At 35.2% G+C, this 1,153,433-nt stretch overlaps 1 protein-coding gene across 8 annotated transcripts; it reads left to right on the top strand.

The window, feature by feature from the left end:
• The first annotated feature begins 291,763 nt into the window (after positions 1–291,763).
• ROBO2 (roundabout guidance receptor 2) lies at positions 291,764–864,466 on the top strand. 8 transcript variants are annotated; one of them, XM_059921368.1, is made up of 29 exons: positions 291,764–292,469; positions 355,314–355,640; positions 700,354–700,511; positions 703,246–703,366; positions 714,244–714,382; positions 736,908–737,035; positions 741,558–741,569; positions 761,283–761,407; positions 765,916–766,087; positions 770,643–770,848; positions 775,078–775,159; positions 775,594–775,756; positions 777,361–777,527; positions 780,694–780,815; positions 788,449–788,680; positions 791,717–791,841; positions 794,172–794,343; positions 804,324–804,506; positions 813,060–813,102; positions 814,544–814,671; positions 819,745–820,017; positions 825,344–825,500; positions 833,979–834,239; positions 838,466–838,671; positions 847,706–847,888; positions 850,140–850,313; positions 856,569–856,841; positions 858,622–858,822; positions 860,613–864,466. In XM_059921368.1, coding segments are annotated over exons 1-29 (4,596 nt in total). In that variant the 5' UTR covers positions 291,764–292,408; the 3' UTR covers positions 860,615–864,466. The 8 variants fall into 8 exon arrangements, with proteins under 8 accessions (XP_059777351.1, XP_059777349.1, XP_059777348.1 ...); XM_059921366.1 differs by having other exon boundaries at positions 819,745–820,026; positions 858,622–858,813; XM_059921365.1 differs by having other exon boundaries at positions 819,745–820,026.
• The last annotated feature ends 288,967 nt before the right edge of the window (positions 864,467–1,153,433 follow it).

Raw genomic sequence — 1,153,433 nt, 5'->3', positions numbered from 1 at the left:
ATCATAACAATATTTACATTGCCTCAGATGAGACTTTTTAAATATTAGTTAAATGGAGTGTTTGATTATATCTATTTTAATTTTAACTAATTTATTAAAATTTTATCTGACTTTATTATAATTGTAATCTCCCATTTTAAAGATTATTTTTTATTTTCTGTGGATTAATAACTGTATATTTTAAAGTAAAAACATCCACATGAAATACATTTAATGAATTCATCCTGAATGGTGTCATTGACAAAATTTTCTTGGTAAAAATCTGCCAATAAAAATGTAAAAGTTCTGCTAGAAAAAATGAGTTCTTAAAAACTTCGATTACCTCTTTAACTGAGAGCTTATCAAATAGGTCTCTACATAAGAGAATAGGGCACTCAACTGATAACTTTGCCAGAGTTATTAGAGAGAAATGTTTGCCTTCCTTTGTTTATCCATGTAGAAAAAGTCTGAGAGGCTTATGCATCTGCCTGAAGTTTCAGAGGCATCTGCTTTCCTGAAGGAAAGCAATGATAAAAAGAAGAGATGGAAGAAATCTTACTTGTTACAGATCTTCTATACTTCACAAGTTTGTCATAGGCAGGACCAAAGAAAAGCAATATGCTTATGTTCAATATTTTACTTTTTTTCTGGTGGTGGGGGAAGAGGCTATAGACTTGGGTAACATGAAAATAACATCCATTTTTAGAGTCAAAACTAGTCACTTAGGTGAAACAACATGGTTAGAATAATTCAGCTTCATAAAATCCTGATTTAGGAGACCAGTGATTTGCAGCTCTCTCTTGCAAAGTCTGCCACTAAAGGATAATGTTAAAAATACTGAAATTTATAATTCTCTTCATTGAGGGAATTTGTTTAGCAACTATATTTTCTTAGCACAATAATCAAATTCTGATAATATGGAAGTTGGTTACTTATTTCCCTTCGTCCGCTATGTCACAAAAATATTCCAAGTTGTGTATCAAAAAGCTTTTTTATTTAAAAAAAAAAAAATATATATATATATAATTTGACAAAACCCAGGATTTTCAAAACTCTGGCATAAATCATAGAACAGTTTGGATCCTTCAACATGAGTCAAGATGCGTATTTGCAATTAGCCAGGAGAGCTCACAGCTTCCATTTAGTACAAATTATCACCTTTCAAAAACATAATCAACCCAGATTCTCAAGTTTACTTGATATCCCAAATAAAAATCTCTATATTGCAAAAGTAAAGTTAAAAATATCAATTTTTTTACAAAGTTTCCCAACTTCTACATAGAACATTTTCCTTCCCTTTTGAAGTATTCATATTTTATACTTCACCTAGGTTTCTGTGATAAGAGAAATAAACACATTATTATTTGCCTTTCATCTATTGTTTCTCATTAATTATAAAGTAGCATATTTCTGATGAGTCTTTTGACTCTTCAGTTTTATTACCTTCATAATATAATGCAAGGAGCTGTCATTATGATATATTTTCCCTCAGAAACGGTTTTCAATTTATTAAGTACTTTATACCATGTTTCTCTGAATCTGATTACTTCCTGCATTATTTACTCGTTTTTTCCATCTTCTTTTGACCAACCTTATTCTGTTGTGCTGCTTTTTGCCTTTCATCTTCAAAGCCCCATTTCTGTCTAAAGTTAGTTACTGGTATAAACTTCAAATTTAAGTTTAAAAAAAATTCCAGCTGAAGTTTATCATTCCTGAAAATGTACAGCTGTTTCTACCACATTTATTCTTTTTATTGTCACGATCATAAGACTGAAGGCTAGAAGCAGGCTGTTTTCATTTCAAGTATGCTAACAATCCAGGGAAATCAGACTTTGATCTTTGGGAAGAAGATTCGGGATGAAGATTTGGGACACCCAGTGTGTTACAATTGGCTTTGGAGGTTTATTTTACAAGAAACTTGCGATTGTGTTCCAGAATGTGTTTTATATTCATTAGCAAGGGAAAAAGAAGGGGTAGGAAGTCATGCTGCTGTCAGCTACGAAAAAAATCAAGTTTAAGTGATTTGAAAAGTAAAGACTTATGATTAGTGATGTTATGCATAGCACAAGGAGATCAGCTCCCGTGCTTTGTGACCACCTAGAGGGGTGGGATGGGGAGGGTGGGAGGGAGACGCAAGAGGGAGGAGATATGGAGATATATGTATACCTATAGCTGATTCACTTAGTTATACAGCAGAAACTAACACATTGTAAAGCAATTATACTCCAATAAAGATGTTTAAAAAAAAAACAAAAAAAACTACAAAAAAAAAAAAAGAAAAAGACTTAAGTGGGACTCATGTTACTTTGAATGGAGTAGGTCTCTGTGTTAGTAGCAATGCCTCTGGAAGTGTTCTATAGAAACGAAAGGCAGGGAAGAGTGAACTGACTTGAAGTAGCACAACAGAGGGAATGAGATACGAGGAAATATTGTTGGAGACCTTTTCATACAATTGACCACAGGTTAACCTAGAGGCAGAATTGAGACAGAAAGCTTTTTATTTTTTAAACAGTTTTATTGAGAAACAGTTTACATAGCACAAAATCTACCATTTTAAAGTGTGAAATTCAGTGGTTTTTAGCACAGTTATGGAATTGTGCAACCATTATCATAAGCTAATATTAAGATATCAACCAAATAGAAACTTTGTATCCTTTAGCATTCACTACCCATTCCCTCTTGCTACACCCTGAACCTGGCAACTGGCAACCACCAATCTACTTTCTTTCTTTCTAGATTTATCTATGGTGGACATTTCAAATATATGGAGTTATATAATATGTGATCTTTTGTGAGCAGCTTCTTTCACTTAGCATAATTTTTCAAAGTTTATCCATATTGTGGCATATATCAGTACTTCATTCCTTTTTATTGCTGAATAGCATTCCATTGTATGAATTTTAGTTATCCATTCAATGGTAGTTAATGGACATTTGGATTGCTTCTACATTTTGTCTATTAATAATGTTGCCATGAACATTAAACAAATTTTTTTCAACTTAAATTTTTGCTTGTATATTATTTTTGTTGCTGCCTTATGACTGAAATGTGGACATTCTATTAGAGAAATACATCGTGTTGACATATCTCAATAAAATGGAAAAATAAATAAATAAGAAGTGCATTGCTTTTAATTACGTACACTAAAATTAGAATGCAATTACTGTTAAAAGTGAGAAAATATATAAATATATGTATATGTCAATATATTATTTTTGTATTATAAAGTATTGCTGTTTGAATAGAAAAACAAATAATGTTTCAATTATCAGAATTATTCCTTTGAAGTATCTATTCCAATAATGTACATTAATATCATAACATTGCGTTTTGAAAAGAAATATGCTATTAAGATAAGTATCTATAGACTGTTTTCTGGCCAAATTGGTATATAAAGAAAAAATAAATACTATTTTAAAATTATAACATTCATTGAGTTTCTTTTACATGCAAAGAGAATGTGGTAAATAAAATATGAGTAATATACTATCTATGAGGGATAAATCCATATACACAAGTGACAAGATTATTCCTTTAGTTTACTTGAACCTTGGCTCTTTCTTGAAGACAAAGGGTGAGCTGGGACGAAGTGAGAGAGTGGCATAGACTTATATACACTACCAAATGTAAAATAGATAGCTAGTGGGAAGTAGCCACATAGCACAGGGAGATCAGCTCTGTGCTTTGTGACCACCTAGAGGGGTGGGATAAGGAGGGAGGGAGGGAGACGCAAGTGGGAGGGGATATGGGGATATATGTAAATGTATAGCTGATTCACTATGTTATAAAGCAGAAACTAACATACCATTGTAAAGCAATTATACTCCAATAAAGATGTTAAAAAAAACTTCTTTTGAATGGCCCTTGTGTAGAGACAATACACTTTCTTACCCTCATCCCACCCAGGGATGGAGTTGGCATTCTCCTTGCCCTTTGTTGTAAATCTCAACCTATTCCACTCTTATGCTCATGCAAAAACCTTTTTATCCATTTTTGTCCATCTCATCCAATGCTTTTTATCCCCACTACTATTTATTCTAGTGTTATTGACTTCTTTATCACTCACCTGTATTGATGACCGGTTTGACACACCTTTCTCTCTCATCCAAAATCTTGCTTCCATACTACTTCAACAATATTTATGTAAACTATAATTCTAAAATCCTATGGCAGTTTCTCAAAGTGTGATATGTCTGCTACCTTTATCCAAATTGTCTTCGTTACAGATACAAATTCATGGATCCCACACCAGACCTATTGAATCAGAATCCTCAAAAGTAGAATCAGAGTCTTCCCTGGTGGCGCAGTGGTTAAGAATCCACCTGCCAATGCAGGGGACATGGGTTCGAGACCTGGTCTGGGAAGATCCCACACGCCGTGAAGCAACTAAGCCTGTGTGCCACAACTACTGAGCCTGTGCTCTAGAGCCCACGAGCCACAACTACTGAAGCCTGTGCACCTAGAGCCCATGCTCCACAACAAGAGAAGCCACCGCAATGAGAAGCCCGTGCACCACAAGGAAGAGTAGCCCCCACTCGCCGCAACTAGAGAAAGCCTGCACGCAACAATGAAGACCCAACACAGCCAAAAAATAAATAATAAAACTGCCTAAAAAAAAAAAAAAAGTAGAATCAGCTCTCCAGACAATGCTTAGACACATTAAAAATTGAGAATGACAGTCCTTGCCCTCTCACTTCCTATTCTATTCAACAATAATATTCAACATTCACACTATCAAGTCACCCATTACCATGTAGACACTGCTATCTGTTATTCTCCCTTTGAAATAATAAATCTCTTTGAACATAAACTTTAATCTTTTACTTCCTATTAATCATGTTTCAACTTTTTTTCCTCAAGTATTTCAGCATTCTCCTGAGTTTACTTGCTTTTTCATCTGGCCTAAGTCCCATCCTCCAACACTTTAACAAATTTAAACAGCACTCCTGACCCCAACTTCTCACTTATCTTTTTCAACTGCATATGGTCAGCAAGCTCGAGCCTCTGATTAATCCAACTACTTGTCATCTTGTGTCCTACATCCAGCCATCTGAAGGTGACTGGGAAACATTTCTCCAACCCATCAGATTATTGCCACTGCCATATTTGCGACTATCTGTCTTTCTACTCCATCCAAAACACTGCTTAGCTGATTAAAGACATTGAAGATGACACAAACAGATGGAAAGATATACCGTGTTCTTTGGATTGGAAGAATCAATACTGTGAAAATGACTGTACTACTCAAAGCAATCCACAGATTCAATGCAATTCCTATCAAATTACCAATGGCATTTTTCACAGAACTAAAACAAAAAATTTTAAAATTTGTGTGGAAACACAAAAGGCCCCAAATAGCCAAAGAAATCTTGAGAAAGAAAAACAGAGCTAGAGGAATCCTGCTCCCTGACTTCAGACTATCCTAGAAAGCTACAGTAGTCAAAACAAAAATGGTACTGCCACAAAAACAGACATATAGATCAATAGAAGAGGACAGAAAGCCCAGAAATTAACCCATGCACCTATGGTCAATTAATTTACTAAAAAGGAGGCAAGAATATACAATAGAGAAAAGACAGTCTCTTGAATAAGTGGTGCTGGGAAAGTCAGACAGCTACATGTAAAAAAAACACCATACACAACACCATATACAAAAATAAACTCAAAATGGATTAGAGATGGACACTATAAAATTCCTAGAGGAAAACATAGGCAGAGCACTCTTTGACATAAATTGCAGCAATACCTTTTTGGATCTGTTTCCTAGAGTAATGAAAATAAAAACAAAAATAAACAAATGGTACCTAATTAAACTTAAAACCTTCTTCACAGCAAAGGAAACCACAAACAAAATGAAAAGACAACCTACGGAATGGAAGAAAATATTTGCAAATGATGCGACTGACAAGGGATTAATCTCCAAAACACACAAACAACTTATGCAGCTCAATATCAAAAAAATAAATTATCCAATCAAAAAGTGGGCAGAGGATCTAAATAGATACTTTTCCAAAGAAGACATGCAGATAGCCAAAAGGCACATGAAAAGATGCTCAGCATCGCTAATTATTAGAGAAATGCAAATCAAAACTACAGTGAGGTATCACCTCATTCCGGTCAGAATGGCCATCGTCAAAAAGTCTACAAATAACAAATACTGGAGAGGATGTGAAGAAAAGGAACCCTCCTACACTAAAATTGGTGCAGCCACTATGGAGAAAAAAATATTGAGGTTCCTTAAAAGACTAAAAATAGAGCTACTGAATGATCCTGCTATTCCACTCCTGGGCATATATCCAGAGAAAACCATAATTGGAAAAAGATACACGCACCCCAATGTTCATTGCAGGACTATTTACAGTAGCCAAGACGTGGAAGCAACCTAAATGTCCATCGACAGATAAATGGATAAAGAAGATGCGGGGTGTGTGTGTGTGTGTGTGTGTGTATAATGAATATTACTTAACCATAAAAAAGAATGAAATAATGCTATTTACATCAACATAGATGGACCTAGAGATTATCATACTAAGTGAAGAAAGCCAGACAAAGACAAATGCCATATGATATCAATTTATATGTAGAATCTAAAACAAAAGGTTACAAATGAACTTATACACAAAACAGAAATAAACCGAGAGTCATAGAAAACAAACTTATAGTTACCAAAGGGAAAGGTGGGGAGGGATAAATTAGGAGTTTGGGATTAACATATACATACTATTATATGCACAAAAGATAACCAACAAGGACCTACTGTATAGCACAGGGAACTATACTCAATATTTTGTAATAACTTGTAAGGGAAAAGAATCTGAAAAAGAATAGCAAAACAAACAAAAAAAACACTGTGTAGCAACTAGTCAGCTCTCTGCTACATTCTCCCCAACAGCTACATCAGAAATTGATGATGCCAAGAATCCAGTGTCACCAGCACTATCTTCTCTTAGCAAATGATTCTGCTTCCTATTTCATACCTCCAGTCCCTGAGTCCTGCAGCCACTTAAAATTAAATGTCTGTAGTAGGCTGAAAAATAGCCCCAAGGATATCAGATCCTAATCCCTGCAACCTGTAAATGTAACTTTATGTGGAAAAACGGTCTTTAGAGATGTGATGAAGTCAGGAATCGTGAGATGGGCTGTCAGTCTGTTCTTCCTGAATTAATTAAAGTACATTACCTCACAGAAAATTTCAAGACCCAATTTTCTGCTTTTTATGTCTCCCCTTCATATCATTCTCCACACAGTTTCCAAGCTGATCTTTCACTCAGGCACCTGTTACTCATCACTGAAGTCTCTTAAGACCTCCTGGGCAGGTGTTGATTTCTGTCTGCCTATCCAGGGGCTCTTTTTACTCAACAATATCAATCGTATTTCAGAAATACTTAATTAGTAGTAGTTCTCAAAATTTTAGAAAGAAAACTGTAACTTTTCTTGGCATATGACTGCCTCTTCGCCCTCTCCAACTTGCTCCCTGCAAATTGTCTTTTCCTCATTCTTCAGATATGTATTAAAAAGATAGATCCTCTGTGGTGCCACCATATTTTTCTGGGTACCTTAAGTTCCCCTTTCCCCTGTCTTCACTTTTCTGAGTTTATAACGTCATCTTCTGACTTTGTTAACATTTGTTAAGTGGAGCACAGGGTGCCAGATGGTGAATCTGTTCAACAAAAGACCAAAAGAGAAATTGAAATAGAGAAGTTTATTACTCACAGGTCCCAGAGGAGGTATTCAGCACACCTCAAGGGGCTATTTGGAGAGGTCAAGGCAGGGTGCAGTCAGAGAGAGTGACAGGACCTGGTGCACTTGCTTTTATTAGCATCTGTAGCTAGAGTGCTTTGGGGTTCCTGGGCTAGGGTCCGATTGGTCAATTTCAAACAAAAGAGTGGGGTTTTCCTAAGTCCCCCGGGGTTCTTATCCAAGGGCCGTGTAAGGCATACAGCTGCTGGGAGGCAAGAGAGAATGTTCATCTCAAGGGCTGTTGGGGAAGTCATATCAGGGACTTAATATTTGCTTGTGACTCTGTAGCTGTTATCTAAGCAGTGCTCTTGCATGAAGGGTCTAGTGCCCGTTTAAAGTCTCTGCAGGACACTTGGACACACAAAATGGATGCCCAGGCACCAGTACCATGGAGTAGCTTAGCTAAACTATCTACACCTTATATTTTTGCTGATACTGCATTTTAGATATTTATAAGTCCATGCCACTCCCACCAAGTCTGTAAGCTTCCTGAGAGTCTGTTTCAAATGCAGAAGAGTCATTCTTATTGGCTATTAATAAATATCTGGCAAATTTTAAAATAAAGAGGGACTGAATGAATATAAATGAATGAATTCCAGAGCCAAAGAAAATTCTTTGTTAGTTCATAGGCAAAAGTGTCTCTTGCAGCTGCAGAAAAGACACTTATGTAATTTTTAGGCCCTTTGATTTTGAGGGTAGTAAAAGATGTTCAGATGTGGGTTATTATAAAATGATTTATTTATGATTGGCATGTGTAAACTGGAACAGATATTCCCGATGACTGAGTCATTGCGTTCTCTGATCATGTCTCTGGTCTATGTTAAATTTAAAAGCTGAAATGTCAGAGTTAGATTTTTTAATATTGTATATGCATGTATTCATAGTCCCAAAGAATATAAAATGACAGTATTTTTAAGGTTGAAAAAGCTATGCTATATATTTCTACATATATATGCATTATATATTTCTACATTTATGATATTTCAGCTGCTAGACTCTAAGAATAAAGTTACTGAAATCAGAAGATCTGGGTTCTGATCTGGGTAGTCCTGAGACCACCATTTAATATTAAAATGACCTTGAGTAAGAAGATATAAGGGCCACAAAAAGAGGGGGAGAAAAAAGACCAGGAAAGACAAAAGTATCAAAATGGAAATATTTGAAAAGTACTGATTTCTGATCTGTTGCTCTAAATTCCTATTATTCATCTTTATTTGGTTAATTTCTTTTAAGCGGTGTACTTTCATTCATTTTTATTCATTCAGCAAATACTTATTTATCCCTCATGTGTATCAGACTGTAATGTGGGAAGAATAAAAAATGAAGGGCAACTTAGAGTACAGGGAACTCTGCTCAATGTTATGTGGCAGCCTGGATGGGAGGGGAGTCTGGAGGAGAATGGATACATGTACACATATGGCTGAGTCCCTTTGCTGTGCTCCTGAAACTATCACAACATTGTTAATCAGCTATACTCCAATATAAAATGAAAAGTTTAAAAAAAAGGAAGAGCACATGGCCTACTGCTGGAGACAGATAAACAAATCTGCCTAATTGTAGACATGTGCTGTTACTACCCAAGATATATTATACAACATAATCAGTTTTACGCATAATACAAAAATACATAATATAAAACAGTATATACATGGTATATAGTTACCTTTCTTTTCCCCTACTAGCAGAGTAATTGTGTTCTATTATTGCACCAAAATTAGTATTCCCAAGGATTGTTACATTTCATGTTTTAGAAAATAAGCAAGACTTTGGTTTATCGTTAATTTTAAAACTGAGTAATAAGTGTATTAAATTTCCTGAACATTGACCTATATATTTTCCCAAAGTTAATTCTTATAATACTGGACGTGACTGCAAATTCTATTTTGTAGAGCCTTGTTTATTTATTAGTTTTAAAATCATAAAATTGAGGTCTTCTTTTGCTACATCTTTTTTATTTAGTCCTGTCAGTCCCATAAAGCACAGTATTCACTGGAAACCATGGTGCTAGAAATTCATATATTTCAATTATGTCTCCCTACAGGCCAGTAATTATTGGAAAAACAGTTAACTGGCTTTATGGTCAACCTTTGTCTAGAAGTTCATCCCTACGACCTACAATCCTTTCTCCCTATCTTTCAAATGTGAATGCAGAGTAGAAATGGTAACTGAAAAAGTAAAATATGCTCATGCAAAATTCATTATTTACTTGTAGAAAGTGTGCCAGAAGGCATTTTGCTAAAAATATTTCCCCTTGCATTAAAAAAATAATAATTTTTGCTTATAGGGTAACATTGTTAAAAGTATTCCATTCACTACAATATTTCCTTTTTTCTCTTCCTTTATTTTTTTCTTCTTTCTCTATTTTCCTTTCTATCTTTCATACTCAGAGCATTTTCTTATCACTCTTAGTAAATGTTGACTTTTCCTAGTAATTCAGTGATGATTTGTGTCTTGCTCATCAGTTTTGACCCTGCTCTAATAAAATCATTACGTTCCCTTTCAGAGACTTGTTTATTACTTTGTTCATTATCCAGAGGTGTTTTCAGTTCCTAATAAACAGATTGAACTCTGTAAATGGATTCTGCCTATTATACCAGAGTAACTGTCTTTTTTATCTGAAATAAGCAAAACAATTACCAAGGTTTCCTGACTGTTTTCAAATGAAGCCAAATTCTAGGATGTAGCATTAAAAATTATCCTAGAAATTGACTCTGAAAGCAAAGTGGGAGTACTCTCTCCTCTTTTGTGATAACTCGCTGGTCTAATAGTTACAGTTTATTAAAACAAAATCATTCTGTAAACCTATGGCAGCTGAGGTTTAATATATGTATTTTTATGACTATAATAAGATTACACCATGAAACAACACAATATTGAAAAGAACAAGAATGTTTGGTGTATACTGAGGTTTATTTTCAGTGTTCATATTTATGTTTAAATGTTCTAAATGTACTATTTTTTTCTGTTGAGTACACATGTATTTCTAAGGCATTTCCATTAGTATATTCTTGAGAAGTTTATAGCCTGGTATCTGACTTATTTCCATAGTCTGGGTATATAAACTAAATATTTGAAAAGCGTCAAAGTTTGTCTTCAGTAAAAATAGAAATGAATAAATGTGAAAAAATTGAAATATTGTCATGTCGGTTTAAATATTCATATATATGATTTAATGAAAACACCTAGATTTCCTTTGCTACTTCAGTGAAAGTTAGGGGATCCCTGAGGAAAACAAAGTGGTATGAGTTTCTTGGGCATGGAAAAGTGGGCAGGAGGAGAGAATGAAATGGAAGGTGGGATACTAAAGAGTGAAAAACAGGCGTGATGTTGAAAAGGGAATGATCTGGGCAGGTAGACAAATCAGTACCTTTCCTGGAGGCCATGAGTCCTCAACAATGAGTAACAGGTATTCTGATGCCATAGTCCAGTTTATTGGAAGTGTCCAGTTTATTGGAAGATTTCCTTAATTCATGAATACCAGGGAAAGTCATTGAGTACCAGGAAACTCCTTTTCACTGTTGCATGATTCTAAGAATCCTTGAAAGGCGTGTTTTTTCAGGGGAAAATATGCTTTTTCCCCTAAAAATCATGATCAGTATATCATTGTGACCTTACCCTGCTTTTCTACTTCAAACCCTCAGTTCTAGGCCACAACACAATTTTTTTCAAGCCCTTTCTCAAAGGTGACTCAAAGTAATACAGTATTAGTTAATACAGCTGTTCACTGTTGCCTAGCATTGAATGATCAGGTGCACAAAGGACACCTTGTCAGTATAACCAACTTATGGGGAGTTGTGTGGCTTTGTCACTCTTCACCACTTCCAGATACCTCATTAAGTAAAATTGTCATCTCTCGGGGACTAGGATTTGGCTGTCCAGAGAAGACACCATTACATGGTCTCATAAAGAGTCACGTAAACAAAGATCAGCTCCCAAATACCATGAAGCTGTAAGAATAAGGTTTAAAATAAACCTTTGATATAATTAATTTACTTTATCCTTCTTCATTAATTAGATGAATCTCAAGAAGCCAAAGCAATTGTGTGGCTGATGCTTTTTGACATAAGTAACAACACAAATAAAAGCTTTTCTGCAATCCCGTCAGTAGACACTGAACTTCCAGTGGGTAGAATTTAGTGTTGTTCTCTTTTGTGTGGTGTTAGGCATTTTCACATTGCAAATGCTCAGTGCATTCATGGTTAAAGGAGGCTGTTAAATGTTGTTAAGTACTCCCTACGTAAAGGCAGTTTTTATACACAGAATTGGTTATATAGCAGAAAAATATTCCCCTTTTCACCAGTAAATGTTTTGTCTGGAACATTGGCTTCAGTGGATAGAGGAAGACAGAACTCTAAGATCAATGAAAGAGAGTCTGCAGTAATTAATAACTCTCATAAGTAGAAGTGCAGACTCAAATGAAACCTGCCCATCTTTTCTGTAAACTGGGCTTTGAAAAACCACTTGAAAACAGTCATGTAGCCTTATTACCTAATGGTATGATTTTAGCTATTTTATTTTGAAGTTGAAGAATATAATTTGCATATTGAATCCATGAAAAATTTTTTGTAAACTCTAAGGTAAAATCATTACTGTATACTACTGTTCTCAGTAAGAATTTAAAGCTTTCTGTTTAAAGAAAGTACCTTTCTATATCGTCGACAGTAAATGGTAATCTAAAATATGTGAGGCAGAAAGGAATGGTAGTATTTCATTGTTATAGCATATCCATCCTGCTTTGATGTGCATTCCCAAGATGTGCATACACAAACTCTTTCTAAGGCGCAGGGTCTGAATGGTTATTGAGAATGACAAAGAATGAAGCTTAATACAGGTTTAAATATTTGATGTTAAGAATTAAATGTTTTTACATGCAATAATTGTAACCATATTTTGCATATTAGAAACTAATATAGTAGCTTTTTTTCCTCTTCGAAATATAATTAATTCACTTCTAGATGAAATTTATGTATGAATAGTTTATCAGGTATTATTTATATCTGTGTTATTTTCTAGTGAGAAGGAAGTTCACATTATTTTTAACATCTAGAACAGTTTTCAATGTTGACCTTTTCATTATTCACTGATTTCTTTTTCTGGTAATCCCTGTTGTGGTTTCTGCTGTAGATATTTCTCATGTTCAAAAGACTGATTTTCTCAAATCTATTAGCAAGTTATTTTCTGAGACTTGAATCCATTTCTTCATATGAAACAATTAAGCAAACAATTCAAAATGTTAAATGGTGATTGAGATTCTTGACCAGTTCAAAAAGGACTATTTAGCCTAAAATGCTGTATAATAACCTAAATACTCATCAGTGGTAACAGACTTGAATCTAAGCTACCTTGAACTCTATTTTTCTTTAACTGTAAGTCTATAAATTTTCTCATCACATCTCCCAGCATACAGGTGGAAGGAAGGGTGGGAAGCAACAGAACTTCATCTTGAACCGCTCTGGAGAAGTTGTACTGTGGAGTGGAAGTTAGGTAAACAGTTCTGCAAGGGTGAAACCCATCTGTTTTACCATTAGTACAAGATTTAAATAGATTGCTAAATAAAGCAGTAATCACGTAAGAGAAGTTTACTGATGAAATGTAGAAATTGCCTGCCTAATATGGGGCAAGTCACTTTTCTACACACAATGAAAACAATAAAAAATAAGAAAGGTAAGGACTCATTAGGCTTATGTTCTTAGTGAGAGACACAGACAACAAGTGTTTAGAGCTGTGGGATGTTGTTGAAAGGTTGAGATGTTTAGGGTGTCTCAACCTCAACAGTATTGACCTTTGGGACTAGATAATGTTTTGTGTAGGGGGCTGTTCCACGCACCGCAGGATGTTCAGCGGCAGCCCTGATCTCTGCCCACCAGATGCCAATAGTAGCACACACCCCCAGTTTTGACAACCAAAAATGCCTCCAGACATTGCCAGCTGTCCCCTGGGGGAAGGAGAGGTAGGCAAAATTGTCCCCAATAAGAGCCACCATGCCAGATGAGGAGAGAAAATTGGTCTTTGTATATAGTAAGATAGAGGTTGTTAATGATCTTGATAAACACCCTTTGAATAGGAGTGCTGAAAATGAAGTTTAGAATGGTGTGGACGAGTGAATGAGAAGGAAGAAATGGAGACAACTCTGGAGAGAAGTATTTTCTGTGAAGAGGAGGAAATAAGTGGTACAAAAGCTAGTGGTGGATGTGGCATCAAGTTAGGCTGTTTTTGTTATTTTTATTTCTTGATTGTTTTCTCTCTTTAAAAAATGAGAGATGCTCCTACACGTTTGTAAGTGCTTGGGTGAGATTCAGTAGGGTGGGACAAGTTGGGACGGAAGAGGGTAACAGTCCCTGAAAAGGAGGTTGGGTGAGGATTCAGCTCAAAAGTAGAGGAGTTGACTTGATAAGATACTTTTTACATTATAGCAGAGCATAGAGATTTAGCAAAAGTACAGCAACTGGTGATGCATTTTCTTACTGAAGTGGAGAACAAGGTCATCCACTGAAAAAAAGATAAGAGGAGGTTGTGGAAGTAATAAAAGCAGAGTTCAACTTTATATGCATCAAAAATGGATAAGGTCCAGAAATTCTCTGTCAAACTCTCTGACACTGATCTTGAAATAATACCTGAAATAAAACATACTCCTAATTCTAAGTTTTATTGCTAGAAAAATATACTTTATGTAAAATTAATCACAATTCCCATTAAAAACATTTTGTACTAAAACAATTTTACTAGCCTTGTTCTTGTAGTAAATAAAAATGTATTATTATTTAAGTCTTCCACTTCAAAATTAAGAGCAAATACATTTTTGTAGATCTTTTTGCCTGTACAACACTGCATTCCAAACAATAGCAATAGTATAAGGAAAATTATTGTTAAGGAACAACTTTATCATTAAATCAGTATAGTCTCTGACTTGAAGTCAATTGGCTTAGAGTTTTATATGGCTTTATTGATTTGAGTCATAAAAGATACAAAAGAGGATACATTTGTACAAGTTCAATAACATAAAAAGAAAGTGTCCTCCATGAGAAAAACTCAAACTCAGTGTGTTGCTGAGTGCACAAATTTGGGAACAAAGTAAATTATTTCCTACTTTATCACAAACTTGGAAGAAATCTGCAGTCAGTTTGCTACCTTAGCCTCTCTTCTGACCTAGATATTCTACATAAGATATATACCAGTGGCTCATTCTTTAGAAAGTAGTAACTCACCCCAGAGAACTGAACATAAATTGAGGAAATGTTCACTTTGACCTTTATTTTAAAAGCTTGACCAATGCTTTAATTTCATCTTTAGTTGAAATTTTCTGACCTGGAAGAGTGAAACATATTTATATTATGAAATATATTTACATTTATAAAAAGCTCTGACTTTCATGACTAATGGATGTTAATCGCTATGACAGTGACCTTTTGTATCTTACCCGTATTTCTGTGTTACCTTTTATGGGAACATCTTTGAGAACTAAATTACCAGGGCTTTTTAGAAAAACTAAAATATACTGCTTTGTAAAAATACCAAATTATTGCTAACATAAAGCTTCATATAAATCACGTGAGAGTCTAAGACTTTTTATAAATGTCTTTAAAATATATTTTACTTTAATAAATTTGGCTTTTTTAAAAAGGGTAATTAAGTAGCTACATGTACAAAAAGGGTTATTCTGTTTTGGGTGTTTGTAGAATCGTTATTTTACCAGTATTCTTGCCTTATTCTGGTCATTCTAAAGAAGTATAACCCTTTGAACTAGCAAACAGTATTGAAAAACCAGTGGCTTCCTTCTGATAGTATTTTATAAATGCTCTGGTGTTTTATTATAATCCTTTCTAGCTGGTTCCACTTAGCCTGTTCTTCTCTGTAGGGCATTGCTAATCTCATTACTTTGGTAGGGACTCAGTTTATAGGCTAAGACATTTAAGGAAGTATCTGAAATGCACTTTGGTCCCTACCAGAAATACCTTGTCTATCTACTGTTTCCAAATGTGTTTAGCTCAAATCCAGGGAGAAATTTTCAATTTTGAAAATTATAAAGAGAAGTAAAATAAATAAAGTCTGTTCAACTTGATGATTAAGTAATAATTAATGAAAAGCAGCTAATGGGACTTCCAAACTGTTTAATTTTGTGTACCCAGATTTTAAATGTCAATCTGCCCAATCTTCGCTTTGTTAAGGTGGCCAGATAAACTCCACACGTTTTTGACAATAAGTAAAGATTTCCTTGCCAGTAAATGGGCCTAATATTTTCTACAACAGAACTAAGCAAGAATCATATTTTATTTATTTATAAGAGTATAAACTTTTCTCTAAAGTTTTTAAAAACTTAATTCATAGCATGACTGCCAAGTGTCAAGATTAAAAACTTTATACTGATTTCTAGAACAAGAGGTTGGGAATTTAAGAATTACAGATTAGAACGACATTGTGTTTCTTATTCTTTTCTTTTGAATGTGCAGGTTTCATTCTTCAGGGCACTGAGAGGTGAATAGCATTCTTTTAATGCATCAGTATAGTAGGGTAAGGCCTATATAGGAGTTATAAATATAGTTATCTGTGAATGGTGGATGATATATCACAATTTGATGTCACCTCTCATAAGTGATGTAGTTTATTTTTGGTAAAATATTTATTTTTATTAGCTTATTCTTGAATCAGGCACCAGATAGTAAGTGAGTAAATAATGTCATTACATATGGAAAGTTAATGCTTTCACGACAGTAGATACAGGTCTGTCTATTTAGATTCCTGACCGTGATCAAATTCTTCAGAGATGCTGTGTACAAAGATGTAGATGTTCTGCATATTTTAACTAAGAAAGGCACTCCCTAGAACTCCCTCATACCCTTAATTTTTGTGTATTTCTAAAAGATGAAAGGCTAGCTGATGGTCAGATCTCAGAACTAAAATTTGAATTCTTGACAGTTTTGGCAAGTGAATGTTTCATAGGTAAAAGCTGTCTTTGTCCTACATGAATAAAATAGAGTCATTTTAAAAAATCTACTCTACCTGAAAATACAGGGCAAAGAAATTTGTAAGCACACACACAGTGGAAACAAAGGCTGAAAGGATGATGTAAAGAAAGGTTCTCAGGGTCTCTATGAACTAATATTCCATTTAGTTCACAGAAGAGATGAGACCATATTCCTCTTACCTCACCCCAAATAAAGATTAAAAAGACGTGTGAAAATGTATGTGCTGGGGTGATTAATTACAACTGTAAGGCTGATTTTCATGTAAGCCTTTGGAATCCAGTTAGCTTTTTATAAGAATATCACACCACATTAGAGTTATTTGGTTTTACTATTATTCCATTTTTGAGGCTGAATAAGACTTACCTTCAGCAATTTTTATTTGTTAAAAAAGGATTTGTTTTGGAACACAACACATACACTCAAAATCAATACAAAGTCACACAAAATCAATGTCCTCATTCATTGCATAATGAAATTATTTTAACTCCTTAATTAACCTTGTGATGAAATCCAAGGGATAGGGATATATACAATTAAATACAATCAGCTCTCTGGCCAGTAATATTATGCTGAGATATTAGCAAATTATTATGCACTTTTTATTAGCACACTCTTTTAGAGAAATCCTGTGTCAGGTAAGTATTTTCTGACTCTCTTTGGCATCACAGGATGGCTGCCAGGAGCAACTGGGGCAATATAATCTAGGTCATGTACAAGGGCAAACAATTTTCCCCTCAAACTTAGAACACAAGTCCTGCACTCCTCTCTGATTGGATGACCTTAAATCAAGTGCCAATCTCCCAACCAATCACTTTGGCTAAAACTAAGAATTTCACAAATTGGTTTAGGCCAAATCAGTAATGAAATAAAACTTTAATGAAATAAAAACTGAGTAGTTACTCATAAATGAGAGAATGGATCAGGTCAACTAAGAGTGTCATGCAAATTTTGCTGGTGATATCTGAACAACTGTGGATAGTATTTGAAAATTAAAAAGTTTTACTCTGAGCAAAGAACTTATATTCTACTTTCTGAGAATCATGTGAACATAAAACAATTTAATGAAACAAAAGAATGAGGTGGAGGACGGAGAAGAATTAGATTAGATTTTTAAAGAAATATTGTCATTTTGAGACTTTTATTCTCTTTCACGATCCATTTTTTTCCTCCTATGCTATGTAAGTCTAGTACCTATGTTGCTTGAAACATCATAGAAACTCAATAAATTCTGAACTATTAAATATAAATTAATGACGGAAAATCTATGTAGTAACAAGTTGAGTTTTAATGTAGCCTTTAAAAAATTCAATTAAAAATTCAAACTCAAGTAAATATTTTAAAAGAGAATGGTTGGTTGTCCTACTTTTTTTCTCAAGGAAGTATGACTTTTTAGCTTGAATAAAATTTGTGCTATGAAAAAATGCATATGTTCATTCTGGCCTATTCAAAGAGTGCTACTTTTTTTCTTCCCTGAAAAAGAAGAACTTTATACATGATTTCTTCAGCTTTATACATGCTTTATTGTCTACTTACTTTTAGCTTTCCCTGCAAAAGACAAGGGACTCAGATTTAATGACCTTTTCTAATTCTATGAATGTTCTGTAAAATGATCCCTTGCCTTTCAAATTACATTGGAAATCAAAAGTATATATACCTTTGAAAAGACTTACCTTTCCTTAATTTATCTGAGGATTTATCTTTTTGCTATTAATCTTATTTGGGTTCTAACAAGTTAATGTTGATGTTGAGCTGCTGTGTTTTGAGGAGGAATAAGTAAGTATCTACCATTCCAATCTCTCTCTCTCTCTCTGGATATAGATTCTGCTTTATGAGTATATCGATGGATCCCTCAATGGATAGATATAGATAGATATTATATAAATTAATCACAGAAAATAGAAGTTTATTATCTCTGTCTCTGTCTTTATCTCCTCAGGTTTCCAGTGACTGATTTTATCCCAAGTTCTTTGATATCAACAGTTAGCATGTTTTTCAGTACTACACCTCTTCAGCTATTATATATGAGCTGTAAAAGACACATTGTAATAAGATACAAGTCCAGAGTTTTATTCTAGATCATCCTGGAATTACATTGTTTTGGATTATGCCATGTTTTTCCTTCCTAGGGGGAAAGAGAAGGAACAATGTGTGTATGTATATTTTCTTAGAGCTGGTAAAAAAAAAATGGCAATAAAAATCAAAGTGGCCCGTTTCCATTTAGAATCTTTCTTACTTCTATTCCTGAGGGTAGCTTTCTTTGTGTGCTGGGGCAACTAGATCAAGTGAATCCCATTACAGCTCCATGGCAGTTCTTTTGTATGTGTGAGGATAGCTATTACTTTTTCTCTGAGCCTTCTCTGCATTTCCTGCAAACTCCCTCTTCATCTCTGAGGAACTCTCCTCTAGCCATACTCAAATCTATGTCAGGTCCTTATTAAAACATGTGCTTGTTTTTTTATCTAGGAATATATGTAAACACAAACACCACCTGTTCAGTTTATTTGACCAATGAAATGATTTGCAAAACAGTGTAAGAGATAATTTCATATGGTAGCCGTAAGTGACTCTGAAGGAATTTATGGCAATTTTCTTGTTCAGTCTATTTTTCACAATGGCATTGTTTGAGTATGTGTAATTTTTAAAAACTGACATCTCTATCATTCATAGATGTTTAAAGTTTTTAACTGCAATGTATTAAGACTCAGGTTTGACCAAAGAAAACGGAAGGAATTTGTGTTAATATTATGACTTAGAGAAATATACCTTTTTAAAAAAAATTAATTAATTAATTTATTTTTGGCTGTGTTGGGTCTTGGTTTCTGTGCGAGGGCTTTCTCTAGTTGCGGCAAGTGGGGGCCACTCTTCGTCGCGATGCGCGGTCCTCTCACTGTCGCGGCCTCTCTTGTTGCGGAGCACAGGCTCCAGACACGCAGGCTCAGTAGTTGTGGCTCATGGGCCTAGTTGCTCCGCGGTATGTGGGATCTTCCCAGACCAGGGCTCGAACCCGTGTCCCCTGCATTGGCAGGCAGATTCTCAACCGCTGCGCCACCAGGGAAGCCCGAGAAAGCTACTTTTATACCTTGTCATGAATAGGTGAATACAACTGCATTTGAATGGTGGTTGATTACATTCAAAAATTAAAATACAGTTAATTTTAAATAAAAGAATCAGAGATTTTATTGCTTTGAACACTTCTCTTTATAATTGATCTCTGCTATTATAATTTTACTATCAAGGAGCTTTTCTAAAACATGACTAAAACCTAACACATTTCTAAGTACTATAGAAAAAAAAACATTCAGTCCTTGTCAATATCCTGTGTAAAAAGATTGTCAATATGCATTTTTTATAATAGTTGATTTCACACAAGTAGAATGCTCAAACATCTTTGTATCTAGTTTAAATAATTTAAACACATATTTTCCCTCTGAAATTAGCTTGTGGGTTTAATTTAACGCAGGTGTCAATTTAATTTAATATTTGATTTTTGGAGGGAAGGACAAAAAACATTTTTATAGATTTAGGGGTCTTTTTTGTAAACTCTGTCCCCTATGATAACAGGAGAGAATTGATGGCTATAAGATGTCCTAAACTCTATATAAACAAGTTGCTATGGGGCAATCAAGTAGCATATTGATCTCCTATTTATCACAGTTTTAAAATTCCTGAAACCTGATGATACCTTTCAATCCATATAAATTTAATGTGACAGCATATTTACCCTAAATATTTGTTAGTAAATTAACAGAATATCCTAAAATTAAAGGTCAGGATATTGGATTGTTGTCTTCTCCCCACCATAGTGGCTTGACTGATAAATAATATGCATTAAAATATTATTTGTATAAAAAAAAGGAAGCTGAAAATAATAGAAGAAAATATAAATGATTAATATTATGTTATATTGATGAAGTTATTTCTAAGCCTAAAATTAAAGATAAAAAATCACAAAGAAAAATATTAATTAATGAGCACTCTGCATTAGAAAGCATCTTAAAAATTTTTAAAGCCTGTATATTTATTTGTAATATGTATAACATGCTTGATTATAAAGTTTTAAAGATCAATTAAAATATGAATGAAATGCTAAAAATAAGAACAAAATCCTATATATAAATATAGTTGTTAATATGGAAATAATTCAATCTCACTAGAAATAAAAGACAATTAAAACACGTATGTATATTTTCACATTTTTAGATTTATTTATTTCACCTATTTTTAGATTTATTAATGTTATTTGTGACATTTATTTGTTCTTTTATTTTTAAGTACAACACCCAGGGTTAATAAACTATGGGAAATCATATAGTAGGGCTATAAATTGTTAACAATTTTAAAGGATAATTTAAAAATACACCTGAAAAGTGTTTAAAATTTGCATAACTTTTGATCCAGTAATTCTAATTTTAGGAATTTGTTTTAAGGAGGGTAATCACAGATATACCTATATAAATCTATTAGGATGTTCATCACATTGTGATTTGTAACCCTGAAAAGAAAACTAAAAGTATCTAAGATTCAGCTGCATAATTCTGATTAAATACATTTTGACTTATCTTTCTCACAATAAAATATTTATACTTCTTTTAAAATAATGTAATTATTATTTTACAAATACTGTATGATATCACATGTATGTGGAATCTAAATCTAAAACAAAGTAGTGAATATAACAAAAGCTAATTATAATAAAATTATAGTAGAATATTTAATGAGGTATACTGTACTGTATTATTAAATAAAAACAGTATACAAAATGTATAGTATGATACATTTTTATAAAAATTATGTGTACATATGGAGAGATTCAAAGACTAAAAAAATACAAACTATGTTAATAGATGTAATTTTTAGATGTTTAGATTGTGTATGATTATATTTTTATTTCTTAAATACTCAAAAATAGTCATGTATTATTTGAAACAACAATTAAAAATACACAGTGAAGGTATTCTGTATGATACTTTAATGGTGGATACGTGTCAGCATAAATTTGTCTAAACTCATAGTATGTACACCACCAGCATGAACCCTAAGGTAAACTATGGACTCTGGATGATTATGATGTGTTAATGCGGGTACAACAATTCTTAGAAATGTACCCCTCTGGTGGGGGATGTTGATCATGAGGGAGGCTGTGCATATGTCAGGGCACACAGCTACATGAGTAATCTGCTCAATTTTGCTGTGCCTCTAAATCTGCTTTTTAAAGATAATCTATCTCAAAAGAAAGAAATAGAAATGTTTATTTTCTTTTCCAATTGTATACATACAGCTACAATACAATCATACCTTAGAGTCAGCCCAACTTACATTTAAATAGATGAAACTCAATGTAATTATTCTTTTTTTTAATTGAAGTATAGTTGATTTATAATATTGCGTTAGTTTCTGGTTTACAGCAAAGTGATTCAGTTTTATATATATATATGTATATATTCTTTTTCATATTCTTTTCCATTATGGTTCAATTCAGGACACTAAATATAGTTCCCTACGCTATACAATAGGATCTCGTTGTTTATCCGTTCTATATATAATTGCATCTGCTAGTCCCAAACTCCCAATCCAACCCTCCGCTGCCCCTCTCCCCTAAAAAATCAATGGGATTATTCTTAAAACTAAATTGACTAGAATCAGAGAGAATAAATTAAAAATATCAGAGTACTTTTCTTGCTGTTCCTGTCCTCAGTTGCTCACAGTTTATTGGGTAAGATAAACATATCGTCACAAATTCTAGCTTGAGTAGAATTTATCAGGAAAGGATGTAAGATATGGATATTCTAGGCAGAAGGACCAGCATGAGCAAAGTCATGAAGGTTGAAATAAAACAAAAGAATACATATCATTAGGTGTTCAAGTTTTGATGGCAGGGCATAGGCCAAACTATGTGCCTTGGAAAGATGACTGAAGTTTATCCTATAGACAATAGTGGGACATCAAAAATGTGGTACTGAGGCTGTGGGTGATTGGTGGTCACTAGATAAGGGCGTGGTGGGGCAGGCTCAAGAAAGTACAGCCCTGGGGTTGTGGCCACAACAGTCATCTGTGATACAGTCTTTTTCCTCTGGATCAGTCTTGAATGTCCTGAAGTGCCTAAGGATGAGGAGGCTTTAGGAATTAAAGTACACTTAGTACTCAGCCTCAAAGAATTAGAATTGGGGGCTTCCCTGGTGGCGCAGTGGTTAAGAATCCACCTGCCAATGCAGGGGACACGGGTTCGAGCCCTGGTCTGGGAAGATCCCACATGCCGCGGAGCAACTAAGCCCGTGAGCCACAACTACTGAGCCTGTGCTCTAGAGCCAGCTAAGGCTATAGAGACTTTTTTTTTAATGTATTTTGTTTATTTATTTATGTTTGGCTCTGTTGGGTCTTCGTTGCTGCGCGTGGGCTTTTCTCTGCTTGCGTCGAGCAGGGACTACTCTTCGTTGCGGTGCGCGGGCTCTAGGTGCGTGGACTTCAGTAGTTGTGGCGTGTGGGCTCAGTAGTTGTGGCATGCGGGCTCTAGAGCGCAGGCTCAGTAGTTGTGGTGCACAGGCTTAGTTGCTCCGTGGCATGTGGGATCTTCCTAGACCAGGGATCGAACCCATGTCCATTGCATTGGGAGGCTCATTCTTAACCACTGTGCCGCCAGGGAAGTCTGTATTTATTTGTTTTTAAGTAACATCTTATAGAACTATGATTCCACAGAACACACTTTGCAAAACACTTAGAATGCAAAGAGAAGGAAAATTTGAAAATCCAGTGTTAGTGAAGAATTTATAATGGCATCAAATTAAACAAATATACTAATGTTTATGGTTTGGTTATTAATTCAAAAGAGTTAAGCAAACATCTATGATTCTTTTTTAAAGGTAGATGTAACATGTATTTACACACAAATCATCTCGGATTTTTATTGGAATATAAGCCAAAGACTTAGGTGGACAGAGAACTACTGTTCTGGAAATAGGTGGAACATATTTGGGAGGACAAATCAAGGGAAGACAGGAAAAATATAAAGCACAGAATTATTTCAGTTTGTTTTAACTCTTTTTGTTATTTTTTTCCCTATTTACTCCCACTTCTACTCCCCTGCAAGAAGGAATATAGTTTTTAAATGTTTTAAACCATCTTTTGTTTGTCTTGTTTCATTTATAGAGCCATAATTAGAAGCTTATATTTTATTCTATTATTTTAATGACTGTATTATGCACTTTAAAAATAATGGTCTAATGAAGTGTGAATCTAGTAAAGTCATACTTTTAGTTCAAACTACAAATATGTACCCACAATAATGCTTCCTTAGTTTTCCTCTTATAATCGGTGAGTTTCGGGGAGTCAAGGGGTGCTGATTTGGGTAAACTATTAAGTGAGTGGTTGTTTGAGCTATTTTTTAAAAAGATTGCTTCAAAGGAAAAAAAACTTTCAGATTTAGATATTTGATAATTTATATGTGATTTGTGGCAAACATTGCAGGTCGCATATTGAAAAAGTGTCAAAGGAGAGATCATGTGTTATCGAAAAATAAAGAACTCTCCAGTATCTTCTGTTCTTATTTCAACTTCTTCTTTCATTAAAATTTCCCATGACTCAATTATATGACAGTAACCAGCAGGGGCTGCTCTTAGCATTACAGGCAAACTAATTTTCTCTGTAATCGAATTATTTTCAGTCCTTGTTCTGAATGTAACTGAAACAAACTCAGCTTGTTGAGCATTTTACGGTAAAACTTCTGGCCTTTTATTTTCCAGTCAATTTTTTTGTTGTTTGTTTCTTTGCCTTTATGCTTTGTCTTTAATCTTCCTCTATATGAGGCCCGTATAAATTAATGAAAATAATACTACTTCTTAACAAATCTTTGTAAATTTTTTTATTGTTACATATATAATTAATGAAAGACAAATTAGGGAATATATGTTCAAAAAAATAAACAGTGCATTTTTAATAGAGATAGCAGGAAGGAGAACAAAAATATACTTTCATTAATAGTTGTGATTTCAAATAAAAGCTGGCTTTACTTAGGGGAGTTCACAATAATACACAAAGCAATTTAGTCTAGCTTTTTTTTTTTTTTTTTAAGTGAGTTTCTTTTCCCTAGGTCATTGGAGAAATTATAGAATTTAAGATGGTTCTGACAAATGGCTTTTGAACGTGTACTTGGAAAGATACAGAAATAATCTGTGTATTAGTATCTGGACAGAAGTAGTGTTATTTGTCAAAGGTTAACTGCACCATGTTCATTAAAACTTCTACACTGCAGGTGGGGGGAGTATAACCCTTGCACAATTCCTAAATTGCACTGTCTTGCTGCTCTTCTGTATTTTATTTATGTCCTATCTTTTCTGGAAAAGCTCCAAATAGTTGAATAAATCACCTGTCTTATGATGTTTAAGTATCATAACTAAGAAAATCTGATTACTTGTGATAATGCTGCTGCTTTTATTATTTCCAATTAAGAAACATACTGCTGATCAGATGCTATTAAGACTTTCTAAGTGCCCAAATCATATTTTTGGATAAGACCTCCCTTTTAATAACTCACTCATAGACACCTCAAGGTTATTGCTAATAACATGTTTGAGATTGTCAAATTTGAGACAGCACTAATTAGGGAACTTGGTGCTTTGTCATTACACATATGCATTTGGGTATCAGCTTGTGACACTGTTGTGTGATAGGTGGGGAGTGATGGGGAGGAATTACAAAGGAAGTTCAGGGGTTTTAAAATCTAATGGAGGGACTTCCCTGGTGGTGCAGTGGTTGAGAGTCTGCCTGCCAATGCAGGGGACACGGGTTCGAGCCCTGATCTGGGACGATCCCACATGCCATGGAGCAGCTAAGCCCATGAGCCACAACTACTGAGCCTGCCCTCTAGAGCCTGTGAGCCACAACTACTGAGCCTGCATGCCACAAGTACTGAAGCCCGCGTGCCTAGAGCCTGTGCTCCGCAACAGGAGAAGCTACCACAATGAGAAGCCTGCACACCGCAATGAAGAGTAGCCCCTTCTCGCCACAACTAGAGAAAGCCTGCATGCAGCAACGAAGACCCAATGCAGCCAAAAATAAATAAATAAATAAATTAAAAAAAAAAAAAAAAATCTAATGGAGAAAATATTGAGCTCGTATGTATCCAGTCTGAATTCTACACAAGTAAACACCTTTAAATGAAAAATCAACAAATGCTATTCAAGTATTCACATTACTTAAAATTCATCTGTAGTAGCTCTGTACATTATAAACTTTTTCTATAGTCAAACTTCATGAGGAAATTAAACAAATTTTATGATTAATTTTGTTTCTTGGAAATTGACAATTCATCTTTTCATATTCACATGATTGATTACATGAATCGTTCAATAAAATAAATTCTAAGAAATATCAAAATCTATTTATTTTGGTGCCTAGTGTTTATTCATTTATTCACTGAATACTTACTAAACAGTTTCCATGGGACAGGCACTTCCTAGGTTCTAGAAGAGTGCTCATTCAAAAAAGACTCATTCTTTACCTTTGAGGAGTTTTCAGTTCTTGTGTTATTCTGGAATTAATAAGTGTTGTAATAGAAGTGTCCAGAGAGTGTTATGAGAGCCTAGCTAAGAGACAACTACCCTAGAGTAAAAGTTAGTAACCATAGGTACTTGGGGATTTATGTCATAAGCTCATTTTCAAGTTTTGATCCTGAGAAAAAGGCATGTATGAAGATTTGTGCTAACAATATTCAGATTAATAGAAACACAGAGATACTAGAAGCATCAATAAAATGGTGTTAGAAAATTAGCTAGACTTCAAGACATAGCCCTACCTCACACTTGTACCTGCCCTGATTCCTCTCTTATCTCATCTTTTCTAGGGTCAAAATTTGCTTTCTCATGCCCCTACCACCCAGCAAACTGTAACTTCTTTGTTGTAACGGATTATATCTCTTTTCAACTATAAACGAAGCATCTAGAATAATGATTTGTACATAATTGTCCTCAAAGAGTGAATAAATCAATAACTTTGATTCCATTTTGCCCATCTGGGTTACTATTTCTGTTTATCTCTGTGTTATTTGTGGGAAAATCAGTTTTTCCGCTTTGAATTTGCTTGGAGTAGATCAGAAGATCTCAAAACTTGTTAATATAAAAACTCCCTAATCCAACCATTGTATCCCTCTTTCTGGACACATGATCAGCAAAAGGGGAGACTACCCTACTTACCCAGTGATAGTGAAAGTAAGAAATCTGTGGTAAAATTGAGAATTTCTTTAATTTTTAATAGCCTATATATAGTATAGGTTATTAATTAGCTATGAATATATGAAATTTGAATCCAATAATAACAGTATTTATCTAAGAGTCTTAGGCCTTATGCTATGAAAATATAAGTTGGATCTTCACTGTCTATTGGCCAGGCTTAGGAAGAAACTCTTGAATCAGTCAAATATGTTACTGGGTTATTTTTACTCTTTGCAAATGTTTCTGGCTATAAAATATAAAAGCTTTTAATTATCAATATGAGAAATAATTGAAATCATGGAAATGAATCATAAAATAATAATCCACAATAGAATATCTATAAAACATTTGTACAGGAGGACGTATGAAGCTAGGGATTGTTTTTACATTTTGCTCCATTCCTAAATTTGGGAAATTTTTAAAATAAGCTAGAATAAAGTATATCTATAGTCAAAACTCTGGACCTTCTATTGCAGTAAGCTTAGAATGATTTTGGGGGTGAAAAAATAATACATTTTTTCAAATGGCCATTGAAAATGTAGTTTATTATTCCATAGTCATAAGAGTGTATTATTTCAAGATGTTTGGGGACTCAAAAGGAAGAAAATGCAGTGGATATAGTTACCACAATTTCCACGGTAATTTCATTAAACTAGATGATCCATTAGAGTTAACATAGTTCTTTACTTTTAATTATCTCCTTTTCTTAACTGGAGAAGTGCTCCACATTATGCTCCAAGAGTGCTCCACCTATGATCAAAGGAGATACCAAGTTGTATCTCCTTTACAGGGAGCTTTACAATCTGTTTATATCCTAAGGAGCCCTGTCCGCAGGCAGATATGGTCCTGCCTTCCAAGGCCATGTAGTCTTATTGAAGGAGGTGGAGTGAGTTTGTATGAAGTTTTCTGAATTAAAACAGCAGCTTGTCAGTTATATGCACCGAATACATCCAAGAGGAAAGGAAGAATGAGGGGATTATTAGTGATGAATAGGTAAGAGAGCTCAGTACATAAAGCCATTTGGGCCTGATCACGTTGATGTCCAGAGACCTTTGAGATTATGTTTGCTACACCCTCAAGTAATTGCAATTATTTATATCTTTGCGGTGCTTTGGATTTTGCAAGACATTTAAGAGCATGTTTTTTTTTTTTTTTGTTTTTTTTCTTTCCATGCTATGCACACAACAGCCCAGTGAGGAAAGTAAGATGATTGTCCTTATTTTGCAGATAAGAAAATCGAATAAAGAGACATTAAATTTAATTAAAGTTCACAAAGAAGATATTAGGTCTTACAGTTCTAATCCTATGTACATGGGCTCACAGTCTGTAAAAGGCAATTTCATGAGACCCAGAGGCATAGAACTCTTAGGTTGTTCACCAGAAATAAGGGTAGGAACAATTTAAGTGGAAGGGAAAGAAGATTGTACATAACTTCAGATCCTTAATCATATTAGTCCTCTTCCATGTTTGAGTCATATGGAATCTGTGTGGTCATCAAGGAAAAGAAAGAGAGGGTTGGGTTGATATTTCTGCTGCTTAGAGGTAAGGTTGCTGGCCCTGGCCTGACTTGAACTTCTGGGAAATGTCACAGTGTAATGAGAATCGTCAGTTTGACCTTATAACTACAGCAGCTCTAGTAGGTGAAGAGTTGATCACTTACAGAAAAATAGTCTATGTTATTTAAAACCAGCTAGCATGCTTCTTCGTTGATAAGATAAATCATGCTTTCTTTTTTTTTTTTTTTTCTTTTCTGAAACAATAAAATGAGTGATTCAATTATTGGGAGAAGGTAGAAGAAAATAAACATAATAAATGATATGCACTAACACAAATGAGTTTTTAATTCTCATCCAAAGAGAGATGATCAAACCTTCTAAGCCATAGAGAGATTTCACTCAACAGGACAGGGTAGGAAGGGTTAGAACTAGATGTGATTAACCAGTATCTCTAGGGAAGTTGCCAGTCCTTTCCATAGTAAGGTTACAGGAACAAAATTTTCTCCTAAAGACACAATTTGTTAAAAAAAAAAAAAAAAAAAAAAAAAAACTGCTTCTAAGGGAGAACCAGAATTATAAAAGCAGGAAGAATTAGAGAAGGGTGGTCTCTCCTACACTAACACTAACACTTTCATTCTCTTTGCCCATTTATCCCTTTCCTCCATCTACTTTTCCTGACAAATTTGCCTGACTCCTCGGTTCTCCAGCATTATCTTATCACATTCACTAGAAACACTCATCTAACACTGCTACCCATGGCTGCCCCAATTAAGCTATTTCTGTCAAACTTAATTGTCTTCTATTTACTTCCCTGTTTGTCTCTTGTAAGTTTTCTAGAGGGCATTGTGTCTTTAGTATTTGGTATACTGCCTGATCCAGATTAATTGTTCAATAGATAATTGTTAAAATAATAAAGATATAGTACTCTAGTATTTTACTAAAGGCAGACTAGAAACAGAGCCTTAAAAGTTAACTTGTTACAAAAGCAAATAAATGGATTTTTAAATTAACCATTGTCAAGGTGCACAAAATTAATATTGACAAAGAAAAGTACATAAATAATTTTGTTCAATGGGAAAAAAAGTAATACCCATTCCTGCAACACTCTTACCATTTAATGCCTCTACTACTTGAAAGTAATTATCAGGAATGTCTCCTGTTGAGCAAAGATGTTGGGAGGAGACCTTCAGGACTAGATGAAGAAGACTTGCCCTGTGCTGAAACAGAGGAATTTTCCTCTGTTAAGGAAAACTGACAATTAAGGTGGAGGCTCTTGGTTCCACTTAGTTTCATGGACATGGTGTGAGGCCTGCAAAAGTATATGCTCAGGTTTTCCGCTTGACCACCATATCTCTCATTCATCTTTGCAATTCTCTTTGAGGAAGTGCCTTTACAATCTCTAGTGCTTTGAAAGATGGAGCAATGTCCTTGATCCTCCAGAAATTCCCTAAGGAGCTGAAATTTTCCTACCTAGTTCTTAAGGATTACACCAACCCGTCACCTTCTCATTAGTTGCACCTCTCCGTTGGGAAGATGAAACCCCCCTGGTCAAAGCTGATATACAGACATTTGATTGATATAGGCCTTAACACAATATACCATCATGTCTGTTGGCAGTTCACTTTATTGTCCCCTGATGTCTATTTTCAATTAAAAAAATGAAGATCACATGCTAAGGAATTACACTGGGAAAGACTTTGAATATAAGAATACATGTCCTTTGTTTCTATTAAACAAACTACACTATTGAAAGGGAGTAGTGTGTGTGACTTTAAAGATGTATATTATCTGCCCCCTCCACACACACACACACACACACACACACACACACACACACACACACAAAGGACTTCTGTCGCTGCATTTCGCTGTGTATATTACGGACAGATAGATAGGGAGAAGGAAATGTGAAAATGGAGGCATGTATCAGAGTGATATGGCCACAAGCCAAGTAATGCCAGTAGCGATAGGAAACTAATAAATATTCAAGAACCCCCCCCCCAAAAAAAAGGACAGAGCACACATATTGCTCTAAAATGGATGTCAGAGTAGTTTGGTATCTCTTGAGCTATCCTTTGTGTAAGGAAACTGTCAACTAAACAAATTATATTTACTCTTTTAGGTCTCAATCATGTTAGACCTACAAGAAATCTTAAATGATGAATCAAATTTTCTCATCTTGCAAATAAAGAAATTGAAGCATAGGTAGGCCAAGCGGTTTGCCAGAGTCAAAGCTAGTAAACAGAAAAGTTAAAACTAGGAGTCATCTTCTAAGTTTTTGGTCCTGTTTTTTCTAATAATGCTCTTTTTCCCTCTAATCTGACCTAGTCCCTAAAGTCTAATCAAGAGTATAGCTCTTATATTCAGTGACATAATTTGATTAAACATCAAAATTTAAAGAATAAAGAACTCAAATCTTTTTTTTACAACAACTTTAGTGCTTTGTCCCTTATACCACTGTTTCTCTTTAATCATGAGTCACCACTATGATGTGGATTTTTTTAGAGTGTGCCTATAAAACTTAAGAGTGCTAAATATACTTAAGCACATTTTAATACATATTTGAGGTTGGCAATTTAATAGACAATAAAAGTGGTAGATGCAGTTGTGGATTTGTCTATAAAAACATTTAAGTATGATATGGTACCTAGCACATAGTTGAAGCTCTGTAACACTCTGTTAAATAAATGTATTCACTAAGTAGGTGCAGAAACGTGAAAAGCAACCATGTATTCGACCAAACCATGAATAGTAAGTGGGGTTTCTGAAATGTCTCTCTCCTGGGACGAAGGATTTCTACAGGATATTTTTTGTGTTTGGGTTTGTGTATGTGAGACATAGCATGGAGTACTGGAAAGTGATTAGCTAGCTTGGGAGTTAGAAACTTGGATTTCTAAGTCTGTTTTTGTTTTAACTACCTGGAGAGGTTGCCTCTCTTGGGCCATAACTTTGATTCCAAATTCTTTATTTTATATTTTACAGTGTGATCAATCTTGTGAAAAGAAATTCTTTTCTCAACAATGGTTGCATAATTCTCTTTACCTAGTCCTTTGTATTAGTTTGTTATAAGGTGGCCATAACAAAGTACCACACCCTAGTTTCAGCTCTTCCACCTTCAAGCTGTGTGATCTTGATTATGTCACTTCCTCTCTTTAGGCCTCAGAATTCTAATCCATAACATGGCCAAGTTGAACCAGATTGCCTTTTAAATCCAATCCAACTCTGACATGTGGAAGAAAGAAAATAAATTAATACAGATTCCAAGGAAGTAGTAGATAAAGCAAAAGGGTGGAGGGGCCATATGGAATAAAACTAGCCTGTGGTACTCAAACCGAGATACCAGTTCCTTCAGTGATTTGATCTGGGGAGTATGATTCTAACAGTAAAATATTATTGAAACTGTAAGTTGCAAGTGACTTTTAAAAATTTTTAAACACTTATGAGTATACTAAAATAGACTCTTTCCAAATTACTGAAAATATTATCCTCTCTTTCCCCTTATAAAATAGTTTCCTATTACCTACAGACGAATTTAGCCTCTGAATTTTTTTAATAGGCAACCCATGACTAAAAATAAATATCTGGCTTTAAAAGAAATGTGGTTTTTAAAAGAAAGAACAACAAAATGCCAAGAACACTTCTATAGCCAACTTCATGCTTTGCCTGCTTCAGGAAAAGACTAGTAAAAAACAGGTGTCACTAATCACCGTGCAATCTGGGATCTCCAGTTGGAGGTGGAAAGAACCTCAACCAGCTGCTTTCTCCTCTGATTAAAAATTCCTTCATATTAAACTCTTAACCTTTTGCTCTTATAGTCTCATGCGTTTTGTACTTTTTTTTTTTATGGGCTTGGGGAAATGAACAGATTAGCAGCATCTTACCTCTGAGTCAGTAAGTTAATTAAAGAGTGTGTATATAAAATGAAATAATGAATTATTTAGCTGATAACAAACATCATATAAAATTCCATTTATTGGATAGTCAATTCAATTTTATTAGTTTTAGAATTATATAAATTACTTTTCACACAATGCGAAAACATTTAGTATTTATAGATTTATTTTTCATGTGGTGTGTTTGTTGTTTTACAACCATATTTTTTTGTACTTTGTGGAATGTTATAAATATCTGGTTGAAGAAGGGTATAGTTTGATTAAGAAGGAAATGATACAGCTACTGAATCAGGAAGACATAAAAGGCTGAATGATTCCGGCATTTTTCCTTCCCTTTTTTCTCCAACCTGGAACAGTTGCTGACCCTTTTAAGAGTATCCTTTTCAAAGTCAATTCATTATATCAGATCACTCTAACTAGGAAGCAATTTGTTAAACACAAATAGCGTTGGACAAATTTTCCTAACCCTCATTTGGCATGCCTCTTCCAGAAGGAAAAAAATTCTATGAGGTATATACAATTACTTCATTCAAGCCTTAAGGAAAAAAGCACTCCCGATTAAGAGTTCAGGTTAGTCTCAGTTCTGTTTCTCTCCTTCACCAATTCAACTTTATCAGCATTTATCACTCCTCTGTGTACAGGATAATCATACATTCAGATTTTCCCAGGATGGTCCCCATTTAAACCTGCTGCTCTGCCATCTGTCTGGTAATTATTCCCTTTCACTCTCAAAAGTGTCCTTGTTTGGAAAGTAAGTCATATGGTCCCTTTACTACCATGCATATACTCTATAGGCCTTCCACAAAGTTATCCCTAGCTAACTTTAAAATGAGGATATTCTCTACCATTGCCTTCAAATTTGAATATTTCAGAATATGCTGTCTTTTCCCCTCTGAACTAGACCTTATGATGCTATTGTGTAATTGTGTAATTATTGAGTAATGAGGTGTAGTAATATTGTGTTATCACTTCTCCTTACCTAAAGGAGTATTCTTAAGAGATTTACAGAACTGCAAAGCCCAGTGACCTTCTGGAAATGCAAACACTGTCTTGTTAAAGTTGTGACTCTGTATAATGCAATAAGCTAAGCAGAGCATGGTAGGAAGAACATAGTAGCTAGAATATAGTCTGGCTGAGTTGTGATCCTGGGCAAATTTAACTTCTTTAAGCCTCCATTTCCTCTTCGATAATTTAAGGATAATGACATTTTTTTGAATGATGGTTGTAAGAGTTGAGGCATTATATATTAAGTGTTCAGAACTGTGCCTGGTGCACAACCAGTGTAGAAAACATGGAAGCAACTATAATTATCATTTTTTGTTGGATAAGATCACTGGACATTTATGGGTATCAGTGGAGTAAAAGAGTTTCTGTTTCATCTTCAAGAGAAAATTCTCCAAACCATGTAGTTTGGTAGAGTTCAATCCAAGTTGAATTGTGTAATGTGGTTGACTGATTCCAGAGATTAGTATTCAGTTCAAATGTTTAAAAAGTATGGATTTTAAGCACTTAACCAATTAGAACTAATGATGGAAGAAAAATACCTGAATTATCCTTTAAAGAGATTTCCCTTTATGTAATTACTTTGCTTATGATGAATTTGAGCAAATTTAAAATGAACAATACATTGGAAGAATCAGCTTGTAAAATAATTTTTTAAAAAAAAAGATCTTTGATTTGTCAAGTAACAAACTTCTGTCCTCAACAATAGAAAAACTTTTCAATATCTTAAGAAAGAATTGCTCATTTAATAAAATATATAATTCAGTATACCTTTATATAAGTCAAATATTTATCTCATAAAATAAAGCATCATATGTTCTTTAATTACTTTTGTTCTTTCTCTACAACAAGAATTCCAACTTTTATTTGTTCCCTTAACATAAGCAAGCTGTTTTGAGAGGCAAGTTATGTTGAAAATATGTTCCAGATTTACACTTATGTTCAGTATGAACTGCAAACAACCATTTTTTGGTCGGATCACATATTACACAATGTGTTCCAAGTTTGGAATTGAAAATGAGGGTCATTATGGAGGGACATTTTTTCAATTTTTAATCAGAAAGTGTGACTTCAAATCCTAGTCTCACCTGTGATTTTGAAAATTTGCTACTTGTCTTCATTTCAACATTCTCAAGATCCTGTTTTTTATGCCTCATGTTAAAGCACATTTCTTTTTGGAGGTTGTACAGGCTTAATGGCCAAATGTTCTACATTGAGGAGAAAAAGATACCAAATGTGTTCCCAGAGTCACCTACAGCATCATGCTATTTTCATTTCTAGTTCAATAATGACAAAGTGTGGTGTGTTCCCAACCTAGCTCCCTCCCTCATATATTTTTAAATTGCATTGTTCATGATGCCTGTTTTAAATCCTTGATGTAACAAGGTAAGATAATTTGGTAAATTAATTAAACTGAGTGAATTCCCTATTCAAAGTTAGTTAGCATTTACATAGCAGTTAACTATCCTAGGCTTTCTTAAACAAAGGCAGTAACATGTAAAAATTATCCTCCTTCGAAGACAATTGAAAATGCTTTCTTTAATGCATGAATATTCTTAACATCAATTATACACTAAAAGGTTTTGTCATACCTGTTGATTTTAAGTTATTACAAAGCACACAAGTTGAAAGCATTTGTCTAATGATGCCAACTATTCATTCTGTCTACTTTACAGAGATGTTGTGAGACTCAAAGTGAAATAATGTGTGCAAAATTACTTTGTATGATAAAGTGATATATGTAAAGCTTATTCACTCAATTAATATTAATATTGAATGTCTAACATGTGCCAACCACTGTCTTAGGCACTTATAGCAGTCTACAACGACTACTAACTGTCCATTATTTAATTCAAATTCGACTGTATAGATATAGATATGGATATAGGTAACAATTATATGTATGAATTGCTACTCCTTCTTGATTACTTATTCAATCCCTTCCATTTGAAATTTTTCTCACCTTTATTCTTGTATGTGTTTTCCTCCTGTTCAAGATTTGATTCATGCTCTTTAAACCAACTAATGAAAACAAATGCAAAGGTCTATACTACAGTTTTCAAGGTTATCCTAAGCCTACAGTGTCCTGTCCCCAAAATCTGTGCTTCCCAGATTTTAATGTCCATAGGAATCACCTGAGAATCTTGTGGATTCTGATTCAGTGGGAGGTGAAATTCTCCATTTCTAACAAGCTGCCACCTGATGCCCATGCTTCTGCTCTAAAGAACACACTTTGGGGAGCAAGCCTCCATTGTATTGAGACTGAGGATTGGTGCCCCACTTGGCCTGTAAAATTATTTTCCTGCATCCCATTTATTTTCAACAGACATTCTTCTTATAAATCATTAAATCTTTGAGCTGCAAACAACATCCTGCATACTTATCCTACTTTAACACGTGCCATGTGCAGAAAACTTTAACCACAAAGGATCTTTGTTTCATACCTGATCTAGGAAACTCACACTCACTTTAATTAGCTAGTTCACATGCAGTAAAATCACAGGAGCCAGGTGAATTGAACTCCATGTGTTTTGTCCCTGGAGAATTAAAATGTAGAATCCATTCTCCCTGCTGCTTGCCCTGCCTTGATTACTGTATGTAATGCAAATACTGGATGATTCCAACATAACCCAACACATGCCATGGCAAAGTTAAATTAAGTTAACACTGGATTTCAATCTAGTTCCATTTATGTTGCCCTTTGTATTAAGCATCCATGGTTTGTTTCAATATGCTTCCTCTCTGCTCAAAATTCTATTTGTAACGTTATGTAGTTTTGACTACTTTTAAATATTTTAATTGCACTGTGTCCATTGTTTAAAAGTATCACCACAGAAATGTTATAATAACAACTTCAGCTTTTCAGTTATTTCAGTTACATCATTAATATTAAATGACCAGATAAATATTTTTATATACAAAATATAAATATTTTTATATACAAACTCCTGATCATGATAGAAAAGGCTTCAAATTCTGGCGCTTATTTAATTTTCCACACTCATCTTCTTTAACCACATATATATCTTACACCTTAGCCTTATAAATTTAACTCGATTTTTTAATTTAAACTTTTCTCTAATATATGTGTTGGAATGCCGTGTGTTTGATCAGGGAGAGGTCTGGCCACCTTGTTAGTCAAAGATCCCTCCAGATGCTCCTCTAACCTTAATTCTCTGCAGCCATTTCTTTAACCCCATTCTTTAACCTTCAGTAAAGCCCTTCCATAGCCAACCCTGTGCATAATTCAGTTATAACAACTTAGCAACATTTTTTCCAACTCTGTTATTACTTTTTGCCTTTCCTAATAGACTTGAGGGCAGTTTTTTTCTTTAATAGTTGTACTTCCAGTACTTAGGGGTGGGACTCTCACATAGCAGTACTCAGTTATGTTTTGTTGATTTTTTTTTTTTTTTAAAGTATTTATTTATTTATTTATGGCTGTGTTGGGTGGGTCTTCGTTTCTGTACGAGGGCCCCCTCCAGTTGCGGCAAGCGGGGGCCACTCTTCATCGCAGTGCGCGGGCCTCTCACCATCGCGGCCCCTCTCGTTGCAGAGCACAGGCTCCAGACGCGCAGGCTCAGTAATTGTGGCTCACGGGCCTACTTGCTCCGCGGCATGTGGGATCCTCCCAGACCAGGGCTCGAACCCGTGTCCCCTGCATTGGCAGGCAGACCCTCAACCACTGCGCCACCAGGGAAGCCCTGTTGATTTTTTAATGAATGATATGTACGTAAATTTTAAATATTAAATATATGACACTTTTCTTATTTCCAAGTCCAGTGTAGTTCTAGCATGAAAACTATATACCTGGCTGTCCAGGAAAACATAGGGAAATGATAACTTTTCATAAAGTTTCAGAAGGAATGACAGGATATAATAGGGTATACCAGAGCCAGACTGAACCCAGATTATGGTGTTTATTTAAATGGTTATAAATTCTTTGACACTCCTACCATTGAGATTTGGGGTGTACGTCACCTCCCTTTGAATCTGGGCAGGATTGTGAATACTTCAACCAATAAAATATGGTGGTGGTGATGCTGGATGATTTCCAAGACTAGTTCATTAAAGGACGTTTAGCTTCCACCTGGTTTTTTTTGGCACTCTCACTCTGGGGGAAGCCATACAACACGTAAGAAATCCAGCTACCCTGAGACCTTCATGTTGGAGAGGCCATGTGTAGGTGCTCCAGTCTAAAGCCTCCAGGTGAACTCCTAGCCAAGAGCCAGCGTTACCTGCCAGCCAAGTTATGGCACACCTCGGAAGCCCAGTTAGGTAAAATTCATTTGACTGCAGCCAACCACAACTGACATCAGATTACAACTGCATGAGACACTCCAAGAGCAAATGACCCAGCCAAGCTCTTCTCCAATTCCTGACCCACAAAATAGGGAGCAAATTAAACTGTTTTAAGCCACTCAATTTAGGGGTAATTTGTTACACAGCAACAGTAAATAGAACCAATCAGAGTCACAACCAGGACCCTGGTCCCTACTCTATCTGTATGCCTCCAGGAAAGTCACTCTTCCTCTTTAAGTCTTAATTAGTCTTGGTAGCTATCAACAATAATAACTTATATTTTCAAAAACTATTATCAACATTATCATGTTTCTAAATTCAGAGATAAAATAGCTATCACTATTATCTCTCCAACTGTGGCCTGACATTTCAGGGGTAGGCTTTTGCCGCATAAGAACTTGAACACAAACCTTACTCCAGGTTCTCTTTAGCCAAAGGAAATTCTGACCTAGACATTTGCATACACCCTTACCTCTAATTCACTTCACCTATAAGTGAGAATTACCAGTTCAATGGATGATCTCCAAAGTCTGATCTAGCTCTATGATACCAAGATTCTATAATCTTCTAATAATAATATCTTTCGACTTACTGTGAGCATGGAGGCTAGCAGTTTTTAAAAATGGAGTATTGCTATAAAGTATGGGGAAGAAAGTCACAGAAAAATGTTAAGTGATGGCTTGCTTGAGAAATGAAAAGACAAACAATAATTCATTGAAAATAGGTGAGCGAGGCAAAGTGGTGACACTTTTTCCCAGTCGTTATTTTTATAATGGGAAACATGACTCACATTCCCCTACTTTGGACAATGTGCTTGCCAAAACTCCTGAACTGTCATGATTTTACTGATATCCTCAATAGATATTTTCCTTAAAAAAAAAGTGGGGGGTGAAGGTGCAGTAATTTTTAAATAGGCTAAGCTCTCGTTGGGATAAATGGATAATGGAACAGTAGCTAACGATTTACCGTAAATCATTTATTAATATTTGCCATTGCTCTCTGGTGGGTAATTGAATACTCTGAGGACACATATAGGACTAGGGAACTATAGACAATGTATCTTGGCTCTAATATCGACTCAATGAATGACAATAGGAGAGCAACTGAGCCTACATAGCTTGAAAAATGGAAGAATTTCTATAAGGCGAAATATCATTCCCATTTCACATTGTTTACAAAATTTATAAAGAGATTAATGAATTAATACTTAGGAAAAAGATAAGTTACCTATATGATAAATATAGGAAAATTAACCATATTAACTGAAACTCAAAACAAAGGTGATTAAAGACACCTAAAATAATTGACATCATTCGAATTCTGCTTTCAGCTTATTTTCTTTGTATTAACTCATCAATCAACAAGTATGACAAAAACCTTTTAGTTAAGTGATTGAAGTTCAGAATATTTATGCATTAAGAATGATGTTTTCAATTATCTTCTAAGAATGCATGACTTTTATATTTTATTGCCTTTGTTATATTAAAAAAACCTGAAATATGTAACTCCTATGTAAATACTTATTAAAGTTCGTAGATTAGTGGGATTAGCCAATCAAGATCCATAAAGTAATTAGTAAGCAATTAATTATCTAATCATACATCTTCCAAGAATGATTTAAAGTAGGCATCATGAACATTATTATTTATAACATATGGATGACATAGATTCATAACATATTAAACATTATAATTAAGTAAATAGAAATGGAAATAAAATTTTGTTTTAAATGACACAAAGAATAAACATATCCTATATTTCTTTTTCTTCCATATACTACTTTGGACCAATTTAGTCCAGAACAACCTCCATAAAGAAAAGTGCATACAGAGTTGATTTATATAAAATACTTTTCAGGATGTAATGCTGGTTTTTGTTTGTTCATTTCTGTTTTTCTCTGTTGGTTTTTCTTTCTGAATTAAACTTGTCATTGTTCTAGTTTTGAAGTAATATATTATATTGGCATGTATGTATGATGATATAAGAGAAGTGCATCTCATAGATATTTTAGCCTCCACTTCAATATGTCCATTCATAGATACAGAATGTCATTGAAGTGTCCACATTATCAAATAATGGTAATCAAATATTAATTCTCAATTGCTATTTTGTGCACATTAGCTTTTGATGAACATGGAATCTAGTTTTTTGGATTTTTTTTACTGAAGATAGGCAAAAGGGACAATATTTTTGGTAGCAAAGAAATATCTATTTAAATTGGTACACTAATATAATATTAAAATTTGCTTTTATCCCATTGGAACTGATACAGTAGGTATTGATAACTTCTTATAGCAATCCAAAAAGTGTTCTATAATCAGTATATTTATCAGTATATCTGTATTCTACAATAAAATATAAAGGAACACATTAATGGAATAAGTTTGAAAAATACAGATAAAATAGTTATGTGTGTGTTTCTTTTTAATTGGAGACCTCATAAATGTGAGATACTAATCTTCACTGAACTTCCTCAGAGTGCCCCAAACTTATTTTGTTCAATGCACACTTTTTCTCACACCTTTGTGAGGTCAGAGTTCTGCAAAACACAATTTGGAATAATCTGCTCTATGCAGCATTTTCTAATGCAAACAATCTCATTTTCCCATTCTGTCACTAACAGATGGATCTCACTATCTTTTTTCAGTGTTTCTAGAGTTTCACTGTCTTGTTTTCCTTTCTTGATTTAAATCAAGTTGAAGTTAACTTTTAATCTTTTCTTTGTTCTAGATTTATTAGATAAAGAGTTACCTGAAACTTTAGCATGTTTCATTGGTAAATGACAGAGAAATATATTAGAAAACTATAGACTACTGAAGTAAAAAATTACTTTATATTTGAGATGAAAAGTTTTCTAAATAAGTGACTTGTCAAGATTTAATAGAATCAAAATTTAGTTGAAATTAATAATCATGTTAAACTACAGGCTAGTTCAGTTAACAAAATTGTATCTTATAAATCTAGGTAGTCATTTTAACAATTTTTTTTAAATTTATTTATTTATTTTTGGCTGTGTTGGGTCTTCGCTTCTGTGCAAGGGCTTTCTCTAGTTGCGGCAAGCGGGGGCCACTCTTCATCGCGGTGCGCGGGCCTCTCACTATCGCGGCCTCTCTTGTTGCGGAGCACAGGCTCCAGACGCGCAGGCTCAGTAGTTGTGGCTCACGGGCCCAGTTGCTCCGTGGCATGTGGGATCTTCCCAGACCAGGGCTCGAACCCGTGTCCCCTACATGGGCAGGCAGATTCTCAACCACTGCGCCACCAGGGAAGCCCTAGGTAGTCATTTTAAATATAATTTATTTTCCTTTTTTTAAAGCATCTGTGAAATGATGTTTTATTTCAGTGTTTAGCAACACAGACACACAAACACACACAGATACACATATCCATAGATAAAGTCATTTTTTTTGCATGGCTAAACATATCTATATGTCTAGATCAGATTAAGGAAGTTTTCTATATAGTAACTTTATATATTTGAAGATTGTTAAATAAAAATAAAGTTTGTTAATTTAAATCTTCAGTTTATTACTTGTTCAAAATTTTATAGATTAAGTAGAAAAATATCAGCAAAAACATCTAAGTTAAAAGAGCATCATAGACTTTTTTTTTTTCCTCTAAATGTGACTTTCCACCATGGCCATAGAGACTCAGCAAAACTTATGGCAACGCTCTACAACCAAAAACCAAAGTTTTGTTGACTGGCCCATTGTTCATCTTGGTTTGGTACATGTAATAGTCAAAGTATAGCTATATCTAGCTATACTCAGTGAAATGTAAGTGAAAACCAATATATGTAGCTGTTCTTCTCTTTTAATACACATCCAAATCACTTGGAAATCTTGTCAAAATTAAGATCCTAATTCAGTAGGTCTGGAGTAGGCCCTGGGAGTCTTCCTTTCTAACTAACACCCAAATGATGATGATGATGATGATGATGGTGATGATTTAGTTGGTCAGCTGTACAGCTCAGGGTGTATCAGTGATCTACATTGACCAATTCTGTACATATGATTTATCATTTATTGTTTATAACCAGTTATTGTTCACCTGTAAATCATAATTCAGAAAAAAGCCAAAATAAAACCACAGTGAGAGGCAAAAAGACAATGGTCGTTTCTTATTAACTAGCAATCATTTATTGTTATGCTTGAAATCTGTGTTTAATATTTGCTTCGTGTTCTTCAAAATGTAGTCTTCACAATGAGCTCCCCATCTGTAATTCCTTTGTTGTCTCTTACCAAGTAGTCCAGACCCTGCTAAAATTCATCCCTGATGTTTCAGTGTATATCCAGGTAGATAAATTATTCTCCCATGCTGTCCATTGCAGGGACATATTCTTTTTTTTTAATTAATTTTTATGGGAGTATAGTTGCTTTTCAATGTTGTGTTAGTTTCTACTGTACCGCAAAGCGAATCAGCTATACGAATACATATATCCCCTCTTTTTTGGATTTCCTTACCGTTTAGTTCACCACAGAGCATTGAGTAGAGTTCCCTGTGCTTTACAGTAGGTTCTCATTAGTTATCTGTTTTATACATAGTATCAATAGTGTATGTATGTCTGAATTGGGAGATTGGGACATATTCTTTTATTTAAAGTAATCTAGCTTTAGAAAAAGATCTGCTCGATAATTTAGTCATGTTTGCTCATCTCTTCCATGGTTAGTTTAGTGTCTAGATACCTATCATTGTTCTCTCCATCCTACCATCTCTCTTAAATGTCCACTTTCTATTTTTAAATAAATACTGGAAGCTTCCAAGGAAGACAATTGCCATTTAAAAATACATATTTTTCACTTATTGTCAACTTCCTATTTTATTCAAAACTAAATTTAATAAGATATTATTATCTAAGTATAGCAGTTTTTTTAAATGATGATCATACCATGTTTTACCTCATTCCTTTGACTGAATATTATTCCAAAAATAACTAAATCGGGTATAATTCTAGAATAAAATATTCACAGACTTTTTCAATTCACAGGGTTTTACTAAGTGGATGTAAAATTCAAACAGCTTGGGAGTATAAACTATGATTAAATTATAAATCCACTTGCCTAACTTTCTGCTCATATTTTCTCTCTTCCTTGCTCCCTCTTTTTCTCTTCATTGTTTCTCATTTGAAATATTCTATTTGTTTAATGTACAGATGGAAAATACAGCCTCTCATCATGGCGTTGCCCTTTTTTTCCTAGATGATGATGATTAATCAATTACGAATTTATGAAAAAGAAACACCTGGCACACTTCCATAAACAAACAGGTTTCCTGTGGTTTTCAGAGCAGCTGAGGGTATATCAAAGGGTCAGGAGCCTCTGTGCATAACACTCTCTTCACAGTGTGACTTCCCCACATGCCTGGTTCTCATAAATATGCACCCTTATACCCAACATACAAGTATCTACTTACTTACTTACTTATTTATTTATTTATTTATTTATTTAGCAGGCACATGTTGCAAAGGCTACAGAGGAACAAAGAATGTGAGAGAGGGGAAGGATTAAGTTTAAAACACATGGGTATTGACAAAGTTGTTTTTCTAAAAGTGTATTTTTTTCGAATAACCATAAGTGTGAACCAGAGAAAATAGAAATAGATGCTATATGGTAAGAAACATACAGCACAATGCCTGTACCTCAGGTGATTTTCTCTTACAAGTTAATGGCAGCAATCTGTGTTGGATACAGGACACCAATAAGAGAAGTATACTATGATACCTCCTTCAGCTGTTCTTCCAGACCTACTTTCTTGCCCTTGACTACACTTCTGTGGAAAATTCTGTTGGTATGTTTTCACATCCAAGGGGGTTAATATCATAAATATTAAATTTATGGTACTGTGATATTTTCTTCCTTTTGATACGTTCTATATATATTTTACCTTTCTTGCCTTAAATGCAAATTTCTTTTAAAAGGTAGGGTCCAAGAGCATTGCCACCGAGTCCTCTAAGGCTTTGTGTTTAGTAGAGCAGCTACTAATCACATGTCCAAATTGAGATGTGTTGTTAGTATAAAACATAACCAGGTTTTAATGACTTAGAACACATGAAAGAATGGGAAATATGTTATTAATAATTTTTTAGAATGATTGTATGTTGAAATGATATCATTTTGGATATATTGGGTTAAGTAAGATATATTGTTAACATTAGTTTCATCTGTTCCATTTTAATGTTTTAATATGGTTACTAGAAACTTTAAAACTACATATGTGGCTCACATGATATTTCTTTTGGACAGTACTGATATAAGGTTTTTTTTTTAAATTCTGCCATGTACAATATTGTTTTCTTATTTTGATAATGTCATTCCCAATCAATCTGAATCCTAAAAAAGCCTCCTCAAACATGGTAAAAACCTCACAATAAAGACCATTTTCCCAAACCATATATTTAAGTCAAACTCAAAGTTAGCATCTATTTTCTAAAGCACTTAAGTATCATAAAGTATTCAAATTTAGAAAAGTGATTTTTCATTCTTAGCCTTAAACAGTAATCAACAACATTGTGCAAAATGACTATATGCTTTTTATAAATTAAAAATAATTGTTTGAAAATAAGTTTAAAATCGAGGGGGAAAGTATGATAGAAAAATTTTAAAATACTAAATTTGCTATTTTTAAACTTATGGCATTTTCTTATTAATTTATAGCTAAGTATTCTCTCATTTCTTGTAAAATGCTTAGTATAACACTAATTTTTACTCTCTTACTTTGAAAAAAATATATTAATCCTGATTTTAAAATTACAGTAGAAATGTTGAAGATACAAACATGTATTGCCACCAGCATATTAATACATGCCTTAATCATAGTAGAGTAAAGAGGTATTTCAACATTATTTAGTAAACAACAGAAATCAGCATAAGACAAATCTGCTCTGGGCCCTCTCCTCTCCAGGCATGTAGAGTGAGACAACAAAACTGCCTCATATAATGTGGGCTTTGTTTATAAGGCCCCTTATTCCATAAATTTTTTTACGAGGTCTTTATATTTAAAGTGTTGTTCTCCAGAATCCGTAATAGTCATATCTAAAGAGATACTTTGACAAAGGCAGAGTGCTTTCTCAAGAATATTTTTTGTTAGTCACCAAATAATCATGAAGAGTAATAAAAACATATGTGTGTGTATGCATATATATATATACATATATACATACACACACACACGCACGCAGGCACACACACACATATTTTTAAAAACACCTATTCGGTAAATTTTCCATGGTTAGTGTAGTACACCCCCCAGCACAACATCATACCTCATAATTTTTAAGTTATCTTTCAGGATCCACATTAAGGAAGAGTAGATCTTGATTTTTCTATATACTCTGATTTTTGTTAAGATTTATCTTACGTTTACTTTGTTCTTAGTGGACTACTGAGTTAGCAGAGAAGTGAAGTGAGCACAGAGTGGTCAGTGCATTACAATTTACTACCTTTTAAGGGGTGCTATAATCATCGTCTCATGGTGATTTGCCAGAGTGGACTATTACTGAATCATGTTAATGACTTGTACCAGTTCCAGAGGATTCAACTGGTTTCCATTTTCATTAGTGAGAATCTATGTCCTTAACAGTCAATGATTTTTACTTAAGTCAACAACTGACACAAAGAAATTTGAATTAATGCAGTAATGGGATGAGGCTAAAATTTCTCTGTGTGCACAAAGTCTTTAGAATAGACTGAAATTCTGAAGGACTGTGATGATGAGAGCCTGCAATTCTGATAAAAATCATAATAAATACTATAATCATTGGAAATTAAGGCAGAAAAATTTTTAGATACAACATAAATGTGAGAAGCCACACATATACTTGATAAATGTGCATTGTTTTCATGTAATGAGAAATGGAATCTGATGAGTGAAATGTCATGGTCAAACCCTTTTAATCAATAATAAAATGCAACATTGTTCATACCATGATTTTATCTGTCTTGAAGGTTTCTTTTATTGTGAAGCAAGCTTTTATTCTTTTCTTTTAAAATTGTAAGTTTTATGATATTATTGAACTGTTTATTCATTTTTTTTTTAGAAATGAACTTGTGATTTCGTAAATGACCTTTTTCTTGGAAACTTCCAAGACTAGGTTAATTAACCATATTAGACAGATGGACAGATGTATTTTATTCCTTCTTCACATACATTAGCTTTTATCTGAACTTGATGAGATTTCCATATGCATATGCCTTAGCTTTCTGCTTTGATCTTTACTACTTTTTCATTAACATATGCCATTCTTGAGTCATTTTTTGGGTCTTATTATCTATGAAGGGCTTCATATTTGAGGGTTTTTTTAAGATTACTTTTTTAAAAATCCTGTAGCACAATAAACTTTCATCTTTAATATAAACATTGCCAAATAAATACACATACCTATATATCCATATCTGTCTAGCTATGTATATAGAGAGTCATGTTCTTATATGTTTTTTATATATAGTCTTAGTTGGGTATTTTTAGAGTACTGAGATCAGATTTTGACCTTCTGATTAAATAAAGATATTTTAAGAGCAATCAATAAAGAATGCAGGGAAAAAAGCTTGCAAAATAATCCTGGGCAGAATACAAAGAAACTGGATTTATTCTGTCTTAAACCAAGTCAAAGATGGGGATCTTAATAACATGAGTAATGAATTACCAGTTGAGGCATTGAAGCTGTGAAGTTTTTTCCGTTGGACATTTTTAATGGAAAATATGAACAAATATTGATTGCTTTTTTCTCAGCTCATACAAATGTGCTCCTTTTTAGAGACACGTGGCTGATGTAGTTGTTCTTTTGATGGGACTTTGAGGCATTGAATAATTGAGAAAGCTGTAGGTATGTTCAGATGCTAAAACAGAAACACAATTCAGATTATTATATTCTCTTTGAAATGAATGAACCTTCATCCGATGGATATATTGTGTAGCTTATATTGTAATTCTGGAATTCATGAGTCAATGTTTTATCTCCAATGCATTTGTGAATAACCAATCAAAAATATTAACGCTAATGCTCTAAATTGCAAGAAATGATTCCTTGGTCCTGGCATAACAACTAAATGATTGTTTCTTCTGCTTTTAAATATAAAAATGATTTTATAATCATAGACTATCAGAGTTGGGAGAAAGATTCCATCTGGTAACCTCCTCCTTATTTGTTTAAAAGAAAGGTTGTTCTGTACAGAAATAATTTTTTATCTTGGTTTAATTCACAGTATATCTTAGTTTAAATATTTCTATTTTCAGGTAAATCACATTTTTAAGAGAGAAGACCTGATATAAATCATGATTTTTATTAATTCCTTTAAATTGGTGCTTGTAGCCCCTTTAACAGGCAGGCTATAACAGTGCCAGATACCTTCAGTTAGTAGGAGTAAGGAAAAGGAGGGGAATGGTCAAGCTCAATGACAAATAGAAAGTAGGCTTTGTTTTTAGTTTTGATTTGAAAGAAATCTTGCATAGTTTCAAAAACAGTATTTTCAGTGGCTGCTTAAACTTCATATTTTTTGCATTCATTGAGAAATTAAGAAAGCTTGTAAATTAGAATATCCTTTTTTTCTGAGAAGTAATAATTGTAAAAATAAATATTTCTTTTATTATGAATCAAAAACTTTACGAAATAATTGAAAGAGATTTTGATGCAAAGCTGGCATAAAGACTCAAAATACAAGAAAGGATGTAATTCATCCAAAGGAGTTTTGGCACAAATTGGATTTACTTTGGTCTTGCTTCATAATCAAGGTCAAATTCATGGAAAAATGGAATTGATATAAAATATCTAAAATAAAACTATAAAAAGATCCAAAGTTTTCTAAAAACATCTTTCTCTAAAATGAAAACCTAATCTAAATCTTAATATGGTTATTAAATTAGGAAAGAAATTTCCCCCTGTCTATATGTAACTCTGTAATTCTGTTTAATACCTACTACTTAACCTTGCATATATGAAAATAGAATAGGCTTTATTGTTTTATCCAGATTTATTACTGTTCTGCATCTGAAACCTAGATATAATTATCTGTTCATAAAGACTGCAAAAAAGAAATATTATTTATTTTTAAACTCTTCAAAAGAATTTCCCCCTAATTTGCAGAATATAACATGTAAATTATAAATAAGCCTGTAGTTTCAGTTTTTGAAGTAGCTATTAGATATTATATTTATTTTATAAGAGATTTAAGTAATTGACAAAATGTTGGTAGACAGAAGAAAATGTAAAGTGAAATCTAAAATTAATTTTTTTTTTAATTTATTTATTTATTTATGGCTGTGTTGGGTCTTCGTTTCTGTGCGAGGGCTTTCTCCAGTTGCGGCAAGCGGGGGCCACTCTTCATCGCGGTGCGCGGGCCTCTCACTATCGCGGCCTCTCTTGTTGCGGAGCACAGGCTCCAGACGCGCAGGCTCAGTAGTTGTGGCTCACGGGCCCAGTTGCTCCGTGGCATGTGGGATCTTCCCAGACCAGGACTCGAACCCGTGTCCCCTGCATTGGCAGGCAGACTCTCAACCACTGCGCCACCAGGGAAGCCCCTAAAATTATTTTTTTATGTACTTCAGTCTTTTGTTGTTTACTGTTGGTGACTTATTGTACTTAGCAGTGGATAAGTTGGTTTTAAAACAGCTGTACAGAAAATACTACGTATAGAACTTATTCATATCCTAGGTTTTTTCTTTAGAATCAGTTGAACTTAATTCCATCCATAAAATTAACATCTTTACGGAAAGAAGTGTCGATGAAAATATTGGTCTTTTGAAAAAATCCATTTCATGGAGTATATTGATGCTATTTAATTGTTCAGTCATATTAACTAGGTTTTCAAATTATTTTGTGTAGCTTAAGAATTTAAGCCTAAGTGAAATATAAAATTGAAATAGGATTTTTAGTTATCACTATAGTGTATTAAATAGAAAATGCATTTATCTCCTAAACACCTAGAAAACAGGGGTATGGTATATATTATCTATTTATGCAGTTAAAATTGTCTTACAACGTAGCTCTTCTCTACTATCCCAACCCATAGTATCACTGACTTTTTTGAACGTTTGCCCTCAGTCTTTGTTTAATTCATGTAATTCAATTTAATACTTAGTGTAAGCTCTTTGTATATCCGTCTATCCAGAAGAATATTTCCCACCCTTAAGAGAACACTGATTTCAAGAATCTGACTAAAGCTATGGATCGTCTCCTCCAAAGAAAAGCATGGATAGACACCAACACAAATGTTCAAAATTTTGAGGTCTCTACAGTTATAAACTATCTTGAAGAAACTTCTCTTGATTGAAGCCATACTAATTGTATACTAGTGTTAGTCTCAACTACTAATATAAAGTCTTACTTAATAGTGTGTTTTCAGATGATGCTTGATGGCTGATTAATTAATAAAAAATAAGCCTCTGGCAGTAAAATATACATGTGAAGCAGTTTATCAATGTTTTTACTTAAAAAGCTCTTAAGCAAGAATTAAAATTTATCTATTATAGATTATAATTTTGATTATCTTACGTGAGTATTGGTTTTGATCATCAAACCAACTATAAAGGAAGTTGGTTCTAATCACCAAAAAAATAAATAAATAAATAAACTAAACGAATCTAGTGATACCCACTAGAAAGAGTTCTGAATACTTCATACACTTTGGGAGCAGATAAAGATATGCCATTTCCCTTTTTCATGGTTCATTCTCCATGTGAGTAAATGATCTATTTGTCATCAAATAGTGATGGTGATGCTTTACACATAGTGTGCACATAATAAGTATTATTTATTGTCCCAAAAAAGGGATATGAAAGTATATGTTGAATTGTTAGTATGTGGGATCTTTAAAGGAGCATATACAGCAGAGGTATAAATCTCAAGCACGATAATAATATTAAATTTGGCTACACTGCTGATTCTAACATTACCAATAACACTAGTGAAACTTTCATTTTCAATGGCAGATTATATTATCGTAAAATTATAACCCATAGGGCAAACTCTTAAACTGCCTTTTACCAGCTGCCTTTCCCTGTGGATTTAAGTTTTCTGTTGCTGCATTTCATGGTAACTGTTTTGCAGTTACCTTTTGTTTTGAATATCCTGTTAAAAGTAACTTATTCAATACTAGAAAACCACACTAGCATTCCTTTAGTTCTGCAGTACAATCCTTCATTTGAAATGAAGTTTGATTGTTTTAACTACAAAACATAAAGGAGCCTGCACTACATCAAGACCTTTAATGGAAACTAATGGAATTTTTGGCATAAAATAGTAGAATTAATTAGATCCAGCAATGCACACTGTTTAACTGCTAGCCTGCCATTTTACACTGATTTGAAGTCATACATACTTAACAAAAGACACTGGGTTGATTGCACAAAGGACTTGAACACTCTTTTCACATTCACTGTGTAAGTTATTATCCACTGTGAAAAGATTATTGACTTTTTTAAAGGAGATATTATGGAGAGAAATGATTGTTACCAGGATGACTGGTAGAATTATGTATGAGATAAATAATAACTCTTAATTTCTCATCTGCTGAATAAATGAGTTTAATTTTAAAATACTAGTTAGTACATATGAGATTTCTGCTGAAATGAGCAGAAATATCAAAGCTGGGTTTGAAATGTAGTGGACACTGAAAGTGAAGTATAAAACAAAATCTTTTATGTATACCTTTGCATGTTTTGATGGTTACATATCCCAGATTGTTAGTGATGTTTCCTGTATTTTATCTCTCCTTGAAGGTTGATCTGAAAAAAATTACATGTATGTGTCTTATCCTGGATTTATACTAATAGAGTGTAGAAAATGCCCATGCCCCTGATTCTTATATAAAGGTCGATCATACTTATTGATAATTGATGGCAGTTTAGTTATCTGGAGAAAAAGATTAATTATATCCATGTAAACATAAATAAAGAGTCTAAAAGTTTCTTGTGTATTCTCTCTATAGTGTTTCTTACCCATTATTGTGATTTTCTGTAACAGTGTGCCTCGACCATGCACGATCACTATAAATACTTGAAAAACTTGTTATAAGATACAGATGCACATCATGATTAGTGACCAATCAATTACTTCTTTGAAAACCTATCAGCGATTGGCCACCACATACCTGGTATTCAGTATGCTCACAGACAGCAACAGCAACGCGTGTATTTGTGTTGACTCCTTATCTCCCAGTGATATCCTGAGGCACTTGAAAAAATGGATAGTTGAAAGAGGGAATTGACTGACAAAGATGAAACTGCAGCAGAAGGATGAAAGGTGGTAACACTGGAAGTGAAAAAATTAAATGGAAATGAAATTATAGAAGAAATAGTTCACCCTGGGAATGGTGACACTGTCACCATTCAAGAAATCCCAGATATGCAGCTAGAGGAACTGAGAAGGTGAACTTATCAACATAAATTAGGAAAATGGTTGTGATGAAAAGGCTAAAGATATCCCAGAGGAAGTGCTCTGACAAAATACTTGACATTAAAGGAATTCTCAGAGATATTTCATGACATTGAAAGTGTGAAAGATAAAATGTTGGAAGCTGATCCAAACTTAGTAAGGAGTATGACAGTTCACCAACACACAGCAAAGATACTCCATATCATGTTATATGATGAGAAGGAGGCAACAACTGCTCAAACTACTCTTGATAAGTATTTTTTTACAAACAAATAATATACTTCAATTCTTGATTTTTCCAAAATTTTAAATTAGTATTTTAAATGAAAATTACTATTATTTCCCTATACATTTGTAACTGAGAGTAAGAGAGGTTTTAATATTTTGACCAAAATTTTGTAGTTACAGAATATCTTAATTTTTCCATTAATATTATAATTGCTTTGCATGGTTTCAGCTTGCACAGTCCTGCACTAACAGGCAAAGTGAAGACTGCCTGTATCTGATTAGGAGTAGTTCATTAACTAGGTAGATGAATGAATGGTAAAATATCTGGGAGAGAATGTTAATGGTAGCATCTTTAAGTATGTCTTAAATCATCCTGTAGTCAACCATCTACCCCACCTTGAGGCTAGCATTCTGTAAAAAATAAACATAGCTCCTATTTTCCTCTTCCATCTTGTAATATTTCTCTGCTCTAGACATAACATCCTCCTTTCATCTCCTCACAGTCAACATGTCTCTTTTCACACATGCTCTTGCCTGTGCTTTTGTTTTTCTGCCTCTCTCCGTCTGCTTACTCCTGTTCACTTTCAGATATCAGCTGAGGTCTCTTCATCAGTGAAGCCTTCTCAGGTGTCTATATCAACCCCTTCTATTTTACCGCCTCACATAGAATTTTTATTTATACTTTCATTTACAACAGTTACTGCAGTTACAATTTTACGTTTAACAAAATAATCATTTCACCAATGCCTGTCTTAGCCACTCTGTTGTAAGTTTCTTCGTGGCAATTTTCATGTCTAATATGCAAGGTAGGTGCTACGTAAATTTTATTGATTTTAAAAAATGAATGAATATGAGGCAATCTTGTCTTCTCTCCAAAATATTTTACATTTTTATCCTGGGTGACTAATAATTCTAAGAGTCAGGTACTTTTAGCTGGGAAAGGGACATTGTGAGTTACACTGCTTAAATGTTCACATTATTTATACCCAACTAATGGTTATTATTCCTTTGGTCAGGGTTGATGAGTGCTTGACTAGTCAAGATTTTTCTTTTTAGCTCTTACAGTGGCTAGGTTTTAGTAATTAAATGTAGGGACATTTGGGGGTGTAAAAAATGGAAATATTAGCAAGTAAGGGAAGAGAGGGGACTGAAAAATGCCAAGAACACACACACAGACACACACACACACACAAAGATTGCACACAGAAAAGGCAATACATTAGTATTTGTCATTTTTCCTAATTTCAAGAACTGCATTTGAAACTTCACATATTATTTTTTTTAACATTTAACCTGTTGGATAGGTATTTTTCCCAATTTACTTTTGTAGAAAATAAGATTTAGAGAGTTTAACTAATTTGTACAAGGTTATAGGACTAATAGGTGCTTTATAAAGGATTAGGACCCAGCTCTGTTTGGCTCCGTAATCCATGCCCTTTCTATCATTCCAAGGTGAGTCCTAAAGGAAAGAGACCCCAGTGTTAGTTTGTGGCACCATGGAGAAGTTTTCTTCATTGGCACATATTCTTTTCTTTATCCTCTTTATTTTTGGCTAATTTTAGTTCCAATCCCTTTTAAAGCTCCCATGTCTTCCTTCTGTCTTTTATTACTATTTTAATCTCAACAGGAAATTAAAACTGAGCTTCAAATTTGGCATGGCATTGTATAATAAGTAGCCTGTATTTTTATTGTTTATATGCTGGGAAATCTCAGGATCTGAAAACCAATCAACCTGAGGCTTCACTGAACTAGGACTGTCTTGTTAAACTGTTAAGAAAACTTGACCCAAGTTCATCAGTGAGCATGTCCTCCTAAAGCATGGTATTATGCTAATAGCTCATCTAATAGTACACATACCAAGGGTATATCTATTTTATTTATTAAGTCATACATGTCTGGGGTTCTTGTTATAGTTGACATGGCAATGGACAGTTTGATGGTACTTTTTTAAAAAAAGAAATACTAATAAAATTAAACTAGCATGAAATCAATACTCATTTCATATTGCATATTGTTCTAGAAATTAAAATAACCTAAACTCAGAGCCAACTATTTGAGAGAGAAAGAAGAATTATATTTTGGCAGTCTATCTGCACACAACATTATACCTTCTCTCATAAACTCCATCCCCTCTCACCACCAAAAATGTCCTATGGTGACAAGTAAGCCAATCCTACTTGCCTACTGATTAAGAGCAGAGTAGAATGTCTCATCAAGACTTCCTCACACACACACACACACACACGCGTGCACGCACACACTGCACACACACAAATTCCTGGACTTCAGATCCTGTTCTGAGATCAACAAAATCTGTAACTGTTCCTTAGCTCCTCTTTCTGTAGCAATAATACTATTTGTACCTACTTCATAGGATTGTTGCAAGGATTAATGGACATGATGTATATAAAGAGCTTAGCACAGAGTCTAGGGCTGGAGAAGTGCTCGGGAAGCATTAGTATTCGTTATTTACTAAGATGTTGCTATCTCTCTTCTCCTAGGTATTTCTTCTGATTTACAGGACACTTCTAGCTCATTGTTTCCAGATGTTTCCTATTAGTCTGAACAATTGGCTTTAATGGAAACAGATGGCCAAAATGGCCGCTACAAAGTGGATATTTCAAGATGATGAAACCTGGGCATTTGATGAGTGTCAGAACATAATGTTAATTGGGCAGAATCTTTTGATGATATACAATTATGCATTTTAAGTGACCACCAATAGACTGGTGCTACATATCGATGAAAGCTATCTTTGGAGGCATTATGCCTTATCTTAAAAGGTTGTTGGCCTTTATGTCTAAATTAATATGGATCTGTTACAAGCAGCATCATAAATGCTTAATTTTTGCTCTAAGTTTTTACTTTCATTAGAGTCAGGTTTAGAGAGGGTGTGGAGAGCAAGGAAGCCACCCAGCTGAATTTCAATCAGTGAGTCCTAATCAAGATCAAGTTCCTGCTCTAACACTTACCCTTTTAACCACATATATGTGTATATATATTTGTGTGTACGTGTGTGTGTGTGTGTGTGTAAATCAATCTATAACAGAGTTGGAAAACCCATATGTCTTATTGGTACAATTCAACTCTATCCATCTATTTTTCATAATTTTCCAGGACACAAATCTTTCAAGATTTTAGTCTCCTATCTAATGTACATTTTTCCAGCTTGCCTCTCTGATCAATGTATACATAATGACTGAGATATATTCTACCCTATTTGATCTAGGAGAATACTAAACTGTCTCAAAATGTTAATGATTCCTTAGGCCAAGCGTAGACAAACTTTTTCTGTAAAGGGCCAGATTGTAGTTATTTAGGTTTTGTGGGCCATATGGTCTCTGTCACAATTACTAGACTCTACCTTTATAGCGTGAAAGCAGTCACAGACAACATGTAAATAAATGGATGTAGCAGTGTCCTAGTAAAATTCTACTTACGGATGCTAAAATTTGAATTTCGTATAATTTTCACGTCACAAAATAGCATTCTTGTTTGAATTTTTTCAACCATTTTAAATTAAAATAAGTTTTTTAGCTTGTAGACCACACAAAAACAGACAGCTGCCTGGATTTAGCCCATGGGCCATAGTTGACCAAGCCCTACTGTAGCATTATTGGTTATTTTCTCCAGAGTGTAAGGTTTAAATTTGCTTCATCAGCCAACAAAACCTCATGCAGAAAGAGATACCACACAACCCTCAAATGATAAAGTGCATGTGACTTCCTGCAATATGATTGCAATTTTATCTTTTGATATCCACAAATGCTTTAAATGCATTTTATTCAATATAGAGTTGACCCTTGAACAGCATGGGTTTGAACTGTGTGCATCCACTTGTACACAGATTTTTTTGAATAGTAAATACTACAGTACTACATGATCTGCTGTTGGTTGAATCCTCAGACACAGAAGCAGAGATGTGGAGGAACTGCATATACAGAGGGCCGACAGTAAGTTATACTCTGATTTTTGTCATCACGTCTAACCCCAGCGTTGTTCAAGGGTCAACTGTATCTTCAGAAATGGTAAATGGGATACACATTTTCATTCTCTCTCAGAAGTGATAAATCTAGTGACTCACATACCAGCCAACAGTGATTAAGCCAGAGATTTGGCTAACGTGTGAAATAGAAATATTTTAAAAGTCCAAAAATGTCCCAAAATCCCAAAGTATTTAGGTCTATGACAAGTGTCAGATAACAAGAACAACTGGCATATATTTGGATGTTTACACTGTTAGCAAAGTATTTTCACAAACCATATGCCATTTGCTTTCTATAACAACCCATCATGATATTAGTATTGCAATATATACGGCAGGAACGTAACTAAGCACCCAGATAGCAAGTCTCAGTTGCAATAAAAATAAATCTAATGTTGACAACAACTTAGAACAAACTTGAAAAAGTGATTATCCGGCTTCTGTTTTAAACCGGTCCAAATAGAGGACAGAATTAAAGGAATAGGATTTTCTTTTATCTCACCAACCCTCTCTCCTTATTTGCAGGAGATTCTCATTCCATTATCAATAAAACAAAAGGGAAGGAATAAATAAGGGAAATGTGGGTTAAAAACAAAAAAGGAACTCTTATCTATTGAGTGCCTAGATTCTGCCAAGCAAGTAAAAATATTAGTAATAAAAGTAGACTTAGGGCAAACTATTTGGGAGAAAGGGAAAGGATATTTTCAGCATATGGCCCACTTGATGCGACACATACTCATAAACACCACCCCTCCCTGCTTCTACCTGAAATGGTGTAGAGTGCTAGCTGAGCCTACCCTACTTAGCGCTTACTATAAAAGGTGTATTGTTTAAAGTTCTTTTAATCTCTCTTAACAAACCTATTATAACTGTTTACCAGTGGGGAAACTGAGGATCAGAGAACTTGTCCAAGTTTACGTATTTAATAGAGACAGGACTTGGACTAGAACAGACTCCACTGTCTTCTAATGCCAATTTAGTATTAATTTTATAACAAGAAATTAGACTATGAAATTATAGCAGCTTGGCATGAAAGTTATTTCTTTATATTATATCCACTTTGTATGATTTTATAATGACAAGAGAAATGATATAGCATATCTATATGGTGAAATTTTTTTAGTAATCTTTATCTGAGCTTCTTAAGGAGAAAAACATCTATTATTGGGGACACAAAAGCCTCCACTAATATTTCAGTAGTAGGAGCTTTGATATAGCACAGTTCAGTAAGTCTTTCTCCTCTAGCAAGCTAGGGGACCTAAGAGAAAGTTTAACCGTGATAATCAAAAGAACCTGAGTGTTGAACACTGATCCTATTATAGCAAATGATTAGTACAGGTGGACCTTTCTCCATGTTCAATGACTGTTGGTAATGCTTAAATAATCAGGCAGCTGCTAGATAGCAAGAAAATGTCAAGTCAAGCACCTGGGTGTTAAACATTTATACATGCTTGTAGGCCACTTTTGCTCTATCTCCCAACATGCCAAATGTCAGTGGCTTCGCATAGGTTAGGAGGAAAGCACCTCATTAGAGCATGGCTAGAGTTTGCTTGGCATCAAAAGGCTCAAAGAATCCTGGACCCTTAGATGCAGGGTGGTTATTTCTCTGTGCACTCAGCTTGCCGGTGTTTTGAGTAGCCCAGGTCCTCTATTGTCTATATGTCTATAAATTACTCTTTCCCCATTTCTCTTTAAAAAGAACGTTGCAATGGCTTCGTTTTTCCAAGCAGAACAACATAAATTACTATTTAATGACCTAGGGTGCCATTATATGAAGGAGCAGCCTGCCCTGGCAACTCCAAATTGCACTTGGAGTTCTTCAAGGAGTTCATGGCTGGTGGCCACACGCTGTATACAGGGGTAATCAGCAAAAGATAAGGCAGCGTCCTGGCTCGCAGGATGTTGTGCAGACAGAGCATGCTGTCTGATTGCCTTCCCTAACCTTCTGCTAGGCTCTGTTCCCCTTGCTGTTGTACTGCAGATGTAGTAATTAGTTTCCAAAGGGCTTGGGGAGAAAACAGGCTCACAAGCGAACTCATTTTCTGTTTTTCAAAGAAGCTGCCCAAGTTCATAAGCTGTGGTGAGTGCCTTACTAAAATCAATGTAGAGTTTATAAGTGAAAAAGGACAGAGAGCATAACACAAAATGAAACTTGATTTTTCCCTCCAATTTAGAGGACGGCAAACGTGATTTAAGAAATAGAATGTCAGAAAAAGGAATGTCATGTATTAAGTCAAGGGCCCAGACACAAAAAAATAGCAAGTCCGTGGAGAACCTTTTGATTCTACCATAGCTCCCCTGTTATACAACTCTCCTAGCTACATAAATTGAAAAGCTAATTTAGAGCACAATCTAAATAACTCATTTAGCCACATATAAACTATTGATATTCTTATATTTTCTATGATTATAAAAAAAATTTAAAACTAAATCTTTATTTTAGCAACTGGTTATAACCTATGGCTTAAAAAAATATTGGTATACACATTCGACTAGAATTCGGAATTGGCCTCAAACTGTTGAATCAAAATATCCACCCACTCTGAAAGTTAATATAGCTTGCTGTATCAAAGATGTAGATGGCTCCTTAAGAGATAGTTTCCCCTAAACCTCATCAGTATCTTGCAGCTGTCCTCGGTAATGAGGATTTCCAAGTAATATGGGAAATTGTAGCCAGTCTTGAGCTTTAGGGCTATTACAGGAATTTGCTACTAAGCCAAAGAAATTGATGAGGGAGTTGCAGCGTACATTTTTAGGTCTTAACAATGTGCAATGCAGTCCCAAACACTACTGCTATGACATTGCCTTTCTAGTGATGCTAATTTGGCTACATTTATTTCTAATATTTGAGTGAAATGTCTCAAAAGCAGTCAAAAAATCAATTCTCAACAAATTCCTCCTCATTTACCTCTTCCTACTGTGTATCCCTTGGCCCTCACTACACTTGGGATCACAAATTCTGACGGCATCAGTCTTGACCGGAACATAGTTAAGAGGCCTAAGGCCTTGGTAAACTGACTTGTATATATTGCATATTTAGAAAGATCTCCTTATTCAACCTATTCTCTAGTCAATCTGGTTATCTCCTATATGTAAACTAATATCTTATCATCGATGGTGAGTTTCTAAGTGGAAGTCATGGTGATATTTGTATATATGTAGATGTAGTCACAGACTATGATTAGTTAACTAGCAGAAATGAAAGGTGATCTTCATTTACTGTTCTAAAACAAATCTGTACTTGCAGGATAAGATATGGTTTATTATGAACTTTCTACTCTGTGACATAGACACAAGAAAAATATTAAAGAGATAAATATTAAAATGTAGGAACGTATTTTTCATAGTATTATTTTGTTAAAAGTGAGGAAGATACAATAAGGAATAAATGGAGTGAATGGTAATATTCTACATAAGAATAGATAAATAAATGCACTCATTTAAAATATGTGTCAAATTTAAGTTAAATCAAATTTGCAAATGTCCTGTTTTGCCTTTCTTTAAAATATCCTTTGTTCATAAGGCTATAACATAAGTGCAATTCAGCCTTTTCAAGCTAAAACTATTATATGCGTTATATTTTAAGCTGAAAACATAATATATATAATATATATCCCCAAATTAAATATATCACTATTTAAAAAATAATAATATTGTAAATAAATACTTAGGTAGTAAAATCAAAACCAAAAAAGTTCATTACTGAATTCAAGCTATTTCTTAACTATAGCTTTAAATAATAGATTAAAATATTATAACATACAAAAAGAGTATGTGATCTCATGACAAATAGTACTGGGTTCTTTCCAGTCCTAACAGTTACTACCTGAGTAACCTTGGACAAGTCATGTTTCTTTAGTTCCTTTTTTAGTTAAATAGGAATAATAATAATAGCTCCTACCTAACAAAGTTGTTGTAGGATTACTTGAGATAAACCATAAAAATGCACAGAAAAGGCTCATCAAATGTTAGGTTCTATTACTAACATTATAATCTCCAATAATCATTATTATTATTTGATGAGTAAAGGGCAAAAGCCGATTTTTTTCCACAGTGTGATGAAAAAAAGTCCCAGAAATGTACCTTGCAGAGTAGTGTAAATGATGTAAGATGTGGATTGCACAAAAGAATAAGTACAAGTAGAGCAGAACCTGGAAAGGCTTGGTGAAAGTAAAAAATAAATAAGTGGATAAGTAGAATATCTTGGTATTGCATGTGGTAGCCAGCCTCGAAGATGGCCCCCAATTATCCCTGTTCTCTGATATTCACACCCTTTTGTGTAATCCTCTCCCACATTGTACCAAAGTTAGTCTATGTGACCGATAGAATATGGCAAAAGTCATGGGATATCACTTCTGAAATTGTTTTAAAAAACATTGCTGATTCCGTTTCTCTCTCCATTGCTCTGAAAGTATTTAGCTGCTTATCTTGTAAGAAAATCTATGAAGAGACCCTCATGGTGGTCAATTAAAGCCTCCTGGTAATAGCCACATGAATGAGCCAATCAGACATTTACAGGCTGTAACCATGATCTACAGCTTGATTACAATCTCATGAGTCTTTTAGCCAGAACTACTCAGCTAAACTACTCCCAGATTCATCACCCTCAAAAACTATATGAGATATTTGTTTCAAGCCCCTAAGTTTGGGGTAATTTGTTTTGTCACAGTAAATAACTAATACTCTATAACCTGTTATCTAAATGTAAAAATAGATCATTATAATTTATTTTCCATTATAGCCTCTATTATTACATCCTGAGGTTCCCTTTATTTATTATTGAAAGCAATTTTGCCTCTTCAATAATGGAAAATATTTTTAGCCAGTATTACATTAAAATTTGAAAATGTTTCACCTAGATGGAAGCTATCATGTAGCTGTTTATGATTAAAATATAATTAAAGCATTTGGAACCAGGGGACTGTATTGTTCTCCTTAAAGGAAAAAAACGTGCCTGGTAAAAAATAAGTTTTTCAAACAAAATGTTCAAACAAACGTTGTAGGAGATGAATAACTGCAATAGAGCTAGTTTCTAAAATAAGACTCAATAATAAAAGTAATGTAAATGTTCAGAGCTCTGATGTGTCACAAAGTCTTTTAAAATGTTAAGAGGGTATAACAGATATTTAAGAATGTTTACCTATTTAAAATTTCTTAAATTCCATTCTTTTGAATATTTTCATTTTCACATAAAAATTACAAAAAAATCAAATATATAAAGGCAACATAATACTAAATAAATATAAAAATAGAGACAAAAACATAATCCCATTTTCCTACCTCTCAAATTTCTGATGTTTGCTGAATTCTGTCCAAAATATGCCCATATGTAAAAATTTACATTACTATAAGCATATATTTATATTTACTCTGATTTCTTTTAATTTTTAAATTATAAGTAGCACATAGAAGGTAATTAAAAATAAAATCTCTAGAAATACTAACTCAACAGTAACCATTATTAATATTTTGTTATCTATCCTCCCATCCTCTTTATCATTTCATCCTATCATCTATATGTGGGAATAGGAATACCCAATCCCAAGATCCACATTTCCAATAGGGAGAACGTGAATGGTATTAGCTTGGGTCACATGCTCCCCTTTAGGTATGGGGTTTGGAGGGGAAGAGATAGAAAGTAGATGAGAACACCTTAACAAAATTCTTATAATGAGTAAGGGAGTGTGGAAGAAACTGCTCCCAAATGGAAGCATTCCAGGAAGTCGAAAACATAGTAGCTGTCAAATCATGTAAAATCATGATAGTAAATTCTCAACAATGTCTCCATTCTGCTAATTCCTCAGCTTCCACAAGATCACTCTCCTTTGTGTGTTTACCACCAAATCTTGCCTCCATTTCTTACCTCTTTCTCTCCCTGATCTACCTTTCTTTTTTAAGGAGCCATAGAAACATCTCAAGGAATACATAATGCCCACACTCTGTCCAGTGCTGTTGTAATAATGTAATATTTTGGTTATCAAATCTTTAGTCTACCTGATCTCTTCACAGAATTTGATATCATTGTCCACCTATTCCTATCTTCCTTCTTTAAAGTATTCTTTTTATTTGCTTCAGAGATGCTCCTCTTTTCTGGTTCTGCCTCTCCCTGGATTAGGTCTCTTTTTTGGCTCTAATAACGTGAATGACCTTGAAATATTGTAATGATGTTTAAACAGGGTGAGGGTTTAAAAAGAAAACATTTTTATTAAAATACATTATAGAGAAATGTGCACAAGTCATCCCTGTACAGTTTGATAAATTTTTATGAAACATACCTATATAATTAGCACACAGATAAAGAAATAGAGTATTACCGGTATCCCTGAAGCACTAATCATGGCCCATTCCTGTCATTGCATACCCCTAAAGGTTCACACTATCATGACTTCTAAACTATAGATTAGTTTTGCATTCTTTTGTATTTCATATTAAAAAAAATTGTGCAGCATATAGTCTTTAATATTTAGCTTCTTTCACTCAATGTAGTATATGTGAGATTCATTCATGTTGCATATTGCAGTTCACTTATTCTCATTGCTGTATGAATTTCCATTGTATGAATAAACCACATTTTTTATTGAAGTATAGTTGATTTACAATATTGTGTTAGTTTCAGTGTACAGCATAGTGATTCAGTATTTTTGAAGATTATATTCCATTATAGGTTATTACAAGGGTATAATTCCCTGTGTTATATAGTATATCCTTGTCGCCTATCTATTTTATATGTAATAGTTTGTATCTGTTAATTCCATACCTCTCACTTGTCTCTCCTCCCTTCCCTCTCTCCTTTGGTAACAAGTTTGTTTTCTATATCTGTGAGTCTGTTTCTGTTTTGTGTATACATTCATTTGTATTATTTTTTAGATTCCACATATAAGTGATATACAGTATTTGTCTTTCTCTAACTTATTTCACTAAGCATAATATCTTCTAGGTCAATCCATGTTGCTGCAAATGGCATTATTTCATTTATTTTTATGGCTGAGTAGTATTCCATTTATGTATTGATATATATACCACATCTTCTTTATCCATTCCTCTGTCAGTGGGCACTTGGGTTGCTTCCATGTCTTTGCTATTGTACATAGTGCTGCTATGAACATTAAAAGTGCACGTATCTTTTCGAATTAATGTTTTTGTTTTTTTCCGTATATATACCCAAGAGTGGAATTGCTGGGTCATAGAGTAGTTCTATTTTTTCGTTTTTTAAGAAACCTCCATACTGTTTATCATAGTGGCTGAACCAATTTGCATTCCCACCAACAGTGCAAGAGGGTTCCCTTTTCTCCACACCCTCCCCAACATTTGTTATTTGTAGACCTTTTTTAAAATTTATTTATTTTTGGCTGCCTTGGGTCTTCATTACTGCATGTGGGCTTTCTCTAGTTGTGGCGAGCAGGGACTACTCTTCCTTGTGGTGCACTGGCTTCTCATTGCGGTGGCTTCTCTTTGTTGTGGAGCACGGGCCCTAGGCGCATGGGCTTCAGTAGTTGTGGCACGTGGGCTCAGTAGTTGTGGCTCGCGGGCTCTAGAGCACAGGCTCAGGAGTTGTAGCGCACGGGCTTAGTCGCTCCCCAGCATGTGGGATCTTCCCAGAACAGGGATCAAACCCGTGTCCCCTACATTGGCAGGCGGATTCTTAACCACTGCGCCAGCAGGAAAGTCCCTTGTAGACTTTTTGATGATCGCAATTCTGACAGGTGTGGGGTGATACCTCATTGTGGTTTTGATTTGCATTTCTCTAATAATTAGTGATGCTGAGCATCTTCTCATTTGCCTGTTAGCCATCTGTATGTCTTCTTTGGAAAAAAATATCTATTCAATCTTCTGCCCATTTTTGTTACATTTATTTTTTACTTATTTATTTTTTTAATTTTTTTTGGCTGTGTTGGGTCTGTGTTGTGTGCGGGCTTTCTCTAGTTATGGCGAGTGTGCACTACTCTTCATTGCGGTGTGCGGGCTTCTCATTGTGGTGGCTTCTCTTGTTGTGGAGCATGGGCTCTAGGTGCGTGGGCTTCAGTAGTGGCAGCACATGGACTCAGTAGTTGTGGCTCGCAGGCTCTAGAGCACAGACTCAGTAGTTATGGTGCAGGGCTTAGTTGCTCCGTGGCATGTGGGATCTTCCCAGACCAGGGGTCGAACCTGTGTCCCCTGCATTAGCAGGCTGATTCTCAACCACTGCGCCACCAGGGAAGTCCCGTTCTGCCCATTTTTTGATTGGATTGTTTTGTTTTGATATTCAGTTGTATGAGCCATTTGTATATTTTGGATATTAAGCTCTTGTCAGTCACATCATTTGCAAATATTTTCTCCCATTCCATAGGTTGTCTTTTCATTTTGTCAATGGTTTTCTTTGCTGTGCAAAAGTTTTTAAGTTTAATTAGGTTCCATTTGTTTATTTATGCTGTTATTTCTTTTGCCTTGGGAAACTGATCCAAGAAAATATTGCTACAATTTATGTCAAAGAGTGTTCTGCCTATGTTATCTTCCCAGAGTTTTATATTTTCAGTTCTTACATTTAGGTCTTTATCCCATTTTGAGTTTATTTTTGTATGTGGTGTGAGGAAATGTTCTAATCTTATTGTTTTAATGTGGCTGTTCAGTTTTTCAAGCACCACTGTTGAAGAGATTGTCTTATTTCCATTGTATGAATATACTATGTTTTACTTATGCGATTTTTTTCTGTTGGTGAACATCTGTATTGTTTCCTGTTCTTCACCATTGTAAATTATGCTGCTGTGAGATATTTATTAATTAAAATTGTACATAAAAATTTTTAAACAGTCCTTTAGCAGTCAACTTTTATTCTTTGCCAATCTGTGTTCCCTTACAATAGACACAAGTAGAAAAATATTGAAAAATTGTTGAAGTTTTGTGGGAACATATTTTACTTTATATAAATTCTAGAAACTTTCATCTTCAAATTTAACAGTAATAGATTTGATTCTAAACAAACTAGTCAGAGTAGACTTTAAAGTCATATTTTTAAACTTAAAGTTTATGTTAAATTTAGAAACAATTGCATTTTGTACTTTTGTAATAATGGCTCTTCAGTTAGTTTTGTAAGTGAGAGTAATAAAAGCTATTGAACTTTCATAGGGTTTCTAACTTTAAGGAAAATTCCTATAAATATACTATATGTGAAGGTAATATATCGAGTACTTTGAAATTTGGGATAAAGCTGTAGATGGGTTATTATCATTAAAATGGTTTTCTATATCTGAACAATCTATATTATTCATTTCTATATATCATGTTCTGATTGTGTTTTAAGCCATTTTTTGACCCTACAGCAAATGGGTTTCATTAAAATTTATTATAGTTTTATTAAATAAGGGTAGCAATATAAAATGTATCCAGACTAAATCACTTGCGGCAATTCCTGTGACAATCTACTTAAAATAAAACAAATGCCCTTATGCTAACTTACTAGACCTTCTAGTGAAAGTATTTTCACTAGGGTTTCCATTCTGGCTAACTAATCAGTTTTGGTAAAGCTAATCATTTTTCCAAGACACAATTTCCTTATTTGTAAAATAGAAAAAACAACTAACTCTCAGGATTATTTGTAAGTGTTTTTCCAATAGTCCAAAACAAATATATTATAGGAAAAATTATTCTGAGTATACACTACTTCAATTGTCTTGCAAATCTACTTATTAAATCTGCCATTCTTAATACCTGACCTTTCAGCATATTGGGGCTCATAGCGGGGTGATTAAAACCACAATAAGATACTACTTTCAGAATAGTTTCTTTTGACCTAAAAAATTTTTTTTTCTTAGGGTGATGAGTGCTGATGGGAAAGCAAATGCCCTTCATAGTGATTTGGACACTATTTACATTAGCTTAGTAAATATTTAGCTATATGCCACATGGGTGAAGGACAAGGACAAATGTATCTGAGGCCAGTAGAGAAGCAGAACATGAATGTCTGTGATGTATGGAAAGTTATCTGCGTAGCTGTTTTCTTTACTGTTTGCAGAGAATAAACTTCAAGACCATAGATAAATATGCAAATTTAGAGATTTTTAAAATTTCATTTCATAGATGGAACAGAAATAAGGGCATAGAATATTCTACTAAAGACAATTTTATGAGGTCTTGAAAGATACAACACAGTAATAAATATTAGTAATATTTGTATAATTTGTCACCTACTTGATAAAAGAGATACTGTAGTAACAGTTGGGTACTTCACTTTTCTGCTTATTTTGGAGGAATTCAGAGGAGACTGTCAGCTTTCATCTGATTAAGTTGAGCACGCTTTCTGGAACAAGGAGATTCTCCCAGAGAGTAAAATATCTCTTCTTCTTTTTCTTTCTACCTAACCAAAAAGAAGAAGAAGGAGAAAAGGAAGGACTGATGGAGGGAGGGAGGAGAAAACACACACAAAACAAACAAAAACCCTTATCGTTCTCCACTTTTCTTAAATTATTGTAGCAGTTTTGCTTAGTATTCTAGGTTTACTTAATTGTTAAATTTTGTGTGTGCACTACCAAATATTAAATACATATTTGTGTAGTACCATATTTTGTACATTTTTATAGGTTTGTCTCTAACCTGGACATCTAAAACAAATTTACAAGTGTTTTTAACAACTTTCAGAACAAGTTAATGGCTAGAAGGACGATGGTAAGCAGAGAAGGTAGAGTCATTTTGGCTAAGTCGTATAAGAGTATCATCCTTAATATTGACAAAGGACATATTTAAGGGAGTTAAGATATGAAGCTATAGAAAAATTATGTATTCACTTGAAGTGAGGATTTTTTATTCAAACTTAGCTTCTAGTCAGATTTAGGTGGGCAAGCAGAGTGATGAGCTAACATTTATGGGGCACATTCTAGGAATAAGGAAATGTCCTAGTCACTTTATGCATTCAGCAAATATTTACTAAGCTCCGATCTTGCGTGGATCGTGAGGTGAACAAGAGTGGTGGTGACATATTCTTGGGGAGACATTAAAACTAAACAAATGAGAGAGTGATGAATGCTCAGAGTTGTGTGGCTATTGTGAAGGATCTGCGCAGGAGGCGGGCTCGTGTGGCACTAGAGAGGGTGCTCGGGGGAAGCTTCTCAGAGGGGACAGTTTGAATTTAGACCTAAATCTCAGGACAGACTCACCCATGTGAAGATCAAAATGGAAAAGAAGCATTTTTCTTTTTTAAAGGTTTGCATTTTTTTTTAAATTTATTTATTTATGGCTGTGTTGGGTCTTCGTTTCTGTGCGAGGGCTTTCTCCAGTTGCGGCGAGCGGGGGCCACTCTTCATCGCGGTGCGCGGGCCTCTCTTGTTGCGGAGCACAGGCTCCAGACGCGCAGGCTCAGTAGTTGTGGCTCACGGGACCAGTTGCTCCGTGGCATGTGGGATCTTCCCAGACCAGGGCTCCAACCCTTGTCCCCTGCATTGGCAAGCAGACTCTAAACCACTGCGCCACCAGGGAAGCCCCAAAAGAAGCATTTTTGGCAGCAGAAACTGTAGCACAAAGGCCTTTAAGGAGACTCGAACATGGTATGTTTACAATACAGAAAGAAGGCCAGTGATTGATAGCAGGCTGTTGTCTAACAATGATAGGTACCCAAACTGAGAAATGATGTCATCAATAACTTGACAGGATTTTTATATTAATAGTAGTAGCTAATATTTGTTGAGGACTTTACTTTGTGTTTCGAGGTCAAACTTTTTGTATAGATTACATTGAAAAACAAGTATAGTATGATGTTAAAGTTCAGATTTTGAGGGCAGACAGACCTTGGGTTTGAGTCCTGGCTCTGCCAATTATTAACTTTGCGACTGCTATGAAATTTCTTAATCTCTCTTCATCTTTTCTATCCTTTCTTTAGAATGGGAATAATAATAGTGCCTACCTCCTATGGTTGTTCTGAGAATTAAAAAACAAAATAATAACTAACATTTTCTGAATACTTACTATGAGTCCACCCTTTAATGAGAATTCATTGAACTCTGCCAGGAATAATCCTCGTCAGTCTACTGTCAGAGCATATGCTCTTTTTAATAAGCAGACTATAAAGCATTTATATTCTTTATATGTGTTCACTAGCAAAGTACTACAGGGGAAAAACACTAAAATATTGTAAGACCTGATTCCCTCCAATGAAGATCAATGATGATAAATATTGCATCGTAGTTATCATTTTGAGAGTTTGGAATTGTGGTCTATTCATTTTCAAAGCTCCATATTATAGTATCCGACACACAGTACGTTCATAATAAATGACTGTTGAATGAGCAAATAAGCTTTAGAATTTCTGTGGGTAGAATCTTTATTTTTAGCTGACTACCTTCTTCTTTTCTTCTCTTAACTCCGTCAATATAAACGACTTTCCTTCGCACTTTCATTTTTGTTATTTCTGCTCCACTTCACCTTTGATTATTTTTTTCCAACTACATGTTCCACTGAACACTTCTACAGCTGGGAATATCTGCTTTTCTCTTTAAAGCCTCTGGTTTTACTTCTTTCCTTGAATGCTTTCTTTATATCATTTTAAATATATCCTGCCACCAAGATGTCTTGAAAAGAGAGCTAAGCATCTTTTCTTCCAACCATTGCTTTTACTTTGATTTCTTTTTGTTCAAAAAAAATGTATATATATATATCCTATCTATGTATATAAATTTCATAGCTTTTGAGATAGTAATTTTTAGCTATTATTGTAGCATGATCAAAAAAGCAATATTATATAAAACTCTATTGTTTCTTGCTCATGAAGTTTCTTAGTTCTACTGACCTACTCTTGTGTGTGTGTGTGTGTGTGTGTGTGAACTGTATACCAAATTGTTGGCAGTTATATCTAAATAAGCATCCTTCAAGTCTTACAAACTGAATCTAAATATTTGGCCTGTGGGGTCATTTTCTGTTCTCTGTAACCCTGTCTTTGTTTCCTAAGACACAGTGGAAAGTCTGCGTGTTCTAAAACACACATCTTTTGGTATGCTGGGATGTGTAAGAACATTAAATCATTTTTCTCCCTCATATTTCTTTAGAGATGGTGGGATGTTACACATCCAAAAGTCTAATATTTTCTCAATTCATTTCTTGGTCATACATCTTCAAACTTGGGTCTTGTACATCTCCAAACATAGCCACTGTTGTTCTAAGCTGAAGTCCCTCTCTGTATATCTTTTCCATTTACAGACCAAAGAGCCCCCGTCCCTCCCTTGATGTGAAATCGATTTCCATCTTTATATTGAGGCTTGTTTCTCTTGTACTAAGATTACATCTAGTCTTCTTCCTCTAGCTGTCTGTGTTCTTAATGCATTACATGGTTCTGCTTGAAGATCTGCTTTCTCTGTATCTGGGTGATTTTAATTAGTCTTTGAAGTTTCTTTTGAAATCCTTCTTCTCTTTCCCTTTTGATTATTTACTGTCTATAATTTCCCTTATCTCAATCTCTGTGTTAAATTCTTCTATGTTATTATTTCTTCTGGAATTTTAATTCCAGTTATCAGGGTATTGGTCTGCTTATTTTCTTTGTGCCCACATGTGTGTGCACTTGTGTGTGTACGCACGCATGTGTAGGTACACACAAACACACACAAATATACTTTTCCCCTATTCAGATTCTTCTCCACCTTCCTCTTGAATACCAGGTGGAACAGAAATGAGCCTCTATTCTTGCACTAGAATTCAAGATATCTAGATGAGTAAACCAATGTTCTCTAAACAATGAGGTAAATTCTGTGACACAGAAATCCATAAAAGAAGTATATTTTAGCCAGCTCTTTCAAGTTTTTGAAAATAAGATTCCTTGGATTTTCCTTTGAAAACTGAATAAGAGTGTGCCAGAAAACATGGATTAAAAATGAAACACTTTAGTAAAAAGTAGCTGCGTCTTCTGAAAGAAAGCACCTCAGCTTCTCAGAGATGCCAGCTAAAATGGTTGGCATATTCACCATTTAAAAGTACACAATAGGAAAAAGTAAATAAATGAAACTACACAGTAGATTTCCTGGCAGCATTTAGTGCTTCTTTAGAAGAGCTTTACAGCACAGGGAACTATACTCAGTACTCTGTAATAATCTATATGGGAAAAGGATGTGAAAAGGGCTAGATATATGAATATGTATAACTAAATCATTTTGCTGTACAAGAGAAACTAAAACAGCATTGTAAATCAGCTATACTCCAATATAAAATTTAAAACATTTTTTAAATGCACATTAAAAAAAAAGAAGAGCTTTAGTCTACCACAAAGAAAGTTATGGTTAAGGTGTCACATTTGGAACCCTAAAGATAAACTTTTAGTACTCAAATGATAGATTTTTGTTTGATATATATATCTAATATTATTTCTGTAAAATCTTATGGAAAAACCCGAACGAACTTTTTGGCCAACCCTATATATATACACACATATATATATATATACACACACACATTCACATATGTACCTATACATATGTGTGTGTGTGTGTATATATATATATATATATATACACACACACATATATATAAACTTTTATATACGTAAATTTTTATATATAATATTTGCTGTACCTACTATACTTACTATATATTTTATGTACTTATATATTAATATATAATTTATATACTACACACATATATATTTATAACATGCCCTACCTATTTCAGGTAATAAATTTGTGACTTGTGCATATGATGAGAAAACATACTATTAGCTCTCTTGTCTCAGTATCACACTTTGGACTCAAATTGTGAGCTGTACAATCACACTTAGAATTGAGTATTTACTGACTTATGATTTGTGGATGAGCTTTTATGATGAATTTATGAGAAATTCCAATCAATACAATGAAGCTGCGTTTCTCTACATTAAAATTGTGGAAGAAGTCTTTTAAACTTCTCGTTACAAAGGAATTACACTGATTTAATTATTGCAATTTAAAATGTTAGTCTTATATATGTTGTATGTGAAATGGTTGTGTATGCTGTCATTCAGATTTATTATAGAATGATACATCTGAGTTCTTTGCAAGTGGTTATTTATTATTTTCCCTCCTCCAGATGCCAGGAATAGAATCCTTTATATCAAACTGAACTTGCAGATTTTTGCTTATAATAGAAGCTGTAATTGAGGTTCTTGCAAGAAATTAGTTCTCAGCTTCAGTATTTTTATTTCCTACTGTGTTCATCCCTGAAAATAACCTATATAAACACACTTTTAAAAATGCCTATTTTCCATTTAATGAAAATTCTCAGCTCCTTCATTTATTGACAGACCATGATGTGGAAGACTCCCTACAGATATGTTCATTGATAAGAACCTACTAATGGATTTTATTTGCCACCTACTTTGAAATATATTAACTAATTAAAAATTGAAAATTTCTTCATCATCTTTTGGGTTCTAACTATTTATTTAGCTCCTGGTAGTGATTTTTTAGAGAAGTAGAGTGAGTTCTGTGTGTGTTTATCCTCTTTTAAATAACATCACAATGAAGAATGTTAGTAACAAATTGGTAGTGTATTTTCAGTCTTGTAAAGAAGTGTGCATGATTTTTTTTTTTTTAATCTCTGACATGAGAGCACCAATAATATGTATTCTGAAGAGGTGTTGCCTGTTTTAAAACAATTGAATATATGAAAAATATCTAAATATCTGGGCAGATAAGTTATGATGAGTTTCTGATCACTAAAAACACATTTATTACAAAACAACTATTCACTCACACAAGTTTAGGACAATTAATGCCTAAAGGATTTAATTATTATTTTGCAGATCATTTAATTACCTGACCAAAAATAAAAACTAGGTGGTTAAGCTATCAAAGTCAAAATGTTAAAAGCTGTTGTCCATAGAAGATGAATAAATTGCAAAGAATTACATTCAAAATTATAATCTGAATCATTAGAGCTATAATTTATTTGAATAAAACTTTGAAGGATATGCTGAATATATAACACTACTTACAGTTATAATACAAAGATACAATGTCCAACTTTTTCTTTCTATTCAGTCCAAAGATTTTTGTTGCATTACTTAGGCTACACTGGGCTTATTCTGGGGATGAACTGCAATGAACACTGGTTCCTGGTCCTCAATCCAGATGAGGACATAATATGCATACCCCAAATTAAATGATAATAAGCTAACATATGAGATTAGTTATGGCTTTATAAATTCAACACTAAATAAGTGATACTGACAATAAGTGTTATGAATTTATTCAGCAAATATTTTTTGAGCACCTCCTCTGTGCCAGGCACTATTCTAAGTGCTAAGGATACACTAGTTAACTAAAGTAAACATCCCTCTCTTTATGAGCCTTACAAGGAGAAGGAAAACAATGAAAAAGGTAAATATGTAAAATATATAGTATATTTGATGGTGGTAAGTCTTCCTGACTTCATGGTAGAAAAAGGTCACTAAGCTTTAAACTAATCCAAACAATTATCAGAATTTTAAAGAATGAAGAGAATAATTCAAATAAGAATGATTAAGAATGTCTAAGGGGGACAGAGGGAGGTGGCTCGCATATGGGTATTAGACTAGTATGTGCAGAGGACAGTAAATAGGTGACAACGATGGGAGACATTTGTGTTAGAAAGGAATGAGTAATGAGGCTGGCTATAGAAGTTAGAGCCAAAGGGGCCGTGTATGGTCATTATATTGTCAGTGATTAGGGAATGAACAGATTAGTGAAGAGTGTGTTGGGAAGACATTAGGATGGAAGTGATGGTATAGGGAGGCAGCTATGTTTTGGAAAAAGAGCCCTGATCTCAGTCATATTACCCAAGTGGGTTTCTGGTTCTCCCAATGATCACCTTGCAAGAATAGACACTCTAACCCCTCTAAAGGACAATTTGCTTACAGAAAGTAAAACATTTGTTCCAATGAGTTAATGAATGAATGGAATGCTTTACTAATTTTCCGTGGTGCTTATTAAATGACCACATACTTAGTAGCTTAAAGCAACATCTATTTATTATCTCAAACCTCAAACCTCATTTGTGACCACTTTTTATGACTCCACTTTTGATTATTATTCTTTCTGCTTTTTTAAAATTTGGAGAGGAGGCGTTTTTTTTTTTTTAAACATCTTTATTGGAGTATAATTGCTTTACAGTGGTGTGTTAGTTTCTGCTTTATAACAAAGTGAATCAGCTATACATATACATATATCCCCATATCTCCTCCCTCTTACGTCTCCCTCCCACCCTCCCTATCCCACTGCTCTAGGTGGTCACAAAGCACTGAGCTGATCTCCCTGTGCTACGAGGCTGCTTCCCTCTAGCTATCTATTTTACATTTGGTAGTATATATAAGTCCATGCCACTCTCTCACTTCATCCCAGCTTACCCTTCCCCCTCCCCGTGTCCTCAAGTCCATTCTCTACATCTGTGTCTTTATTCCTGTCCTTCCCCTAGCTTCTTCAGAACCCCCTTTTTTTTTTTTTTTAGATTATCACCTTATTCCTTGTTCCTTTGGAACAAAATAAGGATGAAGAGAAGAAAATTAAGAAAAATAGAAGAAAACAATTCAATGAAATAAAGGAGAGGAAAGGAATGGGAGAATAGAAATTAGAGACCAGTGAACAGTTAGGATGATTTTTGATATTATGTCAGACGGGAAGTAATATCTAAATCATGGAGAATACAATGGAAATAGGAAATGACAGATGTATCTGAGGAATATTATTGTGCAAGAATCAAAATAAAGTGTGAATTGCCAATACGTTTTGAATGGCAGGATTTAGAGTTCAAAATATCAGGACATTTTTAAGATGATTCCAAATGCCTGGGTGAATGGAAGAATGAGAATATAAATCATAGAAATTGAAGATTCGTGAAGAACCAGAAGGATGGGAGAAAAGATGACTAGTTTTAGTCATCAAATGACATTACATTGGAGAGTAGAGGAATAAACAACATTCTATCGTAATATCATTCTTTTAGAGATAAGGAAGGTATTAAGTGACCCTAAGGAAGGTCACACAAACAATCAGGGCACATTCAGGACCCCAACCCAATTTTTTAAATTATATGTAGTTTGTAATGAGCTTTTACTGGACCAGAGTTACAGTCCAATATTGAATTTTGGGCTGAAGAACAATATCAAATAGACATAACAAATAATGAAAATATAGAGATAACAGAAGACATTTGGGAAAGTAGCTGCACTAGAGGAAAGGATTTGGGTGTTATTGGGGGGAGATAAAGCATTTATCAAATGAGTTCTCCAAGAGAAAAGAGAAAACGATAACCAGCTTACGATGAACCATAGGCAACATTCATATTTCAGAGGTAGAAGGAGGAAGAATAAATAACAATCAAAGATACAATTTAAAGGGATTAAAGACTATTGCATATTACCTGACTATTTAGCATGGAGGTTTTAAGTACAATGTTTTATGAAACTTTCCGCAAGAATGGTGAAAACTTTGCCTGAGGACAAAAAAAAAATCTAATTTAGCTATTAAAATTTTATTTTGTAAGTGTACTAAGAGACTAGCATTTTGAAATTAAGAAAGATATTAAGAAATAAAGAATTACTATTTGGAGAAGATAGAGAAATTCCTTTTAAGACTAAACTATTTAATGACAGTTTGTGAGATGAAGATAATTTGGTTGTTTATTAATAAGATGCAAGTTACTTCCCTAATGAACCATTTTAATCAGTGATCTATCAGTTAATCAGTGTTAATCAGCGTTTCATTACTAAATAAGGGCTTCATGATGAGGTGGACAAACTCATAGTGTTGCATGACTAATAAGTAGACATCATTTTTTAAAAAAGATTTTTCATTATCTTGAATTCTATAATATTCAGAGTTTGGGGAAGAGGCTGCCTTTAGGCTAACATAATCCAGTAGTTTCAAGAGAGGAGTCCAGCATTTGTGATCAGATGTTTCTGAGATGCACATAGTCATTGGTAAGCGTGCAGCTTCTCCAAGTATAAGAGCCTGGAAAAAATGGTGGTATTGTTTATTTTCGGTAAAAAGAATAGTCACAGAGAAATTTTTCTTTTGTGTTAGTTCTTGCTCCATTTTCCTACCAATAAAGTAATACTGCTTGTGTAAGATCTTAAAACTGATGAGATTATGGAATGTTGAGATAAAATCAAAGCTCTAGGAAGGTAATCCTTCAACCATTTTCTTTGCTTGTCAGAACATGCCTGGAACGTTGGATTTGGATTTGAGCATCCTATTGTAAATGTTGGTTAGGTTATATCTCACCTAGGGTCCTTGTGACCAAATTGCCTTTATTGCAAGTTTTGGTGAATTATCACGCTACAGACACTTTCAGCTCCAGGGCCCAGACTTTTCAGACCTGGAATACCGAATACCAATCTTTGTCACATCAAGAAAGGATTGAGAAGAAGATTGTGCTGTAATTTCCCTATTTCTCTTCTCCAGACTGCTTTCCTGGCTTTTTGTATAGTTTCTTGTGCTTCGTTTTTTGTTTTTTGTTTTTTTTTTGGCTCGGGGAACAAGATATTATTCAAAGGCTTTTTTTTTTTTTTCTAAACTGTCTAATTTATTTTATGTTAAGTAATTTACAGCATATTTTATTGTAGATTTTATCTATAATTTTATAATTGTAAAATTGACATATAACATTATATTAGTTACAGGTGTACACATAATAATTTGATGTTTGTATATATTGTGAAATAATCACCACAATAAGTCTAGTTAACATCTATCACCATACATAGTTAGAAAATTTTTGTTTTCTTGTGATGAGAACTTTTAAGATCTGATCTCTCAGCAACTTTCAAATATGCAGTATGGTATTTTTAGCTGTAGTCATTGGAAGTTGAACCCCTTCACCCATTTTGCCCACTCCCCATCCCATGCTTCTGGTAGCCACTAATCTGTTCTCTGTATCTGTGAGCTTGGTTTGTTGTTGTTGTTAATTGTTGCTGTTTTTCTTAGATACCATAAATAAGGGAGAGCACACGGTTGTTGTCTTTCCTGTCTAACTTATTTCACTTAGCATGATGTCCTCAAGGTCCATTCGTGTTGTCACAAATGGCAAGATTTCATTCTTTTTTATGTCTGAATAATATTCCATAACATACACACAGACACACACGCACACACACACACATCTTCTTTAACCTTTCATTCATCAATGTACACTAAGGTTGTTTCCATATCTTGGCTATTGTAAATAACACTGAAATGAACATGGGGTACTTATATCTTTTTTGAGTTAATGTTTTCATTTACTTCCAGACATGAAATTGCTGATATGATAGTTCTGTTTTTAATTTTTTGAGGAACCACCATACTGTTCTCCATAGTGGCTATAGAATTTACATTCGCACTAACAGTGCATGAGGGTTCATTTTCTCCACATCCTCACCAACATTTGTTATTTCTCTTCTTTTGATAATAGCCATTCTAACAGGTGTGAGGTGATATCTCATTGAGGTTTTGATTTGCATTTCTCTGATGATTAGTGATGTTGAGCATCTTTTTACATACCTGTTGACCATCTATATGTCTTTGGAAAAATGTCTGTTTAGACCTTCTGTCCATATTTTAATCAGATATTTTGTTTTTTGCTATTGAGTTTTATGAGTTTTTAATATATTGGGGATATTAATTCATCACATAAATTATTTGCATTATTTTCTCCCATTCAGTAGGTTGCCTTTTTGTTTTGTTAATAGTTTCCTGTTCTGTACAAAAGTTTTTTTAGTTTGCGATAGTTGCATTTATTTGTTTTTTTCTTTTGTTGCCTTTGCTTTTGGTGTCAGATCAAAAAAAATCATTACCAAGACTGATGTCAAGGAGTTTACTGCTTGTGTTTTCTTCTAGGAGTCTTGTGGTCTCAAGTCTATAACATTCTTATTATATTGAAACAAATAGCTACATTACAAACTAAAATTTTAAAATTATATGAATTATAAAGATAAAAGATCTTTTAAAGAAATAACTTTTGCAGCAGGTCATTTCATGCCCAAATATCTTGGGTATTTGAGAATTTCAGCCCTGTGTTATCAGAGATTTTAGATCTGAAGAAGACGGATTTTGTGGGGGATTGGAGTGAAGGAGAAGGCTTTGTCCTGAATTCTAAAATGGAAAACTTGAATTTAAAAAAACAAAAGTTTAGCAAAAAAGAACTAATTACCTATGATCTTCCTCTACCTTTATGTATGTATGAGAGAATCAGCTGTTTATGATGAAGCTGTATTTTTCTCTCAAAAAATATTTAACTGTTTCTCTACAAAGTACTAGTTCTCAAAAGAAGGTATTTATAATTGAAATAAGACAGTAGAACTTTCTAAAATACATTCATAAAATATCAATAGGTATTCAGTCAGCACTTTTTAAACATTAGAAATGCAACTGTAAAACATGTAGAACAAAATTAGTAAAAGAAGAAAGCTTTTCACAAGTGGCATAATAATGATCAGAAATCCAATTAAATATAATTTCACAAATCAAAAAAGAAAAAAAAAACACTTGCTTAGGAGACTCCTCAAAGAGAAGAACGAATAAATAAATACATCTCATTGTTTGTACTGCCACTCTTACTGGGCAAACTTTAAGACCTGGAAAAATATTAAACCAATTTTTATCAAGAAATTTGAATTAGCATAGTACACGAGCTCTTTTAAGCATAGCTATAGCTCATTAAGAAAACTGTGCCTGCAGCTCCTCTCTCCAAGTACATATACATATGCAAGACCAAAATAATTATATTTAGGGTATTTTCCATGTTTAAATAACATTACTTTTTTGAAACTTTAACCTTGACTGATCTTTAGCCAGAAACCCTAAAATTAAAGTAGCACAAAAATTTACTAATCTGTAGATAACATAAGCCTGAGACTTAGGACATGTTTAAGTTTGTATTGGCTCCATTAAATGTAATCATGCGGTAATTTTTATGCAATTGATTTGTCCATCCTTTTGTGTCAAAACATTTTAAAAACTTTATTTAAAAGTAATTTTGTTTACAAACAAGAATAATTTCCTCCATTGTTAAAAAGTTATCTTTTTGCTTTAAGAAAACTTAAAAGCCAAGTTGATTTAGCCAGAATTCTCCACCCTCAGTGTCTGTTCATGCTCCTCACCCTTCAGCATCCCCCAGGTGTTATCCGATCACCCTGACTGCCCTCAGCAAGAATCCTGTTGGATCTGTTAGCAAGAATTGACCCTGCCTTCCACCCAACTCCCACCCCGACTCTGCTCCGTAGCTATAAATTCCCACTTTTCTTTGTATTCAGAATCGAGCCCAGTTCTACAATGAGACCTCTTTTCCTCGATTGCAATAATTTCTGATTAAAATATGCTTTTACCACTTAAAAAAAAAAAAGAAACCTTAAAAATGCTGGAGAGGGACAAATGATGCTTTAGTTTATAATTAGTTTGTACTTGTTAAGTGATGTTGTAAGGTAACTATTTCCAAACTTATGAAGTTAATGTGATTTTTAAAAGAATGTAAATATTTAAATAATTCCTTACTCAATGTTATAATTGAATAGCCCAGTATCTATGTTCATTTTGGCTGATATGGTAACTCTCAAGAGAAATTCACTATTATAAATATAAACGTATTTCTCAGGGTCCTTATTTTTGGCATTCTCTATATAAGAGATGATTATATAGAGACGAAGACATAGAGAACAAACGTATGGATACTAAGGGGGAAAGGAGGGGGTGGAGGGTGGGATGAACTGGGAGATTGGGATTGACATATATACACTATTGATACTCTGCATAAAATAGATAACTAATGAGAACCTACTGTATAGCACAGGGAACTCTACTCAGTGCTCTAAAAAAAGATAATTAAAGATGAAAATTAAGGAATATATTGTGTTCTTGATGAAAAATCTGCTTCTACTGATTTAAGAACAGTGAAATATAACATACACATTTAAAAGATAAGAACTAGAAAATTATATCGATCTTTTCAATAAATCATTTTTAAATGATCACATAATAGCAACATGGGCAAAATATAAGAAGGTCATTCCCAAAAGAAACACAAATGCTTGGTAAACAAAATAATAGTCACTCTCATTAGTAATTGGAAAAATACATAAAAATATATTCCAAACTAGATTGGCAAATCAAAAATAGACTCTATCTAGTTAGTATATGAGAAAATGAGCATTCTCAAGCAATGCTGATAAAAATATAAATTCATTTAAGTAAAAAGTTTCTCTCTGCTCCAACCCTGAGCAAGGCACACATTAATACAAAGGCTAGATGACTATGGCGATGGAGTAAATTATGAATTCTGTTTGTATTCAGAGAAAATGAGATAGAAGTGAGTAGAAGAGAAGGCCTGAAGGAAACTAGGAGTTTGAAGGATGTATCCCTTCCCACCTCTCCACTTCTTGTTTCTCTCTACCACCAAAAAGAACAAAAACTTTCACAGCTGTCATCATGAAGAGTAAATACGGTACATGTCAGTCTATCCGTTGTATTGGAAACATCCATTTCCGTGATGAGTTAAGATGAACCTCTTCGATTAATAGGAAGCAGCTAAACTTGGTTTGGGCAAAATAAATATATTCTTTTAATTAAATTAGTTGGAGCAGTAGAATATATAAAAAAGATAACAGTTCTTTCCCATCAACCAATTAAATATTTATTGTGAAAAACATGCACTTAGGATGTCTCCATATATTTTAGAATAAAGTTCCCACTAAGAGATGAGTCTGAAAACCATGTAATTCAAGAAATAAAGAAGGCACTTTAGATATTTCACCTGGTACGTGTCCTCGCAATTTCACATCGTGCCAAAAGGGATAATGGATAAAAATAACATGGAAAAACATTTTTTGGAAAATATAAGAACTTTGTAATAAAGGAGTTTATTACTATTTTCTGAACCAGACCACTAAGCAACAAAGAAAAACGAAAAGCCTCATCTGCTGAGAATCTGCTAGTGTTGAGGATTCAGAGAGGAAAACACACGATGCCAGTGCTTGAGGCGTTTATAGTCATGTTTTCTCTTCAATTGTGATTTTCAAGCATGAATTGTTAGTCCAGTGGATCTGAAATAAGGAACAGGTAAATAGGCTGCTTATTGGATTCTTCTCACTTGATAGGGTAGCCAAGCTACTGATCCTATTGTCTGACAATAGTATTTATGCTGAAGAATTTTTGTCTAAAAAATTCAGTATCTAATTTTTCATAAAGGATCCACCAGGATGTTTTTTAACATCAAATGTGTTAACAGTCAGCAAAGAATTAGATAGCAGATATCACCTCTTCTCTAGTAGATACTTTGGAAGTCATCAATACTTATCTCTGTGCAATTTATGTAAGTTATGGTAAAGATTCATTGAGCTCTTTAAGAACTATTTTAAATTTAAATTTGCACAAATATTTGTGTTTGCACCCTCTCCCCAGTCAATAGCAATAAACGATGACCAGAAAAATAAAAAGTGTCAAAATCAATAATGAGAAACTTACAACTTCTATTAAAAGTATTAGAGGTGATTCAGTATTATCCCAAATGATAAATATTGTCTGTAAGTTTCTAAAACTGTAGTCACACAATACTTTTTTCTTCTTCTTATTTTTTTCTTTCTTCTTCTTCTTTTGTTCTTTTTCTGTTTTAAACAGAATTGTTCTGTAAGGGCTAGAGATGGCCTGTCTTCTCAGAAGTTAAATTACATGTCAAACATTTCAGAGTTTAGAAGGCAGCTAATGAGGGTGTAATATTAAAAGGTCAAACATGTACGTACCATTTTCTTCCTCTTCATGACTCTGAAGCCCTCTGGTAACAACTATAATGATCTGTTTAGGCTTCGGCCCATTGTTCCCTTTTGTCACTTATATTTAGTAGTTACTTTCTCCTCAAGGCTGCACTTTTCTTGAGGAAAGTAAATTTCCAAAGTGGTGTTCAGTTTTGAATTAAATTCTGCTTGTATGACAGCAAAGACACATTAGGAGAGTGAATTCACCAGCTTGTAGTTTCCTATTTATTTCCATCTCTACAAAGTCCCTTACAAAATATTTAAGCATGTTTTTCTGTGTTGAGGAGGACTTTTCCTTCAAAAGCTATCTGACTAACTGCCTCTGGATAACATCAGAGAGGATTTTAGACTGTCTAATATGTGTTATACTCTTTGTTACTCAAACAGGGAGTGAGAAGAGAGAAGGAAAAGATTTGTACAAGTGCTGAGTAATTGAAAACAGTCTCTAATGCAGAGACAGGACACTGGTGTTTGAAGATCAAATGTAGATTGGGAATTTTGTTATCAGTGACACTCTAAAGAAGAATGTAATATGATGCAATATGTTTGTTAAAACACATTCTTTCCGATTCTAGTTAACATTGAAAGTGAATTTACATGACCGATTTTAGTGTCTTGCAGTATTCAATTGAATGAGTACAGAATCCTCATCAGGAAGTGCTCCATGAATAAGTGTAATCATTGAGTGAGCTAAAGTATGTGATTCTGAATTTAACAGTGACCATAATTGCTTTGCTATTGTTTTTAAGTACAAGGTCAGTCTAATATGTGAGATAGCTATGATACTAGCAACACTTTTGATATGATGTTTATCATGCTCAAGTGCACCTGGTTTGTTCTAATCAACCAATAGCCTATTAAAAATAATTCTAAGCTATTGGCAACACCTGGAGTCTCCAAGTACATAAACAAGGAATGAGTCGAAGACTCAGATGGCTGCTATATGGTCCATTCATTAAGCTGGTAAAAATTATTTGTAGCATGTGTACTATAAAGTTAAGGATGTTTGTGTTTCTCAAGGCATCGGGTTAATTGTATTCCTTATGCTAAAATAAGCTGAGAGCTGTGACTCCAAACCAGAGGAAGAAATTATTAAGAAGTGATAGAGAAAGATGGTCCAGTATTGACTTATCAAACTCAAACTGCCTATCTTAAATTTTCTCCCTAGAAACCCAGGATAAAACATAACTGCTTTCACTGATCTCAGTTATTTATTCATTCTTTTAACAAATAATTTTGAGTGCCTGTTATAGGCAAGGAACTAGAAATTTAGGTCAAAATTAGATAAACACAGCCAAACAGATAAATAAGTAACAGTGAATTATACAAGGGAGAAGTGGAGAGTAGTGTGAGTATATAATAAGGTACTTTAACCTAGTCAGGGGGTCAGGGAGGACATCTCGGTCCAAATGATATTTAACTAGAGATCTGAAGCATGAGTAAGGGTTAGCAAAGGGAAGAAAGAAGTAGGGGTTAGGTAGATTAGGCCATGAAGGAATCTGTTATCCCCCTGAATACATTCACCTAGACAAATATTGTCTCCCTGATCCCTTGCTGAGCTGAATCTTCCTTTATGCTACTAGGCTTTCTTTGGATGTTGTACTTCTTGATTCCAGTGATGTCCTGAAAGGTGTCAGACCCTCTGGAAAACTCTTTCCTCATGCCCAGCCACTGAAACATCACTAAAAATGTGTAATCTCAGGAAGGTAATGGAGAGCATCATCATGATCTCTAGAAAAGTAACAAGAGAGAAAACATGGCAGTCTTTTGTTGAGAGCCTTCTATGTTGGGGTTTGGGGGAGTCTGTTTAAACCTCTAGGCTAGTAGATCAAGTTCTTTAGTAGAGAAAAAGTTAATATATATTAATTAACTGATCATTTTTATGAATAAGATCTAGTATACCAAAAAACAGCAAAGGGAAATAATCCAATTTGTGTTGTTTTGTTTTAGCAGTTTAAAGTATATTCAGAGCAATAACCAGCACTCTGCTGTTATTATACTGCAACTTCAACTACGACCTGTGTTGTATGAGCCTACATTGGGAGAATGAGGATAAATACTGGCTTTGGTTCAACAGAAGTTTTTAAGCAAGTCAATCTCTATTCTGTCTGTCTGATGACTCTATTTTTCTGTACGTTCTAGTCAAAGACATTACTCACTTTAACTCAAACAAAATGCTCCACCAGGTAAATCATGACTGACAGCCTGACTTGAGTTCAATCCTGGTTCAATATTGCCCTGCTCACATGTCAGTTATTAGAGAAGACCTGTTGATCGATTTGTTCCATGTACACATTATTTTGATTCACAGTGATTTTAAGCATCAGAATTTCAAGTACAATTATACTCCATCTAAATCAACACCTGTAGCATTCTCAAGCACCCACTCTTTCTTTCATTTCCACACATATGAACATGCATGTTTCTTATCGTAAGACAGGAATTTACTTATAAAACTTTTTCTGGCATGGTACTAGTTTCAATATGAAAAATTCCTCTTATGTACACAAAAATCCATTCCATTTTCAGTGGTGAAAACCTATTTATTTTCTCTTATAATTTGAATTAAATAATTAAAATATGTAAGCTTATATTCTTATGATTATATGTAATTTATGCCATTACTGTAGTCCATAATAGAGAGGAAGGAAAATGTTGTTATATATTCAGTTTTCCTTTAAAAATCTAAGAACGAAAAGCTTTAGCTATGGCCGGATGAATTACACAAAATAATAATAATTGCTTGGTCCGAACTAGTTTATATCAGGAAATTCCAATGGGAAGTAGACAAAATTCCCCGCACTAATGTACTGTGAAAGTAGGGTTACTTGAGGTGGATTGAAATATGGGAGTCTAAAAATATGCAGCTATTGTTACAATATGTAGTGTAGTATGGATTATTGTGTATCTGTTTCATTATGAATCATTACCACCAATCAGCTTCATTGGGAGTTATGTTGTAAGATTTCCTACCAACGGAAAATGTTTTTTATTAAAATTAAAATTATAACAGAATATACTGATAGGAATATGTAAAGCATAAATGATGTTGGACTTAGAAGAATGAACACTTGGAAGCTGGTGAAAATTTTAAGTTCTTAGGCTCACAGAAATCATTGAAATCATTCAGTAATTTATTTGAAAATTTTCTAGTTTTTAAAATTCAGGAAATATTCCTCTGTGTATTGTCAAAACAATCCAAATAACCAACACTACTATATAGTTCCGTGTATTAGTATTATTTTGTTCTGTTCTTACACTTGGGACAGAGCATAGACCCAGAATAAAAGTGACTGTTTCTTTTTAGTTATTTCATTAAACAAATGTCTTTTATCATTTCATCAGCCCTATGGATTTTATATTTCCTTTACATATCTCAACAATGCAAATATTGGGTTTGTAGATAAGAATTCAATTAGCATTTCAAAGAGGTTAAATTAATTCCCTCTCAGACAGTAGCTGTTATTTCAGTCTACAAGGTAAAACCCAATTCTATAGTACAAAACAATTTTAAAATCTTACCAATATCTTTGCTCATGGAAAAGCAGTAGTGACTCTTTTTAAGTGAAGTTTTTGAACTAAAATCCTTAAGTTATTTTAAAAATATTTTTATCTTCATTAAAAGGTTGTTATGAGGGATCTTGGAGTTAATATATGTGAAGTACGTCAGACTACACCTGGTGTATAATAAATGATCTATAAATATAAGAATAGATCATAAAATACCCAAATTCAAATGAATCATTATTGTCTATAGTATTATTGCTTACATGATTCCAACATTATTGTGGGAAATCAGTGGCATAGCAAGGGGTAAGGATAGCAGGAGCGTTCTGCCCCAGGTGCCTTCAATATTGGGTACTCTGTAGATGGGATAGGATATAGATTTAAAAAGGTAATAAAACTGACTAAAAGTTGGTCAGCCTTTTAACTGTAACTATACACAGGCAATTCTAAACAATATCGGTGGTAAAATATTCCCCTCTGCCAGGGTCAACCACTCGCACAGCCCTATCCTGTTTGGTATGCAGCTGCAGAAACTGATAATAAAAGGGCAAATGTTTTTTGACTTCTTAAGTGATAAAACTCTAGTTTTAAGTCATAAACTTTCATTCTCTTAATGTAATACTGAGAGAACTTCTGAGTTCCATTTTTTAGTTCACGTGCTATTGACATGTGGAATACAAAGTAGGAATTAGTAACAAGAACAATAATAATATCTAACATTTATTTATTGAGTATTTACTATTTCTAGGCAGTGTTCCATGCACTTTATATGTCTAGACTTAATCGTCATACTTATCATCCCCAATTAACAGAAAAATCCTTTTTATGAATAATTACTTTCATTGATGAAGCATTATAAATAGTATAAGAATAGAACAACATTTTATGCAAGGATAAAAAGTGTGGCAGAATATGGGTTAAAGAAAAAAGAAATGAGTATGGATTGAAAGGTCAAATGAAGGAACCTCTACAAATATTCATGGACTCCTAAAGATTAAGAAGATAGGATGTAGATTTCCTATCTTCTTAACTTAATTTCTTCTTCACTTTTTTTTTTTTTTTTGGCTGCGTTGGGTTTTCGTTGCTGTGCATGGGCTTTCTCTAGTTGCAGCGAGCGAGCGGGGGCCACTCTTCCTTGAGGTGCACGGGCTTCTCATTGCAGTGGCTTCTCGTTGCAGAACACGGGCTCCAGGCGTGCGGGCTTCAGTAGTTGTGGCACGCGGGCTCAGTAGCTGTGGCTCTAGAGCTCAGGCTCGGTAGTTGTGGTGCATGGGCTTAGTTGCTCAGCGGCATGTGGGATCTTCCCAGACCAGGGATCGAACCCGTGTCCCCTGCATTAGCAAGCGGATTCTTAACCACTGTGCCACCAGGGAAGACCCTACTTCTTTTGTTTCTATATTTCTTTGTCTTTTCTTTATTCTCCATCCGCCCCCAAAGGAGCAGTGATATTCTTAGAATAAATAGAGCCAGAAAAAGGTATTTCTTCTTATAGCTCTGCACTGATCCTATAAAATTGTGGAGAACGGTGGTTAAATAAGAACTTACAACCTGCAGGAACTTGGACAAGTTACTTACTTTTTCTGTGCCTGTCTTAAATATCTTTATCTATAAACTAGGGAGAAAAATAAACATGTGTGCCTCTATCCATTGCAAATTTTTATGCATATTGAGGCTTAAATTGTCCTATTTTTGATAAGTGGGGGCCTCTTCAGATTGGTTTCTTTCGACGTATTGCTAGTAATATTTGATGGCTTTCTAGCTTTCTGGTATGTCAGCAAGTTCCAGGCTTATCTTGTATATTTATTGACCCACACGATGAATCCATTACTCCACAGAATGCTGGTTCCTATTAGTTCAGAATAAAAGTTAAAACAGTAAGCTTTTTAATATTTCCTTTGTATAGAACACTGGGTTAGACTTAATGAAAGTTAGAAAGATGCTTTATTTTCAGAGAATTTATAATCTATTTGATGAGATTAAAATTAAATACAAGAAGGATCCTATTGTAATAAGTACATGCATATCTTAAGTGTTCTAGACAGGAGACATTTCATTTCGGAATTGATACTTAGCCTTGTGACTTGTTCAGAAAATAATTGCATTCATAGTTAGAAAAAGTAGAATTAATCTGGTCAAGAAAGTGTTATGGGTGAGATGAGATAATTTTTGAAAGGTGGGAGGTATTAGAAATTAAAGCAATAGAAAGAGTAAAAACATTCCAGACTTATAGAATGACAGAGAAGACCAAGACAATGTTCTAGAGATTGGAAATAATTTTTTTTTGGATTGAAAAGACATTTGGATATGGAAATAGGGGAATGATAGTTTAATATTTCTGAAAAAGTATAATTAGATAATGACATCTAGGTTGGAAAGAGACATAAGACACAGAAACAGTAGTGGTTTCCCTGATTGGCAGTTCTGTTAGGGTAAAACCCAGCAGCTATAACAAACAGGCCCTAAATTACAGTAGCTTAAAATTATTTTATTCTGTGAATCAGATTTGAGGTGAGTGGTCCAGTTTTGTAGGGCCATCTCTGCTTTTCACAGTCAACCAGGAACCAGGTTCCTTCTAAATTGTTGTTCTACCATGCTTTAGAGCAATGCTGTCATCTGCATGGTCAAAGCTGAGTCACTTTACATCTGGGTTCCCACCAGAAAGGAGGAAAAGAATGTAGTAGAGACCTTCATGATCTCTGGAGTCCCAGAGAAGGATGTGACGTGTGTTTCTTCCACTCATACTCTATTGGTGAGAACTTGGTCAGATGGCCATACATAACTACAAGGCAGCAGGTAAATATAGACCAGCTGGGCAGTCATGAGTCTGGCTGTAATTCTGTGAATATCAAAAAGGAAGATGGCAGATTTTAGCAAAGAGATAATACTTTCTGCCATACTGGTCTCCTTTTTCACACCTCCATGGTGTGTTTTCATAGTTCTCCAAACTTTGTAACTTTCAGCTGCTTCATTTGTTTCTTTAATTAATATGTCTCCTTATCCTCCTTCCTGAATATTTTAACTAACTGAATGTATCACTCAGGGTCCCATTAGGAGATAGAATCTACGCCAGTAGTTTGAACACGAGAATTTTAATATTATTTTTAACTAGTATCAGGATATTAACCACTAAGGGGTAAAGAGAACTCCAAAGAATTCAGAATTAGCAAATACAGAGTCAGCTACTATCCCTAAGGTGGACAGAAGAGACCCAAGGAAAAGACAGGCTTGGAAGAGCCCCCCGCTAGCTACTTCCCACCCTCCTCCCCAAAGCTGAGATTCAGACTTTGTTGGAGAGGGTGTGGGAGTAACCCCTGGATGGTAGAGTTTGTTGAGGTGATGCAGACCAACAGTAGATAGCATGAAACCATCTGCCCGGCTCCTACTGAGACTGTCTGGGGAAGCTGCCAAATCAAGGACCCGCAAAACTCACTAGGCAGCTTCCCTTGGGGGTGCTGGTGAAACTTGCTGGAATATGAGTACCACTGGATGACCTCCTCTCCACTGGTGATCGTGCACTAGGAGAAAGAATAATAAATTGCACCTGAAGTAAGAGGAAGACCTCAACCCGCCTCCTCCACCAGCCTCTTCCTCAGTAAGGGTCCTCTTCATACCTTCTACCACAAAGGCTGACCATCCTCCCAGCTGGCAAAGGAGATGTGTTTACAGGATCCAGCTCCACTATTATAAAACAAGGCAAAGAAAGGTGGAAAACAATAAACTGTTAACTGGCACAGTGGCCATGACATAAAATTGTTGTATTATTTCCTTATTGTTTTATCACAATAAAGTTCCTTAGTTTAGAACTGAATGAGATGGAAAATGTCAGTCCATCAACAGTGCACCAGGGTTCCCTTTTCTCCACATCATCTCCAACATTTGCTACTTCTTGTCTTTTCTATTAATAGCCATTCTAACAGGTGGGAGGTGATTTCTCATTGTGGTTATGATTTTCATTTCCCTAACAATTAGTGATGTTGAGCATCTTTTCATTTGCCTGTTGGCCACCTGTTTGTCTTCTTTGGAAAAGTGTCTATTCATATCCTTTGCCCATTTTTTAATCAGGTTGTTTTTTTGTTGTTGAGTTATATGAGTTCTTTATGCATTTTGGATATTAACCGCTCATTGGATATATGATTTGCAAATATTTTCTCCCATTCAGTAGGTTGCCTTTTCACTTTGATGATGGTTCCCTTGCTGTGCAGAGGCAATACAAACAACAAAAACTCTCATAAAAAGGAAGGTTGTTTTTAATTCATGGATAATCTTCAGTCTGCAAACTTCCCCTCCTATCTCCCCCAGTGCTGTAATGGCCCTCAACAAGTTCCTCACCACTATGTGTAGGAACCATGAAGGAAAATTTTGTCAATTGGCTAAACAGTGATGGAAGTCCAATTTTGTATAGTCTCAGCTAAAAAAATCTTAGGGTTCATTTTTTTCCTATTTTCACACAAGGCAGTGTCTGTTTCATAGGATTGCTTGTGACCATCTCCTCAATGACCCTGTCATTATCAGTGTGAGTAGTGAGAAAATGAAAACCAAAGCTGCAGATGTGTTCCTAGAGCCATCTGGCTCCTTTTGAAGGTAATTTGCTACCTAAAAATAATCACATGCATTCGGACTCCCCCCATCCGCCGCCCCCCCCACCGCCCTTACCCTAACGTATTCCTAAAACTGTTAACATTCGTTCCGTTGAGTTTACAAAAAAGCATTTCTCCCGTGCATACTGTTCTTTTGTTAATATTCATATGCGGTATCTGAGGAAAAGAAGCAACTCTCACACATCCTAGGAAGCAGGAAAAAATCTGTTGATGAGTTTTTTTTTTTTTAAATCAAAAGCGTTCTTTTAGGCACATTCAATCAGCGAGTTTGTGTTTTTTCTTTTAAGTAGCTGTAATAGTGTCATATTTTGAAGTAGCAATTTAGAGTTTGATTCCAAACTCATTTCTTCATATGCAGAGTTCTGAAAGGTGGGTTTCCAATAGGCTATGATCATCTGTGTGTAGCCCAGCCAAGCACTGGAAATTGGAATTCCTTGAGCATGACATTACAATCCCCCATGGAGATAGAATAGCGTAAGGCATACCCTAGGCCCTCGTACATCATCCTTTTGTTGTTTGGTTGAATAACAATGAAGACAGTTTAAGTTTGTGGGTGCAGTGCTGTCCAGGGCTTCAGTGATATGATTGTGGTAACCATACCAGATTTCCTTCTGGTAATCAGAGGAGAAGGTAATTTATTATCATGTCATAACATTTTTATACTATGAAATGCTGATAGTGATTGTTGAGGTAATTCCCATGCACATCAGCTGAGCCGTCTTCAGCTTGAGTGGTGTGACCCATAATGCTATGGGCATGCTTCATAGGGCTAATTATATGGAGACCACCCATGGTGGTGGGTTCTGCTCTTGTATAGGCTCGGTTTTGAATCTCTTAAGATTGAAGATATAACACATTAAACACCCAGCCTATTGCCTGTATTCCAAAATATAAGCTAGGTGTCTGTTAGTAAAATTGGCTTAAAAAGGAAACTATTGATTTTATGCTAGTCTCCATAACTTTACCTGACTTGCTTATACCCTAAATTATAAAGATGATGCTCTTTTACAACTTTAACTTGTCAAAGTGTTTTCAAATAGCATAGAAGTAAGAGCGAAATGGAGAAACAGCTGTCCCTTGTTATTTTGTTTCCTGAATACAAATAGTTTTAAATTGCTGTAAATGGAGAGGCTGGAATGAATTCAAACACTGCTTGTTTAAATACACTCAGCCTGATGTTTGTGTGTTGGAACCTTTGGAGAGGGCAGCGCTAGAAAATGCTCCACATTAACTTGTCACACATGACAATATACGGTTATAGCTTCTCTTTTTGTTTGTTAGGGTTGCTTTGGTATCATTCAGAAATTTTTGTGACAGTAAATCACAAGAGATTTGAGCTAAGATATCTGAACAGCAGCATTAACTCCTGAGACATTTGGTGTGATTTTAATTTTAACTCCTCTTAGGAAAACAAAAGCCCTTTTGAACTTAACTGAGTTCAGGTGGGTATTTTGGATTTTTATAGTATGTCAGGAATGAATGATACATCTAGTCTTTGCTTTTTCCTTCTGGCTTCTGATGGCTTGCCACTTGAGAAGTTAGTCTATACATAAAAGGTCAAAAGAAAGTGATTTGTTTGTTCTCCCTCCATAACCTGTTAGTTTAAGGAAAGCCCTGCTCCTAAGATGTTCTTAAATAGAGCTCGATCCAACAGCTTTATTGACTAGGTGGGGTCTGAAAGATTGTTTAATGAATTCTTTCTTCTATATTTGAGGAAACAGCAGCACTGAACATTTAAGGAACTTGACAAGGTCACATTTACTGGCGCAGTCATAAATAACTTCTTGGTGTTCAGACTCATGGTCCAGTAGTTTTATCACAAAACCATTTTCACAATTCACTTTAAGGATTCTTTCTGGCTAGGGTACATACTCTGCAGAGTATTCTCCAAATTCATTATTACACTATTGCATAATATTGCAGATTATTCTCCTGTTGGTCTCACCCACAAACCCACTGCCTAACTCATGATGTGGGAGCTTAGGGGAAAAGTTGTTATGATTAGCCTTTTGTAATTAAAACTGCCATGATTTGAGGACCTCACAGATTTCTGAAAGATGATGAAGTGACAGTACCAACCAGGCAGAAAAGAAATAAAAGACTGAGGACCATTAAGAAATTAAATTTGTTTATTGGAGAAAATAATAATAAATGGTGAGTAAAAGGGCTTTACATCAAGAGTTGCAGGCAGAAGATAAGAATCAACTGTTTTCTACCCCTAGCACAGATCTAGAAATAAAATTATGTCACTAGGCATGGTCACAGACTATTTAAAGCAACATCCTGCATGCAGTATTGTGAGACCTGAGTTCATGTCTTGGCCTTGCTTTGTGCCTTTGGATAAATTGGTGAACCTCTGTGAGTCTCAGTTTCTACTTCACTGTGTGACTGTGAGGATTAAGTGAAATAATGTGAAAAGTCCCTATCTAGCACAAGGCTGGCACATGGTAGGTGGTCAATAAAAGATTTCTATTTTTATTTTATTTATATATTATTATTTATATTATATAATTATAACATGTAGTATATAAATATTGAATTAATACATCATTTAAGTAATCTAATTATAGAAGAATGATATATTAATTAATATATATTTAATTTAATTATATTTAACTCATATTACCCTCCCACCTAGATCTAGACACTATATAAAATTATATATATATATAATTATATATATATAATTATATATATATATATATATATATATATTTCTTTTTTATTTACACTTAGCACAGACAATGCTCATTTTACGGTATGGAAAGAGAACAAACACTCAATAAAACTTATCAATGAGCAAAAATGAATAGAGCAAAAGGTGTGTATTAGTGAAAGGCAAGAGACTTGTTTGAAAATTCATTCATAAATTAGGTTCTTAGAAGCACTCTCTCATTATTAGGTAATAATTTTCTAGGCTCTTTTAAACATCATAAAATATTCACTTTCACAAAAATTCACGTTATGGGAATATCTGTTTCTATGTAACTGACATAAAATACACCTAAGTATATCCAATCACATTGATATTCCTATCATCCCTTATAATCAGTAGCTTTCCAGTAAAACTCACATTGCCATCCCTGTCAAAATTACAAAACATTTTTTACTTCTTCTCTAAGAGAAAAAAGTCATTTTTCCCCTTTTACAATCCACAACTCTTGAACCCCTTTCTTTTGTTTTTTTCTGATCTATATTCAATCTTATAATTTTTTTCCCTGAATGCATTTTACAGTTCAGCATCCTCTCTGTTTCCTCTTAGACTGAAAAACAGCCTGATTCCCTTCCATCCCAATAAAGACCCTCTCTTAATCCTACCTTCTCTAAAGTACCCTCCCTTTTGTTTTCTTCCTCTAATCTTCAAAACTCATATAGTCTGTACATGCAGTTTCTTCTTCCTCACCTTTTAGTAGGCAGCCAGCTCTCATTGTTTCTCTTAGTGCTCCAAAATGCCCTCTCAAAAATGCTACTAATTGCTAAACCCAGTTGTGTCTTTTCAGACTTTATCTTGGTTAATCTTCCTGCAGCATTTATTGGCATCTCTTTCTTCCTTCTACAAAATCCTCCGTCACATGACCCTCCCTATACTTTTTCCTCATTCTCCTCTTACGTGGAATTCCTATGTTGGTTCCTTCTCAGATTCCTTACCCTCCACCACCCCTTAGATACTATGTTTTCTAAGGAACCATCCTCAGTCATTCTTGTTTTCAAGTATAATGAAGAACTTTAACAGACATTATTTCTCCAGTCCTGGACTCTCTTGTCTGAAGTCTCAGCCTAGATTTTTCAGTGGTTCCCAGAACACAGTTTCCAGAACACCTACAACTCTGTTCCCTTGTGCATGTTCTTCCTTCACTACAGCCATCCCTGGGCATCCATGAGTGATTGGTTTTAGACCGCCACAGATACCAAAATCCTTGTCTCTTTTGTAAAATAACATAGTATTTGCATATAACCTACACACATCCTCCTGTACACTTTAAGTCATCTCTAGATTACTTGTAATACCTAATACAATGTAAATGTTATGTAAGTAGTTGTAAATACAATATAAATGCTATGCAAATTGTTCCTGGTGCGTGGCAACTTCAGGTTTTGCTTTTTAGAACTTTCTAAAATATTTTCAATCAGCAGTTGGTTGACTCCAAGGATGCAGAACCTGAGGATAAAGAGAGGGCCAACTTTATTCACTTTCTTGATTATTGCAAGAAATATCTGCATATTTGTGTACCTTGGTCACTGTAACATTCATTTTTCCCTCATCCTCACAACTGACTAGCATCTATCAGTTCTATCAATATTCGCTCAGAAATATCTGTTACACATGTTGCACGACTCAGTTTTTGCTGATATTCTTCAAATTCCTTTGTGGAAGATTCTCTCTTTTCTAGTTATTTTTTTTTTTCTTTTTTAATCTAGCTTTCATAACTCCAACAGGATATCCTCTCCAAAGAAAAAATCTAATATTATCTCCTAGTCAAAAAAACATTCATTTGCTCCATACTGCTTACATAAGAAAATGAAATATTTTTAGCATTTTCCACAATCTGAACTTTGCCATATCCCAGTTCTTCAGGCAGTTCAACAATTTTCTCCCCTTCATGGCTTTGTTCATGTCATTTACATTTTCTACCTATTTATTCTACTCATACTTCAAAACCACTGGTCAGAATCACACCATGGCATGCCCTAATTAGAATTACTTACATTATCTTATAGTCATTCTTTCTAGCACTCACCACAATGCACTTGGATCTTCTTCAGTAGATATTGAGCCCAGTTACTACATGGTATGACAAAATAACACCTAGAGATGTGGTGTACGTCCAGAAGTGTCCTATCCTGGGTCAAAAATATCCTGGAAAGTAAGAATTAGGGTGGGGATTGTTTTGTTTTATCTTTAAATCATGAGTTTTCTCTCCATGCTATTTAGAGATATAATAAAATAAATATTTTCAAATAAAAAATATGAAATTTTATAATATGGTAAGTCCAACTACCTATTTAAAGAACTTCAAAAACTGCTGATTTTAACAAATCTACAAGGCAGGCTTAGCACATAAACAATATGGATTATTGTGAAAAATCTACTAGAATATCTAAAAGTGCAAATTTATATGGGGTTATATTTTTAGGCATAGTATTACCTGAAGTGTTAAGTATTCCTTAAAGTGAAAAAATGAGGACTAGTTTTTAAGCTTCTTTAAAATTACCTGTAATATTAAATGCATTCATTTTCCCCCAAGACTCAACTTATTATAGGAAACCATTGCAACCATTTGCGCTTGTTTCACATTTATAAATTTGTGTTACCTATTTTCAATCATTTGTTTCCCTTTTTAGCACATATTTCTATATGAGATAAAACATATTAATGTCTTCTCAAATTATTCTCTTAAAGCGTCACAAACAAGAACTGTTAGGATGCTTTGAGTTATATTTAGTGGAAATTCCAACATAAATTGCCTTAAACTTTTTTAGAAGACTTTTTGGCTCATGTACCTAAAAAGGAAAGGATTTGTGTTGGCCAAATTAGCTAATCTTTGTGCTGAATGGGTCAACTCGGAACCAGTCTTGTGGCCAGGGGAATACCATGTGCTGACTGTTTTAGGCCAGGATTACTGGAATTTACCAGAATAAAAAAGAATACTTATTTGTTTAAACCAGTCAAAGCAATCCATGAAATAGAGGGAGAAGGGAGAAATCAATCCCTTCCAAATTACAGGATTGCTGTACATGGGGAAACGGTGAAATTGATAAAATGAATGTTGGGAAGACAAGTACAGTGACCACCAATATGATTAATTAATAATTTTGACTTCATTTAATGACTTCACTTTGCAATGTTCTGCATAAGACTGTGAAGAAATTTAACACAAATCATTGAATTAATTAAAGTACTTCCATGATATATCCAAAGAAAGTAAAGACTTATTGAACTAATTTTCAATTTAATGTATCTCTAAATAAGCATAGAATTTGAGGACTGTTCTATATATTGAGGACTGTTCTATATTATTATACTATTTCCTGCTCTCTGTTAAAATCAATACGAAGTTATAGCACACTTATTAATGACAAGGATTACAGAATTTACATAAGCTTTGGTCTTTGCCCTCGAGAAATTAACAACTTTGGTTGTGAAGGCAACACCTAAACACATAAAACAATTGACAAATGACACCATTTAATGCATCCTAAGGTGCAAAAGAGAATAAAATCATGATAAAAGATAAATGCTCCCTCAAGGAAAGGAGGTGTCTTCATTGACCAGAAGTCATGGAGTAGACTTCTAGAAACAGTTGGGAATTGAGATGACTCTGGAAGGATGGTATAATTTGGGTAAGTAGAGAAAGGCAGAAAAATCCATTCAAAATAAAACAAGATAAGTAAGTGCAAATGGTTTTGGAAGACGTTCACAAGATGTTAGTGTGTGCGGGAGTGGGGGAGCTTGAGACAGGTAGGTGGCAAAGAACAGGAAAGATTGTCTGCCCTGAGAAACAGGTCCCTGTTTAAAATAACAGTAGAGGGCATTTTATAGTTCCGGTGAGGATAGATTATACCTAAAATTCTAGCATAAGGACAGGTTTCAGAAAAATCGGTTAGTCTTTATCTGAGGAAAAACATGGTCAAAGCAGTAGTCTAAAAATTCATCTGTCTTAGACATACAAATTCAGACACAGTGAGAACAAAGAGATAGGCTAAGTTTCAGTTAGGGGGAGAAAGCACATATATCTTAAATCCAACGTGACAGGAAAGGGTAAATAAAAGTGTCTTAGCCAAAATCAGTTTCAAATCAAGAAGTGCAGAAATGAGATTAGGACCTTTTAACTCTTTCAAGGTATGGAACCTTGAACAAGTAATTTACCTCTTGACATTTCAGTTCCCTCGTTTATAAAATGAAGGGGGTGGGTTTCAAATCCTTTTTAGGTCTGAATATATAGTCGGCAGATAGCAAATATGTCAACAGAATAATTTCCTTTATTCTCCTCTGTTGCTCACTGTGAAACAGGTGGCAAAGGTTGGTGGGATCACACATGTATCCAAAAAAAAAAAAAATTAGTAGGTAGTAATGTATGATTACCACCAGGTGTCAGATATTTCAGCAAAAGTGAAATAGAGAGAAATTAAAGTTTGTCAGAGTGTTTTGTCTAAGAATTATGAAGAAGTAAACTATTTAAAAGGTGTAATGTTATGTGGAAACGCACGTGTAAGAGAAATCTATAGTTTTCATTTAGACTTTGATTGGTGTTTTATGGCTATATTTAATAGAGATGTCAACTATACTTTGACATGGTAGTGGGAAATACCAAAAGTGAGCTCATAAAGAAATTTATCTGTATTCCACAACTGCACATAAGCACTTATGCACAAATACTCATTTACTGTCTCTTTCCTACCTCTTATCCAGTTCTTCCCTTCCCCCCATCTTCCACCATCTTCCCTCCCCTCCCTCCCTCCCTCCCTTCTCTCCCTCTTAGTCTCTCTCTCTCTCACAATTGCCAGTGCACACACAGACACATACACTCTCAGGGAAACATAAGATTCAAATCTACTTCTTTCAGTTATTGAAATTAATTGAAAGTGCCTACTATGTTCTTGGGCTGGCTAGATTTAGATCTCCAATGATAATGGCATTGTTCCTATTGTCTTCTTGGTAGTAGAGATATCCAAACACCCACTGGTTATTTTTTTATGGAATTTATCTAGACTCTGAATTTAGTCTACATTGTTTATTATACCACCCTCCTTAATGAGAAAGCGTGCATATATACGTAAATACATGTAATCTCTTCATTGACCAAAACATTACATTCTTCAAATTCTTGAGGCAATCCAAATTATTAAATACATATAAAATTTTGTTTAGATTTGTTGTGGCTTTTACAGAATTCTTGTAAACCAAAAACTTGAAAATTTTATAATTTTACAAAAGCAGAAGAAATTATATCTCATAAACCATAAGAAAACAATTTTACAATGATTGTCAATGTACAATGCAAACTTCTTGGCATAAATGAATACTCAATAAGCAAATGATTGAGTTGAGCACAAAAACAAGGTACAAGTTACATTTCCTTGATAGTAAAGAGTCCTTTTAACTTATCTCTTCTAAATGTTTACAACTGACTTACAACAATGAAAATTGAGAATTTGTATGATGAGAAATCTAAAAATAATCTTGAAAAGTTGTTTTTTTTAATATGTCAGTATTGGCAATACTTAAATAGAAATTTTTTTCCTATTACATTCTGTGTGATGCAGTGAGTCATTTTTTAAAAATAAAGATAAACTTCTATTAATGTATATAGACACAATATACATATATTTTTCTACAAACACAATAATATATAATACATTAATTATAAGCAAACACTAATAGATATACACACAGAGTCACACACAGAAATATATATTCAGTTTTTGGTTTTTTTGCAAAATGATCACTGATATATATGTTTAATTTGATATGCACCACAATGACTCTTAGTTATATTTCTCCCCGGACAACGTAATTTGCATTCAACATGTTAATTTGTTTTCATTTGTCCTGAAATATATTCAATGCAGGATTTTCCTATTATTGATACTTATTCAGTGTGTTGATAAACTTTTCAACATAGCTCTCTTTGCAGTCTCTACTTTTGTCCATTTAAACTGTTTTCTGAAAATTCATGTTTCCTAATATAAAGAATAAATTACGTTTTCCCTGGAATTGACGTTCCAAAATCCAAGACCATGTCCCTATAGGTATAAAACACACATAAGTTTTGTAACTTACGGGAATTTCGTTTGAAGCAACATGAGTAGACACTTTGGATTCTTGAATTTCGTACCAATGAGACTAAGCAACTCAGAGCCAGTTTTGGTACCAGCTCTGCCCCACCTGATAGATGGGTTGTAAGAACAAGCTCTGTTAATACCCTATATTTAGTAATGAGAATACCATTTGAGGATTTGTTTTTGTTACTTGTACTTTGTTAATATTTATTTGAGCAGGGACTGAGTCATTCAGAATATATTTTTTATGTGAGGGAAATAATGAGTTTGAAGATTTCATTAATACATCATATATGTAAATATCAATGAGGGATTCTCTATATGATCTTCTACTGGCTTCAGTTCTACATGGTCTATTGCTTATTTACTACTACTTCCTTTGTTCTAATATGTTCCTAATAGTTAAACAAATATTTTATGAGATTCTCCCAAATGTCAGTTATTGAATTTATGTATTCCCAGTGCCATATTTAATTAAAAACTAGTCCTCTTCCACTACCATATTTGCTCCTACACATTCTTGATTTTGGCCCTTTTCTGAGTGAACTGTTATCCTCTTAACTGAATATTTTGTTCATTACTTTGAAACTGTGTGTTAATTTGTTAATTTGTTTAGAGTCCGTAAAAAAAAAAAAAACTTTGGATGGAGAAAGTATAGATTTTTTTAGTAGCTACATTTGTTAATCTCTTCACTTCTACGTTGTGTTTTCATTTTTATTGAGTCCACATACTTTTTAATTTCCCTTAGAGAGTCTAAAACCTTTATAATTTCTCCTTTGGTTTTCATTTGACCCATTGGTTGTTTAGAAGTTTATTATTTAATTTCCTGATATTTGGGGATATTCCAGATATCTTTCTTTTATTGATTTCTAATTTAATTTCATTGTGGTCAGAATATTATTTTGTAAGGCTTTAATCCTTTTCAATTTATTTATACATGCTTTATGAACTAGGATATGATTTATTTCAATAAACGCTCCTTGCACACTTGCATGAATGTTTTTTCTTCTGCTTTTGGGTTGAATAGTCTATAAATATTAATTCAATCAACTTGGTCAATAGTGTTAGTCAAATCTTATGTATCTTTAAAGATTTTCTGTCAATATGCCCTATCAATTGTTAAGAGCAGAGTAATAATTGTGGAATGTACTATCACTGCAGAATGAAATATAATATAATATGATATAATATAAGATGACAAAGTATGACAAAATACCTTTCCCGTGTCAAGATGTTACCAAGTTAATGTTACCGACTACATGTATTGCTCTGGATAGTGCGTTTTTATTACAATGTTGTCCTATAGCTTGCCATGCTGAATTCAAGCAACTTCATACAATCAAGGAAAATTGAGTTGAAGACATTGAATCTTACTTTATACCAAATTTTGCAGGTGATAAATATTTCAAATGCTTTAGATTTATAGAATATGTAAGACATTACATACTGCATATCCTAAAAACCATTCACTAATATGCTATTTCAAAAATCACCATTAAGGAATTTATAAGAGAATACTTCAGTAAGAACCAACTACCTATATAGGTATTTGATTCATATAAATGTAAGTATTTATATTAAAGGAGTTGAGTTTTTTTAGAATACCTTTTTTTTTTTTTAAATAAATTTATTTATTTATTTATTTATTTTGGCTGTGTTGGGTCTCCGTTTCTGTGCGAGGGCTTTCTCTAGTTGCGGCGAGCGGGGGCCACTCTTCATTGCAGTGCGCGGGCCTCTCACTGTCGCGGCCTCTCTTGTTGCGGAGCACAGGCTCCAGATGCGCAGGCTCAGTAATTGTGGCTCACGGGCCTAGTTGCTCCACGGCATGTGGGATCTTCCCAGACCAGGGATTGAACCCGTGTCCCCTGCATTAGCAGGCAGATTCTCAACCACTGCGCCACCAGGGAAGCCCCTAGAATACCTCTTATACCCAAAAGGGTTAAACCAATTTAGAAAGCGTACTTACCATTTTATATGGTTATTTTTTTTACTTTTAATGTTTTTTAACGTCCCAAACGTTAAAAACACAGAAAAATTTGCAATAGTGCAATAAGCTTACATACAACTTTCACCTGGATTCACAAATTAACATTTTACCATGATTGATTTAACATCCTCTATTTATGTATATTATTTATATTATTATTACTGTTTGCTCATTTGATAGAAAATTGCAGACAGAATATCTTCTTACTCTAAATAATTCAATCTTTACCTCCTGAGAACAAGTACAATCTGTTTCTTTGTAGTTATCAAATTAAGAATATTTAACTTTTATGCCATACTGTCTAATATACAGTCCATATTCAAGTTTTGCCAGTAATATATCTTATGGGTTGTTTTTCCGTCTTGTCGCCTTTTGTTCTTTAATTTGGAGCATATCCCCAAAATATATATGCAGTGTTCTTAAAGAGGCAATATTCTTTCACTTAATGAAACATTTCATTATTCTGTACAACATTTAAGAAATATCTTAGCTGAAGTCCTCTTTTTGAGATTTGGCATAAAGATGCCACATACTTTGTGGTGTAGAAAAAAATCTAGCATTTAAGTAGTTAGAATATGTTCTGAAAAGGAAGAGTTCTAGTGGGAGCCTTTTAGAGCATTTGACCATGGACCTGCCCTGGTGTTTTATGAGCAGTCAGTCCTTTTAGCTCTTCTCAAAATCAGCTTGTATAGGTGACCACATAACCTAAGTTATTCTATAATCATTAGGAGCAGCTTTATATTACTGTGTATATTTTCTAAAGTTTCCTTTGCTGATCTGTAACCAGAAATTGCCACAATGCCATTAGAGCATTGTTGTTCAGTGTTAGGGTTCTGAAGGCAGAATTCTTTTTAACTCTTACTTTACTTAATACACATGATTACAGAGCATAGGGAAGTAGTCACTCAAATTATTACTTTCTAAAGTAGAAAAAGGAAAAAATATCACAGTAAGAATTTTCCAAAAGCAAAGAGGAATTCAATGTTGAGAACTAAAATGCCAATTAAATAAAAAATTATTTCATGAGACAATATGCTAAACACTGTAGGAAATCAGTGAAATATATCTTGGACCCATCCACGATAATTGGTGAAATAAAGCATGCAGGAAAATATAATAATAATCTGAGTTAATAGAGTACTCAGGAACTTTACTGAATGTTAGCGCTACGCAGTAATAATCCTTATAAAATCTGAACAGAGATCCCATCATGGATTTAGTGCTGAACAAAGGCCCTATAAAGGACTCGCAGAATTGATTTGGGCTTTGAAGATAGATAAGATTCAAATAAGAGGGGAAAAGCAGAAGTTAAGAAGGGATGAGTACCGGGTATTCTATTCAAGGAGGTGAAGATAAATATACACACACACTCTCACACACAAGCACACATAAATAAATTAGTCCACCTCAAGTAAAGCATTTGTTTGGGTAAAACTGGCAATGTTGGAGAGTAGAACTGAGCCAGATGCAAGGTAATTGATATCTCATTCTTTAGATGATCATACTACTGAAAAGTTTTAAAGTAGGAAAATATAATCATGCACAGTTCCTGAGTTGCAAGCATCCAGAGATATTTGAGTAAAGTCTTGCTAAAATAAGCAAAAGAAAATACTGTAATTGTAGTCAGAGCTCAAATATTCCAAGGGAATTTAGGAGACAAAGTGACAGAATTTGGGTTGCCCCAGGTAAAGGAGCGGTAGGAATTGTAGGAGATTACTTATAACAAGTATGTTTATTGAGACCCTCCTTTTGTTTGGGGCTTTTCTAATTATTATTATTTTTGTTTGGGGCTTTTCTAATTATCATTATTTTGTTTGGGGCTTTTCTAATTATTATTATTCAACTTCAATAATAGTTGAAGAAAACAGACTTCCAACTATTTCTTTTAACTTTATGACACTCCTTCAAGATTCTAAGTCCCTGAAGGGAACGTCTGAGGGACCAAATAAAGGTCACACATCTACTCCCTGGCTATATCTGAGTAGTGAGTAGAAGACTCTGATCCTTTCTGTTACAGTAGTAAAAGGAAAACGCCTGCATTTCCACAGTACCAAGACTACACACAGTAAGGCAGAGCTAATTCTCCAAACAGAAATAGGAGTGCTGTTAGGAACAAAGGAGAGGTGATGTTCACCAGGTGTCCAAAAAAAAGGAAAGAAAATGTCTACAACATAATGAAAACAACATTTTAGGGAACTAAAGTCTCGTAGCACTGTGCAAGAGCCGTTGGATCAGGAAGAATGAGAAACAATTACAGACTTGTACTATCCCAGATGTGTGGCAATGGTGCTCTGGATTCAAGGACACAGGTGGCTCCAGGTGACTGACAGAGCTTCTGCTTTCAATACACAAATTTCTAGCACTCCCCTGTGCACCTGAACAGGATTCCTCTGTATTTTTTCAGTGTCCTTAAATTGTGGTCTTTCTAATTTATATAAGCTAAAATCACAAATATAAAAGAGGAAGCAAGATATACTATATATGGAATGCATATTTTTAGAAAAAAAACTGTGCACTAAACTGGCCAGGGTTCATGGAATTTGTTTGGGTGAGGGTTGGTAAATTTCTTTTTTTTTTTTTTTTTTTAACAATTCTGACATCCATCTTCTCTTTTTACTGTACATGTAATAAATCCAACTTCATCAGCCTGAAGAGTGCTAATAAAAGATAAATTGTAGTTTTGTAAAAGGCACCACTATTAAGAACATAGAAAGGGCCATTGGGGTTTTTTTTTTTTTTCATGCCACCTATTTCAGCACATATGAGAAAAGGGAGGATTTAGTAGACATTTCTAAATACTCAAGAAGGAAGGACATCTTTCATACATAAATCTAGAAATATTTTCTTAAGGAGAATTAAAAGTACAATTTAATAGAAATTTGTGTCTGGCAGCTAGCTGAAGCAGAAATTGTCTATTTGCTGCAGCTGATGCCTATCAGACTCCAAGGTGCAGTATGTACCAGCTGAAGTCTGTCAACCGGGAGACCAGCGTAAGGGCAACATGATAGTCAAAACAGGATGAAACGACAGTCCAAACAAGATGACATGAGCATTTGTGCAATTAACAGCATCAGCAAAAGGAAAGTTGTGTTTGGAGCATTCTGCCAGGAATCCAAAAAAAAGGCAGAATGCTTATTTTGCCACAACAGTGCTATGCTATATCTGGATAAATAGAATCGATGGCTTGATGGAAAACACTGCATAGACAGGAGTAAAGGATACAATAGAAGCTGATAACAGAGTTGTAAGATGGAAGACCTTACCACGCTGTTGCTACAGTAAGCAAAGCCCATCTCAAAACTAATATTCACTTGATGACTCCTCTGGAGCGATGAGTATTACCTGCACTGATGGCTGTGGACGGGGGCTGTGTATTTGTTGCTAGCTTTGTGCCAGGCCTTATGTGGGTTTTTCAATACTCGTGATTTGGTTCAATTTTTAAAGTGTGTGTGTGGTCTACATTATTAATCCCATTTAACCGATGACAACACCCCAGGGGACAGTTTTATACATCACTGTAGTGGAAAGACCGGGAATTGTGAAGTTAGAAGCTCTAAGCTGAAATACCAGTTCTGCTGTTAATAAACTCTAGGGACTTCAGGCAAACCACTTAATTTTTCTGGACTTGATTATTCTTAAATAATATATAAACTTCATATATGTACCAGGATTGAATGAGATTATTTACTGCTTTTCACACAATACTTGACATGAAATAGGTATTCAATAAATGGTGGAATCAATATTATTATTGTTGTTATTAGGAGTAACGCGGTGAAAGGTGTTTTGTGAATATTTTCTCATTTATATGATGTTCGCAGAAACTCAGATTATTAAGAGTACTAATATTTTAAGCTAGTAATTGTAGGTTGCCAGCTGTGGGCAGACACAGTGCTAAGGGTCTTGCATGCATTATCTCATTCCTTTGTCCCAGCTCTATATTTATGAGTTATTAGCCTCACTTAACTACTCAAGGAGCAGAGGTTCATGGAGGTTTGGATTACACAGGTAATAATTTTACTTCAGAGCTTCTCATTCTCCAACTCAGTGCTCATTCTACTATTTCATCCTTTCTATGGATTTAAAGGTAACAAGAATAAATAGCATTGTTTTCTACTAATCTAACAAGCAGAAGGTGAGTCAGTCTTTATGGCATTTCCATTTGAGCCATATAAGAGTATCTTATAATTAGTTATTTTGTTTTTTAAATGCCATCAATCACAGCCTTACCTCACAATTTTGTCCTTAAAGATGATTCATTAACTGTCATGTTTTAAATATATATTTTTTTTATTAATATCACGTGCTCTTCAAAATCTACTTCCAAGTTAAGATTTGAGAGGTACCATGTGACTCAAAATAGTGCATCTATAGTTCATTACGTTGTTGGTATGGTAAATATTTTATGAGTATTAATGAGAAATTTAAAGTGTTACTACCTCTTGGCAGGAATATAGGGACACTGACCTCTGTGGTTGGTGCCATTTTCCTTAGCTCAGATTCCTTAGCTACTTCTTGGGGGCCACAGTCATAATTCCCACCACATTATATTTGTGTTATTATTGAGCTATTCATAGTTGCAGGATTAAAAAAAAAAAAAACTTTTGCTATCGTTTGAAGATTTGGTGAAATATTCCTTCTCTACGTGTTTCAGAACCTTGCTGCTACTTGAGAGCAGAATGGACATCATCTGGTGGTTTATTAGAAATGCAGAATCTGGGCCCTCATGCCAGACCTGCTGAATTAAAATCTGCATTTTTACAAGATCCCCAGGTGGTTGTCTATACATTAAGGTTTTTAGAAGCATTGTTCTAGAAGCCACGAGCAGTAAAATGCTATGATTTTGCTGGATGAATCTTTCATATATGGTGAGTAGAAGAGTTAGGTTACCTTGATCTTATATAAAGAGGAGTAGAATTGCAGGAGAAAAAAGAAGAAAAAAAGAGCTGGCATCCTTTCAAGTGAAAAAAATAAGGTGGAATTGTTGAATTGCATCATCATTAAATATAAGGGTTCTAAATTTTACTGGGTTTAGGTTATTTTAGAGATTAAGTGATGTTAATCTTTTTAGAATCATTCAAGTTCTTTGTTGCTAAGGGACTTTGGCATCAGACTTTTTGTTTCTCCAACACTTACATACTTGAATAAACAGTATGTTTATTTGGGGTTAAAATGCTTCATGCAACATTGTTTGCAATTGAGTAAATATGAGCTTGTTTTGATGTAACTGTTATAAATGCTAGTATAATCTATTGGGTTTTCCAGTCTTCTGAACAGATTTCACATTACCAAGCACTCTTAATGTAAATTTTTCTGAATTGGTGAGAGTTTCACACCAAAAAATTAGAATATATGGAAAGATCTATGTATATATTAAACCACATATGCAAATTAAACTACTTAATCAGGAGAAATGGTTTCTCACATCAAGGTTGTGAGTTTCAGATCAAGGAACAGTAGTAAGTGAAAACTATGAATTTTTTTTTAAGAAAAATCCTTCAATTATCTATTTTAACATTATAACATACTTAAGCCCCTACCTTTTCCTTAGTGGTTTTCCCCTGAGCCTCATTTTTGCCTGGACCCCACCAAAACTTAGTCCCGTAAGTGTTATGGAAAGAGATATTTGGGATTCCATTTGCATATACTTTATAATAAATTGTCATCTATTTGTGTAGAATTCTATATTCCTGTCTTAGCACTCAAACCAGAGGTTTGTCTTTCCCACTATCATCTTCTTCTGCCTAAGACCAAAGGAGAAATAAAAAACTAAGTCTCTATACACTAGCAAAATAAAGATGTATTTACTGCATTAGAAAAAACAACAGAGTAGTGACTTAAGGCTAGTAAAAACAATGAATTGGGGATAGCAAATAAAAAAAAAGAAGGAAAGAAAAGACCTACTACTAAACCAGGAAGGCCTTTTGAAAGATTGTTTAAACAGTATACAAACTGTTTTTAGCCTGGACTTTATCTAGTTTTAGATTGATGAAAATGTAGTCATCTCATTTTTTTTCTTTTGAAATGTACAAAATCAACTATTTCATAGCCTGCCAGAATTTAATAACCCTGGCTTAAAATTAAAGTTAAATCTTCACTACTATAGTTAACAGAAAACTTCTGGATTAATTAGCAATTTAGAAATGCTTACTTCCCATTTGTGTTCTAGAAATGTTGGAATTATTACATTTTGGTTAAAACAGTCAAAAATTCAAATGCAATTTTACATCTTCGAATAGAAAATGTTATCTAAGTCCTTTAAATTTTTCAGCCCTCCAAAAATCCTATAACGTGGATAAAATATCTGTAATTTGAATGTTATTACCTTTACAAAAATTATTTCCAAAATCCAACATTAGTATAGTGATTTAAAATTCACTATGTATTTTTACACAGATTATCCCAATTATTTTTATTGAGCTCAAGACTAGTATCACCTCCATCTTTCAAATGAGATTCAGAGATACAGCATGGCTCAACCCAAGGTCTCAGAGTTAGTGAGTGTGGATCTTGGATTCAGTCTCAGGTCTTCTGTCCCAAATCTTTTGTCCACAGTGCCATGCTGTTATTACTTCACTCAAGTAACTGAGTCTCTTTCTCCCTTTAAAACTTGCAGTACACTGTGTACCCACATTTGACTTTTTAATCACTTTCTCTGTGGTGCTTCAGACTTTCTTCAAATATGTTTATGCATAGATAGCATTTCCTCACTCTTATATTTCCTCAATTTTTTTCAATCAACATGATAACCTTTATTTGTGCCTCTTGAATTTCATCATAATTAATTCTGAAAACTTGTAGAATTTCCTAAAGTTATTTTATATTCTCATTCTTTTTCTCTGAAGTGCTCAAGATGTCACTCTCTGCAACTTATCTGCAAAATTAATGATCATGTTCATGATTCAATCATCAAAGTCACTGATTAAAATGCTCAACAATGAGCCTGGGACCAACCACTGTGAAACATTACTTATGTCACCTGAACTTGGCAATGGCCCATCAAATACAACTCATTGACTATAATCCTATAGCTCTGTGCTGTAACTTAATGGTGGTTGAAACGAGACAATATATCTCAATTTATTGATGACTTCTGGCATGTGGTACAGAACCAAAACCTTTATGAAATAAAACTGTATTGGATCTACTGCTTTCCCTCAATTGGTCATGTCTGTCATTCTATCAGAGATGAATTTGATCATAAAGGATATATATGCCTTACTGGGAATTAACAAAGTAATTATTCTTCCACACTGGTAATTAACAGAATAGTTATTCTTTGCACATATACTTGTCCTGAAAGAAATATTTGACATAGATTTTCATAGCTTATTGCAATGAATATCATATTCTGCCCAAATTTCACTATGCAGACATTTATACCTTCTGAATTATGTTCATAATGTACATATAGTAAATGTCTTCACATTTTTAGAAATCTGAAAACGTGAAAGGTGAATGAATGTCCTGTGTTTCTACTTTTGTATTTCTAAATGATGGTTTGAAGAGTCAGTACTTCTATTTCCTATCAATGCTGGTACCTTGTTATTCTCAATACTCACTACTGTTGTCTGGGCTGGAAGTGGTTTTGGAAAAACTTTCCTCTATATTTGTACCTGTTTACTGGCTCTTCTGAGATCACATAAGCTAAAATAGTTTATATGCTTACATTCACTAAACTCTTCATGGTTCCTTAGTCTTTTTTTAAGTCATTTTAATTCAAAAGTTCAAAATTAGTTTTCCACATTTTCACTTGTCAGTATACTAGCTGACAAAGAGAGTCAATCTATATCACACTCTCAGTGATCGTTGCAGTCTGCCTTTTGACCAGTACTTCTCTGTTTCTATAATTCAGTTCAGATGCTGGCTGACCTTGTGATTCACATCTTTCCTGGAACTTAATTAAATAACTGAACAACAATCAACTTATTCACTCTCAGTGGCCCCTCAAGCTGAAAATGTCAATAATAATTCTCCTTTACAAAAACAAATTCATGGTTAATTTACAGCTATTGGTTGGTTTGCTTTGTTAAATATGCCAAACACATACTTGACTGTACCTCCTTGCTTGATTTGTTACTGTACATGAGTTTAGTTTTTTCTCAGGTACCAATCTTTTGATTAGAAAAAGAGGTGACATAAAATACCCTATTCCTGTTACATTTTCAGAGGTAGAAAAATAACATTTAAATACATTGGCAATAACTTGCTAGAAATAATTACATAAGGAATAATGATATCTGATCTCACTTAAAAGTAAGTGAACATTTTTCAAATAAGTTGAAATTATATTTACCATTGTTTGAAGGACATGGGGTAGTGTTGATGCCAGGGTGTCCTGATCAGCTATCACAACAGCAGTTGATCAGGCCAGGCTTGAATCTACTCACCTTGTCTCTAGTTAAGGTCCTCATTTTGCTCATTATAAAACTACATGTGATACCCAGGATGTTCAAGCTCAGTGAAACGTATTAGAGACTAACAGATGATTTGGAGTAAGAGATTATAGAGCTTATTAATTTTTCTGAAAGACAGCTCATAAGGAGACCACATAGTTGTGGTCACATTTTCTCTGTAGAAAAGTTAACACTGAAAAAACTTTTCTTATGAGAAATCTACTTAAGTGAGTATAGATAAGGAAGCCAGGAATTTAGATAATCTTATAACTCCTCAGCTAAAAGATCCATGGACACTCTATGATTTTTGTATGACTGGGTATTCTGTCTGGCAACCTCAACTCTCTCATCACTGTTCAAAGCTGGATATAATCATTTTTCAGGATATTGTTCCTACTATCTATTGTGCTCGTATTCCAAAGTTCCTGTTCAGCTTGTGACAAAGCTTTTACTGATACATAGTAAGATGGTGGTGAAAGAATGGAAATTTTTCTTTCCTAGGAAGAATTATAATTTATTCTGAGATTATATCTTTTTAATTTTTTTTTTTAGTTTTTTAGTATTAAAAGTTCTTTCAGCTGTGAAGTTAAGATGAGAAGAGATGGCAATATATTTTTTATGATTTCATTAACAAAATAAAAATTGGAAACCTTGTGATGGTCTCAGAATTAAAGGAAAAATTTTAATTGTAATAAAAATCTAAATATGAAAACTACCAGTCTGTACCATTAGTTTCTCATGCTATAGAGCCAGTCATTATATAAAGCAACACCTCAGCTCTAGACTCATGATTTTTTTGTTCCAGAAACAATTTGGTCACCTAATTATGATGTATCACACAGGTGAGGTGCTTCTACAAATAAGTTTTATGTTGAGTTAAATTAGTTATGAGTTCTGAGACACCTCATAGGCTTTGCTATACAGTGGCATGCTGGTAAATGCTGCTGCTAAATGTTTAACAACAGGATGGGGAGCAGAACGGCTTGATTGGTAACATGTACAATTTCAGTGGTGTAAATACTCCCAGCATGATGGATTTCAAGCTCCCAAGGTGAAGTCTCTTCACTGAACTTGGAATTGAGAAGAGATGCTGCACATCTCTGCACATGCTCAGCTAAGTAAGCTAGTCGGTACAGGCTTCAGTAAACCGCTGCCCCTGCCCCTATATATCTCACTATTGTAGTTTTATCAGAAGCATATCAACATTCTCCATTTGGTAACACGCATTGATACTGGACTTAAAAGAATGGAAAGAATCCAATGTAAACAAACTGAAGTAAAATCATACAAAGTTATTTTAATTGTCCCACTAAACAACATTTTTACCCAAGTTTCAACCCATCTGTTTCCTAAATGACTCTATTTCTGGGGCAGTAGAATTCTAACAGATATTTACCATCTTAATACTTTCTGGTTAGTAAAACTGTACTATACTATAGACATCAGATATGCTCTGCAGACGTTAATTTCTCAGTAGGCAAATAACTTAGAAACCTATTCTAAAGTCAAGGAAATGGTTTGTCCTAGGTATCACATCGAATACACCTAGTGAGGGCTCAGTGTTTATTGTCGGGGTGTTATAGCAAGTATCTTGGAATCGCTTATTTGGAAAAAGAAATTTAGGGGAGAAGTAGTGTATGTTCCTTTCCAGACCCATATGCTCTCCTAAACTCTGGTTTTCTTTCATGGCCATGTCTGTATTGCATGCTTCAGAATACCACTAGTTTTGCAGCTAAATTTAAATACAGAGATGCATAAGAAGAACCAAAGTCCTTAGGCTTCCATCCCCAGATTTCAAAACCAAAGAGATTCCAAAATAAAAGATCTCCCAAATTAGAAATAATAATAATGCATTAAATATAAATGCAAATTTTGAATATCATAGTTTATGTATCATTTAAAATACGCACAAAACCTACTTATGCTTTGTTGTAGTATCATTTTACAGTGAGAAATAGTACATACAGCTTAGAATTAAGGTGAGGAATAATGAGTTAATATAGAAAAATTATTTAGAAGCAGATAGTTGATACAATTAGTATTTACTGTTAAGAATAGTAGGAGGGGGGCTTCCCTGGTGGTGCAGTGGTTGGGAATCCGCCTGCCAATGCAGGGGACACAGATTCGAGCCCTGGCCCGGGCAGATCCCACATGCCGCGGAGCGACTGAGCCCGTGCGCCACAACTACTGAAGCCCGCGCGCCGTGCTCCGCAATAGGAGAGGCCGCTGCAGTGAGAAGCCCGCGCACCGCAACGAAGACCCAACACAGCCAAAAATAAAAATTAAAAAAAAATTAAAAAAAAAAAGAATAGTAGGAGGAGTAGAGTATTAAAATATTATGTTGTTCTTTTGTGTATTATGTTGACAAGATTAAGTTATGGCAATAATTTGAAAACCATTTATTTTGTGCTAATCACTGTGCTAGCTCCTGGGATACAAAAATTAGTATCTCTATCTGTCTTTAAAAACTCTTAGTCCATTAAGATTTTATGGCTAAAAAAAGCTGTTTTGCACCTTATCTCTTTATGGTACGTAACATCTTTCCCATTATATGTATTCAATAAAACAAATATTAATTTAGCAACTACTATAGCTTAACCCTGTGCTAAGTATGAAGTGGTCAGAAGCTGGAAAAGCCTCACCAAAATCCTTCTACCTTACCTCATCATTGGGATCTGCTGACTTCCACATGTCCAGGAACTAATGGGAGCTGATAAATAAATACTCTGGCTCTCTCACTTGACACCACCCCACCCTCCCAAACGGAGATAACCCTGAAGTATGCATGTTTAAATTGTATCCCAGAATTTTCTTCATGAAACTAAGCTCTGAGGCCCACATTTTCTGGCTTGATAATGCTCTTTCTTGCTACCTAGCCTTCCCTGCCGGTGTTCTCCACACCTCCCAAATTAACAACCCGTATTTTAATCCTGGCTTTACAGTCTGCTTTCGGGTAACCTCAAAACAAAACACTAAAATAGGTTTACAATTTTGCAGATAATGGAAAAACAAAATGTTTAATGACCCCGAAAATTTCAGAATATTATGGCAAAAATACTACCCTGAGAAACTGACACCTGAGCTCTAGCCCTTGCCTCTTTACAAACTTGTTGAAACAAAGACTCTTGTCTTCCCTGGACTCAGTTGTCTCTTGTTTGTCAAATAAAGGTTTGGATGGTTAAATGATCAAGAGTCTCTCCCCAGACTAACTTTATGATTCTAAGATTATTTATCCCTAGAATGTTTGCCTTCATAAATGATTTGTAACACTTTCCAAAATAAAAGTTTGGGTGCAGATAGATATTTCCTAAGAACCTGAGAACTTTTATGTATGCATTCATTCATTCATTCATTCAACAAAATTTATTAAATATCTGCTCTACATTTATCACTGTAGGTCTACATTGTCTAATAGGCAGCCACTAGCCACATGTGACTAAATTTAAATTTGAATTACTTAAATAAAAGTAAAATTTCAATTGTTCTGTCCCTCTAGGCACATTTCAGGTCCTCAATACACATATGTGTCTAGTGGCTACTGTATTGGACCACACAATTATGGAATATGCCTGTCTCTGCAGAAATTATATTAGATAGAGCTGCTTTTAATGACAAAAAATTAAACCAGACAACTAGTCTTCAAGAAATAATACCTAAAAATTCAGTAAAATGTTAATATGTGATTGGCTATAGTTGATACCAAGTGAGCATTTCAACCACATACTTTAATTTATTTATTTATTTTTAGCTGTGTTGGGTCTTCGTTTCTGTGTGAGGGCTTTCTCTAGTTGTGGCAAGCGGGGGCCACTCTTCATCGCGGTGCGCGGGCCTCTCACTATCGCGGCCTCTCTTGTTGCGAAGCACAGGCTCCAGACGCACAGGCTCAGTAGTTGTGGCTCAGGGCCCAGTTGCTCCGCGGCATGTGGGATCCTCCCAGACCAGGGCTCGAACCCGTGTCCCCTGCATTGGCAGGCAGATTCTCAACCACTGCGCCACCAGGGAAGCCCCCAACCACATACTTTAAAGTCATTTACATGCAAATTTTCAGGGAAGACTTCATGATAGACAGAGAATCTGAAGGTTAATCAGAAAAGTAGATTGTTACAGGCATTATACACATTTGAATAGAAACAAGTCAGAGAAATTGTTTAGTGACACCGATTAGACTTAAATTAATAGAGAGGAAAAGAAAAATTGCACAGAGTAAAATCATAAAATAGTCAAATAACACTTCTTTAAATATATCCTTACAACCATTTTATTTAAAGCTCTTTTAAATATAGTGGTTGTAAGAATACATAGATGAGAATTACAGAAACAACTGAAAGTTTTTTGTCTCATATGTTTTAATTTGCTTACTTGATGTAATTGGAAACTAGTTAGAATAGTAAAAAGTTTTCTAAAAACTTACCGTTGTATTGTTTCTTCAGCTTCATTTTGTTTGTCATTCATATCTTTGTTAGTTACATCTACCATCATGCCTAACAGTAACTAATAAATACCTGTTGGACGAGTCCATGGATAATCATCACCCTCTCTTCCTGTGACCTTTCTTTTGAAAAAAATATAAGGTGATTTAAAACGTCTCCTTAATGTTCAGTGTAGTTTAGTAGTGTTTAAATGTGTAAATTTCCTTGGTTTGGATTCAAATTCCCCACCCAGTTCCATGACCTTGAGCAAGATAAGTAAACGCCTCTTCACCTCAAATTCCTCATCTGTAAATGAGTTAATAATACTGCCTACGTCATAAGGTGGCTGTAAAGGAGTAAACAAACTAGAGAGTCTGAAAACACTTAGAACAGTGCTTGGCACATAGTAAGTGTTTGTGATAAGTGTCGTTGTTTTTATTGTTGTTTTCAGATACTCATTAGGGTATCTGGGCTCCATTAAATATAAAACCTGGGTTAAGATTTCCACCTATATAATCAGAAGAGCCAGTAAAACTATTATCGATAATGAGAGAGCAAATCCCTTTGTCCCCCAATGGGACACTTATTAGGAAGCTATTCACTTTGCCTGTCAGCTGCATTATTTCCTTTTAAAAACTAGAAAAAAGTATTTTGGTGAAGGCTTTGATATCCAAAATAGATATTATAGAATATTCTTTCCCACCATACCCTATGGATATGAATTTCATTGCCTCATGTTCCTTCATTTGTTAATTAAAGGGAAAGCATATTTTTACCCAGGTATTAAATAAAGTGCTGAATCTAGGACCCTAAGCCATTTAAACCTATATTCTGACCCCTTAATAGCGGAGGCTCTGCTGCTACCTTTGTCTGAGAAGGATCTCTGTAAGTTCTAGATGTGTGGTAATTATGTTGATTAGCTGAAAGGAGTGTTATTGAGATCATGATGTCATCTCAAGGGTAATGGATGCTTGAGGGTTGTTGAATATTTAATTTGTCAGAAGAGGTCAAAGGAAAGAGATGTTATGCTACTTTTCAAATATTTTAAGAGAGAGAAAATGAGAAGCTCAAACAAATCCATGAAAATAACTAATGAAAATCTCCAAATACAAAACCCAATCTGAATGAACAGTGATATTATGTTAAGAAGAACATATCTATGGGGTGATTAAATACCTTTCATTATTTTTTAGTAATTACAAAATTTACATTAACGAATCTTCCATGTATTCTGCCTATGTGCTTAGCAGTTAGACTTGTATTCACTATTATTTTAAAATAGTGTCATGATTATTGTAAATGCAATACTAAAAAAAAATCTGTATACATATACATAAAAACATTGTCACAGTTACATTAAACAACTGAGAGTAATTGTTAAGGAATTGTGTGTATTCAGAGAGGTAGTATCTTAGTGACTACTCTTTTAAGCAATACTGCTTATTTTTGAATTGATAGATATTGAGATTTATATCTTAAAATAACATCGGGCCTCATCACACCCTTGAAACTAGTTTCAAATAAATTTTTTAATGGCAAAAAAACCCACATTGTTATTATTTAGCTCTTGAAATATAATAAAACTTTCTTAATATTTACTTTCTTTTTTCCCTTAGGCAAATATTTTTAAAAATATTTCAATAATGATGAAAATGCTGCCAAGATACAAAATGACTAAAAAAGGAGTTGGTGAGATGGCCACTTGGGACTCTAAATATATTGCTTTTCAAGAGTTACACAGGCTTAGATTATAATCACAAATTTCAATCTAACACGTGTATTTATTTTTAAGGTCCTGTTCAAAGTGATTACTAGAGTCTTTCTCTGTACATGATTTGAGAATGAACAATATGTATTGTTCATTCCACATTTATATCATTATTAAAATAAGGAGTTGTTATCCCAAGATTCACAGAATATTAAAGATCCATAGATGATGGTCTTGGAGTCATGTAATAAATATTGATAAGTCCCCTGGGTTTATTGCACATTTGTGGGTGTGGGCATGTGTGCAGTTTGGGGAGGAGAGGGCCTATAACCTTAACCAAACTGAAAAAGTATAGCATTGACTGTAAAATTTTAAGATATAAAATGTAGCTGATTGGATAGAAACTCAAATAATCAAAGTCCACTATAAGAATATTCCCTAACTGTACCTAGTATCCGACACTTGAACCTTTAGGATATGATCATTTATTCTATGTATACATTAACTCATACTTTTCATAATGTGGTATAGTTTTAGAAATGAATTATTTGCAATTAAAATTTTATTTCTTAAACCTATTTACTTGGTACCTTCACATGATAAATATCTTTTAAAATGCAAAGAGATTTAGAGTGAAGAGTGTGTATTCCCACCCTAGTCACCTATAGAGAGAGAATCACTGTTTTGAGTTTCTTATATATCCTTCTGAATAGATAAATAGATAAATGAATAAACAGAAAAATATATTCTCTCTTTTCTCTCTCATGTTAAAACTATAGCATATTATATACACAATTTTGTGCCTTGTTTTTTTTTAATTTAAAACTACACTTTAAAGATTAGTCCACATCAGTACTTATAGAACTACCTCATTCTTTTAACATCTACAAGTCATCCACTGTATGGGTGAACCAGGATTTATTTAACCTGTCCTCTATTAATAGACATTTAGATTGCTGTCAGTCATTTGCTACTACAGCTCTGATGCAGTTAATACTTTTGAATGTGGTAAACTTTTATAGGTTCAATGCCTGGAAGTGGAATTACTGGACTAAATGGTGCATACATATTTAATTTTCATATGTTAGGTGAATTATCCTCCATAAAAATGTTAACAAATTATCCTCCGTAGACAACACTAATCTACACTTCCACCAACAATTAATGAGTGTGATAATGCAAACCTTTGAGAACTCAGCGCCATTTACTTTTGTTTTGTCAACCAAGCCCGGTAGACTGGGGATACAGTCTTCTTGTTTAACTTCTTGGCATAGTTGAGGAACAGTAACTGGGGGCTTCTTGTTTCAGATCTCTGCAGGTCTCTTCAAATGCCTCTTCTTGTAGAAAAATGCAATGATTGTTTTGCCAAATAATTCATTTGAAATCTTATGATTATTGGGTAAAATACAACCCAAATTCTTCTTGGCCTCATAGTTCCATTACTATTTTATTCAATTAATTAACATAGAAATGTACATTAGTATTAGCTATGTCTTTATTTAAGCTATAAACTAAAAGAGAAAAACCTATACCTATTTAAAAGATTATATCAAACATACCTAAAAGGTAAGCCAAAAAATATTTGAACCAAGTATGAACTGAACTGTGTATGTGAGAATAATCATATATTCAAAGGATAGTTTTTATTGCTTCTCTGCCTCTTTTCCTTGCCTATAAATGAAAATGTTGAACTGCTTCAGGAAATCTTATGTTTTTGTAGCATTTCAACCCGGGTAGTAATCAGAAAGCACTAAAAATGCTCATGAAAACTGTATTCCACAAATTAACTGAAATTCACACATGGTTAAATAAGTAACCTAACACACCTAAGCAAACATTTTATATGGTTTCTCATTACTCAACCTTCCAACCAAATCCATAAATGTAGTTTGTTATCATCCATTTAAATTATACCCTCAAATTTAATCAGAATCTTTTCTTTAGGGCAAAATAGTCCAATATGTTTCGATACTGATGTAAATGGTACTGAAGGAATGGGGCAGACGTTTATAAAGTACGACTCAGACTGTTAATGAGTATCTTTACACATAGCTATCCCATGACAAGTTGATAGATGTTTGGTTTCACTGTCCTTCATAAACCACAAGAGAGGGTGCTATAGTCGATACTGAGTTCAAATCTCAGACCTTTGCAATCTGCATGTACAAAACAAATGTTTTCACAAAATAAAAGAAATAGGTCTCTTTTGATAAGATTGCATAATTCCAAGATCAGCATCCATCTGTGTATATATATTTTTTTCTTTTAGCTTATGTTAATGGCTTTATTTGGCAACTTAATGTTTTCCTTTTCCTCCTAACAGCAGGTGAAAGAATTCATAAATCTGCCATGAACAGTTGCCAATGAATATTCATATCTGGGATGTCTGATTGCAGCAGTTTGAGATTTTTATTCGATTTCCATCAAGAAAAAGGACTACTTCGTTTCTTAATTCAAAATGCATTCTAATAGGGTTCAGCACATTATACCACTGGTTAAGTTACTGTAATTGTCAGTATCAAACAACTAATTTATAAAATAAGAATATTTGATATGATCCAGAAAAACATAGTGACTAAGAAATATCTCACAAACTCACCAAAAACAGTATACCTTTTTGTTTTATAGGAAATTTATTTTAAAAAATTATCCATACTGAGCACCTTCATTTTCTGTCCTAATATAGTCTATAGTCTAAAAAATTATCCATACTGAGCACCTTCATTTTCTGTCCTAATATAGTCTATAGTCTAAAAAATTATCCACACTGAGCACCTTCATTTTCGGTCCCCAACCTTTTTGGCACCAGGGACCATGGAAGACAATTTTTCCACGCACAGGGTGGGGAGTTGGGGGATGGGGGCGGGGGAGGATGGTTCAGGCGGTAATGCGAGCGATGGGGAGCGGCACATGAAGCTTCGCTCGCTAGCCTGCCGCTCACCTCCTGCTATGCGGCCCGGTTCCTAACAGGCCGCGGACCAGTAACAGTCTGTGGCCCAGGGGTTGGGCTATATACTGGTATTCCTTGCTGGTTGAGTCAATCAGGTCTTGGTGATATAGGAGTCCCATGAACAGACAACATGAGCTTAATGGGATATATTTTCTATAGGTCATTATTATATGAACAAGAAGACATAATTGGTTCAACGGGAGGCAACACAGGCTTGGCACAATTTTAGTGGATATTTGCGTTTATCTGCCAAAAGTCAAGACATTCGTAGCAGCAAAATTAATTCTTTAATTAATTAAAATCTGCCTTTAGGTTGTTCTGCCTTTAGATTGACCATTTACTACAGTCCTTCTTAAGTTAAGATATATAAGAATGATTTGGAAAGCTTACCAAAATATAGTAAGTTTCTGGGCCATAGCGCAGGTTATTCTTAATCAGCATATCTGTGGTATGCCCCAATAATTTTTTTTTCTAACAAGTTCCTAAGTAGTGATGATGCTATCCTACCACACTATCTATAAATATTTTATAGTATTGGCTATCTATTGGTCTTCAGCAAAATATGCACAGATCTTCCAGAAAAAAACAGAGCAAGAAATCATTAAGAAGCCTGTAATGGCAGACAGATTGCAGAAATTATGGGGGGAGGAGGATTCAGAACAGCATACACATTCAGTAATCCAACACAGCAAGTGTTTTCTCTAATCCTGGTTTTGTATATTATGCTTGCCTATGGTATATATTATATGCAAGGAGTTAAAAACTAAGCAAGAATTTAGTTTTTTAATCCTCTTACGATGTAGAATCAGAATTCCCCACTTTTTTATTGAAAAGTGAAGTATAATATGACAGTATATTAATGCATCCCTAATCTTAATTATCTGTAAATAAAATACTGGAGAAAAATATCTAAAAGATTAGAAGGCCATGGGAATTAGAGAATATTTCCTTAATCTGCTATTGAACTCAGTGGGTTTATTTTTACTTGCAATTTATGAAATACTGATCTCTGTGTTTTGCAGAGTAGGCACATATTTTCTTGAAATGTTTTTTATTTTAATACATCTTCATTATCAAAAACAATTTTGTTGGCCTATAGGGTTTCAGCACTGATGGTGAAGAAAAGTGTGTGGTGGTGCTTTTTAAGCAGTAACTGTTTTCTCAAGACTTTATGAGAGGCCCAAACCCCAACTTTCTAACTTTTTTCTATTTCACTCATTCCCTTCCAAGCATTTTCAACTTTGCTGCTAGGCATCTTTCTAAAACACAAATATGATCATGCAACTCACTATCTTAATTAAAATCTTTCGACAGCTTCCCACTGCTTTCAGCATGAAATAAACATTTCTTAGCCTTACTTACAAGGCCCTTCATAAACTGACACCAGCCTTCCTCTTTAGTTTTATAGCTAAATCTTTTCATCCTGCCATCAAAAACAACTTAGGAGTCCTTAAATATACAGTGTGTTCTCAAGCTACTTATCCCCATGCCTAAAATATCTTCATTCCTTATCTTTTCCACTTCATTCTATTTGTCTTTTGATTCACCTCATTTTTCCACTTCTTTGGGGAATTTGCCTCTGTGGTCCTATTTGGTCCTTATTCTCGAAATCCCCATTTAATACCCCTGAGATACTTCAAACATACCACTAGCGACACTAGGCATTGGCCTTACTGTAAGTCTTAAGCTCTTGGAAAACAGGAACTGTGCCATCTGTATTTATGTTTATCACAGAGTCAACATGTAACAGCAAATCAGTAAAGAGCTTTTAAAAAAAAATAATTTACTAACCATATCATGAGTAATGAGAAGTCAGATTTGATATCTAAAGCAAAATTGTGGAGGACCTACTAAACCAGGCAGAGAAGCTTGATTTTTAACATGATAATTAGTAGAGAACTATTATCAAATTTTGAATTGGAAAGTAACACAATGCAAACATTGATTTAGGAAAACTGAGAGAATGTATTTAAGCTTTTACAGTAGTTCAAATGTGGGATGAGTATAATACACATTTGTATGGTGTTAATGTTGGTGAAGCAGTGAGAGATATGTCTTATGCAAGGCTTGATAACCCCAAGATTTCTGTCTAAGAGGATAAAAAGTGTGATGGTAGTACTTTGGAAATAGGGTGATAATAAGGAAAGCCATTTGTCTCATGGAGGATGATGGGATTTTGGAAAAATCACGTTTAGGTAAAGGTCAATGGGAAATGAGAAAAATCTGTAAGCAATTAAAAGTAAGAGTCCATGGTGTGAATGAGGTCCTGAGGCCCAAATTCTGAAAATGGGCATCAGTTGCATAAATCGGGGGATTGATTCTATGAGTGTTGAACGTTCACCTTTGTCAGAGAGAGAGTAAAAAGAGAAGTCGGAAGGTGAGGAACTGTGGCAGAATAGAGAGAAAAGAGATACCAAAGAACGTGTGATTTCAAGAGAGGAAATTTCAATATTATCATCACAGATATTCCAGTCCAAGCAGAGTATGTGCAGCTACACCTTCTGATGATTCATGCCTCTCTATAGCTCTACTCCCTCCCTTCTATTTCAGTCTCTTCCTCTTGCTTGATACCTCTTGGCTTATCTCTCTCTACCCTCTGTCTGCTTTCCTGCCCTGCCTATTCCTTTATTTCTCTCCAGAGAACCTCACCATGGAGGTCCATGAGGATGTGGTGAGACCACATGGGGAAAGCAGAAATATTTCCCATAACTGAAGAGAAATTTCCTCAGCCACAACCTCCGGCAGCATCTTTTTCCCACCCCGCTGGGGGTGGCCACACGTCTCTCTATTCTGCTGGGTAGCGCATGGCAGCTAACCATTCACTGTCCAGCAGTCATGATCCCCTGGACCACTTCCCTTGTTCCCAGTGCTGCTGTGCTGTTTAAAATTACGTGTGACTCATTGGAACACAAAAGAAACCAGATGTGACTTTGTGGCATCTACCTCTAACCTCCACTGAGCTATCTGGGTATGAATGCTGTTCATCGTCTCTTAATGCTATTATTATCTTCGGTTACAGATGCTATGTCATGATTCTCAAAAGAAGTGCTTTGTGTGGTGATTTGTATTATAGTGTTTTCATACAAATTTAGTTCGATCCTTGAGCAGGTCTTTGATCTAAGGGCAATTATCCTTATTTTACAAAGGAAGTGACCAAGATTCAGAGTGCCTACGTGATTTGGTCAGAGACACAGTAGATGTGGCAGAGCTGACCCATGGCTGGGACTATTCCCATTACAACAAATGGTGACTTTCAGTTTCTTCATGTTTCTCCTGATAGTGATAAATTCATGAAACATACTTTTACCTCAAAGGCTTTTTATTTCAATTTTTCATAAAAAGTATACTGTTTCAATAGAACTGTTTTTCAGATAAGAAAATTAAGATACCATAATTCTAAAGAAGACGCATTCTACCAATGAATTTGTGACAGAGCTCATACTAGGAGCCAAGCTTTTTAATAATGATCCCCATACTGTTTTATGATGGATGCTGTCGTCTGGGTCTTTTTTGGTTTTGTTTCTTTTCTTTGTTCTCAGAGATAATTAAGAGTGCATTACTTTCTGGTTTTCTTTATTTTCTACTACCTTCTACTGAACCATGAGGACATTTACATCCATGTGCTCCAGGCTAATCCTGCCACATGACCTACTGATGGCATTGTCTTCCACAGTTTCTTGCAACTTGGCCAATTAGTTTTCCATCTTCCTTCTGTATTTTTGAACAGTCCACCTACTGAGCTCTTCACTACATAGGATAAATCACACATGTCTCTTCTGTCTAACAAGGAAGAAACAAAAAAATCCCTTTGTCCTTAGTTTCTTCTCACAGACTCTCACCTTTAATGCACATATGAATGGTATGCCCTTTCTCTCCATTTTCTCACCTACCCTTCACTTCTTAAAAACTGCACTTATAGTGTGTGTGTGTGTGTGTGTGTGTGTGTGTGTTAAAAGGAAGGCGTGAACTTTCTCTTCAGTCCATTGCATCCATGTCAAACTTTGACCCACCATTCCACTAAGGGGGTCTCAGCTAAGTCACTGGTGACAGCCAATATTTCTAGTCTGGTCAACTCTACCTGGCCCTCTTCCCCTAACATCTCTGAACATTAGTAATAGCCAACAACTTCTTCATTTTGAAATTCTCAACCCTTCTCTGCCATGATTCCATTCTGAGTTTCTTCCTAACCCTTGGAACGTCTCCATCTACTTTGAGGAAGTAGGGTAGAATAGTACAGAGCCAGAGCACTGGAACCAGGCTACTGGGCACCACAGCGAATCGTGTAATAGCGTGTCAACTTACTTAACTTCTTTGTGTCTGTTTCCTTTAAAATGGGGATAATAATAGTACCTACCTTATGGGTTAGCTAGTACCTTAGAGGATTGTTTTGAGGATTAAGAGTGTTCATACACATAAAGCACTTACGACAATGGCTGGCATATAGTAGTTGCTTAGTAAATTATTGTTTTACTGTTAATAGCTACTGTCCACCACCACCAGCACCACTCCTATTAATCCTCTTCCTCTTGCTCCCCCTGTTTTCTTTCACCCACAGTCTAGATATTGATGTGCCCTACAGTTCTTTTCACAGCTCTCTTATCTCCTCTGTGTGCTCTAGAAGGGCCATCGTATACATTTATAAAGTCTTCACATCACCACATACATTTTTATGCCTCTCAAGTCTTTATATCCAATCACTCACCTGAATTCCAGGCCAATATACTTAACTACCTGCTGGACAACATTTTTTTGATGTCACTCTGGTATTTTAAAGTCAAAATTTCTAAATATGTCAGTATCTTCTCTCAATACATGCTTTTTGATTGACTTCTTATTAAAATCAGTAATCTTCCAAGCCAGAAGTTTCAACTTATTTTTTCCCTTCCCTCCAATTCTGATTCCTGTATCATTAGAACAAGACTTGACTACATGTAACAGAGACCTCAGATAGGAATGGCTTAAATATGATCATTTATTTTGTTTTATTTATATCCCCAGATACTCAGGCTCTTGTAGTTCACGTCTCTTCCTTCCTAAAATGGAGACCTCAAGAGAGCAGATAGAATTCCAGCAATCATGCCCGTAGTTCTGGCAGCAGTTAAAAGGAAGATTTTTTTTTTAAAGGTGCATACCCTCCATCTTATAGGTGGGAATTGTTCCCTAAAGCTGCTACACAATATAATTTTTCTTACATCCCATGACCCAGGACTTAGTTACATGATTACATGTAACCACAAAGAGGCTAGGAAATGATGTCTTTATTCTGGATGGCCTTGTTCTCATCTAAAATTCAATACAGAAGAAGATAATATTTTTATTTTTTTAATTTAAGCTTTATTAGGAAGTATAATTAACATGTAAAATGATAAGAAATTTAAAGTGTACATCATGGTAATATGTATATACCGTGAAAGGATTCCTCTCATCTAGTTGATTAACAAATCCATCACATCACATTTTTTTGGTGATTTAATGAGTGGTCTCTAATATCTATTATTTTATAACTTATAATTCAGCAATTTACCATCTTTTGCCTCTTCTCTGTTGCCATTGCCACTGCCCTAGTTTAATGTTATCATTCCAAAAAAGCAAATGCTATGAATCTTGGTCTCCACATTGGTGATAAAGTCAACTTTCTAGAACACAAACCTGATCATTTAACCTCTCACCTCAAAACTTTTCCTTAACAGTCCCAAACTATAACATCTGCAATTTTTTGTTAAAAAGGGCAAAAACAGCACTCTGTAAAGCAAATCAACCTAATTATGTAACGTTACCTCCCAACAGTTTTTCTACCTTGTCTTCCAGCCACATCAATTTATTTGCAATCTCTTGTATTTGCTGCTCATCTGTTTGTCTTTGTAGGTTTGTACATGCTGTTTCTTTTGCGTGAAATATTTTCCCTCTCCTTTCAATCTTATGAATATCTATATGTCCTTCAAGGTCCAACTCAGATATTACTCTCTTATTGATTTTTTAATCAGATTGAGTTTTCTACTAGCACCTTCATACTCCTATAGATCTGTATCTTGTATACATTATATATTCTAGTGTAGAACTTATTCTTTGTCTTGTAAGTAGAATTTTATATATCTGTCTTCCCTCTTAGACTGTGAATATCATGGGACATAAGCTTATCTGTTTATCTGCAATACTGATACAAAAGTATAGGTACTCAATAAAGCTTTCATGAATTACTAAATATATGAAATTAAAAATGTTAGTATATATAATAATTATTTTAAGAATGTATGTCGGGACTGTAATGACGATAACCACCTCCACCAATCAACATCTCAAGCAATAAAAACACTAAACTTTATAGGCTATCCAAATCTATATTTGAAGACTGTGAATTACCTTTTGCTAAATAATTGTCTTTTGTTGATGTTTAACAAGATTTTTTTCCTTATATAAAAATAATTCTGACAAGACCTAAGGAATTCCACTGTTGTGAAATGTAAATTTTTCTAGTACAGAAGAGTGCAATATTTCCAGATGAGCGAGCATTTCCCAGGAACCAGTGTGTTCTCTGGTGCAGTAATTCACTACGTGCCATTCTATTGAGTTGAATAAACTCCTTTTCCAGAATGGGCTCTTATTTAATAGGATCTGGGCCATAGATTTAAAAAATTATAAATACTTAAGAGACATCTGTGAACTCTGTCATTCACAATATGTTTTATTTGATGTTTATAAATCTGTGGTTTTTTCAGTTTACAAATCTGCATGTTGTTTTACAATATTGGGAATATATTCCTTGATTTATATTTTCAGTAAAATATTCCTCTCTATATGAAAGAAAGTAGATTGAATAATTTTTCACTTCAATTGTTTTGTCCCAGAATATCAGTTAAGGTATCAAACTTCCTTCACCTTATCTTGATGAATAGGAAAATTATTCCACAGACATCACAGAACTAATCACGAGAACTCCTTAGTCTCTGCATTTCATATCTCATGTTTAGTTTTTTCTCATCCATTATATCTCTAAGGTAGAATTGTCAGAAACTCAAGTTGACATCATAGCATTTCTTACTCCCAGGAAGTGCCTTTATTTTGGCATTCATCACAAACTTTGTCACTGTACATCTGTAAGTACATGCAGGTCTTTAGGCATGAGCATCAGTTTGCCATACAGAGAAGCAGTTTATCTACACCTTGATAGCAATTTGTGTTTAAGTTTAACATCTGCAGACAAAAAATAATGTTTTGTTGCCTAATAATTAGTCGAACAGGTTATCAAATGATGTATATATGGAAAAATAAACAATGAAAATCAGTCTTTGTAATGATCTAAATTCAGAAAAAGTACTTTCCATCTGAATTGTTAAAATGACCTAAGAATAGACTTGTACTAAAATAACTAAAAATGGCAAGTGATACAACATGGAACTAGTCTGCACTTTTTTGAAGGTCAAGATAAATTTTAATAATGTACAATATAATAGTTGTCTAACAAATTTAGCATAGCTAAATTGAAAGCACTGTTAGAATGGCAGAAAATCAGAATTTAAATTATTGAGCAATGGAGCTGTCATTAAAAATGTCAAGTATGACATTTATTTTCCCTAGGGATATCTCACAGAATATTCTGTTTCCACCCTGTGCTTTTTCTTTTCTTTTCTTTTTTAATATATCCAAAAACGTAGACAAGCATATCGCCTACTTCTTTGTTTGCAGTTTTGTTTTCTTTTGCATTATGTTTTGATTCAAAACTTTCATATAATACAATAAAAATGAATTACTAGAAAAATAAAAAGACAAAGTCATACAAATTAAAACCACCAATTCTTAAAATGATTATTAGACTCAGTAGTACCACATAGCTGTCAAATTGCTATCAAAGCTTACTCTTAAGTTCTGTACCTGACACGCCGTGGACTGGTAACGAGCACTTTGTGGACCCGCACTGGTCCAGGGACCACCCTTTGAGTAGCGCTGCTTTACGCTATCACAATGTCCCAAATTGAGTCGGTCTTCTATGTTCTACCATAGTCTAGGTTATTTTAAAATGTAGATTGTATCTCCAAGGTCATAACCAGATTTGTTACACTAACTTCACCATGTTAGTCCAGATTACCAAATTAAGGTCACTGATATTTTTGTCACTAATATTAATCAGCCTGGCCCATGGTAGGTAAATAAAATTTTGTTTAATTGCAAGTATCGAATGAAATTTTAAAAGCTATAAAGGAATATCCTGCTATACCCACAAAGAATATCTTAAACAGGACTGATCTAATTCATTCCTGTTCAAATGCTATGTTACATTTTGAATTAAGAGGCATTTTATTCCTGCAGGTAGAATTTTAGGATCAATTATAGCTACCTTGTATTTTAGTAGGTACTTCAACATGATTATATTAATTTAAACATAAAAATCGGGCTACTTATGCAGGAGTGGAAGTATGAAAGAGCTTCTCAATAGGCTCCTTATTTTAAGCCTTACCAGCCAAATTACAGTGTAATTGCTTTTATTTGATCTTTTCCTATCTAAAAACTGCCTTGGGGGTGCATGTTTCACTCCATTTACTTTGATCAAAGAAAGAGAAGTCCATGAGATTTTCAAAGAACTTCCAGACTGGAAGTGGTAAAGAATATTCTATATAGTTTTACTACTCCATATGGACAAGTAATTTATACTGCTTTTAAAAAAAGAAAGGAAAAAAATAAAGGATGTACATAGTGTTCTTTGCCATAAAGTTATTTAATTTTATATTTTTAATATAAAACATCATATTTGGAAGAACACTGTTTATATTTGCTATGATTCTGTTATTATCAATTACATAAAGTGTGTGCCTTAACCTCTGTTTACTTAGTTTTTTACTCCGAGATGACATTAACGGTAATGGTTATGATGATAATGGTGATTTTTAAATATTATGGCTTCCAGACCTGAATTATATGCCAAAAAGTTGGTTTTATTAGTTTACATTAAAACAAAATTAATCCATTTGGGGACTAAGAATGATAAATTTAATGCTATTCAAGACTCCAAGTTTAGAGAAATATTTATGATTGTCTTTGTTAGTTAATCATTCAAGTTTCTCTTCTATATCTCTTCTTTCCATTTAATTCTCAAATAATATTTTAAGTTTTTAAACCTTAAACCAGTACTTGTGCTATAAATTTTTTCTGCTATAAATCTGACCGTTATTTAATTTTAGTATTTTATTTTATTTTATTTTTGGCAAATAAGAAACAAACGAAAAATGAGGATGATTGTTTATACATAATCAGGTTGAATAACAGAAAAGTAAGATAATTTTCACAATCCACACTAGCTCTAATTAGATGCACCTGCACATCTCAACTGCTACTTCCCAGTGTGCTGGGATTTTCTCAAGGGCCTGATCTTCCTCATTTAATGAACTATATGTTAATTGTTCAGCCATTTCTAGTGACTTACCAGGGTAAAGTCATTAAGTGTCTTGGAATATATAATGTACTGTCTCACAATCAGATAGTAGCTACATTTTAACTGAAAAGTGCGACCACCACTTATTTTTAAGCAAGAAAAGGGGGAGGGCGTTGGTTCAGTTCAACAGACATTTATTAAGTGTTTATATGTTGGAGAGTATTAACCTAGCCTAGATTACTGTTATTTTGTAAGACAGGAGGAAATGGCATATAATGGACTATCAGCTTGACCTTTGTTCTCCAGAGAAGTCTTGTTCAGTGAAAAACTTGTCATTTGGGCTCTCATAAGGCATCTATTACTTATTTTAGTAAAGAATATGGGTTAATCGGGCATTTATACATTATACAGACAGCATTCTCATTCTAGTGCTATTGACACATGCGTGATCAGGGATCATCTTCAAACAGGGAGTATTTTATGGGAGGTTTATGTACATTGTAGGATGTTGTGCATTCATTTTGCTTTGTTTGTTGGTTTTTGTTTTAGCTTAGATTTAAGAAAAATTTAACCCACAGAAATTGACTTTTAAAGCCCATTATTATTGAAGCTCAATTTTGAGGGCATTTTTATTCAGTGCTGCTCAACAAGATAGGAAGACAACGAAGAACTTGAGTATCCAGTTTCTTTCTTTTTAAAAGAAAGTATCAGCATCAATTTCCAATGGAATGCATTAGCAGTTTCATTCTTCTATTTAAACTGTTTCAAATTAAAAAGGAATTCTAAAAATAAAAGAAGTGTTTATTCAGGAAAAAAACACATGCTCATTCTATCCTGGAAAATGCTTACATTTTATTGGGAAAATTTAACTCATTGCATGAGAAAGGGAAAGGTAAAAGTGCTTCCGAGAAGCCAGAACATTGTTTTCTCCATAGAGTTTTAGATACCACAACAAGGCTGCCAATAATACTTGAAGCAAATGATCAAAATATCAGGTACGCACTTCATGCCAGGGACTCTGCTTCACACACTCTGCCCCTGTCAGCACCCAAAGGTTTATACTTTCTCATGGTATTAGGTGCTTGGCAATGTCATTCCGTCCCCTGACACACAAACTAATCTTCTTCATTGTAAATTATCATAGGATATACATTCAGTTCCATTTTAGGACCATCCTACACAGATACTACTATAGGTTTTTATAAGCGGTGGGTATAAATGTAGAAACAGCAAATATTCAGACATGGTAAAACAAATGCATACATATATCAATTTTATAAGTTACAATTATGTTTTTTATTCAACATGGATTCTTTTTGGCAACCTCCCTAATTTCTGAATCTTTGTTTCTCCTGAATCTTTGCTTCTTCTAAGCATCTATAGTTCTTCTTGAGTTTCAGATTATAAATTTATTATCTGTCGACGCAATGACTATGCTTTTCTAAATACTTTTTTCTCCTCCTGTCGTCCTCCACTTTGGTTTTTTTTTTTAGCATGTTTGTCTTAATTCACTGCCCCTTAATGAACAAGAGCTGACCACCAGTTCTCTTTGGAGATGGAGCTTTCCCTCTCATGTACATATTTGGTACATTCATTAATACATTAATACTTAAGAGTTATATCAAGACAATAAGTAATAACTTTCCATTTTTAAAGTAGGACAAATTACTCTGGTAAGTTTCTAACAGAATTTTATGAAAGTATATCCAGACAGTTATCAGATAACACTCGAAGTTGCCTCTGTTGTTTAAATCACTAAATAAATTGAATATAAAAATCCCAGCTAAAAATCTCAATAAGAACTCATTGGAACCAGATTCTGTCTTACAGCAATAAATGGATTAACAATGATGACAATACAGGAATAAAAGGAAAGTATCCAAATAGCCTTTAAATGTCATATTATGTTTATGAAACATCTAAAATCACTCCTTGCTTTCGCAACATAGATTAGTAGGAACTGAAAAAGCACTTCAGAAGAATAGCATGTATCGTGCTAATGTGTATTTTCTCTCTTAGATGTATCACTAAATAATATTAGGAATACTTATCTCTGTCAGTAATATTATGCCTGTGTGAAAACTTTCCATTCTAACCAGAGTATTTTAGTTCAGTATAGATAGATAGATAGGTAGGTAGGTAGGTAGATAGATAGATAGATAGATAGATATGCCAAAGAAAGGAGTCAGAGAAAAGATATCATAATATTTAATAATTTCTTATTCTGTGCAAGTTTTTTTTTTCCTTCCTCAGTGTTTTGCATTTCTTCACTCATTTAATCATCTCCAAGCCCTTGGAAATAGAAATCATAATTCTGTTTTTATAGATGAAGAAACTGAGGCACAGAGAGCTCACGTACTTTGTTGAGAGTGATGTAAGGGATAGAATTAGGAGTCGAAACCAGCTATTCAACCATTGTGTGCCCTGTCTCTCTGTTAATGAAGACATAGATCTGAACAGTTGCAATGCTATTAACTTTTTTTTCAACAAGGAATGTTTATAGCATTTGGGGAATATTTTGTGTGACTAGTAGATATTGACCGTTTTTTAATATCATGAATTTTATCACTGAAACTGAGACGGTCAGAGTTGGAAGAAACCATAAAAATAATCTGTGTCATTGCTTTCATTCATATTGAAAGATAAAGTCACTTCGCAGTCAAATTTGTCACTTGCTATTTATATCTACAGACCATATACTGGGAGCAAAGAAGGGCAATGAAATTTTAGTGGACTGGTTTCAATTTGATTGGTTCTAATTTAGAGGTGTCCTTTAACAATTTTTATTCTGTTCCTTCCACTCAGTCTTCATGCTCAATGCCAAATAATTATGACACACTTAAGATTTCCTCCTGATTTATTAAACTCTCAAAGGCATTAAAAAATCCCTCAAATATCACATAACCCAACCAATCTCCTAGGACCTGTTGAATTAGGGCAAACCTGAAAAGAACTTCAACCTCCTACTTGGATTAGGATATTGGTCTCCTGATCCCCTGGCTGGAGCAATGTGGTCTGATAACCCCCGCGTCCCCAAGGAGTATGGGTTTCTACTAAAATTTGCAAGTTCCAGCAGCTTTGGCAATGCTGTGAGTTGAACAAATATTTGGCTTCTTGTAACATTACCAGAAACAAACTGAGAGGTAGGTTTAACCTTCTAGTACAGAGAGATTAGGGGCAAAAATGGTCTTAAAATGTACCTGTAAGCTGTTATCTAAAAGAAAAAATCTACTTGTTTAAAACTATTTAGAGACATTTAGAGACTCTTGTGTTGAAAAACATTATCTAATATACATACACAAAGGTATATTTAGCAAGAAAAATGATTTTAAGGGTATTACTGATGGTTGTGACAGGTACTAAGGCATATAATTGTGGAGAAAAAAGATATTAATTTTTAATGGACACAAAATGGTAAGTTAAAAGATTTTTTTTTTTTTTAACTGAAATTCTTTGGAACTGAGCAAATGCCCGGAGTTTGTGCAAGCTAAGCAGTGAGCAGTATTTGAAATAGATAATGTCACTGAACTAATGGCAAACACTACTTTCCCATTCTAGTTTAGATAGAAACTGGTCTCTAGGTATAAAAAATGATAGGAAAGAAGAGATAAAACTCTCTGTATACCCAGCAAGACACAGTAGAGAAACAAAAAGATTAAACATACTCCTTAAATATCATATCATTTTATATTATTATGAAAAATCTAAAATCATGCATTAATTTTGCAACACAGAGTAGCAGGAATTCCAAAAGCCTTTTTTCAGAGAAATAACTTGTATTGTGCTAATGTGAAGTTTTTTCCCTTTGGTGCATCACTGAATAACATTATTTTCCGTATCAGTAATACTACAACTGTGTAACAACAGCAATAATGTGCAAATGACTGACCTCTTAGGATATATCCCCCCCCCCGCAAGAGTAGATTTTTTAACCTTACAGTTATTCACAAACCTGGCTTTCATCAGAATCACCTGGGAGTACATTTTCAATTATAAATTCACACCCCATCTCCAGAGGCTGATGCAATCTCTATTTTTATAACTTCTTCCAAATGATTCTCCTATTGAACAGCCAAGCAATAGACTGTATATTTAGAAACATGTATTCAGATGATCTTCCAGTTTCCTAGGAAGCCCAGATTTCCATGAAGTATATCAGCTTAACTTTGAAAATTATCTCTGGTGTACATTCAAGTGAGTTCTCTGCACTAGGCTACAGTTTCTCACTAGACTCTGAACTCCTAGAGAGCATGTCTCATTCATCCCTGTCACCCAGGGTCTAGGAGAGTGTCTGGCATTCAGTAAATATTAATTTAATAAATTAAAAATACCAACAAATCAACATACCTTCTCACATTAATTAAAAAGAAATGCATAAGTAAAACATTTTATGTAACAGAAAATGGATCTTGCCTAGTTTGTTAACTGTCAGTTATCTCAAGGATAAGGCAAAACGATACAAGATACACCAGATCTTAAACGTCCATATGCTGAGTCAAAATCGTTAGCCAGAAATCAAAAAAGAAGAAAAAAATTATGAGCCTTATAGTACATTTAAGGATATGAAAAACTGTAGAAAGAGAAGAGAGACAAAAAGCGGGTTTTTGTTAGTAGAAAAATCAGATATTAGATGGATGAGGAAAGTTAACATCTAAAAAGGTCAGTAATATGCTAGGCAGGAGAGAGCTGGACTTGGAGCTGTCAATATCCATCCATAATACAGTATTTAAAGTGAAAGTAATTGTGTGTGTTAATCATTCAAACTAATACCCAGTATATAAATGTCATAAACAGGCAAACATATATCAGTTGTGTGTACAATAAAGTGACTGAATTTATTACCTTTTATCCCCACCAACTGACCGTAATAGATCTAAAGTTTATTAATAAGCAATTTTTAAATTGAAGTATAGTTGATTTACAAGGTTGTGTTAGTTTCAGATGTACAGCAAAGTGATACATATATGTGTGTGTGTGTGTGTGTGTGTGTGTGTATATATATATATATATATATACTTCTTCAGATTGTCTTCCCTTATAGGTTATTAAAAATTTTTGAGTAGAGTTCCATGAGCTATACAGTAGGTCCTTGTTGGTTATCTATTTTATATATAGCAGTGTGTATATGTTAATCCCAACCTCCTAATTTATCCCTCCCCCCACCCCCCTTTCCCCTTTGATAACCATAGTTTGTTTTGTATGTCTGTGAGTCTCTTTATGTTTTGGAAATAAGTTCATTTGTATCTTTTTTCTATTTTAAAGACATCATATAAAAGGTACATTTCTTTTGGCATTTAAATGAAAAAAACATTAAAGGAACTCTGCCAGTTGCTCCCTCACCCACCATACCTAGAAATAAAATTGGGTTATAAAGTATATTTAGTTATTTAGTTTTCACTTTATTAAATATAGGAATTATAACTAGGGGAATGTTTGTAGACTGGAACAGAATATACGGACATTTCTAAATAATGGATTTACCTCATCAGGCTATGTGGACTTAATCCATAGAGACAAACAACAATGATGAAAGCATTAAGCTTATTCAATAGTTTTTGGGTTTGAAATGACATATGACTTGGTGACTGTTTTTGTTTTGTGACATGTGGTGATCTGCTCTTCTCAGGAATTGGGAATGTTTTCTCTAAAGTCTTTGGTCATCAGCCACTAGTTTGAATTTTCCAAATACCTATCTTTTTTAGTTTAGTTTCTTTTTTAATTCCTCTGTACTCTGTGGAGTTTTATCTAACTTAATCCAAGATTTAGTCTTTGAAAACTATCTATTTAGCTAAAAATTCAAGCAATCACTGACTCACTTCAGGAAATGATTAGTAGAATCTATGAAGATAAAACACATTTTTCAGGGAAATGAAGGAAATTGGTTGGGAGCTGAGAAACATGCCTGTGATCAACACCTATTATCTGGAGATTTGTGATTGTGAATGGCAGCCAACTTGTTTCACGGAAAGTCTGTGTCTGGCTAACTGTGACAACAGTAGATCCGAAAGGGACTAGCTTTTGGTTACATCAAAATTGAGCTGACGATGGATATAATTAGCATTGAAGGTCTGTGGCGGCAGATGGCCGTAGGGATGTAAACCTGGCGGAAATAATGACAGGACTGCAACTCAGCAGTAAGTCTTCCCAGTTTTTAAAAATTTTTTTCATTCTTTTTTAAATGAAAGCTCTAAACTTGGAAGATTGTAACACCTGGAGATTTGTCATAAATGTCACTGAAATATTAATCGAGGCACCAACAGAAAATAACAACTTTTGATTTTCTTGTATTCTGCAAAGATCTTCTCTCTTAAATTTTAGAAACATAATCCAAAAAATAGTATTTTTAAATTGAGCAGTAAACTCTGCTCAACTAAAATATTCCTGTAATTTTTTTTTTTTTTCTGATTTATCTTGAAGACCAGAAGCCAGTGTGTTCTTACTGGAAACACTTAAAATATGACTAAAATAGAATGTTTGTATAGTCACCTAAAAAATCTAATACAGAAGCAAATCAGACTTGTAGAAAACTATACAAATATAGAAAATACAATGAAATTACAAATTATTCATAATCCTAACACCCAGAAAAAAAAAACTTTTTTGTTTCTTGAAGTTATATTTATGGATTAAAAACATTTTATTTTCATTTTAATCTTTATAAGTTAAGAAACTCCACATATTAGCAAGAGACATGTAAACTGCTCAAGATCGTCACTTTTTAAATTGCTTATTTATTAAAAAATTTAAATATTTTCAAATAATTTATTACATTCCAGGAAGAGATTTTAATAGTCAACGTCTTTCTGAGTTTATGAAATTTAAAATCAATAAGGTCACAATCTGTGTAAGCTTTGGTGAGAAATAAATTCTATGGCATCATGAACTTTTTCATATGCTTGCTACAACTTTTAAATTAGAATTAAGTGAACTTTTAACACCAAGTTTTTTTGTGTTAAAAATATTCATACTTGTAGATATAAGGTTTGGAATTACATGCATCTCTGCTTTTATAAAATAAATAATTTACCATTAGGACTTCCTATATGTTTTTTTATGTTGCTTTTCTTTATACCTGTCAAGTATTTTATATTTATGTAGACCAGAATCATCAATGTGCCTGGCTAGCAAAAAAAAACAAAAAAAAATCACATTCATTATATCAAAGTGAACAACAGCAACATGAAAGTCCTAAATATTCTTAGATGCTGACAATTTCAAGAATGTATAATATAAAATTGGTGTTCTGCTCTGTCCATTCAAAGCATTCATATGAATTTTGATACTTTAAATATCTTTTACAAGAAAAACAAGTCTTGTATTTTTAACTCTTACTTAACTAAAAAATAGCCAAAAACTTCTAACTCTTCAGAAGCATGTTAAACCAAGATTACTTTTAGTGCACATTAAATGTTACAAAGGTTAATAAATGTCACATTACAATGGATCAGTCAATATTTAAGCCTCTTCTAAGGCAAAGTTCACGTGGTCTAGGGCAGGGGAAAAGCTTCATAAATATTTTAATTATTTCAGATCTGGAAGAAGGGTATATTGAATGACTTGTAAACCTTGGAAATTATTTTATTTTTTATGTAGTGTCTGGAATCGCTATAGACTCCTGAGGACATTCAGCATTTTAGAAACAGCAAATCCCCTTCTATAATCAGCAAGGAAAACTTTTTGTTTGAATTTCCAATTTCTTTTATAAAATGTTCTTCGAATTGGGAGATGAACTGAACAATTTGCTTCTGGACACTTGTGGCACTTCTCACTTGCACGGATCACCTTGTACTGCCAGTTGCAGAAATGGAAAGCATTGAAACAACAGAAGCAGCAACACACATTTTGAATGTAAGCTTTGCCCTGAAAGCTTTCTGGCAAGATTTGTTCATTTGGCAGAAGAGCTGCCAATGCTAGGAAAGAGTTTCTCTTTCCATTCTTCTTTCCAATTACCAGAGGCAGACTGGGTATTCTGAAGTTTACCACCCAGAAAGAAAAGGCTTTGGTTGCCTCCTAATTTGATTATTGACCCTGGTGACCTTGAAATAGAGAATGGCACTAGGTAAGATAAATAGAATGGAGAAAGAACCAAACAGAAGCATAACAGAAATAAGCCAAAGAATGACTGTTTCCCTGAGACCCCCAAGTTAGAGAGGAGAGCAGGATAGTGGGCCAGCCCAGTTGATTGACTGAGGAGATAAGTCACCCTGGGAATCTGAGAAAAGGAATTTAAGTGCCATTAGGTTAAACAAAGGCTTTAGGTTAAAGACTCTATGTAAAAGTCAGTTGTTTGTTTTCAGACCAATAAAAGAAAAAGTGCCTTTGACTTCTAAGAACCATTAACTCTGTTTCTGTCAGCCCATACTTCATCTCACCCATTAAGAATCTTCCAAAGCCGAATTAGGGACAAGTTATTTTGTACTCAAGCTACCATCAAGTTTCTTGAATCTTTTTTTCCTATCAATTAATTATTTATTATTGCCCAGAAATCTGAACTAAGAAATCCTGAGGGTACTCCTGATTTCTTTTTAAACTACATAAAAGTTCCGGGGGTTGGGTTGGCATGGTTTTATTTTAAATCAGATGCTCAAAGCCGAGAGGATCTTTGTACTCTGATTCTCAAGCCAGTGGACAGCCCATGCTGTCTCCACTTTCTCCATAGCCCATCACAGAAGTTCATATCCAAGGCTCAGGGGTGGGGAAGAAATGATAATTATTTGAAAAGCATTTTTAACGTGCCTATTTTCCCATAATCCAAGCAACCAAAATTAAAGTTTAATAAAATTTAAATAGACAGGGAAAACCTTAAAAGGGACATGGGATTAGTAAAGAAAATTTGGGAGATGATGATCCTTTTTAATTCCTTCACAGTCGATACAAGAAGGAATATGGTCCAGACAGGTGAAGTGACTTCCTGGTAACCCAGTTAGTCAATGACAGAGCTAAGACAAAAACACAAATCATCTGACCCAGTGGGAACACTTGATTGAGATGCTACATGTGTAACAGAATTCATTCTTTCTGTGATTTAATTGTTTAATGATTTAACATGAGCATCCTTTCCTTGCTATGCATAGTGTATTAATTTCCTATTGCTGGTATAACAAATTATTGCAAATTTAGTGGTTTAGTGATCTTATTCAATGTAATAAGACCCTAAACAGAAAAATTACATGCAGGAAGTAAAATTCACGGAATTCTTTCTATTTTACCGCATCTAGAAATTGCTAACACTTTCTCCCAGAATGATAAATTTAGCCTAAATAAAGCATAAATAGTTGCTGTTTCATATCCTAAAATGTCAATAAATAGATTTCTACCAGACACTACTATTTTATAAAACATTCAGACTCAGAAAAATAAATTATTCAAAATCCTAAGTAAGAGCATATTTTACATTTTCTATAAAAGTAAAAAAAAAAAATCATGTTTTCCAAGACATTCAAATTACACAAATATTTTATACATGAACATGTAACATAAAATCATATTATTTTATTAGTATTTGAAAGTCAGAGCTTCTAATAGCAGTATCATAGAATAGGAAATGTAATAATGAAGTTCCTCTGCACAGACTAGCTTGATATTAGCTTAAAGGTTGCTCTTAGAAATATTCTGGTTCTGGTCAAAGGATAGTAATCTGAATTACATGCAAACAGTGCACACCTAATTTCATTTTTCTTTCAGGATAATATGTTGTTAGGCCAGAAGCCAAGCCTAATTCATTTCGTATTCTGTTCTCCAAAGCTATGCAGAAGTTCTGGAATACTGAGCAGTCAAGAGGGAAAGAAAACAAATGTTTTAGAACTGTAAGGCTGTGGGAGGAAAGGAGATAAATAGAAAACTGGTAGCTGATGTACAAACCTAGGGCCTTGTTACTCCTAGTATGAAGTAACTTATGAGACAGGTTTGTTTGTTTGTTTTGCTTTTAAGCACTATTTTCTACTTTGTATGTTCAAAAGTTCTGTAACATACAATAGATATTCTAGAAATATCTGGTGTCTTAGCTCCAGCTGCCATAACAAAATCCCAAAGATGAGGTGGCTTAAACAACAAAAATTTATTTTATCATAGTTCTGGAGGCTGGAAATCTGAGATCAGAGGCCAGCATGGTTGGGTTCTGGTGAGAGCTCTCTCCTGGCTTCTAGAGTGCCATCTTTCCCTTTGTGCTCACATGGCCTTTCCTTGGTGTGTACACAGGAGGAGAGAGCGTGATATCTCTCTTCCTCTTCTTAAATGGCAACTAATCCTATTGGATTAAGACCTTACCCTTATGACCTCATTTCACTTTAACTACCTCTTAAAAGCCCTGTCTCCAAATGCAGTCACATTGAGGGCTAGGGCTTCAACATATGGATTTTGGGTGAGAATTCAGTCCATAGTATTCCACCCCTGGCCCCCAAAATTCGTGTCCTTCTCACATGCAAAACACATTGACTCTAACCTAACAGTCCCACAAATCTTAACTCATTCCCCCATCAACTCTAAAATCTAAAGTCTAAAGTCTCATCTAAATATCTAAGTCAGTTATGAGTGAGACTAGCGGTATGATTCATTATGAGACAAAATTTCTCTCCAGCTGTGAACCTGTGAAATCAGACAAGTGATTACCTCCCAAATACAATGATGGGACGGGCATAGATTTGACATTCATAGTCTGAAAGGGTGAAATCAGAAGGAAGAAAGAAACAGCAAGTCCCAAGCAAGTCCAAAAACTAGGAAGGCAAATTCCATTAAGATCTTAAAGCTCAAGGATAATCTTCTTTGGTTTGATACTCTGCCCTCCAGGCCCACTGTGACTGCAGCATTACCCCCAGATTCTAGTCAGGGGTCTCACTCCTGCAGCTCTTCTAGCCTAGGGTCGGGACCCCAAGGCAGAGGCTGTCTGGCCTATTGAAACCAAGGAAGTGGCCTTGATGATCTCTGAATCACCTTCAGGGTCATGTTCCCCTATTATTAAGAATAGAGCACATTCACTGCCAAATAGGTCTATTGTTTTATCCTGTCAAATCTTCCAACAATCTTCCTTCATTTTGTCCCATCTCTAACCCCTTCAGTTCAAACTGGCTCTTTATCAAGTAAAATCTTGTAAGCTCTTTATCAAGTGCTGGTCCAGCCATACCCTTGTTGGTTTCTTCACAACATGCTTTCTCATTTTTTTGGCCCAATATGGGTCAACTAAGAATTTTCCAAATCTTCAAGTTCCAGTTCCTTTTTGCTTAATAATTCCTTCTCAATTTCATTTCTCTCCTTTCACATTTTACTGTAAGCAGCCATCAGGAACCAAGCTGCTGCTTCAACATTTTGCTTAGAAATCTCCTCAGCTAAATATTCAGCTTCATAACTTGCAATTCTATCTTCCACAGTAATACAACACAGTTCAGCAAAGTTCTTTGTCATTTTATAACAAGGATCACCTTTCCTCCAGTTTCCAATAACATTTTTCCAGTTCTCATTTCTGTCTGAGATCTTACCAGAATTACCCTTAATGTCTATACTTCTAGTATGAACCTCAGAATCCATCCAGCCTGTGCCCCATTACCCAGTTCTAAAGCTGCTTCCACATTTTAAACTTTTGTTACAGCAGCACCTCACTTCTCAGTACCGAAACCTGTCTTAGTCTGTTCAGACTGCTGTAAGGGAGAAAAACTTTTCCTCTATCCTTTTAGGTCTTTTTCTTTTTCTTTCTTTTTCTTTTTTTTTTCTTTTGCTGGTCTAATAATTAAATTGACATAAAACAGATGAACAGGAGAAAACTGTCAAATATAATTTTGTACATACTGGAACCCCAAAGATATGAGGTTCAAAGAAGTGACCAAAGCAGGCAGCTCTTATACCTTTTAGACAATTATTTTTGAAGATTTGACAAAACAAAGGATTTTTTGCTTGGAATAGCAAAGTAATAAAGTTTGTTTATACAGCCTTGAATTCCCTATCTCTGGCAATAAAATGCCTCCTATCCTCCTGGTATAGGGAGGATAGCTTCAGATGAGAAATTTATTTCCTGCTTTCAGGAGGACAAAGAAGGGTCAGAGTGTTCTTCCTGAACTGGCCATTTCTCAAGTAACTTTAATTCAAAATAATCAATATGTCAAAATGGTATATTTTGGGGTGGCCTGCCCTGAACCCTATCACTGACATATCAAAATACCATAAACTGGGTATCTTAAACAACAGAAATTTATTTTCTTACACTTCTGGAGGCTGAAAGTCCAAGATCAGGGTATCAGCATGGTTGGATTCTAGTGAGAGCTCCCTTCCTGACTTGCAAACATCCGCCTTTTTAATGTGCTCACATAAACTTTCCTCACAGTGTGTGAGTGAAAAGAGAGAGGTTTTTATCTTCCTCTTTTTATAAGGCCACCAATCTTGTCAGATTAGGATCCCACCCTCATGACCTTACTTAACCTTAATTACCTCCTAAAAGCTCAATCTCCAAATACAGTCACATTGGTGGTGAGAGTTTCAATATATAAATTTTGAGGGGATATGATTCAGTCCAGAGCATTCCATCCCCATGATTCGTGGAACACTTTATACATTCCCTTATTTAGGGAGCCTTCAAGAAAATTTATAAGAGATGGATACAGAATTAAATGAAAGAAACTTTTTAACTCTGGATGACAATAATTTTACTAAATCAATTTTAACAATCGGGGAGACTTCCCTGGTGGCGCAGTGGATAAGAATCCGCTTGCCAATGCAGGGGACATGGGTTCGAACCCTGATCCAGGAAGATCCCACATGCTGCGTAGTAACTAAGCCTGTGTGCCACAACTACTGAAGCCCGCGCGCCTACAACCCATGCTCCGCAACAAGAGAAGCCACTGCAATGAGAAGCCTGTGTGCCACAACGAAGAGTAGCCCCCGCTCGTCACAACTAGAGAAAGCCCACACGCAGCAACGAAGACCCAATGCAGCCAAAACATAAATTAAAAAAAAAAAAATTAAATCTTAAAAAAATTTAAAAAATTGGTGTTTGTGGAAAGTCCCTTAAGCAGCTACTCTTATAAAAAATAAAGTAAAAATTGACACAAAGGAGATTTATTCATTATTGCCTCTCTATCAATGGCTGTTCGAAAGAAGAGGAAAAGCAAAGAAAAAGCAAAATGTCATTAAAATTTATTCATTTAACTCTAATGTTATGTTACTGGCTTACAATGGAAAGGATTTAGGCTCTTTTTAAATATTTCCTATGGAAATAAATATAAAATAAAAGAAATATGATCTGATCTTTGTTTTATATTCAATAACATTTAAAGCATTGCTAGAATGTAACACCAAATAACAAAATTCTGAGCCAAGACCAATATTAAAAATTGTAAACCAAGATTGCCAAGTAAAATTTTGCCAACCACCTCTATTTTCTTTTATCACTTATTCATCAGGGAGAAGAAACCTCTTGTAATTGGGGAAGGAGTCTAGGACTTCATCCTGTACATAAGCATCCTGTGCCTATCCAGATACCCACAGACACTATAAAAATAGAAATAAAGTTGAAAAAGAAATGTGGTTATGGTTTCAAACATTTTTTGAAAGAATTAAAATATTAAGCTGGAATAATAAAAATGTGAGGGGGAATAATTTAATAATATTCTTAAATGTAAAGCTAATTCATTTAAAATGTAAATTTCAATTGAACCAAGCCACAAGATTTATTCAGCAAAAGATCCATCAGGTGATTCCTCTAGTTCTACTTTTATGTAAACTTCCATTGCTCTATTGAATTTCCATGCCATTTCTAATTGACCCTTTTGTACTGAAAGTGCAGTCAAAGGAAATGTGCAGGAGAGAGGAGACAAATCATGTCTTCATTTTTAAACCGGTACAGGCACACCTCGTTTTACTGTGCTTCCCAGATGTTGTTTTTTATAAACTGAAGGTTTGTGGCAAGGCTATGTCCAGCAAGTCTATTGGCACCATTTTTCCAACAGCGTTGGTTCACTTTGTGTCTCTCTGTCACATTTCAGCAAGTCTCACAATATTTCAAACTTTTTCATTGTTATTATATTTGCTGTGTTAATCTGTGATCAGTAGTCTTTAATGTTACTATTGTAATTGTTTTAGGGCACCACAAATCGTGCCTGTATAAGATGGCGAACTTAATCAATAAATGTGTGTGTTCTGAGTGCTCGGCCTACCAGCTGTTCCCCTGTCTCTACAGCTCTCCTCAGGCCTCCCTATTTCCTGAAAAATAATATTGAAATTTGGCCAATTAATAATCCTACAATGACCTCTAAGTGTTCAAGGGAAAGGAAGAGTCACAATCTCTCACTTTAAATGAAAAGTTAGAAATGATTAAGCTTAGCATTGAAAACCAGGATAGGCTGAAAGCTCAGCCTCTTGTGCCAAACAGTTAACCAAGTTGTGAATGCAAAGGAAAAATTCTTGAAGAAGTTGAAATTACTACTCCACTGAATACATGGATAATAAGAAAACGAAACAGACTTATTGATGGTTAGGAGAAAATTTTAGTGGTCTGGATAAAAGATCAAACCAGCCACAACCTTCCCTTAAGCCAAAGCCTGATCCAGAACAAGGCCCTAACCCTTTTCAATTCTGCAAAGGCTGAGAGAGGTGAAAAGCTGCAGAAGAAAAGTTTGAAGCTAGCAGAGGTTGGCTCATGAGGTTTAAGGAAAGAAGCCATGTCCATAACATAAACCTGCAAGGTGAAGCAGCAGGTGTTGATGTAGAAGCTGTAGCAAGTTATCCAGAAGATCTAGCTAAGATAATGAATGAAAATGGCTGCTCTAAACAATAGATTTTCAATGTCGATGGAACAGCCTTATATTGGAAGAAGATGCCATCTAGGCCTTTCATAGCTAGAAAGGAGAAGTCAATGCCTGGCTTCCAAGCTTCAAAGGACAGGCTGACTCTCTTTTAGGGCCCAATGCACATGGTGACTTGAAGTAGAAGCCAATGCTCACTTATCATTCCAAAAATTCTAGGTCTCTTAAGAATTATGCTAAATCTATTCTGCCAGTGCTCTAAAAATGGAACAACAAAGACTGGATGACAGCACACCTATTTACAACATGGTTTACTGAATATTTGAAGCCCACTGTTGGGACATATTGCTCAGAAAAAAAGATTCTTTTCAAAATATGAGTGCTCATTGACAAGGCACCTGATCACACAAGAGTTCTGATGGAAATGTACACAAGATTAATGTTGTTTTCCTGCCTGCCAACACTACATCCATTCTGCAGCCCATGGATCAAGGAGTAATTTTGATTTTCCAAGTGTTATTGTTTAAGAAGTACATTTCATAAGACTACAGCTACAGGATATTTATGCCTCTGATGGATCTGCGCAAAGTAAATTGAAAACCTTCTGGAAAGGATTCACCATTCTAAACACCATTAAAAATATTCATGAAACATGGGAAACGGTCCAAACGACAACATTAACAGGAGTTAGGAAGAAGTAGATTCCGACCCTCACAGATGACTTTGAGGGGTCAAGACTTTAGTAGAGAAAGTAACTGCAGATGTGGTGGAAATAGCAAGAGAACTAGAATTAGAAGTGGAGTCTGAAGATGTGACAATTGCTACAATCTCATGATAAAACTTTAATGAATGAGTTGCTTCTTATGGATGAGCAAAGAAAGTGGTTTCTTGAGATGGAATCTACTCCTGGTAAAGATGCTGTAAAGATTGTTGAAATGACAACAAAGGATTTAGAACATTACATACACTCAGTTGATAAAGCAGCAACAGAGTTTGAGAGCGTGGACTCCAGTTTTGAAAGAAGCTCTAGTGGGGGTAAAATGCTATCAGACAGCATTGCATGACCCAGGGAAATTTTTCATGAAAGGAAGAGTCATTCCATGCAGGAGACTTCATTATTGTCTTACTTTAAGAAATTATCACAGCCACCTCAATCTTCAGCAACCTCTACCTGATCAGTCAGCAGCCATCAGCATCAAGGCAAGACCCTCCACCAGCAAAAAGATTATGACTCATTGAAGGTTCAGATGATTGTTAGCATGTTTTAGCAGTATTTTTTAATTAAGGTATATACTTTTTTCAGACATGACGCTGTTGCACATTATAGACTACAGTGTAGTGTAAGCATAACTTTTACATGCACTGGGAAACAAAACAATTTGTATGACTTGATTTATTGTGATATTTGCTTTATTGCTGTGGTCTGGAACCAAACCCACAATATCTCCGAGGTGTATGCTTGTGTCTATGTGGTGCCTTCTACAATGCTTCTAAAACTTTAATGTGCGTTTGGATCACCTAGAATCTTGTTAAAGTGCAACTTCTGATTTAGTAGGTCTGGGGTAGAGATCTAAGAATCTGCATTTTAACCAGCTCCCAGGTGAGTCCCGTAGAACACCACTTTGAGTATGAAAGTGCTAGAGAATGATGACAGTGGGGAAAATCTAAACAATTCCAGTAATTGTAACATCTTCCTTGGAAAAAATAAGAAGGGGAAAAAAAAATCAAATTTAAACAACAATAAAAAAGATGTAGCATTAGAATAAACCCAGCAAACAGAATGCATCTTTAAAGGTCTCTGAAGTTATTTCAAATCTAGAAGATTAAGACTAATGAATGCATTCGAGAAGCCAGAGCTATGGTAATAGAACAAACCTTATATGGACTGTAGCCGAGGGGTATCTAAACAGTTGTTTAATAATAATGATTCTATGATACCAATAGTAAAGCTAATATTTTATAGCATCTATACTGTCTACGTTGTTTATTCATAGTTGACTTGGATTATAATTAACAGAAATCTGAACCATTGTGTTCTAAACTGTTCAACATCTGCCTCATGAACAAAAGATAATACTAGTAAAAAGATGAAATCAAAAACAAATTGAAAATGGGATGTGATACCCTTCATATTTGACCAAGTAAATTTTGCTGTAGGATATAAATGTATTGGGATTCTGATGCAAATTATTCTTTATAAGACAAAGAAAAATAATGGAAGTAGTTCTCAAAGTAATGATTTAAGGCTTGAATTTCACATGTTTTCCAAGGGCCTTTATGACTATACATAATTCATGAATCTGTATTTCTGTAATGTTTGAGATTTTTTTCCCCTGGAAGTGTTTTTTAATGATTAGGTCACATGGCCAGAACAGTCCTTTAATGTCCTTTAATGTCTCTCCTTTTCCTGGTTTATCATTTTTCCATTTTGCTTAGGAATACATTAGCCTTTGCTGCATACCCTCAAAACATCTACTTTTGCAATCAGCTTGGAACAGAAAATGAACAGTGGGACCTAATTGAACATTATGTGTTTAAGATGGCTAAAACGAACAAAATTTTGAAATATAAAATGCATATACATACACACAATAAAGAGCAAAATATGATCAACACTAAATAGAGGAGTGTATGCCAGCCGAACATATTTTGGTGTGTACCAAAAGTACTTATTAAATATAAAAAATCTTGCTGTGCTGAAATGATCTAATGTCCCTATATAAGATGGAAGCAGTTTCACACTTTAAAAATTTGAACATTTTCACTTACAGATAGTTTACTTGACATGTTAGTATGGTTTTTAATTTGAAAAAAATAGATTTTTGGAGGCTTTCATTTAAAAAATTCTAGAAATTTAGACATAAATTCAATGTTGGTGGTCTTTGTTTTGCCTAGCAAATCATTACTACTGGTTATCATACGTGATACTGAAGAGCTTCTAATTGTTTGATACTCACTTGGTAAATGGAGAAAAACAATCATTTCTGATTACATTGAATGAAAACATCTATGAGTACAGTGAATTTAAAAGATATGCTACAGAACAAACTAAATATCAGTACCTTAATGCATTCTTAAAATTTTGGGCTTGGTGACACTTTATTAACACAGACTTTTTAAAATGGGAATTTGAAAAGAACTTTATTTTGTTTATTGCTCAGCCTTTTTTCCTGGGAGAGTTTCCCTATATTAATTGCTTCTGTGCTCAGATGCTTCTAATTATTAACCTGCAGGTGTCTCTAATCACTGTGTCTTCCAGCAGAGTTTTGTTTGAGGGCCATTAGCTGTGATGCTTAATTACAACACACTGTACCTAGTTTTGTGTACTGTTTGATCTTTCAGATGGCTTCCCAGACCTCAGAAAATAGTCATTGGCAATCATTTTCTACAATTAACCACAGTGCTATGTATCTCTCTCTCTGTTATTAAATTGGATCAGAGTGTACAGAATTATAGAAGAGCTAATTCTTAAAACTTGAGACTAAGCTCTAAGACATGCCTAATGATCCTTAGTCTCTAGGATATTCAAACCAAAGAATATAAATTTATTCCTATGTTTTAAAATCTGAAATCTGAAGTATGTATAAAAACATGTAAAGTCACTGAATCTTCAAGTGTTCAGGGTTCTTAGAAATACTCCAGTTCTTGCATTTTATTTATTTATTTATTTTAGCATCTTTATTGGAGTATAATTGCTTTACAATGGTGTGTTAGTTTCTGCTGTATAACAAAGTGAATCAGCTATATGCATACATATATCCCCATATCCCCTCCCTCTTGCGTCTCCCTCCCACCCTCCCTATCCCACCTCTCTAGGTGGTCACAAAGCATCGAGCTGATCTCCCTGTGCTATGCGGCTGCTTCCACTAGCTATCTATTTTACATTTGGTAGTGTATATATGTCCATGCTACTCTCTCACTTCATCCCAGCTTAGTTCTTGCATTTTAAAATGAGAAAAGCATAGTTGCAATAGACTTCTGCCTAAAAGAGACTTTTCTGTTTCTGAGCCTCATCTGCTACGTGTTTGACCACTTACTTCCCATGTGCCATTTTCAAAAATTTCAGTAATATGTCAAATTGGAATAATGTCAATATTAGAAATATCCTGCTGCAAAATTATTCTAGAACTACAGACTATGTATCTACTATTTCAAATCAGAATAAATTACATGTTGAATAAAAATCAACATGCAAATAAAGATGTTCATAGGTCAATAGTTTGCTCCTACTCAGAGTGCTTATTTGGATCTCTGAATATGTCTTTTGACCCAGACGTGGCATCTAAATGGGGCACTATGATTATGGCCCTGAATACGGCAGAAAGCATGGAGGCAAGGCCTGATGTGTGATCAAACATAACTCTGTCTGCTGGTTTTCATGCCCGCCCTTGTAATTACTATTTGGTTTGACTTAGCAGGATTACCACGGCATTTGTTGTGTGGCAGGTTGGTTTTCTTCGTGGGAAATATTTATTTTGTTTTGTTTTTGATTTGTTGGTTGTAGGTTTGGGTTTTGTTATTGCTGTTGCTGTTAGTTAGAATCGCTTCTAAAAATAAGCAGAGTAAGTCACAAAGAGAAAGACAAATACCATATGATATCATTTTTATGTGGAATCTAAAATACAACACAAATGATCATATCTACGAAACAGAAACAGACTCACAGACATAGAGAACAGACTTGTGGTTGCCAAGGGGGGAGGGGAATGGGGAGGGAAAGACTGGAAGCTTGGGATTAGCAGATGCAAACTAGTATATATAGGATGTATATAAACAACAAGGTCCTACTTTATAGCACAGGGAACTATATTCAATATCCTGTGATAAACCATAATGGAAAAGAATATGAAAAAGAATATACATATATATGTATAACTAAGTCACTTTGCTGTACAACAGTAACTAACACAACATTGTAAATCAACTATACGTCAATAAAATTTTAAAAATAATCATGGAATTAACAATACAAATTCTTGTAGAGGTGAAATACGTGTGCTGGTAGTCTATCACATTCAAAATCAGAATTATCATAACCTATGAGGTCACATAGCTTCATTTTTCTGCCTGGATTTTACCTCCAGATACAAAGTTAATCTTCAGTACATTTTTTTTTTTTAACATCTTTATTGGAGTATAATTGCTTTACAATGGTGTGTTAGTTTCTGCTTTATAACAAAGTGAATCAGTTATACATATACTTATGTTCCCATATCTCTTCCCTCTTGCATCTCCCTGCCTCCCACCCTCCCTATCCCACCCCTCTAGGTGGTCACAAAGCACAGAGCTGATCTCCCTGTGCTATGTGGTTGCTTCCCACTAGCTATCTATTTTACGTTTGGTAGTGTATATAAGTCCATGCCACTCTCTCACTTCGTCCCAGCTTACCCTTCCCCCTCCCCATATCCTCAAGTCCATTCTCTAGTAGGTCTGTGTCTTTATTCCCGTCTTGCCACTAGGTTCTTCATGACCTTTTTTTTTTTTCCCTTAGATTCCATATATATGTGTTAGCATACTGTATTTGTTTTTCTCTTTCTGACTTACTTCACTTGGTATTACAGACTCTAACTCCATCCACCTCACTACAAATAACTCATTTTCGTTTCTTTTTATGGCTGAGTAATATTCCATTGTATATATGTGCCACATCTTCTTTATCCATTCATCCAATGATGGACATTTAGGTTGCTTCCATGTCCTGGCTGTTGTAAATAGAGCTGCAATGAACATTTTGGTACATGACTCTTTTTGAATTATGGTTTTCTCAGGGTATATGCCCAGTAGTGGGATTGCTGGGTCATATGGTAGTTCTATTTTTAGTTTTTTAAGGAATCTCCATACTGTTCTTCATAGTGGCTGTATCAATTTACATTCCCACCAACAGTGCAAGAGTGTTCCCTTTTCTCCACACCCTCTCCAGCATTTATTGTTTGTAGATTTTTTGATGATGGCCTTTCTGACTGGTGTGAGATGGTATCTCATTGTAGTTTTGATTTGCATTTCTCTAATGATCAATGATGTTGAGCATTCTTTCATGTGTTTGTTGGCAATCTGTATATCTTCTCTGGAGAAATGTCTATTTAGGTCTTCTGCCCATTTTTGGATTGGGTTGTTTGTTTTTTTGTTATTGAGCTGCATGAGCTGCTTGTAAATTTTGGAGATTAATCCTTTGTCAGTTGCTTCATTTGCAAATATTTTCTCCCATTCTGAGGGTTGTCTTTTGGTACATTTGAAAATACAATATCATCACTCCTCCCTCACAAATAACTCACTTTTCCCTCCACAACACCGCCCTCAGCTTCGCTGCTGCCGGCCACCCTATATTTCAAACGGAGTATCAAAATAGCTTTTAAAAACATTTTGCATTTGTTTTCCTTGAAAATAGCATTCGTATTTTTAGCACTTTCAGCATCTGTTACCTATAGCATGCTAAGCAAAAAATACCTTCAAGTAACAAAAAATAAAATTAGCAAAAATAATTCTGATATAAATTTTAAAATAGGGTATGATTTTCAAAATTTATTAAGACCTTTCTGGGAAAAGAAGTTACTTATATTAATTTATTCACAATTATTTACTGCATTTATTAATCGTTAAATTTTTTTGCCATCTATGAATTTGAAAGAAATTTATTCTTTCTATGCTAGGAAACTAAAATTGTATTACACTGGAAACTCAACTCTTGCATAGAAGCTCTAGGCTACTCTGCCACTGAAGGAGAATTTTGATGATGAATGACTCTTAAACATGATACTTCCAACAGGGTTGGGTTCACAGTCTTAATTGGTTTCCAATATCAATTTGTTTTGTCCATGTTAGGGAAACTCATATCTGTAAAAGGATATTAACCTGGAGTTCTGCCTACAGGAAGGAGAATGGCCTCTTTTGTTTACATAATCCCAAACAAAAATATTATCATCACCCATTAGATTATTTTAGGGTTGCTCTAAATTTTTTAAAGCCTTTATCAGCCATATTATAATGATTTCAAAGGAAACAATTCAGTCTTCCTGAAATAATTGCCTAGAATCATGAAAGATCACATGTGTAATTTATCATATGTATAATTTACTCCATAATACATATAAATATAAATGGCTGAATTAAAATCATTTACAATTTCTTATATATTGTTTTTTAATTTATTATGCAAGTCTACAACACCAAATTCATTACTTCATGGGCTTGCAAGAGGAAAACTATTATAAGTATGTAAGAAATCTTAAAATATTATTGAAACATATTTCTGATCACTTTACACCACTATCATGTTCACATTTTGTGATTTATATAAATGATCCTAAACTTTGTAGTCATTACCAAAGCCCTCTAATATGCTAGGAAAACAATCTACAGACCTGTTATCTCAGTTCTTTATTCTAATCTTCCTGAATAATGAGGTGACTTCAGTATATTAATAGTATCATTTTCTGGTTTTTATCCTGAACAGAGGCATATGATAGAAACCATTTATCTCAAACCAATTTACTATCACACTGTAGATGACAGTAAATGGAAGAAGTCTTGTATTATGATTTATTTCATGCCATATGATCTAAGGTTGCTAACTATCCATTTACTTTATCTGGTGTCTAATACTAGATTGCCTAATTAAATTCTGATGTCCAAAGAGTAGCTATTATCAAACCAATGGTTTCCAAAGATTGTTAAAAATATTCAGTGTAGAGTTTGTGATGGAACTTGTTGTTCAACAATGTTCTCTTTCAAGATTGCATTAGAGAGTTCTTCTTAAGAGAGTCCTGGATTTAATTATTCAAGTTGAAGCTATATTCAGGCTATGGAGCAATGCAATGAGAAAAATTCAGCTTTAGAGCTAGACACCAGCTGATTTTAAATGATCCAGTATATATTGTCTTTTGTTAACTTTAGCACATCCATAATGATTAATAAACATTTATCAACCATCTGTATCAGCACACTAGGGGATTTAATTATCTCTTCTTGCTTAGTATGGGCATAAACAACATTATGAATCATCTAAGTGGCACATATTTTTTAATGATAGATAAAACCTTCTGATTAGGAATTAAGTTTAAATTCATCATTATTCTGTTTTAAAATATAACAATTACAAATACGGAATAAGTACAAATTATCTCCATTGTCAGTTAATGAAATTTAATCTAATATATTTTAAGAGAATTGTAAGAATTGGTAAGATTTTATGTGGAAACATGCAAAATTAAAAGTTCTTTTTTGTTATTGTCTCTTCAAACATTTTTGAGAACCTATTACCCCCTAAACTGTGTTGGACATCAGGGACACAAAGATAAGAGAATCCCTGTTTTCATGGAACTCACTTTCTAGTAGGGTAGATGGCTCTGGGGAGAGCCAACCACAATGCTGTTACAGCTGTAGAGAACTGTAGCAGAGAAGCCTTTCCAGAAGGACAGCTGGTATGTCAAATCAGGAAGTACCAAACAGGCCTCCCTTAAGACCATGACCTCTGTTAGCTTCGGTTCTCAGCTTTGTGATCCAGGAACAAGTTGTCTACAAGTAAAAGATCAAATCAAGGGAATGGATTTTTACTTAGCAAATTACTAGAAACGTAGAGCTGTTGCAGTTTTTTCATGTTATTATTCATAATACTTTCCTATTATATTCTATTTTAATCTTTCCTAGTTTTAATTCTAATATCAGTGCCTATCTAAGAAGACAAAAACATTATATCCAAATGGGAGATGGCTGTAAGGAATGCCTCACTGTCACATCTCCCCAAATAGAAATGATAAATATGATAAACTACCTGCCAATGGCATAAAGAGGGTGAAATAAAAGCACAGAGAAGAGATGACTTATCTTTTTGAGAAGGTCTGGTCAGTGGAGTTGAGTCACGTACCTAATTTAATTCTATTAAATAAACAATGGATATAAGTAAACCTGAAACTCAAGAGCAAAAATGATAGAAGAAATGTGTGACTGATATTAAGGCTTTCTTGAGACTTGGAGCCACACAGAAAATACTGACTAGCCAACACCTAGTGGGTTCCATTTGGTTTGTATAAACAAACTATATACATAGATATATGTATGTATTTGTATGTATTTAATACTGTTCCTAGTGGGTGATTTAAATAACTTTTATGGGTAATTTTGACTATATTCATTTTTTTCCTTAAAAAGGGACTTTAAAAACTTAAGCTTTAGTAAGATTCAATATACAATATCATCTTTAGAGAAAAGGTGACTTTTGAATTGAGTCTGGGGCATTCATGACATTTTGCTATGTCAAAAAGGCAAAAGGCCACATCAGGTTGATGAAGTACATTTTTATCAAACAAATATAAAAAAGATTTGTCTAGAGACTATAGGATTTCAACGGTCAAACTATACAGAAATAAAGCTGGTATGAAAATCACCATAATTTATCAATATTAGAGTTAATAAGTGAGTCAGACCACCATTCCTACTCAAACTATCCCAGGATGTGTATTATCTAAAAATATCAGTGTTCACACACTTGTACATTCACTGTCTATAATTACCCCATCACAAAAATAGAACTCAAATTAGAGGCTGTATGCAAACCACCCTTGAGTGCAAAGGCCAGAGAAGACAGAATAAAGTGGCTGGTACTTGTGAACTATATCAGATACCTCTTAGTGCCATCTTAGAACCTCTTAGCAGGATCTCTCTGAGACCATTGGACACTATATCACTCCAGATACTGTAACTACCTACTTTGCATTGGCCAACATGACTGCATCTTGCTTCATGCCCACATGGTACATTTAGCTTTCCTCCCTGATGCTTTCTTATTGCTTCTGAGACATGAGATATCATGGGACACATTAGAGATGTTTGTATGCAACCTAGCAGTGTGTGTGTTTGGGTCAGGGGAGGGTGTGTCAATAGCCATGAAGCAAACCTGTGACAATTGAAATGGGAAATGACAGATGCATTTTTCTCCTTTCTTTACCCCAAGGTAGACTGAGATGTAGTAGTTCATGCTGCCTCTTAAAAATGGCAAAATTGTGCTTGATGCAAAGTGTAAGGAGTTGGCAAAGCACCTCCATGTTTTTGCTCTCCCCCCCTTGCTTTTTCCCTCATTGTGACTTCCTTGAAAGAGCACTTCCTAATATAGTATTAGCACATAAGTTTTTGTGTGTCTATGCCCTAAGGGCTAAGAGAATAACTTATTCCAAAAAAATTCTTATATAGACCCTGTAGATTATGGATCCTTTTTAATTAAGCACCCAAGGTTTTGGAAAACCAATGACAAATACTTCTTCAAAACTATTTATATTAAGTTTGAAGGGGTAAACTTTTAGCAGACCTCAGCCTTCCATCTCTTTAAAAAAATAAAGATAAAAAAAACCAAAATTCCTGGTCCCAAACACAATAAAGAATAGTAAGCCCTGTCTCTGAATTTATGGTCTTATATCTGGAGCACAGTCCTCTGGCCACTTGAGAAGTATGGAATGTCAATATTTCTTCTTTTCACTTTTATACACGGCATAAGAGTGACAGCTGTCTCAAAGAACACCCCCTAAGACTTTTTCTATCCAAATTTCATTTTTCTCATGTCTTTCCAATTCAGTTTCTCTTGGGAAGTCAATACTTTTAACTATGCCCCCTCTCCTTAAAACTCTTGCCTTTTGATTTTTGTATACTTCTGAATAGTCTACTGGCATTTCCACTTCCTTTTGTCTCTTAACTTGGATATATTTAAATACTTACTCAGTTTTTTCTTCCTACACTGATTTCCATCAAAAGCCCAACCAATCATATGGCTCTAATATCTACAACTTTCAGCCTGATTGTCCCAATACACTCTCAATAGTCACATATTATCAATTGCTTGTGCAACTTAGACATTTCACACTTTGACATTCCTCAGAATTTACTAGCCCATCATCATTTTTATCATGCATCACCCAAAGTTTTATTTAGCTCCCAAATGTAATATCTTTGTTTGTTATTGCTATTCTCTGTATTTCTTATGAAAGGCACATTGAATTGTTTCTGGTTACTCAGTTTCCTTCCATTTCTATTCAACCCAATTCTCAACATGTCTTTTAGACACACACCTTCTTTTCCATGATCACTTAAATGACTCTAGTCCAGACCATCATCACATCATTGCTGACTATTAGAATGGATTTCTAAACACTATTCCATCTAATCAGTTCATCACACTACTGTTGGACTTAAATGTGGAGTTAGTCTGTCATTATTCTGCTTGAGAGATGACAGTAGTTCTCCATGTTGCATCCATTTTTTTCTGCCTAACTTTCAGAAGTATAAATAAAACATTTAAGCAGACATTTCAATATTCACTTATTCATTCCTATATTAATTTGTTCAAAATACATGTGGCAAGTCATGTGCTTGTGGCTAACACAGTTTTTTTCCATAGAGACTCTTAAAATCTCGTAGACGGAAAGGGATAGTAAAAATATAATTGCCCTAATGTAGGTTAAATGCTGTCTACCTTAGGTGGATGCTGTAAATATGGGGTTAAGGGAGAAGAGGGTTAGAGAATTAAGACAGCTTCTTAAGGAAAGCTTCATTTCATCAAGTACAAAAGGTGAATAGAAGTTAGCAAGTAAAAGGGAAGTGAGGAATTAGGGAGTGGTACTAACAAAATGTTTAGAAGTCAGGAGAGAGCAGGTGAGTTCATAAAACTGAAATGTAATATGGACAAGCCATAAAGTGATAGGTGAGGGTGTGGTGAAAGGTGAGACTAGAGAGGAAGGAAAGTACTAGGCCTGGGCTGTCTGACATGGTGGACCCCAGCCACATGTGGCTACTTAAATGTAAACTAATTAAAATTAAACGTTTCATTCCTCAGTCACACGTAAGAAGCACATTTGAAATGCTTCATAACCACATGTGGCTAGTAGCGACCATAGTGGACAGAGCAGAAATATCATAGGATGTTTTATTGGGCAGTACTCGTCTAGATCTTGGAAGGTGTACTAAGGTTTTCTTAAGGAGCAACTATCTGTAATGGTTGATGGGTTTTAAGTAGTAGTGTTTCCTTCAAAATTATCTATTTAAAAAGAAAGGTATGACATTTTATTTTTTAATGTGCACTCTTTGAATACTAGTGAGGTTGCTCTGCCTTTGCTTCAGGAAGCATTTTTTTAAGGATTGATGTAGTAAGAAAAGCACTGGACTAGATTTCAGTCTAAAAATTAGCCATGTGATCCTAGGGAATCACCTGGCTTCGTGGCTTCTCTGCTTTTTTCAGCTTGAAGTAAGTTAGAGAAACAAATATCATATGATATCACATATGTGTGGAATCTAAAAAAAAGGTACAAATGAACCTATTTACAAAACAGAAATACAGTCACAGATGTAGAAAACAAACTTATGGTTACCAAGGGGGAAACAGAGGGTGGGAGGGATAAATTGGGAGATTGGGATTGACATATACACACTACTGTATATGAAATAGTTAACTAATAAGAGGCTACTGTATAACACAGGGAACTCTACTCGATACTCTGTAATGGCCTATATGGGAATAGAATCTAAAAAAGAGTGGATATATGTATATGTATAACTGATTCACTTTGCTGTACAGCACAAACTAACACAACACTGTAAATCAAATTTACTCCAATAAAAATTAATTTAAATAACAAATAAGGGCATTAAGCTGCCACACCCACTTGTTCTTACCACTCGGCAATAATTTAAAATAAAATAAATGAAATTAAAAATGAATTTTTAAAGAGGTTAGAACCTTTTCTCGAAGCAACCTCAACTGAGCCCAAAGGTGTAATGGAGGTGTCAAGAGACAACACAGTGGCACATGGTGTTGGAGTGGTGGTGGGATGGTCTTTACCCTCTGCCTTCTCCACCCATCTCCACACTTCAGTGAAAGAAGCTTGGGTTATTACATTGAGATTGCTAGTATTGCTGCATTAAAAACTATTCTGCTACTAAAACCAATAAACCCAGTTCTCTCCAAAATCTTTTCTGAGATACTCTGGTTCAAGGAAACCTGGATTCCAGCACCAATATTCCCCTGCAGTCAAATTATGGGTAAACTCAAGTGCATGCTTTCTATCTAGTGCATTTATTTGTCAAACCTCAGGAAGCCGTATTAGGCATATAATCTCAGGCGGAGAGTCTTGTAATACTCCCACTCTGATTACTCTCTGCATAAGATGGAACTAGTGAGTAATTTGAGGGATAAAGTATTATTACCTAAGGGTTAGAGCAAATCCTGAGTGTTGGAAGTTCTAACGATCAATTATATCTAAAAGTCTATAACTATAGATTTATATTCATCTGACACTAGGGAATTCAAAATATTTTGTTGACTTTACCTACATTCAAGTCAAAATAGTATGGTTACTGGATAGTAAGATCCCAAACAAAAGCTTGTAGGTGAATCTAGTTAAGTATTATGATGGTGAACATCAGCAGAACCAGAGTTAACACTGATTTTCTAATATCCTAATCAGAAAATGGGTATGAAAATCCAATTAAAATAAATATGAATATGAATTAGATAAAATTTTATAACTTCAACCAAACTAATACATGTACTCCATCAGAATTATAACTGAAGCAATATATGGGAAGAATTGTATTATCTGGGTTTTGTTTACCAAATGACGTAGCAATCTTTACGGTTTATAAATCACCATCTACATATCACTCTAAAAAAATGCCTTTGATTATCTCACACCACTGGAGGACTTTGGCTCTAGTTTTTAATCAGTTCCAGTAAGAGTTAAGGAAGCTGATTTATTGGCTCATTTTCTGGTGTGAATGTTCACATGTGTGTAATGTTTAAAATCCTCTAATCTCTGTGGAGCCTCTTTAGTTCAGACTTACTCCAGAAAATATTATCTGTTGAGGACTAATAACCTTTAACATAAAAGCCAGTTTTTCCTGGATCTTGTAATCCCCTCAAAAGTTGACAGATTGTTTGGTAAGAATTTTGAGAAAGTTCTTCCTCATTTTTATTCATTCTTCACACTGTTTATACACTTCAGTGGCTTCTCTGTTGGAGCCAGGCCTACACAACTTCCTATGAGCTTCTCCAAATCCTAGCTGTGCCCCCAAGGTTTGACTGATGCTAGGTGTTGAGAATCTGATTCGTATTTACAGTGATAGAGAGAAGCCTTTACTGAGCCAAACTGCTGACTGAGATTGGACTGGCTCACTTGTTCGGTGTAGGCACTGTGGCTGGTTTTTTCAGTCTTGGAATTTGATCTCAAAGTAAAAGATACTTAAAATGAGGCATTTATTTGAATGAGGAAAGATATTTGAAATGCATTTTTTTTAAAGATTTGTAGCTTGTTATGGTACAGGATCCTAAAGAAATGGATATCAAGAGATGTTTGGGAGAGATCTATGTGGGATATTAACAAAATCATAGACTAGGATAATCAAGGACCACTACAATTAGAAGGTAGCTTTCCTGTAGTAGGAACCACAGGGAGCAAAACGAAAAAAAATCACTAGAAAATATGCTGATGAAATACAATGAAAACTTTTCATATTTTACAGTCAGCATATTAACACGTGGAAATAAAATCAGTAACTCCATTTAATAGTGTTATTGCTATAATAATAGCAATTATAATCATGCAACAAATATTTATTGAGTGTATATTGTGCGCCAGGCACTGTTCTAGGTACTGGGGAAAAAGAAAATAGATGAAAATCCCTGCCCCCGTGCAGATTACACTTTACTAGGGAAGACAACAAAAGACACTTTTGTAAAATATAATGCTACATAGTGGTAATGGAAAAATAATTTTAAAGGGAAAAGGGAGTGATCAGAGTGAGGGTTTTGGGTTTTGTTCTGTTTTGTTTTGCAATTTTAGATAGGATGGTCAGGGAGTCTGTCTACCAAAGGATGACATTTGAGGAAAGAGACGAAGGAGGTGAGGTAGCAAACTTAGGGCAGAATGCTCCAAGCAGAGGGAACGACAGATTCCAGTTCCCTGAGAAAGAAGTGGGAGCGGAGTAGGAGAAGAGAGGGAACAAGGGACTGAATAAAAAAAGGGCCATTTAGGTAACTGTAAGGGCTTTGCTTTTACTCTGCCTGTGATAGGAAGTCATTTTAGGATTCTGAGCCAAAGATTATCATCATCTGAATTACTATTTAACAGGATCACTCTGCATTGGGAACAGACTATCAGGAGCCGAAGGAAGCAACAGAGAGACCAGACAGGAAGATATTGTAAGAATCCATGAGAAATATGATGGTGGGTTACTGAACTATTAACACATGCTAGACATTGCACCAAGAAATTTACACACATCTCAATTCTAACTACAGTCTAATAAAGATAGATACTATTGCCATCCTTTTTTTTTAAAGCATATTGAGGCTCAGAAGAATGAAATCAACAAACATGCTTAGTACATTGTACAGTCAGGATCTGAAGCCAGTGTTTTCTGTTTCCAGAGTCTACAGGATTCACCACTACACTTTATTACCTAACATCAGGTGAAAACCACTATTAGACTAAATCGTTTTAAAGTGGGACTATCATGGGTGTTTTGCCCCCGTCATGAGTAAGTATTCTTAAGTTGGTCCTTCCTTTGTTCTAGACTAGCCTTTCCCAAGGTTTTGATATAGGGCTTGGAAATATGTTAGGCTGATTTCTAGTTATTCCATATTTACTTTTGTTGCTATAGTGAACTAAATATTTTCTATCATATTTGTATGATCATTTATAATATTACTTTTTCTATACTGTCCTTATAACTCTGCCACTTACTGGATGCTCCAACCAGTTTCAGTAAAATGTTTTTTTTCATTAATTATTTTGTGTTATCTAAGCAGAAGCTATCATTAAACAATGACAATGCTGTGTGTTTCTTTTTACCACTTGCCTGTCTTATTTATTCCTTGCACTGGTAAGTCAGTGACAATAGCATCCTTATATCATTGCTCACCTTAGTGGTAATTATTTCTAATACTTTACTATTAAGTATGATGTTTGTTGAAGGTTTCTGATGGATACTCTTTATCAAATCAAGGCAACCCTTTCTTTTCCAAGTTTGCTAAGCAATTTTGAAAGTCTGGAATGGGTTTTGAATGTTATCAAATGCTTTTTATGACATCAATCAAAGTCTCATGGTTTATTTTTTTTCACTTTTTACTCATTAATATGACTGATGAAATGTATATAATTCCTAATATTTAGCCACCTTTATATACTTCATGATTTTTTTTTAACATTTCTGGATTTTATTTGCTAGCACTTCATTTAGAATTTTATACTTATCTTCTTAATTCACATGAGTAATCTTCATAATATTGAACAATAGATTTCCTTTGTGCTAATATTTTCCAGTTTTGTTATTAAGAATATACTATTTTGTAGACTAAGTTGGAGAGATCTCTATATTTTTCTATGCTCTGGTCCAGTTTAAATAATTTAGGAATCATTAGTTTTGATTTTTAATAAAAATCAAAGTAAAACCATTAGAACTTAACATCTTTTAGGATTGGATAGCTGACTCCTTTTTAGTGTTTTCTGTGATTGTAGGTCTGTTGGTTCTTTCACCTCTTCTTGAGTTGATATGGATATTAAAATGTGAGAATTATGACAGGAGTGGTGTTGGAGGGAGGGAGAGTGTTTGAGTAGGCTCCAGTTGATAGTATTTTAAGACACTAAGAGAATGACAGAAAGGTCCCAGGATGACCAAAACAACGGTTGGTGGATGGTTGGATTTAATGGTATAAGCTTCATAAAACTAAAAGAAATTGGGGAGGAAGAGGAGAAATAATGGTCCAGATCTCACTGGGGACGCCATCTAAAGCACCTTGAGCTCAAGAAAGAAGTTTGTGGGAGATGAAATTTCCTCCACTTAGCAGGGTATCAGCAGAAGCAATATTCTCACCAGAAATAGCTATTTTAGTTCTGTAACATTCAGAGATGAAGGTGATGACCCCGAAGGATTTGGGTGATGGTTGGGGGGGCGCATGAGTTCCAGAGAGTGCAATAGAAGGGACTGGGGGTCAGGAGAGGTAAAAGAGTTGGTGAATTTAAAGAATGTGCATATAAGGATGAAAGTCTCTGTGTTGGAAGATGACCTGGGAGCTGAGCTTCTGGTGACATTGATGGGATCAGACCTGATAGATTTTTAGGAAGAGTGTGACAATGAAGCTATAAATATTGGCATTTTTAAAAGGGATGCAGAGGTGGGAAATGTTTTGTAGGACATGGAGAACTCTGCTTCAGTCTCTGGTTTAGTCCCCCAGTCCCTGGGTGGAGACCACAAAAGGGAGGAGGACCAACCATACACAAAAATCTGTGCTCCTAGGCAACTTCACCAAGATCATTTATGGCTATCTTGAATCTCTGCGATATGACTTTCTACAAGCATGATACATCCACCACTGTAGCATTCTGGTTTCTTGGACTCTGACTCCAGTTATTTTGGCCTCTTGTCCTCTCTGCCTATAGTCATCACCATAATCTCAAGTCAAGCATTCTACTCTTAGCTGTCATTTTCTATCTGTCCTGTACACCCCATCTACAGCCCAGATGAAAGCAAAAATTCCAGTTCTTTCAGGTTTTCAGTTCATTGTCTGACCCTCCAAACTGCCTTCAATTCTCTCCTTACTTGACTGAAATTTCCTGCTCTAACACAGTAATCAGTCCCTCAAATACATCCTCTCCTGGTTTACCAAGTTTTCTTTCATCTGCCCTACTCATCTGGCAAAAACACAACTCTTGCTAAATTCTTCACTTAGTCTTCACCTGCATGGTTGGAGAGAAACACACAATCAGACTGGCTTGACACATTTTAGATTCATGACCAGTGACCTCCAATGGAGCCAAAAACTCCTCCTCCATTTCTTGAGCCAATTCATTTTCTCTCTTTACAAGTTGAATATTTCAAACCTTTCCCACTCTCCTCAAACCTATATGAGCTCCTCTTCCCTCCTTCTCGAAGCTGGTTATTTTGCTTGTTAATTCATTGAAGAAATATAAGCAATTAAAGAGAATTTCCACATGCCCCAACAGCTCTTCAACCTACCTTCCTCTTTACCTGTATACTATGACCAACCTCCTACCTCAAAAGGTAACTATTCTGGTTTCTGCCTAAGATCATCTCCTCTAATGGAAACACTGGATTCTATCCCATCCCTAGGTAGATCTGACAGTTTTGCTAATTAACTAAATTTTAAAATTTGGCTGCCTTTTTGAAAATATATAATAAACATCCTTTGATTTGTTTTTGCAATGTTATTATGATCCTTTCACAGTTTGACCAGACACTTGCATGCATGAATTCATTTAATTCATTTCTATATCATTTGAGAGGAGCAGGATGATCAGGGTAACCTTAACGATAGGAAAGAAAAAATCCCTCAAAATCGTAATAATGTCTAACTGAACATACTGATTCGTTCCTCATGAACTCGTTCAACTAGTTCATTTTTATTTTTATAAGCAAAAATTAAGTAATTATCCCAGTATATGAACCTACAAGTAGATAAAAGGTTCTGCCTAACTGATATGAAAATAGTTAAAATTTTCAATAGTAGGGATTACTAAAGAATTCCCTTGAGCAGTGGTTTTTCTTTTAGAGGTCTTGGTCTATACTTTGTTATTTAGGGAATAGTGCGTCCATTATGTCTCAGGAGAAAAATCCCTTTCTCCTCTTTCACTAAACTTATTACCATACTTGCATGACAACTTGCTAATTCAATGCATTTCAGATTCCATTAGGCTTTTGGTATACAAATATGATTTTGGCATGTTTTGATATTCAACATTTCATCTCTGTGGATCAAAAATGTAATAATTGAATTACCTAGCAAATTGATATTTCTGTAGATCTGTTGTCTTCTTAAACTGACAAATGCCTGTTTAAATCATAGATGCCTGTGATTTCGTATAGCTTACTATCTTGGATTGGTATGTCAAAATAAGGAATATTATTGTTTTGATGTATTTTTGTAGGTAATGTAATCTCTAATTATTATTATATAATTTTCTTTCAATTAAAGAATGATGCATGGTGTCTTAAAAAACAGATCTATTTATGCTACTGTGTTTGGCCTACCATTGGCAGTGTTGTCTTATGAAAGGGATCTCTGCGAATGAAATATTTTATGATTTGTGCTGAAGTAGTCATAGTAAATTATCATAGCTAGTTTGCATTTGAATAGTTTTAGCCTTCTGAATTGCTTACTAACTAAAAGTTCTTCTAGTCAATTTTAGTCTTGTTCATAGATATGGGAACTTTTCTCAGTACATCAGAGTCAGAGTTTCTGGAGAAAACATCCTCATCCAACTCTAGTCACTTAATTTTTTTCTGAATCATTTGACAGGGTGGACTTAATCCAACCGAATTAACTCAGAGAAACCCAGTTTTTTCAGTTCAACCAAGACAAATGGAATTGCAATTGTGTGGAAGAATTGGGATAGTTTTCTTTTACTTAACTTAGTTTTGTTTTTTGTCCTTTTAGAATTATATTAAAAAGTATTATGTTAAATCTTTTCATAATGAGGTTGCTAGTGAAAATTAAAACTCTGAAAGTGAAAAATTAGACTTTTAGCTCCAAATTGCAGTATCCCTGCCATAGAAAAAAATATATATATATTTTTTTTAAGTTATACAATTTTTATTTATTTATGGCTGTGTTGGGTCTTCGTTTCTGTGCGAGGGCCCTCTCCAGCTGCGGCAAGTGGGGGCCACTCTTCATCGCGGTGCGCGGGCCTTTCATTACTGCGGCCTCTCTTGTTGCGGAGCACAGGCTCCAGACGTGCAGGCTCAGTAATTGTGGCTCACGGGCCCAGTTGCTCCGCAGCATATGGGATCCTCCCAGACCAGGGCTCGAACCCGCGTCCCCTGCATTGGCAGGCAGACTCTCAACCACTGCGCCACCAGGGAAGCCCCAGAAAAATATTTTTTATTCTTCGTTCATTTTTTCCATTTCCTACATGTCATCATCATTTTTATCTTCCTTCTCTTTTATTTATTCTCTTCCTTTTTTAATAAATTTATTTTATTTATTTATTTTTATTTTTGACTGCATTGGGTCTTCGTTGCTGTGAGCAGGCTTTCTCTAGTTGTGGTGAGTGGGGGCTACTCTTCGTTGCGGTGCGCAGGCTTCTCATTTCGGTGGCTTCTCTTGTTGCGGAGCACGGGCTGTAGGCGCATGGGCTTCAGTAGCTGTGGTGTGCAGGCTCAGTAGTTGTGGCACATGGGCTTAGTTGTGCTGTGACATGTGGGATCTTCCTGGACCAGGGCTCTAACTCATGTCCCCTGCATTGGCAGGCGGAGTCTTAACCACTGTGCCACCAGGGAAGTCCCTATCTATTCTCTTCTTGAAATATCTTGGTGACCAATTAAATTTTCTAATGTGTTGGCCCTGATACTATTTGGCTTTAAAAAGTGAACATAAAAAATACATTTACTAAACAAATCTCTCAAGTAAAATCAATATGTGCTATTGGTAGTATGAAAAATATCCACTTGATATTTTTCCCTAATCAAAATGCATTGTACCCAAATAAATTTTCAACTAATTTGAAATTTGTGATAGTTCAAACAGGGGCTAGAGCAGTGTATGCTTGATGCCAAAAACATCTATTTCAATTGTATTTATAATTATTGAAATTAAATTATAATACATTTATTATCCATTAACCTTTATCAGAGCATGTATTTTTTATAGCCCAGTGCTATATAATTTCTTTAGTAATTATTGAGTGAATCTATTTAATTAGGGCCAACTACATGTTTATATAATAATAGTGTTTTAAAAACAGCTTTGAGAACATTAGTAGGAATCTTCAGAAAAGGAAAAATCACTTTCTTTGGATTCTTAAAAACTCAAGTTCTTGGGAGTCTGCAATATTAAGCTCAGAATAGCTAAAATAATTTCAAAAGATGATTACATCATAGAGCATTTAAGAATAGGTGTTATGTTCCTGTTTGAGAAGAGTTTTCATTTATTCGAGTTTGGTGGTTTTTTGGGGTATTTTATTTTCTGATTTGGAATAAAATGTTATTAAGTAGCTTGAATTCGCCCCACACTGCTGTATGTATATATTCCTCATTTTGGCAAAACTGCACTTCTTGCTCCCTTGAACTTTTGTACTTGGGAACAAGAAGAATCTTTCCTTTTGCTCCTGGGACAGCTTGACTTGCCTTCTAATCCATCATAACCACATAGGGGAGGCCTCATCTCTGGTTGGAATCCTGTACCTGACCCGCCCCCGGGAGCTCAGTGCTTTAATTGCAATGTCGCTGCCAATTTGGTATATTTAGAGAGTGGACTGTCTCCTCTATCTCTAGAAGACAGAAGGTCCATTCCTAACCTTTCACCTACATCGAAACTATTATTCCCTACTATAAGCATTACGTATACTGTCAATTTCTGAGGGTAAGACATCAATATTTCTACCTGGAGAATACTGTTATGTCATTTAATACTGTCTGTCTTTAAATACGAGGAATTAAACTGCTGTATCTACCAGCAAAACTGAACAAAAAGATCTTTCCAGTCAAAATAGTAGAAGCAGCTTCAACCTTAAGTGTTTCTAGGACTTGAGCCTAATGATTTTGATGATAAATACTTGAGAATATTCAGGAAAAAATTTTAAACTTTTAGGGAATTTCTGGGTACTTTTAAAATATTATTTCTTAAGCTCTAAATTTTGAAATATGCAGAAGTCAAATCTTGACCTCTTTCTGTAAGTCACTATATCATTGATGAGTGAGGCAGGGGTGCTAAATTATACTTAGGACTTAGTCCACAGTGTGGACAGCTGTCACTACTACATGTGAAAACTAAGCATTCTACTCCTAGAGTCCTTTCAGGTACTTTTAGTTATAGATGGGTCTAAAAATATGATGGACAAAGTGTTCGAAATCTGAGAACCTAGTTTACATATATACATAAACCATATGCAAAGCAATTTTCATTTTCACTTCATATTTATGATGGATCTATCAGTAATTGGAATAGGATTGAAATTTAGATACACATTACAAATGCTAATTATATTCTTGTGTAACTGCATAACAACATCAGGAAACAGCTGCCTTCACAAAAATGCTGGCTTTAACACTTACATTAAAGAGAGTTTCAGCAATTTTGTAAAACTTTGGAACATCCCAACGCATTTTTTGATGATTTGTATGAGGCCTGGAAAGTTTATCCATGAAAATGCCTTAAGGCATAGTAGGCTCATCTTCTTAAAAGAGCAAAACAGAGGGTATGATGCTGACATCAATACTAAGCACATAGAAAACTCATTCCCTGCTACAGTTTTTAAAATGATTTAAAAAATTCATCTAAAATAAGTATTAAATTATAATTGTAGGGGCTTCCCTGGTGGCACAGTGGTTAAGAATCCGCCTGCCAATGCAGGGGACACGGGTTCGAGCCCTGGTCTGGGAAGATCCTTCATGCCGCAGAGCAACTGGGCCCGTGAGCCACAACTACTGAGCCTGCGCGTCTGGAGCCTGTGCTCCGCAACAAGAGAGGCCGCGATAGTGAGAGGCCCGCGCACCGCGATGAAGAGTGGCCCCCGCTTGCCACAACTGGAGAAAGCCCTCGCACAGAAACGAAGACCCAACACAGCCATAAATAAATAAAAAAAATTAAATAAAAAAAAATATAATTTTAAAGCACCTTACTTAAGAAGGTGCATAAAATTTATAGGTAATACTTAGTGGAAATTTAATACACATAAAATCAAATTCATTATATATATGTCAATTGCTGTGTTCTCAATATTGTGAAATAATGGGCTAAGATCTTATATTTGGTACTCATACTCTTGTTTTGCCATTTTTACTAATGAACATTAACAATTCCCAATTTTAGTTTAGACAAAAATATATATATATGTCAACAGACACTCTCCCCCCACCCAAAATTCAGTTTTAGGAGAAATTTACTTAGTCTTAATCAATTCAGTTATTCTCTCTAAATTTGTTTGAGAACAGCGAATTTTCCTCCAGCAGTATGTAAGTGGTGGAAAGAATCATTATTACATTAACCTAAATTTCTCTGTATATTTAGGGCCATCTCAAGGTCTTTAGTAATATATATATTTCTTAGAAGTACATGCTCTACCATATACAGTATAGAAAGGAAAAATACAGTATTTCTAGCTGGCATTTATTACATTCTAATTATTCCAAGCCAGGACAGTGGACATTCACGAACAGAGCCCTGTCTTCCATGTGTTTGTCAGGAGAGAATAATGGATCGTGTGATAACCCCAGAAAGTGGAAGAAGGGTAATTGGACACCAGTTCCATGTGTTTCCAAGATCACCAGTGCCAGATGCAGGATGTACTCAACCATTCCTCTGCTTTCCTCAAAAGAAAAATCTCTTTTTTATAGCCAATCTAGTGTAGCACTATAAATAAAACCAGATTTTTTTCAAAGGGGGAGGGAGAAGTTTTGATAGAGCTCTTGATCTGGCATTTAAATATCTGTTCACAATTTTTTTCTCAATTGTTATCTTTAAAAAAGTTAGAGTACTTAGAAAAGCAAAGACCTAACCCAGTTCCTATGTCAAAAGTACGCAAGTTCAAATATTTGGAGATGTATACTAAGTAAGTGAAGAAAATACCACAGTTTTAATAACTAATGTAAAAAATGTATTTGGATTTAAATGCCTCCTACCTAAAATCTGAAAATTAAATTCTCTTAGACTTATGTTTTATTTCATAAACATTTGATGAAGATTTTGCTATGTAGCGCTGACATTTTAAAGTTATGCTTTTTAAATTAGTCAGTTTATTTGATAGCCATTTTCTTTCCATAGAAAGGATGAACCTTTAATTTGCAAGGGTATGACCTTGACATCTACATAGATTTTTTTGACACGGACAGGTACCATTTCTTCATTTACGAATCAAACATTTATTGAACACCTGTTGAGTGTGAGACACCGTTCAAGGTGAATTTCTTAAACAAAACCCCTGCTCTCATCACGCTTGCATTCTCTTCTCTTCCTGCCTGTGGGGTGTGGATAATTTCACATCTTGTTACTGCATAGTCACATACTTAAAATTATTTAGAATTATATGAAGATTAATGATTATTATATTAATTATTATATTAATTATAATTAAAATATAATATATATTAATATATTATATATTATATTATATTATTATACTCATTAGTATATATTTAATACCCATTAGTAACTATTTTTGAAGTGTCAGTGAAAATAATCAATAAGCAATCAGTAATAGGAATAGAAAAGAGTTTTATTTGAGCCAAACGGAGGACTAGCCCGGAAGCCCGCTTCCCAGATTACTCTGGGAAACTGCTCTGGAGAAGCAGGGTTTTCAGCACAGTTTTATATCTTGTCAGAACAAAGAACATTTAACAAGTCAGGGTTACATGTCTTCAAGGTTTAAAGACAAAACAAAACAAAACAAAAAACAGTCCAGCATGTACAGAGCAAGTCGGCATGGCCTTGGCACCCAGGAAGGGAGTCTTATCATCAAAGGAGGACCAGCATTTGCATCCTAGGAAGAGATATTTTATTTTTATTGGGGTATAGTTGTTTTATAATGTTGTGTTAGTTTCTACTGTACAGCAAAGTGGAGTTCCCTGTGCTATACAGCAGGTTCTCATTAGTTACCTATTTTATACATATTAGTGTATATACGTCAATCCCAACCTCCCAATTCATCCCACCCCTCCCTTTCCCCCTTTGGTGTCCATATGTTTTTTCTCTACATCTGTGTCTCTATTTCTGCCTTGCAGACCAGTTCATCTGTACCATTTTTCTAGATTCCACATCTATGTGTTAATATATGATATTTGTTTTTCTCTTTCTAACTTACTTCACTCTGTATGACAGTCTCTAGGTCCAGTAGCAAGAGGCATTTAATCTTTATTTTTAACATGGACATTCTTTACTTTTGGCCAACGTGTCCTTTTCTCTAATAATTAAGCAGATATACAATGTGTGTTTGATAGGTCACAAACAGGCTATTTTAGTTAGCATAAAATTCAAGTTAACTCATGTACAAGCCAAAATGACTTTCCTATGTCTCAATGTATGAAAATTTCTTTTGTCAGAAGGTTAAGGGAAAGTTTATACCTGTGGAGCAATGTTAATGGCAGATTTCATGACCATCTATCATGGAATGGAAGTGGACCCTTTTCCCAGAGTTTGCCTGACTAATTTTAAATTTGACTCTAAGCTTAGACTGGTTGGAGAAGACCTTTCTCTCACAATTCATTAGAAGGTATGTCACTTAAGGTGGTGTCATAATGTGACAATATGCATAATAAGGAAGTTGGGTCAAATCATTAAAAGTATTATCAATATAAATAGATCCTGGATTGTCGTATTTTCTCAAGACTCTGGAAGATTGTTTTTTTCCATAGCCCTTGACAAGAGTTACAGACAACTTAATACGGTGATTTTAAAACTCCCATAGGGAAGGTAGCCCACCAGCTAAGGCTAAAATTTGGGACCAATGCTGCTAGCCTATATGCAAAGACAAAAAAAAAAAACACATTACAAGAGAAGCTGTTGATTATTAAAAAAGAAACATTCCTGTGGTTCATTTGAAGGCAAATCTGTAGTAGTCAGCAGAGGATACATGTGACCACATCTGAGGCCTGGAATTTTCAAGGTCCCGTGTGCAATGAGAAACTGAGTGTCACGGCAATGCAGGCGAAGAAAAGATGGTATCGAACTGCTTCCTTTCCATCTGGAGTTTTACAGCAGCTATGCTCACAGTTACTCTTAAAGGAAAATAGACTAAAGGAAAAAAATACATTCACAGTCTTGTGTTGTTTAGGCTGAATGGTCTAAACCAAATCATTGCTTAGGAATAAATTAAATACTGAATAAAACAGAGTCCAAACATAAATAATATACACTCGAGGGAAACGTCTCACTACAATGAGAGCCTGAGCTAATTTGACTTGCCTGGGAGGAAGAAGCTAATGGTACCAGTCCCAAGAATGAGGGTTAACATGTATTTTGCCATTTTCACATTGTATTAAATTGCAACACTCTCAGTATTCTCTACCACTGTCCCTAATTAATTTTTATCTATGGAATATATTCCCAAATAGCATATTATATATTTAACTTTTTGTTTATGTTATTTCTCTGGCACTGGAATATAAGCTTCACAAGAGCAAGGATTTTGAAATATTTCGTTCCATTTTAAATCCCTGGCTCATAGTAGGCACTCAACATATATCTTTTAAATAAATAATGAATTAGTCTTTTAAATTTAAATATGATACAAGGGATATGATGGCTTATACAACAAATATTTATTCCAGATGCATTCTAAATAACAAAAACAAGTTTGAGTCCTAAGAAGAGGTTTGTTAATTATTCTTTTACCCAGATGTTTGAGAAATATAACTATTTTAAGATATTTTAATATAATTTAAAATCTTAAGAAATATGTTCACATATGTAATTTTTATATATGCATACATTTGATCCCATGTAAGTTTTTAATACATTTTTTTTCTTTTTTCTACATAGTTTGACTCAACACTAAACTTCTTCTTACTCTTCCCTCCTCGCCCCCACCACAGGCACCTAAGAATACCCATGAAATTCATCTTTTTCCCCAAAACACAGGATAATTTCTATGGAGAAGAATCATGTACTTTTTGTTATATTTCAAGTTTTTTTAAGGATTGACGTTTAAATGAATTTGCTGAAAGAACTGTACTATATTCTTAAAGACATATGCATATTTATGCTAGGGTAAACTCATGATTCAATAATGGAATGATAGGAATTAAAGGAATTACTCATCATATGGAGACTACAGCAAGGGGCTGTAGGTTATGTGGGTTCTGGAAAAAGCAATTCTTCGCATTTGTTTCAGTGCGTTTTCTCATAATAATATTGCTAAATATAACAATTACATTTATAGGTAAGCTGACAAAACCTATTGAACCAAGGTATAATTGAGATATTTTACTCTCCTAATAAGATTTTAGACTTAAAATCTATCAAAAGGAATGATTCTGTAAAAGATTGTTTCATGGTTGTTTTTTCCCAGTTGGGGAACCAACTTCATACATCTCGAGTCACAGATCTGGACAATTCCACACCTATCTCGCTGCCTCCACCTGCTGGCAAGTGAGCTTGACAATTCTCCATCCCTTAGCCCTTAGTCCTGTCGTCCTTTTAGTCTAAGGATACATCTTAGTTTGGTCCTGAATCTTTGATATGCCTGCTCTTCTCCCTGCCTTTACCCCATGAGTATGAGCCTTCAAGGGCAGAGAAAATCTCATGCTTCATATCCTAAAGAACATTATCTTAGCCCAGTGTGAGTTTGTGACTGAATTTCTTCTGCCACCAGCTGTTATTTCTGCCTTGTGTTTCTTTTACCCATGACTAATTCTGGTAGGAGTATCCTTTATACCTCTTTACCCTTTCTTCCAAGTGCATTCTTTGAGAGTTTTGAAACATTGCTTCTGTAAGTAATGAAAAATATTTTTTTAGAAATATGTAAGCAACCTCCAAATCTTTTTTTTTTTTTTTTTAACATAAATACCACGAAAAGAAAGGCTGAATTCCGGAGTTTCACTTAATTCTAGGTTATCCTAGACAATACTTGCAAGGATTTGGGTGAGATGAATGGAATGGGAACATATAGAGGAGACCAATGTTGCACCCCAGCTGCTGTGTCGGACAACAGAGATAGGAGCCACAATTTTCCTCTGTGCTCTTTAGTTGATCCATCACAAGCCCTACATGCTGGAAAAGGAAGGCATTATAACTGGGATAAACTGAGAGTAATGAGAAGAGAAAGGGCAAGACAGGCGTGTATTGGTGACACATGAAAGATAAGGAGTAGAAGAATGCCAGGTGAGACTAGTGTAGAGTTAGAGAGAGTTTCATAATCTGACACTTGAATATATAATATGCATTTTTAACATTTACATTTTCAAGTCTCAGATTATCTTGAGAATAGTAGTCAATTTTCACTAGTCCAAAAAGTAAAATCCTACTTTATTCCAAAAGCACGGACGGGCCACAGCCAACCTAGAAGAGGAGCTGTGACCCAAACCCCAATTTCCAGATTCCTATTCCGGTGCCTTTTCACTGCTTTTTCAATCTCGCAGTTGGTAACCAATAGCAGATATATTTAACCAAGTTAATGAGGGTAAGAGATGCAGTCTTACACCATGGATAAATAATAGGGATAAAATAAAAATTATTGACTTCTCAAAGATTCATTTAATAATTTAATAATATTCTGAGTGCCTACTGTGTGCCAAGGATTCTATTGGATACTTAATCTAGAGCCAGGGGCAAAAATTTGCAGTCTAATGGGGAATATAGTCATTAATTAAATGGCTAAGCGAAATGACCCTCGCAGATGTTGGTACATGACCTTTCTGTTTTAATACTGTGTTTCAAATTAGTCGAAAGTCATAGATAAATTGTCAACCCTGAAAATTTATATATATATATATATATATATATATAAATGTATATATACATATATAATATGTATATACATATATATACACATATGTGTGTGTGTTTCTTTGTAACATTAATTCCTTTGGATAAAGTTGAATATCTGTGTGAAAAATCAGCATTGAAACTTTAATATGTAGCTCCAACTTGGCAGTCCAGACATTCCAGTATTGTTCCAATTTTAATTCTTTACTAAAATGAGGTTCACCTACAAAGAAGCATTCTCAGCGTAGCCCCAGATATATCAGTCATTGGTCCGACACCATTTTTTCGGAAAAAAGTAGGTGATTGGTTTGACTAAACGTCAGAGTAGAATGATTCTCACACCCCCAGCCATGTCAGGTTTGTTAACAGAGCCTCATCCTGTCTTTCTTCTGTGGTACTTACATCCAATACCGTGCATTAAACAATTAACTCATATAATCCTTTTATGAGCTGCTGCTAGTCAAGAGGCACTGAGAAGTCACTAGTAGAGGTGAAAGGTTAATTTGGGGAAAAGAAGACTAGATAAATGACAAACTCAAGTGAAAAGTATAATTAAAATTTCTCCTTGGGAGAGTTAGTTATTCTACTCTTCCTGTTTCATATACACTTGCTTAAGAGAAACCTCTTTACTAGGAAAGTTGAGGGTAATTATACTTTCCAAAGTAGTCAGTGTTCAAATGAATGACTTGGTACATACTATCAAGATAATTGATTTAGTCCTTCAGTTTGATAACGCTAAAATTATGTGCAATCTTATTCATCTTCAACATTTATTTCTAGTCTGATTTTATAAATTTTGAATTTGGAACAGTAATGGGCTACTTTACCCCAAAATTTTTGAGATACTGACCCTGTGTAGTCTTATCTAAACAGATGGAAATGAATCCAACAAGATATTCATTTATTAAATCACATGCAGAGTGACAGTAATATCTTGGGACAATGAAACTGAAAGTATAAAGATCAATGGGATCTGACTTCAGCTAAATTTGGTCTCATTGCAACAACCTTCTCTATTCAGTGATTCTTCGTGGTTCTTTTTTAAACTGACACTTTCACCTAGCATCTTTTGGAATCATTTCAATACCTGAGTTTTCTTATTCAAAATTACAGTTTTACAATTCTAGATTATTTAGTAAACTCAAAATTTAAGGTAAATTTCACCTCACATAAAACTCTCATTTGGTCTTTCCAAGATAGCAGAAGCAAAGATTGAAGGAAGGGGAAAAAAATCTGTTTTTCACATTTTCCTCTCCTTGTCATACAATTTACTTGGGAGGCAGAATGCTGTGAGGAAAGGAGCCCTGGATTTGAAATCAGGAAATCGGGAGGTCCCGGTGTTCCCCTCAAGGGCTGTGCAAAGTTAAGCAAGTTTCTTAACTTTCCAAGCTTTCTTTTCTTCCTACTATTTTTGTGAAACCCTAAAATCAATATGAAATCATATTTATTGAACGATGGTACAAAATTACCGTTATTAGTAGTAAAATATATATAAGGGTAAGTCAGTGTTGTTGTTCTAAACTTCCCTCATCTTATACACTCATCAGTCTTCTCAGAGAAAAGTTATTTCAGTGCCCTGTTCAAGGTGTTTGAATCATCTAGTCTGGACACTGATCTAAAAATCTGTGGCATTTATTAACTCGTTAGCTGCTACAAAAACTATTAAGTGTAAAGAAACTGTTACAATCTCAACAACTTGTAGATGAGTCCTTTGAATTTTGATACACATGAAGCTATTTAAATTTATTTTTTTCTTTGTACAATTATGAAATGATGTGAAAGCAGGGAAAATTTGGTGTGAATGGGCTATGAAAATGGAAGCTTCTAGAAATCATACACATTGTGACTATACACATTATTTAATGTTTATAATAAATGAATATATATCATAGAACATTGAGCCTTAAAACATTTTTCATGGTATTAATATTTCATCTTGAGAAGTGACAAGTATCATGTATTTACTTCACAAAGCGATCCTTAGAGAACAGTGCTTTTTTCATTGTTTCATGATGCTTTAAGTAGTCTACTTAAAATACTCTCCACAAAATTGTCCCCTAAATGATTTTGAGAAAAATACATGATTTTAATAATATATGTGTTGGCGGTCATTTGGAAAGTTTCTGTAATGTATCTCTGCCCTTCTGAGATACACAAGTGAGAGAGATTAGTTTAGAAACTAAGCAGAAACTTATTTTAATAAATGGAAAACTGTAGTGCTTGCTGGTGATTTCATTTTCAAGATCAAAAACACTGTTGTGGCACACAACAAGGTCCTTTCTGAGGAAATGGAAATGACTGTCAACAAGTGGTGTAATGTTTGTTCCTAACACAAGTCTTATTGATCTGATGTAACCCTTTCTTTCTATCTTATAATGACGTATTTGAGTCTCTGTAAAACTCATTACCACTTTGTATTTGCAAGGCAACTGGAAAACTTCTCCTGAATACCTATTTTACTCTCTTAAAATTATGAGAAAAGCATGGCAGTGGATTTCAAATTTAAACCAAAAAAACAAGGAAATTGAGTTGAATCTATTCAAGGAACAAGAAATTGGTTAGAACTGAGGCAGGGAAACCTAATGATGATTAAGTGAGGGGGAAAAAATCAAGGTTACAAGAATAGGCTAGATGAGGAAAGCTTTGTTTAATATAAAGGTTACTTTAAAAATTCAATTTGCAAAGTAAAACTGTAAAATTAAAACTCAGTGAAGTTTGTCAGCAGTGCCTGTAACTACAAATGTTCTTTAGTTAAAAAATTGGAATTCTCCCAGATCCTCAAAATATGTGCTATTACTGTTTCCAAATTTGAAGGTTTTTTATCATTCTCCAAAGTCATTAATGAATTATTTAAAAAGAAAATATTTTAACCAACAATGTATACAATGCATATTATGAGAATGTCCTATAAGTTTTCAAAAAAAAAGGTAAAAAAGAACCTAACACTCTTCCAATTAATCTCTAAGAAGATTTTTCAAGCACAGGTAAAATTTGTCATGAAATTTTCAGATTATAAAACCAAAAACCAGTCCTATAAGCATAGTGGATAAGATATTGAACACTAGACATAAGACAAGTTTCTTATGTTGATTGAGTCATGAGTTTTGTGACTTGAGCAGATTACTTCTCTGCATTTGCCTTCTTCTCTGTGAGGAGAAATAACTGTTAGAAGCTGCCCAAATTTCTTAAATTACTAGAGCACTCATGTTATAACAGCTCCTATCCACAAATCAATCACAATTGAAAAGTTTTTAGTTCTAGTGATACAATAACATTTATCTTCAGAAATAAGAAACAAAAAATAAGAAAATTTTATTTCTTTTCTGAAGTAATGATTCTCTTTCTCATAATTTTTTGAAATAATGAAAATCACAGGGATAACATAAATTGTCCAAGAACATCTAGCAAGGATTATAAGTTGTTTAGAAGGCTAAAATTCCATTTGGTAGATAAAATAATTTACAAACCTGTCCACTTCATCAACACACAGTAATCAGTAACCAATTAACTTCCTAGATGTTCTTATAATTCTCAATCGATAACAGCTAATTGTTCTATTTTACAATTAATGACTCTCCAATTAATGACCCAAATACAACTACAAAAAGAGGTGAAATTTATCACATCAGAAACAACCCCATAATCGTTTCATAAGAGGATAATTTATAGATAAAACTTCTGTTTGATGGAACTAAAGCTAATTAGGCAGTATATATTCAACCTCAGGCAATGAAGCCTTTTAACCAAAAAGTGGGTTTTTTTTTCTGATTTGGGAAGAGGGGATTATTATGATGAATTACTACTTTCACTCTTTACTCTGACATTTCTCAGTTGAAATAGAGAAATACTATGACATAATCCAGAACCCAGGAAGCTAAGATTACATTCTTTGTACAGAGGGAGTTTAAAAAAATAGGCCCTACATGTCCAAAGGGCACACAGATAACTTCTGAGTAACTTAAACATAAACAGGAAAGAAATTTGATAGAAAATCTTGGTGGTAGTCCAGAGCAGGTCTAATTAGTGCCACTCCTTGTGAAAAATTTTGAATTAATAGGATGGGAAGACAAAGGAAAAGGCAAAGCATGATGAACCTTCCGACTGTATAATCTGAAACCTTGACCCTCTTTCAAAATGGGCCTCTCCCCATGAAACTGCCTGAGTTGATGTATGAATGAATATTTTATATGGTGGGAGAGGTCTTAAAGAGACATTTCTGTGGTCATTTTACTGTGTGGAAGATCATCATTATGGAGGGAGTCAGGCTCTCCCTACTCATGAAAGCATGCAAGGCATTCTAAGGGCATAGCTATCAATTACTCACTGGTGTTAATTTAAGTAAGAACTTATTTGGGTCTGTTATTTAGCATCAATTAGGGCCATGTTTCCACCTGCAGTATGTATGTATATTTTACATATGAATACTTCTTTAAACATTTCTATGTATTATCAGTGCTACAATAAGGTCAAGAAATCTGTGAATGAACATCTTAAGGGCATTTTTTTATTACAAAGATGGTTAAAAATCTTTAATACGATTTTTAAGACAGATCAAATCTGGTGAATAAATAAATCAGTACATTGTATATGTTTAACAGATTTAGTTTATTCTGCCCAGAAATACTGTGGCAGTTACTTCAGTTCAGCCACTCATTTCTTGGGCTGCTGCTGGGCCATTCTAACGTTTCTCATTGGTGAATAGTTCTCCTTAAGATTAGTAAGTCCACAGTGGATTAAAATCCAATTGGATTCCTGATGTAATTTTGTGAATTAAAATAATGGTTTAGAAGGGAAAACTTTTACCAAAGCATTTTTGTGTTGGGAGTATGTGTATCCATGGGAACTTCTTAAGTATGTATACTCATGGGAATTGCTAAAACGTGTCCTCAGTTGCATGGAGTATGCCACATAGGTTAATGCCCCACCCCCAACTCCAAGATTATCAGCATTACACAGAGTTCTCTGCTAAGTGCCTCATGAATTTACCACCAAGAGTAAAATCTTTCCATGCTGACTAACCTTTTAGAATTAAAATGCACAGATGGAACATAAACTCAGAATTTTCCGACTCAAATATACATAAGAGAGAATAGCAGAGAAAAAGGAAAACTTAGTCTCTGTTTAGTATATTAGCATTCATTAGCACATTATCTTATTTTTTTTAACATCGTGAATAACTGTGACCTATTCTACTATGACATCATGAGTACTCACTTTTCTGAAGAACCACAAGAGAAATAATTCTTTTTTTAAAATATATTTATTTATTTATTTATTTGGTTGCACCAGGTCTTAGTTGTGGCAGGTGGGCTCCTTAGTTGCAGCTAGTTGCGGCTCGTGGGCTCCTTAGTTGTGGCACGCGGGCTCCTTAGTTGTGGCATGCGAACTCTTAGCTGCGGCATGTATATGAGATCTAGTTCCCTGACCAGGGATCGAACCTGCACCCCCTGCATTGGGAGCATGGAGTCTTATCCACTGTGCCACCAGGGAAGGCCCCAAGAGAAATAATTCTTGGTTCTTGGTGCCAAGAAATCTGTATCACTTCTTAGTAGGTAGTATATTTTTTACTTAATTTTTGGTCAATTTTGTATCTTTCTCTTTCAGAGTTGGTTGGATGCAGCTGATTGAAACAAATTTACACAATTGTACAGGACCTTTTGGTATACATTTCAGCATACTGCTATTACACTGACTATATCAAGATGGAGAAGAAAAAGATAACATTGCACTCTTATTTTAGTCAGTTTTCTCAGTTTGGTTATAGAGCAAAGTGACAGGTGCACATGTTGGAAGAAGAGAAAGCAAAGAGTAAGAATTTCAACAGATGAGAAATCAGGGCAGTTGTCTTCTAAGAAAAGAAAGAGGCAGGAACAGCCTCACATTCTCAGTGAGAAGAAGGCTTTCTTGTACCCAGTGGGGTTGACCACTGCCAAACTGAGGTAACTATACATGGGAACAGAAACTAGTCTCTCTAAACTTCAGTATAACTTTTTTAGAAAAACTTCCCTCCCCTTTTTTAAGATACCTATTTGTAGTTCTGTTAATGTGGCACTTCATTCTTTCATAGTATTCATCATGGTTTGTAACCTTATTTTTATTTCTTTATTGTTGGTCTCACCCACCAGACTGTGGGTTCCAGAACAGCAGGGATGATGCCTCTTTTATTCACCACTTTATTCCCAGTGCTTAGCCATGTCTAGCAAATAATTTGAAATATATGTTTTAAATCCACGCATGATGTGTCTTCTGTGTAGTGAGAAATCCATTATGAAAGCTTAAGAACAGAATATTAAATGATTCCAGCCTTAGTACTGTTATGGGTAAGGGCCTTAGTACTGTTATGGGTAAGGGCTTAAAGAATGAAGAGAATGACTTTAGTGAGACAGGTCGTGACTTCCTTGTCCTTTCCTCCTTATAGCAAGTCCTTTCCTGCTTATACAGTCTGGGCTGCTATAATAAAAACACCATAGATGGAGTGGCTTAAACAACAAGCATTTATTTCTCACAGTTCTGGAGGCTAGATGCCCGAGATCAAGGCAACACCCAATGCATTGTCTGATGAGGACCCTCTTCCTAGTTTGCAGACAGCCGTCTTCTCCATTGTATCCTCAAATGGTGGGGAACAGAGAGAGGAAGCAGGCTCTATCATCTGTCTCTTCTTAATAATGGCACTAATCTCATTCATGAGCGCTCCACCCTCATGACCTAATTACCTGCCAATACCTCCTGATACCTTCATATTGAGGGTTAGGATTTAAACATATGAGTTTTAGGGGGACACAAACATTCACTCCAAAACAAGTTTAGAATAAGTTATGGAATGTTACAGTTGCTGGTAGTTCTTTTGAATAAAGACAGGGTAGCTTTAACATGCTCATCTTTCACTTGACTTTTTGTTGTGAATTAAACAGATATATGCACTTGAATGAGACATGTTTTTGCAGAAATCTTAACTGTGGTTAATAAAGCCTGATAAAAGAAAATAAAATTATTAGAAAATGGAAATAAAGGAGATTTTATAGACAGATGAATTTTTGTACGTTAAATACAATTTTTGTGAGCCTCACATGTATTTTAAAAACACATGTGAGGTAGTAGCCAGAGTGATTTTTATCTGGACATTTGAAATTAAATAAAAAAGAACATATAATCTAACCACCATAACATTTCTTTCTAAAGGTTGTTCAAAAAGAAAATGAAATTTAAAAATCCAAAGGAATTCTTTGAGTTCACCCAGGAGCGTAAGAACAACAGGTCTTTCCTCCCACACAGTTATTATGAGCCACTATATACTTTTTTTTTTCAATTAGTAGTAGAGGTTTATAATAATGAAAATACTGATCCATTTGAGGAACAGATAGATTCTGGCTTAATTTTCTAGTTATTTGTTGGGTCATCCTCTCCTGAAGACACCGCATTGACTAGAAAAGCAGATGTGTCTTAGCTTGACAAGGGACCTTTAAATTTTAGTGTCTCTTTAAGGCACTCATTGATAATGACTGACTAAGGGAGGCTGGGATCCATGGACAGGCTGGGATCCATACCCAGAGGGAAGAACGCTGCAGCTTGGCATTAGTGCTGTGATGTTTCTGCTTCATCTTTACGTTCTACATATGGTAATCAAGAGTCCCATTACAGTAAAGAATGAATTCTGGTAGTCTGTTGCTTATTATGCACTGGTATCATTGCTATTTGCTTTTTCAGTCATGGTGATTTCTTTTCTGTCAAGAATTATAGACTTTTCCAAGGATATTCTTACCTTGAGAGGATTCAGAAATTGCAGTACCTTCAGGCAACACTTAACATGGACACACACAAAAAAATGAGGTTCTTACTGACAAGAAAAATGATAGATAAGTATATGCTGAGGAAATCATGAAAACATTAGGAAACCCAAGAAAACTATTCAGTGGAATCAGCTCCATGCAAATGAATACCAACATTTGCATATTTCCTTTTCCTGCTTCATACATTAAGAGGCCACAGGTGGTGCTGAAACAAGAGTGCGGTTTGTTTTGGGATTCTGTAACAATTTGTGTCGTTTGCTCATTCACCAGCTGTGTCAAATATGGTGAATGACGGCTGGCAGGACCTTCCCATTGAAGAAAAAATGTTCTTTTTAAAATCTGGTTCCTGACAGTCATTTAAGTGGAAAATATCTGATGAGCTAGAAAATCATGGCTTAAATCTTAAACCCAGGCTTTTACTCTAAGAAAATATGTGGTGCCTTATTGCTTTAGAAAATATAAGCAGGTACAAAGAAAGTTATGTAATCAATGAGAACCAAAGCACTGGAAAAGGAGAGAAAAAAGATCACAGTAAGAAAATATTACTATGTTATCTTTTCTAAATATTAAGATAAACAGAAATGAAAACTTCCCATTAACTGTTTTTTTTAATTAAGAAAATTGGACATAGAAAACTGTGATCAAGGATGGTTACATAATGTGTAGAGCCCATTGCAAAATGAGAATGCGGAGACGCTTGTTCAAAAAGCAGGGGAAAAAATACAGTTAAAGGTACTAAGATATGAAGCTATTTCTTTTAAAATATTTTATTACTTATAAAACATGGTGGGGTAACACGAGTAATAACTTACAAATTGCAAAAAATAATATTCTGGTGTCATAATTTTATAAACTAGAGTAATGGTTTGTTAGTATGATATCTTAATTGATCATAAGATATTCCTGGCTCATTTTCCATAAATTTATTTATTATCATAAAAATTTACTCTTTTAACAACTTCATTTTCAATCAACGTTATTACAAATGATGGCAGTCACTCTAGGCAGCTGTCTGACAGCAAACAATTTTGATACTTTTAAATTTAGAAGTATCATTCTGATGACACAACTTGAAGCTATTAAGAATATTTTATAGACTAACAATATTGGAATACATTTATTATAAATTATTTCAAAATGTGGGTTTTAGTTCATATAGAGCTCTTGATTCTCATGGAAAACTTTTTCTGAAAAGATTTATCTCTTCATACAGATCAATTTCATGTTAGTCTGAATTTAATTTTAAAAGTAAATGTATATAATGGCCTTTTCATGTGTCCTCTGATATTTCCTTTAACTTATAGGGCTCATACAAGAAACCAAAAATGAGTTCATGATTTGTAAATAACTCAAAGCACTTATTTATGCAGTCTATCACTGCATCTTTAACTGCAAGGAAAAAATTTTAATTGTCATTTTCCTTAATAATTCATTCACCAAAAACTTGATACTGAAATGGAGTTCTTTTGCACAGAACATCTATCTTTACGTTTAATTTATGTTTTTTAGCCTATGGCTATTTACTTTGCAGTGTCGCAGCAGCTTTCAAAAGGAGATTCTGAACTCTTTGAAGAATTCAAATAACTCCATGATATGCCTTATTGCAGTGTCAAGCGTACGCATTTACTTTGTAATAATCTACTGACAGAGTTTACTGCCTGAGCAATTATCTTTTCTAAATGTTAAGATAAACAGGAAAAGAAACTTCCCACATACCTTAATTTTTTAATTTTTAAAATTTATTTTAAGAAAATCAGACACAGAAGACTATGATCAAGAATGGTTACATAATTTGTAAAGCCCAGTGCAAAATGGAAATGAGGAGACCCTGTTCAAAAAGCAGGAAAGGGGCTTCCCTGGTGGCGCAGTGGTTGAGAATCTGCCTGCCAATGCAGGGCACACGGGTTCGAGCCCTGATCTGGGAAGATCCCACATGCCGCGGAGCAGCTGGGCCCGTGAGCCACAACTACTGAGCCTGCGCGTCTGGAACCTGTGCTCCGCAACAAGAGAGGCCGCGATAGCGAGAGGCCCGCGCGCTGCGGTGAAGAGTGGCCCCCGCTTGCCGCAACTAGAGAAAGCCCTCGCACAGAAACGAAGATCCAACCCAGCCATAAGTAAGTAAATAAGCAAGCAAGCAAGCAAGCAAGCAGGAAAAAAAATGCAGTAATCCAAAAATCCAGTAAATTCAGGGAACTCTTGCCAATAAATGTATTATTTGGCTTTCAGCTATATCATTTCTTTTGTGATTTAAGATTATTTTTTCTTTTTTTTTTTTTTTTGAGAAGAAAACGTAGCCTAAAGTCTCAATATTGTAATAGAAAATACAGTAGATCTCTAGAACTTATTCATCTTGCATTTAAAGAAGAGCTTTATACCCATTAAGCAACAATTCCCCATCTCCTCCTTCCCCCAGCCCCTGGAAACTACAATTCTATCCTCTGCTTCTATGAGTTTGACTTTTAGATACCTCATTTAACGGCAATCATACAATATTCATCCTTCTGTGACTGACTTATTTCACTTAGCATAATGTCATCTAGTTTCATCCATGTTGTCACAAATGGAAGAAATTTCTTCTGTTTTAAGGCTATAATATCTATATCTATACACCACATTTTCTTTATCCATTCATCTGTTGATGGACATTTGGATAGTTTCCATATCTTGGCTGTAAAACATGGTACCTATAGCTAACAATATGGTATTGTGCACTTTAAAATATATAAAGAATCTGGATCTCGTGTTGTGTCCTTACCACAAAACACACACACACACACACGCAAACACACACACACACCCCAAAGAACACAAGGAAATTTGGGGGGATAATGGGTATTTTTAGTATCTTGATTGTAATGATGGTACCACAGGTATATGTATGTGTCTAGACTTCTCAAAGTGTACGCATTACGTGTGTGTGATGTTTTGCATTTCAGTTATACTTCAACAAAGCTTAAAAAGAAAGAAATAACATGTTTATTAGAAAGTGACACTTGAAGGCATCAAAACTCACTTTTTTTAGCTTATTCAAAAGCCATTCTCTAAAGGAGACAGTTTAGAATATATTATTAATAAATATGCTGTTGTCATTTATATCAGATGTCATCTAGGAAGAAAATTTTGGGTTAACTTTTTGATATTTTTGGCCAATATAAATAACTAGTCTCTCTTGTGTACAGCATTGGAGTTTAAAGTTCACCTTTTTTTGGTCAGTTTAAAATTTTACTGTTTGGTTTCTTCTATAAACCAATTATACTTAAATTCATAACATATAGTAACCTACAGAATTGTTCATTTGGTGCTGTGGCTACTGCACTAAGCTAAAACTTTTGAAGTGTGAATCAGTGTCTGAAATACTTAGTCTTTCAAAGCTGTATCTTACTTACAAACATTACATATGAAAGCAACATGATCTTTACACTAATGGGAATTCTGTTTGAAAAGTTTACATATTGTATATGTTCAAAATCAGTATCAATTAATTGAAACTACTAGGTTCACTGAAAAGAAGATACGAAGTGATACAAAATATATTTCCAAACCAGTACTCAAGTCAACCTTTGATTATGAAAGAGTTAGACAAATTTAAATAGAATGAGTTTTAAATAAAAATGCAGTACATAAAATGAAAGTTAAAACAGCAATGGTTTTAATAAAGCCTCATTAGAAACTGTGATTCTTGGCAAGCATATCCATTAGTATGTTAAACTATAAAATCTGTATGTTCAGAGGGCAAACAGTATTCTCTTTGTTAAGCCAGAGAATGGAAAAAAAAAAAAAAAAAACTATTTCAAGCTACACTAATAAATTTTTAGTGAGTCCTTTCAAGTATCTTGCCAAAACATTAGACAGGTATAGGGGAAAGCTTGGCTGCAAATTGATCCATAATAAATTGATTGATGTCATCACTTGAATATATGCCTTCCATGGTCTGTGATTTAGAACGTACTACAGTGGATATGTGTTTGACCGATCAAGAATTCCTCCTGTGAATTGTTTAATTATAAAAAGTAAATGTAAAAAAAGACATAAATGAGAAATACCTGTTATAAGAGTACCCAATTTTTGCTAGGTACAACCTCAAATTTTTGTTATGATAATTTTTTTTTTTTTTCTCAAAGAAAGCTGCGTTTTATAGCTACTTTATTTATTTATTTATTTTTGGCTGTGTTGGGTCCTCGGTTCGTGCGAGGGCTTTCTCCAGCCGCGGCAAGCGGGGGCCACTCTTCATCGCAGTGCGCGGGCCCCTCACCACCGCGGCCCCCCCCCCCCCCCGCTGCGGGGCACAGGCTCCAGACGCGCAGGCTCAGCAGCCGTGGCTCACGGGCCCAGCCACTCCGCGGCATGTGGGATCCTCCCAGACCAGGGCCCGAACCCGTGTCCCCCGCACTAGCAGGCAGACCCCCAACCACTGCGCCACCAGGGAAGCCCTGTTATGATAATTTTAATAGCACTGAATGTTTTTAATATGCCAAGCACTATTCTTGGCACTTAAGATACTCTAGTAAACAAAAATAGACCCCAAACCAATCAGGAGATTGTCATGTTGCTGCTGTATTTCTGAAAGAAGATAGAATCATATCTGACTTTATGGAAATATGTGAGCTGGGGTAATGATCCAAAATTTTTGCCTTAAAATTTGTGGAAATGTTGAGTATGTATATACTAGAAGAATCAGAAAATATCATGGTTTTCTACAAAGCAGAATGAAATAAATTCCAAAATACTTTTCTATGAATAGGTAGAAATACAAATAGAATGGAATCAGAACAAATTATTTAACTACTACAGAAAGCATAATGTACAAGGTACTATGATGGCAAATAGAATGAGACACAGTCCTGCACTCAGGTAGTTCAAAATCCACTCTTCTACTAAGCCAGTGCTTCAGGAACACAAGGAGTAAATACTAATCGTAGCTTTAGGCACCATCTTGGCAAAAGAAGTAAAACTGAGGCCCAGTCCAAAGCATTCAACAGAAAGAACCTCCCACCTTTGTTCTGGAAGCATGAGAAGGGTGAGGAGGAGGTGTGATTTTGAGACGGGGATTGCCGTATTTCAGGTGGGAAAGTAGTGGGCCAGGAAGACCTCCCTTAGAATGAAAAGTGAAGACCTATTTTATCCACCCCGCCTATTTGGAACAGGAGGTACTGTTTGTCTCAACATCTCACAGACTTTGAGAGGCAGAAGCTGGAGCTCATTCCTCATGACTTCTCCCACCCACCAGGTCTCAGTGGACAGGCTTTTGAGCCAGGAGCCTTCCAGAGATCCAGGACTCACTGTAAGGGCCTCGCTCTACACAGAGCTTTTGTACAGTGCTATACATTGAGCAGCTAATGTTTCATTTAGTCACTGAGTCTAGGCTTTCCAGCCTTCCTAACAGAGTACAAAAGTACCATGTTCTCAATCTTCTCATGATCAGGAATTCATTTTTATCCCCTGTCAAGACAACTCAATAAAATAAAGCTTTGTTTCCTGAAGTACACAGTAACAGTGAGGATGTTTACATTCATTGCTGTTTCTGGCTGTTTCACAGTTGCTTCTGGCATAAAGGTCAGAGTATATGTGCTCCATTCCTTCTGGTGCCCCCAGGATTTATATCTTCATCCAGGTATAAAGAGGCTGCTATGACAGAGACAAAGCTTAACTCACTCAGAGCTATCAAAAATATGAATCATTGGGCTTCCCTGGTGGCGCAGTGGTTGAGAATCTGCCTGCCAATGCAGGGGACACGGGTTCGAGCCCTGGTCTGGGAAGATCCACATGCTGCAGAGCAACTAGGCCCGTGAGCCACAATTACTGAGCCTGCGCGTCTGCAGCCTGTGCTCCGCAACAAGAGAGGCCGCGACAGTGAGAGGTCCGCGCACCGCGATGAAGAGTGGCCCCCGCTCACCACAGCTAGAGAAAGCCCTCGCACAGAAACGAAGACCCAACACAGCCATAAATAAATAAATAAAAATTAAAAAAAGAAAAAAGAATCATTGCTGGAGACTCAGAGGGAATGGCTCCCTGCCATTTAGCTTCTGAACACCATTATCGTCCTTTCTAAAAATAGATGATAATGTTCCCTCATAATGGTCTACTTTGGAAAGTCAATCTCTGTGATTTAAATTTTACTGTGATTTGCTTTGGAAGAGTACACATGTATGTAAACAGACACATAGTATAACTACAAGTATAGCTAAATTGGTATATGGGTACATATGTGAATAATATATATATTATCATAAGTAACAATATATAGTCCCTATTTCATCAAATAGGATCCATCCAAACTCAGTGACCTGGAGGAAATGACCATACTGAGAAGAGGAAAATGCTAATAGCTCTAGCTCCTTTTTTGGTTTTCAGTCAGCGTTCTTCTGGCTCATTGGCCTGGCTCATTGGCCAGGAATGAGTGAAAAGAGCAAGTAACTAGTGGTAATCATTCTGTTCTGCAAAGTATCATTGGTGCATCAGAAAGATTAATTGCAGAAACACTGTGTCCTGTCTACTACTGTGCCAACAACCTGAAACTAAGCAGTTGTGCTTCTGAATCACACTGAAAGGATTTTGGCAGCCTGACCCTTCCCCCTGTGCTTCTCCAAGTTCAAATGTAAAAGATGAATAAGGAAATACGACCCCATGAAAAACTGAAAACCGTAAACATGAAGTTGTATAACCTGGAAGTAGTCCATTTCTTCTTAACACATTGTTCAGCAACCAAAAATCAGGTAAATTGGAAACAATATTATAGGTCATGATTGTATTTGACTTTGGAAAACCATTTATTGCTGTCACTTAGATTCAATCTTCTTTTTCCATGTCTCAATGGATAGAACAGTTAAGAATTTGAACAAAGGTATGTAGACCTTCAAGTTATAATTTCACCTAAACAAGACTTTATCATATAAACTATAATAGACTTTTTTTTAAAGATTTTTTTGATGTGGACCATTTTTTTAAAAAAGTCTTTATTGAACTTATTACAATATTGCTTCTGTTTTATATTTTGGTTTTTTGGCCACGAGGCATGTAGGATCTTGGCTCCCCAACCAGGGATCAAACCTGCATCTCCTGCACTAGAAGGTGAAGTCTTAAGCACTGGACCACCTGGACCACCAAGGAAATCCCTAAACTATAATAGACATATATCTATTTCTGTCCCTTAACATTCTATTATGTATTATAGTTGTTTATGTACCTACACTTTCATTTTTACAAACTAAAAGCTACCGAATCCAGAATCCACATTCAATTTATTTTAGTATTCCCCCAGTGCATATGGACCTGCCCTTTGCACAAACTCAGTGAATCACTGAGGCATCATTGTACTTTTATTCAGGGACTTTAGATTAAAAATGCCATAAATTGAGATCCCAACTCAGCCATCTGACAGTTGTGTCCCCTCTGACACTTACACTCTCAGAGCTCCATTCCTTCCCCTGCAAAATGGGAATAGCTCATACCTAGAGGTATTTAAATGATGGAATGAATTTATAGGTGTGAAATGCAAAATATAGTGGCCCACAATTTTTTAAAAAAAGTCTAGTTCACTTCTCCTTTTCCAAACCACAGTAAATACTTTTTGGATAAATAAATAAATAAATAAATAAATGACTGTGAAGACCTGACAGGTTCTGATTTGTTCTTGGGTTACTTTATATATATTTGTCCAATAATAGCCTATCAATCATGGATGTGGAAGCTTTGGAAAAGATTTTTCAAAATTTTACATTTGAATTTGAGTAAAACTGTAAATATTTCTTAAAGCCAGTTCTGCTAAAACGTCAGGATATTAAATGTCTTCAATATCATAATGTTAACATACCAAAATATTAAAATTAACTCACATATATTTTGGGGAAGGATACTTAACAAAGCAGAAGTATCTATAATTCACTAAAAAGAGTAGAATACTGTTTTCATACTCACAATGCACTCCTCATATTCATATGTGCTCTTAAGTGCATGATGGAGGGGAGGGAAGAAAAATGAGAAGGGGATGCTGGGAGTGCTGCATGAACCAGAGCAATTCAAATCCCATAAAAAAGAGCCACGTACAAAAGAGAACTAACTGAAATTTCGAAGACCTCATGACTGAAATATGTATCACCAGATCATAGTAGCAATCTTCTTCGATTTATGATGGGGTTTCACCCAATAACCCATTGTACATTGAAAAATATCATAAGTGGAAAATGGCTTTGAAACACCTAACCTACCAAGCATCATAGCTTAGCCTAGCCTACCTTAAACATGCTCAGAATACTTACATTAGCCTAAATTGGGCAAAATCATCTAACACACAGTCTATTTTATAATAAAGTGTGGAATATCTCATGAATTTATTGAATACTGTACTGAAAGTGAAAAACAGAATGGATGTATGGGTACACAATGGTTGTAAGTGTGTGAATTGTTTAACCTCATGATCAAGGGTAAAATGGGAATTGACTCTCATTGTCACTGCTCAGCATCACGAGAGAATCATACTGCAAATCACCAGCCAGGGAAAAGATCAAAATTCAAAATTCAAAGTACAGTTTCTACTGACTACATATTGCTTTTGCACCATGGTAAAGTCAAAACATTGTAAATCGAATGATCACAAGTTGAGGACCATCTGTAGATTCATTCATTTATTCAAAAAAATATTTAATGAGTGCCGACTATGTTCAATAGACTCATAGGGATAAAGCCAGATCATAAAAAGTCTATATTCCGGGGGCTGGAAGAAGTTGCTGCTGCAGGCAGCCGGGCTTTAGGAAGACCAGATGTCGTCTTGTGCTATTGACCATTGATATGTTCAGGAGACCCTGAGGCCCAGCAGAGTTAGCCGTGTGGCTGACAGCGTCTTGGTGCTCAGGCTGAGTATCAGGCCTGAGCCTCTGAGGTGTGAGAGCTGAGTTCAGGACATTGGACCTCCCAGCCCCACGTAATATCAATAGGCGACAGCTCTCCCAGAGATCTTTGTCTCAACGCTAAGACCCAGCTCCACTCAAGGACCAGCAAGCTCCAGTGCTGGACACCCCATGGCAAACAACTAGCAAGACAGGAACACAACCCCACCCATTAGCAGAGAGCCTGCCTAAAATCATACTAAGTTCACAGACACCCCAAAACACAGCACCAGACACGGTCCTACCCACCAGAAACACAAGATCCAGCCACATCCAACAGAACACAGGCACCAGTCCCCTCCACCACGAAGCCTACACAACCCACTGAACCAACCTTACCCACTAGGGGCAGACACCAAAAACAACAGGAACTATGAAACTGCAGCCTGCGAAAAGGACACCCCCAAACACAGTAAGTTAAGCAAAATGAGAAGACAGAGAAATACGCAGCAGAAGAAGGAGCAAGGTAAAAACCCACCAGACCAAGCAAATGAAGAGGAAATAGGCAGTCTACCTGAAAAATAATTCAGAGTAATGATAGTAAAGACGATCCAAAATCTTGGAAATAGAATGGCGAAAACACAAGAAACGTTTAACAAGGACCTAGAAGAATTACAGAGCAAACAAATTGATGAACAGCACAATAAATGAAATTAAAAATTCGCTAGAAGGAATCAGTAGCAGAATAACTGAGGCAGAAGAACGGATAAGTGACCTGGAAGATAAAATAGTGGAAATAACTACCACAGAGCAGAATAAAGAAAAAAGAATGAAAAGAATTGAGGACAGTCTCAGAGACCTCTGGGACAACATTATATGCACCAACATTCGAACTATAGCGGTCCCAGAACAAGAAGAGAAAAAGAAATGGAGTGAGAAAATGTTTGAAGAGATTATAGTTGAAAACTTCCCTAATATGGGAAAGGAAATAATCAAGTCCAGGAAGCACAGAGACTCCTATACAGGATAAATCTAAGAAGAAACACGGCAAGACGCATATTAATCAAACCATCAAAAATTAAATACAAAGAAAAAATATTAAAAGCAGGAAGGGAAAAGCAACAAATAATATACAAGGGAATCCCCATAAGGTTAACAGCTGATCTTTCAGCAGAAACTGCAAGCCAGAAGGGACTGGCAGGACATATTTAAAGTGATGAAAGGGAAAAACCTACAACCAAGATTACTCTAACCAGCAAGGATCTCATTCAGATTCGATGGAGAAATTAAAACCTTTACAGACAAGCAAAAGTTAAGAGAATTCAGCACCACCAAACTGGCTCTACAACAAATAAGGAACTTGTCTAAGTGGGAAACACAAGAGAAGAAAGAGACCTACACAAACAAACCCAAAACAATTAAGAAAATGGTAATAGGAACATACATATCGATAATTACCTTAAACGTGAATGTATTAAATGCTCCAACCAAAAGACACAGGCTCGCTGAATGGATACAAAAACAAGACCCATATATATGCTGTCTACAAGAGACCCACTTCAGGCCTAGGGACACATACAGACTGCAAGTGAGGGGATGGAAAAAGACATTCCACGCAAATGGAAATCAAAAGAAAGCTGGAGTAGCAATTCTCATATTGGACAAAATAGACTTTAAAATAAAGACTATTACAAGAGACAAAGAAGGACACTACATAATGTTCAAGGAATCAATCCCAGAAGAAGATACAACAATTTTAAATATTTATGCACCCAACATAGGAGCACCTCAACGCATAAAGCGAATGCTAACAGCCATAAAAGGGGAAATCGACAGTAACACAATCATAGTTGGGGACTTTAACGCCCCATTTTCAACAAGGGACAGATAAACCAAAATGAAAATAAATAAGGAAACACAAGCTTTAAATGACACATTAAACAAGATGGACTTAACTGATATTTATAGGACATTCCATCCAAAAAACAACAGAATACACTTTCTTCTCAAGTGCTCATGGAACATTCTCCAGAATAGATCATATCTTGGGTCACAAATCAAGTCTTGGTAAATTTCAGAAAATTGAAATCTTGTCAAGTATCTTTTCCAACCACAATGCTATGAGACTACATATCAATTACATGAAAAAAAAACTGTAAAAAATACAAACACATGGAGGCCAAACAATACACTACTAAATAACCAAGAGATCACTAAAGAAATCAAAGAGGTTGAACAAAGAAAACCCGAAGTTAGAAGAAGGAAATAAATCATAAAGATCAGATCATATCAGAAATAAATGAAAAAAAAAATGAAGGAAACAATAGCAAAGATCAATAAAACTAAAAGCTGGTTCTTTGAGAAGATAAACAAAATTGATAAACCATTAGCCAGACTCACCAAGATAAAAAGGGAGAAGACACAAATCAGAATTAGGAATGAAAAAGAAGTAACAACTGACACTGCAGTAATACAAAGGATCATGAGAGATTACTATAAGCAACTATATGCTAATAAAATGGACTTCCTGGAAGAAATGGACAAATTCTTAGAAAAGCACAACCTTCTGAGACTGAACCAGGAAGAAATAGAAAATATAAACAGACCAATCATAAGCACTGAAATTGAAACTGTGATTAAAAATCTTCCAACAAACAAAAGCCCAGGACCAGATGCCTTCTCAACTCTTCCAAAATATAGCAGAGGGAGGGACACGCCCACACTCATTCTACGAGGCCACCATCACCCTGATACCAAAACCAGACAAAGATGTCACAAAAAAAGAAAACTACAGGCCAATATCACTGATGAATATAGATGCAAAAATCCTCAACAAAACACTAGCAGACAGAATCCAACAGCACATTAAACGGATCATACACCACGATCAAGTGCGGTTTATCCCAGGAACGCAACGATTCTTCAATATACACAATTCAATCAATATGATACACCATATTAACAAACTGAAGGATAAAAACAATATGATAATCTCAATAGATGCAGAAAAAGCTTTCAACAAAATTCAACACCGATTTATGATAAAAACTCTCCAGAAAGGAGGCATAGAGAGAACTTACCTCAACATAATAAAGGCCATATATGACAAACCCACAGCCAACATCTTTCTCAATGGTGAAAAAAAGAAAGCATTTCCACTAAGATCAGGAAGAAGACAAGGTTGCCCACTCTCACCACTATTATTCAATGTAGTTTTGGAAGTTTTAGCCACAGCAATCAGAGAAGAAAAAGAAATAAAAGGAATCCAAATAGGAAAAGAAGAAGGAAAGATGTCACTGTTTGCAGATGACATGATACTATACATAGAGAATCCTAAAGATGCTACCCGAAAACTCTTAGAGCTCATCAGTGAATTTGGTAAAGTTGCAGGATTCAAAATTAATGCACAGAAATCTCTTGCATTCCTATACACTAATGATGAAAAATCTGAAAGAGAAATTAAGGAAAAGCTCACATTTACCACTGCAACAAAAAGAATGAAGTACCTAGGAATAAACCTAACTAAGGAGACAAAAGACCTGTATGCAGAAAACTGTAAGACACTGATGAAAGAAACTGAAGATGATAGAAACAGATGGAGAGATATACCATGTTCTTGGATTGGAAGAATCAACATTGTGAAAAGGACTATACTACCCAAAGCAATCTACACATTCAATACAATCCCTATCAAACTACCAATGGCATTTTTCACAGAACTAGTACAAAAGTTTTCACAATTTGTATCAAAACACAAAACACCCAAATAGCCAAAGCAATCTTGAGAAAGAAAAACAGAGCTGGAGGAATCAGGCTCCCTGACTTCAGACTATACTACAAAGCTACAGTAATCAAGACAGTATGGTACTGGCACAGAAACAGAAATATAGATCAATGGAACAGGATAGAAAGCCTAGAGATAAACCCACACACATATGGTCACTTTATATTTGATAAAGGACGCAAGAGTATACAATGGAGAAAAGAGACAGCCTCTTCAATAAGTGATGCTGGGAAAACTGGACAGCCACATGTAAAAGAATGAAATTAGAACACTCCCTAACACCATACACAAAAATAAGCTCAAAATGGATTAAAGACCTAAATGTAAGGCCAGACACTATAAAACTCTTAGAGGAAAATATTGGCAGAACACTCTATGACATAAATCACAGCAAGATCCTTTTCGACCCACCTCCTAGAGAAATGGAAATAAAGACAAAAATAAACAAATGGGACCTAATGAAACTTCAAAGCTTTTGCACAGCAAAGGAAATCATAAACAAGACAAAAAGAGAAGCCTTAGAATGGGAGAAAATATTTGCAAATGAAGCAACTGACAAAGGGTTAATCTCCAAAATATACAAGCAGCTCATGCAGCTCAATATCAAAAAAGCAAACAACCCAATCCAAAAATGGGCAGAAGACCTAAATAGACATTTCTCCAAAGAAGATATACAGGTTGGCAACAAGCGCGTGAAAGGATGCTCAACATCACTAATCATTAGAGAAATGCAAATCAAAACTACAATGAGGTATCACCTCACACCGGTCAGAATGGCCATCATCAAAATATCTACAAACAATAAATGCTGGGGAAGGTGTGGAGAAAAGGGAACGCTCTTGCACTGTTGGTGGGAATGTAAATTGATACAGCCACTATGGAGAACAGTATGGAGGTTCCGTAAAAAACTAAAAATAGAACTACCATGTGATCCAGCAATCCCACTACTGGGCATATACCCTGAGAAAACCATAATTCAAAAAGAGTCATGTACCAGAATATTCATTACAGCACTATTTACAGTAGTCAGGACATGGAAGCAACCTAAGTGTCCATCAACAGATAAATGGATAAAGAAGATGTGGCACATGTATACAATGGAATATTACTCAGCCATAAAAAGAAACAAAACTTGAGTTATTTGTAATGTGATGGATGGACCTAGAGTCTGTCATACAGAGTCAAGTAAGTCAGAAAGAGAAAAACAATTACTGTATGCTAACACATACATATGGAATCTTAAAAAAAAAAAAAAGTGGTTCTGAAGAACTTAGGGGCAGGACAGGAATAAAGACACAGACGTAGGGAATGCACTTGAGGACACAGGGAGGGGGAAGAGTAAGTTGGGATGAAGTGAGAGGGTGGCATGGACATATATACACTACCAAATGTAAAATAGATAGCTAGTGGGAAACAACCGCATAGCACAGGGAGACCAGTTCGGTGCTTTGTGACCACCTAGAGGGGTGGGATAGGGAGGGTGGGAGGCAGACACAAGAAGGAGGGAATATGGGGATATATGTATATGTAGAGCTGATTCACTTTGTTATACAGCAGAAACTAACACAGTAATGTAAAGCAATTACACTTCAATACAGATGTTAAAAAAAAAGATGTCTATATTCCTCTGGACAAAGAAAAAGTCAAACTGTCTGTCAGAGATGGGGTCAGTGGAATGGTGACAGGGACAGGTCTGGCTGAAATGACTATCCATTCCTCTTCTGTGGTGATTGTATTAAAAACTAGCATGCTACAAATTGGTTGTGGGACAGTATCTTTTGATTTCCATCACAATTAAATCTGGTGCCTTTAATTTTAACTCATATCTGAGAATTTCATGTTTTTCCAGTTTGAGTCTAATTATTTTCCTCTTTCCAGAGTCCTAAAATTGCTGTCTCAGAGAAGTATGGCTATGCCTAAATGATGTGAAATTCACAGTCAAATGTGGCTGCATTTCTTGGAGTCCTGTTTTGAATTTCCTCTAGTTATACTAAAATTTCAGCTTCTTGTTGAGCATGGAGATGCCTTAAGCAAAGACATTAACATAAAAAGATAACAGCATTTTGGCAGTGTATGAAGAATCAGAGATAACTGATTCTAGGAACTAATTATGGAAATGTCTTCTTAGAAACTTTCAACTGGAAACAAGGCACCATAGTCATCTATGAATCTCTGTGGGTCTTTTTGGAGAATTTGTAAATTTGCCTTGATTTTCCTTTAGAAAAGTCATCAGGATAATGCATTTGAAGTATTTATGGAAGTATATTGTCACTAATAGCTTCACTATTCATTTTATAAAGCTCTCTTTCTCCTATCTATTTCATATCCATAAGTAATTCACTTCACTGAAGTGGATATGTACATACTGGTCTTAATGAGGGAATGTCAACACGTGGTAGTAGGTAAAGAGAGAATCTGAGTAGTTTCTTTAAGAGATAGGACTAAATCCTGTAATTCAAAACATAGGAAATTTGATTAGTTTGAAATTGTCAACAGTGTGAACTGTGCTAAAGATCCACAGAGGCCATTGACTAACTCATCAGTAATAACTACCTCAAGTAATTTTTGAGGACAACCCAGCTCAAAGAAACACTATTGCAACCTCTGCCCTAACTCGTTTCATTTAAAAACTGAAGGAGATGAATCATTTTCAAATATTTGAAGCTCAGCAGCACATAAAGGAAAAAGTAATTATTTTTATACTAAAAAAAAATTACTGTAATAAAATTTCTTGTTACCCAGCCTCCCATTAGATTAAATATTTGCTGAACTTAAGAAATTGCTGAGAATGCAGCAGTATTGATGGGGGTGTTTCCGGACTCTGGGTTGGTATTCCTAATTTTTAAAAAAGTTTCTTTCATATCATACAGAACAGCACTCAATAGATGGTCAAGTAATTGTCATTTGATTCAAGTGAATAGAACTTTAATATAGCCACAGAAATAGCATTATCAAATATATCTCCATAATGTTGAAAAATTACCCCCTCTCCCCCCAAAAAAACCTTAACCCAAAAAAGTTTTCCCAGTAATTTCTTCCAGATTTCTAAGAACATTTTATGATAATCCCTGTACAATACAAATTATACTAAACTATACATAGTTTTCTTCCAATTTTCCCAACAACATAACAATGGACACAGTTATACATACATCATTGACGTTTCTGATTATTTTCTAATGGTAATTCCTAGAATAAGAATTACTAAAGAAAGTCTTAAATATTTTTTAAGGTTCTTGCTACATATTGCCAAGTTGCTGTGTGGGAAGGAAATACTATTTTTATATAAACAGTGCATAAGAATGCTTTTTTTTTTTATCAAAGCATCTTTAACTTTGCCAATAAACAAAGAATATAGCTTATTTTTTTAAATAAACATTTCTTCAACAATATAGAGAAATATGGAAACAAATATATTAAAAATTACAATGATCATCTCTGGGTTATGAAATTGCATGAACTATTATTTTCTTTCTAGTTTTGAATCTTCTAAGGAAACAAACTTATTATATACTTCAACCTCTCCCTCCACAACCACTTCATCTCTCCCCACCACCACCCCCAAACAGTTCCCACCTTAATTTTGCTAGTTATGTTATGCAATGACCATGCACTCACTGTCTTCAGGTCATTTGTGTGTTATCATTGAATTTTGTCTTCTATCATTTGTATATCCATTATCATCAAATTCTCTTATTTTTTTCACTTCACACTATCTAGTTTCCTTTCACAGTTCCTCTCCCATCTAAGCCTTGAGTTCCATTTCTGAACACAGTGATTCTCTTTAAATTATTGTAATTTTGAATGATTAAAATAAAATCTTAACTAGTCTTTATCTTTTCCTTGCATAATCTATTTTATTTACCATGTTGGACTAATCTTCCAAACAATGCTTTGATCACCCCATTTACTCTTAAAAACCTATAGTAAGTCACTATTACTAAATTCCCACTCAGGCTTAAACTGACTTTTTATCTAGGCATATATATAACAAAAAAAAAGAAACCTGCTTTTTTTTTCAGTTATTTTTCCTAACAGAACACTACATTGTGGTCTGATGAAATCACATGTGCATTTTATTAATGTATTACTATTCAATATTTGCCTGCTTATTTAAGATTTTTGTATATCTATGCTCTATCCACCCATATGATGTAAAACGCTAAAGAGCATCATCTTTATATTACCATAGAATCTAGCACTTTACATGAAATATAACAAGTGTTTAGTAAATATTCATTTTATTTGAAGGCAGAGAATTTTGTCACAGAAGTTAGAAACGTTAACAGATTATTTTTGTTTTATTGAGATATAATTGACACATGACGTTAGTCCAAGGCGTACAACCTAATAATTTCATATATGTATATCTTAGGAAATGATTACCACAGTAAGTTAACATCAATCACCTCACATAGTTACATTTTTTTTTCTTGTGATGAGAACTTTTAAGATATACTCATAAGAGACTTTGTATTGTGTTACACTTCCAGAGATTGGAAGTACAAGACAATTGTTAAGAACATGAGAAATTGTCAGTGCCATACAAAGGAACCTATCTATTGATACTGTAAGAAGCCCACCTCTAAAACTTAGATTCCACATCTTTGTCTCTGTATGTTTGTTCTTATTGATTTTGACCCAAGAATGACATAGGTATTTTGTCTCTCGTATTTATCTCATTGGATTTTGTTGACCTCTGACAAGATTTTCCTAATAACAGTTCCTAATCATGTTTGCTAACTTTGCTTCTGCCTCACAACCAGTACCTCGCTCTAGTTCTATCATTTCCTTTAAGGCAAGCTGCTGGCTTTGGGCTCTTTCTTTACTTCCTCAACACATAACAAAATCTGAACAATTGCACAATGTGTCGCAACTTCCACATCATCTACATTTCTAAAGGCAAACTTTTGTACGTTATCCATTTACAACCTAAACTTCTTTTCACATGTCAAATTTAGAATTTTAAACTTCATCTGTTGTATGCACCTCACAATTCTATTTCAAGAGTGTAGACACAATTGGTCAAGTTAAAATATGTAGTTCTGTCTGTTTAAAAAATTTTTTATATGAAATGCACTAGTTTGTTTACTTAGCAGAAAGTACTGGGCTTAGTGGAGAAATAAACATGCTGATACTAATAAGAGGAATAAAGATAATTTCTTATTCAGTAGCAAGGCATATTGTCTGTGTAGTAGGCAGAATAACTGCCCATGGAAAATGTCCATGTCCTAATCCCCAGAACTTGTGAAAATGTTAGTTTACGTGGCAAAGGAAAATTAAGGTTGCAGAAGGAACTGAGGTTGCTAATCAGCAGACCTTACAATAGGAAGATTATATTGATTAGGCAGGTGGGCCCAATGTAATCCCAAGGGTATTTAAAAGAGGAAGAGGAAAGCAGAAGAGAGAGTGGGAGATGTGACAAGCAAAGAATGGTCAGAGAAATGCAACGTTGTTGGTTTTGAAGATAGACAAAGGGGCCCTTAACCCTAACCCCAACCCTCACCCTAACCAAGAATGTGAGTGACCTCTGCAAACTACAAAAGGCGAGGGAACACATCCTCCTCCGGAGCCTCCAGAAAGAAATGCAGCCCTGATAAAACCTTGACGTTAGTCCAGTAAGACTTGTGTCAGACTTCTGACCAATAGAACTATAAGATAATATATTTCTGCTGTTTTAAGCTACTGTTTGTGATAATTTTTATAGCAGCACCAAAAAAATTACACATAACAGCCTTCCAGTTCCTGCCCAAAGAATTCTGGCATATTAGACAGGCTTGTTCAAGGTCCTCAGCAAAGGTCTAAAGGCTCCTTCTCTGCCCCCAATTACTCAGTTCCTCCTGTTGTCTGAATGCATCCTTTTAATTTTCTCAGGGGTCTACCAACAATTCTACCAACTCAGACTTTCTTCACTAGACTTCCAAGACACCTCTGCTGGTTTTCTTCCTCTCTATCAGCTCTTCCTTCTCAGTCTTTTTTGCTGGTCTCTCTTCACCTCCTACAGTGTCTCAGGGGGGTCCTTTGGCCTCCTGTCCTTCCATCTTCTCTCACCTCCTTGGCAAAGTTATCTGGTCTATTGGCTTTAAATCTATTCAATGTTCTGATGATTTACACATCTTTAGGCCATATTTCTTCCTAAATCACACCCCTCAACGGTTAACCCCCAGCTCAGTACCTGACATGGATGTGCCATGGACATCTCAAACATAAAATATCCAAAACTGAGCTATTGACTTCTGCCCGGTCCCCATCTCAGTAAGGAGGGACTCCATTCTTCCTGGTGCTTAGGCCAGAAACCTTGGAGGCATTCTCTATTCCTCTTATGAACAATACCTGTTCTGTCAGCAAATGCTTTTGACACTCTCTTCAAAATATATTCAGAATGCAACCACTTCTCATAACATCCACCACTATCAACCTGGCCTAAGCCACAGTCATCTCTCTCCTGGGTCCTTATGGTAGCTTCCCAACTATTTTCCCTGTTTCCATTATTCCCCCCCACCCCACCCCAACCTCCTTCAAAATAACCAAGATAAGCCCTTAAAAATGTAACTCAGGATATGAAGCACTGCTCTGAACACTACAGTAGCTTCAGATTTCACTCAGAGTAAAAGCTAAAACCCTCAATAATAAATGCTGTCCCTTCCATTCTCCTTGGCTTTCTGACTTCATCTCTTATTCATCTTCCTCTCACTCTCTCTACATTGACCTATTTGCTGTTCTTTAAATGTGTCAGACACACTCCCGTCTCAGGGAAGATTCCTGCATGAAATATTCCTCACTTTTCTCTGTGCATGGTTCTCCCTCTCTTCCGCAGACCTTTTCTCAAATGTAGCTTCTGAAGTCTTAACTGACCGCCATATGCAAAATCACAGCCATTGCGCCCAAATACTTCCTATCCACCTTCCCTGCTTACATTTTTTTTTTTAATCACAGTCTAACACCTTATATTCTGCTTAATTATCAAGCTTATGGGCTTCCCTTCCTTCACTGGAACGTAAGCTCTAAGAGTGTTGGGAATTTTGTCTATCTTTTCACTGCTCTATTCCCAATACTGAGAACAGGACCTGGCAAAAAGGTAGGAGCTTCATGAATGAATGAATAAAAGCAAGGGCAAGGACTGTATAAAGGAACAGAGAGGAGGAAAGCTTTCTGTTACTAGCTTACAGAGCTCAGGGATTTCTAGTTTTGCTGCCACTTTATTTTTTGGTTAAAGTTCAAATGTTATTTAAAATTAAAATTTACTGATTTATTTATAGTTCAAAGGTTTTGCTTTTTAAAAAACTTTAATTTTAAACCATTAAGGTAAAGCTTTAGGATAGCGAAATGAACTAAAATCAATTTGCATTTTTATATTTAAAAATCTATGCCACGCTCTCAGGTTAATTTGCATTTTATTTTACTTAGAAAGTAAAATAGTGAAAGCTACCAGTTTTCATTTGATTTCAGTTCAACCCACACTTACTGCAGGTCAAACATGCCTTTTTCCCACCCAAGAAAACATATAAAACTTTTGATTCTTTTATTAACTTACACAATTTACTTAAATATTTGCATTACATTTTTAAATATTATACCACCATATATGTATATGCTTTATGAAACACACATGTGCACACACATGCACATGTATTAGAGCATTTAGTCTTAAACTGATTATATTGTCAGTGTCATCAGCAATATTTTTAAGTATTTTTTATTAGCCTAATACTCTATTTACAGGGATGTTAAACACATATTTTAAGCTACATATAAATGCCCAGATCTCCACTGAGAATCATCATGCAAAGGTTTTAAAGTAGTTTATATGGTTGTAATGACTCTCAACACCAACTTGTTTTTCAAATTTTATCCGGACTTCTAAACATAGAATACAAATAAAAAATTTAAAGCGTCTAAAAAATATGAAGTCTAGTAACAGTCTTGCTTTGGAATCAGTATTCTACTAGAAGACATGAAAAGGAATATAACGTTTTTACCATAAAGGAAAAATAAAAGACTGAAAAATATTTTATACATTTGTTTAATATGTTTGATAAATAGCTCAGCATCTTCCTAGTGATTTAAAATGAACATTTAGTCTATACCATGAGAAATTGCCCAAGATAAATAGAAAAAACATTGTATTACCACAAAAAGGGAAAGAGGCTATCTCCTATGTTTCTACACATATATTTAGAAACATACCACACACACACATCCCTGAAAACATAAAGTCTATGTTGCAACCGTAATCCCCAGTGTACTATGTAATGCCTCCACTCTTCCTATGCTATAGCTATTTTTTTCTCTTCACTTGAACTACAAAGAATCTTCTGGCCAAAAAAAGAGCAACTTATTTCTGATTATTGCACAAAAGTATACAGATGAAAAACATCAAGTCAAAAGAAAACAAACCGCTGTTCTAAGATTTCTTGTTTAAGAGAACTACCTAAACAAAAATTACTAAACTTTCAATAAAGTCAGTACTCAGATGTTGTACTTCGAAGAAGACATGGAAAAATTAACCTTTCACATTTCACTTTCAACATAAAATTGAAACCTAGGCATATTCCTAAAACAATCTTCCAAGTCCCTCGAGTTGTGAATTTCATCTACTCTCAGATGTTCACAGAAAGAGGATAAAGATAATGAATCCACCTCCCTGAAAAATCTATTACCCTTACTATTCAAGGCTGAATCGAGAATGATCGTGGACAAACATATTTTGTAATTGTTTCAGGGTACAAGTATTTTGTTAGAATAAAGATATTCTTTTTAAGCCTATACAACTGAAACCAGGTTTGGGAAAGTAGATAGGAAGTGAAATGTAAAATAATAGTTATTAAAATAGAAAATGTTAAGTAGTCAAGAATGTTATAGTATTAACATAATCACCAAGTATGTTATAATTCTTCCCCATTCTTATTAATTTCTCCATATTCCGTATACTGTATAGCCCCCCCAAAGCATTAATCTAAAATGGAAAATAGTTCCACTTAACTTACCGTTTGTGATTTTCTATCACAGCAAATTTACTACTCATCCTGGCATCCCAGATAAGTTGTGTTCCTTAAATGAACTAGTTCCAATAACTTCAGCACTTTTTAGGGTTTGATTGTCTTCTGGAAAAGCAATGCCCTACAGAAAATTTCTTTAACTTCATAGAGTTATGTATACATATATATAATTTGCTGATGTCAATTGTTTTAATAATGAATATTGGAGTCAAAATTATGAATGAAACACCTTTGTTCAAAACAAAATATATGAAGAACACTAGAATTGATTGATAGTAATTAGTGATCATGACTTGACTGATTAAATTACAGAAGTCAGCTTTGTAGCAATATTTCACACTTGGCTAAAAAGCCTTTCCCCCTCTAAGTTTGGACTGTTGAACTCATACATTATGTATTTACTTTAATGACTCACATAGCCAAGAGATGGCACTTTAAATTGATGACGGTTATATATTCATATGTAGAACAAATTAGTTTAGGGACAAATGAAGAATAGATGTGCAGTTGAGCTAGCATGAACTGTTACAATTATAGTGATTATTATAACCACAGTCTAATACCTTCCAGACATCAGCTATCATTATATGTGTCTCTATCATAAAAACACAATCCTATCTCTCCTAAAAAATACTTTATTACAGAAATATTATCTGTATAAAAATAGTTTGGATGTTGCAGTATTTCCACATCAATTGTTATTTTCAGGAGTTTAATATTCAGTAGGATAAAACTTGCTTTAATGCATATCTAGGATTACAATTCATCCATTTAAAAGCTTTTGCTGTATTGTGTTCTAGAAACTTTGTTTTGAAAAAGATTATTGAACGTAATGACAATTTAATTCATAGTCAACATAAATTGCTGCCTCATAGCCATATTGTCATACTCCTAGCAACTGACCTGCATGTGCCATGAGATAGAGTGGGAAAAAATCCACACATTAAACCACCTTTAAAACGAATTATGGAACAACAACTTTATAGATTTTAAAGGTCCCAAATCAAAAAATATTTCTTTTAAAATGTGATGATTGTATTTTACTGTTTATATATTTTTAGAATATCAGATTTTTGTGACATTTATGATTTGCTTGATTAAAAAAAATAGATGCATAGATGCATGAATAAGATGTTAAATAGTGTCCTAATGACATGGAGAAAATACTTTGACTTCAATTTGGAAGTTCAGAAGGATTACAAAGTATTATTTCACCAGTGAAATTTTCTGCAGTGCCAAGATTGTTTGTAGGAATTATCAGAATAGTCTTATTTTTCACAAATATAAAATGAAAATCTCGGCCCCTTGGGCTCAGAATGTGGAATTTATTTTTTACTTTATTTTAAAATAATTTTATACTTAAAATATTTTGGCAAAATATAGTACCCACTGTTCTTTTATTCCCCCTATCTACTGCCTTCTGTTTACCTAATTACCTACAATTAACAATAATACAATACTATTAAAAACCTAGAGATCTAATTTAAATCTTGCCAATTCTCCTGCTAAGGTTCATTTTCTGGCCCAGGATCCAAGCTAGGACATTACATTGCATTTAGGTCTCATGTCTTCTTAGTTTCCACCAACCTCGGACAGTCTTTCTTTTTTAATTTTTTTCAGCCTTTCTTTATCTTGCATAACCTTGTCATTTTTGAGAGTACTGGCCCATTATTTTTTTTGAATATTCCTCAACTATCCAAGTCTGGGTTTGTCTGAAATTTTCTCATGATTAGATTGAGGTACTGCATTTTAGCATGAACACCACAAAAGTGATTTTATGTCCCTCTCATCACATGATATTATAGGGCATATGATGTCCATCTGGAAAAGAAGGGAGACAAAGATAGAAACTATAGATACAAAGTACACAGGTGACTTTATGCCCTCATTAAAAAGTAGATATATTTTTCAGACCAGAAATCTAAGCTCAGTAAATCGTAGATATGTCATAACTTTCCAAAATAATGTGAAAATCTATGCCATAGAAGGGTACTTTGTATATGTCCCCCTCTGACCATGATTTGTGTATTTATTGTTATATAGAAAATATCCATGTAGCCTCTAATGGCATGCAAATTTTGAAGTTGTAGAGTTAAATATAAATTACATTTGAAATTGAAAATCATTTTAAATGTCTAAGGATTTCAAGTGTCACAACTTTGAGGCAGAAAATGAAAATATTATTGGGGATGGCGTTGCTCCTCCAAGTCAGAGAAAGTGTGACCTGAAGTATTTAGGAGGTATTAGAAGTTATTTTTTGCTGGAGCCAACACATGACAACTAGCACCAACATGTTGACATTAGTAAGTTTTCTTTGTAAATGCACATGTCTATTAAGTGTAAATGACACCAGTTATGAACTTAGGATCATTCTTATAATGCTGGTTGAGAAAATCGTTTTAAAGAATTCATTTTAATCACAACAGCTGTGGTCTTTTTAGACTATATAGCAATTACATTTTGGTGTTTAACTCAATTTTATTTTCTTACTTTCTGCCTTTAGCCTTAGTCCTTTTCCTCTTAATGTAGCAACTTGTTATATATATATATATATATATATATATATATATATATATATATATATATATATATATATACACACATACATACATATATATACCCACACATATATATGTATGTGTGGGTATATATATATATATATATCTCCCACCCCATAGGAGCATATTTGATCCTGAGCTGGTTGTTTGAAACATTATTCCAAGACAATTACAGAGGTTGCTAGGGAGTGTTAAAATCAAGATTAGCATCTAGATTAACTAGCCAGCCCCATGTAGTGTTCATTGACACCATAAACTGGTATCCATGTTGATCTATCCGTCCTTATCCTCAACCCACCTACATTGATTGATCCTCCATTTTCCTCTTATACTTAGTAAATCCTAATGTGAACAGTAGAAGTGAGGAGCTACTCTTACTTCACCAGTTGATCTTTATGACACAATATGAGTTTGTGGCACTTAAAATATACAGTGTCCATGTAAGAGCTAGATAATTTTTCCATTACATAATTATATCTATCTGATTCAAATGTCTACCATACCCATGTCAGGTCTTTGGCAGATAATGCTACCTGTTAATTTAAATGTTATGAGAAAAACTATGAGAAACAGTGAAAAGACCAAAAATAAATAAAATGTATTCCTTAATCTGCTACCATAAAAATTTACTTGAGTCATATCAAGATATATCCTTCTAGTTGTTTACCCATGATTTCTTAAATCATAGGTACAATCATAGTCTATTATAATCTTGTATTCTGTTCTTTGATTTATTATAAGTATATTTTCTTTTTTTAATGTAGTTTATTATCCTGATTAGAAAAGCAATGCATGTTTACTTTGGATAATTTAAAAATAAAGAGAATCCAGTGAAATAAAAGAAAAACCTGTAATTCCATCAACCAAAGAAAATCACTTTTATATAGTTGATATCAAAATAAATATGCAATTGTACATTTTTAGCCTTTATTTCAATATTGTAATATTCAGTTTTGTAGATGTAACAGTATTTATTTATACCAGCTTCAATTATGCAATATTACGCATAATGCTGGATGGCTGTCAATATATACAATATTGTCCCATCCTCTATCCCCCCACACATATTTGGGAATATTCACTTAGGATCATTTCTTGTTCTATTTGAAAAGACAAACAAACTAGCTCAAGTAAAATGTCAGGGTGGTACTGCGTGCTGTAGGTCAGCATAGAAATACAGAAGCCAGACGAGGGACAGACCATAGTACATAGTACATAGGAGCCATAGTACAGACAGACCTCATAAAACAGGCATCGGGAAGCTAGTCAGTAATCAAGGAAGGCATCGAGGCAACTTTTCTTTCCTTGAGGCCACACACTCTTTCTCATCTCAGCATCTCTCTACTCTTTTATTGATCTGCTTCCCTCCTCACCTGATTTCCTCTGCTTCATCTCTTAGATATAGCCCTACAAGGACCACCAGCCTGCCCTCTCCTCCTCTCAGCCGATCTTCTCATCTTTGAATTTTTATAGTTCTAGCAATTAGTAGATAGTTCACATAAGTGACACCACATAGGTGGCTGGCCAGCTAATCCTCCACTTTTTTTCCAACAACTGTTGGCCACATGTAGCTCAATCAATAGTCACCTCTGCACACACACACACTGAAAGCCCAGCCTTTTACTCTTTCTCTGAGTAGAAGGCAATGTACAGAACAGTTTAAGCCAGAAGGGGAGGTGGGTAAGGCAGAAAATTGAAAGATGATATGTTATTGATTTAGTATAGTGAGTTAAAGTTTCATGGTTCTATTTTAGATATTTTATGATAATAAAAATGAAGAACAAGGGAAAGAATTTCCCTACACTTCGTGTACTAATTAGGTTTCAAAATATGTTTATTTTTCCACTAACTTTTCTTGAGGTTATTTAGATATTTCTTGATAAATCTTCATGGTAACATATGTGAAAGCAAACATGTTTTAGTCTGTGCTTTGGTGGAATGAGTTGTCAGAATCCTAGTTTTTAGCATTGATAAAACCTGTAATGGGTAAAAAATTCTAATAAAAGACTGAATACCAGTGATGATCCGTATGATTTTTTTCTTTTGAAATGATCTTTTTCCCTCCAAAATCTAAAGACTGCTGAACACAGAGCAGAGCATTCAATATCCCCATTCTCTGACCATTATACATAACAAGTTGCACCCCAACCAGTTCTGCAGTTGACTGAATGTGTTATTGGGACTAATTTTAACACTGTGTAAGTTTCTAGACTGGTTTGTATATCAGCATTTAATTTGATGGGGGCCTGGCAGATGAGGGATGGGGCAATAAGAAATTCTGAAACTGCCAAACACCAGAACTATAGACTTTAAAAGGCTTTCTATTTAGCAAAATGGAGAATAAATGGATTTTACCATGTTAATCTAATTGTTATTCTCAAACATTTTCTCAATACAGTGCCAACAATGATTTGGTCAAGTCAGGCCAGCTGTTATATTTCTTAGTGAAACAAAAACTCCATTCATCTGCTTGATTCACTGAAATTTTGGATGTATTTTACCAAAAGATTTTTTCTTTGATTGTATTCAATTTAGTAGCATAACTTTGTCTTTGTCATTCACACTGACTCTAATTCATCCCAAGGTTACTACAATGCCCATCAATCTGCAGAGTTCTAGTTACTCAGATTTGAAAAGATATTGAACACCTTCAATAACATCCACACAAAATAGGCATCAGTTTTATATACAGCTGATCTCACTAGGTTCTTACTTCCTTTTTCACTCTTTCCCCAGGTGATGTCCACCATTCCAATGGCTTTAAATCCATTTATAGTTTGATGATGCACAAATTTGCAGTTTTCATCCAAACTCCTTTTATGAGTTTCTGATTGTATATCCAACTGCCAGCTTGTCTTTTGCACTTGGGTTTTTCAAAGATACCTTCAATTTAACATATCCAAACCGAACCCTTGATTTTTCTCCAAATATTTTCATCCTTAACTCTTTTATGTCTCAGCAAATGATACCAGTCGACAAAAATTCAATTAACTATCAAGTTAAGAAGAAAAAAAGGGAATTTTATTTGAGCCAAACTGAGGATTATAACACGAGAAGCAGATTCTCAGAAAGTTCCGAGAACTGTTCTGCCCATTAGACGTCTAAGGAATAGTCATATACCTTTTTGAGACAAAGGATCATACATCAAAATGACATACTGATATTTTACATAAAGTTCACCAAGGATATATAGTTCAGGTAAGCACACCCAAAGTGAGCAGCAAGTCACCATGACCCCCTACAGAGGTGGGAAAGAACACTATTGTTTTTAGAAGGTACACTGCTGGAGTCAGAAGAAAGGAAAAAAAAATTGGTCTTTATGGTTGAGCCGCCACTCCCATCTTTAAGGAGCTCTGGTTTATGTACAATGCATATGCACACTGCACATTAGGGGGGGATGGAGGAGGCCCAAACAAACACAGAGAGAGAGTTTTATGTTTAATTTTTTCTTGTCCTGCCTTAAAATATACATCTGATTTCATCATACCTTCAACCATGCTTTTCCCAAAGTTTAAAGCTTAGGAGTCATCTTCAGAATGTCTCTTACCCCCATCACTAAATGCTGTCAGTTCATCCTCCAAACTGTGATTCAGCTGAACGCATTCTTCTTGATCTATTTTGCTACTAGCTTTCTTCAAGTCAATATTACAGTATAGTGTATTTGGCCTCCTTGCTTCCATTCTTGTTCTCTTTTTCTACTTTCTCTTCAGAACCAAAAAAGGGAGAATTTTTCAAGTAACTTATTAGGTCATTCCAGTGTTTTAGGTCATTTAAAATGTTCTATGTTACTAGTTTATATTAAATGTTTAGAATGTACCCTGCTATAATATACATTCTTCAACCAGATTCACAAGGTCCTTCATGATCTGACTTCTTTCTTCCTCTCCAGGACAGTATTATGCCACTTTCTCCCTAACTCTCAAAGTTTCAGCTCTACTGGCCTTCTTTTAGAGCCTTAATTAAACCAAGTTCTTTTAAAGCTGAGTTGTCACACATGCTTCTCCCTGTACTTGAAAGGCTCCTTCTCCTTTACCTCGCTAACCCTTGAAATTTCTTGTAATCTGTAGTGATAGAAATAATAATCTCTTAGACTAGTAACCTTTTGTAACCATATTGGTCTCCTGGACCCATGCCAGGGTTCTAGCCCAGGCCCAGACCCCTTGTCTCGGCCGAGGAGGTTCTTTTTCCGCTCAAGGCACAGCCAATAGCGAAACCAATGCTGACATTAGAACAGCACAAGGTTTATTCAGTGGCCAAAGAATGGATAAGTGCGAACTTAGTTCGCAATCAACCAACCCGACTGGAGCTGAGACACCATCTATATATGCGGATTGAGGTAAAAGGGAGGGAATTGAGTAAAGAGAGAGAGGAATATTCATGACTTATCCAAGAATAGTGGTGTGGTTTGGACCCAGAACTGAGGAAATACTCCTTTTCAATCCTTGTATGGGCTCTTCTGATAGGTGTCAATGGTAGTGGTGCTGGTGGGTGTGTCATTTAACATGCTAGTGCATTATTACATTGGGCACATAACGAGGCTCAAGGTCTACTGGAGGCCATGTCTTCAGCCATCTTGGGCCTAGCTGGTTCTCACCAGTCCTAGTTTCTCTCCTTGCAGCTTCCTCCTTTTGTAATTGGGCCTGAAACTCAGATAAGGTCTGTTAGTTTCCATTTGAAGGACCAGCAGGAGTATGATTCTGGGGCAACAGTGTGGTGACGCTTTCCCTACATAGCACTTACCTCTTTCTGATTATTATGTCTCTCTACTTCTCTGTAATTTGGGGGAGGGCATTGCTGTAGCACCAGAACTTGATCTCTGCTGTATTACTGGAGCATAACCCCGTGCCTGTTACATAATAATTGCCTAATAAACTTTTTTTGACCAACCAGCAAAATTTTAAAATACATGATATTTTAAAATTAGAGAATAGGATCTCTTCCACTTTAGAAAAGGGGCTATCTCTCTTAAGATATAATCTGTATGTGATTAGTGAGAAAGTTTTAAGTGAATGATATTATTACTAAATTTAGCTAAAAGAAAACATATTTACTTGACTTATTTATAATAAAATTATAGATCAATTTTGTAGAAAGATGTTGCTACCTATTTTATTTCTGAAAGTTATACCAAGTCATTTTAATATGAAAGAAATTCATGCATACAAAAATTAGTTGGATTATTATATGGAAAATTATAATTATTTAGAAATTGGAAATTTAAACTTTTTAGTAGTTTCTACTTCAAACGTTTCTTGTTTCTTGTTGAAACTCATTGATTTGTTTTTCTTTTCATCTTTCAACCCAGCAGGTCTAAGTTTGACATTTTTATCACCCCAGTGGAATGCCTGGTTTTCATTTGCAAGCACACCTCATTATTACAAGTAAAACACCATTTCACTTTTACAAGTGAAACACCATGGGCTGAGCAGCACCTACAAACCTAATGACCAGCTCAGCTGTATTGTTTTGACTCCCCTTTCCCACAGACTGGGAATACTCATAACATAAAAGTGTTACATAAGTGGAATTCATTTCAATTTAGAAGGGGAAGACTGTCCGCTGAGTTTGCTTCTGATTCTTTGGATGGGAAGCACCTCTGACGTTTAAAGAGTGTTGACCTCACATATCAACATGTCTATGACAGCTACTTGTGGAAGTGCAGAAGCTCATGTGTGCCTTGGGACGTTTTTCTACACGCAGTTCCACTGGCTACACATACCCATCTCCTCAACTCAAGGAGATGTACAAAATAGAGACACATCAGTCTGGCTCAGAGAAAACACTGGTCTCTGGGAGTCCAAAAGTCCAGTTTCAGTGCTGGTTCCAACTCCAATTCCCTCTGACACTGAATGGTTCTCATTTTTTTTTTTAATTTTTGAATTTTATTTTATTTTTTTATACAGCAGGTTCATATTAGTTACTCATTTTATACATATTAGTGTATATATGTCAATCCCAAACTCCCAATTAATTACACACCCCCCGCCCCGCCGCTTTCCCCCCTTGGTGTCCATACGTTTGTTCTCTACATCTATGTCTTCAATTTCTGCCCTGCAAACCGGTTCATCTGTACCATTTTTCTAGGTTCCACATATATGCGTTAATATACAATATTTGTTTTTCCCTTTCTGGCTTACTTCTCTCTGTATGACAGTCTCTAGTTTCATCCATGTCTCTAAAAATGACCCAACTTTGTTCCTTTTAATGGCTGAGTAATATTCCATTGTATATATGTACCACATCTTCTTCATCCATTCATCTGTCAGTGGGCATTTAGGTTGCTTCCATGACCTGGCTATTGTAAATAGTGCTAAAATGAACATTGGGGTGCATATATCTTTTTGAATTATGGTTTTCTCTGGGTCTGTACCCAGTAGTAGGATTGCTGGGTCATATGGTAGCTCTATTTTTAGTTTTTTTAAGGAACCTCCATACTGTTCTCCATAGTGGCTGTATCAATTTACATTCCCACTAACAGTGCAAGAGGGTTCCCTTTTCTCCACACACTCTCCAGCATTTGTTGTTTGTACATTTTCTGATGATGCCCATTCTAAGTGGTGTGAGGTGATACCTCATTGTAGTTTTGATTTACATTTCTCTAATAATTAGTGATGTTGAGCAGCTTTTGATGTGCTTCTTGGCCATCTGTATGTCTTCTTTGGAGAAATGTCTATTGAGGTCTTCTGCCCATTTTTTGATTGGGTTGTTTGTTTTTTTAATGTTGAGCTGCATGAGCTGTTTATATATTTTGGAGATTAATCCTTTGTCCGTTGATTCATTTGCAAATAATTTCTCCCATTCTGAGGGTTGTCTTTTCGTCTTGTTTATGGTTTCCTTTGCTGTGCAAAAGCTTTGAAGTTTCATTAGGTCCCAATTGTTTATTTTTGCTTTTATTTCCATTTCTCTAGGAGGTGGTTCAAAAAGGATCTTGCTGTGATTTATGTCATAGAGTGTGCTGCCTATGTTTTCCTCTAAGAGTTTGATAGTGCCTGGCCTTACATTTAGGTCTTTAATCCATTTTGAGTTTATTTTTGTGTATGGTGTTAGGGAGTGTTCTAATTTCACTCTTTTACATGTAGCTCTCCAGTTTCCCAGCACCACTTATTGAAGAGGCTGTCTTTTCTCCATTGTATATTCTTGCCTCCTTTATCAAAGATAAGGTGACCATATGTGCATGGATTTATCTCTGGGCTTTCTATCCTGTTCCATTGATCTATATTTCTGTTTTTGTGCCAGTACCATACTGTCTTGATTACTGTAGCTTTGTAGTATAGTCTGAAGTCAGGGAGCCTGATTCCTCCAGCTCTGTTTTTCTTTCTCAAGATTGCTTTGGCTATTCAGGGTCTTTTGTGTTTCCATACAGATTGTGAAATTTTTTGTTCTAGTTCTGTGAAAAATGCCAGTGGTAGTTTGATAGGGATTGCATTGAATCGGCAGATTGCTTTGGGTAGTATAGTCATTTTCACAGTGTTGATTCTTCCAGTCCAAGAACATGGCATATCTCTCCATCTGTTGGTATCATCTTTAATTTCTTTCATCAGTGTCTTATAGTTTTCTGCAGACAGGTCTTTTGTCTCCTTAGGTAGGTTTATTCCTAGGTATTTTATTCTTTTTGTTGCAATGGTAAAAGGGAGTGTTTCCTTAATCTCTCTTTCAGATTTTTTATCATTAGTGTATAGGAATGCTAGAGATTTCTGTGCATTAATTTTGTATCCTGCAACTTTACCAAATTCATTGATTAGCTCTTGTAGTTTTCTGGTGGCATCTTTAGGATTCTCTATGATAAGTATCATGTCATCTGCAAACAGTGACAGTTTTACGTCTTCTTTTCCAATCTGTATTCCTTTTATTTCTTTTTCTTCTCTGATTGCCATGGCTAAGACTTCCAAAACTATGTTGAATAATAGTGGTGAGAGTGGACATCCTTGTCTTGTTCCTGATCTTAGAGGAAATGTTTTCAGTTTTTCACCATTGAGAATGATGTTTGCTGTGGGTTTGTCATATATGGCCTTTATTATGTTGAGGTAGGTTCCCTCTATGCCCACTTTCTGGAGAGTTTTTATCATAAATGGGTGTTGAATTCTGTCAAAAACTTTTTCTGCATCTATTGAGATGATCATATGGTTTTTCTTCTTCATTTTGTAAATATGGTGTATCACATTGATTGATTTGCATGTACTTAGAATCCTTGCATCCCTGGGATAAATCCCACTTGATCATGGTGTATGATCCTTTTAATGTGTTATTGGATTCTGTTTGCTAGTATTTTGTTGAGGATTTTTGCATCTATATTCATCAGTGATATTGGTCTGTAATTTTCTTTTTTTGTAATATCTTTGTCTGGTTTTGGTATCAGGGTGATGGTGGCCTCATAGAAGGAGCTTGGGAGTTTTCCTTCCTCTGAAATTTTCTGTAAGAGTTTGAGAAGGGTGGGTGTTAGCTGTTCTCTAAATGTTTGATAGAATTTACCTGTGAAGCCATCTGGTCCTGGACTTTTGTTTGTTGGAAGATTTTTAATCACAGTTTCAATTTCATTACTTGTGATAGCTCTGTTCATATTTTCTATTTCTTCCTAGTTCAGTTGTCCATTTTATTGGCATAGAGTTGCTTGTAGTAGTCTCTTAGGATGCTTTGTATTTCTGCAGTGTCTGTCATAACTTCTCCTTTTTCATTTCTAATTTTATTGATTTGAGTCCTCCCCCTCCTTTTCTTGATGAGTTTGGCTAATGGTTTATCAATTTTGTTTATCTTCTCAAAGAACTAGCGTTTAGTTGTATTGATCTTTGCTATTGTTTTCTTTGTTTCTATTTCATTTATTTCTGCTCTGATCTTTATGATTTCTTTCCTTCTGCTAACTTTGGGTTTTGTTTGTTCTTCTTTCTCTAGTTCCTTTAGGTGTAAGGTTAGATTGTTTATTTGAGATTTTTCTTGTTTCTTGAGGTAGCTTGTATTGCTATAAACTTCCCTCTTAGAACTGGTTTTGCTGCATCCCATAGGTTTTGGATCATCGTGTTTTCATTGTCATTTGTCTCTAGGTATTTTTTGATTTCCTCTTTGATTTCTTCAGTGATCTCTTGGTTATTTAGTAACGTATTGTTTAGCCTCCATGTGTTTGTGTTTATTACGTTTTTTTTCCCTGTAATTGATTTCTAATCTCATAGCATTGTGGTCAGAAAAGATGCTTGATATGCTTTCAATTTTCTTAAATTTACTGAGGGTTGATTTGTGACCCAACATGTGATATCTCCTGGAGAATGTTCCATGTGCACTTGAGAAGAAAGTGTAATCTGCTGTTTTTGGATGGAATGTCCTGTAGATATCAATTAAGTCCATCTTGTTTAATGTATCCTTTAAAGCTTGTGTTTCCTTATTTATTTTCTGTTTGGATGATTTGTCCATTGGTGTAAGTGAGGTGTTAAAGTCCCCCAGTATTATTGTGTTACTGTCAATTTCCTCTTTTATAGCTGTTAGCAGTTGCCTTATGTATTGAGGTGTTCCTATGTTGGGATATATATGCATATATTTATAATTGTTACATCTTCTTCATGGATTGATCCCTTGATCATTATGTAGTGTTCTTCCTTGTCTCTTGTAACATCCTTTATTTTAAAGTCTATTTTATCTGATATGAGTATTGCTACTCCAGCTTTCTTTTGATTTCCATTTGCATGGAATATCTTTTTCCATCCCCTCACTTTCAGTCTGTATGTTTCCTTAGGTCTGAAGTGGGTCTCTTGTAGACAGCATATATATGGGTCTTCTTTTTGTATCCATTCAGCGAGCCTGTGTCTTTTGGTTGGAGCATTTAATCCATTCACGTTTAAGGTAATTATCGATATGTATGTTCCTATTACCATTTTCTTAATTGTTTTGGGTTTGTTTTTGTAGGTCTTTTTCTTCTCTTATGTTCCCCACTTACAGAAGTTCCTTATTTGTTGTAGAGCTGGTTTGGTGGTGCTGAATTGTCTTAGCTTTTTCTTCTCTGTAAAGCTTTTGATTTCTCCATCAAATCTGAATGAGATCCTTGCCAGGTAGAGTAATCTTGGTTGTAGGTTCTTCCCTTTCATCACTTTAAATGTGTCATGCCACTCCCTTCTGGCTTGTAAAGTTTCTGCTGAGAAATCAGCTGTTAACCTTATGGGAGTTCCCTTGTATGTTATTTGTTGTTTTTCCCTTGCTGCTTTCAATAATTTTTCTTTCTCTTTAATTTTTGCCAGTATGATTACTATGTGTCTTGGCATGTTTCTCCTTGGGTTTATCCTGTATGGGACTCTCTGTGCTTCATGGACTTGGGTGACTATTTCCTTTCCCATGTTAGGGAAGTTTTCGATTATAATCTCTTCAAATATTTTTTTGGGTCCTTTCTCTCTCTCTTCTCCTGGCACCCCTATAATGTGAATGTTGTTGCGTTTAATGTTGTCTCTGAGGCTGTTTTCATTTCTTTTCATTCTTTTTTCTTTATTCTGTTCCGCAGCAGTGAATTCCACCATTCTGTCTTCCAAGTCACTTATCCATTCTTCTGCCTCAGTTATTCTGCTATTGATTCCTTCTAGTGTAGTTTTCATTTCAGTTATTGTATTGTTCATCTCTGTTTGTTTGTTCTTTAATTCTTCTAGGTCTTTGTTAAACATTTCTTGCATCTTCTCGATCTTTGCCTCCATTCTTTTTCTGAGGTCCTTGGATCATCTTCACTATCATTATTCTGAATTCTTTTTCTGGAAGGTTGCTATCTCTGATTTATTTAGTTGTTTTTCTTGGGGTTTATCTTGTTCCTTCATCTGGTACATAGCCCTCTGCCTTTTCATCTTGTCTATCTTTCTGTGAATGTGGGTTTTGTTCCACAGGCTGCAGGATTTTAGTTCTTCTTGCCTCTGTTGTCTGCCCTCTGGTGGATGAGGCTATGTAAGTGGCTTGTGCAATTTCCTGATGGGAGGGACTGGTGGTGGGTAGAGCTGGCTGTTGCTCTGGTGGGCAGAGCTCAGTCCTGAATCATTCTCTTAATTCTCAATTTCAATCCCCTCATCTATAAAATATGGAGTTGATTGGATGGACTCTAAGTCTGTCAACTCTCACTTTCTGTTACTCTAGTGTTCCACATTTTAACTGAAAAAAATAACAGTATTGAAATACTACATTTTATTTTATTAACCAAACTGTGGCTAGAAGGTGGTACTCCTTTTCATTTACACTCCTAATATATATACATTTATAATCATACATATTTTTGTGACTTTATTTTATTCTTACCTATCAAAAATATTTTGTAGACATAGACTTTAATGCAATGCTCCCCCTTCAATGTTTGCCTAACTTCATGTGAGTTCTTCAGTTGTGCATAGAAAGGTAGGGTATATATTTTAATATGTTAGCAATAAAGTGTGCTTTCAAATTTATTTTGGCGTTTTTTCAGTAGATTGACTTTGACTTGGTCCTTTCTAGGAAATCTGTATTGTGGCCTATTGAAAGAGCTACTCAGAGGACTGGTATTTTATTTTGGAAATTCCCTTCCGTGGTCCTCCAACATTTATCTTGAGGTTTGCATACCACTCATTGCTATCTATGTTAGTATCTGTGTCTGCATACCTGGCAAAAGCATTTAAAAACCTTTCTTGCTTATTATTAAGGTTGTCATTTGACTATAATGTTTTTTTGTATTTCCAACCCGGTCTTAGTGATCCCAAACCTCCCAGAGATTGAAATGTTGAACTAGATCTTTAAGGAAGTCAGAATAATACATACTAAGTCTGTAAAACCTATGGGAAAGTACCACTTAAAATTACTGCTTCTTTATAGTTGAAGTCAATTACCAAACTAGAAAATCGTGACCATATTTTAAATCTGGGTTTTGCACAGTACGTTTTGATAACTAAACAGCACACTCACAGTTAAATTATAGAGTTATTCTAAGAAGCAAAAAGAGAGAAGCCACCTTTTGTGTCAGTACTTTTTTCTACCTTTAACTTCCTTAAGAAGTTAGAAAATTTTACTAAGGTTTAGGTTAGTTTTTTGTTTTGGTTTGTTTTCTTTCATCCTTACAATACACTTTTTGCTACAGTGTGCTGAATGCCATTGGCTGATATTAAGCTGTGTTATTAGTTCCTCAAAAGTACATGTAAGATAGGTAGTATAGCTCCTACTTTACAAAAGAGGAGTAAAGTGAAGCTATGGTAACATAGCTAATAAATTGGGAGACAAGAATTCAGGCTGGGCTTAGTTATCCAATTCAAAGATTTTTATTTTTTGTTTAAAGAGTAATATAGACTAATTGGAGAAACACTTTGGTGAACATATAGAAAGTCAAAATTATTATTTTTAAACACATAGTTTAAAATTTTAAAATACATGTAATTAGAATTAACCTAGCAATTAAAGACATTTTCCAGTTAAAAGGTCTTTTATGTTAAACTCTCAGTTGTCTTATTATAAATAGTTACTTTTACAGTCAGTAAGAGTCATTAAAAAAATAATGATTTTCTAAGCACCTTGTACACATACTGTGGAGTCCTATTATACTTCTACTTTTGTAGCAAATATATTTTTATAGGTAGTGAAAAGACAAATTCTAGCCTGACCCTGAATGAATTATCACAAATTTTAAAAGTACAAATGAGCAAGGTTAATTCACTCAAAACAAAATAAAATACATTGTATTTACTTAATTAACAAAGAGAAATATTTGGTATTTTCAGATAATAAACTTTTCTCAACACTCATCTCACACTCCCACAGAACAAATCACACACAATTTTCATGGTTTTACAGAAACAAGAATATGACATTTTATAAATCCATAGATATTATAGTACTAAATTAAATCTTGAAAGATTTTAGCCATTAATTTAAAGCATGTTATGTTTTAGGAAGCTGAAAAAGGAAAATATAAATTTCAGTTATGTTGGTTTTATTGTCCCCTTTATTATATTGTTTTTAAAATACAGTGAATAGGATATTCTCAAGGCAACATGAAATCAGACAATTGCTTTACAGTGTTGTGTTAGTTTCTGCTGTATAACAAAGTGAATCAGCTATACGCATACATATATCACCATATCCCCTCCCTCTTGCGTCTCCCTCCCACCCTCCCTATCCCACCCCTCTAGGTGGTCACAAAGCACCCAGCTGATCTTCCTGTGCCATGCAGCTGCTTCCCACTAGTTATCTATTTTACATTTGGTAGTGTATATATGTCCATGCCACTCTCTCACTTCGTCCCAGCTTACCCTTCCCCCTCCCCGTGTCCTCAAGTCCATTCTCTATGTCTGTGTCTTTATTCCTGTCCTGCCCCTAGGTTCATCAAAACTTTTTTTTTTTTTTTTTGGATTCCATATATATGTGTTAACATACGGTATTTGTTTTTCTCTTTCTGACTGAATGTTGGACATTTCTACATAAGAAGAGGAATTATTTTCTGATAGTTGACTATGTCTACCAAATTCCTGAATATCCTAATACCAAATTCCTCCCAAATCCTAATAGCTGATATGAATATTGCAATGTAGTGTGAACTTATGGAAAGATTAAATATGGCTACATATCTTTAACACTTCTTCCATCAGGAGATGAAGGTCAGTGTCTCCCCTTGAACCTGGGTAGGTGTTGTGATGATTTTTAACAATAGAATATGGTAGAAGTGGTGATGTGCCAGTTTAGGAGCTAAGTTCTTAAGAAATCAGAACTATTTACATATAATAAGCATTAAATGAATGTTAATTATTAATTTTATTATTAATGTTGTTATCACTATACATAACAAAAAAACTGAAGACTGAGCTTATTATCCTTCTAATGTTTCTTATGAAATCTGAATTGGAACCTGAAGTATGCTATTACAAATTAGGGCATTTTTTAGGCTGTGAACATATACTTGAAGTTCATTAAGCTACTTGGATCTATGAAACTATAGTTTTCATCCAATTTGGAAAAATTTTGCCCATTTTTTCCTTTAAACATCTATTCTGCTCCAGCTCAAACACACCTCCTCTTTTGGATAAACTACAGTTACATGTGTATCAGGCCATTTGAAGTTGTTCCACAGGTTACTGATTGTCTTTTAGTTGTTGTTTTTTAGTCTTTTTTCCCCCTCTATGTTTTACTTTGAGTACTTTTATTGTTATGTCTTCAAGGTCAGTAATCTTTTCTTCTGCAGTGTCTTATTGGCTATTATTCTTATCTCACACATTGTAGTTTCACCTCTACAAGTTCAAATTGATATATTTGTTTTATAGCTTTCATGTCTACACTTAACATGTTCAGTCTTTCGTCTGGCTTTTGAATATATGGGATACAGTTATAATAACTTCTTTAATGTCTTCATCTACTAAGTCTACCATCTATGTCATTTCCAGGTTGATTTTGACGGTTTCCTTTTTGTTTGTTTGTTTTATACATTATGGGTTGTATTTTCCTGCTTCTTCCTGTGGCTGCTAATGTTTTATTGCATGCTAGACATTAAGAATTTTAGTTTTTTAGGTGCTAGGTACGTTTATACTCCTAAAAATATCCTTGGACTATGTTCTGAGATGTGGTTAAGTTACTTGAAAATAAGTCAATCCTTTCTGGTCTTGCTTTTAAGCTTTGTTAAGTAGGACTAGAGCAGTATTTGGTCTAGGGCTAATTATTGCCCTAGTGAAGCAAAACTCTTTTTAGTTCTCTACCAAATGCCCCTTGAAATATGAGGTTTTCCACTCAGGCTGGCCAGATCAATAACTATTCCTAGCCCTTTGTGATCCTCAGGAAGTTTTTCCTTGAATTCTTTTGGCTGGTTCTTTGCCCAGTGATGGATATTTGCTCACACATGTGCACTACTCAACTGAATACTTGAAAAGAACCCTCTGCAGATCTCCCAAATTCTCTCTGTGTGCAGCTCTTTTCTTTCTGGAACTATGTCCTGTGAACTTTAGCCACTAGCCTTCCTAAAATCTCAGTTCCATCGCCTCAATTTAAGGAGACTGTTTGATTCCACCTGCATCCCCCTCCCTGCATAAAGTCTGCAAACCCTCTCCAGCTGTAAGCTGGGGACAAATATAGGGGTCATTTTATTTTTTCCTTCATATCTCAGGAATTAATGTCTTTCTTTGCCAATGTCTTGAAAATTATTGTTTCATATATTCAGTATGATGTTTTAATTGTTTCAGGTAGGAGACTATATCCAGTTCCTGTTACTCCATCTTAAATTGAGGCAGAATTTGAAAACTATTATTCTTATCATTCAAAAATCACCATATGGTAAAAAAATTTCCATATCTTTTGTAGGTTCATTAGTGTACTTAACTCCTTTTTCACAAATCAAGAAAAAAATAATATTTATATTAGGGTCTTAGTCCAAGAATAATATATGTTCAGAAGAAATATTACAATGTATTTAGTCCATCTATTTAGTACTTGTATTCTTTCTACAAGAACATATATAAGCAGCCTTATGTGTGATACCTCTAGAGACTAGAAAATTATTCATTTCTGAGGAAGTTCATTTGTTTTTAGAATAGCCTTGACAGAACAAAAGATTTTCTTTATATTTTAGTGAAATCTGTACTTCACTGTTCCTTGATCTACTGTCTAGTAAGATTCAGAATAAAACATAAATGTTCCAGTATGTGACAACATTTATAATTATTTAAGTTAGGTTTTATTTTCCCAAAGTTGTATCTTCTCATAGCTAACAGTTTTAGCAGTTTCAAATTCTCCTGATCAGTTTCATATGATGTCATTTTGTGCTCTGTCACCATTCTCATCTGAAAGCATTGCTTTTTACTTCAAATCCTTTCATTGTTTTGTTGTTGTTCTGCTGGAGTTTTTAACCTCAAAAGTTAAAAATTTTATAGTCAATGTTAGTTTTTATTTTCCCACATGTTTTTCAATATCTGTACTCATCATTATTTACTGCATCTCAGAACTTCCTTATAGGATAATTTCCCTTTATTTTTGAGGAACATTTCTAGGATTTCTTTCCCTGACAGTCTAGTGGTGGTCAACTCTCAGCTCTTACTCATATTGGTTTGTGTTTCTTCATGTGTTTTGCAACTTTGGATTAAGTGTGCTGTATTTTATCAGAATCCTTCAAGGTCTATGTTGAAGGTGTGTTTTTTCCAGAGAATTCATTTTTTTTTCCCCCCAGCTCTACATCATCCCCAAACCAGTGCTAATAATGAGGACAACTTTCAATTAATTTATTGACCTGAAATTTTCTTGATGAAGCAGGAAGAGTACATTTGAACTCCAAACTAGATGGAAGGCAGGAATGTAATTATGAATTCTCAGAGAGCCTTATTTTTAAGGTTAGGCTGAGTCTGACAGGCTTCCCACCTGTTTCCAATTGTTAGTGGGTGGACTTTTCTTCTAAAGTACTTTTTCACTGAAGATATAGTCCTTCAAGGGTCCTGACTTTAATGGAATCAACTTGTTTACCTTGTGGGGCCCAGCACTTTGCCTCTTGTCCTCAAGATGGTTGTTAAAACATGACACTTTAGGATTCAGAGGTTGTTAAACATTCACAGGGCAGCTGTAACTCCCATGAAGAGATTTGTAGTCACCTCTCTTGCTGCTACTTTATTTTTTGTCTTCAAAGACTTCCTTTTCTATCTTATAAGCTTTTGGAAATCATGATTATATTATTTTAGTAGATATTTCCAAGGTTTTGTAATAGGAAAGTTTGTCAAGTTTACTAGGTCCAAAATACTGCCCTATCTTCCATAACTTCTTCCAAGTCATTTGGAAACACAGTCACTGTGACAAAGATAAAGATGAAGTACCATGTAGTATTTAATTGAGAACTCTGTGTTGTTTAACAATAATTACAGAGCTCAATTACAGCCATTTTACCAATTTCCCAATCACTTAATTGTCTTTATGATCAGCCCATATTTCTTCATCTTGTCCCCAGGTATAAACAGATAGGTTTGATTTTCACATAGACTGAGTGTAAAGTCAGGATTTCAGTTTTAATGATAGAATCCCAAGTCAAACCATCTTAAGCCAGAAATAAGACTTTTTTGGATGATGTACGTGAAGAGTCCAGTAGTTAAAATAGCTAATTTCAGGTGCCCTAATGATGTCATCAAAATTCTCTTCATGTCTTAGATCTGCTTTCCTCATATGGTTTCACTTTTTTTCATCAAATTTGGTAGAATGACAACCAGCTTACTCTCACAAATTTGCTGCAGTAGAAGTAGATCTTTTTTTAATAATTCCAGGAAAAAAGAAAAATCCCATGTATCAGTGTCTTTTGTTTGGGTAAAATGTGAATCCCTGAATCCAGAGCTCAGGGTTAGCCCTATCAAAATGATATGAATAAAAGAGGAGGCAGGGAAGACTCCCAAAAGAAGAGTTGAGTCTATTACTACAATAAGGAATACTATGCTAGCAAAATCAACAGATCTCACTGCACTGTGTGCCCTCTGTTTTTATGCTCCAACTGTCTAGAAACACTGCAGAGAAAGAAAAAAGATGATTCTAAAACCACTTCTTCTTAGTGAATCATATTGGGAACAGTAATCATTACCTTCTCAATACATTCACAAACCATGTCAGTATGATTAGCTGAACTTATTTTCTTCCTATAAAATTAGAATGACCCATACATTTTTGATATCCTTCTTTTTGTTGTGAATTCTCCAAAATCCATCAAATTGGTTTGGTGATTATCTTTTTCAATTCCCTGGGATGCATTTCACAGAGGCTAGTGACTTCATTGAATTTACAGTCGTGGGGGCCTTCTTTACAATTTCCTAACTTTGGAGGGACTAAAATCCCTTCTATCAGTATTTGTTCTATAGTGTTAAATTTGAAGCTGATAATCTTTGACAGAGTTAAGAAACAGTTGAGGAATTCTGCAACCACATCAGCTCCTACTCAAAGAGAAAGCCAAAGTTTTCCTTGGTTTTCTTCTTCCTCTAACAGAATCAAATCAGTCTTTATGTTGCTTAGTCTTTTGTAAGCCTTGATTCCCATTTGAGTAACATAAATATACATGAAATCTTCATTTTCTAAAAGACAGTGATTCTCATTCTAAAGCTATCTGTGATGGAAAAATTTCAAAAGTTTTATTATTATTATTTATTTCCAATCCATCATGGATTTTGTAAAATACATTAAAAGTGAATTATTATAAAAATGATTACATACTAGGAGGTCACAGCCATTTCAATTGCCATGAAGATTTCTAAACATTTACTTTCAATTCCTATACGCATCCCATTATGGCAGTGGGTTATAGACCACACTTTGGATAACAGCAATCTGGGGTATGCATTTGACCATACCCGGCTGATGCTCCCATGTTATAATCAACTCTGAGATATGCTTTATTTCTTTGTCACTTTCTTAAGGGTATGAGTTGAACATAGATTCACTTAATCACAATATTATTATCATCAAGATAATGAAAGTTAAGGATTTATCAGCTTTTATAGGTGTCTAGAAAGTTAAAACCACCATCAGTACTACACTTGGCCTCAGGTCTCTATTGTGATCTAAATCTGAATTCCATAACCCATTCCTTCTTCAATTTTAAGGACTAAACAACTTGTATTCCTACAACTTGTATTCTCTTTCTAATGCATTTCAACTCTCTTTTTTGGGAACTAACACTCTGGTTATATCATCTATCAACATGACAGATTTCTATTTCTTTTAAAGTGGTATAAACTTCAATCATCCCGTTCCAGTCATTCAACACTATCTAGGTGATATATTTGAAATTATATTTACCTTTCTTCAATATATATGTCACCTTGCCGTAAAGATAATATAGGAAAAATGAACCTGAAATTCTGTGTGTGTATGTGTGTGTCTAAGTATGCATTTATATGAAGATAGGAAAAAGAGAAATAGAGGCAAAAACACTGTTTTTAATTACTTTCTTGACTTTTTAAAGTGACACATTATTTTTATTTCCATATCATTATGCTTGCTACTCCCCATAGAACAGAAATAGTGTACTATATATATGAATGTCTTTTCTTTGTTTTTTCTTAGTTAATTAAAATTAATTAAAATTTTCTTTCTTTTAAGAATCATATCCTTCTACTTCTCCATGAAATTTGAGCCATTCCTAAACTAAAACCATGTTCCAAAAAACGTCCCCATTTTCATTTTTCCCACGGCCAACCGCTATACCCTCAGATCTTTTTTCTCATTTCCAAAGGCCCAGATAGTACATATAAGTAGCCGTTTTTACCTTGAAACTCTCAAGTTCTTCAATTATCTCACCAAGTTTTCACTGGCAGCTTTTCACCAGCTTTGTTCTGCAAGATATAAATATATTTTTTAGTACACGTGATCTATGATTATATAACTTTAGTAAGTTATATCTGGTAGTTTATATTGTCAAGTAATGTATCCCTCTGAATCAGCATAAGTCAATAGCATGTGAGATTGATGAATTTCAGCAGGTCTCCCATCAGATAGTAGATATATTGTCTGAAAACTCAGCCTACGTTACGATTGACCATGTCTACTAATATTTTTAAGTCATCTCGTACAATAGTTGATTACCAATGGACATAAATAATTTCTGCCTCAGGGCATGACAAAACAACTCTCCTATTATAAGCTACTTTTATATCTAACCTGTGAAATAAACTTTTGTAGAGTCAATTATCATTATCACATATGTCATAATTTTCTTATCCAGACATTTAGTATGTGTGCATGTGCATCTATGTGTTTAGGTAGATACTTATGTATAAAATATTCAGTAGTTATATTTGTAATAATAAATAATACAATTTATAAACTACATTTGCTTCTCTCCTAACTTGTTCAGCAGGGAGAATTTAATTAAACTAAAATTTCAGATTCTATTTTAATTTGTACAGATGTCAGTTTTTTTATTTATTGACTAAAATTTGCACACATTACATAAACCTCTGCCAAATGGTAGTTAGTAATTCTAGCATTTTAATGCAATCAAACACCAGGGACTTTTGACAGTAGTCATCACAAAACCTGTAGAAAATTTTGCCATTCTCTACCATCCTGACAAAATCATGACAATGTACTAATGCTGAAATTTTTAACAATTTCTAGAGAGAAAAATCAAATAGAAATGTTATCCAGCCTTTTAAAAATTGCTTCTGAATTAGCATCTCTTCATCCTTGAAAAAATACATTTTACTATAATTGACAAGTTAGTGGAAGATTGACGCTGCTAACTTCAGCTGTCTGCTGCTTGTAAATGCCACCCAGCTGGAAAGTCACAAAAAAACTTTTGGTAAGTGTGCATTTTAGTTTGAAATAAACAGATATGAGTATTGCCATCAAGGAAACTGCATATAATCATTTAGATGTAACAGCTTAATCAAGGGATGAGTGTTTAAAACGGCAAGAAAAGGGCAGAAGACGCCATTACTATTGTATCGTAGTGTACCTCGGCTACTTTATGGAGCAAACAGGACTTGAGGATATTTAACCGAAACTTAATTTTATCCTGAATGACAAGGATCAGACTTAAAAAGCTGCAAATCTGCTCTATATACTGAAGGACACCAGTGTCTTGCTGGTATTCTTATAATTCAATATGGTACTTCCAATTCAACAAGCACTCTCCCCTGATAGAGTGTTGAATTTCACTTTGGAGATGAACTTTTACAGCAAAATGGTCCTTTCAATCTGTATTTCTGGTTGAGTAAGTACACGATTTATCAAACATCATTTTGTATTATGTTTGGTAGAGAGTATGTTTAGCCATGAGGACATACTGTCTGAGAAGCACACACAATGACACACACAGGCGTACACACATGCATGCACACCCTTCCCTCCCTCACACATTAATCTCAATAGATCAACATAAAAGACCATATGCTCCTTTCTTAATTTGTGTGTGTGTATGTGTGCTACCATTTTACATTTAAAGGCCGGCAATTTCTGTTTCAGCAGGGTAAGTCTTTACTCAAGTGCTCCTGTTGTAGAAGGAATTTTTAAAAGCCATATAGCTATAGTCTTAACCTTGACTGTCTTTCATTCTCAAATATCTATTCAGTTATATGTGCTGAGTGACTTACAACGAAGTGGGAGAAAATTCAGTGACGATTTACAGGTCCCAACTGATTCGTTTATTTATTCAACAGAGTAAATATTTAGTCAGTAGAATTAAATTGGAAAATGTTTATCAAGTTTGAAACCACCTTTCTTTCAATATATAAAACATAAACCCAGGGGCCTAGGCCTAGGGAAATTTGCCTACAAATGTGCCCTACAGAGAAGGGCACATTTAAATGTCCCAATAGGTTTTCATTGGCCGCAAGTTTGTTTTGAAAACGTCTGTCATATTTTAGGACAGTGCTATTGAAATAGCACCTAATAAACCATAATTTACATGTAACTACACTTTATTAATCATTTTGTGTAATCTTACAATGCCAGAAGTCCTCTGAATGTATTTTCTATTTCAGTCCAAAGGTCTAATACCTGTGTTAGTTGCCACACCTGAAGAGTATATATTTCTCTCATCGTGTGTAACACCATAGCTGTGTCTACACACTAGGGAAGAGATTAGCTAAAAAATGCTTATGGGGGCTTCCCTGGTGGCACAGTGGTTAAGAATCCGCCTGCCAGTGTAGGGGACACGGGTTCAAGCCCTGGTCCAGGAAGATCCCGCATGCCACAAAGCAGCTAAGCCTGTGTGCCACAACTACTGAGCCTGCGTGCCACAACTACTGAAGCCCGTGTGCCTAAAGCCTATGCTCCACAACAAGAGAAGCCACCGCAATGAGAAGCCAGCACACTGCAACGAAGAGTAGCCCCCTGCTCGCCGCAACTAGAGAAAGCCCACGTTCAGCAATGAGCAATGAAGACTCAAGGCAGCCAAAAAAACAAAATGCTTATGACCGTAACCAGAAGACAGAATCTTCAAAAACATGTCTCGGCACAATATCATGATGAAAATAAAGGCTTTAGGTCTCTGCTTATAACAATGTTATATGGATAAGCTAACCAAAGAATATTGTCCAACGTTTCCAATGGTTCTCAGAATTATTTGACTGTCATTAAGGCAATAAAAGCAATAATATTATGCAAATGACCTTTAAAATCCGAGAATATAGTTATATTACATTTTCATGATGGACAAAATAATTACAAGCCTAGCTTTTCCATTGAAATCAGAAAGCACATCACTGCAATTTCCATGGATATATTCAAGGAAAATAATTATGTATAACTTAAAACTTACCATTTTAATAATTTTTATGTGTACAATTCAGTGGCATTAATTACATTCACAATGTTGTGCAACCATCATCACTATCTGTTTCCAAAGGTTTTCTTCATCCCAAACAGAACTCTACACCCTTTAAGCAATAGCTCCTTATTCTTCATCCCTAGAACTGCTGGATTAAAATCTCCAGGGGAACACAAAAGAATTTGCATTCTTAACACAACTGAAGAGTCTTATGATTAAGCAAGTTTTGGAAATAGCGGAGGGCTGTGAGGTGCTGGTCTAAGCTAACCTTAACAACTAGAGTTATATAATTCCCAAGTCACAGATTTAAAAATCGAGGCTTCAACAGATAACTATTGGAGGCTTCCCTGGTGGCGCAGTGGTTTAGAATCTGCCTGCCAATGCAGGGGACACGGGTTCGAGCCCTGGTCTGGGAAGATCCCACATGCCGCGGAGCAACTAGACCCGTGAGCCACAATTACTGAGCCTGCGCGTCTGGAGCCTGTGCTCCGCAGCAAGAGAGGCCGCGATAATGAGAGGCCCGCGCACCTTGATGAAGAGTGGCCCCCGCTTGCCGCAACTGGAGAAAGCCCTCGCACAGAAACGAAGACCCAACACAGCCATAAATAAATAAATAATTAATTTAAAAAAAAAAAAAAAGATAACTATTGGTTCCTAAAAATAAAATCTAGGCCTTTGTTTCCACTCCTGTGTTTACACATATATATGTTTGGTATCTGAATTTTAACACATCATCTCCTTGCAAAATGTTGATATTTTTGTGACGAAACTATTGAAATGTTTTAGTCTGTTACTGTTTTTTGGTTTCTGGTACTAGAAATAAAAATATATTTCTACCAGATAAATGGTAGAATAGTATATCTGTATTGTAATTTTTTATTTGCTTATTATGTCCATTTTGCTTTCAATATTCTGTTCATAAAAGAAAACTCAATTTGGTTTCCTTACATATAATTTTCCTATAACTCTAATTCCCTGCTTTGCCAGTTTTATAAACATCATGTTTCCAATATTAAAGATAATTAAACATTAGAACACCTCTTAGGTCTTTTACTAGGACATAGAATATTTCTGTAATATTTGGATAACAACATTATCTGTGAGCTTTTCCAACTAATTCGTAAAGAATCAATAGTAGCTAATTAGACAGGTATCCACTGCCTTTGATAGAATCAATTATTTTGGTTAAGAAAGTACTAAAATTTAACTCTGGATGAACTGAAATGAGCCTAAAGACATTGTGTTCACGACCACAGGGTAGAAGAAAGAGTGGCGCTTATCTACGTGGAAGTCCTCTGAGGGGCTTTGAGACCCAAGTGAAGGAGCTCTCTCTCCTTTTCATTTCTCCTCCTTCTCTTCTTTCCTTCTTTCTTCCTGAGAGCTTTCCTTCAAAAGTGGAATTATGGGGGGGAATGTTGCTCTTTAGAATACAAAAGAAAACCCAAAATAATAAATATTAATTTCATTATTACAGTGAATTAAATGTTCCAAACTAAAAGCTTTGTCCCATTGCTGCCACTGTTGTGCGCTAAGGTCTTGAGACAGTCATCTCAATTTGCCTTCTTATCCACTGAATGAACAGAGGTGGCCTGAGGTTCCTAATTACAATCTGTTTTCTAAGTATTTACATCCCACCTCATATTAAAACAAATAATCTCTCTTCGGAATATAGCTTGTGATTTTTCTCTGTCTGTTCTTCCTCCCTCAGCTTAGGTTTAGGAATTCAATTGCACTGAGTACACACATTTAAAATCCCAATCCAAACGATGCAACTCTGCTGTAGCAATTCAATGTGGAGTGCTAAATTATACCAGCTTCGTATCACCAGTTTCTAGACTTGTTTTGCTTGTGGAATCACAACTGTCTCAGAGTTTTGAGAAGGGCATGTTTTAACACAACTCTCTGAAGTTGTATTTTATCACAGCCCTACCATGAACCCTGCAGCAATTGGCAAAGTATAGCTTATGCCTTTGGAAGGCTTTTTAAAGGTATGGATTCAGTTTAGTGCCAGTTCACATTATAATTGAGTGGTCAAGTTTTATCCACATGGTCACGTGATGAAGCTAAATACAAGGACCGTGCAAGAGGCTACAACCTCCTTTTTGTGCATCATATATTCACATTTGTTTTCTGGAAGTAATTGTGGATAAGAGGTTTACCTTTTCACTACCTTTTCAATTACTGGCATAATTGATGTTCTCCTTTCTTTTAATACAGTTCCCTCCCCACTTCTTCTCTTAGGTCAGACATTTAGTTATCTCCATAGCAACATTTCCATCTAATAGAAAGATACATCTTCTGAATGGCTAGCAATGCAACATTAACTGTTAGAACATAACATTTTTCATATTGAAAACATCTGGAATTCACAGCCAGTCAAGATGTATAAAAAAATGTCTTTGGCTCTTTAGCAGTCACCCAAGGCTGAGCTTGCTTGCTTTATTAGAATTCATTTACAAACAACTCTTATTAACAAGCACTGTTGCATAATAAAACTAAGCTTTATTTCGACATCAAAAAAAGGTTTAATTTATAAGTGAAGTTGCTTATGAAGACTCAAATCACCCTTTGTGAAAAAGAGCTTATGGCAGATTTGGGCTGTATTACCAACCTATTACTAGTGCACTAATACCTCTATTTACTGGCTGATTATGTCCTCTGGCAAAATTCGGAACTGTCTACTACTCTGGTGCAAACTAATCAGTTTTCAAAATTAGTTATTGATCTCAGACCCATTGTGGTGGACCGGTTTAGTGGCTGGTTCATTGAGTACTGAAGTGACACCATTTGTGTAAGTAGCAGAGAAGTCACAGCAAATATAGTGTTTAAAGACTGTGCTCAAAGGTAGTTTTCTATTGCAGAGAACTGACAAATACGAGTATTCAAGGATACTACATTTCTCTCATTAGAGATTAATGATAGATGCATCCTGGCCAGTTCCATGAATTTATGCTTTTCATATACACATTTGTCATTCATATCCTGAATTTAAATAAGTAATGGATGATAAAACATTAAAAACACCACTAAGTAAAATATTTCCTGTTGATTCTTCAAACTTAATTTTTATTTGAATTTATGTAAAGTTGACTAAAGGGAGTGTTTATTTTACAAGTATAATGTGATTCTTTGCTAATAAACTTATGACGAAAAATGCTAGAAAAAGTAAACCAGAAATAATGATTTTGAAATACTTCAGTGCCTAAATTACACTTCATGTTACTCATAATTTATCAATTCTTTTTGTTTCACTGACTGTTTTATATATTTCTTTAAAAAATTTCTTAATGATTTGCTTTCTATACTTTGTTTCAGTCAATGTTAGAGAGAACTGAGATGTGACAGTTTTCTGAGTATCTCAGAGAAACAAAAGTATGGATTATATAACTTGGCTGCCTACATAGATGAAAACTTTTCAAAAACTGTCCTTAAGTTTTCTCATCAATTTGACATTCCTGAAGAGAGGTTAATCTTTGAGGTTAGGATGCAAAATTTACACACAAAACCCCAAATAAGATTCACTTATCTTTAGCTATAATTATTTTTCAGTATACAGTCTATATAGGCAATACAAGAATTCACACCCACACAGTGACCACACTTAATATTGAGAAGAACTAGAAGTGGCTACAGTAGAAATATCTTTTTATGTTTCTTGTTGATGTGGGTTGTTTATCATTTTCTAAACACCTTAATTTTCAACAGTATACCGATTTTTTTATCTTCTCTGAATCTCCTTATAAATGTGTATGTGTATACTTGTATATATAGCATGTAAATTTAAAATATAATCTTCAGTAATTGTTTTAATTTAAAATATATTTAAAATTTACACATTATGTTTCATTTTTGAAGTCTTTAGCTTCAAGAGTTGTGATTATTTTAAGTGAGAAAAAGAAAAAAAAAAACGTTTAAATATATACTTCGAGGTGAAACCTCACACGTAACTGAAATCAACCTTAAATAAAGTTACTGTGAGTTACAAAGGTGTGAACAGCTCTCTAAGGTGTAAAGGTGATACCAACTCTGGTTTACATATTGCCACAGAATTCCATAATTTAAGAAATCCACTTACAATCTTTTCATTATCATGACCTTTAAAAACCTAAAAAACTGTAGCAGTATTTACACTGCAAAAATATAAAATAACATAATACTGGAGGCAAGAGAAGGTACTAAGAAAACAATGTGGTAAACTTTTTCAGACCTTCATATTATTAAAATAAACTTCTACAGTATAAAATGTATATCACATGTCAAATAATCAGCAGTTTCTCTAAGATAGCAATTTGAACATCCAATGGCATATTGCATATGAACACTTTTATATGTCTTTAGCACCGGGCACGGTTAACAGATCTAAGAACATTCAGTGAAATTTTAACTTGGTCTAATGTTGGGACCCATTTTAGGCAGATAATTTCTTTAGGACTCTTTTTTAAACCTGAAGAATCATCGGAATCTGCTCTGAAGCTTGTTAAAAGACACAGACCCTACTGAATCAGAATTTTGATGGATAGCTGTGAACATTTGTATTTTATAAGCTAGTGTGCCATGGAGAAAAACTAGTTTAGATTTTCTAAGGACCTTGAATGGAAATGCAAAACAAATCCAAATATATGATAGCTTAGGTAATCATATCACAGTTTTTCACTTTTTTCAGGCATGCTTCATAGAAATTTTTTGGTACCTGAATCTAGATATCACTATCTAAATCTGTCCGCTATCAACTTACAAATTAACAAAGCATGTTCATGTGTTTTTCCTCACATTAATCTAGAAAGATAAAGGAAAGAAGAAGAAAATTGTTTAAAACATTAACATCTGTATACTGAGGTCAAAACAAAGTGTTCTGACCCCTATAATACAGATTATTTGGAACTAGCCCTGAAACCTTTATTCTCAGTAATAGGATCATAAAATGTGTAAAGAATATGGTTATATGAACATGGTTATTTAGATCAGTTGTCTTTTAGTTTATATATTTCATTGTCAAAACGATTGGTTTAATCAATTTTATACTTTCAGCTAACCATTTTAAAGATTTCTTATATAAAATAAATGCAGAAATAATTTTAAATAAAAATTTCAGAAGGAGCATAGAAGTACAACTGTGCACATGATTAAAAGTTTATCTTTTACCCAAAAGGAACTTAGAATTGACGAAGCTCTATTACTATATATAGTGATTCTAAAGAAGAAAGTTCTGTGGAATACAAACTTCTTCTCTAGACCTGTTTCTATTCAGATATCTCATAGAGAATTTTGCAAATTTGATCATTGAAATTTTAATGTCTATTCCCATATTAGTACTACTTAAACATTTACAGACAATACAGCAGTAGATTGTATAGTAACAGGCAGCAATAAGATTGCCCCAATAACTTTTTTCTGTTCAGATTTGCTTTTCCAAGTAGTCCCTAGAGAAAAAAAACCTGCAAATCAAAAAACCCTGAATTATCAAAGTGCTACAAAAAGCTATGAATAGATATATAGATTTATATTTATATATAAACTGGAAAATTAACATTTTAAGCATAAAATTTATGAAGAACAACCAAACAAACAAAAAGTCAGCATGGGTTTTAAACTTTATCACATTTATTTTATTCTCTCCCTGCCCCCAGGACCAAATGAACTCAAGGCTAATTATAATACCACGACAAAGGACTAGTCCATTCAGAGTAAAAAGAATGAACAAGAAAATATGGTTTAACCTTCACCTTGAAGGGTGAATATCAGATTAGAGAATTTCCCCCATAAAGGAACAAGTTAAACAGTGAAGTATGACATTGTGGAAGGTTGTCAATATTCTTTGGAAAGTTTGAGAATCCAGGATTGCTTCTCATATGTGTGGTCATTAAGGAAAAAATGGATAGCACTGAGATTGGCATCACATTGGTTTTAGTTCACATGAAGGTTTAAATGATAGGTCAGATGATGACCTTTTGAATTTCATCCACCTCTTAATATACTCCAGCTATATCATTCTTATCACCTTAGTTGTCATCTAAGTGAAATAAGATTTGATTAGATGACTGATATAGGTCGTTCTTTCTCTCAGATTCTGTTATTTCCCCTGCAATGATAGTATTTTCTCTACACTGTATCATAGCACAAGTTCTAGTATTTCCAGGGTTTTTTGTGTGTTTGTTTCGGGGGGTGGGGGGTTGATTGTTTTTCTGGTGCTCCAGGAAGTGACACAGGGGATATGACCTAAACTCATGGGCAGCAAGTGGTTCAGACTTATTATTGTTGATGATTTCTAGGTTATAGTAACCTAGAAATCAGCTAGTTAGTTGCTAGCTTCCCTCTTTAATGACTGGAAAATACTTCCACGGGCCACTTTGTAATTAATTATTATTAAGATATCACATCTGAATGTCTTTGATTCCCCAAATGGACCTTAAGCTCCTTTCTTTTGGTGTTCCCGAAAGAGCTCCTGCTGCTATGCATAGCACAAGTTCACATGAGCAAGTGGATGCAAGAGTAAGAAGTAAACACAATCACTGGGTCAGCAGAAGACATGAGCTGACAGTGAGTTTGGGTGAGGACGGTGGACCAGGAATGGGAAGGTGAATCAGCTGCTTATTAGGCTGCAGCCACCCATCTTCTGAGTTAACGGTGGAGGTATCCCTCAGACCCTCTGCCAGGCAAATCCAGATAACTTGAATATCACTGCCATGGGCAGAGATGACCCATGCTCTAGCAAGCTGACTTCCGGTATACATCTAGGGCAAGGTGTGCCGCTAAGCTACACTTTGGAGATCAGTTGCCTCAGTCTTCCTGACTGCCCTTGCCTTCGTATTTGCATTGGTTCCATAGACATCTGCAGATATTCCAGCTCTTATTCCTCAGTCATTGCATAGCTATACCACAGAGCAAACTCCCTACAAAGGGGAAACTCCTATAACTTGTATGGGGAGAAAAGTTGGAGCAGCTTCAGAAACCAAATCCTTGCTTTAACACAATAGCTGTGTAACCTTAGGCAAGAAGCTAAATTCTCATTTGCTCTTTCACATCTATAAAAGATGAAAAATAATACTTTGTTGTTATAAGAATTAGAGATGTCTGTAAAGAAACTTTCACAATGTCTTTATGCAAAAGGTAGTTGCTATACCATTATTATTTTAATATTAATTATTCTTTTGTGGGCACTATACATATCCATAAATTTTTCCTACTTGCCCTTTTCTTACATTTATTTACCAGGCAAATCTTTTATTTGACTCATAAAGATGACTTAAAATACAGGCACTCATGGTTTATTCACAAAAAGTTATAAATGCTACATAAATAATATTTATTGAGCCTCTAACATGTTCCAGGCACTGTGCTTAGAGATTCACCTGTGTTATTTCATTTTTTCCCATTTACAATGAGAAACTGAGTCATAGTGTAGTTAAGTACCATTTCCCAAGGTCATAAGCTAGAAAATGGCAGAGCCAAAGCTTGAGACCAAGTATGCTTTAAATCTTTCTACTATAATGCATCTTTCTGTGTCTGATGTTGGAGTTTAAAGAATAAGAATAAGGATGCAGAGAAGAGAGAATATGAGCAAATGCATAACTGATGAGTGGAAGCATAAGAAGTGAAAAAGGTTATGGTTTAATAGGTAAGAGCTTAGTCACTGTATTAGACTGGGTTCAAATCCCAGATTTTCACCTGCCATCTATATGATTTCAAGCTAGTTCTTTCACCTCCCCTCAATCTGTGCCTCCATCTTGGGACTCTTGTGAGGATGAAATGAGATAAAATATCTTGTACACAGTAAACATTCAAACAATATTGAGTATATTTACCATAAGTCCAAAAAGAGGAGATTTAACGTGTAGAGGAAAATTACAATGTGTTCTTGTTCTACTAGCTCCTAGTGAAGGTTAAATCTTGAATATTTCAAGTTTTAAAATTGAGGATGGTATACTATTATATGCAAGTTTTCATCAGGTTTGTATTGTTTCCCAGAAAACCGTCATAAATATTATAATTTCATCAATGATTGGTGGATACTGCCAGCTAAATATGTGACATTCTCTGTTGCTATGTAGGTTATTCTTTTTACAGCAAGGTTTATATTTTAGAATGTTGTTTCAGTGGCTTACATTTTTCAAGAGTTGATATTTCCCATTTAATCCTTTTTAAAAGTTAATTTAGTGACAGCTGCGTAACTGTGTAATCAGTCAGTTTTATTCTACTCAGCATGGATAGCTTTTCATTAATTTATGTTTTAATCTCGGTAATGTGTGTCTTGATACTACAGCACTTGGAGACTTACACATTTATTAAATAAAGACTTGAAGTGAATGAAAGTCATTTCTGTTAACTGTTTGTAAGGTGGGCCTATGAACTGGTTCAATGAGCTTTGAAAATAAGTGAAAATAGCAGAATTCAATAAGGTGGCTAGGAAATTTGACTTTACCTATTGCAGATTTTAGAATCAATACATAAACATGTTAATATAGAAAAAAATGTAAAACTATTGCTTATGGAAAATAATGAAGCTTTAATATTTAATGACTAATTGAAATACAAGGCCCCTTTTGTGTGACTGTGGCTTCTCTCATTATCCTAGACCAGAAATTGAACTGGACTGCAAGGCACATAGAGGGTCTTTGAGAGACTGATCTTCCTTGCAAGAGACTCTCTAAGCTCCAGTACATCGTTCCAATAACCTAATTTTATTATGTTAGAGAATCTGATGTACTCTGTCTCTAAGTACCAAAGAGCCACAAAACCCAAGACAGTACGTTTGCTGAATCATATAATCAAACTGAGAGGAGATTTGTTAAAAATAATTCTTTTGAAGAATATATTCAGCCTCAATTGTATATCCTCAGCTGGCCACATGCTGGGTTTCTCTCTTGATTTCTACCCTTTTAGCTTTCCCTTTATGTCTTCTTCCTAGATATAAAGAGAGCATTTCAGACTCTGATAATGACTTGCAAGCTTTATTATAAATTATTGGGGGCTTTGGAGATATGTAACAAAGAGGACTGTTATTTCTTAAGCTGTGATAGGACAAATCATATCAGAAAGGCTTTGTGTGTCTATGTGTGTCTGTGTGTATGTGTCTGTGTGTGTTTGCTAGTTTTAGAATTTTTTGAAGCAGACAATATTTCTTTGACAATCACTGTATCATTAATTTTTAAGAATATAACTATAGCAAGTGTTATAAGAGTACCTTGCAAATCTCTCCAAAGGGACAAGATAAAGCCAACATAGTTCAAAAGTTCAGGATTCAAAGCTTCAAAGTGTAAGCCTGGAAGAAAGGAAATTCCTCTGAGACCACTATCATTTTCTTACATTCCCACCAATGCTTTGCTGGTTTATTCTGAAGAACCATTCTCCACAGACCCCTCATTACGATTTCTGCTGTGACTGGCCACAGTCACTTGAAACTTGCGTTAAAAGACAAGGTATTTATCCACGTTGTCATTTTGCTTCTCTGTGGCCAGGGGATTAATTGCTTTCTCAAGGGCCTAACTCTACCATTTCCTTTCCTTTCGGGAAAGGAGATTTTTAACAAAATGCCACTGTATGACCACATCTTATTCTTTAGAAAGAAATGTAATATATCATTTAAAGAAAGAAAATTACCAGGAGATAATTTTAGCCAGAACTCAGTTACTTAATTCATATTTGAGAGATGACCTCACTTCATCGTCAAATCAGAACTAGAAGTACGCTTCTAAATATGATGAAAAACTAATGTCTTCATACGAGTGAGCCCTGTGGCCTGGCTGGGTGACAAGCATTTGGTCGGCTTCCATTTTCACCAGCGTAAATCTACAAGCTGGAAAAGGGCTAAATGGAAAGTGACAGAAGAGTCTTTCCAGGAAACAAAACTGGTTAGAATGCATAAGGACCGGTGCCTGGCTCAGGCCATGAATCAGTGTAGTGAATTTAGTATTTGTGTTTTAAATGACTCAGTTAGAAGGTTTAATAAACCAATAGGAATTCACTAAAATACACAAATGTCAAAGAGTAAGTATTTAGGACTAGATAATTTCTAAAGAAGAAATTCATCTAAAGAATATTAACACCTTGTATGTTTAGTTTCTTTAGATTTAATTAATTATTTTTATTGAATCCCTTCCATTAACCACATAATGTCACATAAATCATATTGTTACTTTTCCTAGAAAGTGTTTGAAATATATGTTATTGCTATTTCCATTTTATGAACAAGAAAAACTGAGTTGGAAAAGAATTAAGAAACTCTGGCTGACATTACATATTTAATTTGTGACCCAGGATTCAAGTTCTCATCTGTCTTATTCTCAGTCTACACTTTTCCCATTACTCTATAAAATTCTGCCTTTGACATTAATATAAATTAATGTATATTCACTTATTTGTATGTAGTTACTTATAGTAATAAACTACTCCAGAAAAATTGCATTTGAGGAAAATATTTTCTATGCATTTAAAATAATGACAAAAGCCCTTTTTTATTCCAAATTTAATCTTTTATGATTAATTGCCCATCATTTTCTCATGACTATTCCCACCTCTCAAACTATAACTGTCATGGATGTGTTGCTTCCACTAATATGGAGATGACTGTAATAGGATTAAAAATCCTTCTATAAAACAAAAATATGCTAAATATTCCAGAATTTTTTAATCTAAATATATTAAATTTGTAAAAGATTCAATTGCCTAGCATCTATATAAATTGAACATATATACCCAGGCTTACTATCAATTTAGGCACAGTTGAATTAACATCAGTTAGATTTTATATGTGGGTGATGCATTAAAATGTGAAGGGTAAACATGTGTATCTGGCAGGAATAAATAGAGAACATAAATGAAAACCATTATATTTACATTTTTGCATGTGGTTTATAGTTAAAAGCACATATGTCTTTGGAGACAAATTATTGAGCAAAACTAAGAGATACCAGATTCTGTTAAGAACTTATTATCTTGTTTCAACTCAACAAATTGTTGTGCACTAGACCCTCAGCAATAAAGGGAAGCCATGTGGCAGATGATGCAGACATGAGCAGGATCCAACCTGGCAATTCAATCATGAGGCTGATTAACCGGTTCTAATAACGTATTTACTGAACTTTTTTTGATCACATCTAAATGCAAGCTCTTACAATTTCACTGTTGAGCATCTGATACTTAACTTCCCCAAACAACCTTACTAGAGACTATATTTCTATCCTTTTTATCTTTTGCTGAAGAGCCCCACAAGAATCATGGCTAACACATTAACAAATGCTTTAAAGGAAATTGTTGGAGGAACTGTATTTCTTACTCAATGAGCTGTAAAACAAAAACCTGATAAGTTTCCGGAGTCTCCACAGAAATCTCACTTGCTTGGTTGGGCCCCATTTCTACAAAGTCTTTTGTGTTTGAAAATGAACCACATTTCACTACCTGCCATTCAAGAAAAATCTTTATCTGGATTGATTTCCTTTGTGGAAATTGGTTGTTGAGAAAAACATTTTTTTAAAGATCTCCTCAATAACCTGAAAAGTACACTGTTTTGTTAGTTCTTGCTGATTTTTTTCTAAGTTTCTTTTGCGTATATAGAAAACTGTTAATTATATTTTATTTTTTGCAAGGAGCATGACTCGTACACATTCATGAACATATGTGTATACATTCATATATATTATGGGCATAAATATAATTGATGTTTTCTTACCTTAATGATGACTAACAGCCAAAAAAAAAAAATTATCAACTGCTAAGGAAACTCATCGTTCTTTGTTTTTTTTTGCTTTTTTCTTATCCTTAAAGTTTTATTAAGAGCTATTTAGTTGTTTAATATAGAAGCTGTGTTTGTATTAAGTTACAGAACAAATACTCAACTAACATAACCTTGGCCTGTGGACCTGAGAGGCCTCTATAAAGAGAGGGTATTTGTCTCATCTTCAGAAAGATAAGCTAAGACCCAAGTTCAGCTGTGTTGAAGCCTAAAGTTTGTATCTCTCAAGCTTGGGCTTCCTTCCCCCCTTTATTTTTCCAGTTATACCTAAACCCTGGCTAGTCCTAGTGGAAAAATCTTAGGCCAGGTCCTAGCAACTCAATGGGTAACATGCATCAGTACTCCACTGAAAATTACTACTTAGTCTATTACTTGCTTCAGGTGATTATCTATAAATTTTTTGCCTAGCCGCTCACCCTGAGAAAAGAAAAGCATTAAAAATACTTTGAAAAAAGAAGTCATTAAAATTCATCAGTATATATAACATTCTATTAATAAGAATACCACAAAATTAATAATTATATTCAGATTATTATTCAATTAATAATTAGTGTACAGTCCAAAACCATAACCTCTACTGTAAAGGAAAAGAAATCATCATATCTTATACCTTATCAATAATATTGCCTTTATGTATGATGGACACCATATTTCAACATGCCACAAATAATCAACATCTTTATCTAACTATAGATACAACTACAGGCATGGCATGACTTTTTCTGAACTTTAGACTTAAAATTTCAATGTAATAATGAACACTTACTAAGTTTTAACTATGAATGAGATCTTGTGCTAGGAATAAAAAGAGTAAGATAATAAGAGATAAGTTAGACACTGTCCCCACCTCAACCCCGTCTCAGGCGTTCCCAGTCTAGCTCAAAATGCAATAGACAATATCATTTTGTAAAGGAGCTTTCACTGCATTTGATTAGCTGCTGATCTGAGTAGATTGCAGGGAAGAGGGTATGATAAACTCAGGGAGAAAGAGTATGCCAAAATTATCCTATGAATTTAGGATGAGTTATGGCAATACAAGAAATTTTAAGGCTCTCTTGATCAGATAACAGACAAATAACATTCCATAACACTTTTCTCTTTTTAATTTTGAGGATTCTGTTATCAAATTGCACAATTTTCAATTCTAGAAGAGTCCTTGCGTAGAGTAGCCTTTTAACATTCATATAGCAAAAGGAAATTTTTATCTAATCGTAATTATATGAAAGACAATAATTCAGCGATATTGAAAAGAAAAAACTATCTCTTTTAACATACATTAAAACTAGAGGCAAAGATTTTTGAACTATTTTTTAAGCCTTTCAAACCCGTTCTTTTCTTTTTTTTTTTTTCCTTTTGGTATTCTATTATTTGGTAAAGGAAAAGGGCTTGGTGGACAGCTGGCCAGAAACCGTCAAAAATTTGTAAAGTCCCGTGAATTAACTAATTTGATCTTCACAAAATAGGTAATATATTTAACCTGGGCTTACAGATGAGGAAAGTAACTTGCCCAAGGTTGATTATCTAGTAAGTGGAGGAGTCGGACGGTATGTAATGCCAGTGATCTGGTTACTGAGCTCCTGTTTCTCAAAGGCTTTGTAATTTATTTTAGCTTATTTATTCTGCTCTGACAGGTCCTCTTGTAGTGTCCCAGGAACCGCCCTGATATTGCATTTGCCTTTTATGCCTTCATTGTAAATTTTAGCTTCTAAATCCCTACAAAATCTGTTGATTGAAATGTGCTTATTTTACTTAGTCTTTGGAACCATCTATTCTTAGAAATGTTTTTGGCATCTCTCCTCAGCTATTGGTAGCTCTTCAAGGGTTTTGTGGGATGGTAATAGTTTGTTACAGTTGGCTGAATAATACCATTCAAAAAAGCAAAAATAGTGCATAGCTTAAAGGCAGCTAAGATATGTCTTAATTTTCCCATCTTCCATAATGGTCCATCCTCACCCTGTAGGAGGATTCTCTTTTAATTTATTATAGTAATACTACTTTATGGGAAATAACAAGATGCTTGGAAGGCAGACATTTTTTTTTTAAGTTTATTTATTTATTTATTTTTATTTATTAATTTTTTTGGCCACACCATAGTGCAGCTTGTGGACCTTAGTTCCCTGACCAGGAATTGAACGTGGGACCCAGAAATGAAAGCTCGGAGTCCTAACCATTGGACTACCAGGGAATTCCCCAGACATGCTTTAATATGAATTGATGTCTTATTGTGTAACATACAGATGAAAAACAGTAACATATACATGGAAAATACATCATTCTTTGGTTGACAGTCAATGCTTGCTGTGCATGTGTGTTCTTGGGTCTATGCAACAATTTTCAGCACTCCTCCTGCACTTCAAACCACATGTTGGGAATGACTGATACAGACCACTGTTATACTCCATCTCTTTTTATCATATTGTCTTGGTTTGACATTCCATGTAACAGCGACGACGATGTTAAAATTGTTTCCTCTATTTTCCCCAAGCTTTCTTTCCTAATTTACTCTTGGAGAAAATTATTACTTTTCCTCACAAAAGTGTCTTCTGATTTATTTTAAAATTTTGTCCTTTAAATTTAACCACAGTCATTTTATCACCGTCATTATCGAAGCATCAATAGTTTTTGAAACTCAAGCATATTTTAAATTAAATCCATTCTCTTAACATTTAAAAAATTAGTTTTCCAGACTGTATGCCTCCAAAACTCTTTTTACAGACATGCTTTAAATTATATACATATATTGATTATGCAAATGAAAGCACAATTTAACTGTGATATAGATGTAACTAAATCTCAAATATGATAGATTAATGTCTATGGAATAGACATTCTTAAATTGAACAAGTAAGAAGTGGGTGTAGAGAGTCTTGTCTGCCACTGAATTTAAGCTCTTAGACCTTTATCAGGGTCGAAATATAGTATTTTTTCATGGTATTTTGATTAGAAATTCACACAGAATTTAGACGGGCAATGTGTCTTAAATATCTAAACTAAAGAATCACTTCATAGAAGCTGAAGGAGCAGAGCAGAAGTTTTAAAATGCAGTTAGTCAGTGTGACAGATAACGTGCAGAACAGACATTATTCAGATAGAAAAAACATGAAACTATTACTATATTGAGCTAAGGACTTTCTACATGGTATTTTAGAGGTTATATCCCAATGTCCCATAATGTTGGATCATTATTATTTTACAATAATATAAAAGCCTTTTACAGATTAAATAACATTTTCACATAAGCTCATAGATGTACACTCCGTTAACATATATTTTGTTTGTTAGTTTGCTTGTTTTAATCATATAATGGGAAGCATGGAACTTTCTCTAAATCATATGGAAATGACATCGCAGTGACTGGTGTTTTCCATTTAATCTTTAGATTAAGTTTTTAGTATGTTCACTGAAAATATTACACAGAATGGCTGGTAAGCAAGTTTGCATGTGGCATAAATGGTGACATTTTATAACAGTTAGTAACCTTGTCTATACAGCAGAACACCCCTTTCTCCCCACCCTTGCCTGGAGCAGGACCCATATTGGTTCTCTATGTTAACTTCTGTTGAGTCACATGTGCTGTCCCACCTTGCAAGCTGTTTGAATGAAATGATTCATCTGAGAATATGAGGGAATGTTTAGAAAAGTTAATACATGAAGGCAAACCAAAATATTTTTTGTTTTATAAATCCCATTGCTAAGAGGAGTTTCATACCAGGCCATGCAAAATATGTGAACACCATGTTGAACCTGAGTAAAAAGTGATTAGTGACTTCACCTTATGGTATTGCTGAAAATCAAATTATACCAAATAATTCAGTCAGAATATAAATTCAGTGTTCACTTTAGTAATATCTGATTCACCTTTGCTACTGAGCAACACACTTGCTTTTCCAGATAGCTTTATTTGCTATTCATGTTGGAAATGACATCCCTATGTAAATGTTTCCATGCAAATTTGAAAGTGAAGCTAAATACCAGAAAGGAGAGTAAGCAGTGCAGGAATTAATAAGGGTTAAACTATCCTAGTTAATCTCATACAAAGAAGTCCTGTGCAATGCAACAATTTTGTCAGCTCACCATAGAGATATTTAGATTCCCCAACAGTTTCAAGTTCACTGTTCATTATGGATTGCATTATAACAAACATTTTAAATGAAAACTTTACCGGGAGGAAAGTGGTTCAATGAGGAGTCATAGTGAACATTTGTTAACGATTTCTGAAAATTCTAATTGATCTTGTGGGAGGGTAGATGGTCAATTTTTTATAATGCCTAAAAATATTACCAATAAATTGTGGAAAATGAGGGTATTTTCCAATATATGTTGATGTAAATAAGAAAATGATTTTATGGAAAGCTGTACTAAACTTGGCAGTAATGCAAAGAAAAATTTTTTAATGGATTGTAAGGTAATGTTTGCAAGTATTTAGAAATAAAGGTAGTACTCACTAGGAGCAAGTTTTGATTCACTTAAAAGTCAAGACAACTAACTTCATATATTTTTTTTTTAATTCATTATTAAGTTTCTAATAAGGGGAAAACTATAATGTGACTAGATTTTAGCCAAGCATTTGAAGAACTCTTCAATTGCTGAATACTGAAGTTAAATTGATTCATATCTCGCATGCTTGTTTGGTGTAAAGCATTTGACAGGCACATAGAACTAGGATCAAATTTAGTATCTTTCTAAAGAAAGTACATTGTAAAGGTTGGAAAATAATCTGTAAATTTCGGATTATAATAATATATCCTCATCAGAGAATAAATATATGTGCAATAATGAACATGTTTAACGAAGACCAGATTATATTTCAGAGTTACCCTAGCAAATTCTCTGGTGATATTCTCAAATGTATGAATTTCTGTGCATCCATTCAAAGCCCAAGATTCCAAATCCTAGTATTCTTCCATTTGAGTATGAACTTGCAAGTTTGAATTATATATGGCCCTGAAAATATTCTTGGTGATTCCTATGGTTAATTTTCAAACTCTGTTAAAAATTAATTACATTGGTAAAGTGATTAAAAATCCAAACCTAAATAAAGCAGGTCATCTAGCTCCAGATAGTGATAGTACACATTCAAGACCCTGATTCAGGTTTCTATTTTACGTTATAAGCCTATTTGGCGGGAGGGGGTGTGGGGGGGGGGTTGGGGGGGGGTAATGAGTAATTGAAATGTAATAAAGGTTACTTTAGGCATCAGATTTATGGTCAGTCTCAGAATGAAAATACTCATTTTACATGAAACAAAGCACTCTTTTCTATATTTTCCTGTCAAAATACATATTGACATCTTTTTTATTTGGAAGAAAGAATATCAAGAGTGCTCTTAATGACCTGGGGTCTGTAGGAATGTATTTGAGTGTCTTTTAAAAATGAATAAATGCTACAGATTCTTCTAAACTGCTCAATTTAGCTCTCTGTTGCCAGGTGGAAACTATATTGCTCACAAAATCAAAATGAATAACCAGAGAAATCAATACTTCTCAGACTTAAAACATGAGAGCAACATTATAGAGAATATTTTCAAGGTTCTGAAAAAAGGGAGCTGTCTATGCCTCAGAAAAATAAATAGGTGACCAGATGCTTGACTAATTTTGAAAAGAGGAACTGCTGCCTTATAATCAGTAGTGGAAATAAAGGATGTTTTCACCCTACTGAGGTCACCCACACAAATACACTAAATGTGCACTCATGATTGTTAAAGGGAATTGCCCAAGTAAAGGCTTAGAACGGTATTTCAGAGTTCTGAGGGCTCTTTTAGGTTTCTGTTTTATTTTGATTTTTTTCACTATACTGGAAAAGTGAACAACTTCATCCAATTACTTTTCTTACATAAGCAAACACACAAGCAAACACACACACACACACACACACATTTTAAGGTCTTCACTTTCCCATGTATTGTGTTATCTACCTAATGTTCTCTTTTATTGAGTGAAAACTCACTGCTTTCCAGTCTGAGGAGATTCCTGAAAACAAGGCTTGGAAACTTTCATAAGGTCAAGGACTAAAGAGGAATCAATTATAGTCATGGACAAATAAAGGACCTCCTACTCCGAAACCTGACATGGAGACAGAGTAGAAAATTTGTCTCTGCTGAATTGTTCCCTAAGGTTATAAAGGAAGTAAACTGCAATATTTAGAGATGATGCTTGGCAGACAGACATCTGGTCCCATACTCCAAGAAATAACTTACTTTGTTTCATGAGAAGGTGGCGAAGCTCAAGAAAGATCACACATAAAACTCAGCAAATGGAAGGATTTTTTTCTTTCCATTGCTAGCTCTTGGCTGCCTTTTGGTTTTCAAAGTTGTTCTATGTGACATATCCTGAGCTTGATCTCAAGGGTGTTCTTTCTCCATGGGTCTCTAAACCACATTAGCCCATGTAATCAAGGGGTAGAAATAGCACTGCCTATCGCCCCTTAGCTTTCTGAATCCATGCTGGCTTTCTAAGTCTATAAAAAAACAGTTCAAGAATGTAGCTTAGAAAGCATCAGCTACTTTATGAAGGTAAGTGTGTGCTGAATAGAAGGAAGTTGGAAAATGAACTTTTTTATCCTCCCCCTTTATGCTAGGAGATTCAAAGCAGAATACTACAGTTCATGTTAATGTGATGCATAAATAACAGAAAACATTTTTGTTCAATAAAAGTGGAAAATGAAATAAATGCCTGTTCTCCCAACAGCCATACTGGAAAACAGTATGGAGGTTTCTCAAAAAACTAAAAATAGAACTACCATATGACCCAGCAATTCCACTCCTGGTTATATATCCAAAAGCAACAACAACAACAACAAAAAACTAATTTGAAAAGATACACTCACCAAAATGTTCATAGCAGCATTATTTACAATGGCCAAGATATCGAAGCAACTTCAGGGTCAATCAACAATTGAATGGGAAAAGAAGATATGGTATATATATACAATGGAATACTACTCAGCCATAAAAAATATTTTTTATTATTGTTACTTTTGGTTTGGGATCATATCTAAGAAACTACCAAACCCAAGTTCACTGAAATTTACCCCTTTGTTTTCTCTCTATGTTTTAGCTTTTATGTTTAGGTCTTTGATTTCAAGTTAGTTTTTGTATATGGTATGAAGTAGGTATCCAATTTTGTTCTTTTGTGTATTGATTACAAATTGTTCTAGCATCATTTGTTAAAAAATGATTCTTTTCCAATTAAGCATTATTACACCATTATTGAAAATCAATTTCCTGCATATGTGAAGGTTTCTGTGTCCTCTCAGATATTTTCCATTTATCTGTATGTTTATTCTAATGCCAGTAATTACATTCTTTTTTGGCTACTATTTCCATCATGATTTTTTCCAGCTTTATTGAGATATAATTAACTTCTAACATTGCATAAGTTTAAGGTATATGACATGACAATTTGATACACCTATGTATTACTAAATGATTACCACGATAAGATTAATTAACACATTCATCACCTCACATAATTACACTTTTGTGTGTGTGGTGAGAACACAGAAAAAAAGTTGTGCTACTCTCTTAGCAACTTTCAAGTATATAATACAATATTTAACTATAATCACCATGCTGTACATTAGATTCCCAGAACTGATTCATCTCAGAGCTGGAAGTTTGTACCCTTTAACCAACATCTCCCCATTTCCTCTACTCCTAGCCCCTGGTAACCACCATTCCACTGTCTGTTTTTGGGTTTGACTCTTTTAGATTCCCCATATACATGATAACATAGTATAGACAGTATTTGTCTTTCTCTGACTTATTTCACTTAGCATAATGGCCTCAAGGCCCATTCATGTTTTTGCAAATGGCAGGATTTGCACCAACTTACATTCCCATCAACAGTGCACAAGGGTTCCCTTTTCTCTACATCCTCACCAGCACTTGTTATCTCTTATCTTTTTGATAATAGCCATTTTAACCTGTATGAAGTAACGTTTCATTGTGGTTTTAATTTGCATTTCCCTGATGATTAGTGATGTTGAGTACCTTTTCATGTACCTGGCCATTTGCATGTCTTCTTTGGGAAAATGTCTATTAAGTCCTCTGTGGTGCAGAAGTACACTGTCTTGATTAGTGTAACTTTGTACTAAGTTTTGTAATTGGCAAGTGTGTCCCACAACTTTGTTTTTCTTTTTCAAGCATGTTTTGGCTATCCTGGGTCCCTTGATTCTCCATATGAATTTTAAGATAAGCTAGTCAATTTTTACTAAGTACATTTTTATTACATGAAGACATATTATGAAATAAAACAAAATGACACAAACCGTGGGGAAGGGGTTACATCCTGTTAATTTATACGTGTTTATTTTGTGATTGCACATAAATAATCTCAAATATAATTTTTAGATACGACGTTTCTTTTTTTTAAATTTCTTTATTTTTGGCTGCATTGGGTCTGCGTTGCTGCGTGCGGCCTTTCTCTAGTTGCGGCGAGCAGGCTTTCTCTAGTTGCGGCGAGCGGGGGCTACTCTTCGTTGCGGTGCGCAGGCTTCTCATTGTGGTGGCTGCTCTTGAGGAGGACGGGCTCTAGGCGCGCGGGCTTCAGTAGTTGTGGCACACAGGCTCAGTAGTTGTGGCTCGCGGGCTCTAGGGCGCAGGCTCAGTAGTTGTGGCACACGGGCTTAGTTGCTCCGCAGTATGTGGGATCTTCCTGGACCAGGGCTCAAACCCGTGTACCCTGCATTGACAGGCGGATTCTTTACCACTGCGCCACCAGGGAAGCCCTAGATATGACTTTTCTATGCAGTGCTAAAATATAATAGAAATTGTATTGAAAATGGTGTCTTACATTAGGAACACCAACAAATGAATCTATATTTTGTTCCATTTCATAACACTGCATTAGGAGGTCTCTCTAAAAATCAATGCTCCTTAGAATTCTTTTTATTCATTTGACTTAAAAAATCATACCCAAGCAGCAAAATATTCAGGTTTAATAATTTTTAAGTAATTAAAGGAAACAGCGTTGCTGTTTATCTCAATTTAGTATTTATGAAATGTATATATTTAATATTTACAAGAGTGAATAAGAATCAGTAAGTCAACAATTTACAAATTTTCTCAAGGATTTGAAAGGTATATGCTACATTTTTTAGACAACAAATGATTTAGTACATACATTTGTCTAAACAAAATATAAGTATAAACTCAAAGGATAAATTATACCTATTAATAAAATGCATCCATGAATTCTATTGGTAATGTCCATATTGATTTCTTTGATGCCTTTCTTTCACCAAATATTAGAGTCTGATCTTATGTTAGAAGAAATACCCAAAGTAACTACTTTGACAAGAATACTGATTGGTTAAGTAGATTTGACTGGATTTTATTTAAAGATTTTTTTAAAATATTTATTGAATACCTATTATGTAGTAGACAATAGAGAAAGTGACTTCACATTCATGATCATATTTAATTCACCTTATCCAGATAATATATAATATGTCCTCCATTTTTTTTTTTTTTTTAATGTGGAAACTGAGTTCCTATAAGTTTAAGTGACTTGGCCAAGATCAGCCACTGGTAGAGCAGGGATTCATACTCAGGTTATTAGACTCCAAATCTGGGTTTCTTTACATTTATCGTCTTGTCTCTTCTCTAATTCCTTTCTCTTAACTTGAACTACTAAACTAAACTTACACCAGCTACTATTTTGACTCCCTACTTATTGGAGCTCAGCCTTCTTCAAAGACCCAGTGTAACAGGAGATCAAACCATTAAATGGTTTTAAAAAACAGAGAGTTTAAGACAGGTTAGAAAAAACACAAAAGAAGCAAAGCCAGATCCATTACCTGCGCTAAAGTTACAGTTCTTCAAGAGTCCAACCACAAGAATATCCCTATTCTGTCAGACTCATAAGTGTGGTTTAGCTCCAGAGAAGACAGATGCTTTTACCATAATCCAGAGACAGTTTGGACCCTTTTGCTTTCAGTTAACCATTCCACTAAAAAAAAAATGTTTGAAAAATGCATGGAAAGGTTGTGGGAAGGGAAGGATGTAAAAGCAAAAATTATATTCATAAAATATGAAAAGAAGGTACAATTCTGACTCACATCACATGATTATATTGGGATCAGGACGGTACAAGAAGAATAAAAAAAGAAAATTGATGGGGAGGAGTAACGGAGTAGTAGAATGAAGGGACAAAAAATGAGCAATAAATAATTTTATACTACTATAATTTAAAATGAAATTATTTAACACAAAGAGATACATTCTTTCATTTCTAATTTTTGAAATTTCACACAGAAATACATATGTATATGTTGGAAATAGTTTACTGTAATAATATATATATTAGTATAATTTAACTCCAAAATAAAATAAGAAATTCCAAATTATTAATCAGTATAGAATTAGAGTTAAACAGTAATATTATAATTATTGGGCTTCCCTGGTGGCGCAGTGGTTGAGAATCTGCCTGCCAATGCAGGGCACACGGGTTCGAGCCCTGGTCTGGGAAGATCCCACATGCCGCGGAGCAACTAGGCCCGTGAGCCACAACTACTGAGCCTGCGCATCTGGAGCCTGTGCTCCGCAACAAGAGAGGCCGCGACAGTGAGAGGCCCGCGCACCGCGATGAAGAGTGGCCCCCGCTCGCCGCAACTAGAGAAAGCCCTCGCACAGAAATGAAGACCCAAAACAGCCAAAAATAAATAACTAAATAAATATTATAATTATTAATCAATATAGAATTATGTGAATAATTTTAGTTTATATTGAAACGTACCTTTCTACTGCTTTGATTTCTTTGTTCTTTTGTTCCAATTCATAAAGTTGCAGAAAGCCTAATATACTGAATTCATTGGGCTCAGCATTTTCCATTTTAAGCTTCTAATTAACAGTTGCAATTAATCAGAATTTTATTAAACATTGAAAATCATCTAAAATATATATGGGTTATACTGAATGACTTTAAAATATCTGTTTGAGGAAAATGTTGGCTAGGAAAACTGTAAGATGAAGATAATTTATATTTATGTAGAAATTAGAGCAGTTCATTTCTCTCTAGGGGGACATAATCAATTTGATAATTATTGCTAGTAATAACTAATGTCCTTCAGGACTTTTTCCATTGCATATTCAACTTGAACTCAACAGGTGGGGTATAACTCAAGCAACAATGAAGGAACAAAGTGGAACTCTTGGCTATAAATAGTTTCAACAATAACATATATGATGCCAGTATTTCCTGAGGATTAATGATCAACTGGAAGAGCCTGTGGTCCTAGGGCCATTAACTCCGTGTAGTCATTAATTTTGTCTGAAATATCTTACAACAAGGACATTTGTAACAATTACTTCCCTTCTCTTAATACAATTTTTGGGCAGAACTTTTAAAATCTTTTCATTTTTTGAAGATGCACTTTTGTTACACACTGACCATGAAAAAATATCAGTGACTTTATGATAAGCATTTGAAGCAGATTCAGTTTATGATAGTTCATGTGCATGTATATTTTGGCATTGTTTTCTTTCTTTTAATACCACAATGGCAAAGATGTATTGTATCCTCATGAATCAAATGGCTCCAAGTAATTAAAGCCAAAGCATCTATTTAAATGGTTTGCTGTATAGTATGCACTGGCCAATGATGAAATTCACAAAAGTCCAAGTTACAAAATGTGGAGTATTTATCTTCAGGGCTGTTTCCTATAGATTAAACTTCTGAGGAGTTGCCAGTGCTTTAAAATTTTATGTTATTCCTTTCAAGACTCAGGTCAAATTCATGGTAGGGTTCTGGTACCTAGCCTTATTTGGGTTTTGTAAGGCATGATTTCGACCAAAAATATTTTTTCAGTTATTTAATAACAGAAAACAGTGCCTAATTTCCTGTGACTTATTACCATAATGCCCATGAAAATACTAATGTTCTACTATAAATTAAATTTCTTTATTCTCAGAGATAAGAAAATTATTTTTAGTTATTACTAAAATAACATAGGAATATCAGCAATTCTTTAAAAAATAGAACCTATTTAAATAATATTGTAAATTTAATGTGCATTTGTATGAAAATACTAATCATCATTAATAGAAAAATATTAAAAAATATATAATTGCACTTGGTTATGCTATTTGCATTACAGTATGGAACTCAGTATATTAGCAATTTTTATATTACACATGTATAGATAACTAACTTCCATCTTTAATTGTTATATATTATTAACACCATCAGGAAATATAATAAGTAAACCCCTAGCTGAGACAAGATGCAAAAGCAACTGTAAAGACCATGCCAAATTAAGGCAGAATGAATCCCACACTGCTTAAAATGAACATGATGTTATCAACAACTGATGTCACATCTTATTGACAATAAAAGTGCCAAAGGCATACATGTTAGATTAGAGCTAACCTAATTGGAGGATGTGGGATGTTTGAAGTACAGTAATAGAAACAGGCACTAATCTCTGTCATGATACGCTATGTCACCACTACTTGAAATTCCATTGGGCAATATTAATTCAAGCAGAGGTCTGAGCTACTAATAAATGAGGCAAATTGAGTCAATTACTAATTCCATGCTTTTATGATTTGGAGTTTAGCTAGATAATATCTGCAATTTAATACACTGGCCTCTAGAGATCTTGACCATTTACAAAGAACATGCTTTTACAGACCTGTTTGCTCTATTCGTTTTGTTTAAGTTCCACACTGCTGGGGCAATGGGGGATGTTAGGCCACAAGGATATTTTCCTTCTCAGGGCTATAGTCTATGTGTGACTTCCCTTTGATTGAAATCTTCATCAGGGTTCATAGCTGAATTCCTTGCCTCCTAGCAGTATTTACTTGGCCTTATTTCTCTTTTGGGAAAAGTAGTCACAAAAGATGAGACAAAACCTATGTATTAATATATTGTACTGGGATACTGCAAGGGGTTTTATGCCATAAAGAATTCATGCACTTTTAAAAAACTGGCTTGATCTTCTAGTTTCTCAAAAAGCCAGTTTTATTTTGCGTTCAAATCAGTAATTCTAAATTCCTCTCTTCTACACCCCACCCCTAAAATGATATACCAGTTCTCACATATTCTTTGTATCACTGCTGATCACCTAGTTAATTTGTGCATAAATTGGTATCTCCCTGAGAATAGTTTACATTGAAGTTCTCCCACATGTGCATTTCATTTAGTGTACAAGAATTTTTTCCCCCCCATGGCAAACATCTGATGAATTAAGTGTGTTTATTAATATTTAAAAGTTTAAACTCTGCCACAAATAGACAATGAGAATCAAAAACATAACATTATTAATCTATAAAGATCGTTTGTCAGCATATATGCTTTTAGTTTTAAAAATCATACATTTCTTACTTTAAAAATGTATGTATATAGGCTATACTTTACTTGGCTGAAAGGTAATTACAAGACAAACTAAAATTTTATGCAACCTATTTATTGATATGATCAATATAGCATTGCTCATCTTAATTCCTGTTAGAAAAGCAGACTTTTGAAATAATCTTATGAAGCACTCATTTGTACCAAATCCAAAGGTAGGGCTATTAAGCCTGTTTTTTTCCAGTTTCACCAAGGCCCAAATAAAAATACAGTTTATACAACCCTTTCCATCTGTGGTTAACCTGATTAGGAAGAGGTCAGTAGGGGAATGGATGGTTGCCAAAAATCCTCTTTGCCTGCGTCCTCACCATCAGAGTGAAGTACTAAATTGAGAATTGAGTTAATTATGCGAATAAGTCAGGCTAAAAAGCACTTTCCAAAGAACTCTATCAATAATTTACCTCAATTGTGTTGTGGGAGTTTGGGCCATGATGAAGGTCAGAAACCTAGAAAAGAAGAGAATTTTTTTTTTCTTTTCTTTTCTTTTTTTTTTTTGGCCTCTCCATGCAGCAGTTCCCTGACCTTCCCTGACCAGGGATTGAACCCATGCCCTCGGCAGTGAGAGCCCAGAGTCCTAACCACTGGAATGCCAGGGAAGTCAAGAATAGAATATTCTTATTCTCTTTCCCCTCCTTCTCTCCCTCCCTCCTTCCCTTCCTTCCTTCATTCCTTCCATTCTTCCTCTCTTCCTTCCTTCTTTTCTTCTAAGTTATCATGATAAATGTCTTTATTTTCCACTTCATTCTGCTGGTGTCGGCCTTACTTCCAGTACCCTGTTATTCCCAGTGGAGTAATTTTCTTTGTTTCAGTGGAACTGAGGCATGCATGCTTCTAATTCTTTGTTCTAACTGACAACAAAGCCTAAAACAACTTTCTTTCTGAACTGCAGTTTGTACTCTGTCATCAAGAAGTGAATAGATAGTAGCAAAACTGAACCTCACACTGCATTTGCATAGATTTAGTCTAGAAAAGAAATGGTTATCCCCAGTCCTATCATGATGCTGCTCATTTAGAGATCCACTCCAATGAGAAACTTGAAATTTCCCCACTGTGCTATTTAGAAAATTAATGTACCTAGCTTTAAATATTATGCCATAATTCAGGATTCCTAGAAGAGATATTAGTGCTGTCTCTTCATATTTATTAGCTCTCTAAAGTCCTTATTAACATGATAATTACGCACTCACTGAATACCAATACTTTTCCATACTAATTTTCACTGACCACCAAAAACAATTGATAGTTTTAACAACAAAAAATCATTTAATGTGAAACCGCTAAAATATTAAGAAAATAAGTCGCATAGAGTGGATAATAATAGGTAGTTCTTTTTAGGACCTATATAAACTTGTCATATTCTAAGCACTTTACATGAGATATTATGTTCATTTCATGGATTAGGAAACTGAGGTACAGAAAAGCTACCTAAACTGGCCAATGAAACAAAGTAGCTTTTGAATCTGTGCAGGCTGAATCCGCTCTTAACCATTCTTTTGTAATCTGGTGGATATAAACAACATATAATATGGTAAGACTGAAAACGCCAATTTCTATTTCCCATTAGTAAGTAGATTGGGAGTGATTTTGTTTTAAAGTTGGTCCATATCTTAAGCAACATTTGAACTGAAATGTTTGCTATTAACATGCCATTTTTTTTAGAATAACATTTGAAAAAAATTTTAAAAATCGAGTGTTATCCTACTAAAACAAAATTTAATTTAATTTTTTAATTTAAATGTTTAAATTATTCCTGGTTGGGAGAATGTTTCCTCTTATGCACTCTGATTTTCCACCTTACTACCATCCCAATATTTTAATAAGACTTGGCATTTGGTGCTGGAACACTGATATATGTAAGATGGTGGAGAGAAATCTGGCAGGATATTTGGGACAAAGCATTTCAGGGAGTTCTAATGGTAGATGAAATAAAATTTTCTTACATAGTGTATGTGTGTGTTTGTGGACACATGCACATAGGCACGGGGGCATGCATGAACAAGGACACCCTTGTGTTTCTTTTACACCTAACAGACTTATTATTTATCTTTCTTCCACCAGAATCCTATTATTAGCATTAAACCTATGGATTTAAATTAACGAATGGTTTGAATTTATACTCTTTTATCTTTTGAGATCTAATAGATCTCAGAATGGCAACACTATTTTTTTCCTTCCCAACCCCAGTAACTTACTTTATTACTTCATTCATTAAGTCTCATATTACTTTATGAGACTTACTGAATAAAGAATTTTGTTTTAATTTGCCCTTGTATCCGCCTACTTAGTTAAGAAGTAAAATAAAATGTAAAAATGTAATAGGGAAGCTTAGGGTACCTATTACCAACTCTATGGGATTCATCTTGATTTAGTTTCTTCTTCATCTCTCTTAAAATTACCATTCTGAAGGTCTTAGCCAGAGGTTTTCTTTCTTCAACATAATCACGTAGCTCTCTTGCCCATATATTTCCAGTTAGGACATATGCACACAAGAATGCATACTGCATCTGCAAAATCATTAATAATAGAAACAGAACTTTTGAAATAACGAAGCTATCTATATTTAAAGTTTGTCATGAATGTAAAAATTTAGGAAATCAATATATTAAAGTTAATAAATACTAGCTCCACCGAACGTTGACAATTTTTTTAAAACATGATATTCAGCATATACCTCAATACTATCAACACTGTCAAATAACAGCCATTGAAACTTATGGTTATTTATTCCTATGGGAGATGATGGCTACCAGTTAATTCAAACCACTGTGTAATATGCTGTATTGCAACATTCTAAATCATATAAGTAATTAATCTAAATGCAATATCATCCCACAGTATGCATTGTTTTCTAGTTTTCGCTTTCTGTGTGTAGTTTGAAGTCATCGATACCAATTACAATGAAATGTAGCTCATATTTTTATAACCACCATGAGCTAGAATCTCTGTGTTTGTTCAAGGGAGCTGTATAAATCATGGTTCCACAATGCTGTTTTGTTTTGTTTTATCATGGGATTTATTATTTTGAGGATTTTTGAAGAGATAATAAATTCACAATCCAAAGAAAAGAAAAATAATCTTCTTTACCATAGAAAATATAGATAAAGGCCTAATATTAGATTAACATACAATGCTTTTAGTGTATTAATATGCAGAGCATGAATATCCTGACATTTATTGATTTGCAATAAGAAACCAAGTGAATAGATCGTTAGTGGGAGTAGAAAGGCTTTAACTATCAGAGAAAATAGAGTGTGGCAGAGTTCAAAAAGCTCTGAATTCGTGTTTTTCATTCCAGTAACGCTAATGACCCAAGTGTGGTGGACATATATCCTCAAAAGCAGGGTTATTTGAAAGCTTTTAATCAGATATTCACTCTGCTGTACATATGGAAAACTATATAAATTTAAAGGGGTTGCTCCTTATAAATTTCCATGACCAAACAGGGCTTCCAGGTCTTCAGTGCTGATGCTTGTTTTTTTTTATGAGTGTGAAATTTATGCCACCCAGAGAATAGACCTTCCTGTCCCAAGAAAAATTACTTAGTGTCCAACAGTGTAAGCAAAACACATTGTTAGAAATAGATCTACCCTCCCACAGAATTATACATTCTCTGCCAAAAGTAAGTCAGACAAGGGACATATAGGACAGAGAAGGCATGGAACCAGTGACATTAATATATTTTCACTCTTAAGATCATTGTCTTCTACTCTTGCATAGCCTATCAACCATTCTAAAGAAGCCATCTATATCCACATATTAGTAAATATACATTTTAAATTTAACTTTAATTTTAAAAGCTGTGAATGAATTTAAAGCTCTGTTGTCCTAAATAACAGATTATACATCACCATTGCTAAGACACATCAATGAAGAAGACTTAACACCACCCTGGCAAAAATAGCAGTGGGTTATTAAATATCACGCATTCTGAGACACATGGTGAGAAATACAATGTGCTTGGACCAATTTTTTATGAGAGAGAATTGTATGAAATCTTGGCATAACATCAAATTTTTCCTAAAATATGGGAAACAGTTTTCTTCATACACAGGGCTTGATATCCCTGTCGCTGAATATATCTGAAACACAAGAAATGATATAGTGTACAGGTCTGGTCTTCAATTTTTAAAGAGGCCCGTTTTCTACTGTGATTATTCTAAAAAATAAGAACTCCAAGGTTATTTTGGCTAGAAAAAGGTTTTGAGAAAAATCAAAGTATTTCTTTGTTTCAAAACTTCTGACTTACAATCTCCTGTTCATCAATTTTTGTTCTACCTACCTTCTAAAAAGAGCTACGAAAATCATTTCAATGTGCAGTATTATTTTTTTAAAATAATACAATTAGATAAAATTAACAACTTGGACTCTTCACAACTCTGTCGCGAAAACTGAAGGAATAAAGATTTGTGAAATTCAAAGATATCTTCGAGGAAATGATCCTAAAAATCACATACAAATCATTAAAAATAAACTTTTTTTAATCCTAGTTAACTGCCCCAAAATGTCTTCACTCACTTTATCTATTTCTTTTTTTAACATTATTTTGAAATAGTGCTTGAAATTCTTTCAACTAATGTTTACTTTGGTTAATGACCTGTTTAAAAAAAACAAAAAAAAATGCAAATCTCTCTCTTGAATTTTGTGAAAAGGCTTTCAGTCGTTTATACCTCAGTGTGAATTGGTTTAATTAGCATGTTTCCATCCTAATTGCTCTCTTTAAACAGGAAGAGGAAAGAAAGGTAAGTTACATGCCACACTTTGATGGGTAGGGCTCCTGAGACTTCTTGGGGCCTTAAAGTAAGAGAAAACTTAAAAAAAAAAAAAAAAAAGGTGATAAATGAGCCCAAAATACAATCTGTGTACATCTTGAAATGTTAACATTGGACAACCCTGTATAAGAAAAGGAGAAAAAGTATTTTTCTTGCTGCTCTGTATGCCCATCAATTATCATAACTTGGAACTTAAGAGTTGTTGCATTAGTAATATAATTTAGGTACATTAATGATCAAATAGGAATTTGTGTTCTGGCCTGGGAACCTAATTATTTCTAGTGTTGTTCCTATGGAAAAGCACATTTGGAGTTCCCAAATACAAACTCTAAAATTTGAATGCGTTGTGTAAGCTGGAAACTGCTTTCATTTGTCATAATTTTCTTTCATAATTCTAAGTGATTTACTCTAAAATGATTGCAAAGAGCAAAAATGATAACAACAGTGCAATAATAAAAAAAAAAATTTGTCATATAACTTTCCCTGAAATTCTAATGTGAAGCCTAATTAGTGACAGAGTCAAAATAGCCAGTAAGAAATTGTTTATTATATCTTTTAGCAAATCTTTATCAAGGGCGCATTATGTTCCAGGTAGTGTGCAAGGCTCTATAAGATACCATACCAAGAAATAGGTAACTTGATTCCTGCCTTAGAGATATACTCTTATGAAACTATATCCTCAGTATTCCAGAGAAACCTATGTTAATACTTTGTCCTCATCCTCCAACAAGCCACAGAAATGTGCTAGAAATTTCCACATTTCATCAACTAAGTGAATTATTACAGTGAACAGTATAATAAAAACATACCTAAGTCCACAAAACCTTATGTTAATCAATGAATCCCATTTTTTAAAAAATTTGAAAATGTTACTGGAAAATCTATCCCAGATGTTAATATTGGTAAAGTTTTAATTAATTTAGAATTAGGAATAATTTGAGCATAAGCTTGAAGTTTACTGTTACACTAGATATAAATAAATGAGCAAAATTAGTAATCAAAATGATAATTATGTACAACAGTCTTTGAAGGAGACACCATAAGATATATTTGACCACATTCTGAATTTCTGTATGTACTTGGAAATAATCTCTTTGAAAATAATTTGTAATCAGCCATTGTTAATTCAGATTGACAGTAGATTTTTATTGAGTATTTTCATATAGAATTTTGGTGGATCATGAAAGAGAGTTTAACAAAGTAATCCAGACCTTATTTTATTCTACTAGTCATGCATAAGTATTCACTTTTGGTGGCGTCTTGGCTTGATGTTACTGTATGATTGAAAAAAGCAACACCAACAGTCTCTACCATCATTATTATCAGATACACAGTCTAATATGTGACTTCCAGTGTGTCTGCCCCAGTATTACAGATCTTCTTATTGTCTTTTTTTTTAAATTAAGATTGTGTTTTTTAAAGCAGTTTTAGGTTCATGGCAACATTAAGGGGAAGGTACAGAGATTTCCCCTGCCCCCATACAAGCATATCCTCCCCCATCCTTATTGTCTTTTTGTGAATAAGTCAATAAGATGAGTAAAAACAAATATGAAGATATAATATGTATGTACAAGTTATTTAGTTTTTATACAATCGTCCATTCTGCTTATTTAGACATAAGATACTTCAACCTTTTTAAATTCCATACTTATATCTATTCCATGTTTTTATAGAAATTTTTGTTTGTAGCATAAAATTTAAAAAATAGTACTGTTTTTAAATATATATGGAAAACACATCTGTCATATATATCTTTCAATTTAAAATGTGAATACTTATAATATACATGAATGAATATGTTAAAGCACCTGAAACATTTGATCTGATAGTAGAATCGATAATTTTATACTTTATTATGAATTTTTATTTCTCTTATTATTGTATTTTCCTGCTAAAGAATAGTGCTTCTTGAATACTGTCTGTCCCTCTGTGGTTTCTCATCATCCAGGAAGCTAGTCAGGGCTTATTCACATTTTGGTGCACGATTCCAAGAGGGTGCACAGAAGAATGTAAGGTCTCTTGAATCCTGGGCTTGGAAGGGATTCTACATCACTTCCACTACATTCATTGGTCAAAACAATCATGGAGGTCTAATGATCCTTAATATGTTTATCAATGACTTTGCTCACTAATTGAGAACGTGCTCCCTTTAGATATCCCTAAATCTAAGGGTTTTCTAATATCTGAGAGCACATGAAGACAGTTCCAATGATCTTCAAAGATTAAAGAAGTGTTTTCTGATAACAATGTCATAATAATGGGACAAGTGAAAATAAATACTGGTAGTATGAAAAATAAAAGACAAATACCAGAGCAAGAATGACATGAGAGAGATTTTATGATTTGGGCTTTTGATGTCTCAGTTCTGTATAACCTGTCATCAGTAGGTGTATCAGTTCATTTTTGCTGCATAACTATTGGTAAATAAATTTAGTGGCTCAAAACAATAACCATTTTATTTTGTTCATGATTCTGTGGATAAGCAATTTGGATTGCTAGGTGGTTTCTCTGAGGTAGGCAGGGCTTACTCATGCACTGCTGGCAGCTGCATTGTAGGCTGGGAAATAGCATAAAATGGATGCAACTGGGAGGGCTTATCTCTTTATCCAGGAGGCTAATCAGGGCTTATATACACTTCAGTGAAGGTTTCCAAGAGGGAGCACAAAGTAATGTAAGGCCTCTTGAGTCCTAAGCTCGGAATGGTTTCAACGTCAATTCCACTATATTCTATTGGTCAAAGCAAGTCACAGGACCAGCTCAGATGCAAAGGGTGAAGAGATTCCATCTTTTTATGGGAGATTCTACAAAGAATTGTAGTCAGTTTTACAATCTCGCACAGTAAACATGTATATACTGACCTACATATTAAGGACTGTTGAGAGTTGCTTATTTTAGGAGGACAAGTTGATTAATACTTGCAATCATGTGTTGTTATAAATAATGAAGATAGAGACATAGGGGAAGAAAAAGAAAGAAAGGATAGAAGGAAAGAAGGAAGGAAGGAAGGAGGAGAAAGAGAAAGGGAGGGAGGAAGGGAAGGAAGAAAGGAGACAGAGTGAGTCAGGTAGATTGTATAAAACATTAACCCAAGATGAAAGATAGAGCAAGAGAAATTGAGGATACTTCTCAAAAAATCTTTACTGAAAATTTGAAGACAAAGGTCATAGTCTCAGCTAATATTAACAACGATGCTTATTCAATACATACAGTACTTTTTAGAGTTTTAAAAGAAACTTCCACATATACTTAATCCTCATATGACAAAAATAATAAACATGTAATCCTCATAATAATCAGTGGGACAAATATTACAGTTTACAGGTAGGGAAACAGAGGCTCATAACATACTGTGCACAGTAGTCATTTTGAATATAGTGGTATTTACTTTTCAGGAAAAAGTTATATAGGTAATTGAGTATAAAAACCCTTCACATCTTGGTACTCTCAAGTGAGTGCACAGCTAGCCTATCACTAATTTTCCTGCCCAGGGGAATTAGGTGATTAATGAAGCCAACAGGCTGGCAGTTCTCTGGAAGGGTTGAATTCAGTGCACCTTCTCACACACACTGCAGAACGATTTGCCAGGTATACTGAGGGTGTAAGTCTGACTGTAGGAAACATTTTTATTTGCTTCATAAAACAGTTTTTAAAGGAACTTAATAAACTTATCTATTTATTGAAGTAATCCCAGCAAGATTTCAACTTATAAGTATTAAATTAGCTCTTAGTTCAAATTAATATTTATATTCAAAATCAATAAAACTATATTAAAGTTCATATTGGCCTTCCTCCAAATTAGTCCAAATCCACAAGGTTTTCTGTGTTTAGGCTTACTGCGGACTAAGGATGTTGCATCTAGAGTACATTTTTAATCACCTACTGATGGAAAGGAGAAGATATTTTTACATAAACTAGATAATGATCCCAAATGCCTATTTATTTGTTGTGAAATGTACTCTTGTTTTCTCCACTTAGACTCAGGATTAGTACCGTCACCTATAGCCTGGGCGGCTCTCAATCTGCGCATGTGCGAGCGGGAGAGTATCCTCCACGTTATCACAAATAATGGCAACAACCCTTTTGTAGATAACCGGGGGTACCTTTAAGACCCTTACCCCAGATAACAGTGCCCTTTAACTTAAAGTGAAAAATGTCCAATGTGTCCACTGTTCCTTACATGTTTTTTTTTTAACCTGTGTCTTTACAGCTTAGCAGAGCCAAATGCTCTTGTCGAAGGACTCCGTGTTAAAATAACATTAGGTCGTTTAGAAATGTCATTCTTCTTTTACCCCCTGGAGAAACTGTGTTTTAGTTAATGGTATTCCCTGTGGTAATAATTACAGGAATTCCAATTCTTGACTAAAAACAGAAAAGACCCACATTTGAGAAAGAAATGTGTGTCAAGACTGATAACATACATGAGAAGCCCCTGGGATTTCTATAAAATACATTTTTTAAAGAGTTTTACACTTTCTGCCAGTGTTAAGGCTCCTAATGCAGGCCTTATTCCACAGTCCTGAGCTGCAGCATTTTAAGTATGTGCTTTCCAGTTCACTATGGAAACATATATACCTGTGTGTTCTCTATTTCATGTGTTTTCTTTTTGACTTGGTAAGCTTGACAATACAGATGCATTTCACCTCTTTTGTATCCTCCACTGCAACTAGCACGATACATGGTACATGGTAGCGCTCAGCATAAACTTCCTGGTGAGTTTCTGGCAACCTGTACTCTGTAACTCCACACATTTTCAGACATTTTATTCCTCCTTTATATTACACTTCTACCTGGGACAAGATGGCCTAATTAATGTCCACTGAGAGCTGAGAGAGAAGGAAAGAGAGAGAGAGAGAGAGAATCAATCCTTGATTTTGGCTAAAACTACTACCCCAGAACTTTAAGAACCCTCCCATTAGAAAGAGACCACTGAGGAAGGGTGATTTCACACATGAACTATGGTTAGATGTAGATGGACTCTCTCAAAGTCAGTGGGAGTTGATGACTCACTCCCATCTATACTGGGCATGACATGATTCACCTGTGTTCCTGGTAGGTCACTGAAGGTCTTCGCATCCTACAAAATTATATAAAACATCAAATATTAAATGTCAAGGTCCAACCAAAAACACACCTACCTCCAGGATTTCCCTTTGCCAGTCTCTCAGTTTGAACAGCTTTTCCTCTATTTCTCTGCTCAGTCAAGGTCCTGCCCCTCCAGGTAAGTTCCATGTAAGCTAAGCCTTTGCCGGTCATTTCAGCCCACAGTGGTCATTCCGTCTTCTGAACCCTTTCAATATTTATGTTTGCAAACACTCATTGGAAATGTATTTATGGGTAGCTGATATTTTGGGGCTACTTTTTCTCTAGGCATGGCCTCATCAAATGTCTGAAAACTCCCTGAACCAGATGTTTGGGGGAAAGGGGGGATAAATAGGCTGAGCACAAAGGATTTTTAGGACAGTTTAAATATTCTATATGGTACTAGAATGGAGAATACATGTCATGATACATTTGGCAAATATACGATACATAGAATATAAAACACCTAGAGTGAACCCTAATATAAACTATGCACTTGGGTGAAAAGGAAAAAAAAACCACTCCTTAAGGACAGGGATAATGTCTTATGTGTTTTTATATGCACAGTTCTTAAACCAGAACTTTGAATATAGCAGATAATTGATAAACATTTGTTAATGACAATACTGATCTATTGGGGAAAGGTATCTTGAATGTAAGGAAGTAGAATGGGAGATGGAAACTACATATACAAAATAATATGAAAATAAAGTAAAAAAACTTTCATATCTAAAATGCTTCTTAGTTTAAACAAATATTCCCAGGTACTATCTCATTTGTTACAACGTTAGTAATATCTGAATAATGAATTGCTTTCCACACAGAGGTACCTCCTAAAACCTGACATGCCATGCCATGGGTGTTAATATATTCAAGTTAGCACCATATATTTAAAAGGCAGTTTTGACAAGTTTTGACAAGCTTACTCAATAGACATTGCTTGTGTGCCTACTAACTTTCTAGAAGTAAGCACAAAGTTTAAAACGGAGAATGCTGGCTTTACCTAAGAACAAGGAAGCAACCAACAGTGCAGCCTCATTTCTTTTTCCTCCTAAAATTATGTTCCATAAATGAAATCTGATACTACTTTGAGCAAAAGTAGGGCAAGAACAGAGTTATTACTTTAAAACAGACTCATTTTCAAGCAGAAATCCAAACTGGAATGTCGGCTAATGCCAGTAGTAGCAGAGTTTTGGCTACAAAACAATCAGTGTACGGACTTATTAACAGTTCATAAAATGTATGGCATTCTTCTGGTTCTTGTCACTGGTGAACATGTGCTCTGAATTTGCAACAGACTGAAGCACCATCCCATAAATATTAAAAATAGTTGTGAGCATCACAATGGAAATATCTCAAACAGCAGTAGAAACATGATTCTTATTCAAAGAGCAGCAGATCTTTTCAGATATGATCAATGATGGATAACACTGCCAACACATGTGGAGGGGATTTTGAATGGGGATTTTCGAGGTTTTCTAAAGAGCAAAAATTATAACGTCTCCATCTCATAGGGATATGTTAAACACCATCCTGTGTCAAATCTATGATTGTTCTATGGTGGTGGGATGAATTGGGAGACTGGGATTGACATATATACACTAATATGTATAAAATAGATAACTAATAAGACCCTGCTGTATAAAAAACAAATAAAATAAAATTCAAAAATTCAAGAAAAAATAAAAAATAAAGAAGATGAAATGCAAACTTCTAAAAAAAAATCTATGATTGCTCTAGACCAGAATTCTGAATTGGCTAGTGGTACCAAGATTCCTTGTGGGTGGGCAAAGTAGTCCTCTTAAAAGCAAACTCAACCAATAACTATGAACATCTTTCTAATCCTAAATGAGCTAACAGTTTTACAACTGTATAAAGTTACTCTTGCCTTTTTGCTCCAAAAAATAGTTGTACTTAATATATTTTGTTGCACACATGTGGGTGACCGTCTTCCTGTTTAGAACATGAGCTACCTGGTGTTAGGGATCCTGTCTTCTTCTTTGTTTATTCTCTCCACCTACTTAATTGATCCTCACAAAGCATCTAACACAATGTCTAGCCCCAAACTGAACATCAGTAAGTATTGTTTAAATGAATGAAAGCATTTTCAAATCTATTATATCATTGGAGAGAGTATGGTAAATATATCTGTAGAAATAAACATCCTATTTTACTAATTATCATGCATGAATGTATCTTTTAAAATGAATTTTACCTTTCAACCACACTAAAGTATGGTTTCTAAATTTCTTAGTATTTAAGTTAATGTTTTATTTTATTTGTCCCTAGATTACCACTTTCAAACTCTTGGAAAGACCATTATATTCCATATTGGGACTTGATAAATTAATTCTAAGTTTATTAATGTAATTATTATTTACATTAATTTACACATCAAATAAAATGTTTTTTTCTCTCAGCATTTTATCTTACAACTCCATATCCTCAAAATATAAATTGTAATGGCTCTGACTCTTATTAAAGACATAAATTATATTGATAATACATTATTCTGTATTAAAATACTGCCATATTCTAGCATCTAGTTTATAGTTGAAGATAATTATTTGAAATTCTAAAACTGGTGGTTTATTAAAGTATCTCAGAAGATTCAAAAGTCCAATTAATACTAGAAAAAATACTAGAATAATAAGATAGTTGTGATTCTTCCAGTAACACAGTAGTAACATTTTTATTTACTAAGAAGATCTAACAGACAAATATAAGAATTCATTTCAGCTTTGAAGTTTCTAGTCTTGTTTAAACATTGGCAAAGGATTTCAATTTGGATTTTAGTTTTCAATGATATCTTTTTGTCTCAGTCTCTAAATCCAAGCCATAGATAATTGTTAATTTAGTTGTGGTTTGTGTTACCTTTTTATGTTTTTCTTTTTGATCTGGCATACCCACGAAAGCCAGAGAAATAGTACAATAATATTTACTTAGTACAGGTCCAGAATACATATTAAAGGAGGAGGGAAATACCTACTCAAACATTCATGTATAATGACAAGATCAAAGCATTTTGACGACAGACCATATGTCCAGGCATACACTGTAATTAAGGTAGAAGAACAGAAATATCCCCTATGAATCTTTTGTTGCATAACCACAAGGAAAAAGCAAGCTATCTTTTGAGTATATTCACTATATTATTCTCTACTTTTTATCTCCCTTCAGAGAGTATCTAACATTTTTCTCAACAAATCTGTGAATATGGTAGGTGCTTCATAAATGTTCTTTGTTGCATAGCATCTTTATAGCTCCTTAACTTGCTTGGAATTAATAACCTCTATGAAATAAGAATTAGCACATCACTTCTATTGTTCCAGAAGCACATCAATCCCATGATACTTACTGTCGCTACAGCTGGAGAAAAGATAGGACCAAGAGATGTCCATATTCAGGAGTAATTCAGAGGGGGCAATAAAAATAAGACATTTCTTTCAGGGGAACACTGTAATGATGTCACATAACTCATAGTGCTGTGAGGATAAATGAGACAATACTTGTTAAAGAGTTAGAAAACAGTATGTTGTACATACTACTCAACAAAAAGAACAATTATTATCACCATCAGTCTTTGTTCCTTTTCAAGCTATTCTCTACCCAGTTAGACTGAATACAGAGCAGGCTTTATAGAGATGGAGATTCTTTAATCAGATCTAGTGGAGCTTTCCTGGAAAAGTTGTGAAATGCATATTCTGTCAGCCTAGAATGTATCTAGTTGGCTGGTCCACTAGCCACTCATTGTGAACTTGGCAGCCTCAGAATATATAGCCAAACCTAAAAATGTGTTCTTACATAGAAATTCATGTTCACTTCTTTAATTGTGTTTCAGTTGATAAATCAGCTTTAAAAAAAAAAGCTTTGAGATATTTAAATTCTTATCTGTGTCAGAGATCCTTAATTTTGAGATGTTTATAGTAAGGTCCTCTATAATAAACTCTGGGCACTTTAAAAATGTACATCAATACCAAGTGTTCATTGCAGCACTATTTACAATAGCCAGGACATGGAAATAACCTAAATGTCCATCAGCAGATGAACGGATAAAGAAGACGTGATATATATATATATAAAATGGACCATTACTCAGCCATAAAAAGGAATGAAACTGGGTCATTTGCAGAGATATGGATGGACTTAGAGTCTGTCACATAGAGTGAAGTAAGTCAGAAAGAGAAAAACAAATATCATATATTAACACATATATGTGGAATCTAGAAAAATGGTACAGATGAACCTATTTGCGGGTCGGGAAAAGAGACACAGACCTAGAGAACGGATGTGTGGACACATAGTGGGAAGGAAAGGGTGGGATGAATTGGGAGATTAGGTTTGACATAAATACACTATCATGTGTAAAATAGATAGCTAGTGGGAACCTGCGCTATAGCACAGGAAGCTCAACTTGGTGCTCTGTGATGACCTAGGTGGGTGGGATCGGGGTGGGGGAGGGAGGTCCAAGAGGGAGGGGATGTATGTATACATATAGCTGATTCACTTCACTGTACAGCAGAAACTAACACAACATGGTAAAGCAATTATACTCCAATAAAAATAAATAAATAAAAATAAAAATGTGCTTCGATAACAGAATTATTTTGTTGTCATGTTAAACTTCTTAGAAACCTCAGGATTTAATGGCTATTGACATTAATAAAATCTTCATAGTTCTTTTGGTTGGCTTCTCAAATATAGGAACAAGCTTTGTGGCTTGTAATTCTGCCAATGGTATTTAAAAAAAAAAAAGAAAAAGATATAAAGAAAATCCATAGGCAACAATGCTTTCAGTTTTTTCTTTCTTTGTTCCTTGCCGGCAACTGGTTGCGTAATAGTTCAGAACTGAAAGTAGAAGGAGAGATTGTAATTGAAGCTAGTCCTACCCTCACATTTTACTCCCTCAGAAAATAGGAACCCCTGTTAGGTCAATCACTTGCCAAGAGCTACACAGCATCCATGGTATTTCTAACTTATGCAGGGAAGCAATCTAAACCAAATGTCTGAATTCAGCTGAAAGTTGCTTATCAACAAAGTTCTCATTCATGCTTTTGGGACCAGACTGATTATTGAGAGATCTATGGCAGAGTCAGAAGAAAGTGCAATTTATAGGCTTTTTGCCTTCAGTAAAATGTTTTGCTACTGATATTTGTTTCTTCAGATATTTTGCAACTGATTATCTAAAGTAATATGATGGTGATGACATAAACTTTTCTTTTTATAGAATCCATCTATCTCAGCAGCTGTACGATGCAATCCCCATCTTGTACATTTCAGAGGCAATATTCCCCCAAAATACCATGTCTTTTGCATAGACTTTTCCCACTGACTACAACTTCTTCCCGCTGCCCAGATGTTGGCACATCTCTATCCATACAAATGTCACCACCAGTGGGAAGCATTTCCTAACTCCCATGGCCCGTTGCCCTTCTCTGTTGCCTGGTACTGCATTTTAAGTACCTGGTAACATAGTATCCTTCCAACCTCTTCAGGAGCTTCCTGAGGGCAGAGACCACGTCTTTACATTTGTAGTGACAGCACCAAGCACAGTTTCTAGAACAGATTTGATACTCCCTATTATCCTAAGTGACAGTAGTGTATTATTTGTTTGGCATGACAGTAATGAATTATTTGTTTGGCATACAATTCCTTATATTTGTTATTCAATATATTTTATAAGTAAAATGGGCTTATGCTGAAAAGGCAAGTATCATTCATTACTGATGAACTAATTTCATTTCTGGTTCAAAATGGACTTTATATTTTGATAATGTTAATGAGCCAGGTGGAAAGGAAAGGAGTTTGTTGAAGGTATTGGTACACATATGTATGCTCTGTGGGGACTAATAAAAATGTACTTTATAGAGTAAAGGAAACTAAATAAGAATCACAAATGACAGCAGAAGGCTAAAAGGAGACAAGGCTAGCAAGTAACATATTGTCAGGCTGATTTTGTTGATTCTATCAGGACAGTGAATTATTTACGGTTTTGGTATATGACTCTTGGGAAACTTGACCAAGAATGTGAATTTGGTTTCTGTAGCTGTCCTACCCTCATATTCTTAAAGAAGATTATGCCATAAAAAAGGACAGAGTCATTTTTTCTTCTAATTGGAAATTGCTGGCACCAGAACTTGACACTCTCCACAAATACTCTGTTTCTTTGTCTGTCAAATAATTCACTGGTTTTCTGAATTTTTTTAGTAAGTTAATTATTAGAGTAAGCGCTTTCTTAGAGAACTTAATCTAGTGATAACCTTTGTCGACTTTAAAAAAATGCACAACGTGACAGTTGTGAGTTATGTTTTATTTGGGGCAAAAGGAGGACTATAGCCTGGGAGATAGCATCTCAGATAGCTCTGGGAAACTGCTCTGAAAAGGTAAGGGGGGAGGTCAGTATACATGTGATTTTAGTGAAGGGGGTACACGTGGTCCAGCACACATTTTGGCAGAGGGTTGCTGCTAGTTGCAAGGAGCAGATGTCTCCGTTAATGATTTTGGTGCTTTTTTAGATATGAAGAGATACAAGAATTGGGCTCATAAAATCTTCTCCTGAAAATATCTAACTATCTAAAGGCCTGTTCTGCCAGTTTTCCCCAGAGCACAGAGTGCCTCATTCTTGATCTCCACCCTGATCTCCTTTCAGGGTGAGTTGAAGGTCAGCAGCTATAGTGGCTAGTGACCTAATCCTTGTAGAGGCAGATGACAAGTGCCAATTTTTAGCTGGCACCTTCTACTATACCTCATGTAAGAAAAGCAGAATAGTTTCCCTTGGGCTACAAATATATTTACTTGCAAACTTTTCTCAGGTTCTTTTGACTATCAGTGAATCTTTACCACACAAAGTGTGAAGAGAGTCGCCCAGACGTGAGCAGTCTGAGCAGGTTGTTAACAGTTATTACCAAAGATCAGCCCACAACATTTCTAGGCACTGAAGTATAGTAATTGATAAAACAGATAAAATCTCCACCCATAATCTCTAAGAATATAAACTGTAGGAAAGCCTATTCTGTAACATAATGACAACAGAATAGCTGAAACAACATAAACCATAGAAAGTTGCTCATGGTTTTAGAAAAACACTTGTTGCTTTTAATTTTTCAGTCTGTCAGATCTAGGCTAGAGATATGGAATTGGAAAACATCTGTTGAGATAGTTATAAATATCAGAGTCTTGTTTCAGATTTGTGTGAAATCATCCAGAAGGAAAACATAGAATAAAAACTAATCAGAAGGGACTTCCCTGGTGGTCCAGTGGTAAGGAATCTGTCTTCCAATTCAGGGGACGCAGGTTCGATCCCTGGTCGGGGAACTAAGATCCCACATGCTGCAGGGCACCTGGGCCCTTGCGCCACAACTACTGAGTTCGTGTGCCACAACTAGAAAGAAACCCGAGCACCGCAACCAAGATCCCGCGTGCCACAACTCAGACCTGATGCAGCCAAGAAAATAAATAAATAAAAATAAATAAATATTTAAAAATAAAAAAAACTAATCAGAAAATTTAAAGGACCTGAAATAGGGAAGATTCACAAAAATTGAGATTTATTTTTTTCTTGTTTTGTTCACTACTTTATCCCTCGCACCTGGAATTATGTATACCACAGTGTAGAAATCCAATAACTATTTTCTAAGTAGTTGTGTAAACTATTGTTCATTTACTTGTGTCCTTTTCTTTGGTTGTTAACCCATTAAAAAGTGATGATAAATACATATAATAAAATTAGCAGTAGGGACACTGAAGCCTATTGCTGTGTGGTCAATTCTCTCATTCCAATGAGAATAAATTAACACTTACTTCAAAAGTAGGATTAAACCAGATAATTTGTTTAAAGGACCTTGCCTAGAAACTGATTCTATTATGAATATTCTATTAAGCACAGTAATGGTAGCTATTTTTATTATTATTAATGTTAAACTGTGGAATGAGAATTCAGAGTTCTTGAGTAGTTGTCCTCACTCTACCAATAATTTTACTCAAATACTGAGAAAATTCTTTGAGGGTTTGAACAGATTTTTCCCTTTGAGTAAATCACTGTTAGCCAAACTAACTTATTTAAAATTTAGGATACTTTTTTTTTAAACAAGAAATCAAACCCAATTTTTAAACAATTAAAAATAAAAACTCTAATCCAATGCATTTATATTCTTGATAATTTTCATTACTTCTCTGCATAAGAATTGTATTTAAAATACCAAGCTATTTCAGAAACAATATTTAAATACAATATTATGGTAATGACACTTGGTCTCATCTGGTCTTGACAATTTAGTTTTGTTTCACTAACAAACCCAAAGGATAAAACCATTTTAAGAAAAGATTTATTCTAAAGTACACACCTTTAACAAACAATTACTCACAAAAAAAAGACTTATAACAAAATTAGATCTTGGTTTACAGATATATTCAGCTTTTAATTGGTATAAATTCAGAATCTGATTAATTTGATTGCCATAAACTGTTTATGTAAGAAGAGTCAGAAAGCTTACTGAAAGATCAGTTTTTAGATTTGATCCTATGTTATTTTCACTAAACTTGGTTGATTTCAGAAACCGGAAGTGAGGGAGTTTGATCATTCAAAATTCTTATTAGTAGTTCAATTTCAATAAAATTGAAATACACATGGAGGAATAAGCTACAGCCCATATGCAGAATCTGTTCTCACTATCTCCACCTACCACCAGTACACACTACTATGATCTTTAGCCTAGACTACTGCAATAGTTTTATAACCCAATTCCTGCTTCCCTACACAAAGATTAAACAGAGCAATATTTTTAAAAGCTCAAGTTAAATCACAACTCTCCTTCTTAAAACTTCCAAAGACGTCTCTACTTTATAATGAAAGAAACGCTCTTCATAATAAACCATAATTCCTTGCACGAGCAGACCACGTGTTGCCACTTCCACCTCAACTCTCATCAGACTTCCTTATCTTACTGACTTCTTCTTGGCCCTTTGTTTTCTTCCTTGAATACACCAAGTCTGTTCCAGTCTCAGGATCTTCGCACTTGCTGTTTCTTCTTCCTAAGATGTTCTTCTTCATATTATCCTGTGACTGGCTTCTCTCAGTTCTTGTGTATTTCACAAAGATCTTCCTTGAACTCTTAACTAAAACACCACTACGGATACCCATGCCCCAGTCACTCTTTATCCTTCAAACTGCACTGTTTTCTTTACAAAACTTATAGCACCTAAAATTCTTTCTTTCTCTCTTTACCTGTTTATATACAGAATGAAAGCCCTATGAATATAAGGATATTGTGTGTTTTGTTCACTATTATATCTTTAATGCCTCTCGCAGAGCTTCATGCATAGTAGGTACTCAATAAATATTTGTCAAATGAATGAATGACTATTTTTACATGTAAATCCAAATAGGTATACATGTTAGTAGCATCAAAAGGATTTGTTCCCTGTGGTGGATATCTTTATGCTTATTCTTCAAGGTCCACCACCACCCTTCACCCTGCTCTGTGCCCTGGGAGAATGACCATTTGGACAATATCAACAGCCTGACTTCTACTTGAGTTTGGCCAATGGGGGCAGTTGCAAGTGATTGTAAAGCAGGGAGAGGTGAACCTGGGGATTTTTTTTTTTTTTTTTTCTGGGAATTTTTTACCAGACTCTCTTCCCACTATATTGAACTGAGTTGGCTGCATCCCTTTAGCCCTCTACAAAAGGCCACAGTCCTATCAGATGGACATCTTCATACAGCTACTTTTTTCAGGCCTAGGGGTGGTAATAGCTCCTCCTTGTGACTAGACCTAGGGTAATTTTCCTTAAACTTTGCATTAACTTTTGTAAATAGTTCCTTTATTAGACTTAAAATATCAGAGTGTGCCATCTGTTCCCTGCTAAAAACCTTCTTTTGAAATTTCAATCAAAAGGTTTTTCACCCAGATTTTGAAAATAATGAATGAATTCATCATTTGGTGGCATGGTATAAAAACAAGAGCTATGAGCACCCAACTTAAAGCAGCTTAATCTAGGCTTGAAATTTTTTTGAAATATATTCTTCTTCCTCTCTAAGAATGAATATATATGTATTTATACATATATGTTCATTATATATTCTTTTTTTATAACAGCTTTATTGGAGTATAATTGCTTTACAATGATGTGTTAGTTTCTGCTTTACAACAAAGTGAATCAGCTATACATATACATATATCCCCATATCTCCTCCCTCTTGTGTCTCCCTCCCATCCTCCCTATCCCACCCCTCTAGGTGGTCACAAAGCACCGATTATATAAGAATATTCTTATCCACATGACCATGTAAAGGCTATATGAAATATGAAATATTTTACTTTATGAGATATTGGGGCTTATTATAATATAAATAAATAAATAAATAAATAAATAAGATATAAATAAACTTGATACTTCAGGAATATGCACAGTTTACACTGTGGTTTTCTGTACCTCAGTGTCTACTACTGCATATCTTATAATCACTCATGGTCCATTTTGAAATATATGACTTCAGAGCATAGAAATACCAAAAAATGGAAATTTGCAAGTTTGTTTTGGGGATGTTACCTCTTTTGTTGACTTTCTATTTTAAGACTTCATGAAGCTTCCTGCATGAAAATTGGCTCCCCTGATATCAAGTTCATGTTAACAAACAACAAATGTTAAATGATTCTAAGACACTATCAAACAAACTTGAATAACATATATGAATTTAGTCCCCTGGAAATAGTATATCTGCTTTGTTGTAACTTGAAGAGTCATGTCCTAGTAGGAATTTCAGTTATGTGGGTGGATAGAAAGATAATTGGGTGAGAAGCTTTTATTGTCAAAATTGATTCTACGGAAGCTTAGAAATCAATGATTACCAAATTTTGCTGATTATCAGAATTACCTGATAAACTTTTTAAAATATAGGTTCTCAGCATGAGCCCAGAAATACTGAATTCAAATGCCCAGGAGTTGGCCTGGTAATCTTTATTTCAATCAACCCAGGTTCTTCTGATGATCAGCTACTGTGGATTATTTTTTGTGGCATCTTCCTAAATCCAGTTCAGCTCTATTTCCCTTTGCATGGGCAGATTTCTATTAATTCCACTTTTGCATTTGCAGATTTCTGTTACTACCTGTTTCAATTTCTTTAATAGCACCACTTTCTTTTAGAATTGTTTCTAGTTTAATTTCAGGTGTTAAAGTAAGAATTAGAAAATGCAGTTGACTAAAGCTATATTCATTTAAGAAAAAGAAATAAAAATTTCTTTAAAAATCCTTTTATCTTTAAGCATTAACCAACATTAGTGTCTTAATACAATTTGCAATAACTAGGCTTCACATCACTAATCTAATAAGAATTGAAATATTTTTAAAGGAAAGTAGAAAAATAATGATAAAATAAATTAGATTATAGGTGCACCTTAATTTATAAGATAGATGTGTTTCTGAAAGATTGGCTGTCGAGGTAATTTCTATTAACTAAATTATATTTTCTCATTGATTTGGGCTTATAATTGCAAAGGCATGATTCTTAAGAGTGGGGTGCAAAGGCGAATGTGGTCTTGTGGCTAAAAGAGAAAGAAAACATAATTTTAATGTAAAGTTATTTTTGAAATCATATATTTAAACATAAATTGTAGCTGTTGATAAAATAATAATACTTGAAGAGGTCAAGAAATAGTATACCTCAACCCCATGCATTTAAGGCTGTAGACATAAGTGAAGAATATGAAACCTATAAGGAGAAGCAGACTAGATAAAGCACATTGTTGCTTCCTTCCTGTTGAGTTAATATATTATCTCTGTATCCCTAGTAAGTATGGACTTTTTAAAGATCCTAACTTAAAACAGATTTTAATTAACACTGATGCCTTAATTGTATATTGGACTGTGATATACAAGACTATGGGGATTGAGGGGGTGTAGTTAGGAACAGTGTTTCTAGAAGCTGATTTTTTTAATGCATTTCCCGTAACCTAGAACATTTTGTAATATAAGTTACTGAGGTTTAGTATTTTGATAAACATTGGTTTCTCTCTGGTTAACTTCCTTTCAGTGAGGTCTGCCCAAATACTTGCAGGGTAATTATAGTTGTGTGAAATCTCATTTTCTTTATTTTGGAACCTCAATTTTAGACGGTATAAACCTTTGGTCTGACAGACTCTAAACTTTTAATGCATTAAAGTTTTATAATGGCTGCTAAATTGGCCCTGTCTCTTATTCAACATTCCCCACACAGCCACCTAATGGATTACTTTTTCATTTGACATTCTTTCCTCCCAAGCAACTTAGGTAATTTGTTCAGGCGAAGGAAGACCTTGGCAAAACTCTGATTCAGCTCACGATAACAAACAATGGAATTCAGTCCTTCCCCAGCGAGAGCTGTGCTTGAATAGGGAGCTGACTGAGATACTCACAAGGTGAACTGCATATGAGGACTAAGCTCCAAATGGGGCTACAACCCTGTGATACAGATCCCAGCAGTTTTCACACTCACTTTCTAAGATGTGAAACCCCTGAGAACAGGACAGTGGGTAGGAAGTTTTCAACATCAGTCTCCTCCAGCTCTATTTAAACCGTGGAGTAGCCAGTTCAATTGAAATGTGAGGTGCTATATCAGGCAAGACCTGGTTTTGTTAAGGGAGTGAACAATCAAGAGCAGCTGGAGACTGGGGGTAGTCGAAAGACCACCTAAGTTTTATTCTATTGTCACAGAGAAGCAAAGGAATTGTGGGTAGATGGTGGCCATTTGAAACAGGAGGGGCCGGGGAAGCCCAAAGGAACAAGCAGAGCCTTATTCAACCTTTGCATGCCTGTTTTCTTAGACTTTTGCTGAATAATGAATGTTTCACCCTTTTCCTTACGTTTCTATTATTAAATTTGTCCTGTTTGTATTATTTAAAAATTATAGATTATAATCTTAAATATCTAGTGAATTCTAATAAACTTATCTTTAAAGATAGATAGTTGCTTCTCAATTGTATCATTCCTACATATTAAAAGTTCAACTTTAAAAAAAGTCTCTTAAGAAAGTAGGGACTTCCCTGGCGGTCCAGTGGTTAAGACGTCGCCTTCCAATGCAAGGGATGCGGGTTCGATCCCTGGTCGGGGAGCTAAGATCCCTCATGCCTCACGGCCAAAAAAAAAAAAAAAACCAAAAAAATAAAGTATTCTTTTAAGAAAAAAAAGGAAATATATTTCTAGTCAGTATTTCAGGAGAAATCTTGTCATTTCCTTCCAGTGCCGCTCATCATAAAAGCTCTAAGGAAATAGTGTTTAAAATCAATTAACCAAGAAGACCAAAATCAATTTAACAAGAGTTAGCTAATGTTTTACTAAAGCGAGCTCTCTTTTATTTAAACATGATTAATATCATTTAGGGGTTGTTATTAGTGGTGTCACTTCTAAAAAGTGTGACCAATTTGTAATGAAAGAGCCTTTGTGTACACGTATGGGATTTATGGGAAGCAGAGAAATTTAATGCGGTATTAGTGATTACGTCTTTTCCTTGCCTTTGATATTTTAAGAGAACACTCCATTTTTACTCTGTCTCCTTGGAATGTCTCCCCAAAGGTCACTGAAGGATCAAGAAATACTTAACCTGTAACCACCCAGGATTAAAACAACTCTATGCAAATTATACTCTAGGATGACATTTAACAATGTTGATATTAAGTAGAATCATAAAAATCAATGGCTTGTAGAGTAAGAAGGGGCTAAACAATACAGGTCAGTAATTTTCAAACAATTTTTACCAGCGTACTTCTTATAAGAACCCCAATACATACAAATGCTTAAAAATGCACCTTGCTATGACTGAAGGGATGGGTTACCTAAACTGAGCCTACTGGGTTTCTCCAGAATCACGACTCCTCACCCACAGCCCAGAGACCGTAGGCTGAAAACCATACAATGATCTATTATCTCAGCATAACAAGAAACTGAACCTGAATGTGTTAAATGCCTTGTCTATGTCAGCACTGTGCATTCACACATTTGAAATATAGCCTGATCCATATATGGTATTAATACTACGATTTATTTATTTATTTATGTTGCCTCTCACTATCCATGTTTTAATATGTTGTTTTTACCTACAGAGTTTTACACTTTATATTATTTGCTTTCTCAGATCATGGTGCTACTGCAAATTGGATCCACACATAAATTTATGTCTCTTCTTTAAAAAAAAAACAAAAGTATAAAACAAACTGAAAATGTTTTACTGTTGGTTGTCAATAGCACACTTTTCACCATCTTTATATACATATAAGACTCCCCACCACCAAAAACTACATCATGCTTATCTTTGCAAGTCCAGCTCCTGGTAATAGCAATGCTAATACCAATAGTCATCAAGGGACTGAGATAGTATCTTCATATACATTAGGTTGAATCGTATAAAATCGCTAATATTTGAATGTTTTAATCTACAAAAACATGTTCATGTGACTTAGCCTAATACAACCGGCACTACTTCCAATAGCCCTGTAATGTGACTGTTACCTCTATTCTCTAGGTGAGGAACCTGAGGTTCACAGATGGGATCCTTGCCCAGGGTGACACTGCCAGGAATATTAGAGTGGGGATTGGGCATACACATCTCTCCAAATCTCATGCCTTTTTCTCTTGCACCAAGCTGCTCTACATGCTCAGACCATATGGATGTATAAAGAGAGCAAATTTGTTCAAAGCATAACTTAGTTCCATGGGTTCCTGAAAAAGGGAAACAATTATCAAGTGGAATATATTTCTTTATGAACTAAGCTAAGCTTCATATATTATAATAATATTTACTAAAACTGTGATCAGCTATCAGTAGTACAGATTATCTTTTCGGCTACCTCTTAAGCCCACCACTACGTCAATCAGCTGTCAATCTTATTTAGTTTACTCTAGTTCTTATGCACAATAGTACTTCCTCATCTTATTATCTGACCAGGAAATCTTTATTTTGTCTAGAATGCTGAACTAAAATATAAACATATTAGACCAAAAAACAAGAAAGCAAGGCTATTAAAATGTGAGAATGTTGCCTTGGAATTTGTATCTAATTTCAGAAACTGTTAGGTGGAAAAATAATCAGACTTTGTGTCTATGAACTTTCCTCTTTTAAATTCAAAGGAAATGAGTTAAAAACAAAAAACCACGACAGAAAACCTTCTACTGTAAAAGGAAGATAAAGTAAATAGATGAGGGAAGTAATGCTGATGTATGAAAAGATTATTTGACTCCGTCAGGGATAACATCAGATGGCTATTAAGACCGACCCAAGAAATTAAAGTGTATATGAAGTAGATTGGCCATGGTTTTCTTTCACAATCATTCCAGAGTATTAGTCCAATAAAAGTACACAAGTGTTGCTTAAGCTGAAAACAATTTGAAAATTTTTAACATTTATAACATTTTGTTCTATCCTTAGAAAAAGCCACTTAGACCTCTTATATAAATTATAAACTTAAAAAGGAAAGGCAAAATTAAAAATGAGACACATCAGGAAAAAACATAAACCTTGGAAGATTCTCATAGTATTTGTTATATTCTTTGCATACTTTTATTTATTTTATCACTTTTTGTGGACATATATCTGAAGAGCCCAATATTATTTTTAAATAGATGCTGTGATTCACTCAATTTTTAAAAAATAATTTTTTCAATTTCTTCTTGACTTACAGTCTAATTGATAATAAAAAATACTATGGGCATAAGACTACATTTCTAACTGTTTGTTTTTGTTTTAAATTTATATTAATAGAACATTGATAGCCTAGCCCAAAACCTTTATATTGCCTTCCTATAGAAAAGGCTATGAACATGATGTATATGGTAAGGGAAAGATTTTCTCAGTTTAGAACAATATTTTAAATATATTCTACTACTGACATGTATAAACTCAATAGAGATTTTTTAAAAAAAATCAATAGGGGGCTTTCCTGGTGGCGCAGTGGTTGAGAATCTGCCTGCCAATGCAGGGGACACGGGTTCGAGCCCTGGTCTGGGGAGATCCCACATGCCGCGGAGCGACTAAGCCCATGTGCCACAACTACTGAGCCTGCGCGTCTGGAGCCTGTGCTCCGCAACGAGAGGCCGCGATAATGAGAGGCCCGCGCACCGCGATGAAGAGTGGCTCCCGCTTGCTGCAACTAGAGAAAGCCCTCACAGCAACGAAGACCCAACACAGCCAAAAATAAATAAATAAATAAATAAATTAATTAATTAAAAAAAAATCAATAGGATGTAAGGGATGTAAGGGTAATCTGGCTGCATCTCCCGTCATGAAACAGTTGTCACAGTTGATTCTGCCGCTCTGGATTACCAAGAAAAAACAGCCCCACCTGTCTCTGATCCAGGGGCATCCTTTCCCATGTGGGTAGTGGGCCAACAGGTCATTCTTCCAAAATAGAACATCTTTCTTCTATCAGTGATCTGACATAGCAATGGTCCTTTGTTTGGACCTCAAAGAGCTTAGGATAAACTTCAAATGAGAGCTCCCCAAAATAAGTATTAAAAAGGGGAAAGAGTTGTCTCTGGCTAAAGAACTCAGGAAATTCTTCCTGAAAAAATGTGCCTTGAAGGGAATGGAAGGGAGAAGGTAAATAGAAAAGGAAGGGAATTCCAGAAAAGGAAATGTCACATGGGGTGAAATAGAGTCAGGAATGCCCAAATGGACCCTGCACTTTTAGGAGTTTATCTCTTTCACTTTAAAGGATTTTTGAGTGACCCTTTCATCTGCAAGTATTTGTAACTTTGCTAAGAAGTCCTTTGCTTCAACATTCTGTGGAAAACTTTGAAATACAAGACTAAAGAGACTGGTTGGTTTCTTCAAAATGATGATTCTACATGGCCTCTTGAAGTTTAAGACTTTGGGTCATATATTCAGACAGATTTGTATCTGAACCACAACTCTGCCACTTTTAGCTAGCTAATTTGGTAAAGGGGATTTAGGGTAATGTGAGGACCAAGTGGGGACTTAGTAATGGGAATCCAAAGGATCATCACCAAGTGCATGTATATAAAATGCTCAGCAGAGCAAACATAAAGCACAGTCATTGATTCTGGTCATTACCATTTTCACTATATTGCTAGAACTATTGAAAGGGAACTTGCTGCTTTTAAATAGTGAGAACAGGAAAAATTATAAATAAATGAAAATTGAATAGGTTTTGGGAAAAATAATTTAGATATTCACCTCACTTTATACTAAAATAGAAAATACATCTTGATTTTTATAGTTAAATGTAAAAATAAAACCACAAACAAAGCAGTAAAAACTGAGAACTGAATAATTTATCAAATATCTGGTTGGGGGGAACTTTCTATATATAAAAGCATTAGTGAAATAGGCACTCTTATTCATGGCTGGTATAATGTAAATGTTTTCTGTTTTTCTCAGAAATATTTTTACAATGCATATTAAAAACCTTAAAAATGTTCATGTCTTTTGAGTCAGCAAGTCAATCTATTTAAGCAAACACTTATATTGTAATAAATAAAAAATGTACACAATGGCTTATAGAAAAATATGTTCAAGACAGTGTTGTTCATAAAGGGAAACAAAGAATATTATGGAATATGTCCAAAATAATTCTGGAAATAAACTAAATGTCCTATAATAAGAGAATATATTAAATAAATGTGGCATATCCAAACTATATAATATCACAAACCATAAAAAATATGTTTATAAGTTTAATGACACAGGAACGTTTTATTTTTCAACACTAAGCTGAAGAAAAGCAGGATACAGAATCATAAATATTAAGCTAGCAACTGTAAAGCAGTATATGGAGAAAAATGGAAACACATGAAAAAAGTGTTTATTTCTTGAATGGTAAGATCATGACTTGTTGAATTTTTTCTTTATACATCTTAGTATTTGAACATTTTCTATAATAAACAGTGCATGAGCTACTTTAGAAAGACAACATGCAAATTAATATTTTTAATCATTAAAAATAAAATATACCATAAAATTAAATCTTTTCGATGACATAAAACTTTACCATTTTAACCATTTAAAAAGGTACTCTTCAGTGTATTAAGTTAATTCACATTATTGTACAATCATCATCAATCACCACCCATCTCCAGAATTTTTTTCACTTCCAAAACTGAAACACTGTACCCATTAAATAATAACTCCCCAATCTCTCCTTCCCTCAGGCCCTGGCAACCACCATTCTACTTTCTGTCTGATGATTCTGACTACTGTAGGAAACTTGTATAGTAGAATCTTACAGTGTTTGTCATTTTGTGACCAGCCTGAGGATTAATATTTTTGCAAACCCTTTTTTTCTCTCTCCAGGGAAGTACTAGAAAGCAAATCAAATAGTGGACAAGGAAATAAAATCATAAAAGGCCAAACAGGCTCCCAAAACTTATAAAATTGTTGAGCTATATTATGATTGGAGTGATGTATAATAATTTTAATAACCATTTGTATGTCAAAGGTTTTAGTATTTTTAGAGGAAGGAATTTAGACACTGTTGAAAGGATACAGCCTCTTAGGGGCAGGCATGAAAAGAAACCTAATTACCCCCTGATCAACACAGAATTATGTTATAATATTTCTTTCAAACATAAATTAGACAGAAAAAAAATCAGCCTATACTAGTGAAATTCTCATACCAAAGTACTGGCTTCTTATTTTGATGGGTCTGCAGCCTATAATTTCTACAGCCAAAGTAGTTTTTAGTAACATTCTGATTATACTTAAATTATAAAATATATATAAAATGACACAGTAAAAGATTCATATCTATATTTTTGAAAATTAAGAATATCTATAGTATGTTTTATAGTTACAGTTAGCCACCTTAATATAACAGCTTGAAGTACAAAAACGTGGTATTTCATTTGACATTTTCTTCAGGTCTAATAATTGAGATTCTCTGTATATCAGGTACACTTATGACCAAATACGCACAGGTCAGTTCTGCACAGAGGGAGCACACAGACTGACATGGATTCACTTAGTTGTCATAAGTTCTCAACATTGCTCCAAAGTACAACTTTATTGATACGCTTAGTGTGTCCCTACCTAGTTAAACTTCTGAATTTAGGTGAGGCATCATATTGTGTGACTATTTCAGCATAGATGGAATTATTACCTCAGAAATCTTTAAGAGGGGATCAGATGGAAAAGGAAACTGGATGGGCAAGTTTGAGTCCCAAGAACATCCCTGTATGTTTTTTGTTCTGAATATTAGTTTCAGTACAGAACCTGTTCTGGCACTGAGAGAAACTGTGTGGGAAGTGAGACAGTAAAACGGGCAGCTTGAGGGTCTGATGGAGAGGAAGAGGGATCAATAAAACAGAGAGTGATATCAGCTACAAAAGGAAATTGTGTATACCATTAACACAAACATTTATGATACTCTGATCTAGTGTTTAGAGACAGTGGTATACTTAGAGTAAAAGCTGGAGTTGAATCTGTAGACTCTGTACTGAGAGGAATAACTAAGAGATGGAAATGCTGAATTCTGCACTGAGAGAAATAACTGAAGGTTGGCGATACCAAGACTCTGTACACACCAGTTGTTATGGATTTTGTTTTGAATAATAATAAAGCAAAAGAGGAGGGAAAAGAAATTTGAAATTTGCTTTTATAACATGAATCTTGGCATCACCATTTTGGAGCATTTTCTTATGTTAGCTATTGTTTCAAACATGCATATCTTTCTTTTGAATTTGTGACTTAATACCGTACTGGAAGAGGAAAATACATGATTTGAAATATATGAATAGCATGAAGTGAAGACATTGAAGCATTAGTGAACTGACAACTAGTTTGACCTTTTCTTGTTTTATTTTCTTTTGGAAAATAAATATTTTCTTTCTATTTTACTTTATTCTTGTCTTTTTTTCTTTTGGACTTTTTCGAAAAGACAGAAGTTCTGTCCTTTGGCAATAAATTAATTTAGTGTGACTTCTTTAAAAAGCAGGGGACTGGGTGACTAGTTCCTCCCTTTAGAATGGATGATGGTCATGTGGAAAAGAAGTGGTCATAAACCCCTAACATAAAATACTTAACTGTAATAAAAAAATATTTCTTTCAACTTTTGCTATTAGGTATTTTAGGTCAATTAAGTGTCATTTTCATTCCAAGTCTTAGTTATTATTTTGGACTTTACAAATGACTGTTTAAACCTGCCGTCAGCTCATAAGACTCCTCCAAAATTGTTTTCCTTTTCTTTAGGATTCTGTTACGATGTTGTGCCTTGAAAACAAAATATAATCAAACATGTCCAAGTGACTTCAATAATTAAATTGGTGGAAGCTTTCCAGTTTGCTTGGTATAACAAATTCAAGTATAAATTTATTGCTGAGGGCAAAATCAAAGTAATGTCCTGCAGTGACTTGGAAATTTAGTTAACATGATAACTAACAAAAGTTTCTGAAAGAATAGACAAATTGCTCCCAGCTGAACATAAAAGGGGATGACATAAGGTTAGACAAAAGATTCATGATTTAAGTGAATTTCTTTTGAAATGCAAACAACCTCAAAAACCTTTACAGCTCTCCTTGGAAAAAATCTCCTGGGTGGTATCATTTGTGTTGAGGGGATCCTAGAATGGGCTGGTGGTGTGCTAATGGAAAGTACTACAGTCTTGGTGTTTGGAGATTAACATGTGGAAATCCCTGCAGCAGTTGCTGAAGGTGCCCACGTAAATCTCTGCCTTACTCCTTGAGAGGCATTTTCCTTGTTGCTGCTTGTAGCTTGATGTTTTACACAGTTTTATTGTTTAAGAGGTATCTGATAAAGAAAGAGCCTCGACACTATCTACTGGCAGACACAGTTCTACTATTAGCACCACAACGTTTCCATTTATTTATTTTAAAAATGCCTTCACCAGGATCGCTGCAACCACCATCAGATCAACAGTCAAAACTAAATGGTCATCATAAGATATCCAAGTGACTTTTAAAAAGTCTGTATGCTCACATGCTTGGTTTTAAATCTCTGGGGTTTTTTTTAGATTATTTTTTTATGTGGACCATTTTTAAGGTCTGCATTGAATTTGTTACAATATTGATACTCTTTTTTATGTTTTGGTTTTTTGTCCGCGAGGCGTGTGGGATCTTAGCTCCCTGACCAGGGATGGAACCCCCCTGGCATAGGAAGGCAAAGTCTTAACCACTGGACCACCAGGGAAGTCCCTGTCTTTTGTTTTAATGTTGAGAGCCTACTGTAGTTTCCTTCAGTCCTGTAGGTTTCTAATAATAAAACTTCATGGAATCCCTCCAGACCACTTAACATCCAGGGTTAAACTTTGACCTTTATGATATCCATATCTGTATCATTATAAGCTGTGCCATATCAGGGATGCTAGTATCCTTTTTTATTTTAATAGAGGGTTGTGATATTAGAATAAAGCAGGTACCTTATACATATGTAATGTAACAGAGATGAGGCAGCTACCAGGAATGGCCATAACTTTTCAGTCTACACTTGGCCCTGAAGAACAACTGCTAACATTATAACAGCTTCCCATAAATACAAGCATGATGGATTAGACCAGATGTGCCAATGGAAGACTATCAAAATAAACACCACTTCATATCATAGCTTTCAAAGTAACTTTGTGTCACAGAATCTGAAACTTGAGGCAGTGATTCTTTATCTTTTGCAAAGGGCTCAGGCCCTATTATTGCTACAAGAGCTGAAATCCATGCTTTTCTACATGAGCAAAATAAGTAATAGAATGTCTGCTCTTAAGGAGACTAGTCTTTAGAAGTCACTTGTCCAACTCTTTCATTTTACAGATGAAGGAACTAAAATCCAGAAAAGCAATGTGTGTTTATGAGACAGACATTTCTGTTATAGGATGGCATGTAACAGCACTCAATAAAAATTTGTTGAGTGAATTGAACAAATGAGTCCTTTTCCCCCCAATCTTTTTTATTTTAATTAGTGCACCTCATCATATCTAGGTGACCTATCCAGAAATATGTGTGGGCATTTTGACTAACATGATATATTTTGGGGTTTGTCTTTGATGTAAAAGCTAGTAGTATAAAGCAACAGCTTTTTAAGGGTGACGTTAATGGATTTGTAACTAGAAGAATAGAGTCATACTACTACTTATCAAACATTCAGGTAAAAAAGCAAATTACATCAGCCATAAAAAGTCATGTAGCTCAAACATCAATTCTAATTTATAAGCGTTTCTGGAGACAGGGCAAAATATAATTGTATTTCTCAGTTGAAGCAATACTATTTCAAGGAAAATTAATATAGAAGTCTGAAAAACAATAATGTTAACAAATCCCTTTATATGTCTTTCTGATGACAATAGTGATGACAACATCATATTACAAAAAAAAAAAAATCTCAGTCTGAGGGAAACAGGTAGAAGAATCCCCCTGAAGCCCCTAATGCAGTTAGGTCTCTTGTCAGGCTCATGGACCAAACACTCAGAAAGTGACATGTCCAGGAGACTGGCATTGTGTATGTTAGAGGGGCTGATACTAAATTGCTCAACCACTGCTTCCAAAGCTCATGCAAAGCATACACAGACATTTCTAGTTTGGACATCCCAGAGAGCCTATATAGCAGCAAAAGTCAATTGGACAATAAATGCAAAACCAAATTGTGAGTAGGAAATTGCTACATGCACTGGCTAAGTTGCTTTAACTCTTCCAAGGTCATATAAAAGGAACTGTTAAAAACCATCTTTGACAGCATGGTACTTTATGAAACTACAGCAGTTAGCAAAGTCCTCTAAGCACTGAGAGCTAGCTTAAGGGCCAAATAGGGTCAAACTCAGAACTCTAGTAAGGGTATTAGTCAAGCACTACTCTCTAACCCACTTTGCATATTTAATTAAGTGGAGGGGGAAACATGAGGGCTAAGCTGGCTCAAAAGTTCTGTGGTGGGAACAAATGAGGCTACATCTCAGTTTTCTTACAAGACAAAAGTCAAGTGGGTAGAAAGAAATCAGAAAGAATACTTAATAAGAGCTGCAAAGCAGAATTAGAAGCCCAAAGAATATCAAATCACATGGCTTTCTCTAGGTTTTTTTTTTTTTAGTGAAACCAAGTTTATCAAACACTCCTCTCTCCTTCCTTACCCTCCTGTTTTTCTGTCCTCTCACCTTTGTTTTCCTTTTCTTCTGTTTCATTTCCTTACTCCTTTTCACAACTGATTGAGGCAAACAAACAAGGAACTGCTCCTGAAACCCCCTAGTTCACTAATTGCCAATGCTTCTCTCAAGTTAAAAATGTTCAGCACACCCTCTCTATAGCCAGAAAGCAATGATTAACATTAAATTAGTTAACACGGTTTAGTGGAAATGAAATAGATTCTGATGTCAGTCAGGTCTCAGCGCTCATTTATTTTTGTACTCTTTTGTCAAAGTTACTTAATTTCTCAGAGCCTCAATTTTTTGTTGTTCATAATGAACAGTCTTTTCTTTGTCTCTCATCTAAGTCCTCCGAGAACTTTACAAGACCATCTGACATCTCTTGTCTGCTTTTATCTTGGTTCTATGCATCTGAGGCTTCTCACTTACCTCCACCTCTGGCTCCACGCTACCATGAATGGGATTCAATATATATGGAATATTTTCTTCCTTTTCAAAATCTTCTAACATCTAACTTCCCTGTTTCATTACTTTGGTGTCTATAAGACATTTGATCATTTCTCTCTCCTTTCTAGCACCTCCCTTTCACCCTGAGGTTTCGGTGCAACACATAGCACTGAGTGTAGTGCAAAGTTTCATTGATTAATAGCATGTCTATTTATGAATTTAGTTCAGAAGTTGGTCTTGATTTCATGTATGTTTCTCTGTATGAATATAGCTTGTGATATGTTTCAATCTTTGTTATGGATGTTGCTTTAGATTGAAAGTTAATAGACTGATGAGACTGTATTCCTTCAACTTGATGTAAGAGGCCCAGCATGTTAGTGTGTGTGTGTTACTGCTTGGTAGTGATTTTGGTGACTGGCAGGCTTCTGTTGGGGCTAATGTACATATGAAAAAGTTGCCAAAAATCATGTTTCATAATTTGGGGAGCTTCTAAGTTTAGAGAGTATTGTGTTTTTTGAATTAAAAAAAAATTGAATATAGAAGAAAACTGATGTAGGAAGTCGACTAGTGACATAGAAATTGAAATTTGGCTAATTCTTTTTTTTTTATTTTAAAACAGAAAAGCTGTAAAAAGATGAGAGTTAAGCCTTCCCTCTAAGACGATATTAAATAATCAACAGAGGAAATGACTTAAGTCTTCTATTTATTGCCATAGGCAGTTGTGTAAATCTGGTTCTGGGATAATCTTTACTACATTTTGCAAGAGGCATTCTGTAATAAACATCAATAAGACCAGGATCGAATATTTTTATTTAGTATTTTCGCATAGAGACTATAGTTATTTAGTATTTCTTCTAACATTTTTATGGTATAGAGTTATTTTTAAATTTTGATATATTTTAATTATACAAAGATTTTTAAATGGACTAATATGTATAAATTAAATTTTAATCAGAAATCACTGGCAGTTGTAATAACAATTAACAAAAGACAATATCTAAACTCAAAAATTCTAAGTTAAATTAATATAATTTTTTAAAAACTAATTTATGAATAAGATAAGGTATCTATTATTAATTTAAATTGGCCTCCTATCCTTGAGATAGATAATGAGATTATAATAGATGATCTTAAGGCTATCATTCAATTCTGAAATTCTAAAACGGATCATTTAAAGTAAACTTTTTAAATTTTAATTTTTCTCTCTCTTTAGTCTTCTTTGTGTTAGACATACATGTGTCTGTTTGACTATATATATGATAAACTTTTGATTTAGATAGGCTTAGAATGCATATTACCATTGTTTCCCAAGATTTCTACTAATCTATCATTCATCTACTTGGCTTTTAATAAACAAAAAGTTATTTTCCCATTTTGAATTTATTAAAACTTGTAATGGTTATATTAATTTCTTAGGGCTACCATAACAAGTACCACAGTCTTATTGGCTTAAACAACAGAAATTTATTCTCTCACAGTTCCAGAGGTTAGAAAATCAGGGCCATGTTCTTAAGGCTCTAGGGAAGAATCCCTTCTGACTTCTTTCAGAGTCTGGTGGCTCCAGGCATTCCTTGGTGTAGAGCAGCATAACTCCAATCTCTGCCATTGTCTTCACATAGCTATCTTCTCCCTTTGACTTCCGTGTCTGTGTCAAAATTTCCCTCTTCTCTTAAGGACCCTAGTCATTGGATTAGGGCCCATCCTAATCTAGCATAAATTCATTTTAACTTGATTAAATTTGCAAAGACCCTATTTCCAAACAAGGACACATTCTGAGGTTTTGGGCGGACACTACTCAACCCAGTACCAAAACATATAATAATAAATTAGAGTTTCTCTTTAGCCTGCAATAACCTATACTGCCATAATGAAGTTAAATAATTCCTTCCAAAAGCAAGGAAGTCTGCAGGGGGTGGATATGTGGGATGGTAAATAGAGCTGATCAACGAATATTTCCAGCTTCTTCGCATCCATGAAGGGGGAGTAGGGTGGATATTTTGTCTTGTTTTGGCAACGAAATATAAGAAATAGTGTAATTCATCCCCAGCCAAGGAATTTAACAGCCATATTCTGCTTTTCCATTTGTTCAGAAAGTGAGTGCTCCAGCAACCTAGATCCTGGAACGAGGATGATGTAGAACAGAGTCTCCAATAGACTCACAATATAGCAAGAAATAAACCTTATTGCTTAAGACTTTGGAATTGTTTGTATTTGTAGAATATGCATCCTCAATGGCAGTGATGTAAAATTGGTTTTGGGGGGCAAACAAAATCTTACTCTTTTTATGTATAAATTACATACATACATACAGTGCATAAACATAGGTACTGTATCTGTGGTATTAAATTCCATGGGGAGCTGATTAGGACAAAAATACCTAAAAATGCATCTTAGAGTAACAGTGAGAAAACGGTTGAGAAACTCCGCCATAGAAAAACCTAGTCTATCCTGCATGATACCATAGGTTTGTTGACACTGAATATGAGTTAGTTTCAAATTATGACACTTTCAAAGTTTTTTCAATTTTAGCTTTCATTAACTACTCTGAACTGTGGGGCTAAAAATAACATTACCCTCATATGCTGTGTGACACTAAATAAGACAATTAATATAAAAGACTTATTGAAGTGCTTGCCACATAGTTTTTAAAAGTTAGGTATTTTTCTAATATTAATCATGGTTCAATGTCCTGTGAAGAAATAAATACCACATTTCCATTTAAACTTTAGGCGATATTCAAAGTAGCTTATTATATTTGTCAGAATAGGCTAAGTGCTAAAACAAAGAATACAAAAACTTCAATAATTTATTAAGTATAATAATAATTATAAGTTATTTTTTTGTCCAACTCAATGAAAAACATTCAGGAGAGAGTGTGATCATTCGCTCTACATACTTATTCTGGGACTCATTTATTCCATCTGGTGGCTTGGTGTTTTCTACAGGGTTTGGCCATCCAATGAATGATAAAATAAAGTGTCTGGGGTGCTATGGGAGGTATCTTAGAGGCCAGTCCCAGAAGTGCCTGCAGTGGCCACATCTCAGTCACAGGATATCTACCTGCAAGGGAGCTGGGATATTTAACCAAGCTCTTAGTAGAAGAAGGAAAGAAAATAATTCGAGCTTGCCATACAGCATTGTCTCTGCCACCATGATGGAGATTCATTAATACACTCCAACAACCTAAGTGTTGGAAACCAGTTAAGATGTTCACTGTGCAAGTTCTTTAAAACCATCATTCATACACCCATCTGAGTAGGCACTATTTTAATCTTTATTTTACGGTTGAGACAGTTGTTAAGATCACACTGTAAGTGGTATAACCAAGGTTAGATCTGCTTGTTCCAGAGCTCCAGCTCTTAGCCAGCATGCTCTATAATTTCCCCAGTTAGTCATTCATTCATCATTCCGTCTCCTCCCAGGGATAATGAAGTAGAAATGCTACTTCACAGTTAGATTGGAGAAGAATAAAATTTTCCCAATGATGAGTGAATGGTTTACTTAAGAATATTGTAAAATCCCTGGAAGTCTTAAAATAAAATGTTTTCATCTCTTTTTTGATAATTTAAGCATGATTCAGAACAAAGGCTGGAAAATAGACTATCAATACACCTATAAATTGTTGCTCCACCTTTGTGACATAATGTCTTTTTAATGTGTGTGCTTGGTGGGAAGTAGAGAAGGGAGGAACAAAATAATAGGTAAGTAATAACCTGAACTTAAGCCAGATGTAGAGACAAGCTAAAAAAAAAAAAAAAAAAATCCCACAGTGCTCATCATGCTATATAATTTTCATTGACCCTGTCTATACCAATCAGTGCTTCAAACACTCATGTTTGCCAGATTGCCGAAGGAAAGGATCATAGATTAGTAGTCTTTGAAAAATGAAAAATTAAAGAATAGAAATTTGGTGAAACATTTCTCTCATTGCTAAAAATTATAAGTTAATTTTTAGATGCTCAATATATCTTACATTAGATACAATATAAACATACTTAAATTGTATATTCCTACTAAATATAAAGAGCTAGTCATTGAAAATAAAGTATATTAAAAATTAAAACAAACCAATTTGATAGGAGGACCATACCATTTGTATGAAATTGTCAAAAACTACTCTAGCATTTTTCAATTTTAATGATTTGATTTTTCGATCTTTTTACATTAGTATTAGTATATAATGGAAGAGCCAAAATTACTCAGAAAACAAAAGTCACTTATACTTATACTGCTTTTTAGTAAATGAGTAATCAGTAGAAACTGCTTAAGAGAGACTTTTTATCCAAATTGAAATATTTTGATCTGAAGTACTTTATATGTCATGTTATTCCTTCATTTGTAGTTTTGTTTCTAAACTTGGACCATGACAATTTTTCCAGATATTTCATTTTTTTAAAAAAGATTTGTTTTTGATGTGGATCATTTTAAGTCTTTATTGAGGTTGTTACAATATTGCTTCTCTTTTTTATGTTTTGGGTTTTTTGGCCACGAGGCATGTGGGATCTTAGCTGCCCCACCAGGGATCAAACCCATACCACCTGCAATGGAAGGTGAAGTCTTAACCATTGGACCACCTGGGAAGTCCCCAGATATTTCACTTTATCACCTTAGTAAGAGAATGTGTATTTACATCTCTCATTTTTTAAAGCAAAATTATATTACCTAGCCTCCCTGCTGGTATCTAACAACTAAAAACATAGTACTCGTTGTAGAAGGACTTCAAGAACTCTGCAGGCAGCCAGAAGTTATTTTATCAGGCAGAAATAAGATAATTTGGCTATTGGAAGAAAATCAGAATTTGCTCCCGAGCAGATTAGTTCTTCTCTATGACAGAACCATAGGCAGTCAATTGGATTACATGTGCCCTTGGATTAATTCCATGATATTATTGTTAAGAGAGAGTAAGCAACTTCTTTTGAATTTGAAGAACCCATTGTTAAATAGTCTAAAAGACAACTCAGTGAGCAGATAACTAAAAATTTTGGCCTATAGGTATGATGAATCTTTTCCTAAATCTTTGACAATTCCTTCTTCTTAAGAACAACAAAAATTCTGTTTTGGATTTTTAGAAAAACCTTCTTATTAGGATTACAGTTGCGTTGCTAAAATTCAATTATACAAAGCCCAGATTGGAGCAGATGGACTTGAAATAGTTTGGCCAAAAATCAAAGGGATTTTCTTGGGTTCATTATGTTGTGGTATAAAAATAGCAAAAAGTGTATTATTTAACATCATTGAAATTAGGCTGTGTACTAAAATTAGAACTCGAGAGCTGTAAATAGAGATGATAAAATAACCAGCAGAAAAAGACTATGCAGGGATAGGAAGCCTAGCCTGTTATGGTCAGAGGCCACACAGATGGAGGTGCACCTGTAAATAATTTCTATCTTTGCGAGACTGACAATTTTGCTTATTTCTAAAAACACTTTCCTAATCTAGATGAAAGGTTATCTTCCCCACCAAAGAGCTACTTTTTAATTTATGGCCGAGGTTGCGGTTTCATAGATCACTTAAACGGAGGGAGGGGGGTAACGGACAACCTCAGAATGAGGAGTACTGACATTAAGAAGATAAAATCTCATCGATGAACTCTGAAATAGCTTTATGTGTTTTTAAAAATTCTAAATTTTAAGGTATACACACTTAGAGAAATTATGCCTCAATATTATTTATTATTAATACTTAATGTAATATTTTATTTAATCAAAAGCTATGTTAAGTTTGGAAGTATCACTGAAGTTTTCAATCAAGATAGAAAATAATTTTCCAAATTGATTTTAATTCTAAAAAAAAGAAAAATTCTTCTTGACCACAAATGACGGTATTTGGTAGAAAATACTTTGTTTTTGTGATATATTGCTACATTTCAGTCAACTTAAATCTCAGATCTCTAAGAATGGAATATTATAATAACTCCATGTAATGTACCAAAAGTACTAATCATAGATAGATACATAGATAGGCAGACTAATTACATACAGAGTATTAGTGAATATTGAAAATGAATTGACTGAAATCAGATACTTAGAACATATTTCAGAAGAACAATATGCAATTTATCTTGGCTCCCTCAAATCGTTTTGCAACAAGTTGGAGTGTAATAAAAAGAAGAATAACCTAAGAGCACATGAGTCATTCTTCTCTGATCTGGATTCTTAATGCTTCGCTTATTTTAATTGTCCTGTGTTCTTTTGTAGATAGTAACCCATACGTTTCATGTAAATGTGTTGTTTCTGCATAGTATGATAAGACAATCTTATATAGAAAAATTCAAACTGAACTGATAACAAATGGTCTTCTGGCTGTAAAAAGGTTCTTCAATTTTGGAAACAAAAACTGATTATGTATTTCTATATGTTTTGGTGTACCAGATCTTAAATTAATCAATCAAAGCAATTTATTAAAGTGTTACAGTGTTTCTACAGTGTGGAAGATATTTTAAAACCCTTAGGAGCATAGATTTTGTAGAGAGATCTGGATTCAAAGGAAGATTGCACTTTTTATTAATTTGGGTTAGATATCTAAACTTCAGTTTTCTCATCTGTACAATGGGAATAATATCAACCACATAAGGCTCTCATAGGATTTAAATGATTTAATGAATTTTTAAAAACTAGAACAATTCCTGACATATAGCAAGTGCTCACCACTTCATAGTAGATATTAAAATTATTATCAGGGATCAGTTGATTTGCCTATGTATACCACCTTGCAGCTATAATGAGGGCATGTTGGAAAGAGTAAAAAAAAAAAATAGATTGGGATTTTTCAAATTATACCACATCCTTTGGGAATTTGGTATGGAAAAGAAATATTTAATATTTTATATCTTATATTGTGCAGATTGGCTTCAGATGAGTATTTTATGTTTCTCCAAGAATGCCAACTCAGAAGTGCAATCACAAAGAAGATCATTTGATCACCTTACCCCAATTAGGGTTAATTATAGTCTCCTACACATAGATGTCTTTAGATCTATTAAAATATATATTTATCTGGTAGGCACATTTTGAGCACATAATAATACCATTCCAGGTTTTACATAAAAGGAGCCTAGATTGCCATGTACATTTTCTATTTAGCAGCTTGTTTAGAGAAGAAAAAAAAAAAACCACTTGATATTTGGGAAGATATTATAGCCAAGTGCCCATTTAATTTTATGTATCTTAAACATTCTAATTTGGCTGTGAGGGTGCTTCATTGTTCTAAGCTATTTCTGGCTTTGTCTTAATGAAAACCTAAAAAAAAATTTTTTAGCTAAAGCTCTACTAAAATTGAATTTCCAACTTCTACTAGAATGTTCAGGTTTTAAAGATTTTCCTTTTAGAAAAACCAAGTGAGGAATCCATTTCTTCTATAGACACTGCTCACTAAAAGTGTGTTAAATTTAATAGAAATGTAAACTTTTCTCTAATACAGATCTTATTGAACCTCCCAGAAGGTAGTGTCTTTGTTCCCCTTGGACTTATTGTTGTCCATATTACATTTCTGTCTGTAGACTCTTACAGTAACTGTTAGTGTTGAGATCTTGAACGATCACTTGGTATGAGAGTCTTATATGTAAAGTTATCAGTTTCCCTTGGTCACATTTTATGTCAAATGAGAGACCGACAGAGTATTCTTTTTAAACATCATTTATGAACTTACCTTCAAGAAAAATCACAAAACATAGACCCCTAAATTCCTTTGTTACAGACATTATTAAATAATGTAGGTAATGTATTGCAAAAAGATGGCACGAGACTGAAATCAATGGTGTGTTTTGTCACTTTTAGTAAGTAAAGTATGAATGCAAAATGATGATGCTTGGTCCAAAATGCCAAATAAATGTAACCAAAGGAATGTCTCTTAAATAAATCTTTTCTCTGTGTGAGGTCATTTGTCATACTCTATACAACTTTCTGTGAAATGTGAGGTAACATTTTTCTGCCCTAGGGAACAACAGCAATTGCTAGGTCATTCTCCTTCAAACTACCCTCCTCCAACTTCCCACGCACACCCTTTCTGCTGCCTTCGAGTGATTTTATAGATCACCTAAGGAAAGGCATTTGTAGATGGTTGACTGTAACATATATGAAGTCAAATCTACCTTTTTCCCTCCAGATGAATATCCATGACAAAACTTTTCAAGATGAAATGTCCCAATATCTTCCTTTCTGAGATCTATCTTAAAATTAAAGAGCTTTAAGTCTATATGATTTGTTAATTTCTGCATTATTATTAGGGAGACTTTACTTTCAGAATATTTTCTGTTGTACCCATGTAGGGAAATTTGAAATAGAGATTGGGGGGTGGTGGTGGTGGTACATTAGAGGAATAAAGTAGACTTTGTAATCCCTGATTTTAAATCTAGTCAGAATGTTTAAAATGAAAAATTTAAAGAATTATAAATTATTTGGCAACATTAAAGATAGATAAGAGAGATATTAATCCAATGAATTTTGTCATTTTCCATGACCACCATATCATCTAAGTTAGACTTGGCCCTTTGGGTAAAAAAAAAAAAAAAAAAAAAGCATGTGAACTTGTCTCGCCCTCCCCTCCCCCCTTCTTTTCTTAGAGTGGTAAAAGAATAATACATTTAGAATCATTACTGTGAGAATTCAAGTGATTTAACTTCAGCACACTAATGCACTTTTTTAAAACAACTAAATAATGTATATGAAAAGTGTGCTGAAATTACTCTTAATGCTTCACAAGAAGAGTGGCTTGTTTTATTCTTCTGCAAGACTATTTCATTACCATAATTTTCAAGCAGGCAGAGGTGCCATAAAAACTCTCCTAATTACTTGAGTGTCACTGACCATTTTTTTTTGAAACACACAATATCACATCCATAATAGGCAAGGGAGAGCTAAATTGAGTGGCAACACCAAAATGTACCACCAGACAAAGGCTCTTCTTCAAACTGCTTCACAAGGCCACGAACAGAAAGAATCTTTTCTAATATTTTCCAGTAGGGGGAACTAAAGACTCACCATCCAGCTTTTAGCTCGGCTCGGGAACCTGCGTGAGTTCTTATAACCCGCCTTGTAATCATCCGAACTAGCATCAAACAACTACCAGCGAGCCTGTGATCACACGTGGGGCGGGCTCCACCGGCCACACCGGTGGCACCCCAGACACTAGCATCTCTTTGATCTAATGTGGCCTGCCTTAATCTTCCCGGTCCTGAATGGCATTCACTTGGTGGGTTCTGCCTTAATTTTCAGGATTTTTTCGTCTTTGGGCTGCAATTCAGCTGTTTTTGAGTTTCGTTAGCTCAGTTGGGTTTTCAGGTTTTCCGAATTTCCTTTCAGAGGTGCTAGTCTCTGGAGGGTAATAACTTCGGGTACCGGCCCCCCGCATCCAAGCTCCCTGATCGCCTTTCTCCATCCTAAGCGTTTCCTCAACTCCCTGGCATCCCTCAGCCCCGCGTCAAATTCATCTTTGAGGGGGTCATAAGGCAACTGAGCAACAGAAGAGGGGATGCCACCCCTTCCCTTCCCCCCCCACCCGGGATTCCTCAGGGGGCCATAGATCTTGGCTAAAACAAGCCAGTGGAGACTACAGATTTCTGTACATCTCCCTCCCCCCTTTTTTGTGCCTTTTTAACGACGGAGAAAGCACCCCGACACAACCTTTCCGCTCCAAGAGGTGGTTATATTGTTTCCTTTCCTTTTCTCCCTCCCGCTCAGCTTCTCATTTTGCTAAAAGGTGAAGAGTGAATGTTTGTGTGATTTTAACGGGTAATGAGGCTGCACCCGGGGTCCTGGACGGATGATCTTTTTCCAGAAAGCGTGTGCATCTCCGGCAGACGGAGAGATGAATAATTAGGAAGGGCTTCCATGAAATCGCTCACCGAGAAAATTACCTGCCCATTAAACGGGACGCGGCGAAGGGCAGGAGGCTAGAGCCCACCTATCCCCTCCGGAGGCGGGAAGGAGCGGGGGACGAGGAGGCGCAGAGAAGGGGAAGGAGCTGACCGGTAGCCTCGGCTCCGAATTTGTTAATTTCTGTCCCACGAGGACTCTAGGCTTTCCAGCTCCCCCTCCTCCCACTGCCCAGCGGGCTGGCGCCCCCTGCGCGGGCGGGTGGCGGAGAGTGGAGGTGGAGGCTCCGTGCACCCCCTCATCACCCCCCGCCCCCCCCTCCCCGGGGCAGACTCCAAGCAGCTTTCATTCCTCCCCTCCCCTCCCGCCTCCTCGCCTTCCCTCCTCTAAGTCCTTCCACCCGCGGCAGCTGCAGGAGGAGGCGGACGCTCTGCTGCGGGGCCGCGGGAGCAGCGGCGGCGGCGGCCGTACCAGGTGGACTGGCGGCTAGACCCGGGCGGGCGGCTGGACCGCGCGCTCCCCTGCTCTCCCGCTGCTGGGCCCCCGGGCTCACCCGCCCCGCTCCGCACCCGCCCGCCGCCTGCCGCCGCCCGTGTTCACAGCCGCTCGGAGGCGGCACCGCGGGGGGGGTGGCAGCAGCCTCAGCCCTGCCCCTCTATCCCTCCCGCCTTCCCTCCCTCCCTCCCTGCAGCCCCACCACGTAGGAGTTCGGATTCTCCACCCGCCTCGTCCCGATTTCCCTTTGCCTCTCTTTCGGGAACGAGAGAGGTGGAGGGAGGCAACGAGGTTGCAAAGGAGAGGCCCGCCAAATCGGCCCGCCTGCAAAGTGTTGCTTTGACACATCCTTATTATGGAACTTTAGTGAAAAAACTCTGGACGTGGAGCTGCTACCCAGACGGAGACCGGGGGAAAGGAAACCAGTGGGCAGGCCAATGTTTTTTTTCGGCAGCGCGCTGGCAAGTTTGTGGAACACTTTCTAGGAATTAGGTCTTTTTCCTCTCCCGTCATCTTCTTGACTTCTGAAGAACGAACTTGGCTTTGGATTGCCATGGAGCCTGAGGAGAGGGGGTTAGACACACTTGAATAATCCCTCCGGCTGGGCTGAATTCGTGGGAATTTAGGAAGCCACAGTGAGGAAATACAGCAGCCTTGGGAGTGCTCTCTGTTAATTTGGATGGATCTAAATGTGCCCCATTCAAGACCTCTCCACTAACCCATTCTGATCTTGCCATTTGCTCTTCTTGACTTTAATTAGCAGCTAGAAAAGTCTAAACTTTGGACCTACCTCTTTTTTTGATACTTATTTTTGTACTTTTGCTCTCTGGGATTGGTTTCTTAAACAATCTGGATCCTTTTTAATATGTCAAAATGAGTCGGCTGATGTTTACACAACTACTGCTCTGTGGATTTTTATATGTTCGGGTTGATGGTAAGTTAAAATGTTTCTATCCTATCCCTCCCCCCCCCCCAAAAAAAACATTTCTTTCTGAGTCGGATGTGGGCTATAAATAAAATGACATTATATCTTTTGGTCCCTTTTGGCCAGGCATGGGGGCTTTGGGGGAAGCAGAGGTTTTAAGTCTTTTGTTTCTAAACTGCTGCAAATGGAACGTGTTAGGAGTCACCTATTGTTGTAATTTACTTAATTAATTGAGGAGTTGGGTAATAAATGATGTGCTCTCAGTTTTGTTAGAAAAAGAAATATGAAAGTAAATCTCTTGAACGACTCTAATACTCCTGTGCTTGTTCTCCATTTGGGGTTTGTTCTTGTATCTGAACTTTGGCTTAGAAATTCAAGTGAAATAAGTAATAGACACCCCAGTGAAAGTGCAGTAGGTTAGGAATTTGAGACAGGGATCAATGTGTATCACCTGTGTGCTGGTTAAGTGCTCTCCTAGCGTGATATCAAGAATGAAGATTTAGATCATAGGGAGAAAACTGTCAAAAGTAAGACAGGGCGAGGCTCCAGGAAGGGGGAAGCAGAAGCTGTGGGCTGGCTGTGGGCACGGAACACTCCGCTTAGTCCCTAGTGGCAAACACAATGGGGATCTGAAACAGGTGCTGTAGGTGTCTCGCTCTAGGTTGAGTCAGTCTGTCAAGCAGACAGCATTCTGCCTCTGATTCTCCTGTCTTTTGTTCAGGTTTGGCTTCCTGGGATATTTTCATAGGATGTCAGTTTCCTGTGGGAGGATTGCAAAATCCTTTTTTGTAGCTCTTTTGAATGATGAGTGGAAGTAATCTTTAACATGCTTTTTTGTTTGTTTGTTCCAAAGAAGAAAGTCAAAAGAACATTTGGTATTAACCTTCTAGCGACTTTAATTTTCACATCAATGGAAATAATTGGTCTAAAGAGAAGATTAGAGCATGATATTTTTGCCTGCATGTGTGGATTGTAGTACTTTAGATTTTTAATTACTGTACTTATTAATAATCTGAGGTGTATTGGTCCAGATACTTGAGCCATTATAGTAGCTTGTTGCTACATAAACTTTCCTCCAGTATTTGCATTGTGGACGAAGTCATTATTTGGGACACTGCCTATTTTTGCCCGCCTGTAGGAGCTAACTTTGTTCCTGGCAGCTGCTGTTGCACAGAGCCCCATGTATCAGACTCAAAAAGGAAGCCCTTCTATAAACATGAGGCAATACGGATGAGTTTACCTTCAGTCAAGTGGCTGTTTTCAATCCTGGACTACATAAGTACCCATGTCCCCCAGTGATAGTAGGCACGAGGCGTTCATGTGGGCACACTGCTTTTTTCTTTTTTCCTTTCTAAGTAGTAGATGTATAGGAGTAAATCACTGTGAATTCTACTGTGGCAATATCTCTAATCATATCTAATCATTCACCAGACATTTTCTTCTTCAATACATTTACCTTTGTAATACATTTAGATTACCATCACAAAAAGGTTTTGTCCCAAGTGTTTTGATTATCACAATAAGACTTTGATATAACTTTTTGGATATGTCCTCACAAGCCATGCATTTATATACTGCAATGCCAGAAATGCATTATAAACTATATATTAGATTACAGAACTATCACCAAGTTTTGTTTTGTTTTTTTTTTTTTTTGAGTCGTTGTGTAGCTAGCTAGCTGGAATACAATTAAATTGCTCAGTGGAAGTGACAGAGGGAATCAGAAGAGCTTGGTGTTACAGAATGTAATTAATGTACCAGGGTGTTTGGAGATATATGAAACAAATGCAATTAACCACCTTGCTGGAACAGCAGTAGCAAGACATCATTTCTCCCCTTCCCTCCCTCCTTCGTGTCCTAGCTCCCTCCCTTCTTTCCCGCTCTCCCCTCACCTTGCCCTTCCTGTCCCACAGATACACCTAGGACCTTTGTTCTGTTTTAACATTATAGGATAAGGGGGTAGTTTGTGTCTGGGCCATAACTGTGCAGCAACATTCATAGTAATGTAGTGAAAAATGCCCAAGATTGAGGAGTTGAAAAGGTAGTATTAAATTCTTGTGTGTGTGAAACTAGTTTTTGGATTTAGCATCTACTATGTCCAAAGCAATGGAAACTGTGGACACTTACTGAATTAGTATGTAAGTCATACGTTTGACATTGGATTGCCTTTGGTTTACCCCCCAATGATGACAGCCCCTCCATGGGGATTGTTAAAAATTTGGGATGTAGACAACACTGCCCTCTAGGCTATTTCAACACATTGGGATTGTGTGTTTACATATATAATGAGGGGGTTGTTTGTAGGATCTCTAAGCTTTCTTACTTTTCCAGGGTTCTATGATTTCTATTTACTTATTATCCTTCTTAGAGGTGTGTGCTTATTCTCCCCATGAATTTCAAATTTAGAGAAGCTTATACCATTTCAAAGATATACTGACTCTCCTTGTGCTAGACACAGAAATTAATTTTATTCAGTGACAAATGATGCATCGATTTGCATTGAAATTTGCTTGGTGGGTTATTTATATGTGCATTTTTATAGTATATGAAAAATGTTAAGAGTTTTGCATCCTCATGGAAGTTACGTGCCACTATATTTATGATTTTTCTGTATCTTGTGCCTGTAGGAATCTGTAGAGAATAAATATTAAGTTAGTTGAGAACTACAGGCAAACTTTTCTATTTGGGATATAAATAAAGATTATCTCATTCGATACAGATTAATTAACCAAATGCAGATTTTTCTTTACTATTATGTATGAGAATATGTATTGAATTTAGCCTTTGTTCTCCAGATTTTCTTTATTTTTAAATAAGAATATGGTTTTGTAATCATTTACAGGGAACTAATATAAACTGTCACAAGACTGTTGGATTACATCTATATTTCATACATTGTGTCAGTTCAATAATTTTACAATACTGGTGAAAAGATGTTTTTAAGATGAAAATATTTCTTGTCTTTAATCCTTAACTGTTCTAAAATGAAAATGGCACTTGTGATATTTGGAGAGATAAAGATGATACGTGTGCATGGTGCAGATATATAATCTCATATAGGTTTATACGTTTTGCTAAAGTGCTTCTTTCAGTAATGGACTCATTATTGTAGCCATATGTAGTCCATTTCAGAACTTAAATTGCATATAAGTAACCTGAAATTTCTTCTTGCAACTATGCACTAATATCACGTTTGAATTGGCTTTGTTTGAATAACATTTGATTCTAGGCAACATGTGGACCATAAACCAAAAGGATTTCTTAATACATAGAGAAAAGAGTATCTTAAAGAAAAAAAGGTCATGATTATACCAAAAAAAAAAAAAAATTCTAGTCTTTGCATCCTTGAGCAACCTGTATAAAATAGCATCTTTGCTAATAGAAAATATGGATATGTAAGCACATTGCCTACATTTGGATATACATATATAGTAATGAAGGGAGCTTATGTATGTAGGATGTGTGTGTCCAGTAATATCTGCTTCAGTAGTTCCTGCAGTCCATAGGAGTTATTTATTTATTTACTTCCTATGTGCAATTTGGTTTTTGAAGAGTTAGAAAAAACAGATTTTCCTTTTACTTATTTCTACTCCTAGTTCTCTTCTTCTCCTTCTCCTACTCCTCCTGTACCCCCTCTTCCTCTTCCTCCTTCATTTCTTCCTTCCCCTCCTTCTTCTCCTTCTTTTTTGGACCCAGTGAAAGGAATTAAAGAAATATTTGAAGAATGAAGAAAATAGGTGAGAGGTTTCTTGGATAACAATTTAGAAAATCTGCGTTTAAAGGAGATATGTTAATAATATTTTAACTTTGGATATACCCAGTTGGGGTCTTGACTCATCATTTTTCTTTTACAATCCTGTATAGCTTGATGCAAACTTATATAGTTCTTTTTCCAGTTTAGGCAGACAGAAGTCTACAGATCTGAGTTCTAGCAGAAAGTTATAGAGTGCTATATTGGAGATTTATTTTCAAAGAGAAGTATTGTTATGTTTCTGATAGTGTTTCCAGGTATAGACCTGTCAACCTAAATCAATACATTGATGTTGTTAATGATTTTCTTCTTTTTTAAATTATTGAATAAAGCATGAATGAATGATGACATAAAATCTTTTAAGGGGAAATTTCCATAAACTCTGGCAGTGTTTCAGCATCGCAGAAATCTAATATAGCATCTAAAGTGTAGCATATTCACCCAAAAAACCTGTCTCTAACAAAACAACATTGGAGTAATCTAGGCCTCAATCCTTAGTGCTTTTTCCTCCATTTGCACCTAATCCTTAATATCTTTCATCTGGTCGCATGGGTTTTAAATACTTCTTTATGCTGATACTTCTCAAATTGCCCTAATCACTTGTGGAAGAATGTAAATTGCATGAGATTACAACTTGGCTCTTCTATATACCATTGTATCTCCAGTGCCGGTACATTACTTGACACATCCAGCTGACTACATGACATCTTTGCTCGATATCTAATAAGAATATATCAAACTTGAATAGTAACTAGATTTGTTGTGGTGATCATGTCCCAATGTATACAAATAGCGAATCATTGTGTTGTACACCTGAAACTAATATAATGTTGTATGTCAATTATACCTCAATAAAATAATTTAAAAAATGAATACATCAAACTCAAGCCAGGGATAGAATTTGCTTCTCTTTCCAGTCATCTCCAGCTCAGTAAATGGCATCACTATTCACAGTTTTTCATGACCCCAGACTAGAAATCATTTTTGACTTGTTCTCACAGCCCATATCTGACTTGTTAGTAAATCCTTTGAAGTATACCCTGATACCTACAATTTTATGCCTGTGTTTGTGATTTTTTCCCCAACATTTTAATATAAGCATTTACAAACATGCAACATAGCTGAATTTTACAGTGAACACTCATATTCCCACGTAGATCCTACCATTATTTTACTATACTTGATTACCACATATCTATCCGTTTACCCATTCCTCTAAGCATCCATTAAGTCATCTTATTGTTTTGATGCATTTTCAAATAGATTCCAAATGTTTCTTACTAATTCAACCACTACCATCCTGGTCAACACCTGGGCTATTGGAATAATGTGATAAATGATCAACCAGCTTCCATTCCTGTTCTTCCTATACCCACACCTTACCTCCAACCAGTTAGTTCTCCACCCAGTAGCCACAGGGACCTTTCAAAAGCATGTAAATAAGATAACGGCAGCTCCTTGCTCAGAAGCTTCTAATGGCTTCCGCTGATAACTCTTCGCAATAGTTTACAGGACTCTTCAAATTCAGGTCCCTCACTGCCTCTCTGACCTCATCTGTTCACACTCCCTACTGGAGCCTAAGTTTAGATCTTTCTTTTTGATGTTTTGTTCTTGACTCAGGGCTTTTGCATTCGTTCTTTCTTTCATCTGAAATGTGCTTCCCCTGATCATTGCATGGGTGAGTTTTCTCAATTGATTTAATGAGTCCCTATCCAATATCATCTCTTCAGATATATGGACCACCTAATGTAAAAATGCTTCCCTTAAAACACTATTGGACTACCCCCCTTACCTATCTTAATTTTTTTATGAGCTCTTATCACCTTCTTAAAGTTTGTGTGGGTGTGTGTGCACGTGTCCACACGCACATGCACGTGTTTGTATAAACAACCATGAAGGGACCTACATTGTACCCTACTTGCGAGCTAAGAAGTTAGACTGCTACGACTTCATGAGTGCTGGCAAAGGACGTGAAACTCCTGGGTCACAGATGGTAGATCTCATTAGTCATGTCACAGCAAGCAGCATGACTTCATGTTTGTATAGATTTACCTTTCCCCTGAAGACCCTTAGGGGCAATGCAGTGGGGCCCAGGTAGATGATGCACACATAATGGGTTAGCCTCACAGCTGAGGAGCCCTGAGCTTGGGAACCAGGATATTTTATAGTGGACGATAAGGAAATCTGCCTAACCTTTGGCCTGGAGGGAAACATTGTCTTGACTATATAAGACAGTAAGCAAATCTGCCTTCTGTTCTGAAGGAAGACCATCTAGAGTTTAGAAGACTGTTTGCTGTATGCGTATGTTAGTATGATTATTGTCTGCCTCTTCCACCGAGCTCCTAGGGCATGGACTTTATTTGTCTATTTTGTTTACCTGTGTTCCTCTAGTGCCTAGAGCACAGGATGACGCATAGTAGAATCAAGTATTTGTTGAATAAATGAAAATGTGCTTATGGAGTGCTTTTGAGATGTTTATTTTCATGCCCTAGCCCAACATGTGAAACATTTACCATTTGAACTAGGTTTATTTGTTTATTTGGGGGTGTGTATTTGTGTGTGTCTCTCATTCTTTCTCTCTCCCTTTAGAGAGAGAGAGTTATCAAACATGCATATTTTGACATAAATGACATCATGATTTCTGATGATTTAGTATTCCACCTTTCACCTGGCAGGAGATATAGAATTGACTATTTGCTTTGATATGTCTCTTTTCTAACCAAGAGTATTTTCTACAATGGTGTGATTTACATGGTCACTCCCAATCCCCATACTAACACTGTTGGATATTTTAGCACACTGTTGAGTGGTGTATATATTTTGACAAGGCACTCCTTCAAATGATTCTAATGTGCCTTAATAGGACCACATACACTCTTACCTGACTAAGGAATGTTGACTTATACAATGATATCTAGTCCAAAAAGTGAGACTTTTCTTCACCTTTAGGGCAACTTTTCATTTAAGCATTAGCAACAGATAAAAATGATTACTTTAGTTCAGGCATAGAATTAAAAAGTGTACTTCTAAAATTGGTCTCCAATTATATAGCTCACTAATAATTGAAAAAGAAGAGGAAGATTAAAATGCTTGCAGCAACTGGAATTACCCTACCCTGTCTACTGTTGTAATCATCATGTCTAGGACCCTGTTTACCATCATTGATACTAAACTGAGATATACCCAGGAATTTGGCAGGTAGGACCCTCTTTATAGACCTACTTTTGATTTTAAGAAAATTACTCAAAGGAGTCTTACTGGAAAATTTATTTTTTAAAGCTGAGATAAAGCAAACATAGACATTCTCTAAATTTTGCTACTTAAATATTTTCCCCCAACAACTTCACTGAAATGATTGAAATATAATTCACATTATATTTCACAAACAAGTTACTCATGTAAAGTGTACAATTCAGTGGTTTTTAGTGTATTCAGAGAATTGTGCAACCATAACTACAATCCAATTTTAGAACTTTTTTGTCATCCAAAAAAAGAAGCCAAGTATCCTGCTCCTTACCTGCCATCCCTTCCCCAGCCCTAGGAAGCCACTAGTCAACTTTCTGTCTCTGTAGATTTGTCTATTTTGGACATTTCATGTAAATAGAATCTTACAATATATGGTCTTTTGTGACTGGCTTCTTTCCCTTCATCTAATGTTTTCAAGGGTCATCCACGTTGTAGTGTATATCAGTACTTCATTCTTTTTTATTGCTGAATAGTATTCCATATCATTTATTCTTTGAATTATCAGTTCATGGACATTTAGGTTGTCTCCACTTTGGGGCTATTATAAAGATCGTTGCTATGAACATTTGTGTATTAATCTTTGTGTACACATATGTTTTCATTTCTCTTGGGTGTATAACTGGAGTGGACTTGCTGGGTCATATGGTAATTCTGTGTTTAACCTTTTGAGGAACTGCAAGACTGTTTTCCAAAGCAACTATACCATTTTACATTCCCACTGGCAATGTATGAGGTAAATATATTCTTTTAATTCACCATGGAAAGAAAATGTTGAATGGTCTTTACAAGTTGGATATATGTTTGTAGTGAGACAATTTTATATGATAATAATATGCTTTAAGTTTCCAGTAGTCCTAATTTCTAATCCCTTCAGTGATTGTCTTCTAAGTCTTCTTCAGTTGCCCTGTAAAGTTTTACAAATGAAATTAACCCAAATTGAAATTGTCACTTTCAGCAGAGACTTCAACAACACTAAATGTAAATCACAGAATGATAACATCTCAGAGCTGGAGGAAGTTTTTGCAGTTTTGTGGTACAATTCTCTCGTTGGCTGGACAGATGGAGAATGAAGCTCAGAGTTTTTATTTTTTAATTAATTTTTATTGGAATATAGTTGCTTTACAATGTTGTGTTAGTTTCTACTGTACAACAAAGTGAATCAGGTATATGTATACATATATCCCCTCTTTTTTGGATTTCCTTCCCATTTAGGTCACCACAAAGCATTAGTAGAGCTCCCTGAACTATACAGTATGTTCTCATTAGTTATCTATTTTATACATAGTATCAATAGTGTATATATGTCAATCCCAATCCCCCAATTAATCCCACCCTCCCCTGCCCCCCTTGGTGACCATACGTTTGTTCTCTACGTCTGTGTCTCTATTTCTGCTTTGCAAATAAGATCATCTATACCATTTTTCTAGATTCCACGTATATGCATTAACATACGATATTTGTTTTTCTCTTTCTGACTTACTTCACCCTGTATGACAGTCTCTAGGTCCATCCACATCTCTAAAAATGATCCAATTTCATTCCTTTTTATGGCTGAGTAATATTCCATTGTATATATGTACCACATCTTCTTTATCCATTCCTCTGTTGATGGACATTTAGGTTGCTTCCATGTCCTGGTTATTGTAAATAGTGCTGCAGTGAACATTGGGGTGCATGTGTGAAGCTCAGAGTTTTTATGTGCCTTGTCACATAGCCTATTGCTGCTTAGTAGTAGAGCTGAAACTAGAGTCCAGGGATGTTTTTTATCTCTATACCACGCTTCTCTCAAAAGACTATTTCCAGCTTCTCAACCCTGGAACTCCTTAACAAGAGTTCCAGGCTCTTGTAACTAACTGAAAATGGCCGGCTGTTTTCCAAATATGTCAACAAGGGAATTAGCTTGAGATGCCATGGCCAGCTGTTTTCCTAACATGTCAACAAGGGAATTAGCTTGAGATACCTTGAGGTTATTCATTTGATTCAGCACATGCTTATTGAGCACCTATTTATAAACAAAGCACCTTGCTGAGGGCTCTGTGAGGGACATAATGAAGTTAAATAGTTCCCACCTTCAAGGAGATGATTCTTTAGTAGAGAAGATAACAAATATTCAAGTCACTAAAATAAAAGTAGTATCTGGTAAATGCGGGTGGGGGGGTGGGGGGGTTGAAGGAACACAACATAGTCTGGGAACTCAGAGAAAGAATAGATTTCCAACTAGTGCAATATGGGAAGGGTCAACACCACATGGGTCACTTAATGTGGGCCTTAGAGGAAGAGTGAACTTTTAATAGACAGAAAGATTGGAAATTGCATTCCAGCAAAAGGAATAACAGGAGGAATGGCATGGAGATGACAAACGTGTGCTAGGGGAAAGGCAAGCAGTCTAGTTTAATTGTAACATAGTTGTACGGAGGGGCAGTGTGAGATGATTACTGAAAGGCAGTCAACAAACACTAATGAGTGAGTAAGAGCAAATAATTTAACCATTCTGAGTATCCTTATCTTTAAAATTGGCATGGTAATAGTGTCTCTTCAAATAGCTGATATGAGGAATAGATGAATATATATTCATCACACACACACACACATATATATATACCCATGTATGTATATATGTGTATATGGAACATATGTGTGCATATATATTCATATGTTATATATGGAATTAGATGTGTGTATATGTAATATATACCTGTATGTTACATATATATGTTACATATGTAGAAATTATATTAAAATGCTTTGAACAGTGCCTGGTACTTAATAAACCCCAATTAAGTATTATTTATTATTATTATTTTTTATTAGTAGTAGTATTTTTATTCTATTGTTATTCCTTTCCTAGTATGGAGTAGAAGTAAATTTAAGAGGACCTTTTCTATCAGGCTAATCATGAACTACATTTGAGATGCGTTTCACGAGGATTTTCATATAACCTTTCAAGCATGAGTCTTCAGGTGACTAAATAAGAACTTTTGTTGCCTCTTAAGGGGACTCATCTGTGGCCACACCTATGCAACTGTGACAAACGTGCTGTGACATGTATGTTTCCATTGCATCATGTGCTGATTACAGAGCAAATGGGATTCCCAAGTGAGTGGTATTATGAATGAAAGGAATAAACAAGAGAGGCATACTACAAATAGAAATCTGTTAACAAACAGAACATGCTAGTAAAACCCTGCGTTTTGGTTCACATTGACTGATTTACATTTTTTACTTGGTGCTTTTGATATAAAGTATCATGAAGATAAATCTTGTAACAGACAAAGCTTACTGAATTCCAAGTAAACACTTCTAGTACAGAAAATTTTAAAAAAATTAACATTGTCTCCACTCAACATTTTTTCCTGAATAGCCCACTTATCTTTCTTACATCTAGTATAGACATCATTGATTCTAATACTTTTTACAATTATCCATTAACCAGATTTGCAAATTGAGTGGTTGTGTATATCAAGGATAACCTGACTAAAGCAAAACCATTGCTATTGTGGAAGGGATACACCATGGGTGTCCAGAAGCTGTGGACTCCAGTTTAAGCTTTACCACTAATTAATTGTATGACTTTAGATTCTTATAAAAAAATAGATATTTGACCGCGTACTCTTCAAAGTCTCAGCCTTAAATTCTCTTACTGTAAGTCATTTAGTTAAATGTCCTATCATTTGCATTATGTTTGAGTACAATTAGAGGGGAAAATTTATCCTGGAAAAAAATTATCCCAAACCATAAATATCCATCTTTGAAAATAATCACGAGTTATTGTTCAGTCTGCATGGGGGTTCTATTTTGATGTGGGCTTAATGATGTGAATATGGATGATAGTCAAAATTCACTAGCCTTGGGATTCACATCCACTTTCATTCATTAATGACCAATGGTACTTATTGTTTCTTTATGAATAAGTGGGATTCAAAAATTTAATACTGAAAAAACAATAGTCTTAAGCCAATGTTCTTACTAGTTCATGGCCACTGTGACTAGAACTGTATGTGACATGGCAGCTTTAGCTCAGGAGAGGGGTCAACAGCCACTTTTTAATTTCTGTTGTAAGGATTGATGTGGGGTCTCTTCCCCTAGTTTTTGGTCCCAAGGCTTTTTGGAAATGAACTGGAGAACATGGAATATAACTCAACTCTTTCATTACACTGCTTTTCAAGTTTAAGCAAAGAACACGGAAACCATTTGGAATTTAAAGGATTTGTCCAAAACCTGGGCAACGGTTATAACCAATTAAAATGTTCATAAGTATAAACAAAAAAGGGAGAACTTTTGACTTTCAAAAAATTAAGTCAAGAGGTTTTCTTTATAAAGAAAAGGTTATACATTTTATAAATCAATGTTATAGCCATACTTTAAAGTTTAACAATATATACTCACAAATACTAGCAAATGCTCGAATACAATACACTAATTTGTTAAGGTACATCTGATAATTATAAAATGTAGTTTTCAGAGTTACAGTAAATTAACGGAAATTCAGGATGAACCTAGCAATAGGCATTCTAAGTTTTGTATCTTTATTTTAAAGTGAACTGTAATGTGTTGTCAAATAATAGTGTAGTTATTGAACACTGAGTTAAGTGTTGATCTATTAAAACTAGAGCAGGCATTTCAGTTTCCCCACCTTAAATATGCAACAGCTTGTTCATTCTAAAACACCTTTGCATGTCAACAACTACAAGATGCCTTCACCCAAATGCAAATTATGCGAACCCCTCCCTAACTGCATCTGCATCATTGATTAGAGGAGATACTGAGTAAGAAGAATGTTACCTTTCAAAAAGAAGGTGCCTGGTAACTTAACATTCCTCAGCATTTTTTCATGCAAAACGGACTGTGAGTAGTTAGAACATTGACTTTTATGGTTTCAGAACCACTTTTCTTCGACGCAGTGATAATGGTTTCAGAACCACTTTTCTTCGACGCAGTGATAATCTCCAGAGTTAAAAACTAACAATGAAAGTGTATTTCCATGGTACCTGAGCCCTGTACTCACAAATCTTCAAGCTGTCATTCAGTTGAGGTTTGCAGCCTCCTTTTCTTCTCACAAGTGCTGTTGAATAACTTCACCAGAAAAGAAAGTGCTAACAGAGTTTACTGAGGAGTTCCTCACTGGCTATCCTGAAAACATGTAGGTGATTTTGTAGCTAAGTACGCTTTTAAGTGTTTCAATTCGCCTTTGTGATTTGAAAGCCTGGATAATGCGAAGTTGTAATACAAAATGAAAGAATAAAGAATGGGAAAAATATGTACAGCATGTGGGTACAGATTTTGGGCAGAGATACCTCTTATCCACCGCCCCCCCCCCGCCCCATACACACATGACTGTAAGATATGAATAAACTTCTGAGTTGTTTGATACCTGCCCTCTACTCATAATCCAACAGACAACTTTTATTTTATGAAGAACATTTCCCGGGCTAGGAATTATTATTGTACTTTTCTGTTAAACTGTAACACCTGTGATGTTCACCAGTTGGATATTATGAAACTCCCCAGATTTTTGAGCTGCTCAGTAAAAGCATCTCATCATGTTAAATTTAAATTCCAAGTTTGTTTAACTTATTTTTCAGAAAGTGGTTTTTATCTTTCTAAGCAGCAACTAAGCGTGGCATGCAAATAAGACAGCTAGGCAATTGCTTTTATAGTCTATCTTTCTCAAGGTGCAATTCAAAGCTTTCTGAACTTGGGGTGTTATAGGAGTTTATGTGTGATCTTTGCATTTGAAATAGTCCAGGAAGTGCAAGGATATACCTGGGAGAGACAGTTTCTATGAACAATGAGGAGTGAGGGGGTGTTGGAAAAGTGAAAAATTGAACATTTGAACGAAATGAATTGGACCAGCATTTGAAACTCGGCTATATAGCAAGCGGACAAGCTGATATTTAGTTCTATGGATTGTTAACGTTCACATAAAACAGAATTATTTAGCATTTACTGAATCCTTTTTGATAATCAATTTGGGATCAGATGCAAAAGAACATGTGTCTGGCTTTGTATGACCCCAAATTCTTCCGTTTTCCCTTTGAGCAGATGACATGCCTTCTTTGCTGACTGATATTGGTTGCTAGGAGAAGTGCACTGGTCTGGTCCCCTCTTATCCAGCAGTAAAACTAAAGAGTGTATTGAATAAGAAAAAGAGAGGCGGAACACAGTACAGGCCATGAATCATGACTTGTCTCCAATATGTCCACTTTGCTCCCATTTTTTTCCCCTTTAAACACTTTTGTTTTTACCAATGATGCTTTCTTTCAGCCGCTATCTATAATCCTTTTGGAGCCTGAGGGGAAGAGAGTTGCTAAAGGGAGGCTGTTCTGCTAAGAGTCCACTCAGAGCCCTAATAAAAGCCTTGAGAGTTATTCATGGGGCCACATTAGTGAGAATGCCCTACTCAGTGAATAGCATCAGTCAGCTGCCTTTGAAATCCAGTGATTAATACCTTCTGTTTTTAATGGGGGGGGAAAAGGCAGACAGGAAAGGTCTTCATACTACTTTGGCTCTTTTGCAAATTAGATCTTATATATTGTCAATGCTTTTGAAAAAGAAGTTGCTAAATTTTCAATACCTGCAGTAGTCGTTAAAAAAAATAGTGTTTCATGAACTGTTAATTGTGGCTATTGTCAGATACAACTGAAATGGTAAAAATGTCCCAAATGAACGCTTATAAGAAAATCAGTTAGCCATTCTTATATTTTGGCAATGTTTTATGATGACCATCAAACTAAAAACATGATGTTAAGTGATTATATTCAAAATGTTGTCTACCCTTATCTATTTCACAGCATCCAAATCACATTTTTGTTTGTTTGATAAAGAAACTAATTACAATACTCTTGAGATTTTAGAGAAGCATCTAATGAGAAAGCGTTAAGGGCGGCAGGTGTTTGTTTCCCATGAGCACTTGAATATAAGGGGCAGTCAGTGATTTACAAAGAAGTTCTTATATATTGATACGTATATGTGTATATATATATATATATGTATGTTTATATCTATAGTCTAGTTTAGCATAAGGGATTTGGGATGTTATCATTATAATCCATCCCTATTACCTCTCTTTATATATTTTGATTGCATTGAGTACATGGCATAGTTCAAATAGAGTTGTGTAAGGTTTAGAAAGCTTGCCTATCATCTGAGGTGCATAGATAGAAAAGCTTCTGGTTTTGGTGCCCTGTGTAGGCAACTAGAAAATGCAAGGTGGTGCTTCTTCATACTGTTTTTCAGCATGATTCTAATGTCATTCAGGCTGTTATTATTTAGATGGTAATTTAAGCGAAGCCTCAGTGTTCTTTTAAAATTATTCTAATTCTTCTGTTCATTTTACATTTTACATTTATTTTTGATGTAGCAGCTTAGTCTGGCTCTTCAATATGTACTCATGTTCATTAAAAAGGCTTCACTGTAGTCTGAATATGAGAACAAACAACATTTAAAGAACTCTGCGTGATGCTTCCTGTAACCTGTTTTTGACTCTGTAGAAGTGAAATATCTTGTTAAGAGGTGGTAATACCCAAGGGCAATCGGAGATGAAAATGTAACGACTTGGTGGGTGATGTCTAGAGATCAGCTTCGAGTGAGGTCTGATTTAACATCTTTATTAGTGACATAAAGGAGAGGACAAAATGATAAAGAAATGGACATATTTCAACATTAGAAAGCTATCAGGAAATTCTTCCCCCACCACCTACCCATACCCCCTAATGAACATAGAAATGATTTAGAAAACTTTAGGCAGCAAAAATTGTTAGCAGATTATGAACTAATGCCTTATTTGATATATAAATGTAAAGTAATTCTTCAGGGAAATAATCAGAAACCTAGATATCTAACTAGAGAGAGAAGCCAGCCAAGCAATAAAACTGAAAGGGCCCAGGGGATAAATATGGGAGTGGGGACCAGGAGAAAATGCGATTCAGATTAGGAGTGTTATGTCCCAGTTTTAAAGGTCAGGGGATTATAGTGCCCATTTAGGGAGTATTGCATCACTGACTGTGGAGATTCTCTTTCAGTGAGCGTGGCTTAAGTGCAGTTGAAATACTTCTTTCATTTTGCACTTCATTGCCAGAACATGAGTGTGGGAGAGAGATATTGGCAGAATAGAAGCAGGAGTGAGTACAAAGACAGATTCTTCTGGAAGATGTCTGTCCACTTAAAACTAGAGAAGGATGTACTTATTGCCTCTATATATCCTGACCTATATAGATGAGAAACAGTATTGAGATGGATCCCATTAAACTTTTTCAAATATTGAGGGGAAAGACTGGCAAAATGTAACCATGTTTAAAGTATTTCACCAACCACTTTTCATAACTAAATCAGAAAAACTTGGAAGCAATGAATTATGCTCAGGGGGAAAATACTCGTATTTTAACATTTTTGTTGATTTAAATGATAGGAGATGCTTAATACAAAGTTGCATTGTATGTCAAAGGAAAGGTAATAAACAATGAGTCCACTATGTAAATAGACAAGAATTGTAATCAGACTCATTGGCTGAACAGGATCCAGAACATAATCCACTTTCAACATTAGTGAGGTCTTATTAGACATGCACCCTTTGGGGCTATACAGTTTAAGAGAAATGTGAAATACTTGATACTCTCTGTTCTATAGAGAACTGCAAAATGATAGCAGGAATGGAAAATAATGTGTAAGATTGGCTTCATGAGTTGGCATTCTTTTTTTGTGTTTTTCTTCTGGCCTCAATATTTTGAATAAATTATTTTGAGGGGGCAGAACAATATCTTGTCATTGGATTTAAAAATCACCTTTCTTGGTTTCCAACATTTTCAGTTGTTTGATAGGCATCATATACAAGCTAGTACCTGAGCTTGGTGATTGTTTTATATCATTAATGATAAGCCCAAGAGAACAGAAAGAATGCAGAGCTGACTGCCCATGCCGATCAACGCCATCCTGTTCTTACAGTCTTCTGGTACCTGTGTTAGGAAGGGGAGCGTGATGCTGTGAACTGGGGTGCCTTAGAACTTCAAGAGCCAGGTAGTGACTATTTCTGGCTTTGTTGGCCATAAGGCATCCTTTGTCACAACTACTCAACTCTGCCTTTTGAAGGGAGAAGGTGGCCATAGACAATATGTAAATGAACGGCAGAGTTTTGTTCCAGTAAAACTTTATTCATAGACACAGAATTTTTAATTTTTTAATAATTTTTTCATCTCACAAAAGGACATTTTTCTTTTGACTGCTTTTTCCCCTATGGTTTAGAAATGAAAAAAAAAAAAAAAATTTCTTACCCACAGGTCATAGAAAAACAAGGGGTGGGCCAGCTTTGGCCTAAGGGTTATAGTTTGCTGTAGAATATAAATTATTGCTTTTTCATTAGAGGAGTAGAAGAAAGAATGTGGTGGGATGGGGCAAGAGGCAGATGGAGCCAGAAGATGAACACCCACCCCCCACACTGCCCATATTATTTCTCCCATTTCATCACTCTTCATCCATTCTTTCAGCACATGTTCAGAGTGTACCTACTATGTGCAGTGGATTGAGCTCTTTAGATCCCAAGCCCCGACTTAAATACTGTCACTGCCCTCAAGCCCTGCTGCAGTTGAGGTATTTGTACATTGCGCTGAGAACCCCGTGCAAGGCTGCCTTGGAGCCTTAGGATAAAGCTTCCTTACTGATTCTCCCAAATCGGTCCCCAGCAAGGGTCCCCCTGCCTGGTGTTGCGCATGCCAGTAGTTCAGTTCAGAAGCAAAGGAAAGCTTTATTCTTTGATCAGAGAATGGAGAGGTGGGCTCTCGCTCCTAGAGTGCGCAGCTCTACTGACAGGCCGTGGGCAGGGCTGCTTTGTAGGGATCCCGTCGGCCGGGGTGAGGGAGCCTGTGTTCTCTCGCGATAGTCGCAGCTGCTCTGCTCCGCCTCCAGATCGCGCAGCGTCTCTGCGCACGGCCCGCCGCCGCCATCTTGGATTGAGTGTTGTGCGTGGCTTCTGCACGCGGTCCCCGAGCTGAGGTGTCAGCGCAGCAGTTTCTCAGGAGGAACTCTGGTCTGGAGGCCTTGAGGCAGGACCTCTGCACGGGGCACCCTATGAGCAAGTGCGACTAGGCTAAGCATCAAGGAAGAGGTTAGACCTTGTCTTATCACCGAGATTCCATCTTATTTTCTCCCCGGGACCCTAACGGGCTTTGCAGGTGACAGCTGCACACCTGTCAGGTAACTTGAGCAGAGTCTTAGGAAGAAAAGGAGTGTTGCGACTGCCATTTGGACAAGCGGTTGTAGTGCTTGGGGATAGGGCGCAAACGTATTTGAGGCATGAAATTACTTGATATGGTGTTTCTGGTTGAAGTATAGGTGCAGAGAGGAGATTCCTCACTGGGAAATGGGGTTGGAGGGTTTCTTGAGAAAGGCTCAGTCATGGAAAGAAGGCAATGAAAAACTCACCTAGAGGTTTTTTTTAAAGTTGGTTAATGTTGTTCAAAAATGCAATATGTGACCTCTATGAGGGTGTTGTTAAAGGTGCAAAGACCAAAGGCAGAGAAAGCCCTTTAAGGCTAAAATGGTGAAGGCATAAACAACAAATTGTCAGGAGATGTGAAACAAACTCTATTGTCAGTGTATGTGAAATGGATTAAAAAACTATTGAGGTAGATTTGACAGAATTGGACTGGGGGTGGGAGAACAAAGGAAAGAAAGAAAGTTCAGGAGAAAGTATTTTTAGAAGTTTAAGTTTAAATTGGGAATTTGAGAAGGTGAGTCAGAATTAAGACACCTCCAATTCTATTGGTTTTATTTATCTTTCAGATTAAACAAGAAAGATTTTTCTTCATATCCTTTTTTGCTGCTCCTCTAAAGTTGAAAATGTTGGTAGTTCTTTTGCTAGGTGTGATTCCTTCACGCTCTACTTTTTTGGGCTGGTGTAAATTTGAATTCAGCTTTAGATTTGCAGGTATTTTATAGGTATGACATCAACTCCTATGTACATGCTTTCAATTAAAAATTTGTAGTTCCATTTGTATAGAGAATATAGCATCTTCAAAATCAAGAAGAGATTCATGAAGCTTTCCAAGAAATCTCTACTGCCTGTCAGTATATAGCAAGGCCCATGTTTACACCTTAGTCCATTTTATATCTGCTGAATTGTGCAAAGTAGGGCTCAGTGTTAGATGAATTAAATTTGTCCTTTATAGACAGCATGTTATGCAGAAGCCAATAGAGTTCATGCCACCTGACCCCAAATATGTTCAAGAATAAAACTTCCTGTTGAAGTCAAGGATCTAGTTTTCTTCCAGTAAAAGAGGAAAGTATTGCATGGAGTGGAGCAAGTCTGGACAATGGCTCTTCAAACTAAATATATTCCCTGTACCAATGTGGTAGTTAATTAACTACCCGGCTGGACGATAAAGGGCTGGGAGGTTGTATAAGTGAGATTCTATGCTTGCTGTACAATTATGTGCTGGCTCCTTTCCCCCAGTCCATAGAATTCTCTGTATTTGTCGTTCCTGATGTTAAGAGTGTGATAGATAGAAATAGGATGGATCCAGTATCTCAGTAATTTAAAAGTAAAAAATAAGATGGCCAGTGAGGTGATGAGGGCCAATTCCTAGAGTTACAAATTGGCTTTATTTTTTCAATTTTATGTTACTGTCATGCTATGGGGCCATGTCATAGCTAACATTTGAAAGCATATGGGCATTGTGCTATAACATCTGCAACCAGTGATGGAGAAGAGGCTAACTCTATACAATTTCATCAATATGTATGTGTTTTATATCTATATCTGTATCTATCTATCTATATTTGCTAAAAGTGTAATATATCAGAAATGAGATAAGAGTCCCAATAATTAAGTGCCTACATGTTAAATTTGGAGGTATGGTACAGGATAGAGAGGCAGTCATTAATATTTAGAAATAACAGATACAAAAAAGTATTCACCTGGAACTCACCCTTGTATGATTGTACGCTACTTTTATAGTTTGATTTTTTTTTTTTAGATTTTTCTCTGTTATCCAACTTCCTTGGCCTCTTTCCATTAACATCAAACACTTTTGCATGTAGTATTCATCATTCTGTAACACAGAGCATATAATATTGAAAAAGATGTTCCTGGTGTTAAGGGTCTCTGCATAAAATTCATTCTCCTGGTGGTGTTATTAGGCCAGTAAATTGCATATTGTATTGATGAAGGGACTTTCATTCTCATAATAGTCTGTGAACTCAGGAGGGACTAGTTTGCTGACAGGGTGTATATAAATGACTAGAACTATATAGAAAGTCTCATAGTGAATCTAGAATAGAAATATAGATGCTGTAAAAGAAAATACAGTAGACTCATTTGGGGCATACATAAATGACTAGAACTATAAAAGGTCTCATAATAAATCTGGAATAGAAATATAGATGCTGCAAAAGAAAATACACTAAGCTCATTCTCCTTTTTTTTCTCTTCATTGTGATCTCCTAACATGTTATCCTATCACGATATTTCTCAGTACCTTCAATTTCCATTCCATGTAACGGTTATAAAGAATTCTCCAAATATATATATAGAGAGAGCTCATTTAAGTACAATATATTCACATAAAACCTAATATAAATTGGTTTGGACTATAACTTGTGTAATGTAAATATAACTAAACTACATTTTTGTACCCCGAGGAACTAATCAAAACCAGTAGGGTAACTTTATTATACCCAATACCAATCAATTTATTTCTGTAAATTTATATAACTGCCAGATCATTTTTTACTTTTTCCCCTCTAATTTCAAGTTTTAAAAGTAGGGTCAAGTTAACCAAAAGAAGGTTTGTGAGGTGGACTTGGTTTGGCAAAATAGCGATTGTTATAACACAGCCATTTTAAGTAGCGTGAATGCATTAAAGAAGAAAAGTAAATGGAGTAGTTGAACTGTCCTTATAAATGAGTGCACAGTACTAATAATATCTTTTGGGAGAGGATTTAGGACATATTTTGTAGGTATTTATCTCACAATAAGAGGAAAGTTTCCTTCAGAGAGAAAACATTAGATCACAGGAAGGCCTGAAATATTTGAGTAACAACTTTGTGAAGCCACACTCAGTCTAAACAAGTTCTGGCAAGATAAAGTACTCAGAATAAGACAGAGAATGGCCACAAAGACCTGCTACTGTTTCCCAGCTCTTTTCTGTAATGTAGCTAAGACTCTCTTTGATGAAGTCATCCTTTCTCTATTCATTTGTGTAAAAGCACATTCTCCCCCTTCCTTTTTTCAAAGGAGGTGGTATTTAGTAAATTTGGTAGAGCTTATGAAGACCTAATTTTGTTTGATGAGATTCACTCGGATTAGCCAATAAAAATAAAGGTGTATATTTGTAAATGAAAGATCCTCTAGCTTATTATTAATATCTTAATTCAAGATGTGCTTTTATTCACCAGAACACTTGAGAACTGTGTAAAATTTTATTTTGGATTGTGAGAAACTAGCAATCTTTCATTTCTTGAAATTATATGGGCAGTTTGAAAAATTAAAGACTGGGAAATACTGGGAACTGAGCATATAGGGAAAAAAAATAGTATATTTAGTGTAATTTTCACAGCTCTAAATATATAGGTAACTCAAAGCTTAGATATAAGATATACATTTTTTTGGCAATTACATTAAGGATTGTAGATACAATAACATAAAATTAACTTTTTTCAAATTTATTGCTTAATATTTCTAACATGAAACATAAAATGGTTGAATTGAAGCCATAATCATAATCCATAACACGCACAATGTGTTTTGTAGATTAAGGAATATACATGTACAAGTATATATGTAATATATGTGTATATAGACATGCATATATGTGCACACATATACACACAAATGCATGCATGCACACATATACAGATATACTTACAATGTAGTTAAAAATTCATACAACCAAGTTGAAAGGCTTTGGCACGTCTATCCTTTTGTCTTAACATTCATGTGAATTAGTTACTGGCATGCAAGCCATCCTTTCTTGCTTTGAATTTTATAGTGTTTCTGTTTAATATGAATTTGGATTGGGATTATGATTGAATTTTGTCATTACGTGTGTGTGTGTGTGTGTTGTTTTTACCATCAGAAAAAAGAATAATTACATTTCTTATTAATTTGCTATTAAGAAAACTCTATTAAAATATTGGGGATAAGAAATGTCTTTAATGTCTTTTGTTAAGCTTTCAAATATCATGTGAATAGAATATGTGAATAAAAACCTTTGGGCATAGATGCTTTTAGCTTAATAGCAAACTAGGTTTATTCAGTTGCCTTGAGACAAAGTTCATGAAAATTAAAACTACAATATTCTAATATTTAGTTACCTGAAAGTTCCAACCAAATGTAAGTAATATCCACAGTAACCTTGTTATTGTAATTTAAAAAGACAAATTGTGTGCTATCTGGTACATCCTGCCCTCTGTTCCATAACATCCCTAAGAATGAATCTGTAACTCCTCTTAGGGCTAGTGAAGACCTCAAGTGATATTGTTAGTACTCTTGAAAAAGTAAAGGAAAACAATGGGTCTGTGGGATATGGCACTTAGGGATAAATTGTTATTTTTAAAAAATTTCATCTTGCTTAGCTATTTCCAAGTTTATGACTATTATTACTAGTTTAGATGATAGTGCAGATGCACATTTTTTCATTTAGTTCTCTCAGAAAATATTTACTGAGCAATTGCATTGTGCTGGGTGCTTGGAATCGGGTGCTGAGCTTTCAGTTTAAGCTACAAAAAATCTACAAAATTTAGTTTGTTGGGCCTGGAGTCTTTCGGGGAAGTTATATTTATGCTGAGGCCTGTGGGATTAGAGATAGTCATGTGAGGGGTGGGATCTGGGAAGAGCATTTCAGACTGAGAGAAGGTCCTGAAGAGGGTGGGAGGGGGAAACCTGTCACCTTTGAAAACCTAGAAGAAAAGTAGAGGGGGAAATTGCGAGCCAAGGAAAGGTAGAAGAAGGCTGGGTTTAATGGTGCAGATTATATGGGTAAGGATTCTAAACTTTATCCTAAGACAATGGGAAGACAATGAGAAGACACTGGAGCATTGTTTTGCTCCTAGGGGAATTTCCAGGCTGGTAGAAGAGGTCCAGTGGTAAATCGGAATACTATGGAGTGCAGTTAGCTGTTAGCTGTGGTTAGCTGTTAGCTGGAGGTGGCCTCAGGAGGCTATGAAAGCATAATGAACCAAACCATTCTGGGGGGGAGGGTTGAGCTAAGGATTCTGAGGGGGATACCTTGGGCTGAGTCCAGACTAAGAGTTAGCTAGAAGCATTGCCTAGTCCTCACCCCAGACCAGTTACATTAGAAAGGCTGGGACAGGAGCCTGGGTGTCAGTTTGCTACAAGCTCTCTTATGGTTCTTCACACTCATCCAGTGTGGACAGTGAGAAGGTGGTAAGGAATGACACAGGAAGAGGTTGCTGAGGAGCTGGAAGTCAGTCGGTGAGACTGGAGCCAAATGGATGATGAGGGGATGAGTTAGAGAGATACCTAGGAGTTTGGCCAAAATAACTAAAGAAATACATAAATAAAATAAGTTTCAATTATGCTGCAATGAGGGATGCAAATAATGATTGACAGGATCTCCTGTCCCATCAACTCCCATAACTCTTTCTTCATCTCCCTGGATTACATCTTATTTCACTTGAATTGTAATAATTTATGTATAAACTTTATGAATCACACTTATGTTAGGCTACTTCATGTCAGGAGCTGTTTCCACCTTACTTGCTATTGCTTGTTGTGGGTAGCAGAGAACTGTACATTTATAAAGTGTTCAGTTGAATTAAATTAAAATGGTCCACTTCATTTAAGTCTTCTTTGTCCTTACTTGTTCTAGACTAAGCAAAAGCTACTCTTTTCCCTTGGTTTTGCTGAATTCATCAATGGTGTGTGCAAATTAAAAATGATCTATTCATCACAATATTTTCTTGAATGTACACAATTTGTGTATTCTGAATTTGGGCTATCTCCTATCTATATTTGTGTGATTAAATCCAATTTATCATTTAAGAATATTCATAATGTACACTTTGTGTTGTAATTGTTAGTTTACTTACCTGGATGGAAGGAAAATCTGTTTTCTTCATGTAAATTTAAATGTCTGCAGAAAAATTAATGTGCTTATATTACTATTGTTAAGCTTTCTGTTATGTAATGTCATGAAATTTCCTGTCATGAAATTTTCATGTTTTATGTTTCATTTTTTTTCATTAATTTTCATAGTTTTTGTTGTAAAGAGTTGACTTTACTTAAAAAATTACCTTAAGGGAATTCCCTGGCGGTCCAGTGGTTAGGACTCCGTGCTTTCACTGCCAACGGCTGGGTTCAATCCTGGTTGGGGAACTAAGATCCCACAAGCCGTGTGGCGTCAACCAAAAGAAAAAAAAATTACCTTAGAAAGCAAATATATTAAATTATGTCAGTTTATTCCTTTCAAAGAAAGAAGATTAAAGTACAATATAAAGATTAGTTTATAAGAGTTTGTAAAACAAAATCCAAGCATATGAAAAATTTGTAGTAAAAATATATTTATATAAATTGCAATTTTATATTATACATATTTTAATAAAATTAATAGTTGAATACTAATGATATTTCAAAATATAAAAACACATATTATTCTAGAGGAAAAAGTGCAGAAGTTTGTAACAGTTTAAAAATTTGTGATGTTTAACTACTTGAATCAGAGATATCACAATTTATATAATAATGATTTGTGCTTTTTCATTCAAATATTTTGCTTTTGTTTCCTGAGGAAAAATAGAGGGTGAATTATTTTCTCTGATAAAATATTTTCAATAATGATTCCTTGATGTTCTCATTTCCCATTTTTCTGTAAGTTTGACGACCACCAGGGGGATATGGAAGTCTTGATAGCATTAATGCTTCAGGCAAGAAATAGTTTTCTGGAAAGTGACCAGAATTATGTATCTCCCAGATTTGGGAGGCAGGAATGCTCACAGAGTATTTTTATTCAATGATTTAAATGCAAGGTGGGTCTAGCTTAATCAAGGCCACTACATTAATTTAGGAAAAAACATTTGCAAGAACTGCATATAAAATAATAATAATAACAATAGTGTTTAATAATATTATCACAGTCTTTCCCTAAGGAGCTTCAAGTGCTTGGCTATTGTCTCACTAATTCTCAGAAGCTCCCTGGGAAGGAGTAGGGCAATAAATCACATGTTGAAGAGAAGATGCTTTTAATTGGCTATTAGAAATAGTTGCATTCTTAGTATGTATAGATTGGTCAACAAAAGTTGCAACTCATTTTTATGGAAATACACTTACTCTTTTTCATTATAAGAAATGAATGACCAAACAAAAACTTTCTTCAAAATTAATTGTGAAATATAGCTCATTGTTTCCTTTTGTATTTTCATTTAATCCCAATTACCTGTCATTCCTATGACCTATTTTCAAAATTCCATTAAAGTCAGTGAGTAACAAGATTCTTAGCAATCTTTAGTCAGGTGTCATTTGACCATCGGTGATCAAGATTGAGAGCACCTTAAATGAGGAGTTTCAGTCATTGGCCATCATCCATACTATTGATTAAACACTTTGTTACCTTAGTAATGATCCAAATTTTAAACATTTAGATTTGATTAATTTTAAGATACAATTAAAATAATAAAATAATGTCACTGCATAATTAATTGAAAAATTAATGGAATGTGAAGGTAAATATATATGTTTCTCTTTGAAAATAGTGCCTTGTGCACTATTGGATATACAGATGACCTTTCCACTCTGAGGTCAGAGTTCAAATTAAGCCTTGGGTCCTAAGTAAATTGAGATGAATGGTTTGGCCTCTGTCCCTCGTGTAAAACTAGTCCATATCACAGAATCACCATACATCTGTTTTTGCAAAATTGGCATAATTGGCATTCTCCTAGGATTTTGTTGGCAATGAAGCTGAAGCTATTTCTTATTACAAAGGAAGATTCTTGTATAATCATGGATTTCTTTAAAATGTCTGTAAAAATGGCCTAGAATAGGTCTGTTCTTTTTTGAGAAGGGAAGATTATGTCTCATCATCATCAATTTGGTAATTGATAATAGCACAATAACACTTTAATACATTTACTAAGATGGGAACACCTATGGGAAATGACATAATTAAAAAATTGAAATAATTTTGAAGAGGCCACCTTCTTGATCTTACTAGTAGTTTTATAACTATCTTCATTCATATTGAGAAAAATAAAGCTTGTTTTTATATTCTAATGACTTGATAGTTATTCATATTTATCATAAACTTTAAAATTTAAATGCATAGCTATGATATTAGATGTCAAAATACATTTGGCAATAATAATTCTGACAATATTAACTGCAGGTGGAAAAAATGTTTTCAAAATCAGCTCTTTGTTCCATAGGTTCCTCTGTTAATAATAAATAATCTATATAATTTCTCAAAAATTTATCATGTATATTAATAGCATGTCAATTTAAAAAATAACCTTAGCCAGAAATACTCTATGTCAAAAAGGTTTTTGTATATAATTTCACTCTGTAAATTATACAACGATGTGTATACAATAAACTAAAGGACTAAGAGCGGGGAAAATAAGTTAATGTATACATATATAATATACTCTATATAATAAGGTCTATGTATACATTAACTTATTTTAATGTATACATAGTCCTTATTATATAGCGATGTATACGTTAATGTTAAAGATGTCCATATTTCAATTACATAATTGATCTACATTTTGGGGGGATGATTGTTTTTATTCTTTTAATCGTTTTTGATAGTACAAACAAGCAACCTAAAGAATTTTTAAGTAATGTTTACTTAGTGCTGAGTATTGGAAGATTGTATTAAAACATAGAACAGCTATCCCCATTATCCACGTATTTACTCAAAATAAAACAAGCAAATCTTTAGTAGACTTGCAGTAATTTTTAAAATTAACACTCATGTTCAGGTTAGCAAATTTTAAACTCTTCATTTGCTTTTGGATTAAATATCATTTTAAGAAAAAGACCCTCTTCCCTCCTCCCCCACTCCTACAACATACATGCATACCCCAAAACAAAATTACAGAACAGTTTGTAGTTGTTGGTAGGCCTTAGCAAGTTTTCCAAAGATTTCAAGAATTGTCTCTACTTCATTTTTCGTGACCACCAAAGTTGTAGTAATGAGTTAACCAAAGCCGTCATTCCCTTTGCGAATCATACTGACTGAAGCCAGAGTCCCTTCAAATATACACAGCTCATGGGGTCATTCCCAGTGTGGTGGGCACTAGTGCTCCCGTCAGTTGAATGGTATACTCAGTAAGTCTCAGTTCTGCTCTCTCAAACTTTTTTTTTTTGCTATTTGTACTCAGTATATTCATTATCATCTTTATTTACCAAAAGTTAAGCCAGAGGACAACTGTGAGTACAAAAAAGCAGGAATTTTATTCATATATACCAAACTGAAAAGAATGAGTATATATGTATCTACAATAAACAGCTTTTGAGTTGGATATGGGTAATAGACAAAAGATTGGGGAAGATGTCATGGGATTTTTATGCGAACATCAACTGAGATGACACATGAAAACCAGCTAGCGCCATGCTTGGCATAGAGCCAGTGCTGAATTGAGTATTTGTTCCTTCTTTTCATAAAGTGTTTGATGAAGGGCATCTGTTCTTTACTGACATATTATCATTAGCCTCAGAGGATACATACCTTTAGTAGGAAGTACGTGAGAAGATCAAGACTGCTGTTAGTATGAAATTCCTGGGAATGAATCCTGCGTGTCATGTTTCCATTCACAGTTACGAGAGTAGCTCAGTTTTTAAAGAGGATGTAGAGGATGCTTCAAAACATATTTTTTCTTTTTCATTTTATTGATGACAACTTCATATATTGATTTTTAAAATCATCAACACTAATTCTTACACAGTAGACCACTTTAAGATCTATTCTTCAACTCTGAACAATCATGTCTAAAACTGCTCTATTTGTTTCTCTTTGTGCTTTTGTTCTTTTTCTTTTTTTTGTTCTTGGCACCTTTTTAGTTGTTCTCAAAATAATTATAAGTGTATATTTGCAAAAATTTCCAAAGAGACACCATTAGCCTTTGTTGTTGTTTTAAAGTCATAATTAGAGGGAACAGGCTGTCTTATTTTTGAAGTTCCACTTCCCTCTCACCACTGAGAATGCACAGGCTTCTTGGTTGATATTTATGCTAAGGGTGTGAACCTTAATTTGATATGAGAAAACATATTTTTGTGGTGAGAGAAAGCTGTCAGTCTTATGTGTTGGAAACAAAGAATAAAATTAAGACAGCATTTGCAAAGATGTTTCCTTCTGCTGTGCCATCATTTCCCAAGGGAAGCAATAGAAGCCATTCTGTTTTGACTTTTTAAAATGAGAATAAACAAATCACCCTATTGAGAATAATCTTTGTTTAAACGAACATTGTATACATTCAAGCATAATCATTTTTTTCCATTGCTAATATCCAAAACCTCCTACCAACCAGTCACTTAACAGCCCCATTTAATATTCACTCTAAAGAAAAACATATCTTGAAAATATAATTCAAGCACATTATTCATTTGTAGGAGAGGATGAATGGCATCGAAACAGCATGAGAGAAGGTGGAATTGGAAGTAGACCATGTGAATTAAGACTTCAGTGATTTTGTGAACGTTAAATTCAATGTAATTGCACAGTACTGGCAGCCCACTCCCACATGCTACTGTTTTCCTAGGCTTCATTATAGAACACGTGATCTGAAATAGACGTGGGCTCCCTGCAGCCTGTGGGCCAAATACAGTCTGCCACCTGTTTTTGTGTGACCCACAAACTATTATATTTCTGTTTTTTTACATTTTGAAATAGTTGACTAAAAATCAAGAGCAGAATAATATTTCATGATAGGTGAACATTTTATTCAATCTGATATTCTTGTCCACAAATAGGTTCACTGGAACCTGGCCGTGCTCATTTATTCACACACAGTCCATGGCTACTTTCCTACTACAAAGGCAGAGTTAAGTTGCTGTGACAGACAGGGTATGACTCACAAACCTGAAAATATTAACTGTCCTGCTCTTTAAAAAAAAGTTTGCTGATCTTTGACTTAAAATAAATGGGGTGATCCTTGTGCTCTAGCGTGTGTTCTTAGACTGTATACGAAAGTGCTAAATTTCAAGACAGAAATAGACAAATTGGAATTCATGTAAGGAGATCGCTTAGGAGAGAGGAGGAGGGCTGAGATGGGTTTTAAAACATGATATGAGAAATGGTTGAAAGAATGATGAAACTTTGCCAGAAAAAGCAGTTGATCGGGACCACAGTTATCTTTAAATATCTGTTATCACATGGGAAAATGATTAGTCTCATTATATTTAACACAAAGGGGTAAAGTTGGAGTTAGGAGCAGTAGGTGGGAATTTTACTGAAAGGTATGTTGATTCAATGTGGGAAAAAAATAATATACTAATAGAATTATACTGTTAAAATGGAATCTTTTTTTCTTGTGCGTCATTGACTTATAGTACTTTGATTATCCAGCCATAGGCTATTTAAACCCTTGGTCAAAATGTCTGGAAGAGGTTAGACTGAATGACTTTCTTACTTTCTTATTAATTAATTCAGCAAATAGGCATTGAAACCTCTTTCAGGCACTGAGATTATAGTGGTAAGCAGCATAGACCAAGGCCTGCTCTTCTAGAGCTGACAGGCTGGAGTCCTTGAGGTGGAGAGAGACAAAGTGCAAGGAATCAAACCAGTCGCTGGATAATTTTAAAAGACAAATTGATGTTGTGAGGATACAGTATAGTGTTATGACTGTGCCAGGCAGGTCAGGCATTCTTAGGTAGAGTCATCAGGAGAAGTCTTCTTAGGAGGAAATGTTTGAGCTAAGACCAGGATAAGGGTCTGCCTTACAGAGATCTGCATTCTTAGGTAGAGTCATCAGGAGAAGTCTTCTTAGGAGGAAATGTTTGAGCTAAGACCAGGATAAGGGCCAGCCTTACAAAGGTCTGCAGGAAAAGCATTCCAGGAGAGAGAAGGGCCCATGCAAACCCCTAAAGTGGAAAAGAACTTGCTGTGTTAAAGAACCAGAGAGGAAACTGGTGTATTAGCTTCCTAGGGCTGATGTGACAGATAACCACAAACTTCCTGGCTTACAAATAATAGAAATCTTGGCCTTTGATAGTAGCATCGGAAAAATGTCTGTAAAACAAACAAGCAAACAAACAAAACTCATTGTCTCATAGTTCTGGAGGCCGGAAGTCCAAAATCAAAGTGTAGGAAGAATCCTTCTGATATGGATTGAATTGTGACCTCCAAAAAGATTTGTCAAAATTCTAAGTCTCAGTACCTCAGAATGTGATCTGTTTTGGATATAGGGTCTTTACAGAGATAGTTAAATTAAAATGAGGTCATTAAGGTGGCCCGTATCCAATAGGACTAATGTCCTTATAAAAAGGGGAAATTTGGACACAGAGATACAAGGAGAATCCATATGAAGATGAAGGCTGAGATTGGGGTAATTTACAAGCCAAGGAATGCCAAAGATTGCCAGCAAACCACCAGAAGCTAGGAGAGAGGGCAGGAACAGATTCTTTTTTTATAGCCCTCAGAAGGAATCAATCCTATGGACATCTTAGATTTGGACTTTTAGCCTCCAGAACTATTAGATAATATGTTTCTGTTATTTACACCACCCCATTTGTGATACTTTATTATGACTGCCCTAGGAAACTAATACATGTTCCTTACCTCTTCCAGCTTCTGGTGGCTCCACATATTTCTTGGTTTATAGCAGCATAACTCCAGTCTCTGCCTCCATTTTTACATGGACTTGTCCCTTACATCTCTGTGTGTCTTTTTCTATCTCTTATAAGGATATTCTCATTGGATTTAGAGACCATTGTAATCCAGTATAACCATATCTTCATTCTTACCTTAATTACTTCTGCAATGACCCTATTCCCAATAAGGTCACATCTTGGGGTTATGGGTGGCCATGAGTTTTTGGGGACGCTAGTCAACCCACTACAGCTGATATACCTAGAGAGTTGTCAGCAAAGGGGATAAGGTGGTACAAAAGGAAGGTAGAGAAGACAATGGATGGGTTACGTAGGTTATTGTAGATCCTGGTGAGGAGTCTAGATTTTATTTTAAATATAAAGAAAATCCCTTGGATGGTTTTAAGCACACAAGTAGAATAATTTATTTGTATTTTAGAGAGGCATCTTTGGCTGTGGTGTAGAGGATGGACTCTGATGGGAAAAAAGTGGAAACAAGGAGAATCATGTTTGGCCCTCGTGGAGAGGTGTACCAGGGGCTCAGCAGAAATGGAAAGAAGTGTGGCCAGGTTTGGAAGATGTGCTGGTGGAATGGATATAAACCAAAATGTTTATGAGTGATGTGCTACGGAGTGGAGAGAAATCCTGGATGGTTTTCTTACTGTTTGTTTGCTTGTTTATTTTTAATAGTAATAGCAGACTGTAAATCTTTTGAAAGCTCCAGAAAGTTATACTGTGAAAAGAAAGTCTCCCACCTGGTCCTGTCTCCCAGTCTCTGCTTTAGGAGCAAACGCCAGATTTGTCTGCATTCTTCTGAGGAAATAATCTATGTAGAATCTTCTCTTTCTAAGATGACATATATCTCTTTCTAAACTAGAGTTATTCTTTTTCTGTAAAATCCAGTTAATGAGCAAGTTTCCAGACTAGAAAACTTACTTTTTAGAAACAGCTGTTCATTCAGTAAAAAAAAAAATCAGTAAATTCTAAAATAGGATGAAATTAAAATAAAACCAGTAGTTTTAGTATAAATGTTCCTTATGATATTTGTATAATGAATACTTGTGAAGTTACCTAAGACTTCATAGCCTAGGCTTTTTTCCTAGAAATAAGAAAAGCACCTCCTCCCCCAGTTGCAAAAATCATAAATGAAAAATGAAATGGTTCCTCTCTTCCATTGTTTCTCCTCTCACTCCTTGGAAATGAGTGATGGTGTTTTAGAAAGCGTGGTCATTAAGCAGCTTGCCCAAGGGGCATGGGGAGTCCCTGGAAGAGTCCATTTGAGGTGAAGCCTGGGGTTGGTGGTATGTCTAGATGTTCCCTCCTGTGAGGTACTGCTGCTGCCTTTCTGCTTGTTTCAGGGTGTTTCTAGGCCATTGAAAAAGTGATTAGGAAATCATTAGCTTCCTGTGATAAAAACATTGCACATAAGAAAGTTTCCTTGCTACCATGAAGCCGAGCTATGTTCTGCTGATTTTGTCTCGTATATAAATAACAAATCTGCTTACTTCTCCCCATACTCACAAGTCACCATCATTTCTTATCTGGGTTGTTCCAAGAGCTTCCTGGACTCTTAGAGAAGGCAGGGCGGTTTTTGAAAATGTGAAGCAGATGATGTTAGCTTCCTGAGATGTTCAAAATATCTCTGTGGTTTCTGTTGCACTTATGATAGGATTGTAATCGTTGATATGGCCTTATAAGTTCCTACATAATCTTGGTCTCACTACCTACTTCTTAAACTTTATTCCACTATTCTTTCCCTTACCATATATTCCAGCTACATTGATGTTATTTCAGTTTCTAGAACATACCAAGGTCATTCATTCCCGTTTAAGAGACTGCTTATGTTGGATACTCTGCCAGGAATGTTCTTTTCCAGTTCTTACTTTAGCTAACTCTGTTTATCTTTCAAGTCTCTGCTTAAGAGTCACTTACTTAGAGAAGACTTTCTTGCCCAGTAATCCAAATTGGTTCGTTTTACTACATCCTTCTTTATAGCATTTTCCACAATTAAAAAAAAAATTTATATGCTATATACTTATATACAACCAGATAGCAATCTCTGTGTGTCTCTGCTTTGTTCATTCGTGTGTACCCAGTGTCAGCTGGCAATACTCAGCATATATATTTGTGAATGAACGTATTTTATGTTTAATATGTAGTAGAGATTATGAACATTCGTCATCCCTAAAGTTTGTGTGCTTTGAGTCTGTGTCCCACATTAATCTGTTTTTATTTAAATTCAGGATTGCATTTATATTTATTTGCTATAAATATAGCAGTGAAGTTCATTTTTTCATGGAAGGACTGTAAGGCCATTATGATTTAATTCAATGCAATGATTACTAGAAGTCAAAAGGGAAATCATTTAAAACACATGAATAGGAAATGAATCAGCTAAGCCTTTATTATGTTTGTAATATTGCTGCTTTTGAATGGTTTTGTAGGTAGGTTTTGAGGAAAATGCTTAATAGATATGAAAACAATTGCCCTTTAAAAATTACAGCAAATGAGTATTTAATCCAAAGGGGGTTAATAAACTGCTCAAGGGAAAAGGGTTATAATTATATTTAATCACTGTCATTAAAAATAGGCTTTAACAGGTTGAATGCTTTTAACTCAGCATTTTGGATACCAGGTAAACATTGACCGTTATTTTTCTAACGTTTACTTTGTCATAAAAAGTGAGCAGAGTGTGAGAGGGACACATTTATATTTGCTAAGAGAAAAAAAAAAAAAAGCATGCTGTTTCTGAAATCACCTGTAGGGTGAAGTAAATATGAGAGGGACTATTCCTTGTAATTGTTTAAAATTCACTGAAAAGATTGCTTTTCTATACAAAAAAGGAGAAAAGGTTGTGAGAAGCACATTACAGAAAACAAAGATCAATGGGACAATATGATTAATTTGAAGTTAAAGTAAGGAAGGTCTCTCATTTGTCACCCAGTGCCAATTTGCAGTAAACCTTAGCATTTCATCAAAGGGTTGCTGTGAACTACTTTAAAGCAATCAACTTTCCTGGAACTGGAACCTAGGGCCTTCTTGATTCCTCTCTGAGAGCACAAAGTCCCCGTGATTAATCTTCTCTTCTGTCAACATGAATATTAAGTGATTTCCTCCCTGGTGCATTATTAAGTGGTCTTATTTAATGCTACTTTCTGGGGACTACACAGCTTGACCCTCACACTCAGGGTGAACAGATAGAATTGTCCTATGGGTGTGGTGTTCTCCTTAAATGTGAAATTATGCAGATTCATGTGGCTTTAGGCCTAGTTGGAGATTGTGCCCTGAAAATATACACAAAGAAAGGGAGTAAATGAAGTTCATTAACTAGATCATACATTTTATCTTAAAAAGTGGCTTTTTTGATAACCATTTTTGATATATATTGCTAAATACAAAAGTGTATGACATTTATATTACAAATTAAAATCCTGTGTCGTACAAATGAATGCATACAAATGCATTCGTACAAAATGTCGTACAAACACATGAAACAGGTAATGTTAATATTTCTTTTTTATCACTAGCACTATGAACATTGAAGAATTACAAATGCAGATTCAAATTTTGATGTGGCATAAATATTCACTTATGCTCTGTTCTTTTACTAACATTAATATGTGATGTAATTGCATTTTCTGTTCTCCACACCTGTGAAGGCTATCTCTAAAATGTCGAAATATCATTCTAACTTACTTTCTTTCATCTTTCTTTTCTGTAAGGTTCAGTTTTAAAAGATGTCCCCTTCCACCTGTATGATAATTCTAGGACATAAAAGAAGTAGTTAGAAACAGATGATTTTTTATGTGTCTCGTTTCCTTGCAGATGTTTACTAAGGCAATTAGTTACATGCCTGAGAGGGTCTTTGTATTTATTATATTTTGAACGAATCAAGTCATACTCTTTTTAACACATTAGGGTGTTTATTAGTTCAGCTGGTTTGCTGACAGATGTTTCCTTTAGGATTGAAGAATAACTAATACAGCTAGTTCAATTAAAAAAAAGAAAAAGTCACGCCCTGGGTGAGTTCATAACTTTGTATTTCTGTCCAATTTTTAGAGCAACTCTTCCTGGAGAAAGCATCTCCTTTATTGCTTTTTGTTCCTGCTGTGAAGTGTATTAGTCACTGGAACATTACCTATAAATAAACAAATAAATGATGAATGGGTGAATGAATTCAATCCTTTGAAGAAATAATGTTATTTCAGCACAGCATAAATGTCCCTAAGGGCAGGGTGAGATGACAGTGTAGCAATCTTTTCCACCAAGGGAAGTATTCTTTCATGAGTATTTAAAGCACTATATTTTTCCTTACCCAGTCTTGAGAGGAAAGACTTAAGAATGTCCAACTTTGTATTTTCACTGTTTTCAAGTAAAGGTTTCTGTTGTTATGCTCCTGTCACATTAATTTAAATTAAATTTTCATAAATGGAAAGTTGAGTACATTAAAACCTGACTTATGGAAAATGGACCATAAGTAGAAAGGGAGAAGTCACTTTGCTTGTGGTCAGTATGAATACACACAAATAAATATACATAAAGTGAATCTCTTTATATGTGAGCATTATAATTTATATGTTAGCATTCTTTATTAGCATTATAATGCTATAGAGTGACCAACCAGGTTTATTAGCAGCCATATCTTTCTTTTCTAATTTCAGCTGAGAATTTTGGGGGGTCATATCTGTATCTGAAGGTACAGTATGTAGAATGCCATGCAGTTGTCCCTCAGCATCTGTGGGAGATTGGTTCCAGGACCTTCATGAATACTAAAATCCGGGATGCTCAAGCCCCTCATAGAAAATGGCATAGTGCAGTCGACCATCCATATCCAGGGGTCCTGCATTCACAGATTCAATCAACCACGGATTGACCCACAGTTGGGAGCACTTATGTAGACATAGCAACACCTCAGATGAACATACTGATGAGTTTCACTAATAAAAGAAATTGCGAACACGAGTAAGATTTTCAAGTGAAGAGTAATGTTTTCCCTCTCTCACCGAGGCTGCGCAGGCTTTTGAGATGATTTGGGATTCCTGTCCTTGTATTTGTTAAAGACTTGGAGGTGAGTAGGGGAGGGGTACCCTAAAGTGGTTGCTGTGTCAGGGTTGGGCCTATCTCTGTTTCCTTTAATCAGTAAACTCCTGATGAGAGTAACATAAAAAATAACTTTGTTTTGCATTTTTATGTTAATATATACACCAAAATATTGTCGATATATTTCCTGTAGGAGGGGTGCTTTAATTATTTACTATTATTTCTTCTGGCACACTAATGGGACTTAAAATTACTGTTCTTTGCTGAGGTCAGGAAATAGTAATAGCTTGAAAACAATTTGAAAAGTTCAAGCATATTTTGCTGTCTTGCAGTTTTATTTAGAAGGACATTTTCCCCATAATTTTCCTCTTGATTGTATCATAAGATCTAATATATAAATTCTATATTTTTTTCTCCTACACTGTGGTACTGATTTTATTGTGCTTTCTTGTGCTTCCTGGTTTGTCTTATTAACACATTTTAACTTTGTAGGGATTAAATTAGACTGGTTCTTAAAAACACACCTAATTTAAGTGTTTAGAACTTATTTGGCAGAAGGGATATGTTTTAACATATATGGTACAAAAATGTCTGACAACAATTTGTGTTTCTGGATTTTTTTTGCTTCAAGTTTGCTTTTTTAAGTGATAGAGATTTTAAAAGGTAAAGAAAACAAGTAAAACTGGAGAGAAGACAAGATGGTCTTTCTTCTCTTAATTAAACTATATGTCACCAACCGCCTATAAATTATTTCAAGATGAAACTGTATGAAATCTTTATGAAGGATTGCCTTAAAATTAATAAAACTTTTCAAATAAATATTAGTTATATTTTCTAATGTAAATAATGTAGCACTTTGCATCGTATACAACTCAATATCATGTACAGATAAATCTATATGAAGAATTAATAATTTGCCTCAATTAAAACTATAGGTTTGGGGGCTTCCCTGGTGGCGCAGTGGTTAAGAATCTGCCTGCCAATGCAGGGGACACGGGTTCGAGCCCTGGCCTGGGAAGATCCCACATGCCGCGGAGCAGCTAAGCCCGTGAGCCACAACTACTGAGCCTGCCCATCTGGAGCCTGTGCTCCGCAACGGGAGAGGCCGCAACAGTGAGGGGCCCGCGCACCGCGATGAAGAGTGACCCCCACTCGCCGCAACTGGAGAAAGCCCTCGCACAGAAACGAAGACCCAACACGGCCAAAAATAAAAAACAAAAACAAAACAACTATAGGTTTGGCATTTATGGAAAATTTTGAGTTTTGAATGTGTTTAATCTACAAAAAAGAACTCAAAATTATGAGCTTTCAGTTTTGCCATAAAGATTTCAGCAAACTAAAACTGATCAGTGCAAATTTTGTAATGGACTCTATAGGGGAGGACAAATATCTTTTCCTTCTACCCTTCTAATTTCTTTTCTTTTCTTTTTTTTTTTTTTTTAAAGAAACTGCAACCTAATTTATTTATTTATTTAGTTTTGGCTGTGTTGGGTCCTCGTTTCTGTGCGAGGGCTTCCCCCAGCTGCGGCAAGCGGGGGCCACTCTTCATTGCGGTGCGCGGGCCTCTCACTATCGCGGCCTCTCCCGTTGCGGAGCACAGGCTCCAGACGCGCAGGCTCAGTAGTTGTGGCTCACGGGCCTAGTTGCTCCGTGGCATGTGGGATCTTCCCAGACCAGGGCTCGAACCCGTGTCCCCTGCATTAGCAGGCAGACTCCCAACCACTGCGCCACCAGGGAAGCCCTACCCTTCTAATTTCTTGGCTGGGGTTTCCATAATAAAACACAGATTAACAAGAGAAAAGCTACACATTTGTTTAAGTTTTACATGACACAGGAGACTTCATAAGGAAATGAAAACCCAAAAAGTGGTTAAACCTAAGTGTCTTTATACTAGGTTTGATGAAGAAGGGAAAGTCTTTGGAAAATGTGATAGGACAAAGGGTATGAGATAAGTTTAGTAAACTGGGGGAAACGTAGCAAGGCCTGTTCCTTCACATCTATGTCCCTCCTCATTCCTTTCAGTGTTCCTTAGTCTTTGGAGGTAAGGATGCTCCTTTCTTCCAGGTATAAAGAGGTCACCTGTCACATGAGGGTCTTATGACCTGTTTCAGGGGAAGGTCACAAAGTCGTTCTTGCACCTACCATTCCTCAAATTCCTTTAGCTTAAAAAATTCAATATACAAAGGTGCCCTATTTGGGGGGAGCATGTTCTGAACCCCGTTAACTATTTACAACTGATAATGTTTTTAAGGAAAGGATTTGATGATGGGGAGCTTCAAAGATGGTGCTGAAACAGCTCACTTAAACAAACCAGGACTCTTTCCTGATCAATGTACTGTCTCCTAAATCTTGGGCAAAAACCGCACAATAACACAGCACATTTAAAATATATCTTCTTGCCTTTTGAAAAATAGGACACAAAATTTCCTATTATGTTTTGATAATCTTCAGTTCTGTGGATATGAATCTATACAAGCTATTTAAATTCTTGGATTTCTCACCTATAAAACAAGGATAATTATACAAAGGTTGTACTGAGAATGAAATAAAAGAGTCTTTGTTGCCAAAAGTTTGACAAAGTGTAGCTATATTGATAATGTTTTGTTATTGAATATTAGAATTGTTGAAAATCAGTTAATGTTTGTTACATACGTGATATACTAGGGTACTGTGCTAGGCACCAAAAATACTAAGTTAAAACTTGCAGCAGAAATAAGATTTATATACATAACTAAAATGATAGAATAACAATTGAGAAAATACTTCTGGTACTCTGTGCAAATTGCTGGCAAGCCTGGTCAATTATGGATTCCGTTTGGTTGAATGATTGCTGGGGAGGGGCTTGACACTGAGAGGTCATTGGTGAAAGGTTAGACGAGAAATGATTGGAATCAGCTAGGACTGTGGTTAACACAGAGGAAGCTGGAACTGTGTTCCTTCATCAACTGGACCTTCCAATTTTCTCTAGATTTTCAAGGCTTTTTTTTTCAGAGTAGCATCTGGCCCCCTTGGTTATTCTTCTATAATACATATATGTGTGTGTGTATGTATGTGCATATATATATATATAGAGAGAGAGAGAAGGAGCACATAGACATATATATCAAGCATATATATACGTATATATATGTATATGTGTATATATATATACACACACACACACTAATACTTACATTTACATACATATTATTATCCATCAAAGGCCATTCTTTGCCTTACCAGAGGTGGGGCACAGGTAGTCTTTGAGTGTGTAGGTGGCTCATCCAAGTATAGAATCATTCCCGTATGTTCTAGAATTCATACCCATTTATATTTCTACTTTAGTTTTGAGGCCAGGATTATGGAAGTGGGCTTTCGACTAATACTTTTACAATTCTGAGTTAGTTATGTGAACATCGGCATTCAAGAAAGCACGTGACCCGTCTGCTTCAGATATTCTACTGCCAAGAGTGGGAAAAGGGTTTAATCAAAGTGCCAGGGCAGAAGACTCTGAATTCCTTGAGAGTGGGACTCCCTCCCTCTAGCACAATGCCTGGCACATGGTATACAGTAAGTGCTTATTTCAGTAACTAATAAAATTACTGATACCATTGAGGTCACTGTTTTCATATGAAAGCCAATTAAAAGTACAATACAAACCACATTTTTCTTTCCACTCTATAGATAGACCTCATTGCAGCACTTGAAACAGTTATATCCTTACAAGTTAGTTCGCCTCTATTATTGAAAAGAAGAATGCAATTGAGAAAATAGACACTACCTTTAGCTGCTGAACTGTTACTGCACCTCTAGATTAACTTGAGAACTTGCCATACAAAGACAAATTTCTTAGCTTTTATCCTTTACCTGACATTTATGTTTTCATGAGATACTTTGTTCTAGCTACTCATCTAGACATACTACATTCGTTAATTCTTTTTTTTTTCTTGTAACATGGGATAGGCGCTATTATTATCACCATTTTACATTGAAGTACTGAGAAGTTAGTAATTTATCTGAAGGTAACCTAACTCTAAGTCTGGATCTCAAATTTGAGTCCAGAGTCCATGTTTTTAAATGGCCTTGCTCTGGGGTCTTACATTTATTTATATGGTGCCCTAGAATTCAAACATGGTACTTTACATGAATGATCTCATTTCTTCCTTAATACAGTGGATAAAAGCAGACATAATTTTCAGTACACTTTGCAGGTGAAACAACTGAGGCTTAGAGCATCAAATCTGCGACTGAGCTAGGTCCAGAAGTGCTTGGTTTTATTCACTGAGTGGTTGCATGTCACCTACTGTCTTCGTGCTGAGATCGAAAGACGGATCAGTGTCTCTCACCGTGCCCCCAGTTCCCCAGTCCTGCCAGTTTCCCAGAAGATCCAATGCTGTTGCCCTCTGATTTCTCCACCTGGGTTTCTCTGGTTATATTGGACACCCAGTGACCCAACCACAAGAGGCCTTACCTTTTATATCTTACTCTAGTCAAAGTTATAGAAATAGATTCTACATTCAATTGTTTAATCCAACAGTTTATGCTTTATGTTATGCTTTATGAAGGCATTTTGACATTTTTCTGTTTCATAATGTTAATGAGGCTGACGTATCAAGAATTCTTCACTCTAAGACTATGTTGTAGATTTAATGATTTTCTACGCTAATTTTTCAAGTTTTTCTAACAGCGAAAGGCTTCCTGAGGCTAAATCCTGATGTGGGCACATGGAACACTTTAGTATTTCTATTTATGATATCTTGAAATTTGAAAAAAATATTTAAAAATATTATCGAGATGATACACTGTGTGTGTAAGTATGACTGTAAATTAATGAAACCAAGTCTCCTATGCAAACCTATTCCACTTCAAAGTAGTTCAGTATAGTGTTTGTCTTTATATGTCTTGGGTCCTTTTATTTATTTACATTTTTGTTAATTACTGTGTCTCCAGAATGATGTTTATTCCACAGGTAGTGCTGCCAGCTTTCTCATAGGGGATGTTTAATTTGTGGTGTTAATTATGGATCACAGTGGAACTTCCGTGGGAGTGGAAGTCAGTGCTAGCCAGGGGCTTTATTGTTTATATGACATATGCTCCAGTGAATAAATTAGTGCATAGTTCCAAAATTCAGAAGCATATTTTAAGAATATGTTTGTCAACCAAAGTTAGGTCTCAGTATGACTTTGTGATGACTAGACAAAACTCCTCTAATACCATATCCTGCAGAGGGTAGGTAGCTTTTTAGACCATGCAATATTAAATAATATTCTCACCCCATATTTGTTAACCTAAAGAGAAGACAGATTGAATTGTAAAGCTCATTTGAGAAATGAGCGCATTTTGCTCTCTTCCTGTAGTTTTCTTCTCTTGGCTTTTGTGTCCAGTGCTTCTTCCCAAGCAGTGTTATGCAAATGAACCAATTAATGACATATTAAATGGTCTTCCTACCTCACAGATTTTGTAACTGGAAGGGCAACACCGTAAGTCACGTACCTATTCAGCAGATTCTATAGGCCACTGCGAGGGTCTGATTAGCTTGACTGTGGAGGACAATCGCAGAGGCATCTGCTCGGTTAATTTTGAGAGAAAATTTACCAGATGGAGGCTGAAGATTTAAGTGATTAGAAGGTAGTAGATTGGAATACAAATTGGATTAAAAGAAATTAGATTGATATAAATCGAATTGAGTCACAACAGTTTGTGTTGTTTGTACCAAGGGGCAGTGGATTATGGGAGAAGCAGATGCTCCAATGAGATAGGAATTAATGTGGCTTTGACCGTCCATCTGCGAAGGTCTGAGTATCGAGTACATCCCTAATCTCTCTCTCCATTTATCAATGCCATAATGTTAATTAGTACTTCATTCATTAAGTTACTTACAGAAGAAAAAATCTCACCCCTATCCCCTCTCTGCTTGAGAATCTGTTATTCTGCCAAGAATCGGAAAGCTCTCGTCAGCTGAGCTAGCTACAGTTGACTCTGGGGGTAGACCCGTGTCCTTTGCCTCATGCTTACAACTAACTGCCTTTGGCAGGAGTGCAGTAAGCTTGAAAATCTTTGCTCATATATTTCTGTTCATAAATACATAGTTATTTGAAGTTTTGCATTAATGACTAGACACGGTTCCACTAAAAATGAGTGGCTATATTAATTTGATTGTAAAATTATATATATTCTACATTCTGTTTTTTATAAGATATCCATTGGAGTTATATGTTTTGCTTAATGACTCAAATATTTGACATTAATGTTGAGTGACAGATTTCTCCTTGGAGGGAAGAATGAGAAAAATTTTGTTCCCATAATTCTGTGACTGTGTTTATACCTGTGTGTGTGTGTGTGTGATGTCTCTATGCTAGTTTATGGGAAATCTCAAGTTATTGACAGTGTTATGCATTTTGGTGTATAGTATTGGACCTGATCCTGAAAGAAAAAAGTTGAATGAAATGAAATTAAAAGAAACACATCATTTTAAATGCCTGTGCTTGTATTGGAAATACGACCCTTGAAAATCCAAGGTGTATTGACATGGGAACCTCATTATTACACCATTGGCCACAGCAGTGAAATCCCACATAAGGCAGTTCTGTCTTGGGTCCTGTCCAAGGGAACAGAGCCAGTGGAGATCCAAAGGTGATCTTACCTCTGAGGCAGCCCAGGTGTGTGGGCTCTAAGGGCAGCCGTGCAGAAATGCCCCTGTGTATTAATAATAATCAGGCAAATGCAACTTCTGGAGACTAAAGCAATGAGATGGACAAAAGTGGAACATTGAATCCTGTGATGCAAGAAGCATATCATTAAAGGTTGTGCCACATCATTCAGAAATAATCCTAGTACGGGCAAATGTGGGATGCCGGCTGGTGTACAAACAGAAAGACTGTCTTTTTTTTATGTGGGGGAAGGCAGTGGCTTGTGCAAAAGTGTGTTCAGTGTTTGAAAATTTTTGGTTTTTTGAAGAAAATTCTGTGGGCAATGATCTCTTCAGGCAATATTCTTGATGTGGGAATAAGATATATACATGGATATATATGGGTATGTGTGTGTGTATATATATATATATGGATATGATATATATTTCCTATGTGTCTCCTATTTATATGATATATTTAGAAAAATGGCCACTCCTCCCCTAGGCTGACCTGGGACTTCTCCTCAATCCTTATTGGACAGACCCCAGTACTAAGATAGCTTTAGACACTCTAAATATTGGCTAAATAATGTGACACTCGTATCTTCTACTTAAGAAATAACTTGCCCTCTAGGAGCCAGAACTAAACCTGAGGTCTGTCTAAATCCAGAATCTATGCACTATCTGCTTAGATCCTATGTTTAAATATTGTTTGTGGCCCATTTTTCTAATTGTATGTTCATTGATACAAGTTAATCATAATGAAATAGTGTTTCAAGCTAGATTCCAGCAAAATTTAAAAGAGTGAAAAAAAAGCTAACATGTCAACCTGCAAAATGTAAAGTGTAAAGAAGAATTCCTCATTGGAGTAAAGAGCAACCCCTAAAATCTGTCTCTTGCTGTTGTGAGAGTGATTAAATGCCACCTAAAAATAATTTAGTATTCAGGGGTCAGTCCCTTGTTCCTGTTTGGACACTTTAGTTTTCAACCTAATTGTCAGTTGTCTAATTGGTGGCAGTTGTCTTCATTAAGAACCATCAGTACATCAAGGTGGAGCTCATTGAGCCTGGCAAAGTCAGACGTTGTGCTCTTATTCATGCCTTTGTTTCCGTGACTGATCATTGGGTGTTTAATACCTTGTTGAGCCCATTGAGGATAATTAAAGAAATCACTTGGTTGTAAACTAATGACAACAGATATACAACCTCCTCCATTGCCTGATTGTTGATAGACTTTAGACAGTGGCTGTATTTTCACTGCGAATTGTGTTTCATTGTTTTTGTACATTTGAGTTCAAACTTCACATAGTAGACATATAAATGCTGAGGTTGGTGAATGTGTGTTAACTACATTGAAGCTACTACAGTCTTTTTTCTTCTTATTTTTTTTTGCTAATTATCTCGCAGGGAATGTTTAGAAATTAAATTAAGGTGCTTATTTACTAGGTGGTATTTCGTTATTTTATATTTAAAGGTACTCATAAGTAAAATAGAAAAAAAATCAGCCTGATTTTATCAATGCCTGCATCATCATTTCAGGATTCATGTGACAAAGCTGTTCCATAGGCCTGATTTCAGTGTGGGCAGTTTAGATACATTTATCAAGTGTAAGCTACCTCAGTAAGTAAGGGTTCTGCATCTCATTTTTTCCCCTGCAGTCAACATATTTTTTCAAACTTGCAGTGAACTCAGAAAATGGAGAAACACAGCCAAGTTTTAATACAGTAAATGATGTTCTGGCACCTTTGACTATAAATCAGTGTTGCAAAGACATCGTGGCAGCATGAGTAAATGCTGTCCAAATAAATGCCGAGCCTTGGCATGATGGTTCAGAGTTTTGTGCTTCATCGTAAAACTCACAAGGCAATTTGCTTAATCCTGGCTGCATAAGCTGGACTTAGAAAAGTGCAATTTGTAATTCAGCTGGCTGAATAAATGGATTTTTACTGGCCAAGGGAGTGAAAAGAATTTAGAGCACTCTGTGAAAGTTTGAGAAGATTTAGCTGGCTAACCTACTTCTTTGTTTGCTTAAAGGAAAGTTACACCTAGCTCTCTAAAATCCGAATATATTTTTCTAGGTATAGAATGATGAGGGAAAGGAATAAGAATGTACTTGGAACTGAGAAACTCTAAGGCTTTTGGAATAATGATAGTGTGAAATTGAGCCTAGAGAGGGATGGAAGTGAGCAGTAGACATAAAGTGAGAGAAAGAAGGAAGAATCCACAGGAATCTGTGCCTAAGTGGATATGAAAGACATTGAGGGGTTAAACCCTACAACTAAGACTTTTAGTATTAGGGACCTGAAGAAAGATGGAATTATGTCAGGAAGAAGAGAAGGATGAAGTATGGGACAGGAGAGAGGGGTGGGATCCACTTTGAGAGATACAGAATTTGAGGTTATGAATGAGCATTCAGTAGGCACCTGAAACAAGCCTAGAGCTTTCCTCAGCTGGAGATACAAAACTAGAGATTTGGCTCTTGTTGTCATAGAAATGATACCTGACACAGTGAGAGGGAATGAGTCCCCATACACTGAAGAGAAGAGCCGAGGTCTTAGGAGGCCTTAACTATTGAGCCAGAAATTATTTGACTTAATTCAAACGTCTAGTTCAGTAGTTTACATGTAACTCAAAGATTTTTTTGCGCTAGTGATAGAAATTTATAACAAAAGTACCCAGTAACAATGTTCTTTATTTATTTATTTTTTTTTAATGTCTGAAACATTTATATTAACATATTTCCATACATATTTCCATACAAGTACAAATATAAGATTTTTAGAAATTTCATGTAATGTCTGAAACATTTATATTAACATATTTCCATACATATTTCCATACAAATACAAATATGATTTTTAGAAATTTCATGTAATGTCTGAAACATTTATATTAACATATTTCCATACATATTTCCATACAAATACAAATATAAGATTTTTAGAAATTTCATGTAATGTCTGAAACATTTATATTAACATGTTTCCATACAAATAACCCAATGAAAGTTTAGTATTAGTTGTTTTGTTTGCTTTTTTATACTGCAGGTTCTTATTAGGCATCAGTTTTATACACATCAGTGTATACATGTCAATCCCAATCGCCCAATTCAGCACACCACCATCCCCACCCCACTGCAGTTTTCCCCCCTTGGTGTCCATATGTCCATTCTCTACATCTGTGTCTCAACTTCTGCCCTGCAAACTGGCTCATCTGTACCATTTTTCTAGGTTCCGCATACATGCATTAATATACGATATTTGTTTTTCTCTTTCTGACTTACTTCACTCTGTATGACAGTCTCTAGATCCATCCACGTCTCAACAAATGACTCAATTTCGTTCCTTTTTATGGCTGAGTAATATTCCACTGTATATATGTACCACAACTTCTTTATCCATTCGTCTGTTGATGGGCATTTAGGTTGCTTCCATGACCTGGCTATTGTAAATAGTGCTGCAATGAACATTCGGGTGCATGTGTCTTTTTGAATTACGGTTTTCTCTGGGTATATGCCCAGTAGTGGGATTGCTGGGTCATATGGTAATTCTATTTTTAGTTTTTTAAGGAACCTCCATATTGTTCTCCATAGTGGCTGTATCATTTTACATTCCCACCAACAGTGCAAGAGGGTTCCCTTTTCACCACACCCTCTCCAGCATTTGTTGTTTGTAGATTTTCTGATGATGCCCATTCTAACAGGAGTGAGGTGATACCTCATTGTAGTTTTGATTTGCATTTCTCTAATAATTAGTGATGTTGAGCATGTTTTCATGTGCTTCGTGGCCATCTGTATGTCTTCTTTGGAGAAAAGTCTATTTAGGTCTTCTGCCCATTTTTGGATTGGGGTGTTTGTTTCTTTGATATTGAGCTGAATGAGCTGTTTATATATTTTGGAGATTAATCCTTTGTCCGTTGATTCATTTGCGAATATTTTCTCCCATTCTGAAGGTTGTCTTTTCGTCTTGTTTATGGTTTCCTTTGCTGTGCAAAAGCTTTGAAGTTTCATTAGGTCCCACTTGTTTATTTTTGTTTTTATTTCCATTACTCTAGGAGGTGGATCCAAAAAGATCTTGCTGTGATTTATGTCAAAGAGTGTTCTTCCTATGTTTTCCTCTAAGAGTTTTATAGTGTCCAGTCTTATATTTAGGTCTCTAATCCATTTTGAGTTTATTTTTGTGTATGGTGTTAGGGAGTATTCTAATTTCATTCTTTTACATGTAGCTGTCCAGTTTTCCCAGCACCACTTATTGAAGAGACTGTCTTTTCTCCATTGTATATCTTTGCCTCCTTTGTCATGGATTAGTTGACCATAGGTGCGTGGGTTAATCTCTGGGCTTTCTATCTTGTTCCATTGATCTATGTTTCTGTTTTTGTGCCAGTACCATATTGTCTTGATTACTGTAGCTTTGTAGTATAGTCTGAAGTCAGGGAGTCTGATTCCTCCAGCTCCATTTTTTTGCCTCAAGACTGCTTTGCCTATTCGGGGTCTTTTGTGTCTCCATACAAATTTTAAGATGATTTGTTCTAGCTCCGTAAAAAATGCCATTGGTAATTTGATAGGGATTGCATTGAATCTGTAGATTGCTTTGGGTAGTATACTCATTTTCACAATATTGATTCTTCCAATCCAAGAACATGGTATATCTCTCCATCTGTTGGTATCATCTTTAATTTCTTTCATCAGTGTCTTATAGTTTTCTGCATACAGGTCTTTTGTCTCCCTAGGTAGGTTTATTCCTAGGTATTTTATTCTTTTTGTTGCAATGGTAAATGGGAGTGTTTCCATAATTTCTCTTTCAGATTTTTCATCATTAGTGTATAGGAATGCAAGAGATTTCTGTGCATTAATTTTGTATCCTGCAACTTTACCATATTCATTAATTAGCTCTAGCAGTTTTCTGGTGGCAGTTTTAGGATTCTCTATGTATAGTATCATGTCATCCGCAAACAGTGACAGTTTTACTTCTTCTTTTCCAATTTGTATTCCTTTTATTTCTTTTTCTTCTCTGATTGCCGTGGCTAGGACTTCCAAAACTATGTTGAATAATAGTGGTGAGAGTGGACATCCTTGTCTCGTTCCTGATCTTAGAGGAAATGCTTTCAGTTTTTCACCATTGAGAATGATGTTTGCTGTGGGTTTGTCATATATGGCCTTTATTATGTTGAGGTAGGTTCCCTCTATGCCCACTTTCTGGAGAGTTTTTATCAGAAATGGGTGTTGCATTTTGTCAAAAGCTTTTTCTGCATCTATTGAGATGATCATATGGTTTTTATTCTTCAATTTGTTAATATGGTGTATCACATTGATTGATTTGCGTATATTGAAGAATCCTTGCATCCCTGGGATAAATCCCACTTGATCGTGGTGTATGATCCTTTTAATGTGTTGTTGGATTCTGTTTGCTAGTATTTTGTTGAGGATTTTTGCATCTATATTCATCAGTGATATTGGTCTGTAATTTTCTTTTTTTGTAGTGTCTTTGTCTGGTTTTGGTATCAGGGTGATGGTGGCCTCATAGAATGAGTTTGGGAGTGTTCCTTCCTCTGCAATTTTTTGGAAGAGCTTGAGAAGGATGGGTGTTAGCTCTTCTCTAAATGTTTGATAGAATTCACCTGTGAAGCCATCTGGTCCTGGACTTTTGTTTGTTGGAAGATTTTTAATCACAGTTTCAATTTCATTACTTGTGATTGGTCTGTTCATATTTTCTATTTCTTCCTGGTTCAGTCTTGGAAGGTTATACCTTTCTAAGAATTTGTCCATTTCTTCCAGGTTGTCCATTTTATTGGCATAAAGTTGCTTGTAGTAGTCTCTTAGGATGCTTTGTATTTCTGCAGTGTCTGTTGTAACTTCTCCTTTTTCATTTCTGATTTTATTGATTTGAGTCCTCTCCCTCTTTTTCTTGATGAGTCTGGCTAATGGCTTATCAATTTTGTTTATCTTCTCAAAGAACCAACTTTTAGTTTTATTGATCTTTGCTATTGTTTTCTTTGTTTCTATTTCATTTATTTCTGCTCTGATCTTTATGATTTCTTTCCTTCTGCTAACTTTGGGTTTTGTTTGTTCTTCTTTCTCTAGTTTCTTTAAGTGTAAGGTTAGATTGTTTACTTGAGCTTTTTCTTGTTTCTTTAGGTAGGCTTGTATAGCTATAAACTTCCCTCTTAGAACTGCTTTTGCTGCATCCCATAGGTTTTGGGTCGTCGTGTTTTCATTGTCATTTGTCTCTAGGTATTTTTTGATTTCCTCTTTGATTTCTTCAGTGATCTCTTGGTTATTTAGTAACGTATTGTTTAGCCTCCATGTGTTTGTCCTTCTTACGTTTTTTTCCCTGTAATTCATTTCTAATCTCATAGCGTTGTGGTCAGAAAAGATGCTTGATATGATTTCAATTTTCTTAAATTTACTGAGGCTTGATTTGTGACCCAAGATGTGATCTATCTTGGAGAATGTTCTGTGCGCACTTGAGAAGAATGTGTAATCTGCTGTTTTTGGATGGAATGTCCGATATATATCAATTAAATCTATCTGGTCTATTGTGTCATTTAAAGCTTCTGTTTCCTTATTTATTTTCATTTTGGATGATCTGTCCATTGGTGTAAGTGAGGTGTTAAAGTCCCCCACTATGATTGTGTTACTGTCGATTTCCTCTTTTATAGCTGTTAGCAGTTGCCTTATGTATTGTGGTGCTCCTATGTTGGGTGCATATATATTTATAATTGTTATATCTTCTTCTTGGATTGATCCCTGGATCATTATGTAGTGTCCTTCCTTGTCTCTTGTAACATTTTTTAATTTAAAGTCTATTTTATCTGATATGAGTATAGCTACTCCAGCTTTCTTTTGATTTCCATTTGCATGGAATATCTTTTTCCATCCCATCACTTTCAGTCTGTATGTGTCCCTAGGTCTAAAGTGGGTCTCTTGTAGACAGCATATATATGGGTCTTGTTTTTGTATCCATTCAGCCAGTCTATGTCTTTTGGTTGGGGCATTTAATCCATTCACGTTTAAGGTAATTATCGATATGTATGTTCCTATGACCATTTTCTTAATTGTTTTGGGTTTGTTTTTGTAGGTCCTTTTCTTCTCTTGTGTTTCCCACTTAGAGAAGTTCCTTTAGCATTTGTTGTAGAGCTGATTTGGTGGTGCTGAATTCTCTTAGCTTTTGCTTGTCTGTAAAGCTTTTGATTTCTCCATCAAATCTAAATGAGATCCTTGCCGGGTAGAGTAATCTTGGTTGTAGGTTCTTCCCTTTCATCACTTTAAGTATATCATGCCACTCCCTTCTGGCTTGCAGAGTTTCTGCTGAGAAATCAGCTGTTAACCTTATGGGAGTTCCCTTGTATGTTATTTGTCGTTTTTCCCTTGCTGCTTTCAATAATTTTTCTTTGTCTTTAATTTTTGCCACTTTGATTACTATGTGTCTCGGCGTGTTTCTCCTTGGGTTTATCCTGTATGGGACTCTCTGCGCTTCCTGGACTTGGGTGGCTATTTCCTTTCCCATGTTAGGGAAGTTTTCGACTATAATCTCTTCAAATATTTTCTCTGGTCCTTTCTCTCTCTCTTCTCCTTCTGGGACCCCTATAATGCGAATGTTGTTGCGTTTAATGTTGTCCCAGAGGTCTCTTAGGCTGTCTTCATTTCTTTTCATTCTTTTTTCTTTAGTCTGTTCCGCAGCAGTGAATTCCATCATTCTGTCTTCCAGGTCACTTATCCGTTCTTCTGCCTCAGTTATTCTGCTATTGATTCCTTCTAGTGTAGTTTTCATTTCAGTTATTGTATTGGTCATCTCTGTTTGTTTGTTCTTTAATTCTTCTAGGTCTTTGTTAATCATTTCTTGCATCTTCTCAATCTTTGCCTCCATTCTTATTCCAAGGTCCTGGATCATCTTCACTATCATTATTCTGAATTCTTTTTCTGGAAGGTTGCCTATCTCCACTTCATTTAGTTGTTTTTCTGGGGTTTTTTCTTGTTCCTTCATCTGGTACATAGCCCTCTGCCTTTTCATCTTCTCTATCTTTCTGTAACTGTGGTTTTTTTCTGTTCTTTATTTTTTAAATGTCAACAACAGTTTGTATATCTCATACAAAAAAAACCCCAATACAGTTATTATTGCCACTTTTGAAAGTAGTATACCTACCTGGCATATTAAGCAAACATCATTATACTCTTTTAAAATTCATACACCTTTCATTTTCTTCCAGATTTTCAGTTGCTGCTTTTTTATAAAATCCAACTTGTCAGAGTTTGATGTATTGAGTACTTGACTGTAAAAGCAACTTCCTACATTAAAAAAAATAACCACCCTATTCTAAGCTATTGTTATTCTTGTCTTTCACAATTACCATAACTCTATACTTTTTTATTCCTCTACTTTTTTATTCCTCTGCCTGTCAGCATTTTCTTTCCCTTCAACATAATCCAGAATAATTCTTTGTGTTCCACTTCTTTTGCTTTGTGACAAGAAAGCATTGCATTTTGAGAGTGGCTGGTTGGAGGTTAATTCCATGTCCTTATGGTAATAACCTGGGAAAACCTGGGGATGATCGGTTTCATTTGATCCCTCATCTGATAAGGCTTCAAAGTAAATGAAATGAGTGGAAAATAACACTTTTCGTAAGTTCTCTAGAAACTGCAGACGTTTTTTGAGAGACCCAAGGAATTGAGTCTCTGATGTATTTTAGTGAAACATAATTCAAGCAGAAAAAGATCATTTTAAAATATTTATAGCACTCCCATTTGCTGCTTTTCTCCATCCAGCAGAAAAACAAGCTCGTTTTTCTCTATGCAGACAAGCTCTTTTAACTGAAAACTACACTCAGTATTCCTGTTGCAGCAATGATGTTATGTGGTGGTCATTTCACTCTGAAACAGAAGACATCCCTTGAAAGGAAATTTAAAGTTTTATTAAATCACTCATTTTTTAAAGGCATCAACAGATAGCATAAATAAACAAAAATGAAGAGAAAGTAGATCCCCAAATGAAAAGTATCCTGATAATTAAGGTAACTCATATTCTTTATCTGCTAGACTAAAGCTACTCTGATTTTCAGTCTAAATTTAACTAACCATTTGTACGCCTTACGACAGAAGTTATATCAAAATCATTGTGATTTACTAAATCAATCTTTTTTTCTTAAAGAGACTAATTTAGATTTACATTTATTTATTATTTTAATGCAATGCATAAAGCGAAGGACAAAATGCCAACTTTGAAATTTTTTGACAGTATGCTGAAGATTTGAAAACATTCAATTCCAAGCCTAAGAACTATTTGCAACTGATTAAACATGGCTTCTTTTTCAGCGTCTTCTGGATCAAAATCTTGTTCAAGGTGTTTTTAGTGGAATAAACATTTCAACAGTGAATTTAGGTGCCTATATTGCAAATACCTCCACAGAAATGTGACGCTGTCACTTCCATTCGGTTTGGTCAACTGTGAAAGCTCATTCACTCTGAGCTTGATTGTCAAAGACAAAGCAATAAGTATAAGTTGTATTCAGATACCTTTATAAACCTCCTTTACTCTCCAAGGTATAGGCTTCAGAAAAAGAATTACAGCATTGTACAACATCAGTCCATTGTACAACATTAAGAAAAACTAAATACAATATGGCTGTTCCTACTATGCAAGAGAAAATCTTCTCATCTTTGGGACTGCTATACCCATCTTTGACTTGTCTTTTTATTTTTTTTTTAATTGCAAGAGATCTTAGCGTTATTTTAAGGATACATAATTTCACAGAACTATAATTTAGAGACTTCAAGGAAGAAATATGTTGCTTTAAAAGTGAGAAAATGGTTTTATCACCACCGCTTTAAACTACTGGTAAGGGTTAATTTCAGACAGTGTTCTGATAATACTCTTGTTCCCATAACTTCAGTCATGTTATTGTGCCCTCAAAAAGATTCTTTTGATAGTCCTTAATTCTCGTTAAATTTATAATGGAAAAGTCACCAAAAAATAGATTCTTCCCATGTATTAATCACGCAGTGGTTTCAAGATTTACATAAAGAAAAATCATCAGTATTGGTATAACCTATTTCAATAAAATATTTAAGGACACACAAAGAATTATTAAACATCGATATTTGATTAAATTCCAATGAATATAATTTGCAGGTAATTTCTTCAGCATGCCTAGACAGTAATGCCTGTCTAAATACTAAAGTCTCACCCATCCAATTTGTCATGAACTACAGTAGAAGTATTCTTTAGTTGCTATAGCTCCACTGAAAGAATAGCAAAAGTGATATATTTATTCATGCATTTATATATAATATTGATTGAGCACCTAATATTTTCATCTTTAGAACTTGATAGTGTATGTGGCAAACCTAAGGTGCAGAGTTGTTGAAAACATGGAGGCTTTAGGGAAATGTAGGTAAGGTATATTATTCAGAATGACCTTTGATTTGGTAGGTAAGAACAGGCAGTAGTAGAAAATCACAATAGAGAGATAGGCAGAAACTATTCTGTTTTTGTATTTTGAATGACTTATTATTGCATAAAAAAGACTATATCTTATAGATGGTAGTCTTTAGCTTTATGGGGTCACAAATTCCTTTGAGTATAGTGATAGAGGTGATACTAATAAAAGAATTATGCATTATAGTAACACTAATAGTAGTGAACATTCACTGAGTGCTTCCTGTGTGCTCAGCACATGGAAAAATCTCATGTAGTCTTCACAACAATATTAGGTTGGTACTGCTATGTTTTATAGATATGGAAACCAAAGTGTGGAGAGGGTAGGAAACTTGCCTGATTTCATAGTCCTATCTCACACTTGGACAAGAGCAATTGCAAGTCAGAGTCTTCTTAAAGACAGAAAATCTGTATTAACTGTCAAAGATCTGCTTTGTTATTTCTTAAAAACGTACATGCGCACGTGCACACAAAATTTTACCCCCAATATCTGAGGTGTCCTCCTCTATTCCACATAAGGTAATCCATGGTTTAAGAACCATATTTAAGAAGATGATGGTGTAATGCAATGCGATTTCATATGTTAGGCCAAATTGCAGTTGGATGTCAGTTGGAAATGAACAAGTCTAAAACCAGTCATTGTGTGTATGACTTGGAGACGATGCAGCTAATACATTTGGCTCATGACAGCTATAATTTGGGGGGTAATGACTTAGCCATTATTCTTTAAAGAAAGTTTCTGGATTGTATTAACATTCTCAATTCTGTTTAAAAAAGCCTTAGTTACTATACAGTAAATGACGTTTGCAATTTTAACTAGGGTTATTGAATCTCAATTTAAATTTATAATAAAACATTTCAGATAAGAGGAAAATATGTCGAGTTTTAGGCAAATTTATCAGAAACTAAATATTTAACAGAGCTTATTAGCACAGGTGTAAAGTATCAGTGCTAGTAGGAATGGTGTTTTCTGACACTGACCCTGGGACCTTTGACTCTGCAGTTACTAAGATTAATGCTACTGCCACAGCATTTTCAGAATATATTGCTTAGGAAATAGAATAGAAAGCCAAAATGTTATCAGTACATTAGGAGTTTATGTAAGGAGAATGCCCTTTTCTGGAGTCTCCACCGAATAAATATTGATAGTTTTTAGAAAATTAAACATTATTAAACAATTGAATGAGGTTGGAGATTGTTTCATTGCATCATCTTTTGCAAAGCCAAATGCAATTTTAAAACCACATCAAAATATTATAAATATGACAGTAAGAAGCTAAATTTCAAAGATATCTTCCTGGAATACAGATTGTTTTTGTCACCATAAGGCAAATCTGCATAACCCATGAAAACCTCTGATTTGGTGGCAAATCACTCTTTAAAGAATGACTTCAACCATGGTAAGATGTAACAAATTGATTTGAAATAGTTTTGGATGAATGTCCAGGTTAATACGTTGGCTCCTCACTGAATTGTTGGAAAATGAATTTATAAAGTAGGAAATTAATTTTTTTATTTCTCAGGAGTAAATCACTACTAAAAACTTACTGGAAACTTAGAGACTTGTGGTTTCAAAATTTCTCTTCAGTTTTATATAGATATTCTCGTGTGTTTAACCCCTGTTTTTGATTGCTTTCTGCTATTGGTTTTAACTTGCCCAAACCAGTCCTGCCTTCCATCTGGATGCTGGTGTTCTGTCACCTGGCCCCACCTGCTCACAAGAGGTCAGTGGCTCACTGCATTGGATGTAGGCAGCCAGAAAATGAATTACTATGTTAAGCAATTAAAAACTTATGTAACAAGGGCACTGAGTAACATGAGGTGGTGGGGAAACAAAGAGGGAAAATGTGTTCCACTTTTAATATTTTCAGTAATTTCTGCTAAGGATACACTGATAAAGACCTGAAATACAGTTGTGAAATTCAGAGAAAAGTTTTATGAAAGCTGCCTTAGTTACCTTATCCTAAAATAGCAGCTACTCACCCTGAATAAGGAAGGAAATTTTAAATATCTTTGACTAAGATTATATTATAAATAATTGATTAATTGTTTATATTTTAAATAAACAATTTACTTTTAAGATAAGTACCTATGTTTTACCAGTTGGTGTTTGGTTTAAATGATTTGTAGCACCATGTATTTATTGGCAATGTAAGTAAATTTAACATAAATTTAAGAATAAATTCTAAGTGTTACACGAGCTGCTTTTTAAACAAAAGCTTTTAAATCATTGTTAACCTTTGGAGGGTGCTCTAAGAAGGCATTTTGGCAGCCATTGCTTTTTGATAGTAGACATAAGACCTATCAAGGGCAAACCTTTCTAATCTCTATGTATATTAAAAGTATAAACATTAATCTATAGTGTATATCTTTAAAAATTTGCTCTGTGGTAATAAATTTAAATTGCTCCCTATTATCTTTTCCTATGGCTATGTCCATTATGATGTGACAGCCATAAAAAGTGTATCATGTTATAAAACAATGAACTTGTAGCAACTTACTCTTCTAGTTGCCTCAGTTTTGGGATGAAGAAATGGTACCATGAGAAAGTTTAGGTAACTTGCTTAAGGTCACATACCTAACAAACAATGGCCAAGGAAAAAAGAAGCCAAACCAAAACAAACAAAAAAACCCAATAACTGAAATCTAGTACTTGGGACTTTCTATTTTAGACTTACCCAAAATACGGGTAAGAAGGAGGAGAGATAGAGAAGAAAAAGTTGTCCTGGAAATGGACTCCCAGCTAAGGCAAAGTGTTCTAGTCTCAGCTTTGGGGAAAGAAACTTCAATTATTTGCTTCTCTTTTTCTTTCTCCTTCTCAACTCTAAAGTGCCGTTTGGGACAAGAGGGTCTCTGGTAGCTCAATGTTTTGCCTGTTGGACCTGGAAGACTGGGTACATAGGGACGATACTAGATGCCATATTGTACAACTGAAACTTTCAGAATTAAGGCTGCCAAGTTTGACAAGGAATGTCTTTAATCTTTGTCATTTTCCTTTCACACCCTTGTCCCTTTAGTTTTATGACATTAAAAAGCCACTTAGCACCAAAACAGGGATTAATCTCCAAAATATACAAATAGCTCATGCAGCTCAATATCAAAAAAAAAAAAAATAACCCAATCAAAAATGGGCAGAAGATCTAAATAGATGTTTCTCCAAAGAAGCCATACAGATGGCCGAAAAGCACATGAAAGATGCTCAACATCACTAATTATTAGAGAAATGCAAATCAAAACTGCAGTGAGATATCACCTCACACCAGTCAGAATGGCCATCATCAAAAAATATACAAACAATAAATGCTGGAGAGGGTGTGGAGAAAAGGGAACCCTCCTATACTGTTGGTGGGAATGTAAATTGGTACAGCCACTATGGAGAACAGTATGGAGATTCCTTAAAAAACTAAAAATAGAACTACCATATAACCCAGCAGTCCTACTCCTGGGCATAACCCGGAGTAAACCATAATTCGAAAAGATACATGCACCCCAATGTTCATTGCAACTCTATTTACAATAGCCAAGGCATGGAGGCAACCTAAATGTTCATCAACAGATGAATGGGTAAAGAAGATGTGGTACATAGATATAATGGAATATTACTAAGTCATAAAAAGAAATGAAATTGGGTCATTTGTAGAGATGTGGATGGACCTAGAGATTATCATACTGAGTGAAGTAAGTCAGACACAGAAATACAAATGTCATATGATATTGCTTATATGTGGAATCTAAAAATAGGGTACAAATGAATTTATTTACAAAACAGAAGTAGAGTCACGGATGTAGAAAACAATCTTATGGTCACTAGGGGATGGGGGGTGGATAAATTGGGAGATTGCGACTGACATATATACACTACTACGTATAAAATAAATAACTAATAAGAACCTGCTGTGTAGCACAGGGAACTCTACTCAGTACTCTGTAACGGCCTATATGGGGAAAGAATCTAAAAAAAAGAAGCCGTTTAGAATTTCTGTAATAAATAAGTAGTATTTCAGGCCTCAATTTAATTTTGATGTCCTTTCTAATTTAAACTTATTTTTAACACTGCTGTGCTTCCAGAAGAAATGAGAATCTTATAAATGTATTTAGTTCATTGCTAAATTAGATCATCTCCTGAGAGAATTTCAGTAAGGTTCAAATGGATAAAACAGTCTTTGTGTTTTCCAAACATTAGCTTTCTCACCACATCTTATCACATCATAGGACTCCTAGGAAAAAAAAAGTTTCTTTTATCCCTCTTCTATTTTCCCCCCTCTGATAAGGGAAGTACACTGGAACTTAATCATTATGAAGAATTCAAGGATGGAAAAGTTCTAAGGACAGACTTGATGGAGTGATTAATTAACTCCATTGCATTACAAATTACATGAGCTCACTAATAAATGTGGACAGCATTAGTAGTGGCACTGAGATATGTTTCTTTCTGTGGAGAAAATTTTGAAAAGGATTTATTCTGGTAAAATAGAAAGCAGTAAGGGCTTTAATCCTTTTGAAATCTAGTGTAAAGCGATCAGCCTGGTCCAGCTAAAATTTACCATGCAGAAAAAATTAATACAAGAATGACCTCAGAAAGGAGAAACTTGTCAGTGTGATTCGTTTTAAGGGGCAAATTTTGGAAAGAATATTTGTAATAGTTTATAGACGGGAAATATAAGGTACACTGGATGCTTACCACATGTCCTGGTGATCTATATATATGATTTCTTTTAATCATCTAAACCAACTCTTGAGACATTAGTGTTCTGATTTGTACCTGGTAAAAGTGAGGCATAAATATTTGCTGGTCAATAACCCATTCCTTTATTCCTACCACACCACCTCTTTTTTGTGATGGGTCATCCAGCCTTCACTTTTTCATGTTGCACTAGGTACCTCTCAAACTGGGGGAGGGATAACTTCAGGAAGAATCTCTGGTCACACTCAGATCTGGAGTAATCATAGAATATCTTGCTGGCTTTATTTTACTAAACTTTTTGGAAAATATTTTGTTAAAACAAACATACTTATTATGAACTAGGACACAATGTATATTACGTACGTTTTTAAGAAAAAGAAAAACGGACACTGCATAGAAATTTTGCTGGAGGGAAAATTCAGAGAAGTTTGAAATGTGTTGCTTAGCTAGATATGCTATCTAGTATGTGAATGAAAAGTAAAGCTTAGTCCAAGGAAATATTATATTCCAACTGAATAAGGAGACAGAAGAAGTTTACTTTCAAATACGTGAAATGAAATCAACAGGTGTTCTCAGTGCTTTATCCTCCTTATTATGTAATTGAAATCACTTCTGAAAACAACACTTCTGTAGCACTCACTGCAAATGAGTGGTTATTGACTAAATAAAACTAAATTTAAATATATTCACAAATTATGATTTTATACTTCACCTCCAATTCTTTAAAGTTTAAAGCACTAATAAACCATTCAATTTGCTTTTTATTAAATATTTTACTAAAATCATTACAAAATCATTGTTTGAGAGTTTCTGAGAAGCGGAAATAATCCATTATGTAAATTTGGGTGCTTAGAACACTATTCAAAGATGCAGCTTCATCCAGCTCACTAATTTGGTATTTCTGTGGCGTGCTTACATCTAGCCAGATGTAAGTGCATGCCCTTCTCCTGGTAGGCATGCTATAACTGCAGCTTCTTAGATCCTTCCGCTTGTAACTTCTGATGCATTCTGTTCAGTGTGGACCCAAGAATCTTCATTTAAAAAAATATCCCAGGTGATTTTGATGCCAGTAGTCTAAGAATCACACTTTGAAAAAACAAGGAAGATGTTTTCTGATTTTATTACGACTAGAGGCATTAATTTGACTTATTTTACTGAAATCAGTTTTAGAAGGGGTTTTGTAATTAGTCTCATTGTAGTGTGCATTCTTTCCTTAAGCTTCCAGCATTTTCAGAAGCCTAGTACATTTTGGATGAAAGGCCTTGAGTTCTAATTCTGCCTCTAATAGCTGTTCAATTATGGACAAATCACTTGACTATTTTATAGCTTACTTTCTTGGACAGTAAAAATAAACATTTGGATATTCACCTATAGTACCCTATGACTAATTTACATTGTTTCCTTATAATATCTAAAGACAGTTGAATAAAATGTTTTAGATTAAAATGACTATTTTATTGCACAATTCATAATTAAGATATAAAATGATGTCCAAACTTGCTATTAGCTGCAAGCAAAGTTAGTATTGCAGATAGTAATTCTGATACAGTGCTTAGCGCATCTGACCAAATAGAGATCCTGAATATTTCCCATTACATGAGCAAAATATTATTTTCCTGCTGTTGACGTATTTTTTCATCTGAAATCTGGAGAAAAAAGTTCTATGGTCCTATATAAAAAAATAAACAAATAAACTAAAGTTATTAATGGAAATTGATAAACAGGTGCTCTAGAGCAGGATTGGCAAACTTTTTCTGCAGAGGATCAGATCACAGTATTTCAAGCTTTGTAGACAATATACAGTCTCGTTCTTCCTTCACCTTCTGCTTCTTTTATCCTTCTTCCTCCTCTTTTTTTAACAACATGCTAAAAATATTAAACCATCCTTAGCTCAAGGTCATACTAAAACTGTTTAAAGCAGTGCTTCTCAAACTTTAATGCACATATGCATTGCCAGGGAATCTTGTTAAGATGCGGATTCTGATTCTGTAGGTCTGGGGTTGGGCTGGGAACCCTGTATTTCTTATTTGCCCTTGGATATCAAAGCTTTTGAAGTTAAACTGTTTCATGGCTTTTCATGTGATGAACAGCCCCCTCTACTGTTGGGTTTTGAATCCCCAGTGACTTTGGCTGACAACTCAGCTATCTTTTTTGTTTTTTGTTTTTGTTTTTTAACCAAATAATGGGGTTGTTTTGATCCTAGTACTTTAGTGGCCCTTCATAATTTTAAAGCCTCAGACCTCTTTGGAAATTTGATGAAATCTGTAGCCCCTGTTGCTACTACTCCCTCCTGCCCACACAAGAATACCCATTTTTATACACAATTTCAAAGAATTCACGAACCCATCTAAGGCTTACCCATCTTAAGGGTCACTGCTATAGTTGTGTAATGTCTGAATTTAAGGGAGTTCAAAATTAATTCCCTCACTTTTGATAACATCTTAAAATTTAGATTGCAGCTATGTTTTTGCATTTCTCCATATCATTCTATCTATCTATCTAGCTAGCTAGCTAGCTACCTACCTATATGACTATCAATCATCTATCTGACTGGTACAACCTTTTAACTTTATTTTATGCCCTATTGGCCATTGCTAGCCTGATGATTACATTTAAACTTAAAACTATGAATGAGGAAAATAACCTAACTATTGGTCAGAATGAACATGAATTGTTACAATGCCTTGTATTAAATTTGTTCACAGTGCCTTTACTTATGCCTTTTTAAAAACTACTTTATTGAGATATAATTCATACATACTTTACTCATTTAAAGTGTACAATATAATAGTTTTTATTATTTTCATGGAGTTGTCCAACCATCACCATAAATAATTTTAGAATATTTTCATCACCCCCAAAAGATTCTCCAGTCCCCCTTCACCTCTCACCCCCATTACCTACCCTAGACAACTGAAAATCTATTTTTGTGTCTATGAATTTAACTATTCTGGACATTTCTATGTAAGTGGAATCATTTTGTGACTAGCTTCTTTCACTTAGCATAATATTTTCAGTGTTCACTTATGTTATAATGTGTATCAGTGCTTCATTCATTTTTATTGCTGAATAATATTCCATTATGTGGATATATAACGTTTATTTATGCATTCATCAGTTAATGGACATTTGGGTTCTTTCCATTTAAAAAAATTATTATGAAAAATGCTGCTATCAATGTTACAGTTTTTGTGGGGACATAAGGTTTCATTTCTCTTGGGTATATACCAGGCAGTGGAATCGCTGGGTCATATGTTAATTCCAAAACTTTTTGAGGAACTCCAGATAGTTTTCCGACGTGGCTGTACCATTTTACATTCCCACGAGCAATGTATGAGGCTTTCAATTTTTCAACGTCCCAGACAATACTTGTTATTTTACATTTTTTGGATTATTGCCATCCTAGTGGATGTGAAGTATATCTCGTGGTTTTGATTTGCGTTTTCCTGATAACTAATGATGTTGAGAATCTTTTCATGTGCTTACTGACCTTTTGTCTAACGTTTTTGGATAAATGTCTATTCAAATCCTTTGCCCATTTTTAAATTCGGTTATTTGTACATTTATTTAGTTGTAAGAGTTCTTTATATGTTCTAGATATAAGTCCTCTATCAGATATATGATTTGCAATTTTTTTCTGATTCTGTGGGTTGTTTTTCCTTTTCTAATGTTTTTTTCAAGAACAAATATATTTGTTGCATGTGATTTTGGTGTCATATTCATGAGGGTTTTGACTAACTCAAGATCATAAAAATATGCTCCTGTAATTTCTTTTGATTGTTTGATAACTTTACCTCTTACATTTAGGTTGTAGATATTCTTTTGAATTTTTTATAACAGCAGAGTAAAGCTACTACAAGAATATCCAAATGCAACAGCACTAGAATAGTTTACGTATGTTATAGTGATAAATGAGTAAAATTCTCTGAGTGCTATTGGACATGTTAGATTCTAAATCTTATTGCTAAATAGTTTAGATGTTTTGCCTCTAATTCTCTTATTAGTCTATTATTCTATATTTTATTTAATAAGTGTTAGTGTATTTCAGGTCCTGTTCAGGCCTTATCCAGGCCAAACTGCCTAATAAGGTGGAGAACTTCTTGATGTAGAAAATAGCACTCTAAAAACATGGACAGTTAACATGCTTAGTTTTTTTTTTTTTGCTTAGTTTTAATAATAGAACAACTTTGGCATTAGAGAGAATGTAGATGATTGCATATGGAAGATTAGAGAAGAGCAAGGAAGGTATCCAAACAAGATGACTGTGGCTACCATATGTCTGTTACATGAAAAGTGACATATAACTTTTGGTGCATTTTAGTATCAGTTTCTATGGCTATGTATCCAGACCTTTACATTTGGGAATATGCTACTGATTTGCAAGCTATGATTAGTTATTCATAATTAAGTACTTTGGGGTCTTATTTGATTATTACTTTTTAAAATAATTCTTACTTTTTATATTCTATAAATTCCTCATTTGTGTTAGGGCCTCAGTACTTACAATATATAACCTTCTTTATTATTGTGATGCAGGTTGTGATTTTCTGTCCATATTTAAATGCTTTGGGTCTCTTTAGTTCTTTTCTTAAAAATTTGACCTGTGTAGTGTAAATTACTCTTGCTTTAGGTACCTAGCACTTGTAATGTATAAGTTCATTCTTGCATCTGATGAGCTAACAAATGGTAATCAGCAACCTTTAAAAGTTAATCCTCTTCAGAAAACGTTCATTCACTACCAAATTAAATTCCCTTTATTAAATTCAAATACAAATTTTAAATTAATATTGAAAGTTAACTGGAATCACATTGATGAGTAAATATTACTTCTGTTTATTGAACAGAAATGTGCCAATATTGGGTGATTGGTTGGAAAATTGTAAGAGCTTTTAAAAGCTCGTATGTAGATTATCATTATGTCTCCAGACAGAGTTCTCTTAGCCGTCTCCTTTAGAATTATTTGCAGCAGCTGGTAGGACCTTTCCACAAATAATGGCTTCTGACACTTCATAAATTAAAATATTCAAAACAGTACATTATGTAAAATTTTCATCTTAAAATACCAAACAGGTCCTTCTCTTCCTATTTCTTCTAACTTTTAATGGCCCTGTTTTCATTGTAGCCACAGGAAAGTTATTGGTACCTGTCACTCTTCCTTACTGTATGGAATACCAAATTCTGTCAAGTGTTTATTTTACGGTATAACTTATATCTTCCTTCTTTTTTCTACCTTAAGTGTCTCAAGGTCAGGTTCTTTTTATTGTTCTCTGGGATATAGAAGTAACTCTCACCTGTCTTTTTTGCCTCCATTGCTATCTATCTTTTACTGTACAGACCAAAAGAATCTTTCTAATACACAGATGGTCATGTCACTGCTCCCTCAAAATCAGTTAGCCATATGGAATAAAAGTCACACTCCTTAGCGTGGTATTTTAAGCCCTTTTGTCTCCGACTGTAAGACTGCCTTTTACCCTCACCTGCCACGTTAACTTCCTCCCTGATTATGAAATGTATTATACATATATTGTCATTTCTCTGTCCTTTTGCTCATGCTGTTTCTTCATTCTGAATGTCTTTCTCCTTCTGTTGACATATTATTTTCATTCTTTACAACTCAATTTAAATGCTACCTTTTCAGGGGAAGCCTCTCACTGTGCTCTAGTTAGAGTTGACATTACTTTCCCCGATCTTTTCCTGTAATACATTTCTTGGACCTCCATGCAACACTTATTTCAACATAGTGATTTAACCTGAGTTCCTCAGTCAGACATACCTGGATTCAAATCCTGCCTCTACTGCTTACTTCTTCCACAGTCCTGGACAATATATGTCATTAAACTTCTCCCTCATCTGTTAAATTGAGTTACTATTTGTACATAATGTTCAGGTCTTTTTTTGTGTTGACTCTGATAGCACAATGCCAGCGTGATAAACGTTTTCTATGTGTGTATTTTAGGCACTTGTCCACTTGGCTTTCTCCCCTAGTACATAGTAAGCACTTTGAAGACAGGAAATTAACCTTACTCATCTTAGTACCCATTGCAACTTACTGGTTCCAAAAGAAAATTTCATGCTTATTTTTATTTGTCCTGACTCATGGAACATGTTAAACCTAACTCATTAGAATTAACATATTAATTTATTGCTATATTGTCTTGTTCCACAAGGGACTTGGAATGACTTACGAGATGCATAAAGAACAAAAGACTGAAACATAAATAAAATAGTAGTAAGTGCAGTTTGAATGATTGAATAGTTTAATTTTATCAATGTGAACCTCAGTGAAACAAAAGCTATAGATAAGGAATGTTAAAGCTTGTCTTCATTCTGTCACATTTGGTAGGATCTCGTCTTCGCCAGGAAGACTTTCCCCCGCGGATTGTGGAGCACCCTTCCGATGTCATTGTCTCCAAGGGAGAGCCCACCACGTTGAACTGTAAGGCCGAGGGCCGGCCAACGCCCACCATTGAGTGGTACAAGGATGGTGAGCGGGTGGAGACTGACAAGGATGATCCCCGGTCCCACAGGATGCTTCTGCCCAGCGGATCCTTATTCTTCTTGCGCATTGTGCATGGGCGCAGAAGTAAACCTGATGAAGGAAGCTACGTGTGTGTTGCAAGGAACTATCTTGGCGAAGCAGTGAGTCGAAATGCATCTCTGGAAGTGGCATGTAAGTAAACGTAATGAATCTCATAAATGGCATGCGCTTTTACTTTGATTTTTTTTTAATAAGCTTTGATTTGTTCTCATAGATGCTTAATACCTATAGAATAAAACAATCAATACTCTCTGCATAATTTTACTTTGCCTTCTCCAAAGAAAGCTCGTCAAAATAATGTATAGCCAAGGTGTTGCAATAAATTTATTTATATTGAAGCAATGTGGGTATTATGATACCCAAGCAAGGCGGTGATGATGCTGGTTGTATTTAAAATTTGAATTATTAATGAGAGATATAATAAAATATTAAGGTTGGTGATGTTAAAATAAAAAGTTTATGTGTAACATGGCATCAAATACAAGGTATAAATTCATTATTGTACCTATTCCTGTTACCTATTTATATATAACTAATATATATACATATATATATTTTTTAAATCTAACTTTTATTGGGCAACTTTAAAAAGAATATACTCTTTAGGTTATATTAACTCTTTTACTTCCAGGCTAAATTCAGGGATCATTACCCTAGGCATGCAGGGGAAAATATACCAACAACAGCAACTATATTTTTTTATCAAAAAATTCATCAGAGAAGAGAACTGATTTCTGTTTAGGGACAAAATGTGCATATAGAGGAAGGTCTTGCTCAGTTTTGGTAATCAGCAGTAGCTAAGGATTTGTCCTGCCTTTGCCACTTAAAAGTATATTTATTTATTAATCAGGTAGCCCAAATAGCACCAGTAAATCAAGGCATCAAGGCTTTGCATCTATTTGATCATTGAGTCCATAACTTTGTTTTTCTGGATGGTTTTCCAGAACAAATTTCAAAATATGTTAGATTTGTTTTCTGGTTTATAAGTGAGGATTTGGTGTCATAATTATTTTGGTATTCTCTATTTTGAAGGAATACTTTATCAAGAATTATTTGTGAATAAGATGGCAATAACTGAGCTTAAAAAAAAGTTTGTGCTCTTCAACTTTCTGCTTGTACCAGTAGGTGTTCATAGGTAAGAGAATTGAAATATTTCAGGATGCATGCGTCTTTTTTTTATATAGCTGGGATGAGAGTGCTGGATAATAGTTCATGGTCTCATGTCTGCAATTAACTTTGATACTTATACTCACATGCTATATGGTATCACACTAAATTATAAAACTTGTGTATATGTGTATCGAACTTCTCACAGTGTATCATTACCTTTATATATGAAAACATCTTTTAGTAAACAAAATCATACAGTTTCTTATTCAGCTATCACAATGAAAGCTTTTGCTTTTACGCATCCAGTCTTTTGATTTATGCTTTGTACCAAGAAATCTGGAACCCAGTCCATGCTTGAAATGTGTAAGTCCAATAGGAAAAGTCTACAGGAATCCTAAAACCCAAATTTATTATGTGAAGTACTTTGAGATATAAGCATTAGAAAGAACTTTTGCTAGCAATGCCATTTTGCGCCAGTTGCTAGGTAATGTCATTTTTATAACTTACTTCAAAAAGCAGTTAGAGGGCTTCCCTGGTGGCGCAGTGGTTGAGAATCTGCCTGCCAATGCAGGGGACACGGGTTCGAGCCCTGGTCTGGGAAGATCCCACATGCCGGGGAGCGACTGGGCCCGTGAGCCACAACTACTGAGCCTGCGCGTCTGGAGCCTGTGCTCCGCAACAAGAGAGGCCCGCGCACCGCGATGAAGAGTGACCCCCGCTTGCCGCAACTGGAGAGAGCCCTCGCGCGGAGATGAAGACCCAACACAGCTAAAATAAATAAATAAATTTATAAAAAAAAAAAAAAAAAAAAAAGCAGTTAGATTAAATGCAGTTTAGTGAGGTTTGAAATATACACACAGAACCTCAAGAATGCAAATATTCCTAACTGTCCATTTTTATTTTGAAATATCTTATTTCTGGAACATTTCAAACAAATTGAAATATTTCAATGTCAATTCTATTGATTGTTTTCCCCACCAGATCCCATTATAGTAAATATAACATGCATTATTCTTTCCTTTTATAGATAAAATGAAACCCATGATGGTTACGTGACCAAGACTAAGACAATAAATTAATGGGGAATTCAGGGTCAGACCATGATTGTTCTAATTTTCAGTTTGAGAGAATTGTACCGTATTTCGAAAAACGCTCAAATGAAACCTGGCTCATCTTATATAAATAAAAATAAAGAACTTTTAATTAAAAGTTTTTCTTTTATCCACTCAGCAGCAAATAACTTTTTTTATTTTTTAAATTGAGGTATAGTTGTTGTATAATATTATATCCGTTTCAAGTACACAACCTAGTGATTCACAATTTTTAAAGGTTAAATTCCATTTATAGTTATTATAAAATATTGGCTAAATTCCCTGTGTTGTACTATATATATCTTTGTAGCTTATTTATTTTAAGCAAATAACTATTTTTAATCCTTCACTAACTTTCTTCTCAATATTAAAGTTTATCTAAATTGGCCAGTCATTTTATTGTTAGACAGCTCTAAACTTATCTTTATTCTGATCCTTAGCATTGTTAAAATTGCTCCCAACACACATGCATCTTGTACTTTTATTTAACATAAAGGATTTCTCTCTTTCTTAATTGCATCATTAATAATGAATCAAACTGTTTTAGAGGGAAAATTTTAAACCACGATTTTTTTTTCATGTAATATGACAGTTGCATTTTTCTTTATTTTTAAATCAATGAGCTTTGAGAAATGCTAAAAAATACTTCTGACCTAGAGAGGAAAACAAGAAGGGTTCTAAATTGGATTTAGCTAGTGAATAAAATTCTTTCTTCTAATGCTCTGTCAACAGTTCATGCCATTTGAGGCAACAAAAGATCAAATAATATCCATTTATATGTTGCTCATCCCTTTCGCATTAGCTCATCAGTCTTCTCCATTTCCTTATGTGTTTCATAAAATTTGTTAATATGGAAATTTAGGTCAAAACATTGTGGTTTGTCAATCCTATTGGTAACCAAGGTGTATTTTTATAAAATGATAGGAACCGCTGTGGGTCATATAAATGTCTGGCCTTCATATTTTAGGACACTCAACATAATTCCTCAATTATGGCGTATCCATTTCTTCATTTGTTAAAGGAAAGAATGGAAACCTAAAAACACTATGTATTTGGAGAGCTGCAGGTAGCTTGATATGAGGTTGGTGGGCAGTGTAAGTTAGAAAGATAGGCATGTGCTGAATCATAAAATCTAGACTTTTTGTTATGTAAAAGGAGAGTCTTTTCTTTCAATTTTGAAAGAAAATTGAAGATAGGGTTAAAGGGATGATGATTGAAGTTGAGCAGAGTTAAGAAGCTGTCAAATCATTCAGAAAAGAGTATATGTTAGATTTTAAACTGAACAAAAGCAGTGAGGATTAAAAGAAGGAAATAGTTTGAACCGTATTTAGAAATTATAAATTATATCACTTTATGATTGGTTTGGGGAATAGAGGGTGGTTACCAGATGTTTTTGGTGGAGTGACTGTGTATATTATGATACCTACCATCCAAAGGGATGGCAGATACAGGAGAAATAACTCTAGTGAGAACAGGAAAGTGAAGTCAGCTTGGTTGTATTGTTTGACATACCAATGAAATATCAAGGTAAAAATATGCCATATTCCATTAAGAAAAGAGCTTCTGGAATTGAGACGTCTTTCCCAGATGGAGGTTGAAGCCAGGGGAGTAGATAGACATAGATGTGATTGCCCAGGCAAGCTGTGTGTAGGGCTGCGATCACTCCCGTTGTTTGGAAACAATATTTAATGGTGGGCAAAGGAAAGAAGTCTAGTTCAGGAAGCTCAGAGGAGGTATTGGAGTGATAGAACGTGGGAAGTGGAATGACAAGAAAAATAAGGAAATAATTTCAAGAAAGAAAAAGTGGTGGGCAATGCAAATGCCACGTGGTGGTCTAAATAAAAAGTATCTGTGGTCTCTAGGGGTGGAAAGAAAGCACCGCAGCTGAAGAATGAGTAGGTAGTGGAGTTGGAATGGCAAGTGCTGCCTGTTCTTTCAAGAACTCAGGGGCGGTCAAAATCGGTTGAGAATGGATTTAGGTGTATATAGGAATATCTAGGTGGTATGGATGGATAAGTATCAAACAACCTTGTTATAACTTTTATTGTGAAATAATTATTGATAAAAAATCTGGAATTTTTGACTCTGCTTCATCTTGATTTTCATTTTTAATTTCAGCAGTCTTGCTTTCTGCTGTCATATGATATGAGCAGTTTTATTGATAACCGTCTGTCTTGACTGATTGTATGGAAGTTAGCCTGTTTTTATCATACTCTATTCATTCTCTTTTTGTTTTATTAAATACAGAGTTCACTTTTATGTAACGGAACAATATAATTGAGGAAAAAACTGTTCAGGGCCAATCATTGCAGTGGAGATTTGAATCACTTACACATATTTGCTTTTTTCCCCTCTTGGTTTGGAAAAAAAAAGCAATCCAGAAAGTACTTTTTAGATCACTTTAACTCAAGGAAGGTATTTAGGCAAAAAAGTGATTTTTACATATTTAGAAAACAGAATTGCAGGTTCTACAAGGCACTTGGCACTGAAGAATTTAATACATAGTTTTCCAATGGGACTACCAAGAGAGCTGAGACGTAGCTGGTGCAGATAGGATTTCAGTTTGAACTCCAGGGCTCCCTGTGTTTGGAGCAGAAGGAGCACAGGGGTCCTCACACAGATTGTGGCTGGCTGTGATGCAGCCTGAGTCAGTGGCAGTGCCTAGAGATGGCAGCTGTAGCCCCAGGTGGTAAATATATGACAGCAGCTTGATCTATCGACCAGGGTAAGAGGGGGTTCTGGCCTAAATGAAAATTCATGAAAAATTGATGAAGTCCCCAGATTATTTTTTCCGTTTCCTTTTCTCTGCACTATGCCAGTGCAGAGAGGGGAGATTAAATGAAGTGATGAACGCTTCAGTGGCAAGGAGGTTGTGGTTCAAAGGTCAAGGGTCATTTAGAAACCGGTCTTTTTTTCCCCCTTTCCTTACTTATAAAGCAAAACTAAAACACAAGAACTTTTCAGATTAGCTATGATTTACCTTTGCTTTGATAAAAATAAAATAAAATGGCTAAATGTTTGAAAGTTGGCTTTTGATGCAACTACAAAAGAGAACAGATGTGGTTCATAATTCAGTTGGGGAACTAGAAATAGATTGAATTCCATGACTGCAGGGTGATTTCTTTTCTTTTCTTCTTCCTTTTTTTTCCTTTTTGTTTCCACGTATGAAGACCCATGCCTCAAGAAAGTCATTTAGAGAAGGAAAAGGTGTTGCATTATTTATGTCACAGATTGCTAGAATAGCAAAGCTATGGAACGCTCTACAAACATAATGATCCTGCTTTAAATCCAAAACTAAATTGATGTTTTATCTGTACAAGAAAGAAAGGTTATAGAAGTAGACCGACTTTAGTAACAGAGGTCACAGGTGGCATTAAAAATGAACACAAGGTGAATTGTTTCATTGATATTTCCAAGTTAATAAATATGTAATTTTTTTCTTTTTCTTTTTTTACTTTCGGCTGTAAATGAATGTTATCCAGGCAAAATACCTTTATGCTCCAAAAACACGTGAGATAAATTAAATTGCAGAAAAGCCTGAGCCATGGAGAGCTATTTTAAAAAAAATTACTTTATTGAGATATGGTTCACATATAATTTACCCATTTAAAATGTATAATTTAATGTTTTTTAGTGTATTCACGGGGTTGTGCAGCCAACACCACAATCTAATTTGAACATTTTTGTCACTTATAAAGGAAACTCTATACCCATTAGCAGCCAATTCCCATTCTCCTGGAACCCTTCTGCTACATCCCTAAGCAAACACTAATCTACTATCTTGTCTCTATATATTTGCCTATTCTGGACATGTCATGTGAATGGAATCATACAATACATGGTCTTTTTTGACTAGCTTCTTTTCCTGAGTATAATGTTTTCAGGAGTAATTTTTGTTGTAGCATGTATCAGTATTTAATTTCTTTACACTGCTGAATAATATTCTATTGTGTGGATATACCACATTTTATCCATTCACTCATATGTTGATGGAAATTTGGGTTGTTTCCATTTTTTGTCTATTACGAATAATGCTGCTATGAATATTCTTGTACAAGTTTTTGTGTGACATATGGTTTCATTTGGGTATTCTCTTGGGTATATATCTAAGAGTGGAGTTGCTTAGTCATATGGTAACAACTTTTTAAGGGACTTATAGGTATAGGGACTTATAGGTAACTTATAGGTAACTTTTAAGTGTAGATAAAAATATTTATTAGTGTTATTTTAATTGTATCCAACTCCCCTCTTAGTACAAGGCACAGCTAGAAACATTGCCAGTATTTGATAAATATTATTGACTTGCTGGCATGTTATACTTCCTTGTGTTATATGTCCATATTTTAAGATAAGATTTAATTAATTAAAAATATAAAATAATTAAGTCTGTAAAGCCACTGAATGGTCATGAAGTTTCTATTTTTTTCTTTGACCTAGTTATTTAATTCAAGTAGGTATGAATTGATGAAATAAATTCTGAAGTCACTTCCCCTTATAAAACTTCTTACCAAACCATGTTGACTTTGGCCCCAATTAAGTTGGATAGTCTTGCTATTTGAATCTTACTTCACTTTCTGCCACATTTTTATTTGTCCTGAAAGAGGACAATATTCTGGCTTCTCAGGAGATGACATCATCTTTTCTGAGAATAATTGACATAACCTTTCCTGTTCCCAGGTTGTTTTTCCTTTCAAAGGTCTTAAAGTTTGTTTGTTTGTTTGTTTTTCTTTCATTTACTAGGAAGGTTTAGAATAAGAAATTAATGGTGATTATAATAGAAGTTGACTAAGTAATTCCAGGAGTAGGGAAACAAAGAACTGCTATCATGACTCAACTTTCCTAAAACAAACAAATGTATCTATTTAAATGCATAAGAGGCAACTAGTCAATTGGAACTGATATTCATAGATTTTGACTAAGAAGAGTATAAGAGCTACTGGCTTTTTCATGATCCCTCTGTTTGTATTTCTACAAATTTCAAGAGAGAATGCAGAGAATTTTGGGGGAGGGTATACAGACAACCACTGAAAAACACTCATACCTTAATGTACTTGGGCCATGTTATGCACTAAATTGTATCCCCCCCAAATTCATATATTGAAGCTCTAATCCCTAGTACCTCAGAATCTGACTGTGTTGGTAGATTGGGTCTTTAAAGGAATAAATTAAAATACAGTTGTTAGGGTGGGTCCTAATCTATTCTAACTGGTGGCCTTATAAGAAGAGGGCATTTGGACACATAGACACCAGAGATGCACACGCACAGAGAAAAGACCATATGGGGACACAGTGAGAACGTGGCCATCTGCAAGCAAGGGGAGAAACCTCAGAAGAAACTAAAACCTCCAACACCTTAATCATGGACTTCTAGCTTCCAGAACTGTGAGAAAATAAATTTCTGCTGTTTAAGCCACACAGACTATGGTATTTTGTGATGGCAGCCCTAGCAAATTAATACAGGCCATTTGTCTTACAGTAAGAGTAACCACTAGTAAGAGACCATATTAAAAAAAAGAACATAATGATTTGAATCAAATATTGTTTGTGCTCTGTGGATTTGTACTGCCCTGCATGCACAATGTTGGCCCGAGGCTGTTTTGAAAGAAATCTGTAAACTCAATTGAAAGTATTACAAACTGTGAATGTATGGACATAGAGGAATCAATCTAAAACATCTTTAACTAGAAAGAAAAGACAATAACAAATGTTTTGGTACTTTTTTGGTATTAGAGAACAGTGTTAGAAGGTACATGAGTGTGCACACGCACACATCTGTGTTACTTGGGGTGTTTTGTCGGTGTACCTTTTAATTGTGTAATACTCCGTCAAATTCTTTCATATACAGGTCTCTCCTTTAATCTTCACAAATGAAGGTGTGAAATTGCTATGCCTGGAGTACATGTTTGAGCTTATGAACTATTTAAATATGTGTAATGCTGTATTTTGATATCAGGTTTCTGTTAACTGTATTAACTGTATTCAACCCCTCTCCCTTTACAAGTCTCAAGTTGCCATTCACTAAAATTACCCTGAATTAACTCGGATTCCAAGGAAAGCACATAAATAAGAGAAAGAGGAATCTTGATGTTCTCTTCTTTTCAAAAGATTATTTCCAAAAACAGTTTAATCCTGAACTCTGCAAACATGTAAATCCTATCCATGGAATGATAGCCAAACATATTCTTAGGGATGCTAAGGTGTATTAAGACAAAACTTGTTGAGTTCAGCTCTTGTTTTCAATCTCAGAATTTTTTTTAGATATAAGTAAGAAAAGACTATTTATGATTTGGAGGGTTTCCCACTTATAAACCTTCAACTGATTCGATTTCAGCTGGTTTGTAAATATAAATTGATTCTACTGAAAATGTATATAGGTTGACACTGTAGTTAGGAAACGTAATTTTGTGCAGCAACTTGTATGCTTTTCTCTCAAGATATGTGTTTCATCAGAAAGACAGGTCTCCAATTTTCCTTCGTTAGGTTGAATTTGTTTCTGATAATTATAATACACATTGTTTAATTCTGAAGCGGCTCCCACAAGGTTTCTATAGTTACATAAAGGGGGTTGCACTTTTTTCATGCATGAGTCAGTATATATGTTAAGCTCTTTAGAGGAGTACCGAAGTAAAAAACGGCAGGTGAAATTTTGTTCAACTCTGGAAATTTCTTCTTCTGTAGAAGTCTGTAACAGCCTGTGACTTAACTGCTAAAGGATGAGAGGTTAGCCTAAGCCTGTTAAAAAACTGATCCTCACAAAGCCTGCAAGCAAGAGTGTCAGCCTGGGTTACAGGAAGCAAGAAAATTCCGATTGGCCTACGCCATTGGCCCTTTAAGTAGCATCACAAGTAGGGCCTGAGTGTAAAGTAACATCTAAGAAGAAAAGGGCTCTTTTTATCACATATACCTTTTTCTGATAATCAGGCCATTTTCCAGTCATACAAGTACTTATTATTTATAAAGACAATCATTAAGTTTTTTATGTGATTATCTAACATCTAAGTCTGTACAAAGACTTTGGCACAAACTTTACAGTTTTTATGTATAAACTGTAAAATTATGGAAAGGTAACATGACTATTTTACTTTCATAATGTCGTATTCAATATAGACTGTTACGTATACATATATATATATCAACCTGCTTCACTCTCCTCCTTCTTGCTTTTTCTGCTTATTCACATTGAATGAGGATGTTCAGTGTTTTCCCTTAAATCTATTCAAAGGTCTTTATTGGCTTTCTTAGGCATTAGAAGTAAAAAGCAGCTTAAGAGATCCATGCCTTCAATGGTGCTTGTGTTATAAGTGAGAAGCCTGGGAAGCCTCATCAAGTAACAGCTAACCTTCCACTGTGGTGTGGGGTAAGGGCCCTCAGAAGGACATGCCACAGGCATTAGAAGAAGAAGTGACATCAAATGCTTCTGGATGAATATGAATGGAAAGTGGCCTTAGCAAACTGGAGAGAAGTGTAAAAGCAAAGACCTGAGGCTGTGTGTGATTGGCCAGTGTGGGGAGTAATTTCTATATTTGTTGGATTGGAGAACGTATGTAGGAGAGTAGAGGGAGATAATTTAAATAGGGAAGTAGAGGTTGGTCATAATTAAACAAACTAAGGAGCTTGCATGTTATCCTAGAAGACCTGAGGGAGCCTTCAGTGTTTTTTTGATTTGGGAATGTTACTTGTAAAGTATGAGAGGGGATATGTTAAAGGCAGTATAAGGTGGATTAGAACATGGAAGAATGTGAAGGTAGGAGATCTATTACAAATTAAGGTATGGTAAGAAGAAGGTTGAATTAATTTGATGAATTAAATTGATGCCTGAAAGATAGGAGATGGCATTTCAAAGGAGAATTGATACAAATTTAAGAAATGAGTTTGTGGTCCAAGGGATGATATAAATTTAGTTTGCTACATTTTTAGACAGTACTTTCTAATTGCTAGGTGCTCAGCTAGGTGCTGAGGATACTGATATTTAAAACAAGAGTTGTTTAATAAGTATAGAATTTCAGTTTTGCAAGATGAAAAAGTCCTGGATATCTCTTGCGCAACAATGTGAATATACTTAACACTACTGAACTGTACACTTAAAAATGATTGAGATGGTATATTTTATGTTACCTGTGGTTTTTTTACCTCAGAAACAAAAAACAGAACAAGAGACATGCCATCAAAGAGTGTTCAACAAGATGGTATAAAATGTAAGTCCTAGAGTGAGGAACACCTGAACATGTGGGAATTCAGAGGAAGAAAGTATTGATTTTGCCAAGAGAAATATGCACCAGGTGAAATGATTTCTGTAAGTGGAAAGTCAGTAAAAATAATCAGTAAATGCCAGGATTTTTTCCTAAGTGTTTTATATTTATAGTTTATTTTGAGTATAATTCTCAAAACAACTTATTATTTTCTCTCTATTATATCTGAGGCCAAATCTTTGTTAACTTAGCAATTTTTGCACAGTTAAGAAGAGTCAGGATATGAACCCAGACAGCCTTTGCCTAGAGTTTGCTTTCTTAACTACCATGCTAAGTGGTCTCATTGATTCATTTAAACAAACAAAATCATTTGACACTTAGAAGAAATCATTAGCATTTGTTTTAGGTATTCTATCCAGAAATGGTTATCCAGTTGTATACATACAATGAGAATGCTGGACTAGATGAAGTCTAAAGCTTCATTTCGGTGCTAAAATTCTGTGATTCATGGGGTACTAAAGGAAACAAACAACAGAAAGAGTAAGCTTTTCTTTTTTTAAAATTTAGTTATATATTGACATTTAAGAGCTCATTAGTTTATTCAAGTAATTTGATTTTCTCTGTACAGTTCCTAGTTGTCAAATATCAGTATCAGGAAGATCCATCACTTTCAGGTCTTATTGACATGTTTGCAGGCCGAAGCAGCTTGGAGCTTAAGAATCAAATTTATAAGAAGAGTTATCTATCATTTAATATCTAAAGATAACTTAACTAAGTTTTATTAAAAAAAAAAAAAAAGGGAGTATGATAATAGCAATGATACCCTTACAGTATTTTCTTGAGTTCTTTGGAAGTTATTAACATATTAACATGCATTATCTCATGGCATACATATTTGTAGAAATTTGCTGACTTTGATAGTTTCTTTCTAAGTTCAGTACTTAATGTTAACAATGGTCAATTTGGCTTTCAATTAACTCTATTTTTAATTTAAAAATTGATTAAAGGAGGAAGAATTGTTTTTTTCTATAAATGATAACTTGGAGCAATTGGATATTCAAAGGCAATAAAAGAAGCTCAACTTACAGTTCAAATATTATACAAAAATGAATTAAAAATGGATTAAATATTTAAATGTAAATCATAAAATTTATAAAACTTTTAGAAAATAGGACAAAAATCTTTGATACCTTGGGCTTGGTAAAGAGTTCTTAGACATGATACCAAAGCACAAACCAAAAAGATAAAATAAATAAATTTGACATCATTAAGATGAGAAATTTTTATTCTCTGAAAGATCTTGTCAAGAGGATAAAAAGACAAGTTAAGTACGAGTAGAACATACTTGCGAACAACATATATCTGACCAAAGATTCATACCTAAAATGTATAAAGATCTCTCAAAGCTCAACATTAAATAAAACAAATAATCCAGTTAGCAAAAAGGGCATAAGGCATAAAGAGACATTTCACCAACAGGATGTATGGCAGGGAAATAAGCACTTGAAGAGATGTTAAAAATCACTAGCCTTAGGGGAATGCACATTAAAATAGACTATGATGAACAATCACTACCTACCACTTAGAACAGCCAAAATACAAAATCGTGATCTCTCGTCATTACTGGTAGGAGTGTAAAATTGTACAGTCACTCTGCAAAATAGTTTGACAATTTCTTAAAACACTGAACGTACATTTACCATACATTTGCACTCCTGGGCACTTAGCTAAGAGAAATGATAACTTACATCTGCACAAAATCCTATACACAACTTTAAAGCAGTTTTATTTGTAAAAGCAAAAAAAATGGAAACAACAATTAAAATGTCCCTCAATAGGTGAATGGTTAAACAAACCATGTTATATATATACCACGGAATACTACTCAACAATAAACAGGAATGAATTATTGATATGCACAATGACTTAGATCTCGAGGGCATTATGCTGAGTGAAGAGAGCCATTTCCAAAGGCTACGTACTGTATGGTTCCATCTATATAACCTCCTCATAATGACAAATTTATAGTGATGGAAAAGAGATTACTGGTTGCCAAGGGTTAGGGATGGTGGGGAGAGAGCCATGGGTGTGTTTATGAGGGGAGGGCAAGAGGGTGATCTCTGTAATGATGACACAGTTGTGTATCTTGGTTGTGATAATACTTGGTTACACAAGTATACATGTGATAAAATGACATAGAAGCACATGCATTGTATCAATGTCAAATTCCTGGTTTTGGTATTTTACTATCATTATGTAAGATGTAACCACTGAGGGGAAACTGGGTAAAGGGTACAGGGGACATCTCTGTACTATCTTTACAACTTCCTATGAATCTATAATTATTTCAAAATAAAAGTTTAAAACAAATAAGCTAACTACCTTAAGTAAACATAAGTATATAAAAATGTCATTAAAAACTAATAATTTATTTTATGACTTTTAAACATTAAGTGCTTTGCTTAAACTTTGATGAATTCAGATTTTTCCAAATTTCTTTAAAATTCACTTATTCAGATTCACTGAAATTAATTAGATACAACTTGTGGTATGTTCTACATACAGTTCTGTGAATTTCTTTTTCTATTTTTGATTTTTGCTCCATCATGGTTTTTGAGTTTAATTATAGGGTTTTTTATTGGGGGGAAAGAAGCAGGGGTGTTAAAGTAAGAGGGGAGTGGTTGTTCCTAAGAATAAAGAGTCCCCAGTACTTGACCTAATGAACAGGGTCTCTTACTGTATAAAGCTGCCAAAAAAGTCTCTTACTCTAAACTGCATTAATAGTTCAGATTAAGAAATGTGATCCAGCTTGATTTTTTTGCTGCTAAAACTATGGGTGGAATATTGTTAATAGTTCTGAGTACCAGTTTAAATTCACCATTAAAACTCGAATACCACTAGAAGCGAAAGATTAAGGATTTAAGACTGTCACAAGTAGAAAAAGCGGAGAAATTGGAATTATTATTGAGGAACAACGAAGACATGGGTAGGGCCGGTAGTTCTCACCAAGCACATCAAGAACTGTCATCCCAAAGAGAGAATATATTTGTTCCATGTGACCCTTGAGGAAAGAAAAGGACCAGTGTATGGAAGCTGCAGGTTTTGCCTCAGCATGCCAGAAAATAATTATGGTGTACGTGTTCTTTCTTGGGATTTTTAGGGAATTATAGGCAAACCAAGGCCGATATGATGATGTGGTCAGAAGAGACCCTAAAAAATTACATACAACTATATATTTTCTTATAGCTTTACCTTATGTTTTACCTCAAAGGAAAAATCAGTCTTCATGATAATGAAACAAGGTAACAAAACTTAAGTACTGGTGACTTATTTAGTCTCATCACTTTATATTATTCACAAGGAATTCCATAAAGTAGAAATGATTTCCTTAAATTTAGTATTATCATGTTTCATGAAAAGTCCTTGGAAAAATCTCAGTTATGCATATGTCTTACACATCTTATCTTGAAATCCTTTGAGATTATAAGCAATTAAATTAATTGCATTTTGTAGTCCAACCCCTCGTTTATAACATATAATTCCCCAGGACCCACATGTCCAGATTCAAGAGTAGCTTGATAGAAAGACTGATTTATTTTTGTTTTCTTCCTGGATCTGCTTTGAATATTCTTAAAAGAAGGAGGAAGATGCTGTGTTTAATATTCATATAAGATTTTCTTTTAAAAGCAGCTTCTCTCAAAAACCTATTGTTAAACAGGACTACCTAGAAAGGGGTCAACTTGCAAAATCCTTCCTAACTACTTGTTTCGTTCTTTAGGATTGATGGATAAGCTGATAGAATCTAATCTTCATATGTGTCTGTCATTAATAGAGATGTAAGAATTTCCATCTCTCAATTTACTTTGTCTTTCTTTTTTCTGTCACATCATAAGGAAAAGCTTTACTAATGAAGTACCCAATGGTAATAACCCATTATATGCTAGGATCTCTCTTTATATCAGATGACATGCAAATGAACTGTTCTATTTCTGTGGAGAAAGAAAGACAAGGAGTGGTGTAGTTAATCATGCTTGAGGGCTGCCATAGTGTCTTCTGGGAAATATTATCATTATTCATTCTTATTTAAGGGTCCTTATCCTGTGCATAAGAAAATCTCCCATTCATTCCATTTGGGTTTGATGTTAATTACAGGGGCATTAATGGAAGCTTTCTCATAAGAAATGGATGTAGGACTAAATCAGAAAAAAAAAAAAAAAGCAACCTTTGGGTGAATCAGGTCATCATAAAACCGTGCATGAAGAAGCTGGCAGGTTGGAGGAACCTTAGAGATCATCAGTCCCCTTGTTGTTCAGATGTAGAAACTGAGGCCTTGAGACATGAACTGACGTAGTCAAAGCGCCCAGTTGATGAGAGGCAGGCCTGAGATGACAAATGAGGGAGCCAATTTCATCAGACAGCAATGGAGAGGAAAGATAATTTGGGAAATTTCTTTCCCCAGAAAGGACCAGGTTCTGGCCCTGTTCTCCTATTAACTAGTTCTATAATTTTGGCAAAGCTTTTAACCTCTCTGGGTCTCTTTTCTTGAATTTAAGGTGAGGGGATTAGACTAGATCATTTGTCCTCCAGAAAAGTGGAAATCTAACTGAGCTGCTATAGAGGGTTTGCATGTGACTACTGGACAAAGTTCATTGAAAAAAGATATTTCCAACAGATCATGTATGTTTGGATTCCAGAAACTGAGAGGAGCCAACCTTGGATATCAAGTAATTGAGCAGTAGTCTTTTTAACTGGCCATTCCCCCAGTCTGTGAAAAAAAAACTTTTTTCTTATCCCAGATAATATTATTTTTTTCTTTCTTTTTCACCATTTCTTCAAGCAAATTCTGGTCGACAACAAGTAATTGATAATATTGCTGATAAAATGAAGATTTTCCTTAATCTTCTATGTCTTTTGAGGATTTAACTGCTCATGGATCCACATCTATGCAGTCCCTAGTCACCTTGTCACCATGTAATTAAGTCATTCTTCTTTTAGGCATTCAGGTCTAAGGTAAATTTTTTTTGCAAAAGTATGCATATTCTGGATCAGTATTTCTGGTCTCTTGAAGTTTAATGTAAACAAATATAAATTTCTAGTATATAAATTGGATCTTGTTTTGTTTCTCTAAAAGAAATATATGAAGCAAAGCAGCTAATTTTTGAGATGTATTTGACTTACACTTAGTGTATAAAATATTTTATTAGGTAAAATGCATGTTTGTCTTTTACTGAAATATTTTCATTATATGAAATTAATTTCATAATTATACACATAAGCAGGCATATATTAGACCAACATAACATTGCTCTTCTTTCTGGACCCATGTTATCTAAATTACTAAAAAAAACTTTCTACTGTGGGTGTCTTCTTGTTTCTTTGTTTTATTTTTCCTTATTTTGCCTTTTATTTTTCTACTTTTTTTCTGGTTATAAATACATTCTTTTTTTTTTTTATTGGAGTATAGTTGCTTTACAATATTGTGTTAGTTTATAATGTACAACAAAGTGAATCAGCTATACATATACATATATCCCCGCTTTTTTGGACTTCCTTCTCATTTAGGTCACCACGGAGAACTGAGTAGAGTTCCCTGTGCTATACAGTAGGTTCTCATTAGTTATCTATTTTATACATAGTATCAATAGTGTATATATGTCAATCCCAATCTCCAAATTGATCCCACCTCCCTTTCCCCCTTGGCATCCATACGTTTGTTCTCTACATCCGTGTCTCTATTTCTGCTTTGTAAATAAGATCGTCTACACCAATTCTTTTAGATTCCACATAAATGCATTAATATACCATATTTGTTTTTCTCTTTCTGACTTACTTCACTCTGTATGACAGACTCTAGGTCCATCTGCATCTCTACAAATGACCTAATTTCATTTCTTTTTATGGCTGAGTAATATTCCACTGTATATATGTACCACATCTTCTTTATCCATTCATTCTTTGTCCATCTATTGATGGACATTTAGGTTGCTTCCATGTCCTGGCTATTGTAAATAGTGCTGCAGTGAACACTGGGGTGCATGTATCTTTTTGAATTATGGTTTTCTAAGGGTATATGCCCAGTAGTGGGATTACTGGGTCATATGGTAGTTCTATTTTTAGTTTTTTAAGGACTCTCCATACTGTTCTCTATAGTGGCTGTATCAATTTACATTCCCACCAACAGTGCAAAAGGGTTCCCTTTTCTCCACGCCCTCTCCAACATTTATTATTTGCAGATTTTTTGATGATGACCATTCTGACTGGTGTGAGGTGATACTTCATTGTAGTTTTGATTTGCATTTCTCTAATAATTAGTGATGTTGAGCATCTTTTCATGTGCCTCTTGGCCATCTGTATGTCTTCTTTGGTGAAATGTCTATTTAGGTCTTTTGCCCATTTTTTAATTGGGTTGTTTGTTTTTTTGATATTGAGCTCCATGAGTTTTTTGTATATTTTGGAGATGAATCCTTTGTCCATTGCTTCATTTGCAAATATTTTCTCCCATTCTGAGGGTTGTCTTTTCATATTAGAAATGTTGGAAACTAAAGAAGAGTAAAGAAAAAAATTACTACCAGAAATAAACATCATTATTTCCACTGTGTTTTTTTTTTTCTTTATCAACACTATCACTTTAATAATAGACAATCTGTGAAATGGATTCAGTTTTAATACTTCAGTAAAATAAAAGATGAAAATACTACACATGTAAATAAATATATCTATACTTCGGTCAAATTGGATAAGCTCTAACATAATTTGTCTATATTTCTTCAAAGAACGTTTAGAAATCTTATAATAATGGTTTGCACATGCACTAAGGAAATAGGAATAATCTAAATTGCAAACATGTTTAATAAGTCATTACAAATTCTAACATTGTGGTTTTTTGGAAGAGTTTTCATATCATAGTCTTACTGCCAAATACTTTATATCATCTCTGTAAAATAAGTTATAATCATTTATTTTTCTGTCACAAAAAAAGTTGTCTTTCAGCTTTCTAACTGTGGTGATGCCTTTGTGAATACTAGTCCTTCTTCCACCTTTTTAAAACTAATTACCATATATAATAGGCCAAATTTTACTTGGTAAAAATCAACAAAGTAATTTTCAGTGCAGGGACTAACTAGACTTTTATGGGCCCTTTAAAAATATTTATGTATTTTTTGCTTGGGATTTTAGAGGTAGTTTATTCTTCATTTCTTAAAACTATTTATTTTAATAAATAGATATATTTGGGACTAGAAAGCAAATTGAGAATAGTTTTGTTTTCATATGTGATGTCAGTTCTAAGAAAAATTTGTTTATTTCATCCACCTAGTTTTCTTTTACCTATACCCTAGTCCTCAGCTGGAGTGACATTTGGAGTGACTGGTGTCTTGAGTGATGTAGTTAATGAGATCTAGCGACATCATGACCCTGACCCCTCTGTGGCCCTGGCTCCTCTCATCCATCTTCTTAACCCCACAGGCTGAATCAGTGTGTAGAATCAGGATTAAAGAAGTGTGAATAAACAAGTTCAAGAGTTTTCTGTCATGGCTGCCAGCACGTGGAATTGGCAAAGTAAGACATAGAGAACTTAATGCTGAGAATGCTCTTTGTGCACCTCCACAAATCCTGTTGGAGAAATCACTAGTGTTTGTGGTCACTGCAGTGCACCTAATCTCAGTTTGCTCCATTCCTGGACAGTGGTGGCGGTTGGCCTTCATAATCACAGAGCTGTTGGCACATTCAATGAAAGGATGGCTGATCTATCACTTACCTAGTGTCACGTTACTAAGGCTTTTATCTCATTAACTATGATTAATGTTTGTGTGGAATGGGCTTGTCATGTAACTGTTCGCATTCAGCAATTTTCAATCCCTTAGCTTACTTGAACAGATGAGAGCTTTATCTTAGGCACTGAGCACCCTTATTTGCAATCACTATTGTAACGTGGCATGGTAACTGCGTGATGTAGCTCTTCCTTGACTCTTGCCCATTATCAGCGTTCAGTGCATTACTTGTCATTGAACTTGGGAATGTCTTTATATAACTGCAATCAGATTGAAACCTATGAACAGTTTGGCTTATGTAGAAAAGAATAGAAGAAATGCAGTAGAACTGTAATGAAATATTTTTCTGTTATTTCTTAGCCTAAAAGTTGTTTTCCTAATATGATTTCCACTTAAGTCGATTTTCTCAAAGTGAGATGGAAAAGGGTAGAGATTAAGGATGCCGTTATTTTCTTGCCTTTGGCTGTGGTTCTTGCTTTATCTGTTCCACATTTGACAAGTCTTTCCCCTTTGCCCAGGGCACCATTTGATAAGTTGACCAGTCAGTGATTAAACATATTTATTTAGTTCAATGGGTCAGAGCTATTGCGACAGATAGAAAATTACTGATGGATTATCAATTTCAGCACCTCTGACATCTGGCCTCAATGTAGTCCATCATCTGAGGACTTATAACACATTTGCTTGGACAATAACATGCTCAGCTACCTGTGTGATCACAGAGCTGGATATTGGAAATATTTTGTGCAGAATTAATAACACAGAAATTAGAAGAGCTCTGCCCTACACTTGAAAAGTAAAAACACCCAAGAGTTTACACTGTTTAAGGCTGGAATGAAAACTGACTTGTACTTTAGATATGCTTTGCTGATTTGGGTAATGTTTTTATAATTTCTTTAACAAGTACATTTTGGAATTGCTGAAATAGATATTTGGAAATACTTTGGAAACAATAATACATGTAAAAAACTACTTCGGTCAAAATGTTTTATTTAAACATTGTAATGAAATAAAAAATGGGCTTAAGTTTTGGTCTACTGAAGTTATGGAATTTCCAAAATAAAACCCCAAGTCAAATACTTACCATTGTAATTCTTTTTAATTATAAACAAGATTTCAAGTAGGATTTGTAAAAACCTTTCTTCTTTTTATTGTTACTGTTGAGTGATCCTTTTATCCTAAGTGAATTCTAATAATAAAGAATGAGTCTTGTAGCAAATGCTAATCTAACATGGAAATAATTCTACTCCTCTGTCCATTTGACTAAAATTTATTCCAATACAATCTTCTTCACATCCTTATTTCAAATTTTCATATAAAATTTTAAAAATAATCTTGTGATTAGTTTTTTCAAACAAATATGATTCAGGTTAGCAGTTTGTTTTAAGGTATGTTCGTATCTTTTAAAAACTGGTCACACTTGTTAAGGAATTAATATATCATGACAGATAATAAGCTCTAAGTTTTATTTCAGCTTTATTCTCATTTGTAAATATTTCATGTGATTATCCCTATATCCTTATATCCAGTGTCTCTAATGCCCTACTTTTCAGTGATTCTACATTTAATATTTATGTGTGCTGTCATAAAAGTATTTGTGAAGCTGAAAATGATTCTTAATCTTCAAAGGGCTCATTTTCACACATTCTCTTGAATCTACAAACTGGTAAGAACTTAAAAATGTTACCTTTGTTCGCAAAATAAAGATTGAACTCATTGACATTATAATTTACATTTATTCACTAAATCCACATCAGAGCTATTTGCCATAAAATTGATAGGCCCTTTGGAATGTCCAGCACAATGTGTAATAACTTGGCAATATTACAGGTCATAATAGGTCATTATTTATTGCTACAGACTTCCTGATTTGTCTTGAAATTAAATGAGGTTTCTTCTATAATTTTGTGAAAACGTTTAGTAGTTGACTATAGCATTTAATCAACTCATCTCTCCTTAGATGCCTGTGAGTTGGTTTGGAAAATTCTTGGATGAATTCTAGTTGTAGGATCCTCTCTGGAATCAAGGTGTGTGGTCAGTTAGACTGTCATGGATGTTTAGATCAGACACAATTAAAAAATGAGGGTGGTCAGATTAGGATATATGGATTTGAAGGGTTGTTTTGAGCAGTCACAGGGAAGCCATTGCAACATCTTCCTTAAAGGCCAACCCTTCTAAATATCAGAACATTTCACATCTGTCATTTGCTTTAAGTCCTTAAATATGATACCTAGTACTTAATGCTTCTTAAGATTTGTGCTTTTAAAATTAGGAGTGCTCACTATGTTCTCCATATTTTGACTAACTTTTACCTGCCTAAGTTTGCCTTTCACTTTTATTCTACACCACCTACTTCTCTCCAAAATAACAATTTTTTTTTTCATTTGCAATTTCTGGCATATGAACTGTATTTAAGTTACCAGGAGCAGGTCAACAGATATTTCCATGTACAACAAACAAACAGCAATGGAAAAATGATACACATTATTTTGGAACAAAGATCCATTACATGGAAACATGATTTAATCAAAATGAAGCAACTTAATTCATTAACATAAATTATGTGTCAAAGTTTCTTTACATAAAGGGCACTCATATGTTAGATTGCCAGGTGCTTTCATATAGAAAATGATGCTATTATCTGTTACCACACAGGGAGACTGAGAAATTAAGCAAAGAAATGCGTGTGAAAGTACCTTATAAACTATAAAGAGCTCTAATGTGAAGTATGTTATTTTAATGTTGTGTGCGTTTCTTGGAACAGAGATGGTAAGGGAGAAAATACATAACTATCCATTCTTAGAGGCTTCTGTGCTGACAGTCTAAGACTTACGGTTTTACAGAATTCATATTGACATATAATTATTTTTCATTCAAGGACGTTAACATTGGCCAATTTCATGTACTAAAATGCTCAGAACCACCGTTTCAAAATGTTGCCCTGGTAAGCATTTGTATCGGTAATTCGGAATGACTTTCATCCTCGACTATTTTTTTTTCATAAACCCTATTAAGTAAGCATCAAAGATTTTTTTCACTCTTTTTATATTATGGGATTACTGCTTTGCATTATCTACAACCTTGATTTCAGCATTTAAACTCCATTTTTTAATGTGATGAACAATTATGGTAACAAGTAAATGGAAGTATGATTATTTTAACTTGTAACATGCACTGACATTTATTCCAATGTGTCCAGCATATACGTTTCTTCTAAAAATGTGCAGGACAGTTGGGGAAGATATGGAAAAGAACTAAGTCAATGATGTTGATATAACAACCTAATAACTTTACTTTGATGACCTAAAAGGTTGTAGGCACTGGGGCAATTTGGCAAATTATAAAACTTCTAAAATGTATGCTGAAGGGATTCAAACTAAATCACATTATACCCCTGAGCTGGATTGATTCACACTGTAATTACCTCTCAAAAAACTGATGATATGTTAATATTCAATTGATAGTTGTAAGTTGATAGTAAAATTTTAAATATGGAGTAGCTACACAAAATATGGAAGGAAAGTTTGCCTTTATTCTTTGAATTTGTGATTAGCCTGGCATAATTATGATTTCTAACAGTTACAAACATAGAATTTAATGGCATAGCTGGAATTACAGTGATATCTTTGGCTTTGAAAAAATTCCAACTTTGCCAGCTAAGTATATTACCCTCCTCTATATTCAGAATATTATACATTTCAGCTAAGTCTGAATAAAGACTTAAAAAATAATTAAGAAAAAGCAATTGAGCGATTTTTTTATACTGAGTTGAAGAGGCAATTTAAAAATTGGAAATTGTACCCGGCCAGTCTTGTTTGACAGAATTCTTACACTTAGGAATCCCCAAATTTCTTATAAATCAATGTTTGGGCAAGTTAATGGGAGGCACAATGCAGATGTTTAGTATTATTATGCCAACATTGAGTATATACTCAGGTTTTAATATTCTTTTTAAATTATTTAAAAAATTTTGATATTCTGTTAGAATAATTTGGCTAATAATTTGACTAGTTTCACTGTCTATCCATGTAAGTCCTTCATTGCTTGAAATTGAGTGAGAAATGGGACATACTGTTAAATATTTTCCAGTTAACTCAGTTAAACCAGATTCCTTTGGTTTGTTTTGTATAAGCAACGATGCTCTGTTGGAAATTGTTATTAAAATTTTTATTTTATATTATGCATTAGTTGAAATTTCTTGAGTGATTAAGGTCTCATCAGGATAGTTACTGTAAGCATTAGTTTTCTTTATATTATGAAACTTGAATGTGCTATGGTATTGCACAGTGAAAAATTCAGCCTTTCCTTTACATAAGTTGAACACTAATTATATTCTGGAAAATTTTCATACTCTATTCCATCTTCACTTCAAGCCACTGATGTTTAGGATATTATTTTCTTTTTTTCATTGTGAAGATATTGAATGGCAAGTTGGACAAAAACTTTGCCCAAAGCCATACAGCTTGTCAGAGGGGAGTTTTGAATCCCGATGTGTCAGTTCACTGATCTGAATTTCTTTCCACTTAAACGTTTCTAGAGTATTTGATCTAAGGGAGACTTCTTAGGATTGATCTCTTTGTGAGTTTGAAGTGCAACAAGCAATTCTGATTTTTGTGAGAGTTCAGGGTCTTGGTTTATTGAGGTGTAACTCTCATTCTCTGCAGATGAAGTAGATAACTGTTCACAACACTGGAGTGTGTGTGTGTTTATATGTGGGAAGAGAGAGCAACAAGGTATTAAATACTAATGTGCTCTCCCCAACAATAGAAAGGTGGACTGTTTGCTTTGTGACCACAAACATAGGCACTTTTTGTATGATTTTAAAGTTCAGACTGGTGCCCCTTGCCACCTAAAGCTGCAGTTGTAAATTTGCTGGTGCTCCATACAGATGTATGAATTAGTAAGCATTTCTTAGACAAAAAGTTGGGATTATAATTTAGTTCTCAGTGCCCCTCTCCTTTTGTGTGGACTAAAATAGTTAACATATAAATTCTTCATTAGCGTTCATAGTCAAAGAATATGTAGAAATCCAAAAAGTTAGCTGATTTAAACAGATTATCGCTACACCAGTGCTAAACTCATAGAGAATGGCCATTCAAAAGGCTGAAGTCCAGTCAAATATCTTTTTTACGGTGATGACAACGTAAAAAATGAACCTATGATGCTTCCTCAAAGCTTCCTTCTCGTATCTATTCCACATGTGGTGTTGTAGTAATATTGCGAGCAGTGAAGTATTAAAACAGTTTTGTCTTGTGTTCTTTCATTCTGACAGGCCAATGACATAATGTTGACAAGCCATGTCTGATAGATTCAAAATTAAAAGTGAATGCCCTCCCTTTTTTTCCTAGCTTGTGCCTAATGGCCTTTAAGCCAATGTGCAATTTCACTGCTTCTGACATAGTAAGTCTTCCATGGTAAGTCTGGGAACAGCTGGTGCGGGTCTTTTCTCAGGCTGCAAAGGATGGTTTTATCAAAACCATATTACTTTGTTGTTAAAGGAAACGAATGGAGAGGAATCAGCAATAAAAACAAAGGCTAGTTCAGGATCTGAACTCAAAAGCAGTTTGCTGATAAAGGTATTAGCCATATATATATACAATTTAATACTTTCACAATAAAGTTAACTAGTTGATTTTCATAAACATGCATGGAGCAACAGCATTGAGAAAAATAAAGGTAGAAGTTTAAAGTGCTCTGTGAACTGATTCTTAGTTATACACTATATTATACAGTTCTGGTGGGGAAGGTGATCAGCAATGTATGGAACCAAGACTTTAAATATATTCTAGGCACATTTTCTCTGCTGCAGCTTTTCCACTGAATCAAAAGTTTTTTTTTCTCTGGCTATATAATTCAAGGTAGTTTATTTGACTCTTGCTTTTACAAAGACATATGAAAATATCTTGGAGAATTTAGAAAATAATCGAGGTTGATTATTAGAAAAGTCTGCAAATATTTTGTTCATTTATTTATTCAATCAGTGAAGTACTTACTAGAATTTATTATGAACTTAGCCTGTTTCAGTGTGTTTGAAGGTGTGGTCTTTGCTTTTTGACTGTTTATATACTAAGTGGAAGAAATAAGACATACACATATGAAAGTGTTGTCAATTCTAGGTAGAGGGGAAGAAAGTAATAAACATAAGTAATGCTATAGGACAACAGTTTTAATATGTACACCTGCATGTGTGTGTGCATGTGTGTATGTGTGTAAAACATTTGAAAAGATACTTCCTTAAAATCTTGCTGGAAACCCCAGTGTCCAGAGTCCAGGTCAGATAAAAGCAGAGGTTGTTAATTCCTTCCTTTTTTGAATCTTCAGAGTTCAAATGGTTAAAAACCATTTTCATAGGATACCAGAGAGTCCTGAGCTGAATGTAGGCTATGGGATAGAGAAGTTGCAGCCTTCCTTGTTAGAGAAATGTTTTTGAATTCAATAATATTCGAAAAATTGGAAGAGAGGAAAGTGGGGCATATTAGAAGGGAAGAACATAGTGAAGGTAGAAACTTGAAGCTAGAAAGGAGCAGTGTTATCTGAAGGTCTGGCCAACCTGGCAGGAGTGGAGTTTATAATATTGATTTAAGAGGGGCTGAGGTCAGGTGGAGCCAAGTTAACACGAACCACAAATTCCAGGCAGAAAATTTTTGGAGTATCCAGGAGGCAAAATGAATATGTTCAGGAAGCTTTGAAAATGGACAGGACACAATGAAATCAGTGTTTATATACTGTAACGTTTGGTGGGGTTGTGGATATGAGTTATTGCGCAGAATAAAATCAAAGTAGGAGCAGAGATTGGAGACGTTTTCTGGATTCTTGAGTTCACTTTGGTAAAATAAATACTGAATTTGAAATAGTTGTGCAGTTACCTTTATTTTTGTACCATGTATTAGTCATAAAAACATGTACATCCCAGTATACATCTTGTTTAAGCAACCATTTTTAATTCCAATTAAAGTAGCAAATTGATTTATTCATTCTAATTGCTTACTGCTCTCAAGGACCTGTCTTTCCCCCTTTTCTCCCTCTCTTCATCTTTTCTCTTTTCTTATTTTCTATGTTTATCTTCGCTCTTTTTTTTTTTTTGCTTCATTTCTTCTTTCTATATCTCTTTCTGCCATAAAGAATACTGACCTTTTAATTATTATAAATATTAAATTCTAACATAGTATTATATCTTCATGATACGGGAATATCAGGGTTGAAAGGGAAGAATCCAGGCACTTTTCGAATATTTAGTTTGAATGATGAGAGCTCCCTGTTTTTACTAATTTTCCAGGTAGTATTTAGATGAAACCTTTATTTGCTATGAAACCTGGGACTATAATAAAATGTAGGCCAGATATCCACATATAGTAGAAAAAACATATTAACTATAAGAGCTGTGGTCTGTCTGCACAATCTCACAGTCATGGTCACATGAGTGTTTCTGGATTTCTACCTCTCAGAGTGCCGTTTAGGTAGATCCAGGTGGTTTTTGCTGAAGGAAGAGTTTTTGCCTTTGAAGCATAAATCACTATAGCTTTCAACCTTTCCAAGGACTTGGATAGTCGATTGGTGTTGGTTTCGTTAATTACTTTGAGTTTCATTCAGATGTGGTGCTATTGTTTTAATAGATTAATATTAATTCTGCTCAATTTAAGGCTCTAGGTCTCTTATCACTTGCTTTACTACTCTTTCTTCTTCTTAACAAAGAAAAGATTGAGAAGTGAAAGAAAACAGATACCGTCCAGACTGCTCACGGGTTCTTGTGTTCTTTGATGCTTGATTGAAGGTGTGATGTGAGTGAATCTAAGCTTTTCATTACAAGGAAATGTGAAAAAAATGTTTTGGATATAGTTTCCTTCACCATAATTATAACCTTTAAAAAAAATTATAACCTTTAAAAAATTATAAAAAAGTAATATTTTTATGAAATTTTCCTGATGTGTAAATTTGATTAACAGCTGTTTTACAGAGTGCAGTTGTTAGGAATTGACATCGTAGAATAACATGTGCAGAATTGTCATAAAAATCTGCCTACGTTTAGCTCATTTCTACTTCTGAAGTACTACTAGTTGTTGTAGCTTACATAATTAAAGAAAAACATGTTAACAAAGGCTACAGCCCACAAATTCAAAACAGGTTATTATTATTTATTCAGCTCCCAGCGATTGCACACATTTGACCCTAAATGACAAAGTAAATGAAAGCCCTTTTTCAAAGTAATACAATCAGTTCAAAAAATATTGTGCTAATAAAGTTATATATTCTAATTGAAAGATTGATGGCACTCCATTTAGTTGTTACTAGGTTATTTGTGACAGACAGATGCAGAGTAACCTCATTACAGTCAGAATTGTGATGACTTGTAGCTGAAGAGAGGAATAAAGCTTTAAACCATTGTCACAGTCCATTTCCAAAATGTATTCAGAAGATGATTTAAAAGAAAATATACGACCATTAAATATAAGTTTGAATTGGTTACCTAGCGGTGTTATTATGGAAGCAATGAAGTAATCATCTGTTTGATCCATAATTGGCCTACTTAAAATTCACAAATCGGATTTACAGATTCCAATTTATGGAAGAGAAATGCAGGAGCAAACACTGGATTAAAAACATTATCCCTTGTGGTTTGGTATTTCCAGCTCATATTTTTAGTTGTTTTCTTCTTGATCGTTGTCTATATCAGTTTATTTTAGACATTTCTGTCCACGATCACCAATTCGTGATAAATTATTCAGCACTTTTCATTTGTATGTTCTCTAGTAGTTTAATGTCAGGCTTTCAGCACAAGTACTCAGGGGAATTTGATCAACATTTTAAAGTTATGTGGTTGAGAGAAAGAAGGAATATAAATGCACAATAATTATTTGTTTCCTTGTGAAAGATGTTGAAATCTTTGTGGGATATACTTTCTATATATTTGATTTTGAAACTTATCTTTCTCGATTAATAATAATGTAGAAATTTTAACCTAAGAAAAACTCTGTCTTCCCACAGTCTTCTTACTACAATATCTGAATGTTTCTGTAGAATTTCTTATATTCAGAAGTATCCTCATAGATATCCTTTTTGTTTCAAGTGCAATAATAGAGTGGAACGTCTCACATATAAAACCCATTTCATTTTATCACTTCTCATTTCTGGTCCAATCTTATGCACAGTCGTCCTTGCTTCTCTCATTTGCACTTTCTCTTATTCTGCATCCTGAACTTTTCCTTGGGCTCCTTACAGTCACTGCCATGCCTTTCATTACAGCTTATCTTTCATCATGAATTCTAAAATTCTTTTATATTGACAGAGATACTCTTTACAAGAAGATTCTTGCAAAGTTGATTTAAGGTTGGCCCTAATTTTTTGAGAAAAGTGCATTTAGGAAAAGAAGATGTTCATTGTTTGGATAGGTCAGTTATGTATTGGATATCTCCTAACTGCTAATAACTTTAACATAGTGTTCTTTCTAAGGTAGTGACTCTACATAAGGGTGACATTTTATCTGTCCTAAGGAATGAATTAAGAGGAAGTTTAGGATGATGCTTCTTCTTGCCTTGTGTCATCAGTTAAGGCTAAAGTTTTGAGTTGTCCAGGCAGGTGAATTAAAAAATGGTGTTCTGCTGGTTAGTAAGATCCTAACCAGCAGAACACCATTCATTTGAGGTTGTATCGTTGAGGTGAGGGTACAAGGTCGAAGTGGGAACAAAGGACCTTTCTTCTAATCCTAGCTATAGATCTCTTCCTTCCCATAAATTACCTGTTAGCTTTGTGACCTCAGGCAAATTATTTAACTTCTGAGTCTTAGTTTTTTTTTTTTTTTTTTTACTTATAAAACTGGATGAGGATTCTAACCTTACAAAGTTGTTTTGATACTTACAGATATAATTTTATAATTATACAAGATTGATTCATTTGTGAGTTATAAAGATTGGAAATGTTTCAAAAAGTAAACATACTTTTTTTATTCATTTAAGCAAATGATATAGTGCATCTACTATGTGCCAGGTTCAGTTCTAAGTGTTAGGGATATGTCAGTGAATAAACTAGAAAAAAGTTATGGCTTCATGGAACTTATATTCTCAGTGCTTGCATATTCAGTGTAGAAACGTGAAAGATATATAAATGTAAATATACTAAAATAAAATCACTCAGAAGTCTGCTGTTAATGATTTGTGGATGACTATATTTTTGCATGCTTTTATGTGTATCTGTGTTTCGCATTTTTTTCAGATTATCATTGTAGCTTGTGTCATCTTGCTTCTTTGCATTTCATAAATATTTTCTCATATCATATTCTTCCTCACTATAGTGTTTAATGGTACAACTTTTCATCCTGTGTTGTATGCTAATTTTCTTATTCTTTATCATTGGATATTTAAGTTGTTTCCAGTTTTTCAGGAATGTATATGAATATATAAACTATGAAGAACATACTATGATGAAAATTCTTGTGCACATTCCAGATTATTTCTTTCCAAAAAATTGAATTACAGAGAATAGCTGAATCAATGATTATAGATATTTTTAAGAGTTTTGTAGATTCTGTAAGGCTGTTCCAATTTAAACTCCCATCAATAATGCTTGAGGGTCCAGGTTTACTCATAGCCTTCCTTTTGGACATTTTCCTTTGCCAGTATGATAGATAAAATTGTTATCTCCTAATAATTTTACATTTTATTTCTAGTGGGGCTAAAGCTTTTGTTATGTGAGTGTTGGCTTATTTTTCCTCCTTTAGTGAATTTCTTGTTCATGTTGTTTAAGTGTTTTTCCTTTTGGAATGCTCTTTTTATTGGTACTTGAGAGCTTGTTATATATGAAGAATATTGTCCTCTTTTCATGTCCCTGTGTGTCTACATACATAAAGGTTTTCCATTTTTATATAGCAAAACTATCACAGTAACCTCCATGATTTCCTATTGATTACTTCAAAACTGAAACAGATGAATTCCCATCATTCTTTACTAATCTGTTATATTGACAATACTAATATAAGATTGCTTATGTGTAAACTTATATTAACTAGTTGCAGAAGTAGATTTTTTTTTCCTATTAGAGTACTAGAGTTCTTATTGGTTTCCCCTTTGATATATGTTATTGGAGAAGTTTTAGACACTGCTAGCAAAAGGTGAAAATGACATTAAAGGGACTGAGATGCAGTGTACTCTTTACGTGGGTGTCATTTCTACCTCCCCATTTCTGTTGGCTTGGTGGAACCCTAGGTCTACACTGAGTCTTTGGGTGAAAGATATCTCCCTACTACCCCCCTGCCACCTTTCCCCCCAGAGATAGGCTGGAGGTATTCTGCCTTATTTTTCTTATTTTAATACAGGCAGCTGAAAGGCTAAATACAGACAGGCTCAGCCCTCCTAGTGTTTTGCTATTATGTTCCAATTGCACTTATGCTTTTAGATAAGTCTTGTTCTCTCCAGATGTCCACGTGCCCTACAAACCAGATTTACCCACATCTTGAATGATTTACTCATATAGATTACTTTGCTAGACCCAGTTGGAATATAAGTTTAAGACAACTGCATTAGTGGCTGAATACTGATGATAAAAAATGTCAGTTGTCAAGAGATTTGTAAGTCTGATGCTTTAAGAACTGTTAAAGCTTTCAGTAACATAAGGGGAAATATATAATCTTAGAGATCTGTATATATGAAAATAAATGATAAACTCTAAGCTCAACAGGGCAGAACTGTATGTTTCATTAATTTTTTAAATCTATGGCACGTATAATTTGTTGAAATAATATAGTTTCCACACTCTTCATTACAATTTACCTGTGAGACTAGGGAATTTAGAAACAAATCTTTAGTTCCTATCAGATTTGACCATTTAGTGAAGGAAATATAAAATTAACTGGAAAACAGTTCCTACCACTTTCTTGTAGAGTATTTATGTGTATTGTTTTGTATGTGGCTATGTTTTCAAACAGAATAATATTCTAAAACTTGGTCATTAAAGAGCAGGAAAGCACATTATTAAATTATTGGGTGAATCTCTTTGAAATCCATCATTTAAAATGTATTTAAAATGGATTAATTTGAATGTATATTTTCCTTTAGAGTAGGACCTAATATATTCCTGTGACTCATAAAATTATAAGAATAAAGATAAGTATATTTTAATCTTTACCTCCAAAATACATATGATTTATTACAGGATTGTGATTTTTATCCAATGTCCTAGTGTTGAATGATGGTGTTTAATAATACTGTAATACTGTATGTCAGAAGATTTATTGTAGTTTTAATTTCTCTGAGCCAGGAGACAGAGTACTTGAATGCGTTTGGTGATTATTGACTGATAAGTAATAAAATGATCCTACATAGAGCTCAGTGGCAAATGTTTCTCCAACTCCCTCTGATTAATATGGTCTTTTTGGTGTAATGTGTCAGTTTAATCAGATTCAAATTTATCATCAAACTAGCTATGATAGTTTCAGCTCTTGGAAAGGGCTATTTTGACTGAGTTATCATTATATTCACAAACAAGATTATTTATACCACAGGGAGAGAGTCCTTATGAAAAGTTACTCTTGGTTACTACTTGATCAGCCAAAAATACCTTTATAAACATTAGATGAAAAAGATGAACTGTGTATCCACAGATTTTAAAAATTTTAATTATTCCTAATAAACTAATGGAAGTTTTCATTCAGTCGCTAAATCTCTTTTGACTACTGACTTTTTAAGTACAACTGTCTTTATTTTCTAGAGTGTGAAAATGTCTCCAATAATTGGAAGTGATGGAAAAACGACGACCATTAACAGAAATGAAAATTCCAAAGAAAGAAAGTAGTCCATGTAAACCATGTTTGATATGTGTCTAGTAGAGTTGAGTTTAATTCAGCAAATATCTTTTGAACATTTTTCTATGTTAGGCTGTGTGCTAGGTTGCAGGGTTACAAAAATGAATATATGCTAAGAGAGAGATGAATGGATAGGAGATGTCTATTCATCCTTTCTAGACTATGACATATGAGATAACCAAGAAGGGAGGCATATAAGTAACTTTTAACTTTCTACTTCCTTTACTCTTGCAATGTACCTCTGTACTTATTTAGTTATACGGTAAAATGCATAATTGGGACATTGTGTGGCAAATAAGGTTTGTAAGTGCAATTTTCAGATTTTTTGGGTCATTGAGACCAAAAAGCCGTTTATTTAAATGAGAGTTGAAAGGTGAAGGAAGATTATAAAATAAAAATTTTCCATTATGTGTCAGGTAATTTTTTGAAGGTACGTATGAGGCCACTGGAGAGAGAATTGAGAATACATGTGTGAGTTTCAAGGTAACAAAAGATTATGGAAACCAGACTGTCTTATTTCTAAGAATTGCATCATTCCTTTGTTAAAATCATGGTACTAACGATGAAATTTTACTCACAGGGAGATCAGATAACAACTCTATTAAGAACTATGAAACCATCAAAAGAAATCTTGGCATTATATTTATCAAATATTTTAAATCTAATATGTGTAAAGCACAAATGCATGATTATTAAAGGAATCATGTACATCTAATGGATTATATGTTTTGAGAAAGACAAAGAAAAAGCAATTTTGTGCTCTGCTCAACTACAAAGCATTCTGTCTTGGGATTCCTTTAGTGTCTATGCTTGCCCCTAAGAAAAATTCACCCAATAATTTTATTTGGTATCTTAAATACTATTATTAAGAAAAATTGTACATATTTGGTTGTACATGTGGACAGTGTCTATAATAGAACTATTTACAAAGGATAGTAATTTTTACTAACCTGCCATTTTTGGCTTTTATATATGTTGAAAGAGATGAGACATCTCATAATTTTATTATTTTTTTTATTCAGAGGGAAATTAATCTGATGGTGCCCATATGTTTGCAAAATTCCAACTAAAACTGTTCAGAAAAACAACTGATTTATTCTATTTCCTTTCCCCAATATTGCATCAGAGACATAGGAAGGTGAAGAAAAGTGGTTCTTGTGACAAAATGTTTTAAAGTTATTTTCATAGAATCTTTTCCACTTTTTTTTCATGATTTGTGAGCTTTTAAAAACCTGGAGAGTTAAAGAAAATTAGCACACATTTAACTTTTTTATTTTTCTACTACTGATTCTGGTCAAAGCATCTTTAAAGATTAAAAACATGTACATGACTTTTAACCTACTGACCTATTCCTCTCAGACAGCATAACAAGGTACCTTGCTTTCCAGGTGTCTGAGATTATGGTATCAAAAAGAGGAAGGAGAAACTGAAGGACAAAGGTTAACTTACGATGGTTCTTTCAAGAAGGTTCCAGCGTTAGCACAGGCTTATGCTACATATACACCCTTTCAATTATAAACCAATAGCTCTGCAGTGAAGATATTTTGAATGTTCACATCTCTACCTGTCAACACTTCTGAAACCTTTTCAGCACCCTATTTCTCAGTCTCTTCTTGATCAAAGCGTGACCTGCTCACTAAGGCTTTCATAAGATAATAATTTAATAACAAACTCCGAGCCAGAAGACAAAGGAAAAGACTGTGTAGGAGGCCACCGCTAATTTCCCTCCCAACATAATCAAATCAGCACAGCTATCCAGCCAGGACTCATAACCCTTAATAAGTCACTCTACTCGATTAAGAGAAATTGATTTTCCTCTACCATGGATCATAGTGATTATGATAAATCTGGTATCTGCTGTTCACTGAACTTCCCCTTACTGCCAGTGTCCATTTGTTTGCAGGGCGGCAGGTAAACGAGCTAGAGGATGACGCTGTGTCATTAACTGCAGTTGGTATCAGTGCTTTGACAGCTGTGGAATTGAGTGGTTCCGTAGATCAGCTTCGAAGCCAGCTGTAAAAGCCTTGCGCAGCAGTTACACATCCCTGACAACACTACTGGCAGCTTTCAACATGCAAAACTCCTGGCTCATGATTTTCAATTGGAAATATGGGAACAAAACAGAATTGGTGGGAATGAGGGAGTTTAAACTCTAGATTTATAATGTGAAAAGTTATGTGAGAGCCAAACAGCAACATAGTACTTTGCCAAGGTTTTAACATGATCCTCAGGCTATTTGAAGTCTCTTGTGGGTGTATGTTAGTTATATGACTACAAACACATCTAGGTTTCCAGATAAAGGAGTATCTTCAAATAATAATGTTGGTTGCAGAAACTTTGGGCTTATCTAGTCTTCTGCCCTTTCTTGTGACTCACATGGAGAATCTTGAAGTGACTGGTTTTATTTTGAATCATTCTCTCTTTACTTCACGTGATAACTCTTGGTACTTTACTTGGTACTTTAACATCAGTGGGGAGAGAAAGGAAAGGAACCTGTTCTATCAGAGCAGACTTATTATAATTGCTGAGAATTTTCATATAAACTTTCTATGTAACATGTCAATGGAATGTTTGTTTCTACAGTTAAAAATACATTAAGTTCTTAACTTCATGACTGAAAGGTATTTCATATAGCACGGTACACAGTGACAGTAGTAGTGATAAAGATGTGTTTTTTACTACTTTTACTTTACTTGTAGAATAATTCAGGTTAGGTACTTTGTGTACACTGTTAGCGCCCAACAGATACCTCTTATTTCTGTGTTCTACACAGAATGTGATATTACAGAGTAAGGAATTACAGACAGATGTGAAATGTTATTCTTAACTATGGAGGCACTAACATAATTACAAGAGACACTGAAAATAGAGCTCAGAGCTATCTTTATGAAAATAATAGATGAATTTCTTTTGATTAAAATTTTATCTTGGCTGAGTCAGACTTAGGATTTTTTAAAAATAGCTCCATAATTAAATACCAATGTGCAATTTTCTGTTAGGCTACACTAAATTCTTCTTCTCAATTGTCGTTCCATTGGATAATAATATATTCTAGTTGTATTAAGGAAAATTAATCTGTTTAATTCATATCTTGATACCTTTCACCTTTTCATATAACTAAGAAAGGACAAGAAAATATACCTTTTTCTAGTTTTAAAAACTAGAGGTTCTGGTGAGGTTCACTTTATTCTTGATACCATTACTAAAGAGTCTACTGCTCTTTAACTTTACTACTATGTTATTTCTTAGCATTTCCCAGGAAAAGAAGGCCATCACAGTGAGATTTAATGATAGGGTATATATTCAATATAATATCTGAAGAAATTTAATTTGGCTTTTATTTGCATTTAACTTTTTGTGACTTGAGAAATAGCAAACTAAATGATGATAAAAGTTATTAAAACTCTGGCTCAACTCCCACCAGTTTTGAGGGAAATTCTCCTCGTTCTCTAGGGGATTCTAATTGTACAGTCTAGTGAGCACAAACAAGTCTGTGCTTGAGAGAAACTCTCCAAATGGCTGCCTGACCATAAATGTCAATTATCCAGTGAGGAAACGTGGAGGAGATGTGCTTCGCTCCGTCCTGTCTGCCTAAGTAGGACATTTAATGAGTGCAGCTCAGTATATTCAGAATGATCTCCCTTAGAGCTGGACAATCCCTCTCTCTACAGTGACCTTGAAAGAGAAGAGCTCTGTGCAGCACTTCCAAGCAAAAGCAATTAAATTTAACAAAAATTGTTCAGAATTCAAAATATTTCAGATACCATGGAAAACTTGGAACACAAAGATGGCTCCAACACCTTGAATCTGACTATCATGAACTTTCCTTATCATCCAAAAAATTTCCCCTGCAGTGTACAATTTCTTAACTTTTAAAATAGTGATAGATTATTTGAAGATACTGTTCAATTCTCCAGACCAATAATACAAGAAATTATAGTTTTCCCACTGGTTTTAATTTGCTCCTTACTTTTTGCACTAAAACACATGTAATCTATTGAAGTACAATAATCCTTTTTCATTCTGATTCTATTTTAAGGAAATACAGTTAACTACTCATACTATCAATGACAGTACAGTGTATCCTGGTGTCTACTACATACTCTTAATTCACCAAACTGCTTAAATCTGGTTTAAGGAATTTCCTCTCCATAATAGTTTAGATAACATGATACTTCCAAGATGAGAGAATTGCAAGTTCAGAAGTTCTTTTTGAGTAATAATGCAACTGTCACAGAATCTCTTGTGTATCTAGCTCAGAATATTCAAAAACATATTTTCATATTAAAGATAGAGCATGAACTATGATTAGCAGAAAAGAGAGAGACTAATCATTATATGAAGAAATAAATAGATAAAAGAACTAATGTGATGTTTAAGATCTTTTAAATTAACTATGTGGAGTGTGTTTTTAAAACTCTTTTGTATGTGTGTTTACCCCTCGGTTGAAGTTCTATTTTAGTTCTAAGTCTAGAGTATAACTAATAACAGAGGTGAAAAGACTTGGAATGATGATTTCTGTGTTCTGTTTTATGCCAGAAAGTAGCCACAAGCAAGCAAGTAGAATGTGGCATAACAGGAAGAATCTCAGAGCTTATGCAGGCTTTGGCCAGTTGTAGCTTCCACACTTAGTGAGGAGAAGACACATGCATGAACACAAGACTGGAAGTGCCTGGCTGTGAAAAAAGAAAAATAAATGTCTGGCTCTGTGTTAAAAAGCACAAGAGTTTCTATACTACATCATGAGTTCACAGCTGAACTGTGTTTAGAAGTATTTGCGATGCAAGAATTTATTGTAAAATTACACTCTGTTAAAGGGAAAATGGTCAGGCAGTCTGAGCAGTTCTAATCTCTGAGTCTACAGGAAAATAGGTAGCAGAGAATAGACAAAAAGAGCAATAGAGGAAAATGTTAAAACTCTACATTTAAAATGCTACTGGGAGTTAATCGGATCATTCTCAAGAGTATGGAGCACAGACAAGCCTCTTCCCACTGCCTCAATACACACAGAAAATTTTTAGTTACAGATGGATAACTTCCTGACGTTGAAAACCTGGTATTAGACAAGAATATTCGGAATATTTTTATCCAAGAAAAAATCTCCCTCCATGTACTTTATTCCATTAATACACTCTATTGACATTTACAAATTATTGAATTTTATTTTTTTATTTTTTTTTTACATCTTTTTTGGAGTATAATTGCTTTACAATGGTGTGCTGGTTTCTGCTTTATAACAAAGTGAATCAGTTATACATATACATATGTCCCCATATCTCTTCCTTCTTGCATCTCCCTCACTCCCACCCTCCCTATCCCACCCCTCTAGGTGGTCACAAAGCAGCGAGCTGATCTCCCTGTGCTATGCAGCTGCTTCCCACTAGCTATCTATTTTACATTTGGTAGTGTATAAATGTCCATGCCACTCTCTCACTTTGTCCCAGCTTACCCTTCCCCCTCCCTGTATCCTCAAGTCCATTCTTTAGTACGTCTGTGTCTTTATTCCCGTCTTGCCCCTAGGTTCTTCATGACCTTTTTTTCTTTTTTCTTTTTAGATTCCATATATATGTGTTAGCATACAGTATTTGATTTTCTCTTTCTGACTTACTTCACTCTGTGTGAAAGACTCTAGGTCCATCCACCTCACTACAAATAACTCAATTTCGTTTCTTTTTATGGATGAGTAATATTCCATTGTATATATGTGCCACATCTTCTTTATCCATTTATCTGTTGATGGACACTTAGGTTGCTTCCATGTCCTGGCTATTGTAAATAGAGCTGCAATGAACATTTTGGTACATGACTCTTTTTGAATTATGGTTTTCTCAGGGTATATGCCCAGTAGTGGGATTGCTGGGTCATATGGTAGTTCCGTTTTCAGTTTTTTAAGGAACCTCCATACTGTTCTCCATAGTGGCTGTATCAATTCACATTCCCACCAAAAGTGCAAGAGGGTTCCCTTTTCTCCACACCCTCTCCAGCATTTATTGTTTCTAGATTTTTTGATGGTGGCCATTCTGACCGGTGTGAGATGATATCTCATTGTAGTTTTGATTTGCATTTCTCTAATGATTAATGATGTTGAGCATTCTTTCATGTGTCTGTAGGCCATCTGTATATCTTCTTTGGAGAAATGTCTATTTAGGTCTTCTGCCCATTTTTGGATTGGGTTGTTCGTTTTTTTGTTATTGAGCTGCATGAGCTGCTTGTAAATCTTGGAGATCAATCCTTTGTCAGTTGCTACATTTGCAAATATTTTCTCCCATTCTGAGGGTTGTCTTTTTGTCTTGTTTATGGTTTCCTTTGCTGTGCAAAAGATTTTAAGTTTCATAAGGTCCCATTTGTTTATTTTTGTTTTTATTTCCATTTCTCTAGGAGGTGGGTCAAAAAGGATCTTGCTGTGATTTATGTCATAGAGTGTTGTGCCTATGTTTTCCTCTAAGAGTTTTCTAGTGTCTGGCCTTACATTTAGGTCTTTAATCCATTTTGAGTTTATTTTTGTGTATGGTGTCAGGGAGTGTTCTAATTTCATTCTTTTACATGTATCTGTCCAGTTTTCCCAGCATCACTTATTGAAGAGGCTGTCTTTTCTCCACTGTATATGCTTGCCTCCTTTATCAAAGATAAGGTGACCATATGTGTGTGGGTTAATCTCTGGGCTTTCTATCCTGTTCCATTGATCTATATTTCTGTTTTTGTGCCAGTACCATACTGTCTTGATTACTGTAGCTTTGTAGTATAGTCTGAAGTCAGGGAGCCTGATTCCCCCAGCTCCGTTTTTCTTTCGCAAGATTGCTTTGGCTATTCGGGGTCTTTTGTGTTCCCATACAAATTGTGAAACTTTTTGTTCTAGTTCTGTGAAAAATGCCAGTGGTAGTTTGATAGGGATTGCATTGAATCTGTAGATTGCTTTGGGTAGTAGAGTCATTTTCACAGTGTTGATTCTTCCAATCCAAGAACATGGTATATCTCTCCATCTATTTGTATCAACTTTAATTTCTTTCATCAGTGTCTTATAATTTTCTGCATAGAGGTCTTTTGCCTCCTTAGGTAGGTTTATTCCTAGATATTTTATTCTTTTTGTTGCAATGGTAAATGGGAGTGTTTTCTTAATTTCACTGTCAGATTTCTCATCATTAGTGTATAGGAATGCAGGAGATTTCTGTGCATTAATTTTGTATCTGGCTACTTTACCAAATTCATTGATTAGCTCTAGTAGTTTTCTGGTGGCATCTTTAGGATTCTCTATGTATAGTATCATGTCATCTGCAAACAGTGACAGCTTTCCTTCTTCTTTTCCGATTTGGATTCCTTTTATTTCTTTTTCTTCTCTGATTGCTGTGTTTAAAACTTCCAAAACTATGTTGAAAAATAGTGGTGAGAGTGGGCAACCTTGTCCTGTTCCTGATCTTAGTGGAAATGATTTCGGTTTTTCACCATTGAGGACGATGTTGGCTGTGGGTTTGTCATATATGGCCTTTATTATGTTGAGGAAAGTTCCCTCTATGCCTACTTTCTGGAGGGTTTTTATCATAAATGGGTGTTGAATTTTGTCGAAAGCTTTCTCTGCATCTATTGAGATGATCATATGGTTTTTCTCCTTCAATTTGTTAATATGGTGTATCACATTGATTGATTTGTGTATATTGAAGAATCCTTGCATTCCTGGGATAAACCCCACTTGATCGTGGTGTATGATCCGTTTAATGTGCTGTTGGATTCTGTTTGCTAGTATTTTGTTGAGGATTTTTGCATCTATGTTTATCAGTGATATTGGCCTGTAGTTTTCTTTCTTTGTGAGATCTTTGTCTGGTTTTGGTATCAGGGTGATGGTGGCCTCGTAGAATGAGTTTGGGAGTGTTCCTCCCTCTGCAATATTTTGGAAGAGTTTGAGAAGGATAGGTGTTAGCTCTTCTCTAAATGTTTGATAGAATTCGCCTGTGAAGCCATCTGGTCCTGGGCTTTTGTTTGTTGGAAGATTTTTAATCACAGTTTCAATTTCAGTGCTTGTGACTAGTCTGTTCATATTTTCTATTTCTTCCTGGTTCAGTCTCAGAAGGTTGTGCTTTTCTAAGAATTTGTCCATTTCTTCCAGGTTGTCCATTTTATTGGCATATAGTTGATTGTAGTAATCTCTCATGATCCTTTGTATTTCTGCCATGTCAGTTGTTACTTCTCCATTTTCATTTCTAATTCTATTGATTTGAGTCTTCTCCCTTTTTTTCTTGATGAGTCTGGCTAATGGTTTATCAATTTTGTTTATCTTCTCAAAGAACCAGCTTTTAGTTTTATTGATCTTTGCTATCATTTCCTTCATTTCTTTTTCATTTATTTATGATCTGATCTTTATGATTTCTTTCCTTCTGCTAACTTTGGGGTTTTTTTGTTCTTCTTTCTCTAATTGCTTTAGGTGTAAGGTTAGGTTGTTTATTTGAGATGTTTCTTGTTTCTTGAAGTAGGATTGTATTGCTATAAACTTCCCTCTTAGAACTGCTTTTGCTGCATCCCAGAGGTTTTGGGTCATCGTGTTTTCATTGTCATTTGTTTCTAGGTATTTTGTGATTTCCTCTTTGATTTCTTCAGTGATCTCTTGGTTATTAAGCAGTGTATTGTTTAGCCTCCAGGTGTTTGTATTTTTTACAGATTTTTTCCTGTAATTGACATCTAGTCTCATAGCGTTGTGGTCGGAAAAGATACTTGATAACGATTTCAATTTTCTTAAATTTACCAAGGCTTGATTTGTGACCCAAGGTATGATCTATCCTGGAGAATGTTCCATGAGCACTTGAGAAGAAAGTGTATTCTGTTGTTTTTGGGTGGAATGTCCTACAAATATCAATTAAGTCCATCTTGTTTAATGTATCATTTAAAGCTTGTGTTTCCTTATTTATTTTCATTTTGGATGATCTGTCCATTGGTGAAAGTGGGGTGTTAAAGTCCCCTACTATGATTGTGTTGCTGTCGATTTCCCCTTTTATGGCTGTTAGTACTTGCCTTATGTATTGAGGTGCTCCTATGTTGGGTGCATAAATATTTACAATTGTTCTATCTTCTTCTTGGATTGATCCCTTGATCATTATGTAGTGTCCTTCTTTGTCTCTTGTAATAGTCTTTATTTTAAAGTCAATTTTGTCTGATATGAGAATTGCTACTACAGCTTTCTTTTGGTTTCCATTTGCATGGAATATCTTTTTCCATCCCCTCACCTGCAGTCTGTATGTGTCCCTAGGTCTGAACTGGGTCTCTTGTAGACAGCATATACACTGGTCTTGTTTTTGTATCCATTCAGCCACTCAGTGTCTTTTGGTTGGAGCATTTAATCCATTTACATTTAAGGTAATTATCCATATGTATGTTCTAATTACCATTTTCTTAATTGTTTTGGGCTTGTTATTGTAGGTCTTTCGTTCTCTTGTGTTTCCTCCCTAGAGAAGTTCCTTTAGCATTTGTTGTAAAGCTGGTTTGGTGGTGCTGAATTCTGTCACCTTTTGCTTGTCTGTAAAGGTTTTAATTTCTCCGTCAAATCTGAATGAGATCCTTGCTGGGTAGAGTAATCTTGGTTGTAGGTTTTTCTCCTTCATCACTTTAAACATGTCCTGCCACTCCCTCTGGCTTGCAGAGTTTCTGCTGAAAGATCAGCTGTTAACCTTATGGGGATTCCCTTTTGTGTTTGTTGTTTTTCCCTTGCTGCTTTTAATATTTTTTCTTTGTATTTAATTTTTGATAGCTTGATTAACATGTGTCTTGGCGTGTTTCTCCTTGGATTTATCCTGTATGGGACTCTCTGTGCTTCCTGGACTTGATTAACTATTTCCTTTCCCATATTAGGGAAGTTTTCAACTATAATCGCTTCAAATATTTTCCTAGTCCCTTTCTTTTTCTCTTCTTCTTCTGGGACCCCTATAATTTGAATGTTGGTGTGTTTAATGTTGTCCCAGAGGTCTCTGAGACAGTCCTCAATTCTTTTTATTCTTTTTTCCTTATTCTGCTCTGCAGTAGTTATTTCCACTATTTTATCTTCCAGGTCACTTTTCCGTTCTTCTGCCTCAGTTATTCTGCTATTGATCCCTTCTAGAGAATTTTTAATTTCATTTATTGTGTTGTTCATAACTGTTCGTTTGCTCTTTAGTTCTTCTAGGTCCTTGTTAAACATTTCTTGTATTTTCTCCATTCTATTTCCAAGATTTTGGATCATCTTTACTATCATTATTCTGAATTCTTTTTCAGGTAGACTGCCTATTTCCTCTTCATTTGTTAGGTCTGGTGGGTTTTTGCCTTGCTCTTTCATCTGCTGTGTGTTTCTCTGTCTTCTCATTTTGCTTAACTTACTGTGTTTGGGGTCTCCTTTTTGCAGGCTGCAGGTTCGTAGTTCCCGTTGTTTTTGGTGTCTGTCCCCAGTGGCTAAGGTTGGTTCAGTGGGTTGTGTAGGCTTCCTGGTGGAGGGGACTAGTGCCTTTGTTCTGGTTGGTGAGGCTGGATCTTGTCTTTCTGGTGGGCAGGTCCATGTCTGGTGGTGTGTTTTGTGGTGTCTGTGGCTTTATTATGATTTTAGGCATCCTCTCTACTAATGGATGGGGTTGTGTTCCTGTCTTGCTAGTTTTTTGGCATAGGGTGTCCAGCACTGTAGGTTGCTGGTCGTTGAGTGGAGCTGGGTCTTGGCGTTGAGATAGAGATCTCTGGGAGATTTTCGCTGTTTGATATTACGTGGAGCTGGGAGGTCTCTTGTGGACCAGTGTCCTGAAGTTGGCTCTCCCACCTCAGAGACACTGCCCTGATGCCTGGCTGGCTGGAACACCAAGAGCCTGTCATTCACACAGCTCAGAATAAAAGGGAGAAAAAAAGAAAGAAAGAAAGAAGAAGATAAAATAAAATAAAGTAAAATAAAATAAAATAAAGTTATTAAAATAAAAAATAATTAATATAAACATTTTTTTTAAAATTTATTTATTTATTTATTTATTTATTTTTGGCTGCATTGGGTCTTCGTTTCTGTGCGAGGGCTTTGTCTAGTTGCGGCAAGCGGGGGCCACCCTTCATCGCGGTGCGCGGGCCTCTCACTATCGTGGCCTCTCTTGTTGCGGAGCACAGGCTCCAGACGCGCAGGCTCAGTAGTTGTGGCTCACGGGCCTAGCCGCTCTGCGGCACGTGGGATCTTCCCAGACCAGGACTCGAACCCACGTCCCCCGCATTAGCAGGCAGACTCCCAACCACTGCGCCACCAGGGAAGCCCAACATTTTTTAAAAGTAATAAAAAAAAGAAGAAAGAAAGAAAGAAAGAAGAGAGCAACCAAACCAAAAAACAAATCTACCAATGTTAATAAGTGCTAGAAACTATACTAAAACAAAAAAAAAAAAAAAAAGGAGAGACAGAACCCTAGGACAAATGGTAAAAGCAAAGCTATACAGGCAAAATCACACACAAAAGCATACAAATGCACACTCACAAAAAGAGAAAAAGGGAAAAGAAATATATATATATATCTTTGCTCCCAAAGTCCCCCTCCTCAATTTGGGATGATTCGTTGTCTATTCAGGTATTCCACAGATGCAGGTACATCAAGTTGATTGTGGGGATTTAATCCGCTGCTCCTGAGGCTGCTGGGAGAGATTTCCCTTTCTCTTCTTTGTTCGCACAGCTCCCGGGGTTCAGCTTTGGATTTGGACCCGCCTCTGCCTGTAGGTCACCTGAGGGTGTCTGTTCTTCGCTTAGACAGGACGGGGTTAAAGGAGCAGCTGCTTCGGGGGCCCTGGCTCACTCAGGCCGGGGGGATGGAGGGGTACAGATGCGGGGCGAGCCTGTGGCGGCAGAGGCCGGCGTGATGTTGCAGCAGCCTGAGGCGCGCCGTGCGTTCTCCCGGGGAAGTTGTCCCTGGATCACGGGAGCCTGGCAGTGGCGGGCTGCTCAGGCTCCCGGGAGGGGCGGTATAGAGAGTGACCTGTGCTTGCACACAGGCTTCTTGGTGGCGGCAGCAGCAGCCTTAGCGTCCCATGCCCGTCTCTGGGGGCCACGCTGATAGCCCTTCTCTGGAGCTCTTTTAAGTGGTGCTCTTAATCCCCTCTCCTCGGGCACCAGGAAACAAAGAGGGAAGAAAAAGTCTCTTGCCTCTTCGGCAGCTCCAGACTTTTTCCCGGACTCCCTCCCGGCTAGCCGTGGCGCACTAACCCCTTCAGGCTGTGTTCACACCGCCAGCCCCAGTCCTCTCCCTGGGATCCGACCTCCGAAGCCCGAGCCTCAGCTCCCAGCCCCCGCCCGCCCCGGCAGGTGAGCAGACAAGCCTCTCGCGCTGGTGAGTGCTACTCAGCACCGATCCTCCGTGCGGGAATCTCTCCGCTTTGCCCTCTGCACCCCTGTGGCTGCGCTCTCCTCCGTGGCTCCGAAGCTTCCCCCCTCCGCCACCCGCAGTCTCCGCCCGCGAAGGGACTTACTAGTGTGTGGAAACCTTTCCTCCTTCACAGCTCCCTCCCGCTGGTGCAGGTCCTGTCCCTATTCTTTTGTCTCTGTTTTTTCTTTTTTCTTTTGCCCTACCCAGGTACGTGGGGAGTTTCTTGCCTTTTGGGAGGTCTGACGTCTTCTGCCAGCGTTCAGTAGGTGTTCTGTAGGAGCTGTTCCACATGTAGATGTATTTCTGATGTATTTGTGGGGAGGAAGGTGATCTCCACGTCTTACTCTTATGCCATCTTGAAGCTCCTACCAAATTATTGAATTTTAAATCCAGTAATGGGTTGTACTTGGAAAGGTACTTCAAACCAAAACTTACCTAGGGTATATTAATACTAAGAAGCCTTGCAACCACATGTTCCAACATTGTAAGATCTTCACAATGAAATTATGACTTAATGCCTAAAGTTTGTGTTTGAATCCTACATCACTTGAGTGATTTGGAAGTGTGGTATGTAATGCAGATATGAAACCAGTTCAGTAACTTAAAAAAAATTTGTTGGCTGCGTTGGGTCTTTGTTGCGGCACGTGGGATCTTCGTTGTGGCATGTGGGATCTTTCGTTGTGACATGCAGGTTCTTCATTGTGGCATGTGGGCTTCTCTCTAGTTGTGGTGTGCAGGTTTTCTCTCTCTAGTTGAGGCGTGTGGGGTCAGTAGTTGTGGCGCGCAGGCTTAGTTAACCCGCGGCATGTGGGATCTTATTTCCCCGACCAGGGATCGAACCCCCGCCCCCTGCAATTGGAAGGCGGATTCTTTACCACTGGACCACCAGGGAAGTCCTACCAGTTCAATAACTTAACAGTTCCTAGGTATAAAGATCAACCCATCCTCACAACAAAACACTCCTTCAGAGTACATCAGTATTAGTGCCAATTCGCACTTTACAATAAAGCTTTGTGTTCCTGTAGGCTGTGTCTTCTGCACTCAGATTTTAAAAAGACCTCTCATCCTCTCTTTCTCTGAAGTTGGACAGCAGCCGAAGTAGCAGCTGCCTCACTAGTCACTTTTCTTCCCCTTGTTTGGATAATTATGAGCAAAGGTCAATCACTTTCCCATCAAGGCAAATCCTGACAACCCCACTTGTCAGAGCCCAAGTTATAGATGACATGCTTGTCAACATCAGAAGATGTGAATGTATCTTTACTTCCTCGTGACCAGCTGAACGTCAAAACCCCACAGAAAACTGGAGGCAGGAGGGGATGATGGAAGGGTGACTGTATGCCCTGCGTTTATCAACTGCAGATATATAGTTCTAGGGAGATTTTTGTAATTTTAAGCTTCACAAATGGACAATTACATTCCGCTTGTTAAACATGGATTATGAGCACCCTGATGGAATGGAAATACTTCTGTTAACAGTGTGACCTTGTAGTGCCTTAGACAGAGAGGTTTTACTTTTATTGTGGTATTTTTTTCTGAAGCCAGCTTAATTTTTAGATGAAGATGAAATTTTTTAAAGCTGAGAGGGGACCAAATATTGCTCTTTTTATAACCAGATTCTGAGTGAACTAAAATTTCAGCTAGGACCATTATAGGGATAAAGACACACTGCACACTGAAGGAGCAAGGAGATAGATATATTCTTTATGCTATGAAATTTGATATTAAGCTTGTACTGCTCAGATTATGTCAGAGATCCATTTACATTTAATTACACAGTACCTCCCAGTCTCCCTGAAATCAGCATTCATAGAAATATGCATGATTGAGTCTGCTGGTAACTGACCCTGAAAACATAAACAGAGCAAATTATACTATCAACATGTTAACTTCATACACTTTCAATAATCCCAGCACTTTGACTTAAGAGAATATGGTGCGAGGTTAAAATTTAGCCCAGCGTTCCAATTTAGTACCTACTCATGGTATACCTTCCTCTATACAATAAAACATTTTCCTAAAATTCTGTGGGCCATTTTATTCTAAATACTTGAAGGGCTTTCTGTTTAAAGGGAACCTGTAGAAATTCCTCTTTAACTTCTTCTTGGAAAGTAAGAAATCCTTCTGTACCGTAAATCATTACCGTCAAGTCTTTATGCTGTACACCTTAAAGTTATAGTGTGGTATGCCATATTATATCTCAAAAAAACTGAAAAAAGTATTACCTCCTCACTTCTCCCTGGTTTAAACCAAAATTTTTATTTGCTGCATTCTATGAGTGTTAGGTAGTGAGTTACCTATGGTGTGTCGTGATAAATTGTTAATGAGACTTTCACTCTCAGGGTGAAAGAAACCATTAATTTCCAAGAAAGTTATGACCCAATGTGATAATTTAGGATTAGAAAGAAAGTGTGCTAAGTATTTTCTGAAATGAACAAATCTAACCTAACCTTACAGCAAGTAATATTTATCCAAGATTAATAAGAATTTAAGCCTGTATAGAAATACAGTAAGTTGTGGATATATAATTCCTTCTAGCCAAGCAGCACTTGCTTTTTCCTTTATATCCTAAGGTGCAATACATAAGCTCTCATAACAGGTGTACTTGTTTTATCCTTGGTCATTCTCATGTTTTTAGGCAGAATGATATGCTCTAGGTGACACTCCTGAAGCCTATTGCTTTGATTTTCTTCCTTTCTTCTCCATCACCCTGTTGCCTACCTTCCAGTTGTTCACCTTTCATGACCCCTCCCAAGAATGGAGTCAAAGACTGGCAAATATACAGGTGTTTTGTCACTTCTTTTTTGTCCCCTCCTCAGTTATTCATTATGGTAATGGCACTTTGTGATGTGCAGTTTCTGGATTTATGACCCATTCTCGATAAGCGTGAATCTGGACTGCGTGTGCATCTTTGATAAGGTTCTAATTAGATAGCGGTGACCTTTTTGAATGTAATTCAGGGAGGAAGATTAAAAAGCAGTCCAGGAAGTGACAGGTTTGGGACAATAACGTATGAATTCAGCTCTGCTGGCAGGCAAGAGTTGTAAGCTGTGATAAATTAGAGGCAAGCCAAACAGGCTTATACTGAATGAATGATTTTTCATTTCTTTTACATCCTTGGGTAAAACTCTATTGCAGGATTGTGCTAACACCACTGTGTCTTCCTACTCCTGTGTTATACTACTCTTTTACTGATTGTAGAAGCTAGGAAATTATTCAGTTAATGTAGTTTTAAAATGACTGAAGACCACATACTTAATTAAAAGTACAGGCTCCGTTTAGCACGCTTGTGAATTCTTATAAATTGAACAGTTAGTATTTGGAAGAGAGCTACCAAAACTCAGAAAAATCTCTCTGTCTCACTCTCTCCTACTTTCCCTCCCTTTCTCACATCTGTATGTAAAGCCTATTGAAATATCCAAATGTATATACACACTCAGATCTTGAGAACACCTTTATCCAATTTTAAAGCTTTAAATTTAAATTTTAAAAGATTGATTCTAAAGGAGAATCAATCTAATCAGGAAACACCTAATTAATATTCCTATATATTTGATAAAATCATAAACTCTTAACATATCTTCAAGTTTGAATATGTAGTGGAAATACACTTGTATAGAAAAGTATATTTAATTGTATGTTTAAAGGTTAAGAACACATACCCTCACTTAAAAATAGATATGTCTTCAAAAGTAGGCTGAGATTTTTCCTCCAAAGTGACACTTCTCCTTAGTGTCAATATATGATAAGCAAATCTTAAGTATATTACTATAATAAAAATATTAATTAAATGGAAATAACTTTAAAAAGGAGACATCATAAAAGCTAAAATGTAACTTTATCAGATGATTTTGTAAAATGCGGCCTTTTTTTGCTATTGGAGCCTCTTGCTTATACACATGGAATACAAAATAAGTTGTACAAGTAGCAGGAACTTATTGGTTGGGCCTCCCTACTAGGATTAATGGAGGGATGAGTTCTTTCCTTTAACTCCCTCCTCACACTCCGCACACGTGAACTCCTTCAAGGAGCACAGGGCGTGCCAATTCAGAATTTCCTTTAAAGGGAGCCCTCTGGAGCTTGCTATAGGAGGAAGGGAAGGCAGATACCTTTTCTGAGGGCCTGAGGTGGGTCAGATGCCGTGCTCCCCGTGTACATGTAGAATTGCATTCTGGCCTTATCATAACTCAAGGAGATGTTGTTATTAGCCCTGTTTTTACAGGTAAGCGGTGTTTCCCCCAAATTCAGCACAGGTCTTGGTCCCCAGCCGTCATTATGCAAGTGGAAAACAAAATGAGTAAGGCCAGGTATACTCAACTAAGGTTAGAGTAATTGAAACCGGGCAAAACCGGATTTGAATCTGGGCTCTGTGTATCTTAACATAAGCAAGCGCACAAAGAAAAGGAAACTTCTAGCTGTATTGCTTTATGAAAATTTTGCAAATCATCTCCCAGACACCATTTTTTAAACAAGGGCTTTTAAAGATATTCTTCACATACTATACAATTCATCCATTTAAAGTGTCAAACATCATTTTATATTTTATAGCTGCTATAAAATCAGTATAATATACTGTGTCTTCTTCATCTCTGTTTAATACTTGTGGACTGAACACCTATTTTTTTGACCTAGATATAGAAAATAAGAAGTAAAAAGTATTTTCCCCACTTCAATCCAGTGTTGCATATTTCTGCTAAATTCTTGGTTACCTAAATATTGATATTCTTTCAGAATTTCTCTGACATTCATTATTTCCTGTTCATTTTTTCATATTCACTATTCTGGTGTCCCCCTATGACAGTTGCTCACACTATTCCTAGGAGCACTTGTTCATATGCTTTCTAGACTTCTTGCTACTCCATTCTACCCTGTAAGCTTACTGACAATTGAATTATTCTAAAACATTTACTTTCTGCATGGCACTTCGCTTTCCTTAAAGCACATTGTCTGTCAGATTAAGTTAAAAAGAAAGACCACCATTCACTGATTTACTCTCAATTCCCTACATGCTCTGATTCTACCTTATTTATGCAACCCTTACATTTCATAATTCCTATCAGGAAATGCCTCCTCTACGTAGACAAAACCCTCAGTCTCTCACTTACGTTAATGTTTATTTCTGACTCAGTGGCTTTTCTTACTTGTTTAACCAACTTACTCTCCATTTTCTTTTCCTCTTAAATGTACTGCAAGATGAAAATTAAATCGTAGTTTCTTTATCAAACCTTACTCTCATACAAGTCCAGATTCTATTGGCCCTTTCCTCCTTTGAAATCCCATTGAATTTACAGGGTTTTTTTGTACATAATTTAACTCTGGGTAATCATTGGTCCCATACTTTTCCATATGAATGTTTCATATGGGGAAATTTTGACTCTTTAAATATTTTAAACCTCTTAAGAACATACTCTATGTATGATTTTTTCCATGGCAGTATTCTTCCCAGCATGTTGTGCTTAAAACAATATATTTTTGTCTACACTATATATAAATATACATGTACATATACACATCACCTTGTTCAAAAAGAAAATATTATAAGACACTTTATTTAAACTTTGTAAACTTTGAATGAAATATTGAATCAAAGATAGTAATTCATTTTTGAGTGGATTCTACAGATGAAGAATAGACAAGACATATGGCACTAGGGTTTTAATATGAAGTTGTATCATTCATTTTTAGCAAGTATAAAAAGCTAACTGGGGAAATGAGGTAGAAGTGGTGGAAGCAAGTAGAATTTTCATTAATCCCAATATGCATGCTTTGTGATAAACGTAGGTGTAATTTGGCTCTCAGTCAGGGTCAGGCCTCAAATATCAGTGATAGTGTGAGCCCTGAAGTAATTATTTATTAATGCCTTGCTCAGTGGAGCACGATGATGAAAATGGGCAATAGATACATCTCTGAGCATTTGTTTTATCTTATTTTAATCTCCCTAATTGTAAAAATACGGATCATGAAAGGAAGTTGTCAGTGGCCCTGGTACATTTATCTTTTTCCACTTTCTTTTAAATATTAATATCATATATAATGAAGGTACTTTGATTCAAACTGAAAACGAATATGAGAAGTTCATTGGCTTTAATAGTTTAGAGTCCTGAGTCTCCACAATAGTTATCTGAAGAGTGGCTAGTGTAGTTTAGCTGGGTGAACATGAGCTATGTAGATAATGTAGAGAATTCATTTCTCCAGGAGCTAAGAAGTCAAAAAAGAAATTCTAAGTAAAAGAAGTTCATGATCTTTTAACTTCTTAAAAAGTATTACGATAAAATAATATGAATACTGATTCATGGGAGACGTTGAAAATTCAACATTTGGGTTATAACAATTATGGTTATAAAAAATGTATGTTTAGATTTGCAAGTATATTACTGTGATTCTTGCAGCTAATTTTCTAAAGGAGAAGTAATGTGATTTAGTACATATGCTTTTATATGGCATTGAGGTTAAAAGCTCTACATTGCTTTAAAAAGTTAAGAGAGACACTAATTTAAAATGTTAGTAAAACATTGCTTAAACTTTTATGTGTTTCAGAATATCCCCACATATTCTAAAAGTAAGCAAGCTATAAAACCTTGATGGATCTTTTAACATGAAATATGACAAGGTGATACTTTTCCTGATTTAAGGATATCATTTTTCTGCCTCTACCACCCCTCAACTGAATGAGATTAGCGTTGGGGTGACCTCAAATAAATATGGCATAAATCTGTATTGGTTTAAGTGTCAATAGAAAAGATGGCTTCTACATGTACAATAAACAACCTGACGACATTCTCCTTTTCTAATTAATACTCTTTCACATACTTTCTTTCAAACTCTGGTAGCATGCTTATCCATTTGTGTGTACTGTGTGACATTATTGCTGTTTGTTTCTTGACAATTCTGAGGGAGAAGAGGCAGCGGTTTGGGACTTCTGGTATCTTAAGTTTCTGGGTAGCCATCTTATGCACTTAACTGCTGGAGGTAGCGATTAGAAAATGCAGAAAGCTGCTGTTCAGGTCATCTAAAAATTTCATTCCTGCCACTTAAATGTCATAAGGTAGTGAACATAAGGTCTTCTACAAGCTGCAGACTCCCAGGCTGCTGCCATGTCGGGAAGCCAGAGAAATCAAAGAGCCACCTACTGACCCTCCCTATTGTCTGGGCTTGTTGTCTTCTATCAGTAGCGTGCCGCCATCAGTGAGATACACGTGTACCTCCTGCCTGCTCCGGGTTTGGCAGCCCCCTGATCTCTGCACCTGTTTGCTTATACATGAGCTGTGCATGTTTGAATTTAAATAGATGCAGGGGGTGGAGCAAGGGGGGAAGGGCAATGGCTCTGTCAGAAGCGGTTCGTTACTGTGTGTAGAAAAGCCAAAACCAGCTTGTAGGGAGATGGGGAGGCACGATCGGACAGTTTTGGTTGATAAAAGATGAGTTTTCTCTGTGGAAATCATCATTTTTTCTTCCAAGAGTTGAATAGGGGAGGATTTTAGTAAAAACAAAGTTAATACTCATTTTGATTATCTTCTCTATCAATAAACGATATCTTCAGTTACATAGAGAATTGTAAATACAATGATGAATTGTGTTACCTGGATCTTTTCTAAAGTTACTGTCCCTAAAAACTTCAAATGATGCCATTGTAAAAAGCTAATTGATTAGTCTAACATGTTAAAGAAAGAATATGAAATTCAGGCATGCATATAGGTGGAATTTTTAGTAAATTTATATATCTATGCTATATGCAATACACACCTGTTTATGTTAGGAAGTTATCTACCTAACAAGAAGCAATACTACTGGCTTTCTTTTTTAGCTTGTTTGCTAAACTGCAGTTTATTTAGATATAGTTCCATTCTGGTTTACTGGCTCTAGCATCATGTGTTCTGTCTTCTGGTCTTTGAATCAGAAGACCTGAGACTGGTTGCTGCCTTTGGTATTTCTTAGTTCTGTGATCCTTGGGTGGCTTATTTAATCTTCCTGAGGCTCAGTATTTTCATCTGTAAAAAGGGAGAACTGGTGCCCACTTGAGAGGGCTCCAAAGGGTGAAAATTTAATAACACAATAACAGTGGTTTTTTTCAAACTATAATGTGTTAAATAAATTGTTACATTAGGTAGTGTTACTTTTAATATTGATGTTATATAAAATTAGCCACCATCTTCATAAGATAAAATACTTGGCTTACTAAATAAACTTTCTTTATAAGGACAAAGTATTTTCAAAAACGAATTTGTGACCATAGTGATAAAAGTTCCATAGAAATATTTCCTGTGTAAAAGCACAGTTTTGTATGTTAAAATGTTTTCCTGATGTACTTTTCTATTATATGTAGTTTACAGAATAATTCTAGAGACTCAAAATGGAATCTTTAATATAATATCATTGCTAATATCACACTTCACTCTTATTTTATTGTGCCAAGAATTAGTGTAAAAGTTATACAGACTGATGTATCCTTTTTTCTCTGGGTTTTTAACATTTAATCTAACAAGAAAAGATGAAATACCTTGGGGAGAGAATCTGACATTTATAAATATACACTTCTTCCCTCTCACACACTTATATCCCTAAAAGCTGTAAAAGATCTGTTGAATTTGGGGGATACCTTGAAAGACTTAAAGCTGTCAGCATTGCACTACCCCATGTGGTTTGAGCAAATGAGCAGCCTTGAACTTTACACACAGAGTTCCAGAGCCTGGGCAGGAGGCAGTGCATCTGCAGGTCCTTGCATGACTAATTTCCTGTTGGCAAGTGATTTTATTATCATTTAAATAAGAATTTATTATAATAGCAGTAAACTTGCCAGATGGCTAAATTAGTAAATTTTAAAGGATACAGGTTTAAAACACTACTGTGCTTCCTCCTTTAATGTTTTCCCCCACTCCTCACCCCATTGCCATCAACTGTTTTGGTTACCACTTCTGATTTAGCCACTTTCATCATTCCTATTGATTAAAAGGATTTTAATAACACAATACTGCGTTGTCTGTTTTAGCACAGGACGTATTGTGATTCATTGCTATTTGGGGAAACCCAAGTATGAGTAGGCATTTCCTTGTGCGTTCCCTGTGCCTGATAATCTCTGCATGAAAACTGTGTTTCTATCTTTACTCACCCAACATTTAACAAAAGAAATAATCCGGGAACTCATTTCTTACTCCTTGTACAAAGGTTAACTAATACACAAAAAGAATTACATTGTATTCATTTCTCATGTTCTCTGTCCTTAGTAAAAACATTTTTAAGGCAGCATTATGTGAAGATAATCTCAAGGAGAAGAGATTACTGATGTTGCAGGTTTTGCAGTTTTTCCTAGAGAGTACAGACACAAAAATAATTCCTATCAGATGAGATCTTACAAATATTAAATCCCATTATGTCAAACAAATGCCATTAAATATGAAACAAAATATTGACTCTATTTCATAAAATAGTTTATGGTTCACAAATACATTTAATATAGCATTTTAAACTACCAATTTAGCTGAATTAAAAGGTACAATTTCCTTAATCCTGCTTAAATAAAAGCAACAGCATGTACTGCATACTCTCCCTCAGATTTTTTAACGGAATGCCTGAAAAAGTTGGGTGTTGGGGTTACAGTTACCCAACAGAGATTCGGCTGCTTCCTTTCAATTTAAGGTATTAAAATCACTACTGACCAAAGTACATTAATTAAAAGCTTGGAGATACTGCGAAATCTAATGGTATTTTGCAAACATATGTACGTAGATAGTATTTAATGTAGACTAGAGATCCTGGCTGGGGGGGTTAGTATCTATGCATGCCCTTACTAAGCCTTCCTAGTAGCTATCTCCATGCTTGGAAAACTCAACTTGCAACCTGTAAGATTATGTATTTGTCCTGAGTTCAGTAGTTGTCACAGGAGGTTTGTATTCCCACAGGTCAGGAGTGGCCTATAGGAGACTTAGATACTTTTGTTGACATTAGTCAGCTTCAAACAGCCCTCTCATCCGACTCACAGCTTGAACTTTCCTCACCTACCAATATCTGTGTTGGCTGCCTGAAAAGCAAACTGTTGAAGAACGTCTTTAAGGAGAATAGATTATTGATTTGGTTGCATTCAGTCTTGTCCCAGATGTGCTCTATATTAAATATTTTGGTCTTTAAGGCCTTATTCCTATTTTGCTTTTTTTCCCTCCTTTTGTGATTCTACTGTCAATTAGTGCTGGGGTTCTCATTTTCTTTTCTCTCAATTCTGCATATTTACTTCTTAATTGTGTACTGTTTAGGCAGGGTTATAGCTAATTTGTGAAATAACAGGAAAATTGGTGAAGAAAACAAAGCAAAAGAAAATGGCTTCCTCAGGAAAATGTCACTCTTGGATGATTATTTTATTTTATTTTTTGTTCCTGGTTTTTCCCTTTTCAATGGATATATAATTATATCATTGTTTCAGTAATGTGAAACAAAAATTAGATGTGGAGGAAAACTCTAAATAGGGAACGATAATATTCTTTTAAAATGAAGAATTTAACTAAACCACTCTAAACTCCCCTGCTGGGCTCAGGCAAGCTGAAATTAATTCAAGACGGCAGATAAAATTTTTAACCAGGCCGAGTGGAGATGACGGATGTGACAGCTCTCAGTTAAAATGTCTTTTAGTGGCAAATGCATGCGTATTAGTCAAGAGATGTGACATAACTGTCCCGGGTGAGAGAAATGAACCAATGACCATTTGCATTGAGAACAAAAGAAAAATTCTTTATAGTAAAACGTGGAGAAGGACAGATGAGTAACTCGTTCACTTTTTGTAATCTTTTTACCTTAAAAAAGCCTCTGAAAGTTAAGAGGAACATTTTATCTCAAACTGTGGTTCTTTTCTTTCTTGTTTATATATCAGAAAAGAAAGGATTGTTGAATAAAATATTTATGGCCAGGCAAGATGGGTTATCTTTTTTCCCCCCTTTTCTGCAGAGAACAACAGAAAAGTGTCTGTAGATAATCATACTTCAAAGCCAGGCTAGAAAAGCCTTATAAATTATAAAATGCAGATTTGGCTACATCAATGAAATCCTGAAATGAGAAGTTTTTGTTGTTTTTTTTTCCCATAAGGACACTGGCTCCTCATTCTTGCACTTTTCAAGGATAGTTTATTACAGAGCAGTGCCAACAAAACAAAAGTGGATGTGATTCTATGGCAGAGTGTTATAGGGAATTAAAATTATTTGGAAACTATGGTTGGCAGGATTTGAATGTCAAGTTTAATTAACTTTAAGAACAGATGCTTTCAAGACATAGTAGTTACAAGTTAGAGCTGCAAGTATAATTGGGTTTTTAACAGTATACAGTTTATTTCCCAATTAAAATAAAATTTCATTATCATAATTTTGTTATTAGAAAATGTGACATTTCATGCTTTAAAATGGACACTTAAGTAGGAACCGAGAACTTACCATCTTTCTATCAAAAGAATTAAGCTAGATGTATTTTAAGTATAAAGACAAATAAAATACATATTTCCAGTTTAGAAGTTAGTTGCTATTTCCTTTAATAATGTATTATCCTCAAAAGTTTATATAAGAACATAAAAAATTTATTACAACAGTATATGAGCCAAAGTAGAATTATGTATACAAATGTACAATGAAGCTGAGTGGGTTAAGAACATGCCACAGAAATAAAGTAGTAACTTATCTGGGCCTTCAGGGATAAATAGGAATTTCCGATCAAAGAAGATTATTTTTATTCCAAGTGAAGTAAACAGAGAAATAGTTTTTTGTTTGGTTCGGTTTGTTTTTTTTCTTTTTCTTTTGTTTTTTGTAACATCTCTGGTCTTTCCTTCTCCTTCTCCTTTGCAGGAATGTTCTTGTATACCAGGTTATTAAAATTTTGAATTCCTTAATTCTCAATTCTGAGTCCTTCTTACAACCTGTACATTGCTTCCTAAACTATTGCATCTATACACATGGCTTTAATTATAACCTGTCTGCAAATTACTACCAAATTTATGTCTCTGAGGTAGGCCATTCTGCTGAGCTACAGGCCCATGTTTTCAACTGTGTATTTGACAGTTATTCTTAAATGCTTCAGGTGTACTTCAAACTCATAATGTCTAAAATGTTACCAACGATGTCTCTCAACATCCAAAAGGACCCTCTTCAGGTACTCTAGCCCAACAAATGGCATTCATTTGCTTACGCTCTTTGACTCCCTCTCTTAGCCCCCAAATCTAACCCAGAACCAAGTCCTATTGATTTTACCTTTAAAAAATCTCTCTTATGATCTCACTTCTCTCATTTCCATCAAACAACCATCATATCTCACCTGGGCTACTGTAATTTCTAATTCATTTTTCTCTTTATTACATTCTCAATGATTTATCAAAATGAAATACGGATTAAATACCTTTCATTGGCTTCTCATTGTTTAAAAGGACTTACGTTGGATGATTCCCACCTATTTTCTCCTAATTATACTTTCTCTCTATGGTTCAGCCTCATATTTTAAGTTCTGTAAATTCATCAAGCTTCCTCCTGCCCCAGAGCCTTTGCACATGCGGTCTTTGCTTGTAATGTTTTTTAATTCCATAGACACATATGTAACTTCTACTCATCTTTCATGTCAGCTCAAAGTCACACCAGGGATGCCTGCGTTGACTGTCCTCCTCTTTCCCCCCAGGCTAAATTAAATTCCATATTATGCCCACTCAATGCAGCATACATCTTCCTCTCTATCAGTTCTCAGAGTGAGAAATTTTTATGTATTACTGGCATTAGTTGCTTACTGTCTGCCTTGCATATTAGGTTACCTTTTCCAAGTGTATCAGGATAGTATTATATACCTGCAATATGAGAGGTCATCTATTTTTTATAGTAAAATTGATTAGTGAATATACCTCATACATGTGTAATCATTGAGTTTGGGTTGCACATAAACTTAAAATTATTATTTTCAGTTTTGCATTGAAAGTTAATTTTGGTGCTGACTTTATGTGTTTAGGTACAGTATCACTTAGTTCACTGAGTGCCTTTCAAAATGGTCTGAAGTCTTAAAGAAAAGGAAAAAAAATTTTTTTTAAATGGAAGATGAATTAATATTCTTATTATCTTTGCCTGGTTTTCTACCTTTACTCTGGACCATTTTGACCACAAGAAGACTGCAATCAGTTACAACCTCAAGGTTTCATTCATCCAGTTTGCCAGAATGAATGCTTTGTGAATCTTCTCTTTCAGATCTCTAGCATAATTTTATGTGGACAGCTATCTGTCAGCACACACTATTTTGACAGACAGCACTTTGATTTGCTGTTCAGGTTGTCTTTGACTAAGTTTGTGATAATGCTCAAGTATTTCTATTTTATGCTTATTTACTGATATAAGTACCCAATGCACCTTAAATAGGTGAAAAATATTTTTTTAATTTTCCATGCCCAGCTCAGCACAAAATAATAACATTTTCTTTTATGTCTTACTTTAAAATTTGCATTGCAATTGACATATTTAGGTGAGGTTGAAGAAATTAAGCAATACCAGTTGGGCCTTTCCATGGTACATATACATAAAATTTATCATTGACCATGAATATATTCTTGATTTTCACAAAATCTCTCCCATTTAAGTTCTGTTCTTTAGATTTTTTTTTTTTGTCCATTGACTTTGCTATGCTCTAGTATATGTACTTTCTAGTACTGTAGCATCAGCACAATCCTCAGTTATATCACATTATTTGAAGATGTGCATTTCAAATAATTTTCTCCTACTCTTCTGCTTTTGGTAGCACTTCTTAGGATCACTGTACAACACTATTTTGGGTATATTCCTCTTATCTATCCTTTGTATTCATTCAGCAGAGTACATTTGTGCTACAACTATGGCCTGCCTGTTTACAGATGATGACAATTAACAACCTTCTTGATACCGATAACTCTTGGCCTTTAAAGTTCAGCAACACAGTTTGTTGATGATACTGAGAAAATACCCTAGGATAGCTCTGAGAAATATAATGTAAACCACATAAGTAATTTAAAGTTTTCTAGGAGCCATATTAGGAAGGTAAAAATAAACAGGTGAAATTAATTTAGTAATATTTAACACAATATCCAAAATTTTGTATCAGTATATAATCAGTGTAAGTTATTAATGAGATACTTTAAATTCTTTTTTTCCATGCTAAGTCTTTGCAGTCCAGTGCTACGTTACACTTGCAACACATATTAATTCAAACTAGCCCCCTTTCCATGCTCAATAGCCATATGTGGCTGGTGGCTACCATATTGGACAGTGCCTTTCTAGGAGCTTGCTATTCAAAGTGTGCCTCTAGAACAAGCAGCATCCTCATCACCCATGAGCATGTTACAGGTGCAGAATATTAGATCCCACCCCAGACCTACTAGATCAGAATCTTACCTCACACCAGTCAGAATGGACATCAACAAAAAATCTACAAACAATAAATGTTGGAGAGGGTGTGGAGAAAAGGGAACCCTCCTACACTGTTGGTGGGAATGTAAACTGGTACAGCCACTATGGAGAACAGTATGGAGGTTCCTTAAAAAACTAAAATTAGAACTACCATATGACCCAGCAATCCCACTCCTAGGCATATACCTGGAGAAAACCATAATTCAAAAAGATACATGCACCCCAATGTTCATTGGAGTGCTATTTACAATAGCCGAGACATGGAAGTAACCTAAGCGTCAATCAACAGACGAATGGATAAAGAAGTGGTACATATATACAATGGAATATTACTCAGCCATAAAAAAGAACAAAATAATACCATTCACAGCAACGTGGTGGGACCAGAGACTGTCATACTGAGTGAAGTAAGTCAGACCCAGAAAGGAAAATATCATATGATACCGCTAATATGTGGAATCTAAAAAAAGGATAAAAATGAACTTATTTACAAAACAGAAGTAGAGTCACAGATGTAGAAAACAAACTTATGGTTACCAGGGGATAAGGTGGGGGAGGAATAAATTGGGAGATTGGGATTGACATATACGCACCACTCTATATAAAATAGATTACTAATAAGAACCTACTCTATAGCAAAAGGAACTGTACTCAGTAGTCTGTAATGGCCTATGTGGGAAAAAAATCTTAAAAAAAATAGAGGATATATGTATATGTATAACTGATTCACTTTGCTGTATACCTGAAACTAACACGACATTATAAATCAACTATACTCCAATAAAAATTTAAAAAAATAAAAAAAATTAAAAGATCCTCAGGTGATTGGAGGCACATTAAAGGCTGAAAAGCATTGCTCTAGAATTGATGTGACACTTCTAATTTATTAAATGTGTAGAAAATAGGTATTAGTATTACTGTTTATGCCATGAATTATTTTTTATAACACGTTTACTGAGATATAATTCACATACCAAACATTCACCCTTTTAAAGTACAATTCAGTGATTTTTAATATATTCACAGTTGTGCAACCATTACTACTGTCTAGTTTTAGAATATTTTCCTCACCTCAGAAAGAAAGTACTGATAAGCTTTCACAGCCCATTCACTTCTGGCCCCAGCCTCTGGCAACCACTAATCTATTTCCTGTATGTATGAATTTTCCAATTCTAGACATTTCATGTAAGTGGAAGTACAATATATCATATATACTGGCTTTTTTTGTCTGGCTTCTTTCACTTAGCGTGACCCTTTTTGTCTAGCTTCTGTCACTTGGCAAAAAGTTTTTGAGGTTCATCCATGCTGTAGCGTGTGTTAGTATTATATATTTTTATGGCTAGATAATATCCCATTGCATGGATATACTACTTTTTGTTTATCCATTCATCAGTTGGTAAAAATTTGAGTTGTTTTACCTTTTGACTATTATAAATAACGCTTTATTAATGTGTAGGTTTTTGTTTGGACATTTATTTCCAGTTCTGTTCAGTAAATATCTAGGAGTTGAATTACTGGGTCATATATAAACTCTATTATTAATTTTTGAGGGAACTGCCAGACTGTTTTACAAAGTAGATGCACCATTTTCCAAAACCACCAACAATGTATGAGGGTTCCAGTTTTTCCACATCCTTGCCAACACATGTCATTGCCCATCATTTTGATTCTAGCCATCCTAGCAGGTATAAGTGATATTTCATTTGGTTTTCATCTGCATTCCCTGATTGCTAATGATGTTGAACATTTTTTTCATGTGTTTATTGACAATTTATTTATCTTCTTTGGAGAAATGGCTCTTTAAATCTTTTGCCAAACTTTTAATTGAATTTTGTGTCTTTTTGTTGTTGAGTTGTAAGACTTCTTTATATACTCTGGATTAAAGTTCATTATAACGTATTTGATTTGCAGATATTTTCTCCCATTCTGTTCATTGTTTTTTAACTTTTATTGATGGAATTGTTTGAGGCACAAAAGTTTTAAATTTGAATCTTATCTATCTGTCTGTCTATCTATCTATCTAAGGCAGCAAAGCATTTCCTTCTCAGTAGATTTGTAACATAAATATAATGGATCAAACTTTAAAAAAATTCTGAGAACATAATCTACACTTTAAATTCCTAATGAATTTTCTCTTGAAACAATACACATAATTTAAAGTATCTCCTACCATTTTCTAACCATGTGTTTTTCTTTCTTGACCTTGTTTCAGTGTGACATAAAAGAAATAATCAAGAAACAGTAAATATGTACAGAGAAAAAGCAGCTAATGACATATATTTCTGTAAGTTAAAATAGAAAAGAGATTTGCCTAGCAAAGTGTCTCCTCAAAGTGTTTATTTTAAAATGACTTGTTTTGGGGAAAATGAAGGAGATTACTGGACATATGGTCAGTGCTCAATAAATGTTAAATGACTTTGATATGGAAGTTGGAATAATGGCCATCAGATGTGACCATGCCCTAATCCCCTGAAATTGTGACTATGTTAGGTTACATGGCAAATGGGGAATTAAGTTTGCAGATAGAATTAAGGTTGCTGATTAAGCTAATCTTAAAATAGGGAGATTATCTTGAGTTATCCAAGTGGGCTCAGTGTAATCACAGGGTCCTTAAAGGTGGAAGAGGGTGGCAGAAGAAGGAATCATAGTCATTTAATGTGAGCCCTTGACTCACTGTTGCTAGCTTTGAAGACGGAGGAAAGTGGCCTGTAGCCACAGAATACAGGTGGCCTTTCAAAGCTAGAAACGTCAAGGGAAGAGATTCTCCCAATAGATCCTCCAGAAACTCTGCTAACACCTTCATTTTAGCTCAGTGAGACGCCTGTCAAACTCCCATCCTAAAGATGTCTAAGATAATAAACTCTGTTAGGTCAATAAATTTGTGGTAATTTGTTTCGGTAGCAATAGGAAGCTAACACACATGGTAGTTTTTTTTAGTGGAAATTAACACACTGTGATCTGGATACAGGTCTAATTACTAAAACTGTTCTTGTGCAAATCATCAGTTACCTCCATGCTGTTAACCCTCTGCATATTTTTCAGTCTTCACTTTATTTCACTTCTCAGAAGCATTTGACATTGTTAACTGTTCTCCTTTTACCTTCTTAAAACACTTGTCTTCTCTGCCTTCCATGACCTAGCACTTCCTTGTGCTTTTGTTTGTTTGTTTTACCTCTTTGACCTCTCCTTCATGGTCTCTTTACAGCTCATTTCAATCCATCTCAGTTTATTTAGAGCCCTCTACTCTTCTCTCTCTAGGAGCTCCCATCTGCTGGTTAACTGCTTTTATTGCCACTCTTTCTAGATGGTGTGCAAATTTCCATCTTCAGTCTAGACCTTCCTTCTGAGCTCTACCCATATAACCCATTGCTTACTTGACTTTCCTTTCTGTGTCTCAAAGACTTTTCAACTCAGCATCTCCCAAACTTAACTTATAACTTTCCTGCACACATGACACCATTCTCTTCCTCCTTTTATATCCAAGAATTACTACAGCATGCTATTACTTTTTAGATCTGTCTTCAGTTGATCCTGTTTATTCCTGCTCCACCTATAACATCCTAGTCTAGCTATTATTATTTCTCACCTGAACTACTAAATGACCCACCTGCATCCACTCTGTACTGTGTTCATTCTATTTTCCATATTTTAGCCAGAGTCATTTTCAAGTGTCAATCTCACCCTGTCACATCTATCTAATAGTTTCTATGCCTTTAAAATCAAGGCAGAATGCCTACAAGTGCCAGTTTGCTAAAATATTTCAGTAACCCTAGAAGCAAGTGAAGCATCGCCTCCTCAATATCATTTTAGCACAATTTTCATCTTCATCACCATTTTTTATCAGAGACCATAAATAATTGGGATCGTGACCTTGAAAGCATAAAGAATAAATAATATGGAATGAAGATCTCCTAGTTTCTTCCTACTTTTCTCCTCCAGTATTGTCATAAATTGTGTGTCCTTCTGGATTGATTGAGAAGGTAAGGGTAGGCTCTACTTTGGAAGGAGTTGGGGGATGGTTGATGTAGGCTAGAAGATGTGTTGAAAATGCAGTCAGATCTGATGTTGAGATCATGTTAAATAATGTAAGATTGTATCTTCATGCATATAAATAATTTTGCATATTTTCCAAAGTTAAATTGATGTCAATTTAATTGATGGCAATTGTTATCAATTGCCAATTTAGTTGCACCCCAAATGTCACCTGGTTTTGCATTCACTGCCTGGTTGAGTTGTAAATGTGCTGATGTACCTATGACATTGGGAAATCATTATTAGTTAAATCAATTGACACAAATATCAAATCATTAGAAATTCACTGGAAAAAACATTTTCCTATATATTGCAGGTTGACATAAGAAATTATAACAGATTTTTTTCAAAGATTTCAGTAGTGTTTGTGCAATACAGTCTTAAAATTAAGCTCCTGTAATATTTCAGGTTTTTAATTTTATAACACCTCAATTTAATTCTCACAACTTTGTGCTGGTGTTTAGTATTCCTTTTTATTGATTCATTAGAACTTATAAGAATTAAGCTAACTAGTGAGTAAAAACCCTGGATTTGAATAGAGTGCTTCAGTCTCTAATGTCTGTACTCTTTCTTTAATATCAATGGTTCCCAAAGTGTGGTTGCCATACCAGCAGCATTAACCTCACTTAGACCCCACCTCAGACCTACCTAACCAGAAACTCTGGGATGGAGCCCTGCAATAGATGTTTTAATAAGCCCTCCAGATGATTTTGATGCACAATGAATACTAAAAACGATGTTGTTATAACTCTTATAGTCCAAAGATATGACAAGCACCTAATGTCTTTCTTATTCTTCTTTGACTCACTTATTTCTGGCCACTAAAGCAGAATAAGCAAGTAATTCAATGCTTTATTCTAACTTACTAAACAAGGGATAACAGACGTAGCAATTAGCATCCCCAATTAAATTTGGCTGTCTAAAAATTGATTGAATGTTCTTGCTGTGAAGTAAGTTTAATTTCAGTGTCCTTTGCTAAAAGTTTATTTTATTTCATTATGGAAGCTCAATGATTCTCCAATTCCCAGATAGGATTGCCAAAGAAAGAAACATAAGTTTATAATTGGAAGAGAATTCTCTTGCTTTCTGCGTGGTTGCAAAGCAGTTCTTATTACACTTCTGCTCTACTCCCATTGAAAAGGATATGGTAACCCTGAAGGCTGTTGGAGTCCAAGAAGTGGGGACTTGTTAGCAATTAGTAACAGGTGAAGACGCTGTGCGTTCCTTGGTTTTTGGCATGTTGGTCGTGAGTTGATTTGAACAGCCTTGCTTCGCTATACTGTAAAACTAGTGCTTATGAGGAATTGCATTCTGTGTTCTAAAACCAATTCTGAATGAGCTTTTGGGACACAGTTTGTTTCTATATTAGAGATTAACTGTATTTGATTCTGGGGAATAAACATTGCTACTTAGATATTAAATTTCAGTGAGTAGATATTTACTAAAATTCTTATGGGAGTTGTGGGAGAGAGGCAATAACAGTACACAGAGGAAATCCTGAAATGTAGCCATGATTGGCCTTGCCTTTAGCCAAGGCTTCATAATTCAGTTGTTTGATATATAAAAAAGATAAGGGAAACATATGAAATACAACCTAAAGTTCTTATATAAAAATAATCTCATTCAAATTGCCTAGCCTGTAAATACAGTCACTGAAATTATACTTATGTATTGTTTTCCTGCAGACTGACCCAGGGGTGAAAATGGTTAACAGTGAAAACTCTGAAAAAGATTTAAATTGGCAACATGCAGTGTATGAATTGGACACATGCCAGGACCCCTAGTAACCCCCTGTTTCAACATTGGGTAGAGCTTGGTGATAACCAAAGTGGTTATTGGAAACTTTCTCTATGGTCTATCCAACCTACATGGGAATGTCCTTTGCTACTGATGTTTGAAGACTATTACTTGGTCTTAAATAGCTATGATTTAGAGAGCTACCACTCAGGCACTAATGTAGTTCACCATGTGAAAAGCAGACCGCTTACCATATGAGATAAGTTAATATATGTAATTGGAGATACTGCAAGTTGAATTCTTTGGAGGAAAAGTGGTTTACAAATTGAATACATTAATAATGAATATCATTACTAGTTTACTCATGACATAAAGAATAGGGCCAAGGGATAAAATGCATCTCTAGCCTTTGCAACTCAAAAGATGTTTTCATATTTCAATAATAAATAATTGTAGCAGGTAGTAGCTTGTAACTAAAAGTATGTGCTCAGAGACTCCCCTAGAGGCGTTTGTCTTCTGACATGCTGAATTACCCTGGTGTTGGTGGCAGCTTAATAAAATATGTGAGTGTTCAGTATGGAGCTGTTAGGTTATTTATTCCTCTTCTGATACTGTATGCATGAACTGCCACTGTTTGATGAATCACTAAAGAGAATGGGAACTGACAAACAACTCTTCCTTTAGCGGCTGGTCACGCTGACAGCATCAATAGAAAAACATATCATGGGTTCTAAAATGCCACATTTTCACCATTTACCCTGAATAAGACATGAAGCTCTTTAAGGAAAGCAGTAGTACGTTATCATTAAGGGCCAGGTGATAGAGAGGCGAGTGTGCTTTGAACTCTCTCAAGTCATCATTCTTAATTTCTTCTCTCCTCAGATGGAAGGCCCACCCACACGGGTTCTGAGCAAGGCAGGGACTATTGCACCTTTTAAAATCTCACTGATAGATTGGTTTCATCCACACCCATCCTGCCTTCTACCCATCAGGGCGAGGCTCCTTTTCTCATTAGGGTCCTGTAATGTCTGTGGCTAACATTGTTCTCATGCAAATAGAATGACACAGAAGATAAGTGCGCTGAAAATTCAATTTCCCCGGACCATCATTACCCTTTTTCTTTTAGTTATTCCCACTTCAGTCTGCAGGAGGTAATGTGTGCAAAATGCTGGTACTTTTGCAAGATGATTACTACATTTTAGTAATGAATTTCCCAGCTATTGCACTAGGGGGTGTTGTAGCAGGTTCCCTCGTTTTCCTAATGCAGACTTGGCAGCAATCCTTGCACAGTTCTTCCCCAGCGGATTTTCACTATGACGAACGCCTGGTTAATAGAACTTATATCCAGCACTTTCCCTTCTTTAGTCATCAGTGGTACCTGTAAAGTAGAGAAGGTGATTTGTTTAATATTGTCTGGAAAATGAAAATAAAATGTGTCTACCTGTCCAAATCAAAGGATTAAAAACCTCCTGTCAAAGGAGGCATCATAATATGTCTCCATAGTCTGTAACCAAACTTGGATAATTTAATAAGAATGTAAAACTCAGGGTAGCTCATATAAATATATGAAATTATAAAAGTGTATAAGTTAAATAAATCATGTTTTCTTCATTAGTCTGGGAATTAGCTGTAAGAAAAAAAGAAGAGAGAGAGAGAAAGAGAGAAATGTACATTTACCAGAGATAACAGATTTGTGTGTGTGTGTCTGTTCACCTCAGACAGAACATGAATTATACTTTCTCTGATGCGTATTATCTTAATAGTATTGATAATTGTGAAGGGCAAACACACAAGACATGCTTTTCAATGTCGTTTTTAGAAAACTTATTTATTTCCTAAATAGAGATGAGCTTTCCCAGTGATTAGGACAAGCCCATTACATGTGGTAGCATTTCATGTGTGAGGGAGACAAAAAGTTTCAAAAACTTTAACACATTTGAAAAAAATGATACAGTTACTGTCTATGAAGCTTGTCTTGGAAAATACTTTTTCCTACAAACTATGAAACTATTTTTGTAGAGTAACTGCATTAATGCTATTCTATTTACATCATCTTGAGATATTTTTATTGGAGTAATGTATTGGATGCATTAGCCATTTCTTTCATTACTGAAATATACTCATTTGCTAATGTATCTCCAAAAGGTGATGTTGATACAATGAAAAAAAAGAGAGAGAAGTCAAGTGTTTTTTTTACCTGAATTATTTTATTTGATAAACTGGTATATGTAATATAGTTCAGTAATTAGGATGAAACTGTTCAGAATATGTATGGGACATACCACGCACTTTAGATGTGAACGGTTGCCAATAAGAGGTATAGAAAATTACATTTGAACTACAGTTTTATTACTGCTACTTCAAGTTAGACACTGAGCATATAATTACTGCATTCTTGGCATGTAATTACTCAGGAGTTACAGATTGACCTAGAGAAATACTGATACTGTAATTTTAAACTAATAAGAACTTGAATGTGAAATTGTATGTTGATTTTGAACGGATCGTATTGTGAGTTTGGGCTGCTGCAGAATAATTTATTGCTATGATAACTTCCCCAATTTTCTATGGAATTAGAATATGTAAAGTGTTATTAAAGCATCCTTTATGACTGAATGGTTAACTGGTTCCACAGATAGGTAAAAGGAGTACTCCAATGGGTTGGAAGATGCTGCTAATTACAACCCTCCCTCCCTGTAAGCCTCATGGCCTGCACTTCTCAGAAGGAGGGAGCCAATAGAGCATGATTGCCTAGGGCATTTCAATCCCAGGGGTTTTTAGTTGTTTGTTTAGGTGTTGAGGAAAACACATTATGACCATAATAATAATTATGTATTTGGAATTGGATTTTTGCATCTACAGTACAAAGTTCTATCTTCCATAAAATGCACCCTCAGCATCATTTTTATGATGCTTCATTTGCATATGGAGCCAAGACAATTCAAGTATAGGCTTCATTTGATGCTGGTGCTTTATTCGACATTTTTAATTTATTATAGTATTATATGTTCTTGGTGACTGCTCTTCAAGCAACATTTCAACTCTTTATTAAGGACAAATATGTATACACAATCTTTAGTTGATATTAAAAGTAAGGTAAAAGATTATAAATTATTTTCCATTTCAGAGTGATATATCACCTTCTTATCATTTTGCATTAACATGACAAAAATAAACTGGTTGAAGTTGGTTTATTTAGAGAATGATTCCATAGCAATTTATTTTTATTTTCTGAAAAATAGCCCAAAGATACTCTATTTTCGGTTCCTCTTAAGAAATCAGATTTAGAAATAAAAAATTCAATTTGAAAATTACTAAGTTAGCTTTCATTCACTTCCATGTATTTTCTGAAAATATATAGTCTTCTCTTTGTCTCTCTTACCATTGTTTCCCTTATTCTAGTCTACCTCCTTTCTCTTCTTTCTTGCCCCATTCTCTGCTGTCATGTTTCCTTATTGAAACATGTAGCTTCCTTTCTAAACAAGAATATTCCATTTTCCATATCATTGTCAAATTAGTAGCTTTGTCCAAGTTACATACAAAGTCATGGTCTGAATATAATGTAGAATTAGAACTTCTCTATTGCAAATTCAGTAATACCAACAATATATTTTAAAATAATCTCTTTCTAAGGAAGATATAGATACAATTCATCTCAAATTCAGTGTGTAAAAACTTGAGAGTTAAACTCACCAAGTTTTAACTTGGAGCATAAGCAAACTTTCTTAAGTCAAAACTCTCCAGTGTTAAAAAATAGGGCATATAGCAGAAAGCATACTCTGTGAAATATAATAGCTAAAAAAGAAAGAATAAAACAGCTTAAGAATAAATATTATGGCCATGCCAGTAATAACAACACAAAATATATTTGTACTATATATTTCTCACAGTTTAAGTTTCAAAATTGTTGGATGCTTTAAATATGTAATTCCAATTGGAAGATGGATATTAAAATAATGCATGGCTTAACAAATATTGACCTTACACAGTTTGATATCCTCTATACAATGAATGAGTATAAAAGTACTGTGTTGGGAAAAAAGCTACCATTCTCTTCTACATTTAATTAAAATAACTTTCAAACAGATAAGCAACAGTATTTCCATTGTCAGGATCCAAGAAGTAGCATCTTATATGCCAAGTCTAGTGTCTTAATGAATTCTAGAAACCTTGCTAATGCAAACAGTATACACCTGCCTGTGTATCACTCTCTCCCTGATCAAAAGCTATAAGGCATGGAACATTAAAATAACCTCCCTTTTATATGAATTAAATAACTTATCCTTTATAGAAGGTATGCATTTCCCTTTTTGTCTAATAAGCCTGCAAAGGATTTAAAGCATTTTTGGCCAGGAGAAGTGGGGATGTGGGAGTGGGAGGGGTGACGAGGATTGGCACTAGAGGTGGGAGACACTGAAAATTCTCTGGTTTAGGACCTAAGAGTATTACTTTGAAAATTTCAGTAAAGTTGGTGTTACAAATTTGCTTCTTTTGAATCTATACAAAATTTTTACATTTTCTGATGTCGATGATGTCCACTAACTCTGAAAACGTATATATAACCAAGACATTCTTCTTGCTGTCTAGACATGCTATAGGAATAAATAACCCATACGTAGATGATACACATGTTATTTTACATTATATAAATCGTTCCCAAATATCTTTGAGTGATAGTTAATCTTGCTATAAGGCAGAGGTCTAGCTGATTCTGACAGTCTTGCTAATCATTAAACTGTTAACCGACAGAGATTCCAATAATCCAACGACATACACTGTGTTCTAGGCCATTTATTGCATAGTGCTTTATATTTCAAAATTCCTTAATCATAGAGGCCATCTATACTTGCTGGCATCTTTTTAGGGTCCTCCTGCTATTTTCTTTTATAACACCCTGTCATTTCACATTATAGTATTTATTATAATTTGAAATCATATCTGCATGTTCATTTGTTTAATGTCTGTTTTCTCAAGTTGACTGACAACTCTCTTTTGTTAAACAACTTACACCTTATACTTAGACATGATCTGGGGCACAAACTAAGAGCTTGAGAAAATTATGTTGAATTTGCGTGGCTTGTAATAGTTTAAATATCTTACTGTTACTTTAAAAAAATTTCATCTATGTTTTAAATTTATTTCTGGCATAGTCAAAAATGGTTTCTCTTGAAGGATGGATGGATAACTAGACAGACATACCGTAGAGCAATACAGATATATTCATATACACACAGAGCTCTTTTCTTAAGATGAATATATTTGAATCAACCAGATCAATTCCCCACTGCATAGAGGTAGTCTGATAAAGAAAATCCATTCTAATACATAACCATATATAGATAAAATGGTATGTGGATGTCAATATCCTGGTTGTGATATTATACTATAGTTTTGCATTTTAAACATTTAAAAAAAATATCATATATTAGTCCTTGAATCTTCTCACTTCATAATTTTCTCACATTTTTTATGGGAGGTCCTGTGCCACTTCCATCAGAATTATTGGAATATGGAACTCTATATTCTAACTCTATACTCTATTCTAATTGTCTCCCAAGAGAGGAGACGTGATGTTTCTCTGCTGCATTAACTTTATTGTTCCTTGTAAAACATTAACATGGCAAAACTCTGAGCCTATAAATGAGATCTTGTCTTTATCTGGATCAGAGAAATGACATTTGTAATTCAAATGAGAAAAGGAAATGAACTTAATGCTTAGCTGGAAAATGTGTTGTAATGTGCCAATTTGGTTCTCATAAGGTTGATTCCAAACATCCCCATTAAGGTATTGATTGTGCCATTTAGTAAGGTTGAGGGTGCAGTAACTCCCCAATGGCTTGGCATTTCATCATTATACTTGGACCTCCACAATAATAAACATTGCAAACAGTTTGCTTAACGTACCTCCTGCCCCTAAATACAAGATTAAGTCAATGGCAGAACGGCTGTGTAACCAGTATGGTTCTTACAGTTGATGTTAGTCTTGGTCTTATGAAATTTGATTATGAAGGAAAACATCATGACTTTGTATAGTTGAAAGGAATTTCACTGTGTAAATCTTTCTATTTATGGAGTTATCTCACATTCATGGGGAGCATTTGTCCTCTCAATTACATGTGTGAAGTTATAGCTTTAAAAACTAGCAAGAAGCATAGGAAATATCCAGTCTGATTGAAATTTTGATCTTCCTTTCCATTTCCTTCACCTTAGAGACCCAGACAATGGAAGTACTGGCCATGGTTACATTCCTCATACTAACTCTCGTAGCAATGTGTTTATTTCACATTACAATTAATTTTACTTGCTTGTCCTTTCATTAGAATGTTATCTTTTTATATAAGATACTATCCAATTGTAATTTTTTGCCCTAGCACCTAGTAAGTACATAAACCGTAGTATGGAATTTAAAACAAAAAGTCTGCTCAATCAGGGAATGTTTTAACGATTGAATGAACAAATTGTTCAATTTCACCCTCACCAAGGGTTCCCTTTGCTTCTTGCCACATGGAGTCCTGCTCATGTCACCTTGAAAAAGTGCAGTGTCCATCTCAGGGAAGGACAAAAATTGGTGCTGGAGTGTGGAGACTTGCCTTCTCTCATCTATGTGAATAATTTCTCTCAGGTTTAGATAACTGTGTTTTTGTCCAATAGTTGTCTTGTCTTTAAGTGCCAATAGGAAGTGTGGAGTGATTCTATTTCCATTGTCCAAAGAAGACTAAATGAGCACAGAATAAGGATATGTACTTCCTGCATTTGTATAATGTCCTGATTGTGTCTACATGTATACAAATGGAAAGCATTCAAATTCCAGCTTCTAAAACTGTGAATATATAAAATATATGTCTGTGTTCTTTGAGCTTGTGAACAAGTCATTAGGCTTGTTATAGGCAAAATGTTTATTTAGCATTTTGTTCATTTAAAAACTTCACTTGGATACTTGGAGGTTTTTTTTAGTGTTCCTACTGGGATGTTGTAGATATCTACGACAACAGTAAACCCTCTGTTTCATTTTTAGTCTTCAAATTTGTCGAGCTTTAGTAGTCCTTTATCTTTATTTACTAGACAGAAGCTCTAAATGAAAATAAAATAAAAAGAAATCATAAGACCTCCTGACTTGCTATGTTGTTTGTAAATCACTTTTAATATGTACCAACATTGGTACATTAAACTCCTCAAAAGAAACGTTTTCATTAATATTAATAAAAATTTCATGTTAAATGGAATTCAAGCATATATATAGTAGGAATTTTGTGAATATTGCTTCTGAAAATTATAGTGCTACTTGTAAATCAAACCTACTTATCTACACATTTCAGTGAAAACTTCTCTATCTATGACTGAGTGCTTAAACTACAAACCTGTTTTAGTAATAACTACCTTGATGTTTGCCTTTTTTTTTTCCTTCTTTTTTTTTTTATTCTAAAGATAAAGGTCACTCTAAGAAGGTAGTTCATGAGCTAAAAGTATTCCAAGAGGTTGGAGATTACAATGGAAACAGACACAGTTCCCCACAGAGGGGATGGGAGTTGAGCAGGAGCCCCCCCAGTGTGGTCCTCCTAGAGGCTCTGGGCGGTGAGATGGGATCTGACGGTGATGGGCTTCCCTTGACTGGTTCCTTCCTTTGTACCTAACTCTGGTCCAGAAATAGAGCAGCACGTCATGCTCCCAGACTGACACATGGGAAGCTTCATAAATCAGCAAGTGAGTGTTCCGGCATGATCCTTTAGCCGCTGCCTTCCCCCCAGAGCTGACACTCGTCACCTTTTAAAGAGTATACGTTCTCTGTCACTGTAGCTGAATCCTATCTTTTTTTATCCACTTCCACATTCTGCCTAGGTGGTTATTTTCTGGGTGGCTGCCCATGTATTATAAAATCACTGTCATTATGGACAAGGCAGGTTTTAAATTTATGCCCTAAAAACTTGGAATTTCCATGTAGTCATTGGGTACACAACTAAACACAACCCAACATGCATGTTTTTTTGTAAAAAAAAATAAGCATGTAAATGTATGAACATGTATTTGTAATTACTGATAACATATTGCATTTAATGGTCTTATAACTAATATTTCAGAGCATTGTACATGATAAGAGGCTTTAAAAATCTATGATTTGGGAAAAAGGACTTTAACATCATCAGACTTTAATGATTGCCATTAAGTCAATAACCATTGGTTATTTGTTTCTATTAAAAAATATGTATCTTCTCTGTGATACACATTTCACTTTACTAGAAAGCCACATCTGTATCAACTGTACTGTTATCTGGTTTTATCTTGTCCTAATTTGGTTTATATGTAAATGGCAGTAATAGAATTACTTAGCCTTTAGAAAGAGTTAATGGAAAATGTTTGTAAAAATTTGGCAAGTCTCAAATCTAAAGGGGCAGAAGTTTATATCTCTTCAATATTTGCATCTTAATCATATTAAAAATAAATTTTCCATTACATATGAGGATTTCTCTACCCCCTCCTAAATGAATGTTTCAAATCTTACTGTGAATTCTAGTGACGCAAACAAGGACCACAGGGTGTTTGTAATTGGGGGGTATTAAGTGCAAAATACAAGTAGAGGGTGCTTAAAAGGGACAGAAAAAGTCAGTTTCCTATTGATTGGACTGCAGTGGGATAAATGTGTGGCTTCTGTCCTTAATGGAAGCTGATTGTTCGGGGATGTGCCAGCGGGACAGGTCGATTCTTGAGCTGTTGTTTACTGGGAAGGACAATATCAATTTTCCAGAGGGATGAGTGGTGGGATGTCAAGGCTGTCACCCTTTTCTCCTCGTCACTGACAGACAGCCCAGTGACAATTACCGGTGATGGGACATTACCTGCATTGCATATACACTAGAGGATATAACTGGCAAACAAAAAAGAGGAAAGCACTCCTGTAAAAAAGATATAATCAGCAGTTGTCAGGACTGGTTACATATATGATGTCTGAATAACAGGACCCCAGCAGATTGCCTGTACTTGCTGAAGAAACATGGAGCCGACTTCGTCCCACTTAGAAAAGTAATCGTGGGTTAGTTTTTAGGGGGATAATATTAATTGTTGGCATTATTTCTCTTTGAGAGTTAATATCAGAACAAAGATGTTTCCTCTTTTTTTTTTATAATTAAAATAGACTTTGGAGAATTCAAATGGGCTTGAAAGTCTTTACAGAAATGACTATTACATTGTCTTATGTTTCTTTGTGAGTTAAGATAACTTTTCTAACTTTTCCTCTTGTGCTCATGTTATTAGCCGAAGTCCAAATGCACAGCTAATGAATTTCACTCAGTAAGTGTCAGGGTGAGACCCTAGCTCCATCATTTTAGCAGAAAGGCATCATTTAAAATGTGGAATATATTCTAGGCAGGGTGGGTGGTACATGTGCATATCTGTCAGACTTTTTAAAAAAGTTTGTCAGTCTCATGTTTTCCATTTCTTTCTGTTATTGTTTAATAATTTCAAATAAATTTGAAGAAAAAGAACACTACTTCCAATGCCTACCTTCAGTTGTAGAGAAACTAACACCTAAATTAGTCAGACCACCTGGAGCATCAGAATTGTCGGTTAGCTGTATGTCTTTCTCAGCAAGAGACTTTTCTTTGTGTTAGTTCATAAATGCCATTTATTTAATTACACCCAGACTAATAATTTCATAGCTCTATTATATTCTGCCTGGAATTTTACTGTTTGGAAAAATTCACAGTATAGTTTTACGTAGTCAAACTTACAAGTATTTGTTTTGTAGAAATTAGATATCTTCCCCTACTCCAGATTTTCTTAGCATCAGTGTGAAAATATCTGTACATACATAGAGAAACAGAGTTTTGTTTGCTTCCCAACAAGAAGAATAGACTAGGAATACTTCCTTGGCTTATACCCAGTTGTCTCATGAGGTTGCTTTCCACAGAATTGGTCACTGCAGAGATAAAAAATAATTGTATATACAATGTTGGTTTTCTACCATCTATGTGTCATTCATGACTTACATTGGATATATTTCTTTTTTGTGAGAAATATTTTCTTAAATACCATTTATATAATTTTAAAGGAATATGTTTTTATTACACAATTTAACAAACATTATCAAGTGCAAATAATAAAATAAAAATCACCTACCATTTAGTGGAAAACATTGTTAACATTTTCATATTTGTCCATTTTGGCTTTTATTTTAAGATTTTAAATGTTTATATATGTGGATGTGTTTTTTAAGTGTTTTTGGTGATGCTGTTTTGGAGCTTGGTAAATATATAGTTAAGTCTATGATTCTGGTGGTGTACTTTTATTTTAAATAAGTAGGTTACAATATTGCCAAGTGATTACATATGCAGGTTATTTGTGTTAGGTTTGTAAGATGCCATACAAAAGTTATCATTAATTTCCTTCTGTAAACCACTAGCTAATTGATTTTCCATTGCACTCATTAAAAATAGATACTTAGATTTTCAGAAGATTGTCTCAGAAAATCAAGGCAGGGCCCAGGTCCTCTGGGATGCCATCAACTGACCATTCCATCAGGCCTAGAATAGTGGCCCTCCTACTTGTCAGAACTGAAGTATTTATCCCATTTCCCAGCAGATAAACATTTGCAAGGCAAATAATAAATTAGCCATTAATCAGAAGGATGTTTGCATTCGATGAACTCTGAATGGAGTGGAGATGTCAGGTAGATAGACAAGGTAAAACAACAAGGCAGAATCAATACCTAGGAAGAACCGTCTTTATTTAGAAAGGGTTGGCTCATACCTTTGAAGACTTTGGGAAGTTAGAAACAGTTTGTAAAGGAAGAAACACTATTTAGAAGAAGGTGTAGGTAGATTTTAAGAATAGATAACATATTAACGATTTTTATATATTTAAGCCTACAAGGTAATGATATATCATTTGAAAAATGACTATCAAATATTTATTTCTAAAAGCTTTATGTATTCTAATTTTTTTTCAACCCCAGGGAGCACTCATAGTTCACAAAAAGTTTCCATGCTTTTATTATTTTTCCAAATTAACAATTTGGCAAGTATATTGTTTTAAAAACAAGAAGTGACCTTGATAATTTAGGGTTCTTTTTTTTCCTAATTGCGTTTGCCCCTTCCCATGTATGATGCAAAGACTCAGATTCAGAGCCTAAGAGGTTTTGCTTACCCACACAATAATTATATAATCTTGAGTAAGTTGCTGAATCTTTTATGACCCTCAGTTTCCTCATTTGTAAAATAGCGATGATAATGCCCATCCCAAAGAGTTTTCGTAAACAATGAAATCATGAAATATATATATATATCATCTAACACAGGCCTACCACTGTTATTTTAAGTAGAAGACGTGTGTATATTATATAATTTTTCCTAAAGCATTATTTATGTTTAATCATTTCAAAAAAATTGTAATTAATTAGGAATGCATATTGTATTTCTGAAGGTATTATATCTAAAGGGTTTTAAAAGATCCAGTGGTTATAAAGAGGTAATATTATCTCCCCTAATTCTCTCTGGATTTGAAACTACAACCTTTGTTTTCTTAGCAATGACCGTAAGGGAAATTGCTCTTGATTCCAAACACCTACCATCTCGCATACTCTATCTTCTCATTGTGATATACAATGCCTTAGGCATCCTAAAATTTAAGTGTGTGATGTATCCTGGACTTTCCACATGTTTGTTATTCATTTATTTACTCAAAAGAAGAAAAAGGAATGAAAATAAATGGAATAACTATAACCCGCAGGGCTGCTTTCCTAACTCTTCATTTCTTGTCACTCACTTTTTTCTTATGAGTAGAATTCTATCCCCAAGCTAGATTTCCTAGACTAGGTAGTTTATAAAGTAATGACACCTTTCAACTAAGACGTTAACTGGGTCACGGGTGTCCCATCCCCGTAGCTTTGCTTGACTCTGAAAATCTTAATCATGAATTTTAAATAAAGATTCTTTTCAGTGTTGATTAGCATTGCCTCAAGCTTAGAGAACAATTAAAATATTTTGAAATCTTAAAATATATAAATTACTCTTACAAAGGAAAGAGAGGTTTCTTTATACAATCCAGAAACTGTTATGTTAGCCCCTATTAATAGATTTAAATTGAAAAACATCCAAACCAACACATTTCAATTTTGCCTTCAATACTACTTGCTGGTTTTCTTTTTTCTTTCTTTAAATTCATTTCTCCAATGCCATTGGCACGGATCTCTCCTCCTCCCATGCCACCTTTCACTGTTAGAGGATAACTTTAATCTGAATTTCATGAAACAACACCAAGTTATTATATGTGAATTATTTGTTTCCCTCTTCTTTATCTTAAGATTTCTCCAAAACTTCACTTATCCTTTTCTATTTGGTTTAGCTCTGTTAAAGCTAATTTATATGTCTAAGGCCAACCTATTTAGTTATGTTTATGGTTTTCATTTCTCCCATTCTGTACCTGACAACCATTCTGTTTTACTCTTTACTGACTCTCCCTTAAAATAGAAACATACCAGATACTCCTCCATGCCAAACACAGAACAATATAGATAAACAGAAAAATTCTATACAATTTCATTAAAAAAAGACTATATTTAATTTTGGAAAATAAGAAGGCTTCATAAAGTGATGGTATTTAAAGACATCCCTAAATACTAAGCCTGTCATAACATAAATACTACTAATTGTCATCAAGAATTTTTAAAAAAAAAAATAGAACTCACTTTTAATAAATAGCTAAAGCATACAGTGAATCACATAATCTTCTTAATGGTTTGAATTTACAACCCATACATTTTCACTACAACCCTGTAAGATATTACTATTCCCATTACTGTTCCCAATACTATTCTATTACTGTTCCCATTCTACAGATGTGGAAAGTGAGTCAAAAAGATTAAATAACTTGCCTGAAGTCATACATCTAAGTAGTAGTAACTGTTAGAGTCAAAGTGTGTACTTAGTTGGCTCTTGAGTGTTTCCCTGACCACTGTACTTACTGCCTCTCCACACAGTACTTGCACATATTATTAACTATAAAGCTGTTAGCTCTATAAGCTTTCCAAATCTATTTTCAAAACTAGTTGTTTCTTTTGGAGCATCTAAAGAAAAGTAGCATGAGGTAGGAACAGAAATGTAAATCAGAACTATATTGGAGAGGTTCTTGAATTCTAGACTGAAGAATTCCCACTTAATTTAATAAATATGCAATAATTAGTCATCAAAATTTTGAACATGAAGTGATGGTGTTAGAGCTACATGTTAACAAGTGTAGGGTAAATTGACACAGGAAACATTGATAAAATGGGTAATCATTTGGAAACTATTGCAGCAGTGTGGATGAGAAATCATGACACCTAAACCAGGAAGGTGATAGTGCAATGAAAAGGATATAAATTGGTCAGACTGGTTTAGGTAGAATTTCCAGGATTTGTAAGCTGGAATAGTCAGGGACCTTAGGATCAAAGGCAAGGGTGGAGAGAGATGACTCACTGACTGAGAAGAAAGAAAAATCATTAATGGAAACTGGAAAATCAAGAGGAAAATTGGATTTTGGTGCTATCTGAATTGATACATACTAAGTTTGATATACTAATGGAAAAACCAGAGAAAAGTTTGGAAATATCATTCTAGAAGCAGGGAGACAAGTCAGAGGCAGAAATATAACCTATGGAATCATCTAGTTTAAAGAAGTTGAAACCAAACTTAGAACAGAATAGAACATCTATTAGAATAGATGGAATCATTAAGAATGAAGCACAGGAAAAATAAGAAGGAGAGAGAGAGAGAGAGAGAAGGCTGAGGAATTAGCCTACAGTGACACTCACATTTAGGTAGCAAGTAGCAGGATCAGGAGGGGGAATTAGGAAAGGACAATTCCAAAAGTGCAGATGAATTTGGGGAGTCATAAACAGTGAAAGGGAAGAGACTTCCAAGAAACAGGAAGTGGTCAAATTTCATGTACCTCAGAGCTAACTGAGAAAAGGGTGTTTACTTCAACCAAGGTCTATAAAGAAAGCCTTATGTTGGTGATCACTACTGAGGACCTCCAACAATGGTAGACATAGATTGGTTAAATATGAATGAGGCAGTGAAAATGCCCAATAAAACAAATATATATATATAAAGCTTATGTGAACAGATTATTCATTTGGGTACTTTCAGAGATTGTGTGGAAATAATGTCTTTAGACTATTTGTTCATAAACATACAATCTCGAAAGTAAAATTTAGGGTGCATAATTAATTTTTCCATTGTGTTCAAACATCTTTAAAATTATAATGGAAGTCAGTAGGTAAATATGAACTGGTATATAGTATTTACCTTATACACAGCTATATGCTTCAAAAAGCATATAGCATCTTGGAATAAGACCAAAATGCACTTTGTTTTTTCTTCACTTTATGAATTTGTTCATCTTTATCTCTGCTGCCAAAAATTTGTGGATCTTACTAGATCCGCACATGCTTAAACTAAAAAAAAAAAAAAAAAAAAAAATTGAGATTAATGCAAATAAGTTGTTTTATTTCTTTCTAGGAATAAACTACATTATGTTAAAACTAGATTACTCTGGTCTGCTCCATATAGATCAGAATGAATTTTAGTCTAGAAGTATGTGACATCTTACTTTGGTCAACTGTTGTTAAATTTTATCATCTAAAACTTTCAAGTGAAGACTGAGAATCTGACCAAAGTCAGGAAGCAAAAATACAAACTTAGTACTCTCTATGTGTAGAAGAAAAAAAGCATATCTTTAAATAATTTATAGATAATTTTTTGTGAATTCAATAATTTTTGGCTAAAAAATTACGGAAAATATACAAATGTAGTCCAAACAGCTGTTGAAAAGGCTGTCAGTTGTACCCACTGGTTATTTGTTTACCTCCGTTCCACTGTCTGTTAATACTTCGGATATATCTCATTAATTAGGGTTGAAAAATGTTCAGATGCAGCCAAAATATTTTCAGTTTTGCATTTAACAAGATTTCAACTCCAAAACCTCTGAAGATTTTTTTTCATCTCGATAAACAAGTACTAAACATGTTCTTTACCCTGTCCTTTGGTTCTAAGAACCCATCTACTTTAAGCACCAAACAATATTTTCATATTTCTCACTATATTTTCATAACTTTTCATATCATAATATGAACTATTTCATATTATATTATCCTTAGTGGTAGTTTTGAGTCTAAATTTCCATTTTTCTGATTAATCATATATATTGAAAAATTTTTTTTAACCAATAGGAAAGAAGAAGGAAATTCCACATACCCTACTAAGACTGTGGGTGAATTGATAGGTTAATTTTTTTCCTTCATGTTTTCTAGTGAATCAACACGAATCACCCTTCTGTTCATAGATGTGTATGTATATGTACAAAAGAAATGGTTCGATTACCATTCTATTCTTCTGCACCTCCTTCAGTGTTTTCCTAATTTACATATTTAGCTAATATATATTGAGCATCTACAATGTACCTAGTGGTGTTATAGGCTCAGGGACAGAGCAGTAGATAATAGAGATAAAGATTTGGCCTTGTAGAGCTTCCATGTAAAAGAGGAAGACAGAAGATAAACCTATAGACAACATAAAATTTAACATCAGGTAGATAAAAGAAGATAAGGGGATAGAAAGTGCTCTTGGAGTGGGGACACTATGTAAGGTAGATCTGGAGACAGCAATGGATGATAGAAGGCAAGCTTTGCAGATATCTGTTGCATACTCTTTCAATAATGTATAATCCATATTTATCTTTTCCCTCCATTGATCATTTTGTCTTGTAGCACTGGCGTTCCCAGCACACAGATTAGGATGTGATTTCAGAATACCTTAAAGCACTGCCAGGTAGAACTATATCTTGATGCCTAGATTATTGGTTTTGACTTTTTAAAGGAAGAGGTACTCTTTCAGTGTGTTTGCCATGAACTCACGCTCAACAGCTTTGACCCCAGGTCTCCAAAACCTGCTCTACACAAAACACACTTACAAACTGATTTTGGTGCTTCAGATTAATGAAAAGACATCCCACTTTATTAAACAGTTGAAGATGCATGCTCAAGAGAACCAGCAAAGAGAAAATTTTAAATATCTAAGAAACGAATGCACTAAAAATAAGTATCGTTTTAGTTTTTTGAAATAATTTTATAACCTCCTCAGTATATATACAATTATTTGTTGCCATGTATATATAAAAAAACCCCAATTTACAAGGATTATTTTGGCTCATGGTTATATTTAAATATTTTCTTAGCAACATTCTCTAAGATGTAGCTATTTTGTTTTCTTTAGTACTCTGCAGAAATATCTTGAAAATAGGAAGGCTACTCATAGTACGAGCAAACTTCATCTTTTTTCAGTGTCAAGTTTGAGGTTGAGTTGGAACAGAAATACTTATCTTGTTCTGTTGCTACTGTTCTTCAGACACCATGCTGATGCTAGGTGTGCTTGAATACTGGTATAAATTTGGATGACTTGGGTATCTGCCAATAGTTCCAACATAATTCATTTTGATGGACTTAGTGTATTTTAGGTATGTACTAACATATAATGTGTGGCTACTTACTATGGGTATTCCTTTTATTTCTAAATTAGTTATTTTCATTATTACAAGGTACAGAATATTCCTTAGAAATAATGAAAATGAAAGACTTTTTTCTTAAACTGCCTTTTGCATCATGAAAATTCAGAGAGTTTTAATATTTAGTAACTGCCTTTAGGTGTAGATTGTCAGTGTCCTTTCCCTCCTTAACAATAGGCTTCAAAATTCCTGGTCACTTGCTAATAACTCTTCAGTTCTCAGGAGATTGGATTGCTATAGGCAAGTTTACTTAATAAATGTGCAAAAAAAAAGAAAGTGAAATTAAGCAAAAGACACCGTACATATCTCATTTTTAATTATATTTTCCTACAATGCAGTGCAAATATATTTTATTCTTTCACATAACATATGAATGTATACAAATACATACATATGTATTTAACAAGATTTATGTTTTGAGGAAAACATAGATTAAAAAATTGTAAATATTTTATGTGAAAATAGTAGGACCAGGGAAAATCTAATCAAAAGTAGGAGGCAGGAAAAAGTTACACTTTAAATTTGTGCAGCAGCGTCAAGATAATAACAATTAATAGCATTGAAAAGAATGCATTGACACTTCTGTTGCTATCAATATCCAGTGTTTTTTATTTTGTACATAAATGTGTAATCTTAAATCTCCCATAAACTTACTTTCCATAAAAACACAATCAAATATAGACAAAAGAGAAAAAATGCTGTTAAGGAAATATATAAACAAAAGGGAAAAATGCTGTTATTAAGGAAATATATGGAATATTAAGGAAATATATGTGAATATAAATACATGTGAATATAAGAAGATCTTAAACAACTGCTAAAGTTAGTTAAATTGTCTCTTAACAAGTTACAGTCCTGGGTGTACTCTATTACGAGATACTTTCATGAACAGGAGCCCATTTGTAATTAGATAAGGAAAACTGACAGCAACAGTGGGTTAGTGGCTCCCATGGAATGACAAGTATTGACTGAATACTGGGTTGTGTTTGAGATGGTGAGGGAGTCGATAAAAGCATCAGGGCTTGTTTGAAGTACCACTGCCAGCAATGCTTTAATTTGCCGCCTGGAAAAGAGCCACAGACATTCTTCCCCCATGTTTAGTGTTGATGAGATCTAATACTTACATTTAATCTTCTGTTTACCACTAAAAACACTTGTAAGCGGTATAAGGCACCACAAAGAGGAAATAGAACAGGGAGCATATTTTCTATGAACTCCATGGTGCAGCCAAGGTCTAGAAAAATGAACTTTATTTGAATGATCGAACCAAGTGTGAAAGGAACAGTTTAACAAATAAAAAGATCAAGAGCAAAAGGGTCGAATGATTTGGGGAGGTGATAAAGAGTAGAAAATATTTCTAAACTATCTATAGGAATCCTTTATATGTTTTTCTCTATACCATGTCAATTGAATGAAAGACAATGAAAATAAAAGGAAATGCTATGAAGTTCATAAGCACATTAGGGGTGTATTATCTCTGTAGAATTGAAGGTCTCATTTCATACTTCTGTTTAAAAGCAAATTTTTCTTAAATACTTCCCAAGTATTTTTGAAACTTGTTGCATAGAAAGGTGTATGCATGTGTGTATGTATATACACATACAGTATAGTATATGAAGAGAGAGAGAAATTCTGTGATAAAATATTAATGTATACTTTTATGTGTGGTATTTGTTTTGGCCCATGATATCCACTCATAAAAATCCACAAAAGCACCTAGATTTTAATACTGACCTTTAGAACTCTCAAGTAAAATGATTATTGGGAAGTGGTGCTTCTGGTCCAGATTCTACTGAGTTGCACTTACCTTGCTGCCAGAACTCCATAGACACCGTTATAAAACTTGCACATACTTATTACTGCAAATTCAAATAATCCCCTACATGTGACCTTCAGGGTCTAATTAAATAAGGGTAGCGTTTAAAAATACAGTACTACATTTTAAAATCTCACTTGGTTGCCAGTGTTTAATGTTGTCTACCTGTTGTAATAGGTGAACTGCCAGAGATAAACTGGAACGCCTTTTGATTATGCTAGGAACAGCTTAGGATTTTGTAGTGAATCCACACTACACTCCTGTTAGACTTGATTAGATGACTTACCAAGATTATCTGACGTGCTGTGGAGCTAATGACTGTATAGTATAGGGGATGAGATATGGCCCATGTTTCCAGGAGAAGCTCATAGAAGAGGATATTTCCTAATTTCCGTATACCTTTCAGAGTGGTGTATGTGTCTTTCTGGATGAAGGATTCACCTGTCATTGAGAATGTAGGTCTGAATTTATTAAGATAGGGTTGTTCTGCTATATTAAGCATTTTATTTCAGGATATAATTTTAAACATGGGAAATGTAAAAAAAATTGAGACATAAGTGTAATATTTAGCTAATACTTTCTCACACATGCCTGGGTCCCCTAAGGTGTATAAAGTATATCTCTCTTTCTAAAGTCTTTGCAGAAATTAAACAAGAAAAGGAATAAAACTTCACAAGTCATTTAGAATATAAAATATTCAGATTGAAAATGCATTACTGAGTACTGTAACTAATAAAAAGAATGATGCACAAATATGCTGGCTTTTTGTGTTTCAGAATGTCTTAATAATATTTGTTCTTATTATTCTAGTATATATAAATTGTCAAACATTTAATTATAATGAAAATATTTTAAAATGCAAAGTCACATGTAAGTTGATTAACATAGTTTTGTGGTAAGCACAATAAAGTTGATTAAATTAATCATTTCTTAAGTAAGGAGAACTATTAACACTTCTCCTATTGGTGCAGTGACTGATTTTAGTTAGAATAGCCTTAAGTCCTTTATGAGCCACAAACATCAGTATAGTTTTAGCTGTATGTGTCCTGCTGTTATAAAAATTGTCAGTAACCTTCTGATTCCTAGTAAATGGTTATCTCATGCAAAGGGTTTTATTTTATTCCTTTGAAAAGACTTAATTTATATTTGACAACTTTTGTAACCATCCTCAACAAGGCTAATTGAGACTAAAGCACTCCTTATCAAGAAATTTCCAACAGCTGAGACTGAATATGTGGGTAATTCATATTGGTATCATATACAGTAATAACAATGTGTATTTATGGTGGTGGGAAGAGCCAGATAACTCATTCATTCATTCATCCATTTAACAAACTGGTTGAGGACTGACAGAGTACAGGCCTTGTGCTTGGTGTTGGGACAAAAAAGATATACACAGTCCTCATTCATAAAGGAGTCCCTAGTCCAGGAGGAGAGAAAGACATGCAAATAAATTATTGTAATACAGTAAAGTACAATGTGATCAGCACAGTAATAGAGGTATGTACAAGCTAGAACAGTAATTCTGAAGAAGGGAGTGATTAATTCTGTCTGAGGTGGGGTAGGGGAGGAATTGAATTCGAACACATTCTTTTGAATAATTCATGAGAGAGCAACAGTCCATCCTCCTAATTTGAGTTGTTGAGCCAAAGAGAAGTGCCAACCTCGATCAGCTGATGAGAAGACAGACCTTAGATTGAGCAGACCTCAATGAATAGTGAGCTGACAGAAGCAGGGCTTGGTGCCATTTGTAGCTTTATCCCTGAAACTACAGTGAGTTGATGTACTGCTCAATCCCTCCCAAGAGAGGCAGTTCCACAGTGAAAGGAACTTTTAAAAAAAAGGTGTTAGTAAAGAATGTCTAAAGCTGCATGTAACCAGGCTGTAAATTACATTATCTGAGACCTCCTGAATATAAGCACTTTTCATAAAATATGAGTCATCAAATCTATCTTTGAATGAAAATGTTACTTTATCATTTCTGAATGTTCTGCAAGGTGTTCTTCCTATCTTAGGGGATAGAAGGAATAAACAAAATGAAACTTAAAATAAAAAAAAAAAGACGTTTCCTTGATCTTGCTCTGTTCCCTGAGTGGTTATCAGATGATAATCTAATCAGATTCCAGATAGTCTGCAAATCTGTACCTCACCAATGCCAACTCATGTTTTATTGTTACTAACCCATTAAGTGTTCTCAAAAACCAAACCAAACCAAACCAAACAACAAACAAAAAAAAAACCTTGTTTGTTCTAACCACCAAAGCTGCATGTTCTTCCCTTTATTTGCTCCTCTATAATCTTTAAGAATTCCAGGACACTAAGAGTTCCCTCTTCTCCAGTGTTGCCACAGGGATTACTTCCTTAACTGGACACATGACTAGGTAGTAATAGTTGTTATGGGATGAATGTGTGCCCCCAAATTCATATGCTAAAGTCTTAACTCCCAGTACCTCTGAATGTAACTGTATTTGGAGGTAGAGAGTCTTTACAGAGGTGATTAAACCAAAATGAGGTCATTAGAGTGGCCCTAATCCAACATGAGGACTGTCCTTCTAAAGAGGAGATTAGGACACAGACATGTACAGAGGGAAGATCATATGAGGAAACAGGGAAAAGACAACCATCTGCAGGCTAAGGAGAGAGACCTGAGAAGGAACCAACTCTGTTGACACCTTGATCTCGGACTTTTAGCCTCCAGAATTGTGAGACAATACATTTCTGTTTAAACTCCCCAAAATGTGGCATTTTGTTATAGGCAGCCCTACAGACTAATGCAATAGTGATGAAAGGTATTGTTTGTGTGTTTTGTCTGTTCAATTGCCTTGATATTTCATTTGGACTAGAACCTCTTGATCATGTCTAGAACATGATGCAGATCACTAGTCACATAATAAACACTCAATAAATCACTGTTGAATTGATTAACTTTCTTATTTTCAAGTGATATGCCGAGATTTATAAAAATCTTTGCTATCATTGTTGATTTGCCCTGTGCTGTTTATCACATTAGCACACAATGTCAGTTTTTCTGCTGTCTTTAATCATCATCATATCTTTCACATTCGGTTGCATCTGAGGTTTACTCTCTATTCCTTTATGGCCCTGGACATCATTAGATCCCATTAAACACCAAGCAAACCTTCAGGATAAAAATATTTATAGATATGTTCACTGAATGATTAGAAGCATGTTTGCAAGATTGGTATAATGAATGAAGGCTCAGGAGATTTCCTTAATGCTGGACAACATAACCTGAATCTCCAGAGCTGATCTTGACTAATTATAAAGTGTATGTGTTTTACCCTTATAAATCTTGCATCAGCTTCAATTTTAAATTCTGAGATTCATAAAGTATTTGATCTTTTGAACAGAAATTCAAAACTAGAAATGCAGCGATTTGATTGACAAAAAATTATGAAGCATCCTCTATGTATAAGGCACCATGGGAGATGGGGAGATGAATTAGATGTAGATTTTGCTATTAATGATCTTATATTCTAAAAAGGAGATATTATGTGAAGATAAGGAACTACAATAGAGTAGAAAATATGAAATCAAGAAGTGATACAGATAAAATATTAAGAGTTCAAAGGATCACTTCTGTGGGAACCAAGCGATGATTAATGGAACATTGGCAATTGTAGCATGTATAAAAAAGATGGTGAGATTTGGGTTTGCACATCAAACATTTGGAAGGGAAAGGACATTTCAAGCTGGTGGGATAATGTGAGTGAAAACACAGGTAAGAAAATGCATGTATTTTCTTAAATACATGTAAAATACATTTATTGAGAATGAAAGAAACTATTGAAATAAGTTTGCTTTACATTAGGTAATCCTTCAATGTCAGTTTAAAGAAATTATATTATTGTATAGGAAGTAGAAATATAGGTACTATTTATGAGTATGAGTTTCACATGAAAATACTCTGCTTCTTTTATATATACAATGACTTGGGTGAAAAAAGTTTTAGAGGATATTTCAGGCTCTTCAGTTGGGCAGATAAGACTGAGATAATAACAGTTCTCATTTTTACATTCTCAGATTGTAGCATAATGCCTGACAGTTAGTAGCTTATAGAACGTGTTGATGAATTAATTATAATCACAGCCAGAAATAGCAGAACAGCCACAGAAATAGAACATAATAGATGAAGGAGATATTTGAAAACAGAACCTGCAAAACTTGACAAGTGTTTGTGTGGGTTCAAGTCTGCCATAAAGATAGGTCCCACCAAAAAGAGTGAGGACAGGGGTAAGTTTATGTGGAATATAAAGTGTTCATTTGGGGACCTAGCACTGGAAATGCTATATAATGGCCATCTTAGATTTAGATGTAGATAAAGGGGAAGAGTTATCTGTTTAGAATGGTCAAGTCAGATTACTAACCTGGAAATTATAGGCAGACAGATAATGCTGAAAAACAGGTTTTCGAGGAGTGAATATTTTTGGAAAAGAAAAGAAATTGAATGACAGAAGGAAACAAGTGAGTAGTGGGAGAAGTAGAAGGGATACCAAAATGTCAACATTGCAGAGAATAAGGAGATTCGAAGTGAACAGTAATATTTAATACCATGGGGAAATTTAAATGAAGTCAAGGAGGAAAAGCCCCAAAATTTTGAAGATCAGCAAGTTCACAGATGGTCTTATAAAGAGAAGATTCCATAGATTAATAACTTTTGAATCACACTGGCAAGGGGGTAAAAAATAAATGAGTGATTATTAGTAGAGTGGGAGGTAATAGTATGAAGGACCAGCAGGATGAGAGGAAGGGTCCTTTAAGATGGAGAGAGAAGACCACGCAAGAGATAAATCTAAATTCTAATAGAAAGCAACTGGTGAAGGCTGGACCTCAGTCAAATGCAAATGAGTTTATCCAGAGTACAGAGGGCTGTATAGGACTTTTACAAAAAGACAGAGTTTTTGTTTTGTTTTGTTTTGTTTTTCCTGTAATGAGAGAATTGCTTTTTGTGGTTATCTTTTAAACCTGACAACAATTCTTGAAGGTAGATAATACTGATCCCATTTTGCAGATTTTGAAACTGTGGTTCCATGAGGTTAAATGATGTAACTCAAATCATACAACAGTTTGTGCCAAGTTAGAATTCTAGCCCAGATCCATGTGGCTTCTAACTTGCAGCCTATTATTACTACTTTACTTTTGACTGTTTTTTTTTTTTTTCATGCTGATGAGCTGATTAAAATACTACTTTAACTTTCTTTTGATTAGGTAATATTATTTATAGAGTGAACTCGTCTGCTGAATTGTTACATATATGTAATGTAATATACACCACGTCAACATCGGATGATTGAAAACGTACTTCTAGTATTCAGGAGGCAGAAAGTAAAAGCTATAAATTTCTGTAATAATTGTCACAAGTGTAATCACAGCTATTGTTTCTCCTACAAAATCCTCACTGAAATAATTGAAAATGAAAACTATAAGACTGATCCTTCATTGTAAGAACACAATAAAAGAGCAACTAGGATTAAATAAGTCATATATATTAAAATATTTCTTCTATAGATCGGCAAGGTTGGAAGAAGAATCTAAAATTAGTATTTGCTGTAGTTAAGTGAACTTGTCTATTTAGATTAACTTGAAACGTTGGCCCTTTAGGGAAGTGCAGACTAATTCTTTCATTTTATTTTATTATTTTTCTTCCAATTTTATTGAGAAATAATTGACATACAGCACTGTATAAGGTATATAACATAATGATTTGATTCATATACATGATGAAGTGATCATCACAATAAATTTAGTGAAAATTCATGGTCTCATACAGATACAAAATTAAAGAAATAGAAAAAAAAATTTATCATGAGAACTCTTAGGACTGCTCTCCTAACAACTTTCATATATAACATTTCAGCAGTGTTAATTATATTTATTATGTTGCACATTACATCCCTAGTACTTATTTATCTTATATCCAGAAGTTTGTACATTTTGCCTGCCTTCATCCATTTCCCTCTCCTCCTGTCCCCACGTCTGGTAACCACAAATCTGATCTCTTTTTCTATGAGTTTGTTTGGTTGGTTTTGAAATATAATTGACCTATAAAACTATGTTAGTTCCTGTTATACAACATAGAAATTAAATGTTTCTATACATTTCAAGCTGATCACCATGATAAGTCTAGTTACAATATATCACTATACAAAGATATCAGATAGTTATTGACTACCTAATTCTTTCATTTTAAATAAAAAGTAATACGCATAAGGTTTGGTTTTGCCATTCTTGGGAATCTGAAACTTCTGATTCGTGCCTAAAGGGCCCAGTTATTCAACACCCAAACTGCACTGAAAGTAATTGAATACCAGTTTAAAACAAATATACTTGAAATTACCCAAATGAATTTTTAAATTTGTATTAAAAATCTTTATATTTATGATGAATATATTTGACTTTACAGTTGTCTTTGGTCTTGTTTTGACAGGTAGATGCATATAGTGACTTGTTGCACTTAAAAAGTACTTTAGTCCCACTGCAGAATCTGTAGATCTTCACATTCACTGTTTCCTGAATAATTCAACATATCAGTACCTTTTTTCTTTTTAAAAATCCTAGACAGTTTCTCCAATTCTATTTATTTCTGCATTTAGAGTCTCTCTTTATAGTGGATTATAGGAAAAGCAATTCTGCAATTCTTTTAAGTTCCAAATCTCAACTGTTTCAAGAATAAAAAATAAAGTGCACTATGTTTTAAATTAATTTATGCACTTAGAATTGGTATGTGTGTATTTTCTTTCATCATAATTCATTGAAATAAGTACCAGAGAATAACTTGACTTCTTCATTTTAGAACTAAGGGATAAATTCACTAAATTATAAAAAATGTTAACTGTAATTGCTCAGAGCCAACTACAAGAATACTGACTGTATCACATATATGCAATGAACAAAATGACTTCCAACCTCAAATATGATAAAATATTGGAGTAATATTTTCAAATGGGGTAAATGAGTAAGGGTATAAATTTTATAACGTTAAGCATGAGAAGTTTCAGGTCTGTTGTGCTTTGCTTACATATTATTTCTTTCAATGTTATGTGGATTCTTACTTTGAATTATCAGTGTTACAAAAAAGGACAAAAAAAAAGGACATAGGATGGATTGAAATAAAATAGGCTTATAGGCTTATTCACTTATATATGATTTACTCTGAAGGGTAAAAGCCAACTGAGTGGATTTATAAACATCAGGGAAATTAATGTATATGATATTTTTTCCAACTAAAGGATTAAATAATTTGAAGGGAAACACTAATATTTGTCAAAACAGAGCTACCATTACCCTAGAGGGTTATTAAAGTCTAGATATATTTTATATGCAAAATGACCTGTCAGGATTATGGAAAAAATTCTGACCCTACCTCCTCATCAATGCCCTGGAAACAAAGGTGAAGAAATGAGTTTCTGGGCATGTGATTGCATTGCTTACTGGATTTATTTGAGAATGCTTATGCTTTTACATGGCATTTTCATACTTATCTATGTGTCCTTGATTAGTTGAAGGCAGAAAAACTACCATTAAAAGTGTAATGTGTATTGCTAAACCAAAATGTACTCTTTTCAGGATAAAACTGGCAATAACGTTCTATTATGCTATAAGAGAACATTTTTATTTTGTATCTTTATAGTCTAGCATCCATCTAGTTACATTTTATACTCATCAAAATTTTTAAAAATTAGTTCTGAAATTACAAAAGTCTACCAAAGGGATATTTGTGTAACATAGTTTTAGATCTATGGTCTTGACAGAGCCAAAAAGCAGTCTAGAAGAAAAGAATTTTCTTGATATATTTTTAAGCAATGCATGATGAGAAAAGATAACATTTCTAGTGCAAGAACAAATATTTAAAACTTAAAGCCAGATTATTTATGTAATGTGTGTGTGTGTGTGTGTGTGTGTGTGAAAGAGAGAGAGAGAGAGAAAGTGAGGGAGAGAGAGAGAGAAAGAGAGAGGCAGTTGACTTTCTGGTTCAAAATACAGAAATTTTCCCAATATATAACACATTTTTTTAAAGTAAAAATATTGTATCAGATACTTTCTAAAATTTAACTCATATTATTCTAGCTTAAATAGACTCTTCTCATGGGTTCTCACATTCATTTGATCTCTTAATGAAATTTCTGAGAATTTTATGTTCCTGATGTGACAAATTTTATAAATGCTTATTGTGCTAATGTGTCTTAGTTTGATATTGTGAACTCTTGTAAGTAGATATGATAGGGTTAAAATGTGGAACATCCTGAAGATTATGTGGAAACTGAAGAAGTTGCATGATTGCTGACACAAAAACACTGAAGATAAGATTTGTAAGAAACCCTCTTAGAAGTGACCATGGAAAGATGATAAATGATATTTACCTCATATGTCATGCATGATAACTGTATTTTAAAGAAGATACCTGTGCCCTCTTTTATCGGGGGCACAGGAAAATGTATTGCTTACAAACACTCAATCACTATGACACAAAGAAATAGCAAACCTTGAACATGTCAAAACAGTGCCTGTTCAATCTACTTCTTTTCTTGAAGGCTGAGTTTATTCTCAATATTATATCCCCCAAATAAGCAGTCTTTAAAATATGATGTTTATTTTATGGTAAGATTTTATAAGACATATAAGAAGGTACGTGAACATATACAGTATATAACAATTTACTATAAAAATAAATTTCAGAGTAAAACAAATATTTGAATAGGACAGCAATATCTGTAGTTGTATCTTAAGTAGAATATGATGGCATTAGCTTAAAACAAGTTAGTTGAGTTTTGTGATGCTGAAATCAACTTAAGTTACTTATGTTAGCACTCTTGTCCTTATTCCTTATAGCTTCATGAAAAAAAAAAAAAACAGAGGCAATATTTTAGGCTAATTTAGCACTGCGGTTGAAACCATATATCTGTTCTTCTGTGTCATGAAATATTCTTCGGCGGAAAATTTGACCCTTTTTCCTAAAGAATGCATGAAATTATTGCAGAGAAGATCCATATCTCCATTAAACACCAATTTTATTCCAAGTGTTCATGAAGGACGAGAATAAAATTAAAACTGGACAATTAGCGTAAACTTATTGGAAAATTCTAAGTGTGCTAGAAAGTACTCTTTTTCTTTAGTCATTTGCAACTTTTTGAGGGTGGCATTATCTATGTGTAAACGAGTAAAACATGAATTCTGATCTCTACTGTTAACTGCTCTGCCAAATGTTTCTCAAAATAAAAGATATTGTCTCTGAGAGCTCTGTAAGCAAATCCTGACCTGAATGCCTCCTTTAACATTCCTCCCAATTTATCAGATAAAAGGAATTCTATTTTCTTTTCAAATAAAAACTGTATAACTTATTTTTAGAGAAAACAGTGAAATGCAGCATTATAATCTGTGAAACACACCGGATCTTGGCAGGCAGCATCTAGCAAGGAAGCATTATATTTTGGCTGAACATACTTTGTACTTTTATCTTGGCTAAAGCCTTTTTAAAAAGAACATGCTTTAAAAGAATTTGTTTCTGCTGTTCTATCCTAGATTTTGAAAAGAAGAGTTTTATTAGTTTGATCAATGGTTAGACTCTGGGACTATAAGGAATGTGAAGTGTATACACAAAATTATTACACTGATGTAAACTGAAGGAACTTCTGAAATGGTAATGTCTGTGTTCTTTATACAATTTACAGTGATGTACAAGAATGCTAAGGTAGCCCATATCAAAGGTGAATGGCCCTGCTGGCCAGAAACATCCATGTGAAGCTCAGGAATAGTGTTTGCATTTTGGAAGTACATTTCATAGAGATGCTCCTGGGAATATATTAGACATTATAAGCAAAAAAAAAAAAAAAATTGGAAGAAAGACACTTCCTGAATTTTTATTCAGGAAGATAAAAATAAATGATCAACCTTACCTTTCAAATAAGGCTTTTATTAGATGCTAAATAAATACATTATACATGTCTGGAATATTTGTCTAAGTTCTTATGGTCAGTTTTAGTAATAGAAAGTAAAAAAAAAAGTAATAGAAACTACTATAATATGAGCAACCATATATTAATATGACTTACTGGGTGACAGATATTGTACTTTAAGTGTATTATTTCATTTAGTCCTGAAATAACCCTAATAGACAATGTAAGTTTACTGAGAGAACAAATTAGTGTGAGCACCTTAATTTTTGACCTGTTGTGCCACCAGCTTGTCCAGTAGAGAGCCATAAATTGAGCAGAGAGTCTTAATTGTTCAGGGACTCAGTGATAGGGCTAAATACTCATGAGGGATTTCTCTAGATCATTCAGCTCTTTAAAAGTGCGGCCTAAGACAGGTAGGAACCATGATCTCTAAGGATAAGAGGCTAATGCATTAAACTTGTACACTATCTTGCCTTTGGTATTCACCATTTTGCCCTTGCTTTTTTCTTTTGGCCTAATAAAATTCAAGGCAGTAGGAATTTTTTTTTAACACACGCAATGCTGAAAGCTTAATTCAATTGGGCAAAGCCTACAATTTATGATTTGGTTGTTAATTAGACTTAAAGAACAGAGCTAATGCTGTTCCATTTACTGAGAAAGGCCTCTGAGGACAGAGAACTGACCAATATTGGTTCTCCTACTGGGAAAACACTCTGCATAAACAAGTCCCCAGGGCTTCATTACTGAGCCTTTTAGACAAACACAAAATGCATCTTAGTTTATTTGAGAATCCTTACAATGAAGCTTTATTGTATATCTATAAATTTTTCACACTGACATGTCAAAGACTTGTAAAAGTATACTGGCAAGCATGATAAACATTATAAATAGCACTTTTCCTTTAAATGTCAGATGATTGTAGATAGTACACAGCATGGTCATAAAATGAATGTGATTCTGTTTGGGGAAGAAATTGCGTGATATATATGGAATCTAAAAAAAAAAAAAAAGGTTCTGAAGAACCTAGGGGCAGGACAGGAATAAAGACGCAGACATAGAGAATGGACTTGAGGACACGGGGAGGGGGAAGGGTAACCTGGGACGAAGTGAGAGAGTGGCATGGACATATATACACTACCAAATGTAAAATAGATAGCTAGTGGGAAGCAGCCACATAGTACAGGGAGATCAGCTCGGTGCTTTGTGACCACCTAGAGGGGTGGGATAGGGAGGGTGGGAGGGAGACGCAAGAGGGAGGGAGATGGGGATATATGTATATGTATGGCTCATTCACTTTGTTATACAGCAGAAACTAACACACCATTGTAAAGCAATTATTCTCCAATAAAGGTGTTAAAAAATAAAATTAAAATAAAAAATTAAAAATAAAAGAAATTGTGTGAATCTAAACAGAGTGGTAAACTATGCATTGAAAAAAGTAAGTAATTTAATATTATTTAGAAAAGTTGGGTATGCAGTTTTTGATGCATATCAAAAATGTGTCATTTGGGTGTGTCATTTTATTTCTTATATTTAACAAGATAGTTTGAAAGTAAAATTTAAATGCCAATACATCCTCAATGCAGTTATTTTATCTTCATAGATATCCTGTCTTCATAAGTTTATAAAAAATGTGTTCTGCTTTGTAAGTATTTTTTAATATACTGGCCATGCTTTAGAAAAAAAAAAAAGAAAGTATTTTCCTAAGAATTTAAAATGGAAATCCTCCAATTCATAAAGCTAATGAGTGGGTTTGGACTACCACACATTTCTCTGCTTTGCTAGGTTATCTTTATACACTTATTGAAACTAATTCTTACAGAATAAAGATAGCTTTAAATATTGACTGCAACTATTCAGTTTTAGTCATAATTTTAATGTTAGCAATAGAAGTTATCTGCCAAATAATTTGAACTGCTGGGTAACTATTCTTAGCTAATGAGTATTTTTTGCTATAACAAATAAGGTGCTGTAAACTAAGTTGTTTCTCATTAAATTTGAGAGTTCTTCTTCTTCTTGATAACAGAGCATATTTCCTTTTTGACACTTACTCTGCTTTACAAATATTAGAATACATTTCCATAATATGTTCGCAGCCTTGCCTGGTCTGTAAGTGGCATGCCAACACTAAAAGGTCAATGTTGTTTCAATATAGTTTGATTTTCAGTCTGGTAGGATAATCAATGCTAGAAGGAGTAAAAATGCTCTCAGAACAAAATTTGTAATGGTATGGTTACCTTGGATTCAGAGAAGATATCAATTTCCAGGGCAGAGTCGTACCTAATTCTATGAGAAAATTGTACAGAAAGGATTCTTCTTGGCATGAGGGCTTAGTAAGATGACGGGGGAGGAGTTTTTGATGGATGTGTGGACCTTTGGAATCTTCATGTATTTAAGTCAACAAAATAGTTTTATGGACAAATTTCCTTATTTGCTAATAGGGCCATGACCTTGGAGTAGCAGAAGGTGAAGACAGGTCATGACCTAAAAAGCAAGGCTAAACAAAACTATATCATCACTCTGGTAGGGAGTTCTTTGAAAAAGTTCTTGTTTTAAATGACGCAAAACCTCATATATCTTTTCAAATTTGTGAAAATACCTAAAAATGGAAAAATTCAAGAATAAAAGTGAAGCACTCCCTTTTTTGAAGTTCTAGTTATCGAGTTACAGCTAGATATTATTTATTGGACCCACGTGTATGCATCTGTTTTTTAATGTAGACGTTGGGAACCTACATTTTCAGATATAGATTAGTTTTTTATTATATTTTGTTGTCCTCAAACAGCTGTCAAAGCCTAAAGCGAATAAAGCAAAGACTAACTTATGTTAGGTGAGATGATAGCTGATGTCAAACACCAATGGCCATGGAATACTGATTTAAAGATTTTATTATTTCATATCTAATCCAGAAAATTTTCCTAAATGTTATAGCTAGTTCTAGTTGATAGTAAGATCAGTGGCAGCTTAATTCAATATATCAGTTTACAGCCTTCCTCCAAATTCTCTGGGGGACTCTCCATTTAAGCTGTCTTCTTGTCACTGGCCCCATTCACTCCTAACACCTTACTGTCCTGTGTCCTTGGACCAGCTACTCTTCATGTAAGTTCGCTTGTGCCAAACTTAACATGGTTATTACCTTTAACGACTCCTTTCTCAGGATGTTGCTTAATCTCTCTTACATATCCTCTGGTCATTCCAAACTCCAGACCCTTCATTTAGTAATATTTTCTGATTGAATGCAATAGGTTTATGTTTAAGATTTCCTAACAGCAGAAAATTGGGTTAATTCATTCAACTCAGTATGTGTTTCCAGAGAACTTGTTAATTGCCAAGATTAAATGTTCATAGGGTAAATTATGTTTACAAATCTCTTTTACTAATCTGGAAAAAGTATTCCCCAATTTTCAGGATGGGTTAACTGCTATTATTAACTTATAGTATCTTGGACTTGCTGTGTCATTTAATGGGAAGTTACAAACTTAATGGGAAGTTACGAACTTCCCATTAAATGACAAATTTATGTCCTTCAGACCAAAATTGAAAAAGTCAGCATGCATTACTGGGTTTTTAGAAACATGGCAATGGATGGAGGAGTAATTATAGTGTAAAGCTTAATTTGTAATGTTTGATTTATATCATAAAATCATTTTTCATAGTAATCATTATAATTTATCAGAAATTGAACATCAGGTGACTTTTGGAAGAAAGAATTTCAGAATGAAGGGGCAATGCTATTAGGATTTTCCATGTTAACAATGACATTAAAATCTGTCACCATCTCCCCCTCCCCAATCTTAACCCATGACATAAGTGTGTTGTTTCCTTTCAGTGACTAATATTTTTTAAATATTTTTTTCAACTTCATTAAATTCAGATAAGCAGGAGACAATACAAATTACACTTGGCATCTATTTTTTCCTTGCTAATTTTGCCAAATATATTTTATTTGACTTGTTTATAAAACCTAGAACAATTTCTTATATTAATTTCCACATGTCCATTACTTTGGTGAGCTGGAGAAGGACAGGAAGTTGCTCAATGAAATGTTAAGTAAACATTTATGAATGAAGGATGAATGTAAACTTTTTTAAAAGGAGAACTTAAGTGGCTTCCTTAAAGTTTTTTCTGTCTTTCAAATGAAAGTATATGCACTGATGATCAAGGTCAAGACAAAAGTCCTAGGCTGAGAGTAACAGTATAAATGAACTCAAGGAAAAAGGAGTGAATAAAATAAAATAATTTTAAAGATTATATTCACTTCATTTTGAGAATTAATCAGGCATTTAAGGTTTCTGGAAATATTATAGTTAACCGCAAACATTTTAAATCTATCATATCCATATTAATAACATTTTCTAGGTGTATTTTATAAGAAAAATATTTTAGAATGAAACATCAGCAATTATAGACTTCCAGATACAGCTTTTAATAATTGCATATACTTCCCTTGCAAATTTCACAAGGAAGCACACTTGTTACAGAAGTACTGAAACATATAGAACCTAAATCTGTCAAGTTAACTGTCTCACCATGTCCCTTTCCCCACCTCCCAGGCCTCATTAAATTAATCTGAAAAGAACACTGTCTCTTTAAGGCTGGGAAAGTATTGTGCTGATGAGCCAGGGGCAGCCCACCAATTGGCAGACCCATTGGGTGATGAATGTCCAAGGACCTCTAGGCTGACGACACATTTTTCATCATTAATCCAGCCCATTGTAACCAGGGCCACTCACATTGATTCGAACTAGAGGGCATCATCTGCTGTTAAGAGGGTGATGACTTGCTAAAAATGAAGGCCTGAAACTAATCAAATATATTTAGAGCCTTCCCTGGCACCTCGCTGGAGAGCAGCAGTAGCGAGCGAATAGGGAGCAACAGACAGGTAGTGCAGGGCTCTGCTTGCTTTGTATGGGAATGTGAGAAATCCATTGGAAAGCCTGTTGTGTAATTTTAGCTACTGTGTATCGTAGTACAAATGTGTGTGTGGATTAATCCAATGCTATACTTACCTGAGTGTTTCATTAAACGTGTGACTTTGAAACATACTTCTTTCTGGAAAATCTAGGAACTCCATTATAAAGAATCAGAATTCTCAAACCCAAGTCTTTGGTGGATTGCTAATTAGTCTTGTGTTTTTGTAAGTTTGTAATAGATCATTTGAGAAGGATGTTAATATTTATTTTACTGAATTAGCAAAATTTGATGAGGAGGAGAGCATCTCATTTTCCCCTTGCAGAATTCAACAATTTGGCCCTTTTATATTTTTATCTAATAAATTGATTTAGTATGTATTTTATCAGAATACTTAAATATACTGTGGTAGTTCAAGGGTATATGTACATATACATATTTTACATTTTATTATTAATTTATTCATATATATTTATTTTACCTTAATCTTTTATTATTTTAATTTATATTGATAGATTGATATTGATATATTGATAAATTGATCTCTCATAACTAGAGGGCAGCCACATAGCACAGGGAGATCAACTCGGTGCTTTGTGACCACCTAGAGGGGTGGGATACGGAGGGAAGGTGGGATACGGAGGGAGGGTGGGATAGGGAGGGAGGGTGGGAGGGAGACGGAAGAGGGAGGGGATGTGGGGATATATGTATATGTATAACTGATTCACTTTGTTATAAAGCAGAAACTAACACACCATTGTAAAGCAATTATACTCCAATAAAGATGTTAAAAAAAAAAAAGGTAATTGTTAAGCAACCTTGTGTTGCCTCAGGCAAACACAGACAAATACGTTCTTTATTCCCTGCTTGTACCCGATTAAGCAAATGCAGGAGCAAGAAGTAAATAAATTTAAATGACTGGATTTATTCATTGGAAAATTTAACTTATATACTGAACCAAATAACTGTATACAATAGAATCAAAAAAGGAGGGGCAAAAGTTGGTAAAAATTTGGCTTAATTAAAAAGAAAAAAGAGAGACCTAATGAAATTCCTTGTTACATTATAAAGAAGAAAGCAGAGAGGTGGAAAGAGAGGGAAAAGACAAAGTAAATTGAATAAAGCAAAACTTCCAACAGTTCAAATAGTTCCAGTGTTCTCATACATGAAACCATTGGCTATCTCCTAAAATATTTTACGGTATCATGAAAGAATATTTCTCCTGGACAGGAATGTTTCCACGTGATTTCTCTGGAGGAAGATCATCAATCCCATTTCAAAATCTTATTTCCTCCAAGTACCCAAGCTGAAATTTCACACCTTTCACTTTTGCAAGTTTTAATGAGGGCAATATATGTAGTGATCAACTGCTTCCACTGCTGGCTGAACTTATGTGGAAAGCTTCATTACTGAACAACAGATGACTTAACTTTATCTACCTTGTGATGAATATTCACAGTCTGACGTTCATCTTCACTGGGTCTGTATGATACAGTGCTAAAACTCATCTGGTTATTAAGCATCACATATGAGCAAAAAAGAGACTCGTTAAATTATTATGTTCTTTAAAAAACAGGGTTCATTGCGGAGTCTGTTGGTTCCAGTGAAGACAAGTGGAGGCTCGTCAGAAAATGGTTGGAAAAATGGGGAATTGATCCGAACACTGCTGACTTCTATGTTTCTGCCATCAGAAATGGAGTGAGAGTAAATCAAACAGCCAAACGTCCGACTGCAAAGGAAGATGAAAAGTAATTCATTTAGCTTCCTTTAGCTTGGTAGGCAAAATAATGGATTGCCAAAGATGTCTATCTACATCTTAATGCCCAGAACCTGTGACTACATTACCTCACAGGACAAAAGGGATTTTAAGATGTAATTAAGTTAGAACCTTGAGATGGGGAGATTATCTTGCATTATCCAGATGGAGCTAATCTAACCACAAGAATCTTTTAGAGCTGAGAACCTTTCTCTACTGAACTCAGAGGGAGATGTGACTATGGAAGGTGGGTCAGAGAGATGCAACATTGCAAGCTTCGAAGGTGGAGAAAGTGGCCGCCAGCCAAGTCTCTCTATTTGTTTATCTTCTGGCTCCCTAGCTAGAATGCAAGCTTCACAGGGGCCAGAAGTTGGTCCTGTTCACAGTTGTATCCCTGGCACCCAGAACAATGCCTGATGCATAGCAAGTGCTCAACAACTATTTGATTGAATGAATAAACTAGTGAACAAATGAATCAGTGCTACAGAATATAGTTTTTCAAATTTTGATAGCCCATAAAGATATATCTCATGATCTCCTAGTTAACTATTTAGAAATAATGTATATTCATGGTACGTTAGCAATGGGGCAAAAACCCTTTATTTTCAGCCTATCGAAGCTTTCCCCAAGCAGTCAAGAATTCCCTCTTGACTGCTATCTGCAAGCATCTACAGATCTTGTTGTATTCAGAAGTCCAGCTGAGAGAGAAAAAAGAAATGCAGTAAAGAAGATATATACTGTGCATCTGGAGAGTTGATATTTTACCCTTAGATTGAGTTAAGGCCTCAAAATTGGATGTGCCTCATATGATACTTGTCACTAATGTCTATTCCCTCGTGGAGAATACATTCTACTGGGGGAAGACACTGAATAAGAAGAATCTATTTTCAAAATGGAGGTTAGGATAAGTCCCGGGCAGAAATTAACAGCATGCTAAAATAGTGACTAGCAGGGAGCCCCTGTCAGGGTGGTCAGCACTGAGGAGGGAATATTTGAACTGAAACTTGAGGATGAGAAGGAATCAGTCTCATAAAGGGCTAAGGGAAGAGAATTTCAAGGATAGGGAACCACTTGCCTAAAGCTCCTAAGTTGAAAAAGCAGTTTGCTGGTTTAAGAACTGAAAAAACACCCAGTGGCTGGAGAGGAGTGAACAGGGGGCAAGAGTTATCAAATGGAAGGGTGGAAAGGCCACAGTGGCCTGACTATGTGGGCTTTTCAGGACCAAGGTAAAGAGTTCAGATTGCACATGACTTCTTTGGTCAGGCCCCAGAATGTTTCTTAGGAAGACATTTCATTTCAACAAGTAGTTCATAAAAATATACTCTATATTCAAGTGCTTGGTCTTCATTGATAAACTTTAAGTAATCCCTACTCTCAAAGAACCCAGACTCTAGAGAGACAGATGTATAAACAGATAATTACCATACAGTGTGATACATATAAATGACACAGTAATCAATAGTAATGATTCCCAGAAGGGTAATATTTGGTGGTTGATAAAGTGAAGTGTTAGCTCCTTTGGTGAAAATACTTTATAATCTCTTGCAAGATTCCATCCTGGGTTTTCATCTCCTTGTGGTACCACTCACTCCTTGACACTTACTTTAATGCAGTTGTTTTCTCTCTTATTTTGTTATGCATTAGGGTTTTTATCTAGGTGGCTTGAATCATGAGTGTTTTGCCTTTCTCCCTTGGAAGCTGAGGTAGAGAACCTAGCTGATCCCTAGTTGGGGAGCCAGAGACACCAAATGAGGTCAAGTGAAATGAGTCACTGTTCGCTAAGTGGTGGTGTCCAGGTGAAGTCCAGAGAGCAGAGACAAGGTATTCAGAAAAAAAAAAAAAAAAAATCATAAAGGCTAATTCAGCTGTTTTCATTATGGGTTAAAAGTCAGTGATTCCTTAGTCAAAATGGTCAACCTCTTGTCCCTCAGCTAATTCATCTCTTCACAGTGGGCAGTCAGTAATGGAGGCTATTCTTATTCTCATAGTCACTCTTTACATCACATATGAATAGTGTACTTGTAGAGATTTATGAACTGGCATGGAAATATCCCATTACATAGTGTTGAATGTAAAGAGTAAGTGGAAAAAGAGCATGACTTCATTTATATAAAAAATCTTTAGGGGCTTCCCTGGTGGCGCAGTGGGTAAGAATCCGCCTGCCAATGCAGGGGACACGGGTTCGAGCCCTGGTCTGGGAAGATCCCACATGCCACGGAGCAACTAAGCCACAACTACTAAGCCTGCGCTCTAGAGCCTGCAAGCCACAGCTACTGAGCCCACGTGCCACAGCTACTGAAGCCTGCGCATCTAGAGCCCGTGCTCCGCAACAGAGAAGCCACTGCAATGAGAAGCCCACACACTGCAATGAAGAGTAGCCCCCGCTCGCCGCAACTAGAGAAAGCCCGCATGCAGCAACGAAGACCCAACGCAGCCAAAAATAAATAAATAAATAAATTTATTTTAAAAAAATCTTTATTTTCTATACTTTCACATGTATATGTATGTGTAAGAAATGGTATGAAAAAACACCCACAAACCTGTTTACTCTTGGAAAGGGAATGGCATTTTAGAAGGTGTTATGGATCACTTTCATTTCAATAATAGTATTTCAACTATTTACAAAGAGATGGTAGTAATGAAATATATACCAATAATGTGTGTGTGTGTGTGTGTAACCTATGTAACCTATTATATATAATCTAATTACTGTAGGCTAAGGGCATAAAATGGAAAACATTTGAAAGATCACAGATACTGTTATTTTTGGTAGCTGTTCATGGTGTTATATCAATTTCAGAGCCACAGAGCAACATAGTAAATGCAACTTAGAAAAGAAAAATTAAATCAGCATTACTTTCTCATTAGTCCTATAAAAGTTTTTCCAAAAGGTGTTTATATTGTGCTGTGGGTTGTTTTAGGTTGCAGGTGGTCTGTTTGTCTCTAGTGAAGAGGATGCTTCTAGTCTGCAAGCAGACCAGATGTTAAGATAAGGTCTTGTCAGAAGGACTATAGTTCGGCTTCTTTATTAGTCACTACCAGACTGAGGATTAAGAAAAAAAGAGTGTTCTTAAAATCAAAAGTCCCTGAAAGCCACATAATTTTCTTAAAGAGTATATGGTATGTTTGATATGTAGGGGAGGAAAAATCTTTTCCCTATCTTAGGATCTTGTCTGGAGCTCCATAACAAAAGACAGATAAAGAAGAGAAAAACATACAAATTTATTTAATATAAGTTTTACATCACATGGGGGCCCTCATATGGAAATGAAGAGCCAAAGAAATGGCAAAACCTAAGTGCTTATACATTAGGTTGAACAAAGAGAGACAATTAAACATATGGGGCTTTAAAGATGAAAGTTACTTTAACAAGGTCTTTTCCTACAGAATTCTGTCTACCTCTACTCCCTTTCTCTGGTGATAAGAATGTTTCTTTCCTCTTGGTATAAGGAAGGCATCTTTCGCATAAATTTTATCTCCTACTTTCAGGAAGAAAAGGGAAGGTCAGAGTGCCTTTCTTGTACCTGCTATTTTTCAAGTGCCTTTAGCTTAAAATTATCCTTATGCTAGAGTGGTGTATTTTGGAGTGCCATATTCTGCCAGCCTTCAGATACCAGTGACTGGAGAGCACATAGGATTTAAACATATTGTCTCTAAACAACAAGCCAACTGGCAAACAGGGACTATCCCAGACACTACAGGCCAAGCATTCCCTTTCCTCACCAAGGCCTCAGTCAGATTCCAGGCAATCTGTAATTGCATATTTGCAAGTCTTTCTTTGATATAAAGAATATGTATAATTTGAATACAATTATTGTACCTGCTGCCTTTGTCATTGCGGCTGTTCTAGTTATAATATCTCAAGCACCTACTAGGTGCTGGTCATTCATTATAAGTGCTATATCACTTACCTAATTTTTATTACAACCTTGAAGGGTAAGATAGTATTATCCTCATTATGCAAAATGTGGAAAACAAAGCTGTAGAGATTTTAAGTAACTTGCTCAAGGTCATACCTCTCATAATATGGAACAACCTAGAATTGAAGTCAGGTGTTTCTGGATTCTGTGCTCTTCTACATCGTCACATTCCCTTCCTTTGTTTGGTGAGGCAGCACCTCACCGACTCACTGTTTAAGGAGATTTACAGAATAATGTAAGGGCAAAATCCTCCCCCAAAGTAGCAAACCCCATTGCAGCCATCTGTGCTTAACTTAGAATTTGAGCATATAATAACAATTACAGTTTAATTTTTCTTATTTTCTAAGTTATATGTATTGTGTTGCTCTTTGTGGCTCTGAAATTAATTTAATAACAAGACCTCTGAACTTTGAATAGATCAAGAAAACTCATACTTTTTGTAGCTGAAAATATAATCCCAATTTTCCATCTTTAAATTCTACATTAAAGTAGATTGGTTTGCCTTATTTCACCTGGACATGTTATCAGAACAGAGTATTTATTTCTGCATGCCTTGGCATGCTCATCTTGAACTGAGCTCATGGACATTTACTGCATTTGTCACCTAAAAATTTCTTTTTGGATCCTATGTATGACTGTCCCCATAACTGGACTGGTGAGTTTAGGGCAGAAATACCCAAACTTTAGACTATAAGAATCACTGAGGAATTTGTTAAAAATCCAGATTCGTGGAACCACCCCCAGAGATTTTGATTTAGTGAGTATGGGGCAGAGACTAGGAACTTCCATTTTTAAGAAGTGTCAGTGGTAACTAGGGGACTCATGATCAGACTTTGAGGGGAAAATGATTGGGTTAAAAGAACTTTCCAGTTCTGAATGTAATAAAACTACAATACAGGTACACACCATAGGGTAATACTTGCAGGCTGTGAAAAGATAAAGAAAAAAAAAAAAAAAGCAAATTAAACCATCTAAAGACAAACAGACACAGAAAGTAATCATGAAATCATGAATGAGAATAAGGTATAAGGAAAATAAATATTTTTCTCCTGGATTTTCATTGAAGGTTTCTGCTGTACTTCTATTTTTATAACAAATAATAAAATATAGTAACATTTTTATATTATCTGGATGTTGGTTTTGAAGTCACTGGCATAATTTCCATGAAAAAAAAAGACCTATATTCTGAAATCTACATTAAAATATAGTGTGTAACTGTCAACAGCCAATTTCCTGAATATTGTTTACCTTAAGATTGTACCTTGAGGGACTTCCCTGGTGGCACAGTGGTTAAGAATCTGCCTGCCAATGCAGGGTTCGATCCCTGGTCCAGGAAGATCCCACATGCTGCAGAGCCTGTGCGCCACAGCTACTGAGCTTGCACTCTGGAGCCCATGAGCCACAACTACTGAGGCCACGTGCCACAACTACTGAAGCCTGTGCGTCTAGAGCCCATGCTGTGCAACAAGAGAAGCCACCACAATGAGAAGCCCGCACACCGCAAAGAAGAGTAGCCCTTGCTCGCCGCAACTAGAGAAAGCCCGTATGCGGCAATGAATACCCAATGCAGCCAAAAATTTAAAAATAAATAAATAAAAATAAATAAATAAATTTATTTTAAAAATATAGGTTGTACTTTGATCTTCAAGGACAAATTATGGATGGCCTAATGAGTTTTACTAACTTAAAAATTATACATCTAGATTGCTCACAAATTCCTAGGTTTTAAACAAATTACATATGCAAGCTACTTAGAGGTAATAAGGGTGTAGGTGTGATTCCTATTTAACCTACATTTTGATTAAAGTCGTAACTTTAATTTTGACTTGCCCAGATAGGTACGCACTTACTCAGAAGTCAAAGAAAGAGTCAAGAATAATAGCAAAGATTAGAGAGAAGCTGGCCAACTGTGAAATTACTAATTGCTGGGCTTTTTCTCTGAATTTTGACCATGTTTCAAGCTGCTATAGACAACATTTTCTGCAGTGTAGAGCACTGCTACCTTATGGTACTTTATTCTAATTTGCTCCATCTGATTACACGTCTGTCTTCTAGAGTAATAGAAAAATGCTGAATGACCTGAAGAAAAACAAATTGGTGATATTTCAGGAGGTATAACATAGTAACAACAACTAATGTTTTTAATGTATGCCTATCCTATCATCCTTCTCCTTAAAACTTGTAGAAATGACCAGGGCGGGGCTTGTTCTGAAATAGTTATTCCTTCCTGTCCTTCTAACCATTACTGTTTTAAAAATTATTCTTCATAGGCAATTTGATTTTCCTTGGCAGCATGAGTAATGGAAGCATTACGTAAGAAAGCCCTCAACTTAAATTACTTGACTTCCTCCCTTCCTTCCTTCCGTCCTTCCTTCCTTCCTCCTTCCTTCCTTCCTTCCTTCTGTCCTTCCCTCCCTCCCCACTTCCTTCCTTCCCTCCCTCCTTCCCTCCTTCCTTCCTTCCTCCCTCCCCTCTTCCTCCCTCCCTCCCTTCCTTCCTTCCTTCCTTCCTTCCTTCCTTCCTTCCCCCTCTCCCTCTCCATCTCCTCTACCCCACTCCATCACCTCCTCCCGCTACCTCACCCTCTCTTTTGGTTTATTTCTCTCTCTCTTTCTTTCTTGCATTCATCAAATATTTATTTTAGTGTCTATCAAATGACTCCTTGGGTGATTGTAACAGCCCCATGAAATGAAATTACTCACCTTCTCAGAATAACATGACTGAACTTAACTGAAAGGCCTCAGGGTAGGAGATCCTCAGCAAGGATGGTGTCTAGCAGACTCCCATTGAGAGCTTCCCCAACAGTGCTGCTTTCCTGCACAGTGCCTTTTAGCATGCAGCAGAATAGAATCTCAGCCACTCATAGGAGTACAGCTGGATGCGTTGGCAGCAGTCATGCCATAAAGTCATTTGGGATTTGGAGGAAGACCTATCTCTTTTTCTTGGCATTGCAGTGTAGCACTGGTCCTACTGTGCCTAAAGAATCAAAAAACCAAGTAATATGTTTCTCCAATTCTGCTTGATGCTAAAAGACAAAGCATTGCATGTAAAGGTACTACTCAAGGTGTGTGAAGGGTTTATGCAATTTGTAGAGTATTTTTTGCCAGAAGGTCACCTCACCTACTTTTCTTATTGTGTTGATTAAGAAGATTAAGCAATACTTAGTGCAAATATATCATGGGAATGATGCTCACACTCTGTTCTTGGGGGTGGGGTACAAACTGTTTATGGCATTTTGAGAGTTTGCAAAAAATCTTAGGTTAAGAATCGATTTTTTCCCGAAAACACTTATAATATAAAAATAAATTAGGTTTCCCATTTTCTTGGGAGGGAAAACTAGTTAAAGTAAGATTGATGTGTAACTAAGGCATCAGAAGCCGATGATGATGCTGACATTTAAAATGTCAGCTTCAAAGTGTTTGAATACACTTACTACGTAAAAGTTACTGAATCAGACTTGTCCATCTTTTTCAAGAAACCGAATACCAGTTAATTATTTACACATATTTAATTTTTTCCTTTTTTACTGTTTCATGTTTTTATTGAAAGAGACTTCATGGCTTCTCTGCAGTATAGTTTGGTGATGATTGTGTTGATAGTGGTGGCTGAAACTGACACTGTTGGAATTGATTTACCTGTATTTTCTCATTCAGTCCTTAACTGCAACTCTGTGAGACAGAAACTAGACTCGTCCCTATTCTGTAGATGAGCAAACTAAAGTACAAATGAATTAGTAATATCTTCAAGGCTACACAGCTAGTAGTGAAGGAGCAAGGTTCTAAGACCTGTGCTCTTAACCACAATTCAAAACTGCTTCTCCATGAAAAAAGCAACTTCAATAAGTGTAAGATCACTCTCTTTTGGATACTTTCCCTCCTAGGACAAAATATGATGCATAATTTGGCGTGGCCTTAATCTCAACCAAAAATGTAAATAGGAGGTGAACCTGTTTTAGAGTAGAAGGTAAATAAGAATGATGCCTGCCTATATTATTTAAAATATATTAGGGAAACCATTTTGAGTCAGAGCTCCCAGCCAACCTGGCTTAATTTTGTAGGATTCCAGTGGAACAGCTAGAGATGTAGGACTAGCAACAGAGCTCAGTGGTTACCCAATGGTTACCCATCGTTTACTCTGTACTCTACCTCTGCACTTGCTTCACAACCATTAAATAATACTGGATGGCATTTTCCTAAAGCCACACTAATCTTAACATTCAATTCAGTGTGTGCAATTTAAAAATATCACTTTTTTTGATAGCAAAATACTTCTTTACATTATTCAAACTTCAAGATTCTTTCACTTCAAATAAAAGATATTTGGTGGTAAACTGCAAGATAACTTAGAATTAAGAGCAATTTTTTCCCAACAAATACATGAAATAAGTTTTAGAAGGCATGTACGACGATAGCTTTATACTTTAAGTGCCATGATTTTTGTTATGGAATTCATAATTTTAAAAGATCAATATGTTTAAATCTGTCTTTTGAAACTTTTTAGACTGCTAGACTTCCCTTCAATTCTAATAAAAGTAGAAAAAAGGTTCAGATTTTTCCTAGAATATGCAATTTTCTTTTCCTTTTTTGAAGTCTATTTGACTATCCAATGGTTTACCTGATAGTACTTTTTATAATTTAGTATTTTCTCCCTGTAAATGTGTGAACAAAAAAACCAAAATGAACTCCAAGTTAGATAATCCATATTTTTCTTCCTCAAGAAAATGTCTAATGTTGGCCAATCTAATTAACCAGATCTTAGGTAGGGAGGTAGGAATGTGTGGAGATTCATACCAATAGCTCAATTACATGTAGTCTTAAACTAGTTTAATGTGTTGTGCCATTGGAGGAATTATACTTCTGTAATGTATAAGCAAAAAAAAAATTACTACTGACTTTATTGCAAATATGGGCTTTAAGGAATAATAACCTCGCTTTGACTGATGAGAAGGAAAATATTGAAATAAATTATGTAGATCAGGGTTATGCGGAACAAGAGTCGATTCCTAGGGCTACCTTAGCAAATTACTGTATTACAAACTGGGTGGCTTAAAACAACAGAAATTTATTCACTTTACCTCACAGTTTTGGAAAGAAATTTGAAATCAAGGTCCATGCTCTCTCCAAATCCTCTAAGAAAGGATCCTTCCTTGTTTCTTCCAGGCCTAATTCTAGTCTTTGCCTCTGTCTTCACACGTTTGTCTTCTCTCTGTGTCTGTGTCTCCACGTGGTGTTCTCCTTCCTGGGTTTCTCTCACTCCTCTTCTTATGAAGACACCAGTCATATTGGATTAAAGGCCCACCCTACTCCAGTATGACCAGATCTTAACTTGATTGCCTCAGCAAAGACCTTAGTTCATATAAGGTCACATACGTAGGTACTGGGGTTTACAACTTCAACACATCCTTTTGGGGGGCACAATTTAGCCCATAATAATGAGGATATAGATTTAAAAAAATTTTAATATTATTTCCCTTTTGGAATAAGATTAATTGTAGTGCTGCCCCTTCTTTGCATGAAAACGATTGCCCTAGCTATGCTCTCTTGTAAGAAAATGTTTCTGTGGTCTTTTTAATATTTTTTAATTTTTTCATGGACATTTTTTTTGTTTCATGGACATTTTAAATGCATTGTAATATTCTTGAATTGCTACATGATTGTGCACTGTTCACTGACTGGTCACACATAAAGCATAGCACTTGGTTGGGCTATTGTTTATTTTTTCTCCTTTCATCAATGGACTGGTGATTTTGAGGTACTCTATCCTCTATATAATAGACACTCTGTTCCTATAAACTACAAATACAGACTATAGTTTAAATAATTTTATTTAAATATGGGCATTATATCAATTTAATTGATTTATTTGGCAACACAAACTATGGTTATAGAGAATATAAGGAATATCATTATATGTGTATGATTTTTCTCTCCTATTGAGTCCTGCTTCTCCCATCAGAAGTCTTAAGATTTATTGATAGAAGGACTTTGAGGTATGAGAGGATTTAATGGGAGAGTTATTACTGTATGTCTATTTTAGTTAGTAAGGATCATTCTAAAATATAAACTTTATATGATATAAAAAAATCCATTCTGGCAGTCATACTATTCATATTAAGAATCATGTTTCATCCCAGTTTTATATTAAATGAGTCAGAATTATTTTTGATCTGCATTTTACATTTAGATATTTAAGTAGAACACCCATTTATTAATCTATGGTATTACTAGTGTTTCTACCTTTTATTCACTTTAGCCATCATTTTATTTTTAGAACATACTTATAAATATACACTAGCAGAATTTGATCTCAACATCATTTTTAGATAAAGGGAAGGTTAAAAACGAGCTGGTGCTCACAAACAGGTATTTACACAAAGCAACACAGGTGATTCTGATATTTCAGGACAGTTGGAACACATGACTCCTAAAAGTTCCTCCTTTTTAAAGGAAAAAATAAATAAATTATATGTTTTTTTAAGCTGTTTCCAAGAATATTTACCGTGTAAGTTAGGACACATTTATGGATTTGGTGATCAGGTTCTTAGGACTCTTGCTTTGGAAGTAAGCTCGTATTCCTGTAGTTGAGCAGCATCCTGTGCAGATATTTTTATAAGTATCTCAAAACATCACCCTGCCCCCTTCCATTTGGAAAATGGCCTTAAAAAATCTACTGCATGTGCTTTAGCCTAACAGTTTTCTTCTAGGAATTGATCTTAAATTGTGTTCAAAGATTTATGGATAAGGATATTCTTTGCAGCATATTTTGTCATAAAAATTAATTTAAAATATCACAAATACCAAAACCAAGAAACTGGTTAAAAGAGTTTTGGTATAACCATACAATATCATACTCTGCTGAGATTAAAAAGTCTGTATTAGAACTATATTTACTTTATTGACACGGAAAATAGTCACTATATATTATTTAGTAAAAGAAGCAAATTACCAAATGGTATTATTCTATGTTCGTAAACAAACAGACCAAAATAAAATCTCCCATGTGCATGGAAAAAAAAGGTTCTAATGCAAAATACCCCAATATTGAGATGTTCTTTCTATCTCTAAAGAGATAGAATTATGAAAGGTTATTTTGTGTTTTGTTTGGTTTAGACGGACATGTTTTTCTTCAAAATATATGTTACTTTGTATTATTTTAAAAATCCCCATGGCAAGTGTGTAAGGCGGTGTACGGAGACCAGTGGCATGAAGGCACTTTTTAACCTAAAAATCTGAAGAACTATCTTAAGACCCTATGTAACTGATGTCAGAGCTTCAAAATATAGGAGATCATTTGCTGAGGGAAAATTATAAGTAGTAAACTCACAACCAGAAATTCAGAGGTGTGTAGGTCTCCTCATTTTTCTACTGTTGACTTGAAGATAAACATACTTAATAGTCAGTTTGGACCCACTTAAGCCATGCATCACTGCCTGGTGAAGCTTTTTCATTTCTGGTCATCTTTTGTCAATAATTCTTTATTGTGCCCCAGTTTCATGATGTGACTTTAATGGAATTATACTTGAAGAACTCAAAATTAAATGCTTAATTATGTTCAGCTTCAATAACAGTTATTAATTGATTCAAGCTTATTAACATGACACCTGAAGGGATCCAGTTCCATAAAAATTGTAGGAGGTAGTATGTGGGTATTATACTCATGTGAACTAGCAATCTAGATCAATTTTCTTTTATTAATTTGATTAAGCTTCACAGCTTTTGGATTCATACTGGAAACCCAAGGTCTAGGCTTAACCCTTATTTCATAAAGAAGAACAATAGAACACAGAAAAATAAATTAATGTAACAGGCTAGAGTAGTTTTCTATCTAAATGAGCTAATATCTCATTATTTTGAAATTAGTTATCTTTTGTCCATTTGGGATACATTTGGCACAATTATCCATGCCAAAGACAGCTTTGAATTTCCAAAAAGACATTTTGAAGTAAATAGGTACATACTTCCCAGATTCCAAGAAAGTTATAACCAAGATTTAAGAGTATGGAAATCTCTGTTTAAATTGATGATTTGTAGGGTCCAGTCATCGTGTATGAATGTATTAAATCCCCTTGTCCACTATGCTTTCCTAATGGAGTGGGCATTAAAAAGCAAGTTCTTTAAATAAGACCCTTCATGATCTAGTCCTTACCTCTGCCATCTTCCCCTCACCCTGCTCTTTTAATATGCCAAGCTTCTTCTCACACTAAAGTTTTACACGATTTCCTTTCTGCCTGGATTTCTCCACTTGTCTAATTCTTACTTATCTTTCAGAGTTAACTGAAATTCTTCTTTACAGAAGTTCTCTCAGTATCATATCACCCTATTCATTTCCTTCATATTTTCCTGCAGTTTGTAGTAATACATTTATTTGTGTTTGATTAATATCTGAACTTCCCTCTAGATTATAAACTCTATTAATTAAGAACTGTAAATTTTTATGTAATACTATACACTTATAATCTAGCACAAAACGTGGCACATTGAAAGTGTCTTTTTATAATTTTTTTTTTACTTTTAAAACTTTTTGAAAGTGTTTAAATGTACATGAGTGAATGACCTTCTCATCTTTCCAATATCTTTAGCATTATGTTTTATCAACTTCTTTTGAGATACAGTGCCCATTATTACTCCTTTTCATTTATCTTAAAACTTCTCTCTCCCCTCACCCCATATTTTGTTAAATGATTATAACCAAACTCACTAGTCTTTATTTTATAAGTAAAATTTTTGAGAGAACCATATTGGCTACCTAAGTATATATATCACGTTGGGTACTTTCCTTTGGGGGTAATAGATTTAGGTAAGAAACTGAAGATTTGAATTGTGATGCTTAAGGAAGTCATTTAGCCTCTGTGAGCATCGGTTTGCTGATTTATAAAATGGCTAAACTTGCCCTCACCAAATCACAGTTGTAAGTTAGATGTAACAATCAAAATGTTTTATGTGTCAAAGATTTTTACTAATTTCACATCAAATTAAAAGTCCAAATTGTGTAGGAAGGTTTTAGATGTCTGATACTAACTCTAAAAATATGTTTGATATAGAAAAGAGGTGTAAATTTCAATTACTTTAAGTAAAAATCCTTTAGTAATATGGGAGCAGTAGCATATCCAATCAGAAGTACAGATGACAATAGAAAATATTCGGAACGTGGCTTTAGAAAACATGCTTGCATTTCTTCACAAACTGGAAACCTCACATACAAAAAAGTTACATTCATGCCTCAACTGAAAATATGGATATGCTTCTCCTAGAAATTTTACTATAAAAGCGTGTACCATTATTTAAATGAAATTACTCATTTTAAGTCAATGCTTTATATATATATTAAAACGTGTTCATTTATATTATCATTTCCCCATAAATCTAAAATATTAGAATATTACTGTCTCTACTATTTTAATTCAGTTCAATTCGATTCTTTATGGAAATTATAAATGATTCTTAAAATTAATAAAGGCATGAATCTGTCAAGATGATTAAATGGACATTTTTTTCTAATGTTCTAGTTGAATCATGGAATCTTCCAGTGTATACTTAAAATTATGTAAGTTCTGAATACACTTTCATAGAAGGTGTAACTAACTTCACCTAACTAATGAAGAGAGATTAGTATCTCTTTTATCATTTAGACATTAATGAACTTTCAGTCTTACACAGCAGAGTTACCCATTCATCTTTTGGAAAAAGATTAATTATTGTTTAACTTCTGCATCCTAAGTATTATGATGTATAATAGGAGAAATTACATATTTTCTATTACAAAAAAATGGGTGAAGGAGATTCATAGACAATATAATCCAAATGAAGGAGACAAAGGTAATATTTAGCATAAGTATAATTTTTAGTGACTTTTATATATGTGATGATAAAGCTTTCCTATGCATCTTAGGTTTTACACGTTCTGAACGTTTTTGACAAGGAAAACGTGAATTACATGAACACTGCAGATGTAAGCATGACAGATGCACAGCTTTGTCTTCCCATGGCTTTAATGGTTCATATATCTGGGTGCACTCTGTCTTGATTTGGCTCCCCCTGCCCGTGTGGAAATGCTCCCTGGTGCTTTGCAGTGCAGCGTTGCATGGCTCTGTAAGCTGAAATCCCATTACTCAGACCAGTTTCACGGTAGGTAGACGGTGTTTACCCTTTTAAAGTGAGTTTATAGGGTTACAATGTATTATTTGGTAGTCTTTAGTTAAATATTACAGAAATACAACTTCAATCAATTTGAGCTAAAAAGGGTTTTTGTTATAAAGCTGGTAGCGTGTGTCCCTGATCCAAGGCCCAGGGAGGAAGCTGAGCCTGACACCAGGATTCAGACCTTCTCCAACCTTTTTTGTCTCTCTCATACCTTCCTCCTAGTGTCTGTCTGTCTGTTTCTTCTCCTAACTAACCTTCTTATGCAACCTTTTATAGTTCATACTACAGAACGTCCCTTAAATAAAAAGGACTCAATGTCCAGTTTAGATCAAGTGCCCATCTATGCACCAATCTATTGGGACATATAAAAATGTGGCCACTTGGACAGGAATTATAGAATAGGAGTTCCCAAAAGAAAGGGAGTCCTGTAATGAGAGACAATACTTGTCCAACAAATGAACGATAGATACTTGTTTTTAAAAAATGGATGGATAGCCCATTGGACTATTAATACGCTATCTTATTTTACCTTCCTGTCCCAAAACCCTAAGTGGAAAAGAGAAGTTATATTGATTGAATATATAGATCTTGGCCAAAAACTGGTACAGAAATTTTGTCAATGTGAAGAATTAAGTATAGGGAATAGTACCTGCTCTAGATCCTTTTATTTTACCAATTTGGTATATGCATTTCCCAGTGGGTTGTATGTATATGTATGTACCTCTGGTATATCACAGAGGATTTTCTGAGTAATAAAGAGATGAGAGATTTTCCTAGAAGGTTTTCAAAAAATTGCAGCATTTTTCAGTATGAAGGAATGTAAGTATGAATTACTTTGCAGAGTAGATTCTGTTTTTCCCTTCAGGTTATCTTTATTGGTCATTCTCCTCAAAATTTCTTTAGGTAATTGGAAACAACTGCTGTTCAAAACTTTATATATATACATATAAGCATTTATAAATAAAACTTTTTAAAAAGCATTTTCTTCCCACTTAAATTCTTTCTGTATTTTAAGCTGATGATGAGACAGCATGGTGATATGTCCACGTGCTCCATGTGATATGCACATTTGTTCAATGGGAAAATGTGGCCTACTCCTAATTTCATTTTCATTTCCTAAATAAGAAGACCCATTAAAAAGCAGACATCTGGTGTAGAAAGCACTTAAAGCTGTAGCTCCCAAGGAGTACTTTCCTTCCTCTTTAAATATGTATGAACTGTTGTTTTGGCAATCCACTTCACCCTGTCAAAATAGAATCAAATAGAATGTACGTGTGACCTCTTCCCCTTCTACCCTGGGAAAATGATTTCCAAGATCATTGAGGTGTACAATATACAGGAGCCTTCACTTTCTGTTTTCCTCACAGTCAAAGCTGTTACCCTTACACAAGCTGAAAGTCTAGGTGAATTACTTTATTAGTTAGCTATACTGTTTTACTTATAAGGATGGCTCTGTGGGCTTTTAATAGTTCAACTGTAAAGAAGGAATTTTTAAACTTAAAAAAAATAGGCCTTGAAAAGAATATCTCTATCTTCATTTTGATATGCATTTGGAAAGGGCTTCACATTTTAAGAAAACAGTTACCTCAACAATTCTAGGTACAACATAGTCATACTTAATGGGTACTGAGACTAAATATTGATAACTTGATTTCCCAAGAGAAGGGAACACCTAAACAAGACATTTGAGCCATTTTTTTTCAGGGGGTGCAAATTTGATGTCAACTTGTTTATTTGAGGTTTTGATGCACATTCCACAAAATTGTGTCCTGCAGAATACTAATTATTTATACTTGCCTACTCTGTTCTCTGTTCCATGACAAAAGGGTTACACAGTCAAATACTACCTACTCTGCTTTCTCCTGTAGATTCATAATTGAAATTTGCATATTACACTCTCTGCAAAATTGTAGTAAAGTTATCTGTGCTCTCTTGGTCCAACTGAGTTGCCTAAGCATATTTAATCCTTGAACAATAAAAAAAATCATTTTGAGAAACTGTGACATAGACTATGTTTATATGTGGATTATATTAGGAGTCATTACAATACTTTATTAAGGCCAGAGAAGAGAAAAACCTCGTTTTGTTTTCCTTTTAGTTTTGTTTATGTGTTTGCTTCAGTGTGATTATATCAGGGTGATTTGATTAGCTTGCAATATTATTTTGTCATATGGTTGGGCTTCCCATAACTGTCCATGTATATCATATTCATATGTGGCATCCTCATTGTTCAAATATTTTAAAGGAGGTTAGTGTATACTTTTGCTATTGGAATTGATTTACAAGTTATGTCCTTCTAAATTTGTATAAATGAGCCTTTGCCACTTCTGTGTTTTAAGATGGTCTGTTGTAGTTAGAGTACTTCAGGCCTATGATCTTAGAACTAGCATTACTCCTTTTGACTACTAGTTGTAAACCATATTCTCTAACACTGTTCATGAATGTGCTTTCAACCAATATGATGCCTGTGAGAAGACAGCCCCTTCACCAGAAGAAAGTAAAAGGAGTTTTGAACCCTGACACAAATTTCTGATTTTACTTACTATATAGTCCAAATCCAAAGACAGTGTACATGGTTCTTCATAAACCACAAAGGTTTGAATATTAGAGCTGAAAGATTGCCTAATTAAGTAAACTACAGTACTTATAAGATGCTTGGGGAAAAGATATCTGGCTAATTTAAGATTATGTAAAATGGCATTCTTGGCTTACACTTTCTCAAAGAAATCCTTACTGCCTTAAAAAATGCATTAATAAAATACAGAGAACAACATTTAATATTCTTTGGACTTAATAGTTTTATAATGCTTCAATGCTATCACTATGGATATTAATGTTCATTGGACCTACTGTATTGGTGAATTAAATCTATGTTAATTCTACAGTTTATCCTAAAGTTTGTTTTATTGTTTGACTGAATTTTTTTTTGGGGGGGGGCGTGGGTTTTTTTAATTAAACTTCTCCTGAGTTCATTAGTTACAGATACTTTTCTCCTAAGATCATAGAAAGAGTCATGATCCAAGAAAAGTTAGGAGAATCCATTTGAAATTCTTGACTATATAGATTCTAGATAAGATACACTTTATATTATTAGACACTTATCTCTCCCTAGGAAAGATTCCTGAAAATTTTCAAACATATACAAAATTATAGAACACAGTATAATGATCTGACATGTAACCATGCTGATATTTTGCTACAATGTTTATTCCTTCTTTTCTTCACTCTGAAGTATATTAAAGCATCTCATTTTACTACTAGATATTTCAGTAAGCATCTCAAACAGTATATATAGACTTTTCCTTACAAAATTAGTGAAATTTACTCTAGGTATTTTATTTTTTAATAGAAGATATAGAATAACTGGGGTTACTATGCTCATATTATTTCATTCTATTGAAAACAATGACTGAATTTTTTTCAAGGGTGTTTCCCCCAATTTTGCTTTCATTAATGGATTCTAGCTTAGTAAATTTTGCATAATATGTAATGATGAAACAGCGCCTTTTTATTCTTTCTGAGGGCTTTTGGATTGTGTTGCTCAGAGGAAACTCATCTTCAACAATATGCTCGGGCTGTGTGAAGCCCTGTTTTATTTTTTTCCTTTTGTTCTTCAAAGTGCATTTCTTTAATATACTTTCAGCCATGCATTCATTACCAGGCAACCTTTTTTTAAAAAAATAAATCCTATAATAAATTAAATAAAGCTCTGTGTGGGTCATTTTTGATTAACCTGATTTTAAAAACATGATTAAAGAGATAGGGGAAAATAGGATGTGCAGCTAAATCAATTTATGAGCATATATACCATCAAGAGATTGTGTGTAATGTGTATTAAAATACACTTAATAGTAAAAAAAAAATGACTCATTCATTGAAACTGAATTAACACTTGTATGCTCATAATAGTGTTGGAAAGGCTGTAAATATTTAAGCAAAATCCTTCACTTTCAGCCAGAAATATAATTTCTATATGTGGTTTCATGCTATGCAAATTTCATTACAGGAAAATGTTCATGATGTTTACTTCAAGACCGTATTTCTTGTAAAGTTCAAATTTTAAGGAGAAACATTTTAGTGAGAATGGAGTAATGTATCATGAGATTCAGTTAAGCATATGATATCACACATCACTATCCTTATCATGAGATCACTATCCACATCACTTGTTCTTATCATCTGGAAAATTTCTGTAATGAAAATTTGGAGATACAGTTCTACTCCTCCATGATTTGCAAGAAATAATAGAACATGAATCTTTTATTTTAGGAATGTTATATTCATCAAAAAGTTGAGATATGTTTAAACTGAGTAAACAACAAACAAATTCAATTAAGGCTGTTTTGACTAGAAAAACACAATTTATTTTTTGTTAAAAAACAAAAATATAAATGGCAAGAAATTACTATCCTGGTAAAACAAGATGACCCTATTAGGACTGTTCTAAATGAGCATTTTCTTTCTTACTTCTTCATCCTCCCCTTTCCCCTTCCTTCTGCTCCTTCTCCTCCTCTTTTTTCACCAGTTTTGTGTATTCTCTTTAGTTTGTGTTGGATTGCAATTGATAGCAGTTTTTTCTCACTCCCCGTTTCCTCACCACCACCCCCTCCCCCCATTTCCTTCTTCTCCTTTCTACTCTTTACCACACGTACACGGCTCAGAGCTGCTTGTAGAGTCTGGTGCCTACACTGAAATGTCCATAAGAAGAACAACATAAGGATAAGCTGGGGTAAATCTGCCTCCACACATGCTATTTTAACTCCTTATATTGTCCTGATTGATCAAGACAAGATTACTCAGCTAATGAGTGGTGCTGACCAAGATGATTTTTCTTAAAAGCTTGAATTGTGAGGCCAAAGTAAAATGTAGTTTTATTCAACAAATTCTTGACCTTTTTATACAATGGAAAAATGTTTCACCTTAAAAACATTTTGTTTTTTATTAAATGGTTTTTAGGCTCACAATTTTCTGTTTATAGTAGTGGAACACACAGGTTCTGGATTTCTTTTTTGTGGTGCAAAATGAATAAAGTATTTTAACTGCCCCAAAATATGAGTAGAAAAATAAAATTCAGAAACTTTGACTAAAAATGACATTTAAGGAGGTCATAAACCTCAGTTTAAAAAAGAACAACAAATATGGCTTTTAAAATATTCATGCAAGATTCAGACATACAACTTTGTCAATTTGCTTTATTTCTCTGTTTCCATTTAGAACAGTCAAGAAAAATATTCTCAGATAGATTATTTTTCTCTCATAAATGGGTTTGAACAAGATTTTTCAAATGGTGATTATTGAAAAAACTTTACTATGATACATTTTGACTACTAAAATAGGATTTTGGTAAAGTAATAAGCAATTTGACTCCTTTCCTAAGTGCTGTTGGACAGACACTCGAGGACAACCCAGTTCTAAGGAAAGAACAAGTTAAGGATAATATATAACAGAGTTGAATTTTTGTGAAGACAGTTCTCTCCTCTTTTAGAATGGCATCAGTTATGCTGCCCAAGCTAATGTTTACCTGTACAGACCGGTTTGTATATGATGGGTTTGACTGATAGGTTGGACCAGGATAAGGTGGAGTATTGGGTGGATGAGGGAGAGGAAACAGGTTAGACTGTCCTTTCAGGTCAATCAGATAATCTGATTGTTCTTTCAACTGCTGTGCCCTGTCATTGACTGTCAAGTCCGTGAAAATAGTGAAACTAGTTTTTGCATGTATGCAGAAGTTTATTTTATGACTCCATTACCTTGCTCTTGCAAACACAGACGTAACAGTTATTTCAGTCCACGTGTTGAAAACTCTACACAAATGTTCATGGGTGTGCATGTGTATTAGGAGAGAAACCAGACTAAAGTTAAATCCAACAGTGTATTTTCCTAATTTTTGACTTCTTATTTGACAGACTCAAGTAATTGGTAAAGCCTACAACTAAAATATTTCTTTATAAAAACATGTAGCAATATTTTCTCTATTGCTGGATTCAAATTAGCAGTAATTCTGGGATTTTATTGAGGGTTTTCACTGAATAGCTAGGAGAACAGATGCTGTGATTCACACACACACATACACACATATATATTTTAATTTTAAAATATTACTTGCAAGATTAAAAATAAAATCTTAGGGGACTTCCCTGGTGGCACAATGGTTGAGAATCTGCCTGCCAATGCAGGGGACACGGGTTCGAGCCCTGGTCCAGGAAGATCCCACATGCCACGGAGCAGCTAGGCCCGTGAGCCACAACTACTGAGCCTGCGCGTCTGGAGCCTGTGCTCCGCAACAAGAGAGGCCGCAATAGTGAGAGGTCCGCGCACCGCGATGAAGAGTGGCCCCCGCTTGCCGCAACTAGAGAAAGCCCTCGCACAGAAATGAAGATCCAACACAGCCAAAAATAAAATAAATAAATACATAAATAAAATTTAAAAACATAAGTAAATAAAAAGAAAAGAAAAGAAAATCTTAATAAAATCCAGAGAGAAACACAGAACCGTGCCAGTAAAAGACCTAAATATTTCTGATCTCTTGAAGTTGTTCCTCTGTTGATATGCTTAAGTCCAGATTAAGTTTATCAAGCCAACAAACTAGCTGATAGGACACAAACTTTAAAATAGTTGGACTACTCATTTTTAGTTCTTATGCACTTTATGTGGCTCAACATGTATTCAGTCTGCTAGGTTCATTTGGCATGCTTTGTTGATAAGCTATCTGCTAAACCAATGAAATTAATCTCTAAGAAACTGTTTTCACATTCAAGAACTCATTTTAATTTCTAAGCCTTCACCTCAGTATTTGTAACATATTTCTCTCAAATAACACACAATGACAAGGATGCACCTTTTGGTTAGTGTGTGTGTGTGAGTGTGTGTGTGTGTGTGTGTGTGTATGTGATTCAATACTAATCTAAATTATGTAACTGTGTATAGTTTGAGATTGTTTTATGTACATTATCTAATTTGCTTTTCAGAAACATCCTCAGGAATAAGCATCATGAGTATTATTAAAGCTATTGATCAGATACATAAATTGGGGCTTGGGAAAGTTAAAAGAATGGGCCAAGTCGAAATAAGAAATAGAATAATAAGAAATATTTCTTATTAAAATGTTTAGAAAATAAGAATATTTCTTAGAATATTTCTTAGAATAAAATAAGAATATTTCTTAGAATATTTCTTCTTTTTTCTTAGAAAATAAGAATATTTCTTCTTTTGTAAGAAATAGAATAGGCAGTGGTGTCGAGTGCTTGCTCCCATGCTTCCCTAGTGCTATCTTTGTTTCTTTTAGGAGATTTCAACCCATTGGAATCAGGAGGTTATTAGTTTCCCTAATGATTTGTATTCAGAATTCCCTCTGTGATAAAAGTTAGATCAATTTTTTACTTCAGAACTATTGTACAATAATACTACAAATTGTTTAATTGGGTTGTCTTAGGTTAAATGGTGAAAGCATATAATAGTTTATATGAAAGTAAAAGTATTGCTTTTTCTGGTGAATAAAAGCTTGAGCTTTATTAAGTGACTTCCACCTGGTGCTGGGAAATACATCTTTTTTCTGTGTCAGAGAACTCTGGAGTTATTACTTGAATCGTCCATGTTAAACTACTTTTTAAAATATAACAACAACAACAATAATAATAATATAAACATAAGTTACTCTATAAGTATAATGTTAACCTAGATTTCTTTGAGGGCAAAAGTGAATACAGTAGGGTCTGACAAAGGCAATAGGAAAAGAAAATTAAACAGATATTGATACTGGAATTGGATATATATGGCTATATCAATTGAAGGCCTGTTTATTAGAGTACATTAATTTTGTATTAGTTTACTTTTCTATTAGAATCCTTCAAGCAAATCTCTAAGTACTTATCTGAAAGCTTGTTTCTTTTTCAAATTTTCTTAATGAAAAAACTAGGAGATTGGCTGCCACATAAAATATAGAGAAACTACAGTTTCTCTAAAGCACAGGCCATTTGTAAAGAATATTTCAAACAGCAATTCTGGTTTTCCTTAAAATTGGACTTTTTTGAATGCAAAATTATTCACTTATTATCTTTTTCATGAAAGTCATTGACTTAGGCATATTTAGGTTCTCTAGATTTTGAAGTACTGTTTTATTTTAAGTTTGTTTCTAAAATATTTACTCAATATGCAGTTTAATTTTCAGTTAATAAAAGAAAATAATTTGTGTGATTAAACATGTGCTTGGCAGGTTTGGTAAAAAATATGACTTTACTTAAAATTGTGAGTTGCTTTCTCGCTAGTTAGGAATCATCCTGTTCAGTAGGATCATGTAATGTTTTGGTGATAAGGGCCTTAGTATAAAGGAAAAGCCTTTTATTAAAAAGGGGGAAGAAAAGAAATGCTAGGAATCCTTATCAGGTTCTTTTTCTTTATTGGATGTTCTATGCTATGCCCTACTCTGTTGTTTGAGTTCTTAAACTCTCACCCCTTACTTTACAAAGAAAATAGAGTTGGCTGTGCTAGAATCTTTTATCTGTTTTTACCTATAAATTCTTAGTATGTTATCTTAATTTTCTTCTCTTTCCTTACAGTTTCAAGGACAGACTTGCTTCCACTCTTTCCCAGTCTGAAACCCTATACTGGTGTTTTATTTCTAATCCTGTCACTCTTCTCTGGGGTGATATTTTGTCCCTTATGGCTCTCTTTCATAGCTCTATTGGTTTTCTCTCCACTGATTCTTTGTCCTCACTCACTATCTCTTCTACACACTTTGTGGACATAGACTATCCCAGTCCTCTTGTTCTTAGACTCTAGTCTCTATCCTTGTAGCTCTACTGAAACTATTCTCTCCAAAGTCTTTCAATGCTTTACCCAGCTCTTGTTCTCTGTAGCTTTCAAATTATTGACCATTTGCTCCTCCTTGAATATTTGTCTTTCTTTGAATCCACTAGTATCGTACACTCTTGGTTCTCCTCCTATGTTCAACCTTGCTGTGTTCTTCCTTCTTTCCCAAATGCACTGATTTTTCTTTCAATTTATTGCATGTCGCCATGAGTCGAGCAATGTTAGAGCAACTGTATTTACAAAAGTGACTAAGAAAGAAAATATCCCAGCTATCTTGGAGCTGTGTGCTGTGGAAAGAGAGAGAAAATGAACTAGGAAACATGCAAATAATATAATTTTAAATGGTAGTTAAATCTTACGGAAAAAAAATAATAAAGCAATGATGTATAGAGTAACTGGATCAGGGAGAGCTATTTACCTGGTGTGGTCAGGAATGTTCTCTCTTAAAGAGAGGCTGTCCTACAAAGACCAGAGTAAGAGGAATCCTGGAAGAAGAAAGAACAAGTGGAAAGCCCAGACACAAGAGTGATGAATCTGGTAAGAATAGTTTCCAAATTGTGTTGGCTAGCTGATTTGGCCCATGATCCCCTTTCCCATCATCTAGTTCAGTGCTCAAAGATATCTGTTAATTTCAATTGCCTCATGATTTTCAAAGTACTTCTGTGCTTATGCTACAATAATATATAATTTTCAAGTTGTATATTATTTCCTTTAATTTAAAGAATAACTTTTTATTTACCAGCACGGGTTGCATCTGACACATATTTTACACCTGAAACCAAGTCATTGTGTTTGAGGGTAGTGCTTGTAGTATAATAAACCAACAAATATAAAGAAGTATATTACTTATGTGGAAAAATTAAATGGGGAAGAAAGTCTACAACAGGTCATACAATCGCTTTTACCTATCTTCATGGTCAATTTTTATCTCTGCATAGCTAATCTGATTGATTGCTGCCTCATCAATTAGGATGTCTGAAAATTCGAAGTTAATAATACTGTGAACAGCTCAGTAGTATCAGTGAGGTGAAGCCTCTTTGTATTATATTTAGAATGTGATTTAAATAATGTGAAAAAACAATCCTTGCTTTTTTTGTCTTTAGCAGTTCTCTGGGTTATAGGTAATGAATCTGAAGCAGTTATGCATTGGTAAAGGCAGTATGATTTAAAAGAGTACACTATTAGGCCCTGGTGTCAAAGAAAAAAAATGACATCTGCTTTGTAGGTTTTCTGTGGTACAGAAGGAGAGAAACCCTGCCCATCATTATATGCAAAAGAACATTATCCAGTGTGTGTGTAATGCCCATATGAGTGTTTAGAAGTTAATGGGGATTTAACTGTATTCCATATTTTAGTACAGTAGTGGTATAATACTTTTGGAACACTATCCCATGTTAAGTATATATACATGTCACCGTTTTAAATAATTTTTAAGAATTATAACCAAATCTTAAATAAGTGTGTGTATATAGATTTTTATATGTTTTAAGTTAATATTATATATAATCAGATGTTTATATTAATTTTAGAAAAGAAAATGTGAGCATTTCATTCTTATTATTTAACTTCTTTTTCTCAAGAAGAGCAATATTTAAATGAAACTACAATTCATTTGCTTTTAACGTCTATATACAAGACAAGATATGTGTTAGTGAATCCTCTTAGTATATAAATACATGTGTATTAATACTTGCAGAATTTTAAAATATGTATACTTTGTGTTTCTGTTTAAAAAATAATGAAAACAACCTGGGGATTTATAAATATTTCTGAAGAAAGTCCCTGTATCTTATAGCCAAATTAGTTCTGAGTTTGGTATTTGTTCCTTATAGCCTAACTAGGGAGAGGACCATTAGCTTTCACGGAGCTTTGGAACCTTGGGGTTTTGCCTTTGGAAATTAAATATTTAATATTGCTTTGTCTAGGCTGGCTTTGACCAGACTCCTTCCTTCCTTCCAAGGCGATGTCAAAATTCACAGAAGAGCAACAACTCACACTGTCTATTGAAATCAAACCTGACTCCTCGCCCCTCCCTTCTCCCACATTTGCCCTTGGGATTGTGACATCATTACCATCTCAGAACCCCTGGGGTTGTTGTTCATGTTAAAATGAAGTGAGATTAGGGTTCTAAGAGAGCACTCAAATATTTGAGTACTAATCATGCCTGGGTGTCTGTTATTACTTTTGAGGCAGTGAAATTCTTTTGGCTTCAAGAATTACACTGCAAGCATTTAATGTGAATGTGGACAGAAAAGAATACAATTAGGTGAATCACAGAGACAATCTGCTCTTTAGAGCATTCTTTGAAATGAAAGATGCATCTATTTAAAGGTTATCTGGCATATGAAAGGGACATTTATCCCCCAAGGAGAGAGGGGAACTACTTAAAAGGAATAAGACTTTTATTAATATTTTTCAATCAGATGTTGCAATCTCTTTATCCTTTTTCCTTTTGTAATTTTCATGTTGGCCTATGTAAGTGCTTTGTCCATGTAATACTCACCCTTTCTAGGAAAGTCATCAGATGGGACGAGTTTATTGAAAAAGAAACAGAATTAAAAATTCAATGACAAATGTTCCGATAGTGTCTGTTTAGAGCTTATCTTCTCAATGTCAGTGCTTTCTGGTTATTGGTTGGGGACTTTTGGGATTGGTTCCTTGATGCTCAGGTGGATGAAGTCAGCATCATGAAGTGGCCTTACTTTAATTCTGGGGGTTTCTGGTGGTTGCTGGTATTTAAGCATTGCGGATATTTTTTTCACTGTAACATTCAAAAAGTGATGCATTTCTGTGATTGAAGTATTTAAATTGGAAAAGACAGAATAGCTCAATCAGACAAAATGAAGAGGTTGTTATTGTGTCTTCTCCCAAAAGATGACCAATGGAAAAACAATGACTTTGTATCGTATTTTGGTAGATTTTATAATCTATTACAGTAAACAACATTTAAATAAGCTTAATTACAATATACCATATATTTGGGAGAAAAAATCACACATAAAGTGATGACTAAATATGAAATCAGAATAGCTTAAATACTAATTTTTTAATCTCTAAAATTAAAGAAATGTTATATGACCTGAAAGTCCTTTTCCAGCTTTACAACCTTATACGTTCAATAATATGAGAGAAAAAAGACGTTAATGATGTGAGTGGAATTTACCTAAATATAAAATATGAACTTGAACCAATGGCACATATATGCTTTTTTAATGCAATGTCAAAAATTGTGATGTTTTGTCAGCAGAAGAATCAATTCACTTATATATTAGAGAGAAAATTTCAGAGATTTAAGAAAATTTATTTTAACATATTTCTATCATGCTTTCTGCCAAAAGTACAATGTGATTCAAAAGCATTCATTTGGATAATTAAAATTCTTTCTGCTAGAATAATCTGGTATTAACGTTTGATGCCTTTTTGATCCCACTTGCCCCTAAAAATAAAGTACGTATCACGATTACTACTTCTTATTTTGCCAATTTTATGAAGAATACTTAATGGCTTAAAATTTTCTAAATAGTTTCCTTTTAAAATTAAAATGAAGTTTAATGAAAAAAATTTTGTTGAAGAACATGTACTGTATTTCTAAATATTTGCTTTTAATTATAGCTTCCGCCATATTTACTATTCGATTTTCTTTTATAGAGACATATTTCATTTAGTAGACTAAAAGTACTTTTCTTTTGCTCATTATGATTATATTTTTCACTTCTTTCTAAAGAAAATTTGTTTATCTCTGGGCCTTTTTAGGCAAACAGGCTACCTTGTTTGTCAACAAGTATTTTCTGCCACTGTGTGTTCAGTCAGCACTATGTGCAATGCAGAACTATCCTAGTGACATGGACCTTTACTCAGGAATACTCCTGTTTTCTTTCTACCTGCAGATAGAGGAAGTAGCTGATATCCTGAAAAGTTCATAATTTTCCTAGTGTCCCCCCAAATATATAGTTTTTGATGACATTTTTACATATCTCTAATAACTTTAGGAAATGTTGATATTTCTGATGAAAATGGGCTACTAATCCCTACCCAGCTAGAACAGGGAAAATGAGAGCTGAATGGCTGTGTTGAGGGAAACTGTATAACATAACTTTACATAGCAGCCCAGGCTTCACATGAAATTGTAAACAAACAAACCAAAAATGAACACCAGGCTGTAGTAATTTTAAATTTAAGCTACAATCTTATTTCAAATTTTCTTTGATTTTTCTTTTTGTCTGATGATTAGCTGAGAAGTCAGAGATGATTGGCAGGTGTAACAATTCAAATGAAAATATTTCAGAAACTCCACAAAAGCATCTCTTGATAAAACTCATCTGTTTTGATGAGTGAGTATATAAAATGCTTCTATTTTTATACAGAAATCTCTGTACTTTGTACATATTTGATCACTGGTGCATCAGCTGGCATTTTGTAAACAGATCTATTCACCAAACTTTTTACTGGTTGTCAAAGATAGTAATAGTAAAATATCAAAGGCTGGATGAGGTGAAGTATTTTAAAAGTTCTAAGTACTCATAAGTCAAATTTTAACTATGTAACACCCTCTAAGTCTGGTGAAATAGAAGCATTTGTGAAAATTACACTTTTTGGGGGGATGGTACTAACAGAATAATGATCTCATATTTCTGTTTCTAGTTTTGACTCAAACCATAAAGTGCACAAATCAAAAACTAAAATAATTATAGTAAGGAAATAGACAAATGTTATTTTTTATTTTCTTGTTTCCTTTAAATTCAGTTTGTGCTACTTAATGATAACAGTATTTTCAATGCAACTTTACATTTTAAATGAACTTCTATAGTTCATTTATCTGACAAGAATAGTACGAATAAATAAGAACAATAATCACTATCCATTTGTTCATTAAAATAGAGGTAAATTATTACGGATCCCACATGACAGAGGAGAAAATTGGGGTACAGACAAGTTAAGTCAGGTGGCAGGCTTACACAGGAAATAAATAGTGGCTAAGCTATTATAAAAACATCAATCTTCTGACCTCTAATTCAGAGCTTTCCACAACTGCAGTATGATTAATCAATACCAGGAAGCAAACTAAGTATCAAGAAAGGATCATCCATTTGTATCAGTCTTTCCTTTATGTGTTTGGAATCTAAAATACCAAGTCATAAGGAATCAAAAGTCAGAAACCTTGACTATTTTAGTGACTTTTGAACAGTCTTTTTTATTATCAGGAGATTTGATAATAAACACAGACATTTACCAAGCCCAAATATGTGAAGCACTTTGTAGATATTTTGCTAACATGTGGAAAATAAGCTCTTTTAACAACTTACTTTGATTTACTTTTATTTTTATACTAAGAGAGGACCCAGATATGTGCTGAAATACGTATTGCCTTATGGATTGCAGTTGGCAGGGGTTGTTAGTGTTAAAGATTCACACATTTCAAGTAAGATTGGATACATTTATATTTATGTCAGGAGACGAAATAATATATTCTAAGAATTTAAAGTGTTACCAAAAGGCAAAACATGGCATTTGGCTAAAGAGATAGCAATATTCTTCCCTGTTGAGGTTCTTTTCTCTAAGGCTTAGTTTTCTAACCAACGTTTTGGCAAGCAAACATTCTTCTTTTGCATCGTATAGTCTCCTTTCACATCTTTGAATGAAAAGAAAAGATAATTATATAGCTAAAGCAATTTAAATCTAAGGTGTGGGAAGGTATTTAGCAGAAAAGCTGACACTCCTTCCATGCTATTGTTATCCAGAATATACTCTCTTTTGAAGTTTACTGAAATACTTTCTCCAGTGTGTTGAAATTTCCTTTGCATCCAGCTCTGCTATAGATACAACATCATGACAACAGTGACATGACTTGTTTACAAGAGGGTGGTATAAACAGCAAATGTTCTTCCGTAAGACAGCTTTCTTGTTGAACTTCAACAGAAAAGGGAGAAGAAATGTGGGAGAGAGAACAGAAGGGGGTAATCTTGAACATGTAGAGTCACATCAAAGGCAGAGGAGAGAGTGGCTGATAGTGTCTGTTGCCTTTTTTTTTTTTTTAATTAATTTATTTATTTTTATTTTTGGCTGTGTTGGGTCTTCGTTTCTGTGCGAGGGCTTTCTCTAGTTGCGGCAAGCGGGGGCCGCTCTTCATCGTGGTGCGCGGGCCTCTTACTATCACGGCCTCTCTTGTTGCGGAGCACAGGCTCCAGACGCGCAGGCTCAGTAGTTGTGGCTCACGGGCCCAGTTGCTCCGCGGCATGTGGGATCTTCCCAGACCAGGGCTCGAACCCGTGTCCCCTGCATTAGCAGGCAGATTCTCAACCACTGCGCCACCAGGGAAGCCCTTGCCTTCTTTTTATATGTAAGGAAGGACCTTCAAATTGTATATGGTCCTCAATGTGGAAGGTTATATATGGCCTATTATAGTGTGCCTTAATATTGCAAGATATTACCTGGTTTGAAATTAATTAAATGAAAGATATCAAACAAGGGAAAACAGAGGAAGATAGAGATAGAGAGAGAAAGAGATAGAGATGACAGAGAGAAAGATAAACAGGGAGAGAATTAGAACCCTAATACCTGCTCCAACCTGCGTTAGTCAGCTTTCTGCCTAGGATGTTGCAACAGAAACTCTCTGAAGGAATTTTAGTTATAGGAAAGCCTTTCCCATCTTTATGATCTTGTGTTAACCTTATTTTTTTTCCTAGAAATAATGATGGTTTGCATAACGCATTTCAGATTAAACCTGATCATATTGCAAAATATTAATTTGCTTTTTGCAAGAGAGATAGAATTAAATAAAAATAAGCTAAATTTTAGGACTTTGAACCATCTTTTGGATCATGATTGCTAACTGCACCCTGATACTGATTAAAGACCTACATGATTATTATTATTATTCCTAGGACCAGGGAAGCCTTAGATGTATCTGTGGGAACACAATGATCTGGAGGGAGGGGGCTCTGCCAGAGCTCCCTGGAGCTGGGAATGGAAGGTGGGTCACTTCCTTAGATATTAGGAAAAATCATCTGGGTAAAATTGAGTGAATATTCTGGGTACAGTGTCATGGATTTGCTAGTCCAGTCTCGTCAGATTCCTTGGGACATACATTTGTGCTTTGTGAAATTGTGGAATCATTGAAGGTGCGTAGTACATGTTTTTTTTGTCATTAACATACACGACCTTGAACCCCAGTACTGTCACTTCTTGGCAGGCAGGTGGCCTTGCACAAGTGATTTAAACTCTCTGAATCTCTGATTTCTGATATATAACACTGGGCTAGTATTGCCTCCTTTATGGGAATGTTTTAACATTAAATGATGCATTAAAAGTACTTTAGTTACTGTTAATCCCAAGGCTGGTTATCATTGTTACAAGGAATGAGTCATAGAGATGTCCCGAGAATTGTCCTCAAAGCCTGGTCCCTACACTCTAGCTTAAAGCTTCTTGAAGATAAAGATCAGATTCAGACACTCTGTTGTGTTTTTTATAGTACAGAATATACACGTATTGGGACTTGAAGATTGGGTTGCTTCTTGGGATCAATTATCCAGATTTCTTGGAGTCATGGTAGCAAAACAATGAAGAAACAATAGTGATTGTATCATTATGATGTGTGCAATTGGTCATGCTTTTTCTTTTTGACATTTATTGAATCCCTGATGTGTGTAATGCCTCAGGCTAGATGCTGTAGGTTATGTAAGGATGCCTAGGAGCTCCTTGGAGAAGAAATACATTTCTAGTGGAGGAAATGAATTAACACGTGAGGCAGAATAAATAAATAAATGAATTAAGTGCTAAATAGATGAACAAGGCACATATTGTGGTTACTTACAATGGTATGGGGGAAGAGGGTGTATGTCAGGAAAAGATGGTGAAAATCAAAGTAGGATTGTAATAGTTTGAGAGACAGAAATACAGATAGGAAAATGTACAGCATGCACAAAGGCAGGGATCCATAAATATCACTGGGTATGTCTAAGGAAATGTTAGTAGATGTGTGGGGTATGCTAAAATATAGAGTGAGAAATCTTCTGTAAATCTTTTTTTCTTTTTTGCCTATTTCCGGATATTGATGGAGATATTTTTGGGAAATTCCAGCTTAAGTACATGTGAACAAATGAATGGCTAATTTTTATAAAAAAATAACAGATCTTTGTACTAATTTTACTCAGATTATGGTAACAAATATTATATTTCCATTTTGATTTCAAATGATGAGGATGATGGCTAAAAATAAAATGAACCAAGTTTTATGCATGTTGCATTTTAACAAGTTGGATGTCTCATTGGAATGCACTGCCTTCTTGCTCCACATTTATTTTTGGAATTTAATAAGGCGCCTGTCATATCTGCCTCAAGGCTAAAAAACATCATGGGGGAGAAATCCAAAGTACTGTCACGTTTGAGTGACATGGAGCCAATTTTATTTTATTTCCTTTTCATGGTGGGGGGTGGTGGTGGCTGAAATTAGCCAGCCTGACTTCTGAAAAGGCATCGCTATACCATCTGTTCTAAAGGCCTTGTGCTGGTTAGCTGGTGATGACGTTGCCCAGTGACATTTGTCAGGTGGATTTGACTCAGAAAACCAGTAGAGGATTTTCATTAAAAAATTAAATCTGTGCATTTTACTGCAAAGCTCATTCTCATGATAGATGCTGGTAGAGCGCCACGTATCTCCAGAAGTGGGTCTCATTGCCTGAGAAACTTGGGAAGGTAATAACTTCTTTATTTCTTCTTTGTGCTCCCAGAGCACATAATTAACATACTGACTCATTTAGCTCAACTCTCCATAGGATGAGGCTGTGTGAATACAATGGAGACTTCAGAGAAACTTTGGCAAACAAGCCTGGTTTCTGATTCTCATCCAGGGTGAGGGGGAAAAGTCTGCCATTTGCAGCTTCTTTCTTTCAAGCTGATGTTTAGTACAATGTGACTTTTTAAAATAGAATCATTTTTTTTTTCAAACATCTAAAACTTTGTTGCTAGAATAGCAAACTTCATAAAGACACCTTTTGAAAGTGCATAGAAAATGACAAGCAAAATAAACAGAAAACTGCGACCAAAGAAAAGCAAAGATTGCTAGGATTTAAATGGAACCATAATATTTTAAAGAATTTTAAGACCAGATATCACAGACTGATCTTGCTATTGCTGAATTATTTATAAAATTGGAAATTGTAGTTAGCTGAAGGATCTGTCTGAGGCATAAAAATAAATTGTGTACCTTTATATAGGTATGTGGTTATAATAACTAGAATAAGCATTCACTGCTAATGGTAATGTTTGCCAATTTAGTCTGAGTTAAGGTCTGTTTTTTTAATAGTTGCCATGGGGAACTAAGTTAGTTAAATAATGTGAACTTAAAACAAGTAAACATAGTACTATGCCAATTAATATGTACTATGAACAAAGTCAAGAATTTGTAGCTGGTCAGCTCTTCTTACCTTATTACTTGGAATTTCCTGACTCTTAGGTAAAAGGAAAAGAAATAGTCTAAACCACTTTTTAATGAGTTTTTGGCTTCTTGGGCACAAAGAGAGATCCATGAGCTCTTCCCTGAATCCCAGAAGACCCCTGAGCTAGGATCAAGAATTGAGTTTGGCTTTAAAGTATCTAGTATATATATAGGTGTGTGTTGGGTGCGTAAGTAAGGGAGGAGGGGACCATTGTAGACAAGTTTAACGCTGAGATTGTGTGGCTACACTCACACTAATTCCAGCTATATAGGTTGGATCAATCCTCAGTTGAATGGAAGATAATTTAGTGGTAAGGCCAGATCTAAACCATTAGGTATTGAGCCACCATGTAAAAAAATAAATGTGAAATACAAGATAGCAGAATGAACTCAGCCCCACGTGGAAGATGCTGCACACTTTAGCATTCTCAAGGAAACGTGAATCACGAGACGTCAACTATCTTTTGACGTGTTGGCACTCAACATTTTATTTTTCTTTCTGTTGGAACTCCAAGGCAATATTGCATAGACTCCCTAAAATATTCTGAAAGCCATCAAGAAAGCACTTTAGCACTTTTTTGGTAAACAATGAATTTAATTTAAATAACTTCATTCCTTGGAGAGAATCTGCCTCTTGATTATAGCTGGACTTCTTCTTATTTTACACAACCTGTCTCTGAGGCATAATTTTTCAGTCAAAGAAACAGGAAGATTTATTGGCTGTTTGATTTGAATGTCTAGCTGGTTCCCAAACATTGCTTAACTGATCACTGATAACTGGTGCTGAAAGTTGAATGGGGGTGGGGCGAACTATGTATTTTCAACTTAATGAGAGATTTAAGGTAAATATTAATGAAGAAAAAACAAGGGGGCGCTTTTTAAAGTATTTCACTCTTAATAAACAGTTGCATTTATTATTTTAGTGGTGATCTGCCGAGAGAGGAATCTTTCTGAATAGCTTGAAGCCTTTAGTCCATGTCTCTACTTATAGATTCCAAGCTTAGAACTGCTTTATTTAACGTAAATGGATCACTAATGATATTTGCTGTGGGACTGTGTAATGCTTCTCCCATAAGCAGCTCGGAATAGCTCCCAAGCTTTGAGTCTAGTCTTTATTCCTGGAGCTGGCAAGAGTAGGTTGTCATGGAGCTAAGGGAGAAATCAGTAGACTCTTATTTATGTTTTAGGTGAGAGGATACTGCCTTTCTTCGGTAAAATTTTAGAATTAGGCTGTACTACTGCAGGGCCGTTAGTCTGAGTGCTCAACGGAGTACTCTGTACTTGGGGGCTCAGGTTTGTTGAGAGTGATGAGAGTAACTCCATATTCACATCCCCAATACGAGGCCCATTGTCACCCTTCAGTTATCCTCTCACAAATGCATGGGCTTCTCTTCTCTTCAGTAAGAATAATGGTGCTACTTATAGAGTATTTCCCCTACAACCCCAAATTCTGAGTGATAGAATCATTTTCCTTGACAGAAAGGCACAATGTTGCTGACTTTGCGAATGTATGTGCGCTCTCTTTTTTCTTTGAATTTTAATATTTTTTCACTATTTCTCTTAGCATTTCAAAGCATCCAGCTGATCTGGATTTGAATCCCAGATCTGCTTCTTACCAACTGTTTGATGTTAAGCAAGTAAAATTATGTTGTTAAATTAGTAATAACACTTCCTTAAATTTTTGTCAGAGAAAAATTACTCAGTAAAATGAGTTCGGGAGATCATTTCATATAAGTGTTCTGGAACTTGAGTCCACCAGTTTTATTCTCATAAGTGTAAGGATTCTTTATCAAAAAAGTTTTTAATTTGGATTTTTTTATTTCATTGATAACTGAAAAAAAAAACACTAAAATGCTTTTTCTGGGTTACCTGGAAACCACCTATGACAAAACATTCCTGCTGTGACTTCTGTGTCTAATTTTTTACAATTGCTTTTGTTCCAGATGATAGTTCTTTAATGTGTGTGATCTAGAGGGAAATAATCAAAGTTTTACAGGTATGTGAGGCATCAGGGAAAAACAAAAACTGTAAGACAACATAGTAAGAACAAAGTGTTTGCAGGTGTTTGAATAGAAAAGGATAAGTGGTATTCACGTGGCCCCTGACAGTCATCCTCAAATTAATATTGCAAGTGACATTTAGTTTCAGCTGCATAATATCATCTATCAAATTAAAATTAGGTTGTTAATCTAAATTTTAGAAGTTGCATAGGTTTACACTTACAAATTTTACAGTTGCCCAAGGACATAAACTTATGAAACTTAAACCTAATTTTATATTTGTGAATTCATATGTATATTTAAGTAATATAAAACAAATAATTATTAATATTAGAAGTCAAAGAGAATGTTTCTTTTAAAAAAATATTAGTATAATCAAAATTGATTATACTAATCAAATTTGAGGATAGCTACCATATATGATGGTGATGATGGTGATGATGGTGATGATGTTGATGATGATAGCTAGGACCTAGATCCATAACCACAGAAAACTGAGAGCTGGCTATAAAGTTCCAAAGTTTTAGAGTTGTTGGTTTTTCCTGATTTTCCATCTGTAAGTTTTACCTGAGGAACCACTCTTCTAAGGAAGAAATTTTTTATATATAAACACAGAAAACCTTTGTTATATCATAACATATTAATATTCTACATGCAAGAGGTCAGATTATAGCCCTAAAATATTGCTATTATATAAAAAAATTGTAAGTAAAATGACTAGCCTACTTCAAAACCACTATAATTCAGAGTAGCATATTAATTTTAGATCTCGAAAGGACTAGAACTGAATTCTGTCTTAGCTTTTGATTGATTTACTTTGTAATCTTGGTCAAGTTATTTAGCTTGGGTCATTTTTAAGTCTCCTCATCTATGAAATGCAGGCCCTCATACCTTGGAAGATTACTTTGATTCTGGTAATTGTCAAAAATGTCTGGACTGGGCTGTCTCCTACTGGGCTTTCAACAAATGTTCAGCCTTACGCAATTCTATCATTCTACAGGTGGAAATGCCTTCTCTCTTTCCCCTTCAGTGTCTGGTCTCCCTGACACCTAGTGCTGGAAGCAAGATGGCTCTGGGTGCTGTATGCCTAAGTGCAGTGTATCTCAGAGAGAAATCTTCCATAACCTTAGCAGATGGTTGGTTTTACTTTTTAGGTTTAAACATTGTTTTAATCCTTTTTTTAAAAGTAAATTAGTCAAACTAGTCAAAAGTACCTACAGTCTTTGTGGGCTATGACTGAGCCATGCAAATAAAACAGCAGCTGAGGCAGACACAGGTCTTTTCCTTCAGAATCAAACATGAAGGTTTGGAAGAGGCACTGTCTTTGATGTTGTCCACTTTGCAATCCTTTTGCTTACTTTGTGATACACCTGGATTGTGTATTAATGACCACCAACCAAGTGGTGATGCCTTTCAGTGTTTGCTTTTTTGCAGCTGTGATTCATAAATGAGGAGAGGCCACTCTTTCTTTAAAAACAAAACAAAACAAAACCTGGTGCTTAATACATTGACTCAGAGTGACAAATGTGTGCATGGCTTATTCATAAATCACTTCACTCATTTTAAATGGCACTTGATTTTTTTCCAAAGAACGAACAGTTTGCATCTTATTTTTAAATTAGGGATAAACAAAAAGTTTTGGTAAATGAATTCTAACTGGTCACCTGTTTAGAAAATGTGAAATACTCTATTTGACAAAACAGCATTAAATTAATTTATATAGCTAGTTGTATTAACCTTCAGTTTATGTTGCTTTGAAAAATGTATGGGTACACTGAAGTTGACATTACAGATGTGTGTGGAGCATTTTAAGATCCAAGCTAAAGAGAACTAGGAAACATTGGAAACAAATTTTTGAGAAGTAAGCACAGTTATAGGAGTCCTCAGCTGGCATGTCTCTGTGCTTCTCCAGATGGCCAGCAGATGTTTATATTTGATTCTGTAAAAAGGGGACTGCCTCTGAAGTACACATTTCAGCACTAAAATTTTGACTTTAATGAGAATATTAGAAATATGATTATTGTTCCTAGCAGACTTTTTTAAAAGTTGAATTTAGAAATTAAAAGTTCATATAAGCCAAGGAATTATTTCTACAAATTGAGTCAAGTATTTAAATATGATTGCATGGAAGAGGTATTTAAAATTAAATCAAGTGGAGAAAAATAATTTCTCTAGAACTAATTTACATAAAGAGCTTTGTGCTGTAAACTGCAAAATTAAGTTTAATATTCATTGCATACCTCTATTCCAGAAGAAAATGTCTTAAATTTTGTCTTTTTAAAGATTAAATCTAGTATTACCAAAGTATTATTAAATGTATGTCTTGACATGGAACAAACTTTTCTCCAGGGTAGAAAAAATTAAAATCTATTTGGACAATAAAAATCATACAATGCGATCAAAAGGCCTGAATGAGTTTAAAACGATGGAAGATCAGATTTTTTTTTCTTCTTTGCCACTGAGAAATGACGACGTATGTCAGCACCGTGGCAATGGCATATTCTTCCATCTAAATATCTGGGTTATTTCCGTAAGAAGATTGTTGCTTTCTTAGACACAGATGTGGTTTCTAAGCTCTAGATACAGTAAACTAGAAATAATGGTAAAGAAATAACCTAGAACCATGAATATAAAATTGACATTAAACAAAAATCCTAATCTATTGTATTTGAAATATGGTGTTCAAAATAATAAAAGACATATTTGACATAATTTTTCTTTTCATATTCTGTTTTTATACTTTGCTTAATTACTGTGTTTAAGGAGAATTTAGCTAAGTAGTTACTTTTGATTTTGTTTGAGAAGATAATGAATCTGTTGCTTTGTTTTTTCTTTAAAGGCATCATTTTTAGCTATTCTAGTGAATAGTGATTGCTCTATCAAGTCAACATATTCATATTTTAATTGAACCAATACAAAACAATTTGTCTAATGTGTTTGCTATATTCCAGGAAGTAGAAAGAGGCTTAAACCTTAGAAATAGCTTTACAATGTAGTAAGTAATTAAAACATTTCTTTGTTGGGCTTTTTGAGAGAATGATGATTTTGTCTCCTTTCTCTAAGCTGAGAACGTAAAAGCTGAAAACAAAACTATCAAATATTCTTACTTATAGTCTTATGTGATGTTCAGGTAGAACACCTTTCAGAACTGCTAGAAAAGAGGAAAGAATTGTTCCACAATTTAAAGTTTGGTTTTATTACAGGTTGTTTTTATGCTTAATCTCTTTTTTGGTTGCCAAATTACAGTGAGAAATTAAAGCACTTCTAGTATAAAATTTGTTAAAGACCTACTCTGTTTTAGGCACTTATTTCAGTCACATTTATTTAACCCTTATTTCCATATTGAACCAGCATTTCCATTTGACAGAAGAGGAAACCGAGGATCAAAGGGGTTAAGTGTCTTGCTCAAAGTCACCCAGCAGAAAAAGTGGCAGAATAGAAAAAAGGTCCCAGTTCTTCTGACCCAAGGTTAATGACCTTTTCATTAAACTTCAGTAGCCAATTCTGTGCATCATAGAGGCAGGCCACTATATCTTTTCTTAGAGACAAAAATATACTGAAATGCAAAGTTTAAACTGTACATTTGGGGGGAAAACTAGAGAAGGTGAGACTCTTTATTAAGATCCCAAATACCTTGGGAGGTAGGATTCAGATTAGCACTGGGGATACTGGATTTTTTTTGATACAAGAAACACAGAAATATGATATTACCCAGGGAAATAAGACTTTATGGGAACCAAGACCTTTTTGGAGGTTTTCAAATCAAATTCAGTTAAATGAGTGTGAAAGTAGAGAAAGCCTTTCTTAAAGGCACCTGTAAGTTTAAAGAAAAGTGTTGGCAAAGTGAAAATTTGTAAGAATTAATAAAACAAGCCAAGTGTAAAGTGGTCCATGTTTAAAAACAATTCAACTAATGAGTAGGTGTAGTATACACAATAAATATATTTAAGCACCAATCTTTGAAGTTAGACCATGTGACCACAAATCTCTACTGCCACCTTGTGGTTGCAAGTCTATTTCAGAGACAGGCTCCCTGAGTGTGAGAAAAATTAACCTCTGAAGTGCTAAAATAATAGTACAATACATGGTGTGGGTGGTTCTGAACTCAAGAAACAAACAGTCTGTGGGGACACGGTTATTACCCAAACTCTTACTATAGCAATTCAGAAACCCCTTAGATTTGGAGAGCAAAGCTATTTTATAGACATCACAAGATAAAAAACGTGAGCAAGAATAGGAACTAAATTGCATTTCAGATTCTTTTGTGTTCATGGTGGAAGAAAACATTCTGTTTTTAAGCAGATCCCAAACATCAACACAATTTTCTTCTGGAAAAATACATTTTAATTTATTCTGTAGAAAGCAATGAGAAGACAGTCTTGCCAGTGGGAATCTATGGGTGTATGAGAGTGGAAGTCATCCGGTTTCTTCTCACATTTAGCTGTAGTTATAAAACTGACCAATGGTGTTTCTGTCTGGAGGTTGAGCATTTCCTGCAGGTTGTAAGCCAGCTTTGCTGTCAGCCTTGAGCATGTGTTTCAATTATCACATCAAAAAATATCTTTGATTCCAAAATGATCAATTATTGAAGCTCTGTATGTGATAGCTAATGGTGTCTATAAATTCATTAACCCAATGAAGCCGCCTCATTGTCAACAGTTGGTCAAATTTTGGTTTTTCTTTAGATAATTTCTCTTTAGGTGCCAGTGATCCTCTTGTTTTAATTTCACTAGCAGAAATGGGATTAATAGAGCAAAAAGTACAGATGACAACAAAAGACAAATCTAAGATACATTCTGCTTTATTATCCTAGAAATATTTTAAAAAGTCAGTACTTACGTATTATCACTGTTTTTATATTCTATAACATTTAAGAATGTTAGGAATGCATCTTTGCCCTAAAAACAAGTCTGTACCAATTACAGGGTATGTAATTTTGGAAAATCATTTATTCTGTTTCCTTAATGTGCATGATGAGGATAACATCAAGATCATAAAGTATAAACAGAGGTCAGAGAAGTAAAATCCTTAGTGTGATTTTCACTGTGTGTGTATGTGCGTGTGTGAAAACAATAAACAAAAAAATCTCTTTTATTCAGCATAAACATCTTGACATCTCATATTTTATTTAGCTTAAAGATGGTGGGAGGTTTAAGCATTAGTACAAAAATTTAGTACAGAAAGCTTCAATAATTGATCAATTGGTATTGTAAAGTACTTTATTTGTGGAGAATATTGATGGAGAAGGGAGTAAAGAAGAATAAGCTAGTCCCAAGACAGCCTTTTGCTAAGAGCAGAGGGTGAAACCAAAGTTTATAAGGAACACCAAAACAAACAAACCCTGGCACTGTCAGAGTAAACTAGCCTGCTTACCCCAGTAAGTTATATTGTGTACCAGTGATCTTCCAGGGAATTTTTAGATCCTTTTTGAAAATGGTCTCTGAATTATGCACTAATACAGCACTGCTAATGAAAGCCCTCCTAGCATACAATCTCATTAGCTCTCACTTTTTGCTAATCCACAAATTCTGTCCTTCTTGTTGGACACCTGGTGGTCCCCCTCCCCTCCCCATATCTCAGCAGATATGTAATTGCCAAGGAGTGGAGCGAGGTTTCATATTACCTAGATGTGTGGCTTATGCAGACTCTTCCATGAGTCTGTCTGTTGTCAGTAATTAAGAGCTATCAAAACACTTGGCTAATTTACACTTGATAATCTGCAATGAGGGTCCCTGTGATCACCAGCTTCTGTTTTATTATTTAAATACACATAGTGCACAAAGCAGACTGGGCCCTCAGCAAACCATATCAGGGAAAAGATTGGCTTTTCAGCAAACAGAATGTAGCCCAAAGGTTATGACTAGGCTGAACAAACAATCCTCTGAATTATCTTTATTGTTGAGGACCTTCACAGAGCAGGTGGGACTTTAGAAGCTCTTTTAAACGCTGAAATGACAGGACCTGGCAAGACTTAATTGGCAAGCTGCTGTGGTCAGATGCAGAGACCATGAAAATGGGCATGCATTTTGGACCTGTGTAGGGCACTAGAACAGTATTTCAAAAGGAATGATTGCTATAAATAATAGGAAATCATTATGTACTGATTGAAAGAAATAAAAAGTGTTACTCTTTAGAAAGTGCAAACTCTCAGTAAAAATAAAGAAGGACAAAGTAGCCTGTATGTGAACAGTGAAAAATCTTTGGTAAAAAAAAGGTCAGACTTGTGTTTTCAGCAACATTATCTTAACATAGGATTGCCTACCTAACTAATCTGATTAGTTGGATGGAATTCAGGGCTTTTATGATTTTCTGCTTCCAGCTTAAGAGGTGAGAGATCAATGGTGTAACTGAAGATGTTATTACCAGTATTTTCATATTACATTATGGATTAAGACACAATTGGGGAAAAATAATGTGTAATAAGAAGCAATGCCATAAAGATATTTTGATAATAATATGTCAGGATATGGTATCTGAATCTATCTCCTAGATAAGAAAGATGCTTCGTTATAATGTCATTTAAATATTTCTTCAGCTAATGTCTTGAGTGGAATCTGGAGCAAGATAACATGTATTCAGTTCTACTAGCTAGGGAGTATATGATAAAAGATATTGGTTTTGGGCTTCCCTGGTGGTGCAGTGGTTAGGAATCCGCCTGCCAATGCAGGGGACACGGGTTCGTGCCCCGGTCCGGGAAGATCCCACATGCCGCGGAGTGGCTAGGCCCGTGAGCCACAACTACTGAGCCTGCGCGTCTGGAGCCTGTGCTCGGCAACGAGAGGCCGCGATAGTGAGAGGCCCGCGCACCACAATGAAGAGTGGCCCCCGCTTACCGCGACTAGAGAAAGCCCTCGCACAGAAACGAAGACGCAACACAGCCATAAATAAATAAATAAATAAAATAAAATAAAATAAAAAAAGATATTGGTTTTATAACCTATTGATGAGCCACATTCTGTGAGTTTAAAATAATGTACCAGCACGTCAGAGGGAGGCCAATGTGCCATGGAAAGTATACATAGGAGACTACAAAGGTAGATTCAAATCCACTTGTACAAATTTCAAGTGAAAGTATAGCTGGAAATTTTAGGTCAACCCTAAAGGCAGAAGCAGGATTAATGCTGGTTTAAGTAATAACCAAATTAATTAAACTAAGTCACTTGGTGAGTGGGGGGAACATAGCTGCTATAGCAGTTCAAGTTTGTGTTACTTTTTATCTAATCCTATATTCTTCCTGAGTTTTCTTAACTTTAGAGGTTGAGGAATTATACTCCTTTTCCTCAGAGGAGCAGACTGTTTAAAAAGTCCAACTAAGAGTTTCAAGTATTTCATACTCATCTTTGCCAGATTATCCATGATCCTCTTCTATAGAATCCTACTTCTGCTTCAAAGTTCAGCATAAATGCCTCCTCAGTGACCTTCTGCTGTAAATAAGTGTGATCTCTTTTCTCAACTTGCAAAGTATCTTTCTTTGGGAATGTATCCTTTTAACCTATCTATAGGTATTTATGCACCTATAAACCTCCCAAATTAGGTGGCCTTGAGGAAAAAAAAAATTTTTTTTTCTGTTCATGGATGTTTGCGAAAGCCCTTCATGACTCGCCACTGCTGCTCACTCTACCTTTATTTCTTTCCATATTTTTCTCCCATTTGACAATTTTACATTCCACCTCCGCTAAACAATTGGCTGAGCTCTGCACATTCAAATCTATTTCTTTTCTTTTCTTTTTGTTTTTTTCCTCTGGCTGTTCCCATGGTGAATTCCTTCTAAGCCTTCAGTTCTTAGCTGAGGTCTCTCTTCCTTTGCAAAGCCCTTCCTGATACTTTCCTTATATTCATATCCAATTTAATGACCCTTCTCTGTGTTCTCAGGAAATTATCTTCTGCTGTTGTAGTTAGCATTTCACAGGCTTGTTATTACCTGTTTTCTTGTCTGTTTCCTTGGACAGAATTTCCTCTGTCTTTGAGATGAGAACCGTATGGCATATGGTCCGTGCACAATAAATATTAAGAAACATATACATGAATTTGCATTAGTAGAATGTAAGCATCATGAGAGTTGGGGCTTTGTTTTGTATATTCCTTTATCTGTCATGCTTGGAACAGTGCCTGGCCCATGGGAAATCTTCAGTAAAATAGTTGTTGCATGAATAAACAAATAAATGAATAAAAATATTGTACATTTTTAAGAGAAGACAATTGGTTACTAAGAGGTTATGTCATAAATGATAGATGTGGCTGAACGGAAGTACTAAGAATTTAAATGGTGACGAAAAAGATAGATGAGAGTAAGCAGAGCTTAATATTTGGAATTGGCCAAATAAAGAACAGTAATAAATAAAGGATGATTATTTGCTAGCTGCTGTTCTTTGACAAATAAACCCTTATTTGCTGAAAGTTTACCTTAGCATTTCAGCAGCTGACAACAATAAAAGGAGTAAGAGGTATGAAAAATTACATGCCATTTCACAATCACTTCCGTGCTTTGTCTGTTTGTTCCATTGTGATGGTTCAGATGATTCCATTTGACCCTAACCTCTAGCTATTCCAATCTCAGAACCAGTATTTATTGCCACATATGGGCTATGCATGGCAGCTGCAAAATCCAGATGCCAAGCTTTGGAATGTATTTTTACGGCAGCACCATCTGGGGCTCTGGCCAGCCTTCTTTATTGTCTCTTGGATGTGTACACTAATAGCTTTGCTGGGCCGTGGCACTACCTGTGGGACATGCTGAGAGTCAGGCCGTTTAGGAGATCCTCTTGTCATTCTGGTTAGAATTTCCCTTTAAACTACTCTCACATGCTATCAACTTATTCCTCTTAATGTATCTGCAGTGTCCTACAGAGGTAATAAAACAGGTGGTCCTTGAGTCTAAGAAAGAAGAGGGCTATTCTCACAGCACTGGGTTAAGATGCCTTTCGTGGATGCGGAGCAGCCTGTTTGTGGATTTAAGGGAAAATATGAATACCCTTCTGAGTTACTGACTCTATTGTTTAACGCAGTTATCATTGAAATGGAAGACATACTTTGTTATAAGCTCTTTATCCAACTTATTGAAATAGGCATATTCATCACTAATTGAGGTGATAATACTCCACAGCACAGCTAAACGATTTCTCAGCGATCAATGGACTGAGTCGTTTGAAGATTCACTCGCCACTCAGGATGGATAAAATGACTATTCATGATCCTTAGAAATGTGCTTTAAGAAGTTTCTTGACAGTGAAGCAAGTTGATTCACTGTTTTGAAGTGCAGTAAACCCATCATTTGAAACGAAGCAATACAGCATAAAGAATATTCAGCTCAAACAGTAATTTGGTGTGTTATATCTGGCAAGAGGAATCGGCTCTGGGAGTTTAAAGGACTTACCCAAGGTCACACAGGCCGTAGATTCAGAGTGGAGGTGAAGATGCAGTTTGTGCAATTATCTGATGACAGTAGGACTGACAGGAGAGTCAATCATGATAATCGAGTCCCTGAAATGATTAAGTGACCTAATAATTGTGCACCATCCCCTTCACTTTCACTACTCTGACAATTGTGCTGCCCCAGTGGGTAATCCACCTTTGGCGGTGGCTTTGCAGTAGAGGATGTAGAGCAAGGCTGCAGCAAGGAAGGAACATGAAGGAAACTGCATTGGTTTGATTCCTGGTGTCTGGGCTTGACGGGAATTTCCCTGAGAGGCTGCCAACGCAGAATTAGTGATGAAATGAGGCACTTCAGGCTCTTGGTTTCCAATTGACCTGTCACGTACCTGAGGAGGTATCTCTGGACAGAGAGAGAGGATGGGAAAGAAATTTATCTGGAGATCTGCCTCAGCTTTCTTTGTCTGCAATAGAAACAAAGTGCTTCATTTCAAATAAAGCCAGGTAGGGAGACAGAGACGGGACCCTCATCCTTGCCTCTACGCAAATGGCAAATGCATTCCTGGGGAATGCCAAGAGGTTCACAGAAACAGCCTTACAAGTTCTGTAGCCACTTAAGAATTCTTAACAGCGACAATTAGATCCAAGGGAAGGATGATATTCTCTCCAAAGACACTTTGAATAGGAATGAGCTGTTAAAGCTTTTCTGTAGGCTGAGAATAGATCTTTTTTAAATGATGTTTAGTCTTGGAAAGAACAAGACATATTGCTATACTGTGTTGTCAGTTCTCTAAGGAAATGGCATAAAAGGGAGCTTTTATTGTGGCCTAATCCTTTGTTCAGGAGAATCTCTGCTTTTTTTTATACAAGGATATATTTTAATCAGAAATCATGACACTATTACTACTCATATACCAGCAGTGAAATGCTAAGATACGCTGGCACTATATGCTCCCATATGCATATTTGTGTGCATGTTTTTTTAAAACTTGGCTTATTACCTTAGTTGGAAGAAAGGCAGTACAACTACTGCAAAACCTCTGGTTGCTCTGTTATAGAAGGAATGCATTTCAGATTTCATCTTTTGTGTGAATGAGAGGAGAAAAGTTTATAGTACTTTGAAATATCCTTACACTGATTGACACATTCTCAGGCCTTCTGAAAAACAGTAGTTTAAAGCTGCCCACCTGGTAATTTTCTCCACTTCAATTTTGTACATTATTTTGCTTGTTAGAAAATAAATATTTCACAAAACTGTTATGGTTGGGAACAAATGCATCACCCGCTCCATTTCATACAGTAGCTAGAGGATATCTCTGAGATGAAGCGCAAACAAACAGATGCTCTCAAGTGAACCAATAAGTTATACGTTATAGATAGTGTCCAGTGATTGAAAAACACATCAGAGAATTCTATCGTTTTGCTTTTGTTTTGATAACCTATGTTTTGCATATTGAAAAATGGCAAAATTGCAGTGCTTAAATTGCTGAAGATGTGCAAGAGGTGAAAAAAGTAGTGAGTTCATGATCAATTGGAAGCACATTTTTTATTACACAAAGCAAAAGGGCATTTGTGCTGATAGGTGTACCAGGAGTTGCGCCCTCACAATGAGAGAGCCTTCTGTTCATACAAGTCTTTGGATGGACCTTGGTTATACATCTTTGTGAGTAATGGATTACTACTGAAAAAAGCCTTGGGTGTTCTTCTGAAGGGGCCAGCTTCAAGTTGAACCTGGAAGCGGGGAGCAAGCCTTGATGGTGGCTTTGGGGGTGGAGGGTGTGGAGCGAGGCTGCAGCCAGGCAGGAACATGCACACACACAAAGAATCCAAGATGTATATCAAGAAACTCCCCAGAAAAAGCATATAAAAAATCCTTAAAAGCTACTTGGGAAGTCATGCATATTTTAACCATTGTCATTTCGCATCATAAATCAAAGTTGAAATATCATAAAATAGGCAAATATTACATTAAATCTTTGAGAGAGCAGATGACCTTGATGATGGGGAGGAGGAGGAGGATGAATGTGGTGACTGTGATGGTGAAGATGATGATAGCTGCCCTTGCTATGAACTAAGTGCTATTATAAATACTTCGGTAATTAATTCATTTAATCCTCACAACGCTTCCATACTGTTCCCGTCTTACATCTAAAAAACTGAGACACAGTGCTTAAATAGATTCTTCAAGATTCTGTCTTCTGTGTTGTAGTGGATCTCTCTGGATCAAGTTGCAAAATGATTTGTAGAGTCATCTGATCAGGTATGGAAATTTAAAACCCTGAATTACTATAGAGGTAGAAAAGGCTCCCATTCCAAACAGGTGTGCCTTGAAAGGAGTAAAGCTAGGTTTTAAGCCATTTAGCTGCCATTTAAAATATTAGAATTTCTGAAGTTTCAAATTCACTGCTTATAACCAATGGAGAGTATAGCCATGATATAAGTAGTTATAAAAACAGAAAATATTTGTTTGTTTGTTTATTTGTTTATAGATCCTGGTCTAAGTCTAAACTGAAAGTTAAAGATCCAGGGACAAATTTCAGGTTTCAGCTTTATTAGTGAATCTCTAACGTGGACTTTTTGATTGGTCATTGCTGGTCATATCCATCCTCAGCTTCTTTTCACACCAAACTGATTTTGTAGTAACGGCCATTTCACATGAGCTTCTAGAATTTTTTTTCCTCTTTACTTGCGTACATTTGGAGAAAGGTTGTAATTTCCGTTGGTATTTATTCTGCTTTACTCAGATTTATTCTCTGCCATCAAAGGAATTTTATTTAAAAAAAGTTTTTTTAACATCTTTATTGGAGTATAATTGCTTTACAATGGTGTGTTAGTTTCTGCTTTATAACAAAGTGAATCAGCTATACATATACATATATCCCCATATCTCCTCCATCTTGCGTCTCCCTCCCACCCTCCCTATCCCCCCTCTAGGTGGTCACAAAGCACGGAGCGGATCTCCCTGTGCTATGTGGTGCTTCCCACTAGCTATCTATTTTACACTTGGTAGTATTTATAAGTCCATGCCACTCTCTCACTTCGTCCCAGCTTACCCTTCCCCCTCCCCATGTCCTCAAGTCGATTCTGTACATCTGCGTGTTTATTCCTGTCCTGCCCCTAGGTCCCTCAGAACCATTTTTTTTTTTTTTAGATTCCATATGTATGTGTTAGCATACTGTATTAGTGTTTCTCCTTCTGACTTACTTCACTCTGACAGATTTTAGGTCCATCCACCTCACTACAAATAACTCAGTTTCGTTTCTTTTTATGGCTGAGTAATATTCCATTGTATATATGTCAAAAGTACAATGAGGTATCACCTCACATCAGTCAGAATGGCCATCATCAAAAAGTCTACAAACAGTAAATGCTGGAGAGGACTTGGAGAAAAGGGAACCCTCTTGAACTGTTGGTGGGAATGTAAATTGATACAGCCACTATGGAGAACAGTATGGAGGTTCCTTAAAAAACTAAAAATAGAAATACCATACGACCCAGCAATCCCACTACTGGGCATATACCCTGAGAAAACCATAATTCAAAAAGAGTCATGAACCACAATATTCATTGCAGCTCTATTTACAGTAGCCAGGACATGGAAGCAACCTAAGTGTCCATCGGCACAGAGGAATTTTAAATTTACATTTTTATGATTTTCCCTGTTTTGAAAAAGGCCTGTGTCTGCTGGGAGAAGTATCCTTCAGTTTTTCAACTTGATCCTTCTAGAGGATTCAATGCTATTTTGTTTTCCCATGATCTTCCATTACCATTCACAGTCTTCTAGAATCACAGCTTTACAGTATGGTTACTTCTAGTGTATAGATGACCATATAGTAAGAGAAAGACTTATCTCTCTTTTTCCCTTTAACATTCTCTGTTTCTTTGATAATTTTATTAGTCATTATATTACTTCTGACAAGTCTGAATAGAGAGCTGCCTTCCCATTTAACTGTTAGGAAAATGGAGAGTGTAGTTCAGATATTGTATTTTAACATTTTAAAAATTAAAATGGCATATAAGACAGATCACTACTTCAAGTATGTCACTGCATAAAATATCTAATTCCTGTTCCTTCAGAAATACCTTGGACAATTAGAAAATTGTGTAGATTGATGATTGTCCATTTTATTACATGAATACTGAATTTGGTCAGTAGTTATTATTCTGATGTAATAACAATAAGAAATCATTAAATAATTATCATAACTCAAAAACCAATTTCTTCTAATGTGCTCCAAAAGCTTCATTTATATTATCTGATTCATCCTTGCATCTTATGACATAAAAGGGAAGGCATATGTTATACCTATTTTCCAGTTGAAGAATCTGAGAGAGGGAAATAGAACCACTTGCCTACCGTTTCACAGCATGTCAGACTCAGGAGTAGCAGAAGATGCTATGTTTGCTCACTGTCAATCCACCCTTTTTTCCATTAGTCCGTATCCTCCTTATTCCTTAAGGTGTAGGCCATTACGGAATTGATCTTGCGGGAGGAGAATCATCTGTTTTAAAATTGGATGCCTTTTACAAGTTTGTGTGCTTTGATATAATTTTAATAAGTGTATCATTGCTTGTTTTTTTTTTATGAGAGATGATATAAAAGTGAAAAAATACACTTGTAGAAATGAAATGAAAATAATAAATAAAGCCCTCTTCCATTTCCATTATTCTAAGTCATGCTCCTTGAGACTTCAATCTCAATATGATGTTAATAGAACCATTAAATATGATTCATACCATACATAAGACACTTCTATTGACAATTCCATCTTGACCAGGGGTCAATGGATCCATTACAATGCAAATCTTACTGTATGCTTTCCATCTAAATCAAAAGAATTTGGTCTTGTGTCCACTCTAATATGTTTCGTGAACTAGAGTCCAATCTCAGATGTGAAGTACACATCTGTGTTTCTCATACTAAATCATGCCTGTGTCTATTTGCTCTCAGTCTAAAAGGTAATTAATTAAGTTTTGTATTGATAGACTACTTTAGAGTATTTAAGGAAACATAAGGTTTGTGGGAATCCAAGTTTGCCCTTTTAATGCATACCAAACCAAAAGAAAAAATCTTTCATGGATATATATCTCAATATTTTTGTACATTTAAAGGTATTCTATATATTCTGGAAAATATGCGGAATCAAAAACTTTCCAAAAGGATACCCAGGCCCACCCTTATAAAGTATAGGAAACAAACTGAGGTTTCAACCAGTTTTTCAGATAAGATGAAGATTATCTCATTAAGTATAGGCATCTCTCTACACTCTCTGTTTTTCCTGGTGCTATTTATTTCTAAGCTGTTCTGTCTTTGTCTCTTTTCCCCTTGATCTTGGGCATCCCTCAGAATCCTGCTCTACTCAGTGTTTCAGAAAACGTGTAAGTTGAAACCTATCCTCGATATGCACAATTACTGAGCTTATTCCTGGCAACATTTAAGCTTCAGAGCTGTACTGATTACAGTTATCCGTTCTCTTTTCTTTAAAAAAATATTTATTTTTTGACTGAGGTATAATTTAACATGTAAGATTACATTAGTTTCAGGCGTAAAACATAATGATTTTATAGTTGTATATATTGTAAAATGATCACCACAATAAGTCCAGTTAACTTTTGTTACCATAGATAGTTAGAATTTTTTTTCCCTTGGGATGAGAGGTTTTAAGATCTACTCTATTAACAACTTTCACATATACAGTACGGTATTATTAACTGTAGTCTCCATGATACATTACATCTCCATAACTTATTTATTGTATAACTGGGAGTTTGTACCTTTTTACCCCCCTTCACCCATTTCTCCCCCACCCCCTGCCTCTGGCAACCACCAATCTGTTGTCTGTATCTATGAGTTTGTTTGTTTTTAGTTCCACATATAAGGGAGATCACATGGTGTTTGTCTTTCTCTGTCTGACTTATCTCACTTAGCATAATGTCCTCAAGTTCTGTCCATGTTGTCATGTTGTAGCAAATGGCAAGATTTCCCTCATTTTTATGGCTGAATAATATTCCATTGTATAAATATAAACCACGTTTTCTTTATTCATTCACCTGTTGATGGACACTTAGGTTGTTTCCGTGTCTTGGCTACTGTAAATAATGCAGCAATGAACATAGGGGTGCATATATATTTTTGAGTTAGTATTTTTGTTTTCTTCAAATAAATACCCAGTATGGAATTGCTGGATCACATGGTAGTTCCATTTTTAATTTTTTGAGGAACCTTTATACTGTTTTCCATAGTTGCTGCACCCATTTACATTCCCACTAACAATGCATATCTTTTCTTACCTGTATTACTTTTCTTCTTGAACTGAATTGCTGCTTCTCCCCCTTTCTGTTTCCTGTGAGTGCTTCTTGTTTAAAGTCGCAGAAAAGTGGTTGGGCAAGATCATATATAAGGGCCTTCCCTCTGCTAGAATCCCATGACTTCACAGCCCCACTGTGGATCTCACAGCTTCCTCCACCTTTCTTGGAAAGTTGGATGGCAGTGAACTTTGGACCAGGAAGAGCTGTCTATAAATCCCTGTTCTACCTCTTCTCACTGTGTGATCTTGGGCAAATCCCTTAATCTTGTCCTTCTCTCTCTTTTTTTTAATCTATATAATAGTGATAATAATTACTGATATCAGAGGATTGTTGCAAGAATTAAATGAAGTGGTACTTATTCCTCTTTACTTTCCCATTTTTCACCTCAAATACCCTGCTTCTGTGAAAAAGGTTGACTTTTTAAATGTACCACCAGTCAATCACATGGCTACAAACTGATGAACTTCTCCAGTATTTATTCATTTTCAAAAGTGTTTGCTTCTTTTTGGGTGCCAAGCACTATATATATTTTTTTCTTTCAGATATGAAAGACACTCTCAGACTCACAAAGCTTTAATTTCTTGTGCAAAAGCACCAAAGCATAAAAGTTCTGAGATTATGCAGTTAAAATAACAACTGAATTTACACAAAAAAGCATCTTAGTTGAGCTCTATTTTGCATGCTGTTTCAAATGTGCCCCAGTATTACCAGTTTCAAAGGTTCTCTCCACAAATACATGGTAGTGAAATAACTGTTTGCTTTAGTGCTGACATTCTTAATTTGTAAATGGACAATGTCAAAAATGCAAAGTACAATATTCCAGGAAGTTTTCTCTAGCAAACCAGTCTTTGGGCATCAAAGGGAAACTCAGCAGAAAGAAATAAGATAATGTGTTGAAGTTTCATCTTCCTAGGTTATAAATGACCTACTTCACCTGCACCTTAGTTACTCTATAAGATATGTTCCATCACTCTGGAAAAGACAAATATATATTTTTAAAACTTAGTATACTTATTAGTGGATTGGCCTGACTATGGGGGGAAAGTCTTGTGTGGAAATGATAGGTCGCAGTATTGTGCCAAAATGAACAAGAATAAATAAAACAGTTTATTTTTAAGTGGGGCTGATCCCTGTTGCTCATGCATTAGTGTCTGGCTACAGGAGAGTAGTAATTTATTGATGCAGATGGCTATGTAAAGTGCATGCAATTTGTGAGGGGGCTTGACCCTTGACTGATGGGCCATATGTTGTAAAGCCCTAGGGATGTCATTTGCCTCAGCTCTCTTCCTCTCTCTGTCTCTGCACCTATGGTCCTTGTTCAATCACCACATATTGAACTATAGACTTACTAACTCCCCCAATAAATCTCCACCTAATGGCTCACAAAAGCCATAACTTAACCCTTTCTGCACAACAGAGCACATTATTTTGCATCATGATCACACTCAGTGAAATAAAAGATAAATATTATATGACCTGCATAGACTATGAGAGCAAGTTGTTGTGAAATGCCATTCCCTGCTGGGTATTCACTGTATCTGGATGTAGTAGAATTGCTTTGAGCTTGCTGAATTATATCATTATTCTGCCATGTTATAATTACAGCTTACTGTTATAACATAATTCTTAAATACTGTTAATACAGCACACTAAAGAAACATTTAGTGTTTTTTAATTAGCTTCTTTTGTCTGGGTCTTCTTTTTTCCTAATAAAATATGGAACCTACGCTCAATGAAAAATGCATATATTTTAATTCCCACAAAGAAGCAAGTTTTTAAAAAATATTAGGGCATTTGTATGGAATAATGGGAAAAAATACGGAGTATGTTTTAAATACTTAGTGTACTCCAGTTTTTCAACAGAGTCAGTTCCAGCAGAAAGACTTCACACCATGAAAGTATTAATTCTCAGCCTCAGCACTGGGATCTTCTCATAATGTAGGCTTTCTGAGGCCCATATGCTACTTGGGGGAGCGGGGGGCGGACACAATGACACTAAGACTAGAAAAAGTTCCTGCTTATATATTTTGTTAGTGTAATTTTTACCCATCAAACAGAGTAAAACTGAAGAAATACTATTCAATGACACGCTTGTTAGCACAGTTTGCCTAATTTTAGGAAACCTAGTAAGTTGACACAGGTTCATGCCCATCACTTGGAGAAGGGAGGAAAAAGCGTCCTTCCTTAGAATTCTGAGAAAACATCATTGCAGGCAACAAGCATACATTCTTTGCTAATCCAGAGTCTAAAGTGGCATTTTCATATTCACTTTATTTGTCCTCTTTTGGGCACAGCTCTTGACAGATTTGACAGCACTGAAAAGACGCCAGAGACGTGTAGGAAGAATCAAAGGAGCTATGTATCTTTGGCTGGATCCCTAGGTTTCCCCAGGGCATTGCCCATCTTTAGAAATAGTAGTAAGAGATGGGTATACCTGCTTATATTTTGTGCTTATAATAATAGGCTTCTCATGAAACAATTCCTCTTCTAGATAGCTTGCTACTATACTGTTCATGGTGTATGCACGATATGTTTAAATAATAGTTCTATCATATATTAGATATGTATATAATGTTTTCATCTTTATCAGATTCGGCTTCATTTCCCTCATTGGTATGAATAGAAGGTTTTCATATTTTTAATTCTTCTAACTAATGAATAGTTTTCTCACACTACAGTGAAAATCCAGATCTCTGAGCCAATTAAAAGACAGACGAGAGGAAAGTTGACTTACACCGACACTACATGAACATTTTTCATTTTTGAGTCACTGGTCTTATCCACATGGACAAGTGATGTAGAAAAAATATTAAAATATACAGAAAAGAAGTCGTTGTCTTCTGTACTAAACCCAGTGGACTTAGAGCATACAATGCAGCTAGAAAGCAAATCAGCATAAATAAACCATGCCTCCACAATTGAATTTCAATAATTTAAACATAAATCCTTTAGGCTTTGATACATCTTTTTTCCACATGGGCTTTTCTTTTGGATTTTGGCACTCCTAGCATTCATTTAAAATTCATTTGCAAGTCACAGGTATATAGGGTGCCTAGAAACCTCTAATAAACCATACCCTTTGAGGTTATTGTTCCATAATTTAAGGAATTCTAATGAAAACATGATTGGCAAGGGGTTTTCTGAGATAGAGGGTAAATATATTTGCCTATAAAAGGGACCAACATTTTGAAGCACAAACCGTCAACTCTCCTATACATACCAATGCATAAGGGATGATCATCTATAATATGTATTTCTGAGATTAATAACAGGCAAAGATGAATCACTGATATTCTGGTTCCTATGTTTTAGAAGAAGTCTTGAGAGTTTTCAGAAAGTGTGTTGGCAGGAGAGCTTTTCTCTGGCCTGGTGTGATTTCTCCTTGATTATAATTTGGCAGCTAGAATTCATTGTGTGCTTTAAAAATAAATGAAAACTATATTGAAAATTATATTAATTTTAGTTTTTAAAAGTACTCTAATTAAAATTTAAACATAGCAACAAATGGCACATGACACATTTCAAAGTACAAAATTAGGCTTTAAGTTGAATGTCAAGCTTTAGAAAGTTGAATGTGCCAGTTAGAGTTGGTGCAAATGAAGATTAAGAACATAGTTCTTCCATGTTTCCTATCATGTCTTTTCCCAGTTCTTTACTTAGTTAAGTAATGTAGCTGAAATCAGTTTGTACTCCTTGGAAACAACCTACAGACTATTCTTTTCTTTAAAAACATTCTAGTAGAATGCTCAAATCAATACCATTTTCTCAATTAAACTTTCTTGGCTCATATTTAAAAAAACCGTGGATGTTTGGTGACCTATTTTTATGCTGGCTCACAAAGTGCCAAGTAATCTTGCTATCACCAGAGTGACATCCTGCCACATTTTGATAGCATCATATTTGATAAGAACACTGAGTCAATTCTTCCCTGTGTATATACATTTAAATATATTTGTTTCTTAGAATTGTATGGATATCTGATATTACATTAAGTTATAGCATTGACCATATTGGCAAAAAGCCTCAATACTGAACTCAATGGTTCAAAATATTATGATAATGCAAATAAGAATCCCTAATCATTGATGTTTGAAGATTGCTGCTGTATACTTACCAGTAGGACAAAGATTACATAAAAGATATAAGGATAGTTACTTATGATTGAAAAGAATGCAAGATATTTAATGAAAATTTAGAGTCTGCTTTCTTTTTTTAAAATAGAGCTTCTATATCATGGTTGAAAGTGATAAAGGTATTTATTTTGTACTTTTTATGTAAAAATTTTATCACTGTACATGTACATTTTCAGTCTTCAGAAATTCCTCATTCTCTGTGTAAAAATTATGCATTAAGGCAATTATTTTATATCTTCTATTTAATATATACAGTAAACCAACAAATATTTACTGAGGACCTACTCAGCGCTAAGTGTTAGAAAGGTAACATTGAACAAGATTACCTCTTCTGCCTGTAAAAACTTGCAGTATAAACCTACAATGATATCTACATGAATATTTCAGTGTTTCTCTAATAATTCCTAAAAATAATTCTGTAGCTGGAGGCTTTCCAGAAGCAGAGGGGAAAGTTACTGGTAAATTTTAATAGAAAGATATAATGCATTTTGCAGGATGACATATTTACTTTATTGTATTTATTTTATGTTATATTTTTAAAAACATGGCACCATCCGCTGACAGAAGTGAATGTGTCAAACATTAACCTAAAGAGTATTTAGAAGTAACAGCTGAAGGATTAAGAAACATCAGGATTGAGTGAGGAAATAAGCATACACTGTGATTAGACCCTCTGCAGTGCACTATTCTTAGCCAGTCTCTTGCTACAAAATCACATCGGTAATTTTTTAGTGACATTTTTTAGTGTCCTTGTACAAAAGAGAATAAAGTAGAAGAAAATAGAATCACAAGTGAAAAAATCTAAATACTACTCAGATGTACCCTGTTGCTCTTTGCCTGTTGGTTTTGGGTTCCCTAAATTACATATTAACAGAAAACTACCTTGTAGCAACGTTAGATGCCCTCATGGGCCCTGCCTGACTTCACCTTTTTTCATATGGTTTCATTATTGCAAGAATTTTTCCTTATGGTTAACCAACAGCTTTTTCATCTTCTGAACAAGTTCTTACAGCAGGAAGGTTTGAGTGCTATTTTTAGCATGCCCCTGTAAGCCGTGGAGAGTGGCTTCTTTCCTGCTGTAAGACACTCTTCTCTGCGGAACGTAGAAGGAAGTACTTAATTTTGAGCTTTTTATTTGGTTTAGTAACATTGCAAACATAGGGCAGGTGGCTATAATTTTACACCATGTGAGAGAAATAGTTCTTTTTCTTTCTCTCTCAACCTGATTGTTTTGCCATCCTAAACCCTAATATGAGGAATTAGAGCAATTGATATTTTAAATTGATGAACTAGTTTAAAAGACTCTTTGAAAAGGAATCTAAGCTTTCTATAATCAAAATACAAAATTGTTAAGGATGAGGAAAGATTTATAAATGTAGGGTTCAAGTTAATATAAAAGTGGTAGCATCATCCAGTAGTTACTCTAATACAACTATATCTTTATCATAATTTATCACAGTTTTATTACTATAATTGTGCCTTATCTTTGTGAAAACCTTTCACAGTTATCAATGAAATAAAGTCTTGCCACTCGGCAACTTTTAAATCAGAGTCCTTTCTTGTAAGGTAGAAGGTGTCTGTAAATGGCTTTGTCAGGCCAACTCAGGCATGAATAATCTTGTTGAAGTACCAAAATTGTGACTGGATAATTTCAACTATACCTGAAGAATATTCATGAATCTGAGTCCTAGATACAGAAAAATAAAAGAAATCTAGCAACTTTACAAAGCTGTAACCAAAGTATAGATAATGTATTATGTGTAATTATAGCAAGTAATAAAATTTTCTCTTGGCTAGTTGACCAGTATTTTCTTTTTTACAGTTTCTATCCTTGTCAAGACTTTCCTCTTAGTTTCTAGTCTGCCCTAATGGTGTTTTTATCTACTTTTATTTAAGTCTTGCTTCAAATGTTCAAAACTTTTCATGCCTTAATTTCTACTGTTATTTGATGTGACGGTTCTTTTTTAATCTACAACTTGGCCATAAAACGTACTTTTTATAGGCATGATGTTTAATTTTTCTTCCTAAATGTATATAAGCACACAATGGAAAATTTTATATAATATTTGATATAAGCAAAATAAATGACATTTTTGTAAAAAAAAATAGTAACCACAAGTCATGAGATATACTTCTTAAATATTAAGGAAGAATAACAATTCTTTATAAAAATACTGTTAGGAAGCAAAACCAGTAAATAAAATGATCTAATTATTGAATGTACACAAGGTATCAATATCTTGGTGCTATATAAAAATTAATTTCACCAGCTATGATGGAGTAATGGTTAGGATTTATCCTCCCACCCTAAACAACTAGAAAACCAGATAAAATAAAGAAACAGTGGTTTTTCAAGTATTGAATAGCAGGCAGTTCAAGGCAGTGATCTCTGAGAAAGGGTAAACAAAAAAGATGAGCCTTTCAGTTGTTCTAGCTTTCTTTCTGGAGGCACTTCCTAGTTTACAAAGTAGGGAGGGGGAGCTCAAACAGGGCCTGGTCATCTCACTGAGATGTAAAACAGAGAGATCCCACACACTTTGGAGAGTAGGCATATATAGAATTTGTATGGTAAAGCACTGGAGAAGAAGCTCTGTGAGAGAGAGAGAGAGGAAGAAAGAGAGAGAAGCTGCAGAGAAGCCCCCTCAAATCTTTGGCTGAGTTTTGATCAGTTCATAAATGGAAGGAAACTACCCAATGGCAGAAATCTTGGCACTCACACAGAGCTGGGTAGTGTTTATGTTCCCACCAATGGATAGAATTCACAGACAAGTATCACCTTAGTAGGGGGTATGAATTAGCCTTACACTAAAACTTCTCTGAAGTTGTCCTAACAGAGGTTAGAAGCAAACCTCAAAAAGATTCAACTGATTCCCTCTAACTTAAATGCACACTACAACAAAATCTAACATTATTAAAGGACTACAACAAAAATTTAGCAAGAAGTAATATAAAGTTCATAATGTTCATCATTCAATCAAAAATTACACAACATGAAAAAAAAGCAGGGGAATATTATCCACATCCAGAATAAGTATCAACCGTTAAAAGCAGTCCTAGACATAGCAGAGATAATGTAACTAGCAGACAGTGAAGTAGAAACAGTTATTATAAATAGGTTCCATATGTTCTGGAAAGTAAAGAAAGCATGATGAGGAGAGACATGGAAGATACAAAAAGATACATCTTTTAGAGATAAAAAAATATGATGTCTAAAATAAAAAATATTGTCTCCATAGTTTTTCCTCTTCCAGAATGTCATATAGTTGGAATCATACAGTGTGTAGCCTTTTCAAACGGGCTTCTTTCACTTAGTGATGTGCATTTAAGATTCGTCAATGTCTTTTTACTCCTGATAGCTCACTTCTTTTTAGCGCTGAATAATATTCCACTGCCTGGCTGTTTATTTATCCTTTCACCTATTGAAGGACATCTTGGTTGCTTCAACTTTTGGCAATTATGAATAAAACTGCTGTAAACATTCATGTGCAGGTTTTTGTGTGAACCTAAGTTTCCAATTCCTTTGGGTATATACTAAGGATTGCGATTGCTAGATTATATGATAAGAGTAAGTTAATTTTATAAAACATTGCCAACCGGTCCTCCAAAGTACCTGTACCATTTTGTATTCCCACCAGCAATGAATGAGAATTCCTGTTGCTCCGCCTCTTTGCCAGCATTTGATGTTGTCAGTGTTCCAGATTTTAGCAATTCTAATAGGTGTGTAGTGTTAAAACTTATTTTTTAATGGCTAATTGTCCCAACATGATTTGAAATGCCACCAGTGTGAAATGCCACCTTTTAAATTATTTTTTGATTGATTGATTGACTGATTGATCGATTTATACTGAAGTATGGTTGACTTACAATCTTATAATTAGTTTCAGGTGTACAGCATAGTGTGATTCAGTATTTTTACAGATTATACTTCATTAAAAATTATTATAAGATAATGACTATAATTTCCTGTGCTATACAATATATCTTTGCTGCTTATCTATTTTATACATGGTAGTTTGAATCTCTTAATCCCATACTCCTAATTTGCCCCTCCCCCTTTTCTTCTTCCCATGTGCTGTTCTGGAAAAGGTAAAACTATAGAGACAATAACAAGACCAGTGACTGCCAGAGGTTAGGGGAGAGCAAGGGATGAATAGGTGGAGCACAGAGGATTTTTAGGGCAGTGAAAATACTCTGCATGATACCATAACAATGGATATATCTCATTATACATTTGTTAAAATCCATAGAACATACAATGAGAGTGAACCACAATGCAAACTGTGGACTTTGGTGATGATGATTTGTCGATGTAAGTTCATCAGTTTTAACAAATGTCCCACTCCGGAGGGGTATGTTGAATGTGAGAGGCTGTGCATGCATGGGAGTAGGGGGTATATCAGAAATCTCTGTACCTTACTCTCAACTTTGCTGAGAACCTAAAATTGCTCTGAAAAATATTCTTAAAAAATAAGTTGAAAAACTCACACGACAAAAAATAAAATGAAAAATGTACTGAATGAGATTGACAGCAAATTAGAAAAAAAGCAGAAGGAGAGATCAGCAAACTTGAAGACCTATAAAACGAAACTATGTTAGCAGGGTGATACCAAGAAATTTAGCATATATGTACTTAGAGTACTAGAAGTAGAGGAGAGAATAAAAGATGGAACAAATCTTTGAAAAAATAATAGCTGGACATTTTTCTAATTTAATGGAAACTGAGCTGACAGATTGAAGGGATCTCAGTAAACCTAAAGCAGAATAGAACTAAAGAAAAGCATGTTGAGGCACATCATAATCAAATTGTTGAAAACCAATGATAAAGAAAAAATCTTGAAGGAAGTTAGAAGAAATAAATACCCAACATTTTAAAAGGAACAAAGATAATAATGAGAGTAAATTCTCTCTGGAAACTATGCAAGCTGTGTAACAGTGGAATGACTTCTTTAAATTACTGAAAGAAAAAAAAAAACACAACAAACTAAGGCTTCTTTACCCAGTCAGTTTTGGAAAAGAGCAAAGATGGAGGACTCACATATCTCATTTCCAGTCTTATTGTAAAGCTACAGTAACCAAGACTGTGTGATATTGACTTGATAGACATAAAGAAAAATGGAATAGAATAGAGTCCAGACATAAATCCACATATATACGGGCAGTTGATTTTTTAGAAATATGGGAAGGTAATTTGATGTAGGAAAGGATAGTCTTTCAACAAATAGTGCGGCAATATGAAAATAAAAATTAATTAATTAAAAGTATCCAAAGAAACTTTACCATTACCAGGTGCCTCATATAAGTATTAACTCAATATGGATCCTAGCTTAAATGAAAGAGCTTAACACTGTAACATGTATTCTAAAAATACATAGGAGAAAATCAAGTGACCTGGAAGTAAACAAAGATTTCTTATAAGCCATCAAAAAAAAAAAAAAAAAAGGTTAGAATTCATCAAAATTAAAAACCTTTGCTCTTCAAAAGACTATTTTTAAAACATATCTCTAAAAAAGGACTTACATACAGAATATGTAAAGAACACTTATATCTTAATAGGAAGAAAACGTGCAACTCAAAAAAAATTTTTTAATTTGAATAGGCACTTCACCAATGAATAAATATTCACGGCAAGTAAGCACACGAAAAAGTGCTCATTGTTATTTGTTATTATAGGATGTGCTAACTAAACCACAAAAAGTTATGCTACAAACAAACTAGATTAGCTAAAATTAAAAAGACTGACAATATCAAATGTTGAGAATTTGGAGCAACTGGAACTCTCATACATTGTTGGAAAGGCAAATGGCACAGTTTGGAAATTTGGCAATTCCTCATAATGCTAAGTACACAATTACCATATGATTCAACATTTCAATTCCTAGATATTTACCCATGAGAAATGATGATGTATATCTACAAAAATACTTATTTGTGGATGTTATAATAACACCTTTAGTAATCATAGTAAACATCTGGAAATAATCCAAATATCTATAAATTGGTGAATAAATAAGCAAATTGTGTTATAGCCATAAAATAGAATACTACATAGTAATAAAAAGAATGAACTACTAGTACAGAACAATAACATGAAGAACTCTTAAAAACATACTAAATAAAAGAAGTGGATTCAAACAATTATGTGCTCCATGGTTTGATTTATATAAACTTTTTGAAGAGGTAAAAGACTGTATTGATGGAAAGGTGAACAATAATTTCAGGGGTGGGTTTGGGGGAAGAGAATAACTGCAAAGATCAGAGGGAATTTTTGGTGTTATGGAAATGTTCTTTATCACAACTGCAGCATGAGTGTGGTAGTAATTACATGACTGTGTACGTATGTCAAGACCCATCCAATTCTTTATTAAACTTGGTCAATTTTATCACATGAAATTATATCCAGAAAAAGTTTTAAAAATATTATTTCTCTTTGATGTAAACATCATCTAAATAATTTGACGTTTAAAATTTTTTTTCCATAAATTAAAGCTATACTGAGTTTACTGATAAAGTTATTATTGTAATCATTTATAGCCCTAATATAATTCTAGCTTCGTGTGAGTTGACTTTACCTCTAGTTTCTCTGTAAGCATTTGAGTAGAATAAACAGAAGCATAAATTTTTAACCAAAATTAAACACCTTTTTTTTCCAAGAAACATTTACCACACAAGTGCACATAAAATACATGCATTTTACATCCAAATTTGCATATAAAGTGTTGTGGGAAAATTAAGAAGTATATGGTCTTTTTTTTCTTTTTTATTATCTAAAGAAGCACTAAAGCCAAATAACTTGGCAGGATTCTTCTGTTTTAGTCTTTCAAATGGCTTTATTTTCTGGCAGATGGAGAGTGTTAGCTACCTATTAAAATAACACTTACGTATATTGTTAGAATGTTTTATATTTATTCATGAAAATGAAATTTTTAGAATTGTCATTTAAAACTAGCAAAACTTGTCATAAGGTTGAGAAACAACTGTACCTGTCACTTCCCAGCCACTTTGAAATATGTTGCAACATGGATGGCTACCTAATGAATATTCTGTGATTGAGTTTCATTTTAATGATATTTTCAAAAATTCTCCATCTTTAAAAATAAAAGATCATAGGCTAGGGACTGAAATAGATGAGGAGAATGAATTTCAAGATGTAGCATCTCTTCCAAACTGTTTTGGGAAAATAGATGTGGTAAAGCATTATCGTATACATTTTAGTAAGTAATTTTCCCCCTCCATGAACAATTTAAAAATCAGTACTTATAATGGATAGTCTTCAAGCATTGTTTTGTGGATTAATAAACTGATTCACAGAGATGAATTTAAAGTCACTGTGACACAGTCTATGAACAGTAGACAGTCAAAATATTCTTCTGTTTTAGATTAGAATGAAAAGAAAGATTGATTTAAAAATAAAAATCAGATATCTGTATATGTTCATCAGGATTTGGTACTAAGAATTTGAAGAAGTGAAGGATTCTTTTATATATTTAAAAAAACATATTGTATTGAGACATGGATTTTTTTAATTAGCTATCTGAATCACTGATACTTCCGTTAGATTTACATTGCAATTAGAGAAGCTACTGAAGCATTTGTTAAGGAACATTTTTAAATTGTAAAATTTCCTATTTGAAATGTGAAAATATATCACATAATTCAATAGATATACACATGCATATATATATATAAAACATATATACATTTGTGCATACGTGTCAACCAACAAGCATATATAATTGACCTGGAACACTTGATTTGTCTTGATGACAAATCTTTCAGACACAGTTTTGAGGAGACATCCTGTGTGGTGAGACAATTTGTATAAACTTGAAGTCAAACTAAATATTCTGTCATTCAAAACTATCATATGTCAAGACCTTTTTAGATAAAACTTTAGATAGAACATCAGCATGTCATGTCTGATCACTGAGGAACTTGAGTGTATGCAAGTAACTTACTGAAATAAAATGAGCACATTGTCTGAAAAATCACTACTTCTGTGGCTAAAGATATTTCTTTTCTATTTCTCTCTCCAGTAGAGTTGCTCTGCACCTATAGTTTATTCTTTTTTTAAACTTTTTTTTTCTTTTTTTAATTTTTGGCTGCGTTGGGTCTGCGTTGTGTGCGGGCTTTCTCTAGTTGCGGCGAGTGGGGGCTACTCTTTGTTGCAGTGTGCGGGCTTCTCATAGAGGTGGCTTCTCGTTGCAGAGCACGGGCTCTAGGCACACGGGCTTCAGTAGTTGTGGCACGCGGGATCAGTAGTTGTGGCTCGTGGGCTCTAGAGCGCAGGCTCAGTAGTTGTGGCGCATAGGCTTAGTTGCTCCATGGCATGTGGGGATCTTCCGGGACCAGGGCTTGAACCCATGTCCCTGCATTGGCAGGCAGATTCTTAACCACTGAGCCACCAGGGAAGTCCAGTTTATTCTTGTAATATGTACAACTAGTGAAGAAATATAAAGTTTGGAAAAAAAAAACTGGTATATAAATGCAAATATCTTCAGGTTTTTTTCATGCATCTCTTCTTTATCCTATTTTATTCTTCTTTCAGTAAATAATGGGTTTTTCTCTCCACATTGCAGTACTGAAATTATGGTGTTAAGCCATATATCAAAATAATAGATAAAGTTTTATAGTATCAATTGCAAAAAAAAAAGTGGTGCAAGAGTGCCAGGACCACAGTGTGGTGTACAATATGATAAAAGATTATATATCCTAAAAATTATTTTTCTTAATTTGTCTCTAGATGAAACACAAGAAGTGATGTGGTATTTGGAAAGGCTGTTTTAAATTACCCTTGTTTTTAGGGGGTTTTGACTTTGTCTACATGAAGCTCTTAAAGCAAACTGAAGCATGCATTTTCTACATGATGGCATCTAATTGTTTTCCCCTTATATGAGGTGCTATCAAAATACTCTATGAGTTGAGCAAACATACTTGTGTGCTAGTGATGCATTATGTAATTTAGATTGATTTTACAATCTATGGAGAGGTTGCAAAAATTCCTAAACATACTAGAAAAAGTTGTGCATATTCCCCTCCACTCTTTCTACACATTTTAATTGTATTCATGATTTTCTAGGTATGTCCTTCCATGTTAATAGTTAATAGATTGTATTTAAAAACCTCTCTGATATCAGTAGCATAGTGTTTCTCACCTTTTTTCATTATTGCCCCTTATAGGAGCTTTTTCAACATTTTTTCCTAATTGTTATCCCCATGAAATTTTAATACTACCGATGAAGTCTATATTTGTTTATGTACTGTATGTATGTCTGTGCTTTTATATATAAAAAGCACATTTGCACCCAACCCTGCAATGAGAATCTATTTGTCCCCTTGGGGTTGATATTGCTCCAATGACCCCATTCAGAATACATGCTCTGCCAGTATAAGAAGATCACCTATAGTTAAGACACATTCTCATGCATAAGGATTTTTTTGCTGTTCTTTATTATCTCTCCTGATCTTCTTTATTGAAAAGCTTCAATAATTGTACCATTCAGAGGAATGCAATTTTCTTTGCCCATTTCAGAGAGAACAGGGAGGATGGGAAGAGAAGAGAATAAAATTTTCCCTTTAAACAAAGAGTTTAGATTTTGATTCTCATAACTGACATATTTGGAGTTAATATTTGTTCCATGAGTGAAAGGCCATGTAAACCTATGGAAAAAGCCCTGCTGAAAGATTGAGGTTGTCTGTCATGATCAACTCCAGTAGCTCCTGCAGACTCCCATGATGTTAAATGATGGTACGAGTATCCTACACCCAACTCTAGCCTTCCTAATACCACTGCAACTGATGTCGCTCCAAAATCCTATAAATAGATGTGTGTTCAGGGTTTATATCCTGAGCTGAACGATAGTTTTACTAGGAAATAAATATAATGTAAAAATATATACTAATTTTACAAATTAGAATAATTTATACAAGTGGATACATGAATGATTGAAATTTATGAATTATTATTACATATATTAAGTGCGTACTAGAAGCCAGGTACAGTGCTATAAACTTTATGTACATTTTCTAATTCTATCTTCACAATAAGCTTATAGAGTAGACACTTTGTATTATCCCTTTTTTCTCAGTAAGTGAAATAATATCCAAACTGTATTTTTAAAACTGGTTTTAATAGCTAATTTTATTGATGGTTATAATTAAGGATTATACAAATAAGAGTTGACTAATTTGTGTTTTACCCTTTTTTTTTTTTTTGGTGTCTTTCTACCTTCCCAGTTGTGGAGATGTTAGCAATAAGTATAAAAGCAAAATAGCCACTAGGAGTTTAAAAAAGACAAGAAACATGACTTAAACTCAGAACTTCTGAATTGGCAGTTATGAAACTACAATTGTCATTATCATAATCATGAAAACAGCTGGCATTAGTTAACTATTAACTAAATCATCATCACACTCATAGCAGCACTTTTATCTTACTGAGAAGATGAAAGTTTAGAGACCCTTATCGTATTCATTAGACTCCAGACACCAGTATTTTATTAGCAATGCTCCTGATTATTTGTTGGTGTGAGAAGTGTGGATGATAATTAAACAGTGCTCTATGAAAATTGAAAACGTCTTATAAGTTACCACAATATAAAATGAGTGGAGTGCTCCATTTATTTTTTAAATGGTTAAATTTTCAGAACCTTATATATTCTCTGAATATGATTGTCCTCAATAACAAATTTAATTCTTTTGGGTTTAATAAAATGTACTTTTTGTATGAAAATTTTCAGTAACTTAATGATGGCACTGCTTATATAGGAAACATTATGCAAATGATTGCAATGAAGTCTATGAGTTTAGTTAAGCTGGAGAAAAAGTTTGTAATTAACAAATTAGCATTTGAAAAAGACATTTTGAATATGCATAGTAGAAAATTCTACTTAACTTGTGGGGTGTGTTCATAATGATTATTTCAGAATTCATGCATATGCATTTTTTAACGTGCAAAAAACAGTTGAAACCTTAGCGGACCAATCCAGACCTGACTAATTTTTTCTTTTTTTCAGTTAAATGACTAACATTATAAGTAAGGCAAAATGAATACACATGTTAACATTTGGAGTCTTCTTTCCTTCTCTTTTTGATGTAGTATTTTCTTAAATATTAAGAACACAGAATTAAATACTTTCTACTTATTATGGCTTCAGTGTGGATGAAAATAACATTAAGAAAAAACAATCTTGGTATCTGCCTTTTCCTATGAAGTATATGCTATGCTATGCATTAGAATGTTGTGGTTAGGGCTTAATTTGTTTTGTATGTTAAATTGTGCTTTTGGGGGTTGTTTGGATTTCGGTGTCACACTCACAGAGACATTCAATTATTAACGGAGAGTGAAAGACTATCATGTGATTACTTTTAAAAAATGCTATATATTTGCTTCAAATAGTGTAAATATATTTGCTTCAATATAGTGTAAAGTATATATTCTTAGGTATTAATATAAGTAGGTTATGACCTTCTATTTTTTTTTTAAACATCTTTATTGAAGTATAATTGCCTTACAATAGTGTGTTAGCTTCTGCTTTATAACAAAGTGAATCAGTTATACATATACAATATGTTCCCATTTCTCTTCCCTCTTGCATCTCCCTCCCTCCCACCCTCCCCATCCCACCCCTCTAGGTGGTCACAAAGCACCGAGCTGATCTCCCTGTGCTATGCGGCTGCTTCCCACTAGCTATCTATTTTACATTTGGTAGTGTATATATGTCCATGACACTCTCTTACCCTGTCACATCTCACCCCACCCCCTCCCCATATCCTCAAGTCCATTCTCTAGTAGGTCTGTGTCTTTATTCCCGTCTTGCCACTAGGTTCTTCATGGCCTTTTTTTTTTTTTTTTTTTCCTTAGATTCCGTATATATGTGTTAGCATACTGTATTTGTTTTTCTCTTTCTGACTTACTTCACTCTGTATGACAGACTCTAACTCCATCCACCTCATTACAAATACCTCCATTTCATTTCTTTTTACGGCTGAGTAATATTCCATTGTATATATGTGCCACATCTTCTTTATCCATTCATCTGTCGATGGACATTTAGGTTGCTTCCATGTCCTGGCTATTGTAAATAGAGCTGCAATGAACATTGTTGACCTTCTATTTAAGAGATTATTAATTCTTGATTAACTATTAGATATGATCTCAAATCTTTAAGCATTGAAGGTTGTTCTTCAGTACAAAGTATCTCTCTTGCTCACTGCTCCTGAGATGTTCCATTCTCATCTGGTTTCTATACTGTTTCTTATGTTTCCCATAAATGCATGATCGTTAAACTTTTCTCTGCTACCACCCACATATTTGGGGAAACAAATTTTCTGTCATAAAACCTTACGCAACTTGCTTAGGCCACAGTGATATTTTCTATTGCTGAATTCATACAATATTTATGGTTGGTTTATTACATTCCCTACAAATTGGTTATATAACTATTTATAGCTGATTTAAATCTATAGTTGATAAATATGTGAATGCTTTGTCTTTCCAGTTAGAGAAGAGAAATCATGTCTTCTGTTGGTTTGGTTAACCCCGTAAAATCTAGTAAGCAGCTAAAGACAGGACAGATTTGGCTTGACTTGGCTTATTGAAAGGATGGGTACTTCCTTCTAATGAACTCTTAACTTATAAGTTGATTAGCATCTTATAATCAAAAGGAATGATGAGACTTACAGAACTATAAAATGAGTGAAATGTTTTTTCCCACACCAGTTTGATTATAACCCAACAATAGAAAATAAGATAATTTTAAGCAATCTCATGATATCCCTGACAACAATATGATTCCATGTATTATAGGTTCTTTCATTTTCTTTGTTTGTTGTGACTCTTTCTTTTTCAGTACATTGATCGTCTGTCTAGTGCCAGGCACTCTTCTGTGCACTGATCACATAAAACCAATCAAAGTCTATGTTGGAAAAGCTAAGTAACTAAGAGTCAAAACAAAGCATGCCTAACATTGGCTTCAGGGACTAATAAGCAAGTGACACAGAAGTAGAACAGGAACATAGGGATGAGAAGTATTCCAGTTATAGAGAACAGAATATGCAATGGCATGAGAGAATAAATTTTTCTGGGGAAATCAAGTGGAATGTAAAGCTATCTGTATTATCAGGTGTTGGGTTAGGCAGGGTGTTAAGGGCCATACTTATACTTTCCCATGTAACCTACTCAAAAAAGCAGCCATTCAATGGTTGAATATTCATCCCTAGCTGAAGATGCTTGCATTTGTTCATTTTCCTTATGAGCATGACTTCAGTTGACAGTGGATGAGTCCCAAACCTGTACTCTGTGTCTTGAATTGTCCAGACTATATTTGGCCTTTAGGTTGATTTCCTGAGAAAACTTCAATCTTTCTTTCTTCTCTTAAATTCCAGACTTTAACTTTTAAAAAAATTGTATTTTCACAAAAACAAAAGAGCAAAAGTTTTTCTTATAGACAGTTTTAGTACAAAATTTTTCTGACTTCAATTTAGCAAGTCTCCAGCTAGACAATAACTCTTCTAAGCCTCTATATTAAGATTTTACTTTGCATTAAAGATAAAGAAAAAAAGTACTAGAAATATCCTTAGAAGTGCATATATTTTGCAAGCTATTAGAGTCAACTGTTGGAGTTCTTTATATTTCTACAGGTATTTTCCTCCCCCTTTTTATGACTGATTTTTTAAATAACTGATTTAAAACATGAAAATATAATTTTAATATAATTTATAGGGATGTGTAGACTATAATATGGTTGTTCAATGATAACTAACTGGCATTATAGATGAAATTTTACTGTGTTCAGAATGACAAGACTTATCCCATGGGCTGCTTCCTTTAGAGATTCTATTCTTTAGTCTTTAATATTTACCATGCTTCCACAATTATTACTATAAATAGAAAATAGACCTTAATTATTCTACCTGTAAAGTAGAAACACAAACTTTGTATTAAAGGAAAAAAGAAACAAATGTGGTATTCACAAAGCTATCTACAACCATTCATACCTTATAAAATGTAAGGTTATTGTCAGATAAATTCTCAATGCACTTAGCAAAACACTATCTCTATACAGATAAGGGCATAAACTCTCACACATTTTATTATAAGTATAATTTGATCTGAGTCATCGTTAGGCTCAGAGCATAATATGATAATCAGAAAAATTGGGGGTCTAATCAAATCATTTATAAATCAGCTATTAAGTTATTATTTAATTAGAGTGAATGATTTACTAGCATATGAAGAAAAGTCTTTATATGTTAAATGAAACATGATAAATATCTAAAGTTTTGAAATTTTTCATTAAACAACTGATGTTGGCATAAAAAGCTTTCTGCTTTTTTTTAGTTGCTTTTGTAAACTTGAGAATCTAAATGACAATGCTGGCAGATTGAAATATTTTCTTTAAACTTTTAAAAAGCATTATTAATATAACCTCTACTAGATATTAAAATTTTCATCCATCCTGCAAATCATTGGTGAGTTCATTTGGTCTGTATCTAGAACAACCGAAATAACATGTATAATATATGTATCGAAAAGGGAAATGAAAATGCATGAAGATATCTAATTGTGTATACTGTGAAGCTGGAGAATTAAAGATGATAACCCCTTTTTACCATTCAGCCAAGCGTGAAAGAGCAAAAGAGATTCAAAACTTCATTAATTGCTCTCACACAACATTACAGGCCACCTGCACTTGAAAGAATTTACATTGGAGCAGATGGATTGCTGAATGCAGTATCAAAGATTTTCAGAATGCTTGTTTTAAAAATAAACTGGATTCTAAGACAAGGACAAGCAAAGCATACAATTTACAAAGATGACAGAGCTTTTATTATTGGGACTCTTTAAAAAATATGAGTAAGGGCACATTTTTATCTCTAAATTAAAAATACACATACCAACCACTCTTAAAAATGGTAAAAGTTAAATATTTAAATTTACGAATGACAATATGTTCATGCATTTTAATTTTGCTGTATTCACTTGGGGCTATTGAACCTACCTGACTGGTTTCCTTTACTAACTCCTAGATCTATGAAACCCAGGCTTTCCCTACATTACATAATGTAATGTTTTTACAGCTCTGATTATTCAGGCCTCTGAATAAAGTTTGTTCCATATGTAAAGTAAGAGAGAGAAAGTTAAGGTTAACTTTTTGTTGAGGAAATTCATTTTCACTTGTCATTTGATTCTGGCTTGAGCTCTGCATTTGCACCAAGTCCAAGTTACCCACTGTGGAATCATTAGTTAATATGGAATCTAGCTTACTTATGCTTCTGGGTTCCGCTGTATTATGCTTTTGCAACATACTTTAATTTTTATATCTTGCAAGTGTTTCTACAGCTTCACCCATGAATTAAGTTTTACTTGGAATTTGCATTATGGTATTTTCAAGCATTCTATGAACATTGATTCTAAGAAGTCAGCAAACTACAGCTAGTGGGCTGAATCTGACCCAGTGCCTGTTTTTGGAAATAAGGTCCAATTGTAACACAGCCATGCCCATTAATTTACTTACTGTCTATGGCTGCTTTTGTGCTGTGACAGTAAAGCAATGTAGTCATAACAGAGACCATATTGCCCATAAAGTCTATAATATAATATTTACTATCTAGCTCTTTACGGGAGAAGTTTACCAACTCAGATATACTAGTACACTGTGTGACCTCAGGCAAGTTTTCTTACCTCTCTGGGCTTTAGTTTCCTCATCTGTAAAATAAGAATAATGATGGTACCTACTTCACATGGTTTTATGATGATTAAATGGAATAATACAAGCCTCCAGGAAAAGACCTGACCCACAGTGTCAGCATCAGCATCATATTTTCTAAGGAATAATGCTAGGTCATCAAAGTGGAGAAATAGACTTTAAACTATATTACTGTAGTTTTTTTCCATTTTCTCTATTTAAATAATAATGGAGATAATGTGGTCTTGTATTATGATCATGGACTTTGAAGGTGGAAGCTCTGACTGCGAATAACAATTAATTCCTTACTTGCTGTTTAAATAAGACCTTCAGTAAGTTATTGCAAACTCTCTTATCTGCACTTCCTTATCTGTAAAATAATAATAATAGTAATAATATAATAATCACATCTTCTAATAGGTTATTAGTTTATTGTAAAGGGCAAATGAAATAAGAAGTATGAAGCAGTGTAAATTGTAACGTGCAATACAATTCATAGGTTTTAATGCCTAATTAACCTTACCTTGCTTCCATGCTTTGTACTTTGGGGTAGTGAATATGTGTAATTATTTAGCCGAAGAACTCAAGGTTAACCTTTTTGTGTCAAGGGTTGCCACATGCATCAACACGGATGAACCTTATAGACATAACGAGGGAAAAAAGCCAGATCCAGAAAAACACACGGGATATGATCCTCTCTAGTTAAAGTTCCACAACTAGCAAAACTAATCTTTGGTGATAGAAAAGAATATTGGTTACCTTTTGGGGGTGTGAATGTGGGGGAAAGGTCTTTTGGGAGGCTAGTGATATTATAGATCTTCATCTACGTATAGGTATAGGTTACGTGGATACATTCACTTTGTATATCTTTATTCACATGAGCAATTTTGACTTGTGCACTTAACTGTAGGTGTATTAATACTTGAGATTTAAAATAACTGCAAGAAAAAGAAAAGAAAAAGAAAAGAAAGGAGAGAAACCAAATAAGTACAACCACTTGTCCTGCTTTCAGAATCATAAAAAAAATGTCTTCTGCCATCTGATATATTCACCTCATTCCAGCACTTACACACTCACACCCACATTTCTCTCCACAACCACATAGAGTCTGCCAACACATGTGTGTGCACACACACACACACGCACACAAATCTCTGTAATCAAGTGGGACTCTGCTTTGGCCAACCTTGTCTTCATATGATGCTTCAAATACGTGGTTTTTGACAGAATTGACCTTTTATTTTCCTCTCTCTGTAAATCCTACAATGTCCAGTTTTACCTGAAGTCTTTTCTTAACTATTTAAGGCATTATGACCTTCATGGGGCTTCTAGACCACTTTCACTCCATATCATACACTCATTGTGCTACTTTCCAAACTTTTGTTTGAATTTTATTTTTTTATGTACGTATCACTTATTTTCCCAAAATATATGTTCCCTGAAAATAAGACAAAAAAGGTCTTAAATCAACAGCTAGGTTTATAGTGGAAATCAAATATGATTTTAACATATAGATTTTATTTATTTTTAAAACAAAACGCTCTATTAGTACAAAACCAAAAAGTAAAAAAGCTATTAAAGGAAATTGTCTCTTTCTCACCCTAACCCCGAAGCATCCCGTTCCTGTCTCAGAAGTAACAAATGTTGCTCCTTTTCTTGTACAAATTTCCATTAATATATGTGAATAATCTGTGCATATTCATATAGCTTTGTGCTTTACAAAAATGGTAGCTTGTTGTAGATATTATACTATGTTTCATTAAGTGAATCATATATCTTGAAGATATTCCATTTTGATAAATAAAGTGAATTAAAAATACCTGAAGAAATATGGAAGCATAGAAATATGAAATTATGGGGCAATGCCATTTTTTAACTGAATAACTTTGCAAATACTATAAAATTGTCTTCTTGACATCATGAGTATAGACTATTCTGATAATTATTTTTGTAACTTTGAGAGGAATTTTTTTAAATGATGTTTATGTCTTGAACTATGCTGAAAATTGTTTTTCCACTTTGTCTATGTGGTTTTCCCTTATCCTTCACATAAGTGTATTGAGTAAATATTTAGTCTATTGTTCTTGAAGTCTACTCTGAAAAATATGTGAAGCATTCCCAATTTTTTCTTATTTATTTGTTGCATTCTAGCCAGGAGTTTGTTTAAATTATAGTTCAGAACTTTGGATCATACCAGATGTTGAGTAATATGCCACTAAGATATAAGTGCAAATGGTTTCACTCTTGATTCCTTTGTACAAATGAACGGCAACTTGGAATTCTAAACAGATTAAAAATAGATGTTGCTGTTCATTTGGGTTCTCTTAGAAAGAAAGGCTGTTTTTGACAAATTCCGCTGCTTATTAGACAAAGTGCAAAAGCATTACATCTGGAGTTCATAAGCCATTGTTTTATGGAATTGATTCATCATACAATCCCTTCTACTCTTGAAATAAACCCAGGAGAATTTGTTAAGATGCTATATGCACACTAGCACACATTCTCCCGTCCACATAAACACCCACAAACTCCTCTATGCATACATGCTCTCTAGAGATTTGTGCCCTCACAAAACATCTTACAAAGTGGAATTGCAACATGCTTTTCAAATTGGCAGACATTGTTTTAACATTATCTTTTAATAGATTTCTGGATCTAGCTACAGGAATTATTCTTATTCCTTAAAACCAATAATCCCTTATTTCTTTAATTTAAAACACTTCTGTGATACATTTTCTTTTAGGTGAAAAAATAAAGCTGAAATTATTTTTGAAACCCACCATCCCCAGATACTTCCCAATTTATTTTGAAGCAATGTTATGTCTTTCACATGTTTATAAGGCTATCATAATCCAAATTGTTCATTCTGTGAGAATAAAATTTAAGGAAACATTCAGCAAGTGATTATATGTGTAAGAGATGGATTTTTCGAGGATTTTAGATATTTGAGAGGAGCCACTCATAGATTCTGCTTTCAAAATTTCTTAGGATGCCATTTTAAAAGATGACTGAAATTCAGATCAGTGAAGTGCTTTGATGTTTTGTTTTTTCTTTTGCAGATTGTAATCCACATGTTCAGAAGGCCTCTCCCTAGAGTGTAATTTAACTTAATTGACACTCATTGTTCCTTGAAAACTTTGAATTAAATTAACATAAGCATGAATGAAACAGGTCAAATAACCACATACAGTCTTTATTATTATTTTTTCCTTTAGAATTAGTGACAATATTATATATAAAATTGACATTTGGCTATTAGATCCTCATTGAATCATTCCAAATTTGGTTAAAACTGGATATCTTGGTGTACAGTAATTTAGGTTCATGAGAAACTGTTAGGTTTCTCATTTAATTCTTGGGTTTATTGAAGAACAGGGTATTTTATGTGTGTAGTGATGAATTTTGTTCTTTCTCTTTTTCACACTAAGATCAAATACAGACTGCAAAACTGACTGAGCATGAAATTGTTTCTAGAAATTGTGGAGCTAGTTTAGATGGCAAGAATCAGATGAACAGTTGTTAGTAAAAATGTGTGTACGGAAAGGATGATGGTAATGGATAGGGAAGTTTAAAAGTAGAGAAATATTAGCATAAAGCAAAAATATTCAAGTGGCAAACATTTCAGTAGAGCATTTACATGCCAGCATCCTTAAAAGCATATAAGTTTTTGGAAAACATTTTTTTTTTATTTTTCTGTCTTTTTTTTCACAGGAGGAAGACTGGTATGGGTTTTGGGTCTTCCAGTAACTGCCACTGCAAAAGCAATTAGACTTCATTATGGCTGTGCTTATGCAATACTAATTAACATGCCTGATGTGCTGTTTTCCTTATTTGACCATGTGACAGCCCACAGGTCTGACACCCTCTGTGAACCAACAGCTGAGGAAATTTCAACGTGGCAGATTTTTTACAAAATACACCCAAACAAAAATGTAATCACACTTTCCCTGAACAACTGCATTAACAGAATGTGTTACAGCAGATCTACAATTAGTGGATTGCATACATTTGTACTGGAGAAAAAAATAAAGGAGACTAGAGATGATTTAAGCCAATGCATGCAAATGATTATACCTTGTGTCCAGAATTGAAAAGTGCAATAACACTGTATTATATTATCACAGAGAATATCATTTACCAGTAAAATCAGATCTAGCGAAAGTATCACTAAAGATTAGAAGCAAAGTTGTCAATATATTTATAGCACCATTATGGAGCTCTATGATGTCCAGCTGATTTATTGAATCTATACATGTTATGAATTTAAGAGTCTAGACATAGGCAAATTCTGTTTTAGTTTGTTTGTTTCTGTTATTGTGGGACTGGGGATACTCTTTTTCTTTTTTTAGATTTCTGTGCATTAATTTTGTACCCTGCAACTTTACCAAATTCATTGGTTAGCTCTAGTAGTTTTCTGGTGGCATCTTTAGGATTCTCTATGGATGGTATCATGTCATCTGCAAACAGTGACAGTTTTTCTTTTTTTAATTTTTATTTATTTATTTTTGGCTGTGTTGGGTCTTCGTTTCTGTGCGAGGGCTTTCTCTAGTTGTGGCCAGCGGGGGCCGCTCTTCATCGCGGTGCGTGGGCCTCTCACTATCGTGGCTTCTCTTGTTGCGGAGCACAGGCTCCAGACGCGCAGGCTCAGTAATTGTAGCTCACGGGCCCAGCTGCTCCGCGGCATGTGGGATCCTCCCAGACCAGGGCTCGAACCTGTGTCCCCTGCATTGGCAGGCAGACTCTCAACCACTGAGCCACCAGGGAAGCCCCTGGGGATACTCTTGTTAACAAAATTACCGTATAGTTACTGACTACATAGATTGTAAAGTCTAGTTTGGAGTTTGGGACAGAGACTATAGCCCCAACCAATAAATAGAAAATTAACATTGCAATACGAAGCAAGGTGCTTGATGCTGTAAAATTGTAAATAGAGGTATTTGGCCAGATTGTGAATTGTGGAAGTTTTTCTTAGGAAGTGAAAATTTGTAGAGACCTGAAGTCAAATTGGAGGGTAAGCAGATGAGCTGAGGAAATTAGAACACTGGGTCACACACTTTGCTGCACATCATAAGCACTTGAGGATTTTTTTTTTTTTTAATTACTGATGGCTGGCTCCCATCTCTAGAAAATCTAACTTGATTGTTCGGAGTAGGACATGGGCACTGAGAGCTTTAGAATGCTCCCAGGTGATTTTAATGCTCAGCAAAGCTTGAGAACCATTGGAGAGACATTCTAGGCAGATGGAGAAGGCCCGTGGTAAGATGAAGCTCAGCAGAACCTTAATAAAGCTGAAAGTTCAGGTACTGCTGAGTGGCTGCTGAGAAGGGGGAGCTGGGGAGTCACGTGCGACAGGAGACTGAAGAGCTGGGAAAGAAGAAGCAGTCTATGCCGGGCTTTGTAGGCCATGTTACCGATTTAGGTTTTTGCTGAATGGTAATGGGCAGCCATTCAAGTCTTTCCCTAGAAATGTCCCCAACATACACATTTTTCTCCCAGAAAAGCATGAAGCATGAACAGGGTTGACTGCTCTTTTTTTTTTTTTTTTTTGCATATTTTGACCTGTCTGTACCTTTAAATGAACAGGAATAATTTTTGAGATCAAGGGACATTAGAGAAACTGAGAGCTTTTTTTTTTTCCAGGCTTAAGTTACCACAAAACTGGAAAATGTATAAAAATATCAAAATGGTTCTTAAACAATCATTAGATAAACCTCCCACCCTCCTGGTCTCCCAGCCACCAAAGGCAGATGTGAGCTGGACTATACTGCAGTGAGTTTTCGAATATATATATGAATTTAATTTTTAGAACAGTTTTAGTTTCACAGTAAAATTAAGAGGAAGGTACAGAGATTTTCCATACACCCCCTGCCCCCCACACTTGCGTAGCTTCCCCATAATCAGCATCCTCTACCAGAGAGGTACCTTTGTTACAGTTGATGATGAATCTACACTGACAGTCATTGGCATTCAGAATCCACAGTTTACATTACAATTTACTCTTGTTATACATTCTATGTGTTTGGACAAACGTATAATGACATGTACCCATCATTACAGTGTCATACAGAGTGTTTTCACTGCCCTAAAAATTGTCTGTGCTCTACTTGTTTATCTCCATTACCAACCACTGATCTTTTTACCATCTTCATAGTTTTGCCTTTTCCAGAATGTCATATAGGTGGAATCATACAATATATAACCTTTCAGATTGGCTTCTTTCACTTAGTAGTAGGGAGTTAAGCTAATTCCATGACTTTTCATGGTTTGGTAGCTCATTTCTTTTTTAACGCTGAATAATACTCCATTATCCAGATGTACCACACTTCATTTATCCATTCATGTGCTGAGGAAGATCTTGGTTGCTTCCAAGTTTTGGCAGTTATGAATAAAGCTGCTATAAACATTTGTGTGTAGGTTTTTATTTGGATGTAAGTTTTCAGCTCCTTTGGGTAAGTACCAAGGAGCTTGATTGCTGGAGGGAAATTTTTACTAATACTGATGTCCAGGCTTAAATCAGTCAATTTAGGGGTGATAGGTAAGCATAATTTTTGAGGTTCCATAGGTGATTCTTATGTTTAACCAGAGTTGATAACCACTGATCTACTGGATAAATCTTCAAATTTAATGGAACTTTGGACATATTGATCTTCAGGCTGAACTGGAATCGCTGATGTTTTGGAACTGAGGGGACGTTAACATGAACACCCTGAGGTATTTGTCTAAGTGCACTCTCTTCACAGAATAGAGATAAGTTCTTGCAAGGCAGATCCAATGAAAGGAAACAGTTTCCAGAATGCTTGGTGATAAGATGACAGAATCCCCGCCTCCTCTGGAAGTTTGCCATAGACGGTATCACATTTACCATACTGCAATTTCAAGTCTGTCATCTAGGATCTAATGTTAAACGTTTGTACCTCTATTTCTTGGTTCTGATTATTTTCCCACATTTATGTCAAGCCCACCCAATTTTATCAAAGCCTCTGATTTTCTAGACTTCAGTTAACACTCAGAGTCTATACATCAAGAGAAGACAAAGAAATCGGCAAACAAAAGAAGTAAAGGAAGTTTGTATGGAATAGAAAGGAAAGGAAAAAGACCTTGAATGTGGGTAGAAAGGAGAAAAACAGACCATGGGATAGAAGGCACATTGACGTGAAGAGGCATAGTTATGAAGGTCAGACGGAGCAAGAAGAGTCACTGGACACACGCCAAGAAGGTGGAAAAATCAGGCAGCAGATGCAGGAGCTTGTCAGTGGACAGCTACCCAAGGAGGCAGGGCATTAAGCTTGCGCGGGCTGTTCAGCAAAGCCTAGCCTCCTCAACCAAATAGCAAATGGCATTAGAACCCTCAGAGGATTCAGTGATAGGGAAATGAACCCTTTTGGGTGAAGAGTTCCAGGGAAATTCTGAAGGCTGTGACACAGATGTAGGGAAATTCTCAGCATGAATTGAACAATATTGAAACAAAGTTTGAAAGTTAGAGATAGAATGAGTGTTAGAACCATACCAGCCAGCACCAGGGGAAACAGAGGATCATTTAATAATAATCCATAGGAACTCAAGCATGTAAAATGATTTTCTAAAGGTCAAAGTTTGTAGATTATACCTTTCACCTCCAATAAATTTCAGAGCTGGAAAGGAACTCCTGAATCATCCAACCCAAACCCCTCATCTAACAAATGAGAAAATGAAGGCTATAAGGGATTTGCCAAGCTAAGAAATTTTGGAGAGGAAGGCCTAAGAATCCAGACTGCTTCACTCACAGACCCTTTGCCTTCTAACTGCTGCCCTCAGATCAGGGCAACATATAAGGAGACTGAATTGCTGTGGGAAAGGTTTACATCAGTCATGGAAAATTGTAATGAAGATTACTTAACCCTGTACAAGTATAACGTTTGAAGTAGGTGCATCGTAACAGTCTCAGCTGACTAAATAGCGAGTTACCATCAGCAAAGCAGTGAACAGAATAGCTTGGTGGGGTTCAGGAGACTTGAGTTCAATTTTTTTTTTCTGTTATGGATAAAGTCATCATTCTTTCATACATGTGTTCATCTGTGCCTCCTATATGCATGCAGTGTGCTTGGCACTGTAGATTAGATAGTGTAAGAGACTATGCCCTTAAAGTGCTACAGTTAGTGTGGAAGATGAGATATATATGTACATAATTACAGTAAAACACTGATTATGAAAATTGTGCTCTAATGTCTAGTTCAGTGGTACTAGATTAACAGCCAGGGAATCTGAGAAGGTGGAAGTGTTGAACTACGGAGTCAAGGAAATTTCATGGAAAAAAAAAAAAAAAAAGAATTTGAACTAAATACTGAATGCTAAGTAGGATGTGTATGGCGGAGAATAGGGAGAAAGCATTTTAGAAAGAGGGAAAAGAGAGGCATGCATGAATAAAAGTAATGCTCTTTCACTGAACGTGAAACATTATTGAAAATAAGGTTGGGAAAGTGAGTTGGAATTAGACCCAGGCAAACCTAAAATATTGGGCTAAGTATGTTTATATTGCCATTGAAATCAAGGAGAGGAGGCACTGAAATAGATGGAGATGGCAGGGTTAGTATCGGGATGTGTTTTAGGAAAAGCAACTTAGGAGAGAGTCGAGGGTAATTTGGAGAGCGCGAATAAAGAGCGAAAGTCTAGAAACGTGTTAGGGCATGATTGCAAAATTAGTTCAGGCTAATAGAGAGTGGAACTTAGAAAGGCAGCTGTGGGAATGAAGATTGTGACATAGAAGGCATTGTAGATGAATAACAGGCAAGGTCTGCCAACTAGATGGAAGTAAAAAAAGGAAGATGGAGACTCCAACTTACTTCAAAGATTCTGAGTCTGGGTGACACCGAAGAAGGCAGATTCATGAAATAAATATGGAATGCGAATATTTCTATAACACTCATCCTATTCTCATACTGTAAAAATATTCCTCATTCTTTCTTTTTGTAAACATATAAATCTGCCATCCGTATTATATATTGTATATACACAACATGGACACCAGTGCATATGCTGTATCTTTATTCACTTTTGCAGATTAGCATAGATTCAGAGCCAAAGAGAAATTGATACAGAATTAAATATACTATGCAGTGGTGAAATCACTTTTATTATTGCTTTTGTTCAAGCTATTGACACTGCCTAGAGTTTTATCATTTGCAAAGCTGCCTTATATATTCCAAAATATATTCTTAAAAAAAGTTACTTAGTGAGTTAATTTAGTCTATAGAGCAGCCACTCAGGATTGAAGGTAATCTGTAGTAGCTTACAATTCAAGCTCTAACTAGATATTTAGGCAGGGACCCAAAGAGATGGTTATTCCTTCTAATTCAATTTAGTACAATGGAGGGAGCATGAATGTAGGAGCCCAACCCATCTGTTCTTTTTTTTTTTCTTCTAATTTTATAAAGAGGTTATTTTTACATCAGTCTTTGGAATTTTTAGTTCTGTCTTTGCTGTGCTACAAAAAATACTGATGTCAAAAGGCTGAAAGAAAACAAACTGTTTTTAAGAGGAAGAAGAAATTGTGGTACATTAAACCTAGTCATTTTCCCATTTAGGTGGTAGTCCTTACTTTTTAAGTAAACCACACGTGATCTTTTACTTCCTCTCTCTCTGCTTCAGTCATTTTCATTAAAACCTCAACATTTTACATAATGAGTATTTCCAGAATGTCTTTCTAAGAGAGTTTTAGGGACTACAATCTAGCTGAAATAGAGAGGTTGGGGGACTTGTCTTAAACCTACATCGGAACAATAGATGCATTTAAAAATTTAGATATGTTACTGATTTAAAATGATAACAAAGTTCTCTAAAGATGCATTTATTAATACTTTCCATAATATTTTTAGACTCCGATTTCCCAGTGAATTTTATTATTATTACTATCATTATTGTCAGGATAGTTATTAACAGTGATTGGGAGAGGTGCAAAGCAAATTCCCACCATTGCTGATAATCTAATCAATTGCATTAGCAAAGTGCAGTTTATAAATGATACTCAGTAGTGGCTCCTAGTTATTTCTGTGTAACCTCCATTCACTCTTCTGTGTTTGCATGTGCATGCATTGCTCCAAAATGACAAAGTTATATAAATATATTTTATACAGAGATCTGTGTATTTATTCACTTATAAATCCATCCACTCCACAAATATTTGAGTTCCTATCATACATATAGTTGTAGATATCTAAATTCACATGTGAACAAAAACAAAAATAAGTTTTCTATACCATTCATTTGCAAAATAGGCATAAACAGTCAAGTGAAAAATTCCCTTTTCTAGCCCTTGTACCTAGTACAAGTACTCTTAATAATAGTTAAAATGAGACCTTCCTTTTAGTTTACAAGCCAGTCTTCAAACATTATAACTTCAGATATTACTAGAGACACAGTTGGTGGTTAAATACATGACTCAAACTAAACTGCCCAATTTTGTCACATAGTAGTTGTGTGTCCTCAAACAAGTTACTTGACCTCAGTCTTCTCATTTAGAAAATGAGGATAATAACAGTACTTACATCACAGGATGGTTGTAAAGATTGATTGAACTAATATATAAATTAGATCAGTGCCTCGTTCATAGTGATTGCTTAATTTAACTATGATCGTTCGGACTAAAGCTGTATTTTTCTTCACTAAGCCTACATAAGTATTAGGCTTAACTTTCCCATCTTCCACAATTACTCCTAAATAATTGTGAGTTGTATTAGCTAAGAAAGTAAAACCAATGAACATAATCACACCTTTTTTTTATATTTACCGTATATTCTTGGGCTAGCAATTCTTACAATTTATAGTGGCGTGGACACCAAGTCTAGGGGATAATGCCAGATTTCCAAATCTCTTCTCTACCGTGTTGCAGCTCACTGTATTATTTTGAAAGATTTAAAATCAACTGTAATTTCAGGCACTTAATGGAAAATACACTAAATATTCTCTAAATGATAAAAAGATAAAATAATGCATTAATATAGCTGAAATATATACTTGGAAGGAAGCCATAGCAGCTGGCTATGACCTTTTTATTGAGAAAGTGACCCAGAAAATGGACAAGGAGATTTCATCATTCATTTCCCACTTCTAAACCAAAGTCTTAGATGCCTTTAAATCCCCATTGGATAAAGTTGGCTTTTGGTTGTTTATGAAATACCAATTAAGCAAGGGAATACTGTATCTTTCCTGTTCAGATTTTTTTCATCAGCATCTAATAGAAAGCAGCACTTATATTTCTTTCCTTAAAATGAACAATAGCCTTTATTTTTAATCCCTCCATAGCTGGAATTCATGGGATTTACTATGCTACCAACTTCGAAGGTAGATCTTGCTAATTCCCTCAGAATACACATTTGATTCTGGGCTAACCCAAAGTAGTACCTCCATGCCATGTTCCGTCTATATTTCTACAAAGTATGATAAATTAAATTGTATGTACAGAGTACCATGTTGAATTGAAAATATTCCTAGAATATTTTTCATGTTTGAATATGGATTGCTCAGGTTGGATACTCAGTGCATGAGTTGTTCAATGAGTAACAAAGAACAAGATAAATGGAGCTGTTTGATCAACTATGGAAGGCAAAAATTACCAATTCATATGTTTGTTTTTATGATAAGGTAAAAAGATTGTTTGGTCATCATTTTTATTCCTATGGAAAATGTAAATATTCCATGTTTACAACAGAGTGAAAATGTATCCATTTACTCATGGAACTATTAGAAAGCATCTACTGTGTAGACTTATGAAATAATCTACATGTCTTGCCTTCACAATGCTTACAATTGAGTAGGGAAGAGAGATATATAAGAAGACAATTAAAATATAGAGGCAAGAGCTAAGGATAAGTCGAGGTTACCCTGGGGACACTGAAGCTGCCACTTAAAGATCATTAAATATTTTGAGAAGAATTAAATCTCAGTTTCACCTTTGTAAGGAGGTGTAGTGCTGGGCTCCCTTTCCAAATGAAATGCGGAGTGATAGAAAATGGCCTGATATAGTTCGCTGTAATGGAATAGCTCTCCTTCTCAACATCAAGTAACATGTCTTATAGGTGTCCTTAAAGTTTAAACCTATAAATATTCTACTTCATTAAGCATAAGGACCAGCCATGGACATATGCCACTAGTGTCCACTTTCCTTCAGAGATCTAGGGTGATGAGAAGATAAAGGATCTGCTTACCAGATGGAGCCTGTCAGATTAGCAAATGGAGCAGAGTAAATATCGCTGTCATATTGTTTTTTGAAGCACAAAGAACCCCCTTTGTATAACGCATGTGCATATTTAATAGTTTAAAACAAAACAGCTGAGCAGAAGGTTGGCTGGTGGTGTACCTCTAGCCGAGTGGCCATTGCCTGAAGGCACGTTTCTGCTTTCCTCATAATAGGGAACATTAGCAACCAGTGGCTTGAGAAATGCAGAGCCAGATAAGTCTCTTGGGGCCCAGTCGGCCACATGAAGTTAGAGCCGTTAGACACAGCAATGAGATTACTGCTCCAGAAAGGGTTTACCACATATATTACCACATAGACCTTGCAGGGCTGCCAGCTCACTCGACTTACAAATGTCAAACATGATTTAAAAGGTTATTATACTATCACGAGGGAAGGAGGATGATTTTCCATCACTGAAATTTCTATTTCATTCTGTTGCACATACTGCATCTCACGAAGTCCGGTATTGCTAAATAACCTGCTTTTATCATTAATAAGTGTTTTATGGACCTTAAATTGGAAGAACCATTTTCACTTAATTAGTATTAGGAAATTTTATCTTTTTCTGGTCAAACAGCAGTGTGATAAATTTGGTATGTGCATCTATGTATTGTGCTTAGAAGATCGTTCTTACGAGGGGAGTAAATGTATTTGTAATATGTCAGTTGGGGAGAGGATACCTAAGTAAGCTGTAGTTTTTGGCAAATGCATTTATAAGCCTGCAGTATTTCGCACTAAAATGATCAGATTAAGTTTTCTATATTGCATTATTTATTTGTCTTTGGGTTTTGTTACAACTGGTCTTTAAATAGTCTGCTTTCCCAGTTCTTTGACCCCTTGGGGAATATTTATTTGCTTGTAAGGACTCTACCAGCCGTCCTCCATCATGAGTTAATTTAAGCACAGTTATATTTGAAAAGTTGCTCAATAAAAGTAGATGGCTGTTTTGCTTTGATTTTAAGGAGATTTTGACTCATGGCTTGCAACATTTGACAAATAAATAATCTGTGAGTATAGCTGTTAAAATATACAATAAACATCAAATAGTCAATGTGAAATTTTTAAACACTGCATTCATAAAAGAGGTTAGACAAGGGGTTTCAACTGCCCTTGTGGAAGCATTCTTCACTAGATTTCCTAGCAAATCATTGTGATTGTCTTTTCTGAGTGTTAGACTATAAAACTGAAGGTTGCCTACATATCCAAGTCCCAGAATGTGCCATGCACAGCAATATGTTAGCGCTGTAGGCTGACACATTTGGGGATGGTGTTCTCAGGTAGGATGTAAAAAGGGTAGAAGAGTACAGTCTATGGTATTGAGATATTGTCAGTTTCTCCCTTTATCTCCAAGTCTAAAATGTTAAATTAAAATCTGCAAATTCACTCATGTTCACATGGCATTATCAAAATTAAATTAAAGCCCATGGTAGAAAGCATTCTCAGCCTGAAGGATAACATCTTTGCTCTAAGTTCAGTATCTATTTTAATATTATCATTTGTCGTAAGTGCAAAAAAAGTCACAAAAGAAAAAAACTAAAACTACTTTGAATTTTAAAAAACTATTAGACTTCCATGTGAAAATAATATTAAAAAATTAATTTTTTCAAAGTTTTCCAGAGTATGAAATTAGCTTTATAATATTTAAATGAGAGTGAACCCGAATATCTACCTAAGAATTTACGTGTGTTTGTGTGTGTGTATCTTTTATTCTTCTTCAGAAAAAAAAAAAAACAACAAAACTGAATATATTTATTTCATGTAACTTCTTTATTGTTCTAAAAATATATTCATAAGACATGGGAGTATTTTAGGTTTAGGAAACAATGAGAACATCCTATTTCCCCTTTTCTTCCACATAGTAACAATAAAAGTAGAAGAATCATTTTAAATAGTAAATGAAAATAAATATATTTGTTTCAGTTTTGAAGTTTGCTCAAATAGTGAATTTACTACAATAATGTATATATATATTCAGTAACCAATACTATATTTATATAAGTATTGGATTTTAAAAGAACCTTCTTTAAATACTTCAAAATATTATTGTATTCTAATTGGATAGAAACTCCCTTTCACAAATCTCTCATTTTTTTTTGAGAGCTCTATTAGTATGTATGGTATACAATTTGATTAATAAAATATAAGTACATGTTTACACCTTTTAAAAGTATTCAATTATTTGGGCAAAGCAAAGTATATGTATAACCTCAAAGTTATAAAGTGTGATCATTAATATGATGAAATATATCTCACATTAAATTATACAATACAATAAAAGTGTTTCTTCAATCTTAGCTTCTGTTAAAATAAACATATATTTAAAAAATGCAATGTGACACTATTTTAAGAGGTAAGTTCACTAATAGACCAATAAACTATTTTCTGAAAGCTAAATTGAATTTTGAAAATAACTATTCTTTAAAAAAGATGGAGATATAAACCATATAACATAAAACTTGTTTTTGTCAGTCTGTATGTGGGATAAATTTATCTTCCCATGGTTCTATAATACAAAATTATTAACTGACATCTCTTAGTTTAGTTCAAGAATTAGAGGATTGTATTATCCTAGAAACTTTGTTTTCAAAGGTCATTAGAACATTTATTTAGAAACCTTAACCTGAAAATCAAATGTCATGCTAATATTGTTTTGCTCCTATCAGGAACAAAGGCATTGTGTGTGAAGGACATTATCTCTGCATTTGACAATGTAGAGTATCACTTTTCATTCTAGTTATCCTTGAAAAATGTTCAATAAATGCATCCTTGCCACCTTGGACCCTGCCTCAAAATGGATACCTTATCACCTTAAACATCTTATTTTACAAAACAATCGCAGCTTTAAACATGCATAACATAGCTGTCTGGAAAATACAGTACATTGAGTGTTTCTGACAACTAAACTTCATTGGATGAGAAGTCAAGTTACTCTTGCAGCCTTGTCTCAGCTTACAGACTTAGCTCATATATGTTTGGGTGGTATGAGAGTGATGATGGAGAGATACCAGGTTGGTATTTTTCTGTGTTCAAATAAAATTGTTCTGTTGGAACCAAGTAACCTGACACTAATATTATTTCTTAATATCAGAAAATTATAGATTAGAATATATTCTGTGGAATTTAAGTCAACTATTTGAAAACAGAGTTTTATCGTTTTGGCCAAGGGTTGCAAACTAAAAAGCATACAGGGGCCAAGTGAGTAAAATTAATGTGGGTGGACTGCAGTGAAATGGACAGTCAATGCCCTGAATAAAGACAGGCACATTTTCTTTAAAAACTCGGTGGAAACCTTACCCAGGGCTCTCACTTCTGACATCTTGACGAGGTTCTAATCACTCGACTAATTATGACTAATCAGGATTTTCAGTAAAGGGGGGGAGTAGGGATATTTTTGTCAAATTTGAGAAACATATGAAATTTCTCTTGGGAACAACATGAGTTAAATTAAAAATATTAACTATAAGTAAGTTGGGTAGAAGAGATTTTAACTTGATTAAAGGAGAACACTTCATTTTTTTCTACTAAACTGCATTCATACAAAGAGTACATATTCAATGTGTACAAAAGGAAAGTTAAATGTAAGCGTTAATTTGAAAATTTTCAGAAAATGTGGTATTCATTCTTTTCATGCTAGAAGTAACAAGTCTAAGCCAAATATTAAGTCATATTCTATGTAGGCAGGAAGATCTTATTTAAATTCCTTGGACTTTTGGGGATTTTGATTCACACTACCATTATCAGTTTTCTCGTGATATATGAATAAAATTGTATTAAAAAATAAACACCAGAACATAGTTAGATGTTCATGGGAGAACATCTAGTGGAAGAAAGAACCTCTAAGTAGCGTAGGACTCTAAAAGTTGTGCCAGTGACTTTGGACACATCCTAAGAGGCTGGAATGAAGAGGACCTGGAAAGAGAAACAGAGATATCTGGATGCAAGATACTAGATGTAGATACTAGAGTATCTGCTGAAGAATTTAAATAGGGCTATTTCTGACCATTCTTGTGTTATCATAACTTTATGGAGCTAGGACAGACTAGTAAAGATGATCAGTGCCTGTCAACTTCAGTGAAATGGATGTGACCAAGAAATTCTGTAATTTCAGTAATATTTAAAATTCCTGTATCTGTATACAAAGGCATTATTTCATCTACCCTCTTCAAGATGTGTAGGTAATTTGGGAATACTGCATTTTTCTCAGATTAAGAAACTCAATACCTAGAGAAGTTAAAATAGCTGACCACATGGCCATGCGTACAGTAAATAGCTGATTTGGGATTAGATCCAAGGTGTTTAGTCTAATATTATTTCCACCATAAATCAGGAGGATAAATGAATACTGGGTCCTAATTCTGACTCTACTAAAGCGGCCCATAGGCATATATTTCTAAAGTTGGCTGGTATTATTGTCTGCAATAGTAGCTCTTAACCTTGACAGCACATTAGAATTACCTGGGAACCTTAATTAAAAGTACCAATTGTTTCTCCCCATCTAAGACCTCCCCACCCAAGACCAATTCAATCAGGATCTCTGTGGTTGGGATCAAGTCATCAGTTTGGGGAGGTTTTTAAATCCCAATTAATTCCTATTTATAGCCAGGATTGAGAAACACTGCTTTAATATCTAAAAAACCAAAATTTATTTTCCTTCTATTTTATTTGCGTATGCATTCTAATGTGTATTGGTAGCTATTAAACCATATATTATGTACTCACAACATATAAATATATACATACATCCTTCACAGAAATACAGTTTCTGTGCTTAATTATTCTTCCCAAATACAAATTTAGGGGATTCGGAGAAATGCAAAATGTGAAGCCAATTAGAAGGAAAAGTGGGAAAGATGCTTCTTTTGCCGGGGGGAAGAGGAGAGGGGGGTCTTTTTTTTTTAATTTTGTTGAAGTATAGTTGATTTACAATGTTATATTTAATTTGTGCTGTACAGCAAAGTGACTCAGTTATAGATATATAGATGTAGATATACTTTTTCATATTCTTTTCCATTATGGTTTATCACAGGATAGTGAATACAATTCCCTGTGCCATACAGTAGGACCTTATTGTTTATCCATCCTATATATAATAGTTTGCATCTGCTAATCCCAAACTCCCAATCCTTCCCTCCCCCATCCCCCTCCCTCTTGACAATCACAAGTCTGTTCTCTATGTCTGTGAGTCTGTTTTTGTTTCGTAGATATGTTCATTTGTCTTGTATTTTAGATTCCACATATAAATGATATCATATGGGATTTGTCTTTCTCTTTCTGACTTAACTTCACTTAGTATGATAATCTCTAGGTCTATCCATGTGCTGCAAATGGCGTTATCATGGTGTGTGTGTGTGTATATATAAATATACATATCTTCTTTATGCATTCATCTGTCAATGGACATTTAACTTGTTTCCATATCTTGGCTATTGTAAATAGTGCTGCTATGAATATAAGGGTGCATGTATCTTTTTGAATTATAATTTTGTCTAGGTATATGCCCAGGAGTAGGATTGCTGGATTATATGGCAACTCTGTTTTTAGAGTTTTGAAGAACCTCCATACTGTTTTCCATAGTGACTGCACCAGTTTGCATTCCCATCAACAGTGTAGGAGGGTTCTGTTTTCTCCACACCCTCTCCTGCATTTATTATTTGTAGACTATTTAATGATGGCCATTCTGACGGGTGTGAGGTGGTACCTCATTGTAGTTTTGATTTGCATTTCTCTAATAATTAGCGATGATGAGCATCTTTTCATGTGCCTATTGTCTATCTGTATGTCTTCTTTGGAGAAATGTCTATTTAGGTCTTCTGCTCATTTTTCGATTGGGTTATTTGGTTTTTTGTTATTGAATTGTAGGAGCTGTTTGTATATTTTGGAAATCAAGCCCTTGTCAGTTGCATCATTTGCAAATATTTTTTCCCATTCTGCGGGTTGTCTTTTCATTTTGTTTATGGTTTCCTTTGCTGTGCAAAAGCTTATAAGTTTGACTAGATGCCATTTGTTTATTTTTGCTTTTATTTCTATTGCCTTGGGACACTGACCTAAGTAAACATTGGTATGATTTATGTCAGAGAATGTTTTGCCTATATTCTCTTCTAGGAGTTTTATGAGGTCTTGTCTTATATTTAAGTCTTTAAGATATTTTGAGTTTATTTTTGTGTGTGGTGTGAGGGTATATTCTAGCTTCATTGATTTACATGTGGCTGTCCAATGGGAAAGATGCTTCTTTTGTGTGTGTGTTTGCATTTTGTTTGTTTGTTTGTTTTGCTAGATTCTGGTGTTTGAACCTAGAGGGAGTGAAAAAGCTTCTGTTGATTGTCTACAGTGTGCTTAGTGCTTCATACTTACAGAGAGATTCCTTCTTCCACACTGCCCTGGAAGAAGCCACTGGATAATGATGTGAGGCTCATAAGAATCGCCAGATTTAACAAAATAAAGATATTTGTACTGAATTTGATCATCTGGCAACCGTATTCCTAAGAGCTTGGTTCGCAAGTTAATCTCTGAACCAGTGTTTTTAGCTTCCTACCCAGATGAGTGAAGGCAACTGCCCTGCCTGCAAAAGACAAAATGTCTTCCTTCCCATCTCTAGAGATAGTAACCTAGCTGCAACCTCCCTCTGGACAATCCCAGGAAGAATCAAACATTTATATCAGCAAGAACCACATTTGTGTATGCAGTTCTGTGGAAGGGCCCATAGGGAGATGACTGTGTACTTGAAAAACAGCAAGAGTAAGGCCTCGATGTCAGTGTTAGAAGTGATTTCCTTCATTCCTTAATATAAATTCTTCCTCTAGACAATTCATAGTAAATCAAAATGGGGAAGTGGTATCAGACCTTAGCTCTTCCTTCCATTAAAAAAGTTTAAAGACTTCAAGTTCAATTTCTATGTACTATCTAGCATGGACATCCAGAGATTCTTTATTCAGAGTAAGATGGCTTCTCCTATGATTCCAGTGACTGAGAGAAGAAATTTTCCCCTTATTTTAAATTTCTTTCAGTGGATCACATATCAAATTTTAAGTACACATAAACTCAAATCTAGAACACATTTATGGAAAAAATTAACTGTCTTTTTAGGAATCTAAATATAAACATATAATAAAATTGAGTCCCTATTTATAGCCTGAAAAGAAGTTTTAGATTAAGTTATATTCTCTACATCTCTAAACAGAGAATTGCAGGTGGCTGAAAACCTGTGAGAAATTAAAGTGAGAAAGATATTTTTGGAGAACCTTTTAGGAGAAATGAATTTCTTTTTTGCATCCTAAGAATGCTAAAGCAGACAAGAAAGCAAGACAGTGGCTCCAATTCTGTTTGGAGCATAAAATCTCTGCAAGTGAGGATATATGCGTAGAAAAGATTTTGTCTCTGTCTACTCATTTGTTGTTCAGTTCAAATCTGGTTCTAAAAAAAAAAAGAAAAAAATATTAATTTCCAGAGAGAGCAACTGTATCTTTCAGAAAAACTGTGAATTTCTTTCCACTTGAGATGTCTTAAAATTAAATGGTATTGCAAAAACTTATATAATCTTGTTTCACTTAAGACTCAAGGTCTGTTATCAGAACAATTGCTTATTCAGTATCCTGATAGATAAAAAAATAATTTAGAACAGCATTTTATTCTATGACCATGATTTACCAGTTCAATATCTTACCATTTAAATATACAATTCAGTGTGCATAGTAGTGATGAGCTTTAAATGAAAAAAAAAAAAAAAAAAAACACCGTAATGGATTAGGTCTGATATAGCCTTTTTGTCATGAGTAAAGAGGCTAATGTAATATAAGCACTCATGAGTAATCAAATGTCTTCTGATGAGTAAATTGAAATGTCATAGCAGAAGTAATCCACCACACATTTTATTATGAATTTCTGTGGGTAGGTTTAAATTCATTTTCTGACTCATTTAATTTATTAAATCAAAACAAAATCTAGATGCATGAAAAAAGCGATTTTGGTAATAAGAGTTTTACCTCAATGTATGTATTCATTTCTAATTTTTTTCTTTTCCTCATCAGTTGACTGGACTGTGATTTGTGCAACCATTCTTTGCAGCTTTGTTTCTGGTTTTTGCCAAAGATGCCACAATTACATACAACAAGCACTTCCAATAATATTGTAGGATTCTATGTACACTAGAAATAACCTAGTGTTTTCAGTAGCTCTGATCAAATTTATCTTTGACATGATTTCTCAGTTTCCATAGATGAGCGATATTTTTGCACAAATGGATTTTACAAGACACAGTCAATTAGGGATATATGAGGCTATTTAATTGACTGCTACTGTTTTCCTCTTATCATGATCTTTGGTAAGACTGTAACTGCTGAAAATATTTTGAAGCCACTGGGTCAATGATTAAAAACAAAAAGGAGTTAGTATGTAATAAAAGTCCTCATACAGCATACATCATGGCCATCATTATCCCCCATAGAACATTGGAATTCAACTGAATTCACTTCAATAAAACAAAGCTACTTCTTTTGTTGCTGTTGCATTGTTTTTTTTAAATTAATTAATTAATTTTTAGTTGATGTATAATATTGTATAAATTACATGTGTACAATAGTGAATCACAATTTTAAAGATTATACTCCATCTATAGTTATTATAAAATATTTGCTATATTCCCTGTGTTGTATAATATATCCTTGTAGCTTATTTTATACCTAATAGTTTATACCTCTTAATCCTACCCCCCATATTGTCCCTCCCCCTTCCCTCTCCCCACTGGTAACCACTAGTTCTCTATATCTGTAAGTGCTATCATACAGTATTTGTCTTTCTCTGTCTGACTTATTTCACTTAGTGTAATGCCCTCCAAATCCATCCATATTGCTGCAAATGGCAGGATTTCATTCTTTTTTATGGCTGAGTAGTATTCCATTGTATATATATACCATATCTTCTTTATCCAGTCATCTGTTAATGGACATTTAGGTTGCTTCCATATCTTGACAATTGTAAATAATGCTGCTATGAACATTGGGATGCATGTATCTATTCAAATTAGTGTTTTTATTTATTTTTTCTTGGATATATACCCAGGAGTGGAATTGCTGGGTCATATGGTAGTTCTATTTTTAGTTTTCTGAGAAACCTCCTTACTGTTTTCCACAGTGGCTGCACCAATTTACATTCCCACCAACAGTGTATGAGTGTTCCCTTTTCTCCACATCCTCACCAACATTTGTTATTTGTGTTCTTTTTGATTATAGCCATTCTGACATGTGTGAGATGATATCTCATTGTGGTTTTGATTTTCATTTCCCTGATGATTAGTGATGTTGAGCATCTTTTCATGTGCGTGTTGGTCTTCTGCATTTCCTCTTTGGAAAAATGCCTGTTGAGTTCTTCTGCTCATTTTTTAATCAAGGTGTTTGGTATTTTTGATGTTGAGTTGTATGAGCTGTTTATATATGTTGGATATTAACCCCTATCAGTCATATCATTTGCGAATATTTTCTCCCATTCAGTCGGTTGTCTTTTCATTTTGTCAGTGGTTTTCTTTGCAGTGCAAAAGCTTTTAAGTTTTATTAGGTCCTATTTGTTTATTTTTGCTTTTATTTCCTTTGTTTTAGGAAATGTATCCAAAAAAGTATTGCTACAATTTATGTCAGAGTGTTCTGCCTATGTTTTCCTATAGGAGATTTATGGTATCCAGTCTTACATTTAGGTCTTTAATCCATTTTGTGTTTATTTTGTATGTGGTGTTAGAGAATATTCCTAGTTTCATCTTTTTACATGTAGCTGTCCAGTTTTCCCAGCACCATTTATTGAAGAGACTGTCTTTTCTCCATCGTATATTCTTGCCTCCTTTGTCATAGATTAATTGACCATAAGTGGGTTTAACCACTTCTTAACTTCTAAAGGCTCTTGCTCTATATTAGATAGTATGATATGGTTTAGTATAGATCCCTAATTCTTTTCACAATTAATTGTTCTCTGTTTCAAGCAACTATCTCATTTTCTCATCCTCGTCTCTCAAAACAAATGATTCTCATCTTCATCTCTGAAAACAAATGATTCAGAAAACTTTTATACTTCTTAAAATTCTTACCTGCCTTTAGCAGCAGTTATTCATGTATATAAAATCCCATTGAATTCCAGCTATTTTTCAGATTATTTTTGTAACGTTTGACATTATATAAATAAAAGCAGGTACAGAAATGTTTCATATTTTTGTTTTTACATGCCTAGGCTATTTTTAATTTTTAATTAAAAAAATTTTTTTTTATTTTTTATTAAGGAATAATTGACGTATAATATTATATTACTTTCAGGTGTACAGAATAATGATTTGGTATTTGTATACACTGGGAAATGATCACCGTAATGAGACTGGTTAACATCGGTCACCATACCTAGTTACAATTTTTTTTCTTTTTTTCTTCTTGCAGTGAGGACTTTTAATATCTACTTTCTTAGCAACGTTCAAACATGCAATACTGTATTATTAACTAGTCACCATGCAGTATGTTATTATTTATTTGACAGCTGGAAGTTTGTACTTTTTGACCCCCTTCACCCATTTTGCACCCTCTCAATACCTAGGCTATTTTTAAAACAACTTGTTAGTGGCTTCAGGTATGTTTTGATCTCTATCATGTATCATATCATTCATGCATTATTTGCAAATGATGACCTTCATCTGTATTATCTAGAAGCCTTTTATGAAGCCAGATTTATGAATGCCCTTAGAGAAATAGAAAAACTCACATTCCCATATCTAACCCAGAACAGGAGAGAAAACAAATGAGTTCTTTTCGTCTTACCTTTCAGTTCACACATAAACCATGATGGAAGTAGTAAGATAGTAAAATATAAACCCATGTCTCTTTTAAGATTTTTGAGTGAGTGTCTAGACAAGTCTGATAATTCATCATTTTTGTTCCCCAGCCATAAAGTATAAGACAGATTCCTCTCACAAGCTAAAGAGTTTAATGACTGTATGTTTTCTTATGTTAAACCTTAAATGTCTTAAGTGAAAAGCACACAAAGTTTGTATTATTAGTGTGTGAAAATGTCTACCTTGACCCAAAAGAGGAAACAGTCCTTACTCCATCATTAGAGTGAAACAGAAAACTGCACTTCAGAATTCACTATGTCAGTTACTCATGGAAGTGACTGCACACACATTTTTAAAATTCAGAAATCTTAATTATCACCAAATCTATAAATCTACAACCTTTATTCTTCTTGCCTGATGGCTTTTAGAGTCATGCTTAATTTCACAGCTGACTGTACAAAGCTTATCTTCGTTTTTTGAAATGTCTAATTGAAACTTAGCAGCTGTTTTCAATAAAAGGAAATGCCTCTTATATGAATGTGGTGTCGCCTACTCCACCCTCCATCAAGGAAAAGATCTAAAGGATAAGATAACGCATGCCTACATTCAACACTCTGGGCACCAAATTTTATTAGTTGGGATGGGTTAGAAATTCTGTGGTAACAAAAGTTCAAAATTTTCAATAGTTTTAAAAGCAAAAAAAAATGTAGCACTCTTTATATGCCTATTGCAGGTTGGCTGGGGCCTTGCTCTGGTATAGGCATTAACTTTCCTTTATCAGCCAGGGTGAGGAATATTGAACTCTGGTGACAGTGGCAGAAGGAAAGGACAGTTCCAGAGTCTGTTGCATTAGGATAAATGTTTCATCCTATAGTAACACATGCCATATTCTCTCACAATTCATAGGCTTCAGGAAGCCACATGGCCATATAAACCCACAAAGAAGTCAGAAGGCAATCTAGTCATGTGTCTGGAAGGAGGTGACAACCAGAAACATTTGGCAAACAGTCATAATGATTATACAGATAGTAACTACAAATCTCCTATCTCAGTTTAGCCCCATTGCTACCAACCTTATTTAGTCTGGATGCTGATTAACTGCATATTTTATGTCTTGACTTTTTAAAAACTGCATCTTGCATTAGCTTCTTTTTCTTTCAACAGAGTTCTTTTCCATGTATTATTTATGCGTTTTTTGTCTTAGGTCAAAACAAACATTAGCGAATATGTCATTAGTAACTGAATCCAGTGATTATGACATTGATTCAACAGGATTAAATTCTATACATGAAATTCTGCTATCAAAGAGTTCAAGGATATTTCTGACCATTTTACAAGTATCAGCGTAGACTGTGTATCATAGAGTCCTATCATCAGAGGGCTGATAGGGAATTGTTAAAATATATCATTTATTCCTTATATTTCAACAAGATTGTACACAAAGCATTTATATCAGGCCACTTAGGGTGGGAAGGAAGACAGAGAAATTGTTATCTTGAAGTTGTTTTATTCAGTTCATTGGAGAGCAAGGCTATCACATAACCTGCTATAGGGCATGTACCTGCAGGCTGTTTTATTAAAAAGAAGCTCATCTTTTGGTCTTTTGGCTAGATTTCAGTAACATATTTACTCTTTTACAACAATTTGAAATCAAATTTCAAATTTTACATGTATCTGCTTAGCTAAATCATTACCATTATTTTGTAAGCTCATGGATATTTTGAGTAATAATAATAATAAAGAGAATGTGGTACAAGGAGAAGAGTGCTGGACCACATTACTGTGACTTATGAAGTTTACTTAATGTCTCCAAAGCCTCAGTTTCCTCTTCTGTAAAATGGAGAAAACAAAATTGACCTTTTACAAACTAATAATATGAACTTGGAACTACACCAGGGGCTTATTTGCAGAACAGTCTTAGCATAGCTACGTAAATAGAAGCTTCGTGTGACGGTATATAAAGGAGCCCACAATTTTAAATGGAAATTAAATTTCATTATTCAGGCCACACTGATTTTATCTGATCAAACCACTCTTACGTATTTGAGTTACAAGGTCTGAGGGTGAATGGCATTCTGTGATGAATTCTGACAAGTCTGGGCTTTATTTAATCGAATTTTACAGTGTTGGAACAAACAGTGAATGCTTGTGAAGCTGACTTGTTCTTTTCTTCTTATCTTTGGGATTCTTAATCTAATAAAGTCATAAAAGTTAAGAGCTAGAAGTGACTTTGAGTTTATATCCTTCAATCCCTTTGCTTACATTTAAGAAAACTGGGCTATTATCAGTTAGAGGTTTTATTCAACTGGTAGTAAAAGAGTTCTAAAAGTTAATGTCATATATAAATTATCAATTTATGCACCTAAGGTGTCTGCAGATTTCTTGGTCTCCCTCTCATAATTGCCTACATGTTTTGCAAGAAAGTCTGCACAACGTCTTATTTATAGAATAATGAGAATGACAAAAGACTAGAGGCTAGTGAGTCTGTCTGCTTTTTAAGAAGTGCCAGTGTGTTTTGCTTACAACTCTATGCCCAGTATTTTCTCACAGGGTCCCACATTGCAATAAGGCTGGGCAGTGTGGTTTTATCATTGATCACATTATGCCTCCCCCCCACCCCGAAACTAGGGTTCTATTAATAAAAAAAAAAAAGGAGAATAAAGATATTGCATCAGGGGACTTCCCTTGTGGCGCAGTGGTTAAGAATCCGCCTGCCAATGCAGGGGACACGGGTTTGAGCCCTGGTACGGGAAGGTCCCACATGCTGCAGAGCAGCTAAGCCTGTGCACCACAACTACTGAGCCTGCGCCCTAGAGCCCATGAGCCACAGCTACTGAGCCCATGTGCCACAACTACTGAAACCCGCGCGCCTAGAGCCCGTGCTTTGCAACAAAGGGAAGCCACCACAATGAGAAGCCCGTGCACCGCATCGAAGAGTAGCCTCCCACTCGCCGCAACTAGAGAGAAAGCCTATGCGCAGCAACGAAGACCCAACGCAGACAAAAATAAATAAATAAATTTACAGGAAAAAAAAAAAAGATATTGCATCAGAAACTGGTGGTTTCTGCCATAGAGACCTGTTTTCCTATTATAAATGAAAGTGTTACAGCATTTGTCTTACTTATATTTGTTAGTATGTCTGGGCTGGAATCTCAGCAAACCAGAGTGATAATTAACAAGAGACAGTGTAAATTAAAATTATAGGTTCTAAAGTGAACCTGACTTAGATTCAAACCAGGACCCCACCATTTGCACAAATTACTTAACATCTTTAAACCTCAGTTTTCTGTAAGATAAGATGACACCTCCTTTGCAAGTTCAAGTTCTAAATTAGGTAATACCTGTAAAGTACAATATCTAAAGACAGTGCCTAAAATATAATAATCACTCTGTACGTAGTTGGTGCTGCCACCAACCACCCAGTGTTCTTTTATACATTTTATGATTGAGAAATTAAAGCTGATTTACATTTTATTGAAATCAACATCAAGGTAATAATGTTCATCAAATTATTGTACTTTAGGTCATCAGATTTGCTTTAGTGCCTTTGAGGTTCTTCTTTAAGATGACAGTGGTTATTATTCACCTTTTATAAATCTCTGTATTTTTCCTTTTATATCGTTGGATTCATCTTATATAGATATGCCCAAGTCAATGATTTTGATTAGCCTGTGCTCTTTATCCAATATTATAATACCTGGAAAGTAATTATGTTTCTGTTTTTCATTTTAATCTGGTCTTATCACATTGACAATATGGGCTTTCGTCAAGTCCATTATGAGCTAATTGCTCATGTGCTGGATGTTCAGAAGTCTACCCTTCAAATCTAAAAAAAGGAAAAGATGAAGCCACAGAACTCTGATACATTTTATACATGCATTAGTCTAATTATGGGTACAGAAATAACTATTCTTTCTATTCTATATTTTAAACTTCTCCTATCCCTGGAAATACAGATTTTTTTATTACAATGACTTTAGTCATTGATCAGGTCTAACTGCAGAAGTCTCTTAATCTAAGAGGAAGGAATTGTCTTTGGACCTGCCTAGAATTGCTACAAACTAATAACCTAATTGCTCATGCCAACTGACAGAACAAGCATTGACTATGTCAGTAGTCTAGGCCTTTGTTTTGTTCAATGGGATTTATCCATTTGAGGTTTGTCCATTGACTGGGAAGTTTATGCTACAACCGACTATGTTATGAGTAAGATAGCTTTAATTGAAATCTCTAAAGAGTAAAGGAAAACAGGAAAAAAAAAAAAAAGACACTCTGTCTTTTTCCTCTATCAGTAATGCCTGGGCCTGTCAGTGGTGCTGAATGGCAATATTGAGCATGCCTTTTCTTTCACGTAAAATTTTAGTATGAAATTATTCAAATGATACTCTGGCTCTGTCATAATGTCTATGTTCTCTAGTTATATATGGAATGGATTTAAATGAAAGTTAAGTGGCTTTCATTCACACATTCATATTTTAAAAAGCACTTAGGGAATCTGTGGATGTTGTTTACCCTCCCGGTCTTGTTGCTGTTCCGTCTGCCCCCAAGTGGTGGAGAGCCTGAGACCCCGAAAAGGTAACAATGTGGTCAATCGATTACTGCTGCAGTTGTGTGCCTGATTGATTTTTGCTGCTATGTAACAGCTGAACAATTTGAAATTTATTAAATGTAATATGAGTGCACCTGTTCAAATCATAGCAGTATAATAATTCTTGAAACTGTGGCTGTACATTTTAATTCAATACACTAAGTAAGTAAACTTTAAAACATACAGCCACCCTTCATGAAACATATTTCTAAAGCTTTTATTTTGTGCTCATCCTCTTCTTCCTTCTTCTCTACTTGTTTTAAAAAACGACTCCCTGCTTTGGGCTTATACTGGAAGACATTTTTCCTCTTGATTTCTAGCAGTTGCTAGCTGCTCTTGTTGACTTTTAATATTCAGTGTGATTTGGAACTCTTACTTTTTTTCAAGTTCTTGGGCTCTCTCTCTCGTCTCATTTTTAAAAATGGCCTTTGGGGAATGACAGTGATTGTGACAGATGGTAAAGGAATAAGATTGCACTTTGATGCTGCCTCTGTCTTTGCCTCATGATCTCTTTCCACTTTCTCAAGGCAAATTATAGGTTTCCTTTTGCCTCTAGAGGGACACAGATAGCAGTTAGCAGTTATGGTTCTTTGTTTCTAGCTCTTAGAAAAAGGGTCTTTTCTTTGATTACACGTTGTCATTAAATGTATTGTTAATGAAGGATTCTGATTAGTACATTGACCAAATACCTGACTAAACCAGGGAGGGGACTTGTTAAATGAGGAAAAAAACAAAAAAAACTTTGACGAGTTTGAAGGTAGCTTCCCTCTAGTGGCCAAAAATGGTACTTCACTCACAGGCTACCATCGAAACATTTTTTTGAGAACTTTATTTCATTGTTTCTTTTTAAAAACATGATATGATATGTGTAATTATTTATTACATGTATCAGTGAATGTGTCTTGCAAGTAAAATTCAACTCTTTAAAAACATTAGAAGTCTTTTCAATTATTAGACTCAAAATTGTAGGTGTGAAAGAGTAGACAAAGGTACTTTACTATGCACCCACACAAGCACAGCACACAATTCCAAATGAAAGGATTTTAACTGACTAAAAAGATAGTAAAATGGGTTTGTATTTGTTTTAGAAATTATGTGTCTGGAGGAATTTTAAAAGTATAAGTATAAAGTTGGGTGGTGAGTATATTCACTATGTTTATGAATTTGAAATATTTCATAATGAGAAAAATTTTAGAGAGAGGTGGTAGAACCATAGTTAAAATTTAAGTATGAGCATTTAAATGGCACTAGAGGTCAGTTGAGAGTTGTAATTATAATTTGAGTTTATTTGTTCACATTTATTTATCTACTTGGAAAGTATTTAAGCAATACCAAGAATGTGCTACATTTCCAGACAACATGGAAGAAATACAAAGACAAACAAGACATGTGAAAGGCTAGTGAACAGATGACTAAGCAGTGAGACAGTGCTGGTAGAAATACAGTAAGTTCCCTGCATACAAACGAGTTCCGTTCCAAGAGTGCGTTTGTAAGTAAGTCCAATTTGTTTGAAAGTCCAACACAGTTAGCCTAGGTACCCAACTAACACAGTAGACTACATAGTACTGTACTGTAATAGGTTTATAATACTTTTCACACAATAATACATAAAAAATGAACAAACACAAAACATAAAGAAAACATTTTTAGTCTTACAGTACAGTACCTTGAAAAGTACGGTAGTACAGTACAACAGCTGGCATCCAGGGGCTGGCATCGAGTGAACAGGCCAGAAGAGTGACTGACTGGAGGAGGGAGAGGGGGTGGGAGATGTCAGAGCTGAAGGATTGTCAGCAGTAGGAGATGGAGGGCAAGCTGCAATTTCACTCACACCTGAAGTTGATGGCACAGGTTCTGGTTCCTTGCTGGAACCAGATGCATGTTCGCATATTTGAAAGTTCACAACTTGAAGGTTCCTGTAGAACCAAGGGAGCACGCCCACAGTGCATAGGGCTGGGGAACACAGTTAAGCACAGAAGGGTGGTTGAGACGATCAAGAGATTGGGCACAGTGCTGGGGTGTTACCTATGCAGAAAGCACCGCAGTATTTGTGGTTCTGAGTAATCGGTAGAGAAGGGGCTTCAAGTATGGAGGATTTATCTGGGCAGACCTGAGGGGGCCACATCACTTAATTTTCCTAGAGCAAACCTTAAGCAGGCACTATGTTTTATACCGTGACAAATTATCAAATGAGAGAAGATTAAGTTTTGATCCCTAGGTCATACACATAAATATTACAAGTTAATCTTACAAAAATTGTAGATAGATTCAAATAGCACCAGCTAGTCCAGAAACTTGTGATAAAACAATGTTTTCATGTTTAAGTTTGATTTCTTAACATAGTGTTTCTTGGAAGGAATTAGTTTGTCACTCTGTTGTATGACTTGAAGGAGACATATAATGAGGAGGTGCTCAACTCTGAAAGTATTACTGAGAAAATTGCCTCAACAGACATCATGGTGATCAGAGAGTTAAGCATGCTCAAAAGTTTTGCTTTCCTTCTGAAGTAAATTGGAAGTTACCAGTTCTAACTGGAAGTGTTGTTTGCCTAACGTAATGCTTAAGAAAGTTTTTGGTGGCAAAGTTTCACAATGATTTGAAGGAACGTGAAACTCCAAAGATGAGATCAGAAGCAAATTTAGCAGATTGATGACCAAGAACGAGGCAACCATAAGTAAGGAAATGGGGAAGTCATGAGACAGATAAACACTTATTTAGATAATATCCTTAACTGGTTAGGTTGACTATATTTTATGCGTTTTCTATGGCTATTTTCAAGCTTGAGTATTATAGAGTCTCTGAGTTATTTAAGATACTGGTATTATTGCAGGTATAAAGGTATAAAGTATATGTTATATATAATGTTTTTATATACTCATATAATGTATATAACATATATGAAGCCTATATCTTATATATAAATATTATATATATAATTATAGGTATAAAGACAGGTATAATTCGATGCATCAAATAAAGTTTCACCCCCATGTCCATAAACACGTTCTCTATGCTGGAAACCACCCATGCTACCCCACCTTCACATACTGAAGGATCTCCAACTGCCCAGGACTATGGCCTTCACGCCCCAAGCAATCAACCCTTCCTTGGCAGTGCCCTCATGCTCTTGACTTTTCTTATCTGCTCTCCTGAGTTGAGACTTCATCGTTTCTTACACCTGTTATCTCAAGCCCCAGACATCAAGTATATGAGGAGATCAAGTGTGTGATGTGTGTGCCGCTCCATGCTAATAGAGTAACACATTTGCATTTTAACCTGTGTTTCTCCCCAAATTAACTGAAACAAATAGCTTTTCTGCAGAAAACATGCCGTTTGATTGAGAAAGTAAGTGTCAAGTACCTTTGACATCACCTAATCACAGCAAGTACATACCTTAGGAGTCTACTTGTGTGTAGAGCTGAACCTGTACCTGATAGATATTTGCAATACTGATAACAAATTTCCTAAACAGTTGTGCAATGTTATTCATTAGTCTGTTTTTATAGGATGAAACTCCTGAAGATGGTTACAAAGCTCATTGTTTCATCTCTCTCTCTCTCTCTCTCTCTCTCTCACACACACACACACACACACACACACACACACACTTTCATGCTTTGAAAGGCTGATGTATTAGACAAAGGATGCTGTGAGTAGGCTTGGAAATCACTTGGCATTTCTGAGATTTGCCAAACAGCTTGAGATATTTTAAAATACTTTTGTTCGATCAAATCCCAAACATGTTTTTCCAAGTACTTTTTTTTAGGTCAATTTTTATAACCATGTGTAATTTCATGGAAATTTAACCCATATGTTTGTTTCTGTTACCATATATTCAAATTGATTTATAGCACAGATGTAAGTATTTCCTTTGACACTGGTGTATGAAGAGGGTGAGAGAGACTTGCAATTTGAGGCACAGGAAAGTCCACAGTGAGACTTTAGATTAATGACCACAGACTATAACCCAGTTCTAACCCCAACACACTCTTCATGATAAAAGTCACAGGGGACTGTCTATAAGTGTCAGCAAAGGATGAGATCCAGGTCCTGCAGTATGTTGATGAATGTACATTTCTAGCGTGGACTCAAAAGATGGAACTCTGATTGGTGCTTGTATAGCACTCTGGGACTGAAACCCTTAAATGTTACTAAAGGTCTTTGCCAACTGTAATGAAAAACTGGATCAATGAGCACTGATATTTATTGGCAAAATAGGACTGAGAACAGCCAGCACATTCTATTATTTTTTGTGGCATAGAGACTAGAAGTGGGCTTGTTGATGGGAAAGTTGAAGCACAAATGAAATGCCACCATACTTTACAGGAACAGCAAGAGAATGAATCTTTTAAACCAGCATATGTATTACCTAGAAGCTATTCTTTGTTTTTTTTTCTTAACATCTTTATTGGAGTATAATTGCTTTACAATGGTATGTTAGTTTCTGCTGTATAACAAAGTGAATCAGCTATACATATACATATATCCACATATCTCCTCCCTCTTGCATCTCCCTCCCACCCTCCCTATCCCACCCCTCTAGGTGGTCACAAAGCACCGAGCTGATCTCCCTGTGCTATGCGGCTGCTTCCCACTAGCTATCTATTTTACATTTGGTAGTGCATATATGTCCATGCCACTCTCTCACTTCGTCCCAGCTTACCCTTCCCCCTCCCCGTGCTGGAAGCTATTCTTAAAATTAAATGGAAATAGAAAATCTCTAATAAGACCCTTGGATTCAACCAACGTGCTACCTTAGAAGTAAGTGATACCTGCCATGGCAAAGATGCTATGGGTGAGAATGGATAATAACAGGGTATCAGAATCAGTGCCAGTCAAAGGAAATTAAAATCCAGTTATGATATAAGGGGACAGACATAAGTAATTTAAAAAACCAATGCATTTAAGAAGTTAATAAGAAATGGTTCATAAGCATTGCTTGTGAATGCAAACTGAAAGTCAGTCATCACATGTATACTGATGTCTGGCTTTATACAAATCTTATAATATTCACAGGGAGAAAATATGATCTCTGATCCTAAATGCTGTGCCTACAAACAGAGAGAAAATAAACCTGTCTCCTGGAGAGAGGAATTCCTGTGATTGAAGAAGTCAAACAACTTCTTGAACTCTGAGAGCCACCTTGGCTGTTCTGCTTCAGGGTTTTTGGCAACATAACAGCATCTTTATGAATGTTACCTTACAGAATGTTAGTTATACCAGGGCAGACACAACCAGGGATTTGACAACTCCCCCATGCTTTGACTGGACTGACATTTCCTTAGCAGTAACAAGCTGCCACTGTCTGGTGCCATGGAAGCCCTTGGGCTTGATTTAGGAGTGCTGACATTGACTGCTTGTTATTTCTTATCTTAGAGCTGTCAGGGGCAACTGATGTCAGCATAAAATTATTTGATAGCTCTACATCTTGTGCAAAATGTGAACCTATTGATGTCTATAAAATAGCCATCAAAGTCTTGGAATTGGGGGTGTGTGTGGAAAATTGAGAATTAAGACTCATCTGGCTTATTGTTATGTAATACTTTGTTTTAAATTTGGTCCACAAAAATATGAATTGTAACTATCTATTGGGCACATAGTGGTTGCACACATTAAGCAAACTGCTCGTGTAATCTTCGCAACAATCTTACAAGATAAACAGTATTATTTTGACCTCATGTGACAGGACAGATTATACTCCTAGAAAGTGGTAGAATGGGGATTCAAATACAGACAATCTAGTTCCAGGGTCCATGCTTTCACCTTGAATTATACTGCTTCTACCATGGAATTGAATATTCTGGATTGCTGAAATTCTTTCATTGGGCCACAGTTGTTGTTTTTTTTCTTTAGTTTTAATGCAAGAAAATAATTGTTCCTTTCATCTAAGAAAATATCAATTAACAACTTGTACTGTGTGACAAATACTGAAAGAAAGCATTTTTTATCATCCTTGTAGTTCTTCCGGAGTAAGCATGTGTCTAATGGGATGATTCTAGTCATAAATGGAGTTAGTCAATGACCACTTTTCTCCTCATATTATGTAGACTAATGTGTTCTTTGAGAACACTCAAAATTTGTAGTGTAGTAAATAAATGTGTGGGAATTTTTTGGTTGATATCAAATCTCAGCAATGAGCAAATTAAGCAATTAATAATTACCTAACTTGCAAATTGTAGCTCAGTTTGTCATTCTGTTTTTCATTTCACTTATTTTTAACCACAGTAATCTTCTTCAAATGTAGCCATTTTCTAAAGACTGTATTTTCCTGCTTCTGAAAAGTCACCTCTAATCTCCAAAGCATTTTCATGTATAATATTTTATGTATGCATTGATCTGGTTTTGTGCTGTTTAAAAATATAACCCTTTTATTTTTCATAATTAACCTGAACAATGGCAGATGACAGTTTAATTTCTAGAATGTGTGTGTATGTGTGTGTGAGTGTGTGTATTTCTTTCTTTCAACCAAATGACAGAGATCTAGGGGAATGCTGATTCTCTAATTCTAGCTCAGTATCTAACAATTGAAAGCATTTAGTTGTGATTAAAACAGATTGAAGGAGATAATCCCTTTGAGAAAGCAGCTTCAAATGGCTTAGCAGTGATTCTTCAGGGATAAGAACTAACACAACACCAGCTAATTCCTGCAAAGTCGCCCCGGTGGTGCTGGAGATGTATCCTTCATTTGCTGTTTTCCTCCTTACGGGGTTCTATTCAAATTCTTCCTCAACATGAATTCTGCTTTGAAGACAGTTTTATTCATTCTGTTTTCCAAGAACCAAGACTTAGCCAGTTTTGCTTCAACTCAAACAGTGAAATACACTGTGTCATAAAGGAACAGAGTGAAGACAGTTCTCAGTTCACAATTGAATCATATTCTAAAAGACCATGGGGAAGTCATAGACAATTGGGAACTTGGGATGCCATTTACCATAGAAACATCGTTCCATAAGATTAAGTTTCTTGGTCAGCCCTCCAAAGCCTATTTAACACGTAATGTAGCTTAATATACTTATAACTAGCACGCTAAACGTCTAGCCTCTATGTATAACAACAGTTCTATGAGAATAGTTCTAAGCCATGTTGTAGATTCAGTAGTGGCGGGGAAAACACCTTCTTTGTTTGGGAATACCTCCAGGTTAATTTTATTCACAGTGTGCCATTCCTAGGATCAGAGAGACAGGCAGGTTTGTACCTTCCGAGATAGGAGAAAGAGAGAGAACTAGATTGGGGATAATTTATGGGTTAAGGGTTTCTTTATTTCCTTACCCCTTCCGTCACTGTATCTCCATTTTGCAGTTTAAGTCTGTACCCTTGAGACCAGGAACCATGCCTAGGGAAGGGAATAATAAGGTCATGAGGGGATCCCAAGTGTCAAAGGCTAGGAATATGCTCCTGGGTCTTGGCTGCACATGGAGCAGTATTTCTGAAACTATGCTGAGTGGCTACCCTTATATGTTGCATTACAAAGTAAAACACTGGAAACGTTCCTGTTGTGCCCACCTCGTTCTGCTCCCCCTGCCTCCCTCCCTTCGCAGCTACCACTCCTGTACCTCCCCTCCCCGCCAAAATTGCTGGGAGCCTTTTCCTCTCTGGTGCATCCATAATGCCTTGTGGATGAGACACATAGCAAGCTAATGTAAGGGCTCCTTGAATTGAGCAATTAACCACGTGCCACCGTTGAGTTTAATAATAAAGTTTAGGCCACATTTTGAAAGGCATTCTTGTTTTAAGACATGGAATACAGTTGGCTGTGTAAACGTTTACAAGCTGCAACAACAGTGTACCAATTCATATTCTGTAGGGCCATGCTATTAAGCCAGAATTCATTGATTGACAGTATCTAACCAAATCTAAAGTGGTAAACTAGCTATTCTTATATGAATCACCTGCCATCATTTCATCATTTTTCTATATACCCTTTGCTGTGCTGTTATGTGGCAATTGATCTGCTGTTTAATGTACAGTAAAGATTATGAGCTGGCATTAATAATAATGGCATATGTTAAAAATGTAACAGGGCACCATAATGCAATAAGAGATAGATATACAGTTGAAAACCTTTTGACATTGCATTGCCCCTGCTAATGTTTCACAACACTTTACACTTTGAAAAACAAGTGACATTAAAATAGCATGTAAAGTGTTATTCCCACATGCTGTTCTTGGTCTTTGGCATGCCTGTTTTCTCCACATTCTCCAAAAATGACAAGAATGTATCCCATCTGATACATCCTGTGAAAAATTTAAGAGCATATTTGAAAACACAAAATACTGTTTTCATAAACTGCTGAAATCTGTGATAGTTTGGCAATAATTGCAGGAACAATGCCGGAACTCAGCTCTTTATTTTTTCTTTCCCTTGCATTCTTTTGTCAAACCCACTGAATTTCTTTGTCCTGTATTGGTTTCTGATGTGTTGATCTGAGTCTCCCTAAAACACAAGTTAGTGCCTAAATAGAGTCTGACAGTTGGGTTTTCTCCATTAATCAATGATCTAATGTTGATATTGATGTAGTCTTTTAAGGACAAAAGTAAATAATCTGAAGCTAATTTAGCACTGGGTAAATTAGAAAGAAAGCTTTTAAGAAAAGGAGGAATGATGAAATAGGCAATACTAGATGTAAGACTTTCTAGAAGGATACATGTGAATAAAATTCTATTGGGGCTTAAACAGTTAGAACTTTGGGAACTTCTGTTTCTATTTTTATTCTCCTTCTAGTACTTGGGGTTTTAAGATTCACTCCTTACTTGCATGGCAAATCATAACAAATGCCACTCTGGTTCTCATGTTTAGACTACTGGAATACCACTGTAACTCTTGTTTATATAGGATCCCTTTATATTAAGAGGATCCCATACCATTTATGAAACATGAATATCCTACCTGGCTGCTTTTTTGACAATAAGTAGAGTAAAAACAATTTCAAAAGAAAGAGTTCTCTGTGGTGTTAGTGATATTATAGTGAGTTCTTTAGCCATTTTATTCAGGGTATATAACCTTAATTCTCATTCCCTACTTCCGTACGCCTTTCACTGGGTCTACTCTTGCGCAATGCTTAAGAGATGTGCATTCATCTAATTTTTGTAGCCAAGCTAAGGATTCAAACTGTTGATATACACTGATTATGTTAACCAGATTATAACCTATCTCTACTTTTAGTGTCATGTGAGGGGAAGCACAATGACATAATCAGTGGTAACTAATATGTAATGTTTACTGCGCTTGACATATATTAATGCTCACAACTCTGAAGTTTAGGGTTATGAAGGAAGAATTCATAGACATGATGGATGTTCGGTTAGGCTAAAGTGCATGAACTTTAGCATTAGACAAATTCAAACTGAATCCCTTCTCCACCACTTCTTTGATTATTTTCTTTACCTCTCAGTATAATTTAAACCATTGGTCCCTCTACTTCACCCCAAATTCCAAGCATAAGGCATATTACTAGGTACCACTCACTTTTTGGTGATTTGGTGTCTATACTGTGTCAGAGAATGACCTCGAACTGGGCATGATTTATGTCTAATAATTACTCACTATGTTGTTAAGGATCATATTTAGATTTGAATGGAAGTCAGTTAGGACTGAGCTCAGGGTCTGTGGTAAGGAAGCCCATCTAGATAAATGAATAGACGATGAATAGAGGTGGGCATTTATGGAGTGTGTTTAGGGGGTTATTAGAAGATCAGTTGAAAGTGTAGGGCTTAGGCATGAAAGTAAAGAATGAACAATTTGGTGGGAGCTCATACAAAGTTTTGAAAGGCAACCAAAGAATTTTGGGCCTTGGTCTGAGGACATGTTGTAAACTTTGCTTGCTTTCTATTGAGGTATACTTACTGAATACCATCTTGGGCCTCTTTGTTTTGGGGGGTTTTTTTTGGTCTTTTTAAATAAATTTATTTATTTTATTTATTTAATTTTGGCTGCATTGGGTCTTTGTTGCTGCACGTGGGCTTTCTCTAGTTGCGACGAGCAGGGGCTACTCGTCCTTGTGGTGCACGTGCTTCTTATTGTGGTGGCTTCTCTTGTTGTGGAACAAGAGCTCTAGGCACGTGGGCTTCAGTAGTTGTGGCACGTGGGCTCAGTAGTTGTGGCTCGCAGGCTTAGTTGCTCCGTGGCATGTGGGATCTTCCCAGACCAGGGATCGAACCCATGTCCCTTGCATTGGTGGATTCTTAACCACTGTGCCACCAGGGAAGTCCCAGATACTAGTCTTTTATTTTTTACTATCATAAAATACACACAAATCTATTATAAAAAGTTAAAATTTATCAAAACTTACACACACACAGATCATACATGGTGCCATTCTCATTGAGTGAAATGTAAATGTAAGTAAAGGTGCAGTAATCTCATAAAATTAACTGTAGTACACACTGTACTACTGTATTAATTTTGTAGCCACCTACCATTGCTATGGTAGTGAACTCAAGTGTTTTGAGTATCTGCTTAAGATGCCATGTGAGCAGTTCATCTCTCCTCCAGTTGCATAGAGCAGTAAAAAGTGATCTCTTGTGGTTCTCACATAGTTTTCATCATGTTTGGTGCAATACTATAAACCTTGAATAACACTATGGGATGTATACGAAGTGCCACTAGTGATGCTGGAAGTTCTCCCAAGAAGCAGAGAAAAGTCATGACATTACAAGAAAAAGTTGAGTTGCTTGGTATGTACCATTGTCCATAGATTGAGGTCTGCAGCCACAGTTGACTGCCATTTCAAGATAAATGAATCCAGCTTAAGGACCCTTGTAAAAGCAGAAAAGGAAATTAGTGAAACATGCTGCTGCTACACCAGCAGCCGTGAAAACCTCCCATGTTTTGCAAAATACCTTTTTATCTCGTATTGAAAAATGCAGCTTTTATGTGGATGCAAGATTATTATAAGAAAGCCATACGTATAGACTATAATATGATTTGAGGAAAAAGTAAAGTTATTATATGACAGCTCAGAGCAAAAGGAAAATGAAGAATCTAAAGTTGGAGAATTTAATGCCAGCAAAGGATAGTTTGATAATTTTTAGAAAGAAGTTTGGCTTTAAAAATGTCAAGATAACAGGAGAAGCAGCCCCTCCCAACCAAGAGGCAGCAGACAAGTTCCCAGATGCCATTAAGAAAATCATTGAGGAGAAAGGATATCTGCCTGAACAGGTCTTTAATGCAGACAGAAGTGCCCTATTCTAGAAAAAAAAAAAAAAAAAAATTGCCACAAAGGACATTTATTAGTTAGTAAGGAGGAAAAAGGAGCACCAGGATTTAAGACAAGAAGGAATAGGTTATTGTTTTGTGCAAATGCAATTGGGTTTATGTTCCAGACTGCCCTTGTCTATAAAGCTGCTAACCCTCAAGCCTTGAAGGGAGGATATAGATACCAGCTTTGGCCCTCTTTGGTGATATTCTTTATTTGGTAAAGAAGGTGTGTGTGTGTGTGTGTGTGTGTGTTTAAAGCAAAGTGTTAGAAATTCTAAATTCCAACATGAAATAAGTTACCAGTTGAAATTTTTTCTCAATATTCAACTGACTTTGATTCATCCATTTTTTAAAGAAAAGGTAAATCATACAGTATTCCATATGAAATAGACTTTGTCATTTTAGTGTGAAAAAGTTAGCTGTGTCTTCTGTCACTTGAGGGTGTGCTGTCGAATCCGACAAGAAAAAAACCCCAGGGCATTAGGAATACATATTCTCCAATCTAGATTTCAGATTGTACAGTAGATGTTTGGGGTATGTCAGAAAAATATTAAGCCCATTCATATGGTAATTATGTAGAGTGTTTCTTGCTTCTATGTACCTTGCACTGATTGCTACATAAACAGCATTCAATAGATAAATTTTTGCATTTAGTGAAAGTGCCAGTGTCTGTGTCTGAATTCATAAATGCTGTCTTAGGAACCAGGCAAGTTCTGTTTACAGCCCAGGGCTTTAGGGAGACTGTTTAATGAGGAGATGTGAAGCCTTTTGCAGTTTATTGTTGATGACATTTTGAGGACACTTGCAGTTCTAGTTGGGTAGACTGGAAAACAATAAAGCTGGGTATTTTCCTGGATGTGGTTTATGTGCCCCAGAGTGTTGTATCAAATTTTATCGGTAATCAAATTTCTACTAGTAAAACAAAACAAAACAAACAAACAAAAACCTTTCAGCAACTAAATTTTGAATATTTAAGGCAAAGAAAAAAACAGCACTATTGCAAATCTGATACCTGGATTTTCTGAGGTTCAAAGAATCCCAAGTTTACTACTTAAACAGTTGAACTAAATGTTACTCTCACTGTTTTTACAAGCTTGAAATGGCTGCTTTTCTGGTTAGATATGGTATTTGTACACTGGTTGATATTCTTTGTTCCCTGTATTTAAAAACTCTGAAATTGCTTGAAACATTCCCACAATAGAAATTAAATTGGCATTGCTCAGATATCTACTCTGGTGTTGAATAAGTCTCATTTTTGTATTCATAGACATAAAGTATATTCACATCTATCACCTGAAACTTTTAAAATGAAAAAGAAGTCAGGTGATATATTTGTTCTTGCCTTTGTTTCTATTTGAAATGTTTGTGACCAATTTGAATTTGTTAAAATTATAGGACTATGACACAGAGATATGGTAGCAGATGAGGCAGTGAATCCGTCCAGGTGGGAGCGTGGTGCTGCGACTTCTTGGTCTAGTCTGGTCCTCAGCTTTGTGGGTTGCTTTTCCAGAGATTGTGTTCTAGAGTGAGTAGTTAAAAGTTCTGGAACTGAACTTTGTGGCCTTGAATATTGATCCTATCAATTTCTTACTGTGTATCCTTGACCTAGTTATGTGTTTCATTAGGCCTAACTCCAAAATGAGCAGTACCTATTTGTACTTCTTGGATTATTATAATGATAAAAAGAAAACACATGGTCGAATCAAACAAATCTATGTATGGCACAAAATGAAGAATCAGTATTAGGCATTATTAATATTAGTGTTAGTACCGTTTCGTATCAGAAAGGCACTTGTTGAATACTAGATCAAAGTAGTCAAAAAAGAGGGAGAGAGTCTTAATGCAGATTTCACACGGGCTGTGGAAAACTTCCTTGCTTTAATCAGAAAATGTGTCTGATGATTTCTAGTTGGTGTTGACTGAAGTCTACTGAATTCTTACTCTGGACTCCTCTTTTCTGTACTCTGTAGAGACTCCTCTCCTTCCCCCACCCGCAAAAAGAAGAATTATTTCACAGGATACAATGCGTGTGATTACAGTTCTGCTAGCTTAAGGCAGTTTCTTATAATGGATTCAGTTGCGGCTTGGTTATATTCCAGCCTCAGCCATTTTATTAACTGTGAAGAGGCTATAGCTTTAGATTTGTTGATTCAATCATGCATTCTTAAGATGGTGTCGCAGACACCTTAATTAAACCTGGTTGTTCCTAAATTTCACCAGCCCCTTCTTCCACTGTATTTCTCATTTTACTGTTAGAAGGGAAGCTTTCTGCTTCTTTGCAATTGACAAGGTAAAGAATCCTAGATTTTAGTTTTATTAGATTGATTATTATGAACAGAATTCAAATACGGAAGCTTATAAGTGAAAAAATCTACATGAACAAAAATCTACACTTAACATTTTTGTTATAAACTGGTGATTTGAATTTTAGTGCATCTGTTGATAAAGAGAAGTATATTTGTTATTATGATAAACAAACAGTGACAAACCATCGCCCACATGACTCTTGATAAGAAACCTGGCAGTGAGTTTTATCTCATGTGTTCAGGATCCACCATCACATATGTCTAAATTTTTATAAATGTGTGTCCTCTAGGTTGTTATAACCATCTGCAATCAAATATGTTATGCAAAGCAAAGACCAGTTTGTCTATTTCCTTGCTTCAATAATGAAAATCTTCACACTGTGTTTTTTAGAGTAATTACCCATAGTTTGGGATGAGGTAGACACTTTTTAGAAGTGTGTACTTTGGAGCCAATTTTTTAAAAAAATATATACAGAAAGGGTATTAATCCAGCCTAGGCAAGAGGAACCAGCAAGCCTCTGGGATGTCTGTCCCAAACTCTCTACAGAAAAATTCATTCAGATTTAGTAAGCTTTTTTTTCCATTTTTTTAAAAGACAGAACCTAACATCCGCTGTCCTGTCCACACCTACATTTTAGGGTGAATGATCTTGATAAAGATTATAGGTACTTTTCTTCTAATGCCTTCATGAACTCAGCTACCCCAGAAGCATGGAAATTTTGACTGGTAGGTAGGAAGTGATAATTTCAGAACTTTCAAATTGTGCTCAGTTTCTACAGGCAGCCAAAGAGAAAAATAAGAATGTTGGGAGTAAGGAGTGAAAGAAGTATGATTAAAAATCTTGGGAGGACAGAGGCAGAGCAGAAAGTGAGAGGAGACCTAAGAAACTCTTCGCTGTGTAATTCTGCCTTGGGCACTGTTGACCCATATGAAGCCAAACATCATCTCCAGTGAAATCTTTGGTGGACCTGTCCCGCATTGCCTGTGCTTAGCTTCGGGCACTAATTTTCTTTACTCATACAATCCAATCCATTAGATGTCTACTACAGGTTTTCAGGCCTGAAGAGGGATTTTTTTTTTCTTTTTTGACCCAGGCTCAGGATAAGATGAAGCATTCACTGCTTCATTCATTCATCCATCACAAATTTGCTGCTCTCACACCTTCCCTTCCTTATTCCCTTACATACATAGGCACGTCTAAAGCTCTGGGATATTCCTTATGATATAATGGGCTTTGTGGCAGAAGAAGAGGCAATAGCTCTTTGGTAGTGCTCAGAGGAGTGACAGATACTTTTAAGCCTGGTGGGAAAAAAATTGACAGAAGTTATTTTTCAGGAATTTTTTTTGATGGTGTATGCCCTACTGAGACACAAACCAGCAGCAAAGGTGGCAATTATTAAGCCCTGTAACGCAAGTTTACTTGTGGTCCTGAAAAGTCTTCCCAGCCCATAGCAGAATTCCCTGTAAGAGCAAGACACGTATCTATTTTGTAAGGTTATCTCTTTCATTGCATTTGACATTTTCAAGCCTATGGCAGTAGGTGAGAAAGATGGACCTTCACAAAGATACTATCACACAAACAAAAAGGAGTTAAAAGTTGAAGAGGCAATGCAGTCTTTTCTTCAAATTTGTTTCAGTACACATATGATTAATATTAACTTACTTTATGCTTTTGAATGTAGCAGATAGCTGATCATACTTTAAGCCTGGAAAAATCCTAAATATTGAGGGCAAAAAAAATCTATCCTTTCATTTCTATCTCTATCTCTGTCATCTCTAACTATGTCTATATCTGTGCTCTTTAACTTAATTACAGAACAAAAATGATGCTATTTAGTATTATGCTGGGTTATAAATATTTTCTACCTCTATTTATTCACCTACATTACCTTCTTTGCTACACACCCCAAGCCCACTTAGAACTCATCTGCCTCTATTTGGGTCTACATATGAACATTAGTTATCATACTTGAAGGAAGAAGCAAAGAAAATGATTCACAGTCATTTCTTGAATGATAAGGCAACCTTGGCTTCAAAGTGTTGATATTACAATGGGTGAGAGACGCATAACACCAAAGGTACACAGTGCACCATTCTAAGTGCTGACTAAGATGCAGTTAATGAGCCCTCATGCTTTGATAGGAAAAACAACCTCATAAACTAAAAATGCGGAACTTGTGATAGCTGAGCTCTGTGCAAGGAACTGTGGAATCACAAAATTGAAGCTCCATTAATAGCCCATTACGATTAGTATGGAATATAAAGTACGGGGGTTCCAGTGACTACTTGGGAAAGACAAGAATGGCCTCATAGCAATGACATTTGAGATGGATTAATGAATGAACAGGAATATGCCTGGTGAAGAAAAAGAACAGGGAAGACAGAGGATCCTACTTGCACACATGGAGAGTTCTTTGAAGAGTTCCAGTAGGCTCTGTAGGTGAACAGAGAGCCTGTCTTTCAGGAGCATAGTGTGCAAGTGACATTATGGGAAGTGAGACTGAATGGTTAGACAGAAAACAGAGGGCAAAGGATAACTTATTTGATTAAGGGGAAAAAAAAGGGTTTTTTTGTGAGCAACAGGAAATCAAGAGGGATTTTCTGTCTCTGTCTCTGTCTCTTTCATCTTCTCTTCTAACCTTCCTTATGTCCTTCCTTCTTTCTTTCTTTCTTCCTTTTTTTCCCCTTCTCCTCCTCTTCCTTTTCCTCCTTTTCTCCCCCCTTTTGCTCTTAATTTAAGGATAATCCTTCTTACTAGAAGTATGACAGATGGACTAGGGCTGGGGGAGACTGTTGGTATGTGAAACAATGAGAAAATTTAGCAGCGGCCCACTAGGAAACGAATGAGGGTCTTCCATAAGAAAGTAGCTGGTATAAAAAGTGGGGCATTTCCTATACAAACTTGGAGAGCAAAGACAGGGAAAGGTCTCATTTTCCCTCCCTAAGCCTAGTGTATCACACCATTGCCTGACACCATATAGGCAGTCGGCAAAGGTTTATTGCTGGCAAAAAGTAATAGTGAATAAAAGGATACTTTCTATTTTGTGTTACTGAATAAGTTGGTGATGCCTTTTTACCAAGGTCAGAAACGAAGGGTGTGGAAAATATTTGTGAGGTGAAAAGAGAGAAACAAGTTCCACTTTTGTTTTGCTAAGTTTAACATGTCTCCAGGATGCGGCTATATCTTTGTCTAACAAATACTTGGAAATACAAGTTCTATAAAAAGAGAAAGGAGGAGAGATGGTCCCCAAGAGATGAAGTTTCATCTTAAGTTTGTATGGGACAAATAATTTAAAGGGTTGATTTTTATGTCTGGAAGAAATTGTTTACTTTCTGAATGAATATCAGCAATTTCTAGCCGTTAGAACATCAGCTACCATTTCTTAAGAGGCGCTAACACAAAGACAAATCGGGGAGCCTTAAAATGTCTTTTTTTTTTTCTTTCAAAGGTGAACAGTTTACCTTTTCCATCCATAGGGCAGGCACAATTATCAGAAGGTACATTGCTTTTTTCTTAGAAGGAAAAACTTTGCTCTAAGAATAATGACATTTCTTCTCCCAAGATTAGTCTCCTAAAATATTAAGCTGGGAATGAGACGGCCGATTCTGTTCATCCTTATGACCAAAAAGAAAATAAGGGAGTTTTTATTACAAAGGCTATTCATGTTCAAAAGTTAGTGAGTTTGTACCACAAATTATGTTCATGTTGAAATATATTATGTTAACTGAACTTGAGTTCACTGTACTTTTAAAAAGTACTTAAAATATAATAACAACAAAATACCTTATTTGAGATGAATTATGTTAATTCTGTTTCCTGTATTTTTTACTTTATTTTATTTGAACCTAACAATTAACTTACAAGTTGCATAGCCTGTCCAAAAAAGCTATTCCTTAGGTCCACACAAAACATTAAATAAGAGCATCACAAAGCAAATTGATTCTGGGATCACATAAGCATTTACTAATCTTGGTGCTGAATTCATTTCTTTTGAGAACATGTTGCAAAAATTAGGGGAAAAAAAATCTTTGTATTACTTTCCAGTATGAAGTGGTAGAGTCTTTTAAATGTATGCATAATCAGTAAAACGTGTTTATCCCAAATGACTTTATTAGTCAATTTCTGTTTTTTTTGCCAGAAAACCCTCAAACTTGACTCCACAAACCAATGTGATCAAAATTGTTTTACTAAATAATAAATCATTAAGTATTGGTTGAAGTTTAATCCCAGCATCCTTGAAACATTCCACTGAACATTTAGATTTCCAATAAACAACTATGGTCAGTAATAATATACTTGAGTAAAACAAAGAAAATATGGTTATTTCCAATTCTAAAGCTAAGTTTTAGAAAACAGGCATCAGGAAGGGGGACCACAGACCTATTTTTAATGTTCAAACAAGCTAGAGCTCATATCTTATTTTGATCTGGGGGATTAGGAAAAATCTTTGTTTGGAGGAAGTATTTAACTTCAGAGTTTCCACATTGGGTTTCTTCCAGTTCTCATTGTTTGGGATATTTTTATGGAAATGCACTTTGTTTTTAGATGCCATCTGCTCCTGCCTTGCTTTGGTCAGACCCCACATCTGGTTGTTCTGGACTTGTTCATGAGATCTCAGACATGATCATTATGACCTCACTAGAGAGGGGTTGAAAAAGGGGCAGATGAACATCAAGAAGACTAAAGCTCATGCATTTCAGATAAATGACTCCAAAGATAAAATGCAGAAAGCAAAACACATGAACATCGTTGATACAGAGCAATGAGGCAATGTTGTGGTGATTATTTTTAAATAATTCATTTTACCTGGTAAAAGGAAAAGAGGAAAAAAAAGCAGACAAAGATCTTTAAGGAACCACAGAATACAACTACTGAATGAAGATATCGTTTTCAATATGGTTAGTTATTAAGTATCTGCAGTGACAAGTATTCAGTGTTTTTAAAAATACTAATATATTTAGTCATAGATCAAGAAAATGAGTAGGATTAGGTGTTTGATACTAAAAGAGCAATGCCATTTTTTCTAAACTGTTGCATTTCTCTTGAGTAAATTATTTAAATAATTGTTTGATTCCATATTTCACTGATAAGTGAGGCTAGAATAATAAAGCTAATGTATTGAAAGAATTGATTTGTTTTGGAATTGCATGTCTAATAATAGAAACAGTGCTAGAGGTGAGTCCCTAGTATCATCCCAAAATGCTCATTTAATTTTCCAGATTAGAGGAGTATCCTGGTAGAACAAATACCAGGTTACTTAATCATTTATAATGTATTTACTTAATCCTTTGTGAGATACTTAATCATTTATAATGTATTTACTTTTTCCTGGTGGGAAGATGGGGATGTAGAGACAGCTTTTCTTTCCTTTATTATTTTGGCAAATAATAAAAAATAATACCTTTTTAAAATCATACTTTTTAAAAACATGGGTGTGGCCCATATTGTTAAAGTAGGTGCATCCAGGATTAGGTCAGGGTTAGAAGATAATCTGCAGTTAACCTACTAAATGTTGACTGTGATTAAATGAGCAAAGAAAATTTGAGCACGAGTTTATGATGGAGATAATTTGGCTATACAGCTAATTTTAACCAAGAAGATGTTGAAATGTTCAGATAATGAAGAAAAGTGTGGTGAGCTTGAAAGTTTCAGATGTGTTTCACTGTCTTCTTCATGTGGAAATAAAGTTTTGAGTCCTTGAATCTCAGCCTTTTCCAAAAAATCTTTGGAGCAGTGTTGATGCTCTGAACGGGAAATCTTAGTGAAACCTACATGTGTGGACAACATCTGAGCACCTCAAAATGCAAGAGATGATCCTGGTCAGTATAGCATTAAAGTAATCCATTGAATGAAAGAAAAGACACTTTTCAGTTTTTTTGTATCTTTAGGTAGTCTTTTAAAATTTATGTCATTTTTTAGGTCTGCAAGAAGAAACCATTATTATCATGGCCTTTACCTAGAACGAAAATATATGTTTTAGGGAATAATGACCTACTCATGAATTGCTGGCTTTAGGCATCATCATGTATATTAAAGACAGAGTTGGAGAGGCAAGCATACATACAAACATTTTATAGGCTTATTTTTTTTCCTTCCTCTTCAGTGCATTTGTTTGAAAACTGCTTATTTGCCTGAATTTGCTCTGCTGGCAAAATTTTTATACCAGACAGCTACTTTTTATTGTTGCTGCACATCATGAATAACAGCTTTATTTGATGGCAAATGAGATGCCCCAAGTTGCAAGCTTTCCATAAACATACCTGAATTGTTCAATTTCCTTCTCTTTGTATAATTTCCACCCTGGCCCTTTCCCTGCTGATATTCAGATAAAGATATCATTCAAGTGATTTTCAAAACTGTCCCATGTTACTTGCTATCATAAGTGGTAAGACTGCTCAATTCATATTAGCTATACAAGTGCTGTACGGGTTTTTATCAGATATTTCTAAAATCATTTCTCTGTAATGAGTGGTAAAGAGAACAATAAAAGAATGCCTCCAGTTGGTTTTCCAAACTGTGGTGGTTTATTAGCAATAGAATTAGTAATATGACTGTGTAGAAGTCACTCTCTGAAGAAAATATCTTAATGAAATATTCTCTTTCCTTTTCTTTCATGTCTTCTAACACGGATTTGGAAACAACGATTGCTGATTGATTTCAAATGACTTTGCTCTTTGTTTTCCAATTAGGTAAGTGATTTTAATTCTTTGATACTTGTAGGAGTCCATGGTTGTATTTTTAAATCACTGTTCATTGCCAGTTTGCACTGTTGAGTTCTCTGGTAGAATGAGGTAAAAATTGGACATAAAAAGACAAATCACCTTTTTCAGAAATGTATTTAAGGTCTGTTTCATTAGCTAGTGTAGGACGCAAACTATTAAGAAGACCCAGTTCAGGTCGTTCCTTTTCACAGGCACCATATGTTTAAATTCATTTAAGTCCTTTTTGTTGGCTAGCTTTTGTTTATAAACAAGCGGTCAGATCTTGCCTAGGAAGTTCCAGGTCATACCAGACAGGTTACTAAATGTAATACTAGTGACCAAACTGTAAGAATGCGTTCCATATGGTAGCTAGTGACAGTTTGACAATCAGTAGCTAACCCTTTTGATGATCCCAAAGATAGCTAGGCTAAAATAAATACATAAATAAAAAATAAAAATTCAGCTTTAGATTCTGAGGTGTTGTCACTTATTCAGTGCTAAAGCTGGGATTAGTAAACTACAGTCTGTGGACCAAACCTGGCCAACCATGAGTTAGATATGCTCTTTATATTTTTAAATGGTGGACAAAAAAATCAAAAGGATAATACTATGTAACATAGGAAAATTACATGAAATTTAAATTTTGGTACCCAAAAATAAATATACTTTGCATATTGTTTACGGCTGCTTTGTGCTACAACTGTATGGCCCCCAAATCCTAAAATATTAATATTTACTGATTCTTAACAGAAAAAGTTTGCTGACCCTATTGCTTGAGCATCAGAATACAAGGGGTTAACTCTCAAAGCCTCCCACTTTGGGGATACTGATAAGAACAAAAAATCATTATGTATCTGGCCTTTTCTTCAATCACAGGGCAATCTACCATACCTAGAATGACCAGATCAGGCCAAATGGAAGAGGAGATCTTGATTGTAAATTTAAATTTTCCTGAAACAGCTTTTTACATAGTTATAGTTCTTGTAATTTTAAGCCCTAAAACATTCAATACATTAAGTCTAATTTATTTTTACTGCCATTGGGCCTTTGGGCTTGCCCACAGACATTCAAAGCCCAGTGGCCGATGGGACTGGGGAAGTGGTATTTTGTGTCTGGTGAAGCAGCATCACATCATATAAAGAAAACTAATTTTCTCAAACTTTTAAATATTTCTCAAGGATTTGTTTTACCTAAGAGGATGCTAACATTCTATAGATACTGAATTACATGTGATAGTGTTGCGAAAGTGTAATATTGATCATTGCAATCTAGCATCACCCCTAAAACAATGCTAGTAAGCGTGGTTGTGCTTTGTGAAATAGACTTTGCAGAATTTTTCAGAGTCAACGTGGAACATGAGTGGTTATATTCTTATTCTGATTAAGGCAATCTTAAAATAATTATAAACATATTTCTAGTTCTTTTCATCTCTGTATTTATCAGAAACAGATGCATTTGTAGTTTGAGACAGAAGAAATAAAACAAAGAAAGCATATTCTTGGAATATTGCAAGAGAGAGCAATGTAGAAAGAGGTGGATATTAAGAATATGCATTATCTTGTAGGTTTAAGCCACTGGGAAATAAAGCTTCTGTGCATGTATTTGATATATAAAGACAGGCACAAAGAAAAAGGCAAATGTACTATGGATATTCCGGCATGGTACAATTATACAGTATATTTTCTAACCCTTTTCATGAAAATTTGACATTACTATACCTCAGCTAGAAGCAGCAGAAATCACCAGGGAAGGAACAGCTGGATACTTTATTAGGTTTTATGTTGTACATAAGGAGACCATGTTTTCCATTGTCGGTGTGTAAAAGAAAATGAAAGCTCTGGGCATCATTAAAGTCTAGGAAGCATAGGATGTGTCAGTTCTGTTCTCTCAACACCTGGATTGAAAGCACTGTGTGAGGTTACTGTAAAACAAAAACAGACCGTCTGCTCTAGTTGAAATTTCCAGAGTTGATTTAAAAAAAAAAAATCATCCATGATTGTTGTAGAGAGAAGTATTCCTTTGTAACTAGACAGTTACATACATGTATGAGTATAAACTTAAGTATCTGAACATGTTTTCTATATTATTGCACCTGAATATCTCTTTGCTGTACCCTGAGGGACACCAGGAGGCTCCTTGGAGTCCAAGAAGTCCACTCCCCATTTACTGGTCTATATGATGTCACACCCTTGCTGAACCTTTCTCCCTGACTCTCCATTTGGCCCCTTTTGTTAAATCATTTTGGGGGAACACATCCCCCCACCCCCCTGACCCAATACACACGTGATTCTTATTGGTGTAGTCACTGTGTCCCTCCTTGTAAATGCCTTTATGTTGGAGACCATATATCTGTTCCACAAAGCCCATCACTGTGTTCCTCATACAGTCTTTGCCTTTAAAGTACTGTAGTCAGCTCCAGCTGCCATGGCAAAATATCATTGATTGGGTGGCTTAAACAACAGAAATTTATTTTCTCACAATTTTGGACACTGGAAGTCTGTGATCAGTTTGCCAATGTGGTCAGATTCTGATGAGAGATCTCTTCCTAGCTTACAGACGGGGCCTTCTCGCTGTGTCCTTACACAGTTCTGTTGGAAGAGTACCTTGCCCATATGACCTTATTTAACTGTAATTCCTAAAAACCAAATCTTCAGATCCAGTCACATTTGCGGTTAGGGTTTCAACATATGAATTATGTGGGAGCAGATGTAGTTCATTCCTTAACAAGACCTTTGACACAATTTGAGTTGTGTAAGCAAGAGAGAGCATTTTTTTCTCTTCACATGAAGCTATAAGAGATATTTGTAGAGTTAGACTACCTGTATCTTCAACCATGAGTTGAAGTATTCTCTTAATCTTCATCATATGCTCATATTAATTCTAGTAAACTACAATATGCATTTTAAATATTAAAGGATGTTATATGTTCTAGCTGTGATCTCCTCTTTTATTATCTTAAAAGAGTACAATAGCTTGAACACTGATTTCATTCATCATTCATGAATCCATATATTTGTATATTTCCCATTGATGAAGTGCCCAACCACATGCATAAGGAGTACAGACCAAGAACTATAGGGTGTAAAGAATAACCTGACAACATTCTGCCCCTTAGCATCTCAGAGTGGGCAAGAAAGAGAGTTTCAGAGCAATATGTTAAGTGCTTAACATAATTTGCTATTGAAATAAATATCCTTTGTATATTAGTGACTTTTCAGTGGTGATAACATCTGATTATGAACGTGAGATTGCAGTTGAAGAAAGAAAGGGAGTAAACAGCAGGCAAAGGGAATGGCAAGTACAAAGCAAATACATGGATGAAAAAGAGAGTATCACCAATGTGCTGAATGAGATGAAGACAAAGAAATGTTCTTAAGTTATTTTTTAATTGAACTTCTCAGGTTCCAGGTTATATGGCTTGGTGTTGAGTAGTAGACCAGAATAAAATCCTTGTTCTCAAGTTGACTTTTTAGGGGGAGGGGGCAATAAATGATTAAGTAAGTGATCAAGAGTTGTAAATGCAAAGAATATAAAAAAATGACCTTTACATAGGGATATAGTGCTCCTCCTATGGTGGTCTGAAATGTTTTCCTAGAAAATGATGAAAAAGTGATGTTCGACTTAAAATTGGAATTAACAGGAGAGTCAGCCATGTAAAGATCCAGGCAAATGGAAAAATGTCCTTCATACATAAAAATATTCTTTCTTAAAATACGATAGTATATGTGGGCCTTGCTTTAAAATACAGAAGAAAAAAGTGGGGCAATAAAAAAAACAAGAGCAATAAGTGAGATGGGCAGAGGGGTACTAGATCCGTAAGAGACCTGATGGATGTTAAACATGGGTAGTAAGTACTTGGGAGTCTGTTATAAGATTCTTCCTAATGTCATGTACATTTGAAAATGTCCATATTAAAACTTGTTTTTAACTTGCTTTATACTCTAGCATTCTGTTTTGTCTTGTTGTATTATTCCTTACCCATTAAACTATCCTGTAGAACATTGTGATCATCCGTCTTTGAGTGCAAGTGTATTTGTTGCCTGTTGAGGCATGACAGATTACCCGAAAGCTTAGAGGCTTCAAACACCTATAAGCATTCATTCTTCTTCACAGTTTATATGGGTCAAGAATTTGGGGTTCTGGTTTAGGAACCCTCTCCCCAAAAAACCATAAAAACTGCTATGAGGTGTTAGTCAAGATGTCAGTAAGGGCTGATTTCATTTAAACTGGCTTGACGGAGTGGAGGATCTGTATCCAACGTGGTTTACTCACATGACTGCTGAGTTGATCATGGTCGTTTGCAGGAGACCTCAGTTTCTCCCTCGGAGGCAGCTCCATGGGGCTGCGTGTGTGTCCTCACAGCATGGCACCTGGCTTCTCCTGGAGCAATCCAAGATCAGGTAGAAATAGCAATGTCATTTATGACTTATGCTTGGCAGTCACACACCCTCACATTTACGTCATGGTACTGTTCACGCAGGTCAGCCCTATTCAGTGTGGGAGAGGACTATCTAAGGACATAAATACTAGCAGATGAAGATAATTGGTGGCCATCTTGGAAGCTGGCACCACAGGGAGAAATAGTATTTTTAGTATTTAAACAAATAATCTTGATATTGTGCTCATGGAATTGATGCCAAAAAAAAAAAAAATCCCTAGTTAATTTGTAGTTTTCAACGAGTAACTGACATAATTATCTTTGAACCTTAATATCCATATCTGGTTTCTAAAGTAAACACTTACAAAATGATGTCTTTCTTCTGACCAGGTACTTAAATTAGCTTTACTTAACAGAATAATGATATTAAATAACTTTGTAAATCAAAAGGTGAAAATATATGCAGAGAATAAATTATGAAGACTTTGTCCAGCATAATTGATGGTGATTATTTTCCAGTATTCTCTTCAATTCATTACTGTAATAATCTTTTCAACCAATTAACAGTTAATTTGGTCTATGTTAAAATGTTAGCCACATTATTTGCTAGTTAATGTAGGTTAAATGTTAATTATGCTGTTCTATAGTGGCTAACATGGTACATCCTGCAATTGCACTTATTATTGGTTGGTTCTTTGGCTGTCGTATATTACTGTGCCTCATTATTATTGTGCTAATTTTAGTACAAGCACATCATATCCTGCGTCATTTAAAACCAAATCACCAGTCTTACATTACTTTCAATCAAACATTAGATACTTTTGTGTTTAGGAGTAGTTTACATGATTAAATATTTAATGATCTTTAAGTCTTAGCTTGTATTTGATATATTTAGGCTGCATTGTTCAATATAATTTAAATATTTGTAGGTCAAAGTGTAATCTCCTCTACAACAAATGCAAGTCATAATTTTAAGTTAAATGTACATTTAAGCTTCATGAGGGCTACAGTTACAAGTACGATTATGATTATTCCTTCAACCGTACTGCTAATGGAATGGAATATCAACTTACTACCTGGGTCTAGTTTTATTAACCCTCATTCCACTCTTACAACATCAGCTATTTTTTTAGTACCAGTGAGCAGCATTTGGAAATAGGGTTTTATTAATGTTCTATTGCTACATAACAATTTACCACAAATTCAGTGGATTAAAACATATATTTATTATTGCACAGTTCCATAGGTCAGAAGACCAGGCTCAGCTGGTCCTCTGCTCTGGATTTCACATGGCCAAAATCAAGGTGCTGGCAAGTGTGCATTTCTTTCTGGAAGTGCTAGGGATGAATCTGTGTTTTAGATCATTCAGTTTCATGGCAGAATTCAATTTCTTGCAGTTGCATGATTGAGCTTCCCATTTCCTTGGTTGCTGTTGACAATGGAAATGGAGGGGTGTGTGTGTGTGTGTGTGTGTGTGTGTTGTGGGGAAGGGGTGGTTCTTACCATCTAGAGGTGTCAGCATTCCTTGTCCTGTGGCCCATCTCCTCCATTTTTAAAGCCAGCAACAGGGGGTCGGGTCCTTTCAAACTTAGAATCTCTCTGAATCTCCTTCTACCTAGTCTTGTCTGCCTTAAAGGCCATGTGATTATATTAGGCCCAACTAGATAATCCAGGGTAATTCCCCTATTTTTTTTGCCACATCTCTACTGGAGTATAAATGCTTTACAGTGTCGTGTTAGTTTCTACTCTACAACAAAGTGAATCAGCTATATGTATATATATATCCCCATACTCCCTCCCTCATGAGCCTCCGTCCCACCATCCCTATCCCATCCCTCTAGGTCGTTACAAAGCATCAAGTTGATCTTGTGCTATGAAGCAGCTTTCCACTAACCATCCATTTTACATTTGGTAGCGTATATATGTCAATGCTACCCTCACTTCATCCCAGCTTCCCTTCCCCCACTGTGCCCTCAAGTCTGTTCTCTACGTCTGCGTCTTTATTCTGGCCCTGCCACTAGGTTCATCAGTACTGCTTTTTAAAATTCCGTATATATATGCATTAGCATATGGTATTTGTTTTTCTCTTTCTGACTTACTTCACTCTGTATGACAGATTCTAGGTCCATCCACCTCACTACAAATAACTCAGTTTTGTTCCTTTTTATGGCTGAGTAATATTCCATTGTATATATGTGCCACATCTTCTTTATCCATTCATCTGTTGATGGACATTTAGGTTATGTCCATGTCCTGGCTATTGTAAGTAGTGCGGCAGTGAATATTGTGGTACATGTGTCTTTTTGAATTACGGTTTTCTCAGGGTATATGCCCAGGGTATATGTGGGATTGCTGGGTCATATGGTTGTTCTATTTTTAGGTTTTTAAAGAACCTCCATACTGTTCTCCATAGTGGCTGTATCAATTTACATTCCCACCAACAGTGCAAGAGGGTTCCCATTTCTCCACACCCTCTCCAGCATTTATAGTTTGTAGATTTTTTGAAGATGGCCATCCTGACTAGTGTGAGGTGATACCTCACTGTAGTTTTGATTTGCATTTCTCTAATGATTAGTGATGTTGAGCATCCTTTCATGTGTTTGTTGGCAATCTGTATATCTTCTCTGGAGAAATGTCTATTTAGGTCTTCTGCCCATTTTTGGATTGCGTTATTTGTTTTTTTGATATTGAGCTGCATGAGCTGCTTGTATATTTTGGAGATTAATCTTCTGTCAGTTGCTTCGTTTGCAAATATTTTCTCCCATTCTGAGGGTTGTCTTTTTGTCTTTTTTATGGTTTCCTTTGCTGTGCAAAAGCTTTTAAGTTTCATTAGGTCCCATTGTTTATTTTTGGTTTTATTTCCATTTCTTTAGGAGGTGGGTCAAAAAGGATCTTGCTGTGATTTATGTCATAGAGTGTTCTGCCTATGTTTTCCTCTAAGAGTTTGATAGTGTCTGGCCTTACATTTAGGTCTTTAATCCATTTTGAGTTTATTTTTGTGTATGGTCTTAGGGTGTGTTCTAATTTCATTCTTTTACATGTAGCTGTCCAGTTATCCCAGCACCACTTATTGAAGAGGCTGTCTTTTCTCCATTGTGTATTCTTGCCTCTTTAGTCAAAGCTAAGGTAACCATATGTGTGTGGGTTTATCTCTGGGCTTTCTATCCTGTTCCATTGCTCTATATTTCTTTTTTTGTGCCAGTACCATACTGTCTTGATTACTGTAGCTTTGTAGTATAGTCTGAAGCCAGGGAGACTGACTCCCCCAGGTCCTTTTTTCTTTCTTAAGATTGCTTTGGCTATTCAGGGTCTTTTGTGTTTCCATACAAATTATAAAATTTCTTGTTCTAGTTCTGTGAAAAATGCCGTTGGTAATTTGATAGGGATTGCATTGAACTTATAGATTGCTTTGGGTAGTATAGTCATTTTCACAATACTGATTCTTCCAGTCCAGGAGCATGGTATATCTCTCCATCTGTTTATGTTATCTTTGATTTCTTTCATCAGTGTTTTATAGTTTTCTGAGTACAGGTCTTTTGCCTCCTTAGGTAGGTTTATTCCTAGGTATTTTATTCTTTTTGTTGTGATGGTAAATGGGATCATTTCATTAATTTCTCTTTCTCATCTTTCGTTGTTAGTGTATAGGAATGCAAGAGATTTCTGTGCATTAATTTTGCATCCTGCAACCTTACCAAACTCATTGATTAGTTCTAGTAGTTTTCTGATAGTATCTTTAGGATTCTCTATGTATAGTATCATGTCATCTGCAAAACAGTGACAGCTTTACTTCTTCTTTTCCGATTTGGATTCCTTTTATTTCTTTTTCTTCTCTGATTGCTGTGGCTAAAGCTTCCAAAACTATGTTGAATAATAGTGGTGAGAGTGGGCAACCTTGTCTTGTTCCTGATCTTAGTGGAAATGGTTTCAGTTTTTCACCATTGAGGACGATGTTAGCTGTGGGTTTGTCATATATGGCCTTTATTATGTTGAGAAAGTTCCCTCTATGCCTACTTTCTGAAGGGTTTTTATCATAAATGGGTGTTGAATTCAGTCGAAAGCTTTCTCTGCATCGATTGAGATGATCATATGGTTTTTCTCCTTCAGTTTGTTAATATGGTGTATCATATTGATTGATTTGCGTGTATTGAATAATCCTTGCATTCCTGGGATAAATCCCACTTGATCATGGTGTATGATCCTTTTAATGTGCTGTTGGATTCTGTTTGCTAGTATTTTGTTGAGGATTTTTGCATCTATGTTCATCAGTGATATTGGCCTGTAGTTTTCTTTCTTTGTGAGATCTTTGTCTGGTTTTGGTATCAGGGTGATGGTGGCCTCGTAGAATGAGTTTGGGAGTGTTCCTCCCTCTGCTATATTTTGGAAGAGTTTGAGAAGGATGGATGTTAGCTCTTCTCTAAATGTTTGATAGAATTCGCCTGTAAAGCCATCTGGTCCTGGACTTTTGTTTGTTGGAATATTTTTAATTACAGCTTCAATTTCATTACCTGTGATTGGTCTGTTTATATTTTCTAATTCTTCCTGGTTCAGCCTTGGAAAGTTGTACCTGTCAAAGAATTTGTCTATTTCTTCCAGGTTGCTCATTTTATTGGCATACAGTTGCTTTTAGTAGTCTCTTGTGATCTCTTGTATTTCTGCAGTGTCAGTTGTAATCTCTCCTTTTTCATTTCTAATTTTATTAATTTGAGCCCTCTCCCTTTATTTCTTGATGAGTCTGCCTAAAGTTTTATTAATTTTGTTTATCTTCTCAAAGAACCAGCTTTTAGTTTTATTGATCTTTGCTGTTGTTCCCTTCTGTTTCATTTATTTCTGCTCTGATCATTATGATTTCTTTCCTTCTTCTAAATTTGGGTTTTCTTTGTTCTTCTTTTTCTAGTTGCTTTAGGTATAGGGTTAGATTGTTTTTTGAGATTTTTCTTGTTTCTTGAGGTGAGCTTGAATTGCTATGAACTTCCCTCTTAGAACTGCTTTTGCTGTGCCCGATAGGTTTTGGATCCTCGTATTTTGGTTGTCATTTGTTTCTAGGTATTTTAAAATTTCTCCTTTGATTTCTTCAGTGATCTCTTGGTTATTTAGCATTGCACTGTTTAGCCTCCTTGTGTTTGTGTTTTTTAAAGTTTTTTTTCCTGTAATTGATTTCTAATCTCATAGCGTTTTAGTCAGAAAAGATGCTTGATATGATTTCAATGTTCTTAAATTTTCCAAGGCTTGATTTGTGACCCAAGAAGTGATCATTCTGGAGAACGTTCCATGTGCACTTGAGAAGAAAGTGTATTCTTCCACTTTCAGGTGGAATGTCCTAAAAATATCAATTAAGTCTACCTGGTCTATTGTGTCATTTAAAGCTTGTGTTTCCTTATTTATCTTCTGTCTGGATTATCTATTGGTGTAAGTGGGGTGTTAAAGTCTCCCACTATTATTGTGTTACTGTCAATTTCTCCTTTTATGGCTGTTATCATTTGCCTTATGTATTGAGGTGCGCCCATGTTGGGTGCATAAATATTTGTAATTGTTATGCTTCCTTCTTGGATTGATCCCTTGATCATTATGTAGTGTCCTTCCTTATCTCTTGAAACAGTCTTTATTTTAAAGTCTATTTTATCTGATATGAGTATTGCTACTCCAGGTTTCTTGTGGTTTACATTTGCAATGAATACCTTTTCCATCCCCTCACTTTCAGTCTGTATGTGTCCCTGGGTCTGAAGTGGGTCTCTTGTAGACAGCATATATAAGGGTCTTATTTTTGTATCCATTCAGCCAGTCTATTTCTTTTGGTTGGAGCATTTAATCCATTTACATTCAAGGTGATTATCAATATGTCTGTTTCTATTACCATTTTATTCAGTGATTTGGGTTTGTTTTTGTGGGTCTTTTTCTTCTCTTGTGTTTCACACTTAGGGGAATTCCTTTAGCATTTGTTGTAAAGCTGGTTTAATGGTGCTGAATTCTCGTAGCTTTTGCTTGTCTGTAAAGCTTTTGATTTCTCCACTGAATCTCAATGAGATCCTTGCCGGGTAGAGTAATCTTGGTTGTAGGTTTTTCCCTTTCAGCACTTTAAATATGTCCTGCCATTCCCTTCTGGCTTGAAGAGTTTCTGCTGAAAGATCAGCTGTTAACCTTATGGGGATTCCCTTGTATGTTATTTGTTGCTTTTCCCTTGCTGCTTTTAATATTTTTTCTGTGTAATTAGTTTTTGATAGTTTCATTAATATGTGTCTCGGTGTGTTTCTCTTTGGGTTTATCCTGTATGGGACTCTCTGCACTTCCTGGACTTGATTGAGTATTTCCCATGTTAAGGAAGTTTTCCACTATAATCTCTTCAAATATTTTCTCAGACCTTTTCTTTTTCTCTTCTTCTTCTGGGACCCCTATAATTCGAATGTTTGTGCATTTAATGTTGTCCCAGAGGTCTCTGAGACTGTCCTCAGTTCTTTCCATTCCTTTTTCTTATTTTGCTCCTTGGCAGTTATTTCCAACATTTTATCTTCCAGCTCACTTATCCGTTCTTCTGCCTCAGTTATTCTGCTCTTGATTCCTTCTAGAGTATTTTTAATTTCTGTTATTGTGTTGTTCATCACTGTTTGTTTTCTCTTTAGTTCTTCTAGATCCTTGTTAAACATTTCTTGTATTTTCTCCATTCTGTTTCCAAGATTTTGGATCATCCTTACTATCATTACTCTGAATTCTTTTTCATTTCCTCTCATTTTTTTGGTCCTGTAGGTTTTTACCTTGCTCCTTTGTGTGTAACGTATGTTTTTGTTGTTTCTTTTTTTTTTTTTTTGATGGGTGGGGCTGTATTCCTGTCTTACTGGTTGTTTGGCCTGAGGCATCCAGCACTGGAGTTTACAGGCAGTTGGTAGAGCCAGGTCTTGGTGCCGAGATGAGGATCTCTGGGAGGCCTCACTCTGATTAATATTCCCTTGGGTCTGAGGTTCTCTGTTAGTCCATCTGTTTGGGCTGGGTGTTCCCATCACAGGAGCTTGGAGTCAACCTCTGGCCTGGGAACCAAGATCCCAGAAGCCTCCTGGCACAGCAAAAAAAAAAAAAAAAAGAAAAGAAAAGAAAAAAAGGAGCAGTATAATCACAGAAAATAAAAAGTAAAATAAAATTAGAAAGATAAAAAATATATAAGAAAAATAAGAATATAATTGAAACAACTGCAACAAGGTAAAACAAAACCACAATAGAAAAATTAAAAAATTAAAAAAAAAAGGGGGAGGAACTAGTCAAAAGGAGCAGAACCACAACAAAGTATAAAGAATAAAATAAAATTAGAAAAATAAAAGATTTATTGGAAAAAATAAAAATATAAATGAATCAACAACAACAAGGTAAAACAGAACCCCAACCTAAAAGAAGAAAAAAGAAAAAAAAAATAAAAGGCCTTGGCTATGGGGGGCAGAGTTTAGGCAGGGGGTGGAACTTAGGCATCGGCAGGGTTTAGGCAGGGGCAGGGTTTAGGGTGGGGCAGGGCCTAGGCAGGGGGTGACATTTAAGCATGGGGTGGGGACTCTGCTTAGGACCTGTGCAGAAGGGGAGAGGCAGCACGTTCAAAGGGGGACCTCCAGAGTGTGGAGTTCCAGAGTTTGGAGATAAGGCCCTGGGTGAGGTTGTGTGGGTGGCGTTTAGGCCTAGTGCAGTTGCAGGGGATTTTGGAGGGGGTCTCCGAGTGTAGAGGTGGGGCCCTGGGTGGGGGTTAGTGGCAGGGCTTGGGCTCTGCAGCAGGAGGGAGGCTCTGAGAGAAGAGGATTAGGCCCGGGAGCCCAACAGGCTCCACAGTGCCTAGGTGGACAGGGAAAGCACTGGCCGCATTCCCTTCTGTTCCTCTGCACCCCGGGGTCTCCCCCATCGCTGCCTGACCCTTAACTGTGGGTGGGTCCTGCTGGGTGTAGGAACTCTTCCTCTCCCCGAGCCACCCCTCAGGGGTGCTGATCCCTTAGGTCCAGCCTTTACTTTTGCTCCCCCTTCCCTCCCTCCCACTCCCTCAGGACCCCCACAGCTGGAGGGTGCCTTGGTGGGCAGAGGATCAGGCCCGGGATCTCAGCAGCTTCCTGGGGGCCCAAGTGGGCAGGGGGAATGCTGGCCATGCTCCCTTTTGATCCTCTGCCCTCCCAATGGTTCTCTTCTTTCCCCCTCTGGGTGTGGGATTCCTTCCCCTCCCCCAGCCGCCCCTCAGGGGTGCCGGTCCCGTCCCGCCTCCACTTCTCCTCCCCCCTCACTCCCCCCACGTCCTACCTGGTTGCTGGGGGTTCCTCCCATCCCCTTAGGTGTCCGTGGTCCCCCACCGGTGCCTGGTAGGTGCCCTAGTTGTGTGGAGACATGAATTTCGCATCCTCATCCCCCTATTTTAAAGTCAGTTCATAACCTTAATTCCACCTGCAAAGTCCCTCCATAGCAGTACCTGATTGATTAACCACTAGAAGGAAATATTTCAGGGATTTCTTTAGAATTCTCCCTACTATAAGGTTGTTGGTTGGTCAGAAGCTTAGAGTGATGTAACTTGATTGAGTCCTCTCAGGAGAAGTTACATTTCAGTGGAGTCTAGGAAACTATGGAGAGAAAACTCATGAAAAGGCTGCTTTAATTCCAAGGACACCACACAACCTTAAGTTTCATATTTGACTCATCTTATGGCCTGTCAAGAAAAACAGACGCCATCACAAACCAAGACAACTGTAATATAAATATCTTATATTCCATACCTTAAGTTATTTCTGATTATACATTAATAAATAAACAAACATCATAATTTGCCCTTCTTTGTTCTGAAAACATTACTGCAGCAATGTTTCTCTCTTTCCCTCTTATCTAGATGGTTCCCATCAATACATGATTATGTTTATTTTTCCCATTAAACACACACACACACACACACACACACACACACAAAGAACTTTTATTTTATCAATTCTCTCCTTATCTCTCCTTCTTATTTGTATTTTTTTGTCTGCAATTTTGTTCTGATTTTTTTCCTGAGTCTACTCTAAAATCCAGCATTTTTTTCCCCCAGCCTTTTACCCAAACTGCCTTTATCATGAACCATGGTGACCTCCAAGTTACTAAATCTGATGGCCATGTCTGAGTATTCATCTTAATAGACCCATAATCAGCATTTGATCCAGATGATACACTTTGATGCACTTTCTTCCTTGATATGCTTTCTTCCTTGTTGGCTTCCAAGACATTATTCTTGTATTGTCTTTCTCCTGTCTTCCCAGCTACTCCTTCTTTAATATATGTTCTGGTTTCACCTTCTTGCCCAAACCCTGTATTTTGAAGTGCCCCTACACATGGCATTTGAATTTTCTCATTTTCTATGCAAATGTGCTTACCAGGTGATCTCAATGATTCTCATGGCTTTAGCCGCCCTCTCTATATGTTGATAGTCACCAAAGTTATATCTGAAGCCTGGAATTCTTCCTTCAACTTCCAAAACTATTGACTCAATATTTCATTTCAATGTCCAACAGGAATCTCAAAATTAATATGCTCCAACCTGAACTACTAATATTTCTACTTTCCTTCCTGAAACTCTCTCCATCCACAATTTTTTATTTACTTAGGCCCAAAAACTTTGATTGATCTTGTACATCTTTCTTGCTCTAATCTCTTATCCAGTTCTTGGTGAAAACATAACTCTTCTATTTTCAGAATATATCTAGATTATATTCATCTTCTTTGCCACTGCCCAAGGTCAAAAGTTCAGGCAATCACTATCTCTCACCTGGATTATGGCAAAATTGTCACGACAGGTCTCTCTAATTCTGTCCTTGCACCCCCCTTCAGTTTATTCTCACATCAGCATCAGTGCCTAACACATCTCTGACTTGTCTCCTAATACACCTGCCAAGTCCTCATTTACTTTCTTGCTTTTTCATGCAAGTGATCCTGGCTTTTACCCCAGAGTCTATGCATTAGCTACTGGTTCTGCCTCATTAACTTTTCCAATGTGTACCCATCTGGCCAATTCTTACTTTCTTCAATTCTTTTCTCAGAAAGCTTCTTCTAAGGGAGATCTTCCCTTGTCACTCTTAAATGGCAGTGCTCTCATTCCCACTTGACATTTCCTATTCCCCCTTCCTGTTTTATTTTCTTCTTATAACTTACCTATCATCCACCTAGACTATAGACTCCATGTGGACTGATACATTTGTCTGCATTTTCCTCACTATCTCAGTGCTTAGAGCAAAGCATGGAATATAGTAAGTGGTCAGTAAATATTTCATGGTGGGGGAAAAAGATAAGTAAAGTATGTTGACATAGAGTATACTTGGCTACAACCCTATAAGGTAAATAGAGCAGGTATTATTTTATTTTCCAAATGAAGGCAATTATTATGTCTTGCCCAAGGTCACAAAACTAGTTAAGTGTGAGAGATTAAACCAAAACTCAACTCTCCTGACTCCTAACCTGGTTTTCTTCCTACTACAATAGGTGCTAAAAATATAGCGTTATCTGTTCTGGGGAGCTATATTGCAATGTCCCCCAAGAACCTGGAAATAAAGAAATAAGATTGCCTTCTGAGAGTTACTCTATGAAATCAACATATAATTAATCAGTTACTTTAAAGAACTAGAATTGCTTTTAAACCAAAGGGACCCTTACCTATTAAATGGCTTAACATTTCTAAGGAAAGAATGTTTTAATAAGAAAGGGCAGACTTTCTAGAGGCAGTTTAAAAGGATACTCAAAAGCAAAAGTTAGAAAAATGTGTCCAAAGGGAGGGAGCACCATTCAACCAGTGAACTATGAGAATTCCAGAGCCTTTGTGTCCATGGGTGAGTCAGATTCTCTTAGTCCATTGCCAATGAACATTTGATTCATCTCACTAACTCATTTTTTTTTTCTATAATCACCAAACAATATTATGATTAATACTTGATTTTCCATGCAGCTCTTGTCTCCCTGCAGAAGTAAAATTCCTGGCAAAATGTTCTCCTTGCAATCTTGTCCTGATGTTAACTATTTCTTAGTGAAAGTTAATAAATTGACCTTATAATTATGATTTGGCTTCTGTGAAAAGACATGTCCTGACACACATATTCTGATTTGTTTGACAGTTATAGTCTAAGGATTTTTAAAAAATCAGTTTATGATTTTATATATCAGTTTCCTGAACTTGGTTAACTGAATGTGAATCTCTTCTGCACCTTCTCCCACTTCTGCTGAATATGAAGATGCTCTTAACCTTTCAGCTGTGGAAGAAAATCAACCAGAGCCTCCTTCATGTCAGCTGCTATTTGAAATGCTGGGCAAGAGAAGACTCTGAAGGAGAGCTCTGGCTTAGGGGGGAGGGCCTTTCTTTTTTTAATAGAACATTAGCAAGATACATTAGCTGAAGTTCAGCTACTTTAGGGAATAATTAGTTGGTTAAAGACTGCTCTGGTCCTCAAAAGAGGGAGGAATTGTTTTTGTAGATTAGCAGCAATTATTTTGGCAGTTTGGATTTTTATCAAGAGTGGTAGGGAAGGACAGTTGGGGCTAAGGTGGCCTGCGAGAGAGAGTGGGGAGAAACAGCTGCAGGGAACAGGACACAAGTGAGGCGCAGTGGAAAATTCTCAGTCTTTAGGGATGTCTCACACACGAAAACCAGGTTTCTAAGTCTGCCAGGCTTAGAGCTAAACACACACTCACTGACATCCTGATTTACCAAGTACATTTGGTCACAAATAGTTTTTAATTCTCGCATTTCTACATTTATATATGTTTCAATAAGCTGTGTTTTGATGGTGCTCCATTTTAAAGTGTTGAATAATAGCTAACAAAACATCTAGGGAAACTATTTTATTTCCTGCAAGAAAGCTCCAGTCCTCTTATTTGTTTGTTTTACTCCTTACTTGCCTTTTTAATTTATTTCATCATGGAAGATAAATATTCGGGAGGTTTACTGTGACAACTTCAAGTTTCTATTGTACTGTAGTCAGATCTTGAATAAATAATTAATTTGATGGAACAGAGAGCAACATAAACATATCAAAACATACTGGCATTGTGTTTAAATAACACCTGAATTTTAGTTGTAGTGCTTAAATTTTCTTTTTAAAATCAAGGTACCATTTAGTTACCACAGAAGTAAAAAATGACTAGTGGAAGGTGAGTTGGAAAAAGGTGTCATGATTTTTACGGGAGGGCATGAAATGACTTATGATGGCAGGTGAAGGGATCAATGAGGACTAGACAGGTTATCCCCAGGCTCAGGAACCAGGGCTGGCAGGAATGGGGGATGGGGGTGAAATGGGATAAAGAGTTCTGTGGTTGAGAATGTTAAGGTACCTCACTAGTCATCATGAATATTTTCCCTTAACATGGTGGCTAAATCATCGATGTTAAAATACAAGGAGGTGGGATACTTCAGGCATCAGGAAGGCTGCATTTATCTCTGAGTAAAAGGGAGGATAACTCAAATAATTAATCATGTTTTCTCATTAGCCTAAAGTTGTGAAGAGTGAATCAGGAAGGACATGTTATGTCAACAGTATAAGTAGAGGGACTTCCCTGGTGGTGCAGTGGTTAAGAATCCACCTGCCAGTGCAGGGGACACGGGTTCAATCCCTAGTCTGGGAAGATCCCACATGCCACAGAGCAGCTAAGCCCGTGCACCACAACTACTGAGCCTGCACTCTAGAGCCTGCATGCCACAACTACTGAAGCCTGCGCGCCTAGAGCCTGTGCTCTGCAACAAGAGAAGCCACCTCAATGAGAAGACCATGCACCGCAATGAAGAGCAGCCCCCGCTCGCCGCAACTAGAGAAAGCCTGCGCACAGCAACAAAGACCCAAAGCAGCCAAAAATAAATAAATGAATAAATTTATTTAAAAAAAAAAACAAAAAACAACAGTATAAGTAGAAGGAGCACCATATAATCTGGAGTCTCCAATAGCAAGAATTGCAGGTATCAGCATTTCACACTAGCTTTCTAGAAGAGCTTGTTTTCAACTCAGGCCAAAGCACTACAGAGCTGCATAATGAAAAATCTAGTCTTTCTAAGGTATCAAAGAAGACCTGGGATTTGGACACATGGACAGGCATGACTAGAGATGTATTGTCAAACTTCTTGATTCGGGGGTGATGACAAGGGCTTCATTATAATTTGTGCCTCATTCTGTATTATAGAAGATATTCTCAAATGGTCTGCCTGACATTATGTGTCTATGCACAGCATCGTCACCAAAAGGAGACACATCGATTACAGGAAGCAGCGTTATGTTTTTCCCCAGTGTTTTGAGTCAGTGACATCGTGATGGTAGAAGTTACGAGGTCATAATGTACTTTCTTTATTCATCTGATAGCCCATGAAGAAATTAAGACATGGGGTTTTTTAACTGAAGAAAAGTATAATACAGATTGAATAATACAGAAAATTTCAAAATTCTTACTTTTTTTAAAAAAATGGACAATTCGTTGAATTTTACCCTGATCTTACTTTTTGTGGGTTCAACATCAGGAGCACTGATGTGGCAACCAAGAAGTTATCAGTGCAAATTTGTCGTTTTGTTGAGTTGATCTTACGTTAATTTGCTCTGGACATTGGATATTGGAAGGTATTTCTTTCTGTGACGAGATGGCTAGATTAGGAGGTCAGGAAAATAAGGATGCAGTGTATTTCTGGACTTAAACAGCTCATTTCATATGGTCCATCACAAAATCATTGTAATAAAATAACTTGCATTTGTCTCAACAGATCTATTAATCTCGGTCATATATTGTCTGTGTTTGATTGAATCTCTTTGTTTACAGGTTATCAACAGACTTCTTTTCAGAACTGCTCCTTTAAATTCCATGATGAAGGAAGAATTCTTACTGTCTCAGGCTTTTTCAGGCCATTATTTTGTTTTTAAAGATTTATCATTTATTTATTTATTTTTAGCTCCATCGGGTTTTAGTTGAGGCACCTGGGATCTTCGTTGAGGCATGTGGGATCTTTCGTTGCAGCACGCGGGCTCTTTGTTGTGGTGCATGGGCTTCTCTTTAGTTGTGGCATGCGGGTTTTCTCTCTCTAGTTGTGGCACGCAGGCTCCAGGGAATGTGGGCTCTGTAGTTTGCGGCACGCGGACTCTGTAGTTGAGGTGCACGAGCTCAGTAATTGTGGCGCACGGGCTTAGTTGCCCTGCAGCCTGTGGGATCCTAGTTCCCCGAACAGGGATCAAACCCACGCCCCCTGCATTGGAAGGTGGATTCTTTACCACTGGACCACCAGGAAAGTCCCTCAGGCCATTATTAATGTTAATTTTTGTTTTTAAAAAAGATGATCTTTTAAGCCCCTTTTATGACTCTGGGCTCAAGTTCATATGATAATGTTTCAGTCTATTCTCTGAGAAATTCCTGTAGCCAAATGATACAGTTCGGCACTGTGGGACACACAAATTTAGGGGGTTCTGTTAGTGACAGGAAAGACCGCTGCTTCTGAGAAGGAGGCTTTATAACAAGTCCACATTTTAGGTAAAGCATGATGGGAGGAGAGCACATTTCTGGACATAGTTGAGAACCAGGAAGAGTATGGTACACTTCTGTTTGTGTCTGTTCTTTTTATTTGAATTGAGATTGGCAATGCTGAAACAAAAATGTTCGAAGGAGAATGTTTGGCATCAATCTCTTCAATATGCTTCAAAATAGTTCTTTCATGCATAGGGTAACTTACCATGGAGACTTGTTTTTTAAACTCAATACCTATTAACACTGCTCAGAACATACACTGGAAAATATTGCTCTAGATAATCTGAAATCTCTTCTTGGATTAAACTATAAGTATAAAAAAATGTGAAAATGAATTACATCAGTCAAGTACCACCACCCATCTCTCCTGCAGCTCCATGTCTGAATTGTTTTTACAGAATTGTATTTTGGAACTATGCCCTTGGGCCACACTGAGGATCATTAGAAGAAACAGCCCTGAGAAACTCATTACTTTATTTACTGCAAGAATTTTGTTGCGGATGTTGTTCTCTGCATTACCCTGCGGACACCTCGCGAGAACCCCCTGGAGAAATATATCTCCAGAGTCAGTACCAAGAATAGTCTTCTCTTTCCTGAGCAAGTGGTTGTTGGTCTCGTGGACACTGAGAGTTACAAAAATGATTGTTTTCCAGTTTATACTAGGGACTAGAAAACACAGAGCAATTTAGGGCACATCTCTATGATTGGTACAGAATATCACAGCTCTTTTGTGATGGTCTCACTGCATATTTTAAAAATTTTTCTTATTTTATTTTCTTTCACCTTGATACATTCACTACTTAGTTTAATTTGCTTTTGTAGTATGTATTTTGTAAGCAATCTAAAATCTTTGGTAAAAGCAGAGTATAAATAAGCAAACTAGTTTTATAATATGAGTGAGACCAAGATATCTTTGGAAAGCCAATGGCCTAATCTTAGATGAAGAACTTGATTGTCATTTGAAATAGCCATATCTCCATGAAGTCTCCTAGTGCGGAAGTATGTTGAATGAGGGTGTTGTTTGAATCAGAATTTCTGAGGCCAATGCCTAAGCATAGGTATTTTTTAGAAGCTAGTAATTCTAACATGTATAATCACAAAGAAAGGCATTTCTGGCCTTTAGAAAAGAGCAAGTGCAGTGCCTTGAGAAGGGAACAAGCTTGGCATTGCTCCAAGAGAATAAAAAGCCTTGCCTTCTTGGGTCAGAAGGTGTTGAAAGGAAAGGTGTGGGAGATAAAGTTGAGAAGTAGACAGGCTTGATTTCAAGCAGAGCCTTATAAACTATAATAAGAAGTTACATTGCATTCCAAAAACAATAGAGGGCCGCAAGAGGGTTATTTGTTAAGTCAAGTTTATTAAGGTATAATTGACATATGGCAAAATTCACTCTTTTTAGTGTATAGTTCTATGAATTTCGATAAACACATAGAGTCAGGTAAACATCTTTGACCATCAAAACAAAGAAAAATTTTTATCACTCCAAAAAGTTCCATAATGTCTCTTTGGAAGTCAGGCCCTCCTCTCACCCCGAATTCCTGGCAACCATGGCTCTGCTCTCTGTTGCTATAGTTTTGCTTCTTAAAGAATATCTTATAAATTAGATCATAGCATGTGTAGCCTTTTGAGTCTGGCTTCTTTCACTTAGCAAAATGCACTTGCCATTCATTCTTACTGTTGCATGTATACAGAGGGCTTCGAGAAGGGGCATAATACAAAACTGCTTTATATTTTGTGAAAATAGCTCAGTTACTATGGTGAGAATCATGGTATCACGGTTGTTAAGAGGTGATTATAGCAGCTTAGGCAAAGGGAGATGATGATGGTTTCCACAGTGGCAGCAGTGGAGGTTCTGAGAAATGGTTGATGTGGGAAATATTTTGAAGTTTGAACTGACAGGCATTCTAGTGATTTAGGTATGAATGAGAATTGTCCACTTGGGAAAAAAATAATATTAAATTAATAATTTAAATATAAAACAATGAAAGTATTAAGAATTCTTAGGAGACTTATTTAGTATAATCTTAGAATGAAAAATAGTTTCTCAAGCAAGACAAAAAAATAATAGAACTTAGGAAAAATTTGCAATATAAAAAGTTAAAATTTGTATAAGGTGAAAGACACCACAATTTAAGTTGTAAAACAAGTGCCAGCTAGGGAGAAACTTTAATAGCGTATATAACCAAGTATTGATATACACGCTGTATAATGAGCAAAGAAACAACCCAAAAGAAAAATGGGCAAAGCAGAAAAAAAAAATGTACTGAATAAACAGTGTCCAATATACATATAAAAAGATGTTTATTCTCATTACTATTTGATTCAGCAATTTCACATCTGGAACTACATTCTATAGTAATACTTATGTATGTGGGCATATATTGTTTTGCATCAATAGGGAAATAAATATGTAAATTTTGTTTCATGGGCACAATAAAATATTATGCAGCCATTAAAAAGAATGAACTAGATCTGTATGGTGTCGTGGAAAGTTCTATGTTAAATGAAAAAGTTGCAAAACAGTTTATTCATCATGATTCCTTTGATAGCTAATTAAAAGAAACTTTTGTGATTGTGTGTATGAAAAAGAGAGAGAGAGTAAATACAAAGAAAAACAACTGGATTCACACCAGATGGTTAAAAGATTAACAGCAGCATTTCTGCAGAGGGTGTGGGATTGGGTATGATTATAAAGAAAATATTTCACATTTTTCTTCATTTTTTGTAAGGCTTGACTATTTTTAAGATTTAAAATTATGCTCTTGCAAACATTGTTGCAATTATTATTCTTATTCATTTACTCTTGCAAATATGCATCAATAATTTCTCTCAGATATTTACCTAAAAGTGAAACAGTTGCATTATAGATATATGCTCTTTTTCATATATTGGTTAGTGACAGTGAAGAAATATATAGACGGTTGGAATGATCATACAATGGGATACTTTACAGCATTAACATAAATAATCTAGAGACACCTGTATCAATGTATCAATGTAGAAAAAAATTATTTGAATTAATTGAAGTCTCATAGTATACCTTTTATGAACATTTTTAAAAAAACTGATTTTATATATTATTCTGGGGAAATACATATTAGTAAATGGTTGAAATATGCAAGGAGCAATACCACAGTACCACAAGAGAGTGGTTAATTTTGGAGGAGATGGTATGAGTTGGGGCTTTGTCTTTATATTTGACTCCTTAAAACGTCTAAAGCATATATGACATGTAAACTTGTTTGCTAATAAACATATTTGCTAAATCTGGATGAATGAAATATGGGGACCTGTTACATTATTTTCTATTATTTTTCATTACTAGAAGAAAAGAGAGTATTTTGCTTAGATGAAGACTGAAGAAAAAACAGAACTACTTTGAGGAAATATGATAAATATTGCTTAAAATTGGGGATGGGCAGAGAAGTGTTTAGTCTGGAATGAGATGATACTATTGAGATTTCTCTAGAATTATCATAATACAAATAATCAGTCATATTTATTAAAACATTAATCTATGCTAAGCACTTTGCAAATGCCTTTTGTGTATTTTATCATTGAATTCTTAGAACAGTTTTATGAATCACACATATGGAAAATGACCTTAGATGGGTTTAGAACCTTATCCATGGTCACTCAGTAATCAAGGGATAGAACCAAGATGAACCTAAGCTTTCTGATCCCTTTCAAAGTCCCAACTCTTAACCTACATGTTCTGTCACCAAATACTATTTTTCTATTGTGAGAAGAAACATAGAGGGGCCTGGTGCTAGTCCTAAATCAGATGAGTTATTAGGAGATGAGGCAAGGAAATGAAAGCAAGATTTGAGGAAAAGTAGAAAAGTAGTACAGACTAAAATTTACCTTTCCCTCTGAAAAGAAAATCACCAGCCTATTAAATCTTTAAAAGATTTAATAGAAATGGGTGTGAAGTACTTGTATTTTCAATTTTTTTTTCAGTTGCTCAAGCACATGCAAGATTTTTTAAATTATTTTTTATTGAAATATACTCATTGAACAATATTGTGTTAGTTGCAGGTATATAACAGTGATTGGACATTTAAAGAGATTAGTGAATAATCACCATGTTAGGTCTTGTAACCATCTGTCCCCATACAAAGTTTTTATAGTTCTATTGACTATATTTCTTATGCTGTATGAATATGTCCTTGTGACTTATTTATTTTATAACTGAAAATTTGTACCTCTTAATTTCCTTCACCTATTTCACCCATTCCCCCCACCCACTTCCCCTCTGGCAACCACCCTTTTTTCTCTTTATGTGTGAGTCTGTTTTCCTTTTGTGTTGTTTTGTCTCTTTTGTTTTTTAGATTCCACACATACGTGAGATCATATGGTATTTGTCTTTCTCTGTCTGACTTATTTCACTTAGCATAATACCCTCTAGAGCCATCCAGGTTATTTCAAATGGCAAGATTTTATTCTTTTTTATGTCTGAGTAATATGCCACAGTGTGTGTGTGTATACATACATATATATATATATATATATATATATATATATATGTATACACACACACACATATATATACACATATATATATCTCAACTTCTTTATCCATTCATCCATCTCTGCACACTTAGATGGCTTCCATATCTTGGCTATTGTAAATAATCCTGCAATGAACATAGGGATATATATATCCTTTTGAATTAGTGTTCTTTTCTTTAGGTAATACCCAGAAGTGAACTTGCTTGATCATATGTTAGTTCTTTTTTTAATTACTGGAGGAACTTCCATACTGTTTTCCATAGTGGCTGCACCAATTTACAATCCTACCAAGAATGTATAAGGATTCCCTTTTCCACACATCCTTGCCAACACTTGATATTTATTGTCTTTTTATGATAGCCATTCTGATAGGTGTGAGGTGATATCTCATTGCAGTTTTGATTTGCATTTCCCTGGAGATTAGTGATGTTGAGCATCTTTTCATGTGCCTGTTAGCCATGTGTATGTCTTCCCTGGAAAAATGTCTACTCAAGTCCTCTGCCCATTTATTAAAATTTTGTTTTGAATTATATGAGTTCTCTATATATTTTGAATATTAACTCCTTATCAGATATGTTGTTTGCAATTATCTTCTCTTATTCAGTAGGCTGCCTTTTCATTTTGTTGATGGTTTCCTTCATTGTGCAAAAGGTTTTTAGTTTGATGTAGTCTCATTTGTTTATTTTTGCTTTTGTTTCCTGGTTTGAGGAAACAGATGCAGTAAATATTGCTAACATCAATCTCAAAGAGTGTGCTGCTTATGCTTTTTTCTAGAAGTTTCATGGTTTCAGGGTTACATTTAAGTTTTTAATCCATTTTGAGTTTATTTTTGTATATGAAGTGAGAAAGTGATCCAGTTTCATTCTGTCACATGTAGCTGTCCAGTTTTCCCAACACCATTTGTTGAAGAGACTGTCATTTCCCCATTGTACGTTCTTATCTCCTTTGTTGTAGATTAATTGACCATATAAGCATGTTTTCTTCTTCTGGGTTCTCTCTTCCTTTCCACTTATCGCTATGTCTGTTTGAATGCCAGTACCATATTGTTTTTATTACTGTAGCTTTGTAGTATAGTTTGAAATCAGGAAGTGTGATACATCCAGCTTTGTTCTTCTTTCTCAAAAAAAAAAAAATGGTCACAGGTATTTTTATAGGAATGAATTGAATCCATACATTGTCTTGGGTAGTATGGACACTTTAACAATATTAATTCTTCCAATCCATGAGCATAGTATATCTTTCCATTTGTTTATGTCATCTTCAACTCCTTTCATCAGTATTTTATAGTTTTCAGAGTACAGGTCTTTAACCTCCTTTGTTAGATTTACTCCTAGGTATTTTATTCTTCTTGGTGCAATTGTAAAGGGGATTGTGATGGTAATTTCTCTTTCTGACAGTTCATTATAGTGTATAGAAATGCAGCAGATTCCTGTATATTAATTTTGTTTCCTGCAATTTTACTGAATTCATTTATTAGTTCTAACAGGTTATGGTGGAGTTTTTAGGGTTTTTATGTACAGTATCATGTTACCTGCAAGCAGTGACAGTTTTACTTCTTCATTTCCAATTTAGACTCTTTCCTTTTATTTTTCTGATTGCTGTAGCTAGGACTTCTATTACTATGTTGAATAAAATTGGCAAGAGTGGGCATCCTTCTCTGTTTCTGATTTTAGAGGAAATGCTTTTATCTTTTCACCATTGAATATGATGTTCACTGTGGGTATGTCATATATAGCCTTTATTATGTTGAGGTATGTTCCCTCTACACCCACTTTGTTGAGAGTATTTACCATAAATGGATGTTGAATTTTGTCAAAAGGTTTCTGCATCTATTGAGATAATCATATGATTTTTATCCTTTATTTTGTTAATATAGTGTATCAAATTGATTAATTTGCATTTATTGAACCATCTTTGCATCACGGGAATAAATCCCACTTGATCATGGTGTCTGACCCTTTCACTGTATTGTTGAATTCAGTTTGCTAGTATTTTGTTGAGGATTTTTGCATTTATGTTCATCTGGAATATTGGTCTGTAATTTTCTTTTTTTGTAGTGTCTTTGGTTTTGAATTCAGAGGAATGCTGGCCTCATAAAATGAATTTGGAACCATTCCTTCCTCCTCAATATTTTGGAATAGTTTGAGAAGGCTTGGTGTTAACTCTTATTTAAATAAGAATAATTTCTTATTATTCCCAGGTGGAATTCCCCTGTGAAACAGTCTGTTCTGAGACTTTTGTTTGTTGGGAGTTTTTTTGATTAGTGATCAATTTCATTACTAGTGTTCTATCTGTACAGATTTTCTATTTCTTCCTGATTCAGTCTTGTAAGATTATATGTTTCTAGAAATTGACCCATTTTTCTTTCTGTGTTGTCTAATTTTTTGGCATATAATGGTTTATAGTAATCTCTCATGATATTTTGTAGTTTTGTGATGTTGATTATAACATCTCCTTTTACAATTCTGATTTTATTTATTTGGGTCCTCTCTTTTGTTCTTCTTTATTAGTCTGGTTTATCAATTTTGTTTATCTTTTTGAAGAACAAGCTCTCAGTTTTATTAATCTTTTTTTTTCAGTCTGTATTTCATTTATTTCTGCTCTAGTCTTTATTGTTTCCTTCCTTTTGCTAACTTTGGGGTTTTTTTGGGGGGGGTTCGTAAGGTAGGCCTGTATCACTATAAACTTCCCTCCTAGAACTGTTTTTGTTGTGTCCCATAAGTTTCAGAGTGTTGTGTTTCCATTTTCATTTGTCTCCAGGTATTTTTTTTTCCTCTTTTATTTATGCTATGACTCATTGATTGATTAGGAGCAAATATTTATTACTACTGTAAGTAGTTATAATTTTGATGTGCCCTTGGGAGGAGGTGAGTTCAAGGTCTTCCTACTCCCACCATCTTGATCCCTTCTCCATCTGTAATTCCACTTTTGAACTGCTAGCTCAAGCATAAAAGAGAAACAATGTATTCTCAAGAAGATCCTATTTCAGATATTATCCCCACTGGAAATCTTGAAGGGTAAATAGGTGTGTTAGTTTTCAAGGGTTTTCATAACAAAGTAAAATAAACTTGTTGTCTTAAAACAGAAATGTATTCTCTCATAATTCTTCAGTCTAGAAATCTGAAGTTAAGGTGTTAGCAGGGCCATGTTCCCTCTGAGACTCTGAGTAGAATGCATTCTTCCTCTTCCTGGCTTCTGGTGGGCAGCGCTCAATTCTTGGTGCTTTTGGCTTGTAGCTATGTAACTACAATTCCTGCCTCCATCTTCAAATGGCAGTCTTTTCTTGTATTTTCACATCTTTTTAAAAGTATACTGATCATATTGGATTAAGAATTCACCATACTCCAGTATTCCCTCATCTTACCTAATTATCTCTGCTATAAACCTATTTCCAGTAAGGTCACATTCTAAATTACTAGTGCTTAAGACTTCAACATACATTGCTGTGGGAAACAGATCATCCCATAACAACCAGGAAAACAAATTTATAAGTTTCAGGTTTTATTCTTGACCTTGGTAAATATTCAGCATTAATAAAAAAATAAAATTACATTAAAATATAAATAATATAGATATCCAGTGCATCTATATATATGCTATGTTTTATTTCTGAGTAATACACATAATTTAAATCATTAGCATTTATTATTATGTACTGAGATTTTTGTATCTAAATAATAATCTCTTTAGAAAAATAAACTTTTAAAGTATCACTACAATAAAGAAACCAGTGGCATAAAACTGTATTACCTTTTCTCAGATTCCTTATTCAGGGTAGCTTATAGTATTCATATCAAACAATCATTGCATAAATAGCCTTTTGGTGAGGTAAATTTTTATTGTAGGCCTGCAAGACATGCAGAATCTTCGTAGGAAAAGCTGTTGATGAGATGTTTTGTGTGCCTTTTTATTTAGTTGTTCCATTTTGTTTTGTTTTATTTTCTTCCCTGGCAGAAAGCCTTAATGGAAACAAAATTGTTTTTCTCATGTGTAAGGATTAGTGCTCTTTCTCACCCTGACTTCCTGCCCCATCTTGAATAGAAAGCAGCGCATGAGTATCTAAATAGGAATCAAATGTTCTTGGAAAAAGATGCAAAAGAAACAAGAAGACAACTGGATTTTATTCACTTCTCAGGGACGCGTTCATTGAACTGCAAAAGCTGAAGCACCTGGGAAAATCTGTCTAGGCAGGCAGGGATGTGAACAATAATGGAAAATACATTTCTATGTCAGCTTAGAGGGCTGGGAACTATTATACACTGTGGTTGGAGTGTGATCAAGTGAAATTCAAAAGAGAGATGATTTCAGAACCTTATAGCATAACAATAAAATGTAGAAAACAGATGAATGTGTGTGTATGTCCTTTCAGGCAGAAACCATCTGTTTTGGAAAAACAAAGTTTACCTATGCTGATTTAGAGAACTCAAACATGTCTCTCCTGAGTATTCTGCAATTATTTCTGTCCAGTGAGGCTTCAGAAATCAAAGATCACTATAACAGTGTGAATGTGTGTTGGGTTGAGTTGCCTACCATAACAGATAGTGTGGAGAAGACAACTATAGACAACTCAGGAAAATAAAACATTTTAAATACAGCTTTCTTAATTCAGTTCTTCAGTCAAAGAAAAAGGAGGGTACATAGGTGCTAAATGTAGAAATTGAAAAGCTAAGTTTCTCCTATGCTCCCAGCATTGCTAGGGATGGAATCCCCCAGATTCCACTTGAGCACTCAAGGTAATACTCACTAGCATCCACTGGCTTGACCAACCCTTCATTAACCATCAAATGCAGGGAGGTGGGTGTTGGGGTGGGTGAGGGAGGGAGCTGCTTAGATATTCTAGTTGCAAATGTACTAATCTGCAAGAAATAGAACATAATTAAACCCCATCAAGATTTGGAAGCCCTGGAAGGATTTACTTTACCCACAAATAGCCATGAATTTGACACCTGTAGAAAATCAGATTGTGTAAAAGAAAAATTCATTGATTGCACTTCTTTTTTTTTTGAGATGCAGATGGAGAGGGAGGGTGGTGAGGAGGTAAAAATAAATTTGTCTAGGTAATTAAAATAAGTGAACTATGTCAGCATGTGTGATTATTAAATGCTCTAAATATTACCTTGAGCTTGTATAGTTAATGACAAGCATCTGTATTTTATCAGCAAATTCCTTTGTGATAGTTTAGTGCAAGCCTTATACAGGCATTGAGCATGCTAGGTGTCTTTTTTTCATAGTGAATTTTTTTTTTTTAAGTTAAAGACAAAACTGTGACATATGACCTGCTATTAGCTTTAATTTCAAGTTAAACATGTATTCTAAGAAGCAAATTGACTTGTGTTCACAAAGCTTTAGGATCCCGTCCACACCCCTCCTTTCCAAACATATTGCTGAACCTGTACCTCACCCCCACCTTCTATCAACTTAATTCTTTGCACTTGTATCTCAATACATTTTATATTTTCAGGAGAACCTGCAGGTTTTCATAGAGACTCAGAGCTAGTTGCTAAATCTTTTTTATCTGCATATTGCTTGGTGCCAACTAAAACTTGTCACCTGCCATCTTCCTCTATAAGGGTTAGGTCACTAGTCACTGCAGTCGCTGACCTTCAACACACCCTGAAAGGAGTTCAGGGCAGAGATCAGGAGTGAGGCAATCTGTGCTCTGGAAAAAACTAGCAGAACAGACCTTTCCATAGATATTTTCAGGAGAAGATTTTATGAGCGCCATTTCTGGCATCTTCTCTATCTAGAAGAGCACTAAAATCATTAAAGGAGACATCTGCTACCAGCCACCTTCTTGTGACTAGTAGCAACCTTCTGTCAAAATGTGTGCTTGATGGCATGTATCCTCTTTCACCAAAATCACATACATTCTGACCCCCCTTACCTCTTCGGAGCAGTTCCACAGCGCTATCTGAGAAGTGGTCTCCAAGGCTATAGCCATCATTTTGCCCCGGATAAAACTTAACTCACCACTCTGACGTTGTGCATTTCTTTTTCAGTTGACATTGGCCTTGTTTTTTGTTTTTCTGATTAGTTTGTTGGTGGTTTGTTTCTCTTTAATTCTGGTGATTTTCTTATTTCCAAGATTATGACCTTTTCAATTTCATAGACAAGCATTATTATTACATTAAAATGCCACATCCCTTCATTTCTATCAGTCACCTTCTTCGATGGTAATTTTATCATCTGTTTATGCTAATGCCTAGTTAGAACCTCAATAACCAAGTCAAATTTACTTCTCATTAGAGACCTCTTTAAAGTAAACAACAAATGGTTTTTTTCTTAGTATTGGGACAAATTTTTTGCATGGAACTTGCCTATATTACAGAAGGTATTTGTTGTTCATCTTAAATCCAAATTTCAGAGGTCATTCTGTTTTACTTATTTGTATATGTATCTTATTTTCATCTGGCAGCAGTACTTTAAAGGAGAGAAAGATCTAAAAACATTATTAGTTTTAAAATGTTGTACATCAAATCATCTTTAAATATGTGTATAACTGACCCAGTTACCCTTTAATGGTTTGGTGGGGAGAGGTAAACATAAATTTAGGATCCTGTTAATGTTTATTCATTTCACAAATGTTCACTGAGTACCTAAAAGCCAGGCAAAAGGGATGAGCAAAATAAGCATTATCCTTGCCTTTGCAGAATTTATAACAATGGAGAAGAGCATTAATTAAATAATCTTACAAATATATAGTAAATTGTAATAAGTCCAGTAAAGGAGAATGATACCCTTCATAGGACAGGGAGCCCAACTAATGTGTTGGAGAGGAAAGGTGTGGTAAGATTTGCCTGAAGAAGTGAAAGTTGAGCTAAAACCAAAGCCTAAATGGGACTAACTTGGGCAAAGAGAAGGTAAGAAAAGAAAGTGGATTTCCATGTAAATGGGAGCATCCTGAGCAAAGGAATTGAAAGCAGGCATCTGTGGTTGAATTCCAGTGGGCGGGTTAAGTGTAACTAAAGAGCTGCCAAGGAAGTCTGTAACCAGATAAAGTGGTACCCAGCAGGCCATTTTAATCTTCGTTGTAAAAAAACAATGGAAAGACTTTGCAAAGCTTTAAGAGAATGATAAGATTTGCATTTGAAAAGATGAATCTAGCTGCTTGAAGGAAAGATTAGAGTTGATGGGAAGATCTATAAACCATTTCCTGGGTGGTCAGTATAGCCCTTCAGCCAAAAGACCAAAGATAGTCTACAACAGAAATTGGTAAATTTTTCTGTAAAGGGCCATATAGTGAATGTTTTAGGAGTTGCTGGCCTCACAGTCTCTGTTGCAACTACTCAGGTTTTCCATTGTAGTGCCAAAGCAATCATGGATGATATGTAAATGAGGAAGCATGGCTGCATTCCAATAAAACATTTTTTATTGATACTAAAATTTGAATTTCTTATAATTTTCATGTGTCATGATATAGTAGTCTCTTGATTTTTTTTTTTTTTTAACCATTTCAAGATGTAAAAAACATTCTTTTCTTGTGAGGTATACAAAAACAGCACTCTTCCATATTCTAGTTTTTGGAAGTGTATTTAAGGGAGAGTTAGATGGTTTGGAGGGCTATTCTGGAGGGAAAATGAAAAGAAACGGTAACAGCTTAAGTATCGAGGTTGAGGAAGATAAGTGTCCAAAGATCTCTCAAGTTTCTGATCTGGGTAGTTGGCCAGATGGATGGTAGTACCATATCCTGAAACAGGCAAAGAAGTCTGAAGGGAGAAATCATGGATTAGGAGATGCTGAGTTTTGTCATGTCTCTGAACCATCCATATGGAGATATTGAACAGCATCAGAAAATATTTCAGCTAGAAATAAAAAATGGATAATCACAGTTACCAGGCAGTTGAAGCCTGCAGAGGCTGACTTATTTTCTATAATACTTAATTTCTGAAGCCTTTCTAGCACCTCCCCATTCTGGGCAGGTCCTGTATTTTATTCACTTTTTTGATATTTTCCAATATTATTTGTATATCTTCTCGTGGTTCTCAGCCTGGCTGTCCATCACCACTAATTGAACCAGCTGCTCTATAATGCTTGATATCCTCTAGTCTGCTGCTTCCCAGCCACTGTGCCTGATGTCACAGACGGGCTGCCTGTTAGCCATGGGGCACTGGAGAAGAGGCTGGGTAGGGCTGTGTGTAGGCTGCCACAGTCATCACTATATCAATAGCTACAAGTGGCCTCTTTCATTTCCTTTGGCGTGGGCAGTACCAGTGCATTATCATTTTCTATATGTGCATTGACTTGGAAAACTTTGGGGAGCCCTGATTAACTATAAAGGAGAGAGTCAATAGGAATTATATCAGAGTCTCTTTGCATAAGGAAATAAATATTGGAAAGAGGACCATTTTGGGGTCAGAATACTGGTTCTACCACATATCAGCTGATAATATCCTTGGTCACACAGTTTCTCTAAGCTTCAGTTTTCTGATTTGTAAACAGGGAATAATGATATTAAGAAAATTTATTCATTTTTATTTAGATTATTTAATGAGATAATGCTTTTAATTCCTAGCATGGCTTTGGGAGGAAAACTTCCTCTAGTAACTCCAAGTGGTCAGGGACCTGCAAATTAAGTGACAACAGATTAACAGGAGAAAAATTTTAATTGACGTGTATGGGGGAGTACTCAGTAGTGAGAACGTTGCTGAATAGCAAAGGGCAAGGGCTTATATACCAGCTTAGCAAAAATGAGGAATTTGGGGCTTCAGTGGGAAAGTGTGGAGGTTTCCATTAGACATGTTCATCCTTAAGCCCGTGGACAGTCTCCCTCCTGGCCAGAAGCTCCTCCAGAGGGCGTTTATGGTAACTGAATTTATACCTCTTAGTGCTAAGGGTCAGTCTTCTTTCAAGCAGGAGAGTCCCTTGGAAGCATTTAATGGCAGCTGTATGTTAAGGAGGCTCTGCTTAAGTTTAGATAAAGTTTGTTTCTGCAGCTGTGGTTTGTTCAGGTGGTTTCAGTTTAACCTTTGTACCATTTTGATTGGTTGCTGGTCCCTTCAATGACTACAGTAGACCTTTGTCTAAGTAGTTGCCCCAGCCCTACAATTAAAATGTAAAGGATCATCCTATCTTCTTAGAATGATTCATCGCTTTGCGTAACATTCACTTTGTGTAACACGTATGAGATTCAGCAGACAAGTTAGGTGTGGAAAGGAATTCCAGATTTCTTGGCTACGTGTAAACCATCACATAGATAGTAACAAAATTCATAGTAAATTCTGAATCACTTTCACATTTTTGTGCCAATATTAGGATGCTCTCACAGTATACCCCAGACTCAATTAAAATGCCTTCAGTGAACTATTCTAGCCAACCCAAGGACATGGAGATGTGAATAGAAACTCTAAACCAATTATTGGACAATGCATTTCAATTAGGGAGGAGACAAAAGTATTGACTAGCAAAATTTAAAATATCTGAAATGAAAGGCAGTTGTAAGGACTAGAAAAATACTTTGAGTGAGGAACATTTTTCTTTTTTTCTCTCCACCTCTTTTTAAAGAACAGTTCAACATAAAACAGATACCAGAGCAGTCTGAATGATTATATTCTGCTTTTGTTATGATAACCAAAATGAGAGTACAACCAAAGTGATTTTTTTCTGTCGAGTTTGCGAAAAGAAGTATTTATTTTAATAAATTCACTCATCCATTTATGGACCTTTAGAAAGAAACATTTTGAAGAACTTGCATGCCTTCTAGAAAATGCAGTTCATCTGGTGTGGGGATTTCTGCTCAGGGGCCTTCCTCACCTTGAAACCCTAGCACTGTCTTGATTATAATCTCATTGCCCACTGTTGATTCTGTGGACAGACTGCACTTTGGAGTTCAAATAGTACTAGGGTACTACTGTATGATCGTGTTCTTGTGTGGATATATGCATTAAAAACTACAAGCAAGAAATCTGTGTACAATTCTTATTGAACTGGTGATTAACCAAAGTGAAAAAATGATTAGGTACAAGTGTCCATTTTCTAAGGAGAGGACTAGTGTATTCCTTTATATCTGTATCCTTGTGAGTATCTTTGGAGTGTAGCTTCCCTCCCCCTGGCCCCTTCCTCCCACCTCCCATTCAATAAGGGATAGTTAGTTTCTAATACACACTCTGAGAGTCATCCCCACTTTGGAAATAATAATAACTCAGTAAGGTTAATAGCTGAGCTCTTGATAGTTTTCTTCGATGAGTAATAAAAATGAAAAAAAAGACATTCAACGTGAAAAACCCAAGGTATTGTGAAGATGCCAAGAGACATTTTCTTCATTTTACTATGGAATTATCAGAAGGAGATAGCGTCTCAACCTTTGAGATCAGCAGTAGTGGTTTTCTGTGATTCCGTGGGACATGCTATGCTTAGCAACGAAACTGTGTGTAATAAACTCTGTGGTTGAAATATTACCTCTAGCTTCCAGAACTTTATTCTGTTTATCCTCTCAAAGGGATTCTGCTTCCATGTTAACACTTAGAGTGCTAAGATTTACCAATGTCTGACACTTCAGTACCTCACTTGTGCTGCTTTCTGTGAATATTTGATAATGAGCCTCAGAATTTAATAAAAGTCTTTAGTGGATATGGCAAATGAGCTTTTGGTTGATAATATAGTTTTATGGGAACTTAATTTTTCTTACATCTAATAATATTAACCTATGAAATTACTAGAGAAATTTTATGAATAAGTTGGTGTTTTCAGTGTCCTATATCTTTTCTGGTATTTCTCTTCACATAAACATTTTCTTAGAGTATTCATTATATATCTATCAAGTGTTTGTCTGTTAAACAGATTCTGGTTATAAGTCTTTAAGAGGCATAGCTTATAATACTCAAACACCTTGATTCTCTATTTATATTTTATCCATACTAAATTTCTATGATTCTTTTCTTTTTTTTCTTATTGCAACCCTTTGTGGGGTCAAATACATTTTGTTCTTTGTCATTTTTAAAAACAAAATTAATCATCCAAGAGCAAATTTACCTTTTTTTTTTTTTTGCTGTACTTGCGTTTATTTTTTTATCATTTTTTTAAACATCTTTTTTGGAGTATAATTGCTTTACAATGGTGTGTTAGTTGCTGCTGTATAACAAAGTGAATCAGCTATACATATACATATATCCCCATATCTCCTCCCCCTTGCATCTCCCTCCCACCCTCCCTATCCCACCCCTCTAGGTGGTCACAAAGCACCGAGCTGATCTCCCTGTGCTATGCGGCTACCTCCCACTAGCTATCTATTTTACATTTGGTAGTGTATATATGTCCATGCCACTCACTCACTTTGTCCCATCTTACCCTTCCCCCTCCCCGTGTCCTCAAGTCCATTCTCTATACCTGCGTCTTTATTCCTGTTCTGCCCCTAGGTTCTTCAGAACCTTTTTTTTTTTTTTTTTTAGATTCCATATATATGTGTTAACATATGGTATTTGTTTTTCTCTTTCTGACTTACTTCACTCTGTATGACAGACTCTAGGTCCATCCACCTCACTACAAATAATTTCGTTTCTTTTTATGGCTGAGTAATATTCCATTGTATATATGTGCCACATCTTCTTTATCCATTCATCTGTCAATGGACACTTACGTTGCTTCCATGTCCTGGCTATTGTAAATAGAGCTGCAATGAACATTGTGGTACATGAATCTTTTTGAATTACGGTTTTCTCAGGGTATATGCCCAGTAGTGGGATTGCTGGGTCATATGGTAGTTCTATTTTTAGTTTTCTAAGGAGCCTCCATATTGTTCTCCATAGTGGCTGTATCAATTTACATTCCCAGTGCAAGAGGGTTCTCTTTTCTCCACACCCTCTCCAGCATTTATTGTTTGTAGATTTTTGATGATGGCCATTCTGACTGGTGTGAGGTGATACCTCATTGTAGTTTTGATTTGCATTTCTCTAATGATTAGTGATGTTGAGCATCCTTTCATGTGTTTGTTGGCAATCTGTATATCTTCTCTGGAGAAATGTCTATTTAGATCTTCTGCCCATTTTTGGATTGGGTTGTTTGTTTTTTTGATATTGAGCTGCTCATGAGCTGCTTGTAAATCTTGGAGATTAATCCTTTGTGAGTTGCTTCATTTGCAAATATTTTCTCCCATTCTGAGGGTTTTCGTCTTTTTTATGGTTTCCTTTGCCGTGCAAAAGCTTTTAAGTTTCATTCTCAAGTAGGGCCATCTTTGTCTCTGAAGATTCTAAGGCTATTTGGCATTCATTTTCAGGGATTTAGGCACAGTTTAGGAGATATTTCCTTGGGAATATTTCATTATAGCTGATGTGAGCAGATCCTGTTATAGGTACTACTGTAGAATGCAAATCAGCATCACAGTTGGGATTAACTTCTGTAAAGTTTGTGTGCACAAACTGCAAGTCTTCCTGATTTTGCATTAATGTTAAAATAGCACAAGCTGTGGAAGTTTCATGAAAAAGTCTAGGTGTGTGGTTCCTGAAGACCATTTCAGATTCATTTTCCCTGAAAGCCTTTCCTTTTCTTTCTAGGCCGGTTGCATATGCTTTCTACGTATATTCAGAATGTCCATTGCTTAACTTGCCTTAATCTTGCTGAATTTAATTACCTGTATATTTTCTGCAACTCTTACTGCCCTCCCCTCATTAGACAGTAAGTCCCTTGAGAGCACAAACTCAGTCCTAGCATAGTGCTGGGCATATGCTATAAACGTATTGACTTTGGCTATCATCATAGTATCCAATGATCATTCACTTGTTAATTCTACCATTTCTACTATACAGTTAGTATGAAACTGTTTGGCAAGATCAAATGTGTTTGCTTCTTGAAATAAGCTTACTAGATTAATAAGAAAATGTCACCCCAAATTATTACCTCATTCTCATTATGTAGGAATAATTAAGCCAGGTTTGTTCATTTGTAAATCTAATGTACTTAGGATAAAAGTTATTTTTTACTAAAATCATAATTTTATGTAGTGATTTATGAACTTGACCAGAAGCTGATTTTCTTATCTTATTTTAGAAAATTTAATTATACCTTAAATTTAGATTGTTTTTGTTTATTTTTGAAGATACAGTAAATTTGCATGATTCAAAATTCAAAAGTAGAAAAGAATAAACAGTAAAAATTATCTTGTGAGCCCACCCAGTTGTTCTTTCCAGAGTTCTTGGTTAGTCCTCCTAAAATGGTTTTTGAGTATGCAAATACATGTATAAAATGTACATTATTTCTTCCCCTTTTTATACAGTAGTCAATTTACTATATATAATTTTATGAATCCTTGAGATTTCCCCTTAGTATATTATGGTGATCTTCTACATTTGAACCAGAAAATCCTCATTCATTTCTATGGCTCAATAGGTGTTGCATTATATGTCATGTACAAGCTGAGTTTTGTTTGTTGCATTTCATTTTTGGATTACAAATTCAGTAGGCATTTACACAGAAGTCAATTATGTCCTCAAGACCATAGGAAAGATATGAGATCATGATCCACGGCAAGAGTGTCTAGCTGTTGTACCATGTTGTTAAAGTGACTGAGGTTATTGACTTACTGTAATTGGAGTCAGATATCTGATTTAGTTGGGTATATCCATTTCAAAAGGAGAACCCAGGATTTTTGATGTTTAATCCTTTGTGTACTTTACTTTAACCCTTTGCCATTAGGTTGGACATAAACAATACTTAATATCAGTGACTAATGGCAGTGATTCCTCAGCCTGGTGGCAAAACAAAGCAGTTCAGAACTAATCAGAAAGATACAATCAGGTATTTCCAGAGGTGAAGGATACTTTTTTATTTTCTTTGACTCTCTGGAGTTTTCTCTTTGCAGTAATTTAGGTCATGTCTACATTTACTGGAAGAAAGCTTTATCTGTTGCATTTTTTAAATGGTGGTGCCAACTAAATCTAGTTCTTAGCAATAGGACTTTGGAAAGATGAATAAATCTCAGACTTTTTTGTTTTAGAAAGTATACATAAGACTTGTTTTTCCTTATTTGAAGTTAGAAGGGAAGTAACATTTTTGAAAATTATCATAATCTTATTGCAAATCAATCGATAAGTGTTATTCTCCACAGTTTGAAGATACATCTAATATATTTTGAGGACTTTGTTTTTACCAGGTACAGTTTATGAGCCCTACAAGTATTAACTCTTTGAACCTCTATGAAGTAGGAATGTTATTATCCCAACTTTACAAAACAAGGGAACTGGGAAGCAGAGAACTTAAAAATTTCCTCAAGAAAACAGCAGAACTAGGGTACATTAGAGAGAGAATTTAAACAACCAAAAAAAAAACCCCAATAAATTTAGTTCCAATGCCATTACTTTTGTTACCACTGAATTTATGTAGCCTCTCAAATGAGGAAATTAGTTCAAAAAGCTCATAGCCATGCATCTATTAAGTGGCAAAGCCAGGGTTTGAACCCAAGTCTGAGACCAAAATCTATATAGTCTTATTCACTATATATAGATAGATATGGATAAATACACGTACAAATATAAATACAGATAGAGGTAAAGATATCTGAAATAGGTTGTGTGTTATTGAGGTGAGTGAATTTTCTCTTTGCATTCACTGGACCAATCATAGATTCTTTGAACTGTTTTATAACTCCACATCATGGTCAACTATGCAGCCTCTTCTGCATAGATGCCTGTAAAACCTCTACTGAAGATCTGTTAAATTTTTGTTTCTTCTATGAAGCTTTCTGTGGTCATTCATCCCCAGACCGAGCATGCAGAACAGGTGAAGTTTATCGATCTCTCCTTGGTGTCACTTCTGTATTCTTTTACAGAGCTTAGTTAAGGTATTTACCAGCCCTTTATCATATGTATTTGTTTACACGTGTGCATCTTTAGTTAATCTGTGATAGCATTAAATTAAGTATGCTGATTTGGTTTTTGTGTCCAAAGTATATAGCATGTTGTTGGCTTCTGGTAGGCACTCAATAAAAACAGTGAAAAATTGATGGTTCTTATACTGTCCTAGATTTATCTAACTTAATATTTGCTTAACTGTAATGAATTCAAGCTACATAACTTGAAGAAATGTGATACTGTTAAAGCAAAATATGTATTAATATCTTTGTACATTCTTGGTTTGGATAAAAATTTTTAAATAATAGCTTAAATGATTTTTATCCTTTATCACCACATGTGAATCAATCCTTTTATGCCTCTAAACTCTAATACAGGCATACCTTGGAGGTATTCCAGTTGGTTCCAGACCATCAGAATAAAGTGAATATCTCAATAAAGCAAGTCACAGAAATTTCCCAGTGCATAAAAAAGTTATGTTTATACTATAGAGTATATTGTATTCTATTAAGTGTATAATAACTTTATGTCTAAAAAAAATGTACACTCCTTAATTAAAAAAATATTCGATCCCTTAAAAAATGCTAATCATCATCTGAGTCTTCAAGGAATTGTAATCTTTTTGCACTAGTAACATCAAAGATCACACGGTGACCACAGATGACTGTAAGAAATAAAATAATAATGAAAAAGTTTGAAATATTGGGAGAATTACCAAAATGAGACACCAAAAGTCCGATTGAGCAAATACTGTTGGAAAAATGGCACCAATAGGCTCGCTCAACACAGGGTTGCCACAAACCTTCAATTTAAATAAAAAACAACAAAGCAAAACCCACAGTATCTGTGAAGCACAAGAAAGCAAAGCACAATAAAATGAGGTATGGCTTGCTCTAAAATTCCTAGTCTTGACCTGCTACCTCTTTTCAGGGCACTTCTTCACTCCTGCAGAGCCTGTTCTTTGCTTTATCAGGATCTCTCCCTGTTCTATCCATCAGTCCCCTCCTAGCCTTGCTGTTCCCAGCTCTTCCCCTAGATGACAGTCAGCTGCATGCAGGCTCCCATTCACCTTTCTTAGTCCTGGGAGAGGATCTGGATCCTGTGTCGACTCAGTTGTTAGCTTTCACCCTCCATCTCTCAGCCAGGCACATCATCTGTCTTCTTATCCCCAGGGAGAAGCAAAGTTATTTGGACTATCCTAAAACACTCAGAAGGACTTAATGGATAGTCACTTCTAAAGCATCTTTTCTGTCCTAACATTCTCACTCTGCGCCTCTGTGCAGTTAAAGAAGTGGAGGCTACTGATATTATGTAGGAGACAAGGAACATTATCAAAATAAAGGCCATCAGTGAACAATATGAATTTGAATTTTTTCCTTGTAATAGTCAGCAAGCCAAAAAATCCTACTTTTTTGTAAGAAATCAAAATAATGCAATTTTTACTTCGAAGCTGGAACATACTAGCACAGTGGGCTGTTTAAACTTCTTAATTATCTTTCCCATTGGAAAGTCAGATGGTGTGGACCTTCATGGAATGCTGGTCTATTGTTTTTCCTCTCCGGCTGTCATAGGGAAGGAGAATGGAGAGGTTGAGGAAAACGTGATGAGACCGAGGACCAAAATGTAATATCATGTTAAAACATTTCAAAATTATGTGAAGACAAATTAACACGAAAGGAAAAAAATGAAAATAAAAGGGTAATGATAAATCACAGCTGGGAATTTTTTAGAATTCAAGCACTAATAGAATTGATAGTGCTTTATTTTCTTACACATTTTCTTACGTTCTTAGGCTAAAGTGTCCCTTCTTTCTTTTTTTGTCAGAGCAGTGGGTGTTACAGAGATTATTTCAGTGGTGAATCTGTGTGAAGATGAATGTTTCTCTCATTCTTGCCACTGATTAGCACCATCCCAAATGGCAAGTGTGATAAACCCTGATCTTTTGATGCCATTCCTGCATCCCCACCCCAGCCCCAAACTCAAAGTGAGCTAGATCAGAGAGGTTTTTTTTTTCCTTTTTTCCCTTGAAAAAGAAACTGGCATTTCTCCCCATTTCTTCCTAAAGCAGACATTTAGAATAATCAAGACAACGTTCTTACATTTCCTGTTTCCATGGAATCTATAGAAGGTTGAAAGTATCCAGGATGCCCTGTTATGTTAGCCCATAAAACCATTATCAGATTTCCAGTCTCTTCAGCTTAACTTAGATCTTCAGAAATATAATGCAGGGCTGTTTTCAACAGAGAAACTCTGCATGAAGGGGCTTTTAAATGATAGCTTCTAAACTTTCAGTATCCCTTTGATGATTTCACACTCTATGACTATTTTTGCATCTTCCTGACATTTGCAGTTCCCTTGAGGCATATATTACAGTACACACACTACCCATGGTTAGATAATCACAAGTTTAGATATTTGTGAATGTTTAGGTTCTGAAGAAGAAAAATGACTTCAGGCAAGGATACTTGTCAACATAATCATAGAAAAACTCAGAAAATTCCTTTTGCATGTATTCACATATGTGAGTAGTTACATTTGTTTCCCTCTCATATGATTCTCCTTTTTTATTTTTGCTATTGCTATTCTGTTTTTCTTGGATTATATCTTTCTATAAATTTATTTTTAAACCAGAGTAAGTTCATCATGGAAATTTTCTGATTTGTTGGGGAAAGGGTATGTGAAATGTGATACCATCTTGACATGAAATCTATTTTTTCTGGAGAGAACTTTGAGGTGTTTAGGAGATTTTATTTTTTAATTTTTTTTCCCTTCGGATAACATCCATTAAATGCCAAATTTGTCCTTGATGCTTTGCAAAGAACTCATAATTCCTGGTTGAATCACATATTTCAGGCACATACCAACAAGCAGACACATATTAAAATAAAGATTCTTTAGTTCTTGACTTTTTTTCCTAAGTGAAGGAGTAAACAGCAAGGCTGCTGATTGAATTAAAAGGTGTGCACAAGACTGAACCTGGAAGTATATGAAAAATATTACATAACATGAAAATTAGTTAAAGACATGAAAAAATAATTAAAATTTTAGAGAAAATTTTGTGATTAAGAATTCAGAAAATTTGATAGGCCCTTTAAAATTAAAGGGCTACTAAAATTAAAACATTCTAAATAACAGCATTAAAATAATAGCAAACATACTCTTCTTTAAAAAAAAAGATGAAGTATTTATAATACTTCATCTTTATTTATTGCTAATATATCAACAAAATAATTTTTTTGTGCCTGAGGATTTTAAATTGCTGTCAGATTTTTGTTTTTCTTTTGTTCCTTTTTACAGATTTATTTAATCTGCAAGTTCCTAGCTGTTGGGAAGGATAATATAGGCAACCACTGCATATACATTTAATATTATAACTTTTTAAATTATATTTTATTAATTTTCATGCAATCTCCAGCTACTTAAGTAAAAATATTTTTATTACCACACTGTGTATAGCTGATAAGAAAAGAGATTCTGGAATCTCCTATTAACCATGTCTCCTTGGACACATTGTTTAACTTCAGTTTTATCATTTGTAAAATGGAGATAATAATAGTACCTAACTCAAAGGGCTGAACTGAAGATGAAATGGACGCATATGGTAAAAGTGCTTGGAACTCAGTAGTGAAATAGCTATTGCTATTACTTTGCTATCAGGAAAGCTACACAGGGAGTTAAGCAACGTATTCAATTCAGGAAACTAATCTTCCATATTTTCTTTTTATTAAACTTAAAACTATTTTTCTTTTTTATTAATGTATATATTTTATTATTTCATGCTTATTACATGAATGGAGTGAGGACTCAGGTTTGCAATAAATAGAGCCAGCTTTCAGCATTATGCTGGTTTGTACTCACTAGTCTGTTTTTATTAAGTAAAATAATAGTTCAGTGTGTGTCAACATCCAGTTGCTTCAAAGTCACGTTCCAGTCTCCTTTCTCTCCCATCACACTAACCAGTTGTTAAATCATATTGATTCTTCTCCACTTCTCTCAAGTTTTTCTGCTTCTCTTCACTATTCAACGACTACTTTAGTTCAGGCTTTCCTTACCTCTTTCTAGTCTTACCAACTTTACTCCCAACTTCCTGACCAGTCTTTCTGTGGCTCCAAGACATTTTTAATATTGTATTTCTAAGAAACAAACTGACAATGTGCTTAAGATCCTACAATGGTGGCCAAAGCTCTTCATATTATGAATATGTTCTACTTATTGGCCTTATCCCACACCAGTTCTTCCTTCTAAAACTTAACCCTTCAGTTGTACAAAACCTTTCACTTCCGCCATCTTGAGCCTCTGCTTCTTCTTCATCTCAGTACAGTCTGCTAGTACTCAGGCAGACTTCTCTGCCTGGAATTCTCCTTTGTTTTTTCTCTCTCTTACTTTTTGCCTGCCTAACTCATCCAATTCCTCTCTTTGGAGTCTTATGACTTTATAACTTCTCCCATGAAGCTTTTTCTTAGCCAACCAAAAGCTCTGCAGTTCACACGCAGGCTTGGTGGAATCCAAAATCTGAGCTCATCCAACTTACACTCTTCCCCCAGTACAATGATTCTCAAAGTGTGGTCCTTAGACCAGCAGTATCAGCACCATCTGAGAACTCATTAGAAACGCAAATGTCTTATTACCAACCCAGAGACCAAATCAGGAGCTTATAATACAATCCTTATAATAAATTGTTGTAATAAAATGTATATATCAATATTTCTGGCCTTCTCCTTTTACATTCTGCTGTAAATCTAAAATTTTTTGTATTAATCATCACTTTTAAAGTCTTCTTTACTTAAACCTACTTTCAACTGTATTGAATTTCAAGGCCTCGTATTAGGACAACTCAGAGTTGGGATGAAAGTTAACTACTTTTTTGTTTAGGTTCTTAAAGGTAGATATATTGATTTTGATCTAAAAGCTAATGATTCAGGAACTCTCTTCTACATTTTGCCATGGAAGAAAAGGAGATTGGGAAGATACCACCTATGGGAAGTTTAACATTTGGGTTATTTTCTTTCCCTTTGCTTCACCCATGCTTGTTTTCAACAAAAGAGATCTTTCATCCATTATATAACCTTTACTGTTTCAGAGATGTTTATTATTTCAATTCTAGTAAACTTGCATAGATGAGCTCAAATAAAATCACTAAAAATCCAGGGCTTTATTTGTGTGTGTTTGGGGAGGGAAGAGGTTATATTTAGAATACTTACCTGAAAAAGTTCTATGAGGGAGTTCCCTGGTGGCCTAGTGGTTAGGATTCCAGGCTTTCATTGCTGGGGCCGGGTTCAATCCCTGGTTGGGGAACTGAGATCCTGCAAGCCGTGCGGTGCAGCCAAAAAAAAAAAAAAATCTGTGAAAAATTTGAGAGGTATTCCAGAAAGAATTGGCCAATTGCCAAAACAAAATACATTTTACGGAGTGTTTTTACATGTAAAATGTTGCAAAATGTTTGCAAAAACATGAATCAGGATCAGTTCTACTTTTTTCACATACCCTCTTTACACATAGAGTCATCATAAATCTATGTGATATTTGGCTGGAGATTAGTGATAATTATTTATCATAGTGCTAAAATCTAAATATATATCAACTGAAACTCTTCAAATGGGGTTTTTTATGCCAAACTGAAATATATTAATTAATCTTTCCCAGATACTCTGATAATACTTGGTCCTCAGTGACTGTGTAAAGGCTTGCACATTACCAGCTTGCTCTAAAGTTATTAACCCAAGTAAATGCTTGCTCTAAAGTTATTAACCCAAGTTCCTTCCAGAACTTGGGTTAATAACTTGGGAAACCCATCTCTTTTCTGCTGTTGCACTCTGTGGCGCTTACACTACTTATTTTATACAAAGTTGTCTTCTAAAAAAAGATTCCAAGTACTACTGAGACCCATTTTCCAGATGGATAAACTGGTCTTCTTTTTAAACAGGAAGATAAGTTCCTCTCTTCAAACTTATAGAAATAATTGGATGATAGCCTTGTAGTCACTAGTTACTCAGAAGATTGCACACTGCTTGAAAACAAATATCGTGCCTTATTCGTCTGTATGGCATTCTACCGAGTACTTTACCTGAAACAAGTGATACTCAATAAATCTCATTTAAGTTCATTAAATAATAAATATAAACCTTTAAAAAGTTCCGCAAAATATTTTACATGCTCCTTATAGAGTCCTGAACTGTAAATAAAACACAACTAAAATTTGAGTTACGAGAATTTGAAATATTAAAGATGTAGAATATAACTATAGATTTCATTTATGGATAAAACTTTAAATAGTGTGAATCTTCGTCTCTCTACCCCTACTTCTTCAAAATTTCCCACAGTTTTAAAGCTGTTGGGCTTATTGAATTGATAACTCTAAGAGACAGTTTCCATTCTCTGGTAATTAGAGACACCTGCTATGTTTTGTTAGAATCCAGGCTCTGTGGTTTCAAATATGAAGTTTGTTTCTTTCTTTGTTTTAATTTATTAGTGCATCTGTGAGTGGTTTTAGTAGCATTGTGCTATTATTTTAACATTCATAATTAATATTATTTTAAATCTTTTCACATTTTAACATTCATAATTATTACTATTTTAAACCTTTTCAATATCCATTGCAGTGTCATTGATGTGACCTTTTAGTGATAGTGCATGGATCTAGAAAATATGTCTGGAGATGAATTACTTTGGAACAGAGTTTAGCAGTGGTAAAAAGCCAGGAAGAAACCTAAACACCCACCTTGGTATATCTGAGGAAGCCCCTCCTCCAGACTCATTTTATACCTATTCCATGGGAAAATTGAGTTATGCAAGTTTTCTATTCTGTGAGATCTTTGGAATGAACCCTCAAATGAGATAGGACATCTCAATTCACAATCCTATCTTACATGAAGTTCTTGCTACATAGGAGGAGTTTGCTATGTTCTCCTATCTCATGGAACACTGCAGACACCTTGCTGCAGAGTTAAATGATTTACCCAAAACCCTCAAAAAAGTGAGTGACACAGCATAGAACAGAGGAATCCTAACACTCAGTCCAGGGATTTTCTATCACATCATTTCCAATTTTTAATTTTTAATTAAAAAATTTTTAAAAATTTTATTGAAGTATAGTTGATTTACAATGTGTGTTAATTTCTGCTGTGCAGCAAAGTGACAGTTATAGATATATATATTCTTTTTCATACTCTTTTCCATTAAGTTTATCACAGAATATTGAATATAGTTCCCTGTGATATACAGTAGAACATTGTTTTTTATCCATCCTCTATGTACTAGTTTGCATCTGCTAATCCCAAACTCCCAATCTTTCCCTCCCTCCCCACTCCCTTGGCAACCACAAATCTGTTCTCTATGTCTGTGAGTGTGTTTCTGTTTCATAGATATGTTCATTTGTGTCATATTTTAGATTCAATAAATAAGTGACATCATATGGGATTTGTCTTTCTGGCTTACTTCGCTTAGTATGATAATCTCTAGGTCCATCCATGTTGCTGCAAATGGCATCATTTCATTCTGTTTTATGGCTGAGTAATATTCCACTGTATATATATACCACATCTTCTTTATGCAGTCATCTGTCGATGGACATTTAGGTTGTTTCCATGTCTTGGCTATTGTAAATAGTGCTCTTATGAACATAGGGGTGCATGTATCTTTTCGAATTATAGTTTTGTCTGAGTATATGCCCAGGAGTGGGATTGCTGGATCATACAGCAACTTTGTTTTTAGTTTTTTGAGGAACCTCTATACTGTTTTCCATAAGGGCTGTACCAATTTAAATACCCACCAACAGTGTAAGAGGGTTCCCTTTTCTCCACACCCTCTCCCATATTTATTGTTTGTAGACTTTTTAGTGATGGCCATTCTGAACGGTGTATCACATCATTTCTAATCCTAAATCTAAAAGTAAAATCTAGCAGCAGCAGCAACAGCAACAGCAACAGTACAACAAGGAAACAAAAATATGAAATACTGTACTATAAATTCATAATGACAGATATTTTACTGGTGACATTTGTTCAGTACTTTCTAATGGCAAACACTGTGTGCCATGCTAAACATTTTACTTTCATTTTATTATTTTAACTTTACAAGAACTGCTCAAATGTGGGTATTAATTTCTTCCTCACTTTGTAGGTGATAAAAATAGGACTTAGAAGAGTTAAATAACTTTCCTTAGGTTGCACAGCCAGTAGAAATTGATTTCAGAGCTCGTTCTCATAACTGAAACACTAGTGTTTACCAAAATGTTTACTAACGTTTACCAAAGAGCTGTCTCCTACTTTTAAAAAGAGAGATACCGTGGAAAGCTTAATTTTCTAAAACACACAGAGATTTCTTGAATATATTTAATTACAATTCGGACTACAAAAATTCTAGAACAGAACCACTGCAGCAGCATTTCTTTTAGTGTTAGTTGCATTTGTAGCAGCACTTGAGGTTCAAGTTGATGATGTTTTATTAAAACCTGGTGTCTTAACATTTAATACTCACGATTAAATTTTCAACTAGATTATTATCTTTTGTACGGTAATTTTGCTTGTGCAAATGGGAAAAATTTGAAGGTCAGATTTTGAAGTACTTTTGCCTTATTTATGAACATGAATATAGCCTGTCCCACTGCTTACAGCTGCCAAGTGGTCAGAAGTTTATAGCAAATTTGGTTATATTCTTTGAATATCTAAAAGCAGCCCAAACTCTGTTCTCGATCATTCATACACACCCACACGCAGACACACACATCACATGCCCACACGCATTTTCCTGTAAAGGCATCATTTTACTAAAATGTAAAGGATGTTGGTTCTCTTCTCAATTTGTATTGAATAAATGAAAATGTTTTGGGGTTCCCTTCCCTCCCACTCCCCCTTTTCTTCCCCCTTTATCCCTTCCCTTCTCTCACAATTAATGCCAAGTTCTAGTTTGTGCCGGCAAAGAGTGATGTGTCTTAAGTACTTTATCACACTCTGCAGTTTGTGGCCTTTTACCTCCATAGTAAATTGACTGTAAATCAAGAAGGAACTTTAATACACCAATAAAATCTATAAAACGCTGTCTTAAAGAACAATGTTTTCTAAAGGCAATTTTTAAATGGAAACAGGATTTAGCATTGTTAATTATAAAATGTACAGCAAACTCAGAATTTGCTGCAGAGGTTTTTCTTTTTTAATTTAATTTCTTATTTAAAAATTTTTTCCTCCTCCCCAGATGTATGCTACCATTTGGTAGCCACTTGATGCATGTGCCTTTTTACATTTAAATTATTAACAGTTAAATAAAATAACAATTTCAGTTCTTCATTTGCACTGACCACATTTTAACTGCTCAAGAGCCACCTGTGGTTGTTGGCTACTCTGTAAGACAGCCCAGGTGTAGAACACTTCCATCATCACAGATGATGTCCTGTTGACAGCACTGCCCAAGAGAGTTGGATATTGAACTAATCAAGAAAATCAGAAAGTATATATATATATATATATATATATATATATATATATATATATATACACATATATATATACACATTAATTATATATATACAGTAATTATATATGTAATATATATATATTATATATGTATACTCTCCTTTCTTCTTTCTTTCCTTCCTTTATATTTTTCTTTTTAATTTCTCTCTTTGAATAATTTAAATTTTGACCTAAGGCATTAAGTTGTTGGTTTTTTTTTTATATTTCAGCAAGATCACATTTGCTATCACTTTATATCCACATGGGTGTGTGTTTGTGGTATCATTTGCAGCTAGCATGGATCCCAATCCAGAGATGTGCTCCTCCAGGCTATGACAGGACTGGGTTGTACTGTTGCCTTACACTTCATAATGTTGACACATTCACTAGACGAGAATAAAAAGAAGATTATAACATTGTGATTTTACCTGAGAGTGTATACTAAATGCAATGACCCATATCCAGAAGAGAGAAATTGGGTTTTCCCAAATATCAGTCTTGGGGCTGGGCCACCTATAGTGGAGTGAGCCTCAAGGGGATGATGGTAGGAAGAGCCAGGTCCTCAGGCCAGTCTCTGAGCCCCTCTTTGCACATCAACCATGTAGCTTTGAGTGCCTCCCAGATTACCTATTTTACCTTACCTATAGGTAATCTGTAAATTGATTAATCTCCTCCTGGAAAATCTATCATATATGAAAACATTCCAGTCAAGTGCTTTTTCGTTTTCTCTTTGGTCTATGACATCTATAATCAAAATGTGATACAATAAGAGGGAATGCTGTATTTTTAAATAACACTTGAACCATTTACATTTAAAAAATTTTTTATAACATCTTTATTGGAGTATAATTGCTTTACAATGGTATGTTAGTTTCTGCTGTATAACAAAGTGAAACCATTTACATTTTAAAGACATATGGCAATCCAGATTATCCATTATTCTTGCAAGCATCACATTAAATGTACACAGTGACCGAAGAAGTTCTCATTGGGGCGATTGCCCTGCTGAGTTCCCAGCATCACAACAATCCTGGTCATCTCTCCAGTCTTCATCTCTCATTAGAACCAAGTCCAGCTTGCAGATAAGTGAACACACGTTTCCCTTCCTTCTAAATACTATCTGGATGTGTTCTGGTCCCTTTGGATTCCAAGTCTGCCTTCACTTTAGACACCCTCCTGAGTTCTGGGTCTCATAGTTTTGAGTCTGCTTTGTCCTCCCTAAAGGATTTAATTCCACCTTTCAGAATCTTTCACTCTCTTAAGCCCAGGAGTCTGTGCATTTATAGGAGAACATTATTTTCTCTATATTCTATGGATTAATTTATTCTTAGTGTCTGGTATTATACTAGCAGTTGAGGAAGAAGGAGGCGTAAGACAAAACACCTTCCTAGCAAATAACCTGAAGTGTTTGTTCAAAGCTGTTTCCATTAGAATTCCCTGGATTTGTATTACAATATGATATGTAAATATGAAAACAGAAAGCATTCTGTTTTGTAAGGTGAGGAGTATATACACCTTAGAGAGTTCGGACAATTTTTTTTTTTTTTTTTTTTGCTTCCTAAGGTCTATTTTCCATATCCTTTCTTTTCCCTTGAGACTCATTACTTCAAAAACTTAATTTTAGCCAGACCATGCATAACAGATTATATCTATGGAAGAAATGACGGTGAGAAATAAGAACTGTCAAAGCAGCGATATTTAAGGAAGGTTTGATGTCTAATTGAAGGTTGGCATTTTAGTTTAGAAGTGTATTCATCTATTCTTTGACTTCATAAATCATATTTAGGCTATTAGTAGCTACAGTAATGAAGTTACTGTAGATTCTAGAAATGAGGGATTGCTAGTGTGGTCTAACATGTATCTTTAATAAACTCTGGTTTTGAATTGCTAAAATTCAACCTATTTGACTGTGTCAGAAGAGCTTTAATGTCCTTCATTGTGCAAACTTTGTTTCCGTCACCATTGACAAATCCTAATAGGGATTAATTTAGTTATGGGTGACAGAATAAGCTGCAACAGTAACCCAGCATTCTGTCGTGGATCCAAGCTAGTTACGAGCTTTGCTTTTCCGGCTGCAGGCAGAAACTTTGCTCCATCTACAATGGACACAGAAATCCTCGCCTCTTCTTTCTATCTGTCATTTGTTCTTATTTACCATAACCTCTTTCTTTCTTGTGCGGCCCAATTTAAAATTATATATTATGGAGGTATTTGAAACTGCAGTAATAAATATGTGTTCTACACATTTTTAATCACTTGCCAGTCTGCATTAGCTTTTTAATTATTAATAAAGTGAAATCCATTGATTTCCTCCAGTTGTTTGAACACGAGTCTGACCTAATCCTGCCTCAGGCTTGAGGGGTTCTGAGATGAACAGCAAATCCTTGAGCTAAACATTAATTTTGTGGGATTTAAACATAGTACTATTTTTTATTCCTAAAGGAGGCTACTCCTTTGTCTTTTTCCTTCTGAATTTGCAGAAGTATTATGAACTTTGGTCTGTTCATTTTATACATACAAAGTAAATCTTGGACAAAACAAGTTTGTGATACCACTAAAATTTGACCTTTCTCATTATTTTGTGCTGATATTAGAAATTTTACCATGAATGTTCATAAAATAATAGGTTCAGAAGACTTTAATACCATTTTTAATTTAGATTGAAGCACATTTATGAGTAGAGCATTTTTGTTTTTTCTGTGTTAGGAAGAGCTCTTTTTTTCCTAGTTATATTTCAAACCATGTTAAAGTAACACATTTGGATTTATTTCATATTTTCTTAATGAAATCTCATTTTCTATATCTCTTTGTTCATTGACATAATATCAGTTAGCATATTTTTATTTCTTTTACCTATAGAAGTTGAATGATATATCAATTTCCCTTCTCAATCTCCTGATAATCGCAAAGATGTGTTAAGCAGGGTGGCAAGGTTGCTTTTGAATGGAAATTTATGGTTGGTTTTGTTTGCCTATTTTTTTTGAAAATTACAATTTAAAGCTTTAGCAGCTGGTGAATAGCATGAGCTAAAACTTCTAGAAGACAGAGAATAAGCATAAATAACTTACCTCATTCTATTGGCTCAAATTTTGTTTCTCAAGAACAAAAGAAAAATTGCCTATGACTACAGTATCATACACTGACTAGATTGTAGTCAGTTACTTACAAGTATATGAATGAATTTGTGAGTGAATTAGCAATCTTATATTCTATGGTAAACTTCTCAAACAATGCTGTTTGATGATGATAGCTCTTTAGCTAGGACCGTTTCAGATAGTCCAGAATATTCATATTTGGAGAAAATTGATTACAGCCTTTACTGATCCAAATGTCATAATATTATTATTCAATCGTCATTGATTTACTGTTCATATATGAGCTGCTGAGTATTTGACTTGATCAATTTGGTTATTCCTTGCAACCAAATTTGGAGTTCTTCACTTAATATACTATGCTTATATATAGTATAAGAATATAATTATACATTTTTTTCTGCTAATTTATTAAAATCTACAGTAGACTTTATCAAACTCAGAGTTAATGTAAATATTTATAACTGGGATCTGAGAAATGGAAGGTTACAAGTGTTTATTTGACCAAACAGTGGCAAAAAAAAAAATGTTATTTTTATGTGTGTAGTCTTTCCCTGTATGGCAAGCCCTCATAACTGCTTCTGATCCCAAATCTCAGGGAATTTGTTTCTAACACCATAATAATCTTTCAAAAGCAACCGTGATTATAGTAACTTCAAAGCAGCAAGCATCTGTACTTTAAGATGGGCCAATGGAAGCTAGCATTCGTCTTTCATAAAAAAGCAATCGTGCTTTTCTCTGCTGCCACTTAGAAGGGCTTCCTTGGGGACCTTGTTAGATGCTTTCATGTGAAGACCATTTGACCCACTTCTGATTAGTGTGCAAGTTTTCATGGCAATGGCTTCTGGGAGGGAGATGCCGTTGGCCTGTCGCCTCCCTATTCTTGAAGTGAAAGAAAACTCTCAGTGGAATATATTAAGGATAATAAAGGGAAGAAGAAGCACCAGTTAAAAGAAGGATGAAATATTGAACTACTATTAAAAAAATTCAATGAACACATATTTCTGTACCGATTATTAAGAGGATAACACAGTAATACGGTTTCCTATTCTGTGTTAGAAGAGTTTAACTTCTCCATTTCTTTTTCTTACAACATTTCAGAAATATGTGTTTTGAGAATGCAAAAAGTAAGTGACTTTGTAGCTCATTTTACTTTGGGTCAGCCAGTTTTCCTTTAGCTGAGTACTGATTTCTATGTTAGAATAACACTAAAAAATATTAAAATGTCTTTAAAAGTAACAATAAATGTACCAAGAATCTCTGGCTTTTAATGTTTCTAATAATTTTCATTATGGCTTTTATAGCCTTAGGTAAAATCTTTCCTCACCAAATTGTCTGTTGGCACGAATATCAGGAACAGTGTTGATATCAAGGTATCAAAAAGCTTCTCACCATGTTACACCACCTTTAAAATTCAATGCCAATTCTTCAGTAATAACTATTATTCAATTTGGAATTTATTTAAGTTCCAACTTGCATAAATAGGCCCAATATTTCTCCTTTTCTTGTACTAACAGGATGCTTACACTCACAAAATCAAACTACATAGAAAATAATTTACTTAGTGGTTTCTCCTGCTGTTCTAATTTACTTATACATATGGCAATAGGTTACCACATAATCCAACATTTGCTCTCTTTTTACTCCCTCCTCCCATTTATGAGTACCACAGTGTAATCTTCCATTAGGATACGTTAATTTTAATGTAGTTTATTACATATCACAGTAGATTCCACACACAGTGTTCAAGTACTCTCATTTTTAATTTCTCTTGCTTTATCCCTTTAAAAACCACAGCTGTTACTAGGATAACAAAAATGATGTTGAATAGCTGCTTACTTTTCCACTTTCCCAGAGGGGTGGGGGAACAGCAGGTAGCATAGCCTCATCCCCAAACCAGATGTTACTTTATTAAAAATTGAACGTTTTGGAGGGAATAGAAGGAGATTTATGCTTTAGGAGAGCAGCAAAATTAGAAAGAATAAGACTATAAGATGGTCCAATTCAGTTTTAAATTCAAGCTTTGTTTATAGTTTATTATCTGCATTTTATTTAAATTGTATTTTAGATATCTGTGGATAATAAAAGCCCAAGTTCTAACCTGATACTAATTAATTGTTATCATTATTAGTCAATCCAACAAGTTTTTCTGGAGTTTTACCATACACTGACATCAGGATAAGTTCTGTAAAGGACCTAATTGTAATAGAGTATAATACAATATAATTCCTCCCTTATAAGAGTTTAATTATTAATCACAATTTACTAAATTATTTTATTAGAAGTAGAATTTTTAAAGGAATTTAATATGTATCGTGTGATACATTAATCTACCATTTACATTTATTTTTGTTGGATTATATTTTGCATGGATTGTTTTATACTTCTTTAAGGTATGAACAAGTCACAGCTTTGAAAGTGCTGTAATTTTGCCAGTATTCAGGACTCTGTTTTTTTTTTTTTTCTTCTCCAATTCATTTTGGAAGCATGTTGAAAATTTCCACTACTAGGAAATCATTCTGCAATAACTTAATCATTTGGAACCTCCAAATAATCAAGAAAAGTGTGTATTTTCAAATCTAGCCATAAGGTTTAAAAATTACATCTGATAAAATTTTAAAGAAAATGTTTTCCATTCTCAATTGCATCCATCCATACATCCCCAAGTTGAAATTCTTATTTTTGTCTCATCTACTTTCTAGGTTATTATTTGTATCTCTACATCCTAAATGATAAGATAGGTAGTGCCTTTTCCCATATCATTCAAAGAGAGAAGATTCATGATTTGTAAGAAAATTATAGAAGAGTCAAATTTTAAGGCTAGACAGTCTGTTATTCACTCTAAATAAATTTCTTTCTTGCTGTGTTTCTGAGTTGTTTCATCTTTGAAATAATCAAATTAATAAGAGCATCCTCATCACCTTCCAATGACATTGTAGTGACAAAACAGTAACTACATGAAACACTTTGATCTTTAAAATTATTATGTGTTATTGTATTACTGTTATAGTTATTATGGCCACTAGGGACTAATTGAGCACAATTATGCAGAATCATTGATGCTTAATCTATTGTACTTAAACACTTGTATCTATTTGCAGGTGTTGATATCTACTAAGCTTCCCCCCTCTACCCCAGAGTGCTAAATATCTCTGGACACAACCATTCTATTAGACTCTGCCATGCTTAGATTGCTGCTGTTGAGTGTCTCAGTTATATGCCTGTCAACTGCCAGTTGAGGATGGATGGTTTAAGTCTTGCAATGAGTCAGTCAGCAAAAGTACATCTTGTCATTTGTTTTAATCTTATCAATTTCATTTCATTTTATTAGGTAAACAAAGAAAAAGACCACACTTATCTTGTCAAGTTATTTCATAATACTGTGAACTCACGAGTAGAACAGTTTTTAGCTTTTCTTTGTAGAGGGAATGAAGATTTCATCTCTGAGGTCTCTAGTAAAAGTGAATGCATTGAGAAAACTGGCAAGTTTAGATTATATATAAATATATGTTAAAATTTCCTGGTTACAAATACTTAAGGAATATTTAAAGCTATGACATATCTGAATTTTAGAAAAGATCTAGCTGTGTGAGTAGTACACATATCATTATAGTATCTGTTTTTTCAAAGAAAATATTCACAGTGTTACTGTAGAAATAAATCATGTTTCTGAAAAATTATTTATCCCTTTATCCAAAAGGGAATCCATGCATAATGAGTAACTTGTAAGTGACCAAAAAACTTAGTCAGTGAGATTGATCATGGTCTGTTTGTCTTTTGCACCCTACTAACCTAGATATTCTGTGAATTCAAAGTACATAAAAATCTACATGGTAGAATCCCTCTCCATGAAGATGCATTTAAACCAGTCTTATCTGAGAGTAATAATCAGAGACATTAGTTTCTATAGAGGGGTGGAGATGCATCCTCTAGAATAATCCATCTTTAGGCAGTCCATCATCACATCTCTTACCTAGAAGGCTCTGCCTACCTTCTGGCTGACAGCCCAGGTTGGTGAGGGAGCTTTATAGGTGAGAATACAATCAGTTACTTTGACTAAAAAATCCTAAATAAGAAATCTCTCTATGTACCCCTGTGTATTTAGTAACCACATCGTTTGGCAAAGATGTATGTCTTTCTTTAGGCAACGTATATATGGATGATATTTACTTATAAATAAATGTCTATGAGTGCTTATATCATTCATAAAATATTTTTGGGCAAAAAATTGGGATTTTAAAATTGCATTTATTTTTTTAAGAATTTTTTAACCTAATGGAATTTATAAAATTTTAGTGCTCTAAGCTGTCTTGAAGTGGAAGAAACTGTTAAGTGTTTTTCTAGCTTTGTTCTGGGTTTACCTGCAAAGCCCTTTAATTACTTTATTTTAGGAATATATGCTATTTTTAGAAAAATTAAGCAGTAAGAACATACGAAAAGAAGATGAGAGACAGAGAAAGAGAGAGAGAGAAAATTTTAAACACTTTTAAACCTTAGTACCAAAAGAATGTTTTTAAGATTCAGGTGTTTAGTCTTTATATTTTCTAAGCAGGAGGAACTATACAGTACATAAGTATTTTATGATGTATGTAATATATTTTATGTATAAATTGTATACACTAATAGTCACTTCAATAATGGGATAATAAGATTCATTTTTCAGCCAATTATATGACCTTTCCTTATGCACTTATTTGGACTTTAGACATCTAAACCATTTGCAATCTCTTCTGATTCAGGGAAACCAAAATAGAGGGTTTTCAGGGAAGGTGCAGAAGTTAGTGTGGAATGTTGGATTGGGAAAAGTGAGTGTTCAGACTGAAAAGTAAGAGGGTGGTCTTGGTGCCCAGCTAAGAGTTTATTCTTAATTTTATTAACTTTGCCAGTGATTTTGTTCTATTCTTGAAATCTGAAGAGAGATAAACAGAGAAAGAAGGAGATTACACCTAGTAGTTTATACTTAGTCTATGTTTGGTGCAATATAATATTATCTACATGAAAAGAAAATTATTTACTTTAGTAAAGAAACTTTTCTTGGTCATATTTGTAAACAACATAGTTTTTTTTACTAGACCTCTTTTTAATGACTTTATTAAAGGCAAGTCTTGTAAAAAGCCTGGAGTTAACACAGGATTTTTCCCTCTTTCTAAAAGTGATAATCAAGATCCTGTGTCAGAAATTATCAAAGATCAGAAATTACTTCTTAGTAGTTGGTTTTTAACAGGTGCCTTTGAAAGTGTCTTTGAAAAGACAAGTTAAATTGCCAAGTTTGTTTTGCTTTGTTTTTTCATATTTCCCTCCTTTCCACTCTCATTAGATATAGATTTTAGGAAAGTACTTAAATGAACTGCAATGAACAATTCTAGAGAAGTACTCAAAACTGTTAACTATGAGAATAACCTAGTTAAAAACTTTGAATGAGTGATAAAGAGAGTTAAGTTTATTTTGGCACATTAATTCTCTTGATATCTAAAATTTCCCCCAGAAGTTCTGCAGACAGGGTGCCCTAATGAAAACGTTGGTGACAAGAGATATTTTAATCCTGGCTTTGTAGTCAGGACATGTTTTATGGAAGTCTCTTAGTGATTTCTTTACAATGTTTGGCTTGACAAACCAATATTTTGTTTTGTTTTGTTTTTTAGTTTTAAATCACAATTCAGTACACCTTAAGCTGCTGAATTGGGGATCTGAAATCTATGTTCTTTGGCACAAATTTCAAATTGTACCTTTTAAAGCCAAACTCCAAGCAAGACCTCTATCCCTAAGTTTCTGAATTCCTTGAAGATAAAACCATACCTTAATGAGAATTAGACCATTGTTATGGACTGCGTGTTTGTGTCTCCTCCACAGTTCATATATTTAAACCCTAATCCCCAGTGGGATGATAGTAGGAGGTGAGACCTGCAGAAGGTAATTAGGTGATAGGAGTGGAGCCCTCATGATGGGATTAGCGCCCTAAAAGAAGAGAAAGGAGAAAGCTTGCTTCCTGTCTCTTTTTCCTCCACCATGTGAGGTCACAGCAAGAAGAGAGCCATTTGCAAACCAGGAAGCAGGCCCTCACCAGACAGTGGATCTGCTGGCAACGTGATCTTGGACTTCCCCGCTTTCAGAACTGTGAGAAGTGAATGTTTGTTGTTTAAGCCACCCAGTCAATGGTAATTTGTTTAGCAGCCCAAACTGACTGAGACAGGAATATGCTCAGGAGTAAATTGACTTAAGTGGCCATGATAATGACTGGCACATATATGGTACTTAACAGCACTTAATATAGTGTTACCTTTTAAGGGTAAGAATACCTGTGGTGGTGGGTGTGTGTGCATCCATATTGATCTATCTATCCTTTAACCTTTTTTTTTTTTAATTTATCAAAAGTAGAAAAAAAAAAAAGCACACTTGTATTATCCCCCAGAAAACTGAGACCACAGAAACCCTAAGTAACCTGACAGAATCACATAGCTCTAAGAGTCATGGTGCTGAAACTGAAATCCAAGCAGCCTGGCACTAGGGTGTAGGTTGAAATCACTGCAGTACACTGCCTTGGGCTGGGCTTTTCTAGGTTAGGAGATACTTTGCTGTGTGGGTATCAGGTGGGAAAAGAGAGGTGAAGAGGGGAGTGTGTGGAGAAACAAGACAAGGAAGATGGATAAACAGGTAGAGGAAAGCAAACAAAAGCATTAGGAATAAAAGCATTGAAACTGATTTTTAAATTGTACTTCTTAAAACTGTTATTTTATAATTACTCTAACCATGTAGCTTGGCTTTTGTTTAAAAAGATTCCTTACTTCTGGCCCAGGATGTGTCATTACCCATTCAAAAAATTCAGGCCTTAAAAACAATAGACTTAGCTCAAAGAGGAATGTATGGGTGACACGAATAATCTGACTGTTGGTGAATTATAATCAGAACTATTAAAATGTTTCAATATCTTTAAGGACATCTTGTATAATTACTGGTAGTTGATATTTCTGAACTGCACTTACTTTCCTGTAGCTTTTTGCAGGGATTGATAATGTGAAATCCACCATGGATTCTTCTAGAGTCATTTTGGGGGCCTTGTGAAGTAAACCAGACATCTGGGAGCATAGCTCTAAAAAGCCAGTAAACTCACTTTAAATATTAAAAATTATACAGTGCATTTTGTTCTTCTAAACGTATCACTTTACAAGTAATTGATTTAAAATATTTAATTTGCATATGTTTTAAGTGAGAAAGAGCATGATCAGCTTTTCTTCTGAGGAACATTCCCTTATTAAACTGTGCTTGTTTTGTGATTTGGTTCAAGAACACTTCTATACTGGCAAGTAGATGGCGTGTTATGCATTTGAGAGTGAGCTAAATGCAGATTTATTTAGTCTCACAGCAGCCCTGTATTTCCATTTCAAAGATGAGGTAAAATGAGGTAGAGCATAGTTAGGTGAATTTTCGAAATTCTACGCCTAGAGAGTGGTAAATTTCTAATTACAAGTCAAGTTTTTTCTCATTACAAAATTTCTGTTGTTAATCTCTGTGTCTTATTCTGTTTGAAGTAAGTTTTAATTTATGATCTTTCCTACCTTCTCTGGGAGGGTCCCTTGTAATAATAAAAATACAGGACTGTGTGAGTTTTTCAGATTGTTCTTTGGATTCTTGGTTATTTCCTGACACAAGTCACAGATACAGAGGATACAAAAATATTGTAGAAGGAATTAAATATGTCCAGAAATTTCTTGCCTTTGGTTAGATTGCTTCTTCGTCAGCCCTTACATTTTACTGAAAATCCGGCTCTTGTCAGATGGTTTGTGAGTTTATACTTCATGTCATTTATACTGGTCACGTGTTACTGCAGAACTCTAGGAAGAGGATTCCAATCCTTAAATACAAAATGACTTTGTTTATATTTCTAGAATTCAGCACCTATTATTCATCCAGTGTTACGGACTTTTTCATGAATCCAAGTCTCTTCACATAGAGACAGCGTATTTTATATTGCTTTGTATATATGCTGGATAGAACTCAGGATTTCTTTTTTGGCTGCATTGGGTCTTCATTGCTGCGTGCGGGCTTTCTCTCTAGTTGTGGCGAGCGGAGGTTACTCTTCGTTGCGGTGCACAGGCTTCTCATTGCTGTGGCTTCTCTTGTTGCGGAGCATGGGCTCTAGGCAGCGGGCTTCAGTAGTTGCAGCACGCAGGCTCAGTAGTTGCGGCACGTGAGCTCTAGAGCACTCAGGCTTCAGTAGTTCCAGCGTGTGGGCTCAGTAGTTGTGGTGCACGAGCTTAGTTGCTCCTCGGCATGTGGGATCTTGCCGGATCAGGGATCGAACCCGTGTCCCCTGCATTGGCAGGCAGATTCTTAACCACTGCACCACCAGGGAAGTTCCAGGATTTTTCTCAAATGCTTCTTGAATTAGATTTTGCACTGTAATTCATTTTGAAGACTATCCTGTCTCTTTAAGAGGCAGAGTTAAACCTATTGGACCTATAAAAGGGGTATGCACTTGAAAACTCGGTGGGTTGGTGTCCTTCAGAGAGCATTGAGATATTGGAAGGAAAGCTCTAAGGGACATATTCTATGGAATTAGTAAGCAGGGATAGACCAAACATTTCAATAGAGTAGCAAATCCAAATGAGAATAGTGGAGTTTGAACTAGACCAAGGTAACAAGGTTTTACAATTGGCACTTGGTCCTCAGGCCTCGGTTGCCTGGAGTAGATCAGTGTTCCAGTTTGGCTTTATGCTTACAAATGGTTGGCTTTTCACTTGGCATTTGCTGTAATGAAACAACACTGGCAAATGGGTGCCTCCAATTAAAGGTACCCAAGGACCACAGTTCCTTGACAACTATGGAGGAATTGGGGGATGACTCCTTGGTATATTGAGACTGCAAAAATTTTATGTGACAGTTTCTATATAGAATATCATTACTCATGGGTGCTTTGTTTTAAAATAAACATTAGGCATGGGGAAATCATTAAAAGAGGGTAAAGCCTTGTGAAGTATAATCGTTTATGTGTAAGTTTATGTACATAGCCCCTCTGTATAAACATTAAGTGTGTGCGTATGTATTAAGATGTAAGGAGGCAAAACCGACTTTTAGTTGTGTTTATATAAAACAGATAATTTCATGATTGCATTTCTTATTCTGTGTGTCACTTACAGTATTTCTTCTCACAGTTGTTGGACAACAAGCTTTGACATTTTAAGAGCCTACAGATGTCATAATTAAACTTAGTAATCAGTCTAGAAATAAACACATAAATAACAAGGGATCCTAAAGGTCAGCAATATGGCGCGGCATAAACATGGAATTCCAGTGCTTGCTTCTAACATGAAAAAATGTATTCTGCAGTTCAAAGCATGTCATTCTTTGCATATGTTCAAATGAAATATGAAAGAAGAAAAACTCTCTCCAGATGATTAATGTAACATTTTACAAGGACATATGGATGTTCTTAGAATTTAATGGGGGCAGGGGAACTTACCTGGAATCAATTATGGGAAATTTGGCAAAATGGAAGTGAAATACACATTCGCTATTCTTGTTATAATTACTTGACATGTATTATAAGGATTTTTAAAAATCCAAAAGAATAAGATGAGAGTTATTCCAGTCAATGGGAATTAATTCTATTCAAATAATAGCATGACAAAAATGGCATCCACAAGTTTTGGAACTGATTTTGAAGGATAGATTTCCATGTGTGAGGAATAAAGCTTTAGTACTGGCATTTTTTCTGCCCTGAAAAATTTGTTTGAAATTTTCTCAAACCCTCCCCAAGTGACGTTGTTTCTCCCAGCTCTTGTGCTTCTTCAATTCATATACTTGCACATACTTCTCTGAGAGCAAAATTCACAGAATTGTTTGTTTACTCATCTGTGTCACCAGACTAGGAGTTTCTTGAAACCAGGGACCTCTCTTATAATACGTCTTTGCATTTCCAGTTATTTTTGACTCATCAGGTACTTCTTATTTCATATACTGCTAGGTCAGGGCTGAGAGTTCCCCAGTAAGTGATGAATAAGAATTATTTTCAAAGAAAAAAAAAAAATACATGTATATGTTAGTGCATAAGTGTACAGATATTTACTGATTTTGATTTAAGAATTTCCATTTTAATCACTAGAGAAGGTAGAAAGTGTACTTTTTCATAGGAATAAAATAATATCTTAAACCTTTTTTGTAAAAGATATTTAAATTTGTTTCGATACCACAGTTGTATTTAATTAACAAAAAATTTGAGGTTACCTTAATATCTTTCATAGCTTCATATTATCCTTACAGTTAAGCCTTAAATAACTGTTAAGCCTTTAAAGTGAGTGTGTGGCAGTGTTCTGCCCTAAATAGAAGTTAACATTGCAGGAAACATTAGGCAATGATGGGAAATGTGCAGAAGTCAGAATTGCAATTACTCAGCTTAGGATAAATATTAGTTATAAAAAGTACAAGCTTCTGCCAAATACCAATTTTTCCAAGTGTAGTAAAGGACTGGAGATTTTTAGGAGTTTAGGAGTTTAAAGGGAAAGAAGGAAAAGAACACAAATGTCCTTGGAATGCAAGAAATACAATTTAATGGTGCAAAGGTTAGCAAAAAGTCCCCTTGGGCCAAATCCAGCCCGACCCAAAGCTGAAAATATTTGCTGTCTGGCCTTTCACAAAAATGTTTGCTGAATGGCGAAAATTAGAGGCCTCCATACTTGTTATTCTATGTACTAATTTTTATCTTGCAAACAAAAATTAAAGTTAAAATGACTAAGTCAGAAATTAATGAAGCCGTTATTTTTCTTGGTTCCTATAGGAGAAGCTTGAGGCAATAACTTAAAATTTTTTTTCAGCATGGCCTTATATCATTTTTACATGTTTGATAATGCTGACTAGATGACAGTTATGAATAGTAATAATAATCCTATGCTAGATCTTATTTATTTTCCAGGATTTTAGAATATATTTATGTGTAAGTTAAAAAGTAATAGTATGACTGTAAGCGGTTCACTTGGTTTTTACACATTTTTTAATTCGAGGCTTCAGATGTCACTCTTTGTACCCCCTCCATGCTTTCCCATTTCTAAAATCATTTGTAATTATTTTTGTTATTTGGATTATTCATGCTTCTTTTCAGCATCTTGGGATTGCTGATGATAATGCACAGTGCATGACTTTCTCAAAGTTTACATTTTAAACTTAGCAAATATTTGAACTTTATTTAAAGTTTAGGTTGCACTGTGATAAGTACTCAGTAATGAGGCTCTTTTATGAGGAAGAAGAGGAAAAAAGGCTTTATTGGTTTTAATAGCTGTCACTCCTTTTATGTTTGTAGGTATTCACCACTCCCTAAGTGATGAGGGAGCAGGAAGCATTCATATTGCCTTCTGCCCTCAAGGAAAATACGGTACAGGGGCATCTGGAAAATTGTTTTTTTGGTGGATTAAAGAAAAAGTTATTAATCGGTTGGTCAAATATTTCCTGAAATAATTACTACATCAACCACAGAATAGTTTGTCCTGGACCTTCTAGAAGAGCTTTTTTTCAGCTATTTATTATGGCTTTATTAAACAAATATAATAAGAGTACTATGACAGTTCACTGATGTATCGCCTTGTTGAAAATGTGGTTTCCATGCCAAGAACAAATATGAAAAAGAGCATTCTATCTCCGTAGCACAGCTAATCACACTGTCATGTGTGTCCATCAATTGATCTTTTGGAGGAATTAAGGGAAATTCAAAAGAAAGATTATCATGTGCAAACAATGAGAGTTTAGATATCTTGCTTTCTGGCCTAGGGTCCTTCTCTCCTTCCTGCAGCGTTTACTTTTTGTATCAGGAGTTAATTAAGGTGAAACATGAGGTAATTAGAGTTAATCCTACTGGCCTCCTGCTGGCCTGTTGCCTCCTAGGCCACGGCCTGAACCAAACTATGTTCACAGTTTAAGAAAGAAAAGCATTTTTGCAAAAGTGATGCTCATGCTTCTTTTTGACATGATTCCTCATCTTTAGGACTATTTTAAAATAATATTATTTTAAAAAATAGGTCTTTGCACGGAAAAAGTGTAAAAATGATCATGTTCTTCTAAAGTTTTGATTAAAAAAAAAACTATTCTATTAATACGTACCTAGTCACTGACAGGATTATGGAGTTACATTCAGCCACATTACATGTTACTAGCAGATTAAGTTAAATTTATAGTAATATAAATCTTTAGTTTTGATTATGCTGGAAAGTTATACCTTTGTTCCCAAATTTACCTTCCTTTAACAGATTTGTCAATGAATTATGAATTGATAAATGTATCTTAGTAATTGAATGATGGAGGGGAGGGGATGAGAAAAACCCCAAAACCTTCCCTGAAGTTCCTTGAGGAACATTCCAGTCCTTATAATGCAATAAACAGATCTGTTAGGTAGTAACTGACTTCTCCTTAGAATAAATACACCTCTGTGTTTTGAGTATGTTCATTCTATAATGAGTTTTGTGTGTGTGTGTGTGTTGATTCTATTTTTGCTTTTTCAATGAAGGAAATAATAAAAAGATTTAATATCCTTGTGAAGCTTCTCTAAGTTGAAAGGAAAGCACATGCCCCTTTATAGAAACCCTAGTCTTCTAATTTACCAACCATAATAGAGTCTATACTCTTGCCAAAAGGCATTTTATTAGGTTGTTAAGATTTTAGAATTGACAGACCCTCTGTATTAATTAAACAGCAAATTGCTAGTAAGCAAGTCATGGCGTTTATAAAGGAGAACACTTGGAGAAGGAGTAAAATCTCTTCTGTCATAGTTTAGAATATCCTATCAGGTCCTGGGCTAAAAAAATCTATCATCATAAATTTATTTTTGTTTGTTTGTTTTCCCAAGTGCTATCAGGGTTTTTAGCTTCTGTTTAGGCTACATTGATTTCTCCTTTTCTATCTTTTTAGATGTGCTTTAGAAGAATTGTTTGTGCAAGCGTCTTGAATTTATATACATTTTTAAGTCCTTTACTGAGATTAAAATCACTTTTGTGGGGTAAACTGTTAAAGATTACAGAGCAGCTATACTGCAACAAGTTGCTAATTCATATCTTCTGTTTGCGACTCTGAAGCTGTTAATATTTATGTGGCCAAATCATAAACTCTTATTTACTATGGTAGTCAATTTCAAATCTTCGAAGTGTCTGAGTCTTACTTTTATTTTTTATGAGAAAAAAAGCGTTATTTTTTTTCTACAAGCTTAGGCTTTAAGTCTAAAGGAAATGCAGGATAAGACTGTGTTTTTTTTAGTGATTTGGTGTCAGTCCCTTAAAGTGGAAGTGGGACCTTTTCTCTGCAAAATTGCGAAGAGAGCATTTGTACTCTGGCATTTAAGGATATATCAGATGAGAGTTTCTATTGATCCCAGTGGCAGGGATGAATGCCCTGCGAGAATAAATGAGCCGCCTTTATGAGGCTCCCTGTCATCAAGGATTTAGCTGTTTCATTTGGAGATTCCTGTAAATGTTCACCAGATTCATGACCAGTAATTTTCACTGGAGAAGGACTGCACCATGGGTAAGCAAATGACTCTTTGTCATTAATGGTTTCAAATAGCATTAAAAATGTTCTGGCAGCTCTGTTGATCCTGATGAAGCTATAGAGCCAAACTGCAGTGTGTCTCTAGCTAATATTTCCAATTATCAGGCCAAGGAAAGGACCAAAGTGAATAATATGTAAAGTGTATGTACCCCCCTTGCTGCACACATACACATACGCTAATTCTGCTCACATGGTTTTTCAACATGAAGATTTGAATTGAAGTCCAGAGATGTTCATATTTAGAATAGCAGAATAAAAATACATGTTAACCAGAAACTACTCCTTATGTAGTTAAATTTATACATGCTAACCTTCGCGTCCTTAATTGGGTTATCTTCTAAGGGATCAGTAAATTGATGCAATAACTAATTTACGTGCTCTGCTAGAAAGGTAACTGCCTGAAGATGTTAGATATGAGCTCCTACTAGTTTACCGAAGTTGGTTTTGAATTAACATTGAATGCAGTAGTCTTCAAAAGTTCTTGAAACATGACAAATAAATGGATTAATACATCTGTCTGTGGGATCTGTTTCTATATACCCAAGTTTTTAGTGTATGTATTAATATTTAAATTACCCACCTTTAATATAAGGCTTCCATTTCTAAAATTCTTATTCTAATTATTAGTCTTTAAATTTCATTTAGAAGTGTATTAGAAAAATCTATAGTTCATTTTCTTGGTCTGTAATAGTGCTGGCAGGGGCTGACTCAGAGGTGACTGTGTTACATACAGTATAATAAAATGTTAAGTAATTTGTAGTTTCTCATAACCACAGAGCAAAACTAAAACTAGTTTAGCACCACTTTTAGGGTTCTCCTAACTCCTGATGCCCATTCATCCCTGTCTCCACAGGAAAAAAGTGCCCATAGGCTACTTGCATGCTTATCCAAAGTCATCCCAGAGGCCCTCTCATGCATTGCTAGTGCAATGGTGTGGGTACAAATTAATAAAACCTTTATTAAGGACAATTTAACAATATGAATTAAAGTAGTTTTAGATCCAGCATTTACTTTTATAAATGTATATTTCAGATAAATATATGTATGTGTGTAAAATAGCACTATATGTGTAAATTTATGTATTATGGCAAAAGGTAGGCATCAACCTAAACAGGATCAAGTCAATAGGATAACCACTAAAAAAGTTATTTTATATCCTATTTTGAGCCATACAAAGAATGAAGAAGGCCTTTATGCATTGATACAGCAAGGCTTACAAGATACTTTATAAGGAGGAAAAAAGAAAAAGATACTGAATTGCACATCCTTTAATGTTTTCATCCAAACCTGATATATCAAGTTTGAATGTTCAAGTTACATTTATCCTCTCCTCACTTTAGTGTTGTCGATTTTGGCTGGCTATTAGAAAAAAAACCTAAATTTATATTAATATGTGGTTGACCAATAGCTTCATACCTTCCAGTGATGTTTCTGATTTAGAAGAGGAGAGTTATTAACTCACATGGAATCCTCACTGGTTAAGTTTCCGGAAGTTCTAAAAGGATTTTGCAGGCAGTATGTGTGTGATCATTTGACTAAAGTGAGCCCAGCAAGCCAAAGACAGTTATAGGTTCTTTAATCCACATCCCTGACAAAAGGAAGAAATGGCCACACCAGTCACAGCAAGCTTCTACCTGGAGATTGACACCTAGAGGGCTTCCTGGGAACTGCCTGTTGGAAAACCAAGAGGGGACAAGTTCAAGTACAGAAGGAACTGAGCTGCTGAGCTTTAAACCAGTGTAGCTTAAATTGTGGTTATGACACGTGTTATAAAGACACACAACACATGACATTTGCTTTATGCAGGGTTGTTTGCTAAAAGTGAAGACTCCAGAGACCCCTCCATCCCCAAGATCTACTGAATCAGACTGTAGAGAAGAACCCCTGTTTGAGCACTGCAGCTTTATGACTTAATCTCGCAGTTTTCCTCCTCCCAGTAACTGGTGAGAATGGAATCGCAAACCAGAAGTATTTGTTCCTGGAATACCCAAGCCCTGAGTGATCTTTGAGCAGCCAAGTCCAGAATTCTCTAAGTAAACGATCTGAAAGTCTTTGAAAAGGGCTTGAAAGTCTCATCCTGCCTGGACCGTATCCCAGAAATGCTTTCCTAATCCATTTCCTAGGGGCTCTTAGCTCAGTCCTGGCCTAGCCCCACACTTCTTGTTTTATACTTAGCATTAGCCTCTGCCCTGGGACACTGCGCTAGTGAAGTGTGTTCCTCTCCCACTGTAACTAATGCCTCTTGGCCTTCTGGGAATGAGTAACTGCAGTGGGTTCTTGGAACTCTATTCAGTCATTAAAAAAAAAAAAAAATTATGAAGCACAACTTTTGAGCCCAACACTTTTCTAGGCCCTGGGAATCCAGAAAGGAACAAAAGAGACCAAAATGGAGCTTTCTTTCTACCCGTGGATATAAACAACAAACAAGCAAATAAAATATATTATTTGGGCAATCAAGTTGCATAACAAAGAGAAAAAGCATGAACTGGAAAAAAAGTGTGTGGTTGGGTTGGGTGGGGGCATCTGAGAGGTTCCAATCTTAGATAAAGTGGCCTGGGAAGGTTTGCCTGAGAAGGTGAATTCTGAGTGAAGCCCTAATGGAAATTAAAAACGAAAATAAACAAACAAACGAAAACAAACTAGTTTGTGGAAATGAGGGGTGGGGGTAGAATATGTTCTAGGAAGAGGGTCCCAAGTCAGAAAGTGCCAGGAGGTTACTGTGAATGGAGCTTGAGCAAGAATAAGGTAGGGTGTGCAGGATGAGTTGAGTTAAGAGTGGTGAGCAGAGGCCACTGGCTGAGGCCGGGTCATGTAGTCCCTTGAGGGCTTCGGCTTCTATGTTAAGTGAGTCAGTCCATTCAAGGTTTTGAAGAAGGAAGAGACATGGTCTATTATGTTTTAAAAAAGATCACTCTTGGCATTTAGTTGAGAATTTTACAAATCAGGACTGAAACAGGGAGATAAGTTACTATGATCCAGGTGAGAGCTAACCAGGTGGAGGCAGTGGAGGTGCTGCAAGGTGATTAGAGTCTGGTACGTTTTGAAATTAAAACCATCAGGATTAGATCACTTTATGTGAGGTTATGAGAAAAGGGCAAGAGCCAAGGAAGAATCAACTATTATCAGCTTAACTGGAAGACGGGAATTGCCATTTAATGAGATGGAAAGACTGTGAGAAGTGAAGACTTTATGAGCAAGTCAAATTTGGCTTGTCTCTTTGACATCTAAAAATGTAGATGTCAAGTAGGCAGTTGGAAGAGTGAGTCCAGGGAAGAAGTCTGGCTTGGGCATATAAATTTGGATATGAGCATACATGTAGTAAAGTCATCAGATTTGATAGGACTATACATAGAGTCCGTGGAGGTGGAAGAAATCCTAAGACTAGGCTTTGGGTCACTTTATTTTTAAAGGTTGAGAAGATGAAGAGGACCTAGCAAAGAAGACTGAGAAAAAACCTGTTAGATAGTAGGCAGAAAGCGGAATGAATATGTTTTGCCATAGGTGAAGTGAAATAAATGTTTAAAGTTGGAGAGAACATTCAACTGTGTCCGACGTTACTGAAGCGTGAAAGGAGATGAGCCACAGGAACTGACCAACATGGAGGTCATTGGTAACCATTATAAGAGTAATTTTGCTGGAATAGTGGGGGTGATGTCTTTATTGCAAGAGGTTCAAGAGAGAATGGGAGAAGAGAAATTAAGAGACAGTAAGTAAGGAGGTTACACCGCAGTTCTTCAGTCCAGGCAACAGAGAGATGGAGAGTATCAGGAGAGGAAAGTGGAGACAATAGAGAGGGGGTTTTTTGTTTGTTTTTAAGGTGGGATAAATAAATGCATGTCTCTGTGTTATGGAAATCATCTAGTAAAGAGGGAGAAATTGATGATACATGAAAGAGAGAGGGAAATTGCTGAAGCAATGTCCTTGAGTAGGCAAAAGGAGATGGGCGCTAGGCAAAAGTGGAGAAGTTGCTCTAATCTGGACACACAGACAGATCATCTGTTGTCATGAGAGAAGGTAGATAATGGGCCCAGATGCAGTCATATGGGTGGGTAAAGGAGGTAGATAATCACATATATGATTTTCGTAGGGTACAGTTCAAGATGCAAGATCATTTTTTCACATTAATGTTTGAAGATAAAATGGGAACACTGGCTTACATTGTTTTGTAGAGAAACAATGAATTGTGTTGAAAGAGAACAGATTTCCAGACAGTGTTGAGATCGCACGTAATCTGTTACATGTGGCTCCTTTTATAGTCAACTTGTATAAATAGAGAATTCCTTTTCCAATTTGGTTTAATTAAACAATGAACCTTTGAGTGTTCATGATTACTAAGACCCCACCCCTGCCTTCAGGGAGCTGCCTGTCTGGTGGGACAAGCCCCAAAGTGTGGTGACCATATTTTCTAAATAAAAATAAAGACTGATGACCCCACCCATGGGCTGAAAACAGAAGAGAATATTTAACATGAGGGCCATCCAGTGATATTCAGGGCATATGTTTGCCCTTATTGTAATTAGTATCAGATGTTTTATGTGCTGAACTAGAGAAATACAGAGTGTTATGGAAGAACAGAAGAGCAGATGCTCAACTTTGCCAGAGAGATGTGGGAAAGCAAAGTTATGGCTTTGAAAATTACTGAAACAAAGGGAGAGGCAGGAGTTAAGCCTGGGCAGGTAGTCATACTGAATGAATTGTATTCTAAGGAGTGTGTGTGGATACTATTCTCTAACCATCAATGGTGATATAATCATGTCTGTATTGTAGAAAGATAAATCTGGTAGCTATGTGGAGCAGAGAATGGCCAAAACTGGAGGTGGTAAACTATTAAGAGTCCTCTAAAATAGCCCAGGCAGGATATAATAAGGAAATGGCAAGAGTGATTGAGAGGAGAAGGTAGATCCTAATGTGTTTTTTTAGGGGAAGAAAAACAGGACTTTAAGACATATTTGGAAAGTAAGAGAACATATAACAATGACTACAAGGTTCTATTTGGGGTAAAAGTTACGCTTTGATGTCATTTGTCAAGACATAGAGTACAGAGGATGGGCAGTTTTGGTCAGGAGGTGAGCAAACATAATAAGTTCATTATGTGCACGTTGAATGTTAGATAATTTCAAGCAGCTGGAAAGTCTGGGATTTGTTTCTCTGACATCTTTCCTTTCTTTCAGTGGACATTGGATTTATCATTGGAACTCAACAGAAGAAGAAAAAAATAGCAATATTTAGGTGCAATTAAAATGATGTGAAGGACATTCAATGCTAAAGGACAAATTCATTACATACCAAGCAAAATCAAAGCTTCCCAATATTTTTAGTGCAGGGTAACCGTATTTTCTTGATTTATTTTTTGTAAGTTATAAGATTTGCCAAAAACATTTTACTTTCTTCTTTGTTATTATATATTCATGTTGAATCAATCCATTGATTTAAAAAAAAACTAGAGAGATCATAAGAAAGGAAACGATAAAATAATACACCATAAAGAGAAGGAGTAATCTGCTTAGAGATACCCTTTTCTTCCTAGGTTATGTGCCCAGTGGAAAATGCTGTGGGGTATAGTTTTAAGATTTCTAAGAACTTCAATAAAACATACATAATAAATGCATCCAGCTCCCTATTGCATTGCCCAAGTCATTAATTATATACCAAGACCATTTAATGACAGAATAGAATGCTTATTTGGCCAATCCTCAAAGACCTCATTAATTCGTGCCTTTCTAGTTTATGGATTCAATATTTTGTAAACCTTCAAATATTAGTAAATTCATTAACAAGCTAAAGAATGCCATGATATGCCATGATATTTCCTTCTGTTTTCAAATTACACTATCATAACATTCTCATACTCAGAAAATGGTACCAACAACAGGTAGATTATGACATGAATTTACTAGCATTATGTTTTATTGCGAGATGATATATATTCAATGCATTTTTTTTTCCTGGAAACTTGGTTAAATTTAATGCATAATCATGGCAAATACATTAATTGCCTTTATTGTTAATATATTTATAATTTTCTCATTTAACATGTTTAAAACATTTTTTTTTTTAGTTTTAATATTTTTATTAAATAAATGACTTTATTATTTGCCTAAAGTGTTTTGGGGACAGCAGAAAAGATAAAAGAAAGAATAAATGAATGTACAAACAGAACTAACAAACCCTTTTACTACCTCAAGTTTTTTTTTTAAATCTTACCTTGAACAATGTTAGTAACCCACTAAAACTAACATTATTATATGATTCTCTTACTTGTGGAGAGGTATATGAAAAAGTAACAGCAGCCTTTTTGGCACTTCTAGTGTCTCTGAAGAGATGCCAGCTTGGTCTAGCATGGAATGGGTATAGTACTTGAGCAATACTTTATCATTGGAACTCAACAGAAGAAGAAAAAAATAGCAATATTTAGGTGCAATTAAAATGATGTGGGGCTTCCCTGGTGGCGCAGTGGTTGAGAATCTGCCTGCCGATGCAGGGGACACGGGTTCGAGCCCTGGTCTGGGAGGATCCCACATGCCACGGAGCAACTGGGCCCGTGAGCCACAACTACTGAGCCTGCGCGTCTGGAGCCTGTGCTCCGTAACAAGAGAGGCCGCGATAGTGAGAGGCCCGCGCACCGCGATGAAGAGTGGCCCCTGCTTGCCGCAACTGGAGAAAGCCCTCGCGCAGAAACGAAGACCCAACACAGCCAAAAATAAATAAATAAATAAATAATAATTTTAAAAAAAAATGATGTGAAGGACATTCAATGCTAAAGGACAAATTCGTTACATACCGAGCAAAATCAAAGCTTCCCAATGTTTTTACTGCAGGGTAAGCACATTTTCAATACTATATACTTTTTATAGTATTAAAAAGCAGTTGGTGCTTTTTTAATCAGCTTCTCATTTTTTGGACTATATTCTTACATAGCACAATAACTTTCCAACTTATCAGCTACATCCATATCCCAAAACAAGTGTACATTTTTATTGCAGATATAAATAGTAACCTTTTGAATTATAAGGTAAATTTTTATTATTCATGGCTCAGCTTATCAAAGATACTTAAGAATTAACTTAATTCTTCTAAATTTTACAACTTACTCATTTCCAAGTATATTTCTCATTTTCTTGTTTTACTTGGAGAGTCACAATTCGGAATATTGTTTGACGTGAAAGAAAGAACCATGAAGAAAAGTATTCTGATTCATACATTCATATGACTGATACTTTTATGGAAATTATTGTTTTACTAGGAGTTATGAGATTTAGAAGGGAAAGGCCCAACCTACATTTTTCAAGAGCTAGTAAATAATAAGTGTTGTTTTCATTTATTTATTTATTTTAAACATCTTTATAGGAGTATAATTGCTTTACAATGTTGTGTTAGTTTCTGCTGTATAATAAAGTGAGTCAGCTATATGCATACATATATCCCCATATCCCCTCCCTCTTGTGTCTCCCTCCCACTCACCCTATCCCACCCCTCTAGGTGGTCACAAAGAGCTGATCTCCCTGTGCTATGAGACTGCCTCCCACTAGGTATCTACTTTACATTTGGTATTGTGCATATGTCAATGCCACTCTCTCACTTTGTCCCAGCTTACCCTTCCCCCTCCCCGTGTCCTCAAGTCTATTCTCTACGTCTGCGTCTTTATTCCTGTCCTGCGCCTAGGTTCATCAGAACCATTTTTTTTTTTTTAGATTCCATATATATGTGTTAGCATACGGTATTTGATTTTCTCTTTCTGACTTCACTCTGTATGACAGACTCTAGGTCCATCCACCTCACTACAAATAACTCAATTTCGTTTCTTTTTATGGCTGAGTAATATTCCATTGTATATATGTGCCACATCTTCTCTATTCATTCATCTGTTGATGGACACTTAGGTTGCTTTCATGTCCTGGCTATTGTAAATAGTGCTTCAGTGAATATTGTGGTACATGACTCATTTTGAATTATGGTTTTCTCAGGGTATATGCCCAGTGGTGGGACTTCTGGGTCATATGGTAGTTCTATTTTTAGTTTTTTAAGGAACCTCCATACTGTTCTCCATAGTGGCTGTATCAATTTACATTCCCACCAGCAGTGCAGGAGGGTTCCCTTTTCTCCACACCCTCTCCAGCATTTATTGTTTGTAGATTTTTGATGATGGCCATTCTGACTGGTGTGAGGTGATACCTCGTTGTACTTTTGATTTGCATTTCTCTAATGATTAGTGATATTGAGCATCCTTTCATGTGTTTGTTGGCAATCTGTATATCTTCTTTGGAGAAATGTCTATTTAGGTCTTCTGCCCATTTTTGGATTGGGTTGTTTGTTTTTTTGATATTGAGCTGCATGAGCTGCTTGTATATTTTGGAGATTAATCCTTTGTCAGTTGCTTCGTTTGCAAATATTTTCTCCCATTCTGTGGGTTATCTTTTCATCTTTTTATGGTTTCCTTTGCTGTGCAAAAGCTTTTAAGTTTCATTAGGTCTCATTTGTTTATTTTTGGTTTTATTTCCATTTCTCTAGGAGGTGGGTCAAAAAGGATCTTGCTGTGATTTATGTCATAGAGTGTTCTGCCTAAGTTTTCCTCTAAGAGTTTGATAGTGTCTGGCCTTATATTTAGGTCTTTAATCCATTTTGAGTTTATTTTTGTGTATGGTGTTAGGAAGTGTTCTAATTTCATTCTTCTACATGTAGCTCTCCAGTTTTCCCAGCACCACTTATTGAAGAGGCTGTCTTTTCTCCACTGTATATTCTTGCCTCCTTTATTAAAGATAAGGTGACCATATGTGCGTGGGTTTATCTCTGGGCTTTCTATCCCATTCCATTGATCTGTAATTCTGTTTTTGTGCCAGTACCATATAGACAGATACTGTAAAGGTCTTCTAAGTTAACATAAACATAAATGTGTGGTTTCAGTAATGCCCTATCATAGAAAAGCTTAAATCATACTTTGTCAGCTTACAGAGCTACATTGACCTTCTAACATGCTAATAATAAATATTTTTAATAATAGCTATCAAGTATTGAACACAGATATGTGTTTCACATATACTATCTCATTTAATCCTCACCTTAATGGTAATACTAGCATGTTCTTCGTAGAAATAAGAAAACGGAAGAATAGAGAAGTTAATTAGCGGTGATATCTGTAAACACTTACCTGTCATAAGTAGAGTAATAATAAAATGAATTGAACATGAGAACATATATTACTATGAAAATTTAAAAAAAAAGAAACAAATACTACATGGGCATAAATGTTATAACCATAGTGTGGTATGTGACAGAAGAAATGGAACTCTGTATTATAAGCAACTTATTTCTAGCACTTTCTGCTTCTGCCTTCTGCAACAAAACCCATCTCACAATATAAAAAATATTAGTTGGTCATTTACTATGACAATAAAAACAAAAGCTACAGTGCACATAGCTTTGAAACCCTGCTGTTTGGAATTGAAAACTTTATCTGTTTAATAAAGTTTAATATGAAATATCATTATAAATAAATTGATATTTGTTAAAAAGGAAATAAAACCAAGAACTCCGCTAAAATGACTATATTTCTATGCTAGGACTGGAGTTTTTGAGTTGCCTTCTCAAGCTGGTATTTCTCAAGTATGCTCTCCATATGGTCTTCCTGAAAATGGGGTTGGAGAAATGATTAAAAATTAAGATTACTGTGCCCAAATCCACACCTTCAGAATCTAAGTCTCAAGGAACAGGATGAATCGGCAATATGCATTTTAAGCAAGTATCCAGGATAATTTTTTAATACTAAATACCTAAGAACTATTGATCTCTGTTAAATATTCAAAATAGCCCCACCCCAATTTCTTTAAAAAAACTAATTTCCTTAATTTTTAATTTGATCTTACATAAAAGCCTGATGTTGGTGAGATGGAAGAGAAGCCCACAAAATGAAGCATGATCTCAGCTTCCATACATTTCTAGTTCAAAGGAGTTGTATTAAGTAAATATTTAAGGTAAATATTTTACAGGCTACTTTTTGTTAGTCAAATCAGTATGTCTGAAAAGTCATTTTAAAAAAATACATTTAAATAAGTCTGAATATACGTATGTATGTGATATTATGTATGGTGTGTCTCTCAAAATGAAATAAAATTAAAAGGTGTATTTTGGTCTGTCTCTAGCTATTCAGAAAGAAGCCTTCACATTTCATGGGATTGGCTCTACCAAAGGCCAGATTTCCTGGGCACACATCCTTCTGGGAGTGGCTGCTTTCTTTACTTCCCATTTAGCAGCTGTACAACTGGGAAACGTCCAACAGAATAAAAGCCACCTGCTCCAGTAATGATTTCAGCCAAACAGGCGGTTTGAAGCTTTACCAAATGTGTTGTCTGTCACTGTGATTCAGTTTTTAAAAGGAAATTAAACTGGTCAGATATTCATATAGAAAATATGTCCTGTTTGTTAACTCCTGTTGTGCTTGAGGTTTCTTTCAGTCTACCAGATTCCATTGATTTGGAGATGCCCTTCTAAAATGAAGAGTGGAGATTGTTTAGAGAGATAAGTTTGGAAAATGAGACATTCTAGAATGTGTCCCTTATTGCATGCTACATTGTTGTACTCTGAGACTGCATTATTGCCTTAGTCTAATCTAAGTAGATTTAGGTACATTTTTTCCCCCATTGACAATTTACCTTTAATATGTGGTTATGTCCCTAGTCCTGCAAACTAAATGTCAAACTCCCATTAGAATTTTCAATTCACCTTTCTTCCCACCTCGGTCTCTATAATTATTTAAATTAGTCTAAAGATGAGACAATATAACATAGAAAGTAAAAAAAAAAAAAAAAATCACAGGCTTTTTCAATCACATAGATGCAAGATGAAAGCTGGCCTCCACTGTAATTTGCTCCATGGGCATGCTCTTTTACCCCTCTGAGCCTTAGTTTTGTAATCTGTTAAATAGGATTATTTTGTGGATTAGGTGTCTGTAGAAATATCACAGGGCATTTTATGTAAATATTTAGTACTATCTGTTTTTAAAAATTTGGTTATTATGATAGATTTATGTTTTATATAATTATCTATCCCATTGATATCTACATCATAGCAAACATCCAGAGAGGTTTCAAGTTTTATCTCATTTTACCTATCTGACCCTGTATAGCATCTTTTATTTCTGTTGCCATATTCAGCATTATGCAGAGGATGATGCAACTTCAGTATGAATTTGTTTGTAAGAGTATTTCATAATGATAAAGGCTTAATGTAAAGATTAGCTCATATAATCAAGATTTTGTTTAATGATTTCAGGAAAATGTTCTATGCATGTACTTTTTAAATGGGCCTCAGGTTTTAATAACCGAAAGCATTGAACTAGTGAGCATCATAACACTGTTAAAAACTATAAAAACAAGTTAATTGAAGTGGATATAAAAGATGAAAAAGACAAGAAGACATGGAAAAATGAAAGTGGATCAATAGGGTTTAAAAATAATTCATTGATTCTCCTATTTTCAGTAAAGTAAAAATTTTATTATAATGAACAAATAAATTATAGAAAACTTAAATAATTTAAAGTTTAAAAAAAAGAATATTTGCTGTTAAAGATATTATCTCCCTTTGTACATTAATCCCATTAATTTAGACTCTAATTTGCAGTTCATCAAAATTCATTTGAATGAATTAGAAATAATATCATGAGAAATTAGATTCATGTGCTGATTTGTATTCTTGCATTTAATGGGCACTTTGGTTTATACTCTTCTAGTAATTTTAAATGCTGAGGCAGCACCGTAGAATATGCCAACATTGGCAGACTAGTCACAAAAGTTAAGAAGCCATTTACCTAATGCAGTATTAGTTTAACTGCCCAATAGCCTATATGCAATTTTATGGTACTGGTATCTGAAAGCAAAATCAAGTTGGTGTAGAATAAGGTAAGGGACTGGCAGGTTCTTATATTTGGTATTTTACAACTTTTACTTCCCTACTATACCCATTATATCTTTTAATGTCAAGACAGTCTTCCCCAGAAATAGACATGAGGCTAAGAAGGCATTTATAGCTAATATGTATCTTTCTGCCCTACAAGGCGATTATGTCTTAGTTACCTTTGCATCTTAAGCTGTTCCTGGCACAAATTTTGCATATGGTGGGCATTCAGCACACATTTTTTAAAATGTCTTTGCCATGTCTTCCTAAGATAGAAGGATGACTCTGGAATCAATCTGTTCCCAAACTGCTGTGTCAAAAATTACAGTCAGTCCAGTGATATTGAATCACAGAATTATTTAAATAGAACTGCATTTCAAGCATGAATTTTAAAGTGATTATCTTAATGTTTTCCTGCAAAACATAGCTAATGTGTTTCTTTGCATTTTCCTGACCTCCTCTCATTGAATTGCTCCATCTTTATTGCTGAAGGGCGTGGCACTGATTGGACACTCACAGTGATTTGCACCTATTTTTCATGAACGTGTCAGCCTATCATTATATAATTATACGACTTTTTATAAAAGCGTAGAAGGCTTAGAAAATAATGTGCCCTCATTTTATGAATACCCAAGTACCCTTTGAATATAACACTTTGCTCGCTTTTAGAGATATGATGGGCCACTGAAAGGCTATCATTGGGTCTTTTATGTAAATTACTATTTTTCATTATTTACCAGTTCCCAGGTGCCCCATACATAGTGTAAGTATATTCTCTGTGGCAGTCAGAATTGTACAATCTAGAAGTTAAATGATTAAAAAAGCAGATTTCCTGGGATAAATGCAATGTAATGCTATGCTATGCAGTGTAATGCAAGTAACTACTTTTTCTATTATTTACTTACTAGGCAAAAATCATCAAAATATATGGTAGTTAAGTAAATGAGGATGCTATATTTTTTTTTAATAATTTTCATTTTATATCTCTCATCTCCTTTGTTGGATTTATTCTTAGGTATCTCATGATTTTTTTTTTTTTTTTTAAAGAGCTCCTAACTTATTTATTTATTTATTCATTTATTTTATCTTTTTGGCTGTGTTGCGTCTTCGTTTCTATGCGAGGGCTTTCTCTAGTTGTGGCAAGCGGAGGCCACTCTTCATCGCGGTGCGCGGGCCTTTCACTGTCGCGGCCTCTCTTGTTGCGAAGCACAGGCTCCAGACGCGCAGGCTCAGTAGTTGTGGCTCACGGGCCCAGTTGCTCCGCGGCATGTGGGATCCTCCCAGACCAGGGCTCGAACCCGTGTCCCCTGCCTTGGCAGGCAGATTCTCAACCACTGCGCCCCCAGGGAAGCCGAGGATGCTATATTTTTAAGCAAGATTTATTTAACCTTACTATTTCGTCTCTATGATGTCATTCAGATAAATTATTTTTTAAAGTCTAAATGAATTATCATGTCATATTAATTACATATTTATTGAGAAGCTACTATGTCCAATTAAATGACTTTCTTATATAAGAAATGGACCTTTCATGCCGCAAGCTTTCAAAGTAGTTACAGAATTAAGACATACACGCAACACAGAACAGCAAATACCAAAAGTTTAAAATAAATAATTGATAAGGTTATATTAGGTTGAAATATATGACATTGTCCATTTTCAACTGTGATTGACGTAATATAACTCCAAACTTATCACAGTTTTACCTAATATCCCTCTCTACCTCTACTCTGTGCCTCTGTCCTTACTGGTCCCTCTACTTGGAAGGTCCTTCTCTACTTTCTCTGAAGGGAACACCTGCTTTTCATCTGTACAGTCTCAGCTAGAGCACTATATTCTCTGAGAATCTTTCCTGAAATTCACAGGATGAGTTAGACACTGCATTATTGATTACACACCTCTTACTTTTAAGATACTTCAATGCGTGGATATATCCTATAGTACATAATTTCATATACCCCTACCTCACTGTGGTCCTTCCTGAAAAGTAGTTCCTCCAGGGTAGTGTCATAACATATTTGTGTCTATAGAGCTTATTAACCTGATTGGCATGTAACAAGAGCTAAGTAAGTGCTGAAAGAATGAATGTGTGAATGTATTAATAATTCAGTAACAACATATTTTTAACTGGGGGGAGATCTTGTAGATCTTTTACTTCTGCCCCTCATTTTATAAATGAGAAAAAATGAGGCTCATAAAATAAGAGTTTTTCATGGTTCTTTAAGAGTTGAGTTAGAGCTGGGATAGCACAAGCAAGATATGAAAATCATCTATAATATATTTATTTACTTGAATATCTGTGCCCGCTAATTTCCTATCTTATTCTACACCAGCTTGGTGTCGCCTAAGGGTACCAGTATCTCTAATACTTGGGAGATAATTAGCACAGATATTCAAGCAAAGAAATAGTAACTCTGGAATAACTCCAATGACGATCAGTGGAGATATTGTAGAAGAACTGGGATTTAAATCAAATCCTGAAAGATGGGCAGAATTTTTTTGGAGGAAATGGGAGAGTGTGAGTGGAATGGTATGAGCAAAACGTTGAGGTAGGAAGGCCTAAAATGTGCAGAGACGATCTAGTGAAGAGAATATTAGATTAGTCAATGGTTATTCTTATGTCCTTAGAAAGTGTGTGGTTTTAGTCATGGGATAAGTTCTTGCTGGCTTTCTGATTTTGGTATTAGATAATGCATGTGAAATTTTAGAGAGTGTCCCATCTAGGTTGAAAAATAAATATCAATTTGCAAAAGTATTCTACATTAAAAGTTAGAACAATGTTGAAAATTAATTATAATCTCATACTTTAAAACTTGGTTTACACATAAATGTATTTTTACATTACTAAAACAGCTGGCCTACCACACTGGTAATACAAAGCGTTTATTTTTTTTCTTCTTTTGCTTCTTATTTATCACCATCAAATTATTTCTATCAACTTTAGAAAATGCTGAGGAGGTTTCTTAGATAGAGAGCTTAGTCTTCTTTTGTATATTTCCTGGAGATAAATATGAACACTCTGTGTGTGTATGTTTGTGTGTGTGAAGTCGTAAGGATGGGGTTTGGGGGAGTCGGTGGAAAGAAACACTCCCTTGATAATGTAGTTCAGGGTTTGTCAGCTCTGCCCATGCACCCACCTTTCCACAGCATGACATCACAGCTAACAGAATTTCTTCCTATGTTTCGCCTTGGCTCTAACGTTCTCCTAAGAAATGTCACCACAGGTAGACAAAAGGTTCCAATCCCAGAAGAAAGAAAAACTAGCTGTTGCCTGGAGTGGACAGCCTGCTGACTCCCACTGGCAATAAGGGAAAGATAAGGAAATGACAGCAAGTTGTTAATTTATAAACCATAATTTTCCCAGCTGCAAGGTTTGCAGTTTCTGCACCTGGTCCATTGCTGACTCATCTCACCTGAATCATTTAGTCAGCTTCATTGTGTTTGCAAGGACCGCTAATTACCTCACTGGAATAATTTAAACTATCAATAAACAATGCAATAAATCATTAAAGATAATGGTTAATAAGGAGAAATAATTTTGACTATTCAGCTTGCATTGATCTTTGATATAAAAAAGATTAATTTTATATTCTATTTTTAACCTTACAGGCAACTATTAGCCATTTTTTTTGGCTGAGTTGAGCTGAGCTGGTTTTTCATTAAAAACTTGGCATTTATTTTATCATTGAAATCTTTACTGTGATATCTCATTCCAGGAAAAAGAAAATATTGTGAGTTACCAAGAAAGCACATCAAGACAAATGCTATCTTTTTAATAAAAAATCATTGCAGCATAGCTTTACAGCACATACGGTTTTAGTGCTGTAACTGAAATTTTCATCCTTTTCAATCTACACAAGTACACACACTTCTTAATCCTGTTAATTCAGAAGATCGATCTTTTTTCCTCTTAGAACTATAGCAAATATGTGATTTTATTTGTGACTGAAATTTAGAGGAGATGCAGTATCAAAATTATCTGACCTGTAAGACCTGACAATTGAAATATTTTATATTTCAGGCATTCACATCAAAGCTTAAGTGATATTTTAGTGTTAATTTCCATTTGAATGTTTTCAGAGCAGTGCTTTTTTTCCCATAGCTTTTAATTTATTTTTATGTTTTTGCTGTGGCTGGACAAAGTTGAATAACAAGAAATACTTATACTTTGTAGTCATGTTGGTCCATTGCATACTAGGATTATATTGCATAATGCATATATGCATGACATCAAGAAATTTTAATGCAAAGATTTTCATTTTAACAGTATAATAAGAACAATGCATTTTGTGTCAAAACGCATTATCTGTGGACCCATACTATAGAATTTTGACTTATTTTTAGATTGGAACCAAGGAAATAATGCTAATCTAAAATTATACAAGACATTTTTTTTTTAACTTTTTGGGTTTTTATTTATTTTTATTTATTTATTTATTTATGGCTGTGTTGGGTCTTCGTTTCTGTGCAAGGGCTTTCTCTAGTTGCGGCAAGCGGGGGCCACTCTTCATCGCGGTGCGCGGGCCTCTCACTATCGCGGCCTCTCTTGTTGCAGAGCACAGGCTCCAGACGCGCAGGCTCAGTAGTTGTGGCTCACGGGCCTAGTTGCTCCGCGGCATGTGGGATCTTCCCAGACCAGGGCTCGAACCCATGTCCCCTGCATTTGCAGGCAGATTCTCAACCACTGCGCCACCAGGGAAGCCCCAAGACATTTTTTTAATCTATGAAAATGGTTTATTTTGCCCAATCTGAAAACATTAGAAACATATATGACAACAGAGCAAAACTGTAAATCTTATTGTATCATGAAGCAAATTGGCCATTTAAACCCAAAGTATGAAATAGAAAGTATCCTCAACTACTCTTGCATATGGGAGAATGAAAGGTCACAAATGCAGTCTATCTTCTGTGTTTTAGTTCTCCATTCACTGATTCTGGGAACAGGCCAGAGCTACATTTTATTACAATCCTATAAATGCACCTGACTTATTTTTACTAGGCTTTCCCACATATTTTTCAAGCCGTCATGGTGGCCCCAACTGGTACCCAACTGGTCAGAAAGCATATAATAGAAATGAACAGTAGTGAACTAGTGTTCCCCCCCTAACCCCTATGCAATCAACCAATTAAAATTCTACTCTGCTAGTATCTGAGGGGAATCCAATGAATTATAGAGAACCAAAGACATTACTGTTTGTTCTGTTCATGCATCTTTTGGTTACAAGTAATAAAAAACAACTAAAAATTGCTCATGTAAAAAGCTGGTTTATTGGCAAAGATGCTCTCATTATTTCATGAAATTCAAGGACAAAAAGTGAAGTTGAAAGTAGTGAAGTTGAAAAACAAGGTTGTAGTCTTCTGTAAGAAGCACAGCATTCTCTCTGTGCCCTGTTTCTTTCTGCCTGTTGGTGCCTCTGCTCTCTCTGTTTATACATTTCACCTGTAGTTTGAAATGACCCCATGCAAGTTGCAAAATTATGGCCTCTTAGTTCCAGTGGCCGCTACCAACAGTTTGGAGAGAGACAGAGAGAGAAAGAATGTGGATTAGCATGGCAGAGCTTATGAGTGAGAGCCTATCCTGGTTCCACTCTGCTGTTACCATGACCATGGGGATAGATCAAGTGAGTCTATTAGTAGAACAGAGAACGATAGGCGTGTTTTATATAATCCAACCCCTATGCCTGGAAACATGGCATAGACACTGAGTGATGGCTAGAAATCCAAGCCAGTGTTGATTAGCAGTTCTGAATAAATTCTGGGGAGAAGGGAGGACTTGAACAGATTCTTGAAAGATGAGTAGAAATTGACTGGTGGGGAGGAAGATAGATCAGTTCAGTCTGGGAGAGTGGTGGGAACAAAGATGAAAGACTGGAACCTGTAAGAGAGCTCTGCTGAATGGTAACTATAATAGTGAGGACAGGAGCTGAAGGTCTACATGAAGAAACTGTGAAAGTTTGGAAAGGAAGGCTATATGGAAAGCCTTGGATGATGAACTATGAAGTTTTTACCATCTGGGAGGGTGTCTTTGAAGTTTTATTGTTGTTATTGCATTTGTATGTATGTCTGTAGGCAGTGGCTGCTAATCAGAGGTGTGCTGGTAAATGTTTAATAGACAACTTCCAAAATAAAATTGTGTGTGCATGTAAGTATTTATTTATTGTAAATTTTACTGATGTGAAGGATGTGCAACACCAATTTACAAATAATAGAATACATAATACCTTTTATCGTGAATCTCATATTTCAGAATGCTTTCACGGATTTTTGCAAAACTCTTGTATCTGTAGTCAGTCTGTGGTTGCAGTTCAATCATGATTTACCAAATGGAGTTGAATCCCAGTATGCTAATTCTTTTCCCAATACATTTATTGTCGTCATCTCTAATGTGTGATCTACTGTTAAACTATTTCTCATCTAAATTATATTCTTCAAACTGAAAACTGTTCAGCTTCAGTACCAATTGTAAATGTATATAATTTATCAACAGACTCACAAAATACCTGAAAATTTTACAGTTGGCTTTTGTGGCCCTGCATGAGCTGCCTCTAGCAAGTAACTGCTTAGTATGTGAAAGGTGATGATGATCTTGATGTCAATGGAAAATAAAGTTGCATGTGGGAAAATCTGCAAAATAATCAGTGGGATTTGATTGGACATGGGAGCAAGGTGGAATTAAAGAAGATTTCAAAAATTTATGCTTAGGTGAAGGGGATAGGATGATACCATAAGAGAAAAGGGATATAAAAATCCATGCATTCAACAAATATCTATGGAAGAGCAAATACTAATGAGGAGAAGCTAAACATCCTACATGCTGTTCAGGATAATTTTCTAATTAATTGTTGAAGTCACCTGTAGTTCAAAAATAGATGCAAGTAATTATTGATTTCTGTTGAATTAAGCTTCTCTTTTCAGCTTTTAGTGGTAACCTTATTTGCACGTTCTTCCTGAAATGGCACCCTCACTAGACTTTGAGCCTTCCCAAAGCAGAATCTGTCTTACTTTCATCCTGTGTTCCCAGCATCTAGCTCAGATTTGACTCATAATATTCAGTAAATGTGGGTTGGGTTAAGAAATAAAGAATCTATAATTGGCTCCGTAAAAGAGGAAGGCTAGTCAATGATGAAAAGGGGCAGACTAGTTGACGTCAATCCTTAGCCAGGCCGAAAGAAGATGTTGATGCTAAAGCTAGAAAGTCTTGGTTTTGTTCCTGTCACATCCAAGGAAAGCCTATCAGTCTATAAGGAAGTCTATAGGGAAGAATCAATAACAAAAGTATGTGGTTTGACGCTGATGTTTCACTGTCTCCAGAGTGAAAACTCTAGCAGTCATTGGATATAGAGACACCCTTGGACTCTAAACCCTGGAACTAAGGATAAGGATTAAGAGACTTGTATTGTGTATTGTCATAGCTATAAATATTTAGAAAAACTAGGCAGAACAATTCCCTCTGCAGTATACAATCTATGTAAAATATGCTTCCTACTTGTTTAGCAATTTGGAATCAAATCTTTGAGATTTGTTTTAACTCTTCTGTTTTTATCAATATATATAGTCAGAATAAGGCCAAAGAGGGGATTATAAAACAAAAAACTATTTGTATATTCAAGCTAGAGCAGTGCATCTACAGAATTTTATAGGAAGTGTAAGGAATGGCATTTTATATACAGGTTTCTTTTTTAACCATGTATGATTAAAGAGAATTATGTATGAGGAATGCAGAATGGCCTCTGTGACTTGATTGTTTTCCCAAAATTCATTTGTAAATAATCATTTGCAATATAGTAAACAGTTTTGCATAGAAACAATACTGGTTTTTAGTTATCCCCACACCAGTCTATCACACCTGATTTAGCTCAGTGCCTGAAGTCTTTGAAGGCATTAATGATATTACAGGCCAGGGATTGGCAAACTATGGTCTGTGGGCCAAATCCAGTCAACCTCCTAATTTTGTAAATATAATCTTATTAGAACACAGCCATGCTCATTCACTAACATTGTCTATGGATAGTTTAGGGCAAAAGTGGCAAAACTAAGTAGTTGCAACAGAGACCTTTTGGCCTGAAAGCCAAACAATTCAGAGAAAACATTTGCTAACCCTTGGAGAGTCTTTAATTAATTCTTTTTTTCTTTCTAGTTTTATTGAGATATAATTGACATATGGCACTATATAAGTTTAAGGTGTATGACCTAATGATTTAACTTACATACATCATGAAATGATTACCACAATAAGTTTAGTGAACATCCATCCTGTTCACTTCTTAATTAGTCTTTAACATCACAAGGAAGAGTGAATTGTGGGGAATTTCATTCTGAATTTTGACTCTGAAGATCAGGAATGGATTATCCTCTACCAGAGCAGTAAGCAGACTTATTGTGCCTTGTAGCTTTCCTCTTGTATTTTCCTGTCCCACCAGTCAGTGACTGGCAGGAATTGATTCACAAAATCTGAGGAGGAGACTCCAGCAGGACATAGGCTAGAGACATAAGAGAGTAGGCCTGGGTTATTTCTTCTGTTGTTTCGAGTCCTTTGGAGGAATGAGGACATGTGGCTTGATTGGAGGACACTGCCTTCTATTGGGAGCTTGTGATGCAGGAGTCTTTTGCAAGGTTGAATCTCCTCTACTTCCTTCCTTCCCTCTCACTACCACTGTTCCCACCTGGCCTCTCTGCATCTCAGATCCTGCTCAGGACACGTCTTAGGGTGAGGTACCATGTAGACATGAGTTGAAAGTTACAAGATTTTATCCTGGGCAGGAGCCAACAGAGCAAGAATGGGAGAGATAAAGAGGATATTAAAAGCAGCTGTGAGAAGGAAAAGGGGGCTCCTGGACCACTTGGGTATCTCAGTTTCTTAGCTAGGAAAGATGAACGTAAAGTAGGTATTGCCTATGCTGTATTATACTTTCCTAAGCTGTTCTGTATTAGGCTGTATTATTCTTTGTCATACTGGCAGTGTTACTGGGAGATGACACTTACGTAACGTTGCCATGGGCCAGGCGGGGTGCTTGGCATGCTCTGCACTCGGAGGAGTTTCCTTCTCTCTCTCCGGCAACTGCTCTTCCTTCTTCTTAGATGTAATCCTTGTCATCTAATCTTTAAATAATTGAGTTCCCCTAGACAGAGTTGTGTGTGCTCTTAAACCTCTCATTCTGTACATCTCCCCGGACAATCACCTTTACTTCATGGCTTCAACTGCCCTCTATAAACTGATAACACAAGTGTGTACCTCTCGCCTGGACCTATCTTCTAGATATCCAACCACCTACTTGGAAACATTTCCTTTGGGCTAGCTCTTGGTTTTCATTTTTGTTTGTTTTTTTTATCCTACTCTTCTATCATAGCCTATCTTAGTGAATGTCTCCATCTTTGTGAAATTTCTCAGTACAAGAATCCCTGTGTCTATCTTGCCCCCTTCCTTTTCCTTATTCCCTGTACTTAGTCACCAGGTCCTGTGGATTTCCTCTCCTAAATTACATTGCAAATCCATCTACGTCTTTCTATTCATACTGCCACCATCCTAGTCAAAGCAGCGGCATTTCTCCACAGGAATATGAAACAGCTTGTTTTCTGGTCTGCCTGAGGCCACTCTTAGCCCTAATCATGTTGCTCTTCTACTTGAAACTGTTCAGTGATCTCCTTTTGCTTTTGAGAAAAAGTCCAGTATTGTCAGTGTTACCTACAAGGCCATGCATGATCCTTACAGCCCTTTTCACTTCCTCCCACATGCCATCCTTCTTCCAATCTTTGATTATGTTATTCCCTCTGCTGAAAAGGCCTCTACTTCTCTATCTTTCACCAAACAATCCCTGGATATCTTTCTCAGCAGAACTTAAGTCAGAGCCTCAATGTGAATTGTTCAAGAATGATCAGACTAAGCGAAGTACCCGAAATTTCCCATATGCAGCTATAATCACAATTGTAAATTAGTACATAATTATGTAAAATCTGTCAGCTTCACTAAAATCTAACCTCTTGGAGGATAAGGGTTATATACCCCTGTTTAGAGTTATGTTTCCACCTCCTAATACACCAACTCTATAAATATTGAAAGAAATGAACCTACTGACAGGTTGAATGAATGAGCTCTTTAACACATGCAGTCTTGTAAGATATTAATTATTACCACCATTTGTAGTAAGTAAGTAAAACTAAGTTTCAGATCTAGGCTGAGACCCTCAAACCGTGCACTGCAATATGCTGCAAAGAAGGCTTAGGATGTATTTGTTCTCATCTGTGTTCCCCTTTGCCACGTATAATGAAAAGTTGTTGAGGTCCAGCTACTTACTGGATCCTAGGTAAAGGAAGAGCAAATCAATATGTCACACTGTTTTTGGTGTTAAGGGTCAGATTTAATAAATTGTGTACCTTATTACTCTTACATAGATAATGGCTTCACTGGATATCACTCTTTATTTTAAGGCCACTTAGTCTGACTATTATTATTTTTGATGCACTCACATATAAAATTTAAAAATGGCCTAATAATGAATACTTGATCCCCAAATCATGAAATCAATCTTAATATGCTTGGAAGATTTAACATTTTCTTAGTGCAGTGAGATTGATGAAGTCCCATTAATGAATATATTGATGAGATGGAAGAAAATGGGCTCAACTCTCTTTTGTCACCAGTGAAATGAATCTTCAATGCAAACTAGGAAGTAGGTAAAGAAGAGGCATTAAAGCAACTGTGTAAGTGTAAAAAAGTTAATTCTTAACATTCCTTTTAAAAAATGTCTTAACTGTGCATTTTTATATAGATAATAAAATAAAGCTAAATAAGGAAATTCATTTAAGATTAATACATTTATTTTTAAGTTTCTTCAATGAATACTCTATGAATCTAATTATTTTCTTTCTAGACCAGGACTATATAGACTCCAAAAGAACTCCTTTTCCTGATCCGTCAATGGAAAGTATTTTATTTCAAATCATATTTTATTAAAAAGTATCTAATAAGAAAATGTCTTTTTAAATCAAGTAAATACTAAGAAATGTGAAAAAAAATTTTTTAAGAAATTAAACATTTCTTTTTGAAACATTTATATTTTAGAGGCAATTTTGATACGACTTAAAAATTTCAGAAGAATTTTTTCCATCTAAACTCTACCAATCAAGCAGTATTCCCATGTTAACTAGCTTGAAGACAGATACTAATTGTACCCCCAATTTGTAATGCATCAGTTTAGCACTATTGATCTGCTAAAAAAATGAAAGTAAACTATGCAAGAGCCAGTCTCAATACCAAAGGAATGATCTATTGATTCCATCTGACAATGCTTTGTCTTCAGATCAATGTGTATGTGCAGCAGAGACCAGTTAAGAATGAAACAGGGTGGGCAAAGGTCACAAAAGAAATAGGGTATCCAAAATTATTGGAGACCATGCAATGAACATATCATAAAGTTCATCTGATAGGTGTTTATAAAGGAATTAGGTAGGTTTACTGCATAAAAAATTCACAACATAAATATTTAATGACCCAAAATGCCATACCAGGATCATAGGAGCCACTTTGAAGAAATTAAGACTCAATTCTTAAGAATGACTTGGTAGTGAATTTGTGAGATAAAGACAGTCTTGCTCAGTCCTGCCCTCATTTCACCATATGTGTGTGTGTGTGTGTTTTTCTTTTAAAAACCTGTTTCCAATTCCCTGTACCAAACACTTGTAATATTCAAATGCCCTTAAGTCGTGAATTCCCCGACACCTCCCTCTAGGCCTTAATTCAGATCCGAATGGTTGATCTATATAATCCTCTGGGAACCAAGTGCTGGTTTACCTTTTGGTCTTCTTCGGGTTTTTATTAGAATAGGCATACAGTCTTTCAACATGACAACAAAATTTAATGGCATATTATTCAATACATCTGTTGTGTCTCATGGCATTTTGGCCCCCTCAGGTCAACCCCTTCCCAAGCAGAAACATTTGCTTAGTTCATAGTCTGATTAGCTCTTTATTGATCTTTAACTTTTGAATCTTGATTTATTTCTTTAAAATATCTTTTCTTTATTACTTTGAGCATAGGCATGTATTGTGACTTTGGATCTAATTCTTCAAATAATGTTGCTCCTATAGCTATGCTTGGTCTTAGCTAGCTGGGTGTGATTTGTAATACAGTTGCTTCTTAGGTTCTCCAACCTATGTTTTATATTATCTTCAGATATTTCTTAAGTTTCAGATTTTAAAAAATCAAATATATCATGCTGGGCTGATAAAAGGTTGAGAGATGGAAGAAATATTTTCTGGAATAATCATGAAGTAATCATTTATCAGATGGCCAGCTTTCCCCCTGTGGAATAAAATTGAATATGTTATAATGAAATATATGCACAGGCAAAAAATTGTCTTTGCATAATCCGAACCACTATATTATAGAACCAGAGAAGGCTAATTGCAATATTAAAGCTATGGAAAAAATAGCCTACCACTAACTTTCTAACCCACCTCCCCACCCCGATTGCCACAGTTTTTCTGGGACTTGTTACATTTTAAGAGCAAAACTAGCTGTCAGCCTGTATCAACATTGTTACTTTAAGAATAAAAATACTCTATTTTATGAATTATTCAAGTTAACGTGTCTTTGGGGATTTTTGAGGAGTCTAATATGGTCAGATGTGACCTTCTGAGATGATACAAGAGGAACAGAGAAACTAATTTATATGTAGAAATACTGGATTTCAGAAGAAAATAATATGTAAAATAATCAGAACATTATCTGCAAAAAAAAATATATGTGCAGTTAGGAGTTTTCTTATGTAGATGTTATCTTTGTTTTTAAAGCCGATTTAAATGTCTATTTTGACTTAAAACCTAGAGGAGTAAAGAAAAAAAAGTACGATAACTTATGTCCAAAAGAAATATCTGTCAATTCTAAAAATTCAGTACTATGCAATAACACATAATGCATGTTCACCCTCTTTGTTTATGCAACTTATTTTATTATTAAGAAGTGTGAGTCTTCTATACTAGCAATCCTTGGACGATTTTATATACATGTATGATTTTCTGCCTTTATGTACCTTCTGACTCAGGTCTAACGAAATATTAATACATTGCAATTGTAATTCATGCAAGGAAATATGTGCTTGAATACCTTATACAATCCAAATCTGTCATTCCCTGCTCACAAACAGTGTAGATTTTTTTTTTAACTCTGGTTATGTCATGTGGCAGTTCACCATTAACTTGGCTTGTCAGTATTAAAATACTTTGAATAATTGACAAATTATTATTTTTTTTAATTTGTGATTTCTAAAACTTTGTTCATAATATAAGAATTTTTTTAATGTGATATTGTTGCTGAGTCCAAACTCATACTGCCTGCCGCACAAGAGGACAATACATTGAGAGATGAGGTGTCTGGGCAAGGAATATCAACCTTATTTGGAAAGCCAAAAGAACCACCTTACCCAGATTACAATCAACTTTGGTTATACTAAAAGGGGAGGAGTGTGGTTGGGTGTTGCAAACTTCTTGGTTCTAGAATCTTTTGTTCTTGCAGCTGTCCATGTAGGTCTGGTCACAATGTTCCTGTAAACCTCCAACAAGACAAATGTTATTCTCTGTTCTGCAACTTTTTATGAATGAAAAGTGTTATACCTTTAAAGGTCAAGCCTGGGAGGCAGAGCCTTGAGAATGGACTATCATGTATATTTCAGGCTATAGGCAACATTCTTTTAAGTGTTCAGAGCCAGCATGACTAAGCATAGGCAGCAGGGCACGAAGGTTAGAGCTAAAGGAATAGATCCAAAATGGAGTCAGGGTTGTTTTGCTCTGTTACAATACTGTTTCAATTAAGCACAAAATGTTACTGCATTATATTTCCTTTCATATTATAAAACTTGTACTCGGGAACTGAAATTATAATGTGACTGGGGTCATATATTTATGATTTTAAATAGTAATCAAAGGAATAAGCCATTGGATTTAAATAAAGTAGTGATTATTATTACTTTATAACAAAACTACATAACAGTAATTAATAGTGTACTTTTTATGTTAGCAAAAGAAATACATAGTTTTAAGTACCTCCTATTAAAGCATCTAATTTTAGTTTGTTTCTTTGTTTCTTATACTGTTTCTTTGTTTCTTATACAATATTTGTATAGAACTGAAACATGTCTAAGCTTTCTAAATGAAATGGAGCTAGAAAAATTCCTTTATAAATTGTATCATCCATCACAACCTTACAGATAAGTGAGGGAATTTGACATTGTTTTCACAGTCTAGCATAGAAAGTGGCAAAGTTTTCTGATTTGGTGATGACCTACTCAAAATTCCTCCTGGAAAATCAAAGAAAATCTCCTTTGAAAATGTCTACAGTAAAATATGGCAGCCTTTTTTGAATACACTCTGCCTTCTGGCCAGGCTATTCTTAATCTTAGTATTTGGATGCCAGAACTTTTATCAAAGCCCAGACACTACAGTATGCAAAGTTAGGATAATAAATAAAATGTACTGTGTGGAAATGCAAATCTATGCCTTATAGCAAGTTAAAACATGGTCATGATTTAGATTACCTTATATATGATGTCTGAGATATTTGCACTGTCTTGCCATACCCCCTCCTCTTTGATAAACACTCAGTTTCAGATACACACTTTTCAACCTACATAGCCTTGATTGGTCTGGAAAATGCAAGTGTGCTTACTCTCTTGCTCTCTGTGTGTGTATATATCTGTGATGGCCTCTGAAGGGGCAGAGCAAAAACGGCAACAGAGACAAAAAAATGGCCAAACAGGATTCACAGTTGTCCAAATCGCTGCCCACCTAGACTGATTTCCTAGTATGTCAGACCTGACTCTGAGTCTTACCAGGTGTTAAAACTGTATATATTATATATTTGGAGAGAGTGCACATACACAGTTCGTGAGAGAGCAGCCTTACTTACTAGAACACTTGAGGCTATTTAAGCTAAGGAGTGTGTATCTGAAAAGGAGTTTCCAAAGGAGAGAAGACACATATACATACATGCATACGTGATATTATGTAGATTATGTATAATATTTTACATTAGCATTAATAGATATGTCTATTATATATAAATCAAGGGTATTATGTATGGACTTAACTACTTAAATTGTAACCATTTAAAAATGTAAATTTTTTGTGTATAAAATAAACAAGCAACAAGAATATATTGTACAGCACAGAGAAATATGGCCATTATTTTATAATAACTTTAAATGGAGTACAGTCTAAAAATATTGAATCATTATGTTGTACACCTGAAACTAATATAATATTTTAAGTTAACTATACTTCAATAAAAAAATTAACTAAAAAAATGTAAATACCGTTTTTACCTTACTAACCTTAAAAAAAAAAAAGGGTAACAGACCAATTTGATCCATGGGTTGTTATTTGCAGACCTCTGTGCTAGACTATACTTTTTATAAGTACATACGAAATGAGAGATATTTCTTTAGTGGAGGATGTGTTACTATGTAACTATCATAGGAAACTGAATAAATTATATTGATTTTATTAAAAAATGAAATCGTTTCTTGAAGTAGTATTACATATAGAAACGTTAAATTGGTAGCGTTCTGTATTTCCAAGGTCATTTAAAATAAAAGCAACCTCTCTACTTCAAGGGAAAGATAAAATCATAACCATTATAACTGAAGAAGATAAAAGTTACCAAAGAACATTATTATATATTAAATTATTACAGTTACCATCAGGTTTGGCAGCTAATTTTCTGAATGGTAACGAAATAGAATAGAACCTTCTATTTACTATTATCCACTAGCCATTAAATTAATAGCAAAAACAATGAATGATATCTTGCAAGTCATTAAGGAGCAATTAACATCTTAAAATTTCCAGAATCTGGACTCATCACTTTATTAAAACAGCAGTCTATCTGCTTTGCTCGGGACTTAGACATGATGATCAAGGAAATATGTTAAAATGTGAGGAATATGGCATATTTAAAAGGAAATAATCTGATGTGTTTTTTTCAATTGCATTAAGTCTGTATTTTATCAAGCTGCATAGTTTTGTGGCCTCTTATCATATGAATTAGTAATTTTTATATCCAAGTTAGCCCTGGAAAAGATAGACTATGTTTTCTCTTCCCCTGTCCTCTGGCATATGCGGAAATAAATCCTATGGTGTTCAGATTAGAATAGAACATGATCCACAGAGGGAAAAAATGTTTTCTTTAAGCATGTGGAGTTCCTTGCATTAGTACAATTTTAATGAAGACAGTGTCTTCACCATCCCCATTCAGGAATGCAGGGCAACTCTCTAAGGTGATGATGTCAATCAATTTTGAAAATTCTATTTCCTTCAACATTTTCTGCTACTTTCTTTCGTCTCCCATTTTTCTCTCATTTTCTTTCCTCTCTTCCTTCTCTTCTCTTCTCTTCTTTCCTAAACAACCATTATTTAACAGAACATTTCACTTTCTAACATGCTTTAGGTCTATTCTAGACACCCTCATACATGTCGTACCTTGTTCCCTAAATGGCTTTTTTTTCTTTTAGATTTATTGAGGTATGATTGACAAAGTTGTAAGATATTTAAAGTGTATGTGATGATTCGATATACTGTAAATGGCTTTTAACCAAGTTAAATACACTTTGGTCTGGTACTGGTCCAGCAGGCAGCCGGGTAGTGTTTATTGAATAAATGATGTAGCAAAAGGAAATGAAATTTTTACTTAATCTACAGTTTCAAAATCATAAGATACTTATACACTGATTCAATGTGAGATACAAAGAATACAAGTGTATCTAAAACGCACAAGTTGTTTCCATTTATGTTATCCTATTATCTGTTTGCTGTAACTATGAGATAGATAGTTGAATAAAATGACCATTGCTAATACCATTTCCTTTCTCAGGATGCTTTTTAACCTTGTCTTTACACCTGATACATTCTTATATCATTTGGTCAATAAAAAGCCTAATTTTTCATATCGATGGGTATGATGTACCTATTCAATCTAGAACTTTGCCCCTGTAATTGCTTCCATATGCCATTTTGCATCTTTTTTTTTTTTTTTTGTATTGAATAGCAGAGTTCGTTGATGACTTGAGAGTCTTTTGATATAAATAAAAGTTAAATTGTAGCAATGCCTACTGACTATTTTTCAAATAACTGTAACAATTTTGCATTTACAGGAATAGAGGTTTCTTTTTATAATGAGGCATGCATATGGCTTTAGTAGTTATAATGTGCACAGATTAAATGTCTCAGCCAATATATATGGGTCATGACATGATAAATGGAAGTGTCTTTTTTTATTCTATAAGAAGCAAAATGAACCATAAAAGGATAAATTCATTGTGTTTATAGTAAAGTAAACATTTATAGTTAGTTTCCTGTGGTTTCGCTTTGGATAAAATGTCTTAAAATTTCCCTAAATCTTAATACCTATGTGAAAGACCAATTTTATTTTTCTCTGTTGATTCTTATGTGGGAAGAAGGAAAGTCTCCGCCTAGTGTGCAATCTTGATCACTTTTTGCTAGGTCCCTTTTCCATTTATACCATTGTGAACTGACCTGTTTCTGGAAACTGCCTCTCCAGAAATATTTGAGGGTGGGTGGAAGGAGTGTGAGGAGAGACTCTCTCACTAAGCACCCAGATCCAGGAAGAGCCTTCAGTCTACCCTCTTTTGTTGCTTGCCTCTCTGTTTGTCCCTTTCTTGCCCTAAGTCTCTTTAGATTTTCCAAAATCGGTACAATTCTTCCTGGCAAAGATTTCATACTGAGTCAGCAAAGTCAATATCCAATGGAGAAGATACAAGTGAGAAGTGCATTGTGTGGAGTGTTGTACACCTCAGCCTCTCCTTGTGAACATTTCCTCTTTCATTTTGGGGCGTGACCCCATGTAACTTTCATTGTCCAACTGGTTTTACAATAGAGCAGCTCTTTTCCATTTCTCTTGCGTTTGAACGTTGTATCCTTTCATTTAATCCAAGAAATATGTTTTGAAGTATGTTATGCAAAGCATGCAATGTTTTCAAAAAAGTGACAAGAATGTGCATATATATATGCATATTGCATATGTATGTATACATGTATATTGTATAAGGTAATTAGAGTAAAAATAGATAACAATTGCTAAGTTAAAGATACCAAAACTGTATTTAACATTGTGAAACAGTACTTAAAAAGACTTTTGGAAGGATTAAAAATAATAGATACTAAGAAAATATGTATCTTCATGTGTGAATTTAAATAAGGAAAGAATTCCTTTATAAAATGAGTTGCACTGCATAAGAAATCAGTATTCCAGAGGACATCTGTGTAAGTGAGGCATTTGGGATCAAACTGAAGAAAAATGATCACCCAGAGTAAAAGTTACAAGATAAAATGTCTTTGGTCGAGGTCTTCAAAGTGACTTTTTGCCTTCTGTAGAAAACAGGCTGCTAGTTTCTAAACCTTAAAAATCAATTTTGGTGAATAAGCGTGAAGAAACTGGAAGAGTGCTACTTCAAACTATTCTTCTGTTCAGCAATTCAAAGAAAACACAAATTTTGAATGATCTATTTTGCTGATGCTTATCAATATTTTGTTTATGGGGTAAGGAATGCTTTCAAGCATTTTAATTTGAGTCTTTTTTTTATAGGTTTAAACACAAAACATTTTAGAATTGATTTCTAAGTTAAAATATCAGAATAATATAAAATTTACAGTCATGAATCCTTCCGTGCTGCTATTTCTAGTTCAAAATAGGTTATGGCCATTATGCAAGATCATCTTATTATGTAAGAAAAAACAGTGCAATTTTCAAACCTTTTTTTTTAACCAATGGAAAGCTTTTCAAAAGCAGAACTCTAACATATAAAATATAATTAAACAGTATTTAAAGAGATATCACAATTATGAATGTCTGATAAGCATCCAAAACTGATGAATATCAAAATAATCTAGAGTACAATTTCATGTTGCTGTGACGTGTTATATCATTTGGTACTGGTCAAATGACTCTAACACTGTGATGTGTCCTTATCCAACACAGCAGATGCCCCTCAGTGTCAACGAGCCCTACCAGAGTTCATGTGTGTAGTATTCTCATTTGTACCATTTCACAAGTGAAGAAGTTTCACTTTTTTTTTTTCAAGTGAACAAGCTTTAAATTAAAAAAAAAAAAAATCATAAAGTCTATGATTTTGACCAGACTTCTGATCCAAGATTTATGGCAATGTAATGTGTGTGGATGTCCTAGGTTTTTAAAACTTTACAATGCTATATAAGCATGAGTAGTAATAAGCAGTTTAGTTTTATATTCATTGCTCAGGATGAGTTTGAGTCTAAGCTCTGAATCAAGTCAGTTATATTGGCAGTACATATGTTGGTTGCTGAATGGTAGGTTAGGAATACAATATATTTTAGTGCATATTATTTTTTTATTGTATTTAAAGATAGTTTAAAAACAAATTTAAAATGAAATTCAAATCTAATATTGTTGGAATCCTTAGACAGTTCTAAGGAATACTAGAATTTGATTGGCTGCAATCTGAAGAAAAATAAATGTAAAAGCCAAGGTATTACTTTTGCTTATAATAAGATTTGTATAGCTCTGAATAGTTTATAGAACCATTTCTCACATATTATGTTCAATAATCTTTAAAACAATCTTGTCAGATATATAGGACAGAGTGGTTAAAATTATCACTTCTTTTCCTGAAAAGGAAAAAGACTCAAAAGAAAAATAAATTCAGCTTGATAATGAATTTTTCCTCCTTTGAAATCTTAGATTTCCGAGATCTCTTTAAATAAGATCTTGGGTGAATGTTGCAACATCATTTACATATGTTGGCAAATAGTCTAAGTCTCACTCACTTTTACTGTCAACTAAAGACAGTGCAGTTCTACTCAATTTTATAACTATTAAGCTATTATCAATAACATGAAACACCTCAGAATGATATTGGAGGATAAATTTATGTGCTCTTGGAGTTCCTGTTTTAGAGGCAGGACATTTCTACTAAAATTGAATTTTACAAAATAATAGAGCCATTTCAGAAAAAAAATACCTTAATTCTCTTCATTTTTCCTTCAAAGCATTTTTACTATGTCCCTATAAGACACTATTATAATTAATTTACAGTTTAGTATATTAATCACTTCTCATATTCATAAAAATAATTTAGATCCTCTGGTTTTATTTGGAGTATTCTTCTCTCTTTTCCCCATGCAAGTTGTACCCTGTAGGCAAACATGTCACTGCGGTGGCCATCTTGGACTAAAGAAGGGATAAAGGTAGTGCCATGAGTTATCTAATCAGAGCCTCTGCCTCATGCCAAATTTTTTTTTTTTTTTCTTGATACCAATATCAATGTTACCTACCTCACAGCCTTCTAAAATGATCTATATGTAGCATCTCAGGCTATGTACTTTACAAATCAAGCAGATAATGTCCCTAATTATCCTCACCTCTTTTCTTCCTCTGATTCCTTCTGTATTTATTTCTCATTTATTATTGTTCATGCCTTCATCTTTCACTTCAGATCTTCTATTTATTCAACAGTTCCCTTTAAAGTTCACATAAATAAATTTAGGAATACTGCTGAGCAGAATTCTAATATTCATATCAGCCCTTCCTACACATGTATTTCCATAAATTAGTTTCGGTTCGTGTCTTTATATATTTTATTAGAGAGACTAACCTAATTACTACAGAGGATGTGGTTTTAAGACAATATAAACTTTTTATGGTACTTGGTAGATTTGAGCATGTCATTAGGCACTTTGATTAGGTAGATATGTATGTATAAAACTTTTATATTTTAATGAACATTCTGTATACATTAACTTATGTCTCCATCTAAACATCTTCAATAACTCTGTTGAATGTCATTTTATACCATTTTCTTCCTGTTGGGGTTTATTAGTCTGCCCTTTGACAGGGAAGTTATACTTTGCTATGTTCAGTTAATTGAAACTAACATTCTGCTAGCCTGAGAACTTTTAAAGAGGAAAAAAGAAGTTCAAAAAACTTCGTGGAAATTCTGGTTTTAGCAGCATTAACTTTTCCTCAAAGAATAATTGCTGCCTGAACTGTGAAGTCTCTATGAGTGAATCAGATATGAAATCCTAAATGGGAAAAGGGTAGCAATTACTGAAAAGAACATGTCTGTTTATCTCAAGCTTTGGGAATTAGGAAAGACCTTTATTTCAGTTATGTTATGTATAGAGGAAAGGCCTGGATTTCATATCTGATTAGTTAGTATCCCAGTTAGGTGTTGTCAGCAGAATTGTCACCTGTGTTTGCAGTGTCAGGAGTCATCCTTCCTAATTACTGTGACTGAATCAGGATGGGCCACATGTCTGCAGTTCAGTGCTTCTCAGTTCCAAATCCTGAGCTGGTTTGGTATGGTATTCTCATTCTTTAAATGACATATTGTCCTTTTTTGGCAAATAAAAATCAGTAAGTGATTGATGTGCCACACCAGTTTGGTGACATCTCCTGCTGTATTGCTGACATATTTTGCTTCTTCCTTAGAAACAGCCTTTTCAAGGACTCAAATAATTCAGTATCTTAGGAGGATGACTGGCATGAAAGCAGAAAGACGGGCACCTGGCCACCAGCATCATTAGCCACTGTGCTAATAGTGAAAAGATACATTGTAAAAATTATAATCATTTTTTTATTTAAGAAAAAATATGATATTAAAATTAAGACTATTTCAGGATTGCTGACAACCAGTTGAACAAATATAACATTCAATAATTGTTATATATCTCTAAATCAATCTAATGTAAGTTGAAATAAACAAACCAAAAGCTGACTGGGTATAATATGAACATGTTAAGTACCCGCAGAATATTCCCTTCTCCCCCAAAATTATATATACTTTTTAGTACTCTCACCCTTATATGTCCATACAAAAATGGTCATATATGCTGCCTAAAAGTAATTTTTGATCAAAACTCATAAAAGGAAAAGAAAAGATGACTCTTACAGTAGTAAATAATTTTGTAAAACAAGGTTAGAGATTTTATGTTTGTCCACAACGTCTTTCAATAAAATAAGTGCACAGTTTAAATACAGACTTAAACTTAACTTGGTAACTGTGGAAGATAGAATTTCCATGATAGTTTCTTAGAAAAAAGAAAGATATATAAAGTTGTCTTTTTGTTTAATTAATTGTACTAGAACAAAAAGGTAACAGTTGCTTTTCAACAATTTAAAAGCGTGGCTTTTGCAAATATAGAAATAGAAAGACTAGCTTTTCTTTGAAATATAAACTATAGGAATACTTAAAACTATGTCTAATATATTGCATAAGTGAAATAATTACTGAGGATGACATTTAGTAATTGGGTTTGTAACTCCAATTATCCTGAGGCATTGACTCATTTAGAATTACGCCTTTATTCATTAGGTTTGTGAGATAAGCTTTTCTGTAGAAATAAATCCAGAGTATCTTCCCTTGAATTCAAGGATTCCACAACCCTCCTCTCTAGAGAACTAGCAAGAAGTCATTGAATTATTTGCTAATTGTGAGCAAAATTTGTATTGATTTTTTTTTCTATCTTTCTAGCTGATGTTAATAGCATCATACTTCAGGTCACTAAATACTTTTCAGCACCATCTAATTGTCAAAGAATCACTTACTAAGACAAAATTGTAGACATCAAAGCCACGCATACACACACACGTGCATACAAACACAAAGAAAGTGATGACACAGGCAGTTAGTATTTTCTTTCTTCTCCACCTCATCTGGTAATATTTTGTAATACATATGACATAGTTTAAAACCAATAATAATTTTAAGCATTATCAAAAATACTGTATCACTAAGTTCTAGCCATGCCTGATTTAACTGCTAGGCAAGTATTAATTTCTCACTGCATCCCAATGCCACTACCACAAAAACATACAACCAAAAATAAACGTATGTCCACATTTGTTCATTATGTTGTCACATCCTTTGAAATATGATATAAGGAGCATAACTTTTGATTTTCTTTTAAAATCACTTTAGGGATGTAAGAATAGATGTATATTTTTTTCTCACAGTGCTCAAATTCTGTGTTGTGGTTTCTAGCAAAACAAAACTATTTCCATGTATTATAATTTCTATAATACATTAGCAGTTTTAAAGATGCATGTCAGTTCTCTGCAGCGATACACAAGACTTGCTCAATAAATTTGACTGAATCTAGTGAAATATAGCTGTGGAGAAAAATAGAAAACACTCCTTTGGTTGCTCACTATAGACTTTTACACGGGAAGAGCTATTCCTCTTTTGGCCCCTAAATAGTTGTTAAAACCAGTGTACCTCATCTTCGGCATCTGTTTGAGCAGAATGAATCCATTTTAAATCCCCAAATCACTTTCACTGTGACAGAATGCAGTAAATGAAGCAAAATGGTTTGGGGAAATGAGAAAGTGTAAACAAGCCAATCAGATGCCATTTAATTTCCTGGAGAGTCAGAAATTTTCTCAAAGAAAAGTGAGATCAGACTTTGATAAAGGAAAACCTGCTTATAACTCATTGCTATTTGAGGGAAGTTTCCCTCAAGTATATTGAGATTTAAATTGATCCTATGCCCAGAAATGTTTCATAACAACAGCCAAGACTAATAAGTTACTTAGCAGTATTGCTTGATAGTTTATGAATACCTAACTGTTCTTGTGTATACAGGAAGAAGGCACCATTAACATTTTCGATGAAGCATGCGGTACTAAGAAACATGGTATTCTGATTGCCATGTGCTGGAACATTCAACACTTGTGCTTTTTTTTCTGCCCATTAATAATGATGAGATTCTTTTTCAGTATTGTTGTTGGATTGTTAACATCTGTTAAATTCTAAGAACATCAAATAAAAACAAACTGTTAACAATTAAAGCTTTTATACAGTAAACCGAAGTTTAACAGAGTGAGCTTCAGTTAGTCGTACTCTGCCATATAAACCCATGTAGTCTGCTCGTGAGACATCTCTGGAGAGACAGCTAGGTCGCAAGGTGGACCATGTAAATTATAGAAAAACCTTGGCATCACACTTTGCTTGGGATGGAGTTCGTGTTTTATATCCATACGGTTCCATCAGGAACATCATGGATAGCATCCTTTTGAACTAACAAGCATTTTTCTTTAAATTAAGAGTAAAATTGAGGTCTCATCTGCTGGTTCCAAAATTAAAGTTCCATTATCGAGAAGTTCTAGTGCACAACACAATAAAGAAAGAGAGACCCCATGTTTGTTATACCTTTATGTTTTCGTTGTTGTTTTTAATTACTTTTTAGGTTTTTCCTTGAGAGAGTATAAGAGGTGGAGAAAAGTGCCTGCAATGTTGAGCTATTTAAATTTGTATGTGTGAGAGATATTCTGTTGAATATAAACTCTTGTTTATTGTACGTAAAGCTTATAAAGTGTCACATTAATTTTTTTAAACTATAGTAAACTGCAAAGATGAGTACACTAATTTCTTCCATCACTGTATCTATACTCTACAATGTCACTTCTATCAAGAGGAGGAGTCCATTTCTCTACTGCTTGTGTATGGCTGGCTTTGTCACTTGCTTTGACCAATAGAATACAGTAGAATTGATATGCTGAGCCTACATCTCAAGAGGACCTTGCTGATTTCACATTGCCTTCTTGGAACACTGATGCCACCATGTGAAGTAGCATGACCTAGACCCTTTGAGACTGAGAGACCAAATATGGAGAATGGCCCAACTATACAGCCATACAGCTGTCCCAGTATGCTGGGACAACTACCTGGAGATGTTGATGAGACTGGCTTTGACCATCCAGCCCCAGTAGAGCCCCCAGACGACTATAGATGGATGAGTGGCCCCAAGCAAGATCAGAAAACCTACTCAACAAAAACCAGCCTTAATTGCTGGCCCACCCAAGTGTGAGCCAATGGAATAGTTGTTGTAAGCCATTAAGTTGATTTTTTTTTTTTTTTAATTTTAATTGGAGTAAAGTTGCTTTACAATGTTGTGTTAGTTTTGGCTGTACAGCAAAGTGAATCAGTTATACATATACATACATCCCCTCTTTTTTAGATTTCCTTCCCATTTAGGTCACTATAGAGCATTGAGTAGAGTTCCCTGAGTAATACAGTAAGTTCTCATTAGTTACTTATTTTATACATAGTAGTGTGTATATGTCAATCCCAGTCTCCCAGTTCATCCCACCCCTCCTTCCCTCCTTGGTATTCATAAGTTTGTTCTCTATATCTGTGTGTCTATTTCTGCTTTGCAGATAAGTTCATCTGTACCATTTTTCTAGATTCCACATATAAGTGATATTATATGATATTTGTTTCTCTCTTTCTGACTTACTTCACTCTGTATGACAGTCTTTAGGTCTATCCACGTCTCTGCAAATGGCACTATTTCATTCCTTTTTATGGCTGAATAATATTCCATTGTATATATGTACCACATCTTCTTTATCCATTCCTCTGTTGATGGACATTTAGGTTACTTCCATGTCTTGGCTGTTGTAAATACTGCTGCAATGAACATTGGGATACATGTATCTTTTTGAATTGTGGTTTTCTCCGGGTATATGCCCATGAATGGGATTGCTAGGTCATATGGTAGTTCAATTTTTAGGAACTACCATACTGTTTTTTTTTTTTTTTTTTGAGGAACCACCATACTGTTCTCCATAGTGGCTGTACCAATTTACGTTCCCACCAACAGTGTAGTAGGGTTCCCTTTTCTCCACATCCTCTCCAGCATTTATTGTTTGTAGATTTTTTTGGTGATGGCCATTCTGACTGGTGTGAGGTGATAACATCATTGTAGATTTGATTTGCATTTCTCTAATAATTAGTGATGTTGAGCATCTTTTCATGTGTTTGTTAGCCATCTGTATGTCTTCTTTGGAGAAATGTCTATTTAGGTCGTCCGCCTATTACCAAGTTTTGAGGTTGTGGTGAGGCAGCAATAGTTAGCTGATGCATATACCTCTTAAGGGAAAAGGCATGTATTAGTGATTTTATGTACTTTACACTGCCTTGAATATAGTAGATAGTAAGGAAAAATTATTCAATCAAATGAAATGAAACTTTGCTTTAAGAGAGTAACAACTTCACTAGGGAATTAGGCAACAGAAACTTTATCATTTACTTAACTAGTGCCTATGAGAATCACCTCCATCCTCACTGAGTTCTGGGCTTGGGACCAACATTAAGCTTTTTCATCATAAAATCACTTATAAGAGCCAGGGTAAAAATGTTTATATGCAAAGCTATGTGAAAAGAAATTATCTGAGGAAATGTGAATAAAAATCATCAAAAATCTGTTTCATTCTAGATATCTATAGATAGCTATAAATTGTTTATAAATATCTTAGCTCTCTAAGGTAATTTTTTTGTAGTTTTACTGACCACCAAGTGAAAGGTATTTCTAAGAATACTGGACATTTAATCGGATATGTCAATTGACTTAATGTGAAGGTGTAATAATAATCATAGTACAATTAGCTTGATTGTTCTTTGGAATTAACATTTATGAAATATTCTATTCTATAATTCAATATTAAGTTTTACAGAAGAAAACTTGAGCTTGAAGTTCATAGCATGAAATAATCACTCTTAGTGATAGAAGCAAATGGTTATTGAGATTATAAAAACACAATAGTAATAAGAAAGGAAAGGTATATATTTTCAATTTTTATCTTTGAATTTTTAAAAAACACATGTGGAGGTAAGTGAAATTTTAGGTTCTTAGATACGGAGTTAGGTTGGCAAATATATTTTTAGAGAAATGAAAGGATAATATATGTGCTGTAAAGTCTGTAAGTCCTTAAAATACATTATAAATGGCTTTTTCTCTGTTTACGAAAAAATGTGTTCCTTTTAATCACAGAGAGGACAGTTTGGTTGAGTTTCATTGCAAGTAAGGAAGAAAGAAATCTGCATCTTTCATTAAAATCTCCATCAGCCGTGTTTCCATTAGAGTTCACTGAAAAATGACTCAAAACCAACAATTTTATGCATCAGGTGACAGGTTTTGACAGAAACAGCACTGCAGTTTTTGCTATATGCTACATTTTGAATGCTTAAACTATGTGATTAGGTGTGCTTTAGATGACTTCCACGTGCTTAGCTAGCAAAATCTGAGTTTATTTATACAAAATTATTCAAGTGAAAAAAATGGTGTCTCTCAAGTGAGTATAGTCAGACCTTGAAAAACACCAGAGGGGATTGATTGGCTAGCATTTTATTATCAAGTGAACCATTGTAGCTCTGCTAAAAGTAAGGCCCAAACCTTCTTGGTAAACACAATGAGCTTTTTTATTTTTAATGATGCAAAAATAAAAATAAGGAATCCCACCCTTTAATAAAGCAACTTTCTGTTTCAGCTTCTAATAGTTTAGCTCTAGTAAAAAAAAAAAATCTACAACTGTCCTGTAAACAGAAAAAAATAAAATGTCCAAAATTTGTAATGTGTGCCATAAGCTTTTGCTTTTCCATTTGAGAAATATATGGTTGCTAATCTTTAGATACTCTCTAGACACTTTTCTCTGAGCATATTTTAGAATAATTGCATTGTAGAGTCAGCTGGTTTTTATTTAGAATTGAAGATCCAGTTGTTAAAGTGTTCAAATCTACTTTTTCCACTTTGTTGGTGAATGAGACATTTCACTTCTTATTATTAGCATGGAATACTAATAGTGTAACTTAAACTAACATGAGCCATTTTTTTGTAAAGGAAGTGAAAGGAATTCATGCTTTAGAGAAAAAGAGCCCTGGGTTTCTAACTCTAAGCCATATGACATTTAGAAAGTCAATTTCTGAAACTCAGAAACATACATCTTTGAACTGGAGATACTCTCTTGAAAAGTGATGCATGATTTAGGGGTTATGTATCCAATATGGTGCCTGCTGGGTAATAGATATCCCAAGAGTGATGAAGATAATTAGAACAGGTATATTTAGCACATTTTTATTTTTATTCCTTTTATCCCAGAAGTTAACATGAAAAACATTTAAATATTATTCATGGATACTTATATATATGATTTTTGTTTTTTTAATATCAAAGATGGTAGAATCAGTAGAACAAGGCTAAAGCCTTTATCTTTTAGAGATACTAGAGATTTCCTTGTGTTATTTGTAAGTCTAGGCAAGGTAAAGATGAGTTTAATGGAAGAAAAATGCCTTTGTTATACGTTATATATTTTAGAATCATTTTTTGAGATAATAGATGGCATTCAAGCTGAGTAAGTAGAGAATTAATTTTGATTCATTAATTATACTGCAGAATATAGTGAAACATATTAATTGTGAATGCACATTTAAAATTCTATAAAGTTAAAAAGCTGCTTTCAAAGGCATAATTTTCTTTTATATTTCATTACATTTGGCAATCAGTTTCAATAGTTATGTCCTTTAATGTTATATAGATATAATTTTGCAAAAATCCAAATGCATTTGAGAACAGTTGTGATTTTCAAAGGAAATCACAACATGCATTATAAGTGGATTTCTATATGTTCTTAATTCCTAGTTATATCAAAATTTTCTTCAGTAGATTGAAATTCAGTGTAAAAATGTTTCACTAAGAAACATTTATAATTTCCAATTCTCTCCATTTAATGCTTATGTATTTTGAAGTTTTAGAATTGTCCATGTCTGTAAAATCAAAATTTTCAATTGATATAAGTATTCTCCAAACTTAAAACAAACAAACAAAACTATCTCCTCCTACATCTTTCCTAAATTATTATGATCTCATAGTGCTTTTCTCTGAACTCCTATATTTTTCACTATCTAGATCACACACTCTTGGCTTAATGTCCTCATGACAAGAGGTTATAGCTATTTCAACGAAAGCCTATAGGGTTCAGGTGTGTTTTGGTTCATCATTGCATCCCCTGATGCTAGTGCAGTGCTTGCCCAAGTTGGTTTTATTTAATATTTATTAAATGAATAAATGAGAAGAATATTGAAAGATCTCACTCTGAAATTTCAGTGTTCCACAATTGTCAGTCAAGATGCACTATTTGATTTCTTCCTCATTCCTTCTTTGCTTCTTTCCTGCCTTTCTCTGTTTCTCTTTTTTCCCTTCTTTCTTTTCCCTACTTTCCATCTTTCCCCCTGGAAAAACAATAAACATCTCACTGAATTACATTTTAAATTGGAATTTATTTTAACAGTTAGTTAATAGCAAAATGATGAAAAAAAATGATCTTTCAAAATTCATTGAATCATCCATAAAGTGTCACACTCATTCATTGCAATCAGAATAGTGAGATGTTCTCATTACATGTGGAAAGGGAGACTGTGAGGGGACAGATTTCTAAATCCTGTTTCATAGGAATAGTATAGGGAAGTGACTGAATTGTGGAAATAGAGTCTCCCTCTCCTTCTGAGTATGTATAGTTAAACTTAGATAAATTAATCGTGCTTATGTTTCAATCTTATATAGTGAATACAAGGAGCATGCTTTCGGGTAAAACAACACTGACTCCAATCTCCCAGTTACCCTTTCATGGGAACAGTGGGCAATATATATTGTATATATTTGTATGGCTGGATATTCTCATTTGTAAGATGGTAATTTAACAATGGCTATTTTTGGTACTATTATTAAGATTAAAGCAGATAATTCTTGTTAGGGATTTAGAACAGTAACTAGTATATAGTAAGTGCTCAATAAATGTTAGCTATTATTATGAATAGATCAGCTTACAGGTGACAGGATTAGTTTTTAAATGATTAATATGATGTGTGTGATTTTTGTGCCCTAAAACCAAAATGTTTTTCCATAAAAATGTAAATTATAGAAATAGAAATCATTGGAAAAGTTCATTTAATTTGCAGAAATAGGTTTGAATATCAAGAGCACACATACAAACCAATGTGAATCAAATTGCAGTATTCTCTACAGTTTCCATTTCTTCAGCTTGCTCTGTAAACTTGTATATCTCATAGTTCTCCTCCAGGATTCCTACCACATCCTTGATGATGCATTTTAATTTTATGTCTTCAGTTATTACATGAGTGGTGACATTTCCTCAGTGACTAGCTACCGCCTAGCTATCACAGATCTTCATGTTCAAACCAACTCAGCATTGTAACTTGGATGTCTCACAGATATTTTATTCTATTTTCTCATTTGTCCAAAACTAAAAGTACCATGTTACCTATTAAGCTGCTCCAAATTGGGGAAAAATACTTATAAAAATATTATATCTGCTCCATAAATGGTCTTCAATGTCATCTTTTTAATTCGTTAAGCATTTATGGAACAACTTCCTAATCATTGTATTCGACTTCGGGAGTGCGGAGTTTAATAAGGAGGGTTTCTCCCCAACACTCATCTACATGGATTGATTTTTATAAGTTACAAATTTAAAGGCTGACTTTTTTTTCTTTTACTTTAATCTAAATCTCTAATCATATCCACTAACTGGAACTTATAATTTCACATTCACTGGCCATACTGGTTTCCATTACTGTTTTGCTTATATTATAGGTTGTAAGGGCTAAAAGGAATTGGAGATAATCTAATCTCTCAATTTACAGATGCTAATTGGTCTAATAATTTGAGATTTTTCCCAAACAGCTATAATAATGAGGTATGTAAAGTTTAGTTAATATTCCTGATTATTTCTGAAAATTACTAAACATTTTCTCTTTTTTAACCATAGTTCCCACTAGAGTCCTAGGTCATTGATGACAGAAATGGTATCTTAGTAACTGTTATCTTACAGGTCCTACTTGAGTGCATAGCATGGAGTTGTAATTAAATGATTATTTGATTAATTTACATCAATTAACTACCCAATTCAAAGGTAAATAAAAAAAAAGGCAAGTAACAATATGACCTTTTTATAATGTGAGTTTCTAGAAAGGAAAGTGAAGGAATCACTAGGAGACTGGAAGATTTCTCATGTGTTTTAGGTGTCTTCAAATACATGCCCTTCCTGTCGCTCCTTCAGAACATTTGTTCTCAATCTTCATTTCTCATCAGCAGTTACAACTGGATTGATCAGGGACCTTCACTGGAATTTTTTTAAAAAGAACATGTGTGTAGCCTTATTTGAGATTGGCATCCCCTTCAAAAATCTTCTTACTCTGGGCCTTTCTTTTATACCATCCCCTTGAACTATTTGTTCATTTATGGCACAAATACCTGCTAGTACATTAATTTTTTTAAACTTGTCCAGGACATTGATAATTATTTTGATAGCTACTCTGTTGTTTATCATATGAACATGGTTTTGTTTCAAAAAAAGATCATTCAATTTTGTTTCACTGCTTTTGTATTTTCTATTGTTCTGCCTTGTTAAATGCAGCACAGTCTCTAGTTATCAATTTCTATATATTTCCACTGTCATCACATTGGTCATGCACTATGCCAAACCCCAGACTCCTTTACAATCAAAACTTTCCTGAATGCCTACCAGTTTTTATGTTCAGGAACCTTTTCATTTAGTCCTTACTTATACTAATACATCTTGAGGCAGAAAGATGGAAATATTATATTAATCTTCTACACAGCAACAATGTATGCTATGATATCAGACATCATTTTAACTCTGTACTGGCATCATCTGTGCAGAACATTATTATTAATCCATAGGGTAGCTGACCTATAACATTTCACATCTTGACATGTTGAAAGGTTGTCCTTTGACTATTTCTTTGACATTCTTCTAAATTCATAAGAAGCCACCATATACTCTTGAAATTTTCTAGGATTATTATTGTTTTTCATTATAGTTAATCTTATTTAATTGTCTATTCTATTTTTCTCCCTTTCTAATGACTTATTTATATTATTTTGTTTATATCTGTTAGTGATAGAAGTTGACATGCTGCTAACTCAGTGTGTTGGGATACCATATGAATCATCATGGTTTGGACAAGTTAGTTTTGCAGTCATTCCTACACCCAGGCTGTACCTGTAATTTAGGCTACTATCTCCCGGGTGTGTGAAAGTGGCTTAACACTAAGAAATGGCAAGAGAAATTGCTTGAATAAGTTTGCTGTTGATGTAGAGTAGATTTTTTATTCAATGGCTAATGTAAAGTAGATTTTTAATTCTATGGCTTGTAATTTGAAAAGGTAAAATTATCATGATATAACAAATAGAGGAATGAAGCTCTAATGCTGAACCCAAAACAACCAATTTACCTTTCAAAGGAATAGAATTACTACTGTAGTTAGCAAAGCTTGCATATCATTTGATTAATGGCAGAATCTTTTTCACATCTTTGAGAAGACAATAAATTAAACTTGAAAAAATGTTTGAGCAGCTACAATCATTAATGAAAAACTTATTTTTGTAAGTTACAAGAACTAGGGGAAAGATTGTATAGAAACATTCAAAAAGTATGACACTAAAAAAAAAATTCCTATAGTAGCTGATTTTGTGAATATAGTTAATTAGGACAAAACAAGTGAATCTGAATGTAAGCAAGAGTAAAAATCTTTCTTTTCTTCCTTCTAAAAAAATTTTGGTGATAATAGCCAATGTTCCTTTTTATTCATTTATTAATAAATATCAAATACCATCATAACATACATGATCTCATTTGCAAAGAGATTTTCTTATAATATTTCACTTTATAGTAAACTCCTTTGAGGTAAACAGTAACTAAAGAACTTTGTCAATAAAGTGTCCTTAAATGTGGAAGGAATTTGCAAAGTCAATGCCAATTTTTATTTCTTTTTCTCTTATAAAATGGTTATTATCAAGGCTGTTCATGTCTTCTTGTAGTAAAGTGATAGAGAAATTATTCAGTAAATATTATTAGTGTTCTGTTATGACCTTGAATTCTGAGCACACTATTTAGTACCACGGTGTAAAAATATACCATAATATCATAGCGCATTCTATATAGAACTACATTCTACGTAGAACTACAAATAAGTAGAATGCAGCTGGATGTCAACTAGAAAATGAAATAATATGGAAAGCCATTTAGTATTTTCACTTGTACAGTGAAAATTTTCATAGTTAGATGCAGTAAGCCAATGAAAATAGTCATTAAAGATATCAAATTGAGAGTGAACAGGAGTTGCTCTCTTTAGATATGAAACATAATTACTTATGTTTTGTTGGTAATTGAAGAAACCTCAAGGCTTGGCCCTGCTTCAAAGGAAAGAATCTTAGCTTGGTAGAGAGGAAGTAGGGGACAGTCTTGGAAATGATGGGCAAACATTCATGTGAAAATATGAGGTTTTAATAAAAGCTGAAAGATATACAACATGCTGCTTTTTGTGTGCAATGCTTTCTTTCATTCTATTTCAATTAAATATCTAGTTCTAATACAAAGAAGTGAGAAATTCAGTGGCAAAAGGAAAATGAAAAGAGGACAAACAAACAAACTTCTTTTCATCCCAGTATGCCTAGGCAGCAGTCCAAGAAGTAGATCTTAGGCACCATATGTGCTGTCCTCCCAATAGGGATGACATTTTACACGGAACTGAAAATGCCTGGGCTTGTCTGAATTCTGCCAGATCCTTTTCGCTTTTTCTCAATATAAGATACCTCTCTAGGTACAATATGCTCTCAAAAGACTCAACATTAATTGTCAAAAGGAAGGCTCAGCACGGCCAGTGTCTTTTTCTATCATTTAGTTCCCAACATCTGACAAAACTCAGGGTCACAATCTAAATATGGTGATGCGAAGCATCTTCAAGATGTCTGCATGTAGGCACCAATTTCCCCAGCTCCCAATTACACATCTTCCTTCTGTCTCAAGAGTGCTGAAGGATTATTTGTTGCTTTTCAGATAACCCTTGGTTCTTGTTCCCACATGAAGTAGAGATTATGCTCTCCCTCCAGCCCTTTTAAAGTCCAACACACCCAGCTTTGCCATGTGTGAGCAATCTGCAGGCACTATTAGCCCCGCTTGAGTAGCTCTTGATAACACTCTCTAGGAAGTCAATTAAAGATGTCAGGGGGTGGGCTGGACTGCTTTTCTTTTACTAACAGGCATTTGAAGAGTAGAAAAGATGGAGCTGTCAGGAACAGGTGATTTTTGGTTCTTGAGGAACTAAACCTGATTTGCTTTTTCCTCTCGCTATTTCAACTTTTTTTCTTTTTGTGTTCTTGAGAAGATTTATTTTAATCTTTAGGCATCACCAGCTATATAATACTGAGGATCAGATACCCAAGCTAGTAAATGATGAAAATATTTGTTCAGCAATTAAAGATATAAAGAGAGAAGATGTCTTACAAATTTGAGCATAGTGAAAATTTGTAATAAGAAGGAGCTAATTTTTTGGTTAAAATATTTACATTTAAACTAAAATTAAATGATTGCTCACTAAAAATTAGGCATAAAAATCTCCTGGCATTATAGTAGTGTCATTCTTTGCACTTGCTTGCTACTATTGTGATTCTTTCTTTTGCTGAAAATCTTGACCCAATTGTTCTATGTGTTTTTAATAAGAAAGACTACCCTAAAAGTAAATGATTGATTTTTTTTCTTAAATAATATAAAGCAAAATTAAAGTGCCACAACTTTTTATCTAATCTAATTAATGTAAGTGTTTAAACCAATTATTTAGTCCCAATAAACATTATTTTGCTTATGCAAAATATTATTTGATGTTACTTCATATTCCATTATTAAATTAGTGTAATAACAGAGAAATTTCCATGATATTGTATTTAATCTACAACTTCGTTATATATTTATGTATATATTTATTTATCACTGTGGGGAGATGCATACTTTATAAGGGAGAATATATAACTTTGAACATCACTGTCTATTTGATTATGCAAAACCATAAAAATTAATGAATACTTCCTCTTTGCTAATTATGTGCTAAATGCCAAAAAGTGCTTTCACTTAATCCTCATTGTCACCCTAGATGATAGGCACCATTGTCCCCATTTTACAGATGAAGAAGCAGAAGCTTACAGAGGATAAATAACTTGCCCCAAGTTCCATAGCTAATAAGCAGCAGTGCCAGAACTCAAACCGAAGGCTTTCATTCACCAAAACCTGTGGGCTTCACCTGCAGAGGGCCAGGAACTGCTGAAGATGCAATGTTCTGTCTGTACCTATAATTGCAAAAGATATAATCTCATAATGATTATATCACTCTGAGAAATGAACTGTCTCCAAGATGGTTACATGTATTTTCTAATGTTCTGTTAAAAATAAATGAAAACACAAAAAAGATTGAATCTGACTAAAAGTTTAGTTTTGCTGAAAAAAGAGATGGACATATATTTTTTTAAAAAAGAAGACTGCAATCCTCACGGCTTGAGCTACCATTAGAAAAGCTGCAATAGTTCATACAGAAAGATAGCGGTGTAATACTGATCAGCAATTCACTCACCATTAGCTTATGTCCTCCAGTTTTTATGAAAAAGCAGTTGTACAGAATCAAGCTCATATTAGGGATTCATTCAAAGAAGCAAGTTTCATCGTGAATTTTAACTTAAAAATAGATTTAGCGTAATGTTTGAAATCACCATGTCACAGCATGATATAATAACTGATTATAGTGATGACCTTAGTTTCCAAGTTAAATTATTTTTAGTATACTTTAATTATTGGGTTAAAGAATTATAAAATATGTGTGTTATGCTTAAGTTTCTTTCAAAATAATAGAAAATGAAAAAAAAAACATCTATTTTCAAATCCTGGTCCCTCCTCTTGTTAACTGGATGAAGTTGGTATCTTCAAACATTTGTATTTTCATTCATAAGCCTACCTACCTCACAGGGTTATTGTGGGGTTTCCATTATAGGCAAGAAATCTTGATCATTATTAGACACTGATTTATCCCATCCAACTAGACAACTGAGATTTTTTTTTTAAAAACGCAGAACAGAATCTTGAAAACATTATGAATGTTTTAAGCAGTGATAAAAGTTTCTGACATTTTTCTGACCATTTGAATACTGTGAAATTTGTGTTAGTTTTTATCTTTGAAAATGAGAAACTACTAGCATTCCACTACTGGAAGATCATTCCACAATAATCCCCCTCAAAGCATACTATATTTTTTACTAAAGCAAATGACAAGCAACTTCCTGTACATTTATTGAGTAAAATCATTAAACCAGTTTAGGGAACTTTCTACTAAAGATGCATATGTAATAATCAACTCTATCCAGTGTAGTCTTATCTTGGTGGCAAGAATTGAAATTCCTCACTCATCTATTCATTCAGTAAATATTTACTTTGCACTTGCTATGTGCCAAGAATACCATTCTAGACCCTGGGGATACCACAGTAAACAATGAATGAGGTCCTTCCTTTCATGGAGCTGGCTTACATTCTACTGAAGGCAGATAGATAATGAACAAGCTAGCAGACAAAATAATTCCACATATGTGATATGCAGGCAGAAAATACCAAAAGGGTATGATATGTGTGATCTTGTTGCTTCTTTAGATTGGGTAGCCATAAAAGGGAAACTCAAAGAATCGACATATAAACTGAGATTTGATGGACGAGAAGAAGAGAGCTGAAAGGAAGTCTTAGGGGAAGAACATATCACAGTGAATAGTGTAGCAAAAGGACCTAAAGAAGTCTTTGCCTTGCTAGAAGAAGAGAAGGGCCAGTGTGGCTGGGGGAGAAGGAACAAGAGGAATAGGTAATCATGAGATGAGAGTCCAGATCTCAAGATGCCTTGTAAGCCAGAGTAAGGATTTGGATGTTTCTGTAGATGTGATGAGTCTTTTGGAGAATTTTAAGCAGAAAGATGGCAAGATTTGTTTTACAATTTTAATGAGGTTACTCTGTTGGCTATGTGAGGAATTGACTGTAAGAAGAGTAAAAGTAAGATTGTTAAGAGTCAGCTGCAGTATTCCCTGAGAGATAACAGTGACTCAGACCAAGTGATAGGGGTGGGAGTAAAGAAAAATAGGCAGGTTCTGGGTAAGTCTCTTGGTCATTGGGGCTTACCAATGGACAAGATGATGATGATGTGTGTGTGTGAGGGGGATGTTCATGGGTGACAGAAATGGAGGAAAAATAATAATTTGTTGGTAATTTATACCCGATTGTACCACAGACAAAGACACAAAAGTGTTTTGGACGAGGGGGAAGATTTGTGTGACAAAAATCAAGAATTCAATTCTGGTCACGTTAAATTCAGGATACTCTTAGACATTCAGGGGGTGATGTCAAGCAGGCAGTCTGGAATTCCAGGGAGCTCAAGGCGGGAGGCATTCATTTTAGAATCATCAGCACGGAGGCAGGACTGACAGAGGTTAACTACGAAGAATTTGTGTCTGGGAGCTCTCCATTTTTGAGTAGTGTTGACTATGTTTTAAGAACAAGAAGTTTCTGGCAAAGTACAGTCAAGAGTAATGGCTAGAGGGAGGAAAATTATGAAAGTATCTCAGAACACAAGATAAGAAATACAAGCTTAAATTAGATCTATTTTTGCAGTGTTTCAATGGTATTGGTTTCATCATGTACGATTTGGGGGAGAGTACAAAAAAATCACTATAGATATTTTCCACATCTTAACTCTCAGCAATATTATCAAGCAATTTCTATGGCTAAGCTACTACGGGAGAGAAACATGAAATAATCACATCTATATTGGAGACATAGCTAATTTCCAGTATAGTTTCCATCCGACTCTTTTTAGTCTTACAAGGCACTGAAATAATACCTAGTGAAGGCAATTAAATGTAATACTTGATTAATATATCTGTTGTATGGAAAGCCTCTTCTACCTAAACATTAAAAATATTCAGAAAGAAAGAAAGACTATGTTAGTGTATTTTAGTATTATCTCAAATGATTTCCTGTCTCTAATAACCACCATCTCTAAGATGGCCACTTTATGTAATGGAAAAAGAACAGAAAAACAGAACCAGGACTCTTCAGGAACAAAATTATTTTTAGAAAATAACATTTTTTAGTTACTGGGCTGCTTAATTTTTGAAGACTATTGAAAATATACAGTGAACGTTTTATTATACAAATATATTCAGTTTTGAAAACAAATGATAATAAAGCATTTTCTTTTTCTTTACATCATATTACAGTAATGAAGCTGTTACCTCTCCAGATGCATTTAATGAGTTTTAACTAACATTTTAAGGAGCTGAAATTATCATAAACCTAAGAATTAGACAAAATTGAATTTACTGGTATAGAGAAAGATTCCTTGAGCTAATTGTATTGTTTAAGATGGACTATAATTCATTTTATGATATACCACCATTTTTCTATAAGAAAAACTATATTAATGGATCATTATACTTAATCTTTTTTAATCCTTTTTTTCCAAGTTTTAAAATAAAAAACTCATGATGTTTTTATACACTCAAATCATATGAGTATAAAAGGCATAGACATATCAAGGAAAATAAACCAAAATTTTTATAAAGTTAAAGTTTTTCACATTTTCTCTAAATAAAACTCCATAAAGAAACTTCAAATGGAGGTAAGTTTTTATTTTTAAAAGAGAAATCATTTATAATTTTCTTGATTCACATATTTAAAGTGGGCTTATAGAATCACAACTTATAATTTGGGAGAAATGAGGAACTTTTTTAAAGTAAGTGATTTTGTTTTCTTTAATCAGTCATCAGTTTTATACACATCACTGTATACATGTCAATCCCAATCGCCCAATTCAGCACACCACCATCCCCACTCCACCGCAGTTTTCCCCCCTTGGTGTCCATACGTTTGTTCTCTACATCTGTGTCTCAACTTCTGCCCTGCAACCCGATTCATCTGTACCATTTTTCTAGGTTCCACATACATGCGTTAATATACGATATTTGTTTTTCTCTTTCTGACTTACTTCACTCTGCATGACAGTCTCTAGATCCATCCACGTCTCAACAAATGACTCAATTTTGTTCCTTTTTATGGCTGAGTAATATTCCATTGCATATATGTACCACAACTTCTTTATCCATTCGTCTGTCAATGGGCATTTAGGTTGCTCCCATGACCTGGCTATTGTAAATAGTGCTGCAATGAACATTGGGGTGCATATGTCTTTTTGAATTACGGCTTTCTCTGGGTATATGCCCAGTAGTGGGGTTGCCAGGTCATATGGTAATTCTATTTTTTTTTTTTAAGGAACCTCCATATTGTTCTCCATAGTGGCTGTATCAATTTACATTCCCACCAACAGTGCAAGAGAGTTCCCTTTTCTGCACACCCTCTCCAGCATTTGTTATTTGTAGATTTTCTGATGATGCCCATTCTAACTGGTGTGAGGTGATACCTCATTGTAGTTTTGATTTGCATTTCTCTAATAATTAGTGATGTTGAGCATCTTTTCATGTGCTTTGTGGCCGTCTGTATGTCTTCTTTGGAGAAATGTCTATTTAGATCTTTTCCCATTTTTGGATTGGGTTGTTTGTTTCTTTAATATTGAGCTGAATGAGCTGTTTATATATTTTGGAGATTAATCCTTTGTCCATTGATTCGTTTGCAAATATTTTCTCCCATTCTGAGGGTTGTCTTTTCGTCTTGTTTATGGTTTCCTTTGCTGTGCAAAAGCTTTGAAGTTTCATTAGGTCCCATTTGTTTATTTTTGTTTTTATTTCCATTACTCTAAGAGGTGGATCAAAAAAGATCTTGCTGTGATTTATGTCAAAGAGTGTTCTTCCTATGTTTTCCTCTAAGAGTTTTATAGTGTCCAGTCTTACATTTAGGCCTCTAATCCATTTTGAGTTTATTTTTGTGTATGGTGTTAGGGAGTATTCTAATTTCATTCTTTTACATGTAGCTGTCCAGTTTTCCCAGCACCAAAAATAAGTGATATTTTGCCTTTTATGGATCATGTGTTGACAGTGAATATATGTGATGGCTTTAAGCCTCTCTCATCTAGAGCAGTCACCACTGCTTGCTCCTTCCCCTATAACTTCCTCATTTTTTATTCAGTCCTCTGTTGAGGCACTTAAGAGGCCTAGGTCTAGATCAGAAAGTTGTCATCTTACTCACCTTTATATCTCTTGTACCTAGCTCAGAGTTGGCCTTCAATTCATCTTAAATGAAGAAACCTTCTTAACATTAAATTTCTCTGAATATTTATTCTACCTTAGAAAATAACTAATTAATCGAGTTATATATTTTGATCTCAAAGGTCAGACTTATTACCATTCTACAGGTACTTTGTTGGCATTTATATTTGAAAGCACCAATTTTCTGTAAACTTGCAGTTTGTGTCACTGAGTGACTCTTGTGAGAAACCAGGTTTCCATACCCTCTTCCCAACTCTTTGTGTTGAATCCAGCTGCAGCAGATGGTATACTTTCAAAACACTCTTAGTCAAAATTATTTTTCTTTATACATTGTAAAATATACATATTAGTAAGTAATTAATACACTTACAGGGTTCAAAAATCAAAATGTTTGAAGTGCATATAGTGAAGTCTTCCTCTCTCATCCCTCACTTCCCACTTTTGTTTTTCTCTGCAAAGGCTTTGTTATTATTAGTTTCTTGTGTGTCCTTCCAGAGATTGTTTTTTGTACATGCAAGCACATTCCAGCATGTTTCCTTTTGTAATTAATTAAAGCATACCGTGCATGTTTCAAACCCAGCTCTGAAGCTGGCCCCGATAAAATGACTTTCTTGTTGAAACCAGTTTCCCTCCTTTGTATCCTAATACATTTTCAATGTGGTTCTATGATGCTGCATGCTTTTTTTTCTTTCAGATTGTGATTTTTGACTTATATTTTGGTAACTTTCCTAAATCTCTTTAGCACCCTGAGGGCAAGATCTCTGCTTGAAATATCTTGTACTTCTAAGTGTGATAGATACATAGCACCTGTCACCATCAAAATATTCAGTACCTACTTTTTAAATAAAAAAGAAACCAATGATTTAAAAAAGTCTTCTGTTATCTCAAATTAGTAGTTACAACTAGAACTGACTGAAAAGTGAAAATATCTAATTTACTTGGCATCAATTACACAAAGCAAAATTAAATATCATATTAAAATCACCTTTTAGAAATGAGCTGGGTAAAACTTATTGAGCAAAGTTAAACTTTTTGATTTGGAGGAACCAATGATATTTTATTGCCCAGATAATACTTTACAACATAAATAATGATACCTAAATACATTTGACTTTAGAATTATACTGTTATATATAAATCCTAAATCCGGTAGTACTCATAGTAATTATCACCATCCAGTAGCAACTGCATAGTATTTGACTGTCTGACCCTCAAGACCTTAAAAGAGGAATTATTTTATACACAAGATAGGGTTCTTGAAGATAGGGTTCAGGGTCCCTTTTTGTTTACTAGCATTCTTAATTCCTAACAACAATAATAATTCTTATTTCTGAAGTGTTTCCTTTGCTTCACAATGTGCTTTACAAAGATCGCTTTCTTTATTCTTCATAACTACCCAAAGACATAAACTTTAATATCCCCATTTTACAGATGAAGAAGGTGAGCCTTAACGTGGCTGAGACTTAAGACCATCAAGTTAATAAAGTAGCAGAGCCGAGCCTCAAACCCAGGCCTCTGACTAAGCCCATTATTTTAACCACAATGCCATATTGCCTCCCCGTCAAAAAGTAATAGTTCCATAAACATTTATTAAATGGAAGTTCTAGGTATCATGAAAGGAACTGGGCAAACAGTGGAGAGGAACTATGCACCTAGAAATAGAAAATAGTGTGAAGGTCCTAAGATGGAAAAGAGCTTGCTATGTTCCAGGACCTGAGGAAAGGCCAGTGTGGGCAGTAGAGATTTTTAGAGAATAAACCACACTGAAGAAAAGAGGAGGGTAGTTAACATTCTGCCTGGATTTCCTGGAACTGTCCTGGCATAATTATGAAGAATGCTTCCATTTACTTTCTCAAATGTTTAGTATGGAAGATAAAATAATAATAGGTAAGGTTAAAGATTTTAGATTTCAGAAGGAATGAATAAATTTTTCCCCAGCTACTTGTGATATTAGCAGGGAAATGAGAAGTCTTATAGTCCAAACTCCATACCCAGCACTTTTAACAACTGACAACATTCCCAGTGATGAACTGAAGCCGTATCTCCTAGAAGCTTACTGAAGCAAAGGTCTTCCTTTTAAGTAAATGTGGAAAAAGCCATTTCAAGGGCTGTATTAGCCATGTGCTTTAGACATCACTGGATAAATATATGTAACACCTGATTATTTAGGATCCATTAATTCATTTTGAAAATTAACCCATTTGCCAACCTCTGATTTTCTTATTTGGCCCACATTTAATACAAGTATTTTGCTTACATTCAGAGCAGTTATAATTTGATTGTTCATTGAGAGTATCAAGAAAAAAGTTTCTAATTTTACCATTTGTAGAAAGTTTGGGGAAGAGTGGGGTGAAGTGGCTGATATGTGGTGCATGAAAATGGCCCAAATTAGGAATTATAATAATTTGTGAATTATAATAATTTGTGAATTTTAATAATCTGGCATCACAAATAGCTTTGATTAGAACTAAACAATAAAGGTTTGGCAGACTTTCTGATAAATCTCACTTATTAAGTTTTGGTACCCTCCCAGGCAGAGAAGCTAAAACAATCACATGCAACTAGGTGGTTATCTCCGTATAGGGAGTTGGCACCTCACCAAGCAGGAAGGAAGTGGCTCTGTTTATTTTTTATCCATGACTATTTTGAGAGTAAAATTGTACTGAGTCTTAGTCCTAGGAATAACCATGGAGCCCAGAAAATAAAAATATAGCAAAAGACTCAGAGGGCAATTTGATTTATTCCCTTATTGTTGAGCATATACTCTGTGGCTGACCAATGCTACAGGGTATGAGGAAGAGGGGGATTTTTCTCTAAACCTCCATGCTTAATATGACTTCTTTCTAGTTTCATGTAAGATATGAAGGTTTGATTAGAGTTTACATGAATTTTAAAATATTTAAACACTTTTGGGGAAAACATACTTATAATAAATTTTCATCATGAGAACTCAGTATCACTTACACCTTAAAAAGCTATCCATCATTTGTTCTTTGGTATCAGTTTGTTTTCACAGAGTATATGGCAAGGTTGGATGGGGGCCTGTGGAGTTAGCACCAGGAATAAAAGAAATTGTGCTACTCATAGGTTCAAGCACATTGTTTGCTGGTTGTTGTCAATGATGTAATGTGAATTTTCTGAAATAATTTAAATGTGGTCTTTAGCACATTTGCAGTCATAAAAAGTGCTTGGATATGCTTCTTGCTTCCTCTTCTCCTGCCTAGCTGTCAAAATACGGTGATGCTTTTGAAGATTTACGGTAGATGGGTAATGAGATTGCTGAATGTTAACCGCAGCATTCAGAATTCATTGGGTGGCAAAAGAAAAGAAGGTTACTGGGTCTTTGGGATAGAGTAGAGAGATGATAGAGCTTTTTTTAAATCAGCCAATTAAAAAATAAATATGCTATGTTCTGGATTAGGAAACATTTCAAAGTTCTTGTCATGTAGTAATCAAATAGAACATTTCCCAAAGGTCAAATTACATCCATTTCAGCAAAATTACCGACAGCTTACAGTAATGCCCATATTTTGCAGTGTGGACGTATGCAAATCTTAATATTAGATAGGAAAGACTAAAGAGCCCACAGGCATGTGGAACATGATTTTTTTATTATGTAAATTTCAGGTATACAGCATTATAGTTCAACAGCTGTATATACTACAGAGTGATCACCAACACAAATTTATAAAAAATACTTTCATTGTTGCATTTGAATTCAAGTAAGTCTCATGCAGTTATGCTTTGGTCTATGTTCCTGTGTAAAAGAGGGAAATAAACAGCATACTCTCCCAGTGGTCATTTTTAAGTTCATGAATTATGGTGAGATTCATTGTTACACTCTAAATCAGACCGCTAGTGATTATGGTTATGAAATGTGTTGTTAAAATAGGTGAAATGATGGAAATTGTGAAATCAGCAGAATCATGTTGAAAGCCCATTATAACATATAGCTCACTTATTCAGAAATTTGTTGAGTTTCAGGTAGATGGGAAAAAAGACAGAGCAATAGTAGTTTCAAAGTAACTGGCATTCTTGACAAGGAAGGTTGACCTTGACCTTCTTCTCCTTCCAACCCTCATTTCATCAGCAGGGGTGAGATTACTTTGAGACCTTGCCAATAGGTAATAAATAACACATAAATTCCAGGACACCCTTACACTGTAGGGTGCCCTAATGTGTAATAATCCTTAGACTATTGAGTTTATAACTCATGACATCTGGCAGTTACTTGGCATTGTAATTCATGCTGATCAGGCACATCAGAATACACCATGGGAGAGAAATATCAGAGCACTAACCCATTGATACTAGGAAAGGGTGAAATGACAGAGGTGCACAGCTGCTCAGACTGTGTACCTCTGTGAACTGTGCAGTGTTAGAATGCTGTAAAAGCTAATGCCTTCAGATAAGGGCTAACAAGGCGGGAGGAGAGTAGTAATCTATTGGGATCCAGATTAAAGCAGCACATTAATATTTACTTGATAGCACTTTATTTCTTTATTCAAATTGACAGATGTAGCATTAAGGCAGTAATGAATCTTGAAGTTTGAATTTAAATAAATACTTATGTATATTTTAAATTTAAATGTGCACTTAAATAAATATATAAGTATATTGAATTAAAATTTTTTACAGATATATATATACAAATTTTATATATATAAAATATAAAAGAGATTTGTCCCTTTCAATTTTTTGTTTTCTTTGATCTTACAGTGAGAGCTAAATGAGGCAAAAAAGAAAGAGTGTGGGAAAAAAATGAGAAATAGTGGGCCAAAAAAAAAAAAAAAACATTCCACAAAGCACCTGTAACAAGCCTTCCTGATACCTAGAAGCCTAACTGCTTTAGCTGAAGACTTGAGGCTCATGGGACATGAACCAGATTGAAGAGCTAGAAGCAGACAGATGGTTATTTGTGATCGTCCTGTAAATGTAAATGCTATAAAGATGTTGTGATTATTTATTTATTTATTAATGCCCCAACAGAGATTTAGAGAATGTAGGAGGCAGTATTTTAGCTTGAAATAATCTGGTGTTTCCCTTTGTTACCATCTTGAGAAACATCACTTAATGCTTTTTTTAGGACTATTCTGTGTAGTTCTGAATTTTAAATTCAATGTATTATTTCTTCCAATATCCAGAGTTATAGCTATCTCTGTGACTGAGATTGAAATTAGCAAAAGGGCAGGTGCTGGAAGGAGGTTGGGTAGCAGAGTAGAACATTTTGGGGATGTGGAGAGTTTTTGTTTTACAGTAGAGGAAGGCCGCCTTGAACACATTTAAGCCAGTACCCTCAATTCTACACACCGTTCTCCTCCTGACGTACTATTATATTTGGACACACCCTCTAAGTTCCCCTCATGCCTTTGAGTTTTCTGTGATTCTGGAAACATCAATCCCACATGAGCAATTTTGTGGACAATGGCACTTTAAGAAAAAAGAGGAACTGATTAAACATTAATTAGCCTCAATCCACAACTTCCTCACAAGCTAATGGATAGGGTATGCAGATCCCTGTCAAACATCAGATGCTAGGCTTTGCCAAAAATAGGACTTCCAAGTGTTGAAGGAGTGCCAACTGCTGGCTCCTTAACTCAAACCAAAGGAAATGATTACCAGAGACAGGCCTCGAGTCTGCCGTGGTCAGATGTCACCAGTTTGCAGTGCCACATGTGATCCAAGAGTTTATGAATGATCTCAACTCTTGGTCCCCAAGGAGAACATATGCATTACAGAGGTTACGGATACAAATTACAGAGAGCATGATGTTTCCATGCAATTTCTAAGAATCCTTCAGCAAGTTTTAAACATTAATGGAAAACATTAAGGAAGACTTGGCACTCTTAGGGGGACTTCAAATTATATTGCGGATGAGGACAGAACAGGGCTAAAAAAGGATTCGAGAATAAAGACTTGGCTAAGAAATTTGGAGCTGGCCATCCCTCTTGGATGAGTTGTGTGTTTGTGTGTTTTATTCCCTGCAGAATTCGAGGCTTCACAAAATGCTATGACTTGAAAATGAGCAAGTCACAGGGTATCCCTGTTCATTTATCATGCTCCAATTCATACCACTGGTTTATCTGGATCATTTGCTGAGTGAATTTGCTTGCACAGGGAATCTTAGTGGGATGAGGGGTGAGAGCTTCTCATTTTGGAATTGTCAGCATGTTGCAGAGGTGCCAGAGTGTCAGCTTGCACAGCGGTAGCAGGATGTCTCCCCACTGAGTTCTTTCTTTCCCATTCCCCTTCTGTGCAGAACAAACCACTTATGACTTGTTCCCTAAATATCAGATCTTGTTGTCTATTTAGCTGGTGGCTGGCCTGTCCATTCTGACCATATCGTGTTTGATTGTACCAAATATAATAAAGTAGTTTGTTGTGAATGATGGTTCCTCTTTAGATTTATTAGGTCTTTTGGTCTTTGCAACTTCAGAAAAATACAGAATTATTGTAACTTATCCGTGTAGAGCTTTCAGTTGAAGGGGGAAACTCAATTTCAACTGGCCTAAAAATGAAAGAAAACTCCTTTAGATCCCATACGCAGAAAGTCCAGATTTAACACAGTCTTCAGAATCGCTTTGTTCAGTTATGGCATCACGAACCCAGGTATTTTTTCTCGTGTGCAGAGCCTCAGTTTCATTCTGAGGCTGGAGCTCCCCCTGGGGTCACAGCATGGCTGCCAAGAACGGCCATTTAAGCAGCAGGACAAGACGGTGCGCTTTCCTGGGAAGCAACGTAGAGGACCTGGACTTCAGGCTGGCTGGGATTACACCCGATCATTCCCCATGGTGAGAGGTGCTGCTCGTGCTGAGGATAGGAAAATAATGTGTACCAGCTGTAGAAATGGCTATCACTATTCTTCCTAACCCACTGTAATATTTACTATGATATTCTATAATTTGTGCTAGCAGTTTCATTGGTTGCACATAAATATGTTGTTCCTTTGAGTGATTGATTTCTCACCTTTTTGAACTGCCTGGCTTTTATTTTAGAGATACACGAGCTTGTAGGTAGGCAAGTCAAGTGCACTGTCTCTTAAATCCTACCAACTTAAATTGTTCTTCAGAAATGGCATTTTGAAATCAAATTAAAACACTGTAGTGTATTTTATACAATAAGAAAAAGACTGCAACACACCCGTCGAAGAGGAGTTCATCAATTCAATCAACCTGTCAAGTGTACTTGGTGAACTCGTCTGATGCCCTTCAAGATGGCAGCCCTTTGGTGGGTTACCTAGACCCGTGTAAGTGTAAACGAAAAAACTTTTCAGATGAGTGAATCTGAAGCTGACATTGAAGGAACAGTATGTGTTTGAAGAAAGAAATAGGAAAAAGTAAGGGAACAAAGAGGTATCTGGGGAAGATTTTCAAGCAGAAAGACCATATATGCTAATGTGCACCGATAATTAGATGTTCCTCTGTGTGTCTATGGCAAGAGGGTTGCAGAAATGTATGTGATGAGCGTGGAAATATAAACACAGAGACCTGATTCTATACAACATTTAATATCACATTAAGAAGAGAATTTTTTCTTAAGAGCCATTTAAAAAGTTGTGCAAAAGGAATCGATGTGATCATATGTGCACTTTAGCAAACTCATAATAGCCACAATAGAGAGATTAAAAGAGAAATCAGAGAAAAAGTTTAAATAGGATACCTGGAAGTAATTAAGGAAGAGATAAGGACATCCTGAACTAGGGCAGTGGGGACAAAATAAACAGATACATGTGATATTACAAATCATTGTAGCATAATGACTGTGCATAGGGTCTAGAGTCAGACCTACAGGGTTCAGACTCTGTACTTGTCCACCACAATAGGTCATTCCAGATGACCTGTGACATATCCATGATGCCAGGTTTTGCACATAGTGTGTACTCATTAAATATTAGCTATTATTGTAGGGCAGTTACTTTTAAAATAGGGAGATCAAAGTGTTACTGTGTGTGCTGCTGATTCAAAAAAGCAAGTTTAAAAAAAAAATTCTTGTTATTTCATATATTATGCATAACTAAAGGCTTCTGACGGTCCTTTTAAGTATCAAGATTTACTCAAATTTTGTATTCTTAAAGTAAAATATGCACTGGATGGGCATCTCTTGGAACTAGTCGTCAGTCTTCTACTGCGAAGTCTCTTGCTGCACAGCTCTGACAGCTCAGGTGCACATGCAGAGAGAAATCCTGCTGGCATGGAAGCCTTGTGATCAGCGTTGCTTTGAGTTGCCAGAGGTTTCAACTGCTGCTAACCATGCCTTTAATTACATATCTCTTTTTAAATTACCTTTCCCATGATCAGTTTAATTTGTTGTGGATGGTCTTCTTTATCTGATGGTGTGTATGAATACTTTCATCCATAATTTTTTAGGCTCTACATTTTTAATAACTGCTTGGAAGCATGTGTAGGTTGTAAGTCAGAAATGTATCTTTCAGAAGTCTGCTAATTATGCAGTCTCATTTCATTATTATTGCTAATTTATTTTAAAATGATGAAATGTCAGAGTCATGATTTGCTTTGTCTCTGTTGACTGAGGCAAAAAAGAATTTTGAGAACTATTGAATTAGGACAGAAGGGAGAGGACTTGGTGAGCTAAAGAATATGGGATAGTAAGAAGCAGGAGTCCAGGAGGTCAGCTCTAAAGGGATACCTAGATGTGAAGCTGTTTCAGGGCACTGTATAAGTTACCTATTGCTGTATCACAAATTACCACAAAACTTAGCAGCTTAAAACAACACACATTTATTTTCTTACTGTTGGTGGGTCAGGAACCCAGACATGAGTTAACTTAGTCTTCTGCTAAGGATCTCTCGCAACGCTGCAATGCAGATGTTGGTCAGGGCCGTGGTCTCATGTAAAGGCTCAACTGCAGAAGTTTCTGTTCCCAAATTTAAGTAGTTGCTGGCAGGATTTGAGCCCTCAAAGGATGTGGACTGAAGCCTCAGTTCCTTGCTTACCGTTGGCTGAAAGCTGCCTTCAGGTCATTGCCAAATGGGCCTCTACATCGAGCAATGTGGCATCTTGCATGATCAGAGGAAGCACATGAGGAGAGAGGGAGAGAGAGAGACAGAAGGACAGACAGAACCAAAAAGATGCAACTTACAACCTTTTGTAACCTAATTTTTGAAATGACATTCCATCACTTCATTAAAGGCATGTCACCAGGTCCAGCCCACAGTTAAGGGGAGGGGATGAGACAAAGAAATAAATACCAAGAGGGAGAGGTTATTGCAGAACATTAGAGAACAAGCCTACCACAGGCACCGTCATGTCATTTCTGTTTTATACAGTATTCCTTAACCATTTTATAAGACACTGCCAGGTACATTGTAGTATTCAGTGTCTTCTTGTAGAATTGAATTAATTTGTTACAAATCTTTATGTCATGAATATGAACTCTATCATATCAAACACAGTAGTAATTCAGAATTTATTGATCTTCCAGAATAACTTTCTAAGTCACTGTGCATGTCAATGTAAAAAGAATTCAAGTCTAACCCAGGTTATGACTAGCTTAGTGAAGTCTCATTTGTGTTTTCAGCTCATACAGAGAAATGAATATTTGGGTTCTAGCCAACTAGATTTCTATTTTTCCCCCATGGAAATTTGAACCCTTGTATTCTAAACTTAGATCTGCAAGCAAGTACTATATCAAAAGTGTACCTATTATATCTTTTTCTCTTTAAAGTACAACTTACCTCTACCCTGCCCCCAGCTTTTGTCTTTTTAACCAGATTCTTTTCAGTTCATCATGTTTATCTCTCTTCACCCTATTTAAAGACTTGTTTGGAGCTTTAGGTAAACACATATTGCTGCATGTTCTTGTTTTGGCTTACTTGTCAAGCCACATTGAAAATATGGCTCCCAGTTCTTTCTAGAATAGGAGCTTAATGAGAAAAAAAATATAGACTCAATTTGGACTTGCTTTGCTTTTTTACATTCACAGGACTGTTTTAGTTCCCGTTATCTAACATACATAAATCCTTTACTGTAGAGAACACCTTCTATTTTTTATCACTTGCCATAAAGCAGAGGGCAAAATCCAAGACAGAAATGAATAATTAGCAAAAAATTGGAAACAATAAATATTTCATTTTATTTTGTTTATATTTGTGAATGGGTATACAAACCTCAGAAACACAGAAGCAGGTATCAGAACATTTATACAATTTGAGACGAGTAAAAATGACTTTCTATTTCCTAAGAGAGATTCTATATTTGTTTGCTGTGCTAGACCCTGCTGAAAGGGTTGTTTTTCTCTTGCATGTTTTATTTGTGTGTGAGAGAGAGAGAGAGAGAGAAGAAACACATTTTATTACCCCCAAAGATGTAGGGTAAAAGAAATGGTATCACTAAGCAAAAATGAATTACTCTATAAACCCCAAAGAGCATTTTACAAGTTGAAGAGGGTACAGTACCAATTATACTATTATCTCACTCTACTCTCTGGGTGAATAGTCAGAAAGCCTAAAATTACAGTTGATGTTAGATTTCTTGGCTTCATTTGCAAATGGGAGTCATTTTCTTTTTTTGTCAACGCCATAAACACACGTTATATTGTTTAAGAGCAGCAGCCCCTACTTTGTTATGATATTTTTCTCCTTTTTATCCCCCATATCAAAGGACCTTTTTTTTTTTTTCCCTTAATTTGGCTTGTTGCAGATTGATGTAATACCGTGTTTCTGAATCATTTGCAGTGGTCTTAAGATCTGTTTGAGCAGAGGCTTTTTGGCTTACTTGTCAGGAGACCAGTTCTGGAGAAGGTTCTCCAACTGGCCAGATGTGTCATTTTGGACTAGATTGAGAGGCTGCCAAAACACCATTTGCTGCCAGTACCAGATATTGTAGGGGTGCTCACCACCCTGTTACCATGGTTTTGCGGGTCTTAACATTGCATAAATAGGCAGCTGTTCTGTATTCAGAATATAAATGAGTCACCAGCTTGCTCTACCTTGAGGATTTACCTGCAATAGGGAACCACAGTGTTAACCCCTTCTTACCCTCCTGTCTGAACATCACATTTAAATGCACACTTCTCTCAGCCCATTCAGAAGCAAACCCCTATGCGTATAAATCACATCCTTCTTGCCGGTTAGACAAGAGAACGGAAAAATGTGCAGTTCATTGTGCTAAAATGGAACACATTTCCTCAGCAGCTAAAGCAGTAAATTAATCAGCTTATAAACTAAGAGTGAGCAATTTGTGCTGAATTCTTTCTTACTGCTTCTTCAATAGGAGACAAGGTTCTCTAATCTCATAAAAGGTCATGACTTCATTAAGATGGAAAACCATGTTGCAAGAGACAAGAAAAGAAAAGCCTTAAAAGTCACTCAGTTGTCTCTCTGGACCTATTTTCAGGACAGGGGATTTTTATTTATTTGGAGAATGACAATTAACCTGGAGACTTGGCCCAACAAAGAAGCAGAGTGCTGAAGTGGGTCTCATTACAGGACATCAAAGGCAGTTGGTTTGACCTAATCCACATTTGCAGCAGATGATTTACATAACAAGCTAGCACAAGCTGCCCAATTTTGATTTCAAATAGCTGACCAATTTCAAATAGCTTGACCAATTTATATATAGAAAATGTATGTGTGTGTTCATATGTATATATGTATGTAGGTGTGTGTATATATATGTACACATGTGTAACACACATACATATACATATACACGCATAAATTTGTGTTGGGGGGGTTATTTTTTTACCCCAAGGTACATTGGGAAAAAACCTTGTCTGTGTTAGAATATCAAAGAATAGGAAAAGTAAAGGCAGTTACAAAAAGCATAGGCAATTGTGTTATATGGTAGATTAGCTGGTCTCAACTACATTTTTTATTGAAGTATTGTTGACTTTTACAATATTATGTTAGTTTCAGGTGTACAGTAGTGATTAAAGATTTTCACAGATTACACACCATACAAAGTTATTATAAAATATTGACTATATTCCCTGTGCTGTACATTACTTCTTTGTAACTTATTTATTTTATAACTGGTAGTTTGTACACTTTAATCTCCTTCACGTGTTTTCTCAACTGCTTTTTCTAATGTTTACCCTAAAATAGATATAGTCCTTATTTGCTAAATAAAACCAGCATTCTACAGTCTGATAGGACTGAGTCATTTCTCCAGGCTTTTCATTTTGCCAAGGGAAGAAAAGTACACAGATAGATAGGTGACATTTGGAGAGCCAGGCATGCCAGATTTTCGGAGGTTACAACGGAGGTCCAACCTGCTGTTCTCCTAATGAAAGGAGGGGAAATTCAGACTGGCAAAACCGCTATAAGGGATATCTCTGCTCCGAATGTCACGCTGCCCAGATGTCGCTCGGCAGGTGGAGATGCAGACAGAATGAAAATGTAGCCCTGTGTATGTGGGTGCTAGTGCATTGCAAGGGTGAACAATGAGTCTATCTTCAGAAGTGTAATGAAAACAGTGTGGATCTTGTCCATATTCATGTCACGAGAAAGGGCTTTCTCAAGGAGTTCTCACCCCACTTCCCCTCCCAGACTGACAGGCATACGTGCTCCCAGACCACGTGCACATGACTTGTTTCGGGGCTTTAAGTATAACAAGTATAACAACTTATTTTAATGCATTTATACACATGTATGTATGCGTATATGCTTTTTAAATAGCAAATGGGATCATACTACATAAACAGTTTTGTACCTTGAGTTTGTATTAAATGTCAAAACTATATCATGAATGTGTCTCATTTTCTTTAGGCTTATCTCATTTTAAACTCAGATTTTATAGCAAAGGTTCATAATCATAGAGTTAATCATTTCCCTGTTGATGAGAGCTTAGATTGGCTGTAAAATATTTTAAGATGGGCGTGGTTCTGTTCTCAGTAAATACCAGCAAATTTTATTAGAACAAAGTAAGTTAAGACTTGAAGTTACCTTTTGCAAGAGAAAGCTAAAGTTACTGTCATTGAGTTTTCTTTTACTACAATTGTTTTTCTTCAGTGTTACGAGATGACTTCCGGCAAAATCCCACAGATGTTGTAGTGGCAGCCGGAGAGCCTGCAATCCTGGAGTGCCAACCTCCCCGGGGACACCCAGAACCCACCATCTACTGGAAAAAAGATAAAATTCGAATTGACGACAAGGAAGAAAGAATAAGTGTGAGTTAAACTAAAATGGACCCCTAGAGAGACTGAATATCAAGCCTTAAAATGGATGCATTTTATTATTTTATTTACATTATTTATAATATTTTATTTATATTATTTATTATTTCTTGTTAATAAAGTTGTAGAACTGTATTTGAGTGCTAATTACTATTTACACAGTATTGAAAGGACTGAAAAAAGATAACCAAAAATAAAAACTTTGGAATGAGGCTTCAAAGAGTCAAATATTATATAAATCAAGTGTGTATGATATATTAATAACTGGACCAATCTGAATATGTAAATATATCTTTGCAGTAGAATACTGATGTCGAAGCTCTTTTTTAAGATCTCCAAATGCATCTATTGATCATGCAATACAGAAGTGTCAAAGTGTAAATGATGGCCATAAACTGTATTAACTAGAACATTTCTTTTCATACTACTTTCAAAATTATAAGAGGAAATAATTTGAGGTGATGAATATTTCAAGCTCTTTCAGCTTTTCCAATGTAATATTTATAACTAAAATATTATATGAGAACTCATTTCAAAGTTTAAGAGATAGAAATTAAAATCAATGTAAAAATAACTGCCTGGTTTTATAGTTTAACCCTTGTAGAAAAATAGTCTGTTTTCAAGGGAAATGGATGATCAGGTTAATCAGTCAATTAATATTCAACATGGAACGCCCAGAAAATGGTAAAAAGGTAGAGAAATGGCATATAGTTATTTTATTTTTTCAGAGGATCCATTCAACATGGGTATGTGAAGTTTGTGAGAGCAGTCCACTGAAATAGTAGATAATGCCTCAACCTTCTGACATGGTTCTTAGTATAATTTTTATACTCAGTACAATAACTGAGATTTAATATATTTTATTTATAATAATGTCTCAACGAAACAAATGTGCCATTTCTATCAAAAAGTCCATGTTTCCTGGGTGTCTATTCTCTTTAAAAATATCTTATAAATGAGGTTTTATTCTTATGTGTACATTGTGATTACATCATAACACAGAACGAGAGAGGCCATGCAAAAGATCACAACATATTCCATATGATTCTGGCTTGAACTGTTGACACTGTGAGGATATACAGTGAAAGATAATTTGGTTCCCAGTGGTCTGTGCTCGGGTACCAAACCTATGAAAATGTGCTCCTGTTCAAGATTTTCTTTTTCATGTTTGTAATCATTTAGCTTTTGCTTTGTAACAAATCACCTCAAAATACCGTGATTTATAATAACCATTGCATTTACAGTATGATTCTGTGGGTAAGCTGACAGTTCTTTGCTCTGGGCTAGCTTGGTTGATCTTTGCTAGGCTTTCTCATGCTTCTGTGGCTTGTTTAAACGTGTGCTGGCAGCTGGGGTGATCTAGGATAACTTTACTCACATGTCTGGCCATTGACTGTCTCTCAGCTGGCCATCTTGGTCCCTCTCCTCACGGCCTCTCATTTTCCAGCAGGCTAGCTCGGGCTGGTTCTCATACTGGTCTCAGGGTTCCAACTGCAGCAAGAGAAGGCAAGTCCCTATATGCGAGTGCCTTTCTTCTGGTGAAATGTTGCTTTAGTTCCACTGATCAAATCAAATCAAATCATATTGTCACACTCAGCTTCGAGGGAAGGAGAAATGGCCTCTGTGGTTTAAACCTATCATTTATTATGCTCTACTGCATACAGTTGAGAATAGGTTGACTATGTTTTCTTCCTAAGTAAAAAAAAATGTTGAAAAGCCCTTTCTATGACATGGCTAGTTTTAGAGCCTGAATAAGTCTGATGAAAACGTACCTACTTGAGGTTTGTCTGCCTGTGAAATTAAAATTAAAGGAGGAAACCAGCATATTCTTATCTCATATCTCTTTAAGAACACTCAGTCATTGTAAAGTTAAGATTGTTGAACTAGATAAATAATAAAAAAATTTTTAAATTGGAAAAAGAAGCTATAAGTTGATGATTCACTTACCGAAAACCTTATTCTGCTTTAATGTACCCTTTAACTAACAGACATTTTAACATTATTACATTTGTTTATTCAAACAAAAATGCTTCTCATTTAAGAAACATTTAGGGACCACATATTAGAAGCCAGTGATTTGTACCAAGTCATACTCATCATTCAAAAAAAAATTATTTGTTTTTATTCAACCTGACCTCCTCTTCAAAAATTATCTCATAAATACAGTTAAGATGAGGCAAAGATAATTTTAATACTAACAATTGAAATGTAAACTCCATGAAAGCAGAGATTTTTACTATTTGGTTGACTGTTGAATCTCAAAGGCCTAGAACACTACCCAGCCCATAGAGGTACTCAGCAAATACTCACTGAATTCTTCTGAGTCAATTAGATTTCATTATATTATCCAAAGCAGATATCTAGTACTTTGTTCTGATGACAAATGTCAATAGAAATTCATTCAACAGAATCTCAGAGTGAAGACCAACCACTGTGGTTTAATGGGGGCAGTCACAAGATTCAAAATAGGACCAGGCAATAGAGAGGAAGACTGCCTTAAAGAAGCATTCTCTAGAAACGGAATATGGAGGCTTAGATTGAGGGTGAATTTAAGAGAAGAAAGTACACATGCAGATGCCAAAATAGTGGGAGAGTTTTGCGTCTTAGACACTCAGCTATTTCTTTTAGAGAAAAAAATATGTGCTTAAATATTTAAAATTATTTATTAGTGACCTTTCTTTCTCTGTTTCTTTTCCTTTCCATTTTCTTTTTTTTTCAATTTTAACAGATCCGTGGTGGAAAACTAATGATCTCCAATACCAGGAAAAGTGATGCAGGGATGTATACCTGTGTTGGCACCAATATGGTGGGAGAAAGAGACAGTGATCCAGCAGAGCTGACTGTCTTTGGTAAAACTCTCTTTTAAATTATAAATTGCTATTTACTATCTACTTTTCCATTTCCTTTAAATATTTTTGCTAATACCAAACACCAGGCCATACAGGGACAGTTACTTCTGACTTGTGGTGAACTCAATAGACTAGAATTGTCTTGTTTTCTGGTTCTGTCTTTCAGATGAAATCTTTGATGTGAAGAAAATTAAACTTTTGAAACATTAATTTACCTACTTTATTCATATATATTTATAGGATTTTGCCTTTCATCAGGAGGTAAAAAACTGTTCTTTCTCAAAATCTATTTGAGAGATTATATACATTTAAAATTTATCACTCATTCCATTGTGATGCATTTATCAAGTATTTATTTTGTGCATGACACAGGGTAAGGTTTTTAAAAATTAGAGAGTGCAGTGTATAGCCATTTCACTTGTTTTCTAATTTAAAAAATTTCAGATTGAGCTATTTGCAGTTTTACCTCATGATAAAAAGACTAGCTTGCTAGTTATACACACGCAATCAAAATTAGAAAAAAATTGATCAACTATTTTGCTATAATATTCATGTTTCTTCAACTTTAAGAGCCAAAGGACTCTTTAGCTGGAGTAATTCAGTTAGTTAATGAAAACGTGATAAGATCTATATCACAGAAATAGTGGAGAAAGCATTAGGAAGGAGAAAATTGGAGGTAGTAAAGATGGCCAATTAAACAAAAGTAAGGAAAATGCTACAGGGCAGCTGTGGAAAATTGAAAGAGAAATACAATGGCAGAAAATTGGGGAAAATGGGGATCCTAAAGATGCTGGAAAATGAAACATTCCTTTAGAAGACACTGAAGTCCCATTGAAGTCCCATTCAAGTATCTGTATGGAAATATATATGTATACACACAAACGCACTCACAAACACATACACATATGTATATACACACACATATATAGATTAGTGTGTATATCAATCTCTCTCTATATATATTTGAATAAAAGAGTCACTATTGCAGATATTATGATTTCTTTTTTAAATGCAAGCGATAATTGTGAATTTCAAATTACTTTTTTGTGTGTGCCAGTAAAATAATCTTCTGAATCTGTGCATGGTATGATAAGATCCTATGTCATTACTCCAGAACACACTGAGGTAGCATCAGAATCTGGCATACATCCCTAAAGAAACTTCTTTTGCAGTTTGGGATGTGCCACCCGTGGTATAATGGGATCCCGTGCTGCGATGCAAAAAAGAGCCATATTATGGTTTCCATTACAGTTAGAGTATCAGGTGTGCTTTATGAATATGTACTAGAGTGCAGGCCTCTCTTTTCAATTGCTCTGAGTATCAGGTAATCTCTGGTAATACTCCTTGTGGATACTAAGCGGCTTGAAGTCCCAAATGACAAAACCAGGATCCCATAATTCATTAAAGGAATTGAACAGTAAAAATAAAACTGTTCAAAGTATGCATGTAAATTTCTGTCCTACAGAGAGCTCAGACAATATCAGTTTGCCCTTACATTTCATGCAGTTATCTATCTATAGGAGTCTCAAAATGTGCTTCACTCCGTAATGAATAAAATACAGTTTTGCCTGCTAAGATATGAAATTAGCGGTCACTGAACATTAGCATTGAAAACCCACAAGTACAGCTATTCTATTTAAAGAAACACTCATCTCTATTCTTCTGTAGCTACCACCAGCTTTGGAACAGAAAAATGTTTCATTACAGCAGCATATATTGCCTTCAGAAGAAAATTGAAAGGGTTTAGTGTTATTACCCAAGCAATTAGACTTACCAAATGTGACTTGTGTTATGAAATATTCACCCTACTTTCTCTAAAAACATGATGAGAACTACAGGATATCCCTAAATATGTCAGGAGTTACAGGGGGGACTTCTAAATTATTTTGAAAGTAGCTATAAACCAAAAAGATTGAATTTGTCTACAGGCAGTTCTTCTGGAACAATTGATTTAGGAAGCTGAGAAACGTTTATCTCATGGTGTAAACTAGTCAGAACTGACCTAAGTACAATATTAAGTTGAGGGAAAAACTAAAATTCCATAATTGATAATAAAACAACATCCAAACCTAGAAATAAAACATAAAAAGCGTAGTGATGGTCTAAATCAAGATTGTGACAAGTATCGCATGGGAAAGACCCCCTCCTGTACCTTGATTCCCCAGTGCTTAGAGAAAATAAAATAACTAGTGTGCTATGTATAATGAGGCCTTCTTTAGCTTATTTTGATGTTCTATATCCAGAAAATGTTTTCTAGTAAACCTATCTGTATTTCATCGTTGTTAGATATTCTATCTCTGGTGGGAGGTTTATAAATGTAAAACTGGTTAGTGACAGTTTACCTCTCCTCTCTCAATTCTGTTTTCATGTAGCAACAATTCTGCCTTTAAAACTCTGGCTGCTATGACCAACTCTGTACTCTTCCAGCTTTTAAATGGAAGTTTTTAAATGTCCTTTGCAACTCCATCTTTAAGATATATAATACAGAAAAAGTAACTGATGATATTTAATTGTTCAAAAATATAATTCGCTTATAATGGCAAGGAAACCAATGAAAAGGATAAAGGGTCTTTACCAATACAATAGCCATCTGCAAGTATTTTGACTCTTTAATAAGTGGGATTGGACTTAGAAGTTTTTTAGTTTGAAAATTGCAAATTATGCTTTAAAAATCTGCGCTTTAGAAAAAGTCTTAAATCAGTGTGACTTAATTTTCAAAATGTTACTCTGCCATACTCTATGAATCATTTATGCTGTTTGTTCTTCTTTAATATTTGCTGACCATAAAGTAACATCCTAGTTAAGTGGCAGTACCAAATCTAAAAATTAGAAGTAGGCATCATAGTGTAGAAGGACACTAAAATCTATGGCACAGTCTAGATGTCTTCATAAAGAATACTTCATAGCAATTTACATATGTTAATTAAATTCTAGAGATCCTGAAGACAGAGAAACTAGAGTTGAAGTCCATAATTAAATTTCCAGTTATGGGTAGGTTTGGGATATCTGTTATCTAGAATTTAACTATCATTAAAAAGCAACTAAAAATAAGAATTTTTTCCTAATGATTTTTAAATGTTTATAAAAGTAATACATGAAAAAAGATTTTCTATGTTACATTTCTAATAGACATTAGAAGTATTGCAAAACTTATGATGAAATACAGAAAGAGCTTGCAACCTCCCCTCCTCCCAACACACATACACACACACACATTTCTTATCTTTGAACATTCCTATAAGCCTGTTTTATCTTTTTCTTCTGGGATTTATTTCCATATTTCTATGTGCTCATTCTGCAGTTTTATACATTTTAACTTCTTATTTTGGAAGATGATGATTTGGTCCACTTATACTCCCTTCCCCAACTTCTCACCTGTACTTTTCCCTCTTTTTGTCTTTTCCCTTCTTTGTCTTTTCAGTATATTAACTTTAGAAACATTGAATATATTAATATTTAGAATTTAAGTTATTATAGCCTTGTAAATATTGACTGTGAGCTAAGTGTTATGCAGTACTTTTCTGGCACTATATTTGGTCTTCTTCAAATTAATAATAAATCCATTTTTCCTTTTACTTATGTTTATCTATGCCTGTCATGAATTCTTCTTGAAATCTTCAACAGAAGGTTTAAAATTCTCTAAATTCTATTTAGCTATTAAGTCTACTCTTGCTACAGCCATCCTGGAGGCGTCAGACTTCTGCCCAGTCCAACCGGGCTGGATTCTATTTAGTTCTACCCCAGAAACTTCATTCTGATATTCATCTTCCCTTTCCTCTGATGCTGGATTCCCTGTTTCCTATATCCTGTATTTTTTTTTCTTGTTTAACTCCTATATTCAGAACAGTGTTTCTCTCCTGATTTCTCCTTGACTAGAGCCTAGAGCACATTCCAGACCAAACTATCTTTATTCAATCCAAAACTTAATGGATACTTCGGCTGGTTATAGAATTCAAGTTTAAAAAAATATTTTTGCTCGAAATATTAAGGTCGCCACTTCAATATCATTTTGCTTCCATCGTTACTGTTGAGGAGTCTACTGTACTTTTGATCCCTATGAGATCATTTTCCTTTTTTTTTTCTCTTTCCAAACTTTACTTAGTACCTTCTCTTTATCCCATGGTTCTGAAATGTTTCAATACCATGCCTCATTTTGGCACTTTTTTCTTTTACTGGTTGGACACTTACTGAGCAATCTCAATCTAAAAACACTCTATTCAAACAAGTCAATGAAATATACTGTCCATTTTTTCTATTCCATTTCTCTGTCAAGCATAAATTCATTAATGAGATGTTAAATCTCCTAGATCTTTCTTTTCTTGAAATATTCCTTATTTATAGCATCTTGTTCTTATTTCATGGATGTTTTAACTTATCTTGCATCTCAGGATTTTAACAATATTCTTTTTTTTTAAATAAAATTTTCTCATGATGCATTCCTCCTTTTCTTCTAAGTTCCTTTCCCTGACCTCTCGCCTGCATTGTTCTGTCTTTTACACAGGAGGCTTTCTTCAAATGACTATTTTCTTCGGGATGAGGATAGAGGTTGGGTCTGGTTATATTGATATTCAGTTATTGAGTGAGAGATAATAGTTGATGGCCTGAGTGTAGTTGAGATACTGTGAGACAAAGCTATGAGGGAAGAAATCTCAGAACCAAACCTTAGGAAATATCTGTGTGTTACTGATAACTTGTGGTCTTCATTTAAGAATTTAAAACAGAAGGTGTTATTAAAATCAAGGTGATTGTTAAGAGCAATTTAGTTCTTTTAAATAATATTAACTTGCAAACTTTAAAACAGCAAAATATTTCTCATTTGTTCACTTATTTAATAAATATCTTTTGAACACCTACTATGTGCCAGGCTCTCAGTGTTTAAATAGAGTAGGGAAATGAATAGACAGGTCCCCTGCTTTCAGTATGACTCTCATATCATATCAGCAATAACATGAAACTTTGCCTCTAAAGCATGGTGAGAAAGGTATTTTTTCCCTCTGAGAATATTTACCTATGTTTGCTTTTGCTTCACAGGATGGTTTCTCTCAGACAAAGAAAATTCTTGGCAAGAAGAGAAATTAGTGCAGCAAGGATTTATTTATTACAGTCAGGCAGACTGATCATTATCATGCAGTCTATATTGGAAGGGCACAGTTAATTCACATTCAATGGCTATCATAACACCCTGCCCCTCACACATACCCATTTAAAAAAGGAGACATACTAGGACTAGCCATCTCACTTTCCAGTTTAATAGACACTACTGGGTGGCAGATCCTTCTGGGTCAACTGAAGTTAAGATAAGATTTACAAGCAGTGGTTAGGTCTCATGTGCTTTTACTGCATAGCTTTGGTCTTAGAGGACTTAAAGGACTCTACCTATATAATTATTGCCATAATGCTACTTTTATAATGTCAAGCAAAGTTTATTTTTAAATTGTTAAGGTTGTCCTAGTGATAGCTGTCACAGCACAGCCTTTGCCAATTTTACAGCCATAGTCAATGACTGAATACAGTTGAAAGAAATTTGTTCTCTGGACACTTAATTTCCTTCATTGTAGCATGTAAGTAAGAAAGTTAAGAGATATTATGCAACCACATTTCAGATTTATGGTTTTGGGGTTGAACTGAATATTTTGCTTTCTGAGTATTATTGACGTAACCACAAGGAGACTCGGCATTTGATTTTATTACAGTTGCATACAAAGCTGGATTTTCCACAATGCCAATTTGGAACTAAATTAACCTGGCTACTTGAGACCTGTACTTTACATAGTACCACGCTGCCAAAGAACACTGCTATCTCAAGAGAGATTAACCTTATAAGCAAACTATGCAGGTGATTCAAATCCAGTTAATCTCACAATAAAAAAATGTTAATTGCATTGACAAAGACATTGCCTCTGATCATGCTGTGGCTATATAATTAAGGATCAGGCCATTCAGAGGGACTCTAATCTCATTGATAAACTTTCAGCAAATAGCCCTTGAGATTTCTACCCGTGTTTCAATGTGTAATCAGCCATAAGGTAACAACATAGAAAAATCAGTGACCTTATTTTGACACGCCTTAAAATTTGGTTTGCTTGTTAGTCAGTAGTTCAAGATGTTTCATGTATATTTATTGTAGTTGTCCAGAGCTTCATGGAGTACAGACTTCACGGGGCATTAATGGGTATTGAATGTGGTCAATTATCGACTTGCTGGATGCTTCTCTTGTCATCTTACTTTCTAATCCTTCTAACTACATTATTTGCAGATGATTTTGACACAAAACAATAAACCCCAAGATAATTCCTTGTAATTTTTGTAATTTGCGTCTGAAAGGGGTGTGGTTTTGTGTTTGGCTATGGTAACAGTAGCCCCTGCAAAGGCAAAGCATTTAAAAATACATTTCTGCCTGTATAACTTATTTAGTCTTTAATACTCATATTTTTGATTCTCAGATTTTCTGGAGATAAAGTCTAGTTAAGTAAACTGAAAATAATTCCTACCAAAAAAAGTCTTTCCATTTAAATAAATGTTAAGCAAACCTACAGTTTTTAACATACTGTTTTTTTGTAGGCTGTTAAAATTACAAAGTAGAAGATGAACTTAATATAATTAGCAGAAAACAACTGAAATAATGAATAACACAACTTAGAGATAATTGCTGCAACAGGTGCTATGGAAATTCTCAGAACAATTTTTTAAAAGTTGTGACCAAATTCCAATGAATTGGTAAATTTCAATGTTACTTTGTTGGAAGGCACAACCTCAGGTACATTCAGGTATAAAACCCTTTCTGATGTGCCATGTATATGCAAATGACTTTCTTCTGGGTTATTCTTTGCATTGTCCATTTTTTTTTATCAATTGAATTGCATTTGCCACCATAAACCAATGTTAGGCTTTCAAAAATTCTATACCACATAGTCTCCTGTGGTTATCTAGTTTCTAGGCAACTAAACTCTGCTTGAGGGCAGAATAGAATAGACAAAGTTCATTGCAAAGTTCTCCACCCCTACTGAGTTCATCAGAACAGCAGCAGGGAACCCCATAACTTTCTTCCTTCTTGAAATTGTAAATCAGGTGCTTCCACGTGTCTCCATACAAAACAGTGGGACTTAGAACAGGTATGATAACCAAAAAAATCGTCAAGGACCCTAATGGTGTCCTCTGAACGAAGAGACAATTTTAGTTTTGTGGCAACTCTTTCAAAGTTTGCTCTTTGAATTAATTATACTCACATGTTGCAATTTTGTGACTGGTGGCATGTTAAAGGAAACATACAATAACTTTGCCTGAAAATATTAATGTGTATTTTAGTGGAACTAATCTATATACTCTTACGCAATATACTTTGTAGTCAGCATCATGCCATGAAAATTTTCCATGTTAGAGAGATAGATACATAGATAGCATTTACATCCCAAGGTATGATTTTGCCACAATTTATCCTAAAATCCCCGATTTTCCAATACTGCCAGCATTGCTGCAATGATCCTATGTTGTTCTTATCTTTTGTCGCAGTTATCAGTGATCGAAGTTACTGTTCTGTATTATTTGTATTGTGGAGTGTCTGCAAGTAATGACTATTTTGGTTCTTCTCCAATACTCACACTTCCGTTTTTTTTCTTACTGATTATTAATGTCAGCATGTCCATTTTGTTCCTGATTGTATTAGGCATGACTTTAGTATATTACTTTTAAAGAATAATTTTTGCATTTAGTTTCTGATAAAATATCTTCATTATACTTAAGAAGTTTCTTGTGATTCCTTCTTTATTTAGAATTTTTTTAATCCAATGGATTCTCTATGTCTATAGATGTAATCATATTTATTTTCTCCTCTCTATAATATAAGTAACCTCCTTTACCATATTAAGAATGCACTTGACTTCAAGTAACAGAATGCTAACAATGGCTTAAGTGTAAGGGGCCCATTTTTTTCATATCTACCATATCTGCAATGAAAGGATCGACACAGTCACACATCATGTCCATACCTTACCTGCCACTTTGTTCCAGTTTGCCGGATGGAACTTTGAGAATCTTTCTAGACTTTCCTTCCACATCTGAGTGATCACCCAGTTCTGGTATCTCTTCATTCTGTTCCCTCTTCCATATCCCTAGAACCAGTTCTAAGCTGAAATAATTTCTTACAATAACTGTTTGACCTAATTCACTGCTTCATATTCTCTTCTAATTCATTTTTCACAGATCTGCCAACACGATCGTTTTCATATGCTTATTAAAAATGGTGCTTCCTTAGTTAAAATCTTTCAACATCTCTCTATCACCTTTAGGGTAGAGCTCACATTCTTTGACAGGGTATAGAAGACCCATCATTGTCTCACCATTTACCAACTAACTAGTTTCATCTCTCACCACTTTTCTGATGAAACCAAGCTGCTGGCTCTTCACCAGCTACCAAGCTCGAAACCTGGCATAGGAGAAGCTGCATTAACACGTGCTGAATGAATGAGTGGATGAGGGAAAGACTTCTCTTAGCTTACTCATCCATATGCCAAGTTTTAGGACAATTCCCCCTTTAAAATCGGAGGGAGCAGGAGGGATAGCCTGACAGATGATTTCTCATTCATTAGTGATATCAGCAGTGGCTTGGATCTCTTTTAATATTGGGTTACAGCAGCTTTTGGTTGAGCTGGATGAATATCCCTAAGTGATAGCAAAGAAGAAATCAATCCTGCTTTCTTTGCTAATGACTCATCTTTTTCTGTCAATATTCCAAACACTCATAAGAAGATACTGATCCTATTGCCTATATACTGCCAAAAACAGTAGCTCAATATGAACTATGCAGGCACTAAAATAGTTGTTTGGAGCACACAGTGTCCAGTGGTCAAAGGATAACACTAAGTAATTCTATCCAACTTGCAGATTTGTTCTGTGGTCAAAGGGGCACACTTAGCTGCTAATTGTTTCTGAGCACCTAAAATCTTTTGAAGCAAACTTTTCCCTCAAGTCTATATGGATTATTTCTAAATCCTGTGTTATAAAACCTCTCCATGATAAAGTCCATGAGCCTTGTGTTGCGGCTTGGGGTTTTGGGGCCCCAGTGTACAGATACTTGAGCATGTGCAGGTCTGTCTGTGTTTAAAGAAAATTTTGATCCCTACTGTCAACTGCCCTGTGGAGAGATGCAGTTGTCTTCCTTCTGAATACCAATGATGGTTGACTTTATTGCATTAAAATATGCTTTTGTAGCTTACACATTTGTTTCAGAAATATGGGTCTTTATTTAGTCAATAAAATCATATACTTCCAGTCTATACTCAACATATGTTATTTGATGTGATTTATTTTCCTTAAAGATTTCTTGCTAAATATGTTTCAGTTTTTGTGCCACTGTATTCACATTCTTAAATTGGGTTTGAAACTAAAGTTCTAAGTGACTAAGTATGGCCATATGGCCATAAATTGTGTCAACTCCCTAAGGATTTCATTTTTCTTTTCCTTGACTTCTCTTCCTACTTCAATAAGTAGCAATATTGGACTTGCCTATGATTGAGAGACATGGGCTAATAAAAATTTAAATGGTGATTTTTCCTGTATCAGAATCAGATCATTATAAAAAAGAGAAGAAACTAGACAAGAGATTGAAGTGTTTACAGATATGTAAAACTACATTTTGTTTTATACTTCTCTTCAATAGTAAGATTCTTATGGACAGGAATTTATTTTTTCCAGGCTTTATTTAGAAGAGTGTTAGAGGGCTTCCGTGGTGGCGCAGTGGTTGAGAGTCTGCCTGCCAATGCAGGGGACACGGGTTCGAGCCCTGGTCTGGGAGGATCCCACGTGCCGCGGAGCAACTGGGCCCGTGAGCCACAGTTACTGAGCCTGCGCGTCTGGAGCCTGTGCTCTGCAACAAGAGAGGCCGCGATAATGAGAGGCCCGTGCATCGCGATAAAGAGTGGCCCCCACTTGCCACAACTGGGGAAAGCCCTCAGACAGAAACGAAGACCCAACACAGCCATAAATAAATAAATAAATAAATAAATAAATAAATAGATAGATAGATAGACCCAAAGTTTAAAAAAAAAAAAAAAAGTGTTAGAATGCAGATTAACAGTACTAGGTACAGATTAACAACAAAAGACTAAAGGACAGAAACACTAAAACAGAATACTAGAGAAACAAACAAACAGAAAAGTTAAGTAAATAAAAATGGGCAAGTATCTGGAACACTTAGGAGAAGATAATTAGAAGTAGCCTTAGAAAAGTATGTGACAGTAAATAGTTTACAATAATTAATAATGATAGTGTTTTTTATTTAAGAAAAATCAGATTGACAGATTTTTAAAAAATTTAAGACACACAAAAATCACATATGAAGTTAAAATATTCATGGAAGTATTGGGTCCTTATCAAATGGATAGCCTTAGTGAGAAAATTTAGATAATACTCATCTTGAGAGCACAACGTTTTTAGTTTTCTCTAGCATTCTTGATGGAATATTAATATTTGTTTCCTTTTTGATATTTTCCATTAGTTTCAACTTTCATTTTTCCCACTCTGAGTCATTTTAATGGATTAAGATAATCATCTCTTTCCTTGTTTCTTTGGAATTCATTGTTCAGGTTTTTTATGACAAGTTCCACATGATTTAGCTCAGAAACTCACAGAAGAATCAATTTAATATTTTCCAACAGATTGTATGGTTTTATATGCAAACCATAGCTATTTATGTGCTCCAAAAATATTTTATCTTATACAATTACATTGGATCTGTAAGACCTTATCAAGACATAGTTGAGCTATAAAATTAGGTACCTATGTACCAAAAATAAACCACATATTTTCTATGCTTTTTTTCATAATGCACTTGAAATATGCACAACATTCATTTTATTTTACTGTTTCTTTTTTTCCCTAAGAACGACCCGCTTTTCTCAGGAGGCCAATTAACCAGGTGGTGCTGGAGGAAGAAGCTGTAGAGTTTCGTTGTCAGGTCCAAGGAGATCCTCAACCAACTGTGCGGTGGAAAAAGGATGACGCAGACTTGCCAAGAGGAAGGTAAGAACATCATATGGATGGAAAATTGTTAGATAACCATTGAATAATTATAAAAGAAAAAGACAGCCCCCATTGTACCACCAAACACTCATATCTTGGTATGTTATTTTCACACATGATTTTTATATATGAAAGCCAGATATCTGCTGTTTTATATACTGAAGTCCTCCAGGCTTTTGATGTCACTCTTTCATTGAATTTTCACATAAATGCCGGACCCTCAACTCCATCTATTATCCCCCAATATCAAGGATTCTTAAGGCACTCTTTTTCTCCTGGCCCCATCTAGGTCTGCCATTCTGTTCCTGCTGAATTTCTAATGACCCACCCACCCCAAATGCCCCCTTCAACTACTGCTCTGTGGCCATGGCTACTGGGTGTAGCGGACTGTAGGGTCTGCAATAAACAATGGATCTCATTCAATACCATAATGAAAAGGCACATCGCTATCCACGTAGGGAATTTTTCACTTACGGACTTCCTGTCACTTTCTCACTTGCCATCTCTTCATGGAGATCTTCTCTTCCAACTCTTTTCTATTCTTATCACCAAACCCAAAACCCAATCTCTCACTCTCTAGGATAAGTCCAGAAATGCTTGTCATCTTTTATAAAAATAAAAATAGAACTTTTTTGTAATCTAAATTCTCCCAGGACCTTGCCTTTTATGATCAAATAAATCATTCAAGTATTTTTTTTTCCTATGTAACAAGCGTATTTAGCTATAAGATTTCTTTTGACTTCATCCTAGTCCTACCTTCTGAAACTACAGCCATCACACCTACTACAATCAGGGTCTGCAAAAAATTTCACATCCTGCTTTTTTACTAATTTTCTTTCCTAAAAAAGAAATTAGGTTTCATTCAACTGACTGAAAGTAAACATGCTTTCACAGAAATCAAATTGAGTTTTTTTGTGCTTTCACTGGCACTGCTATCGATTCTTTCCTGAATTTATACATTCATTTCAAAATCTCATTATTACATATCCCTAGGTCTCTGATACTATACTTTCTAAAGTCACATTATCAACAGCACTGGCTTCAAATGGACCAAACATTTTTAATAGTGACAGGTTCTTTGCAATCTATAGCAAAGAGACAAGTGAAAATTTTACTTTGCTTAGCTTTTCGGCATAAATGGTAGAGAAAGTTGACTATGTTTCTTTTCTCGCTTTGCTGTCAGACACCTAGTTTTAAAGAATGTTATTAGGAGAGGTTAGTGAATGTGAGCCTCCTCAAACTTTCTCAGTGGAGAAGCAGGTTGAAAAGCAAGTAGAGGTGATGGAATTGAGGTATTGGAGTCCATCTTCTGTGTATACTCAATAACTTTCCACAAATTTGAGGGCACTTCGTGTATAATTTTAAAATGTTGATGTAAGACTAAGAGATTAATTATATTGTAAAATTAGTGTAGACAAAGATTAATTTTCAATTAGTAGAAATAAATAGCCTGTTCATAAAAAAATCTTTCATTTTGGAATAATTTTGGATTTACAGAAAGTTACAGAGATAGTACAGAGAATTCCCATGTACCCTATACCTGGTTTCCCCTATTGTTAACATCTTACACAAATATGAAAGATATGTAACTCATAATAGACAAATGCTGATACATGATAATTAAAGTTTATATGTTATTTTGATTTCACCAGTCTTCCTTTTTCTCCAGGATCCTACCTGGGGTATTTTAGTTGGATATTATAGGATATTGCATTAAGTTGTCATGTTTTCCCAGTCTCCTCTGTTCTATGACAGGTTCTCAGTCTTTCCTTGTTTTTATGACCTTGACAAGTCTTAAGTATCCTAAGACTGTTCTGGACAGGTATACTAAGAATGTTCCCCAAACTTGGGATTGTCTAGTGTTTTCTCATGATTAGACTGGCTTTCTGGGACTTCAGGAAGAAAGTCAAGGAGAGTGCCCTTTTTGTCACATGATTATCAGGGGTTACATGATATTCACATTACATCCCTGGTGATCCTGATATTTTTAATCATTAAATAGGATCCTATTGACAAAAGTTGAGAAAATAGAAAGTGGTAAGGGTGTATTACATTTTAATGCGTCTATGTCTTTGAATTAAGGTAAAATACACCTTAATCCCAGTTTGATTTGTTCCCAGATTGCTCTAGGTGTTAGGTCGTTAAACCTGAAAGCTTGGTTTGCCACAATGTTCTCCAAATCTTTCCATATTCTTTTGCTTCCGAGCTCAAATAATACATACAAATCAAACAACAGCATTAAAACTGCCTATTTAGAATGGCTGATATAAAGGCCTCTAAAGACGAAGTTGAAATTTTTCGAAATCATACCTCTACCAACTTTCCTTAAAACATTTCGTAAGTTTGTCCTCTTTATTCTTCTGTTACTGGCATGATATGACTACAGTGCTTTGTGTGACCAGCTAAATATTTTTAAAGTATTAGGCAAATGGAAATGCTGTGTAAGCTTTATATTGTAGGTTAGAAAGGCTTAAAGCAAGGATCAGTGCAATGTAGAAATTGAGGTCAGGACTTTTATCATGATAGAAGCCATGTACTTTTTCTTGAAATCTCAATCTTTAAATGGTATTTCAAAGAAGCTTATTCACTCTTAGATTTGTATGCATTAGCATAAGCTTCACATATGCATAATGAGGGGGAAGGAGACCTTTTTGCTTGGTGAGGAATAACAGTAATGACTTAACCAACCATAGCCCAAATCAACAACATTGATTCTATTACATTATTTAGGTCTCAGACTAGGGAGATGGCCATTGTTCTTGTGTAAGCAATTGTGTGGAGTGGTGTGGAGGATGACATTTCTTTGGCTTAACATTTAATGCAATTTGAATAAGGTTTGTGTAGTGGTTCATGCTCAACACATTTATAGTAAAGCTTTGTAGGGCAGCTGCATAGCCTGTAATTACTATGTAAGTAATATGTGACTATTTTTCTTTTGGAGACAAGAAAAGCTTTTCAATTCAAGTTTAAATTTATGAAATGCTGTGATAGCTATTTAAACTTTCAACACAGAAGAAGATATCTGTGCCAACCTTCCAGTAACCAGAGATGAATTAAAGGAGTATTTTTTTCTTCACTGTGAAAACATTTTTTAAGTAGTACCCGTACACCTCTTTCTTTGATTTAGCCCTAAATTTCTGACCTTTCTCAGTAACTATCGTTAATGAAATTACAACTTACCATTGGTGAGTTTTATTAAAGCCATTTTTTGATTAGATAAATATTTCGGTGAGGTTGATAAATAGCAATTCCCAAGTCTAACAATAACCCTGATGCCCAAGCAGGGAAAAGTTATTTATTTAGACATTTTCCATATAAAAAAGGGACAAAATAGGAAGGAGCCTTCATTTTATATATGCTACTGTTAAAATGTTAATTGCTTGTGTGAGGGCAAGTTCATGTGCCCAACTCACAGCAAGGCCAAACAAACCTAAATGTCGCAGTTTGGAGCAGAGAAAGGTTTATTGCAGGGCCATGCAAGGAGAGGAGTGGATCGTGCTCTAAAAAACCCCCAAGGTCCCCCAATGGGTTTTGGCAAAGCAGTTTTAAAAGCCAGGTGAGGGAGCGGGTCACAGGGTGTGTGATCAGCTCGTGCACAATTCTCTGACTGGCTGATGGTGAGGTAACAGGTTGATGTCACAGGGATTAACATTATCAGTCTTCGGCTCCCGGAGGCCTGGGCCTTCGTTCTCATGGTCATCAAGTAGTTAACATCTTCCAGTTGGTGGGGGGTTTTCACATCTCTAAAACAGCTCAGGAAATGTGCATCAGGTACTGTTATCTAGGTACTTCAGAGAGGAGCTAAAGCAGAGGATATGGGGGAGAGCTTGTCATGGGAAGGCCTCATAGGATCCTGCTTGGTTACGTTTGCAGAAACATCTTACAATACTACTATTTCACAGTTGAAGATTTCAGGAAGAGAAAGGTCACTGCTTTTTTTGTGATTGTACCAGGTATCAATATCTTTTTCTCCAAAGAGTCTCAATACGTATGTGCTCAAATAAATGCACAACGACTCATTTATTAGGGATAAGAATTTTATACACCACCGTGAAAATAAAGTGGGTGGGGGAACAAAATGAGGAGATAAGGGAAAGACATTTTGTAGTTCGTAATGATTATGTGTTTTAAAAACACTGTTTTTTCAAGGCATAATTGAAATTGTAGAAGAAACACTTTAAGGTTTACCTATGTTTATTAAGTGCCTATTGTATTTATTAAGTGCCATTGATAGTCTGTGAAAAAGAAGTCACTTTAAACAAGGTAAATATGCTGTTATTGATTATTTTTTATTTTACGTTGATCAAATTGAGTGATGTAGGAAAGTATTCACATACTGAATACATTAATGAAAGTTAAAACTGAAGTAATTCTAGTGTCTTGCTTGGGTGCTACATTTTTTTTCCTCAGGCAAACCTAGAGCTTTTTGCTAATTAGTACTTTTCACAAAGTGTTTCATGTGATAGAAATTGCCAGTATTTATAATAACTGAGGCAATGTTCCATCATAGCATAGGGATATTGTATATTTTGTAATGAAAAAAGTATATATATGCTGAAGCTTTATGAAAAATAGCATGTACTAATATAAAAGAAACAGAATACTATACATTTACAACCAAAGACATAACAATAAAAAATTGAAATTTACCAACGCTGCAATATTCTGTTCAATTTAATATTTGTGAGGAGAATAAAAATACCTCTTCTCAGAATTTGGGTAAGAAGTAGTATGATTAATTCAACTATGTTTTCTTATCTGGGTTTGTCTGTACAGTTTGTATTTCAGATAATTATTAGCAATCTTTTAAAGGACTATAAACAGGAAATTTAACATCTTGCATCAATCATATATCAGTATACCACCATTAGTGAGTTCCAAGATATTTTTTATTTCATTTTTATTTATTTTCTAAACTAACTCTAAAGTGACACTAACTTTCTCAATAAAGATCTAGAGTAGAGAAAGGAATGTTCATAATAGCTTGTCGCAGAAAAAAAGAAATAAAATATGCCATTTACATTCTTATGTATGCCTGCGAATTCTAAATGCAGTTGATGGCTTTCACATCGTGGATATCATTCATGAATATTTCATAAAAATAGAAAAAGGACTAGAGAAAAAGCGTTTCAAGATATATAGTGCAAAATTCTATCAATTTTCCTGCACCAACTGACAAATTCCTTTTTCTAAAGTGCAAATCTATTTTAAGAGAGACTTTTTAAGAGTTCTTAGTTCCATGAAATGTGAGATTCACATAAATACATGATTCCTTAAGAAAAGGAATGAATAGGACCACTTATAAGTCCCCTTTTTGTGGCATTTTTACACTAAGTGGCTCTCTTCGCTTAGCCCTGGAAAATGTTCTTATATTAATTGTTTGGAAGCTCCATTGTTTAGAGCATGTGCTTCTGGGATGCAGAGATGCTGAACAGGTGCTAAGCTACCCTGCTGAGGAGATCAGCCTTCTTCACATACAGTGTGTTTCAAGGACATGTGGTAATTTGGGCTCATGATAAATAACCACGCTGATAAGGTTGGCTGGTCAAGATTGGTCAATTAAAGTGGTTTTCAAAAAAGAAGGGAAAAAAACTGAGAGCAGGAGAAAAGCAATGTATATAAATATTGTATGTGGCATTTGAATAAATAGACTGGTCCCTAAGATTTAGAAATATAAGGAAAAGTGTAAATGAAAATTCTATGATTTTTCAGCTATACAGATGTCTTAGGCATTTCTGCTTGAAAAAATAATTAGAACTGCCTGGACCATTGTTGTGGGATCTTTTAATAGAGCAACCAATAACAAAGAATATTTAGGTCATTGTCAGGGATGTTGGATTTTAGCCTTGTTCTGACACTGTTTGATCATTTATCCCTTTAGTTATACGCGCATGTTCTGGAAATGATGTTCAACAGATTTCTCTACCACTAACTAGGAGTGTGACCTTGAAGAACCTATTTAAACTCTTTGTGTTTTACATCCTGAAGATATGGACCAGCAATGCATTGGGACTAATGATTAACTTATACTTTGACTCATTTGTACAGGGTGAATCATTATGCCATCCATTCTAATTCAAAGGGTTATTAAGATGATATAACTTATTCAGAGCACTGTAGACACTGTACAGTGGGTGTACATAACAGCTGCCTCAGTTTTATAAATCCTACTGATTGGTGGTATTTATTAGTTATGTAGGTAACTACAAAGAAAACATAGTTAATGCTAAAAAAATACCGAGTATATAATTTTCATGAAATAATCACAATTCTCCTCTCTCTGGCCAATTGATTTCCAAAGAAACACATAAAATATTATTGATTTAAGAAATATCACTTTTTCTTTTAAATCATATAGGTTTATTTATAAATTTTTCCAGCCCGTTTGCCAAGCCTAAAAGTTGTCACCCTCTTCTCTACCTCTGGGAGATTGAACATGGTCCAGATATTATATTCTAACCCCAGTGCAATCAGTTATCTGGGTTGGGAACTTCAAATTTCACACATTACCTGTATCCTTTGTCCACTGGTAATAAGAAAACCACCATCTTTCATAATCTTTGTAAGAAGATTATGTAACGATTAAAGCAAGTATTATTGGAGGACTTACTATTTGCCATGCATTGTTCTAAATGATTTTTGCATATATTAATTTCATTATTTTAAAGCTTAGTGTTCCAGAATAATATTACTCCCATTTGAGGTATGTGGAAATAGCTTAAAGAAGTTGTTTCCAAAGACACACATTAATATGTGTTAGGGCCAGGACCTGACTTAGTATCTGTCCAACATGAAACCTGTATTTTAAACTAATGGGCTCTGTAATTATGTGATTACGAATTGTTTATGGAATTGAGCCCCTTACAAATTTTACATTTTAAATAATTTTAAATTTTAAATAATTGGTTAGAAACACTATATTATGAGTAACTTTATAGGAATACTGTATAGCATTACTATTAAGGGTAGTTTTTAGACCAATTGCATAACCCTCACATAAAATGTCCCAGTGTTTTGAAAATCTAAACTTGGACCAGGTCAAGCTTCCCTCCTTGGAAGCTGAAAATATAGATTTTGTTTATAAACAGAATTAATTAGCAATTTTCAGAGGGATGCCAAAATGGTATTTTTTCTGTGTTTTCATCAAATAGGTGCTAATAGTTGCTGTTAACACGAAACTAATTGCCACCTAGGGTGGGGAGTGCAAGTTGCCTCATCCTGTGACCACACTGGCCCATCTGTTGAGAATCTCTGCTAAGGAACAATGCAGGAACTGGCATGCAATTTGGGTTCTGGCCAGTGGTCAACTAACAAGCTGGGACCACTTGGACTAAGAAATGCCTTGAAGTCAGAGATGCTCTGCTGTCCATTAACTGGCAGCTCTTGTGTTGTGTGAGGGCAGAGCCAAGACCAGGTGCCAGTTTGCAAAGCAGAGGATCTGCCTGAGTGCCACCTGTCACTGGCATGTGAGTGTCGTCCCACCAGGAGCCACAGCAGGTGTGCTTCGTCCATCAAAGTGTGGCATATTAGAGCATTCAGCTAGGCTAAGGTCGAGACCAGGGCAACATTTTACCTTAGCCCAAACAGGAGGACAGGCCAAAGGCTTAGCAGGAGATGAGATAGTTGTCACATCACACCGTATCCCAAGGGTGGATATACTGGATGTTTATCATCAGAGACGCTCTTTCTCATACCTGGGTTCTTGCCTTAACTCAATAAAAGGAAGAGTTATGTAATTGACTCTATCAACACAAATCCTTGCCTTTATAAGACAACTTGTGGTTAGAATCACTTAGATGAATTCATTACTCCACAGGCTTTTCAAATTAAGATACAGTTCTGGTTGTTTGTTTATTTTTTTCTGTTGTTATTCTTAATAAATTGAATCGTAATGTGGAGCTGCAAGGTTAACTAGAATTTAGGAGATCAACACTCTTATCCCAGCCCTGTCATAATGCATCATGTTATTTTAAACAATTTATGTTACATGTCTGAGTACCACAGTCCACATCCTCAAAATATGTAAGTTGCCTTGGATGGTTTCTGCAGTACCTTTAAATTCCAAAATGGTATGAATCTATGAATGTCAACAATGCAAAACGATTTAAAAAGTATAATACATTTTTAGAGGAAAAAATCCCTAAGATTTGAAATGAATGAGCCTAAAAAGGAATATTAAAATTACTCATATAACCATTACCAATGGCATCTACTTTTTACGTTTTGCATATATCTTCTCAGATTTCTATGTGTAAATGGGCTTTTCTTTAATTCAAAATTGTTTTTGACCCTGAATGCTTATCTAAAAAGTCTATTTAAAAACTTTACTTAAAAAGTTTATTAGACTTTATTTAAAAAGTCTAGTACTGAATCAAAAGAGTTGTTTTTCATTGCATTTGCCTTTCCCATAAATATAATATTAATAAATTATATTTACATAGTGCTTACTCTATATCAGACCTACTTTAGGCATTTTACATTAATACACTTATCCTTAGGACATGATGTAAATACTATTATTATTCCAATATTACAAATGGGAAAAATGAGGCATAATGAGGTTAAGTATGACAAAGTCACTTAGTAAGGGGTCTAGGATTTCTGGCTCTGAAGTCCACACTCTTGACCACTATTTTGAGGTACTGGATGGGAACAACTTTTTTCCATTTTCCATTTGGGATTGAAGATTAGGAAAATACAGCTTAGTAAATGCCTGGAGCATTTAGAAGTATCACTTTCATCAGAAAGTCACAAAATATATCTGTGTAGTAAAGTACATAATAAAGATTTTATAATCTTCATTATAATGGTACTTATAAGCAATAAATAAATCCCTTATATCATATCAAATAAATAAATTTTCATCTTAAAACATTTATTATTTTACACTGCCCATTGAAATAGAATTTATAACTATCTTTATTCTCACAGAACATTTTAACTTAATATATCTGTGTTCTTCACAACAGTGTATCTGGAAAAAATATAAAGTCACGAGAAACACATTAGAAGCTAAAGAAATGCTTGCCAAGTGAATTAAATAGCATGAGTAAAGGATAAATACTAGAACTATGAACTCTTCCGGGGCATGATACTTTAACTCATCTTTTCATTCTCAGGGCACTTTTGAATTTACTAAAAGAGTATTTTTTAATATTTTCGTGATAATATTTGATTATCAACAGTTCCATGGACAGTTATAAACTGGAAGGCAGGACTGTGTTCCAGACTTTATATTTTCTACAAACATATATATATATTTTATTTCTTATAATAGTCCCTTTGGGAAAGTTGCTGCTTGACCCACATATTCACGTCAACTGGTATGAATTGAAAGACAAAGGGAAAAAAAACAAATAATAACTTGAGACCCAGTATTACAATGACAATGTGAATGAGGATTATATCTTTGTTAGTGTGTGAAAAAGATACAATTGCCAGAGATAAAAGATAAGAGAATGCTTCCAAAGCACACTAAGAATATACTCCAACACAATAGAAACAATTCTTAGTGAAATCTATTTTAGTTGGTACACAGTATTAACTCATTGGAGCTTCATTCTAAAAAGACCATATTTAGACAGGGAGAGTTGTGATTGGGGCACAGTGAACCTTTGCCAATAAATTCAAGTACTAGAAGTTTCTTCTGAGAAGGTGATTGATCAATCATATAGATCCGTGGAATAGCCTTAAGGAGTTCCCTGGTTCCCTAGTGGTTAGGGTTCAGCTCTGTCAATGCCGTAACCCAAGTTCAATCCCTGGTCGGGAACTGAGATCCTGTAAGCCGCGCAGTGTGGCCAAAATATAAAATTTTATAAAAATTTAAAAAAAAAGATCTATGTAATAGCCTTGTGACAAAATCTCAGTGAAGAAATTTTGCTAGATATTCTTATGAGCATAACTGTCACAATTGCAAAGGTTATTATAATATCTTTCAACTCATTTCATCAACTATATAGGCGTTTGGCACTTTTATAAAGAATATCTGGTTGAGTATTCTGTGTCATTGCAATTCATACAACATATGGCACTTGTTATAAAAAATGTTCAATGAAAACTATAAATATTCTATTCATTAACTCACATTTTCTAATAGTTTTGTCCAAATATTTACAGCACATAGAGCAGAAACAAAAAAGTCAATCAAGACTTTTACCTTTATTTGAGATTTCAAAAAGAGACTGAAAGAAAATATTTTGAACATAATTTATAGTAAGATATCAATTATCTCAAGGAATAATGAAAATCTTCAATGTAGACTGACAAAATATTATTTATATTTCATGAATTATTTCAGAAGTAACCACAGACATCAGTCAAACATTTCTATGTGTTGATATCCCAGCATATTAAAAAAAAATGAGTTTGTTCTCAAGAATTTGAGAAGGAAGGTAAGACTTTTAGAGGAAAGTATGAGATATAAAAACATTAATTATTAAATAAGGAAAATTATATACAGACTGTGATGTACAAGACTCTTTAGGGTTTCAGAAAATAAAAGCTTCTCTATTCCCATATGACACTAGAAACGGGTCTGAAAGGAAGAATAGAATTTCTGTAAGTGGAAAGAAGACTATTCCAAGAGATGGAAGCAGGATGAAAAAGCCCTGGTGGTGGAAAGTGTAGGCCAACAATTTGTGGTTCAGTTTCCCTGGAGCGTAGTGGAGTGGCACTTAAGGCCAGCAAGGTTAGTTGAGGCTTTATTATGAAAGCCTCTAATCCCAAGTGAAGTGTTTATACTGAACACACTGTGAAATGGGGATTCACTAAACACATTGAATAGAAATATATTCTTGTTTCTATATTTAGAAAATTGATTCTTACATTTATATGCAGTGTAGCTTGGAGCAGAGAAAGTTTGGAGGTAGGCATACCTGGTAGGAAGTTGTTTAAAAACTAGTTAGTGGATTACATTGGAGTATTTCCTGTGAATACACCAACACAGATATTAATGCAAGTGGCAATACAAAGAAAAATGTCGTTTTTTTTTTTAATTAGAAATTGATTCTATGTCAGGGTTCATGGGAAAAGAGGGATTAAAAGTAATACTGAAGTTTATTCTGAGGTTGGGTGCCTGGATGAATGATGTTGTCCTTAATAAATAGAGAAGTCAAACGATTTGTTTAACCTAAATCATTTTTAATCATATAATAATACCATATGTAACTGAATTCAAGTTAGAATTATTTGTGAGATAAAAGAGTATTTTTTCTCTGAGTTAAGTGGAAAAAAGATTGCCAAATCAACTATGATATGCCATCTCTGATAGATGATTTCTAATTTCAGAGATTTAAAATATGAAAAATGTGTATCTTAAAATTGATTAACTATGGGAGTAAAAGCTAATGTTTACAGATGTTTTACATGCAAGTAACTCATTTAATCAATCGTCACAATTGCCTCATGACGTAAGTATTTTTATACTATCTTTATTTTACAGTTGAAGGATCTGAGGAGCAAATTTCACTGGCAGACAGAGATTTAGATTGAAGCACTTTAACGCTAAAGTATACTCTCTTAACTACTACACTAAAATAATTTGTTTTAAAGAAAATTATATTAAGATAATAACAAAAACTATAATTTTTTGAGGGCCCACTGGCTTCATGTTAGGCTGTTTCACATTTTATAATTAATCTTTCCAACAGCCTTGAAGTATGAATCCCCTCTTTTAACAAAGGAGGAAACTGAGGCTTAGAGCAAATGAACTCCGCGCTCAAGATCACAGGACCTGTGGGTGGCAGAGCTGGAGTCCACACCCAGGTCTCTCTGACATCATTATTGTAATTGTTTCTTTTTCTCCCAGACTCCCCAACTCCCTTTGCCATATTTGTCTTGATCTCAAATATCCAGTCCTGCGTCTAACATGTGGGGCTCACCAAATACACATTCAGTACCATATAGTAGCTCTCAATTGGGACCAATTATGCTTCTCCCTTTCCTAGAGGGACATTTGGCAATGTCTGAAGGCATTTTTGATTGCTACATTTGGGGGATTAGGTGCTACTGTCATCTAGTATGGAGAGGCTAAGAGTGCCACTAAACATCCTGTTACTATGCACAGGACAACTCCCACGGCAAAGAATAATCTGCCCAAAATGTCAATAGTGCTGAGGTTGAGAAACCCGATTTAGAGGAAACGATGAATCTGGGCCTTGCTCACCTGAATGCTGTTTTATTTGACTTTTATTTTTGTTTTTAATGTTAGGGCAAAAATAATAGAATATAGTTCAAAGAAATAGATTTCAAAGATAATAGTCTTTTCTTATTGCCTTAACTATGAAGGTTATACCAGTGAGATGGACAAATAATACCATGAATGGACTTGACATAAACATGTCATCATTTAACACAAGAAGAAGACCCTTTGGTTCACTAATGACTTGAAGTGAATGTATATTTTTGCATATTTTCTAGAACATATGAGGCAGGGAATTTTTCTTTTCATTTCTTGTTCATGAAATTGTTGCTGAATTGATCAAACTAGTTGAGTAGCTTAATTAGAGAAGTGTCTGAGCCTTCATTTTCAAGTAGACCTACCAACCCACAAGTTCTGTGACACATTTAATGATAAGTGCTCCTATGTCATGTTGAATTTCTAAATTACTCCATAAGCACATTTCACAAGGAAGTTTCTATGGGCAGAAGGCAAGAAAAGAAAGCCTTCTGAACCTTCCATAGCACCGCCTAGAATGAACATCTCTCTGAGGACACAGAAGCCTCCCCTGCCCCTAGTGCTCACTTTGAACACCTATGAAGGAGAATTCCTGGAGTTTGTCCATCAAATACTGCAAAGCCACTAAGTATGTGGCAAAGTTAAAAATCCATTTTATCCCAAACTTGCAGTCCCTTATTGCACAGAGTTCATTCCCAACTCAGAAGAGTGCAAGAAGAATGGGAGCTGCTAATCAAAAAGTCTGGTCTGAGCTGTGAGTTCTGTGGACTCTTGTGAACTTAATCTCTAAAGTCCTTTTCTAAAAGAACTTAAAGTTAAGATTAATTTCTCACCAAACACAAAACTGTGAGATACATCCACTTTTCCAAATCTGATATTGCAATTTCTAGTCCTATTGTAAAACCAAATTGTCTTAAATGCACTTATGCCAATAAAATAATTATTTCTAAATTGGAGGATAATTTAACCTGCTTCAACACTTAATTTGTTCCATTATCTCCTTAATTGTGATATATTTGCACTTTTTACCCTAAATTTTTCTATTCTAATTAGTTAAAATAATAACTGCAATATTTAAAAAAGTATTTAAAAGTAATACATTTAAGGAGTTGCAGATATTATTTGAATAATCTGCTAAAGGTTAGTGAAAAAATTATCACAAAATGTTTGCATATTAAGGACAATCGTGAAAATAATTAAACATTCCTTTCTGTTATTATGAGCCAAAGGAAAATCCCAATATCTCTAGAATGGTTTGAACTTGATTTCATATGAGTGTGGAAGGAAGAGTACATGATTTTATAAGAGATATATATATATATATATATATATATACACACACACACAATTATGTCAATACATAATTGAGGTTTTCCTAGGCAAATGCAACAGAAAGGCAGTGGGACAAGAAAAGTGAGGATACTGGCAAGCATCTTATGGGCCATGGAATCTAAGCAGGGTAGACAAACAAGTGTTGATGCAAAGGAGTGATAGAAATTGAGGAAGAGGTTCAGTTTGTAAACTGATTAAAAGAGTAGGAACCATCCAAGGTTATGGCAGGATCAGATATTTGAACTTCAGATTTCAAAGATATTTGAACTTCAGATTTCAAAGATGAAGAGGTTCAGTTTGTAAACTGATTAAGAGAGTAGGAACCATCCAAGGTTATGGCAGGATCAGATATTTGAACTTCAGATTTCAAAGATGGAGCCATTCCAATTGAAGAAAAGTTCCAGGATCTTGCTATGAGACAATGGCAAAGGGAGATGGAGACAATATCTCTGAAGGAGGAGATGTTAGAGAAGTGAGAGGCAGCTATGGAAAATCTCACATGACATCTACTGGGCATTTACCATATGCTAGGTTCAGGTCTCAACACTCTAAATGTATTAACTCATTTAATCCTTACAGCATCCCTGTGAAGTAGGTCTTTATTAAATGCCATCTTTGTCAAATGGAAAGAAATTGTAAAGTTTCCATTTGAAAACTGGATAACATAATTACTATTCAATGGGATAGGACTTTTTGGTTTTGCTTTTAAAATTTTGCTTTGTTTGTTTTGAGGCTATGTAATTCTTTCCAAAAATATTTATTGAGTAACTGCTCCATGTCAGGCTCTGGGTATTATTTGGAATATCTGGGAAGATGTTCTCACTTTCACTCTTTCTCCACCGTTACACAAACCCACAGGGAGGAGCCAGATTTCCATTAATGCATGGAGGTGAAGGTGAAAATCTGAGAAAGATAGAGGATCAAGAAGTTTTACAAATCAGCGAACAGGTAGTTCAGAAGGCACAGTGAAAATTTTTGTGAAGAGGATCAAAAAAAAAATTGTCCGAGGTTATATCAGAGGAGATAAAACTCACTGCAGAGGAGGTGAAAATGAGACAATAAGATAACAGGAGAAGATGGAAACTTGGATGGTGACCAAGGATACCAGGCTATGAACTTCACAGTTGTCCACAGATTTGCCAGGGGAGTTAATCCTTGGAGTCTACAATGTCTGTCATAGGTGTAGAAGATGAGAGAGACAGGGAGTACTCAAAAGACAGCCATAGCCTTAGTTGGGGTGAGCAGGGTGCTTTGGCCTTTCTGGAAGGGCCCGGCTGTAGTTTGGTTTAATTGCCCAGTCTCCAGAGAGGGACTCTGTTTTCAAGATGGTCAATGTCTGGGATTCCCTGGCAGTCATTTGAGGCCTTGTCTTTTGGGCCTAGTTATCTTGTGATTTGAAATGTGCTCTGTGTTAAGTTAACTATTGTTATATTCTTGTGGGTATTTTAGTTATCTTTTTTGTTTGCTTGTTTTCTCTTAGCTTTTTAATTGGAAAACTCCTTGCTGTCTCAGCTGTGCTAAAGAGAGACTAGAAGAGGGGTTTTCCATTGATGGGTCAAGCTTACAAGGGTAGAGCCACCTGTGATTGGCATGAAGATAACGAGGATAACATTTATGGAAAGCCAAAAAAGGATAAAATATTGTTCGGTTAATTAAGACAGAGTCAAGAATGCCATCATAGTTCAAGTTTCATTTTGGCTTTCCGTATAAGCTTCCAGAATAGAACAGAAAGTTCTCTTTGGGGACCACTTTTCTCTTACTATTTCCCTATAAGTCTAATCTCCCAAGATTTTTGTCCCCAATGAGTGTTATGCTAATTTTAATTTTTAAATGATATCTGTTCTTCATACTGCTCTTAAGTGCCCTGCCTGGTCTTGCTTACGACCGGAACCCTGAAAAAATAGATAAAGGTTCCTTCATCCAAACTGTAAACATTAGCCTGTGTTATAATTGTAGATAAAAAGAACTATGTGACCCACGTAGGCTATAAAGTATAGAAAACTTTACTTGATATCCCTTTGCCAACAAACTAATGGCCTATTGTGTTCATTTCAGGGTCCCAGCTCTCAATTGTGATTTAAAAGCTCCACTTTAGGATACACCTTAAATATTATAGATTGAGAAAATATCACCTGGAATTTAGGCTACCAAGAAGTGCTTACATTAGTTTTAATAACAGTTTCAACTATTATCTGTGGAAGGATTTTGTTTGATAAATTGTGAGCAGAAAGATCGTTTTAGGAAAATTGATCCACTTTTCCTATTTTCAGCTGCCAAGCGTGAAAGAAGCAAAATATTTAAATTTCTCCAAGAAGGTTTATGTTTTATAGAAGGGTGCCTTGATTCGAAGTTGTGAGTTGCGAAAATGCCCTCTTTTTGTGCAACTGAAAAACATCACTGAGTTCTAACTGGCTGCGTCTCCGTGTTCATTGTAATCCCTATAGTGGTATTGCTTAGCTGATCGGCGTGTCTCTAATTATCAGTGAATGATTCCATGAGATTACTAAGTGATTTTTTTTAATCTTAAAAATTCTTCTGTTGAAAACAAAGCAATAGACTTTGTAACATTTTCATGTAAAAGCTCCATAGTTAAATTTTCACTGAATTTGGAACTACAGAATGCCTATCTTTGCAGACATTCCTTAATTTTCTGAAAGAATCTAAAAGGTGTAAGGTGATCTTCAGCTATTTTGATGGAGTGCAAGTATTTTGAAAACTGAAAACAAACTTTTCAAGTCTCCCTAAAAGGAAAGAAACATTTACTTGTGTAGATATTAAATATTTCCTGGTTCAATTCATAGTTTTTACGATGGGCCAACTTAATGATTAATAAAGCAGATACATAATAAAATTTTAAGTGCTAATTCAAAACACTCATTCTAGAATTGGAGCCAGACATCCTATAATAAGAAGTAGTAGGTGATTTCAAAACTAAAAACGCTGAGAAAATAAATTTCCTTCCACGAAAAACAAAGGTGCTTTTGAGATGAGAACGGTCTTTCAGGAAGTTTTATTAGTGTAGAGACCTCACACAAGTCAAACAAGGCAATGAGATACAGGGACTTAAACTGAACATGGTAAAATTCCAGTTTGTAATAGAAAACGTAGTGTATTTTCTTTTGTCTTTTCTCCTCTCAAATTCTATAATTTAGGAGATTTGGAGGGGGTGGTCCCTAAGTTATCTTAGTTATATTCATAAAAGCCAGAAAATCATGAGAAGTTCCTACCCTAGAAGCTTAAGGTACATTGGGGATTGCAAAGTATGAGATATGTATAAAATGTGGTTATGTTATAAAACTTTGCCAGTTTTCAAAAATCTTGTTTGGTATTTTCAAAGTAAATTTAGATTTATAGGAACTCTTCCCACTAGCTGTGAGAGATTTCTTTAGCAGGAAGAAATAAAATAGATTATCTCATTTAAATTTGGAAGTGATTTTAGCATATAGTATTCTGTTTCTGAAAATATCAGTAATATTTTCTCTTTTGACACACTTTTAAGATTATTTAAGGTCACACACAAACAGAACCTTGCATACAAACTGTTGTTTTAAATATTAAAAGAAATGTATTTTGTTTTGTTTATTACTTAGCTGAACAGATGGTAATGGTTTGACACAATTTAGTTCCCTTTTTCTCTTTTTTTTTTTTTCCTTTGGGAAAAAAACAACACAAAAACCAGAGCTTCTTTTCCCACTTTGTCACAGCTGGTTACCAATCAATCTCAATTCACGGTACAGTGATGATAGCACATGTTGTCCGGGGGCCAAATCTGATTGGGTTGCATTTTTCAGCAGTGTTTCATATCAGAAAAAAAAAAAAAAAGGTATCTTTATAGTGGGGACTGTCAGCACATGATTGTACAACTGTCATTAATCAAACCTGGCAACAACGACTGCATTTATACAAGTCTGAGACTGGCAGATCTCACAATCAAAATCACCCAATTTCTGTTAAGATTTCCTCACCAGTAATGTTTTCTCATCTGTTTCTTTCTTATTTTTAATTAAGGTCAGACAATACCTCCTACATGTTGATCACATATAATATTATACCATGTTGGAAAACTAGTTGTTTTATACCAAAGTGTGCTCTAGTTACTAAAAATTTATTCTCCACTATGTAAAGAACGCTAAGAGCAAATCAGGGAAAATTTTAGGTACATTAGATTGTTTAATAAAACAATAATTTTAAAGTATATATATATATATCAGGAAACGCATTTATGACCCTCCTAGGATTACAGTTGGTTTTAGAGTAATACTGAGAAAAATATTGATAAAAGTTAGTTTCTGGAGTTTTTGAGACTCTGAACATAGAGTCTGATGCAGAAATACACACCTGCTCAAAGCACATGCACACAGAGCAATAAACACACATCAAATGGAACAGGTGTGTTGCTCTGTGTTAGAAAAATAAATGGACACTGATACACAGGACATCGATTTCAGTCTCTCTATAACTCGAGACAGCAATCTCAGAATCTTCTTCTATAAAATGGTGTTTGGAAATAGGCATTTTCTCTAAGTCATTTATTGTTGTGAAATTTATATGAATCTCAGTTATAAACTGTAAAGATCTCTTTAAATATAAGGAACTATTATTTATAATTATTTATATTACTCAGTCAATATTTGCTTTCTAGGGAAAAATGAATGTTTCCCCAATTATCCAACCTAGTAGTGTAAAGCATCAATGAGATTACTATTAAGCATGTACGAATTTATCCAGAAAGAAATACAAGAAATAAGGCCACAATTATTGGACCTGTGGAAATATTTGACGTCTAACTTCTTGTGAAATATGTACTTTTAGGAAGCAAATTATTGTCTCAGAGACATCATGACCTGTAGAGAAAGCAGAGACTGGTAGTAGATACTCATGACAATTTTTCTCCTGACTATAATCGTCTCAATGTGTGTGGCCTTGGGAAAGGAACTTTGTCATATTTTGCCTCAGCTTGCCTAAATGTGAAACTAGCAATGAGCCAAATATCTACTTCTTTCTGGGTTTTGAAGTCATTTAGACGAAATTTCTTTAAAACCAACCTTCAAATATCTTAAGTTTCTGCAGGTAAGAGCTAATTTGATCATAATTATAGGTTTATCATTTCTCTGATCTGAGTTGTATCTTATTGTGAAAATCGACAAAGGTACCATGACATGCTTCAGTCTCTTGGGTTGTGGGTACTGTCAGGGTTCAGGCTAGAGACTGGCACAGTGGTTCAGTCATGTTGGAAGGGACCGCAGTGTCTCCAGTTGTACAGTTCTGTTAGACCCATGTAGGCAGTGTGATGAAGGAGAAAAAATGTGTACTTCGGAGGAAGGCAGACCTTGATTTGAAAACCCAAATTTCTATGTGAAAGTGTCAAAATTTTAAATATCAGTTATTCCAATAATTTTAAAACATTAGTAAGCCAAAACACAAACACACACACGGATACACACACACCACTTGCTCTCATGCAGATTTCAGTCCACAAATGAGCAAACTGCAATTATGATTTTATAGTATCCAGTGTAAATTTCTGTAGTCAGACCACAAGGCCTGAATTCTAACAACAACTCTGCCACTAAAAGCTTAATTGGCATGTTGACCATTTATTCATTGAACCCATTAAGGAAAACTTCATGGGAGTAATTGCCAGTTTGGTAGTATATCCCCTGCTTACTTTAATTTCCCTTTATAGATTCATACATCACGATTTTTAAAAATTGAAACTTTATGCTTTCTTTTGGTAGAAAGTTGTAACCTCTGTAATATAATTGATGAAGAATGTTTCAGGAGATCTAGTTTTTAATATGGTCTAAACTTTTGCTACCAATGAATTCCCAGACTCTGAATAGCAAAGTATTATTTTTCTAATCTTAAAATTAGAACATTAGACTAGACTCAATATTTTTTCATTTTTTCCCTATGTCTCAGAATTTATAATCTGTTGGTTTCCTGGAATAACCAATTTCCATATATTTTCTTATAATTGCATAATTAAATAGCCTTTTTCCCCCTCTTATCCTAAAGGTATTTTATTTAGGCTTCAAGTATTCTCCTTTAATATTGATAATTGGGGATTTTTTGAGTATTTCCATGTTCACTGATTCATATTCTTCATAGTTTTCTAGACTTAAATTATATTTTTTGAAGTTATTGTTTTTACATGCGAAGAGTTCAAGTTCATGTATGTCACCTTTTCAATTTTTATGTCTCTAATTCCTTTCTTGATAAATAGGGGGTAAAATTGAACATAATATTCTGCTATGCCGTATTTTATAAAAGTGTAAAAATAAACTATATAGTTTCAGGTTGAAGTTTATATGCCTAAAATATCTAATTTTTAAAATAGGAGACATAATAACTTTACTCCTTACCTACCGGAATTGTTATGAGAATACATTAAAAAGTATATTTAAGAACACTATGCAAATGCATTTTTTGTCATTATTTTATTTTAATAACACGTGATTAGAAGCAACCCTAGTTGCCAAAATAATGAGTTGATATTCTCAAAAGCATTGAACAAAGCACGAAGCTTTACTTTGTTCTCCTGTAGTCTTCACATTGTTTTAGATATTCTTCTAGAATTATTTCATTTATTTTTGTGTAGAGAGAGAGGGTTTTTTTCATGTTACTAACTTACAGAGGGAAATTTACAGTGATAATATGTAAATCAAAAGTCTAGATTACTAGTCAGGATTTGCTAACTTCTTTATTTTAGCTCATTTCCATAGTAGCATTTATGTATTAATATTGTGAGTCTTAACATTTACAGTATTTTGTTTGATTTAACCTACATTTCAGAACTAACTGCTGATATATAAAGCTAATAACACTACTTTGTTTCTTGCTATAGTATAGTTCCATATTTCATATTAGTTTACCTTTCAGTTCTGCATACAATTGTTTTACTAATAACCATGCTATGAAAGAACTATAGAAGAATTTTAAGAATTTCTTGGATGGTTCATCACTAATGCCATAAGCATTCATTGAGCACATCCAAGATCTCAGGTGCTGTTTGGTAGGCTTCAGAGTATATAGTTTGGAACAAGAGAGAATCAATTATTGTTCATGGAGCATAAATGCCCTTGGAAACTAGGAAGACAATGAACAAGCAAACAAAATTTGATAGAGGTGTGTGCTCTGAAGAAGATAAAAAGTACTAAAACAAACAAAAAATATGAAAACAAAGAATAAAAACAAGTAAAAGTAATTTTAAAATGTAACTGGTGGGTACAGGGCTACTTTACATTGTTTGGGCAAGAAAACATCTTTGAGGAAATATTTGGGTTATCTTGAAAGTCAAGAATGATCAGCAATGAAGACTGTAGGGGAAGGGAATCCCCTGAAGTTACAAGAGAAGTACAAAGACACAGTGGTAATTAGGTTGTTATGTTGAGCAAGGGAAAAAGGGCCATGTTGTTAGAAGAGAGTGAACAAGAAGTTGGAGAGATTATTTAAAAATCTCAAAGACCAGAGTCTGTGCTCTTAACCACTTGGTTATGCTACTGGATGTTAAAAGCTCTGTGTTGGGGTTTTGGATATAGCAGTGAGTGAAGCAGACAGGATCTCTGCCTTTATCAAAATAGACAAATCAAAATGTGAGCAAGTGCAGAATGATTGGTGTAGCAATAAGTTTTTTTGTTTGCTTTGGGGGGTTGGTTTTGTTTTTTTGTTTGTTTTGTTTTGTTTTGTTCTGAGGAGAGAAGAATCATCATTTTCTAGTGTGGCAATGGATGGCTTCAAACAAGAGTAGTGGAAGATAAGGCTTGCCTCATGACTTAGGACATTGTAAATCAGCAGAAGTTTAACCCAAAACATGCGGACAGAAAAGTAACCACCATAACTGGAGGCTGGAGGAGCAAGGATAGTTACGTTTAGTTGGCGTGCTTGGTTCATAGACACTTGATTTCTGTCTTGCAGAGTTCTGTAAAACAGAACTTTTATTAGGTCCATGTCTCAGCTCGTAATAATGTTAAGCTGTGTTATTCTTTTATAACTAGCTAGAAGTAGAAGAAATCTGATTATAATAATCTTCAGTGCAAGCCTAAAAAGTTTTTTTTTGGTCCTGAAAGCAATAGGAAGTCACAGCTAGTTGTAAGCAGACAGAACCAATTAAAGTAATATTTTGGAAATATAGCTTTAACTGTGTGGTATGTATGAGGAGGACAGTCAGTGTGATCAACCAGAAGCTATTGCAACAATGTGTGTGTGAAATAACAAAGACCATCAGTGAAAATCAAGAAGAAAAATCAGATATGAAAAGAATGTAAAGATAACTTCTTCATTAATTTGTATCATTTCTGAGAATCTAGTAAGAGCATATTCTTATGCAAGCTCTTAAAAAATTCATTTTAAAATTTTAGAATTTTTTTCTGAACTAGTATGTTAGTGTACTTGTTAAAAAATAGAAGTGTGACGATAAATATTTGTGAAAGAGCCGAGGACGTGCATTTCCAGAAATCACTCCAAGGCATGTTGATGTTTTAAAAGTTAATATTGCTAATTTAAAAAAGGATTACCCCTTCTTAATTCTTTTAGCCAATGTCTCTTTTGTCAATTTGCCAACAAATAAGAGAATTTTCTCCTTTAATATATTTCAGCTCTATTATAGTCAAGGTGCCTAAAAAATAAATCATATATTTGAATGCAGTGTAACTTACAAAATATAACTCACCAAGAAACTGAAATATACAGTTTTCTTACTATCTAAGAGCTACCAAAAAAGTCAAAGTGTTAATAATGCCTTTGATAGTTTTGATGCAGCCAGAGTTGTATACATATCTAAATTATCGGTAATTGATAATCAAGCAGCTAGAGATAAGATACAAAATTAATGATCTTATTAGCAGTACCTTTAATCTAAGCAATTGCACTTTATGACTGAACGTTGTGTGTGTGTGTGTGTGTGTGTATGTTATTTTAGGTAAAATACAGTATAAAAGAGAAAAATGATGGTGAATACTTAGTGTTATCTAAATATAATCAATGTTATTTAATAAAACCAATTCATATTCTACACAGGTATGACATCAAAGATGATTACACACTGAGAATTAAAAAGGCCATGAGTACAGATGAAGGCACATATATGTGTATTGCTGAGAATCGGGTTGGAAAAGTGGAAGCTTCTGCTACCCTCACAGTCCGAGGTAAGAGCCTTAAGATGTGAAATACAATTGAACCAGCAGGCTAATATTTGGTTAAATTGGTAAGTGAACTCACAATCAAAATAATAGCTTACACTGTTTTATTATTACATTAAAATGCCTAGATTTTGTGTCCTGTCTATTTTTAGTTGAAATAAAATTACTTTCAAATTTGGGTTTGAAGGGATGATCATTTGAAGTGATTAATTTTTATTTAATAAATAATAACTAATGTAGTTTAAAAGTAAATCTTAAAAATAGGAAAGATTTGCACTAATCTTTTATGTTTCCAATGTTTTGAACTATTTACTGCTTTTAAATGTCACTAGTTTCAAAGGTACTTGGTTTTCTGTTTACTAGATTGTCACTTTATACTAGTAGACTTTTTTTGAAATTCTTTTTTATTTCAGCATTCAAAAAGCAATCTGAAAAAGCTAACACTGCTTCCAAAGGTGAAAAACGGACACAAAGGAGCTCCCATGTTGAGAAAATCTGATTTAGAGAGTGATTTGTGAAGTTCATTCGCCTTAAAAAATTGAAATAGTCAGTGCCGCTCCTGTAATAACTTTCACTTTCTGGGTGTCATGCACTTTCTCAGTCATGGAATAATGTTCGTTTATAGACTCCCTGCAATTGCTTATAAGTGAAAGAAAGCATTACTTAACCCTGCAGTGAACTAGAATGAATTAACTATCTTCCTGGTGGTGCATGTTGATCCACGTTAGTGAATTATATAGCCCACGGTACCAAGTAGTACCAAGTACACAGCTACGCTTACTCTCGCCAGGTAGATATTACCCATGGCATTGTTTACACTCACAGAACTTCAAAGATAGGCAAGTACAGCCATTGCTCTGTCTTTCAGCCTTTCTTCCAGTACCTTAACTGATGCCTCCTCCTCCCATCCCTCGTGATAAGGAAGCTGGCTGCATGTTTATATCCATGTCTCACTTGCATCTCACCCTGTTTAGTCAGACCTCTTAGCCTTGTGCAGCTTTGCTTGCAGAAGTTTTCATAAGATTAGGAGAAAGTCTTGGAGGAATTTGGATTGGCAAGAAGTGTGTCAGGGATTCTCAGACTGGTCCTCTAGCTGGTAAGAAAAATGATTTTTGCCAGATGTATGATTTGGGCATCATATCATTTAAAAAAAAAACCTTCCTCCAGGTAAATATTAGGAGACATTTACTCTGGATACCTAGAAAAAAAACTGGTGAGTTCCAGACTTCTCAATCACTTCATTACTATTCCACTTAATCCATTTTTCCCCCATCCAGATATTCTAGTGTGGACTTAGATATAAAATAAACTTAGACAAAATTAGCAAGCTAGTTGCTTAAAAAGATTTTCATTCCTCATTAGTTAACAGATCACAAAAAGCTATGATGATACACCAATTGAATATATATATACTGATAATATATGATCAAAATCTGATTTGTAAGACACTTTAGTATAGTTAACCTACATTTTCTGGTACATGATTATATATTTATGTATATTTGTTTGCTTTTATCTAGTCAGTCCTTTGCAAAAGCAATTCACTTGACCATAATTCCCCCAAAGTTTGTTTGTTTTTTCTAAAGTAAGTGGAAAAAGAAAATAAACAACTAACCAAGAAGTGTTCCCCTCAAAAAAATATTTGCTGACTAAACAAATGGTGAGAAAATGCCAGGAGTTGTTTGTTTGTAGAAGCAGCAGGGTTCCTTTTATACTTGAATGCTTGGATGAATGAGATTTGAAGTGGTCTGTTTGCTTTAAAATCTTTCCCAGCTAATTGTTTTCATAATTTGTTGAAAGTTTCAGGTTTACCATTTCATTTAACAAAGCATGCTACTCCTGGATGGATGTTTGAAGCTAATTTACAAAACTAATAGAAAGAGTTGTTTGTTTTCAATAGGATTTTTTTTTTTTAAATCAGCAAACCTTAATGGTCTCTCCCCTAATCTGTGTCCTGTAAATAGATTAGAGCGTTTAATCTGTGTAGTATGCATTTCATCTAAGACTGAAACCTCAAAAACAGGGTTAAAGAATGAAAATCTCCATAGTATAATAGAATGTGGAGTAAAAATTGTTTAAAAATACTTTTTACCATTAGGAAAAGCGGTTGGGATTTCTCATACTAAGAGGTTAACGGAAAAAAAAAAACATATTATCTACGGCTTATTTTTTTTACACTCGTTTTTCTATGCACATAAATGAAATGTTCAGCCCTTCTCTGGATTGTTTTATTAGAACAGGGTCAACTGACCCAAGAGGCCACATCCATTTTCATCCATTTAATGCAGGGACACAGTTTAGTTTAATTTGCTGATTTTGAAAACATCCACCTGCTGGGTTTTTTTTTCAGGATGAAATGTTGCTATGTTACAAAGACAAGTTTTATTGTGATGTTTCTGCTACAATTTTATCATGATATTCACTTTAGCCAATTTGGGAAAAGAAGAAGAAGTTTTATAATCACAATCTGAAACAGACTTACTCAATTGTTTTCCACTTCAGAAATATGGTGAAAATAGAGTATAAAATTAAACTTAACAGCAAGTAGCTCCCTTTGCTGACTTGACAAACATAAAATTCGAAAGAAATATTGCTAGACAATAATAAGCCTCCTAGCATTTATATTCTAATCAAATATTTCATGATCTAATAGAACTTTTTTAAAGTGGCTCCAAAATGAGTGAACACAAACTGCATATTCGTAAACATATTTTTTTCCCATTTTTCAGTTGCTTAAATTGGCTTTGCATAAATCAAGGCTTCATTGGGAAAACTATCTTGGTTCTAGAGCAATAAAGCTTTAATTTTTTTGGAATTTTCCTAGACTAAGAAATATATTTTATTTCTTTAAAACAAGATTTCTCACCATGTTTTTTTCCTTTTCTCTCTTTACAATCATAGACTCAAAATGCCTTTTTGTTTCTAAAGGAAACATTATGTTTCAGATTCAGCTGGAGGTGACACCTGAAAAATGCAAATTCAAAAGTGAAACACAAAGTACTTTTACTACTAGACATTGGCAAAATCAAGAGAAATCTCATCAGTTAGAATAAGGCACAACTTCATTATGTTAGTCTGTTTTGTTCTTAGTTGTTATTTTTGTGCCCCCCCCCCCGCAAAAAAAGAAAGAAATTATTGTGCATAGTTCAACTTACTTTCTCCCTCTTGCTATAGTAAACCCACTATAGACTGTAGGACACACTAGAGTTTCACTAAGCCAGAATTTTCATTCAGCTGCTATAATTGCTTTAGTCTTCTTTGAGTTGTATTACCCCCCCTTCAATTGTGAATAATATTCTAAGACCATGAATCTCATAGAGAAGAAACTCCAATATAGTTTCAAAGATTGCACAGAACTAGAATTATGATGTATTTGTTGAGTGAATGAAGGTCTATAAATATGGTTTCAATGGCTATATCTATCTCACCATGCCAACAAGTCATCAAGACAAAACTACTCATAAGTTCGAGAGTTACATTGTATTCACACTGGAGCTTTACCCACTGGGGTATGGGTGAAACACTTCTTTCCTGAATAAATTTATATTTTGAAATGTAAGATTTAATAAAAGTTCAAATGCTACTAAATCTATTTCTTCTTCCTTTGAAAATGGAACCATATGTTTTATATTTGTCCATTGCTTTTATATAAAGTGGTTTACTATCTAAATTGATTTGGCATTATTCTTTTTAAAGAAAGTATTATTAAGCCCATGTGTGTCTCTTACAGTTTCTGTGCACTAAAAAAGGGGGCAGTCTATGACAACTGATTTTAGTGATTGAAAGTTATAGAATAATAAAAAAAAATAATAATTTGTTGAAGCAGCAGTTTGAAAGCCATTCTCAGTATGAACAAGAATCTATTTGTCAGTCATTGTTTCCTGCCCTCCGCCAAAAAAAGAAAATAGCTTAACAGTAGTTAGAGAGCTACTCAGTTGAAATCTCTAAGGATGTTCCAACCTATCTATTATATTTTCATCTACCCTGTCCACGGATGAAAAGTGATGTGATCTTAACTTATTACTGGCTGAAACGCAGCATCAGGGGCTTTTCTGTAGTCCTTGTAATGGTTCTGACTAACCATGCTTAAAATCCAATTGCTATTTAAATCAGACAGCAAGGCCTTCTTTTATTGACATGACATTTGCTAGTCTGTGACTTGAATAGTTATATTCATCAGGTTCTTAACTTTGGGGTAACACAAGGCTGTTTAACTCTAAAAAGATCTTTGAAATAATAACTAGAGTAAATGATGATGACAATAAGACCTTATGTAAAGTATCTCTCAAATTGCTTAGAGTTAATCTCGGTGTGCAAAGTAATTATTTTCTTAGAGTTCTATTTATAATTACGTTCAGTTTTTATCAAACTAGGACATCCTGTTCATACTTGAATAATGAGACTAGAAATCACCCTACTGTCCATACTTAAATGTAACATTACACATCATGCATTCTGATAATTTTCTTTTCTTTCTTTTTTTTAATTTCTTTTTTATGTTCTCACCACACCATTGTAATGTCTACAGCTCGCCCTGTTGGTAAGTAGCCATCCTTCTATCCATTTCGCATGGCTTTGTACAATGCTTCATAGCTCATGCATAGTAGGATATGACTGAATGAAATACATTTGTTCACCCCTGTTAAAATATTACTTGAGGGACTGTCTGCTGTAAAAGTTGCTCCTAACTTTTTCATCACTTTACTAAACCATGTTGTAGTGGCTTTTTGCTACTTAGCAATTAATAGGTAACAATATTCTTGTAAAAGAATATATGAATGATGAATATTATAAATTTCTAACTTTTCTTGAGAAAAATACAATACTTCCTTTTTCTTGTGTGTATAAAATATTCAATTATTAGTTATGTTTGATATTCATTAATATAAAAGATTATGAACTAAATTAAGAAGTTCTATTATTTTATGCACTTTTATTTTAAGCTGCTTAGAGTCTCCGCTCTGTAAGGGTGTTTTTTACTGCTGCATACTTATTATCTGCATGCCTACTTAAAATTTAGTAGAATGCTTCAAGTTACTGTAAGTTGATGCTTACACTAAGAGGAAAAGGGAAGGGTGAGCCGTGTTCTTTGGCATGAAAAGTTGTTTGAATATATCTTATTCTTCATTTGGCTTTGCAAAACTGAAGTTAACAGCTTGCGCTTGCAGTAATTTAAGTGGTAATTATTTGTAAACAAAAATAAAATATTTTCCAATGTATTGATAAACTTTCTGCATCTCTTTTAAAGTTTTGCTTAACCTACCAAGAAATGTGTTTGAATAAAAGAAATCTTGGTAATTGTGTTATAAGTAAATAAATAGATATATGCATAAATGGATGGGTGGGTGAATGAATAAATTAATCTAGTACATTGCTTCTTTAATATACCAAGAGACACTTTAATAAGTTATTCAATTTGACACAGCTTTATAAATGGTCCACCTAACTTCAAAAGCTTTCTTATTATACTGGCTTGACATTGTTGACATTTGATGTGTAGTCATCCAGACTCATAACATCTTTCCCCCGTTGGTTGAAACATTCACAAACATTATTGTTATGTAATGTACTCTTATATGGATAGCAAATACAATAAATAGAACTTTGGCTTCCCAATCGGAATTTCTGCTCTGCCATTTCTGAGCAGTACTTCCTTTGTCAGTTATTCAACATCCCTAATCCCCAATCACTTCCTCTATAAAATGGAGAGAAAAGCCCTGACGTATCAAAACTGCTATAGGAATGAACTGAGTTCAAAATTGATCATATATGTGAAAAAGTTTTGTATGCCAACATTTGTTAACACGTTCCTAGTTTCTGAGACATACATTATTTCACATTTCAGTATTTTTGAAGTATACTTGTGGCTTATGATCAATTTGAACATAAACTGCAGGCATTTTTTCTTAAAACACAATTATTAAATTGATCATGCTTTTTACAATTGATGCTGTTAGAAAATTAAAGAATATACTATAGTTTTTAATTTTTTTGCATTTGTAAGAATTCATATTAATAATAACTTTACATATCTATGGTATGACATCTAAAATTAAGAAGTAAATGGGAAAGAATAAGATAATAACTTCATAAATTAACAGGAAAAATCACATTTAAATTATAGATCTTTATATATAGAGGCCTTATGCCAATAAACCATGACCGCTTGATTTGTATTATTCCACAAGCTCCCGGAATATAGGACAATATGTTAATAATTTCCAATATATTAAAACTCATGAATAAAAATATACCTTGTTTAGAAAATGTGATATACACAGAGTATTGAGATATATTTGTCGCCTACAAGGCATTTCACAAGTTATTTCTGTCTTTTATTCTTTTTTGAAATGATTTCTTAAATTCCCATTGGACTGGAACTAAAGAATAGCTTCTTGACACATTGTACTTTATTCTGGGAAAGTCTGTCATTTCATAAATCTTTCTTAAATGGCTTATGACAGTGCTCAGAAATATGAAGAACTATACTTTAAACTTGACAACTACTATTAATTTGGGAAACTGAATGTTTGATATGCTCGTATTGGATCACCAAAGAAGAGACTGATAATGAGGAAATTAGCCTGCTTTTTCTTTGCATCAACTTTTTACATCAATTTTAATTCAGGGAGTATAGATATGCCAACTTTTGTTGTAAGGTGAGAAGCTACAAATTAAGTAAAATCATGAATTAAATATTCAAATAATAGAAAACTACATTAATATTTGTTACTAGACTAAAAGTTTTTTAACTTTGAAGCTCTTAGCAATAGCATAATCAGCATTCTACAAAGTAGAAACCACCGAAGGGGGAGAAAAATCCATCTTTTGATTCTAGTATAAATTATGTGAAGAACTATGTACCAACTATGTAAAATTTAGAGAAAGTTCAAGGGGTAGTTCCTGTCTAAAGCTTTTAAAAGAAAATTAGAAATATATGCATATTCTGGAATACTTACAGATTCAGAAACCAATCACTACATTACATACCAGATGAAACTTGATTGTCTGTGTGGAAAGCCAATTTAGAAATCATTTTAAACCACCAAACTGGATGACTCCTACAAGCTGCATTTGAGTCAAAGAATTGGAAACTCTATGCAATTTACAGTTGGAATAAACACCTTCTTGCTTGTACTTTTGAGAGTGTAAGAAAACTCTTGATTTTGAGGATCATCAATGTGGGAAGTCCTACTGAAAGCAAACAATCACATACTTGCCAATGGAGCAAAGTAGTCTCCAGATTTCACTTCCTCATCTGCAATGTTATCAACACCTCAGAAAGAGTCCTGGAATCTAACTTCCCTAGTTGCTCTTTACCACAAAATCTAGACAAATGCCACTTTGATCATTAAAAATCCACCATCCCTTCTTGTGGTTTTGACTTTTTACTGTTCCAAAGGCATTCTTTATATGAGAGCAAAAGTACATCCTAGGACAGAGTTAAGTCTGAATGCTGAAATATTCATTTGTTTGTTTGGAAGACTCTTTTGATGAGGGAACTGACAGAAGAAAAGGGTCTAAATAGAGATAAATATCTTGCTTCCTATACCCATCTGTCTTATTTTCTGTTGGAAGTCTTTCTCAAGCTTAAAAATAAAAAAGAACATCTATTTTGGAGATGGGCAACACATTTTTTCCTAGCAGCAACTCAAAACATAATGAGTAATTTGGAAAAGGACTGTCAAATCTACCAGCTGCCTTGCTTGTGAAGCTGAGGCCTGCTCCATTTTGTGTCATGTATACCATATGCTAGATGGTGATTGCCTCCAGTATGGAAACTAAAAACTGAGTATATCAGGTGAAACTCATTTAAAATATCAAAAACAAATTGACAATACACAACGTTATGGAAACTTCCAATTATTTCCTAATTTAGTAAATCAAAAGTATGTTTCTTTTTATAGAATATAATTGGCCACACAAGAGTGTATAAGTATTGAGAAATATATACGTTTTTGGCAAAATTCCCATCTTTTATTATTATTATTATTTTAAAGAAGTAGCCACTATTCTGAACAGAAATCTATAGGGACATATTTTTTCAATCTTTTAACTGTTTAAACACAAAAATTAACATCTCTTCATTTTAGAAAGTTCTCTTCTGAGTTGAAGTGGAGTTGTTTTTATAACATGCTCTGAAGCATTTTATTGAGGCCACCAAAAGATCCAATAAAAAGTGAGTGACTGAAAGAATTCATTCAGGAAAAAATAGAAGTCAGATAATGCTTTAAAAATAATGCAACTGGTATTTTCAACACCCCTACCCTCCACCCCACCTTGAAATTTGGAAAATTTAATGTGCTGGATTATAATTCAACTTAATATTGGAAATATTACAGTTTTTTAAAAATCAGAAACTAGGTGGATATTATATATGAATCCTTTCATGTCTAGATCCATTTTTGTGCAAAAGGCATCCTGAGTGTATCTTGGAAGGAAACCTATACTTTTATTCTCTTCAACCTTTCTTGTTTGGGCAAGGTGTTACCCCATGACCTGAGGTGATCATCTCTCTCCTAGGAGCCCTTGATGTTTCCTACACCTGGCACTAATTAGCTACTTTATGCAGTGTCCCATTTAATTTTTATTAAGCATCACATTTTTCATTGCTCCATATGTTTTGATTAAATTGTAGGTTAAAAAATGCATTGTATTTTGTCTTGTATATTCTAACAGAGTTCCCATAATGTGAAACGTTTAAAATATCTTTAGCTAATACTAATTTTTCAAGTGAAAAACCAGTAGTGGTTACTTCTCATGCTTGGCTGGTTTTAGTCACTGACTTAATTCTTTTGGAAGCACCTTGTGTGTTTGACAATGTCTGTTCAATGCCTCTAATTTGAAGGGTAGGTAGGAAATTACTGAGTCATACTTTCTTTTCTCAGACTTTGGTGAAAATGTTTTATTGTTTTTGTATTGAATGGTACTGTAGGGAAGTACAAGGCTTACAGAATATTTTTATCCTCAACTGGGATACCATTTTATGAATACAAATATGAATACCAATGTATTCCCTTCTTCCATAACTTTGCTGGGTTATACCTTGGGCCTGATCACCCTGTGTCTAATGTTCCTAGGACAGCACAACCCCTAGAATCTGCAGATTCATCCTTTAATTTACTCTATTTCAAAATGGTTTCTTCTGTTTTATCTCTGAATACTTTTTCTGTCTCACTTCTTTTTCTCAAATACATCAGTTATATTGGCTTTCCTTTGTCTCAGTTCCATATTTGTTAACTTCTCTATAATAATTTTGAAGTCATCATTCTTTCACATTGTATTATTTCTTAATGCCTATTTATCACCTTCCTAACTTTTTCAATTGCAGTTATCATTTTTTCTTATTTCTAAAATATATTTCTTTAATTTACTTTAACTTTTTGTTCACTTCCTTGATAAGCTTGAACAAAGTATTCTTCTTCACTTGTGTTTTAATGCCTTTACCCCTTTTTGAGATTTTTTTGTTTGTTTCTTTTTTAAAGAGAGGCCCTGTTGTACATAATTCTATTTAGACTTTGGACAACTATTTATTCTAAAGTATTTCTGTGTTCCCTTGGGTTATTTTTGGGCGATATAAATGCTTTATCTCCCTTTGATTAATTGATTATGTTCTTTTCTGTCATTAATTAGTAAGTAATTAGTTAATATACAGTTTGCTTTATTTTATTTTATGTAGATCCTGTTTTATTCCCTATTGGATTATTAATCATCTAGTTAACTGCTGAAAATTAGGGTTTACATGTTTGGAGAAGAGAAAGTGAAAAGTATCAGGGTCATTCAGTAACCTCTACTTGGACTTTTATCTGGAATATTTTTTCAAAAAATATGCTATTTTCTCCTTGGTAAGCTAGTGATTCTAGTAATACACAGCACACCACTTTATGTTACAAGCTCTCTGTATTCCATAGGAAACACTCTTCATCTTCCTTCATACTCCCTGCTTTGTAATGAAGATGGTTTTTAGGTATTCCAGTTTTCTACTGCTGCATAACACGTTACCACAAATTGAACGACTTAAACAGCACCCGTTTTTTAGGCCGCGGTTCTGTAGATCAGAAGTCCAACCAGACTCAACTCGGTCCTCTTTTTAGCACCTCACAGGCTAAATCAAGATGTTGATCAGGCTGAGCGCTTCTCTGGAGACTCTCCAGAAGAATCTACTTCAGAATTCATGCAGGTTATTGGCAGTATTGAGTGCTTTGTGGTTGTAGGATTGAAGTCCCCATTTCCTTGTTGGCTGCCAGCCAGAAGTTGCTCACAGTTCACTTGCTAACCTTTGCACGTGGCTGCCACAGCCTTCAAAGTCAGCAGTGATCCCTTGAATCCTTCAGGGGCTTTGCTTTGTATCTCTCTCACTTCCCAGTCTGCTATCAGCTAGAGAAAATTCCCTGACTGAAAGGTCTTATGTGATTGGGTTAGATCCCTAAACTAATCTTAAGGTCCCTAAGACCTATCTTAAGGTCAACTGATTAGTTACCTTAATTACATCTGCAGAATCCCTTTTGTCACATAACATAACATAACCATGGGAGTAACTCCATGAAGGGAAGGTCATGGGGGCCCCCTTAAATTTTCGCCATCCATAGTAGGCTTGGCTTTTTCTTTCCTTCAATACCTTCTCTCCAGACTTCTTAATTTTAGTTGGTTATCTGCAAAGTCATGTCTCATATTTCCCAAGTCTCCTTCTTGACTCTAGATCTCCTTTCTTTCTATCAAAGGATCATGGAATGGGCTCTCACAGTATTGACAGAAAATTTTTGTGAAATTGGCATTGATAGAGGATTGTGGATGGGGCTAGCTGTTGCTCACCTTGCATCCTCATTTTCCTCCAGATTTGACCTTGTTTGGCAGGGGTACTTCACAATTTGTGGTTTGAGGCAATGGTAGTTTTTCCATATTATTCATTTATTTTGTTATGTTCAATAGAGGAAGGTGGAGCAATAAGCCTCTACTCCATTACTCATTAATTTTGGGGTCTATCCAAATGAAAATAAAATAAACACTAAATTTGTTAACTTAGTAGTTAAAAGTACTATAAATATCAAATATCACAATAATGTAAATATTCTGGCTAGAAACAGTATTATGAGATTAGTATTAAGAGATTTCACTGGCTATTGCCAGAAAGAAATAGCATCAATATTTTAGTCACACCTTCTTAGAAAGTAAAAATTTTCACTTTTATAAGTTATAATAACTTGGTGACAGAAAGATATCATCATATCTATTTACATATGTATATACTGTAAAATATATATCATGATGTGCATTACACCTAAATATTATATGCATGACATTTGAATTACTGCACTACTTATTTAAACATATTAAATGTCACTCAAAGGAATAGTACATAATTAGATTCATTAAAAATATATAAACTACCAAATTAAATTAAATTTTGAGTTAAAATACGTCTGAAAGCTTTTTTAAATCTCTTATGGCAAACATGGCTTCCCAGATTCACTGAGGCTATTATTTTCATCTCCCCTACAAAACTATTAGCTCTTTGTCAGTAAATACATTGTTGTATTTATCTTTCTGCTGCCTCTAGGTCTAGCATAACATTTACATGTGGGAGGGGCACGCCAAATGTTGGTGCAGTTAATTGATACACACATATGCATACATAGGTAATACTTGCCTAGAAAATGTTTATGCAAGCAGTTTTAAATAGTGCTATAAAAAGATTAAGCAACATTAATGGTAACAGGCCAATCATATAGTCCCCATTCTGCTAGTAGGAGATAAAACACAACAGAAAAGAAGGCACTAATGAGTTAGGATGGTGCCTTACTAAGCGTGTAATTAATGTTATTAAGAAACATTGCAGTTGCATATTAAAATTCCGTTAACTAAGCAGCCCTTCAGCTTCAGTACATTTGTTCCTTGCTTGCAACTTTCCCCCCTTTTTTTTTCTGATTGGCATCTTCATGCAGTCTTTTTCTAAAAAAATGAGATAATGGGATGTGATCAGCCTTTGTGGTTTAGCTAGAGTGCTGACATGACAGTTCTGGCAAGTTGACAGGTTAAGTGAGTGAAAATGGATGTCTTGTCTCACCATTTACATGAAGAGCCATTTTTAAGCTATAGTTTTCCCTCCTCACCTCCACACTTACAACCTCTTCTACCCACAATACTGAGAACTCTAGTTTTCCCAGTTAGTATCTGGAGAGGGTTTTTTTCACCACTACTTGAACTACTTTTCTTCTGCTGGTGAAAATGAGATCTTTTTCAAAAATAATGTAAATATTGCCTCATTTAATGATTCATTAGTTTTTAAATTAATAGTATTTTCCTTGAAAATTAACAGTCCCTTAAAGAAAACAAAATTTTATTATTTTATTTCCTACTCAGTATTTTAGTTCGGAAAGCAAAGTAGAGAAGCAAAGCTAGATTGGTGAAGGACAGTATAATATGGGAAAATGTGATTTACAATTCAGAATTTGTTTAAATTTAATTTTTTTCTTAATTTGTAACTTGTAGAATTCAAAAGTTTACGAAATTTGCATGTTAGATTTCAGAATGATTTCCTATAGTTACATGATTTTCTGTACTTGCCTATAATTTAAGTGCAAATCTGAAATATAATAAAATCTAAAATGATCTGTAAACATATCCAACTTAGATACTTTATGAGTTAGCTATTTCATTTATTACAATATAGAAATATTTAATACCATTAGAGGATTAAGTTGGACTTGCTAAAGCCAGTAAAGACCATTTTACACAGAAAAATACATGGTTCCACCAATATAATCCTTCAGTTTAACAAACAGACTTACCTGCTTTTCTAAAGGTGTCAGTGAAGCCAGGTGATGGTAATGGTGCATTGGTGCAGTCTGGAAAACTTCTATCTCTAACATAATGCATGTATTTTTCCCTCTGTGAGGAACAACCTCACACCCTTCCTTTCTTACTTACTTAATCTCAAAAGAACAAATCTCTCTCTCGCTCTCTCTTTTTCTCTTTCAATGCTTTCCCCAACTGTTGGAGACAGACTGAGTCAAGTTACTCTCGTAATGGTGGGACATCCTGTATTACAGCAATTACCATGTTCATCATGTTGTGTCATGATTGATTGTTTGCATGTGAGTTTCCTCTGGTAGGCGGTAAGTTCCAGAGAACAGAGATTTTAGTACCCTCAGACCCTGACACCATATAAAACCAGTAAATGTTTGCTTAAAATAATTAAATGCTATTATGAGTTAAAGTGCCAACAAACATCTGAATTCATTTCTAGTACAAATTTATAATAATAAATTATTATTTTTATATTTATTTAATAATTTATTATTATTAAATAATAAGAATTTTATTTATTTATTTATTATTTTTTCCAGTAATATGTTGCCTTAAAAAAATTAAGGTCAAATATGGCTATGTGATGAATTGGGAGATTGGGATTGACATGTATACACTAATATGTATAAAATAGATAACTAATAAGAACCTGCTGTATAAAAAATAAATAAAATAAAATTCAAAAATTTAAAAAACGTTGGCTATGTGGTGGAGCTGTTTATTATAACACTGTTTTTATATGCTTGCAGTGAGATCTAAATGTGCAGGGTATTTTGAACCAAATGAGTTTATCCTTTTCAAAGGCATTCTATTTATTCTAGATAATTGTAGAATTATTTCATTTCTTATATTTACATTGCTCATTTTCAAGGAGAAGCATATTATCTGTGACTATACATTAAAGAACATGGTTTTAATCACTATCACAAAACATACACATACTTTTTTGTTTGTATGTCACATTTTCACCAAAACTCAGTACCTTTGACCCTCTTTGGAATTGCTTTCCCAGTTATTATAAATGTCAGTTGAGAAGGCCACTTACATTATTTTATAGTTATACTATATAATACTTTTGACTAGCTTCATGGCCTACTTTAGTCATCCGATTTTGAACAACCATGAGTTACTTTTAGTTTTCAATATTATATGAACCTTCAAAAATTAGTCTTCCCACAGTCAATAAATTCCACAGCAGTGGTTAAAAAATATAAAGAGTATAGCTGCAAAATTGGAACACGTCTTTACTCATACAAGGATTGAATGCAGTTTGTACATGCGAGGGCTCTCATAGGTGGAGAGTAGAATATGAAATCTAAATAGATGAAGAATCTAAAGATTTTGATTCATTTCAGTCATTTTATTTTTTTGACCACTATACTTTCCATATTTATGAGAACAACAGACTATTCAGTAGTTTTACTTTTTCATTTTGACATTAAGAAAGCATATATATATATATATATGTATATATATAAAACATATATATTGAGAGAGAGATTATTAGATTATTGTTGAAAAAAGGTATAGATGTTGGTTTTTGTTATGGAATAAGAATTTTTAATATTAGTTAGAAGTAAGGTACTGGCTAGAAATCACAGCACTCATCCAGAAGAGTTATTGCCATGGACTCAGTAAGAAAATGATTAATTGGAAAGGTAGGTAATTTAACAATTTGATCGTTTATATTCCTGAAAAATAGTGACAAATGAACAAAATGTGATTAAGTGGGGTTTATAAAAATGATCATTTTAAATCCTATATCCCTAAGTTATATTTTTCATTATAAATTCATTACTTCCTCTGAAATGGATTATGTGTTAATAAGTTTCAAATCAAATATTTTTATGACATTATGCATTTTCAGTATTATTAACAGAAATTCTTTTGAAATCAAGTGAAGTGTTAAATAGTAAAAATTCAATAGAATTAAATAAGTTGAAGAAACAATCATTTATCAATTAGAAGCCAGCCTGTTCTGATTACTGAGTAAGCATTCATCTCTTGCTCCTGCTCTACATTTCATGTTAATGAAATGAATTTTTGCTATTTCTTGTTGCTGAGGCTAAGCCTATTAACTAATTTTTTTTGCAGGAACTTTTAGAATTGGTAAACATTTTTATGTTGTTTTTGTCACTCTGGGGTGGTTGGCTGCTCATTTATAGTCTTTAAGTTATAGATTTTCATTTGGTGTATTGGGCATTCTTTACAGAGGGGCATATAAGAATCAGTTAGGAAAATTTTGCAAACATATTTTCTTTGACTTCTCCCCACCCAAATTACTATAATAGTGAGTTACTGTCACTGGTAAGAATGCATCATATTCTTTAGTATGATGAGATGGAAAAAAACGAGAGTATCTGCTTTAAATCAAGAATTTTATTTAGTGTTCACTATTTGGAGATTTTCCAGGCCAAATAAAGATACCATTTCATTGCAAAATAGTAGAAAGCACACCATACCACTAAAGGTTTACAATGGAACAGAAGAATCAAGGCACACAGGGGGAACAAATAGAGAAACAAGACAATACAAGCAAGGGCAAGTACCTTAAGTGGGAAGAACACAACAAAAGTACAAGATTAGAGTGTGTTCAGGTTAACCGTTGTCGACAAGGTGGATCAAAGGATAATAGATATCAAGATGGATTAACCACTAGAACAAGCAAATACGCATGCAAGTGATTGAAAGTAGACTGGTCTGCTGAAATGTTGGAGCTAGTTTAGGGACAGGTGAGCATCAGGATGGTAAAACCCTGGGCCAACTGATGGAAGACAAAATGCTACACAGAGGAGAATGATTTGCAAGCATTGCAATGGCAAGCAATAGAAAAAGCACTGTAGGTTTTTGAATAAAGAATCACTTGAAATAAGTATACTTAAGAAAGGTTGTACTAGCTGGTAGGTTAATGGGGTTTATGTAAGTTATACAGTCTTAATTTGGTACTTGTAAATAGCACTTAGTAGCCCTTTTACCTATACTACTCCAAGAGTTAAGACAGCAGAAGGATTTAGAAAGAACATTTTTTTTATAGTCAGTTAATTTACCATGTAAAATTGCTGTAAATGATAATGTGTACAGATTTTCTGTTCAAATATTCAATTGTAAACTTCTTGTTAGGACTGTTACGTTTCTATTGCTTTTGTATGGAATGACATTGCAAAAATAAAAAGGACCTTCTTTAACTGAAAAAAAAAAAAAAAAAAGAAAGGTTGTACTTACAGGTGGCGCAGAAAGAGCAAGATTATAGGTTTTATGTACTTTAACAATAAAAGCAATTATTTAGGAAAAACATGTTATGATTTTAACAACATTATACCATATTGGAAATTATAGCATATCATTCTTACCCTTCAGTTTGGTAATAGACATGACAGATTCTCAGTTAGTCATATGGTTTGAAGTAAACCATATGTGTTTAAGAGTTCCAACTATATCAGATAGATCAGAAGTCAAGTCCTTCTTCCTATCTATTGATTTAATCTTTAAAAGCCTTCATGAGATTCAATTTTCTGGTCTTTACATCATAATGATAGAAGTTAAGACATAGGGCTCTTTGGATATTAAATGAGATAATGCCTCTGGATGGTTTAACACACCTCCTGGCACTTAATAAGCACTCAATTAATTTTAATTATTGTTGTTGTATTAAGCAGTTTTCAACTTGCATATCTTTAAAACAAGCAAATGATGGAAGAATGTCTGTTTCAAATATGCTTATAGAATATATTATAATTTAACAAGCAAACAATATTAAATAGAAAAAAATTTTATACTTGAGTTTAGGATACAAAGTTCATAATGTTTATTGTTACAGAAGAAGAAGCTTATTCACTCAGGTGCAAAATTGTACCCAAAGGAAGAGCTGCTGGGTGTGCCTATAACCACTCTATCACATATTAATGTATGCAAATTCTTCATGACTGTCTCCATGTTCATGTCTGCCATGGAAAGTCATATTTTCCTGTAAAAACAACTCTGAACATGATGTGATAACCTTTAGGGTTCCCCATCCCACATCTCCAAGCCCACCTCACACAAGGCCTATGCTTCCTACTCGTGTTCAGCCATCTGATTTCCATATCACCCACTCACTCATGGCAGCGGGCATTAGCGTAACAGAGCTGTAGTGTGACTTTGATTGAAGCCAGCTTGGGCTGAATGCAGTATCAAAGCATAACTTAGCAGAAATCAAATCTAATTTACTGCGCATTGTATTTAAATTCTCAAAAACACAGTTTTGGGTGAACAGTACCAGACCTCTAATCTTTTTTTTTTTTTTCCTGTGTCTTCTTCTAAGACCTTTTATTTTATTAGGTCTTATATTTAGTTTCTTGATAAAATTTCCTTAATTTTTTTTTAACATCTTTATTGGGGTATAATTGCTTTACAATGTTGTGTTAGTTGCTGCTGTATAACAAAGTGAATCAGCTATATGTATACATATATCCCCATATCCCCTCCCTCTTGCGTCTCCCTCCCACCCTCCTTATGCCACCCCTCTAGGTGGTCGCAAAGCAATGAGCTGATCTCCCTGTGCCATGCAGCTGCTTCCCACCAGCTATCCATTTTACATTTGGTAGTGTATATATGTCAATGTTACTCTCACTTCGTCTCAGCTTACTCTTCCCCCTCCCTGTGTCCTCAAGTCCATTCTCTACATCTGTGTCTTTATTCCTGTCCTGCCCCTAGGTTCATCAGAACCACTTTTTTTTTTTTTTTTTTTTTTTTAGATTCCATATATATCTCTTAGCATACGGTATTTGTTTTACTCTTTCTGACTTCACTCTGTATGACAGACTCTAACTCCATCCACCTCACTACAAATAACTCAATTTCATTTCTTTTTATGGCTGAGTAATATTCCATTGCATATACGTTCCACATCTTCTTTATCCATTCATCTGTTGATGGACACTTAGGTTGCTTCCATGTCCTGGCTATTGTAAATAGTGCTGCAATGAACACTGTGGTACATGACTCTTTTTGAATTATGGTTTTCTCAGGGTATATGCCCAATAGTGGGATTGCTGGGTTGTATGGTAGTTCTATTTTTAGTTTTTTAAGGAACCTCCATACTGTTCTCCATAGTGGCTGTATCAATTTACATTCCCACCAACAGTGCAAGAGGATTCCTTTTTCTCCACACCCTCTCCAGCATTTATTGTCTGTAGATTTTTTGATGATGGCCATTCTGACTGGTGTGAGGTGATACCTCATTGTAGCTTTGATTTGCATTTCTCTAATGATTAGTGATGTTGAGCATCCTTTCATGTGTTTGTTGGCAATCTGTATATCTTCTTTGGAGAAATGTCTATTTAGGTCTTCTGCCCATTTTTGGATTGGGTTGTTTCCTTTTTTGATATTGAGCTGAGTGAGCTGCTTGTAAATTTTGGAGATTAATCCTTTGTCAGTTGCTTCATTTGGAAATATTTTCTCCCATTCTGAGGGTTGTCTTTTCGTCTTGTTTATGGTTTCCTTTGCTGTGCAAAAGCATTTAAGTTTCATTGGGTCGCATTTGTTTATTTTTGCTTTTATTTCCATTTCTCTAGGAGGTGGGTCAAAAAGGATCTTGCTGTGATTTATGTCATAGAGTGTTCTGCCTATGTTTTCCTCTAAGAGTTTGATAGTGTCTGGCCTTACATTTAGGTCTTTAATCCATTATGAGTTTTTTTGTGTGTATGGTGTTAGGAAGTGTTCTAATTTCATTCTTTTACATGTAGCTGTCCAGTTTTCCCAGCACCACTTATTGAAGAGGCTGTCTTTTCTCCATTGTATACTCTTGCCTCCTTTATCAAAGATAAGGTGACCATATGTGCGTGGGTTTATCTCTGGGCTTTCTATACTGTTCCATTGATCTATATTTCTGTTTTTGTGCCAGTACCATACTGATTACTGTAGCTTTGTAGTTTAGTCTGAAGTCAGGGAGCCTGGTTCCTCCAGCTCCGTTTTTCTTTCTCAAGATTGCTTTGGCTATTTGGGGTCTTTTGTGTTTCCATACAAATTGTGCAATTTTTTGTTCTAGTTCTGTGAAAAATGCCATTGGTAGTTTGATAAGGATTGCACTGAATCCTATAGTATAGTCATTTTCACAATGTTGATTCTTCCAATCCAAGAACATGGTATATCTCTCCATCTGTTTATATCATCTTTAATTTCTTTCATCAGTGTCTTATAGTTTTCTGCATACAGGTCTTTTGTCTCCTTAGGTAGGTTTATTCCTAGGTATTTTACTCTTTTTGTTGCAGCGGTAAATGGGAGTGTTTCCTTAATTTCTCTTTCAGGTTTTTCATCATTAGTGTATAGGAATGCAAGAGATTTCTGTGCATTAATTTTGTATCCTGCTACTCTACCAAATTCATTGATTAGCTCTAGTAGTTTTCTGGTAGCATCTTTAGGATTCTCTCTGTACAGTATCATGTCATCTTCGAACAGTGACAGTTTTACTTCTTCTTTTCCAATTTGGATTCCTTTTATTTGTTTTTCTTCTCTGATTGCTGTGGCTAAAACTTCCAAAACTATGTTGAATAATAGTGGTAAGAGTGGGCAACCTTGTCTTGTTCCTGATCTTAGAGGAAATGGTTTCAGTTTTTCACCATTGAGACAGACCTCTAATCTTAATTGACCTTTTTATATCTGGGTCTAGTCCTCTGGAAATCACACTAGGTACTTTTCTTAAGGAGCTATTGTTTTTAACTAGTATATGTGTAATTGAACATTGAATTGTGCCACTCTGTTTTCTTCATTTCATTTCTTGTTATAGCTGAAGCAATAAAGTATCATCCCTTAATAGGTTAAGCAAGTCGGTCGTTACATCATAGTTACAAGAGATTTGTCTAATGCTTCAGGTTTTAGAGAAGACATAAAAAATATGTATTTTGTAGTCTTCTGTCTTAGAAATATATGAGAATTGCCATTTCTATAACTAGCATATTCTTCTGGAGTTTATAACTCAAACTCTTTAATTCACATTGGGTTTAAATATGTGTTTTGGATTGTCATCCTGAGGACCTAGTTGTGTTTTTTCATATTTAATGAGAGCCATCATAGAAAATCCATTTTGTGTATAGCACACTTTGTGCTATCGTGCTGTGTTGATAAAATGCCACCTCTCTGCCTACTCCCTCCCATTGGTGCCATCGGCCAAGTACTGTCTTTTCAAACCATTTTCACTGCCACCTGGCAGAAATACTGAAACTGTGAAGTGTTATCAGAAGAATTATTGATGCAGTTTTTCATTTTAAAACCTCAAAAATAAATTCCTTCAGCTGATATCCCTTCACAGAAGATTACAGTATAGGTCTTGGGCAGAGAAGGAGAGTCTACATAAGTAAAAGTGATTGATGCAGTTGGTTTTGGTGGCTCAACTTCAGATGACAATAAGAAAAAATGTACATTTTCAGAGACTTGAATACTTTTAAAATCTTTTGCTTTGTTAAATGCTTTAATATCTTTATTTTTTAATTTTAAAAATGAAAAGGTGATTCTAGTTTCAGCAAGATCAATGTGATTTAATTTTGGGTGACAAGAAGCAATTTGGTACATTAGAAATACAGTGTATTTATAATAACTTGGAATAAAAGTACAGTATATATAAACATCACATGAAAGGATATTTCATAGCATGAATAACACAAATGCTGATAGCATTTCGTTACTAGTCTTTAAAACTTCATTACTGAGTAAAAACTCAAGAAACTTTGATATCCTGGTCTTTTAGATTGTATCATCAGTGGTAAATATTGCACTGTGATATTGCAGAATTTCTTTGTCCTTTAAGAATTCTTATAAAATATTATATTTAGGTGCTACTATGAATATAGCAATTCTCAACTGGATTTGCTGTCCCAACTTGCTAAGATTTTTCAGCCTCATATCTGCCTTTTCTCTTTTAGGAAGAGCATTCTTTCTAGAACACAACCTTATTATATCTTTCTTGCATAAGCATCTGTGAAAAGATCTCCATACTTTCTAGGGCAAAATTTAAGCTCCTTTAGCATAAATTATCTCACCCTACCTATGTCACTTCTGCATCCCTGATTTTATTTTTAAAATCATTTATATCCTCCCAGCACATCTGCTTCCACAGGTCTCTGCCTGTGTCTGCCTCTCTCTGTCCCAGGTGACCTGAGTCCTCTCCATCTCATGAACTCTTACTTGTGCTTCAAAGCACAATTCAAACATAGCCATCTCCTGGCATCTTTCCTCTTTTTTCCTCAGCAGTTACTTGATCTAGTTTGTGCACTTCCACACTTTTTCCCCTGATGCCCCCTGCATATTTCTATTATTATACAAATCATATTCTGCTGTATTTGTTTTTATTTATTCATTTAATAGGAAGTCTCTGCCATAGGCTATGAACAATTTTTTATTCTGTTTTCTATCTCCTGTACCAAGCAGAATGTATCATAGTTTGTAGCCAGTCAATACATTTTTGAACGAGTAAATAGATGAATCATATCTTTTTCAGAAAGTGGATTGATAGATGTGGTTATTCGCCAGTCCTTATTTTGGGGGTTATGTTTTAGCAGCTGTGTTAAAATTGTAGGATCTGGATTCCAAAGCATTTTACAAAATCGCTCATCTATCCAAAGGTTTTTGAAAGCTTGAAAAATCAAATTTAAGAAGTTTATAGTTTAATATTTAAAGTACAAATGGTAATTTTACTGAGATAGATAGATGATAGATAAACAGAGTTAGCATAATATGCTTAAAACTATAAAATATGTTTTCATTGCTTTCATTTGATGTTTCATCTGATGATTTTAATCATGTGTATTCTCAGTTATTACATTTTTAAAATTATATAAAGAAGGATTTTATGGTTCATATGGGGCTCTAAATTTTTACTAACTAATTTTACTAGCTAGTTATGAGAGCCAATTCAAATTCTTTCTGGTCCAAAGCAATACAGATGAACTAATAAGCTGTGTATGTGATTTTCATCAAAGACTGTTAACTGATTTTTACTATATTGACTTTTATTTTAGTTTTTATTTTTGATAATGAGGTACAAGCTAAGTTACTCAGTACTTCTTACTTAGTGTCCATGTTGGCAGTAAACTTTTTTTCATAGAATTACTAAGAAGTAAAGAAATATACATTGATCTTTAAATTTTTTTAATGTATATAATTTTTCTTAGGTATTACAGATGATAGAGACCAATCTTAAGTATTTTGAGGTATAACTATCGGTGGTTTCACATCTCTATTGAAAAATGGACACTGCAGTGTTTTAAGAGTTGTACCTAAAGTAATTTTGTAATGTTGATTTAAACTATCATTCGTATTAGAAAAAATGGAACAAAAATCAATGTATCTGCTGATTCAGTGGAATTGTGTAGAAATAACAAGAAGATCATAAGAAGTAAGTAATCTCCTAAAAATACAGGGCAACATAAATCACGTCCTGTTCAAATAGATCCATAAATCTGGGTTCTTCATCCTTTTAAACTGAATCTTCTATTATCTATAGCTGTAGAAGAAAATTTCACTTAGTAGATTTATTCCTTCTGTCTCTGAGGTGTGTGTTGAATGTGTTGAATTAGGAGGCAGGATAATAGGACACCAAAAAATAAGCCACTACAAATCTCTTGAGTTTTTTGAAAAAATGCTGCTGCTGTTTCTATGCTAGCACTCTTGTAAGGATGAGTAACTGGTTGCATGTTTGAGGATCCCTACATTTACTCCGTTCTTGGACCTACAGTTATGTACTCCTAAAGGACTGAAAGAATTCTGGGTAAAGGACTTTACCGAATGATGCTTGCTGTTAAAATTCTTCAGCGCTCAAATTTTAGGACTGTGGCCATGAACACTGGGTTCTAAAAATTCGAGTTCATTTTAAAGTTTTTTTCTTGGTCTTAAGTTTTCTAGTATAAGCCAGGAGTTACACTGGAAACAGATGATTAGAAAAGTCATAGAATAAACATGCTGTTTTCCCTTCAACAGGAGTGGATTTTAGTATGAAGAAGATGTCCTTGTGAAAACGTCCAGTTACACAGTCTGCTGTTTTTCACTTTCTTCTTTCTCTGTATAATTAGCCCCAAATTTAAATCTGAACTTCCTTAGCATTTTTACCCCATCTCTTTATTTTCTACTGGAGTTCCTTGTACCTAGGTCTCATTATTTTTGCCTACACCATTTTACTGGCCTTCAGTCAGACTGCCTACTTTATTCACTGATCTGTCTCGCTCACAATCTATATACTACATTCATTAGAGGGTTAAAGCTTCCAAAATTTTTGCTTTACATTTATCACTCCTCAGCTTAGAAAGAGTCAGAATAAAATCCTCAGTTTGTCTTCTCAGGCCATTCTTAGACTGGATACAAATCTATCTTTTGTAGCCAATGCTGTTTATACAGTGGGGACTTGCCATTCCTTTGGGATTACACACTGTATGCTAGATGTGTTCTTGCTTCTTACACTTTGCTCAGTTAGCTCCTTGCTTGGAATATGTTCACTTCTCCACTTCTCTAAATGCCACCCCTTCCTCCAAGTCTCCATAATGTCCACCTCCTGCATAAAGCCTTTCACAGCTACCGTAACACAAAGGGATCCCTCTCTCCTGAAGTCCTATCACACTTATGATGTGTACTATAATTTAAGTGCTTCTCCTCTGTGCTCTGAGAGCACCTCTATCATTGAACTTACCACAGCCTTAGAGAATTGTTGTTTTAATTTCGCTGTTGTTGTTGTCATCATGATCATGTTCTGTATTTTCTCTTAGACTATGAGTACCTTCATGGCTGCAGGGTAGATGATTTTGTCTGTGTATCTTTAGTGCCCAGTAGGGGAACATAGTAATTGCCAAATGCTCATTGATCTAAATGAAATGAATTAAATAGAATCAACCACTTTCATATGTTTCTTTATATTGTTAGTTATCTTTGTATGTAATTCCCATCTCTTCAGTTCTTTGATATTTTCAACACTTCAACTCCTCTGGTCTAGAATATCAGCAGTTTGAGAATAGGTATCATATTTTTTTCCTTCTCGTATCCCTGTGCCCAGTACACTGTCTTGCAAATATTACAAGAACAATTAATGTTTGTTAGTAGATTGATTTCACAGGAAGGAGATATTTGAGTAATGCAATGCTTCTTTTTCTCTCTTCATTCAAAACACAGAACCATATTGGGAAACCATGTTTTTTCTTAAAAACTTTAGAATATCATTACAAATCTATTTTCCTATGCAAGTATAGGGGCTGAGGGTTTACAGTGTACATTTAAAATGTGTCTACGAATACATTTACTTCTTTCCTCACATTTGATATAGTGCTCTTTTTCTTTCCCCATTGTGTTTTGAGAAATACTTAAAAAAAAATCAAAAACTGTAGCCTCTGTCTGGCACTGAGCAATCCACCTAGTATCAGATTTTCTCTTTGATATATTTTTCTTTGTCAACAGTTTATATTGACACACTTTCTTTCCTTTTAAATTATAGCTCCTCCACAGTTTGTGGTTAGGCCAAGAGATCAGATTGTTGCTCAAGGTCGTACAGTGACATTTCCCTGTGAAACTAAAGGAAACCCACAGCCAGCAGTTTTTTGGCAAAAAGAAGGCAGCCAGGTGAGTGTAAGCCTTGACTGCTTTTCTGAAATCTCTGAACTCCCCGTCTCTAGTGATCCTCAAAGTTTGTCTTTCCTTTCTTGTTGTCAATGTTGAATTTATTTTATTTCTGAAAAAGAGACCAATTAATTCTAAAATTAGCGGGAGTCAGATGCTTTAATATAACATTCTTTTTTTCTAGTGTTAATTCTCCAATATTTTAATCTTATGTCAAATAGATACAATGCAGTGTAACTAAATTATCTGAAAAAGTCTAACCCGTAGCTGTTTAAAATCTCCCAACAGAAAGGTAAGTTTGCTTTCTTGCATTGAGCTACATTGGGATAAGTAAGTGAGTTAGTATATATAAAGCACTTAGGACATCCTGGGCAAATGTAAAACAGTCAAAAATATTTCCATTATTAATCAGCCTAGAAACTAGTTTCAACCCCCTTTCATAGATATGTAGTATAAATACCTTTTCTTTACCGTTAATTTAAGCACGCTTCCATTTAAGAGTAGGAGAAATATTTTCTTCCATCATCCCTTCTGGATTCCCTCATAGTGGGGTTAGACAGGAAATAGTACATTAAATACCAGAAAAAACCAACACTTGTCTGGTCTTTGCTGTGCCCTGGTTTGTCCTCTCGGGGCCCTCTCCGGGCAGCATGATCTCTCAGACTCTGCTAAAAGCGAATTGAATGCACCAGTTTTCTCATTTAGAACTTGGTCCAAACTTGGGCAAGCAGAGGCTTCTAGGTTCTGAGGCAATGAGTGGAACTTCCAGCATAAACCAGATCAGAAATTGAATTCTTTGTCTAAAGACTTATCTGTGCATTCCTGAGGGACCTAGAGATATTTTCGTTCTAGTCTCTCCAGAAGCATTCCGAAGGAGGCATATAGTTCGCAGGAGGAGACCTACTGGTGTTCCTCCTCAGCACCCTCTGGTTGTTAGTCCAAGTTCTGGAAGAATTTCCTGGGCAAACACGGAAACCATGATTAAAAGTCTCAGGCAATCTAAAAACTTTGCCAGAGACGGAAAATGCTTTAGACTAAGTTAAGAGAACCTGTTGATCAAAACTCGTGTATGATTATCTGAGTAGAGAGACGTCAGGAAGTTTCACTCAGCCGTCATTTTGCATTGTTGTGAATTCCTATACAGTTCTGTACCACCTGAAGCTAGCAGTTTTAACATCTCAGTATGGACGGGCAAATTATCTTTCTTCCTTTCCTCAGTGCTCTTTGTTGGATTCACTTCCCCCATGATTTGTGGGATGGAAATATAGTGATGAGAAGGATAATGTAAAGTTCTGGCCACTGGCTTATCCCACATCAGGACTGTTCCAGGACTTAATTGCCATCTTTTTTATCAGTTAGTAACTATACAATAGATTTCTACTCATAGACTTCCTTGATTCTTCACTTAAAAATTGCTTTCAGATTAAAACATCCCAAACTCTAAAGTGAGTGTAAAGCAACATGATATAGTTATAACACACTTGAACATACACACACACACACACACACACGTACCCTGAAAAAGGAAAGAATTCTAAAGCCATTTTCCCTCCGTATAATTTTTATAATCTTTGTAGCACTGTTTAAATTTACTGAACCTCATTTTCTTAATCTAAAATTTGAGGATAACATATTTTACTTCACATAAGTTATGAAGATTATGTGATTAAGTTAGTTTATATGTAAAAATGCTTTACACATTTTGAAGGTTAGAAATGGGGAAAATGCAGAATGCATCTGCCTTCCCTTGTTCCTGGCTGAAGTGGCAAGTTCATGCTTCTGCTCAGGCCAGGCTGCTAGGGCCAGAGGTATCCCTCTGCCCATGCACAGAAGCTCAGCACCACTCTGGTCACCTCTGTCCCCAGACCCACATCGTGCCTGAGAAGGCAGGAGGGGATGAACCTGGAGAGCCCTGGTAGCCTGTCAAGATTCTCACTCCTGCCTGTAGCTCCTTCCCTCCACCCATTCGGGGAGGTATGGGGTCCACAGAAGTTACTTTCTCAAACCACTGATAGTAAATATATTTATGTGAATATATTATTTATTTATAAATGATACAAATATAATGATATAAAGCAATTTGATTGTTGCAGATTTACACTTTAAGTCCATGTAGTGAGTTAAATCTCATTATAACTTGTTATCATGTAGATACAGCTATATCATGTGTAAATCACATGCCCTAAAATAGCTTCAGGTTTATACATGCTATTGCATAAAATGTATATTGGTCTTGTGGCCCAATGAGCATGATATTTAAATATGCTACATTGTATTTTAATGTTTTTTAAACAAGTAATGATCAAATAGCATTAAAGTATTTCTTTTTCTGTTATTTGACAAAGTGGCATGTAATTCCAGAGATATTAATCTCTGGGGAAAATTTTCGAGTTAGGTGATTTGATTTGATTATAATCTTAGGCCTTGTTTTCTTTATTTCACCTATCTCCCTCACATTAGACAGAGGGGTCGGGGGAGAGAGTAAAGGGGAGAGAGAGAAAGGAGATTGTGAATGAGAACAAAAGAGAAATGCTTGAGCAAATTGTAAATTTTCAAATCATGAATTGGGACATTAGGAAAAATAAATTGGTCTTACTGTCTGCAGTATCCAATTTTTACAGTGATCTATGACTATCCATCAGTGTAGAGAGTTAAGGGCCTGGACTTAATGGTCCATATTCCTCAATATGTGCTGATAATGCCAATTAGCACTAATAGGATACCCAGGCACTTCAAGGCAAGAAGAGCTCTGTAGAATTCCTGGGTTTTGCTTGTCATCCATTTTCTTTTGCCTGTGTCATACAAACAGGGAATAAAGATGATGGGTTAACCTCAATCATATGCCATTTTTCATGTCATCGAATCATTTAGAAGGTGGACTGATAACACATTGTAGAGGAAGAGATCCCGGAGAGAATTAAGCCCATCTGATGTATTAGTGCTATGTAAATTAGTATTCTAATGGCTAATTGTAGGAAAGTGCACACTTTGAGTTATTGTATCATTTCCAAGTGGCTTTAAAATTTAGACCCTTCTCTTTCAGATGGTTTATTTCAGTAATATATTTGGATTCCACAGGAGAATTAGCTTGTTCTCAAATTATGCTTCATATGTATGAAAAAGTCTAGCCTTATATAGTAATACAAATTTTATAGGAAGGCAATAGCATTTTGAGATTATATTCCTGACATGCTAGCAAACATCACCTCTTTTAGAAAAGGTTTAATAACATAGTATGTTTATGTAAAGTGGGCTTACAGTGTCACACTCGAATCTAATAAAGTGGACATCCATCATGTTGCAATAAAGAGAAGAGCTTCTAATTAAAGTAGGACCTCATTCGCAGGATTAAAGTCATTTAGCGTAATTGAAAAGTGTTAATACCCTATTTTATCCTCTTTCATTGGTATTACTTCAAGGGTAGAAACATTTTAAGGGGAAAATGTGTCTTATGCCTTTAATTGAATGTTATTACCTCCTGATTGTAACATATTGAAACTGTTTAATTACAAACCTGGAAAATTAATTACTATGTCGAGAAACAGATCCCAGAGGGTTATAATGTTCTTTTTTGTAAGTAAATACAACATAAAAATTGATATGTCCTTATTTATAATCCAACTTGGAAGCATATCTCAATATAATCTATTATATCCAATTTTTTTTTTAATTGAACAACAGTAAAGCAACATAGGTCATCCAGGTTAACATTACTGCTCTCCTATAAGAACATTCACAATTTCGTGATTTGGCTGCTTGTATTTAATATGAGTTATATAGGAAACTAAAGAACCTTGTATTTTTTGAAAGGGTAATATTATGAAATTCTTTACCATCACACGCATCCTTCAGAAACATCCCGCATCTTCTTTTTATTTTCAGTGACTTGGTTAATCTTGCTCAGACAGTAGCCTTTATACCTAGCTCCTTTCAAAGCTGTTACAACCTGCAGAAATCTTATAGCAGAAGGAGATTCAGCTGTCTCTCTGTGTCAGTCTCAGTCACACACTTTTGAATACCTTTAGGAGAAATTCAGTTACTTATGTCAAATATTCAAAAGGGTCAGCAGAAAATATTTTTGCATTCTCTAGTGGTCTGCAGTTTATAAAACACGTACACAATTGATGTTACATTCCAGATCACGCTGTCTTATGAGTTGAGTCAGATGAGCATTATTATGTCCATTTTACAGATGAGGAAACCGCGTTTCAAAACTGTTCAGTAACTCACAGAAAGTCAGGCAGAGAGTAAAAGGTCACGATCCAGACCTAGATGATTGTTCCTTCAGCCAGAGCATGCTCGCTTCTTAGAGCACATCATTTTCCCATGATGGGAAAAAAGTTTCCCAGTGAGACTCACTGTGTGGCCTTTAACCCTTTCGGTACCGTATTTTTAAATCTTTGTGTTTTCTTTTTCCAGCCACATTTCTCTAACTGCAGTAGCTGTTGTTAATATAATTTTCCTTCTGAGTGAGAAGAGATTTCTTAGTAACATTGTGTTTGTTTCCACAGAACCTGCTTTTCCCAAATCAACCCCAACAGGCCAACAGCAGATGTTCTGTGTCGCCAGCCGGGGACCTTACAATTACCGACACTCAGCGCTCGGACGCGGGTTACTACATCTGCCAGGCCCTAACCGTGGCAGGAAGCATTTTAGCAAAAGCTCAGCTGGAAGTTACTGATGGTGTGATATTATTAGAATTTGTTTTCCGAAAACAATGATTTTTATTTCAAAACTATGAAATTCTCTGACCTGTTAGTTAAATCCTTAAAATTAATGCTTATCTTCTAAGTTTGAATCTAGGTAAAATAACATTCTTAATAGTTTCTAATTCTCCCTGATTTAATACCATTTACTTTCCCAAAGAAGAACATCAAACACAATCTATTTTATTCTTAAAAATATAGTGATGCATTATTTTAGTGAAATAGAAATAGGAATGTTAGCTGTATATTTTTATTCAGTCTTGTGCTGATATGATTGCTTCTAATGGATAGTAATAATCTTATTTTACTAGAGGAGAGAGAGATATAATCTTTATTATCAGTGGAAACAGAGATGACTTTTCACTTAGCCAATCACATTATGACATCCTATGATGTGTCAATTATACATTCACTAAGTTAAATTAATTAAATACCTTCCAAACTACAAGTGGATGCTAAAACTATTTTTTTATTTGTATGTATGCACTACAAATCTTAACTGAAGCACCTGATTCAGGTGAAAGTTGAAGACCATGCAGCACTCTTCATGTCTGATTTTTTTTTCCCAAGAGCTTTTTTGTCACAATTGACACGTAGGGAGTTTTAGATATTTGTGAACCTCTGAGCATTCATTTAAGCCATATTCTTTGATATCTTAAATTAAAAAAATCTCTCTTGCTCTCTTAGATTTGTGGGGTTTCTGATTCTCCCCACACCCGCACCCTCCCACACTGGGTTCTGCGATAAAAGAGCTTTGGGCTGTGACCTCTCTGATTCTCTTCTTTCTCTGCTGAACTTTTATACAATTCAAATTTACATGTAGATTAAAAGGTCATTTAAAATTAATAGAAAGGCAGTATTTTTTAATGTCTGCCCATGGTATTGCCTGATTCAGCGCCATGTCAGGAATGGGAATAAATAGAACAGACAAACATTAGCTGAGGGGATATTGAGTCGTTAATGGCAATACCTGCTGATGCAGCAGAGATTTACTGCTATGGAACTGAAAGAAGTCAGGTTCAAGGGTAATAGTGCCAAGAAATTCTTCCTTTACATGGACAAGATCATCGATCCTTCAAACCTCCATATTTCTTTAAAAGAAATAACATATAATTATTAATCTTTTTTAAGTTCCTATGTTTTCTTCTACTAGGAAAAAATGTCTAGAAGCATGCACTTGGAAAATAAGGTATTCTGGCCAAAACCTAAGTTTTATTCTATACTACTATGAAAGATTCCAAATATAATGCTGAAGAACTCCACTATAGCTGCTTATGGTATTTTACAAAAGACAGACTTTTAAATGTTCCTAAATGAAGAAAGTGTTATGAAGAAGGCAAACCATATTTGTAGAAAACAAAGTTGATGATTTAGAAGAGCCAGTTGATATGACTGATGTGGTTCATGAAACAGGTGGATATTCAAAATTGTGCCTGATATAATGAAAAGGAAAACTTGTTTTGAGAAATTAAGTTTGTTGTTGACATAATCTCTCATACCAGTAGTAATTCTAGCTTTGGTTCTGTGGTCAAACTGAAAAGAGTGATAAGGAAATTTAAATCTGATGACTGAGATGTCTCTGAACATTTGGTTACAAGTGGCTTGAATATTCATTGCTACATTGATTTTTACTTTCGTAAGCAATCACAAAGTCAAGATACTTTTGCAAGAACGTTGAATGGAGGTTATAGAGTTATTGATTTTGACAGTAAAGAAATCTAACTTCAAGACCTAAACACACACACACACACACACACACACACATACACTTTATTATAAATAACTGTCTCTAAATATTAACTTGCCACATTGGCCGATGACTTCAGCTTTTATTCATAGTTTTGAATTTTTCAGACTGGTTAACAGTTTAATAATACGTAAGCCATCATTTTCCTTTTGAACGTGTTGCTTGGTATGATCCAGGGCAGTTTAGAGCCAAATGAAATTCCAGTGTAGAATGAAAACATATGTCATGTTCAGAAAAACAAGCAAAACATCTATAGCGATGTTTCTGTTGTTACATTTTTGTACTTAGACTCCTTTCTTGGAAATATTTTTAACTCAGGTGTTCACATGAGATGAGATTGTTAATGGTGATGAAAGGTGCTGTTGAGTGATAATTTTACTTATTATAGGTAGAACTAAGATCTTTAGTACACTTGAATTTCAAAACATCCCTTTAAAAGACCTTCTTATTATTTCATTAACACTGTTCTTCATTTCTTTTCTTCTCTTAGAAAATTAGAAAATTGTAATGAGAATTCTGAGTAGAGCCAATAGAATCTAAAAGGACTGGAGGGAAGAAATGTACAATAGATGTCACATCATGATCTTATATGAGTGGTTTATTGAGGATTCCCAATGCGTAGTTAGAGAAAACCATGGAATTGTTCACAGATCACTGGAAACCCTAAATGTTCATTTAACCTCTGACCTTAGTGTCATGGAAACTTGTGGTCATCTTTCACCCATAACATCCTTGAAACTGAAAGTTCTTTCTGGCCAGGAGATTTTCGGTTACTTTTTTGATCAAATTCATTTAAAAGACAATGAGCTACTCATTTGGGCAGTAAAAAAGAGAAAAAAGAAACTAATTGTATGTCCTTTGCCCATATATAATGATTTCAAGGCTATGACAGTAAGAGCAGGTTATAAGAAGTTACCTGAATTCTATATAGATATTTAATTTGAAACAAAGAAGTAACATTATATAAAATTTAATAAATAGTTTCTTCTCTGGTAATGCAGACCCATTTTTCTTACTGAATTTTAAAATTATTCATAATGTTTGGTGAATTGGCCTTCCATTTTTGACTCAGAGAGAAAATAAATTCCACAAAGCGTTCAACTTGAATATCTGTTTGCACAATTATTGCCAGATATGTCAGAATTGGTATAATATTGTGCTTTCACGTTCTCTGAAGATTATTTAATTTACTTCTAAAATGAAGAATTTGATCAAGAAAAGCAGTGAACTAAATGGATCTAATTTTTATTTGCAAAGAATACACAGAGAATCTTGTTTTCCTTAGGTTTTTATAAGGTTTTCTACATATACACACATTTTAATACATATTTTGATATAACAGGTTTAGGTTGATTGGAAGTCCACTCTATCCTGACATGCAGGGGACCTCTATTTTAAATCAAGATCAGTTGGCTTTCTCATGGTAGCCTCTAAAAGGACTGTTTGATTTAATGTCTTTCCCCAAAACTGTGAACTCTACAAATAAAAATGCAAATAGATTGAGAAATATATAAACATATAAATGGGTATTTGTAAAAGCTGGTAGACAAAGGAAATTAGAGCATTAATAAGCAAAATGACTTTTTTTGATTATGTACATAGTAATCCAAGATGACCTTCTTGAGAAAAAGCACTCTTCACAGTTGCTTAGCAATAATTCAGATTCAGCATCTTTTTCTTTTTGTGGAACTTATATATCTATCTATCTATATATATATAGATAGATAGATAGATAAATATTATATTTGTTATTATTATATATTATTATACATAATAAAGAGCATATTTGGATAATTAACCAAAACCTATGAGAAGTTTACAAAACTTTCTCTTAAGAAATCCTTTCTTGGACCTGGATATATCAGTTTCATTATGAGATGGTCTTCTAATGAATTGTAGATGAAAGCCTGCCTCCAATTGATTCCATATTTTCATTACCCATTTAAATATTACTATACATTCTGATACACTTCCTAAATCATTATATAATACTTCTAAAAGCACTGATTGTACTGCTACAAATCAATATTCAATTAAAAAAAACACGGTGAACTAAGTTTATGAAATTATGGAAACTTTACTCAAATGATCACAAAAATGAATATATATGTAAACACAAATTTTCATGAAAACGCTATTTTTGTCATGTCATAAATATGGTCTTTAGATTTTTTTGCTTAAATGTATAGACTAATTAAATTATATCATCCACATTATATTACTCTAATCTAGAGCCCAGTATCACAATTTTAGGACTAAATTATTTATAGTCTAATATTTTAACGTCATCAAAATATTATAGTCTATATAAATAAAGCCGGCAACTGGTGCTATGAAGGTAAAATTATGTATTACTCATATATTTATCATAAAAGCAAAAGTGAACATCGATTGTACTCATGTGATATTCCACAGGCTTTCTTAAATATGCATATGAGAGATAAAATGGCCATTTTGCAAATGATTACCATAAGCTCTCAACATTTTAATTTTAATATGATTAAGCCTTTCTAAGGTGTCAGAATTTATCTTATCATCATCTTAATTATAGGTAACTCAGAGTAACTTATAAATATAGTATGGCTTCAGTAAAATATGTACAGGTGTATGTATAGTAATTATAGATGATAGATATATAATGGATGTAGAATATTACAGAAAAATTATAAGTAATATGTATGACTTTGGGGCTTTAATCTTACTTTTGATATAAGACTACTGATGATATAAAGACTACCAAATTTCATAAAATTAAAATATCCTGAAAAATATCTTTGTCCTTTAGTTTTGACAGATAGACCTCCACCTATAATTCTACAAGGCCCAGCCAACCAAACGCTAGCAGTAGATGGTACAGCATTACTGAAATGTAAAGCTACTGGTGACCCTCTTCCTGTAATTAGCTGGCTAAAGGAGGGATTTACTTTTCTGGGTAGAGATCCAAGAGCAACTATACAAGAACAAGGAACCTTGCAGATTAAGAATTTACGGGTAAGTAATGTTGGATTTGTATTTGGATCTTCATCTCAACAGAAGTATGTACTTCCCTAGGGAAAAACTGTGTTGTGAAATTAAAATCTTACATCCCTGCATAATTGCTATACATTTTATTATAGACCCTGTTATTTCTTAATTTACAAATGACAAATTGAAATTAGAGGGAAGTTCATTGTCCTTAAGTTAATTATAAGTTCATAACAGGCCTAGAAACTTTTTATTCCTTCATTCTATCCTATATGTATGTAATCAATGGAACTAAAAAGGTTAAACACATAAAGTTAATGATAGTAATAGTACGTTTAAAATAATTGAAAATGAGAAATGCTTCTGATTTACTCTCATGAACAAGGGAAGTTCGTAATGAAATGTGGATAAATTGGCTCAGCCAAACAGTTATGTGGGAAAATAATAAAGAGATGAGACTGATGACTGCATAGGAAGCAGGTTTGGCTAGTTGGTAAAAATATCTTACAGTTTAGGTAAAGTTGCTGTGCAGTTTAGATTTAAATCTGTGCACAAGAACAAGCCATTGCTGGTCTTTTAACAGAAGATGACATGATAGAAAATGACCATTCCTGCCAACTTACCAAGTTAGACTTGCTTCAGGAGCAGCTCAAAATAAATGTTTACTTCTGAATATTGTATTAGCTATCTACTGCTATGGAACAGTATTAGCAAACACTTCACAACACTTGTGTTGTTAGACTCAAAACAACACATGTTTATTATCTCATATCTTCTGTGGGAGTCTGGGCATGACTTAGCTGGGTCTTCTGCCCTAGGGTCTCACAGAGCTACGGTCAGGGTTGTAGTCTCATCTGAAAATCGACTGGGGATCAGTTTGCTTCCAAACAACATAGTTGTTAGCAGCATTCAGTTCTTAATGGCTATCAGACTGGTGACCTCAGCTTCTTGCTTGCTGTTGACTGAAGGCTGCCTGTGGTTCCTTGCCATGTGGATATTCCCAATATGATTGCTTGCTTCCTCAAAGTCAACAAGGAAGAGAGTCTTTTAGCAAGACAGGATTACAATCCTATATAACATAATCACAAATGTGACATCTTGTCACCTTCATGCCATATTCTATTGGCCAGAAGTAAGTCAACAGGTCCTCCACACACTCAAGGTGAGGGATTACACCAGGTGTGAATACCAGAAGGATGTTATCATGGGGGCCACCTGCCCTCCACAAGTATACTCAATTCATTCAACCAAATATAGAAAGCCTCCCCTCCATGTAGCAAGCACTATGCTAAAGCTCAAGAGTATGTCAGAATAGTCACAAGATTGGGAATGAGGGCCAGAATTAGGATGGTTGATGTAATAGTACATGAAGAAAAATTGACTGAAAATGATTCAGTGGAAGAACAATTAGTAGCATCTGGTATCTAGGTATAAATTGGGAACCAAGGTGATTAAGAAACAAACGAAAAGATGTTGAATTTTCCCATTCAGAAGCCTGAGGAGGAAGATAAAATATTTTTATTATGTGTATTTTCAAATGATCACAACGGGGAGTGTTTTTTTCTTACAATGTAAATTATTTACAATCACATGTTTATCAGATGTATAAAATACGGACACATAACAAAAAGGAAGAATGACTTTTTTGTAGTGTGCACATGCATACACAAACACAAATCTTTAATTTGTTACTATAATGAATGTATATATTTTTTTACTTTAATTTTGAGATAGGCATTAATTATTACTCTAAGTAGACAAAATGCTATCAAATTCAATTTAAAGAAAAATAAATTAATACAGGTTTTTAGCCTGTCTTTTTATTTATTGTAAATTAATTGTAAACCTTCTTTGGACAGAATGGGAGTTATTAAAAAATTAATGCCAGCTCTCCTTGAGTAAACAATTTGACCTCTCTCTTTGAGCTAAAGGCAGACTTCTTGGGCCATGGAGGTTAATGCATTTCCACTGTACTGCTGAATTAAAGGGTGTGCTTGAACAGTCAAGACCCCCAATAGTGTTTAAAAGAAGCAATTAAAGGTGGGTGCTTGATGATGTCAAACAAAGTTTGAGCCCCTCTGTCAGACTTCTGAGTAGTCTTTCTGAGATGCATACTCCTGGGAGCTTGTCTGCAGCCAACTACACAAGGAGAAAAGTAGGTGAGAGAGTGTGCCAGCACATTAGTCTTTTTCAAAGCACTTGATTAAGGACAAAAAGAGGATGGAAAAGATATGAAGCACTCATGACCAGAGAAGACATTATTTAAAGTTAAAGGAATAAAAATGAATATGGTGATGATGATGGTGATACAAGAGTGAGCTTTAGCAATATTTAGGTTTTCATATCACTTTTGATAAACTCCATAATGAAAACATTGTTATTTTTTCTGTAAGATGACTGTCTTTTACGGAAATAAAATATTTTACACTACTTCACTGATACAGTCAAGAGAGGGTTTCTGTAGATCATATTCCTTTACGTCTTACTTTCTTTTCCAGTACTTAATGCAAGGGGGGAAAAATAGTGTGATGAACACTGTGTTCTCGTGGTCCAGTAATTGGCAGCTGAATCCGTTTCTTTTGAGAAGGAGAATATTCCAATAATCATTAAAACCTACTACCACAGCTAATGTCAGACTTGTATCTCCACACAATGACAAGGAGATGCAGTTAAGAAGCATTACCTAGTATTCTTCTTTTAGCATTTGCACATAATAACAAGTGCTACATTTTAGTTCAACTGCTATAATAAAATGCAAATTTTGTACTCTTTCACAGACCATATTCAAATGAACATCCCATTAAAATCCAACCTTGGCTCATTATATTTAGTTTGTGAGTGATGCTTCTTAAAAGCAAAGATTTCTAATGACTGTAATGCGTGCACAGCCACATTTGAAAAAATGGCTCTTTCTACAATGGCTATCCCCCATCATCCCTCGGTATAATAGAAGACAATTGTACAGAGATAATATGGCAAAGAATGACGTGACAGAGTAATTTGAAACTTAAGTTAAAATACATAATGCCATTTAAAATCAATTAAAATTGTGGCACCGCAGTAACATCCAGGCACTAATGATTTACCGGAGAATCAGTTGTGGAAGGTTGAGTCATCAATACACTTACATTTTGAACCCAATAGATATTATATTCCATGAACTCCCAAATTTTATCAACAATTATTCTCGCGCTCATCGTGGAATGTTAATTCTACATCTTCTGCTTTGCCTTATTCTGTTTGGTCATCAGTTTCTCTTCCCAGTCTCACTTCTCCTTCACCCCTAAACTAACGTGAATGAATGTTGTTTGCAATTTAGGTCCATGGGGCTCAACCACAGGGAGAAATTTTGATTTATGTATTACTGATCTTGAAGTTTTTGTTAAGGATATATCACGGAATCTTCTGCCTTTTAACATTTACAAAAGGGAACTTTTGATTATATTGTCAACTATTCCTCAAAGTCTTTTGCCGCTCTTCAATGGATAACAAAAACATTTTATGTAATCAGTGAAAGACAGTTTTTAGTATGCTTTAAAAAGTGTGATGGATTAGATGATTTCTGTGACCCTTTCAGCTCTCTATTGCAATGATTCCATGGGTATCGTTTGCTTGTTTTTAATGACACAACTTTATTTCATTCACTGTCACACTGCTACAGTTTTAATAAAAGTGAGTACTGCACTCTTTAAAAGGAAAGATTTAGTTTTCCTTTTTTTTTAAAAAAAATTTCTTCTTCACTTTTCTCCATGTCTTTAAAAAAAAAAAAGGTCTTCCCCCCTATTATCTCAGTGCTTATTTACTCCTGTGTATATTTTATTCTGTGAAATACAGTTTATTGACGACAAAGAGGACAGCTTTGCATTACTGATCTCTGAATGTTTATAGGATGCTGAAAAATTCTGTCCTGAGTTATCCAAATCTAACTCTGACACAGTGAAGCACCAACATAAGCTGGAATTAAAAGATAAGGGGGTTGCTGTGGAGGCAAATAGAAAGACAACTAAAGTTTACAGACAAATAGCATTTAGTTGTAGAAATATAATAAGAATCTTTGAATCACCATTATGAATAAAATAACATGATATGAGCTTATTTTAATATTTTATGTGTGCATATGATTGACTCTAATGTATAATTTGGACAGCCAAATGATATATCACATTTTCGCAGTCAAGTGTTGCCTTGTTGAGATTGAGTAATTATTCTACAAATCAATTAAAACAATTTTATTCTCTCCCTTCTATGCACACTAGATTTCTGATACTGGCACTTATACTTGTGTGGCTACAAGTTCAAGTGGGGAGACTTCCTGGAGTGCTGTGCTGGATGTGACAGGTGGGTTCTTTGTGAACTATTTTAACACAAGAAATCTTGAGCCAGTTTCAGTGATTAGCTCATTACCAAATAACAAGTTAAAGAGAGATCAGTATTTTAAATATATTGAATGTAAAAACTAAGCTTTACACCACTTTTTCATTTCTATACCTCTTGGTACATAGCATTGCACATATGAAATATGATACATTTGTCCTTAATAATCTTGTTATTTTATTTTCTCTGTCTAAAGAACAAGCAATTCTAGTGATCATGTGTGAAAGTAAATATTTACTAATATGTAGGAAAAAACAAATATTCACTTATATACTTTTGATTCATGAAGATGAATTGCTCACTGTCTATTCAAATTCTTTAATAGACTGTTTTCCTTTTAAGCATCTTTGTCAGCTTATGCAATCAGAAATGAAGCTTTTTCTGTTTGTCCTCTCTAGAATCTGGAGCAACAATCAGTAAAAATTATGATTTTAATGACCTGCCTGGACCACCATCCAAACCACAGGTCACTGATGTTACTAAGAACAGTGTCACCTTGTCCTGGCAACCAGGTACCCCTGGAACCCTACCAGCAAGTGCATATATCATTGAGGCTTTCAGGTATGAGACAGTTCCTTTTCTCTCCATTGGGTTTTTGCTTTAGCTCCTATATCCTAAAATCTCAAGTGAGCTGTCCTGCTGTTTTATGCTAAGGACATGCTTAATGAGTGCATTTTAAGAATTTATCTTTTATATCTGACTTTATTCAAGAATAGACTTTAGTTTTATTTTTCATTCATACCTTAATTATAAGATTAAATATGCATTATCCATGACTACGTCTATAGGGATCTAGTTATGACATAATCACTTAGCTCTTGACCATTGTAGGGATTTATCGGATGTGAATTTTGGCTTTAGAACTAAGCAGAAAATAATTTAATTAGGCACAGGCACTTTTTAAGTTATGCAACTGTTATTGAGGCATGGAAGCTTGGAATTTTACTTCCTAATAATTAGAGCAGAACCTAAAATAATTCCAGTGTTTTATGCTATATATTTGAATACGTGTATTGGCTATGCCTAAGAGAATATTAAAAACTACAGTTAAGTGATTGAGTACATGCACTTCTGATTGCTGAAAGGAAAAGATATGTCCAATTGTTATTTGAAATAATTGCTGTCAATTCAAGGATATAGACTATAAATTAGCAAATACTAGTATAAAATTTTTTTATAAGAATTTGAAAAAATAGTTGTACTAATGGGAAAATGTGGCTACATATTTAGTTTCAATGTGCTTCTGTTTGCCATTATAAATATAGTGATAGCCTCTCTCCTTTATAAGCATTAGGACAAATCATCACTTTCATTTTAGGCTTCCCTAATCTATTAAAGTTAATGATCGATATATAGTTTTCAAATTTCCAAACGGTGTTTTTCTATAAGTTTCATGCTTTGATGTAAAAAGACTTCTGAAAAATAAACAGACAGCCCTGAAAATCACATTTCCTCCTCATTCTAAACAAAAGCAACATTTGACCTTAGACAAAGTGCTATAAAAGGGCATCCCATCTGCAGATGACCGTTAAAGGTTCCACACATACAGATTCAGAGATATTTCACCATTCCGAAGTGATAAATCACAATACTGTGTAATGTACAATTTTATTAAAAAATGTGACCAAGGGAAAATATTCATTACGTGCTTCCTTTCTTCTTTTACAGATATGTAGTTTTAGAAGGCTCTATTATAATATTGCATGTGGAATTGATGCAAAAGAAAACACACCTTGTAACAGGAAAATGTATTGGCATAATTTACTCTGTAGTCCATTTATTCTTTCTACAGGTTAATTCTTTTCAAGGTATATATATATACATTTACGAGGACCATATTTATTGTATAAACTTGATGTTGTGATCTTGGCCTCTGTTCCTTTTACAGGTATTCATTTAGTGGCTGCTATGCTTTAGCAAAGGCCTATCACATCTCCTGGGCTGAGTTTAATTTTGTTGTGCATGGCACTTCCGTTAGGTGGGCTCGGCTTTGTTGTTGAATAAACTGAAATCATCCAAATGTTTCATTTATTGGGCTGAACACTTCAAGCGTTGTGTGTGTGCGTGTTTAATTTTCAGCCATTAACCTTTGTCATTGATACCCAACTCCCATTTCCAAGACCCTTATGACTGCTGTTTAAATGAAATTTCTGTTCATGTTTCAGCCAATCAGTGAGCAATAGCTGGCAGACAGTGGCAAACCACGTAAAGACCACCCTCTATACAGTGAGAGGACTGCGGCCCAATACAATCTATTTATTCATGGTGAGAGCAATCAACCCCCAAGGTCTCAGTGACCCAAGTGCTATGTCAGATCCTGTGCGCACACAAGGTAATTTCAATAGCTGTAAACATGACTGTTTCTAGAAGGAGGCATTAAACAGATCTTTAAGGACAAAGGGGTTGCAGGACCAAAGATAAATGTGTCTGCGTTGCTTATTATGTTTCACTAGACCTGATCCAGTGAAAGAGAAGAAAACTTGTTGTTCACCTTGGTGAGTGTGTCCTCTTTCTGGAGCTGTCAGGGTCTATTTAGTAAAAAAGAAGCAAAATAATTTGGTACAATTACATAGTAAGTTTAATTGGGGCTTAACTGTAGGGCTTTACTATATTTCAAAAGAAGGAAAAATGTTTCTCCTTCTTTGAAATTAATTGTACAATAGCAAAAAGTGATCTTCAATGGATAAAATGCCCTGTTAGGGATATCAAAGTTACTTCCTCTAGTTCAGGAATTGTGTTTTGATAGTGCAGTGGGTCTCAAGGTGTGGTTCCCACAGAAGCAGCATCTGCATCACCTGGGGGGCCACATTCGAAATGCAGATTCTCAGGCCCTAACTCAGAAGCTCTGGGGATGGGGCCTGGCAGCCTGTTAAAGTGCCCTCCAGGAATGTTCATGCTTAAGTTTGACAAGCATCATTACAGTGTATTTTATTAAACCACATGTTTAAAGGAACAATTTGTTTCAGGAAGCAGTAAATCAAGCTTTCTTCCCGAGGTATGCAATGCTTTTGACTAATAAAAAAAAAAAAAAAAAAAAACCCACCCAGAATATTATAAGATCAAAATGGAAGATTTCTCATCTCATCTTTCATAGCCTGCCTCTTCAAACTGAGAAGTTGCTGCAGTCTAGGGGTTAATAAGGGATGTTGAATTATAATTTTCCTTCTTACTAGTAGATGAAGGGAATTAATAAAATAGAAACGGTGGCTTTATTATTTGTTACGACTTACTTCCCACAGGGTTCTTGAGAAAGGGTTAATTATTTCTTACTTGTAAAAGGCTTTGAACAAGATACTTATAATTCAAAGTAGTATTTTTATGCTATGAAAAGCACCATACAGCCATAAACTATTATTATAATTACAATGTAGTTCAGTGATGGTAACTAGCATGCTATTATAACAGAGAAGGGCACCTTAAAGGAATCAAGTCAAATAAAGTCACCACGTGATTTTGCAACGTTGCTGACATGATGACAGTCAAGGGAGGAGGGGATGCCACTTTGCTATTGTTCTCTAAGCAGTAATGTGATTAATTTTCCATAATGATAAAGGGCCTGTAGGTAAAGAACCTGTCTCAAGAGAAGGAAAAAGTACAACAAGGAATTTGACGACCTGAAACTGTTTCTATTTTACCTTGCCTGGATCCAGTTGCTTATAGTGTGTCTGAATTTAATGAGTAAATTAAATTATTGAACTTGAAAATGCAGAGGTGTATGGTTTTAAGTCAAGAAATTGTAGTACCCAGATCATTTTTACTTGTGTAAATAGAAGTAGTCAGTTTTTGTGCATAGCTGCAATGGAAGGTGGGGAGATCACAGAGTGGGGAAGACTTTTGGTGTGGTTAAATCCAGTGGCTCTTCTTGATCATTCAGTAACAGTGCCAGTCACTAAATCTTGACTCATAAAATAACTTCTTGGTGAAAAGGTCAACAAAGATTAATGAAAACTTGCTTGTGATCTGGCTTGTTCCAGTCGGGAGACTATGTAGAGAAAAAGACTTATGTTCCCTTAACAGATATTTAATAGAAAAACTCATGTTTTATGTCTGAATGTCAGGATCATTTTTGACACCACACTTTCAGCAGCTTTGCATTCTGCAAAGCACTTCTTTGCAAAGAACACTTGGCTGTGTGAGCTCTTATTTTTCAAAGATATTAAATACTGTAGAATTTAGCATTTTCTGATTTCAGCAAGGCAGCAAGTACTTGTACCATCAATATCACAGTAGATCATAGATATATCAGCAAAGATTAATACTATTCACATGATATTAATAATATATATACACACATATATATATAATTTCTAAATCAAGTAAAACTCACTGTGTTGTTTATGTTAAGGATGAAAAATAGTGAAACTGGAAAAAAATTACCAAAATGTAGTCCCCAATTATTTATGTTCCAACTTAAGTTAGTGCACCCAGTTTAAGTTATGGCTGAGACATGCACTAAAAAATATTTTTGCAAGAGTGTTGCATTGTGGCCTGAGAAAATAGGAGAAAACAAGATTAAGAAAATAAATCATTTTAAGTTGGACTTCGTTCCTTAAATAAGGTGATTGAAGAAAAAAATTCAACGTAACATTGCAGTGCACCAGTTAAAGAAGCTGATTTGAGTATGTGTGAAATTCAGTGTTTGATGTCAATTTGATGGACTTGGACGTCTATAGTTTATCTTTTTTCTTAATGGACACATAGGATGTAAACCATTGTATGGGAAATAGAGTAGTATTTAGGCAAATGGTGAATAAGGGGTCAGAACAGTTTATGGCTGAGAGTATATCATTTTAAACATTCTTTCTCCCTCCTACCCCCTCCATCACTTTGAAAAAATAGCAGCATGATTTTTTGTCAGATATTGGAGTACTGTTCAGAATTTATTACATAGAACATTTTATCAGTATTTTAAATTGGTCAGTCAAAATTATTTTTGTGAATTTGGGAGGGTTCTTCCCCTTCTTTCCCTCATTTTGTTTACTTTTAGTAACATAATTCACTCCCAGTCCCCCCGATTACTTTCTCTTCCACACTCCCAGGCTGAAATAGGTCAAGGAATAGGAACACACAACCTACTAACTGGGGAAAGGGATTGAACAAATTCCTCAACAGTAATTTTCAGACCTGGCCCCATTAACTACTTGGAAAAGTCCTTCAACATGGCAACATCTGTGTGAAACTGATGTTTCTAAAGAAGTCTTGCAGCACATACTTCATCCTTTAATAAGAAAATAATAGATCTTTCACAGCAGTGTACTGAGTGGGGATAAGGGGTTGCATACACTTTTATTAATATTATTTTAGTGAAGATAAATATCAGTTCTCAAATTATGTTCTAAAATGGTGGTACGTATATAAATATGCTTTAACGTTGTTTGTCCCAAAGGGTTCTTAATTTTTCCCCTGTAATTATTTCTAATGGCATAATATTGGCTTATATAATGTGTATTAGAATTCCACTGTTAATTTTTAAAAATTGGGAATGGTTATCCCTGTAGATATCAGCCCACCAGCACAGGGAGTGGACCATAGACAAGTCCAGAAAGAACTCGGCGACGTCCTTGTCCATCTTCATACTCCAGTTGTATTGACTCCCACCACTGTTCAAGTCACGTGGACGGTAAGTTTTTAAAGACTATCCTAATGGTAGTCCCTTTTACTCCTTTAAGAAAACAAACCAAAACAGAAAAAGACAAACAAACAAACAAAAAAAGAAGCAAAAACACCATTTAAAGTCAAGGTGTAATCAAAGGCAAAGAAGAAAAAAAATAGATAAAAGTGTGACTAGAGTAAAAATAGATCGCAATATAAACAATACGATCTGTCTCCTGGATTTTTTTTTTTTTTATTTTTATTTATTTATTTGGCTGTGTTGGGTCTTCGTTTCTGTGCGAGGGCTTTCTCTAGTTGCGGCGAGTGGGGGCCACTCCTCATCGCGGTGCGCGGGCCTCTCACTGTCGCGGCCTCTCCCGTTGCGGAGCACAGGCTCCAGACGCGCAGGCTCAGTAGTTGTGGCTCACGGGCCTAGTTGCTCCGCGGCATGTGGGATCCTCCCAGACCAGGGCTCGAACCCGTGTCCCCTGCATTGGCAGGCAGATTCCCAACCACTGCGCCACCAGGGAAGCCCTCTCCTGGATTTTTCAATGGCCTTACTGAGATATAATTAACATACCAGAGTTAAAGTGTACAACTCAGTATTGTTTGGTATCTTTGCAGAGTTGTGCAGTCATCACCAGAATCTGATTTTAGAACATTTCATCATCCCAAAGTGAAACCCTCCGCCCATTAGCAGTCACTCCTCCATTCCCCTGACTTTAGCCCTTGGCAACCACTAATCTGTTCTCTGTCTATATAAATTTGCCTATTTCGTCCATATGAATGAAATTATACAATATACGATCTTTTGTGTCTGGCTTCTTTCACTCAGCATGATGTTTTTGAGGTTCATCCACGTTGTAGCATGTATTAGTACTTTGTTCCTTTTTATTATAGAGTAGAATTCCATTGTATAGATGTATCACATACATCTGTTTATCCATTTATCAGCTGATTCACCTTTGTGTTGTTTCCACTTTTGGCCATTATGAATGATGGTGCCATGAACACTTGCATACACGTCGACATATATTTTCATTTTTCTTGCGTATACTTAGGAATTGTTGAATTAAACTCTCTGCTTAACATTTGGATGAACTGCCAAAATGTTTTCCAAAGTGGTTACACAATTTTATGCTCCCACAAGTAATATTTGAAGGTTCTAGTTTCTTCCACATCCTTGCCAGTTTCTCTTGCATCTTACCCTGTCCTTTTGATTATAGCTGTTCTAGTGGGTATGCGTGGTATATCATTGTGATTTTAATTTACATTTCTTTAATGACTAGTGTTTTGAATTTTTTATGTGCTTATTGAGCATTTGTATATCTTCTTTAGAGAAATATCTGTTCAAATTCTTTGCCCATTTTTAAATTGAGTTGTTTGTCTTCTTAGTATAGTTCTATAATGTTCTTTACATATTGGATACAAATCCTGTATCAGATATATGATTTGTAAATATTTTCTCCCAGTCTGTGGGATGTTTTTTTACTTCCTTAATGATGTCATTTGAAGCACAAAAAATTTTATTTAAAGTTTTCTTCTAAATATAAATCAATCATCTTCACATTCTTTCAGCTGAATCTCATCCAGCAGTACCAAGAAAAGTATATAATTTTAATAATTTGACATATGTAGTAAAAAAAATTAATGGGTTTTTTTTTTTTTTTAAATTTTTATTTATTTATTTATTTATTTATGGCTGTGTTGGGTCTTCATTTCTGTGCGAGGGCTTTCTCTAGTTGTGGCAAGCGGGGGCCACTCTTCATCGCGATGCGCGGGCCTCTCACTGTCGCGGCCTCTCTTGTTGCGGAGCACAGGCTCCAGACGCGCAGGCTCAGTAATTGTGGCTCACGGGCCCAGCCGCTCTGCGGCATGTGGGATCTTCCCAGACCAGGGCTCGAACCCGTGTCCCCTGCATTGGCAGGCAGACTCTCAACCACTGCGCCACCAGGGAAGCCCAAATTAATGGGTTTTAAGAAGTAGATTGATATTTTAATATATGCTAAGAACATCCAATTCCAAATTCCATGCATTATTAAATGTCAACCTGCCCACTGTTATTTCAAAATACAAATGTTTTCATCGCATGATAGCCACTGCAGTAAAAACAAGAAATAGCATAAAAATAGCCATATTACTCATAGTAGAGGATATTAACCCTTGTATATGTGTTTGTGTTTATGTGTGTCTGTTTTGTGAAGAGCCAGATAATGTTCTTCCCTGTGCCTAATACAGTTTTTGCCAACTTCTCCTTTATGCCTGAGATCTCTTGCCGCTAAAAATCCATAAGGATGATAAAAGAGCACAGTTTTTTAAAGCCCCCCGTATATGTGCTAGATCTTGTATGTTGTGTAAGTAATGGTCATTTGAGTTATGGATATCTAGAAAATTTTCACTTTAATTATAATATTAGAATTATATCAATCATAATTAATTAGAAAGAATTATATTAATTAGAAAGTATTTATAATTATGACTATTAGTTTTGTTGTTGTTATTGTTTTTGTGGTAGTAGAAGAATGAGTGTAAGTTAAAAAAAAATGGATTTTTCCCCCTTAGAATCCAAGTTTCTTTAGGGAACTAACTATTTCACCCCTTTTCATCAATTCCCTTAACAAAAGAAGTTGAAAAAGGAAAACCAGTTATTTTTCGTCAGTTCTTAATTAATTATGTTTGAAATATGAAACACAATGAAGAGAATTATTCCAGTGTCCTCTTAATAATAAAACCATTGAGCAAACACAGTTCAACAAGCATTTTTTGAGAACCAGTTTTGTACTAGATGTGGGGAAACACTGTATAAAGAGACACAAATCTGCTTGAGAAAAACGTGGGAGTTCTTAATGATGGTACACAGGGATAAGGGCCATAACCGTATGTACACATTTTATAAACACAGGTTTCAATCAAAGAGGAAGTGATTAACTCTATCCTCAGGCATCAGAAACAGCACTATCACTTATTTACATCTATACAGGGAAATATAGAGGCATTATTTATTTGAACAGAGGAAACTAAATTAACATTTAAGGCTGTTTTGTCCAGTTCTATAGATTTGTAAAAGGAAACCAATGCAGACAGGTTGAACAGTGTTCCCAGTATCGTACATCTATTTACAGGTAAAGATAGGATTAGAATTTCCTCACTTTAAACCTGCTTTTTGTGTTTTTCACTTTAAAGATAAACTGTAGACAAATATTTAGTTGAAAGAAATACCTTTTAACTGTGGAATTTCAACATATGATCCTGGATGGGGCACTTTACTTCTTAAACCAGACCAGTCAAATGTTTAGTGAATACAAAACGGGTAATGCTTTAAGAAAAAATAAAACTATATTTATGTTTTAAGAGTAATTATGATTATTTAAGATTACATTGTTTCCAATTTTATTTTTGATTTAATTTCACATAGACTTATTCTGTTTTCTGTATATAATGGTTCCTATTCTTCTGCTCCCATGAAGGGAGCATAATGACCTCATCATTTTTCCAATGGCACAGAAAGGGTATCATCTGCCATGGCTCTTCCATCTTTCTGTAGCTTTGGCTAGATACAGCACAAATAAAGCCAAGGAAAGAGTTGTATTTTTAACAACAGATTTTTCCTCATTCTCAATTGAAAAAGTCCTCTCTGCTTTGTTGTGAGTTTTGAAGGGGTTTCTTTTTTAAGCTGCTTCTAAATGTGGAAATTATTTGGGTAAGAATCAAAGTCATTATGTTTATGAAGTTAATCACTTTAAAAGTCACTGAATTTAAAAGAATAAATCAAATTAGATAAAAATTTCAGATCAGTAGTCTGGGAGTTCTTCCAGGAGAGGGACCTTGTCATATTCATCTCTATATCCCAAGAAACTTGTCATTACTAGTTTGCATATCTCTATCCCTCATGAGCTTGAGTTCTGAGAGTCCAAAGTTCATGTTTTCATTTCTTTTTTTTCAGAGCAAAGCATTCATTATGAAATACTTTTTCAGTAACTGTCTGTTGAATGATCAAATCAGTTGTTTTCATACATTTTAACTTTTTACTTTAAAAAAGAAACCATTCAATTATATCACAAATTCCCCATGAATTTGTAGTTACACATGAGATAAGTATGTATTTCAGAGGTAAATTTTAGTGAAATAAATTTAGGCTGGAAGTCAGATCAGTTGCCAAAGAAATTGTAACCAAATATTTCATTTTCATGTCATATTTTCAACTTGCTAAATGTGTATGTTCTTTGAGTTATAACATTGTTAGTATTTGAGTTATAGACATGTTGATGTTTGAGGGAAGAAATATATTCCCCAGCCCATGTATTTCGATTAGGGGTCAGCTGATATGGTTTATCAATAGTTGGCAGGATTCTATTACCAAACACATAGGATGTTTGGACTGGAAAGACCATCTGCCTGCCCCACAAGTCTAATCTTGAAGCAACAATACTTAACAAAGGCTACTTTCTAAAAATGACTGCTGTTATAATGAGGGTAGGTAAAAATGATGAAAATGGCTGTTTTACAAAGAAAATAGCAATAAATCCCTTATTTTAAAATCATTATTCTAGTTTTTTTGTGTGTGAGTGTTTTGTGTTTATTCAAGGACAAAAAGGATTACAGGCCCCTTGCCCCTTAAACATCACAGCTACTGGAGTTGAAAGAGTGCTTTGGCGAACTAGAATTTCAGAACTCAATTAAACCCAGATCAGTTACTTAGAAGGCTAAGCCCACCAAAGGAAATTCAATTTGAATTTTCAGTATAGATGGAATTTTTAAAATTGAAATGATAGATATTGAGCATCTCGCTTTAAACCTTTTAATGAAAGCGCTGATTTGAGGGCCACATATGGGCCCCCATTTTTAGTATATCCCTTACATAACAATGCTTTATCATTGTACAGCTCTAAAACTTGCGCTGTAAACTGTATTAGTCATTTAATTGTTTCTGTGCCCTTGTAATATGCGCATTATTTGAGCAAACTAAGTAAACTGAGGCTCAGAAAGTTTAAAAGGCTAAGCTGTCACTTAATAGAGACCTTATGACCTGAAGACCGAAACTCTCTTCACTTCGCATGTTCCTTAAGACAATTCTTTTTTATTCAGATATCAGAAAATACCAATTTTTTAAATTCTATAAGCCCATGCATGGATTTGTGGCTGGACTCGGATTATAATCGACTCTAAAAGAAAATCCTCCTTCTTATAATTAGAATGTTAATAAAACTAGTGACCAGCATAAGGTTTAACTCCAAAGTGACCACTTGTCAAAAGGTGCTCCAAAAGTCAGTGCTGTAGAGCACATATCCACTAAAAATCCCACCTATTTTTTAATAGGTAATGTGCAGCATTTTCATTTTTGCTTTCACCTGTAACAACAAATTTCCTTCTGAAAAGAATGTACAGCAACCGCGCAAAATCAAGTTAAACTATTTAGCTTTTAAGTAGGCCATTAGGATACACTGGTTGAAGGCAGTGTACACCGAAGTGAGCAAAGCAATGTTGTGTAGTAAACATTAGCTTCATAAAGTCCTAAACCACTTAATTAATGAAAACCAAACATGGATAAAACCAATTTACCCTGATTTACAGACTCCCTTCATCTGGAAACAGCTGCTTAATGTCCTTCTTAAAAACACAGCTTGCTTCTTTCAGTATTAACAAGCTATTATTGTGAGTTATGTCTTTCTTTCAGTATATAAATTCACTTAAAGTGAATGCAGAGAAGTTTATAAAATGCAAGCTTAATGTTGTTTTAACATATGCTGCAGGGATTGTTTTGAACATTGACAGTTTTGATGAAAGGCATCTCTCTTTGGCTCTCAGAAATTTACCTTTTTGCTTTTTACTTGCCTTGTTTATAATGTCAGAACAACTTCTGCTTTTCAAGCAATATGTATTTTGGTATGAAGACAAACTGGTAGCATGGATGAAGATTCAAAGATCATGAGCTTTGGTATCAGAACCGAGCTTACTTTTCCTTGACATAACCTCGTACAAGTGTAGCACTAATTCCACAAATCTTTGAGGGAGAGAAAACTGTCAGGTGGGTGAAGGAATTCTTACTTGTTGAGACTCATCTGTGAAACTGGAATGCTCACCAACTTTATGGAATTTTCTAGCTTGGACATTCTAAATACCAAAAACATGTCCCTTTGTTTCACTGTATTTTGATTGAGGTTCTGTATTTTTTAATTTTCTGTCTTCACTTAAAAAAATATTTTAAAATGCTGCAACTAATGAAGAAATGCCAGAAGTTAATACATGAAAAGAATACCTTTTGTTTATTATGTGTTAACAGTTGGATAAAGACATTTTTAAAAAGCTGAAGTAACCGTTTCCATCATCACCTTCTTCATTTCCTCTCTCTCCTCAACCTTCCTAAAATGAGGTTATTCCATCTCTTCTCCATTGAATTTTACACTTTATTTGACAGTGAAATATGTCAAGTTAAAGGCTTCTTAAAATATGGCTACTAAACTATAGCATATGGAATATTAATTGAAGAAGGTGCTGTGATAGTTATATTTGTCAAGCATTTCTAAAAAATGGCAAGACATTAAAAAAGTTTAAAAAGCTAAAAGTCCCTTTCTCCCTGAAATGAAACAATGGTAACTCCAATAAAGACTCTTCAATAAATGTAAAACGAGAACTTGTTTTTTGATATTTTTTGATATTTTGATATTGGTTTTCAGTTTCCAAATCTCAGATTTTTATTAAAAACAGCTGCTTATCCTCTGTACCTCAAATGAATGAAAGGATCAAGAAAGTTGTCAGGTTGTGCCAATAGTGGGATATTGGAGGAGGCAGAAGTTGATAACTTAATAACTGTCTTTCATTTAATATTTGTTAATGGGTATAAGCTTTTCATATGCATTTACAACAAACGCTCTGGTGCCACAACTCTTGAGTCTCTTTCATATGCTTTCTCCAGCTACAGGAATTTTACACATTCTGTTCCTACTCTTCTTCCCCTAAATAAATCTTACTTTCCATGCAGATCTCAGCGCTTGTTCTTCTTCCAGGAAACTGTCTCCCCTTCCTGATCACTCAACTTCCTCTCCACTCAAGGCTTTCTTAGCTCCTAGTACAACTCATTCATAATATCTGTGTATGCTTATTTGTTATGAATGTAACCTGCCCATTGTTTGAGTGATCATTAAATAATGCTCACCTTCTACCTGAATTCCAGGCACCATGAGGCCTGGGACTGACTCTACTTTCATTCTCCATTTTCACCCTCAGAGTTAACAGAATTACTGGCACCTCTTAGTAGGAACTCAGAAAATGTTTGAGTGAGTGAAGGCATTAGTGAATGAACAAGGGATGAGAATGGAGATTGCTGACAAATAGCACACTACATATAAAACCACAAAAATGAGAATTGTTGACTACAAAAAAGAACAGACGAGCAACAAAGCTAGAAACATTGGCAGGTCTAGGCCTTGACAGGCTTTTGTGCTAATCCAAAGAATTTGAATTAATTGAGTATCTTAGCTACTATGAAGTATTTTTAACAGGAGAGAATGTTGTTCCACTCTTCATTTTGGAAATAACAACTTAGGAGCAACGTGAACTCAGAACTGGAAAAGGATATTAGAAGCAGGGAGATGAATTAGAAAGCCATGGCATCACTCAGACACTTCCATTTGGTTTCAAAAGTTTTTTGCTTTGTTTTTCAGGTTGATCGCCAACCCCAGTTTATTCAAGGCTACCGAGTGATGTACCGTCAGACTTCAGGCCTGCAGGCTACATCAACGTGGCAGAATTTAGATGCTAAAGTCCCGACTGAGCGAAGTGCTGTCTTAGTCAATCTGAAAAAGGGGGTGACTTATGAAATTAAAGTTCGACCATATTTTAATGAGTTCCAAGGAATGGACAGTGAATCTAAAACAGTTCGTACTACTGAAGAAGGTCAGTGTCCAGATTTCTAACATAAACCAAACTTAAACTATAATGAAATCAATTTCTGTTGAAGTTCTAGTTTATCATCTTCCTTAGAAGGGTAGCAAAAGAGATTCTAAAAGTGAATCCAGGAAGTATCATTTTCTCCTTTTATTCTGAGAATTTCATAGAATCTAACAACTCAAAAAATGACATTCAAGTAGTTTGAATTTTCCTTAAGGAAACATTCGCTTCAACTCTTGTTTTTCAGTGCACTGGAATTGGATTATAATGTTTTCCTATTTTTTTTTTACACATGGATTTAGCTCATTTGGCTTCATTAAAGGACAGGCTAATGGAAACCCAAGTGCACAGGCTGTTCTTTGTCTCTCTTTTTTTGGGTAGGGTAAAGCATGACATTTCCTTTCATAAGCCTCCTTCCCTATGGGCTCTGCCAGTCTGATTCATAATTTCTAATCCGGAAAGCCCCTTGCATGTTTGCAGCAGCATTCTTCTTAGGGACGTTCCCTCTCCCTCTTCCCTTGGTAACTTTTCTTACCTGCAGATACTTTTAAAGTCAGTCTGCGATGGACATGAAATTAATGTTGGTCTCAACCAGTCCATTTTCTAGTGTCTCCTTCCTTAAACTAGAGGTTTATAATGAATGCTATCATCAAAGTACAAAAAATCAGATACCAACTATAATAAATTCCCCCTTTTCTGCTTTCGTACTAATTTTATGTACAAAAACATATTTCATATAAATCAATATAAGAGCAGCCTTAAGAAAATGTGTGTAGGTTGTTCATGCTAACATAGATGTACATGTTTGACCAAAGAGCTTTTAAATTATACGTATCTTATAATAAGCAACACAGAGAAATGTTATCTTCATATTGGTTTACAGTGTGATATACTGACATGAGCAGAAGTGCATATTTTTAAAGGCATCATTAGTCTACCTTTAAGATTTGTAAAGAAAAAAAATTAATAATAGGATCTTCATCCCCCATTAAATTTTACTTTATGTGGATAATGTGTAGCACTAATGAGTGTGGTGGGTAAATTTAATACAGAATGCTACATTTGAAGCATATTTCCAAAAATCAGTTTCACTGCAGTTAGACTTTGCCTCTGGACTAGACATTTGGCACCCTTCGGTATACGTTCATTTCCACTTTCTGTGGCCTTCTGAAGGGAACAAATGGAACTCAGCTGGGCTTGTCTGGGAGCAATGAGTGGGTTCTTTCACATCTGTGTAATAATTGACAGGTCAGGAAATAGGCACGGTGTTCTCGCCAAGCCAGCGGTAAGGCAAATGAGAAACCAGTTCTCCAAAATGTTACTTTTCAATGAAGTCTACTTAATAACTACAAAACTGGCAGGCAAATAGTTGGATTGATGTCATTGTGCCACATTTTGGAGCAATGTTATCACACAGAGGAGTGATAAAGAGCAGTATGGTGGTAGCGTGTCTGTGTGTGTCTTACACTCAATGCAAAGATGACTATACCTTAGTGAAATATGTTGTGACAGATTTATCAAACGTGGGAAACTTTAGTGATAGGCTTTTTTTTTTTTTTTTTGGCTGTGTTGGGTCTTTGTTGCTGCACATAGGCTTTTCTCTGGTTGTGGCGAGCAGGGGCTACTCTTCGTTGCGGCGTGTGGGCTTCTCATTGCGGTGGCTTCTCTTTGTTTTGGAGCACGGGCTCCAGGCACGTGGGCTTCAGCAGTTGTGGCACTTGGCCTCAGTAATTGTGGCTCACGGGCTCCAGAGCGCAGGCTCAGCAGTTGTGGCGCACGGGCTTAGTTGTTCCGCGGCATGTGGGATCCTCCTGGACCAGGGCTCGAACCCGGGTGCCCTGCATTGGCAGGTGGACTCTTAACCACTGCGCCACCAGGGAAGCCCCTATTGATAGTCTTTTAAAATATCTTTTATGTTTGAAGTGTACACGTTTTCAAAGAACTAAGTTGTGTAGTTGTGAAAGCATTGATCTTTTATATGTAAAAATTCTTTTGTATGACAAAATTATCTGAATTTTGCTTTAACTGTTAGTACTTTGATTTGTTTTTTCAACTTTTGGTTTAAATTCAGAGATATACTGAGAATTGATTAGTTTTCTGGCCAAACTAGTATGATTTAGCTCTCAAATATACTGGATAGGAGATGCTACAGTCCAAAATCATGATTTTTTTTCTTGTTCATCTTTTCTCAGTATGATTATAATTAGTTATAGGAAAAACCATAAAGGAAGAGAATTGTAGGAAATTAAAATCTGTCCATTTCACATTTAATCCAACATGAACTGTTTTCATTTATATCTTCAGAGTTCCTTGCTCATCAATATAAAATAAGTTTTAAATCTTAAATTATGGGTCAATTTATAACAGTTAATTATTTTTCTCAATATGAAAACAGAAGTGTCTTTTTTCTGCATTGGTGAAATTTATAGCTGTGTTTCTGTTTTTATGTATTAAACGCAAACCAGAACAAAACAAAAAGATTGTCAGTAATGCTACCACTCAGAGATAATGACATAAAATTTTGGAATGCATCCTCTCAGAACATTTTTGATAGCAGTGTTTTTTTGTTGTTGTTGTTTTTTGTTTGTTTGTTTGTTTTTTAAAAAGCGAGCCTATTAGAGTCAAAAGAATCAAAGTTCTAGAATCAATCAGACATACCTAGGTTCAAATTCTCCCTCATTGTTTGACTTAGCTAAATCTTCAGTTTCCTCATCTGTAAAACTGAGATAAGAGTTGTTTTTATTTCCTGAGGTTATTATGAGAATTAAATCTTACTCTTACCTCAGTTCTGGGCACATAGGAAACATTCATTTGAATGTTAGCTGTTAAATTTATTGTTGAGGACATATTACCATAGCTGTTGTATTTGCTTTGATCTATCCATTATATATAAAGGATTTTTTTTTTAACTGTCACTGTTAATTCAGAACTACTGGAAACCAGACCTTCTTGCATTTTGTCTTTATATTCATATTCTGTAAGCAGCATTCATGTACACCAAGACTTAACAGTTTGTGTTTATTCTAATCACTTCCTCTGCAGCCCCAAGTGCCCCTCCACAATCTGTCACTGTGCTGACTGTCGGAAGCCACAATAGCACAAGTATTAGTGTTTCCTGGGATCCTCCTCCTCCTGATCATCAGAATGGAATTATCCAAGAATACAAGGTAAGGCCTGGATGAAGAAGGAAAGTTCACAGGTAAAAGTTCCCAGAGAAGTCTCAGGGTCACGTGGAGGGGGAACATTTCTAGTGGCCCTCTTATTGAGTTTGAGTGTAAAGTAATATTTTATATCTTTGTGTGACAGGTAAAGAAGCAAATGCATAGGATGCATATAACCTAATTCCAAGGTCACAGATAACACAAACTCAGTTGGACAAGTAAACCATAAGAATGCAGTGTTGTTGTTGTTTGTTTGTTTTAATAATGTGATTGCAGAACCTCAGGGATTTAGAGAGACAGGGTACAGGGTAGATAGTGAAGCCCTATCCTAGGAAGTGCCTTTATCTTTGTTATTAGATTTCTGTGTAATGGAACTTAGAACAGCTGTTTTTAAACTGTATTCTCATAAAAAAGATGCTTCAGGGGTTTAAAAAGTTGAGATGGAGATAAGAGGGTGGGCAGTACCACCTCCCACTGTAAATTCTGCTTTTACCGAGTTATTGGTAAAAGGTTCTGTAAAACCTTTTCACTTGAAAAAAGGGAGCCATTGAAAAAACACATTTTGAAAAACTCTTATTTTTCAACTGATGAATTTGTTGCTATTTGGAAACAGTATATATTCGTTGTTTCTTCGCCATCATTTGAGCGACATCACTTAAGAATCACAAGTTGTCTAACTTTGAGAAATAACGTTCTGATTAATTCTGATGTGATTAGACCACATGGGAGAGTAAAACACCTCATTAAATCTTGTAAAAATTCAAAACTATGCTTTTTTGCTATTAATAAATTTTTATAGAAATCTGATAATAACATACTAAGTAGATCTATTAGAAAAGAAAACTAGACACCCCACCTCACCCCAGAAATTCATAGTTGGTATGTGAAATTAAGCTGAATAATTTTACTCAAAACATTGTTACTTCTAGGAAAAAATGTGAAAGTTAAAGCAGAATTTTCCTAAGTTACTGGTTAAGTTACTGAAGCAAATGGACTAAATTTCATAAGAATTTATTTTAAAATTATTCCCATCACATTATAAAGAAATGTGAATAAGAAAATAAGAGTAAGTGCTTTTACAATAGCATAATTATATAAAATCAGAAATTTTATAAGTGTTAGGACACATTGTTTTAAAAGCAAAACATTATCTACCCTGGAGTGTGTGTGTTTTTTAATGAGTTTAGGATTTTACTTTTATATCATCTAGGACTAAATACCTTCAACTTCTATTTATTTAAAAATTGATTTTTTTTCACAACATGATAATTTTTCATAAGTTGTAAATTTTCTCACTCATATGAGATTGTCCTATTTTGGTAAAAATGTGTATATTTTGGTAAGGGCTAAATAATCCTTCACTAGTAACTTAGGTTTCATAGACTAAATAAAAGACATCTGCAATTCAAAGGTATTCTTTTAAAGAAAAAGTTTCAGGAACTTACCTCTTTCAGAAACAAGCAATGTGTGTTCCTACTTATATGTCCCCATGTAGATTATAAATACTGTATAATAGAAATACAAATAAGTACACACAGTAGAATTTTTTATAACACATTTTACAGTAACAGATTTCCGTATCCTAAAAGAATGTATGACTTAAAAAATTTGATTCTTATTGGAAGTACAAGCCTAGCGTCCCTCACATCAGTGTTTAAACACTTCCCACCACTGTTCTCATGCATGTGTATGTATGTATGTATAGATATGTTTTGATCAATATTAAGATTTATTACTGTCAGTGTAAATATTGGCTTTAATTTTATCTCAGTCAATACCTGTAACTTTAGTCAATTAATCTTGTTAACCACTTCTGTGTAAGTTAATAATTTCTTAAATGAAATATAAATTACTTAGATATGCACCTATATACTTTGGATACTACAACTCATAATCACCATATTTTTAATAATTCTTTGCCTAATAAATCTTGATAAATAAATTAAGCAGAGGAATTTGTGTGTTTTAATCCATACCTAAATGCCATTTGCAATCAAGGACCACTTTCCAGACCTTGCAGAGGTGTTGAGGGAATTATTGTACTATGAGCTTTCAGTGTTGATTGTAAAATATAAAGGAACGCTGCATAGTTTTAGCTTCTTTTGTTGTTCTTTAATACACACACACACATACACACACATATATATATATATATACATACATACGTGTATATATAAACAGCAGAAATTAGGCTTTAGAAAATGTCATTAACAAATACTTCTATAAGACTAGAAAATAGATTGGTCTCTACTAAAAGATTTAATCAATTGTAATGAACTAATTACCAGAAAAAAATAATTTTATATTCTTTTGGTATTCACTTTACATTTCTATAGATCTGGTGTCTGGGGAATGAAACACGATTCCACGTCAACAAAACTGTGGATGCAGCCATTCGATCTGTAATAATTGGTGGATTATTCCCAGGTATTCAATACCGGGTAGAGGTTGCAGCTAGTACCAGTGCAGGAGTTGGAGTAAAAAGTGAGCCACAGCCAATAGTAATTGGTGAGTACCAATCCATATGGTATGTGTTTTAGAATCAGCCAACTGGTAACAAAGTAGATTATTTTTCTGAATCTACGTCCCAACAGTGGATATACAGTAAATAATGAGTAATAAGATGCGCACATCATATAGGCAAATAAACTGACTAGAGCTTCTACCAAAATGTTTAGCAATTGCTTATGCTCTTAGGATTTCCACAAACTTCTTAAAATCATAATCTTTAAGAGTTTACATGCTGAAAGTTGGTTTGAAAATTATTTTTAATCTATAGTTTCATTTGTAATTTTGATGCCTTTGAAATACAATAGGAAATGAGGCAGTTACTGAAGAAGGCGCATTATGTTTCAAATCTGTATACCTCCTCTTAGCCAGAAAAATGTCAAAAATTAACCAGAAACAGGCCAAAAGAAACTAGTAATCCAAATAAACTATCCCAAAGAAGAAATCCCTATTCAATCTACTATCATCATTACAGAAAATTGCTTCCTATCACCATGGATTATGTTTGACTTTTCTTGAAATATATATAAATGGAATCATACAGAATATAATATTTTGTGTCTGGCTTCTTTCACTAAACATAATGTTTTGAGATTCTCCCATAGATGTATTATGCAATTCATATGTTTTATTTCTGAGAAGTATTCAATCATGTGAATGTATCATATTTTGTTTCTCTGCTTTTCTCTTGAGAGAATGTGTAAGAAGTTTTTTTGAGGACATATGTTTTTATTTCTTTTGGAGAATTACCTAGAAGTGGAATTTCTGGGTAACAGCACTGATGTAGTTTGACTTTATAAGAAACTCTAAATATTTTTTCAAATTGTATAATTTTATACTCTCTTGGGAAAGAATATGACTTCCAGTTTTTCTACATCTTCACTGCCATTTAATGTTGCCATCTGTCATTTTAGCCATTTCAGTGAGTGTAAGAGTCCCTCATTGTCACTTTAACTTCAATTTTCTTTGATGACTAATGATGTTGAGCAACTTCACATGTGCTTATTGGCCATTCACATATTTTCTTTTGTAAAATTTCCAAGTCTTTGCCTTTTTCAAAATGGTGTCATTTGTCTCTTGTTACTAAGAGGAGTTATTTGTACATTTTCAATATAAATTATCTGTCATAGATTGTATCACAAATATTTTCTCCCAATTTATGGCTTTCTTAGTCCTTTTCTTGATAGTGTCTTTTGATGAGCAAAAGTTTTCAATTTACATGATCTATAATTTATCAAATTTTTCTTTCATGTTTAGTACTTTCTAAGAAACTATGTCCTACATCTAGATAGCAAAGATGTTTTCTTCCAGAAGCTTTATAGTTTTAGCTTTTATGCATAGGTCTATAATTCATCTTAAAGTAATTGCATGTGATTTGAGGGTTGAGGCTTATTTATTTCCATATGTAAAATCAAAATACATAGGTATCTTTCACTGAAAAAACTTTCCTTTCTCCAGTTAACTATATATGCATGGATCCATTCCTGGATTCCCTGTATTATTCCATTTGTTTATATGTCTATCCATATGCCAAACCACAGTGTCTTGATTACTAATAGCTCATAGAAAGTCCTGAAATCAGGTAATGTGAATACTGCATCATTTTCTTCTCCAAAATTTTTTTGGCTATTCCAGACCTTTTGCTTTTCCATATACTTTTCAAATCAGCATGTCAGTTTCTACAAAATTATGTTGGAAAAAAAATTTGGAAAATTTTTTTCTACAAAATTATGTTGGAAAAATTATATTTATGTTTAAAAATACAGTGAATCTATACATCAAATTGGAAAGATTAAACATTTTCATAGTCAGTCTTTCTCTGTGGGAACTTGATGTACCTCTCCATTATTTATCTTTATTTTTCTCAACAATATTTTGTAGTTTTCAGCATATGGCCTTAACATATGTTTTGTTAAAGTTTTTCCTGAGTATTTAATGTTTTTTACACTATTATAAGTGGATTTATAAAATTCCCTTTTTCAACTACTTTATGTTATATATAAATTTAATTTTATGTATTGCCCTTTTATCTTATGGCCTTACTAACTTCACTCACTTATTTTAATAGTTGCAAAATACTTTTTCTGAGTGTATTCAGATAATCATCTATTTTCTTTCTCCTTATTTGTGTTAATATGATAAATTCTATGGTTTCAAAGGTAAATAAACCTGGCATTCTTGGGATAAATCCCACTTGGTCAGGATATATTATGCTTTTTACAGATACTACTGGATCTGATTTGCTAACATTTAGTAAAGAATTTTGCATCTATGTTCATGAGGGATATTGATTGGTAGTTTTCTTTTCATGTCTTTGTCAGGTTTTGGAATCAGGGAGGCTAGCTTTAATGGATTGGGAAGTATTCCTTCCTCTTCTACATTCTGTAGGAGTCTTGGTAGGCCTGGTCCTATTTCTTCCTTAAATAGTTCTAGAATTCAATGATGATATCTGTGCCTAGAGTTTTCTTTGTGAATTATTTTTATTGTTATGAAGTTACATTTATTCAGATATTTTTTTCTTCTCTGTTGGTTGTGGTAAATGGATTTTTGGTGTTTGCCCACCAATGAATTTGTCTAATCCATCTAAATTGTTGAATTTATTATCACATGTTTATTTGCAGTATCTCCTTATTTGTAATCCCTTTAATTGTAATGTTTGCAGGATGAGTAGTAATGCCATCTCTTTTATTCATAAGTACTGTGGATTGATGCTCTCTCTCTCTCTCTCTCTCTTCTTTTTCGTTGCCCCCTACCCTCTCTCTCTCTTCCCTCTCTCCAACTTTAATCTTGATAAGGATTTATCAATTTTATTAATCCTTTCAGCATACAAATTTGGCTTTGTTAGTTTTATTTATTTGTTTTCTAATTAAGCGATTTCTGATATTTTTTTCTTCTGCTTACTTTTATGTTGCTTCTTAAGATAGAAACTTATATCAATGATTTGGACCTCTCTTCTTTTCTAATACGAATATTTAAAGTTATAAATTTCCCTCTAAGCACTTCTTCAGCTGAATCTTACAAATTTGATGTGTTATGTTTCCATTTATCTTAAAGTTGAAAACACTTTTCACTTTCCCTAAAAATTTTTGGGTTTTGCAGAAGTTATTTGGAAATGTGCTATTAAATTTCCAAATGTTTTGGTATTTTCCATATAGCTTTTTGTTGCTGATTTCTAATTTAATTCCACTGAGGTCAGAGAGTGTATTTTACATGAATTTAGCTTTTTAAATATGGAGACTTATTTTATGGCCCAGAATTTCGTTTTAGCGAGTGTGCCTTGTGCATTTAAAAACTATGTTCATTTTTATTTTTCTATCTTGAAATGGAATGTTCAATAAATGTCAGGTCAAATCAGTTGGTAGTATTGTTCAAGTCCTTACTTATTTTCTGTTAATGCATTCTTTTAATTAATAAGAAAAGCGCCTGGCAATTTATTATAATTATAGATTTGTATATTTCTCCTTTTTGTTTATAAGTTTTTGTTTCATGTATTTTGCTACTCTTGTTTTAACTGAGTATATTTTAAGAGTGTTATAGCTTCTTAATGAACTTATGCTTTTTCATTACGAAATGCCTCACTTTATTTCCTCATAAGATTCTTTCTCTTGGAACTTACTCTGTCTGATGTTAGTACCCCCGTGTAAGTGTTTGCGTTTTGTGATTTTTTTTATCCTTTTATTTTAACTCCTATGTCTTTGTATTTAATGCACATTTCTATTATTTAAGTTGCATATTGTTAGGCCTTATTTTTTATCCAATACGACAATCTTTGCCTTTTAATTGGAGTGTTTATTATCTTTAATGTGATCATTGATGTTTTGGAGCTTAGAATTACCCTTCTGCTATTTATTTTTTTTATCTGACTTTGTTCCTATTTTCCTAATTTACTGATTTCTTTTGGATGAATAAAATGACTCCCTGTATAATATTTTATGTTCACTGTTGAATCATTAAGTATACTTATTTTTGTAATGATTACTCTAGGATTAGCCTATGCTATATGGATCTTAGAAAATATAATTCCATTTTCCTCCCTTTCAAGCTTTTTGCTATTGTTTTACCTTTTACTCCTGCACATGTAATAAAAACCAATACACAAATGAAAGTATTATTATTGATTTTGCTCTAAACAATCAACTATCTTTCAAATAAATTAAAACTAAGAAAAAATATTTTATATTACCCATCTTTATCTGATAGTCTGTTCCTTAAATTCAGTCCCTGAGTCTGCCTGAGTTTTACTGTCTCTTTAACTCAGTAATGCTATTCAGCCATTTTTGGACTCCCCTTCATTGCATCACGTTTCAGAAACTGTCTCCAGACAGAAAAATATGAATATCGTAAGATATTCCCCTTTTTTATTTCCTTTTTTCTCATAGTTCTGTCCTTTTGTTTCACATATTTTGCCTAGGTTTTCCTTGTTTATGGTGGGATTGCATGTCTCATTCCTTTTATTCCTTCATGGGCAGAAGTGGAAGTATCCAGTGAATTATTCAGTTTATATAATACAAATTCCATTTGTTCTCTTTTACATTTTTCATTTCCCTCTGAAATTCCCCATGTGTTCATTCATTAGGACTCTATTATTTTAAATTAATGAACATATTGTAATAGCTGCTTGAAAGTCCTTTCCTCCTAATTTCAACATCCGTGTCATCTCATGGTCTGTTTCTATTGATTACTATTCCTCTTGATCTTGGGTTATCTTTTCCTCATTTTTGCTATTGTGGTTGTTATTATTGTTGTGCTTGTTTTTGCATGCCTGGTAATTTTTTACTATATACTGGACATTGCAGAAAACATACTATACAATTTTGTGATCTTCTGAAGAATGTTGTGTTTTTTTCCTTAGAAGCAGTTATGTTACTGGCTGATCATCTTGATCTTGTGGTGGCTTGGTTTTTACATATTGTTAGTATGGACTATTTACGTTTTGACAATATTCTTCAGGCAAAACCTCAGTTTAATTTTTACTTCTAAGGCATAGTGCTCGTGGACTTTCAGTGAAAAGCCTAATATATTTATCTGGTCTGCCTAACTTGATGGAATTTAAACTTCAAACACAATCTTCTCTGCAGTGAGAGAGTCTGCTCAGTCTTTGCAGGCTTTTACCTTTTGAGTTTCACCAGATCCTTGAAATCATCCTTCTGCATGCACAATTCAGGGTTCACACTAGTAGTGAGGGACAATTTATACACAGATTTGAGAACATCACTCTCCTGTCTCTTCCTCTTTCACGTGGTTTCTCCCTTAATTTTTTGTCACACTGGCAGCTCTGAAGGCTATCTTCTGACACCTCCTAGAAATAAGACTGAGATTTTCAGCTTGAGTTCTGGCTCCCTAGTGCTGCGTGGATTGAGCTCTCTAAGGGGGTAGAAAGCCTCATAAATGCAGATTTTTTTTTTTCTTGAGTGGTTTTATTCTTTCAAAAGGCAAATCCCTTCAGTTTACCCTGATTTTATTTGTTTGTCGGTGTCTTTATCTTTTTAAATATTCTTCCTAGAGTTTATATATTTTAAAAATACTTGTCCAGAGTTTCATACAAGCCAATTGCCATTTGCATTCTTTTCTGTTTATTTTCTAAAATATGCACATAGAACATACTACCAAATTCTGGGAAATTGTTTCTTTTTACAATGTATTTATTGTATAATGAAGAGATTTAATATTCAGTCGTCATGTTAAAATTTTTTAGATTCTCCAAGTATTCTTTCTTTTATATATTAAAAACATTTAAAAAGTTATAGTATTAACTTTTCTTTAAATTGCCTTCCCTTTCTTAATTAGTCATACAAACTGAATTAATTTCTTAACCTGAGGGAAACCTATAATCTTGCCCTTCTGAGATTTTCTAAAATAAATTGGAATAAGAAAGAAATACAGGTACACCCAAAAGGATTTAACAGATATAGATGAACTTATTCTTATTTCTACATATTATTTCTACATATTTTCTAAATAATATTTAGAATATTTTTGTTATTTAGAAATAAGGCAGTAATTTTTCACTTAAAAAATATGAAACATGTTTGAAAGGTATAGCTTTCTATGAGAGCTCCTAGATAGGTAAACAAAGCTTTTTTTTTTTTTTTCACTGCCCTTCTAGCATATATATGAAGAAGATTGAATGTAATTTTTCTAAATCAAAGATCAGTAGGATTACCAAATGTCTATATTTTCCTTTCATGTTTTCTTTTTCTTTTCTGTCATCTTTGGTAATAAATATAATTTTCAAGTATGGAAAAGTTGGTTTGTTTTGGTTTTGATTTTGGTTTGTAGTAGCTACCTATTTGCTTCACAATATTTGGGGGATTTATTGTATTTGGAGGCAAGTAAAAATTGCGGTAATACCATTTCCCCAAGTTCATGTCGTGACAGTTAAGAATAAACAATTGTATGGTAACTTAAAATAATAATGTTAACTAAGGTTATTTTAAATCAAATGGAAAGTTTTGCTTAACTTGTATTATTTTAAAAAGACTGAGTGATCAAGTGGATAATGAGTACCTTTTAATTTGTTTATGTATCATACTTTTCAAACTTTTCTATGAAATAAAAAATAATCTAATAAGTCATATTTCTATCTCCTTTTCATGTAGTTAGAATACACAATATCCAAGACATAATTATAGAAAATAGAATTGTACTACTTGAAATAAACACACACACACACACACACACACACAAGCACAATTTAACCTGGAAAAGGCTATTTGTCCTCGAGAGATTTATTTCTTTTTAATATCTACTGTTGTACTGAAGAAGCCTTTAATTGTTTCTTTAATTACCCCTGCATATCTACCTTAACATCTTGTCTGATAACCTTATCTACACAACTGTTATTCCTTAGTTGAAAAGTGATTTAGTGATGGCTAATCTCCTTTTCTCTTTCAATTTATGCTTTCCCTATTGTCTATTCAGTACTGGAAGCAGCGCTTGAAGTGACTCAAGCTCTTCATTTCTCCTTTGCTTTAATTAAATCATGTATTGGCATTTGATGTAATTTATGGCTGATAATTTTAGATTTGTCTTATGCCAGACAGTGCACTGTTTCATCTATTCCTTCTCAGCTTAGTTTTTATTCCAAAAAGTTACATTAAGGGACCTTTAATTAAAATTTGTATAAATATAATAAATAGCCTTACACAGACTTAAAAGTAGTATTGTTCTTTTATTTGCTGTCTCCACTGGTAAGGTGACTTTTACATCAAAATATCCATAATTTTATATGTTTTCAATTACACACACACAAATACAACCAAATACATTTATATATATAAGCATCAAACAGCATGTCATATAACAAAATTACATTGACTTAAAATTCTCAGTAATCTTGCTTAGTAATATACCTATTGTTTCTTTAATCATTTGCCTATTTCACGCTTACCTTACATAGTTGGTAATAATACGTGGAACAATTGCAAACTTTCACAGTAATAGGTACAATTGAATCTGATGTGTCTAATTAATTCTTAGTCCAACAAATTAGTTTTGTTCTTCATTACTCTCCAGTGGGAGGAAGACATTATATTTCATTATATTTTTTTGTCTGAAAGAACAATGGAGTGTTACAGGTCACACACATCCCATGTCTGTGCTCTAATTAGTCCAACTGACAACATTGTTTTAAAAATACTAGCAGCACAAGAAATACTCATACACTTTGGGTAACATAGATAAATATTTCACTATATTCAATAAGACATTTTATGGATCTTTTACACAAATGAAGGACGAATTTTCTTTTCTGTTTGTGCTATAAGGTGTTTTCTTTTTAGTAACTACTAGTGTTTAGCACAATCGCCAGATATATGTATTGATATGTCTCAAGTTGAAAATGTGAGCTCATTTTAAATACATTTTTGACTATGTTTATAGGTATAGTAACTAAGAGCAGATAGATTAGGAAAATGAACCAGCTTCACTACATAAGTGAAGCTGGTTTTTAAATCTGGAAATTAACACAAAAGACGTTTCAGAAATGGAATATTAGACTATAAAAAATGCTAGCAGCTGTAACAAACAAGTGGGCATACTGATTGGCTTAACAAAGTAAAAGTTTCTTCCTTACTCATAGCCCAGTCTAATATGAGTCAGCAGAATGGGGGATGGGGTTTCTACCCCATAAAATTTTTCACGGAACTTGGCTCCTTCCTTCCATCAGTGGCTCTACGTCTCTTAGAGCAGGGGTCCCCATCCCCTGGGCCGCGGACTGGTAAGCAACGGGCCGCAGAGCAGGAAGTGAGAGGTGGGCGGGCAAGCTTCATCTGCCCGTCACTCGCATTACCTCCTGAACCTTCTCCCCTCCTCCACGCCCGCCCGTGGAAAAATTGTCTTCCACGAAACCGGTCCCTGGTGCCCAGAAGGTTGGGGACCACTGTCTTAGATGGTCAGCATCCTGCCGCAGATCCCTCGTTTCTATCCAACATGCTAGGAAAGAGAGTGTGACGTGTTGTCACAGTGGTTTATGGGTCAGATCCGGAGGTAGTGTGCATCTGCCTGTGTACAGTTGGCTAATATTCAGTCACTTTGTCGTACTCAACTACAAGGGAGGCTGGGGAATATAGGCTAATTTTCTGCCCTGGAAGAAAGGTGAAACCTTGGTAAACAAGTCACCTATTGTTTGCAGGACTCTCACATCTAGATAATTTACAACTTGTATTCCTACCTGAGTGGCCCTTAAAGTAACTCTTAGCCTTACATGGGCTATAATTACTGTGTTCCTATTAACCTCTTTACATACATCGTCTCAATTAATCCTCCCAATTAAATGAAATAGACAGTACTGTTGCCAACTAACAGAAACAGGGATTCCAGAAGATTAACTGCCCTACATAAGCTCACTGCTTACTTAGCTAGTAAGTGGCAGAGATGATACTCAAATGTGGAACTTCAAAGACCTTGAACTTTCTAATATATTACAGTGCCATGATAACCGAAACAATGAGAATTACACATTCCTGTGATGTGATATGCTGAAATTTGCCATTTATATTTTGCTTACAATCTATTTTTTAAGTATTGGATTAGTTACTAATGAGATATGATATTAACATAAGAAATCACTTAATATCCAGTGTCTGAATTCATTCATCTGTTAAATAAACACATAAATCTTTGCTCTTCAGTGATATTATGATTCCATGAGTTTTAAACCTGTTTAAAAATGTGGATTGAGATTTTCTTTATTACCTCCGAGAGGGCTAAATTGTCAGAAACATGACTACTTCTAGAATAATCTTAGTCCAGATTTAAATGTATGTTTTTGTTACATAGACCTTAGAATTAATATTCAAGTTGTTTTGTATCCAACTTTCAAGTGGATTTTCAAATTAGTTTCAAATACTTTAAGGGCATTTAGGAATTTTATCTTTTCGTGACATTTTAACTGTAGATACTAATCTCTATGAAAAGATGTTTACATAATTGTCATTGTTTAATATAGTAATTTTAATACCTTCCAGAAAATTAAAGTATGTTTGATCAAAATAAGACCTTTGGTAGAATATTAAGAGCAATATTTTGAATATTTGTATCTAGGCAGTGCTATAGGGGGAAGGTAATTTTCAAATACCTGGCGTTAAATGTTGTAGTTGCCTTTTTTAAAAAAGTGAGAATTATATTACAAAATGCTTTACCTAAATGAAGAAAGGTTACTACTATTTCAGCTCACAGCACTTGTTTTAGTACTTATTTATGAGGCAATAAATCAAGAAGTGGTTCTGAATCTGTCCACAGCAAAACAAAACACAAGGGAGCAATGTTCTTAATCACATTTCAAACTTATGATTTGATTCTTTTTCTGAAACTTACAAAATATGCTTACCAATAAATTGTGACAGGCTCAGGACACAACAAATATTACCTGCTTCAAAGAACGTTCTAATCTTCTGTGCCTTTGGCATACCATATATGTATTTTTGTGGGGTTTTTTGTCTTAATATTTACTAACAGTAACACTATTGTTTCTTCCATAGGGGGAAGGAATGAAGTTGTCATTACTGAAAACAATAACAGCATAACTGAGCAAATCACTGATGTTGTGAAGCAACCAGCTTTTATAGCTGGTATTGGTGGTGCCTGCTGGGTAATTCTGATGGGTTTTAGCATCTGGTTGTATTGGCGAAGAAAGAAGAGAAAGGGACTCAGTAATTATGCCGGTAAGAGGCTATTTCCAGCTAAAAAAATGTCTTATCTTTAGGAATATGACAAAATTCAAGGGAAGGAACGGAATGGAATAACTGAGTGAATGAATGGATGTTTTTGGCTTGATTTAAACAAACAACATGCTTTAATGCACTGCTCTTCACCATATCACATTATGACCATAAGGCAATCTTTTTGCTTGTATCTCCAAGGAAGCATAAGAAGAATGCACACTGATAAAGTGCTTAGACATTTTTCTCAACTAGTTCAACACACACACACCCACCCACACACACACACACGCGCGCGCGCACACACAGACTTTGCATGCTATGACTCCGTTGTTTGAAAAGTGGATTTAAGCAAGAGCATTCCTAAAATGCTCAGAAAAAAAGAGAAAAGATTTGAAATGTAGTTTTTGTATTTCATAATACAGATTACAATACAAACTGTGTCTCAGATGGAAAATAGAAACGAAGCAAAAAAAAAAATCTCACCAGGATTGTTGAGACTGATGAGGCATGAATTAAGTGATTTACTAGTCACTTAAATAGGATGTCTATTTCAAAGTGACCAATAGGCATTTTAGAAGGAAGAAAAAGGAGAAGCAAAAGAAGCAGAAGAAGAAAAAGAAGACCGTTGGTGTTCTACTTGTTCGCAAAAATGTTTTCTTCTTAGAATCAAGAACAGGAATTTTAAGGATGTCCAAAATTATGGCCTTCAAAATACTTCCAAGGAAGAGAGAGAGAAAATTATCAAGTCAGTGATTGAAAAATGAACTCAATACTGAAGCTATATTCAATTACAGCTTAAATTGCAATGCATTTTAAGGACTTTCTCTAACAGTGATCATCAAAAGAAATTGTCTCACAATATTTCACACTTTGTAGAATTTACAAGGGAACAATTTTAATTTACCATCATCCTACAAATATTTTTAAATTTTTGAGATATTTTATTCATCTTCTATTTCTAATTTTTACTTTAGTAAGAAGCATAAATGTCTTAAGTGACTTTGACAGAGGCTTCAATTCTTATTAAGTTTATCCGCTGCTGTAGCCTGTAGGTGTCTGAGCTTCTGAGAATAGGTCAAAATGAAAGGAATAGCACCCACTTGGTTGTCTTTCTTGTTATTCGATAGCATTTAAATACGATCATTTGACGATCACACTGTGGCTCATGTCTATATTTTGTGAAAATAAAGTTTATTAGTTACTGGTTAGAACAAATTCCCAGGACTAAAGAAGGTAGTATAATGTATCCATTGAAAAGGGGCTTTCATGCTTTGTGACTTGCTATTGCTCTGCCATTCTCATTTCTCATTGGTTGCTGATGCCTGCTTCCTTACGCTTTGCCATCTGAGTGCTTTATCACCCTACCAGTGAGGGATTCTTCCTGGAAAGGGATGCTGGGCAATAACTGCTGAGTGTCAGAGTCATGAACATTAATGATACTTTAACGTAACTTCTTGTTTTGCAGTCCAGTCCTCTGCTTTCGTTCCCTGAAGGTATTGTCCGTCAACCTGTCTGTTTAGTCAATCACCACGTTCCATTTCGTCTCTGTGACACGCTCATATAAATCACATGAGAAATAAGGAAGAATGATTTAATTCAAGGACTATTTTTATGTTTATCTCATTGCTTGGCTTTAGTGAAAATAATAAAAGATTGACTATGCTAGCCACTTCAGTACAAAGTTCTAAGATGCCACGTTTGGAGTGTTGCATTTTTACCCTCCATACATCTTTATTCACTCACTCCTTCAAAATAGCATAGGTCTCGTAATTAGTAGTTTATGTTTTTAGTAAAATTATGTCAGATAGCCTTTTTTCTTCTTTTTTTTTAAACAGCAGTTCTTTGCAAAACCTATGCATTTAATTTGAAAATATCTGTTGGTCTTTGAGCTTGACAAGAATAGTACATTTCCTATTATCAGTTCTCATTGTGATTGATACCCATCTGCTTGTAGAAGAACTGCTAACTCGGAAGGTGCTATGCACTTCAGATATTTTGGAATAAGGCCAAGCCACAGAGCAGCCTTTCTGAACCTTTATACTTAATTGATAGATGGCTGACTCTCAGAATGGATTCACCTTCAGCTGGTAATTTGCCTTCCAGCAACTGCTGTTCTCTTCTAGGTGAGAAGCAAATGAAAATCCAAACCACAGGTACTTAGCATTGCATATCTGACCTGGCGATATTCTCTACACATTTTCCTCCATAAATATCCTATCCTCCACCTCCTGGAATGTTTATATTCTTGAGAATATGAGGATTTTAAATAGGAATGATTAGTGTAGTATGTATTTATCCTATGTTTAAATTTCTGATATTTCATGCATGACCTAACGATCCATTTTAAGAGCACAGGGATTTCGTACAGGGATATTTTTCTCCGAAGTGTTCTATAAAAATTATAGAGAAAATTGTCTATGTGTACTAGTTCTGTTTATTTTTGGTTTTCATAAAAATTTCTCTGGAAATCTTATAATTTAACAAGTATGAAAACTAAACCCAGTAACATTAAAGCAATGTAATTTTACTCACAAAATGAAAAGTCTAATGTTTCCACTTTCTACTACATGGTAATATCTATATAGTTTCAAAATTTTCTTATTGATTTATGATAGCAATAACATTTTTTTTCAAATAAATGAAAGTCTACTTTGGGATTGGTATTTAAATTAATTTATAACAAAAAATGTCTTCATTTATTTCAAACCCCAAATATGATCTTGGATTATACTTAAACTCTGCTGCAATTGATGTAAATTAAGAAACATGCATTTTAATAACGCTAGACTGATCCTAAGTAGAATTGAAAAGCAGGTAAAATTTGATTTCTGCACTTGCTTTTTCCTACTTCATTCCAAGTCTTCCTAACCATCACAGGTAGATTTTAACCACCAGAGGGAAGATTTTAACTAGTGGGGAGAAGAAGTAACTTGCAGAGTGGAGAATCTAACTCTCAGCAGGATACTTTCCACTCACTCTGTACAGGCAAAAACTCACCCGCTGATTTTATTGTGGCTAATCTTTGATTCTCCATCTCCATGTGGAAAATTATATTTGAATGCTTAAAAGGAAGGTAAAAAAAATGACATGCTACTCAGTGTTGATATTTTTCTTATGTTTCAGAGGATTTAACGTATTGATCATAGAACACTAGTGGATTAGCACCTTAGATTGTAAAAGCAACTATCAAGAATCAAATGTAAACTTATACACTTAAATGATCTGAGAGGAGAATTTGGCCTGAACGTGTTTTGCTTCTTTACACAGAAGAACTTGGAGATTTCCCCAGGGCAAAATTACACACTAACTTCCTATTCAATTTTTTCCTATTTATTCTTTATTTAAATTCTTCAGACACAAGCACGCACGACAGGTTTGCTCGTGGCTCAAAGAAGGGCAGCTGGAATGAGAAAGGTACCCTCATATCTCATATTCTACATGAAATCATTTTATATTTTTCTAGAGTAACATGCAGTGTTATTTATCTTAATCTTCATTGAACACTAACAGTCTGCTTGTCACTGCATGTGAGGTTCCTGACTGCCAAAAGAATTCACTGCCTGAATTACCGGGTGAAATAGAATTGTAAACATATTTAGGCAGAAAATACTAGGTGATTTTGAACCTAGAGTAAATGTTTGATTATATGTATTAACGGTATTTGTGAATAGAAAAGTGAACGACATAAGTTTGAATAAAAGCCATGCAACCTTCATGAAGAGTCTATATATTGTATTAGAATCTTCATGAAGGCTACACGATTCTTTTCAAACTTATGTTGTTCATATTTCTATTCACAGTTTTTAAGTCACCAACTTTTTAATGAAAATAAACATATTTTCACTTTTAAAGGGGTGAGTTCTATTTTATGAATATTACCTTTGAGGAGAACAGATTTTATTAAACTCAGTAAATATAAATAATTTAATGAGTGAGCAAATTATGAAATACCAAACACTTCATGCATAGGTTTTAAACCGTTGGTGAAATTATTTGACAAAATGACCCTAAGACAGCTAAAAGATTTGATGGAATTTTTATACTCTGATTATCTGGGCTTGAGTTAATGCTTATTAAAAGAGGATTAATCTACACTCATAGTTGAGAAATAGCTTATCAGGGAAGGGAGTGAGGCTTGGCTGGCAACATTAACGTTTCCATTTGGAGTAGGAAAATGTGGCCTGGCCTACTAGAGATAGGCACTCTGAAAGCTTCCTTACCTCAAAATGTCAATTTACCACGTAGCTCTGTTTCCCTTCCCCCTCAATTCTAGAAAGCGTGAGATTAGGATTAATCCTGTCAGATAATAGTAGAGGTACTTTGTGTATGATATGAACTTGCAAAATCTCTTTACCTTATATCTTTTATAAATATTGCAATAAATTCAGAATAGTTAATGCAATTCTAAAACATTTAAGATTGTGGTGCCTATAGAGCTTTTTGGAAACCTTAGCACTAGTCAGTCAGTTTTAGCAATAAAAACTTCTCTATGTTGCTCCCTTGAAAATTCTTAATTTTAGATGCTAGCAGAAACTCCTGGTAAAGATTCACACTTATTTCAAATTTAATTCTGATAAGCACAAAGTTACCACACTGTGATTATCAAAATTGTGACTAGAGCAAGATTGTCCAACCACCTACCCTCCCCAACCTCTTGCTTTCAGCTTTAAGGTAGTTCAACATCTCTGAGATGAGAGCTACCTCAAAACAGCTTTCACTTTGCTGTGGCATTTATTTTTATGTTTTTCTCTCTCTGCACACACAAAAAATGCTGATCAAAACACCAAATATGACTTCCATTTTAGGAGTTCTAATTGTTCATCCTTATTTCTAGTCTGCTTTTAATCTCGTGGTCTAATAGAACTCAGTTATTTTTGGTCTACTTTTCAAAATGGAACAAATCTAAAAGTTTTGGAGCATGGGCAGAAAAGGATACTCGAAAAAGTGTTCTCTCTCTTAACCTTGCTTTAAAAAGACAACTAATCAACCTTATTAAGTAAAGGTATTGTTTTTTGTTGTTGTTTTTCTCTCCTGATAGAAACATACAAAATTGAAGATTCTCATGTATATCAAATTGTATCCATGGGCCATTTTAAGTCAATTATGTATTTACATAATGACTGTGTATTTTTGCCTTTGTGTAGTTGGTATGCAGAGGTACAAAGATAAATGTCTTTATGAAATATTTTGACAGTCTTTCAGCAGTCTAGAACCATTTGAAAACAGTTTAATGATTTGGAATACAAGTAGGAAATCGATATGTCTTGAAAGTTTTGAAATTTAAAATTCTTTTATTCACAACATTTAATTCTCATTTGGTAAATATGGACCATACCATAGAGTTCATACTCTAACACAGCTGTAAATTAACTTGATAAATTTTTTTTTCAATTTTTTATTGTGGTAAAATAAACATTACATAAAACTTACTATCTTGACCATTTTTAAGTGTACAATTCAGTGGCATTAAATACATTCATGATGTGCAACCATCACCACCATCCATATCCATAAATCTTTTCATCTTCTAAAACTGAAAATCTATATCCAGTAAACAATAACTCCCTATTACCCCCTCCCCCCAGCCCCTCACAACCACCATTCTACTTTCTGTCTCTACGATTTTGACTACTCTAAGTACCTCATATAAGTGGACTCATACAGTATTTATCTTTTTGTGACTGGCTTATTTCACTTAGCATAATGTCCTCAAGGTACACCAAAGTTTTAGCATATTTCAGAAAATCCTTCCTTTTCAAGGCTGAATAATGTTCCATTGTGTCTATATGTACACTTTGCTTATCCATTCATCCATCACTGGATGCTTGGTTTGCTTCCACATTTTAGCTACTATGAATAATGTTACAATGAACATGGATGTACAAATAGCTCTTTGAGACCCTGCTTTCAATTCCTTTGGAAATGGAATTGATGAATCTTATGGTAATTCTATTTTTAATTTTTTGAGGAACCAACATACTGTTTTCAACTATGGCTGCACCATTTTACCTTCCACCAACAGTGCACAAGGGTTTCAGTTCCTCCACATTGTTGTTAATGCTTATTTTATGTTTCTTGCATAGCAGCCAACCTAATAGGTGTGAAGTAACAGCGCATTGTATTGGGTTGGCCAAAAATTTCATTCGGGTTTTTCCGTAAGATCTGAATGAAATTTTGGCTAACCCAATAGTTTTGATTTGCATTTCCCTAATGATTACTGATGTTGAGCATCTTGTCATGTGCTTATTAGCCATTTGAATGATATCTTTTGGATAAGATTTTCAGTGCTGCATCATAATACTTTAAAATTTACAGTTTATGAAAAATTAACCATTGGTAAGTACATGAAGTTAAATACAACTTAATTTCCGTGCTTCTGCTTCAGTTGCCCTCTTTTTCTCTAATATCATTTATTGCTCTGACAGTAACAGAAAATTTGGGTGAGGAAAAAGAGCATCTAAGTTAGAGAGAAGTGCTCAGCTTCTCCCCATGTGTCTCCTAAGCAGCACATTTGGAGGTGTAGCCCATCAGTACCTGCTGATTTGCATATTCACAATGTTATTCACAGCATTAGCTTAGCTCTCTTTTACCAGAGTAAAACAATCACTTGATAGTCCATTAAAAATCCACATAACTAGGAAATCACATCAAATAGAAAGCTAATTAGCTGTACTGTTTTCACATTTTGTGTTTTTTCCTCCTAATCAGGCCTTTATTTAATACCACCAGTGCTCATTTTTTTCAATAATTTTTTCAGATCAATTTTTTATTGTTGTTGCTAAAAGCAGTTATTAAAGGGACCCAGTGTGGTGTGGATACACTGCTGATTGTTGATTCCCAACACTTGAGTCCGTCAGGAAGCAGATTAGTGATCAGTGTTCTTTTATTTTCTCCAAGGAGCTGTCCATAGCCAGTCCTGGGCAGGTACAAAGGTTATGTCAAGATTGTTTTATAATTCACTTGACAGGTTACCTAAAAACTTGATAAGGCAGTGTACTTTTTGGTGCCAAGATGTTTCTGAAAGCACCGCTTCATGAATTCCTGAAAGAACCTTAGCCATCTTATTGCCTAATTATGATGCCATGAGAGATATATCCTTAGATGACCTTAGGGAAGGGATTGGGGAACTACATTTAGAAAGTTATAAGATCTAAAGAGTGATCATATTTATTAGCTCAAACTTGAGAAACAGGTGAATGATGGAGAGATTATCCAAATGAGAAAGTATTTACTATGTGTGCACTTTAAGTAGCAATATGACCTTAGTTTATTAAAAATATGAATCAATTCATAGAACTTTATTTTTACTTTTGCTCGCCAAGTAATCACAGTAAATCTAATCAGTATCTTCCAAAGATAGGATATGTTGGATTCACATCTGTGAAATAGTACTTTTGCCTTCATCCCCAGGGATTGGTTTAGCTGATCCATACTAATTTTGGTCAGAATTGCAATTTTGCAATCCATAAACTTCTAAACACCAATTTTTTTTTTCCCAATGATTTTCTAGTTAAGTAATTTAGTGGCAAAATTTGGTCCAAAATACTATGAAGTTATTTATAGACTTTTTTCCACTAATCATGAATATTCACATCTCATTGCAAAAACAATAATTTTAAATACATTTGCTGCCTTGGACCCTCTCTGCAGTATGCATCATATTACCTATCTCAGATCTGAAGCATTTTGAATTCTAAATAAATTTAGCTGCAAAGGTTTTGGATACGGGATGATGGACCCAAACTGAGATTTACCTTCTTTGGCCAATCCTTGAAACCCACTTTCATGTTGTTAGCTTTGTAGAATGGAATCTAGTGACCAGAGGGAGTGGATTCTTCAGCTGTGGCCCTCCTGGATGCTTGTTGATATTGCTAATAAGTTCCACAGCTTTAAAAAGGACTTAAGTTTTGTAATCATTACATACAATTGGAATATATTCAGTATCAATTATTTGAAAGTTTCATTTTTGTAAGAGTTGGCTAATGAAACAAAGCACCCAATACATTATGTATTCTCTATTCATTACAGTTCATGTCTTTGTAATTATAGTATTTCAACTCATAGTGCTTCTCAGTGTCCCTAAAAGGACCTGTGATGGGGAGGAATGTGTTGTCAATCAGTACTTTCACTTGTTTCATTGGAAGGATATTATCTGTTTGGACTATCCTGTTTCAGTTTTTACTATGTGCATTTTGCATTATGCCCTCTGATTAGGACACCTATATGTTAACATTAAAAGTCATGATTTGATAATTCCCCGTTATTGCATGTCGATCTTCCAATACCATGTATATACCAATTGACACCCAAATAAAAATTGCCCCTTTGACTTAACCATATGTTTGGCTTGAGGAATTTTTTAATGTCTTATTAAAGATGGAGCAAATGATAGCTTTGCTTTAGGCCAAACCACTGCTTCTTATTCTCTGTACAATTATGTTAATTATATTTCGTTAAAATTCCCAGAGGTTTCAGCTCTAAACTAAGGGCCAATATGTAGTTGTTATTAATCATAATTAATATTGACTACTTATGTATGTTTTTTTTTTACAGTTACATTTCAAAGAGGAGATGGAGGACTAATGAGCAATGGAAGGTATACTGAGGAGATTTTTAAAATTATTATTCTTAATCAGGACTGAGGAAACTCTATAGTAAGAGGCTATTATTGTAATAAACAATCACTTATAAGTCTGAGAATTCTAGGAGGAATTAAACAGCTTACCACAAGGTTTAATGACCTATCTGTTGTGCACTTTAGAAGAATCAAGTCCAGATGTTTCATATCTCCCAGAGGCCCCTGAAGAAATTAGTAGTAAATATCACAAGGAATGTGTTCATTTGTTAGCAGGATGTTTATTGCATTAATTAGACATTAGCAAATGAAGTTGCTGTTGTTTAAGACTCCTTATTGGTTCTCACTAAATTGCCGTGAGTGAACAATTACACATAATCAATCACAAAGTTAATGATTCATGGATGATGAATAGGCTGTAGATTGATCAGACTGGATTCCACAACTTTGGATACTCAATTGAAATTGATAAAAGTTGATAAGAAACCCATATATCCTCATCTATTTTCCCTTTGCCGATATGGAGATTGTAATTAGGCTCTGGTAATAACTTCCAATCTCCCATTTAATCAATATTTTAGCAAAAAGAGATTAGGTCTAATGAGAGCTAGTGGATGTAGCAAGAAAGCAGTTGGATCTTCTTATTGCAGTTTCCATAGAAACACATGTTTCTCTTAGGGATTGTATCACAAAGGGTCTATCAGAAAAAAAAGTACAATGACTATAGATGTTGCTGTATCTTTGTAAATATGCTAATAATCTGGAAAGTGATCAGAATCCCATCTTTTATATTAAAGATGGGCATTCTTTATTAAATAGGATATGAAGGAAGTTTTCTTCGTAGATTATATACACATGCTGGATCAGACCACAGTGGATCTTTTATTACTTTAAAAAAACCTTTAATATTCTCCTAATATTTTAAATTTAGAAAACCTGAAAATGTGCTATGGATGGAACAGTATAAATACTGTTCATTAATTTCCCTTAAGTTCCTTGCCTCTAATCAAGCATGAGGGCCCATATCAGGGGTTATAGCCTATAGGGGACAGATAAATATGGGAGCTGCAGGAATTAAGGAAGCAATAGTCCAAAGTCCTGGAAATGGCTGATACTGAGCAATCATTCTGAGCAATTGTTCCCTTGAGGTGCCAGTTTATCATCAGACCTTGTTTCGGGATGCTGCTGTGTTACCAGTTTCCCACCAGTTTCAGGGAAGATGACTGAATTCATTTGGATATTAGCAGAATCCCAGGCAGCACTCTTCGGCTTCCACTGACAGGGTTGATCTATATATAGCCTTAGTGAACTGCTAAAGTTCCTTAATTCTTGAGAGCCTACAGATTTTAATTTGAAAGTGAATTAAAATCTTAAATTCTTTAATCCATTTTAGTTCATGAGACAGATGTCCAAATCTCTCATTGAGTTCCATGGATTGATTTCCTTTTAATTACCGTTTTAGCCGCCCAGGTCTTCTAAATGCTGGTGATCCCAGTTATCCGTGGCTTGCTGATTCATGGCCAGCCACGAGCTTGCCAGTAAACAACAGCAGTAGTGGCCCAAATGAGATTGCGAATTTTGGGCGTGGAGGTGAGTTATGTTTTTCAAAATTTTTTCACTTATTTGTTTTCTTGGCTTTCCTAGATGTTTTGAAAAAGACATACTAAAAAGTATTTTCTTCCATAATTAAATTTAGTGACGCACATGTACATATAATGCTGTACATTTACTAAATATTTTATTATAAAACTGTTGTATCTATTATCTTGAGTAAAACTAAGCTTTTAAGGACGTCATCACTAACCAAGAAGATAAGTATTCATAATACATTTGGTTTTGGGACTATTAGTACAAGATTACTAAAATCAGGAACCATGCTGCCAAACAGGGCTTATGATTTCGAACTAGTCATTTCACTTCTCTGATTCTCATTCAATATATATTTATTGAGCATGTCCTGTGTATCTGGCACTATGGCAGACAGTAAAAATATAATATCATATAAGGAATAGACACTTAAATAAGTATAACAACATGTTGACAGGGAGCTTTTCTGTAGTTCTACAACTGATAATTGGTACCCTAAATAAAAGACAAAAAACGCTAAGTGGCTGACATGCTAAGGTCTTCAAAATTTGGTACCAGGGTCCTCCCCATAGGTCTTTACAAGGAGACAGAATTGGACCTACTATAAATAATGACCACCTTCCCCTCTCCATCTTTTCATCCAGTCACTAGGAGAGCAATGGGTTTAGAGAAAGATGGGACTAGAGAAGTCTCAGGCTCCATTGTTCAGTTCAGCCGATACTTGAGTTTTTCATTGGCAGGGGATTGTACAGACAGTACATGGATCAGAGCTGCCTTGCCAGTACCCCAGATGAAAGAGCTGCCCCCTTGGAGTAGGGAAGTTCTATGAATGGAGTATTATTTAAGCTGATATATGAAGGAAAGGTGGGGAGTCAAAAGTGTGTAGAAAGTGTGTAGAGAAGAAACCTACTGTGTTTTAAGGCCCATAAAGTAAGAGAAACATTGACCTATTTAAGAAGCGAATGAATTTCCTAATGACTTGACTATAGATTGCAAGGCAGAAAAAGTGGTAAGAAATATAGAAGGACAGGTAACAGAGGGCCTTCTGAGCCACACAAAGACTTTAAACTTTGGCCAAAGGGGATGTTCAGAAGCCATTGATGGACTTTTAGAGGAGAATGCTAGAATGCGAGTACTGTTTTAAATCATCCATCCTGCTGCTGGGTGGAGAATCGAGATAGTGTGGAAAATTTGGGTGATTATTTAGGAGAATAGTGCTGTAATCTAAGAAAGTTCATGTGAATCCACTGGAGGATTTCTACACTTCTAGGTTAGAATTAATGTAGGAGACCCAGGACTGAGCTAAACTATTCTGAGTCCATTATAAGCCTCAGTGATGGATTTCACATGTATGAGTATATAAACATATTGACTTAGAAGAATAGTCATGGATGGATATTGGCATTTTCTCTTTACAAATGTAATATCAATGCAAGTTTGAATATAATTAAAATATTGTTTCAAATAATAAAATTACTAATTATTGCACAACTCTGCATTGTGTCAATACCAACTGAAAAAGAGGGATCTCCCTCCCATTCTCCAAATAAAATGTAGAAAATAACCAGCCCTACTTTATAGGTGTGTAATGAGAATTAAATGGATGACTAAATATACAGGTTTAGCACAAAGCTTGACATACAATCAGTGGCCAACAGGCATGATTGGGGAGTAAATGGTAGAATAGAAAGTAAATTGTATGATTCCTCAGAGTCTTGCTTACCCTCTGTAATCCAGTACTCCCCGTTTAGATTCTCAGTTGACCAGACCCTCTGATAGTGGCTGCCTCCCCTAGGTGTCCAAACTCTGAGCCCTGCAATTATAGGCTACTACTTTACATGGGGTAGTTCTATGCCCAAGCATCTCCTCACCAAGAAAGCAAAACACTGCCCTGCCCTACCCACTGACTTTGAAATTCTGGTCCCAAAGCTTTTATCAATCAAGGAATAGCTGCCTGTCTTTCTTGTACTTGCATTGGAATAACACGCCATTCTATCCACATATCAAGAATTAAATGCACGACGATGGAGAAAGTGTTTTGGTTTTGTTTTTGTTTTTTTCAGTTTCTAGCAGACTACATCAACATCTAAAATGTCTCAGTCTAATTTAGCCAAAGGGCACATTTGAAGATTTTCAAGGTTTTCTTCCATTTCCACTTCATTTTCATGTCATGAAAATATTTCACAGGTAGCTATCAAGGCCAAGACAAAGTTTTTGCAGGGTTTACTGTATCTCTTTTCAGTGTGATAAGCATTTTAAGCGTTTACTATGTACCAAAGATAGGATTTTTTGCAAATTTTATTTCCTTTGCACAATAAATGTAAGACATAGATAATTATATTTCCATCTTAGAGGTCAAGAAACTAAGGTTTATCAAGATGAAAAATTTGAGATGTATGTGTAGAATCCAGATCTAACAGATTTTAAAGCCTAGGTTCTTTTACTTACGCTGTTCTGCAGTTAAGGGGATTCACATGTATGATTGTATTACCACGTTCACTTAGAAGAATAATCACGGATACTGACATTTTTTCCTTTGAGAATGTTATACTGGGACTTCCCTGGTGGTCCAGTGGCTAAGACTCTGTGCTCCCAATGCAGGGGGCCCGGGTTTGATCCCTGGTCAGGGAACTAGATCCCACATGCCACAACTAAGAGTTCTCATGCCACAACTAAAGAAAAAGATCCCACGTGCTGCAACGAAGGTCCCGCGTGCCACAACTAAGACCTGGCACAGCCAAATAAATAAATAAACATTAAAAATCTGGCTTCTGACACCAAATATGTCAACTTTAATAACAATAAAAAAAGAATGTTATACCAATACATGTTTAAATGTAATGAAATTAGTATTTTGAATAATAAAGTTACTAATTATCACATGTCTGCATTTTGACAATACAAACTGTAAAAATTCATTTAACTCTTCAGTAAGTGCTTACTCTTTGCAAAATGCTAGGTGAGGAATTATGGAATTAGAGACATAAATCCCAGGTACTCCTGTCCTCAAGTAACTTAAGATACAGTGAAGGGGACAGTCATTCATACAAGTAATTATTCCAGGCAAAAAGAAATAAATGCATGTGTAACCAAGGTGCTGAAAGACTGCAGAATGAAATCATGAGTAAATCCACCTGGAGGGAAATGTTTCTATAATTCATAAGCAGAGAGAGATTCTATTTCTAGAACCGTAGCTTTGTTCGGTGCAGAATAACATTATGAAGGATTAGATTCTCGGACTATTTTTTTTCCATTTTTAAACATTTAAACACAACCGTTTCAAAAACTTTCAGTGGCTCACAATATAAATCTAAAGCTTTGGAGAACATCATATTTACGGTGTTGGGAAGCTGGGATCGATGCTGGAGAGACATCTATCCAGTTAATATTCATCAGTGAAAGACATGGTGGAGGAAGTAGAAACAAAACCCTAAAAACTTCCCTAGAGTGAAGGATCTACCTTCACAATCTTGATATATTATTAAATATCAAAAGTTTTTGATAATAAAATGATACTGACCTAATGCTTTAGAATGAAATATGTTTCTTTGTCATCAAATTTTCTAATTAGTTTATAGCTAAAAACAAGAAGGGCAAGAAAGTAGTTACAAAATTCTGAATCCAAGAACAATTTACTTGCTTATACAACTTGGTGAAATATTACAAATGTGAACATGTTTAACAATCTCACTGATATGTATTTAAAATAGTCATTTAATAAAGTACATATATACTTAATTATAAAACAAGTTGGAATTCCAGACATCAAAACCCTCAGAGAGACCTAAATTATACAGGGCATAAAATACATTATAAATGTCTTGTTACTGTTGCTAAAGAAGATCATTTTAAGCTTTTGTAAAATGTAAAAGCAAAATTAATATTTTACAAGAATCCTTATTTCAAGTACTGTTGGGTATCATCTCATCTAAAAGTTTCAGGATATTTTGACTATTTCAGCTTTCTCCTTGTGATGATAAACTGGCTTGGGTACTGAGACAACCTGGTTTATTATTACAGTACTATAACTAGTTGAAAATTTCCCATAATGAAGAGATCAAGTGGGTTGATGACCTCATGTCCTATGAAATGTGACTTTCAGAACATACATTATTAAGGAGAATAATATAATTATATTCACTTTTAACTCTATATGATTAAAAATAGTATTAGTGTGTGTGTGTTTTTGGGGTTTTTTTTCTTTTTTTTTAGATACTAGTATCTTTCTTCTGGGAAGGAAAGTGCTCAGGAGAGAGGTGGCAGTTCTGAAATAAAAAGCGTCATGTAAAGATAATTTAGCACACCAAAGTGATAAATGGACTGATTGATATTCAGTGTTGTTCCTAAAGTTTAATTTTATACTTGCTGTGTTACAAGTTGAAACTATAATTCTCCACTTCTAAGATTTGATAGCATAAACTAAACTCGCTGATCACTCATTGCTTTTTCTATAGTTAAATCCTGCTGTATTGTGAAAATGACTTATTCATGAAAATGTTCCTTTGTTACCCAAGGAAAAAAAAATTGCCACCATTAGTTACACTCCATTTCTGGAGCTGTGAAATCAACCCAGATAAACAGCAAGTTGAAACTTCAGAAGAAAGCGCCTCATAGTTTGGAGAGTGTAATTTTGGACATGTTTGCATCTATTTAGCAGTTATGTTCCATGTCTCTTGGGATAAAGTGGAAAAAGATGCTTTTATCCATGATTTGTAGATTCACTTTTGTCATTGCTTCAGTAAAGAGCTAACAATTTCATAGAGTCTAAAACAGAATGAGCAACTGAAAGCATTTTTTAATAGTGAAATATACCAAACTTCTCATTCATGGTTGAAGAAAATGGGGGAAGGGGTGTGTTAACCAGTGAGACATGAAGGACAAGCCGTAGGCCTGCCTGTCACAAGGCTGATAGCTTGGTGATGGTTGTATATCATCTACCCTTCATTGGCTCACGAAGCCCATCTCAGCTGAAATGCAAACGTGTGGCATGACACATTTATTTTTCATCTTCAGTCCTGATGGTTTTGGGCTTCCTGTGCATCATTAAATTGTTTCATTTCCCTATGTTCACCACAGATGTGCTGCCACCAGTTCCAGGCCAAGGGGATAAAACGGCAACAATGCTCTCAGATGGAGCCATTTATAGCAGCATTGACTTCACGACCAAAACCACTTACAACAGTTCCAGCCAAATAACACAGGCTACTCCATATGCCACTACACAGATATTGCATTCCAACAGCATACATGAATTGGCTGTCGATCTGCCTGATCCACAGTGGAAAAGCCCAATTCAGCAAAAAACAGATCTGATGGGATTTGGTTATTCTCTACCTGATCAGAACAAAGGTAACAATGGTATGTCAAGTCCTTACTTCCTGAAGAGTTATTTTCATGTCATTTTTGCATGAGATAGAAATTAGTATTTGTTGTTCAGTTTAGTGATTCATCACCAGGTTCACTACCTAAACTAAAAAGTATAACGGCATGTATTCAGTACCTTCCACAATCCCCACCACCACCACCGTCGTCACTATCACCACACACCAACACCAATCAGTGTCATCCTTTTAGCTCTTTTTTCAATAGTGATCAATAGTCCATCTCGACTTCCATTAGGCAGGATAGACAAAACATGCCTCCACTGTCCTATGACATCTGCTTCTGAGTTGCTAACTGCATGTTCTGCATGGGCTTGTGCTGTGAACTAATCACATGATGCCACTATGACCTCTGCCCTTTAACCCTTAGCCTTACTTTACATCCCTGACTACCGATTGGCTGAGGGATTGTCTAATAGAATGCCACACAACCAGTCACAGGATTTCAGCACCACCAGCTCTCACAACAGCTCAGAGAGGAGTGGCAGTCTCTCAGGTTGGTCTCGTCACAGTAAGGAGAAATATTTGTTTGTCACCAGCATATGACCTGTGTTCCTAACAACCATGAAGAAGTACCTGGATCACAACTCACTGTCAGACATTTATCTTTCAAATAACAATAACAGTTTATCCTAATGAAATCATGATTTGGGGGAGGGGGTAAAATTCACCATCACCCTTTATGCACTAATTGTACAAGGATGTATTCAGGGAAAAATAGTACCATTTTACTAAATACGAATTATTAAGGAGCAGATGAGTTTGATCTGCCTTGAACCCTACTTAAGAGTCAAGAGAACTTTACAATAAAAAGATCATATAAGAAAGTCAACCCCATGGTGTGGACACCAAAAGGTGAATTCAACAAAAATGCAAATAATTTTGGAGATTGTTCATAACATTAGGAGTCTGGTGATGTGACTTTCTATATTTGGACAATTTTTCCGAAATATTATGTAATAGGATTCTATTGAATGATATTATTTAGAGTAAGGTCCTGATACCATGCTAAACAAGAATGCTAACATAGGACATTATTCTTTACATTTAATTGCCAAAAAACCCCCTAATCTTTCATATTGATAATTCTTTTGTGCTGTAAATTTTAATATATATTCAAGATACATCAGCTGAACTAACAGTCTGTACTGCAGGTATTGTATAGCACATGTGGGGAAAAACACATTTTACTGGAAAGAAATATATACCTATCATAATGAATATCAGTGATTTTCTCTAGGCCCAAGGATCCTCATCTCTAAAATGAGGAGGTCCTAGTAGACATTCTAACTTTCAAACATAACATGTATGTTGTGTATGACTGACGACGTTATCTGCACATTTCTAGTTGATGCCATGACCTTATTTGCTTATTTTTTCATACTAATGATATACTATTTATTTCTATGAATTTTTTTTTTTAACCTCAGTTTCTTAATAGAAGATTATAGTGTATTATGATATGTCACAGGCTACGAGGCATCAAGGCCATAAAGAGTTAATTCTTTTACATCGTTAGGTTAACATTTACGAAATGACTTTTCCTCAGAGATAGAACCCTTTCAGTCTGAAAATGTTAATGTTCTCTCTCCCCTCCAAAATGAGCCATTTGCTCTTCTTACCTATTGGTAGAATTAGATACATTGTAGAATGCAGAAAATTTTAAACATCTGTTATGAATTTAAACTGGCTTAATAATATAGGGGAATTTTTTGAATAACCTTATATGTCATTTGTACTGTCATTTATTTATGAGGAATCCCATAATTGTACTGAATAATTAAAAAGTTAATTTTATCCTAGGCTTATTTCATTCAAGATATGCAAAGTGTCAATCTATATATATATATATATATATTTTTTTTTTTTTTTTAAATCTATATATTGTAAGCCATGGATTGTTTAAGACCTTCTGTGAATTCCTTATTAAATATTCTGTATATCCTGATTACCACTGAGTTTTAAAAGTTATCTTTTGAGTAATTGTAAGCAGAACATGATTCACAATAGTGCTCACTGCTTTTTTGAATCCATTAATCTCCTGAGTGACATTTATATATATATATATATATGAATTATATTAACTACTTCATCTACATTTGAATACAAAATTACTTAAATCGGTGATAGAAAGCATTCTTTAGGAGGTAAGAGTGACGTGATTATTCTCTTCTTAGTTTAGTCAAATTGAGTTTAATATTAGAGTTTGTTTTGTGCTTATAATCAGAGGTATGTTTCCTAAAGCTTAGATTTAAGATCAAACTGCCCTATGGATATTGGATCATATCATATTGATATTATAAGATTTTCTTAATTTGTGCACAGTGATGAAACAAATTTAAAATAATCACAGTAATAAAGAAAATTGGACATTCCTGAGTTATATGAATGAATTTCTCACCCTTTTTGAAACACTCTTATAATTTATTAAATACAAAAGTTCTTAGCACTTCTCTTAAAAAAGCCAACCATTAAAAAATATAAAACTCAGATTTTTTCAAAATAGTACCTGCAATCATAACTTTATATATAAACATGCATATACAACACAGTGCCAGTAGTAATAACAAAATCTTTTTATATGCCAGTATTTTTTAAAAATAGACTATAAGTTTAATTTTAAAATGAGCTATTTTCATAATTATCTTTACATAGAAATCATTTGTTCAGCATAAGTAAATATAGTTCCAAATATTTACATTTTCAGTTGAAGAGGGACGGGTCAGATATATTTGCAAGTCATCAAAATATGTTCCCCTAAAATATAATGCAGGCAGTTCTCACCTTAAAATGCTTGATGATCTTTGGTTGCAAGTAAACAGCAACACAATGAGTTCACTTAGATCAAGATATAGATCTCAGATAGAGAATTTAATTTTCTCAGCTCATATCATATGCCCCTATTATGCTAAGAGCCCACCTCTTAACTCATTCTAGAGAAGACAAAGCACGTTGATTGATAGTCTTACCAAAAGTACCCACAATGAGAGAGCAGAAATTTCCCCCAAAGAGGGGAAAGTAGACATTGTATGGAAAACCCTCACAAATTCCCCCTATGAATCACCTCTGCTTCCACAGCACATTTTTAAGTAAGTTGTTTGGAAGAGTTGATAATGGCTTTCCTGACCTTGGACAAGGATTTCAACAGAGCTGGGTTCAGAGCTGCAGAAATTGTAATTTCCAGTAAAGCTGCTGCATTCTAGATTGCTTGTTCTCTTACTGTGTGAATATGGACCACAAACTCAGAAAGAACCTCTATTTTCTCATCTATAAAATGGAGATGTAAAAACTTCCCTATTTGTGTCAGTTCTGGTGGTGATCATATAACATTTCTAAAAGTGCTATAAAAAGTGAAAAAAGCATAGTACACATATAAATATACAAGGGATAAAAGAGGTACAACTAGGGAAAAGCTATGAAGAACACACGCCCAACCCATTCTTCTTTTAAGTATTGAGACATAGTTCTGATACTACCGAGAAAGATACAATCTTGTTTATGATCGTTTTGATCTGGAAACAAAGAATTAAGGCTCACCTACCTTAAACACAAAAATTACAGACTTAAATTCAATCAGGTTTATTATTTTTATTCTAAGAAACAGGTTATTTCTGGGATCCTCATTGGGGTAGGAGTTGGGTGGGGAATGGCTTTGGAAACAGGTAAAATTGAGTTTGCTTTGAGATAGAGGATATGGGAGAGTGTGATAATGACTGGCATTTATTGAACATTCTATACATTCTGAGCCCTTTATATGCATTATCGCTTGTAATACTCAAAATAACCCCTCAAAATAGTAACTTTATATTTTTTTACATGTATGGAAATTGAGGTGATATCTATGAATAACTTGTCAACTAGGTGAGAAACTAGTTTTCAAACCCAGAGATCCAGCTCTTATCCTCAAAGCAGAAGATACCTGCTCTCCTTTCTCTTAATACTTCTTCTGCCAAAAATAAAAAGTGAAAGGAAAGGTGAAAGCACTCAGTTTTCAGGGATGCTCTTTTAAATATGTGTGTATATGTGCACACTACCTAGAAAGCAGACATAATTCCATAATTGGCAATAGCGTATATGTCCAGTTCAGTAGTTTCATCACTTTCTGAAACTCAAAGTTATTATTACGTTCCATAATTTTCTGAATTGGCTGATGCAGGTTAGTAATTGGTAGAAGAAAGGAGATGAGGCAAACTTCAGTGGTATCTCTATTGTTAGATAGCTGTGCTACAAATATTTGATGCTCGTAACTTTTAGTTCCAGAAAGATGTAGTTCAAAGGGTCAATACCATTTTTTTTTGGAAATACAGCTATTGACTGTAGTAGGAGTGACAGAAGTTACTTAGGTTCCCCTGAAACATTTTTTGTCATTCTGCTCAAGAAGTACACATTTCTGCATCCAACTGTGGTCCATTTAGGAAGAAACTTGATGTACTTAATTTTGGCGGAGTAAAAAGTACTGCATTGAACAAATGATAAAGCTATACTTTTATATTTTTTTAAATATTTTTATATTTTTTAAACTCTATTTCATTAAGCTCTGGTAATTCCAGATATGGTTTATATGCTGCCAACCTACTTTCTGCTCATGTTTTGTGCATGAATTCATTTGTATTATGAGAATACTGAAACTGATTACTATATTTCCATTAATTTTCCCCATATTTGGAATTTTAAGAAATGTTATGCTTAGACATCTGGGAACTACTCTCGCTATATGCAAAAATAATTGTGCCATTCATTAGTCAGAAATTCTATAAAACATATCATTGTGAAAGATTTACAAGTATCCTCCAGATTGTAGTTGATTGATTTTTATGTTACTTTTAAGAGAAAACTGTTACTCTCCTGGATTAATTAAATTGAGTAAATTCTAATGGAAAAGTTTAGCCTGTATCCTTAGATACTGCATTTTCCACTGAGACAGATTATGCAAAAGAGCATTATAAACGCACTAAAATCTGACATTTGAAAGAATTTGTTATGGCCCATTATTTCATCTAACAATGAAAATGTGGAGGCAGCAAACGTGAATAAATCAATAAATTAGCTTTTGCTACCGCAGCCATGTTTTTGGTTTATTCAGCTCTGCAGTTAATGCATTGTGAAAGAAACAATATCATTTTGAGTGATTTATAAAAATGTTTTTCTGATTATATCATTTCATTGTTTATAGCTTTTAACAGCTGTAACATACTGATTCTGATGTTTTGAAAACATAAATACATCTTCCTGTCTGATATACTCTGTTTCTTGTGATATTCACTATGTCTGAATAAATGTATTATTATTTTCAGGTGGGAAAGGTGGAAAAAAGAAGAAAAATAAAAACTCTTCTAAAGCACAGAAAAACAATGGATCAACCTGGGCCAGTGTTCCGCTACCTCCTCCCCCAGTCCAGCCCCTTCCTGGTACAGAGCTGGAACACTATGCAGTGGAACTGCAAGAAAATGGGTAAAAATATCTCATATACCAGCAAAATGCCCAGGGCTATCCTCCTTTCTCTGTTATGCATTTTCGTCTTGATACCGTGTCATCTTCCTGTTTTCCCTGCCGCCTTCCCAACCTGTTCATTGCTCCCCCCCTCTTTTATTGTTTGCCCCATCTATATATTTTTAGCTGATAAATACAACACAGCACATATTGAGGACGTAGAATCCTTGGCCATCAAGTGCCTTAGATTGTCTGCAATCATGATAATGCAGCCTCCATTTATAATATTGCTTGTTAGTTTGAAAGCAAGCAACCCAGAGCTCTGTGAACTAAAGAGGCACTCCTGAGAAGGGCTGAAAAGGAAATTAAAATAACCTTCTTCATCATCCCTCGCATTTCTCTAATGACTTGATGTCTGGCCATAGCAGGGCACCCACTGTTGAGCTCCATCACAATGGAATAATTGTAGGGATCTAGCCAGTGGGTAGGACTTTAATCATCAGCTTTGATGGGAATTTAGGGATCCAAACAATAAAGGAGGTTCAAGCCAATGCACACTCTGTAACAAAACCTTTTAAGTTAGAAAATTTCCTTTAAGAGTTTTAAATTAAGTGACCAGCTTCCTTATTCTTTCCCAAACATCTCACAAGAATTGTTTGTTTTCCTCTGTTAGTTTAAGTGTTAATTGATTTTGAAGTAGAAAGACATTGATACTGTTTATTTTTTAATCCAAAAAAAAAATTAGCTAGTCAGAAGAAACATAGTCTCTTTTTCTATTTTAATATTTCTAAGTGCTCTGTCTTCCTCACAATTTCCAGGTCACCCATTGCTTTTGACTGAAACTGAAAAATGCAGAATAGAGGCAGTTTTTTATTCCAAGTTTTCCTTTATTTAGAAGTATTTAGGTATTAAAATATCTCAGTTTATTTAAATAATGGTTTTATTTCCTATCTTGTTTTACATAAAGATCACATGCACATGCTTATAATTTTTTCTCCATCTCCTTTTTTCTTACATAACTGCTGTCTTTGAGGTCTCCAGATTAATTTTCCTAACTAGAACTTTCTTTATCACATTTGCTTCCGAAAAAAGATTCCATTTGCTTTTTCTTTCAGTTACCTAATATATATACACATATACTCTATATATGCATTATGTACACAGATAGATAGATAGATGGGCATGCATATATATAAATAAGCATACCTCCATATTTTTTCTCTATATCTTTCTTTCCCTCCAAAGGGCTTCATTTGCTTTTTGAGATTGTAGTTCCCATATATATGCATGTCATTTTTATTGTACTTTTGTTAAAACGTTCACATCTGAAATAGGAAGTTAAAAGCATACCTTCTTTCTCTGACTTTTTTAAAAACAGAACTTTGCCCATGATCTTATGTAATACATATCAATAATAAAATATGTTAGTGTCACACAATTCGTAGGCAGGGAAGCAGGGAACAGAGGTGTGTATTTCACAAGAAGATATTATTACAAGGCTTAGAAAAATGCATTTTAAAGGCCGTAATTAGAAAATAAGAAAATAGAACTTGTACACTGGGGAGAGAAAAGTAGTGTTGTTAAACATTTATAAACATAAAGTCTTGAACTCAGATAACGTAAATATTGTAGGTAATTTGGAATCTTGATTAGTAGATTTGAGATGACGATGACTTTGTCCATCTCTTGTTAGCTTATTAATATTTTTGTATTTTCTAATGTGAAAACCTTATAATACTGAAAAAAGATTTTTTAATATTTTCTATATTTATACTCTGCTATTCATGATATTAACTTTGAGCTTTTATAGAATTGCTTATATGCCTTGATTTGAAACTTATGCAAATTTAAAGTTTTCTTGAAATATAAACAACAAAAAACTTTAGAAGTCACCTGCTTTTAATAATTTTTATTTCTAACAAACAAGGATTCAGCAATTGTACTTCTTATGGTGATATGTAGATTTTGTTTTTGTTGTTTTGGTATATCATAATAGAGAACTTATTCAACATACTTATTTTTTTTAAGTACATAAGAACTGTTAAGCCCAGTGCCAGAAAGGAAAGCAAAAGAGATGAAAGAAACAAAAACACAATTAATAAGGAGGATCTGATCCCTGATTTAGGAAACTCACAGAATTCAGAGGTAGAGACCAGAAACTGCACACACACACACACACACACACACACAATTTTGTATGGCAAGCCCTAGCTAAGCAATGTGCACAAAATAATAACTTGCATACAGAAAGGGATAACCATGTATGCCAGATAAGGCTGGGGCAAGCCTATAGAAGTTGAGTTTTGAGGTGAATCTTGAATCACTTATTCACAAATAATAGTACCCAGAGTTGGGTGTCTATTGGGTGCCAGGCTCTGAGCCAGAAGCAAAAAGGACAAAGGTAATGAGAAGTAGTCCCTAACATAAAGTAATCTCCACATCAGAATAGATTTCTAACCAATGAGTACAACAAAATGTTACTAATGTCACTATTTGCCGTGCAGGTGGAGAGAAATTTTCCTAGCTAAAGGCAAAAAATAGAAATAAAATGAAAGATGAGGAAAAAAAGGAATAGTCCCGTTAGTTTTCCTTTAGTACTTCCCACTCTTCCTTTGAAACCTCACCCTATTCTAGTTAAGGTTACTTACCTTTCCTTTATTTGTCATTATTCCTTAAACTTACTTCTCTATTGTAATACTCATCACATTGCATTCTAGTTGCTTGTCTATATCTTTCTGCCACATGAGGTTTGTTGAGCTTGAAACATGGACAGGATAGAAGATAATTTGAGAAGGTGTCGTGAGGCCAGTTGTGAAGTCTTGTATGTCTTATAGGAATTCTGATCTTTGGGTATAGAAGATGGATTGGAGGACATGAGGCTAAGGCAGGTAGATAATGTATGGGATATTGCAGCAGAATGGCCAATACCATGAAAATGATAAGAGAATAAAATAAGGCAATGGCAGCAGGATGGAGAGAGAGGGATAGATTTTAGAAATGTATCTAGCCCAGAATAATCACAATCTTACCTGGTGATTGTCTTTTTGCTTTTTATTACAATGTTTAATATTGTTTCTAAGAGCTTAGATATCATCAATTTTCTTTCTTAGCCTTTCCTGAGCCATTTTTCCCCCACAATACTAAATATCAAAAGTTATCAAATCATTGTCCTAATAGACAATGATTTGTTAATTCAGTACTATATCAACAATGGTAAATGTTCTCTCTCATCAATATGCCTCTCTCAGCTAGACAAAAATGTATCAAAATGTTTGTTCTTAGCTATAAATATAATGTATTTTAATGTAATCATATGATGCTAGGAAGAATTCAGTAGTAATTCAATAGAAAACTAATGCTTTGTTTTGCTATTGCAATTAGAAATTGGCAGGCTTTCGTGGTTGTTGAACTTTATTGTATTTTTATTAGTAGTTTGGTGTTTGTATCTGGCCTTTCACAAGTTAGTTCACATGCAACATTGATTTGTCATCTGCTCATTATTCACCAGGCAAGACAGATAATATGATGCCTCATATTTCACTGACAGTAAAAGTCAAAGAACAAAAGCTTCTCTAGGAAAGGTTGGCCAAAAGACCTTTGGATTGGTTTTAGAATCATTTTCGTAGTCTTTTTTAGGTTACTACAAGAAAAAGTTGAATTTTCATCACTCAAATAAGATATACATCTGTAAATATGAAGGAAACGCTAAAACCAGACCTATGCTTTTCATAACATTCATAGAGTCATCTATTACTTTCTTGCCCTTCTTCAGAAACTGCACAAAACCTAAGTATCTGTTGTTCTGGAATGAATTAAGACATGAATACCTCAGAGGTGATGCACAGTTCTCCCCATCGTATGATTTGCACCATATCCCAAATTTCTTTAACCTGTTCTCTCATGTTCTTCGCCTAGACTTTCTTTTATCCCCCCCTCTCTATTTTCCACTTCTTGCACAAACGACTGAGATGAATCCGTGGATTTTTCTTAGTTCTGCTTATGTTCCACAGGGGGACAGAGTTTGCTCACTTCTGTTCCAGATTATCTTTGTAGAAAAGACTTGGAAGAATTGATGATAAACACCCATTCTAGTTAAATGGAATAGCAATTAGAATATTTCTTTAGTCATTTAGTACATTATGCAATGTAATTGTATAATGTTAAAACTCATATTTATATGGTAGACTCTCCTTTGCCTGATGGTGTTTGAATAATAAAAAAAATGAGTTGAGTAAAACTAATTACAATTTTTTATGTTACCTTAACACATGATATATGTACCATTACTTACTCCTTTTCTTATGTTCTGTATGTATTTTCATTCCATGTGTGTGTTCCCTTTAAATTATTTGAAGTAAGAATAGTTTACTACTTATGAAGTAGGGAAATTTTAGGAGATAATTGCCTACTTCCATTTGAAAGATTGAATATATAAATGTTCTTTCTTTGTTCAAAGGTAAGACATCCCTGACAATAGTCTATGTAAGCAAGGAAAGTACATGTACTAGTTTATAGAATAAAATTGTGCTATTTTGTAACAAGTTTTATGAAATAAATTTAAACTATTGATGAAGTATAACAAGTTGCATATTCCATATTGAAAATGGGCAGTTTTTTTTTTAAAAATTAGGCTACTTATACATATTTTTGTTTGACTTAATAATAGAGCATTTAAAGTTAAGTAAGTTAAGAAAAGAAACCTAAGCATTCTTAATAATGAAGCAGTTTGTGAGTTTTCATTTCAAATCAATAAATATGCTTATCATCACGTACTATTTTTAAGGTATTACGTCAGATGTGGCCAAACAGGAAGAGTTCAATGTCATTATGTTAATGTAGCTTAAATCCACTTGAGGAAAAAATACTATTAACATGTGAAAGGTTAAATACTAAAATAAATTGGACAACAGTTACAGAAATCAACATTGGAAATGGCAGAAGACAGTGTATAATCAATTTTCAAGTAAATGTGCAAAAATATTATCAGTGCAAGTTCAGAAGAGTAATATATCAGTGCTACTTGGCCTCATCAGGGAAATCTTTATAAAAGATATGGGATTTAGCCTGTAACTTGAAGGATTTGTAAGAGTAAGCTAGGTGAAATTGGAGGAGTCTAGCTTATTTGAAATAAGTTGAATTCTTTAAACTAATGCACCAAGATGGAAAAGTACGAAGAAAGGAGGAAACAAACCAATTTCTTTTGAGCAGGAGATTCTTGTTGAGAAACTGGAGAAAACATCTGAAAAGGTAGGTTGAGGCTTTGACACATTTAATGGACAGAACAGAGTAAAGTGAAGTGAATGTTTTATTCCAAGAGTTCTGATGTTTTCATAGACAGAAAGTGTAAGTGATGTGCAAGATTGATTAGAAGATGGGGAAAATTAAAAGCAGTAAATCCAACTGGGATGGTGGTTTATGAACCTTTTACACCACAGACTCTTATCCTCGAATGAAATCTAACTGTGATCTCCAACATAAAAACCATTAAAAATGCCATCGTTTTAGAGCAATATCTTTTTTTGGGTCATACTGGTACTTATATAGTCAAGAAATGGGAATACAAGTTTAACCGTTGATATTTTCTAGTATGTAAAAGTGGTTATTTGTAACACACTAAAGTGTGCCTGATACTAAAATGTAAAAGACATTTCAGAAGAGATATTCCTATCAGATTATACAGCGCTTCTGAAACAAAGTCTTCAGTTTGCAACTCATTGAGGTAGAAGATTATTCAGGTACCCTCAACAAGATATGAAAATTGAACAGCCAAAGATGTCATCACACTCTGTATAAAACCTCTGACTATCCATCACCCACAGGCAAAATTCCAAACTCTTTCTTGGGGCTGATGAAGCCCTTCATGATCTAGCACATAGTCACCTCTCCTGCCTCATCTATAACCAACCTTCTTTATTTGCCAGCTCTTACCAGTTAGAAAGCTGAGTTCTTCAAATACTTTATTTCTCTTCCTCTGGGCCCCCTCATGTGTTACCTAGAATATCCCCTTTTCCAGTGGTCGGCAGAGCCTCACCCAAGCCCCAAACTAATTTCAACCTCCCTGCTTTATTCCTATAATACCTGGTATCTTTGATTATTTGCTTCATATCAGTCTGCCCCACTGGATTTTATGCTCTATAAAAAGATCCAGTTACCTGACACATGATTGTCAAATCAAAGGATGATAAATTCAGGAGTTTTAAATAGACTTTATTTTTTTAGATCTGTTTTAGGTTAACAGCAAAACTGAGCAAAAAAATACATAATTTCGCAATTTCCCATGCCTCCACACATGCATAGCCTCTGCCACTATCAACATCTCCCACCAAAATGGTACATTTGTTAAACTGATGAAACTACATTGCCACATAATTATCACCCAACATTCATGGTTTACTTTAGGGTTCACTCTTGGTGTCGTACATTCTGTGTGCAGATGTACAAAGAAAACTTGGATGAGTGTATAATGACGTGTATCCACCATTGTAGTATCATCCAGAGTAGTTTCACTGTTGTAAAAACCCTCTGTGCTCAGTCTGTTCGTCCCTCCCTCCCCTTAACCTCTGGCACCCACTGATCTTTTTACTGTCATATATTTGGAATCATACAGTATGTAGCCTTTTCAGGTTGGCTTCTTTCACTTGGATAATATGCATTTAAGATTCCTCCATGTCTTATCATGGCTTGATAGTGCATTTCTTTTTAGCACTGAATAATATTCCATTATCTGGATACGCCACGAGTTATTTACTCATTCACCTACTGAAAGACATCTTTGTTGCTTCGAAGTTTCACTAATTATAAACAAAGCTGCTACAAACATCCATGTATAGGCTTTTTGACAAATTCATTTTTAAACAGGATAAGTGGAAAGACAAGTAAAACTATTCAAGAATCATCTGGACATCTACAAATTAGTGTTTTGTAAGGGACATCAAGACTAGATATATATATTTGTAATGTTCATTCTATTTTCAGTTTCTTTAATAAAAACCTTCTATATGCTAGATACTGTAATAGGTGCTGGAAATGCAAAGTGGAGAATTACAGAGTTCTTGAGGTAAGGATCTCATAGAATAGTGGGGAAAAAGAGACGTGAGACAAATAATTCCAGTATAACATGGGGAGTGCACAGTATAAGTATTATGGAGTTGTAATAAGTTCCATATGGTGGGAGCAGAGAAGGCTCACAAAACTGAGGACATTTGACTTGAACCTTGAAGGAGAGGCAGGAGCTCACAGTCACATGATTTGAGAGTAGTCATATACAGACCCAGAGATTAAAAAAAACATAGAGTAGGCTGGTGTTGGGGAAATAATGGGAAATTAAGCTAGAATAATAGGCTGATGAGATGGGGAAGGATCTTTTAGTCCTTGCTAATGGGTTTGAACTTTTTCTTACATTAGCAATATCACTAATAATTTAAGCATAGGTGTGATGTGAATGAAGATTTTAGAAATATAATCCAATTGCCTGTATGGAAGATATAGAAGGGATGATGATGACATTCCAAGAGACTAGGGAAGCTAATGGGCTGTTTCACATCAGAAGGAGATTGATCTGTGATCGTGGGAGTAGAGGTGAAGTGTAGAATAAAGACTTGGGGGATATTTAAGAGGTTGAATTTATAGGACAATTACATTTAACAATATTGCTTATCTTATCCTTAAGTCTCCTTTTAAAAGTACATTGGGATCTATTTGATCTAAGAAAATAATAGCACTACAGAGAAGGTGTAAATAAAAATGCTACTGATTTTGTGTCACAATTAAAACATTTTGGATTAATTTTCTATGTTCCCTAACCAGAATCCCTAAAACATGCTGTTTTTAAAATTGTTATTTTTCTTTTTAATATATATTTTATAGGATTAGGTTTTAAACTTCTGTTTCTATAGATTTGAGATGTTGAGATACAAGGAGACATCAGTTTCTAATGAAAAAAATTAAGAAAATTAAGACAGTTGAAAGGCTATTGAATACATTTTGTAGCACAAAATCTTAATGATTGACATGTCATATGGAATGAAAGGTTGGCATAGATCTAGATTAAGAGTAAATAAAATTATCAAACACTTCTTAGATGAATATTGGCATATTCTGTTGGTGCACAAGGATGAACAAGAGAAGAAAGTAGTTAAATCTACAAGCACTAAATTCATTAATTGTCTTTAATTGGCAATTTGGTTTTTCCACATGAGTAACTTCGTTGGGAAGTTATTGCCTTTTGTAACTGTCGGGGTAACAATTAGCTAATAAGATCTTTGAAGAATAAATTGAGATCTTGAGATAACCGATGTACTTATGATTAGAAATTAGATAACAGCCAGGTGATTTACTATATAATAGTGCCAACAACCGGAAATCAGGAGGAAATAAACTGGGAGAACATTTTAGATGCCATTGTGGTTGCCATTCATTGCCAGTGTAATTGTGTGTGTGTGTGTGTGTGTGTGTGTGCGCCTAAGTGTTAATGTGCTTTTTTTCCTCATTTAATTTCAGCTATGACAGTGATAGCTGGTGCCCACCATTACCAGTACAAACTTATTTACACCAGGGTATGGAAGATGAACTCGAAGAAGATGATGATCGTGTCCCAACACCTCCTGTCCGAGGCGTGGCTTCTTCCCCTGCTATTTCCTTTGGACAGCAGTCCACTGCAACTCTAACTCCCTCCCCACGGGAAGAGATGCAGCCCATGCTGCAGGCTCACCTGGATGAGTTGACAAGGGCCTATCAGTTTGACATAGCAAAGCAAACATGGTAAATATCCTCATGAGGCCAGGGGACCCATGCTTTCAACACATGGATAGAGGAAACGTTCTTTCACATTAAATTCACAAGAGAGTCTCACTGAACTCTACAGCTGGGGTTAGAAATGCTTTTGTACAACTCCTTCATCATCCAGATAAGGAAATTGACTGAAGAAATGTTAAATAATTTGACCAAAGTCACACAACTAATTAGAGTGAACTGGAGCAAGAATTCAGATCTGCTGAATTTCAGGCTCAAGTACTTTTGGCTACGCCAGAATCTTTTCTAATTTACAGTTTAGCTTCAATTAGCTTATCCTTGAACTCACTTCCAACACCATAATGAAGGACTCTTTTTAGATTCTTCAAAGTGCCTGTGATTAATTCTGTATGTGGTTGTGAATATGTAAATGTAAGCTTCTGCAAATCACATATGGTCAGTGTCAGTTACTAAAAGACCTTCTTTGGGCTGAACTAAATGAGACAGAATAGAACAACAATGTTAGTAACAGTAAATGCATCCAAAAAAAAAAAAAAGCCTCTAGAATAAATTACAAATCCCAAATTCCTTTTTTTCTCATTGATTCATAAACTTACGTAAGGTATAGATGGCAGTCTGCTGATGTATCCTGTGAAAAATATGACAGGAATACAAGTGGAACCAACTCTCACAATTCTGTGCAGTTATTTTTTCTTATTTGCTCTCCCTTCTCCCAAACAGTAACATATAAGTTTGACTCCTGAAAATGAAATCTCAGTAACATACCTCTGATTATCTTATGTTGATTTACGTCCTGTGCTTGAAGTTAAAGTTTTATGAAAGAGCCTTAGCTTCTTTTTTTGGTATTTTTAGCTACTGGGATAAACTGATAATGAGATGTCTTATTCTCAGTTTTAATGAACTATGTGTTTTAAAAATACAACTAAATATGCAAAGAGATACTCAAACCAGGAATATCATTTAAAGCTTATTACAAACATAGGTTCTTTTTTTAGAACCAGAGGTTCTTGAACATTTTCTCAATCATCAGGGTTTTTTTCAAAGGTCAAAGACATCTTACTGTTAAACAGTATTATTTTGCATCAGTCTGCTTTATAAAATACAACTACTGAAGTTGAAGGCAGCTGCTTTAAGAGCCAGAGGATTTCCTTCAAGTTAATTAAATGAAGCCCTGCATATTAGTCCTTGAAAGCGCAGATCCTAGCTTGGAGGTTCTCAACGCTGCCTGCGTTTTGGAATCATCGGGATAACCTGGATGCATAAGGCCCCAACCCCAGATATTCTGATTGCTTGGACTGGGATTTGACTAGGGTCAGCCAAGGCTGGACCACTGCCACTCCTTGCTAGCTGTATGACAACGGGCAACTCGCTTAACACTTCTGTGCTTCAGTCCCCCATTTGTAAAATGAGGATGGTAATAGGAATTGAGTCATCTACAAAGTGAGAGGGCAGTCCCCCCAAGACCACCCTCACTTCTGACACTATGTACAAGTTTGGAGAGTCCCCAAGACTACCCCCAGGTTCAAGAATTGCTAGAAGGAGCCACAGAACTCACTGAAAGCTATTATACTTGAAGTTATAGCTTATTATAGTGAAAAGATACAGATTAAAATCAGCCAAGAGAAGAAATGCGTGGGAGAAAGGCTAGGAAATTCCGAAGACGGATCTTCCATTTGTCCTCTCCCAGTGGAGTAGTGAAAAGCATAATTTCTCAGCAACGCAGTGTGACAATATGGGTCAACCAGGGAAACTTACATGAGCCTTGAGTTTCAGAGTCTTTATTGGGGGGTCTGTCCCATAGATGTAGTTGACTACCTGCATGGCTGACCAGGGTCTATGGCCCCTCCAGAAGGTGAGCTGATATCCTGTGACTCCAAGTTCCCTCCATAAATCACATAGTTAGACTTCCTGGAGGAGCCTCTGGCCTCCAAGTAAAGACATTTTATCAGACAGGATGTTCTAGAGCTTAGAGATTACCTCTCAGGAGTACAAGGCAAAAGTCTAACTTCTCTTTGGGAAAGGTCAAATTCTTTATTTCACACCATTGTTTTTGGGAGAATTAAATGAGTCTACACTTGTATAGTACTTAGTAAATTATCTAGCCACGTTATAGCTGTTATTATTCCGAGGGCTTGGGTTTTCACCTGAGTTGTTTATTGTTGTCTTTCCACTCTTAGAGCCCCACTTAGTGAGAGCTCCATAGACACTTGCTGAATGAGTGAACAAACTAGTTCATGCCCACCTGCCCCAAGTACCCACAGAGCACACCCTGCTTCTCCCTCTCAGTGTGCTTCTGTTCAGTCCAACAGTCCTCCAGAATGCCATGCTGACGCCCCGTGTAGGAGGTATGAGTCTTCATGTGCCCGCACAGGACCTCGCCCTACTAGGATGGCAGTGCCAGCCCATCTGGGCTGCACATCGACATCACAGGAGGAGTATTTAAAAATAATAATTCCAGGCTTCACCTCCAGGGGTTCTGTTCATATTGACCCATGAAGTGCAGAACACAGCGCCTGTCACTAGAAGATACTTAAAAATGTCACATACCCTTTTCCTGTTCATCTCCTAATTCTCCCGAATTCAAGGAATACACTTTCACCACTCAGTGTGTCTTGGTTCCAACAAGAGGTGTCTTGTCAGCAGTGCTGTAGGACTAGAGTGTTGGTCTGTTCAGTCCTTCTCAGGACCAAAGTGCAAATTATTAGACAAGAATGGCTCATGTATATAAATATCACTTTATATTCTCTTGCTCATGACTTGACTTAATCCATCCCCGCTTCACAAACAGAATTTGAGGTTACACTTAGAGCAAGATGTTGCCGTCAACACTCAAGATTTTCTGTGAAAGTATTAGTTAGGAAACTTCCTGACTTCCCAATGAATGAGCTGTGATGAATGCCAGATAATAAATGGGACCTCAAATGCCTTAACTATTAAATTAAAGATGTGGGCCTAATGATATTGAAGTAGCTTCCAGAACTAATATCTTAGGTTTTTTAACATTAAAAGATCTAGAATCTTGTTAATATTGGAGTTGCTTACAAGTTCAAGAATGCAGTTGGGAGAAGAATATTAAACAAATTCTGGAAAAAATGAAATATTTTCCCCATAAATGCAAATATTAAAGAAAAATAATCTTGTATCTTTAATTCAAAAACTAACCATAAAAATGCATAAATCGCCCTTAAATCCAGTGGTCTTTTAAGTATTTTGTATCAAGGCAAAAAAAAAAAAAAAAAGACAAATGTGTCAAAACATGCTATAGTCCCTCTTTAATGACAGTAACAAATAACAGACTTACTTTCCTTCAGCATTTTATGGTTTAGAAAAAACTCGTAAGTAGTCACAAAAAGAGCTGACTGGATTCTAGTGTCCAGCTCTGCATTTTACTAGCCATGTTATTTGAAACTTAAGTCACTTAAATTTGAACCTCCCTTTAAAAAATTCTGAAAGAGAGGTGATAATACCAGTTCTATCTACTTCCCAAGGTTGCAATTAGAGTTACTCATTCATTGCAACTGGTTTATTTGGCACACCTACTGTTCTAAACACAGAGTGCTGAGATGAATCTTTTCTGCCTTTGAGGTGTTTAAGACTTGGGTGGCTAAGACAGATGCAAAAATATTAGATAGAGCACAAAGTAGCCATTCCTCCCCAGTTTAACCTAAACTCGTTGAACTGGAAACAATCACCCAGCCTGATTCCTGGGGGATGGTGCAGGATGAAAGCCTCGGAGGGCAGCGAATGGGCCATGGTTGGAGGGAGAAGGTGTTGGTATTAGATTTTCACGTGACATCTTTTCTTCATAAGGGCCAGCAGGTGATGTGGGTTACACAGGCTAGAACTTTGACACAAAACTGGGAATGTAATTGTATTCTTTTTGGACCAAAAAAAATCAGCTTTAAATAGATATGTGTGATGAATATTCCTATTCTCCTTTGGGTGATTTATTTGCACAAAAATGCTGGGTCTGTATTCGTTTTCCTCTGTGTATCATCCCGTAAATACCCATAGAAGAGTGTAATAGTCTATACTGTTGTTACTGTTTTGGCAAGTCATGTATACGTAGACCATTGTCTCTGCTGAAATGTAAGAAAGCATAGTAAGCTCCAGAATTAGTTAAAGGAAAGCAAGAAAACAAAATTAGTTACCACAGCAGGCTGTTTCATTCTAATTACAATTTTGTGGAATGCTAACCAGTGCTTTTTTTTTTTTCCTTCCCTTGTGAATCCTAGGCATGTTCAAAGCAATAATCAACCTCCGCAGCCCCCGGTTCCACCATTAGGTTACATGTCCGGAGCTTTGATTTCCGATTTGGAAACAGATGTTCCAGATGATGATGCTGAGGATGAAGAGGAAGCTTTAGAAATCCCCAGGCCCCTGAGAGCACTAGAACAGACGCCCGGATCCAGTACGGACAATCTAGACAGCTCTGTGACAGGTAATGGAACTGATTTAATAGGAATAAGTGACCCATTTGTAATATTAAAATGCATCGAAAGTCAAATACTTTCTTTTGTAAGATTTATTCCACTCCATCTGTTTCTGTAACATTTTTAATGTGTTAATATTAAACACAAAATTCAAAAAGGATTTGGAAATACTTTTGCTTTGCTGAAAAAATGATAAGAAAAATTCATGAATTTTAAAAAGCTTTAAAGACATGAAAGAAAACTCAGTTATATCCAGGGCTTTCATGAAAAGTTCACTCTACTGGGGAACCAAGTCTATTACATAAAAAACCTTGACTTTTAGAAATGATATATTTTGTATATCAGGAGCAACATACAAAGTGAATGCAATCTTAAAACGCTTCTTGATATTTCACTCTGTAAAATCATTCACTGATGAAAATAAGCAACTCTTCAGAATAAGGCTCTCTAAGGTTGCACAAGGTATTATTTTTAGAGTGGAGAAAATGTATAGCGAGATAAACCATATATTTATGCATTTCATATTGTTGATCCAATAATTGCTCCTCTCCCAAGAAATAGTTATTTTTGCTGTTTACCCCTTTGACTTCCTCTGGCCTCCTTCACCAAGTGAAAGGCTACAACTGGTATCCTCCTAGGATGATCCTAGGATTGCCACCTATTTCCAAGGATTTAAATTTAGCAAATTGTATTTTAAAAAACTTAAATCCTAATGTGTACACAGTGACTGTGGAGAAAAGTAAAAATTCAGTCTTTCTATTCAAGTAGGTATCCGTTCTTTGATACACACACGCAAATGCCTCTTACATGACTATGAAGACATAACTGCTACAAATGTGTTGCCCATGCATGTCCTATCCTTGAGTCTTCTCTGTATACCACCCATTTCTACATTTACCTTCATGACACTCTTCATTCTAGGAGTGCATTTTACCACAGTCCCATTTAATTCATTTTTCCTCCAACGGCTTCTTAATTTGCACACATTTCACACTGTGTGTTACAATTCAAAAACACTGATGGAAACTCCTTTATGACAGTGATGGAGAAGCATGAGTACCTACATGTTTCCTCTGCACGACTTCCTGAATTACACAATGTCATGCACGAGCCTACACTTTTCAGGTTTTCTTTTTACCTGGGGGCTGCTTGCCGAGCTAATTAAGATTTAAGAACTGCAGATATACTGCTGTGATTTGAAATCCAGATCCGACTGAAGGTGGCAGAGCAAAAGTTTAAATCTTTGAATGCAGAGAGCTAACTTATTACTGCACTATTATGTTAAGCCCGTTTGCCTTAATTTCTAGCATAATCTCCTTCAGGGTAAAATCTGCATGGTTTTGCATGTCTCACTGCTGATACTGAACTCTCTTCTATTAGGAATGCAGTAAAAATTGCAATGATAAAAGTCACCCACAGCCTATGTAGTTCTTTTCTTAAATATTATAATGTCAAAGATGATAAATATGTCTATAAATCAGGAGAAGGCCATTTTGAACTTTTACATGCTCACCTGTTAATAACATGTTTCACTGTTTGATATGACTGCGGTTAAAGACAATCTGAATTTCTCCTTGTAGCTGGTATAATGTTCATTCCAAATGAAGCTTTTATTGGTAAGAAAAAGTCTGTTTTCCTACTTGAATTCGGTGCTTAATTACTGCCATATATAAAAACCTCAAGGTGTTTAGGTATGCATTGCACAATGAATTTATCCTATGAATAATATCTCTCCTTAGTTAGTAAAAGAAGTTGCACTCTACACCGAAGTAGCCAAGCAGGAAACTTTTTTCTTTTTTTTTGTTTTTTGTCTTTTTATTTACAATAACTTTGTGGGGAAGGTATGATCAAAGATTTAATTTGCTTTCTAGGGTGTAAGTGTAATTTAAAGTAAATAAAAGTTAAAAATAAAAGTAAATATAGTTTTTCAGAAAAAAGGATGTGTGTGTAGGGAGTGTGTGTGCAGAAGAGTGTGCGTGTCTGAAAGTTTAGCCTGGGTTTGTGATTATGTGTAAGGTGTGTGTGTGTGAGTGTACGTAGGAGTGTGTATATGAGCATAAATAGGATGTTGGGTGTAGTAGAGCACGTGGGCATGTCTGTATGTGTACCTGGGGGTGGCCCTGAGATGCATGTGTATACGGATCAAATGCTACAGAAACCAACATGCTAATGAACATTGCTCTAACGTGTTTATGTTTTCTTCAGACACTCAAGGCTAGTTTAATGGTGCTAAATGAGGTGGGCATTAAAACAGAGGCTATTTCCATTGGCTTTGTATGTTTTTAAGATGGTAAGTGCCCACGGAGAGGATTCTGATTTTTCCTTAAATTACTTTGAATTCTAAATTTGTGTGTGGTGTGAGTAAATTAGTCATCACTTTCATCTGAATTCTCTATTTTCATTTTCATGAAACTAATGACCATTTTTTATGAAATAGAACTAACAGTTACTTTCCAGTCCTTGAAACTCTAAAGCCAACCAGAACGAAAGCCCAGTGATAACACAAAGATGGGCTGATAAGACTGTATATAAAATCATTTAGAATTTTACTTCTGAAATATGTTGCATTCCAACAGCTGCCACATTCAGGAATATCAGCAGTTAACAAGGTACAGAGCCTATTTTTGTAAAGAAATAAGTATATTATTTTCAAATGTTTTCTGAACAACTAAGTAATTTATGAGGGACTTTAAATTTTTTGAAATAATGCTTCATGAATGGAAAAGGCCAAGAAGAGAGGAAAATATCAGTAATTCTATAACCCATAATCTCAGTGTCTTAGTCTGGTTGGGTAGTTATAACAAAATATCATAGACTAGGTGGCTTAAACAACAAACAGTGGAAAGCTGGCAAGTCCAAGATCAAGGTGTGGGCAGACTGGGTTTCTGGTGAGAGCCCTCTTCTTGGCTTTCAGGGAGCCATCTTCGCACTGTGTCTTCACATGGCAGAGAAGGAGAGCAAGCTCTCTGATCTCTTTTTATAAGGTCCCTAATCCCACCCTCATGACCTCACCGTCATGACCTCATCTAAACCTAATTACCTCCCAAAAGCTCCACCTCAAAATACCATAACGTTGCGGGTTAGAGCTTCAACATATGAATTTTAGGGGGATGTCAACATTCAGTCCGTAACATTCAGGTGTGGAAAATGTATTTGAAAATCTGTTATTTATTGATTTCCACAACAAATATTTATTGAAAGTCTATTCTTTCCAACCACTTGGCTAGGAATTTAGATTTGGTAATAATAGTAATAATAACAACAGCAACAACAACTTGTACATATATAGCCCTTAGTACACCCAAGGCACTCTTCTAAACAGTTGCCTGTTTTTTGTATGAGTGGCTTAGTGAGCTAAGAATGCTTCTTACATTTTTAAAGGGTTGTAAGAAAACAAGAAACAAACAAAAAGAAAAAATAAATGACAGACAGCAAAGCCTAAAATATTTAGTATATGGCACTTTGCAGGAGAAGTTTGCTGATCCCTGTTCTAAGGTTTTACCATGTATTAACTCATTTAATTGTCACAACCCTATTTTTATTCTCATTTTATAGATAAGGAAATTGAGGCACAGAGGGGTTTAAAGACTTTCTTTAAGATCACCCACCTGATAAGTGGCAGAAGAATGTTCAAAATCAATCAGCCTTACTCCAAAGACCAATTATCATGACCCCTTCTCTGGAAATGCTCAACTGTTTTCTCATCTTTGGATTTAGTATATTTAAGAGGAAAATGATCTCCTGGTCTGTTCTTCTCTCTCCCTTTCTGTGCATGTGCATGTATACATATATGAATAAATATATATTTATACAAATACAACACATTATTTTATCTCTGGAAACATTCGTTTTTTCCCCTTATACACTTAATCAAGATCAAAAATATTAAATTTTTAGATGTAACTTTTATTATTTGTTTTTCTCATATTTCATTCTATATTCAGTTATAATGACTCATGCCAACAAGATTCAACTCTCAGTACTTTTTATAGGGAGTCACATTTTTATAATTTTATTTTAATTTATACTTACAGTTTAAACCTACTTGGTTGTAATAAAGTACAAAAAATGTTCTGATTACAGCACATCACACTCTTTTTTGCCTAGAAAGTAAACCTACAGGATTGTTTGTTCAGGAATATGCTTGTAATATTCTTCAGGAATATGCTTGTAATATTTCTTTCTAAATGCCAAACCCACCACTTTTGGGTAACAGGTTTGGGGAAACCTTTAATACTTTTTTCTTTGACTTCCATGGTGGGAGTCAAGGGTGAGTGTTTCCTGGATTTAATGACTCCAGCACAGGAAAAAAAAAAAAAAAAACAGAAGGCAATAGGAGAGAGGGCAGGAGAAAAATGTCCTGAACATGGAGCCAAGGTTCTAACTGCCTCAGTGATCACAAAAAGTAAGACTGAGAGTGAGTGCTGTTAAATGAAACAAATAAAAGTTTCCTTGACTGCTGAACCCCACGTAAATACCCTGGTTGAAAGGAAATCGGGACTCTATATTTTCTGTATTTTATGTCTTTGGAGGTTTTTGCTGGAAGTCCCAAAGCAGATTATTTTGAAAACAATAAAACCTGGCAGCCTCACCACCTTACTTGACCACACAGCTTTTAAAGAATTGGCCACTTAAAAGCATGACCTGATGCCTTGCTTTTGTTGCAAAAATTTAAGGAAAATATTTTTGTAATAGGGAAATTTCAGAGGTAATGCTAAAAATCACTAAATAATTTTCTTAGACATTCCCCACAGCTCTGATTTATTTAAAAAGAAATTAAATACACATTTCAAAATTTAACAGATAAACGTGGAATATCATATATTCAATTTTTATCTGAATAGAACAAATTAGCAGGTGTCATAGGTCGCAAGGAAGAGATTTTTTTAATTTCTTATTTTGCTCTCCCTTTTATATTACACATTCCTTTCTCTCTGAGGAATGTAGGTGAAATTGTTGTGTATTCAATATGTTTGAGTGAAAGAACTTCTAAATATTAGAAATGTTTTTCTACATCTAGGCAGAGGTCAGTATTTGGATTGATTTGTCCAAAGACACTTAGAGCTGAAGATTTTATTTAACAGATAGTTAGACAGATTGCACTTAATAGGAAGAGTTCCTGGATTAAATATTGGCTGAAAAAATGGGGGACAGCCAGTTTTTGTATCTCATAAAAATGGTAATGCAACAATTAGCAGGGTCATATTATAAAGCATACATTTTACTCTAGCTTAATGGGTCTAAGGATGAGCATCTATCAGCAAGGACGGATTTAGCATAAAATGACATGTAAATGAATTGATGACTGATCATAAATTAATTTTAGTGCTGAAGATATAATGGAGATACAGCAAGATGCCACTTTATCATGGTATTTTACTGCTCAGTACTATTTTGCAACAACTTAATGTCCTATCTGCAGTTCTTCCTTAACAGCTTGAATACATTTGAGATTTTTTTTGGCCTTTCAGCAATTTTTAAACCTGAGAAATTTGGAAAGATGGAAGATGTAAACACAAATAAATCTGGCTATGTTACACAAATACATTTTTCATTAAATGTTTAAATAGTATTGATTATCTTTGTGCCTATAACATGTCAAATTGGTATGGATTGCTTGTAATTTGTGAAGAATCTCTACCTTCGCTGTTTTACCTAGTTTTCGTTTCAACTTTCATGGTTATGTTTACATTTATGAAAGAAAGCCAGTTATCACAAAAATGGCTTACTTTCTAATTGATGAATCAATGGTTTTCTTTTCTTATAATCATTGTCTTTTTTTTGGTAGTAGTTTACATAAATCTCCAGATAATCTTTGATGTTTAAATATACAGAAAAAGAAAGAATGGTAGCCACAGAGAGGTGAAATCAGTAATCATTAAATAAATTTTAACAATTTTACACTACGGAGGAAATTTAATATACGTTATATACTTTTTTATTCATGGTGTATTGCCAATTTTCTTTAAAAATATTTCCCACAAATGTAGCCATTCCATATATCATAAGTACTCAAATAGAGAGAATGGGTTGTCAAACATGAAGACAGAGGAACAAAGAGGGAAAGAAAATTTTTTTCCTTCTGTTTGCTGCCTTCTTGCCCTCCATTTTGAAGGCAAACTCAACTATATTAAGCTGAGGGCACTTGCCCCTCTTTATAGTTTGTGGTGATGAGGTTTCCTATTGCCCATTATGGGCAAATCACTATGGCACACATCTCTTCAACTCTGAAGTCATCTATCTAGTTTATTTGCTCTTACAGAGAGTGGTGAAAAAAGAATATCTTTCTATATTGACCAACACCCACATGAAGCCATGTCATTCATCCATGCTACTCTCTCTTCCCAGGGAAGGGAAAAAAGCATCAGGGAAAACTTCATGAATAACTGGAATTTCTGAGTAATAGTAAGGAGCAGTAATGATTGAGATAAGGTCAGAGCAAAGACCCAAAGGCCGGAAAATAGTTGATTTGTTTAGGAATTGGCAAATCTGTATGTGGAAATCCTCATATGAAGGACTAATTACATCACTGCTTTCCCCATTGTCCAAGTAATCAACAAGAGTTGACTGACCTTATATTCCTTATTTAATAAATTTTCTGGGAGTTATTATGAGTATGTTCTTTCTGTAACTAAAGTAAGGCCATTGCTAGGAAATTACACATGGATTAGTGTCCCATGCAGAATTTATACTGAATAATGAAAATATCGAAGGCATTTAATTCATTATGCCAATGTTTATTGAATTTTTACTGGGAAATGTCCCTGTACATGAGGTATTAAAATGAATAATAAATAGTTCCTAATCTCCAGAGTTCCACTGTCTGGAAGAGAAAACATATGTGCAACAAACGCTAGTTTGTAGCGATATATGATATGCTACCGTACGCATACTATTTGAAAAACACAAGAGGTAGAGAAATTGATTCCCTCTAAGACAGGGTTGAAGATGAAGTGGAGTCAGGGTGATAAAAGAGATGATATTGATTTGGACTTTGAAGTTAGGCACTGGGCAATAGACTTAGTAACAATCTAAGTCTATTGTGTGTCAAAGGAATGAGAGGCAATGGGACTGAACTGGCTATTAGAGGGAATGGGGCTGGAAAGGTAGGCTGGGCTAGATATTGAAGAATCTCAAATACCTCAGTCAGTGTTTAAATGTATTGGCAAACTAGGTAAGGCTTCGAATGGAAAGACAGAATTATGTGATAAATGTTCCAGAAAAAGTAATTCATATGACAAGGAGGAAGATAGAAGGGACCAGAAGGAAATCAGTTAGGAGGAGCTTAGGAATGAAACTGGAGATGTAGAAAAGGAGATGCTTGTTTGGAAAGTGAGTTTCAAATAGCCGGCACAGATCTATTTGCAGATTTCAGCAGACATTTAGAAATACAGAAAACAGGACATAGAAGGGACCAAAACTGAGCTTTCCCATGTTTCCAAAGTATCCTCAGTTCTAGGGTTTCATATTCTTTTGTGATCACTGGCTGAATCACTTTGATTTTTTCTTATCTACTGTAGCATTATATTGCAAAGCTGATTGCGTCATTTCTCCTTTCATTTTGGGCTGTTGGTCCTTGACTTGTGATTATTAACTCAGAAATGGTTCTCTCAGAGGAGGCTCAGTTGCTGGTGTTATCTTGGCTTCCTTGCAGTGGCCTGTGTCAAGGGAATTTGTTTGGAAAGTAAAAAGTGTATCTATCTCCATGCTTTTGGCAAATAGAATCAAAACTCTTTCTTTTTCTGCTACACTTAATACCCTTTTAACTTCTCTCATCCTTCTAACCCCTCCAGTGTCTGTTTTCTCTATCTTGAAAGTTCATAAACCCGTGTTATTGTATCCTGGCACCTGAACTAAGAGTACAAACGCTTGATCATGGCAACACTCCTAACTCTACTGCTGTCTCTTAAATATTGGAGTAAAGGGGGAAGAAAATCGATGGCACTTAACTTTAGTCTCTTTTATGTGAATATGTGTTTGTTTTATTTGGGAATATTAAATTAGCTTCCTATAAGTACTTTGTGCCTCTCTTTTTAAAAATTTGGGATAAGCAACACTTGGTATTTTTATTGTGTCATACACTAATGGTACAACAACCTAAATATATATTGTAATGTTAATTGTTTTAAGTAATAGATCGTCTCAGTGTGCTTTGGTCTAAGAAAAAAAGGATAAAAGTGTAAATGACTTGCTAAAAATTAAGAATAAGCATTATTTCTCAGTAGCATCATATTTTGCAGCTCTCTACACATAAAGCTGTGATTCTTTTCCTCTATTGCCATGTTGCACTTTGCAGAAAAATCCATGTTAATATCAGTGGTATTCTTTGTAATGATTAATTTTCTAAAATGAAGATTAGTATTAAAGAGAAAACTGGAGGTCTTAAAGTAATTGAAAAACAAAGAAATCACACTAAGCTTTGAAAAAATAGAACTTTTCAAAAATAAATATTTTGTTATATTCTAAGTCTATTTGCTCTGGTATTATTTATACATTTTTGATTTGTAGTGTTTGTTATTTCCCGAGTAATTAGATTTTTATTTTAAATTCTTGAAATAATTCTAGCCCTTCTGCAGTATGCGAGTGTAGATTTCATGAAAATTATCACTAGTCTGCATTAAATTCAAAATATATTCACACTATTTGTTCAACTGAGTTCTTGCTAAGTTGACTTTAAACACACGATAATTTATTTCAGTAAAAACGTTTTTCTCTGAAGTCTAGGCCTTAAAATATACATAGCAATTCTCTTTTAGAAAATAATAGTGTAACAATTTAAACAATGTAAGAATGGAATCATACAGAACATGTTTTGCTCGTGTGTTGAAAACAGATACATGTCTTCAATGAGCTTCATTCTTCTGCACTAGAAACGTTTAAAACATGGATGATGCTTGCACATGGCTAAAGAAGTCTTGGTGAAACCCGATTTAACCTCAAGGACGAGTGAGGAGTGCAGGCTCTTGTTCATTAGTATAGTATGTACAAGCCGATGAGCTATGCAATATATACCACTCACTAGACGACTACATTTGTTTTTAGGTTCAATGGTAAATGGATGGGGCTCTGCATCTGATGAGGACCGTAACTTTTCTAGTCATAGATCTAGTGTAGGTAGCTCATCAGATGGCTCCATCTTTGCCAGCGGCAGTTTTGCACAAGCACTGGTGGCAGCAGCAGATAAAGCTGGTTTTAGGCTGGATGGAACCAGCCTTACAAGAACAGGTTGGTAGACTGAGTCAACACTCTTTGCATGAGAGAATCTTGTCCTTGGACACTGAGCTATTTATCTTCTGTCCTTTCTCCTCAGCGAGTCTGACTGCAGGGTTTTCTCTAATATGCATGAACACAGTTTGGATGCTCGGTTATCAGACAGAACTCTCTTCTGATGCTCCCTTTGCAGAGCCAAGAATGGGCTCCTACTCACCACCTTCCATCCTTTGTTCCCCTTTCCCTTCGTGGCTCTGCTGATTAATTGGAATATGCTTCCTTCTTATACTACAGCAAAGCTGCAACTCAGATTGCCATTAAATTTTCAATAACTCACACTTGGCGAAATTCTCACACAATCAATATTGTACCCAGTGATTAAAATTATTCAGCTTTTATCTCCATTACTTTCCTTTACCCCATTTCTTTCTGCAAATGCATTTTCTGGGAAGGCTTTCTCAGCATGGGGTGAATGGGTCTGAGGCTGTCAGTCTAACAGTTCAAATGGCTGATGGTCTTATTAGTTGTTTGGCTGTTAAGATTTTAATCCAATAATTTATTATTTGTTTTAAAGGATGCTAATTAAAAATACACCCACTGCATTTGCAAGTTAAATAAAATGATGACTACTTGTATATTGTTCTTTATCACGATCTAATTTTGGTTTCTGAAATTAATAAATAATATAAAAGACCAAATATGTAATTTTTCACGTTTCTGATCATTAACTCAAAAATAAATGTGGGATTCACTCTATTAATAGATCAGTAATTTTGTAATCATTTGTTTTACTGAACAAAATAACTTTGGCATGATCTTGTTACATGACTATGTGTACTTCTTAAATGCACATAGAAGAAACTTCTGATATATGAATTAAACTGAGTTGCCTTACAAAACAAACTAATGAAACTCTAAATGCATTTTTGAAATCTTAATAGTATTCAAATAGTAAAGAAAAACAAATGACTTTGACCCTTCACTAAACTCACAAGTTATAAAAATGAGTCTTGGAAGCTTTCTTTGAATTATACCATCATATAATGTTATGCTATTTCTTTTGAGTATGCACTAGGCATCTTCAAAGTAAAGAAGATTTTCCAAGCATTGCAGAGGTTTATTTTTCATATAGCATCTGAACTAAAATATGTTGTAATATAATGGTTATTTGAGTTTTCTTGCTTTCTAAGGCATAAGTCAGAAACTTTATGTTGCCTGAGTGCTTTTTGTGGCATAGCTATAAGCAGAACAGTGAGAAAGTGCAAGGAAACTAATAAGTTAGGAGGCATAAGTACATTTCTTGCATGTATGCTAATAGCTAATAAAGCATTAAGCAATATCATGTCACATTGACTTAAAATGTAACTATAACAGTAATTTTGAATGAAATGAAAACATGCAATAGAGACTAAATACATGTACATAAACCAACCCTCTCATACCATAATAAACATGTTATTAAAATCGTAAGATGTTGAAAATTTATTAGCTTACCTTTTGCCAGAATATATTTCCCTGCATATGTACACTAAACTACAAGAAAAGGACATAGCACGTTTCATTTTTCAATGAGAATTTGGAGTCTGCTCAGATACAATACTATTCATCAGAAAACACCTATTGCACTTTGGATATACAAGGTGATTTTAACCTGCTATCTATCCTATACTATACACTAACGTTATTGAGTTTCTGCTAAGAGAGGTAGAATTCATCGTGTATGTGTATGGGTGGTAAGGTCAATTAAATATATGTATCTGAGCAGACCTTTCATGTAAAATTTCAAATGTAATTACTACAGGACATTTTTCTGTGCTCAAAGAGAGTTTGTGAGATTCCAAGGGTGAAATTTGATTCAACAGATAAGACAGTACATAATTCACTTCAGAAATAGCTTCTTTAATTTTAAGAAGTAAAAGCTGCATGAATTTGCCTATATCTATGAAAATATTACTAAGATTGTCAAGGTTAAATAAAAATATAATCAAGGAATATTGAAAAAAAAGGAATATTGAGTTTTTGGTTAGTGGTTTTGTTTCATATTCATTTGTTTAAATTTTTTCAGTGGGTAGTATGTTGGTTATAAAAATCGGACCAACTAAATGCAGCAGGGCATATTTTTTCTATGGAGATGCACCAGTATTTTGTATCTTCAAATGTCATCTCCAGGCAGGTTTAGAGGCTAGTCTTAGAGCAGAAATACAAGACAGAATCAATGTCTTATAATAACATTCTCTATACCTCATTCCCTTTGTTTACTTTTTAGGCAAAGCCTTTACCTCCTCTCAAAGACCTCGACCAACCAGCCCATTTTCTACTGACAGTAACACCAGTGCAGCCATGAGTCAAAGTCAGAGGCCTCGGCCCACTAAAAAACACAAGGGAGGGCGAGTGGACCCACAACCAGCATTGCCTCACCGAAGGGAAGGAATGACAGATGGTAGGTTTGTTTCCTTCTCTCGTCTCCTAACTGAAAAGACATGCTCTGTGCAATCATTAACTTAGATTAAAGAAGCTATGGTAGATTAGGCATTGCCTTGTTATATAACCAGGCTGAACACCTGGCAATGTGGTCTTGTTTCAATAAAACACCCTCTTTTTTTTTTAACAATCTGGAATTATTTCTACATTATCCAGCCCCAAGAAATACAGGCCATACTGCTTTGCAATGTTGATTTTTCTGCTGTTCTGGCATTTTCCATTAGTGCTTTTTAGTGGACATTCCTTTTTAAGATTAAGGAAGAAAACATAAGTAGCATTGCAGTTGCCATGTTGTTGGATCATTTTTGAAATTGAATTAAGATATCTGAGATGGTATTTCACTTTTGAAAAAGACCGTGTAGTGATTTCCAATTTAGTAATTTTTTTAGTTTCATTAATTCCAGGGCTAAAAATATGCTATAGATCATCTGGTTGATGGATCAGTAAACTTTTTCTGAAAAGTCCAGATAGTAAATATTTTTGGCTTTAGCGAGCCAAACAGTGTCTGTCAAGACTACTCAACACTACTCAATTGTAGTGTCTGTGAAGCTATAGAAAAAACGTAAATGAATGGGTGTGACTGATTTCTAATAAAACTTTATTGACAAAACAGGCAATGGCTTAATTTGGCCCATGGGCCATAGCTTGCTGATTTATTTCAATTCTTTTATTTATGTATAGCGTCCAGTCTTTGAGTATTTGCTTAAATACTGCTAGTTTCAGGAAACAAAATATTATTGGACGATATCCTTGTTCAATAATGAGTAGCTCATCAGCTCAATATTCAACTTAATTCTCATATGTTTAAATATAGGAATAAAAGTATTTATCCTGAAGTTTTGTCCTCAGGAATATGTAAGATAATATATGTAAAAAGCCCAATATAATGTCAGACCCAAAGGTAAATTTCTTCCCCCTTCTCTGCAATATCTCCTGCAAGCACACACACTTTTTCCTGAGATAGTACTACTAAACATCAAAAAGATGAACCTAGCCAAGCTGCACATTAGAACCGTCTGGGAACTCTTAAAATATACCCTGGAGATTCTGATTTATTTGTTCTGGGGTGAAAACCAGTCACGAGTATTTTTAAAGCTCCATGGGAGAATCTAATGTGCAGTCAGCTTTGAGAAGCTATAACTGAGTTCTGCCCACTCATCTCAGTCTCTTAGACTCTCTTAGACATTATAGGACAGAATGAGGCTTAGTTGGAAAAGAAGTATTTGTTCTTTATTGGTTTGGGGGTAGGTCCTTAGCTGGCAGCCACCGTTGTGCTTTCTCTTGTCATTTTATAATGCTAAGAAGACTTTAAAAGCCAAAATAACTTGGTCTAAAAGCCTTCAGGTTTACTTATCTTTCCATCTTTCCTGCTTACTTTGTCCCCATTGGAAAGTGTTTCTATGGAATACAAGGGTAAGGGTACAATCAAGATTTTGATTCTCTGTAAGTGGATATCCTGTGGTGAGCAAAAATGCTTATTACCTCCTTTCTGCCTCAGATGATCTAAAGATTAGCTGAGCACTTGCGTTGATCTTGTTCCCTCTAAATAAAAAGGACTACTCTCACTGATATTCTAGTTACAAATCTCAGCATTAATAATTTTGTGTAATTTTCCTGATATAAATGTCATGGAGAGAGGAAAAAATCCAGGGACAATATGGGTTTTTTGTGGCTTTTCCAAAATGTTGGAAGATCATGTCCAGAATATGTGGAAGATGTAAAATATAAATCAGCAAAATAGAGAGCTCTTTTCTTTCTTCCTAAAACACTTTCCTTGCAAGCTTTCTTCAGAATGTCTAGTTAAAACAAGCTACCTCCTAGTTTAAAGCATGATCAATATATTGCTTATATTTCTAAAAAACAGATAGGTTCCTAACATTTCAAATTTACTGGCATTCCAAAAAAGGTTATGGATTAGGTGCTATTAGTAGATACATTTTGGAAGTGGTGATATTGCAAAGCAAATTTTGGCTCACATGTCTTTCCAAGTGTTTGATCCAAAGACATTTTAGTTATGATACAAGGACATTTTTTTGGATAGCACTCTACAGATTATCCTTAAGGATTTTGTTATTTTACCACAGATGTATATGTTGTAGCTTTTGTAAGGTATGAATCCATGCATCAGTAATAAATTTATAATATTTGTATATAAAATCAAACTGTTCTTTTGAGGAAGGTTGCTATTTAGTAGCACTTAACGTATAGACGTTTTACCGTAAAATTTTTGCATTATAGATTTTACAACAGTGTTTTATGAGTACATTAATCAGAGTAATTATTGCTAGCTGCTATACCAAACAGCTTCTATCCCCTCAGTGCCTTAGCACAGTAAGCATTTATTTCTCATGGACACAGTGATTTATAAAAGTCAGGTGACTCTCCTCTAAGTTGTAGTGTAAAGATGTATGTTTCTTAAATATTGAGACACCATTATTTCCAAGATGGGACCTTGATGGTTTCTGAGTGAGGGGAAGACAGAACGTAGGTGATTATTTGAGAGGTTCTATGGCTAGTCCTGAAAGTGGTACATGCCTCCTTCATTGGCAAGAACTCTGTCCCATGGCATCAAACTAACTACTGGAGTGGGAAAGTAATCTTCCCTTGTGGCCAGTAGAGGAATTGGGAGTGGTAAGCAACCTCAGTCTCTGTCTCAAAGACTATGCAAAAACTCACACACGTGTTAAGGAATGTTCTTCTCCCTTGGATAAAGTCTCACCTGAGCAGGCATTGTTCAGTTCAAATCAGCTATTGCATTTGCATAAGCCAAAGAATATCCTTTAAAGCCAATACATTGACCAATGCTAAACAAAGGAGGCAGAGAGGTAGTTCTCTATCTGTCAGCCTTTTTTCCCATCTCCTTCCAGCCTGTCCTCCCCTCACCCTACTGTCTATTCAGAGAAGGGGCTCTTTTCCAGCTCTACCATGGACTAGCTTTGACCATTGAGCAAATTTCTTTATTCATTAATCTATTCATTCAAATATTTATTAAGCTTATACCAAATGACAGGCACAATGGGAACCGTACAGACAAAATTCCCTGCCCTCCTGTAGCTTACATTCTAGTGAGAGACGATAGATAAAGACCAACATAAATATATAAGTCAAAAATAAAAGTATACAAGATGGTTGTAAGTGTCATGGAGGAAAAAAAAAAAAACATAGGAAAGAAGTTGAGAAATATAGAAGTGGGGGAAGTTTTAAACTAGATTGCTCAGGGAAGGACTTACCAAGATGATGACATTTGAGAAAAGACTGGAAGATTAAAAGGGAAAGAGCAATGATGATATCTGAGGAAAAGTCATTCCAGGAAATGAGAACAGCAAGTGGAATCCTGAAATATTTGATACAAAGGAAATGGAGCAGTGTGACTTAAGCAGAGAGAGCAACAAAATAGCCTGTGAAGTCAGACAAGTAAGTGAGGACCAGCGTTCTGTAGGACCTTTAAGTTTCTATAAGGACATTGGCTCTTTACTTTGAGTGGGAAACCACTGATGGTATGTATGCGTGTGTGTGTGTGTGTGTGTGTGTGTGTGTGTGTGTGTGCATGTGTGTGTGTTTAAGGCAGAGGAGTAACAGGATTTTCCTTATATTTTTACTAAAAAACAAGTCATTCTAGATGTTAGGTTGAGATAGACTGAATGTGCTTCTATGTGGAATCACAGAAACCACATGGGAAATTGTGGAAGTAATGTAGGGAATAGATGCTAGAGGTTCATGTCAAGCTAGAATCAGTGGAAGCAATGAGAAATGTTGAATTCTGAGTATGGTTTGGAGGCAGAGCCCACAGGGTTTGTTAATGAAATTAATAAAGGCTGTAAAGCAGGGAAGCCAAAAATTACTCCAAAGTTATGGCCAACTTGTAGTAATTGAGATGAGGAACACTAGAGAGGAAGTATAGTTTGTGGAGGAAGATCTAGAGCTCAGATTTCATGTGTGAAATTTGAGATACTTTCTAAACATCAAAGTTGAACTCTCCAGTATGGATTTAGTTAGATGAGTCTGGAGTTCATGGAAGGAGAGACCCAGGCTGGAGATACTTAATTTCTTTATGCCTTTTTTTCTTACCTAAAAAAAAGAGTATAATGATGGCACATATATCATTGAACTGTTGTGTGCCTGACAATAGCAAATCCTCAGTAGGCCAGCCAGAGACTCTTTAGTGAATTGATTTAGTTGAAATGAATCAACAGAGAAATGAATAATAAATTTAATTTAAGTAAACATATTTGATTACATACTTTTATTTTTTCCACAGCCATTCCTAATCTCATCTTTTTTCCAATTTGTTTATTTCAATGTGCTTTCAATGTTCTTTCTTCTTAGACTATACAAACTCCAAGGATAGTACTTAATTACGTAGCCATATAATTTCAGGTTAAATTAAATAGTAATCAGAATTTTAGCTAGCATAAGCAGATGCCATTTTGGCCATTTTAAAAATTAAGCTGCTCTGATGGAGAATAAAAATCGGTGACAAGATATGTTATTTTAGAAGCAAATATAATAATTTCCCCCCAACTGGCAGTCCTAAGTCCAATTACTCAAATGAAATAATTAATTTGCACTTATAATAGTACAAACTGAAGGGAGTCAGTGTTGAATATAAAGAAAATACCAAACTCATTGGTGGATTATTCAACAAACAGTTTTCTCAGGATTGGATTAGCTCTTCATTTTGGAAGAAATGTTCCAATTGCAACTTTATTCTCCCAGATAGAAAACCTGTTCCCTTCAATAATTAGTGATTCATAATCTAACAAGAGGGCATACATAAGAACTGGGAATGTTGCTCCAATGTGGGAACTCCCGAAGCAGATACGGAGGAGATTTTCATTGTTGGTTCAATGGAGGACAGTATTATTTTGTTCATAAGAGAGAGTATGAAGCTTCTTAATAAAGTCTTTAAACGGAGCAACTTAGCCTTCCTTAAAGGAATTATGTTTTGTACACAAGAAATTTATACTTTCCCCTTTTAAATTTCATGAACAATATTATTAGAAACAAGTGCATCATTACTAAAATGGCATGGGAAATAATTACCTATGTTATATACAGTATCCTCTATTAATGATATAAGTATGTATATTGTCCATGATATTTGATCTTTGTGAACAAATAACATAATTAGATACTCTAAGGATGAACAAAGAAGTTTGCAACAGCATTCCAGAAAAATGAGAAGAAAATAATCCAAAAGAACGTTAGAATGTTTAGAAGATTTCAAAATCTTCCACAAAGTAATTTCAGGACTAGTATAATAGTATAAATTATATAATAGAACTATAATACTTAAAGAAATATGAAAGAAGGGATTATGATTTCACAACAAAAGACATTCAAAATATAAAAGTGTCGGAATGAAAAGCTAATAAAAGAAAAATGAAAAATGAGCTGAGTATTTGAACTTCTAATTTTTTCATATCGATATTTAATGTAAAGAGCTTTTATGAAAAATTATCTATTCCACTACATCTCAGATTTTCATGATGCATTGTCTACTCTAGCACCATGAAGCATATTCTATCTAAACTCTGAACATTCGTTATTACTTATTAAAATTAATACATTGGAAGATTATAATATATTAGTTGTAACTCATTAGCTAACTCATGAAACGAACAGCCAGAATTGGTTGTCAGGCAGAATGTTAATTGCATTTAATAAATGTTAGCTTAACCCTTTGACTGTTGCTAAATGTGCCACGTACACGGATAAGAGCAGTCATACGCTGTGTATGATACGGCATACAGTTCTTAATTTCCCAAGGGCAACATTTCCTATGGAGATTGGCAGGGCAGCTTTTATTCTTCCCAGGGCCTTTTATTAGCACGGCTGCTAGAATTTCTATTCACTTCGTGTCTTGGTGTTTCTACTTTGGGGAGGTGGCAGCAGACAATGGATTAAAGATGGAGAAACCATAAACTGCTCTTCACACCTTGAACATCAGCCTCAATGTGCAATTGAAAACACTCTCTATGTACAATAGTTGGATAAAGCCTGTTGATTTTATTTCAAAGACACTGTGATCAAAAGATAGCAAAGAGATCGATAATGTGCATTTTAGATATAAATAACTGACCTTTTCCTCCCCCAAATTCATTTCGCATAGGTGATACCTGTAGGAGGGCAAGGGTTTTTTCTTCATCTTGAATTAAAACCTGTACTTTTCATTACATTTTAGTCCATTCTAAACATTATTCAAAATTTTTAGATCTTCCACCACCACCAGATCCCCCTCCCGGTCAGGGTTTAAGGCAGCAAATAGGCCCGAGCCAGCATGCTGGTAACGTGGAAAACTCAACAGAGAGAAAAGGAAGCTCTCTGGACAGACAGCAAGCATCCAACTTAGAAGACACAAAGAGCTCTTTGGATTGTCCAGCTAAAACATCCCTAGAGTGGCAGCGACAAACCCAGGAATGGATAAACTCCACAGAACGTCAAGAAGACATACGGAAAGCCCTCCACAAACAAGGTGTTGGACCAGGTGTGTTCTGCACAGTCCCAAGAAAGTGTGGACTTTTACTTTTTTTTTTCTACCAGGTATCTTGGAAATGCCGGTTGTTTAAGGGCATCTGAAATGCGTTTGCTTTGAATCACTAACTGAAGTTGGAATTCCGCAGCAGAGATCACGAGCACATCCCTTAAGGCTGAGTCAGCTCAGTGAGGGGTTGTTCCTCAAGTTTACCTCTGCATAGGGTCTTTGAGCGCAAGAGACCTCCAGGCTTCATCTGCAGTGCTCAAGAGACCATTTGATTTTTTTTGTTTCTTTTGCCTTTTGATGTTTGTATTGAGTCCTTTTAGACCACTAAATTTCATCTTTAGTGTCAGTTGAATCTCTGCCTTCAACCGTTTTTTCATTTTGACTGAAGTAACTAGTCATTTTGAGAGGAGAACTCGCTTCAGTCAAATAGGTAAATTAATGGAAATAACAAAGTTGCATATAAATAGGTAATCACAGAATTCTCATATTAGAAAAGGTTAAACTGGAGCCTGCACTTGCTCCAACTGATTCAATTTAGTTGATAACACTTCAGTGAGAAATGTTTTTGTTTATAACTCAAACTTCCTGGAAATGTCACAGAATAAGTTTCATGGTTTGTGGCTGGATTTTTTTTGGTAGGGGGATGTTGAGCCACTTATAGAAATGGATTTTCTAGAACATTCTTCTTATGTCAGGATTCATTGAGTATTAAAACATACACACACACACACACAATTGAAAGAGTTTCCTTACACATTCTTTTATTCATTCGGACTCAGTCTTTTCTGGATATGTCCTCTACTCATGCATTTTCAATAATTATATTTTGTCACAACTTGGTGCTTAAGGTTTTAGAAGATACAGTTATAAAAAAGCCAAAAGATGATAATATTAGTATCTAGATTTAGTGGAACATTTAGGATGCTTACACCATTAAGGTTGGGAGAGAAAAATCACGTGACCCTTGTCATTAAAGACTATCTAAAAAGAGAAATACTAAATTCAGTCAGCATTTTTTTTAGTCATCTAATCGCAGTAATAATAACCCATACCTAGAAAGAAAGAAAAAACAGAGAGGTGGAGAGAAAGAGAGGGGGGGAAAAAAAGAAAGAGGAAAGAAAGTAAAAAAAGAGAGAAAGAAAAAAGTTATTTCAGTGTTATTTAGTAATGCACATCATGAATTATTTTTAGAGAGATGGTACATAAAAAGAATATGGACATTATTTATTAAAATGAATGAGTTTCTCTTTTTCTTTTAAGGAAATACACAGCTTTTCAAATAATGTATTTCTATCCAAAGAAGCAATAGAAATTTAAGAAGCTTAGTTTATTAAACTAATATATACTTATTTATCTAAGTTGATTGAGAAAATGTTGCCATAATTTAAACTAAAACAAAAACCATGTTCCTTCCTTCTTAATGAAAAAAGTAAATTGCAGCCTCTTTGAACCCAGAAATTATTCTCAGAAATGCTTTAGGTAAACAATATGGTTATTGTATGCAAATATCTTTTAAACTGAGTTTAAATTTTGCAAATAATATATAACATTAGATACTTATCCCAAGATCTCTTTTAATTTAATCCTGCCTCAGTTCCTATTGTAGGACATGTTGCTTGCAGGTAGAAATTCCTTTACTATTTGGGCCTTATTAAACTCTTATTTTTAATTTTACTGAAGAGTGGAATCATAAAATAGCCTAGCTTGAGCTTAGTATTTAAAGTTAAGTTTGTTTTGCCTCCACATTGCTGTTCAACGCAACCTTTTGTGTTTCTTTTTTCAGAGGAGACCTTGGTGCCCTACAGCAAGCCCAGTTTCCCATCTCCAGGGGGTCATAGCTCATCAGGAACGGCTTCTTCTAAGGGATCCACTGGACCTAGGAAAGCCGAGGCATTGAGGGGAAGCCACCAGCGCAATGCCAGCGACCTTCTTGACATAGGATATATGGGCTCAAATAGTCAAGGACAGTTTACAGGTGAATTATGTAAGTGCTTTAGGACGGTTAAAAGGCTATGGTGATTCAGAAAGACGACTGGGTTAATAACGTAAGGGAGAAAAAAGTTTTCCTTGACCCTCTTAGGATCTCTGACTGGGTCTGAAAACCAAACGGATGAGATAGATTAACAGGAAAAAAGCACACAAATTTTATTGAATTTTTACATGAACATGAAGCCTTCACAAGAGAATGAAGACTCAAAGAAGTGACCAGAGCAGGAAGCTTTTCAATCCTTTAGACAAAGAAACAATAAATGCATTTAAATTTGGTAAGACAGAGAGGTTTGGGCTAGGGGTAGTAAATGGTGAAGAGGTAACTGAGAAGATAAGGATTAGTTTAACAAGGTTTGTTTGTACAGATTTCTCGGCCCCAAATTCCCCATCTCTGGTGACAAGACTATCTTCCTCCTCCTGGTACTACAGGGTGGGTACCTGTCACATAGGAGATTTTATGATCCTTCAGGGAAAGATGAGGTGGGAGAGGTCACAGTGACCTCTCTGTTTCTGCTGTTGTCTTCCAAACTCCCTCGCCTTAAGGTATTCAATATGCCAAGGTACCACACATTTTGGGGTAGCATGTCCTGAACCCCTACAATGACATTGCCACAATAAACAAATATCAAAATTATAGAAAGCTTGCTTTACTATGAGGAAAAAAATTATGATTTTGAGTAGGTTTGGTTATAATGAAGACCACTGCTATTTACATCAGTCAAATAAACATTTTTCTCTTTCGTTTGAATTATTCTGTGCAAAAATTGCATAATTTAGGCAATTAATTTTAATACTTACAAATTAATTAAATATAGTTCTTGTTGTAGTTTTCTTTGCCTTTTCTTTCTTATTTAATAAGGAAATGTTGGCCCTTGGGTAGTTTTAAAGAACCTCCTTGGGAATTCCTCATTCCTTAGTTGCTCTTAATTTATTTATTTTTTTAAATTTAGGCAGTCAACCTTGAAAGGTTGATCTTTGATTTTAGTAAATTTTAATACTTGAATTATAATAGCATATAAATAAATTTCTCTTTTGATAAAGAACTGTCATTGGTAGTTAATATAACTAAACTACTTTCCAAGTATAAAATACTAGAGAAAGGTAGGATGTCACGGTATGTCACACACAGTAAAAAACATTGAACTCTTTGTGTTAATTTCATCATGAAAGTTACCAATTTCACTATCCAATGTCAGAATTATACTTGCTGAATATTTTCAACTGCTTCCGTGAATTCAGTTTATCTGAAGGAATAGCCCTGAATTCCAATCTTGTCAACTTTTACTGGTTATGTGAGAAGAGAAAGTAAACCACCTTCTTAATTTCTCTACCTCCTTATCTAAAAAATCGTATTACTCTTATGCTCACATCACAGACGGGGGGGGATGCCATGAGATAATGAAAGTGAAAGTACTTGCAAAACTGCAAATTTCTTTATTAATGGAAGTTATCATTACTGTTGTCTATTAATAATCTGATTAAGATATGCTTATAATTTTTCATTTGATTCAGGACTACTGGATTTTTCTTTAACTATTATATTGGAGTAATTATAGACTCATAAGAAGTGCAAAAATGATCTACTCGGATTTTGTCTCCAAATTTTAGTGTTTTTTTTTCTTTCACTTTCCATAAGTGTAATTTTTTAAATTCACAACCTCACAAAATCCAAGATGTTATCTTCATCTATTATCTGTTTGCTTTGCTTTTTGTCATGCTGATCAAGATAAAGAATACTTACTTTAAACGCAAACTTATTTGTGATTTTTTTAAATCTCTTTGTAGAGTAACTGAGAGGAGACATGCAAAGCTGCTCTGAAGGACCATCAGGTCTGAACTCATGGAAGTGATGACACTAGACAGTGCAATGAACAATTTCTATTTATGTACTATTAACAGAACTGTAAATGCAATGTAAAGACACACAGCCACACATATCCCACAGATATCTTACTTGTGTTCTTCTCTTAAGTACACCACCCACCTTAACTCTTTCTTGTCAGGAGTATATAAAAAAAGAAAGAAAACAAAGCTCGCCCTCCAGGAAGAAAAGGATTTTCCTCTGTATATAATTTCTTTCGTGCATTGCTATGCAAGCTCACTCTTTTTAGCTCTGTTCATATTATTGTCTGTTCTTATTGGTCTGTTGTACTATATGTGAATTAATAGGCTGTGGTGCCATATATTAACTTTTAATTGTGTAACTTTTATGTTTAAATTTTGCACTGCAATTTTATTTGGTGATAAGCACAAATCTCTACTCCTCGTGACATGAAGAAAAAGACTGAATGTGAAGGGAGTTTCTGTACTGTAAGCTAGGTTGGATAATGCTGGTTGTAACCAATCACGTTAGGGGGTTTTCAGTTGGGGTGTAGAAATAGGAAAGATGCAAAGGAACAGTGGTGTTGGCGAACTCTTCTTGGAACATCAGGGACTGAGTCAATAAAAAACAAGCAGAAAGGTGGCTTTTACTATTGACAAAAGCAGGGGTCAAAAGAAGGAAGTTGAAGTCTTAAGACTGAATAGGCATTAAAATATACAGGTAGCAATGATGTACTAAACTTGCTTTAAAAAAAAGAAATTAAAGTTATATTTAGAATCAACTTTACCTGTCATTGTAATTGACCCATCTGAGAACTACAACAAGCAAAAGGAAATTCAGGTGTTTCACAAGAGCTGTATTTATGTTACAGTTTTTTTAAAAAAGCATTTTCTGAATTACCATAACTAATCTCTCCAACTCATTAAGTCAGAATATAATATGAAGTTCCGCAAGGAAACAAACAGAATGAACTCTAGAGTATCTAGCAAATAGTTAAAGAGGCAATTTATTATTAGGACATACTCGAGCTGCTTCCAAATATAAAAACTCTATTGCAATATCATCTTGTTTCATCTTTCTAATACATGTACAGTACACACTAGAGGATAGAGCTGCATCACTTAAATTCATGATTTTTTAAAAATAATGCAGTCTATACACAATTTTGTGTTTTATTTGATTAAGAAGTGAAGTTATGCCACCAAATATATAGCCAAATTGTAAGTGCTTAAAAAGCAGTCCTCAGAGTATGTTCAGTTCACAGTAAGTAGAGTTATTGGAATAAATATGTTATGGTACATTCTCAAAAATTGGCTACCAACTAAAATATGTTTGACCCATTTTGAATGAGTAAATCGAAAAGAAAAATTTTAAAGAAGAAAAATGCATGTTTATACACTTTTTAAATAAACCAAACCTCGTAAGTGGACATTAATAACAGTGTCCTGCCTCATTTGTTTACACGACTTTGAGAACAAGAAGTTCCTGAACATCAGTCAGGTATCGTCCAAATGAATATGACTTTGAAATATATGTTAGCTACTGTACATGTATAGTCAATCAGTCAAGTAGAAGAGAACTTCCCTGAATTTCCCAAACTTTCCTGAAATTCCCACTTGTGACATTTTTCTATGTGCTGCCTACACAATTGTAAATTCTACTTCTAGTTATACTTTCTCATGTTTTTCCTATGATGTGTTCAGTAGTTGGTACTATGAAAAATATTCAATGTAATGATTAGGATCGGTTCTAAAATATGGGGCCAGTTTGAATGACAGTTCATACTCCGTGCATTATTGGCTCAGTCACCAATTGTGTGTCGTATTGTTATAGCAAAGGAAGGACACAGTTCAATGTTTCCATCTTTTTTATTCCCCGAGACTGCATCAACACAGGCAAGAGTAGAGGAACATAATGTTCTTTATGGGACCAACATCTGCTTGGTCCCATGTAGTTCATTTCTTCATAGAAGAGAAAAAAAATTCTGAGACCCACTTACTTACTAATCCCTTTATCAACTTTCCACCATCAGTGCCTGAATTTTAATGCAGTTTGATTTCTCTGGGACAGAGAGACTGGGGAAGATGAGAAGTGTCTGTGAAGAATGAATACATACTTATTCACAGCTCTAAGATGTGAGGAATTTAATTATTTATGCAGTTCCCTACTTCACCTCTTTCTATTTAAAACAAAGTTTTGTTTGTTTTTCTTTCCTCTTTATGCTCCTCTATAACCCAGTTTAGCCTAAAACTTTCATTACGCATATTACACATAAACTTTTACCCCTGGTAACTGGCAGGTGTATGTGACTAATAAACTAAGACTTCAAAAGCAGAGTATGTGTATGCGGGTGGTTTCTGGAGTAATGCAGGGCAGAGCATCGTACCTTCCTGATTGTCTTCAGTGCATAAAAATTAACTGTTTTGGTTAGATTATATCAGGCCTTATGGTTACTTGGAATGTTCTTTTACAACAGTTCACATCCTCTGTTAAGTCTAGTTTTAAATTAATTGATTTCAGTCTAATATTGCACCCAAAATATCCTCCTCCGTAGATATAAAGCAAGAAAAAATACCGTGGCAATTCACATGAATTCGGGAACACTACCGAAAGTCAAAAGCCTTTGTCAACTTGCTATACGTAAAAAGCTTCCAATAAGGACAAGTCAGAGTATCATGAGAGCTACCATGAATTTTTTTCATTTTTGAAGCCAGTTAAATGCACGTGGAAATTCACAGAGCTCACTCTTGTGCAGGTCTAAACAGAAGCCTGCATAAGCTGTCAGAAGGAAGCCTGGGTGGGAGAGAGCATAGTCTTATCTTGCATCACTGGCAGCGCTGCTATGCAATCACGCCCAACACAAGCACAGCTCCATTCTCAACATGCAAGGTCTGCACGGGGGCCATGGCCCAATCAGTGCTCCAACTCAGGTGTGCCTCAGTGTATGCAGGCAGAGTCGCCCTACCCCTTCTCCAAATCTTCCCCGTGCTGTATTTAAAGTAAGGTGGGAGAGTACGGGGGCATGAAAACAATTGATTTCTTCACAGGATTTGAATCCAGTTCAAAGGAGAATATAGGAAAATCCAGACCAACCTTTAAGATATCCTGTAACCAAAGGGAAGTAAAAGCATTGCAAGTTGACTTTCTCTGTAACAAAACATTAAATGGTGTTCTATGTCCTAGTCTAATGCTCTGGCTATTTAAATATACCTTCAATGGGATTTGAGTTGAAAGTTTGTATGAGTTTAATAGAACACCTCCAAATTTCTATTCAACAAAGTTATGTAATTGTCCATTGACAACATAATTATAATACCAATGAGCTCTTAACTGTGGTTTCTCCACTGGAAAGTGATTGTGTGTCAGTATTAAAGATATGCAGAACCGTAACATTCACTGATTTGTTCATCTGCTTCTGTATATTGTATTTATAGAATTACATGACAAGAATTGGTGTAAAGCAACATGTCTTTCCACATTATCTTAGAGGTGAAGTTACTTTTATTTTGCTTCTCTGCGATATGTACTTCAAATGAAACACCATAATTTTTACTAATGAAGTTCAATTTTTTCTTATCTCATAATTTTCAGAAGCATTTATTGTGACTTTAAAGTGTTGCAAGATAAGGGATTTTGTGGCCGTGGGTAGACTTTTTATACTTTGTTTTATAGATGTACTTTTCTTTTAACTGTAGTTTGTTTAAGTCACCAAACAGTGTCCAAAATCTTAATGTGTTTCATTTGATGTTGTTAGATCGGAAAAGAAATTGGCATAAAATTGATTAATAGTATTGTCAAAGAATTGTGTATTGTGTACTCACTGGGAAAAAAATAAAATATATTCACATTTCAAATCTGTAAAAAAGCCATTTATGTAAAACAGACTTGCTTGTAGACAAATCAAAAACAGACCATTCTGTCACTTTCAGAACTCTACATTAATATTTTGTGGCCAAATGCATAATCTCATTTTCTCATTTGGTTATGGGTTGGTGGTGATTAATAGAAATTGGTGTTGACTTAGAGTAGTGACTAAAAGTCACTGATGAAATGTCAAAAGCGTTTGAAATTACAGATCCCACTCTATCAGCACTACTTTACAGATCTGATCTTCCCCATGCCACAAAGGCCTTCAGATAGATAGAATACAAACTTCTTGGCTCATTCGTTTTCACTAAGTACAATTACAGGTTCAGATGCTCTGTAAAAATAAAAAGAATTTTTGAGTTCTTTAAATTAATAATCATAGTAACAGGAAAGTGAAAAAAAAGAAACCTTTAACTCTAAATATTTTTAAAAATACATGGTAAGTGGACAATACATTTCAGAGTTTAATTTACATTAATAATAAAATAAAATAGTATTAAAATAATTACAAATAATGCTGTCTTAATATAATACAATGGCAATATATAATATATGTGGTTAAAGAAAAAAATATATCAGTTACCAGTATGATAAATGGTAGAGGAATTACAAAACAATCATTGCTCTATTGAGTCTGAGTGTACCATGGAATCTCCTGCAAATGGCGGAAGTGCAAAGTTACCAGAAAGGTTTATTAAAGATACACTATGCTCTATTTTTTCCCCACTATTCTCTCTTAATTATTGTACATGAGCTAGAGAAAAGATGTATCAACGTTACAAGAAAGCATTTAAACAACAAATAATATTTAATGTCCTCAACTTGTGAAAATGTATTTTACCTCTTTCAAAGAAGCAATCAGGAGAGTTCATGCTAAATTTCACTTCATAGCAGAGATGTGAAATAAAACTGCAGTAACAGAAAACTGTCATAAGAATTCAAAAGAAAAGGCAAGTAGAAAGACTTGCTAAGGGTGGGACGGGGAGGGGGCTGGGATTCGTGGGGTGGGTGGGGAGGTTATATGCCATCTCCAAAAGCTCTCAAAGACTCTTTCACCTTGATGAATTTAGCGTTTTGTTTTGGTCTTCACCCCCAGAAGGAATTTTCTTCAGGCCCAGGGAAGGAATCTGGTACACAAGAGTTGCAAAGTTGTCAAGAATCCAAGTGACAGATGCAAGACACTTGTATGATTGTGCATTTAATTTATAAAGAACTACAAAGGTGACTTCCTTTGCATCTTCTAGTCAACACATTTTCTCCTTCCAGCTGTCAAGCTACAAGAAATATATATATATATTCAGTTATCTTTGTAATTAATAAAGGAAAGATACTTTTATAATTCAAATACAATGACCTTGGGCTCAGGTCAACCTCCAATTTGCAGGCCCTTGTAACTGCCCTTAGGTCACAGCACCATATCACCCTTTGTCTATAAAATGCCTTGGTGGATACAGTTTCTGGGTAGTAGACAACATTTTTTGGTCAATTTTTAATTTATTTATTTTATTATTTTTATTTTTGGCTGTGTTGGGTCTTCGTTTCTGTGCGAGGGCTTTCTCTAGTTGCGGCGAGCGGGGGCCGCTCTTCATCGCGGTGCGCGGGCCTCTCACCATCGCGGCCTCTCTTGTTGCGGAGCACAGGCTCCAGACGCGCAGGCTCAGTAGTTGTGGCTCACGGGCCTAGTTGCTCCGCGGCATGTGGGATCTTCCCAGAGCAGGGCTCGAACCCGTGTCCCCTGCATTGGCAGACGGATTCTTAACCACTGCGCCACCAGGGAAGCCCAAGAAACGTATCTTTTTGATTAATGTTTTTGAACTAAGGGAAAAGAGGCCTGAAGCAATACTTTCCAAAAAATTCACAAGCAATAAAATCTGCACTAGTTTCATTAATTTCCCTTCGCCCCATCACATTATCCAATATTCTAGTTTTTCTCAAAACAGTCTATGGAATTTTAATAGGTGTATTTAAAATAAAGAAGATAAAGGAGTGAAAATTCTATGGTTGAATATGTAGAGATTTCTTTACTACTTGACTTCTTTTCAAATCTGTTCAAATCTTATCTGACATAAAACCCTAAGTCCTGGAGCATCTTGTAAGACTAGCACTATGTGAACCCGCTTTGAGAAATACTCTTCTAGAAGCTGTCATACCTCATTCTGTCCCTAGGCTCTACACTAGTGGCCCCCAAGGCATGCATGCCATACCTTACTGTGGTTTTTTTAAAGTCATTATTAAGTCATGAGAAAAACACATGTGAATCCCAGGTATTCTGTGGAGATAATAGAGAAAAAATATGTAGTGAGAAATTGCATGTATCCTCCCCTTTTTGATAGAGTTTCAAGTACTTAATTGATATCAGTGTTGAGCACTTGATCAACAGGTAAGGTTGCAATATGTTCTTTAGCTTTTCCATATTTCTTTTGTGTATTGTTAAATCTCCAAATCATTAGGCTAAAACGAAACCACGAAAATACACTCATCGTCTTCCATCTCCCCTAACTCCCAACTCTTACAAAAGGATAGTTTATTCATTTTTTAAGAGTACTGTCTGATTATTACTAGGTTCTACTTCAAATGGAACATTGCTAAAAATAATAGTGGATCACACAAAATTTACAAGGACAGAAATTACAATTTGTCAATAAGACAATAGAGAACTAAGTTGCAGTGGGATGTGGAAAACAGCTAATTAGTAATGATGAACTTCAGTGTACTCAGAAATGGATAAATATAAAAATATAAAAGAGAAATTGAAGATTACCGTTATATGAACTTTTGCTGGCATTAAGTGTAAAAGAAGATGATATGTTATAAGGGAAATTAAAGTGAAATGGAGGGAGTAGGGACTTAAATGTACTTGATTAATTTTGAATAATGGTAGATGAATGCAATCAATAGATTAAAATGCCTCAACATAGATGATTTGAGAGTAGCTGCTGATGGGTAATGGTTAGTTTAATAAAAAAGATTAAACAGGTAAATGGAAGCAGCCTGGAAAAAAAGACACAAGATGAAAGTGGCAGTCAGCTTTAGAAAAGGGATTAAAACATTTTCAATAAATGTGCAAGCATTTTTGTGCAAGTAATTATACTCCAAAGATTAAATCCCTGTCTTCATTAATGTTGATGTGCTAATTTTTCTTAGCATTTACCTGGCATTTAAAGTATACTTTAGGTATAGTATAGTATACTATACCTAAAATGTATAAAATACACACTCATAAACATATGACAATAAAGCATAATTTTAAAGAAATATGTGTGTTAAATATCCAATATCATCCAATTCCTATTAAAATCATTTAACTAGTTATTATCATAAAAGTTAAAATTTATAATGATGATAAGAGCTGCTTTTATCATTGACTCTCAAGAGGAAAGATATTTTGGATCTGTTTAATAATATTAAAAATAAAATGAATTATAACAGTTAAAATGTATTTTGTAGCCAATAGATGTAGTAGGAGATACACACATATGTATACACACACACACATATATATATATAAATGATTTTCAATTCAGTAGAATCTAAGATATGATGAATACACTCATGGAGTATGGAAAAGGGCACCTAACAAAGACTATAGGCATCAAGACAAGTATCCCAGACTGAATAATGCTTTAGATAATCTTTGCTTCTCCTGGACAAATTATATAAGCATTTATACTTATATGTATGTATATATACACTCACGTGCATATATGTTTTTATATATATGCATTTTTATTTGTGTGTAGTACACATACACTCATTTTTTATATATACATTTATATTTATACATATGTGTACATACACTCATGTACACATAAACTTATGTATATCGTGTGCATCATATATATCATAATATATACATATATGTGAAGGAATGGATATTTTGTTGTTTGAATAACCAAATGTTTTAGAATGAATAAACAAATGTTGTATACATAGTATTGTGCTTGGCACAATGTCATGGGAGGCTGGCAATGATAAATAATACAATCTCATTATAAACTAGTCGAAAGAAATAGAAGGCATGGACATTATATTAGAAGTAGAAAGTGAAGCAAACAGTATAAGACTGAATGTCGCAGAAATCCATTTCAGGAGTTAACAGGTAGGAGAGAACACTGAGGGCTGGTATGGTCAGTGAGACTTCAGTGATAGAACAGATTGGGTTTGGCCTTAAATGGGAAGAATTGATAGCACATAACCTGGTGGAGAGGAAGCAGACACAACGCAGTCTTCCAGCCTACAGGAAACTGCAGTCTCATGAGAGAACCAGCGAATTGAACCAACATTTCCAACCAACATCATATGATGGAATCCAAGATATGATAAATACGTGCAGTGTTATAGTGAGGTATGGAAGGTGGGCACCTAACTCAGACTCTAGGGGTCAAGCCAGGCCTTCCAGACCAAATAATGCCCCAGAGAGTCTCTATTCCTCCTAAACAAAGGAGTTAAATGAGGGCTTCACTTTCCCTCTGCAGAAGCACATGCTTCTTTTTCCATTCTGGGGAGGTAAGGACATCTGACCCTCAAAGGGGATTTGTGCTTTTGTAAATGGGAAAATTCAATTCTACCTTTAAATTCTATGTATCCAAATTTGCCATTCATGTGATAAGTTTCCAAATAAAGAATGCTATATAAGCCTAAATCTGCAAACTAAATAAGTATCATAAATATAACACATGTGAAATATTCCTACTTAGAAAGTGTGCAGTTTCATGTAAACAACAACAGGAAATACCAGGCAGAAGCAGAACGAGACCAATTACGAGGAACACAATCCCAAACGGGGCAGAGCAGCTTTCCACACATGTGCAATCGAATGCAGCAGAGCCAAACCAGACCCCAGGGCTCAAATAGGAACTTCATTAGGGAAAATTAAGAACAATACACAATGCTGATAAATCTGATACAATAATCTGCCTGAGGACCAACCACAAAAGGAGCACAAACAAATCAAACTATATCCTGGCAAGAACAGATGAATTGAAACAAAGATAATGATGTGCAATAAAACTTTGTAGGGAAAAATGGATCTTGGTCCTCCTGTCTTACCTCCCTCCCATTCTGCCTTCCCCCAGGATCCTAATGAGTTGTTGATTATCTTTTATTAAAGACCAACAACAGAAAAGCTCAGAAACACGAAAAATAATTAGAGCATAAGACTAAGTATGGATAATTATGAAGTGGCAAAATATAATTAATCATCCTTTCCCTGCAAATCTCTTCTAAAGTGGCTCCATAATTTTAAAATGCCCAAGAACTTTTATTTTGTAAAACCCATGCACATTCATGAACACACACATACAAATGGCAAACAAAGCTATTTGCTGACAAAATAAAGTTGCTATGAGATTTAGGGGCAATATTCAGCATACTCTTGAATGTGAGTTTGCTAGGTTAGCTTTCCAGGCATAAACTATACCTGCTCAACACTTTATTTGATATCTTTCTCTAGTTATAGCTTGTCCGCAGAGATTTCAAGTTTTCCATGTTTAAATTTAGTGCTGTTAGAAATGATTTTTTTCCCTTGAAAATGTGGATATTTATTTTCCCAACCATTTGAGATTTGAGAGAGGGTTTCTTAAAAAATATTGTGAATTATTTTAAAATGTACAACACTGAAACATCATGTCTTATGCCCCATTTGTAACTTCCAGTTTCTGATGCAACACTAAATTGAAAGGCTGCTAAATTGATTTGACTATACTGGCACCTACTGAATTATTTTACCACATTAAGTAAAATAGTATTGTGACTTTTCATGTAAAAGCATTCATTCTATTTGACTAAATACCCTATCTAAGAGCTTAAAGTCTGAACATATTACAAAATAAGCTAGTTAGTAGTGGAAACGGAATAGAGGGCAGCAAAAATGTGTTTAGAAACCACTAGGCACATGCCTGTTGAACAGTTAAGTTTGGGGCTTAAACCCGCTTAAGAGAAGCAAAACATAACACATCATTTTACCTCTTTATGTCAAAGTAAATAACATGAAATTCCTCTAAAGAGACAACCGTATTTATTCTTCTAAAACCTCAGGCAAGCAAAAATTTACTAGGAGATTTTTTTGTATAAATTGTGGGTAAGCCAGTAGAACTATCTTCAACTGCAGCTTTGCAAAAGTCAGAGAACTACTTTTCAAATAGATCATTTTTTAATATCAACCCTTTATGAAAGCTGAGGATTGAAGTCATAGTAAATATTACCTTATCCAAGGCAATTTTATCGGTGGTGTTAAAGTGTAGGCAGTAGACCAATATTTTGTACCCGGAGAGGTCAATCCACTTAAGCAACATATACTTAGGGAGCAAACAGAGTCAATATTTTCCTGTGAGAAGATCCTTGCATCATCTTAAGCATTTAGCAAATGCCTGAATGCTGCATTATGTGGAAGAAATTGTCCTTGAGCATAAAACGATTCCTGCATGTGCTCTCGTAAGAGAAACTAAAGAAACTCAGCTATGCTGTGGAACGTCCTGCAGTCTGTCGAGCGCACCAGAAGTCACCCAATATACTTATGAAACAGGCAACTCGTCAATTAAACCAGTGAATCTTGGATTTTCCGTATAGGTGTTGATGAGTGTGATATACACACTGGTTTTGTGTAGCACTGTCGACAGAAAAAAATAACGCACAACCTGAAAGTTGAGAGTTATGTTTTATTCTGCATTCTTGGACTTCAAGCCTGCTAGGCAGCATCTGAAGTAACCCTAAGAAAACTGCTCCGAAGAGAAAGGGTTGGCGGAAGCCAGAAGATATAGGAGTTTCTGCAACAACACCAGGTAGTGAGAACAAAGGATTACTGTTAATAAAAGAAAACCAGAACCTCAAGTTAAGGAATTTAGCGTTTTTCTATGTATGGGAAGATGCAAGAGTCTGGGCTCACTGAAGTCATTCCTTTGATATGCACCTCAGCTATCTGGGGCCAGTATCTTACTGTGCTTTTGAGACAGGCTGGGACCTGGGACCCTTTGCTTGCACCTGGACAACCGTCTCCTCGAGCAACAAAATAAAAAGAAACTATGAGGGACTAAAAATAACTGTGTACATGAACAGCTGGGGCAAATTATGGATAACAAGATACAAAAAGACCAAAAACCCAACTGCCACTTCTAAAGAGCTGTGAGCAAAAACAGGGTGTTGGGAGCAAAAGCAGGGTACTGTGCATGTCCCCTGCACTCAACACCACCAGAGGGGTGGGCAAAACACCTAAGCCACCCCTCTGGCCCGACCCCTGCACACACCCCTACCCTCACCCCATATAAGGAACCAGCTCACCCACCCAGGGAGTGAGCAAGGGAAACTATTACTTGGTTTTGCTCACCCCCTGCTGCAGCAGGAGCCCCAGTAAAGCCCTGCCTGAATCTTGTCTGACCTTTCATCAATTTCCATTGATTAAGGAAGGCCAAGAACCCTGGTCCGTAACACTTTCTCAGCCTGAGTTTCCTCAGGGTGCACCGTTGGGGGTGGGATTGGGGGAATTGACCGATAGATGGTGGGCATTCTTTGTTTCCTTCCTGAGTTTCCTCAGGGCTCACCATCGGGGCAGCTGCAATGTGATGGCTGATGACTGACATTCTTTGTTTACTGATATGACAGGCAATATTTTATTTCTCAGTACAATGACTGCTCAGTGGAAGTCATCAGAACAAATCAGGCAACAGATTTTAATCTTATTAATATTTCAATTCTCATTTTCTTGTTTACAATAATAATGATATGCATTTATTTTTTCCTAATTGTTGATCCAAATTGTGAAGGTTCATATTAAAAACAAGGGGTAAATTAAAAAACATATACGTAATTTTATTTTAGAATTTTCAGTAGAATACCCCCTGTGTATTAGTCAATGCTTTTGGGTGCAAGAAACAGGATATTCTCCAAAGGAAGTAGTTTAAAAATACAGACTTAATGTAACTTAACAAGCTGCCAGTGGGTAAGTAGTTCCAGAGTAGTTGCAGCGAATGAGTTGGCAACAAAATAAATGTAATTAGTTTTGGAATAATCTTGCCCAAATCCTACCCACTCTTTCTAATTAAATTTGTTCAAGAGAAAAATTGTATGGAGTTTCAAAGCTTTGTTCAAAATTATTTTTTTTCACTTCAGGACGTGGACAAACAAAGGAGACTTATCTGTGCTGTTAATTATTTTGTAAGAAATCATGCTTTATACAGATTCTGAAAAAGTCCAGTGGAAATAGATATATTTCAGATTTATGTGAATCATCAGACATTTTAGAAAAGATGGAGTTAGTAGCTCCCAGATGGGACAGGCAAGGAATAATAATAATAAAATAAAGTATGTAATATGGATAATCTACTGGTTCTCAAAGTATCTTTCCAGTACCCTGGGTGTCCTCAAGACAATTTCAGAGACATTGTGAAGTCAACACTATTTTCATAATAGTAGCAAGATGTCACTTGTCTTTTTCACTGGGTTGTTATTTGCAATGATATTGCAAAAGTAGAGATGGACGAAACTGCTACGCCTTCGGCACAAATCAAGTTACTAGCACCAAAATGTACTAGTAATCATTGTGTTTTTTACTGTATCCATTGTATTAGTTTCCAAGGGCTACCTTAATAAAGTACCACAGGCTAAGTGGCTTAAAAAACAGAAATTTATTTCCTCACAGCTCTGGAGACTAGACATCCAAGATCAAAGTGTCGGCAGGGTTGGTTTCTTCTGAGGCCTTGGCTTGTAGACAGCCAACTTCTTCTTGTGTCTTTATGTGGTCTTTCCTCTGTGTCTCAATATCCTCTTCTTATAAGGACATGAGTCACAATGAATTAGGGCCCACCCTAATGTGCTCATTTTAACTTAATTACTTCTTTAAAAACCCAGTCTCCAATACAGTCACATTCTGAGATACTGAAGGTTAGAAATTCAACATATGAATTTGAGGGGGACAGAATTCAGCCCATAACATTCACCATCACACATAACTTAAAAAGGTAAGAATATCTTGATGAAGCAGTAAAAAGTATTAATTTTATTAAATCTCAACCCTTGAGTAAATGTATTTTTAATATTCTCTGTGATGAATGAATGGGAAATACCCATAAACACTTCTGCTCCACACCAACGTATGAATGGGAGTCCCAGATAAAACATGTGTGAGATTGAACTAGCCACTTTTTAAAGACAGAACATATTTAATTAAAATAAAGACTAACATACATGTGTTAATATATGATACTTGTTTTTCTCTTTCTGGCATACATCACTCTCTATGACAGACTCTAGGTCCATCCATGTCTCTACAAATGACCCAATTTCATTCCTTTTTATGGCTGAGTAATATTCCATTGTATATACGTATGTGGAATCTAGAAAAATGGTACAGATGAACCTATTTGCAGGGCAGGAGTAGAGACTCAGATGTAGGGAATGGCTGTGTGGACATGGGGTTGGCAGGGGGATGAACTGGGAGATTGGAATTGATGTATGTGCACTGCCATGTGTAAAACAGGTAGCTAGTGGGAACATGCTGTATAGTGCAAGGATCTCAGGTCGGTGCTCTGTGGTGACCTAGATGGATGGGATGCAGGGGGTGGGAGAGAGGTCCAAGAGGGAGGGGATATATGTATGCATATAGCTGATTCACTTTGTTTTACAGTAGAAACTAACACAGCATTGTAAAGCAACTATACCCCAATTAAAAAAAAAAGTTTTAAAATATAAAATAAATAAATATTAACGGACAAATAATAGCTATTCAGATGTGAGTATCTGACAGATTTAAAACAAAAACAAAAACAAAGGAAGTGAGCCTGACACCTCAAGCAAAAATACATGAGAGTATTATTAATGACAAAATTTGAGCTCTCAAACAAAAATTAGAATTAGAAAATATACATGTGCCACCATGAACTTGACAACTTCCTAATACTTAAAGGCTTTTCTGGTAAGACTGGTAATAATATTGGCATATATGATTTTTTGATATTATATAACAAAGTAAGCCAACAATTGAAAGATCTGCATAACTCAATGGGTCAATATCTTCCAATTGGCCAATGCATGGTATTTAAAATCTTGCATAGACAAAAGATCTATTCAAAGTGCATGATAGGCTAATGGATTTTAATGTAACAGAGTTTTAAAAGTTCACTGACACGGTTTCAAATTTCGCACTGTGACTTAATTTCAGAAAATTCCACTTGTCAAGTTTTATATAGTATAAAAAGAGGAATAGCCATCATTATTTGAAAAGGCTGTTAAAATACTCCTCCTTTTCCAACTACTTATGTGTGTAAGGCAGGATGTAGTTCAACCAAAACGACATTTCTCAGTAGATTAAACACAGACGTGTATGTGAAAATCTAACAGTCTTTTTATCAAGCTAAACAAATATATGTTATGTAAAGTGTTTACTATTGTTATTTCAAAATATATTAACATATATTTTATTAACTAATTAAATTTCGAATACAGTAAGTCTCTGTAGTTATAACCCACATAAACAAAATTTTTTGAGTTATCTAATCTTTTGAGTGTAAAGCAGCTATTTCCAATAAGACCTTCTGCAGTAATGAAAATGTTCTATATTTGTTGTGTCCAATGTGTTGTGTCCAATATAGTCACATGTAGCTATTGAGCTCTTGAATTGTGTTAGTGTGACTGAGAAACTGAATTTTTAAATTTTATTTAATTTCAATATAAACAGTGGATGTGGCTTGTGGCCATCTACTGGATAGAACAGGGATAAAGCATCCTGAGACCAGTGACATCGAGAGCCACTGGAATAAACCATTGTGGGAGTTTCTAATTCATTCATTAATTCAATTATATTTGTTGTGTAATTGTGATGGTTAATTTATTTGTCAACTTGACTGCAATAAGGGATGCCCAGATAGCTAGTAAAACACCATTTTTGGGTGTGTCTCTGAGGGTGTTTCTGGATGAGGTTAGCATTTGAATCAGCAGACTGAATAACGAAGATTGCCCTCACCACTGTGAGTGGGTATTATCAACTACAAATTGGCACTTGTCATTGGCACTTGCTGTCGGCACTTGCCGTCTACCTCTACAAGGATTAAATCATCTGCTGCTGCATCTGCTGACTTTCAACACCCCCTGGAAGGAGTTCAGGTGGAGAGCAGAAATGAGGCACTCTGTGCTCTGGGGAAAACTGGCAGAACATGTCTTCAGATAGTAAGATATTTTCAGGAGCTGATTTTATGAGCCCAGTTCTTGTACCTCTTCATATCTAGAAAAGCACTAAAATCCTTCATGGTGACATCTGCTCCTTGTGACTAGCAGTAACCATTAGACTAGCAGAAATCTTCTGCAAAAAATATGTGCTTGGTTGCATGTACTCCCTCTTCACCAAAATCACATATATTTGACCTTCCCCACTACCTCTTTGGAGCAGTTTCACAGAGCTATCTGAGATGCTGCCTCCCAGGCCATAGTCCTCATTTTACCCCCCAGAAAACTTAACTCACAACTCTCATGTTGTGCATTTTTTTTTAAGTCAACAGTATCATCCAATCTACTGAGGGCCTGAATAGAACCAAAAGGTAGAGAGGAGGAGAATTCGCTTTCTCTGCTTGAGGTGAGGCATAATTTTCTCCTTTCCTTGTTTATTTGTACTTCTGGTTCTCAGAATTCCAACTTAAACTGGAACTACACCGTTGGCCTCTAGATTCTCAGGCGTTCTGACTCATATTGAATTTTACCACCAGCATTCCTGTTTCTCCAGCTTGCAGATAGCAGATTATGGCACCTCTTGGCTTCCATAACTGGGTGAGCCAATTTCTATAATAAATCTCTTATATCTCTATCCATATATCTATATCGATATCATCTATTATATATCCTATTGTTTCTGTTTCTCTGGAGAACCCTGACTAATACAGCAGTATGAGGTGCCAGGCCCTGACTAAGGTGCTCAAGGCAAAAATAGACCCTGTACTTGCAATTTACGTACTAGTAAAATATCAGCTTCAAACCAATGATGAAGGAAAGGCATATGATACTACGGGACCTTCTAATTGGGGAATTTGATGTAATCATGGGTTGTGGTAGAGCTGCCTCAGTTTCCTAGCTGCCTTACAGTTAAACTGGGTTATGTGACAAACTCCAGTGAGTAGGAAATGACATTTATCACTTCCGAGCCAATGTAGAGAAGAGCACGTGGGCCTGACTTGGAGGATTCTTCTCCTGCCACGGCAGTGGAGGAAGCATGCATTTCTGGGGGTTCAGTTACAAGATTGTGGATTTCCCATAGGCCTGGACTTCTCCATGAGTAGACGGAATATGTTCCCATGATGGGCATCTGCCGTTAGTGAGCAGGACCAGTTACACAATTTGTAGGGCCTAATGCAAATGTGAATGTACTGAATGCCATTGAACTATACACTTAAAAATGGCAAAATTCAGGGAATTCCTCGCTGGTCCAGTGGTTAGGACTCAGGACTCAGCACTCTCACTGCTGGGGCCCGGGTTCAATCCCTAGGTGGGGGACTAAGATCCCACAAACTGAGCAGCGCAGCCAAAAAAAAAGGCAGAATTCAAGAATTCAAGTTATGTATATTTTACCACAATTCAAAAAAACCTTATCAAGAATATCAAAAGGATTACAGCAGAGCCTTAAACCACACATTGGTCCTCCTGGGCATGAGAACCTGTGTGACTGCATATGTTGCATGACCATGAAGCTGACCTTGTTAAGTAGGAGATAAACCTTTGTTGTATTAAGCCATTGGGGATTTGGTGTTATTTATTATCACAGCATAACCTGACATATCCTGACTAATGAAGAACTGAAGAAGGGTTAACTAAAGAAGTGACTTTCTAAGCTAATATCCAAAGTATAAATAGGAATTAGCAAAGTGAATAGAAGAGTTACTCAAGGAGAAGGAATGACATATGCTGATACCATTTCTCAGGAGAGATCATGACAAACACAGTATAGAGATACCCTATTTGCTGGATATTTCTATTTATCCCTCCAAAATACTCTTTACCATTTAGCTTTCTGCCCCAGGAGCTGACCTGAATAGATTATAACAATGGAGTCCCTTATCTCTGGCTTGTAGTTTTTTAGTTTTTGGTCAATGGGGAGACCTAACCAAAAAAAAAAAAAAAAGAAAAGAAAAAACAACAGAAGGGAGCATAAAGAAGTCAAGAAATCCATTCCTCTGGCTCCCTCCTTGTGGGGTTGCCTCAGGTGATGCCTTTCACTAAAGGTCACGGTTTCTTTCAAGTCTTTTCCAAAAGGATTCATCTTCCCAGTTTTCATAAGCACTCCTATCTCACAATCCCTTTGGTCCTAAGGATAGTAGCACTTTTAGGGTGTGGTTTCAATCTGTCTTACTCACATATTTGTAAATAGTTCATTTATTGAGCTCTTATTGAACTATCTTGTTTTAAAAGTTGTCATATCGTTCCCATTTGGCTATAGTATGATGGTGCTAGTATCAGAGAACACAAGGATGAGTCTGGTTTGAGGTGTGGTTAGAGGGCAATGTAGAGGTCAGACAATGCAAGTCCATGTGGTTAGCTTAAGCAGTTTTGTCTATCATTTTTTAAGTGAAGCCACTGAAGTACATGCTGGAGGCATGTTATAAATGTAGGTACACTTGGTAGAAGAAAACTGCTACTACATATTACATTTGAAGCAAAATATAACATAGACTCTGGCTCAGTGAATATACTCACCCTTGGACTCTACATGGTTAAATCCATTTTTTTTTCTACAAAGTCAATCACAAAACTGTTGTCATTACTCTGTAGATATTAATCATAGTACATATGAGTAAGAGAATAATGTAACCATCTCAGTTGCTTTGTTTATAGGAGAAAAAAAGTGTATAATCAGTCTAAAAGGACAGCCTTAGAGGTAAGAAAGCACAGGTTTTTAGGTTTTAATCATCTCTAAACTGTAGGTAATTAGCCATAATTTCAGAGTAAATCTCAACTGCATTACCAGGTTTATAATTTTCTCACTCCTACAAAGAAATTCACACCATATTTACTTTATAGCTTGAAAAAGAATTATTAAAGCTACCAGTTGAATGAGGTTTGTACCGCATTGTGGCTAATAATGGTATCTAGTTAGAATACTCTGAATAGCTATTTAGTCATGCAATTTATGTCCATTCATATCAATTTACTAAGCCCAAGAAATATTTGTTTCCTTTTCATCGTTTGTGTTTTAGAAAAAGTTTTATGTTGTACACAGTCTTGCTAGGAACTGAATCGTGCCACCCCCTCTTCGCTCCCCACCTCCAAAATCATATGTTGAAGCCCTAAGTCCAAAAGTGACTGTATTTGGAGATAGGACCTTCAGGAGATATTAAATTTAAATGAGGTCAAAAGGATGGGGCCGTAAGTCAATAGAACTGGTGGTCCTATAAAAAGAATAGGAGAGAAGCATGCCACAGGGGAAAGGCCAGGTGGAAACAGCATGCAGGAGGTTGTCTGCAAGCCAGGTAGAGATTTCTTCCTGGAAACCAACACTGCTGGACCTTGATCTGAGGCTTCCAGCCTCCAGAACTGTGAGAAGATTAACTTCTGTTGTTTAAGCCACCCTGCCTGTGGTATTTGTTATGGAAGCCCAAGCTGACTAGAACAGATTTTGATACTGAGAAATGGAGGGCCGCAGTAACAAGTACATACAAATGTGGAGGTGCCTTCGGAACTGAGAAATGGGTAGAATCTGGAAGAGTTTTGAGGTGCAGGCTAGAAAAATCCAAGATTGTGGTGAAGGGGGTGTTGATAGAAATATGAATGTTAAAGGTCATTCCGATGAGATCTCAGAAAGAGAAAAGAACTGGAGAGAAAGCTTCCATCTGCTTAGACAATAAATAAATAATCATGAGTAGAATGTTGGTGGAAATATGGATATTCAAGACCATTCTTGTGAGATCTTAGATGGAAAGGAGGAAGAGGTTATCAGAAACTTGAGGAAAGGCAATCCTTGTTACAAAATGGCAAAGAAATTGGCTGAATTGTGTGCAAGTTCAAGTGTTTTCTGGAAAGTAGAGCTTGCAAGCAATGGATTAGATACATAGCTGAGGAGATTTCTAAGCAAAGTGTTGAAGGAGTAGCCTAGTTCATCCTGACTGGTTATAGTAAAATGTGAAAGGGGAGAGATGAATTAAAGAAGAAATTGTTAAGCAACAAGGAACCAGGACTTGAAGATTTGGAAAATTCTCAGCTTATCCATTATTACCAAAAATGAGAAAGCTTGTTCTGAGAGAACGCTGAGGGTGTATCTGAACAATCATTTGATAAAGAGGTTAGTATGAGCACAAAGCATGATTCTAATCAGCCACCTCAGTAGAGGGCAGAACAGAGATGCGACACTGGACCATAGGAAACAGAGAAAATAGGGCTGAATGAAGGAAGGCTGTGAACATGTGTTAATCTTCAAGAAAAAGGAAGAATGACCCCCAAAGTCAATTCAGAGATCGTGAGGGCTGCCACTCCCACCAGAGACCCAGGGGGGAAGGCTGTTTTCTCCTTTCAGTGCACAAGAGACCGCCACAGATAACTGCATGAGGGGGACCCTCGCAGAGAGCTGCATGAGGTGGGGAGGTTACCCCACAAATCCAAAGAGACGACTGCCCTGCAGGGCCATGGGGTGATGTTGCCACCCCAGTGGGCCTGGAGGGGAGAGCATCAGAGCAAAGAGGACCGTTTTTAGCCTTAAGATCTAAAGGGATTCGCTCTGCTAAATTTTGGACTCGATTGAGGCCTGTCGTCCTTTCTTCTTTCCCATTTCTCCCCTTTGGAATGAGAATTTCCCTCTTACCCCTGTTCCACTATTACACTTCAGAAGCACATAACTTGGCTACTTTCACAGGTTCACAGCTGGAGAGGAATGTTGCCTCAATGAAACACACCTTGAGTCTCACCCATACCTGATTTTGATGCTATTTAGATGAGACATTGGACATTAGACTATCTTCGCTGAGTTAAGACTTTGGGGGATGTTGGGGTGTAATGAGTGCATTTTACATTTGAGAAGGACATGAATTCTAAGCTACAGACTGAATTCTCTCCCCAAATTGCCATGGTGAAGTCTTAACCCCCTATGTGACTGTATTTGGAGATAGATAGGACATTTGAGGAGGTAACTGAGGTTAAAGAAGGTCATTTGGGTGGGGGGGTCTCATCTGATATGATTGTTGGCCTTATAATAAGAGGAAGAGCTCTCTTTCCACGTGCCACATAGGAAAGGCCATGTGAGGATGCATCAGGAAGGTGGTTGTCTGCAAGCCAGGAAGAGAGCTCTCCCGAGGGACCAAATCTGCCAGCACCTTGACCTGGGACTTCCAGCCTTCAGAACTGTGAGAAAATAAATTTCTGTTATTTAATTCATACTGGTCTGTGGTATTTTGTTATGGCACCCTGAGCCGGCTGATACAAGTCTCATTTTAAAATTATAGATAATAGAAAAAGAAAAAAATTCTTGTCTCCCCTACCTTAATACACCTTATGTAACTTTTGTCTTAAAAGAAAACTGAATCCGTATCAGTTTGAGTCAGAAGCCTGGATTTGGGAGATAGAGTGAAGCATGCATAAAATAACGTGATGCCCTGGCAATACTCCGCTCTACTGTTTTTAAAGCCAGATGGCTAACGGTGCTACCGCTGGTCTCTCACGAAGACTGTTGCTATCATATGAATCGCTTGGCAGTAGCTTTTCTACCCCTTCACCCGTTGCCAGGGCAACTCGAGTATTGATTGTTGTCTTTTTGCTTCTATGAGTTCCCTTTGCTGTATTTTATGAGTTTGCTGAGATATGTTTATATGAAGCAATATATGTGTGTATGGGGGGGTGTTGCTTGTATACATATGAGAGATTGTTTTTCACATGCACTAATCTGACACATGTTTGTTTATTTGCTTTTTCCCCCCATACAACTAGTGGACCACTGACCATCTTTGGACCTTGTAAATTCTCAAATAGAAGCAGAGCTGACCTCCACTGTGCTTTCTAGGGTTACCCAGGGCTTTCAAAGCACATGGCTTGCTAGGACTCTGAGGCAGGCCACAAATCATCTATAGGAAATGATAATTTCCATTTTGTCTGTCAAACTATAAGTTCTAGATTTAATTTCAAGCAAGAGATATGTTTTTTTCTTGAAGAAAACCCCCCACCGCTAACAGTGTTATTAGTTCTATTTTCCGCATGCTCCAAGCTCTCATTAAGATCATCCAAAGGAATGAGTAAGTACAGGATTAGAAATCAAAGAAATTTCTTCTAGTTCTGGCTCTGCCACTGTCTAGCTGGACAGGTTTGGACATTGTCACTTAGCATTTTTTTGCCTCATTAACTCATTAAACATTATTCAAGGACCCACTGTATGTCAGATGTTGTGCAGGGATAAAAAAAGAAAAATAAACAAAAACAAACAAACAGATAAAGAAACCTAAAAGCTCCAAGGCCCAGAAGAACTTAAAACCTTGTAGAAAAAAAAAAAGCATAGGTAACAGCAGGCTGTCAGCTGACATCAGCCTGGGAGCCTGCCTGTGTGTAAAATGTGTGGTCCACGACCGCTGTGCCAGGTAGCCAAAATGTATGCATTCTTTAGAAATAGTAAAGGAAGAGGAGGAGAGATTTGTGGTGCAGTCACAGGGAAAAAGAGAAGAGAGAGGAGGGCCATGCAGGAGAAACTGGGCTGTATTGGCATCTGGCCTCCTGCAGGACCACGGGATTGGATCTGAGCTGCAGCCAAGAGAAACGTGAGACACTAAAGTGGATACTGCTGCTTTCAGTTGGAAGCATCACGCGATTCTGACACATTGGTGGTTTTGCAGCTTTGGGCTGCCCTGGACTTTTGGACTTTTGTACCCAGAGCAGGACCTCATTCTCCCAAGAGGAGGGAGAATTTGTGGTAGGTAGAACAGGAGCTAAGAAACTCATCAGATCCAACAAATGCCCAGCAGATAGAAAAGGTCAGCAGTAGAGGAATGAGGCTGGGGCAGCTCCACCCAGAGGCAGGTACTCATCCTTTCATACATGTGGCATCCACAATATTTGAGAAATGGGTGGGTTGTCTTTGCAGGAATTTCCTGTCTCTGCAGGAACATGAATGTGAAGGGAACCGAGGTAACAAATGATTATTAATGCTAATACAATCTCAGAGTCTAAGGAAACTGAATGGGAACATACAGGTTATATACAGAGTTATCACTAACATGTAAAAAATATCTAGTGACTGAGGGTACAGATAGCTATGAGGACACCTAAAGGTGTGGAATTAACAACTCCAGGAGGATTTGAGGGAGAGATCAACAGGAAAGGCTATAGTTAATTATTTTCTTGAAGGTAGAATAACACATTTCACACAAGGAGAGAGGAGATATTCATTTCAAAATGGCCAGTATTAAAAAAAAAAAAAAGGACAAATAACAATGGCACCTTGACAGAGTGCATTAGTTTAGAATGCTTTCCACTGCAAGTAATAGAAAACCTAATAACAGTATCTTAAACAAAAAAGTTGGCTTTTCTGGCATAACAAGAATGCTCACAATAGGTAGTTGCTGCACATGGTTCAGGGAATCAATTATGCCTTTCCTTCATGGTTGCAAGGTGGCTGCTGCAGCTCCAGCTATCACACACATTCTTTAGTCAAGATGAAGGAGAAAGACAAAATGTCCATACCAGCCATCCTCTTTTACCTGGAAGGATAGAGCTTTGCTAGGACCCTTCCTCCCTTCTCCTATGACTTAAGCTACATCTCAGCCTGGACGTACCACATTTGTTCCCTTTCAACCCTTCTCCCCTCTCTCCATGCCTGTCAGCAAGGAGGCAATCTGGGAAAGCAAATATTTAGCTGAGAACATTGCCGTATTGAAAATAACAACAACAACAAAGAATTCGTTAGGAAGAATAAAAAAGGAACAAACAGGGAATAGGGAGAAATGATGTATGACTGGAAACGTAGTCTTTGAGATGGAAGGGGGGTGGCGGGCAGGGAGCTTCAAAATGAAACCTAAAAGTAAAGATATGGTCTGATTTTAAAGGCCTCTTTGGGCTATGTTTATAGGCTTGTTCTTTTGTTCCTTGAAACATGGAATAGTTGAATTCTCTTTTAACTTTAAGATTCTATAAGATCCCTCGTCAATAATCCCTAATATTTAAGATCTTTATTTGAACGTCAGAAATTTTCCCTTGGTCACACGTTTACTGCTTGCCCTACTTTCCCTAAAGCTCAACGAATGTAGAACAGTGAACCCTTCCTCCCCCTCTTCCTCTCTCATCACCATCAGTGTTAGGACTTTAGCCACATAAAGAAGAACTTAATCGAAAGTAGCCTGTTTTTAATAGAATGGCATCTGTGGTGTATCCAGCAGCTTGAAGGAGCAATGGGTTGAGTAAAGGACTCAGAAGCAGGAAATTCTGGTCAGGTCCTGCCACAGATGAGCTGCGACGCTTTGTGCAGCTCTCAGTCTCTGGGCTGGTGTCATGGAGAAAAATCTAAAATAATAGACTGAAACCAGTAAAATTCTGGAGTCCCTTCTAGTTCTGTGGTTATTTGTTGACTCATTTCCTTCAGTTCCTTCAAGCATGCACATACCATGGCTGTATTTTATAAGGACTGATCTAAAGACATTTAATGGGGAAAAAAAATCAAGGCAAAAAAATTCCTTTATTATGAGATGTATGGATCTCTAACTTAGCTAGATTTATAGTCTTGTGCAGCTAATGATTTTCCTGTAAAGGAACCTATTAAACAATACCCCCTTAGTTTGGGGGCCCTACATTTTTATGAATTCAGTGCCTCTTATTGCACTGTCAGAAGTTTTGAAGTCTTGGGTTTTCAGATAATTCTCGTTTCCTTCAGAGCGCATTTCTGCCCATGAAGCTTGGAGCTGCAGCCTTCGTGTTCCTAGACAGTCACCAGCATCTTTAAATGTCTGTCAGGCATGACTGTGCTTATAAGAATGAGGAGGTTTTGCATTGCGTTCAGGGAAATAATGACCTCTCTGTCATTTATCATCAATAAGCTGTTGACAATAGTACATGCAGGCGCTCTGCTGGACACAGACGCCAAGCTAGGCTGTTCAACTAGCATCCTAGCAGCTCTGTTGTTTATTGCTCCTCTTGGATCACTTCCTTTATTTAATTTTGGCAAGTTACCAAAGTTAAAGAAGATATTTGCTGCTGTTGTGGCTGAGATCAGCCCACTTGTCAAACAAACTGATTGTGAGATGTTGGGGGAAACTTCTCAGTCCCAGAGACCAAAGACAACAATGTTCACTGATGGAGGAAATCTTTATTACTGTGACGTGAAGCATGTTGTTTTTACAGGAGAGCTGTGACGTTTTCCTAACTGGATTGCATCTGCACTTTTAAAAGACAGACAACTGGAGTATCACTGGAGATAATAGGATCTGGGGCTGGAAAACCTTCATATTTTAGTAGGGCTGCATTCATTCCATTTCTTTAAGTAACTGGAGTGTTATTTCATGTTCTAGTGTCTGCATAACTGTGTTGCCTTTGATTCTCAGTTCCATTTAAAATTCCTTGGCATGTCAAGGCTAGTGAATGTCAGCAAAGACAACTATCAACATGTAATAACTTCCAAATATGGGAACGTGTAGCTTGAAAACATTTAAATGAGCAGGTCTTTCTATAATAAGTGGGAGCCAGGGGAGGACAAAGTAACTCCAACCACCCTGCGTGTATGTCAGATTTCATTTAGGTTTCGACTGTGCATAGACATAGGCATTTATCACAGATGATCAAGGAACTGGAGTAGGTCCCAATGAAGAATAAGATTACATAAACCAAATGAGAGACACATAGGCTACATCACAGAAAACCTTTATATCAACCAACTTCAAAGACCTGTAGGAACTGGGGAAAGGATATAACCCAATTGGGACAGTAAGGAAATCCTCAATGAAAACTCAATTTAGTAACTTGCTTAGAACTCCATCCAGGTTGTCTACTGTTGCATAAATAACCATGACAAACAGTGGTTTGAAGCAACAACTTACTATCACCTTTATTGGTTCTGTAAGTTTCCCATGAGGCTGCAGTCAGATGTTGACAGGGTCTGGATTCTTTTGAGGGCTCAACTGGAAATGCAAGATATCTTCTTCAATCCCAGCTGTGTCGTCTGCCTGAGATGGGACAACTTAGGGCCGCCTAGGCATCTTTCTCTCCATGCCACCTCCTTGCATGGCTAGATGGGTAGCCACAGAACATGGCACTCTCAGGAAGCTAGCCTTCCCTGGAGCAAGTGTTCCGAGAGACTGAGACAGAAACTATGAGATTTCTTATGATCTAGCATCAGAAATCAGACAGTATTCTTTCTGTCACATATTATTTATTACAAGTGAATCACAAGAGTCAGCCCAGATTCAAGGGAAGGGAACTAAACAAGGGCATGAGTATTAGGAGGCTGGGTGCTTTGCGGTCTGTCTTTAGAGACTACCTACCAGAATCTTATCAGTTCATTAGCTAAGTGAATTGTTATAGCTTACTATTTGCCAAGCAATATACTAAGTTCTTTTAAATAAATTTCTTGGTAGGACCTTCAAGATGGCAGAGGAGTAAGACGTTGAGATCACCTTCCTCCCCACAGATACATCAAAAATACATCTATATGTGGAACAACTCCTACAGAACACCTACTGAACACTGGCAGAAGACCTCAGACTTCCCAAAAGGGTCTTGGTGCTCTGGCTGGCTGTCAGACCTGAGCCTCTGAGGTGGGAGAGCCAAGTACAGGACACTGGACCACCAGCGACCCCGCAGCCCCACGTAATATCAATTGGCGAGAGCTCTCCCAGAGATCTCCGTCTCAATGATAAGACTAAGCTCCACTCAACGAACAGCAAACTCCAGTGCTGCACACCCCATGCCAAACAACTAGCAAGACAGGAACAGAACCCAACCCATTAGCAGAGAGGCTGCCTAAAATCATAATAACTTCACAGACACCCCAAAACACACCACCAGACATGGTTCTGCCCACCAGAAAGACAAGATGCAGCCACATCCACCGGAACACAGGCGCCAGTCCCCTCCACCAGGAAGCCTACACAAGCCACTGAACCAACCTTACCCACTGGGGGCACACACCAAAAAAAAAAAAAAACCAGGAACTACGAACCTGCAGCCTGTGAAAAGGAGACCCCGAACACAGTAAGTTAAGCAAAATGAGAAGACAGAGAAATACACAGCAGATGAAGGAACAAGGTAAAAACCCACTAGACCAAACAAATGAAGAGGAAATAGGCAGTCTACCTGAATAAAAATTCAGAGTAATGATAGTAAAGATGATCCAAAATCTTGGAACTAGAATGGAGAAAATACAAGAAACATTTAACAAGGACCTAGTAGAATTAAAGAGGAAACAAACAACGATGAACAACACAATAGATGAAATTAAAAATTCTCTAGAAGGAATCAATAGCAGAATAACTGAGGCAGAAGAATGGAGGAGTGACCTGGAAGATAAAATAGTGGAAATAACTACCTCAGAGCAGAATCAAGAAAAAAGAATGGAAAGAATTGAAGACAGTCTCAGAGAACTCTAGGACAACATTAAACACACCAATATTCGAATTATAGGGGTCCCAGAAGAAGAAGAGAAAAAGAAAGGGACTGAGAAAATATTTGAGGAGATTATAGTTGAAAACTTCCCTAATATGAGAAAGCAATAGTCAATCAAGTCAAGGAAGCTCAGAGAGTCCCATACAGGATAAATCCAAGGAGAAACATGCCAAGACACATATTAATCAAACCATCAAAAATTAAATAAAAAGAAAAAATATTAAAAGGAGCAAGGGAAAAGCAACAAAAAACATACAAGGTATCCCCATAAGGTTAACAGCTGATCTTTCAGCAGAAACTCTGAAAGCCAGAAGGGAGCGACAGGACATATTTAAAGTGATGAAAGGGAAAAACCTGCAACCAAGATTACTCTACACAGCAAGGATCTCATTCAGATTTGACAGAGAAATTAAAACCTTTACAGAGAAGCAAGAGCTAAGAGAATTCAGCATCACCAAACCAGCTTTGTAACACATGCTAAAGGAACTTTTTAAGGCAGAAAACACAAGAGAAGGAAAAGACCTACAATAACAAACCCAAAACAATTAAGAAAATGGTCATAGGAATATACATATCGACAATTACCTTAAATGTAAATGGATTAAATGCTGCAACCAAAAGACATAGACTGGCTGAATGGATACAAAAACAAGACCCATATATATGCTGTCTACAAGAGACCCACTTCAGACCTAGGGACACATACAGACTGAAAGTGAGGGGATGGAAAAAGTTATTCCATGCAAATGAAAATCAGAACAAAGCTGGAGTAGCAATTCTCATATCAGACAAAATAGACTTTAAAATAAAGACTATTACAAGAGAAAAAGAAGGACAGTACATAACGATCAAGGGGTCAATCCAAGAAGAAGATATAACAATTGTAAATATTTACTCACCCAACATAGGAGCACCTCAATACATAAGGCAAATGCTAACGGCTATAAAAGGGGAAATCAACAGTAACACAACCATAGTAGGGGACTTTCACACCCCACTTTCACCAATGGACAGATCATCCAAAATGAAAATAAATACGGAAACACAAGCGTTAAATGACACATTAAAGAAAACAGACTTAATTGATAGTTATAGGACATTCCATCCAGAAAAACCAGAATACCCTTTCTTCTCAAGTGCTCATGGAACATTCTCCAGGATAGATCATATATTGGGTCACAAATCAAGCCTTGGTAAATTTAAGAAAATTGAAATTGTATCAAGTATCTTTTCCGACCACAATGCTATGAGATTAGAAATCAATTACAGGGAAAAAATCGCAAAAAACACAAACACATGGAGGCTAAACAATACGTTACTAAATAACCAAGAGATCACTGAAGGAATCAAAGAGGAAATCAAAAAGTACCTAGAAACAAATAACAATGAAAACACGACGACCCAAAACCTATGGGATGCAGCAAAAGCAGCTCTAAGAGGGAAGTTTATAGCAATACAATCCTACCTCAAGAAACAAGAACCATCTCAAATAAACAACCTAACCTTATACCTAAAGCAATTACAGAAAGAAGAACAAAATACCCCCAAAGTTGGCAGAAGGAAAGAAATCATAAAAATCAGACCAGAAATAAATGAAAAAGAAGTAAAGGAAACAATGGCCAAGATCAATAAAACTAAAAGCTGGTTCTTTGAGAAGATAAACAAAATTGATAAAGCATTAGCCAGACGCATCAAGAAGAAGAGGGAAAAGACTCAAATCAACAGAATTAGAAATGAAAAAGGAGAAGTAACAACTGACATTGCAGAAATACAAAGGATCATGAGAGATTACTACAAGCAACTACATGCCAATAAACCGGACAACCTGGAAGAAATGGAGAAATTCTTAGAAAATCACAACCTCCTGAGTCTGAACCAGGAAGAAATAGAAAATATAAACAGACCAAGCACAAGCACTGAACTTGAAACTATGATTAAAAATCTTCCAACAAACAAAAGCCCAGGACCAGATGCCTTCACAGGCGAATTCTATCAAACATTTAGAGAAAAGCTAGCACCTATCCTTCTCAAACTCTTCCAAAATATAGCAGAGGGAGGAACACTCCCAAACTCATTCTACGAGGCCACCATCACCCTGATACCAAAACCAGACAAAGATGTCACAAAGAAAGAAAACTACAGGCCAATATCACTGATGAACATAGATGCAAAAATCCACAACAAAATACTAGCAAACAGAATCCAACAGCACATTAAAAGGATCATACACCACGATCACATGGGGTTTATCCCAGGAATGCAAGGATTCTTCAATATATGCAAATCAATCAATGTGATACACCATATTAACAAATTGAAGGAGCAAAACCATATGATCATCTCAACAGATGCAGAAAAAGCTTTTGACAAAATTCAACACCCATTTATGATAAAAACCCTCCAGAAAGTAGGCACAGAGGGAACCTACCTCAACATTATAAAGGCCATATATGACAAACCCACAGCCAACATCGTTCTCAATGGTGAAAAACTGAAACCATTTCCACTAAGATCAGGAACAAGACAAGGTTGCCCACTCTCACCACTATTATTCAACATAGTTTTGGAAGTTTTAGCCACAGCAATCAGAGAAAAAGAAGGAAATAAAAGGAATCCAAGTTGGAAAAGAAGAAGTAAAATGGTCACTGTTTGCAGTTGACATAATACTATATATAGAGAATCCTAAAGATGTTACCAGAAAACTACTAGAGCTAATCAATGAATTTGGTAAAGTAGCAGGATACAAAATTAATGCACAGAAATCTCTTGCATTCCTATACACTAATGATGAAAAATCTGAAAGAGAAATTAAGGAAACACTCCCATTTACCATTGCAACAAAAAGAATAAAATACCTAGGAATAAACCTACCTAAGGAGACAAAAGACCTGTATGCAGAAAACTATAAGACACTGAGGAAAGAAATTAAAGATGATACAAACACTTGGAGAGATATACCATGTTCTTGGATTGGAAGAATCAACATTGTGAAAATGACTATACTACCCAAAGCAGTCTACAGATTCAATTCAATCCCTATCAAATTACCAATGGCATTTTTCACAGAACTAGAACAAATAATTCACAATTTGTATGGAAACACAAAAGACCCCGAATAGCCAAAGCAATCTTGAGAAAGCAAAACGGAGCTGGGGGAATCAGGCTCCCTGACTTCATACTATACTACAAAGCTACAGTAATCAAGACAGTATGGTACTGGCACAAAAACAGAAATATAGATCAATGGAACAGGATAGAGACCCCAGAGGTAAACCCACGCACATATGGTCACCTTATTTTTGATATAGACTTCAGACTATACTACAAAGCTACAGTAATCAAGACAGTATGGTACTGGCACAAAAACAGAAATATAGATCAATGGAACAGGATAGAAAGCCCAGAGATAAACCCACACACCTATGGTCACCTTGTCTTTGATAAAGGAGGCAAGAATATACAAAGGAGAAAAGACAGCCTCTTCAATAAGTGGTGCTGGGAAAACTGGACAGCTACATGTAAAAGAATGAAATTAGAACACACCCTAAGACCATACACAAAAATAAACTCAAAACGGATTAAAGACCTAATTGTAAGGCAAACACTATAAAACTCTTAGAGGAAAACTTAGGCAGAACACTCTATGACATACATCACAGCAAGATCCTTTTTGACCTACTTCCTAGAGAAATGGAAATAAAAACAAAAATAAACAAATGGGACCTAATGAAACTTCAAAGCTTTTGCACAGCAAGGAAACCATAAACAAGACGACCCTCAGAATGAGAGAAAATATTTGCAAACAAAGCAACTGACAAAGGATTAACCCCCAAAATTTACAAGCAGCTCATGCAACTCAATATCAAAAAAACAAACAACCCACTCCAAAAATGGGCAGAAGACCTAAATAGACATTTCTCCAAAGAAGATATACAGATTGCCAACAAACACATGAAAGGATGCTCAACATCACTAATCATTAGAGAAATGCAAACCAAAACTACAATGAGGTATCACCTCACACCTGTCAGAATGGCCATCATCAAAAAATCTACAAACCATAAACTCTGGAGAGGGTGTGGAGAAAAGGGGACACTCTTGCACTGTTGGTGGGAATGTAAATTGATAACAGGCACTATGGAGAACTGTATGGAGGTTCCTTAAAAAACTAAAAATAAAACTAACCTACGACCCAGCAATCCCTCTACTGGGCATATACCCTGAGAAAACCATAATTCAAAAAGAGTCACGTACCACAATGTTCATTGCAGCAATATTTACAGTAGCCAGGACATGGAAGCAACCTAAGTGTCCATCAACAGATGAAATGGTAAAGAAGATGTGGCACATATATAGAATGGAATATTACTCAGCCATAAAAAGAAACGAAATTTAGTTATTTGTAGTAAGGTAGATGGACCTAGAGTCTGTCATACAGAATGAAGTAAGTCAGAAAGAGAAAAACAAATACCGTATGCTAACACATATATCTAAAAAAAAAAAAAAAATTGGTTCTGATGAACCTATGGGCAGGAGGAATAAAGATGCAGACATAGAGAATAGACTTGAGAACACAGGTGGGGGAAGGGTAAGTTGGGTCTAAGTGAGAGAGTGGCATTGACATATATACACTACCAAATGTAAAATAGATAGCTAGTGGGAAGCAGCCGCATAGCACAGGGAGATCAGCTCGGTGCTTTGTGGCCACCTAGAGGGGTGGGAGGTAGACGCAAGAGGGAGGGGATATGGAGATATATGTATAGGTATAGCTGATTCACTTTGTTATACAGCAGAAACTTACACACCATTGTAAAGCAATTATACTCCAATAAAGATGTTAATAATTAATTAATTAATTAATTTCTCTTTTAATCTTTCAACAATCCAGTGAGTTTGATGATACTATTTTCTTAATTTTATAAATAAAGTAATTGATTCAAATATTTTTTGATGGAAACTCTGTAGCAGACTGTGGTAGACAGAGTTCTGAGATGGCGTTTGTAATCTCTGCTCTATAGTGTTACTCTTGTGACTATGTTGCCTTACTTGGCAAAGGGTCTTCTCATATTTCATTAAGGTTCCTAACCAGTTGACCTTTTTATAAGAGGATATTAACTCCAACTACTCTGTGTGCATGTCAGATTTAATTTGAGTTTTGACGGTTCATGGATATAGGCATTCATCTCCGATGGTCAAGGATCTGGAATGTGTTCTAATGCATAATCAGGCTCCATAAACCAAATGGGAGATAAATATCCTACATCACAGAGAGCCTTTGTATCAACCAGCCTCAAAATCCCATAGGAACTAGGTTCTTATATAATAAGTGAGCCTAATCTAACCACACTAGTAGCAGAAGGGAAAGTCAGAGATAAAAAGCCCATGAAAGATTCCAAGTGTCATTGCTGACCTTGAAGATAGAGGAAGCCATGTACAAAGACTGTAAAGTAGACTTTAGGAGCTGTGAGTGACCCTGATCCTGATCAACAGCCAACAAGGAAACATGGATTCCAGTTCTACCCTTGCAAGGAACTATATCCTGCTAAGTACCTGTATGAACTTTGAAGCTGGTTCTTCCCAAGAGTCTCCAGATGAGAGTTCAGCCTGGCTGATGCTTTGATTTTGGCCTTGTGATCCGTTAAGCAGAGAACTCAGCTGGCCCTCCCTGGGTTTCTGACCTACAGAACTTGAGCTTGTAAATGGTCATCGTTTTAAGCCACCAAGCTGTAATTTGCCATGTAGCAATAGAAAACTAATTTGGTACCTGTGGGAATTTCCTTGATATCACACCCTTGCGTGATGTCCATTCTTTCCAAGTCTTATCCACCCACTTCGGCACCAATTTTCTTTCAGTGAATTCTTTCTAGTAACTCTATTTCATACAAACGTTGTCTCTGAATATGATTTTGGGGAATTCAATATAATATAGTTGTTAACAGAGGTGGTTTAGAAAATAGATGGCCAGAATGGAATTCTGGAGTGGGGTCACTTACCAGCCAGATAGCAATTAAAATTGGATAGATGGTAACTCCTGGCACAACAATAGCTATTTTTAGAATTGTGGAATTGATTGCTTTTTTGCTGAGTGTCAATTATGAGGTAAAGAAAGAAAATGACAGACCGAGGTCAGTCAATGACCAACTCGGGGCATGATGTGAAAGTGAAAAAGCTTCCATGGCATCACTAATAGAGACTCTCATCACCTATAGCCAGAGAGTAGACCATGCTGAGGACCAGGCCCAGAATTCAAGAGTGAGTATAGCAGAGCTACAAAGAATGACGAATTCACAGCCTTGGCAAGGTCTAAAGTCAGGAAGGGAGTGAGATCCTATGACCTGCTATGGAGATATCTGGGTGAATGTGCTTGAATACATTGAATCTAAGATTACCTTGCACCATCCGTGTCTACAGAAATGGCTACTTACTATTGCTTGAGGATAGCAACATATCCTTTCCTAAAGACCATGCAGAGACATCTCTTTGCCTGTGATCATGCTAAAATCTCCCCTAAGGAGTACCTCTCCTGGCTAGGACACCAATAACTAAAGTCAAGTATTAGGATGGTCCAACTGGGAAGTACTGACTCTACTAAGGGAGGATTGGCATTATTCATCAAAGGAACAATAAGGCCTAGACAGTATGGAGCAGCTAGAATCAAGGAAACTTAAATAAGACTTGAAGGTACTGGACAAAGTGAGTTGTATATAATGCTAGATTGGGAGGATTGGATATACGGTGGGCTCTTTCCGATGATTTAGATTCAACACCCAAGCAAGGGCTTGGTTTTGATACACTGTTGGGTTGGCTCTTGGAAAGCTGGACATAATGATGTTCCACATTAAAGTACTTGGAGATGATAGAACTCCTTTGGCAGAATGTTGAGAAAGGATCAAAAATACTCAGAGAGGTAGATATGCAAGAATATACGTATTATGTGAGCCCCAAACCTAGCAAATAGCTATGTTTCCTGGGAGGGCCCAGAGGACACTCCTTTTCCTAAGGAAAGCACTCAGTGAGAGAGGAGCCAGCAATGTGCAAGCTCAGTGGTGGAGTGATGGCTATCCACTAAAGGACAACATTAATAATAGAAAATGTGAAACTGAGCTTCTGTTATGAGAATGATAGGTTTACAGAATAGCAGAGGCCAGGTGGTAACATTTAACCATCAGATGCAAGGTGAGTGTATTTGCCATTATGGGTAGTAAGGTTGAAATGGAAACAAGGCGACTCTGACCCACAGGGATCTATGGTGATGGCTAATACACCAGGACATTCTCAAGAGTCAGATAAATGGAGGAACAAATGCGGTGTAACTTAATATATATAATCAAAAAAAGATTGAAGGCAGATGAACTGGTATTAACCACCCCAGTGGAAAATCATTACTCTTCATCCAGTTTCCAGACCTGAGCTTGATTGAAAAAGATGCAGGTGCATTTGAAGAAGAAAGCTGCAATGCAACAGCAATTCACCCAATCCTTCCCCAAAGAGATCTATGTCCATTGGAATGGGGGGATATCCAGAATTTTTGAAAGTTGTTGGTTACAAGGTCCAAGCTAACATGATACCAAGGATCCCAAATCCCCTTGTAGCCACCCATTATAGTGCAATGCCATGTGGCAAACGAAGTCTTTGTCCAATTCTAGAGGAAACATAGTCTCATCTTGTGGTCATTTTCCTGTCCCTGAGTTTTTAATTGGGATAAATATACTTATATCGAGGGCAGACAGTAACAAATATAGAGTCCAGCCTTGATCAGTGCAATTTTAACTCTCCTTCTACTTTATGATATGGTCCAAGGGGATCTTGATGGTCTGGACATTCTTGCTGTACCGCAGTCCTATGCATAATGGGTCCTGAAAGACAGTGGCAAGAAAAAATCCTCCCAACAGACAGACCTTGTGTAGCATCTGGTCTTCTATCTCACGTGGAGAAAGAAGTGGCCTGTGGTAGAGACATACTCAGATCCCTGACCAGTGGTAAAAGGCTTTGCTGGTTGATCAGTGGCTTGGAAAGAGCAAGATTGAAAGAGAGAGTCTAGATTAAGGGCACCTGGTTGGACTCATGACAGTCATCAGAATGTGTGCAGATTTTTGTAGGACACATTAATGCAAACCAGAGTAAATGAATTAATTGGAGGTACTAAACAAGCAGGGGGACAGAGTGACTCATTCAGTATATGACAGATACCCTCTGTACTCATTCATGCCAGTGTTCATATAATAAACCCATAAATGAACTAGCCATGACAAAAGAGATGATGGCTATACATGAATCCAATAGCATGGACTTATTCTAACAAATTTGATATAGCTACTGTCATTGCGCGGGTTCAATCCCTGGTTGGGGAACTAAGATCCCACATGATGTGCGGCATGGCCAAAACATTTAAAAAAAAATCCCACTTGTCAACAGACTGTGATGCTAGGCTCTTGATATGTTATCAGTTCTCAAGACCCATCAGCCACTTGGTGGCAAGTTGATTACACCAGACCCCATCCACTCTGGAATGGGCAGTAATTGACAGATATGTTGGTATGTGTTTTCCTTTCCTGTCCTTAATGTTTTGGTCAGTTTTAAAGGCTTACAGTGTATCTGATTTACTGACATTTTATCTTATATAATATTTCTTCAGACCAAAGGATACATTTTGCAGAAAAGTGATTTTAATATTGAGCCTGGCTCAAAGGATCACTGGCTCTAGTATTTTCTGTAGCACCCAGGGCCTGCCAGTCTGATATAATGCTGCAATGGCCACTCAAAGGCATAGCTAAAGTTCCAACTTGCAAATAACACCTTGCTAGTTTGGAGGATTCCTTTCAGAAATGGTATATACCTTTAGCCAACAGCCATTTTGTCCTGAGTCCTTGATACTTATAAGTCCAGAAATGATAGGGTGAAAGTAGAAGGGACACCCCCCCCCCATTGCCATCACTCCCAGTGACCCGTTTAGAGGATTTGTGCTTCTCGTCCTTCCAATTTTTAGTTTGGCTGGTCTAGAGTTCTAAAACTATGACTTCTACCTGGCCATTTTGGTCCTCAATCCAGTAGACCAGCAGACAAGAAAGTTACCATATTGGCAGTGTTGTAATTGACTCTGACCATTATGAGGAGGTAGAATTGCTTCTATACAAAGATACAGAAAGTAGTCTGAACCTCTGGAGATACACTGTGGCAACGCTGGTGATCTCAATACTGTTTTAACCGTGAACAGATCATAGCCAAACAAAGACACAGTACCAAGGGCTCTGTCACTTGCAGTATAAAGATCTAGATTACCCCACCATTTAATTAATCCAGAGCAGCAGAAGTGTCGGCTAAGAGGGGAGTGAAAGTAGGCAGAGGATGAATATCACCTCTGCCTCAAAACCAAGCACAGCAGTGGAGGCTGTAGCTTAATCTGCTAATCTTTCTTTAAGTATCATTTTTAGAAATGTTACCAGGCACCATCCTGAAGAATCAGTACAGTGAATTTAATGCGAGGGTTGAACGGATCTCACCTTGAAATGGGTGGGTTGTAACAGACACTGTGCTTCACACACATTCCCTGGGATTACTTTACAAATTCATTTTCACTCTGATTCCAACAGCCAGAACCTGCATCTCTTGCTCATAGGACTGTTCTTGGGATGTTGAGCTTATTCTACTCACACAAAGAGGGTGGGAATTGGCTTGGAATTTATGTCCCTCCAGGCAGAACCCTAAAACAATAATTATGGTATGAAGGTATGAATTTTCAACTCTCTTACACCTTGATCTAGACAACTCTACGGTGTGATGTACTCTGTCTATAGATTAGCTTTTTGAGATTGAGGTAGGACTTTGCCTACCATAGCTGTACTTGGCCCACTGCTTTCCCAGGATACCTTCCTGGAGCTCTAGACATCTATTTATTCCTGCCCAAGTTCTGTAGAAGCAATTCTCCCTTCTCATGATGTTCAGGGTCATATAGCTCAGCCAGTGTGATTCTGCTGAAACCCAACTACGGTAAGTATTTAGGACTTTATTCTGAGTGAGACACAATGCCATTGCCAAATTTTAAGCAGAGAAATGACATGATTTTACTTTACTGGATATCTTGTGAAGTCAAGTCTCTACAGGACAAGAATGGAATCGAGGAGACTTAACAAAAAAACTATTGCAGGTAAGAGATAATGACAGTTTGGGGGAGGATGATGCCATTGAAGGTTGATTAATAGCGGTCAGACTCTGAATGTATTTTTAAAGTAGAGCTCATATTTGTTGATTAATTGAATGTGCACCTAAAGGGAAGAAAGGTGTCAAAAATAACTCAAGATACTGGCCTGGATAATTGGAAGAAAGGAATTTCCAGTTAGTGAGAAGTTGTGTTGTTTTTTTTTTAATTCATAAAAATGTAACTGGAAATAAGCTAAAAGCAGGTCAATCTTAGCAGTGTGAAAGGATCAAAATGTTTCTGTGCTCATTTTCCTCTCTCATTTAGAGCAAAATCAGAGCTAGAACATCCAGCTTCTATGCTTCCCCAGTATCTTTGCAGCCCATTCCTATTCAAATCAAACTTCAACAGCAATTTTGTGAAGCCTTTTTAGAAAATGTACCATCTCCATACCCAGCCCTCCTTGGGCTGTATCATGTTTAGAGTTGCAGACTCTAGAGTTAGACTGAATTCAAACTTTGGTACAACCACTAACTGCCTTGAGTAAGTCACAAAAACTTTAAAACAACGCATCTGTAAAAAGAGATAATTATAATACCTGCGTCTTGGGATTAAATAAGACATAAGAAAATAAGATGACAGGTTTAAATGGATTAGTCTGTGTTATTCTGGTAAGTGTTAAAAACAAAAACAAAAACAAACAAACAATAAAACAGATCACCAGGTTAAAAGAAGGACCTGATTTGTAGCATCATGATGCCACTGAAAATTGAGTTAAATGGATACGCACCAGATTGGATTTTGTGTGCAGGTAAGAGTCAGCTCCAGTGCACCTATAAATTTGGCACAGTGAGTCACATGTAATATGTGTTCATAAACGTTACCTATTAGTGTTACTATTTGTACATATATAACGCTTAGGACCCTGCATTATATTGTATGTTCATGTGTCAGTCTTTCCTCCTATATTATGTACTTCTTGAGGGCAGAGATTATGATTATAGTTTGGAAAACCTAACAAGATACTCTGACCTCTTTCCTTTGATTCTTCTCATCCCATTTTGGGAATAAAGACCCATGTCCTTATTATTATGTTTGGATATGACCACCCCATTGACCTCCATCTCTCTCAGGGCTGAACTGGTTCAGTCGTCTCTGCTACCTCTTTGCCTCATTTCTTGTCTTTAACATAAGCCTCCTTTTTCCTGCTTCTTTTTGCAAAATATTAACTGAATAAATGAATTGTTGAACAAACGAACTAAAATGGGGGAATACTGAAAGAATAGCAATCCTGAAAACTGGTGCAAATACCAGATCATTAGTTTGGGTGAGACAGAGGCACCCATCATTTGGTCCTGGAAGATAATAATTAAGAATAGTAATGATAGGAAAAAAGACAAATAATAAATATAGATATCACTAACAAATATAATAACTATAGATATACAAATGAGAGTCATTTGCCTAAGCATTTTCTCTCCATTTTAAAAAATTAGTCATCACAGTGACCCCATGGGGCATACACATTATTTCTACTTTACAGAAATTAGCAGCAAGGGACACTTGAGAGAGAGTAATGCCTGGACCCTTAATGATAAGTATAGGAACATAACAGTTCAAAGCCCCATCTGATTAGGTTGGAATTAAGGAGACGGTGTTATGGCTGCTATGGAAATATATTCTGGTTCAACTGGGATTAATTCAGAAAAGTTGGGGATGCCGAATCTGCATATGGGAAATCAGTGGATCTATAGAGAGTCGAAGAAGATAGAAAAGAGAAAGCAAATGACAAGAGTGCATATAAGGATTCCAAATCAACACAAATATGAAGAATGGAAATGGGATGGAGAAAGACTGCACCCACACCTCGCATACAGTGAGTACCTTCTCTTTCCAAGAAGATGCTTTCTTGAATGTGAATTCCTTTTGTATTCACAAAATAACCCTGATAGATGGGTATTCTTCTCTCACCTCTCTCTGTCTGTGCTGGTTGGATTTCACTATTACCTTCTTCCCTTAGACTCTGAGTTCCATCTTCAGTTCTTGCTACATGGTAGCTGCAAATGATTCTAAACAACAACAACAACAAAAAGCAGGGAAAAATATCACAGAACTTGCTCTGCAGAAGAGATAAGCAACTCGAATCTCTCCATTTTTAATTTGCCATTTATATTTTTACTTAGTGGTCAGCCAATTAAGTTTATACTAACTTGTATATAGAAAAATCTATCAAGTTTTTGGTGAGCTAAAATAAAGAGTAATGATTTAGTATCTTCTACCTGATGTAATCACATTATAAAAGGAATAAAATTGTCTGTACTAATTTGTGTCACACTAAACTATGCAAATCTCTTCAGCATTATTTAACCTCTGAAATATAGTTTATATAAACAATTTTATTAAGAAAAATATTGGGGTCAATTCTAGACACAAATCTGGCACCATAATGTTTTTTATATACACCATAGTTAATATGTAACACTCCTTCTCTCCAGGATACCTGAAAATCATTGACCTTGGAAAATATATCAGGACTCCTGGTTGCAGATTACAAAATCCCAAATTGAATTAATTAGGCAAAACATGGAATGTTTCAGCTCAAGGAACAGAAGGTATAGATGAATGTCCAATGTATGAGAAAGTTGGGGGTGTAGCTGAGGCTTAAGAACTCCTAGAAACAGGGCTTAAAGGACCAATGTATTAACTGAGCTGCCATTTGTCTATTTATATCATTTTCCTCAATATATAAAAGCTATAATGGCTTCCTTTATATGGCAGAAAACATGGCTTTTTATAGCTTCTATGTTTTTCATCTTAAGTTTTCAAATCTCAGACAGACACACTTACCCTGGTTAGTCTGGTAAGATGCAGTTCCCAAGCCTGGGTTAGTGACTTCAACATCAGGGAATTCTATTTTTACCAGCTTTGGACAAGTTCTCACCCAATGATGGTGCTTAAGAGATAGAGTCATGAAAACATGGCTTCTACTGAGAGAACCATTAATAGACAGCAAGAATTCTGGAAGAAGGAGAGAACCAGGCAGAGCAAACAATAGATATTCAGTGCAGGAATATAAAGAGAGAGTTTCCAGTTCTTACATTAACTGTTACGGGGGGACCCAGTAACCTCTTTAATATGGTTCGAAATGGTCCTTGGGTACCAACTCTCAGATTTCAGCAGGCCCTTTCCATATATCAGATCTACCAGGCATCGTTCCCTTCCTGTCGTTTGTTATTCCTTCTCACAAAAGGAGTACTGTTAGTATTCACAACAACACTTAATAAAATGAAATCATCTATTTACTCAATACCAAAGGCAGTGTTGGCTATTAATTAACCCTCATTGTTGCTATAGAAAAATAATAACAACAGTTCTTTATTCTTTTATTACTAAGATTGTAATTTAGCAGGAGTTCCATTCCTGTCTTTTTCTTTAATAGGCACTGACCTGTAATAAATTTCTACAAATAACATTAATATTTTCCTTCTCCATCCTTGCCCTCTCCACCCTTTGTCTCCACTCTGTCTTTCAAATCACTGTGGGTCATACAGAGGACACATGTTTGATGTTTGGATTCCAGAATTACAAGCTTCACAGCCAATTTGTATTTGCATAAAAGCAGACTCCTTTTTCAGACATTAGACACACATTGCAGCATTCAGCCTGCCAACTTTATTACTGTTCATTTCACCATCCTACAGTAGCTCTTGCTGAAAAGAGTACCATAAATCTCGGCAATATAAAGATAGTATACCATAATCACTCATCAAAGAAAGAAGCTATTATTTTATTCTATGATACACATCAATGATATGGTATTTGTCAAACAATTTATGATTTGGAAACAAAGGTGATAAAATCTAATTGAATATTTGAACCAGATATCTTGAAGGATAAAAGTAGAACTCAAGGAAGAATTATATCTGTCTTTTATTTTGGCTGGGAGTGCTATGCCAGTCGTGCTATCTAAATACCTGGGTACAAATGTGGCAGCGTAATAAAAATGCCTCCATAGGAAGAGACTATCTTATATATTTTAAAACAGGCAGACCCAAACACACACTCCCTGCACCATGTGTTCACATTATAAGGCCCATCCTACCCAGCTAGTGGGTTACTCTATATTTGAAGAATTTACACTAAGCCTTTTCTTTCCAGTTTTCCTTTTACTGCAGGAGTTACTGATGCCAATTGAACTCAGTGCTCAATAAACAACTTTGCTATCTCAAAAAATACACCCACTTTGCCAGCAAGATGTTTGGAGTCATTCCAAGAGAAAGAAAAAAAAAAATCTGATCAACAGAGAGAAGGGACCACATTGAAACGTATGCACTCCTATTTTTACTCTGGTCACAAATCATTATCCACTCTGGCATTGATTAATTGGTCTTCCTCAAATCCTCCAGGATTCTTATGAAAACCCAGGATAAAGCAATATTAGCAACGGATAGAAAGGGATACATTTTCAAAATGTTGTCTGGAGATAACAGTGCATAGACAAAAATGTGCCACATGGGAGGCAGCTTTTGGTTATTTACATTTTTTAAGTGATTTAGTTCTTTTCGTCAAAGTCTTCATTCACTTCCTTTCTTATCTCGGGTCCACAACCAGGTCTGAGAAATGCGGGGGTGACATGCTCTACATATTCCACCTGTCAGGTGACACCACGGCATCCGGGATCCATTGACAATTTCTGTGTTATTATGTCTAATTCTTCAGGGTGTGTTGCTAATGATCAAGTTTCGTATTGTTAATTTCAGGTACTACCTTAAATGGATGATAAATGGGCTAAAACATCTGTCTGAACGTCACATACGGTCAGTCTCGTGGAGAGTTGCCTTGTAATTCTAACAATAGTTTCACTTTGATAGTTAATAAGCTTTTCATTTGAGTACTAATGTTCATCCACATTCTTCTTTACTTACCCACTCCTCAGTGACTGGATTTTTTCCACTTTTGTTTCTCTGTTTTAAAATAAGCTTCTCATTACACTCAATAGTTTGTAATTACCATCCTAAGTGATACATCTTGCTCAGTAAAGAATGGCCCTTACTATATGTGTATAAAGGTTAAAAGTGTGGTAAGGCACAGGAAAAGAAAAAGAAATAGACCAATGGATTACATTCAAGAGTCCAGATACAGACCTGTGAACATATGAGCACTTTGTGTATGATAAAGATCCCGACACTTCTGTATATGGATGGCTTATTATACGGCATTGTGAAAATTGGCTAATTATACGGAAAATGATAAATCTAGATGCCTATTTTACATGACACAAAATGTTTAAATTTAGGTGGATTAAAAAGGAGCGAAAGGTAATACTGTAAATCTTGTGAAAATGTATGAACCCATCCCCACTCCACCCCTAGAGTGATGAAAGCCTTCACAAAATCTCCAAAGCAAAGAACCTAAGGTAAAAATTAAATTTAACGAGAATAAAGTTAAGTAGACAGTTTAGATTAAGTTTAAATAGTTCTACAGTGATAATAAACCATCCGAGTTCCAAAATTTTAGAGGATTTAAAAATAGATAGAAAAATAAATTGGCAGATTACTATTATGCCTAAATTAAGTCTAAAGCCATTTATTCATCAATTTTCAAAGAAAATGTCAGGTAAATAAATCTACAAAACTGAGCTTTGTAATGAATTGCAAGAAAGAGGAACACAAAGTATTACTAAATGTCCACATTTTAATTAACAAATGGTATACAGCACAAACCATGTGGCAAAGCATTTTTCTAAGTATTGTTACAAATCTTAACTCTTTCACTATTGTAACAATCACATGAAATTGGTACTATAATGATCATCCCCCTTTTACAAATGAAGAAAGTAGAAAGAGGTTTGTGACTCACCCTAGGTAAGACAGTGAAGAAATGCACAGACTGAGATAGGAACCTAGGCAGCTTGGTTACAGATCTGCCCTGTCAACCACTACCCTGTATTGCTTTCCTCAAAATTTTGTATAGAAATAGCAATTAACATTAGACTTCTGGAAAATATTTGCCTTTTGCTTTGATTTTTTTTAAAACATCTCATTTATTTTAGCTACAATCATAGGAAAGAAAGCAAATATTCCATGTAGTGACATTAAAATATTCCCAGCTCACCAATGTAGACTTGTAATAAAAATCCTACATCTTTCTATGATTATATTTCCATTTCTAATGTTTTCTACTAATCCATAATTTAATTAAAATAACAGAATAATTCTTACCTTTCTCAAACATGTAAAAATTAGCACTAAGAAAAATAGAATAAGGATAAAAATTGAATCAGATGAAAATTTACTTGGAAGAATTTGGGTCGGATGAGATGAAATTAAATAGCGTTAGTTCCTTAAATGTATAAAACATGAACCAGTGAGGACATGAGTGTAAGCTGCAGCTCTCAGTCTCTTTGAGGGATAATTAACTAAAATACTGCAGCATTTTAAATTATAAATACATATATGAATTACTAGTCTGGGAGACAGAGAACCCCCAGAAACATGTAAGTGGTGTGCTATTGAAAAGATTGTTACTGCTCATAGGTCAGACACATGTCCTTTTAAAATCATAGAATCGCAACATCTTGGTGTTGGAAAGATGCTTCTATATCATCTGCTCAAAAGACCCATCCTACTTTGTACTCCCTTACACCATACTCCTGACAAGTAGGAAGTCAAGCTCTTTGAAGAGCTCTGGAGGTAGGGAAGCCAAGACTTCCCAAGAGGAGTAGTGGAAAACGAAATTGATTGATTCAGACTTCCTTGGTTCTAGTTCTGGCTGAGCCATTAAGGAGCAGAGAAGCAAACCATTTGACCTTGTTATGTCTACATTTCCTCACATGGGAAAAAAAAAAAAAAAAGAACATTAAATATGCTCATTCTATGATTGTATTTTTTAAATAGATTTTCATTATAAAAGTCTTTATATAGTCAACCAAAATTGGTCTCCATGTAATTGTTGCAAAAATTTAGAGCTAACCCTTCAAGAAGTAATTGCTCTTTGTTCTGGATATTTCTTGCTTCCTAACAAACCATCACAAATCTTAGTGGCTACAAACAATGACATATATTTTGATCATGAGTTTGCGAGTTGGTCAGATCACGGCAGTCATCAGCTCGTCTCTGCTCTACTCAGCTTTTGCTGGGTGGTCCTAAGGCTGGTGGCTGAAGTATTGTTCACTGAGCTGTCTGGTGATTGATGCTAGCTCTTGACTTGGACCTTGGCTTGTGCCAGTGGCCAAAATACTTACACATGGCCTCTCCATGTGATGTGACCTGAGCTTTCTTCCTAACAAAATGGTGACTAGGTCCTGAGAATGACCGTCCAGCGAGACAATCAGGTAAGTTCTATCATCTTGTATGACTTATGACTTAGATGTGGAAGGTCATTCAGTGTCACTTCTTCATCAATCTATTCATGAGAAGCAAGTCATTAAACTTCCACTTTAAGGGGGAAGGACTCAAGCTCCACCTTTGCATGAAAGATGTCAGTCTTCTATGTTAAGCCTTTAAAATATTTGAATATTAATATCCTGTTCCCTTATATTTTCTCATTTCTTGGCTAAATGTATTATTCAGTTTCTTTAAACTTTTCTATCAGGCTACGTTTTAGGTAGTAAAATGACTTGACTTTAAATAAAAAATCCTTTTTGACTTGACTTTAAATAAAACATCCTTTTCATTGGCCATGCTGAATGAGACTGCTCTTCTTAAAATTGTGAAGCAGGAGTTCTCAAAATATGATTCTGAGATTACCTGGGAGTTTCTAAGATTGTTGGGGGCTCTGCAAAGTTACAACTACTTTCTTAATAATACTAAGGCATTATTTTTCTTTATTGCTCATTTTTCTCAAGAATATACAGTGGAGTTTTCCAATCCTACACAAGTGATTTCACTGTTGAAAGATACTTTAAAAAAAAAAGGTAAAATTATGACTCTCCTTTGGATATAAAATGATCATGCAATTAAGCTTTATTCTACTCATTAACTGACAGAACCAGGCATATAAGGGAACCAGTTTAAAGAAAAAGTCAAAAAGGCCCAAATTTATAGGAATAAAAGAATGTTGCAATGAATTGCTGATAGAGGCAAACATTTTTTTCACAGAGCTCAAGGGAAGATGTTTAAACCTCTCCCAAAAAAGAGAGCATTTGTACCATCTTTCAGTTACCTACGGAATGGTGACTAGTTCTCACAGAATTAGAATCTGAGAAGGCGGACCGGTGTGTTATAGAAAATGCATTTTTTCTTCTATGTCACAACAGATTGGGGCTCTTTAAAGAAAAATGGAACTGCATTTTTTCATCTCCAGTCTTTTGGCACCTCTTTCATTTTCTGCTTCTTTTATCAATTTACCACTAGTGGTCCAATTATCTTCCCTGATTTCAGTTAATGTCTACATTTTTGAAAAACATAGTTTTCTCTATTGTCAAAGATTATCCTCAAGTACTTAAAGATTTGGTGTATAATTTGGTATACTTTGGGCAGGACACTTCAATCTTGTCTGTACTCTCTATGGCTTACTGAGGTTTCCATCCCCATCTTCCAGATGCTTTTAGATCTGGACCATTACATTCTCTATCATCTCCTGCCTCTCATTTTGTAAGGCCTGTGGAACATGCCTTGAACCCCTAGAATAGTGTTCTTTGAAGTATGCTCCAATTATCACTCATATCAGAATCTTTTGCTTGCTAAACAAATAACACATTTCCAGACAACAACACATTTTTACTATATCAGAATTCCTGGTTTGAGTCGAATTTCTGTCATTTGTAACCAAAAGATTTTTCACTGGCATTCTTTTTTTTTTTTTTAATTAATTAATTAATTTTATTTTTGGCTGTGTTGGGTCTTCGTTTCTGCGCGAGGGCTTTCTCTAGTTGCGGCGAGCGGGGGCCACTCTTCATCGCGGTGCGGGGGCCTCTCACCATCGCGGCCTCTCTTGTTGCGGAGCACAGGCTCCAGACGCGCAGGCTCAGTAGCTGTGGCTCACGGGCCTAGTTGCTCCGCGGCATGTGGGATCTTCCCAGACCAGGGCTCGAACCCGTGTCCCCTGCATTAGCAGGCAGATTCTCAACCACTGCGCCACCAGGGAAGCCCTGCATTCTTATATTAAACCTTTTAGGAGTTTTAGCTCTCTTACTCATTTAGCCTTCATAGAAACTTATTAGCCTTATTTTATGGTTGAGGACACTGAAGAACTAGCTCAAGGTCACATAGTTAGTAATTGTCAGAGCTGGGAATCAAATCAGAGCCTTGTTTATTTGTTTTTCTCCCTCCTAAGGTCTCATAGGCTGAGTAAACACCTGAGGGGTCCTGGGAAGGGCTTGGTGACAAAAAAGAATTCTCATTGGCCCTGCCTCAGAGTCTGAAACCCTCAGCATTCTCCAGTTATTTCAGTTCCAGGCAGCTGTTTAAATGCAAATTATATCCGGAAGGGTGTCACATTAATAGCTACTACCAGCTATTAACTCCTAAACACAAATCAGTGTTCTTGTTCTCTAGACTAGACAGGACCCTTAAAGAACGTAATGTTTGTAGGAAATTTCTGAACTGAGAGTGAAGGGAATAGGAAAGGTTGGAAGCAGAAGGACGCTGTCACAGTGGAGGTTTGGACAAATGACAGATCTCAAGTGCTGGGGGGGTGGGCAGCCTATGACAAGTGAGGGGAGGACAGGCTCAAAGGATTTTAGAAGGGGTGATAAAAGCAAAGATGACCTGCTTTCTGTTTTTGCATAGAACCATTTCAAATTCTGGCATCCATTTTGATCCTGCTTCAGTCTTTATGATAAAACACAGGAAATTACCCCCCGAATGTGCAGTGTGTGTTAAATATGAAGAATTAATCCAAGACTGCCAAACCTAATTCACATAAGGTCCCAGCATGAGCTCACATTCAATAATCATTAACATCTTTAACCTATTCTTCAATTTCTATAATGAATACATGTATCTTATTTCCTTAGAATGTAGGATGATTGGACTGTTCTTCAGTGTCGTATATACATGCAATGTAAAATATGACATTAAAGTGATTAAATCATGTAATAAACATTATCATGTTGCTTTGTTGTCAGAATCATAACTAATGGAATGAGGTCGGAAAGGTACTGCAGAAACAGCTGCAGATTTATAATTTTTCCCATGAATTACTCATAGAAGATTTCACAAACCAATAAAGTAATTCCGAAGCTGCATAAATTACTAAATTACTTGTTAAGTTAAAAAATAAGTGACAGAGCTATTTGTGTCATCGTGGCTAGTGTCAGTGCCCAATAAATTTGTTATAAAATGTTCCAGGATTTTAAAAAAATGGCCATCATTTAGGCTTGGATTAACAATAAAAAGCAGGAGCTTTTCCTAAAGCTCTAGGTGAACAATGGCACTTGAAAATGAAACACTGGCAAATTGCCCATCTCCTGTGGGAAAAGGAGGAAGGAGGCGGCAGCATCTTTGTAAGGAATCACACTAGAGAAGGCAGGCTTCTTCCTGGGGCATTAACAACATCTCAACAGGACTCAGAGATTTTTGTCAAGAGCCACAATTTACACAATAATTACACTCATTGGAGCAAATACTGATCCCAAATTGCCTCCTACTTCTCGTCCTCTCCCCAAATGGAATGTTTGTCTAAGTACCCGAGTTGTTTTAGGGGATTAGTTTACTCACGTATTCATTTAACAAATACTGGCTTTTGTATGTCTGTTTTATTTTTCCAAGCAATCAATTCATAGAGCAAACACCCTTTTCCTTTCCATTAATGTACTAAAAGAAAAAAAAAAAAAAAACGAATATGTTTTGGAAGCTCCTGGCATACCTAAGCCATGACTCTCTTACAAGCTTAAGGAAAAGAGATATGTTTAAAAGTGTGTCTAGGCATGCTAATCATAATTTATTAAGAAACACAAAACTAAAGGTAATGAAAGACAACCTGGATTTATGTGGAAACGACAAAGATTATATTGTGCATTTTACAAGACAAAGGTAGTTTTTCCAGACTATTAGTCGCTGGTTTTTCAAGGACAAATGCGAAGCTATCATTTTTCCAGATGAATAGCATGAGGAAGAGAGGTGCATTTGCCGTGGCCTTTGCTCATATGCTTACTGTTGTTCAGGAAACATTCACCTATGTCTGTTTGTCTTGACAACATGGGAATTCACTGAACCGATGATCAGACTCTGCCTTCATGGTGCCATGAAAGAGAAGGGTAATTTTAGCCCACCACAGCTGAAACTATTGATATCCAAGCTCATTATGCATTATTAACTTCTTTATGGTGTTGGGACACCAAAGAGAGATCCTGTTAAGAAGCAGAGAGTGCAAAACAGGATCAGTGGGATATTGTACTCAGGTGGAGGGGCAACCAAAGTGCCTGGGAAAAGACCTCCAGATGGTGATGCAAAAAAGATGACCTCCAGTGGCGATGTTACACAAACTCCTGGAGGGGAGCCTCGTGACCACACGCTGGGAAGGGAGCTTGAAGAAGAAGAAAGAGCAGCCAATTCTTCCTTCTAGGTAGAGATCACGGCAAAAGCCTCCTTGGGGATAAAGCACAAACCCTTCGAGCAAAAGAAGTTTGTTGATTATCTGTGGATTTCCATCACTCGTACACCCCCCCCAACTCCCAACCAGCAAGATTTAGGTGCTGCACATACACATGAAAATATCCTTGCCTACCAAGTCTAGGAGAGTTGGTGCCTCTATCTGATATAGCCCAGCTCTGCTGTTTCTTCAAAGCTCTAAAGAAGCAGACCTGATTCATGTTCCAGGAATTCTCATTTAGAGGCAAATTGAATGTTTTGATATGAGAGGTCTTTTCACTTCTGCTGGTGGGAAAAACACCAATGATTTATCTATTAACATTTTTTTTAATCCACTCTTAAGTTTCTCTTCTCATAAGTTGTGAGAATCAAATAAATTAATATTTGTTTTAATATTTAAAATCCTGTACAAATGTGAAGTATTCGTGTTATCCTCCTGTTGACATTGAAATTCACACGTTAGGTAATTGATTAAAAATCCACAACGAAACGATGAGGCAACTGCTTAATATTGGCTCCTCACCACTACCCTCCAGATTTCCCTCCTTGCTGACAATAGTTCTCCAGAACTATGAAATGAGATTATCATTTTTAGAGTGACATTGTAATGGTCAAAATTATTTGCATTGCCTCAACTTGAAAGAAATAGTGACTTAGGCGACCTATGGACATGATTTCAGTATCCTATTTGAAGCTATGTATGAATATTTTTTATTAACTGAAGCTCTAATGTAACTGATCTTATTCAATCACAAACATACAGTCATATGCAAATGTATAAATAAAAACAAACTCAGAAATAAATACACACATTTCAACAGGAGACAAGTTTCAAATGACAAAAGTAGAACAGTTTAGCAACACCTTAGATGTCCTGTATTCAAGGTAAAACAATCCATGCACTGGGGGAATAAAGTGCTTTACAAGCAGTGAAGCACTGTTCCCAAGGGATTTAGTGCAAGCGTTTTATAGAGCATTAGAAGCGCCAATCCTCAAACAGGGTGGGCATGATGGGCAAGGGGGCCAGGGATTTCTGTATAAGGTGAGCAGGTCCTATTTTCTAGGATAAGGTAAGCCAGACAAAGCTGAGTTGGAGGATTGTAATTGGTGTACGTTAGGTTTCCTTGTCAGTGAGGTATTTCCCCTGAAGGCCAGCTGGTTTAGGCTTTGATTTGTGACATAAGCTGTGCCACTGGGGCCACCTGCATTTTGTGGGTCCCACCTGATGGAAGAAATACTGAGGCATGTCATTTAGAAACCAGGAGCTTAGATAGTAAGAACTTGTCTCTGCAATATGCACAATGACACAAAAAGACAGTCCCTTGATCTGGTAAACGTAACCGACCATATAATTTGAGTTGGGCTTGAATGATCTCATTACTTACTCAAAAAAAGCCAGAATGAATCCTGAGGTCAAAAAATGATCCAAATTTCTGCAAACTAGACTAGTCTATGTCGTCCTCACAAGGTACACATCGTGATCACACAGAGAAGAGACCGAGAGAGTATGTGCGCGGGGTGTGTGTCTGTGTTTCTAGAAGTAGAGAAACGGTGGAGGGGAATGTTTGATAGGAGTCATTTTGTCCATTAGATTATCTAATGTTTTCTGGAAAAATAAAACCCTGAAGGGAGGAGGAGAGGTGTGAAACGCCACGGTATGTTGGGAGAGTAGGACCACTCTGATTGGGCCGGACCCTTAGCTGTGAGGTACTGTAACAACACGAGAGAGGAAGAAAGAGTAATCCCTTGCCCGGCTGGAGAGGTGGTGGGGGGGGGCATTTCATCACCCTGCAAGCAAATCTTACCTTTCCATCCTCACAATATCTCCATTAATATCTACCTTATGTTACTGATGCACAAGTATGACTATTTAGTTGTTCATTTATTGAGGGCAGATATTTTCTTACTTATCTCCAAACCTCTATCCTTAGCAGTGTACCTGGAAAAACCTGGCACTCAGGAAATATGGGAAGTAAGAGGGATGAGAGAAAGGGAAGAATCGCAGACTCTGAGACCAGCATTTGACCTGCCAAGGGAGTCTGACTCCCTCTCCCAGGATCCCTGAGATTCTTCTCCATCTCCACCATCAGGGCGGCGGCTCTGTGGCCAAAGTGGGAGGCATCTAAAGAGCAATCATAGGAGTGGATAGAGAATTAGCTGATCTCATGTGTGGTTGTTTGACGTTAACTCACAGAGAACACTGCATCTGAAAACGAAGGTGAGGGCACGTTTACCTAACTCAGTGGTCCTATGTCTCTAACCTCCTGCCATCTCTAACATTCCACAACTACGTCCAGTTGTATTGGTCAGAGGCAGACAGCATTATTGATGCCTAATGATTTCATTAACAACAGAACTCTCATTAGAGCAAAGTGCTAAAAATGAAATGCACTAATCCTTAATAACCAGTAAAAGAATCTGAAATGAGCTTAATTTAATTTCGCTCTAAGGAATTGTAGGACTATATAGCGAGCTGTGAATAATCTGCCTCAGATCACTGCAGAAAGTGCTGTGTATTCAAGGAGGGGAGAGAGAACATTTCAGTCTTTTCAGTGGCTATAGATTCGTGTGGTCATTAGCACAACTTTATAAATCCACCAGCTTAGAATTAGAGACGGTGAGAAGGTCACAGGCTGAAATTTCTCAGAGCACAGCCATCAGAGACATTTCAGAAACAGTTTTATAATTTCTCCTTGATTTCTTGTGCTTTCTGCATTAGACTATTTACATTTTGACACACACATCGTGTCAGTCAAGTAGGAGAAGATAGACATCAAGTGCTCCAGGGCCCTAATATACCATTTAGGAGGAAGCCACCAGCTGTGGCATGGAAAATGTGAGGGAAGAATACAATCTTTTTAAAGAACCCTTTGAAACATAAAAGAAAAATTACAGTGTGCTTTGCTGCTTGATTGTCTCATGTACAAAGGCAACTGACACTGACTAGAATCTGTGGCCTTGCAGCCCACGTGCCTTCCAGATGATCTAAATTACTCGGGCTTGAAATGAGAAAACTTGAAGCCGCGCCTTGTATGTAGACCCATGCAGGCATTTGGTTGTTTTCAATCAAACGTTGATATGAAGTATCCCTCCGTCTCCTCTCCCCCCACTCTCTTAAAACAAAAACAAAATCAAAACCTGACGTGAAAAATGTTGCCTTGATTCCTGTCGAACGTCGTCCGTAGAAAACTGTATCATAACCTCTGTAAATAAATAGGTACTAGTCTGTTCCTGATGATCATAATAACATTATAGTGAACCTTGACAGTGTCATTTCTAAGCTAGTCAATGGAGCTTACCATCCTTTTCCAGAAATTCACCAATTCTGAATTGGGGGATCGATATAATTAAGTGCTGCTAGCTGAAGATTCCTTGAGGATCTGACCATTCCCTCGAGAGAAATACATCCACTCCATTCTGTTTAATGCTGGTTGCCGGCATCTCCGAAGAAATAGGATGCAACAGTTGATTTTGACTTAGTGCATGACGTTTATAGGATGAGAGCTAATTTGTGTTTTCAGATCCTATATTCCATCTATTGCTTCACTGACTAAATAGATTAACCCAGGTAAGCCTTACATGTTATTTATTTATTTATTTTCTGTCAGAGGCTCAGTACCAATATCCGAACTAGAGATACTGTGGACACTTTCACGGAATTGTATGGGGAGCAGGTGACCAGCATTGACAGAGTGCCGGCACGGTGATCCAAGGCAACACGCTGTTGGCAGTGTTCTCAGATCTCACTGTGCATTAGGTCCCCTGGGTGGCTGTTTGTTAAAAATGCAGATGCTAATGCCTTATTTCACATCTGCAGAGTCAATCTCAGCATGTGTGTCTGAAGCTATATCGTGAAAAGCATCATAGACAATGTAGGTGAACCTGGGGTCTATATTTTGAAGAACACTGGTCTATAATGTATTAGGTAGAGTCCGCTAGAATGGAATAGTGAAAAAGGTACTGAATTTAGAAGCAAATTACCTTGATTCCATTCTTAGTTTCTTGGTTTTCTAACTGTATTCTTAGAGAACACAGTTCTAAGCCTTAATTTTTTAATCAATAAAAACAAGGAGGGGCTAAAATAGTATGTTTTTATCCTTCCATCTAGCATAGCCCAACTCATTGTTTTGCTTTGTTTGTTTTTGTTTGTTTGTTTCAGCCAGGCCACCTGGCATGCAGGGGGGATGTTAGTTCCCTGACCAGGGATGGAACCTGTGCCCCCTGCATTGGGACCGTGGAGTCTTAACCACTGGACCACCAGGGAAGTCCCCCTACTCATTGTTAATGTTGTGTTTTAAAGGAATTTTAGTTAGTTTATTTATTTACTGGCTTTAGAAAAAAGAAATTTAAGCCAGGTGAGTATTGAAAAAATTTTCATTGAAATAATAATGTTCACCCTACAATACTTTTTGAAAAACTGCAATTCTAAAGTAGAGATACATGAAAGTAGCTCCATTTTTATTTACATGGATTTGAAGTACATCAACATTAGCGATTTGGTGCATAGCTAAGAAGGGGTCCTGGTACCAGTGAAAAACATGAATAAACAAACAAAAGAAAACAAACCATCTTAGGCCTCGGAAAGTATGGCATGGCCAAAGAAACAGAACAAAACTGAGGGCTTGGTAACCACATACAACACATTTGGGGTGCAGGCCCTGTTCCACAACTCAGATCTTGGTAATTTATACCATCTACCCCCAACCTCTAAGTTAAATGTCAAAAGAGAAAGAAATTTACAAAAACGTGCCCTTCCCTTCCAAAATTACACTCTTTATTCCAAAATAATATTAGCTCTGGAGTTAATAGCTTATTTTATTTCCTTACTGTGAAGAAATTATTATTATGTATTTAGCCATTACAGGTGTTACCAGGGTGATTGCCATGTATACCACATTTCAAGGAGGAACTAAGCTTCTTGAAAGCTCCCCATTTGCAGACACTCCTCACTTCCCCATCACTTAAACAAAAAGAACATTCTGGAAAAAACATTTTTGTACTATATCTACTCCTGTCTATAGCAGAAGATTTAATCATATGGACAGAATTTTATACCAATCTTGCAAAGGTGGCTTTATGTATGCAACTTGGCAAGGATGGAACTAGGAATGAGGGGAAGACCTCAGAACAATTTATGATTTTCCAAGAGCTTACTGATTTAAAAAAAATTCTTTGTTTCTATAATATTGTTCTCATCCTTATTTCTTATTAGATCTTATCAAAAGTTAATACAAACCAGACCGGTGACATTGTCTTCAGAATCGGAGGAGTACAAAAGGAGGCATTTGGCAATTCATCTGTGAATCCTTTTTGCACCTGCATAATTCCTTTCTGAGTTATGTACTTGGAGGCCTAATGCCATGCCTCAAGGGTAGATCAAGGTGTGCCCTGGCAGCAACAGTCTAAGTAAATTTCCCAGCACCTGCAAATATTAATTGTTAGTCAAATTTAGACAGCTGAGGTAGGCAAACCCTTTTTTCCTTCTTTTTCATGTGGTTCCAATCACAATTACGGGTAACTACATGATGTTTGACATTAATAAGTGCAAATTTACTTCTAGGTCAGGTTAGTTTCTACAATATTGAAGAGGGGGAATGGTATTCTCTTTAACTAGTGATTAAAATTAAAATTTATTGTAATTTCCAAAGAGAAAAAAATTACTGCATTAAACGTACTAACGATACAGTGTATAAAAAAGAATTAAATACTAAAATGCATATATAGGGCTTCTCTGGTGGCGCAGTGGTTGAGAATCTGCCTGTCAATGCAGGGGACACGGGTTCGAGCCCTGGTCTGGGAAGATCCCACGTGCCGCGGAGCAGCTGGGCCTGTGAGCCACAATTACTGAGCCTGCGCGTCTGGAGCCTGTGCTCTGCAACAAGAGAGGCCGCGATAGTGAGAGGCCCGCACACCGCGATGAAGAGTGGCCCCCACTTGCCACAAGTAGAGAAAGCCCTCGCACAGAAACAAAGACCCAACACAGCCATAAAATAAATAAAATAATAAAATGCATATATAAATCTCTAACACAGCTAAGACTTTCAAGTTGGGGATGAGACTGAGGTGAGGAGGCCAGAAGCAGATTCTGCAGGAAAGGAAGACTGGAAACATGGCATTTGTTTCCCTGACATGGTAAGGATGAGCCTTGAGTAAAAATGCAGTTTTACAGGAGGTTGGATGAAAATAAACCACTATGAGGGAGAGAGCAAAATTTTCTAAGGCTACACACAAAGCCATCAAACTGCACCACTAGAACACTCTGTCTTGCCACTTCAACTTCAGAAATCTTAAAAGAATAAATTTTGAAGATATAGTGTTACAAAATAGAGCGTGTACATGCATGATGCGTATTTTCTATTTGCTCCTCCAGACCCACTTCTCTTTTCCCCCAACTCCTGCCTCCGCTTGTTCCCTGTGAGGCTGGTCCCAGTCTATAAACACTCTGGCCCTCTGTACCGAGACAAGTTTACATGTCCCCAGATCTGCGCCATTACCCTGCTTGCCCTCTGACTGATGCAGCCTCAGCAGAGCTAACATTGTTTTAAAGATCGTGGAGCTAGGTCTTTCCAGCCACTTCCGGCTGAGAGTGCCTCTGCTTTGGTGGTTCCTTCAGATGGTTCACAGGTGTGACCCCACAGAACGCTGGCTCAGGCTTCACAGTTTTTTCCTTGCGCCCTGCAGCTTCCTCATTGTTGTTTGGTGGGAAACACCTCAGGACCACTCAGTGCCCCTGCATGACACAATCCAGAAGATCAGAGGAGTTGACACTTCATAGGGCCACTAATAGCCAATGGGACCCCTCAAACTCTTGACAGACATCACAGCTTCATACCACTTTTTCTGGAGACGTTTTGTGAAACCAAGACATCTGCCTGTTGTGAAGATGGGCCAGCTCAGTAAAGCACTTTTTATATTTGCTCTCCTTTTGCTTCTTCACTCTCCCTGCCCTCAGTTCCATTTCCCCAGGATTGTATTCCCAAGGAACATGTTAGCTTAGGCTCTGTTTAAAACACACTGGCTTCTGGTTTGGGACAATGGGAGTTACGGTATGATATAGGTAGTTCAGAAGCAAGTGAGTTCAGCGTTTTTGTTTTCCTGTCTTCATTCTTGCCAGTTAAACTCCAGCCCTCTCCTCCAACCATTCTCTTGGGGTTGCAGCATCTGCTCCCTCTCCTGGCTCCTTCAGGCCCACGGGAGACAGTGAGTTCAAGGTACTGCACCATCTCTTATTGCTTTCTCTTAACCCTGCCCACACCTTTGTAATTAGCCCATTTATAACATATCTTCAGTTATACTGCTGGTTTGTTCAACATCCTCCTTGAAAAGTTTGCAACAGATCCAGAGAACAAGCCTCATAAGTAAGTTGGAAACTGACATGTTGATAATCTTAGAATAGGAACAATGGAGTCTACGGCCATGCCACACTGGACGTGCCAGATCTTGTCTGATCTCGGAAGCTAAGCAGGGTCGGGCCTGGTTAGTACTTGGATGGGAACAGTGGAGAAGGTCTGCCAAGTTTATAGAAGGTATAAATGAAAAAAGGATTTGGCAAACTTGTCAAACACGTTTCAGATCTAACATTCTGTGATCCTTGCTCAATGAGCAACACATTCTTAATGTTAAGCGTGTCTAATGAATGAAATAATAAAGGGGAAAGTTTTAGTAGTTTTTCCTATTTTATGTCGGTAAATGATACAAAGCAAGTGGGAAATGTGCTCTGATATACTAAAGTGTAAAACAAAATCCATTCAGCTTAAAACCAGAATAGGTGAGATAGAGTCATCACTGAGATACTTATTAACTATATGACACCAAACAAGTCATTTCCCTGCCCTGAGTCTTAGTGCCCTAATATGTAAAATGGGGATTAAAATGCCATGCTATGTGGGTCACATGATTGTTATAAAGATTAAAAAAGATGAAGCATGTGAAAGTACATTATTTTGCTAGAGCATTAGTGATATTATAAATATATATGTAAATACTTGTCCTCCATGGAAATAGCCTAATATGCACAAAGGATTGCAACCTAGAATTATGAAATGGAAAACACTGGAAAACATTGGACATGCCTATTTCTTTGGGAAGAGAATAAGTTCTGTGCTTGTCCACAGTGAAATTCACATTTTGATAGCAACTTATAAATCTTTGGCTAAATAGTGCATACTTATATGCAATGCATCACATAACTTTTTAAAAGCCTATTTTATATTATTTCCAACAAAAAATTCATTTTTCTGGCCATAATCTTACAAAAGATGTTTCTCTAATCAATATGCCTGGATGTTGTTTTCTGTCATTCTTTACCATTTTTGCAGCATAGTAGAAAAAAAAAAATGTCACCTTTCCAAAACAAACAAAACATGTGCCCTCTAGGAAGACAGCCATAGGCATAGACCAAGCCTCAAGCAAACCCTGGTCCGAAGATAAGACTTAGATCCAGTTCCTCTGGCTCCACAGGCTTTGCCTCATTCTGTGGCGAAAACTCAGCTGCTCTGAATCTTGGTTTCTTTGCACAGACTCTGCCTGAAACTGCAGCATATGTTACCACAGGCATTTGATTTGCTCTTATTTCTGAGACTGATTCAGAATGAACATTTATCAATTGTTCCTGCTTTCTTTGGTTCACATGTTGAAGTTTCGCTGACATCCACTGTAGGATTGAAATCAGATTCAATATCCCATCAATTTTCAGCATAGAAAAGCAAGCACATTTCAGCTGTGTCACTGCATCAGCAGTAAACATATTTAATAATATCAATTACTGACTTCAACACTTGCATGATCTGGAAAAGCATACAGCTTCTTGGGGATAGAGTCTTTTGCAACTAAGAGAAAAATGCATTTATTATAGAGTATGGTGCAAAATTTTCAGTGGGTACTAACTATGTAGCTACAGGAATAGCATAATCTTTTGTGATTATTTTGGGAATAGAAATCTAGGCTGAGATGCTAAATAAATCATCTAATTCCTTCAGATATGGTTCTTCAAGAAATCATTGGATTCCCTTAAAGGAGCTATATTTAAATATTCCAGAGAGGCAAATTAAGTTGATTTTTTTAACTTGTAGGAAATTCCACACTGACTCTTGGAAATTACATGTAGTTGAATTCAACACAGAGATGAATAGGTGGATTTTTGTTATGATCACCATACTCTTGTTAGTTGCTCTATATGTTTTCTCATTTTATTATATCAAAAGTCATATGAAGTAGATATTAGCATACCCATTTTATAGAAGAGAAAGCAAATACTCAGAGATGGTAAATAATTCAAGACAAGAAGCTAGTAAGTGGGAGAGACAGATTTTAATCCATGTTCTACTAATTTAAGATTAAGTTCTCTCAAAGATGTTCCGCTGTTATTTGTTTTGTTCAAGAAGGCATTAGAGATCAATTTCTTTAAAATCTTGGTTTCTAAGATTATAAGCAGTATTCTTTTCTAGAAGTAAAAATTTCTCCACTGCTCTCCTTGTGGCCTTGCACTTAATATGCTACTCTATAGAAGACAATCACGTTGTGATAGTTTCCTAGAGATTGTAAGAAAAAAAAAAAAATTGGCTAGCCACAGTTTTTTGTAGGATCTAATGTGCTTAGCTAAGGGCTATATTGTAAATCTTTCACCTTATGGAGGCAATAATCAAGTGAGAACTCCAAAACTTAAGAAAGATTTAAAAAATAGGAGTTTTCAAAAGAATGAGGATGGGGTCCTAATTTTGGACCCAGCCAAAGGAGGAACGAAAGACAACCCAGTTCCGTCTTCCCTACCATTTCCTTCTTACTAGGTTTATGGAAATGTGCTCCCATTAACGGATAAACCCATTGGCAGTGCACTAGCAGTGATGGCGTCCTTAGATTCTCACAGCCAAGAATGTGATGGGTCAGTTAAATATCCCTGGATGAGGAAACCACATACATGGGACTACTCCTTGGGGTCCACAGACCTGAAATAGAAGCTGGTTGATTCAGCTTCAGCTGGCAAGGTGGTCAAGCAAAGCCTCCATTTACTAGTGTCAGAGAGACATGAAAAGCAATAAGGGATTCTAGCACATTGCAGAGATGAGCAGTCAGAGGCTCTTGAAATCTGTCAAGCTCCATCATGGGAAAAGGACCTACTCACCTGGTGAGGAAAATGGGGCTGGAGGGAGAAGGTGAGCCAGTTCTTCACCTTGACATGACCAGAGAAGGCTGCATCAACCTGCGAGGGCAAATTCCGTGTGGATGGCCACAGGAATGGCAGTCCTGGGGGGCATCTCTCGGAGACCATAAGAGCAAGAGTTTCTCCCAGACAAAAGGGGATGTGGAAGCAATGGCACCAGGACAGAAGATTAGCACAAAGCCAGTGTGCCTGACTCCCCTGGGTTTGCAGAGTTGCTGACTTACCTTTCTATGGCAGGACGAGGTTTGCCGTTCTCGTCACACTTTTTGCTTTTCATTTTGTCCTTGCTCTTTACATATATTATCAATTAATTTAATCCTCAACCAATGATATGAGGAAAGACATTAAATAATGTCAGAGTAGTGTTTCAAACCCAGGCAGTCTGGCTCCACAATCCATGAGCTTGATAACTTTTTCACGTTGCCAGACTTTACCCATTAATACTGGAACAACTTTATATAAAGTAACTTCACGGGATAGTATGGGAAATCTTGGTGCAGAAGTACACTAATAAAGAAAGACATGCTGTAGCTTCTCCATTCTGGAGAATCCTAAGGACTATAGCTTCCTTGTATGAAGACCAATAAGGATCTATTGCTATTTTTCCAGTCCGGCACCAGTACCCTGTAGAAAGATCAAGAAAGGTTTGAAAAGACCCTGAAAAATGCAGGCAGAAAGAAGAGGGGAAGAGAACAGCTAGGGAGAGATGAAACACCTGATGGCCATCTGAAAAGGACCCTAAAGAGAATGAACTTTTTCTGGTTAGAAGAAGAAAACAAAGATTTGGTATCATATCCTTGACTTTGTTTTTGTTCACAAGTTATTAATAATAAGGTTGATTTCTTTCTATTAATGGACAGTCATTCCAGCTCTTCTAGGCAATTCAGCCACAACTAAGGAGTTGCATTTATTAATTACTGTAATTATTGTAAGGTATTTGCTTCTGCAATCCATCTCCCTCAATGGACCATGAGTTCCGCCAGGGCCATTGCATGTTCATTTCATCCCCATTCCCTGCACTTAGCTCACAGTGTTGTTCAAGAAAAAAGGAAACCATAAACAAAACGAAAAGACAACCTATGGAATGGAAGAAACTATTTGCAAATGATGCAACTGACAAGGGCTTAATTTCAAAATAGACAAACAGCTCATACAGCTCAAAAAAAAAAAAAAAAAAAAAAAAACCCAATCAAAAAATGGGCAGAAGACCTAAATAGACATTTCTCCAAAGAAGAAATACAGATGGCCAACAGGCACATGAAAAGATGCTCAACATCACTAATTATTAGAGAAATGCAAATCAAAACTACAATGAGGTATCACCTCACACTGGTCAGAATGGCCATCATCAAAAAGTCTACAAATAATAAATGCAGGAGAGGGTATGGAGAAAAGGGAACCCTCCTATATTGTTGGTGGGAATGTAAATTGGTGCAGCACTATGGAGAACAGTATGGAGGTTCCTCAAAAAATGAAAAATTGATTTCCTATATGATTCAGCAATCCTACTCTGGATATACATCTAGAAAAGATAAAACTCTAATTTGAAAAGATACATGCATCCAGGTGTTCACTGAAGTACCATTTACAATAGCCGAGACATGGAAGCAACATAAATGTCCACTGACAGATGAATGAATAAAGAAGATGTGGTACATATATGCAATGGAATATTACTCAGCCATAAAAAAGAATGAAATAATGCCATTTGCAGCAACGTGGATGGACCTAGAGATTATCATACTAAGGGAAGTAAGTCAGACAGAGAAAGACATATATCACATGATATACTTATATTTGGAATTTAAAAAATGATACAAATTAACTTATTTACAAAACAGTAAAAGACTCACAGATATGGAAAACAAAGCTATGGTTACCAAAGGGGAAGCAAGGGAGGATAAGTTAGCAGCTTGGGATTAACAGATACACACTACTATATATAAAATGGATAAACAATAAGGAACTACTGTATAGCACAGGGAACTATATTCAATGTCTTGTAATAACCTATAATGGAAAAGAATCTGAAAAAGAATATACATATATAAATATATATTTACATATATATATAACTGAACCACTTTGCTGTAAACCCTGAAACTAACACAACATTGTAAATCACCTATACTTCAATTAAAAAAAACAAATTAGAGAGCAAATGTTATATTTGTGCCCAGCTATTTGACTTGTATCTCTAAGCTGTGGAACTCTTTTATTAATAAACAATTCTACCTGGCAATTCTTTGGCTATGGGAATGATCTCGCATCTTAGAAGTTACCCATGACCATATTCTCCACTAGGACTTGGAAACATAGAGTCTGGGAACTTCTCTGTGAACTGCAACTTTTAGGACATAACCTAGTCACTATCAGTCTTGCGGGGAGATTTAGACCTTCCACAGAAACAAAGTCAGGCCCAATTTCACTTCAAAATGAATGTGAACATTGGGGAATGTCGGCAGAGACAAGGAAAGTCACAAAGTTCAGAGATAAATGTTACGTGGTTCTTGCATCTAATGAATGTGCTCAGGGTTACTAAGCAGTTGGCACATGTATAAGTCAAATAATTAGTGTGGATTTTGTTTAACTTTTAAAAACAAACCTTATCACTTGAATTTTAAACACACTGTGATTCCCCAAAATATAAACTGCTCTAGTTTCTCATATTTTATTTTTAGAATGACGTGCAAACATCGAGGTGAGAAAATGCATTCTGTGTATTTATTTAAAATTCAGACCTGTTAATGGCTTGTGTGCCTATCAAACACTCTGAAGGGAAAAAGCAAAAGTTAGTCACTTTAACAATTGTCAGGCAAAGAACCAACTAGAAAAATTTTAAAAAGCTAAAATTATTAAATGTCAGAAGCAGATTAATCTATTATTTGCTCCCAGAAGGGGAAAGAGAATGAGAGGCCATTTAATGTAATTATCGGGATAATGTCTTGTTATATTTTTTCCAATTGATCAAATAGTCAACATGACAATATGACACTTTGTTTAATAGCTTTAATTTTAATTTTATTTTGCATATGTGCCCGTGTATATGGGGTTGGGCTGAGAATGTCAGAAGAACTGGGTGAAATAGACTCTCCTTCCCCCATCATGAAGGCACTTCTACTGCACAGGTTGTATTTAGAGAGCGAAAGCACTTGTCTAGTTTAATAGCTTTCACTCCAAATTAATTATTTAATTAACTGGGGTGACGTGGCCATTATTTTATTTTGAACCACGAGATATCTCTGCCTAAATGAAAGCCCATTTCATGAGTTTTTTCTTCCTTCCTCTGTCCACCCTATGTATTTTCTTCTGTTATCTTCCTTTAGATCTTGCGATTATGCCATTTGGGACCTCTTGTCCCACTGACAATAAACTGTCTTATAACTCAATGTCTCCACGTGATTTCCTTCTCTGCATTGCCTTAAATCTGAGTCTCCTTCTGCTGTCGCTTCTTTCCTCTCCTCCTTTGTATGGGCTTCTTATTCCCCCCGGTCTTATGTGTCAATGGGACACGAGGTTGGGATGGCATCATCCCATCTCCCAATCACAAGTGCAGTCATTACATGCCAGCATCTGAGGTTTCCACCCCAACTACTACCGCCATCTTGGAGAATGTCAACATTCACGCACATGATTCTCTAACAGCCTAGCTCCTTATCCAGTTATGAAGACATTCACTTGGTTGCAATCTTGAAAGTATTCACTCCTGGAAAATTAAATGTCAGTACTTCGGAATGTCATATTCTATACTTCTAACACTTTCATTTTATTATTTCCACTAAATTGCTTTGCAGAGTTCCTATCAAATGCCTTGAATTCTCTTTGTTCTCCAAATATATCAGTCCCTTATTTTAATGAATGTAAGTGAATTTCTAGCTGGGTGTCCTGCCTATTAAAAGTATTTAGGAAAAACTACTTTATTGTTAGCGGTATTGTTATTGTTATTATCATTATTACTATATTATATGTAATTATATATTATGTTATAATTATTATTATATTATTACTATCCAGATGGAACCCATGGTTTATCTGTTCAGCCATTTTCTTATTAGTTCCTTTAGTTCTCTAACCTTATTCTTCCTTCACAGACCCCACCTGGCAAATTCCAACACTGTTTAAACCAACCCATTGCTTTTCCATTTTGCTCACACTACCCCATTTAGCAAATTGCTCCTTACCTTTATTCCCCTAATGTGGTTCCCCTAACAAACAAATATCCTGATCTTAACCTTGTTTCTAGTTCATGTTTGGAAAAAATACGCAGATAGCTGACAGTGAAATAATACTTAGCAATTAGAAACAATTGACTAGCTGTTCACCTTTCACCATGGATACATCACAAAAATGCATAGCTGGTGAAAGAAATGTAAGAAAGAGAAGGAGACATATAGTACAATAATAACATTTGTCCTAATTAAAAATACATGAACACAGGATAACACTAAGCATTTTATAAGAAGCTAATCCTCGTCTATCATATCTACACTGGTTTATTGTACCACTCTACTGACGGGTCTCCCTTAGCCCTTGACCCATTACAGTTAATTTGCTAAAATTCTTCCAAGGTTTCTCACAAAACACTCAAAGCAAAAGCCAAAATCCTATTGGGGGACAACAAAATGCAGCACGATCTGCCTACTGCCCTACTTTCCTCTCTGTGGTCATCTCTTCCAGCTACAGTGGCCTCTTTACTGTTTTGTTGAACAGGCCAGGGACACTCTTCCTCTGGTCCACACCCTGCAGACATCTCCCATATGCCTTCCAAATATCCCGTGGTTTGTTCCCTCTGTTCCTGTATTTCTCAAATATTTATTCAAAGACTAATTTTCTAGGTACTTGAGGGACGGAGTGGGTGGTCGGTGAACGTATCCGTGGCTAAAACTGAAAAGAATTCTTCCTTCCCCCGCTCCCCCAGGAGCTACCTTTTAGTGTGTGTGTCAGTGGGAGGGTAGGGAGGGGAGTTGAGGGAAGACAGATAATAAACAAAATGAGCAATTGCTATAGCATGTTAGAAAGTGATACACTGTCTGGAGTTAGATGAGGCAGGGAAGAGCTGTAGAGACTGCAGATGTGGGATACAGAATATGTTAACATATTTATTTATTTTTTATCTTTTGGATGCTCTGTTGGCTTTATTAACTCCCTCTTTCAGGGATGGCAGGACTTCATAGCTGGAGAGCAAGAAAGGAAGCCAGGAAGCTCTCGTCTCAGTCTGGGTCATTAAAGGGGTACAGAAGGCACCCTGCATCTCTTGGAAATCTATTCCCATCCACAATAAGCATGGACACAATGTATCACCATTTTTTGTTCAGGGCATGTTACTGCTTTCTTTCAACTGCATGCTCAGGGAAGGCCTTGTTGGGAGAGTGACAATTAAGCAAAGAACAGAAAGAGGTAAGTAGGGGGGCTGTTTGGACATTTGGAGGAATTCGATTCTAGCTGAAGGAGGAGCAAATGCAGAGCCTGGGAGGTGCTGGCTTTGGGAGCAGCACAGAGTCCATTATTTCTGGGCCTTGGGAGAGAGGGGATGTGGGAGATGAGTTTACAGCGGTGAAGGATGCACATGTGTGTAGGGCTTTGTAGGCCTTCCTAAGGATCCTTGGTTTTGCTCTGGGTGATGTGAGAAGCTCTTTAAAGGTTCTGGGCAGAGAAGAGACAAGATGTGACTTCAAGTGTTTATTCAAATGTCACTTTCTCTGTGAGACTCTGACTGCCTTAATCAGAACCCCAAACCTCTCCCTTCCTGGGCACTTCCTATTCTTATTCTCTGATTTCTTTTTTCTTGTTAAGACTTATGAGCATCTAAGCTATATGCTTTACCTATTTATTTTCGTTTTTCTTTCTCCCTGCTTCCTCCCCGAATATTAGAATAGAAAATCCACAAGGGCAGGACAATTTTTTTCTTCTATTTTGTTTGCTGACATATTCCTCAACCCCATCTAAACATGTGCTAAGAGTAATGCACTGGGAGATAGATAAATATCACTGGTAAAAGACATTTGAATAAGTGCCTATAGGGGCAGAGTAGATGAGTGAAAGTGGAAATAAGGATAAAACTGATGAATAAATAACACAAAAGAAGAAACTTATATGGGTCAGTTTTGATAGTGTGCCATGAAATGTTAAGTCAGATTTACTCTAGGCAAACAAAATAAAAATACATATATACACGTCTAAATAGAGAGAAGCTCTCAGATACAAATTTCTTTAAATTACTGATCCTCTGTGATAAACTTTACTGCCTCTGTGTCCATTTTCACATCTGCTCCACCCTCAGTTTAAAGACAGAAGGCTCTCTCTTTTGTAAAGTGAATCCTTTTCTGTTTGGTCAAGAGAGTTTCCTCAAAGAGGAAAAGTCCTCAAAGAGACTTTCCCTTCACTACATTGATATGTTTATGTGTTTCCCATCTTGATAAACAAAAATGAAAGCAAGTAAATAAGGTAACTTCTGATCCTGTGTACCTTTCCAAATGCTGCTCTGTTTCTTTCAGAGCAAAGCTGTGAGAAGAGGCCTAAACATTCTGTTTCTACTCAACTTCGGGTTCCCGGAATCATTTCTCAAACTGGTTCCTGACCATATTCCATACCTAAAACTCTTTAGTTAGGAGCATCATTAATTTGTTCATTTTTGGCTCATTTAAAAGATTATTAGACATATGTAATACATGTCATCACTCTGCTAGACATTGGGGATGCAACATGGCAGGAGAGAGTATTTTCTTTACCAATCTATCACTACCGCCTTCTTGGACATAAAATTTAGCCTCTCCTTTTGGGTATTAATCAAGTTAAAAAAAAAAAAAAAAGATGCAGCCTTTAAAATACAACTTAGAGAAAGAAAGGAAAAGGAAATATCTCTCTCTGTATAAAACACAGTAGTTATGCTAAGACAAGATTGCTCAGGACGATGTAAATGACTGATTGTCTTACTGATATTTGATCCTGAGGCTGAAACAGTCATTCTTTCCTTCAATATTTTCTCTATTCTCAGAGATCCAAAAATTCTCAATTCATTTTAATAAAAATTAGACCGAAGGGAAAGCTTGTAAACCAAGGATAAAATCTGACAAAAAGAAGCAAGATGCTAGGGTAGGAATGAGAGAGAAAAATTCCTTAAGGGACTCTGGAATGAATGGGAGAGGGGTGAATAAAAAAGGAATTTACAGTAAGGAGAGACTCCCAAGTGTACTTGGGAAGTGAGAATAAGAAAGAATGAAGTTCTGTCACATTCAGGAAGTTACTGGTAGGTTTGCTGAGTAGCGATTATAAGCCTCTTCTTACCCCCCACTCACTATGCAGTCCTGGGTGGCGAAGACTTGGACCAGAAGTAAAGAATTTCTTGGTATATCGCTCTGACTCTGGGTGCTTAATTCATGGGATAACAGAGATAGGGGACTTGATTCTGTAAAGAACTGTACTCATGTCTCCTTCCTGTGTTAATGACATATAAGAAATAAGACACTGCCTAATCCCTCAAGGAACTATAGCCTACTGCAGAGGGACACTTCAAGTAAACAGTTGTAACTAAATAAGACAATTGCTTTAATGATGTGTGTGCCAAGCGCACTAGAAGGAGAAGCACCTAAACCAGCCTAGGGGTGTCAAGTTCAATGTCACAGAGAATACAGCATTTGAGCTGAGAGTTTTAAGATATAAAAAGTTGATTAGACTCCCAAGAGAAGAGGATACCAGGCAGAGGGAACAGTACATACAAAGGTATAGAGGAGAAAGGCTTGTTCTGGAATCCATGGGCAATTCAATATCATGGGATTATAAGTAGGAGATAATGTAAACAAGCAGGACCCTAGGGGCCCTTTTCTAGGACAGACTCCGCATGTCATCCACCTGCCTCTTGTTTGTAGAAAAACTTTAGCCTCTAGTCCTTCCCCGTGTTCCAAATAATAAATTTAATCAGAGAAGTGAGAAAATGCAGAAACAAAGGAATACAGTCAAGCAAGACAAAATAGTAATAGTTTAGCCATTAAACAAAGTCAAGGACATTTAGCTCCTCCTCAAGGATTATAGATAATATTCTGAGCTGTCTGGCAGATACTGAAACCCCCACCAGGTGAAAGAAGTAAACTGTATGCTGCCCATAAGCACATAGACCTCAGACCAGTTGGAACCAGAAGTTTGATGATGTTGACTCTCAGTTACCTCACCACCAGCCAATCGGAAGAATGTCCATGAGCTGATCACAGACCCCACAACCCCATTCCCTCACCCTGTCTTTAAAAACTTTTCCCTTTTTCCCTACAAACCATCAGGGAGTTGGGGCCTTATGAGCACTAACTGCCTGGACTCCTTGCTTGGCACCTTGCAATAAACACTGCACTTTCCTTCACCAAAACCCGGTGTCAGTAGATTGGCTTTACTGCATATGGGCAATTGGACCCAAGTTTGGTTGGGTAATAATAATAGCTAGGGAAAGGTTGCAAAGAGCTAAGTGGTTGGATCAGGAACCAGAAGTTAGTTAAATGTTGAAAGACTATTTTATGTCTTGCCAAGGAGTGTGGACTTTTATTTTGTAGGCCAATGGAAAAACCTTGAAAACTTCTGAGATGGGGAGGACCATGGTAAGATTTGAATATTGGCAAGATTACTCTGACTTTTTTGTGGCAGGCAGACTGGAGAAACCTGAAACATTTCTCAAAGAGTCTTCCATGGAACAGGACTTATGTATGATTTTCCTCAGAGTAAGTATACTGTAGTCAAATACATTTAAGAAAAACACTGCATACTTTATATTCTTGGTGGCTCATAATGCACATTTAAATATCCTAAAGTTGTCTTTAGTAAAAAAAAAAAAAAAGCATAATAAAATTAGCCCTGAGCTTTCCAAGTTTATTTGATGTGTTTTTGGTCAGTATTCTTTTTTTTTTTTTTTAAGATTTATTTACTTATTTTATTTATTTTTGGCTGCATTGGGTCTTAGTTGCAGCACACAGGATCTTCGATGAGGCATGTGGGATATTTCGTTGTGGCTCATGGGCTCGTCATTGTGGTACGTGGGCTTTTCTCTAGTTGTGGCATGTGGGTTTTCTCTTCTCTAGTTGTGGTGCACAGGCTCCAGGGTGTGTGGGCTCAGTAGTTGTGATGCGGCGGCTCAGTTGCACTGCGGCATGTAGGATCTTAGTTCCCTGACCAGGGATCGAACCCTCGTCCCCTGCATTGTAAGGAGGATTCTTTAGCACTGGATCACCAGGGAAGTCCCTTGGTCAGTGTTCAGAATCACCAAAAAGAGAAGTCACTTCAGGAAGACTGGGGGAATGCAGTGTGCTTTGTTTGGGTAGGAGAGCCTGGAAGACACACTCCTTTCCTCGTCTTTTCCCCACCAGTTGTCCTTGGATGTCAGTGTGTAACGAATATAACCTACCAGGCTCTTGTGGACCTGAGAGAGAAGAGCCAGAGGCTGAAGTCTCTCAGCCAAGTGATGGGCTTAAGACCTCCTTCTTGATGCTGACAGAAGCGAAAAAGAGAGAGGCTGAAGATCCCCTGAAAGCAAAGGAAATGGACATGATCCTTGCCAAGACCACTGTAACAGCAGAAATCAGTGGCATCAGATCAAATCATATTTAGAACTCAGACACCTATCTTCCACTCATCAGGCAACAATGGACTTCACCAGCACCAGGGACCACATGCGGGTGGGGGAAGATTCAGGTAACAGGAGTCAGCTGTGGAAATCCACCCCCTGCACCAATACACATACACCCTATATCCACCATGCATATCTTCCTTCCAAGACACAGACCCCATCTCAGAAAGTACAAAGAATCTTGAATGTGATGAAAATCTCATCCAAAGGAAATTCAGTTTCCTTTAATTTTAAGTTTAAGATTTTGCATCAGTCACTGAAAGTTGAGGTTAAGGTTAATTGTGGAGGAGGTACGTTGCCTACTTAAATTTCAAATATCACATAAACAAGGGAGTACTAAAGCCATACAAAACTTTTTTCTAGATACGTTTCATTACATCAAAAACATCTGTTATATATTATTAAATAAAAAACGGCAAGTTGTAAAATAATATATATAATTGGGTATCATTTATTTCTAAAATTAAAAAAATATATTAAAGGATGCATAAAAAGGCTGGAAAGGCATACTACAAAAAGCTAGCATGGTTATCTCTGGGTGATGCACATGTGGTTGAATTTTATTTTCCATTTTCAGGTTATCTGAATTCTCTAGATTTTCTACATGAACAACTTCTACGTTGGTAATAAGAAGAAACAAAATAAATGGAAAATCTTTGCTCTCTTGCACATACCTGGGTGCAATTAATACATTGACAATGAACTTTAATATTTAGTCCCTTGTGAATTTGTTAGGTATAAACATTGTCTTTGAATCTAATCACTGCTTGTGAATTGATAAAATCAGTTCTCTAGATGTGATCAACTATTTTCTAAAACGTCTACTGGTGATGAATAAACTGAACCACCTACAACTCACAGAGGAAAATGCCAACCAGAAGAAGCATTTTTCAAATTCTATTTCTAAGGCTCAGTTGCACATATCTTAGCAACCATATACATACTCACCAAGTGCCATAAGGCTTTGCCTGGGACGAAGTTGAGTTTGAAGACTGCTGAACTGTAATTTTTTTGAAAGGCTCTTTGTTGTGTTTAAAATTGCTTCCCAGTTTTTAGCAGCACTATTTTTAAGATAGTTAAATCTTCGATTTAGTATATCCTCTTGCAAGTTTTATTTTCATAGCTGTTTCCTGTATTAATGGCGATTGCATTTTTTTCCATTTTATCTTAAGCTCTTGTTAAGGATGGAGCTGTATGATCTATTGTTCCTAGGAATGACTTCAAATTTTCTCATTACTGCAAGACGTTAAGTTGCCAAGATATGATTTACTTTAGTAAGTGCCTTTTATGTCATCTATGTTGGAGAGTTTTTGTGACTGTTATTTAAATTTCATTTCCCTGGCACTCTGTCTCGCAGTTAAAAAACAAAGGACGGACTAGATGTTGAACTCCACTAAAATACCTAAAACCTTAGATAACGGCCACCGCCTCCTTAGGCAGACACCACCGCCACAGACCACACACCACATGAAACCGGAGCAGCCCTCTGGAAAAAGCAGAGGAGAGGGGTGCTGCTCGGCGCTGCCTTTGCAAATGTGTTCCTATCAACTGCACACATTTCTGAATATGTTGAAGCAAAGAGAAGACCACAGAAGTGGAAAATTGGAAGGCGGAAAAAAAAAAGCCCCTCAGGCAAAGATTTAAAGTTAATTTTCAAGAATGTTTGGGTGGAAGATGCTTGCTGGGGTTCGATAAAAGTAAGGAATACAATAGAAGGCTTCTGTTCGGAGGCTGAGGGATTGTGTTGAATCGGTTGATAAGAAAATGAAACTGTGTAAACAAATTTAAGGTGACGATGAAGGGGTTCAATCATGCTGAGGACTTGCTAAGCAGAGCTCAGAAAACTGTCACCATAAACATCTGAGAAAGTGATGTTTTTCATGTTTGTACTCAGTACGATATTTGGAGGAAAAAAACTAAGGTTGATAGGGATGGTCGAATTTAAATCACCCCTCCATTGGATGGCCAAATATTATAATATTTTTATTGACTGCATTAAGCAAGAGAGAATAATTTGAAATATTGGGTTAAAGCAAGTGTTTAATAAGGAAAGCAAAATAATAACACATTATATTTAAATATTACTCTAAATGTCACTCAGATAATTTAGTAGTCATATTTTATTTGCTGATAATATCTAAGGCCATTATTATTATTCCTTTGATTTATAATGTGTACTTACTTTTAAGGCCTCCCAGCACATGTAAATTACAAAAACCTAAATGATTTAAACAATGGCATAACTAACAATGGCACTTAAGAATTGTATTAGCACTGCAACACTCCTATTACTCACATCAGCAGACCTTAGGTATATTATCTCAGAAATGACGTTATTGAATTATTCCCATTCTTATATGTATTCCTGTTCAATGACATTAACCTAAAAATTTTTTTAAATGTTAAGAATAAAACTTTTAAATCATATTTTCTCGAAAGATTCCTAACATCAATTATTATTTTTCTTCCAATGCCACCATCGTCACATATTTCCTCTTAAAAATAATAATAAAAATGGCAAGATACTATGTGCCATATATGCACTTTACATACCAACAATCTTAGAGGTAAGACCATTACTGTATCTGTTTTTACAAAGGAAGGAACTCGAGGCACAAAGAGTTTCAATCATTTTTTGCAGTATCACATTGCTACTAGCATAGCGAGGCTCAAACCCAAGCGTCTTGGCTCAGTTTTGAAACAAAGAAGAAACACTTACCCTTTCATCACTGATTATTTTAGGTTAATTTAATGTGTTTTGTTCTTTTTTTTTTAAAGCGAATACTAATAACTATAAAATATTAATTGGTGTTACCCAGGGTGTGAATTGTCAATTGCCAAACACTTAAATATTTGGAAACATTTGTATTTTGGACCAAGTTTTAAAACTTTTTGTTTCTGTCTTTATTCTTTCTGCTGGACTCCAGTTGGTGGTTGGGCAAGAGAGACTGAACAGAACAAAAATGATGAGGCAGAAAATCAGGGAAAGTTCCTGAAGCAGGCAATGGAGGAAGTTTACACAACTGAGATATCCTGCCATTAAACAGGCTGATGACCTGGCAGGTGACACAGTTTGGCAGCAGAGTCCTATAAAGCCATTAGCACTAGGAAGAAACATTCAAAACTATTGTGATCCCAGCCAAATGGTATTCAGAGGCATGTGCCTGGTCTTGGGAAATGAAACAGAAGAAAGATGCAATTGAATAGAAAACCTAAACAGGTAGGATAGTGGGATCCAGTGAATAAAATAAGAACCTGAAATTTGTAGCACGGACTTTTTTTGGAGCAGAACAAGATGTGAAAGTAAAAGTCAGTCCTGACTATGCTGTTCCTCGAGGAACATCAACCATTTTCCAACAAATTAGGGACAGTGCTAACACAGAACAGTGTTTCTACAGAATCGTGCCCACGGCCACACCACAGCTGCAAAAGTACTAAGCATCAGCTCTTCAGAGGGATTGCTACTTTCTTACCAATGACATTCCCCGCCACATTTCATTTCTCCCACTTCTTGAACAAAGATTACTGCAATAACTAATGGCAGAACTGTTTCACTTCTTTAACGCATCCATCTCAAAAATGGCCCCTACTTCCATGTCCCTGCTTAGAATCAACCAGTACAAGCCAAAACCCTAAAGAGACCCTCTTCTTGCACACCCCTCTTTCCGTGTGCTCCCCACCCATCCCCCCGGCCAATAGCTTTGCTAAGTGTTTTTTTTTTTGCTTCCAGAAACTAATAGTTCTCACCTTGTTTCACACATGTGTGTTCCTGATCGTCTTTGGTCAGTGGGCTGCAGCAAATAAAACAGACCAGTTTTTAGAACGAACATGATTGGACAAATAAGATTTGCTGTTTCTGCGAAATGGGTATATGGTAAACCAGACTAGATTCAGACTTCCGTCCAGAACCTTAAGAGGAGTTAATTCATGAAGTGAAGTAGCCCTAGCTACAAAGTCAGAAAGACTGAGGGCCAGGGAGTCAAGAACATAACTATAGCCAAAGATTAATTATATCATAGTTCCCTAATTTATTTATTTTTTACCCTAGAATTATAGAGATTCGAGATTAAGGTGGTATTTTAGGTAATCCAGTAAGGGAGTCAGACACTTGCTCATTTATTTGAATGTTCAGTCTTAATGGCAATTTTGTGATAAATATATTTTAAATGATCTAAGACTGTATTAATGGGTTTTGTAATTTGTCTGTTTCCTTCTGTAAAAGAAAATTCAGAGCTTGTAATCATTATCTGAAAGATACTACCCTTGACACAGGGACATTTATGTTTGGTATAAATTTCCTTAGCAAGGCTTTCATGGACTGTTTAGGGTTGCTTCGAAGACAGTATGAAAAGAAGATATGCATTGCTTTACCCCCAGAAAATTTCACTATGAAACATAAATATTCTACAACATTTTAAACACAGAATGTAATCTACTATAACATATAATCTTGAAGATGTTTCCAAGCCTCCCTGTTTATTTACCAAAAAAAAAAAAGGGAAAAGAAAAGAAAAACAGTACCTAAACCTCATTATAAATTCCTGACTGTGCAGAAAAGGTGCAGCTGCTAGCCCTTCATCACCTAAACTTTTCTTTGTTTCTGTTGACAGATCATTTTAATAACCTCAATTCTCCAGGTGATGTAAAGTATTCCACATTTCCATGCTTGAGCAATTTATTATCTAACTGCCTACAATAGGAAATTTTATTTCTGCACTTCTCCTTGGTAATTCTTCTTCTTCTTCCCAGTACATTTGTTTCTCTTTAAAAGGGCACCTGAATAACAATGTTTGCCTCTTCAAAAAAATTTTTTGGTCTGACAGTTTAGCCAGACTTGAGAGATAATGTAAAGCTATTTAAATAGAAGGAGCTCAGTGTCACGTGACCTACCATACTTCAGAACTGTTTTCTATGCTGGTCGACACTACAACTGATCTCTTCTGTCTGAATTTATAGAATTTGAGTTAAGTAATTTTTAAAAAAAAAAAAGAGTGGAAAAACTAACACACAAAAATCAGGGATGGGGGCTTCCCTGGTGGCACAGTGGTTGAGAATCTGCCTGCCAATGCAGGGGACACAGGTTCGAGCCCTGGTCTGGGAAGATCCCACGTGCCGCGGAGCAACTAGGCCCGTGAGCCACAACTGCTGAGCCTGCGCGTCTGGAGCCTGTGCTCTGCAACAAGAGAGGCCGCGATAGTGAGAGGCCCGCACACCGCGATGAAGAGTGGCCCCCGCTTGCTGCAACTAGAGAAAGCCCTCGCGCAGAAACGAAGACCCAACACAGCCAAAAAAAAAAAAAAAAAAATCAGGGATGACGTTCAGTGTTGTGTAGAATAGATAGAAAGACTGACGTGTGTCCACTGCCTAACGTCCTCCGGATCCTCAACCACACTCCCAAGCCTTCCATCCCTTCTGCTTAATGAAAGGTGGGAAACAGTGCTAATTCTTTCCATCGTGGTTGGTCTAGGAATCAATGCTGCAATGACGTTATTTTGAACAGTAAAGCATTTCTCCCATATTGTACTCTAAGTTAACGATGTGACAAGATCCTGGAGAATATACACTCCAGTTTTGTTTATGACAACAAAATGAGCCTTGGGTTGTCCACTTATTCACTTTATGTATTGAACTATGAAACTGAAAAATACCCATGAAATAAGAAACCACAGTGTTTTGCAGAGATGAACTTCAGCACTTCTTTTTCATGCTATTAACTAGCTGAGTGCAAGCCGATTTGAGAACCACCTGATAAAGTTTATATTTTTAGTCTCAGGGAAAAGTAAATGATAGCTCAAAAGGCTATTTTCATTGCCCTTGATGATTTTGTTCTTCATGGCATTTCCTTATTTCTTGCTGAAGCAATTTTGCTAAAGGCTACAATATACTGAGAACTAGAGCTGGTGGAGTGGAAGTAAGTTAGCTTTGAAGCTAAAAGTGGCCAGACTGCCTCCCTCTGGCAAAAATATCTCCTTATGATAAGGCAGAATTCCTTTACAATAGCCTTGGTGAACTTCTAAGAGATTACCTAAGTGTCAGGCCCAGTTTAGAATGTACTTAGGATGCCATTTTGAAGGAAGAAAATACCACGTTTGTCCAAGTAAGCCTTAAAAATAACACTCAAGCTTTACTTTTCTTTCCCTCCTGCAGGCAAGGCAGGATGAAGTTCGGGATAAGGAAAACCTATAATTAGCATCAGGGAAAGTGTTCATGACCATACATTGTTGCAATTTAAAAAAGAGTTTGGGGGCTTCCCTGGTGGCGCAGTGGTTGAGAATCTGCCTGCCAGTGCAGGGGACACGGGTTCGAGCCCTGGTCTGGGAGGATCCCACATGCCGCGGAGCGGCTAGGCCCGTGAGCCACAATTGCTGAGCCTGCGCGTCTGGAGCCTGTGCTCCGCAACAAGAGAGGCCACGACAGTGAGAGGCCCGTGCACCGCGATGAGGAGTGGCCCCCGCTTGCCGCAACTAGAGAAAGCCCTCGCGCAGAAACGAAGACCCAACACAGTCATAAATAAATAAATAAATACTTAAAAAAAAAAAAAAAAAAGAGTTTGGAGAAAGGAGCCCAAATAACCAATATGTCTGGTTTCACCAACATCAGGTTCAATGTAAGGTTGTATGACTTTTCATAGTCATATCACTATGGCTTTGAGACTGCGTGCCATGAATACTGAGGAAATCTTATCTATTCCTCAGTTTCTCTTCCTGAGATATTCTCCAAAGCCCACTAGAGTTAGTTTTGAGCAAGGGTAAGTAAATCCTGGTTACCATAACTGGAAAGTATTGCTAGCTTGAGGTAGACACCATTGCCACATTAGCCTGTTGTCAAGACCCGGCAAACTCAGTAGTTTGGATCAATGTTTACTGACCACGTCTCTGCACCCCATCGTAGTTCCTCAGGATGCAAGGTCACGAGGAATTTAAAATCATCTTCATACTTTGCTGATAAATTTGCTGTTTTTTCAATGTGTAGTGTGGGTTCCAGCCTTTCACAGAAAAATTCATCCAATGAACAAGATAAACCAATAGTGCACAGCAAATTTCCCCCCAGATCTCTGTTATTTCTTTCAAGTGACCTATTGTAGAGGCCACCAACATTCCAATTAACTTATTCATTTATTTCAAGAAAAAAATTTAATCATTTATAAGATTATCTGGCTATAGATAAATTCAGTTTATATAACCATGTGGAATCCATTAATATCTCCATTCCAATTAAGAAGACTTTTTTATTCCTAAATGATAGGTGGGTACTTGTCTTATATATATGCAACTGAAAGGCCTTTTCTGGAGTCTTTCCTGAAGTAGAGGAAGGTTAGCTTCAAACATAATTATACGTTCTAGAAATGCATGTTGTCAAGCAAGCCAAAGGTAGCCTCTATATTAAAAATCAAAACAATAATGTACATTCAAACAAACCGCATTTCTAAATAATTTTAATTGTACCTACCTGTATATTTAGCTTAGTGCTTTGTATATGGCATCTGGGTTATTATCATGAGATTCTACAGAAGAATTTCAATTACTGATATAATTTGGATCTGGAATTTTTGAGCAATTTGATTAATATGTTCTGCTCATGAAAGATCTTCCTTGTTTTTGTTTTCTTTATCATTTCAGTTGGAAAAAATAGCTCCTTGATTATAAAAGTTTTTCAGCACAGTGTCAAATGTTAATTAAATAATCCTAGCTGTTTAAGATGCTATGTGATGAATGTTTCAAGCCCATATTTTCAAGTTGTTTGATTCTAACCAACTTCACAGTTGTAATTAAATTTTCTATCTCTAGACAGACATTCAAATCGGAACCAGGGTCCTATTTTAACATCAAGATGTACTGAGTAAAACTAGTGGAGCAATGATTTTAGTTTTACTGTGGGCCTAGGTTAGGAAACACTCATGTTTTGCATAAGATGTTTAGCATAATTTAACATATGTTTAGCATAATTTAACAGAGTTTTATTAAATCTTTTTAAGTTTTGGTCCCCTGAGGTATAAGAAGTTGACCTTGACTTTTTTATTATTACCAATGGAATCACTTCTCCAGGGTTAACAACTCTCAACATTTCTCTCTTGCTCAGAATGCAGATGGAGTAGGAAATTCATAAACTGAGAAAAAAGAAATTTCTGTGTCATTCATGAGGGAAGATTTTCTAAATTTAGAAATATACCATAACTATACAAGTGGTCCGCCAGCTGACACAAGTATGTTTGGTTTTGGCTGTTTAGTTGAAAAGACAGAACAACTGGGAGCTGCTGTATATGTAAATGCTCACCCTTTACCTGTTTTGAAGGACTTTGGTGGAGAATGAAACATGATTCTTAAAACTGCTGGACCAGCTTGGGGAGCCAGGTATAAAAGATGTCTGTATGGCAAGAGACATTAATTAACGTCTCATAACAACAATGCTAGTTATTATAGCAAATACCCCCAACACACACATTCGCATCATAGTTGGATGCAACTGAGTGTTTACCTGGGCAGAGTTTTCCTCCAAGGTTGTGACTAAGGGATTCTGGCTCTTTTTATCTCATAATTCTGTCACTTTTGAGTCTTTTGCATTCTTCCTCAGGGCAAAGGGGAGAGAACACTCTAGGTGAATCTGGGAAATTTTATCTGGGAGAATCTGGGAAGATAGGAAGAAGCAAATATCACTCCCATTCACATTTCATTGGCTAAAACAAATCACATGGATCTTTAAGTTAACTTGGAGAGAGGATATGAAATATTCTTCTGGTACGCTCAATAAGAGAAAATGGGAAGATTGAGTATCTACCCAGGGTCTGCTACAATGCTCTTGACAACAGCCAGATACTGCTGGCATTTTTCTGAAGTCTCTTAAGCTCACTATAACCAACTAGGGGTGAGCAGAAAGTCTGCTGTGATCAATGCCCTCATCACAAATCCTGTGCAACTCATTTTAGAGACCTAAAGAAGTTGTGGGGTTTCAGCAAATATTATAGGCTATATATTGAAACTACACGTGGATTGTCAAACTTCTCACTGATTTGACCTGGTCCTGGAGCTGCTGGGTATCTATTCAGTAAGGAGCCTGAAGTGGCAAAATTTTGTGTGAGGGGACTTGGCTGACTCTGGTTTGGGACTCTGTTCTCTTTCATGAACAATCAAAGGACTTGTGAATATTCTCCACCACTAAAAAGGAATTCCTTGAGAGTGTATGTTTTCTATGACATGTTTAACCACATCACTTCAGAAATAAAATGAGGCTGCAATACTCACTTTTTTGTAACTCTGGATCTCTTTGGTTTTCATCTCTTTCACCTAAATTAACTCCATTTTTAGTGAGAACTAAAGGGAAATTTCAGATGAATCTTATGCCCTGAGGTAGACTATCAGCTCCTGGATATACTGATCTCCTTTCAAAAATTGCCTAAGCAATGCCTAAGCCCATGCTGCTCTTGTCTGCAATCAGTCTGATAAAATATATAAGAAGCATGTCAACCATTATTTCCTGGGTGGTTAAGGAATTGTAATTTTCCTCCTTTATCCTTGCTCTTCTCCAAAAATGCTTACTTAAAGCCCAGTGACATATGGTACACTGAGGGTGACGTGTTCAAGGATTTTAAGCATTATAGAACCCAAGGACTGGGCCTTCCTGTTCTAATATCCCTTGTTCTTTCCTGAATTTCTGATAAAAGTCAAATGCAAAACCCCTTAACTTTTAGTACATGGTTATATCCAAAATAGACTGCCCTGCCTGGCTTAATACTTGTCCCAAACCATTGGTCTAGGAGCTCAAAGTAGCCACCAGTGAATTGACGTCTGCTTGGGTTTTCCTATGAATTCTCTCCTTGGATCAGCTTTCTCTCTCTCAAAGTCACATTACTTTCTTCCAAAACTCTGGTAAAGATGTGGTCTTACATGCTCCTTTACAGAACCTGTCTCCTTCTGGCATTTTCCAGGTCTCTCTTGGGAACCACCATTGGTAAATTCGCATAAGACATAGTGCTACCCTTAGAGTAGTGTTCTCATTCAGAGACAGTTCCTTTTCTGTCTCTTTTCCTCTGAGGGGGAATTGTGACCAATAGTCGGCACTCTATAAATACTTATTAGATAAATGCATGGCAAATACTAGGTATGCTTCTTGTACCTTACATTAACACTTTAATTATCATACTAGTGTCTTGTCAGGGTTAGTTCTATGGAGTAATTTGGTTAAGGCACAGCCAAATACTGTGTCAGAGTATAATATTATAAGACAGTGCCACCCTCAAAGTATAACACCTCAAATTATAGATAATGAAGCCTATAACCAAACTTTTTATTAGAAGCAAAAAAATTGTAGAAAAATTATCACTTTTGTTCAGTATAAACACTAAATATTCCAACCCAAATAGCAAGTTTCACAATGTGGTGGAGACATAGCCTGTTCTATTCATCCCTGCCTGAGTTCACTGATATGGAGGCCTCACTTCTAGGTTTTCAGAAGAGACTGTGTGGACACGTCCATGCTCAAGAGAGAGCATGACTTTCAAACCTTATTCTTTGTCCATTTCCAACACAGTTTCTTAGACCTTTTGTCCCTTTTATTTGTACTCCTCACCAAGTTTCTACCTGCCGTAGTGCTGGCCTCTGGCTTGGATTACCAGGGATTTTGTTTATCAGTGGAGGTAGGGGAAAGAGAAAAGTGGAGAAAGATGCTTATGGATGTTGGGAGAATCTAATAGAAAATCAGTCAATTTGTGCTTCAAAGATTAAGCTCCTTCTGGCATATAGTAGATACATTTTTAGACCAAGAGTGTCTGTCTCTTCCCCAACTTTGAGATACATTACAGAAGCTCCCTTTCTATTACTTTAGACTCAGAAGACAGCTAAGAGGAAAGCAAGCTGGGAAAAAGATGATAAATCTATCATGACTTTGTTATCCATGCCTATTTTAATTGGCTCCTAATTAATTCGAAGTGATGGGCTCCATATACAGACAAGTGTGTCTTATCAATGGGGTGAGAGAAAGAGCGCAAACTTACAGAAAGGAAAAAGTTAATTGAGATACCTTGGAAGGTTAAGAGATTTTCTTTGGTTCCCAAAGTTATCTTTGACTAGGATTATTGAAGTTAAAATCTCAACTTCCAGTGGACAATCAATAAATATAGATCTATTTCATTAAATTAGGCAAAGACAAGCTAAGCACTGAGATTCATTATCAAATTTATATAATAAAAAAAGATATTTTTCTTGATTACACATTTTGGAGCTACTGATATCTCTTGGGAATGACAGCCTAAGCAATACTAAAAAGAACAATTTTTCAAAAATTATCATAAAAATTTTTTTATAATGATCTTGCCTAAATCACATGAACTGTTTTGATTTCCCTCTAGGGTGGTGACATTACTAATGTGATTCTTCATTTTTTTGGCAAATATTTTATTTTGCTTGAATTATTTTCCAGTTATTTTGATGTTTATTAATGTCCTCACCATTGGGTAGGGAGATGTGGGGATGAGAGAGAACTACAGTAAAAAGGAGAGGTTTAGCGTGAATGAATCAAATTTGCATCTTATTATGAGCAAGCATAAGTGTGTGGTTTTTTTTTTTTAGAAAAAGTTGTAAGCCAAGGATTTAAAAATAGTTTAAAAAATTTGTGTTTTGCATGTTTTCTTTCAATTTTTATATATACTAGAGTTTGTATTAAATTTATGAGCATCTTGAAGTACACTACATCCTGACCTACCATTTATGGTTATAGAATATTCCTAATAATGTAAAATTTATGGAAATTCTGCTTAGGGTTGTTTTATTTAGCTGACTGTCTCCATACATATTTACAACTTTTGATACAATTACTTTAAATGCTTTAATGCTATGATAAGTGAAAGCCAATATTTTATATATTCACTATAGAAGGCACCATGCTATGGGTCACTAACATTTGTGTACCATTAATTAACATTACACAAGGAGTAAGCACAAAATAAGTAGCAATCATATGAAGACATGTTTTACTGGTACTTCAAATACAGCATTTCCAGAAGGGATCTTATTATTCTTCCTCAAATTCTCACTTTTGATATTGAAGCACTACCTTGTGTCTCATCCTCTGGCTCCCAATATTGTTCTCCGGGAATAGAATCAATGTTCTGCTCAGGCTACTATCTCAAGAGTAACCACCTACTCTCCTCTTTCATTCTTTTCGGCACCTTTGCAATCAGCAAGTCATATCAATTTACTAATTATATCTCCATATTCATATTGTGTTTTCTTTCTTTTCCTCCCCTGTTCTAGTTCAAGCTCATCATTTATTATGTCTTATCAGATCAACCATAATACATTTCTTCTACTATGTCTAGCTCTACCCCTTTTCATCCACACTACAGACTGGTCGGAGTGAACGTCTTAATGCCGAAATATGACGGCATCACTCCTCTTACAGAAAAACCTTAGATAGGGACCTATTGTATCAGTCAGGGTTTGTGACTGCAGGCTCAGAAAACAATTCCAGTTTTCTAGCAATGAAAATGAAAATGGAATATAATGACAGACTTAATGGGAGGTTGGAGAACAAAATTTGAAAAATGTGTGTTGGGAAAAACCAGTTGGGAGGGCTTTCCTGGAAATACAATAACTGTATTTTAGCAGGAAATGTCTGGCCAGGATGCTGCTGTTTCTGCTACAGGCACTGTCACCAGGAGACAAGAGAGGAATCCTTGGCTTCCTCAGTATGAGAAGAGGTATTGCATCACATGGACACTACATGCAGTGGGGATGCCCCAAATCGGGAGGGAAGTAAGATACTGGGCAGTCACTCCAAACAAGACCCACTTGCACAACAAACAAACAAACAATAAACTACAAGTGTCAATTAATTACACGAATAAGGCCTAACCTTGTTAGCATTGCACTTAAACTTCCCAAGCTGAGTTTCAACTACATTTAAAAAATAATTGCTTGCTGATATGTCCCCTTCTACTATGAACTGAATGCTTGTGTCTCCCCAAAATTCATGTGTTGAATCCTTAATCACCAATGTGATGGTACTAAGAGATGGGGCCTTTGGAGGATAATTAGGTTTAGGTGAGGTCTTGAGGGTGAGAGCCCCTAATGGAATTAGTGTCCTCATAAGAAGAGCAAGAGAGACCAAAGATCTCCCTCTCTATGCACACAAAGAAGAGGTCATGTGAGCTCACTGTAAGATGGCAGCTATTTGCCAGCCAGAAAGTGGGTTCTCATCAAGAACTAAATCTGCCGGCAACTTGATGTTGGACTTCTCAGCTTCCAGAACTGTGAGAAATAAATGTCTATTACTTAAGCCACCCAGTCTATGGTATTTTTTTATAGCAGCCCAAGCTGACCAAGACATCTCCCAAAATGTCAGCTATACATTAGTCATCCCAGACAATTAATTATTCTTTCAAATTGTTGCACACCTTTCACATTCATGTTTGTATACACTCTGTTCCCTCAACTCTGAATTTCTCAACTCTCACACTCTTGATATTATGAGCTAGATAATTCTCTTTAGAGGGGGCTGTCCTTTGCATTAGAGGAAGTTTAATAGCATCCCTGGCCTCTACCCACCAGATACCATAGCACCTCTCCAGTTATAAAAACTAAAAGTATCTCCAGAAATTGCCCAGGTGAAGAAGAAAGCTAAGGAGAAATGATTAAATTTCTGGATGCTAGACAAAGAAATCTGTGGAAAAATTTGTGAAATTCAAATAAGGTCTTTAGTTAATAGTATAGTATCAATTTAATTTCTTGGTTCTTACCATTATACTATGTTCATGTAAGACGTTGCTTTAGGAAATGAGTGGGAATTTCCAGTTTCTGGTTCTCCATGTAAGAAGCTTGGAAGTTGCCACTCTGTCTTAACAACAAGTAAAAAACTCAACAGATGGCGAAAAAACTCAACAAAGGGCGATGATGAATGGATAAAGAAGATATGGCACATATATACAATGGAATATTACTCAGCCATAAAAAGAAACGAAATTGAGTTATTTGTAGTAAGGTGGATAGACCTAGAGTCTGTCATACAGAGTGAAGTAAGTCAGAAAGAGAAAAACAAATACCATATGCTAACACATATATATGGAATCTAAAAAAAAAAAAAAATTGTACTGATGAACCTAGTTGCAGGGCAGGAATAAAGATGTAAACATAGAGAATGGACTTGAGGACACAGGTTGGGAAGGGGAAGCTGGGGCAAAGTGAGAGTAGCATCAACATATATATACTACAGAATGTAAAATAGTTAGCTAGTGGGAAGCAGCAGCATAGCACTGGGAGATCAGCTCGGTGCTTTGCGATGACCTAGAGGGGTGGGATAGGGAAGATGGGAAAGAGACTCAAGAGGGAGGGGATATGGGGACATATGTATGCATATGGCTGATTCACTTTGTTGTACAACAGAAACTAACACAGTATTGTGAAGCAATTACACTCCAATAAAGATCTATTAAAAAAAAAAGAAAAACTACAAAGCTAAAAAAAAAACAAAAAAAACTCAACAGATTGAAAAATCAACAGCTCTTCTTGATTCAAAACAGAGGGGAAGATGCAAGGCAAACCACTACTGCCCCAAATTAGAGAGAAAGATAGGCAACCACAGGGAGTCAAATCTCACCACAGCAGAGACTCACTAGCAGAAACTCCATGGCAAACAGTGCTGGGGTAGGAAAATCTGAGCTCTAATTGACTAATTCCTGTAGGTTCACTGTGGACAAGTCTGAAAGTTCAAAACTCCAGGGGGGCTCAGTCATAGGGACCCCCTGGAGTTAGGTGTACCTCTAGGAATTTGACCAGGTTGCCACAGTAAATATCAGAGAAAAATTCCCTCACACTTTCAACAAGGAGAGGGGGAAAGGGGCCATTTTGAAATATACCAGAGCATTTTCTTCTTAACCAGGACTGCCCTCAAGAGAAACTAGTTAACTAGAGTCTAACTGCTGGGGTGTTTGCAGAATCTAACTGACCTGGGAAAAGGGAAATACCCAACTTCAGTTAGCTCTAGCCTTTTATGTGGGAGAAGAGAAATACCTACCTCCAGCCCACTCTAGTCATCCTGTCCCGCCTAAGGAAAAAGCTGAGAAACACATGGAAGGTCACAGCCCAGAGGCAGGCACAGGCTCCCTAAAAGACTGAAACCTAATCATAGGACTATAGAACCCTTCTATTCCCCCACCACATCTCACCACCACAGTACTCTAGACCTATTTACAGCAGTTTCTTTCACTCATTGCAGCATGACCAGCTGTCAAGAAAAAATTACAAGGCATACTAAAAGGCAAAAAACACAATTTGAAGAGACAGAGGAAGGATCAGAACCAGACATGGCGGGGATATTTGAATTATCAGACTGGGTGTTTAAAACAATTACAATTAACATGGTAAAAGCTCTAACGGATGAAGTAGATAGCATGCAAGAACAGATAGACAAGGTAAGCAGAGAGCGGCAATCTTAAGAAAGACCAAGAAGAAATGCTAGAATTAAAAAAACACCATGATAAAAATGAAGAAGGCCTTTGATGAGCTTACTAGTAGACTGGACATGGCTGGGGAAAGAATCGCTGAGCTTGAGGATATGTGAATAGAAACTTCAAAAACTGAAAAGTGAAGAGAATAAAGACTGAGAAAAGCAATATCCAAGGACTGTGGGACAACTACAAAAAGGTGTAACATATGCATAAAGGGAAGACCAGAAGGAGAAGAGAGGAAGAAACAGAAAAAATATTCGAAAAAATAATGACTGAGAATTTCCCCAAATTAATGTCAGACAGCAAACCACAGTTCCAAGAAACTCAGAGAACAATAAGCAGGATAAATGCCAAAAAAACCTATACCAAGGTATATTATTTTCAAACTACAGAAAATCAAAAACAAAGAGAAAAAGAAGGAAGTCAAAGAAAACACTGAGATATGCAAACACTTTCTGTACTATCTTTACATTTTTTAAGTCTGAAATTTGTTCAAAATTGAAATTTAAAAAAAAATTCTCTAGGTTGTTCTCACTAATTCCTCTAGTCCAGTAATTCTCAAAGTTTTGGGGTTTTTGTTTGTTTGTTTGTTTTCTCCCTGTCACTGTACGTCCCTCAACCATCCAAGAGCCGTTGGAAACATTTTTTCCTAATTGTCCTCCCTGTGAATTTGGAACACCACAGATGGACTGCATATGTTTATGTACTATATTTCTGTTTTATATACAAATGAGTACGTTTTCTTGCTTTCCACCCTCAGAACCAACATCTATCATACAATTACCAAGTACTGCTTTGCATTTTAGCAAAAAAAAAATGTACATATGTGTGTGTCTTTCCTACCAGATCCATTAGCTTCTTAAGATCACTGGTACTATATCATTCACCTTATATTCCTCCCACAGTGGCTGACACGCAAGGCACTCAAAAACTGAATTGCTTTAAAGCAGAGATTAAATTCAACTGAGATGACTTGTGTATTTAATAAATGTGGTAGAATTAAAATAAGCAGAAAATACAGGAGGTCAAATTTAAGTAAAGACAAGAAAGTAAAAAAAAAGCAAGTGTGTAAAGGATGATCTTTATTATTTGACTAGAAATTTATTTGTGGGAATAGTGAGGAATTAGGCAGAAATATATGTGTGTGAGTTTGCAGTAAATTCACTTACAATGTGATTTATTGAAAAGAACACAAGATTTGTAAAATAAAAAATTTAAAAACACAGTTACTGGCTGTGTGACTATGGACAGAATTTTAACATGACCTCGATCAGAGATATTGTGTGAGTAACCCAGTTCGTAAAATGAGCTGGTCTCAGTAAGATAACAGAAGGCAACTGCAATCCCATTCCGTTGTTTATTGTTTCATTCTCCTGCATAAAAGTCATTCAAGCCAAAGTTTTTCTAGAGAGTTTCAGGTAAATAGAGAGTCCTTTTTTCCTAGTATTCAAAATCAACTCCAGTATCATCTTAAAACTCTAAACTTCAACAATTAATATTTCTTCTCTTAACTTGCTGGGCCTAAGCTGGGCTGAAAAACTTGCTGTGGGAAAAGTCAGAAACTCTTCTTCTCTAAATTTTTCCTGTGTGAATCAGAGACCAGCCCTTCGTCTATCAAAATCCAGACAACATATACTCTGCTCTCCAGAAGTCCCCAGGAAGCCATTCTCACTTAGCTTGAGAGCAGGGTACTCCTTCCTGTGGCTACACCATGGGAAGGGGAGGGTTCAGAACATACTGACCACTCTCTGCAGATGAGTTCTCACTACCACTGTCCTCAATTCCCTGATACCCTTGACTCCCATGTGTAGAGGCTGAAAATAGGTGATGGGTTAATGCTGGCAGAAACAAGCATTATGCAAATCCTGCATAGATGCTACAGGAATCAATTTAAAACTGGATGGGTACTGGCACATATTAGAATTTTTCTGGCCTCAGAGATGTTGGTTATAAACTCTCAGATTATAGGAAACTTCATCTCATCTGGTTATATTTTAAAGCATGAGTACCGTATCCGGCACATGTTAGGTACCCCGAAGACGTTTATCTCCTTTATTTCCCATTTCTCTCTCTATCTCTCTCTCTCCTTTTTATCCTTCTCTGAACTAAATTCCTTTCCAGTCCACAATTTTAATTCTATAAATGTCCTCTTGTATAAATACATCAGATTGCAGACATCTGTACATTATTTTCAATCCATCTGCTTCCCATATCATGGAAAAGACAAGAGAATTGGATTAATAAGTAAACACCATTAAAGAATGTTAAAATATTAAATATATGAAAACTTAAAAATTATACCCTGCGAGCATAGCAACAGGATACGTTATTTTGTTCTCATAGCAAATTGAGAACAAAATAACATAACTATACTAAATATTGCCACAGGTCTCTTTTTGTCTCTCAGTTTCCTTAACCACCACGAGAGTTTAGAACTAGACAATGTTATTAATTTATAACTGAGAATGAAAAGATATCACACTGGGTGGAAATATGTTCCATCTCCTCAGTGCTCTGTTTCCGCCCACTTAGGGGTGTTTTATGAGAGGTCCTCCAACATATTAACAAGAAATATTTGTCTCCTTTCCTCCTTTGAATATCCACATAGATTTTAATAATTTTATGGATTTACGGATTCCCATGGATTTAATGATACATCAAACCTTCTTAAACCTACTTATAATTCTAGAGTCTACCATTTACAGGATAGGTTTACTGTTACATAGAGAAATACTTCCTGTTTTTTGAATGAAGTCCAAGGACTGTCCTCTATCTAAGAGCCTTAAATCACCCCACAGCAAGAGCTGAGGTGGCCTGAAGGCGTGGCAGGAGCTGATAAGCTGGGGTGTCTGAGCAGCTGTCAGCCAGAGATCAGATAAGCCAAAGATATCAAGAGAACATCCATACCTGTGAGCAGAGGAGTAAAGAGTGTGAAGTCCAGCTAAATAATCTGCAACTACTGGCAGGCAGCAAAAATAAGTGAAGAGAGCTCCCTCTGGAAGGAAAGGCTGTTGGGTATGGGGAGCGAAGCAAAGAATTCTGACACAGAGCCAGCCCACTGTCTTGGCCTCCACGGTCTTTATATTCCTTGCACTTGGTTGAGATTCCATCCTGACTGAAGCTGGCTTGGAAGTAAACTGTTAGTAACTACAAACAGCTGCCTGGCTGGCTGAGTAGCAGATACTTCATCTGCATTTGCTGGGATAGAGGACAGACGTATTTCTCCAGCACCGGCCGTTCCCTGACACCAGTATCAGTGAACATGCTCTCTGGGCCTCTCTGATTTTACAAACTTTGATCACAGTTGCTTCATCTTTTATGTTTGCAGTCTGAACAAGCCTTTAGACCTTCCACACGTGGTAGCCCCTTTTTCCCCCTCAAATTTATCGTTCTCCAGACTTTCTTCAACTCCATTATTTCTTGAGGTGGCTCAAGGAGATTTTTCAGATGTGGATTCTCCGTTCATTTGAACAAGGATAAGACAGTAACTTCAGTTTTATCCCTAAGCATTTTCCCCCATATCCCAACAAGCTTTGGGCTCCAAATGCTCTTTGAACAGTTGTATTCGTGGGATGATATGGTACTTTAAAAACATTTTTAAAAAAGGTTATATTGGAGTATAGTTGATTTACATACAGTGTTGTGTTAGTTTCTGTACTTCTTAATATTAATGTGCATGGGCACCATCTGGGGTCTTCTTAAAATACAGATGCCAATGAAGTAGGTCTAAGTTGGGGTCTGAAATTCTGCATTTCTAGAAAGTTCCCAGGTGATGCTGCTAGTGAGTAGACCACCCACTGAGAAGTGAGGGATTAGTACAATTACTATCAGAGGTTTTCTGTGTGGCAGAAGAAAGAGTTTTCAGTAGAATGCGGATTATTCTCTCCATTACGCCTCCCATGCCCCAAATCATGGCTTTCTATTTTTTCCAAAATGGCATACAATGATTGATTTTCCTATGAAAACAAATACATAGGATCTCACTATAATTTATTTACATAAATTTAACATTATAAAATTTGGAAGAGTTTAATGTTTGCCAAACACATTTCAATTTAATTATGCACTTCTTGTGACACCATGGAGCTTGTCATCGAGGCACGGACATACATAGAGAGGAGAAGACGGCAAAGAACTGGGCTGACCCCCAATAGGGAGTGACACAAGCTAAAAACACGGCTTTCTGATGCTACAGTTCATCCAAAACGACACAAATGGTAACCAAGGAATTTGACTATCTCTAGTCATAGCTCCAGTAAAAGTTGCTATCAGGAGCCCAAACTCTGTGCCATCCCATTATATGGATAAAAAGATGAAGAATTTGGTTTACAATTAAAAATCCAGTGCCAGGGGGTGGGGTGACTGGGTAGAAGACTCATTACTATATTAGAAATTCAAAACTAGGGACTAAGGTAAATAAACTCTCTATCCCACGGGTAGAAGGGAGGACCACAACCCACATAAAGCTAGCTCTCTTTGGGAGATAATACTAAGCCTCATTTAAGTTGTTTTAACAAGTTACATCCTTCCTTCCTTATATCAGTTTAAGAGTGTACAGGAAAAATCAGGTATACCTCACCTTTAGAGATGATTTTTAAAATAGGCCAATGGGGACTGCAGGTTTAGCATAAATACAGGAATGCCACTATGTCTCATTTGAATGAAATAATGATTTATTTGGATAGTAGGACTCATATTTTCTTTAACATTAATTTTTGTATCTCCTTTTGTGGAAAATATTGACACTTCATGAATGTTTGAAAGCCTTTTTGAAAATCTAAATAGTATTCACTTATATTTCTTGTTTATATGATTATTTAACATCTACTTTTAGGGAGAAGAAACATTTCTTCCCCACTCCTGATAGTTTCTCCCCTGTAGGGGGAGCTCTGCTAGTTCATACTCCTGCCTCTCTCTGCCCCGTCACTCACCTAAATGTCAGTATTGGAATAAACTGGGCCTCTTCTTCTTTCCTTGTGGGTTCTGCTTGCCTTCGGAAGTCATGTACTCTTGGTTATGGAGTTACTTTACAAGCAAAGGCTCTGCCCCATGGAAAGGCTTGTGGTGGTCCAGGGCTGTGGGTAACCGGGAGGTTATATCCTTCTGATTTTCTGGGACCAGTAGTTGGAAGTCCATTATTGCCATATGTCCAAGCCACATTCTCCAATTCTGAGTTTAGTATAATTTTGGTCCATACCTGTATAATCTTGTGTCTTACTTCTCAGTTGCTTCAGACTTTGGCAGAGAGGAGAGGTGATACTTACTTGGCATACCTTCGTACCCAAACATTCATTATCATCATTCCTTCAGAGAACTCCAGAAGGCTTGTTGTAACAGGAAATGTGTTGCTTCCTCCTTATGCTTAGTGTATGTGGATTCTAATACTTATGAATGACCATCTCATATCAAGACTTTGAGAGTTTGGCATAAGAAAATTTGAATTCAAGTTCCAACTCTCACTTTACAATTGAGTAAAGTTTGGAACTTAATCTCTTTGAATCTCAGCTATCTAATCGGTAAAATGAGGATCAAAAAGTCTGCTGTCTACCTAAGAGTGTGTCTGTAAGGTTAAAATTGATACATGTGAAAATGTATTGACAAACATAAAGCACAGAACAAGTGTGTGTTATTATTGTTAGAATTCTCTATATGTGTATATAGGCAAACATACATTGAAAAAATATATGACATTGCTTTTGATTGTATTCAACTTGCTTCTCTTTATAGAAAGCCAGCATTTAAACCATTTTTTTTTTCTATATACACTATTTACCTTATTCAATGGGTCTGAGTCTTATTGCATACCATAATATCCACTTCTTTCTACAGTTACTTTTTGCTATGTATATTAAAAATGTATCATTTTAAAATCTAAACACTGTGATTGGCAGAAAGTATTTCCTCATCTCATAAAGAAGTTTAAAAGTGAATTATGTTTACAGCATTTACGCAGTTTTCTTAAGTGATGTAAATATCACCTCGTCTTGTTGCACATTTTTAGATTTATTACTTTTAGTTATACGAGGTGTCAAATAACATTTGTTAGCCTTATTTCAGTACAGGCTCCTTTAAAATGTCAACCAAACAGATGTTCTACTATAAACATGAATAAAAATGAGGGCATAGTGAGACTAAATATAGGATATTATACTATGTTAATATTAATTTTACTTAAGATTCAGTAGTGATGAAATTATATGTAATTAATGAAGATGACAAGAAAAACTCCAACATTTATAATTCTTTAAAACAATGTTGTGCTTTTAGTAATTTTTCAAGGTTAAGAAGCGATTTAATAATTTTTTAAAAGCAAGATTATGGGAATAAAGTTAGATATGATTTCTAGTGTTATTTTATTTCTGATTTCTGATTCTGATACTGATTTTATTCCTGATTCTCATTTTAATAGTGCTAAATTGCAGTACTATTTCAAGTTCAATGTCCAAGTGGATGTTCTACGTTAATAATATATGCATATTACTTACCTCATAAAAAGGTGTGAAGGAGAAAGACTCATGCTATCAAAGAAGAGAAAACATAAATGCCAATTTTTTTTGCAGTTTTGTATGCATCATAGCACTTAAATAATTTGAATTTTTTTTAAAAATTGTAACTAGTTACAAAAATAAACCAAATATGTTCAATTAAATTTTCACGTAAAACAATTACTACTTTGTCCCTTTAAACATTTAACTCTTTCTGTAGCTGAATTAAAAACTCTTATAATGTATGTTTGCATAGACTGAGTCTTTCATCCATATGAAAATGTGCATGTAACACTCTGGCCCTTTCTAAATTGATAACATTAATACTGATATAATAATATAATATAGTTATAATATTTTATTTTACTACAGCTGCTTCTACTTTCTGAATGCCTGTTGTGTATCAGGGATTTTGGTAGGTAACTTATATGTGTTACCTATTTAATATATTTGTTTTTAATTGAAATCAAACTGATAGCAAATCATTTTACCTTAAAATTCATTTTTCCTAATTCACATAGGAAATACTTTAAAAGAGTTCTTAAATTTTGAATCTTATATGTAAAGAAATTTCAGAAGTATAAAACAAACAACTCTAAGTTTATTAATAATAGGCATTCTTGTGAATATTCACGATGAGCTGAAAGTAGCCCTTGTGTGCATGGTGAGACTCTGTTCTAAATGTAAAGGAAATGTATATACATGGAAAGAAAATCACTTTTGTTCTGGAGAATGCTCCATAATCTCAGCCAAGCTATTTAAAAATATTACATTGTAGATATTTTATATTTACATGTGTAACCCTTTTCTGTTGGTGGCTATTCAAAGAACCCCTAGGTGATCCCTTTTAAATAAATAATAGCTCTCTAAAATGTTCCATTAGTCTAAGTTTTTGTGAACTAGATTTCTTAAAATAATACCTGAAACCCATTCTTAATTGTTCTCAGTTCATACACAAAACAAAATTATGCTTTTAAAATGTTTGATTTGTTATAATTAGAAGCTACTTTGAATGACACAAAAAACAATTTAGCTTTATAATTCATAACTCCAGACATTTAAAAAATAAATCCCTAAGTAAAATAAAATATCTTTTTTTCCTTCCTTGGTCAACAGGGATTTAAACAAATATTTTAAAAATGATATAATAATGAAGTAAGGTGAAAATTGTAAAAGATTAACATTGCAGCTATTTTAGAATTTACAAAGAAGGTCATTTGATCCCCATGGTTATCTCATAAACTTGGTATTATTCCTTTCCTTCCTTTATACATTAGCAATCTGAGACTCAGAGAAGTTAAGTTACTTGCCAAAGGCTGCTGACCTAAGGGAAAATAGTGAGGTTAGAGTTATAACCTATAAATAATCTTAATTCTCATTCAAACAAGGATGAAAATATATCATGTAAATCAGAATGTATTTACTGACTTCCTACTAACTCATAATTTTTTCCACTTTGCTGTCAGGAAAAAAAAAAAATCTGCTAGGAAATGTTGAAAACTTTTCTGACAAAGTTCCATTGAAACCAAGGTCTTCTACTTTTACTTATTATTGTTTGGAGAGGTTACCAAACACAAACACCAAATTTTTTTAAAGTTTGAAGGATTGTTTATTAGTTTCTTATTGCTGCTGAAACAAGTTAATACAAATTAGTGGCTTAAAACAAGACACAGTCTCTTACAGTTCTGATTGTCATAAGTCCAAAATGGTCCCCACAAGTCAACAGATGGAGCGGATTTTTGCCCCAGAATGGATTGTATCTAGACCCTCACTCATCCCTAATTTAGATGATTTAGATGATGAGATCTGGGAATTTTCAGCTGATGAGACTTCTGTGAGATTTTGGACTTGAATTGATGTTGTAATGGTTTGAGAATTTTGAAGACTTTGGATAGGGTAAATGTATTTTGCATGTGGAACGGACACGGATCTCTGAAGGCTAGAGTGTGGCTTCTGCTGAGATAGCTGAGGAGGTCTGAGTCATGCATCTAATCTCATCAAGGGCCCTCTATATGAGTGAATAATTTACCTTTTGATACTTCAGAGGCACTAGCAAAAGGTCGTCACCCACGCACTTGGTTTTCTCTAGAGCTTGCTTCCTGACAGTGACCCTCCAATGTCGTATTTTTTTGAAATTGAATGGACTAAGAATTCTCCCAATCATCCACTACTAGTTCTTTTTGGCTTAACAGTTATTACCTCAATATATCTCTTTTCACTTGCATTCCACCAAGAGTAGCAAGAATAAAGCATGCTGCACCGCTAACACATTCTTTGGAAATTTTCTCGGCTAAATTTCCTAGTTCATCACTTACAAGTTCTGTTTCCTACAAAAGTGTAGGACATAATTCTACAGTAAAACTGTGGACCACAATTCTGCAGTTTTCTGCCACTCTATAATAAGATATCCTTTCCTCTGATTCTCAATAATACGTTCCTCTTTTCCTTATGAGATCTCATGAACAGCATCTTTACCCCCCATATTTCTATCAGCCGTCTGTTTATGACAATTTAGGTATCATCTAAGGTGATATAGGCTTTAACACATTCCTCACTTCCTTCTGAGTTCTTACTATCCAGTCATTAAAATCCATACTACTTCTAACAGTTTTTTCAAGGCAAATTACATTTTTAAAATTTTCATTTTGAAATTTAAAAAAATGTACTTATTCAGTCTATTTCACATATGTCTTGAGAACCAAGTAATTGCAAAGCACTGTTTGCTTGAGGTACAGGGGACACAATAGCCATCAATACAGAGAGGAATTTTGTTCTCAAGGAGCTTGCATTGTATTTAGAGGAATGAAAAATAAAGATGTTTACCAAAAAAAATCAGGTAGCTATCATTAGCTTGATTTGAATTGAAAATTTTTCCTTTGTATGTACATTTTTTTCCTGTTATACTGCTAATAATTTTTCCAGCTTTTCCCCATTACCCAATTCTAAAGCCACCTTTCCACGTTTGGATATTTGTTGCAGCAGCACCCCACTTCCAGGTATCAAAACTGATATTAGTTTCCTATTGCTGCTCTAGTAAATTACCACAAACATAGTGTCTTAGAACAACACAAATTCATTTAACTATAATTCTGAAGGTCAGAAGTCCAAAATGAGTCTTTCCTGGCTCAAGTCAAGGAGGCAGCAGGGCCGGTTCCTTCCTGAGTCTCCTGGAGAGATCTGTTCCTTGCCTCTTCCAACTTCTTGAGGCTGCTGGAACCACCTCCCCACCATCCCTGCCTTTGTTGTCACATTAACTCTTTCTCTTCAGTCAAGTCTATCTCTGCCTCCCACTTATAAGGACACCTTAATTGCACTGGGCACATTTGGATAATTCAGAATAATCCCCCCATCTTAAAACCCCTTACTTAATCACATCTGTAAAGTCTCTTTTACCATATAAAATGACATATTTACAAGTTCCCCTTTGGGGGCCATTATTCAGCCTGCCACAGCTTGATGTTATCCTTCATTGATTTTTTGTCTTCTGGTTTTAGTCAACTCTGAAATGTAACTGTATTTTAGTTGCCCAGAAACTTAAATTAGAGGTTTATTACTGGTAATTTATCCTAAGTTTCTGTTATTCTTTAGCAATATAATGATGCATATCATAAGGTATTGTACAACACAGATGATTTGGAGTTTAAAAGAAATGATTTTAAAATTATGCAGAAGACTTCCCTGGTGGCGCAATGGTTAAGAATCCACCTGCCAATGCAGGGGACATGGTTCGAGCCCTGGTCCGGCCAGATCCCACGTGCCGCGGAGCAACTAAGCCCGTGTGCCACAACTACTGAGCCTGCGCTCTAGAGCCTGTGAGCCACAACTACTGAGCCCGCGTGCCACAACTACTGAAGCCTGCACGCCTAGAGCCTGTGCTCCGCAACAAGAGAAGCCACCGCAATGAGAAGCCTGCACACCGCAACAAAGAGTAGCCCCCGCTCGCCGCAACTAGAGAAAGCCCGCGCGCAGTAACGAAGACCCAACACAGCCAAAAATAAATAAATAAAATTACTTTAAAAAAACAGTAATAAAATATTTAAAAAGCTATGCATTAAAAAAATAAAATTATGCAGAAAATGTTTCTGTGATAGTCAAGATGTGAAATCGTCATATTAAAGATGATTTGTTATGTTACTTTTCCAAGTGCAACCTGGCAGAATACATCATATTTTGTTTGATAAGGGAGAAGAAAGAAGATGTGGCCAAGAATCTTTTGTTGAAGATGAATTACTTGCTTCGTTGTTTATCATTAACCTTAACCAAGAAAGATAAGACCATTGTGTATGCAAGTTCACTTTTTATAAATTTAAGTATTATATTCTGTATATAAGCCTATGTTGAAAGAAAATAAACATTACCCATCTACAAAGGAGAAGTTGAGGACATGTGATTTTTTTTTTCAGATTACAGAAAATCTAAAGTAAGTTTCAATAAATAGATGAAATGTACAGTTGGCACTACCCTCAAAGCAAACCAGTTTTCTCACATGTGCAGTACAACCACAAAGTTATGAGACTGGTTACACAAACTACAAAAGAATATCAGTGTTTTTTCTTCCTAGATACTTGGTACCAGAGCTAGTTTAAAGTTAATGCTTTAGTTACATTGGTGACTGAACGGTAACACGATACAGCCAGCTTTTAACCCATCTTCTCCAGTCAAACTCTGATCCCCTCCTATCTTATTCATTTGACCACCAGTATCTGCCCCATCCATATCCACTGCCACTAAGCTAATTCTGTTTCATGAAACTACTCCCTGGATCTATTCAATAGCATCCCAAGTAGCCTTCTTTCTCACAGTCCTGCTCAGCTCCAATCCATGTTCTCAACATTCTGTGACCCCAATGAGTTTTTCCTAAAATGCTAATTTGATCATGTCACTTCCCTCCTCAAAATCTTGTGCAATGACTTCAGGTTTAAGTCCAAACAGTTCAGCATTCAGGGATTTCAGGATCTGGCTCTTTCATATCTTTATGAGTCACCTTCTCTTAGATCCTCCTCTTCTGAACATCCTCTAGGAGAATTAAGTGCTTTTCTCTTGGCTTCACTTCTGGATACTTACCACAGCTGACCAGTGCTTTAGGAAAAATTATAATTATTCTCTATTATACTGAGAATAACCAAAAGAAATGAAGTAAATAGTAATTAATAGTTGAGCCATATATTGTCTAGCTAGTTCTACCTTTGTTGAGTGCCTGGAGAGGATTTAGAAAGACCTTCATGTTGTGGGTTAGAATTTATTACGTGTAAAAGAAAGGATTCTTTTGATCCTGCATGCTTGAAAGAATTCCCGGGTACTGTAGAGACCCATTCTTTCTCCCTAATAACTTGGCTAGAATTAGGTGTAAACAATTAATCATGTAGTTACCTATCATATACCTTGTGTCCTATTCTACTGGTAAGCACCTCTGTCTGGAAGGAATTTGGGAGTAGAAAAATGGGAGGGGCTCATTCTCCTTATGCTGCACATAAGTGGGCTTGTGAGAGAGTAACTGTAAAGGCCAATACTTATTACCACCCAGAAAATTAGGAACCACATAGAGAGGGTAATAGTTCTAAACCAGGGAGGCAACAAAGGCTTATTACAAATTAAGATCAGTTTGTCATTGTTTAAAATAATCCTGGTTTACTTTCTATGCCTAATTTAGATCCATGTCTCAGAGCCAGCAACCATCCAGACGGTGGTAGTTCTTTGGGACTTGACATTATTTTAAAAGGTCACCATAGGCAAATTATAACTGGCACCTCATTCTTATCAGAGACCAAACTTGCTCCAGTTTTAAAATCTGTCACATGTATTATATACACAGACCCATAATGTTCCTAAAATTTTGTCACTTAAATTTGAGTCAAAAGATATTAGGTTTTTCATTTAGAGGCATGCCATAGATTCCCTTACAGTAACATCAATGTTTAAGAAATGTCCCCTAAGATGTATTTTCTTCCCTGATGTGTCACTACATCGCAGAAAACTTACAACCTTTACTCTGGTGCTTCAAAAATATTGTATAAATAAATAAAGTGTGTATACATGTAATATATATGTTATTATACATATTATAATGCTTAAAATATATGTTTTAAAAGTTCCTTTCTCCTTTCAATATTAGACAGTAAAAATGTATGAGTCAGTTGTATATTCTCTCATATTATGAGTTAGTTGTACATTCTCTCATATTATCCCCATGTACTCTCATCCACAGATATACAGAGCTCTAGGCTGTCTGTTATATGTAGGCATATATTACATGTATATGTTATGGGAAGAGGCAGTTTGGGAAATGGAAATGTACCTTTTATTTCACCATTTTGATATATTTACTATTACTTTGCCAAGCCAGTAAGAATTGATAATTATACTGAAGATTCAGAGGTCTTTAATTCTGAATGGAAACTTAAATTATGCTCAGTGTAGTTTTTTAATTTAGTGAATTTAATTCTTTTTTTGCATCCTTCCATACACCTACTTGAGCAATTATAAAAACCTTTGTTCAGTAGTAAGTTCTTGTTCTGAGCCCTAAGCCTATACCTAAAGTCTAGCTTCTTTGCCTGGTTTGTGCTAATAAACTCACCCACCATTTCTGAAGAGACACTGTGACTTTAGACTCTCGCCCTGTAAACATATTCCCTTACTATAAGAAACTCATCCATTTGACTTTTGAGTGTAACTCATGTAGTGAAGATTATTTGCTGTACCTCTTTGATCATTATCATTGTAGTTTGTTTTATATTAAAGTTACCAACCCAAGAGGCCACCCAACACCTGTCTATGGCAAATATTGCAGTTTTAGAAATCACCTAGATGTGTTGTGAAAAATATATAGATGATGGAGTGGGGCTTGAGACTCGTTTTTATTTATAGAGTCTAAAGTATAGTCTCACTTAACAGTCACTAACTACTCCTAGAATATAACTCCCTAAAGTTTCACACATACATATTACCTCTTGGTGGAACTCAATGATCTTCCACTTCCCCATTCATAACTCCAGTCTCAAGGACATAAATAGGACATAGTGATAGGTTATAGTGTTTTCAGACGAAGAAATTAGGAGGCCTTCCACATCATGTGGCCATTTTTCTGTTTGGAATACTTCAGCTATCTTTCTCTCTTGGTAGTCTTGGAAATGTAGATAGGATTATCTCCCATTTTTGGAGGGGATCTTCAAACCACAATTAATTCAGGTTATTGGACGAAAAATGTTGGTCTCTTTCTGGGCTCCAATCTAGGCTCACAAATAGTTAGGTAGAGTTTGTTAGAGTAGGAGATCACAAAGAGAGTCCAGGCCAAACCCTGGTCAATAATCAAGTGTCCCCTAAAGTGCTATCCACATAGTGATATCTATTGGGAACTACCTGCATCTTTACAGTTGCATGATGATTTCAAGAATGTGGAATTTAACCATCTTTGTCTCTCTTAATTAGACATTCAGCTAATTTTTAACATACTGTCTTATACTTATGCCTATGCTTTAATAAAGAATTTTTGAATGAATGAAAAGATAGTTTTCTTTATTGACCTCTTATGTAAAATGTTTTCTAATGCTTTAAAAAAATGACTTTATTCATTGAAAAAGTTTGAAATCATTATTTCCTCCTTGATTGGGCTCATCCTATCTGTAATTTGCAGACAGGTAAGTTTCTGCATATGGATTATGATAGTTATGCATACATTAAATCTCTTTTAGTGTTTGGATCTCTCCAAATAGATTTCCAAATCTGATTGAAAAAAACATGGCTAGATAGATAGATAGCTAGATAGCTACATATATAGTCTAACCTCCGTAGCCTGGTCATAGAATTAATAAAAAAGATATCTGAGAATATTCTGACAGAGTTCAGACTCTTGATTAAAAACAGACATATTTTGTATTTATGCATTAGTAATTTTGTAGGAAAAAAATGACTCATCATCATGTGTAATTGGTAAACAGATGCAGAGGAATGTTATGCACTTCTTTTTTTTGTTTGTTTTTTTTTTAAAGAAGAAAAAGTTCATTTTCTTGTCCAACTTAAAGTGGTTGAGAGCAGTATAACAGATGTGGCTAATTTCATCTTTTGGAATGACACTTTTTGGAATGCAAAGGGATAGAGAAAAAACATTTAGACATATTCTCATTCTATGTAGATTCTGGCTAGAATTTAAAATAAAATATATTTTAAAAACGTCCAAGAGAAGAATTTGAATATTTAGACTCTTGATCTCATCAGTTTGTAAAAAATGAGTAAATCAGAGTTTCACAATGTATGTTTTCTGGAAATGTCATTTTTAAATGTATCAACTGGTATTATTCAAGACAGAAGATCTGTGGTCAAATAAATTTGGAAAAAACTGGTTTAAACAAGTCAGACAAATGTCTTTATTGTAGTACTTCTCACAACCTTTAAGCTGTTCATTTGTACTATATATATATGCATATTTATATATTTACTTATTTATACATCCATACTCTATATACAATATATGGACCAGTTTTCAAATGCATCTATTTCTTTTTCCCTTAGAGCAGCTTGGAGTAAGTTTCTGTAGTCTATACCGAAGAAAACTGAAATAAATGTTCCTCAATTCATCCATTAAGTCTTCAAGATTACCACTGTGTATTGGTATTCACTAGTGAGTAGACTAACTGGTATTTAACTGGTCTGAAAATGTTAATCTCAGATAAGTGAATCATGTACTGGTTTCTATCTAAATTCTGGTTCACCTCTCCCTTTTATCTAACCTGTGAAAGAAGGTCATGATTAAAATGTGCTTTAATTTTAACCTAAAAATCTTTGTCTGTCAGCAGGAGGAAAGAAAGAGAGCCCTATTTTTTACTTGAAATTATACCAGACTTTAACTCTGGTTAATAAAATACTTAGATCCTTGATGAAAGAAATCATCGTAATAACAATATTCATCATCTTTATTATTTCTTCAGAAAGAGAATTAGCTTCTGGGTATTCTTAGAGTGATCCCATCTGCCACCACAAAATTTGGACTTTGAAGCAAATGCATTGGATATTTCCTGGATCACATTCCCAGATAATGAAGAGCTTCATTAAATATAGAAAGCTTGCTATAACCTCTGCCTCTCACTGGTTTAATATATAAAACCTTGCACTAGACACAGAAATTATACTTGCATTATCAAATCCACAAAGTTGCATAGCATATTGTATGAGAGAGACTTGAGGCCAGTCTCTATGCAATAGCTGACAAGGACTAGTGTTTGGATTTGCCTCCCTTTTTGCTTGATTTCAATTAAAAAGAAACAGTAATAATGATAATGACACAAAACATTTCAAATCCAGTTTTCAAGTAATAATAGCTTGCATTTCTGCAAAAAAGTAAAGGTTTTCCAACTGAAAGCCATGCTGACATCAGCTCTGGTGATCTTTCGCATTCATGCAAGGCAGACAAAAACACCTAAGGGGGCACATGCTGAAAAATAAAATGGAAACCTGGGTAAATTTGCTGTGGAAAATTACTGGATACATAACAGTAGTAATATATAAATAGGATTTAAGTGAGAAAGTCAGGCCAGGCAAAATGCTGTTCTGGCTGTCTGCAAGTCTAGTCTTAGTTCCAAGCTCTGGGACCTAAGACCAAGAAAAGATGTAGTGGGACTTCCCTGGTGGCACAGTGGTTAAGAATCTGCCTGCCAATGCTGGGGACACGAATTCAAGCCCTGGTCCAGGAAGATCCCACATGCCGTGGAGCAACTAAATCCATGTGCCGCAACTACTGAGCCTGCACTCTAGAGCCCGTGAACCACAACTACTGAGACCACGTGCCACAACTACTGAAGTTCACATGTCTAGAACCCATGCTCCACAACAAGAGAAGACACCACAATGAGAAGCCCGCACACCACAACAAAGAGTAGCCCCCGCTCGCCACAACTAGAGAAAGCCCGCACGCAGCAACAAAGACCAAACGCAACCAAAAATAAATAAACAAACAAGCAAACAAATAAATAAACAAATTTATTAAAAAAAGAAAAGATGTAGCTTCCTTATCGAGACACCTTGCCTGACAATGGTGAATATTTTGCTGTGTATCTTTTAATGGTAACTTTAAAATTGCTTTTTATAAATTCTCTAACAAATAAAACAGTTAAAATCTAGTGTGGGAATCCAAATGATCAGAATGAGAAATTCTCATAAGCTATGTAAAGAGTATAAACCTTGACAAGATTCCATCAAGGAATCTGAATAACTGGGTACAGAGTACATATGTGAAATCATGTGAAATTGCCAATGCTCTACTGGCTGGACCACAAAATGTCAGTTTTATATTGTGTAAGGTAATAAAATGGAAACTAAATATTAGAGTGGATAACTACAACAAACTGAAATTTCATTTTTTCTTTTCATCTCTTTTTTCGTCTCTTATTTTCTGTGCCTTATTACATGCAATTAAAAGAAGCCAATTTACATTATCAACACTAAACCTAGAAATCTCCTTACTGATCAAATCAGCACACAGTCTAGCTATCTTTTAATAATGAGACAGAAAGAGTGTTTTCTTAACACAACAAAAGCATACCCTTAATGGACACATTTTGGTAAATTTTACTACATTAAATTAAAATCACCTCTATATCAAGGCAATTGTAAACAAAGTTAAAAGTCAAGTGACACATATGGTCACCTTATTTTTGATAAAGGAGGCAAGAATATACAATGGAGAAACAACAGCTTCTTCAATTAATGGTGCTGGGAAAACTGGACAACTACATGAAAAGAATGAAATTAGAACACTCCCTAACACCATATACAAAAATAAACTCAAAGTGGATTAAAGACCTAAATGTAAGGCCACACACTATAAAACTCTTAGAGGAAAACATAGGCAGAACACTCTATGACGTAAATCACAGCAAGATCCTTTTTGATCTACCTCCTAGAGAAATGGAAATAAAAACAAAAATAAACAAATGGGACCTAATGAAACTTAAAAGCTTTTGCACAGCAAAAGGAAACCATAAACAGAATGAAAGGACAACCCTCAGAATGTGAGAAAATATTTGCAAATGAAGCAACTGACAAAGGATTAATTGCCAAAATTTACAAGCGGCTCATGCACTCAGTATCAAAAAAACAAACAATCCAATCCAAAAATGGGCAGAAGACCTAAATAGACATTTCTCCAAAGAAGATATACAGATTGCCAACAAACACATGAAAGAATGCTCAACATCACTAATCATTAGAGAAATGCAAATCAAAACTACAGTGAGGTATTACCTCACACCAGTCAGAATGGCCATCATCAAAATATCTACAAACAATAAACGCTGGAGAGGGTGTGGAGAAAAGGGGACCCTCTTGCACTGCTGGTGGGAATGTAAATTGATATAGCCACTATGAAGAACAGTATGGAGGGTCCTTAAAAAACGAAAAACAGAACTACCATACGACCCAGCGATCCCACTACTGGACATATACCCTGAGAAAACCATAATTCAAAAAGAGTCATGTACCACAATGTTCACTGCAGCTCTATTTACAATAGCCAGGACATGGAAGCAACCTAAGTGTCCAATGACAGATGAATGGTTAGAGAAGATGTGACACATATATACAATGGAATATTACTCAGCCATAAAAAGAAATGAAATTGAGTTATTTGTAGTGAGGTGGATGGACCTAGAGTCTGTCATACAGAGTGAAGTAAGTCAGAAAGAGAAAAACAAATATGGTATGCTAACACATATATATGGAATCTAAAAGAAAAAAAAAAAGGTTCTGAAGAACCTAGGGGCAGAACAGGAATAAAGACGCAGACGTAGAGAATGGACTTGAGGACATGGGGAGGGGGAAGGCTAAGCTGGGACGAAGTGAGAGATTGACATGGACTTATATATACTACCAAATGTAAAATAGATAGCTAGTGGGAAGCAGCTGCATAGCACAGGGAGATCAGTTCGGTGCTTTGTGACTCCCTAGAGGGGTGGGATAGGGAGGGTGGGAGGGAGACACAAGAGGGAGGAGATATGGGGATATATGTATATGTATAGCTGACTCACTTTGTTATAAAGCAGAAACTAACACACCATTGTAAAGCAATTATACTTCAATAAAGATGTTAAAAAAACAAATTTCAATTGCTAGTTGCAAAAAAAAAAAAGTCAAGTGACAGATCTAGAGCAGATTTTTGCAACTTATATAATAGAAGCTATAACAAAGGATTATTAAAGTGTACAAAGAAGTACAAATTAATAAAGCATACCCAACAACCTGATAGAAAAATGGGCCAATGATAAGAATAGGTAAGTCACAAAAGAGTAAAATACTAACATCCAATTCTACAGTTGTCATAACAAATTACTACAAACTCAGAGGCTTAAACAGCACAAATTATAGTTTTTGAGGTCACAAGTCTGACATAGTTCTCAATGCACTAAAATCAAGTCAGCAGGCTGTTTCTTTTCTAGAGGCTCTGGGAAAATGTTTCCTACACATTCAGGTGGTTGGCAGAATTCAGTTCCTTGAGGTTGCAGTACCGAGGTCCTTGTTATCATGCAAACTGTAAACTGAGAGTCGTTCCCAGATTCAGAGGATACTTCCTTCCTTGACTTATGGTCCCCTTCCTCCATTTTTAAAGCCAACAATGGTAGACGGACTCCTTCTCACATTGAATTTATTTGACTCTTCTTTCATTTGTATGCTTTTAAGAGCTCATGTGATTGGGTTGGAAGAACCCAGATATTCCAGGACGATCTCTGAATCTCAAAGTCTTTAGCCTTAATCTGCAAAGTCCCTTTTTCCATATAAGGTTCTGGGTGCATAGGTTCTGGGATTGGGGAGTGGATAGTAAAGGGGCATTATATGGCTTTCTACAGCCAATAAACATATGATAATTATTTTAAATTAATTTGCAATCAGAAAATGTAGATTAAAACAATGATATGTGATTGAATTGACTCCATCAAATTGACAAGGATTAAAAATTAAACTTTATTTCCTTCATTGAATTGGCAAAAATGAAAAACATGATGATATCAAGTGTTTTCTAGGATGTGGGGAATCAAGCTACATTTATATACTACTGGTAGGGGAATACATTTGTATAGATTAAAAAAAAAAGGCAGATGGCCATGTCCATACAAATAAATAAAATCCATTATATTGTTTATGGATATATTCTGGATAGGTTTATATTCATATAAATATGCATTTTAAATACTTTTAAAATCCAAAAATACATCCATCAAAATCATCACAATGATTGCCTCAAGAAGAGAGACTGTAAAGAGTACGTGACTTCGGGTAGTAATCAAATGAACTTTATTTTACCTGCAATTTATACTCCTCTTTTTTTTTTTTTTTAAGCCTGGAAGCATAATATGTAAAATAATAAAATAATAACAGGTTTTTACTGTGGGAAGTAGGATACAGGGCTGGTTTTAAACTACATATGTATGTATGTATGTATCTATCATCTATCAACCTATCTATGTTCTATGTATATATTTGGATTGCTTTTTACTTGTAAGATAAGTATATGTTAAAACAAGAAGTAAGAGATTTATTTAGACTATATAAACATACTCATCAAAGTATCTTCTAGTAATTGTTTAAATTAGGGGTCGGCAAACTTGAGCTTTCCCACCAAATCTTGGCTGATGTCTGCTTATTTAAATAATGTATATTAGAAAACAGATTATTAGCATATTGTCTATGGCTCCTTTCCTGATATAATGGCAGAGTTGGGTCATTGCAACAGAGATGACATGGCCCAAATATCCAAAATATTTACTATTTGGCTTTTCAAAAATCCTTTTTGCCTAGAAGAGATGCCTCATTAAAGCTGGCTAGGGACTGTGTAAGACTAGAATACATTGCCTAAATGTGGGTAGATGGGTTGCAGAATTATTTGGCATCAAGTATATCATGTAGTTCCTTAAAACCAGAGATGATACAGGATCTAGTTAAGAATCAGTGCTAATGGAATTATTAAATGTATAGATCACATCTTTCTACTCAGCCACAGACTGTTCTAGTTAAAGGTATGCACTGAAAGGCAGAATCTTGTTCGGTTCCTGACTGGAGACAGCTAGTCAATCAAATAATTATTTCCCACTATGTTTTTTTTTTTTAACATCTTTATTGGAGTATAATTGCTTTACAACGGTGTGTTAGTTTCTGCTTTATAACAAAGTGAATCAGTTATACATATACATATGTCCCCATATCTCTTCCCTCTAGCATCTCCCTCCCTCCCACCCTCCCTATCCCACCCCTCCCACTATGTTTTTATAGAACTTTCTATCCAAATAATATCTCATTTAACCCTTTTAGTCTATATTCCAATGATAGGATTAGTATCCTCATTTTACAGCAGAAAAAATTAGGTTCTGTGAAATCATTTGCTTAGTACATGACATAGAGGACTAGATCTTTGCTTCTTGTTAGTGTGCATGTATGCAAATATAAATATACATATATATTATATAATTTTTTTTTTCTCTCTTGAATGGGGCCATAAGAAAGATGACTATTTGATGGGGGTGGACTGCTGAGTGTGGACTACTGTTTTTTTGAAAGACAAAGAACTCTATTGAAGGATACGGCTTTGTTCCAAAAATAAAGAAATGGGAAATCATGTACATACTCTTTGTAAACCAAATTTCTCCAGCACTCCCTAACCCATGGGTGCAATTTAGGTCATCTTTGCATTACTACTGCAGTCTCACTAGCTTTGAGCTCCTAATTCTTCACACAGAAGTTCTAATCCCTGTCACAATTCACCACTAGGGTTGCTGATATTCTCCACATTGACTGTGAACCAGTCTAAGCTTCTATTCACCATGGTCTTGTAGACAGAAAATCTCTCCCTGGTCCTTTGGGCACCAGTGCAGGCTTTCCTTGCTCTCCTGTCCTCCTCTATTCAGAGTCCTGCCAATGCTGCCTGCTTCCACTTTCCCCTTCCAATTCCAACACTGCCTTGCAGTCTCTTGAGAAGCGGAAATGCTGCATCTGGCCTTTTTTTTTTTTTTGATGTTCTTGCAGTAGGGTTTCTAGGGCACCAAAATAAAAGCTCTTTCTATTCACTCACTCAGTCACTCAGTTATTTTTCTCCTCACATGCACATGCCATCAGATGGTCAGATTGCCAAAGGTTACTGTGCCTGCACTCTACTATATATGAACAAACCAGTCTCTTCGAAAAGCCTGGGCCTTGTAGGTAAGGTAGTTGAAGAATTGCAGAAAGCTTGACTCAAAGGGACAGAGAGTAGAAAATGAAAGCTTTTGGATTTCCAAACTTCTGTAAGCAGGAAGCAGCTAGAGACATACATTTCCTTTTGTGAAAAAAATGATAACAGTGCAGAACCAAGATACCAGAGTGTGGAGGCCAGAACCATGGTAAGTCATTTGCAAGCAGGAGTTGAACTGAGTCCTAATCAAGGAACTTTCAACATGTGTCTGGATGGATTTCAGAACTGCTGTGGGTCAGTATGTGTACCTCCTGTCTTCCCTTTTGGAATAAGAGTTCCTGTAGCAGTTCTCCTGTGCCTGTCCCAATAGTGATGTATGTTGTCTTTTGTTGGGGGAAGGGGGCAGATCACCTGTCTCTTTAGTTCACAGGACACCAGATTGAGTGGATCTGGACTCAAGGAGCTTTCCTTAAGGAAATACACACAAATAGACTCCCCTGCATATGGACCTGATTAGATAAGATTCTGGATATCACACTGAAGGTGGAATGAGGTGAGACTTTGGGGTCCTTGGGAGGGGGGGAGAGTATTTTTCATATAGGACAGACATAAATTATTGGTGGAAGGGGTAGACTGCCTCCAAAATAGCCCCCATGTCCCGGAATGCAAACTCTATTGCAGTCCCTTCCCATATTGTAACAGAGTTAGGCTCTGTGACTAGTTTATTAGAAGCAATGGTATTTCATGTCTAACATAGATTACAAAAGATACTATGCCTTTCATCTTGATGCTCCTCTCCCTCACTTTCCATCCTTCCTTCAGATCACTTGTTCTGGGGAAAGTCAGCTGTCATGTCATGAGCAGCATAATAGAGAGACCCATGTGTTAAGGAACTAAGGCCAGTAAGATCAACCACCAGTAAGAAATTGAGGGCTACTATCAACAGCTACGTGAATGAACTTGGAAATGGGTCCTCCAGCCTCAGTCAAACTTGCTGCAGACTTCAGCCTAAATCTCAACTATAACATCCCAAGAGAACCTGAATCAGAATCATCCAGTTAAAACACTCCCTGATTCCTGACCCTCAGGAACTGTGTGATAAAATAAATAATTCTTGTTTTAAGCTGCCAAGTTTGGGGGTAAATTGTTACACAGCAACAAATAACTCATACAATCATCCAAGTGCTTATTGATATCTTGTTAGATCTCCTACTTTGTATGAGGAACTGTCAGAGATAATAATGAAAAATAATATCTAATATCTATATCAGTCAGGACTCAATGCTGAACATAGAAATCACTGTAGGAATTATTTCCTGGAAGAGTTTTAATAGAGGGAAATAGATGCTTAGAAATATATTGGAAAACTTCAACTGCATGGTCAAGGCAGGGCCTTTAGGAATGTTGACCGAAAACATATAGATTGGCAGTTATTTCTCTAGCAAAAATGGGCTTATTCAGGATCAGCAAAGAACTGCAATTCAGCATCTGCAACCATGGTCAGCTACGTGGAAGACCCCACACAGGGAGGAGAGGAGAAATCTTTTAAAGAGGGGAAAAGGAATTGGGAGAGTTACAGTAAACAGAGTTCATTGGAAGAACTAAAAGTTCAAAATATAGTGGCTTTCCATTGGCTGAATTGTGACAGTATCTCATGAGCTGAACTCTTGTCAGGTAAGAAGAGGAGTCTTTCTTCTCCTGTTGGGCTCTGCCATCATATTAAGGCATGAGAGCTTCTCCCGTTTGCCTCCCGACTGTATTTTTTTAAAAAAACATCTTTATTGGAGTATAATTCCTTTACAATGGTGTGTTAGTTTCTGCTGTATAACAAAGTGAATCAGCTGTACATATGCATATATCCCCATATCCCCTCCCTCTTGCGTCTCCCTCACACACCCCTATCCCATTCCTCTGGTGGTCGCAAAGCACCAAGCTGATCTCCCTGTGCTATGTAGCTGCTTCCCACTAGCTATCTATATTACATTTGGTAGTGTATATAAGTCCATGCCACTCTCTCACTTCATTGCAGCTTACCCTTCCCCCTCCCTGTGTCCTCAAATCCATTCTCTACGTCTGCGTCTTTATTCCTGTCCCGCCCCTAGGTTCTTCAGAACCTTGTTTTTTTTTTGATTCCATATATATGTGTTAGCATATGGTATTTGTTTTTCTCTTTCTGACATACTTCACTCTGTATGACACTCTAGGTCCATCCACCTCGCTACAAATAACTCAATTTCGTTTCTTTTTATGGCTGAGTAATATTCCATTGTATATATGTGCCACATCTTCTTTAGCCATTCATCTGTTGATGGACACTTAGGTTGTTTCCATGTCCTGGCTATTGTAAATAGAGCTGCAATGAACATTGTGGTACATGACTCTTTTTGAATTATGGTTTTCTCAGGGTATATGCCCAGTAGTGGCATTGCTGGGTCGTATGGTAGTTCTATTTTTAGTTTTTAAAGGAACCTCCATACTGTTTTTCATAGTAGCTGTATCAATTTACATTCCCACCAACAGTGCAAGAGAGTTCCCTTCTCTCCACACCCTCTCTAGCATTTATTGTTTGTAGATTTTTTCATGATGGCCATTCTGACTGGTTTGAGGTGATACCTCATTGTAGTTTTGTTTTGCATTTCTCTAATGATTAGTGATGTTGAGCATTCTTTCATGTGTTTGTTGGCAATCTGTATATCTTCTTTGGAGAAATGTCTATTTAGGTCTTCTGCCCATTTTTGGATTGGGTTGTTTGCTTTTTTGATATTGAGCTAAGTGAGCTGCTTGTAAATTTTGGAGATTAATCCTTTGTCAGTTGCTTCATTTGCAAATATTTTCTACCATTCTGAGGGTTGTCTTTTCGTCTTGTGTACAGTTTACTTTGCTGTGCAACAGCTTTTAAGTTTCATTAGGTCCCATTTATTTATTTTTGTTTTTATTTCCATTTCTCTAGGAGATGGGTCAAAAAGGATCTTGCTGTGATTTATGTTATAGAGTGTTCTGCCTATGTTTTCCTCTAAGAGTTTTCTAGTGTCTGGCCTTACATTTAGGTCTTTAATCCATCTTGAGTTTATTTTTATGTATGGTGTTAGGGAGTGTTCTAATTTCATTCTTTTACATGTAGCTGTCCAGTTTTCCTAGCACCACTTATTGAAGAGGCTGTCTTTTCTCCTTTGTATATTCTTGCCTCTTTTATCAAAAATGTGACCATATGTGCATGGGTTTATCTCTGGGCTTTCTATTCTGTTCCATTGATCTATATTTCTGTTTTTGTGCCAGTACTATACTGTCTTGATTACTGTAGATTTGTAGTATAATCTGAAGTCCAGGAGCCTGATTCCTCCAGCTCCATTTGTCTTTCCCAAGATCGCTTTGGCTATTCGGGGTCTCTTGCATTTCCATACAAATTGTGAAATTTTGTGTTCTAGTTCTGTGAAAAATTCCATTGCTAGTTTGATAGGGATTGCATTGAATCTGTAAGTTGCTTTGGGTAGTATAGTCATTTTCACAATGTTGATTCTTCCAATCCAGGAACATGGTATATCTCTCCATCTGTTTGTATCATCTTTAATTACTTTCATCAATGTCTTATAATTTTCTGCATACAGAGCTTTTGTCTCCTTAGGTAGGTTTATTCCTAGGTATTTTATTCTTTTTGTTGCAATGGTGAATGGGAGTGTTTCCTTAACTTCTCTTTCACATTTTTCATCATTAGTGTACAGGAATGCAAGAGATTTCTTTGCATTAATTTTTTAACCTGCTACTTTACCAAATTCATTGATTAGCTGTAGTAGTTTTCTGGTAGCATCTTTCTCTATGTATAGTATCATGGCATCTGCAAACAGTGACAGCTTTACTTCTTCATTTCCGATTTGGGTTCCTTTTATTTCTTTTTCTTCTCTGATTGCTGTGGCTAAAACTTCAAAAACTATGTTGAATAATAGCGGTGAGAGTGGGCAACCTTGTCTTGTTCCTGATCTTAGAGGAAATGGTTTCAGTTTTTCACCATTGACAACAATGTTGGTTGTGGGTTTGTCATATATGGCCTTTATTATGTTGAGGTAAGTTCCCTCTATGCCTACTTTCTGGACGGTTTTATAATAAATGGGTGTTGAATTTTGTTGAAAACTTTTTCTGCATCTATTGAGATGATCATATGGTTTTTCTCCCTCAATTTGTTAATATGGTTTATCACAATGATTGATTTGCATATACTGAAGAATCCTTGCATTCCTGGGATAAACCCCACTTGATCATGGAGTATGATCCTTTTAATGTGCTCTTGGATTCTGTCTGCTGAATTAGATTTTGTTGAGTATTTTTGCATCTATGTTCATCAGTAATATTGGCCTGTAGTTTTCTTTCTTTGTGACATCTTTGTCTGGTTTTGGTATTAGGGTGATGGTGGCCTCACTGAATCAGTTTGGAAGTGTTCCTCCCTCTGCTATATTTTGGAAGAGTTTGAGAAGGATAGGTGTTAGCTCTTCTCTAAATGTTTGATAGAATTCGCCTGTGAAGCCATCTGGTCCTGGGCTTTTGTTTGTTGGAAGATTTTTAATCACAGTCTCAATTTCAGTGCTTGTGATTGGTCTGTTTATATTTTCTATTTCTTCCTGGTTCAGTCTTGGAAGGTTGTGCTTTTCTAAGAATTTGTCCATTTCTTCCAGGTTGTCCATTTTATTGGCGTATAGTTGCTTGTAGTAATCTCTCATGATCCTTTGTATTTCATTCAGATTTGATGGAGAAATTAAAAACTTTACAGATAAGCAATAGCTAAGAGAATTCAGCACTACCAAATCAGGTTTACAACAAATGCTAAAGGAACTTCTCTAGGCAGGAAACACAAGAGAAGGAAAAGACCTACAATAACAAACCCCAAACAATTAAGAAAATGGTAATAGGAACATACATATCAATAACTACCTTAAGTGTAAATGGATTAAATGCTCCAACCAAAAACACAGGCTCACTGATAGAAAAACAAGACCCGTATATATGCTGTCTATAAAAGACCCACTTCAGACCTAGGGACACACACAGACTGAAAGTGAAGGGATGGAAAAAGATATTCCATGCAAATGGAACTCAAAAGAAAGCTGGAGTAGCAATTCTCATATCAGACAAAATAGACTTTAAAATAAAGACTATTAAAAGAGACAAAGAAGGACACTACATAATGATCAAGGGATCAATCCAAGAAGATATAACAATTGTAAATATTTATGCACCCAACATAGGAGCACCTCAATACATAAGGTGAATGCTAACAGCCATAAAAGGGGAAAAGAACGGTAACACAATCATAGTAGGGGACTTTAACACCCCACTTTCACCAATGGACAGAACATCCAAAATGAAAATAAATAAGGAAACACAAGCTTTAAATGAAACATTAAACAAGGTGGATTTAATTGATATTTATAGGACATTCCATCCAAAAACAACAGAATACACTGTCTTCTCAAATGTTGATGGAACATTCTCCAGGATAGATTATATCTTTGGTCACAAATAAAGCCTTGGTAAATTTAAGAAAATTGAAATCGTATAAAGTATCTTTTCCGACCACAATGCTATGAGACTAGATATCAATTACAGGAAAAAGTCTGTAAAAAGTACAAACACATGGAGGCTAAACAATACACTACTAAATAACCAAGAGCTCACTGAAGAAATCAAAGAGGAAATCAAAAAATACCTAGAAACAAATGACAATGAAAACACGATGACCCAAAACCTATGGGATACAGCAAAAGCAGTTCTAAGAGAGAAGTTTATAGCAATAAAATCCTACCTCAAGAAACAAGAAACATCTTGAATAAACAACCTAACCTTACACCTAAAGCAATTAGAGAAAGAAGAACAAAAAAACCCCAAAGTTAGCAGAAGGAAATTAATCATAAATATCAGATTAGAAATAAATGAAAAAGAAATGAAGGAAACAATAGCAAAGATCAATAACACTAAAAGCTGATTCTTTGAGAAGATAAACAAAATTGAAAAACCATTAGCCAGACTCATCAAGAAAAAAAGGGAAAACACTCAAATCAATAGAATTAGAAATGAAAAAGGAGAAGTAACAACTGACACTCCCGACTGTATTTTGATTGAAGTGTCTGTTGATCTATTTTTACTGGAGCTACTGATGTAGAGATCATCACTATTGCCAGGATTTCAAAAACACACCCCTATAGCTGAACGAGGCAGAAGAGGTGAAAAAGCCACCACCATATTAGCTGCTGCTACTGATGCAAGTGTCTGGTAAGGTGGAGAATGGATACAAGAATGTTACTGCAGAAAAACAGCACATGGCTATAACATTTCTCATTAGCATAACCAAAGATGTGCAAGAGAATGGCTTCTGCCTCACTTCCTACCCTCCAGTTCTTCTCAAAGTAAATCTAATTGGTGGAACCTAATTCTCTTCTGGAATCTTAGTGGCCAGGAAGTCTAGGAATGTTTTTAGCTTTCTAATTTCTTCAACTTGAAAGGAGATAGAATGGCAGTTGAGAGAAACAATTCTCAGCCTTCCCCATAGTCTGTGCTCACAGGGGTTTACAAGCATAATAGAATGACAAGATTAACATAATGTGACAAGATTAGAGATGGGGCATGTGCTAAATGGAGTGTTACAGCTTAAGTGCAATAGAAGATCAGAGAACAAGGGGATTAGAGTGTAATGGAGAATTCAGAGAATGAAACTTAATGGAAGAACTCAGCTTTCAGTTGGGACTTTAAAAGATGGTAGGAATTAAACAAACATAGAAAAAAAAGTTATTTAATGCAGGTGGGCAACAAGAGTAAAGGCCTGGATTAAGGTAGATGACAGCAGATAGCTCGTCTGATTCTTGCAAAAAATAAATAATAAAGGGTGGTGATAACAGGACTTCGAAATATAAAGGGCTTTGAAAATTGAAGTAAAAGTTTAAATATATTGCATGTGGGTACACATGTACTGAATGTCCATAACACACATTTATATAATTATGTAAAATAATGGATGTTATTGTCATTCAGCAAATTTGTTTCTTTGCCAGATGATGATGGACCTAGTCTGAACTACAGAGATCTCAACATTTCCTTCCCCGCCCCCAACCTCGGTCATATTTGTGCAGTCACTGTGACAGTCTTCAGCCTTGTATTAATTCCCTTATTGTAAAAAGAAGCTTTCCCTGAATTCCCTATGTCTTGTTGCTTCCTTCCCTATTGAGGGGCTGTACTAGTCCTCATATCTTCCCAGCTACTGCCTGTGGTCTTGTTTCTCAATGGACAATTTGGGCAGTGTCTTGTGAACCTGTGTGACCTTGAGTAGTGCATATACCAGAAATTTCCTGCTACTCTGCCTCCTCATTTAGATCACATCTTCATCCATTTTGATACATTAATAATAATAATTATTATCACTTATTGAGCATGTGTTATTTTTCAGGAAAAGCACTAGATGCTTTCCAAATATCATTTCAAATCCAAATACATTTTTCTTCCCATTTCATAGATGAAGGAACCAATGAGATTTATTTATTTAACCCCAGAGCCTGTAGTCTTTCCACTGTATCACAAATATCAAAACAAAAAGTAGTTCCTTTGTATTATAGTATCTCAGATCTCACAGCTTACAAAGTGTTGCTGCTGTTCTTTATCTCATATGATCCTCAGAATAAGCCTGCAGATGAGAAAAGTGGAGAATTACCCTTCCTTTTTTTATAGATTGGAGAAGCAACTAACTTCTAAGTCACCTGCCTTAGCAAGTTGAATGTTTGATAACTGTTATTACATTTTGATAAAGTCTTGGATAAAGAAAAATTTTATTCCATATACATTAGATAGATGGATACATTGATAAATTGATGGGTAAATAGATAGGTTCATATAAGGATTTGAAGTTTAGAGAATTTAAAGTTTGGAAACTTTCTCATATCACAGGGAATAATTTTTTCTGTTACAGCAAACTGATAAAATATAGTTATGATAAAACTTTTTCTTATATAATTGATTCACCTTGATGGCAGTTATTCATGATCCCCACTTACACATGAATGCCATATCTCACATTTTAGACAAGGGAAACAAATCAGACATTAGTCACCGTTCTGGGTCTTTAGCCAGTCTCTGATGTCTTCTGTTAATGAGTGCGTTATTTTCAATAGTGTAAGAGTCAAATGAACCTTGTTGGTTTCTTTTTTATCTCCAGTTGGCCCTTTACTGCTAAAGACTCCAGAAAGGTATTCTTCAGCCAACTTATACATATATGTTTATATTATGTTGGAATATGAGTTTTATATTGAAGTTCACTATAAATGTAGATAGTTGTTTTTGAAAGTGCTAATGCAAGAGGTAACCTCAGAAAATAAAGCTTAACCTCAAATTAAAAAAAAAAAAATGGAGTTTTAGTTATTTGTCAAGATGTGGGAAAGAAATATAACTTCAGAATGACCTCCAGTTCTCAAATTTCATCTTTCAGCAATTAGACTCCACAACCAGCCTGCCCTTTTCCAATCAAGAAACAAAAATTTATGCCTATGTAGTATCAAAAATTCCTTGGTTATAATCAAGAGGAACATAAAGGTGAACATTTTCATTAGTGCATGTCATGAGCGCTGTAGAAAAAAGAATTATCACCTACCCCAGTCCAATCCATCTTCCCCGAGGAGCCATTTAAGAAAAAGAAAAAAAAAGAAAAAAGAAAGAAAAATCTTTAATCTTTAGCTTTTCAGTTACGCCAACTCCTTGAAATAAGTTTTAAAGTTACACAGGAAAGGTCCCAAGAAATAGCACAGGCTTGATCTCAGCTGGAGCCATGTAAAAAACTCTAAGTTAGAGACTAACGACCTTACGTTAGGAATAATGCATTCAATTCTAAAACGAGTGCTATTGATTGAAATCCAAGAGATAGATGTGGGTCTTAAGCCTACATTTTTCCATATATTTAACTAATCATGGTCATTACAGGATAAAGAATTAAAGATAATGCATCAATAGTGTACGCCTTTTGAACACTTTATAACTACATGAAACTTATAGAAAATGTCAAATATTTTGCTTTCAAATCACGTGGAAAGAATTTTGTAGCTTAACCCTAAATTAAAAGTTGTCAAGAAAGACTCAGTTTTTGGCTGAATAATGTATTATTACTTCTGTAAAAACCACAGAATCATCTTTTAAACTAATAGATTTATTAATAGATATCCAAGTTGTTATTGACACTGTATCTTCTCAAAGGAGTAAATTTTCAAGTTGTCGACTCCAAAACTAAGCATGTTGAAGAAAACTAGATTTTCTTAACTTTTTGTGGATTAAACTAATATAAATTTGATGTTACATAGAGCATGGCATTCCAGATTATTACAGTTAACCCTTGAATAATGAGGGAGTTAGGGACACCAACCCATGCAGTCAAAAATCCTTGTATAGGTTATAGTAGGCTCTCCATATGCATTTCCTCCATATCACAGTTCTGCATTCATGGATTCAACCAGTAGTGGATTGCATAGTACTGTAGTATTTACTATTGAAAAAAATCCACATGTAAGTGAACCTGCACAGTTCAAACCTATGTTGTTCAAGGATAAATTATATTTGCTTATGCATTTTGGTATCTTTAATTTTCACTGTACTGTTGACTCTTCACATTACATTACCTCATTTATTTCTCACAATCACACAAATGATCTTCTTTGTTAAGCATAAATTGCTTTTACAGTTGAAAAAACTGAGCTCAACATCACGTAGCTGGAATTTGGCTGGGCTGGTAGTTACACCCAACTTTGCCTAGTTCCTAGTCTTTGGTAGATTGCATATTTGACTTAACATCTTCATATCTCCCTAAAACCATCCTCTTTATGGTGTCTCCTACTATTGTTTGGTGAACTGAGTTTATCCATGGGACTTGATTTGACCAATGGAATTTCAGCAGGCATGATACAAGCAAAGGCTTGAATTGAGTTTACACAATGGGACTTGATCTTTTGTGCCTCTATCATTGTCATGAGAAGAATATTCTCAGTCAATCTCCTGGTTCCAGGAAGGAGATGAAAGACATGAAGAGCAGAACCTCTCTAGTTAAGCTACCCAAGGTAAGCAGTAAAGAAAAGAACTCTCCTAGACTAGCAAATTGCACATGAATAAATCCAGTCAACCCAGCTAAGTTTAGCCTAGACCAACTGTGTCTGAGGTGTTTACAGATGTGTGAGCTGAAAGGATAAACAACTTTTGTTTGCAGTGGAGGGGTGGTTTGTTATGCTGCAATAGATAACATATACAAAATTGTATGCTCTTTCCGTAGCATATTGCAGATAATGAAATGAAACACAATGCCTGATAGAAATTTATAGAAGTGTTGAAGTATCTTTACTATCCTTGGGTAAGGAAAGTTTAACACTAAGGTTAAGAAGCAGGAGGAGAGGGACCAAGATAGTGACCTAGGAGTCTCCTGAACTTTCCTTTTCTGTGGACACACTGCATGTACACATGGAAGTTTCCTCTGGAAGAAATCCACAAGCTAGCTGAGTGGCTCCTACACATCAGGGGAATGAGAAAATACCCACTTTGAAATGAATACAAAAGGCTGAGACATACTCTCACCATAAACCCCACTCCTGGCACAGTGCCATACAATCAGGAGGAAATGTCCAACTCCCAGATTCCCCCTGAAAAGCAAAGGGTTTGGACTGTGTGTCTAGCACATCACATTTTCAGACTTTCACCCAAGGGATGGGCCCTGAAAACATCTAGCTCTGGAAGCTGAAGAGAGTTGTGTCCACAAGACTCACAGGACTATAGCAAACAAAGAGGCAGTTCTGATAAGTCCCCAGCAGATATTTCAGAAGCTGAAATGAAAGGATGGTAATTAGTAACATGAAAACATGTAAAAGTATAAAACTCACTGGTAAAGGTAAACATGTAGTTAAATTCAAAATACCCTAAAAAAAAAGCATCCCACTACAGAAAATTATCAAATCACAAAGGAAGAGAGCAAGAGAAGAAGAAAGAGGCAGGGACTTACAAAACAGTTAGAAAGCAATTAACAAAATGGCAATAGTAAATCCAAACCTATCAACAATTATTTTAAATGTAAATGGAAAATAATTCTTCAGTTAAAAGACACAGAGTGGCTGAAAGGATTTAAAAAAAAAACCAACACCCAACTATATGTTGCAAATAAGACACTCACTTCAGCTTTAAAGACACATATAGATTGAAAGTGAAGGCATGGAAAGGGATAATCCATACAAGTGGAAACAAAAGAAAGCAGGGGTAGCTATACTTCTATCAGACAAAACAGATTTTAGGCCACAAACTAACAAAAGACAAATAATTAATTATATAACAATAAAGGGGTCAATTCATCAAGAGGCTATAACAATTTTAATTACTTATGTCCCCAACATAGGAGCACCTAAATACATAAAGTATATATTAACAAATTTGAAGAGAGAAATTCACAACAATACAATAATAGTAGGGGACCTCAATATCCCACTATGAACAATGGGTAGATAATCCAGATAGAAAATCAATAAGAAAACGTTCAACTTAAACTACACATTATACCACATGGCCCTAACAGACATATATAAAGTATTCAATCCAACAGCAACAAAATATACACTCTTCTCAAGTACATATGGAACATTCTCTAGAATAGATCCTGTGTTAGGCAAAAAAATGTCTTAATAAATTTAAGAAGATTGAATCTCACCAAACATCTTATCTGAACACTATGGAATGAAACTAGAAATTAATTATAAGAAGAAAACTGAAAAATTACAAATATGTGGAGATTAAACAACACACTCCTGAACAACCAGTGGGTCAAAGAAGAAATCAACAGAAAAATCAAAAAATATCTGCAGACAAAATGAAAATGAAAATATCACATACCAAAATTTATGAAATGAAACAAAAGCAGTTTTAAGAGGGAAGTTTATAGTGACAAATGCCTGCATTAAGAAAAATAAAGATATATAGATAGATAGATAGATAGATATATAACTGAATCACTTTGCTCTACACCTGAAATTAACACACTATTGTAAATCAATTATACTTCAATAAAAAGTTGTTTGTTTTGATAAAAAAAGAAAAGAGAAAGATTGAAATAAACAACCTAACTTTACACCTCAAGGAACTAGAAAAAGAACAAATGAAACCCAAAGTTAGTAGAAGGAAGGAAATAACAAAGATCAGAACAGAAATAAATGAAATAGATACTAAAAAGACAATAGAAAAGATCAATACAATTAAGAGCTAGATTTTTAAAAATTTTTTAGACATATTTTATTTTTTGACCACGCCTCATGGCATGTGGGATCTTAGTTTCCCGACCAGGGATTGAACCCACGCCCCTGGCATTGGCAGCGCAGAGTCTTAACCACTGGATTGCCAGGGAAGTCCCCAGAACTAGTTTTTTGAAAAGATAAATAAAATTGGCAAACTCTTAGCTAGATTAACTAAAAAAAAAAAGGGAGAAGACTCAAATAAGTAAAATCAGGAAACAAAGAGGAGACATTACCAGTGACAACACAGAAATACTAAGGATAAGAGACAACTATGAACAATAATACACCCACAAATTGAACAATCTAAAAGAAATGGATAAATTCCTAGAAACATACAACCTACCAAGACTGGATCATGAAGAAATAGAAAATCTAAATAGACTAATTACTAGTAAAGAGATTGCATCAGTAATCAAAACCTCCCAGGAAAGAAAGATCCAGGACCAGATGGCTTCACTGGTAAATTTTACCGAACATTAAAAAAAAAATAAATGCCAATCCTTCTCAAACTCTTTCAAAAAATATAAGAGGAAGGAACACTTTAATATCATTCTTTAGGCCAGCAGTACCCGGATAACAAAGCCAGACAAGGACGCTGCAAGAAAAGAAAAGGACTGGTCAACATCTCAGATTACATAGACACAAAAGTCCTCAATAAAATATTAGCAAACCAAATTCAACATTACATTATAAAAGTATACATTATAATCAAATGAGCTTTATCCCTGGGACACAAGGATGTTTCAATATACACAAATTTATCAATGTGATACACCCCATTAACAAAATAAAGGATAAAAATCATATGATCATCTCAATAGATATAGAAAAAGCATTTGACAAAATTCCATTGCCTTTCATGGTTAAAAACTCTCAAAAGCTGGATATAGAAAGAATGTTTCTCATCATAATAAAGACCATATATAACATACCTACTGCTAATTCCATACTTAATAGTGAAAAGCTAAGGGCTCTTTCTCTAATATCAAGAACAAGACAAGCATACTCACTCTTGCCATTTCTATTCAACATAGTACTGGAAGTCCTAGCCAGAGCAATCAGGCAAGAAAAAGAAACAAAAGACATCCAAATCAGAATGGAAGAAGTAAAAACAAACAAACAAAAAACCAAAACAAACAAAAAAACCCCCTGTATTTGCAGATGACATTATACATAGACAACCCTAAAGACTCCATCAAAAAACTGTTAGAACCAATAAATAAATTCAGTAAAATTATAGGATACAAAATCAGTTGCATTACTATGTATTAATAATGAACAATCAGAAAGAGACATTAAGAGAACAACCCCGTGTACAATGACATCAAAAAGAATAAAATACCTAGGAATAAATTTAACCAAGGAGGTGGAAGATTTATACACTGAAGTCTATAAGACATTGATGAAAGAAATTGAAAAAGACGTAAATAAATATAAAGATATTCTGTGTTAATGGAATGGAAAAATTAATATTGTTAAAATGTCCACACAACCCAAAGTGATCTGAAGATTTAATGCAATCCCTAAAAAAATTCCAATGATATTCTTTACAGAAATAGAAAAAAGATCCTAAAATTTGTATGGAACCACAAAATATATGGTCATATATATATGGTCAATATATGACCATATATGGGCATATATGGTCAATTAATTTATGACAAAGTCAAGAATATACAATGGGGAAAGGATAGTCTCTTCAGTAAATGGTGTTGGGAAACTGGATAGCCACATGTAAAAGAATGAAACTGGATCCCTATCTTAAACCGTACACAGAAATCAACTCAAAATTAAATTGGAATATAAGACCTGAAACCATAGGACTCCTAGAAGAAAACATAGGAGTAAGCTCTTTGACATTAGTCTTGGTAATTATTTTTTGCATTTGACACCAAAAGCAAAGAAAACAAAAGCAATCAATAAACAAGCTGGATTACATCAAACTACAAGTTTCTGTACAGCAAAGGAAACCTTCATCAAAATGAAAAAGCAACCTATGGAATGGGAGAAAATATTTTCAAACCACATATGTGATAAGCAGTTAATATACAAAATATACAAGGAACTCATACAGCTCAATAGCAAAAAACAAATAACCAACTGAAAAATGAGCCCGACTAGACACTATTTCAAAGAAGACATACTAGTGGCCAACTTGTACATGAAAAGTTGCTCAACATCCCCAATAACTAGGGAAACAAATATCAAAACCAAAATGAGATATCATCTCATGCCTGTTAGGATGGTTATCATCAAAAAGACAAGAGATAACAAATGCCAGCAAGGATGTGGAGAAAGGGAACCTTTATACACTGTTGATGGGAATGTAAAGTGGTGCAGCCACCATGGAAAACAGTATGCAGATTCTTCAAGAAATTAAAAATACAACTACCGTATGATCCAGCAATTCCACTTCTGGATATATTTCCCAAGAAAACCCACAAAATCACTAACTGGAAAAAAATATCTGCAGCCCCATGTTCATAGCAGTATTATTTACAATAGCCAAGACATTAAAACAACCTAAGTGTCCACTGATGGATGAATGAATAAAGAAGTTATTGAACCTTAAAGAAGAAGCAAAACCTGACATTGGCAACACATGGATGAACCTGGAGGACATTATGCCAAATGAAATAAGCCAGACAGAGAAAGAAAACTACTGCATGGTATCACTTACATGTGGAATACAAAAAGAAAGAAAAGTTGAACTCATGGAAGCAGAGAGTAGAATAGTGGTTGCCATGGGGCTTGGGGGTGGGGAAAATAGGGAAAGGCTGGTAAAAAGGTACAAACTTTCAGTTATAAGATGAATAAATTCTGAGTACCTAACGTACAACATGGTGACTACAGTTGATAATACTGCATTGTATAGTAGAAATTTGCTAAGAGAATAGAACTTAAGTGTTCTCACCACCACCATCAACAAAAAAGGTAAATATGTGAGGTGATGCATATGTTAATTAAGTTGGTGGGAATCCTTTCACAATGTATACTTATAACAAATCATCATATTGCACACTTTAAATATCTTACAATTTTATTTGTCAATTATACCTGAATAAAGATTAAAAAAAAAAAAAGAGGCAGGAAGGACTGGGTTTAGGGGACATGTTAATTTTTCCATCTGAAACAGTTTGGTTTGGTGACCGCTTTTACTCTAGGGCAAAAGATGAGAACAAAAAGGAAGGAAAGGTACTATCCCAAATATAATGTAGTGACTTTGCAGTACACTCCTGAGTGGACACGTATCAAGAGGAGGTATTCCTGACTGGCTCTTCCGCTCTCTTTGTAAGCAGTGCTCAAAGAGGTATCATTATTGGCCAAACTCACGTCTGTACTTCAGGTAACCTTGGGGAGTTGGGATGTTCCATCAGGGATTGGCAAATTATAGCCCATGGTCTAAACTAGCTCACTGCTTGTTTTTATAAGTAAAGTTTTATTAGGACATGGACCTTCATTCATTATATATTTTCTGTTGTTGCTTTTGCTTTACAATAGCAGAGCTGAGTAGTTGAGACAGACATTAGAGCCTGCAAATCTGAAAATATTTATGATCTCTTACCTGATTCAGGAAAAGTTTGCTTACTCTTGCTCTAAAATGCTATAGGAGGTCATGGCTGGAAGATACAGGATCAGAGTAGAAAAGTACAGTTGAGATTGTCTAGAAAGGGCAGTTTGTAGGTGTGGCAGTTTGTAGTTTGTAGGTGAGGTTGTAGTCATTGTAGTTAACAAAATGGGAAAGGAGATGTGATTTCAGGGAATTCTCACTGGCATCCACTGTGAGATTTGAGGTCAATTCTGTGTCATTTGCTTGTTGCAGAAAATTATTTACCGGTTTATCTGTTTTAAAAGAAATTTTACTTTGATGCAGCATATTTACAATACTGGTGCCATCTGAAAAATTTTATTTGTTTTCTAGGTGGAAATTTGAGCCAAGAGCTAGGGGGCACTTAAAAGGTAGCGAGGTCCAGATATATTTTCTTGAAAATATCTTGTGTGTGTGTGTGAGTGTATATCTTTTAAAGCTATTTCTCAGACACTGTCCCAATAACATACACATTTCCATTTGGATATAGGTTAAAGTGTATACATTATTACAAGGTATATGCTGTCTGACCATATTTGGGGACACACTGAATTATTTACGTATTATGTGCATCCTTTAGCCCTGAAAAATCCTGAAGGACAAAATACTGTCCTTTTGTGCACTTCAAAGTTCCTCTGAGTTCTTTCAAATTACAGTGGTGGCTAAATTTCCCCTTTCCATTTGCCTGTCCTTTGTCTGTTTTCACAGTCCTCCTGGCTGTGTAATCACTCATTCTCTCATTTATCACAGCCTTTCCTGGTCTTGACTACACTATCTCCCCATTTTTGTCATGGTGCTCTGGTACATTACAAATACAATTAAACCTCTTACAATACTGCGGCTTTTGGCCAAGACATCCCAGCTTCAAGGTTGAAAGATTTCTGATATTACCTTCGATATCACTTCTTTCCCATTTATCGGCAGTGTCCGGACTAATGCAGTAGTGTTGCATTAATTAAAGGAAGCATCTAGTAATACTACTGTTTTTGCCAGTTCGACACTGAATCGGATGCCTGATGCCTGCTCATGTTTTAAGAACCATTTATCACCCATGTCATCCAAAGCAGCCAGCTGTCTGAGCCAAGCCTCATTTGCATTTCATCAACCACAGACTCTCTTTCCCCATCTCACTCTCAAGTCTTTGTATAGTAGCTCTAATTTTTTTTTAAGCACATTTTTCAAAGAAGGAGCTTAGCTAAAATTAGTATGCTACATAGAAAGATGATTTGAATCCCAGACACAAGTCTCTATACTGATTGTGGCCAAAATAAGTAACAGAGACTGTGCATTGAATTTGTTTTCTCTTGGTGATGGGAAGAGTTGTAACCATTACTCTACTCCCCAATGTTACTATATGAACTTCATCGATATTTGTACTCAATAATAAGCATAAAGATTCAATTTCAATTCTGATTATGAAAACAATTTTTACGGTAATAAATTAAATGTATTTGATTCAATTTCATCCTTCATTTTGTACTTGGATTACTGTTCTACCCACTTTCTCCAATCCCACATTATATAACCTTCTTCTCTACTCACCAAAGCTTTGAAAGACAGAACTTGATTCAAAATTTCCTAAACCAGAGGAAAATCAACTTATGAACTCGTGCAATTTGAAACTATTTTGTAATAAGTTTTGCACTTGTCTTCGTAATTTAAAAACCTGTGTAATTAATACACGCACAATTTTTCTTTTTTCATATGTAAGTCTTTGATATAGCATCTTTTTCTATTGATCCAAATCTTAATTCCCCTTGAGAAAATTTAGTCTTTTCCTTTCCAAAGCATAGGGGTAATTCCCCATTTCCCTGAAGCATCTTCTCAATAAATACCTTTTAGTGAAGCTTATGCAGAGTGTGTGTGTTGTCCGGGGGTGGGGAGAGAAAGAGAGAGAGAATGAGAGAGAGAGAGAGAGAGAGGGATTATGTTAAGTCATTGTGCATGAATTTGTCCACTGTCAATGTTTTGCCTAAATCAAATCTCTGGAGATCATTTTTAGGGGCAATCATATCCTTTTATGTTCTTGCTTCTTAACCCAGATGGTCAACAACAGTGGACAACTGTCTCTCACCGAGACCATATGATAAAGGTCATTTGACAGCATTTCCTGATAATGCCTTTTAGTCCCTGTGGGTTTGGTTTCAGATTCCATGCAGTGACCTAGAAACTTGAAAGCTCTGTATCCATAGCTGACCCCTTGGGATTTCTAGTCCTCAATAGGTAATTATTTCAACAAGTTTCTCTCTGAAAAGAAAGTGGTCTTTTGGAATTTCTATTAAATTAAATAGGAAAATAAGAACTTTGTAGGCATTAGATTTAGTTTACATCTAAAGCATATTTTAAGATTAATATGATTTAAATTTTAGTTGGCCACAAACCATTTAGAGCAAATGAACAAAATACTTTTAAATAAACTCTGCAAAAAATAGGTTTTAATTTGATTTTAGGATAAGTGTTTTTGATTTATTAGTATGTATTTTATAATCTTCCTAATCTGTTCTCAAAACAGCTTGCAGTTTTAAAGCAGCAAAATGTGTTTCATAGGGAAAGGTATGTTCTAGAATCCCTTTTAATTCAACCAGGATACTATAAATTATTGCATAAACAACATGAGTTTATTTTCTATTGACTTGAAAATTCCATGTTGATACTTCTGAACTCACATTCATCCTTCAAACAGTAAACTGGTTTTCTGTAGCTTGTGTGTCACCATATACTCACAGAGATTCATGAAAGAGACATTTATTCTTTTATATTTTTTCATATCTTCTTCTAATGCCTTTATTTTCTACCAATTTCCCTTCAGATTTATGAACTAAGACCTTAATGCTTGAAGTTGAAACTTTTTCCCTCAGCTTTTGTACATGTAAATCTCTTTTTACATTATAACTCTTCCTGCCATATCCAAGGTTATTAAAATATGTTCACATCTGTGTAGAAGGATTGTTTCATTAATAACATTTTTGTAAACAATTTTCCTTTGACTACTGTAATTTGCTTTCATATTTTTCCATGATCCATGCAATTTCACGGATTTTGAGAGAAGGATAAGGGCTTCTGACATTAAGAAGAATGGATTTAATGTAACCAACTTTTTTGTTTTTTGGTTTGTTTCTGGGGAGATTATTATGTCCCTCTTTAAACAAAAACATAATAAAGTTGTAATGGAAGATGACTGTTGGTAGTAGGATGGATTGCTTTAAACACTGATTGGGTATGCACATGAAGCCATTGTATCTGATACATTTTAATTATTTTTTAAAATTTTGTTAATTTTATTTATTTTTGGCTGTGCTGGGTCTCCATTGCTGCGCGTGGGTTTTCTCTAGTTGCGGCGAGCAGGGGCTACTCTTCGTTGCCCTGAGCAGGCTTCTCATTGCAGTGGCTTCTCTCCTTGTGGAGCACGGGCTTCAGTAGTTGTGGCACGCGGGCTCAGTAGCTGTGGCGCACGGGCTTAGTTGCTCCGCGGCATGTGGGATCTTCCCGGACCAGGGCTCGGACCCGTGTCCCCTGCATTGAAAGGCAGATTCTCAACCACTGCACCACCAGGGAAGCCCCTCTGATATGTTTTTATTTTAGAATTGTTTTAGATGTACAGAAAAGTTGTGAGTATGACACAGAGAATTCCCATACACCCCACACCCAGTTTCCTCTCCTGTTAATTTCTGACATTCATAGTGTACCTTTGTCACAGCTAAGGAACCAATATTGATAGATTGACTAAAGCTCAAACTTTATTCAAACAGATTTTCTTAGTTTTTACTGAATGTCATGAAATCATTCTGATACAAAAAAAATTTGTGGTGTATACCTCCAGGATGACAACCTGCAAATAAAAAGTAGGTGGTGGTGTATGTGGTGGGCAAGGGGTCTTGCAGGGGAGGAAGGACCCTTCTGTCTCAGCTGTAACTTTGAAATTCACAGTTTTATGCCATCATGTTTTCCTAAATTCATTAGCTATGTGAACATACTCAAGTTACTTTGCCTCTGCAAGTCTTAATTCCTTTACGTAAATGTGAGCATAACAATAACACCTCCCGGAGAGTGGTGGTGAGCATTCAATTAAATGTTGCAGATAAAGTTTTTAATGCAACATCTGGAACATAGTAAGTTCTCAACAAATGTACTCAATAAATGTTGACTATTTTTCACTATTATTACTAAATTTGAAGCCTGGGGAGGAAGTAGCCTGAGCATGCTCAGAATGACAGAATGTTACTCTTGCTTCAGGCTGATGGGTATGTTCACACAACCAATATTGACCTCATTTTCAGGTATAGTTCTGCAGTGCAGATACCTGATCTACCAAGCAGCACATCAGGTATCCAGCAGTGAAAACTAAATAGAGAAAATCCTACTCTATCTGGTTTGCCTATAATTGTGGCTGAATTCTTCATGTGTAGTAAAATAATAGTGATTTTTTTTTTAAGGGAAGGATTTTTAATTAATTAATTAATTTATTTTTGGCTGTGTTGGGTCTTCGTTTCGTGCGAGGGCTTTCTCCAGTTGCGGCAAGCAGGGGCCACCCCTCATCGCGGTGCGCGGGCCACTCTTCATCACGGTGCGCGATAGTGAATAGTGATGTTTTGATTTTTGAAGTTTTACCACTTCCAAAACATCTGGGGATTGTTGTGGAATAAAACTTAAAATTCTGATAAAATATAGAAAGAATTCTTTTTTTTTCCCCATTAAACAGTTTGTGTTGGTGACTACTTAGCATTGTGCATGGATGAAAATGTGTTCCAGGCATTCCCAAAATTTAACATAAATTAAAAAGTCTTTAAAGTTCCTACTGTCCTCATATTTGCATCATAAAGACGCGGACAAAAGATTTGCTATTTTGAAAAACTATATTTCTTTGAGGAAATGTAAGAAGAAAAAGGAAATAAAAAGAAACCAAAACAAGAGTTTTGGACGGTAGAGTTTTGACAATGGTATCAGACTGAACGACGCAAATGTGGATTAGTTTCAGTCAAAAATTAAGGAACAGCTACAGTTGTAACAATGAACCAAAGAATTGGTGTGCACGTTGGGAAGAAGGAATCAGACAGGGATTTGATAGCCATTCAGACATTTTTCCAACAGGAAGACTTTACAAATTGTGCGTTGGAAATAAAGATTTATAAATTAAGAAACCCAATATGCAGTCCACCCTAGGATAAATGCAGCTCTGTGCACGTAGATGACTGTTTGAGCATGGCTTGTGCTTTGTCAATCATAAAAATGGGCAATAGAAACAATAAGTGTGCATGAGACACTGTGCTAATGATAATGTTACTGGGGTAAAAGCAAAAGGAAGGCCATTGCTTTTAAGCAATATCTAATGTAATGTTAATCAAACATTGGAGGGGCTTATTCATATTTAGATTTTATAACTATACATTTATGGCTATAAAAGAAAAGCCTATATTATTAAAATTTCTGTAGTTAAAAAAAACTCATTTGTTATTGCAAATCTGAATTTTTCTAACCTGTTAAATTGACTTCATATAAGTTAATTATTTTGATAGGACAAAGTAGATTTTTTTTTTGTAAACAGGAATGAGGGTGCTCAGATTAAACTATAGTATGAAACCCATCCTTTATATGTATATCCTTTTTCTGTCCTTCCTCAGAATACTGTCTTTCACATATTAGCACAGATCTCTTCTACCAACTTCTCGGAATACTGCATATTCAATGTCCACAAACCTTGGATACAGAATGTTGAATTACTACTATTATTGAAAACCAGTATGAGTTATTATTCAATATTAGAGGGAAATTCAGGAGCAGTGAGCACCACATGGACCAACTTATTATATGTAAATGTATTAAAAATTGTCAGAATTTTATCTAATTTATGAATTCATGAATATTTTATTAATGGATATGAACAACTTTGATTTATACGTCCTTGGGAAAACAAAAGATTAAATGATATAATAGTAATACGCTCACAAGCACTTTTCTTTCATGCTTTATAATTTTCAGAGTGCTTATCTGTTCATTATTTCAGGTGAGTATGTGGTTAGTTAGGTGGTCAGGACTTCAGATGTGACATAGAAAGAAGAATTCTTTCTACGCTGCATTCCACTCTTAACTTCTCATTTTCCCTTCCCCTTCCCTCACTCCTTAAAAATCTCAATCCTGGGTTCTAAATCACACATAGTTTTATTCATGTGTAGTTGTACCTGAAAAAGAATTATACTACATAAATCCAGCTATTAAAGGTGTGGAGGGATAGACATAGAACGATTCACATTGATTACCTTAGTGTAGGTGGGATTGGAGGAGGAAGAAGATGAGGAAAAAGAGATTATTTTTCTCTTTATACAATTCTGCATTATTTGTGCTGATACAAGGCTCATGTATTACTTGTAATTTAACACCAAAAAGTACATGTGTTTCATGTACTGTAAAGGAAGTATAAAATCACAAATGGAAAAATTGACTTTATCCCTCAGATTATTGATCCTGAAAAAAATCAAACCATTCTGAACTTGCATGGAGATACTGAAACAAAATACTATAGAGAAAGGGAAAATAATGAATGCATTTTTCTTTATTACTTAATCATCATTGGTAGATTGAAAGCATCTAATTTATAGGTCCTGAATTAAATCTGATCTTTTCTGGGAGAGTAGTGAGGAGTGCTGAGGGTGGATAGGGAGCAAAGTGTGTCTTGAAAGATATAAAATTTAGAGAAACTTAATTTAAAAGCTTCTTGTGTGTCAAATAGCTATTAAACATAATTTTCATGATTTTAATATAAGCGAATCTGAACTAGCATATGGACCAAATTTCTTTTAAGTTACACATGGATTTAAAATGTAGGGGAAAAAGATCACTTGGCAAACATGTTTTTGGTTTTGTAAAACTTCCAAATGTTTAAAAAGTAGTTTTCAAATCAACCATATCCATATGCATCCAGGTTTTCTCATCCTCACTATTGAAGGATGAAAAGAACTAGAATGGGGGCAAAATTGTTGTAGATGTGATACATATGCTGTAAAACTAAAAATGAGTTGATACTCCAAGGAACTGGTTAAAAAATAAATTTGGTCCTTATGGCAACTTTACCAAAAGAATCTAACACTTTTATTCTTAGAGATTTAGGATCATAGATGATATTAATCTGTCATAAAATGATCCTATGACCATTTCCAGAAGTGGAAAAATGCAGAAATAGAAAATGTGTATAATATTGCTATTTTATTTTTTTCCAGGTCCTGTTACTATCTGTGGAAAGCAGTGTTCCAAGGGAAGGAACACTTAGATGAATTATGACATGAACTATCATTTGCAATGACTTATGCAGAGATAAATTGATAATAACTGAACATTTTTGGCATATGGCTTCCAGATATGGTAAAGTTTCCCTCATAACATCTAAAAACTAAATATATGTGTATGCACACTTTAAAAAAAAATATAGACATTGTTTCTTCAAACAGTTATTTTGAAATGATTTTAAAAATTAAAAGTTATATTCTTAATTAAAAATTTTAAAATAAGAAGCTGAATTTAGGCAAATAGTTACCAATTGCTTTTCCAAACAGCAGGTAAAATATGTTTTGTTTTTATTTTTGTTCTAGATGAATTTGAATATATAGATGCAAAACAAATCAAACAGTGCTACAAACAGAATATGAGTAGTGTCAGTAATTCCCAAACATTGAATAATACACAATGAACTTCTACACATGCACTTGGTGGTCCACTATTAGATTAAGAAATAAATACACAATTTTCTTATCTTTTTAGTCTTTGTTAGTTTCTTTCATTTTCACTACGTAGACTAAGTAACTAGATAAGTATGACCGAATACATTTGCTTAGTTCCCAATTCTTTCCAGCAAATTTCTTCTTTTGTCATTTTAATTATGTAAAATTTTTAGAGGCTAGTGAATATAGATCCTATAGCAATACTCATTTGTATATTTGGGAAATATAAAATTATTGTCTTTTACTCATCAAACAACAAATATACTGTCAGGTAAGTTTGATGAAGAAGGCAATATTTTAGCCTACGAATGAGAAGTCTATAAGAAAATATGGTATTTTATAATATCAGGTATGTAGCCCTTCTATACAATCATATATTGGTTATTGTTATATCTCTTTTGCCCTTTCCTCTGGGGAGAGTGTGAATAAAGGATTCTTCTTTACATTCATTTATCATATCTTCTACATAACCACCTACAAATAAATTTCCTGGAATATATTAAGGAAACAAAAACAAAGAAACACACAAAAACAAAATGCAGGAGGCTGGAAGGTGAGAAATGTAGTGCAGGTTAAACTTTATACTGTACAAGTAGCCCAAAGTAGTGTTTTAGATAATTTCACTTTGGATAGAGACACGGTCAAGTGATGTATTTCCTTTATCCTTGTTTAAACCAATGCATGGATCTGTATCTTTGGAAGAGAGGCATGGAGTGCAGTAGACTGACTACCTTAGATTTCTGTTGGGCTGTGGTGAAGGTGAATTGAGCCAAATGGAAATATAACTTTCCTAAAAGATATCTAGGCTTCTGTCACATTGATTTATTCTTTAAACATTTATTTATTCTGCAAATAGATATTGAACACCCGTTATGTACTAGATAGTGTTCTAAGAAATTCTATATATGAATTAACAGAACAGACCAAATCTGCTCCATGGAGATGTGACAGTATCACTAAAACCTAATTTTTCTTTTCCATCCTCTTGGCTCTGGCTTAAGATCCCATTACCTTTTTCTCGGATTCTTGGGTTTCCTACATAGTGAATCTACTTTCAGTGTTGCCTTCTCCAGTTGAACCCAAATACTAACAACACTTTCACTGTTCTAAAGCATGACTCTCCACTTAATAAAATATCAATAGCTTACAATCACATCTAAACATTTTTATAAATACTTGTATTAGGGGCCCCTGCATTCTCAATATAATCACTAATAAACTTACTTTTCTCAACTCATGTTCTACAACATCCCACTATTTTCCATACCTACACCTCATTTCCAGCTGCACTGCACAATGCCTGTAAACTTCATGAACACAAGACTTAGATTTGTCAGTTTTTTTCCTACCTATGGTGAGCCTGGTGCAATCTTGGTATGTAGGTAGTTGTTCTGTTATCTATTGATCTTGCAACATATTACCCCAAATCTCAGTGGCTTAAAACAAAAATAATATACTATTTTACTAATGAATCTGCTTTATGAGCATATTAAGAATTGGTGGGATTGGGCACCTCTGATGAAGCTGGTTCAGTTTGGGGCTGGAGAATATATGTCAAAGATGGCTCACTCATATGTCTTATAAGTGGGTGCTGGCCATCAGCTTGGAGCTCAGCTGGAGTTGTTGTGCCTTGATTCCTCTCCACATGGATTGCTTCACATTACTGCTTGGGCTTCCTTACAGCATGGGAGCTAGGCTCCAAGAGCAAGTATTCCAAGAGACAGAAGTAGAGGCTGCCAGTCTCTTAAGGCTTAGGTCCAGAAGCTAGCACAATATAAATTCTGCTATATTATACTATATAAAATATAATATTAAAGCAGAGCCCTCCTAGATTCAAGGGAAGGAGTGGCAAAGATTTTGTACCCATCTTTATGCTGTGACAGAGGTGCTTGAAAATAATTAAGTGAATGGTTATTTAATGTCTCCAAATACTTCTTACATTTCCCATATTGTGGTGCCTCTGCTCCTCTAGTCGTTGTTCAAAGGATGACTTTATATCTCTTTTAATTCTTCTAGAAATGCCTTTCTACCAACTCTACATGCCAATGTCTTATGTATTACCCCTATGAAATTGGTCATGTTCCCTTTCCCTTATTTTCTTATTGTTTTTTCATGTTTAATTACCTTATAATCACTAATCAATCACAATCTGCTTTGCTAAATTATTGAGTATGTGCCTGCCTCTCCCATTAGACTTTGGGCTTCTTGTTGTTAATAACTGTGTTTATTCTGCAGGTATGCTTAAACCAGTGGAAAGATGGGGTTTCTCCAAACATAACATAGAGCAACAGGTTGAGTCTGTACACAACATGTTCGGACTTCTACTATCTATTTAAAAGAGGTAACCTGGCCAGGCAAATTCGGAAGACTCTTCTATCCTTTGGGACTAAAAAATGAATTGCCAGTAAGTTTATGAAATGTGAGATAAGAATAAGCTTTTTAAAAGATTATTAAATGGTCTTGAATACTTTCAACCAAAATCTTAATGTTTTCTAATTCTCATGGAACAGAGCTAAGTAGGAAGACTTTGAAGAATATCTCATGCTTTCCTTTTCTCCATTGCTTTAATGTTTAAAAAATTATCCCTGGAAATGAACTATCCCAATTCATGTACTCACATGTTTTCCTAGAACAGTTGATCAAATCCCATTTTTCTCAGGTGAAGGAAGATCCATCACATAGTAAATGGCCAAGGTGACTCTTTAACCTGTAAGGCAGCAATTTTCAAGCATTATGTGGCACAATCAACAATTTATAGACAGTCATTCCCTCATTTTTATTATACAAGTTACTGGAATAGGAGAATCTAAATCTTGTAACTGAAAGGGATTGGGGTACCAGGTGGACATTAGGTTACATCTTGGTGAGCACAGGGATGGGAACCAAAGAAAAACACAGAAACAATTATTCTCTTCCTATCTTAATTTGAATTAAGGTGTTTTAATTATAGATTGAGGTGGGATTCTCACAGAAAATGAAATATCTTAGTTACAGGTGAAATGCATCAAGAAAAAAATATTGAAAATTAGCAGCCATCACCTACAATCACATCTATCTATCATCTACCTATCTCTCTACTTATCCATCAATCATCTATGTGTATATTTACCTTAAAAATAGAAAAGAAAAAGAAAATAAGAGCACTGTTATTCATTTCTTAAAATCTGCTGATTTAGTGGAGATACTGCAACGAATGGTCTATGAAATGATAGCCCTTGCACAAGTCAGTGAGCTTTATAGACTGTGACGTTGATAATCTATCCTGCAGTTATGCACTTTACTATGTGAGGATTCTTTGTTTCACAATAACAAGAAAAATCTAACTGTGTTATTTCTTATTTTTTAGTCCCTATTTTAGAGAAAGTGTGTGCTGCCTCAAGTGCATTAATCTAGGATTTGAAAAATTGTCCCTGACTTTCCTCTGGATGTTTTGGATGCAGTACAAATAATGTTTTAAAACACATGGACTCACACATAGCAAATGAAACCATGAGGTAATTGGTTAATTGCAGGTGAAATTGGCCACTCACCTCTTTTATTGAAAGATCAAGTGACTAATTGCATTTGTGAATGCTCTAGGAGAACAAATTGTTACCTAATTATGGAGTAATGTGGGTTTGGTGGGCATGAAGAGGCTCATGTGGGAAATAAGGCACGATATACAAACATGTATTCCCTAGGTCTGTCCACTGAGAGGACCTGAAAATAGTAATAATCCAAAAGAAATGATGGAAATGTGGAAATGATACCAGGGCAAGGAAGGGAAAGTATAAAATAAACCTGAAATGTGCTATTATGCCAGAAAGCAATGACATACTCAAAAATGATGGAAACATCAAAGTAACACAAAAGCCAACTTGAAGGGCTCCCACTGGACAAATAAAGAACACATTGAGTATCAAAATAAACAATGTCAGTAATAAATTATGCCAAATGAATACATTAGAAAACCATAAATCCATATTAATAGATTAAATGAATGAACTGAAACTTTGATGAGAAATCTGATTAAGGTATTTTATAGTTTCTGAGTACCTACCCTACTCCTCTCCCAAATTCTTACCAGTAAGAGAGGGAAGATGTGTAATTTCACAATGGAGAAGCTGGCAGATACCCCCTTAAACAAGTGATCAAATTTATCAACAACAATAGGACAAATCAAAATCATGTAACACTTGTTGGAATGCAATGAGAAGAAAATAGCATCACTTCTATGCTATTCCTGCTGAAGATGCATAACATGATTTTAATCACGAAGAAACATTTGACAAACTCAAAAGAGAGACATTCTATGAAATAACTGGTTTGTATACTTCAAAGGTATCAAGGTCAAGAAACCAATGAAAAATGGAGGAATTGTTCCAAATTGAAGAAACTAGGCATGGCAAGTAAATTAAATTCCTGATTCTAAAATGGATCTTCTTGCTATAAAGATATTTTAGGGCCATGGATTAAGAAAAATATTGTTCATTCTACTGTACTTTCAATTCTTCTATAAATTTGAGCTTATATAATTTTCTCTTCTCACCTGATAGTTGTCATTTCTTTCACTACTTCTTGGCATCTAAAATGGGTCAGTGGATTTTAAGGTATTATAACCTAAACACATTAAATATTTTAAGATATAGTAAAACAACTAAATAGTTTCACTCTGTCCTATTTTATTAGAGAAAATGAAAATATAATTTCAGAAGATGCAGTATTCTTTTGGGAAAAATCCTCACACTTTAGGTTTTCAGTTTTGGAAGTGACTTTAAGATTTAAAAATTACTCGTTTCAATTGTGGTCAAGTAATTAAGCTTGTTGTTTCACTACGACTTTGTCTATGTATCTCAAAGCCCAAAATTCATTCTTTCATTCATTCAAGAAATATTGATTGACTCCTTATTTTGTTCTAGGCTCTGGGGATAGAGCAGTAAACAAAGTTGATACGAATCTCTGACCTCATGAAGCTCACATTCTAGTGGGGCAGATAACAAACAAAGAAGTAAATTATGTTATATGTTTCAGATATTTGCACTGTGAAGGAATTAAGAAAGGGAGGAAGAGAAGGAATTGTGAGGATCTGTGCCACTGTGAATGAAGCAGTCAGGGAGGACACTGTTGAAAGGGAAACACTGAAGCAAAGAGCTGAAGAAGGGGAAGAACTATGCCACACATGTGCTTGGGGCATAAGTGCAAGTGTAAGGAATGTTCTGTTTTAGTTAACATCGTGTGGTTTAACATGTTTCTGGTTTAGGTGAATTTTGAAATGCTGACAAGAGACTGCTGATTGAATTTCTCCATACGTATAACAAGCAAACAAACCTCTGCTTATGGGAATGAATGCCATTTTGAAAAAAACAAAACAAAACAAAACACTTGGACAAAGTCTTGATTTGAGCATAATATATGTAAAGAACCATGCATAGGACATAAACACATGCAAAATCAAAGGAAAAGCTGAGGGGCTTGGTACCATAAAAAAAACAAATGTGTGAGAGGAACAAAAGGAATAAATGAAGAAAGAAAGAAAAAAGTGACAGAGAGAGAAAGAGGGCAGCGAGAGGGAAAGTAAAGATAAAAAAGGCAGGAAAGGGAAGGACAATAGATAATTAATCAAAGGGAAGGAAAAAACCTAGGGTCAGGGTAGAAAGGCTTTTTCTCTAAAGAGCCAGATGGTAAATATTTCAGGCTTTATGAGCCAAAAGGGAGCTCCGTCACAACTACTCAACTCTGCCTTTACAGTGTGAAAGCAGCCTCGGGAAATGCATAAAAGAAAGAGGGTGGCTATGCTCCAATAAAACTTTATTTATAAACATTAATGTTTAAATTTTGTATGTTTCAAGACGTCACAAAACGTTTTTCCTCTTGTTGTTTCTTTTCAACCTTTTAAAAATGAAAAGAAGCATTCTCATTATGAACTCTACAAAAACAGAGGGCAGGGCTTGGTCCCCAGGCCATGGTTTGCTGACTCCTGACTTAGAGTCACAGTACTAGTCATGTGAGTCAATATGGTGCATTGGGCAGTGGAGAGGAATCGGATCAAATTCCTGGGTTCTTATCCAGGCTTGACAATTTGTTAGCTCTTTGACTCTGAACAAGATTCCGCCTCTCAATGCTTTACTGTTTTAACCAATGAAATGAGAGTGTTGAAATAAATGAAAATCAAATTCTCTTCTTGCAATAAATTCTATTTTATTACCTATCAGAACTAAGAATAGATATCCACAAAGGAAAGAGCATTTGATTTCAGTTAAAGCTTATTTTTTCAGTTCCATTCTTTGCAAAAATCTCTTCTTAAGACAACAATGTTTTTCACCCCTTGGGTATAGAAGTTAGTCCTTAAGGTCCTTTAGAAAATTGGCATCACCATGATTTCAATGATACCGTGCTAGAAAATACCTGAAGTGACCACTCTCAAATGCTCAAGGCCACAATATGGCCCCACAAGATGTTAGTAGTTTGTTTCTAAATAAAAGCCATTCTTAAGTGGGGTGAAAATTCTCACCCATAACAATTTACATCATTCTTTCCAGTCTAGATTTCTTTGAGAGGCCAGGTGCATTGAGGTTTGGTTTCATAACGGTGAACATGTGCTTCTTGTTGAAACAGCTCTCGCCACACTGCTTCAGGCCAAAGAGGGTACAGATTCTGATTTCCTGTTTAACTATTTTTCATAATGATTTCAAATTTATGTATGTACCGAGCAATTATTTCAAGATCTATCTCATCTCTCTTTCGGAGGCAATGTCGGTGTGTCTAATATAATTTTATTTTTTATTTTATTTTTTATTTTTTTTAGAAATTTCATGTAATGTCTGAAACATTTATATTAACATATTTCCATACATATTTCCATACAAATACAAATATGATTTTTAGAAATTTCATGTAATGTCTGAAACATTTATATTAACATATTTCCATACATATTTCCATACAAATACAAATATAAGATTTTTAGAAATTTCATGTAATGTCTGAAACATTTATATTAACATGTTTCCATACAAATAACCCAATGAAAGTTTAGTATTAGTTGTTTTGTTTGTTTTTTTATACTGCAGGTTCTTATTAGGCATCAGTTTTATACACATCAGTGTATACATGTCAATCCCAATCGCCCAATTCAGCACACCACCATCCCCACCCCACCGCAGTTTTCCCCCCTTGGTGTCCATATGTCCATTCTCTACATCTGTGTCTCAACTTCTGCCCTGCAAACTGGCTCATCTGTACCATTTTTCTAGGTTCCGCATACATGCATTAATATACGATATTTGTTTTTCTCTTTCTGACTTACTTCACTCTGTATGACAGTCTCTAGATCCATCCACGTCTCAACAAATGACTCAATTTCGTTCCTTTTTATGGCTGAGTAATATTCCATTGTATATATGTACCACATCTTCTTTATCCATTTGTCTGTTGATGGGCATTTAGGTTGCTTCCATGACCTGGCTATTGTAAATAGTGCTGCAATGAACATTCGGGTGCATGTGTCTTTTTGAATTACGGTTTACTCTGGGTATATGCCCAGTAGTGGGATTGCTGGGTCATATGGTAATTCTATTTTTAGTTTTTTAAGGAACCTCCATATTGTTCTCCATAGTGGCTGTATCAATTTACATTCCCACCAACAGTGCAAGAGGGTTCCCTTTTCACCACACCCTCTCCAGCATTTGTTGTTTGTAGATTTTCTGATGATGCCCATTCTAACAGGAGTGAGGTGATACCTCATTGTAGTTTTGATTTGCATTTCTCTAATAATTAGTGATGTTGAGCATCTTTTCATGTGCTTCGTGGCCATCTGTATGTCTTCTTTGGAGAAATGTCTATTTAGGTCTTCTGCCCATTTTTGGATTGGGGTGTTTGTTTCTTTGATATTGAGCTGAATGAGCTGTTTATATATTTTGGAGATTAATCCTTTGTCCGTTGATTCATTTGCAAATATTTTCTCCCATTCTGAGGGTTGTCTTTTCGTCTTGTTTATGGTTTCCTTTGCTGTGCAAAAGCTTTGAAGTTTCATTAGGTCCCACTTGTTTATTTTTGTTTTTATTTCCATTACTCTAGGAGGTGGATCAAAAAAGATCTTGCTGTGATTTATGTCAAAGAGTGTTCTTCCTATGTTTTCCTCTAAGAGTTTTATAGTGTCCAGTCTTATATTTAGGTCTCTAATCCATTTTGAGTTTATTTTTGTGTATGGTGTTAGGGAGTATTCTAATTTCATTCTTTTACACGTAGCTGTCCAGTTTTCCCAGCACCACTTATTGAAGAGACTGTCTTTTCTCCATTGTATATCTTTGCCTCCTTTGTCATAGATTAGTTGACCATAGGTGCGTGGGTTAATCTCTGGGCTTTCTATCTTGTTCCATTGATCTATGTTTCTGTTTTTGTGCCAGTACCATATTGTCTTGATTACTGTAGCTTTGTAGTATAGTCTGAAGTCAGGGAGTCTGATTCCTCCAGCTCCATTTTTTTGCCTCAAGACTGCTTTGCCTATTCGGGGTCTTTTGTGTCTCCATACAAATTTTAAGATGATTTGTTCTAGCTCCGTAAAAAATGCCATTGGTAATTTGATAGGGATTGCATTGAATCTGTAGATTGCTTTGGGTAGTATACTCATTTTCACAATGTTGATTCTTCCAATCCAAGAACATGGTATATCTCTCCATCTGTTGGTATCATCTTTAATTTCTTTCATCAGTGTCTTATAGTTTTCTGCATACAGGTCTTTTGTCTCCCTAGGTAGGTTTATTCCTAGGTATTTTATTCTTTTTGTTGCAATGGTAAATGGGAGTGTTTCCATAATTTCTCTTTCAGATTTTTCATCATTAGTGTATAGGAATGCAAGAGATTTCTGTGCATTAATTTTGTATCCTGCAACTTTACCATATTCATTAATTAGCTCTAGCAGTTTTCTGGTGGCAGTTTTAGGATTCTCTATGTATAATATAATTTTAAATGCTATTCTATAAAACGGTCATCCCGAACATTTTTGGCACCAGGGACTGCTTTTCGTGGAAGACAATTTTTCCATGGACAGGGAGGGGCATGGTTCAGGCGGTAATGTGAGCGATGGAGAGCGATGGGGGGCGGCAGGTGAAGCTTTGCTCGCTGGCCCGCCGCTCACCTCCTGCTGTGCGGCCCGGTTCCTAACAGGCCACAGACCGGTACTTGTCCACGGCCCGGGGGTTGGGGACCCCTGCTATAAAATATACGGTCTTTTTGAATATCAAAACAAAAGATATTCAACTGATTTAGATTGTGTTTCTAAAGAGGGCCACAGTAGTAGCTCCCATTCTACTCCCACGTCAAACTTTAGAATCTATTTTCCCCTCCCCTTGAGTCTAGATGACTAGCGAACTGGTTTTGATCAATGGAATTTGGTGGAAATGACACCGTAACCTGTGAGGCCAAAGCCTGATCTGCAGCTCCCTATTCCTCTCTTGGAGCCCTTGGCTGCCAGGCAAAAATGTCCAGCTACTGGAAAGATGACATGGAGAGAGGAAGAGATATGTACCCAGGCAGCCCCCAGCTCTTCCAGCCATTCAAATTGAGACACCACACAGGTGAATGAATCCCCCTTGGGCATGCCAGCTCTCACTAGCCCCCACTGAACCCAATTTCTAGCTAATAACCCAGCTGAATGCAGGCAAATGAGTAATCCCAGGAAATGGCATAAAAAAGAGAAAAAAAAAAAAGGGTTTCCCTGGTGGCGCAGTGGTTGAGAGTCTGCCTGCCAATGCAGGGGACACAGGTTCGAGCCCTGGTCTGGGAAGATCCCACATGCCGCGGAGCGGCTAGACCCGTGAGCCACAACTACTGAGCCTGCGCGTCTGGAGCCTGTGCTCCGCAACAAGAGAGGCCGCGATAGTGAGAGGCCCGCGCACCGCGATGAAGAGTGGCCCCCACTTGCCACAACTAGAGAAAGCCCTCGCACAGAAACGAAGACCCAACACAGCCAAAAATAAATAAATAAATAAATGCATTAAAAAAAAAAAAAAAAAGACCCCCTTTACCTCGAAAGCCTCACGTCAGTCCTTCTCCCTCCCACCAACTTACCGACTGATTAAAAAAAAAAAAAAAAAAAAAAAAAGCCCAGTCAAGCACACCCACCTCCTGAATTCCTGACCCACAGAATCTTGAGCAAATAGAAATGGTACTGATGTTAAGCTACGAAATATTAGGGTAGTTTGTTGAACAACAGAAGATAACAAAAACACACTTTACTTGAATTAAATTTCAAAATGATCAATTATACTGCCACCTACACTTTAGGGGACTATACACGGCTTATCATCGACTAGATGCTCTGTGGTAAATCATGCTGAAATCTGTAATATTCAGGCTATATGTCTTCCTTATTGTAAACAGTCATTGTTCTTTAGGCAATATTTCTTATTGGTTAGCACCATTAGTTAAAAATGAAATACAACTAATAATGAAGTAGAATATATAAAATTTAAAATTATCTTCAGTAAAGTTAACATGAATTAATTCTGATTTATCCTTATTAGAATTAGCCATTTGATCACAATACCAACAAAAATGCAATTACATTGTTCTGTGGACTGTCGTGTTCATTCTCCAAATAAATATATTTTTAAAATAACTGTTAAATCAGGGAAAGATGGAGATTTATTCAATTCATATGTTATTGAAATTAAAATAATTTTTCTTAACGTGGGGGTAAAGTTGCACTATATAAAACTACTTATTAAAATGGCATTATACATCTAATTTTCATTTTAATCATAGCTTATCTGAGGTTGGTCTAATGTTTTCTTGATGCTCCTTCTTCATGACAAAAAAAATGAGACTACTTAAACGGTGACACAAATTGATGTTAATAAATTAGTACATTCATACAAGGACTCCTAATTTTACTGCTAAAAGCACACCATTATATGAAGCATTATGTAGTTTAAAAGGCACACTGATAAGTGCCTGTATTCAAATCCATTTCTGTGCCCTTTGTGTTCTTATCTTCCCTGGGCCAGCAGACAATCCCGCTTTTCACTAACCTTTGGCACTCCACCATCAGCAATAAACTGTGCTCCTTCCGAGTCCCTGGGCTTCCTTAATTAGCAACACCTGTGGTAGGTTCTATTCCGAGCAGCCCCATGAGCGGCACACACCTGCTTTGGTGCCTGCAGGTAGAACAAGGTTCAGTGTCTCCCGGCTCTGGGGAGTCCATCGGCGTGCCCTAAAGCAATAACTAAATATCATCTTCTGAAAGCTTAGTGTAGCCTCTAATCCTCCTAATTGTGCCTCAATGAGGTAGAAGTAAAATGATAAACAAGAACCTGAACAGATCCACACATCCACACTATAGCGCTCCAACATATTCAGTAAAACATTTGTCCTCTGTTTTCAAAGTGAAAAATATGTGTTTTTACCCAAAAAATTAAAATATTTTCTACCCTTTTCAAGAAGAAATGTGTTTATTTTTACATTTGGATTTGCTCTAAGCTTTCCTTCATAAGCCCCAGAAGTTGCAAACATGTACATTTTTATTTTGTCATAATATGTTTTAAAGCACGAATTTTGAAGTACAGCTTCAAAAACATTCAAGGTCATGTTTTCCCTTAAAATATTTGAATGGTATAAAGCATTTCACATGTATGTTAGAAGGGTAAAATTGACACACTTAAAACATTTAAAATAAAAAAAAACCTAGCAAAGAATCATAAAAAATGTAATGAATGCCTTTTACTGAACAATGGAATGAACATAGGTTGTTAAACCAAAGGAATTTTAAAAGGCTTAATTTGTGTTCTTCTCATGAATCTACAGTTTTCTTTTTTCATACCTTTTTTCTTTGCCAAGAAGAATTGGCTGTGACACTTTATGGGTATATTTTGTTGAAGCTAAGTTCTTTTAATGTCAGGCTATTATATCTTCTACATACAGAAGAGAAATGGTGCCAAGATTTCTAACAAGTAGGTGCACATTCTTCTTGAAACAGAAAGGCACTAAAAAAGCTTTGAGTTGGTAGATCAACGAGTTGAAAGATATGCAATTCAATTCTGAGTCTATTAGACTAAAGACTGTTTTTGAGAAAAGAACCTATAGATTAATACTCATGCTAATAAGTCTCTGATCTTACCCAATTTATAATAAACAACACATTTTTATCTATAATAATTTGACTACAAAACTAGGGCAGGAAAGTTGCCTTAATTGTACAAGGTTTTATTAAACTGAGTATCAGAGTCTATTTCTGTTTATATATTTTAAGTAAAAGTTAAAAAATACCTTTTTAGTCTTCAATGACTTCCAGTTGCAATGGCTCATATGTGTAAGAAAGAATGAGCCATTGTAATTTAATTACTTATGAGGTTTTGATTTCCCATTCCACGTTCAGAATGAAAGATTCAAATATATGAATCATATACTCTTCATCTTACATATGAGAAACTGAGATCCTGAAAGTGACTTGCCCAGGGTTATACTGTTATTAGTGATTAAACTCTGGTCCCTTGATTCTCAGTTTAGTGCTGTTTCCACTACAATATGCCACCTTCCTCCACTGACTCTGAATCTCTGAATATCAAATGAAAAGGAGGAGGTGAATTTTAATAACTATCAGTTTACATTAAAGCTCAAAGCTGCATATACTTTGACAATTTGTAAAGGGCTGCATCTCTCTTAGAAAGTGGGCAGGAAATGACCCAGAATTCTAGATTACAAAGCAGAGTCCTCACAGTCATAATTATGAGTTAGTTCCTTCAAGGTAGGTCACTTTAGTCACCAATGGTCATCAACCTAACTAGAAGTTTTTCAGAAAAAGAAATAGACTGAATAGACCAGGTTCCAGCTCTATAAAACAGCAGAATGAAAAGAAAATATAACACATAAATGGAGAGTTTGCACATCGTAACACTGCATTGTATCAGAATGCTGACAGTAATGATTAAAATATAAGATCAAAGATCATTGGCTGCACTTACGAATGCAACATTAAAGTAGCATTTTTCAAAATATGCTTTGCATAATGTAAGTTTCTCAGGATATTAATAGGTTTTAAGTGAAAACAAAAGCTTTCAAATTCATGTATACTTGAGAAAAACTGCATACAATATCCCTTTTTTGATATTTTCAATGCATATGAACATATGAAAGCCTCTGCGAAGGGGTACAGTAAAGATATATATTTAGCTTTGTTTTATCAAGTGTTTCCCAAACTTATTTGATCACAAGACCCTTATTTTTTTTTTTTTTTTTACAAATAATAGCATTTTCTAGTACAGGATAGGAAATGCTGTATAGTTTATGCTCTGAGAAGCTGAAGCAGAGAGTTCTATTATCCATTCTCAAGCGAAAGTGTTGTTTCAAATCTCTTTCCTGAGAATAAAAGATATACAAAATATCATTTTATGACTAACGTTTCTCCTTCAGTTTCATTTTTTTTTCTGAGCAAAAAAAAAGTTAAAAACCCACAAAAGTTTAAAAACAAAACATCAAATGTGGCTATCTCAATAAGTAAAAGATGAAATCCACATCCTGGTTTCATTTCCTTATAAAGGTCACTGCATCGGTCACGAGGGCCAATCACTTTACGTAAGATTATGGATTATCTCCCATCCCTAACACATACTCACACACACACACACACATACACACACACAGTCTGTTTTGTGGCTTATGAATTAAATGTGGCCGGACTGCGTGGAGCTGAGTGCCTGAAATTCTGGTAGGCTACGTCCTATGAGTTTCCTGTTAGTATGGAAGTAGAAGAGCAGGTTACTTCTCATAAAAGTTAAAAACAAACAGACAAACCCCCAAACAGAGCCTCCTGTACAACAGAGGTTTTCAAATGAAAAAGATAAAGAAGAACTTGGCAACAGCGATCTGCAAATTGGCTATAAGAGCTGGCCAAGAAGTTTTTCTCGCTAGTTGCTAATAACTTGGAGAAATTGGTAACAACCCTTGCTGATAAGAGCTCTCAGCTCTTAAAGTCTTACCAGGATATAAACATTTAGCCTTATTCTGTACAGAGTAGATTTCTATTAGATCATGTGAGAATGTGTAAAGTATGGTTAGTTACAATTTTTCTTTCATATGCAAGCTGCACAGACAAGGATGGAAGTGAACACGTCTGCCTGTATGGTATGGAAATTCAAGGCTCCTTTTGTTAATTTGCTAGGTATTGTTTCACATCCTAACTAGCTAAAATTTAGTATTGACTTATACAGAGAAATACAAATATCATATGATATCACATATATGTGAAATCTAAAAAATGATACAAATGAACTTATTTACAAAACAGACGCATGGTTACCAAAGGGGAAAGGGTGTGCGTGTGTGGGATAAATTAGGAGTTTGGGATTAGCAGATACAAACTACTATATACAAAATAGATAAACAACAAGGTTCTACCATATAGCACAGGGAACTATATTCAATATCTTGTAATAAACTATAATGGAAAAAAATCTGAAAAATTATATATATATTTATATATATCCGAATCACTTTGCTGTACACCAGAAACTAACAGAACAAACACAACACTGTAAATCAACTATACTTCAATTAAAAAAATTAGCATTGAATTATAAAGAGACAGGGGAATGATTCTAAAAATGCGATTTAATCAGGTATTACCAAGCAGTTTAGCATTACTTTAGCACTGAATTATAAGCTTCAGAGTAAACCAAATATCAATGATAAAACCCTAAGCTGTTTCCCCCATCCTCAAATATATATATTTACATTCTTAACAACTCATTGAGCATGGAGCTGGAGCTTTGTTTAATGCAAAATCTGGCCATGTGAAAAACACAGGCACTGAAGTGGAAAATATTTTTGCATTTTTTCATGTCAGTGTTGCCCTTTTCTGTCAAGTTGCACGTGCACGTGTCCACAATGGGAGCAATATTTACAAGCTGTATTTTACATAATTCCAGGGAATGACTATCTACGCTTCCACCGAAGAGAATTCCCTTGGCACCTCTGCTTGCCATTCCATCCTGCTGGTTCGTTTGTTCTATTGTACAGCCTGCGGAGTGATACATTGTAGCATCCTTGCCGGTTGTAGCTGAAGTGGAGTCATCCATCATTCCAGTCACTGGAACTGAGGACCTTATGGACTGAGAGTAAATTATGAAGCTATGAGGAAGGTGATCATTTTTGCAGAAACAGCTATTTTATGTTCCTGTTCTCTATACCATCCTTCCTTTCTTGTTTGGGATAATGAAAGAGGAAAAGTCACAGGACCAGTTTTTGTGCTTTGGATTCATGCTGAAGGAAGTTAATACAATCAATAAAAATGCACTTAATAAGCCTAAGATTGACTGGTCTTTTTCTTGTTTATTTTGAATTTCAGATGTGATTTTCAGTTGAACTGCTGTTAATGCCATGTAGCTGCGGATTTCCCAGATTTAAGTGTGCAATAAATGGATAAACTTCACCATGTGGGATGATTTAAACGAACTGATTCGAGAACCAGTCTGGGCTACAAAAAGAAAGTTGTCAATTATCTTAGCGAATTTCAGTCATGTAGAGTCAAACTAGTTAATTTATTCCTCTCCTACTCTCTCATCCCTCCTCTTCTGCAAGTGTAAGCATCAATTAATGGCTGAACACTTGCCATTTTGCTTCATGTAATTTACATAAGTTTGTATTTTATCCTAGTGAATTTAGAATCAGTTTAACACTCAAAATCTGAGGAAAAATATGGCTAGGTAATTTCAAGAAAAGGTGACTTGTTTCCCAAATATTATTAAGGAAAATTGAAATTGAAGATTATTAAACTTTAAAGTGGAAATATATAGTTCTAATACATGACCAATTTGACTAAATATTTGTTCTTCCTCCTTATCCTATAGTTATACAGTTTGACCTTGTAAAACCTACCAGCACTGATCTGCTTTAGTTTATCTTTATTGGTTTATCTTTATTATATACATATTGACTATTTTCTAATAGAAGAGTGCTATATAATAGAAGAGTGCTATGATGGACACTTACTAATTCTTTAGAAAACTTTTAAATCTAAAAAGTGGTTATTTTGTTTATTAGAGAGAGCTAAATAGCCTCACTTTGAAGACATTCTTCTTTCTTGTAAACAATGTGATGACACTTCAATATAGTTGCTTTGAAATGGCTTAATAGTAAAACTTTTGCATATAATTCTACAATACAGTAAATGTAATCTAAATTAATGTTTTAAATTTGGAAGGTGCATTGTCTTTTATGCACAATAGGACATCAAAGAAAGCATTCTGACTAAAACTTAAATGCTGCCTAGAAACTAACCCTGGGTTACATTTGGTTGCTGTACATGGGAGATAGACATTTAACACAAATTAAACTACTATTTTTGAAACAAATATTCACTTTTTATATAGGATGACCACACACGTATGTTTTTGTATTACAGCTACTGAATGTTTATGCAAAATACCAACAGACACAGTAGTAATAAAGTCTAATGGAAATAAAAGTTGGAAAAGACATTAAACTTCCTTTGTACAGGAAAAAAGTGTTTCTTATCTGAAACATACAAAAGGAAGCTAATCTTACACCGTTTAAATGCAAATTTTACTGAGATAAATCAAAGGCAGTGAAAGGTAGGCCTAGTAGTTTCATTCTATTTAAACTACTTTTTTGGCCTCAGCTGCTGTCTTTGAATGTCAATCTCTCATACTCTGTTGACAGTAGCCTATGCCCACCCTTCCACCCCAGAAGAGAAGGTTCACCAAAACCTGAAGAACCTTTCCATCACCTTTTCTGGCCAAGAGAGTAAAATAATGAAAGAGACACATTATGTAAAAACATATATATGTAGTTGTATATTTTTAGTTTAAACATTGGAAACTCTGAGTGTTTTACAGGAATTACAGGAGCACTAACTAAACGTAGACTGTTCCGGAAGCACTCTTAAATGCTGCACCCATAATTTTCAGTTGGTGGACGAGGCTGTTTATCCAAGGGTAGTTTGGAAGGGGTGCTTTTAAAAGTGCCACAGTGAGCCAACCTCAGGCTCCAGAGGGAGACGGTTCTAGAATTCCACTTGTCTTTGTAATAAAATATTGAAACTCTTATTTCAAACATAGACTTATAGCTTGTATGTAACTAGGTTGCTCACATTTCACATGAATATCCAAAACCAGATGCAATTCATATGGTTTTCTGTATGGGATGAAAAACAGCTTTGGTTGTACTACCTTCCTGTGTCTGCTTTTACTAAAAGCTAAATCACATAATCCATCGTTAGTGGCCTCTGATGCTTAGGAAGTATCTTTACAGCTCTTTGTAGACCATTTCCAGTCTACTGTATAATTTAAAGGAATTTATGTCATTGACAGAGCAAGAGATTCCCATGTCATATCTTAGACAATCATTTGGCTGATAAGTACTTTAACATGACTAAACTCTTCCAGTGGTGCATTAATTCACCACATAGATAATTAACAAAAGCCACTGTTGAACTAGGTGGAGCAAGGGAGGTAAGTTAGTCTAATCGCTGGCATGCATAAATTTCAAATATATATGCGATTACAAAGTACTGCACCTCAATCAGATAATGTAATATATTAAATATTACTAGTTTTGAGCCCTATCATTCACTTAAAAAGTAATTTCCACATGTAAACTAAAATAGCTAATTTGAAATATGCTAATATTTATAGAAATACAGACAGAAAATATATGTTATGTTCATATCAGAAGCAAACAAAAATCTGCTATTGCTTAGCATTGTCTGACTTATTATTTTACTTTCTATTTACTATCAAAATTCAGAAGTTTCACTTAGTAGGTTTCTGTGCTCAATATCTTTATACTGTAACACAATTATTTTGATATAAATCACAGAAGCATACATGTATCTTCCTCCATCAACCCATTTGAAAATGTCTTCACAAGAGTAGCCTTTAAATGTTACAAAACTTGATTTTATATTCCCAAGAGGAACCCCATTTTCCATCAGAGGAACATCAGGGTTATTATCTCATAGGAAGGCAATCATGATGGTGCCTTTAGCACCTGTGACTGATTTTCTCTGTTTACATGTTCCTACGTATTGTTAATCCTTCCCTTGTGTACTGAAAAGGCATGTGGCATTAGTCAGTAGTGAATTAAAGATCTTCTGTTTGCTTCAAAGATAACTTTAAGGCCCTATATTCATGATGTCGAAAATGCATGATTATTCATTTTTAAAGCCCATTGTGTAATTTTCCCTGGGTATCTTTCAAAATTAAAACATTAAAATACATAAAACATAAGTTAGGAAATAAAATTAACTCATATAGCTGCACAGTAACAAAAGATTTCTACCGTCTATTCACGCATTTTATTAGACATACACTATATCCAGCCCACTTTTGTCTTTGATATAATCACCAAAAAATAGAACTAAGTATGGCATTTGTACTGGGATCCCAGACAACAATATTGTAGGAAAACAATGTCAGAAGCCTAGGAATAGCTTTAGGACATCTATGGATGATGAAAAGTTTTCCAAATACCTATGTCCAACAGCATAGAAAAGAGTCCACGGTAACTCACAGTGCTTAGAATTCCAAGCTAAAATTTCCTCTGGACATGTCTTGATCTTTTCATGTGGTCTTCTACCTCTAGTACTTTTTATCTGCACCAACTCTGATGAGACATAGAGTAAATCTGCCTCATGTATGAGGAAAATGGCTACTCAGCACTTCTTCGGTTTTCATTTCTGTGCAGTAACTTTTGCAACTCATGGAGCTGCAGCCAATCAAGATTTGTTCAGCTGTTCTCATTTGTCTGTAGCAGAGAAGGTTAGAAGGCATAGTGAGGATAGCCAAAGAATACACTAAATTTAAGAGTTCTGGTAAGAAAATCAAATCAGCAACCATGAAGAAATCAAGAGCCCAGAAATCTTGTCATGAGTCTAGATATTGGTGGAGCAATTTCTATGAATGCAGGGGGTTTTGTCTGTTTTTTTCACTGCTGTAACCAGAGTGGAACATATTAGGCACCCAATGGACATTTGCTTAATGAATGGATGAATCAATATGTACAACACAAGAGCAAACAAAAGACAGAGCAGATAGTAATATAGAGGATGAGGTAAAAGAAGAAAGGCAGAAACTACAAAGCAAGCTAATCAGTGAAATATAAATCAAGTAGGCATACAGACAGGAATAAGAAAATCCCAAGCTATGAGAGCAAGGAAGGCAATAATGAACTTTATAATAAAGCTGACTTTTTTTTTTTGAGTATTTACTATGTTTCAGGTATTGTTCTAAGTGTTTCACATATATTACCTTTCTTTGCCTTTCACATTATCCTATTATCATCATGTTACAGACAGGAAAATAAGTCACAAGAGGTTTTCATCTTGTTCAAGGTCTTGATTTCACACCGGAATCCAGAATTTCTGCTCTTCAACACTTTGCTCTATTGCCTCCCTTTGGATCCCCTGGAGATAATAAGAAATGGGGCCTGGCAAATCAAGCACAACAATGGATGCACAAAACTAGGAAGAGAACTTGATTTGGAGCCAAACATTTAGACCAGCCAGGAAAATTAATAAATCAGATTGATGTTTGGGCAGACACCAACCCTGAAGCTTAGCTGACCCAGGAAGTCATGTTAGAGTGACATGTTGGAAGCACATGGCAAGATATGGGCAGATTAGGAAAGCAAGTTGTTTTTGCCTTTTATGTCATGCCTCATCCATTTTAATTTTCCTAGTCGAATAACCCAATGTAGTTTTTAACATTAAATCATTTGAAGGATTACCAAAGATTAGAATTTATATTTTAGTACCTGATCTAATGATTGGTGAAGTAAATGAATAAATTAATAAATATATACACATTCCTAAAAATAGAGTAATATTTCCTATGCACTTGTATTTTAAACTTTATAAGAGCATCTGCATAACTTGAAAAATGGAAAGCCATACATTTAAGACATATTCTTTACTTAATTAATAGACATGCTCTTGTGAATTTGGATTATTGAACTTTTGGATGAAATCTGATGGCCACAGAAATTTAATCTAATGAGTAGATTCTCAGCTACATTAGGGTCACTATTATTTATTAAGTTTTTATTTGTGATTTCCTTGTATTAATTAGAGCAGCTATTCTCAGTTGATATTTTTGTTACAGGGGACTGCATTGTAGGATGTATAGCAGCATCTCTGGTCTCTATTTACTAGATGCCAGTAGCAACCCCCCTTAAGAGTGAGGTGCGTAGGGTACAGAATGTAATGCCCTCTCAGGTCATTTGTCACCTTACGCTGGTCCCAGCTCTGGCAGATATTGTCAAATGCCCCCCTTGGCGGGGGCATGATAGTGGAAAAATTTTACTCAGTGAAACACTGAGAGGAATACTAACAGTTTTAACAAGTACATTACAAAATGTATAAATGGGCTCAATAATCTAGAAGTTTATTTCTCATTCAAATAATAACTCAAATATATATCACTTGCCCTGAGAGTGCTACGTGACCATTCAGGGACTGTTGTTGGAGGTCACTGAGAGGACATGACTGCCAGTTGATCCAAGAGCAATCAGAGAGGCTCCCCACCCCTCCCCTGTCCTTGGAATGTATATTCTACCCACCATTCCCACACTAGGAGCCATTTCAAGGATACAGACTTGAGAGAGTAATGTGTTGTTGAGACCATCTGGACTGATACATGACTGAACCCCATTCAGGCCTCTATATAAACTTTTAAGATTCTGGCAGGGGGTGGGGTGGGGTAGGGAGATCTGTTCATCTTGCGTCCGCCCAGGACAAGCCTCCTATGTCAGTTTTCTAGCTTATTAAACCTGCCATCTACCAAACTGGAGTGGTCTGCCTCTTTCTTTGGTCTCTCCTTGCCCTCTGTGTACAGGGGCCAGTTTCAAATTTCACCCCTGGAACTCCTGAGGTTGTGACACAATAGGGACCCAAGTTCTTTCCCTATTGAGCCTCCTCATCTTCTAAAGCCTCTTATTTTCTGTGACCAGTTGGTGGAAGGGGACATGGAAAGAGAAAACACACTTCTTGAAAGCTGTATCCCAGGTATAAAATACATTGTCTCACATTCCACTGACCAGAACATACCTGTGTCAAGGAAAGCTGAGAAATGTAGTCTAGCTGTGTACCCAATTTAAAGAGGAAACATAGACTTAATGAACAGTTTGTACATAGACCTTAGAGAATACAGAAATAATGTTTGTGAGGATAAAAAAGAGAAAGACACACCCCTCTAAAACTTGAAAAAATTCAAAATCACTTTGACAAAAAATAAATAAAGTGGGGTATATTCATACAATTAGACACAATGCAGCAGTAAAAAGAAATGAACTACAGTAAACATGACAACAGAAATACATCTCTGGAAATATATCAGGGCAAGATAGTACATCTTGGAAGATGACTTACATTATTATATATAACTATAGAACTTAAACAAAGCCCAACAATGCATTCACATGACAAAAGTAGAAAATCTAGGAAGTGGTGAATACAACATGTAGAATAGTGGTTATCTCGAAGGAAGGTGTGATAGAAGAATGGCACAAAGGTAGATGGAAGTTATAGGAAATGGTCCAGTTTAGAGGGTTGGGTGGTGAGTTCAATGTAATTCTTCATATTATTATTCTTTATATCTTACAGATATCATTTATGTATTAAATAATATATTACATTGTAAAAGATTAAAGCAAAAAGATCAAAATAGAACAAGCACATTAATATTTGTTTATTACTGAAAATTATATATTTGCTAAGCACTGGTTAGTGGTAAATTTAACCAGATTGTTAAAGCTTTAGGACTTGCACTGCTACTTATTTTAGAAACCTTCTTAAGGCAGGACAAAGCAGCTAATTATACTGCTATGAATTTCTGATATTATATTTCACTTTTGCTTTAATTACAGTTATTTTGTGATTTATTTTGATTACAACACATTAGTTTTAATATTGAGATTTGTTAGTACACTATTTTGAATAACTTGGAGGAAACTGTTTTCCACTCTATTATGCATTTGAAAATGTAATTTATTATTTCAAGGAAGAGTTATTTTTTCAATATTTTAAATTTTTAATGTGATCCAAGAGCAAGTAAGATGAAAATACAGAAATATGTTTTATATTAAACTCTATTAGTGTAATATATTTCATTAGATAAGGAATGTTAAAAGGGAAATAAAAAACCTCTTCGGAGTACGTTGCTAAAAATAGCATATCTGTGCACTGGAGAATCAATTCATTTGGAGTAAAAAACTTAGAAATAATCTTTTGGGGAGACCTTAAAGATGGGGGAAGAGTAAGACATGGAGATCACCCTCCTCCCCACAAATACATCAGAAATACATCTACATGTGGAACAACTCCTACAGAACACCTACTGAACGCTGGCAGAAGACATCAGACCTCCCAAAAGGCAAGAAACTCCCGATGTACTAGGGTAGGGCAAAAGAAAAAAGAAAAAACAGAGACAAAAGAATAGGGACGGGACCTGCACCACTGGGAGGGAGCTGTGAAGGAGGAAAGGTTTCCACACACTAGGAAGCCCCTTCGTGGGCGGAGACTGTGGGTGGCGGAGGGGGGAAGCTTCGGAGCCACGGAGGAGAGCGCAGCCACAGGGGCGCGGAGGGCAAAGCGGAGAGATTCCCGCATGGAGGAGCGGTGCCGACCAGCACTCACCAGCCCGAGAGGCTTGTCTGCTCACCCGCCGGGGTGGGTGGGGTCTGGGAGCTGAGGCTCGGGCTTCGGATGTCAGACCCCAGGGAGAGGACTGGGGTTGGCTGCGTGATCACAGCCTGAAGGGGGCTAGTGCGCCATAGCTAGCCGGGAGGGAGTCCGGGAAAAACTCTGGACCTGCCTAAGAGACCACTGTTTCAGGGTGCTCGAGGAGAGGAGATATACAGCACCATGTAAACAAGCTTCAGAGGTGGGCATGAGCCATGGCTATCAGCGTGGACACCAGAGATGGGTATGAAATACTAACGCTGCTGCTGCAGCCACCAAGAAGCCTGTGTGCAAGCACAGGTCACTATCCACACCTCCCCTCCTGGAAGCCTGTGCAGCCCGCCACTGCCAGGGTCCCATGATCCAGGGACAACTTCTCTGGGAGAATGCACGGCGCACCTCAGGCTGGTGCAATGTCACGCTGGCCTCTGCCGCCGCAGGCTCGCCCCACATCCGTACCCCACCCCACCGCCAGCCTGAGTGAGCCAGAGCCCCCTAAACAGCTGCTCCTTTAACCCCGTCCTATCTGAGTGGGAACAGATGCCCTTAGGCGACCTACACACAGAGGCGAGGCCAAATCCAAAGCTGAACCCCGGGAGCTGTGCGAACAAAGAAGAGAAAGGGAAATCTCTCCCAGCAGCCTCAGGAGCAGCAGATTAAATCTCCACAAACAACTTGATGTACCCTGCATCTGTGGAATACCTGAATAGACAATGAATCATCCCAAAATTGAGGAGGGGGACTTTGGGAACAACAATATATATATTTTTATCCTTTTTCCTCTTTTTGTGAGTGTGTATGTGTAGGCTTCTTTGTGTGATTTTGTCTATATAGCTTTGCTTTTACCATTTGTCCTAGGATTCTCTCTGTCCTTTTTTTTTTTTAGTATAGTTTTTAGCACTTGTTATCATTGGTGGATTTGTTTTTTGGTTTGGTTGCTCTCTTCTTTCTTTCTTTCTTTTTTTAAATTACTTTTTAAGTTTTTTTAATTTTTAATAATTATATTTTATTTTAATAACATTATTTTATTTTATTTTTTTCTTTCTTTCTTTTATTCTCCCTTTTCTTCTGAGACATGTGGCTGACAGGGTCTTTTTGCTGCAGCTGGGTATCAGGCCTGTGCCTCTGAGGTGGGAGAGCCGAGTTCAGCACATTGGTCCACCAGAGACCTCCCAGTTCCACGTAATATCAAATGGTGAAAGCTTTCCCAGAGATCTCCATCTCAACGCTAAGACCCAGCTTCACTCAATGACCAGCAAGCTACAGTGCTGGACACCCTATGCCAAAGAACTAGCAAGACAGGAACACAATCCCACCCATTGGCAGAGAGGATGCCTAAAATGATAATAAGGTCATAGACATCCCAAAACACACCACTAGACACGGATCTGTCCACGAGAAAGACAAGAACCAGCCTCATCCACCAGAACACAGGCACTAGTCCCCTCCACCAGGAAGCCTACACAACACACTAAACCAACCTTAGCCACTGGGGGTAGACACCAAATACAATGGGAACTACGAGCATGCAGCCTGTGAAAAGGAGACCGCAAACACAGCAAGATAAAATGAGACCAGAGAAATATGCAGCAGATGAAGGAGCAAGGTAAAAACCCACCAGACAAAACAAATGAAGAGGAAATAGGCAGTCTACCTGAAAAAGAATTCAGAGTAATGATAGTAAAGATGATCCAAAATCTTGGAAATAGAATGGAGAAAATACAAGAAACATTTAACAAGGACCTAGAAGTGAAACAAACAGTGATGAGCAACACAATAAATGAAATGAAAAATTTTCTAGAAGGAATCAATAGCAGAATAACTGAGGCAGAAGAACGGATAAGTGACCTGGAAGATAAAATAGGGGAAATAACTACCACAGAGCAGAATAAAGAAAAAAGAATGAAAAGAATTGAGGACAGTCTCAGAGAAGTCTGGGACAACATTAAACACACCAACAGTTGAATTATAGGGGTCCCAGAAGAAGAAGAGAAAAAGAAAGGGACTGAGAAAATATTTGAAGAGATTATAGTTGAAAACTTCCCTAATATGGGAAAGGAAATAGTTAATCAAGTCCAGGAAGCGCAGAGAGTCCCATACAGGATAAATCCAAGGAGAAACACGCCAAGACACATATTAATCAAACTATCAAAAATTAAATACAAAGAAAAAATATTAAAAGCAGCAAGGGAAAAACAACAAATAACATACAAGGGAATCGCCATAAGGTTAACAGCTGATCTTTCAGCAGAAACTCTGTCAGCCAGAGGGAGTGGCAGGACATATTTAAAGTGATGAAAGGGAAAAACCTACCACCAAGATTACTCTACCCAGTAAGGATTTCATTCAAATTCGATGGAGAAATTAAAACCTTTATAGACAAGCAAAAGTTAAGAGAATTCAGCACCACCAAACCAGCTTTACAACAAATGCTAAAGGAACGTCTCTAGGCAGGAAACACAAGAGAAGGAAAAAACCTACAAAAACAAACCCAAAACAATTAAGAAAATGGTAATAGGAATATGCATATCGATAATTACGTTAAATGTAAATGGATTAAATGCTCCAACCAAAAGACATAGACTGGTTGAATGGATACAATAACAATACCCATATATATGGTGTCAACAAGAGACCAATTTAGACCTAGGGACACATACAGACTGAAAGTGAGGGGATGGAAAAAGATATTCCATACAAATGGAAAGCAAAAGAAAGCTGGAGTAGCAATTTTCATATCAGACAAAATAGACTTTAAAATAAAGACTATTACAAGAGACAAAGAAGGACACTACATAATGATCAAGGGATCAATCCAAGAAGATACAACAATTGTAAATATTTATGCACCCAATGTAGGAACACCTCAACACATAAGGCAAATGCTAACAGCCATAAAAGGGGAAATTGACAGTAACACAATCATAGTAGGGGACATTAACAGCCCACTTTCACCAATGGACAGATCATCCAAAATGAAAATAAATAAGGAAACACAAGCTTTAAATGATACATTAAACAAGATGGACTTAATTGATATTTATAGGACATTCCATACAAAAACAACAGTATACACTTTCTTCTCAAGTGCTCATAGAATATTCTCCAGGATAGATCATACCTTGGGTCACAAATCAAGCCTTGGTAAATTTAAGAAAATTGAAATCATATCAAGTATCTTTTCTGGCCACAATGCTATGAGACTAGATATCAATTACGGGAAAAAATCTGTGAAAAGTACAAACACCTGGAGGCTAAACAATACACTACTTAACAACCAAGAGATCACTGAAGAATTCAAAGAGGAAGTCAAAAAATACTTAGAAACAATTGACAATGAACACACGACGACCCAAAACCTATGGGATGCAGCAAAAGCAGTTCTAAGAGGTAAGTATATAGCAATACAATCCTACCTCCAAAAATAAGAAACATCTCAAATAAACAACCTACCCTTACACCTAAAGCAATTAGAGAAAGAAGAACCAAAAAGCCCCAAAGTTAGCAGAAGGAAAGAAATCATAAAGATTAGATCAGAAATAAATGAAAAAGAAATGAAGGAAAAGATAGCAAAGATCAATACAACTAAAAGGTGGTTCTTTGAGAAGATAAACAAAATTGATAACCCATTAACCAGACTCAACAAGAAAAAAAGGGAGAAGACTCAAATCAATAGAATTAGAAATGAAAAAGGAGAAGTAATGACTGACACTGCAGAAATACAAAGGATCATGAGAGATTACTACAAGCAACTATATGCCAATAAAATGGACAACCATGAAGAAATGGACAAATTCTTAGAAAAGCACAACCTTGTGAGACTGAACCAGGAAGAAATATAAACAGACCAATCACAAGCACTGAAATTGAAACTGTGATTAAAAATCTTCCAACAAACCAAAGCCCAGGACTAGATGGCTTCACAGGCGAATTCTATCAAACATTTAGAGAAGAGCTAACACCTATCCTTCTCAAGCTCTTCCAAAATATAGCAGAGGGAAGAACACTCCCAAACTCATTCTCTGAGGTCACCCTCACCCTGATACCAAACCAGTCAAAAATATCAGAAAAAAAGAAAACTACAGGCCAATATCACTGATGTGCATAGATGCAAAAATCCTCAACAAAATACTAGCAAACATAATCCAACAGCACATTAAAAGGATCGTACACCAGGATAAAGTGGAGTTTATCACAGGAATGCAAGGATTCTTCAATATATGCAAATCAATCAATGTGATACACTATTTTAACAAATTGAAGCAGAAAAAGTATATGATCATCTCAATAGATGCAGAAAAAGCTTCTGACAAAATTCAACACCTATTTATGATAAAAACCCTCCAGAAAGTAGGCACAGAGGGAACTTACCTCAACATAATAAAGGCCATATATGACAAACCCACAGCCAACATCCTTCTCAACAGTGTAAAATTGAAACCATTTCCACTAAGATCAGGAACAAGACAAGGTTGCCCACTCTCACCAGTATTATTCAACATAGTTTTGGAAGATTTAGCAATCAGAGATGAAGAAGAACTAAAAGGAATCCAAACTGGAAAAGAAGAAGTAAAGCTGTCACTGTTTGTAGATAACATGATATTATATATAGAGAATCCTAAAGATGCTACCAGAAAACTACTAGAGCTAATCAATGAATTTGGTAAAGTAGCAGGATACAAAATTAATGCACAGAAATCTCTTGCATTCCTACACACTAATGATGAAAAATCTGAAAGAGAAATTAAGGAAACACTCCCATTTACCATTGCAACAAAAAGAATAAAATACCTAGGAATAAACCTACCTAAGGAGAAAAACGACCTGTATGCAGAAAACTATAAGACACTGAGGAAAGAAATTAAAGATGATACAAACACTTGGAGAGATATACCATGTTCTTGGATTGGAAGAATCAACATTGTGAAAATGACTATACTACCCAAAGCAATCTACAGATTCAATGCAATCCCTCTCTTCTGGCATTTTTCACAGAACTAGAACAAAAAATTCACAATTTGTATGGAAACACAAAAGACCCCGAATAGCCAAAGCAATCTTGAGAAAGCAAAATGGAGGTGGGGGAATCAGGCTCCCTGACTTCAGACTATACTACAAAGCTACAGTAATCAAGACACTATGGTACTGGCACAAAAACAGAAATATAGATCAATGGAACAGGATAGAAACCCCAGAGATAAACCCATACACATATGGTAACCTTATTTTTGATAAAAGAGGCAAGAATATACAATGGAGAAAAGACAGCCTCTTCAATAAGTGGTGCTGGGAAAACTGGACAGCTACATGTAAAAGAATGAAATTAGAACACTCCCTAAAATCATACACAAAAATAAACTCAAAATGGATTCAAGACCTAAATATAAGACCAGACACTATAAAATCTTAGAGGAAAACATAGACAGAACACTATATGACATAAATCACAGCAAGATCCTTTTTGACCCCCCTCCTAGAGAAATGGAAATAAAAACAAAATTCAAAAATGGGACCTAATGAAACTTAAAATCTTTTGCACAACATAGGAAACCATAAACAAGACGAAAAGACAACCCTCAGAATGGGAGAAAATATTTGCAAATGAAGCAACTGACAAAGGATTAATCTCCAAAATTTACAAGCAGCTCATGAAGCTCAATGTCAAAAAAAGAAACAACCCAATCCAAAAATGGGCAGAAGAACTAAATAGACATTTCTCCAAAGAAGATATACAGATTGCCAACAAACACATGAAAGAATGCTCAACATCACTAATCAAAATGTAAATCAAAACTACAATGAGGTATCACCTCATGCCAATCAGAATGACCATCCTCAAAAAATCTACAAGCAATAAATGCTGGAGAGGGTGTGGAGAAAAGGGAACCCTCTTGCACTGTTGGTGGGAATGTAAATTGATACAGCCACTATGGAGAACAGTATGGGGGTTCCTTAAAAAACTAAAAACAGAACTACCATATGACCCAGCAATCCCACTACTGGGCATATACCCTGAGAAAACCATAATTCAAAAAGAGTCATGTACCACAATATTCACTGCAGCACTATTTACAATAGCCAGGACATGGAAGCAACCTAAGTGTCCATCAACAGATGAATGGATGAAGAAGATGTGGCACATATATACAGTGGAATATTACTCAGCCATAAAAAGAAACCAAATTGAGTTACTTGTAGTGAGGTGGATGGACCTAGAGTCTGTCATACAGAGTGAAGTAAGTCAGAAAGAGAAAAACAAATACCGTATGCTAACACATATATATGGAAAGTAAAAAAAAAAAAATTGTTCTGAAGAACCTAGGAGCAGGATAGGAATAGAGATGCAGATGTAGAGAATGGACTTGAGGACACGGGGAGGGAGAAGGGTAAGCTGGGCTGAAGGGAGAGAGTGGCATGGACTTATATATACTACCAAATGTAAAATAGATAGCTAGTGGGAAGCAGCCGCATAGCACAGGGAGATCAGCTCAGTGCTTTGTGACCACCTCGAGGGGTGGGATAGGAAGGGTGGGAGGGAGATGCAAGAGGGAGGAGAGATGGGGATATATGTATATGTATAGCTGATTCACTTTGTTATAAAGCAGAAACTAACACACCATTGTAAAGCAATTATACTGCAATAAAGATGTTAAAAAAAAAAAAGACCTAAAGAAAAAAAAAAGAAATAATCTTTTGGAGCACAGATATGGAGAAATAGAAACAATTTACCAAATATAATGTTGCCTGTTCTGTGGGCCAATTAGTTGACAGATCTTTATTATACTCAAATACTCTCATGTGTCCTCAACTCAGAGTCAGAAAATGAGAAGGTAGACTTGGAAGATGTCTAAATTTAGGACTCCTGTTAGTGCTTCAGATCCCTGCACTATGTATTTTTTAACCTTCAATCTGGGATTATCTAGATGCTAATCATGACACTGATACAATGCTGGGTCATGGCAAGAAGGAAGAAAAGATGTAAGAATTCACTCAATCTGTCTTTTCCCTTTTCTCTTTTACTATCATAGGAATGCTTCTAGGTATCCATTTAAAGTACAGAATCAGAGAAATATCTCATAATCTTATTAGCAATAGGTGATTGATGAAAACATATTAAGGAATTAATGCCTGTGAAAAGCATTGTTTAGAAGATTTGACATAAAGCCCAAAATGCTCACTTATATTTCCTTTTGTATTTAGTTGTCATTTGGGTTTGAGTATTCATAGATCTGCATATTGTTTAAATATCTTATTTTGGCAGCGGTACGTACAAAATCTGAAGCAGATATATTTGCCTAGGGATGGTCGTGATATTTTGACAAGTTTAGGATGGATAAATATAAAACTGACGAAGAAACTATGATGCTTGACAGATTTGGTGTTTGCTTCATTATTGTCATGGAAATTTTGTATAAAAATAAATTTGACAAGCTTTGTTATGTTTGGTGCAATTGAAAAAGTTGTTTGTGTAATTCCTTTGATGATTAACTGACTGGAGTTTTAATGATGCCATTGAAGAGAAAAACAATGAAGCATCATTCCTAGCAACTGGTACCCAGCAGCATAGAAAATGATTCACATTTGGCAAATTTACCTTGAATACAGCTGTTGGATGAACATAAAATTTGAATAGTTGGAAGAAACATGAGATATGGAGCGTGGCATTTATAATGAATTATCAAATGTGAGTAATTGTACTCAACTGAACCAAAACATTGAACTTTTGGAAGCTGACTCATCACTTTAATAATTTCCTTTTAAAACTTATTTTATGCCTAATAAATCCACATAACATCAGAGAGCTATAAAAACATAGCCAGTGCTATTTCTTTCATTACATGAAGAAGGAGGGAGCTTTAAAGTAATAGTTTTTCTCCTGAAAAAAATCTGTTTCTTGATGATATAGTGATTACCAACTCTTGATTCCGTCTGTCTGGGTTCTTGATCTGGCTAGATTTGCTACCTGATTGCTACTCCAGGTAGAAACGTAGTTATTTGAGCCAAATTTGGTTTCTGGAACCAAGAAATTTGCCAAAGAGAAAGAGCATGAGAACATCTGCAGGATGAGGGGTGGACAGAGAAGGAAAAGCTTGTTTTTTTTTTACCTTTGCTAATATGCTGGTTGCTTAGGGCCAGTTATCCAGAGCCCATGATCTCTGAACTTAAACCTAATTGGCATAGATCTCTCCATCAAGAACAATCATGGTAATATCTAGAGGGGAAAATATCCCCAATACTTACAGTCATCTCAGAGAATTAATGGCATTTGCAAAATTACTGCCTTTTTCCAGAATTTACAATAAGACCAAGGAGCCTTGTTTAATGTGACTATTTAATTTTTATTTCCCCCTTGTGCCTAGTGTTTATTGGAACAACTATATTCCATTAAGTGGGAATAGGGATTTTTACTTATTGTGCAATAAATAAAAATACAGTACCTTTTTACCTTGTTTTTCTGGCTGGGACCATTATGAAATACAAAAGATCTGGTATTTAGGAACACAGATAACACACAGAAATTGCAACTGCATTAGGTGAATTTAAGAATAAGGCATCAGTAAACCAGACTGAGAGGCATTTTGACTTTTCAGGGTCACATTAGGAATTTGTGGCTGGTGTTAGGAGACACAGACTATTCACTGGTAGGCAAAGATCCAAGAAAATGCAAGTCTTTTGAACCTTGTAAAATCTGTTTATCATTCTCTTGCGTGTTTAAAGTTTTACTGTTTCTATACTTAATACTTTGTTTGCTTTTGCATGTTTTTAATGTATATTTTGCATGTTTTATAAAGTATATTTATCATACTATAAATATTCTTCAGAAGCACGTTCTTTAACTGTCCCTAAGATTTAGCCATGTTGTTCCTTTTAACTCTTATCCACCAATTCTCTCTGCTGCACACTATTCCATTACCTGGATATACCACAATTTACTTACCATTCTTCTGATTATAGACATTTGAATGTATCTGATTATTTTTCTAATGGGAACAGTGCTATTTGAACCTTCTTATACCTTTCTCCTGGGCATATACAGGAATTTTTCTAGGACAGTGGCTTTTGATATGTTTGGCCATGACACAGAATAAGAACTTTGTTTTTCATGGTGACCAAGTAAATAAACTTTTCTCAAAACAAAAAAATCATTCTCATTTGAGGCAGTCTCATGTTTTCTATACTTTTATATTAGATTCATCATCTATCCTCTGTTATTTTAGTTAGTAAACCTTATGGTCACCTTCTAAGGGCTACAACCAGGAGGTCGTGAAAGTTAAAGCTCAAGTTCATCCAATTTGGCAAATGAACTCAATTGAAGGCTGGTTTACTACTACTCTAATCTCTTTGAGTTTCCTCTTTTACTGAGTGTTGGGTCTTAGGGGACTATCAAATTTGTCCATATCATAATTGGTGTCACAAAATCTCTCTTCCCTGCCTTGCCACCTTTAAGCAGAGTGAATTCTTCTCTCTTTCCTCTCCTAATGCGATAAATATCCTGGGATCTATCCTTCCCTACAGTGAGTGGAGAGATGGGGAAGAGGCTGCTGCTCTGAGATTTTAACTGTAACTAGGTAGGCAAATTCAAATAAGAGTGGAAAGTAGCATATTCCTGCTGTAAACTCCAATCTAGTTTTACCAGTAATGCACACTTAGATTCTCATTTGGCTTTTCGTGTTTGCTTTCAGTTGAGTGGATTTAAAAGGACTGAAAATTTCTTGACAATCCTTCCATTGAGAGGTGGGGTCGTTATCCCCTCCCCTGGAAACTGAGCGGGAATCAATGCTAATTTGACTTCCAAGAGTAGGTCATAGAAATGCCATGTGGCTTCTACTTCGTTCTCTTTGAACGCTCACTCTCCACATACTTCTTCTTGAGTATCTCAGAACCTAGTAGCCAGTTGCCGTGCCCAGAAAAGTTCAAACCATCTAGTGAGGCCATGTGAGAGTATCCAGTTGACAGTCCAGCTGAGCCCAGGGTTATGCCCTCCTACCCCAGACACCAGATACGTGAGTGAAGGAGGCTCCGTGATAGTCCAGCCCCAATGTATTTGAGTCATCTCCATCCATTTGCTCCAAAATCCTGGAGCAGAAATTAGCCTTTTTTTTTTTGGACTCTATCTGAATTCCTGACCCACAGATTAATGAACAGAGAAGATGGTGGTGGTTTTAGGCCACTAAGTTATTAGTGGTGGTTTGTTATGCAGCAATAATGGTTGGAATAACTGGGGAAAAGAAAGTGTGGATGAGGGGAAACCAGAAAGCCTTCCCCTAACCTCCAAAATATGTCCAGGCAACAGACGAGTCATACAAAGGAAAAAGGTAATTCTTGGGAAAAAGATAATTCTTGGGAAATAGAACACTCAGAAATGTGTATCATTCTTAGGAGTTCTTCAAGGCTTATCTGGATCTAACCAGCTAGGATAGATTCCTCCTAAGTAAGCCCCTAGTATTCAAACCCAGTTATTACAGGAAGTCAGAAATGGCATTAGGATGGTGAGTTGGGGATGACTGAGGCCAGATGGTAATAATTAGACACAAATATCACCTACCTGGCCAGTTCTGTGTTCTGGAATGCAAATATATATATATATATAAGACTATAATTATAGAAAATTTATATATATGTATATATTTCACTTCCTTAGAGAAAAAGGCAAATGACAAGAAAATAGATTTATATCAGGGTATAGGTTTAGTAACATATTCATCTTCAGATATTTAAACATATATCCTGGATTTGGTGCAAACCTTGTACCATCTCTTATATTGTCTGCATTTATATCTATATTTCTAAACAATGAGAATTAGTATTTATGTGAATTGAAGATCCTGAGAAAATTAAATATTCATTTTCTTGACTATACATCAGCAAGTAAGTCTGTTAAGACCTAAAAAGTTCAGTAAACAAGGATGAAACAAAAAAGCATGAGCTGAGTGGCTGAGGTCATAAGAACCATATTATTCCTGGAATGTAATAATCAAAGGTTTTCCCCCCTCTTTTAGGACTGCAAAATGGTTGCAAAATTTATTTTGGAATTTATATATATAATCTATGCCATTTTAGTGCCTGATTTACACCCTTGGGAGGAAAAATTTCTCTTTGTACTGGTTATTAAAATTCTTAGTCTCAAAAACAGATACTCATAGGTGCTAGCTTAACAATGTGGGGTTTAATGATTTAAAACTATCTCATAGGGCTTCCCTGGTGGCGCAGTGGTTGAGAATCTGCCTGCCAATGCAGGGGACACGGGTTCGAGCCCTGGTCTGGGAAGATCCCACATGCCGTGGAGCAACTGGGCCCGTGAGCCACAACTACTGAGCCTGCGCGTCTGGAGCCTGTGCTCCGCAACAAGAGAGGCCGCGATAGCGAGAGGCCCACGCAGCGCGATGAAGAGTGGCCCCCGCTCGCCGCAACTACAGAAAGCCCTCGCACAGAAACAAAAACCCAACACAGCCAAAAATAAAATAAAATAAATAAATTAAAAAAAAAAAAACTATCTCATAGAAGTGAAAGAGTAGGTATAAATTTCCTTCTTAGGAAACATCTGGGGATAGCAAGGTGAAGGTATTATGCCTCTCTTTGTGTCTGCTTCAATTTTCTCCCTCTCAGAGATAAGCTTACTCTTAGTTTCCTGACCATATAATATAGAAAAACAAACAAACAAACAAAAAACCCAACCAAGAGCAAACGCAACAAAGCAAAACAAAGCATCGGCATGGCTGCTGATGAATCCTCAGCTGACATGCTGCACTCCACAGCGGACTTTGCTTTCTCAGTCCCAATTTTAAATTCTGAGGGACTGAGCCAGGAGTAGCTTGGGCTAAGTGATCATCTTTGGGGAATGGAATCTGATGGTCCTGCCTGGCCTAGTAAGAAGCAAGGTATGTTGTTCAAAATAGCTGCCCAGACTAACCCCTGCCATCCTGCGGTAAAATAGGGAAAGCAGTCCCCATGTAAGTGTGGCATGGAGAGACAGGGCCAAGTGACTTCCCCCGAGGAATTCATTATGAATATAAATAGTGTATTTTGACACTCCAAAATGATTTACTTAGAGAAGCCAATGAATTAAAAAAGAGTCTTGCTGTGCCCCTAACACGCATTCAGCACTGCAATGCTGCACAATGCATCTACCATTTACACTGATTCCTCCAAGAAGCCTCAGAATAAAAGCCGCCTCTGTATTGATCTTGTCATGTTCTGTTCCCTTTCTGTTGGCTACACAGTTGATCAACAAAGGATCACTGCCGAGCAGTCTCTGTGGTGACCAAGGGGAGAGCCCCTTGTATGAGGGCCACACTACCCTGGATTGTGGTGACCAACTCATCAAGGTGTTTCTTTCTCAGTGAGTTTGAATTGAAATCACTGACCCTGACTTCAGAGTCAGTTCAGGTGTAGCGAGCTCAGCAGAAGCAGCTGGGTATTGAAGAGGCAGAAGTACTTCCCCAGAGCCCAGGCAATACCTGTTTCTACAGAAATGACCGGTAGAGATGCTTCCGAATCAGTACAGCTATTGCCAGTCCAACAGAGCCACGGGTTACGAGGAACAGTAAGAAATGGTATTTTAGGTCTGGAGTGGCTTCTAAGATCACTTCCTATTTTCCCAAACTTTTCTATATGTTGTAAAAATAAGCCTAGATCATCTGAGGATAACTGAGTGTGATTCTGTGCCGTGGAACTTAAAAGAACCCAGCGGACACACTTCTCAAGATACAGAGGTACTGACAGTGAGTGACAATGCGGAGATTAACAGTAAATAATTTTGAAGGGGGCTTCCCTGGTGGCGCAGTGGTTGAGAATCTGCCTGCCAATGCAGGGGACACGGGTTCGAGCCTGGTCTGGGAAGATCCCACATGCCACGGAGCAACTAGGCCCGTGAGCCACAGCTACTGAGCCTGCGCGTCTGGAGCCTGTGCTCTGCAACAAGAGAGGCCGCGACAGTGAGAGGCCCGCGCACCGCGATGAAGAGTGGCCCCCGCTTGCCACAACTAGAGGAAGCCCTCGCACAGAAACGAAGACCCAACACAGCCAAAAATAAATAAATAAATAAATAATAATAATTTTGAAGGGGGGTAGTAGCGATAATGAAAAAAAAGTGGTAGTAATAACAAAGACAATAATACTAGCTACCTTTCATTGAGTGCTATGTTCCCATGGAAAGCACTTCACAGATATTATCTTAATTTAAACAACACAATAGTCCTATGAGGTAGGTTTAACCGTTATCCTTCTCTTTACAAATGATGAATCTGAGGCTCAGAGAGGTTAAGTCTCCCAAGATCCCATAGCCAGAAAACGATAAAGCAAAATATGTGACTACAGAATCTGGGCTCTTAACCGCTTGGCTGAACCGCCTCTCCTACGGGATTTAAAAAATATATATAGTATTGAGAACAGATTGTAATTTCATTTTGAGAAACCAAGTAAAGTGCAACATAAAGACACATAGAGGACTCCCAGTAGCAAATATGCGGTTACCTTTCCACATAGTTTTTGAAATATTTGTCCTTAGATACTAATCCCAAAGTATTTCAACATCTGGTTCAAATTATGCATTTTGCTTTATCTATAAAACTGCAAAACGTTATGTCATTAGCACCAAGCAAACATGTGTTCTTCATTATGTTTTATTCTATTCATATTGAAATAGTTATTAAAATAACATAACACAGTTTCTCTATTCTCTTTACTTGTACTATTTTAGGAGCAAATAAAATGTTTTATTGTTAGCATGAAGAGGCATACTGGAAATTGGAGGAATCTTATTCTCTTATTTTGTTTTTGCAAACGATCAACTGTGATAAAATATTAAAATGTCATAACCCAGAGTTTATTAAAAATAACTCCCACTCTAATGAAACTGTACTTCCAAGTGCAATCAGTTATTGTTTAAGAGAAGTTGGAAAGCTTTTTAAAAATTAGCTTGTCTCTATTCACCATTTTCGGAACCTTAGCCCCATGGATCGCCTCTTCTTTTCTAAATAAAAATTTCCTTTTTTGACATATTTGATGTTTTATTCTGGTCCGTCCGCCACTCAGACTGCTCCTCTCGGTCTCTATACCTTAACACAGTTGTCTTTCAAAGCACAGTGTGTTTTTACTAGACTTTTTGATATTTTATATTCATCCAGGAAAACAAGTGTTGCTAACGGTGGTTTCAAAAATTGCATGTAGTTCCAAGGAGCATGTGTCCTGGACTCTCACTTCCAGTATTCACATCTCTCTCCAGTTACTATACTGTGACCTTGGGTGGGAAATCGAATATCTTCCTACTTCAGTTTCTTTATCTGTAAAATTTGGAAAATCATAATACCTTCCCATAGGGATACAGAGAGGATTAAAATGAGATAATATGAGATAATAAATACATGGCACATCATAAGTGCTTAATCAACATGGGCTGTTTATTTCAGCCTTGACCTCTCAACCATACTCCAGTTCCGTATTCCTCCCACTCTCCAGACACAATATTTTGTAGTTAAGAATAAAGATCCAGTGATTAGGAGTATATTTTAAGAAGAGTAGTGAAATGATAAGAAATTTAGGGTCTGGAGGCAAGACTGCCTGATAGATGGCTGCTGTAGCTATTCAGGCATGGAAGGGTGGAGGGTCTGCTCTAAGAAATGGTAGTAGGTATGGCTAGAATGATCTTTTGGAAATGGAGCATACATGACTTTAAGACTGACTGCAAGAAAAAGAAAGGGGAGAATAAATAAGAATAAATAAGAGGGATTATTTCCACTGATTGAAATACTGAATAAATTGTTTGACAATCCCTTAATACTGAGAATAGAGAATATTGAGAGTGGCAATGAGGGTGACAGTGAAAGAGGGTGTAAAGTTCAGTTTTGGACATCCTAAGGGTGACCTTTCTGTTAGACATTCAGTTAAAGCTGCTCAATGTATGTGTGTGTGTATGTGTGTATGGCCAGTGTATATGTATATATATAGTATATATATGTACATATGTATACATGTATATATGTATACATACACAGACACACCAGTTTAAAACTGTTTCAATTATGAGGAATAGTATACATTTATTGGTTATCAGCTCATGAATATGCATAAGATCACTTAAGGAGAACTTGAAGACTGAGAAGAAAATTGAATCAAGAAAAAAAATGCAATGCAATATCAACTATAAATAATATGTGAAAGAAAAAGAGCCCAGAAATGTAATTGAGAAAGACTGTCCAGAAATACAGAAGAAAAATCTTGAGATACTGTTTCATGAGACACTAGTTCATGGAAGCTGGGGATAAATGCATTTAAGAGTTGGAATGTGAAGCAATCTAACAGCACTATATGCTGTCAAGGAGAGAAGATCCCAACTTAAAAGTGTGCCTGAGATTTGGCAACTTGGGGACACTTGAAATTTTCTGAGAATATTTTCCACTTGACTAGTTGAATTGGAAGCCATACATATATCAGTGAGTCGAAAAACAAATGGGAATAGGAATGTGAAATAGGAAGAGGAAAATCCTGTGTTTAGAACCTTGGCTGTGAAGGAAAAAGATTTTGTAGCCATAGTACATTACAGGTATCTAAAGGTAAGGTAAAAATGGTCTGTGTATTTGTTTATCAGAGATGATGGAAAGGTGGAAATGTTTACTTTTTGAGAGGAAAGAAATAATAGAGTGAGAAATTTGGAGTCACAGATGAGCTAGAGGATGACCCATGAGGCAAGAGCCATGGTAATAGAGGAGATGGGAAAAGATCTCCTCACCAAAAAAGCCAAGTATTAAATTTTGAGAAGGATGTGACATACCTGCAAATGAAAGAGAGTAGAAGGTAATGATTAATGAAAACACAGATAAGTGTATACACTGAGACAGAAGGAGAGTGAAGACTTTTCTTCTGATACACCACCACCGCCACCACCACTACTACACTACCACTATCACTACCACTACCACACCACTACCACCACCACCACCACTTCTATCACTACCAATACCACTACCACTACCACCACCACTACCACCACCACCACTACTACACCACCACCATCACTACCACTACCACCACCACTACCACTACTTCTATCACTACCAATACCACTACCACTACCACCACCACCACTGCTACACTACCGCCACCACTACCACTACCACTACCACTACCACCACTACTACACTACCACTACCACTATCATGACCACTACCAATACACTACCACCACCACCATCACTACCACTACCACCACCACCACCACTACTACTATCACTACCAATACCACTACCACTACCACCACCACTACACTACCACCACCGCTACTACACTACCACTACCACTACCAATACACTACTACCACCACCATCACTACCACTACCACCACCACCACCACTACTACACTACCACTGCTACTACCACTACCACTACCACTACCACCACCACCACTACTACACTACCACCACCAACACCACTACAATTACCCCATCACTACCACCACCACCACCACCACTACACTACCACCACCACCACCACCACTACCACTACCACTCTCCTCCTGTCCTTTTTATTTCATGTTCCTGTTATTTTTCTTCTCATTCTCCCCTTCCCTTTCTTCCTATTCTTTTCCCTCTTCTTCTCCTCTTTCTTTTTCTTCTTCTTTTCTTCTTGTTGATTAAAAGGAGAATCCATGGAGTGAAAAAGCTTGAGAGCCACTAGTGTAATTATAACTATGTTTCTCATATTGTGACAGTGGGAGAAAAAAGAGGCATGGGGAGAGGGAGAGACAGAGAGAGAGAACAAGAGATATAGGTGTATATATATAAAGATAGATAGATAGATAGATGATAGATATAAAATACTTGGAATCCAAAGACAAATAACACATTTCTGGAAACACAAAGATATCATTGTATTTTGTATTTCCAGATTGAAAAATAAAATAATGTTATGGTTGTTGAGATGTCAACAGAGAAAATATAATGCATTAAAGACCGGAGTGAAAAAACTTTTGGCAGAAAGAAACAGCAAGTGTATATTTTCTTGGTTCTCTAATATTTTCTTTGATTATGTTAAAGTAAACAAACAAAACCTATTAGCTCAATATGGCCACAGAAAGTCATACACCCCAGTGAAATTTTCTATAATGAAAAAGCTGGTGAGCTAAAAATAAATGAATAATATATATATAGAAAAATAATTCGAGATAAACACATGCACATATGGTCACCTTATTTTTGATAAAGGAAGCAAGAATATATAATGGAGAAAAGACAGCCTCTTCAATAAGTGGTGCTGGGAAAACTGGACAGCTACATGTAAAAGAATGAAATTAGAACACTCCCTAACACCATACACAAAAATAAACTCAAAATGGAGACAAGACCTAAATGTAAGACCAGACACTATAAAACTCTTAGAGGAAAACATAGGCAGAACACACTATGATATAAATCACAGCAAGATCCTTTTTGACCCACCTCCTAGAGAAATGGAAATAAAAACAAAAATAAACAAATGGGACGTAATGAAACTTAAAAGCTTTTGCACAGCAAAGGAAACCATAAACAAAACAAAAAGACAACCCTCAGAATGGGAGAAAATATTTGCAAATGAAGCAACTGACAAAGGATTAATCTCCAAAATATACAAGCAGCTCATGCAGCTCAATGTCAAAAAAACAAACAACCCAATCCAAAAATGGGCAGAAGACCTAATAGACATTTCTCCAAAGAAGATATACAGATTGCCAGCAAATACATGAAAGGATGCTCAACACCACTAATCATTAGAGAAATGTAAATCAAAACTAGAATGAGGTATCACCTCACACCAGTCAGAATGACCATCATCAAAAAATCTACAAACAATAAATGTTGGAGAGGGTATGGAGAAAAGGGAACCCTCTTGCACTGTTGGTGGGAATGTAAATTGATACAGCCACTATGGAGAACAGTATGGGGGTTCCTTAAAAAACTAAAAACAGAACTACCATATGACCCAGCAGTCCCACTACTGGGCATATAGCCTGAGAAAACCATAATTCCAAAAGAGTCATGTACCACAATGTTCACTGCAGCTCTATTAACAATAGTCAGGACATGGTAGCAACCTAAGTGCCCATCAACAGATGAATGGATGAAGAAGATGTGGCACATATATACAGTGGAATATTACTCAGCCATAAAAAGAAACGAAATTGAGTTATTTGTAGTGAGGTAGATGGACATAGAGTCTGTCACACAGAGTGAAGTAAGTCAGGAAGAGTAAAACAAATACCATATGCTAACACATATATATGAAAACTAAAAAAGGAAAAAAAAATGCTTCTAAAGAACCTAGGGGCAGGACAGGAATAAAGATGCAGATGTAGAGAATGGACTTGAGGACACGGGGAGGGGGAAGGATAAGCTGGATGAAGGGAGAGAGTGGCATGGACATATATACACTACTAAATGTAAAATAGATAGCTAGTGGGAAGCAGCCGCATAGCACAGGGAGATCAGTTCAGTGCTTTGTGACCACCTGGAGGGGTGGGATAGGTAGGGTGGGAGGGAGAGGCAAGAGGGAGGAGATATGGGGATATATGTATATGTATAGTTGACTCACTTTGTTATAAAGCTGAAACTAATGCACCGTTTTAAAGTAATTATACTCCAATAAAGATGTTAAAAAAAAAAGAAAAAGAAAAAGAATTAGTATTTTCAGATCTCTTTTCAGGTAGGTTTCTATACAGCTATGGTTCTACTAAGCAGGTACAACCACATGAACTCAGAAGGAGGAAGAGAGCAATGAGTGGAAGCAAGTATACTCAAGGATGTTGGTTCTTTTCGAAAGCATGTGGGGCAGTGGCTTGAGGGGTTGATGCCTTGTGTTCAGCCCTAGTGGAAATCCTAGTACACGGTTCCTAGTACCCTAAGTGCCTAGTGCTATAATGAGTAGTGTTGATGCTTTCATTACAGACCTAGAGACTGTCAAGCAGAGTGAAGTTAAGTCTGAATGAGAAAAACAAATACCGTATAATATCACTTATATGTGGAATCTAGAAAAATGGTAAAAATGAACTTATATAGAGTCACAGATATAGAGAAAAAACTTATGGTTACCAAGGGGGGAAGTGGGTGGGGGGATGAACTGGGAGATTGGGATTGATATATATACACTACTATGTATAAAATAGATAACTAGTAAGAATCTACTGTATAGCACAGGGAACTCTACTCAGTGCTCTGTGGTGACCTATATGGGAAGGAAATCTAAAAAAGAGTGGATATATGTATGCATATGACTGATTCACTTTCTGTACAGCAAGAAACTAACACAACATTGTAAAACAGCTATACTCCAATAAAAATTAATAAAAAAAGAAGAAACTTAAATATGATTAGCTTTTCCTAACTTCTATTGTTGCTAGACTTCTTGGAGATTCTTCCAGCTTGCTAATAAATCTCTTTCTACTTAAACTAGCTAGAGGAAGATAAGCAAAACACAGATGCCAATAAAGAAAAAGGAACATATTTAGGTTAAAAACTACACTTGGGTAAAAGAAGTACCCCAAATTGGTCCCTAGGACCATGGGGATGGAGAGAGGAAGGCCAAAGTCTAGAACAAAGAGAAAGAAGAGGTGGAAGAAGAGAAAGAAAAGGCTGGGGGAAGTGATGGAGAATGCATGCATTTTAACAGCCTCAGAAATATCAATGAAAAATGTCCAGGTACTTAACATTAACTGATGCTGGTGATAAAAGCAGGCTGGCTTTAAATTCAGGGTCACATGTTATTTGACTTTACTTATAGCATCCAGATACCAACCGGATCACTTCTATTCTGCATTACCTCCTGTGGTGTCAAATGTCTAGGCACCTTATCCGGCTCGCCTCTCTTTTGCCTCAGGGTCCCAGGACTCCCCAAGGACGCTTACTCTTGTTTGAACAGCAGTTCAAGTGTAGCCAAATCTCCATCTGAAATACTGTATTCCTTAAATTTTACCCATCTCATATTTATTCTCTAAACACAGACATCTTTGAGACTAATCTATAGGTCCATATCTCATCATGCTTTCTTTTTCCTTGGGGAAATACTCTGCTTTCATTATGCATGCCATCCTATACTAGTGTCATTCTGTCTCTTTAGCAGGACTTTCCCCCTTCCCTCCAGCAATTTTAAATATCTTTCCTTCACAGGACTACCTCTTCATATCCTCCAGGAAGCCTTTCAGGATTACTCCAGTGGGAATTTCCATATTAATATTAATTGAACTGTACTGTAGCACCTACTCTCTGATCCACTATTTTTTTCAATTTATAAAGATAGGTTGCTTTTTCTTTTTTTTTTTTTACTGCTTCATTTCTTGATGTACCATCTCATCAATTAGATCCTAAGTTCCTGAAGAGCAGGGAAAAACAATATTTTGACTTTCTTTGAGGTAATAGTTTCAAAAATAATAAATGAAAGGCAATATCAATGACAAAAATAACCCATCCATGTGGCACTCAACCATGACAATTGGAAACAAATAGACCAGAAGCGTGCTAAGTTTTAGGCAACTGTATTGCCAAAGAAATCCCAAACCTTTGTCTTAATAAGGTATAACAATTTGGTTTACAAAGAAATTGTTAGGCATTTAAAATTGCCATGGTAGGAGGTGGGATGAGTGAATGTGCTGTACCACCCCAAGAATTTTCAGTGCTCACCTCAGATACGGCCAGGAGATACTGGGCAAAGAAGATTCTTCCAGGGGTCAAAGCCAGGGTCACAGAGGAAAATGAACAGTGGGTAACACATGCAAGAAATGCATCAGGGCCTGTCCCACTGGCTAATCATGGAACATATTCCACTGCCAGGGCAAGGCCTCAAGGCTATTCCTATTAGGTAGTATTTGATTACCATACATTTCTCATTCTCCTCTTACAGCATTTTTAATCTACAGGTCACACAGCCACACCGAGATGTGATGTGCATAGATGTTCATTTAACTCAAAGATCCGGGGGCTTGAGCTCTATGCAGAAACTCTCAGAGACATTGGGGTTGTTTCCTTTGAGGGAAGGTTGTGTTTCTTCCATATATGGGGGAAAAAGTACACATTGATGTTTGGGTGGGCAAAAACTCAGATGATTTCCTGCCCAACATTCATTCTCTTTTTCTTGCCAGCAGAACCTTGGGTATCGTGCCCAGATGAAGATAAAGATAAGGGAGCAAGCTGAGATTTAAACAGATGTTATGTGAAGATTCAAGGTAAGTTTTTTTTTTTTTCTCCCTCTGTGCATCTTCCTTTCTGATGTCTCAAATGAGGATATGATAGTGTGTCAGGAGTTCCCAAACCACTTTCAGATTTGTTGATTTGCCAAAAGGATTTACAGAACCCAGAAGTTCTTATTTTCATGGTTATAGTTTATTACAGCAAAATTATACAACATAAAATCACAAAGGGAAAAGGTGCATGGGGCAAAATCTGGAGGAAACAAGTCTCAAGCTTCCAAGATTCTGTTCCCAGTGGAATTAAACAGGATGTGCTTAATTTCTCTAGCAACAGCGTGTGAAAACACAAGCAATGTGTTTTCTACCAGGGAAGCTTACCTGTGCCTGAAGCTAGGTGTCCAGGTTTTTCATGGGGCTCAGTCACAAAAAGCGTACAATGCCTGCAGGACTTACTGCAGTCCCTCCAGAGTCCCAAAGGAAGCAGGTACTCACCATAAATTATACTTGTTTATACAGCTTATCTACAAAAACTGGTACAGTGTGGTTAAAGGCCCCAAGTCTACAAAACACTCATCAGTCAGAACACTCAAAGACTTCAATTCCTAGGAGTGGTCAAGGGCTAAGCCAGTCAAAAAGACAGACCCACTACTGGGAATATGCAAGGCTCGAGCAACTCAGGCCTGCTGAGTTAACTCTTTTCTGCACAGATGGCTGGTGCACTAGCAGCCATCTTGTGATTTTGGGAATGGAACCTAGGGTTAACTTAGATATCTTTGTGGATCCACCAATACAATCTTAGCCTGCTTAGCTCTTCACTTCTTTTTGTGTTTGTGTGCATGTGTGTGTATCTGAGAGAGTGAGAAGAAAGAGAGAGAGAAACCTACCTTATACACCAAAGTTATTGTTAATGCTCATCTCTATTACTATTGACTGAATCCAATTTCTAATTCTTAACTGACACTAAAGTGAATGCTTATGGTACTTTATTTCCTTAGTTTAAAAATGACAAGTATAAAATATTCTTTGAATAAGATTTTACTTATTGATAGTTATCACTGAGTTACAAACTAATGACATATTTGACTTTTCTAAGAAGCATTCTATCAGTATAATCTCTAGGGCTCATGACTACTTGCTTTGAGTTGTAAGAGGACAAAACAAAGAGGTCAGTAGTTACTCTGTAAGAAATCTTGAAAAGCTCAAATTTTCAGTTTTGCTTTATGGACCAAGGTTGGCTAATGATGACTTCATGTAAAGAAGAATAAAAAAATGATTTTTATATGATTCTGAATGCTCAACCATTATAATCCACTTTATCTCCCTCTCCCCTTCTTTATTACATACCTCAAGTTCTTAGGTTCTGCTTTATTCAGGGAAGTTTGATGACTACAGTGATGATTTGCCTGCATCACTTTCTCATTAATATCACTGGGCTTTAAGGCAACTATAAAATACAGGCTCCAATGAACCATCCATATCCTGCTCCTTGTTCCTTGGACTCTGCTCTGTAAGTAGGATCATTTTGAATATGAGTTCAAATGGCATCAGAAATAAATTGAGAAACAAAAGATTTATGGATTAAAAACTTCCTCGGCGAACTATCTTGATAGGGTCCACTCAGAGGATGTGAGCTATTTTAAACAATTTTTTAAAAGGAAGTTTATAAGTAAACATGTTAAGTAGATACAATAAAATGGGTTGTCATACCCAGTAACAGGAATTCATAATATGCATCAATATAAATGTATTAACTTCTCTTAAATATATATTTTGAATGCTTATGGAGTTTTTCTTTCTGAAACACTCTTCTGATTTTGATCATCTTGTGTAATTTTCTTTAGCTCAAGTGTGTTTTACTGAGCATAATTAAGTTTGATTTTAGAGAAGGGATAATTAAATTTCAAGAAAATGATGGAAAAGTGAAAATGGCAGCCTTATATTATCTATTAGTGGAATATTATCCATAAATTACTCATTTTATCAATTATCTTCTATTTTAAAGCTCTACTGTGATGCAATAGAAAGATTATTGGCTCTAAATCTCAGAAATATTTCATTATTGCACCTAAAATCTGAAACAACAACAAAAATTTCCTGTGTCTAAAAGTAAAATATCCCAAAGATATAAACTAACAATAATGTTTTAAAAAGCAAATAAGCAGAAGCTAGCAAATAAAAGGTGCTCAACGAATAGTTTTAAATGAATGGAAAACCAGGTGGTTGAGGCATTGTACTTCCCGAACTGTGTTATTGGCAAGTACTTCCAAGCTAGTTATTAATTCAGGGTGAATATGGGCAACCAGAATATAGTTTATTGAACTTCAAAAATGCATACTTAGTTTTTCGCATTGCTCCACAGACTGTGGACATTGAATCTCTGAAAAAAAAATTATGTAAAATCATGTCACTGCCTCTCTGAACTGGTAACAAGTAACTGTTTTACCTTCCAAGTGTCTTTGTAAATTTTTATTCAACTCATAATACAATTTTCATCTTTTCACTCATTCTTTCTTCTAAATAAATGTGCTTAGTTTAATCATGCTCTAAAAAATGACTTAGCCATGCTTCAAAAATATAAAACCTGTATTTGAACTACCTGTGTTCAGTCATAACATTCAAAGAAAGTTTTGTGCAGAATGCATGCTTCACTTTGAGAAGAGTTCAATAAAAGTTGAAAATGAATGGGATAAAATGAACTGCAAAATATGGCTTTTAGTCCTGAAATGGCCTGGTTCCTCAGAAGATGTAAAGGTCAAATTGTAATGTCATGCCAATATATTTTGTAAAGTATACTAAGGGCACTGCATTTAGAGAAGCAAATCTGCGTGACAAAACTTGTAAGAAAAACAAAGGTCGGCACAAAAATCAATACATTCCTGCGACAGGCACTGTAATAAATAATAAAAATGAAGAACTGGTTGAATTTAGCTCAGTTTTATTATAAAGTCAAACTAATATCCTATTTTACTGTCTAAGAACAGTATGCCCAGGAAAATGCAGAAAATTATGAGCTGTACTTTACATTATTTTAGTGCACAAACAGTCTCAAAAATAAAATTGAAAAATGTTTCTGACCTTCACTTTTATACTTGAAGCACAATACCTACATGTATCTGTAAATTGGCTAGTTTTTACATAACATGAGCATAATCGGGCCCTAATGTTCATAATGAGGATTCACTCAGCATGTACGTCACACTTCATCATGTAAACCCAACAACAGCTCTTCCCCCTGGGACCAGATTTATTTTCATACTACATTTCACAAATAAGGAAACTGAGGCATAAAACGATTAACTTATCTGGCATAGGTCACAAGGAAAATCTGTGCCAGATATCAAATTATGATTCTTAGCTGCTGGAAGCAGGATTCAAGGCCACTGAGTCTTTAATCTCCTGAATTTTTATTTCTTGGGTCATGTCACCATGGATATAATTGCTGATATACATAGGCTAAGGGATTCTCTGTCAGGATGATTTTCCCATTTACTCAAAGAATTGCAGCTATGAAAAACTAGCTTCGGTTCCGAGAATAGCATCTCGAGGGCCTGGGGACATATGGGGATGTACACAAGTATATGCACGTGCATTTTTTAAGCTAAAGGAAGTTAAGCGTGTTGAAAGAGAAAGCTCACATATAAATCTAGAGTAGTAAATTTCTTTGTGTGGATATGCAGTCATTATGATCTTGTTCATGGCCATCCTTGAAACTGGAACATCTAATTAGCCATAGATATAACCACTGTATGTTTTGAATTGTCTAGAACAATCTTAATTTACTATAGTTATATTCTTAAAAAAGATTGTTTATTACATATATAAGTATGTGATTTATTAAAATTTAAATGCCTCTTTGAGATTTTCCATTTGCATAAATCCATAAATATTAAAAATGTCTTTGACAGTCATTATGTCTAAATTTTAAGTTTATTAAACTTAATTTAATAAAGGACTGAAGTCAGGGAGAGGAGACTGTGGAGAGGACTGAAGTCAGGGAAATTACATATTGCATTTTTCAAACTCCCAAATATATTTTAATTGCTTTGTGTAAAATCAAGACAGCTTCAGAGAGAAAATACAGACACATGAAAGGCAATTTAAAGGGGATATGGTCGTAGTGAGAAATAATTGCCGTGGTGATTCTTTTGCAAGATATTGTGTGATAATTTTATTTAGCAGCTGCTGTCTCTTAAAATATGATATGTTGTCAGAAATAATGGGCCCCATATATTCCAGAAACAGGACATTCACTGTAATATGTTACCAAAGATGGCTTTGTCCTGAGTTTGAAAACCAGTTTAGGGACATCATCTTCCATATTATTGATAATGAATTGAAATTCGAGAAAAAAATTCATGTTTATAAAATTTATATATGTATATGATTTTTCCAAGAATTATGTATACATAGATGACTATGGATAAATGTGATTAACAATATAGACATTTCACATACATTAGCATATTTGAATATATATATATATATATATATATACATACATACATACACAGAGAATCTTATTTTAGTTGTCATTTAGTGAACAGTATATTATACTTTAAGTTTTTAATCTATCATTAGGGACATTCAACAAAATAACAATGATCCTGCCGCTGCTGATAAATGCTACTTGAGCTGATTTAAACATATGAAGAGAGAAGGAAAGAAGATCCTTGGCAAGAATTGCTCTCTGTTTTCTAACAATGACTTGCTTTGTTTAATTCCTAACAAATTCACCATCTAATCTTCAGTAAATTTGAAGTCTTAAGTCTTTTAAGAATCAGGAACAGATGTAGTGTGCTAACCACAAATTTGCTTACATTGTGACTTACCAGTCTAAGGTTGAATTACTTATTTATCTATCTACTCAGAATTTAATTAAATAAAGCCCTTTATTTTTTACTTGATCAATTACAACTCTTTACTCCTCTGTGCCTATGAGGCAGTGTTTACTATGCTATGAGATAATCTCGATGGGGTTCTGTGAAAAGCAATTTCAACACCAGCAAGGGCCTAGTTAGACCCATCGTTCAAACCCAACAAAGGTGTCTCCCTGTTTCACTCAGTTTTATTAATTAAAAAAAAATTGTCAAAACTGATGAAAAATCAGGCTGATCAGAGGTCCATTGCTTATCCCCTCCCATTCTCTGTCTTCTTCTTTTCTCTTGTTTCTTCTCCATCTCCTTTTCTCCTTCCCTTTAGTGATTCCCTGAGGCCCACAAGAAGTCCAAGAGCCATGTTAACAAGTGACCAGGGAGCCGGGGCAGAAATATGCCAGGTACTCACACAGGGCTCAAAATTCAAGAGACAGTCTGCTGCTCCTAGGGACATCTGCTTCCTGCCACTATTCCACAATCTTGAGTGGGCAGCACCTCTTCTGTAGCATCATTTCCTCTTCAGAGGTCATGATATTCCTTTTAACAAAATTTCACCTTCATAGCACACAAAATTTTATATTTCCTGGAGATTTTGCCCTAAGTAAAAATTTACTTCCCTCCCACCACCTCTCTTTCTCTCTCTCTTTTTCTCTATCTCTCAATCTCTGTCATCTTTCACTATTTCAGATTTGGAGGCAACCATCCCCACTAACCAAGCTGAATCAACTGATCATCCTATGACTTCTGAAATCCATGAATACTGGGCCTATATAAAATTGTATTACTTTGCACTAGTTAATACTTTTTACTGTTTTACTTTGTTAGATGAAAACATTAAAATGTGTTAAAAAGTAGTGTACGATTATGCAGTGTTTAGAAAACGTTGGATAGTTTTTTAATCCTGTGTCCTTTAGAAAAATGAATATGAAAAATTATGATCAAGAAAATATTTGAATCTTATTACATAATTGAGCTACATATTCTCACATGTGAAAATTTTGATACAGATTATATCCTTAAGTCAGGAATCAAGAAAACTAGGTTGCAATTCTGCCAAACATTTAGAGAAGAGTTAATGCCTATCCTTCTGAAACTTTTCCAAAAACTTACAGAGGAAGGAACACTTCTGAACTCATTCTATGAGGCTACCATAACCCTGATACCAAAACCAGACAAAGATATCACGAAAAAAGAAAATTGCAGGCCAATATCACTGATGAACATAGATGCAAAAATCCTCAACAAAATACAAGCAAACCAAATCCAGTAATACATTAAAAGGATCATACACCATGATCAAGTGGGATTTATCCCAGAGATGCAAGGATTTTTCAATATCTGCAAATAAATCAGTGTGATACATCATATTAACAAATTGAAGAATAAAAACGATATGATCATCTCAATAGATGCAGAAAAAGTTTTTGATAAATTTCAACATCCACTTATGTAAAAACTCTCCAGAAAGCAGGCACAGAGGGAACATACCTCAACTTAATAAAGGCCATGTATGACAAAGCCACAGGTAACATCATACTCAATGGTGAAAAGCTGAAAGCATTTCCTCTAAGATCAGGAATAAGACAAGAATGCCCTGTCTTGCCACTCTTATTCAACATAGTTTTGGAAGTCCTAGCCACAGCAATCCGAGAGGAAAAAGAAATAAAATGAATCCAAATTGGAAAGGAAGAAGTAAAACTGTCACTGTTTGCAGATGACATGATACTATACATAGAAAACCCTGAAGGTGCTACCAGAAAACTCAAAGAATTTGGTAAATTTGCAACATACAAAATTAGTGTATAGAGCTCTGTTGTATTTCTACACACTAACAATGAACTATCAGAAAGAGAAATTAAGGAAATAATCCCATTTATCATCACATCAGAAAGAATAAAATACCTAGGAATAAACCTACCTGAGGAGGCAAAAGACCTATACTCGAAAAACTATAAGATGCTGATGAAAGAAACTGAAGATGACACAAATAAATGGAAAGATATACAGTGTTCTTGGATTGGAAGAATCAATATTGTTAAAATGATCATACTACCCCTGGCAATCTACAGATCTAATACAATCTCTATAAATTACTAATGGCATTTTTCACAGAATTAGAACAAAAAATTAAAAAACTTGTATGGAAACACAAAAGACCCCAAATAGCCAAAACAGTCTTGAGAATGAAGAATGGATCTGGAGGAATCATGCTCTCTGACTTCAGACTATATTACAAAGTAATGAAAACCGTAGAAAACAGTAGCACAAAAGCAGACAATAAATCAATGGAATAGGACAGAGAGCCCAGAAATAAACCCACGCACTTATGGTCAATTAATCTACGACAAAGGAGGCAAGAATATGCAATGGAGAAAAGACAGTCTCTTCAGTAAGTGGTGCTGGGAAAACTGGACAGCTACCTGTAAAAAATGAAATTAGAACACTTCTTAACACCATATACAAAAATAAACTCAGAATGGATTAAAGATCTAAATGTAAGACTGGATACTACAAAACTCCTAGAGGAAAACATAGGAAGAACACTTTTTGACATAAATCGCAACAATATTTTTTGGATCTGTCTCCTAGAGTAATGGAAACAAAAGCAAAAATAAACAAATGGGAACTAATTAAACTTGAAAGTTTTGCACAGCAAGGGAAACCATAAGCAAAGCAAAAAACAGCCTAAGGAATGGGAGAAAATATTTGCGAATAATGCAACCAACAAGGGCTTAATTTCCAAAATATACAAACAGCTTATACAGCTCAATATCAAAAAAACAAACAACCTAAATCAAAGAATGGTCAGAAGACCTAAATAGACATTTCTCCAAAGAAGACATACAGATGGCCAACAGACATATAAAAAGATGCTCAACATTGTTAAGTATTAGAGAAATGCAAATCAAAACTACCATGAAGTACTACCTCACACCAGTCAGAATGGTCATTATCAAAAATTCTACAAATATTAAATGCTGGAGAGGTATGGAGAAAAGGGAACCCTCCTACACTGTTGGTGGGAATATAAACTGGTACAGCCACTATGGAAAGGAGTATGGATGTTACTCAAAAAACTAAAAATAGAGTTGTCATATGATCTTGCAAGCACACTCCTGGGCATATATCTGGAAAAGACAAAAACTCAAATTTGAAAACATACATGCACACCAATGTTCCTAGCAGTGCTATTTACAATAGCCAAGACATGGAAGCAACCTAAATGTCCATCTGCAGATGAATGGATAAAGAAGATATATATATATATATATACATACACATACACACACACACAAAATGCAATATTACTTAGCTCTAAAAAAAGAATAAAATAATGCTATTTGCAGCAACATGGATGGACCTAGAGATTATTATACTAAGTGAAGTAAGTCAGAGAAAGACAAATATCATATGATGTCACTTATAGGTGGAATGTAAAAAAATGATACAAATGAACTTATTTACAAAACAGTAATAGACTCATAGACATAGAAAACAAACTTATGGTTACCAAAGGGGAAGAGGAGAAGGAATTTGGGATTAACAGGTACACACTACTATATATAAAATAGATAAACAAGGCTCTACTGTATAGCACAGAGAACTATATTCAATATCTTGTAATAACCTATAATGGAAAAGAATATGGAAAAGAATATATATGTATAACTGTATAACTAAATCACTTTGCTGTACACCTGGAATATTATAAATAAACTATACTTCAAAAAAATTTAAAAACAAAAGGAATCTGGGTTGCCATTTTGTGGTCACCAAATATTTCAAGCTTTCCCACTTTCTGACACATAGTTGCACTGTACTTTTTTGTTTTTTTGACATTAGTTTGGTCATGGGACTTGCTTCCAAATGTGATTAACAGTGACATGTGAGGGGTGAAAAACCAGAACTCAAGCTGTCAAGTTACCTGAAAACTTCTTTCAGCCTGGCTTTTCTTTCTTTCTTTTTTTTTAACATCTTTATTGGAGTATAATTGCTTTACAATGTTGTGTTAGTTTCTGCTGTATAACAAAGTGAATCAGCTATATGTATACATATATCTCCATACCCCCTCCCTCTTGCGTCTCCCTCACACTCTTCCTATCCCACCCCTCTAGGTGGTCACAAAGCACAGAGCTGATCTCCCCGTGCAATGCCGCTGCTTCCCACTAGCTATCTATTTTCCATTTGGTAGTGTATACACGTCAATGCTACTCTCTCACTTCATCCCAGCCTGGCTTTTCTTATAAACACGGTGAGTAAAGTGCCCTAATAACCTGCATTGGTCATGTGAGAGATAAATGACCTTTTGTAGGGTTAAAATATTGATAATTTTTGAAGATCAAAATAAGTATACTAGGTATAAATACTTAGTACATGCCAGACTGAAATAAGTGCTCAATAAATGTGCTTTCTTATTCATAATACAAGTAATATATTTCATTGCAAAGCAAGAGCAGACTTTAAATATCAATTCTAAGACCTACATCCTTTTTTCCAAATAAATAGGTAAAGATAGATTTTGTTTGTTTGTTTTAGATTTAGGGCATAATTGACATTCTTTCATCAATCTCTTATAGTTTTCAGTGTACAGGTCTTTCACCTCCTTGGTTAAGTCTATTTCTAAGTATTTTATTGTTTTGATGCTATTATAAATGGGATTCATTTCCTAATTTCTCTTTCAGATAGTTTATTGTTAGCATATAGAAATGCAACTGGTTTTTGTATGTTAGTTTTGTATCTTGCAACTTTACTGAATTTATTTACTTATTCTAACCTTTTTGGTAAAATCTTTAGGGATTTCTATATATAAGATCATATCATCTGCAAAACTCCTTCCTTTCTGATTTGGATACTTTTTATTTCTTTTTGTCACCTAACTGCCTTGGCTAGGACTTCCAGTACTATACTGAATAGAAACGGGAAGCATGGGCATCCTTGTATTTTCCTGTTCTTAGAGGAATAACTTTTAGCTTTTTACCATTATGATTTTTACCTGTGGGCTTGTCATATATGGCCTTACTATGTTGAGGTATGCTCCTTCTATACACAGTTTGCTGAGAGTTTTTAATCATGAAAGGAAGTTGAATTTTGTCAAATGCTTTTGATGTGTCTATTGAGATAATCATATAAATTTTATCCTTCATTTTGTGAATGTGGTGCATAACATTGACTGATTTCAGCATGTTGAACATCCTCACATACAGGGATAAAAATGACTCGATTATGGTATACAATCCTTTTAATGTGCTGCTGAATATTATTTGCTAGTATTTTGTTGAGAATTTTTGCATCCATATTCATCAGGGATATTGGCCTGTCATTTTCTTTTCTAGTTGTGCCCTTGTCTGGTTTTGGTATCAAGGTAATCTTGGCTTCATAAAATGAGTTTGGAAGTATTCCTTCTTTTTTAATTTTCTGGAAGAGTTTGAGAACTACTGGCATTAATTTTTCTGTAAATGTTTGGCAGAATTTACTAATGTAGCCATATGGTCCTGTGCTTTTCTTTGTTGGGAGATTTTTGATTACTGATTCAATCTCCTTACTAGTTATAGGTCTATTCATATTCTCTATTTTTTCATGATTCAGTCTTGGTAGGGTGTAAGTTTCTAGAAATTTATTTATTTATTTAAGTTCTTTTCATCCTTCAGTGGTAAAGATGAGAAAACCTGTATGCATATGGATACAGTTAATTTGAGAACTATTTTTTAAACACTTGTAAGTCTTTCAAAACCAAGAATATATTTACCAAATGATCATTTTCCCCTACATTTTAAACCCAGTCATTTAAGCTAAAAGAAACTTAGTCCATATGCTAGTTCAGATTCACTTATGTTAAAATCATAAAAATTATGTTTAATAGCTACTTGCCACACAAGGAGCTTTTAAATTAAGCTTTTCTAAATTTTACGTCCTTCAAACTCTACATGTTCTCTATTCATCTCACCACTCTTCACTACTCTTTAAGATCAGATCAGATTTACTTCAAATATATTTAGTTTAAAAACACATCCTCTTGGTTAACTGACCCCACGGTATCTGTGGGGGAGTAGTTCCAGGACCCCCTTTGGATACCAAAATTCATGGGTGCTCAAGTCCCTTATGTAAAATGGCTTAATATTTGTAAATAACCCATGCACACCCTCTTATATACTTTATATCATCTCTAGATTACTTATAATAGCTAATACAATGTAAATGCTGTGTAAATAGTTGTAAATACAATGTAAATGCTATGTAAATAGTTGCCAATGTGCAGCAAATTTGAGTTTTGCTTTTTGGAACTTTCTGGAATTTTTTCTTCCAAATGTTTTTGCTCTGTAGTTGGCTGAATCTGCAGATGCAAAGCTTTTGGATATGAAGGGCCAACTGTATATACTGACCTCCTTGTCTCTTGTTACAGTGTTTGAATTAAAGTCTATTTTCCCTGGTATAAGTATAGATAATTCTGCTCTCACTTGGTTTCCATTTGCATAGAATATCTTTTCCACCTCTTAACTTTCTGCCTATATGTGTCTTTGAAGCTAAAGTAAGTCTCTTGTAGGCAGCATATAGTTGGATCCTTTTTTTAATCCACTTGGCCTCTTTATGTCTTTTGATTGGAGAATCTAGTCCATTTACATTTAAAGTAATTATTATGTAAAGGTATATTATTGCCATCTTGTTAATGGTTTTCTGGTTGTTTTGTACTTCCTTTTTTCCTTTCTTTCACTCTTGCTATCTTGCTTTGTGATTTGATGATTTTCTGTAGTGGTATGCTTTGATTCCTTTATATTTTGCTTTGTGGTTACTATGAAGCTTATATAAAACGTCTTATAGTTATAACAGTCTATTTTAAGCTGATAACAACATAACTTCGATTACATATAAAAACTTTACCCTTTTATTCCCCCCTCCCACATTTTATGTTTTTGATGGCTCATTTTACATCTTTTTATATTGTGAATTCATTAAAAAATTGTGGTAGCTTGAGTTACTTTTAATACTTTTGTCTTTTAACTTTTATACTAGAGTTAAGTTATTTACATACCACCATTAGAGTATTAGAGTATCCTGGATTTGACTATATATACTTTCCTTACCAGTGGAGTTTTATGCCTTCATGTTTTCATATTACTGAATTTAGTGTCCTTTCATTTCAGATTGAAGAACTTTCTTTAGCATTTTTTGTAAAGCAGATCTAGTGATCATGAACTCCCTCAGTTTTTGTTTGTCTAGGAAAGTATCACTCCTTCATTTCTGAAGGATAGCATTGCTGGTAAAGTATTTTTGATTGGCAGGATTGTTTTCTTTCAGCATTTTGAATATATCATGAGACTCTCCTGGCCTGCAAGATTTCTGTTGAGAGATATGCTGAGAGCCTTATGGGTCCACTTCGTTTTTTGTTTGTTTCCCTTACTGCTTTTCAAAATTCTTTTTGGTCTTTGATTTTTGACAGTGTTAGTACCATGTGTCTCAGTGAAATTTTCTTTGGGTTGAATCTGTATGGGATCTATGAATTTCATGTACTTGGATGTCCATATCTCTTCTCAGATTTGGGAAATATTCAGCCATATTTCATTAAATAAGTTTTCTGTCCCTTTCTCTCTCTCTTCTTCTGTGACTTGCAAAATGTGAATATTATTTCATCTGATGATGTCCTATAATTTACATAGGCTTTCTTTACTGTTTTTCAATTTTTTTCTCTTTTTTCTCTGCTGACTGCCTAATTTCATCTTTGAGTTCTCAGATTCTTTCTTCTGCTTAATCAAGTCTGCTTTTAATGTTTTCTATTGTGTTTTAAATTTTATTCAGTGTATTCTTCAGCTCCAGAATTTCTGTTTAGTTCTCTTTTAATAACATATCTCTCTTTTAAACTTCTCATTTTGTTCACATTTTTTTTCTGACTTTTGAGTTGTCTATGTTCTTTTATAGATCACAGCTTCCTTAAAATGATTATTTTGCAGTCTCTGTCCAGCAATGTTTAGATCTCCATTTCCTTAGATTTGACCACTGGAAATTTATTGAGTTCCTCTGGTGGTGTCATGTTTTCTTCATTTTTCATGTTTCTTGTAGCCTTGTGTTGATGTCTATGCATTTGATGAAGAAGTCACCTCTTCCAGATTTTATGGACTAGTGTTTGTGGGGAAAGATTTCACCTGTGGGTGGAGGTGAGGGTGCTATCTGGGGGTGTGCTAGGTCCAGCTCCTGGGAAGGTCCAACAGCACAGTCTTATTTAGCTTCATCAGCTGAGGTCAGTGTTGATGAAGATTTCAGGGGCCCTCAATGACCAATGCTGAGGGTATCTGTAGCAGTGGTGAGGGTTATCGGAGACCACCTGATCTCTTTTTTTCCTATGAAGGACGTGGCCAAGGAGTTCCCTGCTGGTGTCAGAACCAGCTTGTGGGCACCCTTGTGGTGGTGGTGGCACTGGTATCTGATGTGCAGATTCCTGTGGAGCAGCCATGAAGCTAGGATTTGAAGCCCAAGTGCTCACAGAGTGATAGTGGCTCTAGGGTCTGGGGCATTGGCTAGCCCACAGCAGCACTGATGTGCGAGACACACGAAGCTGCCACAAACCCAAAGTCTGGAGCACAGGCATGCATGGAGTGACAACAGCTCTGGTGCCCAGGATGCTGGTGACACCACAGTGATGTTGGTTCTGGTGCTTGAGGTGCGCATGGAGAAGCTACGGTCCTCAGTCTAGAGTGTGGGTGTGTGCAGAGCAGCCTCAGAGCTAAGAGCCTGGAGCACATGTGCACATGGAGTGGACTTGAAGCTGGGACCTGAAGTGTGGGCCCACATGGAGCAGCTGCAACTCTGGGGCCTGGGGCATGTGCAAGATTAGGGGGTGCAGTATCCTTGGTCCTTGGGGAACAGCAGCTTTTTCTAGGGGAGCAGTACAGCAGCATCTCCCTCTCTGGTGAGTCTATAACAGCTATGGCTGTTGGCTACTTAGTTGCAATGGCTGCCAGTGTCTTCTGTAGAGCAGGCCTCTGGGGTCCATGATGACAAATTTTATGGGGTCCTCTGCTATGAAAGTTGTGGGGAATCCACAGCTGTCGTAAGGGCTGTAGAGGCTCTCAGAGGCAAAGGCTGCTGGGTCCTCCACAAAGTAGGCCATTGGGGACCATAATGGCACCCACCATGTGGCTGATATTGTTAGTCTTGCCTTTCTTCTTTGTTCCTAGCTATCTCCAGACATTTCCACTGAGCTGCTTTCCCTAGTGATCCTTTATGTGTGGATATTCTCCATTTTTCACTATAGGTTCTTAATTGGACTCTTGAGCCCTCTCGGGGATATATTTGTTTGTAGAGAGCTGTCTAATTACTGTCATTTGTGGGGAGAAAAAAGGCTGGTATCTCTTATTTTGCCATCTTGTTGACATCCCAAAGATAGACTGGGGAGTGGGAAAGGGGAAGGGGCAATATAGGGATAAGGGAAAAAAAGGATTATTATGGGATTATATGAAATTCTGTGTGTGAAACTTTTGAAAATTGTAAAGCACTATAGAATTTAAAGAATCTTTCATTCAATAAAAAGGATAGATTTTTAAAAATTCCATTTTTAATGACTTCTAGGAACAAATAACAATATTGTGTGAATACTCCTTTCCAACGTTAAAACACTGACAGAAATTCTTATGCCCAAGTTAAATTCCACTTGATTTTATTTAAGCTATCTTGTCTCTAGTGTCATCTCTTCTAAAGAGAGAGAAGGGATTGTCTGTAAATTCCCTAGTAAAATCTGTCACGTTTCTTTTCCAATTCTGTTTCCTCTGCCAGAAAGAGAAATCCCTCCTCCTGCCCACCCCCCAATGCATACACACATACACGCACACACTCATTCATACAAACATGCACATATACAGTTAAGAATAACTTATCCTTGAAACTTCAGTGTTGGAAATTAATTATTCAAATTTTACCTTAGTCAGATCACTATCCCTGCCTCAGTTTAGATAGCTTCTTATTCTCTGTTGTCCTGTCATGCCCTGACATGCGTCTCTTATAACAATGGTCCCCAACCTTTTTGGCACCAGGGACCGGTTTAGTGGAAGACAATTTTTCCACAGACGGAGGTGTTGGGGACCCTTGTCTTATAGTATTTGCCACATATCATTGTACTTATTGATTTTTTTTTTTAACTGGGCTGTTTGCTCCTTCTGAGCAGGCTCAATGACTCACACATTACTGTATTCCCAGTGCTTAACACATATCTGGAAAATAGTAAAAGAACAATGTGTCATTTAAATGAATAAATGAACAGAAATGAGTGAATTTTGCTTCAATCATAATCTTTTGTCTCTTAAGTTTCTTTCTTCTAGTCATTCATTCATTTAACAAATATTGCTTGAATCCTTACTATTTTCAAAGGGGATAGGAAGAATTTATTTAGAATAAAAAATATCTGACATATTAATTATCATACGCCATCAATTAACATTTGTTGGATATCTCTTTTTATGGAACTATTTTTTATTTTTAAATTTTTATTTATTTATTTATTTATTTAGGCTGCATTGGGTCTTAGTTGTGGCATGTGGGATCTTTGTTGAGGCCTGCAGGATCTTTGTTTGTTGTAGCACATGGCTCTTCATTGTGGCCCACGGGCTTCTCTCTAGTTGTGGCATGCAGGCTCCAGAGCATGTGGGCTCTCTAGTTGAGGCACACGGGCTCAGTAGTTGTGGCATGGGGGCTTAGTTGTCCCGCAGCATGTTGTATCTTAGTTTCCTGACCAGAGATCGAACCCGTGTCCCCAGCACTGGAAGACAGATTCCTTACCACTGGACCACCAGGGAAGTCCCTTATGGAACTCTTTTTTAAAACGTTAAAAAATAAAGAGAGGGCTTCCCTGGTGGCGCAGTGGTTGAGAATCCGCCTGTCAATGCAGGGGACATGGGTTCGAGCCCTGGTCTAGGAAGATCCCACATGCCGCGGAGCAACTAGGCCCGTGAGCCACGACTACTGAGCCTGCGCGTCTGGAGCCTGTGCTCCGCACCAGAGAGGCCGCGACCGTGAGAGGCCCGTGCACCGCGATGAAGAGTGGCCCCCGCTCGCCGGAAGTAGAGAAAGCCCTCGCACAGAAACAAAGACCCAACACAGCCAAAAATAAATAAATAAATTTAAATTAAAAAAAAAAAAAAAAAGAGAAAAGCAATTCTCCAACTAGGACATAACAGGCATTGTGGATACTCTTAACAAACTGGATTTCTGTTGTAATTCATAGCGGTCAATAAAGGAGTTCTCTTGTCTTTAGTTATTGCCTCTTGGGGCTATGTTAGTATGTTAATGCTTATATGCAAATGGCTACTGTTCATTCCCTAAATATAGGGGGTGTATCCTTATGGTTTAATTCACACTTTTGATGCACCAGTTCCCAGTTAACCAGGGACATTTGAATTCCATTTTTGTGCCTTGTAGTGTTGGCAGTCTTCCAAGATGGGAACAGATAGTGTGCTTATTAAGCTGAGTGTGAGGCTATCTTCCAAGTCATTAACAAAACATATAAAAAATACTGGGCATTAGAACTGACCACAGTGGGACAGCTCTCAATATGTGATCCTAGGTTGTCACATAACCATTGATCATCACCTATGGGTATGAGCTTTCCTGAAGTTATACATTGACTTTACAAAATATTCCAAATTTCTTGGTGGAAAGTGGCATATGAGTCTGTAACAGAGGCCTTACTAAAACCCAGATATATTAACTGTCTTGCTCTTTCTTAGGCATCACTGTCATGGAGAAATTGAATTGTTCTAGGGTGATTAACTTTCATAAAATCATATTAAGTTATGGTAGAATACCTGAGCTTTTCTAGGTATTTGCTAGTTAATAATCTTATGATTATATCTAGTAGATATAAATATCAAAATTAGTCTGACTAATCTCTATTAGGGTATGTTTTTCTTATATTTCTTCCATTCTACACTTTCATTCTCTGTTGCAACGTGTCCATCCCATCTCATTATACTTTCCAAACAACTTGTTTTACCTTCCTGCTTTAGATGATCCCCCTTCCCCAATACTGTCTTCCTACTTGCTCACAACTAGCATAGTCTTACTCTCATTGAACTCATTGGATTTGTATCTGTTCCTTTATTTGTCTCTAACTGTTCCTTTCATAATGCTTATTATTTTGAGAATGGAAGCCTTCTACATCCCCAGTGCCTGATAAGGGGACTGGCACAGTATTGACACTTCATCAATAGACACATGCTCAAGAAATTTATTCTCAGGCTTTTCCTTAAATATCACTTCCATTTCTTTGCCTTTCCCCCAGAACAGATTGCAGCTGGATGTTTAATGTGCTCCCCAGACATCCATATCGACAGAACAATGCATTTGTACATTCCTTGCTCCCTGCAAATGGCCAGAATGCAGTCATTCCACCCTCTTCTTCTTTTCTCCAGTTCATATTGACAAGGTTCCTTGTTGTCCTTTAATACAGTCATTTACTGAGCTACCCAGATCTTCTTCTACTTTCCTCAGTAATTTCAGCACCAGGTCTACATTTTCACTCTCTGCCTTGTTTCTTGCAAACGTTATGGTTAAAAGATATAATTCAAACACTTTCCAGTTCCACAACCTCCTCAACTCTAGTAATTTAACTTCTACCAGCCACAAACACAACCATATAGCCCTACAAGTTCATGAACAATGACATTTATAGTTTCTCATATATGACATGTTCTTACTCTGCATCTAAGCACACAGATCTAAACATTCAGAAAGTGAGTTTGGAGATCTCACAACACGAGGAGTGTTCCAAGAGGGCTTGAATTGTCCATGTAATCAGGAGGGCTGCAGTGGGCAGGAGATTTGACAAGAAGGAACTTAACAGTTGGATGCTAGTGAGGTCTTCAAAACTTTCTTCAGATAATTTCTTCGGAGTCCTTTCTCAACTCCCACTCTAACCCTCACACCTAAAGAATGAAAACTTATTTCCCTGAGATGTAATTCAATTCTACACATCTTTATTGAGCGTCTTTTACTTATGAGATACAGCTCTAGGAACCTGGCATACATCAGTAAGCAAAACAGGTAAAAAAGCTGCCTGCCATTTCGGCATTAATATCCCTGGCTTGAACACTCTTGTATAATGTATTTTGTCTTGTACTATATATATTGTTTAGAATTCTGTAAGTTACTATTCAACAGAATCTTGGAACCAGACAAATCCTTCCATTTCCTAGCTTAAGTAATAGCTCTAAGTTTTAGTTTCCTCTTCCATGATAGGAATGGGTAAACTCATAGGCTTGTGGACAGGTTAAACAAGATAATGTTTAGATGTCTTGGATGGTGTCTAGCACATAGTAAACATTCTGAAATATTTTTACTACTATTGATATTATAGTAGTAGTATATTTATTAGTATTGATTAGTATTAGTATTGATATTATAGCGGTAGTAATAGTACTGTACTTATGTGGGAAATAAATTGTAGCTATTTATATTATCAATATTTTTTACATGACACCTCCCTACTGAACAGTAAGCTCTTTAAAGCCAAAGATTCTCTCTTTCTCCCCCCAACCCCTTTATGAATTTGTGTAGATGGCACATTGCATTCAAAATTTTTTTACTGTATTGAATTTAATTAAAAATTATAATTTCATCTTAATAACTTCCAGGTTTTTATTTGTTCTCTAATTTTTCCAAAATAGCCTGTTTTTAACACCTAGCAGTTCCTTAAACTAAACCTGGAGAGCAAATCATAAGATACCATAGATCTAAATATTACTAGGTTTAGAAAGGAATTTCAAATTTCACTCTCCTATTAAGAAAGTTGTAATTGATTTTCTGATCATAATTGAGATTTACCCAATATATAGACAACTTATGATACATATGAAAGTCTCAGCATTGCTCATTGAAATGGGATATGAGACATCTTATTGTCTAGATCTAGAGGATCATTTATGAGGAGGCAAATCTGAGACATGTACACACTGGAGGTCATCATGAGTACATTTTTCAAAAAAGATACAAATCACCCAGTTTGAGGACAGTAAAATCTAGCCTCCAACCTTTCCAAAGTCTGGATGTTCCATATTTGATATGCTAAAGACTAATCAAATCACAATCAATATGCCTTTTAAACCACAATGCAAATACAAAACTTCATTTGGTGATGTAAATACACAATAATAATTATGGAAATTTCCTTGGGTGAAGGGCAGCAAATATTAATACAACTAATAGGTACTTATTAGGTCCTAACTATCTCAATCTGCCAAATGCTGTTAAGGAGGCTGCCCCCTACTGTCTTGGTTTTTCATTCTCATTGCTGAAAAACTAGAAAGGAACAACATCCATTGCAAGTAAGCCAACCTACTCTGACACATGTCCTCCATGGTTTAGCTGTGCTTTTCCAGATAACTTTATGATAATAAGATAATTTTATGGCCCAAGCTGTCTTGCTTCAGTACTTTAGATCATCAATATGAATATCTGGAAGTGTCTTACATATGGAGAATAATGCATTTGAATAAACAAAGAAAGAATCAGATGGCCATTTTTGCATGGGAATAGTCAGCAATATAATAATATGCAGGAGCTTTTTTTGGATTATTGGAGCTTTTCTTTTTGAAGTGTGAGATTTATTTTGTTCTACTGACTGATGACGATAGCCTGCTCTGAAGGAGTTAAACCTGGTTGAAAAAGAAGGCAGTGTCTTATCTCTGTAAGAGCCATTTACTGCACTGTCTTCCACCTGGAATTAGAGGTGCGCAAGATAATCTTATCAACAGTTCAAAGCAAATCCATCTTCAGATTTCACATTATGAGATAGCACTATGCATTGCGGAGTGGTCTTCCTTGCTTTATTTCAAGTTATTTCCACAATTCTATAAAGTAGATTAACTGAGGGATATAGAGTTAAATTACTTTGGTTATTTGCCTTAACGGACAAGCTTTCAAATTATTTTTAGTTAGAAAATGATATTTTTTCTTACAGAAGATATTAATATATACTGAAATATACAAAGTAATACGGTCTAAACATTAGAAAGATATGTAATATAGAAGAGAAAGTCCTCTGTAATCCACCTCCCCATGCCAAGAACTGTTTTCAGTTCACATTCTTCTAATATTTGCTACATATATTTTCTATATATTTTTCTATTTTTTTCACTATTAACAAAAAAGCAGCAATAAATTGATTCTATCCTCAACATATTATGAAAAAAACTTGTTTCTTCCCCTTTCCAATAATACTTATACTTTTTTTCCTCTGTGTCTGTATGTGTGTGTGTAGTTGGATTGTTTTCAATTTTTCACTAATAACAAAAACACTACAATAAGAATTCTTGTTCATATTATTCACTCTCAGGTACATACATTTTTGTTTAATTTAAAAAAATGAGTCTATATCAATAAGTAATATTATATATGTTGAATAATTTTATATATATACATACACACACACAGGTGGCCTTTAAGGAAAAGGCATTGAATATCACTAAATATATATATATGTATCATTATACTCTTTTTTTTTTGAATTTTTGAATTTTATTTAATTTATTTTTTTATACAGCAGGTTCTTATTAGTTCATTACACTCTGTATACGTCATTTAATTCCTGACAATACACAGTAATTATTACCTGAATATTGGGAGTTGATTTGAAAAATTAAAATCACATTTTCTAAATTATTTTACAAAAATAACTTTATAACCTATTTGAAGTAAATTGGCCAATTCATGTGTATTTAACTGACTAGTAAATGAAATAAAAACATTTACTGTGCATTCACAATGGAAAACTTGTAGGTTACACACTCCAGGAGAAGGGAAGAAAAGGGGAAATAAGGCTTATATAATTTCTATTATGATCTAATCACTGTGTTGGACATTTTTTCTGCCATTTAAAAATCTACAGACAATCCTGCATATTATGCCTTATTAATAATTTTTATAGATAAAGAATCTGATGCTTTAATTGGTTAAATAAACAGATAAACAAAGGTCAAGATTGCAAACTTTGTTTGTGGTAAAGTCGAGATTTGAATGAAAATCTCTGATGCTAAGGTTAATATCATCCTCATTACACTATACTGTACAAGATGTAATGCAAAGACATTAAGTATTTTCTGAGTATACAGTGTATTATCTGCTTGTTTGCTTGTAAATGGCATATCTATAGAGATAGATATGGATATCATACATGGTTTCTTATAACACAATGGGGTCTCATGAATTTAATAATACATTGTTCCTGTAAAGAGGAATATAATTCAGCTGATTGTTTCCAAGGGATAGATTAGATAAAGGTGTTAATGTGGCACACTTAGACAGAGAGATCTTCTTAGAATCCAAATATTAAATTTCTGTAAAAAGCTAAAAGTGGAAATGTAATCTTTTTTAATAAGTCTAGGTTGCTACTAGCAATGTGGAGAATGTTAAAAGGGACATTAATAAAACACTTTGCAGAGCAAAACAATCAAGAAGGATTTGCCAGGAATTAGAGCAACATGATGAAACATAACACAGACAAAAATTACTGGAGTTTATTTATTACAAAGCGCTCAGAGTGGTTAATGAGGACTCCTATCATGTTCTGATGAATTTTAAATCATAAGTTCAGCTCCCACATATTCTGTCTAATTCTAAGTGCATCTATCCTTACAAGTACAGTGGCTGGTTTTTCTCCCATATTTTGAAATGGCTAACAATATGGAGAATTTATATTTGCCAAAAAAAATATCTTCTATGAAACACTGTATATATTTATTTCATTTTGGGAATGGTATAACTCTTAGGGATGGTTTGGTTATATGATGCATAAACTCCTCCATGACAATAAACTGCATGTCCATATTACATGAACTTACATATCCCAGATGCCACAAACCCACTGAGTGAAGTTTTCTGTCAGGCATGCTTCATTGCAAAGACGGGCATAGCTTATTCCCCAGGAAGTATTTACTTACCACGACATCAGGAGTTTTATTGTACCACCTGCACATTTATTAGGGTAAAACCCTGTATATAAAGGAAATTTACCCAAACAACATAAGGTAGAAGCAGTTAAACACAGGTGGCCTTTTTTTTAAAAAAAGGCATTGAATATCACTAAACTAAGGCAGAGTCACTTGCATCTGATTATGACTAAATTGTTGAACTTTTGATAATCCTTCCCTTCCAAAGTTTTTGGAAAATGCCACTATACATTTAAAGCAAAGGGATCAATGCCCTGGTGAAGTTTGCCTGGATCTTTGCTTCTTGCCTTTAGCTCCTTCTAACTGTATGAAATATTTGGCCAGTTTGTATTCCTTTTAGAAATGCGTTTACCCTGGTTGCCTGTGAGTATCTTGTGTGTATTGGCAATATCACTGGATTTCAATAGAAACTCTTTTCACCCCATCTTCTGGGCTCTGGAAGACCTGAGTGTGATAGAGATTTAGGGAACTTCCAACATTGACCAACACTCTGGAATGGGGCAGAGTTCACTCTAGTTTGTTCCTTTTCAAAGGAGGAACTGGATACTATTTGCATGGAAATAATCTCATTTGCCTTTCTTTTGTTTGCATATTTCTACTTGAAAAAAAATACCAACCACAGCGAGTGCAGCTTAGGTAACAGTGGAAGACAGTAGGCAGGGGAAGAGAAGAGATTTTATAGTAAAAGACCTGGTTCTGCCTCTGACGAGCTGTATGATCTTGAACAAATCCTTAACCTCTGGAAGTGCAGTTCAGCACCACTGGGGATTAAACAAGGCAATGAAAAGCATCTAGCTCACAGTGGACTAGTTCAGGTAGATACTTAATTTTAAAAAGTTACAAAAATGTTCCAATAAACCAATTTCATATAACACTGTAGTAGAGGATGCCTAGGTTATGTATGATCTTAGTGTACTACTAAAATATGTGCTGGAAAGGATCTTTCACCGTTTGCCCCTGGTGAAAAAAAAAAAAAAGCCATTATAATGTTTTTTAGGAGGTCACTTTGTTAGGCCTGGGGACTGTAAATCAAGTTGCTTGAAATCATGATGTAAACTATATGTCACAAGAATTCAATATTTAAGTGTTATTAAATTAATTGATTACAAGAGAGTGTTTCTTTGAACTGATGCAATAACTCTGTTAGTTTTGCTCTGTGGAAAGAACATCAGCCAGAAGGATTCTGAATACACAGAGTAGATTGAAATAATTGCTAAAGATGGATTAAAATTAAGGGATAGTGGCCAGATGGCTCCGTAGCCTTTGTTCCGGCATCAGGCTCTGAGGATGTCCAGTTAACGCCCACGTGTCCATCATAAGGTGCCTAGGCTCTAAGGAAACCCAACAGCCACTTTGATGGATCTTCTGCATTAAGGTCCTGGGTCTGTTTCTGGTATTATTTCTCTTTCAGTCTATAATGACCACCCAATCAGTGCCTGAGATCTCAAGAGTCCAGAAACATTTCTCCAATTTTTACTGCCTGTTGAATTGACATCCAGAGGTAAATGCATGAGAGGATTTGCACTATGACAAAAAGCTTGGTTTCTTTCTTGAGGGTTTGGGAGTTGCAAGTGGCTGGTTGCTGACAGTAAAGAAGGTGTATGTGCTGGAAAATAGGCATGGCTCATTGTAGACCGTACCTTATAAGTGCCGGGCACGTAAGAGCAGAGATAGCACTTAACACAGAGGAAGAGCCTGTGTCCACTCGTCCCTTGGAAGATTCCCCAAATAGCGGTGTAACAACAATATATGGTCAGAAACATGAGGTCTGGGCTGAAGCAGAACACTTGGAGGAGACAGTATTGAGAAGTGACCATTTTGAGACAGGGAAGATTTTGAAGCAAAATGTAATATTATGGTTTTTGGTTACCAGTGGATGCAAGAAACATATATCTGACCCTTCCTGTGGCTAACCCTGGTAAAGAAAGACAGTCCATTTCTATTCATTTATTTCTTTAAAATATAGTTATTTAAGGAATCACATATGCACTACTTTGATAATCAGAAAAATAAAATAATGAAATCATTATTTTAAATTAATTAGATCTGGGTTTGTCTTTAAGGACATTTCACCCATATCCTCAGGTTATGATTAAAAAAGAGTTTGGTAACAACAGTTCAGGGATAAAATGGACTCAGCCAAGAAGTGAGGATGTCTATTTTAGACATTGCTTGGTAACTAAAAGAGTTTGTTTCCTTGCTTGCTTATTTTCCATCCATCCATCCAGTTAGTGAGTGAGTAGGATGGTGATGGGGCCTTTGTTAGAATGTAGCACATCGAAGCACATACATCACACTTCTCTATTAAAATGGCTGACAGGCCAGAAGTTGAGTCCATTGGGCATGGCTTTGGTCCAACATTTGGGCCTACTGAAAAGTATTTATATAAGAGCTAAACAGTCTCCCTTCCCTCCTTCCTTTCTTCCTTTCTCTCTCTTTCTTCCTCCCTCCCTTTCTTCCTTCTTTCCCTTTCCTTTCCTTTCTTTCTACTTGTTATTTTCCTATAATTTTAGAATTAAAGAAATGAGCATTCACATATACCTTTTCTCTAATATTAAAAACTTACAGAACCTTCATACAGTTATCAAAACAAGGAAATTAATATCAGTATAATACTATTAAATAAACTACAGGTCATGTTCTAATTTCACCAGTTTTTTCACGCCTCTTGCCTTATGTTCCAGGAGACAATCTAGGATCTCACATTGCATCTAGTTGTGACTCCTTGGCTTCCTCCAACCTGAGGCGGTTCTTTAGCCTTCCCTTGTTTTTCATAACCTTGGTGTTTGGATAAGGACTGGCTAGTTATTTTGCAGCATGTCTCTCAATCTGGGCGTGTCTGATATTTGCCCGTGATTAGATTGAGGTTATACACTTTGGCAAGAACACCACAGAAGATTATTGTGTCTTTCTTGGTGCATCTATACTGGGGGTACATTGTGTTGGTATATCTTATCATTGATCTCTTGGTTACAGTGGTGTCTGCAATGTTTCTCTACATAAAATTATTATTTTTCACTTTGTAATTGATAAGGCAGATACTTCAGAGAAATACTTTGAGACTATGCAAATATCTGTTTTTTTCTCAAACTTTTGCTCCCCTGATTTAAACATATATTAGTGGGATTTTTTTCTGAAACAATTGTTGCTATAGTGCTTGCCTATGGTCATTTTCCATTTCTTCATTCCTTCTACAATACATTTAGTAAAATTTGAATTTATCTCTAATGAAGAGCTGTCTGTTCTCCCCAATTTATTTAATTATGTACATTGATATGGACTTATCAATATTATGGGAGGCTGGAAAATGGCCCCCCAAAAGATATTCATGTCCTAATTCATGGGACCTATGAATGTGACATTATACAGGCAAAAATATGATTACATTATGGATTTGAGATGAAGAGAGTATCCTGGAAAAAAGAGGCAGAGAGAGAATTTTCTTCCTTCCACCCCTTTCTCAGCCACCCCTTAGAGGTAACAAATTTCTTGAGCTTCTGTTTTTGTCCTTTCTTAAGTTATTTTGCATAAATAAGAAGATAAATGCATTTTCTTACATCCCCTTCTTTCTTGTAAGAAGGGTAAGGTGTTCTTTTGCAATTTGCTTTTTTCTCTTTACAGTATATCATGGAAATCACCTCCATATCATTTCACAAAGAACATTTGTATAGTACTCCATTGTATGACTGTAACATTATTTATTCAACCATGTTCCTATACGTGAGTATTTAGACTGTTCCCAATATTTTGCAATTATAAACATCTCTGGAATGAATAACCATGCATATATATGCATTTTCATGTTGTTTGAGGCTTACTTTTAGGGTGGATTCTTAGAAATGGGGTTGCTGGGTAAAAGGGTAATTGCATCATATGTAGTTTTGTTAGGTATTGACAAAATTTCTTTCAGGTAGTCAGAACCTCGAGCACAGCTCAAAACCATAAACTATATTATATAGTGGCTAAGAGTTTGATTTTCTGAAATACAAAATATTATTTACCTGGAAACATAAGAAATGTTCACACAGCACAGTTGTGCAAAAGACATTTTTAAATGTCTATTCACTGTTTTCAATCGGATCATTGTAATAGCCTAATAATGACGTGCTACATTGTTCAGTGTGTGATGATGGTATAGTCTGCCAGCCTGTGAAAGTTTGTTGAGTGAATGCTTTGTGGACTAATCTATATAATGTAGACAAGTGTGTGGATCATAAAGAATGATAACAGTGAGTTATCTTGCTGGTATGATGAGTTTCAGTGATCTTTGTTTACTTCAATATTTAGGAAGCTAAAATCTCTTTCAAAGAATTGAATTGCAATTATGTTAATATAAATAATATATTCAATTTCTTAGTCATTATAATGTAAGACAGTAACAAACCCAAGAAAATGCACTCAGAAGATATCTGGTGCAAGATCAAGACTTTTCAATATTTATTTCCTTTGTAGTATAAATGTCTAAGTTTGGGAATGATTGATTAATCAGACCAGGAGAGAGCCTGTATAATACAGATACATTATTTGTCACTGCAGCAAATGATTGGATCATAATCAGAAATAAAGCCCTCAAGTCCCTCTAATCATGTTTCTTTTGCAGCACATGGAATGCATGGGGAAGGCAATGTAGAAGGAGAAGACAGCATCCATCTCAGGTGACCAGAGATGGCACAGGAGCAGCCTGGGATTAAAAGAAACACAAATCCAGTAAGAAGCCTGGTGTGAAGGAAATGTAGTGTGACACTGGGAAGACAACATGCTGTGCTCAGCAGTATGAAACATTCTACTTGGTGCTTTCAGAACTTATCATGAAAAATGAAAGTGATCTGAGGGTACTTTTAGTGTGGATAGTAGTCTCTAGAAAAATGTTTATTATTGCGACTGCTATAGAAGAAATATAAATGATATAGCCAGGGGAAAAAGGGGCAATAATATTTTACTTGAATGCTTGAACAATGATTATTGAATCAAGGAGAGTACTGAACATATAACCAATTATTAAGTGCTAAAAACTGAGACTCAGGTACGGTAATAACATGTACCTTAAGATAATTTCAAAGTTTTCCTGAAATACTTAAATTTCCTGGAATACCTAAAAGAAATAAAAATATGTCATTTGAGTCTCTACATCTAATAAACAGAATATGACTAGTAAAATATTAATTTGATTTTTGATTTCCATTAAAATCAATCTGTAAAAATATTCTATTGACTCTCCTTTACTGCTGGTGATCTTGTAAATGTGTATAATCACTTTGGTTATTTTTAGAAATACTGAAAATGAACATAAGCTGGATCAGCAATTTCACTTTCAAATATACTTTTAAAGTATCCCAAGTACGGCATAAGAAGGTCATCACAAGAATGCTCATTTTAAGCATTTTCTATAATAGTGAACAATTGCAAATCACTTAAATGTCCAGCAACAGGAGAATGGATGAATACGTTGTGGTATATTCATATAATTGGAATAGAATATAGCAGTTAAATTAAGAAACCAAAGCTATATAAATCACAGATAAATATTTAAGGAAAAAAGCAAGTTGTAGAATTGTAAATATAGTATACTATTTATAGAAAATTTAAAATATAACCCAAAGAATACATACATGTTTATGGATACTTGTATATGATACCCAGTATTAAAAATTATGCATGGAAATGATAAATAGCAAATTAAGGGAATATTTATCTCTAGGGAGGGAGAGAGGAAAGGGAATGGAGTTCATTAGGGGTACATAAGACTTTAGTTTATCTCCAGAATTTCATTCATTAAAAAAATTAATATGAGTATTAAAATTTGAAAAAATTTGAAAGAATTAGTAGGTGGTATTTATTATAATAACAGTAATGTTTAAAACTTTCTCTAGTTTAAAATATTTCAAAATAAAAAATATTGTTTAAAAATTCCCTTCACCCAACAATTTTGGTCTATTCCCACACATCCAGTTCATTTGCCCATAAACTTATAGGCACTAGGTAAAATACAGATACACTTATATAAGGAATTTTAGGTTTCATAGAACTTGATTATTTCACCAGCTAAATTTCTCTTATTAAGGTCTATATAAAAACCATTCTTTGTGGCTGAAATGAAAACGTGTGATTATCTATTTTTTGCATATCAGATTCTCTTTGTTGAGGGTAGACAGTAAATAATCCACAACAACAGATAACTTTTGTAACAATAAGTATATTCAGTAAAATTTTGGTGGGATTTAATAGGTTGAATTTAAAATAATGATCTATATCCATCTATACGTTTATTGTGCATTGTCAACCAATGTTGTGTGTTGTGTAAAGTAACTTGGAAATCAGTTTCAGGGTGGTAAGAAATCAACTTCTACCATTTAAAAATGTTACAGATAGTACACAAAGATGATAATTAAGGGGGTATTGCATCAATATATAAAGAAAATGAAAAGAATGACAAATCAGTAGACTTTTATAACATTTAGAAAATTATTCATTAAGAACCTTTGTTAAAATTGAGAAAAATATAATAAAGTTTAAGGCACAAATTTGAAAAAAACTCTTTACAGAATAAATTCACTAGCTCAGTAAAAAAGGAGCATTATAAAATATAGAAACCATACTGACATGTTTAAGTGAAATTTGACTTATCCAATTACAGTGATGTAAAACATTTTAAGCCATAAATTATATGTGATTATATTACTCCTTTCAATAAAATTTTACAAGATTTTTTAATATAAATTCTACCAAATTGTTAACATAACTGAGACTAGTCTGTATATCTGAATATCATATGTGAAAATAAATTAATTTTTAACATTTAAGTATATACTTAATCGTTTAGTTTTTCATTTGGAATTGGTTGCTAGCAAGTTTTAGTCATCACCTTATCATGCAATGTTGGAGGTATGTGTCATTTTATTTAAGAAATGCTATGCTTCCTTTCCTTGTACTTCATGGATGGAGGAGCTGAGATTTTTATCCATAGTGTGGCTCATATTTTGAATTATGTAGATAGATATGTATTTTAGTCCCTAGAGGTTTTTACAAATGCATCTTGATGATAAATGCTATTTCTACACAGGCAATACTCATTTCACTTGGAATCATAAAACCGAATGCAAACGGTTATTCAATGTGTAAAGGGATATTACCAATAAATAAGAAAGGTATTATGTCTTGTAGTCATTAACATGAAGGTAACAATATGTATAGACTAAATGCCATGTACACTACAAATCAGAGGATAAAAATGTATAGAAGAAAATCGGCAATGAGGAAATAATAGTACCATACATGTCACTCCAATGTAAACAAATAGAAAACTGGGGAAAACTTATAAAACAGCTCTTTTCAGACATGAAAAGCAGCATAAAACTGTGCTCATTAAAAAAAAAAAAAAAAAAAACACTTTAAATTCAAACACACAAGTTAGCAGTAAAAGGATGGAAAAAACAAAACCATGCAAACACTACACATAAGAGAGCTGAACTGACTGTGTGAATATCAGACAAAATCAAATTTAGGTAAAGGAACATAATCAGGGATAAAGAGAGATATTCTTCAGTGGGTGGTGCTGGGAAGAATGGACAGATACATGTGAAAGAATGAGATTGGAACACACCTCGACACAATACACAAAGGTGGACTCAAGATGGATTGGAGACCTAGTTGTAAGGCCAGACGCTGTGAGGCTCTCGGAGAAGGACATGGGCAGAACACTCTATGACATAAACCACAGCAAGATCCTTTTTGACTCACCTCCTGGAATGAGGGAGGTGGGAGCAAAGGTGGACGAATGGGACCTAATGGAGCTTGGGAGCTTTTACACGGCACGGGAGACCAGGGACAGGACGAAGGGACAGCCCTCAGAATGGGAGAAAATATTTGCAAACGAAGCAACTGATGGGGGATTGATCTCCAGAATATTCAGGCAGCTTGTGCAGCTCAATATCACAAAAGCAAACAACACAATCCAGGGATGGGTGGGGGACCTGAGTGGACACTTCCCCATGGGGGACAAGCAGATGGCTGGCAGGTTCATGGAGGGATGCTCGGCATCGCTGGTCATTGGAGAGGTGTTTATCAGGACCACGGTGGGTTATTGCCTCACACCGGTCAGAGTGGCCATCACCAAAAAATCTAGAAACAATAAATGCTAGGGGTGTGGTGTGGGGAAGGGGGGAACCCTCCTGCACTGTTGGTGGGAATGTGGATTGATACAGCCACTGTGCAGACAGTGTGGAGGTTCCTTAAAGGGCTAGAAGTGGAGCTGCCATGTGACCCAGTGGTCCCACTACTGGGCATATACCCAGAGAAAACCATAGTTCTGGGAGATGCATGTACCACAATGTTCATTGCAGCTCTATTTACAATAGCCAGGATGTGGAAGCAACCTAAGTGTCCTTCGGTGGATGAATGGATAAAGAAGATGTGGCATGTGTGTACAGTGGAATATTAGCCATAAAGAGGAACGAAATTGAGTTATTTGTAGTGAGGTGGATGGACCTAGAATCTGTCATACAGAGTGGAGTAGGTTGGGGGGGGGAAAAATACCATATGCTAACGTATATATATGAAATTTAAAAAGCGGTACTGATGAACCTAGTGGCAGGGCAGGAATAAAGACACAGACGTAGAGAAAGGACTTGAGGGCACGGGGGAGGGAAGGGGAAGCTGGGATGAAGTGAGAGAGTAGCGTTGACATATATACACTACCAATGTAAAATGGATGGCTAGTGGGAAGCTGCTGCATAGCACAAGGAGATCAACCCAATTCTTTGTGATGACCTAGAGGGATGGGATAGGGAGGGTGGGAGGGAGGCTTAAGACGGAGGGGATATGGAGATATATGTATACATATAGCTGTTTCACTTTGTTGTACAGAAGAAACTAACACAACATTGTAAAGCATTTATACTCCAATAAAGAAAAAACAACAAAACAAACAAATAAATAAGATGAATTTATTAAGAAGATATGACAATCCTAAAGACTATGCATAGAAAAACAGCTTCAAAATACTTGAAGCAAAACTTGATAGATCTGAAAGGAGAAACAGACATATCCACAATTAGAACTGGAGACTATAGCACTCTTATTTCTGTAATTGACAGAAGAAGTGGGGGAAAAAAAATCAGAAGTAATCTAGAAGATGTGACCAACATTATTACCTAACATGACCTAATTGACATTTAGAGAAAACCCCATCCAACAATGACAAAATGCATGTCCTTTTCAAGTGTGCATGGAATATTCACCATAATAGATACATATGAGGCCATAGAACACACCACATTAAAAGGGGTAAAAAATTTAAAAGTGTGGAAATTATACTGAATGTGTTCTATGACACTTACCTAAGAGGGATACAAATTGGAAAGAATGACGTAAACTGTCTTTATTTGCAGAAAACATAATATGAACAGAGAAACTATTAAGAAATCTAGAAAAAAAAGGGTACTAGAACAAATACTTGAGTTTAGCAAAATCACTGGAAAAAAGGTCAATATATAAAATTCAACTGGATTTTTATATACTAGTAATGAAAAGTTGGAAAATAAAATTTAAAATAATACTGTTTAAAATAACATCAAAATATTAAATTAGATATAAATAATACAAAAGATACATAAAAATTCCCCAAATATTTGGAAATTAAACATTGCAGTTCTATAAGATTCATGGGTAAGAAGATAGCGTAAGTGAAATTAGAATATATTTTACACTGGATAATATCAAAAGTATATCATATCAAAATTTGTGGGCTATAGCTAAAGTAATGCTTAGGATACATTTATAAATGCTTTATTAGAAAGGGGAAAATGCCAAATATCAATGTTCTAAGGTCCCACCTCAAGAATGAAAAAAGAAAAGCAAATTAACCTCTGTATAAATAAAAAGATGGAACTTAAAATGATAAGAATGAACTCAAAATTAGGTAAGTAATAGGGGAAGTTAATGAAACCTAAAGCTAGCGCCACACCAAAAACTGAGTTTTACTGTATGTAAATTTTTTAAATGAATAAAAATTTTGAATGCTTGAAGTGATACTATGACAATGTGTTGTTTTTTTTTTTTTTAATTAATTTATTTATTTACTTATGGCTGTGTTGGGTCTTCGTTTCTGTGCGAGGGCTTTCTCTAGTTGCGGCAAGTGGGGGCCACTCTTCATCGCGGTGCGCGGGCCTCTCACTGTCGCGGCCTCTCTTGTTGCGGAGCACAGGCTCCAGACGCGCAGGCTCAGTAGCTGTGGCTCACGGGCCTAATTGCTCCGCGGCATGTGGGATCTTCCCAGACCAGGGCTCGAACCCGTGTCCCCTGCATTGGCAGGCAGATTCTCAACCACTGCGCCACCAGGGAAGCCCGACAATGTGTTTTATAGTAAGATATTTCATGAACGATCACACAAATCCCATGTTGAACTTTCTACTTCTATCTTTCCACATGGCCCCATCACGGCACCTACATCTTGTCATGACATGTTTGTAGATGGATTCAGCCCAGCTTGATCATCCCTACTGCCTGCCCAGTTGGATTCAGGCACAGGTTTGGCAGAAAATGACAGCCAGGGATTCTGTTACCTTTTAAGATTTGAGTCATAAAAGTTAGTGCTTTATTTATTAACAAAACATTTGTAAAGAATGTGTTAGATTACTGATGACAAAGTACTTTTGTACAAGCTTGTATTGGATTTCCACTCTATCTCAGAACAGGCTAAGGCAAGTAATATTATTCCCACTTTATGGAGAATAAAGTGAAACAAAAACTTAAGTAACTTATCCAAACTCAGTAAGATAAAAATAACTAGAGGAGACTCAGTATTAGTCTTTAATGCCAAGCCTTGTTCTCTTTCCACTTCATTCAGTGATAAAGAATCCTGACTATCCCAGCCAGGTCAATAAATCTTTATTGAGAATAGCCTTATGCTCAGGACTATGTAGATATTTTAAGTATTAGAAAATACTCTCTACCCTCCAGAGTTTTAGAATGTAACTGGATGCTTGCACAAAAATAGGTGAGAAGATGGTGGCAAAGACCAGCCTATAAGAAGACAGGAAACCCAGGGGCTATATTTTATTCATTTGCTTATTTTTTTAACTTGGGCAACTTAACCACTACTATTCATAATAACATGAATGAATCTCACAAATATGTTTAGCCAAAGAAGCCAGGCATATAAAAGTGCATTTTGTATGATTCCATTTATATGAGATTCTAAACCAGGCAAAACTAATTAAAGGTGATAGAAGTTATAAGAGTGGTTAACTTTAGGAAAATATTGACTAGAAGATGATGAGGAAGCTTCCTTTTGCTGGTAATATTGTATATCTGAACCAGTGTGGTGGTTATTTGAGTGCATTCATTCATAAAAATTTCTTAAGGACTATGTTTAAGATTTGTGAACTTTAATATATGTACATTTTATATTAATTTAAATAAAGTTTATAAAAACCTGTTTTTTAAAATCAGTAGATCTGATAAACCTCTAGGTAGACTGATTAAGGAAAAAAGAATACATATACAGGTCATCAGTATTAGGAATAAAACAGCAGACATCACATAGTTCTAAAAGTCATTAAAGATAGTAAAGGAATGAATTTTTAATAAATTAGATAAGATGGACAAGTTCCTGGAAAGAAAAGAAATAAATTAATAAATTACCATAACTGACACAAGAAAAGATAGAAAACCTTGACTGCCCCAAATCTATTAAAGAAATTGAATTCATAACTAAAATATCCCTCTCATAAAGATAATTTCATGTTCAAATGGCCTCAGTGATAAAGCTCCATTCAACATTTAAGGAATAAATAATGTCAGTGTACACAGCTATTTCAGGAAATAAGAGGAAGTGCTTTCCAAATCATTCTATGTGGTCAGCATTATCCTGATAAGCAAACCAAAGAAAGGTATCACATGAAAGAAAAAAAATTCCCTCATAAACACAGAATCAAAACTCTTCACAAAATATTGGCAAAGCAAATCCAGCAAAACACAAAGTTGTTAACACATTATGACCAAGTAGGATTTACCTTGGGAATGCAAGATTGACTCAACAGTCAAAAAGTGTAAAAAATAATACATGATATTAATAAAATAATGAGAAAAATCATATAATTTTACTCAATAGATATAAGCAAAAGCATATGACAAAATTCAAAATCCGCTTATAATATACAAAAAAGCTTCTTAGCATATCCCCAACTTGATTAAAGGCATCTATGAAAAATCTACAGCTAACGTTAAACTTACTGATGAAAGATGGAATGGTTTTCTCCACCCTTCAACTCCCTACCCACCAGGATTGGGAAGAAGGTAAAAAAAATTCTGTTTTTACCACTTTTCTTCAACATTGTGTGTGACTGTTTAGTAAGAAAAAAGAAAGAAAGAAAGAAAAATGGCATACTGGAAAGAAAAAAATATAATTACCTTTATTTACAGAAGACATCATTGTGTACATGAAAAATTCTACAATATCTACAAAATAGCTACTATACTGCAGAAACAAATATTTGAGATTAGCAAAGTTGCATGATATATACAAAGTTAATTGTGTTTCTATATAATAACAACGAAAAATTGGAAAATAAAATTGTAAATTCAATACTATTTACAATAGCATATAAAATCATGAAATAATTATGTATAAACTAAGTAACATGTATGTTAGTATTGTACACTGAAAACTATAAAACACTGCTGAGAGAAATTAAAGAAAGTCTAAATAAAATGTATACAAAATACCATTTTCATGGACTGGAATGTTTAATGTTATTAAGATGTCAATTTTCTCCAAATTGATCTACAGATGTATTGCAATCCTAATCAAAATAAAGACATGATTATAGAGGTTTGTTTTTTGTAAAAATGAACAAATTGCTTCTAAAATCCATATGGAAATCTGAAGAATTCAAAACTCCAAAACAATTTTGAAAGAGAATAAAATTGGAGAATTTATACTCCCTGATATTAAGACTTACTATGAAATTACAGTAATCAAAACAAGGGAGGTATTGGTATAAGTATAGAAAACTATATCAATAGTATAGAATAGAAAGTCCAGAAATTGACCCACATATATACGGTCAACTGATTTTTTAACAAGTGTAAAACAATGGGGAAAAGAATAATCTTCCATCAAATCATGTTGGAACAATCAGATACCCATTGCCAAAATATGATACTTGACCCTTACCTCACTTCAAATTCGAAATAGCTAGACATTAGTCACACACTTAAAATTAAATGCTAAAACTAAGAACACCTAAAAGAAAATATGGGAGAAAATATTTGTAACATTGAGTTAGGTAAAGATTTTTTTGGAGAGGATGTAAAAAGCACTAACTACAAAAGTAAAATAAATAACAAATTGGACATTATATTAAAATTAATAACTTCTGCTCTCTAAAGGCATTATTAAGAAATAAAAAGTAAATAACAGACTAGGAGAAAATATTTTCAGTACAATATCTGACAAAGGATGTGTATTCATAAAATATAAAACACTTCTACAAATCAATGGTAAAAAGACAAAATCTTAATTTAAAAATGGGCAAAAAATTTGAATAAACATTCCACAAAGGAAGACGTACAGATGATTCATTAATTCATGGAAATACTGTCTGCTTAACATTGGTCAAAAGGGGAGTGAAAATTTAAAGAAAAGTTATATACCATTAAATATTAACTTGAATGTCTAAAAAAAAGTAGAGGGGCTTCCCTGGTGGCGCAGTGGTTGAGAATCTGCCTGCCAATGCAGGGGACACGGGTTTGAGCCCTGGTCTGGGAAGATCCCACATGCCATGGAGCAACTGGGCCCGTGAGTCACAATTACTGAGCCTGCGCGTCTGGAGCCTGTGCTCCACAACAAGAGAGGACGCGATAGTGAGAGGCCAGCGCACCGCGATGAAGAGTGGCCCCCGCTTGCCACAACTAGAGAAAGCCCTCGCACAGAAACGAAGACCCAACACAGCCATAAATTAATTAATTAATTAATTTAAAAAAAAAATGTAGTAGTGTTGGTAATGATATGGTGCAAATTGAACTATTAAACTTTGCTCTCGGAAATTTTAACTGTTTCCACCATTCTGGAAAATACTTTTACATTTTCTTATAAAGTTAAACGTATAATAAGACCCAATAATTTCACTGCTATAATAATTACTCAAGAAAAATAAAAATCTATGATTATATAGAAACTTGTACTAAACATCCATAGTAGTTTTATTCCTAATAGCAAACAGTATAAACAGCATAAATTCCTATCAACAGATGGATAAACGCATTGTATTTTATTCATACTAGGAATATCATTCAGCAATGAAGAGGAATGAACTCATGATAACACACAACGTGAGTGAATCTCAAAAACATTATTCTGAGCAAAAGAAGCCAGACACAAAAGAGTATGTATAATTCCTCTAGAAAAAAGAAATCTAATCTATAGTGACCTAAGTAGATCAGTTAATGGCTGGGGCTGAAAATAGGTCAGGAACTGACTAAAATGGAGCATGAGGGAAATTTTTAGAAAGATAGAAATATTCTAGTTTGTGTTGGTGATTACTGAGCTGTACACATTTGTCAACACTCATAGAACTATACTCTTAAAATGGGTACATTTTATTATAGGTAAATTATACCTTAATAAAATTGACTTGAAATTATAAGGAGAAAATTAAACAAAGATATTTTCATTTGAATAGAAATAAAATTATATGGATTTTAATATGTAAGACAAATGAAGTATTTATTCCTCAACTTACTATATTTTATTATCATTTATGTTCTATTATATTGCAAAAGATTGCTGACTGTTTGCGATTTGTAATTTTATTAAAGGGCATCCATAAACAATTTACCTTTGATTTGTGTTTTAATCACACTGCTGAACATAAAGCTATGGCCAGTAATTTTCAGAATGCTCTTCTTTGATAATCTTCTGCAGATTTCTAGGATATGAATTTCGCATATAAATAGGAATTAAGAGATCACTATCTTATGAAAAATATATCCCAGCACCTGAAAACTGAACCCAGCAGTGGCAGGGTTGAAGTTGCCCTTGCTAAAACAAGTAAGAAAGGTGTTAAACCTAAGTCCGTCATGGTTTTGGCTTTGTTTGCAATCTGCAAGGAATTGAGCAACCTTGTGAACTCACGGTAATTTCCTGGAAATGAAAGTAGACCTGTCACACAATATAACTCTGTTCACAGCCTTAGCTTTGTTCTGAAGCATAGTTAACTTCAGAATAGTGCAAGAAGGGTATGGCTTTTAAAATATCTTTGAATCTGGGAGCAAATCAATGTGGCCAAAAGATAATTGGTTGTGCCACATTAGAGAAGTGATTGGTTTAAGAAATTAAGTAGTGAAACCAAACATGCTATCTTTTAAGCTAAAGATAAACTTAATAGTGGGCATAGAAATAGAAGGGTTAATTGAGTGTTTTACTTTTGACAACTATGTCTGTATTAAACACAAGTTGGTCATTGTGCTTGCAAAAAAGATGGAAACCTTTGCTTCTGTATAACAAATCTCATCAAATACAACAGAGTTCTTATAAAAAATAGAAAAAAAAATAATAGAAAGAAAACCAAACACTATAAGAATCAAAGTTTAGAGGAATGAAGAGATAATATAGGGGATGTATAGATGAAAAACAAGAACCACCTCCATTACACTGGAGACCCCTGAGGAGAGCAAACATTGTTTCAAAGTATAGACTATGTGCCAGTCACTTGTGTGTTTTGTGTAATTTAACAATCATCACAAGCACCCTGTGTGACAGGAACTCTCATTTCCATTGCACAGGAAACACGAGTAACTTGCACAAGGTCATATAACCTGTAAGTTGTGAAAGTAGGATGCGAATCCAAATAGTATAGCTCCAAAGCTCATATGATGACTGCTAGGTATTTTTTTCTTACATCTTCTACTCTTACCTTCCTGCACAATGAGTAAGGGGTCCTTTCAAAGCCCTCCTAGACCAGTAGCACACTCTGAATAACCAGAATCTAGCTGAGACCATGGACAGAGTCAACATCAGACATGAAAGGATAGGAGAGGAAACTCTGCTCCAGTGGAGGGACCTGTAAGGCTCTTCTGACAAGTGATGGGCATAACTCTTCTGGGCACCAGGGTCCAGTTGGGAAGTGTAAGTCAACCTGTTACTACAGCCAGCAGAAAAAATACACATCATAATTCATAATAATTTGCTATGAGGGCTTTATAGAGGGTTATAGTTCTAAACTAACATGATCAAGCAGGAAGGCACAGTCTATGGAGAACACATATCTAAAATGGAAAGCAAGCATATTTACTTAGACTCCTTTCATCCTCTACTAACTATTTATACTGACTTGTAATGGAGAGAAGCACAATGGTAGAAGAGGTAAAGAATGCATCTGTAAGACCTCTGGGACAACATTAAATGAACCAACATTCGAATTATAGGGGGTCCCAGAAGAAGAAGAGAAAAAGAAAGGGACTGAGAAAACATTTGAAGAGATTAGAGTTGAAAACTTCCCTAATATGGAAAAGGAAATAGTCAGTCAAGTCCAGGAAGTCCAGAGAGTCCTATACAGGATAAATCCAAGGAGAAACACGCCAAGACACATACTAATCAAATTATCAAAAATTAAATACAAAGAAAAAATATTAAAAGCAGCAAGGGAAAAGCAACAAATAATAAACAAGGGAATCCCCATAAGGTTAACAGCTGATCTTTCAGCAGAAACTCTGCAAGCCAGAAGGGAGTGGCAGGACATATTTAAAGTGATGAAAGGGAAAAACCTACAACCAAGATTACTCTACACAGCAAGGATCTCATTCAGATTCAACGGAGAAATTAAAAACTTTACAGACAAGCAAAAGCTAAGAGAATTCAGCACCACCAAACCAGCTTTACAACAAATGCTAAAGGAACTTCTATAGGCAGGAAACACAAGAGAAGGAAAACAACAATAACAATACAATACAATAACAAATAACAAACCCAAAATAATTAAGAAAATGGTAATAGGAACATACAAATTGATAATTACCTTAAATGTAAATGGATTAAATGCTCCAACCAAAAGATATAGACTGGCCAAATGGATACAAAAACAAGACCCGTATATATGCTGTCTACAAGAGAAAAACTTTAGACCTAGAGAAACATACAGACTGAAAGTGAGGGGATGGAAAAAGATATTCCATAAAAATGGAAATCAAAAGAAAGCTGCAGTAGCAATTCTCATATCAGACAAAATAGACTTTAAAATAAAGACTATTACAAGAGACAAAGAAGGACACTACATAATGATCAAGGGATCAATCCAAGAAGACATAACAATTGTAAATATTTATGCATCCAATGTAGGAACACCTCAATACATAAGGCAAATGCTAACAGCCATAAAAGGGGAAATCGACAGTCATACAATCATATTAAGGGACTTTAACACCCCAATTTCACCAATGGACAGATCATCCAAAATGAAAATAAATAAGGAAACACAATCTTTAAACGATACATTAAACAAGATGGACTTAATTGATATTTATAGGACATTCCATCCAAAAACAACAGAATACACTTTCTTCTCAAGTACTCATGGAACATTCTCCAGGATAGATCATATCTTGAGTCACAAATCAAGCCTCAGTAAATTTAAGAAAAGTGAAATAATATCAAATATCTCTTCGGACTACAACACTATGAGATTAGATATTAATTACAGGAAAAAAATCTGTGAAAAATACAAACACATGGAGGCTAAACAATACACTACTTAATAACCAAGAGATCACTGAAGAAATCAAAGAGGAAGTGAAAAAATACCTAGAAATAAATGGCAATGAAAACACGACAACCCAAAACCTATAGGATGCAGTAAAATCAGTTTTAAGAGGGAAGTTTATAGCAATACAATCCTACCTCAAGCAACAAGAAACATCTCAAATAAACAACCTAGCCTTACACCTAAAGCAATTAGAGAAAGAAGAACAAAAAAACCCCAAAGTTAGCAGAAGGAAAGAAATCATAAAGATTAGATCAGAAATCAATGAAAAAGAAATGAAGGAAACAATGGCCAAGATCAATAAAACTAAAAGCTGGTTCTTTGAGAAGATAAACAAAATTGATAAACCATTAGCCAGACTCATCAAGAAAAAAAGGGAGAAGACTCAAATCAATAGAATTAGAAATGAAAAAGGAGAAGTAACAACTGACACTGCAGAAGTACAAAGGATCACGAGAGATTACTACAAGCACCTATATGCCAATGAAATGGACAACCTGGAAGAAATGGAGAAATTCTTAGAAAAGCACAACCTTGTGAGACTGAACCAGTAAGAAATAGAAAATATAAACAGACCAATCACAAGCACTGAAATTGAGACTGTGATTAAAAATCTTCCAACAAACCAAAGCCCAGGACCAGATGGCTTCACAGGCGAATTCTGTCAAACATTTAGAGAAGAGCTAAAACCTATGCTTCTTAAACTCTTCCAAAATATAGCAGAGGGAGGAACACTCCCAAACTCATTCTACGAGGCCACCATCACCCTGATACCAAAACCAGACAAAGATGTCACAAAGAAAGAAAACTACAGGCCAATATTACTGACGAACATAGATGCAAAAATCCTCAACACAAATCCTCAACAAAGTCTGATTCAGCAAACAGAATCCAAGAGCACATTAAAAGGATCATACACCATGATCAAGTGAGGTTTATCCCAGGAATGCAAGGAATCTTCAATATATGCAAATCAATCAATGTGATAAACCATATTAACAAATTGAAAGAGAAAAACCATATGATCATCTCAATAGATGCAGAAAAAGCTTTTGACAAAATTCAACACCCATTTATGATAAAAACTCTCCAGAAAGTAGGCATAGAGGGAACTTATCTCAACATAATATAGGCCATATATGACAAACCCACAGCCAACATCATTCTCAATGGTGAAAAACTGAAACCATTTCCTCTAAGATCAGGAACAAAACAAGGTTGTCAACTCTCACCACTACTATTCAACATACTTTTGGATGTTTTAGCCACAGCAATCAGAGAAGAAAAAGAAATCCAAATCAGAAAAGAAGAAATAAAGCTATCACTGTTTGTAGATGACATGATACTATACATAGAGAATCCTACAGATGCTCCCAGAAAACTACTACAGCTAATCAAGGAATTTGGTAAAGTAGCAGGATACAAAATTAATGCAAAGAAATCTCTTGCATTCCTATACACTAATGATGAAAAATCTGAAAGAGAAATTAAGGAAACACTCCCATTTACCACTGCAACAAACAGAATAAAATACCTAGGAATAAACCTACCTAAGGAGACAAAAGACCTGTATGCAGAAAACTATAAGACACTGAGAAAAGAAATTAAAGATGATACAAACACTTGGAGAGATATACCATGTTCTTGGATTGGAAGAATCAACATTATGAAAATGACTATACTACTCAAAGCAATCTACAGATTCAATGCAAACCCTATCAAGCTACCAATGGCATTTTTAACAGAATTAGAACAAAAAATTTCACAATTTGTATGGAAACACAAAAGACCCCGAATAGCCAAAGCAACCTTGCGAAAGCAAAATGGAGCTGGAGGAATCAGGCTCCCTGACTTCAGACTATACTACAAAGCTACAGTAATCAAGACAGTATGGTACTGGCACAGAAACAGAAATATAGATCAATGGAACAGGATAGATAGCCCAGCTATAAACCCACGCATATATCAATGGAACAGGATAGAAAGCCCAGATATAAACCCACACACTTATTTTTGATAAAGGAGACAAGAATATATAATGGAGAAAAGACAGCCTCTTCAATAAGTCATGCTGGGAAAACTGGACAGGTACATGTAAAAGAAAGAAATTAGAACACTCCTTAACACCATACACAAAAATAAACTCAAAATGGATTAAAGACCTAAAGGTGAGGCCAGACACTATAAAACTCTTAGAGGAAAACATAGGCAGAACACTCCATGGCATAAATCAGAGCAAGATTCTTTTTGACCCACCTCCAAGAGAAATGGAAATAAAACCAAAAATAAACAAATGGGACGTAATGAAACTTAAAAGCTTTTGCACAACAAAGGAAACCATAAACAAGACGAAAAGACAACTCTCAGAATGGGAGAAAATATTTGCAAATGAAGCAACTGACAAAGGATTAATCTCTAATATTTACAAGCAGCTCATGCAGCTCAATGTTAAAAAAACAAACAACCCAATCCAAAAATGAGCCAAAGACCTAAATAGACATTTCTCCAAAGAAGATATAAAGGTTGCCAACAAACACATGAAAGGATGTTCAACATCATTAATCATTAGAGAAATGCAAATCAAAACTACAATGAGGTATCACCTCACAACAGTCAGAATGGCCATCCTCAAAAAATCTACAAACAATAAATGCTGGAGAGGGTGTGGAGAGAAGGGAACCCTCTTGCACTGTTTGTGGGAATGTAAATTGATACAGCCACTATGGAGAACAGTATGGAGGTTCTTTAAAAAACGAAAAATAGAACTACCATATGACTCAGCAATCCCACTACTGGGCATATACCCTGAGAAAACCATAATTCAAAAAAGAGTCATGTACCCCAATGTTCATTGCAGCTCTATTTACAATAGCCAGGACATGGAAGCAACCTAAGTGTCCATCAACACATGAATGGACAAAGAAGATGTTGTACATATATATGATGGAATATTACTCAGCCATAAAAAGAAACGAAATTGAGTTATTTGTAGTGAGGTGGATGGACCTAGAGTCTGTCATACAGAGTGAAGTAAGTCAGAAAGAGAAAAACAAATACCGTATGCTAACACATATATATGGAATCTAAAAAAAATAATAATAATAAATAAAGGTTATGAAGAACCTAGGGGCAGGACAGGAATAAAGACGCAGACGTAGAGAATGGACTTGAGGACACGGGGAGGGGGAAGGGTAAGCTGGGACGAAGTGAGAGAGTGGCATGGACTTATATATACTACCAAATGTAAAATAGATAGCTAGTGGGAAGCAACCGCATAGCACAAGGTTATTCAGCTCGGTGCTTTGTGACCACCTAGAGGGGTGGGATAGTGAGGGTGGGAGGGAGACGCAAGAGGGAGGAGATATGGGGATATATGTATATGTATATGTGATTTACTTTGTTATAAAGCAGAAACTAACAGAACATTGTAAACAATTATACTCCAATAAAGAATTAAAAAAAAAAAAAGAAAGAATGCATCTGTAGGGATTTTGAAGATGAACAATAAAATAAAGCCCTTGAAATCTAGAAGGAATTTCTAATGTTATAAAACGTGATTTTTGTGTAATGTTATAAAAACTGATTTCTGTGTAATGTTTTAAAGGTCTACCAGGAAAGAAAGTATACCTCCTTAAACGTATTGAAGAATATTTTCTCTTGGATATTAGCTTACTCCATTTAGACTATAATAGCTAGAATATATTGACTTAAACAAATATGCTCTTTACAAAGGTTTTTATATAGCCTAGACCTATTAAGATAGGAGGCCAGGAGTTATAATAGAGCAGATGGAGATAATCCTATATCTTTTGTAAGATTTAAAGTGTAAGAGAAAATACAGGTAAAGTTAAAGTGAGATGATGGAGGGAATAGATGGAATATTTATTCCTGAAAATAATAAGAAAATAGCATTAGCTGGATACTGTCTGAGCCATAAATTTTTCTAAATAATTTACAAACATTATCTGATTATTACTTTTTCCAGTTATCTATTGATGAATAACAATCCACTTCAAATTTAGACAGAACAAAACAAAAACATTTTTTGTTTTTATGCTCATGCATTTTGCCAGTCCAAAATTTGGACAGGGCACAGTGAGATTGGCTTACCTCTGCTGCAATATGTCTGGGGCCTCAGCTTGGGGGACACGGATGACTGTGGACTGCAGCCCATTGAAGGCATTTTCACTCACATGGGAGGGCTCCATGGCTGGGCACAGTTAGAACTGCCAACCGCAGTGCCTACACAAGACCCTCCTTCACAGCATGAAAGCTTCAAGGTTGTCAGACTTCATTCATTGTGGTTCAGGGGTCAAATAGAGAGTGTTCAAGCAAATAAAATCATGACCTTCTACTCAATTCAATTAAATCCCAAACAGTGAATGCTTAACAATGTTAAAAGTTTTCTACAATATACCCATCTCCTCTGATCTCAATTCTTGTGTTCTAGAGATATCCCAGAACTGGCAGTAAGTATGGGGAAGGTTTCCATGCCAGAAGTTATGGAGGCAAAATCCTCTTCTTCAACTTTATGATGATGTTAATTGTAAATGGAAAGATACCATGTTGAATAGGAAAATATCTTTAGAAATTTAACTTCTAACATTCTATCTTGTCTGTGTTAGGTCCTCATTAAATGTTAAATTTTATTAGGTTTATTATTAAGTTGTATTACTTTTAAAGTCACCTGGCAAAATCTTATCCTTCATGAAGTCACAATTAAAATGTCACTTATTTTGTGACATTCACCACCCCTTCCCAGCAGACATAGCTTCACATATATGGCTCTGTCTCTTGTGCTTGGTAGCAAGCTCATTAAAAACAATAAAATGGTCTTATTCATCTTTTATTCCCAGGATCAAGTATAATGCATAGGACATATTCAAATATATCTAGCTTATAAACTCATAGAAACAGAGAGTAGGATGATGATTGCCGTGGGCTGGGGGGGTGAGGGAAACTGGAAGATGTTGGTCAAAGGGTACAAACTTCCAGTTATAAGATGAATAAGTTCTGGGGACCTAACATATAGCATAGTGATTATAGTTAACAGTACTGTATTATATACTTGAAAGTTGCTAAGAGAGTTGATCTTAAATATTCTCACTACACACACACACACACACACACACACACGTAAACATACACACACACAAAGAGGTAATCATTTATACACATGTATCGTCATCATGTTGTATACCTTAAACTTATACAAAATTATATTTCAATTATATTTCAATAAAGTTAGGAAAAAAAAAACCCCCAATATATCTGACTTAAAATGATTAACATAGTAAGAGATGGAAAAATAAAATATTTGACGAATTGAAGCCAGGAATTCTTGAAAAGCAGATTGAAAACAACAACAACAACAAAAACAAAACCCCCTCTTTTAAAAAGGGCAGAGGCCAGCCCTATTTCTTTCATGTTAAATATAACAAATATTTGATAAATATTTGGGTTGCAAACCATACTATGTTATGAACTCTGTCAGCAAAATTGAGTATCTCTTGCAATACTATCAGAACTGTGGAAAGAGCTGGAAAAAAACAAAATACGTGAAGGACATTTAACAGAAAGAGAAGTAGAGAAATCCATGGAGAAGTGGATTGCCTGGACAAAGTGTTGCTGCTGGCAGACCTGCTATAACCTCTCCTGAGAACTTGTCAGAAGTGCAGAATCCCAGGCACCACCTTAGAACTACTGAATCAGAATCTGTAATTCAGCAACACCCCAGCGTGATTCATGTTCATTTACTTTTGATAAGCACTGAGCTAAGGACATCAAGCCCATTTCAAGGGATCCTGTACGAATCCCAGAGCTGTCTCATAGTTCTCAATGGGGAAGCAAACGTACAAACTTACTGGTTTTTCTTAATCAATCGCATTAATCCAGAGAGAAGAAAGACAAAATTTCCAAATCTAATTCACCCAGAGTTATTGGTTTAATGGTTAATGAGAAATTCAAATAAATTTGAGGACCTTTTTTTTTTTGTTTTCAATTTCTCAGTAATAGTTTTCCCAAATGGGAGTAGTTGTCTTAGACTACAGAGTTTCTCAGACTGCAAAGATTCGATTGCTGGATTTTGATCAATTTCTGTGTTAGCGTTGTTCAGTTTAGCATCTGGTGAAGCAATCTAAAATACCTTTCTTTTATCACAACCAGTCTGCTGCAAAAAAGCTGTAGAGAGGTTTAAAGGTGTTATTTGTAGTGGGCATAGGATAAGAATTATGGCTGTTGTTTTTTGCCTGAAGACAGAAGTTGCCTGGAGGGAAGTTTCCCAGCTGTAACTGAATGCCTCCATGATACCCTTTAAGCAATTTCAAAATTTGTGACAAATCTTATTTCTTGTTTTCAGTTATATTTGTAAATTACATCAATGATAATGAACATTATTTTGAATATTAAAAAGATACTCTATTGTCTTGGAGAACAACTAAAATTTAAGTATCTCATTCTGCTTAGAAGAATGACTGACTTTCACTTTATCCTTTTTAATATGTCATAAATACATAAATCAAATAGATTTCTTTTTTCCCTGAGGCTTGCTTAAGTTAAGGTCAAAAAAAGAGAAAGGAAAAAGCTTTATTCCTCTTCTCTTTTAGATCTGATGAAAAGCCCCAAAATGAAATTAATATTGATTTCCTCTAAGAAAGGACAGATGTTTTAGGTGCATATATATGTTTATAATAGGCCTATTATTGATGGATGGTAAATACAAGGGCACCACTAGAAAGTGGAATTATGATTCAGTCACGAAAAGAAGAAAGCAGGATTTCAATTTTCTAAAACTTCAGGCCATAACTATACCAAAATTTTTTTCTCAGCAATAATCCAGACAACATAAACAATCAGTATGAGTATTGAAATCACATATCTGACTTTGTATTTGTACAATCTAGCCATTGCTTATATCTGCAGCCATCTGTGGTAGACAGAATAATGGCCCCTGGAGACGTCCATGTCCCAATCCTTGGGAGCTGTGAATATTTTAGGTTACATAGCAAAGGGCAATGAAAGTTGCAGTTGGAATGAAAATTGTTAATAAACTGATCTTAAGTAGGGAGATTATCCTGGATTATCTGGGTGGGCACAATATAATCACAAGGATCCTTAGAAGTGGGAGTGGGAGGTAGAAGTAAGAACCGAAGGGTAGCAGCATGAAAAGAACTCTGCTGACATTGCTGTCTTTGAGGATCTACGAAGAGGTCCGTGAGCCAAGGAATATGGGCAACACCTAGAAACTGGAAAAGGCAAGAAGATAGATCCTCCCCTAGAGCCTGCAGAAAACAATATACCCTGCCAATACTTTGATTGTAGCCCTGTGAGACCTGCGTTGAACTTCTGATATTCAGAATTAGAAGATAAATAACTTGTGTTGTTTAAGCTACTAAGGTTGTGGTATTGTCACAGCAACAATATGAAACGAATACACCCTATTACCATGATTCCTACTTCCACACTGCAACTACAAAATAATAACACTGCAACCAGAAAATGATCATGGCTGCTGTGTATATTATACATTGAGCACCTGTTATGTGCTAGGAACTTAAAATTTATTATTTTTACTTCTCGCAAATCTCTGCAAAAAATATCCTAAATTTATCATTGAGGAAATTAAGCATTATATAAAATAACTTGTTATCAAGTAATGGTTGAACAAAGATTTGAATATAGATATTTCTAATTATTTCAAAGTCTGAACAGTTTTTAATATATCCATTATCTCTAAGATAGTAAGTGTAATCTTGCTTTAGTTGAGTTACTCTAATAACTGAATCATTACTGGATAAGAACTAAACTCAAGAACTGTGTAGCTATCTGTTATTATCCAGAAACAATCCATAAATTTCAGTAATTAAATAAGTTTGTTGTTATAGGATACAGTGACAAAAATCTGTGTAGATAGAAATTGAATAAATGTGTACTTGTCCTTTGAAGGATACATTTGAAGAATATACTTAGACTTTGAACACATGTATTATTATTTGTGCTGACCCCCAAACAATTACTTCATGTTTGTAAGAAAAAACTGGAAAGGTCAAATTTATGGCTCAAATACTATTTTGCATTATTATATGTACTTCTTTCACAAGAAAGAGAAATATTCTTTCCTAACTAATAGAGAATGAATACATCTCCTTGGGTGAGATCTACTACTATGTTTATATGAGAATACTCATAAGCCACTGTTACCTTCTTTATCAGCAGAGGATCCCCTCAAGCATTGTTTTGTCTGCAATAGTACAAAAGTGTTTCCTAGCCCTCTTCTCTCTTCTGGTGGCCTTATTACCTGGTCAACCTGCAAACCTTGCTTTACAACCTGTGATGATGCCCTGTACTTTCCCCTATAACTTTTTGCCCATTTGCTGGGGATGTGGTGGCGGATTGGCTAAGGGAGTGATTCCATTGCAGTTTTTACTTCTGCTGAAAGCAGTACAGAGAGCGATGATTACAATTCAAGCACTCATGTTTCCAACGACATCACTATTTTCCGACAGCTGACTCAATTGCTCAGCAAGCACTTTTAGTGCCATCTAGCCAGGTATGTGATTTTCAGTGGATATGTAATTTGGATCTTGGCCTCTCACTTCTTTAACTGTCAGAACATGGGCCTCCTAGAGCAGCAGACTGCTCAGATCCTAGAGGGAAAGGACTGACTCCCATTCATCAACAGACCATTAAATGAAGAGTCCCATCTGGTGAACTCCATAACTTTCTGTGCTCCTGTATAAAGCAGGATGGGAGGACATAGGGTGGTGGCAAAATTAATGAGAATGTAGTGAAGAGAACAAGTCTTTCATGATAATTCAGAACTAACTAGAAATATTTTCTTCTGCTTCAGAAATAAAATAAAATTTTAGAAGGAATCAAAATTTAAATTAAAATAAAATTCTTATTCTTGAATATGTAGGCTTAAAGAATATGTTTGTGGCATCTGAATTTTTTCTACTTCTCTTTAGGCCAAAAGAAACATGTTTTATAAATTATTTTCTCAATATCTTTGATCCAAAGATTCCCTTTTTACTTGAAGCTAGAAGGCTAAATTTTATTATTCAAATGTTTCATGATTGGGATATATTTAAAAATATAAACAAATTTTAAAAAATCTCTGTGAGACTCAGGGAAAGGCTGACATTTTTGTGTTAATATAGAGTCCAAGAAATTAGACCAGCTCTCTGTGCCCTGTAAAGCCAAAAGTAATTTTTATGTCCCATGATGTTTATATAGATACGATAATACCAAAATCCTTCTTCACGAGATGTTAGCTACATTTGAAAACTATCAAGATATTTTGGAAGACATACACATTCTTCCAGTCAAATATATTTCAAATATGGTTTTGCAAATGAAGAGCAAACATCTATGAGGTTACAGAATACTCATATATCTTACATTTACCAAGAGTAATTTGTTAGAGAGCAACACCTAAATCATATGTTAACATTGACTTTACCCATAGTACATGAATGTACTTCCCGATTGATTTGCCGAATCAATCTCTCAAAGCATAGGTCTCACCCTGATATTTTCTTATTGAAATGGTTTCTTTTTTTTTTTTTTTTTAAGGAATTCCTTTATTTTTATTATTTATTTATTTATTTATTTATTTATTTATTTATTTATTTATTTATTTTTGGCTGTGTTGGGTCTTTGTTTCTGTGCGAGGGCCTTCTTTAGTTGCGGCGAGCGGGGGCCACTCTTCATCGCGGTGCGCGGGCCTCTCACTATCGCGGCCTCTCTTGTTGCGGAGCACAGGCTCCAGACGCGCAGGCTCAGTAGTTGTGGCTCACGGGCCTAGTTGCTCCGTGGCATGTGGGATCTTCCCGGACCAGGGCTCGAACCCGTATCCTCTGCATTGGCAGGCAGATTCTCAACCACTGCGCCACCAGGGAAGCCCTGAAATGATTTCTTTGCTTAAGGAATCACAAAGAAAAACAGAACTAAAACAATGTCCGTTCTGCTGCTCTCCCATAGATACTTCTAAATCTCCCAAGTCCAAATACTTTTGAATCAGATAACAAAGCCCCAGAGCTGTGTGCCAGTTTTTCCACATTCTGTTTGGAAATCACCTATACATTACCACTGTCTGTTTGGAAATTCTTCATCATTAAGTCCTCTTGCTTGTTTTCAAACCAGGAGCTGTCATTTTGCCTAGCCTGATTTGGGCTGTTGATTTGAAATCTGATTGTCTACCTGCTTCCAACACAGTATCCTTTGGCCTGCTGCACTGCCATTTGGCTCTCCGAGTTTCACGCTGCTAAACTCCAGGTTTGAATGTCTTGTGCACTGCCCAAACCCCTGAGGGCACTCATATATCCAGACCCCTCACGTCTGGTGAGAAGAAACCGTGTACTGAAAAGTCGTGTCGATGTTTTCATTTGCCTTAATGACTTTGCGAGTGAGTGAATTGGATAATGATGTTCCTAAAGCTCCATTGCTAGGAGGATGTTTAATGGCGTAACACAGAAAACATCTCAAGAGAGATTCTATGTTCAGGTTAGGCCCCAAAGTGTAAGTGGCTCTTTCTGCCAAAGACATCAGAACAAAACATCATTATTCCTAGGGGCAAAGAGAAAGCAGATTGTTCTCAGGACACCTGTGCACTAAGAAGGCTCAGATTTGAAAAGGAGAAAGCCATTCCTGCACTAACAGGGCAGGCAGAGAGCAATATTTTTGCTCACCCAAAAGGAGGACATAATTAGTGAGATTTAAAGGCTCGAAATGCAGACTAAGAACTAGTAATGAGAGCATTAAAACAAAGAATTGCCAGTCAAGGCGTGGAAGGTTTGAGGCAACAAAGCAGAATATACAGTTCCCGGAAGAAGGAAAGATTGGATGCAGATTCTTTTATCCACGTTGGTTCAAGTTTGCCATTATTTTTCTAATAAAATATCACCACAGTTTTATACCAGACTTCCACAGCACATCCCTTATGCGCTTTGTGTATAATCATGCTCAAATTCTCTGTATAGCAAAATACAGAATTCACACTCTAGATTGTTGGATTCAGTCATCTTCCGCTAATCCTTTTCTTGTCACCATGGTGTTGTAGTTTGAAAATATTCTTGTGATATTAGGTAGTGGTGTCTGCCTCAGCAGTCCCTCCTGGGGGTTGACAGAGCAGATTCCAGGGCTCACTATCGGAAAAGGGGAAGAACAGTACAAACGAGCAGACAAGTGACCTTCCTCAGGGTAAGCTGCCTTTAAAATGCTTTGTTTTCTTTGTGTCTAGAATACATTGAGGAGGGAATGATCCTGCTTTTCTGCCCTCAACAAAAAGTCATCTTTACACAACAGTAAGCAAGCAAGCCCAAGAAGATGGAAACACGAGATGGTAGCTTCGTATACACTTTGTGGTAGCATTACGTGGTTAGTGAGAGTTTGGGCTTTGGAGTGAGACTGCCTGGATTGCAATCCTGGCGTGGCTCTCTCTCATGTTTTTCATTAGTGAGGATAACTTACATCTAGTTTGGTGGTAGATGTTGTCCGTCTATTTATTTTTACAGGGATATGGGAGAGGTTCAAAAAGGACCTCTCCACAGCTACCATCTTTTCAGAATCCCCTTTGTTTATTTTTGAAGAACAGGAATTATCTTTATTATATATGTTCTTTCTTGCCTAAAAGAACATATCATGTTGATTATTTTAAGGAAATTTAGGGGGATGGTTAAGCAATTTCAGTAAGCAGACTGGGCCACATAATACCTAGTCTCAGGTTTAAGCACACATAACGTGGAACATTCTTTCCTCATTTTGAGGCAAGAGGGTATGTCATAAACTTTTGAGATCATTTGTTCTCTTCCACCTTGGAAGGAATTTACAATATTTGAATACAAAAAAGTTTTGTTGAGCCACCCTTTTACAGCCTATTCTAAGTTTAGACTTCTGTTTACAAGTATATTATAATGAATATATTACAACAGATCTACTATAATCTGTAACCATGCATTATTAGGATGAAAATGTCCCTGACATAGTCTCTTGTCTTTGGAATAAAAGCAGCCAAATAGAGGCAGCAACAACAACAAAAATTTTCACTTACAAGGAAATAAGAATGAGTATAAATTTGTAATAACAGAGAAAATCCAAGACTGATACTGCTATTGGAAAAGCTTATAAAATAGTTACCAAGTAGCATAAATCTCCCCTAAATAATCATGAATTATCAACGATGTGGAGATTTAGATTAGTCCTTTCTTAGTTTTGTTTGTTCTTAAAGTAGTAACAGAGGTAATTTTCTATCGAATTAAAATAAGCTATCGGCACTTCTTCACAGATCGTAGTACACTTTAATAATAAGGCCCATTATTGTTAACAGGGGAGAGTGATTCTACCAGATGAAAAACCTGATGCATCCCTTGGTGCTCATTTATAGTGGTTAAATGGGATTTAGTGAATTGTTAACAAACTGATATATGTTGTATAAATGCATTTTATTGCCACTTTTGAGATTAAAATATTTCTATAAATTGAATTTCTAATATTTTAATCTCCACTGATTCAAATATTAGTATTTTGTCAGTAATTAACTTAAGAACAAATGGGCAAGGTTGAAATGAGGTAGCTTTTGATGTATAGTAGGGAAGAATCTACTAATGATTCAAGCCATACTGAGATGGAATGCTTAATATTTTTAATCCTTAAAAATATAGTGAGCTTCCTTTTATCAGAGGCATTAAAACAGTGCTGAGAAATTTATTTGTAGAAATGATTCACGTATGTATAGAGGCTTGGATAAGTTGCCTTTAACATTACGTGTGAATCTGAAATACTGTCCTTTCACGGTCAGTTTTGAATCCATATCAAAACAGTGTGTCTAGGACAGTGCAACATACTTCATCAATATTATTATAATTGCAAAGTTGTTACTTTTTTCCATACAAGTAGTACATGTAGAGTAAGACATTCACATGGTTAAAAAAAAATCAAGCAGTAGAGTATTAAGCAAAAATAAAATGTTGTCCCTTATCTTCATTGCCATCTCCTAGATGTAGTCAGATTTAATCATCACTTTTTAATATTTTTAGTTAACCAAAATCAGAATAATATGCTTATGTCTAACATTTTTCTTTATTAAATTTAGATACTATTGTTTTCCTGCCAATAAAAATAATGAATTCGTCACTATTACTTCTCCTGCTCCCAGTTGTCCGTGTTTAAGTTGTTATAATTTAGTTCTTTTATTTGCTACCTTCTGTTCTAGTTCTAACCTCTAGTTAGAGTTCCATCAGTTTTAAGCAGTTCACTCTCCACTTTTACACTTGAATAAACACCTGAACTTCCCTCTTTTTACCTGTACACCATCAAAGTTTATAGTATTTATATTCTGTTACTGTGATTAATTCTTCTGTGCATTGCCTATAGAGTCTAAAAATTGAAATTCAATAAACTCTGATTTCAATTTTGGGTTTATTTACATATCATACACTGCAACTAAGCAGAGTGATTGGAGCTGAAGAGAAAATTATGCTATCCTATGTACCATTTAAAGGAGAATGTTACAAGTTTCAAGGTCAGATATATTTATTTTATCTTTCCAGTTGCTCAAAAGAATGCCTGATTTGAGAGATTCAAGTTCCCTAACACTCATTACAATTAGCAATATTTTTCCTTCTTACGGGAACTAAAATAGATTGGAACTGAAAACCATATCTATTTTTAATACGTCACAGTAAGATCTGTTTGCTCCCCTTCCAGAAGAAACATTGTGCATTTTATAATGAGGGGCAAGAAGATAAAAATATGTGGAATTCATGTACCACATCTTATTCTATCCAAATCTTATGTTTGTGTTCTCTTTTAATTTTCTATTAAAGAATAGAGAGGGATCTGCACATTCTCAAATGAAGTCATAGAGCTGTAACTGGGTATCATCATGGCTCATAATATATGCTCTAGGGATTTAAAAAGTTGGAATAATCTCTCCATTTTAAGAGTTTTCTGTTGATCATACAAAGCTCTGTGACAAGTTGTGTACAAGTGCCTTGGCGTCCCTTTAGACCAAGTAAACCGTGCCATTTGGTAATTTCTCCTTAGATGACAAGGAGTCAAATATAGATGATATCATAACGTTGCTTGGCATTTGTGGCTGAAACTATCATGTCCACTTTTATCCATGTGCTACTCCACTTTTGTTGGCCATGGGATTGAGTGGAACGTGGATAGAAGTGGTGGACGCCACCTCTAGGACAGGCCCCTAAAATGTCCTGCACGTTCTATCTCCCCTGCTAGTCATCTGGAAATCAAGAACTATGAAACCTGAGAATCACACAGTGGAAGGAGCATGGTTCTCTGGGTCACTCTTTGCAGGAAAGTACACAGAAGGGTAACTTGATCAAAACTGATGAACCACGAAATAAAATTTCATTTTGTTAAAAAGTCATGAGACTCTGTTCATTTCAGTGGCATAAGCTGGCCTATTCTGACTTATATATCATTGTTTTATGACGAAATTATGGTATACTTTATTGGTCTCTGTTTCGTGGTGTCTTGAAACTTCTGTCATGTTTATTTAAAAGAAAAAAGCATAGCTCAGAAAGGCTGGTTATACCCTATTTAAAATTTTTTTTTAAATTTTTTATTTTATTTATTTATTTATTGGCTGTGTTGGGTCTCAGTTGCTGCACGCAGGCTTTCTCTAATTGCAGTGAGTGGGGCTACTCTTCGTTGTGGTATGCGGGCTTCTCATTGTGGTGGCTTCTCTTGTTGTGGAGCACGGGCTCTAGGCACACAGGCTTCAGTAGTTGTGGCACGCGGGATCAGTAGTTGTGGCTCGTGGGCTCTAGAGCACAGGCTCAGTAGTTGTGGCGCACGGGCTTAGTTGCTCCACGGCATGTGGGATCTTCCAGGACCAGGGCTCGAATCCGTGTCCCTGAGTTGGCAGGCAGATTCTTAACCACTGCGCCACCAGGGAAGTCTGGTTACACTCAATTTTAACATCAATTTCATTTACTTCTTATTTGAACCAAGACTTCTTGTGGGGATGTTTTTCTAGAGTTTGTAAAAGCTTTTCTTTTTTGTTGACAAAAATATATTATGATTTCTTCATCATGTTGCTAAGATAATCCATCTTAATCACAAAGTTTGTTTAATAAAATTTATTTTCTGAAGACATACTTCTCTGAGTCTTTAGTTATAATTTGTGGCATTTTACTCTACGCCAAATCTTTTTATTTCTTCTATATTTGCTGCATAGCTGTCATTTCAAGTTTTCTTTTCAAGGGTTAGATCCATACCATTCCTTATACACTATGCTTTGCTCTTTTCATATTACTTTTCCATTTCTCCAGATAATATCCTTTAATAATTAAAAATATTATTCAAAGGATATAAAATTTTTGACTCCTGTATTTCTAAAATTATCTTTAATTTCCCTTCACTAATTATGGACTAACATAGGTGCAGAATTCGAGGTTTAAAATAATTTCTCTCAATCTTTGACAGAACTGTTCTACTGACTTCTAGAATCCACTGTTGCTAATCATAGCATGTTGTCTATTATAGTCTAAGTTTCTTCCTTCCTTTGGAGATAAACTGTTTTTGTTCTCTGTAAGCTTTTCAGACTCTCTCTTTAGTATTAGTATTCTATAATTTCACAATGATGTGTCCAGTGTTGGATAATTAAAAGTTTATTCTGCTTGGCACTTGGTCAATTCTTTTGGTCGAAACTTCTTTTCTTCATCTCTGGAAAATTCTCTTTCATTTTTCTTGGATCATTTCCTTTTCTGCATTTTTTCAGTCCCACTCATAGCCCCACCACCCTCCAGAACACCCCCCAGTTATATGTTTAATATCATGGTTTCACATCTCATTTTCTTTTTCTGTAGATGCATGCTATTAACTAGGGTACAATACAGCCTCCTAATATATATATATACATATATATATATATATAAAATGAATATAGACATTGGACTTTCTTGCCTTTCCTATCTCTAAACAATTCAGAATCATTGAGATTTTATGCTATCTTTTAAAATATGCTTTAAAATACATAAAATCACTACCTTTATGTCTATTTAAAATGTATTTAAAATACTTCATAAATAACTTTGATTTTAGATTTTATCCTTTCATCTATTTCAACCACATTTTAATTTTTCCCTTTAATACTCAAACTTCACATTATGGGGGAAAAGCATAAGGGACATTTATGCCTGTGGAGAAGGGTTCTTACATCATTCGATCATAAATCAGAACTTTCTGAAACTACACCAACTCTCTCAATCAGTTGACACTGTTGGATGTATCATATGATGAAGATCTGAAAGAAAATTGATACTTAGATCCTATTTTTCTTCCTGGAGCCTCCCATTGATTCTAAATGGATTCTCAATATATGCTCTCAATATTCAGAGATTTCCAAGTGAAATCTTTTTCCACCTCCATGATTATGCCTCTGAGACGAGATTATCTTCCAGGTAACATTGTTCACTCTTGATATATATCTGCATATGTTGTTTTTGCATTTATGTCTTACAGCTAAATAATGTTTCTATGGGACTAGGAATATATCTTATTACCTTTGAATTTCTGCATTTTCCTATAGAGTCCAGTTTCAAATGTGTGTGTGTGTGTGTGTATAAAATTTTGGGCGACTATGGAAGGAGGAACTCTTTGACGGTCTTCAGTGGTAAGGGAATTCTTGGGTATACTCTATTAAGTGTTGGTTCAGTTTTTAGTTATATAGTGTGGTTTCAGGCTTACTGTGTGCCACCAGGCTCTATAATTTGCAAACAGTTGTTTCATTTTTATTGATTTCTCTCTGTTCTTTCTTTCCCCCTGCAACATCTCTTTGGCTCTTGAGAGCACCTGTGCCATCAGGTCTTAGTTGAGCCAGTTTCTTGGTTATTCCCTCTTTAACACTGATGACAGTCTCCAGCTTTTTTCTTATCTACATTGCCACCTTTGCATTTCTACAATAGGTTTCATTAAAGCAAAAAGTCCTAAAATTTACATTTACATTTTAACATAAATAGCTACGGTTATACAAAATAATCACCCTTATATCCCCATTTTGCAATGTGGATGCTACCTTATAGGAGCAAAAGAAGATTTTCCAAGAATCCTGTTGGCATTGACATTGTACATGGCTAGCAAGTAGTAGTCAGTATTATGGTGTAAGCAAGACACCTACACAGAAACAAAGAAACAGAAAAGCACTGGTACCTCAGGCTTGTCCTTTGCGGGTGTGTGTGTGTGTGTGTGTGTGTGTGTGTGTGTGGAGGGGGGGTGTTTGTGCTTGCAAATATCTTCCTTCTCTGATTGGTTGGGGTTATGATGCTAGTTAGATGGAACTTCAGTAAACATTTGAAACTGATTAGCTGACTAAGAGCATAATTTATGCTATTTCACGCATAAATGAATTATGCTTCTGTAAGATAAAATATAGACTCATTAAGTAGAAAATAAAAGATGACATCATTTTTATCAGCTTGTGCTTAAATAGAAATCCTATTCAGGTCAAGTTTCCTAGGTTCACAGACTACAGAAACACCTGTTTACTTAAAATACTGCAAGTGATTTGTGAAATTTAGAACACAGACTGTAAAACACTCATAATTTGAAATATTATTTTTACTAATAGCAGATATTTAATTTTAAAAGTCCATGGTTTTTAAAGCAAGAACTATTTAGCACTTATTAGTTACAAAATACACACACAAGAGAACTAGAAAAAAGAAACCCCAAAGACTCTTATTTATATGCATTATAGATGAAAATATAAAACCTGTCTAGAACACTGGTTTTGAATTTTACTGTAATTGTGCTTTTCAAAGTAGGTAATTAAATTGCTATGTCTTTGGGAAAAGGTCAGCTGGGATAGCACAGATTAATCTCTCTAGGGCATTTGCTCTTAATAACCATGAATCCTTGTTTCATAAGCTTGAAGGCTTGGCAAGGTTCCATCCAGCCTAAAATACTTTGAAAATGACAGAAATTCACTAAGAAACACTCTTAATAGTTTTACTTAATCACCAGTTAACCTGCATAAGTAACTTTGTGTTCTCATCTACCTGTTAACCTACACTATGATCAGATATTGGGGAAAATGAGAACATGAAGCCTCCTGGGTTTTCGCTGTTCTTGTTGCTCATTCCGGTATTGGGTATGATGTTTGTGCCCTGAGCTAGATGCAGAGGGCAAAAGAGATGAGCTCAGGTACAGACAGAATCAAACCTCTAATTCTATAAATTATTACTGAGTGCCTGTCATCTAATTTTGCATTTCTATTGTAATGTTCCCATGCTGTACTTTATACAAATTATTAAGAATAAATTCTGGTACAACTTATAAGAGAGTCCTAAAAAAACCTTTCTAAGATATAATGACAAAATCTATGTCTATACAAGCAAAATTAGAGTCCTTTATTGAGACTATGTCAGTCTCAAGTCCTTCTAATGAGAAACAAGCAAACAAAGAAAAAAAAACAGCTAATTCGATCCTGAATTATCTAACATGAATATTCTCATGTTGATGGGATTATCCTGCCTCACATTCTCATAGCCTAAAAGAAAAAAAAAAAAATTGATGATAAATTATAAGTGAAAAATGCTATTTTCTAAAGCATAACTATTAGAGACATAATACGATCCCTGCCTCATTTTTAAAGTTGTGAGCCTGAATTTGATAATTCCATCAACATACACTTAAATTACCAGTAGAATATTTAGATCCCATTGGGGAAAAAAAACCCTTTTTCATATGGTAATTATTAGTGTATGCTTGATAATTATTTTTCAAAAGCTTGTTTAAAGGAACTGGGATCTCCAGTGCTTAAAAGAAGGGCTCTTCTAAACTGAATACCTGTTTCCAGATTATCCTTCCTGGCCATTCAGCAACTTGTGCTTTCTAGTAACATCCTCTGATTTCTCTGAGTTATTAAAGGAGATTTTCCTTGTGTTGGTATTTGAAGAAATGAGTCTTCCCTCTTCCTAATGCCTTCAATATGTGTGTTGGCATCAAAAATTTGGACTCCTAAGGGAAGTGTTTAATATCTTGTAAGGGCAGCATTTAAGGGGAAGCAGCAAAAATGGAGACTGTTCTAGGAGAAAATCACATTTTTTTATTAGTCTTAATTAACAAGGTTCATAACAACAACAAAAATATACATGTAATTGCTTTCTTCTCTGGGTTAGTAAGGGCTTCTTTCTTGGGACACTTAAATTATACTTTGATCTTAAAAATAATTTTGTTCATTGATTTTGATTTAATTACCTTTCCCTGCAAGCACTGACTGTTGAGCACTTTGTGTTATGAAAGTTCAAAATGAGGAGATAACTATTACTGTTACATGATTACATCAACCTGAAAATATTTACAATTTAGTAAACTGTTGCCCAGAACAGCTGTCCTGAACCACCAAAATATCTACAGGACAAAGTATAGACTAGTATTTTTCTTATCAACAATAGTTCAGTTCATCCCTTTTTAGTATTTACTATATTTTATTATTATTATTAGCAAGCCATTTTTATAATCAATTGCTAACAGAAGGATTTTTTTAAGTTGACATTTATTACTTTTTTTTTTTTAATTTATTTATTTTTATTTATTTATTTATGGCTGTGCTGGGTCTTCGTTTCTGTGCGAGGGCTTTCTCTAGTTGCGGCGAGCGGGGGCCACACTTCATCGCGGTGCGCGGGCCTCTCACTGTTGCGGCCTCTCTTGTTGCGGAGCACAAGCTCCAGACGCGCAGGCTCAGTAGTTGTGGCTCACGGGCCTAGTTGCTCCGCGGCATGTGGGATCTTCCCAGACCAGGGCTCGAACCCGTGTCCCCTGCACTGGCAGGCAGACTCTCAACCACTGTGCCACCAGGGAAGCCCGACATTTATTACTTTTTGAAACTGATTTCTTAGTTGCCAGTGTTTTGAAAAATATACTAAATAAATGTGAGAGCAATTTCAGCACAAATATATGAAGCTAACTGACAGAAGCTGTAGCTGCAAATAAACTGCTGAATCATATTTTTTACCTACTTACTGGGATCCTAAACACTGCTGACTAATATTTTCATAGTCTTCTCTTAGTATAAGTGTTTTTCTACAATTAGTAAAAGACATTTATTCTGCATTTCACATTTAGTAACACCTCAAAAATTTATTTGTGCATCAGAAGGAGTTGCTCTAAAATAAAGTGAACATAATCCCCACTGAGCTTACAAATCACATGTATTACATGTGTATTGTTAAAACATATAAAAGGATTCCAACTGCTGAGAAGATCTTGTACATTCTGTGATTATCTATATAAAATGTATTTGACTTTAATGTTAAGAATAATTTTAAAGAACTCTTACTTTTGTCCACTGTTTGTTTATTTAATTAACTGAACAGTTACTCTCATTCTAGTCTATAATTTCTAACAATATAGTGAAAAGTTATACATCTCAAAGCTATTCGGATCTGAAATTAATTTTATTTCTCTGCTAGATCATTTAATACTAATTCTTTTATATCTCCCCACCCTGTTTCAGGTTATTTGTTTCATTTACCATTAATAAACTCCTTAGCCTAAAAAAGTTATTGCTTAAATTGTGTTTTCATGTGATGAGAAAAATCTGCAAAATCATTTGTTCATTGTTATGCCCCAAATTCAGTCATTAGCATTGAGGTAATCACTCTACCTTTAATTATGCTGCCTACAAAGGCTTACAATAGCTTCGATACTGAACAGAACATTCCTTAAAGCAATTCACCTCAAACTATTAAACTAAGAAATTAATGGCTCTGTCTACTGTGGCTCTTTCTGGCAGATTACTTGAATAAGATAAGTTTTGTGTAAAGCACATTCTTTTTCCTTGGTCCTTGGTTTGCAACCTATCATGAAGTTTGATGACCTTCCTCCAATTCATCATTCCAATCAAACTTTCTGACTTGTACCAGCTACTTCCTGTGGTGTGCATTTTAGTTGTTGAGCGTGAGTGTGTGTGTGTGTGTGTGTGTGTCTATATGTTTAGGACAGAGAGGTTGTTACATGAAGAACATGTGTCTTAAGGAGTCATATGACAAGACTAAAGAGTATAAATATTAGTGGAAGAAAAATAAGATGGCTTTTATCCCGTGGCTTTTAACTTTGTCTTTCTGACCAAGAACTTACCTAGTTCTCCTTGCCTGATGCAACCCATAAGAACTTCCTTTTAGAAAGGAAATTGATGAATTCATTCATACTGAGATGTAAATGATGAAGGGTCAAAATATTTCTAAGGGACAGGGCTTTTATGTTTACAAAGAAATAGCACTATAATTATAAAAATTCATGCTTAGTTAAATAGTAGATTAGTACTATTCTTAAAAATAATAACAACAATGATGATCGTAATATATAGTTCATATTAAGAAATACATGGGCAAGACACATCCTATGAGTTTTACAAACATTATCTCTTTTATTTAACAACAATTCTTTGAGGTGGGTAATATTATTCCTGTTTTGCATACATGCATCCTCAGAAAAGTGTCCCTGAAATTTCTGAAATCACATTGCTGAGGCAATTAGTAACATTTTAAATCACCTAATCATTGGAAGGGGTGGTGGTGGGGAGTCCTTGCCTTCATAGTTCAAACTAAGTTAAAAATAAAAAATATTCCATACAGAATATATGCATAATATTACTAACTTAAATTTTGAAATATAATAATACCCATAAACTTTGGGGGAGAAAACCAACAAAAATACTACTTCAGGGCTTCCCTGGTGGTGCAGTGGTTGAGAATCTGCCTGCCAATGCAGGGGACACGGGTTCGTGCCCTGGTCTGGGAAGATCCCACATTCCACGGAGCAACTGGGCCCGTGAGCCACAAGTATTGAGCCTGCGCGTCTGGAGCCTGTGCTCCGCAACAAGAGAGGCCACGATAGTGAGAGGCCCGCGCACCGCGATGAAGAGTGGTCCCCACTTGCCGCAACTAGAGAAAGCCCTCGCACAGAAACGAAGACCCAACACAACCATAAATAAATAAATAAATAAATAAATAAATATTTTTTAAAAATACTACTTGAAGGCACTGGAGAACAAGCAAAATTAGGGAGAAACTGGATGGGAATCTGCCCTTGGAGGAAGGCATAGGGCAAGTCTAGCAGATCTGTAATTGACCTCCCAAAAGGAGAGAAGATAAATAATGGGGAAAAAAAAGAAAATTAAGAATAATGGCAAAAGTTTCCCCAAAGTTGGTGAAAATCAAATTGCTGAAAACTAAATATGAGAGAAAACTTTGAAATTAGCTAGAGAAAAAAATGACACATTAAGAATAGGGGACTGAAAACACGTATTACTGGAGACGCTTCATGAGAAATAATGAAGTCCCTAAGACAGTGGAAGGACACTTAAAAGTGCTGAGACAAAAAGTTGTCAACTCTATACCTGTTGAAAATAATGTTGAAGAAGGAAAATGAGATACAGACTTTTACAGATAAAGCATAAAGAAAATAATTCATCATCAGAACAACTACACTACAAGAAATGCTATAGGAAACTCTTTAGTTTACAGGGAAATGATACTATATTGAAACCCAGGTCTTCAGGAGCAAAGGAAATTACTGGAAAAAATAAATATGAGAATAAATATTATGTATACTTTTTTCTTTTAATTAAAGAATATATAATTTTGTTAAAAAGTATAAACTTGTATTATGTGTTGTATGTAATACACAGGACAACTGTAAGAGAAAAGATGGAGGAGATTAGGTAAGTGGGCCTACATGGCTGTGAGTTTCTTAAATTTTACATGAAGTAGTATAATATTAACACTGAGTAAACTGTGAAATGTTAAAGATATATTTTGAAATTCCTAGATAAACCACTAAACATATTGCAAAGAGAGTTAGCCAAAATCAAATAGATAAATAAAAATGGAATTCTAATAAATGCAAATAACACAAATTATGGAAGAAAATTTTAGATGAAATGAAAAAATTCTGTGAAGAACATACCAAACTTTTATACAACATTAGTAGGAAACTTTACTATTGCTACATACGTTAAAGAAACTAAGCTTATTATCAAAAACTTATTCACAAAGAAAGCTGCAGGTAGATCCACTGGTGAATTCTAGCAAATATTTGAGGGAAACAATACAAATCTCACACAAACTGTTTCAGAAATTTAAGTATGAAACACTTCCAATTTAACATTAATTTCCCTGATAACGAAATTAGACAAAGTCATTTCAAGGAAAAAAAACTACAGACAAATATCTTTCATGAAAATAGATACATATATTCTCTACAAAATATCAGCTAATAAAATTCAGCAATACATGTCAAATCGACATAATGACCAAGAGGAAAATAATACCAGGAATGCTAAGTTGGTTTAACATTTAAAAAATTCCATGGAGAACTAGAACCCATTCCTCTCTTACCACCTCCAACTTTCATGTCATGGTACATGACACGTGCGTATGGGTACGTGGGAGAAGATGGTATCTTTAACCTGGGGTTGCACATGCACTTGGCCTGGAATTCAGAAAAGCTGAAGAAGGAGATCCTCTGAGAAGTGGAGAAGCTACAGGCCCCATTGTTTGCCCCACACTCACAAAGTAAGCTAGTAGATTAATAAAAGTCAAGGTAACACCCTATTAACTGAATAAGAGAAAAATCATATAATCATTTCAATAGATTAAGAAAAAGCCTTTGAGACTATTCAATGTCTCAAAAAAGCCTTTGAGACTATTCAATGTCCGTTCATTATAAAAGCTCTCAGCAAATAAGAAGAGAAGAGAACACCTTCAGTTTGATGAAAAGAATATACAAATTCCTTCAACTAACATGACAAAGGTCAAAGACTAACCATAAGATCAGGAATGAGACAAGCCTGTCTGCCTGCACCACTTATATTCAATATTGTGTTGGAAATCCTTCCCAATGCAATAAGGCAAGACAATGAACTATAAGACAAATAGATCATAAAGGAGGTAGTAAAACATTCTTTATTCACAAATGACATAATATTTCTTTTTTAAATGTAGACTATGTTGAGGTATCTATAAAACAAATACTACAACAAATAAGTGAATTTAGCAAAGTCACTGGATACAAGGTCAGTATAAATAATAATAGTATTTGTATATAATAGCAATAAACAATCAGAAAATAAGGCTGACAATTAAAATTGCATTTAGAACTAGGAAAGCAAAAACAGAATAGAATCGAAAAACAAAATATTAAGAATAAAATAACAAAAGAAGTACAATGTTTTTACACTGAATACTATAAAATATTGCTGACAAAAATTAAAGGACATCTAAATAAAAGAAGAGATATACAATGTTCATGGATCAGAAGACTCAATATTTTTAAGGTGTCACTTCTCCCCAAGTTAAACTATAGATTCAATGCAATCCCAATCCTGATTATATCAGGCTTTTTTTTTTTTTTTTTGGTAGAAATTTGCAAGCTGATTCCAAAACTTAGGTAGAAATAAAAAGACCTAGAATATCCTAAATATTCTTTTAAAAGAAGAGCTAATTTGGATGACTTACACTAGCTGACTTTAAGATTTTCTATAAACCTACAGTAGTCAATAAAGTGTGGTACTGGTCTAAAGATAAACAAGATCAACTTGTACAGAATAAAGAACTCAGAAATAGACCTATCTTAAATTAATTTTTATTTAATTCCATCAATTTTTGACAGAGGGGCTAAAACAATCTAATAGGGAAAGAATATCCATAAAGAAAAAAAAACAAACAAAAACAATTCAAATTTAAACTCATACCATAGAAATTTAGGATGAATCATAGACTTGATTGTAAAAGTGAAAACTGTAAAACTAAATCCATACAATATAGGAGAAAATTTTTGTGACTTAAGTGTAGAGTAAGGTGTATTATAGAAGGCACAGAAAGTAATAATCATAAAAGAAAAATGATAAACTTCATCAAGAAGTTCACCAGCTTCACCAAATGTAAAAACTTTGGTCCATTAAAACATTCTCTGAAGAAAAGGGATAAGACTGTCATACAGAGTGAAGTAAGTCAGAAAGAGAAAAACAAATATTGTATAATATCACTTATATGTGGAATCTAGAAAAATGGTGCAGATGAACTTATTTGCAAAGCAGAAGTAGATACACAGATGTAGAGAACAAACTTATGGATACCAAGGAGGGAAGAGGGGGTGGGATGAATTGGGAAATTGGGATTGACATATATACACTACTGTGTATAAAATAGATAACTAACGAGAACCCTATAGCACAGGGAACTCTACTCAGTGCTCTGTGGTGACCTAAATGGGAAGGAAATCTAGAAAAGAGGGGATATATGTATATTTATAACTGATTGACTTTGCTGTACAGTAGAAACTAACACAACATTGTAAAGCAACTATACTCCAATAAAAGTTAAAAAAAAATAAAAAGAAAAGGGATAAACTACAGACTGGGAACAAATATTCACAAACATATTATCTGTCAAAGGATCGGTATTGTAGGGGTCCAAAATGAGCCTCCCCAAGATGCCACTTTTGCATGATGATCATTCGGAGCCAAAGATAATCGAGACCCTGTGGATTCAAGAGAAACTATTACCCATCCATTAACTAGAAGAATTTAAATTGGGGATTTTTCCCAGAAGAGAGTTATTATTGGAGATAAACTGTACCTAAATGGCCCCATCTATGTAACAGGGCAAACATCTAATTATCAAACATTTGCTTTTCTTATCATCCTGTGAATGACCCTCCTGTTCTGTCCCCAGGCCTCTATCCCATTCCTTACCTCAGGATGGCATATATACCTTATTTTACCTTTCTTTTTTGGAACCATTCACATATGTGAGGTTCCAGTATGCATAAATTTGATTTTCTCCTGTTAATCTGTCTCATGTCAATTTAATTCTTAGACCAGCCAGAAGAATCTAGAAGGGCAGAGGAACATTTTCTTCCTTCCTGACAGTATCCAGAATTCATAATGAAATCTTACAATTCAATAATGAAATATCAAACAACTCAGTATTAATTGGGCAAAATATTTGAACAGACATTACATAAAGAAAGGTACATAAATGGCCATAAACACATGAAAAAGTGCTCAAGATCAATAGTCATCAGGGAAATGCAAATTAAAACCACAATGGCATATCATTATACAGCCACTGAAATAATTAAAATTCAAAAGAATAAAAACACCAAATTTTGATGGGGCTGATGAGCAACTAGAATTTTAGTACATTATTTGTGGTATTACAAAATGGTACAACTACCCTTGGTATTATAAAATGATACAACTACCTTTGGCAATTTCTTATAAAACTAAACACACAGTAAAACTCTTATTTTTCACTGTTGCTTTGGACTACTCTTTCATTACTGCTGTTGCTTCCTCTTCTGAAGTCCATTATATCCTCCATATTCCTTCATTTCTAAATCCTGTGGCTAATGTTTACTGTTGTCCAGATGTATCTTGATGATTTTACTGACAAGTTTTCTTCCTTAGATTGTTTTATGCCTTTCTACTTAGTGCTTTTATTGATTGCTTTGATAACCTATATTGCACAACAGTTCTTTGACCTTCTCAACTGCAGGGACTTACAATTAAAGAGTTGCCATCTGGCAAATCCCCATCTCAGAATTTTCCTGCAGTTGGAACTTGAATGATTTTTCTTTGACTTTTAGCTTTTAATTCTCTCCATTTTCCACTTTTACATCTGCTCTAAGGCCTTTTGACTCTTGGCTCCCATTGTGACCTCTGATCCTTCACCACCTGCTCATTTTCTTGGTTTTGTTATTTCTTCACTATTGGGACCTAGCATTGGCCTTGAAACTGGAGACCTCGCATAAATGCTAAACTGAATTGAATCCACTCACCTCTCTGCTTTGGCAGCACACTGTGACCTGTCATCTCAATATCCCCTTTAAGGCACCCTAGAATCACTCATCCCCTTGGCCTGTACTGCATTCCTGAACCCTTAATCACTCTTACCTGTGGTTTCCTCTGTTCTCTCTTCCACCTTGTTGAAAGTTGATGTAAGAAGTCTATACAAATGCCTGATTACATATAATAATTACTATAGCTATTTCAGAGAGACCTAGCTGTACCTCAAGAGGCCTTATATTCATCTTGTGTTCTATTCCTATTCTACCCTCTACAGTAGCTAGTCTAATATTTTTAAATTTCTTCAAATATTTTGTTCCCAATCTTTTTTCTTTTCTGAGGAAATAATGACTCTCCTGTTTTCCAGAAATAATAATTCAATGTTTGATCCCTTTTCATCCTGGCTTCTACAAAAGAGCAAGTTTTATCAATAACTGCCACCCTCCCCTGCCCATTGCACTGTTGATATTGTTTGCATTACCCTCCTTTCCCTCTTTCTATAAAGTTACTCAGATCTCCTCTCTCAAAAAATAAATACACATTTGCCACTCAAAAATTTTTTCCATGGTACTCCTCCCCCCCCAACACTATGAACTCAAATAAGTTAAAGACAAGCTTGCACTCATTATTTCTATTTCTTCAATTGTAAATTCTTAGCCCCTGGGCCCTTAACCACTTAAACCCTCCATTTGTGGAAGCTGCTTTCAGGAAGGCCACCTCTGACTTTTTCACCAAAGATCAATGTTTTTTTCTGTTTTCTTCATCTTTGAACTGTCAAGTCATGTGACATTCTTACTCTGTGTTTCAAAATTTTATCCTTGACTTGGATTCTGTACTTGAATTCCATTTTATCTTGTATTTTGTTCTTTACTGTCTTTTTCACTGATTTATTTCCTTCCCCACTTCCTTCTCAAAGTTCTGTTCCACCTTGCCCTTCTTTTTGAAAGGGTTAATGGCTGACAATAGCAATTGGGCTCACCTAGTTCAAACACCTCTCCCTAAAAATAAATGAAGTTCTTCTTTTAATGAACCTATTTAAAAATGCTAGGAGAGGGCTTCCCTGGTGGTGCAGTGGTTAAGAATCCACCTGCCAATACAGGGGGCACGGGTTCAAGCCCTAGTCTGGGAAGATCCCACATGCCACGGAGCAACTAAACCCGTGCGCCACAACTACTGAGCCTGCACTCTAGAGCCCATGTACCACAACTACTGAGTCCATGTACTGCAACTACCGAAGCCCATGCGCCTAGAGCCCGTGCTCCACAACAAGAGAATCCACTGCAATGAGAAGCCCGCGCACTGCAATGAAGAGTAGCCCCTGCTCGCCGCAACTAGAGAAAGCCTGTGTGCAGCAACGAAGACCCAACACAGCCAAAAATAAATAAAATAAATAAATTTTTTAAAAATGCTAGGAGAAATTCATGATTTAAAATAAATTATATTCTGTTTGCTGATGGTTTATACCTCTTTTTCTTTCTCTCTCCCTCCCTCTCCACACACACACAGAGACACACACACACACACACACACACACACACTCATGTGACAGTAGGAACTGAGTAAATTATACATTATGCTTGGCCATGACAACCAAGTAGTTCAATTGTTAACAATATATTTGTCCCACATTGGTACTGGTAAAGTCCTTCGTAACTAGTATCTGGGTCCCAGTTCTTCTGTATCTCCATCTTCAATTATCCTGTTTCCTATGTCAGTTCCACTTTGTCCACTTCTGGGACACATATGGTCTAACTCATTTGGAGCACACTCTCTGAAATTTCTAGAAATTCATTCCATAAAATAAAGAGCCTTTTCTTCTGTTGCCTCATAAAACCCAGCAACTATACTTCTGGTAGTACAGCCATTTCTGTTTATAATTGCTCTTGCACAAGTCCAAGGAATGTCTTCACTATGGTTCTCCATCTCTCACTTCCAAATCCTGCCTGGCAGCAGAAGCTAACATTAAAGCTGTCTACTCTAAGTAAATGCTGCCTCACTTTCTATTTGCCCACAATATAGGGATTAAATTCTAATCAAGTTACTTTCTGCTCAGTGAATCAAATTTTCTCCCATCAATATATCACACCAACTCTAAATTCTTCATTAAAGCTTTCAAAATCCTGCATAAACTTGACCAAACTTATGTGTCAATCTTATTTTTATTCCAACACATGGTTCTCCTTTCATCACATAGATTGCATAGTGCCCGACACAGCATGATGATGCCTGTGAGTACAGCTTCTTAAATCGGGTTTGCTTCACCTCACCTCGATGGCTCTTCCCTCTTGCTTGTACCATTATTCCTTCTACATATTGTTCATGGCCAAACTCAAGTCCCATATCATCAAGGAATCATTCCTCAATTATTATACCTTTCTTGTCTTCCCTTAGTCTGGTAACATTTACTCTGTACCACCACTGAGTATTTGGTGACAAGTATTATTATTTATTTTTAAACTACATTGTGAAATTCCTGCTGTCAGGTACTTTATTAAATAAAAATATTTATTGCCAGAAGGGAAGTAGACATATTTCAATTGCACATTTACAGTGCCTGAATATTATATATTCAGAGAGTTTGCTGGGTGCCAGATGCTACCCTAAATTCATTTAATTCTCACCACCACACTCAGCAGTTGTCATTATTAAAGTCATTAAATAAATGAGAACTGAGGTCCAGAGAGGTTAAATCTCCAAGGTCAGAGAGCTAATCAAAATCAGTTATGTTTGATTGCAAAGCCCCTAATCCTTCCATTATACCTGGAAGATTCCAAATACCTGTGAAATGATTGTTTTAAATGAAAAGACTGTATTGGTTTAATATGATATCCAGTATTTGTTTATAAATATTCTGCCTAACTTTGAGTCTACACTCTGAAAAGAATTCTCCCTCTTCTGCTATTTTGTTGCTGTTGCCGTTGGCAGTGAATATCCTTCTGGCCTGCCCCAAAATGCCATTTCAAGCTGTGAAGTTCCGTATAATAGAAGTCCAGGTTTGTATTATTCAGTAAAAAACCCCTAAAGATCAAATGATTGAGATAAGAAACTGTCAAGAAGTACAGGGAAAAATTTTATCTCATAATGACAAGCAACAGAGTAATAAAACTAGAACATTTGAAAATCTGCTAGTATTGTTTAGATGACCTGAATAAATTATGGGTGTTTTCGTAATAAGGTCTTTTTAAAGGGAACGTTACAATATTTATCTCATAGAAAATGTGAAAAATAGCAAATGGAAAAAAGGTTAAAAGAAGTCATATAAAAGCTTCCAATTTTACTTTGTGCAAATAAAATATGTTTTCACCCTTAGGGTGGAGAAAAAAAATTGAGCGAACCTCACAAGACAAAAAAGTATCATGTAAGTAGAAAAACTGGGTCAGCGAGGTAGTATTTATTTTACTGCATCAGCTATAACAATTCCTGAGAAGTATATATGAAAAAAAACCCATGTAGAATAGAAATAGTTTGACCATGAAGTTATTAGGTTGAAAATCTTCAAAGTTAATCAGATTATGTCAGTATATCTGAATGACATTTTAACTCCAGAATGTTAAAGGAAAGTGCAATGGATAAGCAAAGGAATTTAGAACTTTTTGGAGTTTGTGTTCAGCTGAGAAACCCCAGGAATCTGTCATTTTCTAAGAAAGGTTGATGTCATTATGCAAGGCCATCAGAACTTTTAAAGAGAATAAATTCTCTTTCCCTTAACTCCTTATCGCTTGTGTTATTAGTGAGTCAACCTGAATTTTCTTTTCGTAGCCCCGAATAAGGATCTTAAAATTGTTTGATTTGGAAACATCCCAGATATGAGGGCCTATGAGGTCTTCCAACACCTGGAACATCTGCCTCGAGCTCGTGGCACCAGGGCACATCACCAGATCCCCTACCATGTTTTGTTTCCAATGACTTTCATGGCAATCCAGACAGGAGAAGCTGTTTATATCCATCATCCTTTATTATCTACGTCATTTTGTTGGCTACAGAAGACATTCTTTTTAAAAAAAAAAAGAAAGGAGAGGGCCTCAAGTTAGAAAAGTAAAAGAAAAGCAACTTAGCTGCTATCAAGGGACTTTGAGGCAAATAAAAATTTTCTATATGAGAATAAGGAAAGAAACCTGCCAGAGATGACAAAAAGACATCTCTTTCTGTGAACAGTCTTACTTTAGTTCTGCTGAGATCCATTAGCAGCTGCGAAGTGTGAAAATTAGGAGCTAAAGCACAGATGATATTTTAAGGCTGAGAACGCACTAAGCTTTCACATTTCCTTATCACGTCCCCCTTTATTCCATCCAATGTATTATTCGTGCTATTTTTTAACGATTTCTCAACAGACTCAAATATTGCCTCAGAACTCTGACGAGGGAACACGCTGGTTTGGAGTGATAGCATTGGGGCCTATTTCCCAAGAGAAACGTTCAAGGGGTAGGGGAAGAAAGCAGATGTTTTCCATCAACAACTGATGCTGGAGAGCTACCACATGCTCTAGGCCGTAATCATGTACTCCTCTCTTCTGCTTTCATAGACACAGCAGCATGTCATAATTCAAACCCTGTCTTGTTGACACAGCTTGCTTCAGCTGTTCACAGAGCAAATTGTTCACTGAAACTGAAGACATGGCAGCTCTTTGTGGAATGACTAAAAGGAGTTGCAGATTTCTGGATGATGTTTGCAGTCAAGTTTGCTGCTGTGTGAGGGTCCAGAAACATTACACAAATATGTTTACACTCTTTCAGCCCCAGCTACATATGGGGCATTTCCGTCACTGCTATTCACATAACACACATTAGCTAAAACAGCGCCTGTACATCATTTGGTGAGCCTCACACTATACCAAAGCGACTTGATCAAATTTCTCTCTCTACCAAAAATGTAATCTTTATAAATGAGGGAACAGATGTGAAGGGGCAAAGGCGATAGGGATTATTATATGGGAGATAAAATCAATCTCTTATTAGGGCACTGTCAATCATAATATACCACTGGCCTCATCTTCCTATATCATATATGTTTCCTTATTATTAGGGACAACCTACTGGTCATTTACCACAATGGATTATTTTATTTAGGGTATTTGTCTCATCAGATGTGGTTGGCATTAGCTCATCGCAGCAAGCCTTAGTGGACAGAGAACTGATGTAGAAGTTCATATGGCTGGGCTTGTCCCAGCTGGACACAAATTATGTAACCAGAACAAATTCACTTTAAGACTCAGTTTCCTTATCTACAAAGTGAGAACTAAGATATCCCAAAAACTCATTTAAGTTTTTAAATGCCATTTTCTCCAAATTAATGCTTAGTTATCAAAGCCGCAAATCAGCACAATTGCAATCTAATCATCTTTCCAAATGATTACAAATACTTTTCAAAGACAAAGTCCATATGACTAATTTTCTCTGCTCTTCTAAAGGTTATATGTTCACAGGGAAAATTTTCCTGTGAAAAATGAGCAATTTTGCATAATCAGATCACTCCTTTTTTTTCATTCCACTTTGATTGTTCAAGCCCAGGGCTCTATACATTTTCTGGTTGGTATTTTTGGTCTTTAAGTCTACCTGCCCTTGCCCCCTGCCCTCCCTCACCCAACTCCTTTACATGACAGCAAGAATCATCTTTAAAAAACTATTTCATTATTTCCTTCCCCTTTTCCAGGGTATGAAATACTTCTCTGTTACCTGTGAAATCAAGTCTAAATTATTTGGTCTAGCTTTCAAGACCCTCATTTTTTATGATTAAATTTTATAAATGCCCCAGAATTATCCACCCTTGCCAGGTCAGTTTCCTTACTGACTGAGATACATCACCTTTATTTCTCAGTGATCCCCTTTTTTCCCCCCTCCTGTCATTTACATGCCTGGAATCTCTTTTCTCCTATACTTGATTTAACTGGGTTCTGCCTATCCTTCAAACCCAGTTTAAACTCCTTCAGGCTGCTTCCTCCCAGGATCTCATAGGGCTCCCCAGTTTCTCTTCTCTTTGCATTAGGTCAAAGTGGCATTTTTGGGAGATACATATTAGTGCTTCTCCTTCCTGAGTTTGAAACCAAATGAGAAAAATGGAGCTTGACATATGATCTCTGTGATAAGGAAAGGCTGAATTGGAAGTTGTCACTTACCTAGAGGTAAGTCTGCAGGGAGTGTGACATCCATTATTTCAGCCCAAATTTGAACAACCCCACCCTAGGGTCTGGCAGATCACTGCCTGGAGGCCATGCTCCCTGCCAGCAGGCAGATTGGACAAGACAAGACAAGGAAGAGGAGGCTAAGCTCCTTTTCCTAAATTCCCCAACCAGATGAGTCTCTCCCCTTCCTCTTGGGTCAGAGAGAAGCCAGAAGCTGTAAATATCATCTACATGAAGTTACTCCATGTGGAAACTTGATGCCTCTACTTCTTGATCAAAACAAGAGATCAAACACATATTGACCCTGTTAGTGCTTTACACATATTAAACATGTGTTCCCAGTTAGATTTGAAGCCTTAAGAGGACGTGAAACATTACTTGTATTTCTTTCATCCCCTCACAGTGCTAGTCACACAATATTGGTCAAAAATTCATCATTGCCTGATTGCTTAAGACATTCAGCTCTTCTTTGTTTTTACCATTAAAATGTATCTTATGAATTTGTGTGCATGTTGAATGTGAACAAAAATAAATATTTGCAGATGACAATAATCTTGAGAACAGTTATCATGTGACCTTCTAAGAGAAGTGCATATAAAAAGTCATATAGAGAGAATACTTTTTTTGAAGCAGATGGTTTTATGAAGAGATATAACTACTGAATCTTCTTTTATTTCTGATGGAGTATAAACAAACAGCTAAGGTCAGTAAGGAAACTGACCTGGCAAGGGTGGATAATTCCGGGGCATTTATAAAATTTAATCATAACAACAAACAGACAAAACCTGCCATCTTTTGTTAGCTCTTTTTGTTAGGGAGGGAAGTCAAAGTGTTTATTATTTTGCCTTAATGGGATACTTTTAGTCATACATTTTACTGATAATATTGAGGGAAAGGGTCATTTTTGTAACCATAACATGGGAGACCTTCTTGGTGTCACAAACTTGGAATGAACTTGGGGGGGAGAATAGAAATGTTTAAAGTATTACACCAAAATTTTAAGAAATAGTAAAATGGGTAAAACCACTGTGACAATAATCACAGTTAATTCATCTTAAAATAGTAAACTAGATGTCTTCGAAGGACTAATTGCTCTTGGCTATCTTTATAACAGTATAGATTTTTTTCTAAAATTTCTATTATAGAATTTTAAAATTTTATTCCCTTTCCACTTGTATTTTGCTGTATTTTTCTGATATTTGTGGAATACTTGGTAAGGGAGAGACAGAGAAGCTATTAAAAATTTATATGTGATATGATTTATATAATATAGATTATGCATTTTAAAATTTACATATTTTGATATACATTTTGTATGAATGTTGTATATGCTTATTACATAGTATAATAAAATATAATATTATATATTACATATTATATATAATTTTTCCTTGGTGACATTCTTTTATCTTAGGAAGAGGTAACATTGTGTTATGCCTTCAATGTTGTTTTTGTCTATTTACTCAGGGACATTATAATGAACTAAAATCTGAGCTGCCTGTTGGTAAGACATACAGGAAGTGGCTGGATATTGCATTCCAACAGGCAATTCTCCAGAGGAAACTCGGGTGTCTTATGCCCTTAGGCCTTTCTCATACATAATAAAGGGGTCTCTAGTGTGTTGATCTTCTGGCAAGAATAACTTAGTTTTAGGCTGTCTTAGTGAAGAAGACAATATGAAATTCATGATTTATTAGTAATTGGGCATAAATTGAGTTATATATCATACAGGTTGTTGGGGCAATGGGTAGATTTTTTTCTTTGTGTGCCAGGGGGGTAGAATGCTGGCTGTGATATTCTGATAACTCTCTCCCTTCTTTCCACCCTCACCCAATGATGTTCATATCTTAATCCCAGGAACCAGTCAATATGTTACCTTACATGGCAAAAGGGACTTTGCAGACATAATTAAATTAAGGACATTGAGGTAGGAGATTATCCTGGATTAACTGGGTGGACCCAATGTAATCACAAGGGTCAGTATAAGAGGGAGACAGAATGGTCAGACTTGGAAGGAGATGTGACAATGGAAGTAGAGGGTCAGAGTCAGAGAGTGATTCGAAGTTGCTATGCTGACTTTGAAGATGAAGGAAGAGACCACCAGCCAAAGAATGCACCAAAGAATGCAGGTGGACTCGAGAAGCTAGAAAACGCAAGGGCATACATTCTCTCATAGAGCCTCTGGAGGGAGCACAGCCCTGCTAATACATTGATCTCAGCCCAACAGAACCCACTTCAGACTTCTGATCTCCAACAGTATAAGATAATAAATGTGGATTGTTTTAAGTCACTAAGTTTGTGGTAATCTGTAACAGCAGCAATAAGAAAACAATACACTGACACCTGTTAAGAAATGGGGGAAGACTCAAGTATAAGCTAACTTTACATTTATTAGAACATTTTGCTATGTTAAAGAAACTTATCAATCTTCACAAAGGTGTTAAGGCCTTGTTGAAACAAAGCACTGTAAAACTTTCCTAGAACTTCTGTTTTTACCTTTTAGAAGGTCCAAAAAAACTTTCAAAGCCAACTTGAATATACGATATCCCTGATTTGGATGATTCCCTAAAGATTTAGGTCTATGTCAAAAGAAGCCTTGTAACCCTGGGTTGGAATACTTCCTAATACTGATCAATAGAACTTGGAATCACTTGTGATCTCATCGGCACTCAGTTAAATTTAATACTTCACCGATATTTGGTCAAGTATGTTCCAAAGCACTGTAGACTTTGAAAAGTTTTACTTTTTAATTTACCTGAAACAAAATCTACTATTCAGTTTTGAGAAATGCATATATCTGTGTGTTCACCACCAGAATCAAGATATAGAATGTTTCCAAAAGCCCCCAAATTCCCTCATGCTCTCCTTTTGTAGTCAAGCCTCCACCCCAGCCCCATCCTTTGGCAACCACCTATCTGTCTCTTATTCCTACAGTTTTATGTTTTCCATAATGCCATACAAGTGGAATCATACAATAATTTGTATAATCACCTTTTGGATATGAGTTCTTTTACTTAGTAAAATGCAGCTGAGGTTTAAACACATAGTGAAGTATATCAATAGTTCATTCATTTTTATTGAGTAGTTTTCCATGGCATGGATGTACCACAGCTTGTTTATCCATTCATAGTTAAGAGAGGTTAGGGTGGGTTCTAAATTTTTATCCCAAATAAAGCTACTATAAATGTTTATGTGCAGGTTTTTGATGATCCTAAGTTTTCATTTCTTTCTACGAGTGGGAATGATAGGTCATACATTTAATTTTATAATAAATGGCCAAACTGTCTTTTCTAAAGTGGCTGCATCACTTCTGCTTTACTGCCAGCTATGTGTGTCAGTTCCATTTGCTCTATGACTTGCCAGCACTTGCTATTGTTTCTTTTTTTCTTCATTTGTCTTTTCAAAAAAGTCATTCAAATAGGTATGACAATGTTGACTTAATTTCAATTTCTCTAAATATTATGTTGAGCATCTTTTCACATTATTTACAATCTATTTATCTTCCATGGTAAAATATCTTTTCAAATCTTTTGCCCATTTAAAAAATTGTTTCCCTACTTTTGTGTTATGTGTTCTGGATGTAATTCCTTTCAGATATGTCATCTGCAAAAATTTCTCACAGTCCATGGTTGTGGTCTCATTCTTTTAATAGTGTCTTTCACAGAGCAAACTTTTTAATTTTGATAAAGCCCACTTTTTATCAATGGCTTCTTTTATGAATTATGCCTTTTGGGGGTCATATTTAAGAACTCTTGGCCTAACCAAATGCCACACTGATATTTTTATATGTGTTCAGGAAGTTCTCTAGTTTTAGGTTTTATATTTAAGTCTATGATGCATCTTGAATTAATTTTTGCATAAAGTGTGAGATATGGGTTAATTTTTTGTTTTGTTTTGTTTGCATATAAATGTCCACTTGTTCCAGCATCATTTGATAAAAAGACTATCCTTTCTCCATTCAATTACCTTTGCAACTTTGTCAAAAATCAGTTTACTATATTTGTGTGAGTCTATTCTTGACTCTCTATTGTACTCAACTGATATGTTTCTTTTTGGTCAATACCACACTTTTTTTTTTTTATTATTATAGATTGAAAGTAAAGCTTGAAATCAAGTAATGTGAATTATCCAACTTTGTTTTTCCTTTATAAAATTGTTTCGGCTATCCTAATTCCTTTGCCTTTCTATATGAATTTTAGAATACACTTATTAATTTCAGGAATGTCATGGTGGGATTTTTATTGAGATGAAAAATCCAAATTTAAGAATAATTAACATCTTAACACTATTGAGTCTTCTAATCCATAATCACTGTATAAATTTCTATTAATTTTGGTTTTCTTTGATTTTTGTATAGTGTTCACTATAATGACTCTGCAAATATCTTGTAATATTTATATCTAAGTATTTCTTTTTCTTTGGTGCTATTGTAAATTGTAGTTTTTCTTTTACATTTTGAATTTCAATTGTTCACTGCTACTATAGAGAAATACAATTGATGTTTTAAAATATATTGATCTTGTATACTGCAACTTTGAATGGGGTTAAATTCACTTAACTTTATAACTTTTTGTAGAATTTTCATGAATATATATATATATATATATATATATATATATATATATATATATACACACACACACAATTATACTGTCTGTGAATAGAGAATGTTTTGATCATTCTTTTCCAATCTGGATGCCTTTATTTTCTTTTGTTGTTTTATTGCATTGTCTGTGACTTTCAGCATGTTGTTGACCAGGAATTGTGAGAGCAAACGTCCCTGCCTTGTTCCCCATGTTGAGGGGGAGAAATAAGTCATAAGTATGACATTGGCTGCAGGTCTTTTGTAGAAGCCCTTTATCAGGTTGAGGAGGTTCTTTCTATTCCTATTTGGCTGAGAGTTTTATCATCAATGGAATGTGGAATTTTGTCAATGCTTTTTCTGCAGTTTTTGAAATAATCATGTTTTTTCTTATTTAGTCTACTAACATGATGTTGTACATGGATTGATACTCAGTTATTATACCAGTCTTGCATTCACATAATAAATCTTGCTTGTTTGTGATGTGTTATGCTTTACTTATATGTTTGTAGAATTGGTTTCATTATAATATTGAAGATTTTGCTATCTATACTTATGAAAGCTATTGGTCTGTAATTTTTGTTTCTTCTAATGTTTTTAGTTTTGATATAAATGTAACTATGGCTTCATAAAATAACTTGAGAAGTTTCCCTCTTCTTCTATTTTCTAAAAAGATTGCATAGAATTTGAATTATTTCTTCCTTGAATGTTTGATAGATGTCACCAGTGAAATTATCTGTATCTGGAATTTTCTGTCATTAGAAAATTTATAACTATTAATCCAAATTTTTAATCATTGTAGGTACCTTCAGATTATTTCTTCTTGGGAAAGGTTTGGTAGTTCGTGTGTTTCAAAAAATTGGTCCATGTCATCTAAGTGTTTTTCATGCTGTTCCTGTGTTAACAGTTTATTGTCCATGAACTCTGTATGATAACTTATATTTCATTCCTAATATTGGTATATTATAACTTTTCTTTTTTTTTTGGTTAATTAGTCTAGAAGTTTATTAATGTTATTAATCTTTTTAAAGAAGAAGACTTTGGCTCAGTTGACTTTTTCTATTGTTTTGACTCTGCTCTTATCTTTATTATTTTTTTTCCTTCATTTGCTTTAGCTGTAATTTGCTTCTGTGTTATTTTTCCTAGTTTTTCGTGGAGAATGTTTAGCTTGTTGATTTAAGACTCTTATCTGTTCTACTATAAATATTCAATAGTATAAATTTCCCTTTACACACTGCTTTAAATGATTCCATTCATTTTGATATGTTGTACTTTTTATTTTCACTTAATTCATAATACTTTTAAAATTCATTTAAATTTATTTAAATTTTTGAGACATCCTCTTTGACCCACAGAAGTGTGATTTTTTTTAAATTCCAAAATTTTGAAATTTTCCAGACAGTTTTCTGTTATTGATTATTAGTTTAATATTTTGTGATCAGTTTAGTTCTATTATGGCCTAAAAACATACTTTGCATGATATTTATATTTTTAATATTTATTAGAGTATGCTTTATGGCACATATTTACATAGATTTTGGTAAATATTCCAAGTGTATTAAAAATGTGTATTTTACCATTCTTGGGTAAAGTATTCTATAAATGTTAAGGTGATGGATACTGCTGTTTGGGTCTCCTATATGCTTGTTGATTTTACGTCTGCTTATTCTATCAATTATTGAAAGATGAGTACTGAAGTCTTCAACTATATTTGTAGATTTGATAAATTTCTCTTTCAGTTCTATTGGTTTTGTTTTCTGTACTTTGAAATTATGTTATTAGGTGAATACACATTTAGGACTGTTATTTTTTTAGAAAATTGGCCACTTTATCATTATGTAATGTCACTCTTTGTACCTTTTTAATTTTCTTATTTCTAAAGTCACCTTGCCTGATATTAATATAGTCACTCTGGCTTGATTTTGAATTGCGTTTGCATGGTATATCTTTTTCCATACTTTTACTTTTAAGCTATCTATATGTTTATATTTAAAGTATATTTCCTGTAGATAGCATATGTGTGTGTCTATCTTTTTAATCTAATCTGACAACCTCTTTCCTTTAATTGATGTGTTTCAACCACTTACACTTAATGTAATTATAGCTATAGTTAGAATAAAATCTACCAGTTGCTAGCTATTTTCTATTTTTTGATCTGTTCTTTGTTTCACTTTTTGTCTTTTCTGCCTTCCTTGGGGGTAATTTAGCGGTTTTTATGATTCTGTCTTATCTCCATCACTGGCCTATTAGACGTACTATTTATATCTCTTTTTCTAAAAATGGAGTTTTCCTAGTGTATACAGTACACATAGAGTACACTTTCAAATACTTTTACAATATATTTCTAATTCCTCTCTCTTATTTTTATGCTACTGCTTTAATACATTTTAATTTTGTATATGATATAAGCAGAATGTATTGCTAAGTATTCTTACTTTTGGACAGCTATCTTTCAGAGCCAATAATGTAAGAAAAATAAATTTTAATTTCACCTTCATTTATTTTAGTTCCAGTCTCATTTATTTCTTGTGTAGATTCAAGTTACTGTCTGGTATTATATTTCTTCTGCTGAAAAATTACCTTTAACATTTTCTTGTAGGGCAGAATGACTGGCAACGACTTTTCTCAGTTTTGGTTTGCCTCAGAAAGTCTTTATTTCTCCTTCATTTGTGAGAAATATTCTCACTGAGTATAGTTTTTTTGCTTCTCAGTTTTTTCTTTTAGCACTTAAAAGGCAAGAAGTCATCTTTGATTCTCATCTTTGTTCCTTCATATGTAATGTGTCATTATTTTCCCCCTGGCTGCCTTCTAGATTCTCTCCTTGTCTTTGATTTTCAGCAGTTTGAATATGGGACGTCTAGATGTGTGAGTTTATTCATTTAGTTATCCTGCTGCTGTTCTATGATCTTCTTAAATATATGATTTGATATTATTAACTTTGTAGAATTCTTAGCCATTGTTTCTTTACCTATTTCTCTGTTCTGTTCTTTCTTTTTGGCCTCTGGAAGTCCAAATACATGTAGGTTAGATCACGTGCAATTGCCTCACAACTCTTGGTTGTTCTATTCTGTGGAGGTTTTTTCCCCCTTTTCAGTTTGGTAATTTCTACAAACCTATTTCACTGACCTATTCCTTAGCTGTTTTGAATCTACTAATGAGCATGTTGAAGGCATTCCTCATCTTTTACTGTATTTTTCATTTCTATTATTTCCACTTGTTTCCCATAGTTTCATCACTCTACTGAAAATATCTACCTGACTTTCCACGTTTTCCATCTTTTCCACTGTAACATTTAACTATGATAGTAATCACAGTTGTTCTCAACTCACTAATATTTCCAACCTCCGTCTCATTTCTGAATTTGGTCCATAGATTCCTGTTTTCCTTAACAGTGGTACATTGTCTTTTTTTGCTATTTCATGTTGGTTAATCACTCTGCAAACTCAGCTTTCTGATGGGCTTAGGAAAAGTTGTGAATTTGAAGTTTGTCAGTTTTGTTGTTATTTTAATAGTGGAAGTTTTACTCTTTCCTGCTTTATATATCCCAAGTGGAAACCAAAACTAGTACTATATACTTTTAATAAATAAGTAAAATCATCTCTGTTTTGAGGCAGCATATAGGTCTAGGTGGATATATGTAGCAGGAGTGAGATAGGGGGATCAGAAATGAACCGATACCGAAAAGCTATAAAATGATTCATTAATTTTATTTAAGACATATTTATCATGTATCTATATTGCCAGATATAACAAAAGTTTAAGGAAAATAATCAATGTGAAATCAGAGGCTTTTTATAATTATTAGTAGTTTTACATGTTATAATAGCTTATAATACAGGTGTTATTATTTGTGTCAGTATTGAAAATACAATGGAATGAATAATTTCCCCAATGTCATATATACAGTATTTATTGAAGCCAGGATTCAGACTCCTGTCTTACATGCCAAAACTCATGTACCCATCACATTTTACATTCAGTTGGAGGCTGGTGGCAAAATGAGAAAAAATCTTATTAAGGATACATTATTTTTGGTAGATTGAGAACTATTAAGAACAGATAAGGTCTACTGAAATAATTCAGATTAAAGATTAATTAGGGATGTGGCTATGGAATTAAAAGAGACAAATGAATGTTAGAGTTGTCCAGAGATCAAGTCTAGAAAATTTGGATGTGGAGTTAAATAGAACTCAATCAGTGACTAGAAATGGTGATGTCAAAAGATAGATGTTTTGAACAAGGGGAGGATTAATAAAGAGGCAGACGAGGAGGGAGGTGATGAGGTAGGTTTAAATATAGTATCTTGAATTGCCAAAAGCATATATATGGCCTCATGTCTAGTAGAGAGTTAGGAAGTACTAATTTGTGAGAGGATTGAAATAGAGAAATAGGCTTCGTATACATCTATAAAGGAAAATCATTAACCTTGTGGAAGCAAATGATATTCTAGAATTATTAGGGTGCTTATAGGGAAGAAAATAATATCAAAAACAAGCCTTAATGGATACCTATATTTAGAGAATGGGAAGAGAAATGAAGTCCAAAGGAGATAGTCAAAGACTCAATGTGTAAGTAATGAGACAGAAAGGACAAACATTTGTCATAAAAGTCAAGGGACGAGAGAGAGCTTAAAGAAAAAAAAAAAAAGCAAAAGCAAGTTTAACCATGTCAAATGTTCATCTTGAACTGAGTGGGGAAAAGTAATATGTGAAAAGGTTACTGAACTTCTAGATGAAGGCATTGTTAGTGAACAATCGTTCAAGTAGTCTTGTGGGGCAGAAGCCATAAAGCAGGAAATTGTATTGTCATATCGATTTTTATTAAATACGCATGTTCAATTTATGAGAATTTACCCAAGCATCCTTTAATTCAACAACATATGCATTACTTTGGAAAAGGTTTACATTATATGCAAATGGAGAATAATTTGAAAATTGATATGCAAAGTTAAAACACATTTATTATATAGACCCACAGACATAGAAAACAAACTTATGGTTACCAAAGGGGAAAGAGTGGGAGGGATAAATTAGGAGTTTAGGATTAACATATATGCACCACTATATATAAAATAGATAACCAACAAACACCTACTATATAGCACAGAGAACTATACTCAATATTTTGTAATAACCTATAAGGGAAAAGAATCTGAAAAAGAATATACATATATGTGTATGTGTATGTGTGTGTGTGTGTGTGTGTGTGTGTGTATGTAAAATTAATCACTTTGCTGTACACCTAAAATTAACACAACATTGTAAACCAACTATACATCAATAAAAAAATAAAATAAAAAGAACTAGATCTTAAACAATAAAAAACAAACAAAAAATACATTTATTTTATTTTTGCCTTTTGCCCCCAAAATTTTAGCTAAATTTATGCAAAAATGAATTTCATGATTTTTTTCAGATTATCTTTTTTTTCTTCCCTATTAATATTTTCCTGGGATTCATCAAAATATGGGCATGATTTTACTATCCATTTTTAATTTTTTTCTGAGCATGAGGTAAATACGTGTTTTAACATTCTTAGTTTAGATTGACTAGCTTGGTGTTTTAATTACACAGGCTCATTTCACTTTGGTTAGCCATGCACATCTCTAATTTCAGTTGGAATATTGGCCACTCAGGATCACATTACTTTTCAGTGTCATTTGAATCAATTCTTTTTTGTTACAGAATTGTTTATACTAAATTCACTGGAAGCAGTGAAATCTTCAGCAAAGTGGCACGGGAAAGAGTTAATTTGCAGGGCTGAACTGTTCCCATAGTTCCCACTGTAATTGCTGCTAATTATTTTTATGTTGTAATGAAGCAATAATGATCAAAGCACAGGGTATTTCTTAGGGATTCATGACTGGATGGCTTTGCTTCAGGCCATTAACCCCAGTCATTAATTCCCCTGGAAATACTTTGTGCTGAAGTCATTATTGTTAATAACAGCTGTATGAAAACATTTGCACACTCTCTATAGTAAAACTGTTGATTATTTTCTGCCTGTAAAGTTTTGTGATTGAGAAAACTAAGACTGATGAAGTTTGACCAAGAGAGAAAAATATTGTTCAGTGGAGAGGAATATGATATATATTTGACATATATGTAATATGATATCGTGTGTATGTATATATTTATCTAAACACTTAATGTGGACAGATGAGCAAGCACTGTATCTTATTTTTTGTCCTTGGACTGTATAAACATACTTAATTTGTGAATATATTTTTTAAATTTTTTATAATTTGTGAATATATTACATATCAGTTGAAGATTTTAAGGATTGCCATTCTTAATTATAGTTATATTCTCCATTATGAAAAACAAATATTGAGCAAATTTTCTTTCTCCTACTATACATCTGTCTCTCCTTTATACCACTTGGAGAATGAACATGAATAAAAATTTCTTTGAAAATTAATTCTCTATTCAGTAATAAACCAAAAATACACTTTTGTTTCCCCCATTATAATTTCCTTAGAATAATGACAGGTGGTGGGACTGTAATTATCACACTGGAAATGTTTTATTTTATTGTTTTTAATATCCTGTATGCACATCACTGTAGTTCTCACCAAAAGAGTAGCTACAATGTGAGATTTAAGACCGGGGAAAATTCAATAGCAAAACAACTTAAACTCTGTCTTAAAGTTCAAAGATCGTTCCTAATCAGAGAACTATAATTGAATCTTCTCTTTAAGTTTCAAGTTAAGCTTCCTTAAGGGCAAGTGGTTGCCCTCAGAAAAAGGTTAGAGAAAAGGAGACACCAAATCGTTAAACTGGAATTGAGCAAAACTCAATATATTCTGTCCTCCCTTTACTCCCTTGTAAATGAAGTTGTTTCTGTGATAGACCTCAGTCAGTCACTATTGAAGTTTAACTTCTGAAGAAAGATAATTTCTAATATTTATTAAAGTTTTTAATTTGTACTTTTAAGACCATTACAGATAATTGCTATTTAGTTATCTTTCATAGTCTCCTATATTTAAAACTTATATAGTGAGGAAAATAAACAAAAGGGAGAGGGATACAGCTAGGGAGGATTTCAGATATTTTCCCTATATAATTCACTCTATTCAATATAACTGAAAACATTAGGTACCATACAAATGTAAATTTTTAAAAATTAACAAGCAAAAAAAACCCAACTTGGATAAAATTTTTTTAGCCTTAAATATGGCAGAAAGCTGGTGATTCAATCTGTATTTCTCAAATAGGTGCAAATCAATGAAATGTGAATTAGTGGGAAGATCTATCCTCATTTTACAGATGAAAAAGCATGGTTCAAGTAACTAATTTAATTGAGGTAAATCACCTACAGAACAGCAGAACTAGGACTTAAATTACTCACAAGGCATATTTTTCTCCCTTGTTCCCCTTGGTTTTATCACAGAGAAACATTCACTAGTCTGTCATTTTTAAACACTTTCTATAGATACACAGATGTCAATAGCGAGACAACTCTTTTCAGTAGTTGGTGTGATGGTTAATCTTATGTGTCAACTTAGCTGGATCATGGTGCCCAGGATTTAGTAAAACATAATTCTGGATATTTCTGTGAAGGTGTGTTTTGGGTGGAGTTAAACTTTATGTCAGTGGATGTTGAGTAAAGCAGGTTATTCGTCATAATATGGGTAAGCCTCATTCAATCAGGTGAAGGCATCACTAGTCTCTACAATCTCATGAACCAATTGCTTAAAAAAAAATCTTTCTCTCTCTAGCCCTATGTGTATCTACTTAGATACACATCCTGTTGGTTATGTTTTCCTGGAGAATCTTGACTAATACAGATGGGAAAAAAAAAAATAGGAAATATTGTGATGAACCAAATGTATATGGAAAGAAATACAGATATGGAGGACATAGTATGAATTTGAAAATATCTTTGAGTGGAGTTTCAAAGGGATCCCTACCCTTTCCCTACCCCCAGAAACAAACAAACAAATAAAACACCACCGCAAAAACTTTTGGGTAGAGTGTGGGTTGACATGATGATCTAGTGATATTTTATTTATGCTTTCTTGCACAGTGAAATGCTGAAACCATTTATATTTGATATACCTAAACTCTGATTTCCCTTAGAAAATCTAGGTTCATATGTAGTTTAAGATTAAAAAGTACTTAGGAAATTCTCTTTCCAGACTAATTTCTTTTTAAATTTTTATTGGAGTATAGTTGATTTATAATGTTGTGTTAGTTTCAGGTGTACAGCAAAGTGAATCAGTTATACATATACATATATCCACTCTTTTTCAGATTCTTTTCCCTTATAGGTTATTCCAAAATATTGAGTATAGTTCTCTGTGCTATATAGTAGGTGTTTGTTGATTATCTATTTTGTATATAGTGGTGTGTATATGTTGATCCTGAAGTCCTAATTTATCCCTTCCCTGCTTTCCCCTTTGGTAACCATAAGTTTGTTTTATACATCTGTAACGCTATTTCTGTTTTGTAGATAAGTCAGACAGAGAAAGACAAATATCATATGATATTGCTTATGTGTGGAATCTAAAAAAGGTACAAATGAACTTATCTGCAAAACAGAAATAGAGTTACAGATGCAGAATAATTTTTGAGCAGGGCATATATGAATGAATTTATGTGTATGTGTATATATGGAAATAATAATTAGCTAGACAGATAAATGTGGAGATTGGGAAAAATATATCCTTTGTGATATGTATTTCACAAAGACTTCTATTTTCTATAAAATTAATTTGCTGTAGAAAGAAAAAAACCTGAAAGCCTCTCAATAACATATCATCTCTCCCAGAGGCTTCATATTATTTCAATTACATGCAATTATATACACAGGTATATGTGTATATATACATTTATATATATATATATATATATATATATATATATATATATATATATATATATATATATATATATATATAAATTTCGTGTTTATATGCAGGGTGGCCTATTTGCAATGAGATTCATTTCATACCTTATTGTTTTAACAGGCCACCCACACATGCTTTAGAAGTACTCATGCCTATATAGCCGCTTAAGGTTCTTTCTCCTGTAACAGTCTCAATGGTGGGAGGTGGTTTCCTCAAAAACAGAGCATCATGGGCAAGGGGGTTAGTTTGGAATGGCAGCATGTAGAAGAGAGTCAGTGTTCCCTATCCCTGGACTCAGCAATGAGTAAAGATGATTCCTTCTTTTGGAGAGAAATGATACTTGTTATTCCTTGTATTTAGTCTGTTATATTGCTAAACTGTATCTCTAAAATATCATTTCCAGCAGTGGCAAGGAGGGAGATAAATGGAAAAGAAGGCAAGAACTCAGGAGGAATGATAGCGTATTCTTTTTGCCATAGATGTTTACCGCTAATTTTGCTGGCATAGAATGTTTTATGTATTTAAGGGGAGATACCTTCACACCCACATCTGTGGGACAGAGATAGGGAAATGGTTCCCATTTTTAGACTGTTACTTTGGATGCTGCCTCCTGGCCTGCCTTCTCTGAAATCTCTCCTGCATTATAGCATTTTCAGGATGAAAGGTAGGAAAGACCCTTCTCCTTAGGAATAAATACAAATGAACACTAAAAGTCTGCAGATAGATTCCTCCTCTACAATTATTTCACAGAATAGAAATGTGGCAGGGCTCATCTTCATTATTTTATTTTGTGTAGTGCCTTTCACAAGAAGAGCTCAAGTTGATAATTTGATGATGAGTTATGATGATGATCAATTAAAAGTGAAGTATTATTCATGATAATTGAGGGCTTAAAATGAAAAGTTTTCATTTCAGAGCGGTGCCAAAAGCAAAATTTTACATAAATAGTATTATCCATCATTAGCTTAACATGCAGGCATTCTTTCCTATGAGAACAATTTTTAAGTAATATTTGTTGATTGCTATTCCATTTCCAAATGTAACAAAACCATCCATAATTCTACCACCCCAAAATAAAGTGTTTTTCTTTTTTCCAAATTTACATACAAGTACATAATAAAGTACATAATAAAAATGGTACTGTGAAATCACACAACTCTTTTAGACTTTATTTAGTGGAATAATACTATTCAATACAGAATATGAAAACCCTTCTACTAACATATTTGTAAAGATGCTACAGTGAGGGAAATTCTGTTATCCTATTAATGTCTAAATTGTCATTATAAAATATAGTCTCACAGATATATACTTACTTCTTTAGAGAGATCTCTGCCTCCCTTCATCTAACTTTCCCTAGTACTACATTCCTGCAAAATTCTTGCTGAAATTCTAAGAATATCTTACATTTATGTTTTATAATGTTTGTAGTACTTTCACACTTATTATCTCATTTTTCTATGTTTCTGTGTGTCATGAAGATAACGGACAATTATCTCCTATTTTACAGATGTATAAATTAAGCCTCATACAGATTTGCTGAAATTTTCACAAGTAAAATAGTAGCAGTTGAGCCAGGACTAAAACCTAAATTTCTGGTTCGCAAACAGGTCGTATGTTGTATCATAGAGTCCTAAACATATTCATATTAATAATCATCATCAGTGGCTTAAAAATTGGAGCAGAATTTTAAAATGGCCCATTATTTTGGGCCACTGTTACATCCCTCTGGTTCATCTGTTTCATTGGCCACTATGGGACTTTCTTTAGTTCCAGGACATGTGATCAATGCCCACCATGTATATGTCACCACTTTAGTGCCCCAAATGAGTATTACAGTATGAGTAACTTCTCTCTTCCAAGTTAAATACAGTCAGTTATTTTCTTACACATCCATTTATCCAGTGCAGCAAAGGTTCCAGCAGTAGGTCCTAAGCTGAATAACCATTGGGAATGCAAACAAGTCAGAGAATGAATGGGCTAAGTTTATAGGAAGTAGGTGGACAGCACGGGTCGAAGGGGAGAAGGAAGAGTATATGTTGGGAAGGGCAATTTGATTGTCACATTAATTCAAAACCATATGCTTCTTAACTCCTTTGGACAATGTCTGGATATGAATTCCCAATTCAATGACCCAAATCCTGCTCACTGTAATACCTGGTTATCCTCAGACTGCCTTTTGGCCCGTTTCTTTTAGAACAATGCAAACGCCTTGGTGGTGGAGACCATAATAAAAGTGAGTCAAATAAAATGCTTCATCAGTAGGGTTCCCATTTAAAATTAAGATTACAAGTTTTGTGTCTAGGCAACAGGGTGTAATTCCAGAAGAGAAAGCTATTTCTCATCATCAACTTCAACATCTGGATTCCAGAAAGTAAAGACAAGAGGGGATAGATAAGGCACAAAAGTCAATAAAATGTCCTGCCAGCAGTTCTCAACAAAGAAATTTCGAGTAGTTGATCTACCCTCTGGGTGGTGGTTATAGGACTAAAAGTGAACCCATCTTGAGAGTGAATGAGGAAAAACACTGTAGCCTCATCAGAGAGGGAACTTTTAAAAGACTATTGAAGTACAGTTGACTTATTATATTACCTTCAGGCATACAACATAGTGGTTCAAAATTTTTATAGATTACACATCATACAAAGTGGTTATAAATATTGATTATATTCCCTGTGCTGTATATTACATACAGTAACTTATTTTATAGTTGGTAGTTTGTAGCTCTTAATCCCCTTCATATCTTTGCCCCTACCCCTGTCCCTCTCCCTGTGGTAATCACTAGTTGTTCTCTGTATCTGTGAGTTTGCTTTATTTGTTCATTTGTTTTGTTTTTAAGACTCCACATATGTGTGAAAACATACAGTATTTGACTTTCTCTGACTTATTTCACTAAGCATAATACCCTCCAGGTCCATCCATGTTGCTGCAAATAGCAAGATTTCATTCTTTTTATGGCTCAGTAATATTCCATTGTATATTATACATATACCACATCTTCTTTATCCATTCATCTGCTGATGGGCACTTAGGTTGCTTCCATATCTTGCCTACTGTAAATAATGCTTCTGTGAACATTGGGGTGCGTGTATCTTTTTGAACTAGTGTTTTTGTTTTCTTCAAATAAATAACCAGGAGGGGAATTGTTGGATCATATGGTAGTTCTATTTTTAATTTTTTGAGGAACCTCCAGTTTTCCAGAATGGCTGTGTCAATTTACATTCCCACCAACTGTGTGCTAAGGTTCCTTTTTCTCCACAACCTTGCCAAGACTTGTTATTTCTTGTCTTTTTGATGATAGCCAATCTGACATGTGTGAGGTGATATTTCTTTGTGGCTTTGATTTGCATTTCCCTGATGATTAGTAATGTTGAGCATCTTTTCATGTAACTGTTGGCCATCTGTATGTCTTCTTTGGAAAAATGCCTATTCGGTCCTGAGAGGGAGAATTTTATGTTTTAGAGCAAAGGTAAGTTATGGGAGTAAGAGATTTTACTCACTGTCTCTATTCTAGTGTGGTCTGAGAATTTTCTGTTCAATGGGAGTTAGGTGTTTAACTCTGGGCAAGACACTGTGCCAAGCTTCTGGGGAATATAAATAGGAATAAGGCAAATTCCTTGAATTTAAATATCCGTGCTTAGACTCTATTAAATGCCAAAAAATGATTAAATAGAGAATCAAAACAGGAAAATACATATGGAGAATTGAGGGGACAACAAACATGGAAATGGTAAACTTTAAGCTGGCCACTCAAGGGGGGATCAACTTTATCAGCTAGATTTCTGGGTTGCGGCACATTGACTCCCTGCATTAATTATTTTTACTCTACTGAGATTTGAGTAAAACTCTCAAATTATATGAAAGGCAACTATAAAAATAACTCTATGAAATATGACATTGAGTCTACCGTAGAGAGTGGTCAATGATTTTGTTCTTTATAACATAGGATCCTGAGAGAAACTGCTGTCTAGACTTAGTTCCAGAAATATTTCTGCTTAATAATTGGTTTTGTTGTATGGACTCTCTAAATTGTGCAACTGACCAGATTTTAATTTTAACACAGTTTGTTAAAAAGGAAATGTGTGGCCCAGGCATAGTTTTGCTTCATTTGATAGTCCTGTTCTTGTTATTCTTTATTCTTTTGCCCGTTCTTCAGTCTGCTTGTTACATTTCATGTATCCTGCTATTAATCTTTTCTAGATGAAGTAGGGTCAACATGGCTTCAGAAAAAATGAAAATTAAAATGGTGAAAATATAGTTTCAAAATATAGTTTTAGCAGAGAGATAACCAGAATTCTGAACATAGATGTTGTTTGTAAGAGTCTGTAATACTTTGAAACATAACATGTCTGAAAAAGCACTGTTCTTATGGTAGTGGATCTGGAAAAGAGTAGATTCAGATTTGGGGTTTGGAGGATACTACTGAACCAAAGAAATGTTGAATCACTTGAGGATTTTCAACCCAGTGTCTTCATGCAGATTAGAAGAAAGATATTTCTTAGTGTCTCAGGTTGCAGCAAGAGAGCCAAGATGATAGAAGTATGTACTAGTTTCCTAGAGCTGCCATAACAAAGTGTCACAAGTTGGGTAGCTTAAGACAGCAGAAGTACATCGGTTCCCAGTTCTGGAGGCTAGACGTCTGAAATCAAGATGTCTCTGCAGAACCATGCTCCAATTGAAGGCTCTAAGAAGGATCCTTCCCTGCCTCTTCCCAGCCTCTGGTGGTTGGTATTCCTTGGTTTGTAAACACATCACTCAAATATCTGCCTCCATCTTCATGTGGCATTCTTCCCTATGAATGTGTTCAAATTTTCCTCTGATTTCCAGATCCACTACTGTGAGGATAGTATTTCTCCAGAAGCAAGCAAAAATTTTATGTTTTAAAGGTTGTTTACAGAATTTTACAAACAACATCTGAATTCAGAATTTTGGTTATCTCTATGTTAAGATCTTCCCTACTTTTTTTTTTAAGGCCCACTGTAATTCCCTATGATCTCATCTTAACTGAGTCTACAAAGACTCTATCTCCAAATAAGGTCACATTTAATTCAACCCACAATAAGTAGTAACAACGGTAATGATACAGCAAAAATTATACTACAAACCAGGTTTTGGCCTCCTTCTCCAATAAGTCTTGTTACAGTTCCCTACTACTCAGCTCACGTAGTTGTACAAGTTTATTTTTCCACTTTCAGTAATACCTGCTCTGTCGTTGTACTTGTACCTGAATTCTCCCTCACTGTATAGTTCCTTCAGATTAATGATTCATTGGCTGAGACAATCAGATGATTATTTCAGCTGCTAAAAATCTTCCTCCTTCCAGATGACCCACCCTGGACTCCAGTGAGCAAATGATACTACATTTCCTCATAGACTCAAGCTCCTGTAGACAGAGGATCCCACACAAGCCACCTGGCTTAAGGAAAGTAAGGAGTCTTCGTTGACCCCTGTTCGAGTATGAAACATTTATCAACTTAACATGCATGGAATTTGGAGCTAGATCGAGATGAGTTCAAACTCTGATTTTGCAAATACTGGGGCAGACTATTCTATCTGGGCTTGGAGAGGCACAACCATGTGTAAAACTGAGTCTCAGTTTTCCTGACACTCCAAAGCTTAAAGTGAAAAAACAGTGAGCTCCATGACTCTCCTAGGAAACACCAATTCATCAAAAGAAATAAATCTTAGTTACATACAACTCTAGAGTAATTCAGCAAAATATACATCCTGGTTTTGCCACTCCTGAGATGTGTGAACTCACACATTAATTCAACCCCTAAAATAAAATTCCTTTATGTATAACATGAAGGAGAAAGCAGCAGTTATTAAGAATCCGCCTGCCAATGCAGGGGACATGGGTTTGAACCCTGGACCGGGAAGATGCCACATGCCACGGAGCAACTAAACCTGTGTGCCACAGCTACTGAGCCTGCACTCTGGAGCCCGTGAGCCACAACTGCTGAGCCCACATGCCACAACTACTGAAGCCCGCAAGCCACAACTACTGAGCCCACCTGCCATAACTACTGAAGCCTGTGCACCTATAGTCCGTGCTCTGCAACAAGAGAGGCCACTGCAATGAGAAGGCCGTGCACCACAGCGAAGAGTAGCCCCCGCTCGCCTCAACTAAAGAAAGCCCACATGCAGTAACGAAGACCCAATGCAACCAAAAATAAATAAATAAATTTATGAAAAAACAAACAAAAACAACATATTCAAGTGATGATCAATATGTCTTGTTTGTAATTTATAAATAATGATAACATACTTGCAATGGTTTGGTTTTTTGTTTGTTTGTTTTTAATTTTTAAATAAGACTAAATATCTATTCATTCACATTTGAAAGTAGATGATCTACCAGAACTCATTTTGGGATTGAGGGAGGAAGGTGGGAGGAAGAAAGCAAACCTTTCAGAATAGGGACCATTTAAACATCACTGCACTGTTTGGATAAAATATGACAATAAAAGGAAAATGACATACTAGTAAATGTTTATTTCCTTATAATTTCTCCTTTCTAATGGATATCGATCTTCAACTACCATAAGCTGAATTTAGTACCCAATAAGAATGCTACAACCCTTTTCATATTATCACCAACACAAGTGGACTGCAGAATTTATATATCTTGAAGTTTAGAATGTTCCCTGCTTTGTGAAATCAGGATAAAATCTGCTTTCATTGGTAAATTTAGGGTATTAGGGTCAAGGCAAGTGGAGACTCAGAATGACAGCTTCTGAAGAGTTAAACTTATATATTTCTTTAAAATAACTAATCTAGGCATGTGTGCTTGGGAAACATTGAAAAATGTCATGGTAATATTGATGTACACTCCCCTAACATGGAATTATTATATTTTTAGTAACCTCCTCAAAAATATTTTCCTTCTGTAATTGGCATTATTTCTATTTTCTGTCTTGTGTTTTATCCAAATAAATATTAGCCTAGTTTCATCTTCTTTTATGAAAGTGTGCTACATTTTGAGCACATGAGATCTGTCTATCTACACATTTTTTTTTCCCTTTTACTCTTAAATGCTTCAGGGTATATTTCCTAAGAATAATAATATTCTTTCATAACTACTGTACAGTTTAAATTTTTAGGGGATTTAATATTGACTCACTCTCCATGTTTTCTTCTCTACATATTCCAATTTTGTCAATGACATTCTTTATGGCAGCTTTTTCCCCTCCAATCTAAGATCCAGTCCAAAATCACAGGTTGCATGTAGTTTCCTTTAATCTGGAACATTCCTCAGCTGTTGTCTTTCATGACAGTAACATTTTGGAAGACTTCAGACCCTCTCTTTTCTTTTTTCTTTTTTTTTTAACATCTTTATTGGAGTATAATTGTTTTACAATAGTGTGTTAGTTTCTGCTTTATAACAAAGTCAATCAGTTATATATATACATATGCTCCCATATCTCTTCCGTCTTGCGTCTCCCTCCCTCCCACCCTCCCTATCCCACCCCTCTAGGTGGTCACAAAGCACAGAGCTGATCTCCCTGTGCTATGCTGTTGCTTCCACTAGCTATCTATTTTACTTTTGGTAGTGTATATATGTCCATGCCACTCTCTCACTTTGTCACAGCTTACCCTTCCCCCTCCCTATATCCTCAAGTCCATTCTCTAGTAGGTCTGTGTCTTTATTCCTATCTTGCCCTTAGGTTCTTCATGACGCTTTTTTTTTTTTCTTAGATTCCATACATATGTGTTAGCATACGGTATTTGTTTTTCTCTTTCCGACTTACTTCACTCTGTATGACAGACTCTAGGTCCATCCACCTCACTACAAATAACTCAATTTCGTTTCTTTTTATGGCTGAGTAATATTCCATTGTATATATGTGCCACATCTTCTTTATCCATTCATCTGTTGATGGACACTTAGGTTGATTCCATGTCCTGGCTATTGTAAACAGAGCTGCAATGAACATTGTGCTACATGACTCTTTTTGAATTACGGTTTTCTCAGGGTGTATGTCCACTAGTGGGATTGCTGGGTCATATGGTAGTTCTTTTTGTAGTTTTTTAAGGAACCACCATACTGTTCTCCATAGTGGCTGTATCAATTTACATTCCCACCAACAGTGCAACAGGGTTCCCTTTCTTTTCTTTTTAATAATGTGTCTTAATGGGTTTGTCAGAACTTTCTTCACATTTAGTTTCACATTTAGATGTGTATTCTAGCTCTAAATTCTATGTAAAAGTTTGTGCACTATTCAAGGTGTCATATTAGGAAGTGCACCTATGTCTCTCTATCCCTCAATGGTGATGGCAATTTGGATCAACATAGCAAATATTGTCTTCTTTCTCCACTGTAGAGTTACCATATTTCCCTTTGCATCTTAAAAGCAATCTGTAGGGAGACCCTCTAAGACCATGGAAATTCTGTTCGTCATCAAAAAATCCCCCTCCATATTTAACTGAAAAAAATACTTTTTATGATGAGTGCAAAATAATGATTTTCTAACTCCTGTACTTTCTCTACATTTATTGATCAGCACTCTATTTTAAAGAAGAGCCTTCCCTTCTTTTTCCTTATTTACTTACTTATTGATTATCAGTATGGATACATTTGTTTCTATTTATAATTCATTACTCTCCCTGCTTAATTACCTTGTTCCAGGCTTGGTTAGTGGGATCACCTTCAAGCTGGTGATGGTGTCCTTTTAATAGGTCATCATTTCTTTTTGCACATTTTTACTTTCTTGCATAGTAAATTATTCCAGACTCAACCTACCCTGTTCTAGACCATAAATTGGTAAATTATCTGAAGATTCCTATTTAATTTTTCATGGGGAGTGTTATAGAGGTGTGTGGGTTCTACATGTGCTTGTTGCCACTGGAGTGCCTCTATTTATTGGCTTTGCAACAGACAGAAGTAGTATTTATAACATAAATTCATACTGATACTTCCAACTGCAATCCATCTCAACATTATTCTTCCTTCCCTCCTTGCCCGCCTGTCATATTTATATTTTCCTTCATCTATAGTAGGGACCGTGGCTCTCAGCAATAACAATACACTTATTCATTTGCTCAAACCTACAAATCCTGTGTAATAATCTGAGAATTGTTTCATCCATACTAGTACAAAAAGGAATTCTACTAAAAAAGTTCAATATTTCTTTGCATTTCCACCCAAATCCCAATATCCCACCCCTGGACTGAGGGTACATAGTCACATACTGTGTTCTAAAGTTACTTTGATTACATTTTTTGTTTGGTTTACCTTTATCCCTCTGATGTGATATTGAAATACAGTTAAGTTCATCTGTTTTAATTTTAGTTTTTTAAATTCTCATTGTCGTTGACTTATTTTAAATTTTTGAATATGTAAAACATTAACATGCTCCCAAGAGTCAAATCCATATAAAAAGGCACAATCAGAAAAGTGTAACTCCCTCTTTTTTTCTTCTCCTTTCCACTCATACCTCGCCTGTAATAATTTCATAGTTTTCTGGTTTATCTTTCTTTTATATTTTTTCTTCGAAGAGCAGATATATGCATGCTTATTTACATATATATTTTTTCTTTTGCCTTTTGCTTTTTAAAAAATTTAACAATATATTTTTAGGGGGAAAAGCTATCATTTTTTAAAGATGACAATATCAGCTACATAGAATGTGTATGTAATAGTATAGAATAATATACAAAAAGGAGAAGGAGTCCACAGAGTAGAAGCATTGCATTCTCATGTTGAGGATAGTAAGGTAACTCCTGTCATTCCATCAGGTACAGCTTGTGCCAGGCCACACTGAACTACATGCTTCCCTCAACTTCCCACTGCAAGACTAAAAATTCATCTTTTCACTTTTGCCTCCTATTCTCTGTGGAAAGACTGTCCCTTCTCTTAAAACTAGTCTTTAAGAATTTGTTTCTTCCATTTCATTCTGGCTTTCCTTCTTGTCAATATGGTTTTTTCCATTAGATTATTTTCCTCATAATAGAAGTGTTTCTCACCATATTCCATGTCTTAATTACCTCCATTATCCTCTATCTCCTTCTGGACATCTCAGCGTTTCACTCTTACCCTTTTTTGTAAAACTTCTCAGACAAAAGGTTTAAGGTTCATAGACTCTTCCCTATCTTCCATTCACTCTGTAATTCATTTCAGTATTAATTCTTCCCCACCACTCAAATCATTTTTCAATTTTCCTTTCTAAGTCATTGATGATGACACTGATGACCATTACCTCTTTCCTACTCAAAGTATGGTCAAAGCACCAGAATAAACAGCATTACTTAGGAGTTTATTAGAAATGTAGCACAGATACAAGGGAAGGATAAATAGATCTTGGTGGAAGAACTGTCAATGTATTTGGCAGTCTTTAACCCGCCAATGTCCAACTTAGAAGGAGAGAAATAAAGGAATCAGAAGAGTACATTCCTTCTATTTTAGATAGTTTCCAAAGTTGAGCGCTCCAGCTTATGCCTACATTCCAAGTCACAGGGTCACCTATATTGGAGAGTTTGGGAAATGTAGTTTTTCTTCCAGGTGGCCACATGCATAGCTAAAAATATTTATTGATATTCTATTATTAAAAAAAAGAAAGGGGTGAGAGAATCAAAATTCAGGACAACTAACAATATCAATGTTAAACTGTCCAAAATGGAAAGCTTTAATTTCCTTCTTCACACATTTCAAAACAAAATTTTTCCTATCCCAATCTTCCCCATCTCAGAAATTTGCATTGTTACTCAAGCCTGTTATTCATCCTTGATTATTTCCTTTCTCTCACATCTCCCAATTTATCATGAAGTCCTACTCATATTTTATATATTTCTATTTTATGTCATTCCATCTCCACAGCTGCCTTCTCACTCCAAGCCAGTGTCATCTCTCTTTGGTTCTCTGTAATTCTCTTCTACTTGGTCTCACTGCCCACACATTTGTTTACCTATCATTCATTCTCCATAGAAATGTCAGAGTGATCTTTTAAATGTGGGAATCATATCATTCCTTCATTTAAAAATCCCATTGCAGGCAGGATAAAATCCAAAAACCTCCGATTTGAGTTTTCTGATTTGTTTCCTTTCCCACCTCATCTTGTGTATTATTGTCCTGCTTATTGGCCAGACTTCAGCCCTGTAGGCTTTTTGTTGTTGTTGTTCTGTTTCTCAGAGATACAGGACACTTTTATTTGAGTTTATTATTCTCTCTGCTTAATAAAGTGATTTTTATTTGTTTCTTTTTCTTTTCTCTTTTTAGCATTCTGCATGATGAGATCCTTCTCATCTTATTGGTGCTTCATCTTAAAAGACCTCAAATGAACTTCTCAGAAATGCTTTTCTGGACCAACATCTCTAAAATAGTTCACTCCAGAATTACTCTATATCGTGGCAGCTTTTGGATATCTTTTGGACATTTATCTGATCTATAATTATTTCATGTATTGATTTATTATTTTACTGTTCATCTCATCCTATCTATAAGGCAGAGTCCTTATCTGTCTTGTTTCCACTTTATCTACAACACTTAGCACAGTGCTTAGCATAGCATATAGAGAGGCTCAATAAATATTTTCTGAGTGAATAAATAAATGATTGAATGCATGTTCTTCTAAAAGAACTCCCAGTTAAGACAACTATTGTGTGGCTTTAGTCAAAACTTATTCTGTAGTAGCTGGACATTTGCAAGCTGACAAAGATAGGCTTCAGTCACTCATAATCCTTTTCTTTAATTAATTAATTTATTAATTAAAGATTGCACAGAGGGCTCGAATATTAATATTAGTATTAGGGCCCTCTTTGCAATATTATTAATATTAATATTAACATGAAGTCTATAGGCATTTCTGAAAATTGTTTCCAGCTGATAGCATCTCTTCTCATTTTTCTATCACACCTGTAGTACTTTCTTTCTTCTACAATCCTACCCCCTTCTCCTTCTCTTTATAATCATCATCACCCACACCCTCATATATCTTCTCTGTTATTCCCTGGATTTCTATCACTAAAAGCAAAATTTAATATTTTGTTTCAAACTTTAGTTGAAAGGCTTTGAGAAAAAAATTTTAACAGAGAATGGAAGATCTTTGGGGGTTCAAATCCTGAAACATACATTCAGAACTCAATGTCTTCATTGCTTGGGTTACAGAAATGGCCAACTTTGCCCTTTTATGCCTGGAAACTTTCTAAAGTCTGGTTTTGACAATTTATGGAAACATAAACTAAGGAATACTTTTTGTTACCATTTCTAATCCAACTTGGGTTCTCTAGTGGACCCTGATTTTCAGAATGTAAAATTTTTATATGAGCCAACAATGCAGTAAATTACTGCTCTTAAATATTTGTTTCAAGGCCCATATATCTAGGAATAATTCCTTAATCTTGGCAGATGAATTATTCCTATGGTTGCAATATGAATTATATTCTAAGTAGAACAACAAGCCACTCAGGAAGCACATTTTTACTCAACACTAGTGCTTCTGGATGAACTGTAAAAATGTCATTGCAACATTTTCCACATTATCTCAACTTTACAAAAAGAGAAAAAATGTTTTTTAAATAAATATTACAAATTATATTTTTTTCTTGAGGTTTCTTGATACTTATTTCCTAAATGTCCTGTCAAAAATTTAAAACTGAAAATGCCATCTAGTGAGGGTTATATTACATTAAATAATAAAAACCTTTACCATAGTTCTTACCTTATAAAACAATGATTTTTATAATTAAAGACGTGTTGTTTCCTTCTTTAAAGATAGATTGTTAGATGATAGTTGATTTAGGATATCTGCCAAGGTTATTTGAAACTGTATAATTTAAGCTAAAGAAATGTGCCAAGCAGAATATGGTTTATCAGAAGTTAAATTAGGGAAAACTCAATTCACAAATCAAGTTTCCTTTCACTTAAGCTTTCAGACCTAGCTAAGAAACATCCAAGTCTTGACAGTTCCGGATGAGGGGTTTTCTTACCAACAGTACTGCTTTTCTGTGCCTTGTAATAAATTTTTTTAAAAGGAGGTAAAGACAGTGCTCTATCATCAAACTCTCCTATTCTATATAAAAACTTAGTCAAATATATTTTCTTCTCTCTTTTGAGAAAAATAATACATTTTTGCTGAGTCATTTTCAAACTAAATATTAGTTTTGTTTATAGACATACTTTTTTTTTTTTTTTTTTTTTTTTTTTTGCTGTAACCGAATTTATTTGAAATTTAATGCAAAGTCTTCTGGAGTTGGCAGTGCCCCCAGGTGACCGTCAGAAGCAAACAGGACCCCTTTGGAAGAGTTGGGTTTCAACACAGGCTGACGGCGCCTGTAAGACACCATCAATTGTTCGGTGCATGATCCAGAGATGTGCAAATAAGTGAGTCACAGAATTCGTGTTAAACCAAAAAGCAGAATAAAATGGCATGTGGATAATGACATGTCTTTGCAGAGGTGACCACCTGGAAAGAACTACACTAAAATGTTAATATGGCTTTTCTGTAGGTAGTAAAGTAAGACCAGAGTTTTCTCTCTCTCTAAACAACTCTTCATTTTCCGGATTTTCCTAAAGTGAGCATGTATTTAGTGACCATACAGGAAACAGGAGAAACAGAACAGGGTGATGTACGTTAAGGAGGGGCTGGTCAGGGAGGGCTTCTTGGAGGAGGTGACTCCTGAACTGGGAAGGGACCTGCATATAGACATACTTTTAATTACAACATATTAATGAAAATCTCAGCTCTAAAAAACTATGTAAAGGTGTATGATCAAGACCTGATACTGCTTTGTTAATTAATTTTCTGTGATAAGTTTACAAATGGATATATTTCTCCATGGCATGTTGATTCTACATAATAGGCCATCCTTCCATCATACCCGTACAACTTTTAACCAAGCTTTTTCATGCTCCCTAAGTTTCTACTATTAAACTTTTTAATTTAACCATTTATTGACAACACATTCTAATTCTGAGCTCAATCAAATTATGATACTATTCCTAAATAAAAGGCAGACTGGTTATGAAATCATATCTATTTCAGTCATTATGTAAGAACTAAATGGTAGAGATTATGATTCTGCTATTAAAAATATACTTTAATTACTTTTTTTCTATTATGGACTAGAATGCTGCTATATATTTGAATGAGAAACAGGTAAACCAAAATCAAAGACCGGTAATTTTTTCTCTTATGATGAAAGTGAAATTGAGTAAGGAGTTTTGTTCTGAGCATTTTCTTACTTTTCAATCATATATACATATATATACAGCATACTTTTGTAAATCTAAATCCAGGAGTGAGGGTCTTTTTGTGCTGGGCTCATGCTTTAATCTTCTATGCTCTAATATTTCATGTCAAGAGTGAAACATCTTAAAGGAAATTGAGGGCTGCCAAAAAAGTTTATGATTGCCTATTCAAGATAATAATTATTATGAAAAATATTGAGAGGAAAAAAATCTTTAGCTGCAATATGAATATCCATGCCAATACTTAAATGTACATACATCAAATTAATTTTCTCATTTCTTTGAGAAATAGCCTAAAGCACATATCAGGTTAAATTACAGCATAGACCTCTAAAGAAATGTGAGCATTAACATTACGGATTATCATGGAGCTACCTGATAGGAAATATAAAATATATTGGGTTGGCCAAAAAGTGCCTTCGGTTTTTAAGTAAAAATAAAAGACACATTTTTCATTTTCACCAAGAACTTTATTGAACAACATACTCACCCTTTTGTTCCACGACCTTCTGCCATTTTTCAGACAACTGCATAATTCCATCTTCTGAAAACTTTTTATTTTTTTGAGCAAAGAACTCTTCCAGGTGCCTTTTACAGTTTTCCAGGGAATTGAAATTTTTTCCATTAAGAGAATTTTGTAAAGACGTAAGTAAATAGAAATTTAAAGGTACAATGTCTGGTGAATATGGTGGATGAATGAGAACTTCCCAGCCAAGCTGTAACAGTTTTTGCCTGGTCATCAAAGAAAACATGCGGTCTGATAGTATCCTAATGGAAGATTATGAGTTTTCTGTTGACTAATTCTGGATGCTTTTCATCGAGTGCTGCTTTCATTTGGTCTAATTGGGAGCAGTACTTGTTGGAACTAATCGTTTGCTTTCCCAGAAAGAGCTCATAATAGAGGACTCCTTATCCCACCATATACACAACATCACTTTCTTTGGATGAAGACCGGCCTTTGGTGTGGTTGGTGGTGGTTCCTTTCACTTGTCCCATGATCTCGTCTGTTCCACGTTATTGTACAGTATCTACTTTTAATAACCCATCACAATGTGTTTTAAAAATGGAACGTTTTCATTACTTTTAAGTAGAGAATCGCATGCGGAAATACGGTCAAGGTTTTTTTCGCTTAACTTATGTGGAACCCAAACATCAAAGCGATTAACATAACCAAGCTGGTGCAAATGATTTTCAACCCTTGATTTGGATATTTTGAGTATATTGGCTATCTCCCACTTGGTATAACGTTGATTGTTCTCAATTAATGTCTCGATTTTATCGCAATCAACTTCAACTAGTCTACCAGACCATGGAGCATCGTCCAGCGAGAAATCTCCAGCACGAAACTTCGTAAACCAGTTTTGACATGTTTCATCAGTCACAGCACCTTCTCCATACACTGCAGAAATCTTTTTTTGCATCTCAGTTGCGTTTTTACCTTTCTAGAAATAATAAAGCATAATGTGCTGAAAATGTTGCTTCTTTTCTTCCATTTTCAATATTAAAATGGCTACACAAAAATTCACCAATTTTGATGTCTTTTTTTAAATGCACTCTGATATGACAGTTGTCACATACAATCTAACAAAATTGTTTCGAATGAAGTTAAAGACAACTAAGTGCTACTAGAACCATCTTATGGAAAAAAAATAAATGAACGTTTTGGCCGAACCAATAGCATTTTTAATTGTAACGACATTTTAAAAAATGGAGTTGGCTCTCTTATGGAGGTTGAGAAGTCCCAGTGAGCAAGTTCAAGACTCAGGAGAGCTGATGGTACAGTCCGAGTTCAAGTCCAAGGCAGAAGAACAACAATGTCCTAGGCTGACAAAACTAAGGCAGAGAGAAAGCAACTTCTCCCTTAGTCAGCCTTTTTGTTCTATTTATGCCTTGAATGGTTGTATGAGGCCCACCTATATTGGGCAGGGCAATCTGCTTTACTCAGTCTACCAATTCGAATGTTAAACTCTTCTAGAAACACCCTCATAGACATACCCCGAATAATGTTTAATGAAATTTCAGGGTATCTTGTGACCCAGTCAAGTTACACATAAAATTAACCATTACAAGCCCACCCCTTGTAAATTTGGCACCCATATGCATCTCTTTAAACCATATTTAATCTCCAAATAAAGATAATAGCAGGATCATAATTCCACCTAACATGATACAACTATCATACATAGAACTGAAAACACAGTAACTCCTTCCCCAGAAGAGGAGGTAAAGTCCTTGAGTGATGTTTACACTTCTCCATGATATTCCATAATTAAAATGCAATGGCGTTATACCCTCAGAAAACCATAATTCACAAAGAGTCATGTATCACGATGTTCACTACAGCTCTATTTACAATAACCAGGACATGGAAGCAACCTAATTGTCCATCGACAGATGAATGGATAAAGAAGATGTGGCACATATATACAATGGAATATTACTCAGCCAAACAAAGAAATGAAATTGAGTTATTTGTAGTGAGGTGGATGGATCTAGAGTCTGTCATACAAAGTGAAATCAGAAAGAGAAAAAAAATACCGTATGCTAACACATATATACGGAATCTAAAAAAAAAAAAAAAAAAAAAAGAGGTTCTGAAGGACCTAGGGGCAGGACAGGAATAAAGATGCAGACATAGAGAATGGACTTGAGAACACGGGGAGGGGGAAGGGTAAGCTGGGATGAAGTGAGAGAGTGGCATGGACATATATACACTACCAAATGTAAAATAGATAGCTAGTGGGAAGCAGCTGCATAGCACAGTGAGATCAGCTCAGTGCTTTGTGACCACCTAGAGGGGTGGGAAAGGGAGGGTGGGAGGGAGACGCAAGAGGGAGGAGATATGGGGATATATGTATATGTATAGCTGATTCACTTTTTATAAAGCAGAAACTAACACACCACTGTAATGCAATTATACCCCAATAAAGATGTTAAAAAAAAAAGTTATACAATGTTATAAAAAAAAATGCAATGACGTAAAATTAACAATTCTTAAATACTATGATATAAGTTCAATGTAACTTATGTTACATGATAAGGGAATAAGAGAGAGAAGAAAATAAAGATATTTTCTTAGTGTATATATATTTATGTGTATATACATATTTAGGTATATACACATATGTATATATACACATTCATAACAAAATAAGGAGAAAATACTCATTAACATTACAGTCTTTATTTCTGTAACCAGTTACATGGTTGTATTGAATAGCTGGTATTTTTAACTATCTTCTTCCACTACTCAGTGTATTCCATTTGCACTCAGCAAGCAACTCAGCTGGTCTTAGTTCTCTGCCTGGTGGAGCAAACTAAACCTTCATTCTTGAAGGGTCTTGACCACTAATATTCCTGCCTGGATAGGGTTGTTGTAGTTTTCCATTGACTGTAATCACAGAGCATGGTAATACTAGGACAAGCCCTAAGGGATCTCCTGTATTCCAGACATACTCTTCCCTACCTTCACTGGAGAGTAGCCGCCCAGTTTCCACTTGGCAATCAGGATCAGTCACCCCGGCCAGCACAGTAACTCCCTTCTTTTCCTATTGATTCAGTGGCCTGCAGAGTCCAAAGTGGCCAGCTGGAAGTCAACTTCCAGTTCAATGGAATCATTGTTGTGTCTCCTTATGGTGGTACTTCTCCCTTTGGAACTAAGACCTCTCGGTCAACAGGGTATAAGATTGCAGAATCAGAAAGCAAAAATTTTGCTAATGGGCCACTAGGGGTAATAATGAGTGATGTCACTCCCATTTCCACTCCTTGATTCCTGCACCAGTGAATCCTGGCTATAGGAGAAACATGACCATATATTGTATGCTGATTCAGAACATATACAGACTTCTGGAGAACTTTGCCCATGACTTGCAGGGTATTACCACCTAATTGGTGCTGTAACTTAGTCTTCACAAGGCCATTCCACCATTTTATCAAGCCAGCTTCTTCAGGATGGTGAGGAACATAGTAAGACCAATCAATTTCATATGCATCTGCCCATTGCCACACTTCTTTTGCTATAAAGTGAGTTTCTTGATCAGAAGCAATGCTGTCTGTAATATTATGACAGTGGATAAGGCATTCTGTAAGTCCACAGTTGATAGTTTTGGCACAAAAACTGAGTATAGGGAAGACAAATCCATATCCAAAGTGTCTATTCCATTAAGAACAAAAATCTACCCCTTCTATGATGGAAGGGATCCAGTGTAATCAGTCTACCACTAGGTAGCTAGTTGGTCACCTTGGGGAAGGTTCCATATTGGGGACTCAGTGTTGGTCTCTGCTGCTGCTGACTAGGTACTCAACAGTGGCTATAGCCAGATCATCCTTGGTTAGTGAAAGTCTGTGTTGCTGAGCCCATGCATAAATTTTATTCCTGCCACCATGGCCACTTTTCATGAGCCCATAGGGTAATGACTAGAAAGAGAGGTTGACTTATACCCACAGAATGGGTCATTCTATCCACTTGATTATTCCTTTGCTGAGGTTACCCTTTGTGAAGTTCATATAGATGCAACTATCTTCATTTTTTTCCCCCATACAGAGATATCTATTGACATATCTCATTCCCAAATTTCATTGTCACCAGTTTTCCATTTGTGTTCCTTCCAAGTCCCTGACCATCCAGCCAAACACAGCCCATCAATTGGTATATAATCGCACATCTGACCAATTCTCTTTCCAAGCAAGGTGAGCAAACAGGTGCACTGCTTGAAGTCAGATTTCCCTTCACCACTGTCCTTCAGGAATGTCCCAAAAAGGGGCTATAATGTTACAGCTGTCCTCTTTCAGGTGGTACCTGCATTTGGTGCAGAATCATCTGTAAATCAGGCCTGAGTCTTCCTTTTCTTTGTCGCTTGATTATAGGGAACTCCCCATGAGGTCAAATGTGTAGGCTGGGAGAGAGAAGGCAGTGTAGCCGGAGTTGGAACCATGGGCATTAGGGCCACTTCTTCTTGTAACTAACTTGTGCCTTCAGGGCCTATTCAGCCCAATCATGTACACACCACTTCCACTTCTTGATGGAGTGTAGCTGTGCACACGACTTTATCTAGCTTGGTGGGTCAGATAACACCCAGTTCTGCTAGGCATCTCAGGTCACATGGTAACTTAATGGCCCATGGTTAAGCGTTCATTCTCTACTAAGGCCCAGTAGCAGGCCAAGAGCTATTTCTCAAAAGGGAGTAGTTATCCATAGAGATGGCAGGGTTTTGCTCTAAAATCCTTAGGGCCTGCACTGTGATTCATATACAGGGGCTTACCAAAGGCTCCAATCAGCATCCTTATCTGACACTACAAGCACCACTGAATCTGTTGGATCCTATGGACCAAATGGCAGAATCGTCCACATGGTAGCCTGAACCTTCTGCAGAGCCTTCTTTTATTCTGGGCCCCACTCAAGATGAGCAGCTTTTTGTGTCACTTGGTAAATGCGTTCCAACTCCATAACACACCCAAAGGAGGAGTATATTGCCTCCAAAATCCAAAGAGGCCCAATAGGCATTGGGATTCTTTTTCAGTTGTAGGAAGGGCGAAATGCAACAACTTATCCTTCATCTTAGAAGGGATGTACTGACATGCCTCGCACCACTGGACCCCTAGACATTTTAATGAGATAGAAGGTCCCTGAGATTACATGGGATTTATTTCTCACAGTCTGATAGGCAAATTTCTTACCAGTAAGTCTAGAGTAGTTGCTACTTCTTCTCACAAGGAGTAATAAGCATAATGTCATCAATGTAAAAAGCCAGTGTGATATCTTGTAGATGGAAAAGGCAATCAAGACCCCTATGAGCTAAGTTATGACATAGGGCTGGAGAGCTGATATATTGCTGAGATAGGATAACAAAGGTAAATTGCTGGCCTTGCCAGCTGAGGGCAAACTGCTTCTGGTGAGCTTTATTGACAGGGATGGAGAAAAATGCATTTGCTGGGGCATAGTACCTGGGAGCACACCACTGGATATGACTATGTGTATAAAAACACTTAGAACTTCATCCTGAAGGGAAAGAAAGGGAGTATAGCAGGAAAGTTCTTATCTTTTGAGAAAATAAGTGTGAATCTACCAAATAAAAAATAGATTTGTCCCCTTCCTACACCTTCCCTCCCCTCTCCACCCAAATTTGTAGAGAGCATCATTCAAGAACATCAATTTCAATTAAACAATTAATGAGCAGCTACTACATCTTAGATCACTCTTGAAGCCATGTGGAGAGTAAATCTGTGAGGGGGAGGGCCAGCAATAAAGACTGATCAGTAGGCAATAATCTAGGTGAGATGTGCTGAGAGTATGATACAAGAAAGAGGTAATGGGAACAGGAAAAGAACTTAGGGTGGTTATTTTTGATCAAGTAATGGAGGCAGAAACCAGATTGCTATGAGAATTGAGAATTTAATATGTTTAAAATTACTAAACCACAAGAGAGACTGTGAGCAGCCAAAGTTTGAAAGACATTCCTTTGTGGTACATCAATGCTCATACAGCTAGAAGTTGGCAGAGATCTCTCTATTCCAGTCCAGAGGTCTTTCCATTACATTACCTGCCTTAGCTTCTGCCTATACAAGGAAAATGTTCTCTTTGAAGGAGAAAAAAAAGTGAATTATGTAATGGTTTCTTTTACAACCGGATACTTCTGTGATTAGAGGCTATACGTAAGAATGCTATTTGAGATGGTGTTTTCACTCTCAGCAAGAGATTTTCAGTTAATCATATGTTGGTCTACTTGACTACTGATACACATCTGCTTCTGAATTCACATTTCTGTCTTGACCAGGTCATCGGCAGGTTATCATTTATTACCACCCAAGTAAATAATTTCCTTCTTGTCTTGTGGCTCTGGGTTAACCAAACCCTTAGGTTCCCTGCCATTGCCTCTTTTTGCTGGGGAAAAAAAAAATGAGTATCTGTGTTTTGTTTTGTTATTCTTATTTATTTCCTTGCAGCATCTTCTCATTCTTTCAATTAATGAATATTTTTAATGGCCTATGTGATAATTGTTATGACTCTTCAAAAATATTCTGATATTCTCCTCCTACTAGGTGTGATAGAATTGCACTCCACTGACCATTTTGAAGTTAGGTGAGGCCATGTGATTTTCTTTGGCTAACTAAATGTGAGCAAAAGTGATTCATCTCATTTCCAGGAAGACACTCTAAGAATCAAGCAGCAAACCCCCCTATCCCCATTCTCCCTCCTGCCATACCGATCACAGAAGCCCATGCAAAGATAGAGACTAATTCTGCCTAGATTAAGTGAGACTTGTGTTGGATTTTTGGTCTAAATAAACAATATATCTGAGACTCTGGAGCTATTTATTATTAAAACTACTGAAATTTGTACTTTGAGATGCAGTGCTAATGTAACAAAACTCTAAAATATATGGCATTGGTCATAATGGTCAATTGGTGAGGAAAAAAAAAAATATATATATATATACCTTGGAAAGTGGGGAAAAAAGAAGTTCAATGTTTTGAAATAAAAGATTTGGTAAAGCTGTCTTCTCTTGTAACTTAGAAAGAAGATCAGTGGACAAAAGCAGTTCAGGAGCTTGTAGTTCTAGAAGAAGTCTGAAAACAGAATACCTGCATTTCACAGTATGTTCAAAGAAAGAGAAGTTCAGAAAAAATCTGATCAGCTTGAGAAGAAATTAAAGAAATCGGGAGAGTACATAAAATCAGGACTTTCAGAGTTGAAGGAGGCTACCACTTCTCACCCCAACAAAAATGAGAAGAATACTGACCAAAGGAAGACTGTTAAAATTCACCTTGCACCTGAATTAAATCAAGGAAAACGCCAATATACTTACATACTGGTAAATCTTCTGTTTTGGTTTTCGTATCCCAGAGAAAGAATGCAGGCTGTGATCTTGAGCAAATACTTTCCATTAGAAAAGAAAAAAATGCCCTAGGAACACTGACAAAGTATTTGTTTTTTTTCCTCTGAAAAACACTAGGCTCAAAGTACACATTACTAAGTCTAGAGAGAAAGGATAGGGTTAAGAAAGCAAAGAAAAATCACCAATTAAGAATAATATCTAGAAAAGAATGCTGTTCTTAAAAGAACTGTAAGCATGGATTTTGACACACGGAGGTCACTGGAATGAACTAGGTAAAACCATTAGAAAGTTTTTGAGAGAGTTGTCTTGCCAAGAGAACCAGCAGCTGGACAAAAAGAAACTGTGATTGTTCACAAGTTAAAGTGACCTGTGGGGCCCCATCCAACTACCGGCTAATAGTTGGAAACTAATCTGAGAAAGAGCTCAGGGCCAGGATGAACACATTCGTCAATGTCGCCTAGTTCAGTTAGAGCAAGGAAGATAATGGAAAAGACAGTGTCCCACAGGCAGAGCAAAGTGCCGTGTTGGTTCCTGGACAAAGCAAGCATGACCAGGATGGACTCAGGGTCGACTCAAGACATTCTCCACCCAGAGGATGGGGTCCCTCACTGTGTCTAACCCTCAGGACATCAAAATTGCTACTGCCACTGTCTGCAGTGCATCTGCCTTTCTTCCCCCTTCTGAGTGAGAATGTTTACTTTGGTTATTTCTTCTTTTATCATATGTTTCTATCAAGTACAATCTTTATTAGGCTATTAAATCTATCTGTCTACTCCATGTCTCTACCTAAACACTTAATATCAGTGGGGGAAAAAAACCCCACAAATTTGCTGACTGTCTAACTTTAAAATTCAAAACTAGAAATTTCAATAGGATTAAAATCATCAGTGCCTGAAAAATATACCATTCATCCTTTATATGCTCAATTTTGCACTCTATATAAAACCACCACAAGAATTGTTCCCGTCATTTCAAACTTGTGAGAAAAATAAGATCTGATTCCCAGTCATTTTCAAGTGTTATCTTTATTTTCACTTATGCATTTAATGAGAGAGAAAAGCAAGAAGGAAAAGGAAGGAATGACTAGGAAAAAAGTAAAATAAAAAGAAGTTCAGAAAAAACAATTTAAAAATTTGAAAAAATTATTAAAATGAGTTTGTTTTAAATCAGATATTGTGTTTTACATATAGTTCTTTTCTGTCAATGTTTCTGAACTCTAGATTATTATTCTTTTATCTCCATGAAGTCAAGAATTTAAAAAATATATTTTTAATTCTGTTTTCATGATTAATATATATAAGTATATGAAAATGTATAAGCATAGAAGCATATGAAGAAATTCCTTAACCATGACTGTTTAAAAACAATTACATCCACAAGATAATTGCATGAACATCATATACCTTTAATTTCCAAACATACAGATATTTAGCCAGGCCTGTGTTTACATCAGGAAAATATTTGTAATAGTGTGGTTAATCTTATTTTTTTAGTCTTTTTTTTTTTTCCATCCACCCAGTAAACAAGGTGCTATAGTGGGACTAGATGTAGCTCCACTGTAAATATATCTTCATCTAAAAGTAGCTTTAGGATACATGTTATACATGTTTTGAATTAAACTGGTATCACTGTTTTTATGTCTGAAGCAAACTGCTTCCATACTAGCCTTGTAAGTAATACAAAGACTCCAGTACAACTGTTAAGTTAGCCTCAGGACTGCTTATTTGAAAAAAATATTTTCATTAAAGGCTCTGTTTTTGACAACAAATGTGCACCAGCTTATTTCCTTATGGAGCATCTATCCTTTTCACATCTCTTTTGGTTCCTTGACCAAATCAAGGACATCTTGGCCCGGAGCGGCAGCACACAGCTGTGTTTATAGGTGGTGTTGACAAGGGAACATGCATCCCATGCACCAGGATTGAACCAGAGTTGTTATATACAGAGAATAGGACATGTGATGAATTCCACTACTAAGAAATTTCATTTAACTTTCCCTACTTTAGGTTTTTTTTTTTTTAAGATATTAGAAAAGAAGTAGTCTTACTATATTAAAGGTAATTATTTAGAAAGTACTTTTCAAATGTAATTTGGATAATGTTACTGAAAAAAAAAGTCAATATTGTCTGAAAAGCATTGAACATGGAAGGCGCCAAGAATTTAATTCCAAAAGTAAGTATAAGGAATAAAATAAAATCAGGGTGTGATATTAAAGAAACTGTTGGTCTATTGAAAATAATTATGCCAATATTTGTAAGAAAGATAGATTATAAATATATATATATATATATAGTAAATGTTGCAGGTAATTAATTATACCAGGTAGATATAAGGAAATGAAGGTATGAATGAGACTATCATATATTTTTTCCAAAGAATTAGTTATAATTTTCCTAGATTTAAGAAAGAACAATTTATTAAACATCAAAAAAATTGAAAAAAGGAATATCAAGCTTATGGCTGAAATAAAAATGGTGATGGAAATGATATAATGTTGAACGTAGTAGTTCATCTTGAAATTGAGGTGGAGGAGTGAGGGAGAGCAAGCTGAGATTAACAAAAATGAAAGTGGATTTTAAAATGCTCTTTAAAGAAAGTTATGTGTTATTTTGATACACAGTTAATGGAAAACGTACACTGGTACATTTTTGGAGGATAATTGGGCAACAGTTATCTAGAGATGTAAAACTGAACATTTCTTAATTTGCAAAAAAGAAAACCATCAAAAATATTTTCACAATGTAATTTTCTCCTCAACACAATACTTTCATCTTTGAGATGACAAGTATGACAGCAGTCATGATTCATCTAGAGTATTAAAAATATCACAAGCTTCCTAGCTGCCCAAGAGGGATGCAGAGAAAAATAAGCATTCCTTTAAAATTTCCCTCTTTCACTACAATGCATCTTTCCTTTTAAAAACTACAGAAAACCATTACCACACAGAATGTATTTTGTCTTTCACAGACAAAAGAGAGAGTTAAGCGAAGGACTAGTTTGCCACAGGCTATTGGGAAGAGTGAATAAACAGGCATGCCTCCCTTCTGTCTTCCTCTGAACTCTATTTTCTTTTTAAGTATATTGTCCCCTGGCCTCCGCTGAACTGGCTGGCCCAAATCTAAATTGGACTGAATTTCTGTGGTAGAAATATATGCTTAGTCAATGGTCCTGATAAATGATATCTCCCATGCCTTCTCTGCTCTGTCCACAGAAAAGCACTAAACCAGTGCATTTGCCACTATCTTCTTGGATAAAAAGCAGGACAAGATAAGACCTGAAAAGGAATAAATTCTTAATGTCAATGCCACATTTCCTGATTTTGGAACTCACTTTGTATTTATTCCTTCTCTCTCCTCTATCAAAACCATGGTATCATATAGAAACTAGCAAACATTCTCAATTTTTATCCCTCCAAAATATATTTCTCATCATAAAGGAGGAATTTTATGGAATAAAAGTGGTTGATAAGGAAGTTTTAGAACAGGTAATATTTAAATTAAGAGAATAAAAAGTAAGGAAGCATACTGAAGAAACAAGTTTTCTGGAGTGGACAGCCCATATTGTTTATTTTTTAAATTAATTATTGATTTTTTTAGAAACAAATACTTATTGAGTAACAACTAGGTGCTAGGAGCTATAATGGGAAAATATGCTTTTCTGTTGTTGAATACGTTTGGAAGGCCAAGAAACTAGTAGTAGAAATAAGGACTTAAATAGATAGGCAAAATGAAGCCTTTAAAAATTTTTGAGAGAGAAAATAACAAAAGTATTAGATTTGACATTATAAGTGAGTTCCTCAAACTACTGTTTATGGGCCTAAACTGGCCCTCTCAAGTAAGAAATTTCTATACATCTTTAAATAGTTTTTAAAAAGAAAAAGAATATTTAGTGATATAAAAATTATATGAAATTCAAATGTCAGTGTTCATAAATAAAATTTTTTGAAACACAGCCATGATTATTTTATTGCATTGTCTATGGCTGTGCCCGTGCTACAATGGTGGACTTGAGTAGGTAAGTAGTTGTGGTTTGAGGTGTTTACCAATAAGTAGGACCAACTTTTTTCCTCAAGTTCTAAGCAAGTTAAAAAATGAAAGAGTATGTTAAATGACACAAAAATATAGCTCTACTAACTAATAAAGCTCATTTTTAAAAAACAAGTTTTATATCAGTGGGCTAGGGGCCCTCCTAATAGTGATTCTCTCATTTTGGAGAGATTCACCTATTAAGTTGAAAGAAGTTCTGGGCTCCTATATGGGGGGGCAGACTTCTTCTACCATATGACATAGGACAGAACAGGAGACAGAGGAGAAGTCATCACAGAGATAGAGAAAAGCCACTTGTGTTTTCTTATCATGGAAGTTAAAGGACTGGGAGATATATATTCCATCCCAGCTACCCCCACCATTTTGTTTTCTTCACCCTCTGGCCTTAAGCAATAAGTCAATCAGAGCTATGATGATCCTCTTCAGGGAAGCCATCAGCACATGGACAGTCTTGCCCCACCTTCCTTGAACACAAGCCACTGGCCTTTTGTGGTTCCTCCTGGGATCACTGGTATGGAACATAGATTTTTCATCTACAAGGCCCTAAAATATCTCAGAACAGTATACAGACAAAACACACTCCAATCCACTGTGCCACCAAAGCTATACATTCAGTACAAAGTTGTCTGTTATAGTCTATCTGAGCTTCTATAAACAATGAAATTATAGGACACCATTATAGTATTGCCATAATAAAATGAATACCAGAACTCCAATAATATATTGCCAGTAATAAAAAGGTATGCCAAACTTGTGTGCAAATCTTCTCCTCCCATTATCAAATTCCCAGAATTTTAGGGGGAACCTGAATTCTGAACTTACCATGCCTCACAAGTTAAAGTCTAAAGAAATCGAAGTGCCTGTTTTTCAAATTCCTCAAATCAATATCCCCTACCTTCTGCTGGCTTTTCTTCCTGGGTTCCATATTTCGTTTACTACTGCCACTTACACTCTGGTCTCTCACACTGGAAACCTGAAAGTGATCTCTGTCATCTATTACACATCCTAAAAACATGTGATTGTCAAGTCCAGGTGATTCTCTCTCCTAAATCACCCTTACATGTGTCCAGTTCTTCTATTTCAGTTTACATTTGCCAAGAGCAAACTTTTATCACCTTTCAAGTGGATTATTGTAAAAGCATCTTACAGGTCTCCTGCCACCAGCACCCTCTCCTCCACCCATCATCCCATCCACACTAGGCAGGAACTAACCTAGATTCAATCATAACTGCCAACATAGAATATAAAGCATTTATATGCAAAGAAAAAAATATCAGCTCACTCATATAAGTAATAAAAAAGGGAATGATCTATATGTAGGAATGCATGCGTAGAAATGGATAAAAGAACCTTACAAGTATTTGGAAATATCAAATGTTTGACGGTGGTTACCTTTGGGGAAAAAAGACAGGAAGACTAATTTGGGTAAGTGAATGTGAAGGTAGAATGTTATCTTTTATGCCACATAATTCTATATTATTTATTCTAATAACATAGAATATCACTGCTTATTATGTGTGCTATTAGAAAAAAGTAAAACAATGTCTGGAAATACATACAGCAACAACAGTATAATAAAAAATGTGGCATCTACCTGATACAATATAAGAGCCTGGTCACAGACACTAGTCAGTGGGCTTTCCACTGGCCTGGGTCTGAGGTGGTAAACTTCTGGATAGGGAGGCGTCAATGGATAAGGGAGCAGGATAGCAGAGAAAAGGGGGCAAAACCAAAACACATTTGGAATGGAGAAAATCCAAATAAGTCACCCAGCCTAGCAGATAAAAGAGAATGAAATATCAAAGGTAGAAACTTCCCTGGTGGCGCAGTGGTTAAGAATCCGCCTGCCAATGCAGGGGACACGGGTTCAAGCCCTGGTCTAGGAAGATTCCACATGCCGCGAAGCAACTAAGCCCGTGTGCCACAACTACTTAGCCTGCGCTCTAGAGCCCGCGAGCCACAACTACTGAGCCCACGTGCCACAACTACTGAGCTTGCGTGCCACAGCTACTGAAGCCTGCGCCTAGAGCCCGTGCTCTGCAACAAGAGAAGCCACCACAATGAAAAGCCCGCGCACTGCAACGTAGAGTAGCCCCCGCTCACCGCAACTAGAGAAAGCCGCGCGCAGCAATGAAGACCCAATGCAACCCAAAATAAATAAATACATTTATAAAAAAAAATATCAAAGGTAACTTCAAGGTTTCCATCTTGACAGCTGTGGTGATTTACAACTGAAATAAATAGCTTATATGTGAGGTGACATATTTCAGGTGATATTTTTATTTCCATCTTAACGGGTTAAGTTTGGGGTCATGATAAGACAATCAGGTGGAGATGTTGTATATGTAATCAGAGTTGCAGGCTTAAATGCAGAACTTAAGGTGGAAGATTTGATTGTTTCATTATTATGAGTATATAGGTAATAGTTGGATCCATGAGTTCTTGTGGGGAAGGAATGGAATGAGAAGGGACCAGAAGGCTGAACACAAACCTTTAAACAGAGTCACGAAAAGCACAGAAAGGTAACAGTGAGAATAGAATATATAAATAATATTGACTGCACAAAGGACTCAAAGGGAGAAAACATTCCAAGCAACACTGGGGGATCAAAAATCCCAGATTTTACAGTGCTATCAAGGATGAATGTGTATGAGAAAAGTCCTTTACATTTGACAAGAAATAATTATTAGTGACCTTGCAAAGAAAATTTTCTGGAAATATACCTTTCCCCTTTCAGGAAAAAAGAATACATATTAAAATAAACTATATGTATTGTATGAGTAAATATACTATACCATATTAAGCATACATTCTGTGAGTAGAAGCTAATATGGGCAAATGATATGAACAGATGATAAACAGACAGTTAAACACAAATAGCTATCAAGTATATGAAGAGATCCTCAAGCTCATTTGTAATCAGAGAAATGCAAATTAAAGTAAAATAATTTACCACTTTACAACCATCTGATTGGCAGAAACTAGAAAGTTGAAGGGTGGTAATTATTAGTGGGGATGTGGAGAAAGCAGATGAGCTTAATCTCACTCAAGAGCACTCCAGCAATACTTACTCAGATTTAAAGTGCATATACCCTATGCCCCAATATTTCTATTTCTGGTTACACAGCCCCAAGATATTCTCACACAGGTCTAGGAAGGGGCTTATATGATGATTCTATCAGTCAGGAGAGATGAGATTATGCTGTGGTAACCTCCAAACCCCAAACCCCTTACTTGGAATACCATAGGTTTCTCTTTTGTTCACACTGCAGGTCCATCACGAGATTGGCAGGTTAAATCTGCCCAGTGTACTCACTCACACTGAGGATGTAGCCACCCATCTCAAACACCGTCAGCCACCGTGAAGAGGGAAAGATGAACTCTGGAGATTTCAAGCCAGCAATTAAATGTTCTAGACCCGAAGTGATACATGTCACATCTGTCCACACTCATTGGCCAGAATTATATATAAAAGTGATCAGACAACACAAAATGCCTCCCATGTATTCATACACTGCAAGAACCAGAAATACCTGTGAACAATGCCAATGACTTTCAAAACACAGTCAATGCTTCAGTGGGGTAGCAGAGAGTCAGTTTAGGTGTCCATTTCAAGAGGATTTTTGGAGATGTAAAATATTCTATAGGTTTTGTGTGGAATACTATGCAGCACTTAGAAGCAAGGAGCTAGAATATGCACAGAAAGGTGGATGGTTAATTAGATTCTGAGTGGAAAAAGAAATAAGATAACAAGGTTTTTGGCACAATAACATTTACATAAATTAAACATATATGCCTACACTAGAAAACAATGCAAGGATACACACAAACTTGAGGATATATATCAGACACATTTAATTTAATTGACCACGGGGGAGAGGAAGGAAGCTGACAGTAGGAAAAGAGTGAAGAAAGTCGTAAATTAAATAAATAAAGCAAAAGGGCATTCCATACTGACCACTGATGATAGGTTCTGTGAATGGAGTAATATGATTAATTTGTTGCTTCATATGAGGGTGTACACAAGGCGTAAGCAACTTACATATGATAGAAGTCATGATAAGACTAGAGAGTGTCTCTGAAAGAGACTGGGGAAATTCAAAACCCAGTGGAGAAGTTGAAACCCATTACTATAAAGTACCACTTGCCTACTGCAGTGAGACAACAATTTGAGAATTAAAGGGAAAATGTGGAATGTTGTGGAAATAGATATAGGCGACCAAGGTGTGGTAAAGTGGACCCATCAAGTATTGTTAGTTTATGAAAGAAAGAAAAAAGTAGAGTTGAAAAAGGGGCAAATCAACTTATGTTTGAGGAAACATGTGCCTTTTTGTCACCTTTTATGGAGGCTGCTTAGAATTACAATGACAGGAAAAAAATGCTAAGAATGATAGCTCAGGATAAAGCAAATTATTAGCAGCTGCTTACTAGAAATTTTAAATCAATAAAGAATACTGAATTGCTGTCCTCATTTCTAAGAGAAACTATACTTGGGGACAGATGTGAAAGCTTACCATACATCATGCGTGTTCTCTAACATGTGGCAATAACTTCTACTTTCGGACCCCATCTTTGCTTACTGTTGAGCTTCTTTGCCTTCTTAGATTTCTGCTATTTCTCCTCCAAATAAGTCAACTTGTCTCTGATTTGATTCATGTCAGAATTGGCCCATCTACTTAGCTTTCCCACCAGAAGTGAACATCATATGGTGTTTGATGAGTTTTAGCCTGACCTTAGGCTAGAAATTCCCGCCTTGTAAGGATTTCATACCTATCACTGCCCCTTAACCATCTAACGCTTCAACACACACAAACAGCATACATTAAAAAAAAAGTGCCCAGCGATCTTATTTCTCCTCTTCCTCTTGTTACATGTCCAGGTCAGAAGCTGAGGGGAACGTGGATATTAGGCTGGTGGACTGCCAGAAATCCATAACCACATCGTTAGAGAACCTGCTGGTAAAGATCGTGCCTCCATTACTTTACTTTTATATAATACTGAGCCATTTTCTAAGTAGTACTCTTGTATTTGCATGTGTGATCTTCCTGAATTTCCTGATCATATGAAAGAAAGCTAAAATTAGAGAGTTGACAAAATCATAGTGTTGAAAAGGCTAGAAGTGATTTTTGTGGTTAGTCAAAGTTTCACAGTTCTCTTTTGGGAAAAACATGACCTCTATTTTATAGATCCAGAACTTGATGCCACATTAGAAATATATTCAGACAGAGGGGAGAAATAGTAATGAAAGGAAGAAAGGCAAAAGGACAGAATTAAAATTATGGGCTTCTTGTAAAGTAGTTTATTATTTCCTTGAATTTGTAATAATTCCACATTGTACTAAGTGTTTGAAATAAAACTTAGCTGCGTTAATTCTAATATGCATATAACCTTAAATGATAATTTGTTAACGATTCTATTCAGAACTCAAAATAATATTGGCATCAAAAATTACATTATTAGCTGGAGATGCATATGGCTTACAGAGATTATAGTAAACAAACATTGATTTTTGCTGAGGTGAAGATCAATGTAAAACTCAATCAATGTTTTTCCATTTCAACAAAATCTTAGAATTACCAGCATCAAAATCTCTTACTCTTTCCACTGGAAAGCTTATGTGAAATTGCAGCACCCCCTAAAGAAGTTAAGAAAATTTTTTCTTCAGAACCTTCTTGTATCCCTTTTGGGTCATCTTCCGGCCTCCAGATGTATATAGACTTGTCCAATCCCTCGGTCAGGAATTAAATGTCTAGGTGACAACAGAGGGATGCCTCTTCTTTAAATGCTCCCTGCTCCAAATTAGGATTAATTACCCTCCTCTTCAATAATTTTTTAAGAAAAGAGAAAAAAGAAAATGGAAACAAAGAACTATTGAATGAGTAATAGTCAGTCATATTTTCATATACTTCATTCAAATCCTACAGAATTTTTAACAAACCCTTCATGTACATTCTTGTCTAAAAATATTTAAGAATAAACTATACAAAAATTGATAAATTTTATTTCCACTATCACTATGGCAATAATATTTAATTTTTAAAACTTTAAATTTTTACTGATTTTTTTTATATATCTTTGAGTTATAGATTGAGGATTGCCTCCACCTCCCCATTAGATAACTACCTTAAAAATCAAAACAAATTTTTCCTGTTATTTAATTTTTTGTCCTTAATATTCACATCCATAAAATCACTCAAATTTCCCAGAAAAAATATGAAATTGAAAATGCACACACACACACACACACACATGAATACACCCACAGCCTAAACAAAAGACACTGCAGGGAAAAGACTAAGATGCCCTACCCATGTGAAGTCTGTTTTTCCTTCCTCACCCTTCCCTTCTCACCTCATTTTGAAAAAAAAGAGAGATCAAACAATTGATTGTGAACACATATGCTGTGACCAGGTGTTTCCTGCTTTATTAACATAAGAGATGAATCAAATCACAAAACGCCAGAGCTGGAAATTTCCTTATACATCAGTCCCACCTGCTCATTTTATAGATAAGGAAATCATTCAGAAAGGTTGCTACAACCACAGAGAAGATGGCAGAGCTGAGAAAAGAAAGGAGGTCTCTGGTATGTAGCTTATACAGATAAAGTCTCCAGGTTTTATTCTGTATACTTTTCCAAACATGAGATTGAACATTGAGAAAGATCTATGTTTCTATTAAAGGGAGGTTTGAAAATGTGGAGAAACTTTAAGAAAGGAGGAAGAAGAAAGAAGGAAAAGAGTTGCTAAATTTTGAATGGAATTGAACTTTCTAAACTAGAAAAACCTTGTTCGTAGTTTAATGTACACTGGTCCTATTGCTCAGTCCCTGTCTCCATCTTTTCTCCAGATTCTTACCGAACACCCCTTGTTCTTAAAATTTACCTTTCCTCTATTCGTCTTCTCTCTCTCTCTCTTTTTTTTAATTTTGGCAAAAGATTTGTTTTTATTTTGAAAATTTATTTATTTTACTTATTTTTTTGGCTGCGTCAGGCCTTAGTTGCGGCACACGAGACCTTCATTGAGGCATGCGGGATCTTTCGCTGTGGCGTGCCGTGCGGTCTCTTCATTGTGGCCCGTGGGCTTCTCTCTAGTTGTGGCGTGCGGGTTTTCTCTCTCTAGTTGTGGCACGTGGGCTCCAGGGCACGCGGGCTCTGTAGTTGTGGTGCGCGGGCTTCAGAACTCGTGGGCTCTGTAGTTTGCAGCACGCAGGCTCTCTCGTTGAGATACGTGAGCTTAATAGTTGTGGCACACAAGCTCAATACTTGTGGTGGGTGGGCTTAGTTGACCTGCGGCATGTGAGATCTTAGTTCCCCGACCAGGGATCCAACCCACGTCTGCCTGCATTGGAAGGCAGATTCTTTATCACTGGACCATCAGGGAAGTCCCTAAATTTTGACAAAGGATTTGAAGCAGCTGACACATCTGGGATGACATTAACCTCAGGCAGCCTTTGCTAATAAGTAGAAAACTGGAAATTCCCTCCTCAGTATTTACTTTGGCTCCAGGAAGCTATTATAACATGAAACTGCTGTGAAAAAAACAAGTTCAAACCACACACTCTCCTGAACTGCCTTTCAAGCTCAGTCTAGTTCGATTAGGAAACAATGCCCCAAATCAAACCAGCGTTTGATTCACACTGAAATGAACATACATAGGTCTTTCCTGGCAGAACTGGTAGCAACACCAGTTGCTGATTCGTATGACTTAGTCTTAAAGCTCCCATTTATAAAATTCTGCATTTTTGGATATGGCACTTTTCTCTCCTTTAGACGGCTAATTTTGTTATGCTCTCTTCCCACTTAAACCTATTAGAATTCCAAAGGAGTCATTAAACACAAGATACCATCATTCATATTAAGGCACCGTTTACTGGATGTATTTTTTTATATGCTATTTTCCAGACATTTAATTATTAATATCAACTACTATTCCCACTTTATAAAAGATGGAATGAAGATAGAACAGTATTAAGATACTTGTCTAAAGTTACACCACTGGTAAATGCATTTGTTGGAATCTGAAACCAAGTTTGGCCAACAGTATCTCCACAATGATGCCTTTCTCACTGTGTCTCTCCAACCCAGGATCTGCCCTGATTTCCAGACTCAGGTATTCACTGCCTACTTGGCATCTTTGTTCGGATGTCTGGTGGGAATCTCAAAATTAATACATCTACAAGAATGAGTCTTTTAATACCATACTCCTTCTCTGACCCCTATTTCTACTTTATTAGTAAATGGTACCACTATCTACTTAGCTGCTTAACCTAGAACCTTACAGATCTCTCTATGAATCTTCCCTTTCTTTTAGTCTCACTAAGCATATCCAATTAATGAGGAAATCTAATCAGTTTTACCTCCAAAATACATATCTCATATATAATTCTTTCCATTTTCACATTTCTCCCTAGATACCAAAACACCATGATATCTGTCCAGAACTATTTCATTCTAACTTGTCTCCCTGCTTTTACTCTTTTCTTACAATAAGCAATTTTTTGCAAAACGGTTAAAAATA

This window comes from Balaenoptera ricei, chromosome 4 (genome assembly GCF_028023285.1).
Source record: "Balaenoptera ricei isolate mBalRic1 chromosome 4, mBalRic1.hap2, whole genome shotgun sequence".
NCBI classification, from domain to species: domain Eukaryota; kingdom Metazoa; phylum Chordata; class Mammalia; order Artiodactyla; family Balaenopteridae; genus Balaenoptera; species Balaenoptera ricei.
This window is presented reverse-complemented; position numbering and strand designations above follow the sequence as displayed.

What these genes read in the sequence shown, in the direction of transcription:
- ROBO2 (XM_059921365.1), top strand. Translation starts at nt 292,409, where the DNA reads ATGAGTCGGCTGATGTTTACACAACTACTGCTCTGTGGATTTTTATAT. An exon ending in GGCAAAAAGAAGGCAGCCAG is followed by an intron (nt 761,408 to 765,915) that starts GTGAGTGTAAGC and finishes TTGTTTCCACAG; the next exon opens with AACCTGCTTTTCCCAAATCA. An exon ending in TGCGAATTTTGGGCGTGGAG is followed by an intron (nt 814,672 to 819,744) that starts GTGAGTTATGTT and finishes TGTTCACCACAG; the next exon opens with ATGTGCTGCCACCAGTTCCA.